Source organism: Ochotona princeps, chromosome 10 (genome assembly GCF_030435755.1).
Source record: "Ochotona princeps isolate mOchPri1 chromosome 10, mOchPri1.hap1, whole genome shotgun sequence".
Classification (NCBI taxonomy): Eukaryota; Metazoa; Chordata; class Mammalia; order Lagomorpha; family Ochotonidae; genus Ochotona; species Ochotona princeps.
Window position 1 is genome coordinate 53,270,937 of NC_080841.1, and position 1,129,147 is coordinate 54,400,083.

At 43.5% G+C, this 1,129,147-nt stretch overlaps 4 protein-coding genes across 22 annotated transcripts; 3 read left to right on the forward strand and 1 right to left on the reverse strand.

Annotated features, from left to right (window-relative positions):
* Positions 1 to 27,628: 27,628 nt before the first annotated feature.
* On the forward strand, positions 27,629 to 108,343 carry FAM107B (family with sequence similarity 107 member B). Of its 4 annotated transcripts, none has more exons than XM_058669454.1 (5): positions 27,672 to 27,813; positions 36,071 to 36,168; positions 98,986 to 99,166; positions 106,748 to 106,898; positions 107,576 to 108,343. In XM_058669454.1, the coding sequence occupies exons 3-5, from the start codon at positions 99,039 to 99,041 to the stop codon at positions 107,690 to 107,692; spliced, it is 396 nt and encodes a 131-aa protein (XP_058525437.1). In that variant the 5' UTR covers positions 27,672 to 27,813; positions 36,071 to 36,168; positions 98,986 to 99,038; the 3' UTR covers positions 107,693 to 108,343. The 4 variants fall into 4 exon arrangements, with proteins under 4 accessions (XP_058525438.1, XP_058525437.1, XP_058525436.1 ...); XM_058669453.1 differs by lacking the exons at positions 27,672 to 27,813; positions 36,071 to 36,168 and adding an exon at positions 96,866 to 96,908 and having other exon boundaries at positions 107,576 to 107,703; positions 107,871 to 108,343; XM_058669455.1 differs by lacking the exon at positions 36,071 to 36,168 and having other exon boundaries at positions 27,629 to 27,813.
* A 167,047-nt stretch (positions 108,344 to 275,390) lies between these two features.
* On the forward strand, positions 275,391 to 847,169 carry FRMD4A (FERM domain containing 4A). 8 transcript variants are annotated; one of them, XR_009246201.1, is made up of 25 exons: positions 275,391 to 275,596; positions 275,989 to 276,120; positions 662,771 to 662,836; positions 710,651 to 710,745; positions 730,306 to 730,398; positions 740,785 to 740,869; positions 749,445 to 749,501; positions 750,435 to 750,457; positions 762,143 to 762,226; positions 766,897 to 766,962; positions 767,185 to 767,242; positions 770,284 to 770,370; positions 795,424 to 795,500; positions 799,553 to 799,691; positions 804,948 to 805,089; positions 818,800 to 818,933; positions 822,540 to 822,662; positions 825,273 to 825,501; positions 827,873 to 827,929; positions 831,003 to 831,240; positions 832,048 to 832,215; positions 833,222 to 834,102; positions 837,268 to 837,364; positions 839,365 to 839,485; positions 844,011 to 847,169. XR_009246201.1 is itself a non-coding variant. In XM_058669457.1 (24 exons), exons 1-23 carry the CDS (start codon positions 528,811 to 528,813, stop codon positions 839,432 to 839,434), a joined length of 3,135 nt encoding a protein of 1,044 aa, XP_058525440.1. In that variant the 5' UTR covers positions 528,731 to 528,810; the 3' UTR covers positions 839,435 to 839,436; positions 844,011 to 847,169. The 8 variants fall into 8 exon arrangements, 5 of the variants coding, with proteins under 5 accessions (XP_012786513.2, XP_058525441.1, XP_058525440.1 ...); XR_009246200.1 differs by lacking the exons at positions 275,391 to 275,596; positions 275,989 to 276,120 and adding an exon at positions 528,731 to 528,876; XM_058669457.1 differs by lacking the exons at positions 275,391 to 275,596; positions 275,989 to 276,120 and adding an exon at positions 528,731 to 528,876 and having other exon boundaries at positions 839,365 to 839,436.
* A 13,581-nt stretch (positions 847,170 to 860,750) lies between these two features.
* On the reverse strand, positions 860,751 to 916,578 carry PRPF18 (pre-mRNA processing factor 18). Of its 2 annotated transcripts, XM_036495244.2 has the most exons (11): positions 916,429 to 916,578; positions 898,205 to 898,282; positions 898,064 to 898,090; positions 894,917 to 895,021; positions 893,070 to 893,183; positions 887,769 to 887,915; positions 886,449 to 886,517; positions 884,888 to 885,028; positions 884,703 to 884,774; positions 882,829 to 882,984; positions 860,751 to 861,273 (listed from the first exon to the last, which is right to left on the reverse strand). In XM_036495244.2, the coding sequence occupies exons 1-11, from the start codon at positions 916,492 to 916,494 to the stop codon at positions 861,193 to 861,195; spliced, it is 1,056 nt and encodes a 351-aa protein (XP_036351137.1). In that variant the 5' UTR covers positions 916,495 to 916,578; the 3' UTR covers positions 860,751 to 861,192. The 2 variants fall into 2 exon arrangements, with proteins under 2 accessions (XP_036351137.1, XP_004578531.1); XM_004578474.4 differs by lacking the exon at positions 898,064 to 898,090 and having other exon boundaries at positions 916,429 to 916,576.
* A 49,690-nt stretch (positions 916,579 to 966,268) lies between these two features.
* On the forward strand, positions 966,269 to 1,055,164 carry BEND7 (BEN domain containing 7). 8 transcript variants are annotated; one of them, XM_058669460.1, is made up of 10 exons: positions 966,269 to 966,814; positions 968,897 to 968,980; positions 997,190 to 997,492; positions 999,545 to 999,667; positions 1,004,860 to 1,005,128; positions 1,018,225 to 1,018,450; positions 1,041,527 to 1,041,646; positions 1,049,817 to 1,049,870; positions 1,054,529 to 1,054,579; positions 1,055,032 to 1,055,164. In XM_058669460.1, the coding sequence occupies exons 1-10, from the start codon at positions 966,754 to 966,756 to the stop codon at positions 1,055,091 to 1,055,093; spliced, it is 1,353 nt and encodes a 450-aa protein (XP_058525443.1). In that variant the 5' UTR covers positions 966,269 to 966,753; the 3' UTR covers positions 1,055,094 to 1,055,164. The 8 variants fall into 8 exon arrangements, with proteins under 8 accessions (XP_058525443.1, XP_058525444.1, XP_058525447.1 ...); XM_058669461.1 differs by having other exon boundaries at positions 1,049,820 to 1,049,870; XM_058669464.1 differs by having other exon boundaries at positions 966,362 to 966,804.
* The last annotated feature ends 73,983 nt before the right edge of the window (positions 1,055,165 to 1,129,147 follow it).

Here is a 1,129,147-nt window from a genome sequence, read left to right on the forward strand (position 1 = left end):
ATTCTTTTCTGTCTTAAGGGAAAAGATTCTTTGCTTCTTTTTGACATATTTTTTATTACTGATGCTTGATTTTAAAAGGTAAAAGTTAGCTCTATTATTAAGTTTATAAATCATATGTATACTATACTCTTTATGATGCTATCAGTGACTTTTTAGAAATTGCTTTTATCTTTTGATTTATAATTAGCTCCACTTAAATGTAAACTCACTTAAACATTATTACTTGCATTCATATTTATGAATTTTGTATATTTAGCTCTTCAAGGCCTTCAGTGTTTTAACAGAATATTCCTACAGCATGTAATATAAATGTAACAAATATATGATAAGAATGAAGTGTTTGAGAAACAAAGGAAATTTAAAAAGAATGCTTTTCTGTGAACTTTTTGAAGTAAATACGCACAGAGAGGTATATGGATATGTTGATAACTAATATGTGATAAGTTTTGTATATATTAATTATATACATTTATATATTTGTATAATCTTAAAGTGTACTACATTTTCCAGTGCTACTTACAAATTTGGCTGTGTCATGTCAACTTAAAAATGGAATTCTAAATCTATTAATCATGCTGAATTATTTTATACAAATATTTATTTATAATAAAGAAAGCATATAGATAATTCTTTCTGCTAACACTAACACTAAAACATTAATGCTATAAATATGATATATTTAATCATCTTTATACTTAGTTCTAATCTTACCTGGATTTAAAGTACACGTATCTATCAAGAAACCTATTACAGTATCCCACACTCTTTATCTTTGAAAGAAATTTGGAAATTTTCTCCTAAAGATATTGGTGTTCCAATGTTAAGTATGTTACTTTTTCAGAGACCATCTTGCACACAAACTAAAGAGTGATCTGGGATGAATTGAAAAACTATAGACTTAGTGGCACTATTTATAAAAATAGATTGTGTCAGTGAGCCTTCTTGTAATAATAGCTTATGCAAAGAGTGGACGGCAACGCCCCTCAAAAACATTGTCTTATCCTGCAGGGTCTCTGAATTCAGGCTCATTCTTTATAATTACTCTCAATTCATCCTTTGATTAAGGCAAATGATATTATATAATGCTTTCTTGAAACCCCCAATCTGCTCCCTGTCTTTGCTCCACTCTGTAATTGAACCCAACCAATCAGTTCAATCCTTGTTTCTCCTCTGAATTCCTTTTTTAATATGTACAGTCTTTACATAATTGATTAGGGCACAAAGGGTCAAGAGTTACAGGAACGTGGGTAAGACCATTGTTTTCATACTCTCTTCTTTCCTTCCTGTATCTGGGGGAAACAAGGAAGATAAAGCCACACCCAACCTCCCAACCATCCCAGGATCCCCAATACGGGGCATGCTCTGAAGGCACTGCTCGAGTGGTTTTAATATTTCAACAGTTCTGAATTACTGCTCTTCCAAGCATGATGAAATCTCTCCAGAATCCACTGGCTGACATAGTCCACCTTAGAGTTTTCGTTTGCCCAGATTTTCATGGCCAACACGTGGCTGGGGTAGTTGATCAATTTGTTCTGTCCACTGTCCTTATTATGGCACCTGGTATCCTTTACAGGTTCTAATGTACTGTCATATTCTCCATGTGCAACTGGCTGTGTTGTCCACTGTTTCATCTACACCACTAAGGAGGTCCAGCTCTGAAACAAGCACTCTACGGTTGGAACATGGAGCCTGCAATTTTCTCCATGGGTAGAGTTCTGAGTTTAGCAGTTCAGCTGGGGGGATCACCGAAGAAATCTCATCTGAGGTGATCCCAGATGTGATTCTTGTGTGTGCCTGCCAGTACAGGGTACAGCACAGTCCGTCGCCCCAATCAGCGTATGTACATGCTGGTGTTTGCAATTGCTGGGTCAGTTCTGTCTCCAGCCTTGTCCTCTATGCAAACCAATGGGTGTTGCAGCTTAGCCTAGTCCTGCCACCACACCACACACTTGGCCATGTAAACCAATGGGAGCTGCAACCTAGTTGGGGTGACCTGCAATAACCACTACCAGTCCTGCCCCCTGCCCTGATTCCCATGCTTGCCAATATGCACAGCAGACTGGTCCAGTCCAACCAACTGGCCTTGCTATCCAGCCCTCACTCATGCTTTTGGGTGCCACTCTCTAGCCATGCCTGCTCCTAGTCCTGGTTTCCATGCTCACCAGTGGGAGTTGGCAACCCAAAAGGGAGGTGCCCACTGTTCCCTACTGGGTCCACTCCCACTCCCGGATCTTGCACTCTCCAAGTGGTTCTGCTGTTTAGCTTAAGAGTTAACCCCTAACCCCCGTGCCAGCATTTGACAGCTGATGCTGCAGCAGAGCCTAGTCAACCCACACCCACTCTGGCTTGTGTTTGCACCAGTAGGAATAGTCAACCCAACCTGGCTTTCCCCTGATCCAGCTCACATGCAGGCCTGCAGGTGTTGCAGCCCTGGCCAGCCTGGTCTGCGCCCAATCCCAGCAGTCATGCTCACCAGTGGGAGTAGTGCTCCAGCAGGGGCGCTGTATGCAGTCCCCCTCCTATGTTTGCTCCCCACCCCATGGGTCTCACGTGTACTGGTTGAGCGCCACAGCCCATTCTGGCCCACCTTACCTCAGCATTTGCCTGTGAGTGCTATAACCTGGCCCAATCCAGCGCTCTCCCCAGTTCCAGCTCACACTGGTGGGGGCTACAGCCTAGCCCAGTCTAGCCCAGGCATCCCCCAGTTCTGGCCCTATTGTTAATTGGCTGGTATTGTGGCCTGACCCAGTGTGACCCACACACCATTCTGGTACTTGGATTTGCCAGCACGTGATATGAACTGGCCTAGCCTGGCTCACCCCAGACCTGAGCCAAATGTATGCTAGTAGATACCATAACTTGGCCTGGTCTTTGCCTCTTCCTTTCTTGGTTCTTGGGCTCACCTGCAGGGACTGTGTCCAGACAGAGGAGTTTCCCAAGCTCCTCCATTAGAACCTCTCCCAATGCCAGCTCTCACGCACACAGTGGGTCAAGTGGGCCAACTCTATGTAGTCCACCTTCCTAGCAGGAACAATGGCCTTTCCTTACCAGTCCTCACCCTTACTGGTTCTTACTGTTGAGTGCTACAGTCCAGCCAAGCCTGGTCCACACCCAGACACAGCTCACGCATGACTCAGCAGGGAAAGAGACCTAGCCCAGTCCATCCTACACCCATCCTGGCTCTCACGAGCAACAACGGGTGCTGGAGTCTAGCCCAGTCTTGCATACCCCAGACCCAGTCCACACCCATGCTGAGGGATACTGCAGCCAAGTCTAGTCAAAGTCGCAGCCCCGACTCTGGGCCTTACGCTCACCAGTGGGAACCACAACCCAGTCAGGGCATCCTCTTAGCTCTCCAACCAGGCTTGTTCCCAGCCATAGATCTTGCACGTGCCAGTGGTTGCTGTGATCCAGCTTGGTCAGTTCAATCAGTTCAATCCTTGTTTCTCCTCTGAATTCTTTTAACATTTTTTCTAGCTCACATATGCCATACAAATAGTAATAGATATTTGCATGATATCCTTTAGATTCCACATATCCCCACCTATTGTGTAACTATATGGCCATTTTCTAAAGTCATTCTAATGGTATTTTTCTATGTATGATATTAAACAGATTGGAATCTAAATATTAGGACTTTGAAGAAGCATGCTTTGGTAATATGCAATTTTAATACTTTAAATTTTAATAGCACTCACTTTGGAATGTTTCCTTTTTAATCACTTGATCACAGTTTAGACTCTACTGTTTAAGTAATGGCAATTTGTCTGAATTATCAGGATAGACATTGGTGCCAGGAAGGAACTAGATACACCAGTGTCTGCCTTGTAAAGCTCACATTCCGTCGATGGCCATGCCCATTTAGGAGCATTGTGTGAGAGGAGATTTGTTGAGATTAATGAACATAGTCAATTGGTGCAGAGGAAAGATTAAATAATGAAGCGTAATCTGTAACTGGATGGCCCAGAGATGAGGTTCAGCTACGAACAGGTCTCATCGGTACAGATCAGAAATTACATCAGAAGCCACTGATCATGTGCTCTGTGGTACTTCTTGTGTATGCCCCAGAAGGTTTGGCTGCAATGCACAGAGGTTCACAGGAACCAAGCAAGATACCTATAGTTATAAAATGATCCATCTGGAATGGCCATTTAGTCTAGTGGTTAGGACACTGATTAGTATACTTGCATTCCAAATTAGAGTGAGCTTCATTGCTAGTTCCTGCTCCTGACCCCAGCTTCTTGCTAATGTTAGTTCTGTTAGTCAGTGGTGATGGTTTAAGTAATTGAGTTCCTGAAACCTGTTGTGAGTGACCTGGATTATATTTCTGGCTCCTAACAGTCCCAACCCAGCTCTGTAGCTTGGCCTGGCCCTGACCTTGGCAGGTACTTGGAGAGTGAATCCCAGATAGGTGCTCACTATCTCTTTCTGTCTCTCTTTCTCCCTCATGTCTGTTTGTCTGCTTCTGAAATAAACAAAATTTTAACATTTTCAAATTCATGTCAAATGCCACCATCAGTTTTCATGAGAGTCAGATCCCGTGGCAACTCAGATTGCAAACAAGCACCCAAATAGTAGAAGTGTTGTGGGTGAATATGTTCTTTAGCACCATGTTTTCCAGCTTTAAGACAATCACAACCTGCAACAATTGCAAAGTATAATAGAAACCTCCACATTTCCAATCCAATGTAAAACTGCATTGTTTTTATTGTTTGCCTAGTGAATTGTTTATTGAAGACAAGAGAGGGGCAGTTTATTCAAGCTACATGAAAAGAGTCTGTGTCAATCTGAGGCCACCATGGGCTGGCAGTGGACAACAGTGACCAGCAGTGAGCAACCCTCAGCAAAGTAAATAACATCATCTCCGTAACAGGAGATGGCTTTTCTCTTCTCTTCTGTTTTCCCAGTTTCTTAACAGCCACTGCCTTCATGGGGTCCCAGGTGTGCCTCGAGGGGACCCAGTGGCTGGAGCCTCCTCTCAACTAATGAGGGAGGAGGATGTGCTTTTCTTTGATGTACAGCTGTATGTTTTCTAATAATATAGGCAAGAGATCAGAGTCCATTAGGACTTCTCCTTTTAAGCCTTGATTATTCAGCAGCCCTGTTGAAATGAGCTGTTCATTTACCCACAAGCAGCTGCATGCAGGGTTGGATCATTTTGCTTGTGCTGTCAAACTGAGTGGCTCTGGCTAAAGCACTCTTGCATATTAATTTGATTTGATTATTCTTCTATGTCATTTTCCTCCCGTTTCTAAGAAATAGGACTCGATTCCCAAACCACTAGAATTTCACCACAGAAATGACTGTGAAATTTAATCTGGATTGTAAAATACAGCTGATTTCTAACAGGAGAGAAGTCCTTTCTGTCCTTTCCGCCTGTTTCTCTTGCATGCGACATTAATGCCTATTTTGGCACATTGTGTCACAGCTGCCAAGCAGGTCCCTCCTGGTTCCTAGTATTATCAGCTCCCTGCAGGGCTGCCACAACAGTTATGTTCATGATTGTCAGCCCTGGCTACAGCAGTTACTCCACCTTCACAGGATGTGTGGATCTGAGATGAAGCTTTGTCAGAGGGTCAAAGAAAAAATGAATGGCACTGGAAAAGGGGCAAAGATTTGGTGTCAGCATAGAAAATTTCCATGAGTAGAAGGGATTCCTTCTCTCTAACACACATACATGCCAGACACATGCACATGCACTCATACCCCTGCAGCACATGTCTCCCTCACATGTACACATATGTGCACACACTCACATACATGCATGTCTGCCCCTCCTACTATGCATGCACACACAAACCTGCATGTACACACATGTGTGATATTCTGATCAACAGAACTATTGTCATGCATTCAGGTGTCTAGGTCAGTGGGCCAGTAAGACTACTCTTGAATATATACTGGTCACTAAGAGTAAACCATGATGTGCTTTTGTTGATCAGATCTCTGTATTATTGATTGAATGATTCCACCTACTCCTTTTCTTTGATCCCTGCTTGAATTATTTTACCACATCTGTTAGAAGTATGCTTTTCCTACCCAGATATGGAAAGGCACTCAGCAACATCCAAATGGCTTAAGAGTCAAGCCCCGAGTTCTTTTAATTTCAATATAAAATGAGATAGACCAAACCTTGGTCCAGTGAAAACTGGCTCTGTCGTTTCTTCTCCAGACTTTTCAGCTCACCTTAGAACTTCTCCTGATATGTTTTATGGCTTTATTTATTTATGGCACCTACATTGTTTGGATTGTTAATAGGCTTGACTGAAAGCCTCTAATAGTTTTTGAATGCTCCTTCTTGTGTTTTCTGAATTGGATATCAGTTCCTCTCACCATTCTACACATTGTTTTATATTTTCTAGGAGATGTTTAGCAGATGACATAAGCATTTGATGTTTTATGATGGTCAATTATCAGAAGAATTCTTTGTAATGCATGTTTGACAAGTTCATTTAGAAAATGGTGTTTTTGGGTCTACCGTAATGGCCTAGTGGCTAAAGTCCTCCCTTAGCATGCGCAGCCATCCCATATGGGTGCTGGTTCATATCCTGGTGGCCCCACTTCCCTTCCATTTCCCTGCTTGTGGCCTGGGAAAGCTGTAGAGGATGGCCCAAAGCCTTGGGACCCTGCACAGGTATGGGAGACCCAGAAGAAGCTCCTGGCTCCTGGCTTCAAATTGGCTCACCTCTGGCCCTTGCAACCACTTGGGGAGTGAATCAATGGACAGAAGATCTTCTTCTCTGTCTCTCCTCCTCTCTGTATATCTGACTTTGCAATAAAAATAAGTAAATCTTTGAAAAAAAATTTTTTTAAAAATGTTGTTTTCAACAAGTTTAATGCTAATGTTGAGAAAGGTGATTTTTATGTGTGTGTTAATCAGTAGGAAATAATGCAAAATGGGTGGTTTTATTCATGTTCAAAGCACAAAGTCCAGTACAATCATTTGAGCTTAACATCTGAGATTCTCCCCTTCCTCCTCCATGTTTCTATCTGTGTTCACATCCTCAGCTCTTTGTTGGTCACTTCTGTTGAATGTCTTCCTTCCTTTCTTTCTTTCTTTCTTTCTTTCTTTCTTTCTTTCTTTCTTTCTTTCTTTCTTTCCTTCCTTCCTTCTTTCTTTCTTTCTTTCTTTCTTTCTTTCTTTCTTTCTTTCTTTCTTTCTTTCTTTCTTTCTTTCTTTCTTTCTTTTTAAGATCTATTTATTTTTAATCGCAAAGAGGAGAGACAGAGAGGAAAATCTTCCATCCACTGATTCACTCCCCAAGTGGCCACAAGGGTCGGAGTTGAGCCTATTTGAAGCCAGAAGCCAGTAGCCTCTTCTGGGTCACACACACCAGAGCAGGGTCCTAGGCTTTCCCAGGCACAAGCAGGTAGCTGGATGGGTAGCAGGGCCACCAAGACATAAATAGGTATGTGCAAAGCAAGGACTTTAGGCACTAGGCTGCTGCGCTGGGCCCAGTAGATATGTTTTTTAACAGTTCTCTACTTTGTCTCCCCTAGGATGAATTGTTTCTCTAAATTCCCTTTGTAGCACACAGCAGATGAGTTCCATAGCCTACTGGACTCTTGCAGACTGTGGATATTCTCTCCTCAATTCTACCTGTACTGGCTGTGTAGTTGGGTTTCTTGTGGTGTGTTCATTTCAAACTTGTTTATGCAAGTTGAATTTGTTAATGTAAAGTTGTCATGTAATTAAACATTAAGCCAACAAAATATGACTTCCTAAAGGAAGAGGGCTACAATTATGAAAATCAAGTCAAATGCTTGGAAAGAATGAATAGCTGCTTAAGACAAATTGCTCTCAAAATAGATGTGAGCCAAAGAATTATCTCCAATTGGTTAATTGATACATCAAGAATTATTTATTTAGATTGCCATATAAATTTCCTCCACATTCTTCTTCCCCTTCGAAGAACTAAACTGAAAGTTGAGTCATTAAAGCTTTGGTTGTGATTTCTTCAGGAGAGAAAATAGGGAACTCCAACTGGGAGGATCATGCTTGAAAGAAATCCCTGAGCCTATAATCAAATCAACTGTGTCGTAAATCAAATGCCTAATATATGTTTAAGTTAAATTAAATGTTTAAGGCACACATTATGTTTCTGTCATTTCCTGATCTGATTAACTGACTTAACTGAAATAGCTGATCAGAGGTTTCTAGTATTCGGAACATACCACTTCAATGCAATCTCCTTCAGTTAACTTTCTCTGCTTTTCCTTTCCAGTCTGGTTTAAAAATTTCTCATACTGGGTCCAGTGCAATGGCTCAATAGCTAAATCCTCACCTTTCATGTGTCAGAATCCCGTGTCCTGGATGCTCCACTTCCCATCTAGCTTCCTGCTTGTGGCCTGGGAAAGCAATGGAGGATAGCACAAAGCCTTGAACCCTGCACCTGCCTGGGAGACTCAGAAAAAGCTCCTGGATTTTGACTTTGGATTGGTTCAGCTCCAGCTGTTGTGGTCACTTGGGGAGTGAGCCAGTGAATAGAAGATCTTTCTCTCTGTGTCTTCTTCTCTCTGTAGTTCTACTTGTCTAATAAAAATTAAGTAAATCTTTTTTTAAAAATCTCTTCTACTGCCTGGGAGTGTTTGTTTATCACAAAAGTGTGTGTGTGTGTATGTTTTCACATCACAGCCATTGGCTCCATTGTCTAATCTCCTTTGGACTGTAACTTACTGAAGGCATTGCTTTAGTTTTTTTTTTTTTCTTAAAGATTTATTCAGTTTATTACAAAGTCAGATATACAGAGAGGAGGAGAGACAGAGAGGAAGATCTTCCCTCCGATGATTCAATCCCCAAGTGAGCCGCAACGGGCCGGTGCGCGCCGATCCGAAGCCGGGAACCAGGAACCTCTTCCGGGTCTCCCACGCGGGTGCAGGGTCCCAAAGCTTTGGGCCGACCTCAACTGGTTTCCCAGGCCACAAGCAGGGAGCTGGATGGGAAGTGGAGCTGCCAGGATTAGAACCGGCGCCCATATGGGATCCCAGGGCGTTCAAGGCGAGGACTTTAGCCGCTAGGCCACGCTGCCAGGCCCTGCTTTAGTTTTCAATCTCCTACTCTTAGGTCCTAAAACCCTGCCTGTCCCTTGTGAAAATGCACAAATGTTTATTGAATGGATGTTGAAAGAGTTAAAATATAGACTTTATTAAAGGAATTAATGGAAAACCCTGATAAAAATAATAAACAGTTTTCTTACTTAGTGGCAAGCCTGGAAAAGCTTTGTTGGTAGCCAAGGGTCATTTTTCTTGTTTAAGGCCCTCTGAAATTAGTTTGGAGATAAAAGAGCTGAGGATAACAGAGCCACTTGAACATATTCATCTTAGTAGTCATTGTCTGGGCACATCTCTTAACTGCAGGACACTTTTGTCTCTTTCACCCTGAAGAATTTTCCCTCTTTTTTCCAGCTGTTCTGTGTTGTTTTCTGCTTCTGCTATCCAAGTAGCAAACAATGAGACAGATCTAGTCCACTCCACGTTTTCTATGAAAGCCTCAAAGAGCAGGAATCTTTCCATTTCACGTCTTGTTTCTCCTCCTTCCTCTCTTCCTCAGCTTCAAATCAACAGATGCCTATAGTCTGGGAATCTAGGGGAGTTCAGAAGGCCACTTATCCTGTTTCCCTTCATAAAATTGCAGCCTAACTAAGGTAAGCATTCGTTTCTTTTTTTGTCCTTTATATTCTTCAATTCTTTAGTCTTAACTCTTCAATCAAATGTTTTGCTTTAATTATTCCTTGCCTGTGGCAGTTGGCTTATGTCTGGCCACAAAATAGTCTCATTTTGTATGTTTTAAAAACTGAACCACAGGAGGAAATTCTTCATCCAAAGGGACCATAAAAGCTTGATTGCTTAAGAGCTTAGAATAATAATGGCTGCAGTGAAAGTCAGTCGCAAAACTCAACACAGTGTAACAGGATAGTGTTAAAATGCATCTGTGTAAGATAAGAGGTAGTTGAATGTATGCCTTCAGAGAATCTAAACATGAAACTTAATAGACATTCCCCTGCCTCTGGGTTCCCTGACAGGGCTGCCAAATTTAAAAGATGGAGAAGTCTGTGAAATGAAGCTCTCTTTATTATAAATTACATAATTGTTTATATTAATCATCAAAAAGATTTTTTAAAAGAATCTATTTGTACTAATACACGAGTATGTCAAAAGTTTTTGGAAGGGTCCGGTGCAATGACTCCATGGCTAAATTCTTGACTTGCAAGTACCAGGATTCCATATAAATGCTGGTTCTTGTCCCAGTTGTACCACTTGCCCTCTAGCTCCCAGGAGCTTCTGACCTGTGAAAGCAGCAGAGGATGGCCCAAAGCTTTGGGACACTGTACCCACATGGGAGACCCAAAAGACCCACATGGATCCTGGCTTTTGGCTCCTGGCTTCAGATCGGCCCAGCTCTGACCATTGTGGCTACTTGGGGAGTGAACCAGTGGATAAAAGATCTTTTTCTTTGTCTCTCCTTCTGTCTGTAAATTGGCCTTTCCAGTGAAAATAAATAAATCCTTTAAAAAAGATTTGGAAAACTGAGATTAAAAGCTAAGTTTATTTTGGTGGGAAAAAGTTGAAATCCATAGGTTTTTTTCATAATATGCATTTCCATAAGCTTTTTGAAGACTCTTGTGAGTTTGTCAAAATTGTGCAATATATAGGGATCAATTGTATTTTTATGTAGCTAAAAACACTTGATTAGAAAAACAATTTAAATTAGAAGTTTAAATTTAGAAAGATGTGTTTTTACAGTAGTATTAAAACCAAGAAGTAAACTATTCTAATCTGAGGAATTAAAGTTTTTGGCAAAGATTTTAGGTACATTAGAATTTATTAGGGCCTGGCAGCGTGGCCTAGCGGCTAAAGTCCTCGCATTGAAAGCCCCGGGATCCCATATGGGCGCCGGTTCTAATCCCGGCAGCTCCACTTCCCATCCAGCTCCCTGCTTGTGGCCTGGGAAACCAGTTGAGGTCGGCCCAATGCATTGGGACCCTGCACCCGCGTGGGAGACCCGGAAGAGGTTCCTGGTTCCCGGCTTCGGATCGGCGCGCACCGGCCCGTTGCGGCTCACTTGGGGATTGAATCATCGGAGGGAAGATCTTCCTCTCTGTCTCTCCTCCTCTCTGTATATCTGGCTGTAATAAAAAATGAATAAATCTTTAAAAGAAAGAATTTATTAGTAAAAAGTAGGGAAAATTGTAGAAAAAAAAAGTGAAGACAATCCTCTGAAGGAGGCAGCGTTTTTACTTCTGGAACATGGTCCTCTGATTGTTATAAGGAGCAGCTCTTAATCTGAGATTTAGAAAAACTCCGTCTAGCATCTACCCCACTGTTTCTCTTCTCTTGACGACCTTTTCCTAATGGTTGTGTTCTGCCTTGCCTGTTTCAACAGCTTCCATTTGGTTTACTTATGTTAGGGCTCTGTGTTCACAGTTCTACTTTTGTCAGAGCTCAGATAAAGTTACTACTATGTTCCCTCAATTCTCAGAACCCGACTGTTGTGAAATTTTGCTTCAAATGGCAGAATGTTTAATTTTGTGTTAAATCATACTCAATTTACATTTAAATGTATTTAAATGTATTTAATGTCTGTTTAAATGTCTATTTAAAATGTCTGTATGTTTATCTGTTTGGATAGTGTGAGGATCAGACAGAGATGAAGAGATCTTCCATCTACTGGTTCATTCTCCAAACATCTGTAACAGCTGGGACTGGACCGTGAATAAAGCAGTGATACTGAACTCAAACCAGGTCTCCCACATGAGTAGCAGAAAGTGAATTACTGAGCCATCATCAGTGCTTTCCTGGGTCTGCATTTAGCAGGAAGCCAGGATCAGGAGATGGAGCCCAGAATCAAACCAATACGTTGTTATAAGCTGTTAAGTCAAATAACCCCTCATATACTTTTTTTTAAATACAGTATTCCCTGGATAACTTGGCTCCATATGAGCAAGCATGGGGCTGTCCCTCATTTCCTGTTTCAAGTTTGAAAGACAGCTATGTTCCCATGAGAACTAATTCATTCAGTACCTAGTCTTCAGGTTTTAAGCCTGTTCTCTCTACAAATACTCTTATCTTAATGTGCAGTAATCACTCATAAGATAAAATCCATTAATATCTTTATGAAATCCATACATAGTTTTTATTACATACCTTTTCCATGGATTTTTTGAGGGCCACTCCCTTGCCTAAGTTGCAAAAAAAAAATCTTTGCCCCAAATAAGTTGAATTCCACATTTCTGTGAACTTTTAGAAGTACTCACATAAAAGGAATTGCACATATGCCTCAACAGGAAGATTTGTTTCCTGAGTCTTTAATTCACCAACAAAAGCAGAGCATGACCTTAAAAAAAAATCTTAGAATATCCTAAGTCTCTCTGCTAATTTCCTTTTCCTTTCCGGCCTCTTTCTTTCCTTTCCTTCCTTCCTACTCATCCTCTTCTCTGTTTAGTTCTTCCTGTTCATCTATCCCTTTTCTGTCTTTTCTCCCTCTTCTTTTTATTAATCTTTATATTACTTTCTGCATTCTATACCATTAATCAGGAGTCAAATGTGTCTCTTATTATTGTTCTTACTCAATGAAGTTTTAGATTTTCCAAAAAAGTTTAAGAAGAAAAGCTGCAACAAACTTGCCAACAAGTTCTACTTTTTTAAAAAAAGATTTATTTATTTGTATTGGAAAATCAGATATACAAAGAGGAGGAGAGACAGAGAGGAAGATCTTCTATCAATGATTCACTCCCCAAGTGGCCGCAACAGCTGGAGCTGTGCCAATACAAAGCCAGGAACCTGGAACCTCTTCCAGGTCTCCCACGCGGGTGCAGGGTCCCAAGGTTTTGAGCCATCCTCTACTGCTTTCCCAGGCCACAAGCAGGGAGCTGGATGGAAAGCAGGGCTGCCGGGATTAGAACTGGCCCCCAATATGAGATCTCTGACTTTAGCTGCTAGGCTACCGCGCCAGCCCCCAAATTTTCTTACTCGTCTTCCTGTATCTGGGGGAAGGGAGGAGATGGAGAGAAAGCCACACACAGCCTCCCAATCACCTCAGTACCTGGGGATGTGGAATGGCCACCAGATCTCATCCTAGGGTCCCTGATGAGGAGCATGTTCTGAGGTGTTCTGTTCAAATGTTTTTTGTTAAAACTTATTTTATTTTTATTAGAAAGTCAGATATACAGAAAGGAGGAGAGACAGAGAGGAAGATCTTCCGTCCATTGATTCACCCCCACCAAATTTCTGCGATGGCCGGAGCTGTGCCAGAAGCCAGTTGCCTCCTCTGGGTCTCCCACATGGATGCAGGATCCCAGGGCTTTGGTCTGTCCTTGACTGCTTTCCCAGGCCACAAGCAGGGAGCTGGATGAGCAGCTGGGCCACCAGGGTTACAATTGGTGCCCATATGGGACAGCTGCGGCGTGTTCAAGGTGAGGACTTTGACTGCTAGGCTACTGTGCCGGTCACCTAGTAGTTTTGATAGTTCTGAAATGCTGTCGATCTCTCAGATACAAGGATGAGGATATTCTTCCAAGGTCCATTTGCTGACATACTCTACCCTAGAGGTTCCATTTGCCCAGATATTAGCTGTCAACACTTGGCTGGGGTAGTTGACCAATTTGTTCTGCCCTTCTTCCTGTTATGGTACCAGATGTTCTCTGCAGGCTCCAACAGTCTGACATACTCTCTATGTGCAGCTGGGTAGACTGTCCACTGCTCTGTCAAAGCCACTGAGGGAGGAGTCATAGTCCTGAGTTCAGCAGTTCAGTTGGGGGGATACCCCAAAAGGCCTCCTCTGAATTGATCCCAGACATGATTTTTGTGTGTCTGCCAGTGCCAGGTCCATCTCAGTCTGTCACCACATCAGCCTGTGCACCTGCTGGTAGTTGCAATTGCTGGGTCAGTTCCGTCTCCAGCCCCGTCTCTTACACGAACCAGTGAGTGTTGTGGCCCAGCCCAACCCTGCCCTCCACACAGTGAGCCCCCACATACACCGGTGGGAGCTACAGCCTAGTCAGGGCGACCCTCAATAACCCCCACGAGGCCCACCTCCAGCCCTGGTTTCTGTGCTTGCCAGTATGTGCAGCAGACTGGTCTGATCTGTCCCACATCCCATTCAATTCTCATACATGTCAATGGGCATTAAAGCATAGCTCAGTCCAAACGACCCCACTATCTAGCCCACACTCATGCCAACACGTATTACAACCTGTCTAACCAGACCTATCCCCAGCCTTGATTCTCGCACTCACTAGTGGAAGTTGCAGCCCATTAGAGAGGTGGCCATAGTTTCCCTACTGGGTCCACTCCCAGTCCTGAATCTTGCACTCTCCAGGTGGTTCTGTGATCTAGCTCAACAGGACTTGCCCCCAGTCCCAGCTCCTGCCAACTGATGCTGTGTTAAAGCCCAACCAGGCTACTCTTACTCCAGCTTATGCATGCATGAACCTGTGGGTATGGTTGTTTAGCCCAGCCTAGCTCTCCCCCTAACCCAATTCACACATAGACCAACAGGTGTTGTAGCCCTGCCCAGCCTGGTCTGCCCCCAATCCCAGTTCTCATGCTTGCCACTGGGAAGAGGACCTAGCAGCAGAGAACCCTGCAGCCCTCCTCCTGGATTTGCCTCACACCTCCAACCCTCTTACCCTCAAAGCCCAGGAGTTACGTGTGCTGCTGGGTGCTGCGACTTAGTCTGATATGGCCTGCCACAAGTCAGCATTTGCCAACATGTACTGTAGCTTGGTCTGGCCCATTCTGTCACCAGTTCCAGCTCAAGCTGGTGGGTGCTACAATCTAACCCAGCCCAACCAGCCCCCTTCCTGGCCCCAGTGTGAATTGGGTGGTGTTATGGCCCAACTTGGCCTGTTCTGCACCCCATCCCAGTTCTCAGCCATGCCAGTGAGTGTTACGAACTTGTCCAGCCTGGCCTGCCCCCAGACCTGACCCACATGTATGCCAGCAGGTACTGTAACCTGGCTTTGTCTGGACTGCTCCCAACCTTGGTTCTTGCACTAACCTGTGAGGACTGTATCCTGGCAAGGGAGTTTCCCATGCTCCTCTATCAGGTCAACTCCCATTAGCAGATCTTGCGCACTCACTGGTAGGTCCTTGGCCCTGAATGACTTAGTCTACCTCCTGTCCTTGAGGAACAGTGGCTTTGTCCAACAGGCCCACATCGATTTCAATTCTTGCTGTTGGGTGTTACAGCCCAGCCACACCTGGTCCACACCCAGATACAGCTCTTGGATGGTTCAGCGGGTACCGAGACCTATCCCAGCTTGTCCTATACCCTTCCTGGCTCTCACAAACATTAGCGGATGCTGAAGTCTGGTTCAATCCAGCACACCCTAGACCCAGTCCACAACCTTGCTGAGAGACACTGCAATCATGTCCAGCCCAGATGAAACCCCTCCATTCTGGCTGTCATGCTCATGTGCACAAGGGAGGCAGTATGTAATGGCTCCAGCATTTGCATCCCTGCCACCCTCATAGCATACCTGGATGTTTAGCCCAGTCCCCACTGTTGCAGGCCTTTATGGAATAAACCAGTAGACAAAGAAAGATGTCTCTGCCTTTCTTTAAAAAAAAAAAAAAAAAAGATTTAATTGTTTATTTATTTATTTTAAAGGCAGAGTTACATATGTAGAGAAAATCTTCCATCTGCTGGTTTACTCCCCAGAAGACTGCTAGCTGACATAGGATAAGGCAGGCCAAAGCCAGGAGCTTCATGTCTCCCATGTAGGTTTCAGAGTCCCAAACCCTTGGGCCATCCTCCACTACTTTTCCCAGTCCATTAGCAGGCAGTTGGATCATAAATGGAGCAATCGGACACCAACAGGCACTCGTGGTATGCTGATGTCACAGGCGGTAGCTTTATCTTTTATGCTACTCTGCTTTCTGTCTCTCACTGATGCTATTTCATATAAAAATAAATAAATAAGCTTTAAAAATAGAATACCACCTCCATGTACATTTATATAGCACCTTAAGTAAATATTTAATAGCCTTTAGAAATTAGAAAAATAATAGTTATAAAAATGTTGGCAAGAATAAATAATTAAGCTATGTTTTCACTGTTATGTAATTGGGAAACAAAACTATGATGCCTCGAGTAACTTGTCATACTGATTTTTTATATAATTCAATAGTATCTACTAGCTTTTATTATTCTTGTATGTGCTAAATGTTGGGACTTAAACAGACTTTTACCTGCCTTTACAAGGTAATTAGGATAAATATGTGTACAGAAGGTTAATATGGGGCTATTATCTTCTTGAATATAGAATCTGTGCTTCTTAATTAACAATTTCTCCTCTCAAAGGTGGCTCAGTGTTTTCCAGTCAGATATTCTTATTAAAAACCATCTGTACCTTCCATTTTTAAAAAGAAGCCAACTAAACCTTTCCTGGCTCTTTATTTCCCTTTGTTTACTGCTCTTGAAAAAGGTAGCTGTACTATTTGCTTCTCATCCCTCTCCTGACATTCTTTTATTATTGTTATTTGAAAGGTACAGTTACAGAGAGAAAAAGAGAGAGGTCCTTTATCTGCTGGTTCATTCTCCCAATGGCCTCAAAATGGCCAGGGCTGTGCCAGGCCGATACCAAGAGCCAGAAGCCTCTTTTGGGTCTCCCATGTATGTGTAGGGTTGCAGGGCTTTGGGATATCCTCTACTGCTTTGCAAAAGCAGGAAGCTGGAAGGGAAGTGGAGCATGTGGGACATGAACCAGCACCCATATGGAATCCTGGCACGTGCAAGCAAGGATTTAGCCACTGAACCATTGTGCCAGACCCTCTTGAGCTCAATTAAAAAGAAAATACAAAAGTCAACATCAAAATGACTGACACACATTATTGTGCTGAATGGAAAAGTACACAAGAGCTGCCTGGCCAGGAACCCAGGACTCTAAGACCTTTGGGGGAGTAAACACAGTCAGGTCACTTTCTGCTGAGGCCTGGCCAGCTCTGTTCCTTGAGGGCACAGCCTGGTGGGCTCCTCAACAACCCCAAGAGGAAGATGGGGCAGACTCTAGTGCTTTACACCAGTTAGTTACCATCAGAAACGTTTAAAAGCATTCACAATCTCTCTCATTGCTTAATGTTGAGGTGGCCAAGAATCCAGCTCTCAATTACTCCCTTGGTGACACACTCAGTTTCTTAGCCTTCAGTGTCATAAACATATCCATGACCTTTGAGTGCATAGCTCCTGCCTGGACCTCCTCACTTAGCTCTAAGTCCATATCCAGTTACTTACTTGACATCTTCATTGGAATGATTAGTAAACTCTCAGACTTAAATACAACACATAATTCCTGATGTTCTGTCCAAAGTAGTTCTCCTAGCCTTCCATTGTTTGAGAACAGCAAGATTCCATTCTTTTAAATCCTTGGGCCCAAAACATTGGCGATGCTAATTCCATTCTAACCCTTTAGCAAATCATCCTGGCGGCTGCTCATTTGTCATGATGCTGGTTCCACCTATCATATTCTCTCTCCTGGATAAAAGCAACAGTCTTTTCACTGATCTTTCTGCATCTACTTTTCTTCCCCTGGAGTCTGAGTCCAACACAGCAGCCAGCTGATCCTTTTTAAATGCCCACCAGACCAGGTTTCTCCTCTGCTCAAAGCCTTCCTATGGCTTCTGATCTTGCTCAGAGTAAAAGCCCACGTCCCCAGAGGCTCACTGGGCATTATATGATCTGTCCTCCAGACCTGATTCCTCAACTCTAACTTTGTCATCTGTCACCTCCCCACTTGTATTCTACCTTTAGCTACCCTAGTCTCTGCTGTTCCTTAAACTTCTCATGTGTACCCACTTCAAGACCAGTGCACTTGGTATTCTGGCTCCCTAGAAGTCTTCTCCAAAGGGTCAGCACAATTAACTTTGGTGCTTCCTTCAGCTCTTTGCTCAAATGTTTCTCTTCAAAGAAATGGTCCCCAGTGTCCCTTTCTGTCTCCGCTCCAAGTTTTATTCTCACCACCTACTCCAACTGAATGAAAGCTATCTGACATACCATCTGTTTTTCTAGTTTTCTTTTTTTCCTCTTCCTGCCTTTGTATGTTAGCTGCATGACTCTTATCAAATATACATCCATAACGGTAGATACTTTTTCCATATTGTTCACAGTTGTATTCTCATTGGTCAGTGCTTGACACAACACTCTTCTCAATAAATACTATCTACAAAATAAAAAATCCCAATTTTACTGATGAGAAAAATACAAACTCCTAAAGAAGCTATGTAAGTTTACTCAGACTACTCATCAGGGAGGAATATAGATTACAAGCTCACATCCATTGGTTTATGACCTAATTAAAGGTCATATTATCCAGCCCTTTTTAAAGGCAAAACATGTTGTTTCCTTCATTCTACATAAGACGTATTGCTGTTTTTTAAATGATTTTATTTTTATTTGAAAGGGCAGACAGTGTTAGACAGAGATCTCCCATTCACTAGTTCATTCTCCAGATGCCTGCAACAGGGTTGAGTCAGCCTGAAGCCAGGAGCCCAGAACTCAGTGTACATCTCCCACAGGGATGGCAGAGACCCCAGTACTTGAACTATCACCTGTCACCAAGAGTGCATATCAGCAGGAAGGTAGAACTGAAAGCAGTACCAGCATTTGAACCCAGGTGCTTTAAAATGCTCACAAGGATATTTTTATTTAGTAAAAATTAAATAAAATTTAAGTTGGTGGCTTCTCAATGACATGGAAATTTATTATTTTTTCCATTACCCAGAGTCATAACAAGGATAATGAACAACATACTAATTCTGACTCCATATGTTACTTTAAAAATTACAAAAATTGGGGGAGGGATTTATTTCTATTTTCATAAGACAGGTAGATCAGGATGAAATTGAATTTTTATGCTAAGTAAAACAGCAGATCAAAAAAATTATTAAAAAGGACATATCTAGAGTCCTTCATGACTTGACTTACTTATTTGTAGAGATTAATGTGTTTTTTTATTGGAAAGATAGATTTACAGAGAGAAGGAGAGAGAGAGAGAAAAATCTTCCATCCTCTGGCTCACTCCCCTAATAGTCACAGCAGCTGGAGCTGAACCAATCTGAAGCCAGGAGACAGGGAGATTCTTCTGGGTCTGCTATGTGGATGCAGCGTCCCAAGGCCTTCAGCTGTCTTCAATTGCTCTCCCTGGTCACACACAGGGAGCTGGATGGGAAGTGGGACAGCTGATACATGTATGGAATCCATATGGGATCTCAGTGTAATCAACGAGAGGATTTAGCCACTGAGCTATCGGTCCAGGCCCTATTTTCATCCTAAAGAATCTGAGAAAAAGCTATTTTGGAAACAATTTAGACACACTTGGATAACTGCATGAATAATATGTAGGGCCCAGTCTAAGTCTTAACAAGCCGCTGTTCTGAGGATGAATAAAGAACCTCTTTCAAAACAATTACAATTTATAAGAGAAAGTTAAGAAAGAAAGGAAAAGAAAGGAAGTTAAGGAGTTATTTTTGGGAGTGAACATTCTCTGCTTGTGTATGATTTTTCAGCTCAGCTGAACTCATGGACATTGATTAGTTAAGATAACTGTTTAGGGGGAAAATCCATTCCTTAAAGTAAGTCATAGCTTTGAATTTTATTTTTTATCAAATAAAAATCTGACTTTGAGGTGGTAGCATGGTATAATTGGTTATAATGTGTAAGTTGAATTGATGTGGCCACCTTATTAGGTGGCTTTACTAGGCAGAGGGAACACAGAGGAAACAGTGTTAGTGGATATGCACTCAGCAAGGATTATGGATCTGTAGGCCTGGCAGAATTTGATAAAAATACAGAGGAAAAATGTGAGTTACAGAAAAATGTTGGAGGAAGCAATATATTGTTGTTGTTGTTTTAAAACATTTTATATTCCATACACAAGAGAAACCGTGATATTTCTTTCTTGGTCTGGCTTAGTTCACTTAGCATAATGATCTCTAGTTTCGTCCACGTTGTTGCAAATGTCAGGGTTTCATCTTGGTTTTTATGGTTGAGAAACATACAGGATGAAATATATACAGTGGAATAGCTTGGGTTTTGTCATCTAAGTAGATCTGGGGTTTGAGAGAGGAAGTTGGGGAATGCAGACCCAGCCAGTGGCACTCTTGATAAGGGAGCACAGGAGAAAGGAGGGAAGTTCAGAAGGAAAACAGAAGTTGTTTTTACTTAGTCACACTGATAAACTTAAAACACTAGCAAGATCTCCAAGCAAGCTAAGGGTTGTCATGAGCAAATCATCTTTAAAATCAATGCTCATAGCATTAAGTTCTTCCACTCTATAAGAGTGTTTTAATTGCCAATCCAATGCACTGAAAGTTTATGGGAATCTCCAGATTTCTTTTTTTTATTCCTGCATCAATTGTAGCAAAGAACATTTTTCTAGGAATTTGAGTATCTATAATCATTTCTAATATAGTTTGCTTGTTCTCCATGGCCTCTACCTCTCTATTGGATCATTTTGGACAGAGATTTGTCAGTTTCCTTGGTCTTTCAAAGAAAAAAAAATAGTGTCAAATATATGTTTGCATTGCTTTCTTTTATTCTTGTAAGTAGTTGTATATGAAATGTTATAGATAATAGCTAATGGCTCATACAGTTGTTGGGAAAAGAAATGAGCCTGAAAAAACAGGTGTGTGTCAAAGTACAGTTTCCTGCCATGTATTTCAGCTGTGGAGTTGGGAAAGGGGGTCAGCAGGGCAGAGGGGGTGGGGTTGTTTTGAGACTGACTGCTGTTGTCTGAGTGGTGAACTGGAAGCACAAAACCAGAAGCTACCTTCAGAGGCTCATCCTGACATGTCCCATCATCATTCGTTCTTTCTTTTTTCTTGTAAAGTTCTGGCTTTCATCTTAAATCTATTCATGGAACGCCACACTAGTTAACATCTTAGTTGATGTTAAATTGGGGTGGAATACAAGAACGTGACGAAGCAGATTGAAAAGTCTAGTAATCATTTGCAGTGCAGGTGACATCTGTCTCTAAGCAGGGTTAATAAGCAAACCCTCTCTGGCAAGCTCCAGTATTAGCTGCACTTCAGACTTGACCTGAGAGCTCAGAGTGGATCAAACAAGCCTCGTTTCCAGCCATATCCAGGTAGCAATACTAATACTGATCAAATTTACATTCACATGAGGAATATATACATACAGGCTGCTATGGAATTGTTTATTGTTAAGTCCAGGGGAAAGGAGTTTCATATAGCACTCTATTTCTGGCCATGTTTTCCTCCCATTACTACATGATTTGATTTTATCAGATAGGATAAAGTGAATATATATATATATATATATATATATATATATAGGTGAATATATATAAATGCCATTCTACTAGCTATTACCAATCCAAACACTGGAAGAGATACTTCCTGTTAATGGAAATATGTGGATGTAGAGAGGGTATCAGAATAAAGGAAAGGAGGTGGAAAAAACTGTACAATATTCCTTGTGAATTGAACATTTGTATTACATGCTAGTCATTTGAGTTAGAGAATATATAGGAATTCTTTATTATGCTTAAAGGCACAGTTGATTTATTTATTCCTTAATGTCTATTCTTAAGATACCTTAGCATTTTTAGACAGGATGAATATTTAAGGATGCGTCCCCTCTCTTTGCTTTTTGAGATTCTAGTTGTAATACACAGGAAAACTCTCAGGAAATCCTTTTATTCTTGTTTTGAATTCATGTAAAGAAAAAGTAGTAAAATGCAGCTCTTCATTCAGTTGTTGTTTGTGTAAACAATAGCTGCTTTAGTTGCTTCTTGGTAATATTTAATCACAAACTGCCATCTTATAGTGTTCCTTTGATTTTAACCTTTTAAAACAATAAAAACTAATGTTTTGTAAAAAAGCAGACTAAACATTTTGGCAATGTGTATATACTTTAATTAATTCTCTAGAAGTGGCAAAGTATTTAGTATGCAATGAAATGCAATTCTTGTTGTGGAGCTGGCAAAACTTTTGTAGATTGTTGCTATTTATAGGGAAGAGCATTCATTTTTGCTATTGGTGCTGTTAGCATATTTAATGAAATCATTCCATTACTTTGCTTACAAATATCATGTCAAGAAGCTATTTAATGCAATACCTTACCATCTGATATATATCACATGAGCATATAAATTAAATCTAGTTAGTATTGGTTTTTAAAAGGTACATATCTGTTGTATTTGCTTGACAAACCATCTTTTTCACAAAAATTTTCCACAAATGAAAAGCATTACCTTCATGGGTTTTAGAATATTGCCTTAATGTTATGTAACAACTATGCCAACTGCTTAAGCAAAAAAGGGAAACGCTATAATAGTCATATTTTTAGGTCATCTAAGTGATAAAATGAGGGTACTATATTCTGAACTTTGTTTCACTTTCTCTCTGTTTTCAGTGTTCATGTCATTAGGGTTCAGTGAAGACTCACTACCCATTGAACCATATAGAGGCCAGGTTATTGTCCAGTAAGAAATCCTCAGGCCTGGTTCTTTCTCATTTGCCTAAATAGCTCTTGACACTCTCTATGTGATACTGTCCAAGGTGTCCACATACCCTCTTCACATGCCGTAAATGTTTTTTGTTTTGTTTTGTTCTTAAAGATTTATTTATTTTTCTTGGAAAAGCGGAACATTCTCTTTTGTTCACAAAGAGGAGATAGAAGGAGCTTCCATTCACTAGTTCACTCCCCAAGTGGCCACAAGGATCCAAAGCCAGGAGTTCCTTCTGTGTCTTCCATGTGGAACAGGGTCCCAAGGCTTTAGGTCATCCTCCACAGATTTCCCAGGCCACATCCAGGGACCTGGATGGGAAGTGGAGCTGCTGGGACACAAATTGGCACCCATATAGCATCCCGGCACATGCAAGACAGACTTTAGTCACTAGGACTAACATGCCATAAGTTCTATCCTAAGAGTATACCTGCCTAGTTAGCCATCTATCTCTATATATTCCTGCCCAAGTTGACAGAATCCTTGGAAAGCCTCCTAGATTTTTCTGATGGTGCTCACATATCCTGTATTTCTTTGATTGTATGTGAGCATACTTTATTAAATCCTCTGTTTGGGGCTGAATGCTTCAATTAGCTAGGAAATCTTAGTGACGTTTTGCTCAGGGTAAAAATCAAGTATTCGGTTTGGCTTAAGACTCCTGGAGCCAATGCAAGTAGAGCTTGAAAGGAAGTTCATATGAGGGGACCTTGCAGCCATAGCAAAGTTCTTGAATCAGTTGTCCTTAAGATAGGTAGGTGCTCTAGAAGGGTGTCACCTCATCGTGTGGGAATATAAACATGTATCTAGAGGCAGATACAGAGGACATCAGAAATGGAAGCACAGAAAGAGCTGTTGACCTGAAGATGATGAGCGTCCATGGTAAGACCTTACTTTGACACAGTCATTCAGGGCATGAGGCCAATACTCATTCACTGAATTTGTTGTTCAAATGCCAAAGCACTTTGGCTTGTTTATAATAAAGATTTCCTCTGGGGTTTTGATTAGCACCTGCCCCTTTACTATCTACCATTAGACCTTCAGTTTTGACTCAGCAAGCCTATTTGCATAGGCGGCCACAGTACTCACACCATTTTGTGACATGACTACAGTGGCTACCATCAAAGAGTGGAGTCTAGTTTCCTTAAACTTTGGCTTTAGGCTTGCTTTGAACTTTTGGAAACAACAATATTGGAGTGTTTTTAAGAGTTTGTGGAGATTGGAGTTAGAAGATAAATTTAATTCAAAATCTTTTGAAATGCATGCACAGGTTTTTTTTTTTAATAACATGCATTCTCAATGAATGTATGAGTTGACGTCTTGGGTAATAATCTTGAATGTCAATCTCCAGAGGCCTTGCTGAATACTTTTTTGTCCTTCTGGACCAGCTGAAGAATAAGAAAGTTGCAGCCAGCCTGTTGAAAGGCTGTGGTGAAGGGGCTCTGAGGAGCCCGTACTGATAGACTCCAATGAATAACGGACTTTGAGAACACTCAGGACAAGTCAGGCCCTAACTGACTTTCCAGTGGACTTGGATGCATATAGATCAGTACTAATGTTGAGCCTTTTCCAAATCACCAACCCACAACACTGTGAGCAGATCATTCATTCTTATATTATGCTGTTACATTTTGAGGTAATTTGTTAGGTAGTAGGTAACTGATATAGATAGTAAAGAATATGAGAGGCTGGTTTTATGGCACAGTAGAAAGTGAAGAATATGGATTCATAATTATGCCTTTGAAATATAAACTTTATTTCTTCTTCATTATTATTATTAGAATGTCCATTTACATAGTACAAAACAAAATTTAGGAAACACACATGAAAATGATTTTAACTCATTTAGGTCATTGTGATATTTGTCTCCTCTTTTTGGGGGCCTCAGACTAATGGTTAGAACATAACAACTTCAAGGTTATGCCTAGAGAAAATGATCAAAATAGATTTTTTAAAAAATCTTATTCCAAGTTGATTTGTTTTGCTCCACTTGATGTTCCCAAATATTCATTTCTGTTTTCTTTAATTTTCCTTAAAAATGAATTTTGAATGTTTCTAGGTGTCAAAATGAAAGAGTAAGGTTAATCAGAGTGTATGGGTAAGTTTGTGGCTAAGTGTTACAAGATGGAATGTTATTACATATATGTTTTCCAGTAACGTGAGATTAGAGACTCTATAACCAGTGATGAGTGAAGTTACTCAGAAACCATTTAGAGGAGTGGTTTTCTCTGTAATTTATTTGGAGTCAGTGAAGGTCTTCCATACCTTCTGATATACTACTTCCATAGCCTCCTAGTCTACCTGACTTTTCCCATGGTCCTGTCCACATTCAACACATGGGATCCATAAGACACCAGGCTTGAGTCTGATGGTCCCTGATGTTACCCTGGAAGTGCAGCTGTGCCTTGAAATGTCAGGCTCATTCATTCAAGAAACATTTGTCATGCCCCTGTGTTCCAGGCACTGAGGTGGACAGTATGGGTAGAGAAAGATATCACCTTAATCCATAGCCTGAAAGTTCTTCTTTTCAAGCTCTACGCACATTGGTTCCAGCGGTCTCAAAACAAATTGGATACTTGATTTTATCTTGAGCAAAATATCTCTGAGATTTTCTAGCTGAAACATTCAACTCCAAACAGAAGCCTTAATAAATTATTGTTGCCCTCTGTATTTGAAGATTTGAACTAGGTAAAAAAATAGAAAACATTTGCTCTCCATTTGTTTGTTTGTTTTTGTTTTAAAAGAAATCCCAGTCCCTTGTAGAAGAGGGTGAATTATAGCTTGAAGACTATGGTCATTTATAGTTTAGACTATGGAGCAAACATCATGTTTCCATTTCTTTCGGATGATAGGGCAAAGACTGCATAGTCCCTTATCATACCCAGGCCCTCTGCCCAAAGGCTTGGTATTATAAACTTTTGTCTGGGTTGCTTTGGGGAGGCAAATCAATCTCACTTGGGGGTTAGTACTTTATCAAGGGTACAATATGGGCTCTAATGCATGTTTGCTATATGACTTCAACCAGGCTCTTTAAAAGAATATTACAGACTGGGTAGCTTAAAACAAGAAATTTTACTTTCTCATTGTAATCAAAGCTGGGATTCCAAAATCAAGATGCTAGCAGGGTTGATTTCTGGTTGGCCTCTTCTGGCTTGTACAGAGCCACATTCTCACTGCACCCCATGGACTACTCTGTGCATGTATACAGACAGGTGGGGGGGGGGACCCTGGTACCTCTTCCTCTTCTAATAATGTCACATGACCAATGGCATTAGGGGCCCCATCCTTATGTTCTTATTTAACTCAAATTACTTCTCTACATACAGTCAAATACAGTCACACTGGAGGGTTGGAGGTTTACTGTATGTGTTTCTAGGAGATATCCAATTCAGCCCATAACATTTTTTTATATGCCAGAGATTGTTTGGCATGAGTATGTAAAGATATGCATATATATTAAGCAAAACTCTGTAAATATTATACATATTTATAATACAGTACAATAATTACAACGCTGTGTTGGTCCTGGATGGATGCACATATTAGAAGCAGGTTGGAGAAGGTATTTCAGAATTGGGGGGAACGTTCTTGGTGTCTGGGAGAGAGGTGAAGTCTTGTCGGACTGAAGCAGGACTGTGGGAGAGCATGACTGAGGTGCGGAGCCGTGGCTCCCCCTGTCTCCACCGCCACAGAGGGGTGGTCAGCACCTACAGCCCTCTGAGCAAACCCTGCCTGTCGGGGGATGGAGGAGGACCACACAGACCTGGGCACGGTGATGGCGGAGAAAAGGGGGTGCCCAAAGCAGGTACACGAAGCAGGAACTGGATCCCCATAACAAGGTTTGAGGGAGAACAAGCTGAGTGGTGCACAAGGATTGAATTAACTGTGGGAGCAGGTGACAGGGATACAGTGTGTGAGATTGGGGGCGAGGGGCCAGCTGGGAGACACTCATCTCCGTGTAGTCAGGGAGCCCAACGGGAACGTTGGCAATGCCGGGGTGGGGGGGGGAGGGCAGAGCTCAGGCCCCTGTAGCAACGACAGGACTTGGAGTTGGTGCCGGTGGGGGTGGGAGGAGAAATCTAGGTTGGATCTCTGGTTCTGCTTTGGTGAGCAGAGGAGCCACTCATCAAAAACGGAAGCACAATACTAGGAGCAAAGTGAAGGAAGAATTGTAGGGACACTGCACAATGAGCCCGGGACAGGACTCCCTCCCTGTCATTCTGTGGTAGGTGATTCCACAGAATCACAGATTAGCAGGTTTCTGTCAGGCCCCTAAGGGGTACAGATGACTTGTTTCCCCAGATCTAAACCGGATACACTAGTTGCCTGTATAATCATGACTCAAGATACTTTAGTCACACAAAGTTCCCCATTAAATAAACACTTATTCATCCATTGCCACGAACATTCAAAAGCTTGTCACCTCAAATCCATCAACCTTCTATCCTTATGGTTACTCCGAAACAGATCCTGTTTTTGTACCTGCTGTGTAACTCACGTGTTCATCTCAGAACCATAGACTTGGCCTGAGAAGCAACTTGCCTGTCAGACACCCAGAGAAAATGACAATTTATTTTTAGAAGAGAAAAAAAAACACCCTTTATTCCGTGCACACACATTTAAATCTCCAGTTACCTTTTGAGAAGGGGAAAGGAATTAGGAGTCAGCCTCCCCACAGGCTCAGTCACTTGGTTTCAAGGTCTGGCGTGAATTTGTAGCTCCCACAAATGTGCTTCCTTTTCCGGATTTGTGTTTTCTTGCTAGGTGTGCTGGCAGGAATTCAACCCGGACAGTTTTCTTTGAGCATGACGGGTGTGCAGTGGCCATGAAAGCCAGACACCAAGAACAGCAGACTGGAGAGAAAAGGGAAGGGAGACTGTCTTTAACCACAGGCCCATTTTTCTCTTTCATCTTTGTCTTTTAGTTTTTTTTTTTTCCTCCTGAAACCTTCCCTTCTTCCAGAATCCCAGCAGACTAAAAGGGGCAGGCGCACACACTGGGTGCACCTAGACCGCGCTCCTCCAGGCGCGCGCGGTCCACGCGGCCTCTCCAAGTCCACGGGCGGCCGGGGCGGGGCGGCCGGAGCTGGGGGCGTGGCCGGGCCGTGACTCACGGCCGCGCCCCGCCCCCCGGCACGCCCCGCCGCTTAATTAAGAGGCGCGGGGCCGCGGGGTGTGCGAGCCGCCCGGAGCTGGACGGGCTTGCTGTCCCGGGCCTGACAGCCGCCGTCGTAGCCGCCCTCGCACCGCCCCAGAGCCGCCGCCGCCGCGCAGTCGGGTCCCTGGGAGCCGCCACGGAAGCCCGGAGCGAGCCCGGGAGGCAGCCGCGCGCCTTTGTGCGCGCCGAGGTAGGTTCGCCCCCAGCACTTACTTTGCACACAAAGAAGAGGGGCGCGAGAGGCGGCCTGCCTGAATCCCCCCCGCCGCGGCTCGGGGGACCCTCCCGGCGGGCGGCCGGCCGATCCCCCGCGCCGCCGCGATGGGGCGGGGATCCCTTGTGTGCAAGGACGGCGGGGGGCGTGCGGGGTGCCTAGTCCACCCGCGCCGCGTCCAGGGAGATCCAGGAGCGCTGGACCGACACGCGGCGGTACCCGGGCGGTGGCTGCGGCCGAGGGGCGGCGGGGAGCTGCGAGGCAACGCAGCCGGGCGGACGTTCGGCTCATTGTTGCCTCCTTGGCCCTGGGAAGCGAGAGACGCTGCCCGGAGTGGCCTTCGCTGCCCAGCCGGGTGCGTCGCGCGGGGCCAGATGCTGGGTCCTCGGCTGCCGCTCGCCCCTCGATGCCCGCGGGTCCCACGGGGTCAGCGGCGCGACGCCAGCCCCTGCCCGTCAGACAAAGGCAAGGCGGGCTGGGGGTGTGGAGAGGAGGAAGGTTGGCCCCACTGGAAAAGATGACCGCGACTGTCTTTCCAGTCTTCAAGTAACTTTCCCATTTTTTTTAGACTCTCCTCTCTCCACTGCTCCTGTGAACCTAGTCAATGGGGAAGTGTCTACACCCCAGAAGTACTAAAATAAACATCCTGTAACCCCCACTCTCACCTCCCTCATACCCCATGTTCAGGTCACTGGAAGAGGCACTGAGGGATATGGTCAGATTTTTGGCTTGCTGCCTAGGGAATGGTCATCAGGCCCTGTGAAATGTGAAGACAAGCTAAATTGTAAATCTTAGTTTCTGGGACCGGGACCTTTCCCACCGAGGAAAGATTTTCGTGGGTGATAGTACGACAAAGTTATCTGATTAGGATGGGTGTGAGGTTGGAAGGGATAAAGAAAAGAGGGAGTGAGGTTGGTTAGCATGTAGATTTTTCACGTGGAGATTTCTTGCAACAGGTTCATCACTTTGCTTCTCTGGCCATCTTTCACCTTCATGGCAGGAAATTTTAACTGTCTCAATGACCTTAACTTGAAATAGTGCCTGGAGTATCCACCTGCTGATTTCTTAGTGCTAGTAGTTTAAAAAAAATTTTTTTAATTGCATTTTAAGATGTATATACTTATTAAATTTTATTGTATATATTACATATAAGAAAGTGATCATTCCTATGGTCACCTTTCAAACACATCCTGGGCATAAAGGCATCTTTGCTTGATGTATGGTTGACAGTCAGGATATGTTTGTGTGATTGTGTGTTGTGTATGTGGCACAGAGGGAGCGAGAAGTAAGGACATTACAGATTCTTAGTTCCTACCAATCACAGCATTCTAAAATATGGTGCTTACCAGGGGTAGTTAAGCAGTACAAGCATACTTTAAAAAGTTCTTGGAAAATGGAATTGAAAGGTAAATCTATTTTTGGTGTTGAACAGTTTGAAGTCTGTACGATGGTTGTTTTGTAATCTGCATGAACTTTTTTTTGAAAACTGTTTGTCTTGCTTTGCTGTTCTGCACAGGATGAGACTGGCAGACTGCTTGGGATCTATCTTCCTATAGCCTTTCTTTTTTTTTTTTTTTAAGATTTATTTATTTTATTACAGTCAGATATACACAGAGGAGGAGAGACAGAGAGGAAGATCTTCCATCCGATGATTCACTCCCCAAGTGAGCTGCAACGGGCCGGTGCGCCGATCCGAAGCCAGGAACCTGGAACCTCTTCCGGGTCTCCCATGCAGGTGCAGTGTCCCAATGCATTGGGCCGTCCTCAACTGCTTTCCCAGGCCACAAGCAGGGAGCTGGATGGGAAGTGGAGCTGTCGGGATGAGAACCGGCGCCCATATGGGATCCCGGGGCTTTCAAGGCGAGGACTTTAGCCGCTAGGCCACGCCGCTGGTCCCCTATAGCCTTTCAAATCATTCACTAATCAGAAGGAAGAGGGAGAATAGGGGGGAAAACAACCTATTTTCCACTGCCTGTGGAAGAATGAATTGACACAAAACTTTTACAGACTTTTATTATTATTATTATCTTAATTTCAGGAATAACTGGACGTGATTTTTAAGGAAAACGTCTTTCCACTTTTAAAATACATAAAAAGTAAAACTGTGTTCCAAGATTCATGAGAAATATGCAGTGGACAGTAACTTTTTTGTAGAGCAGAAATAGCATTGATTTTACAGCTGGTTACATTTGTTCTTCTGGAAGAGTTTGCACCGAGAAAGTAAAATAAGAATTTGCCCGTGAGTGGTGAACCTGTCCTGGGGCAGGAGGGGGGCGGATCATCATTCGGCCATATATTTGGCCACTGTATGCTTTTGTCATTAGATTTTGATTTTCCCTTTGGGAAGTTTTTAGACATTTGAGTTCTCTGACATGTAAAGTAGAAAGACGTCTTTGAGACAACAGCTTAGAAGTAGTTTTATTCGTTGGGATGATGCAATACTTCTGAAATTGGAAGAACTTACCAGAAGGAAGTTGTGGTTTTGTACTGTCAGGTGCATACTTGGGGCTCCTTAATAATGTCTGGAGTTCCTTGATCTGTGTGCGTGCTTAGGGTGGGGTTGGAGGGCTCTGGTGACTTGCCAGTGAATGAGTGAACTACACAGCCAAGTGGAGTGATAAGTATGTCTTCAGGAATCATGGTGTCTTTCTATATATTGAAGTCAAAAGAAACTCCAGTGGGAAGTACCAGAGTCTCCGGATCCTGTGTTGTTGTAAGGGGTGCAGCCATACTGAATCTGAGGTCAGAGTTGAGGGGTTTGCTTTTTACTCTTCACTCCTGTTACCTAAAGAAGGGCAGGAGAGAGAAGCATAGGAGTGGTCCAGCATCGTGTACTTGCTGTGCTGCCTGTGATGGGCGGCTTCCTGTCCTGGGGGCTCAAGATTCTGTTTCTGGGTGGTTGAAAGTAGGCAGTGGTTTGTACTTGAGAGACAAGTGTGAGATGTCTTGTTCCTGAACTGGAGGAGGCTGCATGTCGTATTCCTTCATCCATTCCTTTGATTTTAGTAGTTTTGAGTGCCACACTAAAGGTGGGCACATTTTCTTTGAGAATGATGGATGGTTCAAAGACTCTTTCGACTGAAAAAGAGGAAAATGGAAAATTAGCCATGAGGCTCAGTGCTACTTTTCGTGTTGCAGCTTCCTTTCTCCTTTCTCTAGAATGTGGTGGATCATGCTTGGGGAAGTGGGTCAGGGCATTTGGCTGAGGGAAGTCTGGACTTGGGGTGTTTGTGGAGGTCCTGGAGGACCTGGGAAGCCTCACCCTCCTCTCTGTCTGGAGAATGGCTCTTGGACAGTATTTTCTGGGAACACATGAGGATGACCCCATTGGGCCTCACTGCATTTCCTTTTGGGCCCTCATCTAATCTTGGCCTATCTTTGCTTTTCCTTCCTGAAGTAAGCATTTTTCTCCCCTCTTCCTGTCTAGTAGAAGAAGTTCTGGGTCTCACAACTGAAATTTGTCTTATCTCAAGTACTCAGCTAAAAAGAAGTTGATACTTTCGGCCATGTGCGCTGTTGATTCCAGCACTGTCCATAAAAGAAGTCAAATTATTCGCAAACTGGATAGATTTCTGTGAAGTCATGGCAAATTAGCGGTGTGTCCTTTCTGAGGCTGATGGAGGAAGCTGGGTTTCCCAGCCCTTCTTCATTTAGCAGACATTGCCTCTTGTGTGCCAGGCCCTTGTTCACTGCAGGTTGTAAGAGTGGATTTCTGTTCCCTGAGAGGGCAGGGGAGGACGATACGTAAAGAACTGTGCAGTGTTATACAGAAGTGTTCCAGAACTTCTGTTATATTCTGTTATATTCAGAACTATGATGGGGATGTAGCATATGTCATGACTTTACTGCAGAAAGAATGTAAAATCACAGCCAGCCAGGGACAAGACGTTGGCTTTCTGACTGGTTGGGTAGAGTAGAAGCATGAAGATAAACCTGCTGGCAGGGACTTGGGCAAATAGATTATGTGAATTTTGGTTTTGTCTAGATTTTGATGAAGGGGTTGGGAAACTTTCTAGTGTGGAATTGAGGGGACCTGGGGAGCTTTTCTGGACCATTCCAGTGTCCTTGCTAAAGATGAACCTCCAAGTTGTTCGCCCTGTGACGGAGGGGATACCATGTCCTGAGCTGGCCTGGATTCCCAGGAGTGAGTGCAGCATTAGGCCAGAGGCAGCCTTCTGTACTTTGTCCCCAGAGGTTCTGTTAGAGATGAAGGGATGAGGATTTGTGGAGAAGAGTGAGGAGATGTGTTTAAGAAGGTGTTTCTGACTCATGTGGGCTAAGGGAAATAAAATAAAGAGGGATGAAACAATAAGAAAGGTGTTGTAAGCTGAGCACGGTAGTTTAGTGGCTAAATCCTCACCTCGCACACGCTAGGATTCTATCTGGTTTGTGTCCCAGATGCTCTGCTTCCCTTCCAGCTCCCTGCTTGTGGCCTGGGAAAGCAGTTGAGGATGGCCCAATGCCATGGGACCCTGCACCTGTGTGAGAGACCCAGAAGAAACTCCTGGCTCCTGGCTTCAGATTGGCTTAGCTCTGGTCATTGCAGCCATTTGGGGAGTGAACAGTGGATGGAAGAGCTTTCTATCTCTCCTTCCTCTTTAAACATGCCTTTCCAATAAAAATAAATAAATTTTTTTTAAAAAGGGATGTTGTTTCCATTTTGGGCGGACTTCTCGTTAATGCAGTCATACAAGAATATTAATGCAGTTGGAGTAACTGGTGGAGGGCAGTAGGGGCAGTAGTACAACAAGAGCTGTGGTCTGTACTCCATGTTGGAGTGTGTGTACATGCAGTTGACAAGGGATGCATGTCACTCCACACAGCAAAGTCTTGGGATTCTGGGCTAGTGCAGAGAGGGTCCAGCTGTGAGAAAAAACCCCTCTGGGGGCAGACATTTGACCTCCTGCATGCTTGTATCCCACATCAGAGTGCTTGAGTTTAGTATGCAACACAGGCTCCACAGTCCGGCTTCCTACTGATGCAAACCCTTGGAGGCAGTGATGACCTAGTTTGGGGGCCCCTGCTGTCTGTTCGAGAAGGCTGTTGAGTTCCTGGCTCCTGACTTCAGCTCAACCAGGTCTGCCGTTGTGTGTGCATTTGAGGAGCAAGCCAACAGATGGAGACTTGTTTGTGTTCGCTTTCAAATAAGGAAGAAAAAATAAATAAAAAAGAGAGAGAAGGAAGGTATTTAGGAAGATCAGTTCCCCTCGAGATGGCAGGGGACTCTAGGCTGCTTAGTGGCCCTGTTCCTGGCTTGTCCTGCTGCTGTGTAAGTCCCAAGGAGTCAGGAGACTTGAAAGTCTCTGAATTGGGTTATGCTGAGCCTCAGTAACCTTTTGTCTTAAGTATCAATATGTGTCAACAAGTGCATTGAGGATAAAATTGAAAACTATTTTGGTACATAAATTTTGAGACTCCACACGTAGTTTTTTCATAACATGTGTTTTCTAAATGTTTCAGAAATAATCTTGTTTATGTAGATTTCAAAACTTTTTGTGTGCAAAAGCAAATTTGTCTTTCGTCTCTGTTTTCCACCAAGTTTTTGAAGTATTCAGTGTTAAGTTTCCTCCAAAAATCTAGGTAGCAAAAAATACAGGTTGAGGACCTGCTGTTCCTTTTGTGGTACTTGTTGGCACCTGCCTTAGGGATTTTCTCTCCTCACACTCTCCAATTCGTTTTGTTGTCACTGTTGGCTAGGTTGTGCAGGCATAGCCCTGGACTTAAGGAGAAAGGATGTGGAACAGGCATGGTTCTTATTGTGGTGTAGGAGAGAGATTTGGCGTTTTGGGTCAGACTTGTCTGATCTATGTGACCTCCTCCAAAACTGTAGCCTCTCTGAACTTTAACTTTCTCGTTTGTGAGAGGTACTTGGCACAGTGAGGGTAACGTTAAGGGTATAAAGTCCCTCACTTGTGATCCCCGATATATGAGTCGGTTTCTCATTACCATAATGAAATATCTAACACAGGCGTCTTATTTACAAAGAGGTTTTTGTAGCTCACTGTTTTGTAAGTCAGAGACATAGCACCTGCTAGGCCCACCCATGGGAGCAAGTGATCATGTCTTGAAGCAGGAAACCATGAGGTCAGGTGTGGGGTCAGGGACGCTCCTTCTCAGGGGGCCTCTCAGAAGAACTCAGCGTCACCCCAGAGCTACCTTATATCTCCAGTGATCTAAGGACCTCCCATTGGCCTCATCTGTTACTCACAATATGTCATTCCTAGTATTGTAAGACTCCAATTATGACATACAAACCATGACACTGACACATTACAGATGCCCAAGCCTTCTGGAAATTTTTCTTTGTTAAGTTTTGTTATGGGGAAAACACTTAATATGAGATTCCCTTCTTAATAAAATGTTAAGTGTGTAATGTAATTGTGGCAGTCATCACCACAAAGCCTAATGGCAGATATCTGTAGTTGGTTCTTCTTGCTCAACTGAAAGTTTTTACCGTTTGGTTAGGGATGTCCCACTTTCAGTTCAGGACATGACAACCCCCTTTCATTTTTTGAGTCTGTCAGTTTAACTATTGACATACCTCATAGGAGTATATATATATAAAATCAAATAGTATTTGTTCATCTGTGATTGTCTTATTTGGCATTCTATCCTTGAAGTTTATCCATGATGTTACATATTGCAAGATTTCCTTCTTTTAGTCTGCATTGTATATATACACTGTATTTTCTTTACCCATTCATCTATGACTTGGCGGTTAATCCTTTGTAATTCCTAGAAAAAATGGGAAAGCCTTCATAACACTGGTCTTAGCTATAATTTCATGAATATGATGCCAGAAGAACAGGCACCAAAGCTGAGTGGGACTGTATCAAATTAAAATGCTATGTGATAGTAGAAAATATTTACAAAACATGTGTCTGATAAGGGATATTACCCAAGTATGTTAGAAATTCATGTAACTCTATAGTAAATCAGCCAGTGACCTGATTGAAAGTGGGTCAAGGGCTTGAATAGAAGTTTTTTGGTAGCATTTCAACCCATAATTTCAGTAATGGCCACTGGCTCTGTCCGTTGCTCTGCTGCTTTTCCAGGCCACAAGCAGGGAGCTGGATGGGAAATGGAGCAGCCAGGATATAAACCAGCATGGGATCCCCGTGGATGCAAGGCGAGTGCTTTAGCCACTAGGCTATCAGGCCAGGTCCTGCTTGGTGTCATGTAAACACAGAGTAGTTCAAAAAGTTCATGGAAAATACAATTAAAAGATAAGTTTATCCTGGTACCAATTTTTCCTTTTATCAAATCCATCTGTGTGAGTAGAAAAGACTGTTCAGAACTTTTTAAATTTTTTTTTCTTTATTTTTAAAATGGAAGCACAGATAGTGTAATGTGTTAGAAAGAGGCCTAGGCTTAGATTTCAGAATGCTAAGCCTAGGCTCAACATGAATTAGTATATGATTTTTTTTTTTAGGAATTATTTATTTTTATTGTAAAGTCAGATATAGAGAGAGGAGAGACAGAAAGAAAGATGTTCCATCCACTGGTTCACTCCCCAAGTGACCGCAATGGCAAGAACTGAGCTGATCCGAAGCCAGGAGCTTCTTCCAGGTCTCCCATACGGGTGCAGGGTCCCAAGGCTTTGGGCCATTCTTAACTACTTTCTCAGGCCACAGCAGGGAGCTGGATGGCAAGTGGGGCTGCTGGGATTAGAACTGGTGCCCATAGGGGATCCTGGAGCATTCAAGGCGAGGACTTCAGCTGCCTAGCCACTACCCTGAGCCCAGTATATGATTTTTGAGCAGATCATTTACTTTTGTCTTCCAACTTCCTCCTCTATGAAAACAGAGGTAATTAGGGCCAGCACTGTGGTATAGGAAGTTCCTCCTGCACATAGGGCACCTCATCCTGTATGGGTGCCAGTTTGAGTCCCAGCTGCTCCACTTTTGACCCAGCTCCTTGCTAATGTGTCTAGAAAAGCAGCAAAGGATGGCTCAGGTGCTTGGTCTCCTGCACACATGTGGGAGATCTGGAAGAAGCTCCTGGACCCTAACTTCACACCAGCTCAGCTCTGGGTATTGTGGTCATTTAGGGGATGGAAGACCTCTCTCTTTTCTCTCTCTCTCTCTCTCTGTCTCTCATTTCCCTCTGTGCCTTGTGACTCCGACTTTCAAATTAAAAAAAAAAAATCTTAAAAAAAACCCCCATGATAATCATATTTCCCTACTGGGGTTGTCTTGAGGGTAAGATGAAAGCCCATGTTCTTTGTGCACAGGGTGAGATGCCATGTGGTTATAAGTTGTCTGGTGAGGCAGTGTCCTGGGTTGCTTTTAGCAGGTGAACTGCCCCTCTAGCACAGATGACTCTTCAGAGGTGAGAGGTAGCAGGGCCTGGAGTGGGGAGGATTATCATCTGTATGTTCTGAAGGCTCATGCTGCCATGAGTCTGTTCTATTAGTCTATTCTTGAGCCATTATCAAAGTAACAAATGATCAAGCTTAGTTAACCCAAATGGGTTCCCATATTCTTACCTGTGAGATACAATTATAAATACAGTAACGGTAGCAGTGTTGCTGACCACCACCAGTTTTTGAGCACCTGCCATGTGCTCAGGCATTCATTCTGTAACTATTTAATGAAATCCTACTGTATGCCATGTACTCTTCCAGATTTTGGAGGAGGTGGCACATGGGTTTATTTACTAGTGGGAAGACAGATTGTAAATAAATATATAGATAAGCTGATTCCCAAGAGTGGTGCCATAAAGATGACTAAGTCAAGTCAGGGGGTGTTAATGTAATACCAGAGGAAGTGGTATTTCTATTGAGAAATTCTAAAGAGAATTTGAGATTTGAATGAAGCAAGGGAGGGAGCCTCGTTTTGGTGTGCACATGTGGAAGCAAGGACAGCCTAGAGACGGACAGAACTTGATGGAACTTGATGTTGCAAGAATGGCAAGAAGATCTGTGTGGGTGGAGCCAGGTGGGCAGGGCAGAAAGAGAGGTATGAGAAGAAGTTCCAGCACAGGCCTTGTAGGCTTTGCTCAGAACTTGGGAAACTGGGCAAGCTCTGACAATGAGGTAAAAGAGTTTGGCTGTGCATTTTTGAAAATGCCTTTCTGGCTATGAAGGAGAGGACAGACTATAGAGGAACCACAGGGGACTGGGAGATTGTGGGACCCCTGCAGGATCCTTCAGGGATATTCTAGTGACTGATGTGGAACTGGTGGTAAGAGGTTGGATACTCGTTTGTAAAAAATGGAACCCTCAGGACTTGCTCACGGGTTTGGGAGTGATCTGTGAAAAAGGAATCATGAGTGACACCTATCTTATTGGCTTCAACTGCTCAATGACAGTGACACCACTTATTGATAGGAGAAGGCTGGATAAGGATTAATTGTATAATGTTTGTGACAGCTTCTGAAATTATTTTATTCCTACTTATTTATTTGAAAACATGAGTTACAGAGAAAGGGAATGACAGAAAGATCTTCCATTGGCTGGATTTACTTGAGAGTGCCCCAAGTAGCTACAATGGCCAGGGCTGGACCAGGCCAAAGCCAAGAGCCAGAAGCTTCTTCCAGGTCTTCCATGTGGGTGGCAGGGGTTCAAGTTGTTGGGATATCTTCCATTGCTTTTCTCAGGTCATTAGCAGGCACCTGGCTCATAAGTGGAGCAGCCGGGACATATGGAATGCTGGCATTGTAGGTGATGGCTTCACCCATTACACCAGGGTGTATGCCATTTATTCCCATTTTGTAAATCTGAAACTAAGGGTTAGAGAGTTTGTTCAGGGTCAGGAAGTTGATTCGTATCCAGGCCTTGCTATTTTAACTATGTTTGCTATAGTCTCTAGGTATGTAAATTTATAAAGATGCCAGATTGATGTGGAAGTACCTGTACCAACACATTGAAATATATCTGCTTGGTGTTTTGCTTGTTTTGTTTTAAAGATTAGTGCTTGATTATGGCAGTCAGACTTCCAGAGAGAGAGGAAAAGATAGCTCTTCTGTCTGTGGGTTCACTCTCCAGATGGCTGTAGCTGCAGCACTGAGCCAGGCTCAAACTGGGGGTTTTCATTTGTGTCTCCCACATGAATGTCAGGGATTCAGGCACTTGGGCCATCTTCTGCAGCAGCTGGATGGGAATTGGAAATGAACTGGTGCCCGCATGGGGTGATAGCATTGCAAGCAGCAGCGTTACCTGCTTTGTCACAGTGCCAGGTCTTGTGACTGTTTTTAGCAATAGCTCTGTTGAGGCATAACTTATACATTTAACATGTTATAACTGTACATAATTTTTGGTAGATTTATGAGATTGGGCAGCTATCACTAAGTCCAGTTTTAGATTTCTCAGTCAGTTCCCATTTCCATCCCAAGTCTTAATCAACCACTGAGCTTTTTTCTGTCTCTTAAGCTTTTCTAGAAATTTCATACACATGAAATTGTACTCTGATCTTCTGTGTTCATTTTTGTTTATTCAAAACAAATTTTGTTTATTAAGAAGTGTATTCGTTTTATTGAAAGGTGGAGCAGTTGGGGGTGGGGAGAGAGAAAGGCAAAAAAAAAAAATCTTCCATTCACTAGTTCACTTCTCAAATGTCAGAGCTGGGTCCCCCTGAAGTCAAGTATCCAGAGCTCATTCTGGGTCTCTGATGGTGGGGCCCAAGTGCTTGGGCCATCATCTGCTGCCTTCCAGAATGCGTTAGCAGACAGCTGGATCAGAAGCAGAGTAGGAGACACTCAGGCTTCCCAAGCTGGGGCTTAATTCACCATGCCACAGCACCAACCTCTGTTCAGCATAATGTTTTTGAGGTATACCTGATGCTGCATAATGCATCCACTTTTAAGGAATATTCTTGGCCTTTGTCTAGAAGAACTCTGTGTGATAGGGAAAAGATCCACTGAGATGTGCTGTATGATGATAATAAAAATATCAACAGCTAGCATTTATCAAGCCTTTCTTGTATGGCAGCCATGATGATGTTCCGGAGTTTTGGTGAACTTTGAGATTCTGTGAAGGAGGTGGTGTTGAGTGTTCTGCATAGGAGGAAGCTAAAGCGTGGTGAGATTGAAAGCTGGCTCTAGGGCAGCCACGTAGCCACGCCGTTATAATGAGTTGGGTTTCTGGCCCAGCGGCGTGGCCTAGCGGCTAAAGTCCTCACCTTGAACGCACTGGGATCCCATATAGGCGCCGGTTCTAATCCCGGCAGCTCTGCTTCCCATCCAGCTCCCTGCTTGTGGCCTGGGAAAAAAGTCGAGGATGGCCCAGAAGAGGTTCCAGGTTCCCGGCTTTGGATCGGCATAGCACCTGCCTTCGCACTCACTTGGGGAGTGATTCATTGGATGGAAGATCTTCCTCTCTGTCTCTCCTCCTCTATGTATATCTGACTTTGTAATAAAAATAAATAAACCTTAAAAAAAAAAAATGAGTTGGGTTTCCCCTGTCCCAGAGTGCCTGGGTTTGATGTTTGACTGGCTGGCTCCTGTTGCCATCTGCCTGCTATAGTGAGCAGCAGGTGGTGGCTCCACCATTTGGGCCCTGCCTACTATGGGCAAAAGCTGGAATGAGTTCCTTTTTTCTGCAGAAAGGGCTTCAGAGTACTCCTCTGTGTTCCGTTGTTTAAAGCTTAGCACATTTTATTTCATTCAGGGTTTTAAATCCTGTGGGAGAATAGTTGTACCGAATTTTTATTTTGTTATTACCTTATGGAAATGAGTTGCTAAAGTGATGCATTTATGAAATAGTTTTTTTAGGTACAGTGCATTTAAGATGGCATTAAGTTAAAAATGTATAATTATGTCTTTAAGCAAATATTGCATGTTTAAGTTGTGTTTTTAATATTGTGTTTGCCAGAAATACATTTTTTTAGCGAAGCAATCCAACCTATTATCTTATTATTAGTGGGTAGAGTTCAATTGGGCATCATGAATTTTTTCAAGAAGTTTATATAATTGTATCATATTTCTTCCTTTTTAGCAATTCTTTAAGTAGTATTTTTCCTACTAACATATAATCCATATTGGAAGATTTCATATTCCGTGTAGCAGAAGCATGTATATCACATGAGTTCTAAAATTTTTGAGAAGATTTTGAACACTTGACATGGTGACCAATAATTTTTTTGGAATAAAATCTGGATTTTTTTAACATCTAGATTCAGCCTTGTTTTCTGTTAGTATGTGTTTTATCAGGGTCACATTTTTCTAACTTTATAAAATGGAATCATGACATTGTTGGATTTACTCTTCAGGAGTGGTTACATGCTTTTATTTTTAGGGATTTTGAATTTACTATATTTTGCTAGTTAAAGCCACTTTTTATTGTAAATGGCTGGTTTTAAGAATTAAAAAACAGTATTACATTGAATTTAAAAATTTGCTTCCAAATTTTCTTAATCTCTTTATGTGGTTAGAACCACAGATTCTATAATTTTTTAAGAAGATTAACTGGTGGACCCAGCGGCGTGGCCTAGCGGCTAAAGTCCTCGCCTTGAAAGCCCCGGGATCCCATACGGGCGCCGGTTCTAATCCCGACAGCTCCACTTCCCATCCAGCTCCCTGCTTGTGGCCTGGGAAAGCAGTTGAGGATGGCCCAATGCATTGGGACACTGCACCCGCGTGGGAGACCCGGAAGAGGTTCCTGGTTCCCGGCTTCGGATCGGTGCGCATCGGCCCGTTGCGGCTCACTTGGGGAGTGAATCATCGGAGGGAAGATCTTCCTCTCTGTCTCTCCTCCTCTGTGTATATCTGGCTGTAATAAAATGAATAAATCTTTAAAAAAAAAAAGAAGATTAACTGGTAAAAGGCTGGGACGTAGATATTGGTGAAAAAGCACAACCATTGTTTCCATACTTGTTAGGCAATTCTGGGCCGTAGCGAGTTAAGAATCCTTCAGCCATGAACCAGAAAAGCTGGAAAGAATCGTGGAAGGCTGAAGCAGTGTCACTCGTTGTGGTTCTCTGGTCAGCTCTATCAGGTGTAGCTGCTCAGGCAGCCAGCTTGCTCTGCAGGTCCGTTGGAAGCAGGTCCCCATCTGTTTCTTTTTCCATTCCGTTCTGTCTGGTTCAGGCCTTGGGGAGGAGGGATATTGTGTTGGAAAACTGAACCAAATAAAATTGCACAAAGTAGAAATTGAGCTGTATGTGTAAGGTGTATACTCAACACAAGTTGTAACTCAGTTATTTAAAAATAAGAGATAAAAAAAGAGAAACCGAAAGCTTCTCGGAGGTGTGACTATGCCAGGGTAGCACACTGCTTATGAATGCAGAACCTTGAGTAATCTGGGGTGGTGTTCATCTTTTTCTCCAGTCCTACACATAGGTACATTGTTTGCTTCAGATGCTAAACTTCCCTGTTCAGAGTAGTGACAAAGATTTTTTTTAATTTAAACAGTGTTCAGATGAAGCTCAGGACTGCTAGAAAATATTTTAAAAAGTGTCTGTGAGAGGAACCTGTAAATTTCTCTCTAGGTAGCCCCAAGAACGGCCTAGTGTTTTGCCAACCCAGTGTTTCCCTTTCCTGAGCTGGTGAGGCCCAGCTGTCTGAGCTGTAGCCTAGTTGTTGCTGCTGGTCTTACCCTCCAGTTGATGAGTAGTTTAAAGAGCAGTTTGAGAAATTACATGGCAAGCCTGGGGGAAGACTAAGGGGTCTGTTAACTCCTCACCTCCCCCAAATGGATTTTAGTTGGCTTCTTGGAAGCAGGATGTGAACAAAGTCCTCTCCTACCCCGTTCTATCTTTGCTATTGATTTGAGAACAATTGAGAAGTGACTGCTAAGTTTCCTTCAAAAACTAGTGTTCCACTAGTTCCTGTTTTTCTGCAAACTGGAAGCCATCACTAAAGCTTGATTAGATCCATGTTAAGTTCTTTCGGCAGAATGAATTTGTTGGTGGTGGTGGTGCCATTTACTTTGCATTGCATCATGTCAGGAAAGTGTCTGCTCATTGGTGGCGATACTGACAAGGATCGAGTCCCTGTGGTGGCAGCTTGCTTCTTATTGTGATCTTCCCCATGGAATTTTCTTTTCATTTCCTTAGCAATCATTGATGAATTTTACTTGAATAATGATTTCCTTAGAGATTGTTGACTCTTAATGTTAGTGAGTGTAAGATGACTTTTAAATTGGCCAGGGTATCTGAGAAATCTCTCAACATTGATGCAGATTAGGGACATTAGAGAATTAATAGAGGAAAGCAAAGATTGGCTTTGTTTTTCCAGGCATTGTAGGTACTTCCTATCATTACAACAACTCACTGTTTGTTCAGAACAATCTTTTATGAATGTTGATTTGTGAGTGTCAGGTTACTTTCACCAAGTCTTGTTTAACAGCAGTAATCTGTGCCTCCGTGCTAACTCCATTGTTCACACAACTTGGGTGGCAGTTCAGCCCCTAAATTAGGAGAGTATGACATAGGCTTTTGAGGTACAATTTCACCCACCAACCATTATGGAATATCCTTTTCTATAATAATTTTAAATTTCCTGGCATATACTAACAGTTATTTTCAGCAACTGATGAGTTTAAAATATAGTTTTGTCTCTGTTCTGCCAGTTTCAAGGCAGTTTTGAAAAACATGCTTGGAAACAACAGGTTAATGGAGTGTTTCCAGTAGGAAATAACTGAGCTCCTTTTAAAGGAGCATGATCACAGTAAATGAATTTAATCTGTGTGTGCTCCACCACCATATCTGTATCTTGATGTACTATAGCAACAGTCTGATTGGAGACAACCTCAGCTATTGCAGGCCGCTGGAGTGGAAGTATGCTGATTTTTGCAGTCAGGGGCAGGCCTTCCCTTTCACCACAGGATGCTTCTAAACCACATTGTATAAAGCATCATCATGAAGTGAGTTCTAGGAGTTAGACATAATTCTTGTGGATATAGTTTTCTAATTAGGAATTGTTCTTTTGAGCAAACGCTTGGCATTTGATAAATCATGCCTGTGACCAAGAAGTCATAAAAGAAAGATGTAAACATGAGAAGCTAAAGTGATGTGGTGTTAAAGAGGATTTGAGCTTGGGGAAGCCATAAAATCAAAACATCATCCAGTCTAGACATCCTGATTTTTGGAGACTAAACCAATGCTTTGATGTGTTAAGTAGTTTGCCCAGGACCACTGATGAGAGAGTTGGAAGCAAACTCATCCCAGAATAACGATCATTAATATTTGAATGTTCCTTGTATACCTGCTAAATGCTCTAATTGCGTCATTTTTTGTTTCCTTTTGATCCTCACCACAACTCCATGGCGTAGGGCTGCAATGAGCTGTCTTTTATTGAGGACGCTAAGGCACAGAGACACTGAGTGACTTGCCTAAGAGCGCACAAACTCAGACTATAGTCACTCAGAGAATGAACTCTTCACAAATTTGTGGAACCACATTCCAGTTCCTTTGCTCATTAATTCATTCCTTTGCCCCTTCATCATCACCATTATTATCACTTTAAAGATTTATTTATTTTTTATTACAAAGTCAGATATACAGAGAGGAGGAGATACAGAGAGGAAGATCTTTCGTCTGATGATTCACTCCCCAAGTGAGCCACAACGGCCGGTGCGCACCGATCCGAAGCCGGGAACCTGGAACCTGCTCCAGGTCTCCCACGCGGGTGCAGGGTCCCAAAGCTTTGGGTCGTCCTCGACTGCTCTCCCAGGCCGCAAGCAGGGAGCTGGATGGGAAGTGGAGCTGCCGGGATTAGAACCTGCGCCCATATGGGATCCCGGGGCGTTCAAGGTGAGGACTTTAGCCGCTACGCCACGCCGCCAGGCCCTATTATTAATTTTTTTTTTAAGATTTACTTTTTTTTTTTTTTTTTTAAAGGCAGATCAGATTTGCAGGGAGGAGAGGCAGAGAGAAAGGTCTTTCATCTGCTGGTACATTCTCCAAATGGCTGCAATAGCCAGAGCTGAGCTGATCCCAAACCAGGAACCAGGAACTTCTTCCAGTTGTCTCCCACACAGATGCAGGGTCCCAAGGCTTTGGACCATCCTCCACTGCTCTCCCATGCCGCAAGCAGGGAGCTAGATGGGAAGTGGAGCATCTGGGACAAGAACCAGCACCCATATGGAATCCTGGCACATGCAAGGGGAAGATTTAAACATTGAGCTATCACACTGGGCCTTATTACTATTATTATAATGGACTTGAGAGATATACAGAACAACAATGAGAAGGAAAGAGAGAGAAAGAGAGAAGGAGAGAGAAACTGACAAAAAAGAAGAAAGATTATAGCTACTGATTTGTTCCCCAAAGACCTACAACAAGTGGGGTTGGGCTGGACTGGACTGGGAACTCATGCCAAGCCTGTTAACAGCTGGCAGAAACCTGATTCTGTGAGCCATCCAAGCTGCTTCCCAGGGTCTACATTGTCAAGAAACTAGAATCAGAGTTATTCAGTCTGGAAACCTCATTCTCTTTTCCTCCTCTTCCTCCCTCTCCTCCTCTCCCCTTACCGCCTCCCTTTCCTGTTTGTCTTTCTTTCTCTCCCCCTCCCTCCCTTCTCCTCTACTCCTCTCCTTTCTCTAAAGTCCTGAAGCTGAAATCTGGAGATCAAATTTACTACTTTCTGAAGTGGTACGTGGGTGGGGTGGAATAGAGATAAAAAATCACTCCTCTGGCATTGGGAGATGATATCTAATGTTGATTTTCTGAGTGTTAGCCTTGTGTTTCTTAAGATGGTTTGCAGATTTTTCCCTTTCTCTGTTCAAGCTGCCCATAGTGTGAGTACCACAGAGGTGTGTATCAGAATTAAGTGAGCACACAGGAGGGGGAGAGAATAAAGAGACCCTGTCTGTGTGGCATGGAAATGTCCATGGTATGTCATTGGTGACTTTATAAACAATTTCTGATAAAAACATAATTGGCTTTGCAGCTTTCAATATGTATGTCTAGATAAGGTTTGCTTGTTTTATTTTAAATAAGTGTAAATTACAGTTCTTCATGAACTTCTTGTCTCATACTTAGAGCTGAAGTGTGGGATGACTTAGTTCACCAAGAATGTTTTTTCTTCATCTCCATGAATGCTAGAAAGAAGACAACCCGCTCATACCATCTAAACATGTTGCATGCTTATGCTGCCTGGTGTGCTATTGCGTGGGGCCGACTAATCGTGTTTATAGTCTCTTCATACTAATTATCTTACTTTTTGCACTCTCTTTACTCATGTCTTGCCACTTACATGGCAAGTGGAGATACATTATTTTTCATGCATGGGTGAGTCGTTTGGTAGTTTTCTTCAAATGTACACCCCACCACTTCTCTAAAGTGTGTTGCTTTAGTAATCAACAAATGCTCCCGCTTTCAACATCAACCTAGGAATAAGGGCAAGACATTGCCTCAGAGAACACATTACCCCTCTTGTCTTACGAAGCCCAGACTGCTGAGAAACACAGGACGCAAGGCGTGTGTGTGTGTGTGTGTGTGTGTGTGTGTGTGTGAGAGAGAGAGAGAGAGAGAGAGAGAGAGAGACACTGGAACACTTCTTTAACTTCTAGTTTAGTCTTGGTAGTTTCCTTTGCTGTCCCGTACCCTACCTTATCCTACCTATTCTATGTGTCGCCACTTGTCACCACAAAATAACAAATACAGGAACAGGAAACCAAACTTCCTAGTTACTAGGATAATGATGACAGTTTTATTGTGGAAAAAAAAATACTTAAAATTCTATAATCCCACAGATCTCCCTTTTTTGATGTGCATGTAAAGTAAGCTCTTGTGTGTACTACCAGAAAGCCTAAACACACTAAGTGTTAAAAAAATAGTTTCTCATCTCTCAAACAAATGATTAGGCATTTACTTAAACAGATGAGAACTATCTTGGCCAACTGCTGTTTGTAGTCAACTTTTGACTTGTAGGATTGAACAACTTCCTGTGATTGGATAAATGTATATGAATTACTTCTAAATCAACACATGAGAATGCATTTCTATAAATAAGTAAATGTTGTTGTTGTGCTTGTGGAAGGATGCTCTTCACACTGCCGTTACCCACTGGGCTTTCCCAGGGAATATTAGCTGTTTGTTTTATACAACAACTTAGTGATGACATAGTAAAAAGAATATGGCTTGGGCAGCCTGGATAAGTCCTTTCACCTCTGTGGTCTCAACTTTTCTCATCTTCAGTATGAATATGAGATAAGGCTTACAAAGTGAGCACATGCACTGGTTGATGAAAGAGTCGAGTGCATGCTGGGCAGAACCAGGCTGGACTGCAACACCCTTGGTTCCAGTGCAAGTCGGGACTGAGAACGGAGCCAGCCCAGCGATTGCAACCACCAACTGATTGTGGCAATGGACTGTGTCGGAACCAGTGCTAGCTGGAACATGTGGGAATCTGATCTGGGAATACCTCTAAGTCTCTTTGGTGATCTCCCCAATCGAACTGCTGGACTCAGAGCCCTGGCTAGGAGAGGACGGAGGACGGAACAGGTCAATCAACCACCTCAGCTAAACGTTGGGCAGCGAAATACTGGGCAAACGAAGACTCCATGATGGACTGTGACAATCAGTGGCTTCTTCAATGACCTAATCGAGCTGGGAGGGATGTGACTGGCAGCGATCCATAACTGGAAGACTATTAAGACCACTTGAGCAAGTATCTCAGCATGCCCCACATCTGGGACCTTGGGCGGGTGGGAGATTGGGTGGGGATTCTCCCTCAATATCCCCCTTCACCTCAGATACATAAATAATATAATAAAAAATATATATGTAAATTAAAAAATAAAACAAATAAAAATAAAAAATAAAAAAATAAAATAAATTAAAAATAAATAAATAAATAAATAAAATACTTAAAACAAACAAACAAACAAAAAAAACAAAGTGAGCACATGGCCCATGACCTAAGTGCAGGTGTTAACAAATGCAAGCGTTCTCCTTTTGTGTGTTCTCCACCACCCTGCCCAGCTTAGTGTCTCAGTCTGGTGTTATAAGACGTAGCTTACCTGAATACCTTCTGGAATAAGGGGGGAGAGGTTTATTTCAGCTCACAGCGCTAGAGTCCATTGGTTTGACCTCTGGTGGTGATGCTCTTGCTGGCAGAGTCCTATAGTGCCACAGAGTTATCAGGCTGTGAGAGATTGAGAATACATGTGCCTTTGGTTCTGATAAGGCCACTATGATCCCATCAGAGCTTAAATATATGAATTTGATGGAGGGGTGCCTCGAGTACTCAATCTATGAATAAAAAGAGGTTTGGGATCTATAGACAGGCAAGCTTCTTAGAAACAGTAGCCCAGGGTGGAAGTGGGAGAAAAGAGATAGGAACAGTGGGAGTGAGAGCAGCTATTATACTCAGGATTCCAACTGGCACATGGGAAAATCGCTAGTCACTAGTAATGAGGAGTGGACAGGGATGCTCTGTAAATGATCTTGCCTGTTTGATTTGATACACCATGAGCTCTTGTTAATGCAGCAACTGGTTGCTAAGCAAGGAGAGCCAAGGGGATCCTGGGTCAGAAATTAATGATAAGAAAGCCACCTAAATGGTACAATATACAGAGGAGAACATGCCTCTTATTTTTTTTCAGGGATGGGCATAAGCCATGTTGAATTAGTAATAGAGCCCTCATCCACAGACTGACCTGCTGTGGCTAATAGTAGATGCATAGTTACCTTGCTTACATACACACGGTTGCAGAGAAGTATGTGTTGTGTCTGTGAATGAAGGTTCTTCCTGACCAAGGTTTTAACCACCATAAGGTTCTCTGGTGAGTCCAAGGTTTACCTTACTGCAGGAGTTTGGCTGCCATCTCTCTGGTTACTCTTTAATTGAATTCTAGGTAATATTATGCAATATGTTTTTCAGAGCTCATTCTGTTTGTACGTATGCTATTCTGGCAATGATCAGGTAATACTGTAAGCACTGATACACTTGTACAGTACAGCATCCATCATTGCAACTGTTTTCCTGGAGTCCCTCAAGATACCCTACTTTTTTGTCTTAAGGCCTCTGAGCAGTTCCACTAAAGCCTTGGTGGGGGCGACTGGTAAGAGAAGGGAGGGGAAAGGAAGGGTGGAGAGAATGTTCAGCCTTTTTTGCTGAGAAGTTGGAAAGTCTTATTTTTATTTGACTTCCTGGAAAATGGGTGTAAGGAAGTGGAGGGTGTAGGCAAGATAAAGTCTAGAATCCAGTGTGCCATTGTAGTAAGGGGTTGTGGGGGAGTACTCCATCCATCTTCCCTAGCCCCTTTAGGTGTGGTTTGCTTTTCACTTTAGGAAGACTGGATATTCCTCCTTGAGTTCCACTCAGGCTGCTTGAGTTTGACAGCTGTTGTCATGTCCTGAGGCTCCATTGAGTGTGGTGCAGTGGACTACATGGCTGCCAGGGCTTGTATGCCATGGAATAAGAAAGTCTCAACTCTCCTCTGCAGCCCACCCTGGAACGTGCTTTTCTATCCTTGGGTTTTTCCAGTGCTCACTGACTGTGTTTTCTAAGTTTTCTAAGTTTCCCTATCTGTCTAGAAGCCCTGAGAACAGGGACCTTGTCATGTTTATCCTCTGTCAGGGTCCTATGGAAAATAAATGCTTCTGCTTAAGGAATTGCTGTGTCTGGGCCAGACATGGACGAACTAACCAGATCCAGACCCTGAGTGTTGCTACTTACGTTCAAGGGGCTGGCCTGAGTTGAGTGCAGTGCTGTCTTGCTTGGCCTCCTCAGCCAGTCTTTGTTTCAGATTCAGTGTGTGTCAGCATCTGGAAGCACTAAAATTAGCTAGGAGTTGCTTTTAAAAGGCAACATTTACTTCTGTTTTGTTATCATTTTAGTCCCCATGTTTCCTGAACTCAAAACCTCCTTTCCTAAGAACTTGCCTTAAAGGGAAAGCATTATCCTGTACTCTGTAAAGTATCCCAGCCCTTGATGCCAGCAGGTGAGCTTGTGAGAACTTGGAGAGGGTAGCAGCAAAGCTGAGACACAGAGGGGCCTCCCAGTGAGGAATGAACTATACATTTGTGTGCTAGTTGCAGGCTGACTGGGCCTCATCTTTTTTCCTTCCATCTCCGCCTACTCTGTCTGTATGATTTGGGTGGGGTGATGTGTCCAGCCACAACTTCCTTGACATGGTTTAAAAAAAATAGTAGAGAGCTAAGCAAGATTCTCATGATCTCTCATAGATAAAAAATAGTCAAATGTGAAAGAAGAGCGAGTGATGAGTGGGTAGTCAGCTGTTGCCCAGAAGGTGCTCTTGTATCCTGTTTTCAGAGTTTTGTGTTCAGTGCTCTGGCACTGCGTTTCTTGTCACTTGTCACCTATGAACGTTCGTTACTTTCTCTGTAGGGCATAAATTCTTCAGTTACGTATGACTCTGGATCTTGCATAGGACACTGACTCTCAGCCAAATGAAAAGAGTATGTACCCTCCTCTGGGTTGACTTCTATTAGGAGAATGATTTTTCTTTTTCCAATTTCTTTGAATTAAGAAGTAACTATGATTTGAAAGGCTCTGGAATCAGCTTGGGTTCACCTCTGGTCTGGAGCTCACCAACTTTACTTTAGGTAAGTGATAACCTGATTGAATGTGTTTACTTGTCAGTAAAATAGGTGTGATGATAATGCCTCCTTTATAGAGTTTTACACTAACACAGTTTATCAGTAGTGTGTCTTTATAGAGTAAGCACTCAGTGAAATGTGTTTTTTTAAAAGAATTTGTTTATGGAGGTTAATGTGGCAACATTTCAGGCTAATCCTCCACCTACAGCATTCCATATGGGCACCAGTTCTAGTCCTAGCTGCTCCACTTTTGAAAAAAGATTTATTTATTTTTATTGCCAAGTCAGATATACAAAGAGGAGGAGAGACAGCGAAAAAGATCTTCTGTCCATTGATTCACTCCCCAAGTGGCCTCGATGGCTGGAGCTGAGCTGATCTGAAGCCAGGAGCCAGGAGCCTCTTCCTGGTCTCCCACATGGGTGAAGGATCCCAAGGCTTTGGGCTGTCCTCATCTGCTTTCCCAGGCCACAAAACAGGGAGCTGGATGGAAAACGGGGCTGCCAGGACACAAATAAGCGCCCATATGCAATCCCCGTGCACACAAGGCAAGGGCTTGAGCCACTGGGCTACCGTGCCTGGCCCATGGCTGCTCCACTTTCAGTGTAACTCCCTGTTAATAACCTGGGAAACCAGAATAGGATGGGCCAAGGCCTTGGGCCTCTGAACCCACATGGAAGACATGGAAGAAGCTCCTGGCTTCTATATCGGACAAGCTCAGTTCTGACCATTGTGGTCATTTGGGGAGTGAACTAGTATATGGAAAATCTCATTCTCTGTCTCTCCCTGTCCTTCTATAACTTTGTCACATAAAAATGAATAATCCTTTAAAAAATATTTGTTTATTTGTTTGTTTACAAGATTGAGTGTCAGAGGGGCAGCAGGAAACAAAGAGAGATTGTTTCCATCTACTCATTCACTCTGCAAATGCCCAGACAGCCAGAGATAGGGTAGTCCAGTGCCAGGAGCCAGCAACCAGCAGCCAGGAACTCCATCAAGGTATCCAACATGGTGGCATGAGCCAAAGCCCCTGGTCCATCTGCTGCCTTCCCAACGCATTAATAGAAAGCTGGATTCAAACCAGCACTGTGATCTGGAATGTAGGTATCCCACATGGTGGCTTAACCAAGTGTGCCACAATGCTCTCCCCTCACTGAGAGTTTGAAAATGTTGGTGTATTATGGGCTATCTAGACCTCAAAGTTCTGGAACTGCTTTTTAGGACTTTCCATCTCCTACTGGTGTATTCAAATAGCCTTTCAGCTGCCTCCCAGGGTCTGCATTAATAGGAATTTTGTCAGGAGTCAGAGCTAGTAATCAAACCCAAGCAGTACAAATGTGGGACTCGGGCATTCTTTACTGCATCTTAGCTGTTAGGCCCAAACTACCCCTACCCTACACAATTTTTAACAATTACACTAAAATAAACAAACAAAAACCCTCTAAGGATACCCACAGCTGATACCATTTAGAGGTGTATGTCTCCTGAGAACACCCTGGAAGGTTTGTGGATACTGGGCACAATGGCTGGAGACATCTTTCTTGAGTTTTCTGCAATTTTGGACTTTGTGTAGCTTGGACCTCTGAGATACAAAATCCACTCTTCCAGAAGTGTAGGAGTGAATGTGTAGCTGGTCTTGCCCTGCCCTCCTCCCTTCCTGACCTGGTTTCCAACCACATTCCTCTTTTGACTCCACTGCTGCCTCCTGGGCCTCTTACTGTTTCCCTGAGCTATCAGGCACATGTTTGCCCAGGGCCTTTGCCCAGATGTGCCTCTGGAAAGCTCATTTCCAGCTGTGCAGCTGTGTAGCTGTGGGCTACCCTTGTAATACAGCCCCCCTTGACCTGCTGCACACTCTTAATTGCTTTGTTTTCCCTCCCAGCGCTTCACCACCTGCCTTGCAGGTGAGTAGAGACGCACATTGGTTTGCTGTCTCCCTCCTCCCTCAGCCTGCCATTGGGATGTACATTCCGTGGAGTGAGAATTTGATACCTCCGGATCCAGCCGCTGAAGTTTGGTTTTATTTTCATGGTAGTTGCTGTAGCCTCAAGTGTTCTTCAACCATGTAAGATTGCTGACCACACTTCCCAGAGCAACACTGAGTGAAAGTTCTATGGATTTATAATCATAGAAGTTAACTGAGCTGTCTGTCTTCTCAATAAGCTGTCAGGAGAAAATGATACTTAGGAAGGAAATTCTGCAGAATATATTACAGTCCATCTTGGTATGAGGTTAGGATGCTGGGAAACCCAAGTTTGAGGATCCAGTTAGCATTTTCTTTCCATGAGTTAGAATTAATTGAAGACCAATAAATTAAAGGTTATGTGTAACATTATGTATAGCTTCTGACAATGTTTTTTACATGGAAATTAGCCATGTAGTCAGTGTAATTTCATTTGTTCATGAAGTGATTTATCCTTATTGTTGCTCCTGATTCCTTAATTAATGTAAGTTCTGCGTGGGAAACTTCTATCAAGGCATACTGTGTTTTCTTTCCCTCCAGAAAATGGAATGCTAATTGCTAATTCTTTTAATAATGTAAAATATGCAGCTTTCTTTTCTTGACCCATAGGAAACTCAAAACTACCTTTAATATTCATATTAAGAAATTACATTAATCCCAATGTGCAATACTTTGGCTGTTTCTTCTGTCTTGACTTCATAATTCTGTTTTTTTTTAACCCAGTTGCATATATGCCTTTTATTTTAAGGTGCCCCAAATGTTTTTGGAAAGAATCAGAGAACGAGAATGACAGAGTAATTTTATCCCCTCTCGTTTCCTGATATAAACTACTGAGTAGCCAACTTGGACTTGGTTGCATAGTTTTTACTTGGGCAACACTACTGGAAAATCTCTGTATTAATTTAAGGAGATTTTTCATTTCTTTGGAATAGTAAGCCTCAGATAGTAGCCTCAGGAGAGTTGTCAGCCAGGTAGGGAGGTAGGAACTGGTAAATAATCAGCATTGTTTCAAGGTGATTCGCTGGCCTGTTTCATTCCCAATGTGATAGTTTGGTTACCTGGCAGTAGGAAACTCAAAACATGCTTCTGCATATTAGAATGCAGTTTCCTCAGCACTGTGTTTTGAAAGGACTTGAGCTTTTCATTGGGTAACTTAGTGCCTTCCTGTGTTGAAAGAAATCTCCTGATTGCTATATGTGTTATGGTGTTATAGGTGTAATGCTTAAATAGCTTAACCTACTTCTGAGAAGCCAACGTTTTCATCAGTTAATTCTTTAACTTGAAGTGCCAAATTGGTAAAACATCTTCTTTACCATTATGAGCTTAATGCCCAAGGGTGGGTCTTTCCCAGGTGTCTGCTATGGCATGGTATAGGTGAGGGAGGCTCAGTGTGCCTGAAAGATGAATTTAGGTCACCTGAAAGGTGAGTAAAATAGCCACATTTTTAGATTAAATTTATATTCTGCAATTATTTATTTTTAGTAATCATTTGTCAGATACAATGTTCATATTTCTCTTCTGCTCTGTTTTCCCTCCATTTTAAGAGATAAAAATATCTTCTAAAGTTATCATGTGTTTCTTTCCCTGAATTTTTAAGTAAATAATGTTTTCTTGTGACAAAGGGTGTGGTTTTTGAAATTTTCTTGCCTTCTGAATGGCTTCCTGACTGTAAGAAATTTGTGCTAAATGAAGATTACGATTATTTACTTTAAATAAACAGGACCAGAAAGTGGACGGTTTGGCAAGATTCCATTCTCCGCAAGTCTATGATGGTTTTTCCCCTTTTGCATGGACTCCTGGCATTTCCAAGCCAGTGAGAGAATTTCAGTCTGCAAAGGAAATGTAAATCCAAGTTGGGTGAAGAACTTGGGTATTCTGGAGTTGTCTTCCTGTGTTTCTAATACTGAAATAATGGCTCAAAGGAATTTGACAGTATGAAGAAAGACGAACAAAATTGGATCGAGTTTATGGAATGTAGTCATTCGTTTGGTATTTATTAAATTCTTGATGAGAGATCCAGTGTCCGGAGCACAAGTCAGTACACAGAGCGTTTGCCCTGTGGGAACTTACATACCGTATCCTTTCCTAGGGAGGAGAGATGCACACTTAGTCTACAGACAGTACTCAGTCACCCTGCTGGGAAGTCAAGGCATTACCTTTTCACTTAATGAACTTTGCCTAGTTCAAAGAAAGCTTTTACCTCCCTGTCTCTACATAGCATTAGGGAGTTTGGGAGCCTCTAGTTAAACACTAAATACAAGTCAGCTTGAAGACTGTTTATTTGGGAAGAACCAGGGGGAAAAGAACCATTCTTAGGTGGCATTATGCATAGTATCTTCAACAAAATTTAGTGTAACTCAATGTTTTCGTAGCTTACCGCAATCACAGAAATCATTACCCAGAAATGTTTCTTTTGTAGAATAATGCAGGATTGGTATGTGAGTAGAACACTTGGATTACTAGTAAGTGCTTGTATTCATGTTTGTGGTTACAACTGTTGTGCTGTGGCTGGCATCATGGTGCAGTGCTTGAGCAGCTGCTTGAGATGCCTGCATCTCCTGCTGGAGACATGGCTGGCATCCTAGCTACTTGCATCCCAACTCTCCACTAACATAAGTTTAAAGAGGAAAATGGACCTAACATTAGAGTGAGAGAACTGGCCTGTCCTAGGGCTCTGAACCTAAAAAGGAGTAAATATTATGGTAATAATCAACATACTTTAGAAAATAATGCATTTTTAAAAAAGGAACAATTTTTTTATTAAAATACATGATTATAGTCTTTCTGAGCCATGGTTTGAGAGTAGTGCTTAGTTTCTTTCTTTTTTCAAGACTAATTTTCTTATTTGAAATGAGGGGTTACAGAGACAAAGGGAAATACACTGGTTCGTTTCCCACAAATGCTGGGATTGGTCCTGGCTTGAGCTATGAGCCTCATCTGGATCTCCCATGAGGGTGCAGGGGTTCAGGGACTTGGGCCATCTTCTGCTGCTTTCCTAGGAATGTTAGCAGGGAATTGGATTGGAGGAGGAACAGCTGGGAATCACATAGGTGTCCATATGGGAAGCTCTCATGAACATTCAGTGCCTTAACCTGATATGCCACAATGCTGACTTCTTTGCTAATTTTTAAACAATATTTATTCAGGCCTGGTGCGGTAGCCTAGTGGCTAAAGTCCTTTCCTTGAACGCGCCAGGATCCCATATGGGCACCGGTTCTAATCCCGGCAGCTCTGCTTCCCATCCAGCTCCCTGCTTGTGGCCTGGGAAAGCAGTCAAGGATGGCCCAAAGCCTTGGGACCCTGGATTCACGTGAGAAACCCAGAAGAAACTCCTGGCTCCCGGCTTCAGATTGGTGCAGTACCAGCCGTTGCGCTCACTTGGGGAGTGAATTATTGGACGCAAGATCTTCCTCTCTGTCTCTCCTCCTCTCTGTATATCCGCCTTTCCAATAAAAATAAATTTAAAAATATATTTATTCATTTTTATTGGAAAGGCAGATCAGATTTACTGAGAGGAAAGACAGAAAACTCGTCCATCTGCTGATTCACTCATCATATGGCCACAAGGTCAGAGCCGAGCTGATCTGAAGCTAGCAGCCATGAGCTCCTTCCAGATCTCCCATGCGGGTGCAGGGCCCCAAGGCTTTCAGCCATCCTCTGCTGCTTTTCCAGGCCACACACAGGGAACTGGATGGGAACTGAAGCAGCTGGGACACTAACTGGTGCCCTTATGGGATTCTAGCATTTTCAAGGTTAAAGATTTAGCTATTGAGCCTTTGTTCCAGAAGCCTAAATTTTTGTTAGCAGTAACAAATTGTGGTCCCCAAAATATTTTGAGATAGATAGGCACAATAATTACCCTTATTCATTCAGTGATCTGATGATTTCTGAATTAAGTTTTCATTGCTCTCTCAACTTTTCTGTCAAAAACTTTGGACTTTGTTTTATTTTCTAGCAAAGATATTATTCCTGGTTGTTTTTTGTTTGTTTGTTTTGTTTTAAGACATTTGTTTTATTGGAAAGGCAGATTTACAGAGAGTAGAAGAGGCAGAGCAAAAGATCTTCCATCAGCTGGTCCACTCCCCAAATCGCCACAAAAGGGCTGGAGCAGAGCTGATCTGATGCCAGGAGCCAGGAGTTTTTTCTGGGTTTCTCATGTGGATCCAGGGTCCCTAGTCTTTGGATCATCCTCAACTGCTTTCCCAGGTCTTAAGCAGAGAGCTGGATGGGAAATGGAGCAGCTGGGACATGAACCTGTGCTCATATGGAATGTTGTACTTGCAAGGTGAGAGTTTAGCCATTGAGCCATCATGTCAAGACCCGCTATTCATGTTTGATAAATGGAAAGACAAAGATGTGCAGACTTGAGTACCACAGGAAGAATTTTATTGCTACAGCACATTTCAATGTTCCTTGCTAATTATGCTATTTTATTAATATCACATAGTATTGAAACCATTCATTTTTTGACAGAATTTTCCAATTGTTAACTGCTTTCTGACTGTGGTTTGTGTTTTGGTTTTTATTCTATTTTTCACAGATGCCTAGTGAAATTCACAATTTTAGCCACTCAGGTACACAGATGAATGGCATCACGACATCCACATTGTTGTGCAGCCATCCTATCTTCTTTTTCTTCTTCCCAAATGGCGCCTTGGTTTTCATTAAACGCAGCTTTCCATGCTCCCCTCCGCACAGCCCTCATTCTATCCTGTCTCCATGACTTTGACTACTCTAGTATCAAAGTATAATCATGCAGTGTCTGTCCTTTTATATCTAACTTACTTCTCTTGGCATGATATCCTCAAAATTTATCCTTATGATAGCATATATTGAATGTCCATCCTTTTAAAGAGCCATTAATATTCCAGTATACATATATATAGTCATGTCCTATGTAACTAGGTTTTGAACCGAATCAAACTGTGATTGGGAAAGTCATCCCCTAAGATAATAATGGAGTTGAAAAATTCCTATTGCCCAGGAATAGTGTTGCTGGTATAATACCGTAGTGCAGCTTCTTACTCATCTGATGTTAATGTAAACAGACCTACTGCTTTGCCAGTCCTATAAAAGTATACCCATACAACTACATACATATATAAATTACATTCATAATACTTGAAAATGATAGCAAACAACTGTGTTAGTGGTTTCTTACTGACTATACCGTACTTTTTAGTTTTATTTTAGAGTGTATGCTTTCTGCAGTTAACTGTAAGATAACATCAGGTGGTTCCTTCAGGAGGAATCCAGAAAAGGCCTGGCAATCTCAGGAGATGACAACTCCATGTTGGTTAAGTGCACCTGTGCAAGCTTTCTGAGGGATAAGAAATGGAGATGGAACACAGTGGTATCGATGACTCTGTCCCTGTATAGACCCAGGATAAAATGTGTGTTTCTCTCCTCATTTTTAACAACTAAGTTAACAGTGTGAAAAAAATTAAAATTTTTAGGACTAGTAAAAAGCTTATAAAATAAAGATATAATGATACAATATTCTTGCACAGCTGCATGATGTGTTTGTGTTTTTACAAGAGTCAAAAGGTTACAAAAAGTTAAAAGTATATAAACTGAAAAAGTTGGATCAGTTAAGGTTAATCATTAAATAAAAGTGTTCTGTATATTGTAGTGTATCCTGTAGGTACAGTGTTTCTAAGACTCCAGTAGTGGACAGTTATGTTCTCAGCCTTCATATTCACACCCACTCCCTGACTCACCAGGTAGCTAACCATCCTGCCGACCTCATCCATGATAAATGACCTATGCAGGGATGCCATTTTTTATCTTTCATCAGTATTGGTACTGCATCTTTTCTGTCCTTTAGCTATGCTCAGATACACAAATACCATTATCTTGTAAGAGCCTACAGTATTCAGTGCAGTCATCTGCTGTACAGGTTTTCAACCTGAAAATAACAGGTTATACTATTAGAGCCTAGCTATGTACCAGGCAGTACCTTCCAGGTTTCTGTGAACCTCATCTGTGAGGTTGCCACAATGATGAAATCTGATGATATAGTTTTGAAAAATTGCCCACATCTTCAGCAGTGCGTGATTCTTCCACATTGTATTTATCCATTCATCCACTGTTGGATCTAAGTCAGTTTTTATACTACGGGTCATAATCTGCATTTAAAAACAAGAGCTATAATAGGAAATATGTGCTCCTTGTAGGGAAGAGTATTGATTTGTGAATGCTCTGGGAGTGTGTCTGCTGTCAGTGGCTGCTAGAATAGTGTGGAAGCCACATCCTAACTATCCTTTAAATATTGGAGTTCCACAGGCTGACTGAGCCTGAGTCACTTTGTGTACTCACCTGGTGTCCAGGTGTCGCCTAATGCCTTGCCTTTGCCAACTTTGTTTTCCATCTTGCATTGGTATGATAAGGCCAGCTCAACCCTGTTTGTGTGTGTAATTCATTGTATGAGTTACTTAACCTAAAGGCTGCAGAGTATCTGTTTTTATTAAAGGTCTTCAAGAAAGACGATGTTCACGAAGAATAGATGTCCAGTTTGTTTTTTGGAGGTTCCCAGATGGGGTACAGTGTAGTGTAGATTGAGTATTGTGATCTTTGGAATAAAATAGAAACTGGATCTAAATATCCTATTACTTACCAGTTGTGTCCAATTATGTGCCAAGTAGCAAAGACTGCTCTTTCTCTGAAATGTATAGGCCATGTTTGACTTGTTGAGTGGTGAAGATGCATTAGGAAATGGTGTGATGCAGTTATTAAGTTCAGATTTTGATTCTCTGCATTTCCTGCTGTCACGAACATAGCTTCCTAACTGCCTTACTGTGCATTTACTAAAATGTCCCGGTAATCTGTGAGAAGCTTTTGTACTCAGCTTTTTCTTAGTCTCTTATGCTGGCCAGTTTTGGCCCACTGGATACGAACAATAGGATCAGGCCTGCTGGTCTGATTTTTGTTGCAAAGAGTGTGCCATTGTGAACCCCCAGCTCTTGGGTCTGAGATCTAGATGACTGTGGTGAGCTTGATCAGTGGGAGCTCAAAATAGGAACTCTGGCAGCTGTAGGTAGGCACAGTTTCCCAAGATGCTCAGATGGTACCATGAAAGACCCTTCTTAAACATCACAAAATTGAAACAATAGCAGCAAAAGCTGTCACTTTTGAGATGCACTGGAAGCACATCATTTTGGTGTTTTGTAGTATAGAATACCGAATGCAGTTCAGTCTTACAAACTCCATTGGGGATAACTGTGTTAAGATGTCTGTGAAAATACTACCTGTCATAAAACACTGATCAAAGAGCTTCTGGAGAGAAAGGATTGTATATTCAGGTATGTATGTGTGTGCTATATTAAATCCTATGAAAACCCTTAGTGAATTAGGTTTTGTGTTTGTTTCATACCTTTTTTTCATAAGCAGAGTGAGGTCCAAGAAGTATCTTCCAGGTTTTTTGGTATTTCTCATATTGACACCTATGAAAAGTTTCCTGTTATGTGAGAAGGGGAGGGTACAAAAGGAAAGACAGGAAGAGCAGATAAAGTCATGAGATCTAGGGTTTTTTGTTTTGTTTTGTTTTGTTTTTTTAAATAGCGTGTGTCCACAATGGTCATTTGAAAGGAATCTAAGTGTAGCTGGTGTTGTAGTATAGCAGGTTAGGCAGCCCAGTGTTCCCTTGCAGGTGCTATTTTGAGTCTAGGTTGCTTCACTTCTGATCCAACTCCCTGATGATGTGCCTGAGCAAGCAGAGGAAGATGGCTTAAGTGCATAGGCCTTTGCACAACTTGGTACACCCGGATAAATATGACCAAGCGCTGGCAGTTGCAGTCTTTTTGGGAATGAGCAAGCCAGGTGGAGAATCTCCCTTTTTTCTGCTTTTTTTTCACTCTAATTCTTCCTTCAAATATAGCCAATTTCTTTAAAAATAAGAAAGGAATATGAGTGAATCAAATGTGAGCTAAACAGCATGGTTCGTAAGTAGTTTTTAGGATTTTCCTGGGGCCTTTGTCTCCCCCACTGTGAACTGAATGAAGGGGCTACATCCATGGGAAGTACTGTGAGTTGGATGTGGTGTGGGAATTAAAGTGTATTTGTGGACCAGAGCTGAAGTTAGTTCACAAAATAGATGTCTGTGCATGCCTCTGTTGTATGCTTGTGTAAATCACACGCTTCTTTGGTCTAGATTGAATGTTTCCCAAGAGTAGTAGTAATCTAAACCTGGGAGGGTGCCTCTGGTTTTAGAGAAAGGACCTTTCAGCCCAGAGGTTACACAGATCGTTGGATTGAATTTAGAAAAAAACTCTAGTTCCTTTTTGCCTGGTTGTGATTTTTTTTTTTGCTCTATATTAAATAATCCTCCCAAATTCTTAGCACATTTCAAAAATGGACTGTAATGCCATCAGTTATGACTCGAAGGGTAGCCATGATGGTTTTTCCTAAAAACACTGTGTTTAGGTCATGTGATATTGTGTATAAGGGGTAATCACGGCCAGCTTCCTCTAGCTCCAGCAGAATGTTTATAAGTAGCTGAAAAGTGACTCAAGCATGTGTCACTTCTGGACTGAGGACGGTGCCCATCCAAGGCTGGAGAGTGAACTTGACTCTGTATATCTTGTGTGCTTAGTCATTAAGGGGGCTGATTCATAAGGGGTTAAGTTGGCTTGTATAAATAGATGTGATGAACTTGTACAGAGTGTTTGCTTTCAAGCCGAGGAGTGACTTTTCAGGCTAGGCAGTGTTCTGCTGGTGTACAAGGTCGGTAGCTGGTACTAGGGCTGGTACGGATTGTTTCTCATTGTTTGTTATTTTTTTCTGTCCCAGATGAAGTCATCCAGTTACATACAGTTCCTGAATTCTCAGGTTGCTACAGCTTCTGCTTTTGAACTTGAACTGTGACTTTTTTTAAAAATTATTTTTCAGAAAGTCTCTGGCGAGGTGATCAGTTTTTGCTCTAGGTGCTCCCCTTCATGGCTGTGAGAGACTACCTTATTCTTTCTGTCATCTTTTTATTCTTGCCTTGGATAGGGAGCCTGAAAATATCTAAAGAATTCCTCTCTGTGATCTTTGGTTACTTTCACTTGGGTAGGTGACAGGTATGGAGTGAGCTAGGCAAATATTTCTCTTCCTGGAAATGTTTTTATTCATGATCTTGAATGTGCATGATTAAGGTATAAACAAAAAAATAATATCTGAGATAGAAACAAATGCTGAGCTCTTCTTTTGTGTTGAGGAAAAATCTGGTCCTTCACTGGAAAATAAATATGTGTTTACTGAATAAAACATCATTGTTTTGATGATGAATGATTCCGGATAGCGTGGCTTTGCCAGGAGGAGGGTTTCCTTTTTTTTTTTTTCTTTCTTTGTTTTGTTTTAATTGAAAAGTCAGATATACAGAGAGTAGTGAAGAGAGGAAGAACTTCTATCTGTTGATTCATTCCCCAAGCGGCTGTAATGGCCGGAGACGAGCTGATCCGAAGCCAGGAGCCCGTAACCTTTTCCGGGTCTTCCATGCGGGTGCAGGGTCCCAAGGCTTTGGGCCATCCTCAACTGCTTTCCTAGACTACAAGCAGGAAACTGGATGGGCGCTGGGCTGCCGGGACTAGAACAGGCACCCATATGAGATCCCGGCGCATGTAAGATGAGGACTTTAACCACTAGGCTACCACACCAGGCCTGGAGGAGGTTTTCTTAATAAGACTATATTTTGGCTTCTTCGGATGTCAAACTGTGTCTGTCAGACACTGGGTTAGTGGCTCTTCCTTAGTCTTTGCAAGGTCTAAGCAAAATGATACTCACTAGCTTATTTCCATTATGTTATCCAGGCTCCACTAAATGTGTCGAATCTTGATGTAGGTTGTGCATTTCAGTGAAGATTTCCATTTCTGGTCAATTGGAATTTTTTGGGTATGATTATGGGACTGATGCCAATTTTGAAGTACTTTCATTCTCTGAAGGTTATATCCTCTTCAGATTCGTATGTTGAAATCCTAGCCCCTGAGGTGGTGGTATCAGGATATGGGGCCTTTGGGGTCTGTTAGGTTGGGAGACCAGAACTTTTCTGTGTGGCATGAGTGTTTCGTAAGATGTGGCAGGAGAGGTCCCCCTACGCCCCCTCCCCAATCATTGTACCATGTGGGGATCCAGTGGGAAAAGACTACGACTGGCTTGTGATTCAGGAAAAGAGTCCTCACCAGGCCCTGAGTCCACCAGTATCTTGTCTTAGACTTCCCTGCAGTAAGAACCAAGAAAAATGTGTGTTTAAGTCACCTGATCTGGGGTATTTGTCACAAGATGACTAAGACATACTCCATTTTGATAAAATAGGATTTGATTTGAAATAGTGTTGCTCATTCCTTCACCATCTCTGTATAGTTTCAGACGTTAAGCAAAAATGAACAAGCAACCACAGCACAGTGCTGTCATGTGCCCTCCTGAGTTTCGCTTGCTTCTTATTCCTTGTTCGGGATAAGTAGAGATGGCTTCTTGAATGTCTGTTATGGAAATGGCAAGTCAGTCTCCATTAATACTAGTCTAATGAGGAAAGGGATTTAAATGCTCTCCATCTTGGCAACAATCTTCCCATGGCTTTGTTTGTCTTGCTACATATGTTGTTTCTCCTCCATGTCCTGTTTGTCTTAGTGTGGGCAAATATTTGAAAATGTAATATTGACTAGACAAATGAGTTGAATTATACACACCCAGGCATGTGACACATACATTCTTTTTTTTTTTTTTAGTAGATACACTTACAATGTCACTTCATTTGAGAAAAAATAGGGACTTCCCTCATGGAAAGTACACTCCCTACCTCAAAATAGGCCCAAGAGTTCCAGTTCTTACTGGGGAGGCAGGAGCTTGCCCTGAGCCAGAGAAGGGGAGAGAAAAATAGGGACTGATGAGGGAGATCAGCTTCCTTTAGTTCCATTTGAGGTGCTAAGTGTAACCTATGAGCTCTGGGTAACCTCTGAGCTCCTTGTGCCTTGCTGGTTGGCTAGAGCCCTGTACCTCTGGCCTACCTTAACTGTCTTCTCCAAAATTTGAGAGAAAGATTAGATTGAGATTAAGTTGTTCTTGAATTTATGAAATTTTCTGCCTTCTTTTTTCTGAGTAATGCTGAAAAAAAATTTTGCTAAGATATTTTTGCTAAAACAATGTTTATTGTTGAGTTTTTCTAGTTTCCATAGGATTTAAATCACCAGATGGTATAAATAAATATAACACATATGTTTGTATGTGCATGTGTATGGACACACACAGAGACACAGACACACACAATGAAGACTTTAGTTCACTGTGACATATACCTTCTCCTTCTTTCCAAGGGATTGTGATACCTTGAGTCTTTTTGGGGTCTTACTGTCAAGAAGTATTGTCTACACTTTGCTTTTCCATAGTGATTGTTGGCATGAGGACTTTCTGGATTCAGTTAACCAGCAAGTTGGCAGTGAAATATGAGGGCTTCAGAGAGACACAGGGTTGGGCAGAGACTTGCATAAGTTGGAGAAGAAGAGTTTGTGACACAGACTTCTGAGAATGCAAGTTCTGGGAGGAAAAGACTGCTGGGCAAGGACCCAAGGACCATTCCACAGCCTAGAAAAGTTCTAACTTTTTGTCTTTCTTCAGCATGAATACATTTCTTTATGCCACATAGCAATCTAAAGACACTTAAATATATCTGTGCTGTATACAGTGGGACACCACACCCACTGTAGTTGGCATTTACTATGTTCCCAGTCAGTGACTCCACAGATCACAAGGGTCGTAGCTCCCACCGTCACCCCATGCCTTTCTACCAGCATTTGCCTGTGTGTTCTGGATCCCTCCTGGTTCCGGGTACTTTGTTCCTAGGACCGTGTCATACTGCCCCCTCTTCCCTTACCCTGTTCCCTTCCTTGGCAGACTTGTCAGTGTGTGCTCTGCTCCTGCCCTGTCAGAAACCAGCTCCATGCCTCCTCCACCGGTGGTTCACCTCCCACTCCTCACTGAGTGCCTCTCTCCAGGTGCACTACTGACTTGTCAGCCTGTGTGTTGTAGAGTACAGGAGAGTGACTCCCACACCATGTGGACTTTGGGGCCAGGTGGCAGGAGACAGAGCTCCTGCCCTTGTGGCCTCTTTTATTGCTCTTCTTTTCTGTGCTCCCTTGAGGTTCATTTCCCTCATAATCTGTTGTCAGTTCCTCTGTGCTGTCCTGAGTGGCCGCGTATAGCCCCTCATTCATTAAAACTTTTTACTGAACTTACAGTCTTCTGCTCCCTGTGTTGATACTGTAAAAATCTCACTTGGGATCCTGGTGGTAGACGGAGCTGGGCACCAGACATTCTACTAGGCTGGGATGGGAACTTCAGTCTTGGCGATTGACCAGTTTTCCAGGGTATGGGACCTTCAGAGCTTAACCAGGAGAAGTGGGTCACCCCAAAGAGCATTGTTCTGCATCTTAATGCCACCTCCAGAAAGTGGCATTAAGAAAGCCAGAGTCCCGCTCACTGGCCAGACCCTTCTGTTGTGCAGTTCATTTGACAGATGACCCCCCAGGAAGGGATCCTTCCCTTTCCCTGTGCGTTATCCAGCTGTGACTGCTGCATCTATCCACTGTGTGCCAGTCCTGTCTATTCTTTTCCAATGCCATAGCCAGCACTTCAGCCACACACTTAACACACTGCATTCCCAGTGTTGGAAGGTTGGATAGTCCACCCAGGCTTCTCCTCCAGCTACTGAATTCTGCCAGAGACTTATGAAGTCACCTGTGTAAAATCCTGCTCTGACTTTACCAGAGCCTCGTTGCTGCCTGGAAAATTTGCACTTTCCTGTCAACCCTTTCACTCTCAATCCATAATAATGGCTTTTAACCTTATTGACAGTCCTTTAATCTTCCAATTTTGAATTCAGCCCAATCCCTCCTGTCTTAACATAGAATCTTCCTACCACTTCTAAGACAATGTTACGACCATTCAGTATCCCTATTTTACACCATTCCCCCAAATGGCCAGTAGAATGACATGTGCTTCAGTGAATCTGTTACATCACTGCTTTGGTGAAAAATAGGTGAGTTTGCATGTCTACCTCTGTATTGTCTATTGTATTGGGTTGTTTTGGCCACAGTACGTGCACAAACTCCAGACTCATAGGGGTATGTGATTAGGGAAGGAAAGAGTATTACAGTACTGGTACTATCAACTATGTGGTATTATTTACAATGTGAATTCTGAAACTTAAAAAAGTGATCATTTCCTTTTCTGCTGGCTGACATTCAGTAGTCTGTCTTGCATTTTGAGTAGAACAAGAAAGGAATAGTCAACTATGCTGTATCTATATGATAGATATTTAATCTAATAATAATAATATTTAGTTGAAAGTCTTATCACAGATGAAATGTTTAAAACTAATAATTGGCTTAGTATGCCTTAATTTTGCTAAACACTTAAAAGAGGTATATATTTACATTGTTTGAAAGAAATATATTGAAAGTATATATTATGTTTAGTGATATATTCACGGGTGATATTTTATTTCCTTTATCTTTCTGTGTTTTTCAAATTTTGAGTAATTAGTACATTATTTCTACAATAAGAGGAAATGTTGGATCTTTTTAAGTAAGATGTAACAGCATCTGTTAAAGTGTTTTCCTCAACCATGGATTTATACACATAAAACCCCCATTATATTCAGTTGGAATGGTAACAAAAGATCTGTTTCCTCCATCAAGTTGGTATTAATTTAGCAGACTGAAGTAACCTAATCATAGATTTTTGCTTCTTTATCTTAATCCATTGATTTAGTAGTGAAACAATGAAGACTTGCTCAAGAAAAGTTCCTGAGCTAAACTTTCACATAACTAGCAGAGACATAATGTTTTCTCTCATTTCTGTGATTGTGTGGGTGAGCACTATTTCTTAGTAAAGTAAAATAGCAAAAGTGTCCTACACTGATAATGGAGCTACTCCCAGAGTGAAATGTAAGGTAGAAATTAGCATGTGGTGTCCGGTCCTGCCATTGAGCCCATTGTGTGGGTGTGGGTGTTGTCGGCTAGAAGTTGAAGTGGCTTCAGAGGCACAGAAGGAAGCTCACATCTGGGGATTGTTTCCCTGGTTCTCCTGGATTTAGGAAGGATGTTTGCTAGCTAGTATGTAGCTGACATGGTATTGTCCTATAGGATTGCCACTTCCAGGCTTTTGTCCACTGGCTGTTCACAGGAATCCAATTCCAACAATGTCAACTTTCCTGAAAACGGGAAGTTTTCATCACCTTTGTGTTTCTTTGTTTCACATTTCTTAACATACACTTGATTATTAAAATGTCTACAAAGACTGTAGAACATCCACAAAGTAGAAAATTAGCGGCTCTGCATGCGCAGTTTATATCATATTAGGCCTGAGAACATAACTGAGGCAATTTCAGCCTACGTGTAGTCCCTGGCTTTAGCTAACCTGTCTGGGTTTGGAACCTCTCCCAGGATTGCCATAAACACAGATTGCTTTAAAATTGTTATGGAAAACAACTTAATTGCATATTTTAATGTTTTACATTGAAGAACTATTCTTTCCTCTACTTAAGACAATATTATACTTGGGAGGGGGGAATCCCTAAAGGCTAAAGTGAACATTTCATTTGAAAGTATTTTAATTTAATTTACATCAGAGCTTAAGAGTTGGACATTTTGGAGGGTAGAAAATACATTCCGCAAATACCTGGCAACTTCTTTCTTTTTGGGCTGAAGCCACTGTTCACACTGTTATATGTGTCTCTGTCTTCTCTGTATTCTACTGAGCTTGGTGAGGTCGGTAGACTGCAGGTGAGGCTGTTGTATTCCCACAACCATCAACTGCAGAGGCCTTTTACCCTTGTCAACCTGTGAAATTGAGAATCAAATTTTAAATGCTTCCATGATCTGTTTCTTCCCCTCTTGTCTCATCTCCCCTCCCTGCTGCCCTCTTGGCACTGCCCCAGCTCTGCTTCCTGCCTGGGCCAGCTCACAGGCCTCAATGTTGGCAAGGCACTGAGCCTGAAGCTCTTTCCTTCTGCCACTTTCTGTGTGTCTCCCCCACTTCATTCAGGGACTTTCACAGGCACCCCTCAGGTATATGCTCTCCTCTGAGGTCGCTCCTGAATGTCTGGGACAATCTCTTTCCTTGCCTCTATCTTTCTTGCTATTGCTTAATATATCTTCATGTGGTTATTATCTGCCTACCGTCTTGTTCTTTTAATTTTTAATTTTATTTTTAGTAGTGTCTACTTAGTTGAGAGAGATGCACACCCATGTGGAGGAAGGTTGGTGAAACAAATGTTTGAATTCTTTTTATTCTCCTGGCCTGCTGGTGGGGAAGGGGAGGGGACTGTTTGTTTCTGTCAAACCACATCAGCACCCAGGGATGGGGCACAGTCATTTGATGATGCCTCAGAAACCCGGATGTGGGTAAGAATGCTCCAAGGGTATTACCTTAGCTCTGAGACATTGTTGACTTTGTTGCATCAGGGTTGAGAAAATGTTTCAAAGTCTACTGGCTGACCAGGTCCACTTCAATGTGTATCCATAGACCCAGACACTTGCTGCAAAACTTGGCCAGGAGAGTAGTCCAACCAACTTGTTTTGCTTTCTGTCCTCTGACGATGCACTTGTTGTCCTCTGGTGGTCTTGAATGCAGGCGTCCTCAGGGCAGGGATTGTTTCTTTAGCTGCTAAACCTCTGTTGTTCAGAACGGTTTCTGACACTTTGAAAGACACCAACTACATACTTGATGTTCCATGGAAGGATGGATTCACCAGGTAGCTCTCACAGGAGTGACTATAAACAAGATATTATATTTCTAGGTGCTCTGTCTGCTTTGCTTGATCGAGACTGGATGGCTTGGGTTTTGACAGCTTGACTCAACAGCGCTGCACTGTGACATACAGTTGATAGCCAAAGTTTAGAAAGCGAAGTTACAACTGGATGATGAAATAGTTGACTGTTTATGCTCCTGCCACTGGCTGCCAGAGAATAAAGTGCTCTGTAGGTGAAAAAAGTGGCATGAAAAGCCCAGGGTGGTTGGTGGGAAGCAGTTCTGAAATAGCAGTGTGTAAATGTCAGACGTTGATGCACTTTGATATGATTTTGATGGTGAGTGAAGTGGTAAAAAACAGTCTGGATAAGGTTCTTGATTGAAAGTAATTATTGGACCAGACACTTGTCATAGGTTGCATTAGTGGTTTAGTGGCCACTGTTTCAGTCTTGACCTGCAAAGTTTCCACTCTGCCTTGCTCCTTCTTGGGGACCTACCATCGGGTTTCTTACTGACCATGTCACAGTTGAGCCGTGTCTGATTTCACAGCTCTGTAGTAATCATGCTCATCCTACCTGTTCAACCTTATTTCCTGCCACAGACCTGGTGCATCTTCCTTGATTTCTTTCCTTGGTGGGTGCTTGGGACCCTTCAGAGAAACCTGCGGGGTCATGTTGGCTCTGCCTTATAAAGATTATGCATTTTAGCATCTTCAGGAAAGTCAGGAAGTATTTTTCCTCCCTATTTTATAGTTCTGGGCAAAAAAGTTAGACGGGCTGGTTTATCTTCTGATTTCTGTAAGCTAGAGATCAAATTGAAATTTTGAAGAGTACATCTGTATGTGCAAGCACAGGTAGGGGAGGCAAGTGATCATGGACTATACCGCGAATTCCAAAAAATTTATGGAAGATTTCAGGAAAGTAAGAGGACCTTGCAGATCAAGGAAGGCAAACTTGAGGAGTTAGGAGGCAGTTATCTGGACTCAGACACAGTAGGTAAAAAGAAGATTTGGTCTTGGACCTGGTGTGGCAGCCTAGTGGCTAAAGTCCTTGCCTTGCATGCGCTGGGATCCCATATGGGTGCCGGTTTGTGTCCTGGCGGCCCCACTTCCCATCCAGCCTTCTGGTTGTGGCCTGGGAAAGTAGTCAATGACGGCCCAAAGCCTTGGGACCCTGCACCAGCATGGGAGACCTGAAAGAGGCTGTGGGCTCCTGGCTTCGGATCAGCTGAGCTGCAGCTGCTTGGGGAGCAAATGATCGGATGGAAGATCTTCCTCTCTGTCTCTCCTCCTCTCTGTATATCTGACTTTCCAATAAAAATAAATAAATCATAAGAAAAAAAAAGATTCAGTCTTTTCAAAAATTGTTAAAATGGCATGGCTCCAAAACAGGAAGAAATTAATATTTCTCTTCCCTTGTTTAGTACGGGATAAAATGTGGTATAGTACATCACATCAGCACAGGATAACACTGGCATGGTAGTAACTGTATCTCACTGGCATCACACTGTGCCAAATCCTGGCTGGGCTCTTCCAGCTACAGGACATGGGAGGTGTTGCCCTGAGTCTCTCTGAGCCTCAGCTGCTACTCGGTCAATAGGATAATGCCTCCTTCACGGGGAATGCCTACCTGCAACAGTATGGGACCTGTGCAATCATTTGGTGTGGCCCTGACAAAGGCAACCATAGACAGGACTCTCAATTCAGCACATTTATAGCAGATTAATTTATAAGTTAGGGGCCCAGCGGCGTGGCCTAGCGGCTGGAGTCTTCGTCTTGAAAGCCCCGGGATCCCATATGGGTGCTGGTTCTAATCCCGGCAGCTCCACTTCCCATCCAGCTCCCTGCTTGTGGCCTGGGAAGGCAGTTGAGGATGGCCCAATGCATTGGGACACTGCACCCGCGTGGGAGACCTGGAAGAGGTTCCAGGTTCATGGCTTCGGATCGGTGCGCATCGGCCCGTTGCGGCTCACTTGGGGAGTGAATCATCGGACGGAGGATCTTCCTCTCTGTCTCTCCTCCTCTGTGTATATCTGGCTGTAATAAAATGAATAAATCTTTTTAAAAAAATTTATAAGTTAGTTTTGTGTGGTCTGTGAATTATGTTATAAATATCCAGATGGGGCCCGGCGGCGTGACCTAGCAGCTAAAGTCCTCGCCTTGAACGCACCGGGATCCCATGTGGGTGCTGGTTCTGGTCCCGGCGGCTCCACTTCCCATCCTGCTCCCTGCTTGTGGCCTGGGAGGGCAGTCGGGGACGGCCCAAAGCCTTGGGACCCTGCACCCATGTTGGAGACCCAGAAGGGGTTCCTGGTTCCCGGCTTTGGATTGGCACAGCACTGGCCGTTGCACTCACTTGGGGAATAGATCATCGGACGGAGGATCTTCCTCTCTGTCTCTCCTCCTCTCTGTATATCTGCCTTTGTAATAAAAATATATAAATATTTAAAAATAAATAAATAAATAAATATCCAGGTGGCCCTTGGCCGATTGGAAGTTCCTTACCCTTGCAGATGAAGGTGTCCCAATTTGACAGCTTAACTGCTAGACCCCAATGCCCCACCAGCCAATCATATTTTAATCTAGAGATTATAACCAAGTACAGGTATTTAGTAGGAAGAAACAGACTATAAATTGATTTTACCCTAAACCACTGAACAACCATTTTTGTATCATCACCAATTTAGTACAAATGAAATTGCGTATAGATTACGTCTTTTCTTTGAAAACTTTACTGAATCACTTAACTACTTTAACAAACATAGAATATGTAACTAATATATTCTAGGATCTGAAGTTAGAACAATGTACGACATGGCCCTGGTCCTCATGTGGCTGAATATCTTGTAGTATCATGAACTAACTTTGGATCCTAGAATAAATGAACAGTTACATTCTGTGAGCACAGCAGACAGGTTTAGGGCAGACTGATGGAGAAGGAACTTCCTTTGACCTGGGCTGGCATCTAGCATTGATTTGATAGAAGGTGAGTATGTGGCAGCTGAAAGGGTGAGGATGAAGTGGTGGGAAGAGGGCTGGGAGGTGTGTGTTCCAGGCAGAGAGGCCTGTGTGACTGCCGTGTGAGGAGCAAGGTGGGGGGACTGGCATGAGGTGAGAAGTGCTTGCTGTTGGCACTTTTGTCACATAGGCCTTCTGTCATTTTCAGAATGCACCAAACTTCACCTTGACTGAACGTTTGCACATCCAAGGCTCTCTGCTTGAGGTAGAGCTGTGGCCAGGGCTTTGGAAAAGCTGTTGGGGAGCGCCCTGGTGATCTGTGGGAAGAAAGCCGATTCTTGGTGCACATTTCTTCCTTTGACATTTTTCTAGTCCATAAAGAAAACAAAAGTGCTGCTTTATTTAGTCAAAGAACTGGTAGTATCTGAGCATCTGAGAAGTGGCAATACAGAGAGGTCTTCTAAATCCTTAGCACAGTTCCATTTCAGGTTGAACCTTGGAGCCAGGCTGTGGCCTAATGACATCGTGTTGATCCCAGGTGAGGGGACGACAGTGTGGCACACATGGTAGGCTCCTGACCTGGTGTGGAAGCTACATCCTAGTCTGGATGGCATTGGATGGCATTGTTCTGTATAGAGAGAGTTCTTACTAGCCATTCATGAGTATTAGGACCCAGGCTAGTGTCTGGCATGCTGAGTGCTGGTTGGTTTATTTCCTTTTTTGATTACAGAATCCTAGCTGAGCCAGGGACAATTCAGAAACCCTGTAATCAGCACTTCTGCTTCTTCTGTGCAATGGGGTGGAGCCAACATGGATGACTTTGTCACTATTAATTTCTGATGTCAAATAACCGGCCTTCAGATCAGTCCAAGCTGAAAGCAGGAAGCACTCTGCTAGAGGTCATCTTAAATGAATCGTTGTCAGTCAAATGATGCCCTTTTATAGTGAATATTAAGAAAGGAATGTAGTGCTCTGGGAAGCAGCTTGCCCTGTCTCTGGGCTTGCTCACTGCCAAGTCCAAGAGCCACAGACAGGACAGTGCGGGCCCTACTGCAAGCACATGGTCTGGATTCCTGTGAGTCAGAGGTCTCTCAGGGGTCACCAAGCCATGAGTTCATATTTATAGCTGCAGACAGGCAAAACAATCAGATTTCTCTCACTTCTTTCTGGAAAAGGGAAATATGTGGCTTTGAAAAGCCTGCAGCATAATGCCTGGTTGCACTGCCGTACTAGCGGAGTGAGCATGTAAGAGACTGTGTACACATGTGAATGTATGTGCTGTGGTGTGTGTGGCACATGCAAGAAGTCTGCAGGTGTAGCTAAATCCCCTTGTTCTGACTAGTGAGTCCCAGTCCCAGGCTCAGGTGAGAATGTGGGACCCCTAGGGGTGAGTCTCTTCCTGGAGGTACTTTCCTTAGCCGCTAGGCCACGCCGCCGGGTGGAGGCACTTTCTGTGCTGTGACAGGGCAGGCACCACGCTTGGCATTTCTGACACCTCAACCTCGGCACTTTGACGAAGCCATTATATTTAGTTAATTGTAGGAAAAATAGCTCAGTTAAGGCTTGTAATGAGGAATTACATAATGCCAATTATTCCAAGTCACTGAATTAAATCTTTGGACTGCTACAGTGAGTATTTTAAGAGAAAACAAGGTTTGATACTTGCTAATGGGGTGAAAATGATTCATTTTGTAAAAAGAAGAATGAGGCAAGATAAGAAAACTAACAGCAAATAAAATGTCTATCTAGGATAATTCGTTTTATAATCAGGCATTAAAATGTGAAGTCGGGGAGATATGATTCCAGGTTCATAATATTATCAATACTTAATTACAATAACAAGATGTATGAATGAATCTGCATTTGTTTAGTATGATAGTTTCATGATCTGTTTTTTCTGTTAAGATGAAAAAAATATTGCATATCTTCAGATTATTGATTGTAGATTTGAAAAGCAGTACCTGGACTGGTACAATGGGCTAAATTTCCACTTAGCATGCTCACATTCCATAGCTGAGTGCTGTTTCAAATCTGGCTACTATACATCCAATCCAGCATCCTCTTAAAATACCTAGGAAGGCAATGGATGATGGCCCAAGTCTTTGGGTCCCTGGCCTGCACTTGGAAGACCCTGCTGGAGTTCTGGGCTTCAGCCTGGGCCAGCTCTGGTTTCTCCGTTTCTGCCTCACCCATCTGCCTTTCAAATAAGTAAATCTGAAAAAAAAAAAAAAAAAAAAAAACCAACCCACTCTGGATTCAGTAGCTGGGGATGAAGTTAGGAGGTAGTATATTATTGGTATGTCTTCCCTTCATGAAGTTGGCTGCTGTACTTTGGCTTATTTTCATTTAGCAACCAGTTTGTGCCTCTCTTTTTTGGTATTAGAGGGGATATCTATAGGTAGATGAGAAAGAAAGGGAGAATGTATCCTATCTTGAAAAATCCTGTAGAAACACGGTAACTGCTTGGTACTGTTACTTCCTGTTTTTAAAACCAATGTTAATACACTGCATTATGAGACTGTTTATTGCCTTAAGCAGAATTCCTGGCATATTTGAGGCCCTGCTTCTCTAATTTCTACCAGATCACCAAGCTGCAACTGGCCCAGTTCGCCTCACACCAGCAGCTATTGGAGCATTCATCCTTTTGCTACCTTCATTCTCTATGTGGAAAAAACCTTGTTCAGTAAATAATTTAACCTGCTGCCTGGTCAGCCACAGCTTTTATAGCCGCTGCCTGTCATTATCTTGGCTTTGAGTCAACCCTGACAACTTTGCCCTGACAAATGTTTGATGCCCTTCCCTTCCTTTAGCAAATACACTGAGGGTGGATGTTCTCTCACTCATGTCCACAGTACTGATGAAACAGGACATGTTTCCCAAGGTCAGCATTCATGGAGGAAGTATGTTTGAAGGTTGGTGCAGTGAGACCAAAAACATAATAATTCTTGTCTCTGAACAGGTGAAGTTGGCTTACCTGAGATAGTTCATGACAAGCATGCATATAGAAGGAACTTTTAAAAAATTCATAGAAATTGGAATTAAAAGCTACTTGCTTTGGTGCAAAATTTTTGAAATCCATGTGTAGTTTTTTTTTTCCAAACTATGTAATTTGTGTGAACTGTTTCCTGACCTCTTAAAGGCTTGAATTTCAGGGAATATTTGCACCAAAATAAACTTACCTTTTAATTTCATCTGCTTTAAACTCATATTTTAAGTCTGTTTCCTGTGAACATTTCAAAGTCCTTTCATGTGTGTGGGGAGGAAGGGTGGCAAGGACAGTAAAGGCCTCAAATGCTGTTCCGTGTAGCAAGCCTCTGAGGTGAATGTAGGATAAACCCACTGCAGGAGGTAGTAGGAAGCACCCCCAGCATTTTGGACTTAATAGTCTGTATTTGAATTCTGGCTTTCCATTATTCTTTTTATAGATTTGGGTAAGTTTCTTGGTCTCTCACCACATTACTATTGTGGCGAAACTTCAGTGAGATCATGGTTTTGGGTGTGTAGGACCATGCCCGGCCCAGAGCCAACATTTATTGAATATTTGTTTTTATTGTTGAACAAAGGTCAGCTACTATATGACAGAGCTGGGCTTTCTTAGGCCCCCAAACTTAGACTTTTTCCACCACTTCATGGTAGGAATGTTGCCTTGTTTTTATGAGGTAGGAAAATAGATCAACTCTGGGGCTTTTTTTCCTTTACCAGTTTTTGCCCAGTGTCCTGTGCAATAGGGACAATTGGCCTTTGACTGTGTTCTAGGTGGCTGGTTCCAGAGAATTTCCTTGTACACCCTTGTTAATGCTAGCCAAGTGTGTGGAATCTTGTTCAGCTTCTTACACATTACTACAAATAGGATGATGTTGGTATTAAATTTACTGAGTCACTTTGTATTTTGTAAGGGAAAATTTAAATACTTGATTTACTACAACATTTTATGAATGAAAAACTACTGAAGCTTATTTTTAAAAGTTTTAATAAATAGGACAGAAAATACTTATTTACTATTTCCATTATTTTTGGGTGTTAGGGTGGAGTGATATCTAACTATGAATAAATGTAATTTTGAAGTAATCTAATTTGTATTCCTCCTTAATTTGCACACATATAAAAGGATTTGAAGTTATAATATTTGGAGTAAGGATATTTGAAGATTATACGGGGAAGAAGCAGATGGCTACATTAATAGTAATAGTAGTCCAAACAGAACTTGCTGAGTGTGTCCCATTTTGGAAGGAAAAATGACAGTTGGCAACAACAACTCATTCTCTTGGATGTTGTCACCTGCCTTTGCTAGTTCTCAGCTGCCAAATTACTGTGGCGAGTTTAAGTAAGTGAAGTAGGGCAGGATTTTCCAAGTTGTAGGTTGGCCCATTTAGTGGATCATAAAATCAGTTCAGTGGGTCACAATAGCAATACAGAAAAGTGAAATCATAAACACATAGGTGTACAAACCAGCATAGAGTAAAGGTTAGATTTTGTTCCTGGAAGCTTCATCTTTGTGTGTGCGTATGTATGCATGTATCTTAGGGCACTGTATATAAACAGGTTACAGACAGAAATATTCGAAGTCACTGATCTTAGGTATTTTTGTAAAACTTCTTTAGAGTGAGTTTAAATATTAATAGAAGGAAACTGCTTATAACCAAGTTTCTCCTACCTGTATTTGTGTGACCTTTTTTAGAGCTGGGGACTTTGATAGGAGTTGCTTTGCAATATATTGCTTATTCCTGTGGTCCTCTGACATCTCACCAGTGGAGTGTTGAGCTGGGAGAGCCACACACATTCAATCTGCTGCCACATGCATAATTACACCAAGTGGATATGACTACACAGATGGGAATCTCCAAATCAAGGATGTACCCTCGTGTTTCTTGAAGTTGGCCTTTTTCTTTTCTCTATACTGAATGTAGTATCTCCAGATCCTTTATAGTAGAACTGTAATTCACCAGATAACCTTGAAGGCTCTGTGCAGGACTGACATGGACAGAGTGGGCAGGCCAGCCAGATATATGCCGGATGGAAATGTGAGCAGCTACTTCTCAGCCTCCCAGAATACTCTGAAGCCCAGCAAGGCCTGGGAGTACTTCCTGAAGTTCAATAGAGGAAGCACTGTGACTGCTACTGGGACAGGCAAATCAGAGAAGTCAACTGTAGGAGGGAAGGGACTGTTAACACTGGTGGTAAGACCATTAGTGTAATAGTTCTCGGTAATGGTTCATACAGAGTTTATTTTCCCCAGAGGAAATATATATTTGTATATGGAAAATAAGGTTTAGTGCTTCAGTTCTGAAGATTCATAGTAGAAATTAGGAAAAACGCCTTTCCTGATTAATTTATCACATGTACCACTGTGTTTATGTATTTTCTCCTATAAACTGAATTTTTAAATCTTAAAATACATCGTTCTCAAAATATTTTAAATCTTACTTGCTTTGACATTTGTAAAATTATAAACCAAAAAGAGTTTATATTTTGTAGCTCTGAATTGACTTGAAAATTTTCTGAAAGAATTTTCTCATTTTTTATGACTCTTTTGCTCATTTTATGTTGATTATAGTAAAACAATCTTATAACTAAGCTGATTTTCAGATTAATTTTTCTTTTTTAAAACAGGATTTATTTACTTATTAGAAGGGCAGACATAGAGAGGAAGAGAGATAGAGAGGAAAATCTTCTGTCCGCTGATTCACTCTCAAGTGGCTTCAAAGGCTGGAGGTTGAACCGATCTGAATCCAGGAGCCAGGAGCTTCTTCCAGGTCTCCCATGTGGCTGCAGGGTCCCAAGGCTTTTGGTCATCCTTGACTGTTTTCCAAGGCCACAAGCAGGGAGTTGGAAGGAAAGTAAAGCAGCTGGGATATGAACCTTCGCCCATATGTTAAGCAAGGACTTTAACCACCAGGCTACTATGCTGAGCTCTAAGTGGAAGTAGATAGCTATCATGATAATCTATAGTTTATTAGAGACTTATTTTATAACTATTCTCCTGGAAGCAATTATTGATTTCCTTTATAACCAGCTAAGTTTTCATTATGAATGTGTTGTTGACATGTTGCTTGTCCTTGTCCTTTTCATTTAGTTAAAGTAAACAATATGTTCTAATGTGTGAATTTACAAAGAGGTACTGTGAAATCCTGACTTTTGTGAGTAGAACTATAATAAAAGTCAAGGTTCATAGGACATTTCCAGGTGCTGAATTTCTTGGGTGATGAATCCTTTTGCAGCAAAAGATATGAAAATGTAATGTGTATGCTTGGGTAACATCAAGGAGAGGAGCTGTTTTCTCTATTGCATGAGGACCTGATATCAGGTAGAACACTTCCTAAGAAGTTACCACTGTGGTCTCTTGTTTAATTACGATTACTACTGCAGGATTTGTCTGTTGATGATGTGTCAGGGCTCAGGGAAAATTGTGTTTATCCTATCCTTAGTAACTTACTGGATTGAAATGCCATGAATTGCCAGATTGAGTAGATGATGAGGAGATTTCATCCTACAAGGGGTAGAAGTCCTGATTTTGGTGGCCGAGAACTTGGGTGCCTGTAGACACAGTGGTGGTTGGTTTGTGTTCTCACATCATTGAATAGAGGAGGGAATGGATGGCTGTTAAGTCTGCATTTTAAGACAGAAAATTCACTTGAGGATGGAAGCTCAAAGGATATATGAAATTATTATATTAGTCTTTAATGATTCTTAAGTTTTGTTTGAAGATGAGTCAGATCACTCCACTTACATAGGATCTCCATTACGACCTATGTCTCTATCATCACTACAACTTAGTGATTGTTTGCCAAGGCCTTTTTTTTTTTGTCTTAATTTCAAAGGTAGAATTAGAGAAAGAGAGATTTTTCACCCACTCATTCACTCCCTTAAAACGCCCACCATGACAAGGGATGGACCATGCTTGAAGTCAGGAGCCAGAGTCCTCTTCAGCATCCCCACATGGGCCCACTCAGGAAACTGAATCGTCTGCTGCTTTCCCAGGTGCATTGGCAGAGAGCTGGATCAGAAGTGGAGCAGGCAAGACTTGAACCAGTTGCTCTTTGAGATGCCAGCTCTGCAGACTGCAGCTTAAACTGACTGTGCCACATTGCTGGCACCTCTTTAAGGCCTTTTTTTTTTTCTTTTTAATTTATTTATTTTTATTGGAAAGGCAGATATACAGAGAGGAGGAGGAGAGAGAAAGATCTTCCATCTGCTGATTAACTCTCCAAGTGGCCACCATAGCCCGAGCTGAGCCAATCCAAAGCCAAGACCAGGAGCCTCTTCTGGGTCTCCCAGGTGGGTGCAGAGTCTCAAAGCTTTTGGCCATCCTTGACTGCTTTCCCATGCCACAAGCAGGGAGCTGGAAGGGAAGTGGAACAGATGGGACATGAACTGGTGCCCATTTGGGATACTGGCACATGCAAGGTGAGGATTTAGTCACTAGGCTATCATGCCAGGCCCAAGGGCCTCTTTTTTTCTTAAGATTTATTTTTTACTTGAAAGACATAGTTACAGCAAGAAAGAAAGAAAGAGAGAGAGAGGGAGAGAGAGAGAAAGATCTTCCATCTGCCAGTTCACTCCCCAAATGGTTGCAACAGCCAGAGCTGGACCAATCTGAAGCCAGGAGCTTCTTCTGGGCTTCCCATGTGGGTATAAGGTCCCAAGGACTTGGCCATCCTCCACTACTTTCTCAGGCCATAAACAGGGAACTGGATCAGAAACAAAGCAGTCAGGACTTGAACTGTTGCTTATATGGGATGCTGGTGCTGTTGGCAGAGGCTTAGCATATTACATCATGGAGCTGGCTCCTCAAAGCTGCTTTTAAGTCCAGAGTTACATGAAATTTTTTTTTCTGGTCTTGACTGTTTCCTGAAACAGTGACCTTTCTTCTCATTCCCATAAGAAAAAAGGATGTTGCACTTTTCAGACATTGTGGCCCCTGATCTTTGGTTGCCCAGATGTGGCCTCCTTGTTTTCTGTTCCTCATTGGATGAGTATGTTTTGGGTGGTTTTTTCCTCCCTATTCTAATCTATGAGTTCCAGCTTCTGCATCTGGGTGTGCTGAAATGGAATGACGGAGAAAACTGTCCGTGGAGAGTGCACAGCCTCGTGGGGCCGAGTGACCTTGTGTCAGTTTTCCTGTGACTGCAAGGCAGCCTGTGGGAAAGTATAAGGACTGACGTCTTGGAGCCACAAGGCTCCTGAGGGAGTTGAATTAATGTGCCGAGTTCAAGAGAAACAGTTGGAGAAGTTTTCTTCCTGGTTCTGGTGCCCACCCCCACTCCAAATGTGCTTACATGTGAACTTTTGCCAAGCATCCTTAGCTTTAAAAAGGGAGGTTTCAGATACAGACATTAGAGTTTCTCATTTTTGTTGGTTAGTGAAGTTTTGGTTATAGATATAGATACCATGAGTACTGAACACTTCTCTTTTTTTGACTTATTTATTTATTTGTTTGTTTTGGAAAGGCAGATTAACAGAGAGAAGCAGAGATGGAGAGAAGTAGCTGTCCGTCAGTTTGGTTCCTCGTGACCCAAACTTTTCTATCTTCCTGGCTTGCAGACTCCTGCCTTCTTGATGTGCCTTCATATCACAGGGAAAGGAGTGGCTAGGCGGGTGTGGAGAGAAGGAGAGGGAAGGACAGGGTTGAGCTCAAGCACTCTGATTCTTAGAAGGCCACTAATGCCATCCTGAGGGCTAATACCATCCTGGGGGCGCCATCCTCTTGACGTCATGGAGACATAGTTAACTTTAAATATCCCACCTGCAGACACCGTCACTTTGGGAATTGGGGCTTTAACATAGGAAGGGGCAGGGCAGGGACAGGATAAAAACATTCAGTACCTCACAATGTGTGTGGGGGGGTAGGAGTTCAACATCTGTCATGGCTGTCCCCTCCTCGCTGCTCATGGGTCAGGTGTACATTTGCCCGGCTTCCTTTGTCGTGGGAACTTCTGGATGTGTCTTCTTTCCTCGATGAAGAGAGAAAACTCTGTGGGGGACTTCCTTCCCGTTCCACCCCACCTTCCCAGTACCCTGGGGGTTCTCAGGACTGGGCAACCAGGACACCACCCAGTCCTGCAGCTTGTGTAGGCTTATAAGGAGTCCTGCGGCTTCAGCTCATTTGGGCAGCCTACAGAGGAAAACTGTCTTTGAGATAACAGGAAATGTAGATGCCTCCCTGTACTTCCCCACCCCCAGGGCTTACACACTACCCAAACACACTGTTGTTTCCTGCACTGTGTCCATTGGGGTGTAGGCTCCCAGATACCAGGGACTCTGCTCTTTAGGGCCCACTCCCAGCTCACGCCTAAGAGGACATGGTGCTGGTTTAGTAAACGAGTGAGCACTCTAGGTTCAGGTCATGCTTGCAGCTGTTGGTTTACTGTGTCTCTCGCTTTAGGCGGCCTCCGTGAGACTAGCTATTTGATCATAGAAAGCCCATGAGGTAGCCTGAAGAGAGATAAGTGAGAAAACAGACTTTAATTAAAAGTACCTGGGCCATGTAAATAACCATTCTCTAGGGTTTAGCTGGAGACAGATGATCCTCCAAAGACCCAGATGGAGACACGCCCTAATCATACGATTTCTGATGATGGAAGCAGGAGGCAAATAGAGTCTCTAGAGTCCTCTGGTTGTGAGATATTTCAGGCACAAGGAAAAACCTGTAATTGTAACCTTGTTTCCAGCATGTTTCTTTTTTACAAGTCAACAATGAAGTTTTTCCAGACAGTTAGCCACACCGTATTTCAAAAGCAAAAATCTACACTCAGTGCTTGGAAGCAGGAACCCATTCTGACCCACAGTATGGCTGAAATACAGGCATATGAGATGAGAAGTTACAAAATGATGAATTCCTGGTTGCCACCTTGCCAGTAGGAAAGCAGACCCAGAGAAGGGATCCACTGGGATTAAGGTTCTGGACCTTTTAGTTAAGGTTCTTCCTGCTCGACCACATGTTAATGTCACTAAGACAGCAGTATGTGGAACCTCCTCAGCCAGCAACAGCCAGATGGGAAGGATTTGAAAACTTAGGGAAATGGAGCCAGATCATGGCTGGGTATGGTTCAACTCAGTGATTGGGAGGCAGGAGATTCTGGAGCTTTTTTTTTTTTTTTTTTTTTTAAGCACGGGCGTTAGAGGCAAGGGGACCATCTAGTTTTTCTGCTGGACTTTTTGTGCCCTACACACATTCCAGTAGGGATGGCATTGGCTTTGGGTCTTTGAAGCTGAGATATGCTTCTAGGGTCATCTTAGGGGGCTGATTTCATTTTCCCAACATTGGTGATGGAATTTTACCCTGAATAGCGATGCTTCCGGAAGAGGTGGAAGGTGAAGACCCAGAGGATTTTTGTTGTGTATGTAAAGATTGACTTTATTTATTTGAAACGGGAAGAAGAAAGAGAGTATGAATCGATCTTCTATCCCTTGGTTCGCTCCCTAAGTGGCCACAACGACCAAGGCTGGGCCAAGCCAAAGGCAGGAGCCAGGGACTTCTTCTAGATTTTCCATGTGGGTGGAAGGGGCCAAGACTTCTTGGGCCATCTTCTGCTGCTTTCCCAGGCCCCTAATTAGGGGAGCTGGATCACAAGGAAAGCAGCTGTGACTCAAAGGAATGGCAGCATCACAAGCAGGCCACTGTGCACAGCACCAATCCCCAAGGGATTTCCAAAATGACTGTTGCTGGACAGATTCTGTGTTTTAACCCTGTAGGTCCTTAATCGTAATTTTTTTTTAAGGAAAATGAATAATTTTCTCCCATCTTGAGAGGATCTATTGTAAAAGATCATTATAGTGACACTATTATACTGAAATCTGAAAAGAGGTAGGAGTAGATAAAACTCTGGTATGCTTATTAAATATACTTACAGTATATAGTCTCTCACAATACTATCTAGTTACTGATGAGCATAATGGCAGTAATAGTCTTGGTGACAGAAATAGCTACCAGCGTGGTAGGGAATCGATTGAGAAACTTGAGGAGAGCTTTGGGAAGTGGCAGAGGCAGTGCAGTTCAGCAGAGCCTGAGCTGAGTCAAGTCACTGGAGCCAGCTCCTGGTCCTAGTCGTCCTTCTCTGGGAACTTACTCATTCTTCTTGTCTCTAACAGTAAGGAGGTTGGGCACGTGACTTCTAAAGGTTCCGTCATTAAGTTATGATGAAGATACAATCACTCCTCATGAAAATATTGGTTTGGTTAGCTGGGCTTTTGAAGACTGAGTATTTGCAGGTTTTGAAAGCTAGTCATTAGGAAGATATGTGTGTGTGTGTGTGTGTGTGTGTTTCTGGATGTGATTTCTCTCCTCTCACGAGTGTCTGGGCCCATGTCAACCATCTTTTCCATTCATTCATTTTATAGTTTAGGGAATGAATTAGGCATTTCCACCTCTAAAAACAGTATAAAAAAATGTGCCAGGGAGACCTCTTTGTTCAGGAATTTGTAGCTTAAAGATCAAGTGTGATGATTTTCTCAACCACTTTGAACTTTTGAATACCAAATTATAAATTATTTGAGTTTATTTGCAAAGTTTGAAAAAATGTGGAAACTAAAACCAAAGATGAGAGATTGATCAAAAGTTGCACAATTTGAAAGGTACTAGGCAAAACAATTTGTAAATTGTGTTTACAGGCTTGCCACATGGCTGCTTCCCTCAGACTGGCAGTCGGAGTGCTTATCTGTGTAGTTACTATCAGGGCCCCCTTCTGTTGCTGATGAGCTTTAATGTCACTGCTAATGTGGGCTGGCATTTAGTGCACACTTGGAGCCATACATCTGATCATAGCCTTCGAATACATCATCCATATTAATGGTGATGCTAATGAGAGTGCTGAAAAGGCATGTCCCAGATCAGTAACTTTGGAATAGAAGCACTAAATCAACATGAAGAGGGCCAAGCAGCATGCAGGATGCGCGTACTCTTGGAAGGAGCTCTGAGTACACGTCCAATGAGAGCCCAATATAGAAGCGCTCCAGCAAGGCCACCCAGAACAGGGACTCGCAAATGGACTGACATCTGATGACACTCCCTTGTGCAGGCCCAGGTGATTTCTCTAGCTCCCCTGGGCCTCGGTTTCTCCATCTGTGCAAAGGGTGGAATGTCATGTCCATCCCAAAGACTGTGTGGAAAGTACATGTTGCTGGGCCCACTCCAGGAGTTAAGATTTGGTAGATCTCAGGAAGGGCACTTCCATCCAACCAATTCTCTAGCGGTGCCTGCTTCCCTGGCCCTGCTCAGCACTTTGAAAGTCACTGTACTGTGTGTGCTTCCATGCAAAGAATGTTCATGCAGTTCCCCCACCCCGACCCTGTTCATTTTACTGAAAGGGCATACTGTTAGGAACTTCATGTTGTTTTCCTCACTTAACAAATTGTGAATAATTTACATTTTCTTATTCTAATAATACATGATTTTTAAGCTGCAGTATGTTCCATTAGATATAAAAGTGCTTTCATTTTATTCACTGTGAGAGCATACAGGAAGCAATGCTATTGTGCACATGGTTTTGCCAACATCATTGTTTGTCTTGTTTGATTAAATTCCTAGAAGGGTTCAAAATGCAAGGATGTGTAGTTGTTAAGGCTTTTTGCCATGTGCTTGCCTTTTTTTTTTTAAAGATTCATTTATTTTTATTACAAAGTCAGATATATAGAGAGGAGGAGAGATAGAGAGGAAGATCTTCCATCCAATGATTTACTCCCTGAGTGAGCGCAGCGGCCAGTGCTGTGCTGATCTGGAGCTGGGAACCAGGAACCTCCTCCAGGTCTCCCACATGGGTGCAGGATCCCAAAGCATTGGGCCATCCTCAACTGCTTCCCCAGGCCACAAGCAGGGAGCTGGATGGGAAGTGGAGCTGCTGGAGTTAGAACCAGCGCCGATATGGGATCCCAGTGCGCTCAAGGCGAGGACTTTAGCTGCTAGGCCATGCCGCTGGGCCCTGCCATGTGCTTTCAACAACTTGTTCAGAAAAGATATAGTTAAAAATTTATCTTCTTTTGAGTGGATGAGAGTAGACACTGATCTAGATATGAGAGAAGTAGAAGAAAACAGGCATTTACTTTTTTTCCTGTGTATTTTGGCCTTGGTGGGAAGTAGGCAAGAAGAATATTCATGGATTTATAAAACAAGCAAAGATATGTCAGGAAGAACTATGGGAGGAGTAATTGAGCTGAACTGTAGTTTGATTTCATGCTAGTTTTTAGAATTAAATGCCTGTAACGCACTATCAAATATACCTAATGGAGATGATTTAATGCAAAGAATGAACAAGTGCTTATATAGACTTGTATGGTTATGACTGCTGTTTCAAGAGTCTTGATTTATTTATTTTTAATTGTTTCTTGACTATGATACTGTGGAGTCCCCTGGATTGAGAATCTAGGTTTGATAAAATCTGGCCTATATGCCTTTGTGGGTGTCTCTTGCCTAGGCCAGGCATGTAAGGCTTATGGAGGGAGACTTGGAGTGAGGGTGAATGTATCTGGGACATTGAATATCACGTTCAGAACACCTGCTCCCAGAGGATTTCCTGTGAGCATTGGTGTTTCCTGGGCATAGGGGTGAGTAGGAGTGGAAGTGGAAGGCAAAGTTGGGGACACTTGGAGTCTAAGAGCACTGTTTGCAGGTCTCTGCAGGTGGTGGCTGTAAGCCAGGGTGCTGCAGTTTGGCAGGTACATGGCACTCTTTTCGTCACCGGTACCTGTTAACTAGCATGTGATGTTGAGGGCCACGGGGCCCAGCCTTCTCTTTGACAGATAGGAAGGTTCAGTAATTTGTTATTTTCAACTAAGTCTCCCTACATATGCAATGATTACGTGTCTGTTCAACTTGGTTTTGGCTTTGTTGGAAAGTTTTTGGAATTGGATGGACAAACCTAGAAGACGATGGCTACTTTTTGTCTCTTTGTTCTGAAATAGCTGAGTTTTTGGCGAGCTGAGATGAACAGATGGTGAAGTAGGGAGCAGGGGTGACCTTGGTCTTCATGCCTAGCCTGGGCTAGGTAATGTCAGGAGTTGATTTAAAGTTGGCCTGTGCTGCTCCTAGTCACAGTCCTTCACCACTGCCTCCCACACTCCCAATGGAGACTGCGTTCAGAACTACTCGCTCTTCTCTGTTGTATGACTCCCCAAGGCTTCAGGGTAACTAGGACAGGGAATAGCTCTATTCTGCTCCAGTCTGTGGGTTTTTGGAGTTAGATTGTACACACTGTAGGATGGGAAGGCTGGTGTTTCTGTATATTGGAGAAACGGCTGCCTGTGTGATGCCAGCATCCTATATGGTAGATTTGTGTCCTTGCTGCTCAACTTCTGAGCCAGGTCCCAGCTATTGCCTCAACAAGCTGCGGAAGACATGGGAGACCTGGTTACAATTCCTGGTTCCTGTCATCAGCTTGGTCCAGCCCAGGCCAATGTGGCCCTTTTTGGAGGGAACCAGCAGATGGAAGATCTCTCTTTCTGTTTCTCCCTCTATGTGTAACTTTGACTTTCAAATAAATAAATAATTTTTTTCTTCAAGAATAAAGAAAGAACCTAATCACTGGTTTTGTTACTGTAATTTTTCTGAGCACAAACTATGCTTTTTACCACTGGGTGACACTGTCTCCTGACTGACGGAATTGGGGGTACTTGAACTTCATATTTTATATTTATATGGGAGAGAAACTCTTAATCACTTAATAGTCACCCATCAGATGATATTTGATGAGTATAACTTACCAGTGTAAGAAAATTTTAATGCCAGTAAGTTTAAAGTAATCAGTTATTAAAGAAATCCATTAATTTAACAGCATTTTGGTTGCTTAGAGGCTTGTGCAGATTAATGCACTGAATATTCATTGACAAGTAATCATTTCCTGGGAATATTCATGCAAAGCAGTGTGCTAATATTTGTTTCCCTCAAAATAAAATTGAAATTATCATTTTGTGGCAAAGGATTTATTACTCACACACAACAGTTAGTGTGTGGGCTTCTGGTGAGGATTTTATTGAGCTATCTTAGATAAGCGGGCATGTAAAAACGGGAATTTCATTGCCTACACTGATCTCAATCAAGAAGAACTTTATCTTAGTTCCTTCGGAGAATACAGAATTTGTTCAAAGCGTGGGTTCATGTCCCTTCTTCTGTTTTTGACTCCTGTAAATCTGATATCTCCCCTTCTATTCTTAGTCTTAGCTTTAACTGTTAAAATTCAGTTGCATAACATGTGACTGAGATGTTTCTGATGATAAGAAATGAATAATAAGCTCTCCTTTTTTTAGTTTAACTATGAAGGATTTGGTTGAGGGTGTCACTGAGTTAAAGGGAAAGGTGGACAGAGGAAATAGACCAGTGAGGAGCCACCGGCACGATTCTCAGAGTGAGGGATGAACATGAGGGGGCATTTTTGAAATCATGAATGAAAAAGGATAGATCTTTGATTCTGTGTGCAGGCTGAGGGGTGGGGCATTGCCAAGTGATAACAAGTTTGAAAGCTGGGTGATGGTAACTTTAAGGGAAATTAAGACATTCAGGGAGGAGAGTGAGGGCCATTTTCTGACAGTTGGGGAAGGGTGTGTGTGTGTGTGGTGTCTCCTATTGCTCTTGGAAGGGCAGAGCTTCAGCTTCATTTCTATGGGATGACGTCAACAGTGGTGACCTGGTTGGCGGTGGGGTTTGGGCTGTTCTCCACCCGGAGGGTGTCTGATGCTTAGGAGGCTTTCAGGAAGTGGGCAAGTGAGGTAGAGATTAACTGTGTGTGTTGATTGTGGGGCAGTTGGGATTTTAAAGCCAGGTCTTCATGTTCAAATGCACTCTAGAAGTGACTCCCGTGGTGGAGGGGCACTCCAGTGCCCAACCAGAGTGAGAGGAGTAGAAGGCTGCAAACTTGCTCAAGACAAGTGTTGGTGCTGAGGGACGGGGAGAGAAAAGGAGGCTTGGGCACAGAGCTAGGGGAATGGCCCAGGAGAAGGTGGTTCAAGGGACTGGCTTTAGAACATAAAAGGAGATGGCCAGCAGTTTCCCATCTCCAGGGAGAGACTGTGGGGAATGTTAGCCAAGAAGTCTGAGTCCTGAGGAAAACTCTTTGGACTGGGAATGTTTTCAAATGGGAACAAGCTGTGCTGCAGTGAAGTGTTCACAGAACGGCACTTGTTTTCTGTTAGTGATGGCAGTGGTGGCCCTGTGTCCTTGGCTGCCTCGCAGGTCCCAGCCCTGTGGACAGATCTTGAGGACTCTCAAGAAGCAACAGGCCCTTTTATCTCCAAGAACATCTGACCGGGCAAGTGGCACAGCCAGTCTCAAGAGAGCAGCTGGTTAGTAGGAGGTTTGCCAGGGCTCTTCTCAGGGTGAGGTTTCAATCTAGAAGAGTTCTTGTTAAGTCCAGCCCTTTTCTTGGGAATAAGCTCTCATGCGTTGGTGGTTGATTTTACCATTCTCTGTGTACTTCAGTTGGGACTAACCAGGCCAGGGCTTGCAGAACCACACATGGAACAGGCTCTCACCTGCCAGCTTCATCCAGTGTACTGCATAGATGCTTGTTTCTTGCCTAGGCACGTTGCTGTTGACTGTGGCTGAGGGCCCCTCTCTCTCCATCATCACTGCCCACAGAATCAGGGTGAGTGTGCAGAGTTCCTGCCTTAATTGTTGAAAACAATCATCAAGTAACAATTTGTAATCAGGACAAGGGATGTTATCCTTGGCTGGGGGATCTTTATTTTATTTTATTTTTATTGAAAAGTCAGATATACAGAGAGGAGGAGAGATAGAGAGGAAGATCTTCTGTCTGCTGGTTCACTTTCCAAGTGGCCACAACGGCTGGAGCTGAGCCAATCTGAAGCCAGGAGCCTGGAGCTTCTTCCAGGTCTCCCATGCAAGTGCAGGGTCCAAAGGCTTTGGGCCGTCCTCGATTGCTTTTCTAGGCCACAAGCAGGGAGCTGAATGGGAAACGGGCTGCCCGGATTAGGACCGGTACCCATATGGGATCCCGGCATGTGCAAGGCAAGGAATTTAGCCTCAAGGCTATCACTCCATGGCTGGGGGCTCTTAAAGGATTTTACTTGCTTCTTAAACATTTTTGCTTCTTCCCCTGATCCAACAACTTAATGAATTCATGAACCATTATTTATTTTGTGTGAGTTTTGTTCCACCTCTCGGCTTCCTGTTTCTTGACCCTGCAGTATTTTTGCTTTGTTTTCATTTTCTAGTTTGTCTTGGAATTACCTCTGTTAGACTCTCCAACTTTCTAGCAAAACTGTATTCTTTGAGGGTGCTTTTTGGTGGAGTTGATCATTCTCTTAGTAGGCAGCATAGAAAACACCTGTTTCAGGACCGGCGGCATGGCCTAGTGACCAAAGTTCTTGCCTTGCACACACCGGGATCCCGTATGGGTACCGGTTCTAATCCTGGCAGCCCACTTCCCATCCAGCTCCCTGCTTGTGGCCTGGGAAAGCAGTTGAAGACGGCCCAAAGCCTTGGGACCCTGCACCCGCGCGAGAGACCTGGAAGAAGCTCCTGGCTCGTGGGTTTGGATCGGTGCAGTACCAGCCGTTGCGCTCACTCGGGGAGTGAATCATTGGACGGAAGATCTTCCTCTCTATTTCTCCTCCTCTCTGTATATCTGACTTTTCAATAAAAATACATGAATCTTTGAAAAAAGAAAACACCTGTTTCTAGTGATGTACCAGGGACTTGGGGTGCTAGAAGGCAGAAGTCATTTAGTTGCAGGATTGATTTGCGAGTTCTGTAGGCAACAACCCAAACTTTGACATGTTGGCTGCTGGCCTTCCTATCTACTGAGGCTGGGCACCTAAGAGCCTGCAATGCCCTCTGAGATCCTACTTCAAGAATAATGGCATAACCATTAAAATATATATCAGTAAGCTTCAGTTAGATGTGAATGTAAAGGTATTATAGTACAGAAACTTGATTTTAAACTGGCAGGAGTGATAAAATTCATGTCTGACATACCTGAAGTGTAAGGTAGAATTTTTGTTAGCCAATTATGTACATATCTGCTTAGCCCTTTGCACAGGTCTGGTTGGACATTGTGGAAAGCACACCTCTATGGGTAGTTCACCTGTTTTCTATTTGGGCCTTTCGTGGGGTTTCATGAGACTCATGGGAGATTAATTAAATCATGACTTAATCAGATTTGCTTGATATTTGAAGAGTGAATTTATGGTTTTGTAGATGCCTTGTGTCTATTTAATTCTCAGGGTAGTCATAACAGATTACTAAGAAAACTAAGACATGATTGTTCAGTTTTACTGGTAAGAAGACTCAAGCACAAAGACTGGGGTTTCTCAGGACTCCTGGATTTTGACAGACTCAGGTTGCCTGTTCCACTGTGCTTTGACTTTTGCCTATTAGGGAATATTTTTTTCTTACCTCCACTTTTTCCTTCCTTTTCCCTGTCCCTTTCTAGCATCCTTCTATGAGGATATTGGAAAAACTAACACAAGCCAAGATTGGATTCACTGAACTTCTTTGTTTAAACTAGTATACCAATAGCTCATCAACTGATGGAAAGTTGGATTACCAAATGAGCTAGCTAGGGCTCTAACTGCTCATGTTGAACGTCTACCACATGGGCAGGTATTGTGTGTGGTAGATGTTTTTCCCTACATTTCCTTTAATGTTTAAAGTAGCTCTTAAAAATATAGGTATGGTAGCTCTGGTTTCTGGTTGAGGAATCAACACTGAGACTCAGTAGTTTGTACAAAGTCACCTAATTGGTAAGTGACCTCATCAGGATTCTAAGCCAGGATGGGTGCTCCCCAAACCTGGTGCCCTTTTCCGTCATACCACGTAACTGCTCATGGACAGAACACGGTTTCAAATGAATGAAATAAAAGTGCAATGATGTAGTGGCAGCCAAGCAACTTAGAGAAAGTAATTTAATAGCTATTTAACATACAGTGCATTTATTGAGGTATAGCATAGTGCAGAGAAGGGCATGAATTAAAAAAGTATGGTTGATGAATATTTGAGTAAACATACCTGTGTAAACAAAAACTTGGTCAGGAAACAGAACATCACCCACACCCTGAAGCCTCCTTTTACTGCCTTCCCTACCCTAACCACTCCCAGGATAACCACTATCCTGACAGCTGACACCAAAGGCGGTTTTGTCTGTTTTAGACCTCTCTATTTTGAAGTGTGAAACTATGGCGTTAGAAAGCATTAAGATCTTTTTTTTGGAGGCAAAAGAAATCATCCTGTGAGGGTCAAACAAAGATTTTTGATCTGTTATCCCACTTCTTAGCATCTTTTTGGAATGGGACAGTCTCAGATTCAAATCCTGGTCCTGTCCTTTGACATGGTATACTGTTGGGTAACAATAACAGTGTTCTTATTACTATCTGAGCTGTTGCTCATCACCAATGACAGTACTAATAGCAGGTGTCATTTATTAAAGATTCACCATGTCCTGGGCACTGAATTTTGTGTGTTTTTCTCATTTACTCTTCCTTTTTTTTTTCCTTTAAGGATTTATTAATCTATGAGGGAGGGAGAGGGAGGGAGAGAGAGGGAGAGGGGGAGAGAGAGAGAGAGAGAGAGAGAGAGAGAGAGAGAGAGAGAGAGAGAGAGAGAGAGAGAGAGAGAGAGAGAGAGAGAGAGAGAAACATCTTCCATCTGCTGATTCACTCCCCTATTGGCTGCAATGGGCCAGGCTGAAGCCAGGAACTTCTTCTAAGTCTCCCACATGAGTAGCAGGGATCCAAGTACTTGAACCAGCTTCAGCTGCTTCCCCAGGGAGCGGATCAGAAGTGGAACAGCCAGGGAAAGAACCAGAGCCCATATTGGATGCCGGCTTTTCAGGTGGTAACTTTACCCCTTGCCACAACACTGGCCCTACTCGTTTATTCTTTATAAAAACCATAATCTGTCAATCCTATTTTACTATTAACTTTTTTTGTTAACATAAAAGGAACAGGTTTTTACATATTCCAGAGGTACAAGTCCAAGAAGACAACCACACTTCCCTTACCACCCTTTCCTCTGTCTTCATTGATTTCTGCAGATGTGATCTTAATATACTCTATATTTACAGGCTTAATTCCACACTAATCTTAATAGTCTACAAGTAAAAAATAGGAAGACCATAGTTCCATGGGAGTGTAAACAATGGATAAAAATGGGTAACGTCCCCAAATGATGATTTTATTTCTTTTTTTTTTTTTTTTTTTGTATTCTGTATTAACTGTCACATGTCAGAGAAAATGTATAGTATCTGTCTCTTTGAAACTGGCTTATCTTACTAAGCACAGTGGTTTCCTGGTGCATCTATTTTGTTGCAGAAGACAGGATTTTATTTTGTATGGCTGACAAGTATTTTACAGTGTGTATATATACCACTTTTTTTTTAATCCAGTCATCAGTTAATGGACATCTGGGTTGATTCCACAGCTTAGCTATTGTTAATTGAGCTGCAGTAAACACGAGGGGGTACAGATAACTCTCTTGTATGCTGATTTCATTTTGTTTGGGTAAATTCCCAGGAGTGGGATGCTTGGGTCATATCGTAAATAAATGGTTGTACTAGTTAATATCCTACCAACAGTGTTTTCGGGTACCTTTTTCCCACATCCTTGCAAGCATTTATTTTTTGTTTTGTTTACTGGTGAGGACACTTGCTCAGGGAACACAGTAAGTAAGAGAGCAAAAATGTAGACCTAATTGGCCTGAGTTCTTGAAACTATTAGCTTCATTTGGCGACTTGAAATAAGCTCCTACATCTTACATGATAGTTAAATGTTGGGCAGAGTGGGCCCGGCAGCGTGGCCTAGCGGCTAAAGTCCTCGCCTTGAAAGCCCCGGGATCCCATATGGGTGCTGGTTCTAATCCCGGCAGCTCCACTTCCCATCCAGCTCCCTGCTTGTGGCCTGGGAAAGCAGTTGAGGATGGCCCAATGTATTGGGACACTGCACCCGCATGGGAGACCCGGAAGAGGTTCCAGGTTCCCAGCTTCGGATCGGCGCGCATTGGCCCGTTGCGGCTCACTTGGGGAGTGAATCATCGGAGGGAAGATCTTCCTCTCTGTCTCTCCTCCTCTGTGTATATCTGGCTGTAATAAAATGAATAAATCTTTAAAAAAAAATGTTGGGCAGAGGTCTATATTCATTACAGATAGTGACTCCAAAATACCATTCTGTCATTGCAGGCCTCTAAAATGAAAATTCTCTCTGTGTGCACTTTTGCTCACAGTGCTGGCAGTCAGGCAGGGTGGTGCTGCTTTCCTCCAGGCTGTGTGAAAGTGGGCATGGCATTGTAACTTGGCACCTGGTTCATTGTGGCACCATTGCCACCTATTGATTGACACTGGCCCATCTTGTTTTAAATATCAGTGAGTGTTTTGTGTTCCCTGTCTTGTCATTGTTAGCCATCTCTTCCTCTACCTTCCCCCATTCTAATAAAAAAAAATATGCCTTATTTGTAAAACCACATTTTGGGAGAACCACAATAAAAAAAATTGATGAGAAAATGAGTTTGATGTTTTCCCAAGAACGTTGGTGCTTGGCATTCTTACAACCACAAATTGGTAACAGATTTGCTGAGAATTCAAGTTTGACCTTTTGGGAGCTATACAGGGGAGCCTCCGGGTGTCTCCTATGTCTCCTACCGTAGTGGTAGAGCTTAGCAGAGTAGGACGAAATCACTTTTTTTGTACTTACATAGAGAACTCTGGTTGGAACGTCTTCTCTAGGCCCTGGTGCACCAGGCTTGTGCCCACAAAGGGCCCCTGAACAGTTGTCTCATGCCTTTTGCTAACAGATGGTGTCACTACCACTTAGTCCAAGACAGAATATTTAGTTTTGCTTTTGGGCCAGGCAAGTCAGGAGTTCATCAGATGAAGCCAGTTGCTGTTTGGGAGAAATTCTAGTCTTGATTCATTCTCTTGGAGCTCTCTAAGTGCTGAGAGAGATTTCTTTGGATGCAGGAAGTGCCTTTTGCAGGCTAATGCAGGCCTAAAGTTTGCCAACTACGATCTTAAGTGACTAGGAATGCTCAGGGTGTTGCCAGAGGGTTGCCAGAATATCTTAAGAAAAACCTGTGAAATAGATTATCTGAAAGAATGCCTTGGAATTGCTTCTCACTTTCCCAATGTCATCATGGTAGTTCAGAAGTTCAGTTTAATTTTTATTGGTTATAATACACCTGTAAATTGTGAGCATTGCTATGTTTCAGGTGATTGTTAAAAAACAGACTCAAGAATTAGTGTGCATGCAGACCAGGCTGAATCAGTTCATGTCATCCACTGGCAAATCCGAACACCAGAACAGAGTGTGAGTCGAACCAGGTTCGGTCGCGACAAAACAAGTACACATTATGGAATGCCAGGGCGTGGTTGCCTGTACTGGATATGAATGCAGCACCCAACCAGCACATGTGAGATCCAGGAAGGGAGAGGCAGAACTGGCAGGGGGATTAAGGGGCTGGTCCCCTCGCCGGACAGCTACTCCCACTGGAGAGCGTGGGCGGGGATAGAGACAGACCAGACTAAGCAAGGCTACAACACCTGTGTGCTACATGTGGACTAGATCAGGGAAAAGCCAGGCTGGGCTGATTATTCCTGCGGGTACAAGCATAAATTAGAGTAGGTGAGGGCTGTTTGGGCATAGCCACAGTATCAGCTGGCAGAAGCTGGCACTGGGGACTAATTCTGTTAAGTCAAACCACAGAACCACCTAAGGAGTGCATAAACCGGGACAGAGAGACCTGGGAGGGAAAAAGTGGGTTCCCCCTTCTTGGGTCACTATTTCCGTGGCATGAAAACTAGGACGGGGGCTGGGGTGGCTAGACAGAGAGGCACTCAACAACATCCGTGAGGGCTGGATGGTTGAATTGGTTAGATGGAACTAAGCTTTAAATACCCAGTGACAAGTACAAGAGCCAAATGGGATGGGGGACAGACTGGTCTACTGCTACACATACTGGCAACCCAGGTTAGGGGGTGGGCCTGATGGGGGTTATTGTGGGTCGCCCCAACTAGGCTGCAGCTCCCACTGGTTGATGTAAGGGTCGAACCAGACTGGACTGCAACACCCATTGGTTCCAGTGTAACTCGGGACCGAAAACAGAACCAACCCAGCAATTGCAACCACCAGCTGATCGGGGTGATGGACTGTGCCGGGCCCTGTGCTTGCTAGAACATACAAGAAACTAGTCTGGGAATACCTCAAGGTTTCTTTGGAGATCTCCCCAATCGAACTGCTGGACTCAGAACTCTAACCAAGAAAAGACAGAAGACAGAACAGGTCAATCATTCATATCAGCTATATGTTGGCAGCGAAATATGGGGCAAACGGAGACTTTATGATGGACCATATCAATCAGTGGACGACCTCATCGAGCGAAACTGGCAGCGATTCATAACCGGAGAACTATTAACACCACTTGAGTAAATATCTCAGAGCATGCCCCACATCCGGGACTTGGGGTGGGCAGGAAAATGGGTGGGGCTTCTCCCTCAATATCCCCCTTTACCTCAGATACATGATGGAAACAATATGGACATAATAGTATTACATACTTCCCTATACCCCCTGGACCCCCCTTTTTTTCTTTTTCTTTAACCGTAATTAACTATGTAAAGATTGTCAACAACAATACAATAAAATAGATTAAAAAAAAAGAATTAATGTGCATGGAGAATTCTATTTTAAATATTTGAGGAAACAGAAAATGTACCATAGTGTCTAAATTCTGATACTTATATCTAATAGGATTAAGTTTTGAGTTTGACCTGTGTGATGTAGCAGTAGGTAAATCAGGAGCTAAAATAGTGTAGTTGGGAAACTCAGTTGCAATAAAGGTTGGTTTTATTAGTCCAGTTGTATAAGTCTTCTGTGTGAATACTGATTTACCTCTGGAAAGCAGTTAACATGAACTACTTGGGATAGGCAAAGAACTGGGCCCAGAAGGAATATTAGAAGGGAACGAATGAAAATCAAAACTCAAAACCCATCTGGTTTTGGATGAAGTTTCCTTATCCTGGGTTGGTTAAATGATGTCCTTTTTGTTGTAGATTAGCCAGACTTCTGATCAGGTGGCATTTCCAGTATATAGTGTTAGTAGCTGTCTAAAATACAATTCTCTTTTATTATTCAACTGCTTAAGTCCTTCTGTGTGTTCCTTCCACCTTGGAACAGTGTGCAGACCCTGTCTGGGTTTCTTGGTACACTCCCACACTCTAATTGGACTCATGTCTGTGTGATACTTGATAGTGTAATAACTTGATCTTCTTATACCTTACAGAAGTTCTTGTGTTTACAGCAGGAAGAGTTAGAAACACTGAATGTTACAATGAGAAAGTCTGGGAGTCATCTTATGATTTTGAAGATATCTAAAACTAGAAAAAATTGTTGTGAATACAAAGTTACCTGGACCTCTGAATAAAATGTTACATGGTGTTGCTTACACTTGGCTAGTAAATGGCATCTGTGCATTGAATACTCATATTTGAGCCAGGAGTTACACAGTACACATCTATAACACATTTCAATCAGTTGTTATAATTTCACTTTAGTAGCTAGCTAGCACTGAGAGAGAAGGTAAGCTTCATTCAAGATCTGAAAACTGTCTTTACATTGACTAACAATAGATTGGTTTTTTTTCATTAACTTGATTCTTAAGAAAAAAAAAGTATCAGTTAATAAGTTACTCTACAAGTATGTGACTATGACAGGAGTGTCTTTGTTTCTAGAAGAGAAATTCCATAAAGTAATAGTACCCCCTTACAAAGCACTTCCACTTCCAGACATTTCTAGTCCATCTTTACTGTGAGACTTCTGGGTTACTTGATGCTTACTGAAGAAATGTCCTGGCCTCCCAACCCTGCTTTGAGCTCTGTTTCCAGTTGTCCTTAATCCAAACAGCTCAGGAGCTCCCTCTACTGTTGTTAACATGACTGTTGTTAAAGTAATTATTGAATAAGTCCACGTTTTTTCTGAAGAAAATGCTCATAAACCAGAAATGTGGTCTTTACAGTGAATGGGATAATGTTTACATACATATTGTTGTAAGACAATGTGGTTGTGGGTGAATAGTAGGAAAAAGGAATGAAGAAAATTCCATAGTTGATTAGAGAGGCCAGAGTTCAGCCACACCTGCAGGGTTTGGCAAGATTTGATGTTTATCTGGATTTTCAAGGTGAGTGAGATTTGGCTTTGTGGAGGTACAGAGAGCTGTTGTGGGAAGAGGACCAGCATGCTACTACAGGGCACAGCGGTGGCAAAGGCATACTGAATTGTAGGGGACGGCAGGAGGGAGTGAAAGGCCGGGGAGTGGCAGTGTACATTTCAGTTTCATTTGAGCAGAATCTGTGAGATGAAAGAGTTACCTGTGCTTAAAACTGTATCATCCAAATCTGACAGGAAAGCTGGCGTGGATTGGCTCATGCCTCGCTGGGTGGGACACAAAGATTAGTTACTCCTCACCATGGTGTTAAGGATTTTCCTGCACACCCCGCCCCCCCCAAAAAAATGTTCTGCACCTTAAATGTCGACAAATATCTTGTTAGAGTTACAAGCCAGTCTGGATTATCCTAAAATCTGCCAAGATTGGCAAAATTATACTTCAACACAACAAATGGCTAAATACTAAAATGAAATAGACACGAGACAGCTGAATGGTACCCTATAGCCATTTTAAGGTATATAGCAGCCGGTCCTGTATGTAAACTAAAATTGAAGTGTCAATGAGCTAATCATAGGTTGTGGTTAGGACTTGCTTTTTTTTTTTTTTTTTTTTAACATACTGGTTACTCAAAACCATGTCAATTCCATAATATTGCAAATTGCTGTTGATGTTATATTGGGACTCTTAATTGACTGTGATGATATTCTACCAGCTCTAACTTCAGACCAGAAATGGTCTCCCCAAGAAACTGTTCAACCCATCTGGACAATAAGTAGCTGGACTCTATGCTTGGTATATGTTTGCAAGGAAAGAATCTTGATTGAATTTGAACTGTAATACTGCATCAAGGTGGAGAAATCCACTGGGGGGGGGGAGGGGGAAGGGTGGGGGAATTCCCAGAGCCTATGAAACTGTCACATAATGCAAAATAATTAATAAAATATATATATATAATAAAAAAAAACCTGTATCATCCAGCATGGGTAGCAGCGAGGAGGATGGCTGACAGAGGGAAGAGAGTTGGACAAGATCAGTGCCATGTGCTAGTCCTGACTCGGGTGGGAAGTCATGGAGAAGTGGCCAGATCTGATCTCAGGTCTGTTACTAGTCACCATCACTGCTATGAGTCCGTGGAGAAGTTGCTGTTAGCCAGTTCACCATCTTGTTGCTAAAGAGCCTTCTCCCAGATCCCAGTGCATGCACACTGCAGGGAAGCCTGCCTGCCACCTGTTCCAGGCACCAAACTTGGACAGAGGGCCAGCATGTGCTCCAGCTCCCACTTGTGTGGGGCAAATCAGTGGAAAGAAAGAAGGAAGATGTTTGCCTTGCAAATGTTTACAACAGACCCTCAGCTCCCAGTCTTTCCCGTCCCCCACTTCCTAACACACACACCTGCTCCAGTGTCTTGTGACTTTCTAACAGGACCCAGACTGAGGCCTGCCCTTACCCCACTGGTCACATGGGAGAAGAAAAACTTTCAAGAATGTAGAACTTAAGAGATGTCAGGAAAAAAAAAAATTTGTTCTGTCCACCTGCCTGCTCTGCAGCTGTCCTGACCTCAGCCATCTGTCCCCGAGAGCACTGCAGTAGCGGCTGCTGTCTTAGCCTTTCCTTTGCCTGCCTCCAGTCTGTTCGAAACCCTCCCTTTCTGTGCGATACTGACCTTTGGAGGCAGGTCTCTGCATTCTACGTCATGGAGATTGCCCTTTGTGGACAGTGGAGAAACAGGTCCTTTTATGGAAGTGCGTAGAAACTCCTGATGTACTGATTAACCAGAAAGTGCTGTTGACTTAAGACTGTTGTGGCTACACAGAGGTGTGATAGTGCATTGGATGTTTCTACCAAGGAGCAGGATGGCTGCGATGGGCTCACTGACTCACCTTGTGCGAGGTTTGTAACTCTTACTTTGGTTAAGGTCACAGGCTTTCTTGTTAAAAAGGTCGATACAAGAAATATCTTAAGAGTATTTGGTGCCATTTGTTAGACATGCTGCTATCTTATCATTTGGTAGTTTTGAGCTTTAACCATGCAGTGCTACCTCAAATATTTAAACAAATGGTGCAGCTACTGTGTTTCTGCTTTAGTTAACCAACTCTTCACATTTTTTATTCTCTTACTTTAGACAAGAATGCTGTAAAAATCTGAAGCGTCACAGTCTGGTGGGTAACATTCATTTTAGCTTTAGCTTTATGCAGCTGTCAACACCAGCATAGGCAGGGTGTTTGCATTTCTCTTCCTGTCGTCTGTGAAGTATGGCTTCTAGCTGTTTCATGCATGGGGTTGGAGTTGGGGTCAGATGCAATTATGAACTTTCACGGCTGCATCCAGAGCACCGAATCCTTGCTGGCTGCCACTCGGTGCAGGTTTCTCAGAGGACCTGCTGGAGTAGCAATGCCCCCCGGCAATGTGGGGGCCCACGGAAATGTCACGGAGGACATCGTGAAAGCCAAGCTCCAGCTTCGGTTATATCTGACTGCTAGGGCATCCTCTTTAATGTTATGAAAACACTTCGGTACTTTTCTAGTCCCAGAGCCCGTGGAAGCAAGCCCTGCGACACCTCTACCCTGGTTTATGAATAGTTGCACTTTGATTTGGCACCATGCTCCCTAGATTGCTTTCATGGGCAGAAACAAAGACAGAGCTGTCTTCAGACTAGGGACTTGTCCACCAGTGGGTGGGGGTGGGCGGGCAGCTCTCTTGGTCTTCACAGATTTAGTTCAGCATTTACTTAGTGCCTGCCAGGTACTTGCCTTGGCCTGGGGATTGAAAGGTGGGGCGAGGGGAGTGGGGCTCAGCCCCCTCCTGGGTGGGCAGGAAGCTCTCTGGTTCCCTGTGTCTGGAGGCTGTGTGTGAGGACATTGTGCCTGCACCACAGCTAGTGTGTGAATTCGGGAGGTGACACACAGGTGGGAACCTGTCAGAGGGCCTGAATCTCCCTTGTTCTGGGCCTTCCTCACTGTGGCACCCGGTTGGAGAATTAGTGACTGTGTACCATGGGCTTCCAGGGAGAGTCCTGCATTGGCCATTTTGCCATAGTCAGGCCTGTAACTGGTTGTTGGTGTGGAAATTGAAGTTACCATGCATGCATAGGGAAGCATGAAGCAGAGTGTTAATGATCATGAAATCCAGGCCATGCTTGTTTTGTAGGCAGGAAAGTCATGGTGGTCTTAGCACTGCGAGCTGGGCCTCGGAGTCCACAGCGATTCATTCTGGCTTGACAGTCCCAGTCTAGCCTGCAGCTCAGCCAGGCCTGCTCCTCCCAGTGCTGGCCCCCCTGGGGGTTTTCTTTTTCTCATTGCACATGTCATGTGTCCATGCCCCCCCACTCTCATGTACCATTCTTGACGGCCACAGGGACCTGAGGCAGGAGGAGATGGCATCCTCACACTGGAGAGAGAGCAGCAGAGGGAAAAAGAAGTCACCCTCACCCTCTAAAGCTTGGTCTCACCACTGCCAAGGGAGCTAAGCAGCGTGCATGAGGCAGGGCACCACAGGCCATGCAGCTGGCATTAGCAAGGTGGGCAGGAGGCCAGGACCTTCTGAGGAAATGCCTGGGTGTAGCCCCCAGCACTGCAGTAAGGGAAGGAGGCCCTCGCCAGAGAGGCTGCACTGGATGCCTCTGCTCTTGCTACGGGTTCAGGCTTGCTCATTCACGGGGCAGGTGAAGTTGCTGTGGCCTGGGAGTGGCAACCAGGCCTCGTTGGAAGGCCTGACATGGTGACAGAAAGCACGCAGGCAACCGGAACTGAAGGTGTGAAGGACAGTAGCCCAGGAATGCTTTGGCTTAGTCACAGCCAGGACAGCTCAGAGCCACCCTGTCCTTGCTCCTCGTACTTCCTGTCACTCCTGAGTAGGCAGGCAGAGCCCTCATCTCTGTCACAGAGCGGATCCAGGACACACGTCTTAGTGTGCCAGGCCTGCGGAGAAAACCCCACTCATGAGTGTCCCTACTCTCCTTGTGCTTCAGACGGCCCACTGGAAGCTGACCCGTCGGACCCCTACCTCATCCCGAGAAGCATCATGGCGGAGCCTGACTACATGGATGACGACAACCCTGAGCTCATCAGACCTCAGAAGCTCATCAACCCCGTCAAGACGTCCCGGAACCACCAGGACCTGCACCGAGAGCTGCTGATGAATCAGAAAAGGTGAGCCCCTCTCTCAGTCACGGGCCCCCTGGGAGTCCACAGAGACTCCTGATTAGTGTTAAGTATGCCAACAAAGCATGAAGCATGCATACTACTTTGCCTTTCTTGACTGTAGGTGAGCCTTCCAGACTTCCTCACACTCTTCTGCTGTGTGGTGAAGGCCCCTGCAGGCCCAGGTGCTGTCCCCTTGTGGTTTTTAGGGTGCAAGAGCCTGTGCCCCAGCCCTCTCTAACGTGAATGCGTATTTAACAAGGGAATGCGTATTTAACAGAAAGCCAATTAAAAATGACATCTTGTCCTAGGCAGAAGAGAAATCTTACTATATTTTACATGTAGAACCTCTGAACTTCCTTCATACACCTGGAGAGGCTTCAACCAGACACGAATCATGCCTGCTGAAGTGTCTGTGACAGGGAAGGTCTTGAGACCCACATTAGGCTTCATGGAGGAGAATGCGCCTTTCTATGCCTTTGGCTTTAAGTAACAACTTCAGATTATTATTCTCATTGTAATTATTTGGAGGAGAAGATATTTACTTTTGGGGGGTTGTTTTTACAAACCATTTGTTAGGCCCATCTGGGCCATAAATCATTTCGGAATTTGGGCTGGCATTTTCTTCTTTTTCAGTGATGTTGAGTGGGGCCAGTAGCCAGAGAGAGCTAAGGCTGCTGGGTGACCTTATCTGAGGCCAGTACTATACCCACAGCTGGTGGGACTGTGCACCCCCTGCCCATGCCCTTTGTTAAGCCCTGCTGAAAAGATCCATTGACCAGAAAGATATGCACACCAGATTAAACATTAGGAGAATTTTTTGTGGAGGAAGTTGAATTTTAAAAGATGTTTTCATGTGGTTTTAAGAGGTGAGGGGAGTTCAGACAGCTCTCCCTCCTCAGTGTACCACAGTGTACCACTGCCAGGACTCATGGGCTCCGTCCTAGGGATTTTCAGTAACTCTATTGCTGTCTGTAGATTGTGGCAAGGTGGCTCCCTCTCTTTATCTCTTTCATATACTAGAGTGCTGTTGGAATAGTGTTTATTTGGTAAAATGCCACTTTAAAAATGTAAATATGTGTCTTCTGTCTTCACAGAATGGAGAAATGAAAATATGGATTTGTTATTATTATTTTTTAACACTTATTTATTTTTATTTGAAAGGCAAATTTACAGAGAGAGTGCCAGAGACAAAAAGAAAGATCTTCCATCCACTGGTTCACTCTCCAAGTGACTGCAATGGCCAGAGCTGGGCTGGTCCAGAGCCATGAGCTTTTTCCGGGTTTCCTGTGTGGATTCAGAGGCCCAAGGATTTGAGCCATCTTCTGGCCCAAGCACATTTGGATCATCCTTGGCTGCTTTCCTAAGTGCATAAGTAGGAAGCTGGATTGGAAGTAGAGCAGCCATTACCTGAAGCAGCACACATATCAGATGCTGGTACCACCACAGGCAGAGGCTTAACCTAGTACACCATGGAGCTGACCCTGGATTTGTTGTTATTATCCAAAGCAAAACAGAACTATCCAAATTCCTAAGTACACTTGCTAAAAGCACCACAGGAATTGGGCTCAGTCCTGCCTAGATGTTGTCTGGCCTTCGGGGGAAAGCTCAGCTTGTCAGTTTAGTAGATTCCAGCACAGATCACAGTTGGCACTGGTCTTCTGGTTGTCCTCACCTAGTGGGCCTCATTTCAGTGGGATGCTTAGTTCAGCTCCAAGAATCACTGTAGTATGCTCTTGTGTTTTTCTCTACACTCTGGAGAGACTCCGAGTCAGAATATTCTAAGAGGTGAAAGTATAACCAAAGTTGTTAGAATGTGTGTCCTCTGAGTTACCAGCTACAAACTCATGTAGTAGCCTGGATCACAACTCTGTAAAACATATGGATGTGTGCAGATGAATCTGCTTCCAAATTTTCTAGAAAATGCACCTCCTTTCTGTCTTTGGGCCATGATTTCTTTTTCTTGTTTATATAGGTGGCTCTTTAGGCAACCCCAGTCAGCTAGACTCATGTGGGAGAATGCCAGTTTCTGTTAGGTACCATGATGGGGAGACGACAGACAGGGCTTACAGAGAGAGAAAAATGATGCAGAACCTGGATCATGGTTAACTTCACCTGGTACTGGGTGTAGTACTTTGTTTGCTCATCTGTAAATTGAGGAGTAATACAACTGATACAAATTAAATAATAGTGTATATTAGAAAGGCCCAGCATATAATAACTGATCAGCCAGTTACACCCATTTTTCGCTGTCCAAAAGCTTGTTTAGAAATGTATGTTTTGGGGCCCGGCGGTGTGGCCTAGCAGCAAAAGTCCTCACCTTGAACGCACCAGGATCTTCCTCTCTGTCTCTCCTCCTCTCCGTATATCTGACTTTGTAATAAAAATAAATAAATCCTTAAAAAAAGAAAGAAATGTATGTTTTGAAAAAACTGTGCATTGATTTCAAAAAATTTTTACAATAAAATAGCATTTGATTCCGTCTTTCTTTTCCCCAGAGTTTTAATGTAGCTGGGTATGTTTGGTTAAGGGATCACCAGGCTTGGATACTGGTTTGTAATGTAGAGTAGGTTTGTTGACTTCTGTACTATCTGCAAAAGTATATCTCTCCTCTTGCTGAAAGTTTTCCTGGGGAGGCAGTTTCTTTCATATGGGTTCAAGTGCATGTGGAGCTCAGGGGCAGCACAGTGAGTGCAGGTTGTTTTTTTTTTTTTTTTACAGTTAGATTGTGAATGTTTTTCATGGTTTATTTAAAAATGTGAGACATGCCCTTCAAAGTTGTCTGTGTAGTGAGAATTTAAAGGATCACGACCCTTTTGGAGGGCAGATTGGTGGTACACAGATTGCAGGTGCTTCGTCAGCAGTTTACTTTGGAGGGTCCAGCCAACAGAGGCACTTGTCAAGAGTACAGTCGTAAACAAGTGCAGGGGTTCATTGCCTCATCCTGTTGAACAGTGAGCAATTGCATATAACATCGACATCAGTCGATAGAGCAGCGGCAAAATTTTGGCACTTTTGTGGTGTGATATCTATGTCATGAAGAATTAAGTAAAGCTGTGTTTGTGGGGGACAAAAGAATGAAGGAACGAACATGTTTTCACAGTTTTCTGTACACTCAAGAATCAGTAGAACCTGATAAGGGTGGGACCTCGAGCTTGTACCATTGGCGGGGATCCCTACTACAGAGAACATGGAGACTCCATGAGTTAGGGGAGGGTTAGGATCTGCTTTCTTTTTCGTAGATAGATAGATTACTCGACTTGTGCAGGGGGTAAAGAGCACTTTCTTTTTTGTCAAAGATTTATTTGTTTTTATTAGGTAGATTTACAGAGAGGAAGATCCTCTGTCTGCTGGTTCACTTCCCAAGTGAGCCCATCCAGAGCCGGGAGCCAGGAGCCTCTTCCAGGTCTCCCATGTGGGTGCAGGGTCCCAAGGCCTTGCGCTGTCCTTGACTGCCTTCCCTGGTCACAAGCAGGGAGCTGGATGGGAAGCAGGGCCACTGGAACTAGAACCGTCGCCCACATGGGATCCCATGCCTGCAAGGCAAGGACTTTAGCCACTAGCCACTGTGCTAGGCCCAAGCACTTCTTAATTTTATAAAGAATTTACCTTTATTTGAGAGGCAGATTTTTACAGAGAGAGAAGGAGAGAAAGAGAGAAAGGATCTTCCATCCGCTGGTTCACTCCCCAATTAGCCCCAACAGTTAGAGCTAAATTGATCCAAAGCTGAGAGTCAGGAGCTTCGTCGGGGTCTCCCAAGTGGCTGTAGGGTCCCAAGGACTTGAGCCATCCTCTGCTGCTTTCCCAGGTCACAAGCAGGAAGCTGGATGGGAAATGGAGCAGTGGGACACGAACTGGGCTCCATATAGGATGCTGGTGCCACGGGACGGATGATTAGTTTGCTGTACCACTGGTCTGGCCCCCTAATTTTATAATTTTAAAAATTGGCTTTACCCAATTGGCACCTTCATGACCAGAAATCAGCTTTGGCCACCAGGATTTAATTATACAGTGATGTGAAAGGATTGAAAGTACTTGTTTGTGGTATGACTCAGAATTGATTAAAGAAGCTGCTGTTCTCATGCGAGGGATGGTAGTGTAGGTGTTTAGACACTGGAGAAGCTGCTGCTCTGCAGTCGGATCCACTGTGGAATCACAAGTGCTTGACTCTTGCCATTTGGCAAGTAAGATTAAGTGACTTGCTGTGGCAAAATAGTAAATGTTATGTTTTCTTGACTTGTACCTGCAGACTACCACATACGCACCGTTTCTTGAATTTTTGCTCTTAAATATTTTTTCTTAACGTCACCATCGGGTGATATATTTGATTAGAAAATGAATAGAGTGTCATAGTTAAGCATGTGTTAGGATGAATTTTCAGCTTCACGTGTCATGTTGCAGACTTTGTTCAGCAACTTTTGCACAACCCTGACAGTTTAATAACAGATGAAATTAATTTTGCCAGTAAAAAATAGAGTAAGAAAACTCAGAGATTCAAATTATTTAAATAGCTAATAATTCTTAAAATTGAAATCTCTTTTCTTTGTCTCTGAATGGTCATACACCACAGTTTTATAATAGTCATGAAATTTATTCAGATTATTTAAAATGATATTTCCCTGTGGCTAATGACACTTCTATTCGGAATAGATTACTCATAACTGACTTTTATTGCACTAATAAAAGATTTAATTTTCACACATTCTGTCCACCTTTATTACCCTTAATGATCTTGGTAATGTTAGTGGACACAAGGAGTTTGCCCGGGGGTGTTGCTAGGCCGGCAGTCTCAAGTAGGAGTTGCTGAGAGGGAGGCTTTATGTAACTTGTGACAAGTTAACCTGCAGGTCTGGAGAAGTAAACTGCCTGCTTGGAAGAGTTTACTAGAGCTCTTCCAGCCGATGTTAGAGGGGAGGATTCAGTCAGTGGGGAGGGAAAAGTTTCCTTTTGTACAAAACCCTCTCTGACTCCACCTGCTTTCTTTCAGCCTTAATTTCCTGGTTCCTCTCAGTACAGTGTTGTAAGATCAGCCTCCTGCAGTGTCCCTGGGACAACAGGAAGGTCTAGAGTCCCTGCCTGAGGTCTGGCCTCCCTTTTCTAAGCTACAGTAGCTTAGAAATCATGACTAAATCACACAAGTAGCTTCCCTTTCTGTTTCACAGAAATTTTGACCGAATTTAATGTTTTTAATGAAAAATTCTGCTACTACAACTTGGGAAAGTGGAGACCTGCAAGGAATGGTAGTTTAGAAAGTGTGTAGGGAAATGTAATTAAACGATAAGTTTAACTTGGTGCTAAAAAAAAAAAGTGAAATCATATATATGAGTGATTTTCAAAAAGTTCATAGAAATGCATATTACACAAAAATGGCATGGATTTCAAAAGATTTTGTCAAATTACTTTTAATTTTGTTTTTTTCAAAGCTTTCTGAAGAATCTTCAGGTGCATTATTTTAACCATATGCCCTTTATCATCAGAGATACTGGTTATTACTCATTGAACAACTTTTTAAATTAAAGATTTATTTATTTTGATTTGAAAGGCGGATTTTACAGAGAGAAGGAGACACAAAAGGAGATTTTCCAGCTACTGATTCAGTCCCCAAATGGCCACATTGGCAGGCGCTGAGCCAGTCTGAAGCCAGGAGCCAGGAGCCTCTTCCATGTCTCCCATTTGAGTGCAGGAGTCCAAGGACTTGAGTTATGTTCCACTGGCTTTCCCAGGCCACAGGCAAGGAACTGGATCAGAAATGGAGCATCTGGAATTAGCCTGGTTACCACCATGCTGGCCCCAAACAACTTTTATTTTGTCTATCTTTATAAAAGCTTCTTAAAAATTTGAGAGGCAGAACGACAGAGGGAAGACACACACCAGGAGGAAGAGAGAAAGACATTGTGTATCTGCTGGTTAGTTCCCCAGCAGCTACAATAGCCGAGACTGGGCCAGGCTGAAGTCAGAAGCCTAGAACTCCTCGCAGGTCTCCTATGTGGGTGGCAGGTGGCTGGGGCCCAAGTTCCTGAGCCGTCTTCTGCTTGCTTCCCAGCTGCATCAGCAGAGAGCTGGATCTGAATTGGAGCAGCTGGGACTGAAACCTGTGTCTCATATGGGATGCCGGTGTTGCAGGCAGCAGCCTGGCACACTCTGCACCACCACACTGCCCCTGACTTGTGAAGATTTTGCTTGTTGATTTTAAACTCTAGATAGAATTTTTTTAAAGCCCTAGATTATCAAGGAGGGATGAAATTGAGAAAGTATGATATTTAGTGATGTGATCATATGCATTTAAAAGGAATCGAGCTGAATATGCTATTGAATTTCCTGTAATCAAAGCACCTGTTTTGGAAATTGTTTCCTCATTTAAAGTGACTTGGATGACTCCTGCTCCGTCAGTCATGCTAGTTGATTGGAGTAATTTAGAGAACAGCTACTGGGACACATCCTGCAGCCTTTAGGTGAGTCACAACAGTCAACTGGCGTAGTGGGGAAAGGCCACTAGCCCACCTCAGCATCCAAGGTTGACTCCATGGTGCTTGTGTCCTGCAATCTACAGGAACACAAGTGGCTTCAGCCCAGCATGTGCATGGGTCATGAGCGTGTGTGTGCTAAGCACTGGGCTGCCAGGAAATGGGAGTGCTTCCCTGTTCCTGCAGTTTATCACTGTAATTGTCACTAGTAGGTGCAAAAACAAAGTTGAGATGACGTAGGAGCTGAAGTGAATAAGCAGGGGAGACAATAAGGAAATAGCATGCTGGAAACCTTGGACTGAAGAACTTCCGAGGAGATATATCAGCAGGAAGAAAGAAAGGTCCGGTGAACTTTAACCAACAGTTCCCTGGAGAAATTGCACCTGCCAGAGTGCTTAATGGGTGTCTTTCCCTTGACTTTGCTTCAACCCTGCAGATGCAGAATTGCTGGCAAACGGCCTGTTGGGGTTTAGGTTCTCCCATTGAATTGCTGGCAATCTAAATTAGTCTCAGAAATGTAGAACTTCCCTGCAGCCTGGCTGCTGTGCATCATGTAGGGTAGCCACGCCTCTGAAATGACTCAGGTGGGAGGAGCCTGAGACCAGCAGTGACATCAATGCACATGCTGCCAGATGTGCAGCAGCTCTCCTTTAGAGCTGAAAACAAATAGGAAGAGGTTGGCAGGACTACTGGGCTGTCTCAGTTTGCGTGTTTAGCTTATATTTAGTGCTGGCCTCAGGGACTGGACCTTCGGAAGCCTCCCCATGGTGACAGGTAAAGCCGTGTCTTATCACGGACAACTGCACCTCCGTCTGCAGCATGGTGCTCATCACACCCATTGTGGGGGCGTGCCCATTGTCACTACCCTCCCTGCCTGAACTCATGTCTAGCACTGTTATCAGCTGATTGGGTCTGCACACCATTTGGAAGGCTTTCTTACCTTTCCTTGACGCTGGTAATTCTTGAGCTCACCAGTGTTACCTGTTGCCTTGGTAGGAGTTACCGGAGTGGGAATGTTGACCACTTCTGTGGTGGCTGACACTCTTGTGTTGAATTTCTATGCATAACAAAGTATTAGGTGATCATTTCTAATTTTGGGTAGTTTTATTATTTATTGTTCTTGCAGAGGTCTTGCCCCTCAGAATAAACCTGAATTGCAGAAAGTGATGGAAAAGAGGAAACGAGACCAAGTAATAAAGCAGAAGGAAGAGGAAGCACAAAAGAAGAAGTCTGACTTAGAAATAGAACTATTAAAACGACAGCAGAAGTTGGAACAGGTAGGAGATAATAGGAGAAAACTCATTTTTGCCGGAGAGATATGGGGATTGGGTCAAGCACAACCTACTGGACACATCCAATGTCAGGACTTGTAAGAACTGAGTATCCTTGCCGCCAAAATGCAAAGTCCACAGCTTGCTGAGTGCTAACATGATGCTCAGAAAGACTGTGGAGCATTCTGGGTTTTTGGATTAGGGATGCTCAAGCCATAAAGTCTATACAAAGATTGCAAAATCTGAAATACTTCTGGCCCCAGGCATGTGAGAAAAGGACTGTTCAACCTGTACCATGAAGGGGAAACATGACACAGAATGTCTGCAGCTCCCACCCTAACCTTAACCCTAACCTTGAGGTTGCATTCGTGGCCACCTCCAGGAGTCTGTTGAGGACCGACCTCAGAGTGACCTAGTACTTTCAGAGCAACTGTCTGTTGGGTTCATGGTTTTCTTTCTGATCTAGGCCTCTTGGTTCTTATCATCTCTGTGTGCTGTTTGCAGTCACAGCCCACAGTTGCTGCTTGTGTGCAGGATTCCCACAAACCTGTGTGCATGCATTATTTTCAGTGCAGAACTAGGAAAGACTCTTCCACTGTGAAGTAGTTGGGGAAATTGGAACTTGAGAATTTTGAAAAGTCTCTCAGTTTGTAAACAACTGTCTTGTTTTTGGATGTATTTAGCTTGAACTTGAGAAGCAGAAATTGCAAGAAGAGCAAGAAAATGCCCCGGAGTTTGTGAAGGTGAAAGGCAATCTCAGGAGAACAGGCCAAGAAGTGGCCCAAGCCCAGGAGTCCTAGGCTGAAGCTGGGTAAGACCTGGGATGTTCTTGCCCATTACTGCACAGAGCTGTGTCTGCAGGGGCCTCCTCAGCGCTTCATCTCAGGGCAGAGCCCCTGGAGAGAATTCCAGCCAGCAGAGAATTGTGGATTTAGGTTTGATTTCCTACAACCTGAGTGAGTAACTTGTCTGTGACAGTTGCATTTCCAGTTCGCCAAATGAAAGACTCTCACCAGCACATGAGTTGAAATACTGGACCTCTGTTCGGAGACTGTACAATGACGAAACAAGGAAAACCGAAGGGGACACTGGAACAAATTCTTGAGTTGCACAACTTGTTTTTTCTTCCAAGTTTAGTGAGGCATCATGGAGCTGCCTTTCCTTTTTTTTTTCTCTCTCTCTCTCTCCCTTTAAGAGTTATAGTAAATATGTTTAATTCCACTTTTAGGTTTCTAGTAAATAATTCAGGTTACTTTGAAATGCATTTACTACATTATTTCTAGTATTTACAAATCTAAAAATTTTATTGTGGAAGCCTCAGATTTCCTTGTTACTTTTGCCTGTGTCAGAGTTAATACCAGAGAATGTTACAGCAATTACATTTATTGGCACTAAAATTCACAAGTTGGATGAGACGGTTTAAAGACCTATAAACATTCATTTTAATCTAATTTGAATTCTTTTTGACTCTGTGTGATGTGTGCTACATTCTAGTTCTGAGAAGACACATTATGTCAATTCATGTGTGGCTTATGTAACAGTAGAAGGAGGATTTCATTTTGTTTTTAAATTCCTTGCTGAGCTATTGCTTTCAAATGCAGTCAGCTCTCAGTCCTTGCTGGAATGGAACTGGTCCCTCTACCCTAGGCTTCCTGTCACCATAGAGGATCCTAGATCTTTTCATTTCTTCTGAGCAGTGTGGGAGAGTAGGAGCTGGGTGATGAGGACTTGTTCAATGTGAAACAAGTGTAGATTGAACTGATAGAGCTGTCTTTGAAGACGCACAGCTTTTGTACATTTTGAGTAAGTTTAGAATCGAGACTGAAACTTTCTGGTTAAGGACCCTGTGTTTCTTGGTCTTATTTTCTCTCGGGAGGGAAGGCTGTTTTCCCACCATCTCAACACAGATGACACACTGATGACTACTGTATGGCGTCTCTCAGGAAAAGCCGAGGTGAAGGGAGAGGCTGCTGTGTTTCCCCATCCAGCCAGCAGGCTAGTCAAGAAGAAGCCCCAGTTACAGTGAAGGCAGAATTCTCATGCCAGGTTAACTCTGTGCTGCTGGTGCAGGGGGACGCGGTCGACATGGTCAGGTTCTCCACAAAGACTGTTCTGCCAGGGAGTTCCACATCACACAGTCTTCTTGTACTTCTTCTGAAGACTCACGGGAAGTTGGATGCAGAGTTGGTTGACTAATTATAGTAGAAACTAGCTTTCCGTGGGAATGGCTTAATTTTAGTAGCTGCCTATTAGGCCCCTCTTCAATCCTGAAGAACAAGATCAAAGTGAAATGGGTGATACAACACGGCTAGTTAGAGAAACTCGATAGTTGATTACACCTGAAGTAGATTATCGTCTCATCAGGAGGTATTATTTGAGTGTAATTCGAGATGCTTAAGATAACATGTTGCTTCCATAGTACTTTGCTTTTGGAGAATGGAATATTAACTATGCTTCCCATCATTGTTTTCCTTTTGAGAGAAGCAAGTGAAACAGCATATCATCCTGAAAGCGCATTTCTGGTTGCACATTAACCAGAGTTCTTTGTGTGTATGGACTGATGACATGGTTTGTAAAAAAGAAAAAAGATTAGGGACTGCTTCAAATCATTTTGCATAGTTAAATGTTAGATCTTTACATGTGAATCCTCCGAAACTATTCTGCCACTTGATAAAATTCTCAAGGCACCTGACAGGCTCCTTTGGAAGTACCGGTTCTGTTACTAGAACTGAGGCGGGACACTTTCTCCACTGGGACAAAATAAATGTCAAAAGTGTTTCTCTCCTACTCGCACCGAAATCTGCAGAATGGTCTGTCTGGCCAAAAGACTTGGCCATGCCACTGGGCAGCAACTTAGTAGCTAAACAGCAGAGGGCACAGGTAGAGACGTGCTTGTAAGTTCCCTGGTCTGCCGGGCTCAGAGCCTGAGTGGTACAGGCAGTGAGCCTCCCCTCCCGCCTGTCACTGTGCAGCCCAAGCACCGAGACCCCGGGCCAGCTGAGCGACTTTACGCTCTGAGCCACCTTTGGACAAAAATGGCTCCATCTTTTCCACATGAAATAGTTCCGTGTTTTTATAGTCTCGTAGTAGTCGTGTTGCTTTCTAAACTATAACAGTTGACTTTATTCTTCTACTCTGAAAAATCCTGACTTGTTTGAGTGTATATAATATATATAAAGGAAGCCTTAATGAATTTGTTTTCATAATTTAATATTTTTTGTATTTGCTCTTGTATAATTGTTTCTAATGGAAAGTATTACAGAATTGAAGGTGGAGTTCTTAGAACCAAAGTATTCTTAATAAAAATCACCATATGCTTGGACCATACGACTGTGCTTCACTGCTCTGTTGAAGATGGGTGTCTGGTTGTGTTCAAGTCAAAGATTAGGTGATTCCAGGGTCTTCCATGAGTAAGGGTGACAGTTCATCATGTGGAATAAATTTGTACTAAGATGTCAGTGGCTGTGTATTCCACACTTGGCACAGCAGACAACGCTGTAGCCCCAGCCAATAGCCTTTCTGGTCCGTATTCCAGAGTTTAGGTGCCTGGGTAGGATGGCGGGAATGTACTGGGGGAAGGACTGTTTTTTAGAACTTGTGAGCTAACTCATGTGGTATGTGTAAAATGTGATTAAGAAAACTGTTGGCTTGCTCAGCTAACCTAGTGTCATCCTCAAAGAAGTTATTTTGGGAAGCCAGGTACCTGATTGCCTCATACTGTTGCGTCACACTCGCCTGGAGGTTCAAGTAGGTAGGCCTTTCTTCCCCTACTGCAAAGTAGAGAAGATACTTTTTAAAGGTTTATTTACTTATTTGAAGGGCATAGTTTGGGAGGCAAAGGTGAGATCTTCCATCCACTGGTTTACTCCTCAGATGACCACAATGACTGGGCTGGTCCAGGCTGAATCCAAGATCTTGGAGTTACATCTGGGTCTCCTTTTTGAGTGACAGGGATCCAAGCACTTCAGCCATCTCTCACTGCTCCTCTGGGTTCATTAGCAGGGAGCAGGATCAGAAGTGGGAGAGTTGGTACTTGCATTGGCACTCACATGGATTGCTGGTGTCACAGGCGGAAATGATTTAACCCATTGTGCCACAACATCGGCACCAGAGTAAAGATTTGATAACTCTGAGTTTATACCATGAGTTGTAGAGCCAGGGGAGAGGTTCAATTTCAGAAATGATTTGAACAGAAGGTTCTTATAATAAGAACCTACTTTAATAGAAGTAGGCAACTTGCCAAGGTGACAACTTTGAGAGTATCAGTCCATTTAACTGGATGTGTGTGTGTGTGTGTGTGTGTGTGTGTGTGTGTTACAGTAATGATAATGGATTTGAAAGACGGTAAGAGTGTTTGATGAGATTTAAAATGCTGTGGTACAGCTAAAAGAAATATTAACAGTTGTACTGCCACACTTACTAGTATAAGAAATGAAATATGTTTCCCAGGTCTTAAGCTAATGAACATTTTTATGTACTAGTCTCACCATCTCCGATTCAATATTTTTTTTCCTGTTGAGAAAACATAGTCTGATTATCAGTTGGAAATGTTTTGATTAGGTTCTTGTTTTCTGTTAGGTTCCCTACTAAGGAAGGGAACTTGGTGATTTAGTGGAAGTGTGTGCATTGCTTCTGAGATGTTTCTGCTCCAGGGTTTTCTCAAAGTACATAATACACACCTGTGTGTGTGTTAATGTTTGTGTGTGCAAGTGTATGTGTTTATTAAGTCCTGTCCTGACAGCTGTCACAGCATCCTAGCTCTCTTAGGATAGGGCATTTTAGACTAGCCTAGGTTTTTTGCTGACACAGGACAGTACTGTGGGCCTCTCCAGGAGGCCTTGGTTCATTTTGATGGAGATTGTGACCAGGCCCTGGCATGCACAGCAGGTTTGTCGGGCACCCACAGCAGCCAGCCCTGCTGTTGTAGTGGAAATGGAGCTAAACAGGACAGGAAATCACCAATTGAACCCCTGGGTGTTTCTCCCTGTTTTTCTTGCAACATGAACACATGTCATTGGACCACAGAGTTACACTTTTGTTATGCTTTTAAAAGTCAGTTGAGGGCCCAGCCGCGTGGCCTAGCAGCTAAAGTCCTCACCTTGAGCCCCAGGATCCCATATGGGCACCAGTTCTAATCCCAGCAGCTCCACTTCCCATCCAGCTCCCTGCTTGTGGCCTGGGAAAGCAGTCGAGGACGGCCCAAAGCTTTGGGACCCTGCACCCGCGTGGGAGACTAGGAAGAGGTTTCTGGTTCCCGGCTTTGGATCGGCGCAGCACGAGCCGTTGCGGTCACTTGGGAGTGAATCATGGGACAGAAGATGTTCCTCTCTGTCTCTCCTCCTCTCTTATATCTGACTTTGTAATAAAAATAAATAAATAAATCTTAAAAAAAAAAGTCAGCTGAGATGTTTCTCTTTTTTTTTGTCTTTGAATTTCAATTTTCTTATTATCAGTAACTATTGTATACTGGACTGAAACTTCAGGTTACAGAAGGTAGAATTCATGGACTAGAAATGACAAAAAAAAGTAGGAAAAGCTTACGAGTCACCTGTATAGCGCATGTGTGGTGAGAGATTAGAACAGAACCGTTTTCACCCCGGATACGCAGAATCATAGCTGACAAAATGAAAGGCATTAAAGGGCCCAGGGAAAGGATGAAGAGGAGCTCGGGCTCCATGATGGCAGTGAGGAGTTTTGGCCCTTTGTTGACCCCGTAGTGTTGGAGCCGAACCCGTGAGCCCGCGCTCCTCTTGGGATCAGGTCTGAAAGCTGGAGGTTTCCCCAAGAAGACAGCACGGCTCTTCCCATCTTCCCTGCTGCTGGAATTGAAGGTAATGTGCTTGCAGTACTCCGGACTGTTTCTGCTATGGTGTTCGTTGGCTGTAGTCGGGTGATTGGGAACACCAGGAAGTGGCGGCTCGCCGACGGGGTAGTGGAGGCCGACCACGCAGGAGCTGCAGATGGGCCCACCAAGGCCTTGCTGGCAGCCAGGCTCGCTTGAATAACACTGAACGTTCCGTTTACTTCCTTGGTGAACATTAGTACTAGGAGCACATTTATTTTTCTTCTATTCTGGCTGCATGCTTCGGATTTACACTTGGAAACGGAACTTGGCGAGAACTGGAGAACAGCTGACTCGAAGCCCCTTTTCAGGCCTTAAAGAGCTTGTTCCTGGGGCTGGCTTAGAACAGAATCCCCGCAACCTCGCCAGCAAGTGTTGTTGGTGTTTTTTTGTATGTGGGCCAATCTTATTGGCGTTAGATGGTAAATCATTGATGTCTTAATTTGGATTTCCCTTATTGCCAGGGAACTTGAGCACTTTTTCATATGTTTATTTGCCATTTGGGTTTGTTTCTTTGTGAAATGTCTGCCCATTTCCCCTGCCCATTTCTTGAGTGGTTTGTTCGTTTTGGTATTTTGGTTGTTTTGGAGTTCTTTGTATATTCTGGAGATTAGCCCTCTATCACCTATGTAGTGTGCAAAGATCTTCTCCCATTCTGTAGGTTGCTTTTTTACTTTGTTAATTGTTTCCCTTGCTGTACAGAAGCTTCTTAGTTTATTGAAGTCCCATTTGTTTATTTTGGTCTTGATTGCTAGTGCTTTTGGAGTCCGTTTTAGGAAGTCAGGGCCTACACCTAAATCTTGCAGGGTGTTTCCAACATTTTCTTCCAAAAGTTTGTAGGTTTCTGGATGTAGGTTTAGGTCTTTTATCCATTTAGATTTGATCTTAGTGTATGGTGATAGAAACCAACATGCAGCCCTATGTTCTTAGCAGCACAATCAGTAATTGCAAAAACATGGAAGCAACCAAAATGCCCATCAGCAGAAGACTGGATAAGAAAGCTATGGTTCATTTACTCCATGGAATACCACTCAGCTAATAAAAAAAAAACAAAATGCAGTTCTTTGTGGCTAAATGGGCTCAACTGGAAACCATTATGCTAAGGGAAATGAGCCAATCCCAAAAGGTTAGATACCACATGTTTGCCTTAATTTAAGATGATATGATGTCAATAAGAAAAGCAGTATATGTAAAATGTAATACTATAATGAAAATAGACATGAGACAGCTGAGTGGTAGCCTATAACCATTTTAAGGTGTATAGAACCTGGTCATGTATAAACCAAACTTGAAGTGTTGGCGAAGGAGTCACAGTATGTGGTAAAGAACTTGCATTTTTTTTTTTTTTTTGGTTGCTCAATACTATGTCAGTTAATTCCATGACGTTGTGAATTGTTGCTGATGTTATGTCGGGGCTTTTAATTGATAGGGATGGTGCTCTGCCGGCTCTACCTTCAGACCAGAGATGGTCTCCCCAACAAGTCTTGAAGTTGTCTGGGCAATGAGATGCTGGACTCTATGCTTGGTATATGCTTGCAATGAAAGAATCTCAACTGATTTTGAACTGTGGTAATGCACCAAGGTGGAGGAATCCACCATGGGGGGGAGGGTTTGGTAAAGGGTGGGGGGAATCCCAGTACCTATAAAACTGTGTCACATAATGCAATGTAATTAATTAAAAAAAAAAAGAATAGAATTCCCAACAGAGAACACAGGCTCGCAGCTCTGCGTTCTGACTAGACAACGGAGCTGGAGGTGCACACCCTGCCCGCAGGCGCCTCCTTGGCCATTCCTATGGTATTCATTCCAGAGGCTTCTAGAAGCAATTGCACCTGGATCACTTTGATGCAAAAAAAGAAAAACAACAAACTGGGAAATCAGCTTAATTAAAAGCCTTGGCTGCTCCACAGGAGGGCAGTCCTTTACACAATGCACCATCCTTGAGCTGGGATGGAGGTTCCTTGGTAGCCTTAAAACTGGCGGTCACCCTCTGAGCTCAGCAAAGAAATGATTCACCCTGTAAACTCTATCTCCCGACCAGCACACGTGGCCTTGAATGTGATAAGTTGGGCTCTGTTCCTGAGACAGCTGTCCCTATCTCTGCTTCGTTCTCCCTCTTCCCTCCTCCCTCCATGCAAGCAGCCAGATCACTGCCAGTATCTGAGTTTCTACAAGGGTGTGTCTGCAGGACACCTTGCCGGGTCTAGCCCTGGAAGTGTTCATCCATTTGCTTGGAGATAAGCTGGTGTGCAAGATGTAGTAAATTATAACCAACAGTCATTGAATAAAATGCCACCCACGCCCCGAGAGATCATAGGAGCACATGATGAAAATGCAGTGTCCTGGGCCCGGCGGCGTGGCCTGGCGGCTAAAGTCCTCGCCTTGAAAGCCCCGGGATCCCATATGGGCGCCGGTTCTAATCCCGGAAGCTCCACTTCCCATCCAGCTCCCTGCTTGTGGCCTGGGAGGGCAGTCGGGGACGGCCCAATGCCTTGGGACACTGCACCCGCGTGGGAGACCCGGAGGAGGTTCCGGGTTCCCGGCTTCGGATCGGCGCGCATCGGCCCGTTGCGGCTCACTTGGGGAGTGAGTCATCGGACGGAAGATCTTCCTCTCTGTCTCTCCTCGTCTCTGTATATCTGGCTGTAATGAAATGAATAAATCTTTAAAAAAAAAAAAAAAAAAAAAAAAAAAAAGAAAATGCAGTGTCCTTAATCTAATGGTCTTATGGCTAGAGAGATGCGCACGCAAACTTTCCCCAAGGGAGATGCTGGATATGCGTGGTTTAAACTAGCTCTAAATCAAGCATGATTTTCCTTTCTGCCTCTCAAACTGTCATTATAAAACAAGACTGGGCAGTTTGAAAATCCAGGCTTTGAGGGGTAGTGGTCCCAGGAGAGCAGAAGTGGAAGTGTGGGCCCAACAAAGAAGCTTTCAACTTCCTGATAAACACCTGCCGTTCACCTTGAAGAAGACGACGTTCTTCACAGAACTTCTTGAGGTGTTTTTGGTTAGGCTCTGGGTGAGTTGTGATCGGCTTCCTGGCAACCATCTACAATACTGTATGGCTTGCACTGGTGCGGTCAACAGCAGCCCATCCACAGGCCGTACATGCTGTGCACCTGTCACGGGTCCATGGTCACAGGAATGAACACAGTGCTGGGGGTGCAGGGGGCTCATGTCTGTGTCGTTTGTCCATTTTCCTCAGTGTTCTGAGTTGGGGTGTCCAATGTGAACACGACCGTGTCCATCCCCTGCCTTATAGGAGCTTTATTCGAGTGACAAACAGCATTCGCAGCGTCACCCAGAGGGATGCAGGAGCACGAATGCAGTGAGTGTGACAACAGCCAAGGGCGGTGCACTGGCAGAGCCGGTGCCTTTGCCCCCTCCCGCCACCAGGCTGATGGTCAGGGCAGAGGCTCCCGGTGATGCCTGTGCGGTGAACACTCTGTCCTCACTATAGTGAGGAGAGGGTCCTGCAGCACTTGAACCACTCACCCCAAGCAGATCATGTGACATTCCCTGTCCAGGCTCCACAGATGACGCAGGCCCCACCCTGTCTGTAAATCAGAACTCTGGATGTATCCGGGGCCCTTGCCTTGTCCTGCATACCTGCTGTGTCACCTGCTCTGTCCACGCTACCTCCTAAAGGCCTATGGAGCTTCCCCTACATCCTCATGGGCCACTCACCATCTCCAACCAGCAGCTGGGTAGGCCTTCTTCCCCCACTGGCCTCTGGCTGATCTTGAACAGAGGGGAAGCAGACCCTGGCTCTCCCAATTAATTTTAAGATAAAGTCCCTTCACATGCCCACCCCGGCCCTCCATGTCAGTTACTGTTTCCAATTCCTCTTGTGTGTCCGCCTGTTGTTCCTGACCCCGCAGTCCTTTCAGCCCCGGAGCCTTTGCACCTGCCAATGGCCTTTCTGTTAAGCTCTTATTCTTCATCCATACTTCGTTGGTTTATTTGTGCCTTCAAGTTCCAGCTTCCTTAGGAATCACCTTTTTAGTTTTTATTTTTATTTTTTAAGATTTATTAGTTATTTATTTGAAAGGCAAAATTTTACATGGCTGCAATGGCCAGAGCTGAGCAAATCCAAAGCCAAGCGCCTCCTCCGGGTCTCCCAAAGCCTTGTGCTATCCTCTGCTGCTTTTCCCGGCCTTAGCAGGGAGCTGGATCAAAAGAGGAGCACCTGGCCCTGCAGGTTAGTGCAAGAAGCATGATAGGAAACAGCTCAGAACAGGCCATGGAAAGTTTCCCACTGGCATACATTTGCATGGGTCAGGGGCAGACCAGGCTGAACCAGTTCACATCACCCGCTGGCGAATCCGAGCACCAGAACAGAGTGTGAGTCGAGCCAGGTTCAGTCGTGACAAAATGCCAAGGTGAGGTTACCTGTACCGGATGTGACCGCAGCGTCCAACAGCACGTGTGAGAACCAGGAGGAAGGGGCGGAGCCGGCAGGGGGAATATGGGGGGTGTTCCCTGCTGGATGGCTACTCCACTGGAGAGCGTGACTGGGATGGGGGCAGACCAGACTAAGCAGGGCTACAACACCTGTGGGCCTCATGTGCGCTAGATCAGGGAAAAGCCAGGTTGGCTGACTCTCCCTACTGGTGCAAGCATAAAATGGAGTGGGTAAGGGTTGGTTGGGCTTTGCCACAGCATCAGCTGGCAGAAGCTGGCACTGGGGGCTAATTCCGTCAAGTTAAACTGCAGAACCACCTAGAGAGTGCATGATCCAGGAGGAGGGGTGGCCAAGAAGGGAAATAGTGTGCTCCTCCCTCTTGGGTTGCCATTCCCACAGGAGAGTATGAAAACCAGGGTAGGGGGCTGGGGTGGCTAGACAGAGAGGCACCCAACAACATCTGTGTGGGTTGCATAGTGGAGCTGGTTAGATGGAACTAAGCTTCAATGACCATCGACATGTATGAGAGCCAAATGGGATGTGGGACAGACTGGACTAGTCTGCTACACATACTGGCAAACCAGGGTAGGGGGCGGGCCTGGTGGGGGTTATTGTGGGTTACTCCGATTAGGCTGCAGCTCCCACTGGTTTATGTGAGGGCCGAGTGTGTGCTGGGCAGAATCAGGCTGGACTGCAACACCCATTGATTCCAGTTGAAGTCAGGGCTGAAAACAGAACCAACCCAGCAATTGCAACCACCAGTTGATTGGGGCGATGGACTGTGCCAGGCCCTGTATCTGCTGGTACATACTAGAATCTGGTCTGGGAACACCTCCGACAGTTTATTTGGGAATCTCCCCAATTGAACTGCCAGATTCGGAACCCTAACCATGAAAAGACAGAGGACAGAACAAGTCAATCAACTACCTCAGCCATATGTTGGCAGTGAAAAACTGGGCAAACGGAGACTCTAAGATGGACTATGTCAATCAGTGGATTCTTTAACGACCTCATCGTGCTTGGAGTGGCAAGACTGGCAGCGATCCATAACAGTTGAACTATCAAAACCACTTGAGCAAGACCCTCGGAGCATGCCCCACATCTGGGACCTGGGGAGGGTGGGAGACTGGGTGGGGCTTCTCCCTCAATATCCCCCTTCACCTCAGATACATGAAGGAAACAATGTGGAAATAATAGTCTTACCCACTTTCCTATAGCCCTTGAACCTTTTTACCCTATTTAACTATGTAAAGATTGTCAAAAATATAATAAAAAATGAAAAAAACAAAAAAAGATTACCTGAAAAAAAAAAAAAGAGGAGCAGCCGGGACACAGGAACTGTGCCCACACGGGATGCTGGCAACACAGAGAGCAGCTTTACTCACCACACCACAGCACTGGCGTCGGGAAGCAGTATTGGTGATCATGCCTGTGAGGTGACTGTTGGGTGACAGAACATGTTGAAGTGAATTCTGCTGCTCCTTCACTCATACTGTGCATGAGCCCCAAGGATCTGGGAACCAGAAGTTGGGTGCTGAGGTGTGAGAACAAAGCAAGTAGGGCTGGAGGTTGGTACATGCAGGAATAATGCCGGGCCCATTGGCAATAATTCCATTAAAAGCCAGGTCCTGGGCCGCAGTGGTGTGGCAGGCTAATGTTCTGCCTATAGCATGGGTTCGTGCTTCTGCAGCTCCACTTCTGATCTAGTTCCCTGCTGATGGCCTAGGAAAGCAGTCGAGGATGGCCCAAAGCCTTCAGACCCTGCACCCATCTGGGAGACCTGGACAAACCTCCAGATTCCTGGCTTCGGATCTGCTCAGCTCCGGCAGTTGCAGCCGTTTGGGGAGTGAATCAATAATTGGAAGATCCCTCTGTCTATCCCCTTCTCTTTGTAAATCTGCCTGTCAAATGAAAAGAACTGAATGTTTAAAAAAAAAAAATTCCATGTTGAAGAGAGGGGAGCATTGGCCCTGGTGGGGGATGTGTCACTGCTGAGCCCAGAGTACTGCCTCAGCAGACTCCGGGGCTCAGGAAGGACGGGTGGGTGTTGCAGCCCACTCGAGGGCTCTGAGGAGCCTGTGTCCCTGCTGACTAGTCCAGAGCCTTCTGAAAATGAGGCTTGACCTGAGGGCTCCTGCAGTGACTGGCAGTGGGGTGCCAAGGACAACGCTCTCCACGTGTGCTGGCAACAGGAAAGTCGCTGGCTTTAGACTTCTGGAGCAGGTTGTGGCTTTGTCTCCCGTGCTAGGATGTTTAAATCTACAGTATTATGTAGGTTGCAGCAGTAAGAAAACGATAAACCCGGTCCCAGGCTGAGGGTGTTGGGGGGACCTGGTGCTGCTGTCACTGCCTCTGCCCTTAAAATGGTGCACAATGCTGCCACCTGGTGGGCATCAGCAGAAGCTTTCATTTTTAATTACAATAACAGTTCACTTTGCCATTTCTGTCCTTTTTATGCTATTTGTCTGAGACCTTTTCTTCAGAACCTTAGTCTTTTACTGGTGTGATGTGAGTTCATCTCAGTCACCTGTGGGAAGTATGATGATGGAACTGGCCGCTTAGGTACCACAGACTCCTGCAGCAAGACTTGAATAATCCTCTCCCAGGGCTGCCCCTTACTGCAGCAGCTGTGGGCAAGTCACTGAGCCTTTTTGGTTCAGTCCTCCTCATCTGATGATGCGCTAACTGTCCTTTCCTGCCCTTAGCTTAGTGGTGTTGTCAGGACCACAGTTTTAGCCAACAGGTGGGTACGAGACACTAGCACCCCAAGTAAGATTCTCTCTCTCTCTCCATCTCTTTCTCTCATACACACACACCACATAGCCACTTCTCCCATTGGCTGATCAATAAATCAAAGACTCACGTCCTCTACTCCCTGCTTTGTTCTGAGCTTACGCCTGCCTTGCTCAGAAAACATCTCCCTTGTCCACGTCAAAGTCGCTTGTCGTGGCAGCTGTGGTCCCCGCCAAGCAGGCCGGCTTCGCCAGGCTCCTTGGGGGGCTTCTGAAATCAGTTCTGGTATCCTTCGCCATGTGCTAGATGTTATGCAAAGTGCTTCATCTGTTCGCGTTCACCGTCGTTAATGAGCTGTATCTTGTTATTGCCTCCGCCTCCGTTTACCAGTGGGGAGGTGGAGGAGAGCGGTAAGGGAGTGTGCCAAAGGTCACACAGCTAGGAAACAGCAAGCTAGGAGCTCACACTTAGGCTACCCCACCGGACCCTCCCCTCGGCCCCGCCCCTCCCAGCCTTCTCCCACGTGCTTTCAGCTTCTGCACGCTGCACACCTTTTAGCACGCTGGCCTCTCCACTGCCTCCGGTGAGCCTCAGCAGTCGCACACAACCCTCCTCCAATGTCCTGCTCACCTGCTCACCTACTTGCGCCATGGTCCTGCGTGATCGTTTCCCTTACCCACGCGGGGCGCTCATATACTGCAGAAAGGCTTGCTGCCTCCTAGCAAATGCAACAGCACGGAGAAAGCACTTGGAGACCCCACAGAAACCCGAGTTCTTTTATGAAATGTAAATGGGTTGAGACTCTGAAGTATCCATTTGTGCCCAAGTCGTTTTTTCTTACTGCTTTTAGTCAGCTTCCATACCACCTGAGATGGCTTATGCTATTCTAACCAGGGGCCACGCTTGGGGAAGATGTTCCCATTACTTCCTAAGGGAGAGCTGGGACACTGTTCCTAAGCAAGCTTTGCACAAAAGCATGTCTGTCGCACCTGAGAGAGCGTGAAACAATGTCAGTCAAGTGACTCCAGTTCCAGGGAAATTCTCTCCAGGTGTTGGCACCTGGCTTGGGGATCAGGCGCCTGGGCTGGGCATGGGCTCTGCCCCTCACTGGCTGTATTTCACTGAATTTCCCAGTGAAATGAGCCTGGTTCCTGAGGTCCCTTCCAGTCCTAGCTTAGACTGAGATCTTGGCTTTACAGCATATGGCTTGGAATCATTTAATTGATTTTGAAAATCAATTTCCTTGCCTGTAAATTGGAGCTGCCCTAACATAACCGAAAATTGTGGGCATTACAGATAAATATTAGCGTAAATTGCCCATGCAATGTAAAATCTAATAAAGACAGAGAAGAACAAGGGAGATTTGTGGCGCCTGCAGGTAAGCTGAAAAGGCAGGCTCCTTAAGCCTTGTGGCAGCCAGTTCTTTTTAGGGCCCAGATAAGGAACATGAGGCCTGGAATGTTCCATCTGCTTTGGGGCAGTATGCTGAGACATACACAGTTTCTAACAGTCGCGACCACGTTCCTTGTTCCCAAATCAAGGTTGTCTTTCTTCTCCCTGGCATCCCCTGCTCCTCTCTGCCCCACTGCCCCGCTGAAATTCCGAACAACACAGGCAGATTTGAAAGTAGCAGGCTGAAGTGGCCCTCCTGGGATGCTCCCTTGGTTTCTGATGAGAAGTATGCCAGGCAGTGGCTGGCAGGGAGTGCAGGCAACACTGCCAAGGCGAAACGGTCTTAGCTAACCTTGTCTGCTTCAAACAGATTGAACCGTGGTCAAAACAATCTTAAACTTCAATGACAAGCTCTACTGGACAGTAAAGAACGATTCAGGTTTTCGCACAAATGAGTCTTGACCTCAGAAACAGAGGAAACCATTCTCCAATCCAACTGACAGCACTTCCAAAATCTTCACACTGAAACCCACCAAGGAGAGGAGGCATCGGGGAAATTACTGACCGGAAGCACCTAGGATCCATTGATCCATCAATCAATCATGCAGTAATTCACCAGATACAATGGCAAAAAAGTATATCAAAGGCACAGCACTTTATAACCAGAACCTTTGTTTCAGATGCAAGTTTGAACAGTCAGTAAAGCAATTAATGTTAACTTTCAGCATCAGATTGTCTGTAAGCAAACTAAAAATTCCTGCTCTTTCTGAGAGGGAGAGACATTGCAATGTAAAGCCTTTCATGATCTTTGTTCGTCATAATACTGAAAGCTTCTGCAGGTACAGGAAGGCAAGAGAAATAGATTTTTAAAGAAAGAAACAAAATAATATTATGGACCCAGCATGGTAGCCTAGTGGCTAAAGTCCTCACCTTGAATACACCGGATCCCAAATGGGCTCCGTTTCTAATCCCTGCAGCCCCGCTTCCCATCCAGCTCCCTGCTTGTGGCCTGGGAAAGTAGCAGAGGACGGCCCAAAGCCTTGGGACCCTGCACCCGCATGGGAGACCTAGAAGAAGCTCCTGGCTCCTGGCTTCGGATTGGCTGAGCTCTGGTCCTTGTGGTCACGTGGGGAGTGACTCGACAGATGGAAGATCTTCTTTTCTGTCTCTCTTCCTCTGTATATCTGACTTTGCAATAAAAATAAATGAATCTTTTTAAAAATGCTATTTGTAGATGTCACAATCAGACATGGAAGTTCAAGGAATCCACAAAGCGTCTGTCATATTGAACAAAATCTTATCACACTTACATATAAAATCAATGCATAAAATTTTTTCCTTTTAGGTTTTGGCTGCAAAGTGAATTGAAGCAAAAGAGAAGCATTTTTTTGTTTGTTTTGACTGAGGACCTGAGGGTCTTTCTGAAAATGGAGTTTTAAACATTGCTTCTAAAATTCCAATGTGTAGAAGCAGTTAAAGGGTGGATACAGGGGTGTGGAGAGAACGGTGGGAAATGGAGGAGAAATTGGCCAAAGAATACAAGTGTGCAGCTAGGCAGAGTGAATATACCCAGAAGTCCAACGTATAGAACAAGGACTGTAATTACCACTGTCTCGTGTGCTGAGAATTTGCTGCCCCCCAGGGTCCGTATTAATAGGGGCTGGAATTGTCAGCCTGGGCTGGGATTGAACTCGGGTACTCCCATCTAGAATGGGGGGGTGTCTTAGCCACTCAGCCAAATGCCTGGCCCAAACTGTCACTCATTTCCAACATCTCAGTTCTGTGCCTCAGAAGTCCAGCTGGGCTTGAGTGCGTCATTGGCTCCCACAAGGCCATGGTCAAGGGCTCTTATCTGGAGTCTTGAGGAAGGAGCTCTTCCAGGCTGGTTGAGCTTAGTTAAGGCAGGATGGAGTTCCTTGTGGCTATAGGTCTGAGGTCTCTGTCTCCTTGTTAGGTCCGTGTGTGTGTGTGTGTGTGTGTGTGTGTGTGTAGGGGATGGGGAGTGTGGGCGTGTACAGGGGTGAATCACTCTCGAGTCCCAAAGGCTTCTCTTGCCCAGTGAGACTCATCAACTCTGACCCAGGCTTTGAATTTCTGACTTCTCCTACAGAGACTAGCTGGGGGAAAACTGCTTTCAATGGTCTCATGGGATGAATTCCTCGTCAGCTGATTTGTAACCTTAATGACATACACAGAACGTGTTTTTTGCCACAGGATTTAGTATCATTGTGAGTATGCGAGCTCAACGTTGTCATAGCTGCAGAGGCTGGTGTGGGGAAGCCTGTGTGGCTGTACAAGGTGTTGCCTGCCCTGTATGAGCCTTCTAAGAAGCTGGTGTCGGTGTGCAACAGGCGCCAAGCGTAATAACCCTCAAATGAGATCTTCTCTGTCTCTCCTTCCCTCTGTAAATCTGACTTCCCAACAAAAATAGATCTTTAATAATAATAATAATGTATTTCTGTGAAGCTTTTGAAGGCCGCTTACACTTCTTTACTGTCCCAAGTGTGAGACTAAGGTGAGACAGTGGGCATTCATATTGTAGTCATGGGATTTGGATCAGCTTGAGTTCACCTGTTACCTGTTTATTACAACCAGCGGCCCTGGCAGCCATCAGAACCAGTGTGTTGAACCAAGGCTGGCCTTACCGTAACTCTAGATCAGTCCGGACCCCAGTCCCTTCACCTTCTTTTACTGGTTGGTTTCCTAGCACAAGGCTGAGACAGCAAACATCTGTCAGAAATTTCATTTGGAATTCACTTAAAAAATCAACTCCCATAAACACTCAACAGAAGGGAAGAAAGGGAGGCGAGTTCACGTGTAGCGGGCCACGCCCAGCCTCGCCCTGTCCTTGGGTCTTCTGGGGCCTGAGTTCTCTTTCCGTGTGTGAGTGAGATGATCAAAAGGCTCATCTGCCTCTGAAGCCCTGGGCGCTGGGACCTGTGGCAGCTGGAAAGGACAGTCCCCACTGTTCTCTGAAGACCTTTCAGATACCCCGAAACTGGGAAGAAAGATTCTAATTGGTCTGTTTCGTGAGGAAAAATTCTTGTGCCCGTATCTTGTTTCTGTTAACGCATTGCATTTGAGTTTTTCAATCATTTTTTTTTTGATGGAAAATATGTGTTGCTTTAAATATGTAAGGAAGAGAATATTCAGTAAATAAAATTTAAGTTCATTCTAAAAATAGATTGATTTGCTCATTTAGTCTTCCCTAGACTCTGTGGTCATGCCTTGTGAAGTTTTTTTGTTGTTGTTGTTAAGATTTATTTTGAAAATCATAGATACAAAAAAGAAAAAGAGAGTGAGAGATCTTCCATCTGTTGGCTCACTGCTCACATGACAACAGCCCACACTGGGCCAGGCCAAAGCCAGGAGTTCCATCCAGGTCTCCCATACAGTGTCAAGGGCTGTAAGACTTGGACCGTTTTCACCTGCTTTGCCAGGAATATTGTCAGGGAGCTGGGTTGAAAGCAGAGCAGCCAGCAGTAATGAGATGCCAATGCTGCAGGTAGCGGTGCTACCCACAGTACTATCCGCTCTGCTGCAGGCATCTTTTCTTTCTTATGTTATGTTATGTTATGTTATGTTATGTTATGTTATGTTATGTTATGTTATTTTATGTTATTTTACTTTTATCGCAAAGTCAGATATACAGAGAGGAGGAGAGACAGAGGAAAATCTTCCGTCCGATGATTCACTCCCCAAGTGATTGCAGCGGCCGGTGCTGCGCCGATCCCAAGCCAGGAGCCAGGAACCTGCTCCAGGTCTCCCTTGCGGGTGCAGGGTCCCAAGGATTTGGGCCATCCTCGACTGTTTTCCCGGGCCACAAGGGAGCTGGATGGGAGGTGGGGCTGCCGGGATTAGAACTGGCGCCCATATGGGGTCCTGGCATATTCAAGGTGAGGACTTTTAGCCACGAGACTACCACGCTGGGCCCTGCAGGCATCTTTTCCAAAGATTTTATTTATTTATATTGGAAAGTCAGCTTTATAGAGAAGGAGGAAATGGAAAGATCCTCCATCTGCTGGTTCACTCCCCAAGTGGCCACAACAGCCAGAGCTGAGCCAATCTGAAACCAGGAGCCAGGAGCTTCTGCCAGGTCTCCCACACAGCTGCAAGGTCCCAAGAACTTGAACCATCTTCCATTATTTTCCCAGGCCACGGGCTGGATTAGATGTGGAGCAACCACAATATGAACTGGCACCCGTATCAGACAGTGGCAGTTGAAGGTGGAGGATTAGCCAATTGAGCCAGTGTCCTGGCCCTGATCACTCATCTTTTGTATGATAGGTGCCTCTCAGCTATTCCTCTTTTCCATGGAAGAGGCTCCCAACCAGTTTAAGGTGTCGGAGCAAAACAGAGGGAATGTGGCTTTGCATTTGCACTCCCAACTTAAGTGAACTGCAGTGTAGTGTAGAGATGGGGGAGGTGTGTTTTTTTCAACCAAACAGATGCTTCTTCATTTGTGCATTTACTTAAATATTGGGGCCAGAATACATAATATTATTCAGTGCTAAAAAGAGCTATTAAACTAACACAAGACATGGAGAAAACTTGGGTACATATTACTAAAAACAGAAGGCCATCTCAATGGGCTGTGTACCATGTGATTCTAACCATCTGATAGTCTGGAAATGTAAAACTGTGGAGACAGTAAAACAGTAGTGATTGCCACAGGTTGGGGCTAACTGAAGAGACAGGGATGAAAAGACAGACAACAAAGGATTTTTAGGGCAGGGAAGTGATTCTCTAAGATCCTGTAATTGTGGAAACATGTCATCTTGTTTGCCTAAATCCGTAGAACACACAGCAGCGGGAGAGCTTGGGGTGATGAGACCACGCTAACCTTGGTGTGGCATGTTGGCAGTGGGGCAGGCATTATGTATGGAGCTCCCTGCACTTTCTACTCGGTTTTGTTGTCTTCCTAGAATTTCTCTGTTAAAATCCATTAGAAATAAAAGGAAAATCTAAACGGGCCCGGCGGCGTGGCCTAGCAGCTAAAGTCCTCACCTTGAATGCGCCTGGGATGGTGCCAGTTCTAATCCTGGCGGCTCTACTTCCCATCCAGCTCCCTGCTTGTGGCCTGGGAGAGCAGTTGAGGACGGCCCAAAGCTTTGGGACCCTGCACCCGCGTGGGAGACCTGGAGAGGTCCCTGGTTCCCGGCTTCGGATTGGCACAGCACTGGCCGTTGCGGCTCACTTGGGGAGTGAATCATTGGACGGAAGATCTTCTTCTCTGTCTCTCCTCCTCTATGTATATCCGGTTTTGTAATAAAATAAATAAATCTTTAAAAAAAAAAGGAAAATCTAAACAATCCTGGAACTGAAATGTAATACGATTCAGCAAGACTTAACAAGATGAGACTGTTAAGAGGAAGAGGTACAAAAGACAGGACATCTTGTTTGATTTGGGCAAAAAGGAGATGATAAGCCATCTTGGCTAATGGATGTTGCAAATGTATGTGGGTTAATGAAGTTGGAGACAAATTTAAGCTGTCTGATGGCCAACGGGAAATAGGATGTAGAACTTCAAAGGGAGCATAGAAAAAAGGAAGAAAATGCAAGGTGCCCAGAGTATTTAGGAAAGGAAGAGGAAAACAGGATAAAAATGGAAAGTGGGGGGTGCAGCTGACAACATTAAAATCACCGAAGCCAAGATGGACCTCTGTACGGACAAACAGGTGGGGCTTGGTGCAGTGAGAGGCGGGAGACAGCAGAAGGTTCGTTCCCTTAGGAGTGTGAGGGCTGGGGCTGGACAGGCTGCTGGGTCCTTGAGTAAGGGGTTGCTGGGAAGCAGCCCTTCACCCAAGGGGTTCCAGAGGGAGCGACCACATCTGTTTGTGTACACTTGGCTTTTGGCTGCGTATGTGAGCCCCTGTATGTGGCAAGGCTGAAGGTGGGGAACGAGCTAACACAGAAGCCAGGCCAGCAATGTGGTGCAATGGTCTATACTGCTTCTTGCCATGCTGGCCGTCCTTGCTGCGGTTCCTGTTGAAAAAGAAGTTAAGTGCTTTCCCCTCTTGTACTGTGGTACCCACATGCTACCCTGGAGTACTGCATTCTCCTGGTCATTTGGCCCTATGGGGGACCTGGGTCGGGGGACAGTGAGGCCAGTCCTCCTCTAGTCAGTGGAACATTGAGGGGGAGGGCTGCCTGCCTGTGCAATTAGCAAACGTCTCTGCTTTATCCCTTGCTAAATGACCCCAGGCAGCTCTGAGCGGGGAAGTGTTCCAGAACTCAACAGAAGAGTTCTTCCACTTCCCCTTGCAGCTCCCTTGCTGGTCAGCCCTGGTCACCTGTTCCAGGAATCCCATCCCGTCTCTTCACACCATCCAGAAGTTCCTCACTGTGTCAGGCCTGCGCTGCTTTCTTTGTGACTACCATCTTTGCTTAGCACCACGTGAACTGGAGGGGAAAGGGAAGGTCAACAGCCACCTGCAGGTGATTTTAAGAGGGACTCCCAAATGGCAGCCTTGTTTTAATAGATGTACTCTGATTAATGGTAACGCATTTGTGTGCACACCCAGAGTCTGCTACAGCCTGTGTGTTAAGAAAGGAAGCCCATCTCTTTAGCTTATTTGGCATGTCTCCCCAGGGCCTTTGTACGGCTCCACACTCACCCCGCTCATTCACTCTGGACACGCAGGTCTCTGCATGTGTCTGCTCTCAGAGGGACCTTTCTGGAGCCCTGTCTCTCCCCTTCGGGCACCTTCGTTCTCCTCCTGCCTTTAGCACTGTCCACTCCTCGACATTGCATCGTGTTCTTGTGCATGCTTCGGCCTGTTTGTACTTTCAGTCTTTTCCCTCCACAGCAATACACTCCAGGTGGGAAGGAGCTTGTCTTGTCTCAGCTGTCTCCTCAGTCCCCAGCCAGCGTCTGGCACGCACCAGTACCCAGTTCATAGTTGCTGAGTAAAGGCAGGTGCTGTCCCTGTGTCTTACCATCAAGCAAGCAGAAGAGGGTGACCAGTTAAGCTGGGTTGCCTTCATCACATCGGGTATGGCTTCCGTAATGCCAATTCACAAAACACCGTCCTCCCCATTTTAGTAGTTCTTTGTAACTGAATAACAAAGTTCTTGAATTCTATCGCATAGTCAACCATGGGCAGGGTGGTCAGCAAGTCGACCCCTAGGATGTTAAGTTACCAAATCTGGAGACACAACCATGTCAGAAGCCTAAACCTGGTTGTCAGTCTTCTTCCTGTCTGGGGGTGCCCACTACCAAGTACAACTGTTGATTTGCGAGTACAAAGCACTGGCCCAGCAGCTGGACAATCACTCAGAGATAATAAGGCGATGCAACAGTTCCCAGTGGCCGTGTTTGGTTGGTGCTGGCCTCGGCTGACATATTTTATTAATAACAGCTATCACTCTTTGCCATTCTATTATTTTCCAGGGTGATTAATGGCGAGTGTGTGGATGAGCGGAGCTTTGCAATAGCAAATGATCGCTTAAAGTCATGCTGTGACTACCTCCAGCTGCCTGTTCAACTAGGAACTCATGATTTAAGGCGCAAGGGAATTGCTATGTAGAAAATTCAAGTGCCAAGGAGTTTCAGCACGGCAAAGGGGGCTTGGGGGTGGGCTATCTCCATAGTCCTTTTAATAATCGGTCTGTGGGGGTAGGGGATAGGCCTGGTGGGGTTATTGTGGGTCATTCCGACTAGGCTGCAGCTCCCACTGGTTTATGTGAGGGCCAAGTGTGTGCTGGGTAGAACCAGGCTGGACTGCAACATCCATTGGTTCGTGTGGAACACAGGGCTGGAAATGTGAGAGGAGTTAGACTGGGTAGTAGACTCTGGGTCCCGAGTCATCATTTTTTTCCTCAAATATAAAAGGGTATTTTCCCCATCATGTCTTGGATACACCAGATTCTCTCAATAGACTAGTGCATGTATTAACATCCAGAACACGCTTCCCCCAGAGACAAGGGCGACATTAACATACGAATTCCCCACCTAAAGCGGCATCCCAATTCCATTTCTGGCCATTGCCAAGGGGGTAGTTTCAGACTGGCCTCTTTATCATTAAAAAGGAACTGAGGAAATTTGCCAGGACACCTTTCTGTGCCTTTTGTTCCAGGGCCAGGTGCCATGGAAACCAGGAATTCTGCTTTGTTTATGGAGAAACATCTTTGAGATGAATCCTTAGAAGATGCTTTCCCCACCGTTAATTCAGGTTGTTCTTTTTTCTTTCCTCCTCCTGCCACTATGGCAGGGGATAAGGGTCTTTTCTATCTCTGAGCCCCCTCCTGTCACTAGGACGGGAGCCTCCTCCTCTCAGCTTTTCTAATAAATCTTGCTTTAAAACTAAACTGTGTCGTCATGAAAATTCTTTCCATGAGACAAGAATTGAGGTTGCTGCCATACTCGGGGTCAAAAACCCTACAACAGAAACAGAACTGACCCAGCAATTGCAACCACCAGCTGATTGGGGGCGACGGTCTGTGCTGGACCCTGTACTGGCAACTACACACAAGAATCTGGTCTGAGATCATCTCAGACAGAGTTTCTTTGGGAATCTCCCCAACTGAACTGCTGGACTCAGAACCCCAATTATGAAGAGAAGTGCAGGTTCCATGGTCTGACCATGGAGTGCAAGTGTCAAAGCTGAGCCGCCTCAGTGGCTCAGACAGAGCAGTGGCCAGCATACCCAGGTGTACCTGGAGGAGATGGCAGTCCATTGGAACCTGCAGAGGACACCTGGTACCACAACAGAGGATGGAGGACAGAACAAATCAATCAACTACCCTAGCCATGTGTTGGCAGTGAAAATCTGGGCAAACGGAGACTCTGAGGTAGGCTGTGTCAGCCAGTGGATTCTGCAGTGATTTCATCGTGAGACTGGCAGCAATTCAGAACTGTTTAACTATCAAAACTGCTTGAGCAGGACCCTCGGAACATGCCCCGCCCCACATCAGGGACCTGGGATAGGTGGGAGACTGGGTGGGGCTTCTCCCTTTATCTCCTCCTTTACCCCAGATACAGAAAAAAAAAGCAATAATGTGGAAACAATAGTCTTACCCACTTTCCTGTAGCCCTTGACCCTTTGTATCCCAATCAACTATGTAAAGATTGTCAAAAATAAAGAAAAAAAAAGTAATCGCTCTGTGGGTACTACAGGGGCAAAATTTCATCTAGGAAAGACATGCAAACCACAAAAAACAGAAATCATGGGAAAGGAAGGCGGAACAGAAGTGACAGCGGAAGGGTGGGAAGTCAGAACTTGGCTTTGTTGGGAAGGAATAGAATATCACTGCAATGAGCTCACTGACCTCAGTACAGGGCCCTCTACCTGGAGCACGTAGTAAGCACAGTGAAGGCCTGTTCTCCCTTTGCCATCTGCTTCTGGGGAATAATACAGACGGGCATGGAAGACAGCCACAGAGGGCTCTGAGGAGGCTCCCGTCACCTGAAGAGGAGCGTTTCAGCCATGGGAGCTTCCAGTTGTGCAGTGCAGGTGGCGCAGTGCGCTGGGGTGAGCCACACGCGCTGGACCCTGCCCCAGAATTCCTGCTCTTTGCATCAGTGAGCCACCATTCTGACATTAACAAGAAGCCAGTCGGTCCTGGTTTTTGGAATGGCTTTCAGGATGTTTTACAGCTCTCCTGACACCAGCTGCCGTATTAGAGGCTAGTACAGCTATGGATTAAGATTGGTTCAATAGCAACATTTTGATGAAGGCTCTGTTAAAGAAAAATGTCTTGGCTCAGATGTAGCTGTCACTCCTTCCATCATGCTCCATTCCTAGGCATCGTTCTGTGGTTGCAGTTGTTTTGGGATAATATGGACGGGGCTTTTTACCTGTCTTCTTCCTCTGTTAAATGCTGAGTTCCCAGGTGTTCAGACTGCGTGTGCTTATTATGGTAGTCTTCATATAGGTCCCAGAATCCAGTAACAGCCACTTCTTGGCACATTAACTGAGCAACTCAACAGATGATCATCAACACTGTGGGAGATCACCCCTGAATCTCTCCCTGCTTAGTCTGTGTGGAAGTTCCAAGGCACACGGCGCACTGAGTCCCCGGGGGAATCCCCTGACAATGGTTTTGGCTGAGACCTCAACCTGGCCTGTTCTCTGGGCATGCAGTGAGAGCACTGGGCTGCACCCCAGTCTCCCTTATTTGTCCTTGGATGAGCTGTGCTGGGACTTCCTTGATGAGCTACTCTAAGAAGTCAAATGCGACCCACAGCCTGTCTGCCAGCCACATGTGGTGACTATGACCTGAGGCATAGCTTCCAGCTGACATGCTGTACTCACAGCCTCTCAGGGGCTACCTGCCTGTGACCCGAAGGCACAGCTTCCAGCAGTGTGTGCAAAAACGTGATCAGTGATTTGATTGGAGGGTCCAGAGAGATAGACATGCCTTCTAACCAGTTACAGTGTCACTGTTGAGTGGGAGGACTGTCTGGGATGGCCCTGTACATTCGCCTTTCCTAGTCCATGTAAGTTGTGTTCAATTTACAATAAATGGACATGCTCCATCAGACTGTCCTTGATGGTTCTTGTGGCTAAAGAACATCATTGCCTCACCCCCTCAGTGGTCTTGGGGGACTGCTGGCAGTACCCTCCCCCAAAGAAACAAGAAATACTACCTTAGAAAAACTGGCTACACCTCTGTGTGCCAGTCTTTCCTGTAAATATTCTATTAAAAACCATAATGGAGCTGATGCTTTGGTGCAGTGGGTTAAGCTGCCATCTGCAGTGCCAACATCCCAGTTCAAGTCCCAGCTGCTCCACTTCTGACCCAGCTCTCTGCTAATGTGCCTGGGAAAGCAGTGGAGAATGTTTTCCCTTGCATCCATGTGGCCAACCTGGAAGAAGATCCTGGCTCCTGGCTCCTGGCTTCAGTATGGCCCAGCCCTGGTCGTAGCAGCCATTTGGGCAGTGAAGCAGAGAGTGGAAGAAGATCTCTCTCTCTCCATGTTGAATATCATTGAGTCCTGGTTGTGTCTCTGCTTCTCCTGTTTACCCTCTGGACCTCGCTGGTAAGTCAACAAATATATTTCATAAATTTTGTTGGAAAATGGAATTAAAGATAATGCACATTTTCCACAAACCTTTGAAATGCCCCTTGCATATATCTGCTTTTCATCTCTAATTTTGGTTTAGTCAAATGTCTGGCACATAGCATTTGTTCCTCAGTGTTTATTGGGTCTGAACTGACATAAGTCAGACATGACATAAGCCTCATCGCTCCCTGGAAACTTATTCAATGTTAGTATCTGTTAGTTTTCTTTTCAATCATAGACATCTTGAAGCTATTTTTTAATATCTGTCTCAGGGTTAAAGCTCTAATAGGCCTTAATTGACGCTTTTTGGATACCTGACACTTGGCTGAATGTTGGGTGTTGCAGTCTATAGTTTGCCATTCTCACATTTCTTAAAGTGATCTCAGAAATGAAGGAAAAGTGCTTACTTTAAGCATTTAAGTCCAATGTTGCAATTTTCATACACAAATAGACCAATATGTGAGTGCCTGTTTGGCCAAGGAGGAGCTCAACACTAGAGGTCCCTGTCTCCATATGATCTGGTGGCCTTGCCAGGGGTCCCTGCCAACAGAGTGGCTTCTGACTGGGAACAAAAAATGAGGGCCAAGGGAAATTTGAACCAGTGGATTTGATGAGGCCCTGCTAGTTAGATTGTGTACATCAGTCCTGCTTCATTGAGGCTGCGACTCAGCCACACCAAAAAGTCTTCTTTTTTTCCCCCAACTTCTAACCCCAGTTTCATGTGGTTCTCTTTTTTATCTGGTTCCCGAATCGGCCATGCGACTTTACTCATTTTTTTTTTTCATCTCTGGACTTATGATTATGAAGGACTATACTATTGTAAAAGGTGTAGGGGAAATCAGTGGGGAGGGAGAATCACCACCATGGATATGAGGAGGAGGGAAGGGAAATCCCAGAGCCTATGCAACTGTATCATAAAGTAATAAAATAAATTTTAAAAATTCTTTCATCTCATCCCCACCTTGGAGGCAGTCTGGGTTGGCCTTCTAGTCTTACACTGAAATATATTTGTGGAATATGGGGCAGACGGTACATACCCCCCCACTACCTCTGCTTTTCTGAGGGTTCATGAAGGATGCAGGAGCCAAGTGCAGAATTCCACAGGTCATGTAACTCAGCTGTGCCCTAATCAGAGCTGGCTTCAGTCCTCAAGGGCCAGGGCTCCTGGCAGCCATGAATCTCCTTTCACTAGTAAGAACCTATATAGGATATGTAGACTCCCCCCCCCCCCCCACCCATAGAGGGTCAATAACTCTAAGGAATTGGTAAAAGAATACATGAAAAAAGTAAATTTTGTGTTCAAATAAAAATTCCATTTGTTAGGCAATAATGAATAGACTAAGAACCTGGAGATTCAGGTCTTGGTCGTGATTGGAGAGTGAAGAAGAGGAGGTGGAAGATGGCAGGTTCTTCTGTGAGCCTCTTCACTGCTACAGGCTTACCAGTACTCCTAGAAACACCATTGCAGGACCCAGAGCCTGCTTCTCTGCACCACAGGTACCTCTAGGCCCTTTCCTTAAGACTCCCACCTTTGGAATCCTGTGTGTCCCAGGTGCATATTGGGACTATTTGCAGCGCACAGAGTGGGAGGAGGCTGGTGGTAGCCTTGGAGGCAGGGTCCAGGCAATCTGAGAATTCCAAGCCGTGGTAGAGGCATGAGTCTGGGATTTGGCTGGGTCAGGGAGAAAGACACCTATAGGGTCCTGGAAACTTCTTTCTGCATGATAAGGAGCTCAGCCAGGGGAGGCCCAGCTTAGGACCAAGGGCAGGGTCCTGGTATGCCTGGTTTTAAGCGTGGGACTGGGTGTTCCAAGGTCTCTGTTTGCAGTTCCTTTATCTTCCAATTCCATGTCAGGTGCCTGTTGGGTCAGCCCCTTCTCATCTCAAGACAAAAAACATCCTCTGGGCAACCTAACCAAAGCTGCTTAACTCTTGGCTTTATCCTAGAGGATTTTTGCTAAAGTCAATGGCTTTGAACTTGGCTACAAACTGTGTAATAGTGACAAGTGAGTTGTTAGAAGCTGCACCATCAATGAGAACTGTCTTCTGATGGAGAGGTAGGATCTAATTTGGAAGTGGCAGAAAACTGTACAAGTTATCAGTGACATTCATCACAGGTGTCCTGAGTTGTTCCAAAGTGTGTCAGTCCAGGAGCTGTGATTCTACGCATTTGGGGTTTCCACATTTCCAGACGAGAGCCTCAGTTTGACAACCACGAACTTAAACAATGATGATCACCTTCTGTGTTCCGGGTAGTGTGGAGAGTCCAAAGACCAGAAGGAAAGAGAGAAGCTGCTCCAGATACAGCCTCACACTGGGAATTCTCTGACAAAAGTTTCTGGCACTTCAGTTTCATCGGTTTATGGGTCTGTGAGTTGGCCATCCTGGAATTCTTCTTGAGGTTTTGGCAGACTTTCTGAGCTGGCTGTGACATGCCCACAAATTTAGAGGATGTTAATGTGTTGCACATGTTGCTGGCAATAGTAGGCCCACCCACAGTGATGAAACAACTCAAGAAATTCTTCACCTGACCCTTAGTGCTTTTACTTTCTGTACCAAAAAATCCAACTGAGGTGCCTCTGTGGTTTTCAAATCAATGAGCTGCAATACCTATTAATTGTTAGGGGATTGAATCTTTGTTAAAAAAAAAAAAAGTTCAACATTTGGCAATGACGTTTTCATTCATTTACAGATAGACCACGTGCAACTTGGGAGCCCAGGAGAAGTGCATTTTCAGAGCCCCATGATTCCATTTCCTTACGAACACCACACAAGCCCCTGTGACGTGCGCAGATCTGGAGACAGAGCCCAGGGAGGCCTCAGCGGTGTTTCAGCTGGGCAGCTGGAAAGTACATTCATTTCACCTGCTTCTGCCGTTGTCAGGATGCTGAGAGGCTAGCACATGGAGGAACCCAGTAGTCATTGCTTTTTGATAGCTTGGCCATGAACGTTCCCATAGTCACATCAGCCTGAAAGACCCGCAGGTGTGTTTTGACCCCTACTTTCCCTCTTCCTGAATTGGGGTGTGTGTATATTTGGCAGGTAACTGGGAGCCTCCCCGCTCATATTTTCTCCCCAGGGGAAACTGTAGCCAAACAACAAACATCAGGAAGAAGAGTGCAAGTTTCACAGCATTACAGTCACTTTTCTATGTGAAATACATTGCTATGGGGATAGAACCTCTATTGTGCTAACAATTGCAAATATACATATAGGGGATTTCAGAGCCTTCTGACTGTAAATTTCTTTGTAGCAATGTTCTACTAAGCACTATAGAAGAACTTCAGGGGCTTACACCAGTACTCGTCGGTTGTCATCATGTCCATTGTTAGGACTGCTGTAGCTCAGTACCACAGCCCAGGTGCTTCAGCAACAGGTCTAGAGACAGAAGTCTGGTGCCAAGGTGTTGGTGGGGTTGGTTTCCTGTGAAGGCTCCCCTCCTCGCTTGGGGGTGGATGGGTTCTCCCTCCATGTTTTCACATGCTCTTCCTCTGCATCTGTGTTCTCATCTCCCCTTCTTTTTAAGGTTTTTTATTTATTTTTATTGGAAAGTCAGATTCACAGAGAAAAGGAGAGAGAGATCTTCCATCCTCAGGTTCGCTCCCCAAGTGGTCACAATGGCCAAAGCTAAGCCAGGAGCCAGGAGCTTCTTCCGGGTCTCCCACGCGGGTGCAGGGTCCCAAGGCTTTGGGCCGTCCTCGACTGCTTTCCCAGGCCATAAGCAGGGAGCTGGATGGGAAGTGGAGCTGCCGGGATTAGAACCGGTGCCCACATGGGATCCTGGCAGGTGCAAGGTGAGGATTTAGTCACTTGAGCAATCACGCTGGATCCCATCCCCTCTTCTCATTTGGAACCCAGACATTCTGAATTAGGGCTTGCCCTGAAGACAGCATTTCAACTTAATCACAGCTTTGCAGACCCTATCTTCAAAGCGATACAAGGGCGTAAGACAACGTGAATTGGGGGCCGGGGAGAGGGCATAATTCATCCCATCACAGTCATGCATCTACAATTAGGAACATGCATGGATTCCCTTAAAGTGACATCTCTACCAAGTTGACCAGGACAGGGCGGTAGAAATTCCAGTTCAAGGGTCACATTCTAGGACACACGCCACGGATAGCTGGTTAATTTTTCCTTTCAGGGTTAGGGGGTTCCGGGAGCCCAGGAGCTAGCCCTGTAGACCTGATGCGTGACGGGCGGCGGAGGCAGGTAGAAGCTGTGAGGAGAATCACGCAGCTGTCTGGCATTGACCAGCCCGCCCACAATCCGCAATATCCGGGGCAGCGCGGCGCGTTGCCGGAAGTTCCGGTGCGAGCGCGAGGGAAACTTCGTGGTCCTGGAACGAGGGGAGGAGGTCGGGCTGCACATGGTGTGTGCCGCAGAGGACGGCAGGGGAGCAGCGAAGAGAGGGGTGCAGAACCCAAAGGATTTCCAGAGGAAAGGAGAACGGTGAGTTTTCCTCCCTGGCTCTGGGGTTGAGTGGAGGACCGGGAACCCTATCCCAGAGAGAGTGCCAAGAGACGTTTCCCAGGGTCCTGGGGATGGTGGGGTGTGGGTGGGAGGGAGGGTGGTGTTTGGGATGCAGTGAAAGGGAGTTCCAGGGTTCGAGTCTCATTCTGCCTCGGGGCTCCGTTACTGCTCACCTTGGGAGGCAGCAATAGCTAGGTTCGTGCTGCCCACAGGAACAACCCTGAGGGGGCCGCGGACTCCTGGGTGTTCCTAGAAGCTGAGGGCTGTGGTGGTGTAACAGTCCCCAGGAAAGAAGGGGAAAGACCTGAGGAATGGTACTGAGTGGCAGTGGCTGGGCTTGGCTACTGGTTTGGGGGTTAGGAGTGGTGGGGTAGTTGTAGGGTGCTGCTGTTTGCCGTCTAGATGTTTCTCTACCCTTCCCACTGCCTGTTCCTGGTGTAGTCTCTCTGGCCCAGGACTGAAGTTCTGCCCTTTAACGAGACCTTACGCTATGCAGAACACCTGTAATGGGAAGTGCTCTGGGTGGCTGACCCAGGTCAGACCATTTTGTGCCTCTTCCGCCATCTTAGGAGTAACTGACCTGGGTCAGACCATTAAAAGCAAAGCTATATATATATATAGTATGGCATGATAGCCTAGCGGTTAAAGTCCTCACCTTGAATGCGCCGGGATCCCATATGGGTGCCAATTCTAATCCTGGCAGCCCTGCTTCCCATCCAGCTCCCTGCTTGTGGCCTGGGAAAGCGGTCAAGGACGGCCCAAAGCCTTGGGACCCTGCACCCACATGGGAGACCTGGAGCAGGTTCCTGGCTCCTGCTTCGGATCGGCACAGCACCAGCCGTTGCGGTCACTTGGGGAGTGAATCATTGGACGGAAGATCTTCCTCTCTGTCTCTCCTCCTCTGTATATCTGACTTTGCAATAAAAATAATTTTTTAACAAGATACTAAATAAATACAGTATTATATGTATAATTTAATATATATAGTTATGTTTTATATAATATATGATATTCTATATTATTGGAAAGACAGTTGTACAGAGAGAAGGAGATGCAAAGGGAAAAAACCAATCTGAAGCCAGGAGCCAGGAGCTTCCACCAGGTCTCCTATGAGGGTTCAGCATTCCAGGGCTTTGGGCCATCCTCTACTGCTTTTCCAGGCCACAAGCAGGGAGCTGGATGAGAAGTGAAGCAGCTGGGATTCCGGCTCATGCAAGGTGAAGGTTTAGACATGAGGCTGTCACACCAGGCCCTAGACCATTTTGTACCACCATGGTAAGACCCAAGTTTCGTTTTCCCTGCCCATTGCAGTACAGTTTAGATTTCTGTCCATCATCACCACATGAGAACTTGAGGTCTGCATCCAGCGAGGCAGGGTCTTTTCAAAGAAGGGCAACTTGTGTGCCTGCACCAGTCCTATTGAGTCCTGTCGTCATGCCCGCTGCCTTGTTCCTGCTGAGGAGGAACTCCCACCTTTTGTGAGTCTCTGCCCTCTTTTCTTGGCGAAGTAGCCTTTCCAGGCCGTTCATGCCACTGACAATAAATCTTTTGCATGTTTTCCTGGTGTGTGGTGGTGTTCTGTGGTTCAAATTGCTGACAACCTGTGCTAAGGCAGCAAGCATAAGGGTCAGGTGGAATTGTTTAACATGAAGTCTCCTTCGGGAAGTTACCGTTAATTTAGCCATTTGGTGATACTTCATTTATTATTTGCATGAAAGGAGTTTTTTCAAGAGGAAAGTTCTTCTTAAGTAGTATGTGTTTTTTTGGGGGATGTTATGTTGGGGGTGGTGTGTGTTGGGAAGCAGTGTTTGTATTTACCAAGCTTTTGTAGTGATTGTTGATGCTCAGGAGGACTGCAAAGCTGGCGCGGAGCTCTCACCTGTTCTCAGTTTCTTCGGTTTTCGGACGTCTTTGTGGTGTTTTTCCAAACCAAGGCATGAGTGTCAGCACATTACCAGTAACTAAACTCCAGGTTCTGCTTGGGTTTTACTCTGTTACCCTTCCTTGTCCGTTTTTGGATCCAGGGTCCAGCGTGAGCCACTCTGTTATGTTCTGTTGCCTGCCATCCTTCCCGTTGCTGCTTTGCTGTGGCTGTTTCTTAGTCTTTTCTGGGTTCTTGTGATGTTTACAGTTTTGAGGAGGTATGAGTTAGCTGTTTTGCAGATGTCCCTCAATTTGGGGTTGTCTGGTATTTTGTCCATTAGACTCAGATTGGGGGCTTGTACTTTAAGAATTTCTGCCTTAAGCTTGAGACATTGTTATGTAAGCAGTCATATGGGTAAAGTCTTGGGTGGTTAGAAAATTGAGGGCAGTTGGGGGCCTGGTACAGTAGCCTAGTGGCTAAAAGTTCTCGCATTGCACGTGCCAGGATCCCATATGGGTACCCGTTCTAATCCTGGCAGCCCCGCTTCCCATCCAGCTCCCTGCTTGTGGCCTGGGAAAGCAGCCGAGGACGGCCCAAAGCCTTGGGACCCTGCACCCACATGGGAGACCCAGAAGAGGCTCTGTGCTTCTGGCTTCAGATTGGCTCAGCTTTGGCTGTTGCAGCCCCTTGGGGAATGAATCATTGGACGGAAGATCTTCCTCTCTCCTTCTCTGTAAATCTGACTCTCCAATAAAAACAAATCTTTAGAAAAAAATTGAGGGCAGTTACAGCATTTGTTGAACTCCAGTTGTTCATACCAATGTGGGGAGTCATGCATTGCTCTTACCTCTATGGATGTGATGCCCAGAGTGAGCCTTCCAATCAGATCTGGCTTCCCTGCGTTATCTAAATCACTTACCCTCTTTGGTTTTGTTTTCTTTTCTGTAAAATAGAATCTATATAATCCTTGAGCATGTGAATTAGAGTCTCACAGATCTTAATTGGGCAAAACATTTTTCATTTCCCATCACTTCAGCAGGATAAGCAGCTCTGAGATGGAACAGTTTTCCGTAGTACTTATTTCTTGTGGCTTCCTGGATACTTGTATTTTCTTACCTTTAAAACAGGCACACTCCTTAAGTCATTATAACCTATGCTGTGTGCCTTCTAGGTGTCTGCGTTTTCATGTAATTTGCAAAGGAATATAGGAAGAACCGAATGTCTCTGAATGTAGCAAGATGCTAGCCTTCTGAAAGGAAATAAAATGTCTTCCAGGAGCCACAGTTCAGAATTAAGGGTGAAGGGGCTGGCTGAACTCTCAAGTGTCCCAACTCTGTGATTATGTTCCCCCACGCCTCTTTTACGCAGGCTGTGGGCTCTGCGGTGCTGAGGTAGGGCTGGGACTATGAAAGCAGTGTGAGATGAGAGGGGTTTGCTCTTTTGTGGTCATGTGTTGGTCAGAATATCTGTGTGGATGTAGATGCCCGTGGTATAGTTATACAAAGTTCAGTTGATATCACTTCAGCAGAATCTTCTTGGAAAACCTGCAACCAGATCAGTTTCCATCCTTTTTTTTTTTTTTTAAAGGATTTATTTATTTTTTGGAAAGGCAGATTTGCAGAGAGGAGGAGAGAGTTTCAGGAGCTTCTGTCTGCTGGTTTGCTCCCCAAGTGGCCTCAATAGCTGGAGCTGAGCCAGTCTGACGCTAGTAGCCAGAAACTTCTTCGAGGTTTCCCATGAGGGCGCAGGGTCCCAAGGCTTTGGGCCATCCTCGACTGCTTTCCCAGGCCACAAACAGGGAGCTGGATGGGAAGTGGAGCAGCCAGGATATGAACCGGCGCCCATATGGGATCATAGTGCATGCAAAGAGAGGATTTAGCCACTTGAGCCATCACACTGGGCCTCAGTTTCCATCTTTGAATCACCTCAGCACCCCAGAGGCCTGGGTATGGCAGAAAGAGTCTTGCATCCTAACATGGACCACTTGGGTTGTGAGAAGGTGAAATGAGGCCTGTTAGATTTGGATCAAGAGTCTTGGCAGGTGATAAACCAAAGTTCTTCTCTACCCCTTCATGTTTTTTACTGTAGTCTTCATACCATGTCTTGGGCAAGACGGAGGATTTTAAAGGCAGTGATTTCACTGCTTTAGCAATTTGAGGAAGTTGATTTAGGCGTAGGCATAGGTTAGAACTCCGTAATAGCTGAACCACAGTTGGGTAGGGGTTAAGCCAACACAACCACTTGAAGACTGACTTAGGAAAATCCTTGCTACAATGACAGCAATGCTAATGTTTTACGGCAATGTTTTAGTTGCATGGAAATAGGTCATAAGTCAGTGACATAGTTCCCAGAGAAACAATGAAATACCGAAAGTAGGCCATTAAAAGGGGACTGTGTGTGTGACAGCCAGACAATACACAAAGAAGTCAGTTCCGAGTCTAAAGCATAGCTTTTGGAAAGTAAAGATTTATGATCTAGGTGTAAATTGTGATGAGTCACTTGGCTGTCCATGTTTTCTGGCAAAACCTGTCAAAAGTAACGAGCTATCATCTGTTCCAGAGTTCAGCTTGTTGTAAGCACTCTCCATAAAACAGGGAATAGAGTGGGACACAATTTGAGTCTTTTCACAACTCTCCTCCAATTACTGTGCTGTCTCTGTCACCATGGAAAATAAATGGACTGATAATTACAGCCCAGACGCATCCTTGAAGCCTGCACTTCCCTGAGCTTTGCTAGCTTGGGTGTCTAATGGGGTCGCATTATGACTCATAACTCAAATTTGCTTGTCTTTGACTAAAGCCCTCCTGCCACCTGTTCTCCCTGTTCCCCCTGACGTCCATTTCAGTGTGGAGTTCTTCCCACACATCTCAGGATATCCCTTGGGGATGCTTCACTCGCCCTTGAGTGAGTTGGCTTTTGGAGCTCAGTCCCTGCTATGTACTTGCAATGTCCTTTCCCACCCTCCCCCCACAGCCCCCTTGGCACAGCTGATGACCTGTAGTCTTTCTTTGGGTTTTATTATCGTCTGGTGATACTGTCACGTCTTTGAGCATTGCAGTTCATTGGGGACTTCTCTAACACATGTCCCTTTGTGTTTTGTGTGCTGTCATATGTGTATGTGTGCAAACCTATGGTATGCACATCATTAAGTTGTACATGTTTTCATGCAACAGCATTTATAGTTTCCTTGCAGCAGCCTTCTTTCTGTCTTGGGGCACGAGAGTCTGTGGGCCTCAACTCCAATCCTTGCTTCCCTGGGCAGGGTTCCTCTCTTCACCAGATTGTCTTCTGAAATGCCTCAGTTGACAGTACAAATAGCAACTCTGTCCTGCCCGTTTACCACAGTGGGTAAAGATGCAGCCCAGCTGAGGCTCAGTCTGGGCGGTGCATTGCATTTTTCCATCAGTCCTTGTGTAGGGGTGTCTGTGTGCCTGTGAGTGCCTTCTTGGAAGGAGGAGAAACAAGCTGCATCGGAACAGGGCCAGGCAGTTCCCCTGGGCTCACTCCCAGGACGTGCTTAGCTGTTCCTGCAAGTCCTTTTCCCTGACCACCCTGCTGCATCTGTCCTCCAGGCGGCTGACTCTAGCCGCTCTCTTCTGTCTCTGACAGACTCTCGAAGGAGTGGTGTCATTTATCAGAAACCGTTATCAGCTGTCACCCGTGTAATATTCTTCAGGGAGATCTAAGGAAATGTGAGGACAGAATACTTACATGGCATATTCTGATTTATCTTTTAGAATCAACTACAGTTATGCATCTAATTTCAGAGACTGGTCTCTTTAAACAATTATGAGTAAAGAAATTTAACCATCTTAGCTGAAGTCCGGAAAGTTTAAAAACTCTGAAACATAGGATGCTACTATCTTCAGCAGTCTTTGCTGAAAATAAACTAAAACAGGTCGCAAAGTTTCGGCACTGTTCCGGGGTTTCTGCACACAGCTTCCTCCAGCATGACTGCATGTCATAGCCCCAGTTTTCCTGAGCCATGAAAGACATGAGTTCCGGACACAGACTGCTAGGCACAGTGACTGGTGCTTCCAGGCTCCAAGCTCTCAGTATGCAAGGATGATTGATGGTCTGCGAAGGAAGACTGCTCCTGGAACCAGCTAGCCCGAGTCAAGATTTAGAAGTAAACAGTATGTGAACCATCTCATGATAGGTGTAACTGAGATACTTAAAACTCGCCCAGAATCTCTGCATCCTGATAATTTTTTCTGTATTCACTTGCAGTTTTAAGAAGTTAAAAAAATGAACAGGAAAGGTTTGACAGTGAATGCACTGTTACCTAAATATACATATAATATACATATGATTTTTAAAAATGTCTTTCTGTGCATGTATATTTTGAAAAATACATTAAGTTGCAGTGTAATGTTTATCTCTGAGCTCTTTTCACTTTAATATCATTTTCTCGATGCTGTTAAGTGTTATTTACAATCATTTATGTTATTTTAAAAGGCTGTGTATTCACACCGATGGAGATTATCCAGTTGCTGAACATTGATTGCAGTTTTTTAAATTGTAAATATCACTAGATTGAACCGTTGGTACATTCATTTTTCTTGAGCTTCAGATAAATTCCTTAGGGAAGATTCTTGCACATGGTAATATCCTTCTACTAATTTGAAAGTTGACACTTTGGCATTTTTATTAGGGTCTCAATGCTTTCTTAAGTTTTACAGCCATTGTCCCTGATTTCTTAAAGCTGAATTTATAATGGGTAGTGTTATGATTTGAATAAAGCTGAATTTATAATGGGTGCTGTTATGATTTGAATGTGCCCCCTTAAGAGCTCATGTGTTGGAAACATTGTCTCTTAATTCGTATGCAAATGGAAGTGGGAGGTTGGAATCTTTGAGTAGTAGTTAGGACTTAGACCAGGAGATGGGTCCACGACACTGACTTTCTAAGAGGAAGAGAGACCCAGTTTGCAGGCTCACTGTGTCCTGCCATGTGATGCTCTGTGCTGTATGGTGGTGCAGCAGGAAGATCCCCACAGACGTAGGTTGAATGCTTGTGGATTGTGAACTCACCAGGCTTATATTTTTTATTTTTTTGTAAATTACTTGGTCTCCAGTACCTTGCTGTGTGAACAGAAAACAAACTAAGAACAAGTGCTCTCTAGGCTAATTTTTCTTCTGCCTACAGAATTCTATATGGTGTTTCTTATAGTGCAAGTCAGCTGGTGACACATTCTCTTTTTTTTGTGGGAAATGTTTGCCTTGCCTTAATTCTTTTTTTTTTTTTTTTAAGGTATAATGAAAAATTTTTTTTTTTTTACATTGCATTATGTGACACAGTTTTATAGGTCCTGGGATTCCCCCACCCCTCCCCAAACCCTCCCCTCATGGTGGATTCCTCCACCTTGCTGCATTGCCACAGTTCAAGTTCAGTTGAGATTCTTTCATTACAAGCATCTACCAAGCATAGAGTCCAGCATCTTATTGTCCAGATAAGTTCAACGGCTTGTTGGGGAGACCTTCTCAGGTCTGAAGGTAGAGCTGGTAGAGTGTCATCCCTATCAATTAAAAGCCCCAACATAACATCAGCAACAATTTATAATGTTATGGAATTAGTGGACAGAGTATTGAGTAACCAATATGTTAAAAAAAATTACAAGTTCTTAACCACATGAGGTTGAGATAATATTACATTTTACAGGTACTATTTTACATATTGACATAATTTCATCTTAAATTAAGGCCTTGCCTTAATTCTTGATGGATACTTCTGTTGGATTGCCAATTGTTTCATTTTCTTCTTAAGCTCTCTATGATCTAGATTCTTGATCTCTATAGAATTTCAGAAATTGTAGTTAATATAGACTTAGAGTTGTCTGTTATCCCTGCCCATTTTTTATTCATATTGCCTTACACTTACATATTCATGTGTTGAGTTGATTTTTTACTGTAAATTTGCAAAATTATTTTTGTTTTTAAGATTTATTTATTTTTATTGGAAAGGCGGATATACAGAGAGGAGGAGAGACAGAGAGGAAGATCTTCCGTCCCATGATTCACTTCCCAAGTGAGTGCAACGGCTGGTGCTGTGCCAGTTTGGAGCCAGGAGCCAGGAACCTCTTCCAGGTCTCCCACATGGGTGCAGGATCCCAAGGCGTTGGGCTGTCCTCGACTGCTTTCCCAGGCCACAAGCAGGGAGCTGGATGGGAAGTGGAGCAGCCAGGATTAGAACCGGCGCCCATATGGGATCCCAGCGCTTTCAAGGTGAGGACTTTTAGCTGCTAGGCCACGCTGCCGCACCGGGCCTGCAAAATTATTTCTAAGAGTAATATGAGGTTCAAAATTCTTCTGTAGTTTTCTCTGCCATTAGCTTGACCGTATTACTGATATTTATTTGACAATTTTTAGTTGGTGTCATTCAACTGAACTGCAGTTCCTAGATGGGCCTCTGTACCTTCAGTTACCTTACCTGTAGGAGATAATATCTTAAAGATTGAAAGATGGAGAGACTCAGCAGGACCCTCCCCGAACTGGACTATGAACTCCAAATTTTGTACTTGGCCAAATGTGGTACTCAGTTACTCAGCTATGGCTTTAAAAATTGACAAACAGTTTCTTGAGAAACCAGTTCAGTGTAGAAGTTGATTTCCATGGACTGCTATGCTGTATTGTATTAGCTCTATGATGTTTCCAAGAAAATGTTTTGTTTTTTTTGTCCAATTTTCTAGATGCCCTTGTTGGTCTGAATTGCTTTATTAGTAGTCTGCCTTAATATGAGTAACTTTTCAAGACTTCTCTTTTAACATAGCTGTAGAACTTAGAGATACTTCTGCTAGTGGACTACTGGCTAGCTTTACTGAATAGTTCCTATGAATGAGATATTATATAATCACAACATATCAGTTGTTGGAAATGAGTCTTATGGCAAGCCTGAAATAATAAGCCTGATGATAGTTATTATCAGTCCAATTTTAAGGTGATAAAATATACTGATAGAATTGGTGACTGTCTGCTAAGGGCTGTGTAACTACTAATTTCATAGCAGAAATTGATATTCACGTCTTCTTCTCTCGTAACTCTGACCCTACAGATCTGAAGTATAATGCTGTTTCAGTATTTGCTACTATGCTTTGTTCTTCCCGTCTGCTTAGAACCACATTGAGTGTTTCTTGGCTTCAAAACTTCTCAAAAAATATTTACTTAAAAAAATTACAGAGAGAGGGAGGGACAGAAAGATCTTCCATGTATTGGTTCATTTCCCAGATGGCCACAAGTGGCTGGAGTTGGGCAACAGGCCTAAAACCAGGAACTTGCGACTCCATCCAGGTCTCCCACATGGATGGTAGATGTCCACGGGGCTGGAATTGACACATTTGGGATTCAAACCAGCTCTCCATTGTGGCTTGGTGGCATTGTCACAGGCTGACGCTTAATCCCTTGGGCCACAGTGTCAGCTCCTTTTTTTTTTTTTTTTTTTTTTTTTTTTAAGAAATTAGAGTGCTGGCTCAGACCAAATCTGACATGTATGTCATCCCCTGGTGCTATGGGCCTCGCATGCTCCTCTGAGCAGGGCCTGTGGATTGACCAGGGAAAGGGCATGTGTGGAAGGGAGGACCTCTGAGGGAGTATGTTGCAGGTGAGGAATGACTTCTGAGGGACTTCCATCGACAGGGCCACTGTACTGGCAAGTAAATGAGGCGGTTGAACTGAGTGGCTTGTGGGGTCGAAGCTAGAGGACCATTATGGGTCAGATAGATGCACCAGCCCACAAGGGAGAGATAAGTTGGACTAATTAGCATGGATTACAGCCGACTACCACTCACTGGTGCACACCAAAGCTAGGACTGGAGTCCTACCTCGCAGGGCTGGACCCCAAGCATGGTCAGAGCAGCCAGTGACACATGCAAGATCTGTTGAGGGGAACAGGTCTCATTGGGGAGCTAGGGGGCACCCCAGCTGGGTTGTGGTTCCATCAGTGGGTGTGAGCAGAAATGGGGGAGAGCCAGTGTGGGTGTGGGGACAAGCTGGGCCTGGTCTCAGCACCCGCTGAACCACCAAGAGCTGTGTCTGGGTGTGGACCAGGTGTGGCTGGGCTGTGGCAGCCAACAATGAGAACCAGAATGAGTGTGGGCTGGCTGGGCAAGGCTGTTTAGTCCTTAGGTCAGGGGTTAGAGTGTCTGGGCCAAGGACCCACTGGTGTGTGTGTGTGTGTGTGTGTGAGATCTGTCACTGATAGGAGACCTGATAAAGGAGCTTGGGAAACTCCTTTGTCATGACAGGTTACGGTACCTACTGGCACATGTGGATGTCATGTCTGGGGACAGGCTGGGCTGGGCCAGCTCATGGTATCTGCTGGCATATCTGAAACCAGGACAGGATGCAGGACAGGCTGGGTTTAACTGCACACCAGCCAGTTCACATCAGGACCAGGATTGGGGGCTGGGCTTGACTGTAGCACCCACCCGCATGAGCTGAAACTGGGGCAGGCTGGGCCGGGTCAGGCTACAGCACCTGCTGGCAAAGGCAGAGGTAAGGAGGGCCATATCAGACTGGGCCACAGCACCCAGCTGCAGCCAGGTGAGGAGGGTGTGAGTCCAATAGAACTGCGGCAAGTCCTTTGCTGAACCACTGCCTCCGCTGGTGAATGTCACTTCAGACTAGGGTTCTTTCAGGATGCTTTCCTCACCCCCTTCAACTGAAGCACCGGACTCAGCTCCAACCATAGGGGTAATTGCAGGAGCTGTGATCTGATTATGGAATGCATGTGCCAGAACTGGGCCTCTGCACAGCCTGGCACAGATGGAGCAGTGGACCACACACCTAGATGCACATGGAAGTTATGGCAGTCAATTGGTACCTGCAAGGGACATCTGGTGCCATAGCAGAGGATGTGGGTGGGGCAGAACAAATTGGTCAGCTCTCTGAGGCAAATATTGACAACAAATATCTGGGCGAACGGAGACTCTGTGATGGACTTGTCAGCCAATGGACCTTCGAAGGATTTCCTCATCCTTGGAATGGCAGGATCAACAGCATTTCAAAATGATTGAAACTGCTTGAGCAGAACCCTCGGGGCATGCTCCACACTGGGGACCCTGGGACGACACTGGGTGGCCATTTCCCATTTGTGGGTACTGAGTTGGTTGGGAGGCTGGGTGCGGCTTTTCCCCTTATCTTCTCTCTCCCAGATATAGGAAGAAGAAAGACAATTTGGAAAGAAATGTTTCATCCATTTTGCCCTAATCCTTGACCCTTCCCACGCTAATCAAACTCTAATCAACTATATAAACATCAAAAATATTAAACTAGAATAGTTTGTTTAAATTCTACCTCTGGTTTGCATTCCTTTCATGGATGAACGTTTGAAACAAACTTTATTTGTCGCTGGGTTTTGACTTTAATGCGTGTTGGTATAGCATGTTCCCATTTATCTTGGTGTTCATATGGTTTTCTGTGGCTATAATAAAAGTCTGAGACATTGGTAATTTGCAACGAGTCCCAGAGTGTGGGAGTCCAAGATGAGTGATCACATCTGCTTGGCTCTGGGTGAGGGTCCCATGGAAGAAAACAGAAGGGTGGGCACCTTTGGAAGGAAGGAGGGAAAACAGCTGGATGCTTTAGGAGAATCTGCTTGTGAGATAACTAGTGCACTTTCTTGGAAACTGCATTAATCCTGTCATGAAGATGGAGCCCATCAGACTCAAACACCTTTTAAAGGCTTCTTCATCCCTGCTTTTGTTACCTTAGCAACTGATTTTCAGTATGTGCGTGATAACAAATCGCAGAGGTTAGTGTTATCTGAGATGTTTAAATTTGCTGGGGTATGGCTTTCATCCTTTTTGGAAGTTTCTAAGCTTATCTCCTCAAGCATTTACTGTTTCCTGTTATCTCTGTTCTTAGACTCTGGTCACACATTTCTTTGACCTCCGGATGATATTTTACGTGTCTCACATCCTATCTATTTTTGGATCATCCTGTGGGTTTTTAATTGAGATCATTTCTGTTGACCTGTGTTGAAGTGTACTGATCTTTCTTCTGTATCCCTTATCTATCATGTACATTGAGAAACTGAGCAGGATTAGGGTGAGTAGTAACTTTAGTGGAATGTAATTAGTCTCTTTGTAAGCTCCTTGAAGGGAGTTTTTCTTGGGTGTGTGTTTTTTTTTAAAGATTTATTTATTTTTATTACAAAGTCAGATATACAGAGAGGAGGAGAGACAGAAAGATCTTCCATCCAATGATTCACTACCCAAGTGACCGCAATGGCCAGTGCTGCACCAATCCGAAGCCGGGAACCAGGAACCTCTTCCGGGTCTCCCACACGGGTGCAGGGTCCCAAGGCATTGGGCCGTCCTCAACTGCTTTCCCAGGCCACAAGCAGGGAGCTGGATGGGAAGTGGAGCTGCCGGGATTAGAACCGGCGCCCATATGGGATCCTGGCGCTTTCAAGGCGAGGACTTTAGCTGCTAGGCCACGCCGCCGGGCCCTTGGGTGTGTTTTTGATGCCTCTCTCCAGCAACACGAGTCCAGGCTTGTTTTCTAGTCTTGTTCCCAGCCTGATGCACAATTGCTGCCACACAGTTGCCATCTAAGGACAAGGACAATAGTGATAATAATAATAGTACTAGTAGTAGTAATCCCGGGGGCGGGGGCAAGGGATGATGTCTCTGCTTAGAGAAGTAGCTTTATTTTTACTTTTGATGATCTTCCAGCTCCCCATCTATAATGCCAGTACCTCTGCCTGGACAGTGCCACTGGTTTCTCTCTATGCGAGTAAGCTCTCTGGCCAGCCTTGCCAAGTCCTGTTTCTAGGCTTAGTCAGATGTCCTGGGGAAAGTGGCTTCTAGTCTCCTATGAAGATCTCATCCTTCCAGGATCAGGTCCTTTAGACATTGATTGCATATATAGAAATACAATGTCTTTTGAAACATATTTTAATGTATCTGTTTGCCCAGTCATGTTAGCATGAATGCTGATCTTCTTCCTTCTAGACAGAGGCAGGAAGCTTGTATTTATTCTCCTCACTTCCCAAATGCCTCTTTCCTCCTATCCTATTGGATTTTGGCACCTATTTCTAGCACCTTTTCAGAACTGTATTCTGTAAGATTATTATGAGTTTCATTGTCCAGAAGGTTTTTTTCCAGCAATGTATCTAAATCATTTCCTGCTCCCTTCTTTTTGTTTAAAGATTGATATTATTTTTATTGCAAAGTTAGATATACAGAACGGAGAGAGAGAGGAAGATCTTCCTTCCGATGATTCTTTCCCCAAGTGGCTGCAATGGCTGGAGCTGAGCCAATCCAAAGACAGGAGCTCAGAATCTCTTCTGGGTCTCCCATGTGGGTGCAGGGTCCCAAGGCCTCGACTGCTTTCCCAGACCACTAGCAGGGAGCTGGATGCTAAGTGGGGCCACCTGGATTAGAACCGGTGCCCATATGGGATCCCAGCATATTCAAGGCGAGGACTTTAACTGCTAGGCTACCGTGCTGGGCCCTCCCTTCTTTATTCTTGTCCCTTTTCTTTACTATTACGAACCACTCTGTTGATTGGTTTTTTTCTTTCTTCATCACTCCTGCACTTTGACATTTTGTCTGTTTTTGGTGACGTTTTATCAAGACCTCGTTCTTGGCTTTCTTAAATTTTTCGTTATCATCAATATTTAAGAAACATCTTTGGGGTGTAGCAGTTGGAGAATAGTCACATAACCTAATGAAAGGTATGGATTCTATTCCAGGGAAACACATAGAATTTTGCACATTGCTTCAAAAGGCTTGGAGTATCTTGGAGAATTGTCCATGTTAGAGTAGCTGTTGAGGGCAGTGCATCCACTTTCTCGTGATGGCCGAGCGGGGATAGCAGTGCCCAGCTCGCCCAGCTGCAGCACTGGACAGGACCACTGCCGCGTCCTGAGTCATGTAGTGGTACACCCGGGAAAACAGTACAGATGAACCAGTGAGAAACAGCAGTCACCCAGCACCAACCTTGTGTTGTCTCACCCCAGGTAGGCTATCAGGATCATGAATTTCAGATGTTATTACCTTTTTCTGCATTAAAATCAAACCTAGTGAAATGCCATTTTTGATGACAATGTCTGACTGTTTTATGTTCTTGTGAGATCTGCTTTATGCATGGAGGGAAATTTTGAATAGTACTGGGACCTTTCCAGGCTCATAGGTGTTTTTTTTCTTTTTTCTTTTTGGAAGAAATACCAAGTAAAACCCAGGATAACTGAAAGCAGAGAATGTGAAGCTGAAAGTACAGCTTCTCTTTATCAGAGCCAGTCACAACTGTGGCTGATCTCGATCTTAATACATTCCAGATCCTCCAAATACCACTGCTTTTCCCCCCTCCCCTCCATGCCTACCAGTCATGTCTGACCTTCAGAATGACAGAAAAGAAACATATTTGCAAGACAGGAATGACATAAGCTTAAGGTTCTGTGTTGGTTTTCAGCCTTGTGGGGCAGCATGGGATGTTTCCTGGAAAACCATGCTGGTAATATCCTGGCCCTGTTTTCTCCCAAATGTCCCAAATGTGAGGGCTCTTGAGGACAGAACTTCCCTTGAAGGCATGGGCTGATTTTTTGCTCTCACTTATGCTTGATGAAATATCAGCTGACAAAAATGTCACTGGAAATGAAAGGGAGAACGTAGAAATTATGCAGTTTTCTTCAATTTCTTTTTTCTGAACAATGTGTGTCCAGCTAGAGGTGAGCAGGGCTGAGCTGAGTGCTTGGAGGAGTTCCCTGCCTGGAGCGGCCTGGTGTGATGATGGGTGAGGAGTGATACTGTGCATTCATTCTGGGTTTGTGGTGAGTGTTCACATGCCTGTGCAGCTGACAGATAGTGGCTTTGTGTGGAGCACACTGTTGAGTTTTTGCAGTGTTCTCAGTGCCCGTCACTCCACCTACAGGCCTGGAGCTTGGTATCTTCTCGCTGTTTCGATTTCCCTCTTGGCTTTCCATTAGTCTTTAATGGATTGTTATTTGAGTAAATGTGATCTCTATCAGGGACTGGTATCCTACAGATGACATGATTTGTTGTTTGCTCCTACTACCGGGCCAGATACTGTCTTCCCTCCATTTGTTGAACAAATGTCTAGTTCTATCTGATGTATTATACACGAAGCAACATGTAGGAGATGAAGCGAGCAAGATGTTCTCTGCTTAATGGAGTTGACATTGTAGTGAAAGAAACTGATTTTTAAAAAAAGCATCTACAGGATGGCAATAAGGGCTGCTAAGAAACTCAGAGGACTCCTAGAGAGAGAAAGGAGGATTGGCGTTTTCCATAGGGTGGTCAGAGCAGAGTTCTCTGTGTGGATGGGGCCTTGAGCGGAGTGACTAGGGCAGCGGTGGGTATAACAGAAGGGAGAATGTTTTTGGTGAAGGCAGACAGGTTGGGAGAAGCCAAGGCTCTGCATGGCAACCAGTGGGGCTGGAGCAAGATGAGGGGTGGCTTTGCAGACCTTTGTAGGCATTTGAATGGTACCACTCGAGGTGGAGCACCAATGGAACTGTCCGATGATCTAGTTTGGAGAGAGAAAACATCAAAATAGCAAAGGTGTGTCCACATGGCTAAAACCAATGAGGGCCTTATTTCCGTGTTAGTTTGTGAAGAAAGGGTAGAATATCTCTGTTACAAATAGGCAGAGAGGTGGAGAAAAGGAAGAGGGAAGAGTGAGAGAGAGCTTGATTTATTTTAAGGAGATGGGTCACAAGTCCACAGGATAAACCTACAGACTATTTTGGGCTCTGTGAATTGACCATATGTATCCAAAAGGCAGGATCTGGTGCCACAGTATTGAGACAGAGTTCATTTATTTTGGGAAACTTTGTGTTTAAGGCTGTCAATGGATTAGATGAGGTCATTCCTACCTCCTACCCCCCCACCCCCGCTCCATTATGGAGAATGATCCTTAGGCTTCACTCAGGCAACTGTTTATGAACGTTAGTGCACCTAAAAAGCACTTTAAAAACCTGGGTATCATAGCCTAGCCACGTTGACGCATAAAGTCACCCATCCAAGACGCAGTCTTCTGAAAGACCTGTGGTATGGGAAGCCTCTGTGTGGAGAGAATGTTTATGTGATGATTAAAGGGTGGAGAAGTTAGGCACTAGAAGGAAGAGGGAGTCTTCTGTGGGTTTAGGGGGAAGATGAAGTTGTCAGAGCGTAGGAATGTGACTGGTTTAAGACAGAGGAATTGGGGCTCCCTCAAAACCTTATTCTGGAGCCTCGGAAGTCTCACAGAAGTGCAAAGTGAAATCTCACAGAAGTGCAAAGTGAAGCCCCTTGAAAGTGCGAATGGGAGTGGGTGGTCTGCCTTCATTCTGAAAGAAGCCATGTTTTTGTGCTTTGGTGGATGGAATAGAGAGGGCCAAGGTCAAGGTGAGGTAACCTAAGGGATTTGCCTGAGGTGGCAAGTTTAAGGGGACATAAACATCTGTCATTAAGATAAACTGTATTTCAGTGAAGTACTTTAGAAGGTTAATATTAATGAAGAAAATCCCTGATGAGCCAACTCTGAGAATTTTAAATAAAGACAGATGACCAGTGCTATACTGTATGTAGGTCTGAGACATAAGGGAAAATATGTCCTGTTAGGCATGTTTTTATGTGTTTGTAATGGTTAATTTCAGAAAATTGTCAAGTATTTTGAGAAAGTTATATTAATCTATGTGGTAACTGTAAATGCTAAGAAAATGAATGTGTAAAATTCAGCTCTCGGGAAACACTCTCAAAGTTACCTTCACTTAATTTGTTAAAACTAATTTCATAAGAAAATAAGTAAAAATGGATTTTGAAAATACTCTGCTTGGGCCCGGCGGCGTGGCCTAGCAGCTAAAGTCCTCACCTTGAACGCCCCGGGATCCCATATGGGCGCCGGTTCTAATCCCGGCAGCTCCACTTCCCATCCAGCTCCCTGCTTGTGGCCTGGGAAAGCAGTTGAGGACGGCCCAATGCCTTGGGACCCTGCACCCGTGTGGGAGACCCGGAAGAGGTTCCAGGTTCCCGGCTTCGGATTGGCGCAGCACTGGCCGTTGCAGCTCACTTGGGGAGTGAATCATCGGATGGAAGATCTTCCTCTCTGTCTCTCCACCTCTCTGTATATCTGACTTTGTAATAAAAATAAATCTTTAAAAAAAAAAAAAGAAAATACTCTGCTTGTATTTTGTCTACAAAAGTAAAATTATAAATTATTATAGGTATAAAATGTTGAAAATAGCATTGTGCAGTATAATATATAAAATTTTCAGTACTTAAAATTTCCATTTAACATAAAAACATGTACGCAGCACATTTTTTTTATATTCATGCATCAATATATGCACAGCCCTGTAATGTCTTTATTTGGATTGTTCTGATCATGTTTTGTCACGAATGTTTGTGTAACTTAGGTTTTTTTTTTAATGGTGAAATATAATTTGATTACCCTTTCTGCGCAGTTTTATGCTTTGTGTCTGAGGGACCAGTTCACTCGCTCTGGCCTGCAGGAGAAGTAGGCAGTCTGTTGTAGCAGTCCAGGTGGCAGAAGTGGTGGCCTGTGCCAGGTCGTGGAAGTGGAGCTGAAGGCATTAGAAATGACTTCTTGGCATTTCTATATAACTACTTACTTAACGGGCAGAGAATGAGTAAGCTAGAGTCAATTGGCTTACTCTCCAAATACCAAAAGTACCAGTACTAGTGGCGTCAAACTGGGAGCCTGAAACTCGGATGGGTCTCCTTTGTGAAGGACCCAAATACTTGAGCTATTTTCTGCCATGCAGGATACGCATCAACAGGGAGCTGGACTCAGGATTAGACCTGGGGCTTGAACCCAGGCAGTTCAACGTGAGATGTGGGCATCCCTGCCCGTGGTTTAAGTACCAGCCAGTCAGGGGCAAACGTCTGCCCCTGACTGACTGGCTATTACTGTGTGTCTTCTTTTGGCAATGTAGTAGAATGATGCAATTTTGCTTTTATATTATAGTTTTTGTGAAAGCTGAATTTTTGATAAATTCATTTTCTGCTTAGGACCAACTCTTTACATCTACAGAATCAGCAATTTTCTTTGAACATTTTGGATATTGGTGTAGGATGGAAACATATTCTCCAGGCAAATTTCTCTTTCTTCGTCAGGCTATGCTGACTGAATAAATGTGGAACTGAAGGCAGTTGATCATAATCATGTCAAGAAAATAATCCATTCCATTAAAAAAGCCGTGTGCCATAAATAAACCAATGTGTTTCTGTCCCCTTACCGGATTGTTTCTCACCCGAGACTCACAAATGTGAATGTAAACTCAGTCTGTGATGATTGCTGTGAGCATCTGATGGGAGGTTTTTATTAAGTCTTCTAAAATTTAAAGAGTGACAGGCAAAGGGAAGGCAATAATGATATTCAGAGCATGGTTCCCAAGGCTATAATAATTTTGACATGGATCAGTATATTTTCTGGATGATATTTTGTTTCTGAATGTCTCATTAATTTTTTCTTTTCCTTTTTTTTAAAGCTGCTAGTTAAAATGACATATTCCCATAGAAAGAGCATGTGCAAATTACCTTTTGTTAGAAATGAAAGGGCATGTCATGAGTGCTTTTCCACTATAAGGTTTTGAAGATTGCATTCCCCCAATTGCACAGAGAAATAACTGGTTCTTAATTAACATGTACTGAAGATTAAATTGTAATTTTTTCCAGCAAGGATCTGTCTATTGATGTCTTCCTTGTCATGTGCAAAGGGCCAGGTGGGCCAGGGCTGCCAGGGTTCTCCCTGTCTCCAGGTGTTCCATATTGGTATGGGACATTCACAGAAGCCTAAGAGGGTGTCAATTTGGGCCTGGAATCAGCAGGAACTTTGTCATTTGATGTTTCCATGCTCCTTTGGGATCCAGTTTTGGAGTTAAGAATCATAAATTCCCCAAGGTTATCATGCCTCATATCCTGTCCTTTGTTCATTCCATTTATTCCACAAACATTTGTCAAATGCCCACAAAAGTGCCAAGGCTACAGATACAATACTGAATTTAAAGGAGTGTGTGGTCAGACACCTGTGGATCTCAAACCTAAGTGCTTTATTGAGTGGATCCGCTAGACTGGGTTTTATAGACAGAATTTTGGGATTCCAGATGGAAGAATCATTCTTTCAGGAAGGGAACCAGATTTGATCATTGCCTGACCTCAAAGGAACCTGGAGCCCACAGAAAAATGCTCCATGAGAAGATTCCTTCCTTCTTTTGGCACTGTGGCAAATGCCTGACAATTTCATTCATCAGGACATAGGTCAAGTACCTTTTTTTTTTTTTTTTTTTTCTGGGACGTTCATCAGTGGCAATAGCCTTCTGTCCTCCGTGTAATTGCGGTGTGTTGGTTCGCTCTGACCCTGAGGGGCCATGTGTGAACCTCTCATTAATTTCCCTTTACTGAAACTTAGCCCCAGCTTATAGCTTCTTGGCTTATATGTCTTTGCTGCTTTCTTCTTCTGCAATGCAAAATTTGTTTCATCTGCTAGAAAGAAGCCCTAGAAACAATGAGGCTACTGTTTTTTTGGCTTGCTGAATGTCTTCTTTTAAAACATATCTCTGTAGGTCCTTTACTTGTCCTTACTGTTTTGTCTTTGGGTATTGAGTTGTATGACTACCTTGTGTATTTTAGGTTGCAAACCCTTATTGGAGAAGTGGTTTGTAGACATATTTTCTAAGCCTGTAATGTGCCTGCTCATTGAGTTAATAATCTTTGCTGTGTGGAGGCCTTAGTTTAATGTAGTCCCACCTGTGGATTTATGCTTTTGTTGCCTTTGCTTTTGGTGTCAGATTGAAAAAATAATTTCTGGGCTCAGGGCGGTGGCCTAGAGGCTAAAGTCCTCACCTTGAACGCCCCGGGATCCCATATGGGCGCCGGTTCTAATCCCGGCAGCTCCACTTCCCATCCAGCTCCCTGCTTGTGGCCTGGGAAAGCAGTAGAGGATGGCCCAAAGCTTTGGGACCCTGCACCCACATGGGAGACCTGGAAGAAGTTCCTGGCTCCTGGCTTCGGATTGGCACAACACTGGAATCATAAGATCTTGCTCTCTGTCTCTCCTCTCTGTATATCTGACTTTCCAATAACAATAAAAGAAATCTTTTTTAAAAAAATAATTTCCAAGACCAAAGTCGAGAAGGTTTTCCCTATGTTGTCTTCTAATAATGTTATACTTTTAGGTCTTAATTATGCCATTAATTAATTTTGAATTAGCAAGAATAATTAGTTATTGAGGAAACCATTTCTTTTCCTGTTGTGTGTTCCAGGAAGTTCTTTTGAGGTTCAGGTGAACATCAATATATGCTTATTTTAGTCTCTGTGCTGTTCTACTGGTCTGTTTTTATGTTTTGAAACTGGGAAACTTGATACCTCTAACTTTGTGCTTATGCTCAAGATTTCTTTGGCTATCTGGGATCTTTTGTTTCTATTTGCCTTTTTCAACAAAGACTTATTTATTTGAAAGGAAGTGTTAGGGAGTGTGAGAGAAAAGATACCATCTTACTCCTGTGATTGCCAATAAGAGAATTCACTATTGTGAAAGTGTGGAGAAAAGGAATCCTTGTATAGTTCTGGTAGGATTGTAGCTTGGTTTACCTATGTAGAGGTGGCTGGCATTGTGGCATATCAGGTGAAGCTGCCCCCTGCGTTGACAACATTCCATAAGGGCGCTTGTTTGTGTCCTAGATTCTCAACTTCTGATCAGCTTTCTGCTAGTGGCCTGGGAAAAACAGTGGAAGATAGCCTAAATGTTTGGGCCCTGTCACCTGTGTGGGAGACTCAGATGAAGCTCTTGGCGTTAGCCTACCCCAGTACTGGCTGTTGCAACCATCTGGGGAGTAAACTTGTAGATGGGAGGTTTCTGTCTCTGCTTCTCCCTGTAACTTTTTTTTAAAAAGATTTATTTTTCTATTTGGAAAGTCTGATGCATAGAGAGGAAGATCTTCTGTCCAATGGTTCACTCCCCAAGTGGCTGCAACGGCTGGAGCTGAGCCGATTTGAAGCCAGGAGCCAGGAGCTACTTCTGGGTCTCCCATGCTGGTCCAGGGTCCCAAGATTTTTGGCCGTCCTCGACTGTTTTCCCAGGCCACAAGCAGGGAGCTGGGTGGAAAGCAGGTCGGCCAGGACTAGAACCAGTGACCATATGGGATCCTGGTGCGTTCAAGGTGAGGACTTTGACTGCTAGGCTATCGTGCTGGGCCCTCTCTGTAACTCTTTCAAATGAATAGATATTTAAGAAAAAATTTGAAGATTCCTCAAACAATGAAAAGTTGAAATACCATACGAGCCAGAAATCCTATGGGACATATGCCCAGCGAGACAAAATCACCAAAATGTGCCTGTACCCCTATCTTCTCACCAGTCTCTATCTTTAGTCATAACGGTAAAGATAGGAAACAACCTAAATGATGGATGAATGCAAAGAAAATGTGAGTTATATATTTACTATATATGTATATATTGGAATATTAATCAGCTTTAAGAAAAGGGAATTCTGGTGCTCCAGAATGGAAGAAACTGGAGGGCGTCAAGTGAAATAAACCATTGAAAAATAGTGTGTGACCCCACGTACATGTGGCATTCAGATTAGTCAGAGCCCAGAAAGTAGACAGTAGAGTGTTGATTACTTAGGCCTGGGTAAGGGAAATGGGGGAAATGTTGGTTGAGTGCGTTCTGCACACTGAGAATGTGTCCTAGAGAGCTGGTGTGCTAGTTCACAATACTGTATGGCATGCTTGCAGGCTGTTAGGGTGAGAGGTCTTCATGTCCTCACCACATACCTAATGTACAGTCAATGTGTCATGGAAGTGTTAGCCTGATTATGTCTCTGATTCACAGTGTATGTGAGAATAAAAGCATCCCATACACTTTAGGCAGCTTGTATTTGTTGGTTAGGCCTCAAAAAAAGAAAAAAGAAGTCTAGGTGGAGGCAGAGGAAGCAGTGAGGCTCCCAGCCTGTGCTATCTGCAGGACTCCTTACGAGCGGGTAGTTCACCCTCTGTGCTGTAGGTGCCATGGCACCCTCCTGTTACGTGGCTCCTTGGAGTAGGCTCTGGATCTTTCTGTTACACCAGTGCCGACTCTGTGATTTTGTGACACGTGCCCTTAGCCAACCCGTGAAGCTCTTGTCCCTCTGCTGCTGTCCTGCCCCCTCTCCTAGGAGGCTTCCAGAGAGCGCTTCAGCTGATGGGGTTCAGAAAGCCCTGCACGTGTGATTGCATCCTGATCAGCACTTCCCTGGAGCTGCTTGGCCAACACAGACACAGCACGATGGTGTCCACACCCCCTGCACGGCAGACCTGCCATTATTGCACTTGTCTTCCCCAGACAGCTCCAGTCTGGAGATTTGACCTTTAATAGAAGCGAAGTTTAGTGGGAAGCAAGTTCTTTGCCCAGGGTCACACAGTGAGGGTTGTGGCAGAGCTGGATCAGGGGGTCTCGGTGCCTTGGCTTGAGCCTGGTTTTCCTTTCACTGCATGATGCAGAAAGAAACAGAGTAGCAGGAGATGTACTGGGCAGGATCTGCAGAGCATTATGCTGGTCCCTGCTTGGCCAGCAGCTTGCTGTCGGGGGTGGGGGCGGGGTTCGGCTCCTTTTAGAACTGCTGGGAGGCACATGAATGTCAGTGTCATACCCCTGCCTCCCAGGACTCTGGTTCTTGGCCTTCTGAGCTCTGACTGGCTGTAGAATCCTCCAGAGAGCCACTACCAACTTGGAGAGCCAAGCTTCTACAGCCCAGTCTTCTCTGCTCTTCTCTGCTTTGGTAAATACATCACTGGCATTCCAACAGTGTTCACAATGGGAATCCCTCAGATGCAGTCTGTCTGCATAATTCCTGGAACTCTCTATTTGCAAATTTGCCTACATGCTAAAATGTGCTTGAAGCCCCTAAATCATTACTTTGTGGGAAATGTTTGAGTTGCTGAATAGGTATGTTCCTAGGTCCAACAGACCCTGGCTCCACTGCTTGTGCTATGCCCAGAGATGGCCAGAGGAGGGAGGCGGATGGCTATTTACAAGGAGGTGCAGGGAGCTTCACTTGGGAACAGTTGGAGAGGTTTGAAGGGTAGCGCTGGTACCTGGTGGGGGAGCAGCGTTGTACAAGTAACTCTTGATGAATTTCATTTTCTCTTTTGCAAAATAGTAAAAATAGAACCTGCAGAATTGGTGTTGTGGGGAATGAGGATCATAATCGCTGAAGATTTAAGGTTATGATCACTGTGTGAGAGCTCCTTTGGAAGTAATGAGTTCCTTGTCAGCAGGTCAGGGTTTGCAGTGACTTGGGAGAATGTCACTGCTGTGAGTCCCAGGGTGGGGTGTATGCCAACTTGCTTGTCTAGTCTGGGAAACCTGCCAAAACTGACCTTTCTCTGTTGGGAAGGACATTTAGGGAACCATCTGGAGAGCCTTGGCTCGGTGGCCCTGAGAGCCCCCCGCAAGACGCCCTGGGCCTCTGTAACCCTGCACACCAGTCTGAAGGTGAGAGTGCTGCTGACGCAACCAGGGAAGAGGACAAAATTATTGGAGGGTCAATAAAATCTGGTAAGGGCAGCAGTTGATGGCCCAAGTCTTTGGCCCCTACCATCTACGTGGGAGACACAGATGGAGTTCTAGACTCCTGGCTTTGGTTTGGCCCAGTCCAGGCTGTTGCAGCTATTTGGAGAGCGAACCGGAGGATGAGAGATCTTTGTCTCTCTTTCAATTAGATGAAAGTAAGCAGTTTTTAAAAATCAGCCTAAAAGCAAGTTGGCTGTCTTTCTGATCGGTTTTCCATACAGCTCTTCCAGGGACCCATTGCTGTTTATGCAATTGGGATATCAGATTCTGAGGTGCCTCTGTCTTTGGTTTTCTTTTCTTTTATTAGGAAAACTATCATGGAATTCGTGTGTGTGTGTGTGTGCATGTGTTTAGTGTGTGCATATGTCTTTGTGTGTGCTTGATTATATGTGTCAGTGCTGGGAGTGGATGTTGTGGGCTGGCAAAGCACCCAGCAAATGTGGGGCATTTGAAGGGCAGAAGAGAATCATGGACTTCCTTAGTGAGGCAGCTTCTGCAGCTGGGACTGGCTTCAAGCTGGTGTCAGAATGCTTGGCACTGCTGCCCAGATGGTGGTGTCTCAGGCTTGATCACAAGGAGAAAGCTGCCTCCTCTTTACCTCCTGTTTATCGTCCCTCCTCTGTCTTGCTGCCCACTCCCTTCACATCTGTGCTGCTCTCTTCCACCGTCCCTTCTGTCTCTCACCCAGGCTGGGACTGAATTTCTGTGCTAACAACTGCCCAAGACTTTAAAGCTGGCTTTGTAACATGTCTGACCGTGCCCAGCTCAGAGTCATATCTCTTTTGCAGATTAGGGGGAGCTTGGTGGTATTGTGCTATAGGAGGAGCACCAGGATTCGCTGATTGCCTTCATGTCTTTGGTTTCTGAATCTGTCACTAAAAGCCAAACACACACAGAAAATGGGTGGAAAGGGAGACACAAGGAAGTGAGCGGATCCTTGTTACAAAGGGCAGTGAAGGTGGGAGAGTTGCAATTCGTCAAGAGCTTGCAGCAGGACACTACTGACCAGAACTTGGCGATCCAGTGGGCACGTGTGGGGATCACTGTAGTCCGCCGCAGCCAGGTTCTTGCGGCTGCAGACATGCCCAGCAGCTCCACTTTCAGCCAACTGCTTCAGCACCACATGGAGATGTGTGGGCCGTCATGTTCTGACCTTCGTTCACCTGTTTGGGGCAGATCGGCCCCAAAAGGGTCTGGGTTCAAAGAGCCTATTACATAGTGGATTCCAGAAGTGCTGCTGTTCCACCGTGAATTCAGCCATTCTTCGGTATATTGGTGATAGTCTTGGAGAACCTGCAAGGTGTCAAGCTCCATGCTGGGTGCTGGGACCCTGGACTGTCTCCCGCCTCAGGCACCTCAGCATCAGCAACTGACATAGAAGAAAGTGATTTCATCATTGAGGTAGTGAAGAGTTGCACCAATTTGGAGACTGGTTGCCTAAAAGCCCGCTGACTCATGGATCTCTTTCAGCACCCTTCTCAGGACGGGTGTGGGAACTGCTAGTGCACTGATGAGGCCATCTGTCACCAACCCCTATTCTGTTTGCCTGGGACCATGCCGAGCTGACTGTTCCAAATCCTCTGTTTGGACCAGTGTTACTAAACCTCTGTTTATTGGTAAGCAGTTTGTAAGACTGAATTGTGCAAAAGAGTTGTATAGTTAAAAACAAGATTAAAAATGCACTGTTACTGAAACAGCCTCAGCTTTGCAATAAGACTTTCCTATGATTTCCCGAATCAAATTCTAATCTTTGGCAAGTCATTCTGCTTGTTATTTCCTCATGCATTTTATCTGGGTGATTGGATGGTAATGACCGGTAATACTTTACGAAGAGATTATCTGATATTCAGTATGATTTTGTGTACAGTAAGTTAAGTATGCATTTCCTCTTATGATAGTAACAGTGGACCAAACGTGGTTCAGTTTTTGGAATAAAGAAGCAAGACTGAAGCAATTCTAAATGGACGGTTTCAGTGTAATGATGGAGCAAGCTACAAGAAAATTCTTCTATAGCACAGTGGCATTATTTTAAAAATCTCATATACTTGGGTCTCTAGGATATCAATAATTAAGTAAGACCATCAAATGAATATTGTAATAGTCCCCCTTTTGTCTTTTGCTTTCCATATGTTATCTTGACATTTTGTGCTGCATAACAAATTCTTTTGCCATCGAGAAATAAACTGCCTTTCTTACCCGAAAGAGTAGCCAGACAGGGTCAGCCCTTGTAAAAAGACATGAAATATATGCTTTGATGAAAAGAAAATGTCAACAAGGGGAAATACTGTTTTCCTCTTGACTGCAGCCAGTAGCCATAAAGCAAAGATTGAGACCACGAGAAACTAAATAGTGTGCAGAAAATCCCCCAAACCCCATACCACTTAATAATACAATGTTCCCTGGGTCTATTTTACACACAGTAAAGCTTCTGTGATGTGTGCTTTAGTCTGTTTCTTTTTCTTTTTATATATGTTTAACTTTTTTTCCCTTTTTTCTTATTATTTTATAATACAGTTCTATCAGCCCTGGGATTTCCCTGACCCCTCCCCAAGTCTCCTCTCCCCGCCACTGTTTCCCTGTATTATTATTTTACATTTTATTATCATTTTATGATACAGTTCCATAGGCTCCTGGCATTTCCCTTATCCTCTCCACAATTCCCTCCCCCCACCTAGTTCCTTTATATCATTACTAAAATATAGTTCTTCATACACAGTCATATGTCCATCATTGCGGGCATGGACAATGGCAGAGTCCAGCATCCTATTGTCAAGATATAGGGAACAATTTCATTGTAAGTTCATCTTTGCCTGGAAGTAGAAATGCATACTACATTGTATCCTCACATCTGGATGTTTGTCTCCATTTTACAGCTACTGTACATTCCCTTAAATGAAAAGTCATAATACAAAATCAATAGAAAGAAAAATAGAAATTTACAATGCCATGAAGTTAAATGACATGTTACTAGATATGACAGTCTCCATTACACAGCTACTATACATCCTCTTAAATGAAAAGCCACAAAACAAAATCAACATCAGGGAGAAAAGAAATTAACAACACCATGAAGTTAAATAACATGCTACTAAATCACTAATGTGTAGCTGAAGAAATGAAAATCAAGAACATTCTTGAAGAAAATGATGCCACTGCATGATCTACGAGTCATTGAATGATTTAATCAGAAGAAAGTGTTTTCAAGAGATAAAACTAACAGAAAACATCAAAACCCATGTGATTTGGTTTCCGCTGATTTTTTGTTGGTGAGGTGTGTCTTTTCAAGACAACAAATAGATGGGTTTTGTTTTTTTAATCCAGTCTACTAATCTATGACGTTTGATTGAGCTTAAGCCATTTACATTCAGAGTTTAATATGTACGGTCCTGTCATTTTAGGAATGGGTTGTTCATTGGTTTAGTCTTCTGTTATTTTACTGGGATGTTCTTCCCATTTGCCTTTGGTTTTGTTGGGTGCTATTCCTCTTTTCTGTCAAGAGAACATCTTGAAGTATCATTTGCAGGGCAGGTTTGGAGGAGGCAAATTCTTTTAACTTTTCTTTACTGTGGAATAATTTTATTTCATTTTCAAAGGCAAAAGAAAGCTTTGCTGGATATGTTATCCTAGGTTGACAATGTTTTTCTTTTAGAATCTGGAATATGTCACTCCATTCTCTTTTTGCCTGTAGAGTTTCCTGTGAGAGATCTCCTGTGAGTTTAATTGGCATTCCTTTATATGCCAATTGATTTTTTTCACGTGCACATTTAAGAATCTTTTCCTTATGTTCAATTGAAGAGAGCTTGATCATCATGTGTCTTGGTGAAGATTGCTTTTGATCAAGCCTGTTGGTAGTTCTGTGCCCCTCCTGGAACTTGTTTCCCAATTCTTTCTCCAGATTAGGGAAATTTTCCTTTATTATTTCATTAAATATAGTTGTACAACCAGTTTCTCTTCACCTCCTGGGACTCCCATAACTCTTATATTAGGTCTCTTAATAGTGTCTTTCAATTCTTCACTACTTTTTTGGGCCTGATCCAGCTCTGCTTCCAGCTTTTTGTTTGCCTTCCCCCTGATGACAGGAAATATCTTCCAATTCTGAGATTCTTCGTTCTGCTTGCTTCATTCTATTTTGGAGACTCTCCATTGTACTTTTAATTTGCTCTACTGTGTTCTTAATTTCTGATATCAGCCTTGATTTGCTTTATTGCTTCCTTAAATTCTATGAACTCTGGAGAATCAAGATGGCGGAATAGGGTAAGGACACGTTTAAAGGGACGGTAAATTCTATGAACTCTTGTATGTGCTTCTCATTGTTGATCAGAAGCTTTAAAATGAGTCTTATGGATTCTGTGTGCCCCATTTTCTTAATGCCTTCCTCAGTGAACTCTGAGGTTGGCATAGGGTTTTGCTCCTTTGCAGGGGCGTTTTCAGTGATATTCATTGTGCCTTTGTCTCTTCTTTTGCTCTTGATCATTGTGCTTCTGGTTAGCAGAGTCTTCTCCTTGGGGCAGGTTTCTAAGCTGTGTCACTCACAGGTCTACAATGCAATTTTACTAATTGCAGTTGGTACACAACTTTTTGCTTTCAGCCACTTGTGCCACAACCTCCAGCGAGATCCAGGTCTGGGTTCTTATGTCAGATTTCCACCGTGGTCTCCACAGGCCAAGCTCTTGGCTCACCACTCTCCACCTCCTGTGATACCGTGCTGAGGCTGCACTGTTGTCTCTGCAACCTTTCTCCCACTTCTGGTTAGAGCAGGTCCCAGGATTAGAGAGACACCAGGTGTCCTGTATAGTTAGGTTGTTGGTGGCACTGATCTTGCCAGAACCTGTTGGATGTTAGGTCTGGGTGCCACACAGACCTATTTTGACCTGTACAATGCCATAGTCAGTATTATTTTCCTGTGGGACTAGTGCAATCCATGGACCTCAGCGAGTTCTCGGGAGCTCAGCACATGCGCAGTTCACTGTTGTCCCCTGCAGTCCCAAAGCTATTGCCACAGTGTACAAAATGGCACCTGATAGCACTACTAGAGTTCTTGATCTGCTTGCTGGCCATCAGATCTGAGGGCTACCCAGATCTGTCTTGGGTAGAACCTGTAGAATGCCACGTTGCTGCAGTTCACAGAGTCAGAAATGAGCTCACTCCCAGCTCAGCGTATGCTCAGTCTTTTCCCTTGCCTTTGCCTCCTTTTGCAAAATGGCACCCAATTCAGCTCTAGGGGGCTGACTGGGCTGTGAAATCCACCCTGTTCTCACACTGTCCGTCTGGGATCTGCTGCTCTGTCTGTGCTCCTGGTCAAATCAAACGGACCAGCAGGACGAACAGTTCTTTGGGTTTACCTCCCAAGCTCCCAGTGAAAGTCCCTTCCCACCTGGTTGCTGGTGGAGTTCAGATTGCTGTTGGCTAAATGCTGCTGGAGTTCTAGTCACTCCAACACCACATCGTTGTGTCTGCTGCTTTCCTGTGACTGTCAGTCTTCAGGCACCCCTTCGCTGCTGTTCTGTCCTTTCCTATTTCCTGGAATGTGTCCTCTCTGCTTCATCCTGATTAAACGTTTTTCTGTCTGTTTAAACGTGTCCTTACTCTATTCTGCCATCTTGATTCCTCGAGTTTCCCTATATTATTATGATAGTGTAGTTTTTCATAAACAATCATAAGTCTGTCATTGCAGGCATTTTTATATACGTTTAACTTTTATTTAAAACATGGGTAAAATGGGAGACAGAGATATCTTCCAACTGTTGGTTTGTTTCCCAAATACCTGCAACAGCTAGGCCTGGGCCAGGCAAAAGCCAGGAGTCTGGAACTCAATATGGGTCACTCACGTGGGTGTCAGGGACCCAACTACTTGAGACACCCGGCCCCCCATGGTGTTCATTAGCATGAAGTGGAATTGAAAGTGGGATTAGGTTTTGAACCTGTGCTCTCTGATAAGAACTGTAGGCATAAGCATTCCAACCAGTTTCTTAACTTCTGCATGGGATGCCTGCACATGTAATTTTACTTATGAAAGGTGGTTTCTTACATAAAATATTACAGAATTGTACTTAAGGGATGAAGAACAGTATTCTTCATTTTAAGGATATTGATAGTTTAAGATCATATTCCCTGTTCTTATTCTTGGGTTAGACATCATTCCAAATTGATGTGCCCATCTCTCTCTTAATTTTCAGTTTCATTACATAGGTTTAATATCTGAGATACTTCACCTTTTGTGTCCTTTTACCCTTTGTGACTAGTATCTTCTATGGTGTGAATGTGTTTGACCCTCACGGGGTCATGTACCTGGATGCTTGGTCCACAGTGTGGAAATGGCAGGACCTAGTAGGAGATTGTTAGGTCGTTGGGGACTGCGCTCAGAAAGGATTAAGGTCGTTCTTGGGGGAGGAGGGATTCCAGGCAGTTCTTTTGAGAGAGACTTGTTAGAAGAGTGAACCTGAGCCTTCCCCGCTCTCTGGCTTGTGGTGTGTGTGATCCCTTGCCTCCTGGTCACTGTGTTATGTTTGAACTTTCAGCCTTTAAAACTGGGAGCTAAAGAAGCGTTGGTTCACTATAAGTTGCCACACCTCATTTTCCTAAAGCAACAGGGAAAGGACTATACACAATATCATATTACTTTTATTCTTCTGATTGTCTTTGAAATCTGCATTTGACAAATCATAAACTGTTAACGTGTAATTTTAGTTGTAACTATTCTATTATATCCTGTATATAATGTCCACAATTTATCCATTTTCTAATTAAAGAGTATTGATTATGTTGTGGTACATATATGTGTGTGTTACAAATAGTGCTGTTAAGAACATTCTTGAGCATGCTCTCTGGTGCTCCAGTGAGAGTTTCCTAAGATTGTGCCTGTTAGGAGTAGAATTGTAAGAATAGACAGCGTGCCTATCTTTAACTTGGCTGGATAATGTGCACTTGCTTTTCAAAGTGGCTGTAATTTTCACTCAGCAGTGTATTAAGGCTCCCATTGGTCCACAACCTAATCAACACTTGTTACTTTGGGGACTGGAACTGTGCTGTAGCCGATTAAGCCATTGCTTGTCCTTTTTTAGTATCCCTTTTTAGAGTGCTAGCCTGAGTCATGGCTGCTCTGCTTCTGATCCAGCTCCTTGCTGATGTGTCTGGGAAGTCAGACGAAGATGGCTTTAGTATTTGGACCCTTCCACTCATGTGAGAATCCCAGATGGCGTTTTGTGTCCTGGCTTTAGTCCTGGCTCAGCCCTGCCTGTTGCAGTCATTGGTGGGTGAACCAGATGATGAAAGATCTGTGTGTTTGTCTCTCTCCTTGTCTAATGTTCTTTGGAATAAATAACTATAACTTAACAACATGTAGTTTTCTTTTTTAACTTTTTCACTTTTTCCTCTCTGAGGGGTACAAAGTAGCATTTGTGTGTGGTTTAAATTGCCTTCCTATCTTAATATTGAGGTTTAATCTTTTCCCCCTCAGCTATTGAACATTTATGTTTCCTTAGAATGTGTCTGTTCACATTTTTGCCTTTTTTTATTGTGTCTTTGTTACGCTGATAGCCAATCTTTGGCTAATTATATTTGTTGCATATCTTCTAAACTATGACTTGGTTTTGAATATCTTCATGTTATTTGAAGATAACAAGGATAGGGCCCAGCGGTGTGGCCTAGCAGCTAAAGTCCTCACCTTAAACACGCCAGGATCCCATATGGGCGCCGGTTCTAATCCCGGCAGCCCCGCTTCCCATCCAGCTCCCTGCTTGTGGCCTGGGAAGGCAGTTGAGGATGGCCCAAAATCTTGGGCCCCTGCACCCATGTGGGAGACCTGGAGGAAGTTCCTGGCTCCTGGTTCGGATTGGCGCAGCACTGGCCATTGCAGTCACTTGGGGAGTGAATCATCAGATGGAAGATCTTGCTTTCTCTCTCCTCCTCTCTGTATATCTGACTTCGCAATAAAAATAAGTAAATCTTTAAAAAAAAAAGATAACAAGAATAACAAGGTCTTCTTTAATGTCAGAATTATCAGTGTTTATTTCATGGTTTGCTGTTCATGCATATTGTGCCAAAATGCCTCCTGTATCGTAAGTTATGAAGATGTTTTCACGTAAACATGAAAGTTTTGCTTTTCCCTCACTGAATTCCCTATTCTGCCTGGTATTATGCATGTTTTGTGATGTGCTGATCTCATATTTCTGCCCACATGGATAATAGTTGTTCCATTGCCACTTCTTGTATATTCCATTCTTGTCCCGTGATGTTGAGGATTATGGGCTGGGCTTTATTTTCTGTTCCATTGACTTTGACTTCTCCCCTTCATATCCTCGTGTAGAGGCTGAAGTTAATCATGCCTACAGCTCAGGTGATGGTAATGACTATTACTGGTTTCATGCACGCTTCCCTGTTTGTTTCTCCTCCCTCCTTCTGCTTCTCTATCCTTTTGTTTTTGATTTTTGATTCCCACTCCCATAAGACCTTCCATTCCCATAGGAGATCTTTGTGAAGCATGTGAAATGTATCTTTTCATTTCGTTTGGCATTTTTTTTGTGTTTATATGTGTGTGTAGAGTCAGATTCATTGAGCTACAGATTATATGTAATATAATCTAGTAATTTCTATACAGTCCTATAACTATCGCCACACTTACAATACAAAACATTTCCATCACCTCCCCTGCTCACAAAATTCCCCCGTGAGCCTTTGTGTCCAATCTGTTTCCTCTTCCACTAGCCTCTGGCAGTGACTGATTAGATTTCTGTCTTCTTTTGCTTCCTATGGAAATTCATGTAAGAGCAAAATTAGTCTTGCATCTCTTTTTTCCATTTAGCATGGTGCTCTTGAAATGCACCTGTTGTTGTGATACCAGTGCTAAGCTGCTTCTCATTGCTACATAAGGTTTCATTGCCTAGAAAGAGCACTGTTTATTATCTGAGAAGTGTGTGGGTTCTTTGTAGCTCAGAGGGTTATTGTGAGTAGAGGTGCTGTGAACATACCACAGTATATGTTGTAATGTGAACATGTATCATCAGGATTTTAGGTAAATGCTAGCATGGGGATTTCTGTGTTGTATTATTCAACATCGTCAGTGTATTTGGCAAAGCAGTTTTTTTTTTATAAAGATTTTATTATTATTAGAAAGCCGGATATACAGAGAGGAGGAGAGACAGAGAGGAAGATCTTCCATCCAATGTTTCACTCCCCAAGTGAGCCGCAACAGGCTGGTGCGCACTGATCCGAAGCCGGGAACCAGGAACCCCTTCTGGATCTCCCATGCGGGTGCAGGGTCCCAAAGCTTTGGGCCGTCCTCGACCGCTTTCCCAGGCCACAAGCAGGGAGCTGGATGGGAGGTGGAGCTGCCGAGACTAGAACCGGTGCCCATATGGGATCCCGGGGCATTCAAGGTGAGGACTTTAGCCGCTAGGCCACGCCGCCGGGCCCGGCAAAGCAGTTTTATAATGTGCAGATAAGAACAAGGATAAGAACAGGGAACCAATAAAAATGTTATCAGTCTGTAAGGTTTGGCCGTTCTAGTGGTGTCTTGTGGTAGCTTACTGTGGCTTTGAGTTTCCTTGATGATTATTGATAATTTTTTCTGAGTGGTTGACTACCTTAAGGTATGTATTTAAATGTTTTACCATGTTGTCTTTTATTAGGTGCTTATTATTGAATCATGAATGTTTACATGTGGTCTGCTATAAGTCCTTTTATATATGTTTCTTGATATTTTTCTTTCAGTATATTACTTACCTTTTATTAAAAATTAAAAATATCTTTCAGTAAGCTCAATGAGCATATTGTCATTTACCAAATAACATGAAGTTTCTTTTTAGTGGGTTGTTTTCTGTGTCTGAGATGTTTCTTTTAAAACCTAGATTCACAAGTATGTCCTCCTGTGTTTTCATCTAGGAGTTTGAGTTTCAGAGTTTCAGCATTTATATTTGAATCTGACCCATCTTAAGTTATGTATTTAGATTATGTGAAGTTGCTTGAGATCCATTGTTTTCTCATGGATGTCTAATTATTTCAACTTCTTTTCTTTAAAAGCTCATCATTCCGCCCCCACTTCAGTTTCTTTGTTGAAAACTAATTGACCATATCTGCATATATCTATTTCTGGACTCACTATTTAGTTTTATTGATCTGTATGTCCATTCTGTTTGAATGGACAGGCTGATTACTGTAATTTTATAATAAGTCTAGAAAATAGGGTTTTCTTTTAAGAAACTTTTAGTTATTCTGGATCCTCTGCCTATCCAATTGCCTTTTAGGACCAGCTTGAAAAGTGCTACACAAAAAGTCGCCTTTTATTTTAATTATATTGAGTCTTCCCATCTGTGTGACGTATATGTCTAAGTTTTCTTCATTAGTGAAGACTTTTATTTTTGAGTATAATTTGCTTCCCAACTGTGTATTAACAGGAAAACTGCAACTCATGTCTGTAGATTGAGCTTGTGGCCTTGCTGTGAACTCCCTTGTAAGTTCTGGTAGCATTTTTACAGATTTCTCCAAATTAGATTGTGCCATTTGTGTAGGGGAAAAGTGTCCTTTTCTAATTTTTTCTTTGTTACATTGATCAGGCACAATACTGAATAGAAATCATCAGGATGGACTTTTTCATGTCATTCCTAAAATGAATATAATCTCACTTTCATAGCTATGTATGGTATTACTGGGGATTCTTAAGCAAAATTTTATCAAAATGAAATTTCCTTGTAGTTTTGCTTAGAGAATTTTTGTCCTGACAGGTTGTTCAATCTTGTCAGATGCTTACTTTGTATCGTTTTTATATTTCACTTAATGATTTCCTTACAACTTGTTAATAGTGTTAATGAGAATGTTTAAAAATGTTAAACCACTCTTGAACTCCTGGGATGAACCTCACCTACTCATGCTAAATTACCCTTTCTATAAAAATTGGTAGATTCTGTTTTCAATTTTTTTTTTGGAGATTCCTACATTTATGTTTTTTGTTGTTGTTGTTGCTTCTGTAATAAACCTTAGATTCAGTGAATCGAAACAGAACAAATAGATTCTCTATCAGTTCTGGAGTTACAAGTCTAAAAGCCATTTCATGGTAATAAAATGGTGCTATTTTCCACACTAGGTTCTTGTGAATGCTAGGAGAGGAGAATCCATTTCCTTAACTTCTTTAGTTTCTTGTGATCTTACCCTCCATATTCAGCTTGGTACATCATTCCAATCTGTGCTTTTGTCATCACACTGCCTTCTCATCTAATTCAGACTCCTGCGGAATCTTCTTTTGAAGTACTGTTGTGATTGGATTTGTCACAGCTGGATAAACTGTGATAGCCTCCCCCTTTCAAAACCCACCATTCAGTCATATCCGGAGTCCCTTTTGCCATAAGGTAATAGTCCACAGATCAGCTTGAGAACACATGTACCGCATGTTTGATGAAGATCTGTTATTTTCTTTCCAGATTTTGCATAGTTTTGGCATCATAGGAATACTGATCTCTTAAAACTACTTGAAGCGTTATTTTTTCCTAAGAGGCATGTTTTCTCCTATCTTGTGAAAGTATGTGTATTGAGCTTGTATCGTTGAAGCTCTTGGTAGAGTTCATCAAATGAAGCCATCTACTCCTTAGAAAAATCTTCCCTGATCCTCTGTGTGAGTGCATTTTGAGCAGATTTCACCTCTGTGGAACTGCAATCTCCACTCATTTGTGTAAAGCTGGGGGTGGTGACAGGCAGAATTAGGCATGACCATGGAACCCTTTAATGAAATGCCTGAGATTGGTTAACTCTGTAAAGAAGGAAGCTGGCATGGTAGGGGCAACTGCTTTCTATGCCCATGTGGGTGGCAGTGGGCTCCTGGGAGTCTGAGGGTGCAGGCTTGCAGGGGGCTGAGGGGATGGAGCCAGTGGGGGTCGTGCAGGGATCTGGGGGCTCACATCCAGGTAGGTTGAGCAAGCCTGGGGATTTCCCTGGGGTAGAGGGTGGAGGTAGGGAGAGGGGAGGGACGAGCCCTGGGTTAGCATGCTAGCATGGTCTGTTGGTGGACGTGGCTTAGGAGACTTTGAAATGGGCATGGGTCTTAGGTGTGGAGGGGTAAGATGCCAAGCCAGTCCATGTGCTAGGAGCTTGAGACCCTAGTGGGCTGGCAGAGCTCTAGGCCAGCTCACCGCCCCACTGGAAGACTGGGCTCCAGAAAGCTGGGCTGGAGAACCCATGTGCTCCCGGGCGCAGGGTCTGTGTGTTGATCAGGGGAAAGGGGATGGGGTCGGTTGTGTTGAGCTAGGCTTCAACACCCACGGACATATATGAGAGCTGCATGGGATGTGGAGAGACTGACCTATCTGCTGCACATACTGGCAAGCACAGGAGCCAGGGCTGGGGGTGGGCCTAGTGGGAGTTATTGGGGTTTGCTCTGATGAGGCTGCAGGTCTCACTGGTGTGCATGAGTGCCAAGTGTGTGATAGGCAGGGTTCGGCTGAGCTGCAGCATCCACTGGTTTAATTAAGAGGCGGGGCTGGAAGCAGAACCAACCCAACAACTTTAACTACTAGTATGTTCATAGTCTGAAGGAGTTGATGGACAGAGCCTGATACCATACTGGAAAGCAAATACACGAGTCAGGTCTGGGATTACTTCAGACTAGGGTTCTTTCAGGATCCTCTCAACACCCCACTCAACTGAAGCACCGGACTCAGCTCCAACCATGGGGATAATTGCAGGAGCTGTGATCTGATTATGGAATGCATGTGCCAGAACTGGGCCTCTGAGCAGTGGACCACACATCTAGATGCACATGGAAGTTATGGCAGTCCATTGGTACCTGCAAGGGACATCTGGTGCCATAGCAGAGGATGTGGGTGGTACAGAACAAATTGGTCAGCTATCCCAGCTGAACATTGACAATAAGTGTCTGGGAGAATGGAGACTGTGTGATGGACTGTTAGCCAATGGACCTTCGAAGGATTTCCTCATCCTTGGAGTGGCAGGATCAACAGCATTTCAAAATGATTGAAACCACATGAGCAGAACCCTCGGGGCATGCTCCACACTGGGGACCCTGGGACGACACTGGGTGGCCATTTCCCATCTGTGGGTACTGAGTTGGTTGGGAGGCTGGGTGCGGCTTTTCCCCTTATCTTCTCTCTCCCAGATATAGGAAGAAGAAAAAGACAATTTGGAAAGAAATGTCTCACCCACTTTGCCCTAATCATTGACTCTTCCTATCCTAGTCAACTATGTAAACATCATCAAAAAAATTAAGTAGCAGCAGCTTGATTTTTGGCTCATAGTTCTTGAGGTGCAAAGTCCAGAGGTTGTATCTGGTGATGGCCTTCTTGTAGGTAGTGTTCTGAGACAGTGATCATGCATGTCTGAATGTGTCCCTCTTCTAATCAAACCACCAGCTTTCTATCTTGGGAACTCCATCGTGAGGAAATTACTAACTAAACCTAATCATTTTCTGATATAAGTTTCCCACCTTCCCAACAACATTAATATGTGACTTTGGGGATCAAACTCCTGCAGGAGTGGAATCGACTGGAGTGGGAGGGGCAGATCATAGTTAGGTCATAGCAACTTCTGGTCTCCATTGAGATCAGCTTGTTGCTCACTTTGTTAGACACCTTATGCCCTTCCTTCAGAGCAGTCAAAACAACCTGTAATGCATGTGTACATGAATCAGCTTTTCATTACTTTGACTAGAAACCAGAAAGGACCTTCTTATGGAAGGTTTATTTAGACTTGCCTAGCGGAGGTTTACAGCCCACCACCAGGTGGCCCTTTAATTTGGTCTCTGATGAGGATGACTGAATGATGTGGAGGAAGGTTCCCATGGAGAGCTGGGAAGCAGGGAGACACAGAGGACACTCCTCCATCCTCCCTGTGGTTTCCCTGTTACAAAGCCGTCATCATTTATCGTGGGACTCCAGCCTCACAACCTAGTCTAGTGGCTTTCCACATGCCATGCCTTCAGACATTGTAGTTAGATCAAGATTCTACTTTTATCTATCCAGTAACATAAGATACTGGGATTTACATATCTGAGTTTTATTGTTCAGTCGTAGCATACTTGTGTGGTTATTTCTTTAAAGCGGTCTCCCTTGGGTGTAAGCAGACAGGATTGATGATTTCTTTCAGTGATGAATCTTAGCAGTGAGGTACTCTCACTGTATCTATCATGTATTGAGTTAGGGAATGGATGGTACGTTCCTGTTCCAGGAGATGTCACCATATAATAAATTCTCTCCCCCAGCTTTAATTATACACTAAATGAAGTTGATTTCTCTTCCTGGCATCTGAAAGTGTCTTAGTGGTAGTCAGAAAAAAATAGGGCAAGTTTTTGGCATAGTGGTTTAAGATGCCGGGTGGGACATCCATGCGCCATATCAGAATGCCTTAGGCTCAAGTCATAGCTCTGCTTCTGCTTTGGACTTCCTATGTATCCTGTGAGGTAGCAGATGATGATTCAAGTACTTGGGTCCCTGCCACTTAAATGGTAGACCTGGACTGAATTCCTGACTCCTGGGTGTAGCCCGATTCATCACTGGTTTGCTGGAAGGTCTGTTTTGCTCTATGTGCCTTCAAGTAAAATGAAAACTCATAAAAAGAAAGGAAAAAATAATTTAAGAAAAGTCTATAGCTTGTAGAAGGATGGAACCTGTATGTTTACAGTTAATTTTAGACAGGAAATGCTAGTATCCTGAGAGGGAAGAACACAGTCGAAGGAAGAAACCAAGTCTTTGGCTTTCTGCTCTCTTTATTCTGGCAAGTGTATGCCTAGGGCTGCTACTGGCGTTTGAAATGAGACTTCATTTACCTAAATGAAAAAGGCCAAAGAAGAGGATGTATCAGACACCTTGAGCCCAAAAGACTAGGAAGCCGTTTGCAGCCCAGCTTCCGTGTGAACAGGCTCATCTTTTCAGCTTTGCTTCTGTAGGTCCATGTGTAACATGCTTGTGCTCTCACCCTGAGACAGTTAGACACACCCACATATCTCTGATTTCTTATACATACTTTCAGATGCAATGGATATGGTGATGAGAAGCTCCCTGCCATTTGTGTTGGCTAAATGTAATTAAAAAAAAAAAGATCAGTTCAGATAATAGCTTTTATTTCCCACTTTTTGCTTGTAGAAATTCCTACATACCTTCAGCTGCCCTGACTTGGCTGGCTTCAGATGGTTTCCATCTGGGTAGACTCTCTTGGTGGTCTCTGCAGTGTGACTGCCCTAACTCATTGCTATAGCTCTGAGATCAATCACCAACAACCAAATCCTGAAAATTTGCAAGGAATTGACAATTCTCCGGAGAAGAAAGGCAAGGAAAATGAATGTGTCCTCGGATGATCTTAGCTCATATTCAGTCTGACAATTGTAGATTGTGTTGTTGGAAATGCTCTCAGGTCTGATGGGAAGTGTCTGAGGGGGATAAAGCCAATATTGCCATGCAGTGCTCCATTGTTTATAAAGCGACATACATCTGGAATGAGAGACATAGGTCATTTAGGCCTCTTTGCCAGGATAGAAGTCTTTCATTTTTATGCATAACCAGCCATTAATGTTTGGGCATGTTATTGCCTATAAGAACTTACATTAAACAATTGGGGCCAGGATCGAGTCCAATTTATATTTAGATTTAAAGTACCTAGGTTGGTAAAGGTATTCATTAGATACTTAATAAAAATTTGTTGAATTAAATTGATAGTTTTCCAAAAGCTAAGAATGTGACATATTGAATACTTTCTAGTTTATTTATTGAATTACTGTTTATTATCTGTACTATATTATCTGGGTGTTTTGATAAATTTTAGTGTACACATACAAACAGTTCATTTATCCATAAGATAATAAAACACAGTGAAATTGAATGCTTTATAGCAAATTTCATGCTAATTAGAAATAGAATCAGGATTTTTTTGTAATTTTAAACTATCTTTCTTTTCAAAATAACTGTATTTTTTATTATTTGTCATGATACAGTTCCATAGGTACTGCGATTTCCCACTTCCCCACTCCACTCCCACCCCACTATTTTCCCCCATATTAAAACCATATAATCCTTCAACAACAGTCACGTGTCCAACATTGTGCTCTTCAGTGTATCATGGCATTGTAGGTGTTGACAATGGTAGATCGTTTAGTATCATATTGTCAAGGTATATTTAACTGTTTCCATGATACAGCTTTACAAGCACAGGGGATCAACAAATGCTGGAATAGGCATTTGTGGCTCTAAAGACACTGGTTATGATGCCCACAGCCTGTACCAGAGTGCCTGGGTATAATCTTCAGTTCTGACTCCTGACTGTGGTTAATGAGACTGGTGGTTATTTAGCCTGCATCCCGTAACAGAATGCCTGGGTTAGAATCCTGGCTCAAGCTCTGACTCCAGCTTTCTGCTGGTTCAGATTCAGCTGAAGTAATTGTTCTCTTGCCATCCAAGTAAGAGATCTGGCTTTGAACCCTTGCCCAGTCCTGGCTATCAGGCATCTGGTTAATGAACCCAGGAGTTTGGATGTGTGTGTGGGATTTCTCTCGCTGTCTCCTTCTTCCTCTATTTTTCCCTCTTCCTCTTTCTCTTTTTAATCTAAAAATTAGTAAGAGAACCATGTAAGAATCAATAGCAGATTCTGTCTTGTCTGTCTTTTTCTTCATTTACCTCACAAGTAAACAAACAGAAAAGACCAATGAAAAACTGAAAAATAATCCACTTAGAAAGTGCTCTTTATATTATTGGACAAATCTCATAGAAACACTGAGACATAACAGATTCCTTACAAGGGAATACTGAAATAATCAAGGGAGTTTAATTTGAACTATGTGTACTTCCATGTCATCATTCAAATTTTATCAGCAGAAAAAAATACTTCTGTACATGGCCTCCTGTTATGTATGTTTTAATAACATTTACAGGTGGATGCTACCGTTCAAAACTCTTGAAAAAGGATTGTTGTGAGATGCCTCCAGTGTAAGAATGATTGCTTTGCATGCTTGTTCATATTTGGCAAATGTAAGGGAAGAAATAGAGATCTTTGTTAGGCAACACTGAATGATGTATGTGGCAAAGTAAAAATTGCAAAAGTAGAGACTTGCCTACACACAAAACATCCCAAAGTTTTTGACATGCCTTTAAAAGCAACATTTCTTGGTTCTGTGATAATATGGCACCATCAGGTTTGCTTTATATGAATGGTTTCCCTTAGCAGACACCATCAGGGCCCTGAAAACTGTGGTCTCGTCATTCTTCCTCTACCACTTAACTCTTGGTTAATTAGAGCACAGATGATTTAGTCAGCTACTTCAGCTCTTTCCAGACTTTGGAAATCTCTGGTATCTGAGCCAAACCTTGGTTTTAGTTAACAGCACTTAGGAAATCCAATTTCTCAAAACATAATCCCTTGTCATACTTTATATCTATCACAGTTATTGTGCCATCATCATGTTTGTTTTAAAGATTTATTTTTATTACAAAGATATACAGAGAGGAGGAGAGAGAGAGGAAGATCTTCTGTCCCATGACTCACTCCCAAGTGACTGCAACGGCTGGAGCTGGGTAGATCCGAAGCCAGGAACCAGGAACCTCTTCTGTGTCTCCCACATGGGTGCAGGGTCCCAAGGCTTTGGGCCGTCCTCGACTGCTTTCCCCGGCCAAAAGCAGGGAGCTGGATGGGAAGTGGAGCTGCTGGGATTAGAACCGGCACCCATATGGGATCCTGGGGCGTTCAAGGCGAGGACTTTAGCCTCTAGGCCACACCGCACCAGGCCCCGTCACCATGTTTTATTTGCTATGAGAGAAGTTTCTAGAGAAAGTGCCTTTGTGTGTCACTGGGGAGGGCTGGGTCCCTGAGCCACATTGCTTTTGAAATCCCAGCACTTTTGGAACAAAGGGCTCCCACACTTTAGTTCTGTACTGTGTTCCTCTACAGTGGAGCTGTTCTTGTCAACACTTACGTTCGACCATTTCTCAGATGATCAGAAAACTAGAATTGGATATGGTTAAAAGCATAGCATGCCTTTTTATTACATTTGCCGAATGGGACATCCCTGAGGAATCTGGTTTCCTTCTGGGTAATGAATGTGGGGGTCTCTCAAGCTGCTGGTTGCTGCTCCTTACACCAAACCAGAACATAGTTGATGTTTTAGGTATGTTCAAGAGAGGGGAAAGGTGTGTGTGAAAGGGGGAATTGTGCAGGAAACAACTCAGTTTTCATGTTGCCATACTTTTTCCTAACACTTGGCTGCCTTAAAGGACAAAATATAGCCAAGTGTTTTTGTCCCTCTTTGTGTTAAACTCTGATATAGAACTAAATTCAAGCCCTGTGTTTCTGAATCCTTTATACCTAATGGGTGAAATTATTCTTTTTTTATTTTATTTTATTTTTTTAAAGATTTATTCATTTTATTACAGCCAGATATACAGAGAGGAGGAGAGACAGAGAGGAAGATCTTCCGTCCGATGATTCACTCCCCAAGTGAGCTGCAACGGGCCGATGCGCGCCGATCCGAAGCCGGGAACCTGGAACCTCTTCCGGGTCTCCCACGCGGGTGCAGGGTCCCAAGGCATTGGGCCGTCCTCGACTGCCTTCCTAGGCCACAAGCAGGGAGCTGGATGGGAAGTGGAGCTGCCGGGATTAGAACCGGCGCCCATATGGGATCCCGGGGCTTTCAATGCGAGGACTTTAGCCGCTAGGCCACGCCGCCGGGCCCATGAAAGTATTATTCTTAAAGATCCTTTGAGATCTCAAAACAAATCACAGAAATGTGCCTGATTTCTTGACTTTTCTTGTTAAAATGAGAAGCAGAAAAGTGATGATTACACTAAGAAGTAGTATGATGTGGTTTGGAACTCAAAGTGTGGTCAAGTAGACATTGGACTTCACACTCTCCCACTCTCACCTCCATCATAACTATGGCAGCTCCTTTGAACATGGTTGACATGTGCCATATCAAAACAAATCAGTTGACCCCTTAAGATTACATTCTGTCATAAAACACCAATGCTAGGCCTAAGAAGATCATAGAGTGATCATATGATATGCAGTGTACATGATATTGCTGTCTGGCATTTTGGTGCTCATGTTGTTCTAATCTTGTCTGTAGATATAAGAGTAGTTGGGACTAGACAGTTTTAGAAGAGAGACTCGTTGGCTCATTGGTCCATGGTTCTGGGAGCTAGCAAGGCAAAGAGCACAGTATCAGAATCTGTTAAGCTTCTGGTGAAAGCCTTGTGCTGCTTCAGTTTATGGCAGGAAACTGAAAGGCAAGTGGGAGCCTGGGGAAGAGAGAGACCATGAGGGGAAACCTGTTTTCTGACAACCTGATCTCATGGCAACAGAGGCAGTCCTGTGAGTGAGAACCCACCTACTCCTGCATGATAGCATCGATCCACTCCTAAGTAAGGGCTCTGCCCCCTGGCTCACACCTTTCCCTAGACCCTGCCTCCCAGGACAGGACATGGATTGCATTGGGGCCCAACCATATTTAACTGTAGCAGACAGGTCTTGATCCTTTAAGGATATTGAGCCTCAGGATCGGTCAAATCTCCTTTCATGCCACTGTGACTTTAATAAAGGGATTTTGTTTTGAACAAATTCAGTCATGGCTCGGTACACTATTTAGTGGAGGTGCTGTCTTGTGAAAACTCATGTTTTCTAAACAGCTTTGAATTTTTTTTTTGAGAGGGAGATTTTTTTATCCACTGCTAAACTCTCAGAATGTCTACACCAGCCAGGACTGGGCCAGGCCAGATAACAACAACCAGAACCCAAGTACTTGAACCAACATTGTTAGGTTTTTTGAGCTACAAAACTACACCACACACCAGGAAAAGCACTGGAGATTTACCATTGGTATCCAGGGCCTACCAGCAAGACTGTGTCTCAGAGCGAAAGAGAGCAGTAGCCCGCTGGTAGAGGATGGAAGTGGTATGAAGGCAATGAGAGAGAGAGAGAAATCAGGGGAGAGAGTCTGATGGACTACTCCTTGGTGGGAAACAGCCCAGTACCACTTCCACGTGGCAGGGTCATGTGAGGGAAATGGCTGTCTAGGGAATACAGCACTGGGCTTTTATACATTTTAATTGTGGGGGATGGGGGACGGTAGCAGCTCCTCAAGTTTTTGTGTACTTGTGATGTGTCATCATGGTGGGTGTTGATCTTTTGCACAGACTCACATTCCACACATTGCTGGATGGGAAAGTCTGCTTGCCTTGAGCAGGGCGCTGCTGTGGCTTCCACTCAGCCCAGTAATCATCACCTGCTGTCTTCCCATAGTGAATATCAGCAGGGGGCTGGCTCAGAGGCAGAGCTGGAACTCAAAGCAAGCACTCTAACATGGGACAAAGGTGTTTTAACTGCTGTGCAAACACATCACCCTAGAAAGTTTGCTAATTCTCATCACTGTCACAAAATTTTCTGCTGATTAGAGATAGGTCAAATCATCCAAGGGAAGCTGAAACCACATTTTAGAATTTCCTCCAGAAAGGAAGCACCATAGTGGGACACCTGTCTGTCTGAATTGATGGTGTATTCTGAGCATCAGTAATAGTGCTGATAAACATGGGTACTTGATGGCTGCCATTAGGAATAAATAGTGGGCATCTCTGGAAGCCTGGGCTCCTTACTGAGGATGGAGGCCATGATTTGTTACTACCTGAATCTTCTATTCTTACCTCATTAAAAAAGTAATCCTCAAATTTCTCTCAGCAGGGGCCACAAAAAATGTTAAATACGCTCTTCAAACCTGGAGTATAATGCCTTTGGAAAATGTTCCAATTAATAATGAAATGTTACTATGTAATTCACAATTACTCATTATGACTCCTTTGCATTTCCCAGACTAGCTTGCAGTTAGGTTGAGCCTTGTGACTGCCTCTGGCCAGTGGAGTATACCTCTGCTCGTGTAAGAGCAGAGCATCATCTGTTTCTCTCCCTGTTGCTGTGACCTTACCAACTTTGTTGATATGACAACATCATGAGATGGATCATTGTCACTTTCCCAGTCACCAGGTAGGAAAGAATTATCATCATCCTGCATTGTCTCTTTATTGTAGTAAGTCTTTCATGGCCTAGGCATCATCTTCTGATGCAGTTAATATTACTGTAATGTATAAGTAGAGCACCACAAATATGTGAATGGGAAGAACTGATCCTGAGTTGAATGTCTGATCCACCTGCCAGTGGAATTTCAACATATGCTTTGAAAATAAATCCATACTGTCTACCTTAAAAACAGGACCTGATCACTTATTTCAGAAATAAGCGAGGACTTATAAGAGATACTTGCAGAGCTATGTTCATAGCAAGATTATTTTTATTAGCTAAAAGGTCAAAACAACCAAGTGTCTAACAAAATATGACTTAGTTCTAGCAAAGGAATGCAGTTCTGATGATTGCCAACACATAAATGAACCTTGGAGCCATTGCGCTAAGTTCAATAAAAACTGATACGAAAAAACAGGTACTAGGGTAGGCATTTAGCGTGGTATTTAAAGTCACCATCCCACAATCCTGCATTCCTGCTAATGCACACCTGGATGACAGGTAGTGGCTCAAATACTTGGGTCTCTGTCACCCTTCTGGGAGACCCAAATGGTTGGTGTTCTAGGCTCTTGCCCCATACCTCGCTATTGGGGTGGTTTTTTGTTTTTGTTTTTGAGTGGGGGTTGATGGTATACCTGTGAATGGGAAAGTTGCGTTTGTTCTCTCTCTCCTCTCTCTCCCTCTGTCTCTGATTCCTTCCCTTTTTTTTTCCCATTTAAAAAAAATATTTTTGACAATCTTTACAGTTAATTAGGGCACAAAGGTTCAAGGGCTATAGGAAAGTGGGTAAGACTATCATTTCCAGACTTTTTTTCTATATCTGGGTTAAATGGGGAGGTAAAGGGAGAAGCCCCATCCAGTCTCTCACCCATTCCAGGTCCCTGATGTGGGGCATGCTCTGAGGGTCTTGCTCAAGTGGTTTTGATAGTTCAGCAGTTCTGAATTGCTGCCAATCTCGCCATTCCAAGGACAAAAAAATCACTGCAGAATCCACTGGTTGACATAGTCCATTTTAGAGTTTCTGTTCACCCTGTCCTTTCACTTCCAACATATAGCTGGGATAGTTGATTGATTTGCTCTGTCTTCTTTTCATGGTTAGGGATCTGAGTCCTACAGTTTGATTGAGGGGATCCCTAAAGAAACTTTGTCTGAGGTGTTCCCAGACCAGCTTCTTGTGTGTACTTGCAAGTATGGGGCCTGGTACAGTCCAATGCCCCAATCAGCTGGTGGTTGCAATTGCTAGGTCGGTTCTGTTTTCAGCCCTGTCTTCCACTGAAATCAATGGGCGTTGCAGTCCAGCCTGATTCTGCCTAGCACACACTTGGCCCTCACATAAACCAGTGGGAGCTACAGCCTAGTCGGAGTGACCCACAATAACCCCCACCAGGCCCGCTCCGTATCCTGGTTTGCTAGTATGTGCAGCAGACTAGTCCAGTCTGCCGCACATCCCATTTGGCTCTCATACATGTCAATGGTCATTGAAACCTAGTTCAACCCAACGATCCTGACTATCCAGCCTGCACACATGCTGTTGGGTGCCTTTCTGTCTAGCCACCCTTGCCCCTGTCCTGGTTTTCTTGCCCTCCAGTGGGAGTGGTAACCCAAGAGGGAGGAGCCCACTATTTCCTTACTAGATCTCTCTCACTGCTGGTTTATGTACTCTCCAGGTGGTTCTGTGGTTTGACTTGACAGAATTAGCCCCCAGTGCCAGTTTCTGCCAGCTGATGCTGTGGCAAAACCCAACCAACCCTCACCCACTCTGATTTATGCTTGCACCAGTAGGAACAATCAACCCAGCCTGGCTTTTCCCTGATATAGCTCACATGAGGTCCACAGGTGTTGTAGTCCTGCCTAGTCTGGTCTGCCTCCATCCCAGTTCATGCTCTCCAGTGGGAGTAGCTGTCCAGCAGGGGAGCTCCCCTGTATTCCCCCTGCCGGCTCCGTCCCCTCCCTCCTGGTTCTCACGTGTGCTGTTGAGTGATGCGGCCACTTCCAGTACAGGTAACTGTAGGGAGTCAGGTGCTGAAGTTGCTCCCCAGAATAGGAAAGCTGGAATAGGAGGGGCCGTCGCAAGATGGCGGCTGGCCCAGGGCCAGGTGGCGGAGTTGGTCTCGCCAGCAGGTAAACAGGAAGTCACAGGGATAGGCTAATGCCCTCGCTGTGCTTACTGGCCTATCACGTAGCACCAAGTGGACCCACGGGGAGAAGTGATTGGTGGAGAACGATATAAAAGTAGCTGGTACAGCTGGGCGGGGACAATGGGCAGGAGGAAGGGTGCCGGAGAGAGGGCTGGACAAGAGGGATACAGACAGAAGCAGTAAAAGCAGTACGGAGAAGAGGGATACAGACAGAAGCAGTAAAAGCAATACGGAGAGATGGGGACAGGAACGGAGAAATGCAGCAGAAAGTACGGGAAAAAGGGCTGGAAAAGCGGCAGAGAGGAGAACAAGGAACGGGAAGAAAAAGCAGCCGAGAGCAGGATTTAAAAGCGGCCGCTTTTGGCAGTAAGGGGTCCGGTTGTGGTTCATGTCTTCCCAGACCCTCAAGAGTGTTCCTTGTCGTTTTAGTGTCGCTGCTGGTCAGCGGCAGGAAACCTCACCTTGGCATTCTGTAATGTGCACTGGTTTTTGTTGTGACCCAACCTGGCTCGACCCACACTCTGTTCTGATGCTTGGCTTCACCAGCGGCTGATGTGACCTGGTTCAGCCTGGTCTGCCCCCCACCCATGCCAAATGTATGCCAGTGTCCTTCCTTTTCTTGCTCTCCTCATTTCCTCCCTCTCTTTGCTTTTCAAATAAAAGCAAAAATTTTTAAAAGGATTAAGCCCTTGAGCCTCCTAGAGAGTAGGATTCACTGGGAGAGAAATTAGCACAGTGGTTTTCAAGAACTGCTGAGGGAAGAAGTAGGGAGTTGTTTAATGGGGACCGAGTTTCAGTTTGGGAAGATGAAAAAATTTGGGGATGGATGAAAGTGATGATTGAACAACAATTTGAATTACTGACTGTACACTTAGAAATTGTAAGATGGCATACTGTATGTCACATACATTTTAAATAATAAAAGGAACAGAAACCATTCTCTAACTTTGGAGGGCAAGCTCCCTGTCTGATTTCTCTGGTTGGGATGGTCCTTAGTTTTCCTTTCCCAGGTTCTCCACTCTTGCCTCCTTAGGAGGTAGCCCTAGAGGGGAGGTTTCTGATTCCTATGACTGCACTGGCAACACTGCGAGGGTATGGTCTCTGCCTGTCTTGTCCATTGATGCGTCTCTAGCGTAAGTGCGAAGGTCTGCCTAGAGCTAGGGAGTTACCCAGGAGGTAACTCAGGGAGTGCAGATGCTCTTCTCAGGTTTGTGCGCTCAGGAACCACCAGGAGGGGGCAGCACTGCCCAGTGAACCCCTCCTTAACTCGGTTGCAGTGAAACTGAAGTGCTGTCGTTGTAGTCAAAACCAAGACAGGAGGTGTGATTATGGAAGGATTTGGTGGAATTACGTCTGTTTTCCACATTGTCAACTTTCAAGAATTAAAGAGCTACTCTGCATCATTAGCTCTTGACTGTATTCATTAGCTGTTTATCAGAATTTTTTTTTTTAAGTAGAATTTTACTTGTCGTTCGTTTGTTCATTCAATGTTCATTGCTTGCTATTATCAAGTACTCTTTTAGGCGTTTGGCCATTGAAGAAACACAAATAGTTTCTGCCTGCCTCCCATCTGAACCAATGAGTGAACACTCGGTATGTTCTGTGGGAAAAAGAAATGAAATGAGGAGGGCAGACAGAAATGAGCTTGGAGTGGAGGCTGCCCTTTCGCATTAACTGGTTCAGGCTTCCCTGAAAAGCTGCTGTGTTCACACAGCCATGGAGAAGATGAGTGAACAACTTGTCATTATCTGGAAGAAGAACATTGCAAGTAGTTGAGGCAGGAGCAGATATGTTTTTGTCTAAAACGTCAGTTTTTAAGAACTTGGTAGTAGGAGGCTAAGCCTGGCCTTTATTTGTATAGAAGTTGTGCCATTTTCCAAATAGTTTCTAGAGTCCTGAAGTTTCACAATGTTGGTTTCCACTCCTGCTTGCCCTTGGTAGTGTAAATCTATGTATTCAACCTATTTTGGCTTTCTGAGATCAACTTTTATAAAATCTTCTGTCCTAGGATTCATCTTCAAATTGCAGACCAATTTCATCTTAACTGTCATCATTATTCCTTCATGGAGACCTGACTGTTCCGCCAGTTGATTCTAGTTGTCATTATTCACATCCAGTTTCAAGATTCTGGCCAATGCTAGAACCATAATATCCTGTTCCTCAGTTTCAACTGCCTTGCATCAGGAGGCAAAAGCATTATGGCTGCTTTCTGGTATGCCACATATCATTGATCTGAGTGCTTTAGGGAAGAATGAAAATGATTCAAATAGTTTCATTTATGAGCCATTACTTTCATCAGGAATTGTTTTATTGCAATTAATGGAAAATTTATTATTGTCTAGGTCAGCAGTTTTCCACCATATGTAGTGTTCTCCCCACCATGAGGACATTTGGAAATGTGTGAAAGAGATTTTTACTTGTCACAATGACTGAGAAGTGAGGTGTCATTTAGAGTCTGGGGGTCCATGGAATGGAAGTCCATGGAATGGTTCTGCACAATGGAATATTGTTCCATTAGACCTGCTATTAGAAGGTCAGACATTGACATGGTGGTTAGGATCCCACATGGGATGGCCGTATCGTACGTCAGAGTGCTTGGGTTTGGGTCTTGGCGTTGCTTCCTGTTGGCATGCACCCTGAGAGGCAGTAGGTGATGGCTTAAATGGTTGTATTCCTTCCATTCACTTGGGAAGCCTGGGTTGAATTCACAGATCCTGGCTTTGGCTGAGCCCAGACCCAGTTACTGCAGGCATTGGGGGAGTGAACCAGCAGGTTGGAGTGGGCACTCTCTGTCTCACTGAAAATAAGCAAGCAAATAAAATTTAAAATGCAATCAGAAACCTATTGAGAAACAAAGATTTATGAAGGAATGTGGGGTTTAGCATAACCCAAGTAAAACTGGGCTTCCCTCTTTCAGTCTCATTATAGGATCTCCTTATAAAAGAAATGTCAGCCTATTTGCTAAAAAAAAAAAAAAAAAAGCCTTGGGAAATCTTAATTAAAACAACTTGGAGAATTTCAGAAAATTCACTTGAACAAATAGCATAATTAAAAAATCTTCGAGTATTCCATTCAGTATGCCATCTGCCTCCAATCTTATTTATTCTCTTGAAATTTCCAAAACTTCTCCCTCAGACAATCTGTCTTGGGCATTTCTCCATTGCTGTTCCCTCTTGAGCAGCTTTCTTTCTGAATATAAATGGAATCTAGTTTTTCCGACTTTTAAAAATTATATACCAGTTATTTGAGTGAGAGAGAGAGAGATGAAGAGGCTGTAAACACTTCTATTACTTTTACAGTGGTCAAACTAAGCTGAGTTTGGTTAAAACCACAGGAAATCGTGTAAAACCCCAGTACCACAATATATGTCACGGAACTGGAAGCTGCCAGGTTTCTGTTATCTTTGCCTTGCCCCTCCTGGCCATTCTTTCCTTTACGGTCACACCATGTAATGGAATACATCCCCCACTTAGTTAACCTACTCTCTCAGCCAGCTCCTGATTTCTAGTCTTTTAGAACTTTGCCCAGTTTGGGCTTTTCCATGCCAACTAGGTCCAACTAAATAATCCCCTTTAGGTCCATTATAATCTGACAAGAATCAACCTGTTAAGGTTTCTGAATTCCAAATTCCTGTGTGGGATCAACTTGCGGCCGGGTGTAGGTTGGATGCTGCCTTCCCCAGTTCCAGGGGCTGTGCAGGTGGAGATGCTCCTTTGGAACTATGAGGCAGATTGTTTAGGAAGGGACTGTGGATGAAGAAAGACTGAACACATTCATCATTTTATTCACACAAGTCCATACTGAGAATTAGGAAGTTCTAGATTTAAGTTAACATTTTGAATGCTTTAGTTTGAGCTCATTACTCCTGAAAAGCAACCCCCGAAATCCTCTGAGCTGAGGAATAAAGAAGTGCAGAAAAGCTTAACCTGAAATACTTGATTGATTTCTAGCCCTTTATGATAACAGAGCCAAGTCCAATGCTGAATTTTACCCTTTACTTTGAATTAGTTGACTTAATTGTAAAATGCTTTTAGTACACTAATACTAATGTGTTGTTAAGACAGAGTTGACTGTCACCTTAGATCTTGTTCCAGTCTCACATTTTTTAGGAGGAGGTTGAGGAGTGGGTCAAGAGGCTACCTAACCAGTTAAAAGTGCCATGGTGAAGGATGTGTCTTTCCTGAACAGGACATGCATGGTAACCAGAAGCTGAAGTTGTCAGATGCTCTACAGGTAGTATAAAAGTTGCATGGTGAGAGGGCTCATTAATGTTGCAAACTGAAGAGATCATTAACACATTAGTGCTTCTTTTGATGCAGTGTTTTAACATTCTAAGATTATTGAATAATGAGCAGCTTTATATTTTGCTTTTGTTTTTTTGGAGTGGCAGAGACAGGATGAGAACATTCTTATTTGCTGGGCCACAAATGGCCACATGAACCAGGGCTGGGCTATGCAGAAGGCAGGAGTCAGGAACACAATCCAGGACTTTGAATAGGTAGCAGGGATGCAACTACTTCACCTGTTACCTGCTGCTTTGCTGGGTCTGTATTAGCAGGAAACTGAGATTGACAGCGTTGAGCTGGGACATGATCAGAAGCAGCAGGCTGTGGTTATCCATATATTTGTTAATGGAGGATATCAAAGAAAGAGGAAAGCATAAAAAATACAGAGAGATCTTGGATATGCTGATTCACTCCCCAAGGTGGCTGCAATGGCCAAGGTTGGGCCAGACTGAAGTCAGGAGCCAGGAGCTCTGTTCAGGTCTGCAGTGTGTGCGGCAGGGCCATCTGCTCTTTCCAGCCCATTAGCGGGGAGCTGGATTGGAAAGAAAATTGCTAGGACAAGAATTTGTGCCCATGTGCGATGCTAGTGTCACAGGTATCAGAGTGGCCCACTGTGCCACGATGTGGGCCCCATGAAATGTACTGATCTTAAACATTCGCTTGAGTGGATTTGTATTTCCATGTAACCACTACCCAGATTAATGCCTCTGGTATATTATGAGTGGTTCCCTTGCAAGTTTGTATCACATTGGAGAATTTTACTTCTGATTTCAGAGTAATTGAAGTTGTAAATTGGGAAAGTTCCCACAATTTGTTTATTATTTAACTCAACAAATACTTAACATTTTATAATAATGTTTGCATAGATATTAGAGACTTAGTAGTCAATCTGGTGGCAACCATTTTTCATTATTATAAATAATGCTGTAACTATTCATATTAGCATCTTGGGAATCTATTTCCTTCCATTTTGTTTTAATTTTATATGCTTGTGAAATACATTACAAATTTCATTATGTTGTATGGGTTTACTGTTGAGTTTAAACTTTTGAAACATTCATTGACGTATCACAGGCTTGACTTTCAACAGCGAGAGAATTCATGAGAACAACAGGCTGCAGCTGTGTCAGAGAATCTGTTGGGAACTGTCAACAGGAAGAGTCCCTCTCTTTGGCACCATGATTAACCAGGGACAGCACATCATAGGTGAAGGCTGAGTGCCTAGTAGGAAAACTCTGAATCTTTTCGTGAATGATGCTGCAAGCCACTGTAGCACAGAAAGAGTGGCCAAGCAGTTGTAGTAGGATGAAGATATGGAATGTCACAGAGCACTGCTTTTATTTCACTTCTAAAATAAATCAGTTTTAAGGGCAAAGTGGACATGTAATTCTTGACTTTTGTATCAAGAGTCTCCCTGTGGTTCCTGTATCTAACTGATAAATTGAATGTTTATTGAACCTGTTTGCCCAGAAAGGAAGAAACTCCAAAGAATACTGAATAGACTGATATTTTTTTTTTCTGCAAGTATTAGCTTGTTCACTGCGTCTGGTGCATATTTGGCACTTAGTCACATTTATTGAATTAAAAATTGTGTGCTTATGATATGCAATGCACTGTTCTTGGGCCACTGTTCTTGGATTTTCCATCCCTATCAAGGCAGTTAAGTTAGGACCTAAAGTTGGAATTGAAGTCATCAATAGTTGCTCTTAGCGTGCAAATGCTTTTTATTTTCCTTTAAATTATAAGGTCATATACTGTCATTCTTTTTAGTGAGCAGTGGGTACAATGGAAAGAAAAATGTCCTGTTTCTATAGGAAATGGCTTCTGAAAAGTGGATTTTGGTCTGCATGCTTTCATGGAGGCACTGAAAGCAGTCAGCAGCCTGACCATTTATCCTTTATTTATCCAAAAGGCTGAAGAAGGAATTAGTGAAGGAGTCAACCAACCAGCGCCCAAAATAGTTGAGAAGAATCTGCTGTCTTTGTTCATTAGAGGGAATAGCAAGCTTCTCAGATGAACTTATTTCAGACAATTAAATACAGACTCATGATTGACATGTTTTCATGTCATTGTTCCCTGATTTGACACAAAATCAGCTTAATTTCCAGATGAAAGGTTTATTTTCCTTTTGGTTTGTAGACATAATTGTGTCTGTTTCCATTAACTCTAATGGGATAGTCTCAAGCTCTGGTCTGAAGAATGAATGGGGTGTAGCAGAGTGTTAGCTCCATGCTGTTAGATCTGTAGGGAAGAAATGCAGTGTGTATTATGACTCCTAAGTTACACACTGTGAAGGAAATATCAACTGCTTGAAAGCATTCACAATTTTCTCTGTTGATGCCTTGCCAAAAGAAAAATAAATAAAACAAAAGCCCCGTGTACATAAGGACAGTTTTATGTGGCCATTGACAAGATTAAGGATCACCTAAAAAATTGCAACATTTTGTGTTGAGTGATGGAGATGTGGGCAACAATAAACAGGAATCCGAACTTGTGCATCCTGTAGCCGCTGTAAGTCTGTCCCCAAAAGGTCAGGCTAGCCAGTAAAAAAAAAAAAGCTTCCATAAAATTTAGAAAGTGGCAACCTAATCTGAGAAATGAATGTACGATATTATCAGGGAAGTATTTCACACTGAGGGTCTGTGTTTTATCCTTCTGAGAATGTATTTCACAGGTGGTACAGGTGTTTGAGCAAGATAATGAAATTCCCATTCTGTTATAGAACTAAGTTAATTAACGAATTAACCATCATATGGTTTTATGTATAATGAAAATGACAAAAGGGCACTGGGTAAATGAAGCTCTACCTAGGAACTATTTTTTTTTTTTCTGCAAGTATTTGCTGGTCCATATTTGGCACTTAGTCACATTTATTGAATTAAAAATTGTGTGCTTATGATATGCAATGCACTGTTCTGAAGAGAATCAACTATGGCCCTGGTCTCAAGAGACCACAGTGTAATAATATAGCAACAGAGTCATTCTTACGGCCTTAATATTTTAAATACAATTAGAGACATAATATCCTAAGTGCAGTATTGACAAAAAGTATAAGCCAGGTATAAAGGGAGAACGTGGAACGGAGTAAGCAGTCAACCTAGATGTCTCCGATAGAGATAAAAGAGAGAATAGAGAAGGGACCATATATGTGGAGATACACACCATTTATCGTTCTAAGGGAGTAGCAAATAGTCTAGTGTGGCTAATGTTAATTGGTATATATGTGCAGGCAGTAGCAGAGAATGGGATAAGTGAAAAGTTCTGATTGAGGACTTTTTGATACTTTATTTTAAGGCTGAAATAAGATTTATTTTTTGAAGAGCTGCCCTGATTCAATCTGAATTTAAGAATGGGCTCTGTTTTGACAGGAAGAATGATGATTAGAGACAAGGATGTTAATGTGCAGGCCATTGTAATGCCTAAAGTGATAATGACAGTGATACGAACAAGAGAATACAGAAGAAAAGGAATGGGATAGTGAAGTCGTTCATCAAGCCAGTTCTCTATCCACTCACCCTCCTAAACATCCATGCATCCATGTACTTAACAGATATTTATGAGATGATGTAACCAATATCAGTGTTTTCTCAGCATCCATTTTGTCTCACTAAAAAAGCAAAACAAACCACTTGACAGGAGTGGGGAGGGAGAGAAAAATGGTCAAAAATAGTTCCTGTCTGCTTGTTAACTCCCTAAATGCAAGAATAGCTGAGATGAGCCAGGAGCCTAGAACTTAACAGAGTCCTCCCACATAGGTGGCAGGAACCCGAGCACTTGAACCATCACTGCTACCTCCAGGGTGCACAGTAGATGAATGCTGGTTTGGGAGTGGAGCCAAAAATTGAACGTGGGCACTCTGATAGGGGTATTTTTGTTCTGAGTGGTGTCTTTAAGCGCTATGCCGAAAGCCTACCCTGAAAATTCTTCCCATCAAACTTTGATTTCTCACTGATAATCAGTCAGTTGTGTATTTTGGGAGAGAATGGAAACTCTTCCTAAGTCCCAGGTCACTGATCTCAAGTAGCCCAAGTTATTTTTTTAATTCAATATTTATTCAGCAAGTTATAGAATACAGGCACTGCTTTCAGAAAATTGAGCATATGGTATGAATAAACATGATTCTGCTTTTTAAGGTGAGCTCATGCTAGGGCCAGCATTGTGGTGCAGTGAGTTAGGGCAGTTCTTGGGGCATGCATTATCTTGTATCAGGAGTGCTGGTTTGAGTTCTAGATGCCACACTTCCTATCCAGCTTTCTGCTAGTACTGCCTGAAAGGCAGTAGATGATAGCCCGTATTCTTGGGTCCTTGCCATTCATGTGGAAGACCTAGATTTAGTTTTGGGCTCCTGACTTCGCCATACTGTTGTAGGCATTTTTGGAGTGAATCAGTGGATGAAAGATACCTCTTCTGTATATGACCTTTGGCCCTTCAGACAGATTAAATATACACTTAAAAGTGTTTATTGCTGCTGGAAGGAGATACTTACTTTGATGTACTTCAAAATTGCAGCCAGAGTTTGAATGGCCATGTTTCTCAAGCTTTTCTCCTGGGCAGAGTCTGCCCCTTGTAAGTAGGAACAAAGTGACTATTTCTGGCACGTGGGCTGTGGCTGAACATGGCAGCATGACTTCTGTTTCACTGTTTTCTTCCACTGAGTAGGTAGGCACTGGGGCACAGGTGATGTGGTGACAAAGACCACTGTCAGCCTGAGGTTTTGAAACAAGATTTGTTTAGTCCTGCCTTTCAAGTGAATAGTGATCAGTTTTCCATTGGATGGCTCACTCCCCCGATGACTGCAATGGTTTGGTTCAGGCAAGGCCAAAACCAAGAGCCTAAAACTCCATCCAGATCTGCCACAGGGTTCAGGGGCCAAGCACTTGGGCCATCCTTTGCAGCTTTTCTAGCAGGGAGTGGAATTGTATGTGGAGCAGCTGGTACTTTAACCAGTGGTTGTGTAGGCTGCCAGTACGTAGGTGGTGGCTTAATCTGCTATATCATACTGCTGGCCCCACAGCTTGGATTTTGGAGTTGCGTGGAGGACAGGTGTCCTGGAGAATTATTATTAGCTTACCATACTTTAAGTAGAAATAAGTTCTGGTTTACATAACAACTAAGATTGCAAAATCTGTTACTGTAGCACAACTTAACCTAACCTGAGCTAACCTAACCTAACCTGACTAATGCTAATATTCAGGTCTGAGTAACACACTGTAGGATTCTGGAGAGATCACTCGTTGTTGGAGGGACTCAACATTTGGCTTTTGTAGATGAGAACAGAGATATGTTGTGAAAAATGATGAGTTAGCTGGGGTGAATGGGCAAGTGAAAGGCTCAGTGTATTGGGAACACCCAGGGAAAACCTGAAAGATTTGCAATGGCCGAATACATCAGGAGAAGCAAGCATGGCTTTCCTTGGCTGTAATGTAAAATGTGTGGTGGAAGCATGGCTTTTGTCAGGTCAGGAGCTCAGCTTGTTACTGCAGGGTGACTTCCCTGCACGCTGATTGTGGATGGTGCAAGACAGCAAGAGTCCCAAGTAAAAGGAGCAAATCAAATGCCAGAGCTTTTACTTAATTATGGTAATTAGGGACAGAATTAAGGGTTTCCTTTCCACTTTCAGCTTTCAGCCTTTGCTGTCACTAAATGCCTTTACACAAGTGATGGAGCCCATTAGGATCTTTTCTGTGTTTCCTCCTGGGTCCACAGAGGGCTCTTTAGAGATTACATTTTGGAACCAGGGGTGAAAATAGGAATTATGCAGGCAGAACTAACAACAGTGGGTGGATGCCATTGCCATTTGAGTTGTGTGTATTTATAGTCTACAAAAGGAAACCTAAAAATACTGTTATAGCAGTGACATGGTTTTTTGGCAGATTTAGTTCTGCCAAGAGAGACAATTACAACATTTACTAGTTGTAATTATTTTTAAAATATCTTCACTGTGGTTCACAAACTTTATAATAAAGAAGTACATGCTATCATGAAACATGCTAGATGTGGTAAGGAAACTAATAGACCAGGAAATACTGTTCAGTAACCTTGTACAACTAAACAAAAATGTGCTTTTCCTCTTTATTTCTTGATTTTTTTTTAAATGTTTGAGAGGCAGAGTGACACAGATTTGAAGAGACAGATTTTCCATTTGTTGGTTCATTCTCCACATGGCTGTAATGTCTGAGCTGGGCTAAGTCAAAATTAGAAGTCCAGAAATCCATCTGAGTCTGTTGCGTGTGTGGCAGGGACCCAGATACTTTGGTCACCTACTGATGCTTTCCCAAGCACATTTAGCAGAAAGCTAGATCAGAAGAGAATCAATCAGAATTCAATACCTAGTCTTCCACATGGGCTGCTAGCATTGCAAGTAGCAACTTAGGCCACTGTGCCACAACACTGGTTCTTTATATATATATATATATATTTTAAAGATTTTATTATTATTATTGGAAAGCCAGATATACAGAGAGGAGGAGAGACAGAGGAAGATCTTCCATCCGATGTTTCACTCCCCAAGTGAGCCGCAACGGGCCGGTATGTGCCAATCCGAAGCCGGGAACCAGGAACCTCTTCCAGGTCTCCCACACGGGTGCAGGGTCCCAAAGCTTTGGGCCGTCCTCGACTGCTTTCCCAGGCCACAAGCAGGGAGCTGAATGGGAAGTGGAGCTGCCGAGATTAGAACTGGCGCCCATATGGGATCCCGGGGGCTTTCAAGGCGAGGACTTTAGCCACTAGGCCACGCCGCCGGGCCCGGTTCTTAATATTTCTTTCTTTCTTTTTTTTTTTTTTTTTTAAGAAAGAAAAACACTGTAACTGACTTTGCTCAAGAGTATAATAAATTTTTTGGCTTGAAGGTAGAATTGTGCTAGTTATTTTTTCTCTCCCAAAGGCTATTGCAAGCCAATAAAATAAATAAATACATTTATTCAAATAGCAAATATTTAGTATGTGCATACTCTAAACCCCACAGTGTTCGAAGTCAATAATCATTGACCAGCTTGACAGATTTCTGGATTTAACTGGAGGTAGGGGAGGTGATAAGCAAATAAGTGAATAATCATATAGTAATTATGTAATAATTTACTATTATGTATATTATGGTTTGGCATTAAGTCCTATGGAAAATACTAATGAGGGGAGGACTAGGGAGAATCAGGATTTTGCAGACCATGTGGATGGAGTAAAGTCATTGAAGGATACAATAATGGGATGTAATTCATAGTAGTCCTGTAGTCAAATCTTGCAGAGATGATAGGTAATCCTTGGAACTTTAGCTTTTATGCCAAGTGTTGAGGGGAGTCACTATTTTCAAGGGAAGTTTGTGGCTTGAGTGTTGAGGACTGACCTATGTTGTCCTAAATTTCATATGTTGAAATCCTATACCACAGTATTTGGCAATGCCTTTGTCCTTGGACTTTTCAAGAGATAATCTAACTAAAGTCACATGGATGAGTTCTAATTAAACAAAACTAGTGTCTGTGTAACATGAGGTGGGTAGGACACTAGACACACACAGCAAAGACCCTATGAAGGAGGCTAGTGCTGTGGCATTCAGGTTGGGCCACTGCTTCTTACACTGTATCATCCCATACTGGAATACCAGTTGAGTCCTGCCTGTCCCATTTCCAGTTCAGCTTCCTGCTAATGTGCCTGAGATGCCATCAGAAGATGGTGCACGTACTTGGGCCCTTGCCACCAGTTTGTGGGAGTTCCTGGCTGCTGCTTTCATTGTGGCTCAGACCTTCTTTTGGAGAGTGAACCTATGGATGGCAGACAGATCAATTTATCTTCCTCTTTCTGTCCTTTAAAAATACTGTGTGAAAAAAAAAATACTGTGTGAAGGCAGAAGGTAGCCATATGCAAACCAAAGAAAAGAAACTTTTGAGTGAAATTAGCGTTGCCAATCCCTTGTTCTTGGACTTTTTCCAAAACTATGAGAAAATTAAATCTTGCTAGTTAGGCTATACAAGATGTTATACTTTCTGGCAGTCCTTGCAAACTAATACAATAATACAGTCAGTCACTTTGCTTTCTTTTTGTAAGTTTATTTTTACTGGAAAGGCAGATTTACAGGGAGAAGGAGAGACGAAAGGTCTTCCATTTGCTGGTTCACTCCCCAAGTGGCTGCAATGGCTGGAGCTGAGCTGATCCAAAGCCAGGATCCAGGAGACTCTTCCAGGTCTCTCATATGGGTGCAGGGTCCCAGGGTTTGGGACCGTCCTCTACTGCTTTCCTGCGCCATAAGCAGATAGCTGGATTTGAAGTGGAGCCATTGGGACATGAACTAGTGCTGATATAGGATGCTGGCATTTGGAAGTAGAGGAGTAACCAGTTGAGTCATTGCTTGGTACCCTCACCCTTTTTTCCCCTTTTTCTTGAATGTATATATGCATTTGTGTGGATACATGCATTTGTATGTATTTGTTTGAATGTCAGGAGTTACACAGAGAGGGACAGAGAGATTGATCTTCAATCTATGACTCATTTCTCAGATGGCTGCAGTGGCAAGGGTTGAGCCTGGACAAAGGCAGGAACTTCATCCACATGTGGTGGCAGGAGCCCAAGTACTTGGGTCATTCTCTGCTGCTTTTTCCAGGCCATTAGCAAGGACCTGGGTCTAGAGTGGAGCAGCTGGGAAATGAATGGATATCCATCTGGGATATGGCAATGCAGGTGGTGGCTTTACATGCTAGGCCACAGTGCCTGTCACCATTGGCCCTTGTTTTCAAAGCAGTCGTTCTTAGAGGAGAGCATGGGGACAAGTAGAAAAAATGGAAGGCCAGGTAGAGGCTACTTTAATAATCCAGCTGAGATCTAATGGTGCTTGGTTCTGAGAGGTGGTGAGAAATGGTCAGATTTGGAATGACCTTTGAAGAGTAGAACAGGCAGAATTTGCTCTAAGACTAAATGCTAGATATGAGACAAGAGTTGAGACTGTCTCCAAGGTTTTGAAATTGTTATTTACTGAGATGAGGAAGGCAAAATGAGGAGCAGCAGGATTGGGAGGGGAGGATGTGGATCCGTCAGGAGTGTGTTCTGGGTGTGGGGGTCTGATGTGCCTGCCTATCAGGGAGTCAATAAATGAATATCCAGGGCTAGTGGACGGAACATCAAAGGAGCTCAAGAGCCACTGTCTGCTGAAAGCCCAGCAGCTGTTGTATGATTCCCATCGAGTGAGTGAATAACTTGGAGGATAAGGACCTCAGTTTTGCTCTTTTTTACTTTTGGAAAAGTGGTCTTTATCCGTCTGTGCTGGAAAAAAAATAAATGCCTGCAAAAATACAAATGCTACTATAGTGATATTTTACTCAAGGCTGATATTTAACAAGTTACGTTGTGATAGCATTTCAAGAGTTCACATTGTGAAAAATATGTGCTGCCCTGTTATTTTAAGAGGACTTTCAAAGGTATTGAAATATATGCTTGGTGTTCTGTGATCGTCTGGAACAGTTTGTGGATTGTCTCTCCCAATCAGTTATTTATTGTGCTCCTTGTCTCTGTTGAACCTCCAAGGGAAGCATCCTGCAAGGCCTTTCCCTACATTGATGTGGGTGGGAGTGGCCACTGAAGTCTTTCTGTTTGTATATGATGAATATCTGTTCCAGTTAGAGGAACAGGGTCTTCTGCAGAAGACAGAGTGGGGTCAGAGGAATTTTTTTTTTTTTTTTTAAGTGGAGAGACAAAGTTCTTTGATCCAGTGGTTCATTCCCCAAGTGCTCACATTAGTGAGGTCTAGGCCAGGTTGAAGCCAGTGAGCTTCCGTCCAGGTCTGCCAGAGGGGTAATCAAGTAACTAAGACATCTGCCTCCTAGGGTGCTCACCATCATGACTATAAACAGACGTGGGCCTCAGGCCAGGCATTTTGATAAAGGAGACAGGCATCCCAACTACTTCATCACACATCTCATGTGAAATGATTTTGGTAACATTTAACATTACTGAAAAAATTCTAGATTTGTACAAAGAACTCCTGTGCACTCAGAATCACCATCTGTTTATATTTTAGCCTTATTTTTGTGTACACACACATAAAAACATATGTATGTGCATTTAATTTTCTGAATGGTTTAGAGATAATCATGACCTGTATCCCTAGATACTCAAATACCAATACTCTATAACATAATCTTGTCATTATCAAAAATTATGAAGCTTAGTGTTCTACATACTGTATTTAATCTGGGTCATGGTATCTAACTCATTTCTTTCCCAGTATATGATTCAACCCAAGATCACACACTGCTAGCATTCTTTTAATCTAGGATATTTTCTATAGCTGATCTTAATTTTGAGATCTTTGGAAAGTTCAGATTCTGACTCAATTTTTGGTAGAAATAGCAAAAGTTGTTGTGGTGTTCTCTCCAATATTGGCAATGGAAGCTGTGATTAAGATAATGCCTATTAGCTCTGTCCCTTTTAGGATTGTTTTTGCTACCTGCCTGCATAAGTAGCATATTTGAGAGCTATCGTGACATGTAAATGTTGTTCCTAATCAAGTTGTCATCTACTTTTTTTTAAAGTTAAAATTTATTATTTGAAAGGCAAATAAAAACCAAGAGTGATCTTTCAAGTAGTGATTTATTTCCCTAAATTGCCTATGACAGCCAGGGCTGAGACAGGTCAAAATCAGGGGTGTGAACTCAGTCCAGGTCCCCCCTGTGAGTGTCAGAGACTCAACTACTTGAGCCACACCTGTTACCTTCCAGGATCCACATTAGCAGAAAGATGGATTCATGAAGCAGAGTTGGGACACAAATTAGGCATTCTGACTTGGGGTACAGGTGTCCCAAGTGGTGTTTAACTGCTGTGATAATGCTCACCCCTCAGCTACTTTCTTTAATGCTCCTTGATGAGTTTCTGCCTTCTGATTGAAAGACAATTACCAGCTATAAACTAAAGTACCCCCTTTCTCGGTTTTTGATTAAAAGCAAGTGACATTTTTGAAATTTAACATGTAGGGTTATTCATTTCTAGGTCCGTCTGTGTAACTTAGTAGTCAAAAGAAAGGCATAGATGAACTCACGGACTTCATGCTATCTGTATCTTTGGTAATGAATGCTGTAACAGTGTGTCATGTAAGTGGACTTCCGGGGGAGCTGAAAGGGTCTGTTTCAGCAATTATTTAAAGGCTGTCTCACATAGCTGATCATTCTGTATATATAGAGTGTGTACCATTTCCATACGGGATGTTACAGTAGTTGTTACAGAGGCAGTCTTCGATTTTTCATTTGCTTGATTATTATCAAGTTGAAGCTGGCAACCTTTAAGTAGACCAGTCACTTCAGGTTTCAATTTTTGGTCTAATAAATTGGGAGTATTGGTTAGTTAAATGTAAAAATACCACTTTCAAGAAGTTTTGGGGATCTTTCCTTGTTTTTTTTTTTAAAGTAAGTTTTAATTAAAATGTAGGGAAGAGTAGACAAAGGGGTACTCTATTCTGGTTTTCCACATGGATGTCAGGGGCTTTAGTATTTGACCCATCTTTCACTGCCTTCCCAGGAGGCTGGAACTGGACTAGAGTTAGAGTAGCTGGAATACATACTGGTACTCTGATGTAGGATACTGGTGCAGTAAGTGACAACATAATCTTCTCCACCAACAGCAGCCCCTTTACTTTTGATGGCACCGATATGGATGTCCTAATCTAGAGGCTCTTGTTTTCTCCCCGTTAGAAAAGCTTTAAAAATTTATTTATATGAAAGGCAGAGAGAGAGAGATTTTTCATTTCCTGTTTCACTCCTCAGATGTTTACAACAGCTGCAGCTGAAAGCACTGAACCAAGAGCCTGAAACTCAATCCAGGTATTCCACACGAGTGTCAGGGACCCAGGTACTTGAGCCATCACCTGGTGCCTTCCCAGGGTGTGCATTGGAAACAGAACCAAGACTTGAACCCAGACACTCCAATAGGGGATATAGGCGGGATATCCAAAATGGAATCTTTACTGTTGCATCAAATGCTCACGCCTATATTTTTTTTATGATGTTGAAGATGTGCTACCTGTATTTCTCATCTTTTCTATAAAGAGTAACGATGCAATATTGCACTATCCAAAATACAGTACAAAGTATACATTTAAATGATAATTTGTGCTAAAGCATGAATATTGTTGCCCTTGAAATGTTGGATTAATTTGTAAAGAATGTCTAGTAATTATCCAAGTATTTTTTAAATATTTAGGAAAAATTTTAAAAAGAAAAATGGCTGGTGCAGTAGTGTATAGGCTAATCCTCCACTTGTGGTGCCGGAATCCCATATGTGTGCTGGTTAGTGTCCTGGCTGCTCCACTTCTGATCCAGCTCCCTGTTTATGGCAGGGGAGAGTGGTGGAGGATGACTTAAGTCCTTGGAATCTTGTACCCATGTCTGGTTTTGGATCTCATCTCTGACCAATGTAGCCATTTGGGGAGTGAACCAGTGAATGGAAGATATCTCTCATTCTTGCTCTACTTTTCTGCTAATCAACCTTTCAAATAAAAATAAAAATAAAATTTTAAAAACAAAAAGTTTCAATTCTTTCTTATGTTCCCATAACTTTCAAGTACTGGTTTTCATGAGTAATGATGCTGTTTAAGGGATCTTTCTGTTCAGGCTAAGGACCAGGCTAACCATAGGAAAATCCAGGTCAACTCTAGGATCTTTCAACCAGAAACCGCATCCCTCCAAGCTTCTCCCTAACTCTCCTTAGTCCCTATGGAGATGTAGGGCTCCTGTGAGAGAGCTGAATACTTCACATAGTAGAAGTACTTCCCAACACAGCTCGGGAATAGTGGACGACAGAGTGCTCTCAGCTTGTCATTTGATAAGGTTTTTCTTAAGACCACAAACTGACTGAGGGACAGCCAGCTGTTTGCATGTTGCTGTCATGCTTGCAGGCAAGTCTCAACTATCATTTTCAGTCAGGGCTGTCAGAATATTGGGATTTTAAAAATGGTCTTGCGGGCCCAGCATGATAGCCTAGTGGCTCAAGTCCTCATCTTGCATGCACTGGGATCTCATAGGGGCGCCAGTTGTAATCCTGGCAGCCCTGCTTCCCATCCAGCTCCCTGCTTGTGGCCCGGGAAGGCAGTTGAGGATGGCCTGAAGCTTGGGACCCTGCACCCATGTGGGAGACCCGGAAGAGGCTCCTGGCTCGTGGCTTCAGATGGACTCAGCTCCAGGCATTGCAGCCACTTGGGGAGCGAATCAGTGGGTGGAAGATCATCCTCTGTCTCTCCTCCTCTCTGTATATCTGAATCCCCAATAAAAATAATTTTTTTAAAAAAATAAAAGTGTTCTTGTATTGCAAAGCTAAATTCATGATCTGTTCAGAGACAGCAAGAGACTTAAAGTCTGACTGGGGTGTATGTATTCCAAGTTAGAGCTCCTAAGTTAGAGTATAATGGACAGGATATGAGTGCAGAAAATCACCAAGGTAAATGAATGCTTCTGAGGATGGTCCCAGGGTGTGACGTATCATCAGATGGGAGATCCAGGGAATTCCTAGGGACTAGCCACATGGAGCTTGTGCTTATGCTTGGCTCAGTATCCTAAGAAGCTAGTTTCTTCACTATGGATTGAATATTACTGAATCACAAAAAGCTTTCCTTCCAGTGTGCTGTATATTTTTCCAGGAACAGCAAATCTCATGTCACATGAAAGCATTCTCTAATATTATGTAGCAAATGGCTGGCATATGTAGTCTGAGATGAAGATGCTCCTACATATCCATGTAAAAACATGGTAAGGTAAATTTTCAGGAATGCTCTTGAAGGTTTCATGTATTCACTGCTACATGGAAAAACAAAATAATAGTCCAATCACATAGTAATTTCCTCATGCAAACCAAGGTATGTATAGATCCAAGGTGAAATTTTTACCCTCTTTTGGAGGTTGCTGGTGAAGCCAGGGAAATCTGAGTGTGCTTCATTGGCTGTCCCCATGGAGACTGCTCCTCTTCAGTGCTTGTTTATTGAATTTGTGGGCTAATAGGCCACTGTTTTATTAGGTGGAAGGGTTTATGGGTGTGTGGATGGTCAATAACATTGATCATTCAGAAGTCAGATAATTAAGTCAGATGGAGCCTACTCAAGGTAGTCTGACCAACTCCTACAAAGTAACTTCACAGTGGCGCTTAGGTATAATTTACCTTGTGAGGCTTCCTATTATTCTGGGTTTAGTTTTAGTGGTAACAGGGTTCTTGGAATATATGATAACATGTGCCAGTCTTTAGGTATTTGTCTTGATATGTTCACTAGAGTGAAATGAGGTTGTTGTGGTTAGGGAGCTACTGATAACCCAAGGGCTTGCCACAAAGTAATTCTAATTTTTCTAGGATGCAGACAAGAAATGTGCAATCAGCATACACACTTCATGTTCCCGCAGTGTTAGCTATTTCCAAGGGAAGTTTGCATTGGCTGTGTGCTGAAGTGAAGAGCAGGAAGGTGTTCAGAGCCCCCCTCTCATCTCTTCTTGGCAAGATCAAGGCCAGAGATCAGGGAAACAGTGCTATTTCTAGATTTAGAAATCATTGTGCTAATGCTGTCAATTGCAGTGTGCTTGTGATGTGCCAAGTACTGTACTGTAATCAGTATACATTTTGCCTTAGACACTGAAAACAACTGTACCGACAGGTATTGTCCTCATTTTACGGAAGAATTGAGTTTGGGATATAAAGTGCCAAATCTAAGATTCAGTCCTTGTATCACATTCTTCTCCACCTGTAGTACAGATTTTCATGGCCTTTCAAGAAATTAGAGAGGGAGACAGTGCTCTCAAGAATGAATTTACTGCCTAAGTGCTCACAACAGCCAGTTCTGGGTCATGATGAAACCAGGAACTAGAAAGATAATCGGGGTCTCTCTTGTGGCAGGAAACAAATGACCTAACCTATAACTACAGCCTCTCGGGGCCTGCATCAGTTGGAAGGGGCCAGGAACCCTGATGTGGGATGCAGATATCTTAGCTCATTTCCTTTAACTGTTAGGGTAAATGCTTGTTCCCCCGCACTGTTTTTGAAGATTTGCTGTATATACAGATTTTGACATTTTTGGCACCAAAATTAAATAATCATTTCATTCCATTTTTCCACAAACTTTTTGAAGTATCTTATTTACTCATCTTTTGTATCTATTGGAGAACATTTGAAGATGTATTCTGAACAAATTTCAAGCATGCAGTACAGTGTTACTAGCCATAGCACTGTGGTAGAGCTAGCTATCTAGAACTTACTCATCTTACACCTGAAACTTTGTACCCTTTGATCAACATCTGCCTATTGTTTTTCAAAGTCCTCCCACAATCATCCCTGTTTACCATCACTATATGCTGCATTATCTGTAACTTGGACTTTGTAGATTCCACTCTGAAGTGAGATCAATTTTTGTCTTCTCTATATTGCTCCTTTGATTTAACGTAATGGTTTCCAGTTTAGTACAGGTTGTTGCAGATGGCAAGATTACTCTTTATGGCTAAATATTTTGCCCATCAGTGGATGCTTGGGGTTTGTTCCATGTCTTGTCTGCTGTGCATAAAGCTGTGTCTAAATCTTAATGTCACTGCTGAAACATGAAAGTCTGACAAGAACAAAAGCAATGAGCTTTATAATGTTAAGTCACTGTAAAATTCCATTTCTTAGAGTTTTGAGTCAGCAAGTGTGCATTTCTATAGAATCATTTTAACTCTGATTTAAAAAAAATAAGTGTTTTAAAAATTATAAGCAGCATCTTCTCACTGAAAGGGCGTAGAATCACAGAAAAGCCTCATTATTTATGCCAGGTTGTTTCAGAAGAATCCGAAGAAAGCCATTACATGCCAGCTGCTTGCCTATATTTGTGCCTCTACCTGAATCGCTGAAATAATTGCTGCAAATAAAACTTATGTTGAGCATATGCCTTTAAGGTCATAGCAAGGGAAACAAAGTTTAAAAACTCTTGGTGTAAGCTGATGATACTTTGAGTACATGATGAGGCACCTGTGGGATTTCTGAGGAATTCAAAACCTGTAGTAGTTTATTAACAAGTTACTGATTTATATTAAGGAATACATAGCAAAAAATAAAATTGTGAAGAATTACCCAGTAAATGAAGGTATTATAAAATGTTTCACATACTTATTTGCAATTTTCTTACTATTCAGGTGGTATGTGTCTCATTAGGATAAGTTAGAATCCAAATAAACAAGAAGAATATTTAATTGTCTGTAATCCATGACTCAGATCTTTGGTGCTGGTTGTTTTTTATGCTTCTCTTTCCAAGGACATCTGTGTTATTCTGACACAGAATGGTGACTGTGTGATTCTGCGTTGGCTAATGATTCCTGCCTGTCAGGAGCTGTCCTGATTTCTAGTCATCTCCAGCAGCCTTCCTGTTGAAGGTGGCACAGCACAAGGTGGGATGGTTGTGCCATTTCGGCCAAATGGTAGGGAAGAAAAAGAGAATTGCAGAAGTTACTGATACTTAAAGATGATCTGATTCAGACTGTTGCACACTGCTGCCTATTAGTCCGTTCAGGAACAAAGATGGGACTTATCATCCAAGACTTAATGTTTTCAATTGCTTGCTCTTCCTACTCTTAGTTGATGCCAGGAATTTTGGCAAAATACACTCTCCATCTTGGTGTGATCTTCATCTTTACCTCAGTTTGGAAGCAGCAACTGCAGCTTTCTTCCTTGATCACAGGTCCTCAGACAAACGGATGTTTTGCTTAGGAGCATCTGCAAAATGTTTTACTAGAAGCAAAAATTATAGCTGAAAATGTAACTGTGTTTGTGCCTTACTTTTTAGTATCCATATTAGTGTAATTCTCATAGTAAAGTGATAGACTATTGGAGAGGACATTAATTAAAGAGGTAAACAAACAGGCACCTGCAGGAGGGCAGATGTACTGAGGGTTGTGGAGGAGTGAATGACAGGGAGTGAACAGTTTCCCAGGGGTGACTTGAAGATAAAATCATGGCAGTTACCTGTAGGCTGAAACAAAAGGAATCAAGAAGCCAAGTAAGAGTTTGGATTCTAATTCTAGCTGATCTAAATTAAGACATTTCTTTCCTTTAACTCTGTAACTTAAAAAGAGTAATGAAATATCAACTCTTTCTGAGGCGTTAAGTTCTTGAATTTCCTCCTTACTAGAATGCAGTTTCTTCCAGCAGTTCTATTTAGTTCACTTTCTTCTGTTCTGTCCCACAACAATGAATAGTTGTGTTAATAAACCTAAGCATCCTATGATTCTTACACTTCTCACGTGCATTCCTTACAGTATAACTATATTCAATAAAACAGATCCTTATTTTATAAATCCACAGAAATAGCCTGACATTTGAAAATTCGACACGGCTATGTCAAGAGTAGAAAATATGTTTTCAGTTAAATTTAAAAGAACATGAAGTCCTTGGTCAAATGACTGTTAAAATATAAATAAGGATTGGAATGGAAAAGAATCCATAGAGGGCTATAAAATGTGCTGGGTTGGCAGTTGATGCTAGTTATGATTTTGTTGGCCAAGTAAGAATTAGTGTTTCCCATGCTGTCCCTGGACTAATATCACGATTTATGGACCATATAAAGTGTTTAAATAAAACTCTTGGGAAATTTCAAAACTGTGTATATCCAGATAAGACTTGGGGAAATAAAGAACCTGGTGTTTTAATTCCACAAGATGATATAAAAATTATTAATGTTAGAGTTCACAGTTCCCCTGGCCTCTTTGCTTTGGCTCCTTCTTCAGCCTTGTGTTTTTAAGAGGGGCAGAGGATGTAAACTATGAGAACATATTCTTACAAAATAAATTTGTGCATGTATGCCTTATAGGTGGAGAGAATAGAGGCATTGTGTTGGATCGTACATTGCACATGGTGTGGGAAAGTGAGAGAGCTGGGGACAGAGACGGGATCAGGATGGTCTGGGTGAGGGTATTTGATTACTAGAGTCAAGGAGTGAGGAAGTCCTGTGAGATCTGAGAGCCAGAGAAGTAGAACTTGAATAGGAGTCCGGTGGACTCAGTTTCTGATTTGCCTTGCATGTCTGAGAAGTGACAATTGCAATTCCATTATTTCTTTTCATAGTGACTTGCAACTGCACAGAAAAATCAGGGCTGTTGAGGATTATTGCAGCACTGGAAGGAGCTCCTTTCTCAGCTGAATCCATGATTGTGGGAAGAAGCCAGTTGGTCCCAAGTGTTGTGTGCAGTGTCTTTAGTCTGGCATCAGCATTATCCACTTGTTACATCCTGTTGACGGATCTGGAGACCTGAGACTCAAGGTGCACGAGGTGACCTTGAGCTGCCCGCTGATAGCCCTCTGCAGCCTCCAAAGCAAGGGTGATTTAGGCTCTGACTCCCTTCATCCATTTGTTTTTCTTTTCTTTATTTTTTAAAGGTTTGCTTATTTTTATTGGGAAGGCAGATTTACATGGAAAAGAAAAAGACAGATATTCCTTCTGCTGGTTTAGTCCCCAAATAGCCACATGGCCCGAGCTGAGCTCATCCAAAGCCAGGAGTCATGAGCCTCTTCCGGGTCTCCTATGCAGGTTCAGTGTCGCAAGGCTTTGGGCCATCCTCGACTGCTTTCCCAGGCCACAAGCAGGGATCTGGATGGGAAGTGGAGCTGCCGGGACATGAACCAGTACTCATATGGGATCCTGGCGCATACAAGGTGAGGATTTAGCCACAAGGCTGTCACACTGGATCCTCTTGATCCATTTCTTTTTTTTTTTTTGAAAGATTTATTTATTTTATTACAAAGTCAGATATACAAAGAGGAGGAGAGATAGAGAGGAAGATCCTCCGTCCGATGATTCACTCCCCAAGCGAGCTGCAGTGGCCGGCACGCGCCGATGCGAAGCCGGGAACCAGGAACCTGCTGCAGGTCTCCCATGCGGGTGCAGGGTCCCAAAGTCTTGGGCCGTCCTCGACTGCTTTCCCAGGCCACAGGCAGGGAGCTGGATGGGAAGTGGAGCTGCCGGGATTAGAACTTGCGCCCATATGGGATCTCGGGGCGTTCAAGGCGAGGACTGCCTCTAGGCCACGCCGGCAGGCCCTCTTGATCCATTTCTAAAAAGACTTTTCTTCCTAGTGTGTGTTCAGTGAGCAGAAGTGTTATGCCTGATGCCATGCTTTGTGAACTAGAATCCTGTACCCTGTATGTTAAATCCTATTCAAATACAGATGAAAGAGTTGTGAAGCCCCACAGAGTCACCTGTCATGGCATGCACACATGAATTCCTTGTTAGCTTTCTCTGCCTGGGGTAAGTGGCAATGGCAGTGCTATGAATTTAAATTCTAGGCTTCTAATAAAATGTATTCACAGTGAACTTTGTTACCTGTATTGACATCATAATAAACACGCACCCAGCAGAGGGCTGTTTCTTCTTCTTTGAGTTTCCCTATAATTTCAGGACTGCTTGGATGCCAGGAATCACTCATAACATTGTCTTAATAGTATGACAACTAAAATATTTGACAGTGGCCTCCAGGTCTGGTTGTGTTCTTGTGGTCAGGCAGTCGTGTGTAGTGGATGGCCTAACTTCCCTGCAGCCTTCTGAGATTGAGAAGCTCAGGATGTGAAGACATGCCATCAAGAGAATAATATGTTTGAAATATGCTCATCTGTGGCTGATGAGATCCAAAAGAGGGTTTGATTGATGCCATGTTCAATGAGGGTGGCCTACCAAGTGTGCTGGCAAGATCCTGATATTCCAACAACAACAATAACAAAAAAGTAGAACATAGGAGAAGAGAAAGAAGACAAGGGAGGGGTGGGTGAAAGAAGGGAAAGGACATCCCAGGTGGTTAGTAGGGAGTGCTTTTTGTATTGTTCTTTTGTTTTTTAAAGATTTATTTATTTTTATTACAAAGTCAGATATACAGAGAGGAGGAGAGATAGAGAGGAAGATCTTCCATCCGATGATTCACTCCCCAGGTGAGCACAACGGCCGGTGCTGCGCCAATCCGAAGCCGGGAACCTGGAACCTCTTCTGGGTCTCCCATGCAGCTGCAGGGTTCCAAAGCCTTAGGCCGTCCTCAACTGCTTTCCCAGGCCACAAGCAGGGAGCTGGATGGGAAGTGGAGCAGCCGGGATTAGAACCAGCGCCCATATGGGATCCTGGCGCACGTTCAAGGCGAGGACTTTAGCCGCTAGGCCACGCTGCCGGCAGGCCCTTGTATTGTTCTGATATGAGTAAATGTTAATTTCATCCATTGGGTTCATCCTTTAAAGTATGCAAACTCTTTTAAGTGATACTTTTCTCTTCAAGGCAAATTGTCCTTAATCCTATAATCTGATATTGTACATGACCCTAAGAAGAAGTAAAGAGTGGCATGAGTAAGTTTAGTATCTCCTAAAATTCCCCCTCTAATTAGGCACTTAAATATGATTGTTTTGTCATATTGGTTATTTTATTTGAAAGCTAGAATTCTTACCCATCTATTTGGGGCACTCATGAGACAAGAATTAAAAACAGGAATGGTGCCAGGTTTATTAAAGGGATGCAAGAATCCTATGTGTTGTAAACATTTTGTGTTGCTTGGACAGTGTAATTTATAAACATTTGCAGTGCTCATGGGTTTTACTGTAATGAGATACATACTTATAAACAGCATTAAATTTTGGTAACCTTTTTGTCTTTAATGTATGTTGAAAGCATGCTGATTACCATGATCTGTTTTTTTTTTTTTTTTTTTTTGAAAAAGAAAGAGGTATTCTAATACTAGAAAACGGTGGACGTCAGTGGAACTAAAGAATAAGACTCAGAATAGCTCTCAGCCCTGCAAACCTTCTCCACTGTGTCATTTGGATCCTGAAGGAGAAGCTGTTCTTCCAGGAACCTGTAAATGGAGAATGGGTCAGTGAAATCCAGTGGCATGGGTTTGAATTCCAGCCCTGGGCTTCTCTTCCTCACCATGTAACCCTGCCCAAGTTTCATGGATTTGGCTTCTTATCTGCAATGGGGGAGGGGGCAATAATAGGGTTATTTAAAGCTTGGGCAGCTTTATTCAGTGTACAATAGCTAGTGTGTGTGTGTTTTAATAGTAACAGCTGCAGCTTTTCTTTAGGAGATCAAGGCTGTGCAGTTTCAGCTTGACTAGGCAAAAACCCCTGCAGTGTGGCCAAGGGCTCTTGGGGAATCTGCTTTGCATGACTTATGGAATGGGGAATTCTGTATGGGAAAAGCTTGTCTTCACTAAATGTTCTGCAGGAAATGAGACTGAAAGAGATGTTTAATTTTATTCGTATTGAACAAACCTGGCTCACACTGTCCTTTGTTTTTTAAAATAAAAGGAAGCTAAGAAAATAGAGGTCTTCAGATAGACCTGCTTGACTGTGGCGTGACTGAGAGTGGCTGCCGAGCATCCAAGCCCCAGGCTCCCTTGGGCTGCCGCCTGCCTGTATCCCTTGACCTTGACAGCAGGTTCCGGCCAACAACCTGGCAACTCTCACAGTCCATTAGGACAACAGATGCAGACCCATTTGGATGCCAACTGCTGAAATTAGGCTAATTTCAGTTGGATCTTGCTGCTGGCCTCTCACAGCCTGTGCCAACTCTACCTAGAACTCTGCAAGGTTAGGTCATGGTAAAACTCCCACTAATGGACATTTCTCAGTCGGACACATGCTAAATCAACGCAAAACTGTGCGCCTGTGTAGTTTGTTTAGAGAGACATCAGCAGCCTATCATTAGGAGATGGAAGTGGGGTAGAGCATAGAAGGGAGGAGACAAATGTGCAGAGGAGACCTCGGGTAAATGGGAAAGCTTAGACTCAACCTGTGTTCATTTCCTGGAAGGGGCAGTTGTTTTGAGAACAATAAACGTAATTAGGTTGGTGAGTGGACTTTTCCTGAAACAGTAAGGTTGGTTTGTGTATCGGTAGTGGCTTAGTGCCTGACTGTGCGGAGAAGCAGGGTACAGCCTTCCGTGCCTTCACCTGCCAGGCACCTGCACCAGAGATTGAAATCATTTGTATTTATCTTCTCTGTTTGCCTTTAGTTTTTTTTTAGGACTTATTTATTTATTTTTTATTTTTACTACAAAGTCAGATATACAGAGGGGAGGAGAGACAGAGAGGAAGATCTTCCGTCCAATGATTCACTCCCCAAGTGAGCGCAATGGCCGGTGCAGAGCCAATCCGAAGCCGGGAACCAGGAACCTCTTCCGGGTCTCCCACACAGCTGCAGGGTTCCAAAGCCGTCCTTGACTGCTTTCCCAGGCCACAAGCAGGGAGCTGGATCGGAAGTGGAGCAGCCGGGATTAGAGCTGGCGCCCATATGGGATCCCGGGGCGTTTAAGGCAAGGACTTTAGCCACTAGGCCACGCTGCCGGGCCCGCCTTTAGTTTTGTTTCGTGTGCCCAAGTTCGTGATTACATTTGAGATAATTGGCGGTGAGATAATTGAAAAGTGCCTTTCTATTGGCATGAGGAGGAGAATGCTGTGACACTTGTCTGCTACTCACGTAGTTTGACAGGTGTATTCTTTCAGTGGTCAGCTCTTCCAATCCTTGCTAGGGCCCCCACCTCTCTCCCTTCTCTCAGTGCCCGAGTAGTTCAGTGTAGCCCAGATGGCCATGTGTGCCTGGTGTAGTCTGACTCTGAGGCTAAGCATTGGATATATGACATGAGTCTCATCCTTGCCCCCAAAAGAGTTATTGGTGACTGGTGTATGCCTACCTCAGAATGAAAGGTAATAGCATAGTGAGTTACAGAATTCCAAGATACCAAGCATACCAATGCTCCTGTGGGTGTGTGGATAGGAACACAATGTGAGTGGGAGCTAAATTAAGAGATTTTTAGGAGTGATGGTTTAAGTAGCCGTACTACCCATGCTTAAGAAGCCTTGCTTAGGGATTAGACAGGCCTGGCATGGGATCCTGACTCTGACTGCTATTACTGTGTGACCTCGAAAAACGTCCTTACCCTTTCTGAGTATGAATTTCTAAATATGTTGAAACAGAATAGCTTTAATTGTACCATAGAGCTATTGCTTGAGAGATCAGAGGAAGTGCTTAGTAGGGAGACTAGCACATAGTAGGTGCTTACTAAGTAGCAGCTGCTAGTATTTTCTAGTTTTTATGGTTCCAAATGAGTGTTACTGCCAGTGGAGGGGAGCTGTGAGCGTGGGGACTGAGTCTGAGAGGTCAGGTAGATGACACAGGCTGTGGGTGGGTGCTCAGGAATCAAGATGGGTGTGAGGGCAGGGTCGTTGACAATGTCTTTGCTCTGGCAGCAGCTGGGGATTTCTCTTTCGGGAAGGAAATGACAAGTTTATCCAGCCAGATAACCAGGCTGCTACCGTCAGAGAGCTTTTAAGCAGAGCTTTGCAAATGTGTTCTGTGCAGGCTGCAGTAATGAGATTCATGCTTCTTCAGTGGTGATCCTCTGCTAGACAGCATTTTCAATCTTTTTCCTATTTGGTGCACAGAACTGAGGTCCAGGATATACATATTTCCAAGTGTCATTTTTAATTTAATGCATGATTGAACATATTACCACTGGCACAGCTAAATAGTTAAACTAGAATCCATCAATTTGTCCTGAACTGTTGACATGCAGGGTAACGCTATGGTTAAATTAAATTTAAATGTAAGAGCGACACACAGCTTGGTTTTCTGGCAGACATGGGCCTGCCTTGTCTGAGAGTCCTGGCTGCAGAAGGAAGGGGACAGTTTAAAATATGAGGTGCGTTTTCTCACCGCCCCTCAGTATGGCTTGGGGAATGTGCTGATGCTGTTGTGTTTCTGGTTATTTTTCCTGGCTGAGTGGCATAACAGACCAGGTGTCTAGAGTCTGGCAGGGGTACACTATGCAAATGAAAAAGAAAATCACTGTTAATAGGAAAAACGTGGTTTGCAAGTCACCATTTCAGGCCTAGAAGAGACTTTGGAGTCCCTAGAGTGTCAGAGTTGGGGAGATGGGCCAGAACATTGCCAGCCTTCTCCAAGCTGGACCACCCTGCCCAAGGACATCTGGGATTAGCACTGGGCCCTCGGGCTCTGAGTGAATGAGTGAATATTCTCTCTTCTGTATTTTATGATTAATGCAACAATGTGGCTGAGTGGTGCCTTGCTGCCTGTTTCTGTGAGAGCTTTTCAAGTGAGTAAATCACTGAGTAGTGATCTTGTAGGGTGGTCAGAAAATATAAATGTGTTAGAATATGAAATGATTAGAATTGTGCCTAGCACTTGGCGAAGGCTCAGCAAATATAATCTTGTTACAGAATAGCTTGTATTTAGTATTTACCCGACATTTGTTCATAATGGCTTTCCCAAGAATGGGACCATCCATGGGTCCCTGGGTCCTCTCATCCCTTGTGGACAGCATCATGCAGTTCTAAGGTGGCAGGTATGTTAGTGTCTAAGGTTTGACAATAATTCACCACAGACATGGTGAGGTCTTTGTAGCAATTTATCCTCTCATAGTTAGAGAGATCAGAAGTCCAAACTCATTGTGTCAGTGCTGTTGCTATGTACTCTAGAAAGGATCCATTTTTTCTGCCAGTTTGTTGTAGCTCTCAGCATTTCTTGGCTTCTCCCTACATCCACCCAGTAGGTCAAGAGATGTTGCTAAAGGGAAATTTAGTGGAATAAGGAGAGTATGGGGACTTTAAGAATTACTGGTGTTTCCTAAAACCTTTCTTGGAGCTGACTTGACTTGCCAAGGATAGATACTTTGTATGAAAGTCGAGACTAGGAAAGAGGGTAGCATTGATCTGATCCTCTTGTCTCACATATATAATTCAGATTAATAACCAAACCTTGGTGCTTGCTCCTCCTCAGTTTACCCTGCACTCATCACTTTGCTAGTTTTCATAAGGAAATGTCCAGGCGTCTTGTACATTTCCATCTTTACTTTCATTTCATAGTCCACACAATTGTGGACTTTCTAGAGAAGATGAGGCTTTCAGTGATTTGGAATGATTTTATAGATCTTACCCTTATTAAAAACATGGTGGCTTTGTGTTTGCTGTAAAGAGAAATCCACACTCAGCTTTGACTGTCTGACTCATGGTATCTTACTTCATGTTAACTTTTTTGTATTATTTTCATGCAAGTTTTGCTTTGTAGCTAGACTGGTTTGAATCCCTCCGTAAAACCACCCATTTTTCTTGTATATGGCGATTACCTGCCTCTTTTCTCCAACTAATTAAGTCCAGCTTTTATCCTGTGTCCTCTGTGAATTCTTCTCTGCTAGATTTCCTTGTTTATTGGTTGGATTGTTGCTTTCATTTCTTTTAAAGCTTAAACTTGATGGGTCAAGGAAAAAGCAAGGTGAGGCCTATCATAGCCGGGCCATTAACCACAGCTGGCTAGCCAGCCCTGCTGACCTGCCCTGCCGGCCCTTGCTCTGCCTGTCCCTGCAGTGTTCAGAGCAAGGAAGGCAGTGAAGCCCCTTGCGTGACACTTTCAGCCGTGCAGCTGTGAGCCCTGGCATGTCGCTGCTTGAGCTTCGTGGTAGTCTTCCAAGCACTGATGAGCTTTTGATTAGGATGAGATGCCCAGCAGATGGGACAGATTTAGGCTGTACCATGCTGCGTGTGGCAGCAGTGGCCATTTTTCATCATCGTCTTGTTGATTGATATTTCAACACTGTACATCATTTCTTAATCCTTTTGGCTTCTGGCTTTTAAGATGACAATCATATTTTGTGTACTTGACATTTCTCTTTTTATAGTCACAATTTCCCCAAGCCTGTGCCCTCCTGAGAGGGATAAAATGAAGCTGTTTCTCTATGACTCATTTTGCTAAATTCAGAATCTGAAACTTTTGAAGGTAACTTTTATACCCTGTTGTTAGGATTATCACAGAACCTGGAGTCTTAAGAATCTAAGTGGGAATTTCAAAGCAACAACAACTAGTAGCACTGGGCTGAGATAGTAAGGGGCATGGATACCAGGTGTATGGATGGGGTCTCCTGAGGTGTGATGTCAAGGTCACCAGAGCCACTAAGAAAATGGGTCATAAAATCTTAGCAACAGAAAGCTGTGCTTTTGATTTAAGCCTGTTGTGTAATTGATATCAAATGCTCCTGGGACGGGCAGCCAGTTTGTTCCTAGACATGTATGCTTCAATGTACATGAGTTAGTCAGATCACTTCTTGAGATTAGAACTTTCTGAAAGAGGCAGAAAGAGCACTGGAAACCTTGCAGGTGTGAGGAATCAGGAGGGAAGACAGTAGTGAGAGAGGTTGAGGTGAAGAAGGCTGCCTTCACGCATTGACCCTAGGCAATCCCATAGAAAGTGAGTGGTTAAATTCTGTTATAGAGCCAGGGAATAGCACAACATATAGCTTAAGGTACTGACATGAATTAAGCACTCGGGACCTTTATTTATATATTTATTTTTCTGAGTGTAAGACACAATTGTCCAATATGTTTTCATATGTTCTCTTTCCCTCTGGCTTTACCCTATAGCAAAATATGCCATGGACTATTGCCAAAAGCTCATTCTCTTTCTCAGATTTCTTGGCTCTGTGAACACACCACAAAGACACTCCTCAAAGTCACACTAGCAGCAAGGTTAATTAATGGTAAATACAACCCTGTACCTAGACTGAAAAGTAAAAACTACCAATTGTTCTTTCAGCCTGCACTGTCAGTATTACTATGTCTCCTTTATTTTCCTAACTTAAAAATGGTTTGGCCCCTGTGAAAATAACAATTCCTAAACTTAATTGTATTATAGCCATGGTTAAAACTAGAAAAATGATAGCTCTAATGGCTTTGATGGAGTCAAGCCTGGAAATGGAATAAACTTTGTAGATTAAGCTAGTTAAAGAATTATAGTTGGCAAAATGTTGCAAAATCCTCCCTTTCATTGGATACTGTTGGTCAGTTTTGACGCATTCAGTTCTTTAGTAAATAAAATCTGCACCGTTCTCGGACATTAGTCTGGAGTTAGTCACTGTAAATGTTTTAAGCTCTGTGAACAAAATGGTGGGAAAAAGAAGAAATGTTTTTCACTGTCCCAGAACTCAGGCCAGCAGGGAAGTCCTGAATATATGCAGGTAAAATGCTATGAAGAAGAAAGTGCCATGGGAGTATTTAACAGGGAAATGTGTCTGAGGTTTCATTGAAGAAGTTGAGGCTGGAATAGGACACATTACCATTGCCAGTATATGATAGGGATTGTTGATGAATTTGTGGATGTGTCTGGAACCCTCTCTGATACTGGGCTGTTGTGGCCAAAGTTGATGTCATAAAGCTGATTCATTTGACTGTCTCTGAAGGCCAGTTTCTTCTTGGAACATATGGGAAACTATGAGGCTGGTGCCTTGTTCAGGGTCAAGAGGGTTAACTAGACTTTCTTCTACTTTGAGTCATGGATGTTTACTTTGTGTTATGTCTAATAGTATTAAAATGGTTTGAGAATAGACAGTGAATTTACTAAGATTTTAGTTTCTAATGTGGTACCAACAATTAGAGTAATCTGAATTTCTCCATCAGACTGTGAGGAAAATTAAATATATGAGTCTCACCAACAGGGGTTTCTGGTCAACAGCGTTTTCTTGGTGTCCAGCCACAAATACTTCCCATCTATCCCACCTGGGAATTCTAGAATCTGTCCACATTATTCTGAGTGACTGAGTGTCCTTTTCTAACTGTCCCTTTGCCCCTGCTTTACTCACTGTTTGGTTTCTCACCTATGTTGATGCCTCTGCTGCAGTGCCAGGGGGTAGCTATTAAAATTCTGAGATTAACTTGGGTTGGGTTGAGATTCTCATGTGCTTTGGATTTCTGAAAGTACTCATTCTTGGGGTCTATTGTCATTGAATCAAGGGTCTAGGACATCACTGCCAACCCCCTTCCCTTCCAGAGATTGTCACAGTTCCTCTGGAAAAGAAGTGGAGAACTAAGAACAATGCAATGGATACAGCCAGTGCTGCTCACTTGTGGGTTCCTATCTCACACTTCTTTTTTGGGTGATGTGCGCACTTAAGTGGTTTCACCCAAATGTAGGAACATCATTTCTCTGAAAACAGTGCAGGAGAAGTTGAGGGAAAGGGTGGGGAAATTACCACCAATTTAAAATTTCCAGAGCTTTGTGTGGGAGCTGCTGTTAGAAATTCTGTTATCTGTTAATGGGATTTCAGCCTGAAACGCCCACGTACTGCTTTGTAAATTTCCTCCATCTGTTCATTACTGCAAAACTTGTTTATTTATTTAGGTCAAGAGAAGTGGTCTGCTAATGTCTTCAGCCTAACAATTAGGATTGTAGATCCTTGGAGAAAGTAGGTAAACTGCTGGAGGTTTCCTGTGTGTCTTAAGCTCACGCCTCTGATGCCTTTTGAGTGAGATAGTAGAAATGCAGTAGGAGGCACAATTGGCAATGGTGGAAGCTGAAAATTGATTAGCAAGAGTTGTTGTCCACTTGATTGTAGAAAACAGGATCATGTGGAAAATTTAGCAGATTCATTTGTAACCAGGGTATTTCATCAGCCTGTCATCATCACCATAAACATTGGCTTTTAAAAAAAAATTATGTGGAAGGCAGAGTTATTATCTAGAGGGCAGGGGGAGAGATTGAGAGATCTTTCATCTGTTGGTTCACTGCCCAGATGGCTGTAACTACTACAGCTGTGCAGCCAGGCAGAGACCAGGAGCTTCATCGAGGTCTCCCACGTGAGTACAGGAGCCCTGGTACTTGGGCTTTCTTCTGTTGCTTTTCCAGTTGCATTATCAGGGAGCTAGATAGGAAGAGGAGTAGTTGGGACTTGAACTGGAACCCTTATGGCATTCTGGCCGTACAACTGTTTTAAACTTCTGTGTGCAGTGTTGGTACAAAACACTGGCCTTTAATAAAAACAATTAAACTTCTGTGGTTTTTCTGTCAACTCCTCTTCTGGTTATAAGCTGACTTTTCTTTCCTTGGTTTTCAGGGGAAATTTTGGTCTTAATTCTGATTCCTGCACTTAGTAGCCTGGGTAGAGAACTGATATAGATAAAGTGAGGCCATGTCTTTCAGATCCCTGACTCCTTCTATTGCCTATCTGTTGGTCTTAACCACAGTGCTTCTACATACCCAGTTGTTTTTGCAGCTACGTCTTGCAGTTATAGAATCCTTTCTGAATATTTATTCCTCCAGTAAGTATTTCCTGAGTGCCAGGTATGAAGCAGCACACTGGCATGCTCAAGAGATAGGAAAGTGGAAAGACAAGGCATCATTTTGTCTCTAGTGAACTCGTGGTCTAGTGGAAGAATCAATATTAAGCATAGAAATGTGCATACACAGGTAATTTCTGATTTTGGTCAGTGTTACAAAGTACAAAGTGAAAGATTAAAACTGGGAAACCATATTGAGATTGGTTTTGCAGAGGGGATAGTATTTATCATAAAAAACGTTGTTTCTCAATTATAGTTTGATTCCACTGGCATGAAGTGCATGAGTAAGATTCCCAAAGTAACAACACTGCTGATTACTTTTAAAAACAAACCTGCCTGGTGCATTTTTCATCTGCTTCCCCTTTGCTTAGGTATCAAAATCAAGAAACTAAAAAATGTCTAAAGAATTATTTCTGAATGTTATGTGTCCTCATCTGGAAAGTGCTAGATTCATTGGTCTACAGATGAACATTTTCTATAAACATGATGAGGTCCCTGGGAAGGTGATAAGGGCTAAGTTAGTTGAAGATGGGAGTGATGGGCTCTTTAATCCCTATTTCCATTATTTCAGATGATAGCACCTTAACTACAAAGGTGGAAAGTTGATTTAGAGGAGGGGACCTTACCAAGAAAAGCTTTGAGATCTACTTGGTAGGGATGCTGTACTTGGATGGACATTTTGCCAACATTTGTGAAAAGGAAAATTTCTAGTTTGAAGTGTCAACATATTTACTCCCTGGGATGACCCAAGAAACTATTTGTTTTAAGTTAATGAATCATTTGTGCTATTGTTTCTTCAAGACTTCTGCGAGATTTTTCCTTGATTTTTCCTTGTTTTCTTCAAAACAAAGAGGGATGCTTACTTTTAACTATTCTTAATCATCACCGTCTCCTTTCTGTAATTCTGCCTGGCTTCAGGTTCCATTTCAGCTTGTCATTTGTGAAGTAAGTGAAGTGGAGAAAATGTATTCTGTCTACTCTTCAGTGATACAGTAGGTAACAGTTGTATGGCTGAATCAATGAACAAGTGAATGAGCCTGTTTGTCAGGGGAAGGAGTTGAGGCTGATTTGATCTCAAGCAGGAGGTGGAGTGCATAATGTAGCACTGGCAAAGATAAGTCTGTTTCTCATCAGACACGTGTCATGAGTCATCACACCCCAGGGATGCTGTCTGGTCTGGAAGGAACCCAGATCAGGAAGCAAATATTACATCTGGAGCTTAGGGAAGCAAGTGGGCTACGCAATAATTAGAGAAGCTATCCTTTAGTCTTGTATCTTTCATGGTCTCAAGATGATTTCAACCTTTTGGCTTTTTTAATTGGTGGACTTTTTTCTATCTCACAAATTGACCTAAAGCACACTGAGTATGAAACAAAATTATGTAAGGTATACATGAGTGCCCATTTATAGAGAAGCTTCATCATAATTAGATTCGTTTTAGTGAAACAGTTGGATTTGACAGTAAGTATGGATAACTCAAAAAGGAAATTAGAATCAATGATTTTTGCGTTCGAGTTTGGATAATATTGCTGTTTTATACTAATAATAGCACAAAAGGGTGTTATATACTGCTAAAGTCACTGATTAAAAAATAAGCCATATTTTTCAGGTCCAACATGATGGCTTAGTGACTAAATCCTCACTTTGCAAGTGCTGGGATCCCATATGAGCACTTGTTTGTGTTCTAGCTGCTTCACTTCCCATTCAGGTCCCTGATTGTGGCTTGGGAAAGCAGTAGAGGATGGCCCAAGGGCTTGGGACCCTACACCAGTGTGGGAGACCCAGAAGAAGCTCCTGGCTCCTGGCTTTGGATTAGCTCGGCTCTGGCTATTGCAGCCATTTGGGGAGTGAATCAGCAGTGAAAGATCCTTTTTTTGGCTCTCCTGTCCATAAATCTGATCTGCCTATTCAATAAAAATATCTTTTTAAAAAAGCCCTATTTTTCAGAAGGTGAAAATGAGTAAAATAATATGTATCTCATTTAATACATCCAAAAGATACTTTAAAAAAGATTTATTTATTTATTTTATTGCAAAGTCAGATATACAGAGAGGAGGAGAGACAAGAAGATCTTCTGTCCAGTGATTCACTCCCCAAGTGGCTGGAGCTGAGCCTATCCAAAGACAGGAGCTTGGAGCCTCTTTCTATATCTCCCACATGGGTGCAGGGTCCCAAGGCTTTGGGCTGCCCTTGACTGCTTTCCATGGCCACAAGCAGGGAGCTGGATGGGAAGTGGAGCTGCCGGGATTAGAACAGGTGCCCATATGGGATCCCAGAGCATTCAAGGCAAGGACTTTAGCTGCTAGGCCATGGCGCCAGGCCAGGAAGCTACTTTTTTTTATATTAAGTCTTTGAAGTCCTGTGTGTGTAAAGATTTATTAAAGGCAGAGTTACAGAACTGGGGAGAGACAGATCTTCCATCAGTTGACTTGCTGTGATAGCTGTGACTGCCAGGGCTGGGCCAGGCTGTATCTAGTGGCTTCTAGCTCTCCTACATGAGTACAAGGGCCCAGGCACTTGGGTCATCTGCTGCCTTCCCAGGCATGTTAGCAGAGAGCTGGATCAGAGCCAGTGTGCACAAAGAATGGTGGTGCTACAAATAGGTGCTTAACTTGCTCTTCCACAGAACCTGCATTCTATGTATGTTTAATATTTATGGCACATCCAGATTTAATTGAGCAACCTTTCAAGTTCTGCATAGTTGCATGTGACAGGCTAATAGTATTGGACTCAGACAACATAGATATTGAACGATGTTCTCTATTTGTTTCTTATTTTGAGCTTTAAAAAAATGACATTAAAGCCAACATTGTGTTTTAGTTTTGTTTACTCCAAATCCCATATTCTAGCCATTGGAGAGTCATGGCTGAGAAGTTCACTTGGCAGGGTACACGGTGTTCTGGGGACTTAATGAGCTGTTGAGTCCATCTCTGCTTCCTGACCAGAACTCTTTCCAAGCTGGATGACATCCTTGGAGTGTGGTGACTCATGATACTTGTTGAGATGAGAAACAGAGCAGTCTTTGCCAGTGCCACACTGTGCACTCTGATTTGAGATAGTATCAGTCTCAGATTCTTTCCTTGACACACACTCTCACTTGTTCATTGATTGACCCATCCAGCCATCCATTATTTGGGCAATCTACTACCTGGTCTAGGCTAGGTTGCAAATATTCCCTGGAGAAATTCAGTCTATGAGGACACTAACATTAATTATATCATTCACCACAGCATTATAAAACAATGTGTTAAACAGGCCAGCAATAATAACTTACAGGTTTCAGATAGTTCTAAGACTGTCAGGGAAAGACTCTAACAGAATGGGCAGGCACCTCTGATAACTGGGGTAAAATTCAGACTTTTTAAAATGGAAATGGTTGTTGAATTTATATTAAGCTCATGGTGGGGATGGAATACAGTGAAACCACAACACATAATTTGCATATCAAAGAAGGTTGCCTTATACAGGGAGAAATACATGAGTGTATCAACATGGATGAATAAATTACAAGTTATGAAGAAAGTTGGGAAATGACAAGAACAACAGTTTGATATAGGTGGAAAGAAATACTCTGTGAAGCTTGGATTAGTTGGAAGAAGACAAATTATTTTGATCACAGTGGGAACACCCTGACATATATAATGGCTTGAAGGCAAGTTGTCGTCTTCTCATGTAAAGTCCAGAATGAATATTGCCTGTCAGTTGATGCTTTTCCATGTGGTACTTCCCGGAACCTCAGCCCCTTCAAACTTGCTGTTCTTCAGTTTTTAGCAAGTCCATCCCTGTGGTCAGTGTCATTATTTATGTCTCCCCAAAGTTTATGCATTGGGAACATAATTTTCAAGTTTTTAAGTTAAAGGAAAAGTATTTGGTGGTATGCCCTTCTGGAGGTAATCATGTTGGATGAAATCATGATGATGAGTCCCAGTGGCATCTAGTGGCTTTGTAAGAGAGATCTGAGCTAGTGTACCTGCTTTGCTCAGTCTCACATGCAGTGCCCTCTGCCCTGTCAGGATGCAGCATCGTAACCCTCCGCAGTTGTCAGGTAGACACTGGTGCAGTGGCTCTTGGATTCCCCAGCCTCCAAAATGTGAGCCAGCTTTAGCAGCAAAAGATGCAAAAAGACAGTCATCATCATTTTTTGCACTATGGTTTTCTCTTCAGAAGGGACACCAAATTTTTAAGTAATCCTTGGGATTTTTTTCCCATCACCACTTCACACACCTAACTGCAAGGGAATATGAGAAATAAGATACAACCCAGATAGGTTAGGTGTGTCTGGAGATGTCGATATGCCCAGGTAGAGGCATATGGTGAACATCTAGCTAGTAACTATCATAGGATCACCACTGATTTGAAGGCTTGAAAGGATGTGTATCTGTGAGGCAAATAGGAAGATATTCTTGACAGGAAATATGTGGAGAGGTCCTAAGGCAAGAATGAGGTTGGCGTGTTTAAGGAACTTAAATAGGAACAGGGTGGCCCAAACATAGGGAACGAGGGATGAAGCAGTGCAAGAGACTAGAAAGTAAATGAGTAGGCTCAGATAATCTCAGGGTTCAGGATTTCTAAGTTTGTTTTTAATTATGGGAAAGTGTATGCAACACCAAATTACTCCTTTCCTTTTCTTTTTATTTTTCCATTTTAAAAATTATATTTTTGACAATCTTTACATAGTTAATTAGGGTAAAAAGGTTCAAGGGCTATAGGAAAGTGGGTAAGACTATCATTTCCACATTGTTTCCTTCATGTATCTGAGGTAACGGGGGATTTTAAGGGAGAAGCCAGTCTCCCACCCACCCCAGGTCCCTGATATGGGGCATGCTCCGAGGGTCTTGCTCAAGTGGTTTTGATAGTTCAACAGTTCTGAATTGCTGCCAATCTCGCCATTCTAAGCACGATGAGGTCATTGAAGAATCCACTGATTGACATAGTCCATCTTAGAGTCTCCGTTTGCCCAGTTTTTCACTGCTAACATATGGCTGACGTGGTTCACTGACATGTTCTGTCCTCTGTCTTTTCATGGTTAGGGTTCTGAGTCCCGCAGTTCGATTGGGGAGATCTCCAAAGAGACTTTGTCTGAGATGTTCCCAGACCAGATTCTAGTATGTGCTAGCAAGTACAGTGCCTGGCACAGTCCATTGCCCCAATCAGCTGGTGGTTGCAATTGCTGGGTCGGTTCTGTTTTCAGCCCTGTCTTCCACTGAAATCAATGGGTGTTGCAGTCCAGCCTGATTCTGCCTAGCACATATTCGGCCCTCACATAAACCAGTGGGAGCTGCAGCCTAGTTGGAGTGACCCACAATAACCCCCACCAAGCCCCTATCCTGGTCTGCCAGTATTTGTAGACTAGTTCAGTCTGTCCCATGTCCCATTCAGCTCTCATACATGTCAATGGTCATTGAAGCCTAGTTCAACCCAACGAGCCTGACTATCCAGCCTGCACACATGCTGTTGGGTGCCTTTCTGTCTAGCCACCCTTGCCCCTGTCCTGGTTTTCTTGCCCTCCAGTGGGAGTGGTAACCCAAGAGGGAGGAGCCCACTATTTCCTTACCAGGTCTCTCTCACTCCTGGTTTATGTACTCTTTAGGTGGTTCTGTGGTTTGACTTGACAGAATTAGCCCCCAATGCCAGTTTCTGCCAGCTGATGCTTTGGCAAAATCCAGCCAACTCTCACCCACTCTATTTTATGCTTGCACCAGTAGGAACAATCAACCCAGCCTGGCTTTTCCCTGATCTAGCTCACATGAGGCCCACAGGTGTTGTAGTCCTGCCTAGTCTGGTCGGCTTCCATCCCAGTTCATGCTCTCCAGTGGTAGGTAGCTGTCCCTGTCCAGCAGGGGAGCTCCCCCATATTCCCCCTGCCGGCTCCGTCCCCTCCCTCCTGGTTCTCACGCGTGCTGTTGAGTGATGCGACCACTTCCGGTACAGGTCATCTCACCTTGGCATTCCGTAATGTGCACTGGTTTTTGTCGTGACCCAACCTGGCTCGACCCACTCTCTGTTCTGATGCTTGGATTCACCAGCGGCCGATGTGACCTGGTTCAGCCTCGTCTGCCCCTGACCCATGCCAAATGTATGCCAGTGGGAAACTTTCCATGGCCTGTTCTGGGCTATTTCCTTCCATGCTTCTTGCGCTTACCTGGAGGGTCTGTGTCTTGCCAGAGGAGTTGCCCAGGCTCCTCTATCAGAACCTCTCCCAATGTCAGATTTTGCGCATACCAGGGGGTCCTTGAGCCAACCCTACTCAGTTTACCTGCTGTCCTAGCAGGAACAGTGGCTTTTCTGACTGGTTGTCAACCCAATCTGGTTCTTACTGTTGGATGTTTCAGGCCAGCCATGGCTCATCCATACCCACATACGGCTCACACATGGCTCAGTAGGGGCTGAGACCTAGCCTAGTCCATGCCACATCTACCCTGGTCCTCCAGAGCACCAGATGGTGTTGGAGTCTAGCCCGGCTTGCTGTATCCAGTCCCAGTCCACACTAGTGTTAAGTGAGACTATAACCATATCCTGATCAGAACGCAGCCCCCATTCCAGCCCCTGCTCCTTGATGGGAACCTCCACCCAGCTAGGGTGTTCCCTCAGCTCCCCAACCGGGCCTGTTCTCAGCCATAGATCACGCGCATGCCAGTGGTTGCTCTGACTCAGCTTGGCACTGCCCCTCACCTGTCGTGGTCCTTGCCTTACACTGGTTTGCTCACACAGATCAGTAGATGCAAGAGCCTAGTTCGGCATGACCTGTGCGCCATCCTGACTTCTAATTTTGCTTGTGGGCTAAGGTTTGTTCATTCCTGCCAAGTCCACCCCATTCCATTACCAATCCACACATTAGCCAGCTGTTGGAGCTACTTTGCCCAGCTTGTCCGACCCCCAGGTCTGGACCATGTGTTCACCAGCGAGAGCTATGACTCGCCAGGGGAGTTTCCCAAGTTCCTCCACTTGACCCACTCCCAGACCCAGTTCTCATACATGCCGTTGAGTTTTAGGCCAGTGTCCGGCATAGTCTAGCCTTCCCATTGGCTTTGTATGAGCTGGTGAATATTGGAGCCTGGCCCACCCCACACCCTACTCAGGATGCACATTTGGGTGCTGCTGCCTTGACAAGCCCAGACTGTTGTGGGTTCCTTTACCTGTGAGTGATGGCAGGCTCCTTGGTCACACCTAGTTTAGTCCATCACCCCTTCAACTCTTAAGCTAACCAGCGGGGCTAGTATTTCCACAGGGTTTGGTCCACACATTCCCCACAGAATCTACCCCTGGACATGGTTCTCTCATGTGCTACTTAATTTCATGGCCCTTCCTAATATGACCCGTTGCCTGATCCATCAACATGTCAGGTGATAGGGCATAATCCTGCTAGACAAGCCCTGAGCCTTAGCTTTTGCATGGACTGGTGTTCGGTGATTACAAATACTACACAGTATTTAAAGGAGTTTGCTATATCAGTCTTATCCATAAAGGTCATCTGGTTCCTCTCCTCCAACCTACTGGGACTCATTACCCTCGCTAACCTTCAAAGGAAAAGTTACTCTATCGTTGGGATTCTTTAGATTTGATTCACATCCCAGAAGTACAGTGGGCTTGACATGGAGATACCTAAGCAGCAATTCAGAGCCCACAATCCCAGAGCAGGCCGACAGGCAACCAGCAGGCAGAGTCTGGTGCCGAATGGTGCACTGGCTGTCCAGGGATAGGTCACTGCGTGAACATGGTGACTGGAACCAGGGCTCCGAGCATGGAGAAGATCCTGGCCTGGCACTCACTAAATTATTCCTTTTCGTTATTTGAAATATATATTTCACTGGCACTAAGTATACTCACATTATTCTACAGCCATTACTACTAGCTGTCTTCAGAACTTTTCATCAATCAAAGCTGAAACTCTTCCCATCAAACATTAACTTCTTACTCCCACTTCTCCAGTCCGTATGTCTCTCTGGATTTCACTTCTCTAGACACTCGTAAGAATCACACATTTTTTTCCTGTTTGAGTCTGGTTTATTTATTTTGTATGTCCTTAAGTTTTATCCATGTAATCTGTGTAGTAACAGGCATCAGAATTTTCCTTTGAAACCCCAGGTAATGCGGTAGCTACATGCTAGTAGCATACTCATTCATTAATAGACGGTTGTTTTGAGTTGTATATGCCTTTTGGCTCTTGCAAATTATGTTCTTGTGAACACTGATGTACAAAATCTGAGTTCCTGCTCTCAGTTCTTTGAAATACATACCTTGAAATGGAACTGTTGGACTATGTCTATGATAATTCAATGTAACTTTTTGTAACTTCTGTTTTCTGTAGTGGCTGTCCATTTCATGTTCCTATTTCATAGAGATTCCAGTTTCTTCACATCTTTGCCAATGCTTTTAATTTTCAGTGGGTTATGTTTAAATAACATCTATCTTTTTTTAAATTTATTTTATTTTGTTGTATAGTTGTTGACAATCTTTACGTAGTTAATTATGGTTAACAAAAAAAGGTTCAGGGGGTATAGGGAAGTATGTAATACTGTTATGTCCATATTGTTTCCATCATGTATCTGAGGTAAAGGGGGATATTGAGGGAGAAGCCCCACTCGGTTTCCCGCTCACCCCAAGTCCCGGATGTGGGGCATGCTCTGAGATATTTGCTCAAGTGGTTTTAATAGTTCTCCAGTTATGAATTGCTGCCAGTTTCGCTCGATGAGGTCGTCCACTGAATAATATGGTCCATCATAAAGTCTCCATTTGCCCCATATTTGGCTGCCAACATATAGCTGATATGAATGATTGACCTGTTCTGTCTTCTGTCTTTTCTTGGTTAGAGTTCTGAGTCCAGCAGTTCGATTGGGGAGATCTCCAAAGAAACCTTGAGTTATTCCCAGACTAAATTCTTGTATGTTCTAGCAAGCACAGGGCCCGGCATAGTCCATCACCCCGATCAGCTGGTGGTTGCAATTGCTGGGTTATTTCTGTTTTCAGTCCCGAGTTGCACTGGAACCAATGGGTGTTGCAGTCCAGTCTGGTTCTGCCCAGCACATACTCGGCTCTTACATCAACCAGTGGGAGCTGCAGCCTAGTTCGGGGTGACCCACAATAACCCCCATCAGGCCTGCCCCCTAACCTGGGTTGCCAGTATGTGTAGCAGTAGACCAGTCTGTCCCCCATCCCGTTTGGCTCTTGTACTTGTCACTGGGTATTAAAGCTTAGTTCCATCTAACCAACTCAACCATCCAGCCCTCACGGATGTTGTTGAGTGCCTCTCTGTCTAGCCATCCCAGCCCCCATCCTAGTTTTCATGCCCTCCCGCGGGACTAGTGACCCAGGAAGGGGCAACCCACTTTTTCCCTCCCAGGTCTTTCTCAGTCCCGCTTTATGCACTCTTTAGGTGGTTCTGTGATTTGACTTGACAGAATTAGTCCCCAGTGCCAGCTTCTGCCAGCTGATGCTGCGGCCAAGCCCAAACATCCCTCACCCGCTCTAATTTATGCTTGAACCTACAGTAGGAACAATCAGCCCAGCCTGGCTTTTCCCTGATCTAGTCCACATGCAGCGCACAGGTGTTGTAGTCCTGCTTAGTCTGGTCTGTCCTCTTCCCAGCCCATGCTCTCCAGTGGGAGTAGCTGTCTGGTGAGGGGACCAGCCCCGTAATCCCCCTGCCAGCTCTGCCCCTCCCTTCCTGGATCTCACATGTGCTGGTTGGGTGCTGCAGTCAAATCCAGTACAGGCAACCACGCCCTGGCATTCCATAATGTGTACTTGTTTTGTTGCAACCAAACCGGGCTCAACCCACACTCTGTTCTGGTGTTCGGATTTGCCAGTGGATGACATGAACTGATTCAGCCTGGTCTGCTCCTGACCCATGCCAAATGTGTGCCAGTGGGAAACTTTCCATGGCCTGTTCTGGCCTGTTTCCTATCATGCTTCTTGCGCTTAGCTGCAGGGACTGTGTCTTGCCAGAGGAGTTGCCCAGGCTCCTCCATCAGAACCTCTCCCAATGCCAGATTTTGCGCATACCAGGGGGTTCTTGAGCCAACCCTACTCAGTTCACCTGCTGTCCTAGCAGGAACAGTGGCTTTTCCTGGCTGGCTTTCACCCCATTCTGGTTCTTACTGTTGGATGTTTCAGCCCAGCCATGGCTCGTCCATACCCACATACAGCTCACACATGGCTCAGTAGGGGGTTGAGACCCAGCCTAGTCAGTCCCACGTCTACCCTGGTTCTCCATGACACCAGATGGTGTTGGGGTCTGAACTGGCCTGGTGCATCCAATCCCAGCCCACACTAGTGCCTCGGGTGACTGCAACTGTTTCCTAGATAGAATGCAGCTCCCATTCCAGCACACGCGCCCCTTGGTGGGAACCTCCACCCAGTTAGGGTGTCCCGTTACCTTCCCGATTGGGCCTGTTCCTAGCCGTAAATCACGCACCTGCCCGTGGTTGCTCTGAGGACCAGTGGGTGCAACAGCCTAGCTCGGTATGACCTGTGCTCCATGCTGGTTTCTAGTTTTGCTTGTAAGCTAAGGTTTGCTCAGTCCTGCCCAGTACATTTCCATTCCATTACCAATTTACACGTCTTGGAGCTACTATGCCCTGCTTTTCTGACCCCCAGGTCTGGACCATGTGTTCACCAGCGAGAGCTATGCCTCGCCTGGGGTGTTTCCCAAGTTCCTCCACTTGACCCACTCCCAGACCCAGTTCTCATACATGCCAATGGATTTTAGGCCAGTGCCCGGTGTACTCTGGCCTCCCATTTGGCCTTGTATGAGCTGGTGAATGTTGCAGCCCTGCCCACCCCACACCCTATTCAGGATGCACATTTGGGTGCTGCTGCCTTGCCCAGTCCAGTCTGTCGCGGGTCCCTTTACCTGTGAGTGATGGCAGGCTCCTTGGTCACACCTAGCTTAGTCCATAAGCACCCAAACGTTTAGGTTTACCATTGGGGCTAAACTTTCTACAGGGTGTGGCCCACACATCCTGCACAGAATCTACCCCAGGATAAGGTTCTAGAGTGCTAGTTGATATTATGGGCCTGCCTAATGTGACCAGTGTCCTGAACCATTATCATGTCAGGCAAAACAATATCCTGCTAGACAAGCCTGAGCTTATCTTTTGCATGATAGGTGTTCACAGCTCAGTATCGTTAAGTGATTAGAAATTCTTGAAAGGAAGAGTTATTGGCATTGGGAATCTTTAGGATTGACTCAGATCCCAGAAACAGTGGGGTCAGCCTGGAGCTACCAAAGCAGCAATTCGGACAACCAATACCCCTGAGCTCCCCGGCGAGGCAGCCAGCACGCACAGCTTGGCGCCAAATGGCGCACTGGCTGCCCGGGCCCAGCTCATCATGAGCACATGGTGGCTGGGATCGGGATCCGAGCAAGACGCTCCCTCCTGCAGCCCCCAGCAGCCTCCCAGCTGCTGAAGTTTAAACCCACAGGCCCCAGGATGCGCCCCACCCCAATCCCGTCCACCGCCCAATGAGCGCGATGGGTGGGCCCCCGACCCACCCAGTCCCAGAGACTCCCCCCCCCCCCCCCCCGTCGGTGTACTCACCCAAAAGGAAGTAGTCCCTGAATCCAGGTGGACCCGGGCCCAGCTCATCATGAGCACATGGTGGCTGGGATCGGGATCCAAGCAAGATGCTCCCTCCTGCAGCCCCAATAACATCTATCTTAATGAGTGTGCAGTGATGTCTCATTGTGTGTACTTGTATTTTGAATTTCTCTAGTGAATAGAAATGTTGAATATCTTATGTGTTTATTGGCTGTTTGTATGTCTTTTTTTGGAAAACTGTCTTTCAAGACGTGTGCTGGTTAAAATTTTTTGTGGTCTTTCTGTTGCTGAGGGATTTAGAATTTTATGGTGAGAACAGGGGAATGACATGAACCAATTTACATTTTAGAGAAGTTATTCCTCTTTTTGAGTGTGTAATTTTTCTTCATTCACACTGGCTCCCGTGTTTAGTAGCAGAATGTGCAGCTGTTAAATGCAGCATTAACCGGGCCCGGTGCAGTGTGGCCTAGGGCTAAAGTCCTCGCCTTGAAAGCCCCAGGATCCCATATGGACGCTGGTTCTAATCCCGGCAGCTCCACTTCCCATCCAGCTCCCTGCTTGTGGCCTGGGAAAGCAGTCGAGGATGGCCCAAAGCTTTGGGACCCTGCACCCGCGTGGGAGACCTGGAAGAGGTTCCTGGTCCTGGCTTCAGATTGGCGCAGCACTGGCCCATTGCGGCTCACTTGGGGAGTGAAACATCGGATGGAAGATCTTCCTCTCTGTCTCTCCTCCTCTCTGTATATCCGGCTTTCCAATAACAATAAAAAAAAATGCAGCATTAACCATAAGTACCTTTGTTTGTGAAGTGTTGTGTCAGAAGCCCTTAGTTCTGTTTTTCCTCTTGCGAATGACCTGTAGTTCTATGCTGTTCCTGTTGTGTTCACTATCTCCCATTTACTCGGCTCAAATCGGGTGAAGATGAAGGGTTGGACTAAAGACAGATCTGAGCACGTAAAGGGTAGTTCGGTTTCCAGAGCCTGTTTAATCTGTGTGATTTGTAAAGGGTCTGACAAAGGCACACCAATTAATGCAAGTGGTAATATTGGTTGCTGTGAGCATGATGGAGACACTGTTCCCTTCGGAAGCTTACGATGCTGATAATTCATTTCACACCAGCCCCAGAGGAACAGCTGGATTGGAGTAAAAGATCAGTGAAAGGGAAGCTGTAGGATTACTGCTTAAGAGAATGAGCTGCTTCCTTCCATCCTGATGTTATTTCAGTTGTACATGGGCTGATGTATTAAAACCATGGCTCAATATTAGAATTCACAGAGCATTGTATAGTTTTGCTGGTTTTCTACACTCTTTATATTCCTCTCACATATGATTGTTTTCCCAAAAGGTGTCGGTTCTCTGTCTTTAGTGCTTCAGAGTCACATGGAATACAGGGCGGCACTGAACACCCCGGAGTTTCTAATTCAGTTTGGAGAGAGGTCAAGAATCAGAATTTCCGTGTTCCACCTGCTGTTGCTGGTGATGATCTGGATTCTTGTGGGAAGAACCACATAGACCATAGTGCTGTTCTTTAAGGTCAGGGAGCAGGTTCTTTAAGGTTCTTAAAATAGCAGCATATAGGGTCCATGACTGATGCTGCCTTAAGGATTGTTTGATTTTGCAGGGATTTAGAAGTGATACTCTAGAAATTGTACTTAAAGTTTGACCTTGACCTTTTCCTGGTCTAGTGACACTTTATAGTCCTCTTTTGAGGTGCTGAGCAGAAGCAGCAAACAGTCTTCAGTCAGCCAGCTCCACTTAACAACTCATGCTGTACTATGTGCTATATTGCTTAGCTATGATGTGTATTAGGTTAGATGGATGATGAGCATTTCCGGTTTTAGGACCTTTTGAATTCACAGTGGACTTGTCAGGACACAACTCTGTTGTTGAGCCAAAAAGTATGTGTCATTGCAGTGCTGTTCACCATAATCTAGAGAGCATTTGTTTATATCCTTTGGTAAAGTCTTTTCCTATACGGTAGTGTGCAAGACTGTGTGTGTGCATGCATGCGTGTGTGCACACTCACCTGCACACGTGTGAGAGAGAGGGAGGGAGGAAGGGAGAGATAGAAACACACAGAGAAACAAAAGGAAAGCAGCATTATAAATCACCTAAATTCTATGACCTCAATAGAGCTGGTGATAGTCATTTTATATTTTTATCATTGTTTCTAGTCCATAGTCATTGCCATTCATTTTACAATCAGCAGTGTTAAGTAGTACTTGAGAGTAATCCCAATTTCCAAGGAAAAATGCAATCAAGAGAATATGTACCTTCTGAAATCCCTTTATAGATGACAGGCATGTGACTTGCATTGAATATGTGTTATTTCATTGAACTCTGTCATCGGTCCAGGATAAAGATGGTGACTGCTTCAGTAGGTTATGTGTTAGCACCCTGCTGGTGAGGGAACTAGGACTATCACCCAAATTTTCAACTCTCCAAATCCCAGTTGCATCTTACTGTATTTACTACATCTCTTTGCCATCTTTTCATGTTTTCTACTTTACTACAGTGATAAATATTTTTAAAACCCTCTTGACAATGCAGAGATCCCATTTCTTACAACTCTTCAGTCATCCCTGATGATGAAGTCATCGGAATATCCTGATGCACGTTCAGGGCTTGGTTTCCCTGCAGCACTTGCAATGAAGAGTCTGGGTTCTGTGTAGCCCACTGAGTTGGGTTTGTTCCCTGGTGAGCAGAAGAGATAGATGCTCCCGTGGCAGCACAGAGTGCCTCATCGAACAAAAGAAGCCATGAGGTTATTCTAGGACTTAGGGAAATGATGGGATTTAGCAAAAATTCAAATGAAGCATTGTATGAATAAGCTCAAAGCAAAGCATGGCTTTCCATGGAGGAATTAACATCAGACTGTGCTGGGAAACTCATTCAGGATCTTGTTTCCGTGGCAACGGCCAGGTTAAGGGAAATGTAGAGTGTTGTGCCCTCAAACCTCTTATGAGAGCCTCTACCTATGGACTGGAGTCCAGGCTGCTTCTCTGTGCCAAAGAGACCTTGCTCTCCCAGATGAGAATGGAATCTTCTATTCCTACTGATAAGGCATTGAACAGAAAACCTTGAGGATTGTCTGGGCAGTGTCTTTGTTCAGTTCATTCACAAAGGCAGCATAGTAAAGGTTCAGAGAATGAACCTGGCTTCACGACTTTTCACTACATTTCTTTCCTGTGATTGCTATTTTCCTTCCCAATCAAAGTTACCCACCAGTAACGTTGTCTCCATCCATCTCATCAGTACCGTGCCCCCCTCCCGCCGCGCTGTTGCCTTGAGGAACTTTGGCTGGAGTGTTTGGGATCCTGTTGTGGGTTGAGTATATAATGCAGATGCACAGTGTGAGATTGGTGCAGGATTTGGATATGGTTTGAATGTGTCCCACAGAGGTTCCTGTGCTGGAAGCTAGGTCCCCAGGGTGGAAATGTTGAGAAGTGATGAGACCTTAGAGAACTAGAACCTGGTGGGAGGTAATTAGGTCTCTGGGGATATCACCCTAGGGAAAGAATAATGTAAACTCTCTTGGGAGTATGTTTAGTTCCCCTGGGGTGGGTGGTTATAAAAGGACTAGCCTGGTACCTGATTTCCTCTGGCTTCCTGTCTCACCATGTGTTTTTTCTGCACAGTTCCCACCATGGTGATGCCATCTGCCAATAGGCCCTCACCCCAGGCTAGACAGATGGACCTGCTGATTTTAGACTTTCATCTTCTAAAATGGTTAGCTAAATTAGCTTGTTTTCTTTAAAAAGTACCCAGTATTATTGTATTGAAAGGAAGTAGACTGAGGCGATTGGAATAGTAAGAAACATGGCGTGCCTCAAAGAAATTGCTCATTTGCTGTGTCTTGGTTGCTGCCGTTTTCTCCAGCCTTTCTCCTCTTGATCGTGTCCTCTCCTGCCTCATGGAGCTTTTTAAGGTTTTTATTTCCACAAGATTCTCAGATGTGTCCCCATGGCTTATCCAGAACCGTGTTGCTCTTTCTTGCCCTTCTTCCACATCATGATCTGGTTGGCTAACTGTCCCTCACGTTCTGCAGGGAAACGAACTTATAAGGGCAAAGTGGTGGGCCTGGAGGCTGGCTGCACTGGGATCGAGGACACTCTGGAGGAGAGGAAAGGGAGGCAAGGGAGATGAGCAGAGTGGCTGTCCATGGTACGTTTACGGCAAAGTCCATCTCTGTTGTCAGGTATGTTTGTCCCTGCAGATGTAACATGCTTGTTTTTAGAATATAGGTGCACTGCACCAGGCAGATTGACCTGAATTAGAATTGGTGATCCCAGAATACCTCATGTCTTTTACCTTGAAGATGGAGTTGGGGGGAATGTACTGAGAAGCAATGGTTTGAGCAGTGATGTCATCTCTACTCAGACACAGAGCCAGAATCTCGCAAAGTTCAGAGGATCCCATACGGAGCTGGGGAACCTACATCAAGGAAGGAAACACAGACTTTATTTCATAGACTTACTGCTAATTTACTGAACAGAATTTTTTGTTGTCAAACTGTTGCTTTGTACTAGGAAGGTTCTGAATAGGAAGATTAATAAAATATTTTCCTCAAAGCACATAACCTAATCGGAGAGGCAGACAGGAAGTTGAACAATTTAAATAAAAATGTGAAACCAAAAGCAAAGTGCAAAGAACTTTTACTAGCTTTGTGGTCAGGAACAACACACTGAATCACAGTGAACAACACAACGAGCTCTGAAAAGGAGTATCACTTACTCTTGATCTAAAAATTCAGGGAAACCAGATGAAGCTTGGGCCAAGTCTTCAGAATGGTGCATGGGGGAGGAAGTCATTGCAATTTGCAGGTGATATGTATGCTTACAGTGGAAGCTGCAGAAGGGAAAATGGCTGGAAATCAAGCAGGAAAAAGAAGCAGGTGCAGCCTGTGGAAGAATGTGCTTGTCAGATTGAAGGGCCTATGATTATGTGGGAGCCATTAAAGTACCCTTCAAAGATGGCACTGTCTCTGTCCCTCTGTCCCCTTCCTTATAAGACATTGCTTGGAAAATGCTACACTGGGCTGAGGTCAGTTACATGATGTTATTCGTTCTTCAGGAAAGTCATTCTGAATGCATGTGGCCAAGTTACTCACCAGAGGCAGAAAAACCAGGTGGGAGGCAATTGTGACAACCCTAGTGCAGGCTTGTGGAAGTCCAAACCAGGGTAGCACATCCAAACAGCTAAGAGTGGCTGTAGGAAACAGTGGGCTAACCATGTCCTTACCTAGAGTAGGATCAAAGAGAGAGGTAGAGGCAGTCTCCCAACTCTAAAGCTGGAAGCAGATGCCGATGATGAAGGTCACATCCCTAGGGAGCCTCTAGGAGCCACTTGTCAGATTCTGAGGTCAGAATGAAGATCTCAGGGTTATTTTCTCTTGGTCTGCCTCATACACTTGAGTTCTGATGCAGTATTCCACCCTCATTTCCTATTTCCACTTCGTCTGTTAAGTGGTCATGCCCACCATCGTATGACTGATGTTCTCCATTAGGTTGCCTGGGGCCGTGAAGGGTGTTTGGTGGTGTGTGATTAATAACTGCTAACACCTGTATAATAATGTACACTCAGAAATAAACTGGCCTGGCTCTCCTCACAGCGCAAATATGAAACAAAATTTTATGAGATACTTGAAGAACTTAATGAGAAAATACCCACAATAGAGATTAAAGGTGAAGAACAGAATACATGGCTTTTTCAGGTTCCTGACACTACTTACTCAGCAACTCTCTCCTGAGCAGTTGCTATGTGGCACACATCATGCTGGGCACTAGAGATATGGCAGTGATTTCTGATCTGATAACACTGACATCTCATGGAGGCAGCAGATAATGAACACATAAAACACACAGGAGAATTAATGTAAGTGCAAGGACAGAGAATGAATTAACAGTGCAACATGAGGGAGTGTGTCAGGTAGGATGTTCAGAGCAGGACTTAGTGATAAAGTGACAAGGGGATGACCCCAGAAGGGTGAGCTAATGTTACCTTAGTAAGGAACCAGTGGAAGAGGTACCAGACAAGGGCAAGAAGACCTGAGGGAAGGACTGGCTTGAGCCAGAATAGATCAGTAAGAAGAAACTGAACACATTGACTCTGGATCTCAGGGCGAGCTCATGAATGTTAACTTTACTTCCACTGCAGTTGAGTTCCTTTGGAGGTTTTCAGGATAAACCTGGAGAGCAGAAGAGTGAAAATCAAAGCACGGATGCCAGTCAAGTGGCTGAGGCAGTCATCCGCACCAGATACTTTGGGTAGGATGGTAGCAATAAATGGAGAGGAATTGACAATGGAGGGCACTTTTCTTGAGGTAGACTTGACAAGACTTACTGTTAAATTTAACATGTGACATCAGGGACTACCGCTGATGACCAAGCATTGGTGCAAGGTGTACCATTCACACTAATGGATTATCCAAGTAGGGCACTAAAGTTGGTAAGCCCATTGGACAATATAGGCCTTGGATGAGTACTGAGTATTCTTGCAGGATATCAAAATAAGCGAAGTTGAACATGGTAGACCATTGTCCAGGTCTAAAATAAAAAATTACTCATACTTCTTACAACTTGACAGCTCTGGTTTCTGTCTGCCCCTCTCTCTCTCTCTCTCTCTCTCTCTCTCTCTCTCTCTCTCTCTCTCTCTCTCTCTCACACACACACACACACACACACACACACACACACATCAAAGAAGGGTATCTTTTTGTTCATAGAAGGAGCCTCATGACCTGGTCCAAGGCAACTTTCTCCACCCTAGCACCTTTGCTGAGGTATGGAGAGTTATCCCCTGGCCATTCCTTGCCTCCTGTGGACAGGAAACCACAGAATGGCCTAGTGGTTTGAGATAATGCTTTCAAATCTGGAGTGGGATGTGAAGCCAAATTGCATGTTTCTAGGAAAATGCCTCCAATGTGAGAAATTTGTCATTTTGTCTGTAACTCCATTAAATGCTTTGTAATGGTACAGACCCCAGGCAGAAATGGCCTTTTTGTAAATGCCAAGAAAAAAAATCACTGGGTTGAGATGCACAGTGTTTGTAAAAACGGCTAAACCAGAATGATTTCTCCCACCTGGTGCCCAATCCTAATCCACTGTGGATGTGACAAAATGCCCCAATGGCAGTGAAATAATGTGCCTTGTCTCCATGGTCTATTTGTTTAGAAAAGATCATTTTTTAAAGGGCTTTGAGATAACCTTTTAAAGTTTAGGAATGTTGTGCCACAACGTCTACTAAAATGACAAATGCATTTACCTTTTCACAGAAATCTCACTTTGGAATTTATTTGTAGATTCACATCCCTATCTATGAAATGACCTCTATAGCATTGTTGTAATGACAAAGAGAACAACTTAGAAAAACAGTGCCATATCCATATCCACATATTGGGATTCTGTGCTACTATGAAAGAACAAGGTGCTCTTTGTACTGACAGGGTGAGGTTGCTATGATATGTTGCTCAATGAAAGAAGCTGAGCAGTACTAACTTTTGCATAAGAAATGGAGGAAAATAAGCCCATATTCATGTCTGTGTCCATATGCATAAACACTGGAACATAAGAAACTAATAAAAATGCTTTTCTTGGGGTGAAGACTGGAATAATGGAGACATGGATGTAATATCCCTCGGTGCATCCCTTCATTAGTTTGATATCCAGGTCATGTAAATGTGCTTACCCCCATAAAAAAAGGAAAAACACATCCCACAGTGTTTAGACCCCCCAGTCACTCACAGCTCAGCCCCCAACAGTGATGCAGAGTTTGGATAATCACATAATTTTTGGCAAGTGCCTCTGTTAGACAGGGCCAAGAGGGGTTATAAAGGGAGACATGTAGAAGATTCCAGACCTTCCCTGAGGCCATTGTCAGCCCAGCAGAAGAAACTGGTAAGAGACTGCTAGGGGCAATACATTGAACCAGTAAATACTGGTGAGAGAACACAAGGTTCTGTGAAGCTTAAAGATGAGACAACCAGCGAGGGTGAGGAGGTGAAAGCCAGTGAATCAGCCATCAGCTGAATGAGGCTCAGAAAAGAGAGGGATAGACAAAGTTGGAAGCGAAGGAAGGCACAGAAGCTCAGTTAGAGAAAAAGGAGGACTAGAGTGTAAGGAGAGTTCTGTGTGCTAGGATAAAATGTGTGTGCTTATGTGTGGCTGGAATGTTGAGCATTGATGTGTGTGATGGATAGACTGTCAAAGATAGAACTGGCTAGACCATGGAGGCGCCTTTATGTTCTATGAAAGTTGCTGCTCCTAACATCACCAATATCTGTGTTTCGTTCATCCACTTTTCCTCTTGCAGTAAAGACTATGTATCTCACTATCCCTTACAAATGAATGTGACCATGTGACTAAACCCTGGCCAATGGAGTATATATAACTGGAAGTGATTTGTGGAACTTCCAGGAAATGTCCATCAAAGGAAGGACATACCTTCTTTTTTCCTGTTATCCTTCTTGCTGGTTGGAATGCAATTAGAATGACTAGAGCTCGAGCAACCATCTTGAACTAGCTGAAAGACACAGAGGTGGATACAGCAGTGAGACTTAAGTAGGATTTTTATATAAGAAAGATAGACACTCATAACCTAGATTGTCAACACAAGGATTTCTTTGGTGTTCCACGTATCTCATGCTAACTAATCTGGTTTTAAACATTTCAATTGTGTATTATTCTGGGTAGTTTAGTTTCTAGTACTGTTTAATATTGTAAAACCGTGTTTCAATCAATGACTAACTGTATATACAAAGGTAGCCCTGTAAGATTATAATGGAGGTGATATATTCCTGCTGGCTATTGATATGGTGGTTACCATAACATAATTCAATATATTACTCACAAGCTTGTGGCAGTTCTTTTGCCAGTCAGATGAAACCACTACATATACAGTTAGGTACAGTAATACTTGGTAGGGCCTGGCGGCGTGGCCTAGTGGCTAAAGTCCTCACTTTGAATGAGCCGGGATCCCATATGGGCACCGGTTCTAATCCTGGCAGCTCCACTTCCCATTCAGCTCCCTGCTTGTGGCCTGGGAAAGCAGTCGAGGACAACCCAAAGCCTTGGGACTCTGCACCCACGTGGGAGACCTGAAAGAAGTTCCTGGATCCCGACTTCAGATCAGCTCAGCACCGACTGTTGCAGTCACTTGGGGAGTGAATCATCGGATGGAACATCTTTCTCTCTGTCTCTCCTCCTCTCTGTATATCTGACTTTCCAATAAAAATAAAATAAATCTCTCAAAAAATAATACTTGGTAATGATCATAAAAATATGTTACTGCCTTATGTGGTTGCTGTAGTTCTTATCTTTTAGTGTGTATTCCTTCTGCTTACTGAAAAATGTTTAAGACAGCTTCAAGCAGGTGCTTCAGAAGCTATCTAGAAGAAGGCAACTGTAGGGAGATGATAGCTTCATGTTGTTGTTTCCCTTGAAGATTTTTCTCCACAACATGTGCAGGTGGAAGACCCTTAGGAAGGTGATCCTAACTTTGCATAGGGCTAGGTTAATGTATGCACTTCTTAATTTTTGTGAAAAAAAAGTTTAAGGAAAAATGTTAGAACAGATAAGCTTACAAATGAGGATAAAAAAGAAAACATCTTTGTGCAACTGTATTGTTTTGAACTAAATGCTAAGAGAAAAGTAAGGTTTTTTTTTTAAATAAAGTTTATAATGTAAGAAAGTTACAGTAAGCTAAGGTTAATTTATTATTGAAAATACATTTAAAAAATTTTTCTGTATGAAAATTGTGTGGGGTTCATGAAGTCCACCATAATAGACCATCATGTCTTTGGACTTCATGTTCTTCCATCACTTGGTTAGTGGCTCATTCAGAGAAGCTTCCAGTCCTGCAAGCACCATTCATGGTAGGAGTAGTGCCATTCTGTGATTTTTATACAGTAATTTCACTATACCTCTACCCAACCTCTGAAATTCATTTTTTGTTTGAAAGGAATAGCAGTAGAGAAGGAGAAAGAGACAGACCCTCCCCAAATGGCTGCAACATCTACACTGAAGCCAGGAGGTGGGAGCTCCATCCTGGACTCACACATGCGTGCCAGAGTCCGAAGCAGTTGGGTTCATGTTGTGCTGCTTTCGCAGGCACGTCAACAGGAACCTGTATAGGAAGTAGAGCAGCTGGAACTAGGAACCACTGTTCTGAGATGAAATGCTGGCCTCACCGATGGCATCTTAGTGGCTGTAACACAGTGCTAGCCCCTTGAGTAACTTTGCTGTATATAGAAATATTCACAAATACTTAACATTGTTTGACAGTCACCTTCTGTGCTCAGTAAAGTAACATGTTGTATAGGCATGTAGTACAGGATTAGTTGGATATGCCATAGAGCTGAGGTCTATATCAGGCTATGCAGTTGGGGTTTGTGTAAGTCAACTCGTGATGTTTGTATGATTACAGAATCATCAATGTTGTTTCCAGAAGTTACTGTTAAATGACATGTAGCCATGTATGTCTAAATTCTTATTAACAGCTATGTCTCAAGCTAGAAACCTTGTATTTAACCCATGAGTATTTTTGTTTTGCATATTATCTTTGAACATTTCTTCATTGTTCCAGGTTTATCACATGTTTTTTTGGGGGGGCTCCAGAAAGAAATCTTCAAATTTTGATACCTTTGTTAGGATTGCAACAGAATTGTAAAGTGGCTGAAAGTGTGGCCTGTAATGCCGAATTGGCAGAATTTAAATTCTGCCTCTGTTGCTTACCAGCTGTGTTATCTCAAATAAGTTATTTATTCCCCAAAGTCCTCAGTTCCCTCTTTCACAGCAGGGTTGAGAGGATCAGTTCACATAAAGAGCTATTAGCAGAGTGCTTGATGATTAATAACTGCCGCATAATAAATACTGGCTACTAGTCAGGTTGTGGTTTACTTAGGATGCCCGTTTTTGAACATCACTAAGCACATTTCAAACATCGTCTCATCAGGATATACAAATCTCCTGTCAGAAGTCAAGTCAGTATATCGTATTGTCTGTTTACAAGTACAGAGAAGTAAACTTGTATTTCCCTCAAAGCACAAGTTTAAGTAGAACCCAGACCTACTTAGGTTCCAGGATTTAAAGACTACACATGTGAAAGGATCCTGCTGGCTCTGAGATTTGTTAAAGGAAAGACTTTGGTGTTACTTACGTGTCCTAACGGGAAAATCTCATGGCACTTGTCCTTCTCTCTTGCACTTTTTTCCCCCTTTTTTGTTGTTCATCCCTCTCCTTTATGACTACACTTGATCACAGAAACATTGCTGGAATGAACGGAAACTTCTCCCTGCCCATTTAATATTTATTTATTTGGAAAAGAGGAAGAGATGGATTTTCCATTTGCTGTTTCACTACCCAAATGGCTGCAGATATCAGAGCCAATGCAGTTGAAATCCAGGAGCCATGAACTCCATCTGTATCTTCCATGTAGGTAGCAGGGGATAAGCACTTGAGCCATCTACTTCCTTTCCAGGCATGTATGTAGAGAACTGGACCAGAAATGTGGCAGCCGAGGCTTAAATTAGCCACTCATATAGAAAGCCATCATTGTAAGTGATGCCCCAACTTGCTGCTCCATAACATGGCCCCAGGGAAGGCCCTTCTCCCACTGACTGTTAGATGCTTGAGTTCCCCTCCCCTACCCCAGTCCCATCCCTTCCCTCCATGACTGACATAATAAATATGGTACTGGTCTCTCTCTGTGGACACTTGCTCTCTGTATCATAAAGAATGAGGTGGAACTCATGCCATGGCTCAACAAGCTAATCCTCCACCTGCAAGTTTCAGTATCCCCATGTGGATACTGGTTTTAGTTATGGCTGCTTCATTTCCCATCCAGCTCACTGCTTGTGGCCTGGGAAAGAAGAAGAGAATGGCCCGTGTTCTTGGGTCCCTGTACCCTCATGGGAGACCCAGAGGAAGTTCCTGGTTCCTGGCTTTGTATCAACTCAGCTCTGGCCATTGCAGCTATTTTGGAAGTGAACCAGCAGATGAAAGATTTTTCTGTCTCTTCTCTCTGTAAGTCTGCCTTTTAAATAAAAATTAACAAAAATCCTTAAAAAAAAAAAAAGGATGAGGTGAGTGAAAAGTACTCGGCAGGCAGTTTTATGCTGCTGCTGTATGGACGTATCTCATAGCAGACTTACAGGGTCCAACAATGGAAATGCATGCTAGATTCTGCCATCTGTTACCTATGGTTATAGAGAGTCTGCATAATACAGATTTTGAGTTGCAGAGTTACATAGCTTGGGTTCAGATTTATGGCAGGTCTTTTGTTGTTTTTGCTAATTTGGGCAAATTATTCAGCCTCATCAGATGGCAATATTGGCTTTACATAGGAGATGGGGCCTCAGGAGAAGTTGTGTGCTTGGCATCATATCTAGCCCTTACTAAAAGCAAGATAAATGCTTGCTGGATGGACTAGGTTGTATGTTTCAGTCACAGTTTAGGTTTTCCTTCCCTGAGGATTTCCTTGATTACTTGACTCTCCACTAGGTAATTATTTTGCAGGCTGGCAATTTGGGGTTACTTGACGGGGCAGTTCCAATATAGGCCAAACCACCAAGACCTCAGCTAGGCTGACTTGTGCGTATCTATGAGGCTGTGTCTGTGTTCTGTTCTAGGCTGGTTTGCCACAGCTTCCCTGGACAGATGGGCCTCTTTCCATATGATCTTTTGTCCTACAGCAGGATTTCCTGGGTCCAGATTGCAAAACACCAAGACCAGGTGAGTGCTGAAGTACAAGTTGTGTTCAGATTCCTGCTTCTGCCATGTTTTTCTATTGTTTTAGTTCCCTGAGCAAGTCATATTGCTAAGCCTAGAGCCAATGTGGGAAGGGGTTTCTGAGGGTAAGGATTAAAGTGGTAGAAGAAAATGAGAGGCCATTACTACAGTGGTCTGTATATACCTTGTGATAATCTGTTTTTTGTTTTGATAAAATACCTGAAGCTCAATACTTTACATACAATAGAGATTTGATTTTGCTGGTAGTTCTGGAGATGCGAGTACATTAACTGGTGCCGTGTATCATAATGTGACTGTATCACAACATGGCAGAAATGCAGAAAGGGAGTGACAGTACAAAATGGACAGAGTCCATGGGATGTTACTTTGTCACAGTCTGCTGTACTGAGAACTAATTCACTCTGTGAGACCAGTGTTAATTAATTCCCCCTGAGTGGTGTCCCTCCCACATGACCACTTTCCACGAGGACCACCTCCTTCCTTTTTTAGGACATTTATTTGTTTGAAATGCAGAGTTAGAATGGATAGACAAAGATTTTTCCATCTACTTGTTCATTCTCCAAATAGTCAAAGCTGGACCAGTCTTGGAGCTGGGAGCCAGCATCCTCTTTCAGTTCTCAGACATGAAAGCAGGGGCCTAAGGCAGTAGGCTACCAGGCTAATAATAGGAAACTTCATTCAAAATGGAGCTGTCAGGACTTGAACTGCTGCCCACATGAGATGCTGGTACTGCAGGTGGACTTAGCCTCATTTTTAAAAGATACTTTATTTTTATTTGAAAGAGAAAGTGACAAGGAGAAACAGAGATGGAGAAATCTTTCATATGCTGGATCATTCTCTGAGTGGCCGCAAAGGCCAGAGCTCGGCCTATCTGAAGCCAGGTACCCAAAATGTCCTCTAGGTCTCTCATGTGGGTGCAGAGGCCCAAGAACCTGAGCTGCCCTACATTGCTTTCCCAGGCCATAGCAGGGAGCTGGATCAGCAGTGGAGAAGCTGGGACATGAATCACTGCCACTGTGGGATGGCAGTACTGCAGGTGGAGACAGCCTACTATGCCATGGTGCCAGTCCCAATTCAGCCTCATTTCTCAGTACCATCTTGTGGGGAGCTGAGCTTCTAGCACATTAATGGTTTTTTTAATTTTTTTAATTTTATTTTTTTAATTTTATTGTTGACAATCTTTACGTAGTTAATTGCGGTTAACAAAAAAAGGTTCAGGGGGTATAGGGAAGTGTGTAATACTATTATGTCCATATTGTTTCCATCATGTATCTGAGGTAAAGGGGGATATTGAGGGAGAAGCCCCACCCGGTTTCCCGCCCACCCCAAGTCCCGGATGTGGGGCATGCTCTGAGATATTTGCTCAAGTGGTTTTAATAGTTCTCCAGTTATGAATTGCTGCCAGTTTCGCTCGATGAGGTCGTCCACTGATTGATATGGTCCATCATAAAGTCTCCGTTTGCCCCATATTTCGCTGCCAACATATAGCTGATATGAATGATTGACCTGTTCTGTCTTCTGTCTTTTCTTGGTTAGAGTTCTGAGTCCAGCAGTTCGATTGGGGAGATCTCCAAAGAAACCTTGAGGTATTCCCAGACTAAATTCTTGTATGTTCTAGCAAGCACAGGGCCCGGCATAGTCCATCACCCCGATCAGCTGGTGGTTGCAATTGCTGGGTTATTTCTGTTTTCAGTCCCGAGTTGCACTGGAACCAATGGGTGTTGCAGTCCAGTCTGGTTCTACCCAGCACATACTCGGCCCTTACATCAGCCAGCGGGAGCTGCAGCCTAGTTCGGGGTGATCCACAATAACCCCCATCAGGCCTGCCCCCTAACCTGGGTTGCCAGTATGTGTAGCAGTAGACCAGTCTGTCCCCCATCCCGTTTGGCTCTTGTACTTGTCACTGGGTATTAAAGCTTAGTTCCATCTAACCAACTCAACCATCCAGCCCTCACGGATGTTGTTGAGTGCCTCTCTATCTAGCCATCCCAGCCCCCGTCCTAGTTTTCATGCCCTCCCGCGGGACTAGTGACCCAGGAAGGGGCAACCCACTTTTTCCCTCCCAGGTCTTTCTCAGTCCCGCTTTATGCACTCTTTAGGTGGTTCTGTGATTTGACTTGACAGAATTAGTCCCCAGTGCCAGCTTCTGCCAGCTGATGCTGTGGCAAAAGCCCAAACATCCCTCACCCGCTCTAATTTATGCTTGAACCCACAGTAGGAACAATCAGCCCAGCCTGGCTTTTCCCTGATCTAGTCCACATGCAGCGCACAGGTGTTGTAGTCCTGCTTAGTCTGGTCTGTCCTCTTCCCAGCCCATGCTCTCCAGTGGGAGTAGCTGTCTGGTGAGGGGACCAGCCCCGTAATCCCCCTGCCAGCTCTGCCCCTCCCTTCCTGGATCTCACATGTGCTGGTTGGGTGCTGCAGTCAAATCCAGTACAGGCAACCACGCCCTGGCATTCCATAATGTGTACTTGTTTTGTTGCAACCAAACCGGGCTCAACCCACACTCTGTTCTGGTGTTCGGATTTGCCAGTGGATGACATGAACTGATTCAGCCTGGTCTGCTCCTGACCCATGCCAAATGTGTGCCAGTGGGAAACTTTCCATGGCCTGTTCTGGCCTGTTTCCTATCATGCTTCTTGCGCTTAGCTGCAGGGACTGTGTCTTGCCAGAGGAGTTGCCCAGGCTCCTCCATCAGAACCTCTCCCAATGCCAGATTTTGCGCATACCAGGGGGTCCTTGAGCCAACCCTACTCAGTTCACCTGCTGTCCTAGCAGGAACAGTGGCTTTTCTGACTGGTTGTCAACCCAATCTGGTTCTTACTGTTGGATGTTTCAGGCCAGCCATGGCTCGTCCATACCCACATACAGCTCACACATGGCTCAGTAGGGGGTTGAGACCCAGCCTAGTCAGTCCCACGTCTACCCTGGTTCTCCATGACACCAGATGGTGTTGGGGTCTGAACTGGCCTGGTGCATCCAATCCCAGCCCACACTAGTGCCTCGGGTGACTGCAACTGTTTCCTAGATAGAATGCAGCTCCCATTCCAGCACACGCGCCCCTTGGTGGGAACCTCAACCCTGTTAGGGTGTCCAACTAGGGGAACTTGTATTTCCACAGGGTTGGGCCCACACAACCCCATAGAGTCTACCCCCAGACCAAGTTCTCTCGTGTGCTGGATACAGTCTTGACCCTGCCAAATGTGACTACTCCACCACTCCATCAAACATTTGGGTAATGGTGCCCATCACTGCCAAAGAGGTCCCCATCCATAGTATTGGTGTGGGCTGGTTTGTGACGATCAGTGATGTTCTAGGCAAGCAGGCCATTTCTGTATTCCGAATTGGGTTGGTGTATCTGACTAACCATAATTGTCTCCTGGGTACTTCCCTCCAAACCACCAGGTCTCAGTTCCCACGCATGCCTAAAACTTCCATGACCCTGTCACTGGGAATCACCCAAGATTTACTACCATCTACACTAAAATTGGACTTAGTCATGGGTGTCCCCAGGCAGCAAACATATCTTAAAAAACCCCAGAGCAGGCCGCCGGGCGGCCAGCAGGCAAAGCCTGGGACCACATGGTGCACTGGCCGCCCTGGGTGAGGCCTTGGACTCGTTCACTGCCTTGCGGCAGTAGCACATTAACATTTAGGGGACACACTCAAAGTGTATTCAAACCATAACACAAGTTGTCATAGTTTTGGCCCTTTGTTAAGCTGGCGGGGGGTTGTTGAAACCTCTGAATCTCCGCTTCATCCTTGAAGCCAGAGTCATGATCATTTGTCCTCAGTAGCACTGATCCCACGTCGGCAATTGGGTGTGAAGCATCTGTGCCTCTTGTTTGCTCCCCTGCGAGATGATAGAAGATGTGTCATTCTCCTTGTAGATACATCCAGGAATCCATGGTCTGAAATTCCGGGGGTGCCATCACTTAAATGTTGGTATAAATGCATCCATTAACTGTGCAGTGCTTGTCCTGTGCAACCATAATTGCCGTGTTGAGGGTTTAAGTAGAGTGTTTCTGGTGGATGTGAAAAGTTTTCAACCTTAGTGGGGAGATAATTGACTGTTTAAGCGTAGAACTGGAAGTGTTGACAAGGTCACAAATTCTTACATTTTAGGAGAGAGCTGCTCTCTAGGACTCATCTTCATCACCTATAAACTTGGCAACTTGCTCCAGAGAATCTCAAGTGCATTTCCTTCCAGTTCTCTCCTCAACTGTTCACAAAATATAAGATGTTGATGAATATCACTGTTTTAGAGAGAAGAAATGGGAAGGGGACTTAAATTGAGCTGAGGCTGTGTATGTCACAGGCACATTCTACAGTTTTTCTCCTTTAATGTTCACATTAAAAGCTCTGGGATGGGTATGAGTAGCCCAAGTTGTGCATTTGCCCTCTGCTGTGCTTATGCAGAGACCAGGTGAATAGCAAGCAACTTGTCCGTCACACTGTCTACATATGTCGTACTGACCACCATGGCTTTCCACAGGAGCAGCAGTTGATACCATCATGTTTCTCTAGGAGGGAATGTGGGTCTTGGTGAGTGACAAGGCCCTCTAGTGCTGATCAGCAAGGCCGTGGGACATGCCATTGTGTTTTGATAAGAGAATGTTAATTCTCTTTTAGGGGGAAAAACCAGCTGTTTACTGGAGATAGTAAAACAGGAAATATTTCAACATTAAGGCTTAGAAATTTTGGCAAGGAAAATTTTGATGGTTTAATGATGAGCACTGTAGGCTAATTTGGCAATAACAGACATCTCTATTGGTACCTAAAATAGTATGCTGAGCTATTAACATGGAGTGTATAGAAAGCCTGGAGAAAATATTATTTAAATTGTATAGGGTACTGTGCCAGGTTATTGCTTTTATTTCTATTTAGTATTAATGAGGTGGTTCTAGGCTTGTTCATATCCGTGGTGTTGCTGTGTGAGTGGTACCTCTTGAAGGCCCTGCTGAATTGGTTTTTTGTCTTCAAGGGTCAGTGAGAAGCTGGCATAAACAGCAGCTCCCTATAGCTGAGTGCCCCATTTCCAAATCTGCCTTTGAAATCCACTGCTGTCAGTTACCTGAAATGAGGAGGAGAGCTCAGCCAATCTGTTGTTAATTCAGTATTTCAAGCAGCATCTTGGAGATACCTGGTTGGGCATGGTGCACGGAGTGGTGATTAGGGTGGGGTGAGTTGAGATGTGTTGAGATGAATTGAACACCCTTTTTACCTTGGCTTTTTCTACAGTATGATGTATCAGATACAGATACATTCAGTGTGGCAAGTTAAATGATTGGTTAGAGACATATGTAAGGAGCTATGGATAGGATGGTGGCGCAAACATACGTTAGCCTGTCAGGTGTGCTTCATTGGTAAACAGCTGGAGGTGACAACAGCTATTGACACATCCTTGGGGGCTTCCAGGGGCACTGGGCATTTGCCTGCTAGAGTCCCAGAATTATCTGAAGGGTAGTTATGTTCCTTGACACTGTACAGCCCATTTGGACTGAGAAGGTCAGAAAGAGAAAGGGAACCTGGGTGGTGAAGTGGGAAATGTGGTAGACCTGGGTGGCAGTGCTTTCGTGACCAGAATGTGTAGGCATGCTGTGCTTTGGATCACTGCACCTCACTGCAGCTGTATCTTGCATACATTACCAGGCAGGAGCCTCTGGCTGATGTGGGGCACAGAGCAGATACCTGGGATAGAGCACACAGTGAAAATGGTGTCATGAGTATTTCAAGACAAGTTGTTCAGCACCAGGAAGCTGGGTGGGGACTAATACTCCTTTAGGATGTTGAATGAAGTGTACAGCTGGGGTAGTCTTGAATGCCATTCTATGACACTGGAGAAAGGGGGATAGTTTGTTTTTTGTTTTATCAATGGCATGCTGTGGAAGGCTTTTAAGTACCCCAGCTATTTTTGTTTTTGAAATGTGGTATTAGAAGTGAGAGGGGGCAGAGAAAAAAATGACCCATCCTCTTTTTCTCTCTTCAAATGTCTGCAGCAGCCAGGACTGTCCAGACTGAAGCCAGAAGCCAGAAGCCAGGAGTTTCCTCTGAGTCTCCCATGTGGATGGGAGGGGCTGAAGCCCTTAGACCATATTCTGCTGCCTCCAAGGTCATTAGTGGGAGCTGAATTGGAAGCAGAGCAGCTGGGATTAGGATGCTGGTGTTGCAAGTGGTGGCTTAACTTAATGTACCCTGGCCTTAAAAATTTTAGTAGTAGCTGCTACTGGGGATGTGTAGTTCAAATAATTTAAAGATATGTTTAATTCTGCAAGTGACCTTAGAGTTAGGAGTCATTTCCATTTCAAAAGGGAAGAAGCCAAAGTACCAGAATTGTACTAGCTGTGCAACTAGTGAGTGGGAAGAGCAGAGTGCTTATACCCATGTGCTTTGCCTCAGTTTCCTGTGCTCCTTTAATGCAGAAGAGGGCTTAAGTGGAAACCTCAGCTTGCGGTGTGAGTAGGAAACTTAAAGGGGGCTGCATTGACAGCTTTTGTCTGCTGATCCTTATGCTTGACATGCGGTAGGTATCCATGAGGAGGTCCTTCGAGAAAGATGTGATGGGAAGAGGAGTAGTTCCGTGGCTGCTGTGCTCATGGAAGTGAGTAAGTCCTGGATATGAGAATAATTGAAGGCCTGTGGATTTAAGAGATGTTAAACTTATCTCACTTTCTGTGCCATAATGACTAAGTAGTTTTGGAGGGATTTGTTTACAGCTGTGGTTTTACTGGGGCTGCCCAGGGGCAACCATGTGGCAGCTATTGGCTATACCAGTCAGAACCTCGCATGGAGTGAGGCAACACATAGAGACTTGGAAGTGTAAGTGGTAAAACCGAAACTTTGATATCCCTGTAGAAAATCTAAAGAGAAAGACCAGAAAAGTCAAGGATGAGAGCTACTAGGATGGAAGATGAGAGAAACCTGAAGATAAGGATACTTCAGGAGGGCACAAGGGCCAACTGTGGGTGCTGCAGAGAGAAGGCTTCCAATCACCTATGATCACAGTATGCCAAAATGTGTGGAGGGTGCTAGAACTGGCTATGACCCCTGATGGGTTCCTGGTAGCCCTCTAGCTAACACATCAGCATTGTAGGAGAAGCAAGTATTTAGCAAGTATGCATAACTGACTTTTTTTTTAGGTCACTCATTTGAAGCCTACCGTATGTGGGTGGATGGGACAAGCATATAAGCAGGGAGTTTCTGGGAATGTCCACTGATCTGTTCATTTGGTTGAGTTGTGACCACATCTGAGGTCTTGAGCAGCCTGAGGATTCCAAGGTTTACAAGGAACACTGGGGAGGAGGCATATTTGAACATCTGTCATGTTCTCTTAGTTACAGTTGAACAGGTGCTGCAATTTACTCTTTGGAGGTGGCAGGAGGGGCTTCTTCTAAAGAACATTCCGCATTAGCTTGTCCTTGTGTTTGTACTTGATGACAGAAAAAGAGCAGAGACTGAAAACCTGCAGTATACTTTATGGAGAAGACCTGAGTTCATCTCTTGGTTGGCACTTTCTAGCACTGTCACTCGCAAAGTATTTAACTCCTCTCTCTGTTTCTTTATCATACGCAAGAATAACACCTAGCATTTCTATATAGAAAACACTTTGCATTAAATATGAGTCTTCAAAATGATCTGAGGGTGCTATTAATCCATCCTCTAAAATGTCAGCCGTATCAGAACATGATCTATCAGAATTGTGTAGTGTTTGCCCATTTGGATTAATATAGCAAAATGCAAGTACTGACTTGAAAGCATTAGATTTATTCTCAAAGTTAGGGAGGCTAGAGCAGGGGGCCTGAGTGATTGGGTTGTGGTTAAAGCCTTCTTTTGGGTTGAAGATGACTGTTTTGTAGTATCATGCAAATGAGGGGTTGTGAATAGCTCTCTCCTCCATAGATACATTGCCCTGAGTATGAGCCTTCTATGTAACCTCACGTGGCAGAAAACGGATCTCTCGAGTCCATTTATAAAGAGCTTGTCTCACTCATGAGTCATCCATCTTCATGATGTAATTCTGAAACCTTACCTCTTGATCTGGTTGTGTTGGGGGATCAGACTCCAATGTATGAATTTTGAGATGACATAAGTGCATACTCATAACTACACCTGTTCCACAATGAGCTCTTGATACACATTTCACTACTGAAATAATAAATAAAATGTCTCTCTCTCACATCATACATCCGAGAGGGGAGGATGTGTTATGCTGCTAATAAGTAGTGAATAGCATTTTTAACTAATGCAGTATGATATTTTAGCAAAAATATTCAGATGCACTCAGTGCAGTTGTCTGTGCAGTTGTAACTACACCTGTTCTGTCTGGTTTCAGGGGACGCTGAAAGGTCAAAACTATCCTGTTCAGTAATACTAAAATGTCAGTGCCTTTCTCTTTCTTGTTCCCCAATAAGTGTCCGGTGGAATTTTCTAGAGTCTATTTGATGTCTGATCTCTTAACCAGTTCAGTGTAGAGACAAATGAAAGAATCCAGGTATTTTTTATTTGACATGTAATAATTTTTACTTTTCCCACTGAGATATTTTTGTATTGAAGGATATAACCATTTGGGCTATATAATGGTTTTGTGGTTCTGTTAGCTCAGTAATTCCTTAAAACTTCTCAATTTTAATATCTGTAAGGGAAAATTCCGAGATGAAAAAAAAATTGGAAATGTGGCCACATACCATGAATTTTACATGAGGTGTTTTTGTGATGTCATCTGTGTTTTCCTGGGCATGACAGATCTGTGAATGGTGGATGATGGCTCTTCCATTATGATGGTGAAAATAGCAGCAGCAGTAGCAATGTGACAGTTGTTATCTTGCAGCCAGGCTTGTGGCAAGTTCCATCCTGGATAGGACTCAACTGAAGACAAGTGAACGAGGAACAAGCCATTGCTGAAAGTGAGGAAATCGGCAGGCATTAATGGGAGGCAGTGTAGGTCTTTAACTATTCACTTGCTACTTCACATGATGGAAACATAAGAATGACAGAAGTAAAAATTCCATGACTATATGAAACTGGATCAGGTTTCAGTAGATGTTAGATTAAGAGGGGCAATGTGTGTTTGTTGTTCACGTAGTGAGTATGTTTATATACCCTTAACAACTAGTGTTCCTTTATATGGTAGAGCTCACATGTTGGTGGAAGATAGGGAAATAGAAATGTGAAATACTTTGACAGTTGCAAAGAATTACTGTTCATTATATTAGTTGAGAGTGCTACAGAAAGTAAGCTGAAGTGAATGTCAGGAAAATGCAGCAGATGATGTTGACATCGCTTAGAATTCAGATTCCACCAGCTGTGATGAGACCCTCTGATACACAGATGACCTTGAAGCCAGTCTACTAATGATAGAGCCATCTACCCTTTCAGAGTAAACGTGCTACCTGAAAAGTACATTACAACCTAAATCCAAGCAGGAAACTCAGTGCCAATAGCATGATTGTGGTGAACCCAATTTTAAAACGCTCCTTTTGGGCATGTTTCAAATTCCAAGTCCTGTTATGTTGTTCATTGCCCTAGTGTACAACAACGGCACTGCAGAGGAAAAGTTCCATTGATTCAGTGCAAGTAATTTCAGAAAGTTGATTTTGAAACAACTGCTGTAAGCTGGAAGTAGAAGTTAGCAAGTTGGAACATGCTGATTTATCTGGCATCCAATAACCTCTTAGTAATGATTGTAATAAAGACAACTCGAGCTAATCTGGCCCAATAGGATGGCTCATCTCTTGGATGCAGACATGATGAATGGGAATTTGAAACACTTATTTTTCTTGGAGTTGGGATTGGGAAGGTGAGGAACACTCTGCCAGTAAACTAGACCTGTGATCCTAATGGGGTTAGCTTTCCTGTGGACCTACATCTCAGCTTCTGACATCCTGGGGACCTCTGACATTCTCCCCCACCCCCTTAACTCTGATATGAGTTGTAGGCATCCCAAACAGTTAATTTTAAACTTATTTTTAGTATAAAGGAAACATATTCCATGTATTCTACAGGTATAGTTCTAAGCTCACTTTTAGCCCTCATGCATAGGTAGCTCAGAAAGAAAGCAGGCGGGAAAGGCTATATTGGGTTGCGGATCTCAAGTCAAGGTCTCAGGCCAGGCTTTTTTCTTTAGAGTTATTGGCTTAGTGTACGCAGAGTTTTAGCATATAGGATATTTGATTACATACAAATACTAAGGTGCTATAAGGCATCCGTTCACATAGAGCTAACTAATTTTTGACAAATGATCTAAAATCTCCAAGAAGAAACAACTGTTTGTTTTAACAAATGGTGTTGGGAAAATTGGATCTTTGTATACAGAAGTCTGAAACAAGACCCCTACCTTACACCTTAGAGAAAAAGGAACATGGATCAACAATCCCAATCCAGATCTGAAAGCATCAGATTAGAGAGGAATACATAGGGAAACACCACAAGACATTGGCCCAGGCAGAGACTTTACCTGTCTCTGCTTCCGGAGTCTTAAAGTAAAATGAACAAATGGAAGTACATCAAGCTAAAAAGCTTCTTCACAGCAAAGGAAACACTCAACAAGTGAAGAAGCATCCAACAGAATGGGACATAATATTAGCCAACTATGCAACTGATAATTAATATCCAGAAGATATAGGGAGCTTAAGAAGGTCAACATACAAAACAGTTCTGTTAAGAAAAGGATGATATACAAATGGAAATAGATACATAAAATATACTCAGTATCATTAGCCATCAGGAAAATGCAAACAAAAATCACTGAAGTTTCACCTCATCACAGTTACAATGGCTATCATCCAAAAATAAAAATGAAGTAATAATAAAATCTGGCAAGGATGTGAGGAAATAAGACACCCTGAAACACTGTAGGCAAGAATGTAAACTAGTACAAACATTGTGGAAGATGATATGAGATTTTATCAGAAATCTGTGAAGTAGAAGTTAGCTTGTTGGAACATCTACCATTTTATTCAAACATCCCACACCTGGGGATTTACCTAAAGCAAATAAAATCACTATATGGAATAACTACAGAAGTTATCTGTACCTTTATGTCCACAGCAGCTCAGTTTACAAGATCTGGAATCAAACTAGATACTCACCAAGTGATGAATAGCTAAAGAAAACAAGGTATGTATATATGATGGAAAACTACTCAGCCATAAAGAATAAAATCCAGTAGTTTACAAAAAAATGAACCAGATTTAAAACCATTATGCCAAGTGAAATAAGCTGGTCTCTGAAAGACAAATGTTTTCACTGATTTCTCATTGCTAATATATTAGAGTATAAAAAACTAGAGTAGATCTTGAATCTTTAGTGATAGTGGGGGAAATTATCATCAGTTGGCTTTGCCAGCCACAGGAAAATCATTGTAGTTTGTCTCACTAACACTTGCACTGCAAGCTGTTTTTATTGTACGTGTCAGGTGGTCACCACCTGGAAGAACATAGTGGCCTTAATGTGTTGGGATAGTACATTTCACTTGGTGTCATACTTAACTCCTTGACTGTTACTGTGTACATCAAGGGTTGTTTACTGGGGAAAAATGTCTCTGCTTGAAGACATTTTTCTGGCATGGGAGCTTTATTCTGGCTTTGAAGTGCTGGAGATTTAATGGCCGTGGAGTGCTTCTGAATTCATCACAGAATGAGAGTATACACAGGAAAACACCAGCTTTTTGTGCACTGCATCTTCAGTGGCAACTGTCCTGATTGTGACTCATTTCTTGCCTCTTTGCTGTTACCAGTGAAGTTCAGTGGGTTCTTTCCTCAGCTTAGTATAGAAATAGAAAGCCAGAAAGCATGTGCAAGCATAACAATCTTTTTTGAAGCAAAGGGACAGGAAAGAACTGCTCTAAGAAGATGTAGGAAAGTGGAGTGTGCAACTGGATACTGGCTTTAGGGTAAACTGCCTGGGTTTTTAAAGGTTTTCCCCACATTTTTCTCATTATCATGAACTTAAGGAGGGTTGGCGGGGTGGGCCATTTGTTTGGGCTGATAGGGAGGTGTCTTGAATGAGAGTATACAGGTGATTATCCTGTCCTATTCTGGGAGAATGACCTGAAGCCTCCCATTGCCTAGGTCTAGGGAGAGAAATGCCCTTCACCATGGTTGTCTTGGCAACTTAAAGATCTTGCTTTGCACAACCAGCCCATCTAGTGGGTGCAGACAGTGAAGTGTGAGATGGAGTTCAGAAAGCGGGTACCCTCCTCCTCCAAGGCACTGGACCTAGCCTCATTTCCCTTCTTTGTCTCACTTCCCTTCTTTGTCTCACTTCCCTATGGTTGCATTTATTGTTTCTTTAGTTCTCTTCTTAAATATCCGTAAGGGTCTGTTTCTGAAGACAGAAAAATTGTGATGCTTGGAGTTAATTCTAGGCTCCCAAATCCTTGTGACAAAGTAGGTCCTCGAGTTTATTTTCCTTTATTTAGCAATATCCCAGAGAGCTTTCTGGAAGTATTATTTTTAATGAAGAGTATAAACAGAAAATTATATAACTTAAGCGTTCTCATGGGATGAACCTATAGATCAAGGTACTAACATCCCAGCAATGTTTGTATATGTTCAGAGTTAGCAGATATTGGTGGACTGATTTTCTATAAGCTTGAACCAGTTGAATTCCTTTTCAGTGGCAGGTAAGGTTTTTGCCTGTTCCAAATTTGTGCCAATACTTGGTTCTAATGGGTGCGCAGTGCTAATCATGTTGAATCTTTCATTTACATTTCCCTCATGATCAGTGCTGAATATTTTTGTTTACTGATGATGTTTTGAGATCTTTTGTGAGATGTTCACTCCATTCTTGTGCAGTTTTGTTACTTTTCTAGTTATTTTCTTATTGATTAGTAGAAGTTTAATATATTCTTGTCAGATGTTTGTGCTGCAAAAACCTTTTCACATTCAGTGAGTTACCTTTTTCATTGACATAACTCTGTGTAGGACAGAAGATTTCTTAAATTTGTCAACTTTTCCTTTAAATTCAATGCTTTGGTGTCCTATTTGAGCAAAAGTCATATAGTTGTTTTCATGTGAGTGTGTAAGTAAGGCTTGAGCTTGTTCTCTTCCACTGGTCAGTCCATTCTTGTCTCTTCTATCCTGATGATTTGTTGCTACTATGGTATCTATTACCTTACCCTTGCAATACAGTTTGCAATCTGCAGTTCTCCAGCTCTTTTTCAGGATTACCTTTCCTCCTTCTTGAGCTTTGATTGCCATAAAAAATTTTAGGATCAAATGGTCAGTGTCTATGTTAACAAAAAGTCAAAACACATGCTTCTATGTTTCTCAATGGGAGTACATTAAATTTCTAAATTTATTAGGGGACAGTTTTATAGATTTTATAATCTTATAACTTTCACTCTGTAAACATTAATTTACATCTTGATTCCTTTAGTTTATTTTTCTCAAGGATGAATTTTTAGTTTTTACTGCAGTTTAATGTACTCTTAGCTCTAGTATGTTTCAACGGTGTCAGAAGTTTCAGTTGAGACATTAGATACATGCAGTTGAATTGAAGTTTAAGTGCTCATTCAGTTAGTTGTACCAAGTCACACACCTGTAACTGTAGTCAGATGTTGGCGTGAGCTTGTGAGAAATGATGGGGATAACTTAAATTAGGTGCCTTAGATAAGCTGACATCCAGATCTTGCTACCTAGGAATGTGTCCTTTGTAGAGTACAGGTCAATGAAAAACTGGAATATAGTGGGACATATAATCCACTGTGGGTTTGATTTTTATAAAAGAGGAGACAGGGCCAATGCCATGGCATACCGGGCTAAGCCTTGGTCTGCAGCGCCAGCATTCCATGTGGGCACTGCTTCTAGTTCCAGCTGCTCCCCTTCTGATCCAGCTCCCTGCTCATGACCTGAAAAAGCAGGTCATGGATGGTTGGAAGATGGTCCAGGTACTGTTGCGGGGTGCGAGCGAGATCACACCAGACATGTCTAAGGTTTATTAAGGAGTCTTTATTAACCAAGCTTGGTGATAATAGAGCTCAATAGCAAATCACAAGTCCATACAGCAATCCAACCAATCATAATCCAACCAAACAGAAGCCCAAAAGGAACAAATGGTCATCATCCTTAAGTCCATCCATTAAGCTGAAGACCTATGTCCCAGCTTCCCCAACAATATAAGTTATCCTAAGAGATGCAATGATTAACCTGGACACACTAACAAAGCTGCAGACATTCACCTTTCCCTGGCTTCTCTGCCCACATTCCAGTACTGCTAGGCCTCACCCCTCCTGAAACTCCTGACAGCACACAAACCAGAAACACCATTATTATAACCATTGCCCCATCTAAGCAGTACACAGGGACCATGCTCAGGGGATTACCTGTCCTGGGTCAGCCAAGAGTTGATGTGCCAGAGTAATGGAAACACCTGGCCAGAAAGAGAGTGAGAGTCCCTGCTTCATGGGCCTTTTAAAGGGGCTTGTGAGGGGAGTGGTTATGCAACAATGCAATACCGTCCCCTCTCAGTTGATAGCTGAGTCACAGATGGGCAGGAGCGAATACCTAAGTGTTGTGGGCTAAGCAGTTGATTAGTGTTCCTTGGGATGGACAGGAACAGGAACTGGGCTTGTAGCTAAAAATGCCTAGACTAGTTGAACTTGTCTGCATCCAATATCCTGGCTAAATTAGGACGTGGGGGAAGTGAATGAGGATGGAATTATCATTCCATTGCTGTAGGACCCACCTTCAGGACAGACAATAGGGGACGCAGCCAAATTTCATTTGCCCACTGTCAATGGGTGCTGGCTATCACTGGCTGCACCCCATAACAGTACATAGGATTCTGCACCCACATGGGAGATTCAGAAGAATCTCCGGGCTTCAGACTGACCTAGCTGCAGGAGTTGTGGCCATTTTTGGGGAGTGAATCCATGGATGGAAGATTCTCTCTCTTTCTCTGTAACTCTGCCTTTCAAATAAAAATTTAAAAAATCCTTAAAGAGGAGCCACAGAAATATAAACATGACATTCACACTGGAGGCAGTGATTGGAGTTGGAATGCCATCATCCAAGAAGCGTTGGCAGGGCAGCCCTTAGGAGGGTAGGAGGGAGCCATGGATGGTTTCTCTTTCAGAGCTTCCAGAAGCAGCCAAATTGCTGAGGGCTTGATTTGAGGCTACCAGCTTCCTGAACTGTGAGAATGTATTTCTGTTGCTTTAAGCTGCCTGATCTGTACTATTTTGTTGCAGAAACTAGTACAGACACCATCTGCACGCCCTGGAGCACTTGAGCCTTTTCTCATCTCCCATTTCTTTTTTGGTCCTATGCTAATTTCCATGTGGTTCTGACAGAAGGCTTGGTTTCAAGACACAGGAAAATGTCCTGAGGACAAGTGTCTTTTCTTTTTCTTTCTTTCTTTCTTTCTTTCTTTCTTTCTTTCTTTCTTTCTTTCTTTCTTTCTTTCTTTCTTTCTTTCTTTCTTTCTTTCTTTCTTTCTTTCTTTCTTTCTGTTCAGGGAGATTTTAAGTGCATAGATTCGTTTCTGAAGTTTTGCACTTCCTAAATACAGAGACAATTTAATTGATAACTTCAGTGAGCATAAGAACTTTTCTGGAGCACTCTTTATCTGGCTGTTTCTTCACCTTTTACTGTGAACCCAGTTTCACTTTATGAGGGTACGTAAAAGAATTTTCCTCTTGCTTTATGTAGCATTGTCAAACATCCTGAGAGACTCATAGGACCCCCCCTATCCTCCCTCTCTCTCTTTCTGCCTCTCTGTCTCATTCTGACCATTTTTCTCAGCAAAAGGGTTTATATGAACTTACAAAAGTTCATAGAAAATGCATATTATGGAAAAACCATGTTCGTTTCAATTTCTTTATGCTCCAAAATAAGATTATCTTCTTATTTTGTTTGTTCTTGAACTTTTGAAGTTTCCCTGTTTTTACTAATGAGGGTGTGATTTGATGAACAGTGTTACAGGACTCTGTTACAGGACACAACCATTCCACTTAAGAAGAAATAAATTTGATATTAGCTGGTTTACCAAATACATTTGGGAGGAGGAGACCCTGGCGAGCCCCCAGAGTCACACAGCCTCTGCAGAGCATGGGGAGCTCTACTGTGGCCACAGGAGGCATGTGCAGCAGAGCGCTCAAAACCAAAGAGCTGTCCTGCCTTCCAGTGGTCTGCACTAGCAAGATGGATACACTGCAACTTTCTGTCTCTGCTTGAAGCTGGTTCTGCAGTTGTGACTAGCATGAATGCACTGACTGAATCAGTATTGTACCAGGCACTGCAGATGCCGGAGATTCTGAGAATTGCTGTCATTTCTGCATTAGAGTTTTACCGATGCAGGAAGGCACATGAAGCAGATAGAATGCATGTTCAGTGAGCTAGCTTGTGACATTTGCCAAAAGTGGGAGGATGTTGTGTCATTACTTTGGCTTTTGACAAGAATTGAGTCTTCCAGGTGAGTGAATCCAGAGAGGTCCTTCCCTCTCCAGCCTCCCCATGATTTCTTTTGCTGTAGTTAAGTTATGCCCACCTTTCACCCCCTTCCCCTGGCAATGTCTTGGATTTTGAGATTTAGCTCTTTGAAGCATGCGCTTCTCTTTGAGAACACTATAGTTAGCATTCTGGCAATCCATAGTAGCTATTTCCTAAACCCTAAATGAAACTACTGAATCACTGATCAGTTGTTTATTCTACATGTTAGAAGCAACAGGAAATTCCTAAACCTCTAAGCACCACATCGCTCCACTATCACTTTTGTTCTCACAGTTTTACTCCTGGGACAGGCTGCAGCTCTGTCTCGCAGTAGTATTGCCACATGGTATTCTGCCTCTGATCTACCTCTGATCAGCTCTATGTTCTCTCCCCTGAGTGCAGCTGACTGTTGGGTACTTAGGAAATAGGATCAACAACATATGCTGCTAATTGGCATCAGCAAGCACTCACACATATGTAATGTGTGGTCTACATCCTGTCTCTGGCAAGTGGGCTCAAACCTTCCCACACAACCCTAGCACAAGCGAGGTGAGGATAGGTTCTGGCAGTGGCCCATGTATCTACTTGGGAATAACAAGAGAATGAAATGGTGCTCCATGCCATCTCCCATCTCTTCCTTTCTCTCCAAATGTGAAGATGATAGGTGAATTGAACTGACTGTATTTGCATGGCGTTGCCAGGAGGTTAGGAGCTCAAAGGTTTTCATAAGCCTCTGTGCCTTTTGGCTCTGGCTTCTGCCAAAAAGCAAATTGTGATGAAAATGGCGCCCTGGCCTTCTTAAGCTCTTTGCAAAACTCACATTTGCTGTTGCAGTGGCTCAAATTCACATTTTACCTCAGAAAAGGCGAGGATAAATGCATGTTAGACAACAGGGTGTGCTTGGTTCAGTCATGCTGGCTATTGTTTTGCTGATTCCTCAATCTGAGTTTATTTTTACTTTGTGTATCAGAGTCCTTGCAGCAGATAGATGTGATATTTCAAGGGGTAGTAATTTCAAAGTGGTGAGGAAGCTTTTATGCATGTCAAGAAGTTCTAGTTACAATGGGGTTCTTGTAACAGAGAAGAAAAATAGGACCCAGCTCCAAATAAAATGAGGACTAGTGGAGACTCACAGGAAAGATCAGGATGGGAACTGGTGGGTGGAACAGTGCTGAAATGAAATCTCAGCCCCAGGAGGATTCTTGCCAGACCTAATCAATGGTGTTCTTTCTGAAGGCCAGCCAGAGTGACCAGGCGGCAGAGAGAAGGCTGGAGCTTCATGACATATCAAGTGGGAATTTTTGTCAAATTGACCCAACAGGATTCTTGCTAGAACTGGATTAAACTGGCAAAGGACGAAGCCCCAGTTTAGGGACCTAGAGGGCTTAGAGGAACCTGATTACAGTGAGCTAAGGAGAGAGTTTGTCATCTTTACATGTCCAGGAAAATATGTCCTTTGTTTTCAGCATGTGAGTCTCTTTTCTCATTTCTTAAAGACGAGTGAAGCCATATACTGAGATTTGGTGTTTAAGAATGTTTGCTAGATTGTGTGAGCAGCCAGGCACTTGGAGCAATGTAGAGGGGGTGGGAGATCTTGTTCTGCTATGAACAGTAACCAGAAAGCTGACTGGGCACTTAAAATGAGTTCTGTGCTAGTCAGCGGGGAATAAACAGAAAGGCTTCAAGGGTGCCACTGGTTTCTCAGAGATAAAAAGGAAGGATCCAATGACGAATCTGATCTTATCCAAGCTATGGATGTCGTAACTGTCAATGAAAAAAAGTTACGAAATTGATGGTGATAGAGAGGCCCTCAGTAAGAGGAGGCCATTACAGCGAGGTTTTGTAATAGAGAAGTGAGATCAGACTAAGCATCCAAAGGGAGGAGGATTGAGAGGTACTCAGAGAATGCACTGGAGTACCCTGCAATGAACTGAAGTTGTTACCTTTAAAAAAGCCCACCCACTCGGAAAGCAGAGAGCACAGAGCCCATGTCCACCCTACATAGGTCAGTCTCCTGGGGCTTCAGTGAAAGCTGAAGAACAGGTATGGAGGAACAAATTCAGCAACAGCTTTAGTAGGAATAAATTCACACTGCTATACCTGAGTCCAAAAAAGTGTTGTATTTTTATAAACAAAGATCAAAATAGTTGAAGGTACCATTTTTACAGAAGATCTCAGCATGTATGTCTGTCATTAAGAGGTGTCCCTGTTTGACACTGAGCCATGTAAAAATCCTGAATCCTATGTGAGCATGGGAGGCACTTAAAAGGGACTTTTGGTATGCAGTGGTCACTGTGTGCAGAGAACACTTGTGATTTACCCAGTGTGTTCTCTTAGTAAATGGCTTCTATTATGTTCATATGAACATGACTTTCTCTTGTTGGGATTGTCACTTAAATGCTCTGCCCTCCCTGTGCAGCTGGTAGGCAATTGATCTGGCCAAAACGGTCACATTCAGTTTCCTGGGAATTTGAATTCTGCTGAGTACTCAGCACCTAAGCTGGAAGTAGGTTGAACCTGATAGTGGAGTCTTCAAGAGAGTCATCTCGTTATCCAAACTGTTGTGATTTCTTTCCATTTTGAGGACTGATTTTTCCATTTTCTCCTCAATTTTCTAAAATATGCTTTATCCTTTTTTTTTTTTTTTTTGTGGCCAACATTGCGTTTGTGGCTTACAGCAACCCAAGCGTCCAGATAGGTTACCCCTTGGTGCTATGTGTCTGTGTTTGGTACAAAAAAGCCTGTTATCGAGCTCTCTTGACAGTTACACTGATTTCAGGGAGTGCCCCAAGAGATCTTCCTCCCACCACACACCCAGCTCGAGGGAATCCTTGCTGCAGCTTATAGGCTGTGGCCTTGAATTTCCATCCTTCCTGCCATCCCATCTCCATGGGGAAGCATGGAGACAGGGGGCATCTCCCTATTATGTGTGGCATGCACTATCCTCCTGCATTCTTCCTGTCTTCGTAAATCTCTGATATTTCTCGAGGTGAGCAATTCCTTTTTTCCAAGCATCAGAACACTCCTATTTCTGCATTAGGCATCTCTCTTACCTTGATAATAGACCATTTTGAAAGCAGAATCTGAGTGGCACAAATGACTACAAACTAAGAACTGGGTACCAATGCAATCAGTAAAATTGACTTGTGTCTGTGAATAACACAACTTAGAAACCTGCCCTAAGGAGAAGAATCTGCTAACAGAAGTGCAATGACCAAGAGCGAGAAGAGAGACACAAGCACAATGAATATTGCTGATGCTTCCCTTGCGAAGGAGCAAAAGCCTTTGCCAATCTCAGAGTTAACTGAGAAATACATCGAGAAAATGGAGGGTAAAAACTTTTGTCAGTTCATGAGTTTCATGGTTCCAGCCTTTTGTCCCAAGCATAACTAGTTAAAATCTGTTTAAAATCTTTCTCATAATCCAATGTATTCTCTGTATTTGTAAGACATCTAAAATCACAACAAACTCGTGTTACTAAAAAAAAAAAGTAATTAATGATTTGCAGCTTCTAAAGCATCTAAAAATTTTAAAGCATTACTAAACTGATTTATCATTCTGTCCTAAACTAAGATTGCTTTATCAACTCAAAAATCTCTTTGGCTTATATAACTTAAATATTAGACTGTTTTAAAAAATAAGCTTTATTTTGAAGAAGCCTATTTTGAAGATTGGAAATATGTGCATCTATCTGGGACACAGCTTTTACTGGATTATGATCATAATATTAATTCTCAGCAGTGAAAAATCTCATTCACATGGACTAAACCCATCTAAAATTAACAACATGTTTTTTTTTTTTTTTACTGTGTTAAAATGTTCTTTGATCTGGGCCCAGCGTGGTGGCCTAGCGGCTAAAGTCCTCACCTTGAACGCTCTGGGATCCTAAATGGGCGCCGGTTCTAATCCCGGCAGCTCCACTTCCCATCCAGCTCCCTGCTTGTAGCCTGGGAAAGCAGTCAAAGACAGCCCAAAGCCTTGGGACCCTGCACCTGTGTGGGAGACTTGAAGGAAGTTCTTGGCTCCTGGCTTTGGATTGGCGTAGCACTGGCCATTGTGGTCACTTGGGGATTGACTCATTGGACGGAAGATCTTTCTCTCTGTCTCTCCTCCTCTCTGTATATCTGACTTAGCAATAAAAATATATATACCTTTAAAAAATGTTGTTTGATCCTTTATGTCAAATATACAAATGCCACAAAAATGTTCCTGATTATTTGGAATCCTATACTGTGGTAAACCTCTGATTTTGCCACTGAAAGACGAAGACTAATGAAATTTATTAAAATATTTGAACTTTTCCATCTTGTAATCATATATACATATATTAAAGTTAAGACCGAACTTGGTGAGTTTGCCTTAAAGACTTCTTTTTACCTGTGTGCCCATTATTTATGGGAAAGAAGGAGGAATAGGCAGAATATCAGATACCAGTGAAACACCCAGATAATTCAGGATATTAACGGAAATTGCAACTCACAGATTATGCAATAGTTCATGCATTTTCTCTTTGTTTTTCCACAACGATTAAATCATTAGAGCTTCCTCTCCTTTGCTCTCTGGATTTTCAACCTTTGGCTTATGCCCAGAAGAAGGCAGTAAGCCTGGTTAAGCAGTATATTCAATACTTTCAGGGCTGTTCCTGGAAATGTTCTTCATTTAATCATTGAAGTGAATTTTTTAGTGTAAAGTATCAACCCTCTGTAGGATGACACAGTACATATAATTACATCTGCATGATGAAGTGTTTAATTTGACCACAAAAACTAAGAATAATAAAACCTGTTCTTTAATATGATAAAAAGTACATTTGCTATAGATAAAAATCATATTGATTTAGGTATTTCAGAGTGACTCATCACTGACCTGATACAGAATATAGGTTTATTTCCATTCAGTGCACTTATCCAGCATCTATTTTCTTTGTTTTTTCTTTCAAGTTTTTTTTTGAAAGATTTATTTATTTTTATTGTAAAGTCAGATATAGAGAGAGGAGGAGAGACAGAGAGGAAGATCTTCTGAAAGATAAGTTACTCCCTAAGTGACCACAATGGTTGAAATTGAGCCGATCTGAAGCCAGACGATTCTTCTGGGTCTCCCACATGGGTACAGGGTCCCAAGGCTTTGGGCTGTCTTTGACTGCTTTCCCAGGCCACAATCAGGGAGCTGGATGGGAAGTCGGGTCGCTGGGATTAGAACCAGTGCCCATGTGGGATCCTGATGCATACAAGGTGAGGACCTTAACTGCTAGGTTACCGCGCCAGATCCTTAAGATTTTATTTTTATTTGAAAGGCAGATTTATAGAGAGGAGAGAAAGAAACAGATCTTGCATCTGTTGGTTGGAGGAAGTAAAGGAGTGAGCTGTGCAGATATGCAGGGAAAGATTTTCCAGGGAGAGGAAGCAGCAAGTGCTAATGTCCTGTGACAGACAGGAACTTGTCTGGTATGTTCAGGGGGGAAAAAGGAGTCTCTTGTGCCATTAAGTGAAGGAGGACAAAGTAATGGGAGACGGTTCGGCAAGTGGAGGTGGCAGAATCTATGGGACCTTGCGTTGGACTAAAAGGACATGGGAGGGTTTTGAGTAGAAGCATGCTGATAGCGGAGTTAAGTTCTTCTGGCTGCTCTCACACTGTGCTGAGGAGACTGTCATAATCCATGCGAGAATGGATGAGGGCTGAGAGGGTGCTGGTGCAGTGAGGAGGGTGAGAAGGGGTGGGACTGGAGAAGTTTGAAGGAAGAGGCAGAAGGTTTTACTCACAGATCAGATAGTTGACGCGAGTTTCTTTTTGGCAAAGGCAACAAGTATTTTATAGACTGATATTTGTAACAAATAACTGAAAAGTCAGATTAAAAGGGACACTGTTAGAAGACTGTATGATTATACAACCAGGGAGCCAAAGTAACCAGCCAAAAAGCTTAGAGATAACAAAACAGTGAAGAAATACTGCTTGTTGGGAGACATATTAACACAAATTGGTCCAATGCTCAAATGCCTTTATTAAACAGCTAAAATATAACAAAAGGCACCCAATTTATGATAGCTACAAAACTGAATTATGTCTTAATTAAACGTGTGTGGAGGCATAAGATATGTATCAAAAAATTCCACAAAATTGTAATAGCAAAAAACCAGGTTTGAATATATAAATATATCTTTCTCCTACCTGTGGAGATTAAATGGAAGTGGTAATTGTTTATGGTTTAATTTGTAGTTTTAATATAACTCCAGTTAAAATACAAATGATAGCATGGAATTTCATAGGATTCTGAATAGTTGATCCTAGAGTATATGTGGTGAAATAAACATCAGAGAGCTAGTAAAGAAGTATTTCTCTTACAATAAACACTGTTTTCAGAAAAACATGTACTGAGCAAGGCTAACAGGTTAGAGGAGGAATGTATACCAGTGAAATACAAGACAGCACACATGAAATAGGCCCTAGGAAATATATGAGAATAGGCACTCATTAAATTGTAAAGGATGCGATTATTTTACCAGCAGGAATAACTTCATTTCACCAGGACAAAAAGAAATGTACCTCAAAGTGTTACAGTAAATAGGTTGAGTCACGGATGGACTGTTAGTCTACTGGCTAATATGTTAAGACACTTATATTCCATGTTAAAGTATATTGGTTTGGTTCTCTCTTTGGTTGTTCATTCCAGCTTCCTGCTGATGAACACCCTGAAAAACAGTGGTAATGGCTCAGGTCTGTGGGTTCCTGCCACCCATCTATAAGGCCTGGATTAAGTCTCGGTTCTTGGTGAGGATGTCACAGACACTGTAGTAGTGAGCCAGCAGATGGAGATGCTTAGTTTCTTGCTCTTTCCCTTCCTCTCATATAAATTTTAATTAATTTAAAATTTAAAAAATCACATACAAAGAGATAGATTATTTGTTCAATAATCTAAATCAGTTTTCCTATTAAACAAGTCATGAAAGGCAAAGGTGTTTAGACAAAATTAAAATATCTGTAAAATTATAGACCATAATAGCAAAATAAATGGAATAGTTGTACTTTCAGGAAATCCATGTATCCCATGGACAATGGAACTAAATTTTCTATAGTTTCTTATATTTTTCAAATCTAAGATAACCTATTTAATAAGTAAAAAATATAGGGCTTATAAAATCTGTAAGTTAGTGACAAGTCTCTAATAGGTGTGCACGTGTGAACGTACACACACACAATACCATCCTCAAAAAAGAAATTAGTTCTGGAATAAATTGTTTTCTGAGAGCTGGAGGAAATGCTGATGAATCTTAAAGGAAAGGGGCCTCATGTAGTAGCAGTGACATTCATGACCTACTAATCCTTCAATATTGATCAGTTTGTCATTATTTTAGGTAGTGTTAAATGTATATAGCTTTAGTTTTGCAAATCCATTGTGGGAAAATTCTTAAAAATACTGTTTTTAACATACTATTTTAAAAAAATTTCTTTATTTCTCATGGTACATAGTTCCTTAGACTCAGGGATTTCGCCTTCCATAATTTTTAAAAGATAAGTGTTACTTGTCTGAATGTGTATTATAATTACATTGCCTATAAGAGTAATAGCGATTACTGGGAACTAAATAAATGTTCAGCAGAGACTGATGAAGCAGCCTGTAGTTCAATAATCTGATACATGAATTTGATCCATTTTTCTTTTCATTTGAGCTGGGAAATTAGAAAAAAAATTATCACATAAGGAGTATAAGGGAAAATAATGGAGTACTAGTAATTAGATGGAAATACAAGACGTTTTTCAATGAATAAAGGCGTATAATGTCATTGAGAAAGATAGTTGAGTATAGGTGGAATATTTTAGAAAATGTATAAGATTTTGAAAATCAACATTAAATGGAATAATAAACATCTAGTGGATGGGCATTTCGTTTCTCAGTTAAGATGCTTGCATAACAACAGAGCTCCTGGGTTCAATTTCTGGCTGTGGCTCTGGGCTTCAGGTTTCCACTAATGCAGACCCAACAAGGCAGCAGTGGTGGCTCAAATAGTTGGGCTTCTGCCATCCATGTGGAAGACTTATATTGCCTTCTTGGCTCCCAGCATTGGCCTTGGTCCTGCCCTGGCCCATGTGGGCATTTGGAAGAGTATGTGATCCAAGGGATGGAATGCTGTACCCTCTTCCTGTTTGTGTCTCTACCTCTCAAATAAGTAGTTAAAGCATGAGAAAATGTACATATGGTCATGTATTAGCTAGAAATGTTCGAGCGTTATGAGACTTACATTGATTTTCACATTTTTTACACTTTAACTTCTCCAATCAGTGTTAATTTGGTTTGGGAACTGGGATGTGCATAAGAATGAAGTATTTCTGACACTTTAGTTCTGAGGGTGCTGGAGTGTTATGACAACGGGTCTGGGGAAGTTGACCCAAGTTGTGTGCTGGTAGAAGGCATCTGAGCTTCATGACTCTAGGTCTTGAGGGAGCTGTCAGGCTGAGCTTGAGCCCATCAGGTGATGCTATCTGAAGGCAAGTTGTTGATATTAGAATGGTGATTAGTACATGAGGGTGTGGGGTTGGGTGGCAGGTAAAGAGAACTCAAATGGGTGAGGAAGCATCCTGCCAGAAGTACTATAGAGGTTCTGGACCATAGCCACATGATCTAGAGTATGTGGGCAAGGTCTGAAGTCTGATGGAACAGATTCTTGACAGACCATAAAGGCAGAACCCAGCTGTGTGGATCCACCTGCACCAGCAAGGATGTGGCAGATTAAGGATGTATGTGCCAGGTGCCTTGGGATGATGCAAGATAGCAGAGGATGCCTCAGTCTGGTTGTATACTGACTCTGAGCTGGGAAGGGCTCAGTCTGCTGGTAATGGACATCTGCAGCCCTTATGTGAATTGCAGCAGAGGCCAAGCTGAAGCTACCATGGACAGTTCTCCCTCAGCAGAAGCAAATGTTTGGTGTTTTGTCCATGCCTGGACTATAGACAGATTGGGTCCGGCACTGTAGTGCAGAACGGAAATAACAATAGGGAATGCCAGGACATCTTGGCACAATGTGGGCCTAGAATGGGTGTGTGTGTGGGGATGCTGATTATCCCCTAGTTGGCTTCCTCTCGGCCCCAAGGGATCTGGGTGTGTAGGTTGGCTTCTGACTTTGAGCTCTGTGCTCCAGTAAGGCAGTGGCTCTGAATGAGGGGCAGGACACGTAACAGGAGTCTACAAAGCAGGTGCCCTAGCCATAGCAAGGGTAGAAGAGAGGGGCAGCAGAGGTATGTGGAGCCTGTTCTGAAGTAGAAACCTGTGTATATGAAGATTCCTTAGAGTTTCTGTCTACTTCCTTTGTTTAGCATAATATTCTTGATCATCCATTTTATAACATGTTTTCCAGTCCTTCATCCCTTTTAATTGCTAAATAGGATTTCATTAAATGGAAATAGAATCTTTTTATATATTTGCCTGTGGGGAAGCATTTACTATTATTTGCAAGTTTAGGTAGTTGCAAATAAAACTTATATATGGATCTAGGATTTAATTTCTTTTGAGGTGTCTGGATAGTATAATGTGTCTTTCACTTTTTAAGAAATTGCTGAAAGTTAAGTAAGGTTTTTTCCACTCAGTGAAATTAGTGTGAGATTCATCAGTGTTTCGAGAATGTCATATAATTCCTGCTAGCTCTTCACATGCTGCTTAATGTTTGGTATAGTCATATTTTTAAAAATGGCTACCTAAAAGGTCTATTGTTTTATTCCATTATAATCTTAATCTTACCATGATAGAGATGTTGAACACTATTTTGTGTTAATTTGCCCTTTATGTCATTCTAAATTCTTGTAGTATTCATAACTTTTGTACATTTTAATTTTTATTGTGCTCTTTGAGTTTTATGTTCCTGATGTAATACCTGTCATAAATATATAATTTCAAATGTTTGCTACTAATTAATCTGTGTGTTTTTAAATTAATTTCCGCAGATTAATTTTTTTAAAAGTATTTCGCCAGCCTCCACAATTATCATTGCAAAGGAATTCTTTTTTAAAAAAGATTTATTTATTTTTATTGCAAACTCAGATAAACAGAGAGGAAGATCTTCCGTCTGATAATTCTCTCCCCAAGTGGCCAAAGTGGCCAGAGTTGAGCCGAGCCAAAGCCAGGAACCAAAGAAGCCTCCTCTGGGTCTCTCACATGGGTTCAGGGTTCCAAGGCTTTGGGACATCCTCGACTGCTTTCCCAGGTCACAAGCAAGGAGCTGGATGGGAAGTGGGGCTGCTGGGATTAGAACCCGTGCCCATATCGGATCCCAGTGCTTGCAAGGTGTAGACTTCAGCCGCTAGGCTACCATGCCAGGCCCCAAGATTAGTTTTTTTTCATTATACATTTTTAAGTTATTGTTTTTCATGATAAGGTTTTGTAGAGGTATAGGGATTTCCCCCTTTTTGGCCTTCCTGCCTCCCTATCCTTCCCTCCCACTATTTCCCTCCCTGTTATTACAGTAATATTGTCCCTTTGCAACAATCACAAGTCCAACATTCTGCTGTTTAAGTGTGTCATAACATTACAGGGAGAAGTTAGAGGGAGAGAAAGAAGCTCAACCCTCATTCTCTGGTGTACTCCCGTGATGACTACAGTGGCTGACTGGGCCAGGCTGCAGTCAGGAGTCAGATACTTGATCCAAAGCTCCCACAGGAGTGAATAGGTCTCATACACTGGAGCACTCCCTGCTTTTTTTCTCCAGCAGCTGGCACTGGAACCAATGTTCATATTGGATGTTAATGTCACAGGCTATGGCTACAAGTGCTGTGTTACAAAGTTGGCCCAAACACGAGGGCTTTCTGGGTAGTCCAATAATGCATCATGATTTGTGCGGTTTTGTTTGTTCAGCATTCTGTCTAGTTCTTTGGCCTGGTTCTTTGTCCAGCCTTAACGGGCTTCCTCATGTTCATGGGGTGATCAGTGCCCCAGGTGAATGCTCAAGGAGACATTTTGATGATGTCTGCAATGTTCCTTTTGTACCTTTCTCTGTCGTGCTCTGCGCTGTGAGCTATGGATATGGCTAGTGTCCTGTCCCTGAGACCCAAGAGACCCACAAGATGATATTTCTGGCACTGCTGAGGCAACCACAGGCAGGAATCTAACTTCAACAACTCTATAGCAAGCTTGTTTTAAAGTGGATAATTTTTGTATTGCCCACAAGTGATGTTGTAAGTAATTTAATGGCCCAAGGCAGAAGGAAGTTTTTCATTCCTGCCAGCTCTGTCTCCTAGTCTTAGAGGGTCTGCTTGAACCTGTCCTGAAAACAAGGTGGGATTTCTGTTTCCTTTGTTTTTTGTCTTTCACAGTTTCTTTATTACTTTGATACCTATTGTTTTGGAAAGTTTGCCTCATATTTTATACATTTAAAAAATTTCTTTTGAGAGGGTGAATTTGATCCTTGTTATTTCTTCTGGTTTGTAAGCAGAAGTTCTTTTTATATTCTTAAAATAGAAATATTTACATGGCAACAATTAGAGAATACGTGATGTTTTATAGTGAAATGAACATTATATTTCAGCCATTTGCCGTATTTCTAACTAGTTTTGTAATTGTCATTTTATTAGCTGTGAAATATTTTACTGTATGCCAAATTTGAAAGCAGTTGATACATTTAAAAATAACATATGTTCCATTACTTTGCAAAAAAATTTCAGATGGCTTTCTGACAAAAAGGCCTACTAAATAAGAGTGTTACAACATGGATTAAAAGGAAAAACAAAATTGAGAAAAAGCAAAGGAAGTAGTAATGCCAACTATGATAATATCTGCTCTAATTGAAAGTGAAATTAGGCCTTGGATGTTCTGGCAGTCAGATGTGCCAACTGTGGTTACAGTGTCTTTATTATCAGAATGCGAAGGAGACAAATAGGGAAGTAACGGTTACTGAGTGCCTACTGTGTACAGCTTCACAAAAGGTATAACAGATAATGTTTTCTTGGAGTTTGACCTAATCCTCATGATACTTGCTGTGCATCCTTGAGCACATGACAGTGCAGGTGTTGAGCTTTCCTTCTGAGAGTAACTGAGTGTTCAAGCACGCAGGACCCCCGAGACTAGAGCCATCAATTCACAGGCTACTGCAGGAGGAGGAGGCTCTCTTAACTAAACCTCACAAGACAGCTCCTAGTGGGGCACATTGTAAAGGTAGCAATTAACAATACCATACCCAATGGTATTCATGATGGCTTCATGCTGGCAATCAGAAGAGTTTAGGGATTAATTTTTTCTAAAATTATCGTATAAAAATTCAAGGTTTTTTTAAGACTTATTCATTTGTTTATATTTATTGGAAAGGCAGATACACAGAGAGGAGAGACAGAAAGATCTTCTGTCTGCTGGCTCACTCCCCAAGGGATCACAATGGCCAAAACTGAACCCATCTGAAGCCAGTAACCAGAAGCTTCTTCTAGGTCTCTCAACGTGGCTGCAGGGTCCCAAGGCTTTGGGCTGTCCTCTACTGCTTTCTCAGGCCACAAGCATGGAGCTGAATGGGAAGCAGAGCATGAACTGGTGCCCAAATGGGATCCCAGCAGTTGCAAGGCAAGGACTTAGCCACTGAGCCATCATGCCGGACCCCAAAATTCAAGAGTTTTTTAAGGGCTGCCTTTTGTAAGGGCTTTTGAGGGGTGTAAAATTGACCCACGCTTACCTATGAGAAGCTTTAGAAAGGTGCTACAATTGAAGTGGATGATTTGTGTAAGTTTCTAAGGATATATCATTGGTTGAAGATGGAATATGGTTACTTAGAGAAAAGCACTGTTGAACTCCATGCCCTCTGCCACCTGTGATCTTAACTGCTCTTGGACCTTTCTTCAAAAATATATAGATGTGGAGCATGGCATAATAGGCTAAGTTTCTGCCTGTGGTGCCAGCATCCTAAATGAGTGCTGGATTGAGTTCTGGCTGCTCCACTTCCAACACAGCTCCCTTCCCATTAGGAGACCCATTGTGACCATTTGGGGAGTGAAATAACAGGTGGAAAATCTCTCTCTGCTTCCTCTTCTCTGCCTTTCATGTAAAAATAAGTAAATTTAAGAAACAAAAACATCATAGGTAGCTCAGAGGAGGGTTTAATATGCTTACTATGTTTAATTTGAATGAATTCTCTGCCATCAAAGACTGTTGTGTAGGCCTGGCTGTTGTACTTGTGTGTCTGTAAGTTTGCTGAAACAACTCCCTGGGCATCTTGGTGGCATGGCCATTGGTGCCTGGAATTCTGGGGCTGTTCGCCCCCTCCCCTCACTGTTGCTCTGCCAGCCTGTTACCTTCCTCACAAACTCACCATCTTTCTCCACCCCTCTGAGTGTTATCATTGCTGCTTCCTCTTTGTACTTCGTGTTGGGACTCCCAGGCAGTTCCCAATTTAATGTCGCTGAGCAGTTCAGCCTTGTCACTGGGCCCAGCACTAGTAACAGAATGAAGCCTAGTTTTGACATCAGATAGCTTTATTCTGATAGGAGAATTATAGAGAAAAATTTAGTGAAATGATTTTTTAAGATTTTTGCTTATGAGACAGAGTTACAAAGAGGAGAAAGGGAAGTCTTCCATCCACTAGTTCACTCCCCAAATGGGCAAAGCTGAGTTAATACGAACCCAGGAACCATGAGCTTCCTCTGGGTTTTCCACATGGGTGGAGGGGCCCAAGGTTTTGAGTTATCCTCTGCTGCTTCCCCAGGCTATAAGCAGGGAGCTAGATTGGAAGTGGAGCAGCTGGGTCTCAAACCAGGGCCCATGTGGGATACCAGCGTGGTAGAAGGAGACTTAGCCTACTGTGCCATGGCATCAGCCCCACCTTCTCATTTTTAAAAAATACTGTCAAAAAAGGGGCCAGCATGGTAGCCTAGTGGCTAAAGTCCCCACCTGGCATACACTGGGATCCCATATGGGTGCCAGTTCTAATTGTGAGGGCCCCGCTTTCCATCCAGCTCCCTGCTTGTGGCCTGAGAAAGCAGTCAAGGGCAGCCCAAAGATTGGGACTCTATACCCATGTGGGAGATGTGGAAGAAGCTTCTGGCTCCTGGCTTTGGATCAGCTCAGCTTTGGCCCTTGTGGCCACCTGAGAAGTGACTCAGCAGGTGGGAGATCTTCCTCTCTGTCTCTCCTCCTTTCTGTATATCTTCTTTTCCAATAAAAATAAATAAATCTTTTTTAAAAATACCATGAAAATTATACCCTCAAAACAAATATGAATGCCCAAGTCCAAAGTTTGGGCAACAGTTCCTGACATTTTACTTTTGACCTTGAAACTTGTGAGAGCACCAGACTTAGTTTTCCTTGGTTTCTCTTGTAGTTGTTCATGTGGAAGTCTAGGTACTGCCATGGTTGTTTCAGTTTCTAGTAGTATTTCACCTGCCTCCTCCAGGTTGTTATCCTCTCTGCCATATGCACTCAGGGAGAGCCTCAAGCGTGCAGTCCGACCTGGCTGACTCAGACTGTGGCTTCTCACTCCACAGCAGTGCTTGCCCTCACTAGCCGAGGAGCCCGTAATGCATCCCTGAACTGCTAAGGAGTTAATATTTTATGAAGTCAGAGTGACCAGTAAGAATGAGCTGGTCTGTTAGCGCCCTTTCCCTTCCACTCTTTGATGGCCTATTCCAAAGAGTGGCGATTCCTTGCCCATTTGGAAGCCTTTTCTCACCATTGAGCAGGGGTACTAAGACCAGCTTGGGGAGCACCACCTGGTAGCCACTGTCACCTTCCTACCCCTTTACTCCTGCTATCCTGAGATGGCTCTTCCTGACAAAGTTTTCAAACCTGTCATTGGAGTAGACCTGTGACAAGCCTTTCCAAGCAAAAGGAATGGTGAGCAAAGTATCAAGAGAGAAAGATACAATGTGGGTCAGTATGGGCTTGACACTAAATCTCCATGGGATACCTCTTTAACCTCAGTGTGTCCTGGTTCCCCTGCCTCACCCACCTCCCACACTTGAAGCTGTTCCTGCCTTCCTCACTGCGAAGTATGCCCTCTTTCCACCCACACTGACCTATCAAACCAGTTCCAGTATTGTTTCCCTTATGCTTGATATTTTCCAACACATAGTTCACGTAGAATCAGAAAACAAAAGTCTTCACTAAAGTGTCTAGCCATTCCTTAGATTTATGAAGGCAAAAGAAAACTCCCTTTTCTCTGCCTTTTTTGTGATATCCAAAGTGCTTATTTGTAAGCATTTGTCACATACTGTCCTGTGCCCTAAATGATTCGTGAATTGTCATGCCTTGGTAACCTTGGGATTGGTTCCAGCCCCTACCATGCATACCCAAATCTGTGGATGCCCATTTCCCTCATGTAAAATGGTGTAATATTTTTATATCACATGTACATATCCACATGTGTAGGCATCTCTAAATTAGTTGTAACACCTAATGTGATTTAAATGTTAAGTAAATAATTGCTATACCATATTACTTGAGGAATGATGGCAAGAAAAAGATCTTTTTTTAAAGGTTTATTTTTATTGGAAAGGCAGATGAAATTTATGAAGAGAAGGAGATATAGAAAGATGTTCCATCCACTGGGTTCAACCTCCCTGCTCCCCTCCTCCCTGCCACCAAATGGCTGCAACAGCTGGAGCCAGGCCAATCCAAAGCCAGGAACCAGGAGCTTCTTCTGGATCTGCATGTCAGTACAGGGTCCCAAGGCTTTGGGCCATGCTCTGCTGCCTTCCTGGACTACAAACAGGGAGCTGAATGGAAAGTGGAGCAGCAAAAACACAAACCAGTGCCCATATGGGATCCTGACACTTGCAAGGTGAAGATTTAGCCATTGAGCCATTATGCTAGGCCCAAGAAAAGGATCTCAACATGTTCAGTACAAATGCAGGTACTAGAATAAATATTTTATTTATTGGAAAGTCAGAGATATCTTCCATCTGCTGGTTCATCCCCCAAATGCCCATAATAACTGTCTGTGCTGGGTCAGTACTGAGATCTAGAAAGTTCCATGCGGTGCTAGGAATCATACGTTTGATAGGTGCCCAACTACCTGAGTCTTAATAGCTATCTCAGAGTGTACATCAGTAGGAAGCTGGAATTGGGAGAAGAGCCAGGACTCAAAACCAGGTACTTGGATATGGAATGCAAGAACACGTACTTCAGTATGGGATGCAGATGTCCCAAGCAGCATCCCAACTACTGTACCAAATGCTTACTCTTACACATGTTTAGTATCTACCCTAGGCTGAATCCCCAAGTACAGAGCCCATAAATAGTGAGGGTCAACTAAGTATGTCTCATCATATCTACTATATTAACAGATCCTTGAGGGATCAGCATGGTGGCACAGAAGGTTAAGCATCCAGTTGTGACACTGGTATCCCGTAACATCATTGGTTCAGGTCCCCGCTGCTCTATTTACAGCCCAGCTCCCTGATAATGCAACTAGGGAATCAGCAGATGGCTCAAGAATTTGCTCCTTTGGCACTTATATGGGAGATGGTTAAAGTTTCAGGGTCCTGCTTTTGGCATCATGCAGCCCCACCTTTTGACAGCTACTGGGCAGTGAGCATGAAGGTGAGAGAGCTGGCTCCGTCTCTGCCTATATCTCTATCACTCTGCCCTTCAAATCAATAAAACAAGTCTTTTCGGAAAAAAAAATGTTCCTTAAGGCTAGAGACACAAATGGTTGAAAATGTTGAAAATTCCACCAGCAAAGATAAATTAGGATTAGTTTCATTAAATCATTATTAAAGTTTCTTTATTATTTTTGAATATTGATATTAACACAATTTTTGTTTATCATTGGGATAGCAATCAGCATATCCAGAATCTTCCGATACTGGGTGCAAGGCCATACTGTTGTGATTCAGAACATGTATTGAAATTCCAGGCACCTGATAGCAGGGGCAGTTCCCTCAGATGTTCCAGAGGTCACTGGCATTGGGATCCAATCTCGTAACATGGATGCAATGTTTAAGCTCACTTCAGTCACCGTAGGAAAGAGGAATCTTTCCATTTTTTTCAGTGAACATTTTTTTTCAGCATTTACTTCATGTCAGGTACAATGATAATCAAATCCTGTTAATAAGTATATATGAACTATTTATAGAAACCGCTGTATTTTTTTGCATAGGAATATTTAAAGGCCTTTCATTTTTTCTTCCCCTCACTTTGTCATTTAGGAGGATGATTTCAATGCCTGATCTCTTGCACAGTCCAATTAATTCCAAGGAACTTTTGGAGTTATTAGGGGAAGTAAGTGAGGAAGAAATCTGAGAAGGGCATGAAAAGCTATAACCACAGCAATCGCCATTTGGTTTTGGCTGTGGACTCTATAAGAAGACATGTAAGCTTGATGGTGCTACGTGAAAGATGTCTTAATTGGACCTGGCACCGTAGCTTAGGGCTAAAGTCCTCGCCTTGCACGTGCCAGGATCCTATATGGGCACTGGCACTGGCACCTGTTCATATCCTGGGTGCTCCACTTCTCCAGCTCCCTGCTTGTGGCCTGGGAAAGCAGTCGAGGATGGCCCAAAGCCTTGGGACTCTGCATCCGCATGGGAGACAGGGAAGAATCTCCTGGCTGTGGCAGCCACTTGGGGTGTGAATTAGCAGAGAGAAGATCTTTCTGTCTCTCCTCCTCTCTGTCAATCTGACTTTCCAATAAAAAAAACCAAATCTTAAAAAAAAAAATGATGTCTTAATTTTCTTAAATCTCTGACTCTGGAAAGCCTTTGAGCCATTTGTTATGGAACAATACTGAGCAGGCTTCCTTTAACTTTTTTTTAATCTGTTCCCCCTCCCCCAATCCCCCTTCCCTTGATTTCTCAAGAAAAATACTGCATGATATGGTTTTCAAGGTTAATTTGGCTCTTTGTCTTGAGCAGTGTCTCTGGCTCCAAATTAGCCTCCTGTGTCTCTGAGCCAGGGGGTACTTCTTCAAAATTCCTAACTGGCAGCTCTGTGGAGAGATGGGGGAGGAGGGGAGGGAGGGAGGGAGAGAAGGAAGGAGGGAGGAAAAGAGGGAGGGAGGGAGAAGTAGAGGGTGTCTATGCTGCGTACATGTGGCATAGGCAGGGAGCTCAGAACGCTAACAGAACAGGCAGAACAGTTCATGTTCCTTGTAAGTATGTTAGCCCTTCGGGGAGCTGAGCCTGTGGGTTGAAGAGCAAAAGTAGATTTGAGGAAGGTGGAAAGGGTCATTCTAAAAGTGACTTCTTCCCCGGCTAGGATAAGAGCGTTTGCTGATCTCCAGTTGCTGCCTGGTGCCTCGTGGTCAGACTCAGCTCTTTCACTTCCAGGGATGTGATTTTGCAAAAGAGACACACCTAGCTGCAGGAAGGAAGACACTGACCAGATTGCACACGGTAGGTTGTGACATTCCGCATGTTTATGCAGCAGAATTGCTGAGAGCTGCAGAGAGGAGGGTGGCTGGGGCAGTGTGATTTGTCTGCAATCGGGAATGTTTTATTTTAATTGTCAGTTGAACGAAGAATTGCTGATTAGGCTAAGGTGGCAGTTAACAATCCTGTGTTCTATGCTTTTTCATATCTGTGTGATGTGGTTTATGTGTGTGTGCTGCTTAGCAAAGCGAGGGAGGGCTCACCTTTAAATAACCTGCAGCTTCCTATTAGCCTTCCCAAGCACGGGTCCCACCCTGCCTCCCCTGCACTCCCCTCCTACCCCTCGGAACATGTGGCCTGTCCTCACCTTGAGCCTCTTGCACGCTAAGTCTGGATTGTTGGCTGCTTTGCTGTAGGTGACTGTAGATGGTGTACAGCCACCCGGGGCCCAGGCAGACTGACTCAGCAGGAGTATTTGTGCATGGGAATCAGAATTGGAGACGATGGCAGTGCAGCTGGTGCCAGACTCTGCTCTCAGCCTGCTCATGGTGAGTGTGCCGGGGGCGGGGGGAGGAGGTGGTGCCCAGGCTGCTGCAGCCTCTGGGCACTGGGGCTGCCCCCACCTCTGCTGCTGCTGCCGCAGTGGCTGCAGACATGTTAAACGTTGCTTGACTTGATCCTGCAGGCTCTTTTGAAATGATTACTTGGGTCAGAGTATCAGCATGACTAAGCACTCGCAGGGGAAGGAAACAGCAAATTTGCCATTTTAGAAACTTGTTGCCGAATTCTATTTGGATAGATGTGCTTGCAAACAGGTGCTAAGAGCCTCTGGAAATAGATCAGTAGTGAGCTTTCTCCCCAACCCAGTGCTCAGCCACCACTCCTGGATCTCTTGAATCTCAGTAGAGAAAATCATGTTTGTGTTTTTGCCTTCTCACGGCAACTGTGGAATTTTTTTTTCCACTCAGTTTGATTGAGCATGGTCTTTTTCTTGGTGCCCCGTTGTGTCTGCTCAGATGTTCCCACAGAGGCAGCTAAGGAGGTTCCCTATAGTCCGTGTGACACTTGGCATGCTGAATTAGAGGAGGCTGCTTTTCCTTCTACAAGTCACAGGGAAACAGCAGCAGGTCACATCCAGGCACTGATGTGTGCAGGAACTGCTGACCTACTGTAAGTTTCTCTGTGACTTTCATTATGTTAAGAAAGCTCTAACCTTCAGCATATTGAAGCCTGCCCAGGACAGTGGCACCTGCTTATTTTAAACTGATTGACCTTTGACCTGACATTGGGTTCAGGGTTTGCCTTTACTGTTGGTTTGCTCCCTTCCCTTTTCCAACTGGCAGTCCATAGCCCTGGGAAGTACTGATGCCGGAAGTAGCCTGTGTCAGTCTTGACTTGGGAGTGCTTCTAACATTTACACAGGAGATTTTATGAACAAAGCCTAAGTGCTTCTGCCGTGTTTATCGATCTGTGTTCTCTGACAGGGGAAGAAAAGTGCCTTGGCCAGGCCTGATGAGTTCATTAAGGCAACTTGGAAGAGTAGCCAGTGGGTGGGGAGGGGATGGGCTGCCTACTGGGTGGGAGCCCGGCCAAGTTAGGAGGGGCAAATATCTTGGTTCTTTGTTACCCAAAATGCTATTTGGTTCATAGTTCATTTAAATTGCTTAAAACTGTCTGGGCCTCTACTGATTTCCCCAGTTCAATAGGGGAGAGATATCAGAAAGAATGAAAGTCATTTTCTAAGCAAATTCCACTTTTCCTCAGCTTTCACTCAAATGCTTTTATGTGGTGGTGCTTTATCTTCAATTGTGTGTCTTTTAGTAACTAAGTGGATGGTAAAAGCTTGGAGTGTTTATGATGGTGGTTGGCAATAAAATGTGTTTGAGAAGCAGAAGGCTTCTGGGAAGCTAGAGTCTGGTTACATGCACAAAAACTCAGGCATGAATGCACACACCTGTTACGTGGCCTTATGTGAATAAGCCCATGTTACATGAATGAGAAGGAATGTGTTTTCTTAAAAAAAAATGGTTTCGGGGACAATTAGGTCTGCTTGCCTCAACCTCTATTCTGAACTCTCCCTGATGCTTAAGAGATGTGTCTTTTACTCCAAGGCCAGAATAAATCCTTAGTAGCCAGGCAGAATGCAACTCAACATTTGGTGCAGCTGTTACACACACACACATACACACACACACACACACACACTCTCCTACCCCCATTCCTTGGGCCCTCAAGTTTTATAGCAGCTGTATTGGTAGCCCATAGAGCTTATACTTTACCCTGTTTGTCAACAGCCTCTGTGCTGGGATCTTTCCCTAGTACCCTGCTCTTGCCCAGGTTATAGAGTCTTATTCTGCTCTCCCGCATAAGTTGTGGGAAATAGCTCTTGACACTGTGATAGGTCATTAGAGGACAACCCTGAAGAACTATGTATAGAGTCAGGGCACATTTTCTAGTTCAAATTTGATTCAGAAAAAATTTGCCCCTATAGACTTGGGTTTTCTTTCTCACCCTTAGTAATCACATCTCTGACAGGCTTAGTGATGAGTCTGACAATTTACGGTTCATTCTAGGAGAAAAGAGGACGAGAGGCCATTTGGCAGCATTGCTTTGGCCATGAGTTCAGGAAGGAAGCTGCAAAGACTATTATTTATTAGCTCATCAGACAACCAATCAGTTCTCGGTATTTATCGAGTGCCTGCACAGTGAGAAAAATAGAATGGTGTATTAGCAACAGCCAAAGTTCCTCAGCACACACTCTAGGGAGGAGCAGACAGTAGGTTGACCAAGGGCAGTTTTGGCTTTGTGCTGTTGAGAATCACTGGGCTGTGGGACAATCGCAGAGGTCATTTGGTCATGCTCCTTGTTTCTGGGGAAGAAGGCAGCCAGACATTATATTCAACTTAGATGCTAAATAATTCAGAAATGAAGATGTTTATTTGGTTATGGAAGCATCCAGAATTCAGATGGTTGGAGAGACCTGTGCCTTGTTGCCAGTTTTGCCACTTCTTGTGTGATCTTGAATATGTCACTTTCTGTGTGCCTTACTTATGCCATTTCTAGCTAAGAAGGTTATACTAATCCCTAGTGGCCCATTTAGCTCTGATACACACAAGATCTCTGAGAATGGTGTCTGGAACAGAGCTCGTGGTTTCAGGATTATCCAAATACTAGATTCAGCATTTTGTCCTTATTTCCAGTATAGCATGTGGACAGGGTTGCGTTTAGAATGGGGGATATATTCCCAAATTTTATGCCATGGCAAGTGTGTTTCATATTAGTTGATTTGGATGGTCGTTAGTGTTTGTTCACACTGTTTCATCAGGAGACTTACCCCAAAAGAGCCTAACTTACCTGTTGGACAGTAACAGATGACCTTTCAAAAGTGTCTAAAACATCTTTACCACCGGTGCTGGAATTTGGTCATCTAGGAGGGGCTCAGGTTGTAAGGATGCCCTAAGCATCTTGTGGTAGTAAGACCTCATGAGTTGTTTCAATGCAGAGTTAATAGTGGGGAATGATCATCATCTATGCAAGATGGAGCCAAAGTGACCAAAGAACAGTTGTGTTCATTAGACATGCGCCGATAGTCTCACAAGCTCATATAAAGCACACCTCCTCTTGCTTGCAGGATTCTCAGGAAGCAAAAGCAGATACTGTTGAGTTCATCATGCTATTGGGAATCTTCAACTTGAAAAGACTATTTGTAGAACAGGAAGCTCTTGACGAAGTGTAATTTGTTAGATCCTTATGAATTCAAGAAAGCCCTGAGCACTGGCACATGCTAGAGCCAAGGACTTAATGATCCTTTTTTTTTTAAGGCTACTTTAGGGGTGTTTAACCAAGGGCTGCAAAAATGGTAGGCTGTAGACGCCATTTTGTTTCCTAGATTCTGGAATCCCTGATCTTTGGGGCAGTAAAAAATAGTTTGTAGTATAAGTTAGCTGGCTAGATAATAAATAATGCAAATTATGCATTCCTGTTAAAGTTTTCTACAGACGTTATCTGATTCAATCAATCCCTCTCACAATCCTGTTTTTAAAGACAAAAGATATGCCAGTAGGAGTTGGTGAACCTATCAGTTTTTATACAACTGAAATTGAGTATATAAAACTCTTAAAATCTAAGTCTTCAAGTCCCAAGCTAGTGCTTTGTCTCACTCTGTGAATCTGTATAAGAGCTTAAGAATTTGGCTACTAAGATCTTCTAATGCTTTGAAAAAGCCCCCATGGGGAGTTTGGAGGTGGCTTCACCTCTGAGACATGTTGTGGTTTCTGTGTTTCTGAATATATAATCCTGTCTTCCTATTTACTTTTTTCTGTTTGTTTCTAGCAAGAAGAAGTAATTTTCTAACCCTAAAAGATGTCTCAGTCTCCAAGGTTGCCTTAAGAAATTGCCAAGATTCATGTTTTACAAGGAGAAAAATTTAATGTGCATACTTTCTAATTTAAAAGAGAAATAAGTGAACATTCACAATGAATGAAAGATGCGAATTAGATGATCTTGAAGGTTCTTTCCATCCCCCAAATTTAATGTTGTATTTGAGTTCCTTTGAAATGATATTCCTTGGTCTATTTTGAGTAGATTCTAATTGATACACTGCTGTTCTTTAACTTTGTCTCATTTCAATACATTTTAAATTCTCTTTGCAACTATTTATCCTCAATTGGGCATCCTCTTTTTTAAATGAACAAATACGTATTTGCTGAGTATCAGCCTGCACAAGAAATACGGAGACCAGCCATTGTCTTTCACAAGCTTGCAGTTAGATGAGAGACAGAGTTGCTCTATGAGTGAGTGGTTTGCAGGACAGTGTCAGAGAATCGTATCAGAACTGCAGCAAGACAGTATGTAACTCATCACCCAGTGGCCCTGGGTAGATCTGGGTTCATAAGCTCTGTGGTACAGGAGTGGCCAGAATGGAGAAACTGGTTCTTGAATTTAGGTGAGATAGTGAGAAGAGAATTAAAAGAGGCGTTGAAGGTAACAAGTGTAATAGAGACTAGATTAGAGGTTGTGGGCAATAGAGGTTAACCATCAGAAAGGCAGGTTGGCATGTGAACTAAGTCCTACTGTTCTGTGACAAGTCTCCTTTCAGAGTACCTAATGAATTTACCCAGAACTCAATAGGAAAAGGGATAGAGTAAGACTGAGGTTAATCTTGAATAATCTTATTATTGGGTTAGAAATAACAGTCCTTATGTTTTTCAACATGTTTCTGTGTCTGTTATCTCACTGGATGTCCACAACAGTCTAGACAGGTCAGGTACTCTATCTGATTATAGGAACAAGCTGAGCTCAAGAGAAGTTAAATGGCTAAATCAAGACGACTTACGATATTTGTAATGCAATCAAGATGTCACCCAGATTTTCATGATGGATAACTTGTGTGTTTGAAACTGTGGAAATTTAGATAATAATAGTGACATGGAAATAGAGTATAGTCATTTAAAGAGCTGTATATAAGTGGGGTCATTTGAACACAAGGTCCGGATTGGAAGCCCTAAGTGTTTAAGCCTAAGAGTGAAAAATTAGTTTCATAGATTTGTTTTGAAAGTTTCTGGGAAATACTTGTGTAACTATTATGTCTAGCTTAGTAGTTGAAATCCTTCCTAAATTTAGCAAGATAGTTGTTCACCTCCTAAGGCAGTTTATCAATATGTATATCAGAAATATTGATGCTAATACTTTTTAGCTAGTGTTTAAAGTACGTATTTGTCTGTTTCAGTGGGTGAGATTTGAAACTAATGTCATCAGAAGTCAACTTGGATTATTGTTTACTAAATATTTTTTGCTTCATTTTCTGCTAGATTGTACTCTATGAGTCTTAAGAGCAGAGACTAACTCAAGTTACTAACACTAGCAAAAATAGAAGCATGATATAGCTTAGAAGCTGCAGAAATGAAACAGCTCCAAGAGGCTGTATCAAGGACTCTAAGTGCCGACATCAGGACCCTATTTCTCTGACTTGACTGTTTTGCGTTTCTCTTTGGTGACTTTAGTCTCTGGTAGACTCCTCCCTTAGCAGCACCCCGAAGTTAGTTGTCCTTAGAGTTAGTGAATGAAGTTCAGGGAACACAACTCTGCTCCCAATTCTGACTGTTCCTCTTGAGTGATGGGCTTGTCACAGGCCATTGCTGACTTCAGTAATGGGCATTTCCAAATGATTTCTAACTCCACCTGAATCACATGGTGAGAGAAGGAAAATAGCTATTTTGTCAGAAGGCAATGATAGCAAGGAAAAAAAACAGTGGATGTCAGTTACAGTGGTCTTTGCATCTTGTCCACCGTTATAGGACTCCTACAAAATTAGTCATGGAAGTTGAGTATCAGTCTTAAATCATGGCTGCATTTTTCCCTTAAATTAAATAGAAATGAAGAAACCCAATGATAGGTTAAACAACTCTGTATTAAATGTGATAACAATGCCTGCTACTAAAGATTTGGGATAATTCAATAAGATATATGTATGAAGTGCTTAGCAAATACAAAGAACATAGTAGTAGTATTTGCTTGAACCATCCATCTGAACCCCTGTCACTTGGAATCTTTCATGAACAGAATTCAATCTAAAAAGATAGTACCAAATACAACTTTCTGTGCATCCAAATCTGTACATGGGATGATTTTAGAAAAACAGATGTTTCCAGGGTCATGTGAACCAGTCCAGTAATCAGCCAATTTAAATTTGCCTTCCTGTCCTTAATAACACCATTTTTAAAATTCACTTTAGGGAGATGGCTGAAATATGGGCAACAATGTGTTCTTTCTGGCAGATGCTCAAGCTTGCCTTTCAATCCTGCTACAAGTGATCAGGCCATTATTAGTGGATCTCTGCTAAAAATTAACTGTATGGCTGCTTTGCATGCTTAATGGTGGTCTGGAGAGCATATGTTCCTGGTGCAGGTAGCCATTTCTCATTGAGTTCTATGCCAGGATACAAAGTCTAATGAAGCATATGGTATTAGGCTGGTTGTAATCTAAGGTCCTGGAAGCCTGCTTGACTAAGTTCATATGCAACATGTCAAGGAAGGAGGCTGAATTCTAATGTCAAGGACACTTGCCTTCAAGTCATGTTGTGTTAATATGAATGCTGTTTATAGCCTTGGATATTGAAATTTTATTCTTGTAGGCTAGACCTGGCAATACAGTTTAAGTGGTAGATTCAATTCATCTCTCTAAGCCATGTCGTGTACACTCATGGTTTCAGTTGAACACTGATGACTCTCAAGTGTTTGGCTCAGGCCTTGACCCAGGCTCCTGATGACTGAAAATAGAAACACTGGGTTTATCACCTGCTTTCCCTGCAGGTATCTCAAATGCAGCTCACCTCAAAGAGAATTACTTTCTTCAGTTTTTATATGCCTGTAGTTGGTTGGTGCCTGCCACCGTGGCATTTACTTCTGACTTCTTGTTCTTCCTTGTCCACCTCATCCAGCTAATTGCAGACCATACTGTTTCTGCTTACTCGGTTTCTAGCTTCTGCATTTTACTCTCCTCCACATTAGAACAGCTTCTCCCACCTATGTTATCTGTAGAGACTTTCTTACCTGTACTTCCCACTTTCAGTCTCTTCACTAATATCTGTCCTCTGTTCATTTTCTAAAGTGATATTTATAAAACCCAATATTCTCCAGTTCTTTCTCATTATATATGGGATAAAACTGAAGATCTGGCCTCTGTCAATCCATCCAGCTTCTTGTTTCACTGTTCCCTCTTCCACTTTTTAAATTCATACCCTAGCAGTATTGAACTACTTCGGTTCCTCACAAATGCCACATTTGCCAATATCTTCAGTTAGGATCAATCTGGAATCTGGATTGCTTTTCTCTTTCTCCTCTTCTCTCATCTCTCTAAAAAAGTTCATGAAAAGTGGAATTAAATAAAGTTCATTTGGTGCAAAATACTGGGGAATCTTCAAAAAGTTCATGGAAATGCATATTGTAGAAAACTAAGCTTGGGTTCCATTTTTTTGCACCAAAATAAAAATTTAATTACTTTTTCCCAAAGCTTTTTGATATACTTGTGTGTGTGTGTATGATTGATTATGTATTTTAATTTTACTTATTACCTTCTAACATATAACATTTGGATATATTTTACCTATACAAATACTTCATATGTGTAGAGTATTTGTCATCCATTAATTCAACATATTTATTAAATAACTACTATCTTCTGAACACTGTTCTAATGTCGTAGGTAAAATGGTAAACAAAGAAACAGAAAACCAAACCTTCTGCCATTGTTAAGGCTACATTTTTCTGGGTAAGACAAAACTATAAACACTAAGATAAATTGAACTATGAGGTCATAATAAGTGACCTATAGTCAATTAAAAAGAATGAGTTGCAGGCAGAGCTTGGATAACAATTTTGGAGTGAGTGATAAAAAAGCTCTCTCTGAGGAGGTGACCTTTAAGTTGAACAATAAATCATAAGAAGAAGCCAGTACAGAAAGTCATAGGCAGGACATTCAAACTGAACTCATTACTGGAAGAAGTTTGGCAGGCTCCAGAATCCTATATTCTACATAATAAATTCATAAATTTAAAGCCTTGATTGATCACTTTTTGACAATTTAGCACTAGTCCAAACTCTGAGAATCTCAGATTATTGTAACACATGGTCTTTGACCCAGAGCTTACATCTCATGAGAGAAATAAATACAGAAGGCATCATTACATGATAAGAAATTGTCTACCGTGAAGGCTGCAGAACTATTGATGGGTAGTAAGGAGTCCAGATGAGTAGGGAGTAGAGGTCAGGGACAAAGGAATAAGATCAAGACCTTTATTCAAGACAGAATTTGTAGGAGAAAATGACAGCCATTTTTGAGGAGTGCACATAGTTTGAGTTGTAGTGGAAAGACTGTCTTCTCAGCAAGGGAGCAAGGTTATCTGGAAAACTCAGGAGGAAGTGATGATATGTTACCTGTAGTTGAGGTGGAGTGAGGGCACAGAAGTAGGAGTGTGGAAGCAGAGAGCATAGAAAGGAGATTAGGCTAACTGAGGGATGGATCTGTCACAGAGGAGGAGAAATTCTGATTAATTTGGGACTGGATGAGGGACGTTGTTACATATGGTTTTGCAAGGACTTGGATGGGAAATGGTATGTTCTTGAATGGGAAAGTTAATGGATATGGGACTTGGGAAGTTCAATCTGCTGGTGAATTCAAACTGGAGAAAGAGGACCAGTTAAAGATCAGTTGCATAAATTTGGGCCAAAAGTGAAGAGGCAGTGGGGGAAGGCCATGAGTTAAGAGGAGAGGGATGGATTGGGAAACATTGTCGAGGAGAGCTCATAGGGCTATAGTAAGGATCCACAATGGAGGACTATACATAGAAAGGAGCACCTGCAAGAAGTGTGACTCATATGATCAACTTTAGGTTAGGAAGTACATTTTGAAGAAAAATAGATTATGGTTCACTTAGGACCACCAGATTGAGGTGTTGAAGGTTTTTCAGTAGAGCTGGTTAATGCTGCTACGGGATCAGTCAGGTAAGTGATGAGGTCTGTGGTGGGAGACAGATCTGGTAATGACACTAGATTGACAGGAATCCTGATGAGAGATTGTAGATGGGAAAAAATGGAAACACAAGTCTGAGAGAGGGGCATTCTTTTTTTTTTTTTAATTCATTGATTACAATGTATTATGTGATACAGTTTCATAGGTACTGGGATTCTCCCCACCCCTCCCTGCACCCTTCCCCCATGGTGGATTTTTCCACCTTGCTGCATAACCGCAGTTCAAGTACAGTTGAAATTTGAGAGGGGCATTCTAACAGGCATAGTTAGTAACAATTCCTATCACCTTGTAATACAATGCAGAATTTGTACCAGATCAATGCTATCTTTATTTGGAATTAATTTTATATACATTGAATGGATCTTCTGGCCTCATTGAAGCAATCTTAGAACCTTTTTTGCTGGATGCAGGTGAAATACAGTTCTGTTACATGATTGTGCTTTCTCACAGATGTCTGTAGGGTATGTCTGAGCTAGGAACATTTATAGGCAGATATTTCTGTACACAGAGTGGCTGTTTGTTTATGTGTGAATATGTGATCCAGTTGCTACTGTTGCAAAACAACCATTTTAAAAAAATCTTCAGCCATATTTTTTGCTCATTGATACTGTGAACCAGGAGTTCTAGCAAGGTGTGTGTGGAGGTGATCTGTCCTGCCTCACACTGGACAGTCAACTGAGGAAGTTTTGGTGCTTGGGAGGATGGTAGTTGGAGTGTGGAATCATTTGGAGGAATCTTCTCTCACATATTTGGCAGTGGATGCTGCAGAACTATTGATCACAGCATTTACTAGGGCCTCTCCACATAACCTGACCTATATTGATTTATTTCATGGCTGCTTACATGGTGGTTACATTTACATGGTGGCCTAAGGACAAACCTGCTTCTGACGCATGTTCCTGATTACAAACAAGACACTGCATTTCAAGGAGACAGTATTGTAGATCACTTTGGGTTGTCAATACAAGGGTGCCTCAAAAAGTTTGGAAAATGGAATGTACTTTCCATGTACTTTTTGAAGGCCCCTTGTATAGTTTAAGAAATGTCTAAACCACCTCAATTTGTGTTCATTCTGTGTAATTTGATTTCATGTTCCTTGAGGGTCTTTTACTTTTGAAATTACAAACATTCTGGTTATGGATTTTATTTATGTATGTATTCTGTTGCTTGCATTATCGCTGACTGAGTGATAGGTTGGTATCACAGGAAGTCTTTTTTCTCACTAGCAAATGACTGCCTTTTAAATTTTCAGATTTTCATCCAGATTGTACTCATCTGAGGGGCAAAATGTGTTTAGTGCTATGTTGTGGATTCAGAGAATACCCATAGTTTGTATAAATCATGAGAAATAGCCTGATTTGCATGCTTTGTGACCTCTAGGGTGTCTGGGTCAGTCCTTATTAATGCTTAGGAGCTGATGAAGCAAGAGCACTACTTCCTTTACATGCGGGGCATTTGGACTAATAATTTCTTTTGTATTTTTATTGCCCATGTGTCAAAGTAAAAGAAGGACCGTAGCTTGGTATTGAGATTGAGGTGCTTTATTTTTGTGTGTGTGAGGAGTGTGAGCATAATTGAGCTTTAATGAACATGGCTGAGATCATTTCCTGGGGATTAATGAGCAGGAGAATGTGTTCATAGCCTGAGGCTGAGTCTTTGGTCATTAACCTAGTTGGGCATTAATATTGTCCAGGAGTGCTTTCTATGAGACCATTACGACTAGCGTCATGTACTGCTACAATTGGGAAACATGAACATTACCTGTGTCAACAACCATTCGTTTTGTAGCCATTCTCCATGATTACTGAATACAGAAGCCTTTTTAATATGTATCCCAAAGGCATGAAGCATCAGGGAATGGGCAGGTTTGAACCTGAGGGCCTTAGTGGTATACATTATCTGTTACATAAAAAAAAGTTGGCAAATAATGCTCTAAGATCCAGATTCTTTAGACAGGAAAAATAGTTTAAAGTAGAATCGTGATTACTTTGTGAACTGCTCTTGCCACCTTCTATTTCTCCCAAGGAAATATGAACTGGTTTTCTTCTTTTTTCCAATCCTGCTCTCTTATTTTCCCTTTTCCTTGCCTCTCCCTTCCCTTCCCTTTGTAAGAATATTTTTGGAGGGTCTCACTCATAGTATTGAGAATATACATGTATGTGTGTACGTAAATACTACATAGTTCCTGCCTTCAAGAGTTTAATCGGAATGGCCCACGACAAATGAGCATAATTCCAACACAGTGAGACAAATTTTAGGCGTAGTGCACAAAAGTGTGTTTCAGGGACTTCTAAAATAATGATTAGGTTTCTGATGTGCTATGAAGGAGTTGTGGTGAGTCCAGGTCTGGATGAGGTGGGTTATGGTAGGCAGTTACAGGTATGAGAATTTTATGTGCAAATGTAAGTTAGTTACATGTCTCAGCTACTATGTGAAACTTTGGTTTGAGAAAAGCAAAAGCAAATGCAACAGAGGCCAAATGTCTTACAAATAAGTGGCAAGGAATTGGGGCTTTATCCTGAATTCTGTAAATAATCATTTTAATCAGAAAATGGTGTGTTGAGAGTTGAGTTGAGCTGTAGAAGAATCCTTCTGAAAGTAATAAGGAGAATCGATGAATAGAGCCCAAGGGAAGGGTCTTGGGTACAAAGTTAATGAAATCATACAGTTGAGCAATAAAGTGGGCTTCAGCTGACTTTGGGCTGGCGAGAGTGGGATAAAGAGTATGAATTCACCATCTCTGTGTAGGAGACATGAGTACTAGAAAAAGATAGGTGGTTCCTGCTGGCTCCCATAGATACATGAAATAAGTATCAATGCTGACTTTAAAGTTGGGGAATTCTTTTGTGCCTTTATTAACTGCAAAGATGGAGCTGTGTCCAGGCTCTAGCTATGGTTCCTCATCAGAATTCTTGGCTCTGCTCTTGACCATGATTTTTGTCTTCAGTGGACATCCCTCGCATGATCACAAGATCGATTCTCTCAGCTACTGTTTGCTATACTTCCTTGTTCAGTCTTAGGGGAGATGAGAAACTTCTCAAAATGGATACAGTAAATTATTTCTTTCCCTTTGGGAGGGTTAACCCAAATCATTTGCTCTCTCTAGGGGAAAAATGTCCAGCACTGATTGGCTTCAGCGTAGTGTCTTAGTTCATTTGCCCAGCTATAGCAAAGTACTGGGAATTTTATAAAGAGTAGAAATTTACTTTCTCATAGTTCTAGAAGCTGAGAGTCCAAAATTAAGGAGCCTGCCTCTGGCAAGAACCTTGTTGCCATGTGGTCTCATAATAAGATGCAGAAGAACAAAAGGCGACTGGACACAGCTTTGTGGTAACAATAGCAACTACACTCATGCTGGTACAACCTCATGATTTAATCACTTGAACTTCTGTCGATGCTGTTATAATGCCAGTGAAATTTCAACAGGAATGTTATTTGGGATGGACATCAAAGCCACAGCTCCTGGGGTACTAACATGGTCGTTAGGATGTGTGAATTATCATGGTTGGCTTAGATGCACTGATAACTACTGCTGAGGCCTAGGATAGGCTGCTTTCCATTGAATCACATAAAGGAGAAGGAAGGTGGTTTAGTTACTGCACAGGCAATCAGCAGTGTGTACAACTGGAAAACAGGGAAGGACACTGTGTCCAGCCTGGAGGATTAAACAACTGGGGAGCTCAGTGTGCGGGTTGTGAATTAAGAGAATAGGGGCCTGTATCACCATGATTCACCACTGACTCTTCAATGTTGACCAGTGTTTGACACACAGTAAGTGCTCAGGAAGCACTTATTGAGTAAGTCAAGGCATCTGGGAAGAAGGGGCTTTTGAACATGAAGGTACAGACTATGAGAGTGAGGTGAAGGGGAAATATCAGGTAACATTAAAGGTAAACAAAATAATTTAATCACATGATTCATTTTAGAACAGTTAAGCAATTTAGAGTTATAGCAAAAATCCAAAGTAGAAACTCAAAGGATGAAAATAGAAGAGAGAAGATGATACTCTGTTAGGTAGCTTGACTAAAAACAAAAGAATGCTTGGTCTATTTTTTATAAAAGATGGGAAATAATTTGAAATTGTTTTGAGCAAAATAATTAAATAGTTGTGTTTGCAGTTTGGTTAAGCCACTGCCAGTGGTGCATAGAAGACTGCTTTGGGAACACGTAAGATAGGGTAGGTGGAATGAGCAGTTGATTAGCTCTTGATTGCCTATGGGAGACAGAGGGAGGAATCAAGGGTGCCTTCTGTTCCTTATTTTGGGTGAGGAAGTGGGTGAAGATGCTGGAGGAACAGCTTTCAAAGGGCCAACGCTACCTTCATTTTGAAAATGTTCCTTTTAATTGTCTGTGAGATATTCTAAGGGAGGTCTTTAGCTGTGGTGAGATGTATACATGTGAAGCTGGGGAAAATTTCAAAGCTGAACATACATTCAGGGTTATCAGTATTCAAGCAATGGCTACAAAAACAAGGATGACGGATACCTGGAGAGTGTATGCTGGGAGGAGCCCTGAGCCCCAAGCGTGGCGTTGGAGGGGAGGGTGCTGAGGGAGAGCCCATACAGGGCTCATGCAGGGCGCAGTGCACAAGAGGAAGAAAATCTGACACAGGTGTACTGACTTGGATTAAGAAATAGTAGAAAATTTCACAACAGGCAGAAATGTGATTTTCAGGACAGAAGTGGAGCAAAAAGATTAAGGAAAATGAAAACAGTTCCAGGATGACTGCAGCAGCTTCAAGCCCCATGCACTTTCCAGTTGGATGTAAAGCAGGAAGAAGGGGCCAGCATTGTGGAACAGCACATAAAGCTGGTGTCTGCAAAATCAGAATCCCCATATGGGTATCAGTTCAAGTCTTGGCTGCTTTGCTTCTGATCCAGCTCCTTCTTGATGATCTGGGTAAAGCTGCAGAAGATGGTCCAAGTGTTTGAGCTGCTGGAAGCACATAGGAAACCTAGAAGAAGCTCCTGGATCCTAATTTTGACCTGGCCCAACTCTGGCTATTTTGTGTATGGGGAGCAGGGGAGGAGGAGGTGAACCACTTGGTGGAAGAGATTTTTTTTGGAAGGTATTTTTTCTCTCCCCCCCTCTCTTTCAAATAAATAACTGAAATTTTTTTTTAAATAGAGCTCTCACAAATTTTCGTTGTTATCCAGGAGGAAACTTTCTCCAGAGCTTCCTAGAAGACATTCCCTCCCCTGTTTTTTGGTGGTGCTGAACAAGGCCATTTGTATGAGATGTTAGAGGTTGCTAACTCAGACTCCTGACCCAACTCTTCTCCAGAGTGTTTTCCTAAGTTATAGAGGCTAAAAATCTAAAAGTAGGGGGGAAAATGATTTCTGTCTCCCTTTGCTTTAAGAGTTGGGCATGTGATCTGACTTCTGTCATGAAAGTTTGCTAGTGTCACACTTGTGGAGGTGAAAGGAGGTGAGCAAACTGAAGGAGAGCTGTCTGGGGTTTCCGGCAAGCGAGACTGCAAAGATATTAAGTTCCTGGGGACCAACTTTGGTGGAAATGCAAGTGATTGGTCTCTAGTGTTAGGGTCAGTGACTCTGACAAAAGTGACTTCTCTGCTATAATAACCCTGGAATGTGATTGGACATTGCTTTGGGCTCCATGGTAGATGAGCTTGGCATCATGTATGTTCTAATACCTGTTAACAAATTCATTCCTGCTTAAACTAATCAAGGTAGATTTTGTTGTCTGGAACTAATAACCCTAACAATGCACAAGGTAACTGCAGGTTTAATGAGGGTGATGGCTTTTGTTGCCGGTAACCATGGGGACTCAGTATATAAATGTGGGCATAAATGGTTGTATAAGTAGAATAAGTTACATGATTGCTTTTATTTGGTGCATGAGTGTTGTAGGGAAACATCAAAATATTAAAATTAAAGGACCATTCTATGGAAGGGGTCCACAAAAGGAATTGTTAGTGATTCATCTCTTGTTACCTCTGACACCTGCTTCAGAAACAGCAGCCAGCCTTCCTTCCCAAATATGAGAGATGAGACAAAATGATGAGAATTTGATAAACATGAAGAGAAATAAAAACAGTCTTCTTGATAAGTATTATAATTTCCTCATGAACATGTAGACATATAGGTAATATGGGAACATTTTTTGAAAATCAATGGATATATTGCTATTTCAACCTTGAATCCACATTTTAATAAATAATACTGTGTTTAGAAAATTACTTTTTAGTGTATTAAAAATAAAACTTTGTGCATGTCATAAAAACATGACAAGTATAGAAGATATGTAGTAAAAGTGGTGCTGCTTCCCACCCAGGCTCTCAATTCTTTAGTACTTCTGTTGTGTATCCTTCCAAAAATTCCCTGGGCATATGCAACATTTCCTCCTGTCAACTCCTGTGTGCCACCTCATCCTTTTTAAAGGCCACACAGAATTATATGCATGGTGCATAATTTATTTAATCAATCCCTTATTAACAGTTAGGTGATTGTTAGTCTTATAATTGCAGACGGTCCAAAGAACTTTAATCTTGGTGCAGATGGCTGCAATATAATACAGAAGGGCAAGTATCTAGATGGAAAATGTTGAGTCAAGTGTATACCATTTCAATTTTTATGGCTATTGTTGAATTATTACCTTTAAGAAAGCACTATGCAAATTTATTTTTTTTTAATTCTACTTTCAAAGCTCCGGGGAAAAAGAACCAATTTTCATCTGTTGGTAGGGAGTATAGGGACTATAGGCAAAGTAAGCTATTCTCTAAAGGGTATTTAGAATCTTACTGTATAAACAGTTACAGCATTAAATGTCTGCAAATTTCAAGTGGCAAATGAGCAATGAATTACAAGTACACATCTGCTGCTTCTCAAAGGCAGATGGCCTTTTAATTTTATATCCCAAGAATTGTACCCAAATTTCATTCCCTCCTTCAGGTTGCTCCCTCTGCTTTTTACATTTTGTGATAAAATAGACTATTACATTTTTCAAGTATCAAATTAATTTTAACCGAAAGCACGAGAAACTGGCTTGTACATCTTAGCAAGGAAATATCTTATTGAGATTTAATCTACCAACACATATTCAATCCTGATAATTGTTTAATACCAGACAATTTCATATGAGAGAGGAATCATGGTCTTATACTGTAGCTTGAGAAATTGATGTAGCAGACTGAAAGGATAAAAAAAAAAAACAGGTGAAAAGAAATATAAAAGTTCAGGCCCAGCACCGTAGCCTAGTGGCTAAAGTCCTTGCTTTGCACATGCCGGGATCCCAAATGGTCACTAGTTCTAATCCCGGCAGACCAGCTTCCCATCCAGCTCCCTGCTTGTGGCCTGGGAAAGCAGTTTAGGATGGCCTAAAGTCTTGGGACCCTGAACATGCATGGGAGGCCTGGAAGAGGCTCCTGGCTTTGGGTTGGTGCACCTCTGGTCGTAATAGCCGCTTGTGGAGTAAATCAGTGGATTAAAGATCTTCCTCCCTGTCTCTCCTCCTCTCTGCATATCTGACATCACAATAAAAATAAATCTTAAAAAAAAATCTAAACTATATAATTGAATCATGCTGGAAAATATAAAGAAGGAAAAAATTGTCATGTGAGCTCTCTGACTCTGGGAGACGAATAGCTATTGTCTTGGGCTTGAGGCCCAGAGAGAGGATAGAACAGCACTGAGGATGGCAAGGTGTGGCTGCCTTGAGTGTTTAGAACTGAGTGAGGCATGTATTTGAGGTCAGGCATGTTTTTTTTTTTTTAAAGATTTATTCCATTTTTTATTACAAAGTCATATACTGAGAGGAGGAGAGACAGAGAGGAAGTGGAGCTGCCGGGATTAGAACCGGCAGCCATATGGGATCAAGGCGAGGACCCTAGCCACTAGGCCACGCTGCCAAGCCCCAGGCATGTTTTGAGGGTGAATAAATGTGTGTGTGTGTGTGTGTGTGTGTGTGTGAGAGAGAGAGAGAGAGAGAGACTGACTGACTGACTGACTGACTGACTGACAAATAGAGATGACACTTGAATGAGTATAGTGAGGAAATGTAACAAAAGGCCAGGCTTAGTACGGATAGTCTAGGAAATGACATAGAATGGGTGCAACACAGTGGGAAAGAGTGTTTGGGGAAAGGGAGATGTGTAGTATATGTAGCGTCTTGGACAATCAAAATGGTTCCTCTTATACACACTCAAACTCAGCAAGTTGAATTAGAATTAGAATTTTCTTCACATTCCATGTGTGAAATGTGATCTTATGTCCCAAAAGATAAACACTGGATCCTTGGGTGCCTTGACTGCCTTGAATAACTCTTTTTTTGAAAAATGAAAATAATTCTTACTTTTTTTTGAAGTATGTAATACTTCAAAAGGTATGAATTTATTGAAAAAAAATTTCACAGTCCTTTCCAATAGTATGTGTGGCCTCCAGATAATGTCTTTTAGGATGACTAATCAAAGGGCTGCTTGACAGGTGACATTTTTAATTTATGTGAAAACAGCAGAATTAGTTTCTTCATTCACAACCTGGTTTTGTGTGAAGCCTGTGACTGACTCTGCCGTGATAGTATTGGGCCTGCTTCTACAAGGAAGACACCAGAATGCCTGATGACCGTGAGCACACTTCTCCATCAATGCTTGCACCTTTATGAAGAATGTACTTATCATTAAGCCAGAAAACATACTTAAAAGAGGTCTGGTAACTACTTCAAGATGAAAGACGTGTACAGGAGAAGAAAATTCTTTGGATTTAAAAAGGAGTTAGCTTTTTCACATGAAAGCAGGGCTGCATTTCCCTCTCAATCTGCTCCTGCATAATTTTAGTCTGTTTTTCTAATTATGGTAACAGAATGAGAAGAATCCAGTCTGCTGTTCAGATTCTCACTACTTTCTTCAAGGGAAAAAAATCGATAGTCAGTATCTATGCCAGGGAAAATGAAACAAAGACTGCTATAAATGCTCTTTGTGCAAGTTATCTTTGGCACATTTCTCTCCCTTTTACCAAAATCATTTGGAAGAGTGTCATTCAAGACCAATTAAAGAGGTTGGAATGAGGCGCTTGAAAGTTTTCAGTTAGTATCAATCAGTGTTGTAATTTGGCCATCAATAGACTTTGGAATTGTTGTTGAAAAATGACTGCACTGAACTGTAGCTAAATTAGAAATCAAACATCATTGAACAAGTCTTCCTTTGTTTGAAAGACTGAGCTTTATAGCTCAGAAAATTGTTTTTTTTTCCATTTAGTATTTATGTCAAAATTTGAAGAGAAACCATGTCTGCATCTTACCTACTTTGCTACTAAGAATTTACCAGAGACATGGTTAAAGCCTATGCATGGCTAGTACATGTGAATGGATTTGAAAAAAGTATTTTACCACCATGGTTGTATTTCAAATATTTTGCATTTTCCTGACTCCTCTGTTAGATCCAGGAGTAGCAACTTATTTGAAGCTCTGAAGTGTTTCTAGATTTCTGTATTAGTCTTGCTCTTTTCCCTGCCTGTTCTTGCTTCCTCCACAAACTAAAATTGCTTATGTTCAGAGTTTCACACGCATAGAGCAAAATGATAACTTTATGAATCATGGATAAACTAGTTTACTTTTAAAGAGCTAGATAAATTTGAAATTAAATCTTAACCACTACTTACACAAAGGAGAATTCTCTGAATGTTCACTGGGTCATTATCTCTGGATCTCTGTATTTCTTTTTTTTTTCATAACTAGTGTATTTTCCTTAAAGGGACATATAATGAAGTTATAGACTTGTCGTATCAGGATAAATTCCCTTAACACTTTACCATGGAGAAAATGAGCAGGTAGCTGTTGGAGAGGGCATCATTTCCCAGAATTTGTAATTCAGAATTGTTTGGGTCCTGCCACTGCCTTAAAAATGCCACATTGGATGAAAATTTGCTGAGAAATTATAAATATTTGTTGTTTACCATTTCTGGCTTCTGTTTCTAGCAGTCCATTGGTTTCTCTTAGGTAAATTTATGTGTTCTCGCAAGGATTGCATCTGTGACCTTTCCATGTTGGGAAAAGATATATTTCCATTCTTATTTCCATCTTGAACTTGGCTTCGTGCTATAAAACATACTTGTAGTTGTGTTTGGGAAATATTCCTGTGATTCTCATCTAATACTTACTTTCCATACTCACATTCTCTCTGTAAAAGTCCAAAATTAGGTGTTTATGAGAGCACAGCTGACCAGCAAGCGAAGCCCAGCAGATAATACATTTAGCATTTTAGGTGTGTTGTGACTAGAAAATATGTTACTAGAATTGAACTACATAAGCACACTTAAAAATACTTGTGGAAAATGGAACTAAAATATGTAGATGCAAAAAACTTTGGAGCATGTATGTTTGGCACAGTGGTTAAGATTCTACTTGAAATTCCCTATCCTGTATTGGATCGCTTGAGTTCAATCCCTGCCTCCACTTCTGATTTCATTTACTGCTGATGTACACCCTGGGAGGCTTGGCTGATGGTTGACTTAAGTCCTTTTGCCCCTGCCACCTATGGGGAAACCTGAACTGAGTTCCCAGCTCCTGGCTTTCATTTGACTCAGTTTCAGTTGCTGTAGACATTTGAGGAGTGAACCAGCAGATTTTTCGCTGTCCCACTGTCATTTCAACAAAATACAAATTTTAAAAATTTGAAATTTTAGAAATCTACACGTATTCAGCATCTTCAAAGGTTCATGGAAAATATTTTACTGAAAAACTACAAATGGATTTCATTTTTTGGCTCCCAAATAAGCTAACCTTTCAATTCTTTTCCCTAGGAACTTTCTAGATTATCCTTATTTGAAGATAATTTCTTGGCAGGAGAGAGGTGTGGATTCTAATATATGTCCCCAGTATATAATATAGTAACAGGAAAGGATGCAAAAACATTTACTTACATGCTTACTTATAATACATAAGCTGCTTTCCTATTTTTCAGTGGTTTTCAGTGGCATACTCTCTTGAAGTATTTTGTAACTAGAGGTGGGTATGTGGGGCAGAGGGATATTTGAGATTCATGCATATTTGGAGGAAGTGTTAATGTTGGAATGTGGCAGATAGGTCAGAGGAAAGCAGAAACTCTCAGTATTTTCATTAGCTTAAAATCTTGATGAGTAGGCATATACTACTAGCAAATATCTACTGAAAAATCAACTCCCAGACAAAGATTTCAGTTAAGGTTGTTTGTTAAGGAGGGGATACCAGGAAGCACTTTTAGGGAAATGGGGAGGTGGGACAGGAAAAGAAAGTAGGCCAAAAAAAGAGGTGTTTTCTAGCAAGTTTGTTCTTGAGCACCTGCTACTCAGTCAAGACGCTTTGGAGACAGTGAAGAACGTACCACAAGGTTGTCCAAGCTGGAGGGAGAGGCAGCTGGGGTAATTTATCCAGCACCTCCTCATCACCTGGGGGAAATCTGCTCTAGGACAAATTGTTTCCCAGTACCTTCAATCTGGCACTTATGATGTGCTCTGCAGGAAGAGGGAACTCACACACTGCTGGACAGCAGATCTCTCAGACAATGGCCTTTAAGTTAATAGCATGATGGAGGAACAGGAAACAGGCAGTCCTCACCAAGAGATTTGTAAACAGGGCAGTCACTAAGGTTGACCAAACTGATGGAGTGACAGAGAAATGACATAACTCCTTGAGTCAAGCGTTCTTCAACATCACTGCAAACTCAAACTAACGTTCATGATGGACCTCGGCAAGTAGCATGAGAGTACACGTTGAAATGGTGTTAAGATGCTGCCTGCACATGCCGAAAGTGAGATTATTCCAATTTTTTTTTTACCAACATGAATGCTTCCAACATCAATAATTACGTAGGAAATGCAAATCAAAGTTAAAATAGCCTCTCATATCAATTGGAATGACTGTGATTAAAAAATTATTGTCCTAGCAGATAACAAGTATTGCTGAGGATGTGGAGAAATTGTGCCCTGCTGGTGGGAGTGTATAACAGTGTAGCTATTATGGAAAATAGTATCGTGGTTTCTTAAAGTAGAATAGAACTGCTATATGATCCAGCAGTTTTATGGATTGAAAACAGGGGCTCAAAGCGATACTTTACACTCACATTCATAGCAGCATAATTCATAGTAACCAGAATGTAGAAGTATCATAAGTGTCCATTGACAGATGAGTGAATAAGCAAAATATGGCCTATATTAATAAATAAACATGAAGGGTGTGGAGTGAAAATATTCTTATTTATTAGCTAATCATTTATGTGACCTTGGTTGAATAATGGATGATAATTATTATATATATAAATATATACATAATATATGTATATACACACAAACATATAATATATATATGTCATGTTTTGTGCCAGATCTTGCTAAGCCATGTTAACCCAACACAGCTTCAATACCTCCAAGCTTGTTCTCCCTAGGTAACTAAGATTTACTCTATGGAATCAGTCGGTTGAATTCCAGTGGTGAAGGTTACAGGGAAGACTGCAGGGTTGCAGAGATATGGCCAGGATCTTGAGTTTTAATACTTGACAGAGGAAATGCTCTGCACTTAGAAAGAGAAAATACAGAACTATTGGACTTTAATACTTTCACTTATCCTCCAAGTTCTTCTCTGGATTCTGTATAAAATTTTTTCCTTGGGAGATTAATTTGAGCCTTCCAGTTCTCATGACTACTCAACATTATTTCTTGCAAATAGAAAACCTACCATTTCAGAGAGAAATTAGTTCTTTTGCATGTCCCCGCCCCCAGCTGCTTCCTCTTTAGCCAGGTTACACACACTGAATTCTAATCTTCCTCAATAGATCAGTCCTTCCAGGTCTTTCATTATTCATGTGGATCTTCTTAGAATTTCCTTCTGGCTGTGAGCTCCTTTCTGGAAGTGGATATGTCTTAGGAAACTCGTTTAGTTCTCAGGACTGGAGGAGTAAGGGTGAATGTTGGTGTTGATGGCCAAGGCTAGAGGGCAGATGAGCTGAAGTTCCTCAACTTCTTTAATGATGTTATTTGCAAAATGGGATAAAAACAGTACTTTTATTGTATGGGTCATTACAAATGTTGAGAAAATTGTTAAACCATTGCGGTGATTCTCTTTTGGCTGTCTTTATTACTATTAAGCTCTTTCTGGATTTTCTTTAAATTTTTTTTTTCCTAGAAAGGCCAAGAAAATGTTTTTTTAAAGAAAATATGCATTATGAAGAATGCCATGTTAGGAAGTCATACCTAAGGCATGTGATTGTTGAGTCGCTGTAGACTAACGAGGGGACAAAGCACCTTATGGCTTGCCTTGCCAAATCTCAAAGCTTGTGTCTTTTCCCTTTACTCCTACAGCTCCAAAAGGCAGGGTAAACAATAGGAGAAAGGCTCACCCATTTGTGAAAGCAATTTATTGCAACTGGAGTGAAAAACAGGGGTGGAACCCTGTGTGAAAGTATGGATGGCTCATGGTTCTAGGAGATTTCATTGGCAATGTGGACAACTGTCTTCAGTATCTCTTATCTCCTCTGATTTCACTGGAACTAACGTAGATGTCCTCTGTCTCCCTGACTTGATTCCACCCCTATTCCAAGTTTCTGCATGTTCTTAATAAGCAGCTACTGTATGTGGAATGCCTTTGAGGAAGCACTATGGAAAAATAGAAAGTGTTTGCAAGACAGAGGACTTGCAATGTGGCAATATAATGAAGATAGACAAGATTGTACATGAATGCCTGGGTGAATGGATCAGGGATGAGACCTGGAGACTGGATTGGAGGCATCTGTGGTGACAGTAAAGTATTTCCACTGGACTTTGGAGTATTAAAAGCTGAGATCTCAGTGCTAGTTCTACCACAGACAAGCAACTGATACCTCTCTGGGTCTTACGTCTTAAATGAGGTAGGTAAATTAGATCAGAGGTTGTATAACCAAATTCATCACCAACACCTGTTTTTGCAAATAAGATTTGTCTTGAAATGCACTGTGTCCAGGATCCCTTTTGTTTTGTCAATAAGGGTAAAATACTTGCAACAATGACTTCATGTCTCACAAAGCCTAATGTATTTGTCTGACCTTTGACAAGAAGTTTCCAATGTTTCTGCTATATCCTAACTCCCAAATTCAAATGCTGGCATGAGCCTGACAAGTGACATACATCAGTGATATAGGAGAGTTAGAAGAAAAATCAGTGGATTTTCTGGGCCTTATTTGGTCTTTTCAGTCTTTGGTTGGACTGTGGATAGAAAGAACTGTTTTTATTCTTCACTAAAAGAAAAGCACCATGAAAATGAAGCTGGCCCTCAATCTTGTGAGCATGTGTCTCTAAGTAAATTTGATTTGGTATTCACCACTTTGATATTCACATTTTTCTCATATGGTTTACATGTTAGAATTTTTATATTAATATGGAAATATAGGTACTTGTGCTTCTATTTGTTTGGGGCCACTCAGTGTTACAAGCATTATAGGGATGTGGACTTAATGGCAGTTTGGAAAAAAACCTAGCAAAGGTTGTCTTAGTCTGTTTTGTTTAGCTATAATACAGTACTACTTGCAGTTTTGGAATCTTCAGATTTCAAGGTTGGAGGGCTGCATTGAGTGAAGACTTGTCACAGAGTCAGAATGTAGCAGGGGACATCAAATGAAGATAGAGAGCGTTTCTCATCCTCTTATAAATCCACTGATGTTATCATAGGACCCCTTCCTCATGAGCTAATCTAATCCCCAAATACCATCCACAGTAGGAATTTGGGGGTTGAATTTTCAAGACATTAACTTTGATGAGACACATTCAAGCCAGAGCGAAGTACAGAGATCAGCAATGGGTTCTCTGGATGGGTAGAGCTGAGGGCCTGACAGAAACAAGTACAGGAAGGATGAAAACAGACGAGAGGTCCTTCCGTTGACCACAAGAGTCTGCACTCTGCATCTGTGAGCAAGAGGCCAAGTATTGGCTCTTCCTGTTGAGTGCTGGGCCTGTGTGTTCCATCTGCATGTTCCTGCCTAGCAGTAGTGCTGTTGGGTCAAGCCAGAATTGTATCACTTTGACCAAATGCCTTGACAGAAAATAGACTCATCTAATAAACTGTGTGATGGACTCCCTTCCCCATGCTAAGTGATTCATGACTGCACGTTTCTCACAGCCATGAAGACTCCTCTTGTTAAGTAATTTAAAAGGTGGAAATAGTAGCATGTAGCATTCCTAATGGAATGCTGAGGCAGAGAGGGATGTGACAGCCACTACCTTCCCCAGAAAATTCTTCCACTTGCATATTTTTACCCAATATAAATGATTATATCTCATTTTCAGAAATTGCTTTCCAAGTATGGTTATTTAGAAAGTTAACTATTATTTTGAGTTTATTACAAGTTAGTACTCAGAAGTAATTTTTTCATTTAGATGGAATTTTTAACCATCTATGTAAATGCCTGCCTCAGTGCCTTTTACTGTAGCCTCAGTGGACAGGTTATGGCATAGAACTCTGTCTTGTCACAGAATACAAGCAGAGTGCAGTAGATTCTATTGGTCTAGAATCGAGAGCATGGGAGCTGAAATGAAAATTTCAAGAAACACATGGTACCAGAGTAATGCAAATTAGTCTCCTCTTTATATCTAAAAAGAACCTGAGAAATCTGCCTGTTTTTTTTTCTTAAATTTATCATTTTGTTTTTATGACATCTGTGAGAGTATGGCTGTGTTCTATGACTACTTTTTCATTAAGAACATTCTCTTACTGGGCCAGCACGATGGCTCGGCTGGCTGATCCTCTTTCTGTGCTTGCTTGATATTCATACCTGGTTGCTCACTTCTGATCCAATTCCCTGCCTGTGGCTTGGGAAAGCAGCAGAGGATGACCCAAACAAAGCCATGGTATCCTGCACCCATATGGGAGATCTGGAAGAGGCTCCTGCTTCCTGGCTTTGGATTGGCTTGGCTCTGGCAACTGCAGGAGTGAACTAGAATGAAAGATCTGACTGTCTCACTTTATCTCTGTAAATCTCCTTTCCAAGGAAAATGAATTAATCTTTATATTTAAGAAAGCCAAGCAGAAAAATTCACCTGTATATTTTTCTAGATTTATTCATTTTATTTAAAGGGAGGGTCACAGATCAGAAATAGAGCAGCTGAATCGTGAAGTGGGGCCCATGGGTAATGCTGGCATCACAGGTTTCGTCCTCTGTGCCATAATGTGAGCCCCTTGATTTACAATTTGGTAATCACTCCACTTTTTTTTTTTTTTTAATCAAATCCGAGGGTACTGGATCTTCAGTAGAAGGTAAACATTCCAGCAGCTTCAGGACACCACACAGAGGGCCTGAGGCCATAGGACAGTTTTTCTTTTTTTTTTTTTATTAATTATTTAGCATTATGTGACAGTTTCATAGGCTCTGGGATCCCCCCCCACTCCCCTCATTCCCCTCCCCCTCGGTGGACCCCCCCCCCCCAGTCTCGCCACTCCTAGCTTGATGAGGTCGTTGCAGAGTTCACTGGTTGACACTGTCCATCATAGAGTCTTCATTCGCCCATTTTTCTCTGCCAACATATATCTGAGATGGTTGGTTGACCCGCTCTGTCCTCTGTCTTTTCTTGGCTAGGGTTCTGAGTCCAGCTGTTCATCACCCATTCAGCTTGTAGTTGCAGTTCCTGGGCTGGGTCTGTTTTCGGATTTGAGTTGTACTGGAACCAGTGGGTGTTGCAGACCAGGTTGGTTCTGCCCAGCACGCACTCGGCACTTGCATCAGCCAGTGGGGGCTGCAGCCTAGTTGGGGCGACCTACAATGATCCCCACTAGGCCCGTCCCCTATCCTGGTTTACCTGTGTGCATAGCAGACTAGTCCAGTCTGTCCCACATCCCGTTTAGCTCTTGTATTTGTCCCTGGGTTTTAAAGCTTAGTTCTAACCCACCAACTCAGCCTTCCAACCCCCACAGATGTTGTTGAGTTCTTCTCTGTCTAACCACCCCAGGCCCCTTCCATGTTATCATGTCCTCCCGCGGGAGTAGTGATCATAGGACAGTTTTTCTTACACTCCCATGCCACTCCATGGGGCTTATTTCTGTGGGTACCCTGGGAGGTTTTGTTGATGTGGGGTACCCTCATTGGATCCATTTCCATGTTAATGTATGCCAAGGCCTAACTTAACAGAGACTGGTCCTCCTTGGAATCTCCACTTTAAAGAGAATGGAAATGAATCTAGTACAGAAAATACTTTGTGTCTGACTTAAGTTATTCATTTACCAAAAAAAAAAAAAAAAAAAAAAACCCACAGTAAAATTGGTGCTTCCTGGCATGCTCCCTCCCTCAGTTGCCAGGGTACACTGTAGACTGATATGAGACCGCAGAGGAGACATGCTGATTGATTCAAAGGGCAGATGCTATGCAAATGGAAGACACAATAAGAGCCCTGCTTCGTGCACCTGAGCCCACCCTAACCTCTGGATGCCCTTCTTGGAAATTAGATGAGAACTGATATTTAATAAAGCGTGTGTGTTTGAGAAGATCACAGTGGCATATCACACCAAGTGAATTTAGGCCTCAGTGACCTTTCTATGCCATTACAAATCGTGTCAGCAGGTTAACGCGATGCAGAATGTGCTTACTGGCATGCAGGAAAAAAACCTTTACATCTTTATTAGTTCCTTTGTTGTTAAGGATACCAAAGGCATTCATTTCACTAGTTTGCACATTGAATCTGCCTGAGTTGGGGACCAGTTGTTGCTGTGTACTGGTTACCATGCACCAGTATTGAGGGCCACTGAACTCTGGATTGCAATAAATTACAGAGAAATTGCACCTACTGCAAAGCTGCAGGCACGACCTTATTATTTTATCTGCCTCCGGCCATGTGGACGCACAGAACTTTAATATGTTTGTTTACTTGCTTCTGTTTTATGACTCCACAACAGGCCATCTGGACCTCTGGCCTGTGAGGCCCTAACTTTTAGCATCACTGGTGGCTTCAGGCAAAGCCTGCCAGTTTCTTTTATTAAATAGGAGGTATTACATCATATACACAACATAAGATATTAAACCTACTTGAAGCTTAAGAAGAAATGTGTGTACCTAGTAAATTGGTTAGAAAGCAGCATTAACAGGCTGTAGAATCCTCCTGTGCCCCTGCCTGACTGCCCCTGCTGCCCCTCCTGGAGGGGCAGCCAGCCTCTATTTTATATTAATCATTCTACTGCTCTTCTTGGGAATTGTACTGTGTTGCTGTCACCAAGAAATATTAACAGCTTTTAATTTTGCCTGTTTCTGAACTCTGTATACATGGAATCATCCTCTGTGTAAATTCGTCAACTTATCCTTAACATTTCTTCACATTGATATGACTGAATTGCAAATATACAGCCATGTGTTCATTCATTCTGCTATGTAGCGCATCAGGGTATACACAGGTTTTTGTTTGCAAAACAGTGTGGTATAGACTGTTTCCAATCCATACTTTCAGTGGAAACTTTGTCCAGGACTTTTATCAAGGAGGGGAACTGCTGGATCTTAGGAAAGCCCAATTTGAGTTAAGCCAAAAAGGTTCAAAAGATGTTATTAATTTAATCTCTAACCAGAAGTGGACAAGGATTACTTGGTAATTTTCCTTTCTCTTCATCAAACCTTAGAAGTGTGAAGTAATTACATGTGAAATGACCTGTTTTATTTGCTTCCTCCTTTCATTTTTTTAAAAGATTATTTGTTTGGATGAGATACAGAGGGTGTGATGGAGGGTAGGAAGAGGGAGAGGTCCTTCACCCGCTGGTTCCCTCCCTAGATGGCACCCATGGCCAGGTAAAAGCCAGAAAAAACTTGTAAATCCATACAGATCTCCCATGCACTTGAGCCTTTTTTTTTTCTTTCTTGGAAACTAGTATGGAGCTGACTTGGAAGTGAAGCAGCTGAAACTTGAACCAGAGCCCATGTGGGATGCCATTGTTATTGGCAGGGATTTACCCCATGGCCCCACACTTGTGGTCATAGAATATTTGCATTTCCCCTTTGTACATTCTTCTGTCAGTTGTTTGTATTTTTCTGACTAGTTGTTATGTCTCACACATGTATGTAGTTACCGCATGTTTGGCATTTAGAAATGCTATGCTGTCTCCACTTAGGGGCTTAAAATTGTCACTCTTCTTGATATAGTATTTTTTGGTGAACACAAATTCTTCATTTTAGTATGGTAAAAGTAACACTTCCTTTCTCTAGGGACTATGTTTTGCTTAAGAAATTGTACCTGGAGATTATAAAGATGAACTCCTTATTCTGAATGTTTTTTCATTTTCCATATTTTGAGTTTAATCAGATCCACCAGGAACTTATTTTTGTGCAGCATATGAAGAAAAGATAAAAGTTACTTTTTTTCCCTGTCGGATGAGATCTTTCTGTCATTGTCTACCTATTCCCCACTAATCCTCAGTGCTTTTTTAGGATAAATCAGATCTCCTTTTCTGGCCTATTTCTTAATCCTCTGCTCTAATGACTGTTCTGTTCCTCCCACCTGTGGTGCTGTGTTCGTTTCTCAACTACTATAGCTTCATAGAAAGTGTAGCATCCACAAAATAAGTTCTCCTTTCAACTTGTTCTTCAGGAGTAACCTGCATTTTCCTCCTCTTTATGTATCCATTCATAGAGATTATACTATTCTTCTAGTCCCATAGTCTTTTGGGATTATCATTGGTAATGCATAGAATTCCAGGATCACTTCAGCGAAGGTTAACATTTTTTGTTAGTCAAGTCTTCATGACCTTGAATTACTGAGGTTCCATTTATTTAGGTGTCTTAAGCCATATTAATTTTTTTCATTAAAAAGTAACTGTATGTACTGAGGTTTATTCCAAAAAGTTACAGTGGTGTTAGTTTTAACATTTTTAAATATTCAAATTCTGTAAATTGTCTAATCCTTTTTAGGCTTGTCTGTTAATAACACATCCCTTGATTCTTTGGAGTTTTGTTTCATTAATAAATGCTAAAATGTGTTTTATAATACACATTTGTGTATGGTCTCTTCCTGTATGATTCTAGCAATAGGGTGCTCCGTGTTATCAAAGTAGGCGTTTCATCCTGAGACCCATGTTGTGGTACAATGTGGTTTAGCTGTTGCTTATGATGCCATTCTATGTCAGAGCAGTACTTCAAGTCCTGCCTACCCTGCTTTTGATCCAGCTCCTTGGAAGTACTCGTTGGAATATAGCAGTAGATGGCTCAAGTGCTTAGTCCCTCCTACCCATGTGGCAACACTGGATAGGGCTCAGGGCTCCTGGTTTCAGCGTGGCTCAGTTCCAGCTCTTGTAACCAATTTGGAGTTGATATAGTGGATAGAAAAATCCATTTGTCTTTCCTTCTGTCATTCTGCTTTTCAAATGAATAAATACATCTTAAAGAATAACCCATCATAGCACCAAATTATTAGGCATAAAAATGAATGCATAAAATGAATATATCTTTTATTTTTATCATGAAATTTTTGGAATACCCTCACATATATTTTTTTTATCTGACTGTGCTCACTAGGACCTTAAACTGAAGTAGTGAAGTTCTTAGCATGTTCCTGCTCATAAATGAAGTACTTTAAACATTTCACCACTAAAAATACTGTTTTCTAGGTTTTTTTTTTTTAATATGAGTAGCTATACATTGTTAAACTATTACGGATATGAAGTGTCTTTCTAATTTGCTAAGATAATTTTGTATCATGAATAAATACCTCTTTTGGATTATTATTTTGCATCTGTAGAGGATGGGGATCATATTTTGCCTTTAAGCTGTTAGTGACGTAAATTGTATTATAGCATTAATTTTGCATTCATGCCAGAAAACACACAAACCAAAAAAACCCAAAATCCATACTACATAGCCGTTTTTAAAAGTCCATGTAGCAAAAAGATCTGGATTCTGAGTCAGAATATTGATATTTCAGTCTGCTTCCGGTTACTTTCTTTGTAATCCAACCCATGTGTTGTCAGGTCACCAGATTCTATTTGAATAAACTCTAGTTTTCTTCTTATTCATCTTATTTTTTCTTTCCACATATGTAAAAGATTTTTAAAAGTCATTACAATTTTTAGAACATGGTTGAATATAAACCAAAATTGAAATGTCTATGAAGAAGTCACAGGTTGTGATTGAGAACCTGCATTTTCCTATTAACATATTGGTTAATCAATACCATGTCAATTAATGCCACAATGTTGTAAATGGTTGGAAATACTATGTTGGGGCTTTTAATTGATTGGGATGATACTCTGCCAGCTCTACCTTCAGACCAGAGATGGTCTCACCAAGAAACCATTGAACTTACCAGGACAATAAGATGCTGGACTTTATGCTTGGTAAATACCTCCAATGAAGGAATGTCAACTGAATTTGAACTATGGAAATGCAACAAGGTGGAGCAATCCGCCGTGGGGGGAGGGGCGGGGGGAATCCCAGTGCATAAAAAATATATCACATAATGCAATGTAATTAATTTTTGAAAAAATGAAATGTAATAAAAATATGTTTAAAAGAAAGTCATTACAATTTTTAGGTGATACTACACATGCATGATTTCATAGCATTTTTGTTATTTCTGTTCTGGGTGTAGATACGGGAAAAGGCTTGTATTCTTCATTCCTCTTATGTTGATGCAAGGTAAAAATGTCAAGAAAATCACCAGTTTAACTTGAGTCTTCCCTGTGTCCATGGTCTCAATCTCTCTGTTAGTCTCAAGAAAGTAGTAATTGTGTGAAAATACAATAGCAGTTTTGATTTTCTCATATTCTCTCTTTAAAATAATCTTTAAAAGTTTATTTGAAAGACAGTATTTCATAAACGGGGAGAGATGGGGCTTGAGAGATATTCCATCTACTGATTCACTCCTCAAATGGTCGCAGTAGCCAAACTGGGTCAAGTCTAAGCCAGGACCAACACCAAATCACATGAACCTCTGGGGGAAAAAGCAACACCCAAATAATAGCAGTGTTCTTACAATTAACATTTTGAAAAATTTTTACACTTTTAAAATTTTTATATAAATAAAACAGATTTTGTGTATTCCTTGTGCATAGTTCAAGAATAGAGTCACCTCCTGCCATACCCCTCCTTTTTCCTCTCTCAATGTTTTCAGTCACAATTTTTCATCTTGTCCATATCAACAAGCTTAATTTGCCACTAATCATAATATTCAGCAAGTAAAAGGTAAAAAAGGGCAAAAAGCACATTTCCACTGGAGCATAAACATGGGCTGAAATTGACAATCCCTCTCAAAATAACCATTGCATTCCTACACATTTTAACTGCAGCATTTTAGGAGGAAAAAAAAGTTAATTCGTCTTCTTGATACTAGCTAATTTTCCTAAGCCTAATGGTTTCCAGTTGCATCCATTTTGTTGCAAAAGATAGGATTTTATTCTTTTTATGGCTAAGTAGCATTCCATAGTATGTATATTTACCACACAATTTCTTTTAAAAGAATTTAAATAGCATGGTTTTATAAAATGCTGTGTCCTTGTCTACTGGAGTTAGTCTCAATACATGGAGATGGCTTGCCTAGACTGTGGGAAGTCTACATTCTTCTGTCAAATTAAACATATTCCCTCTTGTATGCTAAGTATCAACTTAAGCAAATATGCTTCATCTTCCAACTTCAGGGCCATCATATTAGTGCATTCCAAGATTAGAGGCTCATTAGAAAGTAAAATGAGAGCCATCCTACTCCTTCCCCATTGAGAAGCTGGACTGTGAGCTTTAATCTGTGTTCCTTTGTTCTTGCTTTGAGATTAAGCACTTTGGGTCATACATTTCCTGAAGTGTGAAGAGAAGGCTGAGAAAGGAGAATGGATTGTTAATAAGTCTTCTCAGGGTCTGTAGATTTTCAGCTCCACTTGTGTGCTCTACTGTAGAAAATCATCTCAACTAGAGAATATCTTGAGAAAATGGAAGATAAATACCCTACTTCATGAATGTCTGGGATGAAGTCACATGATTAGTTCATAAGGTGCTTCAAGCTTCTTGGGGAAAAAAAGACATGTTTTTTTCCATTCTAATGTTCCATCTTTCTAGTAACCAAATCTCTATAAAAATGGCCTCACATACTGGCATAGGGGAGCCTTCAGGTCAAATGTATTGCTTTAGCACTAATGGGTCGTAAGTGATTTAAAAAAAATGGATGTAGGACAGGCATACACAGAAACCATATTTCATCACCTCTAAGAGGCCAGGTATCTTTACAGAATTGCTGATGGCTGCAGGATGCTTGGGTCTGAGGAAGGTAGTAGGTGAGATCTCTTGACCCCCCAGTGACTGACATCTCACTCTTCAATAACTAAAAGTTTTCGGTCTTTTGTTATTTTCCTTTTAAATTTTGTATATCTGGGGGCAATATGTCAAAGATGTTATCAAGTAATATATTGATCAGTTTATTTGCTTGAGTTAAAGAATATATTCAGTAATTAGTGCAAAATGAATACTAAGCCAAAAGATACAAAGGTAAAGAGAGCTGAGCCTTCTCCTTTAAGAACCTTGTGGGCTTGTACATGCATTAGGGAAGTTTTAATTCCAATAATGGGACAGGTATCTATAACCCCCCTCCACACAAACACACCCATTTTCCATGTCTATACCTCAGCTGGTCCGCACTGATGACCACTTCTTAAAGAACAAGATGGCAGTAAGACAAAATATTGGAGCAATGTTAGATGAGTTAGATGATCAACTTTGCCTGAAATTTTGCTACATGATTGACTCTTAACAGTCCAGAGTCCAGAGAGCCACATGAAAGAAACTCTTTTGAGAAAACAAAAGCGCTATTCCTGTAGTTTAACCAGGAGCCTTAGGGCTACTATCATGTCAAGTCTTTTGGTGGTCCTCACCAATATAAGCCACTGGACTTCTGTACCTTTTCTTTTTAAAGATTCATTTACTTATTTGAAAGAGTTACAGGGAGAGAAAGAGACAAACATTTTTCATCTTCCAGTTCATTCCCAATGGCCTGGACTGAGCCAGACCAAAGCCGCAAGCCAGAAGTTTGATCCAGGTTTCCCACATGAGTAACAGAGGCGCAAACAATTGGTCCATCTTCCACTGCTTTTCCCAGGCGTAGGGAGCTGGATAGGAAGTGGAGCAACTGAGACTTCCAGTGTCGACATAGCCCCGTTCCACTACCTTCTGTGCCACAAATTGGATTGTTATTTTGAGGGGTGACTGATACAGGCTTAACTCTACATTGGGCAGATTAAGTATTTTCCTTACCATGCTAGGAACAGATTTGGCTTTCAGTGGATCCTTTACCTCAATGCAGGTGAGGTTAGGCATGGAAAACACAGCTGTTTGATTTCAGGATGCTATTAGATACACAGGTTCACTGAGGAGTGAGGGGGTGTATCTTGCTTTTTTCTTCATTTAGCTCCTTCTTGATCATAAAAATTTTCATTTTATGGGCACGCGTTTTTCAAGCTATTACGTAAGAGAGAGCAGCATGAATATGAATAATGCAATTTGAGCAAAAACTTGTGAAGGCAAGAAGCCAAGATCCCCAAACTCACCCAGTCTGGAGGTTTTGGCAGTGTTTCTGCAGAACATGCAAGGGTTTTATCCTTCTTAAACTTTGATTTAAGAGACAGTCTAGAAAATAGTTGAGTGTCAGTAGAATCAAAATCTGTAATATCCTTTCTCTTTTTGACTGAATTTATCAAGGTTGAAAATATATTCTCAGGGTTGAAAATACATGGTGAATGAGAAATACTTACTGAGCATTTGCATTCTTTTCCAGCCAAATACAACTCCTTTTACTGAGTTCAAGAAGAACTGGAGTTAAAATGAGAATGCCAGGGCTTTGGCAATCAAAAATATGTAAAGATAGTTTCTGATCTTAAGTTAGCACTGAGGAAAATTTTAAGGTTCACATCCTATGGTGTTGCACAGCTATACTTTGGAGTTGAAATTCTTTTACAGAAAATACCATTTTGTGTTTTTTTTTTTTCAGATATGTAGGAAACTAGTATTTCCCAACCCTGCTTGTTGACAGCAAAATATTGTGATCACTGTTTGGTTTGTTTATTTGGCTTCAAGGCGAATTTAAAATCTGAAATTTTGATTGCCAATCAGCTGGCACTGATCCATGGTCTTTAACCATGAGATGAGTGGGATTCTTATTACCAAGTTGGTGTTAGGGAGAAGGAAAGAACAAAGGAATTAACATTTGTTAAGATTGACATTGATGTTTAACAATTTACATATTATACATTTATGCTACGTAATATTATTTTCATGCTAATTAACTTCAGTTCACCCTGAGCATATTTAATGTTAGGTCTTAGGTAGGTACTTTATATAACCGTAAACCACCTTTAGTTGTGTTGTTGCATTCATGTTATGGTTGATAGGATGATGTTGACTCACTTACCAGTGGTCTCACAGATAGCAAATGGTAGAACCAGAGGACAGGCAAGTATCATTCCGAAGCTGCCCTGGTTCACTACTTCACCTAAGGCAGAGAAAGCAGCAGCAAGGCCTTCCAGGGTTCTGCTCCCACATGGTGGGAGCTGTCCCACTGCTGAAGCCTTGTAACTCCACTCAAGTTAAAGGGAGAGAGAGCCCTGCTTGAAGCCTCAGTGGTACCTCAGCTGAATGTTGCCATTCAGGCTCATGGGTTCTATTTGCCAGTTGTAAGTACAAGTGCCTTATAATCTCCCATGCAGTTCTGAGCTGGAGAGAAGGCTTTTTTAACCTTGGTGATTAGACTCAGAGGGAGGAAGATGAATCTAGAAACAATAAGGGGGGTCCAATGTAGTAGCCTAGCAGCCAAAGTCCTTGCCTTGCATGCACCAGGATCCCATGTGAGCGCCACCTCTAATCCTGCCGATCCCACTTCTCATCCAACTCCCTGTTTGTGGCCTGAGAGAGCAGTTGAGGATGGCCCAAATTTGGGGACCCTGTATCTGCATGGGAGACTTGGAAGAGGCTCCGGGCTCCTGGTTTAGGATTGAATCATCTCCAGCCGTTGTGGCTGTTTGGGGAGTGAATCATCAGATGAAATTTCTTCCTCTCTGTCTCTCCTGCTTTCTCTATATCTGACTTAAGAATGAAAATTGATAAGTCTTAAGAAAAAGAAACATCAAGGTAAGGAGTGGGAGCCCAACTGATTGGAATCACTTTGTGTATCTAATCTCCTTAGGTCTGCCCTTCACTCTGGTTATGCTGTGAAGTGGCATCACTTGCTCTTATACAGAAAGGTTAATGAATGTAAAATGACTTTGCAGTCCTTCCATATTAAATCCTGCTTTACATTGTCACAGATATCTAGGTATTAGCAGTCAAAATCAATACATTGAAAATGTTCCATCATTGAATGAACACACGTTACTTACATTTTTAATATCAGATCCTGTGTGGTATCTGAGTGTCAGATGTTTCTGCTGGGTTACCATCAGGTGTGATTCTGTGGTAGTATAGAGGGCATGGCAGCTCCAAAGATTTTCCAGAGGTTAAAACACTTGGCTTTCATGGATGAATGGTAATTTTCCAGGCAAGTGAGGCAGGAATAAGGACTACAGCTACTTTACTACCATACAAGCATAAGTACTACCACAAAGCTTATAGCAACATTTACTTTTTTCAGTGAACTAAAGTTCTTATTATGGAGAGATCTTGAAGTGTTTTAGTTCTGTAAGATTATTTTATAATTATTTTTTGCTGGTGTAAATTCAGTGACTACTATGGCAATCAGAAAGTGTTATTTGGCATAACTTTGTTAAGTTTATGTAAAGAAACTTACCACAGCAGTAACATGCGTTGTGATGATTTTAGCCACCTTAGGAAAGTGCCTAGTATTAGCAACCTGATATTTCTAACCTGATATGCTAAACTCTGTGGTATTGTTTTAAAAATGTATTCTTGCTTAAATTTTATAGCAATTCTGTGGAGTAATTTTGCTCATACTTTGTAGTTGAGATACATGAGAGATAAGGTAGCATAGCTAAACTTTCAGATATCAACTCCTTACCACTAATCTGATCATATCAAATTATTTAACCCCTGCATGTGTCAGTTTCCTCATTAGAGAGTCGGGAGTTGATCATTGGAGTTTATTTTGGTCTGGAGACTTAGTTCCATTACATGTCTCAAAGAAAAAAAATAGACATTTTTGTTTTACTTTTTATTGTCATTGGGTTTAAGACATTTGCCTAGGATTGATTATCACTCTGACTCCAAACCATACTTAACTGCTTAAAAACCAGAGCTCAGTTTCTCTACAGGCAGATCTGCAGAAGAGAGTTGTTGAAACAACCCATATTATATGTACTGTAAATAGGTGAAGGTCAGCATTGCACAGAATTAAAGCCATGCTTGTAATTAGGTTATGGTGAGTGAATGGGTCTGAACACAAATACTCAAGAGTTTTAAACACCAGTATATGAAAGCAACTCCAAAATTCTCCATTTTTGATTTTGTGTCTAATCTGTTTCATTTGTGATACAAGTTTGTAACTAGATCAGTTACACAATTTCTTCTATATTTAGCCTTATGTTTTTCCATAGTCAACTTATCAATCTTTACCAATTTGAATTGTGCTGCTTTTGTAGTTGCAAATTCTGGTGGACATCATTCCAGTTTAAAACCATTTTAATATTAAAATCTTGGTATATTGAATGTTGCTCTTAGTAGCAATAAAAATCTGTGATCAGGAGATCTAGCTGATATTATGATTGAAGGAGAAATTCATGAATAACGTCTAGCTTATGCTGCTCTCTGTTGATTTTGCCCATTTGATCATGTGTGAAATTTTCGGGTTTGAGGTTCAGGCTCATGGCTGAGTCTCAAGAGAGACTGCTCTCCTTTGAAGACAGTTTTTAAGGTTGAGTGGCAGTATGTTTTAGGCTTCAGTTTTCACAGTCCATTCTGGAGGGCTTCACTTCGATGGTATATCAGTTCTTGAGAATGTAATGGTTGTTGTTGCTGTTGTAATAGTAGTAGCTTAGGCTTAAGCAGTGTCTCCAGGCTTAATAACATAGGGAAGAATGGGATGAGAAAATTTGCCTATCTGCATAATAAGATGTTTCAAAGAGCAGTAAGACAGAAGAAAGGAGTATGTTTATATTAATTTTTATTTTTAAAACCCTGACTTCCAAGTCTACTGCGATTAAAAGTTGACAGAATAGCAGATTGTATTCCTAGCTAGGAGCAGATGTTTAGCCTAGTAGCTGAGATGCCCACATCCCGCGTCGGTATGGCTGGGTTTAGCCAGAGCTCCAACTTCAGACTCTGGTTTCCCACCTACTCAGACTCTGAGAGACAGCAGTAATGGGTCAAGTAATTGGGTCCCTACAATTCAAATGGGAGATGCAGATTGAATTTCTGGGTCCTAGCTTTGGCTTCAGCCTTGGCCCAGCCATCGTAGGCATTTCGAGTGAACTAGCCAATGAAAGTGTGCTCTCTCTCCCTCCCTCCGTCTCGCAAATACATCAATAAAAATGTACAGAATGTATACAGATCCCTTTTTTAGATATTTTTCCCTCAAACTTGAATCATTCCAATTACAAAACTCATCAGTGACCTGCAGTCTAAACTTGGCTGATTTCTTGGTTTCTTTATACCGTTTATTATGTTTTCTCTCCTGTAAGGTTCCCATACTTTTCCCTTTTGTGATTAGCTCTACTTGGCTGTAGGGTTAAGTAAGATAATCTTGGAAGCTTTTGATAGAACTGTGTGAGAATGTATTGTTTTCCCATCTCTCCTGCCTTTATTTAATCTGCAGAGCTGTTGCTGCTTGCTCATGGCCAAAGCAGAGGTGATTATTCATTTTATTAAGGCTACTGTCCTGGAGGCTGTGGAACCTTTTGAAGGATGGCCGACTCACAAGTATTAGTCATGTTGTATGTAAGCAGGAGAGTTGAGGTAGTAGACTCTGAGCTTCTGGTTCTGGCCTAGAGTTAGATCAAGCCACCATATCTTCAGAAAGTGCTGCACGTTCTAGGTCCCAATTCCTATCTGTACACTTAATGTCTTCAACTTGTTGATGAGCTCATTCGTTAATGATCCTGTATGGGTTTACCTTTTCTGAGTTTGAATTAATGTGAGGTGATGTTGTGTTGGCTCAGACTAACAGTTGCACTGCATATGGCTAAAGTAGTTTAGAATGGGTGATAACATTTCATGAGTATGAGGCTCAGTTTGGGAAGATGAAAAAGTTTTGGAGATGGATAGTGGCAATGGCTGCACAACAGTGGGAACATGTTTAATGCTGCTAAACCTATGCACCAAAAATAATTACAATAATTGAAATAGGGACCAGAATTATGGTGCATCTGCTTATGCTGCTGCTTGGAACATTGGCATCTCATGTCATAGTCCTGGCTACTCCACTTGACATCCAGCTTCCTGCCAATGCACCTGGGAAAAAAGCAGAAGATGGTGTAATTACATAGGCACCTACCACCCACGTGAGAGACTGCAATGAAATTCCAAGCTCTTGGCTTTGACCTGGCCCACCCTGGGCATTGTGGCCACCTGGGGAATGAACCAGCGTCTAGCATCTCTTTCTGGGGGTATGCTTGCTCTCTGTCTCTCTTCCTCTGTCTCTCTCTCTCTGTCCATCACTCTGCCTTTCAAATAATTATAGTTTTTTCAAAAATTGGGTACAATGGCACATTTTATGTTACATGTATTTTTCAGGACTTTCATAATAAAACATCTAGTATTGAATAGTGAGGACAATAAACACTTATTTTCTCACATTTCTGGAGGCTAAAAATACAAGATCTAACTCTCATCAAAGTTTTCTTCCAGATTGTTTCCCCTTGGGTTGTGAATGGCATTCTTCCCACTGTATTTGTCTGCGTCCAAATTTCCTCTTATTAAGCCAATACCAGGCAGATTGGATTTGAGCCCATCTGTGTGAGCCATTTTAGCTTCTTCAGCTACGTCTTTAAAAAAGCTCTTTAGGGAGGTAAATGGACTAGTACTTCAACACACATTTTTAAAAAATATATTTATTTGAAAGAGTTATAGATAAAGACAGAGACAGAGCTATCACCTGCTACTTCACTCCCCAGATGGCAACAGTGGCCAGGGCTGAACCAGGACAGAGGCAGGAGTTGGAGCTTCATCTGGGTCTCCTACTTGGGTAACAGAAGTCCAAACGTTTGGACCATCTTCTGGTTTTCCCAGGCCATTGATAGGGATGTGGATTGAAAGTGGAGAAGCTGGGAAATGAATCAGTACCCATTTGTGATTCCAGCATTGCAGGCCGGAGCTTTACCAGCTGCACCAGTAGTACTGCCCTCCCCTCCCCCACAACACACAAATTCTGAAGGAACACAGTTCAGTCATAACAGTAACAACAAGTGTGGATTGGACTTGGTTATCACAAGGAGTCAAACTTCAAGCTCTTAACTCAAAGGTTCTTAAATGAAGCATGAAATGGTGTGTCAGCTTTTTCCAAGTACCATTAGCCTGGGATTTTAGGACCTTGCTACACAGGCCTGGCTGCTCCCTTGGAGCAGAGCTAGCAGGACAGGAGGATTGTATGGACCTGGTCACCTTTAGAGCTGCAATTTTCACAGCAAACTCATTTTGGAAATAATTGTTCTTAATTTTTAAAAATTGATTTGCATAAATGTAGGTATACTGTTTACACATGTAGATTGCTTCCATGGGGGCTTGCTGTTGACAAGTCCTTGAGAGCTAAATAGTTTTAAAGATTTGTTTATTTTTATTGGAAAGGTACAGTTACAGAAGGAAAGACAAAGAAAGATTTGTCCACTGGTTTACTCCCCAAGTGGTTGTAATGGCTGGAACTGAGCTGATAGGAAACCAGGAGCCAGGAGCTTCTTCCAAGTCTCCCATATGGGTGCAGAGTACCAAGGCCTTGGTCCATTCTTTACTGCTTTCCCAGGCCACAAGCAGAGAGCTGGATGGGAAGTGGAGCTGCCAGGACAAAAAGCAGTGCCCATATGGGATCCTGGTGCATGCAAGGTGAGGACTCAGCTATTAGGCTATGGTGCTGGGCCTGAGCATCGTAAAGGGTTTTATAATGTGAATGGCCAAGATCAGGGTGAAACAGTCTGCTTACCAGAGAAGCATCTAGATGCTGTTCCAGCAGGTTGCACCTTCAGGGAGATGCTCCCCTCATGTTCCATCTGCTTTACTCCATTTCCACTCCTTGCACTGTCCTACCTCAGCCAGTAGCATCCTGGAGTCAGAGAGGACTGGTTCTGTCCTGGATGAGTCAACTTCTACTCCAGATGCGGGAGTTGTGATTTATCCTAGCTTTCCATCACTTATCACGTCCTGTAGTATGGCATAGTGAAACGAGGAAGGAAGTAGGGTGGAGGGGCTGCCCTGGGTTGGTCTCCCTTTTATTAATTGTGATTAACATAATGATATTGCACAACCTGGTCTCAATAGGCCTCATCCTCTTCATTTGTGTGATGTGGAGCATGCACTAGATGGCAACAGAGTGTAATGGTTCCCAACGGGACTGAGGCCGACATATGTGGAGGACCATGCAACTGTTAAGAAGTTACTTTAATTTTGATCATCAGATGTTTTGAAATATGGGAAATAGACCCTGTAATGGAGTTGTTGTAAGGCCCAAATGATCATTGATGAAAACTCGAGCATACAGATAGGACTCATTATTATCATTATCCCTCCAAGTTCCAAATCCCATTCAAAGTTCACAACATCCTGATTCTAATTCTAAATCACAGTAAAGAGAATTTCATCTGATTTGGTGAATAACTATTTATCCTGGATGAAATGTGGTGGAAGAATATTGTGAATAATGAATAAATTTGTGCCTGGTTTTTTATAAAAAATGAAAAATCCCTTGTCCTCAGAGAAATAGCTTGCTTTGGTAGTGGGTGCTGTGCTTTGGTTTATGGTTCTCTAAATGAGTGTGTTTGAAATTTCATCTTCAAAACAGCTGTGTTGGGAGGGGGAGCTTAATGTGGTGGGATTGGGTCAAGAAGGCAGAGATCTCACTAATGAATTAGTCTCCCCTAGGAAATGGGTGGTTATTGCAAGAATGACTTATAAAAGCAGCCTCTCCACATCCCTTCCCTCTCTTGCTGGCTCACTCTTGCCCTTAAACCTTTGGCCAAGTTAGGACCAACCCAGTAGACACAAGTGTCATGTCCCTGTGCTTCCTAGCTTCTAGACTGTGGTCTAGATGAACTTTTCTTCTTTATAGATTACCCAGCCTGTGATATTCTATTATAGCAACAGAAAACAGACTAAGGCACTGGGTAAGGGTTGAATCTACTTCATACCTTCTAAATACCCACACATGGATGCCAGCAGGTGTCTTCCAACAGAGTCTAGGAAAAGTGGTCTGTACATTTTGAAATGGGTCCAACCCTTTTAATTGTGCTGCCTCCAGTGATCTTAGAGAAATGCAGTAAAAAAGGAAAGGGGGAGAATTTCAGTAAGAACGGCTGTGATTGGGGCCATGGTGATGTCATGGGCTAATTCTCCACCTATGGCTCTGACATCACATATGCATGCTCATTTGAGTCCTGACTCCTCCAATTCTGATCCAGCTCCCTGCTAGTGGCCTAAGAAAGCAGCTAGTGGCCTAAGAAAGCAGCAAAGGATGGCCCAAGGCTGCTCCACCCACATCGGAGACCCAAAAGAAGCTCCTGGCTCCCATCTTTGGAACAGCACAGCCTTTGTCATTGTGGCCATTTGGGGACCAGCAGATGGAACCTGTCTGTAACCCTGACATTCAAATAAAATCATGTTTTTTTCATTTTTACCAGTACAGCTATAGTGAACAAGGGGAAAGAAACCTATATATTGCTTCCTGAGACCACAGGACTAAAAGCAATGAAGCATAAAACTAGAAGATTGCCTTCCCACTCCTATTGCTGGTCTCCTTGTAACATTTGTCAGACAGGGAAAAAAATCAATTACTTCATTTGTCCAGGCACAAAGGGAGACAGAAGGTGCGTGGTACACTTCATGATATCAAGGATAGAAAACCCATGTCCCCATTCAAGGTCTGGGCCGGCAGGAGTCTTCTCCCCCATGGTAGAGATCCACTTCAGGCTTTAGTTACTATTTCTAAGAAAATCTAGTTGTATTTGTATATTATGATAAAAGATTAGAAGAACAACTGTCCTTAAAGCTATTAAGTGGCTAAAATTAGACTTCTGGAAATATGAGGAGATGAGCTTTTTTTTTCCTTTTTTGTGGTAAATACTAACAAAAAAATACTGATTGCATTTGAAACCATATTTTAAGACTCAGCCTCAACATCCCAGCTGGTACCTGGAGACTCATTTGGATATTTGGGTAGTAGTATAGTAAGGAAATTATTCTTGATTTTGGAAATTATCTGTAAGCTTGAAGAGCATAGGTAGAATAGAAAAAGACATCTAGAAGAATGTTATTCAGCGCTTAGCTGCCGAGTTCCTCTAAATGCAGTCTTAAGGAGTATCTGCTCTCTGGACTCAGTTACTGAGTCAGCTGAGAACCAAGACCCAGTAGAGAGGGGTTCAGCCCAAGGGGATTCTTGACTTCAAACATAGGTTATTTCCCAACTTATTTTGAATCAGAGCCTCAGTGAACTTGTCAAAGAGACAGCAACCAAGGGAAACGCTGATGGAGGAACATGGATTTAGGTAACTAGATGTCATTGAAAACATGGAAAGCCATTGGCTGCTCTGTGTTTCCATCAGTATATTTCCAAACAGCAAATCTCAGTCCACTGGGAGGATATGACCTGGAGAAGTCAGAATGCCTGAGCTTCGCAATGATGTGACTGCGTTGGGGTGAGGCTGATTGTCCCCCTTCACAGTTTGGCGGGAGGCCTAGAGAGGCTAGAAGGGAGGAGAGGGGGTAGAGAGAAACCTTGAAGGAAGCTCCTGCCTCCTTGTTTGCTGAGATGCAACCTTGCACACTACAAAAGTATCTTAGTTATCCTAGTTTGTTTAGATTGCTGTAAGAATATACCACAGGATATTGCTTAAACAGCAAGCATTTCTTTCTCATTATCCTGGAGGCTGGAGACCATGTGATTAAGGTCAGAGTTCAGCACAGAGGAGCAAAGGCTTCAGTGGCTCTTGAGAGGGTAGCATTCTCTGTCAACTTCTGTCTGTGGGGACTCATGACATGGGGGTGGGCTTTTCTCACAAGATCCTATTCAACTTCACATTTCCCTGAGCAGGACTGGAAGCAAGAGGCAGAGGGCCAAGGTGGAGACTGGTGGTTTCTTGAAATGGGGACACAGGGTTGCTGAAGTGTCGGGCTTTCTCACTGAAAGGTTCAGAAACAAACTCTCCCTGAGAATAGGTTTTCAAGAGGCATGAACCAAGCAATAATATGGGTAGCAGAGTTGGTGCCAAGTGGCTTTTTGTGGCGGTCTTGGGAGGCTCTTAGAGGAAGTCCCCATGATGAGTTTAAGGCACAGCAGGTTGTGAAGCTTGTCACGGCAAGCTACTTCTTGGCTGTGCTTGGGCAATTCCCGTAAGCACCAGTGCCCTCAGATGGTCAGTGTTGTAAGCATCCTTTGACAGTCCCAACTGAGGCTTGAATAGAGAGCTGGAAAGAGGCTTACAGGTTTTCTAGCAGGGGAAAAAATGTCTCCCATGGTTCATGTAATTTGGCCAGACTACAGCAAGGAGTCCTTCAAACCCCTCTGCCAATCTCTTTTGAGCAGGTTTTGACACTTCACTACCATTCACAGACACAACACTTACCCATCTTTGGTTGTAACTAAAAAAGAAAAAAAAATCAGAAAAGCTGAAGACAGCTAAAGAAACAACTTTGAAATGCAAATGGATGTTATTGGATATTATCCTGTGCTATGGGACTGTTTCTTTGTGATTTTTCTACTCTTTCTTTGAGACATATTTGCATAGACTCCAAATGTTCATATGGCCCCCAACCATGTGATTGCTTGTGGGATTCTGAGTTTCCTTCAAAAAAAAAAATGAAAACGTTGAAATAAAAAGCATTCTTTTGAAACCCATTTTTTTGAATGAGAATTTCCATTAGCTTTTTACAAAAAGATTTATTCATTTTTATTCTTAAGTCAGATACACAGAGAGGAGAGACAGGGAGAAAGATGTTTCATCCGCTGATTCACTCCCCAAGTGGCTGCAACGACCAGAGCTGACCCCGCCGAAGCGAAGCGCCAGAAGCCTCTTCCGGGTCTTCCACGTGGGTGCAGGTTCCCAAAGTTTGGACCATCCTAGACTGCTTTCCCAGACCACAAGCAGGGAGCTGGATGGGAACTGGGGCCACTGAGATTAGAACTGACACCCAGATGGGATCCTGGTGTGTTCAAGGTGAGGACTTTAGCTGCAAGGCTACCATACCAGTGTAGAACCCAAATTTAGCTCCAGCAGAAAAAGGGTCAATAGGATGCCTGCAGGCAGAAGACCTTGTGAGATAAGGAGCGGCAGAAGATCTTGCAAGATAGAAAGCTAGGAGCCATTGGGTGCTTTCCAAAAGCTTGGAACAGTAAGTTTCAGTTTCCCAAGTTTCTATTTTACAAAAGAGAGATAAGTTTCCATTTCTCAGACACTGAGCCATTTTTGAAGACCGCTTTAAGCAGGGGCAGCTCCTGTACCAATCATAGCCTTATGTGACTTAAAGGTGCCAATGGGATCCCTGTAACTATGCATCTGCTTCTGTAACCCCGCTTCCTGCTTCCCATATCCTATAAAAAGACTCAGCTTGTGTGGCTCGGGGGGACTCCTTACTCGATGGAGCGGGAGCGCCCACGAGCCCTTGTGAAATAAACCTTGCCTCCTGCGTGATTGCATCTCTTAGTCTCCTGTCTTGTGTCTGCCGGAGGGCTCCGTTCGTCGAGGGGCGAGGGCCCCTGGCCCCTGCCCACTTGGGTCTAACACCAGGCCTCTCCATTAGCTTTTTTAATGACCTCTGGTGTTAATTGTACCTGAACATTTTAAAGAATGTTGTACACACTCTGTTGTGCTTTGTCCATCTGCACCATGCAGCTCTATATATTTAAAACATTTAAAGTTTGAGTTGGGTTTTATGATGTTTAGTCCTGCTTCAGAGAGGCTGAGATGAAAGTTGGTTTGGCTGTGTCATGATGGTAAGTTTAGGGAGGTTTGGGTCCACTAGAGGTTTCCTTACAGTCTCCCCATGAGTCTGGGATGGAGCAGAGAGCCTTGCACCCCAGGGGGTCATAGGTTCAATAAGGAGCAGGGTGGGACAGATTGGTACCTGCCAGACTTGGGACTTCGAAGGGTTGAGCAGGGCTGGAAGCATCATAACAGGAACTCATGATCATAGCTGACCTGCTAGAATGTTCTGAAACCAGACCTGGAGAATGAATTTTCAAGACCAAGACCAGAGGCCAAAGTCTGACTTGGGGAGAGAAGGAAAAGAAACTGGAAAAAGAAGGGTCAGATGACTCCTGGGAAAAGTCCGGGCCACCCCAGTCTGTCTAGTCAGCTGGCCCAAGGGGTTCTCTAGTGCTGAATGGTATGAAGTTGGACTGAGCAGGAAGCACTCTAAAATGCATCCTGACATAGGTATATGAATTACATTCCCAAAATGTGGAAGAAGATCTCTTCCTTGGTCACTCCCTTTCTTAACACCCTCCCTTCATCTTTCCTGGTTGAGGTCAGCCTGTGTTAATCCCACCACAGAGAAAAACATCAAGAATGCTGGTTCTAGTGGAAACAACCAACTCTACTTTCCAAGGGACTAGCCAGATACTCCTTTCTCCTTTAAGCTTTGGAGCTTCGGTCCTCTCTTTTGTGTCCCGTCCTCTCCCCAGCATGAAGCACACCTCTCTAAAGGCGAAATGGTAGAGTAGGTGAGAGTGTGGGGTGAGGCATCAGCCATATCAGTATGAACCATGGTCTGATACTGTGTGACTTGAGGCAAGGGACCCTATCTTTATATGCTTTCAGGTTATTATTTGTGAAGTGGATTTGCGTATATAAAGCATGTAGAACTGGCAGCATATGAAAAGAAGAGACAGAAGGGAGGTCCCCAGATTCTCCACCCCCTCCAAGAACTGCTCATGCACGTAGCTTCCCTGGATTTGCACTGATGCCTGCTTCAGTCTTCTACAATGCACATCTAGGCCTGCAATAGCCTGTGTGATGCTTCCCTTTTCTTTGTCTTTAGAGTAGGACACCAGCCCTTGTTTGGTCCAGACCACTGTTTAAGAGGCATCCCTGTTTATACTCACTTTTCTCCTTTTGGTATCCTCTTCATTGTTCTCTGTTTATTTTCTCTATGACATTCAGAATTATTGGCAAGATTTTTAAAGTTTATTTCTTTTCCTCACTGTCATCTCTAATATCATCTTCTCACTAGATTATCTAATAATCACAGGTCAGGGATTGTCTTTCTTCATGATTGTTGTGCATCAGATTCCAGAACAATGGTTGAAACTTAGGGCTCAAAATAGTTGCAGACTTAATAGATGTATCATAGCTTCTCTATGAGATAATCAGCGTCTTGATGCACATCAGTGCTGACAAAGGAACTGGACCCCAGTGGCATGCAGAACCCTGTAAGGTAGCCTGACATTCAGAACCCCGAGATGCAGGTTTAGAGATGAGTGGCCCTTGCATGTCTGTGTCAAATGCTGCTTTTGCCAGCCATAAGCAGAGAGCTGGATGGGAAGTGGAGCAGTCAGGACATAAACTGGTGCCCGCCCATATTGCTTTCTACATAAATGATTAATAATGACAATAGATTCTTAGGGTTCATGTGCAGCAGCCAGAATTCCTTCTGCAGTTTATACCTGAATCATCAGATGGTACACTTCAATGAGTGCATAAAGAATCTTCAGCTCTTGGTTCTTGAGGTAGACAGGATAAAGGGCTCCCCAGAATGATTTGTCCTAAACTAGTATCTGATATTGTCACCTCACTTGGCAAAAGGAACTGTTTTAGCTGGGGCTTTCTAGAGAAATACCCCTGTGGGAATTTACTAGGGGTACTGGCTCTTGAGAATAAAGAGGCCAAGTGCCATGGTATGCCCTCTGTGAGCTGGGAATGCAAGAGAGCCATAACACATTTCAGTCCTAGTGCAAAGGCCTCAGAACATGGGAAGCCAGAGGAATAACTCTCAGTCTGAGCCCAGATGCTTGAGACCGGAAATGGAGTGTGCACTGGTACAAGTCCTGGAGCCTGAAAGCCATAGATGGAACTCTGGAGGCTGAGGGCAGGGGAAGAGCAGCCTGGTTCCAGAAGGGCATGCCAGTGCATCCTTCCTCTGGTTACCCAGTTCAGTGCCCCCCCCCCCACACTGAGAGCAGATCCTTGCAATTCCAGCTGGACTAACACACCAGTCCCCTCTGGAAATACCACAACAAACCCTGGGATTGGCCAGTCATTCCAGCCAAATGCTGAGCCACCTGGGCTTCCTCTTTAGCTAAGGAGAGGCCAGTTCAGTGCTTACTAAAGCATTGAGATTGACACAATAATTGGGAGGCAATAATTTCTCTAAACATTACTGTTATCTCTTGATTGAGTCAAATTATTATGCAGAATCGATCCTCAATCCATGTCCAACCAATGACATACCACAGCAATGGCAATTAATAATTCCACATGTAGTCACCTAGTACAAAGAGAAATAAAAATACAAAGGCACTTCAGAGAGGTCACAGAAAATGTGTCTTATGGAAGAAATGGAATGAATTTCAATTTTTTTTCAAATGTATTGTTTAATTCTGTTTTTCCTCAGACTCTTCACTGTGCCCTATTATATATAAGGTTCTTCTTTCCTGCCCCCTAAGTAGTTTAACAAGCCTCCAAGTTTCATGATTGGTTTCTTGTCATTGACTTTTATGTGTAAGGGACATGCATGGTAGACAACTACTGCCCAATAATTGCTTCAAATATGGGGCTATTTTAAGTATTTTTAAAATTTTATTTGAAAGGTAGAAAGAGTACTTCCTGCTATCTTTCCAAGTTCACTCTTAAATTCCCACAATAACCAGGCCGGACTAGGCTGAAGAAAAGAACAATAAACTCACTGCAGATATGGCATACGGGTTGGCATGAACCCAGCTTCTTGGGCCACCACTATAGTGTGTTTCCCATGATAGAGAGCTGGAATCAGGAGTGGAGTTGGCTCTTAATCCTAGGCACTCTAATACAGGATGTCAGCATTCCAGGCAGTGTGTGCTGCTGTGCCAGACACTCATCCGTGAGGCTATTTTTTTTTAGGTGATAAAATTGCCATTTGATTTGGAGTGTTTATAAAAAGCACAAGGTAGGTGGAAACTCTGGAGAATTAGCTTCTTCTGCCTGAATGGCTTGGTACCAGGAAGTGCTGACTCGACTCCATTGGCTGTTGACTCACCTCAGGCAGAACATTGCCTCTGAATGGCTCATGTAGGCACATGAATTGCAAATGAAGAGGTAGTCAACTTTGTATTTCCATAGGGATATCATGCAGATACCCTAGCACCTCAAATAACTCAGGCTTGAAGCAGCTTTTTCCAAATATTAGTCAATGTTCAGTAGTTTCTTGGATCTCCTGACAGGCAGTACATGAAAAATTACAACTTCATATAGATATGAAAATGAAGGAAAATTAGTTAATTGAGGGAGTCTTACAATATATTACATACCCAGTTCATGCCTTCTTATAGAAAATAAATAGAATTAGGGCTAAGTGCAGTCCAAGTATTCACTGATTATACTGAAGACATCTGCATGATGATCAATGCTTATCAAGGATATTGGGAAGCAGTAATGGCCTACGACATCAAAGGAAAATGCAATAGCTCGGCATCTCAAAAATTTTGTGGAAAGTACAACTAAAAGACAGATTGGCTCAGTTCCAGCCGTTCTAGCCATTAGGGAAGTGAATCAGCAGATGCAAGATTTTCCTCTCTGTCTTTCCTTCTCTCTGTATATCTGATCTGCCTTTCCATTTAAAATAATAAAAAAAATTTTTTTAAGATTTTTTTTATTGGAAGGGCAGATATGCAGAGAGGAGGATAAATAGAGAGGAAGATCTTCTGTCCGATGATTCATTCCGCAAGTGGCCACAATGGCTGGAGCTGAGCCAGTCCGAAGCCAGGAGCCTGGAGCTTCTTCCGGATCTCCCATGTGGGTGCAGGGTCCCAAGGCTTTGGACTGTCCTAGACTGCTTTCCCAGGCCACAAGCAGGGAGCTGGATGGGAAGTGGAGCTGCCAGGATTAGATCTGGTGCCCATATGGGATCCAGGCGCATTCAAGGCAAGGACTTTAGCTGTTATTGCACTGGGCCCATAATTTTTTTTTTTTTAAAGAGAAATGGGCGGGAAAGGAGGAAGAGACAGAGAGGTAGAATATCATTATATTATCAGAACTATGCATGAACACCACTGAGTCTTAAAAACTTAGTTTATTTTGGGACAAGAAGTTTTTTTTTTTAATTCATGCATAGTTTTTTTATAATTGCACTTTTTTATAATCACTTTTTAAAAAGATTTATTTATTTGAAAGAGTCAGAGAGGGGAGGAGGGAGAGGCACAGAGAAAAATTTTCCATTTTCTGGTTTAGTTCCTAAATGGCTGCAGTGGTTGGAGCTGGGCCCATCTAAAGCCAGGAGCTTCTTCGTTGTCTCCCTTTTGAGTTCAGGACCCTGGTACCTGGACAGTCCTTTGCTGCTTTCCCGGGTATGTTAGCGGGGAGCTAGATTGGAAGTAGAGCGGCTAGGACTTCACCCAGGCCATTATGAAATGCCAGCATCACAAGTGGCAACTTTACCTGCTGTATCACAGAACCAAGCCTTCTGTGAACTTTTTGAAGACCCTTCGTAAACAGTGAACATAATAATTAAATTTTCCTTTTGTTAGCTGAAAATCAGATATACACATACACACACAGGATTAAATCATGATAACACCTTTCTGGTCATTTTCCAAAGCATTCTAACATACTGTTCCTTTTGATGCACACAACAAAATCATGACATGTGGAATAATTATTATTTTACAAATTGCAAAACCCAGATTGAAGATAACCTATTTTCTATGTAAATTTAGATTGTTTTCTAACGTTTCTAAATTAGGTTTATAGAATCCAGAATGCATTGTCTCCTGCATAATAGATCTGACTTTGCTTGGATACCTAACTGCTATACGGAAAAGTCTCTGTCATATAATGATATTTGAATCTCTCTCCCCCTTCAAGCTAAGTTATATTCTTCAATACACACAACCAGTAAACAGAGCAGCCAGTTTTCAACAGTAAAATTCCTAAGTGTGTTCCTCTTCTGGTACTTACTTAGACTGATGTCTTTGTGATTTATAACTGAGCTATATTTAGTTTTAACAATGCTTGTTAGTCTGAATGAGCTTCTAATTGGCTGAATTGAAGATGTCGAAACAAAAATGTTGCCTATTTGTGTGTGTGTGTGTATATGTGTATGAGTATGTGTTGGGGGGTGTGTATTCTGGCCGGAGAGGTTACCATCGTGTGACACGGGGCCGAGAAAGCCTTGAGAGTGACAGGTGTGCACTTAAACTGTGGCATCTTTACCTTCTCATTAAGCATGGGACAGGTTGTTCACTGGGCCTCTAGTTTCTTCACCTTTAAAACTGGGCAGTAATTCCCACTCCCCAGGGATGCTAACAGGATTAAGTGATATTTGAAGATACATTTTTGAATCGCATAATTTTTTCTCCATCTTGTTCTTTTAAATCTCAAAACATGTATTCATCGCCTCAGAACATACACAGCTTCATTTGTCCAAAACAGACATGTGATTATAAAATAGAGTGAGGGAGGAAAAAAGATGCTTGCTCTCATCATTGTAGCAGGACCTACAAGAGTTGATTTCAGAAAAATAATGGTCATTAGAAATTGCAAATGAGGACTGATGTTGGGTACAGGTTATCCTCTGCCTGCATTCGATATCGGAGTGTCAATTTGAGTCCCAGGTTTTCTACCTCCCATTCAGTTTCCTGTTAATGTGCCTGGACAATCAGTGAAAAAATGGCCCAAGTGCTTGGTCCCTGCTGCCTATGTGGGAGACCCAGATGGAGTTCCAGTCTCTTGGTTTTAGCCTGGTTCAGAACCAACTGTTGCAGGTGGGGAGTAAACTAGCTGATTGAAGACCTGGCCTCTCTGTGGTTTTTTCCCCCACCCTTCCCCTAGCCCTCTTCCTTTTGCTTTCTCCCTCCTCTGAACCTCTCCTTCTGCCTTTCTTTCTGTCACTCTGCCTTTCAAATTAACAACAACAACAAAAAAATGGGGGGGCGGAGTCTAATAAAATAGAACCAAGAGAAATTAGATCTAGTGTTTTTTAGTTCAATGGAGTAACTGTGCAAGTGTATTTCAAAAGGTTCATGAATAAGTAAAATTGCAAATATGGATTTGTTTTGGTAGAAACACAAATTAGAAGTATGCATATGTTTTTTATAATACACATTTTCCACATACTATACAAAAACTTTTTGCACCTGAAAACTTTTTCTGCACCAAAATACACTTGTACCTTTACTTTCATTTTTTTTCATGAATTGTTTTGAAATGCCCTCAGAGTCAACAGCAATTGATTATATTTCAGAATAAGGAGAAAAATCCTAAGGTTGCCAACACATAGAAATGATAAACTTTTGAGGAGATGGACATACTGATTACATTGACTTGATCATTAGACACCGCATGCATGGACCATCACACTGAACCCCAGATCTACAGTTACTGTATGCCAGTTAAAAAATTACAAGTATTAATACATTGCTTCCTCAAAATAGCTTTACAAATAACCCAAGGTCTTGACCTCATGCTTTAACTTCATTTTCTCTCCTCAGCTATAGACTGAATTATTGACTTGGAACCTATTTTTGTCATCTTTGAAAGCTTTTGTTCTGATTCTCTTCAGTTTCCTACCTGCCTATCCTAGGAGTCAAGTATCTCCATTAAAAAAAAGGGAGGGGGGAGGAAATGCATAGTGATGGCGTAATAGAGATTATAATCAAATGTGAAGATACGATGGAATGTGCACTTCCAAATCAAAGGTGTACTCCCATGAAACTGTTGGACATATCTAGACAGTGGGATGCTGGACTGTCTGACATTGTACCAGCAATGTTGGGGCACACTTAAATAGAACACTGATGGATTTATGACTGCTTATGAAGGACTATACTTTTGTAATAATATGGGGAGAATCATTTGAGGGGTGGGAATTTGAGAAGGGGGAAAATCTCAGACCCTATGAAATTGTGCTCTAATTTTTAAAAAATGTGTCAGTACACAGAGCTAGTAATGCTAAAATGCTGTGTAATAATTCCCAAAAAAATAATTTTGTTCCTCATTATTTCCATGACACAGTGTGAGACTTCATTTTAGCTGAGCTGGTTCAATGACATGAATTGTTTACTGACTACCTCATGTATTTTTATATGCATCTACTCATGCTAAAATTCCTAGAGTTCCCCAGGGAGTGGTAAAAGGATATAATTCATAATAGTATGATTAACTTTTGACTATATTTGCAGTTATGTTTCTTGGAGTCTCTGCATGATAAGGAGGAAAATATAAGCAGTTAAACGAATATGTTCTAAAATATGAAAATATACTTTTCTCCATTTTCATCTTTTATGAATGTAATATATTTAAATTATTCACCTTGGGGTTGGCTTTTCAAACATATTTTTGTTTTATGCTTTTGGAATGTTTGTGTCAAATATTTTGCCAAACTTCCCCTTCCCACTCACATATAGAACCCACACACATACACAGAACACATCATGTACCAGATGTTCTAAGTATCAAATAGAAATGAAATAATTTAATTCAGTAATTCAGTATGAGGGTACTTCACATCATTTGTGGAAAAATTGAATTAAAAGGTAATTTTGCTACAAATTTTTTTTCAAATCTTGTGTACTCTTTTTTTTTTTTTTTAAAGGCTTATTATCTTGGAAAGGCAAATTTACAGAGAGAAGGAGAGACAGAGAGAAAGATCTTTGTGCTCTGGTTCACTCCTTAAGTGGCCATAATGGCCAGACCTGAGCAAATCTGAAGTTAGGAGCCAGGAGCTTCTTCTGGGTCTCCCATGGGGGTGTGGGGTCTCAAGGTCTGGGCAGTTCTTGACTGCTTTCCCAGGCCACAGTCAGAGCTGGATGGGAAGTTGAGCAGCCAGGACATGAACTGGCATCCATATGGGATCCTGGCACATACAAGGTGAGGATTTAACCACTAGGCTATTGCATCAGGCCCATTCATATATATATATATATATATTTTAAAGTACAGACTTTTGATAAGCTTTTGTAAAGATTGCTTCTTAAGTAATCTTTGAGCACCTTCCCAAACTTTGACTTTGAGAAAAATCTGTGTTTCTCAGCTGGGTACTATTTTGTACAGCACACCCCAGGATGTTCATCAGTGTTTGGAGAGATTTTTGGAGTTGTCATGATGGGGAAGTGCTGTTGGCATTGGGTTGATTGAGCCCAGGGATGCTACAGCACATACAGCAGTGCTTAAGACAGCATCCCTGAGCAAAGAATTAATCAGCCCTGTCTGTGGTGAGGTTAAGAAACCTCACTTGTTCCAGTGTCCCTGAAGTCATTACACTGGACCTCTTAAGTTTATTTTCCTTCTTCCAATGTTGAAACTTGTGGAATTGGGAATGTTGAGCTAGTATGCATATTTTGTATTTGCAAGGTATCCTGCAATCTCCTTTCTATGTGTCCCTTCCCCAGACTTCTTCTGTTGCCCTGGTGGACACTTTGATCATTCATTTTCAGTGGTGATAGGTCATAAGACTGACTACTCATCAGAAGAAGAATAAATATTTCTAACAAAATAATAGGGAGAGCTGCTGAGAACACACTTTACCAGCTGTAGTTAGCAGGGCTCTGGGGCGGGTCAAAGTGCTGGCTGTGTTCATGAGGATGCAGCTGCAGCGACTTGCTAGGCATAGTTCTCTCTCTCCTCCTGGCTGAGTTGGCAGTTAACTTTCAACTTATCTAGAGGGAACTTATTGGAAAGTTTAATAGACAGGTCGGGAATGTCTCTATAGGTGTGTCTTCTCATTTGGACGTATTTCTTGGGTCCAGCACAGTAGCCTAGTGACTGAAGTCCTCACCTGGCATGCACCAGGATCCCATATGGGCACCAGTTAATGTCCCAGCTGCTCCATTTCCCATTTAGCTCCCTGCTTATGGCCTGGGAAAGCAGGACGCCCCATAGCCTTGGGATCCTGCACCTGCCTGGGAGACTGGGAAGGAATTCCTGGCTTCAGATCTGCTCAGATGCAGCTGTTGTTGCCACTTGGATAGTGAACCAGTGGATGCAAGATCCAGTGGATAGAAAGATCTTTCTTTCTAATAATGAGTCACTTCATGTAAATCCCAGTGAACTGATCAGAAATATAGAAATGATCAGTTTTGCTCTTCTGCCCTCCAAATGCACTTTTAAAAACTGTATTCTCAAAAAAAAAACCAAACTGTATTCTCATTGTTGATGTCTTCTACTAACTTGGGTTTATGAGTCCTCACTCTAAAATTTATGAATTTTAAGTTTTTTGATAAAAGAAGCATTGGGCTTCTGAGTATAGTTTAAATCCAGAAGCATCTGCCAGATCTATATGAGGACTTTTGAATTAAAAATAATTTAACGAAAAATGTCATGCTACACTTACAGCTATGTACTTATTGTTATCAAGCATACCCTTAATCCATGAGTGTTGAATGAAATGAAAGAAGGATAATATTGAAAATTAGCACTTTTTTTGAATGTGTAGCATTTAAAAATTTTAAATCATAGGAGTTTACATTTATTTGTATTATAAATCGGACAAAGAATTTTATGTGGATTATTCATTTAATCCTCACCAACGTATTATGGACATAATAATTATAAATAAAATGAGGTGCTGCATGTCAGGGGTCTCTCCAAGAAATAGATGGTAGAGCCAAGTATCTGTCTTTCCCACATGCTTGCATGGGTGCCATCGCCCTAGGCCAGGATCACAGAGCATCAGGAATGGCCATTTTGTTCCACAAACCATATCTAGATTGACAACTTTCATCACATCTGCTTTCTTCTGGACATGGGCTTCCTACTTCGGCTCCCCAGAAACTTGACACTCCTGCTTGACATCAGAAGGCAGTGATATCTGTGCTTGTTGCTGGCTTTCTCAGGTTGTCTAAATCCAACCCCAAGTCTTCTAATAGAATAGTCTTTCTAGTCCTGGCTCTAGTCATCCCCAAATATGACAGCTGAGACCCACATCACCTGTCAAACTGTGTCCTTTAAGTTTTTCATGGTTTTCAGCCAACAAAAGGGCCTTGAGTTAACCTTTTTACTTGAGGTCTGTGCTGGGCTGACTCTGTATTATGGCCCTCTTTGTTTTATTAAAAATATTTGAGCTTGATAGCAAATTTTCAGTAAAGATTCCTCTATTTATTTCAGAGACATAGGGAGGTTGGGAGGGAGGGAATGGGGTGGGGTTGGATGGAGAGAGAAAAACAGATCATTCATCTTCTGGTTCATTCTCCAAGTGGCAGTACTAGCCAGGATAGGGTCAGGCTGAAGCTGGGAGCCAGCTACTCCATCAAGATATCCCATGTGAATGGCATAGACCCAAGCAATTGGAATATCATGTACCTCCTTCCCTGGCTTGTCAGGAGGAAGCTAGGTCAGAAGCAGAGCAGCCAAAACTCACACCAGCACTTGATACGACTTGGTGGCAGCACAAGCATCAGCTTAAGCTACTGTGCAACAGCAAATGCCCCTTACTATGCAACAACTTCTCCCTCCCTTTAACAAGAGTCAGCACTCCAGGAAGTTACAGGATGGCTTTCCTGCCACCTTGGAACAAGGACTAATCCCTAAAACATTCCTGGTCTATTTTGGATACCAAGGGTAGCAACACCTCCTTGTTCTAGTAACAGAAGTGATTAACAGAAGTTCAGAGCCATCATAGACAAAAGACTGCTTTCTTAATATCTGGGATGTGTTAGTTAAATGATCGGTTCATGCTTATGGCAGTAAAATCTAGATGATGCAAAAAAAAAAGGATGTGGGAGAATATGAACCAACAGATATTTTAATTAAATATCCATAAAAATTTCCTATAATTAGGCTAAATAACATTATAAACAGTTAAAGGGACATCCCTGTTACTTTTCTACCCTGAGTTAGTGGTATATATAATGCATGGTATAGTGTTTGAACTATGGAAACTATTTTGTAAATATGTGCTAATCAGTGCATTGTTTTTAGATATGGATGGGTCATCAGCTAGTGGTTAAATGGTAACTTTTTTTTAGTATTACTTGTAAGATGAATTAATCAGTAATTGTGTGGGGTGATAGTCAAGCCCATGTCATCTCTGCTGTTTTCGATGGGAAAACTGGGGTGAAAGGAAAGAGAAATGTGGCAGCTCTGAGTTGTATCCTTCATTAGAGTGAGAAGGGCTATAACTGCCCCCAAATTCCCAGAAGTGGCTTCATCTCTGTTCAGTTGCTCCATCTCTGAACTGGGCATCATAATAATTACCAGCTCTACAGGATGGCAGAGTAGATTAATGAGCTAAACTTATAAAGTGCTTGGCAGGTGAAAATTTCTTGCGTGATGCTGTGTTTGTGCTCGTTAGTTTCCATGGATGTTCTGGGAGTGAATCTTAGCAAGGAGACGGGTAATTAATGCAGTAGGTCTCTGCTTAGCACAGTGCTTGCTCCCGGGACAAGATCCTGCTACTGCTTAGACCATGTGCTTCCTTTTCATCCCCAGTGACGGCAGATTCCCCAGCTCCAGTCTACCCCAAGTACCCTCTCTGTGTTGCCTCCATTGACAAATGCTCTGACTGCTACAATGTCTTAATTACATTGGCTTATTTAGGCAAAGCAGTTTGTAAAGCTAATGAATGCCATATAGCTCTCCTGAAGGCTGTAGCATCCATGAATTCTGTCCCCACTCTGCCAATGTCCTAACTCCACAGTACCATGGAGCTTAGAGGATCCAATTTTTGGGATCCTGTAAACTCCCATCCCTGACCAAGGACTCCTCCATTCCAATCCCAGCAGCATCCTGGGCATGGCAAAAAGTGATGGGTGGGAGAACAAATTCAGGGCACTGCTTCTTGTAGACATGGGTGACTTTCTGGTAATGAGTAAAGTTGATTTATAATGAGCAGTCTGGATATTTTGAGGTTTCAAAACATGTGGAATAGATGTGCCTGTTGTTTTTAAGATGGTGAAATGGAGGAGGGCTATGGAAATTGAGGACAGTTCTTCACAAAAATCTTGGCTAGCAGTCTTGAAAATGATTTATGTCGTCTGCCCCTTCCCTTACCTGCACTGGTCATCAAGGCCGTATGCCCTGTTTCTGTTTGTCCAAGAACCTTGGCTCCATGAAACAGGAGCTTCACTCAGGACTGGCAGGCAGGGAACAAGCTGGGACATCAGGTAGTCATGTCAGCTCATAAAAGCAGATGCGAATTCCCAGCATTCTATGATCAGCTCAGTCCAAAACTTATGGTGTGATTTTCTTTAATGCTGCTCTCAAAAAATAGCACAAAGGTCACCTCCACAGTCCACTTGTCCCAAAAGAACATTTCTGAGCAATGATGGGAAAGGCTCCGGGCCAAGGGAGCAGTGTGCTGGTTTATTTACCCGTCTCTCCTGCTCTGACAGAATGAGAACAGCACAGACTGGATTTGCAGTTTGCTGCTTTGGTGGCTTGCCCTCCAGTGTTCCTGTTGAATTAGAGTGCTATTCAGTGGGCTGACTTCTTTAATCCACTTGTAAAGGAAAATATGACCTTAAGAGAGACACGTTGCTTACCACAGTGCCCAGGACACCTGAGGGCCCCAGAAGACCACACTTGAGTTTGTGTTGGTCTGTTTTTCCTCATCCCAGGAGCTTTATTGTTTGTCTCACAAGCACTCCAAGAAAGAAAAAAACTCATTCCAAATTCCTTCTGTTCCTCACCACCCAGGAGCCTTTTGTGTATTTTTAAATCATGAGCTCTGACGAGGGTCTGAGTCAGGAGAAGGAGGTGAGAACACTGAGCCCCAGCCCTTTTGCCTATTTGTGCTGGAAGGACCACATTTACTCACATCCTGCAGCCTTCTGGACAGATTGCGTTCAACAAGAGATTATTAATATGGTTAGCAATATATGCAAATAAGAATTTACGTAGTACCAAAAACTAAAATTTGAAGCCACAAATTGAAACAGGGTATCTGTGTACATTTTGTGGTGTTGCTGCATCTTGAAGATTGGGGTTACCTCCTAAACTCTTATACTTAAGAATCAAACATTATTCTTCAAATTTTGGAATTGTGTAGAGGTAAAGGAAATATACTGAGAAAAGAGAAAAAATTGAGAGACATAGAAGTAAAGGCAGGAACTGGAGAAAATGAGAGAGAGTGTGTGTATGTGTGTGTGTGTGTGAAAGAGAGAAAGAGATGGAGGGATGGAGGGAAGGAAAAATAGGAGAGGGATAGAGAGAAAATGTGTTGAGGAAATGATATAGCTAAGCATACACTTCCCAGCAGCTCCGTTGGCTAACAGTCCACCTTGAGACCAGTGGTTGGGTGGGGTAGAGCATCCCAGTTACCATGCAAAAGGGCATCAGAGAAACCAGAATGAATAAAAGGTTGTTATGGGTCACTTATTAGTGTTGAAAAACAAGTTCCTCCTCAACCTGCTCCTCAGGTTGTAGATAAACAGACTAAAGTCCAAAGAAGCTGAGTGACTTTCTCAGGACCACACCCCTGTCATCAGGGCTAGAATGATCCGTGTCCTTCACAGAGCTGTAAGGAGAATCTGGCTAATGCTCGTTGCACATGGTACTTGCTGCTTCCCTCTCTGGGCCTGACCTGGAATGGGACAGGGTAGTATTGGAAGGGCATGTATTTGAGAAAGGCAGCTGTTGGAAAAGTGCTCCTCTGAGAGCTGTCAGTGGTGGAAGTGGCAGTTGTGCTGTGAGCCTTTGGATGATGCCATTCGGGCTAGTGGTATGGGGATGAATTTGCAGTGCTGGACCACCCTAATGGGGAGGTAAGAAGGGCACAGTGTAACCGTCAGTTGTGTAGCCACATCGACTCTGGGCAGACACCATAGCATTTTCTAATGACTTGACAGGCCAGTGAGAGGTGATGGTATTCAGTGAAGAGGACTTGCTCCAGTGTGTCTGGAAACTCTGTATGACAGACACACACTGGGTGGTGCCTTGCATGTTAGATTTCAAATGTGGGTGGAGCTTTCAGAAAACTGCGATGTGGTCTCAGAATACAACCTGTGTGTTGGAGCTTGCTACCATGTGAGGTATATATCCATGCTGCAGAAAGTAAATTCAGTCTGAGTTTGAATGGACAACCTCAAAAGCAAGGACTTATTCGACCTGTGATTGGTTAATGCGCAGACCAGTTGCCCCTGTGTTTGATACTCAGTAAGTGCACATTGTTATTGTAGTAGAACTATTATCTCTGGATGCTTCCCCAAAAAGTGATGATTTGTTTGTTAACTTGTCTGATTCAAAGGCTGTCCAGATTTTCCATCGACCTTACTCTGGGTGTGTCTATTAGGGTGTTTTTGGATAAGTAACTCTTTTACTTACTTGTAATTAAGTTTTCTGTAGTCATGAAGTGAATACTTCTTAGTCAGAAACCATGTATCTCCTGCATGCTTCTGTGCCTATGATTTCATAATCTCCATTGTTGATTTCATTTGTGGCCTGTGTTCTTCTCCTGCTCAGACTCTCATTAAGTCCTGAAAACCTTTTTCTGATTCTGTCGGCCCAAACTCAGTCCATAGGCCCAGACCATGATAGCAGCTCTCCTTTACTAAGTTCTTGTAAATGCCAGGCAATGGTGAGTTCCTTTAGTCCTCACAGTGACATGTGGGATTGGAATTATCATCTTCCATTTTACGAAGTCCTGAGAGAACACTTTTCCCAGGTTATCTAGTGAATAAATGGGGTGAAAATTCAGATCACACAACCTACTTTCCCATCTCAGTTCTTTTTTTTTTTTTTTAAGATTTATTTTTATTACAAAGTCAGATATACAGAAAGAGGAAAAGAGACAGAGAGGAAGATCTTCCATCCGATGATTCACTCCCCAAGTGAGCCGCAACGGCCGGTGCTGCGCCTATCCGATGCCGGGAACCTGGAACCTCTTCTGGGTCTCCCACGCGGGTGCAGGGTCCCAATGCATTGGGCCATCCTCAACTGCTTTCCCAGGCCACAAGCAGGGAGCTGGATGGGAAGTGGAGCTGCTGGGATTAGAACCGGCGCCCATATGGGATCCCGGGGCTTTCAAGGCGGGGACTTTAGCCGCTAGGCCACGCCGCCGGGCCCCCGTCTCAGTTCTTAAACAGCATAGCACAATGATGGAGAACAGACATTATTCTATCTGTATCATACTCTGCCCCTTGTTTCTTTCCTCCCTTGCCCAACATTATCAAAATTCCTTCTGTACTTTGAAGTTCCAATGTGAATTTAGCATTGTAATCTCAAGTTGCTGCATATTATTGACTGGGTGGGTTGGAGCAGAGAAATTGGTTGCCTGGTTAGCCAGCCAAATTTTTGAGAGGGACTGGTATCAAGAAAGAAACATGGATCATTGAATCAAGTGGCTGGGCTCTTACTCCCAGGACCCAGGTCCTTAGAGACTGCCCAGTGCCCATAGGTTTCACCATGTGCATTCAGTTATACTATTGTAGTACTTCCTGGATGGACTACATGTCTGCTGACAATTCTGATTGAAGACACCATCTCTGCTGTTTGCTGTCTGTCCTTTTATTGAGTGATTTCTGCTGATAACCAAATGGACAAAAGTAGGCTGGTTAGCTACATTAAAATGTGTCCTACAGGGGTTGGTGTTCTTGGTACAGCATGTTAATCTGCCTATTGAGTCATCCATATCCCATTTGGGAGTACTAGATTGAGTCCTAGCTGCTCTACTTGAAGCAAGCTCCATGCTACTATTCCTGGAGAGGCAGGAAAAGATAATCCAAGTACTTGATACTTGCCTTCCATATGGGAGAGAGATAAATGTGGAGACCCTGGCTCCTAGTGTTTACTTGGGGATACACCTAACTATTGCAGATTTTTTTTGAAGATTTACTTACACTTATTTTGCTTAAAAGAGTTACAGAGAGGGAAAACACTTCCACTTGCTGGTTCACTCCCTGAATAGCCACAGTGACCAGAATTGGACCAATCCAAAGCTAGGAGCCAGGAGCTTTTTCCAGGTCTCCCACATGAATGCAGAATCCAAGGCTTTGGGCCATTTTGGTCTACTTTCCCAGATCATTATAAGGGAGCTGAATTGGGATTGTAGCAGCCAGGACTGCCAGCACCACAGGTGAAGACTTAGCTGGCTACGCCAAGGCACCAGCCCCTCTCCCTATTCTTTGCAGACATTTGAGGAGTGAACCAGCAAATGGAGGATCAAGCTCTTTGTCACTTTGTGTTTCAAATAAATACATAAAAATAAATCTTATAAAAATACGACCTGTAGAATTCATCACACTTATTTATTCAGTCACCAAATAGGTAACTAATCCATTGTGTGTAGGGAATTACACATTTAAACAAATACAATGATGATAATATTTGCATTCATCCTGCTGCTTAGTGAAGTGGTAGCCACGGGTCACCAATGTGAAGTGGTTAAAATTGGAGTATGCCTGGGTCCCATCTTAAAAATGATTCAGTACTGTCTTTGAGCCTGTTACAGGTCTTCAACGAAAGCACTCTTGACTGGTGATTTAATGAGTACTCAGCACAGCTGACATGCACCTGATTGGATCAGTACATGAACTCAGAGCCCAGGAGAACACATCATGCCTTCCCTGTGTTGTGGCAACTATTCCGCCATTTAACCCATCGATGCATTTGGTGTCAATATTTGCAGACTGGACAGGAGTGCTTTGCTAGTGGGGATTAAATCTTTATTAATCTCTCAAGGACACTCAGGCTGCATGCAAAACTCCAACAACCCTCAAAGTAGATGACAGAACACAAAGTATAGAAGGGAAAGGGAGAGAGAGAAGGCAATGGTTAGAAGTTGGATTGTGATGTCCTAGAATCTTTCACTCTTCCTCCATCTCACCATGTTCCCCTGATACAGAATATCAAGTGATAAGCTTCCCTGCTAGTCTGGAATTGCTACCAGTGAATGAGGAAGGACTGACACCTTTTCTTCTGTCCACCTATGGATCTGATCTATGACACAGGTGTCCTTAGACTCTGTTTACTTTGGAAGTTTACTTGTTTACTCTGTTTACTTGTGGCAAAAGAGCCATCCGCATCCATCCCCCAGGGAGGACAAGGAGCTGTGGTTGGGGAGGGAGACAGGGAGGTCACAGTCTACCTGCTATGGAGTTAGAATAATTCAAATACTTTCCTGTTAGCATTTTTTTCTGTTTAAAATCTTATAATTGGTATTGAAAATGTACACAGAGGATGTTCTAAAGGAGAAAATTAAAGTAACTCCAGATCACAAAACTTAAAATTCTAATCCTCAGGATCTTGGTTGCCAATCACAGTGCATTGATAACATTAGCTATTAAAGTGAAAAAATAGCGTTTGTGTGACAACTGGCAAATAAATCAGTTTTAAATATTTTTATTGATATAATTAAAGTATATATTTTTAAATTTTAAACTTTAGATTTTTGAGGGTTTTTTTGAGATATATGACTCTTATAAAGACATTTTATATGTTTGGTGCAGTAACCATTTATATGTCATTATTAACAGAGTAATTCCCCTTATCATTTGCATTTTACTTTCTTTATGATTCTATTCTTTTTCAAACTTTGAGAGACAGAAAAAATGAGTCAGCAACATCCTCTGGATCACTCCCCAGATGTTCACAATGGCTGGGCTGGCTGGGACCAGTGCTAGGAGCCAGGAACACCTGTGGAAGCAACCCAAGTTAGTTGTCCTGTCACTGCTTGCTGGGTCCCAAGTCAGGTGCCAGGGCTGAGAACTGAGGTGCTCTGGTGAGGGAGGTCGACTTCGTAGTCACCAGCTAGATGTTCAGCCCTCTATTGTATTTTTCTTTTAAACAGATATACTGAGGAATAATTCAGATATAAGGTGGGCATATTTAAAATGTAGAATTTTTGTAAACTTTTACACATTTATAAAGCTTTCAAGTCATCATCATAATCTAAATTAACATAACTATTGTTGCTAAAATTTTCCTTTTTCTCTCTTCTAATATCTGCAACCCCAGTTGCCTCTGATCTGTGTCCTTAACATTATACTGCAGTTTCTGGGAATGTTTAACAGATGCATGCATACATTGTGTGCCATTTTGTCTTTGATATGTCACAAAAGTATTTCATGTGCCAATATTTAATCCAATATTTAATTTTCTTTTATTGCTGAGTTTATATTACAGATTATGCCATAATCTGTATGTTCCCCCATTGATAGATTTGTGTTGCTTTATGGTTCTCAATATTACAAATAAAGCAACTATAAACATTTTCTTTTAAGTCTTTATCAAAACATACACTTTAAAAATTTTTAATTTTATGGTCCAATTCCATAGGGTCTGGGATTTTTCTACCCCTCCCCAAATTCCCACCCCCAACTGATTTTCCCCATAGTATCACAATAATGTAGTCCTTCATAAGCAGTCATAAGTCCATCAGCCTGTTATTTAAGTGTGCCCTGTCATTGTGGCTACAATGTCAGACAGTGCAAAATATGTCTAACAGTTTCATTTGGAGTCCATCTTTGATTTGGAAAAACATGCACGTTTACTACCATTCAGTGAATGCCTACATATGACATGATTAGTTCCTTAGTGGTTAACTTTTTAAGAAAATATTAAGCTGTTTTCTAAAATGATTGTGCCATTTTATGTTCCCAGCAGTAGTGTATAAGAAAAATTTTCCACATCATCACCATCACCTGGTGTGGGTAGGGTGAGTTTTTCATATCTTAGCAATTACAATACGTGTGTATTCTTATGTCACAGTGGCTTTAATTTGCCATTTTTTCAAACCAGCTGATGTTGTTGAACCTCTTTTCATGTGATTACTTGCCATTTTTGTATCTTTGATGAAATTTCTGCCAAAAAACTTTCCCTTTTTTGTCCGATTGTTTGTATTATTGAGAATTCTGTGCATTTTAGATAAACTCCCTTTGTCATATACATATTGTATAAAAGTTTTTGAAGTCTGTGGCTTACGTTTTATTATGTCATAGGATTTTAGAAGAGAACACATCTAATGTCTTGCTGAAGTTAGTTAATTGATTTTATTATATACCCTATGGTCTCTGTCTTCTGTTGTAGAAACATCTTCCAAACCCAGAAGAGTCTGTATGATGTGTACACATTTATGACTTCGTTTGCTCATCCTAAAAATATCACTAAGATTTTCTTCTGTTTTATTGTAAAGGTGTCCAGAATAGGATCCATATTTGTTTATCTAGTGTCTGGTAAGGATACATTTTTATTTTTCCATATGGTTAACTAAAATTTATATTTGTTAAAAAAATTTCATTTCCCTACCTAATTATGTATCAGCTTCCTAGGGAAGCTGTACCAAATGACTGTAAACCAGCTGACCTCCCACAGGAGAAATGGATTTTCCTATAGGTCTAGAAGCTGGGGGTCTGAGGTCCAGTTCTGGCAGGGCCAGGTCTTCTCTGAAGATTCCAGGGTTGATGATTCCTTCCTTCTTTCTTCTTGGCTTCTCACAGTTCTCAGCAAACTTTGCATTGTTTGGCTTGCATCTGCCTCACTTCTGTTTCTGTTTTTGATTTATGCTGGGCAGTGTTGGAGTTGCGATATATACTAAGAATCCAGATCCAGAGAGTGTACAAGGACTGAGTGAATCAAGACTTGTTATTTTAAAGTCTTTAGTACTACTTAATACCTTCTTACATATTATTTTATTTGAAATCTGCAACAGTTAACTGTTTCTGAATACCTTTGTATCCCTACACATAGTGTCTGATCTAGACATGGATGTCTCTCTCAGATTTATATGGAACGCAGGTGCAGCTTTGCCAGATGTCCCTGGTTTGGGAGCTCTGATAAGGTTGCACTACAGCGGCCAGCTGGAGCTATGGTGTCATGTAAAAGCTCTACAGAGGGACGTTCACTCCCTTGCTCACTCACGTGGTTTTCGGTAGCTCTAGAATTCTCACACGTCGGCCTATTGGCCTCGTGATGTAGCTACTGGCGTCTCATGCTAGCCAAACAAGACATGGAATAGCTCTATGGCAGAATCCATCATCCTTATAATGGCAGCCCAGAAATGACAATCTATCATTTCTGCTGCATTCTCCTTATTGGAAACAAGTCAAGAAGGCCATCATACTCTGAATGAGGAGATTACACACAGAGGTTAACTGCCAGGAAGTAAGGATTCTAGACATCGTTTGGAGCCTGGAGCCTGTCTGCTGCTGTTTAAGTACTAGTTGTGTGTATATGTTTTTATTTCTAATTGTTGAGCACTATGATCTCTTGAAAGAGAACAGCTTTCAAGTGTAGCAAAGTACCAAGTGACTGGCTATAAGATGCTAGCTTTCAAAGAGGCAACTTTTTCATTTATTGGCTATGAATATGCATTCACCTGCCTATTTTATTCCACTCAAACTATTAGCTCTCTAGGTGCTGGACATTACTCCCAGAGACCAGCAAGTAACCGGCTGTGACTGCTGGTCCCCTCCAGTGAGTGCTCATTCTCTTTCTGCTCATTGTTTCCATGTCTTTATCACCATACCTCTGCGGACACATGGACTCCCTAAGGGTAGATAATGTGTGGTTTGCTAAATCTTTCACTTCCTGCCTTGCACCATCCTGAAGCTGGCCAGGAACTGGGTTGAAGAGAACTAACTATGTCTGTAGGAGAGCTTGCTACATTTTTGGCCCTGGCAGAGGGTCTGACATATGGCTGAGTGGCTTATACACCTTGTTGCTTCTATCAGACAGGTGATTATAGCTGGGCAGTTGTAGTAGAGAACAAACGGATTGTGAGTTTGGTAACTTTCCCAGGATTACAACCTTAATCTTTTCCCTTAATTGGAAAATCCTTGTGCAAGCAATGCCTTTGTAAAAAGTAGAATAAGGCACAGCTTACAAATAAGGCGCTGTTTCTAACAGACGTTTCTACTGCCATTCTATACCTCACCTATCTTTGCTCCTGAATTCTCACTGGTTGGAATTATTTGTTTGGAATGGCCCCAGGTTCTTTGAGGAAGTGGAGATACAGAAAATAAAAAAAGAATGAATTAATTTCCTCACCTAGAAGTCAGTTAAATTAGTATTACTATGCTTCCCTCTAGTCTTTTTTGATACATACAACTTTTGCTGAAAATGAGATGGAATTGGAATCATATTGCACAAAATCTCATTTTGGGAGCACTTACTGTTTCATGAATGTTAAGCATATGAGCTTGCTTAGCTTCCCATTGTGTGTATGTGGCTTGGTTTGCTGTATCTCCCACAATGGATGCTTAGTTTGTTTCTAAGTTTTTGTCGTAAAAGAGTGCTGTCATAAACATTATTATGCTTTGTAAGTTATTCTTGTTTAGGAAAGAAAAAGTGTATGGATCGTGGGAAGAAACGGGGCATTGTCGTGGAGGCCGAGATCAGAAGGAGCACTCTGGGACTGGCAGCTGCAGTTTGCCTGAGGTGAAGCCGCACAGACACCGGGCAGTTCAGCCTGGTGTCTGAGCCCTGGACTTGAGAATAGGCGAGTCCCAGCTGTGAATCACAGATGCATTTCTCTCAAACACCAGCTCTTTGATCTTGCAATGCGATCCTGCTTGTGTACATCAGTTTCCTCATCTGTAGAATTGGGTTTCTGATCACATATTAAGTAAGAACAGAGATCTAAGATCTACCAAAACCATTCCTTAGAAAAAAATGCATTTAGAAACCTTGCCAAGGTGTCTCAGATTTGGGGCGATCTCTCATTTGCTTAACTTTGGAAAATATGACATTCCTTTAGAGGCAATGCAATGGTGTAAAAATGACTTAAATTAATGCTTGTTTGAGGTGCATACTAGGGTTTCCGGTTTGGTTATCAACCAGAAAGGAGACAAATTGAACACAGACTTAGCAGTTGTTCCTCAGAATACACCTTCATGGATACAAGGAATGATAAACACACATATTGAAGATTCCTTTAAAAGGCAATCACCTGGGCCCGGCGGCGTGGCCTAGCGGCTAAAGTCCTCGCCTTGAAAGCCCCGGGATCCCATATGGGCGCCGGTTCTGATCCCATATGGGCGCCGGTTCTAATCCCGGCAGCTCCACTTCCCATCCAGCTCCCTGCTTGTGCCCTGGGAAAGCATTCGAGGACGGCCCAAAGCTTTGGGACCCTGCACCCGCGTGGGAGACCCGGAAGAGGTTCCAGGTTCCCGGCATCGGATCGGCGTGCACCGGCCCGTTGCGGCTCACTTGGGGAGTGAAACACCAGACGGAAGATCTTCCTCTCTGTCTCTCCTCCTCTCTGTATATCTGGCTTTCCAATAATAATAAAATCTTTGAAAAAAAAAAAAAAAGGCAATCACCTGCACCCACATGCAAGCTCCTGGTGGAATTTCAGACTTCTAATTTTAGCCTGGCCTACACACCTCCCCCCTGCTAGGTTTTGTAACCATTTGGAGAGTGAACCAGTGAATGAACACTCTTTCTCTGTATTTCTCTTTATATTTATCACTCCACATTCCAAATAAGTAAAATTACTGCCCCATTGTTTTATCAATGCCTGTTTTATCAGTGACTTGGAATTGAATTTCCAGTGACAGTGTACTATATTTCAAACAGTTGAGATGGGTATGAAGATGATTTGTCCTGAAAAAAAAAAAGAATGGCTCAGAAAATGTAGGGATAATGGACATATTGACAGATAAAATTAGGTAATGATGTGGGATACTGGAAAATGGCATTATTTTGTATTGCACTATTTAAATAGTATGTGATTTTTTAAATATGAGCTTTCTCAGTAATTTTATTTGCATCAGTAAGAGGATAGATAGTCAAATGGGTAAAAAGTGTTTTGAGGAGACTCTTCCCACTTGAGTAAGATAGCTTACAACTGGGCCAATTATTAGTTATCTAACTCCCATTATTTGTGGGAATATAGGTATCATTATGTGTCTCGCACATGACTAGTGCTCAGTCAGTATCGGCTGATGTTACATGGGAGATCGAACAGCAATGAATGACACCATTGAGGGCCAGGTTTGGGGTGAGCAGGAAGGTTGGAGGGTAGAGAAGACTCTTGGCTTAGGACTGGCTCTTTATAGGGTTTGACCATACACTAACTTATTCATGACAATATTGTTTGATGGGAAGGTTCAACAGAGCCTCTGGCTTTGACACAATGCTTGGAAGCATTTGTAAAACTACAACTAAGATTCCCCCCCCCCCCAGACACTCTGAGTGAGGAGTGGAGGCTGGGCTGCGGAGACTTGCAACCTTCAGAGTGGGTCCCATGCCTCATGAGACTCTTTAGACTCCAGCCTGTGTTGATTTGAACTTTTGTAAATGGGGCCGATTTCTCATTTTGAAAGGAAGAGAATATGTTTCTCAAGGCAGCTTCCTCTGCCAGATGGTGACACAGAGACCACACTCAAGAAAGCGGGCTGTGACAGTGGTGATGTGGGCAGGTGGAGGGTGGAGGTCACATATCTACATGTTAACCTCACTATTTTAGCAGAAGAAGAGGGCAGGAATCCCAGTGGGACAGCTTCTAGAAGCTGTGTTCTGAATATGCTGTTGGTCTGGGTGCTGTGTAGATAGTGATATCCTGGGCCTGTGGCCTTGATCCAGTCCTGGAGCTCTCAAATTTAGCAGCAGTCATCCCTTGGGATACACCAGTTATTTCTCAGAAGCTCCCTGCAGCCATTGAGGCAGTAGAGTGACTGCCCCCAGAATAGAAACATGACCATCCCAGCACTTTCCTGGGCTTTGGGGGTACCAGACTCCTCTGTGGCCACCACTTTATTTATGTGGGAGTCAGTGGGGACTAGCAAGGTTGAACTGGACAGCGTGTTTATTGGTGCCCCTGCTAGTATTGGTGCACATATCAAAGGAGATTATATGTCTTGCCGACATGGAAGTGATGTGGAGAACTGTCTATATTTTGGAAGAACCTTCTTCAGAGAGAATCTTCTAGGAATTACAGCTGTCCTGCTAGCTCCTTGAGTTATTACCAGCTGACTCTAGTTCCTCCCCTTCTCTGTCTCGGTGCTTGTACAACTCTCCCTCTGTGCCGTTCACTCCTTCCCCTACCACTTGAAGCATGATCTCTCTAAGTTTTCAGTCTCTCTTTCTCTGTATGTTTTCTCTTCTGTTTCTTGGCAGGAGAGTCCATACCTCGCTTTCTTGCCTTTTTGGCCCCATAACTTGCTTTAGAAATGATGTTTACCACTTCCCCCCAATGGACTTGGTATGTTGCCAAAGTAACTTCATTAATTACAGCTCAGTATGTCAGTGGTATGAAGCCTATATGTGTCACAGACAAGGATGTGTATGGGTGTGTGCATGTGTGTCTGAGAATGTGTGGCTTTTTTCTTCTTTTTTAAAATTTATTTCTAAGCCAGAACTTGTTAGACTTGTTCTGAGCCTACATTTGAAAATCATTTTTCTGGGCTGGTGCAATGGCTCAGTGGCTAAATTTTCGCCTTGCACGTGCTGGGAGCCTATATGGGTGCCACGTTATGTCCCAGCTGCTCCACTTCCCATCCAGCTCCCTGCCTTGGCTTGGGAAGGCAGTAGAGGATGTCCCAAAGCCTTGGGACCCTGCACTGTATGGCAGACCTGGAAGAAGATGCTGGCTTCTGGCTTCAGATTAGCTCAACTCTGGCCCTTGAGGCTGCTTGGGGAGTGAACCGATCAATGGCAGATCTTCCAGTCTCTCCTTCTGTCTGTAGATCTCCCTTTCCAATAAAAATACATAAATCTTAAAAAATTCCTGATGCCAGTAGCATTAGCTTTTGTGTTATTTGTGATATAAAGCTTATTCTGGATTCATTGATTTTTGCCTCTATCTCTCTGTCATCCTCCTAAACTGAAGACCTAACCCTAAAATTGAGAAATTTTAGATAATGCAATAAGAAAGAAAGTACTGGCAAAGAGTTTGTCCAGCATACCACTACTAGACCTGGGCCCACCTGAGTCTGGGGGTGTGGGTAACCCCTGACAGTAGCAAGCCCGCCTGTCTATGAGGCCTCCTTTGCCTCACAGGAAACCTGTGGCAAAGACAGATGGCAATGGGGATTCTCCATGGCCAGTGAGATGTTGTGTCCTGCCTTGTGGCAAAGCTGTCCAGTAGTCAAGGAAGTTTTTCAGAGTTACTCCAGCCAGGAGCAGCTAGCACGAGTTTGTGTTAGTCTGCCCAGGCTGTTACCCCAAGGACTACAGACTGGGAAGCCTGGGCAACAGAGATGCATCTTCTCATAGTTCTAGAGACTGGAAGTCCAAAATTGACATATATGCGGGAATTGTTGCTTCTGAGGCCTCTTTCCATGGTATGTGGATATCTGTGTCCTCCTGCGTCTGTCCCATATTCTTCCCTCTCTGTATGTCTCTGTCCAGATTCCCTCTTTCCAGTCATGCTGGATCAAGGACTTCCAATAGCTTCATTTACCTTCATCATCCGTTTTAAAACTCTGTCTCCAGATGCAGTCACATCTGAGAACTTGGGCTCTGGCCTGCAACAGGACTTGAGAGGTAGGGAAGAACCATTCAGAGAGCATAGCTGGGCCAAGGAAGGTCTGGAAGCACTTCCCTCTCTTCCGGTGCCATCGGTTTTCCAACAGTTCTTCTATGACTTATTCCCTGGGTATTTTATATGATGTCCTAAACATGGGAATAGCTAATGGAGCAGTATTGTCATCCCCACTTAACCTGAAAAGAAAGTGGAAGACAGATAACTGCCCAGGCCTCAGGACTGGCACTTGCTTGATGAGCCCAGGGAACTGACTCCACCATCCACATACTTCCGTAGTGTTGCTGTGCCTGAGTGTGCAGCATACAGCTCCTCTTCCACCTCTCACCCTGACACTAGCAGCAAAGGTTATGCTCTCGTTACTGCTCAGGACCCAAGCGTGAATACTTGGTGTCATGTCCTTGGGCAGGCTTGTGAGGTGAATGAGCATCAGTGTTAATTCCCATGTTACTGCTTGGGAACTAGGAGACTGTGTCTGTTGTGCTAGATTCTGCATGAAGGATGCTGGATTTCAGAATGTCTCTGTTCATCAAAGAGCATTGTTCTCCCTTAAAGATTTACATAGCCAGAGGCTCTTATAGTGAGGCACAGAAGCAACCTTTTATTTTTTCTGTATTTTAATTTTGTTTCTCATGATACAGTTCCATAGGCTCAGGGACTTACCCCTCTACCCTCCTCAACTCCCCCTCCACTCCAGTGTTTTCCCCAATAGCACTACAATAGTATAGTTCTTCAGCAACATTCAAATGTCCATTGTTTTTCCATTTAAGTGTATCATGAAATTGTAGATATAGACAATGGTAAAGAACCCAAGAACCCAAGAACCCTTTCTTTCTTTTTTTTTTAAAAAAGATTTATTTATTTTCATTGAAAGATATATAGAGAGGAGGAGGGACAGAGGAAGATCCTCTGTCTGATGGTTCACTCCCCAAGAGATCGCAACAGCCAGAGCTGAACTAACCCAAAGCCAGGAGCCTCTTTCTGGTCTCCCACGTAGGTGCAGGGTCCCAAGGCTTTGGACTGTCCTCAACTGCTTTCCCAGACAGCAAGCAGGGAGCTGATGGGAAGTGGGGCTGCCGGGATCAGAACCGGCACCCATGTGGGATCCCGTTGTATGCAAGATGAGGACTAGCTGCTAGGCCAGCGTGCCAGGCCCAACCTTTGCTTTTGTTAAGAAGAAAGAGCTCATAGCTGTTTAGAGGTAAGAGAAAATGACATATAGGGGTAGGTTAAGATCTTGTTGAGATGCCCACAATCCCATAGTGGAGTACCTGGGTTTAATACCATCTGTACTAACTCTGTATTAACCTCCAAGTGCTGAGAGGCAGCAGATGGTGAATCAGGTAACTCAGCTCCTAGATACTTCTCAGGAGACCTAGAGTGAAGTCCTAGTTTAGCTTCAGCCCCAGCTCAGTCACTGTGAGCATTAAGGGAATGAACCGGTTGGGAGCTTGCTTGTTCATGGTTCGTGTTCTCTCCTTTCCTCTCTCCCATTCTCTTCTTCTTTTCCATCCCTCCCCTCCTTGTCAAATAAATAAATTTTTAAGAGAAGAAAGAAAACTCATGATAGAACTTAATCATTAAGGTGAGCGTGAATGTTGAGGTGAAAACATTTCAGCAGAAAGAGCACAGGTGTTGGAGTTAGCTGTAATTGTGTTTGATTATCTAAAAAAATTTTTTTTACATAATTCATCAGGGTGGGAAGGATTGAAGATTAGGGGAAAGTGGGTGATATCATTGCTTCCAAATTTTCTTTTTCTTCCTCCTCTGTCTGAGGGAAATGGGGAAACATGGAGAAGCCACACCAAACCTCCCAGCGACAACAGCACCCGGGGATGGAAATGGCCATCCAGTATCAACCCAGGGCCTCAATGTGGAGCATGTTCCGAGGGATCTACTTAAGTGGTTTGGATAGTTCTGAAAGGCCTATTGGATCAGTCCTACTGATCCAAGGATGAGGAAATCTTTCCAAGGTCCGTTGATTGACATAGTCTACCTTAAAGTCTCCATTCACCCAGATATTTGCTGTTATCATTTGGCTGGGGTAGCTGTCCAATTTGCTCTGCCCTCCTTCCTCTGCTGTGGTACCAGATGTCCTCTGCATGCCCCAATGGGTTGCCATATTCTCCATGTGCATTTGGGCATGCCATTCACTGCTCCATCTTTTCCGCTGGGGAGGCCGGGTTCTGACATATGTAATCTACAGTCAGTCCACCAATCCTGGATTTGAGCCTTCAGATCCTTGCATGCCCCCATCTGTGCCATCCCCCAGACTCTCTGCAAGCACATACCCCCAGTCTCCTACAAGCATGCCACCGGGTGGTCTTTGTGCTTCACTAAAGGCCATTGGTGCCCCAGGGTGCCTGACCTTGTCCCAGCTGGACACCACCCCTGGGGCGCCGGGCCTGACTCCCACTGCCCAGGCAGGGCAATGGACCTTGGCCATGTGACCTGGGCCCTATGAAATTCCCCATCCCCGGGGCTTGTAATTGTGTTTGATTATAGGCACTACCTTATTTGGCATGGTTTTTTTTTTTTTTTTTTTGCCTAAGGTACTTCATTTGAAAAATATATAATTGGAATATAACATCTTTGTAAATTTTTTAGGATTGTAAATTTTATAGATAAGGTGCCAGCTCAGTGTTTAGGTTGGTTGTTGGTTTTGATTTTGGTTTTGTTTTTTATAACACAACTATGCCTGAATAAACTTCAATAAAAATTGCACACCATTTTAGTGATATTTTTAAAAGTTTTATTTATTTATCTGAAAGGCAGAGTTACTGGGAAGTGGGATGAATAGGGGGATATCTTTTATTGGCTGGTTCACTTCTCAAATGACCACAGTACCAGAGCTGGACCATGACAAAGCAAAGAACTAGGCACTCCATCCAGGTTTCCCACATGGCAGCAAGAATCCAAGCACTTGAGCCGTCTTTGCTACTTTTCCAGGTGCATTAGCATGGAACTAAATCAGAAGTGAAACAGCCAGAACTGAACCCAGTTCTCAGACAGATACTGAAGGTAGGTGTGGCTTACTCCCTGTGCCACAATGCCAGCCTTGATCTTAGTGTTTTGTAACTGGTAATATGTATGTCTCACAAAGAATGTACCCCCAGCTCCTCACTGTGTTAGAAGAGCCTTGTTAAGCATTGTGAATTGCCAAAGGATCTTGCCCCAGCAATGAAATGCTTCAGCTTGAAAATGATACCTGTCATTTCTCCTTACTGCTTATTTCTCAGATGTGGTCCCCAGGCTCCTCCTAACAAGAAGGAAGCACAAAATGCAGCTATTCCAACACCTGGAGGGTGGAAGTAGATGTTATCGGTGAATAGCAGTAATGACCTGACACAGGACAGTGTACGTGTTCAGGAAATTGTTACGGAATTATTGGGGTTCTTCATACCTTGTCTTAAGAAGCAGCTGTCATCTGTTCTATTGTTTTCTTCCAGCGAGACTAAATCATTGCTAATTAAGGGGACTAATTTAATCACACACCCTCTTAGCCCCTTGGGGAACATAATCTCCAAATAGCCCCAAATCAGTTGTTATTTTCAGAGCTCTGCACTGGAGCCATGTAGATTCAGCAGTACGGTGAAGGTGATTGACCACAGATTGAAAAGAAGATTTTTTGCATGGGTGACATGTCTCAGGCAGAGAATGAAATTCAGAGATGATCTGTTTTATGTTAGATAGCTAAGGGCCACACTGCTCCTTCAGCACTGACCCTGATCTAGTTAGAGAATAGTGTCAATGCTGGCCTGTACTTTTAATATTTTTTAAGGTTTATTTTTTATTTTTATTTGAAAGTCAGATATAGAGAGAGGAGGAGAGACAGAGGAAGATCCTCCGTCTGATGGTTCACTCCAAAGTACACCGATCTGAAGCCAGGAGCCTGGAGCTTCCTCCAGGTCTTCCATGCAGGTGCAGGGTCCCAAGGCTTTGGGCCGTCTTTGACTGCTCTCCCAGGCCGCAGGCAGGAAGTTGGATGGGAAGTGGGCTGCCAGGACACAAATCAGTGCCCATATGGGATCCTAGTGCATGTAAGGTGAGGACTTCAGCCACTAGGTTACTGTTTCGGCCCCTGTATTTTTAATTTTTATTGTGACACTACATGAACAACGTAAGTTACCCTTAGTTTGTCACTAATAAGTACATCTGTATTGGACAATTATCCATTTTTAGAACTTCATCTTCCCAAACTGAAAGTCTGTTCCCATTAAAATCATACTTTTCCTATTTCTATCCCCGAGTTTCTACAACTGGATTCTACCACCTGTCTTTAAATTTGATGACTCTAGAGACATCAGATATATATATGGGATCTTACAGTGTTTGTCTTTTTATGCCTGGCTCATTTAATAAGCATTCAAAGTTCATTCATGTGCAGCATTGGTCAGACTATCCTTCTTTTGTAAGACTGGAGGGTACTTTGCATGTAAACACCACATTTTATTTATTCATCCATTAGTGGATACATGGGTTGCTTCCATGTTTTAGTTACTGTGCACAGCACTGCTAAAGCATGCGAGTCAGAATATCTGTTCAAAGGCCTGGCACCGTAGCCCAGTGCCCAAGTCCTTGCCTTGCACATGCCAGGATCCCATATGGGCACCAGTTCATGTCCTGGAAGCCCCACTTCCCATCCAGCTCCCTGCTTGTGGCCTGGGAAAGCAATCTAGGACGGCCCAAAGCCTTGGGACCCTGCACCCATGTGGGAGACCCGGAAGAAGCTCCTGGCTCCTGGCTTCAGACGGGCTCAGCTCTGGTTGTTGAGACACTTGGGGAGTGAATCAGCCGACCAAAGATCTTGCTCTCTGTCTCTCCTCCTCTCTGTGTATCTGACTTTCCACTTAAAAAATACTAAATCTTTTTTTTTTTTAAAAGAGTATCTGTTCAAGATTTTCCTTTCAGCTCTTTCAGATATATAACCAGAAGTGGGGTGGCTAGATTTGATGAGTATTCTATTTCTGGCTTTTCTAAGGAGCTCTCTCACTTGGCCACAGTGACATCCATTGTCATCAACAGCATCCCTTTGACTCCCAGCTCCCTTCCACATCTCCCCAGGAAAAGCCTGGGAGGGTTCATTGCTTTGTTTCTCATTACTTGTAAAAAGGACAGGGTCCGTCTTACATCCCATCTGTCATGGCTTAATTTGGCATTTATTGCCTCCTTCTCCTTGCTTTACTTTGTACTTTTGTTCAGAGGTCATGTGCTAGAGGCACAGGTTATACTTTAAATCCTTACAAAGAATGTGTGAATGCAGACGTTATCCTTTGTGTGCCGTTATTGGGCTTTTGTCATTTTTTATTACCGTTACTATACTACCTATACCTATGGGCTATCCATCACTGGATTTCTGCAGTCTCCTTAACAGTGACTTGTAAAAAATGCCTGCAAAATCTAATATAGAAATGTAGACCCTCCGAGATTTGTGGGAATAAAATTAGCTTGAGGAATTCTCTTGATTTGGGTTAGCATCTGACTTGTAGGTGTACTGGATGTACCTGATGACACAGCACTGTGCTGGGAAGGAACACCTGGGAAAGATTGGAGTCTAGCACTCTGAAGCTTTCCTTTCCCTTCCCACCTTCCTTATTACTCCTAATGGTAATAAATATTCTATCAGTAGAAGCTAACTTTATTTCTCCGGGATCATCTCTCTGCTTTCACATTGGAAATATGCCATTTACCATATTTCCAAGGTCTCAAGACTGAGGGAGTTTTAATTTCTTCAGATTGTGTGCTTAGCCTATCACAGCAGGATGTGGCGATAACAGCAACAAGTTATCCTATAGTCTGCTAACCACAGTGCTCAGGCTGGTCTCCCTAGAGCAGACAGTGGTTCCCATCTCCCTAAGTGCTTAGCATTCCAGGCAAGTCAGTTTGTGGTGGCACAGGTTAGGAAAACAGATGTCCTAAGAATAGCCTTGCTCTTCCTAAACCACCCTGCAAATCTCAGCCTGTATAGCCTGAAGGGTCTCACAAGGCCACTCTGCTTGCTTCCGGGCAGCCAGGAACAAGCACCTTGAAGTTGTGTAGTTCTTTTGCTTTTGTTATTCCTGCTCCTGACAATACTCTCCTCCCTCCCTCCCTGCCTCCCTCCCTGCCTCCTTTCCTTCCTTCAGAGAATGATATATAGAAGGGGGAAAAAAGAGCAAGAGAGAATGAGCCCTCATTCTGTCGTTCAGTCTCCAAAGGGTTGCATAAGCCAAGACTGGACTGGCCAGAGCTAAGACCTGGGAAGGCAAGTCAGGTCTCCCACATGGATAGTGAGGACCTAACAACTTGAGCCCTCACCGCGCTCTCTTAGGGTCAACAGTAGCAGGATGCTGGAGTCAGGAGCCCAAGGTGTATCAGCTGGGGCACTTTGATTTGGGTTGTGGGCAGCTGGACTTCCTCTATTGGCTTTTTAGGAGGAAGAAGCAAATGCTCTCCAATACTCTGTAGTAGCAGTGTAGAGCTTTGTGAAACTATGTGTTACTTAATTCAGTAAGTTTGATATAGGTTACATATATTATATAAACTACATAATACAAACCATAAGAAGAGATATCTGAATTCATGGGTGTCCTTTATGTCATATGCTTCCAGTTTTTCAAAATAGAACTTTTTTTAAAGTGAAGGATTAGCTGTAAATTCATCATTGAACTATTTCTTCTGCTAAACAACAAAAAAATCTTAATTATTGGTGGAAAATCAGGCACACATGATTACAAGGTTGTCTTAAAAGTGCTGACAGTGAAGCAGAGGTTCTAGTTGCTGTTCCAAATAACAGGCTCAGGTAATTCCTACTGAGTTACTGATGAGTTGTTCCTGTGAAGAGAGCTCAGGTCAAAACCGGTCTTACTTGGCATACATTCTGTTTTATCTGAGTAAGAACTGAGTGACTAGTTTATAAAATATGGTGAGATGAAATTAAATTTTACATTTGCTGTGCTGTTTTATTATAAGCTTCTTTTTATAGGCTATTTATTATACACCTTGAAAGCACCTTGTTTTCATTGAAGATATTCTATTCTCATTAAACCAGCCAAACCCTGTGTAGGCTGAATTAATAGCCAACAGCAAGAAGGTAACTGCTTCCTCATTTGCAAAATGCTGAGCCATTAAGAGGATCAATCAGTAGGGGGTGGTGTAATCCAGGAACACAGACATTCTCAGGGCTGTTCTGTCGACGCATCTGAATGCTAAATTGTCCAGGATTTTTTTTTCAAGTGCATTAAAGAGAAAAGTATCCCAACAGGGGGCTTAATAAAGGACCTTTTCCTCATGTTCTTACTTTTCATTTTTGTACCAGACTTCATAGTTTGGAAATCATTTTGAAGTCAGTGTTGTGAATATTAAATAGGGAAGGGAATGAGGCCAAGCTGTTACCTCAAAATAAGAATCAGATACTAACCCTTTCCGCTGCCTGTGTGGCATGTGTGATAGCTTCAGGCTGGCAATTTTGATCTTGTAACATGAGTGAATTTTGCAATAATGATGAAACTGAATGCAGGTGCAAGGGAGGTTGTGACTGGTGTGGGTTTGTGAGAGGGCCCTGGTCTCTAGGGCATAACTTGACCCTCCATCAGGAGACTGAAGATGTCCTGTTGCCACTGAATTAAACTAAACATGCTAGTATGCTAGTTGCCCATAACAACAGTTGCTAGGCGACGTTTGCCGGCGTGTGGAGGGGTACAAATCACTGTAGATCATGGCAGTATTTATCATCACACACCAATAGTCCTGTCCAGGGAGAGGCCTGACGCATGCGTGGAGCATGCCACACGATAGAAATGTCATGCACACCCAGGGAAAGAAAAGCATTTGGGAAAGGTCCGAGAAGTCATACATAGTTGTCATGCAGTTGCTGATGTGATTTCTGACTGAAGCTGCCAAGACAGTGAATCAGTTGTAATGGCAGCCTTAGATTTAACGTGTGCCTTTTTCAGAGAAATAATGACAGTGCCATTGCTGTGTCAGTATCGGGACTGTGACTCCCACAGCCGTCTTCTTCATATCAGATACTATCAACACTCAGCCCACGTGAGCGCAAATCTGGGGCATCCTCTAAATCAGTACATGATTTGATTTACAGATCACCATCTATTACTCTGATGTAATTCACATGGGAAATTATTACTGCTGTCTCTTACATACCATTGCTATGATGTAGCTCATTTTCTCCGAAGCAGAGGATTCTGTGGCATGAATGTGTATTGGAACCATCACCACTGTTCATTGAACAGATTGGTTGATTATAATCAGAGGCCATGTGGGTGTTCCCCTCCCACCGCTACACCACTCTGAAATAAGGACACAATCCAAACAGTGTCTTATCTTTCTTTTGTTTCCCCTTTTTCCTTCCTCCTGTTCTCAGTGTCACTTAACCAATTGGTGCAGTCTCAGCAGGTGGCTGGTGGGCTAGGATCCATGGTTTTAAGAACCATGAATAGTATTCATGAATAGTAATCTACCAGACACATCCCACTAATGCCATTTTTGGGGGGGGATGTTTTAAGAATTTATTATAGGAAATCCAGATTTACAGAGAGAAAGATCTTCCGTCTGCTAGTTCACTCCCCACCTGGATGCAATGGCTGGAGCTGAACCTATCCAAAGCCATGATCCAGGAACTTTGAACCTCCTCCAGGTCTCCCATGTGGGTGAAGGGTTTCAAGGCTTTGGGCCATCCTTGACTGCTTTCCCAGGTCCACAAGCAAGGAACTGGATGGAAGGTGGAGCAGCTGGGACACAAACTGGCACTCATATGGGATCCAGGTGCATGCAAGGTGAGGATTTAGCCACTAGACCATCACTCTGGGCCCAAGGGATTAATAAATTTACAAGCCTTTTTAGTTTACTCTAATTAAAACTAGCTTTTCAAGTGGTTAAGAAAATAAAGTATTGTGGAGAATTGTCCTCTTTAACCTGGCATTGTGGCCTGACTGCATGTCTCTTATAAAAAATAAAGAAATCTTTAAACAATTCATTAATCCCTTGGAGTATTATACACGTTGCAAAGCATTCTTGTTATAAGGAGTTCAGTTCTGAAATTATCCAGCAATATCACCACAAAAAAAAAAAAAAGACAGCACCTTCAGGATATTTTTTTCCATGAATGTGCCAGATAATTAAAATGACAGGAGCTTCTGGGTGAAATGCCATGCCTGCTTTTGTGTTCTCAGTATTAGAACTTTATTTCTGTTGGGACTGGCATTGCCTGCAACTCTGACACTGACATCCCATGTAAGTGCTGGTTCTAGGCCTGGCCACTCTACTTTCAATCCAGCTTCCAGCTAACACACTAGGAAATGTGGTGGATAATGGTCCAAGTACTTGGAACCCAGGCACCCACTTGGGAGAGCTGGAAGAAGTTCCTGGCTCCTGGATGAAGCCTGATCCAGCTCTAGCTGTAGCAACCATTCGGGATGTGAACCTGCAGGTGAAAGAACTCTCCATTCCTCCTTCCTTCCTTCTCTCTTTTTATGTGAATGTATGTCTCCCTAGGACCCTCCTAAGCAAATAAATATTTTAATAAAAGGATTGTGTTTCTGAATTACTTATAGATCAAAAAGGAGTAAAGAACAGGAATATGTCATTTACAAAAATAGCGTATCTTCCTCAAATCAGAAGGGACCATCAGTAGATACTTTAAAGGTTCTTTGTAGAAATGATGGAATGGAGTGTGGGATTATTTTTCCTAGGGAAGAAATGAGGTGGATCTGATCGGATTTCTTGGCAGAATATCACTCATTGCTTAAGACTCGAGGTGCTAGGATAGGCCAGAACTCAGTTGTTGTCTCCCCCAAGTTGTTGCTGAACATCTTTAGGCAAGTTATTTCAAGAAGCTCCGTTTCTTCCATAAATGAAAGAACATGATTATATTTGCATTGCAGAAGAATTGTGAGAATCACTTGGTGTAATGCCTGGCACATGGTAAACTGGCAACAGATGTTAGTGAAGTGTCCCTAATGGCTTCTTGTTGCTGCCCGGTTGCTAGGGAAGCAGTTCTCAGGCAGGGCTTCAGTCAGTTTAATTCGAGTGTAGGATGAGTTTGCTCTCCATGACTCTGATGAGAGGCTGTGCTTGCCAAGAGGTAAATTGAAAAGGTCCTGTCAATGGTACAGACTTATGGTGAGACCTTGGAATGGTGAGTGGAGTCAGGGGCAAATGCTACCAGAAGTGGCTAAGAAACCAAGGTTACCAAGGCCCTGCTGCTAAGAGCCTGCAACCTTTGCAGCCCTTAGCTCATACAGTTGTATTAGGCTCAGAGTAAATAACATGTTCTCAGAGGGACCTTAAGTGGTCCCCATAATGAACAGCAAATAACATTTGCCTGACACTTGATAGTTTCTCATATTACTCTGGTCCTAGCAATAGCCATATAGCATCAGTAGGGCTAAGGGTCTTCCTCTCTTCCCTCTCTTCCCCCCCACCCCTTTCTCCCATCTTCCATCTCTCTCCCTCTCTTACCCTCTTTTTAAAATTGTTATCTGTTTGAATGGTAGATAGAGACAGACACAGAAAAATAGCTTTCAGCTGCCAGTTCACTTTCCAATTGCTGCAGCAGCCAGAGCCAGGGAAGGCTGAAATCAAGAGGCCAAAATTAAATCTGAGTCTCCTATTTGGGCGATAGAGTCCCAAGTACCTCTGAGGCAGCTTGTGAGAAAGAAGCTGGCATCAGGAATGGAGGTGGTACTGAAACTGAGGCACTCAGATGTGAGGGACGTATGTCCCAGGTGACCACTTAATCGCTTCACCCCCTCTTTCTCTTTTTAACAATGACAGTTTGATGCTCACATTATGTGATTAGAACTGATGAAAATGAGAAGAAGTGAGGTGAATCCTTGATTTAAATGGTGTGGGATTATGGCCAATGTGATCATTAAAGCTCATGAGTGCTTCGGGTCCTAAGAGGGCACAGCCAACGCAAGCACAGTCACTTTAAAAAACAGCAAGCAAAAGAGTAAAACACATTATAGCAGGCTCAAAATTAGCATAGTGTTTTGTTAAATTTTGTTTTAAGTTTGGGATTTGTAATTTGGGATGCGATCTTTCTCTAGTTTTCTGAATAAGACCAAGAGCAGGTTTGGGAGAATGGAGAATGTCAATGAAGAGCTCTGTGTTTAAGATGCCCATTAGACATCAGGGGGTGATCACGCAGACTGCTGGCTGTCTGGTGTCTAGCACTCAGGAGAGAAGTCTAGAATGCAAGGGAAACCCTGGCAACATCCACTTGCTTCCGTTTGTCTAAGTCGTGGGCTACACGGTGATCATGGAAGATTGTTAGGTGGAGAAGGAGCAGTCTCAGTGAAGCACTGCAACATTCAGTGGGAATGCTCCTGGTGCAGTGCTCCCTGCCAGATGTGCTAGGTAGGCGAGGCCTCCTTGGGAACACAGGGCTCCTCTTCAGGGTGGCAGGAAGCGGCTGCAGCCTTGGCCTGACCCAGGGACAGCCTGTGCAAGGTGTTAAGTCAGGCTGATTCGAGAGCATCCATCGGAACTGTGGGAGGAATCCCCTGGGCGCGGCAGAGATGGTGTTCCCCGAGTCTTTCACTGTATCTACTCCAGGAAATGAGGCTCTCAGAAGCACTCCAGAAAATATTCTAAGAAGTTCAGTCAATCCCAGATAAGCTGGGACTCTTGGTCACCTTAACTGGAAGGAAACCTGGCAGATGACTTGTGCCATCCCCTACGCAGTCCTTGGGTAGTTACATCTGTGGATTCTAAAGCCTCATCTTCACTCCTCGAGACTCTGGAACTCCTGCTTGGCCTTCTTTCCAATACCATATGGGCTCAGTGTTGGAAAGTCAGCTGGGGAAGTCTGTCCCCCTTTCCTTTGCCCATAGACATTTTGTTGCTCCCCTTGCTTCCCCTCCTGTCTTATTTCTTCCCTCCTCATTTGACTCAGTGACATCTCTCTGCTAGATACTTAGCTATGCTAGAAAACTTGCTAAGGACTCCTAATCCTTTCTACCTACTTTTCTCCCTACTGCCACTTTTCTGTGTCTTTAGATTGTATGATTTGTGCTGCTAAGTCCTACAGAGAAAGAAATCAAACCAACAGGTATTGCCCCGTTTCTTACCATCACTTTCTTTTTATCTTTTTAAAAAAACTTATTTATTTGAAAGAATTACATAGAGAGGGAGAGACATGAGATGGTGAGAGGTTTATCATATGCTGGTTCACACTCCAAGTGGCCGCAATGACCAGAGTGGGACCAAGCCACAGCCAGAAGCTTCGTCTGGGTATCCAACATGGGTGCAGGGACCCAAGCACTTGGGCCATCCTCTCCTGCTTTCCCAGATACACTAACAGGGAGCTGGATCAGAAACAAAATAGCTCGAACTTGAACCTGTGCCCATATGGGATACTAGCATCACAAGAGATGTCTTTATTGCCTATGCGGTGATGTTGGCTCTATCACTACTTTCTTTGGTGAAGTCATTTTTCTTGTTGAAATTAGATAATAACTGTTACTGACCTGTCTACTGTATTCCTTCTGTGGGCACTTACAGATGTATCTCTAAATCTCACTGCAACTCCTCAAATAGTGATTTCATAGTTGGGGCTTTATAGATGTGTAAATCAAGATCCCAAACCCAAAATCATATGACCAAAGTTGAAGGTGAATTTTTTTAGTTGTCCTTCTGTTTAGATATCATCTGTTCTGGGTGTTTGCCTCTGGGTTAGTCATTAATTTATTTGTTGGTAAACCATCTCTGTATCCTTTGATGATTTAAGGAACTGTCCCACTGGGTATGTAAGGCAGAGTCCCACTGCCCAGCAAAGAATACAATTAAGACCAGATGTCCACTTTCTTTCCCTGGGTAGCTGAACATTGGTTTGTGACTTTGACCCATCAGATTGAATGGCCTTGCCTTGTGCTTGAGTCTGTTAAGCAGGAAGTGTACCACTATGGGGTGGTACACTTAAAGATTACTAGGCAGAGTCAGAATTCTGACTGTGATTGTGCTGGCTGCACCTGTCCCCTGGCAACCCACATCCCTAGCTTTTGTTCACCCTCAGGTACTGGCTCTGTAGTCTTTTGCTTGGTTCAGTGAGTTCCCAAAATACTTCTAATAACACCTCTTTATCTTGAATCAACCAGAGCTGCCTTCTTGGTTTGAAACCAGAAACTCTTCATCTGTGCTACTAAGAATTCCAGGCAGCAGTCTGCAAGGGAAGAGTTGTCTCCCTGAATGTCTACAGAGAGGTTGAGGATGTCATGGGACTGAGCAAGGGGTTGAACTTTGTTCTTTACAATCAAATTGATGGTGAATGCAGCAGAAAGAACATCCCTTTTAGAAAGTTCCCCAGAATAGGAAGAAAGACACAAGAAGACTTCGTGGAATATACCCAGATTTGGGACTCAAAGGGATCCTTCTGCTTCACCTTCTTCCTGGCCCTGCACAATTCTTTCTGTGGAGATTAATGTGATTTGATTGCTATCTCTTCTAGGCTATTGCATCTTTCTATGTTGGAAGTTGGATTTGCTGCCTGATTCTTTAAAAAATCATGGATGAAAATTTCCCACCATGTGGATAGATGTTCTGTACTGATTCTATACAATGCCTAGAAAATCATGACAGCTAAGTCCTGATTATTCCCTTTGCCTACTAGATGGCAAAACTAACAAAATTTCCCAATGACAGAGAGATATGCTGCTCTAATCTAGGATTCCTAATTAATTGCTGGAAATTTTGGAGCAGCACAACTGCCTTAGACAAACTGAAGAATTACAGAGTTTGTGGCAGTGGTTGTTCTTGTAACACGTTTGCTAACAGGCAAAAGCCAGTGTCTAGCGATAGCAACAAATACCCCCATGGAAATAAAAGATGAACAGTGGTTAACATTGGTCTAGAAAATGTGTGCTTTATAGCAGTGCAGAGATGGGTGTGTGTGGACAGATGAGGTGCTGTCAAAAGACACCTTAGGTTACATGTAAAGAATCCAGATGGATATACACAAACCCAGAAATTGTTATTCAAGTAAAGACAACTATACGTAGAAAAACCACTGAAATTAAAACCAACTACTTCTACTTATGCATGTGCTATGCAATAGTGAAAAAAAAGAGTTAAACAGGAGTTGATGAAGATAAATGCTTTAAACTCAGAGCCTGGAGCAATGTTAGTACAATGATGCTAAAAAAGTTGCTTGTAATCCGTGGATCCTGAATGCAATACAGAAATAGCAGATATAGCATAGAGCCATAAGGGCTGTTATGGTATGGGACCATGAAGGGATGATATCTGAATACCCAACGTAGAGACGTTTCTGTAGCTACTCTTGGCAATAAGTATCAGCTATTTTATAAGGAAGAATGTATCTTAAACATTAAACTCACACTGGAGTGCCAAGTTCTGTTTCTTTATTAAGGCCAGAGCTCTTCTTATCATGGCTCATGTTACAACGCCACCTCCCTTAAGTATCCCTGTAACACCTGCTTTGGCATTGCAAATGCATTGAGAATATCCAGTCCTATTCACCTGTGGCTCCCTGTAGGGACAGGAAGTCTGAGTCTACTAGTAGGAGGTTGGTTTGTTGGTTGTTGCCTGTGAGGAATTTCCTCATGTATAATTTCACATCAACCCTGAGTTTCCTCTGAGGGGTTGGTTCACTGGACCAGTTGGGAGGGAGGAGGAGGGGAAATTGCTGGTAAAACTTAACATAAACAACAGAGCAAGCCTTTTGTATTTTGATTAGTGTAATGGAGCTACTGAGAATTTGCAGATATTTCACTGGGGACTATCACAGACATTCTAGAAACAGGGTTGCAGTGATTGACTGGCCCGCTGCTGGACTTGTTCTGAGTTCCTTGAAGTCCTAGTGAATAGGGAATCAATATACTGGCTGCTTATCTTCAGAGATGCGATGTCAGGATTCAGACAAGCAAGATGCATTTCATTTATCTGCTTGTCTGCTGCTGAGCACAGTGAGAGTGGGCAGTATTCTTTGTTGTCTTTGAGGGAGGAGTGTTGAGAATGTGTTTTCTATGCCATTAGCTTGGGAGTTCCTTCTTAGCCTTTTATCTCAGCACAGCAACAAAGAAGTTTGAGTTTTCAGCAGTGGCAGCATGTTGCCCACTCACTCTTTTCCCCGTATCCCATTGACTTATTATTGTGGAATCATTTTTTAAAAAATGTCTACCATTCCAGCCTTTTAAATACCTAATTAAAACCTGTAGCACATTCAGATTCTGACTTCAGCTCTCCAAATTTGCAACAAAAGTCAATCAACTGCATGGTTGTGCAGCCTAATTGCAGCTGTTGTTTCTCCCTGTTTCCCAGCTGTGCTGACTGTATCCTTTTCTAGGGAAGTAAAGTCAATTGGCTGTTCTGTTTACCCTTTTCAACCCACCTGCTTTTGTTGTTTCTTAGCCTATTCTTTTTTTTTAAAGATTCATTTTATATTTATTGGAAAGTCAGAGATACAGAGAGAAAGAGAGACAGAGAGGAAGGTCTTCCATCCATTGATTCACTGCCCAAGCAGCCGCAGTGGCTGAAGCTGAGTCAGTCCAAAGCCAGGAGCTTCTTCTGGGTCTCCCACGTGGGTGCAGGGTCCCAAGGCTTTGGGCTGTCCTCGACTGCTTTCCCAGGCCACAAGCAGGGAGTGGAAGGGAAGAGAGGCCGGCGGGATTAGAACCAGTGCCCATATGGGATCCTGGCTCATGTAAGGAGAGGACTTTAGCTGCTAGGCTACTGTGCCAAGCCCATTCTAGCCTATTCTTATTTTTGAGTTTTCAAAGCTTGTCCATCATATACTGACTAAAACCACAAAAGTGTGCTAGATGATTGAGTTGTGTAAGTGGATTCTGTGGAATCAGATGGCTGTGGGGATATGTATTTTTGCTCCTCCAAAAAAGTAGAATCAACAGCATCCATTTGATGGCTACATACTCTCCCAGGCACCTTTGTATGTATTGCCTTTAGTTCACAGTAATCCTGTAGATCTTTTTTCCCATTTTACAGAGGAAGAAATTGAGTATTAGAGAAGTTAAGCAATGTTGTAAAATCTCTCTATATATATGTATGTATTTTTCCTGTGATACAATCCTATCTGTAAAACTAAAAGCACTGTCTGGTCTTAGGAGAACAGTAATAGCTCTTCTGGGAGGCAGTAGTAACAGCCACAGCAAATCCAAATGACAGTAAAAACAAATCATATTTATGAGCGCCTATCAGTTGCCAGGACTTTTGTGCATGTCATCCCCTTAATCCGCACAACACTTTGTGATTTAGAGACTATCTTCATTCCTGTTTCACTAATGAGGAGACTGAGACCTGGAAAAGCTAAAGAAATCTCAGGACACATCACTGGTAGTAGATGAACTTTAGACCCAGGCTTACTATATCCCGATTCAAGGTCCTAACCGTTTCTCAGTGGTAACATCAGTTGGTAAAAAGTGCCCCCATTAAATAATTTTGTAACATTCCTGGGGGAAGACAGTCCCATGCTTCTAATTTGGGAAACGAGCAACTGCAGGAGCTGTAGCACACCTCTGCTGCTGTTTTATTCACACGTGTGTAAGTGATGCTGCTGTTAAGAGCAGCGATCAGGCATTATGTTTGTGAGAAGCTCCCCAAGTGACTGAGGTCTGAAACCTCACCTACAATTAGATCAGCTGCCTCTGTAGACAGCAGTGGAATGAATCAAATTAGATTTTCCACCAATTCTCAAAGGTCATGAACTCAGTTTCTGTAGTTCATAAAACAATTCAAGTTTTGATTTGGTGCAGAATGACCCCATGTGTAGAGGACAGGCTAGCTGGGTTGCATGAATTCTTAGTTCTGCTTCAGTGTGCTGGAGTAGGGAGTTAGTTTTGGTTTTATCTTTGAAAGAAAAAAATATGTGAGAGATCTGCTAGAGAAGTTGTGTATAATTAGCTTTAAAACAACAGAATATTTCATTTATTTAAGATTGATTTATTATTAAGTTAGAGGAAGAGGCAGAGTGACCTCGGCTCACTGGCTCATTACCCCAAGTAGTTGCAAGAGCTTGAGGCTGAGCCAGGCCAAAGCCAAGAGCCCATGACTCTGTCCTGGCCTTCTAAATGGGTGACAGTGACCAAGAAAGCTGGGTAATCTTTTGCTGTTTTCCCAGACACATTAGCAGGAAGGTGAATTGGAAGCAGAGTAACCTAGACTCAAATTAATTTTCCAGTCTGGAATGTAGGTACTCGCTAAACCCACCATACCAAAATTGTCGCCTCTGAAATTCTTTTTGAAAATATTCTCAGTCTCTTGTTATAGAAAAATGCGTGAGGCTGGATGATTTGTTTTAAAAATAAGTGGTTTGGCATAGTCCCCTGGGCTGAGAAGTCTAAGAGTATGATGCCATTATCTGGTGGGTGCATTCTTGCTACATCAGAACCATGACAGAGGGCATCATGTAGTGAGACAGAACAAGTCTGCTGGCTCTTAGTTGTCTTCCTTAAAGAAAAAGTGTTAACGCCATTGGGGGTGGGGGAGGACAGCACCCTATGTGCATGAACTTTTAGAGAACACATTTAAACCATAGCATGTTGGGGCTGGCATTGTGGTACAATAAATTAAGCCGTTACCTGCGATGATGGCATCCCTTATGGGTACCAGTTCATGTCCCAACTGCTCCACTTCCAAATCAGTTCTGTTATGTGCTTGGAAAGGCAGTAGAAGATGGCCATCATGCTTGAGCCCCCTCTATACGTATGGGAGATCTAAATGAAGTTCTAGCCTTCTGTCTTCTGTCTTCCATTTGGCCCAATTAATGGAAGATTCGTTTCTTTTCTCTTCTGTCCCTCTCCTTGTCTCATACTGCCCATCAAGTGAATAAATACATGTTTAAGAAAATCTTTCACTGGCTGCCATATTTCATTGTCTAATTTTAATTGTAAGAGCATGGTTATTTACAGAGTGGGATATTTTGAGAAGCAAAAGTACGAATAATAGTACAGACATGATTGTGTCTGTATAACTCACATGCCCACTCCTGCAACCAGCTTGGCTTTAAGTAGTGGATTTAAAGCCTGCGTTGTTCATGTAGTGAGTTTTCACTTTATTAGAAGGTGTTTTCTTGAGTGTACTTTTAAACTTTGAATTTCTGTAGCCATCAGATAAGAAAGTAATCATATCCTAGAAATGAATCCTGGTGTTCCTCTCCTCCTGTCATTCAAAAGTCCATTTTTAGCTTGCAGAGAGGATGGAGGCAAGAGAAATTCACGTGAACGGGTAATTCTGGCAGTGCTTATATTAGACTGCAGGGTGTACTTTCATGCTTATATTATACCAGCTGATGTTCTGGGAATAGTCAGCACTTGCAAGTAAAATAGCAAAGCAACTTTGAGCTTGACCACAATTTTTCTTAATGTAAGGAGTTAATTAGATGTATGTTTTAGTTAATAAAAAAGAATCAATAGAAATTGATGGTTTATATTAACCCAAAATTGAATCTGCTTTACTTCAGTTATTCCAGAAACATGAATTCCCTATTGAGTTGATCACATGTTGTCAATTCATTATTTCTTATTTGCTTTATATCAAAAGCCACATCCTATAAACCTTAGCTACTATCGCCCTCTTGTTTCTGAACCTCATTTTCTCAAACTTTGTTCTGAATTTTGGATCTCAGCTCACCTCTGCAGTTCTAACAAGTTATGATTATCACCTATAAAATTCAGTGTGAAGTGGCTTATGAGTAAGTGACCACATATAACCAGAGCACCTTTGGCAGAGTATTATTAATTGTTGTACTTGGACAGTAAGCTTAAGCTGGATGGGTCTAATCAAATGGGGTAAACAGTCACTGTGCTTCAATGAAAATATTGTCATTGTCTCAATATGTAAGGGTTTGAATTTCTGTGCTATTAGTTTTGAAACAAACAGTGGTAGAAGTCTTCGAACATTATCAATAACTTTGAATATAAATAGTTTTGACTACTTGATCAAAATTTCTATTAAAAAATCTTTGCTGTGCAAGTGATAACGTCAGGTAAAGCTGCTCCTCGTGACTCTGGCATCCTATATCTAAGTACTGGTTTGAGTCCCAGTTACTCTGCTCCAATACAGCTTCCCACTAATGTGGCTGGAAAGGCAGTGAATAATGGCCCAACTGCTTGTGTCCATGCTATCTGTATGGGAGTCCCAGGTGGATATTCTGATGTCAGCCTGGCATACCCTGGTTTCTGTGGCCATTTGGGGAGCTGAACAGTGAATGGAGGATCTCTGTCACTTTGCCTTTTAAATAAATGAAAGTCTTTTTTTTTAAGAAATTATGAAGTTAGTGTTTTCAACAACTCTCTCATGATATTTACTGTAAGCCAGGAATCTGCGCTTGGCTCTAGTCTAGTTTTATAACTAATTGCCGCTGTGTAATTCATCACAAAACCTCTAATCTAGGGCCTGGTATGGTAGCCAATCAGCTAAAGTCCTAACCTTGCATGTGCCAGGATTCCATATGGGCACTTGTTCTAATCTCGGTAGCCCTGCTTCCCATCCAGGCAGGGCAATGGTGGATGGCCCAAAGCCTGGGATGCTGTACTTACATGGGAGACCTGGAAGAGACTCCTGGCTTCTGGCTTTAGATCGGCTCAGCTCTGGCTGTTGTGGCCACTTGGGGAGTAAATTAATAGACAGAAGTTCTTCCTCTCTGTCTCATCTCTCTGTATATGACTTTCCAATAAATTTTTTTTAAAAAAATTCTAATCTAGAGGAGAGTACACTTAAGTAAATGCATCATTTATTGTTCTGTGATGAGGTATAGATGTCATGGGAAAACAGAAGCAGCACTTCTTAAGGCCTTGGTGAAGTGACACCTAACATCAGAACTGAAGGATGGCATGGAGTTGGAGTGAACAGACACCACAGAGGGTTTCAAGCTGAGGGAAGACCAGGTTGAAGGGCTGGATGCAGAAGAAAACTTGGGATCTTCAGAGGACTAGAAGTAGGTCAGGCTTGCTGGAATGTGCAGCTGTGGGTGGAAAGTATTTTAAGCAGTGAGGCTGAGTAACTGGGCATCAGAGTCCTTATTAACTGATAAGGAAATCTGATTTTATACTGAGGGAAATGGGGGCACCACTGAAGCATTTTAAAAGCAGTGTTAAGTACTTCAGTAGATGAGATGTCTTCACACATGGGTGTGAAGAGTAGATTAAGGTTTGGGAATGAAAAGAGCAGGAAGGGAATGAAACAAACCAGTAGACAAGCCAGAAGGACCCAGTGGGTGGAAGCCTTGAGAAGGCAATGACAGTGACCAAAATATTTGGCAGCTGGAGTCATTAGGCTTGATACATTTGTCCAAGAATCCAAGGAGGGCAGGTCATTCATGATGGTACTTTGGTTTGACTTGTGTTCCTCAAAATTCATATGCAGAAATGCATGTGTTTAAGGGAAATGCCATGAGCCTATGGAACTGTATTATAAAATGATAATAATAATTAAATGTAAAAAAAACAAAAAAAGATGTATTTTTATTGGGAAGACAGATCTACAAAGAGAAGGACATATGGAGAGAACCATATTCCATTTGCTGGTTCACTTCCCAAGTGACTGCAACAGCTGGAACTGAGCTGATCCAAAGCCGGGAGCTAGGAGATAGGAGCTTCCTCTGGGTCTCCCACATTGGTTGCAGGGTCCCAAGGCTTTGGGTCATCCTCTACTGCTTTCCCAGGCCACAGGCAGGGAACTGGATAGGAAGTGGAGCAGCTGAGACATGAACCAGTGCCCATATGGGATCCTGGCACATGCAAGTTGAGGACTTAGCCATTGAGCCATCGTATAGGATCCCACATGTGAAAGTTCTAACCCTCAGGATCCTTGTAACAATGTGAACACAGACATGAATGGCGGAAAGATGTGAAGGCACAGGGTAAAGATGGTCACTGATGACACACAGACCTGACAGATTCTTCTGTTGTGTCTCTCCAAAGGCACAAACCCTGCAGACACATTGATCTTAGCCTTCCGATCTGTCTCTGGCTCAATCCCCAAATGGCCTCAAGGGCCAAAGCTAAAAGCAAGGAGCATTTTCTAGGTCTCCCACGTGAGTTCAGGGTCTCAAGGCATTGGGCCGTCCTCCACTGCATTTTCCAGGTCACAAGCAGGGAACTGGATAGAAAGTGGAACACTGGGACATGAACCAGCACCCATATGGGATCCTGATATATGCAAGTAGAGGATTTAGCCACCAGGTTATCGCACCAGGTCCTAGTATGCTGACTTTGAGGCACTTGGTATCTCCAAGTATCAGGTCCAGCAGACCATTGAATAATCAAGATTGGTAGAGAGAGAGCTGGGATTAGATCAGAAGTCCTCTGCAAGGAAACAATGGCACCATGGGAGTGGACCTTAGGGAGAACCTTACTGTAGCTTTTGAATGGCTTTAAAAGGCATTGCTACATTCTGTTTTACGATGTGTGCTTACAGCAATTAGCAAGCAATAAATACATAACAAAGCTAGGATATGTTAACAACTGATCACCCTGAGGCCAGCTTTTTGGGATGGCCCCACAACATTCTCAGAGATTCTGACTCACAAAAGCTTACAAGGTTTAACAATATCTAGAACCCAAACACCAAATTATTCTTTTATAATAAGAAATAGAACTGCCAGGTGGAACAGGTACATGTGTCTGTTTACCAGCTTCTCTGTCACTCACGGAGAAACTTTAGAGGGAAACAATTATCAGAAGCTTGTTGGGTGCACATGGAATCAGAACTAAGAGAGCTCATTTAATGACTTGAATTTGTAATGAGATCAAGCTCCAATAGCCTGCTGTAGTGCACCCCAGGATTGGGAGGTGATTGCCAAGCCAGCTGTGTGTGTATCAGTCCCTGTCAGCTGTCAGCTGACAGCCCTCTGCCCTGGGTGGTGCGTTGCGGGGGCACTGCCAACCTTCATTTTCTTTGACTTCCCTTTCATTCTGCCTCCTCAGATGACCTGTTCCCTTTAGATGAAGACATTGCTTGTCTGTGGAATATTAATATAGTCGATCAGATTAAAGACTTGCATTGCTGCCCCAGGACCCACTCACTCTTTTGAAATAATTCTTTATCTCTGCCTTAATGTATTATGTGTTGGTTTTAAAGTGTCTTTCCCCTCAATTCCACATTCTTGGCCGTGATGTTGGAGCAGGGGATTGAAGATGAGAACACCCTGTAGTTCTTATTTAAATTCTTAAAATAGATAATAAATTTAGTATTTTCAAAGTCTTGGTTTTAGTGGTTGTTTCAGGCTAAATGTTTTTTGTTTTGTTTTGTTTTACAGTGGTTTTCCAAAGACTAATTTGTAAAATATTGTTAACTTAATCCTATTTGGTTTATATTCATACTTCTTACTAATTCCAATAATAATGCTTAGTTTCTTTATTACTTGGTGACTCTCTTCCTATCGGGATACACTTGATTTTAACACATTTTAAAATTTGTATGTTTAAGAATCTTGGTGGGAAAGGTAATGTAGTTTTATTTAAGATTTAAATTTAATCATTTTGAAACTTCTTGAATATTTTCTCTTTACATTAAATAAGTGAATGGTGGATTGCTTTGGGGTCAGTTCCTCATCATTTGTAAGAAGAAATAACCAGAAAGTTGGCAGAACTTGAGTTTTCTGGCCTCAGAGCTTCAGGAAGGTGTGCTTAGGTTAATGTCTCTTCTCAATGGTCTGTCATCAACATTCATATCAACAGAAATCTCTCTTAAGCTTCCAAGCTTTTTTCCATGTAGCTTCAGGTTTAGGTTGTAGGTGGGTCACTAAATGTATGGATCATACAGTGGGAATTTTATCCACATAGGCTGGCTTGCAAGATACAGATACTTTGGAATTCTTTGCAGGGGGCGGGGGGGGGAATGTATTTCAAATTTAATCAGGATACAGTTTTCATATCAGAAAGACTTATCTGATAACTATATTAATTGGTCTTCTAGTCAGTTAGAATTAAAGTTTTTCTTCCTGGTCAGAGTGAGAGTGGAATTGCGGAGGAAAATACACAATGAGCTAGACTGCAGCTGTGTTCTCAGAGGGCCCTCTGATGCGGAGATGGCCACATCTGCAGGGGACAGATGTTCTGGGAGAGCTTCAGTGCTGCACAAGGAAAGGGCTCAAGGAGAACCTACTTGGAGGGTGAAACTGGAGCTGCGTGCCAGCAACACCTGTGCAAGCAAGGGTCCTTGTGACGTAGGCATTGCACAGCTGTGAGGCTGCTGCTTTGGGCTTGGATTTTTACACATTTCTTCAGGGAGGAGTTTGGAATTGAGAGAGAAGAGTTTGCTCTGCCTGGGCAGAACAGGCCTAACCTGCTTGTGAGATGGACAGGACCTTTTGTCTGAACAGACAAAATGGGTGTCCCCCAGTACCAAGCAAACTTGTCCAAGGGAGTGGTTTTCTGAGAAAACGCAAGACAGCTCTCTGCTGCAGATTTATTGATTTTGTAGAGGGATCCTAAGCAATCTCTTCAACTAGATCCTTAACAGGAATGAATTGGTGATGTGGAGGGTGGAGGGTTCTTGCTATATTGGTGAAGGAAATCCAACCACAGGGAAGTAGGTCACCAAGATGTCTGCTTCTCATCTCAACTTCCTCTCCTCATTGGTCTTTTCCAAGCCAAGAATCCCACAGATGCATGGACATTGGTAGGCCTTGTCTGTCCTTCTGGGGAACAAGTTCCAAGAGATAAGGATGTATTAGGTCTCCAGCTCTAGCATGGAGGGAGAAAGGAGAAAGTCTGTGTTCCGCAGTAGGGGAGCAGGCTGGAGGAAAGGCTGTGCTGAGGCTGGGGAGGGAGTGATGTGCTGCACTGTGCTGATCTTACTGAGTAGTTGTGCCTGCTCCATCCAGAGATGTGGTCCACAGAGGTGTTTACCTTTGGGCATGTGAACATCACTAGACAAGCACCTCCTGTTGATTAATTCAGAGTATGTTATAACTATGAATAGCCAAAAGTGCCATGCAAGATCAGCAAGAGAGGAAGTAATATTTTTGTTTTCAAGATGCTTTCACTCTAGTTATCTCCAGAACTTCCATGCTTCAGTTTCACCAGTTGGGTTTGAAGAGGATAGATAGCACAAGCTGAAGAGGAAGGGTCATATATAACCAGATTCACGCTTTGAATAACGTTATAAGAAACAAATCCTAAGTATCTGTTCCTATACTCAATCTAGTTTATCTGCTGTTTCAGATGAATTAGTTTCTCTTCTCTCTTCTTCCATTTTCCTATCTGCCCTCTGAAGATGAGTGTGATAATTCTCCCATAGAATAGACATCATCTGCCATTTTTTAGGTGCTCCCCATGGTGGGTGCAAGCTTAGCTCCATAGACGGTATGTCAGGAAGTACCTCAGCATCCAAGTTCAAGGCTATACTCACATTGATTAACGGACTTTTTGCTATGTGAGGCTTAGTGAGGTTTGTTGATAATTATTCTGCACTGCCAATGAAGAACACAAACACAGGAATTTCACATGATTTTGCAGCTGATTTATATGCACAAAAAATAATTAGTATCATGTAATTTTTCTTGCCAGATTGAGTCTTATTTGAATATTCAAAGGTATGACATTTTAAAATAATTTCATACTTCACTGATAAACTAAAATTGAGACATTGAACATATGTGGCATGTATGTGTTAGTGGGCAATCAGTTATTCTCTTCCAAGAAGGCAGAGACAGCAAAGCCTACACAAAGTCATTACCTAATTTTGAGACAAGTTCCCGATTACTGTTAAGCCTGTTGTTAACATGGGACTCCAGATGCAGTCAACATCCAACTGCTGCCCCTCCAGTAACGTAAGTTCAAAACAAAATTATTGACATGAAAACTGCAGGAATAAAATACAAAATGCAGATATAGTCAGTGTTTTCCATAACCTCCAAAATTATGATGTAAGGGTTTTAGCAAGGCAGTGCAGTTTTGAAGAAAGGACAGCGTTGAGATTCTTGTCTCCAAATCACAGATCAACCCTGCAAGGCTGGCCAAAGGCCCTGGGATTAGCGAGCCAGCCCTTGATGGGTGACCCTCTGCTTCCCTCTCCTGAGATCACATTAGGCCTCCACTTCCAAAACCTCTCTCTTCTGGACACCCTCCCCAAAACTTCTCTTCTACCCTTGAAGATGGAACAGCTCCTTTGGATGATCCAGAGCAAGCCCTGAGCACAGCTGTGACAACAGTGCTGTTCCATGTGGAAGGAGTTAAGGGGCCTCAGGTCAGTAGGCAGGACCCACAGCACTAGGTGGGTCTTTCTTCTGCTCTGGCCCACCAAGGAACCTGGGTGCACATTCAGCTTTCTCTGCACCTGGGTCCTGCCATCCTTTCTGCCTGATGTAATTGTTCATTTAGAGGTTTTTCCTCAGTCTCCCTGCTCTTCATTCCAGTCAGTATGCTCTATGGGCCCCTTGTTGTGGGACAGTGGGTTAAACTGTCACCTGCAGTGTCATTTCAGAGTGCTAGTTTGAGTCCCAGCTGTTCTACTTGCAAACCTGATGTCTGCTAACATCCCCGGGAAAGCAGCAGAAGATGGACCAAGTGTTTGGGTTCCCTCCATCTATGTGAGATATGAGGTTGGAGTTCTTGTCTTCTGGTTTCACCTTGGCCCAGCCTTGGCTACAGCTAATCTCTTTCCTCTGTCTTTATCTCCTTGCCTCCTCTCCTTCACCTTACCCTCTCTCTTCCATCATTCTATTCCCTTCCTCTCTTTCCCTCTCTCATTTTCAAAAAGTATTTTTTAAAAAAAGATGCTTTCCTGCTCCTCAGAGCATCATGCATGCCAGCCTCCACTGGTGTGCTACGGGCTCTGTGTGCCTCAGCCAACCCTTCCGCCTGCCTCTTGCATACCAAGGGCTGCCAAACCTCCCAGGCAGGCCTTCTGGTGGTCCCAATGTAATGACCTCTGGTTGTGACACTCCTACCCTACTGATGCCAGCAAGTTTAAAAGTCACTTCATGCTTTCAGGATAAGTGAGCCATTTTTTAAAATTGGTGGTATTTCAGAGAATTTAGGTAGAAGAATAGACATATGTAAAAAATTTATGAGCCAACAAGTTGGGGTAGAAATGGGGCCATTTGGCACCTCTTTTGGTACAGGGCAGGGACTAATCAGGTGAGTTAAAGCTTAATGGTAAGCTTACCAATGTTCCCATCAACAACCAATTTTATTTTCAAATGGGCACAGAAAATTAGATCATCAACAACTGAAGCTCCAGTTGTTTTTGGGGATGGTCAGTATAAAGAAGGTGCTTTGAGGCTTGACTTGGAAGAACTATTTGGGAGCCTTAGTCCTTTTTCCATTGCTGTAGCAAAATGCCTAAGGCCAGGCACTTTATAAACGAAAAAGGTTTATTTAGCTCTCAGTTTGGATGCTGACAGTCTAAGAACAGGCATCCCCCATCCATCTGGCCACTTGTTGAGTGCCCCCTGGGCTCCCTCAAAACAAGAGGCATTGAAAGGAAAATACCTGAGTGCGGGAAGATGTTGAGATGTGGGATGACCTCAATAGCACCCTCTTTCCACAGAACTCACTCACTCTGTGAGCTAACATTAATCCTTTCTGAGGTTGGTGCCCCCAGTGACATAATTACCTAGCATTAACTCCCATCTCTGGGAACATCTTCATTGGAAACCAAGCTTGAGGTAAGTACCTTTGGGGACACAGTCAAACCATATCCAAGCAATAGCAATGCCCCTTTGAGATGAGCATAATAAAGTTTACTTTGTCAGTGCCAGATAGTTTTGTCACTTACATATTAAAGAGCAAACTGACTCGAATCACTAGAATGTAGATTCTTATGTAACAGAAGACCCACGATTCTCAGGGCCATGTGTACATCCTGAACAGTTCTGTCACTTCACTCAGTCTCTCTTTTGTAAATCATGAAAGATAATGTGAACATTTATTCTAGACATCTCCAGATTTTCTCTTTGTCCTAAAATAATGAGAAGTATTTTAATCATCCTCAATATAGGCACATCAGGACAGACAAAACTTCAGAGTTCATGTTAGAACATCTCAAGAAGTCAAATCTTTTCCAAAAAACATTGTCCTGATGATATTCAGGTTTACTTCCTAAATGAACTCACATCAGCTATTTGCAGGCACCCCTATGCTTTCCCTGGCCCTTGTAGATCTCTCTGGGCCCCTCAGTGAAGGTGTTCTATTGGACTCGGGCATCCTTGCGCACACTGCAGTCTTGAGAAAGCAAAGCATGGCTCTTGGGAAGTCAGGACCACATGGAGCAAGACAGCCCAGGGAAAGAGCAAAGGTGTGAGTATCAGCCTTAATGGTCTCAGGTCAGCCTCATCTTAAAACTATGACCTCACATAGATGCCTTGCCATCTCTGAGCATCTTTGTGATTTGTGGAAATGCTTGAGAAAGAGTAATGTGCACTTTGCAAACTGTGAAAGGATCAGAATGTGCTGGCACAGAAGGACTATGTGTGAAATGCTGTGAATTACCAAATTCCAAAGGGGAGTCTTCATTGAAAGCCAGGCTGCCCCAGTCCTCAGACATGTCCTCAGAGAAAGAGGACTACCATGTGAGAAACTCTCAGACCCATGGTGCGTGGTTCTGAAGAAAACCCCTGTGCAAAGCCAAAAGGAAACACTGGTTTGTGAGATGTCCTCATTACTTTTTCCATCTCTTTTTGCCACATAATATGAGCCATGGTCATCTGGCTTTATCCTGCCTAACCGTGCCCTTCCTCTCACTTCCTATTTTCTTGACTCCATTCCTTATTCCCCCAATCTGTATAGAATTGACAACTCCACAGCTAAACTGTGTCTTATGCAGCCCTATGACCTACCACAGGTGGTTCCCATGAGACGGTATGGGACTTCTGTGTACAGAAGAACTATATAAATGAAAAAATCTTAGATACTTTTAAGGGATTGTAATATTAGTGGTTAGAATGATGCTTTTAGTTGTGACTGAAAGCCAGCAGGTTAATAAAAAAATCATAGTTCAGCAGTTTTGAGATCTAATCTGGGGCAGTTAATGAGCAGTTAAACAGCTGTGCCTACTGCATGTCAAGAAATTAGTCCAACTAGTCAATTATAATCTCTGCTGGTGTGAATCAGGGCATGTGGAGAAAAAGATCAGTGTGTGTGATTTCCATGAAAATTTCCCACAGTATGAATATTTCACACCAGTTTCAGCAAATGAATCATTACAGAATTGGAAAATGTTTGAACATAAATTGCAAAAGAAAAGAAAAAGACAGAGATAGATGATGCTCATTAACTTGGAGGAGATCCTGCTAGCCTACTCAGTAACTTTCAAAAGGCAAGCCTTGCTCTGTTTGGGAAGGGCCCTGTTCCAGTAGAGAGCACCCGGAGTGCAGACCAGACTATGGCTGGGTTTCCCACCTCGATGTTGCTTTACTGAGATTCCTTGTGAAAGTACCACCTGCCCAACTGCTGGGTGGTCCTTTGGAGATCCTGTGTGGGGTCCTACATGGGCCATTGTCTGGATTCTTTCATTTGACATCTGTCTCTTCCTCTTGCCATGAAAGATTTATTTATTTGAAAGGCAGAGTTACAGAAATGGAAATACACAGGCACACAAACACATACACAGGAAGAGCGGGAGAAGGAGAGGGAGAGTGGAGATGGAGATCTTCCAACTGCTTTTTCACTTTCCCACATGGGCCGAAATAGCCAGGGGTGGGCCAAGTAGAAGTAAGGAGTCTGTAACTCCATCTGAGTCTCCCATGTGGGTGATATGAGCCCCAGTACTTGGGCCATCTTGTGTTGCTTTCCCAGGACCATTATTAGAACTGGACCAGAAGTGCAACAATCAGGAGTTGAACCACTGTTCATATGGGATACTGGCATTGCAGGTGACAGCTTAACTTGCTGTTACAATGCTGGTCCTTGCTATCTTCTTTAGTTGTCTACAGAAGAGTGTGTGTATTCATTGGAACTGATTCTGTATAGTAAAATGTTTGGACCAAAAAAATAAGTGCATCAGGGCCCAGTGCAGTGGCCTAGTGGCTAAAGTCCTTGCCTTGAATGCACTGGGATCCAAGATGGGCTCCGGTTATAATCCTGGGTGCTCCACTTCCCATCCAGCTCCCTACTTATGACCTGGGAAAGCAGTCAAGGAAGGTCCAAAGCCTTGGGACCCTGCACCTACATGGGAGACCCGGAAGAGCTCCAGGCTCCTGGCTTCAGATCTGCTCAACTCCAGCCGTTGCTGTAACTTGGGGAGTGAATCATTGGATGAAAGATCTTCCTCTGTCTCTCCTCCTCTCTTTCTCTCTCTCTCTCTATATCTGAATTTGCAGCAAAAATAAATAAATCTTTTAAAAATTAGCGCATCATAGCTAATAACAAGAGCGCAGCAGTGAATGAATTATATGGCATGAGTGTCCATGCTGCTGACTTTCTGGCTACATCCCAGAATGTTCCTGTTCCTGGGCAGCAATAGTACAAATGCCTAGGGAATGTGGTGGGGGGAAGCTTAGAGGGAGGATGGGAAATCAGAAACAAGGGAGAAACAAAGCTGTTCTGTGTCTATAGACAGAGTTGAATGATTTGGTCACTGTCTTAGAGTTGTGGAGCATCACTCAGGAGAATTTGTTAGTAAGCTGGTGGGTAGTTTGAGGAAAACTTTCACATCCTCTTTTGAAGACAGACATATCCTCTTCCAGAACCCAAAGATATTTAAGACAAAAATCAACAATCTCTTCTACTTAAAAAAATATTTTTATTGGAAAGTCAAATTTACAGAGAGGAGAGACAGAGTAAGATCTTCCATCCACTGGTTCCTTCCCCAGCTGGCCACAAACTGGAAGCCAGGAGCCAGGAGCTTCTTCCAATTCTCCCACGGGGTTGCAGGGTCCCAAGGCTTTGGGCCATCCTCTACTGCTCTCCTAGGCCACAAGCAGGTAGTTGATGGGAAATGGAGCAGGCAGGAGACAAACAGGCACCCATATGGGATCCCGTTGCATGTAAGGCTAGGACTTTAGCCACTATCTCTTCTACTTTTGAGCAAACCAACCTACTTTACCTACTTGTAATTTCAAATGTGGTTCCTGAGAATTTGTTCCCCAATGGTAAAGAAACCAAGAAGGAGCCCTAAAATGGGAAGAATAAAACTTAGTCGGCCAATTTCAGAGCACTGAAGGGAACTTAGGAAGAAGCGAGAACCACAGTTGGTGTGAGAATTTTTAAACACCAAAATCTGGAGATCTTCAGCAGCAGCAGGATGGGGCTTCAGGTGACACCACAAGGATGTGTCATTGCACTGCTGTTCCCGAGGTGGACTGCAATCTCAGCTCACAGGATCTAAGAGGAAAAAACACAACAATACCGCCTTTTCTCCCCTGGAGAAAATGGAATGACATGCATGGGCTGGGAGCATCATGCTCTCTGTGGGATGCAGGCAACCAGGAAGTGGAGATTGCAGCAGCTCAGACTTCAGTCAGCATGCTGTAAAAAGGTGTGAAATGATCCATTTCACAGTGGATTTTCCTGGTTCTGTGGTCAAACTTGGCAAATGTACTGAGTGATTAGCGAATATCGACCTTCACTCTCATGTGTGTGCTATTTTTTCAAGCTTCCCAGACAGAAGCTTCAGGAAAAGCTTTCCAGTTGAGTGGGAGAAAGAGCTGTACATTTTAGCGTAGTATTCTTCAGGGAATTGAGTGATTACACTCAATTTTAATAAATTTACTTCCTCCCTTCATTTAATGATCCTTCTCTCAAAGAGGGAAAGTGTGAAAAGTATGATAAAATCACTTTTGCTACTTTTAGCTTATTGAGTTAAAATTTCATTTGAAAAAAGAAAAAGCTGTTCTTTAATGCTGTGGCAAAGAATAGGCATTCTGTAGTCCTCATAATTGCATTTTGGTATTAAATTAACTTTTTAACAATCTCCTTTAGTTCCAGGGGCAGACGGTAAAGAAACCAAATTACACACCTTATTTCATTTTTTTTAATGAGTAAGAAATATTGGGTCCTTTCATATCCAAGTGGTACATATTGATGGCTTTAATTATTTGAGACTCTGGCTTGGTTTTCACTGGGGCATACATGTGGAATTTAAAACAACGTTTGAGGCTCTGGAATGCATTTGTTTTCTGTGATGTTTCCATTAATATCAACATGATGGCTTCCATAGTTGCAGGCATGTACCTTTTTCTACTTAACTGAGTGCTATCATGCTATTTTAACTGTCCAGTCATTAACATTTTACAATTTCTGATTTTATCTTAAATGCAATCTGATTAAGTGACCCAGTTCACTGTGTTTGCTCTAATTCAATCTTAGTAATAAGTTGCAAAAAAAAAAAGGGGGTAAAGTGGGGGAGTATTTTCCTTTATTGGTGCGTGCCTGTTAACCCTGTGGGTTTAATTTATTTTTATAAAGAATGTTCAAGTATAAATTAGAAATGAAGTTGTTACTAATGTAGCTCTTTGTTTACATTTAGGCACAATATGAAGTATGTTTAAAAATTACAGTTGGCTTCCTTTTCTAGTTTTCTCAGAATGCTACCATTTTTGTTCTGTTTATGTGGTACCATGATGGTAGCTATCTACGCATATAGGAAATATGTCAATTATAAGGTTATCTGTAGACAGACTGTATCAAATATTCAATAAGTATCAAGGATATAGAGCCTCTACCTGAAGGGGAAAAAACCCACAATTTTCTTAAAAAATGTTAGAATTGGAGTTATATGTAAAAATAATACTATGAAAGATGATATATAAAATATTAAGTTTTAACTTTCATAGTTCCAAATGAGGCAAGTTATAGATTTTAGAGCCCACACCATTATCTTCTAGAGAAAAAATGCAGTATCAGAGAAGTTGAGTGATTAGTCTAATGGTTGTCCAACCTCTCTGTAGCAGAGTCAAAACTTGACCCTGTAGGTATCTAAGACCTGTGATTTGTATAAGGCTCTGAAGATCATCATTCAGAGCCGTCGTGTGGAGTTGTGCACATTCCTTCCCAGGCAGCAAGATGCCAACCCAAGGCGGGCTTCATACACAGAGAACATGAAATGCTGGTGGGTTGGGGAGCTCTACCTCCAGCTTACCTATCTGTTTCCACGGTGGTGATATTGCTCAGGGTGATCCTAAGAGGTAATCTACTCATGATCAGGATTAGATTGCTCAAAGTTTGAGGAGGCCTTGAATACTACCTACTCCACTACTTCCTGTCTGTGTTGTGTTAGGCATTCCTCTTCCCCTCGCTGAGATAACTGGACCTATCTCATGCATTCTTGTAAAAATTATATGAGATCATAATTATAGATACCTAGTTTTAGTGCATATGTGAAATAAATGTTCATTAATTTAACCATCGAATTTTGATCTACCCTAAATGTATTATCTCAACCACGGTTTGCTCTGATGAATTGTCAGAGGCTGTTGTGGCTATTGAGGATTCTTTGCTGGGCATCTCAGGACTCAATCTCATGACAGTGAAGTTAAAGGCAGAGAAACACACAGTAGACATGCACCTGGACCATCGTAAAAAGTGCAGTTACAGGAAAATATATACATATACACATGCAAGTATATGTATCATACATATCTGCATGTTTTATATTGAGATATTAAATTTTTTATACTAATGTTTTTAAACCAGAGATGGCGATCAGCAGAATGACCCTTGACACTTTTGTGAGGGACATCTGTTAACTCACAGCTTTCCCTTAGTGACCATAAGGCACCTGGCAGTTCATTCCAGTGGCATTAGGCAGCCATGGTTTTGAGACAGTGATAAACTTTCTCTACAGCCAGCTCACCAGGTAGCATACAACATGAATCAGTCACAGAATTACCAAGAGTCCTCGCTTTGTCTCCTCTTTTAGTTTCAAGGTCTCTTTCTAGCATTTGAGAATCTGTATGTGTGTGTACATGTATATATGTATACACCTGCCTTTTCCTTGGTATCCAGTGTCCAGAAAAAGAGAGCTGAGCCTGTGGCTGGCATCACAGGGACTAAATGGTTTTCAGTATCGTGGGTGTAGATCTGTTTCTCCATTAAGGGGAAATAAGATCACTGGATGCTAAGAGCTCAGCAAACATCTGATACTGCCTGTCCCCTTCTTCTCTGATAAGGGGAGGGGAGGATGGAGGTCATTTAAATGAAGCTGGAAGGACATCTTACCTCTCACTAGAAGCCAGCGAAAGGGCTCCAGACAGAAAGGGGCATGAGGTGCAGGCTCTTACAATTAGTGTGCTCACAAGGCTTCCTTCTCTATGCAGCTAGCACACAAGGCCTGTGTCTCCACATCAGCGGGTGGATGCTGCTGAGCTGCCCCTTGTTAGTGGTGACCTCACTGGGAGCTGAGAGGGTGGGCCCGAAGAGCATGGCTCCACCCTCTTTCTCTTCCCCAGCGTGGAGAGCCAATTTGGAGCAATCCTGGGGCACTTTTGTTTCAGTCAAACAGCAGTTATTTTGAAGCATGGAGAGGAAGGCTGTCTGTTCACACCGCAGGCATCATTTTGGAACTTGATGTGTCTTCGTTATGTCACACAGGTATCCACTAAAGAGATGAGAAAACCCCTACAGCCTATTTCCCTGTGCTAAGCCATCATTGAGTTAACAGTGGGCTTTTAAGCCCTTTACATTTAAATCCATCTCATGGCAGCTCTGTACAATTTCATTAGGAAATTGGTTTATAATGTGTTATAATGTGTGACAGTTTTCTAAGTTGCATAATTGGAATCATTCTTGGGAGTCTTTCTTAATTGTTAGAACTCAGCCAAATACTGTAGTCTTGAGGACTTCAGCATTCATAATGATCCAGCCTGACCATGAGTAGACAGTTGTCAAATATCTGTCTAGGAGAGGGACTAAAACTCCAAGGAGACCCAAAATAAATAAAATAGAATCCTTTCCCGCTAAACAGCTTCTAACAATAGGAGAGAGGAAAGATTGAAGACAAAATAGTGACTTTCTCTTTATGAACCAGACATGTAATTGGGTTGAATTTCAGTATGAACCTTGGTGTCCTTGTCCACGCAATAGAGATGGATCCCGAGCCTGGAACGATCGCTCAGTGGCAGAATCCTCACCTTGCAAGCACTGGGGTTTCATGTGGGCAGTCTGTTCATGTCCCAGCTGCTCCACTTCTCATCTAGCTCCCTGCTTGTGGCCTGGGAAAGCAGAAGAGGCTAGCCAAAAGCCTTGGGATCCTGCACCCATGTGGGAGACCTGGAAGAAGCTCCTGGCTCCTGGCTTCAGATCAGTTCAACTCTGGCTGTTGTGGCCAGCTGGGGAGTGAACCAGTGGATGAAAGATCTATCTCACCTTCTCTCAGTAAATCTGATCTGCCTTTTCTTTTTTTTTAATCTTTTGTTTATTATTATCATTGTCATCGTTTTATGATACAGTTCCATAGGCCCCTGGGATTTCCCTTACCCACTCCCCAATTCCCCACCACCACCACCACCAAGTTCCCCTATATCATTACTAAAGTATAGTTCTTCATACACAGTCATATGTCCATTATTGTGAGCATGGACAATGGCAGAGTCCAGCATCCCATTCTCATATAGTAAATAGTTTCATTGGGAGCCCATCTTTGGTCTGGGAGTAGAGAAGCAAACTGCATTGTATCTTCACATCTGGATATGTTAGTCTCCATTTCACAGTTACTGTACATCCCCTTAAATGAAAACCCACAGTACAAAATCAACAATAGGGAGAAAAATAGAAATTTACAATGCCATGAAGTTAAATAACATGGTACTAGATATGAGAGTCTCCATTACACAGCTACTATACATCCCCTTAAATGAAAAGTCACAAACAAGACAACAAAGAAAAAAAATTAACAACACCAGGAAGTTAAATAACATGTTACTGAATGACTAATGTGTCACTGAAGAAATGAAAATCAAGAACCTTCTTGAAGAAAATGATGCTTCTGTACGATCTATGAGTCACTGAATAATTTAATTATAAGAAACTATTTTGAAGAGATGAAACTAACAACAAAAAATCAAAAAATTCATAAGATATAGTTTCCGCTGATTTTTGCTGGTGAAATGTGTGTCTTGTAGGCAACAAATAGATGGGTTTTATTTTTAATCCAGTCTAGTAATCTATGATGTTTGAGCTTAAGCCTTTTACATCAAGGAGCTGTGGCTACAGAGACCATGGTGGAAATCTAACATAACAGACCTGGAACTTGCTGGAGGGAGTGGCACAATTGGCTGCAAACAAACAGCCGTGGACCAATTGCAATAAGTAAAATTGAACTGTAGACCTGTGGGTGACACAGCTTAGAAACCTGTCCTTTTCAATAAAAACAAATAAATCTTTTTTATCTTTATTTTTTGAAAGATTTATTTATTTTTATTGATAAGGCAGATATAGAGACAGAGAGGAGGAAGATCTTCCGTGCAATGAGTCACTCCCCAAGCGGCCGCAATGCCTGGAACTGAGCCAATCTGAAGCCAGGAGCCTCTTCTGGGTCTCCCACATGGTTCCAGGGTCCCAAGGCTTTGGGCAGTCCTAGACTGCTTTCCCAGACCGCAGGCAGGTGGCAGGATGGGAAGCAAGGCTACCGGGATGAGAACTGGCACCCATATGGGATTCTGGAGAATTCAAGGCAAGGATTTTAGCTACTAGGCCACCGGGCTGGGTCCTAAATCTTTTTTTTTTTTTAAAGGTACAGGTCTTCTTGAGTGCAGATCTCAGCTCTGATTCTCACTGGCTCTAGAACCCTGAGCATACTGCCTTGTTTCCATAGTGTTCTCATCCATCCATGTGGTTCCATAGCAGCACTGATGAAATACAGGTAAAGTACCATGTAAGCTTTCAATAAAATCAGCTATAAATCATCACCCTCTAAAAAAAAGCTTGTTCAAGATTGTCAGAGGGTTGCAGTCCAGGGCTGAGTCCATGGAGGCTGGGACAAGGGAAAGTTCTTAAATACAAAAGAGAAATGCACATGTAAATTGTTTTGAAACAAAGGGAACTTCCTTTACAGGAACTTCAGCACTGACATCAGCTCCTTGGTGAGCACAGAATGTCAAGCAGGTGTCCTGTTCCAGAAGCCAGCTGTCCTTGTGGGACTCCTGTAACAAGCTGCAGTTGGAGGAAATTTTCCCATTATGGACTCAGTGGGTGAATTTCTGTCTTTCCTGGCCTTCTGTAGGGCTAGGCACAAGTACTTTGGTTTGGAACTGATAGCCTTCCCATTTTGTTATTCATATTCTCAACACATTACTAATCAGTTTATTTGACTGTACTGGTACACTAGGAGAATGTGGCAGGGGTAAGAACTTGGGTTTTCTAAACTAAAGATTCCTTTTTCTATTCTGTACTAAGACACTTCCCTAAAATACAAATAACTGTGGTCAAGACCCTACATAAATGATGTAGAGGTATTGGTTTCTTAGGAGTGGAGAGCCTTGCTCAGCTTTCCGTGGTTCCCAGCACCTCCCACTGAGCCTGGTTTGTGGTGGGTGCTCAGTAAATGGAAGCTGAGAACAAGCAAATAAAAGGCGGCTGGGTACCCCAGGGCGTATGTAGGAACCTGATTCCAGGAAGCCTCTAATTTAGGGACTGTGTCACCTTGAAAGGTGGTGCTCCTCAGTGAGGATATGTTAGGTGCATTTGGTGCCTCTTCCTCTTGGGCATTCTCAACTTAGGATACTTGTATTGGGACATGGCCACGTCGTAAGTTGAAGAGAACTCAAGCTCATTTTCTCCTGTGTTCGTTCATTTAAGTCATTGCGAAGAACTGAGTGAAGTCTTCCTTTAAAAAAATGTTAGTGCAGAAATGATAAAGGGGGCATGGCATTGGGACAACTGCACAGAGCACCTGACTGGCTTTGTATTTCATGGCTTTGCCAGGCAATGCCAGAGGGCTCCCAGACCATCCAGCCATGGGAGGGAAAGTGAGAACCAATGGTTTGACATTTTTTGAGTGTTTTTTCTTTCTGACAAAGATGTGTTACCACATCTGTGAGTTGTTACTTCATATTCTTTTTTTAATTAAAAAAATTTTTTTTAAATTTTAGATGGTGTTTACATAGTTAATCAGGTTGGGAAGGATTGAGGGCTAGGAAAAAGTGGGTGTGATTATTGTTTCCAAATTTTCTGTTTCTTTTTCCTGTTTCTGACAGGGAGGGAGGGAGATAAGGGGAGAAGCCGTACCCAGTCTCCCACCCACCCTAGTACCTGGGAATGGGGAACAGCCACCCGGTATCAACCCAGGGTCCTCCTTTATGACAATTTTAAGTTTTTAACATTTAAGGGACTAAGAGATACTTGTTCCTTTCTAGAGGCAGAAACTGAAGCACACAAATAATGACTTGCCTAGTCAGCAACACCTTTTAGATAGCCCTGACTCATGCTGCACTCCTAGGTGGGCTGCAGCCACCTGCATGGGCCCGCCTCATCAGAACGCTTCTGATGCTGTGGTGCCCACTGTGGGGTCTCTGGGAAGGACAAGAGCAGGGGATGAGGATGCCTAGGGCAACAGCTCTTTTCTAGCGACCCAGGAGGCAGTTCAGTATTTTACCATCTGTTCTTCCGAGTCTTCTGGTGCTGACTGAATGGCCCCTTCCTCTATTCCAGGTCTCATTTTACCTCCTTGTAAATCCTCTGGATTTGCTGATGGCCAGAAGTAGGCCCAGCTATGGGAAGATAGGTAGTGACTAGTCCACTGTCGACAGCCGAGTAATGACTTCTGTTCAGCCAGTTAAAAAATGAGAGTGCCAGCACTGTGGTATAGTATGCTAAGCCTTCATCTGTGCTGCTGGCACCCATATTGGTGCTGGCTTATGTTCCAGCTGCTCCATATAAACTCCCTGCTTATGGTCTGGGAAAGTCGTGAAGGAAGGCCCACGTCCTTGGGCCTTCCTTCATGACTTGCACCTATATGGCAGACACAGTATTAGATAGCTCCTGGCTTTGAACCAGCCCAGTTCTGACCATTGTAACCGTTTGGGGAGTGAGCCAGTAGACAGAAGACTTCTCTGTCTATCCCTATCTCTCTTTAACCCTGACTCTCAAATAAAAAATAATCTTATTTTTTAATAATGAGCAGAAGCCCCTTATGCCTCTCCGAAGAAGGGAGTAAGCTTAATGATGGTTGGGCTCTTAGGACTCAGTAGGAAAACACTCATTCTTCTTGCGATGTCCTTGAGGCAGACAATATGGGCATGTGTGAATGTGAATGTGGAATTCTCTCCTATGACAACAGCATCTTTCACTGATGACAGTGGGCAGCCTGAAGGCAGTTATGACCTAACCCTTAGCCTATGGCTTCTCCAAGACATCACATGTGGGTTTTAAGCAGTGATTTCATGTTACTCTTAATAAGGTATTGCATTAGCTTCTTCTGAGTACAAAAGTAGTATGTGCTCATTGTATCAGACTGAAAATTCTGATAGTACAAGCAGGGAAGTTTAAAAGGAAAAAATTAGCATCATTGATAATCTTAATATCTTAAGTGTGACTCATCCTTACTATCTTTCCATGTGTGTTTGTGTGTGTGTACTGTGCCATTTGATATGACTGACCTTTAATTGTTCTTCTCCTTCATCTGTTAAGCATTATGATATTCCATTTATAGGTTTTATATCATTGGATCCTTGCAGAAAACCTTGGTGGGGGGAAGGGTCATGTAATTAATAGCATTTTATAGAAGGAAAGACTGGAGCCTGCACTGAGCCAACTTTTATAAACAAGTCATATTGTGCTTTTGACACTTAACAAAATAACATGAATTGCTTTCATAGTATTCATGATTCAGAATATGAACTTTAATGATTATGTAAAATGCTAGAATAGAATCTAAATATGACATTGACCTAGCCTTGTAAATAATACTGTAATGAACATCTTGCAGTGTATCTTCCTATACCAGCTGTCTGGAAGTAGAGGTTTTAGGTCAAAGGTTATGAAGGTTGCGAAGTCATTAATTAATGGGGTGTTATTGTTTTATAGAGATACATAGCACTTTGCTTTCCTATCGGCAGAGCCTGAGTATTTCATGTAATTAAAAAAAAAAAACTTTTCCTTTTAAAGACTGGATTTTCAAGTTGCTGTTTAATATGGAATGCTTATGTCTAGAAATAAATGACACTGAAAAGGAAAGAGGGCAAAAGAGCAGAAAGTCAATGAATATGCATTCAGATTCAAAACACAGTCCCCTCTGGTGTGGAGGAGACAGCTGCAACATTTTTTTCTTAATCTGTAGGTGGTAGAGTCTTCTTTTAATTTATTTTGCCTCACAGTTTAAAATGCGGCTGGTTGTCAGTTTGTTGCTGGGATGGAGAGAAGAAATGTGAACCTTCCTGTTGAGAAGGTTGTGAGAGCCTCATGTGTCTTTGTGATTACATGGGTGTCTGTTAGTGAGCTTTCTAATGCCCTAACAACCAGTCAAATTCTAGGCTTATGTGAGCAGTAGCTAGCCATGTAGTGCATTAAATAGAGAGGCAGGTTGGTCATGGACAGAGGCCCAGACGCTGGGATAACAAGCAGAGTCAGCTTTTCTGTCTGAATCCACTCCCTCCAAAATATGCTGTACATTGCAGAAGAAACGAGGAGTTCCAGGGCTATTCACTGTTGTTTAGTGAGCATGCAGCAGACTCAGACAGTCCAGTCAAGAGCATGCCAGTTTCCCCGTCCCTCTGGTCTCCAAGCAGGAGGTTTGGCTGTCCAACAGAGTCTTAGCCTGTTTATTCTCATGCCTTTCTGTGGGCATTGTCTTTTCTGTGTTTAAAGACTGGGAAAGTGAAACCTCCACCTTTGAGGCATGAGCCAGTGCTTTATCCAGAAAGCTCAGATGTATGGGGGTGGCCCTTCCGCACTGTCTAGTGCAGCGTCCACACATTCTTCCATGTACTATGATGAGAAGGGGATCTTGGGAAGCTGCTTGAAGGATTAGTAAGATAATACTTTGTATGCATTCTAAATGCAGCAGTGGCTCAGTGTCTACATGACTAGATACAATTTTCGAGTTTTTAAAGATTTATTTATTTTTATTGGAAAGGCAGAGTGAATTTATAGAGGGAAGGACAGAGAAAGATCTTCCATCCATTGGTTCACTCCCCAAATGGCTGCTGTTAAGCTGAGCTGAAGCCAGGAGCTTGGAGCCTCTTCCAGATCTCCCATGTGGGTACAAGGTCCCAAGGCTTTGGGCTTCCTCTACTGCTTTCCCAGGCCACAAGCAGGGAGTTGGATGGGAAGAGGAACAACTGGGACATGAACCGGCTGCCCATATAGGATTCTGGTGCTTGCAAGGTGAGCGTTTAGCAATTGAGCCATCACACCAGGCCTAGGAATACAATTTCTAAATAATCAGTCACGTCTGACTAGAAAATCCTTAATCTCTTCACACATCTGTAGTAACTTTAGACCAATCACTTTGGAATTAGCCTAGGTATCAAAGTGTCACAAAGCACCTAGAAATACAGCAAGATTTCAAAAAGTTCATGGAAATTGTGTGTTATAAAACAGTATCCATGGATTTCAAAAATTTTATGCCAAAAATACATATCCTTTAATTCCATAAACTTATTTCAAGAAAGATTTATTTATTGACTTATTTCGTTTAAAAACAGAGAGTAAGTGAGGGAGCCCATAAGCAAGCTTCCATTGATTCATTCTCCAAATGGCTGCAAGGGCTAACGGGTGATCCAGGCCAAAGCCAGGAGCCAGGAGCTCCACCTGGTCCCCCCCCCCCCCCCCAGGGGTGGCAGGAGCCCAAGCACTTGGGCCAAGCACTTTCACTGCCTTTCTCAGGCTCTTAGCAGGTAGCTGGATTAGAGGTGGAACAGATGTAAAACTGTGCTCATAAAGGATGTTGTTTCGCAAGTAGTGGCTTAATACACTGTACCACAATGTCAGCCACTCTGTAAACGTCTTAAAGTCTGCTTACAACAATAGATTGACACAGCAGAAGCTGAATAATCCTCTCATGGGCTCCAGAGCTTTCTGTGACAATGGGAAGCATTCCACATCAGTACTGGCCAGTTTCTTAGCCATTGGCCCCAAATACTGATTGAAATGTGGCTAGTGCAACTGAGCAATGTAATTTTTAGTTTTTCTTTATTCAGATTAATTTTAATTATTTAATCAGTCATTTGTACCTGTTGGGTACCACAATGAGATAACTGGAAAAAAAAAAAAAAAAAAGCTTTTTTCAGTGACTAACATTACAGTTTGCCCAAATGTAAACTTTTGAAGTAAGACATAGCTGCTTATTCAGAGAGGAAGCATGAACAAGCAGAATTTTGGGAAAGGAGCAGCTGAGGCAAACACATAACTCAGAATGGGAGTGACAGCAAAACATGTGTTTGAAATGCAGCCCGGGTATGTGCTGTTCTCTGTGCTCCATGGGGCTCTGATTCCACTCTCGCCCGGTTAGCACGGCTATTTTTGGTGGCTCAATGCCTCCGTGTTCAATAGGCTTGATTTCTCATACAGCTGGGGTAGCTTGGGTATAGAAATGCTCCCCTTCATCTTCTCAATTTCTCTCTGTTCCATGCAGCTGCACGAATGTGAGTGTGACACCATCATATCTCTCCAAGTGCTGGTCAAGTGTGACAGTTCCTATCATGTGCCCACATAGGAAAATAAACATATTGTAACTTTATGAGGGAAAAAGAGGGATCCACCAAAGGCCCCAAGTGCTGTTTGTCTTTCTTACTCCATGGTGATGTGGGTGCTCGTCTATTTGCTTTACCTGTGACAAAAGGAGTTAATCCTGACTCTGGTAATTCAACATGATGAAGGGTGGTTTGTTTTTTTTTTTTTTTTTTTTTTTTTTTGAGATTTATTTATTTAAGAGGAAGAGTTACAGAGTTGAGGAGAAAGAAATAAGAGAGAGCCTTTTTCCATGTGCTTATTCACCTCCCAGCAGGGCCACAGTTGGTCAGGTTGGGCCAGGAGCTTAGGACTCCATCGGGTGTCCCAAGTGAGTGTCAGGAGAGCACAGGTATTTGTTCCATTTTTCATTGATTTCCTCTGTGCCCTAACAGGAAGTTGTAATAGAAGTGGAGCATCTAGGACTCGAAACCAGCTCATATAGGATGCCAGCTTCTCAGGCGATGGCTTAACTCACTGATATAAGATATTTTAATCTGCTTCATATTTCTACTTCTATGTGAAATTGATTGTCCAATTAATTTTTAAAAAGATTATTTTACTTAAAGGGCAGAGTGATAGAGGAGAGAAAGAGGGAAGAAAGAAATCTTCGATCTGCTGGTTCATCCCCAAGTGGCTGGAATGGCTGGATCTGGGCCACACCAGGAGCTCAGAACTCCATCCAGGTCTCCAGGTGGGCATCAGGGACCTAAGCACATAGGCCTTCTTCAGCTGCTTTCTCTGGTGCATTAGCAGGGAGCTGGAGGGGAAGCAGAGTGGCAGGGATTCGACCCACCACTGTGTTATTGGATGCCAGTATTGCAAGCAGCAGCATAATCAACTGTGCCACAATGTCTGGTGCCCTGGTTAATAATAATTTCTTGATGAATGCAATGGTATGTTTAAGTGATCCTCTCTTCAAAGCAACATAAACCTAAATAAGAAAAGTGATTAGTGTTTCTAATACCTGCTAAAGTATTAAGAACTAGAGAACTTTAGAAAATAGAAAATGTCCATTTTGTTCAATGGAAGAACGCCATTATGTTCAGTGAAAGAAGCCAATCTCAAAAGGGCAAATAACATATATATTCTCTGATATAAGGCAAATTTCATTCAAAATGCAAGATCAATAAATATTTAGATAAACATAATGGATTCTAGCCTACTGAGAAATGAAGATATATTGCAATATGCATCTCTACTCCCGAATAAAAGATGGACTCCCAGTGAAGCTGTTAAATCTTTTTTGACAGTAGGATGCTGGGCTTTCTATGAATGTCTATACCTACAATGTCACAATACACTTAAATAGAAGAATGTTGGACTTGTGACTGTTGCTGGAGAACTACACTATTGTAGTAGTATAGAGGAAAGCAGTATAGGAGGAGGAGGAATGGGGAAATCCCTGAGCCTATGGGACTGTATCATGAAAAATAAAAATTTTAAAAATTGGAAGAAGTCTTTAATCCATTCCTGGATTTCAGTGTAGCTCTTCCAGTGTCACTGAGCTCCTTGTTGCTGAGAAGTGTGGTGGGAGCTGCACATCAAAATATGATGCACAAATATTCAAGAGAAAGAAAGGCCTGGCGAGATAATAACTTCCTTGGGCAGCTGTAAAGACTTTAGACACAGCTTCAGACTGTCTAAAGACTTCAGTTTGAATCCTTTCCAAGGAGGGGCATTTTAGGTTTTCATTTATTTTATCTGAGGGACATAGAGACACAGAAGAATTGGAGTGGGGGAGGTAAAGAGAGAGGGAGGAAGGGACCAGATACCTGCCATGGCCTGTGACTGGGTCAGGTTATACCCAGGACACAGGAAGGTCTTTCCCAGGGTGGCAGGGACCCAGTTAGGTGAGCCAGCAGCACTACTTCCCTGGATCTCTGTCAACAGGTAGCTACAGTTAGCAGCCTTAGTAGGTGGGTGTCAGACTCGAGGCTCTTTTTGTTGTAGAACCCCAGTGTCCTAATTGACATCTTAAGCCCTAGATTGAATGCCTGTCAAAAATGGGCATTTTAAACAAAGGAAAATGTAACCCAATATCAAGTCAGAAAGGGGTATTCCCATCAACTTAATTCTACTCACAGTAAGTGTAGAAATGGTAGAAAAGGGAAACTGCAGTGATTTCTAATGATGATGGAACAGAGCCAAATGACAAGATGACAAAGTAACTACCATGGAAAACATTTACTGTTTCAAAAGCCTAGTGTTGGGGAGTCTTAGAAGACAAAAATACATTTAGCTGAATTAATATCTATTCTTTATTGGGAGGACTCAAAAGCCACTTGGCGTTATTATAGATTCCTTCTAGTATCTAGTGTTATCTGGAGTCAGGGGGTTATGGGATGCCTCCTGTCATGTTTGTGATACTACAGAAGCAAGAAGGTTGCCTTTGGAATTGTTAGGCTCCCATTAGGAAAGCCTGTCATTACCAAAGTGCATTGACCCCACAAAGTTTAAAACCATGATAAGGCTCACATAGGAAGTGGCTGGTGTGAGATATCAGGAAGCAATCTGTTGTCATCAACCGGAGTGCCACCTCTCTCAAAGATCTACGGCTCTGGGTAACAGTAATCCGCCAGTCTCCCGGGCTTCCCAGAGCGGAGTATTGAAAAGGGTTTTCAGTAGCTGCAGAAGCAGGGAGCAGAAGCTTCTTCAGTTTCATGAAGGGTTTTTCTTCCATCAAGCGATATCTTTTACTGGACATTATGAAATAAATTTTAAGTAAAAAGTAAAAGGAATGGAAGGAAGAAGACCTGTTATTCTACAAGTGGTCCATATTATTTTACCCCCAAGCTAACCCTGGGGCTATATTCAGAAGTTCCCTGCATTTCTCCAGAAGAAAATGCACCGTCCAGGCATTTGTACGTGTATTGGTCTGAATATATACCTGGAAGGAGATGGAACTGATTTCCAACAGGGAACATTTGGTGATAAAGAATTCCTGGTGCCACGATTCAAAAGGTGAAGGGAAGACTCTAGGAACTCTAGGAAGCTGACCTTGCAGAAAGTAGCTGCCACTCCAGGACTTGGGAGGACCAAGGGAAGAGATGAAGGACTATGAGGCTGAGATACGTGGAGGAAGAGCCCTAGGAAGCTGATGCTCAGATCTCTACAGCTGGCAGGTCTGATGCAGTGTCTATGCTGAGACATATGGGGGATTAGGGGGTTGTCCTAAACTCTGAGGAGGTGATTCTGCAAGCTAGTGCTGCTGTCTGACGGTTAACAGTGAAGCTGTTCTGCCTGTGGGGGACTGACTACAAACTGAGGTCAGCTTTGTCCCCTTCTTTGGAGGACTTTACGGAGGTGGGTCACGGACGCAGACCACCCACCCAGGTAACATGGTGTGGTGATGGTGTTCTAAGTAGAGAAGTGCCAGAGACAGTTATGATAAACTTGTCCATTTGTTAGCAACCAAGCACAAGCATATATAAGGTAGGGCCAAAGGTAAGCTCCAGGGTAGTAACAATATTTCTATTGGATATAAGTATCTATTTCATATTATAAGCCTAGCCAATCAATATAACTGTCACATACTTTGCCAGGTGGCACTTTGTAGCTCACCACAGCTTATGTAACTCACCTGCATCCTGGAGTTGTTCTTTACAAGATTACCACAAGATGCCTGTGGGCAGGGGTAGGCAGGCGGGGGAGGCAACCAAGTTACTGGAAAGTACGCACATTACCAGAACAAGTTGAGGAGGAGGGAAATACCCAGAGGAGCTTGGGCTTCTTGCCAATTGCGTGTGACCGCAGGGTCCCAAGGCATATGCCAAAATTGGGAGGGGAGGGGAAAGGGGGATATCAAGTCTATAGACATGCATCAAAATCATGTTCCCACTGCCCCTCACATAGGCTAAGTAAGCTGAGATCCATCCTGGCACTTGCTTGCCCACAGAACTGAATGCCCCTGGCAGGGCTGAGTCAAGGAGACGGGCTAGATAAGGAGTCAGCCCTGCAGCCTTGCAATGTCTCTATTGCCCCCTATTGGTAGAGTCTAAAAGATGGTGGGGTCAAGGCTTGATGAAGTAGGGGTTTACAAGGGCAAATTTAAAACTGGGAGACAGAAGCTTGCTTATGGTGACTCATAAAGGTTTTGGTGGTGGCTCTGTAGAGGAGACTGTTTATCTTCCAGAAAGCTTGGCATCTTATGACAACCCTCCCCTGAAACTCCCTCTGTTAAGTCGCTCATCCTTAGTGTTTTTGTTCTTCATCCTGTAGCTTCCTTCCCTTTTAAAAATGAAACCAATTGCATCTCCCTTTCTGTAGCTTGCTTCCCTTTTAAAAACTAAACAAATTACATGTTACTTTGTGTAACTTCCTTACATTTTTAGAATAAAACCTATTACATGCTCCCTTCACCCTGTCAGTAAAAATGATTGTTGTCTTCTTAAATGGTAGAGGAAAACTATAAAATGTGTTTTTATGGCAAAACTAATTCTTTTCACACCAGTATGAAAATAAACATGACAGGTTAAGATTAAAATTAAACGTTCTAATGAGATAAGAGGAAATTCACAAGGGTAAGAAGAGAGAAATGTTTGAAGTGTGTAACTAAAAAAATAATACATAGAGGGTCAGGGCAGAAATTGAAGGTAACAACTACACAACTCAAGGATCTGGGGCAACTGATAAAGTTCCTGATGATATAGACTACCTTGCTAGAGTCTGTGTTTCCCTGTCATGCCTCTGCTGGAGACCATTTCCTCTGTGCTTTGCCTCAACCTGAAATGGCCAAGGGCTCTTCAGGAGACCTTGCTTCTCTACCTTACCTGGCCAGGAGGTACACCTACTGCGTAATAGTAATTGCACAGCAGTTTCCTTCATAGCTTGTTCATGCAAGGCTCTTTAACCTGTGCTCACACAGGAAATTCAGTCCTTATAGATACTCGTTTCTTGATTACACCCAAAAAGCTCAAAGATGTGATCATATGTGTGTCCAAGCAGCGATGGGATCTACTCCCTTGATAGCCAGTGCTTTCAGTTAAACCACCATCTTGACCCTTAGCCTTTTGGGGAGGTGTGGGTATCTGGGTATCCAGCAAGCACATTCCCAAGAAGTGTGCTTTGTTGGAGGGATGGTAAGCATTGGAAAGCACCAGATTGGATCAGCTGCCAAGTCACCAAAGACCGAGAACTATCAAAACTATTAGGAAACAGGGCTGAGCTACTATGAGGGTGTGTGTGTGTTTGTGTGTGTGTGTGTGTGTGTGTGTGTGTGTGTGTGAGAGAGAGAGAGAGAGAGAGAGAGTAAGTAAGTAAGTTGGGGCAGGGGGAGTTGGTATGGGTAAAGAAGACTTTTCTGACCTTTTGGAATGGTTTGGTGATGTTTGCTGCTCAAAGGTAGCATAGTTGATGCGCCCATTTTCTAGGGTCAAATAAACTGCATAGATTCTTGGGCATTCACAGGAAGTTGCCATTTTGAGCACCAAAGTTTGCATGTATTTGTTTATATAAGACAACCTTTAGTCCATAAAATGGTATTGTAGTCATGTAAGAGATGGATAAGCAGAAAGGAGTGCTCATTTTTTCACTCTTCTCTCTCTCTCTCTCTCTCTCTCTCTCAACCTTTCAAGGATGCAATATAAATAAAAAACTTTTTAAAAATATCAGTACAATAAACTTGTCATGACTAGGATGATGGTGTATCTGTTTTCCCTGAAAAATTTGGGTTTGTTTTTATGTGAGAACATAACGTTACTTGTACCTTTAAGAGTCCTCATGTGACTACCACATAATACACTGAGTTTCCAATTTTCAGTTGTCTTAAAAAATGGAGTTCCCTTGTGTCCCCATGCAGAGAGCTTCCATTCCGGACTTGCTGTTTTACCACCTGGCAGCAGCTTTCTGGGTAGGCTTCAGTAATGATAGGGGCAGTCCTGGGTTTCTACCTGGCAGGGACTTTGAGGACAGTAGTGATAATTCTAGGATTCTCCCAGTCCTTTGGTTTCCAATCCATGACAATCAAGTTGGAAGGCCACTGAGATCTCAGAGGTGTCCTGCATTCTCCTGCCTGGCTTTGGTCTTCCTTTGAATCATTCCACCCCAAGTCAGATAAGATTTTAACCCAGCCCAATAAATGTAGTAGGGCTAGATGCAAGTGGGTGTGAATTTCCTGATGCTCTACATCAGAACTCAACCTAGTATTCAGTAACCCACCAGTTTACTGTAACCACAATTACAGTTAACATGGACTGAGAGGTTTCTATAGGCCAGCAATTTACATTAAGAGAGGTATTTCTGATCATAGCTCAAAAACAGCACCATGATACTCTTTGTACAATCATATGGAGGTTAACGTCCATTCATATCTAAGGATTATATAGAAATAATATGCCTGTACTTATCTTTCACAATAAGATGGTATAGTTCTCTGTGAATACAAATGCTCCTCAACTTGGGTCTCAATAAACCCACTGTGAATTGAAAATATCTTAGGTTGAATGTAAATCAAATAGACCCCTCTACCACTGAATAGTGTAATTTGACCTAGCCTGTCTTAAATGTTCTCAGAGCACTTACATCAGCCCACAGGTGGGCAAGATCACCCAACACAAACCTGTTTTATCAAAAAGTAGTGAATAGCTAATGTAATTTATTGAATACCGTGCTGAAGTAGAGAACAGAACCACACTCATAACCAATATTGTAAAGACAAAAATATCTCAAATGGAACAACTATACATCAGGGACCATGTGGTATACCCAGTGGAAAATTTCAGAGTGTGGCAAACTGTGGTTTGTATTTTTAATTTGCTCAATGAAACACAGGGCAGTACTCCGTGTAGGCTTTCTTGACCCTTTGCATGCAGGAGGCTGATCCAGCGATTGTTATTACTATCTGTTTTATAATGGGAGGGATGCTCATAACAGGAGCAGCTTCCACTCTGGTCTTTTCCATCATGAATATTATCACTTTGGTGCTAACAGTCATGTAGGGGATTGATTGGCCCCAGCTTGACTTCTTCTGCAACATGGAACATCTGGACTCTCACTGCATGAAGAGTCTGTCTCAGTGTTCAAAACAGAGCAGATTTGTTAGTTATCCAAGAAGAAAGCAGAATAAAGGCATCAAGTGTGGGGAACCTGTTGACAGGTGGTTTTTAATCTTGAACTGCCACCCTGGTGCTCTTTCTGGTTCTGAATGCTGCTGATTTTTATGCAAGGGAACACAAGGGAGACCTTTTACTTCTGTTAGTAAGATTCACCAATTTGTGTAGATATTCTCTTACAAGGCTGGCTTTTCTTTAAAAAATCGACTGAAATCTTGAGCCAGATTCTGGATATTTTTTGTCTTATTCTTGCTCCATTTCTAATACTGGATTAGAATGGATAATATTCTTAACCTCTCTGGACTGATTTCTATTCAAGCAAAAATAAGAATTAGGACATCCAAAGGATGCCCTAAAAACGAACATCAAGGGAATATGGTAGACTATTTTTGATGTTATGAAAGGAAGAAATAGCATATGCTACTACTATTAGTTCACATTATTCTGTTTAAATCTGTCCTAAAAATAACTGTTTAAGGAATAGAGGAAAATGCAAATGTGCAGAAAGGGGATTATTTATACTTTGACTAGCCAAGTGAACTTGGGGCATTTCTTCTAAAAACCTGTATGTGGTTCATAGTTTTCAGTTGGCAATATCTGAAAAATCAGATATTTCTCAAAGAACATTTGAAATATCTAGAATATATTTTTTAAATTGCAGGGAATTAAGGAGATAAAGAGAAAATTTTAAATATTGGATTTCAGAGTCTTTAGCGTCTGGATATCTCAGAAAGTGAAAAGTTTCCATAGATGGGACCCCTCTCCATTTTCCTGTTTTCTCCTCACAGTGCCTTATAGAGTACCTCAAAAAGAACAAGGCCCCACAAGGTTGATGAATGAGTGGAGGAATTTAGAGGTGGTTGAGTCAGTCAGTAAGTGATTTTGGGAAAGATGGACTCCCAGTGACACTGTTGGATATATCTTGATAATAAGATGCTAGATTGTCTGCCATTGTCTGTACCAGCAATGGCAGGGCACAGTTAAGCAGAATGATAGACTTAATGACTGCTTATGAAGTAATGACTGCTTATGAAGTATTATACTATTGTAATAATATGGGGGGAAATAAGTTGGGGAGAGGGAATATTGGAAAGGGGTAGGGGCACAGACCCTATGGAATTGTACCACAAAATTAAAAATAGAACAGAAAAAGGTGATTTTGGACATTACCTGATTGGTTTGTTGCCTGTGTTTTTTTAACTTGTTGCTACAGAAATTATTTGTAGGAAGTGTGTAAAATGAAGATAAGTTGAAAATTAAAATTGAAGTCACAGAAATGCATGCTCAAACACACATAAGTATTTGTATATAATGCTAGCCACATTTTTATAGCTCGACATATAGTTGTGATTTTTCTCTAATAGTTTTCTGTGACTGTTTTCTCAGGTAAAATATCATCAAAGTTTTGTTATACTGACCCGGATATAATTAGATTTCCTTACAGAATTGTGAACATTTAAATTTTCCCTGTTAATACTAACTCTGTAAAGCTTCAGGCTGTCCTAGGTGATTCCCATGGAGTATTTTACCAAATAAAGGAGGGAAGGCTATTCTCTAAGCTCTTTTGTGCTTTTAGAAGAAAATCATGAAAGATTTGCTGGGTTCTCAATGCTTTCCAGCTTAAATCCAGATGTTTGTATTACAGTTTGATCACCCTTCAACAAGTTCAACATAGTTTCCCATATGATCCAGCAGTTCTATGTTTAAAATTAAGAACAGGTACTGAAATACACAAACACATGTTCATAGCAGCAGTATTCCCAACAGTCAAGTGGTGAAAACAACTTTGTCTCTTAGAAGATAAATGGTAAAATAGTGATGGAGTATACACAGAGCAGATATTACCCAGACATTAAAAGTAATGAAGTACTGATGCGTGAAAGCACTTGAAAACACACTGAGTGAAAGAAACAAACAATAAAAGGTCACATACCACCGGGTTCCATCCATGTGAAATGCCAAAGCAGGTGGCTCCATTGAGACAAGATGCAGATGGTGGGTGTCAGAGACTAGGAGGAGGAAGGAATAGGAGATCACTGCTTGCTGGTTTGGGGTTTCCTTTGGGATGATGAAAATCACTAGGTTAAGTTAGGTTAGATTAGATTAGAGTTGGTAGTTGCACAGCATCTTGAGTGGGCCAAGTACCACGGAACTGTTCACTTTAAATAGTTAATTTTGTATTATATAAATTCAGAAAAATTTTAAATGGGAAAAAGGCAAATCCAGACATATGTGAAATTGACATTCACTAAAAAGAGTTATGATGGGATAGGTATTGCGTGTTAGGTTCAGCTGACCCTTGGGGTGTCTGCATTTCATATTGGAGTGCCTGGATTCTGGTCTTAGCTGCTCCCCTCCCAGTTCAGCATCCTGCTAATATGCCTGGGAAGCAGAATGTGATGGACTGAGGATTTGAGTTCCTGCCTCCCATGTCCGAAACTAGGATGGAGTTCCTGGTTTCTAGCTTTAAACTGGTCTAGATTTGGAAGCTGTTGTAGCTGTTTGAGGAGTGAACCAGTCGATTAAAAATCAATTTCAGTCTCTTCTCCCCTCCTCTCCCCTCCTCTCCCCCCTCCCCTCCCCTCCCCTCCCCTCTCTTCTCCTCCCCTCTCTTCCCCTCCCCTCTCCCCAGTTTCAGTCTGTATCTCTTTGTCTCACCCACTCTGTAACAGTGCTTCAAATAAATAAGTACGGGCTGATGCTGTGGTGCATAAGGTTAAGCTTCTACCTTGGATGTCAGCATTCCATATGAGCACCACTTCAAGTCCCAGCTTCTCCACTTCAGATCTAGCTCCATTCTAATGTGCCTGGGAGGGGGTGGGTGGATAGGGAAAGCAACAGCAAATGGCACGAATGTTTGGGCCCCTGTATTCACAAGGGAGACTGAGATGAAGTTCTAGGCTCCTAGTTTCATTCTGGACAAGTCCTGGTTATTGCAGGAACTTGGAGAGTGAGCCAGCAGATGAAGATTCTCTTTTGGTCTCTCAGTCTTACTCTCCATTCTTGCTCTCCTTTTCAAAGAAATAAAAGTTAACAAGCTTTTCAATAAAGACCCAGGGTACAGCATGTGGCACGCACCTAACTCAGCACACTCAACACAACAGAGAAGTGAGAGGTACAGCTGGGAGGGGTGAAGGTGATGCGCAGTGGTAAAGAACAGAACAGATGAATGCGAACAGTTCCTCTGCAAATAGTGAAGGGCTTTTTTTGAAGGTCTGCATCCTGAATTAGTTTTCTCCCCATGAAAGTATGGAATGGATCTTCAGTGAGTGCTCTCCTCACCTCCAAACACACACTCTATGCAAACAAGAGAGGGCAGCCGCCAGCCCAGGTATCAGCTGGCAGCCCTGGCAGCAGATGATTTGTTATGGGGTACAAGGGCATGACAGGAAGTTCCCTTGGGTCTTCATTTACAGGTCTATGCTCTCATCAATATATACAGCTAATTATATACTCTGACTCATAAAATTTGATTTCCTGGGTCAGACATTTGGCATAGCTGACAAGATGCCACTTGGGATGCCCACATATCACATACAGCAGCTCTGCTCCCTGTTCCTGTTCCCTGACAGTGTGCATACTACGAGTGAACAGGTTATGGCTTAAACAGTGCAGTCACTGATACCTATATAGGAGACCTGATGTGATTCCAGCATCCTGGTTTTGATCCGACTGTCACAGGCATTTGCAGCAATGAATTAGTAGATGGATGGTAGCAAGTGTTCTTTCTCTGTATTATACATAATCTTCAAGGAATTACAGAAAGAATGGGAATATTTCTAGTTTGCATTAACCTTGATGCGGGAAAGATTTTATGGAAGCACAGGAATAGTAAGAGATCAATATAAATCATAGAACCACATAAAAAAGGGGGGACCAAGAAGTCTTGAAAAGGAATGACATGTCCTGCATTCTCATCCACCTGAGAGGTCTACCGTTGTCTTAGAGGCATCTGGAATTGATGTTAGGATTTCATAGCTATATTTCTAAGCATATATCTGTTCTAAAGATATAGACTAGCCATCTGTAACTGATAGTATATATATACACACACACACAAATGCATGTACAAGAGGAGTTTAAAAATTTCACAGAAAATCTTTATTGTAACAAATAAAACTACACATGGATTTCAAAATTTGCACCCAAATAAGTTTCTTTCAATTTGATTTTTAAAAGAACTTTCAAAGTATCCTCGTGTGTGTGTTTAGTTTATTACTAATGTGCTTACGTTTAATATAACTGACCATCTATATTCTGTGATACTGCTTTTTCCTGTGATTCTTTTCCTTTGTGAAGGCTCAGGTTTGTAAAAATTCCTGTAATTGTTGTTGAGGAGGCAGAATTGAGGCATGGAGAGATCTGAACGGCAGTTCTGCAGAAGTAATTCTCCTGTGCAGAGATGCCTGGGGACCATTGTAATTGTGACCGCACCTGCTGTTTCTCTTTCCTATCTTTAAACATAATCTGTTCTGTTTTTCACTCTTCTGTCTCTGCCACCAGAATCTCCAGATTCTGCTTTTTTTTGTGGGGTGGGGGCAGAATCCAGACCACCACATCCAGGACTTGCTGAAGTCTTCCCCGGTGATGCCCACTGTAGCTGCGTCCCCATTGTCTGCATCCTTCCAGCCCTACCGGTCTTGCTACATCCACTTGCAGCTCTTCCTAGGCCATGCTTTCATATTCCCAAATACTTCCTGGTCTTTGTTCTACCCAACTAAGTTGTAAATTCCTTGAAGATTGGTCTCAGTGTTGTTCTGCTTTGATTCCTGTGGCTTTTCATTCACTCCACAAGTTTCCACTTCATACTCGGTGTGTGATAAGACACCATAAGGATTAAAAAGCGAAGCAGTATGACATTTCTGTCTACTGGGAGATTAGGCTCTGGTTGTTAAGACAAGGTCTCCAGATCAGAAACCTTTAAGTAAAAATGTCAGCAAAGGCTCTCCCGCGCCTCCACACACAACTCACAACGTGAGGCTTATTGGTTGGTGTATTGGTTTTCATTGATAAGTTGCCTCTTAATTGATCAGTCAGAAGAAAAGAAAGGTAAAGTACTGTTCATTGGCTTACCAACAGTCCAAATGTCTTATTAGTCATCTGTGGGATATGCTGTGGAGGAATATAGGCGGAGGAATATGCTCTTGCCCTGATCCTGGTGGCCAGAAATCTTATTCAAACAGAAACCAAAATTAGCCATGCTTAGCCCAGAGTGGAATTTCTGAGAACAAGATTTAACTTGACCTAGATATTGACAGGGATAACAATGTAGTCCTTGAGGTTAGAATCAGCAAATATGGGTTGTTATTCTTTCTTTCTTTTTGTGGCATTGCTGTCTGTGCAAATATATTTAGTTCACATTGCTATGTACACAGCGCTGACAACTGTAGCCTTTTGCAGTGATTATAAATGTAATGGTGAAAGCATAAATTATCCTTTGATGACCCTGAAAGAAAAATGCAATTCAAAAATGCTTACAACATTTTTCAAGGCCTTTACTATATCTTGTTTTTAGATGCAATAGCCAGGAGAGTTGTTAGTTCCTACAAGCTCATGGAAGAGAAGTCATACCTTGGTAAGAACATGCTCACTGATGTACTTGAGCTTATTGTTTTATACTGTGATGTGGACAAAAAGACTCTTCTTTGAAGAGATTTAAACAGGGAGAGAAATCAAATAAACCTAAGAGATGTTGAAACTCTTAAAAACAGAGGATGGTGCTTAAATTCACTGGGAGATCTGAAGAGGTTGATGAAAGCAAGTACAGGGTGTGGGTGTTGGCCCAGCTGTTAAATCACCATTTGAGAAGACCACGTCCTACCTTGAGTGCTGGCTTTTTCACTTCTGATCCAGCTTTCTACTAATTCACATCCTGGGTTCCTGCCATCTATGTGTGAGACTCTCGTGGAGTTCCAGGCTTTGTGGCCCTGAGTTCTACATGGCCCACCCCAGCTGCGCTGGGCATTTGGAGAGTGAGCCAAAAGTGGAAGACTCTCTCACTCTCTTTACCTTTCTCTCTTTCTACCTTTCAAATAAAATGAAAACAAATTAAAAAAAAAACATTTAAAGAGAAAGTGAAACAAACTTATCACACAATAACATACAAACTTTGGTTTCTGTTAGCAAAGCTTTGTTACATGGATTTTACTTCCTGACTGTGTTTTTACAGTTTCTCTCTCTTTTTTCTTTTCTTTTCTTTCTTTTTATGGTCTATGTTATGTAGGTTGTAAGGGCTGTTATTTCCAATGAGCTGGTCAAGTTCTTTCAGCCTCTGTCAAATAACACGAACACTGTATTTGTGACACACGGAAGTTTGAAATGGTAGTATATGTGAAGCTAAATACAATCTTATTAGAATTTTTATAACGACTTGGCAATGGCATGCCTATTTTTCTAGATCCAGAAAAATTATGTTCTACAAAGCTTGGAGCATAAAAAATCAGAATCACATCAGATAATAAGATAATGGTAACTTCAGAGATAAAGAACTCCCAGGGAAGCAACCTGTACCTTTGGTGGCAACTTGGAACTGGTGATTATTAGCAGCCAAGGCTTAAAATGAACAGTCAAGAGCAGTAGAGGTTAAGACCTGGATGAACTCTTGAGATGTGAAAGGGCAATATAATGGAAGTGGTAGCTAGTGAGAACATAATTGTAAAGAGAAAACAGAAAATAGAAATTGAGCACCTAGGAAATGAGTATAGAAAGGATTTGAATCACTCATAAGGAGATGGAGCATTTACAAGGAGGAAAAAAGATCCTGCCAGTTGAGCTGAGAAATTCCATCTAAATATGAAAGCAGGGAATGTGTTCTGTAGCTGGAAATATTCATCAATGTGTTAAATGTCACACATTCTAAAAATATGGGATAAATTTCAACAACCCGATAGTTAAGGACTGATGATTGGGATTTTGCTTTATGATGCTACAGCAATTCGGATGGTTCTTAAGTCTCCATAGCAACAGCCAGACACTACTTTTTGTTCTTCTGTGTAGTCACAGGGTGCTGATGCATTGCATGGGAAGCACAGAGAAGCATTTGATTGTGTTTGCTAATTCGTGACACAAGAGCCCAGGGGTCACCATGGAGCACTCTTATTAGGACTGGACCTGGGCCTTATAAACTAGGGTTATCCCTTGATGACTTTTCTTCTGGCAGTTGATACATATATTGAATGCTATCCTTTGCCTCGATTAGCCACTGCTCCGTATCATAGTGTTCTATGAATTACGTGTCCATTTTGATAAAATCTCAAGCAGACATCCCCTCTACTAATAAGGTTCAGTTGCTTTAAAAGTTGCCACCACTGAAGTCAGCACTGTGTCAAAGTAGATTAGATTGATACCTGTGCTACTGGCATCCTATTTGGGAACAAGTTGATTCCCAGCTGCTCTACTTCCAGTCCAGATCCCTATTAATGTTCCTGGGAAAGCAGCAGAAGATAGTCCAAGTACTTGGGCCACTGCCACATGCTTGGGAGACCTGCATGGAGTTCTGGTCCAGCCCTGGCCATTGCAGCCATCTGGGGAGTCAGCTGGCAGATGGAAGATCTCTCTCTCTCTCTCTCTCATTGTACCTTTCAAATAAGTAAATCAATCTTAATAAAAAGAAGTTGCCCCCAATAAAAGAATGTTGCTCACTAACAATGAAGTCACCATTTTTGCTTGAGGATGGGCAGCACACTAATATGCTACCATAGGGCATGCTGTCGTATCATGAACATAAAACAAATCACTGTTCATAGCTGTTCCTCAGGTTTCCCATCTGTAAGATGTGAATGATTACTAAAGTCTTTTCTTATTCAAAGTGTAATATCTGGAAGACATTCAGAAATATTTTATGAAACAAATTTTGGAAGCTACAGAGAAAACTCATTTGCCTTTGGTTTATATATGAGAGATTCTGAGATCTTGACCTTGAGTCAAAACACCATGAAGCTTGCACGTGGGTAAGACGGAAAGGATTCTCCTGAGCTCTCATTAAATTTACAAGGGTTTCTATGCTGGGCAGAGTGAAGCTTCCAGCACTTTTAACATCATTTTCATTAATGAGTGTCAGACTGAGTTAAGGTCTCTGTAAATACGTCTTGATGTTGGCTGATTTTCAGTGGGAGTCAGGCAGTTATGGGGCCTGGTCCTAAATGGTGACACTAGCATTTGTTACCTTGCCTAAATCAATTCATCTTTTTTTTTTAATGAGAAGACATTTATTTCAAAGGAGAGTGTTACCTTATATGTATAAGGCTGTCAATAAATATTTTATCTCTTCATCTTTTTATCTCTTCAAGTAAAACTTTTATATTTCTAGCATTTTGATCTGTGGATTTAAAAGGTAAGCTAATGATGCAGGCATGTGTAGCACTGTATGGATAAGATTTTAGCAGTGTTCCAGTGTCACTGAAGTATTAAGCTCTTCTTATCTTCAGGAAACTATGTCTCTGTATCTCTTTATCTATCTATATTTCTTTCTTTCTTTCTTTCTTTCTTTCTTTCTTTCTTTTTTTCTTTCTATCTATCTATCTATCTATCTATCTATCTATCTATCTACCTATCTACCTACCTACCTATCTAGTGATAGAAATACTAAGAGCTATGACACCCTGTGCTTGAGGCCTAAACTATTATTGAAGTTAAAAGATACCTACCAAAGAAGTTAACCTCAGCTAAATGTCAAATAGGTAGCATAGATAAGCAAAAGTGAGCTGGGTTGCTCAGGAAAACTTTCTGGAAGAAAGAGGACTTTGAAGAGAGCTAATATCTGTTGAATGTTTAGCAAGTAATGGACATTGGGCCCTTTGCCGGCTTTATCTCATTGATGAAGTATAGCTTCTTGATAAAGGGGTTAGAAATGTAAAAGTGTGAAAGTGGATATTATGGGATAAGCAGGTTGGTGGGGGATAAAGGATATTAAGAGGAGAGAAGATAAAAGGTAACTTTAAAAGCCAAAAGGCATTTATGTAATGAGAAGTCTGAAATCTTTAATAGGGAATGCTGTGTACCCAATTGTATAATGTGAGAGTAAAACACTCAAAACTGGGAGAAGCAGGCAGACTGCTGAAATAACCCAGAATGTAGATAAATGCATTCTCAAGGGCTAAATAACCTTTCTTCTCTCTTGAGGATACATAAATATAGGCAAAGGGGAAGAGGAAGAAGAAGCTAGTTCTGTGGGTTACACTCAGGTGAGCTTGACCTTAAGAGCATCAGAGTCCTCCTGCCACGAACCCACAGTGGCCTACACCGATGCCTAGTGCAATGCCCTGTTGACAGTGGACCTTGGACAACTGACTCTTAGAGCTTGGTTTTTTATAACTCTTGACATGGGGGTTCTGCTCCAACTGTGCTCTTTCCTGCTGTACTCTTTGGAGCTCTCACTAAAGTCTACTTCTGCCCCACTGCCATTAGCCTTTTGTCCCACTCTGAATGGAACCTAGCAGGGCTCCCTCTGCTGGGTCCTACCCAGCTCAAACCTACTCTTTCGAGATTAATCTGGATTCTGTTTCCCTGTTGTTTGGTACAGTTGCCACCATCACTTCGCTCCAGAGTCCCTGAACAATGACTCCCTGATGCTGCTGCTGGCATTATGTTGCTGCTGGAGTTGCTACTAACCATGGCTCCTGGCAGTTGGTGCCACCACCACTCATTCTTCTCCAGGCTTCAGCTGTGCTCAGAACCGAGCCATCCCCTCACCTCTTCTGGGCAGAGCCTCATGGATAGACACTCTAAAATCAAAGCCGTGGCTCCTGCAGTCAGCTCCATCTGCACAGTTAAGAGCTCTCCCTGAAGTCCCTTACCCACAAGGTACCTTCTTTCTGCAGATATTACTCTTGTTTTTGTTTTTCCTACCAGGAGATGTCTCTGTTTTTAGGATCTAATTCCATACTTTAGACAAACATTCAGAGATGAACTTGAATCAGGGGAAAAAACCTCGTAGTGTGGCAGACTTTGCCAGGGCTCTAGGCCTACCTCTACTCCAAACTTCTGATCTTTAGGACCCTTTTTCACCTAGAGGGGTACCTACTTTCCCAAGAACCCTTGATAGATGCTGGGATTAGTCATGCACGTATCTCTCCCGGGGTGCCTAGGAGTAAATGAAAAATCCAGGAGAATGCATTTCTGAATTCTTCTAGGATCTCAGGGAAGCAACAGCCTTATGTAGTTGAGTCTTCCAGACCTCTTGAAGGAGGCGTGCAAGTTAGACCCCACAGTAGCTATGGGCTACACCTTGTTATACACATAACAGGAAATAGCAGTATGAAAGATGGTTTCTGAATGAGGAAAAACCTGTCCAGACACAGACTCCAGTGAAAGAAGATCCACCTGCAGAATGGCCTTGAGTAGGCCAAATAAATTAGCAAAATCAAGGCTCAGGCACCCAGATTCAAAGCATTTCTTTCCCCTAGGCATTGTTTTCTTTCCTTCCAAGTGCTTATGTAACTGTCCAAACAGATTCAGACATGAAAGGGAAGCTCCTTCAGTTGTTTTAGTGGTCGTGTTGGTTTACATTTGTGCTTTACCTGCACAGTTCCATCCTTGTTTAACATTTCCTTCAAAAAGTAAGAAAGCAGCGGAACCTTTATTACCCAAACTTCTCGCCTTTCATTCCTCATCCAGAACCCATGTGCCACACGTCTGGATTCTTGAAAGGAGGATTCAGCATTTTTGTTTTGCTCAGAGGTTAAACAGAAGCTCCACTTTGCCCAGCCTGAGCATTACTTTTTCATGAGCACAGTGCCCTGTAAAAATACTTCAGTATCAAGTTTCCTCACCTTGGCAAAAGCACGTTTTTCAGCAAGTGAAATGTCATGATTCTTTCTGCTTTTAAAACTAGAGCAAAGTAGGCTATCAGTGGCAGGAAGAAGCTAGTTTGGTAACCAGTATCATTCAACATGCTGGATACAGGAAATGGGTCCAGAGATAAGAGCATGGTGTGTGTGTGTGTGTGTGTGTTCAAGTTTTATGTTATTTCTATTGGAAAGGCAGATTACAGAGAGGAGGAGAGAGAGAGTGAATGAATGAATGAGAATGAAGGAATGAATGAGAAAGAGAGAGAGAATCTTCCATCTGCTGGTTCATTCCCTGAGTAGCCATAACAGTTGGAGCTGAGCTGATCCAATCCAATCCAAAGCCAGGAGCCAGGAGCTTCTAACGGGTCTCTCGTGTGGGTGCAGGGTCTCAAGGTTTGGGCATCTGCTGCTTTCCCAGGCCACAAGCAGTGAGCTGGATGGGAAGTGGAGCAGCCAGGTCACAAACCAGCGCCCATATGGGATCCTGACGATTGCAAAGCAATGATTTAGCCATTGGGCTATTTGCACAGGGCCCAGTTTTGTGGCTTTAATAGGCTAACCCCTTATCTCAAAGAATAACTGGATTAAACATGCTTAAAAACCAAAGCAAAGTCTTGGTAAATAAAACTGTGTTTCTGTAGCTGTGTTTCATATCTCATAATTTCTCTCAGTTCCTGTGATTAATTGTCATCATATTTAAAGTCAGTATTATTTGCAATTTATGGGTTTTTTGCTTCAGGCTGAAGTTTCAGAGTTGGAAAAACGATCTTACCATAGCTGAGGCAGATATATTTCTCATGCCTCATCAGAATATGCCAACGGACTTGGTCACCTCAAATGTGGGTGGCTCTTTTCCTGTTTATGAAGCAAAAAAAAGTGATAGTTTTCACTTTTAAGGAACATATGTAACTATAAAGAGTAAGATAATAGTTTGCTAAATAGATAGAATTCAGTTCCAAGTTTGGAGATAAAACATGCCCATCAATATCTGTCATTAATTCATTATTTTGACACAGTAAGCAATTGAATGGAGCAATTATTTCTTTGTGTGCCTCAGGTGAAAACTGGACAAAGAAATTCAAGACACAGGATTGATTTTTAAAACTCCTCAGAGCTATGGTAGCAATTGAAGCATATTTATTATATGAAAGGCCACATTCTAAATATAATTAGGTGATCCCACTGCTATTCATCAAAGGAACCATCAAGCATTGTACAGCTAGGACCCATTCCTCTTTATACAATTAAATAATTTAGAAGAATGTGCTTTCGTGATATAATTTCTTGCAAATTTTAAGTAAATGAATATACAACTTCCAGAGAGCCCACTGAAGATGCCAAGTGAACTATGCTGCCATGTTATTCCATTTATGCGTAATGTATAAGTGTTTTTAAACAGATATAAAGTAGATATAAAGTTTTAAATTGAGAAAAAATGTGCTCTGAGACCATGTAAGCTGGAGATCACCTACCAACACACTATAAACCCCAAGATTCATTGTTTTATTCTCCAATATCAGAATATTTTCTCCCCCGTACTTGCTTTACACATACTGGTCTCCTTGCTCTAAATTTTTTGTCGGCTCCCATATTCCTCCATCCCTGTCCTACAATCCTGAGAGCTCGGTACCTCAACAGTCAGCCAGTCCCTTTAGGGAACCATGCACCCAGCTTCAAGAGCAGTTCCTTCTATGGAGCTTTCATCAGCAATCCCATGGGAAACCAGCTCTTCCTCCAGTCTCTGGTTCCACTTTACTTCTCCTTGTTGGTTCTTCCCTTGGTACAATTCTGATGGAGCAACTCTGTCACCTCCAGCTCTAGGAATTGTTGAAGAGACACAACCAGAGTTCTTCTCCTTGATAACCTCAGACAGAGGCTCTGACTGGATCTGATGTATAATAGGTTCATGTGACAGAAGTGTGGCTTGCTCAATTCCATAGTGTCCAGTACAGAGGCTAATGAAATGCTTTTAGGATAGGCCCTACAGTCCAGGATGGGCGTTCTGGAGGAAAAATTTTTTTTTATTATACAGTTTGAAGGTGCAAGACAAGTATACTAAATTGATGCCATGTAAATTTCCATCTCTATCTGTCACTATTATTTTGGTCTCCTCTCCATGTAAGTTTTGTTAAGTAATCAAGGGGTAGTTTGGAACTGGTTTTAAGTTTGCTTTTTTGCTAAGAAAAAAGTCCAAAGAATTAAGAGAATGTTTGAAATCTAAGGCTTGATCAGTGATGAATGTTTTTGGGGGAAACATTTAAAAATTTTTTATATTACTCATTTCATAATGTGTGTAAATCAGAACATTTTCATTCCTTAAATATATAACCAGCATTTTTGGAAAAATATAAGTTTAATTTGATGCAAAAAATCATTCAGACTGTATATGAGGGGTATTCAAAAAGTCCATGGAAAGTGTATTAGGAAAAATTAGACATTGACATAAAAATTAAAGTTTGCACTAAAATAATCTTTGGGGCCAGTGCAGTGGCTCAGTGACTAAATTCTTGCCTTGCATGTGCTAGAATCCCATATGGACATTGGTTCATGTCTCAGCTGCTCCACTTTCCATCCAGCTCCCTGCTTGTGGCCTGGGAAAGCAGTGGAGGACGGCCTAAGACTTTGGGACCCTGTGTCATGTGAGAGACCCGGAGGAAGTTTCTGGCTTCTGACTTCAGTTGGCTCAGCCCTGGCTGTTGCGGTCACTTGGGGAGTGAGCCAACAGACAGAGGATCTCTCTTTCTCTCCTTCTCTCTATGAATCTGTCTTCCAAATAAAAAGAAATGAATCTTTAAAAATTATTTGGATTTCATTTTTTCATGGCCTTTTCAAAGTATTCTTTAATCTTTATTTTTCCAATAATAAAATGCTCTCCTACTTAATTTCCTTTAGCACAGTTCTGGTTTGAGAACTTGAAAGTAAATAGCCCAACAGAATCAGGAGGCCTTAAAGATGCTGTCTACCTGCCAAGACTGCTTTGCAGGGAGGTGAGTGGAGAGTCTTCCAGGAGCATCTGGCTGCTTCCCGCTCTCTGGGGCACTGCTTCTACCCAGGCCATCTTTCACATTTTCTGCCTGTGCTCTCCGAGGTCTGAGCAAGCACTAGAGCAGTGATCTGGGGCTGGAGCAGCTGTTGATTTTCTCCCTCTTGACAAAAGCGCTTAAGCCAAACACACTTTAAAGAAACACTTCTCTTCAGACACTGCCAAAAATACTGTCACTCTGTTCTTTATTTTCATAAAGCACAGGGGTAGGTAGAGACCCATTTCCACCTAAAGCCTTCATGGTAATGAAAAAAGGATAGTTTTATTGTTCCCACGATGTGGCAGGTTGATTTTTTTTTTCCCCTGAAAGAACTGCTCAAGGCAAACGTCTCCCAGAGCTAGATTCTAATTAACTGCCTTACCGATTGCTGATAACTTTAGGCAATCGCATTCTTTAGAAAATGGGCCAGAGGATTGAAAAGATCATAAAGACAAGGTGACTGATCAACCAAGACATGGGACCCAATCTTGGCTTCTCTACAATCTGCTAGAATTATAGCACATCGTGAATAAAATACTCTAGGCTTCACTCCTGATGTTCGGAACTGTAGAGACAGTGGTGTGTATGTCTGGGAGCTAAGACTTTGCTCTGGAAGTCTGGAAAAGCAGGTCTCACACAGCAAATCCCCTGCTCAGTGAGTATTACTGCAGTGATTGAATAGGAAAAACTTGAAATGGGGAATTAGAGGACCTGTATTTTTTAAGCTTACAGTTCTTACTTCACTCTTAAGAAAAAAGATTTATTTATTTTTATTGGAAAGTTAGATATACAGAGAGGAGGAGAGGCAGAGAGGGAGATCTTCCGTCCGATGATTCACTCCTCAAGTGACCACAATGGCCAGCGCTGTGCTGATCCAAAGCCAGGAGTCAGGAACTTCTCCAGTTCTCCCATTCTCCCATGCAGGTGCAGAGTCCAAAGGCTTTGGGTTGTCCTCAACTGCTTTCCCAGGCCACAAGCAGGGAGCTGGATGGGAAGTAGGGTTGCCGGGATTAAAAGTAGTGCCCATATAGGATTCTAACACGTTCAAGGCGAGTATTTTAGCTGCTAGGCTACTGTGCTTGGCCCTCTGGCTCCACTCTTGAGGAAATTTGTGTTCATATAGCAATTACAATGCGTAGGACCATACACATGTTTGCATGCAGTCTTTAGATCCAGGCTGGGGCAGCTGATCTTTGTTGGTTTTGCTGCTCTGCTATCCCTTTACTTCCCCACCATCCCTGTTGAGTATACTCAAACTTCAGACTAACCTGGGTGTGTCTTTCCCATGAACATTTGTGAGCTTCTGTTTGCATCATGCATATTTATATTTCATTGACTGAAATAAATCATCAGGCCGTACCCAGAGACAAAGTATAGCAGAACTATGTAGGAAATGGCACAGACAGCAAAAGGATTTAGTGATTGGGACCAAATGATGCCACTTACCAATGAACTTGTTTCTCTCACCTCAAGTCACCTTTTAAATGGGAAAAATAGTGTACCATTAAAAATTAAATAAGATGACACTTAAAAGTGCCTCACCCAAACCCGCAAAAAAAATTGATGCTTAGTAAATGTTAACTTCCTTCTATTCGCTTCTCTAACCCTATAAAATGAAAATAATACCTGCCACACCTAATGAGATTATTGTATGATTTTTTTGTTTTTGCAAAGTGGCACATGTGAACTTCTTGAAGGAATGTCAGTTGATGTATAGTTTTATTACAATAACTTACACTTACCTATACATAGGCACAGATAAGTTCATGTGGACATTAAAGCAAAATCTTCATTTTGAGCACTGCAGGTTAGCATGCGGTAAGTGCAAATGTTCATGTTGATTGGTTCTGATATTTATATTGTAAGACAAAGCAAGTATGTATTGCTGGGCATGCAGGTCAGGGCCAGAGAGGATAAGAGGGTTAGATGGAGGTGTGTAGTGGAGAGTTAAGGAACTCTCTCATTGTTGCCCGATACTTGTAACTGATTTAGGGAGAAGGTCTTTTTTAAGCCAGTGTTATAGTGAGGCTGTTTCTAAATAAGAAGTGGATGGGGCAGCACAGAGGATATCATCTAAATGGTGGTTAAGTCACAGTCCTCTTAGTGTAATAAATCGAAAACTGTTTATGAACCAGGGCAATATAATCTCCAGATAATGAACTTTAACTGTGCAGCTAGCCGTGATGCCCTGAGACCCCAATGAGCCTAAAGAAATTAACCCTGAAAATGGCCAGAGAAAGATAGGAAACCCGAGCCTCTTCAGACCTGATGGCTTTTGTGACACAAGTACTCCTGGTCTAGAGAAGTTGATTACAAAAGTAATCACGTCTTTGCCTCTCTGCTCTTTGCATCAAAATTGGGAAGAAGAATGGCTCAAAGGACAGGGCATTTGTGAAGAGAGATCCTGGGTGCAGGAAGGGACCCTCTGGGGGTCAGGAGTCCCCAACAAACTGTGCAAACTCCTATAACAAGATTTCAGCTCTGACTCCTTTTCCCTCCCTGGCAAACTTAATTGACGTTTTACCAGTTTCTCCACATTTAGTATTCATTGACTTTTTCCTCTAAGGCTTAGATTTTTAAGTCCTGCCCATACAGAAGCTGAAGGAATTCTTCCAGAACATGAGGTCTCCAGCAGAGCTTGCCCCTAGTTCCGTGACATCTGAGATGGAAAATGCAGCTTGTTCTCACTTGTGAATATTTTGGCCACATTCTTCATTGCCAGGAGCATAAACATAGGATGGTTGTTCTTCACTGATATCACATACCTCTTTCCAAGGTCTGAGCATTTTTTAAATCCCTCCACAACCACTACCTCTCCTTTAGCCCCTCACCTTCTTAAAACACACATACACACATACACACATACACATACACACGTTATACATACATGTGAACCATGATTGTGGGTCTCGGAAATGACAGGTAATAATTTGATTAGAATCTTCTATTATATAAATGGCTATTTATTTTTGATAAGTACAAAACTTTTTGCTTGATAAATGCCTAACGTAAGGTGGATGGCCACAATGGCAAGAGCTAGATCAGTTCGCAGCTGGGAGCCAGGAGCCAGGAGCTGCTTCTGGGTCTGCTGTGTGGATGTAGGGCCCAAGGCTTTGGGGCCATCCTCTGCTGCTTTTCCAGGCAATAGCAGGGAGCTGAGTCAGAATTGAAACCACCAAACTGGAGACACAGGTGGAGGATTAGCCTGCTACATTGCTGAGCAAGCCCTCTTGATCTTTATCTTCAACATCAGCATCAATAAATTCGTAAGACCTGAGAATGCTGTTTGGTTCCAGGGATTTAATTTAATCAGGGGTCGCTAAGATGGGTGTGAAAACAAAGTGAACACCCCCAAAGTTCAGGGGCAGGAGGGCTGGCATGCAAAGAACTAGAAAAGTAACCTTTTTGTTCAGTGATGCATTCATGCAGGATATTAAACTTATTTCCTAAAATCCTTTTTTCCTGGTTCAGGAGGCTGTTCTGATACCAAACAGTGTATTTGGACTTTGTCAAAAACCCATAAGCTTTAACTATATAATCAATATTTTGTCCTTCCTTTGTGTACTTTGTTTGCTTTGTTTCATTTGAAGGTCAGAGTTACACAGTGAGAAGGAGAGACTGAGGAATGATCTTCCACCTACTGATTCGTCCCCAAAGGGCTATATTGGGGCTAGACGAGGCTGAAGCCAGGAGTTGGATGCATCTTCCAGGTCTGCTTTGTAGGTGGCAGGGGTTGAAGGACTTGAGCCGTATTCTGCTGCTTTTCCCTGTTCAGTAAAGGAACTGGATCAGAAGTGGAGCAGGCAGGACACCAGCTGGCATCCAGCTGGGATGCTTGCACTACAGGCCGCAGCTTTACTCACTATACCATAATGCCGGCCCCCAATCTGATTTTCTTTTAAATTCCACACAGTCCCCACATCTCTTCCACCCACATTAAAGGGAGCTTTTGGAAGATTTAGGGTCAGAGAGGGGATTGGGATGTGGGGGTCGAGAGGTTGTTGTGCCAAAGACAAACACAAGTTAAGAGAAAGCTTTTGAGAAGTAAGTATGACGGGAAATCATGATGAGAAGGTTGTTTGAGGGAATTTGAAGGGAATGAATTCTTCAGATCAGGTTGAAAGTCAGAAAGCAAAACATGGGTGTAGCTTATTCCAGTTATTCCATTTAATTCTCATCCTGTTGGAATGAGAGATGCCTTAGCAATGAGCTGTGGCAAGCCAGGTTTAATATTCCAGGGCCAGAACGAGGGGCAGGTGAGTGATAGCATCTCTGCCACGATTCAGTAAGAGTAATTTCCTTCCCTCACTGCCCATCCCGCTCTCCCGATGAAATCTTTGAGGGGAAAAGAGGGAAGGGAGTGGGATTCAAGATGAAGGTGAAAGAAGGAAACTCTTGCAGAAACAAATCAGTTTTTTCTTTCTCCAAGGAAAGTGATTATAGGAGTCACCAGGACAGTAGAGCTAGGAGTGTGGAAGCAGGAATCTGACTAGAAGGTTTATAACGCTACAGAGGAATCCGGTAACTTTGGTAGAGGCTTGTATGAATAATGCTGTGATAGATGGATGATATGATGAGTTGGTTGAGTTTCTGACAACCCCTCTACAGGGTTCTAGAGACAGGGCCTGTTATGCCCTGTCCTTCACTGTATCGTCAGAATCTAGAAAAGATGCGTTGTAATTATTTGTTGAGTGAATGAATAAACCAAAGGTTGCAGAATCCTAAACACTGAGATGCTGAATAAAAAAAGCAATGTTTTTTAAGATAAAAGAAATAAGGTCCATGGGCTGCAGAAATGAAAATAATGTTTCCTATTAGGACAGGGTGAGTGACATATGGAGGCTTCTGAAGATTCATCAAGATATTAACATTCTGATCAAAGGCTGTAACTGGGCAAATAAGAACGAAGTTACGCACTTGAACCTAAGGTGAAGTAGAGAAGGGCTAAGAAAAGAACATAGGAGATTAGCCAAGGATGTGAATGTAGGGGAGAGACTGAGTACCATAATTGGTGTAGTTTCTGACGTGATTTAGAATGTAGTTATGCAAACTGCAGGAGAAAGAGGTGAATTAATTGTAGGTTAACACCATCAATTAATGGTTGCATTTGGAAGACAGTGTGTATCGCCCCACCTTAGAAGTGTTTTAAGACATCAGGTACAAGAATAGCAGATAGCAGGAGGGGTAAGTCACATCTCAAGGGCATCAGCCTTGACGATTATTGAGGGTTCACATATGGGGCATATATAGGGATGAATCGCATGTATGATATGAATGTATCCTTGTGCCCTCATGCTGACAGGAATGTTCTAGCCCTGATGTAGGAGTCACTGTTTGAAATGAGGTGGTAAAAAAAAATTAAATAAATAAGCTTCCCCATAGAGAATTCTTCAAGCATAAGGAAATTTGAGAAAAATTCATCTTTCAACTTCATTAGTCTCTGACCCAGGTCGTTGCCATTTTTCTTTACTTGTCAACTTTTTCCACATGACCAATAATGCTGAATGAAGCAGTCAATCTTGATTTATTTTGAGTCTGGGACAGCACACATACTTATTATTTAATGCTCAGCTGTTCAGGAATGGAGTTCATAAATCAATGTTCAATACTTTCACTAAGAAGAATCTGTACTTATATGCTTGTAAGCATCTGGTCAAACTACCAAAATTTCAGTCAACTAGCTGTTGTTGCCGCACTGGGATGAACACATGGATATTTAGAAACACTAACATGGTAGAGATTTTTTTTTTCAGCTTTCTACACACAAGCCGACAAGGCAGCTGAGTTGCTGGTATCAACTTGGAGACATTCCCGCCAGTGAGGGTCCCATTTCTTCAAAGAGGAATGAATGAATGAATGCATGCATGCAGAGTAGTCTGCTCCAGAGGGAATCAGCTGCAGAGCTGAAGTTCAAGGTGGCAGAATGCTCAGCAAAGCTCGGCTCCCCTGGTCTCCTGTCCGGGGTGATCTGCCCTGTGAGTTGGTTCAGATCACTTTTCTTGGCTCAGATGTGTAACCCAAGATGGGGATCATTTGTCAAATGAGTGTGACAAGCAGAGAGCTATAGGGAGATTATGGAAAGACGGAGGAGAGAGAGGGAGGAGAGAGTGCGGGAGAAGAGAAGAAGAGGGGGGAAGAGGGCGAGGAGCAGGCACAGCGCTTTTCAGGCACTCGGGATTCAAGTTAGAACCGGTGGTGGTGCAGTGGCGCCACCCCGGAAAGGGGGAGCCGCTGGCAGCTCCCGACATGGCTCTTTTCATGTGGGATGCTTAAGGACAGCTGGCAGACAGAGTAACTTGCAGAAGAGAGAAACTGGCATGAGGATTCCGCCAAAATGGAAGGGCTCCTGTCTCCGATGAGAACGAAGGTAAGGGAAGTGTGGCTCGGTTTCCTTTGCCTTCGCTTGGAGGTACTGAAAAGATTCCCTGAAGGGGAGGCTGCTTGAGCTTTTGTCTTATTTCAGAACTAGGCTAGCAAATGCAACCGGATCTCAAAGAATAGGCTTGCCTGCGAGGCAGTGCAGTCTGTGCAAAGGGGAGAGCCATCTGTCAGTGTGGACAATGGGCACCTTAGTCAATGAGTTCGCTCTCGGGTTTTTTGACAGCCATATTTTAGTGGGATTTCCAGTCACTCTTGCTTTGGGGCTGTGCAACCCTCGGAGCTGTTCATTTGCAGGAAGTACCGATTTCTCAGGCTACATTGCTGTTCTGTGGGACGGGTAACATGTTTAAGGCAAAGAGCTCACCCAGCTCCCACTTGAAATGCGCTCTCTTCTCCTCTTCCTTTTCAGAGCAGGGGAATCGGGGAATCCTCTCCGAGGAAAGTAGGTTAATGCATTCTGGAAACTGCTGTGTTCTCTGGGAACTAGCAGAGCTGCAGAAAAGATTTCAGAGCACTGCTCCAATCTTGAACTTGGTCCTATAACATTCAGAACTGGGAAGTCTCCTTAGGAGTCTGAACACTTGTTCTCCTTGGCTGGAGTTTGCTTTTATTTGAGAAAGGGATGCTGTAAGATGGGGTTTTCCATTAAAAGCCCAGCTAGTGAAGGGGACTGTTTGATATCTGCTATATCCACCTTCAGCTCCAAGTGGGTGGATCAAATGTTTTAGATAATGCTGGAAATAATTTATTTAATCATACATATCAAAAATCTTTTTTAGAGTGACCATAGTTCTCTAAACCCAGAGCAGAGTTAAAACCAATAGAATAAGCCTTTGATTGACCTCACCTCTTTGATGCTCTGTTGATTCACACACAAATAGACTCTTTTGTTATTGACCTTTTTTTTTTTTTTTGCTAGTTAATGGGCATGAACAGAATATTTTCACAGTGTTGCTACTAGGATCCTAGGTACAAAGAAGCCCCGATCCTTTTCAAAGAAGTCCCACTGTCTCTGTCGTGGTCATCAGTTGTCTGATGGTGATTTGTGAGAAGGACAGGCTCCAGTCCAAGTTTGTTACAAATGCTGGCTGATGGCTCTCCTTTGAGATGCTCTTGGTGACCTGTCTGTTCTCACCCAGAGTGTAGGTGAACTATGCTTGCAGGCAACGTACTTCAATCCAGGGTGATGTGGAGGCAGCAGGCGCTGTTTCAGTCTGTCCCTGTGACAGCCAAGAAAATGGCAAATGCTCCTGACTCCCTAGTTCTCTTGATTGTCTGGGATGATGTTTGACTGCTTTAGGGAATGGCCCTGGAAACTGTTCCTTTGGCCAACTTTTCAAGTTAGGGCCTCAAACAAACCATCCCAGTATTGTATACCCTCTGACACTCAACATATAGATCTGTGGGTCTCAGGTCATAACCTTAAACAAGTACAACTCTCATAGACTTCGAAGTGAGTTCTCTATGCAGATGCATCAGGGCCCAGGAGCTGTTTAAATCATTGTGTGAGCCGATTAAAATGGTATGCTATAGGAGAGGAGGGAAAATTGATGTCACTGGGTCAGACCGTTCCTGCCAGTTGAATTCACATGATGGCCTGGTTCTTGACTATCATGTTGTCTAATGAATGGTGAAATCAAGCACTTTGGGTCTTACCAAAGTTCAAATATAAAATCTCTATGGAGCGAATTCACTCTTAAATTAATTTTTCAGTTTTAGCTCTCAAGTGTTATGTGTGTGTGGTGTGTGTGTGTGTGTGTGTTAAGTGGCTTCTCTGAATCTTCCTCTAATCTAGTTCTGATGCTAAAATTGACATTTTCATATTGAAAATTCAAATTGCATTTGAATTTAGTAACCTACAGTATCATCATGACTCAGGGAACAAGGCTTGTCTGTGTAAGACTAGAGGAGGAGAATTCCACAGAGATGTGACTTTAGTTCCTAAATTGCTCTCTCCTGTGTTGTTGCAATGACCCAGTGTTTTAAAAAGAAAATTACCCAAAAACTTACATCAGTGACAGTGTGTTGCCGTTCTTAAACTTTGATCACATTGTGCCTCATTAAGTTCATCCTGGCTTATCTCTCCCTCTTAGTGAGGATTTAGCTTGAAGTTTCTTTTCTACCCGGTATCATGATGGGTCAGACAAAGGAAGCCTCCTTGAGCTAAATTTTGGTGTGTTATGGTTATTTAATAACTTACTGACAGTTTAAAGAAAGTGTTGAGGTAAATTGGACATCATGCAGTAATTTCATTATGCCATGTAATAGACTTAAACCAGTCTAAATCATGGGTGCTTAATGCATTTTTATCTTGGGATTTGCATAATTGACACATAAATATGCATAAGATTAACTGGAAGTGGCAAAATGGGCTGGACCAAGTGTTCCTGAGCATGGAAATTAAAGCAGTTGCAAAGAGAGCACCTGAACACATGCTGACTCCTGGGCTGGTGGCCACCATTGACATCCCTAGAAGTAAAGAGGACAGCAGTTGGCCTCGCTCACTGCTGTCAGTGAATTGTCAGTGATACATGGCCTCAGTGAGCTTTGCTTGTGGCTACATTCAAGTGAGCTTGATATTTATTCTTTTACTTGTAATGCAATCGCAAAAAGTCCCCTGGCTGATAGATATACTTCTGCCTGGCCTCTTGACAGGCCATGACACTGGCCTGGGGATTCTAACCGTAACAAATGATGTTTGCAGAGGTGTGGGAGGAGGGGGTGGGTAAAGAAGGTGATTGAGTCATTCCTGCTCTAAGGATAAAGGAAATTGTATAATTCATCATCCTTGTGTACTCTTTAAATATGTCCCTTCTGTAATTTCTTTTAATCCTCCAAGCTTAATGGATCTCCTTAATCCTGTGCACACTATATTTAGTGAATGAGACTGCCAAAAAAGTCCCTTCATGTTCAGCTTCTTGTGACTTCTGTTAGCCAACACCTGCTGCAGAATTTTCAGTGAGCACCTGAGTCAGGCCATGTGAAATTGGGCCAGGTCTTTAATTTTTGTGGATGTAAAGGGTGTATTCTGAAGCAACCACAGCTTTGACAGAAGATGGAGCAGGGGAAGGCGTGGAGAGTGAACAGGAAAGGGAAGATGGATTGGTTGGAGGTCTGTATGGTATGTTTCCATTAGATTTTGCAATGTGGTTTTACCAAATGTTTGGGCAGCAAATAGGATGGATTGAAAAGAATTTTTCTAGAAGGGTAAAGTATCAACTTTTAATAAGTTTAATGGCTATTTTGTATGCTAATTAGGGTTTTTAGACTCCTCCAATACTGTAGCCTTTTATGTCTGCATTCAGTTAACAATGACCTAACTCCCTAGGGGTTGGGTATTTTTATCTGTCTGAACCTGTCTTTTACAGTTCAGTTGCATCATTTACAGCACTTTAAGTACTTTTTCAAAGGAATGGTTTCTGATTTGTGACATCAAGTAACTTCCAAAAGGATCAGATCATTTTATAAATGGGATACTTAAATGGAAGCTGAGCTTGTAAAGAATGAGCATTTGAAATGAGCACAAAAATTGTGTCCTGCCAGCTGCTGCTGTGTACTGCTCACATAGCTAGATCACTGCACACACAGCTGGAGTTTGTTCAAGAATTGTCTTTTTAGAGCCATTCCGCAGTTTTGGAAGTATGACAGCTTATAGATACGAGGTGTCAAATTTTTGAAATTCTAGACAATATGAATGTGAAGAGAATGAATAAAAGATATGAAAGTTATGGCTTTTTAGGCCAATAATGCACATGAAGTCCAGCGTAGTGCTAAGTCTGCTTGAAACTTTGCCGGGATTTCGTGAACAGTAGTGGCTGAAATGATCCATTGTGTTCCACCTACTTGATACTTGGATTAAATAAAATATTGGAAACTCTCATTTAAAGACTTATGTGAACTAGGGCTAAGGAGTGGTTTCTCCACAGAGTAGGGAAAACTGAGGGGATTTTGACAATGACTTGGAAATAAATTAAATATCCCTGAATACAAGATTGTGTGCAAGCTAATGACAGCCTTTGTTTTATCATCATGGAGACTTGCTGGAGCAGAAAAATGACAATTGTAGATTAAGCTTAAGGAAATGTTTCCTGGTAGCAGCATGTTTTCTCAGGAGCAAGTGAGGCAGTGTGTGATCTTGAGGCCTCAGAGACAGGGGAGGTATAATCAATCCTGTTGTAGATGATGTAAGCCTACCGGAGAAGCCGTGACGAGCTGATACACACATCCTATGTTTTTATGGTGCTGTAAAAGACCTTTAACATGAAGCCAATAAAGCCAGAAATAGATGTGTGAATGAAGCATTTGTCAAGTTCCTTACAAAGAGCTTCAACCTTATTTATTGGCCTGTTCAACTCAGCTGGGTGCAAGCAACTTTACTCTTACAGAAGAATTCCTTTCAAGGTCTATGTGAACTATGGGACAGAAGTTGTGTGAAAGGTAGTTGCCCATATACCTTTCGTGTACCTGCATGGAAGGGAATAGCACAGTGTATTTGGTTTATATCATGTTGGTGTGTGAGGCAACACAGTTTATCCCAGAACCCCTGGGTTCAAATTCTGGTTCTGTTGCTTACTAGGGTGTCACTTTTCCAAGCCTCAATATTTCACATGTAAAATGTCATGGCTTATTGTAAGACATAAATACATTGCTCTATAATGTTGGAGATGTAGGGAGAATAGGCAGGGGGTTAGTTGTGGATGGCCAGCATGTTTGTTAGCTCTGCCTTTTAATGTTAAGCCTTCTTATCTGTTAGCTTCAGGTGCCTTCTCACAGGACGCATCTGCATCTCACCAGGGAGTAGGAAGGAGATGCCAGGATGGTGTTCATTCAGTTAAGACACCACCCTTTAACTCCTACAAGAGACTGACAGTAAGGGTAGGGCACTCTTTTGCCTCTGACCATGCTTGGGCATTCCTCTCTGGGGCCCTCAAAATGGGCCCCTCTCTTCGTATGGGATAACCTATACTCATGCCTGAAAATGTGTTTATCTCCTTTAAGTAAATCTTGCCTTCACCTTATATGTGGATGCCTGCACTTTGAATTCTTATCTCTATAGGGGCAAGAACTTGGAGTAAGCATTACGATATCTAGGCCCATATTATTGGCACTTGATAATAAATGTTGTCAGTTTCTAGCACGGATATAGGAATCAATACTTGTGGAAATGCGTATTTCATAGTAAGTGTTGGGAACAAATTGCCATCACTGTGAATGCAAGTAGGAAAAGTAAATGATGCACCTTGTGGATGATGCTGTAGCTGAAACCCAGGAGGAAAATTCCTACTGCCTGCAAAATCAGATCTTTACCTGTCACCTAGCTTGGAAAACCTGTAATAAAACAGGTGCCTTTGTAGAGTAAGTCAGATCTCATTATGATAAGGACTTTCAAAGAAAGTTGCAGTTGGTGAATTATTTAAAAAGAATTGATTCAGCATAGGCCAAACGATACCCCCCCAAAAGAACTTTCATTCTTTCGTGCTTCACATTTTGTGAAATTGAATATGTGTTTTCTCATGAGATCTTCACCTCCGTAGTTATAACCCAGGAATGAGCAAACTGTGATCGACACACCACTGTCTGTGACTCTCCAGAGGAAGCTCAGGCCCCTTGCCTGGTCCTGTGCACTCTTCACATCCTGGACCTCACCCCTTTCCTCTGCCTCATCACTCTCCATTTTCTCCCCTGACAATTGCCCCTAACCGTTTAGGCTACAGTCCAGCCTGTGGATCACCTGAGATTGTTTAAAAGTGCAGAGGTCTGGAGTGGGGGTGGGGGCACAGGAACCTGCATTCCCACCCCAAGGCTGGGAGACTCTGATGGGGGTGTTCCCTTCACTCCATTTTGAGGAATCACAGGGCTACCTTTGTTCTACCCACTGGGAGACTTGCTGCTGCCTTGGCAATGCTGTGCTTTGTTAACCTCCAGGTTCTAGGGTGTGCTGTGGTCTATCGCCAAGGTATTCTTCCCTACCTGGCCCTTTATGCCCACCCTAAGAAATCTGTGAAGTCCCACAACTGAGTGGGCGCCCTTGGCATGTTCTGTTACCTGGTTCTAAGCCTTTCATATACCCTGAGTGATCACTTATTTACTTGCTGACCTCTCCAGTGGGCTGTGAGTCTCTTGATAGCTGACTTCACTGTATCTGCATCTCTCTCACCAGTGTAGACCAAGGACATGGCGTGGGGACAGGAAAATTGCAAGCTCTCACTGCCCGTTTACTGACCAGATGCATAAACATGGCATCTGTAAGGGCTCGTGGCAGAGTTCAGAAAAAGCCAGACACTAAGCCAGTATTGTGATACTTAAAGTCAGTGTAGAACTGTCTCAGTATGGGCAGCTTCCACAGTGCAAGACCAGTAAGGTAGGATTTTGACAAATGAGTCATTCTCGGCTGTTGTTTTCTTTTTCCCATTTTGTCCTTTGGGTTTGCTAATAGTAACGGTTTTAATAGGTACCAGGGTTATAAGAATCTATGGTGAGGAAACCATAAAGGCGAGCATTGAATTTAGTTTGGATTTGTTCTAATCTCTGAATTGTACAAGTGCACATCAGAAAATCTGTGAAAAGATGCAATTAAAAGTTTATACTGGTGCAAAAAGTTTCACATTCTTCATAATATACATTCTCTATAAATTTTTGAAGTACCCTTTCTTTGGAGATTTAGACTCCAAAATGTCTTAAGGATTTTACTTTTGTCCAGCAAATGACTGTTTGCCACTTTAAAGCAAGGAAGTGCTTACTCTAAGCAAGTGGGAAAAAATGCCAACTTTCCTTTACTTTTACTTTTACTTTTATTTTTACCAATATAGCTCAATATGGAAAACAAACTAGCTAAAAACAATAAGAGAAGCTATTTTCTTGAAGCATTCTAAGAAACTGAGTATTAAGAAGAGCACTATATTGGCACAGTAAAAACAGGTCTAATATACTAAAATTTAACATATCTTGGTATATGTTAATATATTTATATGATATTTTTATTTATACAACATTAGTATTGGTTTTATATAGCATAGTAACAATATGTTGCTATACAAGTGATAAAATGCTTGCTATTAATGAAATTCATTTATTAATAGAATACTGTTTATGTATATTTTGACAATAATTACAATTTCATTTATTGAGCATTTACTAAAAGGACAATTTTATTTTTAAGTCTCTCATTCTTGCAAGAATTTTATAAAGCATGTGTTTTCAACTTTATTTTGTGGATAGAACAAGGCTCTGAAAGGTCCTGAAATTTATGGAAATGTCAAACAGAGTTAGCAGGGATTTAAAGCCACAATTCTCCAGCTCCATCTTTCCAGTACCATTTACTTCCTGTGTACAATTTAGAAATGAAAAACAAAGACTAAAATAGGCTCAGTTCTCTGTCACCTTGCTATAAACTAGGACTAGTAAGAGGGTAAGGTATATATTGTTAGTTGATCTATTTGTGTTTTTTAACCATATGCGTCCTGAAATGGCTTGATTCCTAAGAAAATTTGAAGTAGGTTCTGTGGAAGTGGACTTCATTCAAGGTCAGCTGCAGTGTAGATTCCTGGACTCAGGACCTGTTGCTTACAAAGAGGATGCAAATGCTGGATCCAGGTCCAGCGACCCCCACCTGTATCTCAGACATCCCAGTTGGCATGTATGTTTCCCAGGAGTGCAGCATTCACTGCTAGCTGACCAGGCCTGGGTCAATCCAGGCTGCAGGGCTTGCTGTATGCTCCAAAGGGTAGATCAAAGATCCAGGAACAGCCCACAAATGCTACTGCCATAGTTGTTAGGCTTCCGTGGTGGCTTGAAAGCCTTTTCTATCACATGCCAATTGACCCAGGAGACTTTGTGAAGTTTCTGGGGAAGCCTCCTGGATGACCCATGGGACAGAAAATACACGGGCCTTTGGCCTCATCATTGCAGATCCCGAGGCCAAGGTAGCTACAGCTAGGGGCTGGTGGAAGAAGCTGCACTTGAAACAACTCAGACAGAGGAGAGGCCCCAAACCACTGACCCCACTCACAGATTAAACTCGAGTAAGAGTGTGGGAGGTGACATGGAATGGATTTCAGTAAGGGCGGGTTAAGGACTTCTGAGGACATCTAATGTATCAGATTTGGGAAGTCGATTCAACTGTCACAATTCTATTCAGACCTATTTGCTAGAAGCAGGGGAGCAGTAGCAAAACCACTGAGAAGGAAAAAGTCATCTGGTGGTTCTTCTATCTCATTTAGTTATTCATCTAAGAAGGATTTATTTAGTGCGCAGAGCAAGTGTCAGGAAGTACATTTACTTCCTTCTGTCAGAACTATACAAACAAAAGGAACATGTTGCTCTCTGCTATTCTTTTTCTCCATAGTTTCAACTGAAGATTCCTTAGTAGTCTCTGCATTTACTCAATTCACTTTTTTAAAATGAAAAATGAAAAATGAAAATATTTGTTCAAATTAGAGAAATATAAACATTTTCAGACAGATCATGTACTAGAGGAAAAACAATGATATTCTTAGTTAATTATATGCAATTGCGTAGATATAATAGATTCTCTGCTTTAACATATGTCCTAACTTCTCTACCTCTCAACATGTAAATACCTTATATGTGTGTATAGGAATGTTGGAGAGGAAGAATACAACATTAATCATATAAGAATAAAGGATCAAAATCGAATACTCTTTAAAAAAATAAGCCCAGTTAGGAGTTCTCCCATGCACCTCCCCTTCCTCTCTTTCTTTTCACCCCCCACCCCACTGTTTTCCCCCATATTCTAAAAGTATAGTACTTCAGCAAATGTCACAAGTCCAACATTCTGTTATTTACATGTATCATGGCATTGTAGGTATAAATAACGGTAGAAAGTCTAATATGCTATTGTCAAAGTATATTTAACTTATTTGTGAATAGAGATGCATACTGAAACATATCTTCACTTCCCAGTATGCTAGTCTAAATTATACAGTTCATCTGTGAGAATATAAGTATATACATGTTTACCTGTATATTCATTTACTTTCAAAGTTAATGCTTATGAAGGTGATGCTAATAGCTGTGCCAGGGGAAAAGGTAAGAATGGAGCAGTGTTGCTGTCTTATCACACAGGCTCTTAAGCAACTGTAAATTTAGTTTACAAAATTGAGTGCATCACAGATAGCTCCTGGGTAAGCTTCTTGAGCAGTCTGTCATGGATGGAGTTGAACAATAATCGCATTTACTCAAAACTAAACATATTTCTACATAGTACATTGGATCGTGGATCCTGTAGCAGCTAGCCAAAGGAAATCCTAACAGATATGCCATTAGGTGAAAAGAGAGGATCTTTGAATGGCAAAAAGAAAAAAATCACTAAAGGCTAATGTTAGATTGGGTCCTGTTTAATTCTGGACCCCACATATCCCTTTCAGTCTGACCCTTTGTCCTTCATGAACACAGGGAAGTATTGAGCTGATTCGTTCTTTGTGTATAAACATTAGCTTTCACTGTAGAAGTCAAAGCACTCTGGGCATTCATCCCACCAAATATGCCTGTACCAGAGGACCCAGGCTGGGCCAAAACCTCAATTACAGCATAACACAGGGGAACAACTATGCTGTCAAAATAAGCTGTTTAGAGCAGCACTTGTAATTTACCTGTATTAGAAAAATACCAGGTTTATGGCTTCTGCAGTCAGACCAATAAATTAGTTAGAGCTGCCCTGTCTGGTTTGGTGGCCACCACCCCCGTGTGACTATCGAGTACTTGAAATATGCCCAGTCTGAATTGATATGTGCTGTGAGTATAAAATGCACACCAGATTTTGAAGCTTAGCATAAGAACTATATAAAAGACTTCATTCACAATTACATTGTTTACATAGTTAAATGTGAACGAATTGGATATTATTTGGCTAAGCAAAATATTTTGTTAGAATTATATCTTCCTGTTTCTTATTCTACTACTTTTATGTTATTATGAAGTTTAAATTTAACCATTACAAACAGTCCTGCTATGTGTATGTATGTGTGTGTGTGTATATATATATATATATTACCTTGAGCTCATGCACAAACATTGGCCAGCGTTGGCTAAAGGCATTGCCCTGTATTATTTAATATTTTATGGAAGTCTGAGCAGGAAAAAGATACAGGAGAATTGACCCTTCAAGCAGCACTTTAGGAGGAAGAAATATGATCATGCTTAAAGTAGCATCTTGATTTCAACTGAAAAATATCAGCAGTGAATTAAATCAATGCTGATAATTTGAATTGTATTGATTCCATAGTTTTACTGCAATTTAAACTTTTGTTTGGATTTATAGTTATGTCAGAACTCTGGGCATAAGGATTTTTATGTTAATACATTTTAGAAGATTTATTTTATTTTTATTGGGAAGTCAGATACACAGAGAGGAGGAGAAAGAAAAAGGAAGATCTTCCATCCAATGATTCACCCCCCAAGCGGCCGCAATGCCTGGAGCTGAGCCAACCCAAAGTCAGGAGTCAGGAGCTTCTTCCGCATCTCTCATGCAGGTGCAGGGTCCAAAGGCTTGGGCCGTCCTCGACTGCTTTCCCAAGCCACAAGCAGGGAGCTGGATGGGAAGTGGAGCTGCCGGGATTAGAACTGGCACCCACATGGGATCCTGGGGCGTGCAAGATGAGAACTTCAGCTATTAGGCTACCCTTTGTTAATACGGACCCTATGTTTATACATTTTTAAGGAAATAAAATGAAGATAAAAGTTGAGTCAGTACTAGGGGACTAGGAATAGGTTGTCCTTGAAAGGAATCCATATGAGAGTACTTCATAAAGTTCATGAACAGAGAGAATTAAAAGATAAGTTTTATTCTGATACAAAGAAAAATTTTGGAATCTATATATAATAGACATTTTTCCATGAACTTGTAAAGACCTCTCATATGCATGCATCTCATATTTTTTTGCCAAAATAAATATGTCTTTTACTTTCATTTTCCATGAACTTTTTCAATTGCCTTGTGCATTCCTAAAGTAAAACTCAACCTTACAGCAGAACTGAGACCAGCCAGAACCTCAAAATAGATTCTCCACAGTGCTTTCAGAATGGGAAACAGATTGGCAGGATAATGTGATTGCATGAGGTGAGTCACTTAGAGGCTCTGTGTCATCATGCCCCAGCAGCTGATTCAAAATTGATAGGGGCTTTTACGATTTGTCAGGAAAAAGACCTAACTTCCCTTGTCTGACTTCTCTGGACTACCTCTGTAAACTCTTTGCGGTCAATTATTTCTTTTCCTTCCTTTTTAAAAATTTATTCATTTTTACTGGAAAGGCAAATTTACAGAGAGGAAAGAGAGAGGGGGGGGTCATCCATGTGCTGATTCATTCCCCAGATGACTGAAACAGCCAAAGCTGAGTTGATCCAAAGCTGGGAGCCAGGTCATTCCTCTTGATCTCCCCTGTGGGTGCAGAGGCCCAAGGACACGAGCCTTCCTCTGCTGCTTCTTAGTCCATAATCAGGGAGCTGCGTCAGAATTGCAGGAGCCAGGACTAGAACCAGCACCTGTATAGGATGCCAATACTACAGGATGGAGGATTAGCCTGCTGAGCCACTATTCCGGCGTCACAGTCAACTATGTCAAACTCAGGCCATTCAAGACATTGAATCAGTTACCTAAATGTAGGAAGAGCTAAGAGGCCAGGCAGCAGCTATTAAAGTGACAACCTCTCTTAGAGTTGCAGGGTCACAACCAGGATATTGAGGCCACCAGAATACAGAAGCTTAGGCCATTGGGTGGGAGTTAGAATTACAACAGGGAGTGTTTGGCAGTAGCTAAGCCTTGGAGGAGAAGAGAGCCAGAAGGAGGTGCAGTACAGTTGGAAGCAAAGAGAAAAAGCTGTCCCTTCCCCTGCCCTTCAGCATTCTGTCGGTATTTCTATTAGAAAAGAAAGCCAATTGGCAAAGAAAGCCTGGGAAATCCACTTCCCTGTGATAAACAATAGAGAAGGGCTAAGAACAGGAACAGGAAGACAAAGCCCTCTCCTCCCCCCAAGTCTGTTTTCCTAGTCTGAGGGCTTCTGTCAGAATGCCCACTCTGGGAATGGCCATTTGTGGATACTCCTCATCTTACACACTGGTATGGCCTCACCCTGTGACTGGGAAAGCAAACCAGATTCCCTCTTTCACGCCCATTCTGATTGGTTGCTTTGGATACCTGGAGCCCTCCAAATTCCTATGACTCCATCTGGGCATGTGGAGTTGGGAAAGAATGGCAGATGGGTTAGTAATGTCTGTTATGAGCACAGAATGGGAGTATCTACATTCATCTGAGGGCATCTCAAAACATTCATGGACAAATGGAACTGTGAGATGATGTGAGGTTTCCATGAATGTTTTGAAGGTCCTTCATATTTAGTATAGCATGCCTGTTTTCTAGCTACATTCAGGAAGCAACATACAAAAATTACCATGTGTATGCAATAGGTACATATCTTGATCTATCCACAGTTTCAGGTATACAGGAAGGTTCATGGTACTGTCTATCATGGTAATGAATTGATTTGAATCTGAGTCTTCATGCATCTTCTGGATAGGGGTTTCAGTTTTGTCACTTTTTAAACGTGTGGGAACCTCAGAAAGTTTGTGGGAAATGGCATTAAAAGATAGCTTTGAGAGGCTGATGTTGTGGCACAGTAGGTTAAACCACTGCTTTCGATGTTGGACTCCTTATTGAAGGACTGTTTGGAGTTCTAGCTACTCTGGTTCCAATCCAGTTCCATGCTAAGTTACCTGGAAAGATGGTGTAAGTAGTCAATCCCTAACACCTTATGAGAACCTGAAGGGGGTTTCTGGCTCCCAGCTTTGATAGAATTCAGACCTTGCTGTTGCAGCCATATGAGGAATAAACCAGGGGATGGAAGATTGCTGTGTCTATATTTGTTTCTTCCTCATTATTGGTAACTCTGCCTTTCAAATAAATAAGTAAATAAATAAATAATCTTTAAAGTATACACTTGTTTTGATGCCAAAAAACTGAAATGCAGGCATAATTTGTTTTCATAATATGCATGTCCTATGAATTTTTGAAAGCCTGTTGTATGCATGGATTTCAATTTTTTGGCACCAAAAATAAACTTTGCTTTTAGTTCCTTTTTCCACAAACCTTATGTAGTATTCTCGAATAGTGCATGGAAAATGGGAAGAGCACTCTGCACTGCTGTTTATCCCCACCGTTCCCGATTGCTCGTTTCCAAGACCTCATGATGCTAACCAGCTGTCTTCTCCCCTACTTGGTGTAGGACAGGGGTCTGATAATCTTTGCAAGCCCCAGGACCCTAGTACTTTAGAGCCCAGCATTCTCAGGAGCCCTCTGCGGCCATCTTCCTGGGCATCCACCAGAGAAGAGAGTCTAAACTCCTGCTGCAGGTGGACACCGCCTTGCCTGCCTTCCCCAGCTGGGGAGTCTCTTCTCTCCATGCTGAGATGCAGAGACTCCACAAAGGCATTTCAGGAGGACGCTAGTGCCATGGTGTCCTTTTGTTCAATGCACTGTTTATTTACATTTTTAATTTTTTTTGTTTTTGAAAGGCAAGACTCTTGCCTTTCAAAAAATTGAAGTCACAGAAATGGGTGTTTGGGAAGCAAGGAGATGTTAGCCATTCTAGTAGTTTAACCTCAATTTTATATTGACTGAGAAGCTGCTTTCTTTAAACGTTTCTGATAGAAGTGTGAGGATGTGTACTACATTGGCTGCATATGTATTTACCTTATAACAATTTCTAGTGTATTGAGAGACAAAGTATTACATCACCACAGTCCCCACTAAAAGCAATACCACACCTTATTCTCCCCCAGGAAATCAGGCAACATCTGTGCCTGGGTCTTGGGACCTAAAAGCTGGGGTAGCAAGTGAGTAATCGATATTTTGGGCTACAATAGAAATTTGCCTTAGTTGAGGGGTACAGAATTTTTTTTCTAAATCAGGGGAAAGGAAAAAGAAGAAGAAAAATTAATTAAGCATCTCCAAAAAATGAGCTTTCAGAATTGTCGATGAAGTTTCCCTGGGGGTAGCGGGAGGTGGGATTCTGATCTTTCAGTCAGGCACTTGCTTCTCGGCAGGGAACAGTTTCTGTTCCCGACTCAGAAGGTGCCAGCCAACAGGAGCTGCCCCAGCCTCCTCCCAAAGCTTAGGGTGGGGGGGCGGTGAGGGGGTAGGGATGGGGGAAGGGAGGGGAGCGCGGCAAGGAATTCAGTCGGATCTGTTTTACCTCCAGGCACTGTGCATAGTTCCCAGGTGTGTGATGAATCTGGTGCTTAGGATGGTAGATAGGACTCTAAACTGGGATTTCTCACAGTCTGCAGATCACATGCTCCTTCCATGAATGAGCTTGAAATTGGTAACCTGCCTTTGTGGAGTACACATTGAAAGTGCTGATGTATCTTCGCCTTGTTTCATTAGCAAATGCTCATTGGGAAGGGAGGGGAGGGACACAGAGATGTGTGGTTTGGGGGTCCCTGGCTGAGCATGTTTCCTAGGAAACCACCTGTGATGGAGTACGATAGGCTTTCCCTGGTGTGGAGGAGAGAGAAATGTGAAAGCGAATAATATGCACAGGCAGAGGGGAAAAAATACATCACTGCCTGAGTTCCTAGATCTCTAATTAATAAAGAGACTATCCCAGGTGAAATCTAGTGAAACTATGGTTGAGGTAGGGGAGAGGTGGGAGAAATGCAAATGGGAACAGTGAACTGGACAGGAGCGCAGCGTGAGATAGTCCCGTTAAAACACCAAAGATCAAAAATTGTACAAATGAAATAAAGACATTGAGTTCCACTTCAGCTTTGTTGTGGTAGGAATGAGAGTAACAATCTCATTATCTTAGGAAGAGGAGGCTGATGCTCACACTTGCTGCCAGCTTGGGTTCATTTTGCCAACAATGGGAATGTGTTACATGTATATGATTCTGTCCAAACTCCTTGAACTCTGTGCTGTAATGATCCATAGCATGGACTTAGCGTCTAAGAGAGCCAGCTGTGGTGGGGGACCACTGTGAGACAAGGGGTGTACTCACATAGTTGTTCCTGTACATTTGTGTTCATCATAACTCATCTCCCCATTTTCTGAGGGTGAGAATATGCTATTGATGAACTAAAAGATCCAAAACCTAAGTTGGTGTGGTCAGGTATGGTCAGACTCCATGTGACATTTCCATCAAAGGTGGACTACACATATGACAGTAGTCCCATAAGGCTGGAGCTGTCATAGCCATCTTCATTTGTAGAAGTTCACTCTGTGATGTTCACACAATGACAAAAATCTTCTGGTGGTGGCATTTCTCTGACTGTATCCCAGTCTTTAAGCTATGTAGGCATTTTCAGCAAACCTGCTCAGTAGTTGTACATCTTAAATACAGCTAATGGTAAAATACAGATTTTTCTTAAAATGGACTTTCATCCTCATAAGCTCATCACAAGTTAAAAACTGATTGAATCCACCTAAATTATCAACTATCATAGTTAAGCCAGGTGGTGTACAATGGAGTATCAGTTCTTTAACCTTGTGATATTTCCAGCCCAGGTAAAGATCAAAATTCAAAATTTAGGGTATGGTTTCTAGTACATGTGTCTCACATAAGTGGTGTTTGAAAGTCAAAATTTTTTTAGCAAATCAGCATAAGTTGAGAACCATCTGTTTCAGGCACATTATGAATTGGTGAAACTTACAATAGAAGCATATATACCTGGCCTAATTAAAACAAAATAGAAAATTGTAAATTATAAAAAGGAAATGAAGCAAACATGATTATACTGACTGTAATTAAGCACGATGTTTGATCATAGTACTCCATCATGATCAGCCTTAACTGATCATGTACAGAACCACAGTATTCACTGATTCATGTGCCAAGCAAGAGCTGTATGCATTGGGTGAGCAAAGGTGTAAGCTGTGGTTGTCCAGTAGCCCCCTCTCACACCAGGGACTGACATCTCATCTTCGGGAGTCTGACACTTGGGAACCCATAGCTGAATGCTCAGTGCATGTTAGATTATTAGCATGGTCAGTAAGGGCTCTGAGAGGTGAAACAATCAGGTCGATCTGGGAGAGCTAATCGCTGGACTGTCAGGATTCTGGTAGGTATCAATTATCCCATCTGTTGATAATGGCCAGGTCAGAGGCCAACCACTATGAGATGAATGGAGAGCTGATCATCATACTACACAATGTTTCGCCGTATATTACATTGTGTTGGGTTCAGTTATGTTGTATCATTGCCATATTATTTTCTGGATTCACAAGTGTTAGGAGGAAATGACCTTCCTGTTTTCCACACTAAGTATGTAACATTTCTGCCATGTGATTTGGCTGCTGCTACATTCAGGGCACGAGGAATGGTGACAAATTCTACAACTGAGGTTCATTGAATACTTATTTTGAGCCATCTTTTATACCATTCCTGTGTATTTAACTCTCTTAATCCTTCTAATGGCTCTGTGCAGTAGATCCTATTACTGTGCCCCTTAAAGAGATGCGGAATTCAAGGCAAAGATGTTAAGTCTTTTACTCAGGGTCACACGACCAGCAGATTGCAAAGCTTTTTGAGTTGGTTCTTTCATTGCTAGATTGTACTGTTAGGAAAGTGTTCTAGCTTTCTTCTGAAATCTGCCTTTAAGGGCCTGAGATCCAGTGATTGTATTTTATTCTCATCTGAGTACTCATTTTTCAGATGAAAATACTCTCATTCTTGTCAGAGACCTTAAGTCCTTGCTTAAAAAGAAGTTGAAGAACCCCAGTTTTGGGGGCTCAGTTTTTATCAGATAGGGTAAAAAAAGATGAAGAGCCCAGCTTCTGGGTTGAGGTGGTGCAGGTTCAAATCCCAGTATTACCTTATGATACTGAGCATGATACTCAGTTTCCTCCTCAAGTAATAGTAAATGTAATTTTGTCAGATATCATTACCATACTCTAATATTTTCAACAACAGTATTGTTATAATGGTGGTTATTAGTATATGTAAAATAAAAACTGGAATAATTCAAATAGATGTGTTATTGCTGAACGTTCCCCTAGCCTAGAGCCCTCCTCTAGAAGTATATGACCATTAGTGCTTGTCCCTGACCCTCTAAAAGTACAGACCTCAGAAATGGATCTGAAACTCTGTGGACTGTATAAAGAGTTTAATTTTGAAATTTTTATTAGTCAATTGTGTACATTATATTGACCTACAGAAAGTGAGGTGTTTGACCTGGAAGAGAGAGAATGTTCTAAAGTTACTTAATGGTTCAATAGTAGAGTTGGAATTAGAATTCTTTATCATAGTTTCTTGCTTACCAGTTTTGACTCCTTCCAGGTGATACTGCTGCTTTTCCCACTTGTTCTAATGTATTCTTTTTTTTTTTTTTTTTTTTTTTTTTTTTTTAAAGATTTATTCATTTTATTACAGCCAGATATATACAGAGGAGAGACAGAGAGGAAGATCTTCCGTCCGATGTTTCACTCCCCAAGTGAGCCGCAACGGGCCGGTGCGCGCCGATCCGAAGCCGGGAACCAGGAACCTCTTCCGGGTCTCCCACGCGGGTGCAGTGTCCCAATGCATTGGGCCGTCCTCAACTGCTTTCCCAGGCCACAGGCAGGGAGCTGGATGGGAAGTGGAGCTGCCGGGATTAGAACCGGCGCCCATATGGGATCCCGGGGCTTTCAAGGCGAGGACTTTAGCCGCTAGACCACGCCGCCGGGCCCGTTCTAATGTATTCTTAAAAGTTTGTGAAGATTGAACTAAAGATAAACTTATCCTGGTGCACTAAAAATTATGAAACTTGCATTTTACATCTTCAAAAAGTTCATTAAAATTCATATCATGAAAGGATTTCAAAAAAATTTGTGCCAGAATGAATTTATGTCTTAATTTCAGTTTCCATGAACATTGTACTTGTATTTCTTCTGTTTCTATATTAACTTATGTCTGTTCATGGTAACATTCTTCTTGTCATCCAGATTTCCTCTCTTGTGCACCCCCAGAGCAATCCACCACCGATAATTTGTCCAAGCCCTGGTCAATATAAAGGATGTCAACAGATGATTCTGAGAGTATGTTTTCATGTCTTTATCCAAATCCAGTCATTTCTGTCTCCACAGTTCTTAACTAGTGCTTTTCTGTAATCTCACCATCACCTATGTGTGCCAGAACCAAGCTTAATACAACACAATTGAAGTTTTTCTAGCTGGTCATCCACAATGCTTGGAAGCTTGCCTTAGAGATTGACCATTCCACCTTCCAAAACAGATTCCCCAGCCCCTTCCAATGATGCAAGGTATGCAGAGACTGTGTTCCAACATAAATGCTGCAGACAGTAGAATGAAAGGCTGTATTGCCAATGAACATGGTGATGGGATGTTTGAGCAGAAACCCATCAAGGTTTTGTAATTTTTAATCTGTGGAACAAATACTATGTTTGATGCAGAGCAAAGATAATTATTTGTGCTGTCAGATTCACTTGACCACACTATAGATTCAAAAACAACAACAAATAGGAGCAAGAAGAGTAAGAAAGAATTCTCTGGATTATGGATCCCTGCTTTCTCATCCCCTTTGGATGAATTCTCAGAAGAATTCCTAAGCACAAATGTCTATTGTGACTGTACTATAGGTCCTGAGAGGAGTGCTAAATTTGCCTTTTCGCACTACCTCATGTCCAAAAAAAAAAAAGAAGGGAGGAATTTTGAGGTGGGAGTAATTTGTGTATGGGGAGGGGCATTGAATTCTCACTAAGAATGTTAGGCAACACCCTCCCTGCCCTGTTTCACAAGCTAGTACTTTACTCCAGTACTTCTGGGCTCCCCAGTCCCTTTGTGCTCACTTAATGAGTGAGATGTAGGCATTCCATGTTTTGGCTTCATTTTTTGACTTTGAAACCATTTTAAATACAGTATAAATGGAAGGAGTCTTTTAAAAGTTGATGGAAAATTCACATTATGAAAAAACTACATGGATTTTAGAAATTGTTTTACACCAATATAAATCCGTTTTAATTTAATCTTTCCAGGAAATTTAAAAGTATATTTAATATAATATATATAATCTAATTTTAATGTATAATTCATTGTCATTAAATACATCCATATTGTTTTCTGACCATCACCTTCATCCAACTGTTTAACAAAAGTGATGTTCAGTTCCTTTTTCATTAAACTGTAATTATGGTCCCCAAATCTCCTTCGCCTTAACTCGCTGGCAACCACCAATCTACTTTCTGTCTATGCATTTGATTACTCTAGGATTATTTGTCTTTCTGAGACTTATTTCATTTAGCATAACATCCTAAAGGTCCATCCATGTGGCAGTAGTTTCCAGAATTCCCTTTCTTGTTAAGGCTGAGTAGTATTTCATATATGTGTGTACCATGCTTTATTTTGTTCATCCACTCATCTGTCCATGGATATTTGGGTTTCTTTCAACTTTGGGCTGTTGCAAATAACAGTACTATATACAGGAAGTGATGAATACTGGTGATCCTTTACTTATTTTTTTAATAATTCTTTTTAAAGTGACTTATTTATTTTTATTGGAAAGGAAGATTTATAGAGAGAAGGTGAGACAAAGATCTTCATACACTAATTTGCTTCTCACATGGCCACAACTGAGCCAGAGCTGAGCTGATCTAAAGCCAAGAGCCAGGAGTTTCTTCTGGGACTGCCACATGGGTACAAGGTCCAAATGCTTTGGGGCATCCTCTGTTGCTTTCTCAGACCACAAGTGGGGAGCTGGATGGGAAGTTGGATGGGAAATGGAGCATACAGAGTATGAGCTGGTGCCCAATGGGATGCCTGTGCTTATAGGCAGAGGTTAGCCTATTGAGCCCTCATACTGGCCCCAGTCCTCTTCTTTGAATCCTGTGGAGTGTATTTTCTAAAGTGGATTTGCTAAGTCATTTGAAAATTGTATGTGTAAGTTTTTGAGGAACCTCCGCTTTTTTTTCCCGGAATTGTCACACTTACATTCCCACTAAGAGGGCACAAGGGTTCCAATTTCTCTATATTTTGTCAACTCTTGTTATTTATTTATTTATATATTAAATTACAACCATCCTAGCAGTTGTGAAGTAAAACCTAATTGCGATTTTGGTTTTTGCTTCCCTGATGATTACCAATGCTGAGCATCTTTTTAATACAGTCATTGGTAATTTGCATATCTTCATTGGAGAAGTATCTGTTCAAGTCCATTGCCCCATTTCTAATTGGCTTCCATTTGTGTAGTAGCAACGTTGCCTGGGTAGCCAGGTTTTGTGAAAAGATCCATGTTCTGATACCACAGGTTGTGTGGGTTTTAATTTTACCCATTGAATTACCATCTAGCCTCAGGTACTTTTGGGGCATCTGGGTTCACTTTCCCACACCTGTAAATGATGGCATTGGCTTTTCTAATCTCCCAGAGTCTCTTCCAGATGGCAGCAGCCTGGATGATAGCAATGGCTCAAATGTTGGCTTTCACATGCTTATATGCAAACTCCTCAAATCAGTGGCCTCCAGCTGCATTTCCAATTAAGGTTGCATAGCTCAGTGCTTCTGTTTCTGTTAATTCTCTTAGGATGTTTGATGGATTTTTGACAGTATTTATATTCTGAGAAGCAGTCACCATGAGATTACAGCTTCTGAACGGTCAGCTTTTTCCTAGTTAACTTTTTATGTCTAAATTGCTTGACACTTTCTTTATTAGCAGAACTACTGTACATTTTGCTTAGAAAACCTGTGCTCAACAATTTAGACCAGCCATGTATAAAAATGAGGCTTTCTTCTTGAATAACCATGATTGCATGACAGTGAGATAGTGTACTTCATGGGTTAAAGATGAGAAAGCTGAAACTTTCTAGTATAAAAATCCTTCCTATTTGTAGCATCTTTGTTTAAAATGTGTTTTCCATTTTCTTGCGTTCTCTCCAGTGTAACAGAGCTTTTGTTACTTATGATTAATCTTTATTTTAAAAAAAACTCTGTGAAGCTTGCCTGTTTAACAAAACTCTGTGACAATACAGGCTGCTAGAACACATATACATTTTGTGATGTCTAACAAGAAATGGTATTTTTCAACCAGTCAGTCCAGATATCAGAGGATCCAGTCTCCCAGGAAGACCATAATCTAAATCAGACTTCTGATCCCCTGCTTTGTCTGGGATGGGCAGTGACAAACTTCCCAGAGAAATATAAACATTATCTTTTTATTGCAAAGTCAGATTTACAGAGATAAGGAGGGACAGAGAGATCTTCCATGGGCTCTTTTACTCCCCAAGTGGCCATAACAGCCAGAGCTGAGCTAATCTGAAGCCAAGAGCTTCTTCCAGGTCTCCCATGCAGGTGCAGGGTCCCAAGGCTTTGGGCTGTCCTCTGCTGCTTTCCCAGGCTACAAAAAGGGTGCTGGATGGGAAGTGGAGCTTCAACCAGGATACAAACTGGTCTCCATATGGGATCCTAGCGTATGCATGGCAAAGACTAGCCACTAGGCTAATGGTGCCAGGCCCCTATGCCTTAGTTTTAAAAGCTCAAATTGTTACGGCAATATGAAGTGGTGGTAATTCCTTCCCATCCCCTTAAGTGTTTGAGTTATGAACATGTAGCGGGAAAGTGAACCCATAGAGTCCAAGGAGAAAAATTTCTGGAACAGTCCATGTTTCACAAGAATTAGCAGTAGTAGTATGTTATAGAAGGAAAGAGATTTAAGAAGAATGTCTTGGTACATTAACCATAAAGGAGATGTCATATGTAATAGCTGGTCAGATTCTTCCCAAGTAATAAAGGGCAATATAACAGCCATCTCAGCAGGATGTAGTGTAAAACAGTATGTATAAAATGCTTGCTACATTTCCTGGCATAGGACAGACATTTAAAATCCTTGTTTAAAATAGGTTTTTATTCTTGCATCCTGGAGCCTTGAATTTATATATACTTTAAAACGTATGGATGCACTATTTAATATAAATAATAAGGAAAATAATGCATTTTGAAATCTTTCAGTCATAGGATTCCTTTTTTGTTTTAAGATTTATTTGTTTTAAGATTATTTGTTTTATTTATTTTTATTGAAAAGGCAGACATGCAGAGAGGAGGAGAGACAGACAGGAAGATATTCCATCCGTTGATTCACTCCCCAAGTGGCCGCAATGGCTTTTGCTGCACCAGTCTGAAGCCAGGAGTCAGGAACTTCTTCCAGGTCTCCCACATGGGTGCAGAATCCCAAGGCTTGGCTGTCTTTGACTGCTTTCCCAGGCCACAAGCAGGGACCTGAATGGGAAGTGGGGCCACCAGTATTACAACGGCACCCATATGGGATCCCGGGCGCGTTCAAGGTGAGGACTTTAGCCGGTAGGCCACCGCACTGGGCCCCAGTCATAGGATTAATAGTACGTGAACATTGACTGGTGGCGAAGAAAAAATTATGCGTAGAAAATTCACAGAAATTAATATTTAAGAGAAATCCAAAAGGAGAAGTTACCAGTCACACCAGGAAGACAAGAGTAACTTCACGTCTTGTAAGAAACATGTGCAGGATCATTTGAAGGTTTAGAGGTCCCCAGGAAGGGGAAAGAGTAGCTTATCCAAGCTGTTGTGTCAAGGATGTTCATGAGGCTCTAGGACTATGTCTGTCCACAAATCAGTAGGGAAGTGTTTCACTGTTAGCAACCTGTCCACAGCAGTTCTTCCAGCTGAATATCCCAGATGTTTGTGGATAGGTTAAAAGTACCTGGCCTCATGTTTTCTACTGTTCATTGTCTGAGCAGCGTCAGAGAGTTAATGAAGCAAGAAGAATTTATTTAGTTGACTGTCATTGCTGTCAAGCCTTCACTACATACCTAGAAATAGACCGTTGTTTCAGATAGATGAGGAACCACTCATAAGACTACAGAATTTTTGTACTGGACACAGTTGAATTCAGTTGCTTCCTCCTGTCTGATCTATTGTGAAATCCTTAAGAACAAAGGCATATCTTTGGCTTTGCACATAGAAAGTGATTAATAAATGTGAGTGTGTGAACAAGCTTTTTTCTGTTTTCTCAGAGTCCAGAACTAGTTGAAAACACAGTGACCCCTATTCCATTGCCTTCGGGTCAGTATGTTTTAAGCCTGGTGGTTCTCTGGCTTACCTGCGAGATCCTGAGGCTGATCTTTGTATCTGAGGATTGGCTGCTTCCTATGAGGAGCACGCACATGATTGCTTCCTGACAGCTGGAGTGCAGAGCAGCTCTATTCAAAGGATTTTGGTATGTTCATCCCCAAAATGCTTCCAGAGGAAAAGGACTCAGGGCTTGATAATCCCGGCTCATGAAAATAAAGAGAGAAAGGACAGAGGCTGAAAATGGAAATGTATTCAGGTAGAATTAAAAATCAGAAATTGGAGAAAGAGAAGAGATGCCCTTGTATATTCAGAGGTGGGGAAAATAGATGTGCAGTTGAGGGCTGCTGAAAAGAAAGATGATTGGGGAGGAATGAGAAAGACCAACAGAGGAGGCTGGAAATGGATAGGGAGGACCCACACCTTGGACTCATCTCTGCTTAGCTTCAGTTACCTCATTCACATTAGGCAAACAATTTCTTGACATTGAAAGCAATATGTGCTGATAGCTCTTGAGTTGTAAGGTATAATTCAAAGGGTGGGAGTCTCAGTGGGAAAAGAAAGAGAAGACAACACCAAACTAACTCAACATTGCCATTCAGTCAAATGCAACACCTTTTTGTCAGTCTTCATTACTTCAAAACACACACACATTCCCTGGTAGGATTCAAAGCCTGGCTCCAGCAGCTCTATCAGCTTGCAGGTAGATTGTAAATCTTGTTTTAAAGTCAAAATGCATCCTTGCTTGGGGGCTTGGGGATTTATTTCCATAGAACGTGATGTTTTTTTTGAATGAATACAGGTCCAAATTATATCCATTGCATCATGATCAACGAAAAACCAAAAATAAGAGCTCCTTGGAGGAGTGACCTTCTGAGCATGTGTCCATGTGTGCTGGCTTATCAGAGACCCTGATAGCAAGACACATGGCTGCACCTACGGGCGTGAATTTCATTGAGTTGGGATAGCTAGTTAAGTGTCGATAATTGAAGGGTAACAGTGGAATGATATTAATTACCTGGCAGTGAAGAGAACAAAATGTGTGCATCCACACAGTGTTAACTGCAGCGTGATGTTGCCTCACTGACAGTACCTGAATATTGCTTGCTGTCTTAATTCTTAATGCTGATTATGAACACAGTATATACTGGTGTCTAGCAGAATGATAGAAACACCTGAAACAACATGGCTGGGTTGGTCAGGGCCAACCTTGACGAGGGGCAGTTGTTCTTTGAGATAAACCAGTATATGTTCAGTAAAAGTTGAGCTGTGCGATTAATATCTTGAGCCCACACCTCTGAGAATCTGAGAAGATGAATCAGAAAGCCAAATTATTGGGACTGGTGTTATGGCACAATGAGTTAAGCCACAGCTTGTGACACCAGCATCCCATATTGGAGTACCAGTTCAAGTCATGGCTGTTCTGCTTCTGATACAGCTTCATGACTTTTGCACCTGTGAAGACTACAAAAGTTGGCCAGGTACTTGGGTCCCTGTCACCCATGTGGTAGTCTCATTCCAGATACCAGGCTCTGACTTGGCCTAAACCCAGCCATTGCTGATCTTTTGCAAGATGGATCAACAGCTGGAAGATCTCTTCTCTTCTCTGTCTCCTGTCACTCTGCCGTGCAAATAAAGAAAGTAAATCTTAAAGGAAAGCTGGATTTTCAGTTCACTATCAGTTGCAGATTTTTTTAAAGTCTTTTCCTGTGAAACTATTACAGAAAGAGAATGGCAGATTATCTGTTTAGCCTGTGGTCCTAAATGTAGAATTCTTCAAAATCTCTTTGATTTTCCTTCTACATAATTGAAAAAAGCATTGTATTATGAGTCCTTGTGTGATAGTTTGTGATTCTGCATTTTTAACACAAGTTAAATCTCTCTTTAGAAAATTTTTGTTCTTTTGTCTGCCGTGTTTAACAGCCAGGCAGTGATGATTTTCATACCTTTCCCCACTCTCTTAAGTCTTCATATCTACTCTCCTTCATTGTGGCTTCTTTGTGATGGTTCATGCATTCATCCTTCCTAACTCTCATTCCAAAAAGATTACAAGACATCTTACAGAAAACTAGAAATAAATAGAAAGGAAAAATGGTTAAAGCCCAGGATAAAGTTAGTTCATCGTAGTTACCAGAACTCCTGTAAGATGTGACACAGGTAGAATCCTGGGTTTTCCAGCAATCTAATAGGTGAAATAAACTTGTTACAAATCCATAAGCTTTGCAAGCCAGATTCAGGTCTGGTGCAAAAGGGCAAGTTCTTCAAACCTCACCTCATTTCCTCCTTTATCTTCCATCACCATATGCTCTCAACACACTGCTTTCCTGTCTTAATTCATTGTATATGGAACTAACTTTTGATTCTCCAAGTTGGCCAGAAGTATGCCTTGCTCCTCTAAGTGATGTGCTTTCACTTAAAACAGGCCCAACTAAGAAATCTTGCTTTAATGCTGCCTCTCATTCTCCAAGACTTAGCAAAGTAGAAAGAAGAACATCCAAAAAAGAGAGGTGGAAGGGGAGGAAAGGTTTATGGTGCCCCCATCCCTTGTAGGATGTGACACACAGGAAAAAGTAGAAAATAGGGAGAGGTACCCTAGAGAGCAAGTTTGATCCTTCTCTGGCATGCTGGCACACCTGCAGCCACTAATGGATGTGTGGAGGTCATGCCGACTCTGCCTTCCCAGCCGTGGTCCTTGGGCCTTCCTCTGTGTCCACAACAGCAAGTGTTCCATTGTCAGGTTCAGTTGCCCCCAAACCTGGACATTGTGCTTCCTCAGAATGAGGGACCCACAAATTCTTTAAATGTGGCCCAGCACCATTATTATTATTATAATCTCAGACATAAGATTTGTGCCAAAAAATTAGACTGTGTTGTTTTTGACTCTTTGTAGAAGCTCTCTTGCTATTTAAAACTGACAGCGTTTAAGGGAAAGTGATATTTGCTTAGAGGTCCCAGGACCAAGATAGCCATACCAGCATCTCAAGGACTCCTTACAAAACATTACCTTTTCCTGCTGATTTGACCTCAGCCACCTCTATTGCCTGTCAAATTGAAAATGCTTTTGTCAACAGTGTACTTCCTTCCAATGTAATTATTCTGAAATGTGGTGCAAATTGCTCAAATTTTTCTTACCTCCTTCTCCTTACCTGATCTTAGTAAGATGCCATGAGTATAAAAGCCAAAAAACAAACAAATAACAACAACAACAAAACGCTAGTTCTTTGTAAAACAAAGAGTAGGAATGCTTTTTTGTCTTTATAATTCATATTCAATAAAATACGAATGACTTTATTTAAAACCATGATGAGAGAGTGGCATTGTAGTATAACAAATGAAGCTGCCACTTGTGATCCTGACATTTCAATATTAAAGTGCTGGTGTGTGTCCTGGCTGCTCCACTTCTGATCCAGCTCCCTGCTAATGCACCTGAAAAAGCATCAGATTATGGCCCAAGTATGTGGACTCCTACCACTAATATTTGAAGACCTGGATGAAATTTGGCCTTGCCAAGCCCTCCAGCTTGTTGTAGCCATTTAGGGAGGCCGACAAAGGATCAAAGATCTCTCCCTATCTCTTTGTCTTTCTCTCTGTTTGTCTGTCTCCTCCAGCCCCACCACTGTTTCTCTGCCTTTCAAACAAATAATGATTTCTGGAAAGGATCAGACTGAACTTCTATTGGAAGGTTACAGTGACTATCCCTGAGGCAGGATAGTCTGCCTTCATCCATTGTATGACTCACAGAGGGCTGGGCTGGGGTGGTTGGCAATGTGTTATGCTTCTGGCTTCCCACCAATAGGCCTGTGTCTGAACCCCCCACCACACCCCCTTCGACTGAATGATGGAGTTTAGGGGAAAATAGTGGGAGAGAGTGAGTAATTTTAAAGGAAACAGATTTATTTGGACTGTGTGTTCAGGGAAGTCCAGGAATATGGCACTAGCATCTTCTTGGCTTCTGGTGAAGGCCTTGTGCTACTGCTTCAACTCCTGGAGGATACAGAGAGATTAGAGGACTGGTGTACAAGAGACATAAAGGGCTGAATTGCTGCAGTAGCTAAACAGTCGTTGCAGAAAACTATTAACCCACATCCATTAGGACAGACACCTCCCACTATGTCCTACCTCTCAGTACTGTCCACTGGGACCAATCCTCAGCATGAGTTTTGATGGGGGAAAGCCTTGTTAAAACCATCACAGGGGAAGAATTTAAAACTCATGATCTCTCACTTCTCACCAGTTTCTCAACTGCCCACAGGAAGCTCATAGCAAATAAGATGCATCAGGGTTGACAGCAACCTCTACAGGGTGGTGGTAAGAGAGGAGCACAGTGTGCCGTCTGCTCCCCTGGAGCCCTTGGCCAACTCCGCAGTATTATCACTGAGTACCTTCTTTCCCCCCAGTATTTCCCAGTTTAGTTGGTGACCACGTTAGAAAGGAAAGTTCAATTCTTATGGCGCTCTCAATGGATTCTGTGTTTGAGTTTTATGCTCCGTTGGTCAGGGATGCAAAATTGGAAATTGCCTGTGTGACAATAGACCAAAGTGTAACTGCCAACAGAGCAGGGGTCTTCCTTCGAGGTTGAAGAGGTGGAATGTTCGCGTCAGGAGTTAAGAGGTTATTGTAGTCCTTAAAATGAAAGGCCACAGGCGCATGATGCAGCAGCCCAGCTCACAGCCAGATCAGCTCCTTGCAGACCCTGCAGGAAAAGAAGGCAGTGCTATCTAGACTCTGTGAAAAGCAGAAAATGGCACCAAACACCTGGTGCTGCAGGATCCCATTTACTACTAGATCCTGAGACAGAATTTTATAAAGATTTGTGTATTTATTTGAAAGGTAATTAGAGAAAGGGTTTATTCCCCAAAAGGTCACAGTGACCATGGCTGGGCAAGGCTGAAGCCAGAAGCCAGAAGCCTGGAACTTTATCCAGCTCTCCTACATGGATTCAGGGGCCCAAACAGTTGAACAATCTTCTGTTTTCCCAAGCACATTAGCAGGGGGCTCAATCAGAACTGGAACAGCTGGGATTCAAACTGGCACTCACATGGATGCTAGCATTACAGGCAGTGACTTAATGTGCTGCTCCACGAAACTAGCCCCTAGCCAGACTTTTTAAATATCGATGCCCAGATATCCGGTAATGGGCTCACAGGTGATTCAGAAGCCTCAGAGGGGAGCCCAGACACATGCAGCCATCATGGTGTCTGAGCCACAGCACTTGCCTAAGTGATGCTGTTGGGGATCTGTGTCTTTCCCAGCAGTCTACAAACCAGACCTGTTTGGAACACATCATCAAGGCCAAATGTTCAACCAACATGACCCAGGGAGGCATCAAAGTGAAGAAGCAGCAAAATGGATGGGTCGAGCAGCAAAAGCAGCCATAGGTTGCTATCCTGCCATTATCCACCTCCTGCTAGTTCTGCAGATCCACCCCCACTCCTCCAGACCTCTGCACAGCCCTGGCCCTGCTCCCTTCTGAGGCTGTGGATGTGTCATAATTAGAAGAAAGACTCATGAACACTGCAATTAGCTGTTTCTTTTATTAGAGCAAGAGTGTAATTTTGGGGGATTTGCGTGGCTAAATTCCGTATTACAGGTGTTGCAGTTAGGACCTTATGTAGTAACAGAGCCAATTATTGGAGAAGTTCAACATACATGAGAAGCTAATTTTCTTGCATGCTACACAATTTCTGAAATAATGGTCTGTGTTGTCCCCTTTCAGTTCCAGGCATAGAATCAGAATATGTGAAGACCCCATCACAGTGTGTTATACTTACACTGGAGCTTGAGCTGTGACTTGGATACAGTCTGAATCTCAGATAGGAGAACTTTAAAACTGGGGAGGTGGTGGTGGGGGTTTGAGCTGCCATTGTGGTATAGTAGCGTTTTGAGATTTGATTTATTTTATCATAATTATTTTTTTTAAGATTTACTTATTTTATTACAAAGTCAGATATACAGAGAGGAGGAGAGACAGAGAGAAAGATCTTCCATCCGATGATTCACTCCCCAAGTGAGCCACAACAGGCCGATGCGCACCGATCCAAAGCTGGGAACCTGGAACCCCTTCCGGGTCTCCCACACGGGTGCAGTGTCCCAAGGCTTTGGGCCGTCCTCGACTGCTTTCGCAGGCCACAAGCAGGGAGCTGGATGGGAAGTGGAGCTGCCGGGACTAGAACCGGTGCCCATATGGAATCCCAGGGCGTTCAAGGCGAGGACTTTAGGTGCTAGCCCACACCGCCGGGCCCTATTTTGTCATAATTCTTTCAGCTACAAGAATAGGTGATCCAACTTAAAGGAAACTTAATTGTAGTGTAGCGGGTTAAGTTACCACCTGTGATGCTGGCACCATTTCATGTCTCATCTGTTCTACTTCCAATCCAACTCCTTGGTAATGGACTTAGAAAAGCAGCAGAAGCTGACCCAAGGGCCTAGACACCTATTATGTACATGGGATATCTGAATGAAGCTCCTGGCTTAGGCCTGGCACAGCACTGGCCATTCCAACCATCCAGAAAGTTAGACAGCAGATAGAAGATCATTATCTTTGCCTCTCCTCTCTGTGTAACTCTTTCAAAATAAAACTTAAAACCAATTTGTGAGGCTTGATCCCAGGCTGAACAGCTTTTAGAACCTAATGGGAGCCAAAAGTTAAGGAGTTTTGAGATAAAGATATAAATCTCTATTTTCTATTACAGGTAATTATATCTGTATTTACAATGTATGCATACAGACAGGTCGCTGTAATTCCAGCCACATATTAGTTTGCACTGAATGATAGCCCTTAAGACTTTGGTTTATAGATTGAACACAACAATAAAAACTTACAGAGGGACTTGAAACTCCATGGTCCATCAGTGTCCCAGTGGAAGGAAGAAGTCTGGCTTGGTGGAGAGCAGGTCTATGAGCACAGGTAAGACAAGAAAGGAAGGCATCTGAATGGCATGGCACAGGCAACTTAGAGGGAGCCTGAGGGACCACCTCTATGCAGCATCAGCCATGGAGAGCCAGCCGCAGATGCTCACAAGATGGAAAGTTTGGCAGCATTGTGAGGCAGGAGGCTGCCAGCTTCTAATATCAGCTGCTGATTTCTTTTTGTTGATTGTTAGATTAATGCCATCTAGAGCTTGGAGTTTCTATATGCTATTTAAGACATCTCACATGAGAGATAGGGGAATAGGGCTAGGTTGGATAGAACTGATCGCCCAAGACAATCCTTGCCAAATTGCACTGGCAGAGGTGTCGGCATGTAGTTGGCAGATGCCTGTGTTTTCAGGAGTGACCTCATGCCCAGCAGCGTGGCTCAGGCATTTCTTCCATTGGGGAAACTAATGCCAAGCGCCTGTCCTAGGTCCTTATCCTACCCTTGTTTTAACTTTCTCTGGGACCCTAAGGTAGTTTTGAAATGAACACTTCCATAATCTATTTATAGTTCATATAAATCTGGGAACAATGATGATATTTTTATACATGGTTAATGATTTTTTAATCAGTGAGCAACCCCTCAGGCTCTCAAAGGCACTGCTTGGTTTTTCTGATTGAAATCAAATGTATAAAGAAAGCATATCTCTGTGCTTTGATTCCTTAAATTGTTAACTAGATGTGCTACAATAAGACGTTGACTAGTGTTGACAGTGGTGGAGAAAGGAAAGATGGGGGATTACTGAGAGTGGACCTGCTGAGGATGAAAATGCCAGTTGTTACCAGGAGGTCTTGGTTTCTGAGCTGACATGGGGAAGGAAGGAAGAAATAAGATATATAGAGGGCAGCACCTTTAACTGTTGCTGTGTGAAGTTAAAAAGGAAGTTGATCGTCCCAGCTAGAAAACAAACTACAGCATCCATCATTGAGTCTGTCTCTGGGACCAGGGTGCCTTCCATGCTTGCTCCCTGAACTTTTTCACATCCTGTTTCTTATCTTTCACAACCCAATGATGAGGGATGTAGAGCAAATTAAGTGGAGTTAAAGTTGAGCTGAGGACACCCTGGAGTTGGTGTGAGGTCTGACAACAGTGATGCCGATGGTAATGTTGGTGATGGTACATAGTGCCTGTGTTTATTTTAAAATTGATGAAGTATTAGCACACCCATTCTCACCTACTAGAAAATTGGCACTAATGTGGACCACCAACTTGATTTCAGCTTCTTTAAGCTGTGATAAACAGACCCATGAATAAGCATACATACTTATTTGTCAAAGGTACAAATTTGCTTCGGGTCTGAGTGTCCAGGACTCTTCAGATACAATGATTATGCAAACTGAGCTTGTCCTCAAAAACTTCCCTTTGAGTAGATGGGGAAAAATCCTATGTACCTCTTCATATGTGTAACAGGAAAGCAAAATATAAGGATGATAGAAAAAGTGGTCCAAGGTGTGAAGATGGCTAGGTGGTGATTGAGGAAAACTTTGATGTTGATGGGATTCAAACTGGTTTTTGGAGAGTGGGTTAGAGTTCAATAGATGATGGACCAAAAATATGCTAGGAAAAAAATGTCTCAAGGAAAGGTTACAATAGGAAGCATCATTTTGGAACAATAAAGAGTGGCCCAACTGGGATGTGGCAGCAGATGCTTGAAAGGTCTGAGTGACAATACTGATAAGATAGTCCAGCAGTGATGGATCTTGGAGGAAGAGGTTGATATTATCATTGCCCCATTCATTGTTATGTGAGGAAATTGAGGCACAGACAGGCCTGGAGTCACACAGGTAGCCATTGGATCTGGGCAATCTGGTCTCTTGCCTTGCAACTCTGATACCCTTCCTCACCTGCTTGCCCAAGCGCTGCAGGACCTTCTGTCTGCCCCCACAGGATGCCGGCCTCAGAAGCAGTTATTGTTATGATTTGGGGTACATCCCAAGTTTAAACCAAAACAGGAAACATACAACTTCAGTCAGCAGGAAGAGCAGAGGTTGGGTGAGAGCCAGCACTGTAAATTCAGCTGTGCAAAGCTAACTTTGAGGGCCACAGTGGGTTTCCATCTCTCCTGTCTACCTCCTTCTCAGGATAGCTTCCACCTCTGCCTGTGCACTTGGTGTTTGCCCAATTACTTCCTGTAGCACAGCTGCAGGTTCCCTTAGAATGTGATTTGTGATGAATCAGCCCTCACCTTGGACTCCCAACCTGTGAAGGAAGGAACTCCATGCACCTTTCACTCACTGTCACATGCTAGTGTTTGCCTCTCAAGTATTTGTCAAATGAGTGAGTGAGTGAAAACTAGCTCTTTGTGGAGGTTATGAGCATAAGAACTACATCAAATATGAATTATGGGAAATTACTCATTGTGACTTACTCTCCTGGCATGCCTTTATTCTGAAGCAGGTTATCACAGTCGCTTGTTTCGCCTTGTTTAGCTCGAGTTTTTTTCCCCCCTGTTAGCCATGCAAGTTCCTGTTCCAGAAGGAGATTCTGGCATTTTTCTAGCAGCTGCTGTTCACTCAGAAGCCAACTAAGTTGAATATTTACTCTCTCCAGATGGGCAGGGGGTGGGGGAGGGAGTGATGTTGCTGGGAGGTCAGTGGTTCTGTAGCTGGAATGGTTGCTGGAGGTCAGCCTGTGGTCAAGGCTCCGTCACACAGAGAGGAAAGGCAAAAGGAATGGAGAAAGGCTAGGTTAACAGGCCTCTGTGATGTTTGGGTATCTAAGGGATGGGGGAGAACGTCTTAGGGGAATCCCCTAATTGTCTCATCCAGACATCTGTGTGAAGGGCTGGAGGTTCCAATCACTGCTATAGAAAATACTGGGAAAAAATGAGATTCCTCCAGGCAAGTCTTCCATGCAATAAGAATGTTGCAGGTTCATAAAGAGAGTCAGAACTCATCTTGGCTTGTTTGCTCCCATCCTACTCTGCTGGACCCTTTGTTTATCCTACTTATCACAGTTCTCCTTGTAACAGGCACAGTTACTGATGTTTGCTCTACCTCCTTACCAGCCCGCAAGCTCGGAGATAGCAGGAATCGGGTGTGTGCCTTTGTGTTGTATGTGCATGTGTATGTGTGTGCCTGTGCATGGGTAAGATTGCATTCATGCTGGCAGAGGACTTTGCCCATGATAACAGTTGGATAAATATTTGCTGGGTTTTAGTTGGGCTGTAGGATCATGAAGGTCAGAAGGCCACACTTCAGTGGAAAAGTTGTGTACTAACGCTGGAACAAAATGTACACCTCATCAGCTCCTCCAACCCTGATTGTAACTTTTTAAATGCTTTTATAGTTCCAGAGTTCATCCAGAAAGCTTCTGTAAAATAATATTGGACCTCTGCAAGTCTCAGGCTGTTTGGCTGGAGGGACATATTTTGTGAAGTCTCACACTCAGCTTATCTTCTTTTTGTCTTAGGATGAACATGCTATTCAGGAAGACAAAGGGATATGCTTCCCCTTTCCTTGCTAATAGGTTTGCAATTATTTTGGCAGATCTAAATATGTCAAAGACGGTGGAGAAGCAGCTGGGGGACATTCCTTGTAATTGTTTAATATTGTTATCACATTTGCTTACAAGAAAAGAGCGGCATCCCGCCATCCATCAAAGAAGGGAATATTCCTAGACAGCCATTGTGGTGCCGGCTTTGTAGTGTCATGGCAACCATCTCCCAGTCCCAGACTTGATTACTTCTGCTGCATTCCTGGTCATAGCTGAGTTGCCTCATTAACTTTACTTTCTTGAACCTCATTTGTGAAGAGGAAACTGGAAAGCAGCCCTTAATAGGGCTTTATGTTTCTTGCTCTAAAAAATGGATGTTATCAAAGAAAGCACCATCTCCTGTGTCTCTGTCCTTGTCCAAATGCAGTCAGAGGCTTGCAGGTCCTCCTGTAGCCCATCAAGGTCTTGATGGAGAATTCCACACATTCTGTATCTGTCATTTTATGAACAAGAAAAAATGAGACCAAGAAAGGCAAGGGCCTTGTGTTGAATGGAATTGTATTTGGTGGCGAGGCTCCCCAGGGTCCAAACTCTGGCTCTGTTGCTTATTACTGATGAAGCCACTTAACTCCTTCTGTGTCTCAGTTTTGCTTCTCTGGGAAACAGGGATAATAGCAGCCACCTTGTAAGCTATCTTGAGAATTATGGCTTAGGTAATGGTGCTAGTACCTGGTCCAGAGTAGGTGTTCACTCCCTGGGAACGGTCATTATTAGTTAGCAAAAGTCACAGAAGGAGTTTGGATGGCAGCTGACACCTAAACTTGTATCCTGTGACTCTGGTCTGATTAGACCATACTGCTGTGCTTGAGTTGTAAGAGGCCTTGGAGCGTCTCAGATGAGGATATTGGCAATGCCAACAGTTACATTTATTTTATGCTGGAAGTCTAATGGACACAGTACAGGTTACAAAGGGACAGGTGCATGAGCTGGTGGGCTGTTTGTCAAACGAGCCCTAAACCCAGGTCTCCATAGCATTAACACAACCCACTTCATCCTTCGGAGGGGTAATGGAGGAGCAAATGGGTTGAGTGATAATTTGCTTACAGAATGACCTGTCTTCACATGAAAAGCTCAGGTTAATGCATGAATGAGGAACAAGACTGTGCCACATAGTCACGATCAAACATAACACAATGTGCAAGATAACAGGTTACTTTAAAGTAACAGTGGTGGGTATTTGAGCTTGAACTTCAGTTTCCAAATAGCTCAGTGGTCCCAAGGAGCTAGAGCCAATCCACATCAGAATTCTGGAAGGCTTTGAAAGGTAAATAGAATTTCTAGTAAAGAGGAAAACTTCCATTGAAGCAGGGCCCAACAGAGTGGCCCTATTGACTCACTGAGGAGCCTTAACCTTCTGGAAAAATCTAGTTTTCCTATATGAGGAGAGGACAGAGAGTTCTCTGGCTCCAAGGGTATGGGCTTTGCTTTCACAAACCTCCACCTCTCACCTGGTGAGTGAAATGGTAGCAAGTGTGGCTGCCAGAAGGTTCAGCCAGAAACCTGGAGATACACCGGAAAACAGTGGGAGTGTGTGCTTGTGGGGAAACTGGGGCAGAGCTAGAATAATGGGGGGAATCTGTGCTTTCAGGGACTGGGCATTAGGGCTATCCTGACCCCCAACTCGTCACAGATTTAAGTGCTGAGCAGGGTAGCTCCAGCTGACTGTTGCCTCAGTATCTTTTTTTGAAGGTTTATTTATTTTGATTTAAAAAGGCAGATTTATGGAGAGAAGAAGAGACTAAAAGATCTTCCATCCACTGGTCCACTCCCCAGGTGGCTACAACAGCCAGAGCTGAGCTGAGCTGATCTGAAGCCAGGAGCCAGGAGACTCTTCCAGGTCTCTTAACCAGGTGCAGGGTTCCAAGGCTTTGGACCATCCTCCACTGCCTTCCCATGCCACAAGCAGGGAACTGGATGGAAAATGGAGCAGTTGGGACATGAAATGACTTGCATATGGGATCCCGGCACGTGCATAGGGAGGATTTACTAATTGAGTCATCACGCTGCACCCTGCCTCAGTATCTTTTGAGGGTTTTGCAGCTTCAAGGACTTCCTGTGACAAGGCCAGAACATGTAGAAATCTGCCAGAAGTGAAGCCCACTGTTACTAATTAAAGCAGCAGTTACCTTTTGAGTCACATGATGCTTCTGTCCATTTCTATCCATTTTCACCCTTAGTTCCTGCAACATCTTATGAAGTAATGACTTTGATTGCCACTCAACAGAGGCCATGAAGCTGAGAGAGATTAAGTCATTTGTCCTGGGACAGATATGTTATGGTAGAGCTGGGTCAGAGCTCATGTCTTTTTACCTCTGCTGTCCACTTGCACACACTCCAACAGTACGCCATAACAGCAGCTTATCCCAAGAGTGCCACACCATTACTAGGCACCTACTTCTCACACATTAACACAAGCCTTCCAGCAATCTTATTAAGGTGCATGCCATCACCAATATCAGCTACAAGTAATAGATGAGGAGCCTAAGCAACAGGAGGTCAGGTTTTTCAAGTTCATGTAGTTCATGTGCATGGTAATGTCCAATTTCAAAGCCAGTATGATTTTTAGCCAATGCATGCTTTTAGCCCAGAAGCCAGTAGTTCCTAGCATGTGGTTCCTGCCAGTATAGCGTCCAGTTCATTAGAAATGCAGGTTTCCAGGCTCTGTCCCAGACCAGTAACTCAGAAATACAGGGGAGGAATGAGCAGCAATGCCATGTGCCTCTGACACCTTCTGCAGTGATCTTGCCTTTGTCCTCTCACACCTGCAGGTGCGAGTCTTCCCAGTTAATGGGAAAAGGAACTGATAACCTGTCTCTTAGCTCCTGCTGCTCCTGGTGCTATCTGTGAAGAAGTCACACTGATATCTCCTAGCAGCTTGTGAGCAATATCAAGTGTCTGTCAGAGCAAGATCCCTGGGTGGGGGTCCTGGGCTGCATGGACATTAAAAGCTGAGACACTCTGGCCCAGGCTGCAATAAAGGGAGGTCGCCCCGAGGACAGACACCCGTAGAATCAGTCCACCATCCACAGAGGAGGGAAGCTGCCTCCCACCATGCCCCAGGAACCTCAGCTGGAGGGTGCACTTTTGGCTGCAAAAATGTGTACTGGCTCTTGAGGTCATCAGGAGCTACTTCCCAAGGAGACCTGATCTGTCTCCATGACTGCATGCAATTAATGCTGGTTCTCACTCTTGTAAAATCAGTGGGGAGGGCCCTGCTCCCCATCAAACTAGAGTTGACTTCCAATACATCCCTTCTTCATGCTTGGTAGCCACTTCTGGTCCCATGGGAGGGGGAAGACATGTCCTTGGAAGGGTTAGGGAGCAGCTGGCATCCTCTGCATTGCTCACTGGAAAGGATCAATGATCAACTACTCATGTAGTCATTCAATCAGTTAATCAGTTCTTGAATAGTGATTATGACCTCCTTGCCCATGCATTCAGTTATTCACTCAGCAGTTCATTGAGAAGAATTCATATACAGATGAAAGTGAATGTTTTTAATAATTGTTTTATTCAAGAGCCACAGAGAGGCCCTGTCTGCTGGTTCCCTCCCCAAATGCTCACAAAAGCCAGGTCTGGGCCCAGGGCCAGAGCAAGGAGTTCTATGTCCCACGCTTCCCATCTGAACAGCAGGGACTGAACTGCCGGAGCCATGCTCACCTCTTGTTTCCCAGGGAGCTGCGTGAGCAGGAAGCTGGAAGCAGGAGGCAGAAATCAAACCAGAGCACTCTGATGTCAGAAGGGGCATATTAGCCCTGAGAGCAAAGGCCCATCCCCAGAGGAGCTTGAAACACAGAGCACAACATCTAGAGGGATGTGTAGAGTGGTTATCAATGTGCAGGAATGCTGAGCACATAGGTGAGAATATAAGCATCAGGGAGGAAGTGGCACTTAATTGGATTTAAGTAGAGGAGAGAAACAGTGTAGACAGAGGATGAAATATGAAGATGCACAGCTTCAGGGGGAAAAAAAAACAGCCTGTGTGAAGTAATGCAGGAAGTCAACTTGGGAAGCTGACTGCAGGCAGGTGGAGTAATGATGTCAGGAAAGGATGTGGAATACAAAGGAACAGCATTGCAATGTGACTGATTTTCCTGTTTCCTAGGAGATAAGGAGAGAAGACCTGTGGCCTCTCCCCTCAAGAGAAGATGCAAATAATTTTATATACAGACTTACATGTCACTCGAGTTGGCCAGGAAAAGAAAAAAAAATCTTTACAATTGGTTTTCCTGATTTCAGTACCCTGAGCAAGTTTGTGAGGAAAAAAGTGCAAGTTCCCTTGCCTTCGCCCTTGGTTTGTCACCTTGTACCTGATGTCCCCAGTGTGCCCTAAGGACCTCATTGCTTAACAGACAGATGCACAAATTCCAGATGCTCCGTGGTCTTGGCTAGCCCCTGACTCTCTGAAAGGCTGGGAGAAGGCCACATCCCTACCAGTCCTTCAGCCCTTGGGTCTGTCCTTTGGAAGGTCTGTGACACTGGATGCAAGCATCTGCCCTTCATAATTAGGAAGTGATTAATTATCCCAACAGAGCAACTGGCAACCAGGTGGTGACACCTTCTCTCATTTGTTGCGTTGTGGACACTCTCCCTCGCAGCTGGCATCCAGGACGGGGAATGCCCTGTTTGTACATCTGGGAATCTCCCTATATCCCATATCCTCTGCCTGGGGCCCCAGAAGGGAGACCGAGCAAGTGTGCAGGCCAAATGAGGAGTGGGGCCTGTGCTCTCCCACTTGGCTTGGATGTTGCCTGCTGCCTGTGACAACCAGTTCTCATACTGCAGGTGTCCTTCTGACGCTTGTTTGACAAAAATAATTCCCTCTCTCTGTCCTAATATGCTTCTGATAATGCTTCCCAGCAGCTCAGTTCTCAGATGCCTGTAGTTCAGGTGTCAGCAGGTGTTAAGATGAGCCATTCTCTGCTTTGTCTGTCACCGCCCTGAACTAGGGCTCATCTGGCCTAGGCTGGCCGCTAGCAGGTGATTCATGCCTCCCTTTGCTGTGCTCAGGACCGCCTGAGTTACTCCAATAGAATGCAACCCGGTTCAGCTAGAGTTCTCCTTTCACTCCAGAGTCACAGCTGATTGGTAGTGTGAGAACACAAACTCACTCAAGAAATCACTCAGAAATGCCAGCTAGTGTGACCATGTAGATGAAATCACTCAGAAATGCCAGCTAGTGTGACCATGTAGATGAAATTCAAATCCCAAAATCTGGATGCTTGTGAAAATTCAGATTCCTGGGCCTTTGATCCAGAAATTATGGTTTATTTAAGTGATAAAACTTAATAGAGGTTTGAAGTTTCAGTTATTTGACAGTTTCTCAATCTCCCCACCTGTCACTGAGTGGCAGGTCCTGCTCTGTCACCTGCTTGGATATTTAGGGCCTCTGTACCTCACTCTGAGCTCTAGACAGGTCCCACATTCAGAGGCCAGGAAAGGTGTCCTGGTTATCCTGGACATTCAGCTTATTGTCATTGTGTTCCCATCCATCACAAGATTGCTTCCTGGAGTAAGTCAAGACCCCTCCATATCAGCAGGCACCCACATTGTTCTTGCTGAGAGGGGATCTAATTCTTCAAGCTGTTCTACCCTTTCTCTCCACCTTACCCACTAGGTAATCCATTCGTCGTTGTCTAATTACCATGTACCTATTACTGGCAATGTTGGCATGCAGAAATGTGTCTTTCTCTGATCCCATTAAGTAGGAAGATAGTGCTTCTTCTCTGATGCCTTTAGAGCTGTTAGCTGTTAAACTCTCAGAGTCTTGGTGACCTAGAGTCGCTGCAGCTCGCATGACTTAGGAGAACTTCAGGCTCTTCCTTGATCAGGGTATGGAAGAATGGGTGTTGATGACAAGGAGACCAACAGACTGCTAAACTTGTACAATTTTGTACAAAAGTTTATCTCACCAGCTGTTTCAGCATCTCAGATTCATTCATGCGTTGAGCACATATTGTTTGAGTGTCTCTTACATGCTAGACCACATTCAGATCTTGCCTTATGACGAACCACACTCTTTCCTGGATCCCTGGAATGGGGTCTCTGTGAGTCTCCTCTAAGAAGGAGACACTGAGAAAAGTTTCACATTACACGGATTTGGTGAGGGGAAAGACCTGTGTGGGAGGAGTAGAACAGAGCTGGGAGGTAGTGATGGAGCTCTTAGACGGCAGTGCAGATCTGACACTGAAGGTAGGAGAAGAGAGAAGGTTGAGTGGAACCATCCCAAGCTGCTGTGTCTAAAAGGGGGCTGACACATGAGGCCAGCATAGAATAGCTTCACAGGGATCTGCATTGCTCTGGGCCACTGGTAGGGAGCCACCCAAGGAGGGAGGCTCTCAAAGCAAGCACAGTGTTGGACCTCAGTGCTTAGCATGGGGGTGCTGTCCTGAATGGGGTCTGTACTGCAAAAGGCTTGCCAGGGGCATCCTGCTGGCCACAGACCCATGCTTAAATAAAAGCAGATCAAGAAGGAGAATGCAAATAAATGTTAGCACAGAGCCAGATGGAACAGAGCAGGATGTTAACTCCATCCTGTCAGGATGGCATAGGCTTGCTTGGCCAGTGGTCATCCCCTCTCTTTTAGAGGCATGAGATAGTTTAGGGCAGATGATGATACATTTGGCTAAGTGCCACTGTGAGCTCACTGTCATATTTACATGGAGGCCATGGACTGTGCAAGTACTTTAATGAGAGGTCTGTTTTTTTTTTTTTTTAACTTCTTACTTTCAATACTGGTGCCAATAGGGGCTGTCTGTGGTGAAGCTGTTGAACTTGACACTCTACATGGACTCATTTCGGCCCCACAATCCTTGGATGCAAAGCCTTCCTTCACACCTTCTGCCACCTCTGGTGCCTGGGCTTCTTTCCTTGCAGTGACAGAGCCTGGTGGATGCCAGAACAAGCAAGCACTGTAGTAATTCTCAGTATTTGTTTCAGCTGATGTAGAAAGCAGAAGAGACATAAACCGTTGAATCTCTTCAACGTGCCCTTTCCAATAGATCCAATTTGATCTTATCAGAGGGATGAGCATGTTAAAAGCCACCCAGCAGTGTGCATTCTTCACCTGGATCTGAGGTAAAAAACGAGCGCTCCTGGTGGTTTCCAGATTTGCCTAACAGATGCTACACACGTTTGCAGAGTGAGACAGGTCGCTACTGTCAGCTGCATTTGCTAATAGGACAAGGTGATGAAACAGGGAATGAAGTTTTCATGACATTGACATGCATGAAAACTGAGCTAGTCCAAGGAAGCAAACAACTAAGGTACACTAGAACGAAAATATTGCTGAGTATCAGTGCTGTTTTCCTGATGCTTAGAAACTGATGTGTGTGGATAACATTTACAAGTGATTTCTTCAGCCATTCATTTGAAGGTACTTATTCAGTGTCTTCTATAGGCAAGCTTTTTTTTTTTCAGAGAAAAACACAACTGTAAAAAATGGTATGCATAAGGGCTCGGATACAAAGGAGATAAGTGGAGTTTTATGTTTGATGTCTGAGTAGAGGGAGGAGAGAACAGTCTTAAACGGTTACTTCAAAAAACATGGAAAATGGAATCTAAAGACAAATTTGCAAAAAAAATTTAAGATCTAAAACCCAAAGTTCATGGGAAATGCGTACTAAAAAAAACATGCAAGCAGTAACTTAGTCTTCAACAAGAAGGCTGTAAGCCTTCATAATGGTTACACTAGGAGCAAGAGTAATTCTGTGTTGTTTTGCCTGTGTAAATCTGTGAGATAAACTACAAATGGCCTAACTGCAGGTGAATGGGGACCTTTAGAGTTGTCAGCTGCTCCTAGACCTGTGTTGTGTTATGCGTTAACCCCAGGACATGTGATTCATGGGAACTAAATGGTGTGCTGCTAAGGTAAGAGACATTCTAGTTTTCAAAGATGAGACTTTTGCAGACAATGCACTTCGAGGTGCAGGTTCTCATGTCATGCTTAGAACACAGCACACCTTCTGAAATATACTGAGCGAGTGAGTGCATGAGTTTAGCATACATCATAACTATTAGCAGCAAGCAGGCAATCACTTCTCATTCTGCACTTCTGAAACTGTACTGTCCATCCTCCTACAACACTTCAGTACCTTATTCCCAGTCCTCTTAGAACTTGCTCTATGGCATTCATAATGTGGACAGCCAGCTTGAATCCTGTGCTGAACACATCGGCATGTGCTAATCCGAAAGGCTTAGCTGGGGATTTTGCAGGCTGAGACACCTACCAACAGATCCTAAAACTCTCTGAAAGAGGCTTAACTCTACACACTCAGATTTCCTCCCTGCTTTCACCTCTCAGATTGCTCCAAGAAAAAAAAAAACTCAGTTGCCCCATCGGAGGCATTTGGCCACCATTCTTGCTTTTACATAAGGATTTAGAGTAGTTCTGAGACCACCATTTCCACATTCAATCTCCCTTCCCATGGCTCTCTCAATGTCAGGTGGTCCGGCGGACATTTCTTTATGTTATTTGTGTGTCTGCCTCCCCTGAACTGCAAGTCATGGATGAATGAGAAAAATGAGAACTTATCAGAACTACATCTGAAAATCAGAACAAGTCTATTCCAAGGGTGCTAGAGCTGCCATCCTAAAATGATGGACTTGGATCATGTGGCTTTGGATCATGAGTGTTAGCCATTCCTGGAACTTTCACTGATTGCTGATCCCTGGTTGTAATTTGAGACTAGTGGTGATGAGTTCTGAAGAATGAGGTTGAATTTTCTGGGATAATACCGTGTTTGGGAAGTTAGTGGCTATTGGGGTAAAGTTAAGATGGTATTTGCCCAGGGCACTCACTGGATAAAAACAAGCAGACATCCAACTGAGTTTTTCTAAGAAAGTACATGCTCAGAGAACTAACAACAGTACAGGAATATTTCCTTTCTAGCTTGGAAGTGGCCACATTATCCATTGTAGAGCTCCAGTTAACTGGGAGAGATGCCCTCAAAGAACCCTCTCAGCCTAGGCTGTTTGGAAATAGTAGGGCGTCAACGGAAGTTTGAATGATTGCTTTTCAAGTCACTCACTCCCTACCACTACATATCAGCTGTGGGTTTCAACTGGTCCACAGCTTCTCCACTGGGAAGGCAGACTGAAGAAAATAACAAAATGGAATTGGGAACTTAGATCTAAGTCTAGGGTGTGCTTGCCTAAGTCATTGTCCCAGAGTCTGTCTTGGGGGACACAGTGAACAACGAGCAGGAATGTCCTTTTCCAGAAGTCTTGAGGAGAAGACAGTTTCAAAAAGAGGGCATCCTTATATGTGTGCTCACTTTAAAGCAATGTCCACTAGGGCAGTACACTGTCCACAGTGCAGTACACTGGAGCTTGGTATCCCGTGGTGGCTCTCAACATCCTTGTAATAGGGTGGACTGGTTGTGATGTGAGATGCAGAACAGCAGAACTGGGGCTGCCCATCCTAGAGGCTGAGAGGTGTGAGTTCCAGACTATTCTGTTAGAAATAAGGGAGGTTTCTTCCTAAAAGGAACCTGCTGAAGGAGGAGGAGAAGGTGGTAGAAGAGAGTAGCAGTAAAAAGCATACCTGCATGGAAACACAGAGATTTCCAGGTAGGGTTTCCCTAAATAGTCTTTGGCTTAGATAACAGAGAAACAGGCAACAAATAATTTCTGAAAAGGGTTTATTGTGCATGTGCTTTTAAAAAGGAATGTGTTGTACGGTGAAAATGAGAAATGAAATGGAAGTCTATCCTGGTCACAGTTTTTGTTGGTGTCCCACGCTCCCTCCCTGAGAATGTAGAATAGAAGTCTGCCAGCATTAAAAGGGACTTGAGGGAGAACAGTATCATGGTGCAGAAAGTTAAACGGATGCTTAGAACAATGACATCTCATATCGGAGTGCTGATCTGAGTCCTGGCTCTTCTACTTCTAGGCCAGCTTCCTTCTAATGTGCCTGGGAAGGCAGCAGTGCTTGGGCCCCTGCCACCCACATGAGAGACTTGGCTCTTAGCCCCAGTCATTGCTCCATTTAGAAAGTGAATCAGAAGATGGAAAGTTTTGTGTGTGTGTACACGCCTGCACGTGCACATGTCTATGTATATCTCTACATTTCAAATAAATCTTCAAAAATGAGAATTTGAAGAATTTGTGGTACATACAGAAGCTCCTGACACCCAGCTCCCCATTTCAGGGCGTTCAAAGCTGTGCTCTCAGGGAATATCTCACAATTAACAGCTACTTAGACCCACTACTTGATAGCATCTTTGGCACCATAATTGTAATATTCAAACTGATTGAATGCAGAGGAAGATGGAAGTACAAAATAGGGTGTCCTTTTGTATTTAATAAGGAATAAAATGTAATCACTTCCTTACAGTCAGCCAAGCTTAGTGTGAAGATGGCCAAGGTCCTGGTGGAGCTATTGTTACCTCAACAAGACTGTTTTGTTTTTTAAAAAACCAATTGAGAGCAAATGCAAATGTGGTCACATCTTAGACCATGGCAAACTGCTCTTTCATCTTTCACCCTCATCTTGGCAGTAATCCATAGCACACACCTGCCAGATTAATTCTCCTAAAGTGCCACATTCATCATGTTACTCATGCTCATTGGTCTTCATAGCGGCTAATTACTTAAAGGATTAGAGATAAGCATGGATTCCACTGCTTCATGCCATCCCTGCTGGACTGTGTTCCCATGGCTGACCCTCATATTGATGACTTGCCATGCCCGTGTTCTTCCTTCTCACCACCCAGTTTGCCATCATTTCTCAAATAAGTGGTAAATTTTCCCTTCACCAAGAACTTGCTCACACTGTTCTTGCACCATAAATCTCTTTCGTAGTTCTCTTTGCCTTTTCAGATCCTGTATTTCTTCTTTCTTTCCTTTTTTCCTCCCCTTCCTCCATTGCTCCCCTCCCTCCCACCACTAATTATGGAATACCCCCAATTGAATTAGGAATCAAAGGTGATTACTCTTCACCCCCTCCCACCTTCCCTAAAGGAAGGCTTCCTTCCCCAGAGCACACACCACTGAACATTTTATCATTAATTTCTCAGCTATAGATTCCTGCAGTAACCTCTAATGTGATTAATCTTTATAAAAATACTTCTTAATAAGATTTAAAATTTCTCAAAATCATTTCTTTTAGTTTTTCGTACCTGAGACAATGCCTTGCCTATGATAGGCATGGCCCCCACCCTCCCAAGAATAAAATTCTTTGTGTGGATGAACAATCTTTGTATGGGTAACTGATGAATGGATTATTTTATTAAGACTCGGTGATGCGTACACTCTTATCTTTGACCCAGTAGGTCCAGCCATACTATTTCAAGCTTAGGTAGTCCTTAAGGGTAAGAGGGCTGAGTAACATAGCCTGTGAGCTTTACAGCTGGGGGTTGTAGAACTATCCAGTGGAAATAGAAAAATATTGAACTAAATGGCTTAGAACCATGCTCAGGGAATCCATGGCATAGAGGCCTATGGTTTTTATAACAGAATGGATAAAAATTAAAATATTGCCTATGTGCTGTACAACATTGTACTGAGTAAAAGAGGGAAAGTCCTTGAACATCATTACCATATTTGATAATAGACAAGATTCTTTCTTCTTTAGAAGTGACTTTCTCCATTTTTATGAACCAAAACTATTCAGAAGTTCTTGATAATCTTTTTATAAAATTTTGCATATTTGTAATCAGTGCCCATATGTGCCTAGAATTTTTCCTGCTTTACTACATTATTTTCAGTAGTATTTTCCCTCCTCAGAGGTAAAACCCTTAGGAACAGAGGAGAGACCATTGGTCAGAAATGAAAATAGTGAAAAATGTCAGACCCTTCTATCGAATAGCTTATACCAATTGTTAATGACTTTTTGCTCTGTTATGGTATCTGACACCTTGGATTATGTGTTTTGCTTTCTAGCAGTCGAATGGGTTCAGATTACTTGAAGATGGTAATTGGGTTACCATTTTTGTGGTAGCTTTCATTACTGAATTTTGTGTAAAAGAAATAAGCATGCCTTTCCTGCTTGCTTTCCTTTCAGCAGAAGTATCCCACCTTTCTGTTACCTGCTTCTGTGTGTTTTGCAGCATTTTCACTTTCCAGCAAAACCAGAGCTTGTGCTATACTGGGGCATTGACTATGGAGGAAATGCATGATTGATTCCTTCTCAGTCTTTTCAGGACACACTGTCCCTCCAATGGCTTCTTCAGAGAAACCTCTTCTGTTTTTATTCAGTCTGCAGCTCCTCAGTCTTTATTTGTTACTCAGTCCAGGAAGTACGAGAATGATACTGTTCTCGAAGCAGAAACACTTGAAATTTCTCTGTATTCAGACCATGGAGACCCTTTTAGCTAGATGAAGCTAACAAATTCCTACAGGTAAAACAAAGAGCATTGCGTGGCTGGATATGACTGATCAGGTGCTAAACTGGATATAATCAAGAAAGGGCCAAAATGGCAAACCTTAACAATAAGTCAGAAATGTATGAAAAATTATGTGAACTACGAAGATGTAAGGAGTCATTACAGCCAGGGATGTAGGGACTTGGGAACCTCAGGAGTCTGCAGAAATTTTGCTCTCAGCTTTTCCTGCTTTCCCAGTGGAGTTTATTTTTGATTCTTTGGCGTAGTTTTCTTATATCAGTTCTTTTTCAATTTATTCTTCTTCTTCAGATATTCATCATGTTTTATTTGTTGAGCAAATTTGAGAGGCATATTTTTTTAAAAAAGTTCTTCAATTCTCCATCTTGTTTTCTATGTAGAGACAATTTGTGTGCATAGTGTTTCATAAAACTATTTTACACAAAGCATTTTTCTAAATCTTTTTTGCTAAGCAGTGTTGTCTCGTGTGATTAAGTTGTTGATGAAGATGTACATAGTTTCTGTTGTGACAGGTTCTTGTGAAAATAAACAGTGGAGCTCTACATGGGTGTCAGTGAAGGTGACATTCTGAGACATAGTTTCCATTGTATGACCCAGATATGCCAAAAGGCTTGAGTTTCAGATGAGATAGCACGCCCTTTAAGTGTATGAGTTTTAGGAAAGGCCTTCCAGATCCCTCAGACAAAATCCATGTTCAGAACTCCCAAAGGCCTTCTGAATAGCTAGCCCAGATGCTCCTCCACACCACAAAATTCACCCCCTTAATTGGGACTTGATAATGATACGAAACTCAAGACATGTTTTCCAGTGCATCTATCTGAAAATCCAGCTGAAACCTTTAGGAGAGCTGTTGAACTCACAGTAACAGTAATGAAAGCTACACTGAAGCACCATGTTTTAACTAGTACAGCGATGAAAACCCAAAAGTTGGGCTGTGAACACTGTGAGTAAGCCTGTGAAAAAGCAAATACTTCCAGAAACTACTGATGGGAATGCAGCATGATATAACCCCTTTGGAGAGAGATTTAACAACATTTATAGCAAAATAACAAACATATGTATTTTTTGACCCACTTCTAGGGATTTCTCCCTAAAATAGGCTGGCCAAAATGCAAAAACACATATATCCCTAAGGCTATTCATTACAGCCATTGGGGAAAAAAATCAACTTGAAGTAACCCAAATGTTTATTGATATCTGTCTATATAAATAAACTGTGGTCTAACCCCATGAAGGAAGTTTTGTAGCTCTGTTAAGGAATGAGTGATTTCCTTATATACAACTAGAGAGTGGTTTCCAGATTGCAGTAGAATATGAAAAATGGAATGAGAAACTGTTCTCAAGGAAACAAAAGGCATGAATTTAAACACATGTGTTTACATTTCAGAAATAAAGCATCGGTCATTAATCACACAGAGAATGGCTACTTATAAGAAAAATAAGGAATAAGGTAAATGGGATAATGATAAAATCTGTGACCCTTAACTATACCTTGTTATGAGTTTAGAATTATGAACACATTATTCTTTAAAAATTAACTTTTAATACTACATACTCCTAAATACTCAAGAAGATAAAATCAACCTAAACATATATATATGTAGTGTGTTGCATAAATATAGAAAGTATCTTTTAATTCATAGAAATCTCATTATATATCCCTAAATTCAAAAATGTAAAAAAAGTCCTGAATTATTGCAATCACTCTGAAATTGATATATGAATAGTTCATATTTTGTCAATACTAAGAACATTGATTAGATAAAATGAAGTTATATAGTCCTCAAATTGAAGTAGAAATTCAAGTTCTATATTTAAAAGAAGATACAAATATCCAAATTATACCCTTTGCAAAATGTTAGAAACAACCAATGCAGCCATTATCAGTGTTCCTCACTCCCAGGTTGCAATTTCTAAACACCGAATCCCACCATAAGGCCTTAAGCATCGATCGTGACAGGAAGCAAGGAAACAATAAGGATTATGAAAGACAGTTAAGAGCCAGTGAGATAGTTCCTGCTTCCAGGATCAGTAGAATAACTGTTAAAGGGGAAGTGAAGCACATTAGACTGGCCGAAATCTATGAATGAATAATGCTTTAAATAAATTCATTGGTCGCCTTTGGATGATACTAAGGAACAGTTCCAAAAGTATGTGAACCAAGGGGAAATTTCCAGTTACAGATGCATTCCAACTAATAAATATCAAAGAAATGAAACTAGAGGAATGACAACCTTTACAACCCTAAGGAATTAACTAAGTCAGGCAAAGATCATCAATAGGTGATCACAAGAATAAAAAATCAGACATTATGTAATTCCGAGTGGAAGGAGACATTACTACTGATGAAGTAAACTTGTCAAATTTATAAGAGATGTGGGGGAAAGAGAGGACCCTGTAAAGCATCACCACAAGGAGCCAGCCATTAAATCCAAACTGCAGGAAGCTGTTAAGGCAAGTGAGAAAAGTATGTTCAATACGATCTGCGACTTGCAAGGAAAGAAAGGGTATTGAGGAGTATTTAAAGGTTGAAAAAGAAACACACCATCTATGGACCTGATTCAAATCCTATTTCAATCAGACATAGTTTAAAACATGCATTATACACACACTTGAGGAAATACAAGTACTACTTGATAATAATTGTGAAATTATAGTTTAAGTACCGGAATGGCATTATGACTTTCTTGAAATCTCTTTTACAGATACGAACTGTACTATTTTACATAATATATTAGTTCATGTAATACTCTATTAAAACTATCTAGTGCAGTTCTGTTATAACAATTTTATATAGAGGTATGAAAATGCATAACTAATTGACTTTATTGCTTAAACATACTGTTTGAAGCTTATGAAACTACAATTAATTGCTTGAGTGCCAGGAGGCTCAAAGACGAATGACAATGAAATGCCTTTACTTAGTTGCATGGAGCAGGTGCAGCACCAGTGCAGCAGTGGTGGTTAAATGGAAGTTAGAGCTGGGACTGTGAAGACATCTGCTGTGTGAAGATGTGGAGTAATGGGAGAAGAACGCACTCTCAGAAGTCCTGTTGGAGTGGTGAAGAGTTTGATGTAACTGATGTCACAAATCCCTTACACATTGCCCAAAAGCCTTGAAGCTGTCTAGACAGGCAGTTCTTAGCCCCACTCTCACACATGCTCAACTTAAAATGATTTAAAGACTGCTGATGGGGACCAGCTTTTGTGAGGTGAATTTGTGTTGCCTGCCCAGTTGAGGTGCCCATGGTGACAGTACCAGGTCTGAGCTGAACCAGTCAGCAGCTTCATGGCACCACAGCGTTCCTAGCATGGGCACTGGCTCATCGACATCAGTGTGGTTGGAAAAGCATCATGGTGTTTTACCACCCTCATCTTTCTGCTGGCTGGAGTGAGGGTTACAACAGAAGGGAAGTCACAGAGATGGAGAAGGATAGGAGGATAGGTGGGTTGTCAGCACCTTGCTTTTGTGGGGGAGAGGATTAGAGAAGAAGGAAACCCCTCATGGAGAAGTGGATGAGGTCTCTTGACTTAAGCAGATGTATGGTTGGCAGTACAAGCTCTGGAACAGGAATCATGTGCAATGCAGACCATGCCCAGGATTGGTGAACCACATGCTCCCAGCAAGGAGCAGCTGGGACAAGTTCTCTTGAGCTTCATAGGAGTTGCTGGCTATAAATATTACAGTGTAGAATGTGTCCAGTCAACTTTATTTTCATCATTTTCAATGTGATTGTTGTGAAACTCAACATTTTAAAAGACATACGGGTGTTATAGGGAAAGAGAGGTGTGGTAGGGAGAAAAATTATCTGCAGGATGTCACAGGTAAAGAGACCAGTCAAGTCTCTGGCTTACAGAGTGGGCAGCAAAGGCAAGATACTCCCTTGAGAGTGTTGCCTTTGTTTAGCGATTCTGTCCTATAATGTCTTGTTTGAAAGACACTAATTTTATCAATTAGGCTTGTACAAGGACTTAGGCTTCTAAGAGTTACTAATGGTAGTTTAAACGGCATGGATGTCTTGTGAAAAATCAGTCCCTACATGGGCAATCTAGACCCTCTGTTATCAGAAATGCAGGCCTATGGTGGTTTACTTCTCCACTTTCCTCCTTATGGCTCCATATGGCCCCGAGTGGCTACCTGAGAGCCAGGCATCACATCTGTGTTCTGGGCTGCAGTGAGCATGAAGATAACATCTCTCCTGTTCCATGGGTCTCCTGTTAACATCCCATTAGGTAAGAGTCACAGAACAAATCTACGTGAGGATCCATTTGTTTTAGATGAGAAAGGCCCATTGTTGATTCAGTTCAAGTGCTTGCGGAAGAGGATGAAGAATATGGGGCTGACCTTGTTGTCATGGCACCTGCTGTGGCCAAGAGACTTGTGTATAGGTAAAACAAGGCATGAGTAACATCTAATAGAGTAACAAGGAAATATTTGTATTCTGCTTTTTTTCTTTTTTTTTAAAGTACTGCTGATTTTTCCCAGGCTGGGTTTTAAATTATAGAAAACAAAGCTTCAGGAAGTGGCTGTGACAAGTTGTCCTACATGAAACCCCTTGTGCACATAATCACCGTACCGGATATAATTGGGAGCTAATTTCATATTTCCTGCATATCAGATTGGAAAATTGAGCTGTCAGATTTATTTAAGGGCTACATGCCAAAATAAGACAACCAAGCCCAACTCTTTTCAGTGTGTTCCAGGATTTTCTTTCCACACTATCTCTAAGACTTACTGTTCTAGTAGAAGCCAAATCTTTGTAATTTTTAAGCCTTTGAAGTTCGCATATTATGGGTGTCTAAAATTTAGAAATTTACAGGGAACAATAAAGCTTAGGAAAGTTCCCCAGGGATATCCTTTTCCATAAAAATTGTCATAACTTTCCAAAAATTTTACTCTGTGAATTATAATAGAGGCCAATGTCTTACGCATTATTGGAATGTCAATTGGGTCTTGATCAACCATGGTTGGGGCACCCTGACATACCTGTATAATCAAAAGTGTGATTAATAAGAAATGAGCAGGACATTATTCAGTCTGCCTCTTGAGAGAGAGTAAGCTATATGCTCTGAATGTCTATTCCTGAAGGCTTACTGCTGATGTGGGAACATTAGAGCCTGTCTTTTAGAAAGAAATGTCCAATCCGTGAACTACTCTGTGTTCTTTCCCTATGGCTATTTTAGCATCCTTTGCATCTTGCATTTGCTCAAGAGACACTTAACTAGGAAGAAAGCTGTATCTTATATGCTGTAAAAGCATGGCAATTTATGAGTTTGGTTTAAATCCAATAAAAGCACCTTGGTATTCTCATTTAGGGTCCTGAAAGATCTAATGGGACATGACTTGATATTAGGTGGGATGACATTGACAGAAAGTACCCAATGACAGGAAAGAGAGGAGGAAGAGGTTGCACCTCTATGATTTTCTCAGTAAAGAGTTTATGGGGGAGGTTTGTGTTGAATTCTGTTGTGTTGCGTGAGGGCAGTGTCACTTGAAGATGGAATTTCCACTCACATTCAAATAACACCAAATAGGAGTAGGATGCTCAAGGGTTTACTCTATGTCTTCTTTCTACACCATTTTGACCTTTACCTTTTTTTAATTGGTCCTCAGTGTCACCCCTCCCCCCCACACACCTATCTCAAAGAATCTTTTGAAGCTAACTTACATCTACTTTGTAACAAATAAATAAATGGCTGTCAGTGAAATTCCAGCCATTGTGAGCATCTGAGGAGGGAACTTTGGAGAAGCAGGTTACAAAAGTATATTTTACCCATTCACATGACTAACACTGCAGCAAAGAACTCTTTTAGAAAAGTCTGGAGATGTCATAGCAGAGTTAACTATTGCAGATCAGTTTCACTGTTCAAAAAAAGGATAGCAGTAAAATGTTCTGTGAGTTCCTGCTGGCTTCATGAGACATTGTACGTCTATGTGTCACTTACCAATGGAGATATGTTCTGAAAAACACAAGGTGAATGTTTGCTTACACCTAAATGATGTCAACCAGTCACTTTGTGTGACTTCTGGATGTAATCAGAGTCATGGTAAACATGAGCTGTCTTACAGTCAACTTATGCTTTTGTAAATGGGCGTACATTTAAAAACATTGATTAAGGGCCAGACACAATAGCCTGACGGCTTTATCCTCACCTTGCATCTGCCAGGATCCCATGTGGACACTGATTCGTGTCCCAGCTGCTCCACTACCCATTCAGCTCCATGTTTGTGGCCTGGGAAAGTAGCAGAGGATGAGCCAAAGCCTTGGGACCTTGAGCCTGCATGGGAGACCTGGAAGAGGCTCCTGGCCCCTGGCTTTGGTTGACTCAGCTCTGGCCGTTGCAGCCACGTGGGATGTGAACCAGTGCACAGGGGATTTTTGTCTCTCCTCCTCTCTGTATGTCTGGCTTTCCAATAAAAACAAATATCTTTAAGAGTATGTATTGATTAAAAATAAAAAGTACATATTGATTGAAACTCTAGTATTGTAAATATATGTCAGTATAATCGTTTATTACTGCTATCTAGTATTGCATTTGATATACAATACTAGCATATATGTCTAGCAGCTTAGTATTTTTGTTTACACACTGGTATCACCACAAACAAATGGATAATGCATTACCCTGTGACATTAACATGGCTGTGATGATGTCACTAGGTAGAAGGAACTTACCACCTTTTTCATATTTTATGAAATTGCAGTTTATTGTTGATGGAAACTTCCTAATGTGATAGCTATTTTAATCAAAGCATTATATATCACAGGTGACAAGCTATCTAACTGCTACCTAAACCAGAGGTTCTCAAATGTTTTTGTTGTGGGCAAAAATTTTAAATAAAATAACATGGGAGTTTTTTTTTCAAAGACTTACGTATTTGAAAATAGAGTAACAAAGAGTGAGACAGAAATCTTGCATCTACATCTTTCCTAAGTGACCACAGTGGCCATGACTGAGCTGCATCAAAACCAGGAGCCAGGAATTCCATCCCAGTTTCCAATCTGGATGACCTTGAGCCATTTGACCACCTCTGCAGCTTTCCCAGGTGTACTAACAGGGAACTGGATGGGAAGTGGATCATTACTCCAGTATGGCCTGCTGGCATTGCTGTGCTACCATGCCAGCTCCCACATAGGGGATTATTAAAATTTAAAACATGCAACAAATAAAACAGAGATGTTTGAATAAAAATTTAGGATGGGTATATGGTGGGGAGGATTTTGAAATATTAAAGGATTTTTCAGGAATTCTTCAGGTTAGAGACCTAGTATTTAAACAGAGTTACACCCAAGCTTGTAAACTGTGGCTCTGTGTTGGTAACAGGCTTGCCCAAAGGGACCCAGGCAGCAGGGGCAATTGGATCTAACACTTCAAACTCCTCATTTGGCGTTTGTCTACTAAAACAAACAAATGATTAATTTTTCCTTAGACATTTATTTTCTTTAATTAGAACAGGAAGTGATAGAGATGTGGGATGGCAGCAAAATTATCCAAAATCCTTCAAGCAGAAAAAAAAAAAAACATGTCCCATATCTAGCATGAAATAATCTTGAACACACTCAGAATGACTCAAGCATATGTTTGTTCTTGAGGCCCAGAAATATATAAAATCATAAATCTTGGATTCTATTCTATAACTACATACAGAAAGGCTGTCCTCTTATTTATTTGTGTTTTGGTGGGTAGGAATACAGTGTGATAAAACCTCTTGAAAATAGCTCTTCCAGAATTTCTTTGATTGTATTTTTTTTAGAACTCAAACTCTCCCTGTCCTTACAGACAGTTGGAAAGAGTTTGAAAACATTAGTGACAGGCAGTTTTCCTGTTTTCTTTTTCCATATAGCCAAATGTTTCTAATGATTTTTTTTTAAGATTTATTCATTTTGTTACAGCCAGATATACACAGAGGAGGAGAGACAGAGAGGAAGATCTTCCGACCGATGATTCACTCCCCAAGTGAGCCACAACGGGCCGATGCACACCGATCCAAAGCCGGGAACCCGGAACCTTTTTCTGGGTCTCCCATGCGGGTGCAGTGTCCCAATGCATTGGGCCATCCTCAACCGCTTTCCCAGGCCACAAGCAGGGAGCTGGATGGGAAGTGGAGCTGCCGGGATTAGAACCGGCGCCCATATGGGATCCCGGGGCTTTCAAGGTGAGGACTTTTGCCACTAGGCCATGCCACCGGGCCTTTCTAATGATTTTTAAAATTTCCAGCATGAATACTTTTTCAAATTAGAAAGTGAGAGAAAATGAAAAAGCACTTCTTTCACCATGTGACTTATCTGATTTCAAATTGGATGTTTAATTGAATCTCATTGAGAGTGGAAAAATGGTTAACATAAACACCAGGGCAACTCAAGCACAGCAACTGGCTTTGCTGAGATGGTTATAAAACAAGAAGTGGATGAACTCCAAATCTGTTCATTTGCAGTGAAAACTGGAGGTGTGTGCCATGTCCAGGAGTTTGTATAGACTGCAGGGCCGGAGAGTTGAGGGGGAAGGCAAAAGATTGAAGTAGAAAGGGAAGGTGGGTTCCTTAGAGCCCAGGCTCTAAAGCTAGAGTGCTGTGGTCCTGATCAAGCTTTGTGACTTATAAGTTAGTACATGTTTATTTAAGAAACAAGGAGAAAGAGAGATCTTTGCCCGCTGCCTCCCAGGGTGTGAATTATCAGGAAGCTAAAATCAGGAGCTGAACCGGGACTGAAACCTAGGCATTTCAGTATAGGAAGAGAGCATTCCAAGAAGCATCTTAAGCCAAATGCTTGCCCCACTTACAAGGTTTTCTGTCTCTGTAAGCACTAACATCTCCACCTGCAAAGGGGAAGAAAGTGAAAATAATTCATTAAGTAACTACGGACAAATCATTTAAAGGCAGATTTAACATGTAGTGTTTGATTACTAGTATTTTGATCATAATACAATCTTTGTACTTTCTAATTTTCCATTCTCCTACCTTTCATCATTTTCCTTGCTGTGCCCTGTATATTTAGAGTATAATGGCTGTTTTACTGGATGCATCTGGAAGAGGCAGTTTGGTTACATAAGCACTAGGAGTAGGAGGAAAGTTGAATCCTAAGTATGGGTTTAGGCAAGAACTTAACATTAGCAGAATCTGAAGCTCAGTTGTGATGTATTTATTATGTCTGCATTGCCTAAATGTCAGTGAAACACAGATTTAACAAAAGGGAAGAATCACCTCAAGGTGAATAAAAAGTTTGTCTCCTGAATAGCATGTGCCGGGAGCTGGTGTTTCAAGTAGTCAGGTGAAGAAAACTAGTTATGTAGCTAGTCCAAGATCTTACCACTACTAGATGATGAACTGGGGTTCCAGTCCAGGTCCACTTGCCACCGAAGATCACATTTGTACCCCCTCTGCCATATGGCCTGAGCAAGATAAGACAAGGGAGGGTTGTGGTGTGAACCAGGGTATCATGGACAGGCATGTTCAGTTATGTGGCAGGAAGGCCATAGGATGTCAACATCCTTGAGAACCTTTCAGAGAAGTTTTTACTTTAGCAGTAAAGTGAAAGGAGCTATTAGAAGTTTGAAAGTATTTGAAAGAGAAGACTGTTAAGGCTATTATTCTAGTGCCATTTGCAGAGATGGGTTTGTTGGAACACAGAAGTAAGGGTGACCATTTTTTTTTAAAGATTTATTCATTTTATTACAGTCAGATATACACAGAGGAGGAGAGACAGAGAGGAAGATCTTCCGACCGATGATTCACTCCCCAAGTGAGCCACAACGGGCCGATGCACACCGATCCAAAGCCGGGAACCCGGAACCTTTTTCTGGGTCTCCCACGCGGGTGCAGTGTCCCAATGCATTGAGCTGTCCTCAACCGCTTTCCCAGGCCACAAGCAGGGAGCTGGATGGGAAGTGGAGCTGCCGGGATTAGAACCGGCACCCATATGGGATCCCGGGGCTTTCAAGGCGAGGACTTTTGCCACTAGGCCACGCTGCCGGGCCCAAGGGTGACCATTTGAAGGCTATCACAATACTTAATGGTAGGAACATGAAAAATGGAAAAGAATTTTATACATAATAGATAACCTAACATTATTGCATCTATAAGTATAACAAAAGCCTTTAAGGCAGACTCGAAAAATCCAAAATTTCAATCTCAGTTCTGACATAGTTTTTTTTAACCTCTAGCATTCAGCTCCCCCCTTTCTGAAATAATGCTATTGTCTTAAAAAGTACTGTCAAAAATAAAATTAAAAAGATAGTTAACAGGATGCATGTTTAGCCTTTTGGTAAAGATGTCCACATCCTATGTTGTAATTCCCGGGTTTCATTCCTCACTCCAGCTGCTGATTTCAGGTTCTTGGCTAATTTGCACTCTGGAAGGCTGCAGGTGATGGCTCAAGGAATTGGGTCCCCATTGCATATGTTGGAGATCTTTATTGACTTCCTGGATCCCCCCTTCATTCTGCCACCAATGGTTAATTGCAGGGATTTGAGAAGTGAACCAGCAAACGGAAGCCCTCGCTGTCTGCCTCTCAAGTGAATTAGCCAATTAAAAGAAAAGCGGGATTCACTTAACAGCATGTAGTATGGTTTCCTCACACAGTTAGTTCTCAATAAATACTATTTTATTGCTGTCATAATAATTATTTTATTTTGAATAGTAGAGAAAGATAGAAAGGCAACAATGTTCTATTCATCCACTCATTCACAAATGCCTGCAACAACCTAACCTGGGCTAGGTTAGAATGGAGTCAGAAGCCACAAACTCAGTGGCAGGGACCTATCTACTTGATCCATCACTTGCTGCCTACCAGGGTGCATATTAACAGGAAGTTGGATCAGCAGTGGAGCCATGACTTGAACCTTACAGCTCTGACTTGGGATGTAGGTATCCCAAGCAGCATCTTTACCATGTCCCCAAATACCTCTCCTATCATAAGTGTTATTTTTTCTAGTTTTATTCCTGACAGCTAGAGGACAGAAGTATTCCATGAGACAGAAGAGATGCATTTTTAAATTTCATTGTAACGGATTTATACAATTAACATTTAAAAATTCTTTAAAAACATTTTCTATAGATCCAGAAAGCAAGGAAACTGATGCAGAGCATACTGTCTTCCACAAGTGAGACTTTTAAAATTCTTTAATGAATGAAAAGAATGCAAAGCCACTAAACCAGCTGTGGTGCTAATGACCTCCACTGCAAGAATGGTAGAAATCATGCACTGTTCTTATGCTCCAGTTTTGTTGCTTTTTGTGACTCATGCCTAAGTTTCTCTCCTGGTTCATTCACTCCTGGGTAGCAAAGTCCTAGTCCTACTGGAATGTTTCCAAGGCCAACAATGTGTAAGCCCCATGCAAAATTAGATGGGAAATGTCTAATATTGAAAAACATGTGTAAAGTTCAACAAAGAAGTAATTTGCCCCCAAGTTGCCAAGACTAGAATTTTCTCTTTTAATTCTGATGGAGGTGTGAGAGTCTACTCATTTGATGCAAGGGAGGGGAACTCAGTCTGTTCAGGTTGCTGTAACAAAACACCTTAGAATGCAAGACCTGAAAACAAAAGAAATGTATTGTTCCCAATCATGTGGGCTGGGAAGTGCAAGATCAAGTCACCAGCCAATTTGGTGTCTGATCAGGACCCATTTCTCATAGCTGGCACTTCCTCTGGCCCTCACATGCTGGCAGACCAACAAGCTCCCTCAGGCTCTTTTACAAGACTGCTAATCCCATTCTTGAGAGCTGCATCCTCATGACTCAGTCACCTCCCACAGCTCCCACCTCTTCATGTATTCAGGGCAAGATTCAACATACAAACTTTGCAAGGACACACACACTCAGACTACATCATAGAAATCTTGGCATCTTTTCCCTCTGGGATAGAATGGTGAGGGGATGAGTGTAGTGGTATAGCAGATAAAGCCACCACTTTGAGACTCCTCCATCCTACATCAGAGTTTCTAGGTTCAAATCCTAGCTCTACTTCTAATCCAGCTTCCTGCTAATGTTCATCCTAGGAGGCAGTAGATGATGGTTCAAGTACTTGAGTTGCTGCTACCCGTGCTTAAGACCTGGATGGAGTTCCTGACCTGACTGTCTTCCTGCCTCCCTCCCTGCTGTCTTCCCATCTCTCTCTCTCTCTCTCTCTCTCTCTCTCTCTCTGCTGTCTTCCCATCTCTCTCTCTCTCTCTCTTTTTCTTTCTTTCCCTCTCTCTCTTCCCCCCACCCCATGCTTGTATATGTGTGTAAGAGACTCTTTCAAATAAAGATAAAATAAAATAATAGGTTTTTGTTTCTGTTTTTACAGCTTATCTCAATCAAATATTCATGATCCAAATCCAGAGCGTTACTTTAGGGCTTCAGTTATCACGTTTTACTCCTTTTGTCTTTTTGTTGGCCTTCCTGTCTCATTGTTTGATGGAAAGTGAGTTCTGTGGTCATTTCTCATTGGTAAACTTGGACTTTCCATGGCCCACCAACCTCTCAAAGAGGCTCTGGAGAAGTTGGTGGTTGTTTGAAAAGCATGTTAGCTAACCTGAAATAAATGTTGCATCGCATATGAACCCACACCTACACATGTGGACTTTGTTACGTGGCTTTACCATAGGGATTGGATTCAACAAGGGCAGGAACAGTGGGTAACAATGGCCCACAGGCTACGAAGGGCTAAGGTTGAGAGTACATGGGAAGTGCATGTGGAAAATCAGTCAGTGAGAGTTCTCTCCTGCAGTATACCAAGGCTCTTTATGAATGTCTCTATTAATAGTTTATGCCTCCATGGATGGCTTGGGCACCAGTCAACAAGTATAAATTACAACACAAATGATACAAATAAATGAGTGGCCCGGTGCCAAATGATATCATGGTTTGTGCAATGGGAAAAATTTGCTCCAAATGTGATGGCTAACAGGAGGCACTCAGTTTGTTCTGTGAAGAATCTTTTAAAATCTAGTTCCTGGGGCAGGAGCAGACATTTAGGTCATAGTCTCTTGAGTGGAAAGATGGATCTTAGAGTTTCACTTGGGTCTCATTTAATTATTGTCACAGTGTTCTTTACTAGTGTTGATTTCTGAGGCAGACAACATTATTGTACCCTTAGCCATCATAGTCATTGAAACTGACCCTTCTGAGACTTGTACCTCTGTGAGGCTCAGTGTCATCAGGGCCTTGGTGTTCACGCATATGCATGTATACTTGTAAGTACATGCTTGTGAACAGGCAAGCACAAACAGATGTACACATGTGCAAGCATGTATTCTCTCTCTCACGCTCCTTCTCTCCTAGGGAGTTTCAATATTTCCCCCCATGAGCTGCATAGACATTACTTCTGCAAACTGAGCAGTCCACTTTGCCAGCATATATACAGATCCTGTCGGAGCTGTCACCAAGGGTCACTCTGGCAAACTCATACCCTGCAGAGAAAGGCAAGGTGGGATTTTCCTGGTAGAACTGGATGAGGCACGGGGGCTCTCTGAATCCACATCTGTGTCCACCTCTTGTGACATTGTGCATGTGAGTGATGGAGAAACATCATACCAGACCTGAGTCACCATGAGTGTAGACATTATCTGCTCTCCACTTGGGAGAAAGTTATTGTCATCTTGGTCACTAGGGGCCAGACTGGCCCAAGACAGAATGAAGGAGGAGATGACTATGTATCACAACACCTCTGTTCCAATTCCCACTACTTCCTCCATCTGTGGAATGCTCCCTCCCGTTCCTGCCCCCAAGGAAGCCTCATTCACATGGTTTAAGTGCCTCACGTGTACACTAAAACTTCTTCACTTTGCTTTCATCATTCACCATATGCATCCTCTCTACGTGGAATGGGCAGTGTGCCACATTGCCCTGAGTGTGGGGTCAGCTGGGGTCGGGGGATAGAAAGGAACAGGCTTAACTTTGTTGAACCAGAAACTTCTGTGCTGTCCCCAAATCCTCGGTGTAACTGCTCCTTCCAGAAGTCTGTACTGAGCAGCGGCTTTGTTTATGTATTCTGCTCTAAAGGGTTGAATTCCATTATCTTTACCACAGTCCTTTCATCAAAAATCTCCACTCTCCTGCTTCATTTTAATTTGACAATGTAAGCCACTGGCTAAAGCTGTTGTCTTTTAAAAGGCATTTCTTTTCCAACTGTAGATCTTTCCCAGAGAAATTCACTAGGTGGCAGTGACTGGTGAGGAAAAGAAGGTTGCTTTTACAAGGAAATTCAAAGGCAAGTGGAATTAAGCATTCTAAGATAGCAAATCGTGAATTTTAAAAATCCTTTTAGGAACCTTCTCTGACATGCACTGCTCGTAGAAGACACACTGAAGCTTTAAAGGGAACATCTAGTCTTTATTAAATAATGAAATGCCAGGATTTCTTGTCAAACTTCTTCTGAGTGTGCTGCTGATAATTTTCATTCTGCCTGTAGTCATGATAGGGTTGAAATCAACAACAGTTATTTATTACCCATAAACTGATTTCTATCACAGAAAGTAATGAATCCAAGTAGGTCCCACTCATGCAGCCAGCATTTCTGTTGTGTATGGGGTGAGTGAGCATGAGCAGTGTGAGTGGGTGTTTTCTTTAAGAGGCAGAAGAGTCTCCTGATGATGTCAAAGATTTGAAGTCCTTGTTGCCTGATTAGTTCTTCCTCATAACCATCATTTCCCTGTCTTAACCAAGAGGGAGAAACAGTCCTTTCATTCTGTGAAATGCAATATTAACTCTAAAACTTCAGATTTACTGAAGAACATTCAATTCTCGGTATATATACTTTTAGTTAATTTATGTATGTGCTGCTGGTTTTTAAGCTAAACATCCTTTGTTTGGAAGGCAAGAAAACAATTGTAAATCAACTGAAAACTCAGTTTCCAGAAACTATTGAGCCTTGCCAGTAGCCTTAGAGGGTGACCTGACTGGGGCAGGGAATGTAGACACTGCCTTTTTTTTTAAGACTTATTATTTTTTTTTATTTGAAAGTCAGAGGAAAAGATAGGGAGGCAGAAAGAGAAGGAGAGAGAGAAAGAGGGAAGGAAGGAGGAAGGGAGAGGGAGGGAGAGAAATGTTTCATCTGCTGGTTTACTTCCCAAATGTTTGCAATGGCCAGAGCTGAACCAATCCAAAGTCAGGAGCCAGGAGTTTCTTCCCATTCTGCCACGTGGGTGCAGGGGTCCAAGGATTTGAGCCATCCTTCACTATCTTCCCAAACCATTTGCAGTGAACTAGATCAAAAGTATAGCTGTTTGGACTCAAACCAGCACCCAAATGGGTTGCAAGCATCACACATGGAAGGTTAGGTTGCTATGCCATTGGAATATGAATCACTCCAGTTCTACCCAATTGTTAAGTTTGTCGAGAGTGTAAGGTGGTGCATTGTCTTTGCCTCGGTGACTTAGGTGACTGAGAAATTTTAAAGTGGGTTTGAGGGGAAAATAATTTGTTCTTTGCAAAGAAGCTAAAAACACTCAAAGCCAAGCATAAGTGCACAGTTGTTTTTTCCAGAAAAATCATGCTAGGGATACTGTGCTATTTATCTTGGAAGTGTGCACATGGGTTGTTATAGGAATATTAGCAATTCCAGTTGGGGATTTGAAGAAACACATAATAAGCTTACCGACATATTAGCAGGAGAGCAAATAAGTGAATGTCAAACTTCACCCCCCCTCCTTGCACTGAGGCAGGCATGGGGAAATATCCCAAGAAGAAAATTAAGTTTTGAAAAGCCACTTGAGGAAGAGATGCCCTGTAGAAAAGAGTAGAGCAACATACATGGTGTACTTTCCTTGTAATGTTTTTGCTTTGATAGTATTTTGGGGTAGCTTTTTTAAGGCTTATTGTTTTTTTAATATATATTTGAAAGGCAGAGAGCAACACACAAAGGGAGAAACACTGTATCTTTTATTCATTGGTTCACTCCCTAGTTTGCCACAATGACCGAGATGGGCCAGGGCAAAGCCAGGAATGTAGAACTCCATCTGGGTCTCCCATCAGCATGGCAAGGGCCCCGTGTAATCAGGTCATGATCCACTGGCTTCCCAGACACATTGGCAGAGAGCTGGATGAGAAGTAGAGCAGTTTCTCTGACTTGGGATATCAGCATCACAGGTACTAGCTTAACCTGATGTGCCATTACACTGGTCCCTTTGAAGGCAATTGTTGTGTATGAGTTATTTCTACTGTCCATATCTAATCATATGCACACATTCCATTTTTAAATGTAGTTATAAAAGATAAAATATCTCAAGAAATTAAGGACATTCTGCCAAGACTAGGGGATCTGAATATTCTTTGTTCTATTTTCTAGAAATCTGTTCATTCTTTGCAGTTAACATAGGCTTGGTGTCTCTTGGCGTTTTGTAGGTCTGTGGTGTCATAGCTCCGAGATACTGAATTGTGAGTCAGGGAACCTAATATGGTAAAACCTGAAGCTTAAGAGTTTGTACCAGTAATGAAAATATTTCTTAGAAAGTACTGAACCCATGCTACGATCTGGGTAGTTGAAGCAGTTCATAAAGTTACAGAAACATAGAAAATCATTGGTAGGACCTAGGCCTAATTGCAGCCCAGTTCTAGCATGAGCAAAGAATTTGACCTCTGGAGATTAGTGAAGACACAGAACATTTGGGGTCAGTGATGAATGCTGCCTCTGACCCCAGTCCTGCTCACCTTGACCCAGTTCTACATTCCTGTCTGTGCCTAGTCCAGGTCCCCAAAGTGACACCTTTGTGATGCCTCACCTACAGTGGAGTTCTCAGGCTCTCAGTCTGCCATGCTGCTGTGCAGCATTGTACAAGCTCTGCCTGAGACCTGGAAATGAAACAGCCACTAACTGTACTCACACTCACCTTACTTCTCCCTGTTTTCGATTCCTGCTTTTGAGATGTGAGTAGCAAGGTGCTGTGGGAGCTAACTTCCCTCCTGGGTAGGGAAGGCGAGACCCTCAGGGAGTTCAGGCAGGAGCCAGAATGCCCCCTGGACTGGGCAATATCTGAAGGTTCATCCCCCCATGACTGCTCAGAAGGGTTTTCCTTCTTAACTGTTTCCAAACCTTCCTATAAATACTCTCCCAGCAGCCATCTGGCCCCGTGGTGGAGCTTTCTGTTTCATACCTACTGTTCGTATCACACAGGCGCAGCATAGCCATCCTTTCCAGGGCCATTTTAATCATTTTTTTCTCATTCCCAGAGAGTGGCACACCTGCTCTGCCAGGGGTGAAAAAAAATATGTATGTACAGTGTCCACGAAGCAATTAGGAACTCGTAGGCCCCTGAGGATTAATTGGTGGGCTTACGAGACGACTGGAGGAAACAAAGCAAGATCTGCAAACTACCTGAACATCTGGTCTGTGAGCCCTGCTCTGTGGAGCTGAGCCAGCCCCACCCCATAAATCTGCAGCCTTGCTGATGGCATCTCCCAGGGGGCCAGATAGGCATTTTCCCACAAGTAAACATTTTCCAGTAAAACCCTAGCCTTGCCTTTTGAACACCTGAAATGGCAAACCTTTTTTCAATGCACAATATATAAGGTGTTTTGAGGCCAGGACCCTAATGAGATAATCATGGCAAATGCTGCCACCGAAACCAGTGTGTTTGAAAACTTATCGAAGACATGGAGCAAAGCTGGCCCTGTTCCCAGCCTGCAGGGAAAGAGGCTGGCAGGGAGAGAGGCTTTGTTTCCCTAGAGCAGGTGACAGCACAGAGTTGGATCAGCCCATGCTCCCTGGGAACCTGGCTGATAAGTGACTTTGTACTTAGTTCAGGGCAGGCTGCTTGGCTGGCTGGTGCTGATGGGGAAACAACGAATAATGGGTGGGAAATCGGCCAACTGCTATCCCACTCAACATGCTTCCCAGTGCCAAGAGCCTATGGGGAAAAAAGGTGTTGTCGGAAGCAAGCTAGAATCAACCAGGGATGTAAATAGATTTCTAGCACCGCAGACATGACAGGAAAGGCATCGAGGCATGAGTAGTGAGAGTTTGAGCTGCACCTCGGGTATCCTATCCTGCAGGCATTGTCTCCCACCACCTTGAGGCCACCTAGTCCTTGCCTTTGCCTCCACCAAGCAGACCAGCCTCAGGCTTGTTATTAGAGCAGCTTGTGGTGGCAACAAGAGGCCAGGCAACAAGCACCCTTCTCCGTCCTGCTCCTGTATGCACTGGCCTGTGCACTTCATTAGTTAGTGACTTACTTCGGCTCCTCGTGTAGGAGATCAAATGTCCCAGGTCTTCCAGCAGACCCTGGTCCAAGGATCTGAGGGTGAGTGAGTTTTGAAGGAATTGCTCCCAGGAAAACCACAAGGGAGTAGGGTAAGCAAGACAGGTAGGACAGGAAGCCAAGGGAAGATGAGCATGAATGCTCAGTCCAAGCTTTTACTTGATACTGTGGGAGCTCTGTGGTGTGAATTGCAGCCCGGAGTTTGCTCCTTCTTCAGAAAAGGGATTTGTACCTTCTTAGTAGTGAAATTATGCAGAAGTGATGGGGTGGACTTAAACATCCATGCATCTCTGGCTGTCTCTCTTTGAACAAAAACACCTAAGCCTACAATCCCAGGGACAGTGCTCCAAAAAAGGCAGCAGCAGGTGTGGAGCTGTTAGCAGTAAAACTTACAGATGGGCTTACTGACCGTTGACAGCCACTAAGTCACTGTGGGTCCTGGGAGTTGCAGGGAGGAAGACAATTGCATTGCAGGGAGGGTACGTGGATAGAGGCAATCAAGGTGGGGTGCCCTGGTAGTGTCTGCACAGTACCTGTTTCATGGCATTGATGTCAGGGGTGAGTAAGTGGATGGATACCTACGAAGTACCTGTTTAAAATGAGCCACATACTACGTTTGCAGTAGCTATTGCCAGTTTTGCCATCTCTTACTCAGCTTGTTGAGGAAAGTACCATTTCCCATTCTCTGTTTTCAGTAAGTCATCAGGCAGTCTGCTTTGCATGGCAGCATCCATAGTGACCACCTCCTCACTCAGGCTCACTCCTCCATTGGGTAATGCTGTTAGGGAGACAACACAAGGCTGGCATGAAAGGAAAGTCCGTGACAGCAGGAGCTTCACTAAGAACCACAACACGCTGGCACAATGGAATAAGCCACAGGGAAGAGAACCAAGCCTGCATGTACAATCAATTGTGTGAGAAGGCACAATGGCTTTTGTTAACAACAAACACAATATGAGTCACCTCATAGTGGAAGCCTTCAAAATGTTAATGCCAACTTTGGCCCCCTTCTTGGACCTAGTATATTTTGAGGACTGCAAGTGGAAGTCCTGTCCTTCTGTTAGCATTCCCAGCTCCCTCTACAGTCTAAAGGGCAGTTCTGACCACTGCCATAAGCAACATGGGCAATCAGGAATATTCTGTTTGCAGGAGAAAACTGACAGTGATCAGGAAGGGCTGAGAGGACTTTGTGGGAGGAATAGCCTCACCAGAAAAGTCTTAGTAGTCAGAACTGTCTTAAAATATTTTTGTGTGAAAAAGGTGAGACGCTAATAAGGGAAAGCCCTGGAGGGGAAAACTGTGAAAGTTCTTGAACTTTTCCGACCATTGAAAACAGTCCAAGTGGTTATTTGAATTCCTGGATCCAGGCAAGACAGAATCTTCCCATTAGCCAAGGTTCAGTGTACAAGCTGATGAGCAGCAGAGGGGACTCAGACACTTGAGACACCTCTCTCCTTACAGCTTCCAAGAAGTGTAGTGATTGCCAAAGGTCAGCAAGGAAAAGAGTAATGGATGATTGGGTAGCAGACAGAGGTAGATGGATAAATGGGAGAGAGAGAGAGAGAGAGAGAGAGAGAGAGAGAGAGAGAGAGAGAGAGAGAGAGAGAATGAGAATGAGAATGAATTTGTCATTGAGTCCAGTAGAAATAGCTACATAAAAACATTTCATAACTAGCCTTGCTCTAAGGATATAAGTGAGGGACCTCAGCTCAGCTTGGATGGAGTGTAGGATGCTTTTCAGGTGCAGAACAGGCAGATTTGAGGCTTGTGCTCACGGAAATACATATGAGCCCTTGGGAAGCAGCTTCTGGAAAGTTCAGGCTGTGTTTGGTTTGCAGTTTTTTTTTTTTTTATTTCTTTCCATTTGTCTCTATCAAATCCCACAGCAGCTCTGTGTTCCTTCCCCTGCCTTCCAGATAAGGATGTTAATACAAGAAATGGCCAAATGAACTAGCATCCTGTACTGCTAAGCAGCCTCTGGCAGTTTCTGCTCCACTTCCGATTTCAAGGTGACTTTATAACCATACATGAATCCATTTCCCCTCTTGTCTGTGACAAAGAGTCCCCAACTATCATTTGCTTTTTTCAGTATCCAGCAGAAGTGATTGCAAAAGAACCTTTCACCCTAATTCTCTTCATCTCCTTTCTGTTTCTCCCTGTGTTTTAATAAGGTGATGAATGCAGTACTGTGGCTTAGATAAATTATTGATGGTGAGTTACTTTGAAATCCATGCCATGAATAGGCTGCTTAAATCATAGCCATCATTTGGGACTTGCCTTATAGCAGCATCTGAAATTATTTTCTCGCGGGGGGCGGGGGCGGGTACCTGTTTCTCACAAAGGTAAACTGAGATCATTGTGTCAGAGTTGAGGCTTGTTCGTTCCAGCCCTTTCACTCAGGAGGCTTGGTTTGCACTCTAGATTTAACTGGGAACCCTGACACTAATTAAGTCACATCACCTTTGAGAGTCTAAGCACTTCAAGCTCCACTCACAGAATTGCTATGAATATGAGATGAATGTTTGAGCAAAACAGCAGCGATCATAATAACTAACATGGACTTAGTGCTTGTGGGTAGGAAATACTTTACCCACATAATCTTGTTTTCACCCTCACCCCAGGATTTGGAGTTAACAGTCATAACACATCATGTAATTGAGAGCCACACACCCACTGCCCGTTAGACTAGCTTACCTAGATCCCAGATTGCCTGGGGTTTTGCCAGAATTAGCACTCAAATTTCCTAATCTTGGAAACCCTCCATTAATTCCAAGAAAATCACAATGATTGGCCATTGTGGAAATGTGATATATGTAGCACATTTTCTTTATCCAGTCATAAGCTGATGGACATCGAAGTTGGTTTCATATCTTAGCTATTATGAATTGAGCTGCTGTAGTCATGGGGGTACAGAGAACGTTCATAAGCTGATTTCATTTACTTTGGATAAATTCATAGGAGTGGGTCTTATATCAATGTATTTTCAGGTTTGTGTGGATTCCCCATACCGTCTTCCATTATGGCTATACTAGTTTACATTCCCACCAATAGTATATTAAGGTACCTTATTCTCAACATCCTTGCTAGCAGTTATTATTATTTTGTTTATTTTTGGATGGTAATGATTCTATCTGGGATGAGGTAGAACCTCACTGTGGCTTTTATTTGCATTTCCCTGACTACTAGCGATCCTGAACATTCTTTCCATGAGCCTGTTGGCCATTTATATTTCATCCTTTGAAAAATGTTCATGTTCTTTGTCAGTTTCTTAACTGGGTTGTTTATGATGCTGTTATTGAGTTTCTTGAGCTCTTTAAATGTTCTAGATATTAACCCTTTATCAGATGTATAGTTTGCAAATATTTTCTCCTACTCTGAAATGCTGAAGCTTCTTGGTTTGGTGCAATCCAATTTTCTGTTTCTTGCTTTTATGGCCTGTGCTTCTGGGGTCTTAGCCAAGGATTCCTTGTGCATGCCATTGTTTGCAGAGTATCTCCCAATGTTTTCCTCTGGAAATTTGGTGGTATCAGGTCATAGATTTGTATCCTTGATCTATTCTGAATTTTATATGAGGTGTAAGGTTATTTCATACTTACACTTGCAGAAATTCCACTTTCCCGGTACCATTTGTTGAAGATACTGTCCTTCCTTGGGGAAGCAATTTTGGTTCACTTGTCAAAGATTAGTTGGTTATAGATGCATGGATTAATTTCTGTATCTTTTTGTCTGCATTAATAAGTTAAAGAGGACCGCAAAATGGTCCTTAAAGACTGACAAATTCATTAAGTAAGCGCTGAAATAGCCATTTCCTTTTGAGCTGAAGATAAGGAGAGTTGGGGATTGTGTGGTGGAGTTTCAGGCTAATCCTCTGTCAGTAGTGCTGGCATTCTATTTGGGCACAAATTCAAGTTTTAGCTGTTCCACTTCAAACTCAAGTCCCTGCTATTGGCCTAGGAAAGCAGTGAAGGATGTCCCAAAATCTTGGGCCCCTGTGCTCGTATGGGAGACCCAGCTCCTGGCTCCCAGGTTTGGACTGGCCCAGCTCTGACCGTGTAGCCATTTGGGCAGAGAACCAGTGGATAGAAGAACTTTGTCTTGTGTCGCTCCTTCTCTCTATAACTTTGACTTTCAAGTAACAATAAATAAATCTTAAAAAAAATGTAGAGTTTATGATATAAAACTTCTTAACCAGACTTGCTTATCCCAAATCCTTTTAATGGTAAATACCTACATTAGGTATAGGTAAATACCTACATTAGTTACAGGAAGCGAGACACAGTTTTTAAAATAAACTATGACATTTTTTTTTATTCCGAATTAGAAAAAACTTTAATGACACTGTCATGATTTGTGTTTCAGACTGAGAAAAGTTAATGATCTCAGATCCAGTTCTTCAAGTATAATATTTAGATCGACATTTTAAAAATAAGAATGTTTCCTAACGTTTAATAAGAATACATGAAAATCCAATCACATCTATTTTACCGATGCACGCCAGGTTCCCATCAGCAGATTTGAGTCACTGTCAGGAGCTGGTTTACCAACATTGATCACAGACGAAGTCTGTGAAGGAAGAGGTGTGGACTGGTGCATTGAAAAGATTTTCTTTAAAAAAAAAAAATAGTGTAGAAGCCACAATGGGCTTTCCCTTATCCTTTTTTTTTTTTTTAAGATTTATTTTATTTTTATTACAAAGTCAGATATACTGAGAGGAGGAGAGATAGAGAGGAAGTGGAGCTGCCGGGATTAGAACCAGCGGCCATATGGGATCAAGGCGAGGGCCTTAGCCACTAGGCCACGCTGCCGAGCCCCTCTTATCCTTTTTGCAAATAGTTAAATTTAGCAGAATTTTTGTTATCCATTTTATCTGATTTTTTTTAAGATAGAAAAATACACTACTCATCTTTTTTTTATACACTTATGCTCAATGTGTATGTTTCTTAGAAAACTCCATGCCCAGGGTGAAAGTGTATGCCTTTAAATGTGATGGAGGGTTTTGGAAAGAAGTAGGTACAAAATATTAGCTGCCAATCATGTTAAAATTGAAGGCAGAGGATTTTGTAAGAAAGCAAAAAAATTGGATGCATTGCTAATCAAAATGCCAGAGCCTATGCATGCCTGCTGGCAGTCCAAAAGAAAAAAAAAAAAGTACAGATTCCCAGGACTGTGAAACGAATTGATAATTCTTCCTGCTACAGCGCACATTTAATGCAAATCCCCCAAAGTTCATGCATCGCATTCCGGACCAGGCAGATGTATATCCCCCAAATGGGGACTCTACCAATTTCACAGAGAGGAGGTTTTCACAGGACACTGAGCACAAATGAAGAGATGGGAAGAAAATTCCAGTTGTCTGTTCCTGGAACTGGCTTACACGGTGCCCAGTGTGTGAGGCCATCTCTTTTCCAAGCAGACCCATGGACCCTGAGTAGAAAGGCAAGCTCTCTGAATGTGAGCATCGGAGACCTGGTCCATCTCTCTGCCTTTTTCAGAATGTGCTCCCCACATAGTGCCAGACCAGCATCGTGGGGTTGTTTGTTGATTAGAGAAAAAAACAACTGCTGCATGCTGCTATTGGTGCAACACTGCCTAAAGGGCAAATAACGAGCTGGAGTCTTGGGACACAGCCTCCACCGGAAACCTCACCTCCGTAGCAGGTAGAAGTGGGGCTTGGCATCAACATTTTTGGAAGAAAGAACAGAGACCTAGAGGGAATAATTTGCACAAAGTCACACAGCCAGAATGGAATAAGGAATCAACCACTTTTTTCTGTCTCCAACATCCCTGCCCTTTGCTTCTTTTATAATGGCAGGAGGTCACCTACCTTGTAAGCAAGTTTTCAGAGCATGTGAAAACTCAATTTCTAAACAAATTGAAAAGCAAGTCTCTCTGGACAAATAGAATTTATTCTGGCATTGAGCAGGGCAGTATTTCAAAATGTTCCCCGGATTTTGGTTTCACACAGGTTTGGAGAGGCCAGCGGATCAAGAGACATTGCCGCTGATGAGACAGTGTGGGGATGGTGTGTGAGCAGGTGGTTAAGCTCACAGTGGTTAACCTGAGATGCCCATGTTCCATGTCAGATGTCTGAGTGCGAGTTTTGGCCCTACTTCAGATTCCAGATTCCAGCTTCCTCTTAATGCAGGTTGTGGGAATCACTCAGTGATGGCTCACGAACTTGGATATCTGCCACCATGTGGGAGACCTGGGAGTTCCAGATTCCTGACTGGCCTGGGCTAAGCCTAGTTTTTGTAGTAATTTGGCAAAGTGAAACAGCAGATGGAAGATCTCTTTGTGTCTGTCTCTGTTTCTCAAATCAAATGAAAACAAATCAGCTTCAGAAAAAAAATGGAAGGGTAGTTTGTTAGTTAGTGATAAGGAGGAGACATGCCATGGCTTGTGGGGTCCTTCTCCACCAATTGTGTAGTACCCTGTCCCAGAAAGCCCTAGAGTAGATCTGGAGTGTGAAAGAAGAATGGGCAGAAGTTCTTAGTGTAATTTATGTGGTAAGTGAGGAGACATAATAAGCAGCTGTGCAGATTTGGGACTGGAATAGTTTGAATTGATTGGTCTCCAGGCTAAAGGAGCAGTTCCAATTATGGGGTACATAGCAGCCCTGGTGTGACCAAAGACAGGAGCCTGATAAAGGAGGCAGGTAGAGGTATAGCCTCAGGTTTCACTGCAGGTTCATGCTAAAGATGGCAGAGTGTTCACTTTGTCCCGGCATTAGTAAACCCTGGAATGGGTATCCCAGTCTTCAAGGTCGCCAGGATATATCAAAGCATCATAAAACATGTAAATTAGAAGCAAGGACTAGTTCAGGAGGGCATGTCAACATTCTCTGTTCATGTTTCCAGTTCATTTTTCCCCCAGGACCAGATAAGCAATGATCATAGCTCTGGACATTTTCTGGGACTATTGTTTGCCATGTGAAGGACACACTGAATATGGGTTCACTACAGGTGTCAGCAGGCTAACACATGAGCTGTTGACTCCTTGCCTCCAACTGATGTGTCAACAGTCTTCATGTGCCCCAGGCTTGAATCCTGGCATTCTTCCTTTAGAAATATGATCGTGCATTTCTTTAACAACTGAAGTTTTCACTACCTGCAGTTACCATACAGAAGCATGAGGAAGTGCCTAACGAAGTCAGTGATGTCATGATGGTATTTTTTGTAGTGTAATGCTCATTCCTAGATTTTTTGTTCCATTTTTACCTTTCTGCTATGTTCTTGCCTGTTATTTTATCACAAATGAAATTGCAGATTGAGTAAAATCCTCCAAGTGTCTCTCCTCATCCATTCTTATGTAGCAGTGACTTGGCCAGTTAGATACATTGTACAAGTCCTCTGTATCTGTGCTTTGAATAATAGCAGAAAAGCTTTTGAGCTGTATGGTTTAAATTTAGATACATAAAGCCTAATAAAATTTCTTGTTGGGTGGCCTAGAGCAATGTGAAACTGCAGGCTTTGAAACCAGGAGTACAGCATTAGAAGTGTGAAGTCGCCATAGAAAGTGATCGGTGTCTCAGAGCCTGGGGCTGGAGACTTGCGTTCTAAGAATGGCAACCAATCATGAGTACCTACTGCTTGATACCTTTTACAGTGAAACACATTCACTACAGTGTCTGCCTGAATCTGAAGCTCCTTTGGGTCAGGGGAGCCCTCACACCCTTGAGGGTCCTCTTTCCCTCACTGCTTTCTTATGTGCTCTGTCTGTTCACAGAGATTCCATTCTATAACCTGTACTCATGACTCAACACTTGTACATACCAAGCACCTTAGGCCATTATTGATGTTGTGGTCTTACCCACATAACATTTCAAAGGAACTTTTAGTGATCAAACTTACATAAGGCACTTTCCAATCTCATAAAACCTAATAGGGATTTGGGCTTGAATGTTGTATGATCACAACAGGACCCTCCTAGTGGTGAAAAAGCCATAAAAATCACATAGCTTTCCCCTGATCTGCTACTCACTCCCATCTCCTCCTACACCAGTCCTTGGGCACAACAAGACTCCATTGATCACGTCAACCATCATGGCTGAGATCTTTCCTATCATGCCTAGCAGCCATGTAATAACTGATCTCAGTGCTAGTTTTCTTTGGTTTTAGAAGCCATATTTAAGGGTCCTTGTGTGTGGTTTCAGCTTTACAACCACACAGTCAACAAAGGTTTATGAGAAAACTAAATTAATTGAATGGGAACTTGAGGACTTGCTTTTCTTACAAACGATCCAATGGATCTAGTTTTCAGGTCCTGTAACACCGAAGGTGATTCTAAGCTTTATCACATCACTCTCCTTAAAACCCTCCCCTCAGCTCCATCGAGAAGCCATCATCCAGCTCACCCTCAATCCCATCCCCATTCCTAGCTCAACAAAGAGACTGCAAAGGATATATTCACCCATCTTAGCCACAGAGAAGGCATATGAATAAAAGACACTGCTTGGCACCAGCATCTAAGCTGTGCACTGGGGACACTGCGAGTGACCTGGGCAGCTAGTAGGGGTTCAGTTGATAGAATTATCCCGTAAAACAAGTCTTGTTCTTGTCTCTCTGATGCTACAATAGTTTTTCTTTGCCTCTTTGGTACTTTCTTTTCCTTTATATAAATTATAGGCATGTGTATGTATTTTTGTAAGAATCAGTATCCCTAGCTACAGTTTACAAGGCTTTCATTGAAGACTCATACTTTGTAACTGGGAGGTGTAGGAAGGGGGAAGGATGGAAAAGCTATTTTCTAAAAACATATTTCATGACTTTTGTGTCTCAGACATCTCCATCTCACCTCATTTTCCTTTAAGGCTAAATAAATAGCAAACTGAGACAAACTGATCTGGCATCTCAGTGGGGAATGAATGCAGACAAAAAGCTTATTAGTATGGTTTCCTCTCGTGCAAAAAAAAAAAAATCCTCCACTCAACTTTCCCAAAATAACTGATAAATGGTGCTTTGTGGTGATGTTGTGGTGCTGCTTCAACTGCTGTCAAATGCTTGCTTTACATATTGCTGACAATTAGGGAGTGCATTGCAGATCTGGACAGCCAATCTGGATGCTTGCATGTTGAGGTAACACTGAGAAGCTTCAGAAAGCTTTAGGCTCTAGAAGACAAGGTGACTTCAACTTGATTCTAACCATGATATTTTATATTTTAATTTTCTAAAGAATAATTACATATCAGAAAACTGAGAGGGAACAGAGTACATGAATTCTACTTTGTGAACCAAATTGTGTCCTTAGTTGTGTTTGGTTTATTCTTCTGACATACCCTCTGCTTGGCACTTGGGACATGATTCCAGTAAAGTAAAAGCTGATTTCCCAAGACCCTGCTTGAGCCTGAACTCAGCCCAGTGTGTCCATGACCCTAAATTATCTTTTTATCCACTTGACCATCAAGCTCTCATTGTTCAGATGACCTTAGCTAGATAGCCTGGAGAAAGCTGGAATGTGTGGTTGACTGATTTGAAGCTTCCCAAGAAAATTTGTATTTTGAAGAAGTTACTAATGTAAATCCTTGACTAATGGATGGAATTTCAGGTATTAACATCAATGTCAAATAAATGTAAATTTTATTTACGTATTTGAAATTCAGAGTTACATAGAGGGAGAGAGCATTGAATGAGTGAATCTTCCATCTATTGGTTCACTCTCCATATGGTTCCAGTGGCTGACACTGAGCTAAACTAAAGTCCATAGCCAGGAGCTTCTGTCACTTGGGTGACAGCAGCCCTACCACTTGTGCTATTTCCGGCTGCCGTTCCTGGGACACTTGCAAGATGCTGGATCTAAAGTGGAGCAGCCAGGACATGAACTGGTGTCTATGTGAAAATGTGGGCAGCAGCTTAAAATGCTAGACCACAGCACCAGCTTCTACATGAACCTTTACTGAAAGTATATTAAATGTTGATTCAACCCTTTATACTTTATGAAAAAGTCACAAAAGTAAGAGACGCAGCCTTGAAATATTGGAAAAGAAATCCTACCAAATACTTCCTTCATTGTTCTTACCCCTAGGAACCATCTTCCACCTTGTCTAAGGGCCCACTCTCACCCAGTGTTCTCATCAAGTCTTACTCTCTTGCATTTGATGCCTGAAGAAGATGCCTGTTAAGTGAATGTCTTTCTACACATGTCTCTTCCTCTGTGCTTAATCATCACCATGTCCTAATCCACTGACGACACTGAAGTCCCAGCCCACCCTCTCCTAAGAACCAAGTTTAGGAACAGCCAGAATTGGGTGCTAGCTTCTTTATTCCTTTCTTTTTCCACCTCTTCCTTTCCTCTAAGTGTTTTTTTTTTTAAAGATTTATTTTTATTACAAAGTCAGATATACAGAGAGGAGGAGAGACAGAGAGGAAGATCTTCCGTCCGATGATTCACTCCCCAAGTGAGCCGCCACAGGCCGGTGCTGCGCCGATCCGATGCCGGGAAGCAGGAACCTCTTCCGGGTCTCCCACGCGGGTGCAGGGTCCCAAAGCTTTGGGCCGTCCTCGACTGCTTTCCCAGGCCACAAGCAGGGAGCTGAATGGGAAATGGAGCTGCCGGGATTAGAACCGGCGCCCATATGGGATCCCGGGGCTTTCAAGGCGAGGACTTTAGGTGCTAGGCCACGCCGCCGGGCCCCTCCAGTGTAGATCTTTCCTTTCTCCCCAAATTGGTTCTATATGAAAGTATTTTTAGGTGATGGAAAATTAGTCAGTCAATCACAAAGCTATTTGCATTTCAGTTTTTAAATGAGAATTATTTTTATTTGTCCTGATAACATAGACAGGCAGTATGAAAGGTAAATTTACCTTTCATCTGAAAAAGCAGAATCATGTAGTTGTCAAAGTTAATGAGTAGTCTTGCATTCAGCAGACTTCCTCCCTGGCTGACCCAACATGCTGCCTTGATTTATTTTTGATCACTTGGAGAATTGGCTTTTTTCTGAGTGTGGCATGTAGTTTCAGAGGGGCCTGTGTTGGCAATGGAATTGTTCCTGCTTTTGACTGGCTTCCTAGAAACTGAGATGGCAAAACCCTGGTGTACACAGTGTCCACAGGGGCTAACTGAAAGTCTCATTGAGGCAATGAGGAGGTTACATGTGTCTGTGGACTTGGAATTTCTTCCTGGTGAGCAATGTTTGCCTTTATTTATCAGTGGCCTCAATGTAAGCCTTTTCCCAGAGAGTAATTACTGAAGATTCACAGGCATGGGTCTCTTCTTGCAACTCTTACATTCTGTTTGATTGAAACGATCACTCTTGAAGAAGCAATGGTTCAAACCAGTGGATCTGGAGCAGTAGTTATTCTGCATATCTGACAATGCAGGATCTGTATGAACTGGCCCATGCTTGCAGAAACTAAGTCTGGTTTGTTCAGCGTGGCACCCCTAATACCCAGCACAGAGATTCTACTCAGTGTTCAAGAATAGTGGGCACCATCCAGAGGAGCTCCAGACCCTAAGGTGGTTGCCTCTGAAACCAAAAACAGTCTGTGATTCAGTCCCTGCTCCATAATCAGGTCCCTTATTTCTCAGACCGAGGGTCAAATCTTCTTTCTCTACTTCTCTTCAACATTAGCCATTTTACTTTTTTAAAGATTTATTTATTTTTATTGGAAAGGCAGATATACACAGAAGAGGAGAGACAGAGAGGAAGATCTTCTGTCTGATGGTTCACTCCCCAGGTGACCACGGCTGAAGCTGAGCCAATCCGAAGTCAGGATCCAGGAGCTCTTCCGGGTCTTCTACATGGGTGCAGGGTCCCAAGGCTTTGGGCCATCCTAGACTGCTTTCCCAGGCCACAAGCAGGGAGCTGGATGGGAAGCAGGTCCGCCAGGATTAGAACCGGTGCCCATATGGGATCCTGGGGCTTTCAAGGCGAGGACTTTAACCGCTAGGCTATCGTGCCGGGCCCAGCCATTTTACTTTTATCCAACTCTTCTGCAAAGGGCTCTCCTCTGTCTCAGTAACAAAATATATCTGGTAGAAGAAAGATAAAATGAAAATGGAAAACTGCATACAGTACTTATTTTTGTGTGTCACTTACTGGTCCTGTAACTTCCAATTCAAGATGGGGGATTTTGTCTTCGGGACTTCTAGGATTGTTGAGAGCAGGTGCTTGATTTCACCTTGTGGAGTGTGGGCAAGGTGGAATTGTGAGAGACAACAGGATGGGCGTGGTGTAGTGCTCAGGAGGAGACGGACAGGTGAGCAGTTATGGGGGACACGCAGCGAAGGAGAAGAACTACACAGCTGTGGCTAATGTGAGAGTTGAAGGAAAGTCTAGGGGCACTGTGAGGTGCTGTGTAAGCCACCTGTTGAGGACACCTAGGACAGAGATCGAGAGGTAGATGGCTGGTGCTTCGTGTTGAGTAGCTTGGACTCACAGGCAAGTGGTACCTCATTAATATTCTTGAAATAACCAATGATATAGAAGTTAGAAGGGGAAATAAAACCTGAATAATCCTTATACAAACTGTAGTTCACCAGGACTAGCATGTGATATAGTAAGTCTCTGGCTGCAATGATGGCATCCCAAACTGGGCCTCTGTTCAAGTCCCAGCGTTCCCATTTCCCATAGAGCTCACTGCCAATGCAGTGATGGCCTGAATGCTTGATCCCCTGCCACCCACAGGGGGATGCAGACTAAGTTCCACGCTCCTGGCTTTGGCTCAAAACCAGCCCTAGCTGTTACAGCCATTGGGGACTGAACCAGCAGATGGAAGATCCCCCCACCTCTCTCTGTAATTCTGTCTTTCAAATAAATAAGAAAGTATTGTTTTTTTAGTTTCAGCTTTTGATTAATTAATTTGTTCTTTTTTCATGGTTGCTTATGGTAAACATTTTAGAAAATATTAATTTTTTAAAGGAACATTACCATAAATCCCATCACTCAAAGAAAACCATTGTTTACAGTTTCATGTATATGATTTAAGTTTTCTTTCTTTTTCCAAATTAAATGCTAATTCAGAATGTCTAAGTGCTAAATGAGGAAAGTTACACATCGAATAATCGGGAAGAATTTATGGCAAAAGCACTTTGGCTCCATCTCAACCTCCTCATACTGTTCCACTTCCCAAAGAGAGAATGTTGGAGTGGATTCTGCTCCCATGGTGGTTGCCTCCACAGATCATGACTTACGCTACCCAATTTGCTGGCCTCTAACCAGCATGCAGCTCTTTAATTAAGATTAAATAAAAAATTCAGTTTCTTGGTATCGCTACCTACATCTGAGCACTTAATGAATTTTTTTGGTTTGTTTGCTTTGGTTTGTTTTTAAAACTTGTGTATTTGAAAGTCAGAGAGTCTAGAGAGAGTCTCGAGAGAGATCTTCCATCTGCTGGTTCAGTCCCCAGATGACTTCAATGGCCAGACTGAGTAAGGCCAAAGCCAGGAGACAAGAGCTTCTTCCAGGTCTCCCAAGTGAGTATAGGGGCCCAAGCACTTGGGCAGTCTTTCTCTGCTCTTCCCAGGGCTGTTAGCAGGTTGCTAAGAAAGTATTTTTCAAAGAGAAGAAACTGTAATTAGCAAATATTTTGTTTTTTGGACCATGAAAATGTAGTTTTTGAACCTAAGTTTTAAATTTTGCCAAGGGAAGCCAGTGAGGCAATGGAGTTGAAGCAAACATTAACACTGTCATAATTTTAGTGAATTTAATTCTCTCCCCTGTATTGGAAACTATGTGTTTTTATTCTAAAGCACAGGCTCCCAAAGTGCAGGCATGTGGTTTTATAGAAAATCCCTCAGAATTGTTCCTACTTTTCACGCGCCCTGATGGACCCATGAAAATGTGTTCATGGGTCCCCAGACCAGATTTCAGGAATGGCGGGTCCTGAGGCTCCAGGGCTCTGTGAACTCCCGTGAAATTTATGAACTTGCTCCTGGGAAGTCATGCAAGTGTTCTTTGATAAAGAGTCTCAGAAAGTTCATCTCTAAGACGAGCATCTGTGACGTTGATAGAGACTGCCCATTTGAACCAATGTATTTGGCCATCTAGTAGTTTTTTTAAATTTCTGTGTATTAGGGCATGGCATTTCAATTGCATATAATCTTTTACTGCATGAATTAGTGGCAGACCAAGGAGTAAAATTCACATGACCTAAATTCAACATTGACTTAGCCAAGCTGCTTAATGCCCTGAGAATATAAAAATCAGGGCAAATGACATTTCTCTAACAATAAAAAACATCCATTTTCTCCCCCACCCTGAAGGCAGGAGTGAGGATTGGGGGTGGGATGTGATACTGGAAACAGAGTGCCATTAGGGAGATAGAACAAAGGCAGTGCACTTTGACATGAGAGAATGTAACACTCCCACAAATCAGAGCATTTTTAAGAGAGAGAGAGAGAGAGAGAGAGAGAGAGAGCTGGCTAAAGAAGACAGCTTCCTTTCTTCATCTCACTTACCCTAGAGGGAGAAAAAGAAAACAGGAAACTACTGCCATTAACCCTAATATGTGAATGTCTTAAGTTTAACTGCCACACAGAAGTCTAAAGCAATAAATGTGTGAGGACTTTGAATGCACATATATATGGATGATATCAAATATGAGAGATTGTTGTTTCTGTACAATTTAATTAATTTCAGTAAGAAACGGAGAAAGAATTTCCTCCCCGTCCCCATAAACTTTGTCAGATGCGAAGGCTGAGAACTCTGGAGTACCGTTACTTAAGTACAGCACAGTCCAAAGTGAGGTTTGAATCCAAATGTGGTGAATGAAATACAAGAATAGTAACATGTAAATTTACTAAGCTGTAAGTATTCAGAACTTTACTGAAACAGAATTTTCCACCACACTTGAATGATAATACAAATCAGGGACTGGCGTTATAGTCCAGCTGCCTAAGTCTCTGTTTACAATGCTTATGTCCCGTAAATGAGCACTGGTTCTAATCCTGGCTGCTCTGCTTTTGATCCAGCTCCCTGCTAGTGTACCTGGAAAAGTAGCTGGTCTAAGTGCTTGTACCCATGGGAAACCTGGATTGAGTTCTAGGCTCCTTCTGGCTTACGCCTGGACCAGCCCCAGCCATGGTGACCGTGTGGAAAGTGAAGCAGTAGATAGAAATTCATTCTCGCGCTTGCACACTCTCCTCTCTTCCTCTCCCTCTTCCTCTGCCTCTTCCCACCTACCTACTCACACACACACACACCCCACACATAAACCGTTACTCTGTCTTTTAAATGAATAAATGTTTTAAAGTATGCAAATTAATGGGAGACAAATAAATATGGGATCTAATAGATATTAATTCTTGATTAAAACCCGTTTGTTTTCCTAAACGTTACCCTTAGATATGTGGAGAAATCACATCTCAGGGAAGCCATCATTGAAATGGCACACAGGTCTTCCTTTTGACACCATCAGAAAACCCTTACTGATTTCATGTGGTTTGGGCCTGGAAAAAAGTTGACCTATATATGACTTGTAATTCTTTTTTTTTAGATTTATTTATTTAATTTAGAAGCTGAGTTATAGAGAGGATTGGAGGGGGGAGGGCGGTCTTCCATCCACTGGTTCAGTCCCTAGATGGCCACAATGACCAAGATTGGGCCAAGCTGAAGTTAGAACCCAGGAACTTTATCCAGTCTCCCATGTGGGTGGCAGGTGCCGAAGTACCTAGGCCATCTTCTGCTTTTCCCAGGCCATTAGCAGGATTTTGAATCTGAAGTGGAGGAGCCAGGACAGGAACTGGTACCCATATGGGAAACTGCAGGTAGAACTCTACTTGCTGTGCCATAAAACCAGTCCCACAGCTTATAGTTCTCACTAAGGTCCTAATGACAGTCCTTCAAGGTATAATGGTATTCCAAAGGACAGTCCTAGAAGACAGATTGTTTAATATTGAAATGTTCTAATGCTAGAACCATAGGATAATATTCCAAATGAAGTAGATATTTGGAGCAGAAGGAAACTTTCCCAGTGTAAGTTAAAGTCTTTCTGTGGTAGTAATTGATTTTGATGTATAGGATTAACTCATTGCTACCACTATGGCGATGGCTGTGTATAAATGTTTGGGTTTGTGTTCATGTCAATGTTCTGCATATAGCAACAGGAAAGGAAATTGACATGTTTCACATTCTGTCATAAATAAAGCTGGTTGTACTAATTTTAGGAAAAAGTTTTGCTGTACATACATTTTTCCCTTCTGTGTACTAATTATTATTGCTCAAACGTTTGTTGCTAATATCCCCGAAAAATTTAGTAAGATTTTTCTACTCCATTTACTATATTACAAGTTTTTAAATTTTATTTTTAATACTGTTTACATAGTTGAGAGGAATGCATGCCCATGTGGGTCTCCATTTAATGTGGGGAATGAAGGTGAGTGGCACCAATGTTTTAATTATTTTTCTCCTATTTTCACAGTGGAGGAAAGGAAGGGTTAGTCCATCACTTGCACCAGCCAAACACATACTGATGATTGCAGCTGCCTGGTCAGTTCTGCCCCCAGCCCCATCATGTGAACTGATGGATGCTGTGACCTAGCCTAACCCAACCTGTCACAGACCCAGTCTTTACACACATCAGCAGGTGGTGCAGCATAGTTGGATAAACTCCCAATAACTCTTACCAGGCCTGCTCCAACCCTTAAGTTTGGGCATGCCAGCATGCGGCCTATCCCTAGCTGTCCAGCATCCCATCTGGCTCTCATGCATACCCAGGCCCACTCCCAGCCCAGGTCTTAGGCCCACCGGGGAGTATTGCAGTCCACCCTGACGTGACTTGTACCCAGCAAATACAGCTTCCTAGCCCGGTCTGGCCCATTCCCAGACTGGCCCACTTCCGATCTCAGCTTTCATACTCACCAGTGGAAACAGCAGCCTAGCAAGGGGGAGTTCCTGATGTTCCTCTACCAAGTCTGCTCCCAGCACCCACTCTTGTACATGGCAGTGGGTGTTGTAGCCCAGTCTGAGATGTCCCACTCCCAGTCTCAGCATTTACCAATAGATGCTACAAACTAGTTTACTCCAGCCTGTCCCTAGTCCCAGCTCTTACCAGCAGGTGCAGTGGCCCAGCATAACCTTGGCCACGCTCAGCCCTCATGTGTACTGGCAGGTGTTGCAGTCCACCTTGGCCTGGCCTACTGCCAGCCCCATACCTCATGCTCACCAACAAGATCTGCAGTCTAGCAGGGGAGTTCACCAAGTTCCCTTGCCAGGCCTGCTCTCAGCCCAAGATATCATGCATGCCAGCAGATGGCTGTGATCCTACTTGGCATGCTGTATTTTCAGCCTTGGGCTTTGCATGTCCTGAGGGTGCTGCAGCCTGGCTCAACCCAACTCCCTCTCATCCCTAGTTCTTTTGAGTGTCAGGTGAGTTCTCTAATCCAGCCTGCCTCAGCCCATCACCACTCCCAGTTCTCAGCACAAACTGGACGGTGCTGCATCCCAAATAGGTGAACCCACAAGTACCCTACAGAATCTTCCCCCAGATCCAGTTGTCTCATGTTCCAGTGGGTGCTGTGACACAGCTTAATGTGGACCACACTCTGTTCCAATACTCACAGTCAGGTACTGCAGCCTAGCCCAACCAGGCATGACCCCAACGCCAGCTTTTGCATGCACCATCAGTGGCAGGTGCTATTTAGCACAGCCCACACATCACCCACTTGGACAGGTGCCTTGCTGTCTTGCTCCTCCCTCTAAACCATTCCATCTCAGCTCCCTTGCTTACCTGCGAGTGCAGTAGCCTGGTCTGTGGAAGGCCCTGAAAGTTATCCTTCCCTTGTCTGATATGCACTTACTCACCACTATTCTAAAATATCCCCAGACTCACTTCTTTTGGCAATCTGAATCTCCCCCTGCCTGGTGGCCAAGGTAGCATGTCCCAGCCAGGTGTCCCATGCCATCCCCATATACCCTTAAAAATGTGAACAGACAACTATGCTGACACACTGGTATAGCTAACACAGATTTGGAATTAGCCAGGCGCAATAACGGACAGGCACTACAACCTAGCCCAACTAGCTATTGGCTGCTTTTCTCCCAGCAGTGTAACACTTGACTAAGTACAAGGCAACCTAGGCCATTGCCTATAGCTGAGGTACATGGCAAGTTTTGTATGATGAACTCTGGAAAAAGAAACTGAGTCCCTGAAAGATAGAAAGTTAAATATATACCTACAACTACACCCCATGATAGTTAACATGTTCCCCCATTATTAATGCTTCTTCTGTTCTCCATCAAAAGCCGAAAGATATGCACTTAAGTCCTAGAACTATAGTGATTTTGTTTCTCTGAAAATCTTTTTTTTTTTGGATTTATTTATTTATTATTGCAAAATCAGATATACAGAGAGGAGAGACAGAGAGAAAGATCTTCTGTCCAATCATTCACTCCGCAAGTGGCCACAACAGCTGGAGCTGAGCCAATCCAAAGCCAGGAGCCCAGAGTCTCTTCTGGGTCTCCCAAGTGGGTGCAGGGTCCCAAGGCTTTGGGCTGTCCTAGACTGCTTTCCCAGGCCACAAGCAGGAAGCTGGATGGGAAGCAGGACTGCTGGGATTAGAACCAGTGTCCACATGGGATCCTGGCGTGTTCAAGGTGAGGACTTCAGCGACTAGGCTACCGCATGGGGCCCTCTCTGAATATCTTTTGGCAGGTTGTTACATAGTTTTCTGACTTTAATTGCCATGGCTGATTCTGTATCCTTTTCCAGTGTGCTTTGACCTTCCCTTTGTTCTTCATGTGCTTTTTCCATTAATTCAGTTTATAGCACATAGCTAGAGATTGCAGGTCAGAAGTTGCATAGTCCCTGTTGCTTGTTCTTCTTCATGCTTTTCCTGTAGTCCTTTCTCTGCTTGCCATACATACACATACTTTTCATACCTGTGTGGGCACAAAGCATTAGCTTGTTTACTCAACAAATACCAAAGGCTTACCTAAGACACAATAAGCGTGGTACCTGATCTTAAGGCATTGGCCAAGGAAACATGTCTTTACCCTGTACACACAGCCAAGTGTCCTGAGACACCATTGTCAGAGGATATGTGCCTTTGGCTCAGCTGATCCAGATAGCTTTCTACCAATTCCTAGCACAGTAATGCCAAAGCAGGGTGAATATTCTTGATTGCTCAGGTTTCTACAACTTCAAATCAGTGAAATGTTTTTGGACTCTGGCTCCCATTATATGCAGTTGCCAGCCTCTGTATATTGCATGTTACATGCAAAAGGCATATTTGTTCCTCCCTTGAGGCACTGTCTTTGTTTCCATCTCAATCCCTTACCAACATATGAATGTGGCACGCAGGCGTGCAAACACACTCACATTCATTTTACACTTCCTCTTTTGTTTTCTGGAAGTTGTAGGATATTTATGGCAGTATGATGTTGGCAGGGCTACCTGGGGGCTAGGATTATGGTCATCTGCAAGCCATATAAATAAAAAAGAATAGTGGGATCCCCTTTCCTGGTTTATTCAGATGCTGAGTCTGAGCATTGAGGCACACATAGGAGGATCAAGTGTGTTCTTGGCCTCATTCATAGGTGTGGAGCTTCTTTGTTGCATAAAATCAAGCATGGTAAGATAATTGCTTATTTAACATTAGGTCTATCATTCTTTCTGATACTGGAAATTTGTTTCAGATGCTTTTTTTTTTTGGTATTATAGCTTTGGGAGCTTTGGTAAGATTTTGCCAATTTCTGTGTGATAGTTATTTCAGTGGAGAATAAGAAGAGACTGAATTAAGGCCAGGACATCAATGATGCGCATGAACAAAGACCCCAGGAGTCCCCAGCATGAATTCAGCATTTCCTGCCACTTAAGTTAGATAACTAAGTATTAACGCTTAAAAATTCTGTGGCAGTCCATAAACATGTGAGGACATTTTTATAACACACTGTTATACTACCACAGTTTTGCATTGTAGCCTTGCCTCTCCTGCTGTCTCAATGAAGGATCCATTTATTCATTGTCTAAAATAACCCCAGTAATGTTTGCTGAAGGTCACTGAGAGAACCATAACAGCAGGAACCCACACAGTAGCTTGAAACGTTCGTGTAGAGGTAGGCATTTGGCATTGTGGTTCAGGTGTCAAGACATCTGCATCATACACTGGAGTACTTAGGTTCAAGTCTCAGCTCCACTCCTGAGGCCAGTTACATGCTCACACACACCCCTGGGAGGCCGAAGAGGAGCGCTCCTGTGGTTGGTTCCCTGCCAGCTACATGGCAGCCCTGGATGGCATTCCCAGCTTCTGGATCCAGCCTGCTCCTACCTTGGCTCCTATCTGCATCTGGGAAAGTGAAACAACAGCTGGGAGCTCTCTTTGTCTTTCTTTGTCTCACAAATAGGTAAAATTAAAATGCATGTGTAAGAAATCGTAAATCCTCGAGAATAAACATTTGTTATTTTCCAAAAGCCTTCCCACAGGTACTATGGCAATATAAATTACAAAAATTTGATGGAAATCTTCACATGACCCTGTTTTATAAGGAGAGATAGTTTTAGAGTCCTTGAAGTAGCCATAACGACATGTAATTTAAAAGCAGTATAGAAATGTAAGTGGAACTGTGAACACATGCATTCTTTCAGAGAGAGACTGCAGTTAGGGAAAACACCCATATAAAAAATAATCTATTTTTAGGGCCTCAGCATCTCAGCTTTGTGAATGATTCTGAGTCATATTTTACAAGCACCACACACTTGGGCTACTGTGAGGCTGCAGCTCCCATCCAGCTGTGAGGAGGAAGAGGAGGGGGGAGAGTAAGTGGAATTCTCTTCATGAGCTCTTTGCAGCAAAATTGCTCATGAGCTTCTAATTGCAAAATCTTTACCCTTGGTATTGACTTAAGTAGCAGGAAGAACATGGCTTGGTTTTCCAAATCCCTGGTTCGTAGCACTGTTCTTAAGCTTTTGAACCATTCAGCTGGATTCAGAAGTCTCAGAGAAGCTGTAAAATGTCTGTTTTCAGATTCTTAATTTTTAGTGTGGTCCAAACTCCAGGGGCGAGTTTTTAATGGCATGTACATGACAAGTGACCTAATCCTTATGCTTTGACTGCAGTGCCTTTTGTTCACTGAGGCAAATAGGAAATAGTAAGGGCTTTAGAATGCTGTGGCAGGAGAATGCACACCAGATGGGAATAGCTAAATCCACGTATACAATTGTGAGTTTTAAAGTGATGGTCCCCAGTTTATCTGTATTTGATTGACTAATAGCCAGATGGTTACTTAAGAGAAAACTATGTGTCAAGCATTCAATTAAACCCTGAAATGTTCAAATGAATGTATCTTTAAAGTTGTGAAAGTAAAGCATACTATGAAACATATATGTGGGTTGTTAATGAGGAAAGTTAGCAAGTGGAAGTAGTTTATGCTATTATACTTTTTGGCTACTCGTTTTTAAAAATGTATTTATGTATTGGAATGAAAGAGTTGCAAAGAGAGAGGAAGAATTACATTTGCTGATCCATTCTCCAAATGGCCAGAACAGCTAGGGCTGGGCCAAGCAAAAGCCAGGAGCTTCTTTAGAGTCTCCCATTTGGGCCATTTTCTTCAGCTTTCCCAGGCAACTTAGCCGGCAGCTGAATTTGAAGTGGAACAGCTAGGACTTGAACCAGCCAGCACCCAAATGGGATGCTGGCATTTCTGGAGGTTGCTTAACCCATTATGCCACAATTCTGGGCCCCTTGACTATTTAATTTGAAACATAGTTCTTGAATTCTTTGAGCCTCAAGTTCTGTATCTGTGAAATATGCAGAGATAATGAAATTAACATAATAAATGTAAATGACATAGCAAATGCCCGACTCATTTTGATGAGGCAAATCAGAGCTGAAGCCAGAGCAAGAATCTGAATCTTGCCTGTTTTGAAGTCCTAGATTGACTCTTACCAATGTCTGGAACTCAGTCAGCCTAGAACAGACTCATATATACATCACTGCACCCAAGATTCTGAACTGGCATTCAATATGCTCTTTATTGTAAAATGAAAAATACATATTTATTTCTTATAAGAGAAACATTTCATGTCTTCAAATTTTATCTCTCCTGTATTTTAATCATGTCTATCACCTGTTAAATGCTTGAGAAATCATAACTAATATATAAGTTGTTTCCATGAGAATCTCTGTCAAAGTAGAGATATGCAGTACCTGCATGATCAGCACATTGTGTCTCTATAGACAAGACTACTGGGAATTATAAAAAGAGCACTATTGTGCAGGAGCAGACACTGCAACTCACCCATCTATAACTGATGTATCTGTTTCCTTCTGAACATTAGTCTGATTTTGTTCAGGTTACCTCCACTTGGGTAATAGTCACCAACCTCCAGGTCTGGAGATGAATTCAGTCAGGCTAGCACAAACTCATTCTTCTTGGAAACAGTCAGTTCATGCCTAGTAATGGGAATGTGGCCAGTGAGATGGGAATCAAATCTACTGGGATTATTCAGCATGGAAAGGCCTCTCTCTGTTCAGTGTTTAGGTGGGAGTTGACAGTTTAAACCTCTGAAGACTCTTTGTTATCAACGTGATAATGAAACCACTGTTGACGACAAGTGAGTGCCAATATGGAGAGGCCTGGGTCTTTGATGAATTAGTGGCACCCCAATCAATCATATCTGAAGTCCACTCCAAGTCAAACCTTCAGTTAGGAGATAATTTCTTCACTCCTTAATATTGAACTTTTGTAATTTTCAACTGAAAGCATTCAAACAAAAGCAAATAACCCTGCTTAGTTTGATACAAGAGGAAGCTGAGACTGGAAATAGTTGAAGCTCTTTGGCTATAATAACTTTTACTTGCATCTTCATAACATCCTTGCCATTGGTATAAAAGTATTGCACTCCAGTGGCTAAGACTCCTTTCCAATTAGAATTGGCCAGAACAGGCTATTTGTCTAAGTCTCCTTTTCATTGCATCTATAGGTAATGTGCTTGAGTGACGTGCTTAGGGTCATATGAAGTCACAGCTCTTGTGTGGACTCCTTAGGAACAAAGAAATCAACCCCAATCCCACTCTTTATTTGGTGAATATATTTATCTCTTTGGTCAAAGTCACATAATTTTACATAAATGAAATCTTTCCTGCATCTACTTTTTTGCAGCCTGCATTTTCCCCATTAGTAATGTTTCTTCAGTGTCGTTTTGGGGAGGTCTGGAAATACTGTTCTGCAATATTTTATATGTTCTATCGAAGTGAACTGTTTACACATTTAATCAAATTCTTTTTGAAAGACAGTCATTTGCAAAATTTTCAAGTATAAATAGTGTGCTACATGTACCATTGTCTACTGTTCTGATTATCTCCTTGAGATAAAGCTGTAGAAATCACATTTTGGGCTCAAAGTTTATGTACATTTTGAGTTTTGATTCATTTGGTCAGAACTTTTCCACCTACAAAAAGCAGGCAATTGATTTAAATGAAACTTAACAATGACAACAAGGAATTGGTTATGTCCTATAACAAAAAATTGAAAGTTGTAACATTCTAGGGTTAAACCAGAAATCCAATAATGTCACCAATAAGAGCTTTTTCCATCTTGCTCATCTGGTATCCTCAGTGTATTGGCTTGGTCCTCTGACCACACAATGGCACCACAGTTCCAAGCATCATGTGACAGCAGCAGTGTGGAAACTGGGGACATTTCCTCCTGTGTATCTCTTTTTCTCACAAGGACAACACTTGTACTTCCCAGAAGCTCTCAGCAAATTCCCCTTTGGGTCGCTTAGCCAGGATGGGCTGGACACTGAGAGGAAGCCAGTGACCTATTACTTCAGAGAAGTCTCCAAGTAGGGAGGACATCAACAAGCTGGTCTCAGAAAGACTCTACTGATTAGTATTTTCAACATTAGCTCCTGTTGTTTACACTTTGTCAATAATATATAGAAAGGATATATATTAGCTTCTTTATTAAATGCCCTTTCTAATATTTGTTGGTTGTTTGGCTTTTATATAATAAACACGTCCGTTTGTATCTGTACTTTGTTTAATTGCTTTTCCCTTATTGCTTTGTAAGTGCTATAATGTACTTGGAAAAATACATCCTGTGTATTATTCTTACACTAGTTGGTCAGCCTATTAACATCATTTATTGATGGGCTTTTTGTAGTCAAAGTTATTAATTTATTCCCGTATGATTTTTTGACATTACTTTCAGGGTTTAAAGGTCATGAGAATCCAAATATCAAGAAAATATTCACCTATGTTTTCTTTTAAGTAGATAACCATTTGTCCCAGAAAACATGAATCAAATAACCCATCTTTTCTCTCATTAGTTGGAGAATGCCATCTTCAATGTATACTGAGTTTTCCTATTGGAAATGATTTGTGTAACCCATCTTAAAAAATAAGGCAGACATCCAACAAATAGTGTTGATAAGTATCTTGCTTGAAGTTGAGGTAGAAAAAAAGATGAATTGGGCTCAGTGCTTGTCTTCAATCGTTTGTGTGGCTCTCAGTAAAAGAAATCAGGCTCTGGAATAAGGGTGACTTAATTCATTCCTAGGGAGCCCACTAATAAAAGCTATGACCTTGTATGACCTTGAGCACGTTACTTAACCTCTTTGTGCTGCAGTTTTCTCTTATGCAATATGAGATCATGATAGATAATAGCATCTATTTCACAGAGTTAATATAGTAATTAAATAAGTTAATTCATATAAAACACTTCAAATCTGGCCCAGAGGAAGGGCCTAGTCAGTATTAGCTCATTCCTAAACTAGGAGGAAGGGCATGATGGTGGTTAAAAGCACTGCACCATGACCAGACTTCATGGGGTCCTAATCCCAATACTTAGTAGTTGAATAATCATGAGTTAACTTCTTGATCTCACCATTTCTCAGTTTTCTCATTTATAAAATTCAGATAGAAATAATATATCTGCTGCAGAAAGTCATGAGTATTAAGTAAAGTTGGTGTGTGGAACAATTTGTATGAATTATATTAAGTAAAATGCATAAACAGCTATTTTTATGATCTGAGAGATCTCATCACCCTGTTTCCAGACAGTTACCAGATCCTAACTATAGACTAGAGGGAGACAGGGAATGGTGTTCATGTAAGGTATTCATGGGAACTTTCCATTAGTGAATCACCCAAATGGGTAGAGAGAAGAATGATGCCTGATCACAGACTGAGTAGCTGAAGCAACAGAAATTCATGGCTGAAGGTTTTGGGGGCTAGAGTCAGGTTCCCTGCTGACATGGTTTGTGGAAAGGGTTCGTGGTCTCCTGGTTTGTGAATGGTGTGCTTCTCCTTGGTGCATTCAAGGGGAAGGAGCAATGTAATCTCTCAGCACAACACTAGTCCTGTCAGGGCTCTGCCCTTATGTTCTCATGTAACCTTACTGCTCTCTTAAAGATCCCATCCACAAATATATCATTCTTGGTTTATGGGCCAGCAACACCGGGACTGCAAAGTTAGGCAGAGCTACTATAGTCATGTGAATTCATCTCCATGTAGATACTACTCTACAGCGACAATTGCAAAACAGAATTCAGTTTGGACCAGGTTGGCTCTCTCCTTCAATCCCATGATTTGGAATAACTTGTCTGCTTTTTAAGTTGTTTTCAAATAAGTTATTGGGTAGACCAGATCTGTTTTACATTTATGTTTTGCTTTCTTCTCAGTTATGTTCGTATTAATCATTATTGCCATCATTGACCAAACTAGAAACATTTCTGCCTCCTGATCCTGTCCACCTTCTAAACCAAGAGTAGACATTGTGCATGGCTGTGGCAACCTAAAGATCTGTGTGCAGACTTTAAGTGCTGGGAGCTGTGTTTAGATCTGTAGCTTAGTTGGTGGGTGGGTGTGATCATGTGTTCCCTGTCTGTTCTCTGGAGTCCCTACAATCACAGTGACCATTGGCACACATTCCTTCACCAGTGGGCTTGTTGCTGCTCTCAAAGACTGCCATGTTGGCATTCCCTTTGGCCATATAAGGAATGGGGAAAGAACCGTGAGAATCCAATATGTGCTTCCCTAGACTAAGTTTTGGTCGACACTGAATTTCTCTATTTATCCTTTTTTAAATGAAATTCCTATTTTTCCCCTGGTGGTAACCATATCATGAAAAATTGGAGTCCTGGATATGAACAATAGCATAATTTTTTTTAAAAATCTCTTAAAAAGCAAGCTTACTAAGATATCATTCAGGCATCAGACAATTCACCCACTTTACATGTGCAATCCAGTGGTCCCCAGTATCAAAACAGAATTGTGTGAGCCACCAGCACTATCAAGTTCAGAACTTTTCACCACATTTTAGTTAAAAAAGAAATTCCATAGCTATTCATAATCGTTCTCTGTTTTTCCCATTCTAGGCTCCAGGCAATCACTTACTTACTTTTTGTCTCTTTGTCAGTATTAGCCTATTCTGAACACACACTGAATTGGCAAATACAGAAATCAGAAGAAACCTCCAATATTTACTTTTTCTCATACTCTCCCATTCTCTCGCTGCCATTGTTGAGCCAAGCTGGGTGATGTAGGTATAAGATAAATGGGAAAAGATTTTGTGAAAAATAAAGACTTGGAAACATTTTTTTAGAAATGCCTCTTAAACAACATATGATGATAACAGTTCTTCCTTTAATAATAATAAAAAAACAGGTGAGCTAAAATTCAAGCTGATTCTACATTAGTGAATTTTATGTGAGTATGAATGCAGTGTGAAAATAGCACAATTCCCTCTGCTCTCTCATTCCTATGGGTTTGGGAAAATAAGAAGTAGTGAAAATCGGCACTTGGGGATTTATAATGTTTGAAAAGAGGTGATTTCCCCACCAGCCAGCCTGGACTTTTCCATCACTTCTCTCCATTTTACCTCACTGGGAGACCCAGAAGACACATTTATCTGTGCAGGATCAATACCAGGCCTAGAAGGTAAATTAATTGTCTCATTTGTGCCTGAGTAGATGTTATTTCCTTTAAAAATGTATTTTTTAAGATTCCTCAGTAAATTTATTATTATTACTATCATCTTAAACCTGTCCAATAGTGCAGACAAGCAAAGTGAGTTTGGTTCCAAGAGAAACTGGCAAACCAAATAAGAATTAAGAGTATAAATGCAAAGATCAGCTTTGTGGCACAGTAGTTTAATCCACACTTGCACACTGGCATCTCAGAGTGTTAGTTTGAGTGCTAGATATTCTGCTTTCACTCCCCCTCCCGGGTAATGCACCTGGAAAAGTAATAGAAAATGACCCAGGTTCTTGGGTCTTTGCTGTCCATGTCGGAGACCCAGCCTGGCCAAGCCCTGCCTGGTGTGGACAATTGAGGACAATTGTGGATCAAGGTAGCTCATGGAAGATCTCTGTCACATGTTCTTGCTCTCACTCTGCCTTTCATATGCATACATAACTCTTTTGTGAAAATAATAAAATTCAAGATGTAGGAAGAGACCCTGTGCTTTGAGAATTTGATATAGAGTGCATTTGACTTTTATCTGACTTGATTGACGTCCCCTTTCCCTTGAAATGTGTTGAGTTGAAGCAATAATGCAAAATAACTATGGAGCCTGGTGTTTATTATGTTCTTGTATTTGTCAGCATGACACATTCTCATAAACCCAGCTCTGGGGTAAAGACAGTATGTGTGAAGATGTTATGTTGAGATTATGCTGAGAAAGGGAGAAATGCCTCTCTTTTTTATTGCTTTCACTTCATTAAGAATGTTGCAGTATTCATTGGAATTTGAAAAGTCAAGTGGCTTTGTGTTCTCTTCTCGTAGTGTCACAACCAAGAGGCAGATATTTGAGAGTCTAGAAACTACACTGACAGTAATAACTTCCACTGACTCAAAAGCAAAATGCACTAATTGCATGCCTCTTGAGCACTCATCCCCTAAGTCTGAGTGAAGTAGACTCTTGTATTATTTTTTATTATCTGCTGTGGCTTAATTATGACAAAACCAAAGAATATATAGAAGATGTCAATCTCCTGACTAAGTCAAGGTTTTGTGTAAAACAGCCTGCCAGACCTAGTAAGGCTAAATAGAAGCAGAGAAACCGCACTTGCTACTTGGGGAATTATCTGGAACAAAGATTTTTCTTCCCCGAATGTCCCATAAACAATACCCTTGGTTGTATTTTTTTTTTCAGTTTATCAGGGGCACAGATCAACAACTCTAACAGTCTTCTCTCTCAAAGAAACACAGCAGTGGCAGGGAGCTTAGTAGAGCATTTGAAATACCTGATGACTTGCGCATGAATAAATCTTACCAGATGGAAGGGAGGTCTCCCAGGACTATGGGTTTGGATAGGGCAGAAGTGAGTGTTAGTTTTGAAAGCCAATAGCAAGTAAGTGAAACCATACAGCCAACAAGACTCCAAGGAAGTAATGACTGGTACTGGACAAAAACTGGGGAAAATCCTTTCTTGTTTTTAATCTTTCATGCTTTTTTGGTGTTTTACTTTCTTCTTTAAATCTATAGTCATTATTTTCCATGATACAGTTTTATAGATATAAGGATTCCTCTCTTCCCACTCCCTCTGTTTCCCATCCCCCATATCATCCTTTAGTAACATTTACAAGTTAACTAAATGCTGTGCAAGTTTTTCATGGCACTGTGGATATAGACCAAGGTAGAACACTAGCATCATACTTCCTTGATATACTTAACTTTACTTGTTTTTCATCTCTCAATGTAAAGAGGAAATGAAGTTGGCACCTTGAAACAACAACAAAAAATCCTTGAAATGAGGGTAGGCATTACTAGTTTTTGAATCCTTCATTTGTGGTTTCTGAAGCTTCAGGAGAGAACAGACAAAATTGGTGCTTGTGCAGCACCTACTGGGTGTGGGAGTTTAGCATTTTAAGCCTTGAGCGTGGGCATGTGTGTGCATACATGTCTTTCTCTGAAACAGCATAGGCAGAAAGGAAGCCAATGGAAGCTCCCTAGTCCCTGTTGCTGAGGCTCTGACTGCAGTGGCAGGAATGTGGTCCTACAGACAGAAAAATATGAAGGTAGCATCTGGAAAGGGCATATTCATGAAGGGGAGCCACCTATAGCATCTTCTGTGCCTCAAGTCCTTGGGGGAAGATGGGACATTGATCTATTAATCTATTAACGGGAGAGACCCTAGTTGAGTTGCTGGGAACCAAAGACAAGGTAGAGCTTGAGTGGTTGGAGATGGCCATTTCTCTGGAGTGAATCAGAACTCTTACCTCCTGACATGCTGGAAAGAAGTAAAGCCTGGAGAACTAACAAAGTGGCCTGGAAATGGCGACTGTGGGTGACCCCTGCCCTGACATTTACGAGGCAGTTTTCTCCTGGGACTGAGGGATGGAGCGACTTACATTTGCAGTGGTGCTGGACTGTCTGCCCTTCCTTTTTGGAGTCTGTCCAGGCACCAAAGTGGGATGCTGGGTACATGAAAGATGCTAGGAAGGACCTACACTCATAGAGTAGTTTTCATTTTTCTGTGTGTCATTGTTCAATCTTTAATAAAGCCTAATGACATGTCTCAACAGGGGTGGGCTTTTGGCGAAGCAGTAAACATGCTTATATCTGATGTCATACTGCCTGGGTTTAAGTCCTGTCTCAACTCCAAGTAGCAGAGTCCCGCTAATGTGCACCCTAAGAGACACAGATGATGGCTGAAGCCACCCAAATGGGATACCTGGATGGAGTTCCTAACTCTGGCTTCAGCCTGGTCCAGCCCTGACTATTGTGGGCATCTAAGGAATGAGCCAACCAATAAGAGCTCTCTCTGTCTCTCATTCTCTTGCTCTCTGCCTCTCCTATTGAAATAAATAAATAAAACCTTTTGAAGACGAAATAGAGTACAGAAAAACTTTCAGGCTCTTCTTGACTGGGCTTGAAAAAAATAGAGCAAGGTTGTGTCCAGCCTTGGGCAAGTTATACAGTAGAAATAAAGCAGAATTCTCTGTGCTCAGTTTGGAGCTAAAGTAGCAGTGGCTGTACTAAAGTGACCATCTCCCCAGGGTCACCATGGATAGATGGCCAGGCTGCATTAGTGAAATAAGAAGGTCAGAGGCCAAGAACCTGAACAGTTTATTCCTGAACATGCTGAAAACGGAAAGTGCTGAAGCATCACAGAGGTCTTTTAGATGGAGGTGAGTGGATGCCATAACCATGCAGGTATAAAAAGCAGATATGACCTTGCTAAGGAGTCCAGGGTAGGTTTTTTATAGGCTGTAGAGGCAACACATGAATAACTACAAATGGACAAGAGGTAATGGGAAAGATAAATTTGAGGTCAAGCCCTAGAGAAATAAAAGACATGGCAGAGGGGACCTATGGTTGGGGAAAATGGACATGGCCAGGCTCTGCTGACAACAGAGCCTTAAGATGTCCACATGTTTCAGGTTGCCAAGGTGCTTCCTGCCATTGTCCTCTTCCCTTGGCCCTCCAGTTATTTGGAAGAATACCTTGTGACCTGACACAGTTAGTCAGCCACGTTTCACTCAATTGTCATGGGTCAGTGGCTGAATATTACATTGCCTGATCTGCTTTTCAGTTATTATTAGCCTTAGAGAGGACAAAACAATTCCAAAACAGTGTTTAGGTGGTGGGTGCTGACCCTGTCTACCTGTAGTTAGGGGTGATAAAAAGAGTTGACCAAATCATAAAAGCAAACATTTCTCCATTCTTAATCAATTCTTTTACATTGTTAAAAAAAAAAAAGGAAGAAAAAGGAAAAAAAAAAATCCTAATTTCCCCATAAGGAAATTTGAGAGGAAAACAGCTTGGCTTTAAGTTAGATGACCCCTGAAACAGGCAAACACCTTTTGGCTGACTTTTGTCTAGTGCACCAGCAACCGTACGAGTAGAAACCCTAGCTATAGATGGTAGCCCACCTTCCACTTGAGTGCTGGCCAGAACATTGCTCCTGTTCTTGAGCTGGTCTGAAGACCCCGTCTAGTGAGAAACTCTACACCTCACCATTAATTGCTTACTTGGGCTGACAACAATCCCCTCACTCCCTAAATTCCCACTGCACACTTGTAATTTTAATTGGTTTAATTGCTCTGTTTACTGTCTTTAAACTTTTTTAGAAAAGGTGTAAGACTCACCTCCCTCCTTCCTAATCTTGAATCTAATTGATGCACAAAACAGAAATAAGGTCTGTTTTATTGAGTGAGTGTGTGCTGGGCTGTGTGCCAAAAAGTGTATGCTTTGTAATTCTATGGTGCACACAGATCTGTGGTGTGGGTGGGGTTGTCCCTGTGTTGTGATGCAGGAGGCTGAGCCCTGCTGCACTGGTCTTCTCCAGGTGCTATGATGGGGCAGCAGCCATGCCACTGTTCTAATCCTGCTGTGTTTAATTCCAAAGCCTGCTTCTAGTGTATGTCATTGCCTTGCGTTGATATTAAAACTTGAAAGTCACATTCTCCCACACTTGCTTGTGTGAGAAGCCCCTCAAAAAGAAATATGTCTCAGACAGGCATTTAAGATACCCACATACCAGACTGGAGTGACTGGTTTTGATTCCCATCTCCTGCTTTTGAATCTAGCTTCAGGTTACAATGCAGACCCTGGAAGACAGCAGGTGGTGACTCAGTAGCTGGGTTCCTGCCAGCCCATGGGGGAGACCTAGATTGAGTTCCTGGCTTTGACCCCTGGCTTGGCCTAGGGCTGTTGTACACATTTGGAGAATGAACCCATGAATAGGAGATCTCTGTCTCTTTTATTTAAAAAAAAAAAAAAAAAAAGGAAACATTTCCAAGAGGAAAGGTTCCTTTTCTCCCTAAAGTTTCACTTTTTCATGTCTCCATCAGTTTTGCTTTCTGGATTATTAAGGATAAATAATTCACTGGGGTCTTTCTTTGGGGTTTCAAATCCTATCAGAGAGACATTTACAGGAACATTTAAATTGTCTTTCCCATCAATTGATAATTTAGATGGAGGATATGTATTCAAATTGATATGACTGTGCAGTTTCCATCAATCCCCCATTACCTGCTGGTCTCAAAGTGCCTGAAAATGAGTGAAAAGTGTGCTCCAGTATGAATGACTGTAATGAGCATAGTAGTTTCTAGTCTTCCTTGCTACCTTCCCTTCTGCTTTCTTTTCTGCTGTGGCTGCTGTTAATGACGTTGGCTGTTGGAGATCATGGCCCCTGTTGGTAGGCTGATAGGTTTTTGGCTTCTCTAACTAGAACTCTGTGCAGATATTCACTTACCTTTGGTTAATGATCTTTGGGGATTCTCAGTCCCGCGAAGCTGAAGACTCCTAGCAGTGACTCAAGCTGAAGACTCTGTAAGCAGTGTCAGCAGTGAATCAGTTTTGAAAGGAGATGTTCAAACAATCAGATGATCAAGCTGAGACCAGACAGACAAAGGATATGGTGTAAAGCTTCTTCTTGCTATACCAGTTATTTGCCAAAGCAGCACCAAGGTGGACACTTTGGACTCCAGGAGGTCCATGTCAATAACTCAAAGACAACTGTCTCTCTCATCATCCTGTCTCATCATCCTGGGTGGGTGAGATGTCAGGCAGAGGTCCACTTCCAGTATGGCTTGTGATATTCAGGGCTGGAACCTCCTACCTCCTTCTACTTCTCAACTTCATCCATTGCTTAATTCCCCTGCAGCCCCTTGAAAGTAACTGTCCCCCCATTAGCAGACAAGAGGCAGCAACAGAGAACATGTATATAGCACATATTCATAGGCAGACATGGGAAACTTTCTTGCTATGCCCTTGAGCCCAGTCCACAGTAACTGTGTTGTTGTTTGGGGAACTCACTGGTAGATGCTGACCTTCTGTAGTCATTGTAATCACAGGATGGTCTTCACATCAGGGCCACTAAGGAGCTGTCCTGTGTATCTCTCAACAAAGACTTCAGCTGACTCAAAATTTTGAGTGATAGAGAAGTTAAAGTAAAATAATTTACTTTGATGTAGTTCCATGACAAATAGCTTCTTCTTTATTCAGTGAGTGTATTTCGAATGGCTGCCATTTTGACACAGAAGCCATCAACACTAGATTCAGGTCAGGATGCCGTGAGTCGTTCCCCAATGTCCTGAGAGCAGTGTTGGGGATGGAAACCCACCGTGTTTTCATTTCTGCTTTCCAAACTTCAACAGATGAAAAGAAAAATAAGGGCAAGGATGTAACTCTACAACTTACAAAGACCCTATGCTTTCTTTCATCCAGATTATCTCCAGCCACCAGCCTTGATAAACATAGCCTGTATAGCAGAAATTACAGCTTGGTAGGAATTTTATGTCCCCAAATATGAATCAGGTAGGATTCATATATCCAGCAGCATTCCTTTAACTGGTGTATAGGCTGCCGGAGGCAAAGCCAAGCGGAAGGATACACCCTTGTGCATCAAAGCAGAGCCATAAGCACCAACATGAAGATCAAGAGTTTGGTCATCACCTTAACAAAGCAGAACCTAATTTCCTGTGTTAAGTCAGGGACCAGAAAGACTGGAGCCAGGGTAAGATCACTAGAGAAGAGGGTTTGAAATGACTTGCACCTTTCTTTAATAAATATTAAAATAGTTCGGCTTCTCAGGTACTTAAAAATGTCAACAAATTAGGCCCTTTGGGCTTAGTTGGCCTAGAAATGACTTTAAAAAAACTTATAGAACAGCTTTGCATGTTACTATCTATCTTCATATAATATTATATAACCTTTTTTGTAGAATAATATAAAAGAGGAAATAAGGATCCCTCTTATTTTAGTAACAGGTTTTATTGAATCGTTTAATAAAGAGAAGAGCATCAAAATTCTAACTGTGATAGTAATATAATCCTTCCATACACATTAAGTCATCATCAGATTACTTAGTGAATAATACTATAATGTAAATGGCTGTGCAAATAGTTGTTAAAATCTATTTAAGGAAGAGATACAAGGAAAAAAGTCTGTGTTCAGTATAGTCTCAATCATTATAGGCCTAACTGCATTTTCAGTCCATCTTTAGTTCAATCCTTATAGTTGAAACATGGACTCAATGCAATAGCCTAGAGGCTAAAATCCTCATCTTGCATGTGCTGGGATCCCATACAGGTGCAGGCTCATGTCCTGGCTGCCTCAAGAACAGGGAAGGCCAACTGTGTAGTGATTGTAAGAAAGACTGTGTAGGTTGCCTTTCTTATTCTTTACCAGGGAAGATTGAATCTTTTGGTTCCAAATTTCTTGTTGATGTAAGTTGCAAAAGTTGATGAAATCCTTGCTTTTGAAGGGTGTTCAAATAGTCATGGAAAATTTGTATTATTAAAAAACTGGATGGGTTTTGAAATGTATGTGCAACAGAAGAAATATCTGTTTATATCATTTCCATGAACTTTTTAAAGCCCCCTTGTATTTTATCATAGTGTGTGTTATCCTGTCTGAATCTACCACACATTTATCCATTCTACCTGTGTTGAGGACCTACAGTGTTTATGTTCTGGTGCTTTTTTGATAAACACTGCTGTGAAGATCAGTGGTCACATTCTTTGAAACTCAGATGGATTCATTTCTTGTGAGAGTATGCCTAGACATAGAACTTATTTGTAAAGATTCCCTAATTTTAACTTCAGTCTAGTAGGTAGGAAGATCATACTATGTTTTCTTTTTGGTATAGAAAACTAATTTGTAAGCAAATTATAGTGGTCAAACCGTTCATAATAGAAAGTTAATCTACTATAAAATAAAATGTCTAATATTGTAAACACAACAACAAAGCAAGGGTTTTTGAAGACTGTCCTAACAAAGGCTTTTGAAAACAGTAGTAAGGACCCAAGTGTGGCATCCTAAAAGCAGCTCGGAAGAATCTGGAGGACAGAAGAGCTCTGTTTTATCTGGAGAAAGCAGAAGTGTTCCCCATCTGTTCTGATTGCCCAATTTCAGCAGGCAAACTGAAAAACAACAAAAAAAAAAGGGGGGGGGAGAAGAAGAAAGAAGAAGAAATGAGTGCAACTGGCGTCTATTCCATGATTTTTTTAAAGGAATGCAAGTTGCTGTTTTAAAAACTTCATGATAAAAAACTAAGTCATTTCACTTTCTCATTAGGGAGTCATATAATTCCTCTACTTAAGCGGAAGTGTTATAGTTACTTCACTCTAAAAGCTTGGCGCATGCTAACTTTGCAGCCCCAGGAAATGTATTTCTCCATGTCTGTGGGTAATAGTGGTCTTGCCTGTCTTCCCCTCATTCGTTCTCCATCTCCTGCAAGCAGCTTCCCCTCAACACCTCATTAAACGGAACACATGTGTGCAGGAATGGTGAAACCACAGGATTCTCCATGGAACTAAGCTGTCCGTCCACCCGGATTCCATCTGAAGAATGCATTTGCAGAGTGGGCAAAAAGTGGACCTGTGTTGGCTGGAGGTCTGTGGACCACCCCGCCCCCACCAGTTCTAATCCTGGGGAGGAAAATAAGAATGAGCTCTCCACCTGGAGTTTGAAAGTTGGATCTTGGGTGCTGCTTCTATGTGTGACCTTTAACAAAGAAGTCAAATGAGGCCATGATCCCCGAGGCCTGTTCCCTGTCTCCAAAATGTGGTTAGTCTCAGATGAATGCTACACTCCTCCCGAATTTGAGAATTGCATCATTCTGTGTTTCTTGCTTCAACATTAACTTCAACTAAATTCCTTTAGTGCCATGATTGAATCTCTCCATTACACAATGGAGTTGCTATTGCGATTATCTTGTAAGTGAATGCCAAACATTATTCAGCAACCACCCCCACCTCACTGTCACACACACTTTTTCACCAGCTTTGCTTCCCCACAAGAACTCTCTTATTCAACAGAAGAATGATTTTCCTTCAGTAACAGGGAATAAGTGATTGCTCTTGAAAACTGGAATATTGTAGACAGACAAATCTAGTGTCATGGTTGTATCACTGACCGTAGAGTCTGAGTGCTTGGGTGCCTATTTTTTTTCTATTTTCTTTAAAAATTAAAAAAATTGTTTCATGATAGTTTCTTAAGATTGGGGAATCCCCCTTTCACCCTCCTCCTTCTCTCCACCCCCACTGTTTTCCTCTGTGTGATCACAATATTGTAGTCCTTCAACAACAGTCTCAGATCCATCATACTGCTGTTTACGTGTATCATGATGTTGTAGGTATGGACAGTGGTAGAAAGTCCAGCATTTTATTTGTCAAGATATATTTAAGTTGTGTTGGGAGTCCATCTTTTATTTTCCATGATACAGTTGTGTAGGTATAGGGATTCCCCTATTCCGCTTCTGCCGACCTGCTCCCCATTCTCCTCCTGCACTGTTTTCACCTATGTCATTACAATAGTATCGTCCTTTGCAGCAGTCACAAGTCCAACATTCTGCTATTTAAGTGTATCACAGCATTACAGGTATAGACAATGGTAGAAAATCTAGTATCATATTGTCAAGGTATATTTAGCTGTTTCACTGGGAGTCCTTTTATTCAGGAGTAGAGATGCCTACTGTGACATATTTTCACTCACCCGTATGCTAGTCTGCATTCTACAGTTCAGTATGAGAATGTATGTATATACATGTTTACCTATATATTTATCTTGTGTTTTGCATGAATGTCGTCTTGTAACAGAGAACATATAGTAGTTGATGTTTACAGGTTGACTTATCTCATTGAGCATCACGGTCTCTAGTTGGACCGTTTGGTTGCAAATGGTAGAATTTCATTCTCTTTTAGTCACTGAGCAGTGTTCCATGGAGTAGATGTATCACAGTTTCTTTATCCATTCCTCTTTGATGGGCATCGGGATTATTTCTGTGCCTTCACTATCATGGATTATGCTGATATAAATGTGGGGCTGCAGGTCACTTTCTCATATACAGATTTCACTTCCTTTGGTGCCTGCTGAGACTCTGCCATTTGTCTTATTGTGTAACTATGATCAAGTGACTTAACTTCTCTGTTTCTGATTTTTTTCATCTGTGACAAGAGGATAGTAGAAATGATGCCTACCTATGGGACTGTTATGAGAATTAATCTCATATTTCTTTTTAATGTTTTATTTGTATATTTTTTTACTTTTATTTGAAGACAGAGAACATAGAATGAGACTGAGAGATCTCTCATCTGCTGGTTCACTTTCCAAAGGCCCACAATGTCCAAGCCAAAGCTGAGAGTCAGGAGCTCAATCCAGGTCTCCCACTTGAGTAGCAGGGACCCAAGTACTTAAGCTACCACCTGCTGCTGTGTAGGCTGCACATGTTAGCAGGAAGCTGGAATCAGGAGCAGACTCAGGACTCACACACAGGCACTGTGATAAGGGGCGGGCTTATCCCAAAGCCCTGCCCGGGCAAGTTCCTACTGTTAAGGCACTTAGAACCTGACACAAGGTAAAGATTAGTTGAGATGGATAGGTCATGTGAGCAAGCAACAAGACCTTACTTAGAAATTAGAAAATCAGAATCTTAAATGTGAAAGCTCTGCCACCAGCATAACATATGTAAACCCCTTATTGTGAACAAAACTATTATTAAACACCACCACAAGTTGTTTAATGGTGGCAATGCTAAGTACAAATAAGATTGTATTAACTTCCTTTCTAATGATTCATGACTATGCAAGTCAAGTCCAGCTGCAGGATTAGTATGGATAAGATTGTGCTTACAGGACGTGACAAAAATCACTACCAACCAATGCAAACCCATTAGAAATCCAGAAGCTTAGTAATGTGTTTAATTATGGCAAACAGAGTAAGTAGTTTGTTGCCATTTTGTAATGATTTTTTTTCATTTGTTGGAAAAACTGATGGTAACTACAGGATATCTTTTGCAAGTACTCAAAGAATTGGTGTCATATAAGTTGATATTGTGGTTTTCCCAAATACTAAATATAAACCTGAACAGATCTGCAGCAAGATAAAATAGATGTCAGTCAAATCTTGAGTGGGACAGTGTGGTCAGCCTGGCTGATAAAACTCATTGGTAAGAAGTCCTGACTCCACCAAGTCACAGGGAACTCCGTGTGTTCACAGATTTCTTGACCTTCTCATTTTTTAGCACAAAGTGGAGATTCAAGGGATCTTTATTGCCTATATTGCTGATTAGTTTCCTGGCAAGGAGGTCTGAGCTTGGGCAGCTGGCAACTATTATTTATTTTATGCACTCCGCATCTGATGAAGTGTCATGGTCTGAGTCTTTCAAGATTCAACCCTTTCATGATTTGGCTATCTTCTCTCAAGACCAAGGGAAAAGTTTACTAAAAGAGATATTTGGATGAATGACCCTTTGTTCTTGCTTAGTGTGGTTTTAATTTTAATTTCAGGTGTGCTTTGGTTGCATACTGCATAAATGCATAAGGAACCCATTAATAAAAATTCTCTTAAATTGCCTTTGAATGTGGACTTCAGTGAGTAGATGGATCTAACATCCTTCTATTAATCATTAGTTCATGTCCGTTACTGGGATTTGTATGGAGCACGGCTGGGGCTTGTGAATCAATGAAACCTAGGTTTTAAAAAAGAGACAATTCAGGAGTAGGTGTTTAGCCCAGTGGTCAAAGCCCACATTCCACCTCAGAAAACCTGAGCTTAATATCTGATTCATGACTCCAGCATCCTGCCAATGCAGAATTGAAATGCAGTAGTGATGGCTCAAGTGATTGGATTTCTGGACTGATATGGAAAAATCATGTTGAAGTCCTCATTTCAGATCTCACACTCAACCATTTTAGGATGAGACAATGGATCAGAGTGCTAGCTCTCTGTGTCTCAGACTTTAAAAAAAGTTTCTGGTGCATAGGAGGCACTCAGTAATGTATTTTGAAAGTGAAAAAGAGAATTCATGTTAGAAAAATAATGTGAATCAGTGTTTGGCTTATAAAACAAGAATAAAACAAAAATGAGATACCATTTTTCAGCTACCACAATTATCCAGGGTTAAGTAGCTTTGCTGCTGCACTATGTAGTTTGGCCTTATGATGTAAGGAGGGAATCAGGCACTATGTACCATGGGCATGTATGTTAGTACAACTTCCATGAAGAGCAGAATTGACAGAATCTAGTTGCTTTTTTTCCCTATTCGTGACTTTTAATGCTTCTAGAAGTTTACCTTAGAGATACTTTAATATATATACAAAAGACTTTTTCTCTTCTATTATTGTAACATTCATCAACTGAGGACCAGTTCAATGAAACATTACAGACGATGAAGAATTCACAGCTATGAAGATAGTGATTTTTAGATTGTCTCAGCCATGGCAGAATAATTGCTCTATTGAGAACTGGCTACTTTGGCTACAGGTCAGCAGTGTAAGAGTAACTTGTTGGTCTGCTACTCTTGTTAACTTTCAATTTTGTGTAATCTGTGAATGTTTCCTTTTCAAGAAACACTGACAAAGTTTCTGGAAAAAAAAAAAAAAAAACAGAATCTCCATCTTGTGGATCAGAAATGTTTTGCTCCCTTTCAGGCAAGTGTGTATAAAACTAGTGACTCTATCATAGAAAGAAATAAAGATCAGCACCCAGAAAGTACCAGTGGGATCTAGAACAAGCAGTTTAAGTTGATGGAGAAGTGAGAAGAGCATGTCTCCTCCCTGTCTCCATTATGCCTTGCTCTGTCTTCTGTCTGCAAGCTCTGAAAAGGAGGTGGTGGTGTGGCCTTGAACTATGTTGTTCTGCTTTACTGACCTTCTCTTCTGCAGGCCAACACTGAGGTGGGAAGTGAGGTGAAGCACACACAAGAGAGAGTGGAGAATTCTGCTCCTGGGGACTTACTTTCTAGTTTGCTTCTACCCAAATGTTGTTTGTTTATTTTGGGGACAGGGAACTGGGTGGAGGGAGGGAGAGAGGGGAAGAGAGAGAGAGAGAGATGGAGAGACTATATCTGAAAAATCCATAATGGACCAGGTTGAAACCAGGAGCCAGAAAACTCAGTGCAGGGCCCCTATATGGGTGGAAGGGCCCAAGGACTCAGGACATTACCTGCTGCCTCCCAAGGTGTGTGTTAGAAGGAAGCTGGAACCAAGAATACATCTGGGACTTAAAATCCAGTATAGAATTTGGATACCTCAAGCGGGGTGTTAGCAGCTCTAACAAACCCTCCCCACTATTTCTCCCATCTTAGGTCTGTTTTTAGGATCAGTATAAGGTTGTATGGAAAATTGGAGATAACGTCACAGATGTCCCAGTGGGATTGGAGCTGAGAGCCATCTCATTCCCTGGGCCTGGATCCTGTCTCCGATGCTCACTGCAGAAAATCCCTCTTTACTCTACAACCCAGCAGAAAAATGGAGACAATAGAGAGAAATTTCTATCAAGCTGAATTTCATTCATTCAAGCTCAGAGATGACATCTTTTCTATTTTGGATGTATGCTGAAATGTCTTTTGTTTTTTAAATCCAATCATGGTGATGGCAGATGGTAGTTGGCTTCTTATTTACTTGTTTTGAATGCCTAAGTATAGCACATAAGATATTAGCAACCCTCATAGGTTGGTCCTCCCAGTATGTAATTTCATTTTCCAATTATGCTGTTCCATGATGCCCAGTATCTGGGAGCCCTCCTCTAAGTGAAGCCCTATGAGGCTCAGACCCTCAAGTCACCAACCACATGAGGCCAGTGTTCCTCAGGCACCAGAGTCAGAGACATGACCCCCTGTCATGAAACCATCCTCAGGATTGTCATTGGTGCAAGAATGTCAGAGCCTGTGCAGAAGTGCAACCTGATCTCTTAGGATGACCTGGGTGAAGATGCACGTGCCTGGAGTCAAACACAGTGCTGCTGTTGTGGAATAAATTCAGGTCATACCAGGTCCTCTAACTTTGGATTAGCACTCCAGCTAAGCTTGGCCAGGGATTTGTATATTGAGTGAGGATCTAGGGTTAAGTGATTACGGTTCTGAGGTATGCGTAAGGACCCATCCACCAGGAGCCCAGGGTCTGGTCATCCTTCCCTTGTCTTGTGGGTGCTTGTTTTTTTTCTCGTCAATGAGATCATGTTCATCTTGATGGGAGCTAAAGGTTAAGAGACATCCTCCAATGGGAGGCGTTCTTCAGCCAGCTATATCCAGACTCCTCTTCCAAGTTCTGTCAGTAGGGTGAGGGAGAGCTAGCTTGAAGACTGTGCAGCTCCCAAGAGCTTCTCCATCTGCATTCTGGTGGTCCCTGCTCTCTGAGAGCTCTGTTCACATGCTGTCTCCCTGCCACAGCTGTCCAACGCCCCCAGCCAGCTTCCCTGCAGCATCTGGGGTTTAGGCTGGGATACAGCCAGTTCTACAAATGCATAGTGATGCGCACTGGGAAATGTCAGTGTGCGCAGTGCCTGGGCCTTAGTGGGAGACCCAGGGATCAAGTCAGAAAATGTGTAAGTTATAATAGATGGGTCTTGCTGTCCGGAAATGTAACATCTCAGGAATTTCATTTGTAATCAGTGAAACTGACCCTCTTATGAAGAGGCAGGAATAAATAAAAAGACAACATTTAGCCAGAGATTAGTGATGGTGTGTTCCCTCCCTGGCAGAGCTGGTGATAATTGCAACCTCCTGTAAGGATCAAGTGCTTATCTGGAAATGCCAGGCAGAGTGGAAAGAACTTGTGTAAGTCCCAGTCTCAGCTTCTACAGAGCATGTCGCCTCCCCTCATCACAAGTTCAGCTCAGGGATGCGGCTCTAGTGTGAATGTATGAGGTGAGAGTGGGTGGTAGCTGGAGCAAGGGACACAGCTGATATCTGCAGAATGATAACGGATAGAGCAGCGGGAGCCTACACTGACTTCATGGGAGAGGTTATTGTTCCAGCAGCTACTCCTCTCTGGCACCCCCTGTCATAGTGGGTCACAGTAGTGAGGATGTAGGATGGTGGCACCTGCCACTGCGCATCAGTTACTGACTTTCGCGGGGATTCAACTGTTATAGAAGCCAAGAGATGGTACCATTTCCTTTCATCTAGAACTTCATTGGAAATTATTCATAATTCAGGAAAATAATTTCACCAATGGCAATACCACTGTGGGATCTCAGTCTCTGATAGAAAAGGCTATGGACATGTCTCCTTTTTTGTATCGGACTTCAGCAGAATTAACCCCATGCTACTTCCCCATAATTTCCAGTGCAGTTGCATTGCCTGTGTTTGCATATCCTGGGAAACATGATTTTGTGGCAGATGACTTTCCTTTTGTTTCTTGTTTGCGCGTCAGAGGATTGTATTGATTTTCTTCAAGTAGTATGTGTAGGCAGGTTTTATTTATGTGGGAGTTTTATATGAGGACAGTAAGGGACATTGTTAAACAAAGAGTCATTGAATGAAAGGATTAGGAGTCATTGATAAATCTAAACACTATGGAAAAGGCTCTGGGGAGAGAAAACCCAGTAAGTCAGAATTACTTTACGTAGCTGGTTCTCCCTGGGGGGTGCTTTGGATAGAACAGACTGACTCATTTTGGCAATGACCTTCCCTCCCTCAGAGGTGGCCATGGTGGAGAACATGGAGCAGTAGTCACTTCACACACCTCCTAGGCTTGCAGTTCTCATCTCAGGTTCATGTTATGTGCATTACCTAGAGCTGTTGTGTTCATTCTCCAAACTAGCTGGCATCTAAATCCTCCATATCTTTTACAGATGAGAATGAGTCATCAGAAAATCTGTAAACATTCAGCAGGGTGTGGTAAGGGCCTGAATTCCCTCAATATTGGTTTGAACTCTGAGAAGCAAAATGCCTCAGAGAGGGTTGTGCCATGGGACCAAGCACATGGTTCTTGGAACACCCTCAGTATGTCCATCTTGTGGTGACCCTGGAATCCTTCCCTGCCTCTATCTCTCCAAGTAGCAGAGCACGTGACAAGTGATGATCAGACAAGTCCCTGTGTGTTTCTCTCCTCCTGAGCCGGGTCCCACTGCATGTGCCTGACACTCCACTGCCTGTTAGTTCTGGAAGTCTTGAAATCTGTCCTTGTGAGAGAACAGGGGCTATGGGTGCAGGATCGGGGCTCCAGCGGGTCAGGGCACAGATGTAGATGGACAGAGCTTCTGTGCTTTTCAGAGAGACTGTCATCGTGGAGAAGGCCCTTGAGCAGGGAGGACAGGGCCGGCTGTGTAAGCCAGCTGACAGACACAGGAGAAAGGAGAGCAGACACAGAGATGACCACCGCCTGACCCAGCCCAGTGCCAGCCGGCTAGGGCCCTATAGAAACAAAGCTTTAAATTCACATGTCCGTTCTCCATGAGGCAGCCAGAGCAGACAGGCTAGCCTTTATAACTACTCCCCACCCCAGACAGGCAGCTGAACCCCAGGGCCATCAGAGGAGTCTGTTTTACTTAAACAAGCATAGTATCTCCAAACTCTTCTTTCTTTCTGGTTTTAAGATAAGGTAGAAGTTTGACACTAGCTCATCAACAGGACATTTGAAATCAGTTGCTTTTACATATGTTGTGAAGGACTGTTTTATCCACCTTTTGTGAGATTTAATTGAGAAAAAATAAAATAAAAATAGATTAAATACACAGTAAATAAAATAATTATAAATGAATAAAATGAAAAGATGTGGGTATAGTGAAATAGTCACCATAATCATGAAAATTAATATTTTATCACTTTCTGTAGTTACCATTTTCTCTCTCACAGTTTTGAATCTTTTGATGAGAGTACTTAAGCCACTCACATGCCTAAAGAATGGAGAGAAGAAAATGATAGCACATCATGCTGCATGTTCTTTTATCCCATTGAACTTTGAGGAAGGATCTTTGCAAATTTCAAATATATCATGGTGCATCAAAAACTTCATGGAAAGTGGACTTAAAGCATTAGTTTATTTTGGAAATCCACAGAAAATTTTTTCAGAATGTGCATTTTCCATGAGCCTTTTAAAGCCCTGCATGCAATGCAGCATTGTTAATTATGTGCCTGTGGCTGTACATTAGGTCTCCAGCAGTGATTCATCTTACATAGCGGAAACCATGTGCTTTGACCCTCACCTCCACCATCCCCCAGCTCCCTACTCAGCTCCTAGCAACCACCAGTCTACTCTCAGCTTCCCTGTTTCAGACTCCACATGTAAGATCCAGAGGTATTTGTCTCTCAGTATCTGGATTGTTTCACTTAGTATAATACCCTCCAAGTTTGGAGAAGTACTATCAGGAGAGCTGAATTTCCACATTGCAGAAGAAGGAAATTGGGCTCTTAATACTGTATGTAAAAATCAAGGCAAAATGGATTGAAGATGATCATTCAGAGGGTTGCCTTTTCACTATATACTGTAACATAATCAAGTAGCCAACATAAATCTAATTTTAATTTTGCTTTTTAGGTATCTCTAATAATTGCTTCATAATTGTATCAAATTGATATTTAGGTTTGCTGATCTAGGCACTAATGCGGTAGCTAGGTCATCTTATTAATGAGTTCTCTAGTGGTCTGACCCACTGCTTCATACCATACCTTCAAATAGATGGTCCTACTGAGTAGAAACTCACTCTTTAGCATGAACAGAAAGCTATTTCTAGAAAAACATTGTATGTTCAGTTGCGTATTGTCTTTGGCATGCACACAGGTGCAGTTCATAGAGGTTGGTTACCATGAATTGTGCTCTTGTTGATTCAGATGACCTCGCCTTCGTAGAGTACTCTTGCATTTGAAGTGGGTGATTTTTTTCAGGGATGCAGAATGTTATTGTACTTCCTGAAAGAATGATCTACTCACCATCTCCCTAGGGAGGAGGACTGAAAGGAGGCCAGCTTCATGCCTATAGAGTGAATTCAGCCCATTCACAACTTCCAGAAAGTACTGCTTTGCTTCAGTTCTGCCAAAATGTTAAGCCTGTTGGAGACTCTTCACAGACATGGGGAACGTGATTGGCCTTTGAGATCAACACAGAAAAGAACTGAACTTTTTTCTAAACCTAAAAACACATCCTTAAATATTTAAGGGTGCATAACAAATTCCAGTGTGTGCCTACCATATCAAATGTGTTCCTGATGAATTCTTGTCATCAGGCAAGCCCCAACACAGCAATTTGTGCAAGGTGACCACTAAACTTTAGTTAATGGCGGAAGTGTACTTTTGCGACCAAGTTTTGTACCATCAAAGTTAAGTGTGAGTGGTATTGGGATCCAGAGCTGGTGATATTAAGAATATGGTTTCTATCCACTCAAAGGATTTAAGGCTCAAAATCTACTGTCCATCATTGCACCAGCCTAGTTTCCTTGCCATCTAGTGCTGCAAATCCCATTTGAGGTGGTTGAAGGGAGAAGGGGCTCTTATATCTCACTAATGCCCTCTGTTCTGATATAGATCAATGAGCTCTCCTTCATCCCTTAAGTCCCAGAGTGAGTGGCACCCAGCTACTCACATACCTAAAGAATAGAGAGGAGAAAATGATAGCACATCATGCTTCATGTTTTCCTATCCCATTGAACTTCGAGGAAGGAACCATGACTTTTCTTAGCAAGCACCAGAACCCATCCCAGCATCTGGCTGCATTTCTAAATGAATACATTTTAAAAAAAAAAAAAGAATACTTGTTTAAAGAATACATCAATCAATGAACACAGAAGGTTTAAATTTGTTACAAGTATTGATACAATCTCTCTATAATAGAGAGAAATTTGGCAGAACATAGTTTCTGTAAAAACTTCTTCGGTTAATCTACTGAAGCCATTCTTTACCATATTCTCACATGTTGATAAACACTGGTATCACACAGTTTCCCTGCTTTAATATGTATGTGATCCTATTGCTTCCTTGAAACGCAAGTACTTCAGTGTAGTTCATAATCATTCCCTAACCCTGAAATTCACATTTCTTCTGCATGGCATCCACAACACACTACCAATTCCCCCCTCTCTTTGTAGGCTCACTTGCAGATTTCTCTCCTTTGAAGACTGTTTAAGTGATTTTGTTCATAAATGCAGCATGTTCTACATACTTTCTCTTTAGACCCTATAAATGATAGTCTCTGAAGTTGGCTGCTTATATATATTTATTGCTATTTTCTTTGGAAGGCACAGAGAGATCTCCCATTCACTGATTGATTCCCTAAATGCTGATACTGGGCAACCTGGGCCAAACTGAAGCAGGGAGCCGGGAACTCAATCTGGGTCTCCCACATGGCAAAACCCAATCATTTGAGCCTTCATCTGCTGCAGAAAACTGGAGTTGGAAGCAGAGCTGGAACCCAAAGTCGGACATACCATTCAGGGTTGCAGATGTCCCAGATGGCCTCTCAAGGATTGCACCAAACGACTCTCCTCTGTTTGTATTTGATTTTGAAGATTTTTTAAAAGGCTTATTTGTTTTTATTAGACAAATCTACAACGAGAAGGAGGAACGGAGATGCTGGTTCACTCTCCAAGTGGCCGCGATGTCCAGCTGAGCAGATACAAAACGAGGAGCCAGGAAAGTCTTCTGCGTCTCCCACATGGGTGCAGTATCCCAAGGCTTTGGGCCATCCTCCACTGCTTTCCCAAGCAACAAGCAGCGAGCTCAATGAAAAGTGGAGGAGTGGGGACATGAACTGGTGCCCATGTGGGATCCTGCTGGGTGCAAGGCTATTGTGTCAAGTCCCCACCATCTGATTATATTCTTAAAGAAGCCACTACCTTATATTGTCATTAAAGTATCAAAAATTACTTTAAGAAGCAACCATTGTTGAGACTAGGAGGCTAAATGGTTTATTTGAGAAAGATTAACTCTGCTGCAGCCACTAACCCTTTGTCCATTCCAGGAAGAGGGGAGGGAGATAAATAAGTATATCTTTTGTGAAATTACAAATATGAAGAGTAATTTGTGTAAATTCAGTTTTTAAAGGGAGGAGTAGAGAAATAATTGATTTTGTACACTGTGTGCTTTCTGGAAGACCAGAATCATAATGCATTGATGTACATACATACCTATCCAAGAGTCTCTTGGTGACATGGCTCATGGTGTTGATGAGAGAAGACACCTGGCTCTCTGAGGGTCTGCAGGAAGCAGCAGTTTTGACAAAAGATGGCACCCGTCTTGCAGGAAGCCCTGTTGTGTTGAATCTTTGTTGTCGATGTTGTTGCTGTAGTTACTGAATGCATTTCAGACCTGGCAAACAGATTAGCAGATAGGAAGTTCTGCGGACGCATTTCCCCATCAGGGAAATAAATTTTCTGTACCTTCTCCGTGATTGAAGTCATTCATCACAGCACTCCCCAACCCCTCCCTGGTGTCCTTGACTAACAGGAGACACCTGTGCAGAGCATGCTCACATTCCTTCCTTGGAGGCCTAAGAGCAGAATGCAAACAGTAATGAACAATGTGTACAATTTATGACAGGCCATCAAGCTGAACTATTTTGGCAGACCCCAGACCTGCATTTTAAAAACATGATGCTTTTTATTGTTTTTTTCTTTCCAGTTGTGTATTTTATGGTAACTTTGTGTGGATGTCAGAATGCTGGCTGATGTCCATCTCTACCTCCTTAGAGCACATGAAAATTCATGGTAGATAGTGAGTTCTGGAGCACTCTGACACCAAGGGAGAGGGAGTTGAATTGTAAAGCAGATATGCTTTCTGTTTCGTTCTCAAGCTCACATGCGCTACTTCCTTCTACGGCATCAGAGCTCACTGTGAAGTGCTCACACACACCATTGGGGACCAAGACCATAGTCTTCATGAGCACAGCAATTTGAAAGTTATGGAAGGCACTCAGGGGCTAAAACTCAGGACTCAACTGTTGAACCATGGCTGGTTTTGTTCATATAATCATAGTAAGAATGGCCATCATCACCTTGCAGCTGAGTGTTCTTGGTAGATTCTATCTGACCAAAAGACCTTCCTAAGCACTTGTCTTAAGACTATAGTCTTAAAAGGAAGGAGATTCTGGGGCTGGTATGATGATTCAATTGGCTGATCCTCAGCCTACAAGTGCCAGCATCCATGTAGGTGCTGGTGCATGTCCCAGCTGCCCTACTTCCCATCCAGCTCCCTGCTTGTGGTCTAGGAAAGCAGTCGAGGATGGCCCAAAAGCCTTGGGACCATTTACCCATGTGGAAGACCCGGAAGAATTCCTGGCTCCTGGCTTCAGATCAACTCAGCTCCAGCTGTTGTGCCCATTTGTGGAGTGAACCAGAAATGGAAGATCTTTCTCTCTCTATCGATCTTTCTGCAAATCCACCTTTCCAATAAAAATATGTAAATATTTAAGGAAAAAAGAAGGAAGAAGATTCTGACACATGTGACAACATGGATGAAATATAGGCTATTATGCTAAGTGAAGTAAGATAGTACCCAAGGCCAACACTGTATAGTGCTGCTCATACTTGGTCTTAAGAATCATCAGATTCACAGAGATAGAAGTAGAATGATTTGGGCTGGCATTGTAGCACAGAGAGTTAAGCCACTTGCAATACTGGCATCACGTAATCACGTATGAGCACTAGTTGGAGTCCTTGCTGCTCCATTTCCAAGCCTGCTCCTTGCTCGTGCACCTGCGAAAGCAGTAGAAGATAAGTCAAGTAGCTGCCATTCATGTGGGAGACCTGGGTGGAGTCATCCAAGCGTCACACTGGTCCAGCCATGGCAGTCATTTGGAAGCAAAGCAGCAGATGAAAAAATCTCTGTGTCTCTCACTCTGTTACTCTGCCTTGCCAGTAAATAAGTCTTCCACTTTGAAAAGTACAATGATGATTGCCAGGGGTTGAAGGAGAAGAAAGGAGGTCACTGTGTAATAGGCGCCTTCAGTTTTGAGAAAGGCAAAGAACTGTGGAGATGGATGGTGATGACGGTTATACAACAGCCTGAGTGCGATTCACACGGCCGAATGTAACCTTCAAACAGCTGAGATGGCAGGTTTTGTTATGTGAATTTTACCACAATGTTAGACTTTTGAGGTTAAAACAACAAAAAGGCAAACTGCAAGCAGAGGAGAAAGGGCATTTGCAAGATTTCTTAGACTTTTAAGTGGCAGAAGCATGAGGAGTTGACACAGGAGATGGGATTTTTTCCTGGATCACATGAGGACTCTAATCATAGTCGGAGGAAAGCTCTAGTACCCGCACGACTTTGCTCCTCTTGTTTATCACAAGACTGTGTGCTTTTCTGTCATCGGGTTCCCAACAAGGTCTGATAGGATTTTTTTTACAAAGAACTATTGATGGCACGTCTGTGTGAATTGCCCTAGCATTGGTCACAGCCAGCTTCTGCAGGACCCACTGCCCCCATCCGACAATACGCTCCAGTGTGCTTAGCTGTTTGTAAAAGGTCAGAAATGAACTGAGAAGCGGGCTCAAGTCAAAAACATGTGGCCCTATAAATACCAGAGTCTGTGCTTTCTTCCACTTTCGCCACTCCTGTTTGCAGCCTCTGATGCCGTCTTCTCTCTCCTGTGCTGTGGAGGCAGCCTACACTTGGCCAGCTCCTCTAATTTTGAGATTGCCCGTAGAAGGCAGCAGCTGGACTCTCCTCCTGCCATCTTTGTACCCAGTATAGTCCCCTAGTACTAGTGACAAAGCTTTTTGTTGCTGTTTTTGTTTGTTTTAATTCCTTTGAGTTTTTGGCTTCAAAGATTAAGCAGTATACTCTGTGATGTTCTGTTTTATTTTAAGGGTTTCCACTTCCCATTAGTGGCAACTCTGTGTTGTGACTAAATTTGGCGCTGACAGTGTTCGCTGAGCTAAGGAGTTTGAACCAGCTGGGGCTGGAACATTCAGCATGACTTTAGCTGCCAAATTCGATGACTTCGAGGTGACGCTGGAACACCTGCTCATGGACGTGTTTGTAAGTAAAGATGAGACTCTCCTCCCGCCATGCCTGAAAGCCCTTAGAACACTGCCCCAGGATTAAATCAGAGCTGTGATCTGCAGCTATCTCATTCCCACAAGGTGTCACAATTTCTTACTCAGGTACCTTGTTGAATGAGAGAGAGCCATAGGATACAGGAACACCAAAAGACCTGGAATGATCTGTACAGGCTGAGCAGCAGAAATGCAGCCCTTTCATTCGAGGAGTTTGCACAAGTCTGAATGAGTGGGAGTGAAGAAGTAGAAAAGATGTGCCAGGACAGATCAAAGCAGCTTGAGTGAGCAGTCCCTGGGAGAACCCAGTTTGTTTGTGTGTGATTGTTCCAGGAAAACAGGGTTGGGGCTGGTGGGTGGGCGGGGGAAGTGGTGTTTGCACTGAGTTGTTTGCGTAGAGAATGCTGAGTGCCAGCTGGAGTGGTGAACCTCACTGTTAGAATCCCAGTGTCTGCCTCCTTTTCATGCTTGCAGGTGTTCTGTTACCAAGAGTTGTCAGGAATTGATTTTATGATTATCCGGGAGGAGAGTGTCTGAGTGCCATTGCCTCTAAAGGGGAGAGAGCTGACAAGGACCCATCAGGGCCTGTGTGAATCTGAGCAACAGAGTGTCTGAAAACCCCTGGAATTCACAGCACTGTAAATGTCAGGTCCCACCCCCAAACCATCTGCCATTGTTCTCACTCGCAGGATCTTTATCAGTGGCAGGTCTGTGGGTCTGGTGATGCTGAGCAGGGCTTAGGGAGCCAGAGACTATGAGACAGGCAGGTGGTGTCAGCTGCAAGCATTCCCATTCCAAAAACAACTCTGGTGCTGGCCCCCACGCACCTCCCCCTTCCCTGGGGTGGAGGCTGTGTGAGGTTTGGAGGACCTGCCAACCTGTATCTCAGAGCTGCACAGGGCTTTGCAGGGCTGGCAGGTTCTGCACTATCCATCACTGAGTCGCCTTTCAGGGGCCTTCCACAGAGCAGTATGTTTTTGGCAGATGTGAGAATCTGGGGCCGACTGTTTCCCTCTCTTAATTTATAATTTGCCTTCACGTGACGGCAACGTCGTGCTAGCAAAAGTCCTGGAGGGAGTCGTCCTTCTGGATTTCAGGGATGGGAGATTTACAGTCAAGGCCATCGCTTTCTCAGAAGTATGAATGCAGACAGGACAGGGAAGTTTGCCTAATGGCTGGTAGCAGCTGTCCAGGCATCACTGCCTAGACTAGTGGGAGGCGTGAGAGTTGGCAGGAGGACCGACTATAGCATGATGGAAGGATTGGGTGACTTTGATTATCTCAGAGTAAAAGAAACTCATTGCAAACTTGGTGAAAGCCACAAAGTCCTTGTTGCCCTTCCCTCCTGACCCTAAGTCTTCCCATGCCCTGGGCTTCTTTCCCCTCCTGATTGGAAAGGGTTGCTGTCCCACACTTCATTCTTTTCAGAATCACAGTTTGCATCCTTTTTACTTCCCCTGAAACTAACCTTCTAATGCCTCTCCTGCATCCAGGGTTTCTCCCACAATCCATCCACCGACTATCATCACCTCAACACAATATCATCACACCATTTTTTTTAACCTTATTGAGGTAGCACTTGCCTGCTCTCTGTAGCAACATTCCATGCCCATTCCTCTTTAGTATTTCTGTGACTTCAACCAGACCAATTCAAGCAACTAGACACAGGCTTGGGCCTGATCAGAGAAGGATTGGAAGACCAAGTTCTTTTGTCACCTCCCCTCCTACTGTTTCCCATTGGGAGTTACCCACTGCAGCCATACTGGCCACCATCAGCCCAGACAGCATGTCCTTTCTCTTTCTGTATCTTATGCCTATAATCCTGATTCTGGGACTGCTTGACATTCATACGTGTTCAGGGAGCAGAGGGATTTTCCCTCCTCTGTACAGTTTCTGCTGCTAGTTCTCACTAACCGCTTGGGCCCATGGATTCCTGTAGCTCTGCCACTCTGTTCCACTCATTTTTTTTGTTCACTATCCCATATCCCAATCTTGCCTTCCCAAAAGATTTTGAGTCCCAGAAAGGCAAGGGCACCTTTGTAGCCTCTGAGGAACCCCAAATATTGTACACATCAGCCCCAGTAGATATAAATCATCAGTCACTTGCTTTATACTGAATATTTTCTGTTTTCACTGGAACATTTAATTTTTGTTGGAGAAAATAAGATGTAGACGAAAGAATTCACAGGTTGTAATCCTGCCCCTCACAGTCATATCAGAGGCCACTGTGGTGCCAGATATTGAAGAAGTCACTAGATTTGATTTTAAAAAATAGAGTGTTTTGCTGGTGTTAATTTGTTATTGTTAATTTGTTATGTGTAAGGAATACATGAAATGAAGAACTTGTAAAGCATACATCCATATTCATGTACCAAAAAAAAAAAGAAACAACCTCATGACCAATACGTAAATTAAATGTGGGATGTTATTGAGTACTGCAGGAGTTTTTGTGTGTACCCTCCAAATTAAAATTTTCTGTCTTCAAAGGAAGAGAGTCTTTGCCAAAAACATTTCCTTGATCTTCTGTGTGGTTTTCCCACCTGTGTACATCTCTCAAAGGGAAAGTGAGAGTATACTTCCAAGTCACATTGACCTAACTCTCAGCCCCAGCTTGGTACAAATAAGTCATTTTTCTGAGCTTCACTGTTGCCATCAGTAACATGCAGCTAACACTACCCAGCTTGCACAGTTGTAGTAAAAACAGAAGTAATATCTCACAGGTTCCTGGAGCTGTGCCTGATACAGCCATGACTGTCATTAAATCAGTTTTCTTCTTCTCTCACCTTCGCACTAGAAAAGACAGCTATTTTTAGAAAGTTCTTTACCACTAACAGCCATTTCCCTTTCCTCTTCCCTGAAAGTCCCCTCTATTACCATCTTACGCCCCTGCCTGAACCATTGGGAGCGGCGCCTCTTCCCAACTACAGCCTGAACTATTGAGAATGTTGAGTCTTCCCACCTACATCCACCTGCAGCCATTTCACCTATCTGCTACCCAAATGGCAGGAGACACCATGTTCTGAGCTCTGCAGCTGACAGGGGATGGAACCCTGAGCACTCCAGCTGGCTTCCTGGATTGAGCTCCTGAGCCGGCTGACTTTGAACTGTCTTTCCAGAACCATTTCCCACAAAGAGCCGTGGAGAGTTTCCTGTTGTCCTACAGGGTTTGGGGAAATGGAAACCTAAATAACAACAAGAGAGGGACTTAAAATCTGTAAGCTAATGTGTCTTCTCAGCCATAGGCTTTCTCCTATGAGCAGTTGCCTAGAAAGAGTGTTTGCATCAGAGGCCCATTAGCCACAGCTTTCCTCTGCAGCTTATAGCATGCTCATTAGGATGTAGTCCCACTATCTCAAGAACAGCTGTTTCCATATTGACACTTCCTTTCCAGGATTACAAAGGGCCACTGGGGGGCTTTGTGGAAATGCAAGGGCTCTGTAAGATGAGATAAAAAGGGCGTATGAGACCTGGTGTTTCATAATGAGTTGTCACCACTCAGGGGCTCCTCTTGCTGCTTTGCTGCAGGGCTCCTAAGAGGATATCATGCCCCTCTAGATATGCACACATGTTCACGTGCAAATGCACACAGGATCCTGAGCCTCAAATCAGGAGCACCAAAGAGGAGCATGACCCAAGTGATTTGAATGTCTCTTTAGGACCAGCTCCAGAATTGTCAACAATGCCCTTACTGGTGTCTTTATCCTACTTCACTTTTTCTGGCTGCCCTCTTCTTGTGTAAATGGTGCCCTACCATGTGAAGTTAGTGATTTTGCCTTCAGTGGTATTTCCATAACATCCATAGGAGGAGAGTCCTGCAATATCACTGAAGGGAAACAGCTCAGAGGAAACCAGGCAGGTTTGCTGAAACGTTCCTTGTTAGAGTAAATGATCTGATAACTAGATTTAAATTCATTCAATGAGAAAGCAGGGACTCCACCTCTCCACTGCCTGGCTGGGCTTCTGCTAATGGCATTCTTTGGCTCTCATTCTTTATCTGGCTTAAACCTTTCTCCTTCCATTTATAGCAATGTTTATTTCTATCCAAATACTGTATGTTCACACCTAACAATTCAAAGTTGGGGCTTTCTATAAGGCTATTAAAGAATACCTCCAGGCTCTAGACTTTTTCTCCCAACCTTTGAAACCCTCTCTCCAGCACTGATCATGTGTATCTTTTAGTTTTTGTGTCTGGTGGTTCATTCCTGGTTCCTCAGTATTATACTTGTGCTTTATTAATTATGCAATTTTTGACATGTAATTCTGCCAGGTTGCAAGATGAGGTTTAAACTATCACTCAACAGGACCACAAACATGCACATCTCTTACATGCTATCTTCTAAATATATTGACAGAGTTTGCAAATTGATAATTTTTTCCTGGAGTTAATAATTGTTTCAATTTTCTTTGAGTACTTTTGTGCTTATCAATTGTTTTTCTCTAACATCTCTAAAACAGTTATAGAACTCTCAATTTGGTAAACTCATCAGCCACCCAGTGCCCATCCCACCCCCCACCTCTACTTTTTGGCTTTTTACCTGTTTGAGACACTTTGTGGAGCCTTCCATCCTCCTGCATTCCTACATTGACCCAGCTCACCCTTTGTTCTTCTGCATAACTGCTTTCTTGAGGATCCTCTTTTCCACTATGCTTGGAACTCTGGTAGCTTTCTTGTGATCTTCCTTTTTTTGGAAGCCATGTTCCTAAGGTTTGATAGTCTTTCGCTGGAAACTATCTCCTAGTAAACCCCCTGAGAAAAGACACATGAAAAGTAAATTCGTATTATTGAATGCCTGCCTTCATGCCAAATAACTTACCCAATGGTTGCTTGTGTGCTGTTGAAATCCAGAGTGTATTTACAGGCTTGTTCTCCACTTCACTTCTTAGTCGGAATGTTCAACACATTGGAAAAATATAGACCATGTGGGTTATCCCAAAGACTCCTAGCAAAGTGGGCAATTAGCCTGGAGAGCATATATTCCTCAGTGTAGAACGTAAAGTAATCCAATGATTTCAAAGAAAACTGTCATTCATTATATCTGCAGTGAGATCACATAATCCAGATGACTTATTCTCCTGTTGAAGACAATAGTGTGTTAAGTTTCTCTTCCTGGCAAAAGGAAGTATGGAAGTTAGAAGCAGAGAGGCATATAAATTATTTGCCACCCAATGTTTATCTGAGATACATGAAATTAGAGTTAAGCCTAATGAAAATAAAAGATCAGCATCCGTTGACTTTGCTTGGCAGCACTCTATATATTTTCAGCTAATTCTTGGTAGTCAATACCATAGATAAGGACATTATTTATTTTGCCATTCCAGGTGCAATTACACAGTTTACCCTGTGCAAAGTACACTGCATAAACATGGCAAATCAATGCTAGTTATCAAAATCCATCCACAACTGACAGCACGTGAAAAAGAGCTTTGCTAAATGATCTTGAAAGCCAATCTACACTGCCAGCTCCACACAGGTCAGCTTATTCCCTGCTGCATCACACGGGCATCCCAACATTCTTATTGATTCCTTGGGCCCTGGGCATGCCATCATTCCTAATAGCATACACAGTAAGGTATTACCACCATGCAGAATAGTCATTAGTTCAGACCATAGCCATTGATTCCCTGAGTTGGCCTTATGCTGGAATGGCAAGAGGAGTGCTGTGATGGGGGCAAATGCTATCCAGGACAGATGGGGAAGGACCTTCATGTGCAAGAATCAAATCCGCCTTGCAAGCAAGGTCTTTCTGTGGATCTGAGGAAATGAACCAGCATACTAATGAGCCTTGTGTTTGATGCCCATGCAGCAAGGTATATGGAAGCACAATATCGACTAATCCTCCACACAGGTCATTAATATTTTCTATGTGACATGTTCTTTGACTTGATCATTGCCAAAAGATTTAATGAGACTGTAGACTGCCCAGTGAGTACACAAGGTTTCTGTGCCATGTGTGCTGCATTCTCTCCCTAGCCCTGGGACCACGTAAGGTCTGAGTCTGATTGCCTTTGTCTTGGATGCCTATTTTTGAGTTGATGAGAAGAGGGCAATTTAATTCATCAGCTACTCAAATGAAACATCCTAAACAGTGGTTGCTAAAAGAATCAAAGAAGAAGTCACCTTATATTAAAATATATGACTAAGCCAGGTGACTTTTAAGGAATTCAAATGGACTTAATATTGACCTTATGGCCAAGAAGAATTGGAGAAGCAGAAAGCTAAATAGTGGTAACCAAGGCGACAAAGAGACTGCAGAATTGATGTGGATGCAAATGGCCATGTATGTGTGTGCACACGTACCTGTGTGTGTGTGCAATGAACAATAAGCTTTCACAAACCTCACTGTTACTTCATCCTGTTGGTTAAGTGTTCAGTGACTTTGCAGTACAGACTCAGGGCTAAGGCCAGTGCTCATTCACTTTACCAGACACCTCAGCAGGGAGTTGGAGGATTAAAAGAAACTTCTAATAAGCAAATGTTGCCTTATGATTCCCTTTCTTGTCCCAACATCTGAGTGGAGTAATGATATAGGAAAGGGCAGTGGTTAAGCCCACTCCTCATGTTACTCTGGACAAATCCTGTACTTCTGTATGCTTCTGTCACTTGATCATCATTGGGGAAATGTAACAGTGGCCATTTGATGAAGTATTGTGAGAATTAATTAAATCTGTAAATTTAAAAACCACTGAAACAATGCTTGTGATAGAATGTGCTACTGAAGAGGTGCATTATTCTGTTGGACATTCAGTAGAACAGTTATTGAATGAACATTGTAGTGATACAGTGAAATAACAGGGTGCGTTCGGAGAAGGCCAGGGCCGATGTCGTAGAGGTTGGTACGGCTTATAGCAAGAGCAGAGGTAAGATCGCTTCAGAAGCAGTAGTTAACTCACTCATCTCAGACCTTCATGTTTCCCTTTGAGGATGATAGAGGAGTCAGCTGAATAATTACACTTAAACTTCTCTCATCTTCTTTTCCCGGCTTCTCATGAATAAATAATAATAAATGAAGTCTGCAAGAAGGAAAGAATGGAGGGAGGGAGGAAGGGAGGGAATGAGAAAGGAGGAAGAGAAGGGAAAGGAGAATTTATCTGTCCTCCATAACTAGCTACACAGTGTCTTCCAAAAGCCATGGGAGGAGGAAACATCTGCCCCCAAGAACAGGGAAAGTCCTAACTCTCCCACACTGTAAGCTGGATGTCATCTGGCAGATCCCGGGACTGTGGTAGCTGGTGACAGGAGTGTCGCTTGATGTCTTGGTCCTGTTAGGGATATTGAGTTTCATACTTGGTCTAGGTTGACCCATTTTTCAAGCAAAAAATAATAATATTATTACAGATGTAGGCAGCATTTAAAAAATAACTTTAGTCACAGCTTCCTCTAATGGGACATGATGTAAATTACCTGGGTTGGCTGAGCTAGGAAATGATGGCTTTGCTTCCAATGCTAGAAATGTTCCAAATGTATTTTATTTTATTTTATTTTTGTGCAAGTGTGTGTTTTTCTTTTTTTATTATTTATTATTTTTAATTCATTAATTACATTGTATTATGTGACACAGTTTCATAGGTACTTGGGTTCTCCCCACCCCTCCCCAAACCCTCCCACCATGGTGGATTCCTCCACCTTGTTGCATAACCACAGCTCAAGTTCAGTTGAGATTCCCCCATTGCAAGCGTATACCAAACATAGAGTCCAGCATCTTATTGTCCAGTCAAGTTCGACGGCTTCTTAGGTATACCCTTTCTGGTCTGAAGACAGAGCCAGCAGAGTATCATCCCAGTCAATTGAAAGCTCCAACATATCATCAGCAAAAATTTACATCATTATGGAATTAATTGACATAGTAATGAGTAACCAATATGTTAAAAGTAAATGAGAGTTCCTAGCCACCATCTGTGACCACCTCACTTACATTTCAATTTTAGTTTATATACAACATATAACATTCATAACATAACATGTTATATATAACATCATATCATCTTAAATTAAGGCAAACATGTGGTATTTAACCTTTTGGGATTGGCTCATTTCCCTTAGCATTATGGTTTCCAGTTGGGCCCATTTGGCCACAAAGAACTGCATTTTGTTTTTTTTAATAGCTGAGTAGTATTCCATGGAGTAGATGAACCATAGCTTTCTTATCCAATCCTCTGTTGATGGGCATTTTGGTTGCTTCCACGTTTTTGCAATTACTGATTGTGCTGCTATGAACATAGGAGTGCATGTTGGTTTCTCATAAAACAATTGTTCTGGATATATTCCTAGGAGTGCTATTGCTGGATCATACGGTATGTTGATTTTGAGTTGTTTGAATATTCTCCATACTGATTTCCATAGAGGCTGTACCAGCCTGCAGCCCCACCAGCAGTGGAGTAGGGATCCCTTTTCCCCGCAACCTCGCCAACAAGTGTTGTTGGTGCTTTTATTCATGTGGGCCAGTCTTATTGGCGTTAGGTGGTACCTCATTGATGTTTTAATTTGGATTTCCCTTATTGCCAGGGAACTTGAGCATTTTTTCATATGTTTATTTGCCATTTGGGTTTGTTCCTTTGTGAAATGTTTGCCCATTTCCCATGCCCATTTCTTGAGTGGCTTGTTTGTTTTGACATTTTGGTTGTTTTGTAGCTCTTTGTATATTCTGGAGATTAGCCCTCTATCACCTATGTCGTGTGCGAAGATCTTCTCCCATTCTGTGGGTTGCCTTTTTACTTTGTTGATTGTTTCTCTAGCTGTACAGAAGCTTCTTAGTTTGATGAGGTCCAAATGTATTTTAAAAATGTTTTCTTCATGTGGAAGTTTACTTCCATTTTGCCTTGCTTATCTTCCTGTCTGCTTCACGGGACAGTAATTAATAAGTCCAGACTTCATTTACAGTCACTGCCTTTCCCTGCCCTGGCTCAGGGTTGGTTTGAGGCTGTAGTTGCAGTGAGAAAGGTCAATGTGCAAACCCCTTCTCCAGGTACCTCCCCAACAGGTCTCCCTCTGCCCCTGCTCACTGAGGCACCTCCAGCTCAGCCAGTATTGAATTGGGTGGGAGGAGAGGTCAGAGCAGGAGGCCTGCTCTGCTTGGAGCTGTCATGGCTGACAGTGACCCTTCCTGAGGACAAAAATTCCAATTCTTGGCCTAGGAGGGCTGTGTGGGCTGCTTAAAGAACCTATTCTCCTCCCCAGGTATCATGTGATTCCCAGCATCACTGTCTCACTTCCAAAGTCCCTCTCTGTTTTGGGCCCCACATGCCTAGTCTTTTCTACCTGCTGCTTCCTTGCCCCTCACACAGCATGCTGAGCACCAAGACCAACTCTGTCAAGCAACCCATGTCTGACCCAAGTCAACATCTAGGTCCTTCTCTGTGGGCACCCTAGTTCGAGTTCCAGCAGCTGCACTTCCAGCCCAGCTCTCTACTAAGATTCCTGAGAAATCAGCAGACCATGGTTCAAGAACTTGGGCCCCTGCCACCCACATGGGAGACCTGGCTAGAGTTCCAGGTTCTTGGTTTCTGGCTTCAGCATGTTGCAACTATTGTGGCTATCTGGGGAGTAAACCAACGGAAGAAAGATCTGTCTCTCCCTCTCTGTATCTAACGCTACCTCTTCAATAAATGCATCTTTAAAAATAAACAAAAATTTCACTGGATACCCCACACTGGGGTCCTCAGTATCCCTGTCACTAGACATGAAGCAGGCCAGCAGCCATCTCCCTCCTTTTCTCTTTCTTCACAGCCTGCCAGATGTTACAAGAAATAGTGGCTTAAGCTGGGAGCAAAGGCATTTTTATATGCGCTGCTTTGTATGGCTTTTGTTTCTTTAATGTAAGTGGTATTTCACTTTTCACAATAGAAAGGACAAAAAGCAGCATGAAGACAATGCCATTTTTATGGGATTACGGCCTTCTTTCCAGAGGACACATCAGTTCACTTTCCTAACTCCCTCAGCCCTGCGTTTCCCCTCTGGCTCCTATGGCCTCAGCCTGCCCTCTGCCCCCTGTGCCTCAGTGTGACTCCCCACCTTTTGGGTGTCCTGGGTCACCTCCCCCACATTGAAACCTCTCTGTCTTAGGACAGATCCTTTCAGGACTATTGTGCCAAATGAACAAAACCAGACAGTGTGAATGAGTTACTTAGGCTGGCAAGTCACAGCTCCAAGATAATATATGCTTCTGGGTGGATTTGCAGGGAGCCAACAGGATTAGCTTTCCCAGTAGGAATTTCAGGCCTTGAGCAACCAGTTGGATAAACACTTCTTGAAGCTGGTGCTTTAGGCTCACCCTGGGCAGGGGTTACAATGAGTAGTGCTCATTTCTGTGCCTGGGACCAGAACCCCATGAACAGATCAACCCTCCTTCACACAGGTTGCAGTATGCACCAGTGCCATCCTTGGCCCCCGTGCATGTACACACTTTCTGTCCTGCCACTTTCCACTAACACTGGTATTATACAATGCTTTCTCTCCCCATTATCCCAAACGCCACCTCATGTCCTTCTACACACAACCAAGAATGCCAGACTAATTAGATGTGTGTTGCTTTGGCACTGACAAGACCATCAATTTTCCTGAACCATGGCTTAGTTGATTCCTATGTGTCTTCATCCCAGAGTTGTAATGTAAACATTTTCATTGAGGCTGGAAGGAAATGTTCTAAAATAAACAAACAAGAAGCTCCACCGGCCTGATGTGCTGTGCTCCAGGAGGCAGCAGCTCGTGGGACTGCAGAGCCGAGGAGGGCCTTATCTTACTGTCTCTGCAGAGCCACTTGGCACTCTCACCATGGCATCGACCCCTTCTGTCCAGCGGCCACAAGGCTGTTCCCTCATACATAGGGCATCCATTGTCCACATCTTTGAAAACCCCTGCTCTCTCTAGGCAGCACTTGTGCTCCCCATTGCTCTCTGTTCTCTTTGCATTTACCCCAGAATTCACCATTTTTTTGAGTCCTTTTGTCCCATATCTCTGTCCCTGAGTGCTGGCACTGGGTCTGTTTGTAGTCAGAGCTCTTCCTCCACCTATCTGTGCCCTATTTGTGTGACTGTTCTCCAGGCCCAAGTCAGCTGGCTCCAAAAGGCTAGGGGAGATTTGGAGACAGTAGAAAGGAGATGCGTAATGTTCTTCCACCTCCTCCTGTTCCTCAACCCCATCCATGATCCTGGAGAATGTTCCAGTAGTGGCTCCCACTTCAGCAGGGGTTGGGGAGGTCTCCTGTAGTATCCACCTCCAGCAGGTGACCTTAGCCCTTGACTCTGATATCACAGTTCTTCCCTGGGAGCCTCGAACCAGGCTTATGCTTCCTTCGCCAGAGCTTTTGGGCTTCCCAGCACTTCGGACACTTGTGCTCAGTTCCAAGTGACAGCAGGGCAGCAGAGCCACTAGACCTCTAGAGGCATTAGACCTCCCTTGATCTAACATGATGTCCTGTGTTGAAATTCCTTCAGCTTCAGAGACAGAACATTGTCCATTTACCTACTGAGTCCTGTTCATCTGTCTCCTTTCTGGATTTCCAAACCTGAGCGGGTCCTGGGACAGGTGAGAGTAGAGTGGACAAAATTAAGTCCTGAAATCAAATGCATTCACTTTGGTTTTCATCTTAGCTCTGACACTTCTAGCCACGTGTCCTGGTCAAGTAGTGGGTTCCTAGTTTCTTGGCATGTAAATGGGCATGGTGAAACTCACGGCCTCCCTTGAGATGCCTGCTGGTGACACCCCCAGAACATGGCCTACAAATGGGTATCCTCCAACTTTCCCTCCCTTGGCCCCTCCTAAAGTAGCCATATTTGCTAAGGTGGGAATGTTTGTCCCCTCCTGAGAAGATGTTTGTATTCTAACATTGGACATAAACACTGGAAATGCATACTTTAGGCTCAATAATTAATTTTAAACATATAAATCTTAACTGCCCTCTCCTATCCTCCCCCATTCCCCAGCAAGATAATCAGAAAGATATTGTTGGTCAGGTTGACCTTTAGGAGCCTTGAAATAACTCTGAGGAGGTGGTCATCTTGTCTAAGGGGACTGGCAAGGCTCCATTAGCTAGGACGAGGCTCTTGTGCTGATGTGAAAAGCGATCCTGCTCCCCCACCCCCACCCCAGGAGACCGGACTGGAATGTGTGGGGCTCAAATGTGTGGGAGTCTGGCCTAGGGTTATTTTTGTTTCCATTAACATTCTCTTCTGTATGTATTTTAGCCTTAATCAAATGCATGTGTTTGTGTTTTAGTTGCACTTAGTTCATCAAAGTGTCCCCTATGATCTGAACTGTGCCATGAAACCTTGAGCTCTTCAGTAAAACACTCATTAATACCTCTGGGAAACAGGAAGTTGCATTCAGTCAAATATAAATAAATCCTGCTCTCAAGGGCTCTGACCTAGCCAGAGTCAGGGAAAAGACAGGGATGTCTCAGCTCAGCTGAACCACTGCCTCCTCCCAGACCCAGGGAAGGATGTAATCCCATCAGTCTAGGCTGAAAGTTGTGAAAATGTGCCTATCCTTTGTTCAGAAACCCTCCCATAGTCAAGTGCATTTAAAAAAAAAAAGAGTCTACTGATTGGGCTAAATAACTGGGGATCATTCCTGATGTATTCAATCCTCCCCCCCCCCCCCAAGATGTGAAACCATGCAATACAAAGAAGCAAGAGAAAGGAGAGAGAAACCTGAACCGCCTCACCCGGGATGCACTGTGGGCGAATCAGAGATTCCATCTTTGCCTGCTCCCATTCCCTCTCACCCTCTCGCTGACTCTCCAGCTGCACATATGGAACCAATTACGAACAAAGCCCGATTGTTGTATATTTGGAATTTCCCACATCAACTTGATGCTTTCTTTAACTGCCTCTTAATGTGTGTCTGCGAGGGATGACTGTGCTGGCACTGCCCCCCCGCCCCCCGTTTCCACTACACCCCTCCCCCTAAGTGTCTTTTTCCCGGGTTCATTTTCTAAGCAGTATGAAACTGCGCTTCTAACCCTAGCACCCCACCCCCATTTCCTATTAGATTTGTTTGAATAAACAGAACTTTCTTTTCCACCGTTTTTAATAAACGAAGTTCTGGTCTGTGGAGAGTAAATAAAAGCTAGTTTCCCAAAACATGCGAGTAATATCATATTACTACAAAGGAAATGGCCACCGCTCTCATAAAACCCAGAATAAGGAGAAGGAATATATGCAGAAGTATTATAAAGAGAAAGGAGTGAGAACACCTCACATCCACCAAGTTCCTTTGTAGTTTTTCTCATATATGAGAGGAAGCTGACAACGGGCTGCAAGGCTGGTGGAGTAGGGCTGGGAGAAGTAGATGAACCATGTATCTTTCCAAAATATTGCAGAAAAGTTAAATTTTAGATCACCAGTGCTGTCTGTCTGTGAAGGCTCTGTGATCTGGGATGACACAGTGATTAGAAATGAATTGGCATAGGTGATGGATGATCTGAGCTGCCGCTGTCCTTTCAGAGCCTTGTAAAAATCCAGCATAACTTCTTCATGTTTACTGGAACACATAAAAGTAAGTGTCTTAGAACACAGACATTGAAACAAAGAGGTGGCAAGTGCCAATCTGTTATGTTTGATTGGAGTAGTCTTAACTATGTGATTCAGATTTTCCTTCTAGCTCGCACACTTTCTCTTCGTGGACTGCATTCACATAATTGATTTCACACAGGCATTTGTTTTCTATGAGTTAGTAAGAAAGGGACAAACGGACTTCTGCATAGCAATAATTTACAACTGAGAGGAGGGATTCCCTAATTCCCCCGTGTGTGTGTGTGTGTGTGTGTGTGTGTGTGTGTGTGTGTTGCTCGCCTCCAAATATTTTCACTGTGCTGGGGGAGAGAATGAAGTCAGAATGTGGGATTTCACATTAATCTCTGCTCCAGATGGTGGTAGTCCAAACAGTCTTTTAAGGTGAGCATGTGACCTACTGTACAGCCCGGGGGCCTGGGAGTCACGTGATGGAATGAATAATACGTCTGATAGGAGCTCTGTTAGACAACTGACCTGGTTACCATCTGCAGCCACGAGAAGCCAAGTTGACATTTCTGGATCACCCTCCCCAGGCGCACCACTGGTCCACTCCAGGGACATTGCTGTGTGGCGGAGCCAGAGCACAGGGGACGACCACAAGGGAGCTAAGGCTACTGCTTCGTGTGCACTGAAGTTGCGAGGCTTGGGCTCTTGTTTTCTCTCCATCCCCCCACCTCCTGACAGTCCACATCTTGACTCTTATGGTCAAAAAAAAAAAAAAAAAACCCTAACCAAAAAGCCTCTTTCAGTTATTTGATATTTGAGAAACCTCCACAAGACCCTAAGTTAGTTTTGAGGAAGCCTCCATTTCTCCCTTCGCTGGGGACTTGCACAGACGCACGTGTGCTTTCTCTCTCACACACTCCCCACTGTGCACCATGGTGGTTCAGGCTGCAGTGGCTCCGAATAGACCTCAGAGACTTTTACTGAAAATACCTTATGGATCCCTGCGAAGGCGCAGCGTGGAGAGGGTAAGCTACGTGGCGGGCTGTTTGTCTTTGAGCAGTTGCTCCTGAGCAGCGAGAGGTTTGTTTGCATTGTCCTGGGCAATATTTCTGTTGCATGTGTTTTCCTCAACAACTCCAGTTGCTGGGACTGTTGGATACTATGTCAGCTATCTTTTTTTTTTTTAACAGATACTGATGGGAATTTGAAATAGACTTAATTTTGTTTGCTGTTGATGTTGAGCAGGGATGCGAGGGAGGACATTCTTAGATGAAATCCGAGGGGAGCCGGGTGGATTTTAGAGTAGGTATGGCCCTCTGGAGTGGGAAGAAAAACAGGAGTGCCTGTTGAGAAACACATTTGGGCTGTAAAACCTGATATCTTCTCTGGAAATTGAAACATCCCCCTGTCCTGCAGCAGGACAGCCGGTTTCTTCTGCAGAGTGGCAGTGTCTAAGAGGCGATGATAGGGACTCTTAAGGAGCTTCAGAGTGTTGATAGAGTAAATCATGTGGTCTGTAGATTAAATAACCCTCTGGTTTTTGTGCCTAATTTTTTTCCCTTTCAAATATGTCCCTGTCATTTGGAATGGAATTGTTTTGTATTTAATACTATCGGGTTTAGCTCAACATTGCTCTGTGAGCTTCCTGAAAATGTGTTCCCTTGATGCCAGCTGCTGGCAGGGCATAGCATATAGGACAGTAATAAGGATTTGTTCTTCCCTGGAGTGGCAGATGCAGCTGTGGGGGGTGAGACTTACTAACGCAGAGCTGCTTGCATCAGTATGTTAGGCTCAACATGTGGGGTAGGCGCCTGCACCACACGGGATGGAGTGCTGCTGAAGGGCCTGGAAACACCCAGAGCTTCTCTCTGAGTCATGGCAAGCTCCTCTGTGGACCACCAGTCCATTTTAGTTAAGGTGTAGCCAAGACCAAATGAGGCAAAGAGCATCACAAAAAGCTCTCCTGATGAATAAGTAACTTGCCTCATCTTGTAAAGGAGAACAGTTTTAAATCAACTGATTTTTTTTTTCTGGTTTATATACTTTCTAGTTAGTGACTTTTCTGTTCAAAGAAAACCTAACTAAAAACTTAAAAACTGTGAAGGGTCACCTAGATATCCTACCAATGTTGATTTCTTGACTCTTGATCAGTTGTATTTTTTTTCCTATCGTTTGAATGAATGAAAAAAAAAAACTTCTATTCATGTTCTGGTTGTGTATGGGTCTTATTTGGGCATGTATTTCTTGCACTGTCAGTATCACTGACTACCATGTATCGAATGCCTGCTGGGCGCTTTTATACCAGAAGCTTTGTGGGAAAGGACCATGAGAGGTAAATTTTCAGATTTATCAAATGAATATTGAATGTGGTTGCCTGGTCTCATGAGAATTCACAGGCCTATATGGCAACTAAGTTTATGTAGCATGTGCTATTCTAAAGATTTTCATTCACAAACACATGGAAATGTGAATTGTGAGCCCCAAGGTCATTAAACAGGGCAAAATTGAGCAGTTGCTTAACATGTATCAAGGTACAGAAAAAAAATCTGTGGTCCCCTGGTCACTCTGTTAATACCATCAGAATCTCCAGGTGGGTGTTCAATAAATCATGCATGTTTACTAAGTCCAGATGTATACAGTTACCACTTCCCATTTTTACCACTTTAAAAAAACTGACATTCTGGGGAGGTAGTGTTGCATGTAGTACCATGTCTGCCATTGTGTATGTTTGCATATCCAAGGGGCTGTCAAAAACATTATGAAAAATGGCCCTAAAAGAAGGCAATGCACATTTTCCATAATTTTGAAGCCTCATTGTACAGTGGGGTATTCAAAAATCACAGCCCCATTTTCTAACCTTCTGCACACCCCATTGTTACATGGGATTTCAGGCCTAGGAATCTGATCTGAAACTGGGGGCTCTTTAGAGCTCTAGGATTCCTTGAAAACTTCCACTGCCATTTGAGAGATGAAAAGAATTGGAATATATGAGGGCCTGTCCATACCAATTAAGCATCTTATACTGTGGGTGATTCTGTGACAACTTTCAGAATCCAAGTCATACATTTATATAAAAGAGGAGCAGAAACAGTGAGACACAGCACCTGCCCTAAGAGCAGTCCTGGGAAGCAACCCTCCTTCTTTGGGAATCCCTGAATTGAAAGTAATAACAGATTTGTCAGCTATGTGTGCAACGTTGAGGGGAACAGATGTTTGAGTTGGTTTTAAAGATGGGAAAGTCTCACATTGTGGAACACCTTTACATCAGTGCATTTCGTACCCAAGACCTCAATCTGTTATGAGTTTTTAATGAGACAGAGAACAGGAGCCATTATCTTTGCTCTTGGGAGAGAAGGCATGGCATGGCAATCTGATCCCAAAGAAAAGGTTATAACCAAGATGTCACCAGTACTGGCAAGAAAGAAAATACAAAAGACGTCTAATGTTTCCATATTTTAGCATATAAATGCGAATGTTATGGAGAATAATCTGATTTATTTTAATATCTATTTTTATTGGAAAGGCAGATTTACAGAGAGTAGGAGAGACAAAGATCTCTCTGCTGGTTCACTCTCCAAGTGGCCGCAATAGCCGCAGCTGAGCTGATCAGAAGCCAGGAGCCAGGAGCCTCCTCCGGGTCTGCCATACAGGTGCAGAGTCCCAAGGCTTTGGGCCACCCTGCAGTGCTTTCCCAGGCCACAAGCAGGACACCGAATGGGAAGTAGAACAGCTGGGACATGAATCGGTGCACATATGGGATCTTGGCACATGTAAATTGTAGATTTAGCCACCAAGCCATCATGCCTGGCCCAATAACCTAATTTCTAAGGCACTGATGGTTAAATGTCCTTAAGTGTCCAGAGTTTATCAGCTGATTCTGTTTTCCCACTGCCTCAGAGTTGAAAGAGCAAAACTATGACTTTAAGACATCTGTCAAATTCTAATTATAGAACCACTCTCTCAGCCTGGGAGACTAGGCTTAGTTCTTCATGTCTTTTTTTAAGCATTATTTATTTATTTGTCTCTCTCTCTCTCTCTCTCTCTCTCTCTCTCTCTATCTATCTATCTATCTGGAAAAAGAGCTTCCAGCCCCTCCTTTACTCTCCAATGCCTGCAACAGTTCGGACTAACAAGGTCAAAGTAGGAGTCCAGAATTCAGTCTAGGTCTCCCACATGGGTAAAAACAACCCAGCCATTTGAGCCATCACTTGCTACCTCCCAGGTTACACGTTAACAGGAAACCAGAAGCAGGAGCAGACAGGCAACCTGAACCCAGGTGTCAGGTTGTGTTTTAACCATTAGAACAGATCTACCCACTTGTTCATATTTTTGCACAGGTTATAAAATAAAAGCGAATGTCAAGGAATGGCCCAGAGGCCTCATGGGACAGCATGTTGCATTGTGAGAAATACACTACATCAATTTCCCCCAAGCTGTAGAATCTTCTTTTGAGTGGTTGCAGTTTCCTGTATTAAGAATGTTCATCTCCCCATCGACTCATCCCCTCAAACATCTGGGCCCACAGACCCTAAAGGTGAAGCTGACACTTGACTGTTCCACATCTGGAATCCAGTGTGTCCAGTATGGAATTTGTCATCCTCTCTTACAACCCACTTCCTCCCTGCAATGTCACCAAGGATATCAACTCTCAAAAAAGAGCCCTGGCATCTTCCAGCCCCTTATTTTCCATTGTCTCTTCCATGCAGGTGTCACCCTGCATCATCGATTCCAGCTCCGCACAATCTGCTGCTCCTCTTTCTGGGCTTCAGACCCCATCTCCTTTCACCTGTACATTGCTTGTCAATTGGGTCGCTGCAGTTCATCCTCCATGCCATATTCACTGTAGGCTTTCTAACGTGTAGGAATGATCTTATGGCTTGTTGGCTTATTACCCTTTAGTGGTTTCCTGTCTGAGGATAAGTACAGATGCCCAAACTTGATTCCAGAGCCCTTCCTAATCAGGACTGTACGAACCTCTGCTCATCACACACCTCATCCTTGATAATGTCCTATGCTAGCTACACAGGAGTGTGTGTTTGCAGATTCTCCAAGCCATAGTGCTTTCTCTTTCCTCAGTACATGTACTGTGATCAGTCAAAAAGTGCTTAGTGTTCCCTCCTACTCCCCCTAGTTTCTGATTCACATTCTTAAGCCTACAGATAGGGGTCCATGGAAAGCCCTGCCAGCTAAGCCCTCGCCTTCCCCAAATCCAAACAAGTGATCTTCTCATGGGCCCGCCTAGACCTCTGTAGACCCCTATCATTAGCACAAATCACCCTGCATCCAACCACCATGCTTCTCCTCATGTTTTCATCATGTGAGACCTTCACAGAACCAGTTCTTTGGGAACAAGGAATATGTCTGGGACCTTGGTTCATAATAGGAGTGCAATGAATATTTGCTGGATGAGAGGGTGAATACAGTCTAGAAGTTATCCTACTATAAACCTCCCCCAGAGAGAGAATTGGGAAGAGATTCAGCATTAATACATAAGCAGGACCAGGCTCAGTTCCCAGGCTAACTTCCCACAAGCCCCATCATTGCTGGTGGAAAATATGTTCACTCTTAGCATGTTAATGCAGATAGAAAATGAATGCTCTCCTCTTACTCTGAATTCTAAGAGCATACCACATTAAGTTTGAATAACCAACCAGATTCAAATTATATGTCTCTTCACAAAGTAGTATAAATTTGACAGTTTTATTGGAGGGGGAAAAATGAAACAAGAAAGCATTCTCTTTCACCACAATTATTCAAATATTTTAGGTGAAAGGATTTTTTGTCTCTGAAAGATTGAAATGGTGTGATATTTCTGGAGTGGTATTTTTAACAGAGCATAAATTAAGCCTCATTGCACCCCTATCATTCATTATTGGATGTGTTATTCCAGGTTGACGAATTGCCCGTCTATTATTTTGCAAGCCATTACATTATCACAGCTGCTAAGCTGCATAACTTAGGAATTCAGAATACAAGGGAGTCTCTGTAGTCAAGTGTGTGGTGCTTACATTCTGAATGTACTCATGCAGGGAAGTGTGAGACGTTACCAAAAACACACACAGCTAACGGCTCTTAGTGGATATTTATTACCATTGAAAGCAGACAGCCAGGAACTGTTCAGACATATCAGTGTATTTCCGCATATTATTATCCAGCCCCCTCATCCTGTGTGAGACTTTGCTCCTTCTATAAATATCCATCTTTCTGGAGGAGGAGAACACGGAGTCTTGGGAGCTCCAATTCTCGTGGATCATAAAACATCTTGAAAGCCATTTTCCCCATGTTGGTCAGTCCCATGCAATGCTAGGCAACCCAAACAAAATGAATCAAAAATTGTTATTCCTTACAGCATATTGTGCCACTTTAAACTAGTAGCTTTCTATCTTGAACAGAATGAGATTGTATATTGGCTCAGTGTTGGAAATGACTGCCTGTTTTTACTGTTACCCTTCCAGAATTTTCATTCTTCACACTGGGTGTAAGCCGGCTTGAATATCTCTGCCCAAATGGTTAGGGACTCATAGAAACTTGAATGTCTTGTGCAAAATGACAACTCATAGGTTAAGTATGAAACTGGGTCAAGGTTCCCCACTTCGGCTTATTCATTCTCAAGTCCCAGTCCTTCTTGGCACTCCCTGTTATGCCATGAGTCAAATGCCATAACTTGGGGCAGGCCAGTTAAGATAACCTGCTTCTCAAATTGTGGTACCCATGTTTGACTCCCAGTTCCAGCTCCCAACTTCATATCCCCACTAATGCAAACACTGAGACATATCAGGCAGTGGCTTAAATAACTGGAATTTTACTATCCATGTGGGAAACCTAGATTGAGTTCCTGACTCCTGGCCCAGCCATAGCCATTCTATGTGCTTTTGAGAGAAAACCAGTGCTTGCTCTTACATGCTCACTCTCTCACATTAAAACATTTTAAAATTCATACAAATGCCAGGATTTGTTAGGGAGTGGTACGGTTTAACCTAGGCTTCACACTGCAAATACCTAAGATGATACCAGGGACTAGGGTATAATCAGAATCTTGGGAGATTTGGCTCCAGGCATCAGCATTTAAATCTCTAGGGGATTTCAACATGCAGCCAGCATTGAGAATTGCTCTAAAGAAATATTTGTGTGATTCATCAGGTCAGATCATCTGAGCAGAATTCTAGCTAAAGAAAAATAGCTGGTTCTTGTGTTTTCCAGTGTCTTCATGTGGAAGAAAAAAAGGGAATGGCTTGTTTGAATTTTTTTGATCAAGAAACTCATTCTCCTTTTAAGAGTTTTTTAAACTTGTTTATTCATTTGACTGACAGAGTGACAGAGAAAGACAGAGAGAGAATTTTCCATCTGCTCAAATGGCCTCAGCTAGGCCAGATTGAAGCTGAGAGCCTGGAACTCCTTCCTGGTCTCCCACATGGATGACAGGGGCCTGAGTACTTGGGCCACCCTCTGCTGCTCTTTCCAGACACATTATCAGGAAACTGAATTGGAAGTGGAGAAACCAGAATAAACTGATGCTCTGTTATAGGATACTTGGATCAGTAGTAGCTTAACCCACTATGCCACAAATGTCAGCTTCAAAGAGGGTTGTTTTTAGTAGGAGGTAAAAAATAGCCGTTTAAGCTCTTTAAAAGTTGTATCCTGGGACACACTATGCAGTACCCAGTACATTGGGGTCATTTCAGGATAGTTAAGAGTCATATAGTCTAGTATCCTGCTGGACTACCTTCCAGACAACGTAAGCCAAAACTACCCACTCCGGCCACTTCTACATACTTCTTTTCTTCCCTGGAGCATGGCCAGAGTCTGTTAGGTGTGTATTTCAATCATCATGTTGTCCACAAAATCAACTCTGTTCTGGGAATGCTTTCTCCAAAGTTTCGAAAACAGATCTCTCAAATTACTCTGTCATACTAAATAATATCCACCTGTGTAAGAGTTCCTTTGAACACACAGTTGAAAACCATTCATTTTCATGTGTATCCATCAATGAACCTTGAAGAACAATATTGTCTTATGTATATAAAACCATACAGAAGAAGATATGCCATTGATCCCTTATTCTGTCATCTGGGAGTGGATGAAACCACATCTGTAGATTTTGTTACTCTCTTTGTGTCATCTTTTAGTGGTCACTCAATAAGTAACTGCTTCAAAGGATATGGTCAGTGCTTCTATTAAGCCCCAGGGTCTAAAAGCATCTGGAATTTAGATGGGATAAATAAATGTTTAAATTAATGTTAACTGGGTGAATAAGGAGAATGCCTTCATGGTCATAAACTCAAATGTTTACTGACAGACTTGTCCTCCACGAATAAGGCTGCTTTGTGACTTCTAATGCAGTCCTGACAAAGTGGTTTACTTTACTAGGTCTTCTTAGTGGAAAACTTGATATGGCAACACTTCCTAAGATCCCGCTGTGTGAGTAACACCTTTGAGAGTGCGATCACAACCTGTGTGTGGATATTTTGAGATGGTCTGTGATATGCTCTGAGCTTTTTTTCTTGACTTTTCTAAGAAATGCAAAAGGTCATTTCCCCCCCATGAATATTCCTTCCCTGAAACCTTTCTATTTGAAAGTTAATGAGGAAAGCCAATAAAACTTGAAGCATATTGATCATTGCTGGAAAATATTTCATTATCCAGCCAAAAAAAATCAATGTCGTAACACAAATATCCCCAAGAATGTAATGACTACAACCTAACTCTTTATTTATTAACTCCACAGATGCTCAATTTAATACTTACTACATGCCAAGAGTGTTTAAAGCACACAACAGGCAGCAAAGTGTCTGCTTTCATGAATAGATCATGCGTTAATTGGTGATAAGTTCTCTAAAGAAAAGCAAACCAGAGCATGGAGAGATGGGATGTGCCACATTTATATATGAGGTGATACTTGAGGAGAAAGGCAAAGGAAGCAATCCAGGCAGCCATATAAGGAAGGAACATGGCAGGGAGAGGAAGCAAGTACAAAGATAAAATGTTATGCAAAATGTACTTGGATGTATTTATTTGAAGCATAGGAAACGTTGGTGCAGATGTTGGTGCAGATATTGGTGCAGTGCCAAGAGAGTGGGAGCAGAAAGCGAGGAGGTCAGAGAAGTTTTCACAGGACCTTTAGGTTCTGCTCTGATAGACAGGAAAAGATTGGCTGGTTTGAAGCTGTAAACTGACATTTACATAGCTACTATGTTAAAAAGGAAATAAGGGGACCTGACATGGTCGCCTCATGTCTAAATCCTCGCCTTGCATGTGCTGGATGATGCCAGTTCATGTCTCAGTTGCTCCACTTCCCCTCCAGCTCCCTGCTTGTGGCCTGGAAAGGCAATAGAGGACAGCCTGAGGCCTTGGGACCCTGAACCCATGTGGGGAGACATAGAGGAGGCTCCTGGTTCCTGTCTTTGGATTGGCTCAGCTCCAGCCATTGCAACCACTTAGGGAGTAAGCCATCAGTTGGAGGACCTTTCTTTCTGTCTTGTTCTCTGTAAATCTGCCTTCCCAATAAAAATAAATATAACTTAAAAAAAAGTAATAGGGGAACTTTCCCCCATTTCTCAGCCCTCCCTGTACTAATCAGGGGTCCACATGGGCATATATCCTTATTGACTATATATACATCATTGAAAATAAATTTTTTATTAAAAAATAAGGGAGAAAGCTTGGTGACTCATTAGCTCATGACTGAAATTATCTGACTAGAAATGAAGGTGATTTAAGTCAGCTGACACCTTTGAGGAGTGAGACTGGAGGAAGTGAATGAATTCTGGGTTTATTTACCAGGGACAGCCAACAGAATTTGTGGATGGATTGCATAGGGGGTAAGATAGAGTAACATATGAGTAAGAGTGGCTCCTGAGTGGTGTTAACACTGATAGCATGGTAGCCACTGCAAAAAGATTACATTGCTGACAACATGGGTCATTAAGAGTTCTATTTCAGATGCACTCAAAGAGTAAAAAATTGAAAGGGGATAATTAGTACAATATAAAAATCCTTAACTGTCTTTAGGTGCGAGGTCTGAACTGGAAAAGATGGGTGTTTGCAGGAGTGTGTGGAGCTGGCTTGTATAGGATTCTGTGCTTTTTTGCCCAACTGCAGTCAGTGCTAACACATGGGCAGTTTCAAATGGGCCATGATGGGAAAATTTGCTACAAGATTTGGCAGAGATACAAGTCAGGGCTTTCTCCCCACACAGAGTTGACAGCTAAACCCTTGCCAGAACATCCCCAGGGGTTGATTCAGGGCCACATATCTACATGATTGTGCCTAGAGAATATGTGTGGATGAACATAGGCAAGTGTCAAAGGACTGAACCCTGGAACACTCCGAAGCTGGAGAGTTCAGTCCCACAAGGAACCAGCAAAATTGATTAATATGGAGCAACCAGTGAAGTAGAAAGAAAATGGAAAAGGATGCCCCAGAAGCGGCCTGCCACTTGAGTAAGATAAGGACTAAGGCTGTGTACACCACAGGCATCAGTGTCACCTCTTCTAAATACACAGGTGCAGGGACTGTGCCCCAGGCAGACTGAATTGGATGCTCAGGGGCATATAACCTAAATTGCAGTATGCTAGTAGCAAGTCTTCCAGAATAACAGGTACACGTGGTATCCAGGAAAAATATGTTCTGAAGAAAGAAGAGAAACTCTCAGGACAGTATGTCCTTGCCTTAAGATCAATCATGGAGCAATTGGATATCATGATGGCTAAGGCTATGACAGCCAAGGCCAGAAAGAACCTTCCTCCTTGGGATACCGTAGAAACAGGGTTCCTGTTATAACCCCACTGCAACCATGTTATCAGAAAATGGGGTTCCGTGGGTCCAAAGAGCTGGTCAGATTGTCTCACATCTGATAAAACTGAGCAAGCTTACTTGAAAACATTTCAATATTCAATATCTTACATTAATCACCTGTGTCAAAAACGATCATTCTACCCCTAAATGTTAGCTTTCTGAGCTCTATCTTAAGGCAAACCTCTTTGGTTTTGTCTTGCTTCTGAAATTAAAAAAAAAAAATGATTTGATATAATCATGCATCAGGGCTTCATAATCCACCTAAGTCCCAGGGTACATTTAAAATGTGTAATTAAGGGTTGAGCCAGCCAGCAAATGCCCCAAATGAGCACATCTTAATTTACAATCTGAATTTGGGGGATTTAGACTTATCCTGTAAAGGCAAGTGGATTTGAATTGAATTGAAGAAATCATGTCTTTGATATTGGCTCTGTTTCTTTGGATCTTCGTGGAGATCTTGTTGTAGAAAATCCTACCCTTGTCTGCCAACTGTGCTAAAGGCAAGCCACAGCCAGCAGAGTCTGCAGAGATCCCACATGTAACACTTACACCCGGTGGACATTTCCCAACACTTTCCATTTTCTTTTTAAGTAATAAAGCACCTCTAGTAAATCAGATTCAAGTAAGTGAAGAAGTTTTGAAAGCAGGCAAATGTTGTGTGTCCCTATTTTGTTATATAAGGGGAATCTGTGTGCCTAAGTGTAAGTGAATGTAGTCATCTCTGCTCCAGAGAAGTTCTTTCTCTGCAGATGCAGTAACATCCTGGGTTTTGCATGGCCACACCCACCTAGTAATGCAGTTACTAGGTTCTGGAATCCTTTTTATTAATGCAGTGGACTAGGGGATAAAGGCTTGTTTTTTCCTACCATGTTCAAATGTTGACATCCTAATCCCCAAAGTGATGGTATTCAGAAGTAGAGGATCTTTGGAGGTGATTAGGTCATGAGGGTAGAGGCCTTAACTGATCAGTCCCTTATGTATGAGGTCACAGAGCACTGCCAAGCCCCTGTCACCTGGTGAGGACACAGCAAGAAGGTGGTATCTGTGGGCCAGAAAGAGGAGTCTTACCAGACACTGAATTTACCTTGATTTTAAACTTCCTAACCTTCAGAATTGTTTTGTTGTTTATCAGGCACCAAGCATGTACCATTTTGTTATAACAGCTGGAACAAACTATGAGAAGGAAGAACAGGAAAGCGATCTCTATCACTCTACTAGCCCCCATGTTTTGAGTTTCTAAGTAGCAGAGCATTTGTAAAGAGGGGCTGCTTTTAGAGGCTCCTCTGGAATCACACTACTTGATGATTTGACATCAGCCAGGAGTGATAGGCTCACAGTGGTCGGCTGGATATCTTAGTGTCCTGTGGACATGCCTGAAGAACAGGAGCCAGGCTCCCCAGGCCATGTGCCATCCATTCCAAGTTGTTCCTTAGCCAATAGTGGAGCAATAACTGGATCCTATGGCACTTGATGCAGCCACAAGCTACATTTGCCAGTGATGCTAAATGAACTTTCTAGCAGATTTCCTGGGCATATGTTCTCTGTTCCCTTCTGGACAGTATTAGAGCAGTATACCCAGTAACAAACTTCTTCAAGACTCTGTGATCCACTTTTCCCTTTGGTCTGACAATCTTAAGGTGGCTTGAGGCATATGTATAGTATGCCATACACCAGGATCTGTACAAAGCAAGGTAAAGCTCTAAAGGTAAAGCTGACTGCTGTGAGCCACCAGTCAGAAAATGGACTATTTTCAAGGGTTTGTTTCTATTTTGTATGATTCTCTTGGGATCTAATCCTTCATGTCAACTCCTAGGACTGTGGCTTTATTTGCTGTCGTTGCCCTACCATAATGCCCTACAGACGTTATAAACTCAAATGGCTCCTGCAGCCAATCAGATAAAGGGGAGAAATATGGAAAAGTAAGCAAAGGGACACTTCGCAAACTAGAGAATTTGAGCCTTAGCAAAGTCAGCTTCAATCCAGCTTTGCCATCTGCAGCTTATGTTCTTAGACGTTCTAATTTCTTGGAAGAATGTATTCTTAGAGAAAAAACGTATGTGTGTGATAGAGTACCATAGAATGGTAAGAAATACCTCACATTATATGGAAACGAATCCAACTTTGAGGAAAAATATTGCATGCTGAACACATACAAGCTCAGGCCTTCATTTTTTTCTTTCTTTTTAAAAAGGAGTTATTCATCTGCTTGAGTTGGAGAGGGACAGAAAGGAGAGGGAGGTCTTCCATCCACTGATTCTCTCCCCAAATGTCCTCAGTGGCCTGAACGGAGCCAGACCAAACTGAGGAGCCACAAGCTTCTTCTGGTGTCAGGGACCCAAGCACTTAAGCCATCTTCTGAGGTGGTTCTCAGGCCATTAGCTTGGAGCTGTATGGGAAATGGAACAGCCAAGCCTTGAGTTGAAACCTGCATTGGATGTTGGCATCACGGGTAGCTGCTTAACCCACTTATACCGTAATGCCAGCCCTGACAGTGTTTCTGTTTCAGCCTCTATGTGAAAATGACCACCAACCCTCACTAAATAGGTTTTTATTCTCTCCTGCCACTTTGCAGTTTTAAATGTCATGAGCAGAAGTCATTGCTGTCTGGAAAAAAATAAAAAGAATAAGAAAGGAAGATCCTGGACAGGTCTTCAGGCCCTGCTGCTGGTGTCCGAGTGGTAACACTCTGGTAACCAGAGTGTTACTTTTACAAAATGGTTTTGACAGGTGAAATACAGATTTTAAAATGTATTTGAGGGCCCGGCGCCGTGGCCTAGTGGCTAAAAGTCCTCGCCTTGAACACCCCAGGATCCCCATATGGGCGCCGGTTCTAATCCCAGCAGCTCCACTTCCCATCCAGCTCCCTGCTTGTGGCCTGGGAAAGCAGTCAAGGACGGCCCAAAGCTTTGGGACCCTGCACCCACGTGGGAGACCTGGAAGAGGTCCCAGGTTCCCGGCATCGGATCGGCGCAGCACCGGCCGTTGCGGTTCACTTGGGGAGTGAAACAACGGATGGAAGATCTTCCTCTCTGTCTCTCCTCCTCTCTGTATATTCGGCTTTCCAATAATAATAAATCTTAAAAAAAAAAAAAAAGAAATAACAAAACCTGTGGTCTCACTGTTGCCTGAAAGCAGGACTCATTCTCACCTCAGCTACATGTTTTTAGTTTTGGCAGATGATTCCTGGTTTCACAGCGGACCATATCCTACAAGATCCTCCAGTAAAACACTCTTTCCCCTGAAGGTATATGGTGATACTAACTCCAGTTTCTAGACCAATAATGTATGGGTCTACTCAAAAACACGAGAACCAAACTGAGGTTCTTCTGTAATCAGGGTGGTTGGCTCCTGACCACTGAACTAAAACCTTTTAGCTATGTCCTCTCTTTCATCCTAGAAGGAATAGAAATCTGGCTCTCTGCCAAGTCCTCAAGTGAGAACTTGAATGAATTTGTGGCTCTTTTTCTGATGAAAACATTGACTGTGTCTATAGGAACTCTTCATCTTTTCAAGATGTCAGAGTGTAGTGATATTGCAACCCGATGGGAACACGAGTCCGACTACTTAGATGTCCTTCTTGCATGTCAGCACCCACTCTTCATTTCCATGGCAGAGGGCTTTTCCCTTTCATTTCAATCCAGGATAGCCTCTCTTCTGCTTCTTTTCAGATAAGAAACACAGTGAGTTGATTGCCCTCTAGAACTTAGCTAGAAACTTCCTTGGGACACCTGATGACCAAGAGGAAAAAAAAAACACTAAACATATTAGTTGTCCATTACTTAGATGCCCTTTACATTATCTGCTTATTACAGGAAACAATCAAATACCTATGTGCATGAATTGTATGTTCTGCTCTAACCTGCTGGAATTATGTTTTGGAGATCTAATGTTTAGCATCTGTTTTGTTTGTTTTGTTTTGTTTTGTTTTGTTTTGTTTTGTTTTTGGAGATATGCCACACCCATTCTGGGCCATAACTGTGGGCCAAACATGTGAGCTGGGACTCAGGCAGGGCACTGAGGAGAGTGGACAGCACTTAGCCAAAGTAAGGCCAAGGCAGGGCATGATAGTGTGCTGGTGGCAGTGGTCCCTAAAGCAAGCTCGACAGACAGGCTAATGATTTATTACTCTGAAAGTGCTGGATTCAGTTGGAGAAACTGAGAATGAAGCAAGCATTTGGTGAAATCAGCAGACTCTGAAGCAGAGGTAGGAGGATGACTTTGGAGGACCCACATGAAACACTGGCATAGTGGTAGGCCTATCTGTACACCATGACTATAGAGAAGGAGGGGGTGGGCAAGGTATTGTCTTACTTGGAAAGCCAGCAGAGTAAGTACTTATAAAAATGTCTGAGGCCTTTTCCAAATAACTGTTGAGATATGGTTTCTTGTTATTCAATGTCTTTTATGTAAGTTTTACTCTGATGATCTTTTTGACAGACAAGAAGTATGTCATTCAGTATTCTTATGGTTTGTTTTGTTTTTATTTATTTTTTGCCTTTATTGCCAGAAAACTCAAATTATAAAGTCAGGATCCAACCTTAGTAACTTGCTCATTGCAGATGCCTTTTCACATCTGTCTCACACTTTCAACTCATTGTTCTCTTCCTGTCTTACATCATCCTTAACATCCTGGCTTACATTTCTCTTCCATGTGTTTATATTCATGTGCATGCATTTTGTATGTCTCCCAAGTGGCACAGAATCCTGTAGCTTTCTCTTCTCCTTGCATTGGTTTCTGTAAGGTAAAACAACACAATGGACACATGGGCCACTGAGAATAAGAAAACAGAACCAAATTTGCTACTTCCTGTCTGTTGGCAGAACTCACTGTCCCAACAGGTGTAACAAACATGCCTTCAGGTAAACTGAGACATGAGAACATGGTGCTCTGAACAAGGCAGCTCTTTTTCCCAAAAGAGAATGAGTTCATTTGGAATGTTGGGCCCTGACGGCACAAAGCCACCCCATTGTGTGCCGGATGTGCTCAGGGACCTTGACAAAGCCCTGGATTCAGTAGTTGAGGGGTTTCTCTGAGGAAGCCCAGGGAATACACTGCAGAGGGAGTGTGCGGTGGAGGGCAGCAGGTGCACATTTTTGTTCTGCACCTCTGTGTCTGCAGCGGACCTTTAATGCAAGCTGCAGCTGTGCCAAGGACAGCTCTTCTGCAGAGTCCAAAGGCAATGAGGATGAAGGCTGGTAGAGATGTCTGTTTTTCAGTTCCCACCAGGTTGTGGGAAAACCTCCTTTTTGTCCTCTTCACTCTGCACCCACTCTCCTTTTCCTTCTCCATTGTTGCTGTCAGTGGCCTCCACTGTATACTATCAGATGCACAAAGAACAATAGCTTCCTGAGAAAGATTTACTGCCACGAGCTGTGGGCCCATGCCAAGAGGAGGAGGAGAGCCAAGCACACTGATTTGGGGAAATTGCAGCATTCACAGAGCAGTTTCGGGATCATTGTTTGGTTTCATTAGGGATCCTGGCGTAGGAGCCTACCCAGAACTTAGCTGCATTATCTCTTCTGGCAGAACCTGGCATTCCACCCCATGCCAGATATCTTGGCTTTTTTCATTGTTGAGTTTTTAAGAACCCTCTGTGACTGGAACCTAGTGTCTGATTTGGTAGTTGGTGGAAAGAGACAAGAACAAAAGGTGAGCACTCAGGAGGGAACTGATGGTAGGGAGTGCTGGTTGCAGGGGTATCAGGTTACAAACAGCAACAGCAACAAAAATCCCTGTACTTTATAGTGCTGATTCTGACTTAACAGTTGCTGGGGATGTCTGCCTAGGTGAGAGCCAACAGCCATCCTAGGGCTTGTCTGCCTTGCCTGACCACCGTAGCTCAGCCAAGTGCCCAGTGTGGGTTTGCTCAGGACTCAACTGTCAGGCTAGGTTGCTCTGGCAGGGGAAAGTCCCCTGAGTAGACTCATCCAGGAGTGAATTAACTAGGGCAGCCAGGGTCAGGGAGCAAACATCGGGTTACTTGTCTTCTTCCTTCCTTTCCCAGCATGCCCTCAGGGAAGGCAGGGCCGGGAAGCATCCTCCCCAGACAGACCCGCCAGGCCAGGACCTCTGGAGAGGTGAGGAAAGCCCCTCCCTCCATGGCTCTAAAGGCACCACTTCCTCTCTCCTCTTCTTTGCAGCCGCCCCCCACCCCACGCCAACTGGGTCTGTCTGGTGTTTCCCTTCAGAGGGGTCTCACTCTGCATTGAAAACCAGGAGCAAATTCAGGCAGAAAGGAAGTTAGACACAGACTATTACCTCAGTAGATAACAATGAGCTCTGGCTCTTTTCCTGTCCTCACCTTACAGAACAGGAAAGCAGAAAACAGAGGGGATCAGGCCATTTGTCCACAGTGAGACAGCCAACAGTGCCAGCTCTGGGCCTTCAGTTCAGGCCATCACACTCAAAAGAGAATTCTCCAGAAAGAATCTGGCTGAGGTCTTAAGTTAGAGAAGATCCTTGGAACCCAAGCTACTAAGAGGGATATCCTTCAAAGAGGGAAATAACATTTGTCTTATCTTCCTGTCAGGTTCAATGCACTGTTCTGGTTTCTTCAGTTTCTCTTCCTCTGTCTGCTACCCACCCCAGCTTCTTTGAGTCCCTTGTAGTTGACATTGGCACAAGGCCAAAGTGCAACCCAGAGAAGGTGAACAGGGGCTTAGGCTCGAACCCAGAAAGATAACAAGGAAGAGAGTTTGCAGTGGGAGCTGTAAAGGGGTTTTTCAGCTTGGAGGGGTATGGTGACTTCTTGGTTCCTCGCTAGTCCCCCTCAGCACATGGCACTTCATTTGGCACTGGCTTGGTGTCTAGCACAGATGCTTTTGCTCCTTCTAACACATGACATGCTCGAAATAGTGGGGTTACTCATTGCCACCTATCCAGGGTGGTCATATATTGGTCGCCTTGGATTGCTCTGGGCAGTCATACAGGTTGGGGAAGTCTGCATACTCCTTGCTCCTGATTGGTTTAGAGCTGGTCATGAGGTAGGTGCATGGTAGTATAGGGAGGGGCTTGATGTGGTGATTCCTGTCCCTATCCTGTCTCATGTCCATCTCTGGAACTTCTGAGTCCTGCTTTGCTATGGTCTTGCTTTCAGATCAGCTGTTATTGTGCATCTCATATGGGCTGAGCACCCATCATGTGTCAGGGCTTGTTCCAAAGACTCAGAGTGGTAGCCTGTGTTCTTCAGACCAGCAGGTACGTGCTAGGGTATCTTTGCATAGGCACTTGCCTTCCTTGCTTCTCTGTCCACCCCCAACCCTGCTCCTTTGAAGCAGAACTTGTGCAAACAAGAGCTAGGGGTAGCAGGGGGCTGGAAGATTTAGTTGTTTTCCCCCTGCCTCAGCTCAAGGAGTCCTATTTCTCAGATTTTTCTTAGATTTCCACCAATGATTTCCTTCATTAAAAGACTGTACTACCTGAATGGGGAGTGTGGGGGTGGACTTGTTGGAAATTACTCTTCTAGGATGCTGTGTTCTAAAACAGTGGTTCTCAAAATTCAGTGGATTAAAAAAAAATCACCTGGGCATCTTGTGAGATGCAGACTCAGACTGCGTGTCTAATAAATGTCTGACAGTTGTTGATGCTGGCCTCTGCAGAGGCCACTTTTAAGCATCCTCTCTGATGTAGGTGAACATAGATTACTTTTCTTTCTCCTCTTAGATTCATAGGTGGAGAGACAAATGGATAAGTATCTCTGGTAGATCTATATCTGTCATTTCATGCAAACATTCTGGCAAGATCAGTAGTGACAATGTGACCCATGCCATGAGGAGTGTGTTTCCCATAGTGCATGAGGGGCCATTGGAAATAAAGGAATGAACCAGCGCATTGAAATGCTGTCTGAAAATCCTCTCTTCTCTGGATGCTTGTAATACAATCCATAAGATGGGAGCTTAGTGCAGAGGTTTAACTCACAGCTTTAGACAGCGGCATCCCACTCCGGAGTGCGTGGTTCAGGTCCCAGCCACTCTGCTTTGCATCCAGCTTCTTAGCTAATTGGTATCTTTGGCAGCAGCAGATGATGGGTTAGGTACTGAAGTTCCTCACATCCCTAATGGGAGACTCCACTGAATTCTGTCTCCTGGCATTGACCTGGCCCAGCCCTGAGGGAATGTGTTCCTTCATTCTCTCCCTCTCCCTCCCTCCCTCCCTCTCTCCCACCTACTCCACTTCCCATCCAGCTCCCTAGTTCTGACCTGGGAAAGCAGCGGAGGATGGTCCAAAGCCTTGGGACTCTGCATCCATGTGGGAGACCCCGAAAAATTCCTGGATTGTTGCTTCAGATTGGCCCAGCCCCGGACATTACAGTCACTTAGGGAGTGAACCAGCAGATGGAAAAAATCTTTCTCTCTGTCTCTCCTCCTCAATATAAATCTGTCTTTCCAATAAATAATAAATAACTTTTTAAAAAAAGAAAAAGAAAATACATTGCCTGGCATTGTGGCATATTGGGTTAAGCTGCTGCCTGCAATGCTGGCATCACATATGGGTACCAGTTCATGTCCTGGTTGTTCTGCAATCCAGATGTGTCTGGGAAAGCAGTAAAAGATAGCTCAAATGCTTGGACCACTGCACCCACGTGAGAGACCTAATGAAGCTCCTGGCTTTGGCCTGGTCTAGCCCTGTAACCCTGATTGTTGTGACCATTTGGGGAGTGACCCAGCAGGTTCTTTCTCTCTCTCTCTTGCTCCCTCTCATTGGTTATTTATCTCTGCCTCCCTCTCTGTGTATAACTCTTTCAAACAGATGAATAAATCTTGTTCAAAATTAAAAAAAGAATACACTTAGAAATGCACCCTTACCTTGTTCTACTAAGATCAAAGAATCTATTATGAGTATTTTATATTTGGCAAACTTGCAGATCTTACAGATATGAGTCCTGGGCCCTGAGAACGCTGTAGCCCATGCATGACCAATTGGTAGGCTTTAGGGGTTGTGCATAATCCTAAGGAAGTCCTCTGTATGGGTTTAAAACACATTGTGACCTTTTGAGAGGAAGAAGGTGGTTTTCATTTCCCTGTCTGTTTTGTATTAATATTGAAATAAGGAGACCTTCTCCTGCTCGCTGATCAAATTTGTTTTAGAATTTCTATCTCAAGTGGCCTTGTTTCTGTTAGACTGAGAGCTCCCTCTTTAAAAAGGAAAAGAACTCAAATGTTTATTTTTTTGGCCACGGATGATGTTGATGCGCCTGCCTTGGAGTGATTTTCTCTATTTTTCCTTCTTGCTTTACAGCTGTGGCCTAGTTAATTGTAGGTGGGAAGGAAGCTCTGAAATCATCAGACCTTTTCTTTGGCTTGGAAATCTTCTCGTGTTACATGATGGGATGTCTTCCTTATTCACAGGGAGTAAGGTCCCACAGTCAGCCACATGAGTGTTCTTTGTGCATAGACATCAAAAAGAGGGAGTGTTTCACCTGTGGTTTCCTCATCATCAGGAAAGACAGGAGAGGGGGGAAGGGAAAGAGAGAGAGACATGCAAATGACCCATGGATGAGTCACTAGTTTCTAAAAGCAGAGTCTGAATGCTCTTTGTGGGCTGTGGATTGTCACCCCTGCGTGTTCCAGCCTCCTGTTCACAGAGACAAAGGAGTGAGTGATTCCAGTTTAGTTCTGGCTGCTTCATTCCCGACACTGGGAACTAGAGGACTGAAACCTCCCATCCTCCAGTCACAAATTTGATGTAGAAACAAATACATGCTACTAATATCCAGGCTTCCCAAGTCAAAAGTGTTGAAGAGACATTTTCTGCTCCTTTTAACAAACTATTTCTCTTTGCTGTTTGATTATTTTTCAAGGAAAGAGGTATAAATAAGTTGGGCCGTAGGTTCTGAAGTGCTAGTTTTCCATTCTGCATTTAGAGAAAGCATCATCTATCATCCCCCTCCTGGGCTAGCTGGCCTGTTCCAGGCTCCACCCTGTGTATTGGCAGATCTCTGAAACCAGGTCAAATGAGGCTGTGGATGATTAATACGTTGACTGGTACAGTCCACTTCTATTTTTCTCAGTCACCCTTAATCCAGGAATTAAGGTGTATCATAGGCCTAGTTTTATGACTCTCAAAGTGTGATTCCAGGGCTAGCACATTGGCCTCATCTGGGAATTTGTTAGAAATGCACATTTTTGAACCCTAACCTAGATCTGCCAAGGCCACAGAGGTATGGGGATTTTTTAAAATTATTATTTATTTACTTATTTGATAGAATGACAGAGAGGGAAAGAGAGATATCTTCCATCTGCTGTTTCATTCCCTAGATAGCCAGAGCAGCCAAGATTAGACCTAGCTGAAGCCAAGGAGCTAGAAATTCTGTCTGGCTCTGTGTGTGGGAGACAGGGGCCCTTGGGCCATTACCTGCTGCTCTTCTGGGCACATAAGTAGGGCACTGGATCGGGAGCAGCTGAACTTCTGATGCTCCGATGTGAGATGCCAGCAGAAGGGAGTTTGATGCACCCTCCATGTGATTCAGATGCAGATTTAAAGTGCCAGAACCACTGGCCTGGCCTCTAAGCAGAAGCGCATGTTAAAGCGGCTCTCCTGGGAGACCTAGGACCTCTTCATCAGGGCTCTGTGGCAGTGATGCTTTTCTGTAGCTGTGTATTTCACATTCAGGATGCTTCTTAAAAATAACGCTGATTAAAGCCTTCCCCTGGGACAGTGGATCAGTTCCCCTGTGGATGGGGACTAGATGAAAACTTTTCCTAAAAGCTTCCCAGGTGATTCTATTGGGCAGCCAGGGTTGGCAGTCTGGGGCCATGGGAAAGGAGGCCCCAGAGGTAAGAGAGCTTGCTAAAACTTGCCAGCTCTTAGGTGTCATAGCGTGCTCCGTAAACCTAGTCATGGTCCGAATCCAGGTCAGTCACATGGGCTTGTACTCTAGGCTGGGAACAGATCTCTACTCTCGCCTGGAATGCTAGGGCTGCTAGGGCTGCACAGTGATGGCCTGCCTCCCTTCTTGTTAATCCTGCTCGCAGCCATGAACCCTTCTTCACAGTTTCACAAAGGGTCCTATTCCCCCTCAGTAGTCCAACTGCAACATATGCCTTACTTTCCAGGTCCTGATGTAAGACAAGAGCTCATGCCTGTACCCTGAAGCCACATAGGTTGAGAGTCATTTAAACAGGTGACAGTATGAATCAGCTTGGAACCACTTACCTCCAGAATCACCCTAGACCCGTTGGCCCTAAATACAAGAACCAACTTACCTTACTATAGAGGCCACATAAGCAGGCAGCCAACCCTGTGTCCAGGAGGAAGAGGAACACCTGAGGGAAGACAGGGAACCCTGATGCTAAACACATGAGCTGGACCTCAGAGCTGGGCTCCAGGTTCAGCCTAGGAGTGAAAATGCAAATCATGCACAAGTTCTAGAAGTCAGTGGTTCAGGGCGAATGGGTAGAATGCCCATTCTGTCTCCAAAGTAGACCAGGAATGGCAAAGGGCAGAAAGAGCAGGTGTAGAGCTTATTCTCCAATAGTAAGGAAGCTCCTCAAAAAGTTAAGCCTGGAATCACTGTGTAATTCAACAACTCTACTTCTTGGCATATCCCCGAAAGAACTGGAAGCAGGGACTTTAAGAGGTGTTTGTACACTCATGTTCCTAAAAGCATATTTGCACTAGACAAAAAATAGCAACACACCAGGTTTGTCCATGGATAAATAAGTGAAAAAAGTGATCTGCCTATACAATGGTGCAGCTGCCCCATGAATTGGCCAAGAGGATGTACATTATGCTGTAAGAAATATGCTAGTCATGAACGAGTGTATGAACCCCATCTTATATAGGTACATAGAGTAGTCAAACTCACAGACAATACAAGAAAGGCACCAGGGAGTGGGTTGAAGGGGTAAGCATAGGAAGTTACTTATAGTGGGACAGAGATTGTTTTTCGGGATGAAAAAGTTCTGAAAATGGATGGTGATGCTTGCACAACAAGATGAATGTGGTTAATGCTGCTGAAATACATTCTTAAAAACTGTTAGGATAATAATCTGTATGCTTTGTTTTGCCATGATGAAAGAGAAATATCAGTATCTGAAACTGAGAGGATTCAAGGGGGTGAAACTCAACACATGAAGTTCCCACACATCACACCTGAAAAATTGTAAAGGAGCTACAATCTGAGACATGGGAAGAAGTTCATGGCTGAGTCCGGCCCATGAGTACATATTCAATTTTCCAGAGCCCCTACCAGCTGGGCCGCTCTGCTAGTTGCTGTTTTTAAATTTCTAATCACTTCTTTTCATTTTATTTGAAAGACTCAGAGACTAAGAGAGAGATACAGACAGAGAGAAATATTCCATCCACTGGTTCACTCCCCAAATACTGACAACAAAGCCAGGAACCCAGAACTCTCTCTATGCCCCTTATGTGGGTGGCAGGGACCCATATACTTGAATCTGCTGCACATTCCAGAGTGCACATTAGCGGGCAACTGGGTCTGAAGCAGAGCAGGACTCAGACCACGCACTTTGGTAGGAGATGCAGGTGTCCCAGGGGTCTTCTTCACCACTATGCCACACACCTTCTCTTGATTTGGTTTTAGCACTTTACAATCCATGCTGAGCTTTGGTGAAGAAGCAGATGTGTTCTCAACCCACGGACCCTAGACCACTTCCCTATGGTTAAACTCAATAAACGAGATCTCAGACCTGCGTATCACTGTTGGCTAGTGGAAGAGGAAGCCTGGTCCCAGCTGAGGGATAATGAGGCTGCTTTTTCTTTTTGTTTGTTTTTTAAACAGACACTGATAGAAGGCACTCAGCTCCTAACCATCTCTACTTTTTCCAATCTTAAATTGCCATCTTTGTTTCTACATCAAGGGGGAAATAAATGATACCCTGATCTACTTTCCTTCGTACCTAGTGCAAGTCTACCTGAATTTGTGACCCACAGAGACTTGTAAAAAAAAAAAAAGTGCAGAGGAGTTATATTCTGTTATATTTCTTATGATGAATCAAGCAATAAAGTTTAAGTTGGTTTTCCTTATAGATTTTCAGATAGCTCATAGCCTGGGAGGCTGTAATTACATTGTTTTCTCTTGTGGTTCAAGGTCATTCCATTTCTTTCCATCAGTAATCTACCTGGTCCTCTTGGTGCTTCAGTGTCAAAGCTGCCTCTCTCAGGGGAGAGGATTTCACCTATGCAGGCCACTTGACTTTTGTCAGAAATGGGAAGAACAGAGAAGAGGGGCCAGTAGAGAAAAATAACCATGATTGACAATCCATAGTTGATGTAAGTACCTTGGCAAGTAAGCTAGCCAAGTTCCCTCCTCACCTGCACACTCAGCTGCTTCCACCTGAAGAGCGTCGGCGCCCACCATGGGAGTATGACTGCTGCCCTCACAGGAAGCATCTCCAACCCCAGTTGCAGGCAGGTGGAGTACCAGCTAACCTGCTTTGCTCTCCCTCCAGTCTAGTAATCTCCCTATCTGGACCTTTATTTGCCTATTAACTCTTGGGCCTCCTGGTCAACCTCAACTCTACACTCTAATTATTCATAGATGTTTTAGCTACTTTAACTTATGGATTCACCTTGGCCTTTGAATTCTGGATGATTCTGGACACCTATTTCCACTAGCTACCTAACACTGCATCCCCTATTTTTTTTTTAAGCTTTCACTTTCAGAATAGTTCCAAATTTGAAAAACATGTTCCTGGCTTTCCAAGCCTTGTGCCAGATCCTAACTCAAACCTGTCATCTTCAGTCAGCCAAAATTCAAAACAGACTATACTACCTATCATGAAGCTAATCTAAATGGTTCCAAAAGCAGCATTCCAGATCCATCTTTTAATCTACAAGTGGTCTTAATGAGAAAGTACAGCTTGAATTCTTCACTGGTCATCTAGGCAACCCACTAGATTAACAAGCTTATGCTAAAACAGGTCTAATTTTGTAGATGTAAAAACATTCACTTATAGGCTCACTTTGAATTTGTAATATGAAAAAAATCTGATTAATTGACTAATCCTGTTCCTTCCGGCTAATTTATCATAGATCATTTGTGGTTGCTTTTTGCGTTGTTTGTTTGTTTCTGTTATGGGTATCGTTTCATGTGAGGATTTTTGTCAATAAAAAATATGTATCTTATGTTTAATTTCCCATGTATAAATTATTCCACAGAAAACCCGAATTGCCCATATAGCAAAGAGGATAGACTAAAAGAAGAGTTACTTTTTGTTTGTTTTGCCACAGTGTATTGTAATTTAGTTTCCTAGACATCAGACACAGTCACGAGCCTGTTGGGGTCCTCATATCTGGACTCAAGGATGCTGTGGTACTGGGAAAAGTAGGAGGGACAATATAGTTGTTGGCAGATAGCCTCACACAGCCAGTCATACATCTGCTTTCCCTTCCCCCAGAGAAGAACTTTCGAGAATATTACCTAGAAAATATCCTCAAATCAGCAGCTCTCCAAACTTGCCCTCAACCCCCATCACTCAGGCCTCCAACCTTGTTTTTGCCATCCTTCTGTGTCCCTTCCTGAATAAGAAAGTAGGACTGAGCCTCAGTTGCCTGCTCCTTGAGATTCCAGGAGCAAAATAACAGTAGTTCTGCTTCTCAGAGAGCATAGGCTACATGGGGAGCTCTGATGTTGATGTGGACACCTAAGAACAGCAAGAAAAGCTTTGGTAGGAAATTCATGTTTTTTTTTCACTCAATAGTCATTACAGTTCTGTCAAGTTCAAGACATCAGGGGCAAAAAAGAAAAAAGTAAAAATAGTTAAATCAGAGGAGTTTTAGAGAAGAAAGAGATGTTACTGTGAATGAATAACATCTTTACAAAAATGAAACCTCAGACAAGCATTTGGCGTAGTATTAAGACACCTGTATTTCGTCTCAGAGTGGTCAAGTTCAAGTCCCCTCTACTGCTGACTCCAGCTTTCTGCTGAGGTGCACCCAGGGCAGCCACAGTGACAGCACACATCATCCGCCCCCTGCCTACTATGTCGGGAATCTGGATAAAGTTCCCAACTCCCAGCTGCCACCTGGTCCAGTCCCAGCTGTTGTAGGCATTTCGGAGTTCCCATCAGCAAGCAGATGGGAACTCTGTTTCTATTGTTCTCCCTCTCTCTTGTGTATCTGTCCCTAACTCTGAACCAAATACATAAACACTTTTTAAAAAGTCATAGCACCCTGGGCCTGGCACGGTAGCCTAGCAGCTAAAGTCCTCACCTTGCATGTGCCAGGATCCCATATGGGTGTCAGTTCTAATCCTGTTGGCCCTGCTTCCCATCCAGCTCCCTGTTTGTGGCCTGGGAAAGCAGTTGAGAACAGCCCAAATCCTTGGGACCCTGCACCCACGTGGGAGACCTGGAAAAAGCTTCTGGCTCCTGGCTTCGAATCAGCTCAGATTCAGCAGTTGTGGCCATTTGGGGAGTGAATCATAGGACAGAAGATCTTCCTCTCTGTTTTTCCTCCTTTCTGTATATCTGACTTTACAATAAAAGTAAATACATCTTTTTTTAAAAAAAAGTCATAACATCCTTTAATATGAACAATAGAATATTCCTAGCTAGGCCAAGGATTCAAAAGAGTAAGCATTAGATTAAAAAGCATGTGTTCCTATCCTTGTTACCTTTTGTACAGGATAATTCAAAAGAGTTCATGGTATAGATAGAATGAAAGGTTAATACCCACTTGCCATGAATGTTTTGAATTCTACTTGTCTGCCTGAAGAGGCTGTAGTTATTCCTTCATTTCAAGAAACCTTAATTCTCTACACAGCTCCCAGACACACATTCCCTAACCCTAGTTTCTATTTGGGAGGAAATTGTTCATTATGTCTTTTCAAATAATTTGTATTAATATTGGTAGGAAAGTTGCGTGTATTTCATAGAGTTCTAAGACAAGAACTATACACCCGAAGTAGATACCACATGGAATCACACAGAAGGGAGCACCTGTTGTGGGCTGGAAGAGGCATGAGGCAAGGGTTCCAACATCCAGTTTTGAGGGCAGGGGCAGGTGTTTGGTGAATACTTAAGATACTGCCTGGAACTCCACAGTGCATATCAATGGGCTTGGATTCTAGTCCCAGCTCTGCTTCCTGTCCCAGCTTGCTGTTAATGCTCACCCTGGGAGCCAAGTACTTGGGTCTCTGCCATGCATGTGGAAAACCCAGGTGGAGTTCTGTCTCCTGGCTTCAGCCTGAATCAATAGATGGAAGATCTCTGTGTCTGTCTCTTTCAACTAAATGTCAATAAATAAATACCAAATACTTAAAGGGGAAGAAGGGGTACGAGGTGTAGGGAGTTGTAGTAGACCTGCCTGGAGCATCAAACAACTCTGCTGCAAGCCTCTCTGCAGCTTGCTTGCTCTCTGTGGAAGGAAGGGGTGAGCACTAGAGCTTCCCGCTGCTCACTGTGCAAGCAGGCGTCTCCCCCATTTGCTGCAAATGGAATTCTGCTTTAGCAGCTTCCCTCTGGACAGGCCCCAGGCCACGGCTCTGCTCAGCGTTTGTAGCCCCTCAACAAAACAAAGTCGGTGTTCCGTTTCACATCAGGCTGTGATCCCATAAATATGGACTTACAGAATACAGACTCAAACATCATCCTTGGCCACTGAGTGCCACGGAAACCAAATAACGGGATGAAGGAAAAACAGGCTGGAGGCATTTGATTTCTGGTTCAGGGCCTGGAATGATTTAATTCAGGCAGCCCGATTTTGTTTCTACCGGGGCTGGCATGTATATGAGAGCTTACTTTCCTCACTGGGGGTAATTGAAGGATGACATCACTTTTGTGGCCATAGACTCACTTGTGTAATGGTTTGTAGAGCTTGAGGGGAATATTTCTAAATATAGTTCTTGGCTTGCTGCTCCAGAATGCTTGAGTTGGAGGGCAGCTCTCGCTGCTCTTGTACTTTCCCAGGGACCCAAAATACTTTTTATATATAAAGCCAGGAATTTTTTTTAAGAAAAAAAAATGTTCTTCTACCCCTAAAATGACCATAGTGCATTCCCTAGCATTTATATAAATGGGTCTTTGGGGTTCTTGGGTTGAGAATGATGATGTAATGATGACTCTATCAGAGCTGGGACATTTTCCAGACCCAAATATGGGATTAAATGTGTTAGTGAGCAGTCCTGAAATGCCTCTGGATTTCAGAAGGTTGTTTGGGTTCAGGTTTTGCACATCGCCCACTCACTTGGCCATACAAGTGCTATTTCTAAATATCCTTTTTCCAAAGCGCTGGAACTGGGATTATAAAATGACAAATGGCAACTTCCAAAAATGTTTGGACTTTGGCCTCATTTGGCAGGCGTGACGGTGTCTGAAACAGGAGGGGTTTGTGTAGCGGGGAGCTGGTGAATTAGGAGGAGGAGATACTGAGCCGTCCCTGTTTCCCCATGGTCCATGGCAAAGGGCAAGGAAGGAGGAGCAGCCTTTTCTTCTTGCTGCCCTCATCCTACCCTCCTCCAAGGCCTTGCCATCGAATTCAGTTTAGAAAGCAAGAATGCTATCACTTAACATCCAGGCAGATAAATGTGGGGACATTAGAATCCTCCTGCGCTGCTAATAGGGATATAAAATGGGAATTTGCTTTGGAAAAGCCTGGCAGCTCCTCAGAAAGTTAAACACGTTGACCGCTGGGTAATTCAGTATGTGATGACCATGACAGCTAGATGTGAGGTCTCTTCTGGTGACAATGAAAATGTTCTAACATCGGGTGTGATGATTGCAGTGTCTAATGACCATATTAAGGAAACAAGTGGATAGTACACTTTAAATGGTACAAGAGTGTATTATATGCGTTATATCTCATCTGTTTTAAAACAAAATTAATAAAAGAGCCACAGGCCACCTTGACTTCTGAAAGAAAGATTCCACCTCTGTTCCCACCTAGCATTCCAATTTTGCATGGTGATTTCATAACAAAAGCACTCAGTGGATGGGCAGAAGGAAACAAGCAAAAGGTTTTATGCCTCATCTGGCCTTGTGTTTGGAAGGAAGGCAGAAGGGGAAACCAGGATTGAGATGCAGGTTGTAGCTAGGAACTGAAAAATTCTGTATGGCACAAAGAAGTAGGACAGTCTGTGAATGACATACTAAACCTGAAAGAATGCTACTTTCCAGAAGACCAGAGAATGAGGTGGGTGGCCATTAGCCAACATGCCTTTGCCTCCCCACCTCACTGTGCTGAACTCATTTATTTACCTCTCATCTCAACCCCACTTTGGAATAACCTACTCAGTGATCCTGTGTAGTTCTTCTGAAAAAATGAATCTGACTTACCCTAAGGCCTTCGTTCCTGAATGAAGTCGCTTGACATGGGACAGCTTAGATGTGAGAGAAACTACCTTTGACCTTCAGATACTGTCAGTAAAAGATAAGAAAAAAATGCATGTAAAAGAATCTTTTAGAAAAAAATGCCACTTATGCCTCCCAGGGGCTGACTCTGACCAACATAAAGAGTAGGGTCTTAGACTGGCATCTCCTCAAATGGATGGCAGTGAATCATCTGAATGGTTAAGACAAGTTGTGCTAGATTGCATTTCTGATCACATTTCTTTGGTTGCTATAAATATCTGTCTTGTGTATGCTGTTTCCTGTGTACTTATGTATTTGCAAATTTTGTTCTCAATTATGCTTCACATTACTTTTAAGTTAGAGTTTTTCCAAGTTCTTTTCAAGGCAGTAATTACGTCTTTAAACATCCCCCAGAGTCTGGCAAAGGCATTTATTGTTTTAAAAAAAATTCAGCTGTCTTTACACAGGCAGTAAATGGGGCTGTGGGAGTAGGGACAAAACACAAAGGTGCCAAGATAGGGCAGATGATAAATTAGCAGGACCCACACAGACGCTGTTGGAGGGCTGGGTGTAGTCACTGCCAGTTGAGGTCCCACTGTCTCTTCTGTCTGCTGCAGCATGCAATTTCCTGGCACCAGCAATGCTTCCAGAACATCCAGCAGACAGATGCTCTAGCCTTGACCCAATTCAGCCAGTGCACTCATAATTTTGACTCTTCATAACCCCAGAATTACCTAGAATTCTCATGGAGGGAGATGGTAGAGTGGTCCTCCCAATTGTCTTCCTAACATCTAAAATGGCATTCTTTACCTGCCCCAGAGGTTGCTTGGCCTGATCCAGGACTCTCTTTATGTTTGCAAGTGGCAAACCATCTAACAAGTGATTGAAAGTGGGGGTTAGACAAATCTAGGCTCATTTGTTTGCCTGCTGAGCGCCCACTCTCATGCTCTGGCCCCCCTCTTCACATGGCCAGCAGAGACATCTGCCCTTACTCCCATGTTAAGGGAAGGTCAGTGTACACCCACACAACAGAGCACATAGACAAGCACTCATGTACATATGGACACACACTCATAAAAATACCCTCCCACACAGATACGTGCAAATATGCCCACACCCAGGTAACACACCCATCTGGATGGAGTGTCCCTGCGAGTTCTGCATCCCATTGCAAAGCACAGGACATCCTGATCCCTAGTAGCCATGTCATGTGTGTTCAAGCAAAACCTCTACAATGCAGTCTGGGAAACTGGCCTTGAAATATGGTGACGTGAAGGCCAGGACCTTGGACTACGGACATTGGGCCAGTGAAACCAGGCAGCTTCCTCACCAGCACTGAAGCACATCTAGTGTCCTGCAACCCGCACTTCCACGGGCCCTGCTGTTACTAGCTGGGACTGCAACTTCCAGCACAAGCCTCTACAGAGCACCATTTCCATGTGTGTCAGACTTGTCATTTTCAGGAATTCAGATGTTATGTCTTTGTCTTTTTTTTTTTTTTACAAAGCTTAGTGAGGCACCTTTATACTTAAAAAACTCTCAGGCCATAAGCTAAATATATATTTAACAACTAAAGTCACATTAGTTCATAAGGCATTTCCTCTAGAACTGTCCCTGTCTAGTCCCTGATTACATGCTTTGGATAAGAGCCTGGTGTACAGCCACATTCTCCAAGGGGTGGAGAGCATCAGCCTAGGGCATGCACACACAGACTGTGATATAGCTCACATTTGTTTTTTGTGTTTTAGTTTTAAATACCAAGGCAGTTAGCTAATAGTAAGGGCAAAATTATCCTCTGCATACTACTGGTTTTGTAACCTAATTTACTTTTCTTTTCCCCTCCCTCGCTTCTTACTTCGTTGCTTCTCTTCGTTCCTTTACCTTTTAAATAAAACTGTCTCTGTTTGAAGGGTGTTGAAATACAGGATTCTTTAGTATCCCTTGGCATGCATGGAAATGAACAATTTACAGGAATAAAATCAGACATAGTGTTTTACTCAAAAACCACTGTTTGTGGAAAGCTGATCAAACTTGCCAAAAACAAAAAGAGTTTAAATGAAAGCGATCTGCATGCATTAATTGAACTCATCAATGCATAGAGGCATAGCAAAAGGAGAAAGGGGATTCAGAGATGATTTAGACCAACAGGAATTCGGAATGGACTTTAAATGTCATATTATCTGTGGTGGTTTGTTCTTTAATTCTTTATTTGTTGACACAGTTGAATAGGCATTGGGCTTTCTCCTCCCCCTCCCCACTACCCCCTCTGTTCTTCCCTTCAGTCTTTTCATAGGTGTCCATCACACTGCCACTGAGGTGTCTCCCCTACCAGTGTAGGAGATCATCTGTCATTTCACTGTGAATCTATCCTTGCCATGTTGAATTTGAATTACCGACTCATGGCAAGTGTTTAAAAATGGCATGCATTATCCCTAAATCCATTGCCTCTTCACTCTTACCACAACCCAATGAGGTAGAAATGCTTTTCATTTGACAAATAAGTCAGAGGAGTTAATTAGGTTGCCCAAATTCATGCAGAGAGTGATAGAGCCAAGTTCAAGATCAGGTATGTCTGACTCCAGGACACTCCAGTAGGTTAATAGAATATACTCTACCACTTTCCTGCTAATATTAAAAAGTAGCATTGAAAAGAAAGGAAAAGAATGATGGGAGGGAAGAAAAGATGAAAGAAAGGAATGTACCAAAGGCAAATATGCCAGAGTGAGTACCATGGCTTTTCAGAACCGTGCAGTCAAAATGATACTAAGGTAGAATATGCACCTGCTCTTAATTGTACAAGTGCTGCTGTGACTTTGTTCTGCCCTGTCCTTTACCTCATCTTCCAGCTTTAGAATCTCACCTTTGGGCAGCAAAACTCTTGAACTTGGATGCAAATAGCCTGCCATAACATGACTTGAAAAGAATCAGCAACAAATAGGACTGGGTTGAAATCTCAAACAGCTGTAGCATATTTGACCACAAATCCTTCCTTGGGTTAAGTTCGACATGTAGCTTATCAAATACAAACTAAAAAAGCAAATAGTTCTGTAGAAAATCTAGCACCATGAAAAAAAACTGTCCATTTGGTTGTCTTCACTTCCTCTGCCCACTTGCCTGCAACTACTTGAATGTGGATATTAAATCCATCAGATGTTTCTTTACTGCTGTTTCTATCCTATGCTGAACTTAGAGTATTTCCAAAGAAAATGCCTGTGTTTTTGCACATTGCCCACAGGAATAGCCATATCCCCAGTGTTGCTATGAAGTTGAGCTTTTTGCTTGACCAGGCAGAAACCCTTGAGTTCTCTGAGACTTAAAGAGTTAAGAGAATCGATGGAATGTCCTGGAATGCTAGAAGGGGAGGTTACAGCCCTTTTCCTTTTGGTTTCTCATCCTTGATAGACGGAATCCAACACCATGAGAACTCAGTGGTGTCTCCGGGTGGAGGGTCTTACTTATACCCTGGTCTTACCTGGCAGCTTCGGTGTGTGTCTCAACCCACCGAGAGGCAAGGATGTGTGAAATTCCTAATGCTGAGGTTGACTTTGACCTTTCCCCTGGTAAGTCCTTTGATTCAGAGAGGAAAGACTTTTATTTAAGAGCCTGATGCTAATCCTTGAGGGCAAACACTGGAGATCTGGCACGGTAGCCATGAGGGTTGGTGACAGGAGAGGAGTTCAAATATGAGGCACAGTTATTTTGACTGTTTGTTTTTGTTTTTCTTACCCGATTAGATCTTATTGACACTGGGACTTTGTGCTACTAAAAGAGCATAAGTCTTCTATGCTGTGTCCTCAATGGGACCTGGGACAAAGGGAGCAAAGGGAGGGATCTGCTGTTAGCATGGCTGCCTGGCTGCTTGACTCCAAGGATCTGCTCATGTAGCTGGAACCCAGCTGGCCGGGTACTTGGGCACTGGCTGAAGATGCTGAGACCATGGTGCATCTCCAGGGCTGTCTACCAGGTGGGACTTAAAGCTCTTCTGTTTCCTTTCCATGTGAGAACGTCAGGGCTGAGCAGTGGGGCGGGTGGGGAGGGGAAGGTCTGGAACGTTTGTTGTCTGCACTTAGGATGCAGAGAGAGCAAGATAGAGTTTACCGAATCACCTCCTTGGGGTCAGGTGCTGTGGGAGGTGCTCTGGAAGTGTGATCTAAGTCAGATCTTGACACAGCTCTTACAAGCAACCTTTGGGAAGATGGAGTAGGATGGAAGTTGTTCTGTGTCACTTAGTGAGAGGGTGACAAGGCTATATGGTTTGAACCTGGTTTTCTGGCTCCAAAGACAAAACAATGTTCTTTTTACTGCTCATATTCCTCTCACAAGGGGTGATGCTGTGTGATGCTTTCCCAGAGCATGTGTGTGGGCATGTGTATATATGCATGTGCGTATAATTACATGTGAAGGCTGGTGCTAAGCTGGTTAGAGACATGTTGCATGTGGGGCATCAGGCAAGACAGAAGAGCACAGCAACAATGTCTGATCTTGCTCCCTTTCCAGCCCCTCTTGTCCAGTGGCTTTTATGGCCGCATCCTTGCCCAGCCTCAGATGAGCCAGGCTGTTTAGGGTTGGGACTTGGGAGGAGGTAGAGTACCAAGTAAGAGAAAGTCTCCTGGCCTGGCTCTTCAAGGAGGTGTGTCATTGGTTTCCCCAAAGCAGCCAGGTTTTCAAAACATGGATTTAATTCATTGAGGCAACTTGAATGGTCTGACCCCCCTCTCTGTTTGATCCCTGAGTTCACCACATGGTTTTCAGCCCAGCAGGTACAGCTGGCTTCTGAATTTTGTGCTGTCACTTACCAGTGATATAAACCCTTAAGGAACCATGATGACTAAACTCCCAAGAACAGAGTGGCTACTCCTGTCCCCCAACTCCTCCCCATGGAATGCCTGGACTGAAAGGACACTTCCTTGGAAGATATGTCCAAGATGCTGGTCATTTCCAAGGGCAGGCACAAAGCCCCCCACTCCATGACCATCGCAATCTCTGCCACCCTTCCTCACATGCCTATGGGCAGACATGGTGTCTGGAAAGGACATTTCCCCAGAATTGTTGCACTTGATGGGCATGTACCTGCAGCTTTACTGTAAATAGCAACATGAACTCTAACAGATCTTGCATAAGGGGAACTAGAAGGAAATCTTCCCAAATTTGAGAGCCACTTGAAAAATGTACCTGTTTCCAATGACAGGTTTTGAATCTGAAGGAATCTTCAGGCGGGTAGAAGTTGAGGAGGATGTCCCCGCTGAAAGATTCCAGCAGTAATGTGGGTGATTTGTTCATTTTGAAATTTTCTGGTTGGTTGTTTTGTTTTTGAGTCAAATATCTGTCAGCTTGGTATTCAGGGGTTGTAATTATTCAATCAACAGAATTTTGTCAGGTTGGGCTTTTGGCCTAGAAGTTAAGATGCTGGTTAGGACCCCCACATCCCAAACTGGAAGGCGTGCATTTGGTTCCAGACTGTGGCTTCTGAGCTTCCTCATGCAGACTCTAGGAAGCAGTTGTGATGGCTCTCAGTGGGTTCTTGCCACATGTGGGAGCACTACATTGAGTTCCTGGTCTCAGCTTTGCCCTCTCACATCTGAGAAGTGAACTGGTGTTTATGGGAGTACACTCTCTCATTCTCTCTCTCTCCCTCCCTCCCTTCATCCTTCCATCCCTTCGTCCTTTCATTCTTTTCTCCCTCCCTTTCCCCCTCTTTCTATGTCCCTCCCTGTTAAATAATAATAATAAATTCTGTCTTTTCTGTGATTATGAGGGAGTTGGGGGCCTGGTTCCTTGCTTCCACTTCCTAGTTTGTTTTCACATCTGTATTGGTCTTCTCTCATGTCTCAAATCAAGTTATAAACCCCAGGCCTCTAAGTCAGGTTAGCAGAGTGGACTGGCCCCACCCCGGAGACCTTTGGCAGGACTTCCATTACTGACAAAGTATACTGAAGGAAACCCTGAGTTAATTCACCAGCAGGCCTGGAAGAAAATGTATTTCTGCTGAACTACGATTCAATTCAGTTAGATTCAAAAGATACTGAGTAACAGTTTTCTGCCTGATCTTGCTGGAGACAAGCTGGAACAGAAGCTCATCACTTCTCATGCTTGCCCATAATCAGTCTGTGACCAAGGTGGACAGATCAGCTGTGGTACATACAGAGCCTGTGTCTGCAATTGGGAGGCAATTCCACAGGTAGGAATGCAGTTACTGAGGGGAGAAGCCAGACAGCAAGTTTATGCTGAAATAGTTCACCCACCTGGGAGGTAAGTTTAGTGACAGAGTCCAGTTAGCCAACTGCAGAGCCCAGTGGAGGGGGCTGGGAGAAGGAAGGGAAACCAAAAGCTAAAACAACAAAAAGCAACAACAAAAGCTGCCAAGGACCAGAAGGTTCCTAGCAAGACTTTCCAGCTCCTGGTAGCTTCTGCTCCCAGACCTCACATCTCCTGACAAGCAGAGAATACAAAGGGGTGTTTGCAAAAGATGACAATACCTCCAAAACATTCATGGGAAATACAATTAAGCAGCAAGATTAGTGAGGTGCAATTGAAAGCTGAAATCCATGCATATGGTGGGTCTTGAAAAAGGTCATGGAGATTGAGTGTTATGAATAAACTATACATGAGCTTCAATGTTTTAGTGCCAAAACAGACTTCTTTTTCAATTCCATTTTCAGGAACTTTTTGGTATATCCATGTATACTGGAGCAACTTCATTTGCTCATAGCTCCACACAAACGTTTCCAAAACACAAATAATTGCAATGCAACAGATAACAGCTCTCAGAAAAGTATATATACTTAGGCAAAAATCTGCCCTCCCCCTAAATATTTCAATCTGTTTTAGCTTTTGCTTTCTTCCTCCCTTATGGAATGAGAATAGTTCTGTAGCCTTGTGAGGATTAAAATAGGGATATCTGAGGTTGTAGAATGTGCTACAAATACTAAAAGACATACAAACTTGAAATGTTGCTTTTTGACATACTGTGCTCTTATTGTTTAAGGGAGAAAAACTCATTGGAAGTGCATTTATGCATTTTCAATAGAGTGATTAATGGCCATTATTGTATATTTTGTATAAGTTAGACTTTCAGGATGTTGTTCTCTATGGCTAAAGTACTAATTGCCCATCCCCGGAGGAATTTTAGATTCACCTGAGAATCTCTTATTGGTTTATTTTTGAGATTTATTTACTTAAAATAAATGAGTGACAGAGAGAAGGATGTATTCATTTTTCTGGAGGGGGAAAGAGGGATCTCCTTTGTGCTAGTTCATCTACCAAATGTCCATGAAAGCCAAGAACTCCATCCAGATCTCCCATGTGGGTGGCAGAAACCCAAATGCTGGGCCATCACCCACCTACTGGCTCCCAGGACACACATTAGCAGGTAGGTGGACAGCTGAGATCAGGTCCTGGCCCTCCCACATGAGAGCAAGCATCCCAAGTGATGGCTTATTCCAGTATGCCACAATGCCTGACCTGTGAAGGACCTTTAAAAATCCCTGTTCCCAGGCATGACTCCCAGAGATTGTGATTGAATTGACTCTGGAACTGGGTGTTGTAGTTTTTTCAAGTTTTCAGGATGTATAGTCCAGCTGGAAAGCTATTGATTTGAGTGGGCCTTCTTTAACCTCCTAGTGGGTACTTAAAAAAAGTGAACACGTGATGTCTGAACCACTGCAGTGTGTGTATGTGGGGGGTGGGAGTGGGATATCAGAATGGAAGCAGGGGTTTTCATTTAGCAGGTATACATGTTTGCCATGTCAAGAGTCCTACACTGACCTTGAATCGATGTCTGGCACTGGTGCTGTGGTCCAGTGGGTTTAACCACTACTTATGATCCCATCATCTCATATGACTGCACCAGTTCCAGTCTGGCTCCCTGTTAATGTACCTTGAAAAGCAGTGGAGGGCTCGGCAGTGTGGCCTAGTGGCTAAGGTCCTCGCCTTGATCCCATATGGCCGCTGGTTCTAATCCCGGCAGCTCCACTTCCTCTCTATCTCTCCTCCTCTCAGTATATCTGACTTTGTAATAAAAATAAAATAAATCTAAAAACAAAAAAAAGAAAAGCAAAGCAGTGGAAGACAGCCCGTGTACTTGGACCCCTGCACCCACATGGTAGACTTAGATGCAGTTCCAGGATCCTGGTTTCAAGTCTGGCCCAGAGCTGGCGGCTACTAAATCTCTTTCCCTCTGTCCCTTCTTCCCTCTCAGTCACTGTACTTTTCAAATAAATCTTTAGAAGAAGAGTGTCTGAGGGCAGGAGCTGGCAATCTGTATTCCTAACATATGATAATAAGAACAACTAAGAGAGACTGCCCACAACTTAGTTAGCCTTAATTTCAACTTGAAAGTAGTTCAGAAGTGATGTGCATCCAATGGGTCGTGTACCTCAGATAGTGAATTTGGATCTTGCCCTGGGCTGTCTGTGTGTAGTCCCATACTGACCATGTTAGGCAGCAACAGCAAGCACAGCTCCCAGTCAACTCTCTCATCACAAGAGGAACACCAAAGGCACTGCAAGGTGCTGCTCAGCTAGGATGTACGACGTGTTACAGGGCATTTTCCACTTAATAATGGTTTTGGCAGGAAGTAATCCCCTCCTGAATCCACAAGCATCTGTAGTGGGGGAGGGGGTGTTGGATGAGGGTCATAAGCAGTGACCTCAACAAGGTGATCAGGAGGATTAACTCCAGTCCTCCCAATGAAGGTCAGGCCTTGGCACTCAGGATAAACTCAGGAAATGTTTTCAGCATCACAAGTATGCATGTAAACACCTGGGAAGATGCAGGAGGGCCTGCTGTGTCCCTCAGCGTAGCGGAGCCCCTCTCTAAACAGAACTCAGCTGGAGATGCGGAAGGAACTGTCTTGGTCCCCAAACAATGGCTATGGCTCTGGCTACCAGAACAATGCCCACTGCCTCCTCGTAGCAGAAACTTTGGTTTCTCTGAATTAGTTCTTCTTTATCACATTCCCCTCCCAAACTGGGAGTTCACTGTGGAGTCTGCTGCTGCTGTAATCAGAGGTAGCAGAGCTTTCAAAGGAAAAGGGTTTAAAATTACAGAAACTTCAGTGAGAGGAAAATCACAGGTTTTTGGAAAGAAAGTTGTATAGCAGAGGTCTTCAAAGTCTTTTTGCATCAGAATTAACTTAGCGTTTATTTCCATTCTTCATGAATATGTTGAAGTACCTTCATGTGAAACGTATCACAAAATCCCAGGAGAATGACAGGTTTTAATGAACTGTCTAACATATCCCTACTGCCCCCTTCTCTGTACGTGTTTTGGCTGCATACTGTTTGAACTCCTCTCCACAGGTGGTGATTTTGTGATATTTTCTAGAAAGAAAAGAGAGAGAGAAATCCATATTCCCTTCTAGCGCAACTAGCCAAGATTGTCCTTTTGGAGGCCTGACTTACCCTGGCAGGTAAAAAATGTGTAACACCAGCCTCCTCTATTGAAGTAGCAGGGCTCAGTTGTCCAGCTCCTGCCCTGATAATGGAGGCCCTGGAAGCAGCTGGAATGGCTCAGGTGAGTTCCTGTCTCCCATCTTAGCCCAAATATTATGGGCATTTGGAGAGCAAACCCGCTGAAGGAACTTTCTATCTCTTTTCTCCCTTCCTCCCTCTCTCTTTTCTTCTCTTTGCCTCTCTTCCCTCTGCCCACAGCTTGCTCTCACAAAAAAAAAAAAAGTCTGAGCAGTTTACAAAGGTTTCTTTCAGTTCCACAACTGATCATTAGAGATATTGTGCAGAATTTTAGAATTATTGTAAAATGTGGGAAGATGTCTCAGAAGTTCCTTTTTTATGTGAGCTATGGTAGAAAACACTGTTGAGAACAAAATGACGGATGGGTGTCTTCTAAAAGCAGGGATTGTGGGAAAACCCAATTATATTCCATTGAAGTATGAGGTGCTTTTGTAATTATATGAATGTTTTATAATTATATATATTAATACAGTCCTGATAGGGAGAAATTTCCATCTGTTCCTAAGGATTATGAACACTAGGTTGTCTGCTTGGAATTTTCCCCAAAGAGCAGATTTCTGTCCTAACTCCTGACTCAGCATTTTCAACTTTATTTCACTTCTGTTGGCCTCTTTCATCACAACCTGTTCCTGTAAGATGCAGCTGGAATACTTTGGTGAGAGAAGACCCCTTGCTCCTCCCAGGCAGCGCTTGGGTGTAAGGGTAGTACTGGGAAGTATCTCCACACCAGCACAGTTCATAGGACCTGAAAGGAGCATCTGTGAACCTCGCAAATGTATATGCTTAATCCCAAATTCAGTGTTCTCTTTTTTGAAAAAAGTATCTTGTTTTTATAGGAAAGACAGATTTACAGAGAGGAGAGACAGAAAGATCTTCTGTCCACTGGTTCACTCCCCAGTTCCACAATGGCTGCAGCTGAACCAATCCTAAGCCGGGAGCCAGGAGCTTCTTCCTGGTCTCCCATGTGAGTGTAGAGTTCCAAGGTTTGGGGCCCATCCTCAACTGCTTTCTAAGGTCACAAATAGGGAGCTAGATGGGAAGTGGAGTAGCCAAGACACGAACCAGCTCCTATATGGTATCCCAGCACGTGGAAGTTGAGAATTTAGGCACTGAGCCATTGTGCCAGGTCCCCAAACTCAGTGTTTTGTAACTCAGCTTTCTCTTTACCGAATTCCCAAAAAAATGCCCATGACCAAGAAGAAAAATTTGACAGGAAGCCAGAGTGAAAAGCAGCATGAGTCATAGCTGACAATAAAATATCTCGCTATGGGAAAAATTGACCATGTGAATATGTTACTGGGAATCCTATTGGAGATGTTTTCTTCCTATTAGACTTAAAAGCACATTCAAGAAATGAGGAGCCCTGAATTTTCCATTTCCTTAGCTTCCTGGTGAATGGTTCTGTGTGCCCACTCCCCCATGTCACTCCTGCTTGTGCAACACAAACTGAAAGGAAAATGAAAGAAAGAAATTACTTACGATCTTGAAGATAGAGAACACATATGTATGACATATGTAAGGCTGTTTCAGATTATTACTTTTGAAAATTGGTTACCATTAGTTTGGGGTGTTTTTTGTTGTTGTTTTTTTGTTTTTTTTTTTTTTTTTTGCTTGTTGCTGTTCTGTTTGGAGTGTGTGCATGTATTTATAGAAACATCACTCTTCCTAGGGCTTGTGAAGTTTGTTTCTAATTTTCCAGTGCCTGCTGGAAACGTATCAAGGAGGCCATATTACCTAGGCCTCTTCTCTTACCGTTTTCAGGATGTAGACTGAATCGGAGGTTACAGAGCACACCCCTATCTTCTTCCAATAAGTACTGTTGGACACACTTGGATGTTTCCTGGTTTTAAGGTCAACCATGGTTCATCCATTTCTGCTGCTTCTAGAAGGACATATAGACCATTGGCTGTACTAGACATTGGGGGGAGCTTGTTGTTGTTAATCTGTATAGCCGTGCTAACCCAAGGCTGTAACTCTGGCCCTCTGTGGACCACAGAGCCAGGACTGCAATGACCTAGAGAAGCCACATTCCCCACACACTGTAGGAACTCTCATTCATAGGATTGCTTCTCAGTCTCAGATGGGGTTTACACTCACAGAGAATGTTTGGTTGGTTTTCTGCATGATAGAAAGTATACTTCTAAAATGAGGTTATGGAAATAGGAATTATTTTGAAAATACAATTTTATCAACTGCCTGCATGTTCACTTCTTATGATGTCAGTAGCCATTTCTCGTAATGGCAAACAGTTCTTCTAAAGCCAGATTGGGTTTTCAATGATTCATTTGTGTCTTCTGAAATAATACAGCCATTCTGGGACGGATGGATCTTGCCACAACTCAAGCAAATGTTTCCACATGTGCCAAGTTGGGCTTTGATTCTCAATTTGCTATTTTTGCTGTTCCCCTTTCATCATTTTATTATAGCAATGTATGTTTTCAAAGGGCGATGTCTTTTGTATTATTTAATGCCTGCACATGGTGTAGGCTTAGCGTTTTCTCGCATGATCTACAACATGTGTTATGAAAGCAGAGGGTGTGGGGGAGACTTGCACCAAGGAAGAACAGTTAATGATTTTATTAGATTTCTTTGTCAAGTCTGCACATTTGTTTATTTTAATGCTTTCTGCCTCTCATTAAGGCTGCTGATGCCTGTCAGCAAAGAATGAGATGTTTGTATTTCCACCAGTGTACTTGAATTTGATACACCGTATCTTAGGCAGTGGTATTTTCTTAGATTGACACAGAGTCACATCTATGGAGTGGGACCAAAACCAAAACTCTCATTCTTGGATTTTTAAATTGTTCCTGCTTGATGTGGATAGTAATTTGTTCAAACAAATTAAAAAATGGAATAGTTTGGTTTTTACTCTGTTCATAGAATATTTTTGAATCTGACTTGGATTTATTTTCATCTACCTTATTCTGTTTGTTTCTGTAAGAAATCAATACTTTGACAATTTAAAAATTAGCCTCCAGTGACCAAATCAGTCACCATTCACTTTGGGAATGTTCCTCCCCACACATGCAAATGTGCCAAAGAAAGCACTGTAGGGATCAACTCAGAATCAGTTTTAAATCCACATCCAACCACTTTCCAAGAGGGAGTACTGAGAAAGTTCTGTCTACAGGGAACCCAGGGATGATAATCCCATTGGGAAAGAAGAATTCAGATATTTTTTGTTCCAAGATTTATTTGAGAAGCAGACTTATTGAAAAAGGGAGAGACAGAGCTCTTCCATCCACTGGTTCACTGGACAGTTAACTACAACTGCCAGACCTGGGCTGATTCAAAGCCTGAAACTTTATCCAGGTCTCCCACATAAGTGATAAGGGTCTGAGTATTTGGACTGTTTTATGCTGCTTTCCCACTTAGGGAACTAAGTTAGAAGAAAAGCAGCCGGATCTCAAACCAGTGTTCATGTGGGATGCAGGCATCCAGGCCACAGCTTCATCTGCTATGTTGTCCTGCTAGGCCAGGGCCTTTAAAAGTTTTATTTAGTTAGTTAGTTATTCATTTTAATAGGAGTCAGAAAGTGTGAGTGAGAGAGAAAGAGAGAGAGATTCCCATCCACTTTTTAACTTCTCAAATGAGTACAATGGCCAGGACTGGACCAGGCCAGTTACTCAATCCAGGCTCCTGTTGTCTTTCAGGTTATGCATTAGGAAAAGAGTGTGGAGCCAGAACTCGAACCCAGGCCCTCTGACATGGCTTGTAGGATGTTTAACTAGTGTCTTAACTACTAAGCCTAATGTCCACCTCCAAAGTACCAACTTTTCCTTAAATTATGTGCTTGTTTCAGGAAATCTTGTGTGGAAGAGTGGAACTAACAAGAAAACTAATTGTTCTGCCATCTTCTTGGGAAAAAAAAAGTATTTAACCAAGTAGAAAATCTATTTACTTAGTATCCTTGAATTGTTCTATTTTGTTACACATGAGTGTGTTTTCAAAATTTCGTCATTTGAGAGACATGGTTTCACATGTTCTTGCCTGAAGGAAATTATGAAGAAAGAGTATACATATCTCATAGTGATTTACAGAATATTTTAAAGGTATTCCCTTGTTTCTGATTCCCAATAGTCCTGAAATGTGTGTGCTACCATCTTCACTTTATAAATAGGGGCTCTCTGTTCAGTCTCAGAGCAGACTGTTGCTGATCTCGGAGGCCGTCCCCACGAGCATATACCAGATAGACATTTGTCCTAAAGGGATGTTCAGCTACGGATGTGAGAGTGTTTTTGCAGTGTCTTTCAACAAAGTCCTTTGGAAGAGAAAGCTAGCATTAGATAACAGAGTCAAGCATCCTGAATCGTGTGTCTAACTTTTACACTGAAACTATTTATGGCATATTTGACTTCCTCTGCATCAGTCTTTATTAACTAAATGAAGGGTTTTTTTCCTTCTTTCTTTCCATCCTTCCTTCTTTCCATCCATCCAGTGTGTGTGTTCATTCATCCAACAAATAATCAGTGAACACCTGCTACATGTCATAATCATAGGCTCTGGAACTTAAACGGTGAACAAAGTAAAATGTGATTCCGTATTTTTATGGAGTTTGCATTCTAATATTGGAGCTCTGAAAATGCTCATTCACTCAGCAGCATTAATATAATGATTTCACAAATTCATGCAAAGACAAAATTGGAGATCAGTATTTTTGAAGAAAAAGTGCTCAGTGACTTAGAGGGGAATAACAAGGAAGCCTGCTTTTTCTAAGATGTCAGGAAAGCCTTCCCCTGGGGGCAGTATTTGAGCAGAAATCTTAAAGATACATGAGAATTAACTGGGCAGAGGGTTTGAAAGGCAGATGGGCAGGAATAACATTATATGCCAACCCAAAGTTGCTATGGCAGACAGAAAGACAAGGGCTTTGAATTTATTAAGCCTAACAGTCTTGTGTCCTTATTTAATAAGTATAATGTGTTTTAAATAATTTGTGATAATGTTGTCCATAGTACTTAACTACTGGACACTCTGCTAACTATTGTCCTAACCTAGCAGTGAACATTTGAAAAGCCAGCTGTCCTATTTTGGAAGCCCTACCACCCAGTGTCAGATGGAAATTTTCCTCATTCTCAAGAGTATGAGCTCATCGCCACACCAGATGGGTTTCCAATGGATGATTATTGTGCAATCTGATTATTTTCATGTCATGCTAATTCCCTTTGAAAGATGGAAACAGGAGATGCAGTCTCTATCATCTTTGTAAGTTAGAGACTAAATTTCTGTAATAGCTACATATCCCTTAGACTGAGAGAAGGACTGTGCAGCAATTATTGCTGTAGGACCCTCTAGCGATTACTTTTCAACTGTGCCGTATCTGCCCATTTTTATCACAAAATGCATCAGTCAGAGTACTTTTAGCTTCTGCAGAAGATAACTTGGAATTCTCAGTGACTTAGCATCATGGACAATATTTTCTTACTCCTGGAAATTTCCAATACGCTTGGATTGGTGGAAGCCTTCCACAAGACCGTACAGCCTCATCTTGTGAGTCTTCCCTCGTCCCGTGTCTGTGTCTTCCCCAATTAGATAGCAAGAGATGCAGACAATGGCTAAATCCCAATGGGATGTTTGGGGACAGGGGAGGTTGCACCTCCACTTCAATGGAAATGCAGGTCATCCTTGCTACTCTCATGCCCCTGGCCAGAACTCAGTCCTGTGACTACAGCCAACATCCAAGTAGACTAGGAAGATGAGTAGGCAGTGGGTTCAACTATCTTATTAGCATGTGAATTGTGAATATAGTAGTAGTCCCCCTTTATCCATGGGGGATACATCTCCAGGATCCCCAAGGGAAGCCAGAAAGCAGGAATAGTGCTGAATCCTGAATATAGTATGATTTTTCCCATGTAAGGAAACAGACAAAATTTAGCTTACAAATTAGGTCCTATAAGAGATCAGTAATAAAATAAAACAGTTATGGTAGTAGATGCAACAAAAGCTACATGAATGTTCTATCCTATCTCATTATCCTATTGTGGGGCAGGTGTTTAGTCTGCAATTAAGAAGCCAGTTAAGTTATCCATGTCCCATGTGGGAATGCCCGGGTTTAATACCCAGCTCCAGCTCTTGACATTAACCCCCTGCTACTGTAAGCCTAGGAGACAGCAGTGATGGCTCAAGTAGTTAGGTCATTCCCACTCCTGTGAGACACCCGGATTAAGTCCCTGGTTCCCAGCTTCTGCTCAGCTCAATCTCAGCCATTGTGGACATTTTGGGAGCAAACCAGTAAGATAGGAGCACTATCTCTTTCCATCTGAAATAGGGGATAAATAAAAATTCAGAAAATATTCTATCCAGCTTTGGACTTGAAGGGAGGGTCTTCATGGCTTCTCTTCAGCATGGCTGAATGGCTGTCATCACTGCTCTTGTGCTTTGGGACTGTCATTAAGCCACACAAGGGTTTCTTGGACACAAGCATTGTGATGCAGCGACAGTGGCTAACAGATACAAACTATGTATGTCAGAGGCATGTTTCATGTCCCAGGTGGAATACAGCATAACAATAAGAGGCTTCCTGCTGCTGCTCAGAACAGTATGCAAGTTAGACATGTGGGCAGAGTGTCCAGTAGCTAAGTACTATGGACAACATTATCATAAATCATTGAAAACATTATACTTATTAAATAAGGACACAAGACTGTTAGGCTAAATAAATCCAATGCCCTTGTCTTTCCGTCTGCCATTTATATCTGAAATTTTCAGTTTTTCAGGCCACAGTTGTGTGGTCAGGTAACAGAAAATTCTGAAATGTGAAAATGTAGATAGGGAGGGACTAACATAAGCCCCAACTCCTAGACCAGTGAGAACAAGGACAAATCATTATCCTGTGGCACACAAATTGTCTCATCTATAAAAGGGAAAATCCTGACACTATTAAGCATGGAGCATTAGTCTGAGGATCAGACGAGGTGTTCTATGCAAAACGCTTAGACAACAACTCTCTATGGCCAGGTAGTATTAGCTGTCCACTCATTTGCTACACAGTAAAGCAAATTCTAAGAACCTGGAATCCTTTATATGGGCTCATCTGAGAAATAATGTGTGAAGACCTAAAATAATAATACTTAGCTCTCATAAAACAAATAAGCCTGTTTCCAAAATAGATTTAGGATTGTCACTATAACCAGTGTGAACCTCTTTTTCCAAGGGAAATCCAAATGGATTTCTTGACAAATAATTTTGCTGGACAATAATTAGCATCCAACAATGCTAGAGAAGCAGCTTGGGTGTCTTGGGTGGTGGAGGCCTGCAGGGATCTCACAGAATGAAGGGTCTCCAAGTTACTATTTTCTGGCAACCCCAAGAGCTCTGTACATCCTCCTCCCTGCATCTAAGCCCAGAGGCTGCCTGCTTGTGCTCACTGGGGCTGGCATGTGCTTCATGATTTACCCATCAGAGGCAGCCACTGTGCCTTTTCCACGGAATCTGCAGAGCTAGACCGTATAACCTGCAGTTAGTACTCTTTGACACTTGCCAAGTTCTCTGGGGATAGGGAGGTGCTTGCTGATGCTCAACCGTGGGGGCACAGGCTTCCAGTGCTACCACACTAAATGGTTCTGCTCCAGGCAGGGCAGCTAAAGAGCATGTACTTCCAGCTGCTACTGAGTGCTTGGGCCACAAAGGAGGGAGGAATGGCTTCATTGGAAGGATGTTTTTATATAGTTTGCCTCCTATGCCTAGTGTATACACTTAAAAATATTAGCTGCTATGATGCAATTTGACTGTTGTCAAAAATACCCTCCTCTAAAAGGTCTCAACAGGACATTGAACATAACATGCAATGATATCAGGTCTTTAGGGAAAAAAATCACAGCTTATGACTGTGGACAGACTCTGCTTTCCACTGTTGCGGGGACTCTTACTCAGAAAGGAGCCTCTCACCAGCAAGTGCTAATTACTGAGAGTCCCAGCCAAGACTTCTCAGTAAATTCTGCTGAAACCACTTCATAAAATGAAATACTTGGAGTGCTGGCAAATGGTGTTAACTTAGCCTGGGCTAACTTCTCTTCCTTTAGCAAGGCTGTGTCTCAGCTATCCAGTGGAACTACTGATCCAGGTTGGTGATCACTAAAAATAAGTTTAAAAAAACAACTAATGATGTTTGGTTATTTCTTTCCCAGTGCTGTGTGTGTGTGTGTGTGTGTGTGTATTCTAGTGAGCCTTTGAGATATTAGCTGCAACTATAGTTATCCCATTTTGCAGGTAAGAAAATAATTTTTGTCCACGTGTCCTAAGGGCTTGCAGTTAGGAAGAGAAAACCAGAAGCCGGATTTGAGCCACTCTTAATTTCTGTATCTATACATCATAGAGACACTGACTGCATGGCTGGGCTGCTACTAGTTAGAAGGACATCCTTTCCCTCGACCCCCTGCCGCTGGGTCCGCACAGATAGTTGAGCAAAGACAGTCTTGGCCTCAGTCCTGTTCAGCAGGACAATGCTGTTTTTGGTCATCCTCTGTCTTGTAAAATTGCCTCTCTCTGATTCCTTTGTTGTGTTTGGGATTGAAGGGCAAAGCAGAGCTTTCGCCCATCTGCAGAAATTTTGTGAAATAGCCAGCTTCTGCCCTGCAGGCTTGAATTCTGCTTTGGTAGAAGTAAGAGGTTCTTGATAACCATAGCTGGCATTTTTCTCATGCTCAGTATCTGTGTACTTCAGCTCCCCATTTAATCCTCTAGGCAACCAAATGAAGAAAGCACTTTATTGTCCAACTTAGTAGGCAGCGAACCAAGTCATAAAGATCTTTAATCAATGGCTCAAGGTCACACAGCTAGATGATGGTAGATCAAGATACAAAACCATTCAGTTTGGCTACAGAGTTCAGAGTGTGCAGCATTAGGAAATATGGCCCATACTGGGGGTTCAGTAGTGGAAGCGTGCTGACTACAGCATGGCTTGTGCAGAATCTTCCCATTGTCTCTTTCCATTCTCAGCTTTGGTTGCCTCACTGCCATCCCCACAGTTGTGTTCAAAATAACTTCTAATGTGCCTGCCTCCTTCTCTTGGTTGAATCAATCATCCAGCAATTTCTTGATTGATTATGAGATGGCTATGGAATCCTATCACTCTAGGATGAATCTCAGTTCAGGACCCTCTTAGCTGTGTGATCATCATCTTGTTTTAGTTTGCTCCACTGTAAAGTGGAGGATAACAGGATCTCAGATACTGTTTTCTGGTGAATGAGTTAATGCATAAAGAGTTCTTAGCATCTTTCTGATAAGCAGTGTTCTATGCCAGGTTGCTACTGTTAAACATTCCTTCTTTACATTCACATGGCCATCGTATTTAGATACTTTCTGTGTGCTCATAAGGAGATGGAAGTACAAAAGAACAGGATGAGATGTTCTGCAACTTTCAAAGTAACTAAGTAAATGAGGTCAGTAAGAGAGAAAGTAGTACTGCATGGCAGTTACTGATGGAGGCCCAGTGAGAAGACAGCCAACTCTGTTGGGTTTCCGAGGAGTAGGAACTGATGCTCAGAACAGGATTTAGATAGGCTGTGGGAGAGGGAGTGTTTCTACCTAGAAAACACAGTAGGTGAAGGAAAAGGTATGGAAACAAAGAAGGATGTGTTCATGGATACAATATATGTCAGCTTTCTTCTTGGCTTCTGATAGAGAGGAGGGTGGGGGGATAGAGATTCAGGGACCAAAGATACACAAGGACATAAATGGGATGAATGGAATGGGAGATCCTAAGGCAGAATAAAACTACTTGATCTGCTTGATCCTACGAAGAAATATTCCAGGCAAAAATGACACTGAGGAGTGCCAGTTCCTGGCTGGTCTAAACCCTGAGACGACATGCTTTTCCCAAAGGAAGACTTTCACTGCTTCCTTTTTCTTTGCACAGTGCTTATGGCAAAGTGTAAACAGAGAGGATGGTGAAATTCATAAACATAAGCAGTGGGACAGCCTGGCCTCTCAAAGGTATCTGTCTGTTTGTTTAAAATTTTAGCTTTCAGACAGACCTTGCCTTCCTACACACATCTGGATGGAGTCAGAGCCACCCACTGCAGGGAAGGCTGATCCTGTTATTAATAAACTGTTTGAGTTTCCTGCTGGTGCAGCGCCCGCTGACTTCCTTCACGACTTGCTAAGCCAATGTTTTAACGAGAATGTTCAGGACAAGCACACACTCAGTTCTCAGGCCTTGAGGAAGTGCCCAGGGTGAAGGCGGGAGGAGAATCAGCAGTGAATGTGCTGTGAGTCTTGGTTTTCAAAAATGCTGAAAATCTCTACTTGCCGCCTGCCAGGGCATTTGCTAAGGGACAACTTTCAGGAATAGCCGCATGTTATCTTATGTTTTGGTATTCAAATCCAATCTTCCTGTTGTCCTGTAAAACCTTTTTCTTTAATAATAACAATAATAATAGAATTCACATATTTATGTAACTGGTAGAGTTACAGAGAGGGAGATAACTTCTGTGTGCCAGTTAGCTCTCCAAATGACCACAGCATCTGGGACTGAGCCAAGCCATAGCTAAAGGCCAGGAGCACTGTTTGGGCCTCCCAGGCGGGTGGCAGATGCTCAAACATTTGGGTCATCCCCTGAAGACTTCCTAGGTGCATTAGCAGGGAGTTGGATTCAAAACTGAGCAGCTGGTACTCAAAGAAGACTGCCAGTGGCTTAAGCCTCTGCCCCAGAATGCTGACCCCTGTCCTACCAAACCTGAAAATTCAAGTCAACTTGCTGCAGTCTTAAAACTCCACTGAACAGTGTTCTGTGCCACTGGAAAAAAACACAGTCAGACACCCACCATTCCTTCCTTTGTCATCAGCTCTTAGTTTCACATTAGGGCCCCGGCAGGCCTAAGGAGAGCTCTGGTGAGCAGTGTCAACCCCTAGGAGCACAGGGCTTTCACACCATTTGCCTGCCGTGTGGATATGGCAAGCTACTTAGCTGTCTCCTGCAGAGTCCAGGTAGAGTTCATAGAGGGTTGCTTTGAGGCTGAAGTATCCTGGTAAAAGCATTCAGCACATCACAGAGCACGTTCAAGGTGCTCAGCCCTTGGCAGCAGTTTCATTATCACTGTTTGATTCCAACACTCCCGGGAATGGGTCTTTCCTAGGGCAGCCCTGTGTGGCAGCTTTGAGAGGAATTTGAAAAGGCTTAAACTAAATACCACCTGGATATTTTTCATATGCATTGCCAGTTGTAGACTAAGCAAGGGAGGACCTGGAAAATCTTGACCTACTTTGTGTACATGCTGCTTTGTGTAGAATCCTAATGTTCCTCTCATCCCAGCAGTATATGACTCATCCGCGCCTTCCTTCCTTGCGCTAGGCTTGTCTGGGAAGCTGGGTGTCCTCACATACGGGACTCAGTTTCCCTGAAGGGCCTTTAATACGCTAAAAGTTTTTAAAAACAGTGTAAACCTCTGCAGGGCACTGGCTTTGTGTTGGCAAACAAACCTGCCATCCGATGCCACCTCTGGCATTAATAGTGTGTTTTAATTAAGGAGGAAATGGCAGCCCCAGACTTGAAGGGTTAGTTCCTAGGCCTTTGCAGAAGGGCTGCAGGCTGTCACTCCAGCTCACCTGCAGACTGAAGGTGACTTGCACTCTTCCACCCCTGCAGTAATGTCAGCCTCATCTACCACCAGATCACTCTTTGTGCACATGCACTTCAGCAGCTTCAGTTAGGAGAACAATGGATCACCCATCAAACTGCATTTAAGAGCGGAATTATTAAAATCAGGTCGGATGACTACCTTACCTTATGCAATTAAATATGATGTATGTTTTGTTAAGATCTTGTGACATTTGAGAAATGGGACCTGTCCAGGAAAGAAAATTGTGTCCACAGTTAAACAAATTGAAGTTGGTGTCCTTTATTAGAAGAAAATTGCAAGTCCCTTTAAAGATGTGCTGTTTGTGTGTCGCCTACTTACAGTCCACAGCCATGTGAAACGTGTACCAAGAGAGTCAGGCTGCTCTGCGGACCCTGCACTGACTGTGGACACTCTGATAGGGTTTGGAATAGGACTACCACTCCAAGTGCCCCCCGGGATGCTAGAATCTGTGGGTCCTAGTGGTGCTGGGACCAAGCTCATCTTGATTCTTTTGTCCATTACGTGGGCAGGCAGTCACTGAACATAATAGGAAACATTGGTTAAAATGAAGAAGTGTCCTCTTACTCTGTACACACACAGCCCAGCCTAAAGAGAAGCAGCAGAGAGAGACCTAGTGGAGCACAGAAAGCTGTGTGCACCGGGATCTGTTGCTGGTCTCATGTTCCAGGCCTGTGCTGGATCTTTCCATGTTGCGCTCCTTGGTTTTCATAGAGAAGGTAGCAGGACCCACTAGTGCCTCCTGCTGACTCTTTGGGAAGTGAACTCTGGCATGGCTATGACTAAACTGAGTTCTTTAAAGTGCATGCTCCTATTGGATCCTATCCAGTCAATGCCAGTTTGTAGCTCCAGCACTTTCTTACGCAAATCATGTGTTTAAAACAAAAAGGGAAATGCAATAAATACCCTGATCACAAATGAATGGTATATAGAGAACAAAAACAAGATACAAGCTGTTTCGCATTAGAGGGGAAGAAACTGTACCTGTGGACTTTTTAAAAAATTATGGAAAAGTAGAATCAAAAGAGAAGTCTACTTGGGTGGACAGTTTTGAGATTCATGCATAGCTTTTTTTGTAATATTCATTTGCCACATATATATACTTTCAAAAAAATTTACAGCAAAATTTCTGGGGAATGAAACTACAGGTACATTTTCACTTCCTTCTGCTTTTCTGTGTTCTACTACTTTTGTCAACAGTAAGTGTCTGATTTGAAAAACCAAAAACCAGAAGCATCAGAAGGGAAGAGAGTACATGTTGTGAAAAATGTCACAGTGGCTTCATCTTGGGGGTGATGTTCAATTCAGTGACATGTAACTTACTTGGAACAAGCTACTTAGGATCTAAGATAAATTTCTCAAAAACATTCCAGGAAAAGATCTCCAAAATTTAGAAAAGCCAGGAGACCAGTTGTTCACACTGACCTCCCCTCTGTACACTTTTAGATCACTAAACCTGATCATCCTTAACACATTGTCATGGATTGTGATGACCTCTTCCCCGACTTGGCTAGATGGATCCCCTTTTGGTACTTTTACCTCTTCCAGGGCTTTCGCTATCAGCTCTCTCTGATTTTTTTCTTCTTCAATATCTCCCCTTCATGGTGTTCTCAGTCTGTGTTCAAACTTGGATCTAACTCTAACCGTAAGAAAGAATGTTCCCTCAAACATGCCACAGTCTCAAAATTTCACACTATGAAATGGCAGGTGGAATGTGCTGTTCCTGGAATACCACATCTACACCTCCAACTCCTAAAGCTTTTGCAAGCCTGGCTTCCTCCCTTCTGCACCTGCTTCCCTCAAAGTTTAAGAGTGGGCCTGGTACAATAGCCTAATGGCTAAATCCTTGCCTTGTATGGGCACTGGTTCGTATCCCAGCTGCTTCATTTCCCCTGTTTTTGGCCTGGGAAGGCAATCAAGGATGGCAAAAGGCCTTGAGTCCCTGTACCCACATGGGAGACCCAGTAGAGGCTCCTGGCTTTGGATTAACTCAGTTGCAGTCATTGTAGCCACTTGGGGAGTGAACCAGCAGACAGAAGATCTTTCTCTGTTTCTCCTTTTCTCTGTATATCTGCCTTTCTAATAAAAAAAAAATCAGTGAACATTCAGTTGTCACCCCCAGTGCCTTTTTTCCAATCTGCTTCAATTCTTCTGATCCCTTTTATGTTGGAAGTGTTACTACCCCTGGCTTATAGTGCCTCTGTCACTTTCTTCTTTTTCTCTTCTTCTTCCTCCCCTCCTTCTCCACTGAGACTTCTCAGCTTCATTGCTGATTTCACTTATTCCTCGTTTCACCTAAATGAATAAACCCAAAGATCTATCCTCTGTCTTGACCCCTTTCCTCTATGCACTTCCATCAAAGCCTAGTATTTTAGTGTATTTTTATTTATTCGACAGAGTTTCCATCCCCAGATGAGTCACTCCCTATATGGCCACAATGACTGGGCATGAGCCAGGCCAAATCCAGGAGCTCAGAACTCAATCCAAGTCTTCCACCTGGGTGGCAGAGATCCAGTTACTTGAGCCATCACTGCTATCTCTTGGGCTGTGCATCAGCAGGGAGTTACAGTCAAGAACCAAAGTGGGACATTAGTCTCTGTCATTTCCAACATGGGACACTGTTATCTGAACCTGCGTCTTAACAGGTTAAATGCCCCCCCCATATGTTTTTGAATATTGTTGTGTTGGTGGTGGTGTAGTTTATCCACAACTCTGAAATACAAGGGAAGCTCCAGTTCTATTGGGTGAAAAAGATGATTAATAGACAAATAAGCACAATGAGGTCATCAGAAAGGACTTCCTGATACAGTGACATCTGAACTGAAACTCAAAGAATGAAAAGGAGTCAAGCAAAAATCTGCATAAAGAACAGAGACCAGAGAGAAGAGCAGATGACAAGACCCTGAGGCCGACGCTGAGCTGGAAGACAGCATGGCTAAAGCATAATGAGCTAGGGCAGTGTAGGCGAAAGGCTAGGTGGAAAGGCAGGCTCCTCCAGGAAGTGTACAATCCTCCTATTGCTGGGTGCCTGCATTTCTACACGTGACCCCCGACACCTTGTGAGGGTATTATCTACATTCTGACTTCTGTCTCCTGCCCTGTCACGGGCACAAGGGGGAAAAAAATGGGCTTTCCTTGTTTTTTTTTTTTTTTTTAAATCCCTTGGAACACTAAATCAGCACAGCATCAAATTAGTTTAATTTCCCTAAAGTAGATAAGACAAGAAATGAAATCTATGGAGATTCACATTTTCCCAAGTTAAAACCAATCTTTGAGTCATTAATCAGGATGATGCCAGAAATAACATTACGCTGAAACATTGGCAGAATGTAATCACAGCAACTAAGGCAAGTGTCCCTTCCTTTCTTGCCTCCGCCTGCCTGGGAATTTAGCATCCTCCACAGCCATTCACCCAGGATAAGATTGTAGGGCGTGTGCATGTTTTCCATCTCCACAGGACCAGCTGTGGGTGGAGAATTCCTCACAGGGGCTAAGGTCAGATGGGCTTAACCCTGAAGACTCTATCCTGGGAGAAATAACCCTGTGCTGTGCAAAGCTGGTTACGCCACTAATTAAAGAAACATTTTTGGGAAAGCTGTGATCTGTCATGAGAAGTGTTGACTTTCGATGACATGGAAAATGACTAGCATCTTATTTCATGCATTCCAAATAGAAAAATACACAGATGTGAATGTCTGTTATTCATACCCATCGCTTCTGAGACAAGATGCTGAGAAATCTCAGTATTCAGGGTGCAGCTTAGAGTCTGAAAACCCAGACTCCTATATCTGCTTCATAGCATTTATTAACATGGGTGTGACAAGGAAAGGGTTTCTCATACTCAATCCAGACCTCAATATCCTTATCTGTGGCACAGAAATGTGTATATTATCTGTCCAGTAAGGTTGATGTGAAGATTACAAATTTGTGCAACTTTGTGAGTCACAAAGGTTCTGACACAACTTAAGTACGTCTGAGGCTTTTGAAAACCCTTGGCAATCGCATTTCTGGTCTTGATTATGTGGAGCTGCAAGAACAAAATATTTCCCAAGTTCCTTTTGATTTATTCTGGCCCTAGACATAAGCGCCTAGGACCCAGGCTGTCCTTCCTAAGTTGGGAGGGATGAGTACACAAAGAAAGCATGCACAGATTCCCATGTGAGCTAAATCGCAGCATAAGTAAGCAGAGCTGTAGTCACAAAGTTAAGAAAATGCTAGCAGAAAATCTTTCAGTTACCCTACTGCTTTATTTTTTTTCAGCCTTCAACCATGGCTATTGCTGTTCCCACAAATTCCCTCATGCTGGAGTCAACAAGTTTTTTACACTGGGCATCAACACAGCAGGCCTGCTTTTTCTGAGTTCATTGATTTTGAAAGCAAAAGGCCTTCAAAAGTGGTTACATGGTAATTAAAGACCACTCAATGGCACGTTTTTAATTGTATTCATGCAATAAAAGATTTAATTAGTACTGAAACTGAGCAAGTTCCAGTTCCTGGGCAAACAGGCATCCTTTAGGGAAGCTCAAGTTTGTAGTGTGAATATTGTAATGATGTTTGAATGATCACATAAACTATTTGCATTTTAACTCTGAAAAAAGCCCCCTCCCACCCTTGAGTTCATCAGTTCCAACAGTACCTTCTCTGCTTCCCTTTTTTCTGGCCTTGGTTCAGGGCCCCTTCTGTTCATCCTGTACCTTTGAGCTGCTGGCCCACTACTCTTGCTCCTCCCAACCCTTATCCCAGTGGAAAGTCTGTTTTACAAACAGGAAACAATCATTTGCCAAGATAGCCACACCCGTACTGGCTTTTGCTAGCCTCTTTCAGGTTCAAACATTTTAGCAACAAAACCTTTTTTATGGGGAATCATATGCTAACCTCCCAATATGTAAGACAGATTTGAAAATACAATTTTAAACATTTTTTTTGCATTTGGGAAGCAGAGACAGAGCTCCCATTTGATGGTTCATTCCCCTATGTGTCAGTGCTTGTTCAGGGTCAAAGCTGGGAACTGGAAACACAATCCAGGTGTCGCCACATGCGTGGAGAGAATTCAACTTGAGCTATCACTGCTGCATCCCAGGGGTCTGCATGAGCAGGAAGCTGGGTTTGGGAGCCAGAGTTGCTTATTGAGTCCCACACCCCCAGAGTAGGACATAAGGATACACATCTTGGCTGCTAGGCCAAATATCCACTCCAAAGTGACATTTTAACAGTGTGAGTGTGCAAAAGGTATTTATTCCAAATCTATTCAGTGGTGACTGTATTTGATCAGACTTTAGTGAGAAAACCTTAGGAGCTCTGATAAGTTGTTGTCTTTCTGTGTGAATGGATGTGTACAGGCCTAACTACCTAAGACCAATCCATAATTACGTTTGTTAACTCTTTATGACATGGAGAATAACTAAGTAATGAGGGCGGTGGAATTTTCAAATGGATCCAAATTGATGGCGGAAGGAATTCAGGTCCAACTTGTACACAAAAACATGTAAAAAGCAGCTCTGATTAATCACCTGTGGCTTCCATGGGTGTTTTATATATTTGAGCAAAAATGAAAAATAGTATGTGTAATGTAGTGTGTCTATATATGGATGTATCTATTTTGTGGTAAGGCGAGGGTATTGAAAACTGACCCCACTTTTAAGATCCCTACTCCCGGGAATACCATGTGTAATCACAGATCCTGGTTTGAATACTCTAGGCTCTCCCAACCCACTTTTACCTTCCCTGTTTAAAATTCAGCTCCATAATTTATGGAATGCGAAACTATAGGCAAATGTGAGATAACTAGGTCACGGTTTCATTGTCTGGTTATAATGACAATATGATGAAAGCCAAGCACATAGAAAATGAATAAAGAAAGCACTATTATTTCTTTTTTTTTTAATTTTTGTGATACAATTCCATAGTCTCTTGGATTTGCCTTATCCCCTCCCCAAATTCCCTCCCCTCTCCACTGATTTCCCCTATGTTATTACAGTAGTATAGTCCTTCATAAGTCCATCAATCTGTTATTTAAGTGGATCCTGATATTGTGGGTACAGACAATGAGAGAGTCTAGCATCCTATTGTCAAGATATATGTAACAGTTTCATTAGGAGTCCATCTTTGATTTGAAAATAGAGATGCATACCTATTTTCTTTCTATGAACATATAGGTAATCTACACGTTAGCCAAATTCTTCACTTCTTGTTCCCTGAACCCCTGGAAAATAGTAACTTCTACTCTTCTTCCTGAAGTTTCATAACTAGAAATTCCAGGGACTAATGCAATCCCTCCATTCAGATGGCTGGATTCCTACCCAGACTGTAATAAGCACATTCACTGAGGATCTCTTTAGACAACCCATAAGAAGACACCCAGTCACATGCATTTCTGACGCCTTTAAGTTTCCCCATACAAACATCCCTTTTGTTGGTCTAATGTATGAATTTCTATTGCCTTGAATTCTTTGAGGATGGGTCATGTGTCTGCTGTGTACTGCTTTATCTCCAGCTCAGAATATGGAGCCAAATTCAGGACAAATATATAAAGAGAGATGGAGATATGAAGACAGGTGTATAGACTGAATCTGCCATGTGCTAGAGACATACTCTACTTTTTCAATGCCATTCATATCCATGCTGTGTGGTTTTTTGTTTGTGTCGGGAGGCAGACATAAAGAGAGCTCTTGTACCCTGGTTCACTTCTCAATGCCTTTAACAGCCCGGACAGGCTGGACTGAAGCCAACAGTGAAGAATGTCATTCAGGTTTCCCATGTGGGTAGCCAGGACCCAATTGATGGAGACGTACCAGTTACCTCCATCATTGATTACCGCCTCCTGCATTATTAGCAGGAGTCAGGAGCCAGGGCCAGAAAGCAAACTGAGGCACTCTGATATAGAACATGGGCATCTTAGCTGCTAAACTGAATGTTTTCCCTTTGTGCTGATTTTTAACTGGTTGATCTTTATAGTGCCGGGCAAAGAGAAACAAATAGGTAAACAAACAAGTAGCAATCATATAGGAGAACCTGATATCTCTTATGGACAACACAACGCCCCACCCCCCAAAGCCTCCAGCATTTGCTGCCTTGGTGGCAAGAAGACAGAGGCAGGGATTTGTGGTAACCCCACCGCATACCTGCTTCCTGCTGTCTTCCACCTCAACACATTATAAAGGTTCCATGAATTTAGGGCAGGCCTGCCTCACACCTGCAGCTGAGTTTCAATAAACATTTTGTGCGCTCAGACTTCATTGCCCAAGTGTCAGGGCAGGGTTATAGTTACAGAGCCCCAAATCACTCCATCCTAAGGTAATAATTTTCTTCCTTTGTTTCTTAGTATTTTTGTATTTTTTACTGTTACTCTTTCCCATGATACAGTTTTGTAGGCATAGGTATTCTCCCCACAACCTCGTTTCTCCCTTCCTTCCCCATTTTTCCCTGCACTATTTTACTCCATATTATTACAATAGTCTAGTCCTTCGGCAACAGTCACAAGTCTAACGTTCTGCTATTTCATTGTTTTGTGACAATTTAGGCATTGGCAATGGTGGAAATTTTTGTTTCATATTGTTAAAGTGTATTAACAGTTTCATTGTGAGTCTTCCTTTTATTCAGGAATAGAGATGCATACTGCATTGTATCTTCACTTCCCACTGTACTAGTCTCCATTATACCGTTCATCCAAGAGCAATACATGTGAATTAATCATTTTTATTTTATTTTATTTTTATTGGAAAGGCGTATTTACAGAGAGAAGGAGAGAAAGAAAGATCTTCCATCTGCTGGTTCACTCCCCCAAGTGCCCACAATGGCTGGAGCTGAACCAATTAGGAGCCAGGAGCTTCTTCCAGGTCTCCCACATGGGTACAGGGTCCCAAGACTTTAGGCTGTCCTCTACTGCTTTCCCAGGCCACAAATCGGGAACTGGATGGGAAGTGGAGCAGCAGGATTAGAATCAGCACCCATATTGGATCCCAGCAGATGCAAGGTGGGGATTTAGCCACTAAGCTATTGCGCCTGGCCCAGTAATTCTTTTTTAACCTCCCTAGCCACCTGATAAATATTGCTCTAGGAGGAGAAGGCAAGTCCTATGGGACGTGTACATAATGCTTGGGCTCTGATTTATGGCTTTGTTTTCAGCCAGATGAAGGTGAAACTGGGGCCTCTGACCTTGGTCTGGTCTGGCTTCTTCCTCAAAGCCCAGAGTAATGAGCAAGGAAATGAAGGGTCCATGACTGGGGCTTATTGGACAAAGAGAAGGCAACAAAAGACTAGTACATTGCTCCCTCTCACTGTTCATGTGGGGAGGTGGCAAGATTTCCTGGAATGAACCTGGCTTTATCTTAGAGCAAGCTTTAGGAAATGACTTTGCTGCATGCAGATGTAAAGTCCCCCAGCCCGATCTATACAACTCATTGTTGGAGGGCAGGAAACCAGTTCAAATTTGAACCTCTGCAGAGGCCTGCCCGGCAGATTTGCAGAGTGGTGCCCATGAGACATCTCAAGCTTTATGATGACATATTTAAGCATTTATGAGACTTGAACTGTGTTCCATTAAACTGAGAGAGAAAAAAAGACAAGGGGAAAAATTCCTGAGGCTTTCAGTGAGAGTAATTAACCCCAAATGTTTCATAAAAGATTTGATAGCATTCTGGTTCTTAGCTCTTTCCTGAAGTCTGTTATAGGCTAGAAAGAGAAGAAAGAAATCTATTAAAAAATTCACCATAGCTTTAAACAAAAACAATTGCATGACCAAAGCAAGCAACTGGACCTTGTTCTTTAACAGGTTGACATTTTACTGTAGAGAAAATGTTTATGACATGAACTGGGCTGCTTTCATCCTACTCACTAAAGGCATTCCTTTCTTTTATGCCCTTATCTACTTCCCCACTGTGTGTAGCTTCAGCATTTGCATAATTGGCTGGGGTCGTCCCAAACTCCCTCCAAGTATGGGCTCTTTCTCTGTGACTCCCACCATGCTGTTGCTGCTAGAGAACCATAGAGGACCATGGGGTGTCCATTGGAGTAGCTGTGATGCCCAGGTCACATCAGAGCTCATCTCTGCCCAGGGGTTAATGTGACTCAACTTGAGTCCCCACAGTAAGGACCACCCCACAGGCTTCTCATAAGGCTAGTCTGGCAAAGAATCAGGTGTGCCATGTTCTTCATGGGAAGCAGGAATAAGGGATCACCAGAGAAGCACATCATCAGAATGAATTTCTTAAGCCTTCTTGTTTTACCTAAAGAGATTACAAAACAATTGCCAGCATCTGAGGCCGGCGTAACTATGGATAGATACACAGGAATTTTTCATCTGATGCCATGGTAAACACCTATATCTTGGGCTAAAGCAGGGTATATGGTGATAAAAATTCCCCAGAAAGAAGCAGACAGTCCTGATGTGGCTAGGAAGATGGTCTCTTGTTCTTTGTCAGGCTTCTTGCTTCTGTTGTATTGCAGTAGCGGGAGCATGCTGAGGGCTCTTACCAATGATCCCCAGTGTTTATGGTTTTCACTCACACAGTCACGCTGTGGGTGCCTTTCTTCTGGCCCAGGCAGGGCCACTCAGCTCCAGTCTACTTGGAGGCAGGATTCCAGCAGCCACAGAGCCCAACCCACTAGCCTACTTCCATGTTAGATATTTCTAAAGGTATCATTGATAGATGGCTTCTGTATTGTCTGAAAGGCACGGAAATCTTTCTTTTTTAATCAGGAATCCTCACATCTGTTCCAGTAGTCTGTGACCCTCTTTAGAGTGCCTTCCTCTCTGAGTATTTCTCATCAAGTCATCTTTTTTTAGTCATGCACTATATCTTGTTTTTGTATCCTAGTCCTGGACGTCTTATCCTGTCTTTCATAAAAGTAGTAGAAATGATACAGTATGGAACCTAGAAACCCTAGATTTAGAGTGACTTTAAACATTTTATGTTTCATGACATCCCCTACCTCTGTGTCTGGGTGTTTATGATGTAAACTACAACAGCTCCAGCTGTAAGCCTTTGTTAGCCACCTGGGAAGGTGACTTTCTCAGTTTGCCCAAAATTTGAGATTTTTGTAAATTTGGTGTCATCCAAGTCACCCACACCTTTTCTGGATATCCCAAAAAAAGTGCACACATTGAATATCTATCTGCTGTCTCTTCTCATCCTGGATGACTGTCAGAAGTTCTGACACCTGCCCTGGCCCAGCCCTGATTCGCTGTGACCTTCTATATGGGCTTGGCATTGAGATCAGATGCCTCTTTTGTCCACAGACATTCGTCAGTGTCAGGGATGGGCCCTTTCTGCCCCACAGTGAACACCGCAGGGGCCTGGCATTGTGAGAACAGCACTGGAGAAGTCAAGACAGCATGGATGAAAGAGAATGCTCGTTAGTGTCTTTAATGAGCCTTTTCCAGTTTCATTTGAGGCTGAATCAGAAACTTTCTGAATCATTTACCTTGTTTCAGAGTAGTTTTCAGGGCCAGGAACCAACACCAGAGAGGACAGAGTTCCTCTATCCCAGGAAGCCCACTATGAAGACTTAGTACCACCCAGAGCAGCAGTCGGACTGGGGCTGGGCCCCCCAACACCTGCTTCCAGTTCCACAGGTTCCAGGTTCAGTGCTTTCACAACTCACTCAGACAAGGAGCCCAGCATGCATGAGAAGTGGGACACACTTGCCTCTCCCTCTCCCATGATCCCTCTTTTCTGATGTCTTCAGTGCAGGGGCCACTGGTGAATGTGTAACAGGATGAGGTGACTACAGGGTATGCACCTCCAAGGCTGGGAACTGAGTTAGAGCTCTCCTGACAACAGGGCAGTTCCATGCCAGGATGAAACTTGTCCCACTGATACTGTAGGGAAGAGAGGTATCATGCCATCCCAAGGGCAGTTATGAGATTACAGCCAGTGTCCCTCTAAGGACAAGCACAAATCCTAATTCTGTCTGGCAGCTGGAGCCTTCTGGTTGCAGAATAGCACCCCTAGTCAACTTCTGTGGTGTCCACTGCCTGAGATTGCTCCCTTGCCATTTAGTTCTGTTGTTATTTTGCTTTTGGAACTTTCCAATGTCTCTAAAATGCTTTTTTTGTTTGTTTTACAAAATAAGGCTAGGTGTTAATTTCCCACACAGGCTTTGAATTGAGCTAACTGTGATCTTTTGAGTCCCATGGTTCTTGGGTATTGGAATTTCAAGTCCTTGATCTCCTTCTCCATCTTCCTAGCAAGTCATTACGATCCTCTCATCCCAGTCCCTTTATTGGCAATGGCACTGCCGAGTAGAGAGCTAATCCCAGCAATGCCATCTTTTACATCCTTAGCCACCCTGACCTGCGATTTACTTGAGGGTTGCATTTCCAAACCATAAAGACATTTCTGAATTGAAACCCTCCCCCAGTCTATGGATAAGGCAACAGCTCAGGCTGTTGGAAGGGCCCAGCCAGACCCTTCCGTTCTCGGTATTCTCATCCTATCACTACCAGTGTCACCCTCCACTCCTCAATGTTTCCAGGACCTACCAGATAAGAATGTAAGACACAGAGGTGGCCCTTTCTGTTCATGTTCCAATCTCACATGGTGAAGATGAAGAAAGAGAAATATTCCCAAGCTGCTAGGTAGACATGCCGCAGAAATACCTTTTCCTCCCTCCACCTTTCCCAGCCTCTGGCAACATTATTCTGCTCTCTGAATTATGAGATGAACTTTGTAGGCTTGCACATGAGTGAGAACATGTGGTATTTGTTTTTCTGTGCCTGATACACATAATATATCCCAGTTCCATCCATGATGCCGCAAATGACAGAATTTCCATTTCATTTTGTGAATGAGTAAGTCTCCATTGTGTGTAAATACCACATTTTCTTTCTCCAGTCATCTGTAGATGACACCTCAGGTGCTTCCATATCTTGGATATTGTGAGTCCTGCTGCAATAAACATGGAAGTTCAGATACCCATATCATTTTGCCACTCTGAATTCCTTTCCATTGCCTGTGTACTCAGCTGTTCCATTTTCAATGTCCTGGAAACTCTCCATACTTTTTTGCCAAATGATTGTACAAATTTACGTGGATATCAACAACATGTAACGGTTACCCTTTCCCTACATCCTTGCTAGCATTTGTTGTCATTGCTTTGATGATGGCCGTTGTAATGGAGTAAAATGATATCTCATTGTGGTTTTGATTTTCTGGTGACTGTTGATATTGAGCTTTTTCTTTGTGTTTCAAAAAACACCTGACTTAACTTACATTTAAATTATATTATTTATTACCTTGCTTTTGCCTTGTTTGACTTTCATATATCTTCTGGATATTAAGCCCTTGTCAGATTGATAGTTTGAAAATGCTTTTTCCAGTTCTTCAGATTATTCTTTCAGGCCTCCTTCCTTTGCTTTTTAGTTTGGTCTACGTAGTTCCACTGGAAGGGCCCATATTGTTATCCTTTCTCACTATAGCATTTCACACTTTCCTTGCCTGTAAGCTTTGATAAAGGACTTGAAGAAGGCATCAACCCAGAATTTTGGGCTTTGGTGTTGCTTCTCTGGGTGAAGAGATGTCACAACCTCAAAGAATCAAGAGCATGACTTACATGGGTCATAGCCATGTTTCTCACTTTGCAACTCTTAGTGCCAGTTGGCTCCTGATGGACAGAATTTCACGTATCAAGTTGCTTTCTCATGTTCCTTTCAACCAAAGAGTTGCACCGTGTGCTTGACAAAATAATTGGAAGCTAATACCTTAATAAGCCTTACTGGTGTCTGTTCCTTTATTATTCACAAATACCTTCAACTATCTATCAGGACTTTGAGCTTAGTTTTCCAGCTCAGGTGATGAGAAGGGGAAAATCTTTTTGCTGCCAGCATAGGGAATCTAGTTTAACACAGACTATAGACTTACGTCCCTTGTGGCCATTCTGTTGAAAAGAAATGTGGCCCTGTTAAAGTTGTCAGCTAGGAGAGGCACTGTGCAACACCATTGATTATTCTTGTTGTTCTTGGCTCCAGAAAGTAATTCCAGCATTCTGTTCCATTCTATATTTAGTCATGCTTGCTGTTAAATTAGGACTACTTTTATATCACTGACCTTTGCCATTTTGGACATTTTTATGGAAGGAAAAAAAATACATTCAGGCTTTCACATTAATGTTGGGAAAGTACAACCCTCAAAAATGTAGCCGTTTCTAAAGTTGGAGCCAGGAGCTAACCAGCCAGAAGTTTGTATTACAAATAAATCCCACTGATTATGCCAGGGAAGCATGTTAAGGGTTGACAGTTGAATTGGACAAGCAAAAATGTTTCCTGAAAAATTAGAACTCCCAAATAATGTGTTACAGCTTTTACCTTGTGAAAAGTAGAGGCAAATGAAGTTATTGATCTCATGATAGAATAAGAAATAGATCCAAAATAAAACTAAAATCATATGGTTAACAATTTTCCAAATCTCAAATGATCTGTAGATTGGTTTCTCTTCCTAATCTCACCTACCGTTGATTAATCCCACAAGACACTGAAAAATTTGAGCTGCTTGATTGGTACTGGAATTGGGTTCCCTATAGCTGTTTCAGTGGTCTTGCTTCCCCAGCTGGCTGCCACTTCCGCCTGATGTGGGATTTCTCAATCTTGAAGCTGTTGGCATTTGAAATCAGATCAATCTCTGCCATGGAGGCTGTCTTATGCACTGTAGGATTTGAGACAGCATCCCTGGACTCTGTCCACCAGATGCCTCTAGCACCTACCAGGTGTAGCAACCAGATCTTGTCTCCAGATGTTGTCAGCTGTGCCCTCGTGGCAAAAGGAGGGGGATGCAAATACTACCCACCCCTCACACACATTAAAAATCACTCATTCCTTCATACCCGGTATAAGTCTTTGTTGAGACTTAACTTAAAATGTGTTATAGGTGATATTATATGTAATATTATAACCATTTGAGGCTATATAAGAGCAAATGTAGTTAATTCAGGATACAACAAATAGTAGTTTCTAAACACAAGCTGATAATGTGAAGTGTATACAGTGCCATTCTTTCATGTCATTAAAGGCTAGTAAGTTGGGGCAGTCATTTAGCCTGTCTATTAGGAAATGGGTTAAGGTGCCCACTAAAACACCTGTGTCCCATATTGGACTACCTGGATTCTATACTCACCTATGGCTCCTAATTCTAGCTTCTTTCAAAACAGAAATTTGGAGGCAGTTGAGATGGCTCAAGTAATAGAGTTTCTGACACTCTCATGGGAGACCTGAATTGAATTCTTGGCTCCTGGTTGTATTCCTGTCTAGTCTCTACCATGTGGCATTTGGAGAGTTGAACAAGCACATGGGAATTATCTCTCTGTCCCTCTTTTGTTTTCTCATTCTCTTCCTCCCATGTAAAAAAGAAAAATTTAAATTTAATTTATTGGAGAGGGACACATCCTCTGGTTCATTCCCCAAATGACCAAAGTAGCCATAACTGGATGAGGCTGCAGTCAGGAGCCAGGAACTCCAACCAGGTTTCCCAAATGCGTGGTAAGGACCTAAGAGATGGCACTATCATCTGCTGCCTTCTGAGATGAATTAGCAGGAAGCTGGCTAGAAAACAGAGCAACCGGGACTTGAACTGCACTTTAAAATTGTGAGATCATCTGTACTGAAAGATATAGAGGAAGATAAATCAAATAGTATTCTTCTGAAAATCCTTTTTTTCACTTTTTGTCTGGTTTGCTTCATGTTTAACATAAAAGATAGAAAAGCATGTAGATATTTAAGAAAACAAAGGAAAAGTAAATTATTTCCTGAGGGTTTTTTTTCTTCTGTAGCTAAGAACTAGGCATAAAGGGAAACCAGAAAATGTTGAAATGAGAAATAGCAAGGAATAGAACTGAGAGATTAGTGAATCATTGATAACATAATATAATAGATACAATTAAGAGGTTTGCCTACTGATAAATGTTTCAGAACACATCTGGTATGTCCTCAGACTTCCATCCCTCTCGCTGGAAATGGACTTACAGATTGAAGAGCCTTTTTAAATTTTAATTTTAAGTCTCTATTTCAATTGTGTTAGTCTTCATCATAAATTTTAATTTAGGAACATCGATGCTGAAAGGGCCTTGGGGTATGCATTCATGCAATGTCATGAATATCCCAACTGCACTTCCCCAAAAAACTGCTTGGCTAGGAAAAGAGACGGAAGATGTGCTACTCCATGTAAGGGAGGCCTAGACCTAAAAAGCATGCCCTCTTGTCCATGGTCGTGGTCAAAGGAAGAACAGTGTACATAGAAGTGAAGCATTCACAAAGGGTTGGCCCTGGGTGGAAAGGTGTATGGTTTTGATTTTCACAGCAAAAGGGGTTCTTAGCTACCTGTGCATCATCCTGTAGTTGTTTTTTCAGTTTGTCTGTCTGCTGTCTCCTCTCTTCCTTTCCTGGCTCACTGAGCACATTCTCCAAGAGAAGAGTTATTTTAAATCTTTTGAGGAACCCCTCTATCCTGTAAGGATGAGCTCGCTGCTCCCAGTCTACCAGAGGCCTGCACCACACTGAAGGACATGCTCAGCCGCTCTCCTAAGATGTGTTGTCAAGCCTGGTGAATACACAATGCTTTCTAAGGACACAGGAAACCCACCAGAAAGTTTGTAGGAATGTCACTGCCACCCACGCTTGGAGAATTTTATTTCCATCTCTCTTTGGCATCAGGAGCCTTTCAGTCCTGGGAAAGCAGTGAGACTCTCATCCCCAGCACCTGAGAAGCACCACTGGCTAACCTGGGGAAAGAACCTTCATAGCAGGTGTTACACGGATCTGGTGCAGCACAAATATTCATTCAAAGGAGAGCCTTTAGTTAACACAAGCATGTTCCTCAAGTGACAGAAGCATAACAAATTGACAAATGAACCTTGGTTTTTTGGATCTCATCAATGTGAAATGTGAAATCACGGATCTTTGGGACATGAAATAGCCCCGACATCCTTTGCCTGTCCCATTCTTCACAGTCAAGAGGGTCTTAGTCTGCTTGGGCTGCTCACAGAATAGCAGACAGAGTGGCTTAGAAACAACAGAAATACGTCTCTCCTACTTTTGGAGGTTTCCAAGTTCATGGTGAAGAGAGCAGCAGATTCAGTAGTGTGGTGAGGGCCCACTTACTGGTTCCCAGAGCCTGTCTTTTCACTGTGCCCTCACATGTTGGAAAAGGCAGGAGAGCTCTGTGGGGTCACTTTGATGATGACGTGTATCCATCTTCAGGACCTAATTCTCTGCCACAGGCTCCACCTCCCAAGGATATTACCTTAGGGGCTAGGACTCCAACAGAAGAATTTTGGAGACCCCCCCAAGTTTGGTCTGTAACACACAGCCATCCTTCTCAGTCCACCCCAGTAAGAAACTGAACCAAGGAATTCAGTTTGGGTCCTCAGACTATAGCTCCAGGTTATTCTTGCCACTCCACCACCCATTGTTGACTTAGACTTCTGAATACTCTCCTATGTGGAGTCCTGGTAAGGTCCTCTGCCTGCCCTAAGAGCATGCATCAGTTCCTTCAGGAAGGATACTTGCTTTACAGTGATTCAGGTACCATCAGGTTCAGGGTAAAAGTGTTACCCACTTTCTTACATCTTGTTCACAGTGTATCTTGTTCAGTAAAACTGGGCCAGTGCCTGACTCAGTGCCTTGGACAAAGGAGATTCTAAAGAAATACTTCTTGTGCAAACACACGTCCCATTTTTTTTTTACACAAACCCACCACGGGAACTTTAGAGGAGCATAGGAGAAGGTAACATCCTTGCACTTGCTGCAGCAGAAAGCAGATGGACTCGAGGGAGGCAGATGCAGACTAAAATCTTGGTCATTCCACTTACAGGGTGCATGGCCTTAGGGAATCTGTGTGACTTCCTGAGCCTCCGTTTCTTCTCTGTTTGGAGGAGCATAGCAGTCTCTAGAACCTTCCAGAACTGATATGAGAATGCAGGGACACAGCAAGTAGGAAGAGCAGGTCACAACCCTGGCAGATAAGGCACTCACCAAAGGAGTTTCCCGTGGCTGTTCTTTGCTTTTGGATTCTTAGTACACACTCCATCACTGGAAAGCAAAGGTATCATGACCCATTTTATATCACAGTGTTCTTACTCAGGATGGTACTAATATACCATCCTGGGATTTTCTTGCAAACCATTCACCATTTGATACCACTTCTCAATTAGGGTCACAGCTTTGATCTTGATATTACACAGTGCTATGATCTGAGTATTTCTGTCTTCTCCCAAACTCCCAAGTTGAAATCTCATCCCCAAGAGAATGGTGTTAAAAACCATGGACCTTTGGAAGTGGATTAGGTCATGAAGAAGGAGCCCATGTGAGTGAGATGGGTGCCGTAGCCAAGGGGGCCCAGAGAGCTAGTTGGTCCCCCTGCTATGTGAGGACACAAAAAGGATGTGTCACTTAGGATGAAGACAGAGCCCTCACTGAACACAGAATCTGATTGCACTGGACCTTGTGTTCTCTAGCCTTCAGTACTGCAGGCAGTCCGCTTCTGTAGCATACTTATTGCCCAGTCTGAATGGGCTAAAAGCCAAGGTCAGATGCATGACTTAGGGTCACATATTCCATTTCTGGCTAATCTGGAGCAAACCCCACATTACAACTTGGCCCTCTTGCCTGATGTTACACATGTATAAAGGTTCTGTAACAAATTGACTGCAGCAAGCATGGAGGGTGAAAGTGTGTTAAAGGAGATTTCTCTGCAATGTACATTTCCCTCCATCCTTTGATCAGTAAATGTGAAGACACCCAGCACCTTCCATATATCTTTAAAGTGAATGGCAGGGATAGTGTCAGACTGTTTTTCCTCCCTGAAATATCAGCCCCACTCTGCAGAATTCAGTGACTCAAGTGGATTCTTTTTTTTAAGATGTATTTATTTTATTGGAAAGGCAGATATACAGAGAGGAGGAGAGTCAGAGAGAAAGATCTTCTGTCCAATGATTCATTCCCCCAGTGACCGCAATGATCAGTGCTGCACCAGTCTGAAGCCAGGAGCCAGGAACTTCTTTCCAGGTTTCCCACATAGGTGCAGGGTCCCAAGGCTTTGGGCCATCCTCAACTGCTTTCCCAGGCCACAAGCAGGGAACTGGATGGGAAGCGGAGCTGCCGGGATTAGAACTGATGCCCATATGGGATCCTGGCGTTTTCAAGGCGAGGACCTTAACCATTACGCTATTGCACCGGGCCAGGATTCTTTTTTCTTAAGGGAACGATTTCAAACTTTCCTCCAATTCTGGTATTCACATACTAAAAAGAGTATTTCTGCTGTACTGGCTGGCTCAATTAGAAGCTGGATTATCTACACATTACTGGCAACTTGTTCCAGTAGTCCCTTGTTCTAGCAGTCATGTGACTTAGATATGCTAAATTAGGTCCCTAAACTGAGCTCTTCTGCCCTCTCACAGGCCACCTTCCACACATTCTCACTACCCTGAATGCTGTCAGAGACATCTGTATTTTCAGCCTAGTATTTCTCTTTTTTTTCCCATAGTGTGAACATTTAATTAATCCCACACACAGGTACTTGCCAAATCTCGTAGTGCATTTTTGGATCATGTCTTTTAGGTCTTCATTCGAAACGATTTTAATATTTCTTTGCCACCTTAGTTGATTCTGGCTGTTGCTATTTTTTACCTGTTAGCTACGGAGCTGTCAGCGCTGCTAGATTTCCCCACACAGCTCTGCTGCTGCTGATGTTTCTATATTTTGCCCAGAATCCAGCTTCCGTAATGATTCATAGAAAAGCGTCTTTTCTCCCAGTCTATGCCATCCCCATCTTCCCCTCGCTGGCCAGCTTGTCTGTTACCCAAGTCCTTGTGGATGCCCAGCGCTTTCTCTCTGTGCCTCAGGGGCCACCAGGGGAACAGGTAGAGTAGAGAGGGAATATGCATTAGTCACGATTAACCAAAACACTAAATAAATAAATAAATAAATAAATAAATAAATAAATAAATAAACCTCTGTTGAAAACTCAAATGTTTTTCTGCAGACAAACCTTAATTTAAAAATCTAGCTCTCCTGTTAATATAGTCTATATTAATGACTGCTAGTAAGAGTGACTTCTGTCATGCACCTAATTGTTAAGCCCTTCACTCTTCAAAATGCAGGCAGAAATATTGTAAATTAAGCAATGTGCATTTGGTGCAGTGGTTAAGATGCTGCTTGCCGTGCCGTTGTCAACTGTTGGAATGCTTGGCTTGAGCTCTGGCTCCACTTCTGATCTAGCCTCCTGCCAGTGTGTATCCTGAGAAGACAGTAGCATATGGGTCCTTACTACCAACTTAAGAAACTCAAGTTGAACTCTGGGTTCCCAGCTTTGTCCTGGCTGAGCCATGATTAGGATGAGCATTTTGAGAGAGTAGCAACAAATGAAATATTCTTTTCTCTCTCTCTCTCTCTCTCTCTCTCTCTCTCTCTCCCTCGCTCCCTCCCTCCCTCTTTCCTTTTGTCTCTCAAATTTTAAAAAGAAACATTTTACGTCTATCTTTAATTGAATACAAAATCAATCTTTTGAGCACTCACACAGTTGTGTATTATGATGTATCTTTCACATCATTTCATGGGTGCTATTTTTAATTTCCCAGAGGTACAGTGCATTCTCAGAGGGCAGTCCATTCTAAACACCCATGGAGGTCTTAAGCTGTGATAAGTTCACAAGGAACTAAAAGTGTTGGCCAGCAGTTCAGAAAGCAGGAGGAGACCAGTTCATGGCTCCAGACTTTTTCAGGTGGTGTCATAGTTTCAGGGTTACCTAGAACCTTAAGCACCTGTGGTTGGCCTAGCAAAGGGTTTGTAAGTGATGAACATTCTGTATACCATGTCAATGAAGGACAGAAAAGCATGGAACTGATTTATTTGAAGAAAATACACAGAGAGGACATGATCAACTCCTAATCAGTTAAAATTCGAATGTTGGTTCAACCTCTTGGAGACTCTTCTATGTGCTGCTTGTTTGCCAGAGAAAGCCAAGGCAAGTGAGAGTACCAGGTGACTGTTTTGGTTAAGCTGAGAGTCAGGATGTGACCCAAAAGAATTTCCTGGGGAGTGATAGGATTAGAATCAGGAACAGTTTCTCTACAGTTCTGTGGACATCTAAAGAGACCACTTTCTGCCTTGCTTCTGAATTCTGCCTCTTTATGTTCCTGTTCAGCTGTTTTTAACTCCCTCAAGAAAAGTCACATGCACCCCAGTATGAGTTATGCAGGAATCTGAGACAGGAAGGGGCTTTAGAAATCTGGGCAAGAAGCATCCAGCCCACACTTGAGGGTTGGGAAATACCTTCTTGGGTCACCTAGGTGATGCACTTTCAACTCCCAAACATAAAGGCTCTAGAGGAACTTGTCCATAATCATGGTCACCCAGCAGTGACCAGGCCACAGCTGCAAGGGGAGGGAGGAAGAACTTGGTCAATCCTGGGACTAAAGCCCTCACTGGCTGGAGCCATCCAGTCCACAAGGGGTAGATGGGAGCTGGATAAGAAGGCCTGGTACTAAGGGCTTGTTGATATGGATTCAGATCCTACCTTGGTCTCAACTTTGTTCTGGGACTTTTTTTCTTCCAACAACATTGTCCCCCAGAGCTGAAATCCCTTTAGCTGCCTCTTCCACCAGGCCCTGTGGAAAAGTCTAGCAGTGGTGCTTTGTGCACGTATTGGATTCTATAGTAGATTAGAGAGAATTGTCTTATACAGTATAGGGATGCACCACACCTCACTGAGAAGCCATCCTGTGGCCAGTTATCAAGCCTCTGTGGGCATCAGTAGAGCTGGGGACCTGACAGCCTCCTTCTTCCCTCCGTGGAAGGTTCACACAGATTAAGCAACCTCTGTGGCTTATGCAGTATAGACCAGCATTATCCTGGGGAAGCAGATAGTGGCAGAAGCCTACTCTTATCACTCATCACCTCTTTACTATGGTTCTGAGCCAGAGCCACAGAAGCCACCAAATTCACTGACCTGTGTTTGATTAAAGATGGGTTTCGTGAATAGCAGAAGTTGAGTCTCTCTCGGCTCTGACATAGGCTGTTGAAATTCCAAGCTGCTGGTGTTCTAGGCACACGGTTCTGTGCACCAATGAAACCAACACTGTCTTCTTACTAAGTCTGATACATCATATTATCAGTACGTATCTCTTCTTCCTGAACATCCAAAGTATTTTTTCCTTTGGCATAAGGGCCAGTTTTCACTAGATAGCCTAGTACTCAGTAATAGTCAGCTAGTTATTGCTAGTAACTGCTGGATGTTTGTTGTCTATTCGATTCTATTCTGTGTGATTTTCATGAAATATCTAATTTCATCTTCACAACAGCTCAATGAGAAAGCTAATAGTCTACCATCTCCTGGAGGAGTGGCAAACTGAGACCAAGAAAGCTTAACGTAATCAGCTTCATCATAGAACTAGCCAAGATCCAGACACACAGGGTCAGACCCCAGAGCCTGTCTTTTGACCAGTGCCTTACTGCCAGGTTGCCTGATGAGAATTTAAATACTGAGAATTATACAGATTTGGCCTACATTCACACTTGGAAACGCCTCAGAGCCAACATAAGCAACTGTGCCTCCAGCTTTCGACAGTGCTGTTCCCTTTCCAAGCCTTTCTTATTCAGATGTCAAGCTAGGGATAAATCCTATACATTGAACCAGTAGTTCTTGGCTTTTTCAGGCAAGCGTCAACACTCATATTTTTAAATCAGTTTTCACTGTAGAAGAGACAACACTGCTCTTCATCCAAACTTTACCATTGAAAACCTTAAAGGTGCTTCCCTCCTTTGAATAGGAAGCCCAGGAAAACAGGTGGGTCCCCAGAGAACTGCTTCTGCATGGAACGGTGGTTTGCTGCTGGCGCCTTTACCCACCGTCTAGCAGAGTCTTCAATAAGAGCCCAGCCTGGGAAACATATAGGAAGCCATCCAGACTGTTTGCTAATCATAGCCGACTGGATGAATTGTGAAACATGGGGCTGTCACCTGACTCTCTGATTATGGAACATTTACATTTTGTATGTCAAGCAGTAACTGAATTTAAAAATTTTTAAAAATTGCTTCAGGCTGCCATGCCACAAATTATTTGTAGCCTGTTGTGCAGCCAAACACTCCTACTAATAATAAGGAAATAAACCATGAGGATAACAAGATGGTTTGACATGGGGAAAAAAAAGGATCCAAATCATGTCCAGCTACTTTCAGACCAATTTTAATATGCCACTGAATACTCACTCATGTTTGGAGGAAACTGGAAGCCCTACTGAATGAAAAATTCCATGTGGCATTACTCCAGGAAGGCCTCCTGCTTCTCATTGGTAAGTTGCACATCCCTGAATAGGCAGGCAGAGAGGGTAAAGGGAAGCTGGAACAGATACCCCTGACCGGCTGTCTGTGCTGGCTGAGCTGTCCCATAGCCCTCCTACCTGGTGCTGATGGCAGCCAGTGGCACACAGCTGCCAAGAGCTTCCTGTCTCATTCACCCACACCTCCGTGCTCTGCACAGCCATGTCTAGACAACCTCCACCTGTGTGAAACAGCAGAGCAGGCCAGTAAGGAGAATATGTCATTTCCATTGATCACAGAATATAAAAAGAAATCAAATGGAGTCCCTAGACTAAGAAGCCAATTGCTATTCTGTGATAAAGGACCTTTATTTTTACATTCTACTAGTTTGTTATTGTTTTGGTTTTTTGGTCTTTTTGTTGGTTGGTTGGTATGTATTTAGATCATTTGCCAGGATATAAATACTAATAAAATATGTGCACAAGTAATTTTTCATTAGGTGGAAGTTGTAGGATTTAAGAATTTAAATAGAAGAGAAAAAAGTTAACTCATGAAATCCATGGAAGGTAATGACAGCCATCAGCTCCCCGCTCCCCCCCCCCCCCCCCGGAATACTTCTAGCTTTTAAAATAAATCATTGAGCTATCCTTTTAAATCCTGAACATAGTTCAGCCGAGTTTCTAAAAATGATACTAGGGAAAAAGCTCAGTGACATTTCTTGTGATCTCTGGCTTAGCTTACATGCTCCAAAAGAAGTTACATTTCTTGAGTTTCCAACGCTTGGCAATTACTTTCAAATCTAAAGGTCAAATTGTATTCACTTTCCATATGTTACTAAGAAATGACAGCCTTCTCTTCCTAGGTCTCTACTCATGTAGGGAATTCATTTCATCCTTACATTCACAGTCATGTTTGCTTCGTTTTTAGAAAAGGACAGCTCTGTGGAAATAACTAGATCCTTTTTCTGATCCTTTCCTCATTTGGAGGCTCTTCCATGGCTGTTTTAAAATTACCACACACTCTTTGGAGAATTCATACCCAGCAGAAAGGGAAAAGCTGACTGAACTCGATTGAAATTCAAATTTCTTACTTATTGAGTGGTATAACAAATAATCAGAAACAAATATATGATCAGTATGCTATAAAAAAATGAGTGCTCAAGCAGAAATTAATGGGCAGATGTGAATTGAGTGTACAACTAGGGTCTCAACATTTCTCTTATCGTAGAATCTGTCTGAATAGATGGCCTTGCATGTATGAAAGAAGAGAGTTATATTGTGCTGCATTCTAAATAGAAAAGTGGATTTGGGAGAACTTGGGTGTGCTATCTTCTTTGGAAAAGCACAGGACTGGATATGTAGAAAGAAGAGGTGGCAATTTCAAAAGTGAGTATTTCTCTACAAGTATTTGAGATTTCGTGGTGCCTATGGGTGTCTTTGCTTCCTTCATCCTGTGTGTCCTTGTATCTTCTGACCTAAAGGGCTTTCTTATAGCCTGTGTAGTGAAACTGTCTTAAATAGAAAAAGGTGTATAAAAACTGGTATGCTTAGCGAGTTCTGAGTGAGACAATGTCCTGTCTTACTGCTGCTGATCAAAACTCTGAGCACACAGGAACTACCAGTGCTTTATGGATATTCTGTTAGGAAGCCTGCAAATAAATATGCAGACTTTGATCTTTACTTTGGACTTCTAAATTGTGGACTGCTCCTTGTGTCGCTTTTTATAATTGCTTTGGATGTTGCCTTGGCCTTGAATAATAATCATGATGGAATAGGACAGCCTATGAGATCAGAGTCATCTTCCTGTCCCTCCAAATCTCAGGGGTTTAGACATGTTTATTCCCAATGACAGAATCTCAAGTTATCTGGATCAGTGTGGCTGCAAATGCCCTCAACTATGAGGTTTGCTGCTGACCCCTGAGGAACCAGTGTCCTCTGTCTGCCAGGACAGATGGATGAACATTTCCTAGGACACACCTAACAATCTCCTCTGTTTCCCTCTGTTCTATTTCTTCACATCACTTGTATCATATTAATTATCAATATGCAAAAATAGAACCAGGTCAGAACTGAGTTAAGTCTACTCCCTTTCTAATCTCTGTGGTCAAGACCACACACCATGAACAAATACATCATTGGAGAAACCAACTGTTGGCTTCCTAGAGCAGTAGACGCTTACCACACACCATATTTAATCAATCACAAGTACATTTACCAGTTGATCAAATGCAATGACATGCAGCAAAGAGAACTTTTATACAAAAACAAAAATAAAATATTTGCCCTACAAAGGACCCCTTTCTTGGAAGTTACGGTGTTGCACTGAAAATGGGAGAGAAAGTAAAAGAGCATTGACATTGTACCTCGTGTTCGAATTAATTTTCTTTGAGAAGCAGTCTGAATTATGCAGAGTGGAAAGTGGAAGTGATCATGTTAGGTTGAATTTATCATCTTGAATATTTGCTCATAAGCAAAAAACACACTTTTGGTTGATGGTGAAACTTGTGACTGGAAGAAATTCTCCATATAATGTCTGTTCTTCTATTTTTTGGCTCAGAGTTTAAGTTCAAGTCTCATCCCTGGTACAGTGATTGAGTGACTTAACCCAGTATGCCACCACATTTGGCCTTTTTGAAAAAAAAAAAAAAGAACAATTAATATAGGTTTGGGCCATTTTCTGATCAGAACAAGAACATCCTACATTGGACGTGGTGCTATGCCCACAGACCTGGTTTGCTTATGTGTGTGAGTGTGTGTGATGATTGTGAGTGCAAGCAAATACATGTGAGCAGAAACATGATTTTCTGACTCATCATTACAAGGGATGCTGGCAAAGCCCAATACTGAAGCGGTGATACTGGGATTGGGGGGAGTAGCAAATGTCACAGGCAGGAGCTCGTGTGTAGGGGCTGGGCGCTTGCTGCCGCTTAGCAGTGCAACTTGGTTTCATACAACTTGGTTTCGTTAACATCTGAAGAAGAAAGCTGTTCATTTGCATGTGCACAGTAGGTGCTTATGGAATATAGGGAAGGCCTTAGTTAAATATCATCTCTCAGGACACATGTGCAAATGCTTCTAAAATTCAGGGAAGAGAGGTGTTGGATATAATTACCCATGGAGAGTGTTACTTGACATACACCTTCCACTCTGGTATCTCCCACCATGCTGTTTATTTACTGTGTGTCCAGGTGTGCATTCCTGGTTGTTTCCTCCATTGTTGCCCTAGGTTATCATTATGAATTGAGTGTTGCTTTCCATTTTATTTTCTCACTTCTTACAAGCATAATTTAAGCAAAGAATGAACTACTCACAGTTGGTTATAATTCTGAATGGCAAATCAATCCTGCTGCTTGAATGCAGTCTATTTATTACTGACAATTACAGTAGTCTGAAGAAGTCATAAATAGACACACATGGCAGAAATAGTCAACATTTCTGTCACATTGCTCATTGTAATGATTCAATTCTGTGTCCTAGAGAGAGAGAATAGCACTGAACTCGTTGGCTTCTAATAATTTTTAACTGGTATCTTATGATCATTTTATCTAGCATTTGAGTTTTTCAAATTAGAAGTGATGTGATCTTGCCATTAGAAAACAAAACAGGAATGGTACTGCCTAGTTTGAATCAAGATTTGAGGAGGATGAGAGGTTTATTTTTAAAGCAAAGTTTGCTTATCTTGGAGATGAGTCCCACACCATCTTTTTACTGCTTGTACTCATTTATCTGTGACCTTGAACTAGTCATTTAACATCTCAGAACTTCACTCTATGCTATAAAACTTTTGGGCCTTATGTGTTTTCTTCTGACTCTTCTCAAATTCTCTCTTGTTGTAAGTGCATGTTTTGACATTGACTTCAATAGCCATTGCCCGTCTGTTTATTTTTTAGTACCTTATTTTTGCATTCTTCACTGTGTATCACCAATATCAGGGATAGACAGGTAAACTGGCACTGTATTTGTCAACTTGGGCTGCTGTAGGGCACACCAGACATGGGTAACTTGCACTTGGGCATTTGTGTCTCACCGTCCTGGAGCCCAGATGTCTGAGAACACAGTGCCAGCAAATCCAGTTCTAATGATAACTCTCCTTTTGCCCTGCAGACAGGACTGGGACTTGTGTGAAATGTTACAGGGATCAAGATAGATAATGTGTTTGCTGCAGTGCCTGACACACAATGAGAATTTATTAAATGTTAGTTGCTATTTAGCTACAGGAGTACTTATACATAATCCATTGTGTTGTAAAAGCTGTAGGCAGGTTAAAACAGAAAAGTCAGACCTTGCATTGTAGCATAGTAGGTTGAGCCACCACTTTTGATGCCAGTATCCCATATAAGCTAGTTCAAGTCCTGGCTGTTCCACATCTGATCAAGCTACCTGTTAATGTGCCTGAGAAGGCTGAAAATAATAGCCAAGTACTTGGACTCCTACCACGCAAGTGGGAGACCTGAATGAAGCTCTTGGCTTCTGTCTTCAGTCTGGCCCACCTCTGTCCATTGCAGCCACTTGGGGAGTGAACCAGCAGATGAAACATACAATCGATCAGTCTCTCTCTCTCTCTCTCTCTCTCTCTCTCTCTCTCTCTCTCTCTCTCTCTGTTCTTTCCTCCCTCCCTCCCTTTCTCCCCTTGCTCTGATAACTCAGGTCTTCAAATAAATAAATGAATCTTTTAAAAACAAAGCATAAAAGTCAAAAAAAAGCATGAATATAAAAATTGCCTTCCAGACCCACATGAATATAATATGAATAGAAAATTTAAAATAATGATGACTGATCCTATTGGTCATGTATGTGAAAACAATGCTCCTGTGGGAGAGCCCAGTGTTGAGTGTCTGACATGCAGTAATAGCAGGGAAGTGCTCTGCACAGATAGGGCCACATACCTCAAGTACCAAAATTCAAATTCTGTGAATTTTGAAAGCAAATAATTGGATGCAACAAAATTATATATTGTATAAAAGGTGCTGATCTCCTAGAAAGAATGTTTATCACCACTGTAAAAGTCTGCCTTCTGGATGAAAGAGTTTATTGGATGTACCCTAATATCAGGTAGAACTGGATGAGGCAGGCAAGGGGTAAAGGGAATATCAAAGGTGTTTCGTCAAAGAACCTCAGCTTCTAGGGACAGCACAGTCCTATTGAGGCCAGATCTCTGATGAGGAGGATAGCATGGAGTCAGTAGCTCCAAAATGTTCCTGTTAGAAAAATGTTAAAATACCTCACTTCCCATCCCTCTACCTCTTCCCAAATCTAACTAGGTTCTTTCATGAAGAATTGGATTTGGCTTCATGGATGCTTCACATTTGAGGGAATTTGAAAATTACTAAAAGCTGTATACAAGATGAAAAAAACTAAAAATTAAAAAACAACTCCCTGGGTTTTAAGCCTAACATCTAAGATGCCAATTAAGACATCCACTTTCCATATTGGAGTAGCCAGGTTCGGTTTCCTACTTTGCCTCCTGCCAGTGCAGCCCCTGGGAGGCAGAGTGATAATGCTGGTAACTGACTTTGTGCCACACTTACGGAGAGAGCTGGATCATTAGGACTCCTGGCTTCATCTTTGACCTCAGTCCAGCCCAGGCAAGGCCCTTGCAGCCCTTTGGGGAATGGATCAGCAAATGAAAAAGCACTTGCTCTCTCTCTCTTTCTCTCTCTCTCTCTCTCTCTCTCACACACACACGCACACACAAACACGTTTTTAAAATTCTGTTCCCACCAGGAGAGAGGGAAGAAATTTGAAACCACAGAAGGATAATTTCTGGAGTTCTCATTGACTTCCTTTATAGCTCCTGTATACATACATACATACACACACACACACACACACACACACACACACACACAGGTCAGGTATATATGCTGAGACAAAATTTCTATTTAGGTTTTTTTTTAACTACTTGAGCTTTGGAAAGAAATACAGTTCTACTTAATCATTTTTATTTCATTATTGGAAATATACGTTTGCTTATATAAGGATATGTTTAAAAAGTTTATGGAAATGGTTTTAGGAAATTAAACACTCTGGGATTTCTTTTTCTTTCTTTCTTTTAAATTATAATGCTTTCCTTTTAATCTATTTCCCATGAGATTTTAGGATCCTCTAATCCATCATTGCAAGGCTTTCTCTTTCTTGTTAAGTCTAGTGAGCACTTTTTTAAAGATATGCCTACCACAAACATATTTCTGAAGGTTCTATAATTTTTCTAAAGTCTTTTTTTCTCTCTCCTGGGCCTTTTCTTTCAAGTTGTTCACTCTGCAAGTACCCAAAAATAAAGTAGGGCATGTAATTGGACAATTGCAGGCGGCTGGTTACTTATTAAGTTATTAGCACAGTGATGGATGAGTAGCTTTCTGTGTAACAGGATACTGCACTGCAGCATAAGGAAGTCACAGACGACCACCTCCTCTAAAACTCATTGCTCTGGGACACTAGAACCCAGATTTTCCTTATAAATTTTTATACCAAGATCTTCTGTGTTCTGTGGAGCAACCATACTCATGATTTCATCTTTGAAGCCTGCGGAAGTCAAGGAATTGCAACTCCACTGGAAAGAAGTATGAAAGAAACTCAACAATACAGTTCCCCTCCCCATATCATCTAATCATTTTGGAAATTAAGAGAAAGCTCTGAAATCTGCATTAAAACACCAAAGCAAGAAGTTCTTTAAATATGCACTGTAAAGATACCATCAGGAATGGTTGTGGGTTGAATAGGTATTTATAGGAATATTGCCATTTACATATGAACTTGAAATCTTTTTCTTTTTCTTTTTTTTTTTTTTTTTTTTTGCGAAGCCTGTGTTGCTTTATTTACAATAATCTTGACTGAGATTTAACAAAGCCTAGAACTTGGCACATGGTAGGTACTCAAAAAGACCCTGTAAACAAGTGAATAGAAGAATACGCTGCCCTCAAATCTTGCTTCCAAAACTTGATTATGTGATTATCTATTCATTATTAGAACAGAGGCCAGGATTGGGGTAATTTAGTCTAGAAACTCCATTTGTGAATCATGCAACAGAGAACAAAGCAAACAAACGCCATGTCTTCCTGGAAATGACAATCTAACACAGAGGGATAGTCAATGAATGATTGAATAAAAGGCATAGTATGTAAGGAATGATAAAAAGAAGCAGAAGAGAGGAAGCCAAGGATATAAAAGGAAAAAAATGCTGGGTGCAATTCTAGATGGGGTAAATTGTCTTCCCTAAAGGTTTACTTATTTATTCAAAAGTCAAAGTTACAGAGAGAGAGAGACATAGAGACATCTTCCATCCGCTGGTTCACTCTCCAGATTGCCACCAATCACTGGGGCTGGTCAAGGCCAAGGCCAGAAGCTTCATCTGTCGGGAGCAGAAGCTGAAACACTTGAGTCATCCATCTTTCACTCTTTCTCCTGGGCCATTAGCAGGGAGTAGGATCAGAAATGGAGTGGCTGCAACTCAAACCCACACCCCTGCAGGATACTGGCATAGTAGATGTTAACCTTCCGCTTTCCCACTTTGTTTTTTAAGAAGAAGAAAACAAAACCAGGCAAATTGAAGTCTTCAGGAAATCTTTTTGCAGAGTACTTTGTGGTTTGCACTGCACTGCTCGTGTCACCTCCTTTGCCCTTCATTCCAGTTCCTTGAGGTCGACAGTGACAGATGGAAGTGTCCAACAATAATGGTGATGATCTACATGCAAAGCCTCAATGCAGACTTGCCAAACTCAGCACAGTTCCTTCAAAAGCACTCAACCACTTTTGGCATAAAAGGCTTGCAAGATGATCATCTGATTTTTCAGAAATGAGTGGAACATTTGTCTTGATCGCCTAAAGACAAACAAGCAAACTAAAAATCCCCAATCACCAAATATCTATTGAATCGTTTTAGTGAGGTGCTGATCCAAAAGTAGCATGAGTAACATGATTCACCAGATTAAAATGAAGGTATTAGAAGCAGATAGAGGTTTGAATTCTAGCTGACTACTACTCACTGAGCAAGCTTGGCAGGTTGCTGAGCTGCAGAGCCTTGGCTTTCCCTTTTGTGAAATGTGTATAAACACCTGCTAGGAAATGCCTTTGTGAGGCTTGCATTCAGTGTAGAGTGTCAGCACCTATTAGAAGGCCAATAATGGCGCTATCACAGGGTCAGTGAGTGTCCACTACACAGCTATTGTTCCTTCCCTCCAGCACAATAAAGAAAGGCCTTGACCTAGTCCAGGATCCCCCAAATCTTGAGAGAGAATGGACAGGGCTGGGTCCCAAGAGCACATGTGGAACCAAAACACAACTAAGGCTCAGAAACCTTGGGAGGGAGAAAGTTCCACAAAAAAAACCTAAAGAAGCCGGGCCCGGCGGTGTGGCCTAGCAGCTAAAGTCCTCGCCTTGAACACCCCGGGATCCCATATAGGCGCCGGTTCTAATCCCAGCGGCTCCACTTCCCATCCAGCTCCCTGCTTGTGGCCTGGGAAAGCAGTCGAGGACGTCCCAAAGCCTTGGGACCCTGCACCCACGTGGGAGACCTGGAGGACGTTCCTGGTTCCCGGCATCGGATCGGCACGCACCGGCCATTGCGGCTCACTTGGGGAGTGAATCATTGGACAGAGGATCTTCCTCTCTGTCTCTCCTCCTCTCTGTATATCCGACTTTGTAATAGAATGAATAAATCTTTAAAAAAAAAAAAAACTAAAGAAGCAGCCAGGAAGCAAAGCCAGAAGCAGCAGTCCCTGCTGGGGACCAGGCCGACTGGGGTGGCTGGTTCCCTGAGATGTGGCCACTGGTGGTGTGAGATGATTGGACAGAACCTCCTTAAGGACTCCACAGCCTATACTCCAGATGGGGCCAGACTCAATCAGGCTGCCATAGAGAGGACACGGCTGGCTGTACAGGCTTGCCTCTCTAGGTGAGATTTTGCATTTGAAATTGACCTGCAGTCAGCCCCACTCCAGAGACAGCGGTTCCTCCTCCAGGCCTGTGCCTCCAGCAGCAGTTAAATTCTGACAATGTTGTGTTTGTTCTCTGAATACAAATTGCCAGTCTTGGGAAACCACAGCACTGGAGCCAGCCATCCAACTGGAGCTCTTTGTTTTCGGTGCTTGTCCCTGCACCCCCTCACCCTCACTGCCGGCTCCAAGAGCCAGAAGGGACTTCATAGGTCAGGAGGCCACTACCCACCCAGAGCAGGGATCCCACCACAGCAGGGTATCCGGGGCCTCTCAGGAACACTTCCATGGTCAAGAAGCCCACTCACTGCATCATAGGAAGATACCCCCTCAGTGGCAGCTCCCAGTTGCACTCCTTGCAGTTGTTATGCAGTCCACTCCACTCTCCCACCCTGCCTTGTAATGGTCCTGCTTTCATGTAGCAGCACTTAATCTCAGAGATGAGCTCTGTAGATCACTGGCTCCTGCATATACACCCTACTGCACCACCTCCACTCCCAGCTAGGGCTATTCTTTTTTAGGACTAAGAATGATTATTGTCACTGATACAAGTTGGCCCTGAATGCTTCCCCGGCCTAACTGCTTTAGCCTTGACATAGTCAGGTGTCTAAACATCCACCTGAAAGTAGAGCCCATGAAACTTGGCTCAGTACTCCTTATATGTTCTGAAAATGTTGGCCTGTTAATGTGCTGTGAGAACACAGTGACATTTTATTTTGTAACATTGCACTTGCCTTGGACTTGCACCACTTCACACTTTGGACTGCAGTTCAGCTTGCTGTTAGTAAAATCCAGCGTGTGTAGGTATGCTTTGAAAATAATCACCGCTTTTCACACCCTTCATGAGCACAGTCAGTTTGGTTAAGTTTCCATTTCACATTATTAAAATCAGCGTTCTAAGTAAGTGCCTGTCCGTGTGGGATACAGCCAGAGACCAGTACCTGGTATACTCTGCCTGGTAGCCCTACCAAAGAGGAAATGAGGCCAGTGCAAGCCCTCCATTTCAGACAGGAATGTTGGCCAACGTGCTCAGGATGGTGCTAAGGTGTTGTCCCACAGGAGATCAGGCCGCACCTCTGGCCAGGGTCTTCTCCCCACATTTCACCTGCTCAGGAGAAGTATTCCTCAGAGGCTTCTACGTGTCCCCCCTCCCTGCTCGCTCACACCCAACACACTGTGTGCTTCTGTTCTGCACACAACACACTATGGGTGCAGACTCACTCCTGCTCGAAAATGTCAGCTGCAGGAGGGAGTGGACACAGTGAACATGGACTTTTGGGAGGATTCATTTGTTCACTAACTTTATCTTTAGCACCAATGCTAGTTCCTGGCATGTTGAAGGATCTCAGTGAGTGTATGTGAAATGAATGAACAGGGATCATGTACTTGAGATTTGATTAAACCCCTATTTAAATTTCTCCAGAATTTTGTTGTAATTACAGGGTTCCTCCAGCACCAAAGACCCTAATGACAGAGAAGAACCAAGACAGGCACCGGAAGGTGGAGACAGTACTTAGGGAAAGCAGAACACCTAGACTTAAATTTATTATTGAGGTACGAGTCACTTTCCTCACTGTGCACTCATTCAAGTAGGTGAAGCCTTTCCCCTGAGAAATACTACCTGCACCCAATGAATTTTCAAACATTTTCATCAATTCCCCAAATCCCCTGTACCCATTAGCTATCATGGCCCCTGCTTTGTCCTAACCTCTCAGCCCTAAGCAAACACTCACTCATTTTCTCTCTGTTTAGATGTATTTGTTCTACATATTTAGTATCAGTGAAATCATGCACAATGGCATGGATCAGTACTTCATTATTTTTCCTGGCTGAATAATATTCTATCATGTGGATGGGTGACATTTTGTTTGTCCATTTGTTGGTTGATAGATGTTTAGGTTGCTTCCACTTTGACCTATTATGAACAATCTAATTGTGCTTGTTCTTGTACAGATTTCCAAAGAGATGTATGTTTTCATTCCTTTTGATTTTGAACCTGGGAGTGGATTGTGGGGTCATTTTGTGAAACATTTTGAGGAGCTGCCAAACTGTTTTGCAGGGCAGCTGTTGCATCTTACACTCCCATGAGCACTTCATGAGGATTTTGACTTCCCCCTGTTCTCAGAAACACTGCTATTGGAGGATACTTGTTTTTTTATTTCATTTTTATGTTGTAAATATCATAAACTTCGCATTTTTACCATAATAGGAAGGGATCATTTATTGAATTTAACTTACTTACCATTGGAAAGAATAAAGAAAAAAAACCAAACAGGAGTTGTTAGTATTCTGCCTATTTACTTCAGATAGCAGGCAGCATTAAAGAAAGTAGAAGGACCCCAAGCCTGTCAGAGTCAGCATCTAGAGCTTCTCTTCCATGTTTGATGCCTCAGCATTTTAAGGATGTAGACTCCCATAAACACACAGGGGCTAAATAGATGCTTTGCTTTATATGCCAAGTCAGCATAATTGCCAAAGAGATTCCTTGCAATGCTACCACAAAATAGTGTATTTTAAGACTTTGGCAGGTAGAAAAATTAAAATAAATAAATAAAGCACCATCTTGCTTGGGGTGAGTAGAATTCAGAACCACTAATCAATCTATTTTAAACTTAGGGAATCTCAGACTATTTAAGTGAAGTCAGATGATTCAGGGTGCTTTTCTTAATTTTCAATTCCAAACACTGTGATTTTCATAAAAAATAAACTTTAGAACTGCAAAAAGCTAGTTGTTCCCCCTAAGCATTTTACAGTCATTTGTAAAACTTCATTTTGATGGACATGGTTTTATCACGTGTGTGAAGAGGCATTTGTGGCTTTGCGTTATACTAGTTACCTGTGAAAGGTCAGCCGTAAATAAAGCTTTGTAAAGTACTCTTAGTAACTAATGTTACTTATTTGGGCTTTCTAAGGTGATTATTAGGAATTTTGTTTGTTTGAATATGCTTTCCATAAAGAAAAGTAACAGGTCATCTCTGGATTTGAAAATATAGCACTTTCTGGTGATTGAGGGAATGGAATATGTTCAGGATGCTATTTTTCCTTCTATTTTATTTTCAATTTTATGATACAATTCCACAGACTCTGGGATTTCCCTTACCCCCTCCCGAATTTCCTCCCCTTACCACTGATTTCCCCCATATTGTTGTTATTACTATGGTCCTTCATAAGCAGTGGTAAGTCCATCATTCTACTACTTAAGTGGATCTTAACGTTGCAGGTACAGACAATGTCAGACAGTCCAGCATCCTACTGTCAAGGTATATCCAACTGTCAAGGTATATCCAAGGAGTCCAACTTTGTTTTGGAAGTAGAGATGCATACTGCATTGTATCTTCATGTCTGGATATGATAATAGTGCTATTTTTAAAAAGTTAAATTTAACAGGCAGTTTAAATTTTCTTATGTCGTTACTTTAAAAAATATTTTCAAACCTCTAGATTTTTAACATGAAACTCAAGAGTTTTAAAAGTGTGATGTACTCAGTGAATGATGAAAGGGTTGCTGGTATGTGTACAAGGTGAAGTGCTTTGATGCAGCTGTGTATCTGTCATAGATGGGTACCAGGCTATGTACTTGGTTATTGACTACTGCTAGTTGATATGTTACTTTATAAAATATTCATATATTCTGTTGAAAAATTACCATTTGTTTTCCCATTGAAAATTAAGATACTTAATTAGCATAAACATAATATAATAAAAAGGTGAAGACAGAGCTGTGCTTTCTGTAGAGTGAAGTTAACTGGTGCCCCCATTAATTTTTATAACACATCATTGCAAGATACAGAGGATTAAAGTAATAGGTATTTCTTTAGCTCATGGTTGCATATGGTGGCAGTTTAAGCTGGGCTCAGCCAGAAAGCTCTCCCAACCTCCCTTGTGCATCTGCAGGCAGCTGAATGTCAAGTAGGTGACTGTGCTGGTCATGGCCAGGCTCTTTCACCTCTCTGAGGCCTCAATTAGGACAATCAGACAGATGCAACTTCAGTCCATCTGGTCTCCCATCATCCAGCAGGCTGGTCCAGGCTTTTCAAGTGGTTGCCGAACAGTGTTCCAAAGAGATCAAATAGAAGCGTAAAGATTTAAGCTAGAATATTTTGCAGGCCTAATATTTGAGGTAGAATATTTTCTGTTCTGCGTTTTATTGGTGAATGCAAATTAGAGACTAATCTAGAAACTACCACACATTCATCACAGTCACAAAAGGCATAGGTACATGGAAAAGTAAGGTATGACAGCCAAATTTGCGATAAACAGCAGCCTTTTTCATGATCACTGAGGAATCTAATAAGAATTCACTAATAGGTGATGTTGTATTGTATTTTTTGGTCACAGAACTTTTAAAATATGCGTTTGTTCCTTTAAGTTCAGCTTTTGTACTTAGAGTGACTATGTCTATAACAAGACTTATGTTAAATTTTCTCCTTTAGCATGAATTTCATATTACTGACAATTCTGAAGCTGATCTTAAAGAATGTCACACAATTCTTTGTGTTTCCATTTTAACAGTCTCAATCAAGATTTCTTCTTTTCAAAAGTAAATAAATAGGGCAGAATTTTACCCTTGAAATTTGTAAATAGACCATTGATAATGTCACTGCAATAGGATGAATTTGTATTGTATTTGTTTCTTATGCAACAGACACATGACTTAGAATTGTTTGTATAACTATGAACAATTCTTTCAAAAGAGGTCTCAGTAACATCTGACATCTTTTGTGTGAACAATTACTGTTTATTATAAATATATTAGTTGAACTTCACTGATTATGTTTTCGACTGTTGCTTTTCAAAAGCTAAGATTACTGTGTTTTCAAAGGTGAAGTAAGATATTGTGAATGTAGGTAAATGGAGAATTTAATCAATTGTTGATGGGAATGTAAATTGGTTAAATCACTTTGAATAAGCAAGACAAATATGCTGCAAAAATCAGTTTTCATTTCTAACTGTTTAGAGAAGTTCTCACACAGGCCAAAGGAATCAGTAAAAAGCAGTCATGCTGTCAATAATTTATTCATTCACTGCGTCATTTGCTGAGCACACTCTGTATTTCACATTCTGCTCTAGGTATTACAAGTATGGCATGGGATCAAGCAAGAAACTTAAGGAAAATACATTTCAGGCAAATTGGTGATGAGTGCTATGAATAAAAGTAGACAAGGGGGTATTGGATACCAACAAAAGCTGCCAGATTTTATGTCCTTAGTAAATTCCGATCATGCAAATAAGTGTATTATTGGCATGTATTCTATGCAACATGTACTGTGTGCCAAAAACTGCCTCTGTATACCTTACACAGTGTAATCCTACTAGCAACCCCATGAGTGGGAAACTAAAAGAAGATTAGAACTTCTTAGCCTAAGGCTACGTAACTGCAAAATAGAGTTGTGGTTCAAAACCATTCCTTTAGCACTATGGCCTGCACTCCTACCCACTGTGTTACTGCTTTCTGTATCTTGGGGCCAGAAAGTAGATTGCAGCACCTGTATTTGTCTTCATTCTTCAGCTAGGAGAGACTCAGCCAGAAGAATCGCAAAGACTTGCTGAGAGCCCACAGGGAGGAGGAGCAAAATCAAGAGATGTGCCTGGGCTACTCCTTGGGCTTAAGTTGAAAACCAAGAGAACACACAGGCAGCTAGCTGTTCTTCCGTTAAAAGCATGCAGCAAGAGTTACAGCAGTGTCTCATATGATGCTGTGTTGTTGTACTTGCCTGGGAAGGCACGTTATTCTGCAGGCATCTGAATGCTTCTGCTTAGGCATGGATGATTCTGATTCGGATTTTGATTCTTGTGGCCATTAGGGTGGTTATTAACACAAATGTTATGTAGCTGAACTTGCTATCCCATGCTTTCTGCTTCCTACTTCTTTAAGGCTCACCTTTCATTCTTCTAGCTGACAACCCTGAAAATGTTGTCACTCTGAACCCTTTATAATTGGTGTCTCCACTGGCTCAACATTAAGCTTTGGAAGAAAGAATACACTTTGGAAATCTTTGGAGAAGGGATTCAAATACACCTGTTCTAGGTGCAGACTTTCAGCAGTTACTTGATGTTTCTGAACCTTGATTTCTGGATCTATGCAATGGGAATGAATGTTAACCACTGTGCATTGCTGCTGCAAAGATTATGGATAATGCACATAATGTGCCTGGCATCACTGATTAAAAATAAATATTAATATAGTCATTGCAATTACAGTTTAGGTTATAGCCATTTCCAAGGGAGTTTTCTTTGTAAATAGCACAGGAGGACTTCTTGGAAGATTCCAGAGGTGCTTTCCATTCCCTCTAGGTTGCAAGTGTATTTCCTCTTCTTAATTTCTGTTTTGAAAAAGAGAGAGAGAGAGTGGCTGGTAAATTCTTTCCCAAAATTACCCCCCCCAAGAAGTCAAATAAATGAAGGTGAAATCTTAGCCTTCTGAAAGTGAATGTGAAAATAATGTAGGGCCTGCTAAGGGGACTCAAAAGGGACATCCATTTCAAGATAGATTATGCACATCTCTTGGATTACTCTTTTATTAGTTCTTATTTACTGTCAAGAATCTTCAGAATGCATTGCAAGTGTTCCTGATAGCAACAGGCTTTTGTTTTGGTACTGCAGACTAGGCTGGTCCAGTTCACTTGTGAAAAAGTCCACTTAAACTTTCAGGCTATAGTTTAAACTGTCTTTACAGAAACCCTGGTGAAGTATTGTTTTCTACCATCATAAACTCCTCTTGCTTGTCTTGATTAGCTGGATAGATTTCATCATAAAAATACTTTGAGTCAGGAGCACAATACTTGGTCAAACAAAAGTGATAAATCAAAAAATGTATGAATTGACACATTCTGAGAACCTGGAATACAATCAAAGTCTTAAAAGCAAAGCACTGCTGTGATTCCTGTCATGTTGAACTTGCAACAGAGAGCAGAATACACACGATGCAAAGACAGTTACGCAAAGTGATAAAGGTGGAGCTGGGAGATCTGCCTGGGCCACCTCCAGGACAGAAGAGGGAACCAATCAATGACATCAGTGTTATTTGAACTTGCTATGAATGTTAATTGTTCTGTCCTGACCCAGACCTAGAAATTGAAAATTCAAACTGGGGAATCAAGGAAAGGAATGGGGTCAGACCTAGTATTCTGTTTCCATCAAGTTTTTTTTTAAAGATTTTATTATTATTATTATTATTATTGGAAAGCCGGATATATAGAGAGGAGGAGAGACAGAGAGGAAGATCTTCCATCGGATGATTCACTCCCCAAGTGAGCCGCAACGGCCGGTGCTGCGCTGATCCGATGCCAGGAACCAGGAACCTCTTCCGGGTCTCCCATGCGGGTGCAGGGTCCCGAAGACTTTGGGCCATCCTCGACTGCTTTCCCAGGCCACAAGCAGGGAGCTGGATGGGAAGTGGAGCTGCCGGGATTAGAACCGGCATCCATATGGGATCCCGGGGTGTTCAAGGCGAGGACTTTAGCCACTAGGCCACGCCGCTGGGCCCTTCCATCAAGTTTTAAGGTGGCTTTCCTATTGCCTTAGGTCTGAGAACCACTGTCTTAGAGATAGGGCTTTATCTCTCATTGTCTCTCTTGCTCTTGACCTTGGAGTAAGAAGAACACCCTCTCTACCACCTCTACTGTTTGGTTGAAATGATCTCACCAGTTTCTCTAGATTTAAATGTCATTTGATCTTTTGTTGTTGTTGTTGTTTTGTGCACAGTTAACTCTTCTTGAGTTATAATCTTATGTATCCAATGTCCATCTCAACAGATAGCCTCTCCAGTCTTCCCGTCTTGAAGTCAGAAACCCAGAGACTTGATCACTTGAACTCAAGGGATTCTTAATAAACAAATTATCTGCCATTGTAATTCAGGGTAGTTCCAAATTTTATTGGGCAGCAGGATAAATCATTGCTTCCCAAGTCATCATTGGTGACAGCTTCTAACTCTTTTCTCTATAAGGCATGGACTCAACTCTTTTTCCTGGAGACAAGGAGCATATGTTCTCTCAAACCCTGGGCTCTTAAATTCTCCCTTGAACTCATTCTTTTAGAATCTTCTTATTGTTTGATTGTGAGATTAATTGATACCACCTTCACATAAACCTTCACAGTGTTGGAAGTTACAACCGGGAAAATATTATTTGCTAAAAATATTTTCTATTTCATTTTACAAATATCTTTTCCTTCATTGTCTTTTGCAATGAAATGTTGGTCCAGCTCCCTGCTAACACAGACCCTGGGAATTGACTCAAGCAATTAAGACATAGATTGTCTTTCCAGCTCCCAGATTCAGATTGGCCCAGCCCCGGCCATGGCAGACACTGGGGAGTGAGCCAGGGTATGAGATCTCTCTATCTCTGTCTCTACCTAGCTTACCTACTCTCCAATTTGCTCTTTCAAATTGAACAATTTTTAGAATCACTCTTATCTTTATCTGTAGGGCTTTTGACAAGATTTAATGAGTTAGTGTATGTGAAACACATAATGAGTACCTGGCATTTGGTAAATGCCAGCTGTACATTAATTATGTTTATTAATATGTTATTAACTATACTCGCAATGTTATCCAGTTTTTTTGTAATACTCACTGTTACACAGCTGTTTTCAAGGTCTCCAAGTTACATTAATTTGCTGGTGCTGTTCTTACTGATTTTCATCTGCTTCATTAAGATTTACCTTGGGTTTTGGGGGGGAGGGTTGTTTGTTTTGTTTTGTTTTGTTTTTTTGACAGGAGTTGAGGCAGTCTAAATCATGATGCCCAACCTGGAAAAAATAATAAGCAAGTATCAAATGTAATATGAACATAACGGGATAATACAACACAGCTATTTCTTTAAATGGCATTACAATTTTAAAAAATAGCAAAGTGTAACACAGCTATGACATGATTTGTTCCCATATCCCAGGGACCATTGTTTTGAGTATTTGATCTAATGCCTTAAGAGGAGATAGAATTCCTTCCTTTCGATTGAGGTGGTTCAGAATTGGCTTCTCATTGACTTGGGAGTAAGAAGAAAAAAAGAATTGGGTGTAAAAACACAAGAAGGTTCACTTGAAACCAGACAAAGCACTTTAAGCAGCCCCCAGAGAGTTATTCTGGATCCTTGAAACTGGCTAAAATACGAAAGAAAAAAAGTGCCATTGTTATTTTCTCAAAACAAAGAAAATAAAATGGTGCAGGTTAGGAACTGATGTAACTCAGCTCACTGTTAACCCCCAGAGGCCACCCAACCACAGCTGTGATCCAGTCCCTATGCGTAGTGTTTGAAGGGCAAATGGGTAGCCATGCTCACATACATCATATGGTGGTTGGGCATGGCAAGAGTCCTGACTATTAAAAAAGAGTGGCGCGAAGTCTAGGTGTGATAAGCAATGTCATCTCTGGTGAGTTGCTTAATATTCTAAAAGCCAGGTCCCTTTCTGTGGAAGAATCCAAAAAGTTTCCACTCCATTGGAATCTAATGATGACTAAATTCTTATTTGGGAAGTTCCAAACACTATGCCTGGTACAGAGTACATACTGTACTCTGGTACATACTGTTAGCTATCCATTATGGTTTAGGAAACAATATGTGTTGAATCCGTAATTCTGATAAGGCTGTAGATACATAAGATACTCAGGCCCATTTTAAAGATGAGTGAATCACCTCAGTAAGTTAGGCAACTCCTGGAAATTCAGGGCTGAGCAATCTTATGGCCGTAGGACTAGATGATGCTGCAGATCTGCCCCTGCTTCGTCATCAGTCCTCAGCTAGGCAAGTACACAGAGACTTGGATCTGAGTCACTTTTTTCCCCCACCAAGAATGGGACTCCAGATAAGATGTGGACAAAGTCATCATCTCTTCATTGTACCCTGGATTGGCCCCAAGTTGTTAGAAAGACTGTCCCTCTGGAGCCCAGATATTAAGAAAAAGCCTAGCTGGTGCTTTTTGTACATGTTACAGGTGTGATTTTTTTTATTTCTCCACAATTTTGTGCATTTAAAAAAAGGTACATTAACTTGTTTCTCTAAGCCCCATTAAATCTGACTACAGCTTCATTCATCAAAATGGCAGCCTTACTATAAGAAGAGGTTCTCTTGGTCATTGGTCCAACGAATTGTCACTAAGATGCTGAGTGCTCATGTACTTTGGGTTTATATTGGGACTAAAAGCTTCATTTCGCATGGGTGAACCCCAGAATCCTGCTGTACATAACATACTTCTTAGAATTTTGCACCCCTATCCATTGTCCCGAGGCTGTCCCATCAGATGACCTGGGTCCCTTGCTGAGGTACCTGTGCAGCACAGGCTATGCGTGTGTTCTGCTCATTATTTCCAGATGCCAGCCCTCTCCTCCTCCTAGGGGTGCCAGTGCCATCCTCTATCTCTTCCCCCCTCCCCCACTTCCAATGCCCAGAGAACCTTTTCTCTCTAGGAGAGTTCAGCTCTTGTCAAAACAAAGCCTTTTAACTTGGGCTAAGAGTTCGCAGTATTTATATCTCAAAATCCTGCTTGCTCTCTGGAGGGTTAAAGGCAAAGTATCTCTCCTTGTTACTGACTCTTCTCCAGTAATGAAAGCAAAACACAAAGGTATGTGTACGTGAGCCGTTTAGCCTTGTTTCTTTTTCCAGCAGGACTCTTCTGATAGTACGGAACTTGGGCTGAAAAAGGAAAGAATCTGGTCTTCAAGGAAGACAATATGTTAGAGCTGGTCCTTGGGCCAGCACTTTGTAAAAGATCCTTGTCCTCTTTCGCCTTTGCAGGCAACAGTCTGAATTCTTGCCGGTAGGATCAGCTGGTTGTAGGAGAACAGACCATTATAGAATGTTGACTGACAAAGCTTTTCATCTATTAGCTCCAAAGATAACCACAGTGAAGCAGAAAATACACATCTTTCATGCTTTTGTTAGTGTTCCATATACCTTGTTTGAATTTAATTTCATTCATTTTATCATAGCCTGTTTCTCATACTACTTCAAAAAAATTTTTTTTTAGTTTTATTTTTATCTGACGGGCAGAAAGGCAGAGACAGAGCCCTCCTATCCCTTGATTCACTCCCCAGATGCCTTTCATAGCCACAGCTGTGCCAGACCAAATCTAGGAACCAGGAACTCAATCTCCTAGTGTAGTGCAGATGATAGGAACCCAGTTACTTGAACTGTTGCTGTTCCCAGAGTCTACATTAGAAGGAAATTGGAATTAAGAGACAGATTTGGGAATTGAACCTAGGTACTCAGACAAAACACCTGCCCATTTTATTTCATATTCTTTTAAAAAAATATTTGCTTATTTATTTTCCTTTAATTGAAAGGCAGAGTAATATGGAGAGAAAGAGTAAGAGAGAGAGAGAGAGAGAGAGAGAAAGGTATCTTCCATCTGCTGGTTTAACTCCCTAAATGTTTCTAACAGCTGGGACTGAGCCAAGCCAAATCCAGGAACCCGGAATACCAGTTAGGCGCTTCACATGCACATCAAGTACTTGGACAATCACCTGTTACCTTGTTCGTTGTGTGTTGGCAGGAAGCCAGATCAGAAGTGAAGGAGTTGGGACTGCAACCAGGCACTCTGATGTGGGCTTCAAGCATCCCAAGTGGTATTGTAACCCACTGCACAGCATCCATCCCTCAAATTCTTTAGTACAGATTTATTTCCCATTTTAATACAGTTTTATTTCTTACCCATTCCCAGTTCACTGGCCAACCACAAAAGGCTTAGCTAGAAAGATATCTCATGTCAGGCACTAGTCCACACTACCCCACGATACTTCATCTCTCAGACTGAGACTGCACTTGCCTCTTCTGTACCAGCGTTTCCCTTTTATTTACCACGAGGTCTCTTGAAACAAATTTCACCGGTGACCTTTAAGAAACAATCCATTTTCTGTGACTTGGAGGAGTTAATTTTCAGGTAATTGGAAGATAGGATGTAGAGATTTCTTCTTTTATTTACAAAATTTCTAAGTCTGCTTGCCTTTGGACAGCCTGGAAATGATGGTACATGAGGGTGTGGGATCTACCAAAGTCTCTTTCTGTTGCCGTGGAGTGAAAAGGCCACTCTCTCCTCAGGAGAGTGAGTGGAGGCACATCCAAACTCACGTCTTGAAGGTACTCTGTTGGTTTGAACCCTGGAACCAGTGGGCTTTTGTAGGAGCGTGCACTGTGCCCGTGCCTCCCACTATTTTAACAATCATGTTTTGACAATGCATGAGAAAAAAAAAGTGAGTCTCGAGCAAATTGAACTCCTCAAGCAATAAACATTTAGACATAAAACGTGAACTGTGCCATTGTTCCTGGTGGGGAGCTCCCGAGTTTGTTTCTTCTGGAAAGAGAACATGTCAATGCCTCCTCCTCCCCCGGGTCTTTGGAAATGGAAGTCTCCAGCTCCTAGTAATTGTTGCAAAGCCTTGACAATAGCCCAGGACTCCCTTGTCTTGCAGCAACTTCCATTTCTAAAGAGTTGAGGGGAGATTAAAATTCTGGACAATTGTAAGAGATCAAGGAGAAGGCGGTACGCTTCCAGGCGCTCACAGGGGCTCACAGGGTAGGAGGGGATCTGGTTGGGTTGGTGGTGGAGGGGGCGCGGAATGGGTGGTGGGGGCTTGATTCCGGATCAGCACCCTCCGCATCTTCGCACACGCGTGCAAGCTCTCCGGTCAGCAGCTCCAGCGGGAGCTAGCTTTGCCTCCTCCCGAGGGTGTAAGGGAAAGGGATTAGCACGCTGAGCCAGCGTAGGGTGACTTGGGGCGTCCCGAGTCTGCAAGGGGCAGAGATAGAGCCGGGCGCGGTGGTGCTCATTGTTGTCACAGGATCAAGATCGGCTGGCGCTCGGAGGCCAGACGCGGGTGGCAGTAGGGGAGGCGATGGTGGCGCGCACCATCCCAACCTCCAGCACGCCCTAGCGGCCCACCCGGGCCTGAGCGCCTAGCGCACGGCGGGCAGCATGCGGTGGGCCGGTCGCCGCGGGCCGCAGGTCCCGGCACAGGCGAGGGGTGGGCTGGTAGAGGTGCACCCTGGCGCGTGGCCAGGCTCGGCGTGAGCGGGTGATGGGCTGACGCGCAGGACCCGTGTCGGGGTGGCGGCGGCAGCAGCAGCGGGGGCGGGGGCGCGCCAGCACCGGCGGGGCGGCTGTGGGCGCCGGGAAGGAGGAGGAGGAGGAGGAGAGGAGGCGGCGCTGCTCCGAGGCCGCCTGGTAGGCCACGGGCCTGCGCCTGGGACGAATGGGACAGCCGTTTCGGGGGACCAGCCGCTTGCAACCTGAAGTTCCTCGGCTCCTTTGCAAGCTCAGAAAATAAAAGGTAATGTGTCTTTGTTTCCCGGTGGCGATGGCAGGGAGGCAATTGCTTATGCAGCACTTCTGTTTCCATTTTTTTTTTTTTTCATGCCTGGCTGGGGAAAAGGGACATGCCACTTCTTTCTGCCGGGGGACCGTGACAGTCTTTTATTTCGTGTTTGTTACATTTTTAAGAAGCAGACCAGATCCCACGTGGGACACTCCCTCTTACTACCCTTCCCGCTACACTCAGGCACACACACATACACATTGAGCTTCCTATCCATCTGAATTTACCCAGGGAGAATAGAAAAGATATTGCTGTGGACAGAACTGGGTGGAATTAAAAACGAAAATCAGTTAAGTATATTTCTGGTAGTGACAGGGGAGTCTTGTCCTGGAAGGAGAGGGAAGGAGCACTTCAGACTGGGTGGTAGAAGGCTGGCCACAGGCTGCCTGTAGCACTGCAGTGGGCCGGGGTCTTGGATTCCCAATGGCTGCAGCAAGTTAAATGCAGAGAAGCCAGGGAGTTGGGAAGGGAAGGAGAACTGGAAGAAACCCCCTTCAGTACATGCTCATTTAAAAATAGCAAAGCCCAGTGCTTCCATGTTGTAGGCAGCTGCCCAAATGCTGGTGCGTGTGGAATTCTGGAAAGATGACCCAGTCCTGGACTTGCCAAGCTGTGGGAGCTGCTGGTGAGGCCCAGGAACTTGGTGCCTTTCTCCCAACATCTTGTGAGCCAGAGTAGCTGCTCGGGAGATTCAAACATATTCTGCAAAATTTTCAAGGGGGTGTCTGTGCTAATAATAGCTCAGGCGGTGGCTTCTTAATCCCTACACATCCTCCTCCTGAATGATGCAGCCCTGCCAGTGCTTCCCACCCTACCCCACCCCACTGGAAGCTGCTAGCTGAGAAATGAGATCCCGTGCCTGGAGAGGACTCCCTGACCCTACTATGAATGGATGCGGCTCTGGCTCCCCTCTCAATGGAACATCCCAGCAGAGGCGCTGCTGCTGTCTCTTGCTTTCCCTCCTTGAGTGCTTGCAGATTCTGAGGGGAGGGATGCTCAGAAGAGCTACAGGCATGTTTCTAAATACTATCTGGTCCAGAGGTTAGCCTGTTGGGTTTTGTCTTGAGGTCTTCCTGTACCTGATTGAGTGTTCTGCTGCAGTATCTCCCTTGCACCTCAGCATCTGAAAGTCTTGTTGCTTTTCCTAAAGCGTGACTGATGTGTGGGAAAGCTCCCCTCCCCATCAGAGAGCCCCCGACAACTGGGGACTTCATCTGGGACAGCGAGCACTGCCTCTGGGAAAGTACCCCAGGGGTTGGATGTGCGGTCATCTGCTCCTCTTGGACCAGATGGAAGTCAGCTGTGCGTGCATTCTGTGTGCAACAAGGTGCTTTTTGGGAATGGGGAAGAATCCACTTCATTGTCTTGCTTCTGGTCATTAAACTGTATCAGGCTCTTTCTTGGCGTGTAGCCCCATTCATATGGGAAAGTAACCTGGAGTGGCCCAGAAGACCAGCATCTTGAACCAACAGAAATCTGGTCTTGTTTCTCAGAACGTTGCTTGTCACTTGCAACCTGAAGTATCAGATGATCCAACTTGTGGGCAGCCTTCTTTTTGGCTGAGGCGTCTGCTCTGCTGCCAGGGAAGCCTGCATTTGTTCAAAACCCAGCGGGAATAAGGGATCCTGCCACAATTAGATTAGAATCCATGTGGTCCTGAGAGGTTAAAGAGCTACAATTACTTTAATTGGAGGCAATATTTGGACATGCTTTGAAATCAAGCCTGTATTGCCGTCCAGCCAATGAGCAGAATGTTGCCTGCAGATAACTTGGAAAGAAGTAATTCCAAATGCACAAAGTTTGTATGGATAGAAACAACCTTATAGGAGAGAACGAAATTCCTTGTTGTCTTAAAGGATGACAGTTTAGGGTAGCAGTGAGGTTGGTAGGATCTGGGCTACTGTTATTGCAGTATTCTTTTTAGCCTTTGTCTTGAACTAATTTTTATTAATAATACTTGTTATTTGTGGCTCAGGACTTCTTTGTAATTTGTAGACATTGTGGCCAAGTCCCCAGATAGCCTGGCAGGTGGCTGGTTGATATCATTAGCGTTATCTTGTCATTTGGGGAAACTGAGGCCCCTTGAGGTTCACTGTGTTGCTGATCTCATAATCCATAAGGAGTGTAGTGCAGATGTGTCCTGTGCTCGATTTTATTGTCACGGTAAAGTTACAGCCTGAGGTCAGAGAAAAAGACAAGACATGAGGCTTTGCTGGGGCCTGGAAGGTAGAGAAAGGCTCGGTGGGATAGTGAGTGCCTTAGGCTTATCTTCAGACAGCCTTGATGAATAGATGAATAGCATCATTAATTTGTGATGGGAAAGTCAGTGATGAGATGGAAAGTTCGGGAAAGCTCATGTGGAGGGGGTGTGTGTAAGTGAGAGTGAGATCTTAAAGCATTATTAACTTTACTGCACATGTGCTTGTTGTGTATGCAAGTGTGCATATGTGTGTAGAAGAGGATTAGAGCTCTGTTCACATGAGTCCTTATCCCTTGTAAATACAGAATTACCCCTTATTACACTGAGCTTGACACACCACACTGAATGAGTGAAAATGTGATGGGGGTGATTTAATGATAAAGCTTGGGTCTTGGATCTTTGCACATAACTAAATTATTATTTAAGAAGCATTAGAGCAATGTAAAGTTCTGCATTTCTGGTTAAGAATTTCAACATGAGAGATAAGCATGCTAGCAGTGAAGTGGTTTACAGAGGTACTTGAAACTACATTCTACATGGTATCTGAGTTTGGCACAGAAATTCTCTCTTACGGTATCTTTGTCATGAAAACTCCAGGCATCTCACTTAGAACTGATGTCTCTGACCTCAAGAAGGACAATGGAGTGATCATGTTACAGTGATGATTCAATCTAAATTCTAAAAACTGTATTTTACATTAGCTAAACAGGTGGCAGAGAGGAGTTTCTTGACCTTAGTAAGAGCAGCAGATAACACAGGTCCACAGGGTTTGTCTGTGTGCTCTACCTGTTCCATTTCTGATTTTTGCTGTCTGCTGCTTTCTGAGAATGTCACACAAAGTAAAAAAGATACTGGTTGTCTGAAAAGTTAGACATCATGCTGAGGGAAAAAAGGGGAGCGGAATCATTGTTAGCACCATAAGATGTGCAAGTGTGTGAACTTTTTCTTTTTTTTTTAATTATTTATTATTTTTACTTCATTAATTACATTGTATTATGTGACACAGTTACATAGGTACTTGGGTTCTCCCCACCCCTCCCCAAACCCTCCCACCATGGCGGATTCCTCCACCTTGTTGCATAACCACAGCTCAAGTTCAGTTGAGATTCCCCCATTGCAAGCGTATACCAAACATAGAGTCCAGCATCTTATTGTCCAGTCAAGTTCAACGGCTTCTTAGGTATACCCTCTCTGGTCTGAAGACAGAGCCAGCAGAGTATCATCCCAGTCAATTGAAAGCTCCAACATACCATCAGCAAAAATTTACATCATTATGGAATTAATTGACATAGTAATGAGTAACCAATATGTTAAAAGTAAATGCGAGTTCCCAGCCACCTTCTGTGACCACCTCACCTACACTTCAATTTTAGTTTATACACAACATATAACATTCATAACATAACATGTTATATATAACATCATATCATCTTAAATTAAGGCAAACATGTGGTATTTAACCTTTTGGGATTGGCTCATTTCCCTTAGCATTATGGTTTCCAGTTGGGCCCATTTGGCCACAAAGAACTGCATTTTGTTTTTTTTAATAGCTGAGTAGTATTCCATGGAGTAGATGAACCATAGCTTTCTTATCCAATCCTCTGTTGATGGGCATTTTGGTTGCTTCCATGTTTTTGCAATTACTGATTGTGCTGCTATGAGCATAGGAGACTCCAAAAGCAGTAGAAATCAAGACCAAAATAAACAATTGGGACCTCATCAAACTAAGAAGCTTCTATACAGCTAGAGAAACAATCAACAAAGTAAAAAGGCAACCCACAGAATGGGAGAAGATCTTTGCACACGACATAGGTGATAGAGGGCTGATCTCCAGAATATACAAAGAGCTACAAAACAACCAAAATGTCAAAACAAACAAGCCACTCAAGAAATGGGCACGGGAAATGGGCAAACACTTCACAAAGGAACAAACCCAAATGGCAAATAAACATATGAAAAAATGCTCAAGTTCCCTGGCAATAAGGGAAATCCAAATTAAAACATCAATGAGGTACCACCTAACGCCAGTAAGACTGGCCCACATGAATAAAAGCACCAACAACACTTGTTGGCGAAGTTGCGGGGAAAAGGGATCCCTACTCCACTGCTGGTGGGGCTGCAGGCTGGTACAGCCTCTATGGAAATCAGTATGGAGAACATTCAAACAACTCAAATTCAACATACCGTATGATCCAGCAGTAGCACTCCTAGGAATATATCCAGAACAATTGTTTTATGAGAAACCAACATGCACTCCTATGCTCATAGCAGCACAATCAGTAAGTGTGTGACCTTTTTCAACAACAAGGAAAATCAAAAAGTTGTAGAAAATCTGGAGAAGGTGGCTACTAAAAATCTGACCTAGTGGGGAAGAGGTAATGACGGGACTATTTAATCTCATAGTGTTTGTCCTAACCATAATGCAACTACTAGACATTGGTGATGCTTTCAATTTTGTTTGTTTTTCTTAGAACATTTCACCTCAAGAGCTGTAACAGTTGGCTCTTGGAACTCTGGGCTACAGGGTCACTGTTGCACACAAAGACTAGATGCTTCTACCGTTCTCTTCTACAACTTTTTCAAATCAGCGTAAACCATTGCATATTGAATACGCACTCCACAGCAGTTTCCTTTCACATCCCCAAATCCACCAGCTGCCATACCTTCCTATGTCCTATTGGGTCAGCCTGGCTCACTCTCACAAGGAATGGTCCACACATTCTGATGCTGGAAGCATCCAGCTCTATTATTTATTACTGGCGAGATTGTCCTAAAAATGTAATCAGTACCTCTCTTCTTTTACAGAAGATGCTGAGAGCTGTCGCCACCATTTAATCACTTGCTTCTTTTGGGTGCTAATGAGTGTGTGTGTTTTCAGTTCTTTCTGTGGAAGATGGATATTTTCTCTCCAAAGAGAAACAGTCTTCTGTTTGAAGATGGAAATTACTGCTGAGAGGAAAGGCCATGATTATCGGAAAGTAATGGAGGAATATGAGGGATCTGGTTCAGTTCAGTGGCCTTCACTACCACTAAATGATCATGGAGAAATGAGCTGGTGGTCTCAGTTTGATCTGAAAGACTGAGTAACCGCTACAGCACTACACACATAGATTACAGAGATGCTGTGCAGGGCTTTTAGGTTCTAGCTGGTTTAGAAGCATGTTCTTTGTCACTTGTAGTGTTTTCCAGGTTTATTGTTTCAACAGTGGTGCAGCAGCCATTCCATGATGCAAAGTCAACTTGCTGTCCGTTGTCAAGAGTATTGGCACATACATACCCTTCGCCCCGAACTCTGGCTACATTCACGTGCTCATTCCTACTTCTGTCTCGTTAGCCATTATGTGCCAATCCTGGCCACTGTGTGCTTCTTGTTCTCTCAATCTTCTCTGCATTTAACCCACTGCTTATAATGAGTGGATCCTTGCTGAATAAGCCAATCACTTAGCGGATTTATTGTACCCCACATTCAGTGTTGATGTCGAAATTTAGGTTTCTTTGGAAACCTAAAAAGCCCACTGGATTCTAGTGGAGTGTAGCTTGTTGAGTCTTGCTGTATCTAACCTTCTACTAGTGTTCATTCTTCCGTGTCCCTCCCTCTCAGCTAGCAGCACATTACCAACTATTGGGCCAGGAGTGTTGGTACTAAACCTTTGAACAATAATTTTGCTTAATGTTAGTCAGAGTCTGTCCTTTCAAACTTGAGGCTGTTGCTCCACAGTTTCCACCAGAATTTGCTTGTTCTTTGGCGATGCAGTTGCCTGTGCACAACTATTGCCTTTCTTTGTCCTTGATGCATGAGGAATGCATGAAAAAAATGGCATGTAATGGGGAATTAGATTGATATTGCATGACAGTGAATGAAATAATAATCAGAGAGTTGCCAGGCTGTGCCATTCATAACCATAAAATGCACAATTATGCTCTCATCCCATGCCTGCACAGAAGTATAGAAATGTGACAAACCCAGAGTAGGAACCCAGGTAATGTGGGGACATCTGGTGCCAGGCAACCCACCTACATATAGCCAGAGAAAGATGGTGCTGGCTTTGCCCGTTTCCCTGCTTCTGCTGCCTTCCCCCAGTAAACATCCCGTATTTATGTCTGGGTTGCTCAGGGAGAGAGCAGAAATTACAGAGAAGGGTGGTGAGGACATGAAGCAGACAGAGAGTCCAGCACAATGGAGAGCAGTGTTCTGTCTCCTCAATTCTCTTTCATTGGGCTGGTGGAGTGTTTTGTTACCGAGGAACTGCAGAGTGACCAGCAGCACAGATGTGGCCTGCAGCTCTTGGCAGGCCGGGTGAGACTTGTGCACAATTATACAGTAGTGAGGGCTACCACTAGCCAGGGAACACAGTGCTGGCAGGGGGCGCTACGCAGCATGATCTGTGTTCAGAACAGTCTATGAATCATGTGCATATGTGATATGGGGATTGTCAGTCTATCCAGACATTTTAGACAGTTGCTATGTCAAGAACACAAACGAGTGTATAGATTACCATTACAGATGTGGAAGAACTTTTAAGCATTGAGGAACCTTGCTAGGGTCTTAAGTGTTACACTCAGGTTAGAGTCCCTGCCTCCTGAAGCAGATTGATGTGATGCTACACAGTATTGCAAGTGAACGGAGAGGAACCTGTAGCGTCCTCTTGCCCTGGGTTTGATCAGCCAGCCAGCACCACCGCTTTCTTGCTCTGAGGCTTTGAGCAAACGCTGAATCTTTCTGAGTGCTAGGGTTTTATTTATGAATGAAAAGTTACATTCGTGTAGCACTTAAGACCCTAGCAGGGACTGTCCTAAAATTCTTCAATTTTCAAAAATGATCAGAAAGCCCTTAAGGCATTGATCTTTCAAAAAACAAGAAGGACCAAGATGATGTTCACAAATACCCTCTTCCTAACAGCAAAGGCAAAAATACAATCACTGCAAAATAGTCTGAGTTTCTCTCCATTCATTACCATGAATTAGGATAAGGTTTTCCATTCCTACTTATTTACTGAATTATACCCAAATGATCAATGCCAGGGTATAAATAGCAGAAAACAACTCAGAACCTGAAAAGTTTTCCCCACTGTACCAAAAAGCTGGGATTGTTTCCTTGTGATTTGAGATATCAACATACCAGTTTGCATCATTATTCATCAAAAATTACTTAAATACTTAATGTAAGGACTTAATAACCTTGTAGATGTTCAGTAAATCAGAATGAGAGATAATGAATCCTCTGTAGATGATTAAATGGGTACACAGGCAGCTGTATAAAAGCATTGAACAAATGCACAAATAGGGAGGTATTTATAGAACGTTCTATCTGTATCCAAGACTAGGATATATTTTAGGTGAACCCCAAGGGATGGCTACGGCCAGCTTCTGCCTAGACAGGGTGGAGTGTGTCTGTCATTTCATGGAGAAATTACAAACTGGCATTTGTTTGTGGTTTCTTCCCTTTTTTATTGTGGAAAATATGGCTTTTGTAGTTCACAACAGTTTGGCTGGTCGGCTTTCCTGTTCCTAAGGTAGCGATTTGAGGCTGTTTCAATACAGAGATCTACAGCTTCCAGCTTGGTAAGAAATCCAGAGACTCAGAAATAAGATCCCAAATCCCAAACCACGGCCCTTTGTTGCTGCATCGGCAGCAAGAGTCTTCTTTGCTTCTTGCTCATGGGAGTGACCACACTTCTAGAGAACTGACAAGGCTCAACTGGAAAATTCTGTCAGCTGTTAAGTTTTTAGCTATGGCTGGAGTTGAATGTTGGACATAGGAGAAAAGTCCCTACTCCTGGTTGATAGGCGGGCAGGATGGAGAAGTTTAAAGACCTGCAGTTTGGAGATTTGGCTCCAAAGCCAGAGGGACACCCTGTGCCAGAGGGACACCCTGTCCCTTCTCACCAACTGCTCGGAGCCAGGTTGTCTGTCTAATTAACTTGTTCTTGATTTGGCTGCTCCTTTCCCCCAAGGAACGTCTCTGGAAGGGGCTAGAGTTGACAGCTGCTTTGCCCTGGCCCCTGGTTCAGGACTGGGCCCACCTGTGGTTTTCTGATTACTCTTTTTCCTCTTCCCTTTGCGACTCGCAATCATCATTGTCCTGTGATGAGTGACTCACCCTGGCCCCGCCTCAGGCTTCCTCTTGGCCACAGTGTGTGGAGTCCACTCTGTGGCCAACGTTTTCGGTGCATTTTCTCCAGTCTGTGGTGACACATGTTCTTTGCAAATTCTTTCAGGGTGAGATGCCCATGGTGCTTGTCACAGTTCAGGGTCTCCTCTCTTTTTCCTGAATTTTAAAATTCTCCCAGTTCATCTCTTTATCATCTTCCTATTCCCACATCCTAAACACACACACACACACACACACACACACACACACACACACTTCTTCCCTCCCTACTTCCCTCCCTCCCTCTACCACTCCAGCTCTACCTTCTCACTGCTCACTGTCATCCCTGATAGCCATAGTTCTTAGCATGGAATAAAAGACCCATCATTATCTAAGCTGCTCCTTTCTTAAACTCTTATATATTATGTTGACCTTCACACACACACACACACACACACACGGCTCAGCCTCGCCGCCTCTTTAGCACATTTGGCCTTCTCTGGACTCCACTTTTGCAGTTTCTGCTCCTTCACTTTGAGATGCACCCCATATCCCTCTTTATCCGGGATACTCTTATTTTCTACTTGGAACCCCAAGTGTCCTCCAGGCAAAGGGAGTCTTTGCCCTATACTGTCCCCTTCAAAAATCTTCCCCACACATGATCCAACAAGACTTCACCAACTGCAATGAGCCGATTCTGTGCAGCTCTGACCAGGGCTTCTGAAGGGAAGTTCCATGTGTTAGATCCTGGATTCCAAAACATACAACATCATGGCCAGCTTTGGCAAGTACGTGACTGTATCACTGAGCCATTAACTGTCACCTGAGGGGGGTTTCCATTCTCTTACTTCCTGGCTGTAGTTCATGTTTGGTCAGCTTGAACCCAGTGTCCTTACCCATCTATCAGCATTTCATCCTCGTCCATCTGTTTCTGTCACAGGGTTAGAGAATCACGATGATGTGACCCAACTCCTTTCACTAAATGAAAGGTTTAGGGGCTGACATTGTGGCATAATGAGTTAAGTCACTGGCTGCAGTGCTCACATTCCATATGGGTGCTGTTAGGAGTCCCTGACTGCTTTACTTCCAATACAGCCTCCTGCTAATCCATCTGGGAAACCAGCAGGATATGGCTCAAATGCTTGGGTTCCTACACCCATGTAAAAGATTGTGATAGCATTCCAGGCTCTTGGTTTTACCCTTGATTTTTTTTAACCATTTGGAGAATGAAGATAGAAGATTCATATTCTCTCTCTCTCTCTCTCTTTCTCTTTCTCTTACTTTCAGTCTATCTCTCCCTCCCCCTTCTCCTCACTCATCTCGCCTTCTCTCTGTGTCTCAACCTTTCAATTTTTTTTTTTAAAGAGGAAGGCTTAGCCTTGCAAGATCCAACTGGAAAAACAACACAAAGAATCTAAGTATTACCGCTTCCATGCCTCTTACTTTGCAGGAATGTGTCTATGATAAAAATGGAGAAAAACCCTTGACCTCAGGTAGAATGCCTTCTGAAGGAAGGGGCACAGTAGGATAACCAGGAAGTGTATTGCATAAGACATCTGGGAAAGCTAAGTGCCAGGTTCCCAATACAAAGAATATCATGTTTTTTAGAGGAACAAAAATGAAGTAATTGCTCAAAAGAATGCTTGTACAAACTGTGCCCTCCAAATGGGCTTCTGGGCCGTCTCTCTGGGATGTGTCACAGAAAGACCTCTAACTCCTATTGCAAAATTGTATTTATCTAAAAAGTGGCAGAGACAGATATAATCTGTCTGCTGCCCAACTGATATTTTAATCAGATTTAGTGATGTTTCATTGACATACAGTATACTGTATGTATCCATAATGTGCTGTGGACTGAATTGTGACATACGAGGGTCCTTCTGACGGGTTGTGGACAATAAAATGAAAAGTTGAGTTGATTTGGGTAACCACAAAATGATGGAAATCCTGTGGAGTTTTCCATACTACATCTTGTCCATGAACTTTATTAAGTCCCTTCCTAGGTCTATGCTCATAAACCCATTCTCACACTCAGGATGCATCGCCCAGTACTCCTCCTGTACTGTCTTGTTGAATGAGACATTTGTGTTTCTCACGCAGTGCTGGAAAAGAGACACTGTGCCGTGTGGGAAAGTGTCATTTCTGGCACTGCCTTGGGTATTTGCCCGGATTTCAAACTCCAGTTTTCCCTATTATAGACTCATCTCTCCATCTTCTCTGAAGGCCATGCTGAAAACCCTGGTGAAGTTTGGTTACGAGTGGTTTACATCCATGTGGTGAGCGGTTTGCCGCTGGCCCTACTGGTTTTGATCAGAAATGCTGCCATGGCTCAATCAGCTCTGATTCAGGCAGAAACATATCCCTGGTCTCTTCAGGGAAACAGCTCCCGCAGTAGGCTCGGTTTCAGCCTTTTCTTCTCTGTGTGGTCAACATAGTAATTACCTCCTGCAGAAAGCTTTAAGAAATTGCTCAGTGTCCAATTAGAATTTTTGATTTGACTGACAGATACAACACACCATCTGGATTTCTGTAACTGCTCACTAATACTGTGCACCTGGATATTTTTAGAACTCCCATTTGCCATGGCTGTTGCATTTTAAGGTGCTGCCTTATTTTCTGTGACAGTCTTCCCACCAAGAGGTTTGTAAACACTGGAGTGGAAAAGGTTTGGGAGTCCTCTCCTACCTACAACTGCTTTCTGTTTCCCTTCTCTTCCTAGCTTTCTTCCTTCCGCCCCCGACCCACCCGTTGATAGATGGTGTTATATAGAAAGCGGAACAGCTACAAGTCCCATATACTGTGCCCCACACTGAGGTACCCCTGGAACAAGTCTGGGATGGTTCATGGGGCCACCCACCAGTACTGAAATCTCCCACAAGATGAATGGAGGGAGGGTGCTGCTCACGTGGCCCATACAAGAGCACAGAGGCCCTGCCAACAGCTTGCTAGCAGAATCTTTTCCCAAAAAGTTCAGTTATATAAACATAAAGGCAGCAGCCTCCAGCCCAGATGTACCGCCCTATGCAGATATCAGAGTCATCGTCAAATCCGTCCTCAGAGTAAGCACTGCAGTGTCACAGCAAGCTCTCCCTGTGCCTTTGTTTGTTTGTTTAGTTAGGGAGGCAAGGGAACCACCAGCTGGGACCCCAAGACCACCTGCAGCTCTAGTGGTTCCCTCCTTCCTTGGATGCTTTGCTGTGGACATACGCTGTTGGCTCACATGCTGTGCCAGCACATGTAAGGCACCTGAGCACTCACTCCCCTCTCCTCCCCCACCTTCACCCCTACCTAGAACCCAGGCACTGTGAACAGGAGTGGCTGCATCATGTCCAGTGGAACTTTACCCAAGAAAGTGACCTGAAGGTCCTACTGTCCCTTCAGTGCCCATTCTCCCATCAGAGTCCCAAAGCTGACATTTGAAAAGCTTGCTCATGTCTTTGAATACTATTTTCCTCCCCACACACATGTTCCCAAGAATAATAGGAGCACCGATCTTAGTAACAAACAAAGAGAATTGTTGTGGGGTAGAACTCATTGCAAACTCTAACCTGCATGGCAAGATGCCGCTGCTCACCACGAACTGATGCTCATTGCTGACAGTGCTTGAGCCACAAAAAAAGGCTGAGGTGTTTGAGATTGGGATTTGGGGTGTGTTTCAACAGAGGAGCCAAATTGAAATGTATCTCACTGAATGGGAATTAAAGTGTATAGTACTTGCTTTAATGATTGCCCTTGAAATGATAGATAAAGGTATATGTAATTTAAACATGCATTCATTAATTCATGTAAGAGTGTTTATTGAGTGCCTGTTGTGGCAGTGACATTGTTTTGTATTGCTCACATGCATATTTACATGTTCATGTCAGTGAAATAGTTACAATTCTGATAATTTATGGCATGAGACCCCATTGTTGTAAATAGCACAGTGTCTCCCATTGATCACAACAGAAGCAAAGATGTTTTCAAAATTAACATTGAAGTGACAGATTGAATTAAATGTTGGAGCAAAGTAGACAAATGCAGGTTACCAAGAAAATGTCATTGAGGTTCTTGTTTCTGGAATACATGAATAGCAAACCAGCAGCATGAAGATTTATAAGTGTCCTACTCAGTGTTGCATTGTAAGTAGAGGACTTTCAGTTGCACATTTATGCAAGGGAGGTTGGTAAGGTAGATAAGTGGGGGGGGAAAAAACGAGTTTGTAGCTCTTCTGAAGTGAAGGTTGTGAATATTCATTTCGCCCGATTGCACACAATATTGCATAATAGGAAACATCACAGGTCAATATGTCAGTTATTAGAAGGGGTATATTTTCTCAGAATCTGTTTAGAACTGTATACATCCATCATGGCTTGTCATGTTGAGACATCTTCGGGTACATCTGTCTTGCCTTCCCCCTGAGCTCGGCATTTCTCTTTACCTCCCCATCACCCCCCAATGATCTCCTGGTCCAGCCACTTCCTCATCACTTGCTTTGATACTGAGACAGCCTGTTCCACACTGATCCCTGATGCTGGCTTAAAGATCCTTCCTTCTCTTTACTGAAACATTTACTTGCTGGTTCTGTTTTCTGTCCACCACAGCAGAGTTCTTCTTCCCCATGGTCTATACTCACATCAGGTGTGGACAGGACATCCAGTTTACACCTGCTTTCTCCAAGTGCTCATCAGCAGCCTCTCTTGGGATGTGTTGGAATGGATAGTGGGTTACATTTCCACTCTTTGACCAGAGCTTTCAACATGTGAGCTTCATCAGCAGATTCCCGGACTAAGTGTGGGAAGTTCTGGTTTCTATCCTTGGCCTCCTCCAGTTTTTCTTACGTGAAATATGGTGTCCTGAGTGGAATACAGAATTCCAGAAATGGTCTGATCAGAGTGCAGTCCTTAAAGATGCCTCTTCCTGCTGTTGTCTGGATGCTGTGCTTTTCATGGGTTAACTGTGTGAAGGACACAAAACTGCCAGGAGCGTGACCCCACTTTTTAATTCTGAAGTAGCTGACCTAGCGTCTTTTTTACCACTAGATTCTGATGTGTGTATATTTTGGGTCTGTTTAGTTACTGCTGAGCAGAATTATGTAATGAGAAGGACAGCTTAGGTTTCAACACCCCTTTCCAGTTTTCCAAACACTGGGGTGTCTTGCAGACCACCAAGCCCCCACACCTGTAAGAGGGAACCTCTTTGCAGAGTCCCCTGGTTTCCACCTCACTTACACTGAGACTGACTTGCAAATGGTGCTCAGGGGCTGTGTATGGTTGCCTAAGTGACTTAGCTGTCTTCTCACAGTGGGTCTTCCTTCTCAACTCTTCTAAATGTTGTTCTCTAGCTGTCATTCTCACCACTAACCTCCCCTCTGTACTTTCTCCTCCAGCTCAGTATGTGGTATTTTTGGAACCTATCATGTTCTAGCCCATTCCATGTCTTCTTACATTGTGTTGCCTCTACCAGATGTTCTGTTTGGAAGGTGTCACTTCTTCATCACGGTTATTGACCCATGCATCAGGAATGAGTTAGGGTTCCCCCTCTTACCTCATATCATCTTACGTCCCCTTGTCACATTACTCTCTGATTGCCTGCTCGCTAGTGTTTCCCCTGGGATGCAGATGTTTCTGAAGTAAGGGGGCAAAGCTGAGTTCACCATTACATATTTAAGGTTCCCTAGCACCAAATAAATATACCAAGAGCATTTGACCATACATTCATCATAATGAACACCGTTGTATGATTTATTTTGTTTCTTTGGAAGGGAGTGCTTGGGTCCCAGACCCACTTCTGCTGCTGCTTCCAGCTTCCTGCTAATATGCACTCTGAGAGGCAACTGGTGGAGACTACAGCGGTTGGGTCCCTGTCACTCATGTAGGAGACCCAGACTGAGTTCCTGGTTACCAGTTATGGGTTGGTCCAGCCCAGACTGCTGTGACCATTTGAGGAGTGACCAATGGTTGGGAGATATGTGGCTCTCCACCTTCAAAACAAAATGCTGTTTGCCCATCCTTGGACTTCACTTCTTGGCTGAGGAGATTGAAACAGAACAAGAACTGAATCGTTTAGCGGTTCATCATGTTAATAAGGCCCACTGCTCTAAACAATGCATCCAGGCCTTTCTCTGTACTCTTGGCTTCGACCATATCTTTAAAGGCTCTTTAATTGTCCACAGACCTTCCTTCATTTACATGGAAACCATGTAAACTTCAGACATGCCAGCTTCTGTCTTCTAGCTCTGTCTCTCTTAAGTTTGTGGAGAGCTTGCTGAGAATATTTTGCAAGAATTAGAAGCCATTGGATAGACTCTGCATACGCCTTTCTCTCTGCTTGAAGGAAATTCTCCATGCAGGTAATTCATGTTCTTTTCCTGTCTCCATCTTCACTTTCTAATTTTTAAATTGTCCTTTAATGATATTACCATGCTTTAAAGTCCCATGCAAAATATTCTTTTAGATCTGGAGAGTCAATTAATATTTCTCTCTCTCTTTCTCATTAACCTTTAAACTTAAAGGCTTCTAAAACCTTTCTTTGCCCTACATCATGGCACAGTGGGCTAAGCCTCTGCCTATCACGCTGACATCACAGATAAATACCATTTCGACTCCCAGCTGCTTCACTTTGCACCCAGCTCTCTACTAATGTGCCTGGGAAGGCAGCAGGAGGTGGCTGGAGTACTTAGACCCTTGCCTCTAGTGTGGGAGATCCAGATGGAGCTTCTGGCTCCTGGCTTAGGCCTGTCCCCAGCCCTGGCCATTACAGCCATTTAGGAAATTAACCAGTGGATGGAAGATCTGTGTGTGTGTGTCCTCTCTGTAACTCTGACTTTTCATCAATTGATGAATCTTTAAGAAGTTTTAAAGAGCTCTCTTCTTTGAGGTTGGACGACCCGTAAGTCTTCCTTTTAAAAATCATGTTTCCCTTTGGAGGGAGTCTTTTCCTCTACTGAGTGCAATAAACACAACCAGAAGTTCTATTCCTAAAGAAGCTGAAGTGAAAACACTACATAAACCCAAGGGAATATTCTGTTCTTTCACCCATTTTCATTTCATGGAGAGCAGTGAGGTTTAGATGAGTGTGCACACTCAATGCCGCTTCCTTGTGTACTCCATTTCCTGGAGGTCTGTGCCTTGTCCAGCCACCCTTGCAGGATGTCTGTATGACTGTGTGTGCTGTGAATAGGAATGGGATGTGTGCATATAGACAAAAACAGTACTTGAGCGCTGCCTCGCACACCACAGAGTGATATTCTTAAAGCTCTTTTGTTAGGTTTGCGCCACTAGTCCTTACCTCAGCTCTCTACTGAGTGGAAGACGGGGGATCTGGGCCTTCAAGTCCCCAAGTCTGAGTGAAGAACCTGCACTACAAACAAGTAGAACTCAGGAAGTCTACTCTGTGAGGGTCTCTCACCTGCTGTATTGTCACTGGGGATAGTCACTCAAATGCCACCTGTCCTGGGCCATCAGTGTAGGAGATGTGGCATAGGGATGTGTAGAGGGATTGAGACTTGACTCCACCCTGCACAGGTGGCTGGGCGGGCTGCACAATGTTCAGGGTTCTGCACTTGACAAGTTCCTCACAATAGCCACACCGGGCAGGTCCTGTGATCATTGAGGCCTCAGCTGATGAAGTAACTTGTAGAGGGCAACCACAAACAAAAGGTGGAACCAAAATAAGACTGTCTCAGGGTGGATATTTGCCACAGCAATTAAGGCACCACTTGGGACCCTACATCTCATGTCAGAGTGCTTAGTTTGGTTCCTGACTCCTATACTTCTTGGTTTGTTTTTAAAGATTCGTACATTCATTTGAAAGGCAAAGGTGACAGAGAGAAAGATGGAAAACAGAGTGAAAGAAGTATCTTCCATCTTCTGGTTGACTACTTCACATAGTTGCAAGAGGCAATACTGTGCAAGCCTGAAGCCAGGAGCCCAGAACTCCATCTGAGTCATCCATGTGGGTGGCAGGGGCTTAAATAGTTGAGTCGCCATCCACTGACTTCCAAGTCACCTTGGCAAAAAGCTGGATCAGAAGTAGAGTTGCTGGGTCCTCAATTGGCACTTCAATATGGAATGTTGTTATCACAAGAACTGACTTAATGCACTACACAGTAACACCAGTCTCCTAGTTTCTCTGCTTTTGGTCCAGCTTCCTATTAATGCACATCATGAGAGGCAGTATATATGGACTCAAATCCTTAGGTTTCTGCCATCCATGTGGAAGATTAGGAATGAGTTACAGACTCCAGGATTGACCTAGCTCCACCCTGACTTTTGCAGGCATTTGAGAAGTGAATCAATGAATAGATTTCTGTTTGTTTATCACGCTGTCTCTGTGTGCATGTTTCTCTCTTTGCCTTTCAAAGAAAGTGAAAATAAAGTGTATTTTAAAAAGAGCCCATCTCTTACTATCATTAAGCCCAGCAGCATGCCCTGGGAATGACAACAAAGAAGGCAAGGCTGATGGCTTGGGGATGGGAATAGGCCATGTGCATGCAGCCTCACAACACTCCTGGCACCTGCATGCGTGATTGGAGTGATCTTACTATTGTGGAACTTTCTGCCTTCAACCCATGGCCCTCGTACCCTTCAGCCCAAGCTTGGCCTGAGCATTCATTGCTGTGAAGTGGAAGGCAGAGGAAATGTAGCAGACTCAGTGGCTCTTCCGGTATTTTGTGAAAAGCTGCTTCCATGGAATGGGCTATGTTAGATATTCCAGCAGGAATGGCAGGGGGAGAGGAGAGGACAGGCTCTTACCTGGGGTAATTCCTTTGGTAATGACATAAGGTATGGACCTGGAAGGATTCACAGACGTTAATGTGCATCTTACCCTCCACCTAGTAACTGCTTCTGACCTGTCTCCCAGAAGGTGTGTGCTGAGTGTGTGGCATGCAGTAGACCTGTGAGTAGGGTCCTTGACTGCAGGAGAGATGACCAAGTGTTTGCAGACAGAAGAAATGCTTGAGCCATTTATTTATTAAATATTTATTTAAAAGGCAGAGTATTTATTTTATTTAAAAAGCAGAGAAAGGGAGAGAGATCTTTGAACTGCTGGCTTATTTCCTAAATGCCCACATAAGCTGGGATTGGGCCAGACCAAACCAAGAACCAGATGCTCTATCCAGATATCTCACATGGGTGGAAGAGCCCCAAACATTTTCCTATCATCTGTTGTCTTACCAGATATTTAATAGGAAATTGGGTTGGAAGTAGAACAGCCAGGATGTGAATCAATACCGTGATACAGGATGCTAGAATTGCAAGTGGTGGCTTTTCCCTCAGCACAACACTGGCCACTAAAACAGAGTTAAAGTCCAGGATGGCTGGGTCTTGGGACTGAGAAGGTGCTGTGGAAGGAGAGCATTTGAGAAACAGTCTAAGGTGATGCTGTGTATTCATTTGAAAGACAGAGTCACAGGAAGGGAAAAATAGACAGATACAAACACACACAGCTCATATAGCTGCTGGTTCACTCCCCAAATGCCCCCAGTAGTTGCTGCCAGGAGCCAGGAATTCCATCTGGGTCTATCACAAGGGTGACAGGGACCAAAGTACTTGAACTGTCATCAACTACTTCCCAGGTGCATCAGCAGGAAGCAGCAGCACAGGTTGGAGGTGAAAGTTGATTCCAGTCACCACAAAATGAGATTTGGCAGTCCAGACAACAGCTTAATGTGCTGTACTACAACACCCATCCTTGAAAAAGGAGGTGTTACAGCCACGTGTGACATCTCTTCCTAGGGCTTGATGTCCAGATCTCCTCAGAATCTGCTCTATACACCCCACTTCTGTTTTTCACCAGCCTCTGTTCAGGCTGCACAGTCCTCCCTCTGACCCAAATTCCCAACTAGCCTTTCCTTAAAAGGATTAGGAGCTATTCCCTGCTCTGTCCTTCTCTAAAGAATAACAACATAAGAGCCACCCTTTTGATTAGGATTAAATCTCTGTTCAGAGACTTCTTCTGCTGCAGTTACAAAACCGAAGTTGTGTGGGTTCTCCTAAGCCTGGGGAGAAAGCAGACACCTGCTATGGTGATGTAAATTATTAAGTCATAGTAAGTTGGTGGATCTTGGTGAAATAATGGGTTACAATCCTGGTATCGGCTAGTAGGTATTGATCCTAACAGTTAACACATCAGTTAAGATGTCTGCATTCCACATCAAGAGACCCCGTTCTGGCTCTTCATTCCAACTTCTTGCTAATGGTCACCCTAGGAGGCAACAGGCTGCAGGTCTTGGCTCAAGTACTTGGGCCCCTGCCACCCATGTGGGAGCAGTGAGTGTAGTTCTTGGCTCCTGGTTTCAGTCTGGCCCAGTCCCAGCTGTTACAGGCATTTGGAGAGTGAACTAGTGAATGAAAGAGCTCTCTCTCTCTCCCTCCTTCCCTCCCTCCTTCCTTCTTCTCTCCCTCTGTGCCCTCCACATCCTGATAATGTGCTCTAAATAGAGGTAGATAATCCTGTTTTTAAAAGCCACTCTAACAGTAGACCTTAAGTTTGCATTCATGAGGTGTCTAACTAGTTAGACTGTCCTGCAGACAAGGTTGTTGCTTGCCTGCCCTGCACCTGTCCACTATGCACTCCTGGAGCCCATACATTTGCATCTCCTGATGTCCATTTCCTCGTGGATAGCCGGGAGGCCACTTAGATACATGAAGAGTGTTATCCACTACATTAATCTGTGGGTCAGTGTGTAACAGCTAAACCTTATCGGAGACACACCCATCCACCATTCCATACCCTGAGATGATCCTCACACTGCAAGGTTTTGGTGGAAGGTGAAATGCAGTCCCTCTTCCAGGGACCCTGCTGCTGAACTTTGGGTGGGATTCCTCAGTGAGGTCACAGGTGACTAACAGCGCATCTTGCATTATCCTCACTTCTTACCTGCCTGGTCCAGTTCCCATCCTCTCCACTTGGGCCCTGAGACTGGTAATTAGTCTTTCTGACAGCATGCCCTGCAGATCCATAAAGAGAGCAAAGCTAATGGTCAGGGAGAATTTGTAGCGTGAGTGCACGGAGACCCCTGGGTCTTTACAGCCACTGTGTAAGGTGACTAAAGCGGTCCCCCTCAAGGCAGTCCACCCTGCCCCCATGTCGTGAGCAACCACAGAACCATCACTACATTCCCTTTTTGTATTGTCAGAGAAAATCCAGCTTCCTGTTGTTGCAGGGAAAAAGAGACCCAAGCAATAGCAGCAGTGTCTCTGGAATGTGCTTTTCCAAGATAACCAAATGCAATGCCAGCCCCTGTCAGAACCCCGTGTAGTGCAAACCTGCAGAAGGGCATGCCTTGGACAGTGCATAGCTTTCTCAGCTTGCGTGCTGCATTGCATTATCATGATGTTTTATTTCTAATAGAATCACTCTCTTAAGAATGTTCATGTGGGTTTTATACACTATAGCTATGTGCAGCAGCCAAGTGTCTCAAGGACACACCTTTGTATGTTCCCCTCCTGGGTGCAGGAGTCATGAGACAAGTGCAGTAATTTGGCAAAGGAGGTCATGGAGCCTAGGTATATAGCACTTGTGGCTCCTTTCCTTCCATTATCATGCTACTTGGAAACAAAAGAGCAAGCATGAGATGAATCACAAGCGGAAGGGCGGCACAGTGAAAGGGATTAAGCCAGTCTCTGTAATGCCAGCATCTCATGTGACTACAGGCCTGGCTGCCCCTCTGCTGAGCTAGCTCTCTGCTAATGCATCTCGGAAAGCGACAGAGGACAGCCCTAGCATGTGGGCCTCTGCCACCCATTTGGGAGACCCGGATGGAGTTCCATGTTCCTGCCCTTGGCTTGTCACAATTGTCATTTCAACGATTTGGGCAGGGGAAAAAATCATCATAAAAATTGGCAGTGAGCCTTTGTCTTTAAAGGCTGTGAGCAGACCACTCTCACGGGCACCGTTGTTACACTCTTATTTCCATGGTACAGGGTTAAGTGTGGGCAGTAGGTAAAGGCTTTTACCTGAAGCCCATTCTGTGTGAGTGGTCACCATCCGCTTGAGTGTCCTGATGGTTATCGAAGTGTTTTATTTATTCCTCTCATTCTGGATAGGAGGTACTTTGTGATTACTGAGATCTTAAAACCTTGCCATTTTTTGAGCCCTCTGTTGGTCCTTGTGCCTTCTTTTTCCTACAGAGGCAACAGAAATGGAAAGAGAAGTGACACTTTGAAGGTAACCCAGAGAACAGAAGCTCCCACAGTGACTTGAGTCAGGAAGTTGTAGTCACAGCCTTGGAATTTCCTTCCAGGCCACAGAATGGCCTGGGGTCAAAGGGCAGAGTGTGAGGTGCTGTTGTAATGTGTCTGGCATACTTGGCATGATGTTTTAAGGGAGCAGGCACAGGCAGGACATGCCGTGAGATGGGAGCTTCTGTCCTCCTGCCCTGCCTTGAATGCTTTTGAGTTCTAAATTTTCTATCTGATATTTTACTTTTCAAGGATATACAGGGCTACGGGTTGGTTAGTGAGTAGAGTAATTTTCCTCAATAAAGTACATCTTGGAACTGTTAAATCTTGACTTTGTGGAATTCTAGTGTTTCATTAATATTTTTTCTATTTTACCATCTCATGAGTATGTTGTCTTAAAAATGAACATGAGTCACAGCTTGGTAGCTTAACTTTGCACGGAGGCGTAAACAAGCAGGCATATGGTGGCTAAGTTAGAGAAATAAAATCTGCAGCCCTGTGAACTTTATCCTAAACAGCTCTCCCCTCTCCTTGGTGGTCTTCTCTCTCCCACCCCTGGGTGTTCCCTGGTAATTTCAGTGGAAATTGGGCTTAGGAAACAAGGAATGCAATGCAACTTGCCTTGATTAACTACTCCTTGGTTTTTCTGAGTTCAGGCTCTCTCACCTTGCTCTCATTGACACAACCTCATTACATTTTTAGTGAAATGTTATGTGCAGTAGAATTATGATTATTTTGTTCAAGTTCTTTTTGAGCAAGTCTAGACCATGGTATATAAGTCATTTGGTAAGGAGCAAGGGAAGGGAGAAGGAAGATGTCCAAAAAGTAGCTAAAATGAACAGACAGAAAGAAATGCAGAGGCGAAGCTGATAAGCATAAAAATCCAGGGTGGATTTGGCTTTCTATTTGAAGAAGAAATGCTCTGAACAAGCACGTTCTGGGTTTTCTGTACTCGTGTGTCTTCTGTCTTCAAGAAAAGACTTGCCAGACCTTAAATCCATTGCCTGCTGTCTGTTCAGGCTGAGCTGCAGAGGGTTCACGATGCCATCCTGAGACTGTTTCCAGACAAAGCCTCCGTCAGAAAAGACACACCCACACCCTGACCTTGGTACCTTGCATCCCCCCATAGGAAGCAACTCCAAACCCCTGTTCGCCATGTGAAGGATTGTCATTGCTGGCGAATTCTTTTTCAGGGATGCTGTGCCAAAAGAAGGCACTCCCTTGCCATGTTGGGTATTGGTCCCACCCCAGCCCCCATGATGAAGACATGAAGCTGCTGTAGACAGATGATTTCGGGCATGATCCAAATCGCCACTCCCTACCCCAGAGTCTGTGCTCCCTCAGTCACTTCTGATCACAGGCATCCTCCCAGGAATCCTGACTGCAAGGGAGAGCATGTAGCAGCCACTCCACCTCAGTGCTCTCGGCCTATGTGACAACTCTAATTCCCCAAGATAAATGATTAAATTTTATTTTTTTTACCTTAAAATATAGGCAATCAAAGATCATGGGCTTCCATTTCCTGTGGCTGACCTCATACACTGACATTTATCTTTCCAGACAAATTTTTTTTTTAGCTAAAAATGTTCTTTTAGCTAGCTAAAAGGGAGGAGAAGCAACATGTTAGATATTATTTGGATAGGGTGGGGGAGGAACTGCCCATAAACCTGATACCTTAGCTCATCAGCTGGTTTGATTTTTGTCTCATATTCTCATGTGCAGAACAGTCTTATTGGCTGCCTTATGGTGCATATTTTATTTCATATTCTACTTTGCTCGTGCAGCTAGTGCAATCAATTCTTTGTCATGTTTATGCACAGTGTTTGTGATCCAGGGAGCATCTTAAATAGCAAAGATGAGTAGATTAAGATGGACAGATCACTTTTTGATGGATTTTTTAAAAGATTGACAGGTGAAGTTGCAGAGAAAGAGAGAGAACCAGAGAGAGAGAGAGAAAAAAAGAGAGAGAATTTTTCTACCTGCTGGTTCATTTCCCAATGGTTGGTAGTGCTTAGAACTGAGCCAGGCTGAAGACAGGATCCTATAACTTTATCTGGGTCTCCTGACTCACCCAAAAACGTGCCCAAGCCATCTTCTGCTTTCCTAGGCACATTAGCAGCGAGCTGAAGTGGAAATGGGACAGCCAGAACTTGAACTGGTGCCCATGTGGCTTGCCTGCATCCCAGGTGGTGTCCCAACCCACTGTACCACAGCACCAGCCCCAACTGTCTTTTAAAATGACTGCAGGCTTGTCCATATATCCTTTAGGACCCATGGCAGACCTGTGTACTTGCTGTGTTGCAGCAAGATGGTTTAAGGTTGGAGTAGTGGCCAGCTGTCATCTCTGAGAAGCCTTGTCCTCCAAGGGATTTCCTTTGAGCGTAATGCCAGAGCTCCACTTGTGACTAGGCAGCTGAAAATGAAAAAAAAAGGAAAAAAATATGATTTTACAATGCTTAGTATTCAAAAGAATATTTCAGAGTGCCTGGAAAGCCCCACGAAGCCACAGATGGCTGTTTCTTCTTTGTGCACACCCAGGATAGTTAACCCTCTCTGAACTCTGATGGGCACAGGATACTCAGATCATGAGTAGAGCAAACAGGTGGCCCTTCAGAGATGCAAACCACAGCGGTGCTGTGGCTGTAGATGCCCAGTGGCACGGAGGTGAGTTTATGTTTAGACATAGTTCTCTGTGCCTGCTGTTTGCAAGTGGGTTACTCAGAAATGGAGCATGCTTACAGTTTCCCTGGGATTAGTGTTGAGGCTTTTCTGAAGAGAGGCGTGAACTTGGAAGACCTCAGCCTGATACCAACATCTCCAAATGCAGCTACTTCCTCCACTGGCTGAGCAAAAAAGGTGGACCATTCCATGCAGTGAGAATATGTTTAACATGTATGTGAGAACCTCAGGATGGTTTGAAGTACACTATGGACTTCATATGCTTTTAGATGTTTTAAGAAAATGGCATACTATCTCTTTGCTATTTCTGAGATTAGAACTTTATGTGCTATGCTAATGTTTATCAACATCCCATGTTCTGAAATTTATTAGGATGTGATTAAATAACTTAGCAGTGTGTTTATACCCTTAACCTTGTAGGTATGTGAAGCTGGAAACTTCGTGTTTGCAGGATTCACAGGAAAAGCATGCTTTTTTTTTTTTTTTTTGAAATTTATTCTGTCCCCAACATCTTGAGTATTTTCTCAAACTCATGATAAATGTTTTTAAAAGGAACTCAAGATAGTTTGCTTGATGGTGTACCACTTTTTTTTCCTAGAACTTCAGTTCCATTAATCTTCCATCTGTTCCCATGAGAACTAGAATGCTTTCACTCTAAAATTCCCTGCCAACCTTTAGGGAGTCTGGAAGTGGGGTTTGGGCTTTGCTAGCTGTGTGAGATACAGTTCAAGAACCACCCTTTTGGGCCAGTGCCTGATGATGCATCTGTTTCCAAGTTCACCACTGGGAGCAAGGACAAAAGACTTGCCCGTTTTCATTGTCAGTGAAATTTGATGGAAAAACAGATAGTTACAGCTCTGCAGTTAATTATTGCATTGATTAAAGAAGGGTTTTTCTCATCTTCTAGGTGTTTGCAATTTATATTATATAACATGCCGTGTGTTAATGTAGTGCCTCATAAACTGGAAAAGAAATGGAAGTGCTGTTTTACAACAACCAAAGTATCTGTGCAGTTGCTGTTAACTATTCTCGTACAACTAGCATTTTGTTATACTATTTTTTTTTTTTTGGATGAAACAATCCTTTGTACATGGGATGCTGTATGTACCTTCCAGAGATTCCAGTGTAATTTAACTCATAGTGGCTTTCCATGAACTTCTAGTAATGGTTAAAATGAAACATGGATTTTTACAGATCTGTGAATGATAGGTTGGGAGTGTGCAGGGGAGAGGTGCCTGCTGTGTGCAGGGTGGATTCTGCTAAGACTGGAGGCTTGGATTTTTGGCTAGGAAATTGACACCTGAAGCCCAGCATGAAGTGAGAAAGGACTTCACAGAGACCTTCTCATGTCCGTAGCACTCTCCTTTGGCTCCTCTGTACAGAACAGAAGCCCTTGTGCTGAAGTTCTCCCTCCACCTGCCATCTGCTTGAATCTCTTTGTTAGAGTGCTTGTGAATATGTGAGGTGTTTCTTGATGATTTTTCGACTGCTGAGTCATTTTTAATGAGGAATTGAAGGATGTTTGCGATTAGATCCATCCTGACAGATCATCTAAACTGTTTTGAAAGTTCTAGAAGTGGGGGAATCTGGATGGGAGGATGTGGTGGCCATGCCACAAGACGAGGCAGGATCTGCTTCTGCACCTCCTTCGTTTGATCTTCTTAAAGTGGCTGGGGAGAACAAGGGATCACAGTGGAAAAATAACAAGTGTTTTTAAATACTTGGAATCCATCACTTCCACCTCATTTTACTGTGCTGTTATTTTCTGTTCTTGAGGCTATCTTTGTATATTCTGGCTGGGTGTCATCATGACAGTAGCTTGAAATCAAACAGGGTGAAAGTATTTGGAGGTTGGTAAGGCATTTTAGATTGGGGTGGTAGCCAGCTGACACTTGCAAGAGCCTTGTTCTCCTTTGAGGGTGATAGCTGGGCTGTAGCAGAAGCTACGAAAATCAAGATTTTTTTCATTCCAAAAAAGATAGTTGTTAAACATCAACTAGCACCCCACTGAGTTGTGGGAGGACAGAGATGAACAGAGACTTGCCCAAGACTTTGAATGGGCTTCCTGGAGCCTGTGTCAGATATGCATCTTGGGTTACACAGCTCAGAGGTATCCGCCCTAGAAGGCGCAGGGCACAGAGGTCACGGTAACTGGGGTAGCTTAGCTCCAGGGACTCTCCTCCCTGCAAATGCAGACAGTGCTGGCAAGAATCCAAGAGGATGATTAGTTGATACAGAAATTAAATTCGTTTCCAGAGGGGTGGTCCTCTGTTTTCTGGAGACCATCAGAGGTGATGCATGAAGGAATAGAGATTCATCTCTGAGCTCTGTCCCTCCTGTACAGCACTACAGTGGAAGGCTGAATAAGGAGTGAATCATACACACCACCTCCCGGTAGCATGCTGTGTATATGTGGATTGATCGTATGTCTCTCCCCATGAGAATGTTAGTGCCGTGATGACAGGGCACTTGTCTTGTATATGCTGCTTTACTGCCCCCAGCCCCTGCCTCTCAGAATAGTACTTGGCATACAGAAAGTGCTTAATCAATGTTTTCAAATGAAGGCACCATTGCTGCTACCTCCTGGCATTCTGTGGCACCAACTCCCAGGGAAAGTTCCCCCAGAATAGGCCCGCTGTGGTCCAGCACAGGGCACCCTAGAGCCTCGTGTCCAGCTGCTAGACTTTCAGTGACCACCATTTTTCTTCCCTCATAGATGACGGAGGGCCGTCGATGTCAAGTCCATCTTCTTGATGACAGGAAACTGGAACTCCTGGTGCAGGTAAGTCCCTTTTGGTTGCCTTTGTAAGTCTTTGCTAGTCCTGCTGCGAGTCGGGCTTTTTGATTGGTTGGAATGGGAGGGGGAGAAGATACACTGTTTTTAGCTTTCTATTAAAATCTGAGAGAGAATGACTGGGACACACCAGGGTGTATGGTGTGTTTGCTATTTTTATTCATTCTGTTTCTGTGTACACTATACCTAAGGCATCCAAGGCCAGATGTATATCTAACCTATTGTTAAAAATCTCCAGAAAAGGAAATTCCACAGCTTCCATTGCTATTCTTTCTGCTTGGAAGGAGTTAACTGTAACATAGCCTAAATAACTCTGCTATAAGTAGCTAACACAGAAGTGGTCAACCTTGATCCAAGGGGACAGAAACTGTTCATTCTTTTAAGGTAGGCTTTCACAGTTGTGAAGAAAGAGAATCAGCCTCTACTCTCTTTTCCACTCTCAGACAAAGGGCATCCCTCTTACCCATCATATGAGTGGACATTGCCATCATAATTAAGAAACACAGGTGATTAACTCGTTTATCCTTAAACTAAGACCATGCCAGGTCAAAAAAGTCAGAGAAGTAACTAGAATCAAAGATCATATTCTGGTTCAGGTTGCCCTTGAAAATATGGTTTTACCTGATGCCCTAAAGAATGGTAACATATCCAAATCCTATATTAAAAGCTTATCATTTCACATCTGTTGTTAACTCTAACTTGTGTAATTACACCTGACATCCTTAAGATTCCTGAGGTATTGTGTCTCACCCCTCATCCTGTTTTGCCAGGAAGACAAGCAAAATCTTATCCATGGGTTGAGATAATAGCTATATGCCCATTCAGGGTGAAAGTAACATAATTTAATGTGGAGATTTCCCAAACTGATGCTCATGTTGGCATGGGTATGCTACTTAGATTTGAAAATGTTAAAATTGCTAACTTAAAAGTAACCTTTTTGAAGATTTATGTATTTACTTGAAAGTCAGAGTTAGAAATACAGAGATCTGGGCCTGGCAGCATGGACTAGAAGCTAAAATCCTCGTCTTGAACACGCCCGGTGTCGCTGTCCCGCAGCGATGGACTTGGTGCACGGAGCCGATAATAACACGCGTGGACCCCTGACTGATGGTCAAAAGCCGAGGTTTATTAGTAGCATCAGACTTTATACTCTGAGGGTCATATAGGATAAGGGAGGAAGTGCTGAGCTTATCAACAAAACCATTAATGCTTGTTTGGAACTCCTTTTGTCTTGTATATTCCACCAGGTGTTCTCATATACATATGCAGATGATATCCAATAAGGTATACAAAAAGTAGCCATTTGGTTATTCTCCTCCAAATATTATCCAACCAACTGTAGTCCTGTGCTCACTGACCTTTTCGGGTCACAATGTCCTCCTACAAATCCCCCTTCTGTGTTTTGTAAAATTAGGCCTGAATGATGTATGTAGGGGAAACATGCTCTTGGGAGAGCAGAAAAATGGGAGAAACAATATTATTTAACCGAAAGCAGAGTGGCACAGGAACAGTGTAAAGACCAACATTGACATACATAGCAGCTGAGTTCAAACATAACATCAAAGTTCTTTACAGTTACATCTTGTTTAGCATTAACAGTTTTAAATTAATAAAAGCTTTTCAGGGAGATTCTTAACCCAATTTAAATTTTGCAGTTTATAGAGGTTAAGCACAGTTTTGCATTTAACAATTGAAGAATAGAAAAGTTTTAGGTAGGTGAGCAGGGAAATCCCCAACAACTTAGTGAGTGAGGAAGAATTTAACTCTACATGGGACTCACAAGCAACCCTGATGGTTGGTGTAAGAGAGGGCTGAGAGCCAAGGCTGGAACTAGTTAAGAACTAGAGGAAGCTCCTCCTACAATCCTTTTCTCTCTGAGTGCCTCCCGGGGCTCCTGGCTTAAGTTCCCAGGTCACCAGACCCTATGAGCAGGGTACTGGGCTGCTTCAATCCCTTGTGAGAAATCCAATAGGAAAGGACTGACCTCAGAGTTCTCGGCCTCCAAGGGCACTCATCTTCCTTGTGATCTCCTTGGCAGTCGGGATACGGTTCTCGATGTCCTTGATGAGGCAGATATCCACTGCTTCTGCAGCGAAAGCACATGGGAGGCCTCCGGGGGTCTCCGGGACTAGAATAGAGGGCTCCTCTTATCCTCCTGCTCCACCCTGAGATCCCCCTTGCTCTATACACACAACCTCCTTTAAGAGGGTGTCAGAGTAGTCCTTGGATGCCACCACAAATTTCTATGGCTTTTCTAATGTCTAAGGTCATTAAAATCTATAAATAACAAGTTACACTTAAAGTCTTCCTCAAACATTCTAAGAAGGTGGATAATTTCTCTGCACTCCTGACCTGTAGTAGAACCAGAGGAATATTAAACAAATTTAGCTTTTCAGTTCTTAGAGGCAGCTCCACTGGGGGTTCCATCTTCTCCAGGGGCAGCGTTGAGTTCAAGGGAGTTGCAGCACTTTCGAGGTCAGATGAGCCAGTTTTGAGGATCCATCAGGAAATTCTAGGGACAAGAGCATAACCTTTCCCACGGATTATTAGTGTTTATCAAATGCATCATAATGTCAAGGACAGTTGCGCTTGATGCACCAATCTCTTAGGATCCCTCACGTCACCCGGTGTTGGAAGGGGTCTGGTCTCCTCCTCCTCCTCCAATGTCTCCTTGATGGAGATGGATCTTTCAGAATGAAGTCGCGAATTTGTCTTACTGCAGGCGCTTCCTCCGGTGAATGGAGTCCAGGGCTTTACATTACCAGCTGGCACCCACACAGGCTGCAGCTCAGTTTCTGGAAAAACACAAACAAACCCTCTTCCCACAGTTAGCAAGGGGTCAGGACCTCTCCACTTGTGAGTGGCTGGGTTCCTCCATCAAACCAAAGGCATCTGTGTTGGGCCTGCAAGCAGCCTCTAGTGACGCAGAGCTGGTGCTCACCAGGAGACAAAATCTGAACAAAATTTAAGGTGAGTAAGACCAAATTAATGCATTTACAGGGGTAGCATATTCCCCCCTCTGCTTTTAAAGCATAACTTTAACAACTTTGTGATTTTACAATCCTATCAGAAAGCTCTGGGCGTGGCTGCAGGTTGCCACAGCCCCAAGGCAACCTGCTCTTGATAAACAAACAGCAACACATGATAACAATTTGAAACAACTTTTTACAAAGGACAAAATGTTAAGACACACATGTATGCGCGCACACACACAGACACACACACACACTTTTGGAGACTTGAAAATATTATTCTCAACCAAGCTTAGTAGTAGTGTTCACCAAAAACCAGTAAGTGAAACCATTAAGTCAATAGTTTTGAACTGAGAAACTCAGACAAAAACATTGATCATGCTATGAAATCCCTCCATCAATCTAAAATTGCAAATTTCAGTCTTCCCAGCAATACAGCCATGCTAAGAATACATAATTAGCAACGCAAACTAAAATTAAACCTTCACAACTCCATGGATGTATACAACGTTTTGACACAATAAAATTTTACTCCATTTGTTATTTGGCAAAAATCTTAGTATAATCCAATAGCCTGGTCAACTGTCTCCACAAAACGGGAGATAGATCCGTTGGCATTCTTGAGGCCTCGTAAGAATACCAAGGGAATCCCTAGGATTTGAAACCTTTGAATTCTTAAATGCTTTTTTAAGGATAGCTAAAAATATCTGAAACAAGATTTGTTGTTGACATTAGCATAACATATGATAGATTACAATTGGTTATTGATGCGAGATCATCACTCAAATATCTTTAAAACAAATACAAAACCTTGACACATTAAAGGCAGTGAGAGATTTGATAACCAGCCAAAAACACAAGAATTACATTAATACATGCAATTAATACATGCAAACACTTTGTAGACAATGAATAGCACATTAACTTATACCTTGAAATAATCAAATAGTGTTCGAGTTCAATTTTATACCAAATTATTTATGATAAAATTTCACATTTTTATTAAATGTCCCCCCAAAAAACCCTCAGGATTTACAAAAGCCTAGTATCTTCTTTGAATTCCAAGCTCCCAAAAGTTGCAATGGATATACAGATGAAGTCAGTTTGCTAAACATCTACCACAACAAAAGACCTTGAAATTGGTGATTATTGTGAAAGCTAGCCACTAAACTGAAGGCCAGCTTCCTCAGCATTATAAAATATTCCAAAAGACATGCGGTTACAACTCGGGTACATTAAGAAACAAAACAGCAAACATTCACTTTATAATGATATAATGACATCACCCAAACACTCCTTAAAGCAAGAACATCGCTTTTGTTAATTTTAAACAATGAGAACGTAATGAGGCAGTGAACATAAAAATTAACTTAATATAAAGACTTGTACTTAAAAATTAGTATACATGATTAAGCAATGCTGTATAGGAAAAAGCACTATATGAATAACATGCATACACCACAACTGATTGGAATTTCAGCCTCCAGGATTTATACTTGCAGGGTGAGGAGCACAGGTGGGGCAATGAGACAGTGGCAGTTTTAAGTTTGTAGCTTCTCTGCAGATTCCCATTTTGTAAACCTGTGAATGTTTGGGACCTGGGGCTGGCCCCTCCCGGAGTCTTCTGGCCACAGGCATCTGCCATCATGGTCAAATTTGGATTTACATTCTTTTTTCCAGTGTTGGCCTCTTCGGCACTTAGGACATATTCCAGGGGAGTGACTGTTAAAAGCATCCGCAGGGTATTTTTGAGTTGAAGGAAGCATTCCGCAATCTTTTCTAAGGTGTCCTGGCTTGCCACAATTAAAACATTTAGCCTTCATTTGTTTTTGAATAGCAAAAGTTTCAAGTGCTGCTAGGCGGGCACGGTGCTTAAATGTCCCTATGTTGCGACAGGCTTTCAGGTAACCCAGAAGATCCTCTCTTTCTTTTATAGGACGAATAACAGCCTGGCAGTCCTCATTCGCATTATCAAAGGCCAGTTGCTTTAACAACAATTTCCTAGTGCCTTCTCCCCTAACTTGTTTTTCTATAGAGTCTGTCAAACGTCTTACAAAATCAGCATAAGATTCTCTGGCTCCTTGAATGACTTTTGTATAACTGCCTGCAAATTCAGACCCAGTCTCAATTTTCTCCCATGCCCACAATGCTACGTCTCGTATATGCATGAGCACAGCTTGAGGTAGCTGTATCTGTTGCTCTGTAGTAACCCACTGTCCATCTCCAACCAACATATCATAAGTCAGTTGTCCTCCACCAGGGAGTTGCCGACCTGATGCTCCTAAGGTTCGCAGTTTTTCTTTAGCCATATCGCTTCTCCACATTTTCCATTGTAAATATTGAGAAGGAGAAAACCCTACTTTTGCTATTACTTCAAAATCATAAGGAATCCAGTTTGCTCCCTGGCTCCAGCCATTTAAATATTCCCACACATAAGAAGAAGTAGGTCCATAGGACACACAAGCCTTTTTAAAAGCTATGATGGCATTAACATCTAGGCTCTCATAGGTAGGTTGGTTATTTTCTTGACTAAGTATGATTGGAAAAAGCAATCGGAATTCATGAGGTCTCCGGGGAACATCAGTCATTTGGAAACGTTTTTGATCAGATTTAAGAGCAAGACGGCATGGGCTGATATTTAACTGTTGCTTTATCCCAGCCTCATTTACCTCACTAGAGAAATCCTGTGGTTTAACACTGAAAATTTTCTTTTTCTTAGTTCTAATTTCATTTTCAATCACATTATAACATCTTCCAAGCTTTCTTTTCCTAATTTCCACATCTGTAGTGTAAGGCCTTTCTCTTTTAGCTGCATTACAGTGGCATCTCCTCGTGGGAGGGTCTCTCACACGTTCTTTCTCATCTTCATCTGTAGTAGAAGCCATTTCTTTCCTAGCCACATTACGGTGGCGTCTCCCGTTAGGGAAATCTCTCACGGGCTCCTCTTTGCCATCCTCCTCATCTGTACTATGAGGCGTTTCTTTTTTAGCCATATTACAGCGTCCTTTCCTGTTAGGTGGGCCTCTTAAGGATTCCCTTTCTCTTTCTTCCTTGTTCGTACTATGAAACACTTCTTTTTTAGCTACATTTTGGGGGTGTCTCCCCTTAGAGGAATTTCTTGCAAATTCCCCTTCTAAAATTATAATAATAGCTCTAATTAAAGCCGATATAATCCAAAAACTAACTTGAATATCTTCTATCCTTCCGGCCTTTTCACCATTTTTCTGAGTAAAATTCTTAAGTCCAGTTTCTAGTGTCCATTCATCTGGAGACCAAGGATTATATTCACTAACAAGCTCTAAATAAGAATGCAATTGCTGCCTAGTTATCTTCGTTCCACTTTTCACTAAAAAATTCTGCATAAGAGAGATAAAAGACTGTGCCCTACACTGGTTCTGGCCCATTGTCCCACTCACCACTTTCTGTGGGGGTCTCCGCTGCACTTTCTCTTCTTCTTTCAAGTCCCCGTTCAGGCGCCAGTTGTCGCTGTCCCGCAGCGATGGACTTGGTGCACGGAGCCGATAATAACACGCGTGGACCCCTGACTGATGGTCAAAAGCCGAGGTTTATTAGTAGCATCAGACTTTATACTCTGAGGGTCATATAGGATAAGGGAGGAAGTGCTGAGCTTATCAACAAAACCATTAATGCTTGTTTGGAACTCCTTTTGTCTTGTATATTCCACCAGGTGTTCTCATATACATATGCAGATGATATCCAATAAGGTATACAAAAAGTAGCCATTTGGTTATTCTCCTCCAAATATTATCCAACCAACTGTAGTCCTGTGCTCACTGACCTTTTCGGGTCACAATGTCCTCCTACAGCCCGGGATCCCATATGGGCACCGGTTCTAATCCCAGCAGCTCCATTTCCCATCCAGCCCCCTGCTTGTGGCCTGGGAAAGCAGTTGAGGACGGCCAAAAAGCCTTGGGACTCTGCATCCGTGTAGGAGACCCGGAGGAGGTTCCTGGCTCCTGGCTTTGGATCGGTGCAGCACCAGCTGTTGCACTCACTTGGGGAGTGAATCATCGGACGGAACATCTTTGTCTCTCCTCCTCTCTGGATATCTGACTTTCCAATAAAAATTAGATAAATCTTTTTTAAAAAAGAAAAAAAGAAGAAATACAGAGATCTTCCATCTGCTGGTGACCATCCAGATGGCTGCAAAAGCCAGGCCTGAGCCGGGAACCTGGAGCTTCGTTTGGTTCTCCCACATGGGCCATCTTGCACTGGTTTTCCCAAATCATTAGCAGGGAGCTGGATCAAAAGTAGGGTAGCCAGGACTCTAATCAGTACCCACTATGGGATACCAGCATCGCAGGTAGCAATTTATCTGCTATCCCACAATGTCTTAAGAATTAATACTCTTTATAGTGTTCAGAATTTTAAAACATTATAAATGTAGTATAAGAAATAGAGAAAATGGGGAGGGCTTTTGCACAGTTGCCGCTCAGAACGCCTACATCCCACTTTGAAATGCATGGTTCATATTCTGGCTGTTCTGCAGATCCAGCTTCTTGCTAATGTGCATCCTCAAAGGCAACAGACAATGGCTCATGTGGCTTGGATCCTTGCCACTTGCATAGGAGCGCTGGATGGTGTTGCAGGCTCCTGGCTTCAGGCTGGTCCAGCCCTGGCTCTGTGGCTGGCATTTGGGAAGTGAACCAGCAGATGAAAGACCTCTATCTCTGCCTTTCTGCCTTTCAAATATAATAAAAATAGATACAAATTTTTACTATGTGTTTTATGTATGGATTTGCTAAAAAAAAAAAAAAAGAGAGAGAGAGAGAGAAAATAAGACAGGGCCCATAATCATAGTACACTAATTCAAGTGCTATTCTTGTTTTGGTGGATTTCTTTCCAGCATTTTCCATATTTAAATTTTTTTGAATGGTTGTGATCATGGCACATGTATGATTCTGCGCATTTTATTTCTCCGCTTACTGTTGCCTTTTACAAGCATTTTCCAAGGTAGTCATCATTGTTAATAGTCACATAAATTCCAGGAATGGATATGTTATTATCATTTAATCATTCACCCATATGAGCACATTTAATGTTTTTATAGTTTTTCCACTATATAAGGAAATTTTGTGATTAATGTGTCCCTGTGTATAGAGTTCTGCCACCTTTGATTATGTCCTTGTTAGCTCAATTCCTTGCCTTACTGGCTTATGAAATTGAGTTTTGTGGTTTGGACTTGGAGGCATGGGGTGATGAAGGGAATGGCAAAGTGGAACAAGGTCTCCTCATAGCAGAATCATTCAGCAACATTGAAAGTTGCACTCGTTAAGGGTCAGTGTGTGGAGTTGATAAGTGAGTGGTCTGGGGTGTTTTTATGTTCTGTTTAAATCCAAACTTAGAAAGGAGCCACCTTTTGACACAGGAAGTAGAATCTCACATAGCAGTTACTGTCAGCTGGCCAGCCTACAGTGGGGAAGTTATGAATGGGAGCAGTTGAAATGGGCTTGAGTCACAGAGAATGTGTTTAATCACTGTCGTGCATGGTTGCTGATGAGAACAGTCATCCTCAACTTTATGAAAGTCAAGAAAACGTGGAGTTAAAGTAAAGGAGCAAAGTTGTTCTTCTTTCCAACCCCTTGTAAAACATGCTTCATGCATTGTCTGACTTCCTGGAATATTCTCTTTGCCAGGCCCTAGCTCCTAAACCTGGCTAGTGTTTGCTAAGTGGGGGCACATACTCCTGAACCCTCATGAAAGCTTCCTGCTTTCTGCTCATCTGGGTCCTGTCTGCCCCTGTTAAAACAAAGTATGGTAATACCTCATTGTCATTAATTGTTTACATACTTTTCCCAAGGACTGTAACAGTTTGAGGGCTCATTCTTGACCATTGTGTGTCTCCAATGCCTGGTACATAATGTTATTCATAAATACTTGCTAAAAGAAAAAGTGGGTGAACCCTCAGGTGTTTTGTGATTATTTTCCCCCCAAGGATTTCTTGCCATTGAACCCATTGCTTGTCAAGGAATTTAATTTAGCAAAAAACAAAAAAAAAACAAAAAACAAAAGAACCATGCAGATAGCTCTTACATATCTGTGGACTCTGCACCCATGGCTTCTTCAAGTGAACTGTGGACCAAAATTATTCAGGAAAAATTAGATTTGTATAAAGCAAATACAGACTTTTTTTCTTATCCTTGGTCCCTAAACAATGCAAACTTTTAAGGTTTATTTATCTAACTTGAAAGTCACAGAAAGAAGAGAGCGAGGGAAGAGACAGAGATCTTCCATCTGCTGGTTCACTCCCCAAATGGGCTACAACGGTCTGAGCTGAGCTGATCCAAAGACAGGAAATTCCTCCAGGTCAACATGGATGAAGGGACCCAGGGACTTGGGCTATCCTCTGCTGCTTTCCCAGACCATAAACAGAGAGCTATATCAGGAAGTGGAGCAGCCAGGATTAGAACTGGTGCCCATACAGATGCCAGCATTGCGGGCTCAGGGATAACATGCTGCATCACCATACCAATCCCAAAACACTGCAACTTTACAACCATCTGTATTATACTAGGTATTATGAGCAATCTAGAGATGATGTAAGGTGTATAAGAAAACATTTGTAGATTACATGCAGAAGCTTCAACATTTTATGCAAGGGACTTGCTCCTCCCTGTGAGGTGGGAGTGACTGTAGAACTAGTCCCCTGAGGATATCAAGGGCTCTCTTTGTATAGTCATGGTTTGCTTAATGGCTGGGATATGAAGCCCTTCGCAAGGCAATTTTGTCATTGTGCTAAGTAACCTTGTACTTCCACAAACTAAGACAGCTATGATATCACTAGGTGATACAACCTTACAAGATTGTCTCTGTATGTGTAGTCTGACATTGACCAAAACAGTATAAATCGCATGATCATATATGAAAGAGAATCTTTAAACTCCATTGCATATTGGGCTTTAGCAAAACTGTGAGAAACAAGAGGGGGGTGTCAATTAAATATATGACTATCCTGGATTAAATCCTTTTAGCCAAATCCTTTCTTTAAAAAAGTATGATATACTTATTTATTTTGAAAGGCAGAATTACAGAGAGAGAGAAAGAGAGAGAGAGATCTTCTATCCATTGGTTTACTTCCAAAATGGCTCAACAGCCTGGGCTGGACCAGGCTGAAGATAAATTCCAGGAGCTGTCTCTCACATGGGTATCAGGAGCGCAAACACTTGGACCATCTTCTGCTGCTTTTCCTGGTCTTCAGCAGGGAGCTGGGTCACTAGTAGCACAGCTATGGGATGCCGGCATCACAGGCTGTGGCTTTACCATCTATGCCACAATGCCAGCCCCGAAATTCTTTCAAAGGGGAAGTTCCATCTCTTACTCACTTGGGCCCATATTGAGGTTCTTAATAGCACAAAAACACTTTGAACTTGAATTATTCTTGTTGGTATTTTGTATTCACAGAGCAAAAACATGTGAATTCACTTGTACTCCCTCACCCATGTATATTAAATGCGTATAGTGTTGTTAAGGATGAGATCAGAGTATCTGTAGACTAGGAAGAGCCTGTCTCTAATCTTTCAACCTGGAGTTGGGGCAGGGAGGGACAGCAAAAGCATCTGCATTGACCCATAAAGGTTTGTAAGATAATGACAGGCAGGTTTGGAGGAAGTGTTAGTCTCCCACAGAGACGCAGACAGTATGACCAGCTGAAAGACACTAATAAGCAGTCACAGGGATGGGAGTTAGTTTTTAACCACTGACTTAGGGAAGATTCCTCAGAGGCTACGGCTCAGCTCTTGAGAAACAGGGCAATGCCCAAGTCACGTTACCTCCCAACAGAAGGATACTGGAAATTACACCGAAAGCACACATGATCCTATGTGGTGGGGGAAACCTGGTAACTCAATCATAACATTCATCTTTTCTGACTCGTAGAGAAAAATGGCCAGAGTGTTAAGGTCTGATATGTTGAGATGACTGAGTGGAACCTGTGCTTCCGTATACCCAAACGCACTAAGTAAATTGCATGTTACCCAGGAAGGGAGGTGAGCAAAAGGTCAAGAGTGACATACTAAGAATTAAAACTCAGTCTACAGGCAGTTTCCCAACTCACATCTTTGCCGTGTGGCACCTCGAGTCCATCAGTTCCACCTAACCTCAGCGGAAGGATGCCATGAGTGCTGGGCAGCAGCTCATGCCATCAGCCTCGACTGTGGGGGTGCCCCAGGTTATACCCCCAGATCACTCTCCTGACAGCCCACAGATGATGCCTTTTACTCTGTTTCCTCTGGTTAGAGATTTGTTGACAAATCATCTGTTAAGACAAGAGAGGCCACCATAGCCCACTTCCCTAACCCAACCTCTCTCTGATGTTTTCGTATCCAAGGAAGCAGGTGCCAGGCATGTTTTGTGTTCAGCTGAACTTTACATCTTTTTTTTATTCCACAGTGTCTTTAGAAGTATTTTTTCTTTCCTTCTTTTTACGATGATCCTCGTGCATATTGAGACAGATTTTAAAAGCAGAGAGGAGGAAATGTTGCTTTTGCTGTAATGAGAATAACTCAAGTAAGATTTTGAGAAGAATCTGATAGGGTATGGGCAGCTGTTAATAAGGAAAGTTCTGGCTTCTCTGTGCTGAATTTCTTAAAAATAGAGTAGCGTTTTCATTGGAATGGAATGGATGAGGTGTGGTCCTTCCTTAGTGATTTCTCTGGAGGCTTTTGGTACGATGCTGTATCCTGTCTCACAGGAAGACAGGCCAGCATGAGAAAAACAGACGTCAACCCCCTGCTCCTGAGTGTGTCACTGCATTGCTTTTTCACATCACTTAGATGTGTGACTGCGTTCTCCACTGGTGGTACTCCCACACTTCAGTGCTAACACCCAGGTGACCTGCTCTCCACCTCCCAGGTCTGCACAAGGACTATGTGTGCGGTAGTCTGCCTACCTATGCAAGGCTGTGTTCTGAATTCCCAGTTGTCTCAGGATTATGGCGTCTTTCCCCTCTGACCCAATGGCTCAGTGGACACAGGGCAGTTACAACTGCCTCTTTCTGGTGAAATAGAGGAACTAAGAGTCCCATCATTCTGGGAAATGGAGTAGAATTAACTATGCAGTGGTTTCCAAGAAAATGAAAGGTAACTAGATTGTTGCTGAAGATTACATGGTGTTCCCAATTCTGAGAAACCTCTGGGCTGGAAGCATCAGGAGAGATCTGAGGCTACACAGTGTGGGCCAGTAGCCATGTGGGATTATTGAGCACTTGGGACATGTCCAGTGCAAATTGAGATGTGCTGTGAGCATGAGATACACAGCAGATGCTAAGGACTGTGTGGGAAAAAAGTAAAGTTCTTATCATGATTTTCATATTAATTTTGTGATGAAATGATAATGTTTGGGTTATGTTAGAGGAAAGATGATATATAGTGAAAGTTAACCTTGCATGTTTCTTTTTCATTTTAAGTATGACTAGTAAAAATTCATGTTTTATATGAGCACACGCATGTTTACACATTTTGTTTGAAAGGCAGACAAACATAGAAAGAGCAGGAAAGTGAACAAATATTCCTAAGTGCTGGTTCACTTCCCACATGTCCACAATGGCCAGGACTGGGCCAGGGCAAGAGCCAGGAATTCATCCAGATTTCCCATATGAATGGCAGGGACTCAATTTCTTGTGCCATCACCTGCTGCCTCTCAGGGTTGGCATTAGCAGGAAGATGGAATCTGGAGCCAAAGCAGGGGCTCAAATAAATGTACTCTGGGCATTTTAATTACTAGACTAAACACCCGCTTCTCATATTATGTTTTTGTTGAACAACTACCTGGGAAGGAAAGAGAAAATCAAATGAAAATAAATGATGATGAATGTGATAGAATTGCTTAGAGATATTCAGATATATGAATAATACTGCATGGTAGCCTGCCCTCTTTTCACTCCACCATGATGAGGCTGGGCGTTCACCTGCTAGTTTGTCCTTTCCCCATCAGCAGCACCAGTGAGGGAAAGTTAAAACTTTGAGCCTCATCTCAGGTCTGCCACTGAAAATGGGTTTGCCCAGATCAATTTGCTGCTTTGAGCTCTTAATCTGTCTAGAAAAGATTTAAGCAGGTAACCTGAAAAGATGAGGGATTTTCCCCTCACGTAGAAGCCTCAGCTTAACAGGTGTGGAGGATTCCCAAATGGCAGTAGATGAAGGTCAGTGCCGCCTTCCCAGCCTGTGTGTCTGATGGTGGTGCTTGGAACATTCTACCTTAAAGGTTAGCTGAGCTCATGTGGGGTCTACTGGAAGCGACATTGAGGACAAGGTAAACCTTCAGGAGGATAATGTAATAGGAAAAAAAAAACTCTTAATAGCTTCTTTTAAAAAAGATTTATTTTTATTGGAAAGGCAGAATTAGAGAGAAAAGGAGAGACAGAGATCTGCCAGTTTACTTCCCAAATGGCCACAATGGCTGGAGCTGAGCTAATCCAAAGCCAGGATTCCTCTGGGTTTCTCACAAGGATGCAGGGACTCAAGGTGCTGAGCCATCCTCCTTTGCTTTCCTAGGCCATAAGCAGGGAGCTGGATTGCAAAATGGATAAGTCAGGACTAAAAATGATGCCCTATGAAATGCTAGCACCACATGCAGAGGCTTATCCTCCTATGCTGGCCCCTAACTGGCCTCTTAAAGATGGTAGATCTCTAGGGCACAGCCCTCTGAAACACTCGGCCTCATTGACTCCCCCTTCCCCCAGCCACTACTGTGGTCTATAGCCTTTGTTTAAAAAAAAAAAATACCATGAACTAGTTTTCTACCAAGTTAAACCAGGAATTCCCCCCTAAGGCGTGTGTTCTCCCAAAAAGAAGGGGAAAAAAAAGCTGACTGTGCATCTTCTCAGCTGGGTGCAGGGGCAGGAGATCATCTTCTGATTTGCTTGCTGGGGTCTCTCCTGAAGCATGATGCATGGCTGCCATCTGTCCTGTCTGGGCTGAGTCCACCAGGAGTCTGTGCCGAGCCATGAGAAGCTCTGGAAGCTGGGGGAGCAGACACCAGGTTTTAGTGTCTCAGACCGTCTGTCCCAGACCTCCCCAGTCACCAGGCCATCTCTCCTAAAACAATAGCCAAAGGGGAGCCGAGCAACATCACACCAGGCTGACCTCAAACCTGAACATGATGCCATCAGCATTTATGAGGCTCCTTGACAGAGCTGGGCACACCACCAAATGGGCAAAGCAGATGTCTTTACAGACCCCACGGTGGGGGTGGGGGTGGGGTTGACAACATTTTGCAGGCACCTGGTGAAACCAATCAATGTGCAGATACAGAGGACAGATAGAAAATTGTCACTATCCTCATCCTACAAAGTCTACTAATGAAGAGTGCCTAAACTATGCCCTTGGGGGACACCAGCCGTTCAGCGGTACCCGTGTGGGGAGCAGGGGTAGCCCTATCCCTCTCTCCTCTGCAACTGGGCTGTTCAGTGAAAGCTTGCTGAGCTCTTTCTGTGATGGCTGAGAACAAAGGCAAAGCCTAGCCTCCCTGAGGGGGATGAGAGAGGAGCTGGAGTATCTGGATGCAGAAGGTTGAAGTTGTAGTAGTCTGGGATCCCCATGCCCTAACCCACAGCTCCAGGGCCAGACAGCTTAGCCAGGCACAGGTGAGGGAGAGGAGGAGGTCATCTCTACATCCCCAGCTCCAGAGCAGACCTGCCCAGGCTGCTGGTTGCTTAGCAACACCCTGCTTTGCTCCTCTCTCCCCTCACACACCCCATTTCTGCGCCCCATTTCCTCCTTCATGTTAGTTTTTTAGCCATATAAAAAGGAGTATTGGAGTTATTTGGAATTGTGACTAGTTGGCCAACTTGGTCCTGCTAGAAGGATAATAATTCCCTGTCCTTGCAATGAGGGAGCGATAGGAGGGAGAAGAGGGGAGAGGGGTGACAGCCCAGTTCCTGCTCTCCCAGGCCTGGGTCAGCCCCTGGGCCAGTGTTTTCTGTGTTTGAGTTTTGGCTTTTGTTTTACTCCTGAGGTTTTTTCCCCTTGATCCCTTTATGAAATCATTTCCCTCTATTTTCTAGAGTCCCTGTAAGAGTGTGTGCAGGGAGGGACCTCAGGAGATGGCTGTTAGACCATGTACTTCCAGCTGCTTCTTCCTGCCGACCCAGGGAGAAGGGGATGGGGAACATAAAATGAACTCGGCACACAGCGCAGCTCAGCAATGCATGAAGAATTTGTTTACAGCAGGCTGTTCCACAGGAAAGCACACATGTTGAAGCAGCATCGCATGGAGGCCAACATTATGACATAATGGCTTAGGTTACCTCCTGCGACACTGACATCCCATATGGGCATCAGTTTGAGTCCTAGCCACTTCCCATCCAGCTCCCTGCTAATGCACCTGGAAGGCAGTGGAAGGTGGCCCGAATGCTTGGACCCCTGCTACTCGCATGGGAGATCAGATGGGAGTTCCTGGCTTCAGCCTGGACCAGCTCTGACCATTGCAGCTATTTGGGGTGTGAACCATTGGATGGGAGACTTTCTCACTTAGCCTTTTGAATAAATCTTTTAAAATATGTAAAAAAACAAAGTGTGCAATCACCCTAAAGGAAAATATTAGAGAAGAAAAGAAACTGGCCCTCATGGAAAGGATGAGGTGATGTGAACATGGGCATTAACACATCTGGCATTGACTTTGCGTTTGTATTTGTAACTCACAGATCAGTTTCTGGTTCATTGCTCTGTTCAAAGACATGCTTATTTGGTCACTGCCTGAAATCCATTATCCAAATATGCTGACATATCTCTTCCTCCATTTGGACTGCGAGTTCATATCTAGAGATGAGAAGTAGTTATGTAGGTTTATGGTGTCTTCAGGTGTGTGTGTGGAGGGGGGCTGTCCGGTGGCTGGGACGGCCCCTCCTCCCCTTGGGTTCTCTGCTAGAGGAAGGACCCCAGGAGCCTGAGGAAGTCTCCACTGCTCTGCTGTCTTCTACCTCACAGGACCTTCCCCTGGGCCTTTTCATTCCTGGTCTCCTCCATGTCACATGATCAGCACAGAGCTAAGCAATTTAGCTACCCAAGCAGTGTGAAAGGATTCCAAATCTTGCCAACGCCCTGCTCCCACACCTCCAGCTGCCTGTGGGGTCTTTGTAGCCCACCCCCTGGCAGCACCTGCAACTTCACACACCTGACCCAAGCATGTCCCTCTTCCCCGGCAAATCCAAGCGATGTTCTCTTGTACCTGCTTTGCAAGTGAGCATGCAGTTCTCCAAATTAGCCAGGCTTTAGAGCTCCCACTTGTCTTCTTTGAAATAAGATTAATTTATTACTTTTTTTTAAAGATTTATTTGTTATTTTTATTGGAAAATCAGAAATACATGGAGGAGGAGAGACAGGAAGATCTTCTGTCTGATGATTCACTCCCCAAATGAGCGCAATGGCTGGTGCTGCGCCAATCTGAAGCCAGGAACCAGGAACCTCTTCTGGGTCTCCCACGGGGTGCAGGGTCCCAAGGCTTTGGGCTGTCCTCGACTGCTTTCCCAGGCCACAAGCAGGGAGCTGGATGGGAAGTGGAGCTGCTGGGATTAGAACCAGCGCCCATATGGGATCCTGGCGTGTTCAGGGCAAGGACTTTAGCTACTAGGCCACGCTGCCAGGCCCAAATAAGATAAATTTATTACTTATTTGAAAGAGTGTTAGAGCTGTGGGGAGTGGAGAGAGCAAAGTAGGGTTTAGGGGAAAGGGGTGAGAAAGAGAGAGAGGTCTTCCATCTGATAGTTCACTTTCCCAAAAACCCACAATATATGGGCTAGATCAGGCTGAAAGTTGAAACTAAGACCACCATCTGGGCCTCCCATGTGGGTACAGGAATCAAATTATTTGAGATATCATCTGCTACCTTCCTGATGCATTAGCAGGAAGCTGTGTCCAAAGCATGGAATAGCAAGGACTTGAGCCAGATACTTTGTTTGAGATATGGATGTCCCAAACAGTGGCATAGCCTCTGGTGCCACAGTACTTGCCACTTACTCTCCTTTTTAACTTACTCCTCAACATCATTTCCACTCTTGCATCCTACCAGTATTATTTCCTTTTTAAGCAAACAACCTCCTTTTCCACTTGCCTGGATACCCTCGTGTAGACGCTAACTACTCTGGATTCAGTTTTCTCCCTACCCTCCTTGTCTCCTACATGAATGCTGGAAACCTAAGTACTTGGGCCATTGTCTCCTGCCTTTCCACACATGCAAGCAGGAACCTGGATCACTAACAGAACAGCCAGGATTTAAGCTGGCATTCTGAAATGCAGTGTCAGCATTAGAAGTGGCATCCCAGCCTGCTGTACATATCTGAATACTTACTTTTGTTCAAGACACTGTTGTAAGTGCTTAATGTATGCTCAGTTGTGTAGTCAACACCATTAACTCAGGTGGAACCCTGCTTCTGCTTCCATGTTCCTGAATGAGAAATTGGGGCACTTAGAAGTTAAGTAGCTTACTCAAAGTATCATGAAATAGTAGAGAATCAGCTCAAAATCAGGCCACCTAGCTCCAAAGTTAGAGTTGGTGCCCATGTGACAGGTGTACAGGCTCTGGGTCCAGATGGCTTGGCTTCAAATCCATGTGCAAATACTTAGTATCTCCATGACCTTGGTCAGTTGCACAACCTCTTTAAGTGTTGACTCTTCACCTGTGTATGGGGACAGGAAGCTGACTCAAGTCGTTTTGCTGTCATCTCACCCATAAATTGGTTTTAATGTGCCTCACAGACTTGCAGTTAGGACTAAATGAATGACAACTTGGAAAGTGCCCATAAGACTCCCTTGCACGTAGTAGGTGTCTCTAAAGGGAGTGTCAGAGACTAGACCACTTAGTAGCCATGGTAACCTGAGCAAGTCTTGCTACTCATCTGTGAGGGAGGAGTGTTAACTGCCTTGGTTGGGGGAATACATTTAGGAGACTGAAATGCTATATAATGTATAGTGCCATTATTCATAATAATTTGGTCTTCCATATGACTCCATGCAAAGCATAATGGAGTATTTATAGAGTTCAGAGTAAGTTCATTTGACAAGTGATGGGTTGACAGTCCATCCAAAATGCCTTAACTGCCTAAGCTTCCACGCTCCCCAACACATCATGCCTTTGATCTTTTCGGCACACTAGTTGTTGCTACTCAGCCATCCAGTGTCATATAACTAACGTGATAAGGTCACAGGAGGACAGTCAGGTTACATATGTATGTATATAAACTCATACAGAATCGAAATAGCTATTGGGAAAAGTGGATTTGGTTTTGTGTTCTAATTATATCAAGGCAAAATAATCACTCATCATTCTTGGGCATAGATTACAAAAAAAAAAAAAAAAAAAGAATGATGGCTGCATCCCAGTATCTTGTAAATGGCCTATCCTTGTATCAAAAGGATACCAAAGCACAGTTGTATACAAACAGATCATGTTAGCTGTGAGCCATGAAAAGGTAAAAGCTGAAGGCATACTCTTTCCCTTGTAAGTGAGGTAGGGATTGGATTCCATAGCCCATTACTCACAGACTCAAGTTACAATTCATGCAGCCATTGGCATTTCTCAGTAGGGCATGTATCCTTCACAGAGGTTGTAATACACTAATCCAGTTTTTATAAGATTTTTGCTTTTGCTTTTTTAACCCACTTTTTTGTTTATTTGAGAGACAAACAGAAAAAGAATAAGAGAGAGATTCCCGCATCCCCTTGTTCATGCCCCAAAATGCCTGCAACAGCAGGGCTAGGCCAAGCCAAAGGCAAGAGCTCGGTCTGGGTCTGTTAGGTGAGTGGCAAGGACCCAAGTACTTGTGTCATCACCTGCTGCCTCCCAGAATGCACATTACCAGGAAGTTGCCATGGGGAGCAGAGCTGAGAGTGCACTCACACACTCTGATAGGAGTTGCTGGTGTCCCAAGCAACATTTTAGTCCGCAGTGCCAAACACTCAGCCCTCCAGCCCAGTGTTGTGATGTGAAGCTGCACATGTTAGTCTATTCAACTGTAATTCTGTCTGTGCCAGTCTGAGAAAGGCATGTGGCTGACAAGGTCTGTTGGCATCCCAGCTGCCCTTGACAGTTCCCAGGAGAACTGCCTTTCCCAGAAAAGGCCTAACTGCCATTTCAAATGGACCAAGGAATTTTTTTTTCTTCTGGGGAATGAGGTTTTAAAATTTCATGTGGAGTCCTTTGAGAGTGGTAATAGATGAGTACAATGATTTGTAAATTTTATATTGTTGATGGATCTCAAGATATATTACTACAATAAAGTGAGCCATATGTTGGTAGGACAGTATAAAAATCTTAAATACATTCCTTTGCTTTGGCCTTTCTGACTCTTATGAGTATAATAGCATTGGTGATTTATAAAACAACAAAAAGACTATCAGTAGACTCATAACTGTTTCCTGCAAAGATATTTTGGGATTGTAATAACCTTCAGTACTCCATTTCATTTTGCCACAAAAGAGCCACAGAGCCAGGAAAGTGTGAGTAAATTTTTGTTTGTAAAATCTATGTGTAAATTAGTGCATGCTATAATATGGAAATACTTTTAACATGAAGTGTATCAAACATCTGCACATACTATATACACACACTCACACACAAAAGACCCGTACATACACACACTTACTTGTATGATATCGACATGCTCATGTAACACATACATGCATGCTTGCACACATGGAGTCACATACAGTGCATACATCTAGAGAGCAGAGCTACCTCATAATCCTGAATGCAACAACATGGCTCTTCCCAAAGTGTACTCATGAGCAAGGAGCAAATGTTCCCCTTTGCATACAGTCACATTCTAGGTGAGTTCTGTAGCCTCCGTGACGTGTGTTCTTCACAGAGTGAATGCTTGACTGGTCACCACATCCAAACAACAGTGTAACAGGAAAGGGAGATTTTCTACTCATAACCCTTTTCATTGTAGAAGGAAAATTTCCCATATGTCTCTCCTCACATGAATAAATCTTAAAAAAAAAAAAAAAACCCTACTCCACCCCAGCCTGGAGTAGGTCCACATTCCTCTATCTGAACCAGTCCCTGCCAAGGGAAATAGGACAGATGCAACTGTTGAAACCAATGATTCTGGAATGTTCTCTAAGTGCCTGCCAGCATAGCAGCACTTGAGAACATGTTAGAAATGTACTTTATCAGGCCGGGCATTCTGACACATCGGGTTAGATTGGCACCTGCAATGCTGACATCTCATGTAGGTGCCAGTTGGGATCCTGGCTGCTGCACTTCCAGTCTAGCTCTCTGCTAATGCACCCGAGAAGGCAATGAACGATACCTGCATTGCAGCCATTGGCAGAGAGGGACAAAACAGTGGATGGAAGCTCTCTGTTTCCCCACTGTGTCTCTCGGCATTTTAAATAAATAAATCTTAAGAAAGGAAGGAAGGAAGGAAGGGTGGGAGTGGGGGGAAGGAGAAAGGGAAGGTCAGAGGGGGGGGGGAGGGAAGCAGGCAAGGAGGCATGCTGGCTGGCAGGCACTTCCTTAGCCACCATCTGCAGCAGCCCCAACAGAAAGAACTAAGCTGGGAGCAGGGTCCAGTGACAGAGCCAGGCTGACCCAGGGCAGGTGCCTGTGGTACTTGCATGCCACCCACCTCATGGTTCCTTAAGACTGCAAGAGCTGAGCGTACATTTTGCCTTTCCCAAGAAGCTTACAATAAAAGTTGATGCAGCAGTTCAGGCTTTTGGACCCAAGAGCCTAGAAAATGTAGAGATAAAATGAAAGTAGAGCTTGAATTGCTTGATTGCTTTTCTTTTTTTGTCAAATTCAGGGTATAAATGAATATTATTGTCTATGTTAGGCTTCATTTATATGCTGAAAAAGAAAAACATCAAAAAAGAGCATACAATCAGAGTAAAAGGTAGTCTTTAAAATAGGATACATTTATTGTTATTTAAAGTTTACATTATTTCCTTGGTTCACCACTGACTCAGAATTGAGGAGCCACAGATGTAAGAAAAGCTTACCCTCTGGATAGAGTCATGTGCAGGTTTGAATTCTGGCACCCTTTCCCCATGCACATAGTGGGTAGCCTTGGGAAGTATTTACCTTTATGAACTGCAGGTTCCTTGTTGCCTAATGGGAATTATAAGAACTAGTTTGTAAAGACAATTAGCAAGAAGAAAACTAAGCACCTCGTTCCTCCCTGGAATATGTGTGTCCCCTAACTAGTGACCGCTGCTGTCAAAAACCTGACTGTTGTTGAAGGGATAGAATGAACAGTGAACAACGTTCTTGATATTTCCATTTATGCCCTTTGTCCCCATTTGTGATCAAAGGAACAATTGAACCCTTGCAATCAGTGACTCTAACTCCTGGACTAGATGATGCTCAGCCTGCAGGACAGGAATGCATTTTAGGCTTACCAAGTTATTCTTGGGGTAACCATTTTGAATTCTAAAAATTCAATCAATAGAAAGGTTCTCTGGCTGTCAGTTACCTCTCCCTTCCAGTGTTTAGCCACATCAGAGCCTCTGACTGTCCAGGTCTCTGGCTGTGAAAGACTTGAGGTAATGCAACGTGACAGGCAAGGTGGCTGCACAGGACTGAGTGAATGCAGACTCAAGTCCCCAGCAAGAAAATGTGTATTCACTATGTGTGCCAGCTGAAAGTGGGCAGGCGGGAGAGGTGGTCCTTAGACCACCTGCACTGCTGAACAACTGGACACACATTTAGGGGTTCCCAGGACCTCCTCTGAGTCAGTCATTATTCACAAGAGTGACTCACAGGACCCAGGTGGGAGGGGAAGACAGCAGGGCTGCAGACATGGAACCAAGGCTGTGTGGGGACACCATAAGGAGTCACCTGTGAGCCAAGGGGGAACCCTCTCAGTACCTTACTTGCAGCCTTCTGGCCTCCAGAGCTGTGAGACATCATTTCTGTATTTAAGCTATCTACAGGTCTGCAAGTTTTTGTTGGGACAGCCTGCACTAATACAGTGAAGGTTACAAAGTGGTCAAATGCCAGCATCGCTCTTGGGTAGCAGTTGAGGCCTCATGTACTAGCGCTGGTCTTATTTCAACACTTGAGACTTGAGCTGCCTGTACACTTTTGTCACACTTCCTAGGAGGGAGATGCTGAATCGGTGGAAGAGCCCAATAGGAGTGGTGCTGTCACTTATAGGCCCCTTGAATGAGCCAAGGTTCACACTATCAGGTGAGATAGGGACTAGGCACCATCATTTTTAGAGAGCCTGGGTGGAGCTCCCACGCAGAGCTCACAGGAGTTGTGTGCCCTGTGCTGGCTTCACAGGTCACAGCAGCAGCCTTCTCTGGTTTTATACCTGAGTCGTCATCATCGCTCTGACGTGAGGTGTCAGCTACTCCCCAGCCATGGGAAGACACATGCCAGGTGTCCTTTACTCTGGAGGCAGCAGGCTGTGGTGTGCAGTGATCTGTAACGCAGACCTGCAGCACAGGCCTTGAGCCAGTGTCTTAGACATGACCAAGGTGTAAGTCAGGGCAAAACACATGTGTCTTAGTGTTGTATAAGCCCAAAGAGAAAGCTCCTAGTGGCCCCCAAATCCGATCACCTACTGCCTCCCTGAAGCCCTTAGTTCCCTTTACTGCTAAGTCCCCGGAGTTCCTGGGAAGCATTTTGGTGGGCATTTTCTGGCAGGAGTCCTGACAGCTGAGATGAACACTGAGAATAGCCATTCAAAAAGTATTTCCTTGTAAGTAGAATTTCCTTAGCCTTCTGTCCATCTGGATGACTAAATAAGTGGTAACTTCCCCCAAATGCCTTTAGCAGTGGTAATTCTTCCAGCCAATCCCTGAAATTACATTCATCATTGTGTTGATGTTAATCATCATCAGACGACTGTTATTCAGCATCATGGTTATGGTCTGTATTTTAAGCTGACTAACAAAGCACAATGGGCAGTGTTCCTGTCTCACAGTGTAAGAAACAGAATACTCTAACCTGTGGAAGACAACCCAAAAGTCAGACAGTGCAGCAAACCTCACATAGCACAGAGATGAGTTAACAAAAGTAGACCGTAAATGGTACCTTGTAAGGCAGGTAACATGATGCTTTCAAGAGGGGAATTAGAGAAGAAATATTGTGCCTCGTTTTTTTTTTTTTTTTTTTTTACGATTTATGTATTTGAGAGAAAAAGGAAGATCTTCCATCCACTGGTTCACTTCACAAATGGTCACAATAGCAGCCTAAGCCAGGGCCAAAGTGAGGAGCTAGGAACTCTATCCGGGTTTCCCATATTTAGCTTACGCACTTGGGCCATCTTCTGCTCCCTTCCCAGGTGCATTAGCAGGGAACTGGATGGCAAGCAAAGTAGCCACAGCTCAGACTAGTATTCCAGGATAGGGTGTTAATGTCACAAGAGGCAGCTCAACCCAACTGTACCCCAGTGCCAACTCCCCTGCACAATTATTGATGGAAAGGATGGAATAAAGTCTGCTTTCCTCCTCCTTCCTCAGATGTTTTCTAGGTATGTTCCCGTGGAATCCACTGGACTCCTATTTGGATGCTGGCAAACGTCTGAATCAGGAAAAAGAAAATGAGAAGTAAATAAAAGATATGCAAAAGGGCTTCAGAACGAAAACAAAAGAACCATAATATACATTCTCTGTGAATATACTCTATAATTTAAAAAATTTGCATCCAAATAAGATTATTTTTAAAAATTAAAAGGAGATGAACTCAGTGCAGTAGCCTAATGGCTAATATCTCACATGCACTGGAATCCCATGTGAATACCAGTTTGTGTCCTGGCTACTCCACTTGCCTTCCAGCTCCCCGCTTGTGGCCTGGAAAAGTGGTAGATGGCAGCCCAAAGCCTTGGAACCCTGCACCCCTGTGGGAGACCTGGAGGAGGCTCCTGGCTCCTAGCTTCAGGAAGTGAATCAGCCAATGGAAGATCTTTCTCTCTGTCTCTCCTTCTCTCTGTAATCTGCTTTCCCAATAAAAATTAAATAAATGTTAAGAAAAAAAATAAAAGGAGAGAGAGAAAGAGAGAGCTCATCTATCTATTGAGGCTGGGCCCAGCTGAAATCAGAAGGCAGAAACTCAATCCATGTCTCTTAGGTGGATAGCAAGAACCCAACTACTTGAGCCATCAGCACTGCCTCCCTGAGTGAGCATTAGCAGGAAGATGGGGTCAAGAACTAGAACTGGAAATCAAAAGTCAAATTTAGGCACTCCAGGGTAAGACCCAAGATGTTAGCCAAACGCCCTTCCTGCAGCATAGACTTTATTCTGCTTTCTCACATTGTGAAGTACTCCCATAGTGAATCCATAACAGTTCGGAGCAACTGGAGATATGAGAGTCAGGGAAACCTTGGCAGAGGAGAGGAGAACTTGGGATTGGATGTGGAGTGAGCTGGGTGGCGTAACAGGGATAAGCTCATGCACTTCCTATGGAGGGCAGGGTTCTACTGTCAGAGCTAGAGCAACAGAGGACCCTCCGGGTGCCCACAGAAAGATGAGTCAGGAGGTTGCAGCAACAGTTCACATGTTGACAAATAGCAGACTGCTGCACATTCTGACTGACTGCTCAGAAAAGGACATTGGCTGGAAACAAGACTTTCTAATCCTTTGCAACCACCTCCCTTTCCCCAACAATGACTTTCTGATCCATGGAACGCCCTCCATGATTTCATTGAACAAGATCAGAAGGAGTCTTAGCTGCAATCCGTGACTTCTTGGTGCTTGTCTCAGGAGAAGCTGGGACTTAGTCCCAGAGTCAGAGCCCTTGATTAAACCTTGCTGGTCTCAGCCAAATAGGATTTGCAAGCAACTTCTTTCTATTACAGTGACTGCATTAAGGATGAGAGGGAAGCAGCAGGTACATGGTTTGTGTTGTCCTTTGTCAAAGAATCCCCCCACCCCAGGATGCCACTCCTCAAAACACCAGTGTTTCAAAAAAAATGAGCTGGAGAGGATTCTGTGTTGTGCAAGTTGGGGCACTGCCTCACAATGTGTTTTCATCTCAGAAACCTGGTGAATTTGCATGTGAAAAACCATTAAGGAGTTCTGTGATGGACTCTCGGTCTTCTAGTCTTGCTCGCACCAGCTTGCATAAACATGAACAGCCCTGCCCACTTCTATGGACCAGTCCCAGAACCAGGGCCCTATGTAATTGCATCCATCTCACTACATCTGACTCTCAAGACACCTGTAGCAGCTCCTCCAGGGGCTGACGGGATGGCTCTGTGCATCTGTGGCTGCTTTCCCAACTACAACAACTAATGAGGAGTTCTAAGCCATCCCTGCCCCCCTTTTTTTCCTTCCCAGGGAAAAGCCAGCAAGATCAAGGAAATAGCATCAAAATGCATTGAGCAATGATTCTCCCAAAATGTCTGGTGAGCATCATAGGAGTTCCTTCTAAGACAAACTGATTCCTTAAAGAAAAATTAAAATCCTGACTTCTTTGCTGGCTGTGTAGTGCCAGGCCCATGGTAGGCACACTGCTAGCATGTTATAAATCAGTAAACAGAATAGCATTTTGTGTCGTGATAAGGTATACTAACTATAAGGTATGCAGCTTTATATTGAGTTGCAAATATTTGCATGCCAGGCATATTACTAAATTTTTTTTTACTGCTTTTATTACTAAAATGTTTTTACTGCTTCTTTATGATGACTCTGAGACTGTACTTGTGGAGGAAATCAAGGCACAGAGAGTTAATTAGGGCTGTCTACACAGCTCTGTGGGTGAAGAAACTGAGCCCAATCCGAATCTGTCCAGAATTGAAACCCTGCTTTTACATGTTAGGTTGGCCACCTTGTGGAGTGCTGCTAGTGATCTCTGCTCAGGACCCCATGGCAACCTGACCCCATGGTCTGAGACATGGTAACACAGGGACATCTGCCATGTACGTGTTGTCATCACAGGAAATTATCTGATTGTCTGGGAATCCATTTGCCAGAGTAGGACTACAGAAAAGGCACACGGAACAGAGATTTCCAGGGGTGAGAGGGAGGTCTTGTGTTGTCAAGAATGGGAAATGTTAACCCCGTCAGCTTAGAAAGCCATTTGGGCTTTCTCCCCAGCTCATTTAAATCACCTGCTTTTAAGAGCCTCCCTGGACATATGTCATGTGCTGTTGCAGGCCTGCCTTAATTCATCCTGGAGACCCCTACTCCTCCCCTTGGTGTGCCTTGTAATCCTGAAGAACTGTTCTTCAGACCAGAGATTTCAGCCACATCCATTCAGGCTTCCCCTTGCCCCAGGGGAATGAAGTCAGTCCCTTCAAAAGCTTTCTCTCTGATGTCAGGCTTTCAAGTCCTGCCACCCTCTGACTGTTCAGAAAGTAACATTTGGAGGGCTGAACAGAGCCTCGGGACAAAGGATTTGATTACCCGCTATTTTCGTCATCATGGAAAGGACGGCAATGGGCTGAGCCTGTATGTGTAGGCAAGGATGTTTTTAGGGAGGCCTGAGCTACTAGGTTCTTGAGAGAATTATCTGCCTGGACACTTGACCTGGTCCAAGCCAGCTTATTCATACCCAGGCAACAGACCTCTTGTCTTGCATCCACTGGGGGGTGGTCCGCTAAGTGTGTGACGAAGCATCTGAAAGAGCCTGAGGCTGCCTGTACGTTTGGCTTGCTGTTCAATGTCATGGTGGTGATTTATTCAGAAAGCAGATGGGTAAAGGGGAATTTAGTGGCAGATCATTTGCGCAGTCCTGTCTCAAAATGGTAACAGAGAGAGAGAGAGAGAGAGAGAGAGAGAGAGAGAGAGAGAGGTCTCTGATATTCATGGAAGGTAGGGTACAGTGCTCCATATGGCATACATGACTTTTACTTCCAGTTTAGCCCGGGAGGAAATGAGCCATGCTTCAGATCACCAAGACTTCCTTTCTTCCTTAAAGAAAGATTTTCTTTTAATCTTTAGTTCTAAGAATCAGCCTTAAAAACATCCAGTATTGAAACCTTTATTCCCAAGATAGTGGTGATCTACAAATAAGATACCACTGGGTAAGACTCTTGGTGAATTAGTGTGTTTTCTGTGTAACTGGCTTTTATATTTTCTGATTATCTTTATTTCTTACATTCCTAATGTGTGGTGTTCACAAAACATTGGAGTGAAGCGTTAGGCAGAAGCAGAGGCATCAGGGAGAACACAGTGGTGCAGTAGGTTGAGTCACTTGCTTGGGACACCCTGTCAAAATGCCTGATAAATATGTCTTGAAAAGAAAGAGCTCAGTGTGCAGTCCGCTTGGGTTTCAATTCCTTGCTAGCCCTGTGAGCTTAGGTAGTCTGTTTTTCCTTTAGTGGCTCCGTTTTTCCAGATGTAAAACGGAGAATATTTGTCTCTTCAGTTGCTCATAACTTTAGTGGCCCCATCTGATCGTACCCTGCAGGCTAGTGGGATGCCAATACCAACCCTATGACAAGGCTTAGGGGTCTGCTCCTTTCTGCTGCAAAATATATTTCCTGTGTTTTACCCTTTAGCTAGCCAGCTCTATTGAATCACACCATGCCCTGCTGCAGTCACAGGCCTCATACACTGCAGTGTGGTAGGCTTTTGTTAGGTTTAGTTCTTGCTGCTAGGTACACTCAGAGCAAGGAATTTAGGGCCTTTTGGCTACATGCTAGGAATATAGGTCTAAAGTCCAGCTTCTGTGTGTCCTAGCTGGGTGACAGTGAGTAGGAGTAACAATATAGCTAGGACTCACCTCCTAAGGCTGTTGACATTAGGTGCACTAATGTATGTTTTCTGGGGATACTTGTTAAGACTTAGAAAGTGGCTGACATTGTTCTCTGTCCCAAAACTCCCATAGGTACTGTTCTCCTGTTGACGGTTTGGTTTATATTGCTTGAGGCTAGGCAGCTGCTAAATAGCTCCAGATTGGAGCCCCTAGCCTATACAGAGCAAGTGCCCTCTCAGGGAGGGTAGTTGCGTGGCTGCTTTATCAGAGTTCTATCATGGTGGGAGCTGTGTCTTCCTGTGATGCAACCACAACCCTCAGCATATAGTGGGTGTTCCCTAAATAGCGTACTGAATTCCATACAAAGGCATTACTCCACAAACACATAGAGATACTTGCTGGAGAACAGTCTTCCAACAATCCCTGCTGCGTGTCAGTATGAGTAGATTCCCAGACTCTTCCAATGCCAAATGGTGTGGGCTCAGGCGTCTCTGCTTGTAAACATCCCAGTTGATCTGAATGTGCTGCCCAGGCTGAACACTGCTAGGGTGACACGGTATCCTGGTAGCATCTCCTGCTTCCCATTCTAGCTCTAAACAAAACCCAGGGGTCTGTTTGGGAGAAAGGGGCCTTTACAGTGCAATGGGAGATCCTTGACCTTCCTGCTGTTGGTTCACCAGGAGGGCCACATGTTCAAGCAGCTGGAATGGACAGTATTGGATGTGTTTTTATCCAGGATGCTGAAAGAGTTGTCAGAGTGTGCAGGAAAAGCAAAATCTGAGTTCACTTCCCACTGATCTGGGCAAGGGAATGATTTTTCCTGGCCTGATGTGTCATCAGCACTCGCCAGTCGGTACATTAGAATGTGAGTCCCTGGTGTTGTGCCCAGATTTTTGTGATCCCCAGAAAATCCACAGGAGTCTGAAGTCAATGCAAATGCATAAGGGCGGTTTATTCAGAGTTACCTAGGCTCCCAGCCGAAGCTGTAGCAGAAGGGGCAGAAGGGAAAAAGGCCAAGATTGAACAGCATAGGGTTTTATACATTTCAGGCCAATTCCACATAGTTGTGCAGTCATGATTGGTCAGTTTAACTGTTAACTTCTAAAAAGAGAAAGTTCACAGGCTTCTATTGGTGGGTTTGAAGCAAACAGCTTTTAAAAAGTATAAACTGGTGGGCTATAGGTTAGTGAGCAACTTATCTAACAAGCACACCAGGGGTCTCCTTCCTAAGGAGTGCTCTGCCTACGTGACCTGTCAGGTGTCACGTAGACTGTCAGGCCTGGGGTTCACACAGCCCCCAGCCAAGCAAGCAAGGCAGAAATCAAAAAAGCAGAAAACACATAGGTTGTTCACCTGGAAGGACTTTGTGTTTGCTTTTCTCCTGTGTGACTTTTCCCCCCACTCTTTAAGGAAGTAACAGTCTGGAAGATGATGTGCCAAGGGATTTTTTTTCTCTGATTCTGCTGAGCAGTACTGAACGTGAATCTTAAGGGTCCACCCAACTGATTAGCCATCCCAGCATGGCTCAGCCTCTCTCCCAAGGGAAGGCTCGGGTGTCCTCAGACACTGGCAGCTGAGGGATCTGCCATGCATCGAAGGAAGCACAGCATGAGAATGTTGGGTGTGGAGTGTAAAGTATAGAAGGAAAGAACAGGCATTAAATAATCACCATGTGCCAAGATCTGAGTGCCGCTTTCTACACACTGTCATACCAAATGTCCACATAGCATTCAAGAGGGATGGTTGTATTATGTCCAGACAAGAAGCTAATTAAGCTCCTTGGCCAGGATCCCATAGCAGTTCATAAAACAGCGATTAAAGTCCAGGTCTCTGACTAGCACACCTTCCTATTTCCTAAAGGTGGTCTTGGAGTCTTTTTTTTGGGGGGGGAAGATTTGTTATATTTTATTTGGAACACAGAATTACAGAGAGAAAAGGAAAGGCACAGCAGGCATAGAGAGACCTTTCATCTGCTGGTTCACTCCCCAAATGACCACAGTACCCAAAGCTGGGCCATTCCAAAGCCCGGCACTTCTGGATCTCTCACATGGGTGCTGGAGTCCGAGGACTTGGCCCATCCTCCACTTCCCAAACCATAAGCAGAGTACTGGATTGGAAGTGGAGCAGTCACATGTGGAACGGTGGTGTCACAGGCAGAAGTGTAACTTACAGTGTGTCACAGCACCAGCCCTTGATCATGGAGTCTAAGCCTGTGATTTGATGCTCAGGTTCCCAGGTTGTAGCCAGTAAAAACAGTATCACCCATAAAAGCTCAGCAAAGTTGCTTTTAGTTTAAGAACTCAGCCAGGGCTGTGGAAGTAAGCATCTCACCTTTCTGTTTGTCCAACTATATGAAGTGGCAGGTAGAGTGACTTAAAAAAAAAAACTACGACAGTGAACACACATGTGCATGTGTGTGCATAGATGCTATTTGGCCTTAAACATGAATGGACAGAGTCATATTTGGTTTTTTAGCATCCAGCCATGCTTTCCCTGATCAGCAGAATAAGGCCCTTCATCAGGTGCTAAAGGGCAGAAGGGAGATTACATTCATTTAAAGCCTCAGAGAATAGGCCTGTGTTCAGTGGAGCCATTGGGGGTGGTCTCTTGACCCCAACATCACCCTTGCAGCTTGTGGAACTCTGGCCAGTGGACTCAGGAGAAGAACTTTGATCTCTGACCTTACAGTGGGGGAGCTGGCAGGAGAGGCAGGAGGCTCTTTCAAAGTCCCCACCCTGGCCTCTGTGTAGCTCTGGGAGGAAGATGTGTTCTCCTTATCTTTTCACCTTCTCATTGCTATCTTGAATCCTTGACATCTTCAGGAGGGGTCCATTAGCGAGGCTGTGAAAGACAGCAGCCCAGATAACAAAACCTCTTTTGTGCCTGAAACTCAGATGATGGGAGGAGGCACAGGGAGGCAGTGCCCAGCAGACAGCCCACCTGACACTTGATGTCACAAGGTCATGGTCAGAGGCGACCCCTCCCTCTTCACACAGACAAGCTTTTGGCATAGAGAGTAGAGCATATTAAGTCACTTCCGGAAATGAAAGTGCAAGGCCCCAGGAGAGACAGTGAGCAAGAGCCGCTTGGAGCAAGCACACAGTCACGTCCTCAAATGAAGTCATTGCAAAGCTCCCAGTGGAAGCCACCAGAAGAGACCAAAAAGTCCATGTACTGCCTATGGAATCACGGCACCAAAGCCAGGGAAGCCCTGGCTTGTTCTAATGAAACAGTGTTGACAGGAAGACACAGGCAGGTGACCAAAGCAAAGACAGAGATGCACATCTTTCCCCTGGCTCTGCCACGGACCTCCCACTGATTTCCTCAGCTCTGCCTTCATAGCATGAAAGAGAAGATGCTGGGCCCAAATAGAGATTCCCAGTGGATGACCATGCTCCTCTGACACATGCTGAGAAAAAACTTGTCATTCCCTTTGGGAAGCACTTAAATGTGGTGGGAGTTGGGACCAGCAACACAGATGAGCCCACCCCAGGCTCACATCAAGAACAACAAGGGTTTTGATGTGGCAACTGTAGTTTGGGCCAGTATGAAGGCTTTTGCTGCTGTAACCCAGGGTCCACCTCACCATTCCTTGATTCATCTATACAGTTGCTTAACACTGGCCATTTGAATCATGTTCTGTTGAAACAAAGACACCTGTCCAACCCATCGCAAGAGGTTGTCATCCTTGCAAAGAAATGGACTCTTGCAAGGTCTTGAGCTGAGTGCTTCAGGCCGGGCCTCCTGGAGCTCTGCAGGTGCTCCCTGGGGCTGCAGCACCAGCCAGGGTCAGCACTTAGGGTGAGAAAATGCCTTCAAGGCCACTTTCTCTGCAGAGGGCCTCCCCACAGGGGTCTTGGAGGAAAAATGGTTTGGGGAACAGAGAAAGCGGGGAGGGTCATCAAGACCAAGGAAACAGTCGTGTGGCCATAGACCCAGCATGAAACAGTGGGGTGTTCAGAAGGTGGGGGGCAGCGGAGGGAACCCTTCCACTTCTCACCATCCCTTCTTCCCTCCTCCTTCCCTTTGTGTGTGGGCCTCACTGCTTGTCTCCTAGGGTGTGCCTGGAGACCTGCCACAGGGGAAATGCGGGTCAAGGCCATCCTTGGCTTCTTGGCAGAAGGCATGAGCACCTCCATTTCCTGTCTCAGATCCAGGGGCACTTGACCTAGCTCGTCTGCTTTTGCTTTTTGGAAACATGATTGTTTGGACACCGCTTCCTTTTGTCTCCTCAGTCTGCAGGAGGCTGTTGGACTGCATGAGTTGGGCCTGACTTCATATTTCTGATGTGGTTTGGCTTCAGAATCAAGGCAGAACATCAGTGCCAAGCTGCCTAGTAACGGCCAATGTGAGCATGTGTTCCAAACTTAGCAAATATTGCCTCCAAAGCCTGCAGCCAAAGTCACTCATGTACTTGCCTGTCACACCTCACCCACCATATCCCATTGTGTTTCAAAGAAGAGTGTTTTAAAATCTGTTCCAAGCTATAGAAGGGATGCAAAGGACTCCCATGTGCCAGCGTTTATTGGGGGCACATTGTAAGTCAACTCAGTTTCTACTTTTCCCAAGGACTGTGTCATGTGGAAGACTTTAGCTACTTCATGTCCCTGGTGTGCATGGTTAGGTAGACATCTTTCCAAGGAAAGGGTTTCTCCTCCATATATCTCGCTGGATGCTTATGTCTGCTCATGAGCCCTGTGTACACTGCAGGACTTCCATCTGGAAGGTCACTCGGCCCTGCAAGTACGAAGTAGTCCCCTCTTAGCTGAAGTTTTGCTCTCTGCAGTTACAGTTACCCACAGTCAGCCAGAATCTGAAAATTTAAATGAACAACTCCGAGAGAAAGAGTTAGCATTCATATATCCTTTAAATATATTTATTTTATTTTCTGTAGAAAGCATTTGGGCTGTTATTTGCTGCTTTCCCAGGCATTATCAGCTAGGAACTGGGTTGTGCCCACCTGGGATACCAGCATCACAGGCAGCAGCTTTACTCACTATACCACAACACCAAAACACCAACCTACCAATCATGGAATTTTTATTACAGTGTATCATTATTCTGTTTTATGATTACATTTATTGCTGGTACTATCTTACTGTACCTGTAGAGGAATAAATACACCATATATAAGCTTTGGTACCGTTGCTAACGTCTACCAGGAGACTTGGAATGGGCCCGCTGGAGATGAGAGGGTCCTGGCTTCCTATTCTGACTCTGTCCTGTGGACTATCCTATTCTTGTCCTTCCTTCTGTTCAAAGCTATTTACAACTCTGTAAGCCTCCTTGAAACCTTTCGGAAGTAGGCAGGGTATGGGTAAATAGTAAGATACTATTTCTGACCCAAGAACGAGGTTTTTGCAAATATGGGTTTTCTTTGGACTCGGCACTGCATATTCTGTTTTCATCCCTTCATTAGCATATCAGAACAAAGGAAGTGGCTCTTCAGGAATAAAGATTTTTCAGCCGGAAGTTGATCTTAACCTCCCAGGAAGCCAGCATGTGGGCACCTTGTCCATGCTCTCCTGCCCCAGTGATGCTGCCTTTTTCACTGTATTGAGAATGACAGCAGCCGCAGAGCTGTGTCCCCAGGTGGTGGGTTCCTGCAAGCCATCTACAAAAGCGATCCACAGGAAGTGTCCACGGAAAGGGTACCAAAGAGAGCATCCAGATGAAAGTGCTGACCAATGCTGAAAAGCTGGGGCTTCTGTTTCTCCCACGCAGTAAGTGTGATTTTAACCCTGAAGAGGCAATAGACAGGGATGGGTGGGGGAAGATCAATCCACCCAGGGAAAGGAGCAGGGTCTTCCTGTGCAGATGCTGGCAGCCAAGAAGGTAGGTTATTTAGGGCACAGTTGCTCAAGTCAGCAAAGGCCAAGGGAAGCAGCCAGCTTTCAGGGAAGCAGTCGGCTTTCTGTTCTCTTTCCTGCCTGGGCTTCGTTTGTTCATATTCTTGAATGGAAGGATGACAATTTGCTGAGAAGATTTAGAGTCTGATCTGAAGCAAGTCCTTGTCAAACACATGAAGAAGTAAGTGATCATTCCATGGCAATTCAATCACCTATCAAAGAGGAAAATGGAAGTTGCTTTGATTTACCCCCTACCATGTGGCAAGCACTTTGTTGATGATAATTGAGTCTTCGCAATAACCTTGTGAGGTGGATACTATAGTCTCAGTTCTCTAAAGTGAAGACAAAAGGTGATTTGTTTGTACATCAAATAGCATCGGAATTTTGTGTCCTGGGGTCTGACTGTAAACCCCCTGCCCGCATTTCGTAAACAGGGTGCTGACATTTTAGGAGAAATCATGGTACCATTTTAGCCTCTCGGGACCCACCACTCTCAACACTGATATCAGAAGGCCAGTGTGGCGACAAGGAAACCACAATTATTAGAAGCCAGTCCTTTCCAGGTCAGAAGACAACAGGTGTCTTGGGGGTCACCTGTTGAGACCATTGTACTAGGGAGGTAGGTAGCAAGCAGCATGACAATGACCCTGCCTTTACTCCTCCAGCTTGTTCTGCTGCTAGGCAGTCGCTTTGCTGATACAGTCCTGTGAGCTCCTACCTAGTGCCGGCTACAGAATTGACAAGTCAGATGACCCAACCTCGCCTAAGGCATCTTGGCCTCCACGTGCAGCACAGAGAACCTAATCTAGAACTCGTGTTGCAGTGGCTGTTCCCTGTACACTAGAGTGAGATCTTTGTTCACTTTTGCAGGCATCCGGTTTGAACTGGTCCTGGTGCCACTGGGACCACCTCCATGATCATCAGTCTGTAGTGTGCTATCTTGGTGGTCTCTTTTTTAAAAAAAAAATTATTTTATTTTTATCACAAAGTCAGATATACAGAGAGGAGGAGAGACAGAGAGGAAGAACGTCCGTCCAATGATTTACTCCCCAAGTAACCGTAACGGCTGGTGCTGCATCAATCCAAAGCCAGGAGCCAGGAACTTCTTCCAGGTTTCCCACTCAGGTACAGGGGTCCCAAGACTTTGGGCCATCCTCTGCTGCTTTTCCAGGCCATAAGCAGGGAGCTGGATGGGAAGCAGGGCTGCCAGGATTAGAACTAGCACCCATATGGGATCCTGGTGCTTTCAAGGCAAGTACTTTAGCTGCTAGGCTACCACGCCAGGCCCTCTTGGTGATCTTGGTGAACAAACTTCACCTCTCATGAACATATGAGGGGTTTACATCTCAATTAGTAATTTATTATCCCCTGAAAGACAAGATAGAGTCAAAACAAAGTATTCAGAGCAGATTTCTTTTTGAAGAATAAAGTAAACCAACAGAAGAGCTGGCATTGTGTTGCAGTTTGTTAAACCGTTACCTGCAATGCCAGCATCCAATACGAGGGCCTGTTGAAAATCCAACTTTTCCACTTCTGATCCAGCTCCCTGCTAATATACCTGGGAAGGCAACAGAGGATGGCCCATATATTTGAGTCCCTGTCACCCATGTGGAAGAACCAGCGGGAGCTCCTAGCTTCAGCCTGGTCCAACCGCCAATGTTGTTGTCATTTTAGGAGCGAGCCGGCACACGTGGAAGATGCATCTCCTTTTTCTCCCCCGTAGCTCTGCTTCTCAAGGAAATAAGTATTAAAAAAGAAGTAGTTTACAGGTTGGCTGTGGAAGGGGAAGCTTAGAAAGGCAAGAGGATGGAGCTTAATTTAGCATCCCTGCATTTGCTAAAAATGTCTCAGAATTAGGACTGCAGATCTGACAGCCCCATAGAGCAGAGGCAAGTTGAGGACTGCCTCTCTTTCTGCATTTCCCCTCACCCAAAACAGTTATTGCTTCATTAATGCAAAAAGGCTACGTTCACAGTCCCAGTGACATTGCCCTGAGCAGGCTGGAATCTGGGGGTTACTATGCTAATCAGGAGACCTCCCTAATGAACACCTGCCCACCTCCCAGAGTCCCCTGGGGTGATCCTGAATAAATCAGGCTTCCCAGCCAGCTAGCAGCTAGCAGAGCAGTTTGCATTTCCAGAGGATCCATAATTATGTACGCCTATTAGAGCCTTCCCGGTGGGCATCAGGCAGCCACGCGGAAAAGGGAGCCTTCCTGCTACACTGATAGGAACTCTGACTTTGAGAATACTGAGAATCTTAGAAGGATACGGAGGAGAAACATGGGATGTAAGAAGAAGAGACCAAAGGCATAACAGGAGAAAGGGAAAAGGGGGAGGAGGGACAGCTGGAAGTCCCCACCCTCTGGTTAGATGTTAGCATCTTAGGAAGCAAAGAGAAGAGTGGGGAAGGAAAGGAGCTGGTGATGAGAGGGCTTCTGAGATGGTTGGGGAAGCAGGGACTTCAGTGGCTTAGGGTTGGGATTGGGGGTGTCTTCAACACACAATAGCCTCATCCATGTGCATCCCAGGTCCCTCACGGGGCCTTGCAGGTTACGATCAGCTTGGAAACCCAGCAGCTCTGGCATCAGATGAGCATGAGACCTCTGCTCCCACCTCACATTTCTCTACCAAGCTTGCCCTCCCGCTCCACCTGCTTCCCTGCTGGTACTACAGGGACAAAATATTCCATCCTCAGCCGATTTTCGCAGCAATGGGAATTGTTGCATAGCTCTTTCTTAAAGAGCTAGGTGTTTGGCCTAGTAGTTATGATGCTGGCTAAGAACCTGTAAGCCATATTAGAGTGCTGGGTTTGAGTCCCTGCTCCACTCTCCGTTTCCAGTTTCCTGCCAGTGCACCCTGGGAAGCAACAGAGTCAGGAAGCAGGAAGGCTTCCCAGAGACCTGATCTGGAATCTCGGCTTCATGAGGTGTTATGGGATCATGGCCAAGGACCTCGTTTTCTCAGAGCTTCGGCTTCAAGATTTTCAATTTCTGTCACCTGTGTAGAAGACCCAGATGGAGCTCTCAGCTCCTGGCTTCAACCTGACCCATCCCTGGCCATTGCAAACAGGGACTCTCATCTCCCTCTCTTTCTGAAATGAGTGGAGAGGAAAGAAACCTTGATTCAGCACTACTGTGTGTCAGGCGCTATGAGGGAGGTAGAGCTATGAATATTAACAAAACATCCATCTCCACTGGCAACTTACTCTCTGACAAAATCTTTCTTAAAATATTTTGAACTTTTATTAGAAAGGCAGAGTTACAGAGAGAGCTCTCGCATCCACTGGTTCGCTCCCCATTTGGCCACAATGGCTGAAGCTGATATGGAGCCAATCTGAAGCTAGGAGCCTGGAGCTTCTTCCAGGTCTCTCTCATGAATACAGAGGCCTAAAGGCTTAGGCCAGCCTCTGCTGCTTTCCCAGGCTATAGACTGGGAACTGGATGGGAAATGGAGCAGCCAGGATACAACCTTTCATCTATATGGGATGTCAGTGCCACAGGTAGAGGCTTAGCATGCTATACCTTTGTGATGGGCCTTGACAAAATCTTTTAGAAGAAAACCACCATCAGTGCTCTCTGAAGGTTCTGACTTTTGAGAAGCATGTTCTGCTGGCTCTTTGCCCTAGAGTTTACTGCAAAGCTTTGTCTAAAAGCTCTGCTGGACACGGTTGTGATTCTATTTCATAATCATTGCTTCCCCACTTAAAATTGCTGAAAGGGTAGATTGGAAATATTCCCAAAACAAAAACTGTGCTAAATATACAAAGTGGTAGATATATTAACTAGCCATGACATGTGCAGGTATCAAAGCATAATGACATCATGTATACATTTTTGCCAATTCAAAACTTTGTAAGTACATCAAGTGAATAAAAAGCCAGGCTTTGGAGTTGGCTGGAACTTAAGCCTTCTCAAGTGCTGTGCCCTCTGGGAGCAGCATGCAGGAGGCGCCAGTGCTGGGGCTGGCACAGGTGCAGGGGGAGGGACCACCAGCCGCAGCTTGCCTCAGAGCCTGCCCTCTGTCCTGCCTGGGATCCCTTTTCCTTTGTGTCCTTTTGTCATCTTTGTTTGCAGCTTTCAGGGCCTTTGTGACCTACCCAGCCCCCTCTGGACATGGAATATTGAAAGAGCAAAGGGCTTCTGGCAAGCACCTCAGTCCTGGCTCAGCTGAAGCCATTGGTCTAGGTGGCCTCCTTATTCTGGGACGGGCTGCCAGGCCTTTGATTTGGCCCCTGTCCATCTGAATCTTTCTATCCCAGTGTTTACAGGTGACCCGGCCTGCCTGGCATGGCTGAGGTCAGCCTCTTAGTAGCTGTGTGACTCTGGCAGATCACGTCTCTCCTGTGTGAAGTGAAAGTGCTCCTGGATGTCTGTCTTGGCGGACTGAGTGGATTCACACAACCCAGTGTGGACAGAGGCAGCACTCACTGTGCGCCCTGAGTCCCGTGTCCACAGCCACCATGGGATAGACTCGTGAGCTGTGTTCACGCCCAAGCTGAAGGCAGAGTAGGTTTGCCCTTGGTGGGGAGGGGAAAGGGGGAGGCCTGGGATGGAGAAATGCTCCCTTCACCAAGCTCACTTGCTGCCAAGCCTACCATAGGACAGAGAGACTCCAGCCGCGGGTCCCATTGTTCTTCAGATCAATCTACATAAAGGAAACCGCCTCCTTTGTTGCCAGCCACTGACCAAGGTTGTGCTGGGAGAGAACAAGAAGGAAATCACCCTGCTCATCAACACAGTGCCAGGGCCAGGAGACCCCCCGCCCCCCGCCCCGCTGGCTGTCTACTCACAGCGATGACCTCATGCCTCCACCACCGCCCCCTCCCAGGAGGAGGCAGCCAATGAGCACTCCCAGAGCCCGCAGGGATGGGGCGAGAAGCACTACAGCAGGGAGGGCTGCAAAGGGGCAGCATGCTGCTGCTCCCTGGTCCTCTATTCAAAGCTGCCCACTGCCCTCCCTTTCCCTGTCACCTTCTCTACCTTCAGGTTTCCTGCCCAGCCCCTCCTACTCAGAAAAAGGGGGACACTATCCGTATTTTCTGCCCCTTCCTCGGGACCTGGCCCTTCCTACCATCTCACACGGCTGCACCTGCTCCCAAAACACAGGAGATCATCCATCTCTCGGGTACCAGGGCCCCTGGCAGAGATTTATGAGCTGGCAGTGCCAGGCACTGAGCAAGTAGGGGCTGTCTCTATACTGTTGCCCATCCTCCCACCCCACCCCTCACCCCCTGCCCCCGCCGTGCAGTGGTCACTGTGAGAATTCTGTGAACAGCCCTGGGCCAGAGGGAGAGCTGAGCCCTCCATCTACAGAGGTAGCCTGCTTCCTCCCAGAGCATGAGACCAAAGCTGTTTGATGGTTATTGTTTGATGTTTGCTTTTATTTTTTTAATGCAATTAACTTAAAAGAGGCAATGCCTTTGATTTAGAATCAGCAAGATGCCCTGGGCGGAACATCGATGACAAGAAGGGGACAGGCCACAGCTTTGCCCTTGAGTGCCCCAGAGTCAGCTCCTAGGCAAAGCCTCTTGTACCTTCCCCGGGGTATTGAGAAGAGCAGCACAAATCCCAGTAATGTGCTTTGAACGACAACCATTCCCCCCTCTACTGCCAGCAAATGTCAAGACTCCTTCACTCAGGCACTGGCAGGTCCAGGAGGGTATTTCTGGGGCTTCCGTCTGAGGGTGTGGAGGAGTTTGCTTTGCTGCTGTGACAGACTCGGTGGCTGGAAGTGGCAGAAGCATGGAGTCCTCAGGCTGGCTCTGGGGACAGTGAGCCGCCTCATCTGGCGGTAGCCCCTGTGCCTGGGGGTGCGCTGCTGTAGCTGCCAATCTGCCTTCACGTCTCCTTCCCTGTCTCCAGCTGAGAACTCCCCCTCCCTGTATTAAAATGTTTACTTGTTTCCTGAGAGAACATTTTAAATCAACATTATAGTCAAAGGTTTATTGACTCTACTAAATAAAAAGAATGAGAAGATGTTCAACTTCAGTCATATAATGTGCATTTTTTTAAGTCACAAAATCATTAAAACTGTAGTAGTGTGTAATTCCTGCCCAATTGTTGGACAATGATTTAAAACCATGCTTCACAGAACACTGCATTTGCAGCAGAATTGATACACTTAGGGTATTTTTTTCTTTATTTTTTTTTTTATTTTAGCCCTCCTATAAGAGAAAACATGGGGTATTTGTCTTTCCAGGTTTGGTTCATTTCAGTCAACAGGATTTTCTTCAGTTGCAACTATCATGCTGCAAATGGTAAAATTTCATTAATTTTTATAGCTGAATAACACTTCATTGTGTTTCTCTAATACATTTTTGAAAGATCTACTTTTAGAGAGTTATGGAGAAGGAAAGAAGGAGGGAGGGAGGGAGAGACAGAGAAGGGAGATCTTCGACCTGCCAGTTCACTCTCCCGATGGCTGTAGTGTAGTGGCCAGGGCTAAGCCCAGCCAAAGCCAGAAGCCTGGACTCCATCCAAGTTTCCCACATGTGTGGCAGGGCCCTAAGTACCTGGGCCATCTTCCACTGCTCTCCCAGTCATATTTGCAGGGAGTTCGATCAGAAGCAGAACAGCTTGGGCTTGCACCAGTGCTCAGATGAGATGCCAGCATCTCAGGCAGTCCCTCTTCTGTGTCTCAACATTTTCTTTATCCGTTTATCTGCCGGACAGCTTGGTTGATGGCATGTTTTGGTTATTGCGAACAGTGCTGCTTTTTTAGGGAGATGTATGATGCATTTAAGGTCCACTTGGATAATGTAGGGTACATTCTTTCTCTCAGCAACCTTTATTACATCCCTGGTAATCTAAAATCCACACATTCTAAGGAGTAGCAAGTAGGTAACACCTTTATGGGGTCCGCCATTCAGCCAATTTCCAGGTGCAGGTCACCAAAGGCACACAAAGTTCACTGTGCAAGAACAAACATCAAGGGAGAATAAGGGACCTGCAGTAAATGCTGTAAGAACTCAGAGAGACAAGAAAACATTTGTAGAGGGGGATGGTCATGGAGGACTTCATGGAGGAAGAGAGCTTTGAAGGGAATAGCCTTTAAATAGGAAGGGGAATGGAGAAAGAATGGATACATCAAGATTTGGGAATAAAAAATGAGACAGGCATCTTCCTAGGGAACTCAGCAAAGGGGCAAAAGTGAGATTGGATGGGGAAGTGACTGGCTTCAAGGAATGAAATACCAGGGGTGTCTTCAGAACTTGATACCATCTAGAAGAGATTTTTTTTTGGTTAAAAGTTTGTAAGTGAAATAATGAAGAACTGAGATAATGATAAGCATATATACCACTCACCACCTGCCAGGCACTGCTGTAAATATGTCATGTAGATCATCGCTAATTCATTTGTCATGAAAGCACTGTGAAATGGGCATAGTCAATATCCTCATTTTGCAGCTGAAAAAATTCAAGACCCCAAGGCTGCATCACTTATCGTGGATTGTGTTGAAGAGCTGGGGCCTGGCGACTGATTTGATTTAAGCAGCCAGTGAGTCCAGATGGTTGTAGAGGTGGTTTTTTAATTGAGTAAATATATCCTTTGGGGAGGCTGGGGAGTCTAAGAAAAGGAAGAAATTAAATATATTAGCATGAAGAAAATTAGTTTAGGATTTTCTTTCCAATCGACTGGTTCACTTCTGACAGGTGAGAAAGCTGAGGCCCTGTGGGGTGATACAATGTGCTCAACACTCACCCCTGTTGGATGAGCACATGTCACCTTGAAAGTCGTGGTCTGGGGGTAGGTATGTTCCACATCAAAGTACCTTGGTGCAGTTCTTTTCTCTGCCTCCTGCCTCCAGCTTCCTGTGCATGCAGTCCCAGGAGGCAGTGATGATAGTTCAAGTAATTGAGTCTTTCCCACCTACCCAGGAGACCTGGATTGAATTCCCAGCTCCTAGCTTTGGCCCCTGCCAAGTCCCAGTCATTGTGAGCAGTTGGGGAGTGAATAAGCAGATGGGAGCTGTGTCTGTGCATTCGTGTGTGTGTGTGTGTGTGTGTGTGTGTGTGTGTGTGTGTGATTCTCAGATTAAAAATAAATATTTACAATATATAAATAACATCAAATGTAGCCTGTGAGAAATTGGAGAGTTGCCAGTATTGGCCTTGTGGCAAAGTTAAGCTGCTGTCTGCGATATGTCAACATCCCAACTAAGCACTGGTTCCAGTCCCAGCTGTTCCACTTTTAATACAGCTCCTTGCTAATGAAGACATCAGAAGATGACCCAAGTACTTGGGCCCCTGCCACCCGTGGGAAGACTCAAATGGAGTTTTTGGCTCCTGGTTTCAACCTGGTCCAGCCCCAACCCTAGTCATTGCAATCATTTGGCAACTGAATCAAGAGATGAAAGATTTCTCTCTCTCTCTCTCTGTCTCTCCCTCCCTCCCTCCCTCTCTGCTCTCCTGCTTTCTCTCCCTTTCAAATATATAAATCTTTATGTTTAAAAAATTGGAGAGATGACACTGTATCATCTGATTCCTGGAAGGATGATTGTCAGCCCCACCCCTGAGCTGTGTGCTCTTCTACTCATTATAGTTGGTAGGAGACAGGCCAGACGGGTCAAGGTCTCTATGGAACAAGTTCCCACTGGAATAGTGCAGAGCCCTCAGGAACCCGGATCTGAGTGGTGGAGTCAGAGCACCTGAGATAGAGCTTCTCTGCTTTCCTCCCCAATCCTCAGTACATACCTGAAGCTGCTTTCTCACTGGGAAGACCATCCTGTTAGCAATGCAGATGGCCCCACCAAGCAGTGCATCCTCAAGATGCCACTTGCCAGACAGAAGAGAACTGCAAATCTGGGAGGACATGGAATCTGAGACAGAAAAAAGAAGTGAGAAAATACTGCCTGAACGAAGTTAATGATGTGTTGAGGGGACACCTAAATCCAGTGGCCTCTTAGGGCCCAGATGGCCATTGACCCAAAAGGGAGTATTTCTAACCCAAAATGCACAGGGCTTGCCTTGCTCACATCTCCAAGTAAGTGCCTCTCTGGCTCACATTCTTCTGCACTTGCTGAGGCTACAGAGTGTCTTTCTGGTCCCAGTTCCCGCAAAGCCCCTGCAAAGGTTTATGGCACAAGTAATAGGCACATGGTAATCAGCAGGATCCATCTATACACATTCCTTGGAAGTACCTTATAGCGGAATGCTTTCTGCTTGCCCAGCATCTCTGTCTAAAGGAACGAGCAGCCTTTGGGACCTGTGTAGCTCATTAATCACTATTGTGTCAAGGTGGGTTGTTGTCTCAGTTTGCGAGATCAGGAAATCACCATGGTGATGCTTTAATCCCAGCCAGTCCATAACCCACAGCTCCAGTGCTTGAAGCAATCAGCATGGGCAGCATATGCTTGGGTGGCTCCCATAGAATCTCAGTGAATTGGACACAGTTTGTTTCTCACTCAGGCTACATAACCAGTGGGTGCTCCCACTAAAGGGACAGTCACCTGTCATGGGCTTTTGGAACAGTGTGTGTGGCTGTGGATCGAGTTGGGATCCAGGATTCTTCTGGGATCTCGTACCTCTCTCTCGGTACCAGATCAATATTGTGTGCAAGATGGATGTAGGCTCCTTGACAGTGGCATATGTGATCAGTAATAGTAGCTGTTATATGCTGTTGAATTGTTAATTAAAGGTACGGTACACACCCAGACAGGTGCAGTCCTTGAAAAAGAGTTCTTCTGAGAGGAGAATGTTTTGATGCAACTGTTACTGCTTACTGACTGTTGGTTGTCCTTAGTTAGAAAGTCTGATATAAACAGCCTGCTGACAGGCTGATATTGCACAATGGAGGAACCCAAAGTCAGTATCTACAGGGTTCTTGGGGTGGCATCTGTTACTCTGGAAAATTCTTTGACTAGTACACTCAAGCTCAGAATCCTTGATTTTCTGTGCACAGGGCAAGACACATGTTAATTAAATTCAAAGTACTGATGTCTAAGTCTGTAAAATCAATATACTGTTTTCAGTGGGTGATAAAGTCCTTACCCAGTCATTGCCTTCAGGTCACATGACATTTTTAAAAATATTTGTTTAGTTGAAAAGCAGAGAGAGAGATGAAAGTTTCATCTACTGGTCCATTCCCCAGATGGCTACAATAGATCGGGCTGGGCCGATCCAAAGCCAGGAGCCAGGAGCTTCATCCTTATCTCCCATGCAAGTGGCAGGGGCCCAAGGACTTCTGCTGCCTTCCCAGACTCATCAACAGGGATCTGGATCAGAAAGAGCAGCTGGGACAGGAACTGGTGCTCCAGTGTGGGATTCTGATGTCAGAGCTGAGATGTAAGCCACTGCTGCACCACGTTGGCTCCTGTGATCACATGATCCTTGACCTCTCACCCAGGAAATAGAATGAGTTGAGGCAGGATGGCAGAGAGAGTTTAGCACCTGTGAGTTTTGAAGTAATCCAGACCTATTTTTTTCCATCATCTTGCTTTTAAATTGTAATAAATTCACCATTTTTGTATATGTGATTTCCTGGCATTAAGTGCATTCATAATAATGTAACAATTACTACCAATTCCAAAACTTTTTCATCATCCCAAACAGAAATTCTGTCATATTATTTTCCCCTCCTCTCCTTCTCCTAACCCTTACCCCTATGTGCCTGTCTCTGTGAATTTTGCCTAGTCTAGTCACACTGCTCAAGTAGGATCTTACAGTTTTACTATTTATGTCTGGCTTCTCTCACTCAGCGTGATGCCTTATGTGTTCATCCATATTGTACATGTGTTAGAATTTCATTCCTTTTGAAGGTTAAAGGATATTCTCTGTGTGTATTCAGAATGTGTTTTGAGTCCCACCTTTGCTATGAGTCTGAGGGCAGCTTGCATTGATTCCATCAGGAACTTCTTTGGCAAGGCAATGAGAATCTCTGTTTTTGATGGTAGTGAGATAACTTAGAAAGGCCTCAATGAGTTCTTAGAAGGTATGGAATTAGGAGAAGGAGAGTTCTATATACTGCGATTGGCTTCCCATGCTTCTAGACTTCTGCCATGAGAGACCTTACAACTAAAGAAAGTGTTCCAAATGCCTGGTGCTCATGGAGTGACATCACATCGTTTTCCCTGGCTGACAACCACAAACTCCCCTCTAGCTCCCCCTCTTGTACCACCTTCCATTCATTCTGACCTACTCTATAGAATTATGAGTCATGTCATAGATGACCTGTACCAACCCTGGGAGCAATTCTTTCTCTTCATGGGTTGACTTACATATTTCTGATCAATTTGATCAAGACATTGGCTTGAAAGTTTAATTCTCAAAGAGAAAGAGCCTTTGTTTTGTCTTTCCTATATGTGTTTTTGCTATACTCTCGAAGAACCCATGATATTTACCATCACAGCTCTTTCTGTGAAACCAGACTGACCCAGCATAATGACCCTCTTCCCTCCCCCTCTTCTCATTCACCAGACTCCACTTCAAGTGACTTTTCATATTTGGAAAAAAAATCCATTCTGAGCACCAGACTTGTCACTAGTGAGGATTACGAATGTGACACGAGCTTCAGGGGCAGTGTGAGTGACTATCAAAAAATGTTTTCACATACAGAAATCCTGTGACTCCCCTTGGAAGGGGTGGCAGTCATTTGAACAGATAAATTATAGTGCGTTGCCCTTTTCAGGGCAGCCACAGAATCTCGTAGTCAAGTGATGGGTGAAGGGCTTTGTCACTGGGCAGTAAGATCCATTTTGGGATTGGGGGTGGTGCTGGCAGCAGTTCATTATAAAAACAGCAGTGACTTCAAGAGCCCCCACTTTGGCTGCTGCTTCATAATTGTCAGTGAGTCATACAAGATGTGCCACATGTGGGGTCAGCCTACCACATTAACCCTGGAGTAGAGCATCTCCTGTGAAGGAGGAAAAGTCTGACATAAAAATTTTGAGTTCCCTGTTGGCTATAGACTACAGAGACTCCTAAACAAAACCTATTTGATCATATAATGTGAATGCAATTACAGGTCATAAGATGGTGTGGAGATAGCAAGATGTATCCTACTGTTGGGTATCTCAGGAAAATGGTCCAGTCATAGCTTCAGATGACTCCGTTAGCTCAAATGGTTTTCCTTGGTTGACTGATGGTCACTGAGGCCTTGAGGTTGCACCCAGGGGCCCAGGAGTGGGAACATCAGGTACCTTGGCTTTTGAAACAGGACACAAGCTATTGCCTTATGGTCCCAGAAACATGAATAAGGGCGTGATTGGCAGGTGCTGTGTTTTACTGCAGCTTTTGCCTGGTTAACTGCATACAGTAGTATAAATAATATAAATTATATATAAATACATATATATGTTTATTACATTAATAAACAAATAAATAATGTTGAATTAAGGATCTACTTGGACTGCCATGACAATATACTGAGAGGTTGAGACAACACCCATTGATTTCTCATGGTTCCGAGACTGGTAGTCCGAGGGCAGGTTACCATTAGGAGCAGGTTAGGGATCTCTTCCTGGCTGGCAAACAGTTACCTCTTCCATGTGTCCTCACCTGGCAGAGAAAGAAGAAATGCCCTTGGATGGCTCTTCTTAAAAGGGCATTGATAGCATCCTGGGGACCCCACCCTGAGACTCCCTCGCCCCCTAAATATTTCCCAAAAGCCCTGTTTCCAAAATTGTAAAAATTCTGGGGAGACGCATCTTAGTCCCCAGCAGCACCAAAAATGTGAAATCAGAAGCCCAATGGCCATGTAACTCTTGATTATGTTTTTTTTTAGATTTATGTTTTTTTTTAAGATTTATTTGTTATTTTTATTGCAAAGTTAGAGGAGGAGAGACAAAGAGGAAGCTCTTCTGTCCGATGATTCACTCCTCAAGCAACCGCAACGGCTGGTGCTGCACCGATCCGAAGCCAGGAGCCCAGATTCTCCTCCAGGTCTCCCACACGGGTGCAGAGTCCCAAGGCTTTGGGCTGTCCTGGACTGCTTTCCCAGGCTGCAAGCAGGGAACTGCATGGGAAGTGGAGCTGCCAAGATTAGTACAGGCTCCCACATGGGATCCTGGCGCGTTCAAGGCAAGGACTTTAGCCGCTAGGCCACGGCTCCAGGCCCCTGAGTTATGTCTTTTGCCATTCTCCTAACAGAGAAATGTCAAACCACCAGGATCAGAAGTAGCCGTAGGAAGGTGTAAGAAACAATATATGTAGGGCCCGGCGGCGTGGCCTAGCAGCTAAAGTCCTCGCCTTGAAAGCCCCAGGATCCCCGGTTCTAATCCCGGCAGCTCCACTTCCCATCCAGCTCCCTGCTTGTGGCCTGGGAAAGCAGTCAAGGACAGCCCAAAGCTTTGGGACCCTGCACCCGCGTGGGAGACCCGGAAGAGGTTCCTGGTCCCGGCATCGGATTGGCGCGTACCGGCCTGTTGCAGCTCACTTGGGGAGTGAAACATCGGATGGAAGATCTTCCTCTCTGTCTCTCCTCCTCTCTCTGTATATCCGGCTTTCCAATAATAATAAAATCTTTAAAAAAAAAAAAACTTAATGCTATTTCTGGCACAGATTAAATATTCAATCAATATTTTAAAAAAGAAACAATATATGTAAATGTATGTGCACATTGTAGGATCATGTGGTGTTGTTGGGGACAGATGGCTAGGATTCAATCCTAGTTTCAGTATCTATTTAATCTCTGGGGACTTCTTTCCTCCTTGTAGGATCAGCTGAATAGTGGGATACATCATTGGGTTGTGATGAGGATTAAAGACACTGATGTTTGCAGGGAACTTATAAACAGTGCCTACCACTCTACAGATGCTTCTTGACTTCCAGTGGGGTTCAATCCTGATAAACTTAAAAAGTGCCATCAATGGCAAAGGCAGTTAATATGTTGAACACCGTGTCTGTGCATAGTCTCACCTTCACTATGCAGGTGATCAGAAGCATCTAACACAAAGCCTGTTTTTGAAGGCAGAGTTGAATAATTCATGTTATTTATTGGCAACTGAGCATGAAGAGGCAGAATGGGTATTGTGATATGCTTTTGCACCCTTGTCAGGTTGAAACATCCTAAGTTTGGGATCATCTGTTTTGGAGAGTTTGTTGAGTGTATCAAAAGGACGTCTTCCTGTCAATTCAAGATGAAATATAGAGAAAGGGAAGCCCAGGATTCGACAGTCCTGCCCAAAGAGCAAATGCTGTTTATTGATAGAACAAAATTACCAGGAAGCAAGACGGCCAGAAGGTCTCAGCCTCCCAGAGACCTGTCCCTGTGTGTCTGCTCCTTGATGTCCTCAGTTTCTACTCCTCATAAAAATCACCCGCGCTGTTGCCCTTGAGCTTCACAGCATTTTGCTGAGTGACCTGTACACACCTGAGATGGCCTGTTCGGGGAAGGTCCTGTGTCCTCACCTTCCTCTCTTCCTTTATGTTCTCCCTGCAGCCCAAGCTTTTGGCCAAGGAGCTTCTTGACCTTGTGGCCTCTCACTTCAATCTGAAAGAAAAGGAATACTTCGGAATAGCATTCACTGACGAGACGTAAGTGCTGCCTGGGGCCCCAAAACCTGCCTGGCGGGAGGTGGGGGAGAGGATGGAAAAATACAGACCCTGGAGTTGCGCACTGTCCACCGCCAGCAGTGAAATCAGCTGCAGCCCATTTGGGTCCCGTGGCCTGGGGTCAGGCCAAGTTCATCTTCTGAAGTTCAAAGACCTTGTGAGCATGCCTGGAACAGCCAAAGGATAGAATTAGGATGATGCTACTACTATGAAATTATTAGGTAAACTAGTTCCTGCAATCAAGCAGGTTTGTGTTTAGACTAAGATGCTTGTTTTGCTTTTTTTTTTAAACGAGTGCATTTGCACAGGTTTGTTTTCTATTAATCTTAAGTGAAAACTTCTAGAAAGTTCAACATCTCTTCATCAGTGGTGAAATAACAGTAACAGGAAGAAATTTTTGGTGATAAATTTTTGATGATAAATTCAAAATAAGAAGGTCTGGGCAGTTTCATTGCCTGAGCAGAAACAGCATATGAAAGTCAAAAATTGAGACATTCTTCTGATGAAAAGCGTATTTGCTTTTAATCACTTTTCAATTTGCCTCTTTCAGGAATATCTTTACAAACATTTCAATTTTCTCTAGTGGACGGTTAGCAAAAGAGTATAATAAATACCCACACAGATTTTTAAGTAAGAATAAGTTTCCAAACAACTGTCTCATTCCTCTCTTTCCCTGGGTGTGGAAATATACAGTCGACCTCAGTACCTGCCAGGCGTTGGCTCCTGAACTCTTGGGGATAACAAACTCCAGGAATCTCTCAGAGGAAAGCTGTACAGTATTAGCTCTCATTCTCTCAGATACTTGAAACTGTCTCTTGGCTACTTAAAATATCTAATATGATGAAAATGCTGTGTAAATGATAGCAGTGCATTGTTTAGTAAATAATGATCATAAAATCTGTACAGGTCCCATAGTGACGCAATGTGTTCTGAATGATGTTGGCTGAGGTTGAATCCTTGAATGCAAACCATGCGGCTGAAAAGGGCAGACTGTACATACAAGCATCGTGCCTCTCCCCTTGCCACCTCTGAAACAGGAGTGTTTTGGACCTGGAGATGATTCCCTAAAATTGTGATCGTTCAGGGTTAGGTGTGTGTCTGGATGAGATAGATGGTCCAGGGGAACCCATGCCCCAGGAATCAGAAGGTGCCATTGACACAAGACAGCCCTGAGGCTGCAGTAGGCAGTATCTGTGCTGCTCAGGAAGAGAGGGGACCAGATGTGTCAGTTCATAGATGCATTTAGCCTTGGGAGGCCCAAATGGGCATGGTGGCTGCTTGATTTACTATCCACAGTAAGACACTGTGAATAAAAGGGAAATGTAAATTAGGGCTGCCTTGGGCTGACTGGAACATATGGTCACCCTATAAATTAGTGACATCTCAGACAGTGATGGTGTGTCTAGGAGCAAGCAGCAGGAACAAAGCTAAATCTTTCTGAAGAAAAGCTGAGAAACAAGGTGGGGGTTCCATGGTGAGCATTGTGTCTCATATTGGGTTAAGCCACTTCCTGCAACCTTGGCATCCCATATGCATACTAGTTCATGTCCTGGCTGCTCCAGTAACCATCCAGCTTGCTGCTAGTGCACCTGAGAAAACAGTGGAATATGGCCTAAATTTTGGGGCCTGTGCCACCCAGGGAGGCCTGGAAGAAAGCTCTTGGCTCCTAGCTTCAGCCTAGCTCAGTCCTAACCATTGCAGCCACTTGAAGAGAGAGCCAGCAAATCTCTCCCTCTCTGTAACAATTGGGATCTTAAAAAAAAAAAGGAAAGGAAAAAGAAAAGAAAAGGAAAAAAGAAAATGCCAGGAGGATCAAAGTCAGGCCTGGTCCTAGCCCCAGAACCAGAAGGAGGTGGGGAAGGCAGGCAGGATTTGGTGGCCCCTAGTCCAGAGGGATTGCTATGCCTGCAAGAGGGACCAAATAAGCACAGTGGTCAGAGACTGGGGACTGGGCTGGGCTGGGGTAAGGGAAATGAGCCAGCACTGTAATTAAAAAAAAAAAAAACTTTTAGACAAATGCACATCTAGAGCAATCACTTTCACCAATGTAAATGTTTCCTACTCTTTTAAAAGTCCCCTGTAAACCTCTTAAATTGTTCTCCATTGCTCTTTCACTAATTAAAAGGAAACTAAGTTTCAGTTAATCATATACCCCCATTGTTCACATTTCCCAAGAAAATATGCTCATCTGAAAGATCCCACGAACTCCAGATGAGTCCCAATTAGACTTCCCTTTTGCATCAGCAAGAGTCAAAGAATGAACACATTATCTCGAGCCAAAGAGGACGCAGTTTGGCTGCTGACTGTTGCATACCCTGGCTTTTATAGCCGAGGCCAGGAGGAATAGAGTGCAGGCTACAAGGTCACACTTCTCCCAGAGGAATCAAGGGCACAAAAGTCACACATGTCACAGGAGGCACACCACCACATCCACTGTGCCTGCAGCTAAGCCTCAGTGGCTGCGTCTACAGCACTCTCCTGGTTCCCTCTGCTACCCGGAAAAGTGTCTGAGATGCAGTTGCCTCCCATCACCTTCCCTGGAGTCTGAGGTGGGTGAGCTTCTCAAGCAATGGCAAAAGTGACAGGCAGTCAGCAGAGGAGCGAGAGAGAAAAGCAGGCCAGCCAGGGGCTCCTGGGAAGGAACTGGCAGATGTGCCTCATGTACCACAGCAAGAGAGCAAGTGTCAGGACCCAGAAGAAATCCAGAACCTGCATCTCCTTAGGACTTGAAAGAAGAGACCAAGGTCACAGGGGGCAGCCCATGACCTTGACACAGAGCCAGTGGTCTTGTTGGGATGGCCTGAGAAGGCCTGGGCCAACACCCCTTGCTGCTGCGTCATTAATCTGAACTCTTCTCCTTTTTTATGGTAGCTCAGAATGAGCAAAAGCTGTTTTAACCGAATAGTGAGTGCTTCTGGTCTGGGCTGGGACATCCTGCATCAGGAAGCCCCAGCGTTAGGCTGTGAACCCCAGCTCTCATCCTCTGAGTGCTGCTCCAGGATGCCGATGGCACAGAACATCAGTACTGTGTTTTCAGTTGGGTGTGTACCTAGGTGTCATGTGTGTCATTTATACATAAGCTATGCCCTCTCTTCTCTAAGAAAATGCAATAGAAGCTTCTCCCCTTGTGATAACATGCCACGTGTATTTGCCTGTGTTCTAGTGCAAATAAAACAAGATAGCACTCAGGAAGTGCTTATATACCATGGAATAACGTGTATATGCAAAAAATTTTCTTAGCAGCAGAATTCTCAATAGAAGAATTGCTAAGAGTGAGCTTCATGACTCTTAGGTTGTATTAGTGTCATTGGTTCTTTCAGTATGAGCCAGTGTTGATGACATGTTCTGGGGTTTAGACAGGACCTGAGAAAAGAATGATGAAGCAGTGTGGACGGGATATTAGAAGTCTCTTCTCCCCTTAACTTACTCTCTCCACAATAACTCTTGTATTCATTAATAGAGTGTCTGTCTTCAATGTGCAGATGTTAATGACCAAGAATGTTTAGCAATATTGAAGCATTAGTATTCATTCTGCTTATCTCTCTTTTTTGCTTTTTAACTTTTTATTTTAGAGGAGAATTGTAAAGATAGTAGACTTCCTGTGTATCCTCCATCCTGCTTCCTTAAGTGTTATTACCTCATAAAATGGATCACCATTGATCAAAACTATGAAATTGACATTGGGACTATATTAGTAATTAAACTTTATTTAAATTTTTCCGATTTTTCCGTAAGTGTCTTCCCACACCAAAGTTCAATTAATTTAGCCTCTTTTTTATTCCTGTTCTGGTAAAAAGAGATCCAATGGATCGTTGGTAATTGATCAGAATTGTGGTAAAACATGCAGCTAAAGACACTTTGATAGCTGTCAACCAGTTTGAAGCAAAACAAGTGTTGTGAATTTGAAGTTAGCGTAACTATTTGTTTTGCTGGAGTTGTGAGTCTTAACTTTGGTTATGTCTAGGACACTCTATAAAATTCTGGTACCTGTGTATGCTCCCCAGAAATTCTGATTTCATCGAGGTGGGTGAGCACCAAGATTTTTCCGAGTTCAGTTTGTTGTAACGCACAGTCAAGTTTCAAAGCCCTTTCGTAGAGAGAAGCCATGTTGGAGGTGCTGTCCTCGGCTCCCTCCCTCTAGAGCCAGGTAGAGAAGCAGATTCTATTTCAGCGTTGGATGCTGTGGGCCAGGATACATGTGAATGCCCTACTGTAGCAGAGAATCAGAATTCAGCTTTAATGGCCCTGGGTGTGAAAGAGCTGAACTGTGAGATTTTCTTTTTTTTTTTTTTTTCCAATTTTTTTATTTCATTAAAAGGCAAAGTGACACATATGGAGGGGGAGACAAGAAAGAAAGAATGAGACACATTGGGGGGAAGAGGGAGAGATTTAACATCAGCTGGTTCACTCACCAAATGGCTCCAATGGCTGGATCTGGGTCACCCAAAGCCAGGAACCAAAAGCTCCATCTGGTTTTCCCACATGGGTGGAAGGGCCCCAGCACATAGACCTCTTCTACTGCTTTCCAAGAGCATTAGTGAGGAGCTGAATTGAAAGCAGAGCAGCTGGACTCAAACCACTGCATACTTGGAGTGCTGGCATTATAAGCTGAGATCTGCCCTGTTGAACCACAATACTAGGCATTATAACTATTGGCATCCATTATTTAGAGGAAATCGTTTTTTTGTCTTGCTTTGAAATGGTCCCATGGTTGTTTTAACCTATGTGTTTTAATTATTCTTTAAAATTGTTGATTGGGAGGAGCATAACCGAGTATCAACAGAAATTGTCAAACACAACCTAAGGTGAAGTAAGGAATGCCATAGCATCATTAAGACCTAATTTGAGTATCTTGTAATATATTTTAAGAGTTCTTTGTCAAATGCTATAAATGAGCATCTGTGTTTTGAAACAGAAAATCTTTAAGAGGCATTTAGAAATTTGAGGGAGAAAGGAAAGAAACATGGTTACTCATTATTGCATAGTTTAGATACTAGGTACAGTTAGAGTTTTTTTTTTCATATAGCAGTTAAGAAAATGAATACTTCTTAACCTCTTTTAAAATCTAGATCCCTTTAAAATTCATTCAGAGGTTATATTCCTTCTCCACCACAGAAGTTTACTTACCAAATTCTTGCATAAATTTTAGAAGGTTCCTAGTTACCCTGAAGCCAGGATTCTAGTTTGAAGAACCTATTAAGGTTGCAAATTAAGAATTTAGGGGAGTGGGAGGGTTAGCATACTGTCTCAATTAAATGAATTGCCTGATTGATACTATTTGGGGAGTTTGGTTTGCCAAATAATTCAGGCTGGAGTAGCCCGACTGTCATGGGGAATGCAGCTGTCGATTCGGTGCCAGCAACACTGGCACAGGGGAGCATGCACCTTGCATCCTCATGTCTACTTGCGCAGAAGTGTGCCTGTCATCCAACTGAGGAGTCCGCTTATGAGCATGCCCAGCCCCAAGCACATCTGTGGCTTAAATGTAAGCAAAGAAGGAAGACAGTTTTCCCAGTGAGGAAGAAAGAACAAGAAGCAGTGTGGCCAAAGCCTTTGCTTTAGAAATACTTTTGGGGCTTCCATTCATTAACTCCTATGCGGTGGGATAGGAGGAAAGACAGTGGCCACAGTCTGTGTGCCTGGGCTGTGAGAAGCTAGCTGCTCTGGGAACTTGGCATTCAGCAATCATCTCCTCGTATTTAGTGACCAGAGAAGGACTCGAGCACAATTCTTTGCGTGTGTAGCCAAGATAAAGAAAAAAGAAAAAAAGAATGGCTCAATAGCAGGAGGTAAGGGCCCATGCTCTGTCCTCACTTTTTCCATCCCGATGCAGATGATCAGGGAGAGCTGTGATCCTGCACCAAGTCAGCAGAAAGGACACTTACTGAAATGGAGCCTGTTTAGGGCAAGCGCTGTGTCTCTATATGATGAATGGGATCTGTAGGACACATGGAGACGTGGGTGAACTACTGGAAATACAGAAATAACTGGCCCCTGACCTTTGTCGAGTTTATGTTTATAGTTTAGCAGATGCAATAAAGGAGGTGCCAGGAGAGAAAAGAACAACCTTAAGAGAACATAGTGAAACAAGCAATTCCTCCATAAATACAAAACGAAAGCCAGAAATTCCATGGACCAAACAGCCCACCCTATAGGAATGTGGTCTCCCCGGTAAACATCCCACCTTTATCTTTCTTTTTCATTTGAGGGTCTCTAGGTAAATCAAGATCCCTGAACTACTACAAGTATACTACTTGTATACAAGGTATTTATACAAGTATACATACTTTGGAGTCAAAGGGCCAATTAGCTATATAGTCTGCATCCCTCCTTCAATGGATGACATCTGTAAGAATTTTGTCCCATAGCTTTCACTTTCTGCAGAAATTCATTCCCTGTGAAATAATTTGATGATAGTAAAAGCATGAAAAGGCACCGGTTTCACTTTCTCAGGGGTGGGAGAAGTGAAGGAGCTGGCTGTCTTATCACACACCTCCACCCTCCAGTAACTCTATAAAACAAAGCTCTCCCCAAGGCCTCTATTGAAAGCACCAGCACTTGGACCAAAAATCTATTTGTATTGTATGTAGTAGCTGAAAGCAATCTGTTAAATAAATGCATCCAATTTCTGTTTCCCCGCAAGCCATTGCATATTTATTATTGACCCAGTAGTTTGACCTGCTGCAGCCATAAACCAACTGAGCGTTATCTTGCTCAGCTTTAAAGATAGTTATCAGTCAGGCAATAACAAAAATACTCTGAGCATCTACCCGATTGCCATTTATTCCAGCTTTGTTATTGGCAGAGACACTAATGTACATTTTCTAATGTAAAAATCAATATGATTCATGAAAACCAGGATCTCGGGCCTCTGCATTAAACTGTGTGGGAGAAACACTACTTTGCCCCTCGTCCCATCCTAACTCCAATTCAAAACAGGCTTGAGGGAGGCCTTTACAGTCAAGTCTGGAAAGTGTTGACTGGGAAAGCTGGGGCCTCCTGCAGTAAGGAGTCCTTGAAGTGGTTGGGTGTCAGGATTGGGAGCAGACTTAGCACAATGAACACAAACCAATATGCAGCCACCCCCGGTAGTCCCAGGGGGACTACTTCACATTTTAGTCCATCTTTTAGCTCTACTATGGGCAGTTACCATGAGGCGCCTTGCCCAAGTCCCTTCTTGTTTGAGTTTTTTTCCTTGCTAAAGCAACTTTCCATGGAGGGACCTGACTCCTTTCCCCCTGAGTTCCCATGAGTTCCATGTGTAACATAGCCTGCCTCTCCTGTCAGGTGTGTGCTGTGCCGTCCCTCACAGAACCAAGCTGCAGAATTGAGGCAGGGACAGACCTTGTGGCCCAACCAGTTAAGCCCCTGTTTGGTAGCTGCCTGCTTGGAAGATCCCATATTGAGTCCTGGTTTGAGTCCTGGTGGTTCCACTTTTTTGATCTAGCTCCCTACTAATGCCTCTGGGAAAACAATGAAAGATGGCCATGAGAAGGAGATTAAGATGAAGTTCCTGGCTCCTGACTTTGACCTGGCTCAGACCTAGCTGTGTGAACCTGTAAACAAATGATTTCTCTATCCCTCCCAGTCTCTGCCCCTCTTCCTTTCAAATCAGTAAAACTTTAAGGAAAGCAAAGTTCAGGCAATGGAAGAGAAGAAAGGAAAGTCCTTTATTTTCAGAAGCCAACTATGCCAGTTAGGTGATGGAAATCCCCACCTTGTTCTCTTTGCTTCCTGGGTATTTGCTGACTTTCCTTTCTGGTTACTTGATTGTTTGACAAATGCTGAACCAATAAATGGCCAGGAACAAAGGCATTTCCAACTACCTAAGTCCATTACTCAGAAGTCATTCTTTCAAAAAGTTTGATGTGGGATATGAAACTAGAGTGGGAATCCATCCATCTGTTTGTGTTCTGTGAATGTGCATAAAGGCGAATGGGCAGCAAGCAAACAACATGAACACCTGTGGTTGTATGTTACTGCAATGGTCCTCTGTTCGCCCCTGGGAATTTTTCACCATATGAATGGCAGCCCCCAAGACCCACCCCTAACCCAAGCAGTCTGTGTAGTCAGTGACATTGTGCCATTGAAGGTGGGTAAGATTTCTCAAGCCCAGACTGACGTACTGGCCAGCTGTGGAACATTCCATCTTGCGTGTCCTTTTCCTTGACCAGAGAAAAGCCCTGTGCTTTTGAACCCTTCTAGTATGTGGGTGATTGAACCCTTTCTTTTGTGAGAAATATGAAAAGATTCTTTTTTTAACATATATTTTTATTGCATTTCCTTTTTTTAAAAACTAATTACATTGCATTATGTGATACATATTTTTATGCACTGGGATTCCCCCCCCCCCAAAACCCTCTCCCCACAGTGGATTGCTCCACCTTGTTGCATTTCCATAGTTCAAATTCAGTTGACATTCTTTCATTGGAGGTATTTACCAAGCATAAAGTCCAGCATCTTATTGTCCTGGTAAGTTCAATGGTTTCTTGGTGAGACCATCTCTGGTCTGAGGGTAGAGCCGGCAGAGTATCATTCTAATCAATTAAAAGTCCCAACATAATATTTCCAACCTTTACAACATTGTGGCATTAATTGACATGGTATTGATTAACCAATATGTTAATAGGAAAATGCAGGTTCTCAACCACAACCTGTGACTTCTTCATAGACATTTCAATTTTGGTTTACATTCAACCGTATTCTATACACCTTAAAATGGCTTAGATTGCTATTCAGCTGTCTCATGCCTATTTTAATTTTAGTATTTAGCGGTTTATAGCATTGAAGCATGATTTCGCTGAACCTGGCTGTTTTTCGGGTAGTCTAACTCTATAATTCTAACAGGATATATGTCAACAGTTTAGGTGAGCATGTTTAGGAGGGGTGTGCAGAGAAATCTTCCATACCCCAGTTAGGAGTAACTAATCTTTGTGTCCCACCCAGTGAGTTATAAGTGCATCCCCGCTGACCATTTCCTGTCTGTTTCTAAGCTTTCCTTGTTGTTCTCTGTCTATCTATTCTCGTTTTGTTTGTTTGTTTGTTTGTTTTGAGGGGTTTCTGGAGCTCTCCTGATGGTTGTTACCAGAGAGGGTGGGGACCCAAAGTTGGAAGCAGGCAAGGACCAGAGAAAGCTCCTCTCCCTAGTCCTGAAGGAATTTTACTGTTCTTCTGTTTCTGCAGACCGCTCAGGGATCCTGGTTGTTGTTCCGATGACTTTGGAACCTGCAAGGCAGGATTTGGGCTTCTTCCATCCCATGGGGTAGATCCAAATGGGGGTGGTCGACCTCAGAGTTCTTGGTCTCCGAAGGCACTCCATTTCCCCGTGGTCTCCTTGGCAGTAGGGATGTAGTCCTCGGTGTTCCTTGGTGAGGATCTGGGAGTCTTCAGGATTGGGATAAAAGCCTCCTCCTGTCCGCCTGCTCCACTCTGGGGTCCCCTCTGCTCTATGCGTATGACCTCCTGTTAAGAGGTTGTTAGGATTACTCCTGATTCCCCCATATGCCTTTGTAGTTTTGCTATTGTCTAATGCTAATTCGAGTCTGTTGTCTGTGAGTTACCAGTTATGATCTTGATAGGTTATATTTCCCGTCTTCCTCACACCTTCTAGGGTGATGTAAGATTTCTCTGCTCTCCCTCCCCATTTCCAAGTATCATGGGGCCTTACAAGTACATTAGGTTGGGGCTCGGCAGTGTGGCCTAGTGGCTAAGGTCCTCGCCTTGATCCCATATGGCCGCTGGTTCTAATCCCGGCAGCTCCACTTCCTCTCCATCTCTTCTCCTCTCAGTATATCTGACTTTGTAATAAAAATAAAATAAATCTTTAAAAAAAAAAACAAGTACATTAGGTTTTACAATTCTTTGATGTAGATCATAAGCAATCTGCCTCATATCATTGGTTACTTCACAATATCTTATTGCATGAGATACAGGCTGTTTGGGGTTGAAATATTATTACTGTTTTTCGGATTGACATCATTTCATAACAGCCACATCGCGCACAACAACAGCATCAACAACACATTGCAGCACCCTGATAAAATAATGTGCCACTGAGTAAGCAACACATGCTTAACTAAAAGGAAACACAGAAGTCTCTTGGGAAAGATGATGCCATCATATACTTCATGAGCACTTGATGAATTCTACTAGAGAATAGAGATTATTTGGAAGCAAGCAAACTGACATAAAAACATCAAAACATATGAGATACAGCCAAAAGAGCAAACAGACAATCAAAAATAAATAAATAAATAAAACTTAAAAAAAAAGAAAAAAAAGTATAGATTGGACTGTTGGAGTTACACTTTCCATGTTGGCTTCCTTATATGAGAGAGAATGTATGGTATTTGTTCTTTTGTGATTGACTTGTTTCACTGAGCATAAAATGGCTTCTAGTTGGGACCACCTGGTTTTAAATAGAATAATATCGTTCTTCCTAATAGCTGAATAATATTCCATAGAGTAGATGTACCACAGTTTAACCACTCTTCCTTGGACACACATCTGGTTTGTTTCCATGACTTTGCTATTGTGGATTGTGCTGCTGTAAATATAGGATTACAGATCCCCTTCTCATATGCAGATTTCACTCCTTTTGGGTATATTCCTAAGAGCGGGATTGCTGGGTCATATGGCAGGTTTATTTGCAATTTTGCAAGCACTCTCCATACTGATTTCCACAGTGGTTGGACTAGCCTACACTCCCACCAGCAGTGAAGGAGGGTGCCTTTATCCCCACATCCACACCAGCAGGTGTTGTTTTTCGAGTTCTGAATGTAGGCCAGTCTCACTGGAGTTAGGTGGTACCTCAAGGTGGTTTTCATTTGTATCTCTCTGATGGTTAGAGAGCCTGAGCATCTTGAAAAGATTCTTCCCACCATACTCTTTATCGAGAAATACTGCAGGACAAAAGTTGGAAACTGAAATCCACATGATCATTGAGTGGATTGTGCTTGCAGATAATCAGTGGGAAAACCGGATTTGTGAGCACCTATCATTGACTAGTTTCTGGGGCTAGTTTCAATATTTCTTTTTACAGATGTTGAAAAGTTAGGAGAAACAAGATGGCAGAAGAGGGTAAGGACATATTTAAACAGATGGAGACTCATTAGCCAGGATAGGGGAGGACAGGCTGACGGCAGAGGGACCCCTGCAGACCCATGGATGCGGGAAAGCAGCAGAGAGAGCAGAATGGTGTTGCAATGACCAGATTCCCCAATGGTGGTCAGCGATCAGCAATTAGAACTCCATCAGCAGCCAGGTGGGAAGGGGAGTTCACCAGGAGCTCAGGAGGTGAACCCTGGCATAGAAATGCCCATCCTATTGATTTGCTTGATTTAGCCATGAACAGAAGCAGAGTGGCAGAGCCCAAAAAGCTGGTGCAGAAACAGGGTGTATTTCATGACTCAGAACCCCACCAATTGCACATCAGGTGCCATTTTGTTTGCTAAGGGAAAGGCTGGAGGGCTGGAAGGACAACAGCAAACTACATGCATTAAGCCAGGAGCAAGCTCATTTCTGGCTCTGTGCTTTACACTGGTCCCACAGGGAAACTAGTACTGACTTGGCAAGCTATAGGTTCCACCCAGAATATGTCCAGGGGGCCCCCAGACTTAATGACCATCAGCCCTAGATCCCTACCAGTGCCACATTGGGCTCCATGTTGTGTACTTAGGAAGAAATTGGGGGCGGGGCAGGAGAGGTGAGGAATGTGGCTGGAGGAACAACAGTGAGCTCTACATGCGCTAAGCTGCGAGAGAATCCATGTCCAGCTCAGCACATCGCACTGATCCCACAGAGAAAGCAGTACTGACTTGACATCCTACAGACTCCACTGAAAATAGGCCTAGATAGCCTCCTACCTAGCATACAGCAGGCCCAGACCCCAACCAGTGCCACATTAGGCACCATTTTTTGTACTGAAGAAAAGGCTGTGGGACTGAAGGAACAATAGTGAGCTGCACAGGGGTTGAGCCAACAGAGAACTCACTTCTGTCTCAGCACATTACACTGGTCTCACAGGGAAAATAGTACCAAGTTGGCATTCTACACATTCCACCCTTAATAGGTACAGGTGGCTTTCATACCTAATGGTCCAGCAAGCCAGCAATACTGGCAACCCAGTGACTTGGGATAGTTGGCATTACCCTAATCCCAGGCACTGTTCAAACCAGGAGTGGGAGAAAGGCTGTATAGGCGCGGTGTGACCACAGCACAGGATCACAGGGGGTGGAAAGTGGTGAACCAGGAGCTAGTGCTGTGTTCAAGGAATTCAAGAAGTTCAAGGAATTTAAGGAATATATCATACAGGAAATAACAACACTGAAACAAAATCAAGCCAAATTATTAGAAATGAAGGACACAGCAGAGCAAATTAAACATTCAGTGGAAAGTCTCAATAATAAAATGAGCAAGGCAGAAGAAAGAATCTCAGAATTGGAAGACATTTCCTTCAACAATGGAGGAAAAATCAAAAGCTGGAAGAAGAACTGAATCAAGCTAAAAAAAAAAAAAAGGTGTTCAAGAAATAAGGGACACTGTTGAAAGGCTGAATATAAGAATTATGGGAGTTCCAGAAAGCACAGAAAGAGAAACTGGGTTTAAAAATGTACTCAATGAAATAATAAAGGAAAACTTCCCTAATTTGGAGAAAGAATAAGCAAACAAAATACAGGAGGGGCACAGAACTCTCAATAGGGTTGAGCAAAAGTGATATTTGCCACTACACATGATAATCAAGCTCTCTTCAGTTGAACACAGGGAAAAGATCCTTAAATATGCACATGGAAAAAATAAATGAACGTATAGAGGACCCCAATCAGACTCACAGCTGACCTCTCAGAGGAAACTCTTCAAGCCAGAAGAGGAATGAAGCAACATATTCCAGATTGTAAAAGGAAAAAATTGTCAGCTCAGAAAAACTTACCCAGCAAAGCTTGCCTTTGTCTATGAAAATGAATAAAACTACTTCCACAGTAAAGAAAAGCATAAAAAAAAAAATGTGTGTCACATAATGCAATGAAATTAATAAAAAAAAAACTCAAAATTTTTGCCCCTTCCAGACCTGCCCTACAAATGATACTTAAAGATGTTCTATTGACAGAGAAAAGAAATAGCACATGCCGAAACCAAAGGCAAACATGGAGAATGTCCCAATAAAACACCAAAAGAAGACTAAATCAAACAATGAATAACCCATTGCTAAAATAACAGGACCAAATTACTACCTGTCCATATTAACCCTGAATGTAAATGGCTTAAACTCATCAATCAAGCATCATAGATTAGCAGACTGGATCAAAGAAACAAAACCCATCTATCTGTTGCTTCCAGGAGACACATCTTACCAATGAAGATATGCAGAAACTAAAAGTGAAAGGATGGAAAAATATATTCCAGGCTAATGGAAAAGAAAAATGAGCTGGTGTAGCCATTCTTAGATAATATAGACTTTGATGTGAAAAATATTGAAAGAGATGAAGAAAGACACTACATAGTGATCAAAGGGTCCATACAGCAAGAAGAGATCATGTTACTAGTTTCTTATGATGTTTTGTTTTCATCTCTAATTTTACTTGGTTTTTCTCTTTTGCATTTCTTTGCTAGTCTGGCTAAAAGTTTTATTTTGCTCATCTTAAAAAATGTCTCTTTCTTATTGTAGTTTATAGTTTCTTAGTTTCTAATCCATCCGGTTTTGCTGTGACTTTTATCATTTCTTCATTTTTTCTTAAAAAAAAAGAAAAAATGAAATGCATTATTGGATCACTTATTTGAGATACTTCAATTTTTTTAAGCACCTGATATTATAAATGTCCCTTTCAGTACTGTTTTTGCTACATTTCATGGGTTTTGATATTTTTGTTTTTATTATCACTTCTTTAAAGCAATGTTTTTTTGTTATTTCTTCAGTGACACACAGGTCATATGATAGCACTGTTTTCTTTAAGAAGGTTTTTGATTTTCTTTGTCATTTCTTCAGCAACACATTGGTCATCCAGGAGCATATTGTTAAACTTCATGTTGCAAATTTTCTATTTTTCTTTTGTTAATTTTGTTATATGGCTTTTCATTTAAGGACATGTATAGTAACTGTGTAATAGAGACTACTATATCCAGATGTGAAGATTAATGCAGTCTGCATCTCTTCTTCCAAAGACGGGCTTCCAATGAAACTGAAAATGTATCTTGACAATAGGTTGCTAGACTCTGCCATTGTCCATACCTTCAAGGTCAGGACACACTTAAAGAGCAGAATGCTGGACTTAGGACTTTGCCTTTGTAATAATATAGGGGAAATTAGTGGGGGGGGGGAGGGGAAATCCCAGAGTCTGTGGAATTATATCATAAAATAATAAAATGAATAAATTAAAAAAGAAAGAAACATGAAAAATACCCCCCCAAAAGAAGTGAAAACAATATGATGAAGCTTCTATGCATATGAAAATCCTGTTACTGTACTCAGCAAACTTGAATGTGATGGGGGCAAGGGGAAGGAGATTAATTACTGAGTTTAATTGTAAATACTACTATATTTTGTTCTACTCAATGAATCTGCACTTCTAATGATCACTCCAGTTGTTTCTAACTTTGTGAAGGGTAGAAAATCAAATCTTGAGTCAAAAATACAGCTTATATATAGCATCATGTTATTATTGAAATAAAAGTAGTACATATGCCACTTATGGCCAATAATAGAACTTTCTTCATCTACTACTAAAAGTGGCTGTTGGTATTGCATCAGAACCATTTGTATGTTTAAATAATACTTAATGATGACATGTGCTTGCTGAAACTTATTTCTAAACTAAATCTTTTTCACAAAAATGAAACAGATATGTAGCAGCAGTGTGCTATCTGAAAGAAAAATGTTGTGAAGTTAGTACTTAGTTGTAGAGTTGGGTCATACTGTTTAAAATGACTAATTACAGAAGGTTATGCCAAATGTCTTATAGAAATCATGAATCAGAAATTCTGGAAAAAACTAGAAGAAACTCCAGACTTAGGAAATCAAGGAAGCCATTGCTCCACAAAGGACTTGAACTCAACCTTGAACAGTGGCTTAGCATTCAGTTAAAGAGAGTGGAGAGACAGTGAATTATTGTTGGGTGGAACAGAGTGAGCAGAATCAGGGAATGCATATGGATCCCTGCTGGAAGCTGATCACAAAGAGAGTCTTGGGGGGTTTGGGAGCCTTTTTGAGAGGCAAGAAGAAAGTGGCTGTAGTTTCTACCTCATGAACTAGATCTGATGTTTGTCAAATACCTACCTGTGGGTCAGACACATGTACGCTTTTACATTATGAGGCCTTGTGAGGGTTTTCATGTGTAAAAAGTCTCCTGTGGAAAATACTGCATAGACAGAAACAAGTTCTGTGCAACCACTGAGATTTGTCCTGGATAGGAGCTGAGACAGAGCAGGAGCCCTAGCCCTGCCTGGTGCATGCATCCAGAAGGTTTTCTGGAGTGGACATGTGAGAGTTGAGTCTTTTTGGGAGGGCAAGGAAGAGGAGCGGGAAGAAAGGCAGATTGACAAAAGTAAGAGGAGAGACAGAGAGTTCTTCCATCTGCTGGTTCACTCCTTAAGTGGCTGCAATGGTCAGAGATGAGCTGATCCAAAACCAGGAGCTTCTTCTGGGTCTCCCTGCGGGTCCAGGGCCCCAAAGCTTTGGGCCATCTCTTACTGGTTTCCCAGTCCCAAGCAGGGAGCTGGATGGGATTTGGAACAGCCAGAACACAAACCAGCACCCATATGGGATCCCTGTATGCACAAGGCGAGGATTTTAGCCACTGAACTATTGCACAGGGTACAAGAGTTGAATCTTACTGGTTGGACTAGGAGTGAGAGTTTAGATTAGTGGTTAGGAAATGCACATCCCATGATGAAGGGCCTTGGCTCACATTATGGCACTGATTCTGATTCCATTCTCCACCAAAAGGCAGATCCTGGGATAGCTGAAGTCCTTGGGCCCTTGTCACTCATGTGGGAGACCCGGATTGAAGTCCCAGATTCTAATTGTAGCCCTGTGCTCAGCCCTAGCTGTTGCAGGCATCTGGGGACCAATGGATGAGAGCTCTTTCTTTCCACCACTCAAAGTTAAAAAAAAAAAAGTTGGGGGCATTCCAGAGAGGAAGGACATTCTTGACAGAGGGAATAACATGTGGTAAGGAACAGAAATTTGCAACAACTTTTTGGGGATGACCAGGGACGACATGGGGACCTAGAGGCAGTTCCCTCATCCTGTGTGCTATCAGATATTAGCCTGCCTTGCCAAAAGCAGTTGGTCCAGACCAGTCATTTTCCTTAGAAGAATATGATCTTCCCTTTACTTTTCACCCTCTGTGTTCAGAGTTAGATAGTAAAAAGTAGTTCCTGGAGGTAAACTTTTTGTCCTGCTAGGATTCTTAGGGCGGGAAAAAGGGGCTCGAGTTCCTCAGTTGGCCACCGTTCTGAGACCAATTCAGATGTCGTATCTAGAGCTACAGGCATGGGCTTAGCTGGAAAAGTAGAGCTTTATTTTGAAGTTTTGTTTTGCTTGCTTTGTTTTGTTTCTTCTTGTGCAACAGATAAGAGTTTAAATAAAGTTTCCAAAAGGGAGTGGAAGCCTAAAGCGTGTTTTCTCTTTTCTTTTCTTGGAGGTGAACTTGTGTGTGGAGGTGCAAAGGTTTTTGATACAGTGATGCAGACAGAGTCTCACTCTACATAGCTCTTGCACCAGGCTTTTGCATGGGCTTGCGTGTTACTGACATTGGAGTCGGGCAACTTCAGTCACGTGAGGAGATGCAATGGAGTTGGCTGGGGTCTGTTCTAAGTGAATTTGCAAGATAAATTGATAGTCGGGCTGTGCCCCCCAGGCCAGTGAACTGAGACTAGGTCATGGCAGGAGGGAAAGGGAAAGGGGGTGTGAGAGGGTGCCTCTTATTACCCTGGCTCTGTGGTGTTCCTGACACTTCAAGGCTTGGTCTTTGCAGCATGGTCCCCAAGGGGCTCTCAGCCTTGGCCCTTTCCACTCAACACATCTTTAAGGTTCCAGGGACCTTCCTACCTCAGGGTATTTGCACAGTCTGCCCTGGGAGATATCTCCCTCGCCTCAATGCTGAGGCAGCACCTGCTCTGACTTCACGTCTCAGACGTGCTGACTTCACCTTCACATTGGGAGGTGCCTCTCGGAACTGCAGATTAGCCCAGCTCCATCGCATAGCCAATAGTCGTGTGGTCCTCATAACTCATGGTCGCGATGTGATTAATGTTAATTAGTACTAACCGCATAATTAACTGTGGAGATCTTTGTGTAGTATCTGTCTTCTTATAAGAACAGAAGCTCTAGGGGACAAGGAGCTGTTTGGTTCACTGCTGCACTTCTGATGCCTTCACAGATACAGTGCCCAGTGATCCTGTTCAGAAGGAAAGTAAAGTGGGGGAAAGAGGCCAGGAGGGAAAAAATATGGACATGACTTCACTTACACATCAGCATGCATCCCTGTGGTTCACCATTTAAGGTCACTCTAATTAGACATACCTGATGTATCCTGTAAGTTTAGGTATATGCCTGAACATGTGTCACCATCAACACAATCAAGGTGGTAAAGATGATTCTTCCTGTACCTTCTCTCCTGCCCCCCAGTCTTCTTTCCATCACCATAGTTGTGTTTGTGGAGTTACACAAATAGAGTCATTCAGTATGTGCTATCTGGGATCTTCTATGCACCATGATTTTTGAAGAGGATTTACTTTTATTTGAGAGGCCAAGAGAGAAAGAGAGAAAGACATTTTCCATCTGCTGATTTACTCCCCAAAAAAGCCATAACAGCTGGAGCTGAGCAGATCCAGAGCCAGGAGCCTGGAGCCAGGAGCTTCTTCCGGCTCTCCCACATGGGTGCAGGGGCCCAAGCATTTGAGCCGTTTTCTACTGCTTTCCCAGGCCACAGCAGGGTGTTGGATCAGAAGTGGGGCAGCCGGGACTCAATCCTGTACCCAAATGGCGCCAAAAGTGAAGTTCAACCTACTATGCATGGCACTGGCCTGCATCATGATTTTTTTTTTTATTTTTCTTGCTACAGTTCCATAGGCTAAGGAATTTCCCTTTCCACCCTCCTTAGTCCCCTCCCCAGCCCCATTTTCCACCATATTATAATAGTGTAATCCTTCAGCAACATTCACAAGTCCAACATCTGGCTGCTTCAGTGTATCATGACATTGTAGGTATAGACGATGGTAGGAAGTCCAGAATCCTATTGTCAAGATATATTTGACAGTTTCATTGAGAGTCCTTCTTTTAATCAGAAGTAGAGAAGCATACTGCAAGGTATCTTCACTTCTTGGGATATTAATCCTAGTTCCTGTGGGTGAATATATGTATATACACGTTTACCTATATATCTAATGAACTTGTGTGTTGCATGAAGGTTGCCTTGTATCAGAGAGAATACATATTTGTCCTTTTGGGATTGGCTTATTTCACTGAGCAGAATGGTCTCTTGTTGGGACCACTTTGCACCATGCTTAATTTGACATCCATGCTTGTTGCTACATGTATCCCTGGAACAGTCTACTTATTGTTGCGTAATATCCCGTTGTGTAGATATATCCTGACTTGTTCTGTCCTTTCTCCTGCAGTTGCTAACACTTGGGTGATTTCAAGTTTGGGCTGTTACAGTGTATACAAAGGATCTTGTTCACAGGCCATGTCTATGAAGTGACTGCTAAGTCTCTGTGGCTGTTAGTGTGAAAGTCTTCATGTGGATGTATGCTTTTGTTTTTTTCTTGAATGGAAACTTGGGCTGTGTGGCAGGCATGAATGTAACATTTTTAAAAAAAAAAAAAACTACACTTCGGTTTGCACCCCTACTTCCAGCAACAAACTGTGAGGCTTGCTAACGTGTTTTAGAAGTGTGTTTGGAAGCCTCTGAAGAAAAAGGCTGTCGCAGTGTGGTGGGAAAGGAATTCAGAACACAGTTCACTTCAGTGCAGTCTAGGAGCAGTAGTTCCAGCCCTGATTCTCCTGCCCTCATTGGCATTGCATGGCACCTCCTGCAGGCATGGTCTTCCCCAAGTGATGTCTGGACTTCCATAGGAGGCGGAGCTCCATTTAAAAACAAACAAACAAACAAACAACAAAACCAAGGTTTTGAAAGAGAGGCAGAGCAAAGCATCCAGCTGAACAGCAGATAGAAGGCACCCATCCACTGGTCTCTCCTCACACACCTGCAGTGGCTGGGTCAGAGCCAGAGCTAGAGGCCTTGAATGCAATCTAGATCAGCTACGTGGGTGGACGGGATCCGTTTTCATCTGCTTCCTCACCCAGTCTGCATTATCAAGAAGCTGGAGTCAGGAAGTTGGTGCGAGGAAGGGGACAACCCAGATGCTTCGGTGAGGGAGGGGCCTGCATATCCTGACTGCCCCGCTGGACGCCCCAGCGACAGCACACGTTTATCTGCTGTCCAGTGTGTTCTTCCCTACCTGCACCCTCACCACTGCCACCCTCAACAAGCTCCTTGCTATAAACCCCCAAAACCCTAACCAGTTTGTCTCTGTCTTTCTCAGGGGACACTTGAATTGGCTCCAGCTAGATCGGAGAGTGTTGGAACATGACTTCCCTAAAAAGTCAGGACCCGTGGTCTTGTACTTCTGCGTCAGGTAGGTACACCTGGGATGCAAGCATGGATGTCTTGATGGGCTTTTTTCCCCTCTTTGAGAAGCCTGCAGGGGTAGAATGCTTCCAAAACAGGGGGGTCAGTCCATGGCTGTCAGTCCATGGCTGATTCTGAGGCTCCGAGGATGGCTACCCTGCCAGTGACTGGAAACACAGGTAGTGGTGTGTACGATGTGTCAGTGCCAGTGGATGTGCATGGACACACAGGTTTGTAACTCTTGTTTGGAAGAAAGACAAAAACTTTTGCTGCAGGATTGACAGAGCTCCAGCTAACCTGCGTCTCTCTCCTACAGTCTGTGCCCTGAATTCTTTTTTGGTGATAATCTGCAGCCTGACTGCAAAGCTCTCCAACTCTTTCCTTCTCTCTTGAGACTTCTGTATTTTATCCCATCTAAAAGCAATTGAAACCCAACTGCAAACAATAGGTCAGCACATTTTCTGACAAGGAAAGATACAACATCATCAAATATCAGGAGCCATGAGCATTTTTGGTTGGTCCCTCTCCTCCAAGGACTTTGGTGATGGCAAAAAGAACGATACATGCCATGTAAGGCTTTTAGAGTTATCGGTAGCCATGGTCTTAGGAAGATGACAGGACTCAGCAGAAACTTACAGGAAGCTGACTCACATGAGTCAGGGGGTGAGGAGCAAAGTGCGCATGGATAGGAGGGTCGGGATTTCAACTCCCACGTGCTGTTCTCACTGGAGTGGCTCCTGGCAATCGCATAGGTGCACAGGGTGCCATGGCCAAGTCTTCAGAGCTTGCCTGACTTCTGCTCACTACCTAGACTGTGTTCATGTGAAATAGGCCAGCAGAAGTTCCAGAGCAGGCTGGCAATAGTTTGCAATTCAGTTCTTCTTCCTACAGTGCAGGTCAGGAAGGCAAGTTGAGACACAGCCATCCCGCTACCAAAGAAGACCTTGGAAGAGCCTAACGTGAGAGTTGAAGGGTCCATTAAACAGGCCAGAGCAGACAGCTTTACCTCAGCTGGCAGAGTAAATTTAGACCTGCATTTAATGCGTTTTGTATTTGTTTAACAGCTGTGAACAAATCGGAGCTAATCTTAGCAATTTCCATTACTGATGGCAATGATTTCAACGCCATATTCTCCTTAATGGTGTCTGCAGTTTCTCAGATTAATGGAGAAGCAATCATATAAAGCACAGAAGAGCAGTTCCGCTGGGAGGGGCAGGTAGCATCAGGCAGGACTGGAGCTGGATCATTAACCCGCGATCGTGAGAGGATGAGTACACCTACCATACATCAACAGCCTCCCCCCGAGCCCCGCCACCAGCCCCGCCACAGGCCCCGCTTCACGTGCTTTCTGCAGCTTCATAAAGCTGCATGTCTGTTTGAGAACCAGGTAATTTGTGGGTTTGTGGAACCTAGTCCTTGTAGGAGAACACAGGGCACCTAGAGATCAACAGCTGAAGTGTTGGTCTCTGGGGATGAATCATTTCATAGCACTCCGTGCTAACTTCTCTACGTAACACCAGATAAACACCCAGGAAAGTGCATGGGTTTAATAGTGGCATCAATAGAGAACTGGCGGATGGGGGCTGAGATCTCAAGTATTTAGTTTATGTATTGGAGAAGCATTGAAGCAGATCCATAGGTAGTCAGAGAGCTCCCATCCACTGGTTCATCCCCCCAACATTCATAACAGCCAAGACTGACCCGAACTACAGTTGGGAGCCGAGGACACCATGCAGAGTTCACCTGTGGGTGGCAACAGTTCAGTCATGTGTGTCGTCACCTTTTCCTTCAAGGGTCTGCCGTAACAGGAAGCTGGCATCAGGAATGGAGAGCCAGGACTCAAACCCAGGTACCCTGATGAAGGGCATGGCATCCAACTAGTGTTTTAACTACTCATGTCCTGCCTCCGGAGAATTATGTTTATAGCTTGGTACCTTTTGTGTTTTTTTGTTTTGTTTTGTTTTGTTTTTAATTTTTTTAACATATCTTTTTATTGCATTTCCTTTTTTTTTAAATTAATTACATTGCATTATGTGATACATTTTTTTATGCATGGGGATTCCTCCCACCCCTCCCAAAGCCCTCCCCCCACGGTGGATTGCTCCACCTTGTTGCATTTCCATAGTTCAAATTCAGTTGACGTTCTTTCATTGGAGGTATTTAAGCTTGGTACCTTTTGAAGGATGCCCATTGGCTGTTTTGTCCAAAGGAGTAGCTGAAGAAATTAACTTTATCATAGCCCTGGACTGGGTAGTATGCTGGAGTCCTTGCAAGCTCTTCTGTCCAGTGGAGCCCTCTCCCAACATGTGCTTGCCAGCCCTCCTGAGCCCCAGCATGGCAAGACCCTGAACAACCCCAGGGAGCTGCACCACACCTGCCTCTTGATGCGTCCAACTCCCAAGCCCCTAGTTGCACCTTTATCCTGCAGTTCAACTATCTGTCAGGTCTTTGTAACACATGCATTGTTAGCCTGAATCAAACCACCTGAAGGATGAATGCTTTACACCAAGTTTTAGGGTTCCATAGAGGGTACACGTTAATGGCATGTCCCCTGTGTATGGGCTGCCATCTCATGACAGGCACTTGTTAAGTAGCCAATACATTCATGTTCTGGAATGCATACTGAAACCATCAGTGAGAGTGTGGGCCAGTGAGTTTCCTCCATTCCACAGATTAGGAAAAACAAGACCCACATATGTTAGACAATGTGAATTTTATTCGTTTATTTTTAACGGTTTATTTTTTGAAAGGCAGAATGACAAGAGACAGAGAAAAAGAGTCCTTCCATCCGTTGACTCACTCCAAAAATAGCTGCAACAGCTAGAGCTAGGCCAGGCCAAATGCAGGAGGAGCCAAGAGCTCCTTCCGGGTCTCCATTTGGGTGGCAGAGGCCCAAGAACTACGGTCATCAGCAGCTGCCTCCTAGGCACAGTAGCAACAGACTAAAACCAGAAGAGGGGTGCCAGCCTTGCAGTTGTCAGCTTAACTCGCTATACCACAGTGCTGGTCCTAGGTGGTATGCACTTTCAGCTCACAAAGTTCTGTTCCATCCTCTTGTCCAGAATGAGTCTGTATGCAGTAGAGGAGCTAGAGCTGGCCTCACACTGCCAGGTGTTTTCAGATGGTGGGATTGGTGGCAGTCCATCTTCTCTGCCCTAACCACCTGTCACAGCAGAGGGGATCCTGACATTGCAGATAGTACACAACTCTCCACGCAAATACTCCATCTTTCCTTTAATGTAGGTACCCATTTCTAATTAGGCACAGAAAGAGATTAATAATAATGATAATGAAGTTGGACAATTGTGGTCTACTGTATAGATGTTGTAGGACTGTGTCTTTTGAGAGAATCAAGGCAAGTATTATTTGGGGAGCACTCTCAGATAACCTAGAGCACAGGTAGGAGAGTGGCTTCTGCCTTAAAGGTCCACGTGGTTAGGTCTGACTCCATGCCCCATGCCCTTCTCTCTCTCCCACACTGCATCCATCTCCATAAGGGACAAGTGACACCCTTGCCGTTGCTCATCATGGGCCACTCCTGCTCACTGTGCAAGCACAGCCCAAGCCCATGTCGCAGACCCACTTCACATTCCATGCATGCTTGGCCATATCTGCAGAACCAGCAGCACCCATCTGGAAAACCAGGTGACAAGCACAGGTGCACACCAGCCCTGGGCAACAAATGGACTGACCAGGGTCCTTGGGCACAGCACCCACTACAGTCACTGACACTCGCTACTGGACACTGATGGCCAGACCTAATGCTTACCTGTTGTACTCCAAGATCATACAGCTAATGATTTAGTATAAAAACGAAAGCCAGTGTGAATAAACTCCATCAGCTTCCACCTCCCTGATCCACAAACTTAATCTTGTCTACTTCCAGTTTTGGTGTCCTCGCAGTCCCTGTCTTCAGAGTCCTCACTGCTCGCAAATGCATCTCAGGAAGGGTGACTCTCATCCCATCCTCCACCACCCACCAGTCCAGCGCCTCCCCCGCCCCCAGTCGGCTCACTTGCCTTGACCTTCTTGCCTTTTCTCTGTTGTAAGCTGCTTCTCTGTGAACGCCTCCCCTTTGTGACCATGTCTCTCTCATGCTAGCTGCCTGCAGGGAACACTCCCTTGAACCTGCTTACACTCAGGGAGACAGGTCCTTGCTTGCCATCTCCCTTTCCCCAAATCTCCCCTTGCTCCCCAGCAGTGCCTGGTCCCCTCGTACCCCGTCACCACAGGAGGTCTCTGTCCCAGGTCCCACAAGGAGTGCCTGCTCACTCTTGGACTCTCCTCTGCAGGGGTGTATGTGACTCTGGCCTCCCTGCGACACACTCTCCACTTCCTAGTTCTCCTTGCTGTCCTGCCGCACCTCCTCCCTGGCCCTTTCAGCCCTGGCTCACGCCAGGTGCCCGGCTCTGTTCACCCCTGAGCACTGGTCCCTGGGAGGTCTCACCCTGCTGATCCTCGCTCTCTCCACCCTCCCTCTGTGTGACTTCACCCCCAAACCATGAGCGCCAGTTCCGACTCTTGTCAGGGACCCTGACTCTGATGCCCCCCAGTGCTGGCTTCCCTGCCCATCTGCTGGCGCTCTCTGCCACCAGGCACAAACATGTACACAGATGACGCAGGAGTCAAAGGGTGGCGTCATCTCCCTGCCCCCAACACAACCCTTGTCTCTGTGATTGCCCGCACTACCCATGCAAGCCTCCTGGCCAGAAGCCTGGGCGCCCACTCTGCCTGCCCCTGCTGTCTCCCACCTGCTCCCGTCCCTTCCCCCACCCACTGCTTCCCATTGTCTCTGCATCTGAAATAGCTTTGTGCCCCTTGTTGGCCTCTGTTTGCTGGAAGTAGGCCCTTCTGGTCCCCCCTATTTGTTGGTCCTAAGCATCTTTCTAGAATTCTGCTCTGCCCTTGCTCATCATCATTTCTGACTTTCTGGTGGAAAGAAGACATACCCCTAGAGTGTCCCATATGAACTGGTTTCTGCCTCTCTGGCTAGCCTCACCACCCCCATACCCCCAATGTCACATGCCTGATATGTGGCCCTCTACTACAGCCCATTGTTCAGTGCCATAAGGCGTTTGAGGACAATGACCCTCCAATTGTCCGCCAGGCAGACCTAAGAAAGGAAGAAAATTGTAGGGAAAATACTCCTACCCCCCACTCCCAGGAAGCCTGCACAACTTGTTATCAGCACACGTTTGTGTTCAGAGATCCCTGCCCCTCTGCACTCTTCCTTCTCAGCTGTACTGTCAGACCACGTGTTCCCAGAGCCCTGGCCATTTCCACTGTTTGCAGGAAAATAAACAGAGATTAGATTTGTCTCTTCAAGCTGTAAGTTTAGTAAACAATAAGCTGAACTAGACAATAGACCAGCCAAGACAGAGGAGGTGGTGGCAGGAAGCTCCATCGGGAACAGAGGACCCACTCGTGTCTCCCTGGCTGGCTCAGTCAGCAGTTGTCACTTCCTGTCACTCCCCCTGTGCTGCTGGGCGTCCCCAGCTGGGTTGGACGGCCTCGGAGACCCTTGGCCGGGGAGACTCACAGCTTCCCCACTCTCGGCTTTTTGCTCTCCTTGCTACCCAAAGTCAGCATCCCAAATGTGACATTTGTGTTCATTACAGAATGAAATCACTGGCCCATTTAATTAACACTTGCTGTAAATATTCAGTGATTCCCCACTGCCAAGGGGGTGGGTGTGAGAGGGAAGAGGAACAGCAGGGGGCTGGTGGAGCAAACCCTGACAAACCCACGTCTTCTGGCTGGGCAGGGTTCAAGCTGTCGCCCTGTCAGAGGCATCCACATTCAGCAGAAGGAGACAAGAAAGCCCCAGGATGCCAGGCCCCAGGGTGGGGGGCAGGGGGCGGGTCTACTCAAGTGCCAGAGCACAGACACACCAGACTGTCGGGCCGAATCGTCTCTGGTGAGGCTCACTTGCGCCTGCCTTTACTTACGGGGCTCAGACAGCCCTCTGTGCTGGGTTTGCTGTCAGTCTCGTGGGCGTGGGGACCGTCTGGCAGTGGGCAATGAGGCTCGTAAAGTCATGTGATCCAGCCCCGCCAAAGCAACCGCAGGCAGGATCTGAAATCCAATAAAACTGTAGCAGGCATTCATTTTTTATTAATTATTTTGCATGTCCTGCGAATAATGCTACAAATCCTCCAAACAGCCGCTGCAAGAAACAAGGTTACCCACCCCCATTCAGCTGTTCCTTTCCACTCTAAAAGAAATCCTAAGATTCGGTCCTGTTCAGTGTTTTGAAAACCTTGTTTGGTCTCATTTGTTTGTAAGATTTATTTTGTTTGGAAAGTCATAAGTAGAGGATGAGGTAGAGGAGAAACAGGTTCACTCCCCAAGTGGCTACAACAGCCAGAGCAGAGCCAGTCGACAGCTGGGAGCCAGGAGCCTCTTCCAGGTCTCCCACATGGTGCAGACTCCCAATGGCTTGGGCTATCCTCTGCTTTTTTCCCAGACCATAAGCAGGGAACTGGATTGGAAGTGGAGAAGCTGGGACTCAGACCAGTGGAGAAGCTGGGACTCAGGCCAGCGCTCCCATATGGGTTTCCAGCGCCACAGGTGGAGGCTTTACGCACTACGCCACAGCTTGTCCCTGAAGACCCTGTTTTAAAATGTAACTTTGATTGATTGTTAATGAGGTGTGGCACAGCCAACAGATCAGAAGACTGCTGTTAAGAAGATAGCTTGCTACTTGGTTCCTGGTTCCCAGCAGTAGGAGACAGCCACACCATGTTGTTCAGGGGGCCATGGGCAGAGGGGAAGTATAGCCAGAGATTGCATTGTAGCTTTGCAGCCTGGGATGGATAAGCAGGCTTGATGTTAGCTGGCTTGAATGGTTTCAGCGGCCTAAGTGGAATCGGGGCTGCCCCTGCTTTTCTCATACATGTACCACGGCCCTGGGTGCGGGAGCCAAGAGAGGTGTGTTGTGGCCATGTTTTGGTCACAGTAGTTCACTCTCTGAAAACCTGGCCAGTCCTGGGAAGGGCACACCATCCAGAGTCACCAAGGCGCTAGACATCAATACACCGTGAAGACTTAGCTAAGACAGAACAGACTGATAATTACCCAAGCACACACCCTGTGAATCTAAATAGGAGTTCACCCCGAGACCCAGAATTGTCTTTGTGAATGGAGCCTTTTCCGTGTTGGTGATCAAGGAAATGCAACATCGCCACCTACTGGCGAGCAGGAGGAGGACCAGGTGTCCAGGTGCTCGTAAATAGAGCGAGAATGGACTTTTTTTTTAAAAAAAAAATGAAACTCTCAAATCCAAGTCATCCACAGTCATTTCCCCCGCCTTCCCCCTGGGGTTTCTTCGGGTGCTTAGCACGGGAGTGTGAATGTGGAAACGTCACAGGATTGCTTCTCTGCAGGCATGTGTGCCTTGGCAGTTCCCTGGCACGGATGGCAAGTTCAACATGAGTTCACACCCACGTCCCAGCGCACGCAGGCTGGGAGGGCACGGGTTTCCCGGCTGTTGTCTCGGTGACAAAGGCTAACGGGAAGCTGCCTGCCAGCTTGTGTCACCAGCTCGCGTGTGTTTTTCTTGTCTTGGAATGTGTTTGTTGCTTCTTCCACCACTTCCACTTCCTCAGGGTCACACACACACACACACACACACCCCTCTCCTGGGCGGGCTGTTGGCTTTCTATTATTAGCGAGATGTTTTTTGAGAAGGAGAGAAAGTGCTGCATTTTCTGAAGAGACACTGTCTAGAAGACCGGGGCTGAGATGGGGACCCTCCATGCCTTTATTCCTCTGTTCTAAGACAGGTGGTGATGCTTTGCAAATCCAGCTGCAAGGGCCCATGCAGATTGAGACTGGGGCTGCTGGCAGACTCAGGGGCCCTGGTAATTGTCCATGGTCGGATACAAGGGAAACAAGACTGTGTTATCCTAACTCTCCATGTCAACTCTCAGAGGATGGGGCAGGTTAAGAATGGCGAGTTAGAAGGAGTATAAAACCCATGTGACCCATAGAAGACATCTGAGACTCCACTTTCATTCATCTGCCTCTTGCATCACCCTGCCATCACGGCATAGTGAGTTAGCCCTCACCTACAACACCAGCTTCCTGTGTGAGCACAGCTTGAGGTCTGGCTGCTGTGCTTTGGACCCAGCTCCTTGCTGACGCAACAGACGATGACCTCCCATGGGGGAGACCTTCATGGACTCTCTGGCTTCTGGCTTCAACCTGGCCCAGCCCAGACCATTGCTGTCATTTAATGCATTTGGTCATTGTATAGCAGATCTGTGTCTGTCTTTCTCCTCTCTGTCACTCCACTTTCAAGTAAATGAATCTGAAAAAAAATATATAGGGGGTGGTGACTATGATCAAGGGGCAGTTGGAAGAAAGAAAGTGGAAAGTCAAAATTCTTCACAGATACTTGCCAAGCTCATGTCTGTGCCAACCACAGCATTCATGCTTGTGATAGAAAAGCAAGCAAGGCCTCTGCTCTCAAGGAGCTGGCAGCCTGGGAGGGGGAGCCTAGCTACACAGGAAGTTCCTGTGGCACCCATCACCCAGCGGCCATGGCCTCCTCTCACTGTTAGCACGGACAGTTGTGGGACCAGAGCCTCTCCTGGACCTAGTCCCAGAAGCAGAGCAGGAGGCCCTGAGACTGACAGCCACCCCAGCACCTTCAGAACACCTTGGAGTACAAATCTGCAGATTTGCGAATAACACCATCTTGAAGCAATACCGTCGGTCTTTACCCTGTGTAGCTCCCTCCCACTCCCCTCCCTGTTCTCTTGCTGCTTCTCTGCCCACACCGTTTCTTCCTCTCCCATTTTTGTGTTGTTATTCTGGCTACCTCTTGTTAAAGGGTCACTGTACAAGATATATAGATGGAGATGTTTTAAAATGGAATCAGCGTTAAATGACTTTGCTTTGAGAGGTATAATTGGCTTCTACTTTTCAATGTCTGCTATCAGAAAGCCAAATTTTTATACTATTAGGGTTTCTCTGAGATATTGCAGATTTTTTATGGAGGTCTCTATGACCCAAAACACCTGCTCCAAAATCAGGGGACGGGTGCTACGGTGGTGCCGTGGGCATGGATTATGGCCAGCCAGCCCCATCACGCCCAGGCTCAGCAAAGAGGAGAGAGAGAAATTTTTTGATCTCTGGAAATTTTGCAGGCCCTGACATGATGGTAATTGTAGCACTATTATCTGTTGATTGAGATAATTAATCACTGAGTATCTCCAAATTCATGAACAAATTGAAATGAATCTGTGTTCCATTAATAGCATCCAAAAAAAAAGATAAATAATAAGAGATTGCAGTGTGGGAGACTGCAAGCTTAACTTAGCCTGCAGATACATTTTGACTCAGGCAATGGTGGCTGCTTGTTTTCACCAGTAAGTTAAAGTTGTTTGAATTTGTTCCCCAATACGTAAATACCAGTGTGTGTAATTTTTTTAAAGATTAAAAAAAAACAACCATTGCCCAAGTCATACTGTCTGCTCCTAGAGTCAGGAAGACCTCAGAGCTTTTCCCAGAGCTTTTCTTGCCCCCCTGCACTGCCCTGCCCCCCAGGGGATCCTAACCACATCAGGTGGGGACACTGTTCCAGAAGACTGTACTTGTTTCTTTCCATCTCACTTTCTTGACCTTCAGCACCCCCTCTGGGTCCCCATAGTTTACAGGAGCCAAGTGTCCCATGTCCCCCTGATCCAGCTAAGGGTGTTTGCATCCACCTGCTGAGAAGGAAGCTTCCCCTGCAGGATGTTGTGTTTCCATCATCCCCATGACCCCCCCCCCCCCACCGGCTGTACCAACTCTCCCTCTCTTTGTATAGTCCGTCCCAAGACAGTACAGCTACATTATCTGATTCGGGAATTTAATTATCCCCAAAGTCAATGTGTAAAGGCACATATAATATAAATGTAAATAATATCAGTGTGTTTGATCTTGAAAAAAAAATTCGCAAGCTGCAAGTGGATAGAAATCCAATTGTTACTTGGCTCATTACTATGGCATCATAACACTGTTCTTTGCAAAGCTCTCCATGCGGAAATCAACCTCACTGCTTTCAGGAAGACACGTGGTAGTCGTTTCAAAGAGAAATGTGCCCCTCCTCCCCTGATTTGATCAAGCAGAAGAAATGATCTGGAAAAAAAAAACGCCAACTGAACGAAGAGTGCAGATGGTCCCATTGGAGTTGACTCCTACAGATGGAGAGCGGGCTAGGGTCTTTGCCTGTGGAGAAGACTGTTAATCCCAACAGGGATCATAGGAAGATCATGGATGAGGTCTTTCTCTTCCCTCGCTTTAGGATTAGGAGTCCCATGCTCCACCCCAAGTCATACAGCTGGAGAGGACCTTTGCTTTCCAGGCCCGCTGGCCTTGTGGCTCATGGTCACTTTCTGTTTTTCAGGTTCTACATAGAGAGCATCTCCTACCTGAAGGACAATGCCACCATTGAGCTCTTCTTTCTGAATGCCAAGTCCTGTATCTACAAGGTAAGACTTTTATCTTCCTGTCCTGGCTCATGTTGAAATCTGGTACTATCACCTGAAGCTGGAAGTGCCAAATTGGGCCACCAGGTGACTTGAAGAATGACAAGCCATGTGGAAGTTGATGAAAGTGGGTATATGGAAACTTTATGAAGCAGAAGGGGTCAGCTCAGTAACGTGGCTCCTCCCAATCCCATCTATTGCTGGTTCCATGGAGGTGCTTTTTAGCCTAGTTTTAAGAGGCAAAGTGAAAACCATGATGAGTAAACAGGTGTATCAGTCAGCCTAGGTGTTGCAAGTGTGAGCAAACATCTTAAAACCAATACAGATAGTAACCATTTTTGTGACTTACCAAGTGGAAATTCTGCTAATAGTTTAAGTGTGACAGTTCTCTTCTTTTCAAAAAAAGATTGTGGCAGAGTAGCCAGAAATTTACCACTGGCATCATCTTCGGATTGCAGTTCATTGGCATTCAGCACAGTCACTTTGTCATGCCGCCATCACCACCGTCCGTCTCCAGAACTCTCTTAACCTTACACATCTGAAACCTTGCGTCTGTGTAAGACTAATTCCCCATTCCCCTGTCCTTCACTCCTGAGCAGCCACCATGTACTCTCACACATTTGTGCATGCACACACGTGCACATACTCACATACATGCATATACACACACATACGATCACACTTGGACACACACACATGCATACAAAAGAGCTGGCATGTTCTGTGAACCACTACCTTCCCTTCTGGACACACACGAGCACATCCATTACATGGTAGACTTTCTCCAGTGCCGAACTTCAGAATGATGTGGGGTGGGGGCCTGGCAGTGATCACATTCCCCAGGATATCATTTGATGGCAGTTGCCTGAGCCAGGAAGCAAACTGGGCCTGGACCCAGAGCACCCTCCCAGGAGTATTTTTTTTATTTTTACTGAATGAAGGGAAAAGTCACTAAGTGAAATTCCAGATACTGGAAAATTACTTCCTTCCCCAAAGCCCTCATTTTCTCTTTATTAAGTGGAAATAATGGAACCAGTCTTGCATACCCCACAGATTGAAAGGGGATCTGCAGGTGGTGGTTTTTCATGGCTGTGGAAGTGCTTTGGACAAGTTCAGACAAAGTGAGCCCTGTCCACTAGGTGGCAGACTTGGGCAGCAAAATGAACAGCTGGATGGTGACATCATCAAATCGTGCAAGAGCTGCCAGGGCCTTGGGTTTTACACAGGCATGGGAGTTAAGGGAGGGGAAACATTTTCTGCTGAGATGGTTAGTGTTGAAATAGAGATGGACCTCATGGGCATCTAGAACCCTGGGATTTGTAGAAAATAAGGAAGAGAGTAAATCCACAGAACAAAATGTTACAGATTCCCCAGGTGGAGGTGAGCTGGAGCTGACAGCATGAGCTGCCTGCTGAACTGGGGATGGAAAAAGTCCTTCCAGAATTCCAGCTTTCTCCCTCTCAAAATCTGTACTCAAGGGACCGCAAATGAACCAAAGATATCCTCTGAAGCTTCAGGTGGCAATGTGGGAATGAAAGGGAGTGTTTTCATTTGCACAGCTTGACCTTTAAGGTTCACCTAAGGTTCTGTCACCTGCTTGAGCCTCTCAACCTCCCAGTGAAGCAGAACAGGTGTCATTAGCTTTCCAGAGGAGGAAGCTGATGTTCAGAGAGGGTAGATGGCCAAGACAGACAGAGGCGCTGGCAGTGGTTGAGCAGGCAGGTGTGTGGCCTTTTACGGGAGTGGGAGGTCGTGTGGGGAGATGGTGCCACAGGGTGATCTGGAGTTTGGCTTGTGCTATTGGACAGACCCTGGTGCCTCTGAGCACACGCAGTACCTGTGGGCTCCTTCTGCAGTGTCTGCAAGCTCCACTTTCTGCTGAGTGGACAGGGGTACTGCAGGGCAAGCCTCCTGGGCAGGCTCAGCAAGACACGGGCTATGCATTCTTAGCAGCTTGGATTCAGACCCAGCTCTTCGACTTGACCCCAACTTTTTTCTTTCTGCCCATGCTGCCAAGGGTGCCCATGGCACCCAAGGGTGGGGCTGGTCCTGGTGCAGGTTGTGGCCTGGAAGGAGGCTTTGTGAACCCGGCATGGAGATTAACATTAGCCCTCCCCTCTTTATTAGAAGTATGGTCCCTCACAGGGCCTGGGATCCAGTGTTCACAGGAGTGCAGGTTGCCTGTGGCTGATGCTTCCAAGTCCCCTTTTATTCACATTAAGAAGTATTACTATTCATCCTTACCAATGTAATGTATCATGCATAAAGGTCAGCTAATTCCAGAAGGCTCAGCCCACCACCTGTTGCCCAGGCTCTGCCACTTTCAACAGTTAGAGCTGTTTCCTCTAAATCTGCCCCCTGTTTTTCTAAATAATTGACACAAGATGATACACTTTTAAGATTTTTTCTTTTTTAGATTTATTGAGTTCCTGCAGCCGTAGGCAATGATTACGAAGTGCCATAAAACCACACACACTTTCCCTTTCCCCATTCTTTCTGTATGATAGCATGGTCGTCCACAGGACGTTATTATGACGAACGCTACTGGTACGCTACACCTGTGATTCCTTTCTCAGGCAGCCAGCTGTTTTGCCTAAAGGGAATAATCGCCTTGCTTTTATTTGTTTAGCTTCTATGTCTAAAAACTCCCAAGTGCATAGCAATGTACGTTTTCAGGCATACTGGATAATCCATCAGTTCCTCTCCGGTTTTTTCCTGGCTGCTACTGCTGCTGCTGCTCTTCCCTCTAGAAGCCTTCCCCCATCCCTGCTGCCATCCAAGAGCACTGCCCCCCCACACCTTCCCCATCTGGGTCTTCCCTGTCCCAGCTTTCTATGAATCCCTATATCTTCTGGACCCAGAGTCCACCTGGTTTGTTTACTTTACACCATTGTTCTAGAGAACATCCTCCAGGAAACCCAGAGAAAGCAGCTGGGGGAAGCAGCATGGTTGGGTGGTTGCGTAGCTGGGAGAGTCTTCATCCTACACTTTCCTTTCTGCTCAGAATGAAGATTGCTTTGAGAACGTCCAGGGTGACGTGCTGGACAAGCCCACGGACCTGTTCCCTGCAGGTGGCTGCCTGTCCATCTGCAGCAGAGCGCTCCTCCAGCCTTCACACTCTGCCTGTCCATCTAGACCTACAGGACAGGGAGTCTGAGGGCGGGGACACGTCGAGTATGATGCTGTGTGTTCCATGGCTCTTTTCTCTCCAGAACCCTGTATCCTCCTTTGCTCTATCTCTGATATCGTCTCTCCTCTTCTCCCTACCCTGACTTTGTGGAACCCCTGTGAATCTGGGCACAGCCTCCTACTGCTTCCTTTTTTTTTTTTTTTAAGATTTTATTTACTTACTTGAAAGGCAAAATTAATGAGAGAATTAGAGTCTGCTCTCTGCTGATTCTAGCCCACAAGAGCCCACAAGGGCCAGAGCTGGGCCAAGCTGACACCAAGGGTCAGCAGCTTCTTCCAGGTCTCCCATGTGGGTACAGTGGCCACTTTCCAAGGTGCCACTTTCCAAGGCACATTAGCAGGGAACTGGATTGTATATGGAGTAGCTGGACTCGAACGAGCACCCATATGGGGTGCTGACCTTGCAGAGGGCAGCTTAACTCACTGCACCACAGGGCTGGCCCTCTTGTTGCTTTTGTATCTTGTGTCTTTACAGTTTTCCATCTCTGCCTGTTTATTCTGCTTTCTGGGAGATTTTGTCAGCATTATCTTTAATTTCTTCAATGGGGTTTTTAATCTTTGCTGACATGTTTGTACATTTCTTTTCTTGTATTATTTTATCATTGTCTTAGGAACATAATAGCTTCCCTTACCACATTGATAGTACAATCATCACAATATTCTCTGTTTCTTTCCTGTACTTCTTCCTGTGTGTGTTGATCCCTATCTTCTGTGGAAGAGAACTTCCCCAGTTGTGTGTTGGTCCTGATTTGTCCACTCAGTGTGCTTTAAGAGGCACACTGTTACAGTGCTGCTTGGGAAGCCCACGTCTCAGAGTGCCTGGTTCCTCCTAGCTCCGCTTTCAATGCAGCTTCCTGCTAAAGTGCACCCTGTGAAGGCAGCAGAGGATGCCTCAAATGCTTACATTGCTGCCACCTACATGGGCCGGCCAAGGCTCAGCTGTTGTGGACATTTGGGGTAAGCCAACAGTAGTGGATTCTCTTTTTTTCTCTCTCTCCCTGTGTATGCATATGTGTTTCTCTGACTCTCTTTACCTTTGCAATAAAATAAAAATAAAAAATAAAAGGTTGAGGCACTTGAAGCTCCCTGGGCACTGCAACGTTCAGATCTGGGTGTCCAATTGTTGATGTTCCCAGGGATTGATGGGAAATTCCATGTGTCTGTGTCTGATGCAGTGCTCTGTTCCCTCCAGCAAGGACCCTTGCAGTTCCAGCCATGGGTGGCAGGATGGGGGGGGGTCCCCATTGTGGGTTCAGACCTGCTTTTAATTCACACTTCCTGTTCGTCTGCTGATCTCCCTTGATTTCTACAGAAAGGCTATCTATGCAAGGTGCAGAAAATTAAAATATGCTGGTGAGTGAGTAGAGCTATAATTGCTCAAATGAAGCAGGAAGGAGTGCAGAAAGGTGTCATGGACTGCCACATGATCCAACACATTTCTGTCACCACGGTGACGATGGGCAATGCAGAGGAGGTTTGTGACCAAGGTGCGGAGGAAACATATTTAGGAATGGGTGTCCTCCTCTGGGAAGGCTATTCAGAGAACTGGACACTGTGTTCTGTCAAGGTGGAACCTTCCAATTAAAAAAAAAAGGAAGCAACCACATTACGAACAAGAAATGCATGGGACTTGGCCACACACTCGCAGGATGTGAGTGCTTTTGTCTTGAGGAATAGGAGCGTGTCTTCATTGTTAACCTGGTGTGTGTCTCCAAGGCTCCTCCTTGATGTCGCCAAGTTGATGACTCAGAGGCCAGCCTGCGAGCAGACTCTTGAACTCACTGAATAACAAGCAGGAATGCTGAGGCATGGTGATGCAGCTCGCTTGCAGCAGAGTTGACAGTGTGTGCAGTGGCAGGGACACTTCATTCATTCATTCTTTTTCCTCTCACTCTTTTTACTACCTTGCCAGGGCGATGGTCAGGCTCAGTGAAGGTAGAAATTCACCCCAATTAAAGGTGCTAGTACCCACTTACCCCAAGGACAGCTGTGCTCAGAGTTGCCATATAACAGGTTAGACATTTAATGGTGCATTGGTGGTTGTTTTGCTGCGGCTAGTAGTGTGTTGGAGTTAAATATTCACCAACAATCCCTCCAGGATTGTTTCACATGGGCTATGTGAAATAAAGACGTTGTCCTTTGGCCTCACCCCTGTTCCCTCCCCACCACTCCCCATCCCAGATATAGACATTTTCTTCCAACAGTTGAATAAATTGGTCAACCAAGAGTTTTGTTCACACTGAATGGTTGTTTCTGATGGTTGGGTTTTAGTTGCACACCTTGCAGGGTGTTAACTATTAGCTTCCACTGACCATGTACTGCCTCATAGGAGTCGATGTTTGACAGAGGAGTGAACCCATTCCAGTACTCCACCAGGGACCTAGGAAAGCATCCAGGAAGCCCATTGGTGGGAATGGAAATCAGTATGGTGAGAATAGAAAAGAGCCATTGTGGAAATCCTGGACAGGGTTTCTGTGAAATCATTCGTCCACTGTTTAGTGATTTATGTTCCAGTGGGACCTGCTAATCCCACAACTGCAATTCCAAACATTCTTCCCCATCCCAGCATCGGCAACCAGTATCAATTTCAGCTACGCCAGAGCTCTGCGAGCTGGTCACACTTAAAGAAGGGCGGTCCCTGTTCTCCCATATACTGTTGGGACCTCGGCTGGCTCCCGCTTCTCAGGTGCCTGCATGAGGAAGTATAATTGCCCACCTTTGGGATACCCAGGCCAGAAAAAGTCTGAAAGATGTCCTCCCTCAGCGATGTAGACATGCCAGCTTGTACTGCTGAAAATCACAGGGTCCCGCAATCACAGGCTCTGTGGATTCAAGCACAGCTTATCAGTCTGGTGGAAAGCTTTTTCTCTTTAAGTTAACTTGGCTTGTGTACTGAGATTGTTTTAGCTGAGACCTAGACATGTAGAAGTTGGGGATTTGTTTCCAGTCCCATGACTGCCAAGGAAGCTCTTGACATTGGACAAGTCTCTTTGTGTGTCTGGATGTCTCCTCTCAGTACAATCAGGGTTGGAATCGCTGGGCTCTAAATCTCCCCTGGCTCATTCTGTTATGCATTCACTCACTATAGGATGCAGTGAAAATTAGGGAAAGAAAAATATGGGGGTATTCCAGAGAATTCACAAAAAAATGAAAATAAAGGTACGTTTCGTTGGTGAAAAATGTTTGTAATCTTTTTTTTTTTTAAGATTTATTTTTATTACAAAGTCAGATATACAGAGAGAGGAGGAGAGACAGAGAGGAAGATCTTGCGTCCGATGATTCACTCCCCAAGTGAGCTGCAACGGGCCGATGCACACCGATCCAAAGCCAGGAACCTGGAACCTCTTCCGGGTCTCCCACACGGGTGCAGGGTCCCAGTGCATTGGGCCATCCTCGACTGCTTTCCCAGGCCACAAGCAGGGAGCTGGATGGGAAGTGGAGCTGCCGGGATTAGAACCGGTGCCCATATGGGATCCCGGGGCTTTCAAGGCGAGGACTTTAGCCGCTAGGCCACGCCGCTGGGCCCATGTTTGTAATCTTAAGGCAGCATTGTGGCTTCAAGGGTTAAGCTGCCACCAGCTGTGACACTGATGACCCTTGAGTGCTGATTCCAACCCTGGCTGTTCCACTGCTGATCCTGCTTTCTGCTCATGCATTTGGGAAGGCAATAGGTTTGGCCCACGAACTTGAACTCTTCCCACACAGGTGAGAGACCCAGATGAAGTTCCTGGCTCCTGGCCATAGCCTCACCCAGACCTGGCTGTTGCAGTCATTTGTGGGAGTGAACCAACAGATGGAAGATGTGTCTTTTGTGCTCTCGCTTGCGCTCTCTCTCTCTTCCTCTCTCTCACTTTGCCTTTCAAATAAACGAAAAAGTCTTTAAAAGTATTCCAAAATCCATGCATTTTTTAATAACATGCATTATTTGCATGGACTTTCAAAGACCCCCCTGCTGTGCATGGACTTCAAAAATGTTTGCAGCAATATAAACTTAGCATTTTTAGGATTTATTTATTTTTATTTGAAAGGCAAGACTTATAGAGGGCAGAGAGAGAGAGAAAGAGATCTTCCATCCACTGGTTCACTCCCCAGATGGCCACAATGGCCAGAGCTGAGCCATTCTAGGTCTCTCATGTGGGTACAAGGTCCCAAGGACTTGGGCCATCCTCTTATCTCCCAGAACATTAACAGGGAGCTGGATTAAAAGTAGAGCCCCTGAAACGTGAATCGGTACCATTGTGGCATCCCGGAGTTGCCAAGTGAAGGGTTAGCCTAATAAGCCAATGTGTCAGTCCCTAAACTTTTAATTCCATTTTTCCATGAAATTTTTTAAGTACCCTTCTAGAGACAAGCAGTTATGCTTAGGGCTGACAACAAAAATGTAGCATAACATAAATGAATTTATTGCTCTTGCCTGCTGAGGGATCCTGGCTTCCCCTGTCCCTGCAGTCTGAGCAGGTTAGAGTGTAGGGCTGCACACATGTGAACCTGTGAATAGGACGGATGGTGTGAAGCATATCTCTCTCTCACACACACACACACACACACACGACACAAATTTCTGGAGGTAGCAGATATACTTATTATGATGACAGTGTTAGGGATGTGTGCACCTGCAAGCGCATCAACCTGTATGCATTAGACATGCAGAGTTTGGGGCATTTTGATTAGAACTCAACAAATCTGTTTAAAGAAAAGTCATGAACTATACATATTTGGGGGAAATATGCACATATATTGGATTTCTTTTTTTCAGAAACCATGTTCTTTGGTGGCCATTTTCCCCAGATTACAATTAAATATGGGGAAAAGCACTAACAAGGCAGCAGCATTTTAAAACCTGGGCTTTGTACCAGTGCTGATCAAGAGAATTGTCTGCCATGGTAGAAATACTCTGCACGGACCAGGTTGCAGCCATGAACTACATTGAACTCCTGAGGATATGAAAGAAACGTGGCCAGTAAAACTAGGAACTGTATTTTTAATTTTGATTTTAATTCTTGAAGGAGTCCCAATCCTATTATGTCATTTCTTTCAATAAAACCCCCCTGCTAGTTCTGAAGTAAAGTGCAGTCGGTTATCCAGTAACCACACTCTAATGGTCAATATGATTGACAAATGTATCAAGTATGTTGACATCTGGGAACTAGCCCACTCCTTCTTATCAAAAGATGATGGAGATGATGATGGAGGCCCACAACCAGTCTGGCCAAGAGCCATAGCAAGTGTGTCAAGTCAGCCCTGGAGGCCAGGGAATCCACAACAATGACTTCAGGGACCATAGATGTCCTAAGAAGATCTGAGAGTCTGGGGGCTGCCTGGACCAGGGAGACCAGAGGCATTGTTATGCAGGTACAAACTTACCTTCCTTGCTGGTTTTCCCTTCCAGGAGCTTATTGATGTCGACAGTGAAGTGGTGTTTGAATTAGCTTCCTATATTTTGCAGGTAAGTTGCTGCCTCCTCATCTCTGTATCTCAGACACAGACAGATGGAAGAGGAAGTGTGACTTTTCCATGCCTGGCCCATAGCCATCTCCATCATTTGTCATCCTAACATTTTCTAGCCATGGGTTGAGAAGTGCTCCCAGGAACACCGATACCATGGCAGTCAATAGGGCATTCTCATACTACGGAATTTTGAGACCACAGTCTGTGGTAAAGACAGGTTGTGTGTGACCTGCCCCTGGGAGAAATGGCCCTGTTTCCCTCCAGTGTGGTGCCTTCCCAGCATTATGAAGAGAGTCAAGAGAATGGCTAGAGTTAATTATCCAAGCGGCACCTTCATGACCCCTAGAAACAAAGAGAAAAGGGTGTTCATTTATACAAAAAAACAAGAGAGGGTAGGGGTAATGTTACACAGTATTAGGTGTACTGATGGCAAGTTGTGTTGAATTCATATCACTAGTCAGTTCCTCCAACAAATGGTTATGGAGCAAAACTACTATGTTGGAGACCTCTTGCTGGATTCCCTGGAGTCATTGGTGTGGTTGGGAAATACTCCATAATCCACAACAAAACAAAAAACAACACAAGCAATAGAGAGCTCTTGTCCAAGTGCTTGTACAGATTCAGAATTCTCAACCAGGAGCAAGTTAGACCACAGCCTGGAGGTAGAATCTTGCGTTTTGCCATTAAGGATCACTTTCTTCTTTTATAACTAACTTTCAAAAGTTTAATTTCATTTCTGATATTTGTGTGTCAAATACACACAATCCTCCTGAATTATATTCCTGCAGCCAATAGGAAGACAGTAGGATAACAATAGGAAGTTGAACTTGCCTTGTTTGGGGGAGGAGTTGCCTTGGTTCTAGAATTATGGTAAAGTGCCTAACTCTGGATTGATGTGTTTTACTCATGTTGAAATTTTTTTTTCTTACAGGAGGCAAAGGGAGATTTTTCCAGGTGAGTTTGCACCCCCCCAAAATTTTTTTTAACCTAAAAATATATTCTGTTGTTATTCTTTCAAAACAAACTATTCACTTGTCCTTCAAAGGAAGATTGTTTGTTATTGTTAGTTATCAGGGACTCTCAAAAACAAGACAGATCTGAAACACAACGTATAGCAAGGAGGTTCTACACGGAGTGAAGGCTGTGTGGTCTCTGCAAAGCTGAGGTTACAGGCCAGCATTGCCCATGGCCACTGTCCTGAGGCTCGATGAGTTGTTCACCTGCCTCAGTGGAGCCTCAGTTACTACTGTGCAATCATAGTGGTTGCAGACCACCTGACACCCCTATCAAGCACATGCATTCATATTTTTACATGTCTCCATTTTGTCCCCAACCCCCAGAGGACAGAAATGCCATCCCATAAGGAAGTTTCTCTCGTGAAAGCTTGGCCAATAAGCATCCCACTTGTCCTTCCTTCTCAGGATGTAGAGGAGACAAGCTGACTTCTCTAGTGGGAACCCGTGACTGGCTTAAATAGCCCTGCAGAACAAGACTCCATACTTGCCACTCATTCCAGTAAGCACTGCCTGTTGGCTGGCACAACTAAGAGAGCCCAGCTGCTGTCTGTCCTGGTTGTTGCCCAAGCCTTCCCAAAGCAAAGGGCTGGAACCTTCGCCTGCAGTACTGGCTGTTCCCAGACAGACAGACATTGTTCTGGAGATTGCACTTTATCAGACTTCACTGAGAAAATCTAGAGTAGTCCATTGTTTAAGGATCAAGATTTAGGCACAGCAAGTATGTTCTAGATGCACAGGGAAGCCAAAGGTCAAGGCCTGTGGTTGTGAGTCATCAACCGGAAATTGGTTTATGGCTATTAAAATGAAACCCAAATCATTCTCCACTCCACCAAGGGACGCACATGTGTTTCTCGATGCTCTGAGAGACTGGACATGGAAGGGCAGCTCAGCTGCTCTAGTTGGTGACCTCCCTGTCGTTGCCTGTGTTCGTCAAGCATGCACACTGCTTTCTCAGGTCCTAACCGCCGCCCTGTCTCTCCTTATGCCTTGTAAGATTGTCTAGACAAGCCCAAAGTATATGCTACTGGTCAGGCATCTCAGCAAAAACAAAAAAGTCTTTGATAATCTGAAACCAAAGGTGGCTAGCTCTTTTTGTAATGACCCAGTAGTCAGTGTCTTGGGTTTTGCAGGCCACAGGTGTGGGTTGAGGTTACTCAGTTCTTCCTACATCCTAAACGGCCACACATGATAATTAAATGAATGTGCATGATCATGTGCCAGGGACACTTGATGGTTGTGGAGTTTTTGATAAATGCTGATGTATCACAAAGCATTCTTCTTTGGATTCTCTCCTACTCCCCAGACACTATTTCAAAAGGTAAAAGGCATTCTTCATGGAGCACACATAGACAAACAAAGGACCAAATATGTCCAGTGAGTTGGTCTTTTGCTGTCCCTGATCTAAAACTCAGTTTGGTGTGCATATTTGCATAACGAAACCTCCGGGTTACCCTTTGTTTGGGCTGCCCAAGCTTTGAACAAAGCAGAAGTAGTCAAATTTTTAAATAGACGACGACCAGATGGAGTCTTTGCTGGATACCTCGAACATTTAGATGGCCAACATCTACTGAATTGGTGGAACAAGAAATTAACAGGCCCTAGAAACTATACTTTGCTATCTTTTCCTTGGTTACTTTTTCGGGACCTTAATTTGGTATTGGGATTAGGGGTTTTAATAAACTCAAGTTTGTAACTGCTTACAGAGCTTTCTAGTATTCTGTAAAAAATGGTTTTAAGCCCACAAATCCAGTGGATTCTAGTGTCTAGTCTACTGAACTCGGAAGATACTTTTTTCTTCCCTTTTCTCTCACCAGCTCCAGCCCCTGCTGTAAATATTATTGATTTGTTTTTGCCAGTGTCCCGACAGAATGGAATGTGCCCTGGGAGTGGTGTGATCTGGCCCCACAGATCTTGGGAACACAGGGCCACAGGGACTGCAAGGGGGGAGGCAGCACAGGCCTGGCCTTGCAGCCCTTCACGGCCCCCTAATGAGCGTGAGGAATGCCAGCTTGTTGGCTGGACTCTGAGAAACAAAGGGTCTCAGTTGGGCTTCATTTGTCAGAGCCTTGCCCAGCAGGTTGTTTGCAGGGGCAGCCATTCTGGGAGAGAAATAGCTCTCAGGGGAGGGGACGGTCAGACATCCTGGAGGTCAGCTTGTGTCCTGGAGGTGGAGGGTACCCATGCTGCCCATGAAAGGTGGGGGTGGGGTCTGCTGTGTCCCCACCCCCCGGGGTCAGTGTAGCATGCCCCTGTAGTGCATAATATTCTGTTCAGAAACACAAAGAAAAGTCGCATGGAGTTCTAGAGTTGTGGTGTCTCTTCTCACCCACTTCTGGAAAGACCCCTAAGCATCCAAAGTTGATCACCTGAGCTTTGTAAGTTGGATATCATGTATGTTAGCAGTCTCCTTCTCTTAATTTCAGATTATAGGAACCTGTCCTTGCAGCATGAATGATTGATCCGTGACTTTACAACCTTTGGTGCGTTTAACTAAATGGCTTGGACTGATCAGCACACCCTGCAAAGATACCACATTTTTCCTGAACAGCATCAGTAAAACAAGATATCAACTTAGAAACAGAAAACCCTGGGGAAGACTTCTTGTGGAGAGACTGCAGAAACTTATATAAGTCTGCCTAGACTTGGCACTAAACAAAATCCCAAATTCCCATAACCAAATCAAGGTCAGGAGAAAGGAACAATTAAAAAAAAAACAGTAGCAAAGGGTAGTTTCTGTCTCCTGAAAATGCTTCTTCGAAACAACAGTCATATATACCAAATCTGTCTAAAGCCTGATTCTAAGATATTCTAAGATCTAGAGGATCAAATCATCTTTTTTCCAAAAAAAAGTATTTATTTTGAAAAGCAGAGAGAGGGGAGGAGAGAGTGAGTGAGCTTCCATACACTGATTCACTTCCCAATTGGCTGCAATAGTCAGTGCTGGGCTACGATGAAGCCAAGAGCCCAGGACTCCAGCCAGGTCTTTCTTTCCTGTGGGTAACTGGGGGTCCAAGTATTTTTGACAGCCCTCTGTTGCCTTTCCAGGTGCATTAGCAGGGAGCTGGGGCTTGACTACGGCTGTCCAATATGGGATGCCAGGGTTGCACAAGGTGGCAATCAACAGTGCCACAGTGCCATCCCCCAAATAACCTTTTAAATTAATGAGCACACATAGAAAGCAAAGTAACTTTTTCATAGCCTGAGGAGTCCTAAATGCATTACTTTCTGTAAAAGTTATCTTGCCCAGGATATTATTACCTTCTGTGGTTACATTTCAGTTACTGTAAGGAAACTACATTTCTGTGAAGCAAGTATTAAAAATCTACAGACGGGGCCCGGTTCAGTGGCTAAACCCTCACCTCGTACACACTGGGATCCCATATGGGTGCCCGCTGCTCCACTTTCCTTCCAGCTCCCTGCTTGTGACTTGGAAAAGTAGTCAAGGATGGTCCAAAGCCTTGGTACCCTGCACCCACATGGGAGACCCTGGAAGAAGCTCCTGACTCCTGGCTTCAGATCGGCTCAGCTCCAGCTGTTGCAGCCACATGGGGAGTGAACCGGAAGATGGAAGCTCTTTCTGTATGTCTCTCCTTCTCTCTGTAAATCTATCTTTCCAATAAAAATAAATAAATCTTTTTAAAAAGAATCTATAAATGATGGGAGCAGGTTTCTTGAAGCACCAAAAAAAGGGGGGGTTGTTTTTTTAAAAAGAGAGCAGTCACAGTGCTGATGGGGAAACCCAGAGGCGCGACTTCCCTTGTGAAACTTGACAGCTGCTCACTTTCTTTGCCGGCGTTCTGTTTCTGCTCAGCAGACCCCTGAAGGAGTGAGCTTACACAACTCCCTTTCCTGTTCAGTGGACATGCCCACTTCCTTGTTTTTTGAGCCCAACAGCACAGTGTTGAGTTCGGCATCCCTGCAAGCAAATGACCAAGCGTAGATGTAGTGGGTCACCTGATCAGGAGGGCATCGTGTCCACAGTCTGCTGTACAGTGGACTGCTTTATCTGGTGATGCTAAAGGCAGAGGACGCAGTCTTATCTAAAAATAACCTTTTCTCCCCTTGATATTATTTTCTTCTATGCAGCTTTATTATGTTGTTTTACTTCCAAGTGTTGAACAGCTCACGTCTGTCCACCTTTGTCTTGGTGGGGCGGTAGGCTAGCTGAAGTTGTTCACAGGGTGGCCACAGGGGCAGACACCAGGCAGGGGAGAGCCAACACCGCTCAAACCCACAAAGTCCAGTGACGGTCCCTGTTGCAGCCTGAGCCACGCACCATTCGCACCTAACTTTATCCAACCCAAACACTGGAGAGGTCAGAGTGCCAAGCACTCATTTTCTGTTGTTTTTAAAACTTCAAAAACTGTGGAGTTTTGTAGAACATTTGAACTGTCTTCTTTAAAAAGATCGATGCGTAGAACACTCTGTTTCAGGCAGCTGACAGGACACCCACCATTTTCTAGTTCTATGCTAGTCTAATTTGATAGAAGATTTATCCCTGCACTGTACTAAGCCGGGTGTTCCATACAAGAACTTGGTTTTTTTTTTTGGGGGGGGGGTGTTATTTTCCTCTCTGGAAAGATCTTCCTAGAAAGCCCTCACCTATCTGCTTATCTATTCGCAGTTCTGTCAGCCCTTCTGATCTTTCTCAAAATGGACCACAGTTTTATCTTTTTTTTCGTTTCCACTCATTTTAGACATTTAGCAAAACTGGTCATTTAAGAATGCTTTCTGATAAACGGTATAAATCAAAATGCCAAAGTTACACTTTCTTTGATGTGAATTATCCCTGCCTTAACAGGGACTAACAAAAATACCTGCTGCATAGAAACGCTGCTGCTGCTGCTGCCAGGATTGATCTAGGCCATATCAGTGAGGCTCTGGTGGTCTGAGGCATCTGCTGGACTGGATGTCTGGGGACTAATCAGCGAACCAGGGTCCTCTCAGGGTGAAGTTACTGGCTGGTGGGACCAGCAAGCAGCCCACCAGCCCACCTGAAACAGGCAGGCCTGGGGACATTCCATGTCACAATCACTGTGCTGGTGTGCTCTCACCTGGTAGAATCCCTGTCCAGCAGGTCCCAGCGTGGGGGTCAGAGGTGATGGAGGGTCCACTGTGTGTGCAGGCAGTCTTGTCATTCCAGATAAACACAGGACCGTTCGAGAAGTGAGGCTCTGATTGAATGTGTTGGGGTCAGCGTGTGTGACATCTGTACAAAACCGAGTGTTAGACCTAGGGAGAGGGTATCAGCTGCTCAGGGCTCAGGGCTTAGCAAGGAGTCTTGTTTCCCCGGGCAAGGCTGCAAGTTTCTAATTCCATTTCCTCTTCTTTTTTTAATCTGCTTTTAGAAATACAGCAATGACTGGCTCAATCAATAGGGAAAAAAAAAGTTAGCAGTCTTTCATTAACCAGAGAAATCAATTTGCACTTCTGTTTTGGAAGAGGAGTTTTAATATTTGTTTTGTGCTGAAAAGTTCCCATTAGTTTCCACAGTCCAGTTGTTCTGAGATCTCCAAGAGAGCACGGAGGGAAAAAAAGAGATAAAAGCTTCTATTAACGTTTCATCTTCTGTAAACCTTGGGACCGTGTGACCTCTGGTCTGGAGAGAAATTTTTGTGTCTAAGAAAAACAAACAAACAAATGCCTTCTTGGTTTTGGGGGCTTCCCCCCCCCCCCCGTGTTGGAAATTTATCCTGTATTTTACAAAGAGCGTTTGTGAGTTAACTTGGCTTACTGGTACCAGACTTACTCACTTGTAAGTTAGTAGCTTTGTTGTGGTTTTGGTCAGGCCGCTGGACATCTTGTAGGCAGTCACAGGTTCAAGGATTTTAGAAAATCGACAAGAAAGCAAAGAGCTGCTTTTCTTCCAGAAGGATTTTTAAGTCAATTAAACACTTGTATCAAATAGTGTCTTTTATAAAGATAACAAAGGTTTATTTTCTTGCCCAGTTAGCAGACAGCATTAGGAATTGATGAGTATAAAGCAACAGTGAATATAATACAACTCTTGGTTTGCAGGTGGCTTTTCGTTGCATTTTCATGAACAGTCTACTGCTACAGTTCTAAGTAAACTTAATATTAAGTCCTCATTGCTCATTTGGTCATTCAGGATACTATTTTCCTGCAGTTTTTAATTGCTCACTTGAAAGAGAACAGCTGTCACCGATTCTGTGGTAAGACAAATAGATTTGCTGAGGTTTTAAAAATTAGTGGGAAAATACTCAGACAATTAATACTTAGACTATAGCTTCATTCAACACTATCTTTCAGCCTAAACTTGGAAATTTTTCTTGCTGGGAAATGTCCTACAGTGAAAAAAAATATGTTTGGTACATTTTAAACACATCCACTGGCCCGAAAGAGTTGTTGCAGGAAAATTTTAAACTCACATAATTTTTATATATTGATTTACTAAAAAAGAAAAAAGAATGGAAGGAAGTATGTGAGTTTTCCCATGATTTGAAAATAACTTTGAGGACCGTGAGTAATTCAGAGGCAGCTGTAATACTGCCAGGGGGAGTTTTTAAAAGGAGGAGAACCAAAAACTCAAAATGCTCCAGTGGAAGAGAGACTGTCGCAGACAGCTTTGTTTGTGCACCAAAGTCCATTTAACTGAGCCTGCCAGTGTGTAATTCACATTTTTAAAGCATAAAACAGAATTTGGATAGGAATTTTTGCAAGATGATGTTCTTCAGCTCCTGTAGGTATTAAGAAGGAAATTGTGTATTTGGCAGCCTGCTTCTCTGGTCATGCGTATTTAATGCCAGTGCTTAGTATTTGGAGTTCACTGTGAGCAGCCAGGAGGATGTGGGTCATTTTTCAGAGTTGGGATTTTCCGATGTAAAGTGTGGTGATGTAGAAGAATAGTCAGTTGTTTCTGATGCTGTTCAAGGAAAATGATGTGCCTCAACTTACACACTTGAGAACAATTTTTTTTTACAAACTTTTTAGTTTTACCTATTTACAACTCAGAAATTCACAAAATTTCCCTCCCACATGAGGAAATTAGATTGATTCATCAAGAAAGATATCTTTAGTTACGTCACTGAATAATTACCATCAGAAGTGCAGGCAGGCAAGTGTTAAATGTGTTTGCAATTTTGCCCCTCGGTTCACCTGAAGAGTTGAACCCATTTAGGATGTATTTGTCCATGACACATGTCTAGAATCCAGAATCCCAAATCCCGTGCTGGAAAACTTCTCCAGGGGTCTGCAGGTGCTTCCCGTTTCTCTAAGTGGCTGAACGTAGCAGCAGCAGGTCAGACAGTGGGGATGTGGTCCTGTGACACAAAACCCTTTCTTGCATGGAGTGTCACTGAGTGGTCCCTAGAGACCTGGAGAAGAAGCATGTGTATAGGCAAGTGTTCCCATGTTCTTCATTGTAACCTTAGCTTCATGAAATGGTAAGGGAGGGGAGAAAGCAAGGGCAAGGATACTGTTTTCCTATTATTTTTAACAATCAACAAGAAAGAAAGAAATCTATACCTTCTCTTATTCAGCTGCCTCTGATTTCCCTGGGATCCTTATATGACAGAATAAAGGATGGCTGACCCACAGTGCAAAATTTGGGATTCCAGTGTTTCTAAGTTCGGAGATAGGTGATTCAGTGCTGGTCCCCTGTGTTCCCTAACACCCTGGGAAGGATCTGGAACAACATCTAAAATCAAACACTTCAATGTTACTGCACCAAAACATGGGTGTTCACACACATGAGACAGAAATGGGTCAAACATTGCCTCTGATAAAAAGCTTAGGTTTGCCACCACAGGCTATGATAGGTTTGTTTCTTACACTATTTTTTTTACGATTTAATTATTTTTTATTGGCAGTTTTATAGAGAGACAGAAAGATTTCCATCTGCTGGTTCACTCCCCAAATGTCTACAGCAGCCAGAGCTAAGCCAATCCGAAGCCAGAAGCCAGGAGGAACTTGGAGCCTCTTCTGGGTCTCCCTCACGTGTGCAGGGTCCCAAGGCTTTGGGCCATCCTCCACTTCTTTCTCAGGCCACAGCAGGGAGCTGGATCAGAAGTGAAGCAGCCAGGACACAAACAGGTGCCCATGTGGGATCCTGCTGCTTGCTTACAGCAGGAGGGATTAGCCAATGGAGCCATTATACGATCCCTGTTTCTCAGATACTTTTACACTTTAAGTTGCAGATAATGGATCTTGGTGGGGAGCTGCCCCTCTCTTGGAACTGGGCCTTCGTGATATGCTCATTAAACATGGAAAAGTCAGTCAGACACAAGCATGTTATTACTGCTTCCAAGTGTTCAGTTCTTCCTTCATGTTCCGCTAGTGGAAGTGTGGACTTACAGCTCTGTTGTTCTGGTGTAGGAGCATGGATCACACTCTTTCATTCCCTGCTCTCATGATGAATTCTCCCACAGTCAGCACCTGAGGAGACTCCAAAATTTCACAAGAAATGTGCAGTTTTAGCTCCAGATCCCACACACCCTCTCATATGCCATTGAGGATTCCCTAACAAATGTCAGACAGTTCATTCAGCCCACAAGGAATTCCCTAGAAAAGTTATTTCCTAGTTTTGTAGAGGAAGACACATTGTAGATTTTCACCATGTGGATCTAAGGTTAAATATTTGCTTTCTTTGTGATATTTTGGCTAAGATTGTTAATGTTGTTGTGAGAAAATTTCCTGTTTGATGTATTGCTAGAATCCTTCACTTTTCCCCAGTCATCCTTTCCATGTTACATGAACAGTATAGGCAGTAGAAGATAGGGATATCAACTCAAAAACCTTCCCTAAATAAATAAATATAAATAAAACCAGCATAGCATTAGCATAACAACTTTTCAGAGTGGGAGGTCATGACCGGCAACATTCATAGCTGGAAGATTTTAATAAAATCGGATGAATGTTAAAAATAAGACCTGGATTTTGTTCTCAGCTTAATAACTGAATCTCCAAGAGACCTGTCAAACTATTTTTTCCAAACATGGGCTTCATGACAGTTAAGTAAACTATTTAAAAGAGCTGTTTAAAATGGTATCTGTCAGATGCGGTGAACTCTGGGAAAAGCATCAGGTTGAAAGATGCTGAGGAGGGAACTGAGGCACATTTGTTAGGCTACAGCCTGTGCAACTCTGGGGGTGCAATGACTGTCTCCCCTTAAAGCAGCTCTGTGATGTCCAGCTCCACAGTCTGCCCAGATTGGCAGGACTGGACACCCGTAAGTTACTGCAGGTGTTTCTAGACATCAGAGAAGCAAGTGGAACATTTCTATGTACTTGTCCTATGGGAAGGAGTGAGAGGTGTGGATCCCTTCCAGAAAGTAGTGGATTTGGATGGGCTTCATGCCTTGCTGAATTCTGCTTGTATTTTTCTATTATAAACTTGCCTTGGAGGAGAACTAAACAACCCAAGCTTCAACAAGAAATCAAACCTGGGACTGTCATTGGGGTGGGATGGGGAACTTGTTTGCCAACAAACCAGTGTTTGTTGGGTAAAATGATCCCTTCCTGCAGTATCACCTTCCCGCCACAAATAGACTTCAGGTGTGTTGAGTGGGAGTCGCTCAAGTTTCGTCTCCATAAAGTAGCTGCTAATTACCTTTCTGGGAGTTTCAGCCAATGAAAGTCTACCTGATATAAGTGCCTTGCGGTGCTGAAAGCATCCATCCCTGCCCTGATGGAGCTGGGAATCAGATCCCTGTTGTCAGGGAACTTAACAGGGAGGAGAGGCCCAGAAATTCAGCCCTATGGGCTCTGGAGTATTCAGTGAGCTGAACGTTTGTCTGAGAGCGGAGTAAAGTTTCAACTCATACTTGGAAATAGGCTCTTCCTAAACATGAAAACCTTCCGTTTCTCTGCTGTTGCCTACTGGATCTACTGGACCTCTCTTAGCCTGGCATTGGAGGGGCTCAGAAGTCAATGCCTGCCTCAATCATCCCTTTTTGTTACTCCTTGCATGCCATGCAGTCTAGTTGGCCTCTTGAGTTCATGTTAAGTAGGCTCCATGGCTTGGCTCTCTTCCACCAAGGAGGGAAGTAACATCTCTGTCCTTTTCTTTATTCAAGCCTGCTCTTGTGCCAGCATCCACAGATCCCTTTCTTTGTAGTGTGAACTGATGTGATCAAACACTACTTTTAAGGTTCTGTATGTTTGTATGCGTATTTCCTCACTTCCAAGGCAAACTGTGAACACTTTTTGAGTAAGAAGTAGGTCTCTCATCATTGTTCCATATCCCTGTAATATTTTTCATTATAGCAGGTGTTCCTTACCTTGATCGCATTATTAACTGACAAATCTTCCCCTTACTGCTTTGATTGTATCAATTCAAGTACTCAGATGCAGCCTTTCAAACAAACCTGAGTTGAGTCTCCATCTGGTTGGTTGTTAGAAGCCAGGATTCCCAAACAGCATCGTCATTATCCATCAGTGCACTTAAAAGAAGCCCTTTCTGGCAGCAGCTGTAATGCCACCAAATATCTGTGCACATGTCACATACATGACAATCGGGTATTGGGAGGGGTTTCCTCACTGGCACCAAGCATCCCGTGTGGGGCTCCTGATTCTATTGGCAGCCATATAGCCATACATCTTTAGTTGGCAGCATGGGTGTTGGGGTGTTCTCATCCAAGTGCTTCCAAAGTTCCCACCTGTGTCTACGATCTCTCTTCCTATCCTCATATTATTTATTTATTTAATTCATCTCTTGTTGCTGGTACCACTCTGTGTCCTGGTTGCCAGTGTTTGCTTTGCTTTGTATGTGTAACACAAGAGCTGCCAAAATGACCCAAGTAGAACTGTTGGGTCAAAGACACATCTCCCTGAAATGAGCTTTTGCAGCCCCAGGAGAGGTATCTGAAGCTCTTGGAAGAGCAGATAGGGATGGCAGAACCATCCAGGAGTGGCTACTGCTGGTGCAGAAGGTAGTGAATGGGCACAGAACCCACAAATAACAAGCCCAGGTGAGAAGCAGATAGGCTGTCCAGAGAGCAGTTGAGCATCTGAAAGGGTTACAGGTCTATACTAGGGGACTTCAAATCTGAGTACATAGGGCTTTAGGATTAAAAAAAAAAAAGAAAGAAAGACTTTCTGGTCCTAGGACAAGATGGCGTGAAACCTCCCCATTTGCACCAACAAAGCCACTTCACACTATGGAAACACTTTCCTGACCTCATCAAAAGCAGAAGTTATCTATGTAATTGCATTGTAGCCAACAGATTGCAGCATGCAAGCTTTGCATATGAAGAAAACTGGCACTATCAGGGTGGTGCAAGCAGTGACTCAACCCTCCTTGGAGCCCTGTGGACCTGGAAGCAGGGTCTTGGGTACCCTTCTCCTCCACTGTCCATGTAGAAGGCTGCTTTGGGGCCTTTGGTCTGCACCCCTTGGTGAAGGCAGGGCTTGAAGGCTTCCCTGCCACCTGTGTGCCCATGCCCAGGTTCTGGACCAGGAGAGGCAGCTGCCCAAACCACATGTTCTTTTTTTATCTGTAGTAAATAAATAAATGAAAAGCAAGCCTACTCCATCCTCCCACGGCCTTCCACTAAAAGGGAACAGATGTGTGGTCTCCTAGACAAGGCAACTGGGTCAGGTTGTATCCGATGGCACAGCTTATTCTCTTGGAAGCTGAGTGTGTTTCTTGGCTCTTTCTCACGCAGCAATGAAGTCGTGAGGAGTGACTTGAAGAAGCTGCCAGCCCTTCCCACCCAAGCCCTGAAAGAGCACCCTTCCCTGGCCTACTGGTAAGCTCCACTCCATCCCCAAGGCGAGCATGGGGCTCAGACAGCTGGGTCTGCCCTCTGCCAGCTTCCGTGTGTCTGTTGGGATGGATTCAGTAACTGCAGACCATTTGTTGCATGCATTTAACTGGCATGTTGTATATGAGAGCTCTCTTCTTTTTGTTCCCCTTTTAACTTTCTCAGATTTCACGCGGGACATTTTGCTTCCTTCAAGAGCTTTCCATATGCTGGTCGAGTTTCCTTCTGAAACCTTTTTTTTTTCCTTTTGGACCAAATGTATGGGGTTCCACAACATGGGAGACCTGCAGGGTTTTCCTTTGTAGGGGAGGCAGATTCCTTCCTTGCCTCTCAGTGGTTTCTGTCTCCTCACTTAGCTGTCATGTAGCATTTTGCCACAGTTCGTGTGCTGGGCCCTACGTGACTGATTCTGAATGCTTTGGGCATTTGAAAGGGCCCCCAGATCACACATTTGGGCCACAACTGAGCAGAGCTGCATTCCTGGGGAGTGTGGTGACATCTCACTCAGCTCATAAACCCTGCCACTGCCCTCTGCCAGGGACTGTGTGGCCTCTTTGGTGGGCCTCCGGGCTCTCTAATCAATAGCAGTGTAGCTGCTTCTATGAAAAGCAATGCAAAACAAAAAAAGCAGAGTGACCCACTCCCAAGGCACACAACAGCAAACACTGCTGTACATCCTGCATTTCATCTGAGCTGGACATTCTACTGGATAGTCACCTACTTGCTGAGTCATTCAGCAGGTGTTACAACTGGGATAGCACGTATCTTACTGCAGAAGCCTTCAGCAAGAATAAGCTCCAATTCATAAACCATTCTTCTCTGAGAGACCACAGCCCCGCGGAAGTTGGACCTGAGTTTCAGACTATGAATTGCATTCTCAGTTTGCCTCTCTGAGCTGTTGCGTCGTCACTGTTCCTCCAGTAACACAGATATAGACAGGTGGTGTCTTGCTGCCATTGCGCCTGGCCCAGCAGAGCACAGGGATTTTGCATGGATCAACTTCTAACCCTTGGGTCTTACAGTCTGCCCTTTCCTTATGCAAAGCTAATGGTCCCCAAGTCCTTGAGCCCTCTGGGCCTTGCTTTCTGTATTCCCTAAATATTCATGCTGAGGAAAGAAGTCATGATGGAGTTAAGGAGGAGGAAAGGACTAGGGGAGACAAACAGTTCCTTTTTAAAGGACTACAGTTGCTTCTCTGGGTTGCAGTCCCAGTGGGTTGCAGAAGTCAGAGTTGCCTTTGACCTCATCCATCCTTCATCCATCTCATCATTCATTGGGGTACCCTGAACACATTTTAGGTAGGAATTTCTCTCTTGCTCACTTTCTAGCTCTCATTCTGGATTTCTCTTTGTTCCCACCATCTATCTTGTGCTTTCATATTGTTACACAAACACCTTCCCCCAAGCACATGCCTCCTGTCTTTTATCACTGTGAATGCCTTCGCCTCCATGTACACATACAGCTACCTCAATGCCAGCACATCCCACATTTATTTATATTACTCATTTGAAAGGCAGAATTCCCTTCTACCGCTTCACTCCCTAGGTGTCTGTAACAACCAGAGCTCAGCCAAACCACATCCAGGAGCCAAGAATCCAAGCCTGCATCACTCATGTGGGTGGCAGGGACTTAGGTACTTGAGCCATCACCTGCTGTCTCCCAGAGTGTGCATTAGCAGGGCACTGGAAGTGAGGAGGGATCAGGACTCCAAGACAAGTCCTCTGATATGGGATATGGATTAACCACTGCAATGAACAACTTGTGCTTCCCACTCCATCTTTATGATCAGGCCAGCTCTTTCCTTGGGCCTCACTCAAACCCAAGAGGACCCAGACCGTTGTCTAAATGCACTGAGAGAGACAAGACAGGTGAAGTCAGGTGCCCTCAGTATCACAGCCCCACTAATGTATAAGCAATTGGGTACCATGAACCCTCCTGACGATACATTTCTTAAAAAAAAAAAAAAGAAAAAGAAATTGCAAGGCTTTCCAACTCATTCCATTGTGGCTGGCTAGTTGTGGTTGGCTACAATATGCCAACCTAATTGTATGGATTCGTTTTTTAAAGCAAAGACTCGTTGGGAGGAATAAATGTTACTCATGCTCCATGTGGACGGAGACAAGTGGTGGAGTGGGAGCTAGTAGACTGCACTCATTCCTGTTCTCCTCTGGGTCTTAGCACCACCGTGTATCACCCTGACTTTGCACTGCTAGAAGAAATCATTTTGGTTCCTTCATCCCAATCCAAATCACGTTACTCACAGTTTCAGGTTGCCCTGATCATTCCTGAACTAATGATACATCTTCACTGTGTGTTGGGGCTCTCCTGCTTCCCCCAGCGTTCACAGATGTAATGAACAATCCCCAGGCTAAAGCCATAGAGGATGTGGGAGAAGCCATCCACACTGCCAGGACAGGCTTTACAGCCTAGTAGAACAGAATTGTAGTTCCATGTTTCTGAACTGTGGGCTCCTTAGTTTCTCAGTCTGTAAACTAGGAGTAACCATACGAAGCAACGTCAGACTGTAATTAAGAGCAGAAATAAAACATCACAGAATGGAATTAGAGAGCAGTGACTTTTCAGACTATTGCAGAGCAATGGTGCACTCTTGCTTTCTGCTAATTTTCCCCAAGCACTTAGCAAGCATGGACTTGGCTCATCATGCAACAGCTCCATGGAGGAGGTCTTTTTGCAGGAAGTTAAAATTATGTGCCCAGGGTCACGGAGCAAGGTGCCGGCCAAGCTCGAACCCAGATTCTTCCTTGTGGGCCCAGCTTGTAGAATGCTAGCCTACCTCCCAGACCCTGCAGGCCAACAGGTTTCTACAAGAAGTGAAGGGTACCCAGACACATCCTCCTTCCATCACCATGCTTTTCCCACAGCTCCTTTCTGCCCAAAGGTGATTTAACTTTGTGTCGTGGCCCAGCCTGTGACCAGGGTGCATTCAGACTTACTTCCTGCATGTGATGCTGGGTCTGCCAGACAGTGCTTTAGAGTCACGGTGAATCCCACGGAGTCCCTGCATCACAGACCAGGAGTACTGGAAAGCTGTCCATGAGACTGGGGGTTGCAGAGGATGAGGATGGCAAGGGCAGAGTGGGCGCTCACTGGCATGAAAGAGAAAAGTGTTGAAGGGTGCTAAAGAGAGCAGGAAAAGCAAAGCAAGGAGGTCACTAACTTCCCTGGTTTGCTCAGCAGGACTGGGTGTAGGTGTCAAAGCCTTTTGCAGCGCACAGGCTGTTTAATTGGAAAACAATTGAATAGCTGCCTGTCTGCACCCTGGAGTTTGTTTTCCTTTTGTTTTTTTCTGGAGCCTCTTTTGTGTTCACAGCCACAGCATACATTGATTGTCATCTCTCCCTCCCCAAGATATAAAGGAAATAGACTGCTGTCTATACTGAGTTGCTTGACCATGAGTCTGGAAGTCAACCTCACACAATTCTCAAGCATACCCATGGGCCCGTTGTGTGCAGACTGAATAGGGTCCCTCCCTGTTAAGAGCCCCATCTAGCTTTTGTCCACCAAACTTCAGAATGCTAAGATCAAACAATATTCATCAAAGATGAAGATGGTAATCAAAAGAGAATCAAGGCACTGCCAAGGTCCAGACAGTGGGTATACAGGGCACATTTGCCTGGCTGAAAAAAAAAAAAGAGCAGAAGGCTTTAACTGTGTCCTGAGATAATAAGTTAATGATTGATCCTCTAGATGTGTCACTACTTCCACTCGCAGAGCTTTCACAGAGGACAGGAAGCTCCCTTGAGGAAGTGAGAGGCAGATGGTGAGAATTTGGGGTCCAAGGCCTTGTGGCCCCATTGCAGAGGCAGAGGTTTTGGGACCAGGGGACTGCCTGCAGCCCTGTCCCCTTTAATTTGCAAGGTGAGCCATGCTGATCTGAAGGCAGCCTCAGATGGGAGCAGCCGGAGTCCCCTCTCACAGAAGTTTGTGCTGCCTGCCCAGGCTGCCCTCTGCCTTGCCCCAGCAAAGTTTGGCTGGCCACATCTACCATGCAGCCAGCTAATCTCTTGTTGTGTTAGAACTCAAGATTTCAAAAGATAAAGGCTTCCATGTATTTCCAGTAGCTGGTTTGTGGTTCTTTCTGGGACTTTTATGGCTCTAGTTTCTGTTACTAGGCTCAGATTCCAGAACTTTCCATCCGCAGCTACTGACTATTCATCAAGAATAGGTAGACTCTGAGCTGTCAGGGAGATCAGTGCCTTCCCATTCCTGTTTGCTGAGGTCCTGAGTGGACAGTGTTTGTGGGATGAGGAGTGAGAAGAGAGATCTGAGGGGACTGGATCACAGTGTCAGCTCATAATCTCTACTGAGGGGGCCTTCCGCTCTCCTGTGGGATTGCTTCCCATGAGCACCTGGCCTCTTAACTGAGCCCCTCACCCTCTTGCACACAAGAGAAGCCCCAGATAACCAGAAGGCAGGCCCTCCTGGGTCGGGGGAATGGGCTTTTTTTTCTATCCAGCAAATCTCCAAAGAGGTTTCATTCCATCTTGGCTAGGAAATGTCACCCAGGACAAAATGTTTGTCCCACTGTCCGGGTCTCCCCAGAGCTTGTCACAAGGTCTCTGAGACTCAGAAGTGCCTCCCTCAGCGGCTGACCTGGGGACGCTTCTAACTGACTTTTTCTCTTCCAATTCCAGTGAAGACAGAGTCATTGAGCACTACAAGAAGTTGAACGGCCAGACGAGAGGGCAGGCGATTGTGAAGTAAGTGGCTCTCCCTGGCTCTCACTTGGACCACCTCTGGGTGTGGAAACATGTCGCACAGCAGCGGCTTGTTTCCACTCAGAAAGCCACTGCCAGGCGGGGTGTTATTTCATGTTCAACTTGCAAGCTAACTGGTCACCCCAAGACCTTTACCACACATGCTAGAAAATATGATGCCAAGTTCCGTGGAATAACCAGTCTGTGTTTGTGTTGTCTTCTTAGTTACATGAGCATCGTGGAGTCTCTCCCAACCTACGGGGTCCATTATTATGCAGTGAAGGTAAGTTCACCCTTCGGTGAAGGTCACAAACCCCACCCTAAACAGATAAATGAAGATGTCTCTGACTTTCTTCCTTCAGGCTTGCAGATTTTACTTGGTGGGTGAAGGGTGGCAATGGGACTTGGTCAACAGGATGATGTGCTAGAAGGGATTGGGTGGTGGAATTTTACCACTGAGGCCCCAGGATATGATACTTGTACTCTCTAACACTTGCTTTCCTTTTTGGTCCTTCAACAAGTTCATAGGAGAATTGAATTAAAAGATAAGTTTATTTTAGTGAAAAAAAGTTGAAACCCATGCATGGTTTGTTTCTAATACATAATTTTCCATGAGTTTTTTTCAAAAACCCTTGTATGTGTGCATGGATTTCAAAAACTGGGTTGTGACAGCAAGTCCAGTGTGACATTGACCCAGTTCTGACATATCTTTAATTTTATCTATAGTGTCCCAAGCTATGGTCTTGTCTTCGTTTTTTGATTAATTTAAAAACTTGGATTAAATGTGATGCATGTACATTTTTGTGGAGTATAGTGCAATACATTAACACACATATGCAAAGTACAACAACCATAACCAGCAAGCAGCCTTTCCATTTTCTTATCTTTTCTTTATATTTGATGCCTGCTAGTTCTTCTATTCCATATCTTTATATAGGAATAAAGCCTTGTGATTTTTAGTCATCACCACTGTACTGTGGAACACTAGAACTGCTAACGTCACCTGACAGTGCTTTGGTGCCCATCACGGGATCTCAACTTTGAAATAAAACAAAAGGGTATCCCCCAACGATCCCTTTCTACTCCTTCAGGTTTGCCACCAACATCCAGTCAAAAAGAGCAGAAAATCTTTCTGAACTTAAGACAGTTCAGCCAATGTCAGATTTTCTTGTTCTTTCACTTAAATATTTCCCCATGTTTCCACCCAACTGTATTTTTCATTCCATTAGACTAAAATGAAGCAGGCATAATGGTGCAATTGATTAAGTCTCTGTTTAGTACACCCACATTCCATATGGGAAGTGTTGGCCCAAGCCCTGACTACTGTGCTGCTAATCCAACTGCCTCTTACTGCACCTAGAAGGCAACAGATAATTTTGGGTGGACCCTGTCACCCACATGCGAGACCTGTATTGAGTTTCAGGCATCTGGGTTTGGCCTGGTGCAATGCCAAGCTATTGCAGGCATTTGGAGAATGAACTAACAAATGGAAGCTCCCTCTCTGTCTCCCCTCTTACCTTTAAAGAGAATGAGCATAAACATTTTTTAAAAACCCATAAATCACGCACTTTGTGTCATCTGGCAGTGTGTGCAATACTTTTTGTGTCATCAATGTGCATTTAGTGGCCTATGTGTTTTTGCTGTGCTACGAGCATTGGATAAGATAGACTACATGCTGGATTCTGTTATATGTTCCCAGAACCCAGCATAGACCTGGCACATTGCCGATGCTCAGTAAATGCTTACTAAGTTGCTTCATAACTAAAATGAGCGGTTGTTTATATGCGTTTCGATAATGGAAACAAATGTCCGAACACCACCTGGGGTGAATGAGGACAGGGCTTTGAAGAATCTCTAACAACGTCACTTTCCTCCAGAAGCTTGGCTCAGGAACTCTTAAACCCTAAAATGGTTCAAGTCTTCTGCAGTGCTATTGAAATTCTCCCCTCGGAAGCTTTTAGCCATCTTCACCCTCACAGAACTCAAGTAGCCATCACAACCAGCCCTGCCCTAGGCTCTAGTGTGTCCTGAACAGTGTGGCCAGGCCTCCTTGAGTCTCCTCTCTCCCACGTGGGGAGTAAGATGAAAGTAGTGGCAGGTTGGCTCTCTAAAAGGAAATTGCAGTTGTGATGAAAAGAGGCTCACAGTTCAGCTGTGCTGGCTGCCAGTGTTAACCACACTGCTAGGAGAGAGTTGAGAAGCCCATTTCTATTTTGCCACCTTGTTTCCATAGAGGCAACATAAGGATCTAACAATAACTCCCAATATTATGATACTAGTGCAGTGGGTTAAGCCACCACCTACAATGCTGGCATCTCATGTGAGCACCAAGTCCCAGCTGCTTCTCTTGTAATCCGGCTCTCTGCTACATCACCTGGGAAAGCAGCAGAAGATGGCCCAAAGGCTTGGACCCCTGCCACACACATAGGGAAGCATGATGAAGCTCCTGGCTTCCACTGTGCTGTCTTATCTCAGGGACATGAGGAGCACAACTTCCTGCCTCAGCTGCCCTTGGTGCCTTGGGTTGGGAGGGGCCTGCGACAAGTAGAAGTGTCCTCTTTGACTTTTTTACCTTTAAATAGAGAGGAAGCACCTTGCAAAGTCTCCAGGATCCCCTCTAGGTGACAGCCAGTGGTCATTTGACTGCTCAGAAGGTGGTTCATTTTATTACAATATTCACCTTCTCCCTTTCCTGAGTATAAGTAGGAGGCTAGCTTGGAAAACCCAAAGTCTGACAAGGGAACAAAAAAAAATGCTCTTTCTTTATAAAAGGGGAGGAGAGCATGACATGAGTTGCTGTTTAAAAGCAGAGCCCTGCGCCGAGCCCAGGGCACAGTCTTGGTGTCTGTGTTCATGCCCGCTATCATCCCTGGATGATGGGCACATCTGCGAGGGAGACAGATGAGATTCATTAGGTTAAGCTGCCACCCTCTACCACCCCACAACACTGGCATCCAAATCACAGTGCCAGCTCCCGGCTGCTCCATTTACAGTCCAGCTCACTGCTAATGCGTCTGCAAAGGCAGCAACAATGGAAGATGGCCCAAGTGCTTGTGCCCCTGCCCCCCACATGGGAGACCAGATGGAGTTCCAGGCGCCTGTTTTCCCCGAATCCATTGCAGCCATTTGAGGAATGATCCAGTAGATGGAAGATCTTTGTCTCTCCTACTCTGTCACTCTTTCAAATAAATTTAAAGTTAAAAAAAAAAAGGTGGGCTGCGTGCCCTCCCAAGAGTTCCTGTATCTTCATTGACCCAGAAATCTCTGCATCCATGTTGCCCTTCTACTGCCCTCTATTTACCCACTGTCTTTTTACTCTCCTAGGACAAGCAAGGGATACCGTGGTGGCTGGGCCTGAGCTATAAAGGAATCTTCCAGTATGACTACCACGATAAAGTGAAGCCAAGAAAGGTAAGGGTGGTCCTTTTGGTAGTCTTAAGAGCTCCCAGTTCCGGAGGGAGAAGCAGGCATAGAAATGAGTCAGAGTGCCAGCCAGCCCTGCGTAGCCCTGGGGCACACCAGTGTGTGCAAATTACTCCACAGTAATCCCATCCAGGTTCCCTCAGTAAATATTTTTTTTTCCTTCTTGTCTCTAAGGAAACCTAAGCTATTAGAATTAGTTAAGGTAAGATGCCTAGCTCAGTGTTTCTGGAGTAAATAGATGGGCAGGGGGCTTCAGGGGACTGACTGTTTGGGGGGTGCTGTGTGCCTTTGGGATGGTGGTGAGGTGTCTCTCAGTTACACCCTGAAGCCAACCTGAGTTCTACCAGAGGTTTTTGGAAGAGGGTGGTGGGAGGTGAGCAAAAGAGGTGAAAGATACAGAGTGAGAGGAGGTCGCAGAAAAATAGCTAGTATCTCACAAGCATGGTGGAAGTGATCAGAAAATAGTGGAAGCAGAGAGGGGTCCACAGAGGCACTGCAAACAGCAAACTAGTGTTAGGAGGGGACGCGGGGTTTGGGTGTTCTGCTCCCTCTTGCCTGAAGCAAACTGAAAACTCACAGTGGGAAAGAAAGTGGGGGGAGGGGAGCGCCATTGTCACTCAGGTCCTTTGCAGAGCTGAACAGAGAGGTGGCACGCATTGCAGCCCTTGACACGCATATTAGAAATCCATCAAAACCACTTTGGCTTCAGGGAGCAGCAAAGCAGAAGTACTCCATATGTCCTTCCCTTTTGCCCTCCGAGCTGCTTGATGCACAGGTAGTGTTGAAACCCACATGACCTATCAGAGATCCCAGTCCGTGCCATCCACATCTGTCCTTCACCAGCTTCTTCAATGAAAGGATACAGAGTAAATAGCCCTGCTTGTGGGTGGCTTTTCGGTCCATTGACCAGAAAATCAGCGAGGTTCTAAGAAGAAGGGATCCGAGGAGTTGTTGGCGGTAGGATGCAGCAGCCAGTGGAAGCTCTGGCTCCTACCGGGGAGGATGAGCTGTGTCCCCTGGCATCTCCAGGTCTTCTCAGCGTCCGTCCATCCGTCCGTGTATTCTAAGAAATGGGCCAGAGCCTCTGTTGTTAACCCTTGCCACTTCCTGGTCTGGGCCACTGCCTCGCTGTGCCTTCTGGTTTCTCCCGTGCTCTTTCACCACATGGCCTTCTCAGATTTCTGTGCCATCTCTTCCAGGCTCGCTCTTCACTGCGCTCCTCCTTTCATCTTGATTCTCCTCTCTTTTTCACCCTGTCTGACTTGTTTTTTGTTTTTGGTTTCCTTCTTGCCCAAGCCAAGAACACTCTGTAGAGCCTCTCAGAAAATCTTGGGTTTTGCCAAATACTCACCTCCAGCTCTCTTGCCAACATGGGTGGCAAATCAAGGCCAGGGCAGATCATGGAGATCTCAGCAGAGCTCGTTAAGATCCAGCGATTGAAATCTCTGAGCTTTTTGAAAAAAAAAAAAAGTATACTAAACTAGTAGTTACTTGTTCCGTTCCATGTCTGACTGTGTGAAGCTGTCTTTGTTTCTCTAATCAAGGTTCTGAGGAAGGTTAAAAAGCCTATCAGATGCCACTTACTGCATGTAAAACACAGGGCATGACGCGTAGCAAAAGCTGCTTTAATCATAACTACTATTGCAAAGACTTGAGAACAGGCTTTAAGGTAAAGAAAAGCAGGACGCCCTAGATGGGAATAATCAGCCACCGAATGAAAGAATTTAGAATTAAGTGGTGGCGATTTTTAGGTCTGTGACTTAAAAATGTTAGATCAAAATATTTTTCTCTAGTACATTAGCCCTATCTCAAACAGAGCTTTCATTTAGAATAACATGTTTCATGGGCCTAGGAGGAAGAGTGGGATCTTTTTTCGAAGATTTATTTGTTATTATTGGAAATGCAGATTTATAGAGAGAAAGATCTTCCAGCTGCTGATTCATTGCCTGAATGGCCACAATAGCCATCCAGAGCTGAGCCAATCAGAAAGCAGGAGCTAGGAGCTTCTTCCGGGTCTCCAGTGCAGGTGCAAGGTCCCAAGGCTTTGGGCCATCCTCTGTTGCTTTCCAAGACTACAAACAGGCAGCTGGGTGGGAAGTGGAGCAGCCGGCACACAAACCAGTGTTCATATAGGATGCCGGCACTAGTAAGATGAGGACTAGCTAGTTGAGCCATTGCGCTTGCCCCAATAGAGTGGAATTTCCAAACCTGTTAGTAATTAACTGTCAGAGTCTTCATTCATTATCTGAAAAGTGATTAGCCTACGCCTGCTGTGTGCCAAATGGACCCTGGGCACTATAAAGAGTAAGACATGGCTCATGTCCTCCAGACCTGCCTGGTAGGTCAAGGAGCGAGTTGGGGGCTGGAACACAAAGCTTAGAGGAGAGCAGATGGGAGCTGGTTGGGGGAAGGCTGTGAAGCCAACAGCACCCCTCACCTTGGGAGACCTGGAAACTGTGCCAACATACTTGTCACCTTCTATAGGCAGTGGGAGTATCAGGTTTATATTCTTTTTTTAAGATTTAGTTTATTTTTATTGCAAAGTTAGATATACAGAGAGGAGGAGAGACAGAGACGAAGATCTTCCATCCAGTGATTCACTCCCCAAGCAACCTCAACAGCTGGAGCTGAGCCAATCCAAAGCCAGGAGCACAGAGCCTCCTTTGGGTCTCCCCCGTGGGTGCAGAGTCCCAAGACTTTGGGCCACCCTCAACTGCTTTCCCAGACCACAAGCAGGGAGCTAGATGGGAAAAGGGCTACTGGGATTAGAACTGGTGCCCTTATGGGATGTTGGCACATGCAAGGTGAGGACTTTAGCCACTAGGCTACTGCACCAGGCCCCAGATTTATATTCTTAAAAGAGCACTTCTGTGACACCTGTGTGGAAGATCAATCTGAGGAATCCAGGGTGAGGCTTGGAAACCAGAGCATTATTTCAGCGGTGTTGGCACATCTGGCAGACCGGTGGCTTGACTCTTGGTAATAGGGATGGAGAGGGCAAAGATTGACCGTGTGGGGCTGGGTGGTAGTGGTGGGGAGACAGGAAGGAAAGAGGGGCCATGCGGAATGACACCCAGACTTCTCCTTCAGCCGGCGCTTGGAAAAAATCAAGACCTGCCAGCCAGGTGTACGTTAGAGCATGCAGAGTTGGAGGCTTGACAAGACATATAGGGAACTGTGACACGTGGGCAGCTGGGTGTCTAGTTGGAGCTCAAGAGCATCATAAATTTGCAAAGAGTTAATGAATAGGGAGGGGGAAAGGAGAGCCAGGAAGCATCCCAGCAAAGTCACCAGGAGCCATGAGTACAAATTCCCTTCCCTGTCATAGCCATCACTGGAAGATGCAAAGGCAGATCTGGGTGGCTTTGGCTCTGAGGCTTACACAGTTGAGAGGTGAGAGGCTCTGTTTAAGAAATGGATGTGCGGGCTCGGCAGCGTGGCCTAGTGGCTAAGGTCCTTGCCTTGATCCCATATGGCCCCTGGTTCTAATCCCGGCAGCTCCACTTCCTCTCTGTCTCTCCTCCTCTCAGTATATCTGACTTTGTAATAAAAATTAAAAACATATATATATAATAAAAAAATTTAAAAAAATAAAAAAAAGAAATGGATGTGCAGTGTGAATATAGAATGAAGATCTGGCCTTTGGATAGCCATAGAGGCAGGACAGCCTTGGTTGTTTAGCTCAAAAGGGACACTTTATTCTGCTGAGATGCAAGATGGGATGTGAGGGTGACACTAATGGCTCAGCTGAAACTGAGTTCTGAAATGTCCAGCTGCACCAAAGCACACCTGCTTCTTTGCACCCCCAACATGGTCACCCTGGTGGGAAGGCTGAGTCACTTGAGAATCTCCAAGCAGATAAGCAGCCTGGCTGCGCGGTTCCCACTAACAAGGATCATGCTCTTGAGGATGCATATCAGTGCAAGTTCACAAACAACACTCAGAGTTCGTCTTGGGTGCCTCTGTGGGCTGGCAGTTCTTTACCTCCATCTTGTTACAGAAACTTACAGGGGGGCCATGTAAATGTCTGCATGCCCCAGCCTCCTCTACCTTGCTCATCCCATCTCTGATGTAGCCACTGAGCAGGCACAGTCATTGCACTGTGCACCAGCTGAAGATGGGGCCCATCTGTGGCTGTCTGTGGTTCTTTTGCAAACTCAGTCGGCCAGGCTGACAGGCAGGTGTGGCTAGCAGTAGCACACAGAGAGCTAGGGAATCCCTAAGCACAGGGCTGGGGTTGTGTAACCTGTGCATGGGGGTGCTCTCCAGGTGGCGCCACTCCCTCCTGGCGCTGGGACCAGGCACAGCTACCCACCTGGCAGCCTGCCTTGAGCAGCAGCATCCAAAAGTGTGCGCCTAGAGGCATGTGCAGCGGCAGCCTCACAGCAGGCCAAGGCACTCCCTGACTCTGACCCAGTTTTAGTGGCCCTGTTATATGGCGCCACGGTGACCAGAGCCAACGTTCAAGTAGAGGCAGTGGCAGGACTGAGCCTCCTCCTTTTCCGTGGAGGCCCCCAGAGACCTCCTTTCCTCAGCACAGCCCTCATAGCAGCAGCAACCCAGTATTAGCACAACCCCAGGAACTCAGTGGCACTTGCAAGTCCACACAAGGGTTTCCATGTGACCCACCCCAAGGAGGGGTAACTGATGGCTGGCCAGACACGCATGGAACTGTGTTCTAGTCTCCATTTGAGATGTAGTTTCCCATTCTAGTTTCAGAATCCCCCCTAAGTCACTCTTCCTTTCCCCTAAAGCTTAGTAGTTCTGGGGGACGTGGAGTACAGCACAAGGTAGCTCACAGAAGGAGTACAAGAGAGTCCTGCTGCCTGGACTTTCTAAGCAACAGGCTCTGGACCTTCCTTCCTGAAGTACAGCCTTGGAGTAGTCTGCTGATGCTTTGTGTTGCTAAAGCAGCAGGGCTTTTTGCCCTTGGGATGCATGTGTTGGAAATAGCTAGACATGTGGGGACATCCCACAGCCTGGGTTTGGGCTTGTGCATTCCAGAGAGTTTAGAAACGCTAAACTTGGGAGGTCAGTTCTGATGGTATTTTAGCACAGCATGTACAGAACAGTCCCCAAAATGTCCCCAAAAAACTAGCAAGTAGGACTTTTTAAAAATTGTAAACACTGATCCTTGTTTGCATGTGTGAGTTCTTTGAAAAAAATAAAATCAGCAGAATGGGAGTTGAACTCACTGGTCAAGACACCATTATCACCTATCAAGGTACTTGGTTGGGTTCAGTGCCCAGCCCTGACTCGTGGCTCTAGCTGTTTTTGCCCATGCAGACATGTGGAGGCATTAATGGCGGCTCAGGTGATTGGGTTTCTGCCACTCAGATGGGAAACCTAGACTGAGTTCCTAGCTCTTAGCTTTGGCCCTGACCAGTGTGGGTGATTAAGGAGTGAACCAGAAGTGGATGGAAACTCTCTCCCTATCTCTCTTCCTCTCAAGGAAATAAATAAAATATAAAATAAATAAGATGGTAAGACAAACCCAAACAGAATCTGAGAGTCGGCTGCAGAGTTTTCCGTAAGCTCTTGTCTGCCCACACCTCTCAATAGAGCCTCCTACCCCCGTTCTCCCAGCAGTGACTTTCATCTCTTTCTTTGCCTCTGTCCCCATGACTGAGCTTCCAGTCCTACTCCAAAGCTGTGTAACACCGAGGACTTCCTTTTGGTCACTGTGTTCTCCCCTCTGCTTTCCTGTGGTTACATTTTGGCAGTATTTGGGGGCAGCTGGAAATATAGCAACTTATCCTGAGAGCTGATAGCACCTATGTGTCTGCCTGTCTTGCGGCTACATGGATTATTCTGGCTTCTCTGCCAAAGGCCATTTAGCACGTGTGTGTGTTTACACGCAGAAATACATGCTGCTTCAATGAGAGCCTGCGGATCTCATCTGAGATCCCCTTGGCTTTGGGGAACATTGCAGCAGTGTGACTGGCAGTTGGGCCCTTGCAGCAAATCAGCTTCATCTTAGTTTGCATTTATGATCTAGGAAAGAAATACAGGCTATCAACCAAAAAAAGAAAAGTAGCCATCAGCAGAGGTGCGCCTCTGTTTGGCTGTCCTATGGATTTCAGGCTGCATCGCTAATATTATGCTTCCCTCCTCTTGGTTCACTGAAAACATCTGAATGACAGTTAGATGAGACCTGCTGGAAAGGCATTGTTTGCTGTCTCCCCAAGTATAGGGTCCCTTGGAGCAGAGCTGTGTGAAGCTGAACAAAACCTGGCTCAACCTGGCTCCCTTTCCATCGTTCTTTCATCAAAGCCCAGACGAGCAGGAGCTCCCCTTCTCTGAGACGGGCTCCCCTTCCTTGCAGTACCAGTGCCCAGGGAGGGAGGGGGAACAGGTTTCCCAAATTAAAGACTCAGCTCATCACAGGACTGAGCTGAGCCTGAAAATCTCTGGCGACAGACCCCATCCAGTTGCGACAAGGCCTCCTGAACTAAAACACAAAATGTTCTCCAAATAGTTCATTAAGGGAGTTAGGGTGAGATCCCTCTTGCAGGCTGTATCTAAGCTTGTGAGCATCAGAGCAAATGGGACAAAGCATGTGACACAGAAGCCCCCCTGACCCCCCTCCCCAGAAGAGCTGTTCAGCCCGTGTAAATCATTACTTTACAGAGACAGCCTGCTCATCAGCCCATATTTAATGAAATTGCCCTATCGGGAAAGAATGGCAATGCCAGTCCTTGTTACACATTCAGCAGACAGCACTTACTTATTTATTTGATGTGCAATTAGGGGGGCTTTTATGTACACTTAAAGGCACTATTAGGAGCTCTGTGGGGTCCCCTCTGAGACATCAGGAGGAGGAACCCACATGATGGGCCTGTCTCAGAACAGCCAATGTGGCTTCCTGGGATTCCTCAGGGTATTTTGGAGGCAGGGACATTGGCTCCAGGAGTTGATGCATTACTGTCACTTCCTCAGATTAGTAAAGCTTTTTGAACTGTGTGAGATGATGCCACAGGAAGGGAACATAATATTTACAGGAAATATTCCATTAACCATGAGCCGACTCCCAGCCGCATTACCCTGCTGAATTATTCAGCCTGATAAGAACTCTGTTAAGTGAACTGCTGAGTGACTTATCAGCTTCTGTTTGGATGCACTTGACTCATTTTTGGGTTGTTGAGCCCAAAGACTCGGTCGGCCCTGGTGGGTGCCGCCATCATTCTGGCATCTTTATTCCCTTTGAAAAATGTACCCTGTGCACTTGTGGGAGAAAAACTCCATTTAGTACAGTCAACATTCTTAGCATGCTGCAGCTGCCCCTCCTTCATGGAGTAGGATCAAAGGGCCATCCCCATTTGCCTCTTATCTGTTTTCCAGATCTTAGCTGTGAGCCTAGGAGACCTGGAAGGGCTCAGTGCCTGCAGGTAACAGGTCCTGGCCTGCTGCAGGAATATTGGAGGTGTAGGGCACAGGCGGGTCTCAGAGTCTGCTATTTAACAATAGCTCTCCTAGAAAGAAAGGATTGAAAAGCACCTGTATTCCAAGGAAATTGAGGTCCCATTCTGAAAATATCATCCTAGGGGCCTCGCCCTTCCTGCACCACCAGTATCAGATGTGGCTAACTTGGCTCCATTTGGAAGAGGAATCCCACTCTCTCCTCCCATGCAAGAATAGGAATTACCTGAAATCATGGAGCTTTTGAGCATTCAAACTTTAGGACATGCAATCCTCTCCCATTAAGTGGCCCCCACCATGAGTATGAAGGGGAAAAGTCATAGTTACCATGTAAACCTCCATATGGAGTGACCTGAGGTAGCTTCTGGTGGTGGTTCTAAGTCCAGAAGCCAGAACACCTACTCTTCCGTGTGGTCCATTGTCACCACCTCTGCCTGCCTAGCAAATCACTCAACTTCACCAAGGCTGGTTTCAGCCATCCTGCCCAAAATAAAAAGGTTGTAGCAACAGTGGGTGAAGGAACTGCTTTTTTTTTTTTTTAAAGATTTTTTATTATTATTGGAAAGCCGGATATACAGAGAGGAGGAGAGACAGAGAGGAAGATCCTCCGTCCGATGATTCACTCCCCAAGTGAGCCGCTACGGGCCAGTGCAGAGCTGATCCAAACCCGGGAACCAGGAACTTCTTCCGGATCTCCCACACGGGTGCAGGTTCCCAAAGCTTTGGGCCGTCCTCAACTGCTTTCCCAGGCCACAAGCAGGGAGCTGGATGGGAAGTGGAGCTGCCGGGATTAGAACCGGCACCCATATGGGATCCCGGGGCGCTCAAGGCGAGGACTTTAGCCAATAGGCCACGCCGCCGGGCCCAAAGGAACTGCTTTTTAAAGCACTCAGCAAACTTATACCAATTGTGGCAATGCTTCAAAGCACCTTTACTGCGAGCCTGCAAATTCACTGCCTTGTACAATAAATGTACAATCAATGTTGCTGCAGTGACCAGTTCCAGTGACCAGGCCCTGCTTTTCATTTTACTATAATGAGTAGGAAAGAGACCATGCGGTCTAGTGGGGAAGGCAGTCAGAATAGTAACACTGAGTCAGTCTGTAATATGCAGTGTCAAAGTGCCAGCCCTGCCAGTGCTATAGAGACAGATCACCATGAGGGAGAAGGAGAGGGGCAGTGGACAGTTAGGAGTGGTCTCCCTGAGCCAGGGGGATGAACTGTCTATCCCTGAGAAGGCTGTACATCCCTTCCCCCTGGGAAGCAGGGTCTGACATGGACTCAACCATGCCAAGTTGGCTGGGACCTCTCTGGGATTCACACCAAAGGCAGAAGATGAGGAAGTATGGCCTGGCAGAGAAGCAAAGCAAAACGAAGATCAAAGCAGTCCCCATGGGTTGTCACCCACCTGGCACCCAGCTCTGAAGATGCATTGAGCCTAAAACCAGAGCCCCAAGGGCTGAGGCTGAGCCTTATCCTCAAGCATCAACCATCATCAGGTCTAGAGGGATCATTCCCCTCACGTGGGTTCACGACCTTGGGCAGGGTGGCTGTGTGCAGCTGAGAGGGCCTCCTCTGGGAGAGCCTGGCATCATGTCCTTTGCCATTCCAAGTTCTCCACATTCTGTCCTTGGACAAGTGGTGTCTAGGAAGGTATTAGAAGCACACACGCAGCATTTCTCCTGGCTCTCTCAGGCTCAGAATTCTGCAAATGAGCTCACTGTTCCATTTGTCTGCAAGCCCTCAGTCAGTTTGTTACAGAGTCTGAGAACCACTGGAGGAGTTATCAGGAACTTTGTAGAGGTCCTACTTGGTTTTTCTTCTTGTTGTGAATATATTTAAGCAAGAGTTAAAATTAAATTCCTTTCTAGTGAAATTACACCTTTTTTGAAGAGAAGAAGGGTTTTTGTAGACCAGTAACCTCCATATCCCGCAGAAGCTCGAAATGAATCTTGGCCAGAGAAGATTTTTGGTACCATTAACTCACTTTAGTACAGTATGTTCAGAAACGGTCATGATCACCTTTAACCTCTCTTTTTACATCCATGAGATGGAAAGATAGGACAGCTGTAGTCTGACCTTCTCCATCTTGAATGAATTTGCCTCTTGAAGGATTTTGCAATCCCCGAGATAAAAGCCCCACATGCCCTTGACATAGCCAGTGCTGTGACAGCCTCCTCTCTGTTCAACGTGAGAGGTGAGATAGCCTGGAAGAACAAACAAGGCGTCTTTGTTCAACAGGTTCAAGTTTCATCTTGGTCACTGTATCTGGGAACCCAGAGTCCCTCGGTTCCCACAAGTTCCTGGGGAGGCACCCTGCCCCTGCGAGCCCCATCCTGGCCCAAGCAAGCTTCCAGGGACGCCAGCCCATGTTCCTGCTGTTTCCTCACTGAAACCTCTTCTGTGTCAGACTTGCAGCTTTAAGACTATAAAGGATCTCCCCACCCTAGGGGAGACGTATAGATGGGAAGAAATAGAATGAACCCATAAGGAGAGATGGGGGTGCCATATGGCTGTCTCAGCACCCACCCTGGTTCTGATTGACAATGGCAGGGATCCTAGCCCAGGAGTCAAGGCCACCTGCCTCCAGTTCTTTGGGGTGTCACTCGTCCTGGAGCCTCAGTTTCCTTCTCAACTAGGGCGGGGTGAGGGTGGAGGGCATGGAGGGGATGTGTTATGGACACCCAGGCTTCTTGAAGCAGGGGGAATACCAGAAACCAGAAGAGGAATCAGTAAGGACAAGTTCATTTTTAAAGCAGAGGGAAGTCATGCCTAAAAGGAAGCATAGAAAGCAACAGCCCCACCTCCCCAACCCCCGCTCAATGAAATGGCAAGGAGCAATACCAGTTTGTTTCAACCCCACATCTGTCTTTGTGACCCAGTTGAGCCAGAGCCCAAGAAAAGTCTGATTAAATGCCTCAAAATAGCATTTCTTCCCCCAACCAGTGTGTCTTCTGTGATTTATGGTCTGCCAGGATTCGTCTGCTTTCCACAGCCGCAGACCTCCTGCTTTTCCTGGCCCCAGATGGGCACAGGCAAATACCAGCACTAGGACAGGCCGTCTGCCGCCACAGCCACAGTGACGGGGTGGGTGGGAGTGGTCCAGTGCAGCACTGGGTGTGTAACATGCAAACACAGAAGCCTCCTGGAGAGTGGCGAGCTCCTGAATCACTCTGCAGAAACAGATTCCCACTACTCAAGGAGCCCCGTCAACCTTAGATGCAACTGCAAGAAGCAAATTGAAACCAGATGCTATTGCTGGATCCCAAATCGCTGCAGAAGAGCATCCAATAGCCTCAGTCACTCCAAAAGCCACCATGAACCAGTAGTGACTTACTAGGAGATTTGGGTTTTCTGGCTCAAAAACTAAAAGACGTTGCTCATGTAACAAGAACATTGACCACATGGGACACTCAGGGCAGAAAGCTCTCATCTCACACTGTGCTTTCCTTTGTCCTCAGTCACAGTACAGGCAGACTCGAGACTTCTCTCATCACTCCTAGGTAATACAAGATGCCCAATCACTTCTGTTTTTTCTATTTTTCTTCTATGTGTGTATGCCCAGTCACTTTAAATTGTAACATAACCTGTTAGTAAGAAGTGAGAATGTTTAATGCTTAGTAACACCCAGAGCTCCAAGCCTGATGTCAAGTGAAGACTTCCGCCCTCCCTAGTTGGCTGTGTCTGACTGCTTGGGGACACCTGCCGGCTCCCTAGATGATTTGATAACCTCTTCTTACTAGGTTTGAGAGAACACTGGGCATTCTTCCACTTTCACTCTCTGGGCAGGAGCATGCTCACAGAGATGCTCTCCTGAGGACACTTGCCTAACAAACTCTCCAGGTCCACCCTTCTAAACATTCTATCTTCTAATTACATGTGCGGACTTTCAAAGTCATATAATCTTAAGATTTGTTGTTGTTGTTGTTACGTCATGGAATGGGCAATTAGCCTGATTGTTAAAATGCCCATATCCTGCATCAGAGAGCCTGGGTTCAATTCTATACTGCAGGACCTGACTCCAACTTCTTACTAATGCAGACCCCGGGAGGCATCAGTGATAACTCCAGTAGCAAGGTTTCTTTTTTTTAATATTATTTGTTTGAAAACCAGAGTTAAAGAGCAGGAGACAGAGAAAAAGAGGGAGAGACAAAGATATTCTGCATTTACTGATTCAGTCTCCAAATGGCTGCAATGGCCAGGGCTGCCCAAGTGGAAGCCAAGAGCCAAGAACTTTTTCCAGGTTTTCCAGATAGATACAGAGGTCCTGGGACTTGGGTTGTCTTCTGCTGCTTTCCTGGGCACATTAGCAGTGTGCTGGATCAAAAGTAGAGCAGCTAGGACTCAAACCCACCCATATAGAATACCAACACTGCAGGCAGAAGTTTAGCTTGCTACAGCATAGCACCAGCCCTCCAGTAGTTGGGTTTATACCACCCATGTGGGAAACCTGGCTTGAGTTCCTGGCTCCTAGCTCAAACCCTGGCACTCTTGAGAGTGAAAAAGGCCCTGGTTGCTTAAACCATGTTGTTAGACAAACTCGGACTCACAGGTAGGATTGGCCTATCTGACCAACTCTGGCCCCCTGGCTTTGCATCTCTCCTCCTGGCTGACCTGCTACAATGCTCTTTAGTAATACCTCTCAACTTGAAAGTCCCAGCTATGAATTCCATTGCATAGCATCATTGGTGACAAACCTATATGTGGTCATCAACTAGGAAGACTGCAAGAAGCCCTGGCCAGTGGGAAAGCAGACCATCCAGTATTTCCAGAATTCTCTCCCTCCAGCATTTCCAGAAGGTATTGTGGGGCAGGCAGGCAATGGTTAAGAGTCCCACATCCTACATCAGAGTTGCTGAGTTCAAGTCCCAGCTCCAGCTCCTGACTGTAGCTTCCTGCCTATACAGACCCTGCATTCTGGCTCTCCAGCATTTCCAATAGGTGTTTCCCATGGCTTACTGGTGTTTTGCAAGTCTTCCCTCCAGTCACATAACCATCCTGGAAGGCATGTCATCTATTGTAGCCTGTAGGGTTCTTATACCTTTGGTCATGGTGTGACAGCATTCCCATTCCACAGCCTTTTAATGAGCAGGACTCTTGGACAACAGTCACAGAGCCCTGGGCCCCTACATCCCCAGGGATTCACATGGGCCTAGAAACAAAGCCCCAGCCCTATCTTTGGTGACATCAGAAGTGACAGCTGAGTGAATTTCTTGGTGTGCATACGTGTATTTTGAAATATGTAATTGCTTTATGGTTGCTCCCTGGCCAGGCTTCTCAGCAGCTGAGCCTGTGAAAGATTGCTTGACCATAGACTAGAAGAGGCAGACAGCACTGTGAGGTGCTGCCCTGATGCTGATAGACTGGGAGAAATGAGCTGCCAACAGGAGAAGCCTGCACAGCCGATGTGAGACAAAGACTTTGGGAGGAGACCCGCCTGACCAAGGTGGGGTGCTTCATAAGGATAAGGGACACCTTTAGTGTTGAGGAACTTTTTTTTTTATTTTATCCTGTACTGTCAGTTCCCTTTAAGTGTTCCATTGAGTGTAAACCAAAGACCATCTTGTAATCATGATTAACTTGGAATAAGATATACCAGTCAGAATAGCAGATAGAATAATTCAAACTCTGCTTGGAGTGTTGGCATTCCATCTTGCAGTATCCAGGTTCAAGTCCTGCCTCTGCTCCTGACCCCAGCTTCCTGCTAATGTACAGCCTGGGAAGCAGCAGGTGATGGCTCAGGTACTTGGGTACCTGCTACCCACACTGGGGAGAAGCCAGGACGGAGTTCTGGATTCCTGACTTTGCCATGTCGGGAGTGAGCCAGGAGGTGGCAGATCTCTCTGAGTCTCTCTCCACCTCTATGCCTTTCCAATCAAAGAAAAGAAGTTTGAAAACAACAGCAGACGTCTACAAGGGAGTTTGTGATCACTCCTTGTTTCTCCCCAACTCTCCGGCCCCTTGGCACCCACTCATGTTCTCTGTTTGAGTGAATTTGTCTGTTCTGGACATTTGCTATAAATGGCCATTGTTTCTGGTTTCTTTCAGTAAGAATAACAGTTTCAAGGTCACCCATATTTTACCATCTATCAGCACTCCGTTTCTTCCATGATTGAATAATATTCTGTCACCCTTCTGTTGCCAGGACACACACATACACACACACACACACAGTGCCTCAGACTTTTATACCTGCTTAGTGCCTCATTCAGTTGCACAATTCTCTCCATGGTTTCTTTTTTCTCAAGATATATTTATTTGAAACTCAAAGCTACAGAGACAAAACGAGAGACAGATCTTTCATCACTTGTTCATTGCCCAAATGGCTGCAACATTCGGGGCTGGGCCAGGCTAAATCTGAGAACTTGATCTGCGTCTCCCATATGGGCAACCAGAGCCCAAACACCTGGGTCATCTTGCACCCAATTAACAGGAAGCTGATCGGAGGTAGAGCAGCTGGGACTTGAACTGGTACCCATAAGGAATGCTGGTCCTGCAGGCAGAGGCTTTAGCTGGTGTGCCACAACACCAGCCCTTTCCCTCTGCCCGTGTTTTCTGACGTGGACTCAGATACCATTTCAGTGAATCATTCCATGACTGCCTTCTGGACAGTGATAACCCCTGCTCTGTGCTCCTAGCATTCTGTGCCTATCCTTAGAGCCTACCAGCCTCTGACTATACCCTGTAGTTTTCTCATCTGTTTTGTATCTAGTTGCCCTCCCCTCCTGGCAAGGAAAGTGCATGGAGCATGTTTGCTCACCATGGTGTCCTTGGGGCCTGACCCAGGGCCAGTCCTCAGTGAGTAGAGGGATGAATGAATAAAGTGATCAGAACAAAATGTCTGACAGCTCCTTGGGACTCAGTGTGAAGATATCTCCACATGGATCGGATCGTGGCCTTCTAGACCTGAGTGTTGCCAGGAGAACTCATGTAAGGAAAGCTTTGCGAGAGGGCATGAAGGGAGCCCTCTCAGTTGTAAGGGGGAGGAGGCACAGCTCGGCTTCAATGATGAAAATATGGAAAGCATGAAAAATTGCTCACAGCTGGTCTCCCCCTTGATTTTATCTCTTAGCCTTTTGGACTGAAAGGAAGCAGAGAGCTAATCTAATAGTAATGAGATATCAAAATCAAGTTGCCTGAGCCAGGCAGAGCATTGAACAATTCTGGTTAATCTGGGTGCCTTCTTCTCAGAAACAGGAAGTGTTCGATTGGGAAATCCTACTTGCTGAATCCTAGTAACCCTCTCTTTGTCTGAGAGATTTTAGCAGCTGGTTTCCGCTGAACCATGCAATACCCAGGGAGCTCAGTGAGATTTTTTTGGTTGATGTTAATAAGCATGATTCAAAGGCTCAACTGACCTTCCTGAAATCGTAAACCTGCTTGACACCAAACCCCAGCAGAGCCACAGTGTGTTGTACTCAGCTCTACTCATCACCCTGGGGGTCAGAATTGGCACGTGCAGGTAGGGCTAACAAAACCCATGTGCAGTCACCTGCCAAGTCATCTGTCCAGGCAGCCGACAGATGCAGGTTCTAGGCAAAAATGGATTGTGGAGATTCACACCAGGTTGGGAATGGGACTCCAGTTTAACACCATGAGTTCCTGGGATTGGGGACTTCCCAGGTTCACAATGGAGTAGATTTCAGTTCAGATGGAGCTGACAGGTGAAGGGCTAGGGCTCTTGTGCCTCTCTGCTGTCCCTCTGGGCCTGGTCCTTCTGGCCACTTCCCTGCTGGGTAGATGTGCATTGTTATCAAGGTGTCCGAATTCGACCACTAGGGACTCCGCATGTAGAGGACGTATGAACTTGTGTCATGTATCATCTATAATCTTGACCTAATCTGTCTGACGTTAAGTCGCCATAATGCATCCCTATAACACTCTTCATGAGTGCCAAGTGTCCTTCAGGCATTGTGCTAGGGCCCAGGAAAATACATTTGAGGTTTAGAAGACATTTGGCTAGGAAATAAAAAATTACCTCACAGCGCTTGGCAGAGGGTGCCCATGGCCACTGGGGAGAACTGCCCTCACTAGGGGCTGGGATCTTATGGGGAACAAGCCCTGGTGAGAACAAAGTGGCGGAGGTCAGGCTGCTAAGCACAGGCTCAATTTCCACCCCTGTTCTCACCCTTCCTCCTTTCTCCGGTTCTCAGTCTTCAGGATTCTGCTTACTTCACCATTCCTCAAAAGAACAAAAGGGGAGAAATTAGAGCTCAGAAAAGCCTTCCTGGAAGGATAGAAATTTTAGACTTGATGTCTGCACCTCTAGAAAACCCCTCCTTGTCTTCTCTCCAGGAAGGAATTGCTCCAGCCAGAGGGTCCCTAGAAGGAACTGTCACAGTCACCCAGGGCCCCGGCTGCAGAGAGGGTGGCCCAGCTCTGACCCCTGCACGCCTCAGGTCAAGTTGAGAGTCAAAGCCTCCAGTAGGAAGTCAGGGATGCAGTGAGGCCAGCCTCCGCCTCCCCACTGCTGGCTGCAGTCATGATGGTGGAGCAGCCAGCAAGACCACAAGGATTGTCCCAGCTGCAAGAGCCAGCTGCAAAACCCTGGCTCACTGCCCGCTCACCCGCCCCACTCCCTGGCTTGTTCTGCAACCCAGAGAGCCTGCAGCTTATCCCCGAAGTCTCACAGCAGGCAGTGTGCTTCCTTTCCGGTGCCCACTGAAACCATTCTCTGCCAGGTGTTTCCCACCCCCAGCATGATGAGCCACTGAAGCCCTTGGTGGGGGTTCATGTGCAAGCAAGTGAATGTTAAACAGTGATTCCCAAAGAGCCCTGGCTCGTTTTATGATACTAAGCCAGGGTATTGTCAGTTTCTCTTCTTTAAAGAAGTTTGAGGAAGCAGAGTTTTAATTGTGGGTGTCTGCCTGTACTCCACTATATAACTAACTGGTGGTAAACCCATTGTCTCCCATCCTACTGTGGCCTTCCATGGAATCAGATGACCATCACAAAAACGACCTTTGATACCACATCTCTACACAGAGCTGACAGATGTGAGGATACCCAAAAGTCAACCCTCCAAAGTAATCCAAAACGACTAAAAACCAAAGCAAAATGTCAAGTTTATGGTACTCTGACAAGAGGCAAATCTTTGCAAAGCAGGTGAAGTGCTCACCCTGCTATTTAGTTCTCCCCAGATATGCCACACATGAGAGTGTTTCTCAGAATTTATGGAAAATGAAAACAAGGAGTCAGTGTCATGGCACAGCATGTTAAGCCACTGCCCATGACACCAGCATCCTATGTACGGATCTCTTCTGCTCTGATTCCGTTTCAGCTCCCTGCTAGTGTGCCTGGGAAAGTAGCAGCAGATGGGCCCCTGCCATCCTTGTGGGAGACCCAGATGGAGTTCCTGGCTCCTGGTTTCAACCTGGGCCAGCCCTGGCCATTGTGGCCATTTGGGGAGTGATTGAGTAGATGGAAGATTGTTGTCTCTCCCTTTCCCTGTCACCCTGCCTTTCAAAGAAATGAAATGTTTTTTTAATTAAAAAAAAAGCAAAAGATGTTTATTTTGGTGTCAAATTTTCTGAAAGCTCTATCATAGTTTTTTGTAGGATAGATTTGCCATGAACTTTTTGGAAGACCCCTCATAAGTCTCAGACTAATTAATTCTTCCCCTTTGAAACATCCCAGTGAGGCAATTCATGGTGTATAGACTTAGCTTCAAATGGAAAAGACTAGAGGACAGGAATAAAGCCAGATCCGCCTGGGTTACACTGCTCTTTACCAGAAGAAACCAAAGCTGAACCCAGAACTGAATCCCTGGGCAGCTCCAGCCATTTATGTTCTGCCTGCCCCCCCAACCCATCACTCCCAGGTGCGTCCCCTTTGGAGGAGAGGAATCCCATCAGCAGACACCAACTGAGAAAGGCAGAGCACCCCCAGCCTCTCTGAAGTGTTTACATTTGCCAAAGGTTTCTAGTGAGGTCCTTCTGGAAGAAAAGCTAAAAAGTATGTACAATAAAATAATAGAGAAACCCTCCAGGAAGAACAAAATAAAATAATCTGAAGTATAATAATGAGGAAGGGGCGGTAATGAAGGACCTGTTAACTTCTTTCCCTTTTCCCCTTGCAATGACTCTAGGGTTGGGAGGAGAATGGTTTCTGAGGGGTTAAAAAGAGGCCTTCCATTAAAGGGTCAAAGCCTGGTGTTCTGGGCATCTGTCACTGGATTAACCAAATCAATTTGGAGCTCCTGTTGTCTGACAGGGAGGAGGAGGAGGCAACTGGCCAGAGGAACATCTTGATTCCATTAGGTCTGGCTGCAGAGAAAAATTAGCCATTGTTAGCTTTGCTGAGTCTGTGGCCATCTCTGCAGAAGCCGAGAGACTGCACTCTCCCCAGACAGGTAGTGGAAGGCAGCCCCATGGGACAGGCTAATGCTGGGAGGATGGATTGAGTAGTTTGCAGGGCCTGATGTGGAAGTCCGTGGTAGGCCATTCTGTGTAAGATTCAGTCAATATATAATGAGTTACTTTGTGGATGAGATTAGAAGTTCTAATAGGAAGGTCGTCAAAAGTGAATCCTAGGCTGGAGCATTGTGTGAGACTGGGAACGCTCTGTGTTCTCCAAAGACACTGCCATGAGCACCAGCACACTTGCATCGAACAAGACACCGCCCCTCGGAGTGAGGCTTATACTTGCATTATAATAAGTCCAGTTTAGCAAAAACAACTTTTAATGTCTGTGCCATCATATTGGTCATTTTTCAGAGAAATTACACAGACCTGTACTTTGAGATGATGTGTCTTTATTCAGAACTTTGTTACACTGAGAGTAATCTTGACAGGCAATGTTGAAAGCAAACAGATACAATAGTATTTTAGCTATAAAATAGCTGGTATTTTTTGAGTACTATACCAGGCATCCTTATAAGCACTTCATTAACTCTGTGCCCTGTGAGAAAATTCTTCACCAATATTATTTCAAGGACAAAGTATCTAAGAAACAAATGAAATGACTAAAGATATGTAGCCAATAAGTGGCTGGCGAGCAGGACTTTGAAAAACCATGTTTTTAATCTGTACAATTCCACATGATCTTCCGTAGGAGGGTATGTGCGTAATCGGCTGCTTTATTTGAAAATTCCAATGAGTCGTTGCATGACACTGTCTGGTTTATGGTGCAGACCTTTGACCCTTTGAAGGCAGGAATTCCCAGGCATCTCCCTGATTTAGAGATGAAGAATGTTGAGGGGCTTACAAAATCAATGCGGGACCAGGGCCCTCCTGACTGCCAGGCCAGGATTCTTCCTCCTAAAAAATGATAAATCGAAATCATTAAGAATATACCATGATTGTGAATGTTGATTATTTGGACCAAAAATATGAGACCTATCTTAGTAAGACAGCACAGGTCTTTATAGGATACTTAAAGCCTAGTGGGAAGCTGGAGAGGATTTTACACTTCCTCTTAGAGCTGGTGACTGTAAACTCCTTGCAGGTTATGTTGTGTAAATCTTGTCTGCCCAACCGGATCACAAGCTCTTTCCCCGTGTTGTCCTCCCTTGGTGTCCACATGGAAATATTGAATACTAGATGCTGCAGATGACAGAGTGAGTGGCCCACATGTTCAAGTCACTTACAGAAAGTGATGCACTATTTGCACCTGATTTGTTTTGGAGACTTTAAGTCAACTCAGATCACTCACAGTGCCTGATGCAGTGTAGTGCTGGGTGAATGGTTCTTCTGTGGAATGTTTTACAGGATGCTGTTGAGAAAATGGGGATGTACATTTAGTGCTTATGCACTTTTAAGTTTCATGCTTCCGATCTGCCATTGGTTGAACCCAGAGCCAGCGAGGGCTGACTGCTTAACATTAAGTCTTTCCTCTTGCCGGTTAGCACAGGCAGGTATAGAGTAAACACCAACTGCATACACGGGTGAGAGTGGATGGAAATTAGTTACTGCCCCAAATCCAAAACCTTTGCTTCTGTCTTCTTAACAAATAAATATATTGACTTCCGATGAAACAGATTTTTTAAAAAAGCTTTCTGACATATAGGTTCAAGCCACCAAAAACATGTACCTATTTCCGTTGAACTAGTAATGGCACAAAGCAGATGGGACCTTGGCAGGATGCAGCTGATTGGTCATCTGAGAGCACAGGCTTGGGGTTTTCTTCTTTCGTACCTTTGCATCTGGGAGCTTCAGCCAGTTTGGGTTCAGTAACTCCTTTCATTCATCCTGCAGAGAGGCAGAAGCTCATTTTGATTTCCTGAAGGCTTATTTTACTTTATGTTTTATTTGTAATGCAGAGTTACAGGGAGAAGGGAGGGGATATGGGGCAGGGGAAGGGGCATTGCTTCCATGTGCTGGTTCACTCCCCAAATGGCTGCAAGGCCAAAACCACAAGCCAGGAGCTTCATCCAGGTGTCTCATGTAGATGACAGGAGCCCAAACACTTGGGCCATCTTCCACTGCTTTCCCACACACATTAGCAGGGAGCTGGATTGAAAGTGGGACAGCCAGGACATGAACCGGTGCCCATATGGATCTGGCATTGTAGGTGGTAGCTTAACCTGCAGAGGTGAACTAGGGAAGGGGATGAGTTTAGCTTGCTTGTTTTGTTCTGTGTGGGTGATCATTCCTGTCTGTGAATCTAATCCTCACTAGAGAACCCTTTGCTGGCCTTTAGATAGTGGACAGCATCATTTAGGCTGCTAAGAGCCTGATCAGTGGCCAAAATGACCACTTATTTACCCAGAAGCTTGAAACAACCCCCAAAAGCTTGAAGCAGCTTTGCTCTCCTTCATTGTCAGAGCTGCATGGTGTATGAGACAAAGACCAGGACACAAGTCATAAAGCCTGGGTCCTGACATCAATTACTTCTTTAACTTCTGCCAGTCCTTTAACCTTCCCCCACTGAGGTTGCTTTATCTGTGAAGGGAGGAGGTAGACCAGATGGCTGCAGTGATTCTATATAATGGCCCCTCTGGAGGGAGCAGGAAGTTACTCATTAAGAGGCTGAGTAACTCAGCCTCAACAACAGGAGGAAGACAAGGCTCCCTGAAGCCCTAGTCAAGAATCAGAACCACTGGCCTGAGTTTCCACATCATCCTGAGATCTCTCACACCTCTCCCCATGCTCCAGTAAGTGCACACTAAATGCTGATGCTGGCGGGGGAGGAAGTCCTGTGGAGCCAGGGACCCTTCCTCTGCCTGGGCCTTCAGCTGTACACAGGATGTGGGAATCCAGCAGACACGCTAATAGGAACCAGCCTGACCCAGGCCCCTGCTCATTAAGGATTTATAGTGTACCCTGTTACACTCGGGGCATGAAGGCAGCAGTTATTAGCCACTCTGGTTTACTCTCCCTGCATTAATGATTCCCATCTCTTGTTTGAGGCATGAGGTCATGGAGGCCAGCAAAGGGAAGAGAAGGACCTGTGATCCCACTGGCCATCACAGCTAGTCGCGGTCTGGAAACTAAGAAGCCACGCCTAGGGCAGGAGAGTCCCCATCCATGGTGGTGATGGACACTGCCCCCAGGAAACCACTCCCTGGTGGTCTCTTCAAGTTTCTGTTTTCAGTGCATGCTCAGATGGTTCAGACTGTCTTCCATCATAATTAGTGTTGGTTTTTAGTCCTGGGCTGAAAGCTGCCAAATTCTGAGGCATTGATGTGCAGATGAAGTGTAGCAACCAGGTATCTAAATAAGACAACAATGCTTTTGTATTGTTGACAGGGTGAAAAAAAAAAACAAGCATCATCACAGTGAAGGACCAAAAAGAATCAGTTTTCTACTTCCTACTTGCAGTTAACATGGTTGCTCATCTATTAGAAGTCTTTCCTCTTAAAGAGTTAACCACCCATTAGTGACTAAGAGCTGTTCCCATTAATTGGTGGGGAAAGCAGCATAGTTAGAGGTGGGAGTAATGGCCCAGGTGTCCTTGACTTCTATTTCTGGTTCTTTCACCAACTTGCTGTGTGGCCTAAGGCAGTTTTCCTTCATTTCCCTGGGATTCTCTTCTCCTCTCCCCTCCCCAAGAAGAGAATTCCCCTCTCTCTTCTTGGAAATGTTGCCTGATCAAGGAAATCGTGTTTGAGGTACTTTTTTAGAGACTCTGAAAAAGAAGTGTACTAGAAAGACCTTTATTTAATAAGAAGCAATTAATAGACTCTTTGATTATTGTTTGAATGCATATTCTAGGTTTTAACTTGCTCTTTGGGTAGAACTGGCTGTAAGAGCCATAGACCAGCCTAGGGGAACCTAGCCAGTCATGATGAGAGTCGTCTTCGCATCTGCTGTGTCTTTCCACAGTAACAGTGTTAGGAGCTCATGACAGCTGCCCTTGTGCACCACCACAAGTCAGGGAGGCTCCCCTGAAGTGGCACAGTCAGAGGTCCCCCAGAATCTGCACAGAGCCCACTGTACCCCATGTATGAGCAGATGGCAAGCTCAAACATCTCTGCTTTGTTTGGTACTTGTTGCTTCTGCTGTGCCAGTCCCGTGTTGAGCAAGCAGGGCCACTAAGCCGTAGAGCACAGGGTGATTTGAGCAGGAATGCCTCAGACCCCTGTGAGGAACACAACTCGGTCGACCAAACAGCTCCTGGAGTTGGTGGCCAGCCTCAGCTGCCACCACCCTCTCTGTGCCTGCTGCCTTTTGACTCCTGCCCCAGGGTGTCTAGCTCCTCAGCAACCTCTCTCTGCCTGCTTTCGCTGAGGCTGTGCCCTCACATGTGGGCCTGCTTCTTGGGTTCCTGCTACCCAATGCCATTTGGCCCACAAAACCCCTGCCCATGCCTCCTCCTTACCCTCACGCTCCCTCCCCAGTATTTCACTTGCAAAACAAATCAGAACCAGTCATGCTTAGCACAGGCATGAAGGAGAATCCTCCATTCTGTCCCCTGTGACCAAAACAACTACAGACAGAACAGCACCGGAAAAGTGTGCCTAGAACCAGGAGCCCAGGGTTCACCACCGTGGGCAGGCCCAGCTGTGGTGGACAGAGGAGCAGCAGCAGATGGTTCTGTTGGGGTCTCTGGCAGATGCCAGGCTCTGCACACCAAACAGCATCAGGGATCACTCAAAGCAAAGGCTCAGAGCCCAGGGTTTGGGGTGGGGATGGGGAGGGGGATTACCAGGGAACCAAGCCTTCTGAGCATTCTGCTCGGAGGTTCTTCATCGGGCAGGAGGAGAGCTTCCAATGAAACATACAACTGGGCTTTTGTCTGAGCAAACACACACCAGCTTGGGTTTCCTGTCCTCGTGGGGAGCTGGAGCGTCCACTGCCCTGCCCAGCCCAGGCCAGAGCCCGCCAAGACGAGAGGCTCTAAGCAGTTCCTTGATCTAGTAGAAATGTCAGCACGGTGATAGCAGTGTTCAGTTAGACCAGGGCCCTCTGTTCCAAGAGCTCTTAGATCACTTATGGAGCCGGGGCTTGTCCAAGGAGCTGCTATGCCTGGATGCAGGGTGGAGACCCAGACCCCTGTCAGGGTCCAGCCGCCTCCTATGCACATCCTGTTCCTCCAGCAGTTGTGGAGTAACTGTGTCTGCGTGTGTGCGGGAAGACGGAAGGGAATACAGCACAGCCCTGTGTTAGCAACTGGGCAATCTGCAGCATAGGGTAGTGATGGGGAGGGAGAGAGAGCAAGAGAGGGAGAGAGATCTGGGAGAGTAATGCTTTATCCTTAAAGATTTCAAGCACACAAATAATCTAATTTATTTTTTAAGCCCCAAAGTAAAGGCTTGAGTTAGGAAATTTAATAAAAGTTATTCCAGCTGTTTTGGAGCTTATTCACTCTGATTTGTTAAGATTTGGAAGAATGCTTGGGAATCACAGTGAGATCCAAGTCCGGGGGCTTTGCTTTGTGCCAGCGCTATGCCAAGGACCTGCCACTACACAGGTCTCTTTTAGAGGAGCTGCTGTTGGCAGGTTCCTACAGGTGGGAAAAGTGAGATGCCATAGCTTGCCTAAGGTCTAGCAGCTTAGAAACAGAGGCAGTGGGGGTAGTGGGGAGTTCATGGCACCTGTTAGTTGGGTTGCTTGTATGCCTGTGGCAAGGTTCAAGTGAGAAATCTATAAATGCCTGACCCTTGGTGGGGTAGGGGTTGCAGAGAGGAAGTTGGGGAATCCATGGAAGGATTTCCAGCAACAGGATGTGGGACGGGGGCCTGAGACTCCCATCTGCATGCATTCAGTCTGTGGCACAATGCAAAGTCATCTGAACCAGCAGCATTGGGTGGATGACTTTTCTTGAAATAGCCTCCACCTGCCTAGGTTTGACCCTTAAACAGAAAATAATGGGTTGTTTGCATTTATAACTCACACTGGAAAAATAATTGAAAAGTCCCAAAGTTAGATTCTGATGAGAACAGAATGTAACCATTCTGTTTTGTTATTGTTGTTTGTTTGTTTTTAAATTCTAGCCTAGTGTGACATCTGAGGTGCCCAAGCAGTGCCTTGCTGCAGCCAGCATCCTGGGTTTAGGGCTCAGGGATTGTTGATGGGATGCCAGGAAATGGCTCTGGCTAGTATCTTTAAGGTAGAAAGTGATGTGCCAGAGTTTCAAGTCAGAGGGCTCAGATTCTAGAATGAGACCTTAAAAGTGGGACCAGAGCAAGGTGTGTGCTCTGCCTACCTTCAGCAGGGTAAACTCATGCTCTGAGTGTTTGGAGGAAGCCCAGTGTCCCATATGACAGAAGTGTGTGGGCAGAAGCCTTCAGGGCTACACACACACACACACCCACACACACACCCCACTAAGCAATTTTCATTTTCCTTTAGTGAAAAGTTCCCTGTTTCTCCGGGGATTCCTCCTGCAGCAGCCCTCCTTGCTTCCAATGCTGCAGTCAGCTTCATGATTCAGAAGGGGGCTCCTGGCTCCCCAGGATCTCTGGATGTGTGTGTGTGTGTGTGTGTGTGTGTGTGTGTGTGTGTGCTTGTGCGAGCATCACAGAAGGAAGAATGGGCTGGCCAAGGCTAATGCTGAGATCCCCAGCCGCCTGCCCCTGACTGCCCTCCCCGCAGCCTCCGCCCTTGGCGCTTGCATTAGTGGGCAGGAAGTGGAGTCCTGATGGGAGGTTGGGATTTGAACGCCTTCCCATTTCAGCACTAGAGGGAGGAAGCTCAGTTCAGCACTCCACGCAAATGGCTACTGCTCGCTTCTGAGAGCGCTGCCCTCCTGCCTCCCTCCTCCTCCTCCACCTCCCTCCCTCCCTCCCTCCTCCTCCTCCACCTCCCTCCCTCCTCCCAGTCTCATCATCGCCCCTCCCCACCCCCTCTTCTGGGAGGGAGAAGTCAGCAGAGCTGGGCACTCTCTTGAAGGATTCAACAAAGGCAAAGCAAAGGGGAAGGACTTGAAAAGAGTTTGTTTTGTTTCGGCTTAAAAGAAACCTGCAGGAAAACCCACACCCGGCTTTGCCTGGTTGTGGACTGGAGAGCGGCTGCTCCTGCTGCTGCTGCTGCTGCTGCTGCTGCTGTGTGTGTGTGTGTGTGTTTCTGGGATCCTGTGTATCTCCAGCAAGAGGCAGAGGAGGAGAAGGCACCAACAACTGACTGCTCTCTGCCTTGATAAGGAAACTGCCAACTGTCCAGAAAGTTCAGCAGCCAGAGCAGGGAACGCATCCCCGAGAACCAGCCACTCCTGAACTTAAACTACACTGTGTTCTGTCCAGATCTTCCAATGGAGGCAGTTGGAAAACCTGTATTTCCGAGAGAAGAAGTTCTCAGTGGAAGTTCATGACCCACGCAGGTAAGCTTTGCTCCTGGGGAGGGCTGACCAGAGGAGTCCCGTTTGATTGTTTTGAGCTGTCACGGTTCAGTTTGGTGTGGGGTGAGGTGGTGAATGCTGGAGAACTGAGTCCAACTCTCACAGAAGAGTTTTGCGTTGTACTTCTGCTGACAAACACACTGGGTGCGTGCGTGTATGCGTGCATGGGTATTTTACATTTTAGGGCACTGTGGGGAAAGTTTTGTGGTACTTCTTCACCAGCACTAAAGGAACCTGGGACTTGGCCTCACAATGCTGTAGGAAAAAGACTGAAGAACTCCCCGTCAGGGTTTCTGAGAGTGCTCCAGGCAGGACAGTCAGCCTGCCGAGGAGCTTGTCACCGAAGCAGTTGGACCAGACTGTTAATTCCCAGAGCTGTAATTTTAGAACCCAGTGTATTGTGGGTGGATGCGAAAGAGGCATGGTCATTCTCCCCCACCCCAGGCTTAATGGAGCCCTGAGACCCAAAGTCAGGATGCCAGACAATAGAGCCCTGCTTTGGACCGCAGGGAGCAGGCAAGGCCGTGTGGGAGAGCTCTGGACAGCCTGTACCCTTCACTCTCCCTCTCTTTGTCTGCTGGCCCACGAGCAGTGGAAGAACTCCACAAACCCTGGGCCAACACCTAAGAATAAATCCCTTTTCATAGCTCTGAATTCTGAAGGCAGCTCTGGAAGGAAAGTGAAGAGATCCCATTCCCATGGAAGAGCTGGGAGGATTTGGGAGGAGTGTGGACACCCAGCCCTGGGCCTGGGGACAGGAGCTGGCATCCACTGCCCCTTGCACATGGCTTCTGAGTGCACACAGCCAGCTGCTGAGCCTCCCTGAGGGCACTGGGCATGAGGGTGAGATGTGACCTGCTACCTGAACCACAGTCCCTGCAACCTATGATAACCCAGTGGAACCCAAGCCTGCTGCCTTGCTGTGTAATCTACAGGGAGCAGCCACTGGGGGATGGCTTATCCCAGCTGCACAGCTACCCCAGGACCTGCCCTGCGGAGTGGGTTGCATAAAGCTTGACAGCTTGTCCAGCCTGTCCCAGGGCTCCCGTGCATGCTGTTGCCCAGAGGTTTTTAAAAGGCATCCGGCAACCAAGCAGGAACCCTCTCTGAGTTTCCCAGGCTGGCTATGTCAGACTGGACTCAGGCCCAGGAAAGGAGGGGAAACTTGAGAGCCAAGAGAGTGAGATGCGTTTGGTCACAGTGACTGAGATAAAGACATTGAAGTAGGAACTGGCCAGGCCAGTGATTTGACATGGACACAGGCAGGATCTCCATGGTTGTGCTGTCTTGGGGAATTCTGCTAACTCAGTAGAACCAGGGACAAATTCTTTTAGTGTGTGTGTGTGTGTGTGTGTACATGTGTGGGTTCTGCATGTATCAAGCTGTCCACAGTGGAATGCCCCTTTGCCCTTCCATGAAGGCTGGAGGTATAGGGAAGGGTGCAGGCATCCCTCACTGCTGTGGGGCTTAGTGTCACATCTGGGGAGGAGTGGCAGTGTGCAGGCACTGTAAGGGACTGAAGGATGTCAGAGGCAGGGTCCTGGGCAGGGAGGAGAAGGAACTGCTGGCTACGTGCTTGCCTGTTGTCACCCTGCTGCTAACTGTAACCATAGAAGATAGGTGGCCGTTTAGGCTTGTGGGAAGCTGAGGCACAAGGAAGGCAGTAACCTGCTATAGGTTACAGAGTGCTGGTGCCTGACAGAGGTAGAATTCCAACCTGAGAAGTCTACCTCCAAAGCCCATGTGTTCTACTGCTGCACTCACTTCAATGTGTGCCAACTGCCAGTTGGGTCCAGCCCTGAATGGTGGCCCCTCTGGGTCAGGACCCACTGCTTAGGAGGGAGCTGTCTGAACTGAACCCCAAAGAGTGGCTAAGACCAAAGCCTTGACTTGGGCTAAGGTAGTCTGGTTGAGTTTCCTCAACCCAGATGTACAGGTCACGTAGTGTGTAGTGTAGAGGAAGAGGGAGAGTGGGAGAACACCCCCAAGAGAGCTGTATGTCATCCTAGGGGCAGGCAGGGAGGGGTGCCGGAGGCTAGGGGAGAGGCCCAGGGAAGAACTTTGGTGGACCTTCGCTCCTGATGCACAAGGATGGGGTGTTGTTTTAGGTGATGCAGTGGCAAATTTCCCAGTGCAGATCACTGTGCGAACTGGCTCCCACAATCCCATGGTACTTTGCCATCCCCTTGCTGCAGCTTTGCCTGCTGGGAGCAGGGAAACCTCATCTCATTCCCTTTACAGTGGGGGATGTTCACAACCCAGCCCCTTCGCCAAGCCAGGAGGGGAGTCAGGCATAATCCCCGAGTGATGATGTCATCAGTGGCAGGCACCAGGGCCGAGGGTGCTTCCTGGGCTGATGGACACAGCAGTGCCCCTGGCCTTCCCTGCAAGAACACAGGACATACATTGGCATGGGTCCTCCTGCACGGCCTCACTCCACTCCTGCCTTTGTTGCTGTCCCTCTCTGGGCTTGGCACACAAGGTCCATGTCCAAACTCTGGGTCCAGAGTCCGTGGGGTGGGAAGGACTAGGAAGAAAGGATGAGGGGAGAGAAGAAGTTTCTGAGGGTGCAAGGCTGTGATTTAGGCTGCCCTGACCTCAGGCACCCCAGCTCTGCCTCGCTCATCTCACCTGGATACCAGGAGGCAGCAGCTCACACCGCCCTTACTGAAACCCACTCCGCATCCCCTGTCCTCAGAATCAGCTTAGCTGGGGCAAGACAGAAGTTCTGTTCCCTCCCTGGCACAGCAGTTGCTTTGGGAACCCAGTGGGAGCTCAGAACACAGCTGCCTTTGGCATAGACCGAGGCTCCCTGCTCCTCAGTGCTCTGTCCACGTGCAACATCTTGCCCTGAACTTCTGCTTGATCCAGGGATGTGGGACACTCCCGCTGCCCCCACCTCCACTCCTGGGCCATGCTCAGTATCATAAGCCAGCCACTGGATTTGACTGCCTCCTTCAAAGTAGAGACGACCTGTTAGGTCTTTAACCCTCACCATCTAATGTAAGAGATTAAAATGATCCTGGAGAGAAAACTTGCCAGGAAAAGGAAAATGCTACCAGTCATTAAGTCCTGGTTCCCCCAGATGGCTTTGAATTAGATCCATAAGTCTTAGAAACACATGATTCTTCTAATCTACTTGTTCAGTTCCCCAACTACCCTTTGCTTCCTCTCTGTGTCGTTCCTCTTTCTCTCTGTCTCCCTCCCTCCCTCTCTCTTTCACACATGCACACATACACACACTCACAGAAACAGCTCAAGGGTGTACAAGCCAACACACGTTCTCAGATATCATTTATTCTCAGATTTAATCTGCATAGCCTACAAAATATGCTTCACTGGGAAGATGGGTGTATAGCTCCCCCCTACATACACAAAACTCCCTTAATCAGATGAATTAGGTTGAGACCAGTGTGGCCCACCTTCAAAGTCTGAACACTCATCTCTATTCCATCCTCACGTACTCCGAAGTTTATAAAGGTGTGGATGGAGCTTGGGTTGATCAGCAGGTCTCTTTGCCTTCCCTCTGCCGAATCTGTCTCTGCTCCCTGCCTCTGGGGATGCTGAAATTGATGACCAGATTTTTCCAGGAATGTCAAGTGCGAGGGATTTGGTTGGGGGCGGTCCTGCTCCCCTTAGATGCAGAGGCTTGTGGTGAAGAGGAAAGTATGCCTCCTCATCTTTGCTGTGGGTACCGTTGCCTGGTTGATAAAGAGCATGGTCAAAGACTTTTCCTGCCTCAGGAGTTTGTCTTGTCCTAGGGCCAGGAGTTGAAACTCAAAAAGGACCGTCTAGGCCCTTCTCATCCCCAGCCAGGCAGGGGCTGCTCCAATTCTACCCTCCCTTTAGGCAGAAAAGCACAGGTAGCCATGGCTGACAGTGTGTGAGCATGCATCCACCCATACTGGTGTGGAGCTCACCTGTCACCTTCACAGGCTTTTAGGATCCAGGGGACTCTTGGTGAAAGACTACTAAGTGTTTTCTGCCATCACAAACCTGGTTGGACCTCCTGACGGTGTTTCTCCCTTTCGCAGGGCTTCGGTGACAAGGAGGACATTCGGGCACAGCGGCATTGCCGTGCACACGTGGTATGCCTGTCCAGCGCTGATCAAGTCCATCTGGGCTATGGCCATTAGCCAACACCAGTTCTACCTGGACAGGAAGCAGAGTAAGGTGAGTGAGCCAACCTCGCAGCAAGCCACGGGCAGACCTAAGGATGAGTGCCGGACGGATGGGGAGGCGGCCTGGGTCCTTGGCCTGAGATGTGAATGGGTCCAGGCTTGCCTTTCAGGGCTTTGATAGGGGAGGAAGTGAAGGTGGGTATTCTGAGAGGGAACATCTTTCTAGAGGGCATATGTTCCAAGCAGCCTGGTCCCAGCGCTCCAGGCCAGCCCTGGTGAGGGCTGCACAGCCCACTTACCTCAATCGGAATTCCACACGTGCTTTGGAAGCTCCAGGAGACTCTCCTGGGAGCCAGCAGCCAAGCCCTTTTTGGTGTTGAAACACTGGCATATTGTTTTCTTTTTTGAAAAAAAGTAAAAAAGTAAAAAAAAAGCAACCATCCTCATGGAATAGACATCACCTAACTATTGAAGGTAATTGCTGTTTAAAAAAAAAAAAAAAAACGCTCCAGGCTTTTCCAACTGCCAACTCCATTTTAAAATATGCAAAACTGGAAAAGTGAAAGAAAGAAAAAAACCCAGCAAGCCAGTTTCCCTTAGGCAGACCTAGAGCCTGGGGCCTGAATAAACATAGCTCTCCTCCCTGGGAGACATCCAGGCCCCCAGCCCAGACACACACGGCTGCTCTTGCAGGTGGGTGGGAGAGTGACGTCTGCCTGGTTCACACAGGGCTTCTGTCGACACTCTGCCCTCTCTTCCTGCAGCCTCTGCTCCCCACCCACCCCTTCCACTGCCACCCCCCAAGCCACACCTCCTCATTACCCCATAGGAGAGAGTCATGCCAAGATGGGCCTTGTGCTTCCCTTCAGATCCTGCTAGAATCCAGAGCAAGACCAGGTCCTGGCTCCTCGCTGCCCCAACGCATGGGGGGTTTCTTAAGAGGAAGTGGTAGGACTCTGCACTTCCTGGGCCTGAGGCTCACTGGATTGGTCCCCTCTTTCCAGTTACCTGGGTCTGTCACAGGAGGGAGTTAGGAGGTAGAGAGGAGGAGGATGGAGAAAGATAAGGAGAGAAGAGGGGGGAACAGAAGCCATCCCTCCACCTGTAGAGCAGGGCTTGCCACCTGGGGGCAGTCACTTTGGCCTTGGTGATGTGTTCCCTCCTCCACTGAGACTTTCTGACTCCCTATGGGGTGGCTTTCTGGGGTGAGTGAATGCAGGGTAGGCCTCCTGTGATGCTGTGCCTCCTTCAGCAGGCTTACAGCTCAGCCCATCCAGGCTGAGTCAAGCACACAGAGATTGCACACAAGCAGGACGCATTACCTGGGGTAAAACCAGGTGCCCACAAGATGGGGACAGGTGTAGCTGTCCCTCAGTTTCCCTGGAAGACAGATGAAAACTCCCATGCTCCACAGGGAGAGGACTATTCCCAGGAAGCTTTGCACTCTCCCAGAAGCACAAAGGCCCTTGAACCACCGAAAGGAATTGCCTTCTACATTCAGCCTAAATTATGAATTGGCCAAAGCTGCATCTATGTTTTTGTGCTGTTATTAATGTCATGATGCATCTAACATACTGTTCCCCTGCCCACCATTTACATCATGTTTGAATTCTCTCAGAGGCCCCCAGATTAAATCAATGGTGATGAAATTCCAGGACAAATTCCATGACAATACTTTCTGCAAAGTTGGTGTCCCTACACAGGTGACGGAGCCCTCCCCTCCAGGCAGCTTTGGATCTGAGTGAGCGTTGGCTGACAGGCCTGGGACGGGAAACTCCAGGGTACTTCTTGGCAGTCCGTGTGGGCTAGTGTCCTGGATTGGTTTCACACTCTGGAGAACCAGCCCGTGCCAACCATTCCTTTCTCCCGAATACAACAGCCAAGTCCCAGCCTCCCAAGCGATGGTTATCAACTCTGCAGAGACAAGTGTGGTCTAGTGGCTTGAGTCAGCAAGGGCAGTAGCCAAGATGTCTCTGGCTCGCCTCTGACACTCTGTGATTTTCTTCTTTCAGGGTCAGTGTGTCAGTCAGCTAAGAAAATGTCCCTGTCCCATGCACGCATGTGTGCGCACACACAGTGTGTCTGTCTCCATCATCTAGGGACCACTCTGCTGCCAAGGGCAGAGCAGAGGGAGGCAGCCAAGGTTGGTTTCTTGTGGTTCATTCAGGAAGAGGCGCTTCACCCGCAATAATTGGCATCAGTTGCTTACATAGACTTACCCAAGAGATCAGAAAGGTTTTCAGCTGGGAACCCGCCTCCTCCCAAGCCCGGAGCCAAGGCTTGTCATGGCCTTCTGGGGAAAATCTTTGAAAGCTCAAATTATTTAGAGTAAACACTAGCTGCTTTTCCTCTGAACTCACAGTGGGGACTTCTCAAATTGGCCCCAATCCAAACACCTTTTCTTCTTGTGAATCTTTATTTTTTTTACCCCTCCTTAATCTGGTCTGTTGTTCATTCTAGACTGAGCAGAGGCCAGGGAAAGCGTGGGAGGGGACAGTGTAAGCATCCTCACAGCGTGTTGGTGAGAAAGCTGAGTAACATTTATAGGGTGGCGAGAGCAGACAGCTCCCAAGGGCTCCTAGAGACATGGCTTGATTAGGACACAGCCTCACCCCACACGCTTCTTTGTCCTGATGTGTGTTTCCATGCTCCATCCATGGGACTGATGTTTGGCATGAGTTGGGGCCTACCTTCCGGGTGATAATGAGATCTCTCTAGGATCAGGTTAGCGCCATCTGTCTAATCCCATTTAATAAATTACAGCCAGGCCCAAACTCCCATCCTTTTCCTGTGGCAATGACCCTTATATATATATTATCTAATTTAGGCCTCATCACAACTCCATGGTGTGTGGATGCTGTCCATTTGGCAGACAAAGATCAGAGGGGGAGGCAGGGAGGGAGGTTGAGAATGAAGATGCAACAATGATTCCTGGGCAAGAGCCAGAATTCTAAGGCAGTATACTCCACCTTCAGAGCCTGGGTGGGTATCCGCCTTTGCTGGGGGGTGGGGGGACTGTAGGTCTGCCTGAGTTGGTACCCTGTGGCCATGCAAGTACGGACTGTCCCCTGGGTGAGCACATGGCTGGGCAATACAAGAACAAGAAGAATGGCTCAAGCTGGCTGGTGCTATTGAGACGCTGGGTGGAAATGCAAGCAAAGGCCCTTCCTGTTTTCTACTGCAAGCCAAAATCCTTCCAGGGCCTGGCAGCCAGCATTGTTTCCCAGTCTGAGAAGCCAACCTGGCTTCTGAGTGTAAGGCAAAAAGCCGAGGTTAGAAAGGAGGCATGAAAGGAAGAAAGACCAAAGGGAGACAGATGAGGAGGAAGAAGCCAGTTCATGCCAGGTGAACACAACAGCATCCCCTCTGGCCCACAGGCCTTCGTCTTGTCACCAGCGGCCGGAAGTCCTGGTTACTCATCACCATGGTCAACAACAACAACACAGAGGCCAGAGAAAGGACAGAGTCTCAGAGTTCAGACAACTTCAGCCAGACAACTTCAGGTGCTTAGGCTGGCACCTGAGCATCGAAGGGACCCCGAGTCAGAGCAGGGCAGCAGTATATACCCCCTTGTGTTCCCATGCCCAGTGTCTCCCTTGTGTGGCCCAGACATGAACAGCACATGAAACACCTGGAAATGTTGCCTGTGTGCCCTCCCAGTTCTATTAGTGTGTGTGCTGCAAGTTGGGGCACCCAGAACACAGATGAGCAGTGGTGGGGGTATCAGGAGGGTCCTTCAAAAATACTTCACACCAAATAAACAATGAAAATGGAATGAAAAGAAGTTTATTTTGCTGTGAAAACATTTCTTAACGCACAGTTTTAGTTTTTTTCATAACATGCACTTTTCATGAGCTTTTTGAAGATCCTCATACATGCAGATTCAAGAATTTGGGCCCCCAAGCAAACATATCTTTTAGTTCTATTTCCCATGAGCTTGTTGAAGTCCGCTTTGTGCTAACCTTCTGAGTTGTGCTTGGGAAGCACATAGGATGATAATAAAAAAGCTTATTTCCTGACAAGGAAAAAGAAGAGCAAAATACGAAACAATAGAAGCAGGAAACACAAGCACGTTTTCACTTACCAAAGGCGGTAAGTGACACAGATGGCTTCGCTGAGAAACAGCGACTTTTCAGCACTGTAACATAGCATCCTTCCCTAATGATTCTCACCTGCTGTGACCAGTTGCCAAAACATGCCAGTCCGTCTCTGGATGAGATGCCATGCAGTCTGACCCGCAGCCTAAAGATATCACATCTGCATCGAGGTGTCGGAATGGAAGCCAAGCACTGGGTGGGTCTTGAGGACCCACAGCGGCAGCGTGGCAGAGACCCCTGCCCAAATTTACCATGATCTGCAAAGTGTTGTCCCCCTGTGCCCCAGGCTTTCTACAGCCTCGTGGCTCACAATTTCAGGGGTTTTGAGTCACTCTTGAATTGGTGTCACCATATCTCTCAAGCTTGAAAATTAGGGGCCCAGCATTGTGGTGCTGCAGGTTAAGCCACCACCTGTGAGCATCCCATATTGGCACCATTTCAAGTCCTAGCTGCTCTACTGCCAGTCCAGCTCCCTGCTTAACACACCTGGGAAAGCTGAAGATGGCCAAAGTGCTTGGGCCACTGCACCCACATGGAAGACCAGTATGAAGCTCCTGACTCCTGGCTCTAGCCCGACCTAGCCCTGGCCCTTGCAGCCATGTTGGGGTGAACCTGCAAATGGAAAATCTCTCTCTCTCTTTTCTCTCTCATCTTTCTGTCTCCCCCTTCTCCCTGTAACTTTTTCAAATAGTTTTTTAAAACCCTGAAAAATTATGTCTTTCCTTGTTTAAACATAAATTAGTTATAATCACAGCTGTTCAGTGAGAGCTGCGTGCCAGGCAGAAGACAAGAGAAGGAAAGGCTAGAACAGGGAGGGTGGGCATCCTTCCTGTGTTGTGCTTCCTCGGACCCCTCTCGACACCCTCAATGGCAGGTGGCACCTTCCCTGCTTTATCCTTGGGAATAACGCAACTCAGAGACAGCAGCTTTCCCAATGTCAGCCCTGCAAAACCTGTGCTCTTCAGGCCTGCATAGTGCTGCCCATGGAGTCAGTGCTTAGCAGTTCCTCCACGCTGCCAGCCCCAAGCCACTTCTGCCCCTGCCAGGAGTGTGGGTGATGGGTAATTGGGCCAAGGAACCCAAACACAAAAACTCCACAGGTTCGAGTCATCAGCCAAGTTACTGAACTCAGGACCACTTGCAGGGACTGGTTACTGTTCCATCTCCAAGGTGGGCACTGCCCGTATAACCTGCCTGTCTTCCCCTTCCAGTCCAAAATCCATGCAGCACGAAGCCTGAGTGAGATCGCCATCGACCTGACTGAGACCGGCACACTGAAGACCTCGAAGCTGGCCAACATGGGGAGCAAAGGGAAGATCATCAGCGGCAGCAGTGGGAGCCTGCTGTCCTCAGGTAGCTGCGCCCTGGTGGGCCAGGGAGGGTGTGGCACAGGGACTGCAAGCCATGGCGCATGTGCACCTGAAACCAGCTCTGGCTTCCAGACCAAGCCTTGGAACCAAATGAGGATCTGAAAAGCCCTGGAATGTCAGAGAACCCGTGGGCCCACCCAGTGTAGGAGGGATTGCTGGTTACACTAAGCCTCTGCAAATGCTCCCGAGCCTTTCAGAGTGCCAGTGGCCCGCCATCTTCAGGAATGCCCACTCGTGGGTTCTCCTGCCTGCCCGTAAGGGAGGAACTGACACTCAGGAGAACTGAATTTTAGCCTGTTTCCAGTTGGACTTTTCCATTTCTTTTCCAAAAAAATTCATTTATTTGAATGGCAGAGTGACAGATCTTCCAGCCTCTAGTTCTCTCCCCAAAAGGCCACAACTGCCAGTGCTGGGCCCTACTGAAGCCAGGAGCTCCATCCGGGTTTCCCACATGGGTGCGGGAGGCATCAAACCCTTGGGCCATCCTCTGCTGCTTTCACAGGCACATTATCAGGGAGCTGGATCAGGCGTGGAACAGCCAGGACTTGAACTGGCGCTCCCATGCTGTATCAGCCCTCAGGAGGATTTCTCAGATAACTGTAACTCACACAGGAAAAGAGACTTGCTATCATAGGTTCTGTTTGGGACAGATGGAAGAAGAATTAGGCGCCGTTGATAGAGAGAGAAAAGAGAGATCTGGTTCTGCCAGCAGTTGCTGTGTACATTGGATTAGGCAGGTGGTCCTGTCTTCTTTACATGTTGGAAGGAACATAAATGAGATGGCAGATCTGGCTGAGTTCAAGCATGGGGATGAAACGACAGGAAGAGGAGCAGTTTGGAGGAGGGCACGGAGAGAGATGAGGGAAGTGTTAGGACCAGAGCCTGCTGGAAAGAACCTGCCTAACTAGGCACTGGGGGAATACTTCACCTCGCATCCTGAGCCTGAAAAATCAAGCCAGGTGCCCTTACCCCCACCCCTAACGTGGTTCATGTAACCTGGAAATGCAGCCTGCAGGCAACAGCAACAACAAATGAAAAAAGAAAAGAAACAGTCAAGGAAGAGTTACTAAGAATTGTCTAGTTAGCTTCTGGGCGGCTGTAGGCCAGTCACAGCCAGGACGAGGCTCCAGACGACAGCCCAGGGAGAGGAAGTGTGTCCTTCCTGCACTCGGCATGGGGCAGGTGGAGGGGAAGCTTGGAGCGCCTCAGTGGACGGCCAGGGACCTGGCTCACGGCTCAGTGTTTATGAACACAATACAGCATATGTCCTGTTGTTCTTAAATACAGCCATCAAAGTTACATAAGCTTCGGACCCCCTAAAACTTGGGGCCTGCTTCTGCCAGGTCACCCCAAGTTCTCTTTAAACCCCTCCCAGCCTTGGAGTCTTTAAAAACAGTTCATCCAAACAAAGGGTCCAAGGATCACTCTTTCTGGAGCTTAGAAGTTGGCAATGGAGGCTGCTGAAAATGTTGCCTTCTGGGATCAAAGACAAGGCCATTCACTGTAGGAGACCCCCACCTCCCCCCGGAATCCCAGCCACGCCCTGGCTGTAGCTGAATGGCCAAGGGCAGGGCCAAAGCCCACACCTTGTCTGTCTTTGGCACAAGACTCAACAGGATTCTCTAACCCCACTTAAAACCCTGAGTCTGGGATTAGAGCCGGGACTTGTCTGCCTGCCTTCCTCCTGTGTGGAGGCCTGGGGAATCAGGCCTAGGTTCAGCTGGCTTGTTTCTGGCTCAGCGGGTCTCAGACTTGGGCAGGTATGAGAAGCATAGGGAACACTTGCTTCTCCAGCCTCCCCTACCAACAGCCCCATCAGCAATTCTGTAGGAGTAGGTAAAGCCTGAGAATTTGCATCTTGTTCAAATCCCCTGAGCTGAAGGAGATTTATTTATTTTGAAAATTTATACACACAGATCTTCCATCCACTGGTTCACTCTTTAGATTGCTGCATCAGCCAGTGCAGAGCCAACCTGAAGCCAGGAGCTTCATCCCATGTAGGTGGCAGGGGCCCAAGCACTTGAGCCAGCCTCCACTGCTGTGCCAGGCACATTAGCAGGAAGCTGGATCAGAAGTGGAGCAGCCAGAGCATGAATAGGCGCCCATATAAGACGCCAGTGCTCCAGGCAGCAGCTTTATGCACTATGCCACAAGGCTGGCTCCAAGAGCCACTGTTACCTAAGAAGAGAGGAAAGCTTGCACTGAGTATAGGATCACAGAGTCGGGGTCCCTGGCTTTCAGCCTGCATCCTGGTCTGTCTGTGTGGCACCCTCACTCCTGGCAGTACCCAGACACCGGGGTGGTAACCCCACAGCAGTTATGGATAAGTTGTGCTTGGGAGCCCAAAAACTGCTGAGATGCAGCAAACATTTTCCCACCAGAAGTAAAACCCAGACATGCTTTGGGCTGGAATGCAGCAATTGTCTGCTGTGGCTGTTGGTACTCCGCACCGTGGGCTAGGAACAGTCACAAGGTTGTCTTGCTGCTGAATCCACCCCTGTGCTTAACGTATCAGCTTCTTTCTCTCAGGATAATAAAATACAGGCTGGTGCTGTGGGATAGCACGTTAAGCATCCATAGCATCCCATGGGTAGAATTTGAGTCCCAGCTGCTCCATTTTAGATTCAGCTCCCTGCTAATGCACCTGGGAAAGCAGCAAAGGATAGTTCAAATGTTTGGGCTCCTGTATCCATGTGTCAGATCCAGAAGCTCCTGGCTTCAAACCAGCCCATCTCTGGCCATTGAAGCCATTTGGGGAGTGAACCACTATAGATGAAAGATCTTTCTTTGTAACTCTGCTGTTCAAATGAAAATACAGAAGTAAATAAAAATAAATACATAAAAATATTGAAGTGATTGTTAAGTGCCTAATAATTCAGCACTAGGGCTCCCAGCATACTTGGTTTTTGGGAGATGGGAGCTGCGGCTGCTGACACAGTGGCTCTGCCTGTGTGGGCGCTTGGCCATGCCTGTGACTGTGCCGTTATGGGGGAGAGGGCCCTCGGCATAAACCGGTGAGCATGTCAGCCTCTTCCCAACCCTGTGCAGCATCCTTTAATGCCACGCTTTGGCGCTTTGGAGCTGCCCTGATCCTATGTCCCGTGCCTCAGGACAGAAAGAAAGGGCAGTGGAGGGAGAGTTGGTAACCTGGAAGCATTCCATCAGTGAACACAGGGAGTTTCCAGAATCCGTAGGTCTTGCCCTCCTGTCCACGGGGCTGCTGACTGCTTCTTACACTGGGAGAGGAAGCCTTCGCCTGAGGAAACCCACTAACAGACCGATTTTGCACCCCACACTGTGGGAAGTGTTCCTAGGCTGGCTGTCTGCCCCTCTCTTGTCCCCTCTGTGGTCTCTCACAGACAGGGCAGGGCCACATGCCTGCTCCTCCAGGTCAACCCTGACCTTTCACACTTGCCAGACCTGGAAAGGGTGCTTCAGAACAGTTCATGGCAAATCTATATTGTGAAAACACTAGACATGCTGTCTGTTTTTTTAATATCAAAATAAACTTCTCTTTATATATATATATATATATATATATATATATATATATATATATATATATAAACTTTTAATTTCATGATTCCATGAGCTCTTTGAGGTACCCTCATAATATTCTAACTTTCAATTTTAATTGGGTCCAACCCCGGGACCCAGTTTAGTAAATGTTCTCGTTAGTAGAACATTGGTTCCTTAAAAAGCATCTTGAGACCATTGTTGTGGCACAACAGATTAGATTGCTGCCTGTGACACCAGCATCCCATATCGGAGTGCAGTTTGAAGCTGGGAGCTCTGCCTGCGGTCCAGCTCCCTGTTGATGAACCTGGGAAAGCAGTACAAGATGGCCCAAGTTCTTGGAGCTGGGACTTGAACCTGTGCCCATATGGAATGCCAGTGCAGCACGTGTCACTTTACCTGCGACGCTACAATGCCAGTCTCGGTTTTACTATTTAAGAACATGTCATTACCTTTAAAATCTTTGAGGTCCTTTGGTGTTTGGAATCATAGATGCTAAAGAAATGAAGACATAGCATTGAACCCTGTGAAAGAAGTCACAGGTGCACACCTGTTAATGCCCTGTGACACAAGCTGTCATGACCCAAAGAAAAGGAAAACAGACGAAACGACCACTAAGACTGGCAGACAGGCCACAGTGAGTCCTGAATTGGTGATCCCCGAGACTCTCCCCCACCCCTGTGGGCTTGCACCTCATGTCCTCATGGAGACTTGGAAGACGTGCTGAAGGTGTTCACAGCTGTGGGCTAAAGGGTGACAAGCTCCAGCCTCCTGCTGTGGCACTCTGGAGTGTACAGACCCCAGGAAGGCTGTGGGATCCGTATCGTAAATCAGCTGTGTGGGGCTCTGTGATCTGCTAGTGTCCCCTGGAAGCAGAGGGCACACACGGGACATCTTACTCACTTCACACTGTGAGTGTAGACATTTCCTGGAAGGGAGAGAGGTGCCGCTCTCCATAACCTTGATTCCCTTGTGCTTTGGCTAACGAAGCCTCAGAAAGCTCTGACCGAGTTTGGGAGGATTACAGTGACTTCTGAACACTTCATTAAAGTGTCTTCAGATTTTAAAAAAGAAGAATCCTATTTGTGGGAACTGAAAAAAAAGAAAAGGGGTTGATTCCTCCTTTCCTTGTCTTCCATTTCTTGAAACTGATATAAAGGAAATGGAGCAGAATAGAAACCATCCACTGTTGGTGGGTGAAGCTGAAGACACACAGCCTTCTCATGGTATCTGAATGTGAGTGTGGGTCCCTCTGAACATGGTGTGGGGGACTTGCCATGGCAGACAAATTCCGACTACAGCCAGGTGTGGCAGAGGAGGGAGCTAGGCTTTTGCACCTGGGCTTTCAGAAGACAATGGCACATACAGATCGGCCTAGGAGAGACCCTGTGTGCCTCAGGGCCCGGTGGCTCCAGGCATGGACCACCCAAACAAGGAAAATCACTGTGCACCTTCCTGAAATGCATGAAGGAGACCCCTGCTGGCCTCCTCCTTGGAAATCCAGGGGCCTCCATCACCCCAAACAAAACTGCAGCTGTGGCTGGGAACGGGACTTGGGCTGTATGTGGGACACAGTGGCAGATGAGTCATTTCGGGGTGATCAACAGGATTGCCAAGAATAGGGTGGTGGCACTTGTGGTGTAAAACAATAAGAACCAAACCAAGCCTATAGTATGCCATCTCAGCCCAGCTCCGGCACTGGCACCTTCCGGTCTGGGAGACACATGCTGTCCAACCGTGCCAACATTAGTCTTCGCTCATCACTCAACTGTTCACACATTCTTGTTCTCTGAATGCAAGCACTTCCTCCCATTGTTGGAGCGTTTATTAATAACTAACGTAACAGTGAGGACGCCAGCCGATGACATGCCTCCTGTACAGAGACCCGATCTTCTGGGGGGCTGCCAGCTTTGTGGTCGGGGCTGTGTATTCACTGCCTTATACTGGGGTAAATAACAATATTCCCCCACCACATACACACACACACACTCTCTTTCTGTCTTGATCCTGTCTTTCTGGCCCCTATTCTTTGGTCTCCTAAAGATTTCTGTTATCAGCTGCCTGCCACCCTCCTCTCTGACGTCTCCCCATGAGCTTTCTCTGGGGACCTGACCTCTGTCACACCAATGACCTGGCCCACGGGATGCTGCCCGAGGAGTTGATGTTGATCAGGGTTTGCTTACGCTGGACTGCGTAACTGGTGAGGGCTGCAGAACCTCCTTCAGCCAATTGGGTGATACTGAGCTTGTTTGAGCAAGACCTGCCTGAGTCAGACTTGGTAAAGGAGACAGATGGTGATCCTTTCCACCTTGTTTCTGTTTTTTGTTTGTGGGGAAGGGCTGGATGAAAAGCAAACAACCTGATAAAGTCATCAAGTCATTTCTGCTTCGGTATGTGTGGCCTCGGGAGACGCTAATCAAGAAATACTTGGTCACTATAGAGAGCCAGCATGGAGTGACAACATGAAGGGACAGCTTTCCAAAGATGGTGATTTGAAACACTGAGACAGAAAGCTCATGCTCACCTCTAAGAGGCATTTCTATGTTCCCACGCAGGCGAACTCTGCTGCATTCTCGTTTGCTAGGAGCATGGAACAAGGGTCCTTGAAGTTTGCAATGAATCTCTCCAGAACCTGGGAGAGTCCCAGACCAGGAACGAGTTTACATCACCCAGGATAGTTTCCAGGGGACGTTTTAGCAGAGGATGCTGATTCCTTACAGGGGTGGCTCAGTTCCCTCCATCTCTCCCCTCCCTTTCTACTCGATTCCCTTTGTGCCCTTCGCCCTGTGGGGATTGGCCAGCAAGGTGGGCTGTCCCAGAGGCTGGCGCCCGCCATCACAAGATGCTTGCTTTTCAGAGACCTTCCAGGGTTGTGTTATTACTAGAGTGTTTGAGCCTGGTGAAATGTTTTCCAAGCGTGCATTTTTCACGTTCGAAGTCACATTGAATTCCCTCAGACGATCCCCAGAAATAAGCTGTGGCTCCTGCAGTCTGCAGCATGACCTGGCTTCCCAGGGACTCCCAGGATGCCTTTGATGTAAGGAATTCATCCTTGAGGATCTGCCCAGGAAATAAGTATCACTTTATCGGAAAGAAGAGCTCAGACCTTTTCCTCCTATGTGTTCCTGGGGTTTCTGCCAAAACTGCTTGCTGCTTTTACAGATCTGCCAGGAAGAGCCCTGCCACTCCCCCCACCCCCCCCCCCCACAACTACCAGAGCAGACTCATTGTTACTCCCTTCCTGGTCGGTGAGTTTTCCCCTCCTTTGCAGAGGGAGGAAGGTGCCTCCTCTGTCTTCTAGCATCAGTGTTTCCCTGGTGTCAAAACATACAAGTCCAGGTTCCTGACCAGATCCTGCTTGGCAGGATGCACACTCACATCCATCACTGATGGCCCAGGATCTCCATGGGATAGGAGCGGGTTCTCCTTGGCCGCCGAGTGAGGACATCCGGCTGCTGCTGTTCACAGCTGGGTGTTCCCTGCTGAGTTTGGGAGTTTCCCAGTGAAGAATGGGAATTGAGAGGGGTGGAGGCTGGGTCTCCTATAGCACCCGCTGTGTCCGGTTGTTTGCTCTAAGATTCCAAACAGCCCCTAAAGATACCTGATTTGGAGCAGATCACTCAGGGTCACCCTGGCTGTGTTTGGACAGTTGTCTTTTTTTTTTTTTAAGATGTATTTATTTATTTGAGAGCATTAGAGAAAGAAAGATCTTTCATCTATTGGTTCACTCCCAAAATGACAACACTCAGAGAAACCAAAGCCAGGAGCCAGGAGCTTCTTCCAGGTTTCACATATGAGTGCAGGTGAGTCATCTTCCCCTGCTCTCCCAGACACTTTAGCAGGGAGCTGGATAGGAAGGATAGCAGCTGGACCTAAACCAGAACCCACTTGGGGTGCTGACATCACAGGCAGAGGCTTTACCTGCTCTGTCACAATGCTCGTCCTTAGGAAATGCCTCTGGGATCAGTTTTTTTTTTTCTCATCTCCATTGGCCAGGTAATTTCTGACCTATTTCAATTAAAAACAAAAAACAAACAAACAAAAACTGCACCACAACAAAAAACAAGTCTTTTGGGTCCACATTAAAGTGTGACCATGAACTAGCCAAAAAACCAAAAAATGACATTTTTAATGTAGTCTCTTTTAGCAATAATCGTACCCTGGATAAACCTCATTGGCAATGACAGTGCCACTGCACAAAGCTGCGATCTAGTCTTTTCAGTCAGTAGGGCAGTACGCAGGAGCAGAGCTTTTCTAGAGAGCTGACTAGCAGCCACCAGCTCCCCTCCAGTGGGTTGCTATTTGAGGAAGTACAGTAGCAATCCCCACTCCCCATATTGCTTAGCACCTTACCCAAGGGGCTCCAGGGATGCCCTTGTTTCATTGGCCTGCCTTCTACAGTCAGATACTTTCAGGACTGCAGGAGAGAGCCCAGGCATGGATGGCAGATGGCATCACATGTTGCATGTGGTTACCATGGCAACCCAGCAGCATCCAAGATACATGATCCATTCAGGGATTGAAACAAACCAAAATGCTCCAGTTGGAATCTCAGATGTGCCTCCTGGTGCCCCTATGACCTCCTTCAGGAGAAGGGGAGATACTATTTCCTGAAGATTGAGTGAGCTTTGGAGTGCTGTATCAATCCATTTCCTCTCCCTTTCCCCTCCCGAGGCCCTTTGAATTGATGGGGACACAGGGGGTACACCTGCTTCTCTGCCTGGCCTGAGCCATGCTTTCCTCTCATGAGTGTCTCTGGAATGATGGCGGGGGAGGGGGAGGGAGCAATTCATAACGAAGGCTGGCAACGTCTTCTAAACAATCGCAGAGCATATTCATGGGGCCCTTAAAATGTTCTCAATGCTCTGAGGCATCTTCCAGTTTTATCTGCTTGAGTCCCGTCTCAACTTCTGAAGGTGCCCTGTATGCACCCCAGTTCATTGGTTATGTAACCTTGCCAAGGCAGAGCTGGGTAACCACTAGGCCTTCTAGTAGACTTCTGCCATGGGAAGCTGCAGTGCCAGTCTGTGTTTTCTTTCATTTTTTCTTCAATATTTTAAATTGTTTTATTTATATACAGTGAGCAGATTTCACATATTTCACAATACAGATTTAGGAGCAACGTGATATTTTTCATTCTATCCTCCCTCCTGCCCTCCTTCACACCCTTCCTCCACTTTTTAATTTTTTTAAGTTTTTACAGTGGCATACTTTGAGTTCATAGTTGCAGGTTAATACTCCATTATGTAGAATTCAACAAACAGTAAGTAGAAAGATAAAAACCTCACTGTGCAATTTTCTGACTATAAAAGCTTTCCTAAGGCCTAGGTGTTGCTTGAAATTGCATTAAAACCAAAAAGTTCTTGTGTGTCACGCGTGACTTTCAAATGCCTCTTAATCGCCGCTCCCTCCTGCCTTGAGTCCTGATGCTTGCACAGCCCTTGGAAAAGTAGCAGTTGTCACTGATTTTTCCATTCTGTAGGTTTCGATAACTCCCTCTTCCAGGCACAGAAATTGGCTCCATCCCTCATCCTCCTGTGTTCATATCCTAGACAGCAGGCAAGTTTGCACAGCCTTACCCTGGGATGTTGAGAAGAGGAAAGGTGAATGTACAGGCACCGGGTGGTGATTCAAGGTGCCCTTCTGGCCCAGGGGGGCTGCAGTGGTTGCTGCAGGAAGGACGGAACTGGCAGAATGCTTGTCCTTCCTAGAGGCCAGGCTGGTGCAGGAGGGGAAGATTGTGTAGCGTGGACGTCCCTTCCCAGTGTGACTGCTGGCAGCGAAAAGGGACTCCCTGAGTCCTCTTCTGGTGGAGAAACCTTGGAGATCAGGTAGTCACGGTACAGGCGGGGCGTGGTGACTCCATGAGGTCTCTGACACGGGGCCTACCCCACTTCATAGCAGATGTGTGGGTAAAAACCCATGTCTTGCCTATCAGTGATTGCCTCTCTCATGTACTGCATCTGCGTCCTTCAATTTATTAGTATTTTTTAACAGAAGCATTTTAATTTCTACAAAAGATTTATTTGTTTGAAAGGCAGAATGACACAGAAAGAAGCAGCACAGAGAGACCTTTCATTGGCTTGTTCACTTCCCAATGGCTGTGATGGCTGGGGCCAGTCCAGGCCAAAGCCAGGAATCCAGAATTCCATCCAGGTCTCCCACATGGGTGGCAGGGCTCAAACACTTGGGTCTTCCTTCACTGCCTTCCCAGGTGCATTTGCAGAGAGATAGATTGGAAGTGGAGCACCTAAGGCTCGGAAGCAGAATGCCCAGCGTGCTGTGCCACAATGCCTGCCTTTGCTCTTTGTTTTTTATTTTTTCCCCATGGGGCTAAACATATAATCTTGGAGAGGTCTTATGGGTGCAAAGACATATGCACTTTCAAATAACTGGAAATGGATAAATTACAGAAGCCAGGAGCCTTCATTCCAGTGCCCAAGTCCCGGTGCTGAGCTGCAATTATTCTCTGTCTAGAACCATTTTCCATATGCTCTTGACCTGTATGTGCGGCTCCCACTGACCTGAGCCCCAAGGCTTTCCACTGACTCATGTGCTTCCTGGAGTCATTATGTCCCTTGAGGGCTGAAGGGAACACCTGTGGGGCAGGTGGAACAAGCAGGCAAGGCTCCCCCTCCCATGACTTTGTGTTTCTGAGGGTGCTTTCTGGACACTTATCCTCTCCTCATCGTAGCTGTGTTTGCTAGTTGCAGGTGACAGTCCATGACCTCAGAGCACACAATCTCTGCCATAGGGAAGGCACTGCAACTCAAAAGTGACCCCCCCCTCCCCCGAAGAGGACTTCCTCTAACAGTGGGTTCTTCTTTTCAAATGTAACCTTGCAGCCTGCATACCTAAAACAGGTTCCAGTGGAACTGCTCTAGCTTGAGGAGAATGGAGGAGGAACTTCAGGCCACAAAATCTCCAGGATGCCTTTCCCTCCTTCCTCTGAGACAGCCCTTGAGGTTTCTTTGCCAACCCTGGAGATCAAGAAACACAACGCCTAAGCCTCTGCTGCTCCTTTGTGAATGGGGGTTTCAGAGCCCAAATTTACACTGAACTGCAGAGTCAAGTTCTTTCTTTAACCAGTACTTCCTTGAGTATCAGTGAAGAGGCAGTTCCAACGATGTCTCTCAATCTTGTGTGTGTGTGTATATGTGGCTATTCATCTACCCTAAGTTAAGGGTTTACCTGTTCTAGGCAAGGTCTAAATCCTATCTCGTGTGATCTTTACAGTGAATTCAGAGGAACAAGTCACTTGCTTGAGGTCACTGGTCTCGTGAGTAGTTTAGACTTTATCAGAACCAGATCTCCTCAGCATCCTGTTACCAGTAGAATGGAATTGTGCGTGTCCAGGCCAGACAGGCTCAGAGACTTTGCAGCATTCTTAACTTAGTACTCAGGAACCATACGTCTCCTGCAGCCATTTCCAGGCTAAAGGTGGGAAGCCAGACAGTGTTACTGGTGCCAAACTAGGAGATCCGCGCCATCTAGTGTGCCAAGATTCTCTTACCCGTCTTATGTGGGTTTGGTATTTAGACTAATTATTATAAATAATAATAATTTAGGCAGCATTAATGAGCCGTGTAACTCAAGGCCAAATCGTAACTAATCCCATAACTGGAAACCCAATCATCCAAAAATTGCATGCCTTACCTCCCAAGGTTTAATGTGGTTGTTAGCTTGGCCATTCTTGCATGTGGTTAATTCTTAGATTTTACTTAATAAATCATCATTTCCTATTGTGAGGTTAGGCAGAGGTGAAAGGGAGAAAACAATGGATTTTTCACTTGAGCAAGAAATCCTTTAATCTTCTTGGACCCAAGTTTCCCCAGGACTGTTTTTTAAACTGAAAGTCTTGACTTCCTCCTAGTATTATTTTACCTTCTTATTAATTCTTTCAACAATGCATCAGAGCGCGCCTCTGAATTTTCCTGTGTCTGAATGTGAGTGGTGACTACTACCAAGAATATAGATTAAGATTCAAGATGATTTAGCCACATGGCCTGTGATACATACAGACTAGAGGTAGGTTAGTGCTGATAAATGTGGGATAGTTGGCTTATGGAAGTAGGAAACCCAAATCATTTCAGAAAAGGGGTGCCTGCACTAACGCCCAGTGATGTGTTACCTGAGTAGGTCAGCATGTGGATTTGGTACATGGGAAACATGAGGTAAAGGAGTCTCGGTGAGAGTCAAGTTGCTTTTGAGTTTTGCTGTGGCTCTCCGGTGGAATGTTTTGGGGTCCTAGGCTTTTTATTACCAAGAGGACAGTCAGCTTTATTCGAGCATCCAAGTAGAGAACACTTAACATTTGGTCACCAGGCTACTATTTATTAGCTGCTGTGAAGGCATAAATACAATTATGTCCTTGCAATGATGGATATTCTCTATTTCAAGTTCAGACAGCATGGGGAAGGAAAAGAACAAAGCCCAGTCAGAGGGCCCGGCACAATAGCCTAGTGGTTAAAGTCCTCACCTTGCACGTGCCAGCATCCCATATGGACGCCGGTTCTAATCCCGGCAGCCCTGCTTCCCATCCAGCTCCCTGCTTGTGGCCTGGGAAAGCAGTTAAGGACGGCCCAAAGCATTGGGACCCTGCACCCACGTGGGAGACCCGGAACAGCTCCTGGCTCCGGATCAGCGAGTACTGGCTGTTGTGGTCACTTGGGGAGTGAACCATCAGACGGAAGATCTTTCTCTCTGTTTCTCCTCCTCTCTGTATACCTGCCTTTCCAATAAATCTTAAAAAAAAAAAAAAAAAAAAAAGCCGAGTCAGAGCCACAATGTACTTACACATTGGGCATTTGTGGTGATCAGAGTTACAAGAACCTAGATGAATTGTGACTGCAGGAATGTGTTTCCTGCTCAGAGACTTCAAAGCAAAGAGCAGAAGGGTGCAAGTGGATTTATGAGGGTAATTTGAGGATGCAGACCTGTCTGGTGCAAAGCAGTTCCTTCTAGCCTTGTGATTCTGAGATGCCTGTCATCACTGGAGGAAAAAGAATTGCTGATTCTGAGTTCCGATTGGATCAGTCCCCAAAGCTGCTGGGAGTTTTATTGGGATTGCATCGATTCAACTAGCTGATAGAGAATCAACATCCGACTTCCAAGTCATAACCACAGTGTATGTCTGTTATCAGGCCTTTGATTTTTTTCTCAGCAGAGAATCTTCACTGGAGAGCTCCTACACATCTCCAGGTAGACTAAACTGTCTAGTATGTGCAGTTGTTGGATGCCGTTGTCAGTTGTATGGTCTGAGCCTCCTGAATGAACACCCGATTACACCTGTTCATTCCTAACACACTCACCGTGTGTGTGAAAAGAAAAACAATAATAACCTGTTCTTTTTCAGGAAGCTAGTATACTTTTGTGACCTCTCAAGGTAGAAAAGGTACAGTAGTTTTCAGAACAGATTTCAGAATCCGAACATTAAGGCCCCAAAATTCTTTTTGTCTAACCTAAATCCATACACTTGGCATTTCAGCTGATTGTATGTTTGCTTCACAGTTTGCCTTCTTTATGGGTTTCATATGTAGCCGTCTTTTGAGTCATGCAGATATTTTATTCAGGAAAGTATGTGAACATATTACTTTTGCTGGCAGAGAATTTGCCTATGATTCAATATCAATTTAAAAATGTAATACAAGTCTAATTTTCTTTTTAAAATGAATACATGCTGGTAGGAGGTAAGCAAAGTAAGATAAGAACACTTAACAGTAGTTCTCTTTGGATAAATAGTTCATGGAATATTTTTATTCCTGCTTGCAGTGTCAATACTTTTATAACAGACATGGGATTGAGAGAAAAGATATTAATGGACAAAGTAAAATTTTAAATGTCCAAACTTCTGGGCTGAACTTTCCTTTCCCCCTTTGCCATGTAAAATCTACTGAAATTTGTTAGTGAAGTCCAAATGGGTATGTGACATATCTTAAGATCATCAAGAAAGATAAACTCCCTTTCAGAAGTGTCAGTCTTTCCAACTAGTTGTAAATTCCACACAGCACTGGAATGCGCTCCTCATGCTTGGAGCACTGAGCACCTGTTTTATTTCACACTGCCTCAACTCTAGCGGTAAATCCCATAGCCACAGAGCGGGCTCCAGTGAAATTCATTAGTGGTCCAGATGTGTGTTGCCCTCCCCAGCGGCCTAGTAACCCGTGTTTATTAACAGGTTCTCAGGAGTCAGACAGCTCACAGTCGGCCAAGAAAGACATGCTAGCTGCCTTGAAATCCAGGCAGGAAGCTCTGGAGGAGACCCTGCGCCAGCGGCTGGAGGAGCTTAAGAAGCTGTGTCTACGCGAAGCCGTAAGCATCCCCAAACGTGTTGTGCATGACAGTGTCCATCTTCCAAAGCGGGGGAGGCAAGGGTGCGGATGGAGAGAGCCTCCTGGGAAGGAGAAAGCACTCGTGAAAGTTGGAAATACGCAACCCTCCTCTAGTGTGCTTTCTCAGAAACAGAGTGTGAGTGACAGCTGATGTTGATAAAATGCCAAATAGTAAAGACCCCACTGGAGGCCAAATGGCCAGTCCCTTGCACACCACAGCTGATGAAGCATGTCCTTGTGTGCTAATACCTCATGGACTATAAAGGCTTGCCAACGTCTTGGGCCTTTGTGCCTGAATTCAGTGCCATCTTGGGGTGCTTTCAGAGTATTCCAAATGTGTCTCTGGATATCGTGTTGGGAAACATTATTGGCAGTTAACAAGTACTGCGGGATTCACTTGAGATAGTCCCTTTAAGCCAATGATCTCGTATTTCTTACTTCTTTTATTATTTTTAATTTTTTTTTTCAATTGAAAGAGTTACTGAGGAGAGAGAATCTTCCAAATGGCCACAACAGGCAGGGCTGAGCCAACACAGGAGGCAGGAGCTTCATCCAGATCTCCCACATAGGTGCAGGAACCCAGACCCTTGGGACCATCTTCACTGCATTTTCACAGTGCATTTTCAGGGAGCTGAACAGTCAGGATGTGAACAGCCCATAGGAGATGCCAGCTTTACAGGCAGTGGCTTAACTTAATCTGCCACAGTGCCACCGCTCCCTACCCCCACCATATTTTTATTTAATGGAACCCCAGCCTGATGCCTTAAGGTCTTATGAAAGCACTGCTTCCTGGAGCCTGAGTACATGATAGTCTCCGTTTTCACCAGGAGGAGGCTGCTACTCACTCTATGCAAATGCCTTTCCACTTATCCCACCATTCTTTGGAGACTTGGTCTTTAAATGTGACATGCATTGCTACGCCTGATGTGTATACACACCCGTGTGCCTATGTCTGTACATGGGTACAAAAGCAGAAGGGACATACCACACAGCACCACAAAGAGCTCTATCAGGGAGCAGCTCCGACTGGAAGCATAAAGAGGGTTTCAAATGAGGTCACATAGACCCAGTCCCCTCCCCCAGAGTGAGATCCTGTTACATTTCTTCGGTTTGGCTTAATTACGGTCTGGATTGATTTAAACCGGAGCCTGCTCAAAGCAGAACACATTAGCACAAATCCATTGCAAATCTTAGGAAAGCAGTTACCCTAGCATGTGGTGCAGTTAACATTAGCAGAATGTTTGTAAAGAATAGACCTGAAGGATTGAAAACACTGTGGATTTGCGTGCCTGCTTTTAATAATTTGTAAGGCCTAGTTTTCTTTTTCATAAAGAAAATGTCCCTAAACCCAGCAGGGCGCCAACAATGGAAAATGGGAGAAACATGTCAGGGCAAAGTTAGTGCGAGTTTTTTTAAAAAAAATCTCACCATCTCTCTGAAAAACAAAGCAAAAAAGACAAAACAAAGCTCCCACGTTCTCTAATGTTGATGCAGAATCATGGCTGGCTGGCGCGGAAGAAAGAAGCCATCAGGAAGTGGGCTGCTGGGCTGCAGCCTGTGCTTGCTTATTCTCCTGGGTCTCTCCTGCCTGGTCCCCATTCACCTGGCATGGGGGCGCAGGGCCTGGGGGCAGCTGTGTGGTCCCTGCAGAGCAGGGCAGCCAGTGACGGCACAGGGAGCCTGGGGCAGAAGAGAAAGAAAGGCGCTATAGCTCCAAGCTTAACGGCTGCTCTACCAAGTGGCTCCAGTTAGAGAAGTCAGGTTAAAAACCTGCACCATCAAGACCTTGACTCAGATACCTCCAAGCTGACTGGGAAACATCAGTCGCCTCATTCTATTGACCTGTCTTAAAACCACAAACAGTTGAGAGTCACAAGTCCATGACAACGGTAACTTTTCTTGATTTTCTAAGTTTTGAGATTGAAAAAAAAACCCCTAACAATGTAAAACTCTATTATTTATAGACAGACTTTTGGGGAAGATGGTAAAAAAGGAAGTTGAAGAGTAAACACATTAGTACTTGGGAGCCACTTAAGCCACGGTATAAGCAGAATGGGAGAAAACAGGAAAGATGGTTATAAGATGGTTCATGTGCAGTAGGGGGCCACTGTGTCATGAAATGCTAGCACTGAGGGACAGACACTCCAAGGGGTCATTTCCCATGGCTATCTGAAAGAGTGGGCATTTGCATATGCACACACCCTACACACATGTGCACGCACACATACAGACACTGGCACATTCAGCTCCCAGCAGTCTGAAGGGGGCCAGAAGGAAGGACCCTGCCAATTAGCACTGGAGGATTGGGCTGCTCCAAACAAAAGCTTTTTATGTTCCTGCTGGATGTTCCCAGGAGAGACTTCTGAGCTCTTATTGGAGCAGCCCTGTGGGTCTTTGTGCAGCCTCTGGGCCTTGATTTGGAGGTAGCAAGCCAGAGCTGGGCTTCGCCTGGCTGTACCCCCATGGACTTTGGAGAGACAAACTTTTTCCCATTTAGAAGGGACTTGCGGTTAATGCCTGTCTTCTACTTCCTGGGGTCATTTGCTGACTCAGATTTGATCTTTACGCCTAATTCTAATCCTGTCAAGCCTCAGATCTTCCTTCTGCCTTTGCCCAGGGTCACTGTTGGCTGAATTCTGTCCTCCACACAACAGGCACATCTCTATACCCTCAAATACACACAGTAGTAATCTGTCAACCCTGTGCATTATGTTTGGTTTCTACTGAAACACTTATCTTTATACAGTTTAGTGCCCAGCCTGTTCCTTGATTGTCTCACTAGAGTGGCATAATTATTACTCATATTCAGAGAGGAGACAGAGAAGTAGAGAGAACTACTGTGTGCCGGATCACTGCCCAAATGCCCACAGTGACTCAGACTGGCTACAGCCAGGTGTTGCCAGGAGCTGGGAACCCAGTGCAGCTGGGAAACATGTGGCTATAGGGAATCCAACTCTTTGACCCATCACCACTGCCTCCCATTGGGCTGCATTAGCAGGAAGCTGGGATCTGGAGTGGAGCTGGGACTCCAGTGCAGACACTCCAATTCCTGGGCATCCTGAGGGAGAGAATTCTCACTAGGTCCCATGCCCACACTCCCACAGTCAGTTTTAAAGTTAGGCAACCATGCACTTTTCTGGGATTTGCCATCTAGAGAACACTCCACTTACGGAAACTCACTTGAAAGAAAAGTCGAGCTTCAACATTGGAGAGGGCATTAACGCAGTGGGAAGAACACACGGCTTAGAACAGAACTCCTGAAAGAGGCTGGTTTTACTCGCCCCCCCCCCCCCCGCACACAGAGTGAGCACACAGAAACACTGACTAGCTTAGCCAGGAAATGAACTTCAAATGTGAAGATGGCAACTTTATAGACTTGACAGTGACTTTGGAAAACTCTTTTTTGGAGAACATCAGCTGGAAAAGGATCGTTCTCATTCTTTCTGGAAAAATGAATTTTTCATTTCATGAGCATAGCCTGTTGCTCCCTGCTGATGTTTCTCATCTGCAGTGAAGTGCACACACATGTCCTAGAAGGCTCTGCTGTGCCTTATGACTTACAGTGAATGCTGTTTCACTTGTGCAGGAGCTCACGGGGAAGCTGCCAGTTGAATACCCCCTGGACCCTGGGGAGGAGCCCCCCGTCGTCCGGCGACGAATAGGAACTGCCTTCAAGTTGGATGAGCAGAAGATCCTGCCCAAGGGAGAGGTATGGCCTTCCTGCTAATGCTGATTTTTTTGTTCCCATTCATTGGGCACTGTTGTTCTGCAATGATTTCTTCATTTCGACTTAATGCCTGTATCACTCCTTGATCTTTGCTTGCCTGTGCTGGTTGGCGGATCAGTCTGTGGTTCCTCCTGGTAGGACTGGGTAGCCTGCATTAGTTTTCAGATTTTTGCTGAAGTTATTTAACAGTGGGCCTAGCACAAATGGCTACGTCAGAGAACAGTCCAGTAGCATGCCTGTTTGTGTTTTTGAAGGCCCTCAACACTTTGCTATTCAGGGTCACACCTAATGGCTGATGTTTGGTTGAAAACAGCTAAAGAGGGAGCAAAACTCAGGCTCTGTCAACAGGTAGGGAAGGTGCCACTATCTGGGGAAAGCTGAGCAATTTTGTCCCTTTGGATCCAACAGTGGTGAGGGTTGCAATTGGAGAGATGGGAGAGAAAAACTAGAAAACCTACACCAAACCTGAGTTCATGGCTGGATAATCAGAAACCAGCCTCAGAGCAATAGAAATGAAAGATCAGGTATCCCTGCAGTCTTCAATCACATCCAAGAAGCATCTTCCCAGATTTATTCTAAATCAAGTTACTAATCAACATGTTGTGGAACACAAAGATCAGGACCCAAAGCTGATGTGTGTTTTAGAACAAAGTCTTACAACAGACTGGGCGACACTAACATTCTCATATGTATGCTGGCTTTAGAGGCTGGGGTGAGGGGGATTCAGCAGGGTCCCAAGTGCCCCAAGGAAGTCCTGAGGACTCCCCAGGACACTCATGGACATACCAGAGTGCCTCATCCAGAACGGAAGCCCCACTTGGAGTTTTGCTGTCTTAGACAATGAAGTTCATGGTCAGGGTTAAATGAGCTAGTGTGGGATAAGCACTGAATTTGGTACTTGGCACCTGCCTAGTGCTCACCAAGTATTAGATCCTTGGAGGATGATGAGGGGTTGCAGCAGCTGCAGGTGGGAACTAGAGAGGATGGGAATGAGGACATAGTCAGATTTCCCAAACCCAGCTGGTCATCAGAACTGCTCAGTGAACTTCAAGCTGTTGCTCTGTTGCTGGGCAGATGCCTGGCATTCCACTTGAAAAAGTATCCCCACTGTTATCAAATATCCATCCTCCATTTATACTGGTCTCACCACAGCCCCACTACATTTTTGCACACCCCTCAACACAGGATGTCTTCAGCACCCAAAGAGGGGTGAGTATTCATGACCCCGCTCTCTACTTGCACATCATATTTTCCCAGCAAAAACAATGGTCCAGGAGGGGGTGGAATCCCACAGAGCTACTCTGGGAGGGAGGCAATCAGCTTTGCTTCTGTTGCAGCTCTTCTCCCTGGGCATGCCCTGTGCTTCCCTGTGTGTGCCACAGGCGGCCATCTGCACAGGCAGGGTGTTCAGCATCGTGCTTATTGTAGGTTGAGCAGCCAGGGTTTATCCAGGCTCCCCCACAGGACTCAAGGTCATTGTCTTAAGCCTGGGCTACCCAAACATCCCAATTCACAGAGCAGTCTTTGTCCCTAAGTGATGCCTGCTTCAAGACCTTGGATAGGAGGCTACCGGCAATATTCTCCTTACAGAGAGAGAAAACGCAGCCCACATTTGAAGGATTTGGAAGGAGCTTATCTCCTAAACAGCTGCATTTAACCTTCACCTTGTCCTTTCACTCCAGCTCCTTGACTCCCTTCAGATTAAAGTGCTCAAAAATAAATGAAATTGGGCCAAGAAATAGTGTCCTTCATGAAAGCATCCAGCCTGGTGCATTGTGCCGAGAGGCAGAAGGAGGTCTTGGTCTATGAAACAGAGAGATCTGCTGACTGCAGCAGACAGAGGATCGGCTCCCACTTGGTTGGGTCAGTTAGGTGACTGGGAAGTGCCCAGCGAAGCTGCATGGTCTCTACCGGCCGTGTTTGTCCAGGAGCTCCTCAGGTCCGACCTCCCCTCCAGGCTCCCCGGTGAGACCAGCAAGATGCTAGGTCACCCACCATTCAAAAGCTTCGCCTTGTGCTAACTACAGCTGGCTTTGACCAGAGGGGTCTCAATAGGGAAGAGAAAGGAGAGAAATGGACTGGGGCAGGGGGATACTCTGCATTCACCCCCAAACCTCCTGGACGCAGGCTTGAGCTACCTCTCCCTGACCCCTCAGCAGCCAGCGTGCCCACACGTGCTGCCGAGGACATAGAGAGGTTGGTAGCAAACACGTTGGCCAGCCACAGTCTAACTTCTCCCTGGCCCAGAACTCTGAGGGGAACCAAAGGAAGGTATAGAGGCAGGAGGGATTTGCCCAGGAAATAGGCCAAGGAAAGCGGCTGGGGGGAGCCAGCTGCCCCCCAGCACCCACCCCTGGTTCGGGGGCAGGAACAGGCAAGTGTGAGGCCAACCACAGCTCACACATACGCATCTGGGTGTGGCAGCCGGCAGAGGCTTAAGCACTGGAGCCTCCCTGCAGTCATGCAAGGCAGTCACTGACAGCTTCCTGATTGAAGTTGTGCTCCCATTAGGGCAAGGCTGTGGGGTGAGGACAGGGGCTCCCGCTCAGCATCCCCGGCAAGTGTCCAGCCATGCCTCTCTCCTGCCCACAGGAAGCAGAGCTGGAACGCCTGGAACGTGAGTTTGCCATTCAGTCCCAGATTACTGAGGCTGCCCGCCGCCTCGCTAGTGATCCCAACGTCAGCAAGAAGTTGAAGAAACAGAGGAAAACCTCGTACTTGAACGCACTGAAGAAGCTGCAGGAGATTGAAAATGCCATCAATGAGAACCGCATCAAGTCGGGCAAGAAACCCACGCAGAGGGCTTCACTCATCATAGACGGTCAGTGCTCACGGGCTGCCTTGCCCACACCCGCACCCAGACATCAGGGAAGCGGATGTCCCTCTCCCCGCAACCTGTCCCAATCCTGCACAGCCTAAGCAGCTGCAGAACCACCCTGGCCTTAATTTGTCCATGAGATGACTCCAGTCAGGTCTGATAAATAAAAGCAGTGGTCCTGTGCAACGAGATCCATCAGTGGAAGCAGTGGTAGAGAAAAGGATGTTGCTGCACACCTGGGAGAATCTGCTGCCATGGGCTCATAGTCTTCTCAGCCTATCCCAGGAGCTGTGCTGACCACACAGGCCACATCCAGCCCAGAGCTAGCCCAGCCCCTGCCATCCCAAGGCACCTGGCCATCTGTCCCCAAATCTGGAGAGCAAGCTGGTGGGTGATGGGAGCAGGGCCTCCTACAGGTCACCACCCTGTGACAACCCTGTGTCCTTCTGCAGCTTCCTGTGTCTCCTGGGCCCTCCCATCCCCAGACCTGCAGCTCAGGCAGACTGGTCTGTCTGGCTCTGATCAGTTAGGGCCTCAAGCTTTGGTCAGGGGTTAGGAGTTTGGGTGACTGGATTTGTAAACTGTAGAAGGAAATACCAGAAAGTCTACCAACAAGCATCAAGTCTCTGAGGCTGTTGGAATCCTTTTAATCTAGGCCAGCCAGGGCTTGAAAAATCAATGCCAAGGCTCTTTTCACAGGGTCCCACTCATGTATAAAATACTTTTGGCTTGAGGAAGGCAGCAAGCAGAGTAGAAGTGATTCGGATCTCGGAGCACAGAGTTCCTGTGTGGGCAGTGGCACTGATGGGTGCTGGGGATGGCTGCACGGCAGTGTGAATGCCCTCGGTTCTACTAGACTGCATGCTGGAGCATGGCTAAGATGGAAGATCTGATATACCACAGTCAGAAAGAACTCCAGGGAGGCAGCGGCATATTGGAGATTCCAGAAGATGCCAGTCAAGGTCCTCAGTCCTATTGTTCGCAGCCCATCAAGCAATAGGAACAAAGTGAAGTCCTAGTTTCAAAGGGAGAGAAAAAGACCATTAAAAAAAAATCCGTTTTCTTGAGGAAACTGGAAATACCAGTGTTTTCCTATCACACCCTGTGGTCCTTGGTCAAGAGCTCGTAACTTCCCCACCACTTCCTATCTGCGCTATAGCCAGCCAGTCCCTCTGTCTTACACTCTAATTGAGACCTCCTTCTGCCCCTCTGGAGGCACTGGGGGTTGGGGGTCACAGCTCAGCAGGGTAGACAGACCAGGGAAGGGCATCACACATGTGACATGTCTCTGGTTGGCTACGAGGAGGTTCCTGGCTCCAGTGAGAACTGTTGGGACTACTGACAGAATCCATTTTAAATTGTTATCTGCACCAAATTATTCTGGCCAAGCCTACAGCTGGCAAATACATGGTTAGCTCTCCAGAGCCATAGGATGTGTGTATATGGATTCAACCAACTTCGGATGAAAAATGTTCAGGAAAAAACTATCTGCTCTCAACATGTACAAAACATCTGTGGACACAGCAGTTATGTAGTATTGGGCATTACAAATAATCTCGGGATGATTTAAAAGGGACTTGATCATACCTGGAGTTGAGTTATACCTGGGGAAGCAAACCGCCAGGGACATGAGGCACTTTTTCTCTTTGGCACCTTATTGAAATGATGTGTGCATTGCAAGAGCTCACCTGAATTTGTTTTTTTTAATTTCAAGAGCTAAAACACCAAAACAGGAAGATGTGGGACCTTTGGTACTTGAGCAGACAGGCGGAGCCAGTGGAGAAACGTGCTTTAGCCTCCCCACTGGTTAAAGGGAGGGTTACTTTACTGTTTCACTCTGGGTGTGTCCTCCTGGTGAATTGAATAGCCCCTATAAAAATAGGCTTCAGAGAGACGGAGTCTGTATTTAGCATCCTTGTTTGCTCTACTAATGACTTAAGAAGTTTATTGAGAAGCCATTTAATATTGCCATAACAGCAAAGCGAAGTTCCCTACCCTAGTTATGCAGTTATGGAATAACCAGCAGCCCATGTCCTGTGGCTTAGTTGGTACATGCCCCAAGTCTCCGGGTGTGACAGTGGCATGACTTAAGCAACCTCAGTACTGAACTGCAGCTGCTTGGCATTCCAGTCTCTTGTGAATGGGCCCAAATACACACCATCAGGGGTCTTTGCCATGCCAGGGTGGGGCAGGGAACTAATGAGCCTCCACAAGGATTGTGAAAAGAAATGCCCGACAGCATTCTTACTGTGTGCAGGGAGCTCTTTCTGATGAGAAAGAGGAAGGCCTGGGGATGGTGACTTCAGTGTTGTTGCAGACAAAGCGTTGTTGAAGGAGCATGTTGAACTCACAGACCTGCTCTTTGCCTTCCCAGATGGAAACATTGCCAGCGAAGACAGCTCGCTCTCCGATGCCCTTGTTCTGGAGGACGGTAGGTTAGCCCCTTGCTGGCTGGAAGTCTGGGGGCAGCTGTGCCAGGCCAAGGTGGCAGCTGCAGATGCCCTTGCTTCCCAACACCCACCCATTTGGTTGGGAGTGGAGGGTAGCCACAGAAACACAATGACTGGAATTTCAGCATCTACCTTGGCCCAGGAGTAAGATTTAAAGTGGCAACTCAGTGAGTAGTGCTTTGCTTTTTTAGAAGCCAAATGTACATTTTTAATGAGACAGGGAACCTTAACACTATATGTAGTTTCCTTTTGAAAGCACTCATAAGACCTGGATGAAGCAGTAATGAAAATGAAAGGCACCTGCTCAGGGGCTGGCATCATGGCACCAGAAGTTGAGCTGCTGTGCAGGCATCGCCCCTTACATGTGCGTGTTTGGGTCCTGGCAGCTCCATTTCCAATCCCAGTCCCCTGCTAATGCACATGGAAAAGCAGCAGAGAATGACCCAAGTACTTGGGCTCCTGCTACCCACTTGAAAAGACCCCAATGGAGTTTCAGGCTGCTTGTTTTGGCTTGGCCCAGTCCCAGCCATTGTGATCATCTGGAGAGTGAACCAGCAGGTGGAAAATAGCCCTCTCGCTCTTGTACTGTCCCCCCCACCTTTTTAATTCTGCCTTTCAAAGGAAAGAATCAATCTTTAAAAAACACACACCTTGAGCTTAGGCCTTGACAGTTCTTTATATGCCACTGAACTCTTTTAAAACAAAAATTATTAGAGAGGGAAGGACTTCTCATCCACTGGTTTGCTCCCCAGATGGCCACTGTAGCCAGGACTGGTCCAGGCCCAAACCCAGAGTTCCAAAGTTCATCCAGGTCTCTCATGTGGGTGAGGATCTTGCACTGTTTTCCCAGACACATAAGCAGGGAGGTGGTTCAGAAACAGAGTTAGATGGAAGGCAGAAAGCTGCCATGGGATGCCGGCACTGCAGGCGGCAGCTTGGTCACTGTGCTGTAATACCAGCCCTTCCGATTGAATTCTGGCCGTTCCCAGGCTGTTTTCTCAGGTAATTCTTAGCACCCCAGCTTCCCAAATCACCACCCTCCCAACCGTCTACCAAGGAGAGGCAGGAAACCCCAAACCCAGAACCATCTCTGGGAGACTTCCTGTGGATGTTAACCCAGATTGCTGGGAGACGAGAGCATTAGTTATGTGGAAATATGTTAAGTGGCAGGTTTTTTTTTTTTTTTTTTTTTTTTGCCCTTTAGAAACCTCAGGCTGGCAGTGCTAAGGGCCGAGGCTGACGGAAAACATAAAACGACTACCCGAGTCATTATAATAATGATAATTGCAATAATAATACTAATGATTGTTCTTGATGTGGGGAAAGTCTGGCAAGGTATTTACCCGGTTGCCCTGGCGCTTCCATTAGAAACCAGATTGTGATACTCTGATTGTCTGCTTTGCTGCTTGGGTGGGGAGTTTTGGTTATCAGACATACTGGCCCAGTCTTTCCAGGAGCTGGAATGAGAATAATTTAGCCAAGAGGCTAAATTGTAGAGGAGATGCCAGAGCACCAGCCAGTTTGGAGAGCTCCCATGTGATTAGTCTTTTGCCCACATTCTAGCACCTTGGACCTAAGGGGTGTATGGCTTCCCCTCTGGAGCCCTCAATCCCACTGCAGCCTCCCTTGTCCTAAGGTTGCTACCTTGGTGCATCTGCAGAGAAGGAACTTCCAGAAGCAGAGCAGCTAACTGGCTCAAGGTTGGGGCTGTGATGAAAAGCTAGGGCTGTAGGGCCAAGCAGAAGTGTGTCAGGGAGTCTGAGGTTTATTTTTGTGTCTCTCCCAACCCGTTCCCCCAGCGAGTCATTTTTTTTTTCCCTCTCAGTACCACCTGTCCTGGCCCCTCCTCCCTCCCATGCACCCTCCAGGGACGCTCTGTGCCTGGAACCTTGCCGGTGGCAGGTTCTAACACCTCCGTGCTTCAGAAGCTGCACAGTGTTCCTTCCCCACCAGCCCAGCCCCCTTCGCTGGGTCCCTCATGGTGCGAGCAGAGGCTGGGAGTAGATGGATGATCAGCTGATGTGCCATCCCTCTCTCCCAGCTGCTGCACCTGCTGCTCACCCAACCCCTGCATCCATGTGAGGCTGTCCTTTCTTTTCTCTCCCACTGAGTGCCACTGGACCAGATTTTGCTGCTTCCCAGAGTCTGCATTAGCAGGAAGCTAGAGTTGGAAATGAAGCCAGGACTCAAACCCAAGCAATCCAGTACAGCACGCAGTGTCCCAAGTGGTATCTTTTTTTTTAATAAAGATTTATTTATTTTTATTACAAAGTCAGATATACAGAGAGGAGAGACAGAGAAGATCTTCCATTCCCCCCGAGTGAGTCAGCTCCCCAAGTGAGCCGCAATGGCTGGGCCGGGTGTCGCCGGGTCGCCACGTGGGGAGGCAGGGTCGAACCTCCTCGCGGGGGCTGCCCACGTGGTGCTGGGGTCCCCAAAGCTTGGGGCTGGTCCTTGACTGCTTTCCCAGGCCACAAGCAGGGAGCTGGATGGGAAGTGGAGCTGCCGGGATTAGAACCCTGCGCGTCCAAGGCGAGGACTTCAGCCACTAGGCCACGGCACCGGGCCCCCCCAAGTGGTATCTTAACCACTTTACCAAAGGCATGCTGCTGTACCATTCTATATCAGGGGCTCGAGCATCCACAGTTGGGTATCTTCAGTGTCAGGGGAGGGGAGGGAATGGACTATGTCCTGGAGTCAGTCCTCCATGTGTACCGAAAGATGCCTGTATATAATACTGTGGTTCATCGCTTTCCCAAAGATTTCTTAACACAATTATGTGTTAAGAACTTATAAAAAGAGAATACAAATGACACTGACAAAAAGCAGAGAGTAGAACACCAGATGCAGTAGTGAGTAATCACACCTGGTGGCTACACACTCATTTTTCCTCCAACAGGTGTTCACTAAGCACCTGCCAGATAACTGCTCCTTGCAGCACAGGAGTCGGCCCCCGTGTGTCTGTCGGGGTGGGCTGGGGTCTGTCCCATCTGAGGTCCTGCAGAAAGGACCCAGCTTGTGCTCAGCTGCTGTCTTTGTCTTTTTTTGGGGCAGAAGATTCTCAGGTTACCAGCGCAATATCCCCTCTGCAGTCCCCTCACAAGGGACTGCCTCCTCGGCCACCATCGCACAACAGGCCTCCACCTCCCCAGTCTCTGGAGGGACTCAGGCAGATGCACTACCACCGCAATGACTATGACAAGTCACCCATAAAGCCCAAGATGTGGAGCGAGTCCTCTCTGGATGAGCCTTATGAGAAAGTGAAGAAACGCTCTTCTCACAGCCATTCCAGGTGAGGTGGGAGCTGAAGTGCAGATGCGAGAGTCAGAGGGCTGTCCTTAGGGTGTCCTTAGGGTGTCCTTTTCCTCCCTTCCCCAGGCTGCCTTTCCGCAGTGCTACGCTCATGGCGCCCTCTGGTGCCAACACTGTTGAGGTGCAGCTCTGTCATTCAAAGGGCAGCCGTGTTTTTGGCTCCAAGTCAAGGTGTTGGCAGATGGTTTTAAGGTTGTTAAATTCCACAGGAATTAATTAGGAAATGTTTGGGAACACCACTCCAAAATGGCAAGTGAGAATCCAGTCATAGGAATCCCGCAGTGGCTCAGAACCCCAAGCCACCAACTGGCAAAATTCTGAAGCCCAACAGCTATAGTCTGAGCTATCCATTAGCAGCTCATTACCTGGCTAATGCAGGGAGGGGTTGGGGAAGGCGTCTTGGTCCACTTCTGCACTCCTCAGCTTTTCTTATTTCCTTTCATGACACCCTATAGAGCCCTAAGAGAGCACTGACAGGTGAAGGTCTGTCTCTTGCAAATCAGAAGCTGTGTGGGCAGGGGCTTCACACATCAGCCACACTGCATGCTGCAGAGAAGGCTGACAAGGTCTCCACTTGACACTGCTGGGCTGGGAGGAGTCAGGGGCAAGGAATCCAGCAGCTGCTGCGGGGAAGGGGTTCAGAACCACAGTACTGATTGGAGAGGACAAAGGAGGGAGGGAGGGAGGCCAGCCTGGGCAAGCTCTGCCGAGCCGTGAGCCTGTCCACTCTGGGACAAAGGGGCTGTTGGGTCTGGCCACGAGCAGCATGGCTTCCTTGTTTCTGCAGTAGCCACAAGCGCTTCCCCAGCACAGGGAGCTGTGCTGAAGCGGGGGGCGGGAGCAGCTCCTTGCAGAACAGCCCTATCCGTGGCCTGCCTCACTGGAACTCCCAATCCAGCATGCCATCCACGCCAGACCTGCGGGTCCGGAGCCCCCACTACGTCCATTCCGCCAGGTGAGTTGGCCATGGGGCCACCCCAGATGGCGGGTGGGCTGGGGTCAGAGCCAAACCAGGGAGGCAGGTTATCTTTATGAGCACGGCTGATAAACCCCTGAGATGCCAGCAGCAGTCGTGGTGGTGTGGGGACGGGGATGGGGATGGTACATGCCAGGCTTTGCGGGCAGCTGCCGTGGAAGGCACTCTCCTGCTGGAAGTGGCGGCAGGCAAGGTGAGGCGAGTTAAGAACCAGGAGCACCTTACACTGCTGGAATGATCTTTAGTTAGACAGTCCTTATCGGACTTACTGCTGCCGAGGCCTAAATCTCCACTGGGTTTCCTTTATCATCCCCCAAGGTGCAAATTCTGAAGGGAACCCTGAAAACCATGTCTGGACAAGGTCCTAGAGGGCCGTGTGCTAGGGGCTTCTGGTTCCACCCCCGAGGGACAGACACGGGGAAGCCACATGTGGGGGCCCAGCATGGGGAGCTGCTGATGGCTACCCCGTGGGGTGGGCTTCTGGACCGTGATAGTAATGCGAAGTGTCCGCCTCACTCACACTCCTTAGCCGTGCACTTTAGAGTCTTCATAGAGAACAGAACTGTTGGTGTGGGTATCATGCTTGTATGTGGTTATGCCATGTGAAGAGCCACTGTTGGACTGTCTTATGACCTACAAAACATGCCATTTCATAGCGTTTAGCCCTGTACTAAATGACACTTCTCTGGGTCTCTCAATCTGTAGAATGATTTCCCACTTTTTTAAAAAAAAAAACAGACCTTCAGACACTAGCATGCAATTGTCAGTACCAACCCTTGTGTGAGTCCTAGCTTTAGGTCCACTAGTGTTAGGAGACAAAGCCCAGGGCCTAGTTCAGCCAGGGCCCCGCAGGTCCCGGGAGGACTCATACCTGAGCCTGCCTATTTCACACTTCCTGAAATCCTGCCAAGGGAGGGCTCCAGGGGCGTTTCCTCCACCCCCTGAGTAAGCCCCAGACCTACCCCGGGGCCGCGTCTCCCCGCAGGTCGGTGGACATCAGCCCCACGCGACTGCACAGCCTCGCCCTGCACTTTAGGCACCGGAGCTCCAGCTTGGAGTCCCAGGGCAAGCTCCTGGGCTCGGAGAATGACACGGGAAGCCCCGACTTCTACACCCCGCGGACTCGTAGCAGCAACGGCTCGGATCCCATGGACGACTGCTCGTCCTGCACCAGCCACTCGAGCTCGGAGCACTACTACCCAGCACAGATGAACGCCAACTATTCCACGCTGGCTGAGGACTCGCCGTCCAAGGCGCGCCAGCGGCAAAGGCAGCGGCGACGGGCGGCGGGCTCGCTGGGCGCCGCGGGCTCCGGCAGTCTCCCCAACCTGGCGGCGCGGGGTGGTGCGGGCGGCGCCGGCGGTGCGGGCGGCACGGGCGGGGTCTACCTGCACAGCCAGAGCCAACCCAGCTCGCAGTACCGCATCAAGGAGTACCCACTGTACATCGAGGGCAGTGCCACGCCCGTGGTGGTGCGCAGCCTGGAGAGCGACCAGGAGGGCCACTACAGCGTCAAGGCACAGTTCAAGACGTCCAACTCCTATACAGCTGGGGGCCTCTTTAAGGAGAGCTGGCGCGGTGGCGACGAGGGCGACGCGGGCCGCCTGACGCCATCGCGCTCGCAGATCCTGCGGACTCCGTCGCTGGGCCGCGAGGGTGCCCACGACAAGGGCCGCTCTGCTGTGTCGGACGAGCTGCGCCAATGGTACCAGCGCTGCAGCGCCTCGCACAAGGAGCACAGCCGCCTGTCGCACACCAGCTCCACCTCCTCAGACAGTGGCTCGCAGTACAGCACCTCATCCCAGAGCACCTTCGTGGCGCACAGCAGGGTCACCAGGATGCCTCAGATGTGCAAGGCCACTTCAGGTGAGAGGCGCGGAGGGGGCGGGGCCGGCCAACTGCTCCGTGGTTTCAAGGGCTGCCCGTCAGAGGTGCTGGGTGGGGAACTTTGCTGGCAGGTGGCACAGACTCAGCAGCTTCCTACCCTGCCTTCTAGAGCCTGTCTTGCACAGAAACCCCACACCTAACTCTAGGTGGCCTGGTGGCCAACTTGCTCCTGGCTGTGCTTCTTAGCACATCTACTTGGCACTTGCGCCTGATGGATGGCCTTAGCAATGTTTTTGCCCAGCCAGAAGTTTACTTCACCCCAGGGCAGGGGAGCATGGAGACCCCCCCCCCCCCACAGCTGAGCACAGCTGCAAGTTGAGGCTGGGCGCGGGTTTTGAAGCCACTGGCCTCAGTGAGGTGCTGGTGGTATGCATTTAACAGGGTGCCTGTATAGAGAAACTCTTAGGAGCCACAAAGTAATTGGTTTCTTTCAATACCCTGATGTTACACCTGAAATTTTCCATAGTTTAAGGTCTCCCTTGTATAGCTGAGACTTATTAACTTGTCTGGAAGACAGAGAATAAGATGCAGACAAAGATTCTAACCACTGATTCACTCCCCAAATGGCTGCAACAGCCAGAGTTGGGCTAGGCCAAACCAGCAGCTAGGAGCTTCATCCACATCTCCCACATGGATGGCTGCAGCATCCTAAGCACTTGGGCCATCCTCCACAGCTCTCCAGGTACATTAGCAAGAAGCCAGATTCAAAGTGCAGCAGCCTGGGCCCGGCATGGTAGCCTAGCAGCTAAAATCCTTGCCTTGTAAGTGCCGGAATCCCACATGGACGCCAGTTCTGATATTGGCGATCCAGCCTCCCATCCAGCTCCCTGCTTGTGGCCTGGATAGAGCAATGAAGGATGGTCCAAAGCCTTGGGAGCCTGCACCAGCATGGGAGACCTGGAAGAAGCTCCTGGCTCCTGGCTTCAGATCGGCACAGCTCCAGCCATTGTGGCCACTTGGTGGAGTAAACCAGCAGATGGAAGATCTTCCTTTCTGTAAATCTTAAAAAAAAAAAAAGCGGAGCAGCCAGGACTCAAACCAGTGACCATATGTAATGCCAGTGGCACAGATTATGAATTAATTCACTGTACCACAATACTGGTGCCTCCTTTATATTCTTAGACTGGAACACTCAGCAGTACTGGAGCAAGTCAGAAGTGGAAAAAACTGGATGCTTGCCCTTTACATTCTCTGCCCCCTCCCTGAGAAAAAGGCACAGTGTCTGGGACACTCACATGAGCATGGGCTGAGCAGTTATGCTGGGCGGTCTGGGCTCAGCACTAGCAGCCTTACATAGTCATTTGCAGACTTACCACTCACAGACAGCGAGGTGAGAAGGGTTTCTGCTGCCTGCTGACAACCAGAAAAGGAAATGAGGGCGGAATGGGTGTTGAAGGATAATAAAAACAATAGCATTCTAGTAAAAGGAGAGGGGCTGATGTGGCGCAGTGGGTTAAGCCACAGCCTGCAATGCTGGCATTCCGTATGGGTACCAGTTTGAATCCCAGCTGCTCCAGGTCCAAGCCAGCTTCCTACTGATGCCTTACGAAAAGCAGGAAGATGGCCCAGGTCCTTGGGACTTTATACCCATGTGGGACACCCAGATGAAACACCTGGCTCATGGCTTTGGCCTGGCCCAGCTCTAGCTGTTACAGCCATTTGGGAAATGAATTAGTAGATGGAAGAGTTCTTTCTCCCACTCTCTTGGCAACTCTGCCTTTCAAATAAGTAAATCTTACATTTTAAAAAATACATATTTTTCTAACAAATAAGGAAAGTTTTAACACCATTTTTTTTTTTTTTAAAGATTTATTTACTTTTTATTTGAAAGGCAGATATACACAGAGGAGGAGAAACAGAGAGAAAGATCTTCCGTCCAATGGATCACTCCCCAAGTGACCACAACAGCTGGTATTCGCTGATCCAAAGCCAGGAGCTCTTCTGGGTCTCCCACGCGGGTGTAGGGTCCCAAGGCTTTGGGCCATCCTTGACTGCTTTCCCAAGCCACAGCAGGGAGCTGGATGGGAAGCAGGGCTGCCGGGATTAGAACCGGCACCCATATGGGATCCCGGCGCGTGCAAGGCGAGGACTTTAACCACTACACTATTGCGCCGGGCCCAGTAAATCTTTTTTTTTTCCAAAGTCCAAAGCAACTAGAAGCAGCTCCAAATCAGGAATTTTACCTGTTTTTAGTAAGAGAGCTATTTAAGAAAAAGCAAAGACCAGGGGAAAGGGAGTGATAAGAAAGCTAGAGAAGGGGAATTATTTGGGAAACTGAGGGAGATTGTTAGCACAAAGAGGAAGACATGACCACCAGAGAGCATCAGGTTCTTGCATTCAGCACCCTCATCTCCACTCACTGACTTAACAGGACATGTTGGCCAAATGGTAGGCTTGAGAGACTAGAGTAAAAATGAGGCCACAACCTTGGGATTCTAGACCCTTCTCCATTTGTACAGTAAGCCCAGGAAAATTGGTCATGACTTTCAGGAGGAGTCAGGATGAACACTTCGTGTGTTCCATGTCAAGGGTACGATGGTCTGTGACCCTAGCGGAAGGGCCAGCAGCTTGTATATAGAAAGGTGTGTATGTTCTTTTGGGAACTTGTAGCATTTATCTAGATTTGCTTTAAAGAAATCAAGATTTTTTTGAAACATATTTTGGAACAAAAAATGTTAAGAGGCCATATCTGATGTTTAGTGATGGGAAGGGTTCCACTCCCAAAAGAAAGGAAGGATTGAAGTAGCAATGAATTCCTACCAAAACTTTCCCAACTTGACTTCCATGCTACCCATATCAGTAAACTCAGAATCAAAACTGGATGAGCTGTCAAAGCCCTGGCCAACTTCAAGGTGTTGCTAAAATGGCAGATGACAAACCCCTGGAGCCTTCACTGCATGAGCCCTGCCCAGGACACCTCCTTCAAGGGGTTCTTTGCTGCGATCGAGGCCATCCCTGAGGATACTTCCTGTGGCTCAGTGGGCACCTGGAATCAGACTGACACTGAGATGCTGCCGTTGGGTCGTACCAATCATTCCTGGAAATGGTGACTGCTGGCAGCTGAGTGCATAAAGGCTAAGGAGTTGAAAGCGCCTTCACTTGTGTCTGACTTCTCTTTGCCTGTCCCATGCCACCTGCCTCCAGCTGCCTTACCTCAAAGCCAGAGAAGCTCAACACCGTCGAGTGAAATTGGAGCCACCCCACCAAGCAGTCCCCACCACATCCTAACTTGGCAGACTGGGTGAGTTTTTCTTTTACAGCCTTTAACTCAATTCTTCCTCCAGACCTGAGACTGTCTTAGCCAGGAAGAGTGTCCTAAATATTCAGTTCCCACTGGTAGAAGCATGTTAACACAGGAGTGATGAGGGCACATGACTGGCAACTTCTTCCATTCAAAAGAGGCTCTCACCTTCTACCCCACTCCTTTCCCTCACTGTCCTTTGTAGAGGTGAATTTTATATGGTCCCTGGAAGGTAGAAATGGTAAGGAGAATTTTGGGTTTTTGGTCACAGTTCCAGACAGCATTTAATTTGGGTTCATGCTGACTCAAAATACCAGGCAAAAATGTCATAGGGGAGAAAGAGGGCTAACTACTCAGAATGGATTTAATGCAAAAGGTGTTTGTCCTAGCCATATACTTGTTCTTTAGTAACAGAGAAAGGGGATCAGACACTTGGAAACCTTTATGCAGAAGCTGTCTGAAACAAAATAAATGAAACCCAAAGCCAGCTCACTTTATACTTTAAATGCAACTGTGAAGCTTGGTCATCTCACAGCTGCTCAGGGTGCCCTGAGCTACTCGGAGTCTGGCAGACTTGCCTCGCTCTGTAACACCTGCTTCTTTTTTTTAAAAGATTTATTTATTTTATTACAAAGTCAGATATACAGAGAGGAGGAGAGACAGAGAGGAAGATCCTTCATCCAATGATTCACTCCCCAAGTGAGCCAATGGGCTGATCCAATGCCGGGAAACAGGAACCTCTTCCGGGTCTCCCACGCGGGTGCAGTGTCCCAATGCATTGGGCCGTCCTCAACTGCTTTCCCAGGCCACAAGCAGGGAGCTGGATGGGAAGTGGAGCTGCCAGGACTAGAACCGGCGTCCATATGGGATCCCGGGGCTTTCAAGGCAAGGACTTTAGCCACTAGGCCATGCCACCGGGCCCAACACCTGCCTCTGTCTCGCCTGTCAGCACCTCCTGGCTAAAGGAGTTAAGTGCCCCCCACCCCTTCCAGCTCCAGAGTGTCTGGCTTGCTAGAAATGTCTGGAACAGTGTCACAGTTGTCTGTGGGATGAAAGCCACAGTTCCAGAACTGGTTCCCCTGCCTGCAGTCAGGCCCCCCCCACGTCTCGTTGATATTATGCTCCTACAAGTTTACCTGTGGTGATTTGCACCTAGGATTTCCACCACCTTAGTAATTTTATGGAAACTAGGAGGCACTCGCCATGTACACAAAGACTAGGAGCTGCTTCCAACATAAGCACGCTCAGATATTCCTCATTGCAAGGAGCTGGGGATTTCAGTCCTGCTCTTGGGGACCTTAAACCCTGTTGCTGGTTTGAAAGCGTGGTCTCCAGACCTGTAGTCTGAATGTCACCTGCGACCTTGCCAGAAATGCATCCTTGGGCTCATCTGGGACCTATTTAAGGCAGACCCAGCAAGCTGTGCTTGTTTTTAGCACGTCCTCCAGGTGGGTAATTCTGATGCACACTCAGGTTTGACAGTTCCCGAATCTTCCACGCACTGCTTGTTATTCCTACAACTTTAGTGTCCTGTGTCCACTCCTGCCTCTCCGTTCTTTTAACAAACCATTAACAACACTCCCTAGCATACCATCCACATTCAAGTCCATGTGGGCAAGCAGCCTGTGCAAGACCTAGTGTCCAAATGCTGGACTCAGATTAACTCATAAAAAACATGACATCCTCCTGTGTATACACACTTCTGATGATTAAATTATCTCCTCCCAATGAGAAACTTAACAATGACTATTCTCTATAAGAAAATGAGACAGTGGACAACAAGGGCCAGAGCCTGCCCTCCCATGAAACCTAACATCTTCTGGCTCAGTTATGGGGACTGGAAGTTCTGCAAGACTAGAATTCTTTGTCACTAATGCTTGGGTGTGTAATTAATCAGTGCGTCTCTCCAGTGCATTACTAAGTTACTGAGCATGTCTGTGTCAGTTCCTCTCTGTAACCTGACTTCTCTTCTCTTCCTCCTTCTGCTTTCCTTTGTTCAGAGAAGCAACAGCAAACTCACCCATCATGGATGGGTCTGGGTCTCCAACTCACCAAAGTACTGATGAATAGAGGTATCGTAAAGGAATGTCGTGTCCTTCTGCCATGAGTGCGTGATCCCAGGTGTGCGGCCTTTGTCCATGCCATAGCTCCTACAAGGAAACACCTGAGTGTTAGGGAGGCCATTATACTTTCATCCCGTTTCTGCATACATGGGGAACTCTCTAAGCTTGTTTTTACAACAGATGTACAGTTATTCCTAATGCTGCTTCCCAAAAGACTCCTAAAGCAAGTATTACACTGCCCCCAGGGTCTACACATATAAAAAATATTACAGAGGTATCATACTCATTGAGTAATCCTGTCCGTAAAAAAAGCAGTATTACTGCACCTTAAGTTTTAAAGCACTCAGGTCAGAGTTAACCTAGAATACAAGAACAGTAGTCATTTCATCTCAGCATTCTCTGAGTGACAGCAGTGTACTGGACCAGATTTGTATGCCCTGGTTAACCCACAAATGAAAATCCTCCCCATCCTCATCTTCATGACCTGAACACTCGTTAGAACACTGAATTCCCAAGCATAATCCTGGCCTGTGGCACCTGAGTCAGCATCACAGGTCCCTGGGAGAATCAAACACATGTTGTTATTTGGGAAGCAATGCCATGGTGCTCGCAGACAGTGCTGTTACTATAGCTACTCTGGTTCTTAGTCCCAGAGACATTACAATTTGATACACAAGACACTGAAATTAAGTAGCATTTAGAGGATAATTAAAATATTAAGGATATGATGCAGAAATGGACAGCTTTAAGTTAACTAGATCAGAAAGTAGACCTATTACTAGATATAGCAGTTCTAGAAGGTCAAATCAACAGTTTGAAAATCAGGAGAAGTACAATGGAGATGAGATACTACCAAGTTTATGCAGTAAGTGCCGTAACACCTAAGATGCTAAGAGGCTTCCCACTGAGCTACCGGAGAGTGGCTTCAGAAACTGGACACTGACCAAAGGGCCTAGCCAGGTGCAGGCCATTCCAAGAACAGAAGCATACAAGCAGAAACAAGGATGGGAGGACATACTAGGAGTAGAGCAGAACTCATTTTGCTGTAGAGAAAGAGCTGAACTTTATCTTGGAGAGGAGGTCAGGACAAGATCATGAACAAATTAAAAGAGAAATATGAAGCAATTTTTCCCACAGATCACCTCATCCTCTGGCTGCCAGAGAAAAGCAGATTTGGCAACGGAACAGTAGCCAGCGAGCAACATTGCTGATGCTGAAAGAACTGCCCGTGCCCCCTCACCCCCTTTATGGGGGACACTGTCATCTGCTGAGCATGATGGAAGTGGGGTGTGAATTTGAGAATTCTGAAATAGATCGGAATGAGCTGCTGTGGGAATATGGTCAAGTTAGTTTCTAATGAATTAAGAATGAGTGTGGCACAGCACATGTCTGGGCTGGGTACAACAGGCTGACTCCGAGGGCCTCATCCCCCGGCCTCACACAGCCAATAATGCTGCTCAGCAACCCACACTGGTTTGTAAGTTAAAGCATATTTCTCAATTGTTAGTGGTAAGACAGGAAGGTATAAAGCCTTGCTCAAGACTTAGCAAGATAAGCCCTTTCTAAAATGTGCATCAATTTATGGAATTTATAAAAGTAATTCCAGTAAAAGTCCACCCCCTAAGATCTTATGCTACACATACCTCTCCTCCCACCTCCCTAGGTCAAGCAGCTCGAAGCCCCCAAGTTCCACAAGCATGTGGGTGATGCAGGCTCATGAATTCACCACCTGCCTTGGCTTAACCAAGACTCCCTCAGGACACGTGCCTGTGCCCGTCTGAGTTAATCCTAGGAAGGCGCTTTCTTACCAAGTAAAGTCGCACAGGCAGCTGCCAGCAACAACCTCAGCAGTCACCGCCCCTGGCACAGTGGCCAAGAGTGCCCAGGTGCAGGCTACTTTTCCTAGGTCACAGTTTAGGGAACCTACCCTCTGGGTCTCCCACATGGGTGGCAGGGAACCAAGTCCTTAGACCTTTTACTGCCTCCCTGACCCATTAGCAGGAAGCTGGAATGGAAAACAGCATGGTTGGGCTCCAGCAAGGTAGACTGATATGGGATATGGGCATCCCAAGCAGAGGCTTAAATCACTACATAGAGTGTTCAACTTGCTTGACTTTTTTGAGGCAGAGTGACAGAGAAGGAGAGACAAAGCTTTTCTATTGGTTCACTACCCACATGCTCACAACATCCAGGGCTGGACAAGGCTGAAGCCAAGAACCAGGAACTCCATTCTGATCTTAGCAGGGTCCCAAGTTCTTGGGCCATCTATCACTCCTTTTCCAAGCACATTAGCAAGGAGGTGGATGTGAAGAAGAGCAATGGGGACTCGGACCAGTGATCCCCAGGGGATGGTGGCACTGCATGTCACAGCTTTACTACTGTGTTAGGATGTCAGCCTTCCCACAAACCTTGTGAAGAACCTTTTTCATATCATTCTCTGAGGTTTGTTTTGTGGATATTTGAGAAGTTCTGGCAGGGATTAAACTAAGGCAAGCCTTCCATTTATGTCTATGTCCATGCAGCCAATTATCTGTTCCAGGGTAGCTGACAGAACCACTTAGAAAAACACTGGTAGAGGTACTTCCTTGTAGTCTATGAAGCCCTTAAGGAAATCTTATTTCAGAGAGTTCCAGCTCACTTTTTTGCATAAGAAACAAAATTTCCATCAGAAGTCTAAGAAACTCTAAGTGTGTCAGTTTGAGTTATTTGAATATGAAAAAGAAATAAATTTAATAAGCAAAAAAGCAAACAGGAGTGTGAATCTGCTGATGTTACTGGGAAGCCGAAAGCAAAGCCAAGGCCATAGCTTACTGCTTCTCTCCATCACCAGCACTGCTTCCCACTCTGCTTGCTTGCTTGTTTTTTACTTGGAAATCAAGATTATAGAGAGGGGGGAAAAACAGAGAGAGAAGAGAGGTCTTCGCTTTGCTCGTTCACTGCCCAAATGGCCAGGGCTGAGCCAGGCCAAAACAGGAGCAAATTCCAGGTATCACACATGGGCATAGGAGCCAAAAGATAGGCCATCTTCTACTGCTTTCCCAAGTACATTAACAGGGAGTTAGATCTCAAGTACAGCAGCCAGGACTTGAACCAGCATTCATAAGAAATGCTGGTGCTATAGGCAGTGGCTTAGCCCATTTATTCCACAATGCCAGACCTCCAACTCCAGTTAACTACATTCTGAGTAGGAAATTGGCATTTTGTAGCTTCTGAGTTGCTTATCCTTAGGGCAAGCATTGTGGTGCACTGAGTTAAACCAAACATCTGCTTGTAATGCCAGTATCCAGTTTCAGAGTACTGGTACAAGTCCTGGCTGCTCTGCTCCTGTAGCAACAGAAGATGGCTCAACTGTGTGGGGCCCTGCCATGCATGCTCAGATGGAATCCCAAGCTCCTCACTTTGCCCTGGTCCACCCCTGACTTTTGCAGCCGTTCCAGTGAGTGAACAGCTGCTGGAAGATCTTTCTCCTCTTCTGTCCATTACTCTTTCAAATGGTATTTTTAGAAATCTTAGTAAAACATTCTAAAGCTGCCTGTCCTTGTTGTGGCACATGGCCATTGTTGAGCTAGTGGCTGTGGTCGGAGAACACCAATTGGCACAGTTGGATCCTGCATCTGTTCCTGCTGGGAGTGGCAGTGGCATATCGCCAAGACCACACAGAGTTAGGGAGGAAGTGACTGTCTGACAGGTACAGCATATGTCCCCTGGAAGGCCCAGCCATCTTAGCCATCCCAGGCCAGCTTTGTGGGATAGGATGCCATGCCAGCATCCTGTAGGACCACTGGTTCAAGTCCCTACTTCTTCATTTCAATCCAGGTCCTTGCTAAAGACCTAGGGAAGCAACAGAGGATGGACCAGGAACTTGGGCCCTTTGTCACCTATGTGGGAGACCAGGATGGAATTCTAGGCCCAGCTCTGGACACTGTGGCCATTTGAGGCATGAGCTAGCAGATACAAGATTTCTTTCTTTTTCTTTCCCTGTCAATTTGATTTCAAATAAATTTAATTATTTCTACCCAATCTAAACAGTAGAGAAGCCTTTGTCTCTCTCCTATATACTTTACTGTATAATTTTAAAAGCACATTTTTAAATAAATACGAAACAATACAAGTTATTTTGAATAAACAATGACTTAGAAGTCCATAAGCATTCAAAAGATCACCACCCTTTCACTGTGAGGAAACATGATTTGAAATCTTCTCCCAAGACATATAAAATCTACCAGTGACCTACAGGGCATTCTCACACTTGGCCGCCCCCAACATTGCTGGAGGAAGCGCTGAAAGTCCAGTGCCCAAGCAGCCCCAACACTGTTACACCAGCCGGGAGCCATAACACCAGGATGCGGCCATGTCTGAGAACCCACATGTGAAGCATCAGTTTGCATCTTCCTCTTTTACAGATGGAGGAAGTTCCAGAAAGATGGCTCGTGTAGTTTTCCTCTAGTCCGCAAGAGTCCATGGAGAGGCAGGCTGTCGCCGCTGCCTGGGGCCCTGTGTGCATGAATACATCCTTCTGCACCCGGTCCCATAAATGCAGCTCTCTGCTGACCATCTCCTCTCCCTTCTTGGACTCCCTACAGGAGCTACGACAGCTGTTTCCTGGATTCCTCCCTGTATCCAGAATTAGCTGACGTCCAGTGGTACGGGCAGGAAAAAGCCAAGCCCGGGACCCTCGTGTGAGCCAACCCGGCCTGCTCTGACCACCTCGACACCATTTGGAGTCACCTCACTGCCTCTCATTTGCCTTACCCAGACGCACTGTCACCTGCACCAGCTTCGGCCCTCAGCACTTTTTTTCTCCCATCTCCGCATTCCCTTCACCCTCCAAAACCTGACTGAGGAGACATTCTGGAAGGTTCCGGTCCCACTGTGTGTCTCCTGGCTCTCTTGGCCACAGAGAGCCAGACAGCAATCTTCAATGGCACCTCAGTGGCTTCCCTCTGCCATGGCAGTTCCCAGGCCAAGGACTGTCAGGGAAGCCAGCTTTCATCAAATTCCTGCAGACAAGTGGCACTGACAGAGAACAGGGCAGGGGCCTCAAGTACTGGGTGATCCAAAAGGACAATGAAGCTGTGTCCAGGCTGCTCCACCAAGGCCAGCCAAGTATGTCATGAAGAGGACGCCTGGGAGGGATGTTCGGTCTACACCTGAAATAACCCTTTCTTCACAAGGCAGCACTTAAGGGAGTGGCTGTGACGGGCTGGGAGGGGACTTAGAAAGAAAAGACGTTCAGACACACAGAGGAGGACCACAATCAGTTCTGTGCTGCCAAAGATGAAACAAACTACAAAAATACACAAAAAACAGGAGAGGGGCCAAGAAGACATTCTTTCTGCAGCAAAACTTCATTTAAATTCTAAACTGTGACTACACCCTACAAGTCAAGGTCACAAGGTTGTAAATGGCGTCCTCTGCTCATGCCTCTCTCCTGTCTTGGGGCCACATCCCCCTTCGCAGACAGCCTAGAAGGTACCCCAAAGTGCAAGGCAAGGATGAGGAAGCACTGGCTGGCACTGCTGCCCCCAGAGCCTGCAGCAGCCTGGACAGGAAGGAAGCCGGGAGCAGAGTGTGCTGGAAACCCTAGTCCGTGCAGGGGGTTGAGCCCCAGACCGCCCACAAAGCTGCTTTCCTCTTGGGATTTGTAGTAAACATAAGGTGATAATTGCCAAAAGTGGTTCTCTCTCATTAAACCAACCAGTAAATGTGTATCCTGTGTTTTTGCACAAGGCATTTCATTTTTTTTTAAATGGGAAACCAAGGGAAAAAGCACATTACCATCCATCCAAGTGTTTTAACCGTTGTGGCTCGTTTTAATGTTTGTTACCACTTGTGTGACAAAGAGCTCAGATGCGACTTCTCCTATGTGTCACTTATTCAAAGGACCCAACTATGCCCTTAGGTGGCAAGATTTTACTCATGTGTCTACTAGCCAGCAGGCAGAGCAGGGTTGAAAAACATATCAGCTCCCGAAGGGCCCGTCTACCTACAACATGATCGCTCACCTTGCTGCACCATGTTGGTCCTCAGACACCCAAAGAGGAAAAAAGGAGGAACAAAAGCACCATGTGGGAGCTGTTTGTTTACATGTGTTTTGAGCTATGCTTGATACACACCTGGAAAGCCATCAATCTTCAAAGGCCTCAAGAAACACTTTTCTAATAACTAACAAGTGCACAATCTTAGTTGGGTTACTCAAGATGGCACAAGAAGGTCTCCGCAGAGGTGGTGTGCTGTGCTTGTTGGCGCAAGTCGGGGGGTGGGAGGGGACTTTGTTCTCCCTTGTGATGATTTCCTATTGGAAAGGCATTTCACAGCCAGGGACAGGAGCCAGGGTGGGGGTCGTTTTGTGGGAAGGCAAAACTGAAGTTAGCTTTAGCATAAAAAGAAAAAAAAATCTTTGTTTTTCATGTCTGTGTAATCCAAGAATAACAATAGACTCTACCAGACCAGGAGGGTAAGATTGGACACTTAAATAACATCCTTAACCCCAGTGCTCCCTCTGGTGTGGCCTGGCAGGCTATGCAAGGAGCTGAGCTGGAGATGCTGTGTGGAGAGGAGGCTGGCCACAGCTGCCACCACTGGGGCTCAAGGGGATAAGCTGAGGTCTGCTTTCACAGATCCTGTGCCAAGACTGGATTGGGATTCCGGACTGCTGAAGGCATTAATAGTCCTAGAACAGTGAACCTGCAGATTATTTTACTAAAGAAACAATTCTAGGGCATGATTGGGGAGCGGTGGTTATTTTTGTTGAGCTACAAATAACACAGTTTTTAAATTTTCCTTTCCTGGTTTGGAACCATGGTTCATTGGACCATTTTCCATTCTTCTAAATGATCAATGCTCAGACTGATCATTGGAAAAGTCAAAAGGGAACTAGAGACAGTGGCGAGGCTGCATGAATACAGGTTAACACAACATGTATTACCATATGTAGTCAACTTGATCGAGCTTTAAATTTAGCTGAGTTACAAGGAATGGGAGGCTGACATTCTTTCTAAGAACTTGGGTTAGATTTGGGGAGGCAGACAGGTATGGAAGTGGAAGCAGGAATTACAGTTCCAGCAAACATCATGATAGTCTGGTAGTAAAGACAGAGATTAAGTAAAACAGGTTTTACTGTTTAGCTGTGTTCAATTAATACAAAAATGTACATAAAGTGTTAGTCCTTACAGACTGACACAATCGATGATCAATGTGGTGAGAAATGTAGTAATTGTATACAAGCACTTGAAAACTCTTTATATAGCCCTATTTGTTTAAAAAACAAAATACAATGAAGTATAAAGCTCCTGGTCTGATATAAAGTCCCTATTGGATTCTTTGGATGCGTGTAAGAAATGACCTGTGTACACCAGGAGACTGGTGAAAACCCATACAGACTATGTTGTGAGCCAGGTTGACTTTATTATTATATTCAGGTGAGTGTTGAAACTGTTAAAATTTCAGTTTGTTTTCACTCGATATTAGTTTAGTTCTAACTATAGCAAACCCCATCCAGGTGCTATCAGATGACCAATTACTGCTTAGTTAACTAGGTGTAAAGTTTTACATATGTTAATGTCAATAGTTTATTACAAGTTGTGTAAAATGGACTCTAGTTTAATAATGGGGGAAAAAGGTTTAGGTTGCTCCTGAAACTGACTGTAGAGCATGTAAAATGACTTTACTGGATTCTGTTCAACTGTAATCAAAAGATGGATGTTGTAGACAAAGTTGCAGAATTAAAAAAAAAAAAGAAATCTGCTTTTAATTTATTCTTTTTGTATTAAGAATTTGTATAGTAACTTTACATTTTGCAAAACAGTGTTGTCAACACTTATTAAAGCATTTTCAAAATGAAAAGATCCTGTTTTTTTTAAGAGACTGTGTTTGTTCCCAAGAGATAAATACCTAAATTTTCTTCAGAAGCCATAATTCAACCGCCTATGTTCTTCGGCTTAAACATCAGGCTGTGGGTACATCCTGCTTGCCTGCTACCTGAGGTAGACAAGCTCATTTTACAGAGAGGCTAACTCCCCTCATACTCAAGTTTCTTTGTGTTACTTATGCAAGATAATAGTCTAATCAGGAGCAGGGACGTCAAGCTCATGGGCTGTAATAAGCCCTGCAAAATAACTTGGTCTAGCCCTATCAACGTATCTGTAAGCAAGACTAAAAATTCATTAACTGTGTAGCAGGCTAATTTTTATGTTGATAATTTGGTATGTCCCACAAGTGTTATTACACATACACAAATGGTTCTTGGTAGAAAAAAAAAGGGGGTTCTCTACCCTTGGTCTAATGATGGTCTCCTACTACAAAAAAAGGAGGTGTGTGCCCCCACCGCCCCGTATCACCCCTGGTTCATGGGAGACAGGGAAGGCTCTCGGGGAGATGTGCCAGTGCTCAGACCCTTCCAGCCAGTGCTGCTCACCACCAGTGCAGCTCAGATGCTGCCTTCTACCTGTGATTCACATCTCATCATGTGCCGACTGGCTGACTCTGCTAGACTTTTCTGTAGTCAAATCTCTGGCCCCTAATGAAACAAGCATCTCCACAGCAGCAAGAAATAGGAAGTCTGGCCTTCTAGAATAGCCCGGCATGGAAAGCCCTCCCAGGATGGACATTTTGGCCACTGACCCTGTCCAAAAGGAAAACAATCTGCCAACTTCCTGAATCGTGTCTAGAAGGAAGCCTGTTAAGACAGCATTTTCTACTTCCTATGCTATATAAACTTCTAGGGGAAGGCCTGAGAACCCGTTTCTATAGGAAAGCAACCAGGATGTCTCCAAATAACACTTAAAAAACCAGAAAAGAACCTCATACACACTTTCTATATGTAACTGTGTCAGCTCAAAAAACACATCTGTGCTCTCATTAAGCTCAGGCTATGAGGAAAGCAGCTGGCAGACAGGAAAGTGGGAGGACTGCCATTTATTTCCTACTCCATCCTACCTTTCACCTCTCTCTTTTATGTAGTGCCAACAAGGTAATTCCAAACAGCTCTTATTTTAATTGTTAGAAAACATAAGTACTCCAACTGTAATAGGAAATATGAGAAATCAGCAATTTTTAAATTTTTCCCAGAATATCAGGGCAAAATACTGAAATTCTCTGAGAGATGTGAAGGAACCAGAGATGAAGGCTAGCATCCAACTGGTGAGTTTAGGCCCAAGGCATCTCGCTGCACATTCGGGAGGGCGCAGAGATTCTCCAAGACTTACGTGCTCATGGATGAGACATGAGGGCACACAAACAGAGTAAGGGGAAGGGAGATCACAGCATTCAGCTGACAAGAGAGGTTGACATGATCCCCAGGATCAAAGGCCAACAAGTAGGCGAACAGAGTACCACTCACTGACACCTCAAGGAGTTGGGGGGCAGGCAGGGGCAAAGGAGCCTGCAGAATACACTATCTTTGGCTACCACAAAACCATGTTTCAGCATAGTTAATATTCACTTGGGCAATATCTTAAAGGCTTGCAATGCAATTCAGGAAAATAAATGATATGGAGGGTTATTCAGGTTTATAATTGTATTAAGATGTTTCTCAGGTTTTTTTTTTAATCAGAATCCCGTTTTATCCCCAGAAGTTAGCAAGGTCCTTCTGTTTTTACTTCTTTCATCTATTTTCTCTCAAACTCTTTCCAATCTGCTTCCATCCCTCCTACTCAACCAAACCCAATTCCTGTCAAGGTCAAAAACAACTCTCTACAAAGCCAAATCCAATAGTCAATTCTCTATTTTCACATTATGTGACTTACCAGCAACACTGGACACCACGGCTCCTCCTTGCTTCATTGAACACTTTCTTCACATTCTGCTGCTTTCCCTCCCATCACAGTTCCAGATTCTCTGCTAGTTTTGTTTCATCTTCCTGATTTCTTCACCTGGGTGGACTCCCTTCACTCAATGAGGACTCTCTGTAGCTCCCATCATGTCTCATGGTTCTATATGCCAATGGCATCTATTTTCATTCCTCTAGCCTGACTTCTCCTTAAAATCCATTCATCCTGCTGCCTATACAACCTCAGCACCGGGATGCATAATGCTAACATGTCCAGAACTGCACTCTTGGCCTTACCCTCCACACTGGCTCCATTCATGCCTTCCTCTGCTCAGCGCTGGCAACTCCAACCTCCCAATGTGTGGGCAAAGTCTTGGAGCCATCATGATTGCTTCCCTTCTCTCACACTTCGTGCCTGCAGCAAACAAGACAGATATGAATTCCCTACCCTCTGTGATTCATGTTACACTAGGTGAAAATAAAAACAAATTGTTCAATATATCAGAAGATAGTAATAAAGCAGGGATAGTTGAAAATTTTATCTATGGTAGGAAGAAACACACTTTTTTTCTCAGCCAGGTAAGCAAAGATCCTGGAGGTAGAAATAAACCTTACAACTGCCTCCATCTTCCATCTGGTGATGCCACCCTCTCAGTGAGATGGGAAAGAGGCAACATCATAGGGTCAGGACAGAGGAGAGTAACAAAGCTCAACACAAGGGTCCCTATGAGATTGGACTCTTAACTGTGGGTTCCCCTCAATGGCACTTATTAGCCAGGACATGGCAAGAAGTAAATGTCAGAATGTCCTAGCCTGGGTTCTGCTCATGGGCAGAAGGACAATGGTGTAGGTTAGCAGAAGGTACCAGTGACTAATTGAGACAGTGATGAGATCTAGACTGACCAGAGAAAAGGGAAGTAGAGGTGCTGATAAAATAGGAGAACATGCGAATGACTGGACAAAATGTCACGAGGAAGATGAGGAAAACAGCAGAGCAGGATTAAAGGAGGGAAGGAGAGGATGGTAGGGCTTCCTGACCAGAAAATGGGCAATACAATCATTTCCTGCAACCTTACATTTATCCCAACTGATGGCAAATCACACAATCTAGGGAGAGAACTGTTGTGTTAATCAGAACTTGTGGCAAACCCGTCTGAGTTTGGGATTTCTGGAGAGGACAAACATTCATGCCCTCCTTCCCAGAAGCTGAGAATCTGGTTTCCTGTTTGACCAGACCAACTAGTTCACCAGAAATAATCTGATAATATGAATATTAATCAGACAGTGAAGAAGTAAAAGGCAAAATGGGGCACTTGGTCCCACCAAGACTTTGGGAAGCAGACACCACACTTACGGCTGGGCAGCAAAGGCAAGGGCCAGGATGGTTAAAATTCAGAAACTTGAATGATGCATCTTCTGGAGCTAGCGTCAGACCTCCAAGAAGTGAATGCAGGCAGCTAGTCCTGGTACCTTGGGAAGTAGGAGCGATCTTGCAGAGCTGGGACTCAAATCTTTGAAGACAGAACACCAGTTGATGTTGCTGTGATTTCAGAGTGGCAAGATGATTGGGAATGCTTCAGACAAATCAACCAGTCCTTTAGGAACAGTGACTGGCTGGAGACATGCTGCTTTGCCAGGGTTATCAGGGAAAGGAAGCAATCAAAGGGAATATACCTCTCCCTTCCACCTTCCTTCCCTTTCAGGTTCCAGTCCTCCATGTCTACTGTTGCTGGTAAATACCAAACAAAACTGCAGCAGAAAAGGAGGGAGGTGCTTTGCAGAGCTCATGGCAGCAGAGTTCAGGAGATATGTCTGGAGCTTCACAACCAGCATACCCACTCTTCCCGCTCCACTGTGACTCAACAACACACTAGAAGAAAAGGTGATCTGAAAGACTTGAAAATCTCAGAGACAGCTCGAAAATACGCTGCCATAACATACAGGACGAACTAATTTTGAATTTTTAAATTAAAATGCTTTATAAAGTACAAAACACACATGCGTTTTTTGGGCCCATATTGGTACAATATCAGTTACTGTTTTAGAAGGAGTTGTAGCAATAAGTCAAAATATATCATGCTACTTTTCCCAAAATGATCAAATTGCCACCAAGTATTTTCTCAAATATCTATCATATCCGTAACAAGATATTTAGAAGACAGTTTATTCCCCACAGTTATTTTTTACTTTCATGGAGATTTGGAAAGAATATAAGAGAGGAACAAGAGCTGGATGCTTTTGTCCAATACACTGGGTGCTGAGGATCTTGACAGCAGGCCAGAACCCCATTTGGCATCTGTTCCATTACCTGCTGGTCCTTGAACTGCCTGTAACATCAGTGTGACTTGAGGCTTCTCTGTAACTGCAATCATGTTATGTCACAGTATCCACAGAACCAACTCAAGTGAGTGTTGCCTCACCTATACTTAGTCAGATTTTATTACAGCTGAGAAAGTCATGACCTCAGAGCACCAGGGTACACTTGCCAAGAGTCTTGTTAAGTTTGAAGGCTGAAAAACTAGAGTAATGTATATTGTGCAGGGACTGAATTAAATGGAAACTCAACTGCAGGAGTCTACCCAGTGTTACTCTCATGCAATGTCAAGAAAAGCCATGTGATGGTTACTTTTGTGTGCCAATGTGACAAGGGCAGTAAGTGGCCAGATATTGGGTGTGTCTCTGGGAGTATTTCGGATGAAGTTAACATTTGAACCAGTAGGATGAGTAAAGCAGCTGCCCCTTCCTGATATGGACAGGCTTCAGTCAATGAAGATCCAAACAGAAAAGGTGGGGATTTGCACACTCTGCCTGAGTGCTTCAGCTAGCCTATCAGTCTTGTGCTTTTAAACTGAACTCGCACTATCAGCTCTACTGATTTATAAACATTTGGACTTTATCAAGACTTCCACAAGATAGCACTTGGGCTATCTTGGTCCTCAGAACTTTCATTTCAGGCCAGAATTAGTTTTCACATTACAAATAGCAGATCATGGGACCTCTCAGCCTCCATAATGTCATGAGCCAATTTGTTAAAATATTTCTCTCTCTCTCCAAAAATACATATGCATACATATACATACATATATGCATACAATGGCTCTTCAAAAACTTCACAGAAAACGCATACTACAAAAACACTAAGGCCACAGCATGGCCTTGAAAAAATCTATACCAAATTAGACTTAATTCCATTTTCCACAAGATTTTTAAAACATCCTCATATATGCACATATGTATGTAACTGCAGGGTGGCCACCAAGTAGCTAAGCATCATGATCTGGCCATAGGAAAATGACAAAATACATATGTCAGCTACGTCTGTCTGTTTTTTTAGAGAATGGTTCCTGAGCATTTCACACTATCAACTTCAACCCTTATGTCATTGGTAGAGTCATTTTACATGTCCAATTCTGACTACAAAGGGTCCTACAAGAGCAAGCACCTTTACCTGTGAACACTGCAGCTGTGATATCAGAATTTTTACTGAAGATGATGTACAGGGAATAAGCAACAAACGTTATCTGTCCCACACATGTCATATAAATTTTCATACCAAAAGAAAAAAATAAAAATAGCCGAATTTTAAAATGAAACAATATTACAAAATTAAAGTTTACCAAAAAGTGCCACTATGATACAACACTAAATACAGAACTGTCTTTCATACTGATTCTATCATGCAAAGATAGCTGAAAACACTACGTCAGTATCTGAACTAGTCAGATTATTTCCCTATTCCATGAAAGTAATTTATCACAGAGGCAAGCCTCAGAATAGGAGACATATTATAATACATATATCTAGCAGAACATGAAAATGGGGTTATAATTGCCTGGGATGCTTGGGGTTAAGTCCTGTCTCTGCTCCCTGCTATACAGAGAGGGATGGTGCAAGTGGGAAACCCTACACTGGGTTTCTAGTTCTCAGCTTCAGCCTGACACAGTCCTGGCTGTAGTGGGCATGTGGGGAGTGAACCAGCACAAGGGAGATCTCTCTCTCTCTCTGTGCCTTCCGAATAAATAAGTACATACTTCTTCAAATAATAAAGAACTATCAAAAGATCAACAAAATCTAGAGTGGGTGAACAGGGAAAAGATGTGCTGATTTTGATCAAAGAAGACAACAGAAGAAAAGAGGAGGAACTGCACTCCCAAGTGATGGTTGGAGGGAAGTCTGCAGTGAAAATTCTAGAGAAAGTGAGATGCCACGAAGCAGGGATGGCATAATTATGCAGCAACAAGCAGAAAGGCATCCCCATCAGAGGCTCCTGCATCTGCTGGCTGCGGGAGACGCCAACTGCTTAGGACGAGGTGTGAGAAGCCTCTTCATAAGCAATTGAAAAAAAAAAAAAAAAAAAAAAGGACCAGGCCTGGCAGCGTGGCCTAGCGGCTAAAGTCCTTGCCTTGAACGCGCCCGGATCTCATATGAGCGCCATTCTAATCCTAGCGGCCCCACCTCCCATCCAGCTCCCTGCTTGAGGCCTGGGAAAGCAGTCGAGGATGGCCCAAACCCTTGGTACCCTGCACCTGTGTGAGAGACCTGGAAGAGGTTCCTGGATCCCGGCTTCGGATCGGCATAGCCCTGGCCATTGTGGTCACTTGGGGAGTGAATCATCAGACGGAAGATCTTTCTGTCTCTCCTCCTCTCTGTATATCTGCCTTTCCAATAAAAATAAATAAATATTAAAAAAAAACAAAAGACCAACAGTTTAATAGGAAAAAATGGAAAAAAGTAAGTCTTAAATAGGAACTTCACAAAAGCTAATATCCAATAAGCCACCCTAAATGTAAAAAAAGGTGCTCTATTTGATTGATCATCAAAGAAATGCAGATTAAAGACACAATGTGCTACCAACAGTACTTCTACCTAGTAGACTTCTACCCAGTGGAAAGGCTAAAATGAAAATCAGAGTACCAGAGACAGATCAAGTGAAATTAGGATCTTGTTTTTGAAAGCACAAATCAGAACAAGCCTTTGGGAAACTTCTACAAGATTACCTTGGTATATGTCCTGCAAGAACTGCTTTCACAAAGAAAAGCATACAACATTCACCCAAAAGGGCAAAACTACTCCCACGTCCATCAACAACAGACAAGCTATGGACTACATCAGTGAGAATGAATGAACCACAAGTAACACATATAACGGGGACGAATATCAGCAGCCCTAAATATAAGAGAATAGAAAAAAATCAAGAATACTTGATTCCATTTACAAACAGGCAGATTTTAACAATAGCCCAAACTAACCTACAAGAATGATTGTGAACAGGAAAGAAGTTTCTTTTTTTGGAGAAAATGCTCTAAGAAGATACTGATAGTTGTTGTACGATTGAAAACCATTGTGTGTTTCAAATGTGTGGAAGTGATGCTATGTGAATGAAACATCAATAATTGTTTTTTTATAATTAAGATGTGAGACATCAGAACCATGGTTCTAATGGGAAGGGTGTTAGGAGAGATTTCTAGAATGTTAACATTGTTATCTTTTCTCCCTTGAGGGCTACTCGCTGTAGGAGCTGTTCACATTTTGTGAAAAATTTATGAGGTGGGACTATTAAAATTTTCTGCATATATATTTCAATAAAATTTACATTTAAAAATGTAAGCTGGGATGGGCATGTGGCACAGCAGTTAAACTCCTCTCAGGGTGCTTTTAGTTCCAGCTTCTCATTAATACACATTAGGAGCGGTAGCAGATAATGGGTTCAAGCACTTGGGCCCCTGACATCCATGTAAGAAGAAGACCTGGATTGAGTTACAGGCTCTGGGCTTCAGCCTGGACTAGCTCTGACTCTTACAGGCATTTGGAGAATAAAATAGCAGATTGGAGGGCTGTCTCTTTCTGCCTTTCAAATAACTAAAAATAAAATTTAAAAGGAAAGGTTATGTAGGACTTCTTGGAGAAACTTTCAAAGGACTGGACAAATCACCTTCCTCTCAACAGACACCAGACATGGATACTGATCTCCTTGCATCTATCATTGCCTCTGCAACTGGCTTCCCATTTTATATAATCTTGTGTAACCCTGTTATGCCCAACAATTTACTGTCAGCTTAAGGCTGTCATGAAATTAAAGGGTCACAACCAGCAATTTTATTTTAAGGAAGGCTATATTTAATTTATAACTGTTTAAGAGTCAGGAGAAAGATCTCTCAACTACTAGCTTACTTCCCAGATATCCACCCAATGGCCAGGATCAATGTCAGGAGCCAGGACCTCAATCCAGCACTCCCTCTTGGGTGGCAAGAACATGAATACCTGAACCATCACTACTGCCTCCCAGGGTATGCACACACTAGCAGGAAGCCAGAGTCAAAAGCTGGAGCCCAGAATTCAATCTAGGGACTCATCAATATGAGACATGGTGTCTTAATTGCTAAGTCAAATCCCTGCCCTCAACTAATTTCTTCATAATAAAATGCAACAGAAAATACAGGAGTGCTTCACAGATTGTATGGAACGTGTTTTTATTTAAATTATATGTGTGTCATGTTATTCTAGATCTTTGTGTATTCATTGTTGTTTGTTGTGAGCTTCAGAAGTTACAGTATTAACTCCTGTACTTCATACAACAATGGAAACTGTAAGTCAGTTGCAGACTTCAACAGTCCTTCAACAGCCCTAGGTCATGATTCCTAAGTCTTAAAGGATGGGTGTTTAATACAGCAGTTCAGATGCCTGGGCACTTCCATCCAAAATCCTAGTGTCTATTTTGAGTTTCAGCTTTTCCTACTCCAATCAAATTTCTTGTTTCTGTGCACCCTAGGAGGCAGCAGGTGATAGCCCCCTTACCTCCCTGTCACCCACGAGGGAAACAGACTGAGTTCCAGGCTCCCAGCTTTGGGATCCCAGTTCCAGCTGCTGTCAGCATTGGGGAAAACAATTAGAAAGTGGCAGCTTATGGAGGAAAAAAAAAAAGCAGCTTGAGGGTCAAGGGTTGGCCAGTTATAAACAGAGTTCAGAAGGGCAAGGAGGGCAGGCTGTGCAAATGATTAGAATGGATTGGAAATCAACAATTATAGTCAAAGAGCAGCTTGCAACTTCTTAGCAGGTGTGTTTTAAGCTTGAACACTGAAAAAGTTGAGGAGACTGACAGTTATGTCAAAGCTGATGCTTAACTACAGGGAAGTTACTAAACAAAAAGAAGTGGCTTAGTTTAAATAGAGTAAGCCATAACCAGCAACACAAAGATTAGCTTAAGCATGTCTAAAATACCCCAGAATTTACAAAGGGCGAAGTAAATAATCACAGCTTTTGGAATAAACTGCTTTGGTAAATGCAAAAAGCACAGTTCCAGAATCTTGAATGGGACTGACTCATACCACGGCTGCTGCTAGCCACATAGCACTCTCCCGGTTATGCAACACCACCAAAACTTACTTTTAAATTTCCAAAGATTTCAAGGTTAACACTAACCATTCGAGTACTAGCGTATGGTTGCAATTCAGCCAACAGAGCTGCAGTCTGTGATGAAAACCAGTTGCTACAACAGCATTCACATAGTGATCCCCTGGGGATAGCTGCTGGCTATTGCATTTCATCCAGCTGGAAACTCTTACATCAATATGCTGTGAGAAAGTGCTTCCAGCTCGACACTCCCTATGTGATCGCATATATTTCTAGAGGATCACGCTGTTCCTTCAGGGGTGGCCTGGAAATATACTTGGGAAGGAGAGACTCTACAGGATACTCAAAGGAAACAGCCACACCTCAACCTACTGCTCTCATTCACGGGATCTGTCCCACTTACTGTTACTACCCTTCCTTATTAAGCAGAAATGAGAGGTGAACAGCCTATGACATGAATCCCCAAAATCGAACCTACCAGAGATTCTGAGAACACTTTTTTCTTGGTCTCTTCGAAGATGTTTTCTACCAGAATAAACTACAGAGAAAGACAGTTGCATTTCTAAATTATTTACTGAGATCAAATCCTATTGGGCTGGAAAGTGCCAGAATCAAAGTCTCCGGCGGGAAGTTACACACTCAGAAGACACAAGCTAGCAGTCCTATTTCCTTGGACATTCAGAGCTCCAGCAAATCACCAAGCTCCCTCCAGTGACAGCTACCTCCACTCCCTTCTTCCTACAAGATCTAGACCCTCCTCCTCTGTCACTGTGTATCAACCACCTTAGGCTTCAGCTTTATTTGCCTTCATTTCCCCCATAGATGGCAATCACACTCTGACCTCCACATTGCTCCAGGCTCTGTGTTGTAATGTTGAAAACCTGTGCTTTGCAGCTTTGATGATACTCCTAGAAAAAAACAGTACAATGTACATTGACTTTTTTTGGTCCAGTGCAAAAGCAAAAATTATCAGTTTGACCTCTGAATTTGAACCTTTTCCTGTATTAGGGATAGACTGACTCTCTTGTGATGCTTGGCAGTGGCAGTGAATAGAGCTGAGCCACTCCACAACTACAAAGAGGAAAGAGTTAATACTGGATGCTATAGTATTCAGCTAGTCAATATCTTATTTTAAAATTGGCTTTTTTAAAAAAAATGATTCTGACCAACTGCATGCTAATGCAAGTGTTCAAACGAAGATTGAAGTATGCTAGGGCAAGCTATTTTGATACGCTAGGTATATTTAATCAATTTCTGACAAGGCATTTTCAGTCTACCATATACAGTTATTGGGACATAACTCCATTACATCAAGGAGCACCTGTATTAACTTGAGGGAAAACCAGTGTTTATTAAATTTGAATAAAATACCACAACTCTTACGGATAGGAATATAGGGAAGAATAAAACGAGGAATATTTTTACTTCAGGACTGACTGATTTTAAAAAGTATGTTTTTATTGTATGATATACAGACAGAAATAAACACACGCTAACTGCTATACAATTTTCATCATTTGGAAAATGCAGGCTATTATTTTTATTTAAGGTTCTTTGTTTTATTTAAGAGATCAACACATCTCCTATCTGCTGATCACTACCCAGATGCCTGCAACAGCTCTGCATGGGTCAGGCTGAAGCCAGCGTCAGGAACTCAGTCCAGATCTCCTGCGTGAGTGACAGGGATCCAACTACTTGGGCCATCACCCACTGCTCAGCCACAAGTGGGAACTGCGAGGGCCATGTCTGGAGAACAGCCTAGTAGGAGTTTAAGCGGTCTCCCTGAGTGGACTGAGAGCTGGGTTTTGGGGTGAGTCAGCTCAGCCACTGCACCTGCCAGCATACACAAGAGCTGGGTCTGAGGAACTGCCTACAAGTGGTTTAAGGGGTCTCCCTGACTAGGCCATGGCACCCCTCACTGTACATGAGAGCCGGGTCTGAGGGTACATCAGACCAAGCCACAGGACCTGATTACACATGAATGCTGGGGGTGAGTAGGGCCAGGCTGCTGTACCTGCTGGCACTCATGACAGCCAGGTCTGCAGAAAGGCCTAAAAGAGACTCAAGGGGGTCTCTCTGACTGGGGCACTCTACACATCAGTGCATGTCAGAGCCAAGCCTGGAAGTGGGCTGGGCCAGGCTGCTGCAACTGCTGATCAAATGAGAGCAAGGGCAGGGGCAGACCGGGTCAGCCCACTGCAGCCACCTGCACTCATGGGAACTAGGACTGGGGGCCTGCCTGGTAGGGGTTCTGAAAGGGCACCTCCCCACCCCCAACAAAGCTAATGTACCATAGATACGTATGGAAGATGGGGCTGGCATGATTTCCATAAGGCCACATCACCCACTGGGTGGAAAGCAGAGCAAGTGTCACAACATTTCAGGCCAACTTAAACAGACAGCACCTAAGCCTGAGGTGGCATCAAAGGACCATCTCCAATCCATGGTACTAATTAATGTGCTCTGAAAATAAGGAGTAGCACACCTCTCTCCACCCCCATAACAGGGGGCGAAGGCAGAAACATTTCCTTCACCCACCTTCCTCCCTGAACCTTTCCCATCCCAATCAGTGACCCACGTGGGTCTTCAATCCCCTCCCCATGGCAATGAACATTAAACAACTAAAAAAAAGAGTAACATGGTAAATTAAAAAAAGGAAAAGACCACACGTTGAAAGTTGTCGATTGCTGCATCTTATGAAAATCCAATTTGCAGCTACTTAGAACATGAGAAAAGGTTTCCCCCATCTGGAGGGTGAGGAATCCTGATTCAGGACAGCAGGCTCAGTTACGCCCAGGCAAGCAACTGACAGAAACTATCCTGTATAACGCAGTCACAGACTCCAAGTAGCCAAACTGGCTTTCAATGTTTCTCAGAATACATCCCTTCCCAGAAGCCTCTAGATCTCAACACAGCCTCTGCCCTTCTAAACCCAGACCTGACCACAAGCAGCCAGCAATCCCAATACAATAAACACCTATTATTACTGTTGCAGATTCTAAATCATCAACACCACCACTGCCATCCTGCCGCCGCCACTGCCACCACTTGGAATGCACACTGTCCCAACCACAGGTTCTTGAGAGGCATGTTGGCTCCACTAATGATAACACTGATACAACAACTAATACTTACAGAACTTTCATCATATGCCAAGCAGTGTATTAATACCATTATTTATTTAGACTAACAATGACACTATGAGGTATGCAATATTCTTCAAGACAAACATTTCTATTTATTTGAAGAGTAAAACGACAGACACAAGAGACCAGAGAGAAGGAAGGAAAAGAGAAAGATCTGTCTGATGGCTCACTCCCTAAATGCCTGTATCAATCAAGGCTAGGCCAGGCCACAAACCCAGAATTTCATTCATGTCTCTCACAGAAACGGCAAGGATTCAAATACTTAAGCCATCATCTATGGCCTTGCTAGATGCGCTTTAGCTAAAAGCAGGACTGGAATGGGAGTAGCCAGGACTAGAGTCAGGAACTGTGACATGGGATAGGAATGTCCCAAGGGATGGCTTAACGTGCTAGGCCACAAGGCTTACCCCACTATTATGACTGAAAGAATGGGGCCAAGGCTAACAAAGATTGAATCATTTACCCAAAACCATATAATTTAATCAATGTGAAGCTGAATCTGAAGTAGCAAATTTCTGCACTTGGTTAAGAATATCCCATCTACTCAAATTACTGTATCAAAGCAGTCCTCTCAACTTCTAAGGTACACTGAACCATCACAATAAGTTCACATGACACTGCACAGGAGCAAGACTACACCCTCACCTAGACTGTGATTTTGTGGACGACCAGTGCCAGCACATGCTGCTTCAGGTAGTGGGGTCAGCATCAGTACCCTCTTACTGTTTGGTGAGTGTAATTCGGAGCAAACTGCTACAGGTCTACCAGCATCACCCTCGTCCCCTCACTGCTATCTAGCTACCCTTTCTAGCTACATCTCTGACCCTGGATCTTTAGCCCTAGGATTACTGTGTTTTAAACTAATGTGGGTGCAAGACACCAGCTCTATTTTTCAAAATTCTATTTCCTGTTAATCATGTCTTGAAAGATGACAAATAATAAAATTTATACTTGACTATAAAAGCAAATTTTGAAACGCAAGAAAAATAATACTTGAATGAACAGTAATAACATTCAAATTCAGCAAGACTGCAAAAGTTCAGAAAACTAAAGCTTCATTCAGTGGTTCCAAATTTTTGGTGAAATATATAAAAATATTTTCTATAAATATAAGACAAAAGACAATGTGCAAATTACCATATTTTACAGAAGCAAGTCCATTCTTAAACATTCCCTTTTAATTATCTAATTGCAACTTTTTTTACTGGAAAAGATCATTTAAACAGGATACTGTTTACACACTTAAACTTTTGGAAAAAGCCTCTAAAATTTAATTTTTGAATGACTGGAAATAAAGGCAAGACACGAAAATCAATTTGCAGCTCTTACGACAGGAAAAGCCAACACAGTTCTTAAAGTCAATTAGCAGTTGTTTCAGATACAACCCAGAGATGAAACCTGCGTCGTCTTCTTCCTTCAGTACTCCTGGCAGTAATTCCAGGAGGCTGTGTCCTGCAGCTCTTCATTCTCTCACTGTTACTTCCACATGGCACACAGATCTCACAGTGCATTGTATTCTACACATTTTGATGGATCTGTAGGGAAGTGTTTCTGGCAAATGGTCATTAACCTCTTCAATCCCTAAGAAAACAAAGAAAATACATGTTTGGTTGTAACATGACAGACCTATTCCTAATTGTCATTCTATGCTCACTCCTGTATGTGTCTTTATTACAAATGCAACAGTTTCCAGCAATTCCACTCATATGTATACCTAGAGAAACTGATTTGTGTGCACATGGGAATATATTCAATAACACTCCTCACAATATTGTTCATAATATCTAAACCAAAATACAAACAAACAAAAACTGGAAATAGAAGAATGTTTCAGTAACTTTTAGCATGTTCCCAAATGGAGTAATTTACAGCAAAAAAAAAAAAAAAAAAAAAGAAAAAAAAGAAATAACCCTCGTGACATGTAACAATTTAGCCCTTTTTTTAGCCCTTTTGAACCAGGTCTCAATAGAAAACTAAGCTCTAACTGCCCACTCTAAAGCAGCAATACATGTGCCTGGGTAAATTCTCTCCTTTGAATCAAAAAGCTATGGTATTATTCACGTATATTCCTTGGAAGAACTCAGAAAACAGCCACCAAAACCATTCTGTGTTCTGTGGTACATATGAGGAATTGTGGCTGAGAAGGGCTGACATACATGAATTTCAATGTTGGAGCCAGCACTGTGACATGGCCACAGGTTATGCTGCCACTTTTAACACCAGCACCCCAAAATAGGCAACAACTCAAGTTTCACTGCTCCACTTCCAACGCAACTCTCTGCCAAGGCATCTGGGGAAAGAGCAGATGATTCAAGACCTCAGACCCCTGCACCAATATGGGAGACCCAGCTGAAGTTTCAGGCTCCTGAGTTTGGCCTGGCCCAGCCTCCATCATTGTGGCCATTTAGGAAAAGAGTGAGCAGATAGAAGGTATGTCTTCTCTGGCTCCACCTCTCTCTGCAACTCTGCCTTTAAAATTGAAAAACTTTTTTTTTAAACGTTAGATGTAAAACTTAAGTGGTAAACAGCTATACATATCAGAATTTCCTTTCAATAAAATCAAGAAAAGCACATTTCTTAAAAATGCACACATAATGTAGTAGAATTATTTGTGAAAAGGGAAAGGATAATAATTTCAAGATAATGGAAGATACAGATGGAGTGGTCTTAACAGAGTTCTAGCTATTAACTGTAAATAAGGCTTCTAGGTATTTATCATTTTACTTTACAGCTTATATTTTATGTGTTCTTTTATATGGACTAAGTATTATACAGCCCACACATTCTCATGTAATGGTAATAAAAGTATAACATTCCAAACCAGCAACCAACCCAATCCTGCAGAAGTCAGTGGAAACAGTTATCGCCCAGCCTTTTATCTTGCGCATCTGTTTTCATGGCCTTCAGATCCTTTCCAATAACTGTGATGTGTACAGATAATCCTTATCGTATCCTGCAAGTACTTTCTATCTCATCTACAAATTGGCCAGTTCTCCACTGTATAACTTCATAGTGATTTCTAAAAAATTAATAACAAGAACTATCACCATTTAAAAAAAGGATATTTTTAGTTGAAAGCAGATTTCAGAAAGCAAGAAAGAGATCTTTCATCTACTGATTCACTCCCCATATGACTGCAACAGCCAGGATGGGCCAGTTAGAAGCCAAGAGCCATCCAGGTCTCCCACTTGAGTGGCAAGGGCCCACTGCTTTCCCAAGCACAATACCAAAGAGCCAGATCAGAGAGGATTAGCCAGGATTTAACAGGCTTCCATAAGAGATGCTGGCACTGTAGGTGGTAGCTTTACTTGCTGTGCCACAGCTCTGGCCCCAAGAACTATCACTGTTAATTACCAATCAATCTAACTGGCATTTAGTTTTCAATTATGATCTTGCTCTTTCTCATCTGCTACGCAGTAGTAAACATCCCTCCTGAGCCATTATCCAAATTCTCAGCACATTTTACAAACAGGCTAGGCCCAAGGACAGAAGCCTATAACATGTCACTCTAGATCTCTGCAGAACAATTTTGGGAAGTTTGCAACTAGCAATGAATGCTATTAACTGTTTGGTCTATCAACCTGCAAAGTACCTTGTTTTATAAGGAGAGATTGTCAAATATCTGCCTGAGTTCTACACATCTATTACATACTGACTGGTTTATTAACACAACAGAACATTAGCACTTAATTTTAATGATCCTTAAGTTATTTTGGTTACAAAATGTTTTTGGTTTATCACTGAGGGCTCGCAAAAATTAAAAGCCAGGCAGTTCCTACCACAGTAACAGGACAATAAAATCCTATCCTCACAGATCAATGTTGGGCTATTTTTAGTTCAGGAAAATATTAGGGATTGAACCTAGAAACACACACACACACACACACACACACATCATTCACTGCCTGGTACTTCACTAATATTCAACAAAAATCCACCTTTTTCCCTTGCTTCATAACAATACCATCTTCTCCTCAAACATGAAATACTTCACAACCCAGTGGGAAGAGTGGAGTACAGCTATCATCTACAATCCAATAACACAAGAATACATAGGAAATACGAGGAGGAAGCATAAAAAAAATCTGCCTCAAAGTCTAAGCTGATTTAACAGGCACAGAAGAATGATCTAGTAGTAAGAACTCTTACTTGGTTATTACCTATGTTTTCAAGCAACTCTTGAACTCAATGTAACCACCAAAATATATATATATATATACATACATACATACATACACACACACATATATATATCTGCAATATCCATTTGTTCTTACACACAGCTAAGTTGCTCCTAAGAACTGAGCTCTGGTCTAACAGTCAACATCAGTGAAGCATGTTCTTGCGATCTTTCCCTTTGAGTCCTTTGTGGGTTCAAGGATCCTCCATGCTATGCTATTTAAGTGTGCAGTGAAATGACCTTTCAGTTGATTTCTAAGACTAACAGTTCATGCAGGCAGTGCAGGGAAAGCACAGAATTTGCTTTACTCCTCATTTATTGTGTTCAATGGGTTAATCAGGTCTTTGCTCCAGGACAAAGACAATTCATTCATACAGTTCAACTTCTGCCGTGAATTCTAATCACACCTGCATGGTTGTGATCTGTTGCCCTGGAAATACATTTACATATATTCAAATGTCATAATTTAGCATGCTAACTTTCCTGGTGGAATATGTGAACAAAAGCATTAAAGTTAGGAAAGAGAATACCCTCATGAAAAATAGACAACTAGTTTTTGATTGGCAGCACAACATAGTCAGAATTCTGATGAGCAAATATAAGGTGGGGGGAGGGGGTCCAAGAAGGTCATGGGAAACTCACATTCTAATTCCACTCTTCCATAAGCATTCTGAAGCAGCTTACAGACGTTAATTTGATGGTGAGACTATTGGATATAATCTTCCTTACACTGTTAACCGCTAGAATTTTAGGTGTCTGATCTTAATAGTATTAGAGTGTGGGTAAAATATTATTGTTGGGCAGTGTGAGATTCCTCTGTACTGAAAAATTGCTACTTTGCTAGGCCAGGAGGCGCCTGGACTTTGGGAGGATCCCGCTTTAGCGATAAATCTGTTCTTTGCTGCCTTGCAACTTTGTGAAGGCAAGGGTGTAATTCTTCTCCGGTCCCAGGAACCAGGAGGAAAATAAGGCTTTGGCCCGGACTCTAACAATAGAAGACATCTGTGATGTTCACTTATGCTCATGGAGTAAATTCTATGATTTAAAAATATAAACTATATATATGTCAAAGGATTGTGAAACCAATAGCTATCAATCAATGTTTGCAATACAGATCAACAATCTATAGCGCAGATGTTCAAGGGTGCATACTCTGAAGACAAGGCAAAGTTATGTTCCAAATGGAAGCAAACCTTTTCAAATAAAGCCCTTCAGATTCCAACTGCTTGTAGACAGTTATGCCAATAAAACAATGGCATGCCTAACTCGGCTTATTACAAACAGCTTAAAAACCACTTAACAAATCTTTATTCTGTGCCTACAGTGGAAAAAGTACTGTTCCAGGTTCTTTGAATACATTCAGGAACAAACAAGGGAAATAAAAAACAAGCCTATCCTAATAACAGAAGACAGGAAACAAAAATGATTTGTAAAAACCAAATATATGTCAAATGACAGGAAGGACTACAGAGAAAATAAAGGGAGGTGTGTGTATGTGTGACCTGACCAGAAGGACTTACGCTCTGACTGTTGTTAACCACTGGAAGACTCTAAACAATCCTGCAACATGATGTGATTCTATCTGAATTAGATTAGTCTGGGTGCTATGCTGATAAAAGACTGACAAAGAGCAAAAACGTAAGCTCAGGAACCAGACTGAAGATACTGAAAGAATCGAGATGAGAGCACTGGCGGCTGACCCAGAGGACAGTAGTAGAGGTAGTTAAGAAGGGATGAGGGTCCAAATCTGCTTTGAACACAGAACCACAAGGTTTGCCGACAGACGGGAGATTGGCTATGGGCTGTGACAATCAAGGCAAAGCAATTCTGGATTTTGTGTGTATGCTAAAAGGATCACACAGTTCTTAAACAGTAGAAAGCCTCACAGTATTTTCTTTTAAAGTGCTCATTCTCAGCAGCCCTCTGCAGTGGTGGTGACCCTCTTGCAGAGTATACCCGGGTCAGGTAGGACCTAATGTCCGGGAATCGGCCCATGGGCACTGTTGCCACACGGTGACCGAGTTCTGGCTGCTGGGTGGCCAGAGAGAGATTTCTCACCCTATTGTGAGGACACCATGAGGAAATCCTAGGACAGGATTAAGGCCTCTAGCCCCGCCCTACAACCACCACCCTTGGCAGCAGGAAACTAGGGGGTGGGAGTTTGACCTTGGCAGCTCCAGTAATAGCACCCCTCCCCAGCGGTAGCAACCTGCTTGTGGAGAGTACTCGGGCCAGGTCGGACCCAATGACCAGGACTCAGCCCATGGGCACCGCTGCCACAAGGTGACCAAGTCCTAGGCTTTGGGTGGTCAGTGTGCCTTTCTGTCACCAGGCTCTGCCTGCTGGCTGCCTGGCGGCAAGCTGCAGGGTTTTTAGGGTATATAACTACTGCCTAGGGACCTCCAGGGATAAGGCTAGTGTGAGTATAGGTGAGGGATTAATTTTGTGAGTCCTAGCAATGGGGTCACGGAACTTGCTTGCAAACATGGGGATTGAGATCTGAAGGTTTGGAGGGGAGAGTCCATAGGTTTTATTTGGGGCAGACTGATTCACCAACCCACATGGGAATCCTGAGATGGGATGTCAGCGTAGAGCATCACTGACTGCCACACAACAGTCCACACGAAAGCTATGGATGGGGGCCTGTCTGGCAGGGATAGGTAGAAGTGCCTGACTGGGTGGCAGAATGGGGGATGGTTCACACTTGGCAGGGTCAAGACACTAGCCAGCACATGAGAGAACCAGATCCAGAAGTAGATTGTCTGGGGGAACTGTGGGCCCAACCCTGTGGAAATACAAGTCCCACTGGTTAGTTCACGAGCTGGGGTGGTAATGGGCTGAGCTAGGTGTGACCATGGAACCTGCCATCACTTATGGGTAAAGGAACCCATAACAGTCTGTGCAGGTCAAGGCAGCAGCATCGAATGTGCATCCTAAAATAGGATGTGGGGTGGACTGGGCAAAGCCAAGCAAACCTTAACTCACAAGGAAGAAGAGAAATCAGGATGGAACACAGGTCATGCTGAGCTAGGCTCTTACACTGGTCTGCATAAGCCAGGGGTACTAGGACACAATACCGAAGGTAAAGTCCAAGACAGGTGAGAGGCTATGCCAAGCTGGGTCAGAGCAACGACTGCCATGAGCACAATCTATGATTGGGAACAGGCCTGATTAGGGAGCTAAGAAGAAACCCCAACTGGGTTGGGTTCCCACTGGTGAGTGTGGGGGTCAGAGTGGAGGCTGCGTTCTGGTCTGGACATGGCTGCAGTCTCCCTTGGCACTAGCGTGGACTGGGACTGGACGCACCAGGCCAGGCTAGACTCCAGCAACATCTGGTGCTCTGGAGGACCAGGGTAGATATAGGATGAACTAGGCTAGCTCTCAGCCCCTACTGAGCTATGAGTGAGCCATGTCTGGGTATGGATGAGCCTTGGCTGGGCTGAAACCATCCAACAGCAAGAACCAGAATGGGTTGAAGGCCAGTCAGGAAAGGCCACTGTTCCTGCTAGGACAGGAGGTGGACTAAGTAGGGCTGGCTCATGGACCCACCAGTATGCACGAGATCTGGCATTTGAAGGGTTCTGATGGAGGAGCCTGGGAAACTCCTCTGGCAGGACACAGTCCCTGCAGGTGAGTGCAAGAACTACGATAGGGAGCAGCCCAGACCAGGCCAGGGAAAGATACCCACTGGCATAGATTTGGCATAGGTTGGGAGCAGACCAGGCTGAACCAGTTCACATCACCCACTGGCACATCCAAACACCAGAACAGAGTGTGGGTTGGGCCAGGTTCGGTTGCAACACATACCAATGCACATTATGGCTGGGATTGGCTACCTGCTGGACTGGGCTAGGCTAAAACCCTCACCAGCATCAGCTGGAATTGGGGGTGGGCCGGGCCAGGCCGACTTGGGTAAGTATAAATTAGAGTGGGTGGGGATTGGTTGGCGAATCCGAGCACCAGAATAGAGTGTGGGTCAGGCCAGGATCGGTCACAACACAAACCAGTGCACATTACAGAATGCCAAGGTGAGGTGAGACATACCAGATGTGGCTGCAGTACCCAAACAGCACATGTGAGAACTAGAGAGGGAGGGGGCAAAGCCAGCAGGGGGAATGTGGGCTCCCCTGCTGGTCAACCACTCCCTCTGGAGAGCGTGGATTGGGATGGGGCAGACCAGACCAGGCAGGGCTACAAAACCTGTGGGCCTCATGTGAGCTAGATCACGGAAAAGCCAGGTTGGGCTGACTGTTCCGACTGGTGCAAGCAAAAATTAGAATGGATGAGGGTTGGTTGGGTTTTGCAACAGCATCAGCTGGCAAATGCTGGTACTGGGGGGGGGGGGTCTAAATCTGATAAATTAAACTCCAGAACCACCTGGAGAGTGCATAATCCGGGAATGGGAGTGGCCTAGGAGGGAAATAGTGGGCACCTCCCTCTTGGGTTACCACTCCCACTGGAGAAGCATGAAAACCAGGACAGGGACAGGGGTGGCTAGACAGAAAGGCACCCTCCAGTATGTGTGTGGGCTGGATAGTAGGGCTGATTGGGTTGAACTAGGCTTCAATGCCCATTAATATGTACGGGAGCTAAATGGGATGTGGGACAGACTGAACATGCCTGTGGTGCATACTGGCATGCATGGGAACCAGGGTAGGAGGCAGGCCTGGTGAGGATTACGGGGAGTTGCCCAACTAGGCTGTAGCTCCCACTGGTTTGCATGAGGGCCGAGTATGAAGTGGGCAAGATCAGGCTGGACTGCAACACCCATCAGTTCACATGGAAGACAGGGCTGGAAACAGAACTGACCCAGCTGTTGCAACCACCAGCATGTGCATAAGGTGACTGCGGCAACGGACTTTGCCGGACCCTGTACTGGCAAGCACACACAAGAGTCAAGTCTGGGTTCACCTCAGACAAAGTTTCTCCCTCCAACTGAACTGCTGATCTCAGAACCCCAACCATGAAGAGACTATGTCAGCCAGTGGATTCTGAAGAGATTTCATCGTGCTTGGAGAGGCAAGACTGGCAGCAATTCAAAACTGCTGAACTATCAAAACTGCATGAGCAGGACCCTCAAAGCATGCCCCATGTCAGGGACCTGGGATGGGTGGGAGGTGGGTGGGGCTTTTCCCTTTATCTCTTCCCTTACTGTGGATACAGAAAAAAATACATATTATTAATGTGGAAACAATGGTCTTACCCACTTTCCTTCAGCCCTTGACCCTTTGTGCCTTAATCAACTATGTAAAGATGACCAAAATAAAAGAATGTAAAAAAAAAAAAATAAAGTGCTTATTCTGATGCTGATCATTTCTGGTAGATCATTAGTGTTCTTATTTCATGGCTACAACCTCACCTAAGCATATGATAATTTCTAATTGAAGCTTCTTTTTCTGTGTTCCTTGTACTATAATTATTTCCTAGCTTTTTCCACCAAAGATTTATTTATTTGAAAAGCAAAGTTACCAAGAGAGGGACAGAGAGAAAAATTGTCGATCTGTTGGTTCACTCCCCAGATGGCTGCAATGGTCACAGGTAGGACAGACTAACCTAGGAACCATGTACTCCATCCTGGTCTCCAAAGTGCATGGCTGGGGCCCAAATACTTGCGCCATCTTCCTCTACTGGCCAGTTGGATTAGAAGTGAAGCTGCCAGGAATCTAACTGGCATCTATATGGGATTAACCTGTTAATGCCGTACCATAACTTAAACTTTCTTTAAAAGTGTATTTGCTTTTCTATTTGAAAGGCAGAGTGTCAGGAGGAGCCAGGGAGCGAGCGGGAGCTGTTCCATCTGCTGGTTCACTCCTGGTTCAGATGACCTGGGCAGCATGAAGCCAGAAGCCAGGAGCTCCATTACAGTCACCCACATGGATGGCAGAGGCTCAAGGTCCTGGACTATCTTCAGCTGCCTTTCCAAGCACATTAACAGAACGGATAAGGAACAGGCAGAACCTGAATCGATACTCCATCAGAGGCAGCAGCTCATCACACTGCACCACAACATCAGCCCAATCTGAATTCCTTTTCTGATTGTGTGTTGGTCTCTATTCACGTTGGAGAGTTTTCCCCAAATGACTGATTTTTAGATGAATACTCATATTGGTGCCTAAGGTACTACAGAGTTAGAACAGGAAATTGGCAGAGCTTGCCAACAGGACTTAAGTTTAGGAAGAAATGGCAGCAAGCTGGTTTTTTTCACAAGAACATCATCACAAATTTGGCAACTTAAATCTCTTCTATCGGGTCAAATTCACAAAGAATTCCGCGACGTCCTCACTTGGGGTGGGAGTGGCAGAAATAAAATCCTGGCTGCTAGCATCAGAAAAATCCAGGAGAGAAGAGGAACAGAGGTCTCATTTGTCAACATACAGAGTTCCTATTTTCACTCTGGCATTATATCCTTCCCTAAGAAACCACATCTGTTCTGTTCCAGGGAAAGAGGGCAGGGACCCTACTCTGCGGGCATAAGCAGCAGCCTCTGGACCATTTATCATTACTCTAAACTGTCCTCTACCTTCCAAGGGTGAGCGCTGCAGAAGTGCCCAGTAAACACCGCACCCTGAGCCCTTGCAGATTCCACAGGTGAATGGCTCTTCAACGATGGCCTCCACACAATGGACAGCTAATCAATAATTCTAGAAAATGTTCCACTTTTAAGTCTAATTGATAGGGCTTCTCCCTTCAGGGTGAGTACACCGAGGGGGAAGGTCTCCGTGACCGCGTAGGTTCAGGGACCACCCACCCACCACCCGAATTGGGCAGTGAACAGGATTGGGGAGGGGCGCAACCTTGGGACTAGGGGTTTAAACTTCCAGCAGCTTCCCGGCTGCTGGTGGGCCTCAGGATGGGGTGTCTTACTCGGATCCCGACTCCAGCCACCATGTGCACGTGGTGAGCTGTCCCCAGGCGGCCAGGGCGCCATATGGCACCAGGCTCTGACTGCTGGCCGCCCGGCCGGGGAGCTCTGGGGTTTTGGTTCATTGAATCACTGCTTAGGTAGCTCCAGGTTAATCCCACTGTGCTTCTGGGATGTGAGTCAATCCTAAGGATTCCCAATGACAGTAACTCTTCCTTTAAAGAACTTGTAATCACTTAACAATGCTGAGCACCCAACACCAGTTCATGCAAAAGTTAAGGCTCAGGGCTTGTCCAGCAGGATATCCTTTTACCTGACATGATGATGGATCAGCAAACGGGTCACATTAGGCAGGGCCATGACATTAACTAGCACTCGAAAACCATATCCAGGGGTAGATTCTGTGGGGGATGTGTTGGTCACACCCTGTGGAAATTCTAGCCCCACTGGCTAGCTCAAGAGTTTGGGTGGTGATGGACTAAGCTGGGTGTGACCATGGAGCCTGACATCAATCACAGGTAAAGGAACCCACAACAGTCTGGACTGGTCAAGGCAGCAGCACCCAAATGTGCATCCTGAATAGGGTGTGGGGTTGGCAGGGCTGCCACATTCACCAGCTCATACAAGGCCAAATGGAATGCCAGACTGCACCAGCCACTGGCCTAAAACCCAATGGCATGTATGAGAACTGGGTCTGGGAGTGGATCAAGTGGAGGAACTTGGGAAACTCCCCTGGTGAGTCATAGCTCCCACTGGTGAACATGTGGTCCAGACCTGGGGGTCGGACAAGCTGGGCAAAGTAGCTCCAACAGTTGGCTACTGTGTGAATTGGTAATGGAATGGGAAGTATTGGGCAGGACTGAGCAAACCTTAGCCTATAAGCGAAACTAGAAACCAGGATGGAGCACAGGTCATGCCAAGCTAGGCTCTTGCACGTACTGGTTTGCGTGAGTCAAGGATGCTAAGCCACAGTGTCTAAGGCAGAGGCCAGGACAGGTGAGGGGCTGAGCCAAGCTGAGTCAGAGCAACCACTGCCATGCGCGTGATCTATAGCTGGGAACAGGCCTGGTTGGGGACCTAAGGTGACACCCTAACTGGGTTGAGGTTCCCACCAAGGGCAGTGTGGGCTGGAACAGGGGCTACATTCTGATCAGGAAACAGTTGTAGTCTCCCTTGGCACTAGTGTGGACTGGGACTGGATGCACCAGGCTGGGCCAGACCCCAACACCTTCTGATGTTCTGGAGGACCAGGGTAGCTGCGGGATGGACTAGGATAGGTCTCAACCCCTACTGAGCCATGTGTGAGCTGTATGTGAGTATGGATGAGCCATGGCTGGGCTGAGACATCCAACAGCAAGGACCAGTTTGGGTTGAAGGCCAGTCAGGAAAGGCCACTGTTCCGACTAGGACAGGAGGTGAACTGAGTAGGACTGGCTCATGGGCCCACCAGTATGCACGAGATCTGGCATTTGAAGGGTTCTGATGGAAGAGCCTGGGAAACTCCTCTGGCAAGACACAGACCCTGCAGTTAAGCACAAGAAATATGATAGGGAACAGACCAGAATAGGCCATGGAAAGTTTCCCACTGGCATACATTCATCATGGGTCGGGGGCAGACCAGGATGAATCAGTTCATGTCATCCACTGGCAAATCCAAACACCAGAACAGAGTGTAGGTCAGGCCAGGTATGGCATGACAGAAACCAGTGCACAATACGGAATGCCAAGGTGAGATTGCCTGTGCCGGATGTGACCGCAGCACCCAACCAGCACATGTGAGAACCAGGAAGAGAGGGGGCAGAGCCAGCAGGGGATAAAAGGGGTGGTTTCCTTGCTGGTCAGCTACTCCCACTGGAGAGCGTGAGCTGGGATGATGGCAGACCAGACTGGGCAGGGCTACAACACCTGTGCGCCTCATGTGGACTAGATCAGGGAAAAGCCAGGCTGGGCGGATTATTCCTACTGGTGCAAACAGAAGCTGGAGTGGGTGAGGGTTGTTTGGGCTTAGCTGCAGCATCAGCTGACAGAAGCTGGCACTGGGGGCTAATTCTGTCAAGTCAAACCACAGAACCACCTGGAGAGTGCATAATCTGGGAGTGAGAGAGACCTGGGAGGGAAATAGTGCGCTCTTCCCTCTTGGGTTACTACTCCCACAGGAGGGCACGAAAACTAGGACAGGGGCTAGGGTGGTTAGACAGAGAGGCACTCAACAACATTTGTGAGGGCTGGATAGTTGAGCTGGTTAGATGGAACTAAGCTTCAATACACATCAACATGTATGAGATCCAAACGGGATGTGGGACAGACTGGTCTTCTGCTACACATACTGGCAAACCAGGGTAGGGGGTGGGCCTGATGGGGGTTATTGTGGGTCGCTCTGACTAGGCTGCAGCTCCCACTGGTTTATGTGAGGGCCGAGCATGTGCTGGGCAGAACCAGGCTGGACTGCAACACCCATTGGTTCCAGTGGAAGTCGGGACTGTAAACAGAACCAACTCAGCAATTGCAACCACCAGTTGATCGTGGTGATGGACTGTGCCCAGCCCTGTGTTTGCTAGAACATACAAGAATCTGGTCTGGGAACACCTCAAAATTTCTTTAGTGATCTCCCCAATCGAAATGCTGGACTCAGAACCCTAATCACCAAGACAGAAGACAGAACAGGACAACCACCTCAGCTATATTTTGGCAGGGAAAAACTGGGCAAATGGAGACTCCATGATGGATTACATCTGTGGATTCTTCAACGACCTCATTGTGCTTGGAGTGGCGAGATTGGCAGCGATTCATAACTGGTGAACTATCAAAACCATTGAGCAAGTATCTCAGAGCATGGCCCACATCTGAGACCTGGGGTGGGTGGGAAACTGGGTGGGGCTTCTTCCTCAATAGCCGCCTTTACCTCAGATACATGAAGGAAACAATATGGAAATAATAGTCTTACCCACTTCCCTATAGCCCTTGAAACTTTTTACCGTAATTAACTATGTAAAGATTGTCAAAAATATAATGAAAAAATTTAAAAAAAAAGAAAAAAGTCTAACTGATAGCATCTACAATTAAAAGTGGTTAAGAGCTACATTTTGGGTATGGCGCAGCAGCATAGTGGCGAAAGTCTTTGTCTTCAACACACCGGGATCCCATATGGACACCAGTTCTAATCCCGGCAGCCCCAATTCCCATCCAGCTCCCTCTTTGTGGCCTGGGAAAGCAGTCGAGGATGGCCCAAAGCCCTGGGACCCTGCACCCGTGTGGAAGCGGAAGTTCCTGGCTCCTGGATTTGGACTGGCTCAGCTCTGTCCGTTGTGTCCACTTGGGGAGTGAAGGTCTTCCTCTCTGTCTCTCCTCCTCTCTTATATGTGACTTTACAATAAAAATAAGTAAATCTTTAAAAGATAGATACATTTTTATATTGCATGTGTGTCACTAGGTCTGACTGAGGGCAGGTGATACAGAATATTCTATATACGGTGCAGCAATACTGACTACAGACACCCTGTTGCACCAGCATGTGGTACCGGATTTATATTCTGGATTATGAGAGCTGCTTATGTCCAGATGAATCACTGAACCATCAGAATAACTACCCTGCATCTAGTAAAAGAGTATTAGCATTTTAATTACTGCAGAAAACTAAAAACCTTGCTAAAACCAAATCAAGCCATAACCACAATTCTTTGTGGGTAGTTTTTTGTTTATATGTAAGCTTTCTGTAGCATTGTAAAGAAGATATTAAGTTAATTACTTCTGAAGCTGTCACTAGTATACACTGTAAGACAAAAGGACAGATTCATTTAGTGGTGCATCCTAAGAGTGTGAACAGTAACGAAGAAGCTGAATAACATTTTCTATCTAACTAACTTCAAGTTCTGTCATGAACTGCTAGAGTCCAAATAAAGGACTTCTTAGTATTTGATACATAAAGATGAATTCCAGGGAAGACTTTATGGCACAGTGGAGTAAGCCTACCCTGAGACACTCACATCACTCAACTAAGAATCAGCTCAAGTCCCAACTAGTCCACTTACTTTGCAGTTTTCTGCTAACATGCACCCTGGAAGGCAGCAACAAGGGCGTAAGTACTTGGGGCCTTGCCAACTTTGTGGGAGACTCAGTTGGCGACCCAGGCTCCAGGTTCAGGCTCTGGCCTGGCCCAGCCCTGACTGCAGTGGGCACTGGGAAGCAAACACTATTAGAAAGTTCTCTTTATCTTCTCCTCCACTCTGTAAGTAGATGAAAATAAATATTATAAAATTTAATCCAAAGTTTACACTAAACAAATGTTCAGTTGGCCTGAAATGATTCCAAGAACATATAACTTAATGTTTAAGAGTGAATTTCCATAACAATACACATGGTAATGTGCAAAAGTCCAATATTTCAAACCTTAACTGGAGAAATTCTTTTCAAACAAGCATATCATTAAAACTGAATTTACCTAAATAAACTAGCCTAGCCACATGGGATAATGACACACACATCCAAGCCAGAGTGCTTTTTAACAAAAGCCGCAGTATAGGTACTAAATGTATAAAAGTTTTCAATATCTGGAAAACTCACCAGAAAATTAACACACACACACTCACACAAACTACTAGCTTGGGACTATACAAATTGTTTGCATGGTTCTGCTGAGAAACAGCTGCTCTCTCATTTTTTACTTAGTCTGGGTGTTCATTTTCTATAGGAGAATAAATTTTTAGTTCAAAGGTTCATCACTGTGCAAAGTAACAAATTATATTTACAAAAATGTATTCAACTTTGAAAACAGCATTCACTCACAGGACTAAATAAGGTAAAAACTTAGGCCAAAAAATTACACCAAAAAAAACTGAGAAAAAGTTTCATTATTTGACCACCAGGCTTTTACACTGAAGTATTATCTGTACGTTTCACCCAACAATGTGGTTGAAAAACATAATACGTAATGCCCTAAAATAAAAAGTTTATTTTTTTTAATCAACTATGCTGCCAGCTTCAAGGAAGCATGGATTATTTAGATCAGCACTCCCCAAACTGTTTCAACAATACACTGTTCTGTAATATTAAAGGAATTATTTTATATAAGATAAATGCCAGTATTTGTCTCTAAAACTGAGCAGTGAAAACATGCTGCAAAGTGTTACTGCTGGTGTAGCGGTTTATCATCCTAATCCTCCATCTGCTAGCACCAGCATCCCACTGGATGTTTCACTTACAATCTAGCTCTCTGTTTATGGCCTAGGAAAGCAGCAGGAGCTATGGCCCAGCTTCTTGGGCCTCTGCACCTATGTGGGAGATCAGGAAGTAGCTCTTGGCACCCAGCTTCAGATTGGCTCAGCTCTGGCTGTTGCAGCCATTTGAAGAAAGAACCAGTGGATGGAAGACATCTCTCTCTCTCTCTCCCTCTCTCTCTCTCCAAAATCTGCCTTTCAAACGAAAACAAATCTTTTTTTAAAACATGCTACTGGGCCCGGCGGCGTGGCCTAGAGGCTAAAGTCCTCGCCTTGAAAGCCCCGGGATCCCATATGGGCGCCGGTTCTAATCCCGGCAGCTCCACTTCCCATCCAGCTCCCTGCTTGTGGCCTGGGAAAGCAGTTGAGGACGGCCCAATGCTTTGGGACCCTGCACCCGTGTGGGAGACCCGGAAGAGGTTCCAGGTTCCCAGCATCGGATCGGCGCGCACCGGCCCGTTGCGGCTCACTTGGGGAGTGAAACATCGGATGGAAGATCTTCCTCTCTGTCTCTCCTCCTCTGTGTATATCTGGCTGTAATAAAAATGAATAAATCTTTAAAAAAAAAAAAAAAACATGCTACAAAGCACTACAAGGATAGTGACTTATCATACAATAACTGGGAGACAGGGAAGAAGCTCCTAGCTTTGGCCTGGGCCATTGCTGGCCACTGAAGTCATCAGCAAAGTGAACCAGCAGATGGGAGATCTCTCCCTCTAATTTTGACTTGCAAAATTAAAAACAAAAATGAGCATTAATGCAAGGTACATATTTATCAAAAGCCAAGATACTGTGTATGTAGTATATGGATCATGTTGTCAACACTTATTACAGTTACCAATATTGTCACATACAGATACATACTGTCATATGTATTTGGCAATACATATGAAAGTACTTCAGAAAGTCCCTGAGAAAATGGAATTCTATTTATTGTGGTGCAAAACAGTTTTGAAATCCATGGTTCTTGCATAAAATTCAATCCCCACTAACCTTGCCTTATATGCTCAAGTTTCCTAATTTTTCAAACCAAAATAAATTTAACTTTTAATTCAATTTTCAAAAAACTTTTTGAGTAGCCTCAGGTTATACATTTACAAATGTTCCAAGAACAAATACACTGGCAAACGCTAGTATAGACATAATAAAGCAAATGTGAAACATGAAGTAATGGACATAAAATGTTAGTATCCTATCTTTTCTAAGGAACTGAAAAACTGAAGGTTACTGAAAATAACTGTCAAAAATACCATAGGATGCTTGGCTTTTGTAAAAGAGGAACCTTAAGAAAAACTATATGAAATGAATATTCTCCTTGACCTTCTAATCCCCCCCAAGAGTAACACAATACATGATACCAGCAGGAAACAAAAGGCACACTCAACTGGATAATCTGCTGGTGGCAAAGTTCCAAGGACTTTACAAGGGAAGAATTGGCAGGACTTGGAACAACGCCCCCAAGCCAGCAACCCTGAGAAGCTTCCAGCAGCCCACATTCTCAGTGGCAGAGGAGGGTGGTGCAGTCCACACAGGACTGCTCAAGGTGGGCCCAAAGAAATAAATAACTAAACTTGTTCTCATCCCAGTCACAAAACACGTTCCAGTACCTCTCACTGCCTAACAACCTCCAGTCTTTCATTCAAGTCTGGCTCCAGGTGTGGAAGTGGTGAGCAAGGATCTTGGTGGCACCGCAAGGGCTGAGAGCCATTTCATGTGATGCCACCTGGCCATTCTTTTCTCATTTACCTTTCTTCTCTACTGGCAAGGAAAGAATGTCCAAGATAAGACTCTTGCGAAAGATGCCTGGAAATGACTGGATTAGAAAGTCCCTAAACAACCTCAAGAGCATTCTATGGTCCATGTGCTTAAGAACAAAAATAAAACAAAACAAACAAGCAAAAAGAAAAATGTTTACCAAAATCTGGGCCAAAGATTACACCTGTATTTGTCAGAATAAACAAGATACTTGAAATTACTACCACCAATTTGATTAAGGCTTGAAGACAGCTAACAAACTACAAACTCTGCTTTGATCTGTAGGATGAGACTCCCTCCCTGTGGCATATTACTTTCTATGAAAAAGAATACTTCAAACAACTTGTGCAATTTAAATCCTATAGAGGTTTGCATGAAACCCAAGATGCAATCATGTTCTGAGGAAATAGTCCAACGAATTTTTTTCTAGAAATATGTTTTCTAGGGCCCGCCATGGTAGCCTAGTGGTTAAAGTCATGACCATGTACATGCTAGGATCTCATACAGGTGCCGGTTCTAATCCCAGCAGCCCGGCTTCCCATCCAACTCCCTGTTTGTGACCTGGGAAAACAGTCAAGGACGGCCCAAAGCCGTCCTTGTGAAAGACCTGGATGAGGCTCCTGGCTCTGGGTGAGCGCAGCTCCAAGCGGTGTGGCCGCTTGAGGAGTGAATCAATGGACAGAAGATCTTCCTCTGTCTCTCCTCCTCTCTATATATCTGCTTTTCCAATAACACAAATGAAATTTAAAAAAAAAAATGTTTTCTAGAGATATGTTTTCAGACAAACAAAAATTCTACATAGTCTTAAGTTTTTGTGTGATACATGAAATCCAAGACCAGGCAAAATAAGCAACCGCGCATGTCAGACAATGATTATTTCAGAAGGAGAAGGATTGAGGCCGGGAACTGACGTGAAGGAACTTGCTGGGTACGACTGGAAATGTTCCAGATCTAGATCTTAGTGTACATCTTGGTAAACAGTATACACATAAGAGGATCATGGGGCTGTACCATCTAGGTTAGTACCAGGCAAGCACAACACTGTTGAAGTATATTATGTCTCAATGTAAAAAGAAACAACTACTCTATTAAGTAGCTTTCACAACGATTTCTTCAGCAAACAGCTTAACATAGAAAAGGCCTGAGTTCAAGCAATCACCAAAGGTCAGCAAACTGCTGTCCACAGGCCATTTCCTTCTGGGTTATAAATAGGGTTATGCTGGAACACAACCAAGCTGCTTGCACACTGCAGCTGCAGGGCTGAGTGGTTGCCACAGGGACGATACCAAGCCCAAAGCCTAAGAAACTCTGCCAACCTTCGACTTAATCTCCACTGTATCTGGTGTTTCTTTTGTGTGAAATTCAAAACAACTTGACCTAAGTAGCAGAGTAACAAGGGGAAGATGCCGAAGACAATTCAGTGAATTGTTAACCACAATCAAGAATTTCACAATGCTCTTAGTATAGGAATGTCAGCATTCTTTTGCCTGAGTTGCACTGTGGGTTTATTTTAAGACACAAGCACAAACTGGCTGAGAGGACAATGACATACTTCTTCCATTTGTGTCTATGTAAAAAAAAAAAAAAAAAAAAAAACAGGAAAACAAGACAGACATGGGCTGGGGTTTCTCACACACGACTCACTGCTATTTCTTTCTTATTATTGTGGATGCTGAATTGCAATAATACAATGTAATTAATGAATTAAAAATAATAAATAAATTAAAAATAAAAGTTCTGGCCTCTAGGAAAAAAATGGTGAAGAATCAGAGAAATGTAGGAGTCAGAAGAGCTGAAATAGGCAATAGCTGATTTGCCGCTTGCACACATCAAGGCATTTTCCAAGCTAGCCTGTTTCAAATCTTGGGGAAATTGAGTACGCTACAAAGCTTCTTCATATCACTATAACAACTTACTGGGAGACACTATTTTTAAACTAAAAGCTTAAAAAACAAGAACAAAACAAAAAGAACAAAGCTTTTCCTTGCATTAAGTCTGTCTGCCCATACATGAATGTTTAATCCTCTTGTATCGTAAGGCTCCACCATTACCTATAGACCTCTTGCCTAAATCCTCAGTGTCTCCTTTCCCAATGAGAACAAGAATAAGATCATCATCTCTCCTGTCAGAATATTCACACCATCAGCAAATACTTACGAGTGCTCCTCTTGAACTAGATACTGTTTGGGTACAATAGTGAAGTAGGTTCTTATCTTATGGAACCCACACTAAATTAACCCTAGCAATATACCATAAACTATCATTATCCTCACAATGGGCAGACCACACTATCAATTCAGCCATGTTAGATTTAGTCCATTAATTTCCCCAGTTATTTCTCATATTCACTGATTAATCAATGCAAATTTTATGAGTCATCTTTGCTAAATAATGTACTTTTTAATAAAAGATTTATTTATTTTTTATTGGAAAGGCAGATACACACAGAGAAGGACAGACAGAAAGATCTTCCATCCTCAGGTTCACTAACCAAATGGCCACAACAGCTAGAGTTGAGCTGTTTTGAAATCAGGAGCCAGGAGCTTCTTCTGGGTCTCCCACACAAGTACAGGATCCTAAGCCTTTGGGCCGACTGCTTTCCCAGGCCACAAGCTGGGAGCTGGGTAGGAAGCGGGGCAGCTGAGATACAAACTGGTGCCCATATGGGATCCTGATGTGTGCAAGGCGAGGATTTAGCTACTAGACTATTGTGCTGGGTCCTAAACACTTTTCTTTTATAATCTGCCCACCTCTCCTGTCAGTCAAGAATTTCTGAAATGTCAGTTTCTTTTCCACAATAACACGCACCCTCCCTATCCTTTCTCATTTCTTAGCATCCGAGTGCTATAAACTCATCTCTGTAGAGTCACCCAAGCAGCACGGACATATTGAACAAGGCGTTACTGAGGCCACCAGGAACCCCAAGACTTCTGTGACCAGGATCCACCCACGCAGACATGGCTTCCCCACTGAAGAGCTCTGACTGTATCCTGTGCACAGCGATATAATTATTTCTATGTCAAGTATCTTCTTTAATTTGATACATTTTCACTATTTTTCCCTAATTTTTATCAGCTTTGGGAAAGCAAACATTTTTAAAACAAGAAGCTTGGTGTTTAAAGCAAGAACAGTCAAGGGAGGTCAGACCATTACACATCTTCCAAAATAAACCAGAAATCCTCTTAAATAAATGCTAGATACACTTTAAGAAAGAAAATCAGTCCATGGGAGATGTGGAAATCATACCACTGTGTACAATTAAAAATACTGTTTTGAAGACATTTATGTGGTTATATGAACTTTTACACACTTCAGTTTTGGCCATTGTACAAACACATTTAATACATGTAATCCTTGAAAACTGTTCTCTATTATTAACCAAACAATTTGCTTTTCAATGCAAAGCTCTTGCCTCTGACAGTCACTCATGATTATTTAGAAATGAAAATGTGCCTGAACTTCTGTAAGTAGATCTGAAGTCTACAAGGCATAAAGTTCACACTGGGGAGTCAGTAGGAAATATTTTAGAATGCTAATACATGTGAATAAGGCATAAAGCATGACATATGAATTAACATTCCACCCTTGAAATTGAAATACAAACAAACAAAAGACAATCATGAATATGATAATCACTGTTCTCTGGCACATGATCTGAAAGTACTTTCTGCATTTTAAGTGAGCTTTTTAATTTTAAGCAAACTTCCAGAGCATAATCTTCAAGTTTTAGAATTCTTATCCAGCGGAAGTCATTATGCAGACACATTCTGCATTTATAACAACTTGGCAAAACCTAGATTTCAGCCTAACAACAATGCAAACCAGTTTATGTGAGACATGTATCATTTTTTGAGAAAAACTCTATAAACACTCTAGACCTATTTACTAAACTAGAAAAGCGTTGTTACATGCTACTTAAAAATGATTTTCTGTGTAAAACCAAGTATTGAATCTCCATGTCTTTTTACTTTAGTACATATTAGAAGTGAGTATAAAGTAAAAGTGAGATTTAATGTAAAATATTCTAAATCCATTGCTCCTCACTAAATTCTCAAATTACTTAGAAAAAAATGTTAAAAATAAAAAAAGTCAGCTGCAATAGTTTTATTTCGGTGCTACGATAATGAAAGCATACCCTTCCCTCAGTCACACATGGAAGTCAAGAGGCTCTTCCTCTGTTCAGTGAAGTTGTCTTAGATACAAGTACTCCTCGAGAGTGGACTTCTGCCCTCCCGTGCTATGTTGTCCTTACTAAGCAGCAGTTCCCTCTCACCCATTTTTGCCTTCGGGAATTTCACCTACAAGTCAACCACTCTGGCCTACAGTCAGAAGGGTAGTAGCTTAGCACTTTATCACAATGCTGATGTCATTCACTTTATTTCAACTCATCACAGAGATTTTCTATGATTTCACATTATCACAAGGAAAGGGGTTTGAGTATAGCACAAGAAAATATCTTAGATAGAGCCCACATTCATATAACTATGATTAGAGAATACTGTAAACCTGTTCTGTTACTGTTGTTAATTTCTTATTGGGAGAGCTTACTAATTAAACATTATCACAGAAATGAAAGCAAAGAAAAAATTGTCACATTTACAGGGTTCAGCTCTCCCATAGTTTCAGATATTCATTAGGAGCAACAGAACTAGAATTTTTTTCCTTATTCTTAAGACTTACAGCTTTAGGCGGGGGTTGGGAGTGGGTGGGTGAGGACAATGGTTCAATTGGCTAATCCTCCCCTTGCAAGCACTGGGATCCCATATGGGTGCCAGTTCATGTCCTGGCTGCTCTACTTTCCTTCCAGCTCCCTGCCTGTGGTCTGAGAAAGCAATGGAGGATGATCCAAAGCTTTGGAATCCTGCACCGGCACCCATGTGGGAGACCCAGAAGCTCCTGGCTCCTGGCTCCTGATCGGCTCAGCTCCAGCCATTTGTGGCCACTTGGGGAGTGAACCAGAGGACAAAAGATCTTTCTTTCTGTCTCTCCTTCTCTGTGTAAATCTGACTTTCCAACAAAAATAAATAAATCATTAAAAACATTAAAAAAAAAAACCAACCTTGCAGCGTTTGGGAAGTGAGGAAAGATAAACTCTAGAACAATTCCTGTCTTTCCAGATAACTTACCTGTATATATTTCCGCTGAGTTTCATCATTTAAAACATGTGCAACATGCTTGGAAAAAATTTTTTCCCTGCCAGTTCTAGCATGGATCCCAACCATAGTGACACCAATAGGCCACGGCGCATTCCCAATGGCCATCTGGAGATAAGCATCATTTGCCTGAAAGGAAAGAGTAAAAGATCAGAAAGGTGAAAATATTCTTCTGGTTCAAGTTTTACTTTAAGTATTTCACAGCCCTTAGGACATAGTTTTCATTCACCTCTTGGGCACATAGAGAACATCACCAATCCCATTATTCAATAAAAGATTAAAATATGGAGTGACTGCCCTGCCCAGGATCAAAAGATGTCCATGGAAACACTCAATCCAGAACTAAAGCTGTAGGTAGAAAGAAAAAAACATTCCTTCAGAGCCTTTGTGCCCTGGGAATTAACATGCTACAAATCTGGAATTAGCAGGTAGGTAACTTGACGCACTGACAGACACTCAAGCTGGAGTCTCCTTTAGATTCAGCCTTCTCCACGGTGGTCAGAGAGAAGACAGAGGCTAACTCATTTTTCACCTTTCAAGCTGAAATGATACCCACTCTGTGCACAGCACTACAGATCTCAAAGCAGTGGGGCGCACATGCTGGGACGACCACATAGGGTCCATAACAGATGTGTAAGCAGAGACGAATTGCTGGCTCTCAAGTCAAATAGCTCAACGATGAGATCAGCTCCCTGTGGTCCTCCCAAAGCCTCCCACCTGCCAAGAACTTTAATATAAAAGCTACAGAAAAGTGAAGAAATAAATCAATGAAGACAAATGGCTCTTTTTCTAAAACAAATCTAACCAGCTATGAGGAGGAAACAAATAAAAAAACAAGTTAAGTATATAAAAAATTCTAAAGGTTTCAGAAATGCTTATGAGTTAAGTCTCGAAAAGATTTTAATTTTAGAAATCAACACATATATGACAGAGATGATTTAAAAGAATCCAGAGGAGGGCTTTAGGTGTAGCTAAGTCACTACTTGTGACACCAGCATCCCATGTTGGAGTACTTGAATTTGAGACTCAAGTCAGCTCTGCTTTTGACTAGAGATTCCTGCTATGAGTTGCATTAGCCTAGAGCTCTCGTCACCCAGGAATGCCAATGGTCCTGGATATGAGCACAGCCACTCACAGCACCCTGAGCAGCACTGTCACTGTGCTCAGATACTCCACTGCCAGCCTCCTGTGAGGCCAAGCCAAATTCCAGCAAACCCACTGCTGCTGCACTGGGGCCCTGGGCCCTTCTGGATTACCCTCTACCAACTCACAGCCTCCCACTCTTGCCTTGTAAGTCCTCCCCAGGAGCCCTAACGCCACAGGGCTTTTCTTCTGTCACCTCTTCCCAGGGCCCGTTCAGGAGTAAAGACGCAAGGCAGAGCAGTCTTCCCTTGCAAGGAGTCTGCTGCTGCTGCAGTACAGAAATGAGAGTGACGCATCTGTGTCCTTACTGCAACAATTTCCCCACAGAAACAATTACACGGAGAGGCTAAATGCCACTGTATCATTAGCACAACAGTTCCATATCATTACTAATTAAATAAGCTCTTAGAGCTGGCCTGGGAAACTAACCTTCATAATACTGTTTCTATAGGAAAATTTGTCTCAAGCCATAATTAGCCATTTATAACCTTAGAAATTCAGACCAATTCATGAAATGAATCCAGCAATATGCAGCTCATGCATTTAAGAACTTTTATATTCACTTTAAAAATAACTAAGACAATAATTGTGGTCTCAAGGTTATAATAAACAGAAAATAAAACCTGGTGGTGGTGGCTGCTTTTCTGCTAAAATGTATTGTGTAAAACTGTCCTCACACAAAAATGCACAGCAAGCTGACATACCTTCACATATTCTCTCTGTAGCATGAATTTAATAATATCCGTTATTGATTCTTTAATATCAGCAGGAAGATTCTGGAAAAGAAAAAATGCATAACTAATTTTATAATCTACTAAATTCAGACTTCATTTATTGTAAATCTATCCATTTATGCGTCAGTTTAAAAAAAGCATTTGAGACGCCTCACCCGCTTACGTAGCTTCCTGAAAAGTGGTCTGAGATATGACTCTGTCTGTTTCTGAGTAGCACTGTTCAGTTTACCCTGGACACTGCGTTTCACATAATCTTCTCTGGAATTTAATTCTTTAGCCCAAACTCCAAGAAGAAACTGTTGAAAGAATAAGCAAATTTAGATTACAATGCCACCTAGTGGTTCATATATGCAATAGCTCTCTAACAAAAAAGCAGTATACTTACTATCCTTAAAATGTCAACTAAAATATCATCAATAAATTTAACTAATAAACTATTTCAACTTATTTTGTCATGCACGTTTTAAAATGGTGCCTTTGGTACATCACAAACTTATTTCTAGCTCAAAATAATACATATCTTCCAAGCAAGAATGATCAAATCTCATTGTCATCTATTTAAAAGTTTTTACCTATACCTTTACTCATAATTTGTACATATGCATAAAATTCAGTCTACATTTATCATTCCCAACACCACACACTGTGAAATGTAATCACTATTCCAAGTATGCTGCAGCTTTTGGGGGTCTTTCTACTTTTGCAGTGGAGACCACAATACAATTAAAAAATGCCACCAAAGCACCTGACTAAAAGAGAAGGGCAAAAAGGAAAACCAACAAAAACTATGAAGGGCTGGCATAGTGGCTCAACAGGCTAATCCTCCAACTCCAACCACTAGGATCTCATATAGGCACTGGTTCTAGTCCTCGCTACTCCACTTCTAACCCAGCGTCCGACTTATGGCCTGGACGAGCAGCAGAGGATGGCTCAGATCCCTGGGTCCCTTCCCCTACATGAGAGACCAAAAAGAAGCTCTTGGATTCAGAATGGCTCGCCTCCAGCCATTGTGCCCATTCGGGCAGCAAACCACCAGATGGAAGATTTCTCTCTCTCCCCTTGTCTCTGTAAATCAGCCTTTCAAATAAAAACAAATGAATTAAAAAAAAATTATGATCCCTTACTCTTACCCCCACTTCACCCCAGCAAACTACCCTAGTATTCATGAGTTCAACTGCACATGAACTGCTCTTTCTGGAGGCAGGCAACAGTGACAGCTGAAGAGGATTTACTAAGAGAAGGCCAGCCTTCCAACACAAAAGTTGGTATTCAATTGAATATTATGTCCAGTTCCATGACATAGCATCTAGAATCATAACTAAATGTTGTATTAAAATTGTCAATACAAGAAAATCTATTTCCTGCACTTCCATCTCAAGTTCTTAACAGAAATAAATGTGTGACTAAATGTTACAATGAATCTCGGATCTGCCCACACTCTATTTAGACCATTACAGGAATGCTGAGAAGGGAGAGGGAATCAGCAAACCACACTGGAGCTACAGCATAAACAGGCAACTGTTTGTAGAATTAACTAAGAGAAAGTGTCAGGACAAGAGGGAATACACATTTTCTTTTGGTAGCCACTATATATTCAAGTACACAGCATTGTCATAAACATAGTCAAGGTGCAAGAAATGTTTATTTTGCTAATGCCAAAATGCAGGACATCCTGGGCATCCAAACCGTCCTCCCCTTCTCCCCCCTGATACACACCTTCAGGAATTTAGTGATGATGTCCATATCTTTATGATCATCGCCTTTCCCTAGAGATTCCCCCAGTGCCTGAAACAAAAGAAACAGAACATCGGAGTGACCATCAACCAAATGTGGCTTTGTCACATACTGCAACTCAACAGAATTTCCAGGTAAATCTAAAAACAAAACACTCCACTGATTTGATATTTAAATTTATGAAACAAAGGTAAGAGTAGGTAAGAAGAGTGACATTCCCAATGGGTATGAACTGTCTCTGGGGGAGAACAAAATGTCTAAAACAAGATGGCTGATGGCTACATCGTTTTGTTGACAACTCCACAGAACCATATACTTTAGGTCAGCAAATCATATAGTACATTAAACATCTCAATAAAGCTATTTAAAAAAAGACACAGATAGCTAGCTGCCTACACCAATTTTTCAGTAAAAATTTAAAGAATATAAATAGACACCCGGGGAGGAGGGAGATTAAAATGACTTCAACCTTAACTATGATCTTCCTCTTGAAGATGGCTACATATGCAAAAGCCAGGAATTAAACAGAAAATTACAGTGCTGAACATCAGAAACTGTAAGTGAAGCTAGTTTTCTTCCCATGTGCTAGATGTATATATCATACAACCACTGTGATTTAGTTAAAATCATATAAATCATCCAGATAAGGGTGAGCAAGATATTGCCATGTGTTGGCAGAGATGCAGGGATAACAGATGTTCTCACATTGCCGGCCTGAATGTAGACCAGGAGTCACTTCAGGGAGCAACTTAAAGGTACTTAGACAAGTAAAATATCCCAATGAAATCCTGCAGTTCTGCTTGCTATAAGCTCAGGCTGGACCAGAACAGTTTGAACAGAGTTAGGAACAATCTTGTTGTCCATCATTATGAGACAACAGAAAGTAAAAAGAAGTCGTTGCCATGTTTGTGATATATTTACACAGTAATTTAAAGGGATTAAATGTACATAAAGCATCCAAAATGAATCTTAAAAACAGTGCCAAGTGAAAAAAAGAATAATTTCACAGAACATTATTTATATAAAACAAAAATATATGCACACAAAAAAACTGTAGGCTTTGTAAGACTGCCAACAAATAAAGGACAAACATCAAATATACTAGAATGAAGGAAAACAGAAAGTACAAAAACATTCTGGAGAATGAGAGAAAGGGCAATAAATGAATAAAAGCATGAAATACAAAAAGGGCATTTGCACTGACCAAAGACAGAGTGTACTCTGCAACGTATACTTCTCAACTCAACCATCTGCTCCACAGGAAAGAGGAGGGAGGAACGGCTGGGCTGGGTCAGAGGTTACCTCTAACTCTTCAATGGTGGTGTTTTCTTCATGAACTTTCAAATCATTCTGTGTGTCTTCCTCTCCAGGTTCCTGGCCACCCACGATTTCATTGAGATACTGCTGATCAATCTTATCTAAAGCTGCTTTCAGATCATTCCTCAAGCCCTAAGAAAGACGAAAAACGAAGCACATACGCCATGACATTCCACTAAGGTTTCAACTTTGATTTTTCACTGAGTACAATTCATCTTTTTCTCCACAGGGAATTAAGAGCTGAACAAAATTAGGGATTCAAATAAAATACTGAGTTACCATACTATCTCTAATAATACTGTCACCATCATTGTCCACAGTTATTTTTATGAATGTACTTAATATTGAATGTACTTACAGACAGTCTGGCAGAAAAACAAGACAGCTGATTCCCCCCCACAAATATTAGGAACAACCCCAGGCAAGCCAGATCAAGTTAGGGGCCAAAAACAGTACCTGGGAACTCAATCCAGATCTCACCACGCAGGTGCCAGGAACCTAATCACTTGAGCACCATCACTGCCTCACAAGGTCTACATTAAGGGCCTGGCATGATGGCTCAGTGGCTAAATCCCCATATTTCACATGCCAAGATCCAATATGGGTACTGGTTTGGGTCCTGGCTGCTCCACTTCTCATCCAGCTCCCTACTTGTGAACTGGGAAAGTAGTAGAGAATGGCCCAAAGCCTTGGGATCCTGTACCCATGTGTGAGACCCAGAAGTTGTTCCTGGGCTCCTAGCTTCACAATGGCTCAGCTCCAGCTTTTGGGGCCACTTCAGAAGTGAATCAGTGGACAGAAGATCTTTCTCTCTATCTCTCCTCTCTGTAGATCTGCCTTTCCAATAAAAATAAAATTTTAAAAAGTCTACACTAAAAGCCAGTTAGAGTCTGCACCATGAGCCAGATTTCAAATCTAGGCACTAGGATGTAGGATACAGGTGTCTTTTAATTGCCAAGATAACACCCAACCAATGCTAAGTTGAAGTAACTAGACATCCATTAGAGTTCCCATCTCACTTTCCCAACTCCCTTAAAATGGTTAACTTCATTTCAATTACTCTAACTTCCCTAAACGTTTCAAAACTAAGGCTGGTGTCTCATTTATATCCCAGGGGTTCCAACTGTGTCCTGACAAATAAACAAATTTCACTGTTACATTTGCCCAGTCTGATCATTAGAAGAAAAAAAAATGCAGGCCCACGCATTGGCTCAAGTGGTTAAACCTCCAAGTGCCAGGATCCCATTTGGGTGCTGTTCATTTCCCAGCGGCTCCATTTCTGTTCCAGCTCCCTGCTTGTGGCCTGGCAAAGCAGCTGAGAATAGTCCGAAGCCGTGGGACCCTGCACCTATGTAGGAGATCTAGAGGAAGCTCCTGGCTCCTGGCTTTGGATTGGCTCAGCTCTGAAAGTTGTGGCCACTTGGGGAGTGAAACCAATGGATGGAAGACCTTTCTGTCTTTCTCTCCATAAATCTGACCCATGTTCCCAATAAAAATAAATATTTTTTTTTAAAAAGTAGAAGTCTCAGTTTCCAAATCGTTTATGAGGCTTAAGAGTTACAGAACTACAGCTGTGAAATGGTTGCAGTGCAGTGACTAAGACGAAAGGTTAATAAGCTCAGATCCTCGCTACTATCTCTTAGATTACTTATTCAACTCCCGTAAGCCTCAATTGCCTTACCTGTAAAATGACAATATCACTGTCACGAAAACTACCTTTTTGTTTTTTTCATGTTACATAATGGCTACTATTGCTAAGGTTTTTCTGAAAGCCTTGTAAACACTAAGTCATTTAAATGAATTAGTAAATGTATCATGCATTTGAATAGTGCTTCAGAATAGTAAGCATTCATTTCAGAAACTCTTATTAAAAACAAATAGAACTTCTAATAAACTTTTGTTAGAAACAAATGGACTTCTAATAAGCACTCTTAACAAACACACAAGAGAAATGGTCAAGAAATGGTCAACTCAAAACAATATTAACTTACCAAATATTTACTGAATGCCGGCTACCTATAGTATCGGGTGCTTCCCAAGATTATCTCACTTATTTCTCACAGCATCCCAGTGAGCCTGGTATCACTGCCTCTATCACACAAATGAGGATTCCAAGGCTCACGCAGATTAAACAGTAGCCAATGGTCACATAATGATATATGGTATAAATTAACAGTTATAACTCATGAATAGAACTCAGTTCTTTAGCTCTCATGCTTCGACCTTAAAATTTCTATGTGCAGGACATTCAAATACAAAACAGCCCCTACCTATCAGGAAGAGATAAATATGCCCTTAACTCTAATATCTGAGAAATACAGTAAGTGCACAAACAAGTTTATTATATGAACATGGAGAAGGAGGCCATAAATCTGATTGGGACCTAGGGTAGAAAGAGACAGTTTTGAATTATGCCAAGAAGGATAAGGACACAATTTCATTGAAGGCTTGTGTGACAAAAAGAGCAAGCATGGGAAAAATGATCATCACAGACACAGAGCCTGAAAACATTCAGCCACTGTCAGTCCTGGGGGCTGGAAGGGAATGCAGAGAAGTGAAGCAGAAAAGTGGCTTAGCATCAACTACTGACAGCAGCCCGATGTCCAAACTAGCCAACAGAGCACATGGAAAGAGACCGGTCCCTGACCAGCCATTCTAACAGAGATGCCATCCACAGAAGGCACCATCCTATAAGACCAGTTCAGAGCGGCCCTCACAGCCTTCTACTGACTGCAATAACATCAACGACTCCAAGCAAGGAACTGCCCAGGAGCCAAATCAAATCACACAACTGTATAAGGGAGCATAACAAATCCTCTGCAGTTATCAGATTTCAGAGTTACAGATAAGCAAAAAACAATTCCTAATGATCATTTTTCATTACTACATTTTGGAATGATCTACTTGATGCCACAAATATCACACCTGTTTCCCAATCATTGATCAAGCAAGTAGATAAAAACAAGTAGAGAAGATTTGAATATTGCTGTAAATTAACACTTACAGACCTGTAAAACCAAAACAAAAACTCTTCTCCAGAGCCCTTGGACTAGGCATCTGCTGACTAGTTCAACAGGATCAGAACTTTAAGCATAACAATGAAAACAAAGCTTTCAGAAAATCTCTCTTTAGGACAAAGATTTCTTAAGCAAAACATACACATACAAAAAGAACGCAACTGTGAAAGGAAAAACTGATCAAGCAGACTGCAGTAAAATGTTCCATTAGAACAAATGAAGCCACAGAATAGGAGTACCTGCTCCAAGATAAACACTCCATCAGATCCTTTGGATGGAAAGGTAACTCAAAATACGTAAATGAATTACTGCAGTACTGTGAGATAAGTACAATTAAGAAGCTAGCTATAAAGTATAGGGGTAAACAGAGAAGTGATTATGTCTTGAAAAAAGTTGGGAAGTCTTGTCTTCTAGAGATCATTTCTAAGCTGATTGTTGGAAGAATTAGGGACTTGCCAGATGGAAAAGTCCAGGCAGAATGTAACACAAAGTGAAAAGGCCAAAATCTAGGAGTGACAGAGTGTGTTCCTAGTTTGCTTGTTTGACTGTACTGCCTTTGTTTCAGGAAGAATTTAAGGTGATTTATGTTCCAGTCTTTTCATACTGGAGTGGTTAGAGATGAGACTCAAAGATGGCAGGAAAGATATTATCAAGAGTTTTGTAATTGATGCTTGAATATGAATTTTATATAATGGAAAACGAATCCAAGAGGACTGATAAGTAGATTTGTTGTGAATTTTGTATATTGAATGAATGAAGATAGAAATTGAAGATTAATATCTACATTTACATGATTTCATTTTTGTAAAAGGCAAAAGTGCATTTATGTGTGTTTATATATACTTGTATATACAAAGGAAAATGTTTCAAAGGATATACTTTAACTTGTTCACAGTGATAACCTCTGGGGAATGGGATTAGAGGGAAGGGGATTTATGTGGCTGGCTGTATACTGGGTGGGATATTGTGCTTTTATTTCTGTATTTGAATTTTTAATAAATATGTATTATTTATAATAAAATAAAAAAAATAGGAGAAAAAGCCAATAAAACATACGTGTATATCCCACTAAGAACTTAGATCCAGTCTACATGAAGAACTCCTAAATTCAGTAATAAAAAGATAAACAATCCAATCAGAAATAAGATCAACTTTAACAGACACTGTACAAGTCTATGAAAAGGCACATATGAAACATTCTTCTCTTTAATCGTAAGCAAAATGCGCATGAACTCACAATGAGATAGCACAAGCCACGCAAGACAACAGGTTACGTTAAAAACAACTAATACAAAATGCTGACACTTGGACCAGCATTATGTATAGTGGGTAAAGCCACCACCTGCAACATCAGCATTCCATATGGGCACCAATTTGGATGCTGGCTGTTCCAGTGATGCAGTTAGTTCCCTGCTAATGACCTGGAAAAGTAGCAAAATATAGCCCAAATGCTTGGATCCCTGCCACACACACGGGAGACCGAGATGAGGATCCTGGCACCTGTATTTGGTTTGACCTAAACCTGGCCATTGCAACTGAACCATCATATGGAAGATTTTTTTCTCTCTTGGGAGTGAACCAGCATATGGTTTTTTTCTCTTTGTCTCAATCTGTAATTCTGCCTTTCATATACATAAACACATCTTTTTTTTTTTTATGTTAACACTTACAAATATTTGGCAATACTTTTAAAGTTAAGCATTTATCTACTTTTATTATCCAACAGTTCCACTGGTTGAAAAAAATTTCCAGAACAAAGTTCATAGCACTTTTATCCAAAGCAGGCCAAAGCTAAAAACAAACAGTAATATATTCATACAGCTGAGTATCACAAGGCAATAACAAACTAGTGCTATCTACAATACAGATGTTTCTAAAAAGCCACAGAAACCAGACATGCATTCTGTAAGTCTATGCATGTGAAATACTGCAACAAACAAAACTACCTGCAGTGACAGTTCAAAAGGCTAGGAAGGAGGAGGTGGGGGATATAGGAACTGGCTAAAAAATAGAAATGAAAATGCGCCTTGCATGATGAAAATGTTCTGTGTCTTCAATAAGCACAGTGTTATTTGTTTGTATTTATTTGTCAAGATGTACTGCATTATATGTTTAAAAGAGAACTTCTAAAACCAAAGAAAATGTATCTTCCTAATCAGCAGTAATCTGCCAACTCTGTTTCATTTTTATTTACAATAATCAAGCAAGCTCCAATACTATTCTAGTTTGTATGGCATGGAGGACTTTTCAAGCTTGACCTGAGTTTTACCTTGTTAACTTCCGGTGTGAGGATCTCTATTTTCCGTAAACGTTGAAAAGCATCATAATCAGTTTCTCCAAAAAGTCTAATTGGTTCTCCTCTTTCTCGCAGTCTTCTAATAACCTGTAAAGAGAAAGAAATGCAGAATAAACTAACTTTTGGAAGCGGAAAAAACCTAAACAATCAGTATATTTCACCTTCAAGTGAGACCTGGATTTAATCAAGCTAATTTAATTATCCAAATACATGTTTCTTGGTGAAATACAAAATCTCAAATATTTTAACCACTTATATTAAACAAAGACATATATGAAGGAAAAATATAAAATCCTTTAGCTAAAAATCTATACTCCTATTTTGACTCAAATATCACAGCTATAAATTTTACTAATAAGTAGGTCCCAGGAAATGGTCTAAACTATAAACCTACAATTCAAATCAAGCAAGCCCTATACACAACATTCTTTTCTGTTTAAGACACACATATACTTTTTTTAGTAAGAATATAAGAAAATGAATATACTTTAGGTTCCCATTTTATAGAATTATAACTGCTCTTTATAAAAAAATAAAAATAAATCCAGTAGTAATCCTCTCCACTGACACATTTTATGTGACTACACACTTGTTTTGCAAAATCCAAGTTGTGTTGCTTTTTCTTTAATCATACAGGAACAGATGAGTATTCTGTTACCATCACACCTTCTATCACAATGATGGCAATGGATCTTTTGAGTTTCAAGAAGGGTTAGCTCATGTAGTAGGATATACAAGAAAAACACGAGGATGGGAGGAAATGACAGCATTTACATAGTGAAAGAAAGTGAAGTTTGGATTAGGTTTTTTGTTGTCATTAAATCAAATCACAGGTAATCCTGTCAAGGGTATAAACAAATACTACAGGGTCCGGTGCTGTAGACTAGTGGGTTAAAGTTCTTGCCTTGCATGCCCCAGGATCCCATATGGGCACTGGTTCATTTACCAGCTGCCCCACTTCCCATCCAGCTCTGTGCCTGTGGCCTGGGAAAGCAATAGAGAACAGTCCAAAGCCTTGGGACCCTGCACTCACATGGGAGACCAGGAAAATCCTGGCTCCTGGCTTCGGATCAGCTCAGCTCCAAAACTTGTGGCCACTTGGGGAGTGAAGCAGCAGATGGAATATCTTTCTCTCTGTAAATCTGATTTTCCAATAAAAAATAAATAAATCTTTAAAAACATAATAAAGGAAAAATAATAAACACTACAAATGAGAATACAAATTAGTATAACTTTTCTAATATCAACAGAACCATCTGGTAATATATATCAAAACTCTTTCCAAATACTTACTCTATCCCTTAGAAATCATGTTAGTAGAAATTTTTCCAAAGGAAATAGTCATATATTATCATGCATGCAATGATGTCTACAGAACCACTAATTAAAGAATATTTATAAAGATTTTAAAAACATGATAGTATGAGCAAATTCCAAATTTTACGGCTCTAAGATATAACGTAGATCTCTCCAACATTTTATCTGAAAAGATGTACTAATAATGGAGAGAAAAAATTATTTAAAATCATTTAAGCATGTAACAATGTATGTAATTTTTCAAAGCTAAATACTTATTTTAGAATACACACATTTGTTTTTTAAAGCTTAAGAAGATACCCTCTAGGAAAGCAAGACAATCCCATGAAGAAAAGTAGAGATTCAGGGCATGGTGAAAACCATCTAGTGGCACACTCTGTGAGGGCAATAAGCCATCTTAAACTGGACATAATGGCATAGAACTTACCAGAAGTAAATAAAAGACAAACACAAAAATTGTGAAGGCTTTTATTTTTCCCTATGAATCACTCATTTACACTTACCTCTTGCCTAGATAGAGTCATCGGTAATTTTTCCTCTGCTAGCTCAAGTTCTAATACTGGATTCGATGAAGTTAATGGTTTCTGGTCCTCCTCCTTTGGTTGTATCTATATTAATAGCCAAAAGAAACAAAATTTAGCTTTTAAAATAGAGTTAATACTTCTCATTCTATGATCTTAGCTATAGATGAAAATTAAGCATATTTTAAATATTGTATTTTTCTAATTTTTCTTTTGAGGAAAGAGGGCATGGTAAGTGTATATGCTTATCAAACATCCATTTCAGGGACACCACATGTAGAAAGCATGCACATAAAAAAACTCTTGCTATAAAACTACTACGATGGTGTACACTTAGCACTATAACTACATTCACTTTTCCCCCAGATTCTGAAAATTTGTACTTTTTTCTTAAAACAATCAATCTGGGGCAGGCATCGTGGTGCAGCAAGACATGAGTGTGCCTGTTCCAATCCTGAGCTCTGACCAGCTCCCTGCTAATACACCTGAGAGGGCACAGATGATGGCTGAAGTGCTTCAGCTCCTGCCACCCACAGGGGTAGCCCAGGTGGAGTTCCAGGCTCATGTTTTGGCCTTACACAGCAGAGTCTGTTGCAGCCATCTGGAAAGTGAACTGGAAGAATGAAGACCCTCTCTCTGTCCTTTTGCCTTTCAAATAAATAAACAAGCAAATCTTTAAAAACAAAAAATCCATTTATTTCTCCCCTTTGAAAATGTCATCTCACAAGGTTATCTGATTCTTGAATGGCTTCAAAATGAAAACTTCTAAACAACTGCTTTCTTCTAACAGAAATCTGTGAAGCTTCAAGCTTAGCTTCTTATTCTGCTTTTTGAACAGCAGTATTCAAACACACAGAAGTCACCATTGGATACACAGAAGAATTCTAAATGCTATACACAACTGGCCCACAAACTGAGCCAAGTCTTGAAAACTAATGAGAACACCACCTCTCCACACATACCACGCAAGAGAAAGAACGGATGTTCATATTTTCATGAACCTGTAGGGAAAAACTTTCCGTATTTTCTCAAATCTGCTATCTATGTCGCAGATCAGCCAACCTGACTTTAGTAATTTATAAGTCCCATTGTGTGGTCTACAAAGAAATGGAAACACAATTTTCCCATCTCAGCACAAGACATATCTAAATCTGAAAATGGGAGTAAAAGCAGAAGAACATTAAAAAACAAACCAGCATTAAGAAATTCACATTTAGTTAAATGAAAACTATATTGCAAAACTTATGTTATTGGAGATCTTACAGCTACGGCTAAAGATTATTTTATCCTAACTAAATGATACAGAGGTTAACCAAAAAAAAAAAAAAAAAACTAAACTAAACCTTTACATTATCACAAGGCAAACCAATGTCTTAAAAATGTTATCTAATTTCTTTAAAGGGGCAATGTACACTGCAGTGTCATTACTACCAAGAAGGAAATATTAAAAACATAAATTTAAGATAAAACTTGGGGCCAACCTTATGGTGCAGAGGGTTAAAGCAGACACCATACCATACAGGTGGATCCGTTCCATACCATACCATACCATACCATACCATACCATACCATACCATACCATACCATACCATACCATACGAGTGGCCATTCCATTTCCAATACAGCTCCCTGCTAATGCCTGGGAAAGCAGCAGAAGATGGTCCTAGAACCCCTGCCACCTGCCTGGAGACCTGGATAGAGTTCATGCTTTCTGGTTTCAGCCTGACCCAGAGCCAACTACTGTGGCTATTTGGGGAGTAAACAAGTGGAGAGAAGAGTCTCTTTCTTTGTTTCTCCCTCTTTCTCCCTTCTTCCCTCTTTCCCTTCCCCCTTTCAACAGGAAGGAAAACAGGCAAGAACAAAGCAAGGCAGTTATTTATATAAAATCTTGGTTCTAACAGTAGTTAGAGTACCTCTCTGTCAGGTGGACTCAGTCACAACCAGTATCTTCACTAATTTTGCTTTAGGCTTCCCTCTATATAAGCAAAAATGCCATAAAACACTACACAAAGCAAAAACTGCCACTAGCCTGAACTATTACATTTCGTGTAAAAGGGTAAAATCTAGAGATCTAGGAATATAACAAGTTAGCAAACTAAACCTATGGTGATTCTTCTTCCAGATCCAGCTTGAGTAGGACTGTGTTGACAATCAAAACAGATAACTCTTCTTTCTGAATATGGTTATTTACATAAAGCTGATTTTTTAATTTCCTAAAATATAAGTATATGAAATCAATATCTTTCTGAAAAATTATCAAAATACAAATAGAATTTTTTTACTGTAAAAATCTATTGGGAATTTGACTACATTTTTAATACTTGTCTTCCCCAACACTAAAAAATAAAACCAAATGCATACTACATACCAACTGCATTCCTCATGCTTCCCTTAGAAATGCTATGCCAGATAATTTCCAGAACTCTCCCTATAACATGCACAAATATATTCTATTTTCATGTTTGACAAGTGAAAGGTTGATCTAAAACCATTACAAAATTATTTCAACAGAACCTTTCAACTTTGAGTTAAAATTAGGCAGTCTAAATGCAATTTTACCTCATAAAGTTTAACCCCTCCCAATAAAAAACCTAGTATGCTATCAACTATGTAATTTCAAAGATAATTTTGGTCATGCTTCTAAACACACAAACAACTCATTTGTTTCTAAAAAGGCATTTCAAAATGATATGCTCTATTTACCAGAGTAAAAGTAATTAAAGCACAATACCTTATAATAACAGAAGTGCTTAAATTGTATATAGCTCTGCTTTTCAGGTACCAGTACTTAGGCCCCAAAAAGAATTACTAACAATGCAAACACAAAACTAAGAGCTTTAACATTTAGGAAAAAGCAGGGATAAACCACTGCCAACATCACTTTTGCTAAATGAATAACATGCTTTGAATTCTTCCAAAATAGAGTGGGAGAGGTGGGAGTGGTAGTGGTAATAAAAATAAGACAGTATTTCAGGTCTGGGGCTTAATTAAAAAAGAAAAGAATTCAAGCTTTGATCTCAAGCCATTTCATGCTTTCCACAAAAAGCCAAACCATTCCAAGCCAAGAGTCATGCATGTATTTTTCCTGAATTCGGGGTTAAAAAATAAAAACAAAAACAAAACTCATACCTCTCCAGAAGGCTTCTCATTTATAGGCTAATGTGTAACATTAATAAATTGAACAGAGATCAATAATTTTGTTACATCACAATAGCTGTATATATTTAAACTCAGAAATGCACAACATAACACAAAAGCAAATCTTCATACCTTGTAGCCACATCTTTCAAAATATGCTTCTTCTTCCTTTTTGGCCAGTTCACTACGTTTGAAATATTTTTTATTTTCCTAAAGAAAAAAAATTGAGTTAACAATAAATCCTTTCCCAAAATGTCACGTTATTAAGTGGCTTCAGCAACCTTTTGAAAATATTCCTTAGATTTTTGAAAATTTGACAATCTGTGTTGCTGTTCCAGAGAGGATTCTAGCAGTTCTCCAAACACAGCACTCCCTTCTGTGTGCTTGGTTCAAAGCATTCTTCCTACGCTATCGTTTGAACAGATCTGCCCAAAGGCAAAGAAAAGAAACCAACAGTGTTTTCCAAATATTGGCATTCTTTAATTTCCTGATACTTGAATTCAAAGAGACATCCAAGACTGTATCAAATCATTTTTGTAATCTGGAATCTTAATACATCAACCAATTCTTAAAATATTGTAGACACACAATGGTCTAAGACTTTCTATTTAAAAGATAGCTTAAAGGTATTTGTTGATTTGATGTTAAGAGACAAGCTCTAAACCAACTGTGATTTAAAATAGTTCTTTCTACACAATATACAGAATAATCCTCACTGTGATCTGCAGTCTAATTTAGAAGGCATCTCTGTGTCTTGCATATAACTCATGGATGACTTCGCTCAAATACCACCCCATTTTATTAGCAATATTTATAACAGAACCTTAATAGTATCTCCACACACATATTGGCATGAATGTTTCAAAGCTCATTCACTCAGGCAATGATCATCAACGGATTCTAAAACCATCAGGCGAAGGGTTTGAAGGTGGAAGTGGAAAGATAAGGCTGTCACCACTTGCACATGGTGATGAATGCTCTATGGCCCATTCAGAGATTCTGCAAGGTCATATTTATTTCAGTAATAAGAACAAGACGTCCCACATCTCTTTTTCATTGTTCTCGGACTAATAGTATTAAAGCAATGGTGAGGAAAACTAAATTCTTAACATAAAGGCAATGGCATCAAAGTGTACCAATAATCACCACATTATTCACCTCTACGCACTTGAAGGAAAAGTAAAATGGCTCTCATAATCTCCGCGACAAAATAAAATTTTCTAAATCTCAATCTTTTGAGTACTTTTTAGTATTCAGTATGATGAAACAAAAACAAAAATGTATAAAGCACCTCTACATACTAGAGTAGATGGTTTTATCAAAGAGAAGCACTGTGCAGCTGCCTTATTATTTAGGCTTGAGTAGCTGGTAGACATTTTGTCAAAACTGAATAAAGTGATCCTATTGCTCACAGGCATATATCAGTATCTGTCACTTACAACAAAATCCCAGCTTTCAAGTAAAAATCAAATAGAAAATCTGCTTCTAATGCTGAGTTTAACAGCCTCCCAATATTTCATGACTACTCTGATTAAATCAGTGATGATACCAATACACGTGAATTTAACACTAATGAAAAATACTAACATTTAGATCTGTATGAGTCAGCAAACCATAATGTTACAAAGTCAACATGTTACAAAACCATACTGAAAAAAAAAAAAACACTGAAAAAAAGATCTACTCAAAGGGTCAAATAGGTGAATTATCCAAAAAGGTTAATAAAAACATTCCCTTTTTCAACCACTTATCTGTGAGAGGACACATTTTCTTCACATAGTTAAAGAACACATATCAACAGACTGGATGAACAGAAGAATCCAATTATCTTCTAATAAGCAGAGACAAAGATTTACAAAATAGAAAACAGTGTATTTTACTAAATTTCTTTTATTCTGAAAAATAAACATTTTCACAAACATTTACGTTAACAGAGGGGGTTTATTAGTTATATCTTCACACAAAATAAACTACTTAAATTTCCCAATTTTAATTTCTAATATGGTAACTATTGACAGATCTCAACATATAATTATATATATAAAATATATAATATAATACATAATATATGTACGTGTGTAAAACAAAAACAAGCTCTTTGGGGTCATCAACACTGAAGAATGTTGGTTGGTGATGCAGCCCATGAAGGCACCGCTGAGCAGGACACATCCCACAGGGGTGTGCTGCTTGATGCCTCAGTTCTAGCCCCCTGCAGATGATGAACCTAGAACTTGGGTGCCTGCCACCAACCACATGAGAGACCAAGAGTTTCAGGCTCCTGGCTTCGACCTGACACACCCTGACCTTTGCAGATATGTGGCGAGTGAACTGACAGACGAAGATTTAGTTTCACCTCTTTCTCCAAGTTCCAAATTAAAAAATAAATAAAAATAAAAGGATCCTGAATAATAAGACTGAAAATCACTGTTGCTGTAGAATTCACCCACTGGCTTTCTCCACACCTACAGCATGTTATTCAAAAACCAGCTGGGAAAAGCAGCTGGGCCTCAGTCAAGGGGACCCACTAATCCTGATGTAATTTTTCATTTCATTCTCTCTACAATTGTTTACAGTAACCATTACACATTCTCCACTTTCTTTATTCAAAGATTCACTTACTGGGCCCGCCGGCATGGCCTAGCAGCTAAAGTCCTCACCTTGAACGCACCAGGATCCCATATGGGCACTGGTTCTAGTCCCGGCAGCTCCACTTCCCATCCAGCTCCCTGCTTGTGGCCTGGGAAAGCAGTCGAGGATGACCCAAAGTTTTGGGACCCTGCACCCGCGTGGGAGACCGGGAGAAGGTTCCTGGTTCCCGGCTTTGGATTGGCGCAGCACCGGCCGTTGCGCTCACTTGGGGAGTGAATCATCGGACGGAAGATCTTCCTCTCTGTCTCTCCTCTCTGGTATATCTGACTTTGTAATAAACATAAATCTTTAAAAAAAAAAAGATTCACTTACTTATTTGAAAGGCAGAGTAACAGACAGCGAGAGATACAGACATTTTTCCATCTGTTGGCTCACTCACCAATTAGCCACAACAGCTGGGGCTGGGCCAAGGTGAAGCCAGGAGTCTCGAACTTCAGCTAGGTTTCCTAAGTGGGTGACAGGGGCCCAAGTACCTGGGCCATCTTCTGCTGCTTTTCCAGGCCCATGAGCAAGAAGTTGTATTAGAAATGAAGCAAGCAGCACTAAACAGGAGCTCACATGGGATGCCAGTTTCATAGGTTGTGGTTTAATTCACTGCACCACAATACCAGACCCTCATATTCTCCATTTTCTCAAAGCTGTCACCCCTTCATAGCTCTGCTCATGTTCAACAAATGACTATAACCCATTCTACTTTACGGAGAGAAAGAAATTAGATACGAACTCTTCCAAATTCTTCCAACATGGATAGTGACCAGGATCTGCAGCAATCCTCTCTCACAACGGAACAGAAACGTTCACACCTGTGTGACCGCAGTGCCTTCCAGCCATACTCCAGATCTCACTTTCACCTGCCTTTGAATCTCCTCATCAACTCTGTTTTCTCTTTTGCATCTTCACCTGTTCATTTTCTTCTGGGTCTTTACAGTCATTGCTTAAATGTGCTCAAGACTCAACAACCTTAAAGAAAATCTGTCTTCTGCTCTGAGTGTCTTTTACAAAATTACCCTGACATGACTTCTCTATCCCAACTTCACTTACTGAAGTCAACAACTGTGCTCCATTCTCACTGTTAACATGCGATAATTCTCTTAAGAATCGTAAACAATGCCCAAGATGCAAACCTAAAGGAACTTCTCAGCCTTGTCTCTCTCAGGCTTCAATCTAATAGCTAATTTGTTCATTCCTTCTTCAAACACTTTCTTATTACCAAACAAGTTTTCTTTCTCACTTTCAGAGAATTTATAGGAGGTCACTGGACTGGACTAACCTCTGTGCCCCAGGCCCAACAGACCAAATCAAAGCAAAGTCACTCAAGCTTAAGATCCAGTTCAACAAGGTGAGACTAAGTTGTTTATCTGACCTTCCAAGAAGCCAGGTGAGAGAGATGAGGGCCAAATGCCTGAACAGATCATTTCCAGCTGGCATGGCAGGCCTTACCTTTACAGAAAAGTAATATTAAGTTAACAAACAGCTTTTCATGAATTATTGTTTCCTTGTTCCCAACTTCTAAAACACTGTCTTCTGCTATTTCTGCCCAGTAGGAAATCTCATACTTGTTTCTTCAGATTTTCTGTCTCTTGTACTTTTGAATATTTTGCTTAGATTTTTCAAACAAAAATAAAATAATCATTGTTCTACCTAAGCATTTTTCAGTGTCTTGAACCTTGGTTACTATAATTCCTTTTAGTATTTCCATTTCAAAATTTTATCAATTTACAATAAAGGATAATTTTAACAATTAAATCTGGGATGCTACTATTCCTATTTTTAAAACAGGAAAAACAATCATACTTCCTCTGCCTGAGTTAACTAAGAACTACCCAAAAATTTACAATGCTAGCTGTTTGGGAGGCCAAGAACCAAGCAGCCAAAGAGCATGACCACTGTACACCTTTCAGTGTATTGTGAATTATGAGTCATTCAAATGAATTATCTATTAGAGACATATCTATTTTATTTGAAAGGCAAAGTTAGAGAGTTAACTTTCACCTGCTGGTTCACTCCCCAAATGGTCAGCCAAAGCGAGAATCATCCAGGTGTCCCACATGTGTGTATGGGCTCCAGGCACTTGGGTGAACTTCTGGTGCTTTCCCAGGTGCTGGGTTGGAAGTAGCCAGAACTCAAACTAGAGCCCATACGGGATTCTGGCATCGAGTGGCAGCCTAACTGGTTACACCACAATGCCAGCCCCAAATGTTTTAAACTAACTTTTCATTTTAAAGTTAAAGAGAAAAAAACACTTTTCTTGCTTTGCTTTAAGAATATATGACCTCTTTGCCTTGCAACAAAAGGCTGTTAAAAATAAAAAGTTCTGGCCACTTATGGAGTGAGCCAGCAGATGGAAGACCTTTATCATTCTACCTTTCAATTTGCAAGGAAAGCAACTATAGGTGCTGTCACCTTGGCAGAGTAAGCTAAGCCTGCCTGGGGCGCCAGTGTTCAATTTAGGTGCTGGGTTTACATCCCAGCTTCTCCACTTTCAATCCAGCTCCCTGCCTATGGCCTGGGAAAGCAGCAGGGGAACATTCAAGAGCTTGAGCCTTTGCAACTATGCAGGAGACCCACAAGAAGCTCCAGACTCCCAGCTTCAAACCAGCCCAGTTCTGGCCACTGCAGCCATTTGGGGAACGAACCAGTAGATGCAAGATTCTTTCTCTCTCTGTAATTCTCCCTTTCTAATAAAACTAAGTCTTAAAAAAAAAGCAGTCATTTGAAATTTTAAGATGTTATTTTATAAAGTACACTGAATATACACTTTGAAACATAACACTATTGATACATGTATAGCAGACTTAAAAACTGCAGAAGTTTCAAAGTTAGCTTTCTTTGTTTTTCTTTTTTGTATTATTATTTTGTGACACAGTTCCATAGGCTCTGGGATTTCCTGTCCCCTCCCCAAGTCCCTTCCCCCCACCAATGATCTCCCCTCTAGTTTTACAATGGGTAGTCCATCATTCCAACACTGTAGGCTTAGACAATGTCAGAGCGTCCAGCTTCCTACTGTCAGGATATATTCAACACTTTCACTGGGAGTCCGTTTTTGGTCTGGTGCAGAGAGGCATACTCCACTATGTCTCCACATCTGGACCTGCCAGTCTCCGCCACACTTCTATCATACATCCCCTTAAATACAGAGCCAGGAAACACAGTCCCCAACATAGGCAAAAACAGAAATTTTACAACAACATGAAGTTAAACAATATGTTACAGAAAGACCAATGCATTGCTAAAGTGATGAGAAACAAAACCAAAAATTGTCTTGTAGAAATTGATGCTACTGCATGACCCATGTGGCACTGAAGAAATGACAAAACCAAGAATGCCCATGAGATGCCCATGAGATGCAGTAAAAACTGTTGAAAGGGACACTTACAGCATCAGGTGCTTACAATCAAGATGTCTCTTATGTACGACCTATTAATGAATCATAAGGACTTATAGAAAAAAATCAAATTTAACTTTCACAATGTACGCTACACACCCTTTACAGATAACACAAAAAAACCTGTCCCCAGTTAAAGAATTATCTAGCAAATGTAGCTGCAATTAGAGGTGAGGGCTCACACATTTTAAAAATTAAGTTTCTGGGATTAGAACCAGCGACCATATGAGATCCTGGCACATTCAAGGCAAGGACCTTAGCCACTAGGCTCGCATTTACTTTTAACATATTGGTTACTCATTACTGTGTCAATTAATTCCATAATGATGTAAATTTTTACTGATGGTATGTTGGAGCTTTTAATTGATCGGGATGATACTCTGCTGGCTCTGTCTTCAAACCAGAGAGGGTATACCTAAGAAGCCGTTGAACTTGACTGGACAATAAGATGCTGGACTCTATGCTTGGTATATGCTTGCAATGGGGGAATCTCAACTGAATTTGAACTGTGGTTATGCAACAAGGTGGAGGAATCCACCATGGTGGGAGGGTTTGGGGAGGGGTGGGGAGAACCCTAGTACCTATGAAACTGTGTCACATAATACAATGTAATTAATGAATTAAAAATAAAAAAAGAAAAAAAATTAAGCTTCCCTATTAATTACACTCAAACTTTCCAACTTCGTTGCATTAAGTACACAATGCACAACATAGTTCTGCATAAAACAAAAATCTAGAAGCAGCAGGTACAACATCCTAAGGTAGCCTAGGAACTAATGGCTAAATTACTTTGGAGTCTCTCCTATAGCACCCACCACTGACACGGGGCCTTTCGTGTGCATAGTATAGAACATAAACTGGAAAAAATGTATCCATAAAAGGCATTTCTTTTTTTCTTTCTTCCTTTTCCTGTGTGTGTAAATGTATACTTAATTCCTACTTGCTGCAAGAATAACAAATATTATTCCTGTTATTCTCATCAAGTTATAGTTTCTGGGTTATAAAACTAAGATTCATAAATATAAAGTGCACCTATCGCATCCCCTGAAATGTCTGCCTACACTAGATAAGGAAAATCAAACGTCAGAAACACACAACCAGACTGTCAACATTACTCCTTTTTTAAAGACTTATTTGAAAGACAGAGTGACAGAGAAAGCAGGGTTGGGGTTGGGAAGACAGGGATCGTCTGCCAGTTCAGACTCCAAATGGCCGCAACAGCCACAGCTGGTGCAATCCAAAGCCAAGAGCCCAGAGCTTCATCTGGGTCTCGCACAGGGTGGCAGGTACAAAGCACTTGGACCATCCTTCAATACCTTCCCAGGCACATTAGCAGGGACTGGAAATGGAACTGCCAGAACGCAAGCCAGTGCAGACAGGGGATATCGGCATTCTAAGCAGCAGCTCAGCTCACCAGGTCACAAAGCAGCCACTAACATTTAATTCAGAATCATCATTTTTTTAAATGTTAAAGTTTTTAGTATTGCAGAGAATATTCTGAATCAGTATATTTATATAGAACCCTAGAAACTGAAATCTAATCTGAGGTAACCAAAATCAAAGTAGAGGCTATGGACAGGACGGAATGGGACACAGGCCACAGTGAAAAGGAGGGATTACAAAGAGTCATAAAGGAGTGGCTGGTGCAGTGCGCTCACCTGTAACACCAACATCTGATACTCAGACCACTGGCTTGTGTCCCAGCTGCTCCATTTCAGATTCAGCTCCCTGCTAATGTACCAAGGAAAGCAGTGCAATATGGCTCGGGTGTTCTTGGGGGGCATCTACCACACACATAGGAGACCCAGACAGAATTCCAGGCTGCTGGCTCTAGCCTAGCACAGCACTGGATATTGCCTCCATTTGGAAAGTGAACCAGCAGATAAAAGATCTGTCTCTCCTTTTCTCTCTAACTCTGCCTTTCAAATACTAAAAAAAAAAAAAAAAAAAGACAGGGGGAGGAGCAGGATAAAACACGTCTGTTCAACTTGCCCCATCACACTGTTACACAAGTGTGTATATACACAGACACAAAGATAACTAAACTCTACACTTTAAATGTGCACAGCTTAATTTATGTAAGCATTTTTAAAATAAATGAAGTCTCTTAAGGAAAACTAGAAAAAGGGTGGAGAATGATAAAGAGAAGGAAGAGAAAGAACAGAAGAAATAACAACACTGAAATGGAGCCCCACTCCTAAAGCCTTCATCTCTCCATCAGTTTCATTATGGTGATTACAAGTATACTCCAGACTGAAGATTAACTTACTAAAGGGAGTGATACAAGAGCCAGGCCGACCCTGCAACACTCAGGACTGCAGAGCGAGAACTCAATTATCACCTCAGTGGTGCACATCCTTCCACTACACTATTTTAAGATGCTTTGCAGGATCTTCAAGCCCTGATGTAATAACCAACCTACACAAGTTGCCATCACAACAGTCTCAGAACACAACAGCCTTCTCACTGGTTAACCTGAAGCAGGCCAGGAGCACCGTGGACACATTAGAGATCCACACACCCACTGATTGCACAACTGCTCAACCCTCACCTGAACCTCTTAAGAGGCATCATCCTCTTCTTGGAGTCCCTGAAGGAGTCCAGGAAACAAGTAACTGTTGCCTAGCCCAATGCAAATATAACCTCCTTCCTTTCTTCCATCACCCTGGTGTCAGACACTGCCTTCATGTGCATCAGGTGAACAGGCTCAGTTTTGGGAGTTCTACAGAAATCCTTCCAGTCAGGACTGGTGCTGTGGCATAGCATGCTAAAGGCTACACCTACAGTGCCAGTAGCCCATATGAGCGCTACCTTCTGTCCCAGTTACTCCACTTCCCACTCAGCTCCCTGCTTATGACTGGAGACTCGGATGGAATTCTAGATTCTGGTCTTTGGTTGTGCCAAGACCTGATTGTTTTAGACACTTTAGGGGAAGAAAATCACCAGATGGAAGGTCTCTGTCTCTCCACCTTTTAAATAAAAATGTCTTACAAATGTTTTAAAGAAAATAACCATTTAAAAACTCACACTGAGATTTATCAAAATTAAAAGCTTTTTAACCAAGAAACATTATTCAGAAAATGAACAGACAACCAATAGTTTGGGAGAAAATAATCACAAAGCATATATCTGGCAAAAGATTGATAACATATAAAGAGTTCTCAATTTAATAGAAAAAAAAAGAACTCAAAAACATGCAATCGTTTTTTTTAATTTTTAATATTGTTTACATAGTTGAGAAGGATGCACACCCAAGTGGGTCTCGGATTAGGGCAACAACGGTCAAGGTGTGGAGGAAGGTGGGTGGGATAAGTGAAGTGTTTCAATCTCCTGTGTCTGCAGTGGAGGAAGGGGATGAGGCCACTTCTTGCTGTCAAACTACACCAGCACCTGGGGTTGGGAGACAGTCATTTGATGACATCCTAGAGACCTCAATATGAGGAAGAGTGTTCTGAGGATGTAACGAGGGTGGTTTTGATAGTTTTGAGACATCGTGGCACAATTATCAGGAAGATGCATATTAAAACCACAATGAGATTACCACTACCCATCCACCAGAACAGCTGAAACGCAGACCACCACCACAAATTATAGGCAAGGACACAGGGCGCGCACTTCTCTTACATTGCTGGAGGATGTATAACAGCATAAAGTCCCTTCAGAAACAAGTTTGGTATCACTTTACAAAACTGTACACATACATAATCTATGACCTAGCAATGCTACTCACATACTTATTCTTGAGAGAAACATAAAGAATTATCATCAAAGGTTCACAGAAACTTTTAACAGTCAAATCCTGGAAAAGGCCCAGGTACTCATCACTAAGAGAACAAACCAGCAAGCTGGGCAAACTCACACAACTCAGCAATGAAAGGACAACTGACATGGGTAAAATAAATAAAACCTAAACATTACTGTTACCAAACATGCTCGACATACAGAGTACACACATGATCCTATTTACAGGAAGTTCTAGAGCAGGCAGAATGAGGGTGGAAAGAAATCAGAACAGTTGTTGCCACTGGCAGTATAGGGGCAGGGAATGACTTGAAGGTCAGGGGAGTGTACTCTTGATACTAACTTGGTTACATACATAGAAGCACTAAGCAAAATTCACTGCACAGTAGGTTTAAGATGTGTACATTCTGCAGCCTGTGTTGTGGTTGTTGCTTGAGCCACTGGCATCTCCAAGAGCACAGGTTAGAATCCTGCTGCTCTAATTCCAATCCAGCCCCCTGTTAACGCATCTGGGCAGATAGCAGGAGGTAAACCAGTGGCAGGACCCCAGCTGCCCAGGTGAGAGACCAAGGTGGAGTTCCTCACTCATGGCTTCTGCCAGGCATAACCCCAGTCAGGCAGTCATTTGGAAAGTAAAGTAGTGGATGCAAGATCTCTACCTCTCCCTCTCATCCCACTACTATGCCCAATAAATAAATAAATAAATAAATAAATGTATCTGTAAAAGGATTACTGTATGTAAATTTTGCACATGCACAAAAAGTAGTCTAGTCGACTCTGGTTAATGATCAGCATGCCAAACTGTTTAGGGGTAAATTGTATAAGAATCTGCAACTTGATCTGAAATACACAAAGATCAGAAAGCTGTCTTCATAAACTTTTGTGCATCTGGAAAAAACACGAGTTTAGGTGATTCTGTTGTCTCAGAGGAAGACCTCATCTTTGGTCATTCCAGTGGTGTACCAACTTTCTGTTTATAATCTGTAATACTTGAAAATTTTAAGTTAAAAATATTGAAGTTAACACTTACCTTTTTTTTTTTTTCAGCTCCCTACATCCTTTTTATTGGAAAGGCAGATTTACAGAGAGAAGGAGAGACAGAAAGATTTTCTTCCATCTACTGGCTCACTCCCCAAATGGATGCAATGACCAGAGCTGAGCCTTACCTTTTAAACACCTCTTGCTGAAAAGCAATGATAAACTATCCTAAAATATTCTGCCTTAGGTAACCATCTGGGGTAAACGTAGCATCTGCATTGCTAGATGGACTGATGAACAAAGAGCATGATGATTATGTGATGAAACAAACACAGTAAGATGATAACTGCAAAATCTAGGTGGCATTTGGGTGTTCTGTACAAAATAAACAAACAAAAAAGTTCTACAGAGCTGGAACAAAAAGATCATAGCACAGAGATCTGGCAGTCACCCACATAAAACTGTTGACTTTTCTGAGTCCAAGATCACTCCAACGTAACAAGGGAATGAAGCGGGCCACATGCACACTTACATGTCAGATTTTACATACAATTTCAAGGACCTGATGGATGCTCCAAAACCTCCCCAAAGGCCTCATTTAAGACAAATGATAATGGAACTGATAGAAGTGAAAATAAGATTTCTTTAAAAAAGCACAATCAGTACAAAGAGAAATTGTCTAAACCTAGACTTTAAGAAAAGAAAACTTCCTTAAAAATTTATTTTTTTACTGGAAAGGCAGTTATACATAGAAGAGACACAGGGAGAAAGATCTTCCGTCCACTTATTCACTCTCCAAGTGGCCTCAGTGCCTTGAACTGAGCTGATCCAAAGCCAGGAGCAAGGAGCTTCTCCAGCTTTTCCATGCAGGTGCAGGGTCCCAAGGCTTTGGGCCATCCTCTATTGCTTTCTCAGGCTACAAGCAGCGAGCTGGAAGGGAAGTGGAGCAGCCAGGATATGAACCAGTGCCCACACGGGATCCTGGCGCATGCAAGGTAAGGCATTAGTCTTCAAGTTATCACACCGGGTCCAAAAAGCCAACATCATAAAGAGAAAACAAAAACAAAAAGAGCAACAGTCTATGGAGGCGATAAAGAATGATGAGCCTGAAAAAAAGAAGGAACAGCAGCAAACTGTGGTATCAGATACCACAGGCAGAGTCAGAGACCCACCCAGTGCCAAATGCCTGCGATGAGTAATCCAAGATGTAAGTCCGTGTCAGAGCAGTCAACGAAACGACACAGGCAGAAGAAAGAATGCAGCAGGGTAAGGAGTGGAGATGAGCACTTAAAAAGCTGACTTTAAAGAAAAACAGTGGTGAAACACACACGTTATATATACCGATACATATAACATGAAGGAAAACTCTCAAGGTTTTGATGCCAGTTAGGATAAGCCAGCAAAGTAGACAGACTAAAAACCCAGGAAGGAAAGAAAAAAACAAACAAGCAAACAAAAACAAATATGATTCAAACAAACAAGATAAATTTGGGATTCCAAGTGTAGGTAGAAGGTTTGACCCCCCCAAAAAAACCACTATTGTGACCATTTTACCAGGAAAAGTTGAAGAAATTCTTGTCTACTGCTTTATATTTGTTCTCAAAAACTGAATGCATGTTCTTTCAGAAAAGATTAGGTACTGTATTATAAATGTCTGTGACACAGTATAGCGTCATGCATATGAAAATATTCGAGTCAATACTGGATGAAGGGGGAGTTCAAATTTCATACAAACATGCAAAGCTCATCTTCAAAACCGCAACTAGGAAAACTATGACTGGTCCCCGAAAGTGTTGGAGCAGCCTGGCTGACCACACACACACGGCTTCACATTAAACAGTCACCAACTCTGGGTCTCCAGACCACCAGTATGCTAGCCAGACTAGCAGAGGTAACAGGTTCAGTGTTGACACCCTAAGCTACACAGTCACTATTTCCATTACCAGAGATTAGCTTCAAAACACTAGGACATCATAGGCCTGGCACGATGGTTTAGTGACTAAAATCCTTGCCTTGCGCACACGGGGAGAACGTATGGGACCCTGCACCCATGTGGGCGACCTGGAAGACACTCCCAGCTCCCAGCTTTGGACCAGCTCAGCTCAGGCTGTTGAGGCCATTTGGGGAGTGAACCAGCAAGCAGAAGATCTTTCTCTCTGTATCTCCTCTCTGTAAGTATGACTTTCCAATAATATTTTTTTAAGCATAAAAGCTGATTAAGAAAAAAAATCTAAAAAAAAAAAAAAACAAAACCCCTAGGCCATCAGCTGGAATGACCAAAGATGAGGAGATTCTGTGCAAGTCATAGCACCAGACAACTGCATCCCAGCTACATTTTTGCAATTAAGACAATTCACTGAGTTCTGGAAGGCGGCCCAGGGACTTGGGTCCCAGCCACACTTGTGAGAGACCCAGATGGAGTTTCAGGCTCCTGGCTTCAGTCTGGCCCAGTCCAGGCCACTGGGGTCACTTGGGGAGTGAACCAGCAGATGGCAGCTCCTTCTTTCTCTGTCCCTACTACTTTGCCTTTCAAGTAAGGACATTGAGGATATTGTTTTTTTGTTTGTTTGTTTTTTCCCTTTTACTCTGGTCTCCATCACTTCCTAGCTCTGTAATCTTATAAAACACACAAAAAAAATCTCTTCAATTTCCTCATCTTTAATGGGAATAAAAGTAGCATGATGGGCTTGTTGGACAAATTAAGAGGTATCACAAAAATATCTCTTCTACTGCTTTTCCAGGCCACAGGCAGGGAGCTGGATGAGAAACAGAGCAGCCCAGACACAAACCAGCACCAATATGGGATCCTGGTGCACACAAGGCAAGGATTTAGACAATAAGCTATTACGCCAAGCCCCTATCATGAAGTTTTAAAAAGGTAAAACTTAGGAGAATCAAGATAGCAGAATAGGTTAAGGACACATTTAAATAGATGGAGAATCATTAGCTAGGGTGAAACAGAGAGGGCACAGTCCAGGAAATTGGGAGGACAGACTGATGGCAGAGGGGCACCTGGATAGTGATGGACACAGCAAAGCAGCAGAGACAGTGGTATGGTGTTGCAGTGATCAGATACCCCACCGGCATTCAGCAAGCAGCAATCAGAACTCCACCAGCAACCAGGTGGGAAGGGGAGTTCACCAGGAACTCAGGAGGTGAACTCAAAAAAGAACTGCCCGTCCTGCTGGTTTGTTTGATTTGACTGACAGCAGAGACAGAGCAGCAGGTTCCAGACAGGCTGTGTAGGAACAGGGTGGACTTCACAGCCGAGACCCCCCAACCCAGAAGAGCTTAATCAGGTGCCATCTTGTGTAGGGAGGCAAAGGCAAAGTGGGACAGTACTGTGCATGCACTAAGCTGGGAGTGAAGTCATTTCTGGCTCAGTAAATTGCAACAACGCGGCATCCTACAGGTTCCACCCAAAACAGGATCGGGTGGGGCCCAACCCTAATGGGCAGCAGATCCAGAACTCCACAAGTAGCATATCAGATGCCATTTTGCACACTGTGGCAAAGGCTTTGAGACTACAGGAACAACAGTGAGCTGCAGAGGCACTGGGCTGGGAGCAAACTCACTGAGCTCAGTACATTGCACTGGTCCCACAGAGAAAATAATACTAACTTTGACAACTTATGACTCAAAATAGGTCCCTGTGGCCCTCAGACCTAACGGCCAGCAGGTTCCAGCAAAGCACTGCCAACAACCTATTTAGGATACCTAGTGTTTCCCCAATGCTGGGAATTGCTCAAACTGTAAGTGGGAGAAAGATTATACAGACTATGGTGCTGCCCCAGTGCAGTATCACAGGAGGTGGAGAGGTGAGCCAGGAGCTGGAGCTCCAGAGCCCATGGTGGAAGTCCAACATAAGAACCCAGATCTGATTTCGCTGGAGGGAGTGGCACAAGTGACTGCAAAGAACCAGGTACTAACTTAAATCAGTAAAATCAAATTGTAGATGTGGGGTGACACAGCTTAGAAACCTGCCCCAAGGAGAAGAATCTGATAACCACAAGTACAATGACCAAGAGCAGAACAGACAGACGCTCAATGAGTATTACTGAAGACTCCCCTGCAAAGGAGCAAAAGTCTTTGCCAACCTTAGAGTTAACGAAGAAGACATTGAGAAAACAGGGGATACAGAATTCAAAATACTTGCTATAAAGCCTCTTAACGAGAAGGAATTTAAGCAATATATCATACAGGAAATAGCAACACTGAGACAAAATCAAGCCGAATTATTGGAAATGAAAGATGCAATAAAGCAAATTAAAAATTCAGTGGAAAGTCTCAATAATACAATGATGGAAGCAGAAGAAAGAATCTCAAAATTGGAAGATATTTCTTGTCACCAGGGAGCAACAAACAAAAAGCTGGAAGCAGAGCTGGATCAAGCTTAAAAAAAGTATTCAGGAATTAAGAGACACTACCTTTTAGGCCAAATATAAGAGTTTTAGGAGTCCCACAAGGAGCAGAAAGAGTAGCTGGATTTACAAATGTATTTAATGAAATAATAACGGAAAAATTCCCTAATCTAGAGAAAGAATTAGGAAACAACATCCAGGAGGGGCACAGAACTCCCTACAGGGCTGACCAAAAGCGATCTTCACCATGACACATGATAAGCAAGCTTTCTTCAATTGAACATAAGGAAAAGATCCTTAAATATGCATGTGAAAAGAATCAATTGACATATAGAGGAATGCCAGTTAAACTCACAGGAGACCTCTCACAGGAAACTCTACAGGCCAGAAGACAATGGTGTGACATATTCCAGATTATAAAAGTAAAAAACTGTTGTCCCAGAATAACATTCTCAGGAAAGATTTCCTTTGTCTTTGAAAATTAAATAAAATCCTTCCACAGAAAAGAAAAACTAAGACTATGCCTCTTCCAAATCTATCATACAAAGGATACTTAAAGATGTTCTCCTGATCGAGAAAAGGAATAACGCCCACCGAAACCAAAAGCAAATGTGAAAACATCCCAGTAAAACAACAGAAGACCAAATCAATGAACAACCCATTGCTAAATGACAGCACCAAATTACCACCTATTTATGTTAACCCTGGATGTAAATGGCTTAAACTCATCAATCAAACATCACAGATTAGTAGACTGAACTTAAAAAAATCTATTTGTTGCCTGCAGGGATACATCTCACCAATAAAGATCAACAGAGACTACATCTCGCAGATTTTGATGTTTTTGTTTTTACTTCCATTTCTTCAAAACACTTGTTTTCTCATTAAATTCTTCACTGACTCATAGATCATACCGTAGCATCACTCTCTTCAAGAAGGTTCTTGATATTCTTTTCCATTTCTTCAGTGACACATTAGTCATTCAGTAGCATGTTACTTAACTTGATGGCATTGCAAAATTTTTTTCCTTCCTGTTATTTTGATTTTGTGGCTTTTCATTTAAGAGGATGTATAGTAACAGTGCAATCAAGACTATCAAATGAGTGGCATGTTGTTTAACTTCATGTCATCCTAAATTTGTTTTTCTTCCTGTTGATTTTGTTTTGTGGCTTTTCACTTGGGGGTTTATATAGTGACTGCGTAGTGGAGACTGACATGTCCAGATGTGAGGATATAGTGCAGTGTGCATCTCTACTTTCAAATCGAGGATGGACTCCCAATGAAACTGCTTACTATATGACAATGTGATGCTGGACTCTCTGCCGTTGTCCATGCCCGCAATGATGGATTTATGACTATTTATGAGGAATTGCACTGTTGTAATGATATGGGAGAACTCACTGAGGATTTGGGGAAGGGGTAAGGGAAATCGCGGCACTTACGGACTATATCATAAAATGATAATAATAAAAAAGTGAAAAAAAAAGATATCACATACAAAGCACATTACATAATGCCTTGATGACTACTAACAGAAACTCAGCACCATTTTAATTTCCAGTTCATGCATACTGTTTGTTGGTCTGAATTGCTCTATGAGGTCAATTTTATCTTCTGGCCAAGATTACCTGGATAATTAAGCCTACAAATTCTAAAAACAAAAGGTATCCCAGGAGGCATTTTATAGGACAATAAACTGAAAATACACACCTGATGGTTAAGCTGCTACGGGGCACCTGGGAGGCAGTGCGCAAGGGCTGTGCCACCAAGTGAGACCCAGACCCAGCTCCCGGCTTCTTCTTCAACAGTGCCCACTTCTGACTATGTGGACATTGGGGGGCAGACCAATGCAATAAAAATCTCCTATCTTTCTGTCTGCCATTCAAGTAACTAAGTAAAAATAATTACAAAATATCAGTTTTTTTTAATTGGTCATTTTCAAAGACTGGTCCATTTCTATGACAGAAAATCTAATTATACAAACACAAACTTGTAAACTCCAAAGTATTTTGTGACACAACTTCCCCCTTTTAAAGCACTTAGATTTCAACACCCTGGCCCTACCTAACACCAAATAAACATTCCAACACCTAAATTTGTTTTTAAAATAGTCCCAAACCACTCATGGAAACGAAAGGCTCCTGTAGGGTCCAGCATGTTAGCCTAGCAGCTAAAGTCCGCACCTTGCATGTGACGGGATCCCATATGGATGCTGGTTTTGATCCCGGGAGCTCCACTTCCCATCCAGCTCCCTGCTTGTGGCCTGGAAAAACCGGCAAGAATGGCTCAATGCCTTGGGACCCTGCACCTGCGTGGACGACCTGGAAGAGCTTCTGGCTCCTGGCTTCGGATTGGCTCAGCTCCAGCTGTGAAAGGGCTGGCACCATGGTTTAGTAAGTTAATCCTCTCTCGGTGGCACTGGCATCCAGTATGGGCATATCGGTTGGAGTCCCGGCTGCTTCGTTTCCAATTTGGCTCCCTATTTATGGCCTGGGAAAGAAATGTGGAGCATGGCAGAAGTCCTCAGACCCCTACACCCATGTGGGAGACCCGGAAGAAACTCCTGGCTTGGGTCAACTCAGCACAGCCAGAGCGGCCACTTGGGGGAGAGAACCAGGGGATGGAAAATCTTTCTCTCCATAACTTGGTGAGACATTTCCAAAATCTGAATAAAGATATACATGCTCTTAAAAGCTCCTTAGCTTTAGTTTTCAATATGGTAAATCTGAATGCAGACAACAAAAATCCCTTTGAGATCCTTAATACTTTCCTGAGACTGTCCAGAGAGTTTGAAACCAAACGCTGCGAGTACCACCAGTCTCATATAAAGGAGACCAACTTTTTAAACGTTTCTAAAGGGCATAGTTCTTTCGCAGTACCTCTTGCCAAGTGTCTTACCCTTCCCGTTCGTGAAAAGATGACCTACGGAAGTTGTGTGTGCTGGGGAAGCGGAGAGGAAGAACGGAACAGAATGAAATGACAGAACTTTAACAGCAAGAAAACTTGAAAAATGCCAGCGAACCAGTCCTGAGTCAGACGACACGGTGAGCTACGGAAAGGGCTGCGACACGTCCTAAGGACGCGTGAGAGTTTAGGGGGAAAACTCCAAAAACCCCGGGCTTTCAGCCGAGGCCACCAAGAAGTGCAATGACGGGGGTGCTCCCCGGCCGAGTGACGGCACCCCGAATCCTTCCACCCCCTACTGTCTCACAAACACAACCCCCGACCCCACGGAGTCTCACCACCAATAGGTTCCTCTCCTCCACCAGCTGCCGCTTCCGCAGAATCTCGGATTTGAGGATGTCCATCTCGACGCTTGGCGTCAGCCCCGGGTCCCCCTGTCCCTTCCCGGACCTAGACACCGCCGTCCACCCCCACCGCCGGACGACAACAACAGACTTAGGTCCCTTCCGGCGGAAGCTGAGCTCAACGAGAGGGAGACGGAGAAAAGAGCGTACTAGCAGAGCGGACGCACGCCTGTCGTTAGCGACGCCGAAGTCGACGAGCGCCCCCTGGCCGCGCCCTCCAGAAGCGCGCCCGGAGCATCCCCTGAAGCAACGTGAACCGAGGGCCACCTGTTCCGAATGAAGAGCCCGCTATGTGTGTGCGCTGCATGGTTCATCACCATTGCACTTGAGCATTTAACTCCAGAAGCCTCCTCGAGGAATGTCTTATACTTAGTAAAGCCAGATCGTACGTAAACTGTACCAGATGTCCGCGTCAGGGTTCCTGCAGTTATTGATAACTGAAAAACCCGAGTAGTTGCTGGCTCCTCAGTTTAGAGAAAAAGGGCCCTGTTGATATGCAGCCGGCTGAACTGGCCTAGATTGAAGCAGCTGAATCCACTAAAATATTTCAGGAGTAAGCTTGTCTTTACTCCCTCACAAATTGTGCTTGTACTAGATTGATGATAATTAAGCATTAATCTCTGTATAACTGAGATCATCTATGGTCATGTCTTCAGCATTTCTTAATAATATTACTGGAGACTTAATCAAATGTATTTATTTATTATTTATTTATTTATGTGTTATTGTCTAATCCAAGAAGAAAAATCGACTGGAGAGAAAAATTTTGTCTGAATTTAAAAAAAAAAATCCTACAAATTGCTTACACTACATTTGCCTTTGCTTCCAGATAATGGAAGAAGTGTGTGTTTTTTTTAATTTTTCATTAAGTCAATATTTATATGTGAAACGTTGGGATTTTTTTTCACTCTGTAATGAAACATATTTTATTCTGTTCAACTGGATGATAATGAGTAAACTGGCCTGTTACAATTTTTTTTAAGTTGGAAAAATTGCTCATTTCCTTTCAAGAAGTTTTGTAGTGTGTGTGCATTGGTCATAATTCATCTAAAAGATAGCTGACTTGGTCAGAATTAAACCAACATGGTGACTTAACTCACCCTCTGCCCTGATATGCTCTACTGACTTCCAAAGCTTTTGAAAGTATAAGATACTTCGCAAAAACAGCAGGTGGGAGGCAAGGGGTTTCCTTGAACTACTCATGGTAATGGACTTGTATGGATATCTGTTTTCTAGGTCATTTATAATTCAATCACCAGTGAGGGTTGGGACAGGTAATGTTAGGCTGAGACATGACAATAACCAACACGTGACAGAATCAGGTCTGGGGGCAGAATATGTTGGGAGCGGGGCATATGGGCTCACTGCTGTGAAACTGTAATCTCCACTGGCACACGCAAGACCTGTGGCTGGCAACCGACCTGGTTGGGGAGCTAAGGGAATGCCCCAGCTGGTTTGGGGTTCCCATTGCTGAGTGTGAGAGACAGAATGGGGGCAGCAGGCTGGGCTGAACAAGGCTGCAATCTCCCTCAGCATGGATGTGGACTGGGTCTGGGGAGTGCCAGACTGAGCTAGACTCCAGCACCCACTGGTACTCATGAGAGCCAGGATGGGTGTAGAACAGGGCTGGGCTGGGTCTTGGCTCCCATTGAACCGTATGAGAGCTGTCTGGGCATGAACCAGGTATGACTGGGCTGTAGCACTCAACAGTTAGAACTGGAAGGGTGTCAGCCAGTTGGGCAAGGACACTGTTCCTGCCAGGGCAAGAGGTGGACAAAGTCAACCTGGACCAGAGACCAACCACTGTGCACAAGATCTGCCACTGGGAGGAGACCTGATAGAGGAGCTGGGTGAACTCCTTTGTCAGGACATAGTCCCTGCAGGTGAGTGCAAGAACCAAAGCAAAGAGCAGCCCAGAACATGCCAAATTACAGTACCTGCCAGCATACATGTGGGTCAGGTCTGGGGGTGGGTCAGGCTGAACCAGTTCATAACATCCGTGGCAGATCTGAGAACCAGCACAGGGTGTAGGAGGGGCTGGGTCTGGCCTCAACACCAGCCAGTCCACATTAGGGCCAGGACTGGGGGCTGGCTGGACTGGGGTAGGCAGTAGCACCTGCCAGCATGAGCTGGAACTGGGGCAGGCTATTACAAAGCCAGGTTGAGCACCCACTGGTGGATGCCTAAGTGAGGCAAGCTATGCCAATCTAGGAGCAGTGGGTGCAGGGTCTGTGAGCTTCAGGGGCGGGGTTCTGGTGGGGCCTGGTGAAGCAGGTTAACCCACCCCATCTGTGATGCCAGCACTCCATTTGGCTGCCAGTTCAAGTCACAGCAATTCCACTTCAATCCATGCTCCCTGTTAATGCACCCAGGAAAGCAGCGGAGGAAGTTGGCCAGGTGACCAGGCCCCTGTCATCCATGTGGAAGACCTGAGTGAAGCTCCTGGTTCCTGGCTTCTGCACGGATCAGCCCGGGCTGTTGTGGCAACATGGGAAATGAACAAGTGGATGAAATCTGTCTCTTCCCCCCCCCCCGTTCAGACTTTGAAAGTAAATAAATCTAATTTTTTTGAAAAAGAAATGTATATTAGAAAGTTACAATTCATTATATATCTGTGATTTGGCAGCAAATATGGAACTATAATAAAATATTCATTGAAATTAAAGTAATGAAAGAAGACAAAAATCAGTATGTAATTCATGGATACATAAGATTTTCTATAGGAATATAACATCCTAAGACATCTTTCTGTTACGCATGTTAATTGACAAAATATTTATGTGGCAAAATGTTATAATTATAATTCAATAGTATGCAATGTGTGGTGATCAAATCAGGATCATTAACTTTTCTGCCTCAAATACTATCATTTCTTTGTGTGGGAGAACTTTCAAACTCCTTTCCTCCAGTTATTTTGAAAAAATGTTTAATTACTATAGATTATAGTTGTACTATTATGTTATATTACATTAAAACTACTTCCTGGGGGCTGGCATTGGGGCATAACTGGTTAAGACACTGCCTGCAATGCCATTATCCTGTACGGGTGCTAGTTCAAGTCCTGGTTCCAGTTCCAGTCCAGTTCCAGTCCAGTTCCCTGCTAATATGCCTGGGAAAGCAGTGAAAGATGGCCCAAGTGTTTGGGCCCTTTCACTCATGTGGGAGACTTGTGAGAAGTTCCTGGTTCCTGGCTTCCATTAGGCTCAGGCCCAGCCATTGCAGGAAGGAACCCATGAATGGATGAACTCTCTCTCTCCTCTCTTTCTCTCTGTAACTTTGCATTTCAAATAAAGAAATAAATTTTAAGAAAACATCTACTTCCTCTTTTCTAATTGTGTTTTGGTACCCACTGCCTACTCTGTCCACACCCCCTGGCTTTCCTTCCATTTCTAACCTTCAGTGAACTCTATCCTACTCCCATTTATGTGATCAATGTTTTAGCTTCCACAGCCGAGAAAATGGGATATTTGTTTGTCCCTAGCTTACATGAATTTCCAAAAATTTCATAGGAAAATATGGGCTATATTTTAATTCCTTTCTCCCACAAAATCCTTGAAATACACTTACATTTATGTTCAATGTCCTCTATTCTATTCATGTTGCTGCAAATGACAGGATTTCACTGAATAATATTCCACTGTGATTCTATGCCACGTATTTTTATCCATGCATCTGCATTGATTCCATTTCTTGGCAATTGTGAATATTTCTGTAGTAAACATGAGTGTACAGATCTTTCTTTGATAAAATAAGTTATACAGCTTTGAGTTCATACCAGGTTGTGAGAATGCTATATACAGTGATTGTAATATTTTTGAGGAAACCTCATATCATTTTCTGTAATGACCATGTTATGAGAAGACTTGGTCCAGGTTCTTGTCCCCAACATAAGAAAGCATTCAAGTCTAGGCTGTGGGTGGGCCATAGGACAGGACGTCTCATGCCCGGATCCCAGATGCCAGCCACCACGTGCATGTGGTGAGCTGTCCCCGGGCCTGCCTGGGCTCCAGGGGCTGCTCCCTTCGGAAACTTGTAAGCACGCTGAGCACCCAACACCAGTTCATGCAAAAGTTAAGGCTCAGGGCTTATCCAGCAGGATATCCTTTTACCTGACATGATGATGGATCAGCAAACGGGTCACATTAGGCAGGGCCATGACATTAACTAGCACTCGAAAACCATATCCAGGGGTAGATTCTGTGGGGAATATGTAGGCCAAACCCTGTGGAAATTCTAGCCCCACTGCTTAGCTCAAGAGTCGGGGTGGTGATGGACTGAGCTGGGTGTGACCATGGAGCTTGCCATCAATCACAGGTAAAGGAACCCACAACAGTCTGGACTGGTCAAGGCAGCAGCACCCAAATGTGCATCCTGAATAGGGTGTGGGGTTGGCAGGGCTGCCACATTCACCAGCTCATACAAGGCCAAATGGAATGCCAGACTGCACCAGCCACTGGCCTAAAACCCAATGGCATATATGAGAACTGGGTCTGGGAGTGGATCAAGTGGAGGAACTTGGGAAACTCCCCTGGTGAGTCATAGCTCCCACTGGTGAACATGTGGTCCAGACCTGGGGGTCGGACAAGCTGGGCAAAGTAGCTCCAACAGCTGGCTACTGTGTGAATTGGTAATGGAACGGGATGTATTGGGCAGGACTGAGCAAACCTTAGCCTACAAGCGAAACTAGAAACCAGGATGGAGCACAGGTCATGCCAAGCTAGGCTCTTGCACGTACTGGTCTGCGTGAGTCAAGGACGCTAAGCCACAGTGTCTAAGGCAGAGGCCAGGACAGGTGAGGGGCTGAGCCAAGCTGAGTCAGAGCAACCACTGCCATGCGCGTGATCTATAGCTGGGAACAGACCTGGTTGGGGACCTAAGGTGACACCCTAACTGGGTTGAGGTTCCCACCAAGGGCAGTGTGGGCTGGAACAGGGGCTGCATTCTGATCAGGAAACAGTTGTAGTCTCCCTTGGCACAAGTGTGGACTGGGACTGGATGCACCAGGCTGGGCCAGATCCCAACACCTTCTGATGTTCTGGAGGACCAGGGTAGCTGCGGGATGGACTAGGATAGGTCTCAACCCCTACTGAGCCATGTGTGAGCTGTATGTGGGTATGGATGTGCCATGGCTGGGCTGAAACATCCAACAGCAAGGACTAGTTTGGGTTGAAGATCAGTCAGGAAAAGCCACTGTTCCGACTAGGATAGGAGGTGAACTGAGTAGGACTGGCTCATGGACCACCAGTATGCACAAGATCTGGCATTGGGAGGGGTTCTGATGGAGGAGCCTGGGCAACTCCTCTGGCAGGACACAGACCCTGCAGTTAAGCACAAGAAATATGATAGGGAACAGACCAGAATAGGCCATGGAAAGTTTCCCACTGGCATACATTCATCATGGGTCGGGGGCAGACCAGGCTGAATCAGTTCATGTCATCCACTGGCAAATCAGAGCACCAGAACAGAGTATAGGTCAGGCCAGGTATGGCATGACAGAAACCAGTGCACAATACGGAATGCCAAGGTGAGATTGCCTGTGCCGGATGTGACCGCAGCACCCAACCAGCACATGTGAGAACCAGGAAGAGAGGGGGCAGAGCCAGCAGGGGATAAAAGGGGTGGTTTCCTTGCTGGTCAGCTACTCCCACTGGAGAGCGTGAGCTGGGATGGTGGCAGACCAGACTGGGCAGGGCTACAACACCTGTGCGCCTCATGTGGACTAGATCAGGGAAAAGCCAGGCTTGGCGGATTATTCCTACTGGTGCAAACAGAAGCTGGAGTGGGTGAGGGTTGTTTGGGCTTAGCTGCAGCATCAGCTGACAGAAGCTGGCACTGGGGGCTAATTCTGTCAAGTCAAACCACAGAACCACCTGGAGAGTGCATAATCTGGGAGTGAGAGAGACCTGGGAGGGAAATAGTGCGCTCTTCCCTCTTGGGTTACTACTCCCACGGGAGGGTACGAAAACTAGGACAGGGGCTGGGGTGGTTAGACAGAGAGGCACTCAACAACATCTGTGAGGGCTGGATAGTTGAGCTGGTTAGATGGAACTAAGCTTCAATACGCATCAACATGTATGAGAGCCAAACGGGATGTGGGACAGACTGGACTAGTCTGCTACACATACTGGCAAACCAGGGTAGGGGGTGGGCCTGGTGGGGGTTATTGTGGGTCGCTCTGACTGGGCTGCAGCTCCCACTGGTTTATGTGAGGGCCGAGCATGTGCTGGGCAGAACCAGGCTGGACTGCAACACCCATTGGTTCCAGTGGAAGTCGGGACTGTAAACAGAACCAACTCAGCAATTGCAACCACCAGTTGATCGTGGTGATGGACTGTGCCCAGCCCTGTGTTTGCTAGTATATACAAGAATCTGGTCTGGGAACACCTCAGACAAAGTTTCTTTAGGGATCTCCCCAATCGAAATGCCGGACTCTGAACCCTAACCACGAAAAGACAGAGGTCAGAGCAAGTCAATTAACCACCTCAGCTATATGTTGGAAGTGAAAAACTGGGCAAATGGAGACTCTATGATGGACTATGTCAATCAGTGGATTCTTCAATGACCTCATCGTGCTTGGAGTGGCGAGATTGGCAGCGATTCATAACTGGTGAACTATCAAAACCACTTGAGCAAGTATCTCAGAGCATGCCCCACATCTGGGACCTGGGGTGGTTGTGAAACTGGGTGGGGCTTCTTCCTCAATATCCGCCTTTACCTCAGATACATGAAGGAAATAATATGGAAATAATAGTCTTACCCACTTCCCTATAGCCCTTGAACCTTTTTTCCGTAATTAACTATGTAAAGATTGTCAAAAATATAATAAAAAATGAAAAAAAAGAAAGCATTCAAGAATGAGATATAAAGGATAACAAATGAGATGTATTGCTAGCTACGTGATAGTACGCACTCTCGAGGGGGTGTGGGCAAGCTCCCGAGTGAGCTGACCCAGTGAGCAGCAAGTCGTCCCTTTGTACCACGTGCAGGCACAGGGATGGTGTCCAGGGCAGAGATTAATTAAATATTCATACTAAGTGGTATTTGAGTGCCTTCCTTTGCCTTGACATTTTTTTTTTGAAATATCAGAAATGTTATGTCCTCAGGTGCATCACAGAAATGGGGGAGTATTAGTCATTTTAATTTTATTTTAATGAGATTACACTTAACTACAGGTTGTCATGGAGATGCAGTCAGCAGCCATGTTCGATAACTTCAGCTGGCACTGGTTTTGGGCAAGAGTTTCCCAGAAACTTCCATTTTTATTTATATGCTAATTTATCTATCTATCTTTCTATTTTATTAGAAAGACAAAGTTACAGAGGAGGGGGTAGGGAGAGAGAGAGAGAGAATTCTTCCGTCCAAAATGGCTGCAATGACCAGTACTGGGCCAGACCAAAACAAAAAGCTAGGAGCTTCTTCAGGGTCTCCTACATGGGTGCAGGGGACCCAGCCCTTGGGCCATCTTCTATTGCTTTTCCAGCACGTTAGGAGGGAACTGGACTGGAAACGGAGTAGCTGGCAGCAACAGGGTAGGCCGCCATCGCAGGCAGTTGCTTTTAACCCCTTACGTCACAATGTTGGATCTATATGGCTTTCCATTATATGAAAAGGGAGAAGTTGAGTGGAGTAGACAAGATGGCAGAGAGGGGCTGGTGACACCAGCTGTTCCTGGCTACTTTCCTCTTTGTCTGCATCAACTTTGCTAATGGACATTCCCATCGAATAGCATACAAGTGTTCATTTTCTTACACATCCTCACCAGCACTGGTTATTTTGTGTGTGCTCTTGGTGACATCCATTTTAACTTGGATAGGATGATATCTTCTTATGGCTTTGATTTGTATTTTTCTGATGGTTACCGATAGCATTTTTTCATATATTTCTGACCATTTCTATATCTTCTTTGAAGAAACACCTATTCAGATCATTTGTTCATTTTAAAATCACATGATTTGCTTTTCTGGTATTGAATTGCTTGAGTTTCTCACATATTCCGCACATTGGCCCATTATGAAGTGAGTATAAGCATGCATCGTGGGAAGCTGCAGGTGACGGCTTAAGTTGCGACCTTGTCCTCACATGGAAGGCTGCTACTGAGTCCCCAGCTCCCAATCTGTCCCAAGCCAGATGTTGCAGGAATTTGAGATTGAATCAGGATGAGTAAAAAAAAGCTCAGAGTCTCTCTCTTTCAAATGAAATAAAATAAACACATAAATAAGTACAAAGAAATCCATTGACCTCCTTGAACATTGAATGAATCTATTCTTTTACATGATTTTCTATCATCAGGCACTGATCATTTGGAAAAGCCTTACGCAGATTTTCCAAATAGACATATATTATGACATAGTATTAGAAAAATCACATTTGTTATTATCACCTCCTCCATTTTAGACAACCTTTTTTGGGGCCTCCACCTATGGCACCAACATCCCACATGAGCACTGGTTCAAGTCCTATCTGCTTCACTTTTTTTCTTTAAGATTTGCTTATTTTTATTGGAAAGTCAGATATACAGAGAAGAGGAGAGACAGAGAGCAAGATCTTCCATCCACTGGTTTATGCTCCAAGCGGCTGTGATGGCCAGAGCTGAGCCTATTCAAAGCCAGGAACCAGGACATTCTTCTGGGTCTCCCACGTGGGTTCAGGGTCCCAAGGCTTTGGGCCCACCTCAACTGCTTTCCCAGGTCACAATCAGGGAGCTGGATGGGAAGTGGGGCCGCCAGGATAAGAACCTGTGCCCATATGGGATCCTGGTGTGTTCAAGGTAAGGACTTGAGCAGCTAAGCAACCATGCCAGGCCCAGCTGCTTCTCTTCTGATCCAGCTCCTGCAAATGGCCTGGAAAAGCAGTGGAGCATAGCCCAAGTGCTTGGGGTCCTTGCACCCATGTGGGAGACTTAGAAGAAGCTCCTGGCTTCTAGTTCCTGGCTTCAGGTCAGCTCAACTTTGGCCGCTTTGGCCATTGAGGAAGTGAAGCAGTGACTGGAAGTCTCGCTTTCTTGTTCTCTTCCCTATTCTATCTGTAAATCTGGCTTTCAAATAAAATCAAATAAATATTTTAAAATAAATAAATAAAGAAAGAAAAGCCTTTTCATGATGGAGACAACATCATATTCATGGTAAAAGATACAGTTTTCCAATGTGTTCCTTTTTCAAAAAGATTTATTTATTTTTATTACAAAGGCAGATATACAGAGAGGAAGACCCTCCGTCCAGTGATTCACTCCCCAAGTGACTGCAGTGGCTGGTGTTGTGCTGATCCGAAGCCAAGAGCCAGGAACCTCCTCCAGGTCTCCCACGTGGGTGCAGGGCCGCAAGGCATTGGGCCGTCCTTCACTGCTTTCCCAGGCCACAAGCAGGGAGCTGGATAGGAAGTGGGGCTGCCGGGACTAGAACCAGTACCCATATGGGATCCTGGTGTGCCCAAGGCAAGGACTTCAGCAGCTAGGCCACTGCACCGGGCCCTAATTTATTTTATTGTTATTGGAAAGGTAGATTTACAGAGAGAAGGAGAGACAGAGAGAACGATATTCCATCTGCTGGCTTACTCCCCAAGTGGCTACAATGGCTGCAGCTAAGTCAATCTGAAGCCTGGAGCCAGGAACTTCTTCCTGGTCTCCCATGTGGATGCAGGGTCTCAAGGCTTTGGACTGTCCTTGACTGCTTTCCCAGGTCCAAAGTAGGGAGCTGTTTGGGAAATGAAGCAACTGGGGAATAAACTGATGCTCATGTGGGATCTCCGTGTGTGTAAGGTGAAAATTTAGCTACTGAGCCATTGCACCCAACCCAAATATGTTCACTCTTACTGGAAGCTCATATTTCATCTAGCCACCATTCTCACCTAAAGTGACAAGCTTTCTTTGTTCATCATATTCAAGTCTGAATAACTTCAGGTTGTCTGTTAGCCATTCTTTCAAGTAAGAGCACCAGTCCATGAAAAAAGTGCTGGCTCAGCTTGCAATGCATTCACAATGCTTTTTCTGCACTTAGGCTTGCCGTAGGAGTGCTTCTTTGTACTTCTTGTTTCAGCATACAGAGTGTTCAAAAGATCCTACTCAAGCGTCAAGGTTTAATTCAATTCAGGGCAGGTGTGGTCTAACATATTATGCTGCTGCATTGGACACTGACAACATGTCTGGGAACTAGTTCATGTTCCAGCTGCTTCACTTTCTATCTAGTTCACTGCTGAAGGCCTGGGAAAGGCAGCAGAGGATGGCCCCTGAACCCTTGTGGAAGACCTGGATGAAATTCCCTGCTCCTGGCTTTAGACTGGCTGGGTCCTGGCTATCGCAACCATTTGGGGAATGATCAGCAGTTAGAAGACCTTATCTGGACCTAGCGGCACCGTGGCCTAGCGGCTAAAGTCCTCACCTTGAATGTGCCAGGATCCCATATGGGTGCCGGTTCGCATCCTGGCAGCTCCACTTCCTATCCAGCTCCCTGCTTGTGGCCTGGGAAGGCAGTCCAGGACAGCCCAAAGCCTTGGGATTCTGCACCCGCGTGGGAGACCCGGAAGAGGTTCCTGGTTCCCAGCTTCAGATCGGCACAGCACTGGCCGTTGCGGTCACTTGGGGAGTGAATCACTCGGACGGAAGATCTTCCTTTCTATCTCTCCTCCTCTCTGTCTATCTGCCTTTGTAATAAAAATAAATAAATCTTAAAAAATGAAAATCTTATCTGTCTCTCCTCTTTCTCCATACCTTTACTTTCAAGTGAAAAAATAGTTTTAAAAATAGATTTAACACAGTTAATAACATTTTAAGATTTATTTTTTTATTTGAAAGGCAGAGGTTTTTCTTTTCTTAAGTTTTATTTATATTTGTATTTGAAAGACAGATCTTGCAGAGAAAGAAAAGACCAAGGGAGAAGGCTTTCCATCTCGCTGGTTAACTCTCCAAATGGCCACATGCGCTACAGCTGAGCCAGTCTGGAGCCAGGAACCAGAAGCTTCTTCTGGGTGTCTCACATGGGTGCAGGGTCCCAAGAACTTAGACCATCCTTTGTTGCTTTCGCAGGCCATAAGTAAGGAGCTGGATCAGAAATGGAACAGCCAGGACATGTACTGGTGCCCGTATAGGATGCGGAAACTGTAGGCAGAGGGATAGCCTACTACAGGAGGGTGGCGACCCCTGCAATGAATACATCTTCAATTTTAAAATTTATTTTACTCCCAAGTCAGAGTTACAGAAAAAGGGATGGAGAGGTAGAGAGAGATCCTTCATCTGCCGGATCATTCCCCAAAGGGCTGCAGTAGCTGGATCTGGGTCAGTCCAAATTTGTGAGCCAGGAGATTTTTCCAGGTCTCCAACACAGATACAGGAGCCCAAGGCCTTGGGCCAAATTCTGTTGCTTTCCCCAGACCATAAGCAGGGAGCTAGATTGAAAGTGGAACACCTGGGACTCAAACTGGCACCAATGATAGCATGCTGGAACCACAGCAGAGGATTAGCCTGTAAGCCACTGCACAGCTCTACAAATACTCATTTTTACCAATTAAAATACTTTTGAGATGAAACAGTCTCACTTTTCCCAGTAAGCATATGGCAGTGAAGAATGTGAGTGGTGCCAATGGTTCAGTTCATGTGAATACATCATCAAACTTACCACTGCTTTTGTGCCATCCATGCAAATGTCAACACCGTGAACAGGGCAAATAATGGCCCAGAGATATTGTAAAAATAACTTTGGCTTCACCAGTCTCTACGTGGATCACACTTATACAGCCACCAATTTAAAAAACTATTCCAGACTATAAAAAATTGTGAGAAGCTCTCTGATTCATTTTGTCAACCATTATACACTTAACACCAAAACCTGAAATAGGGCCAAGGAAAAAATTATATATCCTGATGGAATTTATGAATATAGATTTAAAATATAAATTTAAAGTTTTACCTAGAAACACAGCAAACAGAATTTAGCAATGTGTAAAAAACAAAACATTAAGACTGAGCAGGGTCTATTCCAAGGAAATCTATCCAAATAATTAATTGTATCAAGAAACTGAAAAGAAAAAAGTGGGGGCTGCTGTTGTAGTGCGTCATGGATAAGTCCTAAATAAACACCCGTCCCGTCCCAGCTGCTGTGCTTCTGTTCCAGCAAATTCTGCTAATGCCCCTGGAAAAGCAGTGGAAGAAGGCCGGAGTGCTGGAACTCCTGTCACCCACAGGGGAGACTGTGGTGGAACTCCTGGCTCCTGTCCTAGCAGTGCCTGCCATTCGGCTATTTGGGGAGGGAGTTAGTGGATGGAAGATCTCTTTCTCTCTGTCTCTTTCTCTCTCTGTCATTCTAGTTTTCAAATAGACACAATGTTGAAAACAAATAAGAGAAAAAAAAGCAGCCAGTTATGCATTTTTTAAATTCTAGAGACTGATGCAATTTGGTGATCATTAATGAAAATCATGAGCAAAATAGAGGGGAAATTACTTAAGTATGATAAATAAGTATTAACAATATTCAAGTGTAGATCTCATTTGAGACAATGAAATAATAAAACAACTGGGTGTGGATTGTAACTGTGTCCATAATAATTCAGCTTTATTTTGGGTGGCCTATGAAAGGAACAAGCAATTATAACAAGCATAAATACTGAAAAAGAAAAAAAGATGTAATTACTACTTTCTGCTTATGACTAGATCATTTTGCTAAAAAAATTCTATACATTGACTTTTTAAGTCCAGAATTAACAAGTAAATGTAACATAGGTTTGAGAATACTTCAGAAAGTTTGTGGAAAATAAAATGAAAAGGGAAGTTTCTTTTTTTTTTATTGATTACATTGCATTATGTGACACAGTTTTATAGGCACAGGGATTCCTCCCACCCCTCCCCAAACCACCCCCACGGTGGATTCCTCCACCTTGTTGCATAACCACAGTTCAAATTCAGTTGAGATTCTTTCATTGCAAGCATCTACCAAGCATAAAGTCCAGCATCTTATCGTCCAGATGAGTTCAACGGTTTCTTGGGGAGACCGTCTCTGGTCTGAAGGTAGAGCTGGCAGAGTATCATCCTGAGCAATTAAAAGCCCTGACATTACATCAGTAACAATTTATAACGTTATGGAATTAGTTGACATGGTATTGAGTAACCAATATGTTAAAAGAGAAAAAAAAAAAAAGAATGCAAGTTCTGAACCACATCCTGTGACTTCTACATTGACATTTCAATTATTAGTTTATATACAACCGGGTTCTATACACCTTAAAATGGCTATAGATTACTATTCAGCTGCCTCATGTCTATTTTAATTTCAGTATTTAGCAGTTTATAGCGTTGAAGCATGATTTTTCTGAACCTGGCTGCTTTTCGGGTAGTCTAACTCTATAACTCTAACAAGACATATGTCAACAGTTTAGGTGAACAGTTTTAGGAGGGGTGTGCAGAGAAATCTTCAATACCCCAGTGAGGAGTAACTAATCTTTGTGTCCCACCCAGTGAGTTATAAGTGCATTCCCGCTGACCATTTCCTGTCTGTTTCTAGGCTTTCTTTGTTGTTCTCTGTCTATTCTAGTTTTTTTGTTTGCTTGTTTGTTTGTTTGTTTTGAGGGGTTTCTGGAGCGCTCCTGATGGTCATTACGAGAGAGGGTGGGGACCCAAAGTCGGAACCAGGCAAGGACCAGAGAAAGCTCCTCTCCCTAGTCCCTAAGGAAGTTAACTGTTCTTCTGTTTCTGCGGACCGCTCAGGGATCCTGGTTGTCATTCCGATGACCTTGGATCCTGCAAGGCAGGATTTGGGCTTCTTCCATCCCATGTGGTAGATCCAAATGGGGGTGGATGATCTCGGAGTTCTTGGCCTCCGAAGGCACTCCATTTCCCTGTGGTCTCCTTGGCAGTTGGGATGTAGTCCTTGGTGCTCGTACTGATAGTCCTTGGTGAGGATCGGGGAATCTTTAGGGTTGGGATACAAGCCTCCTCCTGTCTGCCTGCTCCACTCTGGGGTCCCCTGAAAAGGGAAGTTTCTTACAGTGCAAAAAGAGTTGAAATCCTTCATACAAGAAGTATTCCAAAAATGCATAAGAAAAAAATGCTTCATATGAAAAACTATGAGGATTTCAAAATTTCCTTCACCAAAATAAACTTTTGATTGCATTTTCCATGAAATTTTTGAGGTATCTGCATATACAATAATAAAGTCGAGTTGGGAATAAGAGACTATTTCATTTAAAACTACATAATCTGAGATCAGTATTTGGCACAGGAGTTAAGACACCATTTGAACACCTACATCATGCATCAGAGTGCTTGAATTTAAGTCCCAGACCTGCTTCTGATTTCAGCTTCCTTCTAATACATACTCTGGAAAAAACAGGTGATGGCTCTGAGCTTGGGGCCCTAACACCCACATGTGAGACATGGTTCCAGGCTCCTGGATTTGGCCTGGCGCAGACATGGTTGTTGCTGCCATTTGGAGAATGAACCAGCAGATTAAAGATCTCTCTGTGACTCTGCCTTTCAAATAAATAAGTGAGTCTTTTAAAACGAATTTAGTTCTTCCGATAGAAAAAGAATCAAACAAACCAAAAAAGAATGAAAAAGTATAAAAACATCACAGTAAAATAACAACAGAAGGGCCCAGCATGGGGCCTAGCGGCTAAAGTCCTCACCTTGAACGCGCCAGGATCCCATATGGGTGCTGGTTCTAATCCTGGCAGCTCCACTTCCCACCCAGCTCCCTGCTTGTGGCCTGGGAAAGCAGTCAAGGATGGCCTGTATATGTGTATATCTGCCTTTCCAATAAAAATAAATAAAGACAAACAAAAAAAGAAGTAAGGAAGCCAGAACATGAACAAGGGCTCATAGGAAATGTTGGCACCTGAAGGCAGCTCCTCCTTTTAAGTCAGCTTCTTAGCACCCTCTTTCAGTTCACCTTCTCATGTTTACCACCAGACCCAAAATGCAACATGTCTCCAGGGGAGCAGTATGTTGTTTGTGATCATACCTGTCACAATTTATGGCACCCAAAGGAGCATTGCAAGCTGGCAGTAGTAATGGTCATGGGAAAGAATGAGCCCCAAAATTACCAGCATCTATCAACCTTCTTTTATGCCATTTTCACCTCTTTTGTATTCCACTTTAACACCTCTATCAGTTGATGGCATTATATGACTGTGATGAGTATGCTTCCTTTTATTTTTAGTGGTGAACTTTAAAATTAATTTAATTTTTAAAACTAATTGTTGGGGCCAGCACAACAGTTCAACTGGCTTATCCTCCACCTGCAAGTGCCAGGATTTCATATAGACACCAGTTCATGTCCTGGCTGCTCCACTTCCCATCCAGCTCCCTGATTGTGGCCTGGAAAAGCAGTGGAGGATGACCCAAAGTCACCCAGTACCCACATGGGAGACCCCAAGGGGGTTCCTGCCTCCTGGCTTCAAATGGGCTCAGCTCTAATCATTGTGGCCATTTGGGGAGTGAAACAATGGATGGAAGATCTTTCTGTTTCTCCTTCTCTCTATAAATCTGCATTTCCATTAAAAATAAACACATCTTTAAAAAAAATCAGCCATGCAATTTAAACATCACAGATGCACTAGAACACACTTTTAATGTCAGCTTCTCTCCTGAAGTGGTTTGATGAAGTAGTCCATAAGGCTAGCTTTAAGTGTTGAACGTCATGGTACCCTTTTAGTGCATCCCCATTCCCTGTATCTGTACGTTTATGTCTTGTGATTAAGTCTTCCTTATCTTGTAGTTATTTTTGTACTTATTCCAGCCATCCTCTAGAATATTCCTTTCTTGAAGACAAGAACTGTCACAGAACCATCTACTGACAGTAGTTTCCTAAGTGTCTTAGTCACCCATCTTACAATTGCATCTCAGACTAGCAATGTATTGTTTTCCCATCTTCATACTTGCAGCACACATGCTGTCTGAATTTATATATATATATATATATATATATATAGTTATCTTTTATTTGAAAGGCACAATTGCAGAAAGAGAGGGAAAGACAGAGAGATCTTCTATTGATTCACTCCCCAGTGACTACCTCAGCTAGGACTGGGTCAAGTTGAATCCAGGAGTCAGCAAGTTTATCTGGGTCTCCCACAGGGGTGCAGGGACCAAAGCACTCGGCTGCTGTCTGCTGCTTTTCTAGGTGCATTAGAAAGGAGCTAGACTGGAAGTGCGGCAGTTGGAACTCAAAACAGCACTCATATGTGACACCAGCACTGCAGGCTGTATTTTAACCTGAAAGGCTGGCCCCACACCCCTGAACATTGCACTTGTTTTCTTCTAGTTTTAGCTCTTACCTCCACATACTTGATTTTGTCCTCCATAGAACTCCATTTGCCACTCCTTTTAATCCTTTCAGATATCTTATCTCCTCTGAAATTCCCTGAATGACTTTATGATTCTTCCTCTCCCTCCATGGTTCTTCCCTGACTTTCTATACTTTCCACTTTCTCTTACCTCTTTTCTCTCACCATTTCACTTAATAAATCTTTCATCTAAAATCACTCTAGTAGGTATTAACCATATCCAAAGGTCTCTGTTGCCTAGGTTGTGGGGGCTGGAGTGCTGAGAAGCATAATTTCTGGAAAATGTTGGTGAATTAGTCAAGTGAGAACTGGGCCAGCAAGGGGAGGGAGACCTGATTCTCTCAGAAAGACATATGGGAGAGAGAAGATGATATATGAGTCAAAAGACCAAGTGGAAGAGGAAAGATGAGAATAGTGCCCAGCAAATTCCTGGGTAAAACCAATTTATAGGTCAGAGTCACTGACAGATTGGGAGAAAACATAGGCAGCAAATTACAGAGATCAAGTCTGTGAACAAGACAGCCAGATGACTGCTTTTTACAACATCCTAGTGTTATCAGTACTCCACACCTCTTTTTATCTACAGATACTCTCTCTGTAGCCTTTATACTTAAATGCTTCCTCATTCTGCTCTCTCTAGTGTCACCAGTTTGGGACTTTCTAGAGCAAAAAGATGAAAACTGCTTTGATGCCATAGGCCTTGTAGATTAGGGGCTGAAATGTTAGTTTCTTCTATGTGGCTTCTATTATCAAGGTCAGAGTGAAGATATTTGCTGTGAGAAAGTAAAACCAGGTGTTGTAGGGTTTGACTGGACTAGGCAGAAGTGTGGACTGAAAGAGGGGCATGCTGTTGTAAAGAGAAATCAGAAGTCCATGGCCAAGAGACCTCAATGCATCAAGCCTGAGATTGGAAGTAAAACTACCACAGTCTTGGGATGTGAAGCAAGGGATTGAGAGTCTGTAGGACAAGAAATGTTTTTTGAAGCAGAATGCAGTCATGAAATACACACTTGGCTCTCTAGGTTGTGTGCAAAGGGGATAGAATCCATGTACATCTAGCCTTGGGCTCATGCTAGGGGAGCCTGGCTAGTTTTAAAAACAGTCAATCTCTTCCTACACAGCACCTCTTTGCAGGCATGACAGGTCCAGTTGCCCGTGTGGGTTCTCTTGACAGGAGATGGAATTGCTCTTCAAAGTGTTTATAAGCCTTGGTAAACATTCTCCAGTCTGCATACTTCCCAATGGATCAAAGTTGGAAAATGGCCTTGGAAGTTACGGTCAGTGTTGACCTTGTTCCTCATTGTTTGGAGCTACAGATGAGATTTCTGGGTGAGTTTTTACACTTTGATAGAGGCCAGATGCTGAAATTTGGGATGAAATAACATAAACAAGAGACATTAAGAGTTGCAAACTTGGAGTAATCAAGAGTCTTAAGACTCCTTGACAAGAACAGGTGCACCAATCTGGTGGAAGAAGAATCGAGAGACCTCCCACCTGGATCATTTCCCTTGCTGATGGACACTTACTGACAATGTCCTTGTATATATTGCCCCTTGCCCCCTACACTGCTCCAGAGAGTCTAGGTGTTTCTGAGTATCCCGAGTTCCTACATGGATTTGAACAGCAGGGGGGCTCGTGTAGCTGCTGGACGCCACCACAGAGAGACAGTGATAAAAAGTAATAAAACCATAAGCATCACAAAAGGGAGTATTCAGGAGAGATGAGTTCTGAGAGCTGTTGTATATAAATTTGGTGGTTAAGGGTCTGGTGCAAAGGCTCAGTGGCTAAATCATATATTCAGTGGTTATTTCTGGGTCACCCACTTATCTCTTCATTTTTTGCTATCATTAAGGCCTACAACAGATGTTACTCTTCTAACCTCACTTGAAAATTGTGTGCCTTTGGCTCAGAAAATTCTGTAGCTGTGTGATAGGTGTGCTCTGTCCCAGAAGGGTCGTTTATGCAGACAGTATTTCAGAGCGGGTTGGGTGGCAGGCCACAGGCTCTTGTCCCAGGTGCAGTGTATAGTGGAACCACTTCAGAGGGGTGCCCTTCTCCCTCAGCAGCAACTTGGTGAGAGCAAGGGACAGCAAAAGAATACTAGTAATTGTTTTTCTTTGGTCCTGCTGTAACCACCCTAGAACCTAAAAGGTAAACCTCCCTTTGGTGATCAGGTGTCAGTTTTTCTCAAAATGGCTCATTCCAGAACCTAGAAGGTATCAGAGCACCAATTCACTTATCAAAATAGATCACCTACATCAGGGCTGAGATACATGTACATGGGACTTTAGAACGATAAGATCTTTAAAGCTAATATAAACTTACAGAAATTTGAAAAATAGAGAAAATAAAGTCACACAGAATTTCAACTGTATCATACAATCATGGTTATCATTCAATACAGTTTATGAACATATTTTATGTGCATGTTTATGGAAGAGAAATTGTGCATTTATCATTTTGTATCTTGTTTCTTTAAAAATATGTATTTATTTCTTTGAAAGGAAGATTTATAGAGAGAACGGAGACAGAGAGATCTTCCATTTGCTTGTTCACTACCCAAATGGCTACAATGGCTGGAATTGGATCAGTCCAAAGCCAGGAGCTAGGAGCTTTCTCTGGGCCTCCCATGTTGATGCAGAGGCCCAAAGACTTAGGCCCTACTTCACCAGATCAGAAGTGGAGGCACTGGGGGCAGGGACTGGCATGAACCATGATGGATGCTAGCATTGCAGGCAAAAGCTTAGCCTGCCAAACCATGGTGCTGGTCTAGATTCATTATTTCTTATGTTCATTAGCATCCTTGTCTAGGGTTGAAACACCTAATACCTCAACTAAAGGGTAAACATGCTAGCTAATCTTTCCTACTTTTGATCTGTCCCAACATTAGGAGTTTATGTATCCTAAAATACCATTTTATCATGGCATTTTCTTAAAAATATGTATTTATTTTGTTTATTCGAAAGGCAGAGTTACAGAGGGAGAGAAAGAGTAAAAGAGAGATCATCTGTCCACTGGTTTATTCTTGATAGCTCTAAATGGCCACAAGCTGGACCAGGCAGAAGCCAAAGCTAGGAATTCCATTTGGGACTCCCATGTGGGTGGCAGGGCCCTAAGGATTTGAGATATCTTTCTTTGATTTCTCAGGTGTATTAACAGAGATTTGGATCAAAAGTAAAGCAACCAGGACCTGAACTGGCAGCTTTAAGATACAGGTAGTGGTGTAACCCATTGGTCCCCCATCATGTCACTCTCTTATGTGTCCATGTTTGATGGGGTATAATTGGACCACTCTATCATAACTTTTGCAGACCAGAATGTGAAGTGCATTTTGCCCAAGAGACTAAGCATGCAGAAACAGAATAAACTGCAGCCAATGGAACTAGACTGAAGCTACGCCAATCCAGACCACAATTTTGAGTCCCAATGTGCATGTCACAGTAACCACTGGAACAAGAAAAAAATTTGGGTCCAGTTCAAGATAGATCCATCCAGAAAGTGAGGGCATAGTTTCAATGGTCGCTGAGTAGCAGTAACGCACGCAGCCAAGCAGCACCAGAATCAGAGTCCAAGAGACGTTTATCCTGGTTGAAAGGGACTTGGAAGGTGAACTAGCAGTATCAGGCACTCTGCGGCATAGAGGCCAACACAAACCAGACAAGAAATCACAGCCCAGATCAACAGCCCTTCTTTGGCATAGTACTAGAGATCAAGGTGAAGCCAGGCTGCATTGATGAGGCTTTTATGGCAAGCAGTAGGGAAGGTAGCAACCTAGATGCAGTAGGCAGGTTTATTGGAAGTCAGGATTTGAGGGTACTGCCACTTTAAATGTTCGGTTTAGAGCAGTAGATTGGGTCTGGTACTGGAGAACTTCGGTGCTTACTTCTAAGGACTTAGAAAATCTACACCAGGGAAACTGGAGAGATAGGCTGTTGGTATATAGACTATTGGTGCAGGCATCCATTACCTGTCAGGGACTGAGATCCAGAAAGATCCTCCGACTGCAAACAAAATAAATAAAGACATATATCTACATATGTACAGCCAAATGTATATATAGGTCTAGTCCACCAACATAGAGAAAAATCCCATTTTTAGCAATCTTCTCTTTTTGCCTGAAGGTACTGTCACTGTAAAAAGATATATAAAGGAGTCATTATGGCACAGTGGGTTAAGTCACGGCTCACAGTGCCAGCATCCCACATCAGAACGCTGATTTGATTCCTGGCCTCTTCACTTTGGGACCCAGCTTCCTGTTAATATGCCTGGGAAGACAGCAGAAGTGGCCTCAGTACTTGGGCTGCTGTCACCCATTGTAGGAAACCCAGAGAGTGCTTGGTTCCTAGCTTCTCTCTGGCCCAGACCTGGCTGTTGCAGCATTTAGGACTTGTACAAGTGAATGGGGCTTATCTTCTTTTTTCTTGTCTTTCTCTCCCTTGCCCTCCCTCCCCTGTTGCTCTTCCTTTCAAATGAACAACAAATAAGTAAATTAATATTTCTAAAGATAAATAAAAATTATATGTCAAAATCACATAAGCAATAGCATAATGTAAAATTTCAACTTCTCCATAAGTTGAGAATTACTAACACTGATTTGACAGGAAGGTGGCAATACAGACCCAGAGGTGATAGCAGAAAGTGAGTCATTACATTAGGGGCAAGGTTTTCCAGGTATACTAAAGTATTTGTATGTGGCATTTGTGGATAGGCGGGGAACTTCAAAAAGCTCTTGAAAAGTGGAATTAAAAGATTACTTTACTTTGGTGTCAAAAAATGGAAATCCAAGCATAGTTATTACAGGGTATGCATTTTCCATGAACCTTCTGAATACTGCTCATGCATGTGTGTGTCAGTGTGTGTATGTGTGTGTGTGCGGGATGGGGGGATGTTAAGGATTGGTTCATGTAGTTTGTGGGGACTGACAAGTCCAAACTCTACAGTCAGGCCCATAGGTTGGTGATGCCTGGAAGAGTTGACTCTGCAGTCTTGAGTCTAAGGACTAGAAGACTCGTTTTCTTTCTCCTGGTGGAGTAGTGGGGGTTGGGGAAATTTCAATTTTTTCTCTTGAAATCTTTATCTAATTAATGGCTTGAAGCCTACTCACATTAGGGTAGGCATTGTGTGTTTTTTTTAAAGATTTATTTATTTTTATTACAAAGTCAGATATACAGAGAGGAGGAGAGACAGAGAGGAAGATCTTCCATCCAAGTGAGCGCAATGGCCAGTGCTGTGCCAATCCAAAGCAGGGAACCAGGAACCTCTTCCAGGTTTCCCACGCGGGTGCAGGGTCCAAAAGCTTTGGGCCATCCTGGACTGCTTTCCCAGGCCACAAGCAGGGAGCTGGATAGGAAGTGGAGCTGCTGGGATTAGAACCAGTACCCATATGGGATCCTGGTGTGTTCAAGGTGAGGACTTTAACCGCTAGACTACGGCACTGGGCCGGCATTGTGTTTTATTTAAAGCCTACCTGTTTGAATGTCAATGACATCTTAAAAATACCTTCACAACTACCCCTAAGCTGATGTTTGGTCGAACAGCTCGGTGCCACGGTATAGCCAAATGGACCCATAATGTTAACTGTCACAGCCATAAAAAGAGTAATGGTCCCTGAACACCTGAGTGTGGAAAAGCAACCAAGACAAGTGCATCTTCTTCCAGCTTTCCCCAGATTATATGACCAAACTGAGCTCTTCCTGTCTTTGACTTCGAGATTTCTTTCTGGGTGGTTCCTAATATACATATCTTTGCCATGGAGCTGGTCTGTTCTTCCTCTTTCACTCAGTGGCACTTATCAGCCAACTGCAGCTGCTACGACTGCCATAAATGTCCAGCCTATGCCCATGCAGACCCCCCACTTCATTGAGAACCAAATCAGCACAGCGCTTCTCTACCCAGGATTACTTTGATGTGCTGCCTCAGATCTCAGGCGACATTTCACTTCTGACTAAATTTGAAAGAGAAGTTTGGATTTGTCTCAGGGGGAAAAAGGAAGCCATAAGTAGAGAAATGAGGCCTAAAGCTAGAATTTTTCCCACTGGTTGTTAGTTGACTGAATGAGGACTGGCTCTGCAAGGGCAGAGACAGCAATTGATTTGCCCCTTCTTTATGATGCTTGAGCACATGAGTACCTTTTCAATCTCCAGATCCAAAATACTTGTGAAGGACTGAGACCTACTCCCTTTTAGCTTGTCAGTGTATGTCACGTATTTAATTGTCTATAGCCAAACCAAGCAAAAAAAATTATTATAAAAAGAATTAGTTTTTAGTATTAAGATGAAACGTGCATATGGTAAAAGTATAAATTTACATATGGTAAAATGTATTAAATGTACAAATAAATTAGTTTTGATGAATGTATACATCAACCAACATAGTTAAGATCTATTTCTATCACTACAAAAAATGCCTCATGGAATTGCTTTTTAAATTTCTTTTTTTTTAAAAAAGATTTATTTGTTTTTACTGGAAAGGTGTATGTACAGAGAGAAAGTAATAGAGAGAGAAAGATCTTCCATCTGCTGGCTCACTCCCAAAGTGGCCACAATGGCTTTGGGTCATCCTCTATTGCTTCCTCCGGCTACAGGCAGGGAGCTGGAAGAGAAGTGGAGCAGCCGGGACTAGAACTGGCACCCATATGGGATCCTGGCAAATACAAGGCGAGGACTTCAGCAAATAGGCTACCACGCCAGGTCTGATTTTTAAAATTTTCTTCTTTTTAAAAATTTAACAGATGATGTTTTCTGGAGTAGCTGTAGGTTTACAGGTGAGTGAACAGCAAATGCAAGAAGTTACTTTATCTTTTCCCCTACATCTCCCTTAAAAAATAAATATTTATTTGTTGTTTGAAAGGCAGAGTAACAGAAAGAGAGGGGGAAGCTCATGCTTCAGATGGTTGCAATGGCCAGAAGTAGGCCAGGCCAAAGCCAGGAGACCAGAGCACTTAACAGCCAAGTACTTGGGCCATCTTCTGTGGCTTTGCCAAGCAGATTATCTGGGAGCTGAATAAAAATTGGCATAGCCAGGACTTGAATCAGAGCTCATAGCAAATGCTGGCATTACAAGCACTGACTTCACACGCTATGCCACAATGCCAACCCTCCCCACCCCTGTTTCCCCAATTATTAACATCTGGTATTAGCTCAAACCTTTGTTGTAATCAATGATTCATTTTAGGTAGGTTATTATTAACTGAAGTCCATAGTTTTCATTAAGGTTAACTCTCAGTGTTACACATTTTGAAGGTTTTAACAGATATATTCTTATGAGATCACCCACCTACCTTTACAATATTATACAGAACAATCTCACTCATCTGTAGATAGATCTCTCTGTGATCCTTGAAATGATTGATCTTTTTGTTATCTCAAATAGCTTCACCTTTTCTAGAATGTCAGCTAGTTGTAAAGATAAATCGTACATAGCTTTCCAGACTGACTTCTCTCTTTCATGTCTCCTCGTAGCTTGACAGGTCATTTATTTTCATCACTGTGTAATATTCCATTATATGGATACAACACAGTCCGTCTATCCATTAACCCATTGAAAGATGTCTTGGTTGCTTCCAAGTTTTGACAATTACTAATAACGCTGTCAGGATTTTGTGTACCCATGTCTTCAGTTCATTTGAGTAAATACCCAGGAAGACAACTGTTGGGTAACATGGTAAGAGCACATTTAATCGGGTAAAAAACCACCAAAGTGCCTTCCAAAATGACTGCACTATTTTGTATTCCAGTCAGAAATGAATGAGAATTCCTGTTGCTTCCCATTCATCAGAACATTTATTGTTGTCAGAGGTTTGAGTTTTGCCCATTCCAAAAGGTATGTGGTGGGATTTCATTGCAGTTTAAATCTGCCTTTACCTGTTGACAGGCAATGCCAAGCATCTTCTCACATGCCTACTTGCCACCTGCATTTTCTTTCATGATGGATCTGCCTTCATTTTTAAATTGCACTGTTTGTTCTCCTATTAAAGAGTACATTTTGAATACCAGACCCTTACTACATATGCATTTTGCAAAAATTTTCTCCCATTATGTGCCTTATTATTTCATTCTATGAGCAAGATCTTCCACAGGGCAGAAGTTTTAAAATTTTAATGAAGTCCAATTTACAGGATTTTTTCTTTCATTGATTTTGCTGTTGGTATTGTGCCTAAAAAGCCATTAATAAAAACCAAAGTCACCCCTGGGAGGGAAATAGTGGGCTCCTCCCTCTTGGGTTACCACTCCCACGGGAGGGTACGAAAACTAGGACAGGGGCTGGGGTGGTTAGACAGAGAGGCACTCAACAACATCCGTGAGGGCTGGATAGTTGAGCTGGTTAGATGGAACTAAGCTTCAATACGCATCAACATGTATGAGAGCCAAATGGGATGTGGGACAGACTGGACTAGTCTGCTACACATACTGGTAAACCAGGATGGGTGTGGGCCTGGTGGGGGTTATTGTGGGTCGCTCTGACTGGGCTGCAGCTCCCACTGGTTTATGTGAGGGCCGAGTATGTGCTGGGCAGAACCAGGCTGGACTGCAACACCCATTGGTTCCAGTGGAAGTTGGGCTGAAAACAGAACCAACTCAGCAATTCCAACCACCAGCTGATCGTGATGATGGACTGTGCCCAGCCCTGTGTTTGCTAGTATATACAAGAATCTGGTCTGGGAATACCTCAGACAAAGTTTCTTTAGGGATCTCCCCAATCGAAATGCCGGACTCAGACCCTAACCAAGAAAAGACAGCTATATGTTGGCAGTGAAAAACTGGGCAAATGGAGACTCTATGCTGGACTATGTCAATCAGTGGATTCTTCAACGACCTCATCATGCTTAGAGTGGCGAGACTGGCAGCGATTCATAACTGGTGAACTATCGAAACCACTTGAGCAAGTATCTCAGAGCATGCCCCACATCTGGGACCTGGGATGGGTGGGAAACTGGGTGGGGCTTCTTCCTCAATATCCGCCTTTACCTCAGATACATGAAGGAAATAATATGGAAATAATAGTCTTACCCACTTTCCTATAGCCCTTGAACCTTTTTACCCTAATTAACTATGTAAAGATTGTCAAAAATATAATAAAAAATGAAAAAAAACAAAGTCACCAAGATTTCTCCTATGTTATCTTTTGAAGTTTTTAAGATTTTACCATTTAAGTCTATAGTTCATTTTTAAGTAATAAATTCCTTTTATTTTTGATGATGTTTACATAGTTGAGAGGGATGCATTCCTATGTGAACCATCAGTTAGGGTGGGGATGGCTGAGGAATGGGAGAAAGTGGATGCAACAAATGCACCCATCTCCTTTTTCTTCTGGTATCTGGGGAAAGTGGAGAGAAGGGGAGGGGCCCTCTGCCAGCAACTCTATTGTATCAGTACCCAGGAACGAGGGACAGCCACCCGATGTCATCCAAGAGTCCCCGATGTGGAGTAAGTTTCAAGGACACTGCTTCGGTGGTTTTGATAGTTTAGAGATGCTATTGATTTTGTTGCTCCAAGGTTGATGAAACCCTTCCAAGGTCCACTGGCTGACATAGTCTACCTTAGAGTCTCCATTTGCCCAGATACTTATCTGGGAGAGAAGTCCAATCTGTCTGCCCTCCATGGTAACTAGATGTCCTCTGCAGGCCTCAATGAACTGGTTGTCATGGTCCCCATGCGCATCTGGGCATACCATAACTGCACAGGCCTCAGAAACTGTGGAGGCCCAGTTCAGATACATACAGTCCATGGCCAGACCACATATCCTGTATTTTCACTGTGTTGGAGTTTTGAGTCCAGTGATCCAGTTGGGGTGGTCCCCAAAGAAACCTTGCCAGAGGTAACACCAACCTGACTCCTGTGTGTGCCAGTAAGTGCAGTCTGGTCCAGTCCATCATCCACATCAGCTACACACTCACTGGTGGTTGTAGTCACCTAGTCAGTAACTGTTCTCATCCCCATCTCATAAGCAAACCAGTGGGTGTTGTGTCCCAGCCAACTCTGCCCACCACACTCTTGGCCCTCACACACACACCATTAGGGACTGTAGCCTAGTTACAGTGACCTCCAATAAGCCCACTAAGTCCACCCCCAATCCTGGCTCCTGTGCATGGCAGTATGTGCAGCAGACTGGTTCAGTCCGTCCCACATCCCATTCAGGTCTCATACACATTAGTGGGCATTGAAGCCTAACTCAACCCAACTGATCCCACTATTCAGCCCACACTCATGTTGGTGGGTGCCACCTCCTGTCTAACCAGGCACCCATTAGAGGGGTGCCCACAGTTTCCCTACTGGGCCCACTCCCAGCCCTGGATCTTGCACTTTTAAGGTGATTTTACTATCTAGTCTGACAGGATTTTCACCATTACCAGCACTTGTTAGCTGATGCTATGGCAAAGGCCAAACAGTCTGCACTTACTCTGGGTCATGTATGCACTATGGGATACAGTAGCTTAGCCTAGCCTGGCTCTCCCCTTAACAAAACTCACATGCAAGTCAATGGATTTTGTAGCCCTGCCTAGTCTGATCTGCCCTCAGTCCCAGGTCTTATACTTATCAGCAGAATCAATGGCCCAGAACAATTCCAGATCTCACTGTTGGATACTACAGCCTAGCCATGCCTGATCCACCCCCAGACCCAGCTCTCATGTGGCTCAGTGAGGGCAGCGACCTAGCCCAGCTTGTCCTACACTCACTCACCCTGACTCTTTTGAGTATCAGCAGGTGCTGGAGTCTCACTTAGTCTGGCACATTCCAGACCCAGTCCACACCCATGCCAAGGTATACTGCAGCCATGTCCAGCCCAGTTCACCGCCCCCATTCCAGCTCTTGTTCTCACCAGTGGGAACCACAACCCAGTAAGAATGTCCTCTTAGCTCCCCAACCAGGCCCACTCCCAGCCACTGATTGTGCACATGCTGGTGGTTGCTCTGACCCAACCCAGCATAGCCCATCCCCCATCTTTACCTTTGCAGTTAGATGCTGCAGTCTGGCCTGGTCCAGCCTGCTCCAATCCCAACTCTCCCTGGTGGGTGCTGCAGCCTAGCTGTGTCCAGTCTGCCCCCATTCCAGGCTTTCATACAAACTGGTAGGTATGATAGCCTAGCCCAGCATGCCCCACATCCCATACTGGCTCCTGTGCATGCCAGGATGCTATGATTTGCCCTGGCCCTGCCCAGTCTACCACCTCCAGAACCAACCCACATACTTGCTGACAAATGGAGCATCCTTTCCCAGCCTAAACAACACCTGGGACGAATCATGTGCTTACCAGTGGGAGCTACAGCCCAGTAGGGGAGTTCACAAGTTCCCCTACAGGGCCCACCCTAAGACCCAAATCTCACATATGTTAGTGGGTGCTAAGTCCTTACCTGAAATAGTCTCCCCCCTCTGTCTTGGCCTTTTGTGTGTGCTGGTAGATATTGCAACCCAACCTGCCCCATTCTCTGTTCTTGAGTGTGCCTATCAGTGCTGCAGCCTGGGTCACTAGGAAGCAAGTGAACGCATGGGACCCCAGGCCCAGTCCACCGGCACACCACACTATCATGGGGCTTTTCCCTCCTCCTCCCTGTCTGCTGTTGGGACGGAAACATGTGCGTTATCTCATGCCTGCTACAACATCCCCAGTGTGAATCCCCAAACCCCAGAGCTCAGAGAAGAGAACGAAGCCACTAGCAGCTCCAACTCCGCATGGCAAAAGGCTATAGTTCATTTTTAGTTAATATATGTGAAAACTGTCTGGACTCATGTTTTTGCATGAAGTTTTCCAGTTGTTTGGCACCATTTGTTGAAAAACATTCTCCATTGGATTGTCTTTGCTCATTTCTCTTTTTTTAAAAGATTTATTTTTTTAATTGGAAGGTGAGATTCACAGAAAAAAGGAGAGACAGAGAGAAAGATCTTCCATCTGCTGGTTCACTCTCCAAGTGCCTGCAATGGCCAGACCTAAACTGATCTAAAGCCAAGAGCCAGGAGCTTCTTCTAGGTCTCCCACATGACTGCAGGGTACGAAGGCTTTGGGCTCCCCTCAACTGCTTTTCCAGGCGACAGGCAGGGAGCTGGATGGGAAGTGGAACAGCCAGGAAATGAACTGATGTCCATATGGGATGCTGGCGCATGCAAGGTGAGGACCTTATCCAATGGGCTACCATGCTCAGCTTTTTGAATACTTTGAATACTTTGCTCAGTTTTCAAAGATCAGCTTGGCTTTGGTTGTGTGGATCTATTTCTGTGCTCTCTGTTCTTCAGTTGGCAATACACTGAGGGGTATGATATCTAGAGTCTACCCAAGCTGGACTTCCTGATATGTGAGAATATATTCCTTAACTTCTTCCCAGTTATTTATGACATATGGGACATTATTTAGATCAAGAAAGTAAATCTTAGAAGAAAAGCACTTTAAAGGCATGGAAGTATATAGCCTTTAGGGAGTAGGACCTAGGAAAATGAGATGTAGTAGAAGCTATATTGTTTTATACTCTATATCTTGTGCTGCTTTACATTGTTAACAAAATACTGGTACCATTTGGATAAAAAGTTGAGTTAAAAAAAAAGACAAGTGAACAACTTATTACTACATAATGCTTTTAGTTCACTCTGATCTATAGCTAAATGCATCAGCTCTTCATTGCTCCTCTGCAGCTACTTCAAAATGGAGTTAAGACCTTTTCTTCTGTAGTGTAAAAAATTGGAGCCAACATAGTGGTGCAGTTGATTAAGCAGCTGCTTGCAACATCAACACCCCAGTTGGTTGCTGGATTGAGTCTTAGCTGCTCCATTTCCAATCCAGCTCCCTGCTAATGTGTCTGGGAAAGGAACAGAAGAGCCCAAGAACTTGGATTTCTGCCACTCAAGTGGGGGAACTGGATAAAGCTCTTGGCTCTGTCCTGACTATTGAGGTCATACACAGTTAATTAAAATGCATACTATAAAAAACTACATGTGGATTTCAAAATGTATCTTTTAAAATGCATTTCCATGAATCTTTTGAAGAAACCCCATATTTCCTGATGTTATTAATTCGATACTGCTTATTAAAGAGCTTTCTGAGTGAACTCCATATGCATGTCCCTATATCTGCCATCATTATTACTGTAATACTTTTGAAGGGCAAATATGATTACATCCTCATCCTATATAAAATCCTAAGGGACTCATATTGTCTTTGCAGGATAAAATCCAAACTCCCTCAGATGACACCTAAAAATCTTTTCTGATCTACTCTCTGAAGACTCTCTCATGTATTTGTTCTGGCCACTCTGATAATTCTACTTTTCTCTAGACAGCCCACACTTTCTCAGACACCCACTTGTTTGCAATGGTTTGGTTCGGAACAATTTTCATGGCTAATAACTTTTCAGCTATCTCTTCTCCCAGAAATGTGGATACTCGTTACCTCCTTTTGCACAAATCATACAACAAATTGAAAGATTACTGGAAATTTTGAAATTCGGAGAAGTCTTTGAAAGCTTAAATATTTGGGGTAATTCACTTGCTGCAAAAATCTGAATTGAACTCTAGTTTTTTCTCTCTCCGTGTGTGTGTGAGTGTGTGTGTATCTCAATTGGTCCCACTTGGTGTGAATATTCATTGATTTTTTAAAAATGATTTATTTATTTTTATTGGAAATGCAAATTTACAGAGAGAAGGAGAGACAGAAAGATCTTCCATGCATTAGTTCACTCCCCAGGTGGATGCAATGGCTGGAACTGCCAATCCAAACCCAGGAGCCAGGAAGCTCCTCCAACTCTCTCATGTGGGTGAAGGGTGCCAAGGCTTTGGTTCATTCTCTATTACTTTCCCAGGCCACAAGCAGGGGGCTGGACAGGAAGTGAAGCAGCAGAGATATGAACTGGCACCCATATGGTATCCCAGCGCTTGAGAAGGGGGAGGATTAACTAATTAAGTCATTGTGTTGGACTGATTTCGCAGAAATATTAGTAGGTTCCATTACAGACCATACTGATGATATTACATAAATACCTGTGGCCCCTTTCCAAAAAAGGATATCATAATAGTTCTCATCCTACATATTCTTCTAGAAGTTTCACTTCTCATGAAAAGGCTAGGTCTCTTCCCTCTTCCCTTTGAAACGGGAATGATTTTATGATTACCCTGATGAATTTAAAGTGGACATGACTGTTTGACTTCTGAGACTGTTGTAAGAAGATGTGTGGGGCCCGGCGCTATGGCCTAGTGGCTAAAGTCCTCACCTTGAATGCGCCAGGATCCCATATGGGCGCCGGTTCTAATCCTGGCAGCTCCACTTCCCATCCAGCTCCCTGCTTTTGGCCTGGGAAAACAGTTAAGTATGGCCCAAAGCTTTTGGACCCTGCACCCACGTGGGAGACCGGAAGAAGATCCTGGTTCCCGGCTTTGGATCGGCGCAGCACAGGCCATTGCGGTCACTTGGGGAGTGAATTATCAGACGGAAGATCTTCTTCTCTGTCTCTCCTCCTCTCTGTATATCTGACTTGGTAATTAAAAAAAAAAAATCTTAAAAAAAAAAAAAAGATGTGTGGCACCTGCCTGTTTTACCTTTCTCCCTCAAACTACTTGTCCTTGGAATAAAGCCAGCATGATGCTAGAAAGTTCAGTGCTCAGAGCGAGGCTGCATGGAGTCCCATTACTCCAGTCAAGGTCTCAATCAAATGCCAGGCAAGTGAGAGAGTGAGCCTACAGGCAACCCCTGCCCTCAGTATGTGAGCATCATACCAGATAGCTGAGAGGAACAGGCACATGCTGGTACCAAGCCCGGCCTCAAACGTGGATTTCTAGGGAGTGGGGAGGAAATCAATGTTTTGTTGTTTTAAGCCACTTCCTTTTGGGGGTAATTGTTGTGCAGCCAAAGTGAACACTGAGGGGACCAGCACTGTGGTATACTGGGCAAAGGCATTGCCTACAGCACCAGCTTCCCATATAGGCGCTGGTTTGAGTCCTGCCTGTTCTACTTCCAGTCCAGCTCCCTGGTAATGAGCCTGAGAAAGCAGCGGAGGCTAGTTCAAGCACTTGGGCCCCTACACCTACTTGGGAGACCTGGAAGAAGCTCCAGCATGGCTCAGCCCTGGCCTTTGCAATCATTTGTGGAATGAACCAGCAGATGGAGGACCTCTCTCTCTGTGACTGTGCCTTTTAAATAAATAAAAATAAATCTTAAAAAGTGATTAGAATTCCGGGTATCCAGCTTTCTCTTGGGAGGTGCTTTCCCCTTTCCTCTTCTTTCCCTGCTCACCTGGTCCCTTCATAAATAAATTTTTCTGGCTAAGAAGAAAAAAAAGACTAGAATTCCATGTTTCTAAGATATAAAAGCTGAATTCCACTTTCATCAGAAATTGGGGAAGGCCTGTATGCTTGTTTATAAATCTATTTTTCAATGGAACTACAAGTTCTATGAGGATAAGAACTAGATCTTCTCATCTTCATACTCTCAGAATTGTTTTCTAAGATTCAGTAGGTCTTCCCCCCCGCCAGAAAAAAAATGTTCTGCACCTTAATTGTTGACAAATGTCTTGTTAGAGTTACAAGCCAGTCTAGATTATCCTAAAATCTGCCAAGATCAGCAAAATTATACTTCAACACAACAAATGGCTAAATACTAAAATGAAATAGACACAAGACAGCTGAATGGTACCTTATAGCCATTTTAAGGTATATAGCAGCCGGTCCTGTATACAAACTAAAATTGAAATGTCAATGAGTAAATCATAGGTTGTGGTTAAGAACTTGTTTTTTGTTTTTTTTTTTTAACATACTGGTTACGCAAAACCATGTCAATTCCATAATGTTACAAATTGCTGTTAATGTTATATTGGGACTCTTAATTGACTGGGATGATATTCTACCAGCTCTAACTTTGGACCAGAAATGGTCTCCCCAAGAAACTGTTTAACCCATCTGGACAATAAGTAGCTGGACTCTATGTTTGGTATATGTTTGCAAGGAAAGAATCTTGATTGAATTTGAACTGTAATACTGCACCAAGGTGGAGGAATCCACCAGGGGGGAGGGGCGTGGGGAGGGGTGGGGGGATTCCCAGAGCCTATGAAACTGTCACATAATGCATAATAATTAATAAAAAAAACCAAATGGGGAAAAATTGTTTAGAATTAAATTTTGCATTGGAATATTAAAAAAAAAAGATTCAGTAGGTCTTCAAGATACGTTTGTTGAATTAATGTGGAGTCAATGGAAGGATAAAGAAATGATAAACATAGTTCCAAACAAGAAGCAATTTTTAACTAGCTGTTTATGGGGAGCTTTTTTTTTTAAAGAAAAAAATATTTATTTGACAGGTAGTGAGACATCAAGAGAGTGAGAGGCTGAGAGGCAGAAAGATCTTCCAATTGCTGTTTCTGTCTTCCAATTACTGGTGACAGCCAGGACTGGGCCAGGCCAAAGTCAGGAGGAGCCAGGAACTGCATCTAGGTTTTCCAGATCAGTATCAGGGAATCAAGTGCTTGAACCATCACCTGCTGCTTCATGACCACATAGCGGAAAGCTGGTGTCAGACAAGGAGTGGCCCAGACTTGAACTGAGCACCCTAACATGGGATGCTGTTCCACAGTGCAAGAGCCAGGAAGCCTACTTCTATTCTTCTCAATCTGTTGCCCCCAAATATTTAGAATCCTTCATTGCTATACTTATTTTATGCATTATAAAGTTTTTATTACCTAATTTATCAAAAAATAATGTATTATAATTATATATTTTATCCATCAAACTACATTCCATATTATTCTTCCTGTGTCCAAAAATCAAATGTACATTTAAGGATAAAGATTTTCCATTCCTGAGGAAAATTTTAGCAATCTGACAACTCTACAAGTAATTCCAAAATAGGAGCTCTGATTGTTTTTGAACATTACGATCCAATTATGCATAGATGTAAATATTTCAGTGTTCATGATGACATCTTTGTAAGAAAAAAAAACATTAATTTGGAGTGTAAATTCTACTTCACATGAGTTTATTTATCTCACACTCACACACCATGCCATACATTTGTTTAATATGTGGAAGGAAAAGTAGAAAAATAGGTAAAGGAAAAATCTATAATGTTATAAAGGCATGCATAGATAATGTCAATTTATCTTTGAATGTTCTTGTTGGGAATAACATGTTAGCTCTTCCCTGGAAATATTATAGTGATGGAATAAATGAGATGCTAGTGTTATAGTTTCACTGCCCCACATTTGTTTGATCAGCATTTAATGGATTCTTACTGCCCTGCTTGTCTTCTTGCCTCCCTCTATGTCAATGGCATAAAGCTGGGTTGCAGGTAGGAGTTATCAGCATAATTCATATTCAGCAGACACATCAGTGTGGCAGCCAATCAGTCATCAAAATAAATATAAGTACTAGCCACAGTCTCTCAACAAATGCCCAAAAGGGAGTGAATCTTTCAACACTAAGCAAAACTTACTTTAAATCTTTGCTTTCCTTCTTTCTTGCATGTGCTGGAGCCCAGCAGAAATACTACCTCCAGATCCCCTTCTTTCATCTTGTTCCTCCATAGTCTTTATCTCTTTAATGTCCCTTACACTCACACACGCATACACACACCATGATGTCCTTCTTTCTGCCATACTATTCACATCTTCTAAGACAGATCTTTGCTTATAGAAAACTCTTTTCTGCCTCGATCAACTATACTGGCCTTGTTTTCATTTAATCCCCCCTCCCATTAGCCTGGTTTGGTACAATCCTGGGCCTGGAACACAGTGCTGGTGGCAGTAGAAGTTTCCTTTTTAAGGCAAGGAGGGGGAGAAACCATGAATCAGTATCTCTCTCTCTCTCCCCCAACATCTTACAGATAGAATTGCATTTCACTGAATAATGGTAACTTGACGGATAATCTCACTTATCTATCTATGTGTTGAGGATATTATACAGTACACTATGAGCTGCCTAAGGACTCCAAATGAACAGCTCATGGACCACACATTCACTGATAGAATACTATTGCAGCCTGCCAAGGTTTGAACAAATTAGTATTGACTTAAATTAATGGGTAACTAGTCTGATCAGGAGTTATTTTAGCCCTGTGGCCACCCGATTCCTAATGTTCCCCCTCTTTACACATGCTATCTCAGCATTACATTTTTAGGCCTGCAAAGAGGTCTATAATGTCAGGAATTACCAAGGACCTGGCCATGGAAGTCAAGTATCCTCAGCCCCATGCCACCTCTGGACTCTGAGCCCTCGGGAAAGTTCAGGGAATTAAAGGGTAGAATGCACACAGCAGATATTCCTATTTATGATAGAGCTGCCAAATTAGAGGATATTCAGTAATGTTTGAGTTTCACATAAAAATGAGCACTTTCTTACTATAATTATACTTTGAATTTTGAATAGGATGCATTTACACTAAAAGAAATCATTCCTGGGCCCAGCGCCGTGGCCTAGCGGCTAAAGTCCTAGCCTTGAATGCATTGGGATCCCATATGGGCACCGGTTATAATCCCGGCAGCCCTGCTTCCCATCCAACTTGCTGCTTTTGTGGCCTGGGAAAGCAGTCAAGAATGGCCCAAAGCCTTGGGACCCTGCACCTACGTGGGAGACCTGGAAGAATATCCTGGCTCCGCCACTGCGGTCACTTGGGGAGTGAGTCATCGGACGGAAGATCTTCCTCACTTTCTCTCTTCCTCTTGGTATATCTGCCTTTCTAATAAAAATAAATAAATCTTTTTTTAAAAAAGATTCTTAGCCATTAAAAAAAGAAATCATTCTTTATGTGACATTCAAATTAAACTAGGTGTTCCTGTTTGATTCTCCCAGTCCTTAAATCTGGTAGTCCTCACTTCGGACAATCAGTGAAAGGAAAATCAACCAGGAATCAATATTTCATCATAAAGAGTGGGAATTCTTAGATATGTACTATCCCTTGGAATTCTTAGATATGTTGTCTATCGATAAAAACATGTATTTAATATATCTCACTATAAAAAATTGTCTAGAAACAGCCAGGTTGTGCAGAACCAGCAGGGAGCATGAAGATGCTTAAGTAGCTGAGTGTGTTATTGGTGTGCAATAGAGAGACCATGTCAGCTTGTCCTTAGGAGTACATGAGGTTGTAGCCATGTGAAAATTTACTTGTCAGCATGACTTGTGCAGATGAGCTCAAAGTCTCCTCTTCTTTCCTGGAACGGGACTTGGGTATTTCAAAGCAAAGCACTTGCAAGAAATGTTTATAATTGGAAATCTGGACTGCCAAACTGAGAAAACATTGGTCACTGATAATATAACTAAGTGCAACTATACTGACTGGGGCAATTTAAAGAGGGGTGGGAGTAGGTCTCACAGTAATAATGTTCACAGGGTATAAATCTTTTCTGGAAAAATATTCATACAGATTGAGCAGAAAAGTGAACATGGAAAGTCAGAAATATAGTCTAATCTGGCTATATTTCAAAAGCTAATACTCAGGATTCATTTTATTTGTTATATAATAATAAATGACAGAAATGAAACAAGTAAAAATTATTGGAAATATATATCCATATACATAGCTACTAATATGAAACCAGAAAAATTTCCTACATTTCCTGACATAGATCCAATTTATTTGTTTTCTTTTGTTGTTTTTTAAAACACTAAGTTAATCCATAAGATATCAATCTCCTAAAAATTCTGGTTTTTTTTTAAGATTTATTTATTTGAAAGGTAGAGTGATAAAGAGATAGAGAGAAAGGGAGAGAGAGATGGGGGAAAGGTGGGGGGGAGGGAGGGGGGAAATGAAAGAGAGGGAGGGAGAGCAAAGGAAAGGAGGGAGAGTTATCTTCCATCCACTGGCTTATTCCTCAAAAGGTCAGGACCGGGCCAGGCAGAAGCTAGGTCTCCCAAGTGGACGGCAAAAACCCAAGTCCATGACCCATATTTCATTGCTTTCCTAGGTGCATTAGCAGGTTGCTGCATCGGAAGTGAAGCACCTGGGACTCAAACCTGTACTCATATGGGGTGCCAGTGTTGGTGGCCTTAACTTGCTGTGCTACAACATCAGTCTCACAATTGCATCAAAGATTTGAGTACAGCGCTAACTCTAAACAAGTTAGCAGATGAAATGAGACCCAGGTAAGGATGGACCCAAGCCTATGCTGGTGAGGTAGCTCGGTATGGACAGCAGTATTCATGATGGGTGCTGAGTGGCTAACGGTTTCCTGTATCCACACTACTCTCCATTATCTGAGTAGTTTAGGGGCCCTTGGTGGAGCTTGGGGGAGTGGGAGATAGGGGGCTTCCCTGGCGGCAGAGCAAGGGAGCTGGGAGAGGTGTTTTGAAGGTATAAGAGAAGGTGAAAGGGGGCCCTGCTTAAAACTCCCACAAGTGGTTTTGCACCTTCAGCTCTACTGGAAAGGAATCTACTCAGCCAAAGATGACATCAGAGTAAAACATCCATTCAATACATTGCAGAAAGAAACCAACCCACTAGACACTGCAACCTCCCTTCAGCCATCCTCTTTTCTACCCCATTCACTGATGCATCTAAAAGCCACTCCCACTGGCTTTCAGTGTTTCAGAAGTAACGACCCATGTAAAACTCAGCACCCCTTTTACATTTTCATAGCACACTCATTGAAGGCAGAACCAGTCTTGCAGGTATCTATATTTCCCGTGAGATTTAAACCATGAACAAAATATTTTTCATATAGGTAGAAAGTTAACTGAATTAATGAATGCACTGTCCAAATTGCAAGCATTTCATAAACACTAATTAGGAGTAGACATTGTAATGCAGTGAGTTAAGCTGGCACTTGGACACTCACATCCCATATCAGAGTCCCGGTTTGACTCTGCTTTTGAACTAGCTCCCTGCTATGGACCTGGTATGCAGTATGTGGGGGCCTAAGTTCTTGGGCCCCTGTCACTCATGTGGAGTGGAGTTCTTGGCTCCTAGCTTTAATCTGGTTTAGGCTTGGCTGTTGTAGGTATTCGGGGAGTGAATCAGTGCATAGAAGATCTCTCTGTATGTTATGTCACCTTTCAAATAAAAATACAGATACATCTTTAAAAAATTAAAAGCACTTATTAGTATTGTATTACTAATTTCAAAAATAAAATGAAACGGAATCACATAGAGACTAGCTTGCTTTAACAGTTTCCATATAGATTTCTCTAAAACAAGACTGAAAAACAGAGTCAGGGACATGTATAATTGACTTCAGTCTCCTGAGTTATCAGTTTGGCACCCATCACCTACATTAAATCAGCCATAAGAAAATGAATGAAAGTTCTGTCAGTTTGTTACACACTTCGGGGAAAAGAACAAAATGAAATCATATTGACAAAATGTGTCTCTCTTTTCCACAGGACTGTTCATTTGATCTTTATCCCAAACCTTCTGACATGATTAACCAAAGGTTGAAAATTGAAGATATGAGACACATACAAGGCTATTAGATTATCTAGTCCAATTTGAGGGCCACCATACAATTATGCATTTCCCCACAGAAACGTCTTCTAGAACTTTGTCTAATCTGCTTCCAACAGTCTTCCACTAAATGTTTTAAAGACTTTTTCTGAGGAGCTTCTTCCAGTTAGACACATTTTAAACACCTGACAGTTTTTCTGAAACTTTAATTTCATTTTGTCTCATTTCAATTTTGCTCCATTACTCCTACTTAGACCCTTCTTCCATCACCATTTTTTTAGATGGTTTCTTATTCCTTTTCAGGCATAATTTAACCATGATTCACACATTAACTTGAGTAGACAGTATATGGTATAAATTACAGAAAACAGCAATGTGTGAAGACATTCTGTGGTGAATAAATTAAAGCATTAATTTCAGACATATCAAACTAACACTTTTTAAAATTTGTGATTCCTAAGATTTTCAGACCTGTTTCTGAAGTCTTCAGAATGGGGGAATGAAATGGAGAAGATTCGTTGCAAACTTTCACCTTTATTTCACAGGTTGGAGAGCAGCCATTCCCATGAATATTTAAAACTGAAGAATCTGAAAAAGAGGATATAACATGGAATCCCATCTCAGATTCCAGGAGACGTTGAAAGGTGGAAAGGATTGTATTTAGTAACTCAGATATAATGGCTACTAAGAGGGAATACACTACTGCCAACTGAGTATGTATGCTAATTAAAAGAATGAATCTAAATCAACTGAAGCATCAAACACATTTATGATATGAAGGGACAATTTTTAAAAATGTATTTATTTACTTGAAAGGCGGGTGATAGAGCGAGGGACAGAGAAATGTTTCAACTGTTGGTCCACTCACTAAACAGCCACAACAGCCAGGGCTGTCTAAGGCTGAAGCGAGGAGCCTGGAATTCCATCTGAATCTCCATGTTTGCCAGGAGTTCAAGCACTTGGGCCATTTTCCACTGCTTTCCCAGACACATCAGCAGGGTGCTGGATCAGAAGTGACGCAGCCAGGGCTCAAACAGATATTCCTATGAATTGACCGGTATTGTGAGCAAATGTGCCACAATGCTGGAAGATTTTTTTTAAATGAGAACTTTCCTCAAAGTTAGTCAGGATCTCTATGTACAAAGGGAAATCTTCCCCAGGATAAGCTTTCCTGAGACAACAAGATTATGATTTCTACAACCAATACAGATTCACATCACAGATTGTACATGCAACACACACACACATGTAGACACACACCTTTTAAAGTAGGGAATGCAGAAAGAAGGCTAACTGTCCTAATTTCATTTTCTCCACAGTATTTATCATGAATCCTGTATTCTTACTTATTCATTGCTCCTCTCCCCAGGCCCCTCCACCCAGAATTTAAGTTCCAAAAGGACAGCAATTTTTTTAAAACTGTTTTGTTCACTTAAATTTTTTTTTAATTTATTTTTTATCTGTCTGAAAGGCATAAAGAAACAGAGAGATCCTTCACCTGTTGGTTTATTTCCCAAATGCCCACACAACAGTCAGGGCTGGGTCAGGTCAAAGTCAGGAGCTCGGAATTCCATAGGGATTGCCCGCGCTGGATGTGACTACTTAAGCATCCCTCTGGCCCTTGGAACCCAGGCACCTGGGATGGGAGGATTCCACGCTGCGCTTCAACTGCTGTGCCAAATACCCCCTGTGTCATATTAACTTCCCTGTCCCCAGGGTCTGCAACACTGCCCAACTCACACTAGGGAGTCCATAAATAAAGGAACAAATTCACTTATATGGCACTGATTTCTCAGTTTAAGAAATCAAACAGGAATGTAGTTCTCTGCTAAAGAGCTATGAAAAAAGAAGTTACATTTTACTTTAAATTTGTACTAGTAGACTTTGAGACTTTTAAATCCTTAAAAAATAAAGTAGGAAATGTCTCAAATCTGACAACCTTCTTTAAAAAAAAAAAAAAAGCTTTGTTTCAAAGGCAGAGTTAAGACAGGGTGAGTTTCCGTCTGCTGATTCACTCCTCCAGTGGCCACAATGGCTGGAGTGGGGTTAGGTTGAAGCCAGGAGCCTGGAACTTCATCTGAGTGCCCCACATGGGCAACAGATGCCCAGGCACTTGGGCCATCTCTTAGTTGCTTTCTCAGGTGTATTAGCGGAGAAGCAGCCAGGGCTTGAACTGGTGCCTATGTGGGATTCTGACATTGCAGGCAGGGTTTAAACCCACTATCCTGAAATGTTGGCCCCCTGACAATTTTCTTAAGGGTATAAAATGAGGCCCCATGAGGATTCATATACAGCATCTTCCTTGATTTTCTATATTAGTTCAACGTGTGGGTCTGGCATGAGGAAGAGCTGCCAGACTATGCTAGTCACTTGGCTAAGTACATCTGTGTATTCATTCATTTATTCTTCATGGTACTCTCTGTGGGAGATACATCTATTATTCCATTTTCAGATGAAAGAAGTGATGTGTAACAACAGCTGCCTCACGCATTGACCACTACATTGTCTCTCAGCTCCAAACCTACCCTTCTTTGCCCTGCTCTGTGATACCAGAACCTTTCGCTGGCTGTGTGTTATACTTTGTCAACAGAGGGCACCAGAGGGACGCAGTGGAACATCTTCTCAGGAAGACCATCACCATACAAGTTCTGGTCCTGGATTGTGACTTATTTAGGCATGGGATCCCAGTGGCCAGGTTGGAAGAGTTCCAGCTGCATGCTCACACCATCCTATCTGCCAGGGAACACCTCTAAAACTGGTCTGGCTAACCTGAAATGCAGAAGGCCAATCATTGAAGGACATGGGGGCAGTGGAAGAAAAGAGGTGTTTATTGCAAAGTGCAGGGCAAGAAGCTGGGCAGCTATTGCCTGATTTCTAGGCTTCCTGAGGAGTTAGGATTGAAGATTCTTATAGACTGAAGCTGAGATACACAGGTGCCATGTTCAGCATGGGTCCATGATGTTGCTCTTGCCCTTCCTTTGATTGGTCAGCTGTATCATGTTTATAGGGGATTCTGATGATGGCAAGTAGGCTTCCATAGATCTGAGGAAGCCTATGTACCACTATCTATATGTAGGTGGTGGTTACATTTTTGTTCTGAGTTTAGAGGGCCTGGAAAAGAAATTCCTTGAGACACAACTAAACACTGAGATGTTATCTGTTGGAGATCAATGACCACAATGGTTCAGGGATTAGAACTTAAAAGGCAGGTGGTTACGGATCTCATAGGGCCAGCAACACCACTTCCTCAGTTCAGTGAGGGAGTTAATCTTGCAACCATAAAAGCACTTCAAGGACACTTTGAGCTGGATGTCAGAGGCTGGGAGGCCATGCAAGATGAAGATCTGATGTTATCTAGCATAAGCATCAAAAGCACTATGTAGGGGCTCCACTTCAGGTTCCTACAGAGAGCTGTTTCTGCAGCTCAGCTCAGGCCTTCGCCTTTTGGAAAGTGTTTTGCCACTAGCAGGCTGCTTCTTCCTGGGGTAGTCACACCTTCCTTGTCTGAGAGCTGAATCGCAGTCTTGGAGTGGGAGGTGACGGATGGGGTCCTGCTCTTACTTCTCAGTTCCTTTATTGTCCACCCTCTCTCTTCCAAGAGGCAGCGGCTGCTCCCGGGCACCCAAGACTTCTTGATCCCTTAATCGCCTATCCCCCCTTTACTAGCTATCCACTCTCTATGAGTTAATAATTCTTTATATTAAGTTTTCCTTGGGCATAGTACTGGTAGGATACTATATTTGATCACACCCTGATTGCCCAATATTATATATAAAGCAATAAAGCTTGTCTTCAAACCCAGGAAGTCTGGAAACCAGAGTATATACTCCAAACTACTGTGGTACTCTGTCTTTAACATTTAGGATAAAATTTCAGGTTAATGTTCTTTACCCTCTAAATATTTAGGATGTCAGGTAATATTTACTTATCTACTAAGTAATTTCTAGTAAGCAATTTTCATTTCACAAAAATGAAAATTATGATACACAATTTTATTTTCTTAAATATAGTATACTGTTATCCACCCTAAATTTTCAGCTTTTAAGGAAAGTTCACTTGTAAGATTTTAGTTGCAAACAACTTTGTAGAGTTGATAAAGTATATTTTATTATCTCTAAGGCTAAAGAATTAAGGCTCATAGATACTAAATTTGCATAGTTGTACTCAAGTACCTAAACCTGAGCCAGAACTTTGCCCAAAACCTCAACTGTCCTGCCTTCCTGCCTTGAGATTAGTTGTTTTAGAGCCCCTTTGGTCAGGAAATGAAAATATATCTCTAAAAATCTCCACAGTCTAAGCCTTGGAGCCTTATCTGATTTGGAAAAGGGGATCTTAGCAGTTGTGACTTTAAAAAAAATTACTTGAGAGGGAGCGAGCGAGAGAGAAAGAGAGAGAGAGAGAGAGAGAGAGGCAGGCAGGCTGACAGTACTCCCATCCACTGCATTCTCCAAATGCCTTACTGGTCTAGATCCAATGTGGGCAGTCAGAACTCAACCCATGTCTCCCATATTGGTGGCAGGGACCCAGTTCCACAGCCACCACTCCTGCTTCCCAGAGGGCACATTAAGAAAAAGCTAGAGTAGTGAGTGAATCTGAGCACTGGACCCAGGGACTCTAACAAGGGACACAGGGCTCTTGACCACTAGGCAGTTGTTGCTAAGTGAAGGTTCTCTTTGATGGGGAGATGGTACAGATAGGTCCTAAATGCCACCCCAAGTAATCTTTTTTTTTTTTTAAAAGAGGGGCAGAGGGATGCTTACACACAAGTAGGAGAGGGTGGGGTGGAGACAGAAGCAGAGATCCCAGTGAATCAGCCACCATCTAAGGAATGCCAGGAGACTCTAGAAACCAGAAGAGGAAGGAATGAATTTTGCTTTGGGACCTATAGATGGAGCTTAGCCTTAGGGACACCCTGATTAGGGCCTAGTGACGATGATTTCCAACTTCTAACCCTTAGGACTCTGAAAGTTAAGCCACCAGTGTTGTACAATGTTGTTACAGCAGTTTCAGAAGCTCAATACCATGACTAATTGAAGTTTAAAAGCAAACTTTATGTGGGTAGGAAATAACTTCTTAATATGACATAAGATTTATAAACTGCTTCGCAATTCATAACTGACGAACTATCAAAACCACTTGAGCAAGTATCTCAAAGCATGCCCCACATCTGGGACTTGGGGTGGGTGGGAAAATGGGTGGGCCTTCTCCCTTAATATCCCCCTTTACCTCAAATACATGAAAGAAACAATATGGAAATAATAGTCTTACTCACTTCCCTATAGCCCTTGAACCTTTTTACCATAATTAACTATGTAAAGACTGTCAAAAACATAATAAAAGAAAAATCTTAAAAAAAAAATTTATAAGCTGCTTCATTAAGACTATTAAGAATGAAAACACCAGCAATAGATTGGGAGAAGCTATTTGCAGCACAAATTTAGTATAAAGAACTGATATACAGAACATAGAAAAAAATTTCTTCAAATGAACTAAAAAAAAAGACCAATATCAGAATTTTTTAAAGGGCATGACTAAATAGGCCCATTACAAAAGAGCACTTCCACATATTCATTTAAAAAAATGTGCTTATTGGGTCCAGCACAGTAGCCTAGTGGCTAAAGTTCACATCTTGCACGCACCAGGATGGCATATTGGCTCTGGTTCTAATTCTGGCAGCTCCACTTCCCATCTAGCTCCCCACTTGTGGCCTGGGAAAGCAGCCCAAGACAGTCCAAAGCCTTGGCAGTCCACACTGGTGTAGGAGACCCAGAAGAAGCTCCTGGCTCCTGGATTCGGATCAGATCAACTCTGGCCTTTGTGACCAATTAAGGAGTAAGTCAGTGGATGGAAGATCTTCTTCTTTATCTCTCCTCCTCTCTATATATCTTATTTTCGAATAAAAATAAATTTTTTTTTAAAAGTGCTTATTGTTGGGCTGGTGTGGTGACTCCTCCACCTGTAAGTGTAGGCATCCCATACAGGTGCAGGTTCACGTTCTGGCTGCTCACCTGCAATCCAGCTCGATACCTGTGACCTGGGAAAGCAATGGAGGATGGCCCAAGTCGTTGAGACCCTGCACTTGCATGGGAGACCAAAAGAGGATTCTGGTTCCTGATTAGGTCAGCTGCAGCCATTAAGGCCATTTGGGGAGTGAATGAGTGGATGGAAGATCTTTCTATCTCTCCTTTTCTCTGTAAATCTGCATTCCCAATTAAAAAAAAAATTAAAAAAAGGAAGGTGGGAGGGGGGACCTGGCGTGGTAGCTAAAGTCCTCACCTTGCATGCACCAGGATCCCATATGGGTTCCAGATTGTGTCCTGGCTGCTCCACTTCCCTTCCAGCTCCCTGCTTGTGGCCTGGGAAAGAGTAGAGGACGGCCCAAAGCCTAGGGACTCTGTACCCACGTAGGAGCCTCGGAAGAAGATTCTGGCTCCTGGCTTCAAATCAGTTCTGGCCACTTGGGGAGTGAACTAGCAGATGAAAAATCTTTCCCTCTCTGTAAATCTGACTTTCCAATTAAAAAAAAAAATCCTAAGAAAGAAATAGGTAAACTTGGGACTAATGCTTTGGCACAGCATGTTAAGCTGTAGCCTGCAGTGCCAGGATCCAATGAGTAACTGGTTTGAACCCCAGCTAGTCTACTTGCCATCCAGCTCCCTGCTAAGGCTCCTGGGAAAACAGTGGAAAATGTCCCAGATTCTTGGACCCTTGAACCCACATATGAGACCTGGAAGATGCTCCTGGCTGCTGAACAGATCAGCTCCAGCTGTTGAGGCCATTTGGGGAGTGAACCAGCAGATGAAACAGTCCTTATCGTTCCCTCTCTGTCTGCCACTTCACCTTTCAAATAAATAAATAAATGTTAAAATTAAGAATAGAGTAGGTAAACCCAAGCTATGGTGATACAAGTTAGTCAGCTTGATTTGCTGGGTGTTATCCACTGGGACAGAACGCAGGAGAACCTGCTGGTGCTCTGAGAAAGTTTTATGCTTACACTTGGGCATTACACAGATATATACAGGTATTTACATACCAATTTATAGAGAAATTTATATGGAACAAATTGAGGTTTCTGCCTAAGTCTAACAAATATTGACTCAAAAATAGAGGTTTGATCTTTATTATAGAGATATGAACAAAAATGAATAGAGTTTATTTTATAGTAATGAGAGAAAGCAAAGTGAACACATCACTTTTAAGAGTCACTGTACTATTTTAATTTCACCAAAAAGTAATCTGAGAAAAATGGCTATTTTTCAGTTGCACTATATGTTCTAACGCATAGGACCTCACAGAACAGTTCAAAAAATTAGATCAAAGGGGCCCAGTGTTGTGGCCTAGCAGCTGAAGTCCTCGCCTTGAACGTGCCAGGATCCCATATGGGGGCTGGTTTTAACCCCGGCAATCCCACTTCCCATCCAGCTCCCTGCTTGTGGCCTGGGAAAGCAGTCGAGGACAGTCCAATGCCCTGGGATCCTGCACCTGCGTGAGAGACCTGGAGGAAGTCCTGGTTTCTGGCTTCGGATCGGCACGCACCGGCCGTTGCGGCTCACTTGGGGAGTGAAACATCGGACGGAAGATCTTCCTCTCTGTCTCTCCTCTTCTCTGTATATCTGACTTTGCAATAAAAATAAATAAATCTTAACAAAAAATTAGATCATGTATAAGGAATTGGTAAGGTCCCATAGGAGAAGCACCATACGGATATTTGACTATATTATTTGTGGAACATTGTAAAATTTCATTTTGACGTATGCATTTTCTTCTAAGTACTATCTCTTTTAAGACATTATCACTCAAACCAAGCAAGCAAATGAGTGTGGAAACTTGCATTAGAACAGCAACAAATTGAAAAATAGGGGCCAAAGTAGGACTGCCTATTCTTCCCATAATCCTTCTGATAATTGTAATGAAATCACAAAGTTAATACTTATGCTTATTAAATATTCTAAAATCATTTCTAGAATCTATTTAGTATCAGGATTTTCAATTCCAGAGAATCCAATAAAAGATGCATAAAAAGCCTCAAGATGACAGTACCTCTCAGCTTACATCCCTTTTTTTTAGGGTTATTAATAAAACAGCTCAACAATAATCAAGATGTAGTCATCTCTATACACATAAATATGTGGCTTCCCCAAATCTGAGCTATTCAACATAGTAACCACTAATTACATATGGCTACTGAACACTTGAAATTTGACTGGTTTAAATTGTTTTGTCCTCTAAATGCAAAAAACACTGCAGCTTTGAACTTTCACACAAAAGCAAAGTATATAAAAATTTCAATAATCTCATTTATTATATGTTGTAATATTTTAACATGTTAGGTATTGCCTATTTACTGTTAACTAAAATGTATTTAGAGTGTTTATTTTTACTTTCTAAAAAATGGCTAATAATTTTAAAAAAAAGATTTATTTATTTTTGTTGGAAAGTCAGTTTTACACAGAGAAGGAGAGACGGAGAGAAAGATCTTCCATCCACTGGGTCACTCCCCAAGTGGCCTTAACAGCCAGAGCTGAGCCGATCTGAAGCCAGGAGCCAGGAGCTTCTTCTCGGTCTTGCACATGGGTAATGGGTCCCAAGGCTTTGGGCTACCCTCAGCTGCTTTCCCAGGCCACAAGCAGGGAGCTGGAAGGGAAGTGGAGCAGCCAGGACACAATCTGGAATCCATATGAGATCCTGGTGCATGCAAAGTGAGGACTTTAGCCACTAGGCTATTGTGCCGGGCCCAAAGTGACTAATAGTTTTAAATTGCATATATGATTGGGGCTAGTGTTGTGATACTGTGGGTTAAGCCACCACCTGCAATGTCTGGATCCCATATCGACTCTGGTTTGATCGCAGCTGCAACATTCTGACCCACCTTCCTGCTAATGCACCTGGGAAAGCAGCAGAGGATGTCCTGAGTGCTTGGACCCCTGCCACTCATGAGAGACTTGATTGTCTGTCATGTAAGAGGTTATCTGGTCTGTATGAGCACAAGCAATACTTGACCAGGGCCTGGCGCGATAGCGTAGTGGTTTAAGTCCTTGTCTTGCATGTGCTGGGATCCCATATGGGCGCCAGTTCTAATCCCAGCAGCTCCACTTCCCATCCAGCTCCCTGCTTGTGGCCTGGGAAAGCAGTCAAGGACAGCCCAAAGTTTTGGGACACTGCACCTGTGTGGGAGATGTGGAAGAGCTTCTGGCTTCTGGCTTCTGGCTTCGGATCAGCTCAGCTCCGGCCATTGCGGCCACTTGGGGAGTGAATCAATGGACGGAACATCTTCCACTCTGTTCTCTCCTCTTGTCTGTATATCTGACTTTGCAATAAAAATAAATAAATCTCAACAACAACAAAAAAATACTTGACCAACTCTCCCTGAGTTCTGTTAACAGGTAAACCTGTGGTTCTGAAGCTCTGGGGGGTTGGGTGAGGCAGGGCTGTGAAGTACTGACAGAGTAATGTCCTTAGTAGATCTTCCATAGGACTTTCCTAGACACTCCAACCGCAAACTCCAAATGAGCATTTCAGTAAAATACTGATATAGACCAAATTATTTCCCCTCAAAATTTAGATGTTGAAGGTCTTATCCCCCAAATGACTGTATGTGGAGACTGGCCCTTTAGTAGGAGGTAACTAACGTTAAAAGAGTTCTGTAAGGTGGGAGAGAGAGGGAGAAATCTCTGCCCATATTACAAGGACACAGAGGGAAAGCAGCACTTACAAGTCAGGAGAAGAGCCCTCAACACAAATGAACTCCGCTGGACCCTAACTGGAACCTTCCGGGCTTGAGAACCATGAGAAACAAGCTTCTGTTGCTTAAACCACCCCGTCCACCGCATCTGGGTAAGGCAGCCTGAGCCGACTAACATTACTACTTAAAGCAATCTCATTTGAAATTCAATATTGTAATTAATATTACTTAATGCTAATTATATACACACCTTTTGTTACATAAATGCATCATGAACATGCACAAAGTGAAGCAAAGTAAATATTTTTTTGGTTTTTCTAACAGCTAATAGGAGAGGCATGGTTTGTGTTTCACTCACAGAAAAAAAATCTTTGGAGAGCCAGGTAAAAAAAAGTCCAGGAAAAAATGATTCATATGTTTAAAATGTCATTACCTTGAATATCTTATTTTAAACAACAAAAAGATCCTCTTCAGCAAATGGAATTCATATTCCTATAAGAACTAAAAATGTTCATATTTTCCCAAGGGATTTGCATCTTGGGAGACAACCCCAATGATTTCATCATAGTTTCAGCATAATATAATCTCATTTTATACTCCAAGGCACGAGTGATTCTCCGTTCCTCAGTCAGTATAGTACTCAGCCTCCTGACTGTCAGAAGGACACCTTGAAAGGAGTGACAAAAAGGAAAAACTGGCTTTCAGCTTGGGGAGCAAAATAGTGCACTCTCTTTTAAGACATCCAAAACGTCTTCAGGATTCTATACCTGATTTATTTATCTTCAAAAGATTTCATTTTTATTGGAATGTCAGATATACAGAAAGGAGGAGAGACAGAGGAAGATCTTCCATCCATTCACTCCCCAAGCGGCCACAGGGCCAGAGTTGCACCCATCCAAAGCCAGGAGCCATTTCCCATTCGGGTGCAGGGTCCCAAGGCTTCGGGCCATTCTCGACTGCAGGCCACAAGCAGGGAGCTGGATGGGAAGCAGGGCTGCCAGGAGCAGGCCCAGTGCCCTGATGGGATCCCAGCAGATGCAAGTAGAGGACTTTACCACTACACTAACTGTGTCACTCCCTCTATTCCTGATTTTAAAGAGGAAGGGGAGAAACCAAGACACAGAACCAGACTGGATCATTTCTTTAATCCCTGCTGTCTCTTTGTTTCCTTCTCCCATCTTGGAGGGTTCCAGAGGGTCTAAGAACTCCAAGAAATCTATACCAAATTTGGTCTCACACATTTTTCCTGGGAAAAGGGACCAGATCTTTGAGCATGAGCCCAAAGGAGGCAATGACCATCCAAGTTAAGATGTCCATTCTTGATTCAAAGGTCCTTGATCTCACCTCAAGGCCAGCTCTAATCACCTCCCAACTCCTCAATATGTGTGCCCATCTCTGATAATCAAATTGGTTATCTCCTCACTCAGTGGGGTGTGCTGGGGAACTCACCACATTTGTCAACCAACCTTTCCTTTCCCATCCTTCTCTCTTCATTTTCCGAGCCATCTGGGTTTTCGCTAACAGTGCTGGATGGGCAGCCCATCTCTTTAGCCTCCTTGTCTTTGGGTCTAGAAAGCTTCCTTGTAATGGTGAATACATTTCAGCACGATAGAACACGTTCCTAATTTGCCCCTTCCGGGGTGGTGCCAAATTCTTTTCCGCTCCGGCTCAAAAGGATACTGTGAGAAAGAAATGGGGCAGTAGCTTGGTTCTTAGCTCTCCATAGAGGAATTAAGAGCTTTATGGTTTTGCCAGTTAAATTTCGGCATATTTTAAGGGGCAGAGTTCTCTGGCTTCCCTGAATCCTCAGAATTACCCAGCACTCCTGAGGGTTGTATCCTCTCCAAGCTCCACAATTCCAAGAGCTCTTCTGGAGTATAACTGGTCTCTTCCTTCAGTCGCTCAGATCGGGAAAAGGACTGAAGCTCACTCTATACTCTTTTCACTAATACATTCTAAATCCTCTTTTTAAGTTTTTCTCGAAGAGCACTGATAGTTTAGTCCGCGACCCCCAGTCTCCACTCCCTCCGGTCCCCACCCCCCCAAAGAAAACTTGCCTAAAATCAGTGAATCTGGCCCTTTGCACATCTTGCGTTGGCAGAGGGTTGTCCAGTCAGAGTCCACGAACCCTAAGTTTATTTATAACAAGCTCAGCCCCAGTGAGCAGTCAAGGGAAACGGGCAGTGCGGGAAGGTGGGAATTGTGGGGTGGTCTGAGAGCGGAGGCCCCGGCGGCAGCCCTGGCGTCCCCCCAGGGGCAGGCCGGCAGGGCCCCGGCCAGGGCGCTGCGCCGCGGCCTCCGTGCCTCCTCGGGGCGCCGCGCGGCCAGGCCGGTGACGGCGGGCGGCGGCCCCCGGGGATGGCGGCCAACGGGCTCCGCCAGCAGGTGGCCCCGGGGTCCCGGCGGCACCGCCCCCTCCGCCGGCGCCCCTCCTCCCGCGGGGGCGGTCAGCGCCCGGGCCGGCTCCGCACCCGCCGCCGCCGCCGCCGCCCTCCCCTCGGCCCGCCCGCCGCGTCCCCAAGGGCCGCCGCCACCGCGTCCTGAAGGCTGAGCCCAGGCCGGCCGCGACGAGCGCCTAGGGCGCCGGCCGCCCCCGCCGCGCCCCCGCCCGGCCCGCTCCCAACGGAAAGTTGCGGTGCGGCGGGCGGCGGTTTGGAAACAGCGAACCGGCATGAGAGAGGGTCGGCGGGGCGTCTAGGACACCGGGTGGTGGGGCCGCACGGGGGCAACTTCTCCCCGGAGCCCACGCCGCCGGCCCCGCGCCCGCAGCCCCCGGGCGGGCTCGCGGTGGTTCCTCCCGTTCCTCGGCCTCCCCCCCGCCGATTCGAGACGCGGACCTTGGTCCCGGCGGCTCCGTGGCGGTGACACGAGCCCGCGCGACCGCCGCCGCCGCCTTCTCCTCAGCCTCTGCCGGCCGCAGTCGCCACTGCCCCTGCCGCCGCCGCCGCCGCCGCCTTCCCCGCACCATGGAGTTCTCTGAGAGGAAAAGAAGCAGGAAATCTCAGAGCTTCAAACTGGTGAGCCGAGGTAAGCGGCCGGCCGGGGTGGCGGGAGGAAGGACCGTGCGCCGCGCACTCGGCCCCGCGCCCCCGGCCGCCCGCGGGGGGTCCACGCCGGGGACGCGCCCTCCCCGATCCCCTCCCGAGCCTGGCGCCCGGGGCCCGGGGCTGCACACGCACGCCGGGGCGACGGGGAAAGTTGTGCGAAGGCGATGGGGGAGACAGGATGTTATTTAACGTAAACAAGTCGGAGGGCACCTCAGGAAATTTAGCAAACAATGCCACTGGGAGGGGGAGGTGGCGAGCCCTCTTTGGGGGTACCACCGGGGCTGGCTGCCTGGCCCATCAGGCCGAATGTGCGTGAATGATCCGACTGGTGAATTTGTTTTTGTTTTGCTTTTTCTTCCAAAGAGAAAAAGGGGTGTGGGGGGGAGCTAGAGGGGAGAGAGCAAGATGACCGTTGTTCTTGTAAGGACAGCTCGTTAGATGTCCAAGTCCAAAGCAGAATTGTTGCCAGCCAACATCTTCGCTAGTTAGCTAGGTTAGCTTAGGTGTTGGAGACGAGATCACGTAGTAGTCAGGCAACTATCGTTTAAAACAACAACGAAACCAAACCAGCTAGTTCCCGACCATTGAACAGGTGTACAGCGAGCGCTCTCGGAGCTTTTATTTCATTATGGGAGGGGAAAGTTGGTTACAGCCTCATTTGTGTTCAGTTACTTGTTAGAGTCTAGATGTTCCAGACTTTTCTCAAATTGATCGGAACTGAAGATAAGGGCAGTCTTGACAATGTGACTGTCAAGAGGTATTGTGTTCACCTTAAATTAGAGGCAGGTGACTTTTTCATTGTAATGCCACTGGTCCTACTATTTATTGAGTTTAGACCCACCCTGTTTAAATATCTTTGAATCAACTTGAGGTCAAAGCCAAACCACAGAACCAGTCCAGTTTCCCTCTGAGGTTGTCCCTAGTGTTGGCATCAGATCCTGGAGCCCAAGGATTGTTCCAGCCACCTGCACAAAGTCACATGTAAACTGCTGAAAATCAGAGTACAGTTGCAAGTGATTGAATTTTTCAGACTAAGCTGCTAGCATGTAGATGCAATAAAACCCACTTTTGATCAGTTTGAAAAACAGTTTAATTGTAGCCATTTTGACATTTTGAGGATCTACCCATAGCTGTTTATCCTCATTTAGTCTGGATCCTGTTTAATGAGAGATGCTTGAAACAGTTTAGGTATTTGAAAATATTCGTCTCTCCTCTAATTTTTTTTTTCTGCAGCAGTGTTGACTCCTCAGTTATTTGTACTTTAAAACTCTCCGCATGCACTGTGGACCAGTTGTGTTGGTGCAATGTGATTCATTCAGGAATGCAGGCTGCTTTTATGTATGACCTCAGGGAACTTACTACTTTATCTTACAAGCGAGAGTGGTTTTTTCAACACTGTCCTGGGAGATCTAAGGCCAGAGAAACAGAAGAGCTGTTAACCGGGAACCTCTGTTTTCAGACCCAGGCGTCCTCCTCCAGAAGGTTGCTAAAGCCTCTACAGAGTTTTTAAAACACTGTATTGTAAACTTTGATGAACACGGCACATTCCCCCCCTTTTTTTTAAGTTATGAGTTTGATTCTTATCTCTGCAGGTGCGTTTTTAGAAAATAAAGCATTGTGTATTAAAGTGCAGTGATGAATAGAAAGTACTGTGTGAAGATGAAAATTTTTGCTATATTTAAGATAGCAAATCAGCATTTCTTTCATATGTACTTGCCTCTGTGCTGCTTAAGGACTAAGACATTCTTTTTCCCTGTAAACCTCCTTGCTGCCTGCAAGAAAAGAAACCCAATAATCGGCATGTGGGGGCAAAATTCACCATGAAAACCATGTGATGAGGCAAAGCTGTTTTCTAAAGTGAAGCTAATATTTCAAGTGTGTGTACATCAGAGTAAGCCAAGTTTTACAGGTTGTTATTATTAAGTACAAATCCTGTGAATCACTGAGTTCTCAAAGTGTAGGATTGCTTATACATTCTGTATAGAGGGAAATCTTAGTCTTTATTGCTTGTTCTTGTCTTGAGGTCATTAGATTGTGATGTTTCCTCATTTTCTCATGCCAGATTATCACCATGAGGTCTATAAGATCTCAGAATTCAGCAGCGATGTTAACGGGGAGACCAAAGAGACACAACCCATTTTTTTAGGTAGGTTCCTATGTCAATTAATTTCTCAGCAAAATGGTGTGGCCATTTGCAACTAGGGGGAAAAAAAAAGATGGTGCAAGAACGGGAAATGTCTGCCATTACTTAATGTATGACATTCTTTCCAAGACCTTTTATTTTACAGATTGCCAATATATCCCTTATTAACATGGCTAAAAGTTGTAATTTCAGACATAAATGTTTATTAGTGTCTACACACAGTGCTAATTATCACTCTCTCACCGAGCCAGATGCTGACTGTGCAGTTTTGTCGCTCCGTGCTCACCCCATTTACATTGCATATTCGCTGGCATGCTTCACTGGCAATAGTTTGTGTAATTGGGGTATTACATCTTTGACATCTGGATAACAGAAATTCAATTTCCAGGAAGCTGCTATTTGTTTGGTTTTGCTTCTGCCTTGGGTGGGATAGAGGATTAATGTGCTGTCTTATTGTAATGTCCCTTCACCTCTGTGGCCTGGTTGCTAATCCTGCCATGACAAAATTAAATTAAATCTACAGTCAAAAAGCGTAAGGAAAATAAAAGTGTAATTGCCTAACCACCTCTTGATAGTGCTAGTTAGCACTGTACAGGCTCCTGTCTTCTTGGCATGGTATTCCTCTTTCACCAGCATTTTTGGTCAAGGGGATAGCCCCACTTTTCTCTGGCCATCTTCATTCCTGGCAGCTCACGCTGGGGACAAGGAGAGCAAATGGGGTATTGCTGAGGCCCTCTGAGAAATGGAATTGCACCAACAGGGGTGTAAGTAGGCAAAAACAGCGCCACTTTCTCCATGTGGGCCTTTGTTAATGAACTCTGAACAGAAGACTTCAGATGAGCAGTTCGTTGTTTGTAGACGGAGATCTCCCCACCACTCCAAATGAAACCATTTGGTGTTTTGCCTGTGAGAATAAGATGCCTGTAAAATCAGAGTGGTGAGTTAATTATGGTGCCATTGGACTCCAACCTTACCCATCTGGAACACTTCCAACACCAGGTAGTAGGATGATAGCCAGGTGCTGCTCAACAGGCTAGCAGAACATGACAGAAAGTCAAGGCACGAGTGATGAAAAGCATGGGCCAGGATTGCCCTGTCACTGAGGATTCAGTTCAGACCCTGTGTGGTGTTCCTTCAGAGGAAAACACCCTGAGAGTTAAAATGGAAGGGAAGGTTTAGCAGCGTTCTCATCAACAATCAGTGAAAATGTGTGGATCTTTCTGCTGGCGTGGGGGCAGAGGGGTGGTGGGGATACTGCTGAAGCCAGGGCTGCTTTCTAGCACCTGTTTACTGTAAGAGAACCCAAATCCAGAAGGTTAATAATCAAATGGAAAGCTGTGACCCAGAAAGAAAATAGCCTTGGATCTTACTCTTTTTAGTTCCCTGAGCTTGGTCAGTTGGAATCCTGTATTTAAGTACCATTTGATCTAAACCATTTGAAATCTGAAAAAAAAAATTGCCTTCTTTACATTTATCACACAAATGGAACACCTTGCCTTTCTTCCATAGCCATGTACTTGGAAAGTGGTAAGGATGCTGTAGAATAAGTGAGTTTGAGGATGAAAGACAAGAGGCTTAAGTGCAGGAGGGTGGGAGTACTCAGCAGTCAGTAAGATGTAAACTCTTGAAGTTGGCAAACATAGATGCTTTCCTTTTCCCTCCTCTGAGTATCAACAAAAGACCAAGTGTGGGCTAGGCTTTCAAAGTACTTGGTCAAGAAGGCTTTGACTTCAAGAGACAGAAAATTGAACAGCCTGTGGGTGTGCTGTGGGTTATTTCTCAGTCTGTTGCTCCTTCTGGGGAAAGTCTGATACAGTCCCCAAAGCATATATGTATTTTTTCCTCTGTGATCTCTGGGTCAGTTTAACAAAAACACTAAAGGCGTGATTTCTAAAGTAATTGGGAACCATTTTGTATAGCATCTAAAATTTAGAATTTTGTTGTTGACAATGTCATAATTTGTAGTTACTCTTCTCAAAACATGGTTTTAAGTCATGTTTGCTTTGTAAATTGCTAAATTGTATCCATAGTGTTGTTTATTGTGGTGTAGAGTTCTCTGAGAAGCTCCTAACATCCAAAGGGCTTTGATACCATAACACCAGAATTATTTCATCTCTGATGAAGTGGTGCTAATGCATGTCCCCAAGTATCTTTTGTCTTCAGATCTGCTGTCTTTGATACCATTCACATCTGTAAGATTAAAGTTGATGTGGAGTGAGGGGGAGGAAAGTGCTGCAGAATTTGGCAGAAGTTCTCACAGCAGATCTGTTTGGTGGAAATGTTTATAGACTGTTAACTGATGTACTGCATGGTCAGTAGTAAAATGGTGTGAATGGCTTAGCTAAGTGTTTTGATTATCGGATCAGAAAAAGTTACTTTTCTCCGTTGACACTGACTTGCTCAACTGACTGCAATAGAATTGTGGTAAAGGTTTACATGTTATTTGGGGAAAAGCAATTCATTTTCATCAATTGAATAAGTGTTTTGGGGAAACAGTCTTTGAACTCAGCACTTCTCTGGAATGGGGATGGGGTCTGGGTAGCCAGAGAAATAGGAAAGTCGGCGGTGGGGGGAGGGGGCTTGCTGTCAGGATTACAGCACGGTTGGGAGGGATAGGACAGCTTCTTGAAGTGGAGAGCAGTGTTTTGTAACCATAACAGCTACAACAGATTGAGCATTTGCTTTGTGTAAGGCATCAAGTACATGAGTAATCTCATTTACTGTGCGAAGTAAACTTGTAAGAGGCATTAGTATTCCCATTTTGTAGATGAGGCTTAGTGATGTTAAGGTTCCCTGTCAAAGGACTCTGTTGCTAAGAAGTGTGTTAGCAGGTTGTCTGGACAGGTTGTGCTTAGCTTTAAGCACCTTACTACACCATCTCTGCATGAACAGAAGTTAACAAATGTGAACTTTCAGAGTAGGAGCAAAAGGAAAACAAGATAGGCAGGATGGAGAATACTGCCAAGACCAAATTTTGAACTGTGGGAGAGATTTGAACAGGCAGAGAGAGGAGTTGGAGAAGATTCTGGGTGGGAAGGGTAATGTGAGCCAAAGCAATGTGATAAGCATCCTTGCGATTAGACTTTGAGTAAATGTTGTAGTTCAGTAAACGCTCTCCCATCTGTTATCTCCTGTGATTTTTACAGTATGCCTATGGGAAGCTAGGGCAGATATTATTGTTTCCATAATAATGGGAACTAAAACTCAGAGTGAAGCAAGTTGCTCATAAATAGCAGAACTTGGAGTAAACCTAGGTTTTCTGTGTGAAGATCTTTCCTCTTTACCATGGGAAGCTGAGAAGTTTCAAGGAGACCTCACCTGGTAGTGCAACACTTAAGAAATATTTTCTCAGTCTTTTTTCCCCCTCTCTCTGTCTCTCAAATACACATTTTTAGAAAGGGGTGGTCATTTAGTTCAGCAGTTAAATTACCACTTGGGATGTCTGTACCCCATTTTGGTGTATTGGGACTTGAGGTAGGCTTGGTTCTCCATTCCAGCTTTCTGGCAGAGTGGGCTGGGAGGCAGCAGGTGATGTCTCAAGAAGTTGGGTTCCTTCCGTTTCCGTTGGGAGGCCCAGACACAGTTCTGGGCTCCTGGCTTTAGCCCACCCTGGTCCTGGTTGTTGTGGGCATTTGGAGAGTGAAGCAGCGAATCAAAGATCTCTGTCTTGCTGTCTCTGCAGCAAATAAAACAAGTAAATACCAATTTAAAAGATATTTTAATGAGTCTTTTTTCATACCAGTAATACAAACACTGAATGAAGACTCTTTTTACACATTGGATTTTAGTTAAGATTTCATTGTAGTATACAAATTTGAAGTCTGTTTATTTTTCAGGTGTCCAAGTCCCATTCATTTATTAATCCCACGGATATTTGTTGAGCTCCTGTTATGTCCATGCCAAGCCCTGTTCTGGATGTTTTCTTTAATATGTAGCTCACTTACACAATTTTCAGTTGATGAAGTACATGGTGCAGTAGACACGCCAGCTGAACAAAGTGAAGAAAGATCTCTGAATTTTTTGTGGCTTTCTTAATGGCATCTGCCTCAACAAGGTTTCCAAGGACTCCCTCAAAAAACATGCAGCCAGACAACTACATGTTTAATAAAAGTTAGAGAGTTAGCCCCTAATCATAGTCTAATTCTTCTGCCTGCAGAAGGGGCCTCTCATCCAGGGTCAAGGACCTGGTTGGCCTTGAAGGGCTAAGGAACTGGAACCTTCCTCTTATGAGGAAGAAGGCCCTGTTGTTTCACCACACCCAGGGCAGCCGTTCCAAGAGTCAGAACCAACTTCAGATAAAATGAAGAGGCCAGAGGGCCATGAGACTGGAAAAGGAGGAACCTTTGCAGTTTCATCCTTTGGAAACAAGAGTTTCACCTTCATTATTCCCCCTAAAAGCTCTACCGTTAGCTTTGTGACCTCTGTATTCCTCTGTTCTTCATGTTGAATTCCCCCCACTTTTTAAAAGATTTATTTGTTTTTATTGGAGAGTCAGACTTACAGAGAGAAGGAATGACAGAGAAAGATGTTCCATCTGCTGGTTCACTCTCCAAATGGGCACAAAGCCCAGAGTTGATCTGATCTGAAGTCAGGAGCCAGGAGCTTTCTCTGGGTCTCTCATGAGGGTGCAGGGACCTTGGGACCCTCTTCCACCTCGCTCTCAGGCCACAAGTGGAGAGCTGGAAGGGAAGTGGAGCAGCCAGTACTTGAACTGGTGCCCATATGGGACGCTGGTGCTTGCAGGTGGGAAGTTAGTTAGTGGAGCCCTACCATCAGCCCCCAGATCTCCAATTTTTTTTCTTTTTTTCTTTTTCTTTTCTTTTCTTTTTTTTTTTTGGAGGTTGAGTGTAGGGGGCATAGGAAACTAGGAGTGGCACTTGGGGTTAGGAATGTGGCCAGTAATAGGTGTCATTTAGCAGTAGGTTGCTGTGTCCTGGGAGGCACAATAATAACTCTGTCAATGTTATCCCTTTAATGGCTCCAAGAAAGGTATTGTTATTTCCACTTTAGATAAAGAATCTGAGGCATTTACAGAGTTATTCTGTGCCAGAGCCACCATGCAAACCAGAGCCTGTTTCCAAAACCATGCCCTCAGCCTCATGACATACCTTGTCCAAATGCACTCCCGCGTAGGGCTCCCAGTATGTCCAAGGGGAGTAGAGCTATGTGAAGAAAGGTTAAGAGGACCTCTGCACATTCTAGATTTTTCTGTGGACCTCTGTAGAACTCTGACGTGCCCATAGTCACTGCTTGAAACTTCTCACCTAGATGTGTTCTCAAGTTTCATACAGCATCAGAACTGATTACACTGTGAGTCCAACAGATGGCTTCAGGAAAAGTGTCAGGAGAGGCAAAGTCCAAACTCCTCTCAAGGAAACTTCAACATGGATGGCCTTCTTTAAATATAGCTATATCAATGAATGTGTTTCGGTGGCTGTGAAGGCAAGCTTACTTGTTTTAGTTAACACTTGTTGCCTGAAGTTTGGGAGATACTTGTATTTGGGCCTGAGTAATTTCATCTGTCTAATTGTTACCAATACAGCTGTATCTTTACCTTTCCAGATAGGAAGCTGACACAGCAGTGGGTAGCCTCTTGACTTCTAGTCCTGAACTCTTTTGTTGTTGTTGTTAAGATTTATTTATTTTTCGGGCCCGGCGGCGTGGCCTGGCGGCTAAAGTCCTTGCCTTGAACGCCCCGGAATCCCATATGGGCGCCGGTTCTAATCCCGGCAGCTCCACTTCCCATCCAGCTCTCTGCTTGTGGCCTGGGAAAGCAGTCAAGGATGGCCCAAAACTTTGGGACCCTGCAGCCCACGTGGGAGACCTGGAAGAGGTTCCTGGTTCCCGGCTTTGGATAGGCGTGCACCGGCCCGTTGCGGTTCACTTGGGGAGTGAAACAACGGATGGAAGATCTTCCTCTCTGTCTCTCCTCCTCTCTGAATATCTGGCTTTCCAATAATAATAAATCTTTAAAAAAAAAAGATTTATTTATTTTTCTTTGAAAATCAGATTTACAGAGAGAAGGACAGACAGAAAAAGATCTTCCATCAGCTGGTTCACTGCCTAAGTGACTGCAATGACCAGAGAAGAGCCCATTTGAAACCAGGAGCCTTTTCTGGGTCTCCCATGTGGGTGCAGAGTCCCAAGGCTTTGTGCTGTCCTCTGTTGCTTTCCCAGGCCACACTCAGGGAGTTGGATGGGAAGAGGAATAGCTAGGATATGAACCAGCGCCCTTATGGGATTGTGAGCATGCAAGGGCAGGACTTTAGCCACTAGGCTACCATGCTAGGCCCAGTCCTGAACTCTTGACTGGAGGCTTGCCTCACCTCTCCCATTTTTCTCGTGTAGATAATCTTTGTAGGTAACTCCTCATCCTCTGCCCTGTTCTTCTTGTGGATTCTGGATTCAAGTTTGAATCCTTTAGCTGAGCATTGGTTTCCACAGCCTGACTCTGTATCTCCCTGTCCCTGGAACTTCCCCTGTTTGGCCAGCTGCCTCCCCACTGAAGTAGTACTTCCAGGTAGGAAAGCAGATGAATCAGACGGTGTGGTAATGCTGAGCTGAATCTTTGACCTGGACAAGCTGTGGGTTTTTTTTCTGCATACCAGTCTCCAGCCTCCTGCCACTTTCAGACTCCTTCCAGTAAAAGCTTCTCTGTGGTATACGTTTTTAAAGCTCAATTCAGATATCACTAGGTCTAAGTTTAGAGGAGTCAGAAACCTTTAATTTGAATTGCAGATGAATAGGCAGTAGCACCTTGGACAAAACTCTGGAGGGGTTTTTCTTTATCCTCTCTAATAGAGTAATAATATTGACCATCAGTTCTCTTAAATCTTGTTTGATAAAATACTTTTCTGAACTTGGAAACACTGTATTAGTTTTATTGCCCCCATCCTCTTGTTCTTCCAAATTAAGAGCTATATTTTCTTCTGAACACACTTTACTACTTAATTATAGCATCATATTTTTCTGGCACTTACCATGTCCTGCCTAATGTTTACTTTTCTTGTGCATAACTCCATTGTGCTCCAAGTTACCTATGAATCCCCTCTCCCACTGTTGAAAATGGCCATGTTGATTTCTGACTATTGATTTACAGCATCTCTCCTAATGGAAATGGTCAGATCCTAGAGGGCAGGTGTTTCCTGGGTTCTTTTTTGGATCCTTGGGAGGATCTATTGACAGTGTCGTGTTAATAATGGCACTTACTGATAAATACTATTATTTGTTATTTAAAGCTGTGACTATATTGGATATAGTTGTACAGGACTCTGAAAATAGACCTTTTTAATTTGTTGATTTGTTTTATCTGTTTGAAAGGCAGAGTCGCAGAGAGAGGAACACACTCACAAATACACAAACACACACACACACACACACACACACACACAGAAATCTTCCGTCCACTTGTTCACTTCCCAAATGGCCACAATGGCCAGAGCTAGGCAAAGCTGAAGTTAGCAGCAAGGAGTCTCTTCCAGGTCTCCCGTGAAAGTACAGGGTCCCAAGCACCTGAGCTTTCTCCTGTTGCCTTTCCAGGTGCACCTGCAGGGAGCCTGATGGGAAATGGAGCAACCAAAACTGGTTCCCATTTAGGATTCTGGTATCCAGGCAGCGACCTTACCTGTTTATACCAGCCCCTGATCTTCATCATCATCTCCTCTTCCTCTTTCTCTTCGTTTCTTCCTCCTCTCTTTTTAGATTTATTTTATTTATTTGTAAGGTGGTGTGACAGAGGAGTGTCAGGAAGAGATCTTCCATCCACAAGTTCACTCACCAAATGGCTGCTGGGGCTGGTTCAGGCAGAAGGCAGGGCCAGGAACTCTTATCCTGGGTCACCCATATATGTTGTAGGAACCCAAGTGCTTGGGCCATGTTGCACTGCTTTTTCAGGCACTTTAACCAGAAAGCAGAGTGACCAGAACTGACATTCATATAGGGATGCTGGTGTTGTAAGAGGTCGTTTCACATGCTGTAGCATAATGCTGATCCCTAAAGATTGATCTTGAAATATACCATGTTGCGATTAGACTCATTTATTGAGTCACACTAAAATGTACCTCATTGAATTTAAAGAAGCTTTTATAGTGTACTAAATTAGAACTTTGAGATTTCTGGTGTTGATTTAAGAGCTTCAACTTGAAGCTTTTTAAAAATCTAGGAAAAGATTAAAAAAAAAAAAGAAGAAGAAGATGAGCTGCCTATGAAAGTTAGTGACGTGTTGTAAACCACAACTGCAAAATCAGGTGTGTCCCTCTTGTCTGTATCCTGGGTACACTGGCACAGCCTTGCAGTGGTGCTCTGTGTGGAACTGACCTGTCTGTATACAGCGGTGGACATTGTCCGTTTCTTAGACTGCAGAGTAAAACTAGAATTAATATCGACAGCAAACCTTAGTGACTGGACCCGCTGCTGCCCAAGGGTGCCCAGCCCCGGGGGAGTGGGGCTGAGATCCAGCCTGCAACCTGCTCTCCAAACCCCAGACATGGACAGCATGTGGCTTTGGTATATAGTTCAGCAACTGCACTATAAATAACAAGTGGCATGTAAGGGATAGCCAAGGAAAATGGGTATTGTGAAGAAACTGGGTGGACTTCAAAAAATCTTTTCTCTAAAATAAACTTAGTTCCAGTTTTCGGTGAACTTTTTGAAGTATCCTGGTATTGAGATGTTTTAGTTTTCCTATATTGAGCATGACTTAACCATTAAAAAAACAATAATGGCTTGAGTCGCTGCTTAGGACTCGTGCATCTCACATCTGAACACCTGGCTCTGGTCCTGGCTCTGTCACGTTCTGTTCCAGCTTCCTGCTAATGCACAGCTCGGGTGGCAGCAATGACGGCTTAAGCACTTGGTTCCCTTCTGCCCCTGAGAGAGACTGTGACAGAGTTCTGGGCTCCTGGCTTTGACCTGGCCTACTCCTGGTGTCTCCAGACTCTGGAGAAGTAGCCAGCAAATAGAAGTTCTTCTTGGTCTCTTTGCTTTTCAAATAAAATGAAAATAAATAAATAAATAAATAAATAAATAAATAAAAGTTTTTAAATCCCCATGAAGGTTAGAATCTAGGAAAACATATTCCCAATTAAACCTTTTTGGAGCCTATAGGAATATGCTTTTCCTTACGGAAGAAAATAGCATAGCTGTCTAACATAAAGATTTTTGAACCGTGTGTTTTGTATCTTGAGATTAAAAATAGACCTAGGGCATTGACACGAAAAATCTGTTATTATTATTATTATTTTTTTTTGTAAAGTCAAATATACAGAAAGGAGGAACAGAGAAAGATCTTCATTCAGTTGATTCACTTCCCAAGCGGCCAGAAGGGCTGGGAGCTGAGCCGATCCGAAGCCAGGAACCCAGATTCTCTTCCTGCTCTCCCAGGCAGGTGCAAGGTCCCAAGGCTTTGGGCCATCCTCAGCTGCTTTCCCAGGCCACCAGCAGGGAGGTGGATGGGAAGTGGAGCAGCTGGGATTAGAACCGGCAACCATATGGGATCCCAGTACGTGCAAGGCGATGATTTTAGCCACTAGTCTGCTGTATCAGGCCTGAAATCTGTTATCTCTCAAAGAGCAGATCATTGGAAGGAAAAGAATGCATCGGCAAGTGCAGAGGAGCTACTTGCAATGATTTCTCCAGGGGGTGCCTTTAGATTTGTTAAAGGATAGGGCAAACTTGGATTCCTCCTCTGCCTGTAGTTCCCTGTCTCATGTTTTGAGATTGGGACCCCATTCCATCAGGTTTTCTCACCATGACATCTGAGGAGATCTGCTAGCTTATTTAGGCTCATTGTTCACAGTCGATGATTGGGTGGCCCAATTGGTTTAGGCATCTGGTGAGGCTGGAGGATAGTGAAGGAATGATCACATGGAGAGAGGGAGAGAGAGAAGAGAGGAGAGAGAGAGAGAAGAGAGGAGAGGAGCCAAGCACAGCATAAGCTTGTATACCCTCCCTCTCACTGAGCTTGTGTCCCCAGGGATCTAAAAACCTGCTGAGCCTATTTGCTAGACCCCCATAGTTGTATCAAGTCTCCACCTTTAATTCATTGACTGTTGGCATTAACACATTAACCATTAATATAAACTTTTTGACACCAAACCCCCAAACCCACAACACATGGGCCTTTAGAGGGTATCTGGTTATCTAAACTATTACCAGTCTTAAGCATGAACTGCCTCTTGTCCCTCCTTCCAGTTTATTCTTGCCATTTCCCTTTTGACCTCCTGTGCTCAGCCACAGGAAGCTGTTTTTCATTCCTAGGATGGCCTTGCTTGCTCACATTTTAAACTAGTGACTTTGAGTTCAGTGACTCTGTCCTTATCACTCTTGTGCTTGGAGTTGCACACTGGCCCCCACACCCACCTCCATGTCTATGTCTACCCTTCCTCTTTACCTGGTTCTCATCCCTTAAGATTTCAAGTTGATGAGCTGTTTTCAGGTAGTCATCATGAATTCCTCACCACCTTCCGAACCACAGCGGGCTGTATCTCTGTTAAAGCAAAGCTGTCACCAGTGTACTTATTTCTCTCCCACCAGATTGTAAGCTCCCTAAACATCATGTCTGTGTCTGTACTGCTCAGCCCTATGTCAGGCAAACATCAGTAAGTACCTGGTGAATGTCTGAAAGAGGAGTTTGATTTTAAACTTCATATTAAGTGCTGAAATCAGCTAGTTTGAAACTTCATTATTCAGCCCTTTTAGCTCTAACCTCTCACCCAGGCTTAGCTGGTGAAAATATATCCTAGTTGCTAAGTGGACCTGATCAGGAATAGAACATGGCAACACTACCAGTGCTTTCTATTTTATTAGTTTAATAGGATCCTCCCCTCTTTTAAAGTCTAGCTCTGAAATAGGATGCACTGCTTGTGTCCCTTTGCACATCCCAGCCTCCTTCTGTCCCTGCCCCTGGGTCTTACAGAGTCAAACTGCACAGTGTGAAGGCACCCCTGGAATCCCACAACACTGTGACCCTGGAATCTGCTCTGCTCTTCTCTCTACCTAAAATGACCCCTGCTGCCTTTGCCTGCTTGGTCCTCCTTTATTTAGCCTTCTGGTCTCAGCTTGAATTTCTTTAGGGCAAGACTCTGGATTTTCAGTGTTTACTGTATTTTTTAGCGTATGATGCTTGGTTCACAGTAAATTCTTACTAACAGTTTTTGAATAAATAAGTGGGTACCAAGTAAATGTAATTTGCCACCAGTTATCAGCTAATGTGAGCAGACTGTTCCATGAAATTGAAACAGGCTTCATGTGCAGACCTGTCCCATGCAATTCACGAGATTTTTATCACACCTTGAAATATTGGCAGTATAGATATCCATAAATGTCAGAAGCACGCCATAGAGACATTGTGACCCTCAAAAGCACCTCCTATGTATGTACATACCGGTGTTTGTACAGAATCACTCATGGGCAATTTAGCTTCAAACTGAAAAACTACAGTTGTGTCATTTAATGATGAGAATGGACTCTGAGAAATGTTTACTTAAACTGTTTTATCGCCATGTGATCATCTTAGAGCTCTTAGGCAAGCTAAGATGGCTACCATGTGCTGGACAGTGGACAGTGGAGCCACCATTGTATATGGCCCTCATTGACCGAAAAGCCCTTTCACAGTATGTGAGACTATGCTGTTGCCATCAACTAAATGCCTTTCTGTAGCCCATTGTGTGAAAGGTACCAGTAGGAGAGGAGAACAAATGAGAGACTGGTAAACCACTTCACCACATGATGGGGGAGAGGCCAAAGAGCACATGCCATAAATGGCCAAATTCCTGTACCGTCTTTCCATTCCAAAGTTGGCTTATTACATGAGTGTTTGGTAATATATTTATAAATGATTACAAAGTTTACACACATTTCCTTTCAGTGTTCTAGTATCCTTGTAAACAAGAATGCATAAAATTGTTTTCTTAGTATTACATCTTCTTTCCAAATATGTACAAATATAATGTGTTATTTGAATTCCAAGGTTTTACAGTGTTTTATAGTTGGAAATCAGATCTTACATCTGAAAGGTTAATGGAGAAAGCTAATTATTCTATCTGGTAACCAAATGTGTGATGAGACATTTGTCTCTGTAATTAACAGCAAGGAACTTTATAGTTTCATAAAATTGAATGCTACATAGAATATTCTGTGAGCATTTGTTTGGATGAGGTGTCCAAAACAGAGATGTTTATGGATGATATAAAGTTGAACTGAAATGTAATGCAGGTGTCTGTGCATCTCACAGCATTTCTCATTGTTGAAATGGAAGCCAGAAGATTAATAACTTTGTCATGATAAAATAAGTAATGTGTTCTTGGAACAGTGGTACGGTACATAAGTTACTCAGTAATTCCAAGAATTTATTCTGTTCCAGGAATAATATCCTTAACAATTTATTTTTACAGAAAAATTTGATGCAACATAACAGACTATGAAGTTGCCTGTATGGTTAATGGAATTATATCTCAAATATGACTTTACACAGACATACGAAATGTAAAGAACTCCACAAAAAATGCAAGGTTAAGGTACAGCTTAAAAGTAGGAAGTCAGGAGATGCAAAAGTTAAGGTCCTTCAGTGTACGTTAACTCATTCTCATTGCACATACATAATTTTTTTCAATTACTAGCAAGACTTTAATGGGTACCTTAATATGCATGGCATGAAATATGGCTGGGGAGTTGCTACAGGAACATTAGCTTTAGCATTTCTCCACGGGTTCGATGTTGTGAATGCTGCTCTGGGAGAGACCCTGGTACTGGAGCTCCTAGGAGTGGGGGCTATGTGGTCCAGATCTGAAGTAGCTTCCCCCTTGGATCTCCCCATTTGCTCTGGGCAAGCAGTCTTGTCGTTGGTCAAGCAGGGAAAATTACACTCCCAGTTGTTGCCTTTGATGAACTGGGAAGGAGGAGGAGATGCATTCCTTGGAGAAAGCTTTGGTAAGAAGACATGATGGAGTATAGGCACCAAACGGCCTTTACTTACCAATCTTCGCCCCCTCCCCCATTCCATAGAAAGGAGAATTTTTTTTTTAACATGTGAAGGTTTGAGTGCTTTTTATGCGCATCAGTATTATTGGCTCTTTATTTTTCTAGTTTAGCTATTATCTTCTCATCATGTCTGTTACTAGAATTTATTTATTTTTCTATTTACTTTGTGGGTATTTCTTGAGGAGTCACTAGTACCAGACTGGGAGATTTGAAAATCCACTAGGTTGTGATTAGGTAAATCAAAAGTTCTGTGAGAACACAAAACAGCAAGACCTCACTCAACAGACCTTCAGGATTAAAGAGTATGACTCTTGAGAAAAATGACATTTTGGTAGAAATCTTAAGGATGCAGAAGGGGCAGCCTACATGGAGACCAGGGCCTGAGAGCACTTCTGCACAAGTATCAGGCCTTCAATTCTGTGTAGAGCCGAGGGCCCTCTGGCTGCACAAGACGGCCTAATTAGATTCCAATTGAATTGTTCTGAAGGCAGACCTAGCACTGGTGTTTTTTTGCAAACTTTCCAGGTGATACTAAAGTGCAGCCAAATCTCAGAGCCCCACTCCCTTTAGAATAAGGGGGGGAATGTGGCAAGAACTGAGACTGGAGAACTAGGCAAGGAGGCCAGATGTGGGGGAAGGCCTAGGGAGACAGGGACTAAACTCAGGTCATTGGCATTCCATAGAGGTACACGATATAATTAGATTTGCATTTTTGAAAGATCACTCTAGCTTCAGGGTAGAATATAGATTGGAGGGGAGTGATACTGAAGGCTTTTGGCAGTAGCCCCATCAAGTGATAATGGAAATGGGGTGGTGGCAGAAGAGAACTGAAAGGATTCTAAAGTAATTTAGAAGTTATAAAAAGCAGGACTCAGTGATTAATGTGCTGTGAGAGGGAGGGGAATAGGGTTACTCTCAGATGTCTGGCTTGGACAGCCAAGTTGGTGGTACTTTTTACAAAGGCTTGTGGATGGCTGTGATAAAATGAAGAGATGTTCAAGTTGCAGTTCTTGTAGGTTCTGGAACCAGGGATAGAGGGTCAAAAGATCCAGAAAGAGTGTGCCTAGGCAGTGTCCTGAAAGAACATCAAAGGCAGGGTTTTGTATACAAGTAGTATGACCTGTAAGTGGGTCATGGTATTAATTTCATGGAGTATCAGTAATGTTAACTGCCACAACAGTAATAATCAAGAACAGAAGTTGTTTCTATATGTGTGTTCTGGGCCATCATGAAGCACTCAAACTGTGAACCATGGTCAGAACAGTTTGGAAGGCCGCTATATAAGCCTCCATTCCCTTACCCCAGAGGCTTCCCTCTAGTCTCACTCAGGCAAGGCTTTCCCTATCCAGATGTTCTTGGACCCAAAGTTATCCAAAGTTCCTTGAGACTGTTGGAAGGAAAAGGCATTGAAAATGCTCATTTTTCATCATCATCACTAGTATTTACATTGAATACGAGACTGAAGTATATATATATTTATGTGTATATATTTATGTATATATATTTATGTGTATATATTTATGTATATATATTTATGTAATTTGCAACAGTTAAAAAATTTAAATGACCAAAAAAACATAACACAGCCAGTACTTAATCATGTTTGCATTTATCTGATCCATGATAAATAGCATATAAGGGAGTTTTCAGATGACATTGAAAAGGGTATCACTTTCCAAGCAGTAGATTATGAGCATTTTATCTCTGATTGAATGAAGGTAGGGTTTTGATTACATAATATTGCCACTGGAATTTGCAAGCAGCTCTTCATTGACAATCTTGTTACATTTTTCCTATGTGACTTGTCAGCCCCTGAAGACTATAGCTTTATGTTTTATAAAATCACCAACTCAAATTCATATTCTGCTTTCCGCTGTTTCAATCTTTGGGTTTTGTGGAAATAGCAGGATTCGTGTGAATTGAGTTTCTCATTTAAAAGGAGCTATCTGATTGTCATCGTTCTTAGTCAGGAGCAGTGCAGCCCGTAAGCTAGAATCCCTGAAGAGATAGCTGAGTCCTGTGATTGTGTTGCTTCCACCACGTCTGCCCGCAGAGCTGTATGGTTGAGGTGCTGACTAGTTCAGACAGCACCCATGTCATGTCAACACAGCACTCTGGATACACCCCAGCTTGGCTGTTGTGAATGAGTCCCCTGAGCTACTTAGTTGAGGGTTTAGTAGTGTGGTGACATGCACAGCCTAGGAGCCTGATGCTTCTCATTCGAGTCCTTTCCCTCAGAGTCCTCTTTTTATTCTGGTAAGATATACACATAGGGCCCAGTGCAATGGCTCAGTGGCTAAATCCTTACCTAGCATGCGCTGAGATCCCTTATGGGCACCAGTTCGTATCCCAGCTGTGCCATTTCTCATCCAGCTCCCTGCTTGCAAGCTTGGAAAGCAGTACAGGATGGCCCAAAGGCCTTGGGATTCTACACTTGCCTGGGAGACCCAGAGGAAGCTCTTGGCTCCTTGCTTTAGATTGGCTCATTTCTAGCCATTGTGACCACTTGGTGAGTGAACCAGAGGATGGAAGATCTGACTTTCCAATAAAAATAAATAAAACCTTTAGAAAAAGAAAGATGTACACATAAATATTCAAGCCTCTCTACTTGTTCTCAGGGTTAAATGTAGTTAGAGTGCTTGTCAGGAGGCATGGTTCATATTAAGTGCTCCATAAGTAATGGCTTTACCACTCTCTGGCCTAAATATACCCCAGTTCCTTCTACAGCTACTTGCCTTGCAACAAATCTTAACCCTGTCTTAGGTATGTATTCCAGGGTTGTGTTTACCCTAGAGAAATATCCCCAAGGGAAGAGTGTTGTGGTACATTGGGGGTGAATTGCTGCTTGGTGTGCCCACATCCCACATCAAGGTGCATCGAAGGGCCTCATCTGAGTTCTGGCTGCTCCAGTTCCAATCTAGACTCCTGCTAATATGCAGCCTGGGAAGCAGTGGCTGTACCCACTATGCCACAGTGCTCCCTGAGTATATTTATTGATGATTTATTTGCCTTATAAAATATTTGTTCATATATTTGCCATTCTCCCATTATTAGGATTTGTCTCTTTATTGATTTATAAGATCTCCTCATTTGTTTAAGATTTTAGCTCTGTGTTTGATCATTTTTGAGCATTACCTGAAGTGGTGGTCTTGGACCTAGTTGGACCTGGATGGATGATATTACTCATCAGAGGGAAGTTGGCAACAATGCTATATTATAAAACAGGATTTGGTTTCTGCATAGTATAAGAACATTTAAGGGAGGCCAAAGAGATAAACTTTTAATTAGTTAGACAGTTCTAGTGTATTGTGTCATTCTCTTACAGAAAATCTCCATTGATTTCCTGTCACAGTCAGGGAGATCAAAGCGTTAAGGTCCTTACGACTTTTTGGATTTTACTTTCCCCATTGCCTTGACTCCAGCTGAAGTAGCTTGTTGACTGTTGTTCACGCTCTCTCTGCCCACAAGCTTTGTTCAGTGCTGTTCCTTCTTTGCTCCTCCCTTAAGTATCCATGGAGTCCCTAGAATGTTTGTTTGGCCACTTCAGTACTTGCCATTTTTACAAAGCCGGCCACAATCTTTCCAGTTTAGAGTGTCATTTCCTCTTAATCCCCAAAAGCCCTTGTCAGACAGTTTCTGAGGCATTTATCACAAACTACCCTGGTTGTGTGTGTCTAGTCATGGACACTAGAAATGTAAGTCAGGTAAGAGTTGACTGACAAGCATCAGGCCTTGCCTCTGAATGGTCCCGCCCATTCCTCCATGAACCATTACTTTGAGCTAATGTCTGACTGAATCACCAGTGTTGTTCTGGGGCGATGGAAACTGCATGGCATGGTGGTAGGTAATTGCTTTAAAATTAAACACAAAAAGAGCATAGTATAATATTTGCATCTGTTTAAAAGATAAACATAAAAACATTAAAGGAAAATGTTTATTTCTTTTCTGCTCCTAGAGCCTTGCACCCAAACTTTTCATAGATATTTATCCTCTTTTGTCTTCCAGTGTTCCTTGAGGGACTAGTTTGAGAAGGGTCTGACAGCCCATTTTGAATCAGTCTTCTTTCTTCATTACCTGGTGTTCTTTTCCTGCTTTTGGCCCTAAAAATCCATCTCATTTTTTTTTTCTGCCTTGAAGGCCTATTTTCCAGGTAGGAAAATGACATTCTCCTTAGTACCTGCCCTGGCTTCACATCCTTCAAGCCGTGATTAAAAAGAACTGCAGCCTCCTGCCCTGACAGCAATTGACCCATGCTGGTTATGCCTGACCATTCATTAGAAGTGAGGTGTGGCATTCTTAGGGTTATTTGTACATTCATTCTGTCCTCCATACTGCATGCTGTACTCCAGAAAGGAAGGCACTTTCTTAGAAATATGTTCTATTTATTTTTTGTTCATGCAATATTCATGTTTAGTAGTAATACAATATATATTTATCAAGTAGATGACTGAATCCAAACTGTCTAAATATATTTGAAAAGAACTTTCTGAGTTATCCCCTGAATGTGAATGCCTTGTGTCTTTTGGGCTGCTCAGTTATTTTTTCACCTGTAATTTTTGGCTCAACAGAGTCTTGCTCAAACATGTGACAGCACATCCACAGTCTAGATATGCTCCTTATCAGTGAGGTGATTGTATAGCCATCTTTTTTTTTTTTTCTGTTTTCCTCTTCAGTGGCATTCAAACTATGTTGTATGGAACCCTCAGAAGTCTTGAAGGTACTCCAGGGAGTGTTGTAGGAATCTGGGTTCTGACACACCCTCTCCAACAGAACTTTGCTCTTTACTTATTGGGGATCCACTTAAGATTGCATTGAAAATAGGACTCGCTTGGGAAACCATTGCTGTGTGTTCCAGAAACACTTGCTTTTCAGACTTTTCCACACTTTTTTTTCTTTTCTTTTCTGAGTTAGAATCCTCATCTTGTGTGTCTCTTATTAACAAGGCAGTTGTCCAGAGGGCTGCCCCTTGGGGCCCTGCTAGTATGGGTGTGGGGTGAGGGTGCCAACCTCAGGTCCTCTCAAATCTACTTTAGATTCCTTTTGTTTTAGCTCATGCCTTAAGATGTATGCTGAAAGAGAGACCAGAGGCACGAGGGGTTCGTCTCATTTCTCCTGCCTTTTCTTTACTTGCTGTCATTTAACAAGACAATACAGTCTTTCCTGTGACATGGCTTCCTGCCAACTTCTGTGAGTTTTGAGAGGAAATATTTTGGGCCATGTACTGTAATCCTGGTCATCTTATTTTTTCTTACTGCTGTACTCAATTTTTTTCTTGTTCTTTTTAGCATAACATTGCCTGAAAATTTCCAGGTGTTTTTACACTTTTTAAAAAAAGGACATTCAGTGTTGTACAACCATCACCACTATCCAGTTCCAGACAGTTCAAACAGACATGCATTCTTACTGTACCTCTTATGCAGGTATATCTGCACTCTCTTTCTAGTATTTACCAACTAAAAGGAAAGGAAGCTCCTTAAAGCCATCTGTTGCCTGCCCTCTGGCCTAGAAGATATGTTTTCAATCTGTTTTTTCTTTGTTGTTGAAGAACAGTTTCCTACTTATAATGGTCTATAGTATATCTGAAATGAATCAAGTCACTCAGTAGCCATTTTTTTCTTTGTGAAGCAACCTAAGCTCCTTCAACTTTTTTTCTTCCTTTAATCTTTTTTTAATATGATTGTACTTTTTAAAAGATTTATTTATTTTTTATTGGAAAGTCAGATTTACAGAGAGAAGGAAAGAAAAAAAGATCTTTCATCTGCTGGTTCACTCCCCAAATGGCCACAATGCTGGAGCTGAACTGATCCAGAGCCAAGAGCTTCTTGCTGGTCAGCCACGTGGATGCAGGGTCCCAAGGCTTTGGGCTGTCCTCACCTGCTTTCCCAGGCCACAAGCAGGGAGCTGGATGGGAAGTGGAGCAGGGACATGAACCGGCACCCATATGGGATTCCGGTGCATGCAAGGTGAGGACTTTAGTCACTAGGCTATTGTGCCAGGCCCTTTTAATCTGTCTTTAACTGACGCATAACTGTTGTACATGCTTATGGGATATCCTTTGGTGTTTCCATATACATATACATATACATATACATCATGTAATGTCCCAATCAAGGTAAACATATCTCTTCTCTAACATGTGTCATGTCTTCATGTGAAAACATTCAAAATCCCTTCTTCTTTTATTGACTTTTTCAGTATCTTCTCAAGTTCCTCAATGGCTTCTTTGAAAGTAGGTAAAAGTGGACATGTTAATGTAGTAAAAAACTGACCAATACTGAGTGTAGTGAAAAGATTCTTAAAGATTCCATCAACCCATTGTGCTAAGGCAGGTCCCCCATCATGGCACCCTGCAGATGGATTTGATATTGGATCAGGAGAAAAAAGAATTGATTCTGACTAAGCTGATCGGTATTTCCCTCAGGGAGCAGGAGTTCAAGAGGAATGGGTTTGATTGACTATCAGTTTGGAAACAAATGAAGTCATATCTTCTTTATTATTTATATGAATGCTTTGAACTCTCTATGTGCTATCTTATTAGGAAATCTAGTATCTCCCTATTAAGGTGTCCTCCATCCCTGAACTTTTAGTGACCTTCAGAGGCTTCCTCAGTTGAGAGAGACCAGCCTGCTAAGGAAGTAGGACTGGAATGCTGCATCATGATCAACTTCACACATCCCACAGCTGTGTTTCCAAGTGTCTGCTTATTGTCTACATTTGCTTCAAAACAAGGACCATTATGTTTCCACTACTCTGAAACCTTTTCCTTTATTTTTTCCCCATGTTTGTTGATTTTATTACTTGAAAGAGTGACTGAGAGGGAGAGAAGGAGGAAAGAACAGAAAGACAGACAGATCTTTCATCTGCTGGTTCATTCTCCAGATGCTAACAACAGCTGGGGCTTGGACAAACAAAGCCAGGAGCCTAGACTTTATTGAGTTCCCCCGCAAGGTTGGCAGAGGCCCAAACCCTTGAGCGATTATCTGCTGCCTTGCAGGTTGCATTAGCAGGGAACCGCATCCGAAGCAGAGGTACCCAAGCTTGGACTGGCCCGAGAAGGAATGTAGACGTCATTGGTAGCGAGTTGCAATTCTGTGCCACAATGCCTTTGCCTGTGACATCCTAGTTCTAATTTGCGTGGCTGGTGTTGGGATCCACTCCATCACCTCTGCTAGAGACTTTGAAGTTAACCTTGCATTGATTTTTCTTGTCACCATCCTCACCCCATCCGCATATCCAGTTGATCACCAAGACCATTTGATTAAACTCCTCAATGCCTCTTTTCTCTGTCTTCTCTTCATTTGTAACCTCAAATTCCGGGAAAGACTGTCATCACCATGTAGCCTTTAGCAAAAATGTTCTAGTTCAGTTTCTCCCCACACTAGTTTTCTTGTAATTTTGAAATAATTATTTTTCTGAAGGACAGATCTGATTTTTTGCTATCCTTATATTAAAAGTGATAGTGGATTTAAAATGATCTAATGTCTCCATTGGCTTCTTGTTCCTTAACTTGGCATGTTAAGAGCCTTGACACAGAGGAGATGGCTTCACTACATCTAGCCTTTTCACCTGTCTATCTTCTGCGAACCTCAGGCTCCTGGCACGCAGCAGTGCTGCTCAGGACAGGGAATAGAAGGCAATACAGGCTTAGGAGGCTGCTTTGGAGGCACAGAGAATGATGTTTTGAGGAGCCAGAAGGAAGCCAGGTTAATGTCTCCAGCCTGGAGAAGTGAGAAACTGAGTTCACTTGCATGTAGGGGGTAAAGGAGAAATAGGGTCTTCATGAAAGAGTTGGGTTTGAGTCCAGCAGGGAAGCTAGAAGTGCCATCTGCAGATAAGAGGCCAATTTGCTAACTTAACGTGCTAGTCTCTGATTGTCAGAATGAAACACCAGAAGCACAGTACTTCACTAAGATTTATTTTGACCTGCCATCTTGGAGGTGCAAGGGGTCTAGCAGTCTCATATGAGTTGGCCTTCTTTCTGACAGTCCTTAGGTAGGGAGGAGCATCACACAGCAAGTGACTGGGAATGTGCTTATTGCCCAGTGTCCAGTCTCTCTCCCTTTTCATTTTATTTATTTTTGTTTGAAAGGTAGATGTACAGAGTGAAAGAGAGACAGAAAGAAAGATATTTCATCCACTGGTTCACTCTCCAAATGGCCTCAGCAGCCAGAACTAAGCTGATCAGGAGCCAGGAGCCAGGAGCTTCTTACAGATCTCCCACATAGATAGAGGGTCCCAAGGCTTTGGACCATTCTTCACTTCTTTCCCAGGTCATAAGTAGGGAGTTGGATGGGGAGTGGAGCAGATGGGGCATGAACTGGCACCCTTATGATATGTTGGCCTCGGAGGTGGAGGATTAGCCAGTTGAGACTTAGTACCAGCCTCTCTTTATTTAAATCAAAGAGGGCAGAGTAATGGGATGGAAGGTGTTGAGAAAAGGAAGAAGAGAGAGGGAGGTATGGGCACACTCGCAGGAGCAAGCACTCCTATCCACAGGCTTACTCTTCAAATGACCACAACAATCAGGGCTAGGCCAAGCCACAACTGGGAGCCAAGCACTCTATCTGGATCTCTAATGTGGGTGACAGGGACTGAGCACTTAGTCCATCTTCCAGCACTTTCCCAGGCACATTAGCAGGGAACTGAATTGGAAGCAGAGTAGCAGAGATTCTAGCTGGTATTCTGATGTGAGATACTACGACTGCCAGCAATGGCTTAATGTGCAACACCACAACAGACACCATTCTCCCTCGTTTTACAAAGCCACCAGGGTTTGATCAGTCAATTCTAGGGGGTCTGTCTGAATGGCCTTATCCAGTCCTATTCACTTCATAGAGATCTTGTCTCTAAACACCATAGTTGGACTAAGTTTCTACCCTTCCCATTCCTCGTGATGGACATTATGTTTCAATGCACGTAATAAAACTCTGTGGAACACTCAAGCTATATCCAAACCATAGCAGTGGGGTTCTGAGGCACCCAGTTATAAGAGAGACGGGTCAGAAGGATGGGACAAATCAGCAACATTTTTCAGAGCAGTAAATTATCATAATGGGATTTGGGTAAAGGATGTTAAGAGATGGGAGCCAGGGGAGAGTTCCTTTTTACTCGTACTTGATAATCTTTATATTTCTGGGGCCTTAGGAGGGACTTAATAAATGTTTGAGTAAATTTTTTGTGGTATTTTTAAAAGAATTTATTTGTTTTTGTTTGAGAGGCAGATTTTACAGAGAAGGAGTGACAGAGAGAAAAGACCTTCCATCCACTGGTTCCCTCCCCAGATGGCTGCAATGGCCAGAGCTGAGTTGATCCACAACTGAGAGCCAGGAGCCTCTTCCAGGTCTCCCACATGGGTGCAGGGACCCACCCTAGGACTTAAGCCATCCTCTGCTGCTCTGCTGCTTTCCCAGTTCATAAGTAGGGAGCTGGATGGGAAGTAGAGCAACCAAGAATAGAAGCAGCACCCTTATGGGATGCCAGCACCACAGGGTCGAGGATTAGTCTGCTGTGCCATCATGCCAGCCCCTGTTGTGGTACTTTGTCACTCATATTTTTGTTAATTTAGTGATGCATTTTCTCTGGACTTCATTTGGTTTTTCTTAAGCCTTTTTTTTTTTCAGTTAATTAAGAAAGGCTTATTGTAGGGTCAGTGTTGTGGTGCAGTGGGTTAAGCCACTGCTTTTGACACTGGTGTTTACACATGAGGACTGGTACAAATCCCAGATACTCCAGTTCCATTTCAGCTCCCTACTTACAACCTGGGAAGGCAGTGGAGAATGGCTTAAATCCTTGACTGCCTGCACCCATATAGGAGACCTGGCAGAAACTCCTAGCTCCTGACTTCAGACCAGCCGAGCTTCAGCCATTGCTGCCATTTCGGGAATGAATCAGTGGATGTAAGACATCTCTTTCTGTCTCTCTGTCTCTCTCTCTCTGTTTCTGCTTCTCTCTTTCTCTAAAATATTCCTTCCAAATAAATTAATAAATGTCAGGGAATCTCCGAACCCGCGGAAGAAAACCTGACGCTGAGTGAATGTGTAGGAACTCTTGATTCCACCAGGCAGCATGCAAACAGGAAAGCCGTCTGCTGCTTCTTTCTCCTACTCCCTCCAGGAGCCAACCTGCTTATGTATAACACCTAGCCAATCAGCTAAAAGGTCACCCCTGCACGTGGGAAGCAACCAATCAGCTAAAAGGTCACTCCTGCAGGCAGGACATGCAGCCGCCCCCAAGGGGAAGACACTTCCTGAACTTGTTTACCGCTGCCCTAGTCAGGGCCTTGGTCCATGGTGCTGTCCTAGACAGCCCCATAGATCGTTAGGCGGTCTCAGCAATAAACATTTTTTAAAAGCTTATAGAATGCCTACTCTACATCAATATAAGTTCATTTGTAGGACAAAGATGTAACTGCTCATATGTCTTTGAGATGGCACACACAGCAGAACATAGGATGTGTATGTGCAGCCACTCGGAAGGCTTGTCTGTTATCTGTTTCATCATTCTGGGCTGTGAATAATCAATCTATGTGAAATGTTCTTCTTCCCTGGTTGAGGTAAGGGAGATCCTGTATGGTGATTGCTGTGTTGACCTCATAATTATCACATCATGCAAGACTGTGTATCACATAAATTTTTCATGTTAAGAAAAATGATTAAGAAAAGTAATTCTTAAATTTAAGTCAGGGGCAACATTTTGGCCTGATATTTTTCTATACATTGTCCAAGGAGTGTAGTTACCAATGGTATACCAATAAGGTAGATGAGCGGCATTGTTCATCCCCTCCCCCCTTTTTGTTGTTTCTTGGAGTTGAGTGTAAGTGAAGACAGAGATTCATATGGAAAGAAATCAGGAAAAGTATATAGGTTTGCTTATAGAATCATGTTTCTCTCAATAGCTGTTTGCTCCCAAGGAGGTTCCTTTTCCTGATAAGCTATGCGTGGGGAGACACCAACTAATCAGAACCAGAAAAGCTGATGGTAGTCAACCTGTGCTTCCAATCTCAACCTCACATGTTTTCTAACAGTTTTTAGAAATCTAAAACTTGGGCTCCAGGGTGATATGATACTAAGTCCCTTTATCTTGATTGCAGAGAGAAACCTGTACCCTCCTTGACCACTTCTGTGCGTTCCTCAGTTTTATGTGCATAGTGCACATCTGGTTCGGATCTTTGCTTTATACTTTAAGAAACTGAACTCTCAGAGTGTTAAGTGGCTTGTCCAATAGCCAGTAGCAACTTAGTATAGTCAAGAAGCCAGTGCAGGCCTCAGTAACACAGGCAACCTTTCCCCTATATCACACTTGCATCTGGTGTTTGAGTTTCGAGCTTTCAGCACTCTCTGTCCCTAGGCAGTGTGTAGGCCGAGTCAGACACTCGTCCCTCCTTTTAGTTTTCAGGTCCGTTTCCAACCCTCTACCCCATCTGCCTCAGATGGGCGATGAAACCACTCCCATCTTCTGTGCCAGCACCTGTCACTTCCAGTATGTGCGATGGTGCTGACTTCTCCACCAAGGTCACCCCTTTAGGGCTGCTGACCTCAGCTGCTCCCTGCTTCTGTGGATAAAGGAAGTAACAATTCATGCAATTCAGTTAACCCTAGAGACCCGTTCCTGAATGTTCCATCATCCCCTGGGGAAAACCAGTCTGTTCTCTGTGAGACAGGCTTTACCCTTCTTAACCTTCCCCTCAGTTTCTCAATTTTGCTCTCAGAAGCAACTTGTGCAGTTATTGCAATTTTCCATTTTTCTGTCCTATAAAATGTGTCACAGTTAGATAGACAGTGAGCTTCCTTCTGCCTGAAATTAGTTAAGTTTTCCTCAGACCTTTTGGCATCTCCCTTAATAGGACTGCCTTGTTCTTTTTGGTTCCCACCTCTACACCCCCAGGCTGCTACTCCTCTCCTCTGTCTTTGTTTTGTGTCTGAAATTCTAAGATCAGCCCACTACCAAAATCTCCCTTTATGCTTGTCACCTTTCTGTCTTACTTCCTGCTGCAGTTTAGGACTGTGGTTGTCACTATACAAATATTGTTACATAAAACTCAAATTGTATTTTATCTTGTAGTTTTCAGGAGCATAAGTTCTGGAACACTGAAACTGAGTTTATGACTAAGCAGATTTGTCCTTAAAAGGTTCCGAAATGCTTGTGACTTTTTTATATTTCTAATGACAACACTTGATCATGGAATTCTATCTCTGGTGCAGAGATAACACTTACATGAGAGGTGACTTCCCTTTTCTGAGGATGTGTCAGGATTAGTGTAGAAAAGGGGGTTGGCACTGACTCAAGACCCAGAGTGAGTGTGCCTATCCTTGCATGGCATGGCTGGTGGCAGCTCTTTCCGAAGTCCCAGTGGAGGAGGAAGACAAGCACCAGCATGTGGCAGCAAAGGCAGTCTGGGCACAGCCTGTGATGCCAGCTGACTGAGGGGGTTAGGGTGGGAACCACGGAGGCAGGATGCTTTCTCTTGGCAGGAGGGCATTGCCGTTGGGCCAGGAAAATACCCAAGTAGATGCTGAGATGCATACCACGTGAGTCTGTAGGTTTAGTTTTCAGAATTCCCCTGTGAATTCTTCCAGATACACCTTGTTCCATAGCCATGTGGAGGAAGTTTTAAAATTTCCTGACTCTGCATTGTTTAAATCATGGGTGATCATTCATTCTCACAAAGTCTGGAATATGATTTATTGCTTTCATATTATAATTTTCACTAGCGTTTGGGGTATAAGTAGTTTTATTATAAATCATTAGTGTATTTCAGTACATAGCAATAGTATAAATTTGGAAATCTGTGTTTACCTATGTTCAATATTAAGACAGAGTTAATATTTTTATTTTTTTCAAACAAGATAATTCTTTCAAAATAGTATGTAAAATTTCCTTGTATTCACTATATTACACATGTTAGTAAGTTAATATCTAACTAGACAACCGACAACAAAATGCCTTGGTTATGGTGCAATTACCAATTCTATGGAAAAAATTGGCTCATATGATGCTAAGTGCATTAAAACATCATTAAACTAAAAGTTCTATTTTTGTAGAAGCTGTGTTTTGCCAAATAGATTTATTTTTCTCTTGGCATTTTCTTTTTCTTACAGTGTAAATTTCGAACATTTAATAGAATCATTGCATGAGTGTATATACATTCAGTGGCATAAAACTTTTGTTTAAAAATTTGTGTTAGCAAAAACAGCAACAAAACCCACTTGTCTTTGTGACAATACTGACTGGTGTAGAGTTTAAGAATATGGTATGCTTCAGATAGCTCCTAATAGATACTGGAAACCTCTGCTGTTTGTGGAAAATATTTTTGTATCCATACAGCTTTGTAGTAATTTAAAAAGACTTATTTGTTTTTATTTGAAAGGCAAATTTACAGAGAAAAGGGGAAAGAGAAAAAGACACAGTTCTTCCACCTGCTGGTTCACTCCCCAATTAGCCACAGTTGTTGTAACTGACCCGATCCAATACCAGGAGCCAGGAGGTTCCTCAGGGTCTCCTGTGTGGGTGCAGCACCCAAGGACTTGTGCCAGCCTCCTCTGCCTTCCCAGGTCATAAGCAGAGCATTGGATCAGAAGAGGAGGAGCTGGGACAGGAACTCGATGCCCATATGGGATCCTGATGCCATATAGACAGAGGATTAACCTACTGTGGTGGCCCCTGCAGTCATCTTTAATAACATTTGTTTATTAAGTATGCTATTCTCACTGCCAAGTCTAGTATAGAGATGACTTAATTTGTAAAAAAAAAAAAAAAAGAAAGAAAAAAAAAAAAAGAAAAGAAAAAGAAAAAAGAAAAATCCCCTGAAGAATAAAAGATTCCCAAGAAAGAAATCAATGGGGCGGCACTATGGCTCAACAGGCTAATCCTTCACCTGCAGTACCAGCATCCCTAATGGGCACTGGTTCTAGTCCCAGCTGTTCCACTTCTGATCCAACTCCCTACTTATGACCTAGGGAAGCAATGGAGGATGACTGAAGTCCTTGGGCTCCTGAACCCATGTGGGAGACCCAAAAGAAACTCCTGACTCTTGGCTTTGGATCAGCTGATCCAACCATTTGGAGAATATACCAACAAATGGAAGAGTTTTCCCTATAAATCTGCCTTTCAAAAAAACAAATATATATATATAAAGAGCGCCCAACGCAATAGCCAGGATCCCATATGGGCACAGGTTGTGTTCTGGGTGCTCTACTTCCCATCCAGCTCCCTGCATGTGTGTGTGTGTATGTATGTATATATAAAATAAAAAATATATGTATATATAATAAACAGGCAACCTGAATACTTAAATACGAAAGGAAAAAGAAAGATGAAAGTCAGTGTAAGAGTTCTGCAGATTGGTTATATAACTTTATTGAACTGTGCACTTAAAAATAGTTGCAATGATAAATTTTATGCTAAATTTTTTACCATACTTTAAAAAGAGGTCAGTGTAGGTGAGGTGGGGTACAGAGGTACAAATTGGTGCTACATTAGAAGCAGTGATGAGTTGAGTCTGGAGAAGGGCGGAGCAAAGAGACTGTACCTGGGCAGGGACCACGTGGACACCACCAGGCTGATGTGAGGGAGAGCACTGGAGAGACAAGGCCCTGTTGCTTGTCGCACTGACACTCGATGCATCCCTCTGTCTCTTGTTATCTTCCCCACAGTGGTGTCTCTGCCGACAGCCTGTCATCCAACAGGAAATCCTGTTAGTAGTGCTCCTTAGGTGTCACACAGCCCATTCCCAAATTCCCTTGGCTCCTAACAAATGTTATATATTCTTCCTTGTGTTTGTACCTGCTGGCTGAGGCTAACAATAGAGGAGAGGGGAACAGTGTTAGCTTCCTGGCTGGCCGTGGATGGCTGTGGCAGATCCAAGCAGGTTTTAGCCTCCCGTCCTCCAGCCCATCGGTGCTCCTCTGCCTCAGCCTCTTCTCTTGGGACATCCTCACTCTGAGAAGGCTTCCAAGTTTGTTTCTGGTGATGCCCACTCAGGAAATTTATCATCAGAAAACTTAGCCAAAAAGAAATGAGAACAAGATGCACTAGGAATCTGATCAGTTTCTTCAGACCATAGAACATTTTCTTGCCTTTAATTTTATAAGTAACTCAAGTTTATCTTTCCCATTTCCAGGGAAGGCTTTTTGTTTGTCTTTTTATGGTTTTGTTTACTTATTTTTGGTGATAGGCTGGCTTTGTTTTTTTTCTTTCATTGATTTACATTACTAACTTTGGCTCTGTTTCCATTAGGAGATGAAAGCATGGAAATTAAAAAACAAATTACAGGAATGAGAAGGTTACTGAATGACAGCACTGGGAGGATATATCAGCGTGTTGGCAAAGAAGGAGAAAAATTAAAGGAAGAACCTCAGGATTTGGACTTAGTCTGGCCTCAGCATTTGAACTCCTCTATGGAGGTCCCACAGAGCCTCCACCACTCTTCACGTGGTGCTTGGAATGAGCTGCCGCCACAAAGCGGGCAGTTCTCAGGGCAGTGTGGCACCCGTTCTCGAACCTTCCAGAGCCAGTCCCACACTGCTGTGAGCTCCAATGGTACGGTTGTCATCACACATTCAGAATACACTCATGGGGGTCTGTCTTGACTTTTTAATATGTCTTAATTTTCAGCTTATTCTTTGACATCAAGTCATTAAACACTCCCTTAATCTGTGTCTCTCACTTTGTCTCCCTGGAGTTCTGCCTTTCTAATAAGTAAACAAATCTTTTTTTATAAAATAAGATTCTCTTCATTTAATTTTCGTAAGTTTTTTAACTTATTTATTTTTTTTAAAACAACAATAAATTCAAAGTACAAGAAGAAAAAATAATACATTTTTTGGGCATGCTAATTTTCCAGCCTCTGATATTGAAAAATCTGACATTGTTACTTGCTCAGTACATTATGTATAGATATGTATATCTCATTTTCATGAAGAGAATTTTTTCAAAAACACTTTCAATTTAATTGAAAAAAATGAAGGATTTTCCTTTCAAGAAACAGAGAATTACTTTTACTTTTCGGAGTTTTTTTTTTTTTTTTTTTAGACACAGTCTTGCAGTAAGCAGTTCAGAGACTTGAAGAGCCATCCTGAAACACCGAGGAGATAGGAAGGACCCCTTAGAAGTAGGGCTGGCTTCCTTTCCTCTCCCTGTTGTAGATGCCAGTGTTCAGGTTAGAGGGAGATGACTCTTTAAATGCTGCTCCATAAAAAAATAAAAAGTCACTCCTCTTTAAAATTAGAAAATGATTTATAGCAAGCTGAGAAGAGTTGATTTTGTCCTCTAAAAACGATAAATATAGTACGTTGAGCATGATTAGGAGTCTTCTATAAGACCCTCCTCACTCTTTAACCATCAGAGAGACAATAACCGAAATTAAAATCCCTTCAGTATGTATATAATTGGTCATCCCCATATGGGTCAGTTTTTAGAGAAAACAGTACTCTGCTTCCCAGTACCCAGCAAGGATGGTGAGTTTACTTTGGGAAATGTTATCAATTTTAATAAAAATCAGACATAAATTTCCTGTATCGATTTGAAAATAGATCATTTTGTGTTTATTGATCGCATGCATTCAGTAGGAATGCGCTGTATATAATGATGACAACTTTGGCATTCCACTGGAATTATTTGCAATTTTAAAGTTGTATTATCTCAGTTTGCCAAAATTTTGAGTGTGAATAATTGTGCTACTCCAAAACATTAAGTTCTGTTTAAGTAATTCATGGTTCTGCTATGGTAAACTTTTCTATAGTACCTTCAAATAAGGCTTATTATAGGATTTCAGTTATGTTCAATGCATAATAAGATATAAAATTGGATCAAAATCTCAAAACTTCCCCTGCTGGACTATGAGAAAGCACAGATGGTAGCAGTTTCTCAACTCTTTATTTTGTGCTAGAGGAAACCCCACTGTAGCAGCCATCTTCCACATACACTGTTCTCCAAGGATGATAGGAAGAGAGACAGCATAGAAAGTTGTATTGAGAAAAATATGTCCAGTGTACCCAGTGAGAAAGAGATTGTGGTGCAAGAAATGTGTGAAATGGGCCTGGGTAAAGGATGTGAGAGGAGCTGCTTATTGAAGTTAGAGACAAGAAAGCCAACCCACCAGGCCCCTCTGACCTTTTAGCCTGTTGTCCCTCCTCTGCTTCATTTTTGAAATAACATGCTTAATAGTAAAATAATTTTTTGATCATTAGACTCATTTAATATGAACTCCGATAACATACGCAGCTATGTTTTCGTCAGGCTTCTCTCAGCACTAGTTTCCCCCGCCCCCCAACTAGCATGAATGTGTTCCTGGTGAATTTTTTGGGATATTGTTATTCAAGATGAATAGCTCTAACAATAGGAAGGCCTACCAAAGCCATGCATTGTGTGTGTGTGTTCTCACTGGCTTACCAACAATGACACAGCACACACCTTGCCATGTGGAAGGCTGGATAATTAGAATCTGACTCAAAAATTTAGATTATGAAAATTAGTAGGTATGTTGTTTCTTTTAGGCATAATACTGTCAAGATAACGTCTTTGCTTTCTCTTTATAATTACTTTTTTTTGTTTGTTGTTTGGTGGTGTGTCATTCTTTTATTTCTTGCTTAGGAGAACTTCCAGTGGTGAACTCATCCGTTGGAACAAACTGCTGTACTTGTAACTGCCAGTCAACATTACAGGCCATTCTCCAGGAACTCAGGACCATGAGGAAACTAATGCAGCTCCAAGCAGGTACAAAGATGAGGCCTCACAATGAGTCCTTTCATTTGTTAGTGTGTATCTGTTATCTTCAGTTGGGATGCTCATCATGCTGTCATTAGAGTTCTAGCCACCTTGCTGCTGTCTCCCCCCCCCCCGCCCTTTATTTTTCTTGCTATCTTGCTGTGTCTTTTGAGTATCTCTTTTCTTAGCTTTTTGTGCATTCTTTTATCTTTAGCAAATCGCACAATTTTTGTTGTTGCTACTGCTATTCGTAGAGTTTAATATACGTACTCCATATATTTTACCTGACGATATACTGCTACCTCACAGATGTCAGTTAAGTTTTGGAGCAGTTGTGTGTAGCGGTATGGGCTGCAGGTGATCTGGGACAGAGGCATATGCAAATGTCCAGCCTCCAGGTCTGCTTGTGGCTATTTTTTTTTTCTCACATGTTCAGACTCTGTGTGATTCCTGTCTTGGTTCTCCTCATTGCTGTTAGACAAGTTGAAGAACAGAAGAGCAGTGAATTTGTAGTTTGGGATTGTATAACCACACAGAGAGGTTTGCTGCCACATGTCTGCAAATAAGTAAATAAAAATAAAATAAAATCAACATGTCTTGTCTGCTTGGCCAAGTAGTGTGTACCTTAGAGGTAAGTCCTCAGTCTGTCTCCCCAGTCATGTTTCTGCCTTGTAGAGCCACGTATGGGTCAGTGGGAGGATGAGTCAAGTTGGTGGCTGCCATTTGGTTGTCTGCTCCTCTCACTGCACTCGCCCCGCCCCCCCCCCCCGCCCCCCGCAGCATCCTAAAGCTGTCCAGCTCTTCTGTTTGGGCTCCTTCTCCAAGTTTTGTCTCTGGGAGGTATGTAACCTTGCTGCTTGGTGGCATGTGTAGGTCACAGTCCTTTTTGCACATGGGCAGCTCATTTGGTCAGTCTGTGTCTGGTTGAACTGATTTAGGCCAGCTTGGAGGGGAGGCCCATAAATACAACTTAAAAGTGGTGGTTTGGTAATCTGAGTTTTAGGGCTGTAGGTCCTGTGGAAGAATAGGGCAGGGAGATTTTCCCAGAAGGAAAGGGAAACACAGTAGGGGCTTCTGATTTTTTGTTTTGTTTGTTTTATTTTTTGGAAGTGTCAAAATGACACTCAGTTTTACACAGCTGCCCAGTTCCTCCTCTTTAAACTGTGACTTGTGAGCTTCCAGTTTCTCATGTATAAATGGAGTAGTGAGCTAAATCACAGGGTTGTTTTAAAAATGGAGTGAAATGGAAAATGTAAATAATGATAAAGAACTTTGCAAACATGATACAAGCACAAGCTGTTTTTATTGATGTAATTTCAAAACTGATGGAACATTTCTTAAAGTCTGAAAGTTTTAAAATATTCAGTGAAACAGCTAATTTCATTATCTCCACTTTTGGAGAATGAAGGTGTTGTATGGATTGGGACCCCTAGCTAGACGGTCCAGCCTCTTGTCTTCCCTTGTGAACGAATACAACCAGGGGATGCTGATAGAGGAGAGCAGGGAAGCAGAATTTATTAAAAGACAAAGAATATTACACACTGTGATGTAAGTGTGGTCAACCTCATGAAGGGGAATTGGCTGCTTATACGCCCACAGGCTTGGGTCATTCTTTTGTAAGATAAGGAGTGGCACACAGGGCATGGTCTGTTTGAATATCCAAAGGGAGCATGGTTTGGAGTGAGGCAGCAGGGAGGTGGTCATCTTTAGCAAGGCACCCTGGTGTTGGTGCCTGAGGGAGAGTGAGGAATGATGGGCAGTGAGTGGCTGAACCTTCAGCCGCGTGGAGTCACATGGAAGGTGATGAGGTTTGGGTGGTGTGCAGGCCTGCATGCTGGTGCTCCTCAAGTGCTTAAAAGTCCACTAGCTTCCTGCTTACCTAAATGGCAGTATCAGAATTTTGGGGGTCACAGGTATAAGAAATAGTAGATGATTCTATTAAGCTTTCCTTCTTAGCAGAGGAAACTGCTGCTTGATCTTGGGGAAGAGCAGAAAACACAGTATGGCCATATCACAACTGACAAGCCTACCCTTTCATCATAATGGCATTCAGGAAGGTCACCCTCCAGAAACTGTTCTTGATGCCATTTAGTAAATTCTAGTAAAATCTTCACATTTAGTGATGTGGTTTTAACATAAAAAGTTTGATGTTTAGACGTATCAGTCACCTTCACCCAAGATCTCATTAAAATAAGGTAAGCTAAAGGCTTTCTGAAGACCAACGTCTTTTGAAGTACTGAATTTGGTTTTATCCTGAGGCAGAAATAAGTATGTTGCTCAATTCAGTCAGCATTTGAGTCACCTAATTCCGCCACTGTAATCTGTGTTCTTATTAACCTGGCAAAGGTTAACATCGCCTAAAGAAGAAGCTCAGAAAGAAAGGTTACTTTATTACACACAGATTCTTTTCTCAGAGGAAGAATTTGTTAGCACTTGAGAAAATATGCATATGAAATTATAATGATTTATTTTGTTACTTAAGCTCCTTACTACTGAAATGGCAGACTACAAATTGCAACCATTTAAATCCTTGACTGAAGCCTTTTTAGAATCTATTAAGTAAATGCCATTTTGTCACCATGTTTTCTTTTCTAAACCTTTACAGATTAGGGAGGTAAATGATTCTAAAGCTATGGATAGCATAAAGGATGAACAGAATTTCATTTAATTTTCCTTTAATTTTCTTCAACTTAAAATGTGTGTTGTATGGATAGATTTACTTAAGATTTATTGTCTGTGAGACTTAAATTATATTTAAAAAATTTTCACCTTTATTTTAGGGAGAAGACCAGAGGAAAGATCAAGTGGTTAGATCTGAATGCTGGAGATGGGCTGTGTCTAGGTTTGCAGAACGAACAGCAAAACCCAAATATTTGCTGTGTTCTTTAAGCCAAGCATATTTTACTTTTAATTTGGAATTGCGAGGCTTAGAGAGACCTGCATGCCAGGGTGTCTGCATCACTGCTCCTCGTGCCTACTTTATGTTGGGGACTTAGCCTGGGCTGCAAATGCAGATAGTACAGAGAGAAGCTCCCCATTTGCCATAGAACACGCCCAAAACTGGTTGGAGGAGTTGTCGTGGAACCCCCTAAACTGCAGAAGGGCAGTCATTGACGTGGGGTGGTGGAAGAAAGGAGAAGTTGATTGCAGTGCACAGAGCAAGAAGTCAGGCAGCCATTGCTTGCTTCCTGGACTCCTTGAAGGGTTGGGTGGGGTACTTACAGACTGAAGTTGGGGCTGAGACGTGGTTGTTCCAGCTCCTGTTCCAGGTTGTTCTGTAGGCCTTGAGACGCTGCTTCAAGTGCTTGGTGCTGTTGAGTTCTTAGGGAATTTTTATGATGACATAGTGGGTTTCAGTCAGTTTGGGGGCTACATGCAGTGGGGTGGTTAACTTCTACTCTGGGCCTGGAGCTCCTGGAAAAGAAACCCCTGAGAGATGTTATCAGTTGGAGAAACAAATGACCTTACAAGTCCACTGATTAGAAACTAGTAGGGCAAGCTGTACCACTCTCCCAATTCAGTGAACTAGTATTAGCATTTGCAATCATAAGGGTCAGAGGAAGAACTTTCCTCTAAGGGAGGAAGCCGGGGAAACTACTGGATGATGTCTAGTATGTGTTGGTATACAAGGCATTGTATAGGAGTTCATTTCAAACTGGCTGCACATTATACTCACTGAGGGGCTTTCAGAAAGTATTGATTCATAGGCCCCAACCCTTGGAAATTTTCATTCACATAGTCCAGGGTGGAGCTGAGGTACCAGAGAATTTTTGTTTTTTGTTTTTTTAACTCCAGAAGATTCTGATAATGCCAGATAAGGGCAAAAGTCAGTGAACCTGACTCATGTATCAATAGTTTAAAATCTTTTTTGTGCTCTCAAATAGTTTGATCTGATTCTTGCAATTTGCCCTTTAGAGTTAAAAATATTAAGATCAAAACATAAATATGCTTTCAGGCTGATAAGAAATAAGCAGGGGCACACATTTGGCATAGTGGGTTAGACGGTGCCTCTCCTATCAGAGTGCCTGAGTTAGAGCCCATGCTGTGCTCCAACTCCAGCTGCCTGCTTATGCTCAGCCTAGGAGGCAGACAGTGATGTCTCAATGTGTTGGGGCCCTGTTGCCTTGTGAGAGACCCAGATTGAGGTCCAGCCCTGACTATTGGAGGTGTCTGGAAAGGGAACGAACAAATGAAAAGTTTCTCTCTGTGTCCTTTTCTTTCTCTCTCTGATAAATAAAAACCTTTAGTTGCCATTTAAGTTATATGTCATAGGTTGGCTTTTCATTAAAAACCAATATATATTGTATTCATTTTTGGTAAACTATATGAATATGTGAAGACTTAAGTAAGAATACTACCTATTTTTCTATTCCACTTCCTATTTAAGTGTTACATGTTCAACAAGCGTGCAAGTGTATATTCCCCATGAGTACTTAGTCCTCGGACTGTGCCTTTCCTCTTTGGAACTCTGACTGTTTCTGGCTAATTTCCTTTACTTGTATTGAATGACTTTATTCCTATTTCAGCTGCATAAAACTGAGATCTGGAGAAGCAGCCTGATCTGAACTCATGGATCATGGTGCTGTTGAAATAGCTGGTGTGTAGAGAGTGGTGGAGAAGGAGTTACTGGGCCTTACGAAGTGACCTACGTTTTTGTACATGTGTACTGATTTCTATTATAGAATCATTTCAAACCATCTGTTTTGATCAGTCTTGCCCAGATGGTCATCCTTGTTTCATGTTTGTCAATTTTAGCGCCTGTAGATTGTTAGCAACGGATCAGTCAAATCATAAATGACAGGTTTGGAATATGCCTGAAATGCACTTACCAGAAAGTATGGATTTCTTTACCTGAGTTTAAGTTCTGGAACTCTCTTTTATTTTAAAATGTCATGATTTATAAGTCATACTCATGACTTGTAACTCTTTGCTTCCATTGAGCCAGGTAGTAACAGTACAGGGTAGTGATTCACTGTTTAGAGCGGTTTCCTCCTGGCTGTTCTGCCTCTAGGACTTTAAGATGCTCCAGAGCCTGCATGTGGTAACATTTAGCAGGAACGTGAGATTTATTTTGCTGTGCTTCATATCTTTGCAGGAGCCTCACTTCAGTTTTGTTTTTCAGATCGCATAGATAGACCAGGGATAAATCTTCCCAAGTTAGACACAAGTGCCTGTACCATATTTTTGTTTATTGTTCACAGTTGGAACTCAAAACAGACAACAACCCCCAATTTCCCTTATGTGCTCCCAGCGAACCGGTGTCTCACGCAAGAGAACTAAAAAGAAAAAAGTGCCACCCAAGACTGTTGAACCTCTTACTGTGAAACAGAAGCCCAGCATGTTGGAAATTGAGAAGTCGATGACAGCAGTGGCCCCTGAGCAGTCTAGGCCCCAAGCCACTGAGTACACCTCCACCGGGAAGAACCAGGTCGTGGGCTTCGGCATTGTTCTTGAATCACCTGCCTCAGATGTAAGTTGATACCTTCTGGCTGCTGACTCAAACGTGATGTTACTGTCAGGTATTTTAGTATTAATACATTCTCCCCTGGGCTAGTTTTCACAAGACAACTAGAGAAACTTGCAGAATACATGTGGAAGAGAGGAAATGAAAACTAGTGATTTCCTTGTCTATAATTTTTCTTTTCTAAATATTTTGTGCTGTATTTATTTAAGCATGTCTCCATTCTTTATCTTTGGAAGAAGAAAGTTGAGGGCATAAATAACCTTCTCACTAATTTCTTTAACATTTTTAATTTCTAAGTGGCAGTTTCCAATTTCCTCAATGTAGAGCGCTAAAGGAACATAATTAAATCCTTAGAAGATGGGCATAAATGAACAGAATCATACAGATAAGGTCATACCTTTCTGGAAACACAAACTAATAATAAAAAAGGAGCAGTAGTACTAATTCTATTTTATAGATGCAAGCTACACTGCTAATTAGGTGGCAGTGCCATGCCATTTACTCTGTGTAATGATAGGTTAACGCTCTGCAAAGGTTTTGCTATTTTAATATCATTGCCAGGGTGTTTTGCAGTCCAGGATGTTGAGTTGCGTTTGAGAAAACCATCTGACCTACCATTGCATCTCCATAGGACCACAAATGAATTTCTTTCATTATGCAGTATATTTGCAACTGCATACTCCATTTGCATTATGTTTATGTTTCAACTCCACCTTGTTGGGAGAGTTCTTAAAAGAAAGAAGAATGAGTGATCTATTATTATCAGATTGCATAGGATGAGAATCCTGCTGAGAACTCCCACAGCCTATAGAAGTTTGGAGTTGGGATTTAACTTTTAAATTTAAATTAAGAAACAAATTGCTAATTTTTTAAAAAATCCTTGTTCAAATTGTAGGAAGACAATTTGCTAACATATAGTCATATTAGATCTTTAATAAAGAGTACTGACAAAAATAATCAGCTTCTGACATTTTCAGATGGGAAAATCATTTGAATTTTTATACAAACATTGGTATTAAACAAATGTTTTTTTAAATATATGAGCACATATTACAACTGTTAGGAAGTTCTTCTAGACTAAAATTTTAATTTTAAAATATCATTACTGTTCTACCTCCTACCAGTCAGCTCATGTGATTATGTCATATTTTGATTCAGCTAAGGCCCTGGGTCAAACTTTGGATAGATTATGTATTCGAAAACAGATAAATTATTCTACAGCACAAAATAACATTAATTCAATTCTGAACAATTTTCATGGTGCTTTTCTTTATTTCCCTTAAATTTTCTAAGCATTCTTTTCTGAGAGGCATTGATTGATCTATTAGGACAGCAATTTGAGTTACATAGATTATTTCTGATCAAGTAACTGAGCTTTCTCCATTGTTTTAAGCTCAAAGTGTACTTCGGAGACAAATTTTAAAATGCCCAAAAAAACCTTACATATATATATATATATATGTGTGTGTGTGTATATATATATATATACATGTATATATATATAAGTATATATATATGTATATATATACATATATATACATATATATAAGTATATATATACATATATATATGTATATATATATATATATAAGTATATATATAAGTATATATATATACTTATATATATACTTATAAGTATATATACTTATATATATATAAGTATATATATACATATATATATATATGTGTGTATATATATATATATACATATAAGTATATATATATAAGTGGTTGTGAATTGTGTGTTTGATGGTGAGCAATGGTAAGTTCCCAGGATTGTGAGAATCAGGTCCAAAGTAGCAGGGCTGGGCAAGTGGTCCAGTGTGACCAGAACAGCTAAAACAGGGTGGCTCTGGTAAAAGTCAGATAGTTGGGCCAGAGTAACAACCCTCAGTGTTATATATGGAAGCCTCAGCCTTCCTATTGTGAGCACTAGGAAGCCATGGAAAGTTTCAAATAGAGGAATGATTATTCTTCTACTTTAGGATAGTAACTGGAGCAGTATTGTGGGTGACAATTGGAGGGACAAAGAGAACAGAAGGAAGGTGGGGCAGCACAGTAGCAGTGAGCTTGGAAAGAAGGAAAATGAGAGTTGATCAGGAGGAACTTGGTGACTGAATAGAAGATAATTTCAGTCTTCCTCCTTTCTTCTTTCCCTCTTTTTTTTTTTTTAAATGAGAGGCACATAGAGATTGACATAGATTCCCATCCTATGTTTCACTCCCCAAATATATGTAATGGCCGCTGCTGGGCTGGGGCAGTTGCTAGGAGCCATAAACACAATCCAGGTTTCCTACCAGGGTCCTTGCTGCTTTCCTGGGTTCTACAATGGCAGGAAGCTGGAGCCAGAGCCATGCTATGTGGAACATGGGTGTCTTGATGGGTGGACTAAATGCTCACTCCCACAAACCCAGCTTTCTAGACAGCTTTCACTGTGGCAGAGAGCAAGAGCAGCAGCAGGCACTCATTCTGCATGGGAAGCGAAGGGAAGCAGCGTCCTCAAAATGCTCCTTAGACGCATAGTACACAGGAGAAACAAGCAGTGCTGGGAGAAATGAAACACTGATCCACAGAGTCCATGTTTATTCCTTTTTTGAATACAAAATATTCACAACATGGGGCAAGCATTTGGCCCAGCAATTAATACTCCTGTTGGGATGCCTGAATCCCATGTTGGAATATTTGGATTCAATTCAAGGCTCTGCGTCCAGTTCCAGGACCCTGGGAGTCGACTGGTGACAGACTCAGGTTGAGTTCTGGGCTCCTGGCTTTACTCTAGCTCAGTTCTGGCTGTTGAAGACATCTGGGTACGAAAGCGTGAGGAGAAGGTCTTTCTGTCGGTCTCTCTGCCTTTTAAATAAAAAAATCAAAAAATTCAAAAAATTATAAAACTGACAGTTTAAATTAGCTTACAATTTATTTAATTATAATAAATTAACTATAAAAATCAACACTTTAATTCTGTGATTTGTAAGATCACACAAATGGAGTTGTGTGTATTCATGACACAAATGTAAGAACCTATATGGGACTGTAGACCATTGTAGGTAGACCACTGAATTCTGATTAATAACGATTATCTGTACTCAAATGTGGAAAAATTATCAAGCTCTAATCAAAACCACTGAAATGTCAACACCTCAGAGTTTTTGTGAGCATCAGATAACATGGTATATGGAAAAATCCTGGCACATAGGAGGTACTCACTAAGTGTTAGGTATTGAATCTGCAAATGATGAAACATCTATGTTTGCATTTAGCACAATATACAAAATAAACTTGTGAGACACTGGGTCTAGGACTTGGCTTTAATTAGAACCCTTCCTTAGTTTAATTGTCATTTACTTGTTCTACTCCCTTGTTACTCCTTTCTACTCACCCCCTTCAGGGTTCTAGTATGGTTTGAATGGTTAACCTTTATAGAACTTTCTATACTGTTTTATAATTATTAGCCTGATTTCCTAGTCTTCTTCCCCAGCTTCTCAAAAACAGAGACTTATTAATAATAATAATAATAATAATAATAATAATCATCCTGTGCTATCCTTGGCCAGATAATTAATACCATTTAATCCTTACTCATTGTGACACTCTCATTATCCTTATTTTTCAGGGAGCTCGCACAGGTTCACACAGCCAGAAAATGGGGGAGCTGGTTCTCCAACCCACAACTGTCCTCTTATCCTTTATCTGCTGTGTGAAAGACTTCCAGAGAACCATCCTAGCACAATTCTTATTCGTGATGAATACTCAATAATTATGGGATGACTTAATATGAGAGAAAATCAGTAGGCTAGGCTATAGTTATTCTGTTTACTTGGATGTTTCTTGTTGCCAAGCTAATGGTTAAGGCAGCAGGCTCTGAGGGTCAGGTACTGGGTTTGAGTCTTGGCTGCATGAACCTGTACAAGTGAACCTGCCCTGTCTTTCCTGAGTTTCTTTTCTGTCAAATAGGGATAATAATAACTCCCCTCAAGCAATTGGCCTTTCAGAAGAATTAAATGAAGTAATCTATGTAAAGCGCTTGGAACATTGCCTGGCACATTTTAAGCGCTCAAACACTTTCTAACCTTAGCTATTCCACCTAAGTCCCTTTATGGAACAAATGTAAATATTTTTAAGTAAGCTCATCTGTTTATATGAATGAATAGATACATCTAGATAATAAATGTTTTTTTAAAAAGGGAGTGACCAGAAACAATTCTCTTTTGGGCTAGTATTATTTGATCCTTTTAAAATTAGCACCTTTAAAAAAAAAATCAGGTCAGAATTACACAGAGGCAAAAGTAGAAACCCAAAACGAAACTTCAGGTTTAAAGACAGTATTTAGTTCTTTCTTCAGGATGTCATAACCCAGTACTCTACTAACTCTGAGACATAACAGTTGTTAATTTAAATCACTGTCTTTTGAAGACTAGATGTATTTACCAAGTGTGGCTTGTTTTTCAGCTCTGATAAAAAACACTTAGATCGATTTTTTAAAATATTTTTATAACAACTTCTAATAATAGAAAATGTTCTTCCATTTGTTACTGTTACTTTGAATATTCTGCAGTAATCCTAGATTAAATATTGTCACCCAGAAGGTAAGTCTATGGATATTTATAAGCAAAATTATTTTATTGTATTTATTTATTTATTTATTTATTTAAAAGGCAGAGCAAAGGGGCCCGATGCGGTGGAATCCCATATGGGTGCCGGTTCTAATCCCGGCAGCTCCACTTCCCATCCCAGCTCCCTGCTTGTGGCCTGGGAAAGCAGTCTAGGATGGCCCAAAGTCTTGGGACCCTGCACCTGCATGGGAAACCTGGTAGAAGTTCCTGGATCCTAGCTCCTAATTGGCCCAGCTCTGGCCGTTGCATTCACTTGGGAAGTGAATCATCAGATGGAAGATCTTCCTCTCTGTCTCTTCTCCTCTCTGTATATCTGACTTTGTAATAAAAATAAATAAATCTTTTTTTTTTAAGCAGAGCAACAAAGAGAGAAGGATTTTCCATCTGCTGGTTCATCCTCCACATGTCTGTAGTATCTGGGGCTGGAACAGGCCATAGTCAGGAGCCAGGATCACCATTTATGTTTTCTGCATGGGTGGCAGGAACCCACGTACTCGAGTGATCATATGCTGCCTCCCAGGTTGAACATTACAGGAAACTGGCAGGACTTTCTCCCAGACCCTCAGATCGGGGCTGTGACAGCAAGTGACAGTGTCTGTCCCAGATGATTTTGTTCATGTTTGTGCTATTATATCATTCTCCCTAAAATAAATAATTTAAAACTCAACATTGCTTTCAGCAAGAATAGCTTCTGAATTCAGAATTTTATCTTGCCCCATATTAGCCCATTATAGGCAAGATGTTCTGTGAGGAAGTAGTGAGTCAGGCAAGCAGTTTTTCATTTATTCATAGCAAAATAGAAGCAGTATGTGATCAAGAGTTTACATTCTAATACAAGTTGCTTGAGTTCAAATCTTTACCCATTACAAGTTAGTTGGGTAATCTTAAACAAGTTACTTAACCTCTCTTAGCTTTAGTTTTTTTTTTCTAATTGAGTATGATAATGGTAGCTACTTGCTACAGTGAGAATTAAATTTTAAACATCCTTGTAATGTGTGTTAGCCCAGAGGGTAGAATATAGTGAAATAGAAAGTGAACGTCTTGTATGTCATTGCTTTCCAGGATGTACTGAAATGAATGAAATAGTCCTTATCCTTCAAGGAACACATGGAGGAAAGTTCACAAACAGTAACTAGAGTATTATAGGACATAAGGTCTAGTACAGGCAGTCAGAGATCTCCTGGGAGCCAGACGAGCAGAGCCTTCATTCCTGGAAGGTAAAGGAGGACAGGCTGTTAGCAACGTGATCATCTTAGAGGGGCAGTTTCAGTGTAGTTAGGAGGTAAGAAGCTGGTTGTAATTGGCTAAAATATTAGGTATGGTGATTTGGCTCAAATATCTTTAGCATAAATCAAACTCTAGACTTCAAAGTGATTAACAGTGGAGACAGGGAGAAACTAAAAACATCTCAATGTTTTTGCAGTATCTCTTATGCAAGTGTATGAAGAAACGTTCTAGGGACCAAACTGTATTGTCTTTTCTAAAATTAAATTCTGAGCTCTACTAACATTATATAAAATTTGAAAATCTACAAGGAATTGGCTCTTTAATGACTTCTTATAGTTCTTATCATTCTCAGTGTACATGGGTACTTCAAAAGGCTCATGACAATGAAATTAGAAGATAAGTTTATTTTGATGCAGAAAAGTTTGAAGCCCATGTATATGCAGAATCTTGAGGAAGTTCATTGAAAATGTGTATTATGAAAAACTTATTCATAGTTGGACAGTTAAGCTAGCTAGACTAACTAGAGCAGGCTGCCTGTCAACTGCATGTGTTTTTGGTGGCCACCCCTCTCACTGGCCATGTTTTGAGCATAGCATTTAAAAAATGGTAACGGTAATTCATGATAAATCTTCCAAGAGCAAACTTGTGTTACAGGAAACAATTTTAATTTTTCTCAAACAGGAGATCACATTTATAAATAAAATAAAGTGAGGGGTTGGGGTTTTGACTCTTTTGAATTTTTCTTTTCAGAATCTAAAGTTCATTTTCCTAGAAATGAATACACGGATAAGTAAATACTAGATGAGAATAAAGGAGGATCATTGTATACAGTAATGTTACTACCAGAAAGACTACATTCACTTCTTTAAACATTCTTAGAACTACTATTATATTTTTCAGTTCAAGTCAGTTAGTCTTCTTCAGCAGGATCTAGCTGCTGCTTCTGCCCTTTTCGTTCTGATTTCAGTCTGGTCCCATTCTGAGACTTGACTAGTCAGGCAGTCTGGCCCTTCCCCACTGCAGTCAGCTTTGGGCATGTACCCCTAAATGTAAGCATTGTAAACATAGGATTTGCTAAGTATTATTTAGAATTTGTTAAGTTACAATGGAAAACCTGGGACTAATGCCCAACATGAATAGTTATGTCCTTCTTTTTATTCTTATAGCCAATAACCTCATGTGGCTTTTTTTTTTTTTTAGCCTCGCATGATTTGTTATTCCTAACTGTACCTACTAAAAATATACCATATCTCCCTTGTGGTTAATTTATATGATCTACTTAAAATTACATTTGTTTCTTTACATTATACAGGGGGATCACAAGATGTCCTCACAGGCCTTGTGGAGAGCGGCAGTCATTTGTTTGTTTAGGGAGTCCCCACACCCAAACCAGATCCTAACCTCAACTGCTTCAGTGCAAAGGGAGACCATTGGAAATGCAAAGGGAGAAATGTAAAGAAGCAAAATAGTTAATGTCCATAAGTTTCAACCCAGAGTCATTATGATTTTATGCAATTTTTGCCTTCAAAATTTCACCAATGGGTAAGAAGAATTGAGCATGGATTCCTTGTTGTGCTGAGTGGATGAGGTACTAAAATGGCAAGACATAAGAAAATCAAAATTTCTGCTAGGATTAGGACTTCTAAGGCACAAAATAATGACTTTAAGTGCTATAGATTCTACCCCATACTTTGGATGTCATCATTTATAGATGGTGTTACTTCATTAATCAATAAAATCTATACATTAGTTTATTTGCCATCTATCTTGGTTTGTGAGTTCATCAAGGGAGTTCTGGCCTCTTACTATGATATTTATTTGGAATAGTATTGGTTTCCATATTTCCTAATATTAGTAAATAAATTCCATTTATGAACTAGAGCCAGTAAACAAAAAAAGATTCAGAGATGGGGATTAGAAGGGATAGTCTGGCTGGCTAATCAAGTCTCAAACAGGCTCAGGACCAAAACCTCAAAGAAGAGTTTAAAGAAGGAATTTTAGCCTGTATTACAAGTATGTGTGCAAAGTTGTAGTCATTAGATGGCAGTTATCCACTATGATTATACTGGTAAAATGGAGGAAATTAAAAGATTTCATATCGAAAATTGGAGGTTAATTGACATCATCTTTCCCAAGTTCTGCCCTCTTGTTTTCTAAGGAATTGCTGCTTTCTGGCACTTGGTAGATGTGCTGTAGCACTCTTCCCTGACAGCCAAGAAATGTGAACAGGAGACAGGCCAGGAGGAGCAGGCAACAGGCAGCACTCAGCCACCTCTGCCCTTGCCTGCTGCTGGGCACTGCCTCAGCTCATCACACCACTTTTGTTTTTGTGATGGGAGTCCTTGAGCTAGAAAGAGCAGCTCAAAACATTTATCTGTAGAAAGTAGAACAGAAAACAGTGCCAGCTTCTGCATTGGAGGGTCCTTAGAAATCAGAGTGCTCTGATGGTGCCAGAGGAAGTCTCAGCCCCACACTAACACCTCCATACACTTAGTTTAGGAGTTTCAGCAGATGCTAGAAACAGCAGTTGTACCATTGTCTCCTAATGCTTAACTTCAAGGCCCCGGTAAAAATGCTATCCTAGGGCGAGTGTTTAGCCTAGCACAAAAGATGCCAATGTGGCAGATTTGAAAACCTCGGTTTGATGCCTGGGTCTGGCCCCTGATTCAAGTGTCCTGCTAATGCAGACCCTGGGAGGCAGCAAGTGATGACCCGAGGAATATTGGATTCCTGTCATCTGTGTGAGAGAGTTCCGGTTCTTGGCTGTAGCCTGGCCTCGTCCTAGCCATTGTGGGCATTTGAAGAGTGGTCCAGTGGACTGGAAGTCTCTCTTTATGTCTTGCCTCTCAATTTTGATAATTTTAAGTGTCCTCTATACCCTCTTCTGAGCCCCTTTCCTTTAAAAAATTGTTTGAAAGGTAGAGTTACACAAGAAAGAGGGAAAGAGAAAGATCTTCCATGTGCTAATTTACCCCCCGAACGACTGCAACAGCCAGAGCTGGGGAACCTGGAATCTCCCATTGGAGTGTAGACCTCAAGCACCTGGACCATCTTATGCTGCTTTCCCAGGAGCACTAACAAGGAGCTGGGTTGGATGTGGAACAGCCATGACTCCAACTGGCATCCATTTGGGATGCTGGTATCACAGGCGGTGGCTTTATCTGCTACTCCACAATGCCTGTCCCCTTTCCCCTGTCCTCTAGTAGCCAAATTCCAATACCATCACAGACTGTACACGCTCTGTACCTCTGTTAGAGTGTCCATCGTTTTCTCTTTTGCATAACACGTTTGTGTGTTATATTATCTGTAGGGCCCGCCTTTAAACTCCTCCCTACAAAAGGGGTCAGTGTTCTCAGATAGTCTGCTCCTGTTGTTATGGGAGACGTTGCCGTGTACTGAGCTGTGGCTTAATGGACATGCAAAACCACTTCCATTATATAGGGATAAAAGATCACTGACTCAGCACTAGGCATTTTGAGTGAATTCTTATGTAGTATTTGGTTTATTCTGACAAGTGTCCATTGAACACCAACTGTCTGGATACTTGCCACTCCAAGTATCAGAGTGCTCTTTCTAAGGAGAAACACTCTCAACTACGTAGATGCAGTGTGAAAGGTGCCATAAGTGTCAAGTTCATAGACAACACAGTGAGTAGGTGAAGAGAATAGCTAGTTCTGCCAGGTGGCTCATCTGGGTCAGTGTTTCTCAAGTGAGGGGGCCATGATTCATAAATGAGTCACAGAGGAAGTTCTGGGAGTCTCAGAGACCAGGTGGCTGAATTTTGAGAAGCAGTTTATTGATATCAGAATTGAGCCAAAGCTTAGGAGAGTGGAACTCATCTGGGGTGCTTCCCTTTTCTGTTTTGTGAGTTACAAGCCTCTCCATCACATTCTGCAGAATGCACTGGGCCTTTCTGAAAAACGGCTTTCAAGTGATATAGGAGCACTTAGCCAACATCTGAGATCAGTTTATTTAGAATGAAAGCTCTAAATGTAGCCCTAAGATGTAGAAAAGAAAATCTGTTTATTGGTAAAACTTTACCCTAGATCATGTCAGTAATATGCCCTCCTAATATTTCTATGTTATGTCATTGAACAAATATTTATTCAATGCCTGGTATGTGCCAGCCTTGTTCTAGGAATGAGGTATTCAGCCTTCGGCTCCATCAGCCTCTTCTGCAAACTTAACCAGCAAGAAGCAAGAGGGCGAGGGAAATCTAACAGCAGTTTTTATAGTGATATTTACCAAGCATTCAGAAACCAAACACTGAATGACAATATAAAGAGAAATAAGATGATTTTTTTGATAATCCAGACAAACCATTGATTTTTTTTTTTATTATTTAACTTCATTAATTACATTGTATTATGTGACACAGTTACATAGATACTTGGGTTTTCCCACCCCTCCCCAAACCCTCCCACCATGGTGGATTCCTCCACCTTGTTGCATAACCACAGCTCAAGTTCAGTTGAGATTTCCCCATTGCAAGCATACACCAGACATAGAGTCCAGCATCTTATTGTCCAGTCAAGTTCAACGTCTTCTTAGGTATACCCTCTCTGGTCTGAAGACAGAGCTAGCAGAGTATTATCCCAGTCAATTGAAAGCTCCATCATACCATCAGCAAAAATTTACATCATTATGGAATTAATTGCCATAGTAATGAGTAACCAACATGTTGAAAGTAAATGCGAGTTCCCAGCCACCTTCTGTGACCACCTCACCTATACTTCAATTTAGTTTATACACAACATATAACATTCAAAACATAACATGTTATACATAACATCATATCATCTTAAATTAAGGCAAACATGTGGTATTTAACCTTTTGGGATTGGCTCATTTCCCTTAGCATTATGGTTTCCAGTTTGGCCCATTTGGCCACAAAGAACTGCATTTTGTTTTTTTTAATAGCTGAGTAGTATTCCATGGAGTAGATGAACCATAGCTTTCTTATCCAATCCTCTGTTGATGGGCATTTTGGTTGCTTCCATGTTTTTGCAATTACTGATTGTGCTGCTATGAGCATAGGAGTGCATGTTGGTTTCTCATAAAACAAGTGTTCTGGATATATTCCTAGGAGTGCTATTGCTGGATCATACGGTATGTTGAATTTGAGTTGTTTGAATATTCTCCATACTGATTTCCATAGAGGCTGTACCAGCCTGCAGCCCCACCAGCAGTGGAGTAGGGATCCCTTTTCCCCGCAACCTCGCCAACAAGTGTTGTTGGTGCTTTTATTCATGTGGGCCAGTCTTACTGGCGTTAGGTGGTACCTCATTGATGTTTTAATTTGGATTTTGATTTTTTTAAAAAAATTTTTTTAAGGTTTATTCATTTTTATTGGAAAGTCAGATACACAGAGAGGAGGAGAGACAGAGAGGAAGATCTTCCGCCCGATGATTCACTCCCCAAGTGAGCCGCAACGGCCAATGCTATGCCGATCCGAAGCCAGGAGCCAGGAACCTCTTCCAGGTCTCCCATGTAGGTGCAGGGTCCCAAGGCTTTGGGCTGTCCTCAACTGCTTTCCCAGGCCACAAGCAGGGAGCTGGATGGGAAGTGGAGCTGCCGGGATTAGAACCAGCACCCATATGGGATCCTGGTGCGTTTAAGGTGAGGACTTTAGCCACTAGACCATGGCGCCGGGCCCTAAACCATTGATTTTTGAAGGTGGGCATTTGGTGGAGCAGTTGGGATGCCCTTGTCCATATCAGGGTTCAAGTCCTGGTTCTGCTCCAGACCCAAGCTTCCTGCTGATACCCACCCTAGCAGCAACAGTGATGGCTTCAGAGGCAGGGGCCCTGCTACCCATGTGAGAGACCTTGGTTGGGTTACCTGCCAACTGCCGGCTTTGACTTGACCCCGTCATTCAAACAATGGAGGTACTGAGCCCAGTCCTAACCATCATCCTAATAAAACCATGCTCTGAGCACTCTTACTTTGACAATAGTGTGTTGGACATTTTGAAAGGCAGTAAGATAAGCAAAATAGCAAAAATTTCTCCCAGTAAAGAAACTAATCCTAAATCTTCATTAGAAAATCAAAAGTGGAGTCAAGTTTGCAAAGTAACAAAAGATCTAACAAAGATCTTTCATAATTTATATAGTGTATGTGAGATGTTCTTCTTTTTTCTGATCAAGTTTACCAGATGCATTTCTTCATATTATAGTCATTATAAAGCTGTCATAACAAGCTATAAATGACTTAACACTTTATGATTAACAAACTGAATCTATTCAATAAGAATTTATTGAGTACCTATTATGTGCCAGACCCTATGCAGTATGATAGATACCATCATACCTATATGTCAGATGAGCAGTGGTAACAGGGAAGCGCTACCTTCATGGGCAGAATGGAATTAGGAAAGGCATTAGAGATAAAACAGTAGGAGCTAGGATGCAATATGAAAAAGTCAACTGTAAACTCACCTTTGGGTGCTTATGGAGGATGTGTAGTTAGTAGCTGTACCTGAATCATTGTGTAAGGGCCCCAAGTTGAGCACCAGGTAGTTGTCTTACTCCTACATCCATATCAGGAAGTCCCTGAGTGGGAAGTGCAATAGATAGTGCATGAGTTTCCTGAAGGTGCTCAGGGACATAGGTTCAAATTGTCCTCCCAGAAGTCAGGGTAGATTTCAACTGCCTGAGGAACATGCCCATCATTTTAAGTATTAGTTTGCGTAAGTTTTCGTGGGGGAGGGGAATGGTTCCACAGCTGAAAACTGGCCGAATAGAAAGAGTGGGGTATCTGTGGGGAGTAGGCACATCCTGTGTCCTTGGGCAAAATAAATGAAATGATTTACCCTATGAGAATGTGATCTGTAAGTGCTGTGCACTCAACCAACACATGTGAATTAATTCTCAGTCACGCTTTTGGTGTCTTTACGCTTTGGTTGCTTTGTTTACAAAATGAAAGTGTTTCAGCCAGAAGTTTCAAGACCTTTTTTAGCTCCAAGTTTATATGATTTTGTGATTATTCAGCCCTCTCTTTGCTATTTCTAAGAACAGGAATGCATTTTCTGTGTACTCCTCTCTATTTAAATATTAGAATTAGAGTATCTTGTTTTATGAGTTATGACTGCTCATTGCCTTTTATTCATTGTGAATACTGACACACAAAGTTAAGACTGTAGCATTTACAGGATATAGACAATTCAGCAGCTAATGATGTGTGTTTTGTTGTTGTTGCATATATGCCCAGAGTCAAATGCTTCAAATCTTGCTTTTAATAAAATATTTATGTTCTTTTGGTAGCCAGAAGTGCAACTTGCTGAAGGCTTTGATGTGTTTATGCCTAAATCTCAGCTGGACTCTATATTGTCAAACTACACTCGCTCAGGAAGCCTTCTGTTTAGAAAACTGGTGTGTGCATTTTTTGATGACAAGACTTTGGCTAACTCCTTACCCAATGGGAAGAGGAAAAGAGGACTCAATGACAACCGGAAAGGACTAGACCAAAATATTGTGGGTGCAATAAAAGGTTGGTCTGCATCATTTCATTTTATGGATTCTTTGTTGAGCTTTGTGATGAGCTGACTAGAGGCTAACTCCCTTTGCCACTGGCAGCTTCCCACTGGCATGGCTTTTGGGTCTGAGCTTTATGACTTCCCACCCTAAATCTCACTTGATTTTGTGATTTTAACATGATATTAACTTGTCAAAATAATGACTTAGAAGCCAGTTTGGTCCTCTGCAGAACCAGAATTTGTGCTTATCTAACCTTTAAGCTGATGGTGTTTTACTTCTCATTTATTTCTAAGAACTTCATCAAAATAGAATTTAAACTTAAGATTTTAGTTGTAGCTAAGAATAAGCTATGATACTTTGAAAAAGAAAGAAAAGGAAGGAAGGAAGGAAGGAAGGAAGGAAGGAAAGAAGGAAGGAAGGAAGAGTAAGATCTCTTCAAAGTACAGCAGTCATATTACCAGGCCATTGCTTTCAGAGATAATTTAAATCTACCTGAGCCCACTGGAGTCAAATCTTGTGCCACCCCACATATCCCTGATCTACTCTGTTACTTTTTGTTTGTACTCAGTTACTTTTGCAATTTGGAGTCACAGCAGCTTTACAGAGAGACAGACCACTGTGTGTCCCTGATCCTTAACTTTTTGGAACATATGTCTGTATCCAACTGCATTAGGATTACCAAACAGGCATGCGTATTAAATTATCATCATTATGTCCAGTTCCACATTTTAGACATAGCTTTAAAAATGTCCTCATTCAGTTCCTAACTTTATAAATGTCCTCATTCAGGCAAATGATAGATCTAACTTTAGGAAATGGAAGTATTTAAATATTATTATCAGAAAGAATATAAATGAAGTCTCAAATCTAAATACAACTACCATGAAAATGAAATTTTGCATCAGACCTCAATTAAAACTCGAATGACAGATAAGGATGTTCTTCACTGGTTCAGTTCTGCATTGTTTGGCTTGTGGAGTGGGACTGACTCAGAGCTCTCCTTGCCATTATCTTGCAGAATTAGTAAATGGATTTAATAGTACTTAAAGGATACTTGGAAATCTACCATTAACTTTACAAAATAATACATTTTAAAAAATGGAGTTAGCAAGCACCAGACACCCTTTGTTCATGACCAGAAATACACAAGCCCTTTATTAACAGGAAGTTTCACATGCTCCATCAGATTTTTTTTTTTTGCAGTTAAAGTGACTGTCGAGTTGTATTAAATGTAAAAAGCTGCAGAGAGATCACAATCTAAGCCATTTCTGGAAAGAATGATTCAGCCTGCAGTGATACTACAAACAGTATTACAGGGGCAGCTGTTTGGGCAGCCATTAAGTGTTCTCTTGGGATATCTGCATTCCATATTGGACTGTCTGGTTTGAGTCCCACCTGCCCTGGGTCCGTTTGGGTTTCCTGCTAATGCACACCCTGTGGCAGAAGAGAATGATTCAGATACCTGGGCCCTACTACCTATGTGGGAAATCTGGTGAGAGTTGAGGCTCCTGACTTCTGCCTGGTGCAGGTTGGCTGCTTGGAGGCATTGGGAGAGTGAACCAGCAGGAAATTTCTCTGTCTCTTTATCTTGCAAATAAGATGGATATAAAATAAAAACAAGATGCATATTTTGAAATATGGTCATTGATATAACTAGAACCTGTTGAAGTGAAGAAGGGACCTGCTGTGATTTAGTCTGTCTGGGGGCTTTTTAAAGCATGAAGATCAAGACTGCTGGTGTTTTTCTGAAAAATGGCCAGGAATTATTTTTGTTTTTTTCAGGACAGTGTACTAATATTATGATAGATGATTAGGAGTGTTACCCTAATAATAGATGGTAATGAAATAGATTATTACAAGCAGATCAATAAAGATGTATTTTACCTTTTCCAATCTAGACTGGACATCATATAAAAGTTTTAAAAAGAATATTGCCAATAGAAATAGAATATTGCAAATGCAGCCCAACTCTTTAGCAAAAAAAAAAAAAAAAAAAGGCAACAAGACCTCTGCTTTTAATACAGACTACAGCACATGACTTAAATTTTTAAAAATTAAAATTTTCATTTGCTTTTAGAATTATTTAATCTGTTGTTAAAATTTCATTAGAACAACATAATAACTTTAAAACAGAAAATCTGTTCATAGGCAACCAGTACCCTAAGTCAACCTATACTTAATATTCATTTTCTCTGTTACAGTGTTTATTCATAGGCATAGGTTGTAAATTTGGCTTGTCCTCTTGACTGCAAAAATAGTAACATGCTTATAAAAATCTCCAGTCATTAGAAAGTACAAAAACTAGCAGGCCTCTAAACTCCCGTGCTCCAGACATAGCCATTTACCTTCTTACAAAGTCTGAATACTATATTGGGTTTGTGTTTTTCTAAGAACATTCTGTCCATACTGGCCAGACAACATGTTTACCTGATTTATTCTGATAATTTCTTACAAGCTCCTTGCAAATTTTCTCTTCAGTATTTCATATTACCTGTTGAACCGGAAATAATTCAGGAAGTGCTACCCCCAGATGTGCCACATCTGTATGGTGACTGCTTCAAGCAGGGCAGGTGGGCAACAATCAATGCAGGGAAGGGTTTTCTTTAAACTGCCCCTGTCTGTCTGAAAACAGAATCCCTCCCTGTGAATTGCATGCTTAGCCAGGGAAGATGAACCCAGTATCTAATCACAGGATGGGAGCCTGGGGCTCAACACCCAGATTTTGTCATAAATTATCACCTTTTCTTCTGAGGACCCATTCATGTTTCTCCCCAGGCATTTCTCTCCCCTAAACTGCCTGCAATCCTTCTCCTCCTGTCTCCTACAAAGAGTGGATATAAACTTCTAGATCCCATTTTTCTTTCTATGGTGCTTCCACGCACATAGTGAGCTTGTATACCTTTCCTCCTATCAGTTCATTAACAGACTCAACCGACAAAGTAGAAAAGATAAAAGGAGCGTCTCCCCTCGCCTCACATACCTCACCAAGTGTCTCATACAGAATTGGGTTTCAAAATTCAATATGAGCTTAAATACAGCTCTTTTAACTCACTAATACATTTTTACTGTGCTGTATTTTTCCTACCTAATATTTATGAGAATTATCATGATTATCACATATAGGTATGTAATGATTTTTTTTGGAAGTAGCTATTATTTGCAGATCTTTTGGAATGACTATCCAGTTTTCATTGCTTTTTTTTTTTTTTTTGCTATTAGTGGGGATAAAAAGCGAAATTTATTCATCTAGTTGAGACGAAACAAAATGATTTCTTTCTACCTAATAGTGCCAAAGCTATCTATGTTCTGATTTGTGACTACCACATATGTGTGTCAGAAAATTCATGAGAAAATGGTACTAAAGGAAATACTTCTTTGGGCTCAGACTTTTTTTTAAATTCATGGATACATTTTTGTCATAACATAGATTTTCTGTGAACTTCTTGAAAACCTTTTGTACTTGGAAAAGATTTTTGTAAATATTAAATGTTCAGTTTTCCTACCCATCAATAAAAGTCAATTGGAAAAGTCTCATCACCTAGGAACATATGAAGACTGGTTAATTTTATAAAATCCCAGGAGTAAAAGTAACAATTGGAACTCAATTTTGTTTCAAACAAAGATGACTAGATTGGTTAAAACAGTAATGACAATAAAGATATATAAAAACTTGTAAAATGCTTATAAATTAAAACTTAAAATACATTTATTGTGGAGATTAACAAACTTTTTACAGTGATAATTAATATTCCTCAAGAATAGTATCCTGAAAATAAATGTGATGCTATTTATAAAGATATTTTTCATATAAGCTGTTTTATGGTGACTGACAATAGTATTTCATTAAAAATTTATTGGCAAGTATGACTCAAGGTGTTGCATCTGATGAAGGGATCTCTAATTAAAACACTCACCTGAGCACTTAAGAGTTTTACTATTGGAAGAAGCAACTGCAGTCTTTAAGAGGAGCCTAAGCTTTTGGTACTAGGGTGAAGCTTAGTATCTTGGATTTGATTTAGAATTGATTTTATAGCCAGAGAAGAGTGGAGGTTAGTGCTCATGTATGCTCCACATCTATCACGCTGTACCTGCTGAGGGAGAGGGTCTTCCACCCACTGACTCACTTCACAAATGGCCGCAATGGCCAGAGCCAAGCTGATCTGAAGCTGGGAGCCAGGAGCTTCTTCCAGGTCTCCTACGTGGGTGTAGGGTCCTAAGGACTTACACATTCCTTCACTGCTTTCCCAGGCCAAAAGCAGAGCGCTGGATGGGAAATGGAGCAGCCAGGACACGAACTGGCACCCATATGGGATGCTGGGGCACAGGACAAAGGATTAGCATGCTGTGCCACTGCACCAGCCCCAGAAAGTATCATTTCAATAAAGCAATTTTTAAAATTCCAGCTATGATTTTTTAAAATTTAGTTTCATAGTGGCTAGTTGAGAAAGTTTTATTACTGCCAAACTATTGTGTAGTGTTGAATCATTTTTTTGCATTCACATAAGAACTTTTCTGAAAGGGACCACTTATTGGTTGGTGGTACTCCTGAAAGTATGCTTCTTCCATGAATATCTAACCACAGTTGGCTGTCACCCTTTCATGAGCTCTGCAGAAACGAGCACCAATCCCCTTCCTGTTTGCTGACACATGACTTTGCACTAATATGATTGGAGGTGGTGTTCACATCTAATTTTTTATTCATTTCTTGATAGCTGTTTGTGTTCAGAGCCCCTTTATTAGAGCAATGCTGAAAAAAATCAGCTTATATTTAATGCCCCCAAAAGTTGATGATTTTATTTCCATTTAGAGGCAGTAGTTCCATAGCTGTGAGAAATTAAGTAACGAACTTAAAACAGCCAGTAAGTGAAGGATTCAAGAGTTAGCCTCAGGCCTCTCTGACTCCAGAGCATTCCTCTGTCAGACTGATCATTTTCCTTCTAAAATGAACAATTAGAAAGAGAGTGTCCCACCTTTAAAGTCTTTTTTGTATTTTGTTCTATTTTAAAGTTTAGTATTTTGCATCCTTTATAAATTGCAATAGAAAGGTGACTATCCTGATCATTTAAGAGACTGGTCAGTTGTTTACTCAAAACATAGTCACAGTGCATTTCGGTTGAAGAGTAGCTATTCCTCGGCTCATTTACTACCTTTCAGGGAAGGTCTTTTCTTGAAGCCAGTAAGAATCAGTCCTATCAGACACAGGAGGAAAATAGGAATGTGATGGCTTCCATAGGATCAGAAAGAGCTCTGAGACATGGAGCTGCAAGAAAAGAGCTTGAGAAGAAATATCATGTATGGTTTATCTTTCAAAGCTGTATGTAAATTAAATTCTCATTTAACTGTTTGGTAGTTGGGACTAATTGATAAACAGTTTACTTCAAGAATAGTTTTGGAAGATGAATAATCATGTTAATTTATCCATTCATCTTTTTATATACAAGATCTGCATAAAATAGGATATACTGCATAATAATAACTATATAATTACAGCAGGAACAGAATCTGTCTCTTGGCTATGTTCATAACCATCATCTCGTCTTCGTTTGTACTTTCCCACTTTTACAGCGGCTCAGTGACAAATAGAACATGCTGATGCTCAGCGGTTCTGTATGTGTTTCTCTATATTTTCAACCCCTTTTGTATTGGTTCTTATATTTTACTGTGCATCAGAATTTTTTAGGATGTTGGTTCCCAATTCAGATTTCTGGTCTTAGTCTTGGCTGTTGGTCTAGTGAGTACAGGCAAGTCCCAGAAATCTGAGTTTTGAACAAGCAACCACAGGTGATTCTGATGTCGGCTGTTTTCAGACCTCTGTGGAGAAACAGAGCGCCTGATTGTAACAGCCATGGTGTCTGTCAACAACAACAGCCTAGTCAGTAAACGAGTCTTCTTCAGCTGCTCCTGTGAAGAAGGCAGTTTTCTCAGTGCTGTTATGCATCTCTCCTGGAACAATTGGGAAGACAGTCCTGTGTCAGTAGTCCTCATTCTTTTGAGTCTCTGAGGTTTAAATGTATTTATTTGTGGAATATCACACAAGGACCATGCCTTTGGACATGCCTGCAATGCCTCACCACAATATGAGTAAATAAATCTTTGCTTACTTCACCAAGGTGGAAGAGAGTTGTTTCAACAACAGATACTGTCTAGTTTTCCATATGGCCTTGTTACAGCAGTCTTGAAGAAAACATTGTCCCCAATCTTGGCAAGCTCTTGACCAAAGTCTCCTTTGTTACATATTTGAAATCTTGTTCAACCAACCCTCTTTCACCCAGCTATGTGGTCCAGCTGACCTGATTTTCACTCCTGTCTGGATCCTGGATAAGTCACCAGAAGCCCAAAATCTTTGTATTCTTTTTACTAACCCCGTAAACATCAGCAGGCATGAAATTTCTGCTCACAACCAACAGATGCTTTTATTGCCCACCCACTGTAAGCCTGGAATGTGGGTCATGGCCCCTGATCCAAGGAATGTGCATTTTGAGGGAAGTACAGACATGGTCAACAACGACCTGTAATAGACCCAGACTCCAAGACAGAATAAATGTCAGATCTCATTCCCCAGCTGGGAGAAGGAAGCACAGATGTAGATGCCACTAACAGAAAGCCTGATAGAATAGGTGGCGTCTGAACTAGGCCTCGAACTGTGAGACATACATCAAATATAAAGAGGATGGAAAAAGCTAACTGTAAAATATGTTTACTGAAACTTAAATTTGAGAAAACATTGTGAAGGCTCTTCTACTCATTAAAACCTAGTAGATCTTGGATCCTCGGCAACTTGCTTATCAAAGAGTTTAAGCTTTGTGAATTTACTGCCAATAGTGCCACTGAAATGAACTCAAATATAGTTTACCCCTCAAAGGTTTTCAGCTAGAGTTGTGCCTTTTTAAAGCTGCTGCTTAAAATTCCCTAGGCCCCATCCCAGATCTGACAAATCAGAATCATTAAAAGAAGGACCATAATGAGCATAGTGTCCGTATCTGCTTATTCATTCGTCCTCCATAAAGTCAAAAATTTCTTCTTCCTCACAACTACAGATCCATCTGTTGCCTATAAATGGAGCAAACAGAAATTAGTAGGAAGACAGTTAAAATATTTGTTGATCATTCTTCTGCCTTTCACTTAAAATTTAGAAACCAGCTATGAATTACTTTGCAAAGATTTTACTTAACTCTCAGTTACAAAATTTGCCTTTTAATACACTGTTAGAGTTTACAAAAACAGCCTCCCATCGAGAGAGAGATTTCTGTAGCATCAATAGGATTCCCTACAGCATTCCTGTGCACTGGACAACATTTGGGCACCATTATATATTACGATGACAGTTCCCAGCAGACGAAAGTAAAGCAGCTTGAAGAAGAACACCTTGCTGATCTGAATGATGGTTCCATGTGGGCCAGCTGTGGCCCTGAACGTAGAAAGCATGTTTTCTGTGTAGCCAAGCTCCTTTTTATTTACCCCCTACCCTGAATTATTGGCCTGATCTGAGCTGCTTGCTAGCATCCTAACATAATGCCACATCCACACATTTTCTGTGTTCTTATAGTGAAGCAGAATTGTGTAATAAGGGTGGAATTGGTCAAGTTACATGCCTTATAGCCCTTCTCCTGAACCTGCAATTGGTACCAGTAATCCAGTAACTGTTTCAATTCAATTCTGTAAATGGATATTGACTATCTCAAACAGGTATGCATCAAAACTGAGAGACACAGGAGTTGGTGTTTGCTAGTATTTCTACATGCAGAGTGAACAAGCAAAAAAAATTATGAGGTACAAAAGAAATTCTTAGTAGATAAGATATAAACTTCATTTTAAAATCATTACATATTTTTTATAATACACACTTTCCATAAACTTTCTTTTTTTTTTTTTTTTTTTAAAGATTTATTTTATTTTTATTACAAAGTCAGATATACTGAGAGGAGGAGAGAGAGAGAGGAAGTGGAGCTGCCGGGATTAGAACCAGCGGCCATATGGGATCAAGGCAAGGACCTTAGCCACTAGGCCAAGCTGCCGAGCCCTCCATAAACTTTCTAAAGACTGATGCATTCCTGAATTTCCAATTTTTTTACAACAAAATGAACTTTTAGTTTGTTTGTACATGAACTTTTTGAAGTACCCATGTATTTGTCATCATTATGTATTGATGGCAAACCCATAAACTAAAGGTGTATGTAGGCTTATAATAAGGAAACTCTTTAAAAATCCATACTTCCATTGAATTGAATAGGATTTTGTTATTGATTGTGGCTGCCTGTAAGCTATCTTTGTATAAGAGTAAGCATGACTGCATTTGTCATCTTAAAAGCACTCTTAGCAAAGACTCTGCCTTTTGGAAGTAGCCAAGTCTTCCCACTTACTACTGCCCAGTCATGTGTTCTGTGAAATTGACTGTGTGTCCAGGTTGAGGGTTTTTTGTACCCTTCTCTGGGTTAGATTCTGACACACATCTCCATAGTCACTCAGCATCATTTCAACTCTGTCTTGACTATAGAGTAAAGCCAGTATTTGTGAAGCATCTCCCTCTCTATACTTGTTCATTATCCCGTGTACCATTCTGAATTATCTGAGCCAGAAGCAACCATGTAGGGGTAAATTCCAGCAAGAAATGAGAACAGAAGCCAGGAGCAAATGAGCTACCTAACAGTAGGGACTCAAGATGTTGCAGCTTGTCTCAGGACTCAGACCAGGCCTGTTTCTGGGGAGACAGATAGGATCCTTTATAGCCACGGGACAGTCACCTAGAAGGGGAGCCAGGCCTAAATATTAGCATCTTCTTGTTGCCATGTTGTTTTTAATGGAGGTAGCAACATTTTACTGTACCGCGTTGGAAAGTTCAAAATCATCTTTAATGCCTTTTTGTGTGTGTGTGACTGATCCCACCTGATTTTCCAGCCCTGTCCATTCTTCTTGTCCTTTCTTGTCCGTTGCTCTTCAGCTTCTCCAGCTATATACCACCTTGGGTTTGCAGTACTGTAACAACAGAAATGAAAAAGCTTGACATTTCCTCCTTGTCCCTCCTTTCCAATGCATACCAAAAAGAAGAGCCAAGAAACACTTGTAAAATCAAATTTCACATTTTAAGTTTTCTACTTCCTTTTTGCCTGTTAAATCAAGTTCACGATTTCCCAGATTCCCCATGATTTGATTTTTCTCTCCACACAGCCACACTGCCCAGTATTTGCTGCCAGGGGAGTAAGTACTGTGTCTTGGGTATCACACTTACTCATTTTGCAGTTTGTGTTCTCTTGTTCTCAAGGGCTACAGTACTCTTCCTCCACCACCACACTCCACTCCCCACTTCTCTTTCTCTAGAGAAATGTGATTCCTTCTTCCCGGCCAGTCCCAATCTCCTCCCATGACCATGAGAGTCTCCAGCTGCCCTAAACACACTGATCCCCCTTTTCTGTAAGTCCTGTAGCACCTCCTACCATTATCTGCTCTTGTGGTAAATCTTAACCCTTGGCTTGGTTACTGACAGTATCTGGAGACGATGATTAACTGCATGGCTTATTACCCAGACTGGCACACTTGTGAGAGTATAGCTGTTGCTGTCTAATCTCACGGGGAAAACAAGTGTTTTAAACATGAACCGTCCTAGGAAAATCAGGATTTGTAGTCATCCTGTTTATGCTTGTCTTCCCAACAAGACTGTGTACTCCTATGGAAAGAGATTGTGTTTGATGCTTGATTTGTGTGTTCTTTAGCATGTGCAACATTGCTGCTTAACATAGCTTGTTGGTCAGTTAATATAAGAAGGAAGGAAGGAGGGAGAGAATCTGACAGTCAAGTTTTATCACCCCTGAAAAAGGTGATTTCTTAAAAATCAAAACAAGACTCCACCATGTTGAATGATTCAGGAGCAGGATAACAACTCCACAGGATGGGAAGGGCAGCTGAAATGTGAGCACGAAAATGAGAGCAACAGCAACTGAGATGATGGAAATCATCAAGGCTGGTACACCACAAACATCAAGGTGATCCCAAGTATAAAGCTAAGTTTGTGCTCAACAAGAGCTTTGAGAGCAATAATTACTGTTACATTATCAAAAAGCAACCCCTACAATACGTACCATGGAAGACAGAGTATGTCATACTTAAGTTCAGGCTAAAAAACAATCATCTTCAAAAGGCAGCATATAATTCATCATGAGATTTGGATTTTAAATAAATCCGATAGTAGAATCCACAGTCATGTCCGAAATGCCATTCGTTACTTTTACTGTGCCAACACGTCTTGATAAATCAGTATAGCATTCATCATCAAAGCAACCTGGTGCCTCCAAGACAAAGTATCAAGTAAAACTGAAAACTTCATTGCTAACCTCAGTACATGAACCCCAAATTTTCCTGAAACAGATCTCAGAGAAGAGCTGCCATCATGTGAGAAAGAATAGGGAATGATACCCTACCTCGGAGGCATCTACCCTCTTTCCCAGTTTCCCAGTGTCTGTTGTGCAGCAGCCAATGGGAATGGTGGCCAGCATGTGGAAACGTGTGTCTGATCCTGGGGCTGAGAGCCCGCCACTACTACCACTGACTTCCCAGCTCACTACTGCCTGTTCTCCCAGCCTTGTGTACCTTTGAAACTGCTGGTGGGATGGTGTGTGAACCTCTGGGATGTGTGTCAAAGCTCATTTTGGCCCCAGAAGTATCACTTCCAGGGTTGCTGGCTCCATTATGAACTCACTACCTCACACGGAATGACTGGAAGTTTACATACCAAGTAGCCCTGGCTTTAAAAACAGAGAGGAAAATGCTTCACTTTCCCCCTCATTCGTTGACCTAAACAAGAGTCAGGACACTAATGTTCTGGGGAGCAGAGCGGTGGGCAGAGAGTACTGTCAGCAAGCACACGCCCTTCCATGCCTGTTGTCTAACTCAGAGCTGATGGCTCTAAGTCTTTTCAATTTTGTTTTGCTTGCGCTTCAGCTTCCTAATCTATACAATAAATGAATTTTTACCAAATAGTTCCAGGATGCCTTTCAAGTAGAATTTCTATAAGATTTTGAAACGTTTTTCTTTGTTTAGAAGAAAGTGGGGGGCCAGGGGCAAGGATGAGTGGAAACAGTTAAATCCAAGCTTGCTATTATACAGATCCTCATATTTGGCAGGCATAATCTACTCCCTTGAAATACAGAAAACACAAAGCTGTGTTGTGGCACAGCTCACCAAACAAAAGTGTTACTCATATTTCTCAGTAGTTACAAATGAGCTCTGCTACAGTCTTTCTTAAATCCATATGAGTTAAAATTGATGTTCCTTAATTTGATAAGCCATTTTTCCACTCTTTCATTTAGCCAGGGATGCCGCTGCAGAAAAGCTGAATGAAGGAAGACAGGGGATGTTAGTGTTTTCCTCTGGACTATTCTGGCTTCAGCTCTTTGAGAATCATGGTGATTAAGATTGTTGAACCTAAACTATCCCAGCAGCCTAAGGATAATGAAAAGAGCACTATGGGGTGTAGGTTTGCTCCCAACTGTCACTTACTCCCTAGAAACATGGTCTTCTCTAGGAAAAAGTGTGGTCTGGTTAGTTTTCCATGTCCGACAGAGATTCTTGATGGTGCAGAAATTTTAATCCAAATTCTCAAAAGTGAGCCTTAAAAAATTAAATGCATATGACAGAGAATTGATTATAAATGGGTATCCAGGACCCATTTTGTTAACAACCAACCGAAAATGACAGCCCCGCACAGTGTCAGCACTGAGTACAGGGTGGTCATTATGGTCGTGAGTGCCCCCGACTGCTGTGTCTGGCCTGACTGGCTGCCGGCATGCCCTTGCAACTCAGATCCACAAGCCAGTAGAGTATGCTCGTTTCATAAGTAAGTACATTGTTTGCAGTTACTATGTTTCTTAAATCTCCAACCTCAGACACACTTGTGAGAAATTCTTTTTGTTAGACTAAACTTGAAATGAACTGAGAGACTTAACATTTTGAGACGCATGATTGCCTACTGAAAAAAATTCATCCTTCAATTTGTTTAAATCACAGACCAGAGGAAAAAGATTTCTTGGATTTATTTCAAGAACCATTAGTTTATACTTGCCTATGTTCATTGTGCTAGCTGTGACCTAAAAATGTGAGCTTATAGTCTTGAGGAATATTAGCCATTGTTTTGTGTTTTTTATTTAGTTGAAAGGCAGAGAGCGCTCCCATCCACTAGTTCACTTCCTAACTGCTTCAGCTGGGATGGGCCAGGCTGCATCTAACCATGTTTCCCACACGGGTGGCAGAACCCCAAATATTTGAGCCATCATTTGCTGGCTCCTCAGGTGCATAGTAGCAGGAATTCGGACTCAAAAGCAAAACCAGGACTCCAGCATTTCAGTCCGGAACACGGGTGTACCAAGAGACATAGTAGCGGCTATACCAAATACCTGACCAAACACTGTTATTTTAAGTTACTGGGTAATTAAAAAGAATGAAATTATACCACTTGCAGCTAGATGGTCCCAAATAGAGACTATTATGCTCAGTGAAATAAGTCAATCCCAAAAAGACAAATATAGTGTGTTCTCTCTAGCATAAGGAAACCATCATACAAACTGGAATGTATAGTGGTGGAGTAATAGAGACTACCATATCCAGATGTGAAGACACAATGCAACATGCATCCCTACTTCCAAATCAAAGATGGATCCCAGTGAAACTATTGGACATATCTAGACAATGGGATGGTGGACTGTCTGACATTGTCTGTACCAACAATGTCGGGGCACACTTAAATAACGGACTGATGGAAATGTAACTCCTGTATATTTGTAACAATATGGGGAAAATAAGTTGGGGTGGGATTTTGGGGAGGGAAATCCCAGATTCTACAGAATTGTATCATAAAATTAAAAATAATTTTTTTTTTTTAAATCACTGGCTAACAAACTCAGGGAGGCCTCACTTCAGCTGAGATCACCTTTCAGGTGAGACATAAAAGATCAGATCAACTGATACCTTCTACCCATTAGTCCTTGCAAGTAAATTCCTGAGTTTTGTAGCATCACTCGCTCTGTTTTTAATGTTCATTTATTTTCACCTACTTGAAAGAGTGACACAGAGAAGTGGATCTGTCATTCACTGGTTCACTTCTCAAATGCTTGCTGTAGGCAGAGATGAGCGAGACAAATGCCAGGAGCTTGGAACTGTCTGGGTCTCCAACATGGGAGGCAGGGCCCAAGTACTTGAGCTATCATCGACTGCCTCCCAGGATGCATTAGCAAGAAACTGAATTTGGGAGAATAACTAGTACCTGAACCAGCCATCCAGTATTGAATATGGGCATCCCAAACAGTTGCTTAATGCACTGTGGTACAACACCCACCCTAACAACCCCTATACCTCTTTTTAAAAGGTTTTATTTATTTCAAAGAGTTGGGCAGGGGAAGAGACAGATATTAAGCATTCATTGATTCCAACTCCTCAAATAGCTATAAGAGATGGGGCTGGGCCAGGCTGAAGCAGGAGCTTATTCAGGTCTCTGACGTGGATACAGGGATCCAAGCACTTAGGCCATTTTCTGTTGCTCTCCCAGGTGCATTAGCAGGGAACTGGAATGGAAGTGGAACAGCTGGGACTTGAACTGGTGCCCATATGAGATGCCTACTTTGCAGGTCGTGGTTTAACACACCACACCACAATCATATCCATTCCCCTCTAACCCAGTCCTCTTTTAAAGGTGGCTGTCATTGCTAATCCCCAAAGTGTGTGTGTGTGTGTGTGTGTGTGTGTGTGTGTAAGGAGTATAATTGAGATCCAGTCATTGTTAACATTTCTGTGGCATCAGCCTATAAGAAATACTCTTGATTTGTTTGTACTGACTGAAGAATCACATTTGTTCCCATTAGTAGTAATCTCCCAGTTGAAAAGTAGAAGTAACAGCGTTCCTCTTCATCCTGAATGTGGTAAAGTCATTTCTTGAGATTCATTTCCTCTCCTCCTTACTCCTGAGCTTTAAAACAGATGTTACTTCATAGCCTGTTTCTATTTTTGATTAAGAATAAGAATGTTCTGCATTCCGTATTCCATTCCCTTTTCTTCACCCTGCCCCTCCCCCAGCCAGAGTAACCTAAAGGTAGTGCATGTCTTTCCCATTCATGGTTGGTTGGTTGTTTAGTTAGTTGACTGCTTGTGTATACAAATCACACCTGGTGTTGCTTAGTGTACTTACAAGTCTGCACACACACAGTATCATACTATTCTTTTACAGTTGGAGTTTGATTCACACATCCTTTTTTGAAGTTTATCTGTATCCATACATTGGTACTACTTTATTCATTTCAACTTCTAGCCACTGCTTGATAAGAGACAGGTGGTTTTCTTACCATTACCCAAGGCGGCAGTCATCCTCTTGCTACCTGCTGCTGCTCTCAGTTGCTCCATGGAATGAAGTGGGATGGCTAAGGGACAGCTCACTGCACCTGCGCCTGAGGTTCCACTCTGACTTGTCCCGTGGCACCCTGCAGTGACAGATACCTTCTTCCATCCACCCGCAGTGCATCAGAATGCCCATTTTCCCTCATTCTCGCCGACAATTAGTGTTATCAAGCTTGAATTGTCACCAGTGTGATTACTCTCAGCCAACACCTTATTGGTGCCTCAGTGATGCAATCCCTGGTGGTCAATGAGGTTGAGTGTTGTTCCACATTCACCTCTATTTAGTGGCTTCTCTGAATTTCCAGCCTCTTCCTATTTTTTCCTTTAGAAGAAATATTTTCTTACCAGAGTTCTTCGTCAGGTTACATGAGTTGCAGATAGCATTTCTTGTTTCCCAACTGGTATGAACTTTGCAGATGATGTTTTAACAAAGCAAAATGGATGCTTGCTAGGTTTCCTTTCTCTAATGTGTTTTACTATTGTGAACCCATTAAAAAGAAATTCTCCCTACCCTGATGACAAAATGTTGTTCCCTTACTTTTTTTCTCTACGTTATGTACGTTATATTTTATTTATTTTGTTTACTCCAACTGAAATTTACTTTTACCTGAAATATGAGAGACATGTTGTCATTGTTTCTCTTTTTAAAAGAGATTTATTTGCTTATTTGGGAAATGGAGTTGCAGAAAGAGAGAGATTGATTGATCTTCCATCTGCTGGTTCACTCCCCAAATGGTTATCATAACCAGGACTGGGTCAGGGAGAGGCTAAGCCAGGAGATTCATCCAGGTCTCCCATGTAGACACAGGGACCTAAGCACTAGCATTAGCAGGGAACTGGTTCAGAAGTGGAGCAGATGGGACTTGAGCCTATTCTGTAGGCAGAGGTTTAACATGTTGCCACGGAATTGGCCCCTCCTTATTCCTCTCGTTTTAATATCCCCCCTCTTCTTCTTCCTTTTTTTTTTTTTTCTTTAACTTGGAAGAGTGAAAGAGATACAGGGAAATCTTCCATCCACTGGTTCACTTCCCAAGTGGCCGCAATGGCTGGAGCTGATCTGAACCCAGGAGCCTTGAGCTTCTTCTGGATCTCCCACGCAGGTGCAGGGGCCCAAGGACCTCAGCCATCCTCCACAGCTTTCCTAAGCCATAAGCAAAAAGACAGATTGGGAAGTGGGGCAGCCATAACTTGAACCAGTGTCCATCTGGGGTGCTGATGCCACAGGCATAGGATTAGCTTGTCACCGCACCAACCCCAACACCATCCTTTATTGTACCAATTTGTGAACCCATCGTACACTGAGCTCCTTGCTTCCCATGTTTGCGGCCAGTCTTGTGTCCGCCTCTGAGTTAGTGCCACACAGCTGTCCTAATGCTGTTATTCTAATAGCTGAATATCTACTGGACCATGTCCTCCTTTCTATTCCTGCCTGTTCTCCTCTCCGTTGCATTTCTTCCTTCAGTGGTGTTGTTACTCAGTTGCACATTTAGTGCTTTTTTTAAATGAGGGAGGGTCTGAATATTCTTTTAATTTTATTCTGAAAATCTCTTTATTTCACAATCACCTGTTGAAAGATGTGGTTGGTTCAGTGATTTCTATTAGATGGAGGGTGGTTTTTGTTGTTGGAGTAGTGGAAAGAACTCCAGTGACTTCTGGATGAACTGTTGCCTTGGGGCTGCTGCCGACCTGTTGTCTTGTGTAGATGCTCAGTTTCTGCTTTTTTGCTTTCAGTAGCTCTTCGCCTTTGGCATTCTCCAGTTTCTTTTTACAGGTCTTGGGATATAAATTGTTTTAGCCTGCTGACGCATGGTGCCCCTTGGAACCAATTGTTCATGATTCATAAAATCTGTATTTTTTTTACCTACTATCTTTCAATTTGGCCTTTCCTTCATGCTCTCTCTTCCTCTGAAATATCTATGGGCATTTATGGGAATTTTTAACTAGTTTTTTGGATCGTTTTATGCATACTGATTTTTGCCATTTCGTATGTGGGGCATCTCACCCTGCTTTCCATGGATCTGCTGCCTCTTGTTTGTTTCCTGAAGCATTTTGTTGTCAACTCCGAGCTCAACTGCAGTGGGCCTGGTTTATTTTGTTTCCTCTTGTTTGCTTCCCCGTGAGAGTGTGCTGGGGCCCAAGTTGCAGGAGCACCCCTTCTGCTTCTCCTTTTGTCTGGAGCCTGGAGCTTACACTTACTCTCTCTTAGCCACTCATGCAGGTGAGCAAACCCCCAGACTTCAGGATGTCTACAGACTCCACTCCAAGCCTGGAATCCTCCCAGGCAGCTTTTTCTCCGTCCCCCAAAAAACTAGGCAGAACTTGCCTGTGGCCTCCCCACACCAGTGTGTCGATTAGTATTTATTAACAGTTCCTGGGGAGGCTGCAATTCCATCTCCCTCATCTACCACATTTCCTCATCTACAAACCTGTTACTCATCTACAAACCTGTTGTGGTTCTTGAGGCTGCAAGGCACAGCCCTGAGGACAGCTGCAGGGGTGCCATTGGCCTGCATCCACTCTTCCTACATTCTCCTCCAGCATTCTCCACTTTCTTCTCCCTGTCTTTATCTAACTCACTTCTTTCTTAGATTTTGGCCTAACCATACTTTACCCAAATTTTCCCAACTGTCTGCCCTGCTAGGAACAGAGGTCTCCCTTCCCTGTGAGTTTTGTATTTACTTTTGCAGTAGTAGTTGTATTCTGAATGGTTTTTGACCTTCTGTTTGCCTATAATGGCTTTCACTGCCATATTTTGAGGACACGGGGCCAGCTTTTCACTAGCAGCTAGCATAGTCCTGGCATGTTGTGGGTATATTCCTGAGTGAATGTGCGTTGTTTTTAAAATACGCACACAGTAGGGTTCAGGTTCAAATATGAAACACTGCTCAGCTTGTGTCCAGTATCTGATAAATGACCATCCTCTACAGTTGCACTGAGTAAGAATCAGCAAAAACAGATAGAAAAAACACAAAGCATCTCCAAAGATCCTTTGTGTGTCTCACAATGTGCCTCCAACGTCTGTGTGTCCCAGAGGCCAGCCTAAGGGAAACGAAGAGCAGCCTTGGCAGTGCTCACTCAGCATGCTGAGTTTGGGGCATAGAGAAAGAGCAGTGCTCTCTTCAAGAAGGCTCTGTGGTTTGGAGGATCGTTCAAGTTCCGTTAGGAACAAGATGCTTTACAAGGCTGCAAGTGGAGATGTTTGGAAATGGAGGCTGCCCTGGGACTATGTCCCTGTCCCATAGGCCACCCTCCCTGTCCCTCAGGAGCCCTGCTCCTCTGTGCATGTCTCCCTTTCTTACCAGCTATCCACCTCCACTTACGTCCTGTTTCCTCACAATTTGCCACAGTACATCTTAGCTGTTCACACCATGCCATCAGCTTTGCTCTCCTTGCCTACTATTCTCAGGAACAAGTCTGTGCCTCGGCTTCTGTAAGGTTGGGCTTGAATTCATCAAGGCTCCAGGCAGGCTGCAGTGTAGAGAACACTGGTACCCAAAACCCTGCCCACTGTGGCAGGAGGATGGGCTGTTTCCCATGGACATCGCAAAACTTGGCCAGCTCCCACACCACAGCTTTGGTTCTAACACAATGTCTGCCAGTCAACCCTCTGTTTATCTCTCCACTTCTAGCACCATGATCCCAAGAAGTGAAAGTATTCAGCTGTGACATCACATATTTCAGATGTAGAAAGAACCTCCCTCCAAATACACATTACTTCTCGTAGTTGATTCGCCAGTCTCTCTTGTAAGTGCAGGTGTTGTGTGTAGGGGAAGACTTGGACCTTACTGCCCATGTGGTCTGTTAACATTGGTCATCCTTAGGCCAGGAACAATTGCACCAAGAGATGGAGGAACGTAATCTATGCCTAACAACCAGCTATTGCCCTGGCTTTTTTCTCTTTTCTCAGAGGACCTCAATTGCTGCAATGACTATTATTTCAAGCAGTTATTAGAGCAAGTGTCAAGCCTACAATTTACACATTTCCATTTTTCCCACCGAACTGAGGAATGGCACACCAAATATTGTCATAGTACATTACCTACCATAGTAAAGCCATGGAAAATTTAGGCCAAAATCATCAAATCTCAAGTTCAAGATACTGGTCCAAGTGTTCTGTAGTAACAGAGGGTGACCATTGTTCACGACAATTTGTTGGAACTAGAAGAGAGGAGTTCAAGGGTTCCTGACACAAAGAAATATAAATGTCTAATGCAATGGACATGATAATTACCTTGATAATCTGATGTACATGTATCAGATTACCACACAGTACTCTAAACATATCTACAATTATGTGCCAGTTAAAAAAGATCAACATGAAAACACCTACACTGGCATCCTACCTGTGGTCCAGTTTCCATTTGCAGCTTTTCCCTCTGGCTCTTCCTGCCTTCCTGGTCTGAGGGCACAAGTGGGCGATGGGCCAGAGCCTTAGGCCTACCTCTGTTCTCTCTGCCCACTTCTTCTCTGTGCTTCTAGTGGCATGGCTGAAAGTAACCTTGCATGTTCAAGTATATAGCACGGAAGTAGTTCCTTCATGTTACTTTGCTTATATTTAGAATTCAGCCACCCTTCTTGTGTAATGCCTGTGTAGTCTTCTGTAAGAAACAGTAAATAATTTATGTGGAAAATAATCCCTAATAGCCTAGACCGTTCTTTAACCTGTCCATACTTTGATCTTTGTCATCTGTTCTTTAGGATAGCAATATCTACTCCATTAGTTATTACAAAAATTCCATTAGTTACCTATGAGCTGCATGACACACATCTCAAATAATAACTTTGAGAGAGCACAAGGAGCAAGAAGAGAATGTGTGACAAGTACTGATGATGTTCTCACCAAAGGGAGGGTGATGATGATATTTCACTCCCCAGGAATCCATGTCATTTTGCATGTCTCCACCTGCAAGCAGTCCCTGGTTAGGTGACTGATTGTCGCCTGCAACACTACTGTTGGGCTCTTGTCCCTCCCTATCCACTCACAGACTCTAGGAACTTGGCACATCTGACAAGGAGCCAACCTTTATTTCTGCTTGATGCTAATCTGGTTGGTTTGGCCACATGTAGATACAAGGGAGTGGCCTACCCCAGCAGTGGGCTGTTTGTTGCTGCTGGCCAGTTTGTGGAGGAGTTCATTCGTATCTGCACAGCATGGTGACTTGTTTGAAAAGTTTGTACCTTATTCTGCAAATGGAACCCCCCCTAGGATCCACCGCGTGAATTGGATGGCTGCATGGGGAATGTGGCCATTCTACTCTGCTCTCAGGTGGTGCATTCAGCATGTCGGCCATGCCACTGAGCACAGTGCTCATTGATGATGATATTCAAAGCCACATTCCTCAGGAAGGATCTGCCCGGCCACCACCGTCTTATTCATTATTTATGTACAATTAAAGGGCACGCACGGTTCAGACGAATGAAGCATCTGGGGAAAGTCATTCTTCATGTACGGATCAAATTGAGCATTTGTCATTTCTCCAGTGACTTAGCAAAATTCTCTGTCTTGGGATCTTAAATTATATTAAGCAGAGTAGATGTTTTAACTCTTACTTAGCTTAATTGTTGGCCTTACTCCACTTACTGGGATTATTTGGGCTCGTTTGAAATTAGCCTTCACTTCTCCTTAACATATTAAGATAGGAGGGTGGGGGAATCTTTTTAGAACATATTGCATTCTAAAAATGAATGCAAATTATTCAATGATTCTTAATGACCCACTATTAATGAAGTAGGAAGCCCTATGCATTAATGCAGTATCTCTTTTCACATCATTACTCCTAATGGAACTGTTACCAGGATAATAGCATGACCTTTAGCTGTGGAATCAGATAGCAAAAATACATTCTGCTTACCCATATCTTCTATTCACAGAGCTATTCACTGTTGTCACATCATTGCAATGACAGTCTTTTGGCCCCATTCTAAGAGAGAAGAGGGTTTTGTCTTCAGTAGATAAATTCTAGTTAAAAGTCTCTTTTATGTTTGGGGATAGAGTGGACTAGAATGCAGATAGCTTACCCAATGGAACTATTTACCTGTGAAGGCTTTTTCAGAAGTCTCAGAGGCTAACCTAGGAGTTGGAGTTTTCCTCACTGCTTCCCACTAAACTCAGTGTTTTAACTGAAGGTAGAAAACATCAAGTGTGAAGGTGGTTGTTTCTTTGTTGTTTGTTTATTTGTTTTGGTAAGTGATAGGGTTACCTGAGAAAGGTCTGATCTGAAACCCCTTGGGGTCGGAAGGGGTTCGGGAAGAAGCTCTCCATGGCCATCCCTTTTGGCCTCCCCAACATGGTGACTGACGCACATGGTGTCATTTTGATGTTGCCACAGTCCAAAGCCTAATTTGTTCATCGAGAACCACGACTTTCTAATGTGTGATCATGTCGACCCATTCATTTTGCAGTCTAAGGAAAGAGGCGTTGCTATGTAAATTAATTGTATAAATAATATTACAAGTGGGAAGAAGTTTACCTGCTAAGACAGTGCACTCAATCATATTTTTAGTACACATTTTGGTACAAGTAAATAAGATGCTAAGTACAGATTTTTTTTTCTATTTATTAAAGCAGAACTTACGGGGACCTTTTGGTAGATTTCTAATTGGCAAATGTTGTTAGGGGCACTTAAAGGTAATGAAACCTTGTTTCTGTAAATATATCAAGTTAAGACTTCCTACTGATTTAGGTAAAGCCATCCTCCCGCAGTTAGTCTAAATCCGTGAGCTGCTATGTTGGCTTCCAGTAGAAACAAAACTGGAAAATTTGTATATCCAGATGATGTTTCTTCAGCTTTGGTTCAGTGCAAGGCACTATTTGTTAGAGGTGCCTGAAGGGAAGCAGAAACAATGAAGACCATGAAGTTACTTATAACTGGTATAGGGGATTTCAAAGCATTCCTGCCCTTCAACAATCCTGTTTCCTCTGGGTCTTTCCCAGGTGGATGCAGCTTTCCCCCTATGTACCACCTGTCATGCCTTGTAGAGCCTGGTTGCTGTTTTTCATGATGCTTAATCCTGCTTCCTAACCATCACTCCTCACCTCAGCCAGGGCTGCCCTGGAATCTTTCCCCTTATGATGGCTTATGTCTCCCTGGCACCCCAGGTTCTGCTCCCATCTTGGATAACCTCATCATCCTCATCGTGTGGAAGGTTCCTCTGAACCCTAGCCACATACTGTCTGGACCTCATCCTGGTGACCTTGACCTCAGCCACGTTTGAGTCCTCCCACCTTAGCAGTCCCCTGCACAGCTGCTGTCTTACACTCTCTGACTCAGGGGGCAGTTCTTGACGTCTCCTGCCCATCTCCATGAACCCTGCTTACCAGCCCCACTGACAGTGACATTCCCTGACAGCTGTAGACAGCTCAACTCTGCAAGCCATCTTCTGGCTCCACTTCCCAGGTCGGTGGGGGTCAAAAGGGAAAGACTGCAGAAGCGACATAATTCACTCTAGGTGGCACCTTCGAGGGCTTTGTGTCCCTGTTCTCCTGCCAGATTCCAGCAAAATCCTGACCCTAGACCTGAGTCCCAAGAAAGAGCTGCAAGGGCCTAGGGGAAGAACCCCGCTGTGCAGATTGCTGTCACTCCAGCTGCTGCTCGGCTGCTTGCAGTTGGTTCCCCTGTGCTCAGAGCCCATTCTGAACATCCCCTCACTCTGTGTGAGTCCCTCACCAGGGAGTCTACTGAGAACCGGGAAGTGAGCACTTCAGGATAGAACCGCTTCGAACTCTACCCTCTGGTTTCAAAGGAGGCTGGCTGTTTCTCTTCTTTTAGTTCAAGGACAAAGTCCCTCCTTCTCTGTCTTTGCCAACAGTCACATTTCAGCATGCAGTGTACCCACAATTTTGTCAATGTGTAATAGTAGCTTTTTAAAAGATGCTTTTGCAGTTTAGTAGGTATAAAGTATATTTCTCAGTTCTTTGATTTATATAATAGGGAACGTATTACCTAGTGTTTTCTGCTAAATACACTTTGTTCACTTATTCATGGAGACTTTTGAAGTTGCCTCTTTAATTTGAAAAAAATCTTACACATCAAACATTTTCAGTTCTATTTAGCACATCTAGCTTTTCTCATTCTAATGAAATGTTTGTTTTTCATTCAGTAGAAAATGTCCCTTTGCTTGTAGTTGAGTCTGTCAATATTTTCCTTTGTCATTTCTTTTTTACAAGAAACCTTTAGAAACATTAAAATTTCCCAGTGTCTTAAAGGCAGTGCGATGTGACGAGATGTTGGCCCTTGCAGAGAGGAAACTGAGGAGGCAGGTTGTGAGGTGCTCAGGAACGGAGTGTGCAGCTTTTTTTTCTATGTGTAGCCGCATGGATGTAGCTCAAGGAGAAGGAGCAGTTTTTGTATGAACAGCTTAGGTTTTCTAGCCAGTTTCATTGCAAAGCACAGTATAAGGGATCTTTAAAAAACTCACAGAAACTGTCTTATGAAACACCTAGGTGTTTATTTCAATTTTTTCCCCACCAAAATTAGTTTTTCTTGTAAGTCCACTTTTCCACGAACACTGTGAAGTACCTTGCACACTATATGTAATCAGGACCCAGCCAATCTCCATTTTTGCAAAAAGAATATTAACACGGAGATTGACAAAGACATGCGCTGTGGAATTGACATCATTCAGCGAAAGACTTCTTTCCCCCTCATGTTCCTTGTTCAGATTTGCATATTTTAATTTGTTACAATACTTAACTCTATTTCGTATTTTCTTTCAGTCTTCACAGAAAAGTACTGTACTGCTAACCATGTGGATAAACTTCCTGGCCCCAGGGACTGGGTACAGATTCTCCAGGATCAAATTAAACTGGCCAGAAGAAGGTTAAAAAGAGGCTCAGGTAGGAACAAGCTGCAAGGAGGTCACTGTGGAAGCACTCCGCAGCTCTTAGATATTGTACAGTGTAACGCCTCCCCTGAGGTGGTGGTAGTGCCTTTTTTCTTAACGAAGAAGCTCCATGAGCATACTTGTGTTAAAAAAAAAAAAAAAGAAAAGAAAAAAACATTGAAATTTGTTTGTAGCTTTTCATAGTACACATTTTCTACATATGACAGGAAGTGCTTTCTGCACCTTTGTGTATAATGTGCTATTTTTTGCTCTCTTAAAGTCTTAGATAAAATTTGAAACTCACCTTAAGGTTGGTTAAAAATCATGTCAGTCCATTTGCTCTGAATAGTGTAAGCAAAAAAGGTTGCTAATCTCATTTGTGGTCTGATGTGTCATGGACAAAAATGAATCTCTCTTCTGTGGTTTACTTCAGTCTGCCTATTGATTTTTATTTGTTTGTACCTGCATGCTTTTATAGAAGTACTGGTAGCTTAAGGTTTAAAAAAAAGAACTATAATCATTCTACCAGGAACTCCACATCTAATATAAAGGAATTTTATATCAAGTAAGAGAGAGAATGTGTGTGTGCCCGTGCTTGTAACACCTGGGTAATCCTTGGGTGATTCTTCCAGGAAATACAAAATACCAGTTGAATTATAACTATTTGCAATGGATCACTTGAAGTCTCAGTCTCCCCAAGTGACAGTGGATCAATTTACTAGTGAAGAATCCTTTTATGATCAGTTCTCTCCCATCATATACGGTGATTGTCTCTAGAACACTACAGACCTTTAGATCCATTTTTGTTGTTGTTGTTTAGTTTCACAGCCATTACAGAAAACAGGATAGAGATTCCTCAAAAAATTAAAGACAGAACTAAACTATCATATGAAGTAGCAGTCCCTTTACTGAGTATATATAGGTAACAGAAACTAAACCAAAGTGTCAGAGACATCGATGTTCATGGCTTCCATGTTCATGGTAACATTATTCACAACAGCCAAGGCATGAAAACAATCCAAGGCAGTGGTATTCAGACACAGTAGCATGCTCTTCAGTCTTTACGAAGACAGGAATCTTGTCATGCACAACAACATGGATGAGTCTTAAGGACATTATGGTAAGTGAAATAAGCCAGGCACTGAAAGGCAGTTACTGCACAATATCTTTTGTATATGGGATCTAAAAACTAGAACTCATGGAACACAGAGGAGAACGTACCTACCAGGGACTCTGGGGAAACAGACCCTGGTAAAAAAAAAAAAAAAAAAAAAAAAAAATTCCGTTAGATAGGACAAATTCAGGCTATCTGTTGTAGGACAGGAGACTGTAGTATTTACAGTATCTACTCGGACATTTGGCATAGTCTTACTCACCACCTTAGGACACCGGCAGTCCATATCAGAGTTCTGGGATTGATGTCCTGTCTCTTTCTCCAGGCCAGTTTCCATATATGCGTCTGGGATACAGCAGTTGATGGGTTCTATCACCACATGAGACCCAGATCGGGTTCCAGGCCCTTGACTTTGGAATTGGCCAAAGTTCAGTTTACCCTAACCCCATGTGTTACAGGTAGTTGGGGAATGAACCAGAAGAAGGGAGATCTGTATCTCTCTGTCTCTCTCTCCCTGTAATTCTACCTTCCAAATAAATGAATCTTTAAAAGAGGAAGGGAGGCCTGGTCCAGAATCCTAGAATTCCATGTGGGTCTCCCACATGGGTGACAGGGGTCCAAGCACTTGGCCTATCCTTTGCTGGCTCCTCAGGCATATTAGCAAAGAACCAGATAGGAAGAAGAGCAACTAGGCTTAAACTGCTACCCACAAGGGATGCTATGATGCAAAGCTGGCTGCTAACAAATCCTTTTCCCTTCCCTGAAATAGGCTAATCTCTTGCAGGGTAATGGTTTGTCTCTGCCTGGGAAACTCAAAGGTTGTCTTTTCCAAGAGGCTTCACAAAGCTGACCTGTGCACTTTAACCTCTGCCACCCTAGAAGTGAACGTCTCTATTCCTGTGTGGACAGGGACTGCATTGGAATTGTGCCCATGTCCCAAGTGACTAGACGTTCAAGAAATACTTGCTGAGACTGGGTATTTAGCCTGTTAGCCTGGAATACCTGCATCTGGTATTGAAGTGCCTGGGTCAGTCCCACCTCCTAGCCTTAGCCTGGCCCAACCCTAAGCATTGAGGGCCTTTGGCATACACCAGTACATAGGAGCTCTCTTTGTATGTCTGTCTCTCAAACAAATTCCAAGAAACATTTGTTACATGAACCAGTGAATCAACCCATATTAACAGAAAGGAAGAGACAGTTGTCCATGACAACAATGCTTTGTTGTTAGCCTGGTCAAAGTCATGTGATAGCCTGAAGAATATTTCATCACTTTGCCCGTGTGAGCTCATGGTGCCAAAGGCCTTGGGGCCAAGGTCCTGGGACTCTTACAGACACCTTGTAATCACCCCAGAAGCCCCTCCTGCCTCCTCACCACCCGCCTCCTTAGTTGTAGTACCACTCTCTGCCCAACTTCTTCTCTCTGCCCTGACCCAGAGCTTCAGAGCCTGCTGTGCTGGCCACACCTCACTCTGAGCAGATGAACAGACAGACATCTGGAAAGATCAGCTTCCTGTCAGCATAACTCACACACTGCATAATTCAGTCATGAGTCACATCACAAAATCCCCCTTGTGTTACTTTAGTCCCCCAACGCTTCAGGTTCCTGGAAAGGGCTGAGTTGGGAGTGAAAAGGAAGAAAATGTTTTACGGTTGAATGCAGCTCTTTCCAGAAGCAGTTGCCCAATAAGTTTACCCAACAGAGAACAGAGACCTGTACCTGGGCACTGATGTCACACTAAGAATTGTGTCTCTTGAGTTTTATGCCCCAGATGTCATGCCAGAGTACATCCAGCAGAAACAAACATAGGGTTGATGGGAGATGGCTGAGAAAGGTGTTTGCGGCCAGCTGATGTTAAGATGATCTGTGCTGGCTGAGTGTGTAAGAACCATCACTTACCTATTGATCAACCCAGTGCAGACCACCACCACCATCCCATCCCCGCTCCATAGACCCACTGTATATTCATCAGATTAGAGGGAGATCTAACATTTGACAAAGGGCCACAGTACTGGAGAAGCAGCTGCCCAGTTCTTACTGAGCTGCCAGGCAGGCTGACAGACTCCTGCACGTGCAGCTGGTCCCTCCCAGCTTCACAGGTGGGAAGACTAGCAGAAAGTGAGAAACCCTCAGGGCTCCTTGGGAGCTTGAAGGGAAGCAGCTGTATGGATTCTGAGTGTTGGTTTGCTGGTTTAAATGCTCCAGAAAAAAGAGGCCGAGGGCTCTGTGTACAGGTGCCTCTCCCTGAGGAGGGTGGTTAGACGTCCCCAAAGGACTCAGTAGGCTGACGTTTGAGAGAACCCTCTGAAGAGGCTGGGAGTCCTAAGCCGTAGAGAGCCATTGCAGGAGGCTGTTTCAGACATAGCCACAGTCTGACCCGCAGTGCACCACAGGACTAAACTAAAAAGCTTGGTTTAAATTTTCTTCTTCTGGTACCTTCTCCATGCTTATGCCTTTTATGAATTAGTGCTTTTTCTTTCTCATGTCAGATGCTGAGACCATTTTGGAAGTTGTTTTTTCTCACTTTCTTTTCACCTTCCCACCAGCAAACCTGCTTGTACACAGTGGGATGCACTTCCCCGATGCACCCAAGCAGACTGGCCAGTGAACACATTTCTTAACCATCTTGTTATTTCTGTTAATAAACACACACACACACACACACACACACACACACACACACTATAGATGCTTTCTCCCCTCCCATTTGCCTCTTTGTCCAGAATCACACCCAAACTGTAACCTGTTTTCTGCCCTTCCCTTCAAAGGAGCCCTTCTTGGAGATTGTTCACTTCTGTACCACCAGCTTTAGGATATTTTACTCAGGACATTCTAGCTTTAGAGCATCAGCTTCAAATGACATGGCACATATTTGTGGTTGGCACCTTGGCACTTCTGTTCCATGTGTGTGGTAGCTTCTATTTGCACCTGAGAAGAGGAAAGTCAAATCTTGCTCTTCCTGAAGCAAGCCAACTGCCAGCACACCAGCAGAGAGACCTGCCAAGTAAAGAGTGCCTTCCGATTTTGTCTAATCACTTCCTTCTCTTTGATGGTGCAAAAGTAGGACCCAGCAAACCGAAACTAGAGCCAGTGGCAAGCCCCGCACTGTGATGGCGGAAATCAGAGCCCTGGGTCAACACTATTCCTTGCGCTCACGCTTTCTGTCTTGATTATTTCTGGTCTAAATGATAATGTGACCGGTGTTTCCTGGGTACTCCACAACTTCAGCCTTGTTTATCATATATACAATTCCTGGAATTAGGTCTGGACTCTGGCTGTGGCTGGGCAAACTAATTGGCTGCCTGGTTAAGGAAGTTCCACACAGCCTCAGAAGAAGTGCCTTGCCTAGCTCCGAGAGGTCCTTAGAGGAATCCAAACAGAAACTCATTTTGGAGTTTTCATCACATGGAACAGTTTTTTTTTTTTTCTTGTAACTAGAATGATTCTTATTCTGGTGTGGATTTTTATTGTTTTCATTTGATTATTTCCTAGAGCCAAAATCACAATTTATTATTTGTGTTGGATCTGAGACTAAAGCTGTCAGTGCTATTAAATTTTTATTGGATGGGCTCGATCTTTTCTGAATTTTACAACTTGATTATCACCACGGAAGAAAGATTGTGAGCTTGTCGTTGCAGACAAATGTTGTAATTAAATTTAAATAACACAATGATGCCTTTCATCTTGACACTTGACCTATATCATGCAGCTAGCATATGCTGATTTATATTTAATAATGTGAATGTACATATATGTCTTCAGTTGTATATGTTCTATTCTTGTTAACGCTTGTTTTTAAAAAGTAAAGATAGCTGAATTAGAAAAGATCAGCTTACACCTCAAACTGATTTTTGTTATAGCTGAATGAAAAACAATTACACATGAAGAGAACATTACTAAAGTATAAAATGAACTAAAACATCAAGATTTTAAACATTAGCTCATTATGAGCCCTGTGATGTTTGCACTTTTAATAGCAGTAAGATTAGGAGTACAGACTTTAAACCGACTCAGATCTATGGCACCATCACTTACTAGCTCTGACTGTAGGTAAGTTCCTTAACCTCTTCACATCTCAGCTTCCCCGTTTGGTAAAACATGCATAGCAAGAGACCTACTTCATGAGGTTTTCCAGTATTTAAGTGATATAGTACATGTCAAGTACTCAGAAAATGGCAAACATTTAACAAATGGTGGTAGCTATCATTGGTGTTGTCATAACAGTTATTATTATTATCATTACTATTAATGAAGAACTTTGAAATCCTAGCCTGTAGCGGGAATAGGGTAGATGGAAGGGCAATTCCCTGAGTCTGCAGAACTATATCATGAAAATTTGAAATTAAAAAAGAAAATCCCAGCCTTGTAGGGAACTTCCATGTAGATCATTGTGATATGCTTTTTTAAGGATTTCTTTTATTTACTTGAAAGGCAGAGGTCACCAAGACAGAGAGAGGGAAAGAGTGAGAGAGAGGTGGCCTGGGCTGGGTTAGGCTGAAGCCGGGAGCTCTCTCACTTAGGTGCAGGACTCCAAGGACTGCTCTGCTGCTTTCCCAGGTGCACTAGCAGGTTACTGAATCAGAAGTAGAGCAGCCAGGACTCATATCAGCACTCATATGTGATGTCAGTGCCACAGGCAAGTGGCTTAACCCACTGAGCCGTAGTACTGGTCCCAGTTCCAATAGTTTGAACGTGATTTGGTCCCCAAGATCATGTAGCACTTTAAATCTTATAAGATGCTGGGAAAAAAATAAAATGCTGCTAATGCAAGGGTGGAAACTTAATCCAGCTACAGTGTGTAGCAGGTAGGATCAGATGGCAGGTGCTTAGGTCACTGGAGTGTGCCCTTGGGTGGTGGTTCTCGTGGGAATGCTGATAGGAGAGCCTGGATTTGGGCCCAGCCTCTCTGGCCTCCTGAATTACCGTATGATCTTCCCTCTTCCGTTCGTACTCCACTGTTTTGTTCACTACCCTCTCAGAGGCCAGGCCAATAAGGCTGTCCAAACCTGGTATCTCCAAAACTATGAGCTTATTAAATACACCTCCTGTGGGTATACTGTGGCAATAAAAAGCTAATGTGGTTATCTACCTATTCAAATCCACTCAGTCCAATTAGAAGAAAACGATGTCTTCTGAAGTTAACATTCTTTTTAAAATATGTCCTATAATGTAAAAACTCCAAAGAATAATTTAAAATTCCTGAAGCTTTTCATCCAGAGTGAAACACCATTTAAAAACTCTAATCATGCCATTTATCATTATTTGACGTGCATATTTTTCTTCAAATAACCATCTACAGCATCATTTTTAGAAGTTTCTGCTCTTGTTCAAGCAAAATTGGTTTTGAATACCCCATGTCTTCTCTGTGGTGAACCTCCCAGGTCCACAGGCAGTAGGGTTCTCACTGGGCCAGTGTGCAGCAACCTGAGGACAAGGTGTTAGGTGATGAGCCAGCTGCAGAATAGTTTGAACATGCATGGCCACATTTCAGCCCTGCTTCAAACAGCAACAAGAGGGGCAGTATGAGTTTGCTTTCCAGCAGCTTGGTACCAGCACAGCCCACAAACAGCAGCCCTCATTTGACTGACCTCACGTTCCTGTATGCAGACAGCAAGAACCTTCCCAAAGGGTCCTCCAGCCCAGAGATGTCAGGAGTGCCACAGGAGTTATCTCAGTGGGTGTGATGCTGTGGGTCCCCCTGACCCCAGGATATTAGGGAAGACTCACAAGCACCCAAATTTATCAGGACCCTCATAACAAGCTCTTTGTTTAGTGTTTAGTGTGAGGTTATGAGTGATTTCCAGAGACGAAATATCAGAAGGGAACGCAAGCTTGTATTTTAAAGCAGAATTGAGGAATGGCGGAGGGGGCGGGTCAGGCCTTGTGACACCGACACCCACATCCCTCACTGGAGTGACAATGGCGCTTCTGATCCAGCTTCCTGCTAGTGTATCCTGGGAGATAGCAGCTGAGAGCCCCTGGCACCCACATGGAAGACCCAGGCGGAGATTTGGGCTCCTGGCTTCTGCTTGGCCCAGTTCTGATTGTTGCAACCATTTGAAGTGAAACATTGAATGGACGATTCTCTGGGAGAGAGAGAGAGAGAAGAAAGGAATGAAGGAATGAAGGAAGGAAGGAAGGAAGGAAGGAAGGAAGGGAGGGAGGGAGGGAGAGAGAGAGAGAGAAAGAAATGAATATTTTAAAGAAGCATGTATTCCTTCATGATTTTTCTTGTGACTGCGTTGTTGCCCAAGTTAGATTGGCAGCTGTATGGAGCTGGCACAATGGATCAACTGTCTAATCTTTTACCTGTAAAAGTGCATGCAACCCATGTAGGCACAACTTTCATATCCTGGCTGCTCCACTTCCCATCCAGCTCCCTGCTTGTGGCCTGGGAAAGCAGTCGAGGACGGCCCAACGCCTTGGGACCCTGCACCCATGTGTGAGACCCGGAAGATGCTCCTGGCTCTTGGCTTTAGATTGGCTCAGCTCTGGCCATAGCAGTCATTTGGGGAGTGAATGAGCAGATGGAAGATCACTCTCTGTCTTTTTCTCTGTAAAATCTACCTTTCCAATGAAAATAAATAAATCTTTCAAACAAAGTTAAAAAGGCTGGCAGCTGTAGGTTCTAAACTTTGAATCATCTTCTGGGGCAGGTTCATTCTCAGGGTTTCTATAGCTGCCCTGGCACAGTCGCGGGGATGCCAAGTGGGATTCACTGACCTGTATACCTCCAGTAACTAGGTGTAGCAAGCAGTCTATCTCGGATGCTGGGTGCATATTCAAACATATGTAAACAAGGAAAATAAACTGAGAACATCAGTGATTGATAGAATATGAAGTCTAAGATTAAAAATTATTTTAATGCAGGAAAATTTATTTTATGTTGCTGTCATTATCAAAAGCATATATGTGATGATACCAAAACCTAGAATGTTAACCCGCTGAAGCTGAATAGAGAAAGATGGAAACTGTTGTGTATACTGGAGTTTTTAAATTGTGTGACGATATTTGGTGAAACAACCGTGTTCCTTGAAACTAATGAGATTTGTGTTTTATGCTTGTAACCAGCAGAGGTAGCTGACGGTGATGAAAAACTGGACAGCATTTCTCTACCACCAACAGGTAAACCCCATTTTCATTTTCATCACCCTTAGGAAAATACAGCACACAGAAATACTTGCATTGAAATGCTTTTGACATTAATCATGTAGATGCTTGAACAAGCTGCTGCCATGGCCAACCCAGACCCCAGGAATCAGAACTTCCTGGGACCTGTGTTCTGAGCATCTTTTCTTTTTCTTTTTTTTTTTTTTAAGGTTGACTATGGAAAGCATGAAATACTACATTTTTCTTACACTGTTTCATATTCATGAAAATCTCAGATAAGAATTTTGTGCTGTAAAATTGATTTCTCAGATCTTTGGAAATAAAAAAAAAATAGTTTAACCCAGAGTGAAATTTCCCTTTAATACAAGAATCCTCTGTTTTGTGTTATCAAATTCATGCTTCTTCTGTCTTCTTCCCCCTCCTCCCAAAGGCTTTCCAGTTGCAATCAGCTATTTCTGTTCCCATGCCAGCTACCCAATAGTTCTTGTGTTTTAATTGAGTGATTAAATAAAGCAGCCCATCCCACGTGAGCGACACATTCCCAGTACTGTAACCAGAGCAGCCAAGAACAACGTTACAGTGGTGCCTGTGCTGCAGACATTGTAAAGCTGTAGACGTAATTCCGACTTCACAGGATTTGGCTCTCAAGTAGAGCCTCTGACCCTGACCTGCCCGTGTGTCCTTTCATTTCTGAGAGCTGAGGGACGGCCGTCTGATCAATGAGCCATGCATTGAACAATGAATTCCCTTACTTGGCCTCAGGATTCCTTATTGACTACCCTCAAAGGAATACCTGAAGATTGCCTACAAAATCCAGAACTTCTCCCCGCCTTCTTTTAGGAACGAATCCTTTCAACTAAAAAACAACAAACAAAAAACCCCAACAATCTGGTGGGGTTTTTTTCCTCTATACTTAGGGTGATATGTGTGGAGTTAAATTCAGCAATTATTAGTGGAGTAACTAGTCTGGATAGGTCAAGTACTTACCAGCAGCACATAGCCCAAGATAGCAATGAAAGCAGAGCTCAAGGGTGTTCAACATAGGTAGAGTTCATATGCTAGTGCATGTCAGAACAACAGGCAAACTCTTGCCATGTAAATAATGCATTATCACCAGGGGGGAGGGGCGTTAGGAGGGGTGGGGGGATTCCCAGAGCCTATGAAACTGTCACATAATGTAAATAATGCATTGCTTTCTCTGCCTCTGAGTAGCTAAGCAACAGATCAATGGACAAATAAATGAAACAAACCACTGTGTGCAGAAGAGACTTGCTGGTAGCTAGTTCTCGTATATAGCCATTATATAAAAGAGATTTCTCTTCTGGTTTGGCTGTGTCCACATTTATGAATTCAGGGAATTGAAATAAGAGATCTGCATTGTTCCTTCCCAGCCTGTCATCCTTTGAAAATCAGGACAACAGATAGCAGCCTTACTCTCCTCAGGCCCGGCCCATTCGCCCATTCGCAGTCCTGGAAAGCAGTAGCAGGGAGTAGTGGGCCTTTCCCCTTGTGCCTGCCAGGGTGGCCCAGCTGTGCTCAGTGGCCTCCTGAGCACCTCACTGCCTGTCCTTCCTCTAAAGCCCAAGCTTCTACGCCATTTGAAAGGATACATCTGTGTTTTCCTGTTTGAAGAGGAAAGCAGACTGGTTCAGGTGGGCGAGCTGAGGCCGGGGGAAGCTACAACAGCCTCCTTTTCAGAACTGAAAAGAATTTCAAGAACTGAGAATGAGAAGGAACTTGAGAGATCATGTGGTTCAATCCCTTCTTTTTATCTAGTCTTTTTTTATTTTTACGGGACAAAAGCCTGAGGCCCAGAAACATGAATGACTTTCCCAAGGTCTCACAGCTGGTTGACAGCCTGGCCAGAACCAAGGCCCCTGGACTCCCAGCCATTACACTGTAATTTGCTCCTACCTAAGTCAAAGCCAGTTTTTCTCTGCTTTTCTTCTTCTTCTCCTCCTTCTTCTTTCTAGATTAATTTATTTTTTATTGGAAACACAGATATACAGAGAGAAGGAGACACAGAGAGAAAGATATTCCCTTTGCTGGTTCACTCCCCAAGTGGCTGCAATGGCCAGAGCTGAACCAATCCAAAGCCAGAAGCTTCTTCTGGGTCTCCCACGTGACTGCAGGGTCCCAAGGCTTTGGACCATACTCTGCTGCTTTCCCAGACCATGGGCAGGGAGCTGGGTGGGAAGTGGAGCAACTAGGACATGAACTAGTGCCCATTTGGGATCCCAGCAGATACAAGACGAGGATTTAGCCACTAAGCTATCGTGCTGGGCCCTCTGCATGTTTCTTCAGGAGCTTAAGAGATAATGAATGTACAAACCCCTTTAGGATTCCATTTCAAGATTCCATTTTGTGATATTCGCACTTAGAGTATTCCCCAGCAGTCCACGAAAGTTTACAGCAGGTAGACTACCGGAGGCCAGCTCCAGCCAAGTTCGGAACTTGAGAAGGGTATGTGGAGTCAGCAAAACGAGATATGGACACTGTCACTTGGTGCCCTCTGCCAACAGCTCGAGAAGCTTGTTTTTTATTTACCCGGCCACATCACAAGCTTTAGCACATACATTTGATTGTTCTGTTTTTAACTTCATGACCAAGCCGGCATGCACAGATGTTCAGTTAATTAATTTTTTACTTCATGGTCAACCAGATGCTCTTAAAGATACTATAATCAGTTTCTTCAGAACAAGCCATTATCCATTCTTCAGTAGTAGCCGTTAGGTGATAGCCAGGTCTCCAAGGCCAAGGCACATGCGGTTACCTACTAATTAGTAATACATTCCCACTACATTGTCTGCTTCTACAACTTATCTATCACTTAATGGGAGAAATACATCAAAAGGGAAAAGCCATAAAGGTCCAGGACAAAAAGTTTCAAATGTTAAGTTCCCCTTACAATTGCAGGCTCTACAACCCCATCAACAGTCAAACAATAATTAGAAGCATATCTCTATGATGTTAATAAAGCACTCTATAATTCATCTAGCCAAAAAATTATGAGAGTGGCTAAACAGATACATTTTCTGTGCTCCAAAGAGTTGTAAGGACAGGCTAGCCTTTAGGGTCACAGTAACTATATTTATTGCCATAGCAGTTTCAGCTCATACTCCCATCACTTCCATTAGTTTGTAGGATTCTCATCAAGCCCTTTCCCAGAAGGCGTGCTGCATGTCTGGGCCAGATTCTGAGGCAATAGTTAGGCACACAATAAGGTGTCCAGAAATGGCATGGGCTTAATTGTACTCCTATGTATAAATTGTTAAAGGCCAAGTCGCCAAGACATTATCAGCAACCTTAACTCCCAAGCTCACATTGGTTGCAAAAACCATCTCACAGGGGCAAACAACAAAGCCTCAGTAGATTACAGAATTGTTAGCAGGGTGGTTGAGTGACCATGCAAAAGGGGGTGAGACTGTGTCGAGATGGTTGGAGAGACATCCACCAGGCCCTGCCAAACAGCTGGAAGCTTCTCGCCTCCTTGCCAACAGGGGAGCTGTTCTCTTCACATCTTCATGTCATCCACACCCACTGCACAAACCCCAGCAGTACACCTCATTTATTTGAGTTCCTTTCTCAAATTTTGCCAAAAATTGTGAGGTCATAATGGAAAAGAAGTGGTAATCAAACATGCAGGCCTTTTCACTAGACTATAGATAGATACTTGATACAGATTACTAAACAGCGTGATTTTGAAAAATTCTCACTTAGGACATGAAGAGAGAAGTCACAGATTGGTGGTCCAGTTTTGTAGTAATAAAGTTAAATGTTCTTGGTGGTGTGGCATCTGGATTGCCTCTCTGAAGTAACATGCCCACTCTGGTCAGCACCTTTGAAGACCCTGTCCTTCCACGGACCTAAGAAGACCAGGCAGGTGGTCACCCTTGTCACACATGCAGGGCTTCCTTGGCCTGCATCATCAGCTTGACCTGCAGCAACAGTCTCTCTTTGAAAGACTCAGTTGTGCCTTTACTGCCTGTAGAAGGCCTTATTTCTCCTTCCAAATTTTGCTTGGGGGAGGCGGGTGGACATGGCCCCAAGCGCTTCTGTGAACCCAAAGTGACCAGGACAGAGTCATAGCCAGGCAGTCAAGTGACTCCTGTTTGCATTCCATTGGAGCCGACTTCTGTGTGTCTGCTTCAGATGTCCGAGTGCCTGCCTTCAGCCCCGGGGAAAGGCGGTGTTGCAGGACAGGGCAGAGGGGGCCTGGGTCATGGAGACCACCACCCAGGATCTGGAACAGTTTGCCTCCAAAAGGAAGTATGGAGGAAGTAAAATTGAGAGGCTTTTGTTTGTTTGTTTTGTTTTTGTTTTTTGTTTTCTAAAATTTAAACTGTCACTTTTGCACTTGAAGTAGGGTGATGCGCATTTTGGCTTAACAATTTTTTTGATTATAAGATGACACTTTCACATACTTTTCTTTTTGAAAATTAATAAAGCATTAGAAAGAAAGATTAAGCTGGTTTTGCCACCCAAAGACAACTATTATTGAAGACTTTTTTTTCACCAGACTTTTCTCTATTTCTGTGGTTTCCTTGAGCAGTGAAGATCAAATACATACACTTTTTTTCCTAAGATTTTGTGTTTTTAATCCAACAAGCATTTTTGTATCTTGTTAAGAATCTTCATGCACATCACTAGTTGTGTGATACTCTGTCTTGCAGGTAAATCACGTGAAGGTACTTCAGAAAGTTCATGGAAAATGGAATTAGAAGGTAAGTTTATTTTAGTGCAAAAAATTATTGAAATCCATGTATAGTTCTTTTTATAATATTCAGTTTTCCTGGCCTTTTTGATGACCTCCTTCAAATGCATGAATTTCAAAAATTTTTGTACCAATATGCACTTATCTTTTAATTCTTTTTCCACAGACTTTTTTTTTAAGTTTCTTGTATTTTATATAGCCATTGGACAGTATGCAAATACATATCCATGGGTTTTCCTGTTTAAAAAAAAAGAACCATTATGAATTTCTAAATTTCCGATAACACTCCTTTACCACACCTAAATCACGGGCTAAAAACTTAATGACTCAAGACAGAAGCACAGGCAGCTCCCCCAAAAAGTTCTGCACCTGCCAGGAACGCCTGGCTGCCGCCATGGCCTGGGGAAGTGCGCCGCCGCCCTGAGGAGTGGCTCTCCCCTCACCTGCTTGTCTCTGTTGTAGGTAATGTGTTTGACGCCAGGAGAGAACACTCGGAGGACACAGATCCAGGTTTTATTGCCTAGACTTGCGTTTTGCACACGCAACGCTTCTGTTTGAATTTCCTCAGAGATCCTCGTAGCATTTCAGGTGCCTGCAAAACGTGGGTATTCCGTGAATGTCCGCATCGTTTCAGTCATGTCCAAGAAGTTTCATCTACTTCTCCCTGTAACCTGTGATAATCAAGCATCCAGTCTGGTATTAGATTTTTTTAAAAAATCATTTTTAGGGCTGACTTGTTACCCTTTCATGATCCAGCATTTGATCCAATTCGTTGTCCGTTATGAAGAAGCCCTCTTCTCTTCCCTGTTTTTATTCGATGTGAATATGTACTTCTGGAGCATATTTATTTAATGCAATTTACTTAGCTGCAGTCTAAAGCAGAATGGCTCTTTCCATAATTAATTATATCGTCAACTTACTGGAAAAAGCAGTTATTTGGGGAGACAGGAAAGCTGTGTGAGCCTCATTAGAATAAGTCATTTATGATGTGCCTGCACCCCGGAATAACCACTCATAATTGAGTCAGTGAGAATGATACTCAACCTAAAGGTCAAAAACTGGTAAGAAAGAAGCTAGGTACTGAAGATCCACCACACCCAGGGTTCAGGATTGCACTGGGGACCCTTAGCTCTGTCTCCCCAGTACTTCTGTGGTCACACTGCGGATGTCAGTGCTGATGGCCAGCACAGAGGGTACTTAGTCCCACCCCGTGTTCTGCTGTGCAGGAACCTGAGGAGGGTAACGGGATGCGGTTGCCCGTGCCCAGGAGCTGGATCTTCTTACGGTCCGTGTGCGGTCCGTGTGTACACCAAAAACCTAACCCTGAGGCCGGGGGTTGGGGAGTGCGCTGTGACACGGGTTTTCCACTGAAGAACCCCTCCCCTCCCCTCAGTAAACGGAAGCAGACGTGAGACATCCTTGTGTAGCTTCTGCAATCCATCCAGCAGTACTAGACAGTTACATCGCATCCGCGAGCATCCGTTCTTTGGCCTCAGTGCCACAAGGAAGGCTGGGGGAGTTCTCGCTGTCGTGTCCGTGGGCGTGTCTCGTCCCTTTGTTTCATCAGGTAGTCTGATGTCGTTTTGCAAAGCAGGCCTTTGGTTTTCCTGCAGCATATGTTTTAAAAATTGCCTTCTGCCTCCCAGAATGAAACATTGCTCAAGGGAATGGGAAAGATTAATTAGTAACCTTTCATTCTATTAGCTGTGGTGAACATGTGGCTAGCAAAGGTAGAACCTTTTCCCTACAGCTGTGGGTGGGCGAAATCCGCACCAAGTACCTTCAAAGGTGCATCCTTCCAAGTCTGGGAGAGAGCTTGGCACTCCAGTTCTTGAAGGAAGGATGAGAATCCATCACTTCACCAATACGTGCAATGGATTGCAAACACATCAAAACTACAACAGTAAAATCATATTTTGTAAATTAAAATTGTATTTGTGTTTACGTACTGTGACTACTGTTAAGACTTTATTCAGAAATCCTTTTTATAGGCTTTCTTAGCAAATATATATATATATATATTCCATGTCTATGGATAATGTCTCAATCTTCTGTATATATGTTTTATTAATATGTAAATATTTAGATTTTTTAAAATTACTATGTTCTTAAAAAAAAAAAGAATTCAGCGCAAGGCTAGCTGTGAAAATGGTGTATAACATTGTGTTGTGATATCAACTCCCGAGATGCTCTTTATGTCCGTTCTGGAAGAATACAATAAATTACTTTAATTGAATGTGCATGAGTCTCTCGTCTGTATGCCAGTCTCCCTGCGTTTATGGAGAGAAGGCCGTGCTATTCATTACCCAAAAGGTATTTATTAATGCTCTGTTCATCTCCCACAGAAGGTCTATCTCCTTATGCAGCTGATGTTCTTAAAAACAAAACAAAACAACAACAACAAAAAAAACCCACTAGCTCACTACCAGAATGAGTGGGTCCCAGAGTCAGCCTGACAGTTCAATCAGTTACCACGGCACCTTCCCCAGAAACACTTGAGCATTAAGTACTGAGGTGCTGGAAGCTTCATTTTAAATGAATTAGGTAGCTTTATAATCTTCACTTAAAAAGGTTAAGCCCTGCTTCTATGGAAACAACACATCAGAAGGACAAATCAATCTGCTCCAACACAGAGCCACCCTCAGACATAATTGCTTCAATGTTTGGACAGAGGGGGGCGCTGCTCCCCGCTCACTACCACCCCCTCCTGCCTTCCAAAGATGTGCCCAGCCACATGTGGGGAGCAGGCGATCACCTCCAGCAGGAGTTAGGCACCTCCGACCCCAGAGTCTTCACTTCCTGGTCTACAAGAGATCTTCAGAAAACTTCCAATCAAATATGTTTTATGAAAAAATGGCAGGAGTTAAATTTTTTTTTTTTTTTTTTTGCATCAGAGTGAACATGTCCTTTGGTTCCGTTTTCCATAACTTCCTGAAGTACCTTCCTGTTTCCGAGTCCTCCTCAGGGAGGCTCTGAGCTATTAGGTACTGTGAGGACTGGTGGGTGTGTGGTGGTGGAAGTAGCTGCTGTGTAAGAAAACACTTCTGTGAAGACGTCAAGAGGGCCAGTGGCTTGCAAACAACAAAATCTGAACTACAGCCAAACAGAAGAAACTGCATCCACACCTCTGAAGCCAAGAACCTCGCACCACCTTCCCCTCCCCCCACAATAACCTCCAGCTGTGTGAAGCCCCTGTGTGAATGAAATTGCTTGCAAGGGGCTCACAGAGCCTCCTTGGTCCAAGGACCCTAGGGTACCCATGCTTCCACATGGCAGCAGGAGTAGGTGGGTTTTGTTGTTGGTTTTTTTTAATTTATTTTTTATTTATTTATTTTTATTTATTTATATTTATTTATTTATTTATTTGTTTTTAATAGAAACACAGACTTACAGAGAGAAGAACTAGAAAGATCTTCCATCCACTGGTTCACTCCCCAGATGGCCACAGTAGCCAGAGCTTCTTCTGGGTCTCCCATGCAGGTGCAGGGTCCCAAGACTTTGGGCCACCTTCCATTGCTTTCTTAGGCCATAAGCAGAGAGCTGGATGGGAAGTGGAGCATTTGGGTCACAAACCGGTACCTACCTATATGGGGTGCCAGTGCTGCAAGATGCCAGAATTAGCCGACTGAGTCATTGTGCTGGCCCCAGGGACAGCACTGGTGTAGTGAACAGGGAGCTGAGGGTTGATGTTCAGGTGAGGAATGAGTGCTGAGGGATTTCCATCGACAAGGCCACTGTACTTGCAGGTAAATGAGGAGGCTAAGACCAAGCGGTTTGGAGGGGAGAATGGGACAACCTTCAAGGGTCAGACCGAAGTGCTAGCAAAAGTGGGAGACTTGAGCTGGGGTAGTTAGCAATGACCGTCATGGAATACCATTCACTAACGCAAACTAAAGCTAGGGCTGGGGACCTGCCTGTCGGGGCTAGATCATGGTACCCACCAGTGACACTCAGAACAGGGGACAGGTAGTGGTGGGCTGGGCCATGACACTAACCAGCATGTGAGATTCAGGTCTGGGGGCAGAATGTTGGAGGTGTATGTGGACTCAGCCCTGTGGAATAGTAATCTCTGTTGGCATGCACAAGAGCTATGGCTAGAACAGGCCCGGTTGGGGAGATGCTCTGGCTGGGTTAGGGTTCCCATTGGTAAGTGTGAGAGCTGGAATGGGGGCAACAGGCTGGGCTGAGCGTACTGCAGTTTTTCTTGACATGGGTATGGACTGGATCTGGGAAGCACCAGACTGAGCTAGACTCCAGCACCCAGTGGTACTCGTTGAGAGTCAGGGTGGGTGTAGAATGGTCTGCGCTAGGTCTCATCTGCTGAACTACATGAGGGCTGTGTCTGGATATGGATTAGGTGCGGCTGAGTTAACACCCAACAGTAAGAACTGGAAAGCGTGTCAGCCAGTTGGGCAAAGCACACTGTTCCTGCCAGGACAGGAGGTGGACAAAGTCAACCTGGACCAGAGACCAACCACTGTGCACAAGATCTGCCACTGGGAGGAGACCTGATAGAGGAGCTGGGTGAACTCCTTTGTCAGGACATAGTCCCTGCAGGTGAGTGCAAGAACCAAAGCAAAGAGCAGCCCAGAACATGCCAAATTACAGTACCTGCCAGCATACATGTGGGACAGGTCTGGGGGTGGGTCAGGCTGAACCAGTTCATAACATCCCTGGCAGATCTGAGAACCAGGACAGGGTGCAGGAGGGGCTGGGTCTGGCCTCAACACCAGCCAGTCCACATTAGGGCCAGGACTGAGGCTGGCTGAACTGGGCTAGGCAGCAGCACCTGCCAGCAGAAGCTGGAATTGGGGGCAGACAGGACCGAGCCAGGTTGAAGCACCTGCTGGTGGATGCTGGGTCTGGGGGCAGTGGGTCTGGGGTCTGTGAGTTCCAGGAACTGAGTCTGGGGTCTGTGAGTTCCTGACTCAGGTCCTTGGGCCTGCATACATAGTGATGCCAGGTACATGAGTCCCGGAGGCATGAGTTCCAGCCAGGTCCAGGTCACCTACCCACTTGCATGGTGGGTGCCGCATTCTTGAGCCCTCGGGGCAGGGGGTCTGGCAGGACCCAGGTTGCCAGGCTCGGGTCCTTATATCTGTCTGCAAGAACTGGTTCTCCTCACTGGAAAGGAGAGAGCCAGTGGATGGCAGGCCCGGATGCACATGGAGGATATGGCAGCCCATTGGGGCTTGCAGAGGGCATCTGATATCATAGTGGAGGAAGGAGGGCAGAACAAATTGGACAACTACACCAGCAAAATGATGACAGCAAAAATCTGGGTGAATGGAGACTCTTAATGTCTACTATGTCAGCCAATGGACATTGGAAGGCGCGTTTCATCCTTGGATTGGTGGCATTGACAGCATTTCAGAACTATCAAAACCACCTGGGCAGAGTCCTCAACATGCACACCACATCAGGACTGAGTTGATAACAGGAAGCCAATCCCCGTCCCTGCGTGCTGGGGCATTTGGGAGGCTGGATGGCTTCTCCCCTTGCCTTCCCTCCTTCCCCCACAACAGGAAGAAGAAATAGTAAACTAAGTAATCATCATCTAAAATTTTTTAAATTAAAGACTTATTTAATTTTATTGGAAAGGCAGACTTGCAGAGCAAAGAGATAGAAAGATCTTCCGTTTCACCAGTACACTCCCCAAGGGGCCGCAACAGCTGGAGCTAAGCTGATCTGAAGCCAGGAACAAGGAGCTGCTTCTGGGTCTCCCATGTGGATACAGGGTCCCAAGACTTTGGGCCATCGTCCACTGCTTTTTCAGGCCATAAGCAGGAAGCTGGATGGGAAATGGAGTATCTGGATCACAAACTGGCACCCAAATGGGATGCCTGCACTGCAAGATGTCAGAATTAGCCAGTTGAGTCATCGTGTTGGCCCCAGGGGTAGATATTCCGTAGGTACTCAACTACACTGGAGTTCAGCTCTACCATTTATTTACCAAGCACTGGTAGCATCAGACACTGGCTAGGCCTGGGGGTGAGGAGCAGGAATGAGTGATGTTGAGGTACAGGGAAAGGAGCCAGTGTGAGCCCCTCCTCCTTCCTAAGTGGTTAGGACAGCATAGGCCGCCACTGAAGCCTTTTGAGTGGGAAGAGCATTTGCCCTGGAAGCTTTTGTTCGCAACGGGGGGCAGTGGAGGTTCGGAAGTCCCTTCTTTCCTCGTAATTCAGCCCTCAGCTACACGGCCTCGTCAGAGAGGTGTGTGATTGCTCACACACAGCCACCATCAGCCGTCAGAACATGGTCTTTCGCTTGCTTTGCATCACTCGCCACCCTCCAGGGCAGTCTGGCTTCTTGATGTGTTTGTTCTTATCCCTCTTCCCGCTGGAGTCTGAGCCTTGCAGGGGTACCACAGATCTTCTCTTGGAAGCCATTAAGATTTTGGATGTAGGTGATAGCTTTCACAAGGACCTCCCTCCCACAATCCTTGCAATGACAGAATGGCTAGAGATGTGATGGGTAATCTGTGCTCACATGCAGCTCAGCAACCTACCACAGTGACCAGCAGCCCCCAGCACCACCATGTCACATAGAACTTCCCTTCTCCCGTCAGCCAAACACCAGGCCCTTATCCCAGAAGCCAGGGGAGCAGAGGCAGTGGCAGCTTTCAGCTGTTTCAGTACCAAGCCCAAGGGCCTGGCCAGGCCATCAGGCTCCGGGGGGACTTTTAGCCACACTCTCCTTCCATGTCCTAAAGTCCTATATCACATCAACTTCCTTTTCCCCTTTATCACCCACAGCGCATTGTAAACAACTGGGGAAACCATGACAGTAGGTGAGCCCTACAACTGCTGGGCATGCTCCGCGAGAATTTCTTAACTCATGTTTTGAACCATACTTTGAATTCACACAAAAGTTGTCTGGACTTTGCAAACCTTGAATGTAGGAAATTCATCATCCCCCCCAAATAATAAACATAGGAGTATATGTGTGTGTGTGTTCATGTTCATGTTTGTATATTTATTATTTATCTATTTTATTATCTAACGTTATTACCAGTGAAATTAAAATGCTGGAGGAGCCAATGTTGAAAAGCCATAGAATGTTCTAGAAATGGACCTCAAAAGCTGTGGCACCCAGAGTGCTTTAGAGAATGGTTCTCCACACAAATCGTACCTAAAGTCCTTTTTAATTGTTTTGATCACGGAGAAGCTGAAGGATATTTTAACCTAAACTCTTTTTTTAAAGATTCATTTTATTTTTTATTGGAAAGTCAGGGCTCGGCGGCGTGGCCTAGTGGCTAAGGTCCTCGCCTTGATCCCATATGGCCGCTGGTTCTAATCCCGGCAGCTCCACTTCCTCTCTATCTCTCCTCCTCTCAGTATATCTGACATTGTAATAAAAATAAAATAAATCTTTAAAAAAAAAAAGGAAAGTCAGATATACAGAGATGAGGAGAGACAGAGATGAAGATCTTCTATCTGCTGATTCACTCCTCAATTGGCTGCAACAGCTGAAGCTGAGCCCATTCAAAGCCAGGAACCAGGAACCTCTTCCAGGTCTCCCACGTGGGTGCAGGGTCCCAAGGCTTTGGGCCGTCCTCAACTGCTTTCCCAGGCCACAGGCAGGGAGCTGAATGGGAAGCAGGGCTGCCAGGATTAGAACCAGCGCCCATATGAGATCCCGGCGCATGCGAGGCAAGGACTTTAGCCACTAGGCTACTGCGCTGGGCGCCTTAATCTAAGCTTTTAAAATTGGGATTGTAAATACTTGATGTTTTGAAAAATATTTATTTACTTACCGATTTAAATTGCAGAGTAACTGAGAACAAGAGATCTAGAGAGCGAGATCATCCCATCTACTGGTTCATTCCCCCAAATGACTACAACCGCCAGGTCTGGGCCAGGCCAAAGGCAGGACAGGAACTTCCTCCTGGTCTTCCAAGTGGGCGGCAGGGGTCTACGCACTCTGGTCATCCTGCTCTGCCTCCCAGGCACATTAGCAGGAAGCTGGAGCATAAGCATGAGCAGGCATGTACGTGGGATGCAGTAGTTTAACCCGCAGCCCCGCCCCTCCTCCCTGACCTAAAACCTTGAACAACGTTACTTGTTCTGATTATTCCTTTAAAAACACCTTCCCAAAATGTAGCCCAGGCAGCATGGTAGCAGCCAGCTCTCCTGACTGAGCTGTGCATCCTCCTCTGTGGTGTCACACCGAGGATTCAGGAGGAAGACTCTTGCTGTGAATGTGGCATGAGAATCAGTTTGACCGGGGAAATGGGGCATTGAGTGTTCCAATCAGACAAGAGCCGCCTGCATCTTCTTTTAGAAAAACCACATGCTGCTGTGCGTTTACCCCACCAATGGAGGAAGAAAGTGAATGCATGACAACACAGGGCATTTGCCCCTCTGTGTAAATGACAGGTCTGTAACCCCTGGACCCAGGGAGTCACAGGTGACTTGACAACTGCCACACTGTCCCTGACCACCTCTGGTGACAAACACTGTTAGTGCCGTGCCACCGTGGGAAGCTCCGTCCGCCTCCTTCTCTCTGCCTCCCCCTTCCCTTGCACAGTGGGTGTTTCCTGTAGCATGCGCCAGTGACTGTAGGCCACCCTGACTGTGGTGAGAACCTGTGTTTGTTTGCAACATTGACATCATTTGTATCCACATTCCCCACAAATAATAGCCACAGCCAGGGCCAACCATCCCCATCTCTCCCCCGCCAACTCCATACCTTGCCCCGGTGGGATTAGCTCATTGGTCACTGTGATGGGAGCTCATTTGTAATGTCACACTAACTCCTGGACACAGGCTGCCGACCAGGAACCTGCACACACCATGATACATCATTATAACACACAGCTTTGGGAAGTGAACAAACTCAGTGACCAAATAAACTTTTCTTTAAAAGATTTTTTATTTTTACCTAAAATGCAGATTTACAGAGAGGAGAGACAGAGAAAGATCTTCCATGCACTGGTTTACTCTTCAAATGTCCACAATGCCCAGAGCTGAGCTGATCTGAAGCCAGGAGCTTCTTCCAGGTCTCACACTGGTGCAGGGTCCCAAGGATGTGAGCCATCCTCTACTGCTTTCTCAGGTCATAAGCAGGGAGCTGGATAGAAAGCAGAGAAACCAACACTCAAACCAGCACATACATGTGATGGCAGCCTGTCGTACCACCACACCATGTGTAATAAACAACTTTGGATTTAAAGGTGAACAATGACTTCAGGGGGTGGGAAGGAAGAAGTGGTGAGTGTTGATCAACTGGTGTGAATTTGTTTGAAAAATTGAATACAGGAAAAAAAAGTCAAAAGGAAAAAAATACCATAAAAAGTGTGAGTTTAGGAATTTAGTCCCTTTTCCCCATTCACAATTAAACATAAAACTCTAGAGGGGCCCTGGCACGATAGCCTAGTGGCTAAAGTCCTTGCCTTGCAAGCACTGGGATCGCATATGAGTGCCGGTTTGTGTCTTGGCGACCCCACTTCCCATCCAGCTCCCTGCTTCAGACCTGGGAAAGCAGTCAAGGACGGCCCAAAGTCTTGGGACCCTGCACGCATATGGGAGATTCGGAAGAAGCTCCTGGCTCCTGGCTTCAGATCAGTGCAGCTCTGGCTGTTGCAGCCACTTAAAGCATGCATCAACAGATGGAAGATCTTCCTTTGTCTCTTCTCCTCTCTGTATATCTGCCTTTCCAATAAAAATAAATAAATCTTTTAAAGTAAAACCTTTAGAGGTGGCCAATGAATACACACATTAACGAAATGGAATGGAAGATTACGAGGTGCTCCATTCGGCAGCACTTACAGCAAAATCCAAACAATGCAGAGATTAGCGATGCGCTGTGCAAGGATGACACATAAATTTGAAGAACTCTGGTTAATAACTTCTCAGACATTTGACCCTACCTGATTGTGGTATCATTTCACAATTCTGTATAACGTGTGTGTGTTTGTAGCAAAACATCAAGCTGTACATCCTAATTTTATACATTACTAATTTCCTTGAGAGAGCTAGAAAGAAAGAGAAAAATATTCCCCAATCACTGTTTCACATGCCGGATGGCTGCAAAGGCCAGTGCTGGGCCAGACTGAAACCAGGAACCAGGAGCTTCTTCTGGGTCTTCCATGTGAGATCAAGGAGCCCAAGAACCTGGCCCATCTTCTGCTGCTTTTCAAGGCACATCAACAGGAAGTTTAATTGGAAGAAAAGCAGCCAGGACTTGAACTAGAGTCCACATGGGTTGCCACAGCTGTAAGCAGTGGCTGCTTTACTTGCCACACCACAACACCAACCCCCTATATGATTCTTATTATTGAAGAAGCGAAAAAAACACCTAATCTATATAAACAAGTTAAGTTGCCTTAACAAAGAGGCTTACAAATAAAAATGATTCCAGTGAGATATATTTTTCTCGCTATCATTTGTAATGATGACCTAGAGGTGGGAGGCAGTTCTGCTCCACGGGGTCATGCAGAAGCCCAGTCCTGGCAATCGTACTGTTCCACTCCCCCAGGAGTCCAGCACACCCGCATGATCAAAGCTGGCTTACTGAATGGCTGTACTGAGGCCTATGGGAAGCAGAAAACATTGGTAGGCAAACCTTGTCTATTGGTTGCATACCTACCTCCCTCTTCCACTCATACCACATGGAGTAACGCTTGCTGTACCTGGAGTTCAAGGCAGTGAGGCAGTGCCCTGCTGATCTAAAGCAGATCCTGGAACCTGGCACAAAGGCTCAGCTGGCTAAATCTCACCTTGTAAATGTTGGGATCCCGTAAGGGTGACAATTTGTATCATTGCTGTCCAACTTCCCACCCAGCTCTCTGGTCCGGGAAAGAAGTTGAGGATGGTCCAAAGGCTTAGGCCCGTGCACCTACATGGGAGACCCAGAAGAAGTTCCTGGCTCCTGCCTTCAGATTGGCTCAGCTCCAGAGATTGTGGCCCATTGGGGAATGAACCAGAGAATGAAAGATCTTTCTTTGTCTCTCCTTCGCTCTATAACTATGCCCTTCTAATAAAAATAAATCAATTAAAATTAGAAATTAAGTAAAAAGGATTCTGTTCCTACAAAGCAGAGAGGGGAGAGTCTCCTGAGGACAACTGCTTTGTTGATACCACTGGTTTCTTTTTACATTATTAGTTAATAAATAATTCAGTTTATTGGGTTATTCTAGACAGAGTACTGAGAAAGAGTAGCTAGCTGTGTATGAAGATAAGGTTGAAGCAGGTGTGGGGCAGAGCAGTGGCAATGTCGTCTGGAATGTCTGTCTCAAGGGGGTGTGCCTGTATGTGAGTGCCAACCACTCCCAACTTCAAATCCCTCCCAGTGTGCACCCTGGGAGGCAGCAGCTGGTGACTCCACAGTCTGGGTCACTGCCACTCACATGTGAGACCCTAGCGGAGCTCCTGGCTCCTGGCTTAGGTCTGGCCCAGCGCAGCTACTGCAGGCATCCGGATGAGAAGGAACTATCTGCCCCTTTCTGTACATACATACATACATACATACATACATTACATACATACATACATACATTACATGCATACATACATACATACATTACATACATACATACATTACATGCATACATACATACATTACATACATACATACATACATTACATGCATACATACATACATTACATACATACATACATTACATACATACATAAATACATACATTACATACATAGATACATACATTACATACATACATGCATACATACATACATAAATACATACATACATACATTACACACATACATTACATACATTACATACATACATACATTACATACATACATACATTACATACATACATACATTACATACATACATACATACATACATAAATTGAACAAAATTAATGAAGGTTATTAGACACTTAATTTAAAATGGGCTACAGACTCCAATGGACCGTGAACTAAAGCTGTGACGCACTACAGAGACAACTTAAGTACATCTTCAGTTGCTGCTGCCTGGCTCCAGGTGCCTCCACAGGGGAGCCAGCAATCGATGGGTGCGGCCTCTGTCACCCTGCGTCTGTCTACTTCTCAAATCAAAAAGAAAGGGAAACACAGAGTTACTACACAACGCAGCAATTTCATTCTCAACCACATACTTGAGACTTGAAAACAAACCCATCCAAAGATTAATACAAACACCCATACATTAGTGTTCATAGCAAAACAGCCACGATAGCTGAAAAACAAAAGTGCCTATCTAATGGTGAATGGAAAAGCAAAATGTGGCCTGTCCTTGTAGTGGGCTATCTCTCAGCGAACTTACAGACACGGGACTACAGCTCGGATGCTAGTTTAACAGCACAAATCAAAATCATTGTCAAGCTTTCAGCAATTCTACCAGAAGGAACTTATCTTAATGAAATCATCAAAGATTACCCATCACAACATAGTCCTCTAGTAAATAAAATAAAAATTATTTACATGACCAGCAATAGTTTAAACTACACCATTAAAGCAGAACCCTCTGCCGCCATGTGAAGTGACGTCCATATCCATGTTGGGGACACACCAGCTCCCACATTTGCATGACTCCAGTTCTTGCACCAATTAATGAACTTTGATTAGTGATTAGTTATAAAAAGCAGATTGCAAAACTCTATGTGCTATTGGATTAAAAAAAAAGAAAAAAGATGTACTTATTTGAAAGAAGGTGAGAAACAGATAGGGATAGAGATCTTCCATCCTCTGGTTCACTTCCAAAAATGGTCAAACTGAAGCCAGGAGTCTGGAATTCCATCCAGGTTTCCTACATGACTACAAGGGACTCAAGCACTTGAGACATCTCCCGCCACTTTCCCAGGCACATTAGCAGAAAGCTGAATTAGAAGCAGAGTGGCTGTGACTCAAACCAGTATCCATAAACCAGTATCCATATGGGATGCTGGTATCCCAAGTAACAGCTTAATCTACTGCATCACAATGCCTACCCTGGATCCTAAAACACACACACACGCACGCACACGTGCACACATACACAGAGGAAATAGCCTAAGAAGCCATACACTGAATTGTTCATAATAGTTGTCTCTGGATGGTGGGATTATAGACACCCTCATACTTTCTTCCTGGTGTTTACCTCAGTTGTTTCCTGTTACGAGCATTGCTGGTTTTCCAATGGAAAAAAAATTGTTAAAATGTTAATAATGCAGAATATTTGATGAGATGGAGAAATGTTCATGCTATATGAACATTTACTGATAAATAGTATTTCAGTCTTGTATTTTTTAACTGCAGAAGCTTATTTTAATAAAGTTAATTGCCACTGCAAATGCAGACTAATTGCAGTATGTCTAAAAATTGCATAACAACAGCCCATCTCCAGCCTAACAAAATTACAGATAAGGTGTTAATTAAACATAAGCCTGATCACATTTTGCATAGAAAAAATTTAAATGCACATGCCAAAAATTTAAAAAAAAAAAGAGTGGAAAGAAATTTTTAACAGTGACCATTTCTGAGTGGTAGGATCCTATGTGATTTTTGTTAAGGGTATCTGAGTGCTTAAGGTTTTATAAAATGAATGCGCATCATTTTCTAAAGCAAAAAGGAAATAAGGGTAAAAGAGGAAAGGTTCGGTGCCCTAGGTCTCCACATGCTGCTTGGAATCTGTTGAGAAAAACTGAAATATTTTGCATCACGTATCAGAGGAGCTCCGTGAGAAACTCAGCTTTTATATCCTTGTTGCTCCAATAATATGTACATCAAGCCTGTTTCTAGGACCCTGGTGCCCTAATGCTTTACTTAGAACTGGGGCCAGGGGGGTTGTTCTGCAGCGTAACAGGAAAGGGATACCCTCTCTGTGACTTGAATGGAAACTGGAGATGGCGCTTTTAAAAGATGTATTAGTTGCAAGATGAGAAGACCCCACAGGAGGTGCAAACGCAGTTAACCACAACGGCTCAAAGAAAACATGTCATCAGGGACCCTGAAGTTTAGAGAGACTTCCCTGGAAAAAAGAAAATCATGGAGTGAGTCTAAGACCCTCACGGCTAAGACCTGGAAGGCTGTTCTCGTGTCTGCATCAGATTTGTCTGTTCAATCCCATGCTGCCCGAAACACAATTGTGATGTTTAAGCCTGCAGGCGGGAGCTGACTGATCCCATGTTTCCCCATGTGTCCCATGTGTATGGGATACATGGGGTCTGCCAGGCACTGTGCTCACATGTAACTCAGGGAACCCTCAGACCTGTCCTGTGGAGCAGATGCTGCCCCATGTAACAGATGGGGGAGAAATGTCAAAACATTTTTAATTCCATAATGATGTAAATTTTTGCTGATGGTATGTTGGAGCTTTCAATTGACTGGGATGATACTCTGCTGGCTCTGTCTTCAGACCAGAGAGGGTATACCTAAGAAGCCATTGAACTTGACTGGACAATAAGATGCTGGACTCTATGTTTGGTATACGCTTGCAATGGAGGAATCTCAACTGAACTTGAGCTGTGGTTATGCAACAAGGTGGAGGAATCCATCATGGTGGGAGGGTTTGGGGAGGGGTGGGGAGAACCCAAGTACCTATGAAACTGTGTCACATAATACAATGTAATTAATGAATTAAAAATAATAAATAATAAAAAAAAACATTTCCAGCTTACCTAACTATGGAGTCGTTGGTAGCCGAGATTTGAACTCAGCGAATGTGGCTTCAATTCCTTCTTTCTTACCATTTGTTTTACCTTTTAGGTCGTCTCATTGGTGGAAAAAAGCATCTGGAATAACCCAATGAGGGCCTGTATGATTTGCATTTCTGATATTCTTCATACACCGGTTGGCACACACCCATTAAGCCAGAAGGATAGCTCATATTAGTGGAGTGTCTCTTGGGAGCCATTCAATCACCTAAGTATTTCACTGACAGCAATTAAGCTCATCTCCATTGAGTCTAGAGGCATTATTATCCTAGTCCCCAGTTCACAGGTTAGAAGAGGAGTTATGGAGTGCTTACATGGCTAGCTCAACGGCACGCAGCAAAGCTGGGAACCAAGGCCCAGACACTCTGATCTAGAACCTGGGCCTCCAACTGCACTTGTAGGTACACCTGCTGCTGACCTGTCATACATCAGGCCTTGGAAGTGTATTAGCTGAGTCACCTCATGTGAACAATCCCCCTGACCTAGGTACACCACCAGGAAGAGTATAAGGAAGAATTAGTATCCTCCACCTAACACTTACTAGAGTCTCCCAAAGGAACACAGTGGAGTGATGGGAGTCTGTGATCAGAAAGCTTAAAGTTTAATATTCATTCAGCTCTAGCACCTTTTCTGTCCTTCCTTTCCTCCAGCTCTCCATTGTCCATCCAACCACCCAAGGAAAAGGGGAGGCTGGGACGGAAGTCCTCAGCATGGCGAAAGCCAAAGTAGTCCTCCGAGTGGGGTTCCCTGGACCAGCATCAGCATTGCCTAGAAACCCTAGGTAGGGCCCTATGTGTGCCAACAAGCCCCGAGGAGGATTCTGGTATAGGATCAAGCTTGGAAACCGAAGCTCTAGCTCAGCTGGGAGAGAACAGCAGAAGCTTAACCTCAGAACCGTGAGCAGATGACCAGTCACTTGGGAACAGCCGCAACAGTGTGGAAACCCCTTCCCCATCTTAGGGAATTTGAGTGAATTCCTTCTTCCCTGTGATGGTCTCATTATCCCTTCCATTCTCATGGAGCAGATCTGAATGATATTACAGCAGCAAGTGCCAAGGCCATGGTTCCCTGCAAACCTGGAGGGGTGAGTCAAGCACAGGTGCACTGACAGTGGCTGTGGATGTTGAGATGGGTTGGATTCTCAGCTCCCCCTTTTACACATTCCCAAAATTGAGATCTATGGGAGAGGGTAGAGGGAGGGAAGAGCTAGAGGCCCAGTTCCATGGCTGTTGGGCAGAGGCCCAAGTTAGTCCAAGATTCGCCTCCCCACATCACAGGATGTTCCAGCAAGCCTTGTGACCCAGGAGACACCCACCACTCCTCCAGAAAGTGAGCTGTGGTCTTAGGGCCACTGCAGAAAAAAAATTGATGAAAGATCCCATTGTCTGAATGATGAACTACACTCATATTGTTTGCCTGGCCCTGCCTAGAGATAGCATCATGGAGTGGGAATGTTTTGTATTCTCAACTGATAACCACACCTGTGACTGTGACCAGGTAGCCTTTGATTTCTAACATGATTAGCAACCACACACAGATCTATCTTGTTTTACACCACAGGGCTAAGTGCACATATCCACCCCATAAAGAAAACCAATCACCACACAGAAGCTTGCAAAACAACAGATGTCAGTCGCTTCTTGGGTTTAGAACCTCACTTTGACCTGATGACTAGATCCTAACCCTGATTCTCCATCAAGTCTGTAATCACTTCCTTGACAGCCCTCCAGAACTCCATCATTCTTCCCACCACATGCTCAGCCTTTCGCCAGCCTCTTCAGGTCTCTCCTGGGCATGGTTGGATTGCACTTGACTCTGAGCCCCTCCTTCCCTCTGTCTGCCAACATGCTTGGGCATGTAACCCACTGAGCTGGCCTTGCTCTTGGCTATACCCTCTGGAATGACACCCCTGCCCAGAGAGCCACAGGAGTCCACACAACACCTGACAGAGAACATACAAGAAACACAAATCCCCAAAAGACACCAACTAAACTGACAATTTATTGCACTCCTATAGGTTGTAGAGCCACACACCTGGAAAAGCGAACCTGAAAGCACCTCACAGGGGCACCAGGTCCAAGAATAAGTGGGAAGACAAGACACAAGCCCACAGATGCCACAGAGGGAGTCTGTAGACCAGGGGACCACAAGGAATCATGATGCCCCTGTGTTGGCTAGAGGATACATCAGAGAATCAACAAAATGCAGACATCCAAAGACTGGGTGGAGACACTGCTGGCAAACTCCATGGAGATAGGGAGGACTTGAGCCAAGTCTCGATGGGTGCAGGGCCAATGCACAGCCTGAGAAGAGGAGTGGCCATCCCAGCCAAGTGGTCAGAGAGACCAGGTGGTTGGGAATCTTAACAGGCAATACCAGAGAAGGTAAGCATTTGATCAAAGCCAGAGATCTAGGAATACACAGAGGTACAGGGAGAGGTGAAGCTTGGAGCCACATGGCCAAACAGCCTGGAAACTGCTGTTAGGAATTCTGGGATGCATTCAGCATGCTAGGGTTTCCCAAGATGCCTTTCTCAGAATATTCTCTTTGTGAGATTTTTAATAGATATTATAGAACCAAAGAGGTTGGCGATCCCTTATACAGAAATCCCGGCTTGTACAGTTTCACAGGGATCCGACATGTGGGGTCCTTTGAACTGTGAGTCTCTGGGGATGGGGGGGGAAGACACTGTATGTAGCATTTGCCAAATTTATATGACATCAAAACCCTTTTTCCAAGATCATTGTTCTGGATGATGTACTTGATTAGAAATGTCCAGTGATGGACATTTGGCAGAGTACTTAGCTGCTGCCTGCAAAGCTCACTCTCCCTGTCAGAGTGCTTGGACTCCACCCCTAGCTCTGTTCCCCATTCCTGCTCCCTGCTAATGTGCACCCTAGGAAGCAACAAGTGATGACTCAAGTACCTGGACCCTGCCACCCACGTGAGAGAACGGGATGGAATTGCTAGCATCTGGATTCAGTCCGACACAGTCTTGGTTGTTGTAGGCATTTGGGGAGTGAAAGATTTCTCTCTCTCTCTCTCTCTCTCTCTCTCTCTGTCTCTCTCTCTGTCTCTGCATTTCAAATAAATAAAAATTTCTAAGAAACTATGTATATGAAAAAAGAACTTTCTAACAGGTGGGTGTGCTCCTGTTATGGTCCCCACAAAAACACAGCTCTGAGGGTCTCACCACACACCCCCTAAAACAAAATTACTGAGTCCAATGTGTGACCAAGTGTGGAAACTATTGGTTTCCCTTCCAGGAATGACTTCTAAGTGCCAATGGTGACGGGAAGGGAAAGGGGGAGTAGGAAGGGGAATGAACCCCAGACAAGAAGGAAAGGATTTCATATGGTGGGAGAGTGGGCTGTGGAAACACTGAAGGAGATATCTGTGCAACAGGAGGACACAGGGGAAGAAGAGAGAACAAGGGATACATAGGAACTGAAGTGAGGCTGGAAGGAAACACTCACTGTGGGGTAGACATAATACACATGTGTGTAGTGGGCCATAGCTGAACTCCAGGATGCTAACTATGCCTTTCACACAGTCCCATGCAATGAGGAGGAAAATTATTGTCATCTCCATTTTTCAGAGATAAGGAAACTGAGATGGGGGCACAGGTGCTGCTTTCTTTCAGCTACTCCATATCCAGTTTATCCTAAGAGTTAATGGTGGGTCAACTGAACTTGAACTGTGGTTATGCAACAAGGTGGAGGAATCCACCATGGTGGGAGGGTTTGGGGAGGGGTGGGGAGAATCCCAGTACCTATGAAACTGTGTCACATAATACAATGTAATTAATGAATTTAAAATAAAATTTAAAAAAAAAAAAAAAAAAAAAGAAACTGTATTACATAATACAAAGTAATTAATGAATTAAAAATAATAATAATAAAAAAAGCTGTAGACATCAACACAATGTAATTAATGAATAAAGTTAATAAAAAAAAAGCTGTAGACCTAAAAAAAAAAAAAAAAAAAAAAAAAAAGAGTTAATGGTGGGATAGCATCCTACTGCCCAGCCCCCATCCTGACAGCCACGGAAACACCGCTTCTCCCAGCAGCCAGGACAGGCAGCCAGGATCAGCAGAGGCCCCCTTCAGACCTGCTCAGGGCAGGGCCTACTGTAGCTGCCACTGGGCAGCCCCACTCCCTGCCCCTTTCCATGCCCAGCTCCCAGCTGCTCTTCTGCCTATGCTATGCGCTACCCCCAAGTCCCTGGATTCAGTCAAGTTCGGTCTTCAGTTAGCCAGAGAAGGTTTATGTGACTCTCAAGAATTCTGACTTGAACGAGAAAGGTTCAGCCTGGAAATGAACTCACAAGATGGAGAATTCAACGCATCTTTCTCTATGCTGAGGCTGAAGCAAAGGAATGATGCACTTGATGTTAGTTATAGAGGGCAGTGAATGACCAACAGTCAAGTGGGAGTAGGCATTCTGAGATGTGGGAATAGCATATGGGGCAGAGTTTAAGGTAGAAACCTGGATGTGGGAATCCATTCCATTAAAATGGCAGGTGTCTGCAAAAAACTGTGTAATGCAGAGTTGTAAAGCAAGTCTTCTGGAAAGTCCTCCTCCCAAAGGAGGCTGCTGGAAAGGGAAGGGACAGAACTCAGCAGCAATGCTGGAGAAATCGACATGGGGAAGACCTCAAATATAGGCAGGCAATTTCTTAACTCAGAAAGGAAAAGAAATGCCAGTTAAAAAAATATAGAGCTAATAGAGCTTTAGCTGATCACAATGGCCTACATAATCTCATCCTATTTTTCAAAACTGTATGCATTTTCCTAAGAGTTGGGAAGGAACTATTTCAAAACATTTGCAGTGGTTGTTTCTGGAGACCACAATTACAATTTTAAAATGTTTATTTTTTCCCATTGACTTGAAAGGCAGAAAATTTTCCTTCTGGGGGTTCACTCCCTAAATGGCTACAACAGCCAGAGCTGAGCCAAGCTAAACCCAGGAGCCCATAGCTCCAGCTGAGTCTCCCACATGGCTGCAGAAACCCAACCCCTTGCATCAGTATGTGCTATCTCCCAAGCACATTGGAGGGAAGCTGAACGAGGAGCAGAGGCGACTCAATTGCAGGCACTCCGATATGGGATGCAGTCATCCCAAGGAGTGGGTGGACCCGCTCCATCACATGCCTGCACTGGCAATTGTTGTAAAGATGTAAAATCCATGTTTCATGTTCTCAGTTCTTTGGGACACACACTCGAGAGTGGAATGGCTGGAACATAGGGTAACTCTGTTTGACTTTTTGAGGGACCACCACGCTGTTTTCCAAGGAGTTGGGGCAGTTTTACATGGCCAGGATCAGTGTATACAGGCTCTCCCTTCACATTCTTGCTAAAATTTGTTATAGTTTATTTGTTGCATTACATCTGTCTTAGTGACTCTAAGGTGATATCTCACTGGATGCTTATTTGCATTCCCACAATGATACCTGGCATCCTTTCAAAACCATGTGTATTTATTTAATTATAATTGATAAATAATTGCATATAATTATAGGGTACAATGTAATGTTTTGATAATGTGTATATACTGTGGAATGACTAAATCAAACTAATTAACATACCTAGCACTTCATACATTTCTTTTCTGTGGTGAGAACACAGGAACTTTACCGCATATTATCCACCACAGAATTCAAAAACCTACTTGCTCTAACTGAAACCTTGTCTCATTCAGTCAACACCTCTCCCTTCCCTCTGCCCCACCCTCCCTGCCCCCAGACCCCAGGAACCACCCTCCCACTTCTCTGCTTCAGTTTTTCTAGATTCCGTATGTAAGTGAGATCATATAGGAGCTGTCCTTCTGTGTCCAGCATATTTAGCATAATGTTCCCCAGGGTCATTGTGTTGTTGTAAATAACAGGATTTCTTTCCCTTATAAAGCTGAACAGCATTATTTTGTATATATGCCACGTTATCATTTTCCAGTTCCCTGTTGGTGAACATGTGGGTTGATTTCATGTTCTTGCTAGTGTGAACAGTGTTGCAGTGAGCAAGGGAGTACAGACAAACTTACTTCTTTTAGAATGATAAACCCAGTGAGGAGACTGTTGTCTGTCTGTCTGTTTCTCTCTCTCTGTGTCCCACCATCCTGTTTTCCACAACAGCTATAATAATTTACATTGCCATCAACAGTGGGCAAGGGTTCCCTTTTATCCACATCCTCCCAACACTTGTATCTTTCATGTTCTTACAAGGAGCATCCTGTACTGGTGTAGTATGGTGAGTTAAGCTGCTTCCTACAATTTCAGCATCCCATATGAGTGCCAGCTTAAATCCCGGCTGCTTGGTGTCCAATCTAGCACCCTGCTAATGTGCCTGGGAAAGCAGGGTAAGATGGCCTAAGCGCTTAGGCCCCTGCCACCCATATGAGAGACCCAGATAAAGCCCCTGGCTCCTGGTTCCCACCTGACCCAGCCCTGACCATTGTAGTAATTCAGGGAGAGAACTAGGGGATGGAAGATCTCTCTCTCTCTCTCCCTGTGTGTATGTATATATATTTCCACTTACCTCTCCCTATATAATTCTGCCTTTCAAATAAACAAATGAGAGAGAGGAGTCATCCTCCCAGCTGGGAGTGAAACCTCACCGTGGTTTGGATTTGCAGTTTTCTCATCCAAACAATCACTCCTTGTGCTTAATGCCAGGCCGAATCCCCGTCTCTGTCACTGAGGAGGACTCTGAGCTTCCCAGAGAACTGTATGGGGAAAACAGCTTAGTGGTTAAAATTCAGGCTCTGGAGACCAGCATCCTGGATTTTTTTTTCACTTACCAGCTATCAGTTACCTCATCTGTGAAATGGGAGCAAATATAATTACCATAAAAAGTTTGTTTTGAGATTCAGAAAGAAGTTAATCTCCCCTCTAGCCCACCAAGTGGATCCTCAACCGCTGCCAGTCCACAACCAGCAACACTTTCAGACCAGTTGGAGAGAGCGGTGTGATGTGAACTCATCCTCATGCCTTGGCCATTAACTCTCCCTTGACTGTACACCCGTCTCACAGGCACTGCATGAAATATAGTCTCCATCTATGGAGGGAAAAAGAGGAGTGGGAAATCGACATTTCTCTTCACTCCAGCTCAGTTATTTACTTAGGGAACTCAGCTGGTGACCTGCTATAGCGATTCCGCAAAGCATAAGTCAGAAAGACAAAGGAGAGTTCTTATCTGGAATATCTTCGACATTGTCAGTCGTGACCACCATAACAGATGACCATGGATGAGGTGGTTATTTTTGCCCTGTTCTAGGTGCTAGGAAGCCTAGGGTGTCGGCATGATTGGGTTCTGATGGGGGTCTCTTTCTGGCTTGCACCTGGCCATTTTCACGCTGAATGCTCACCTCATGATGAGCAGAGAAAAGGGAGCAAGTTCATTCCTGCCTCTTTCTATCAGGGCCCCACATGAGGGCTCCAGCATGTTACCAAATCACCCAAGATCTTACTTCCTAATGCTATTCCACTCAGGGTAAGAATTTCAACATGTGAATTTTGGGAGGTTACAAACATACAATCCACTGTAGTTATAAACTCACCAGATTCCTTATTTTCAGTGACCATTGGCCTAACTTCAGTTCCCTCATCATAGTGTGACACAGTGATGTGGATAAATGAACAATCATTATAATTATTACTATTGGATTTGGAAATAATTGGGCTCTAGTAACTTGATTCAGATGGACTTGCTGATTTGGAATTCACAGGATAGCAAGGCAAAAAAGGGATTATGTGGGGAGAGAACAAAAGCTAAGCCCTTCATAGTCCCCTTAGCCTGCCCCACTGTGCAACTCCTCCCACCTGCTAATTCCACATCAGGGTGCAAGAAGGCTCTGGAGAGCACCCGCTAGAAGGGCCTGAAACTCATTCTCTGATTTTCAATAAACCTCATTCTTTTCCCCTGATGAAATATAGAGGCAAAGAGTCTCTGTAACAATGATGATATAAAAATTGACATTTATTAGATTATTAACCCTGGGAGGACTCATGCAGAATCCTCCACATGCCTTGCCCTGTTTAATATTTACAGAAAACAGAAAACTGAAGTTTGACTGTGGTAATGCAACAAGGTGGAGGAATCCACCATGGGGGGAGGGTTTGGGGAGGGGTGGGGGGAATCCCAGTGCCTATAAAACTGTGTCACATAATGCAATGTAATACAAAAAGATATATTTACAGAAAACGCAAAGCTCAGAACTGACGCCAGAGAGGAAGAGAATGAAAGTCAGAGGCCAGTAACGCGACGGACATTTATTTGTAACTCTGACCCGGGCCAAGAGTCTCAGCCATCCACTGTGGCATCAACAAACCAGAGCCCCTCCTTCTGCCAAACACCCGCAGAGCGATTTTCAACAAGGCCCCTCCATGCGTCATCTACATTTTTTCCCACTGGGTCGGGGGGAGTCTTCCTTCACATGATTTTTCACAAATAATTCAGCTACGATTTATCACACTCTGAATGCCAACAGATTCTAAAGGTGCAAAACTTACAGAGCACACACATAAATAATTTGACTCAGCAGTGTAAATATTGATTCAATTTTTACCCAAAAAATAAATAACCTTGTCTCTCTTGAGTTGTTGCAATACTTCTTCTCTCCTTCTAGATGTTTTATTGGGTCACTGATGCCAACAAGAACCGATTCTGAAACTGATTAGCCCCAAGAATGACACTGTAATCAAATGAATCTAGTCAGGTGTGCTTTCAATTTTGTTTCGAAGGAATATTTCTTTCCCAAATAGACCTTGTTCCCCAAAGCAAGAATGCAGCTCCTATGTTCTAAAACACGTCCACTTCTGTAATGTCAAAGGACAGTAGAACCAATTCTGTTTTTCACTGGCCAATCTGTTCCTGCAAAAGACTGGTAGCGGAAGTAGTACATGAATAAGGTCTGAGGAAAGTGTATTATTAGATCTCAAATAGAATCAATAGATTCTAATGTAGAGTCCCTCACATCACATCAATAAAGCCGTGTTGTTATGAAGGCCTGGCCGCTGTGTCTTCTCTGGATGATTTGAGAGCCTGTTGTTTGTTGTTGATGTGCCTCTGGCGTGTCTACGCTAAGGACTAATTGGTTTGGTTTCTCAATGCATCATCATTCCAACTATAACTCAAGGCTCCGAACACCGAGCAAGATGAAGAGATATCACTTTTATGATCTGTGCTCTATAGATAAATTTTAGCCTGCAAAGGTTACATGACATGCCTGAAGTCCCATATTCAGCACTACCACTTGGAAGGCATAGTGTTGCTGCTTTAGGCTGGACTTGAACCTGCCGAAGTTTGGGGTAGGAGGGACTCGGGGTATCACAGGCTCACCCCTTATTTTACTGCTGATGAATCTGAGGTCAGGGGAGCTAGGGATTATTACGGGACAAACTGCATTCTCAAGATCCTCCTGAATTCATAAGTTTTTTTTTTTAAGACTTATATTTACCAGAGAACTAGATGGAAAGTGGAACAGCCAGAACTCAAACCAGGAGTCTGATATGGGATGCCAGTATCACAAACCAGGCTGAACCCACTTTGCTACAGTTCCAGACCCCAGAACCTATAGGTTTAAACCCTAATATGTCCAACTGTGACTGTATTTGCAGACAGGTCTTTGCAGAGATAATCCAGTGAAGATGAGGTAGATCCTAATCCAAAGCCTGAAGACTGGTATCCTTACTAGGAGAGAAAGATATTTCAAATAGCCACCCTCGTGAGAAAGGGGGACTGTGGAGACCCAGGGAGAAGGTGACCCTGTGACCAGGAGGGACCTGTTGTCCAGAAGATGACCTTCCGGCCACAGGGAAGCACCCCACCCCACCCCAGCAGCATTCAGCCAGCAGACCATCAGAGCTGCCCTTCTCTCAAAGTGACTTTGCCAGGCAAGTCATACTCGAGGGCTCCTTCCCCTGCCTGCCCTCATCTCCTCTCAGCTGCAAGCTTCACTTTAACAAACTCCAGGCATCTGAATGCCTATGCCATGCAAGGTACTTGCTGCCAGCCCCAGGGTCACTCTTGGTCACTTCCTCCTCATTTTTTGCATGCACCCAAAGGGAGCCTCACATACACCATGCTGGTTTCCTGACTTCGCTGTCTGTTCCAGGCTGTTGGTATATCTGCCCTCAGATGTCAAAAGGCAATGCCCTGTTGATGTTTCCAGAGGTGGAGCCCTTGTGAGGGTCACAAAAGTGGGACATTTGTGCTGGCCCAGTGTCCTGATGAGAGAAGATGGATGACCCCTGGCTCTCTGCACACATGGGAAGGGCCTTGGGATGGCATGACCAGGAAGACAGCTCCATGCATAACCCCCAGTGCTAGCCACCCCACCCCCACCCCGACCTCAGACTCCCAGCCTTCAGAATGAGAGGACTAAAGGCCTGCTCTTCAAACCACTCAGCCTGAGGTACTGAGTCACAGCCGGGCAACACCATTGCAGCTAGAAGCCATCTCTTCCCTTGGCCCCTTATCAGAATTGACCTGGGTTACCAGGATGTTGAACAACAACAACAACAACAACAAAAATGTACCTGTAATGAGAACAAACATGGCCTGAACACATCCTTGTGTCAGGTATGCCCACATGGTGCTATTTAGTCCTTACAACAACAACCTTGAGAGAGAGGGATAAGACGATTGTGATTCTATTTTACAAGTGACAGGAGGTCAGGTGGCTTCCCCTGCATTGCAGAGCTTGTTGGTGGTGGTCCCAGCAGTCTTATCTACCCACATGTTGTCAGCATCCAGGATGAGACTTTACCATTCTACACCCCAGCTTTCATTCAGAAGAACCATCAGAGAGGTTCCCAATATGGTCGCAGTAAGCCCAATGATACTAACCACAGCAAATCTCTGAGTAACTACAAGTGACCAGGAGTCATCCTTCTTGTCTCATTCGACCAAGATTTACAGATGAGGAACCTGAGGAATTGTGAGCGATATCTCTGGTACTCTGAGGAGTCATTGACAACCTAGGTCCTGGAGCCTGTGAACTTGAACTTCATTTCCCATGTGCACAACAAAACGATGCTAGCACATATCTCATGTGATTACTATAAAGATTCTATGAGAGCGTAAGTCAGCTGCTTGGAACTGTCCCGATTACACCATGCAGCTCAGTCAAGGCAAGCTGTTGTGTTATTAACTCATGCTCTTTTTTTCCCTCCACTAGACTCCTGTGTCCCCAATCTTTACTGACATCCACAAACTGCATGGTAACAGAAGCAGAATTGTTTTCCTGCAATAATGCTAAACACTTAGGTAAAGAACAGACCAACCATAGGCCAAACTCATTGCTGATGTAATTCTCCCTGAGTGCTCTCAGGGCAATGGAGCCAATGACATCAGAATCTAGGAAAAGTAGAGTTCATGGTGAGGATGAACTCCAATGAAACCTCTCCTTCTTCCCTTTCTTTCTTCTCAGGCAGTCAAGGCCAAATCCATCTTGTCAACAAGGCAAGGACAGATTTCTTGTAAACACTCATACTCATTGTGTCTTTCTAGGCTCATCTTTTGTCTGGTAGCAGAAGAGAGGTCCTGAAGTACAAGGATTCTTCAAAAAGTTCATGGAAATGGAACTAAAAGCTTTTGTGGAAAAAAAAAATGTTGAACTCTGCATGCACAGGGATCTTCAAAGAGTTGAAGATTGAAAAAGCACATTATTATGAAACTACACAGAGATATCTTGCCAGCTGTGGAACGAACATCTTGGGACAGGGATCTTGATCCTACTTGTGAAAAGCTCTGGGGAATAGGATGAAGTGGAAGCATTCATTTTTTGATGCAGACACTTCTACCTTAGATGAAGGATAAATGCATCATAAGAGACATCCACCACTTTGAAAATACCCAAATCTACCTGCTCTGGGGTAGCAAGCAGAAGGCTTCAGAAGAGATCAACGAACCACACCTTGTCCTGTCAGAAGACAACAGATTCCTCTGGAAGAGCTTGTATTGATGGCCAAGATCAGCAGGGACCCACTTGGGATTTCTGTCAACACCAAGCATGTAGCCGACAAGGACAAGGAAGACAGAAGGAGTCAGGTGGTTAAGACTGCCTTGTGGGGGCAGCACTTTGGTGGAAAGTGGTTAATATGCTGCTCAAAACACCCACCTTCCGTATCAGAGTCCTGGATCCACTTCCAGTCCAGAGTTCTGCTAATGAGTATCATGGGAGGTAGCATGTGGAGGTTTGAGTCTTTGCATCCCTGACATTTCTTATGGGAGATACGGAGAATTTTGGCTTCCATTTGTCTCAATCCTGGTTATTGTGAGCATTTGGAGAGTTGAACCAGTGGATGGAAATGTCACTATGTCTGTCTGACTTTCAAATTAGTAATAACAAACACTTGTAAACATTTGTAAAAGACCACCTCATGGACCTTACTTAGTTCCAACTTTGGATCCCCACCCTCTCTTGCAATGACCATCACAGTCGCTCTGGAGCCCCCCCCCCCCAAAAAAAAAGCAAACAAAAAAATTAGAATAGATAAACAACAAGGAAAGCTTACAACTAGACAGGAAATGGCCAGCGTGGATTCCATATACCTTACTAGGTAGAACACAAAGATTAATTACTCCTCACTAGGATATTGAAGATTTCTCTGCACACCCCTCCTAAAACTGTTCTGCACCTCAACTGTTGACATATGCCTTGTCAGAGTTATAAGCCAGTTTAGACTATCCTAAAATCTGCCAAGTTCAGCAAAATTATGCTTCAACACAATAAACTGCTAAATACTAAAATGAAAATAGACATGAGACAGCTGAATAGTACTCTAGAGCCATTTTAAGGTATAGAGCAGCCGGTTCTATATAAACTAAAATTGAAACATCAATGAGGTAGTCACAGGATGTGGTTAAGAACTTGCATATTTTTAACATATTGGTTACTCAATACCATGTCAATTAATTCCATAATGTTGTAAATTGTTGTTGATGTTGTACTGGGGCTTTTAATTGATCGGGGTGATATTTTGTCAGCTCTACCTTCAGACCAGAGATGGTCTCCCCAAGAAACCATTGAATTTATCTGGACAATAAGAGGCTGGACTCTATGCTTGGTATATGCTTGCAAGGAAAGAATCTTGATTGAATTTGAACTGTAATATTGCACCAAGGTGGAGGAATTCACCATGGGGGGGAGGCACGGAGAGGGGTTGGGGGAATCCCAGAGCCTATGAAACTGTTCACATAATGCAACGTAATTAATAATAATAATAAAAAAGACCACCTCTTGCAGCAAAGGTCTGGAGAGACAGTGCCAGGAGGGCCAACTAAAGGAGACAAAGAGGAAATGACCATCCAGAAGGGTGGGAAACAGGTGGTGGAGGCTAAGGAAAGAGCTGCTCCTGAGATAGAACTTCACATTCCATGTCCACATAGTCCCTGTTACACAGAGCCCAGACAGTACACCGAACTACTTGCCAACTCTACTGTCAGGAAAGATCGTGAGGACATGGGCATTGTGACACAAGAGTGAGTTAAAGCACAACTTGGCATGCCTGCCTGCATATCAGAGTACCACTTCCTTGCTTATATACACTTCACTTCCACCTTCCAATGAATGTCTCTGGAAGGGCAGGAGGTAGTGGTTCAAGTGGTTGGATTTTTAAAAATTTATTTATTTTTATTGGAAAGTCAGATATAGAGAGAGGAGGAGAGACAGAGAGGAAGATCTTCCGTCTGTTAAGTCACTCCCCAAGTAGCTGCAATTGCTGGAGCTGATCCAAAGCCAGGAACCAGGAGCCTCTTCTGGGTATCGCACATGGGTGCAGGGTCCCAAGATTTTTGGGCCATCCTTGACTGCTTTCCCAGGCCACAAGCAGGGAGTTGAATGGGAAGTAGGGCTGTGGAGACACAAACTTGTGCCAATATGGGATCCCAGCGCATGAGGCTACCGTGCTAGGCCCCCAGGTAATTGGATTCTTACCAGTTGTGTGGGAGACCTGGTGGAGATCAGGCTATTGACCCTGGACTTCCTTAGCCCTAAATGTTTATTCCCTAAATAAACCAGGGAATAAACCAGAGGATGAATCTGTGTGTGTGTGTGTGTGTGTGTGTGTGTGTCTCCCCTTCTCCTCTCACTCTACCTATGAAATAAATAAAGATCTCTAAAAATAAATAGGGCCCTGGCATGGTAGCCTAGTGCCTAAGGTCCTCACCTTGTATACGCTGGAATCCCATATGGGTGTTGGTTCATGTCCTGGTGGCCCTGCTTCCCTCTTGACCCTGCCCACCTGGAACTCGAACACGTACAGGAGTTCCCAGGCCACTCTACTCTGCTGGCTCCTAACCCCAATCCTCAGGCTCCCTGAGGCTGCCTACTATATATACACCTGATTTTGTGTTAGGGTCTGTGCCCTTTTGTGCTGAGTTGTTCACTGTGACCTCTCTGTTTTTGTTTGGCTATAGTTATTTCTCCCCATCACTCTTCAACACTGCCAGGTATAACTTGATGCTTTCCCTTAGCTCTGCTCCTTTGCTTTAAAACAATGGTATGATATACTGAAAAACAGCCATGAAGCATGGAGCAGGTGTATCCTCCCTTCCTCTGAGGACACTGTTTTCTCTGAACCTCAATGAACATTCGGTTCCTTTGGATTGTTAGAAAAAAAGATCAGCCACAGCAAGACTCTACTGCTGTTGACAGGAACTATGCATAACTAACGAATAGGAAAATAGGTACATGGATAACCTAATACATCTCAACATGTTTCTAATAACTTCCTGATGTCCCAATGACGGTTTTCCTCATGCCTCTTCTTTCCTTTCTAAATGAAAATCCAAATCCTCAACACTCACCATGATCTTTAAGTATATATTTCCTCTTCCTTTCCTCCCTATGGTATGGTTTAGTAGGGAGTGAACCCAGGATCCTGGTTACATTACATACATTTTAAATCCTCCTTGGATTGGTTCCAGGGATGGACACTGAGATGCATATCCAGTAACCTGGGAGCGTTAATACTAGACCTTTGTAGTGTTGCTAATACCACATGGGACAAATAGCAGATCGTTATTTCTAATATGAGACAAATCATGCTGAGAAGAGTCTGCTACTTGTCTGACATCTCAGAGATAAGAGGACACAGAGCTAGGTCTGAACCCACATCCCCTGCTGGAAATTACAGTCAGCCAGAATAAGTACATAAATAAGTGAGTGCACTGGAATTTAAATTCCAGTGGAGAAAAAAAAACGATTGCTAGTGTGTCAGGCCAAGTGTTTCTTAGAAGTAAGCATCTTAAGCACGCATTCCTCAGTGACTCCAGATACACAAGTGTTGACAGGAAAACCTGCAAATTCAGGAGGACCTTCCAGACTTTATTTCTCCTGAATCACATGGACAGGTGGAAGACAGTGATGTGAACAAGGAGAGAGGCGTATCAGGGCCAAGGGAGTATAGGATTAGGAGAGATTGGGAGTAGGGGGATGATTATTATAACTTTTTTATACCCACGTTTCACTCATTTTGAAAGCATCCAGTAAAACCAAATGAAGAACTTACGGCAAAGACAATCCTACAAGTGTATGTTCACCAAGTACTATGTTATTTTCTTCTTCTGGCATTCCCACCCTTGCACATTTCCCAAGCTCACTTGACTTAACATTGGGCCGATGTTTTAGGTTCTCACCAAAAGAGTATGAGAAGAAGCAAGGTACCTTACTTCTAGGCATGACCACAGAATCTATCATGTTATCATCATACTGTCTCTTCCTTTGCTTGTCACATGAGCCCACAAGAGGAAGATGACACTGTCTCAAGATGGATGGGGCCTTGATACCTTACCCAGTTATTACAGGACAGCCATGTGACCTGCAGCCATTGATGACCCACTGCATGAAGTCATGAAGCCTCATAAAGGACTTCTTCATTGCTGTAACATGGCCATGCCAGTCCTAGCTGACATGCAGCTGATGGGGCCCAAGGATTCTCAATGTGCCATAGGAGTCCCGAGAGAGCCACTTCCCCTGTAGGAATAGCCCACAGGGCTATTTTCATGGTTTTCAGTGCTTTTGTCAACTTATTTATTCTTTTTTTTTAAGACTTTAAGTTTGTGTGAGCAGAGCTGAATATTTCTAAATATAACTCCTCTCTCCTTCCAGTCCTGAATTTCCTTCTCATTTTCATTTTACTGTGGTACATTTGTTGCAAAGGGAAATAAATCAAGGACTTTATCAGAGAAAGCACAGAGTGCACACGCCTTGCATTCTCATTGAAACAAGACTTCAAGAAGGAGGAAACTTTATTACAATTTTATTTCCCCTCAGGGATCAGTCTGAATTTTACTAGCCTAATATTTACTTATTATTACAGTAAAACCTTGGATAAACCATCAGGGAGCGAGTTGTTCTAGACAAGTGTTTCACAAAACTGCAATTTATGCATAGAGGTACTAAAATGGTGTTGACTTTTAATTGTTTTGAAAAAATATTAAATATCACATATGAAGCATAATAAATGATATATGGAGACATATTTTACCTTTTCTTGGTGATTCAGGCTTAACCTACATTTTCTGAATGTACCATATACAGCCTGCAGGGGCTCATGGTGTCACTGCTGCCAGGAGCTGTTTTTTGCTAGTTAAATCATTCTCCTCCTTTGGATGTCAACTCAAAGACCAGTTCCCTCAGGCACTGTATAAATTCACTAAAACCCATCCAACTGTTCACTTAAAACAGGTGGATCTCATGGCATGTCAATTATAACTCAATAAAGCTGTTGAAAACAAAACATACCGCCAAGGTAAGGAAGCATAACTCCCACTCCCTCTCTTAAACATGGGATACGCACCAGGACTTCCTTCCAAATACCAGGGAAAGTGGGAAGGGAAATACCTACACGGGTAGAAACACAGAGAAGGAACTCTACCTGAGCCAGGCAAGCAGGGTGAACCACCATGACGGGCAGCCATGTGGCCATTGCGGCTGTTGACATGCTGTGATAAAAAGATATCTTCACCCATGTGACCTCCCTCCAAAAAAGAAAAAGCCATGACCCCAGTGAATTAATGAGAAAAAAATCCAATGAAGGTGAATCCTTCAGTCAAAGAGGGAAAGCAAGAGACCATCCCTAAGTATAGGTTGTTCGTACTGATTTCCCTCTAAGGAGTACAGCATGGGGCCAGAGGGGAAATACATGACAAACGTAACCCACACCAAGAGTCAACATCAGCATCCACAGTGCTAAGTCATATTGAGAGTATGCACATTTGAGGTATTATGGTAAAAAACAACATTTTATTCCTGTGGTCTTCCTCTCTAAACCCACAGCCTCAATCTAATCTCTAGGAAAACATTAGGCAAATTCCAGAGGGAGGAATCCTACAAAATACCCAGTAGATACTTCTCAGAACTCCTGAGGTCATCAAAAACGAAAACAAGGGAAGTGTGAGAAACTGTCACAGCCGAGAGTAGGCTAGGGAGACTGGAGGATTATAGGTACCTACGGCATCCCAGATAGAACTGCAGAACAGAAAAATGACGTTAGAAACCAACTAAGGAAATCTGAGCAAATTACAGACTTTAGTTAGTAACCAGGTTGCTTGGTGACTTGGTTCATTAACTATAACACCTGTACCATAGTCATGTAAAATGGGTATAACAGATGATGGATTAGATGGGAACCCTGTATTATCTGCGTGATTATAAATCTATAACACTGCTAGAAAACAAAGCTCATTACATTCATGTCAACATTTTCTCAGCTCTTCAAGCCAGATCAAATCCCTGTGGTGTGTACTTACATGGAAATCTAGACGACAGACTAAATGGAGTAATTAATTTATCATGAGGACTTACATACTTGATTATATGTTTGTGCATTTTGCTGACTGTTGTGTCTCTAGTACAAGGGCAGGGTCTAGTTTGTGACAGGTGCTTATGTAATAAGCATGAAGTAAGTGCAATGTTGTGGGAAGTGATCTTCATGACAATAGTTTTGCCTACTCTGTTCTCAACCATATAGACATCATTTATAGGTGCCTAGCACCTAGGAGACACTCAGTAGGGACAAATTCATCCCCAAATTGAGCCAAAAAATCTTTTCCCCAGTGATTTAATTTGGGTAAGACATTTGGGTCAATCTATCCAACTGTTCAGTAAACATCTGGAGTTGTTAATGATGACAATTATTCCAATTGTCCAAGAGGCACAGGGGACTGATCTGGCACAAGGGAGGAGAAGGAAACCAACACTCAAGAGTAGGAAAGCTAAGAAACAGGAACCAGGGCCAGAGTCCTCTGAGTTCCCACCAATGCTGTCTCCTTCCATATCAGTTAATTCCTGGGGTGCTTTGTGTCTTGGGAGTCCCTGCCTTTCTGTGTAGCCCCAATAGCCCTAACATCAGAGCTACAGCTTAGGTTCCACTTCATCAAGACTCTCTTTGATGGACCTGGTGCGATAGCGTAGTGATTAAAGTCCTCGCCTTGAACGCGCTGGGATCCCATATGGGCACCAGTTCTAATCCCAGCGGCCCTGCTTCCCATCCAGCTCCCTGCTTGTGGCCTAGGAAAGCAGTCGAGGATGGCCCAAAGCCTTGGGACCCTGCACCCACATGGAAGACCAGGAAGAGGCTCCTGGTTCCTGGCTTCAAATCAGTGCAGCACCAGCCATTGCAGTCACTTGGGGAGTGAATCATTGGACAGAAGATCTTCCTCTCTGTCTCTCCTCCTCTCTGTATATCTGCCTTTCCAATAAAAATACAATAAATCTTTAAAAAAAAAAAGACTCTCTTTGTCTGGGGTTGTCCACTGTTGTGAAAGCTGCCAAACTGGAGCCAACATTGCCAGATCTGGGACAGAAGGTAACTTCCACTTACATGGAACCCCCAGACCTGGTGGACCTGGCTGTCATAAAAATCTCCTAAAGAGCGTGGCATCAACAACCAGTCCAAAGAAGGTCATGAGCACCACTGACCAACCAGGCACTTGGACTCAACATGAACTCCTCAGTCCCAATTTCAATCTGTATGGACTTTCACCCCTAACTCCTCAAGGAACCCAGGAATTAGGCAAGAGTTCCTGGCTGCTTCCTCTGTGCTTTGCAATAAACACCAACTTTTTGCCACTACCCTGCTGTCAGTGACTGGCGTTTTGGACACTGAGTGAGTAGACCGAAGTTTGGGGATTCTCCAACAATACCTCCAAGTAGGTTTGGAATGGAGAGGGGACAGTGCTACTGGTCATCTGAAGCTTGGAGGCCCAGGATGCCACTGGATGCTGCTACAAGCATCCTACAACACATAGAACCACCGACGATGTCAATAATGCCAAGGCTGAGAAATGCTTGGCATTTCCTGGGAGTAGAAAGCAGAGTACCGTTCCTGGAGCAGAGCGGAGGAGGGGGCAGGGCAAGGAAGTGGACAGGACTGCCTCTTATACCATACCAACCAGTGTGCACATATTGCAGAACCACGGATCCATAAACGTGGCTTTCTTCATTTTAGAAGTGGTTGCTGGAAGCAACCGAAATGCCCATCGGCAGAAGACTGGATAAGAAAGCTATGGTTCATCTACTCCATGGAATACTACTCGGTTATTTAAAAAAAAAAAAATGCAGTTCTTTGTGGCCAAATGGGCCCAACTGGAAACCATAATGCTAAGGGAAATGAGCCAATCCCAAAAGGTTAGATACCACATGTTTGCCTTAATTTAAGATGAAATGATGTCAATATGAAAAATAGTACCTGTAAAATGTAATATTATCTCAACCTCATGTGGTTAAGAACTTGCATTTTTTTTTAAAGATTTATTTATTTTATTACAAAGTCAGATATACAGAGAGGAGGAGAGACAGAGAGGAAGATCTTCCGTCCGATGACTCACTCCCCAAGTGGCCGCAACGGGCCAGTGCGCGCCAATCCGAAGCCAGGAACCAGGAACCTCTTCTGGGTCTCCCATGCGGGTGCAGGGTCCCAATGCATTGGGCCGTCCTCAACTGCTTTCCCAGGCCACAAGCAGGGAGCTGGATGGGAAGTGGAGCTGCCGGGATTAGAACCGGCGCCGATATGGGATCCCGGAGCGTTCAAGGCGAGGACTTTAGCCACTAGGCCATGCCGCTGGGCCCAAACTTGCATTTTTTTTAACATATTGGTTACTCGGGGCTTGGCAGCGTGGCCTAGTGGCTAAGGTCCTTGCCTTGATCCCATATGGCCGCTGGTTCTAATCCCGGCGGCTCCACTTCCTCTCTGTCTCTCCTCCTCTCAGTATATCTGACTTTGTAATAAAAAATAAAATAAATCTAAAAACAAAAAACAAAAACAAAAACAAAAAAAAAACATATTGGTTACTCAATACTATGTCAATTAATTCCATAACATTATAAATTGTTGCTGATGTTATGTTGGGGCTTTTAATAGATCGGGATGACACTCTACCGGCTCTACATTCAGACCAGAGATGGTCTCCCCAAGAAACCGTTGAACTTATCTGGACAATAAGATGCTGGACTCTATGCTTGGTAGATGCTTGCAATGAAAGAATCTCAGCTGAACTTGAACTGTGGCAATGCAGCAAGGTGGAGGAATCCACCACGGGGGGAGGGTTTGGGGAAGGGTGGGAGAATCCCAGTACCTATAAACTGTGTCACATAATGCAATGTAATAAAAATAAATAAATAAATAAAGGAAGTAAAAAAAAGATTGCTAAATAAAAGTAAGAAAAATATGTTTTGCAGAGTAAACAACATGACAATGTGGGGAAAAAAAGGAGTTGCACCGTCTCTGCATGTGGATGGGAGGAAGGGGGCAAACCTGAGTGAAATGGACCTGAGAATGGTCTCTCTATGGTTGAGAGAGACAGTGGTGGCTAGACATGGGTATAGACAGTAGACATGAAGTCAAGAGCTGAGATGGAGTTCAGCGCTCACAGGCCTTGCTGGTAAAGCAAGGGTGTTGAGCATAGTGATTCAGTCTGGGTGCAGAATTGAAGTTAGGATTTTTCAGCTAGTCAAAATGAGGACTTAAACCCAGAAGCTGTTGGGATCAGCTGCTTTGCAAGCTTCTGTTTGCTGATGGACTTTTATGTTTTTCCTTACAGGGTGGATGTAGCCTTGAGCCAGTGTAAACCAGTTAGATCTATGTGTGGTTCTCAACCCTGCGAGAAACCGAAGAAGGTTACCTGGCCACAGCTTGGTTATTGATTAAGGGAGTATTGTGATGCCATCTCTGTGCAGGGCAGACAAACAATGGTGCTGTTAATCATTCAGACAATGGGCCATTCGTGTGTTTCCTCAAATGGTCCTAGGAGCAGTGTTACTCCTGAAGGTGCGGCACGTGCATCTGGGGCCACAGAGTTTGATGATAAGTCCTGCAGCATCTGACTCCGTGAGGTCTGTCCAGTGTGAGCCATCTCACTGCTGGCTTAGGCCGCTGAGGCTGCCAGTCCACATATGAGTCCATGGGGGAGAGACCAGAGCAATGAAGTCAGGACAGCCTCACAGCTCAGCAACTGTGTCCCCACCTGGGCCGACTGTGACCTTGGCTCAGGGTTCTCAGGCTAGGTTCCGAGAGTGTCCTGGAACTGAGGTGATCATTTCTTCTTTTTTTTTTTAAAGATTTATTTTATTTTTGTTACAAAGTCAGATATACTGAGAGGAGGAGAGACAGAGAGGAAGTGGAGCTGCCAGGATTAGAACCAGCGGCCATATGGGATCAAGGCGAGGACCCTAGCCACTAGGCCATGCCACCGAGCCCCCTGAGGTGATCATTTCTTTGGGGTGGCCTGGCTACCTTGGGCTGAGGTCCCTGTTCCTGGCTGCAGCCACACGAACTGTGTACCTGGGCCTGTGTGAAGGTCTCTTCAGCTCAGTCACCTCAGGGATCAGTTAGCGCCATCTACCAAAACAGGGGAGGAATGGACTGTATGAGGATGGCAGCCTGGGATCTCTCTGGCTGACAAATGAAGTCATTGTGTTCATGTGTCTGTCAAAGAACTGTAAAATTAAGGGGCTTGGCGCAATAACGTAGCGGCTAAAGCCCTCGCTTTGAACATGCCGGGATCCCATATGGGCACCGGTTCTACCTTGGTAGACGGCCCTCGACTTTGGGACCCTGCACCTGCTTGGGAGACCCGGAAGAGGCTCCTGGCTCCTGGCTTCGGAATGACTCAGCTACAGCTGTTGCAGCCGCTTGGGGAGTGAACCATTGGACAGAAGATCTTCCTCTCTGTCTTTCCTCCTCTCTGTATATCTGCCTTTCCAATAAAAATAAATAAATCTTTAACAAAAGAATTGTAAAATTATGGCTATAAAGTTGCTCACAGTATTGTGGCACAGCACATTAAGCCACTGCCTGTGATTTGTCATTCCATAGGAGAGCCGGTTCAAGCCCTGGCTGCTCCACTTCTGATCCAGCTCCTTCTTGATATGCCTTGCGAAGCAGGAAAAAATAGCCTAAGACCTGGGGCCATGCACCCATTGGGAATATCAGGATGGACTCCGTGACTCCTGGCTCCATCCTAATACAGCCTGTTACAGCCATCCAGGGAGTGAACCATCAGATAGAAGATTCTCTCTCTCCCTCTTTCTCTCTTCCCCTCTCTTACTCTTTCTCTGTCTTTCAAATAAAAAAATTTTTTTAAAAAAATTTAAAGATTCTGATAACATTTAAACCTTTATAAAATGTTTTTCAAATAAAGCTGGAATCCCTGTACCAGGCCAAGTGGTTAGATGTGAGAACACCGGTACAGCTGTGATGGAAAACAGCATGCCAATTACCCAACCAAATAAATACGGAACCATTATGTGATCCTGCAGGCCCACATAAGCTGAAAGAATCAGAAGCAGAAATCTAAACACAGGCTTATAGCATTATTCACAAAAGCCACTTAAGGTGGAAATACCCCAAATATCCACCATCACACAAAGGAAACAGCAGAGCATAAATCTGTATCTATAGTGGAATGTTACCAAACCCTGAAAAAGGTTTGTCCCTTTATAATATGGAGGAACCTTGAGGACATTAGGCTATGTCACAATAAGCCAGACACAAAAGGACTAGCCCTGTGGGATGCTTCTTGGGGGGGAGAAGAAGTCATTACCAAGGTCTGTGAGGTAGGATTCAGGGGAGTGGCATGGGAATGTTTTATGGGTTCAGGAAGTCAGTGGGGGCTGGAGATGCGTCATGGTGATGATTGTGTAATGATCATGGGCATACAGAATGAGCACAGAACTATTTTCTAGTGGTTAAAAGGGTACCACTGGGCCCAGTACGGTAGCCTAGGAGCTAAAGTCCTCGCCTTGTATGCGCTGGGACCCCATATGGGCATTCTTCTGTGTCTCAGCAGCCCTGCTTCCCATCCAGCTCCCTGCTTGTGGCCTGAGAAAGCACAGAGGATGGCCCAAATCCTTGGAACCCTGAATCCACGTGGGAGACCCGGAAGAAGCTTTGGGCTCCTGGCTTTGAAAAGGTTCAGTTCCAGCCATTGCAGCTACTTGTGGAGTGAGTCATCGGATGGAGGAACCCAGACGCTCTGATGTAAGATGTGGGGTCCTAACCACTGGGCTAAATGCTAGCTCCAATTGAAAGAAGACACAATTGAGACAAAACTAGGATACACATGAGGAATCCCTGTCTAATAAAGCCTTAGCCTAAACGCAATCAAATTTAATCACTTAACTCACTAGAAATAGGTAGACACTGAGTGAGGGAGGCGGAAAAACTGGATTATCATCTTCATTTCTAACCTTTCTACTTTTACATAAAATTTCAGAAAGCAATTCCTATAGTGATTTAAATCATGTTAGGTATTAACTACGGTTTTCTCACAATTTAAAAAATAGTTTAGCTCTATAATTAAGCACACACACACACACACACACACCAAAAAAACAACCACAAACACATAGCCATCATCTGTTGCAAATGCAACTCACCAAGAAGTAGGATGTTAAAAAAAAGAAAGAAGTAGGATGCAGCCTCGATAATAGAACTTGGTGTGCTCTCCCGATTGTTCTTTCCCTATCCCTATCACTATTTTATCTTGTTGATATCATCATATAAACCCAGAATCTTGCTTTTCTCTGTTATATTTTATCATACTCATTTCCCAATATTTTCAAATGTTCCATTTACAGGTGAAATAGCTGCGCAATATTGCTGACATCTCAGGCTATCGTTTCCTTAACCACTTCCCAGTGGTTGGACATTTGAGATGTTTCCAAGTTTTTGACAACTACAAACAGTGCTGAAGAATATAACTGATGACTTGTTTAGGTTCCTATTACTATGTCCAATGCACACAGTCATTTTTAAGGCTTTTTAAACATCAGGTAGCATCTGTCCTTTCAGGTCTCATGACTTATTGGGTCAGGAAGCTACCTGCAAGGCTCTCCCTTTGTGCTTACTCAGCATTTGGTGCTGTGTTCCTACCCACATGGGGTGCTCTCTCTGCCTGCCCACCTTCCTACCCAATGCACAGTGATCAGCTTCCATAATTACAGAGTGCTGTGATGGTGCTGGGATTAAAAAGGTGATATAGCTGATATTAAGGAAGAACACGCCTCTGAGTATTCATGAGTTCTCTGAGAAACACAAAGGCTTCCAGAGACCTGGTCTCATCAATCTTCCTAAGTCTGACATTTTTCCTTCTGAATCAGGTCCAAATAGAAATCTGAGGCATTGGCTCGTATGAACACATACTCACTGCATTCCTGTTTTCTTGATATTCCATAAAACGGCTTTGGATTCAGGCAGATGACAAAGTCATTTGTTCATTGCTTATCTTCAAGACCCATAGAAAGAAAAGGGGAAAGACAATTAGCCCCACTGTAAGAAAGAGCAGGCTTTAAGATGTAGTTCACAGAGTCCCTGATAGAGTGAACAAATGAAGTCAGAACAGAACCTTAATGAAACACAAATGTGGCTCTCTGCTTCAAACTCGCCTGCTTTCCTCTTCTCATGTAAGTAGACTCACAACTCCTGACCTTGTAGACTGGTTTTTTTTTTTCTTCTTTTTTTTTTTTTTTTTTTTTTTTTTTTTGTAGTTGAAAGGTAAAGCAAGGGAGAGAGAGAGAGAGAAAGAGAGAGAGAGATCTTCTATCTACTGGCTCATTCCCCCAAATGATCACAGCAGCCAGGGCCGGGCTCGGCTGAACCCAGCAGATCAGAACTCAACACCTGTTGCCTCCTAATGGAGCACATTAACAGGAAGTTGAATCAGAAACAGAGGTTGGGACTGCAACCCAGGCATTTTGAAATGGGATGTTGGTTCCTAAGCTGGTACTTAACCCACTTTGCTACAATGCATTTTATGGGCATTTTTATGTGTACTGTGATAGAATAATGACTTTGTTGAATAATGGCATACTGCTCTTGCATCTTCAAAACTCATGACTGTCATTTCACATGGCATAAGAAGCAGACTAGGTGCGTGTGATTAAGCAAAAGCTTTTGGGATGGGCAGATTATCCTGGATTGATGGGATCATTGCAATGGTCCTTTTAATACAGAAGGAGGAGAACTTTGTGCGTCAGAAGACACTATCATGAGAGAGGGAAACACAACCCACAGAACGGGGAAAAATCATTTTATTGCATAAAGGTCTAAAATACAAGGGACACTTACAACCTTGAACAACAACAAAGCAATTAAAAATGGTCAAAGAGAGAATGAATGCTTGGCTTAATGACTAAGACACCTGACTACCACATTGGAGTGCCTGAGATTGACTCCCAGTTCTGGCTGCTGACTCCAACCTCCCACTAAAACTGATTCTGAGAGGCAGCAGTGATGGCTCCCATCACATGGGAGACCGGGGCTTCATGCCTGGCTCCTGGCTTCCAGCTTTGGGCCCAACACGTCCCAGGCAATTGCAGGCATCTGGGGAGTGAACAAGCAGATGAAAGGGTATTCACCTTTTCTGCCTTCAAATAAATGAATAAATAATTTTAGAAAATGGGCAAAGGACTGTAATCCCAAGAGGATATACAAATGACCAACAAGCACATGAAAGGATGCTCAGTACACCATCAGTCACTAGCAAAATGTAAACTCAATTCATGAGCTGCTACTTCACACCTACTAGGAGGACTGTAACTTTAACAAATGGAAAATAGAGGCCAGAATTGTGGCAAAGCAGATGAATCCATCACTTCTGCTGCTGGCAGCTCATGTCAGAGTGTTGATTTGAGTCCTAGCTGCTCTGTTTCCAATCTGGCTTCTTATTAATACACCTGGCAGCAGAGTAGGACCCAAGTACTTGTGCTCCTGACCAGAATGGTGTTCCTGGCTCTGGGAAGTGAGCCAGTAAATGAAAGATCTGTCTCTCTCTCCCTCTCTCTCTCTCACATTCCCTCTCTCTCCCTCTCTGTCACTCTATCACTGTGCCCTTTAGATAGATAGATTAGATTAGATTAGATTAGATAGATAGATAACTCTTTTTAAAAGAGGAAAATAATAAGTGTTGTTGAGGGTTTGGAGAAATTGGAACACCTGTACACTGTTGGTAGAACTGTAAACTAGTGCAGCTGTTATAGAAACCTATACAGCAGTTCCTTAAAAAGCTAAATGTAGAGTTACTGCATGACTCAGAAAATGTACTGCCAGATTGAGTGCAAACTAAGAGCTAAGATGCCTGTAGTACAGTGTTCATTGTAGCACTATTCACAAAAGCCAAGCAATGAAAACAGCTCAAAGATTCAGCAAAAACAAATGGATAAATAAAATGTGGTCTAGACACATAATGGAATATTATTTTGCCATGAAAAGGGACAGCATTCTGAATCATGCTACAACATGAGTGAACCTTGATAACATTAGGTTAAGTGCTGTAGATTGAGCAGGACTTGGTTCTCCAGCCACAAACATGTATGTTAACAGCTGATGGATGAAAGGTGGAGACTTGATCTAATTTACAGTGTGTGAGAGGCAGCCTGGTGGTAGGGCTTTGGATCCACAGGGGCTCTTGGGAAGGCAGGTTTCTTGTATAGGATAGGCATGTGCCTCTCTCCCTGATTCTTGGCTCACACCATATGTTGGCTGTTCCATTGCCAGCCTCCTCTAGATGCCAGATAAATGGGAGCATCCATTTTGAATTCTAAGCCAAAAATCTAAATTCTACATCCTAAAGCCAAAACAAGCCTAGAACTCCTTTCGGGTATTTTAAAGTAACAAAAAGTCAACCAATACACTATGAAATAAACAAACAGATGTATGTTTCCACTTTTATGAGCTACCTAGAATAGGCAATTTCATGGACACAGAAAATATAATAGAGGTTGGCAGGGACTAAATGGAGAAGGAAACAGGATTTATTGCTTCATGGGGGTACAGAGCTTCTGTCAGGGGTGATGAAAGGGTTTTGGAAACTGATAGAGGTGACTGCTACACAATGTCACAAATGTGCTTCATACTGCCAAATTGCACACTTTAAAATGCTTACATGGTGGGCCCAGCACCTAGTGGCTAAATCCTTGCCATGCATGTGCTGGGATCCCTTATGAGTGCCAATTTGTATCCTGGCTGCTCAACTTTTTATCCAGCTCCCTGCTTGCGACCTGGGAAAGCAGTCAAAGACAGCCCAAAGCCTTGGGACCATGTACCTGTGAGAGAGACCTGGAAGAAGTTCCTGCCTCTTGGCTTCGGATCAGTTAAGTTCCAGCTAATGTGGCCACTTGGGGAGTGAATCAGTAGACAGAAGATCTTCCTCTCTGTTTCTCCTTTCTGTATGCCTGACTTTCCAATAAAAATGAAATAATACTTTAAAAATGGTTCCATGGTAAATTGTATTGACATATTATAACAGTGGAGTTAAAAGAAGGTGGTAGGAAGACCAAAATCAGAAAAGGAGATAGAAAGATGGAAGCAAGGACTGGTGTGGACCTTGCAGATGGAAGAAAGGAAGCACAAGTCAAGGAGCACAAACCAGCCCCAGGAGCTGACAAGGTGAGAAAACAGATTCTCCCCCGGGGCCTGGGGCTCCGGAAGGAACTCAGCCCACTGACACCCTGATTCTTGTCCCATGAAGAGTTGTTTCAGAGCTATAAGGAAAAGATAATAATTTTGAGGGTAGGGGTACGTAGTTGCAGGCAATTTATTACAGCAGGAATGGAAAACTAATATGCATGTGTACATGCTTTAAAATGTTCAGGCACTAAAAGAAACTTATCTTTGAATTGTATTCTCCATGAACGTTTTGAGGGATGCTCTTATGCGGATATAAACCTAGTCCCTTTGCTGTAGGTCACTAACCGTGAGCCTCTCATTCACTTTCCAGTTGACCCAGATGACTTTAAAGGGGTCACATCAATCAGCTCTGCAGCTGGTGGGAAGGACCCTGCTGTGGTTGGAATGTTCATGGACCCTCAGTTCCCAATGCGATGTCCCTGAGGGATGGTTAAGTCATTCAGAGAGATTAATGACCTTCTCCTGAGATAGGGTTAATTCTCTCCAGGGTGCGCTGAGTTCTTGTTCCAATGTAACCAGATTAGTTCCCATGGAACTAAGAGGAAACAGCGTTCCCCTGTGCTTTGACTCTTTTGCAGGAGCCCACCTGTCCTGCCTTTTCACCATGTGACATAGCACAGAACTGTTTCTGGAGGCTGTAACCTGATCCTGGGCTTAAAGCCTGGAACCTTTAAGCTCAATCAGCCTCTCTCCTTTAGAAATTCCCTGGTTTGAGTGTATTCTGTCACAGCAACAGAAAATGGACCAAAAGGGGACCCATTGTCTACTGGACTTGTGTGCAACCACACTGGAATCCAGTGAATGGCTAGAACTATGACATTGCTATCCCTTTTACAAAAATGGAATGAATGTAATGAATGAGATCTCAAAGAAAAACACTTTCCCCTACCAAAAAAAAAACACAACCCTGGAAATGCATGCATGTTTGGTTTGCAAAATTTATGAAAATCATACCTGGACAGCACAAGTGGGACTGCACGTAGGGGCCTTACTCCTATGTTCACTGTCTTGCCCCTTCGCTAACCTCCCTCAGCACCCAGCCCATCTTACCACACTGCGCTGCTCCTTGCGGTGCTGCAACCAATTTCAACTTTGCATTTGGAGCACAGAATTCATATTTTTCACCTTTATACCTAAATCTGGAATGAAAGGCTTTCTGTTTGATCACAAGGTAGGGAGATAACTTCCTCCAGGATATCCTTAAAGACTGAAGAAAACGAGGGCGTTCCAAGGACATTGACCTCCTATGAAGTTGCACCTAGAGATGTGACAGCATCCACTCAAAGCACCTGCAGAACTTTAATATCTGGCCCCAGCATCTCACTCTTACTTCTCTGCTAGTATCAAGATCTTTATTCCTATATCTACCTTACAGCTGATTAAACACACCACCCTACAGCTAATTAAAAAGTCCTGAGTTGCCAGGCTGAATTCCAAAGAAATGTCTTATCCATGAAGCTGACACATGTTAATCAGGTCAAAATCAGGTGCGATGATTGTTGCCCAAGCTCTAAGCCAGGGGCTGTATGTCTCCTTCACGTGGGAGTGCTAGGGGGCATTAGGAACTCCATTAAGGTTCTGCTGCAAGGATGCTCACAGTCACAGTTACTGAGTCACCCATTATCTTCACAGAGCTTTGAGGCTGGGCTCCATGGTACAAGCAGTGGATTCTCTGTTTGCCCCAGAGGAGTTCCTTCTCACACATGAGCAGCTGCCTTGGGCACTGTTCACCTCGCTGCCAGTCACCTCTTCCCAAGAACAACTCAGTCTATTATAGGTTTCCTGCACTGTGCTGAAAGTAAATAAAGTGGAAAATCCACCTGATGTTACTTTCTTCCTGTTCTCCCCATGAAAACCACACCCGTTATGCAGTGGATCCATAAATACCAAACCAAAAAGGTCTTTGTCCAAAACATCCCCGAAAGTAAGCAGGAAGTGAAAGCAAGTGACAACTTCTTATTGCCATTTAATATAGTACTTCTCCAAATACACTTACAGTGGGAATGCAGGTTTACTTTAAATAATTTGAAAAACAGAGAAAAGCACAAAGCAAAAAATAAATAACCACTATCCATTTCCCAACATTCCTTACACCTTTATCCTACTGTTTTTGTTCACAGGGCTGTTATATAATTTTGTTGTTTATTTAGTTATTGGTGTACTACCCCAGTGGGATATTAACACTATGAAGGCAAAGAATCTGTCTGCCAGATATCTGGAATAATCTGTGGCTCTAAGTATTTGTTAGGAGCTTGGCATTGTGGCTCAGCAAGTGAAGCCATCCCTTACAACACCCGCATCCTCTGTCAGAGGGTTGGCTCCAGTTCCCACTGCTCACTTCCAAACTTACCCCTTGCTAACGTGCCTGGGAAAAGAGCAGCAGGTGTCCTGAGTGCTCCGGCCTCTGCCACTCATGTGGAAGATCCAGATGCAGTTCCCAGCCGCTGGCTTCATCTTGACTGAGAGCCAGCTGTTGCCATCACCAGCAATCATCTGAACCAGAAAACAGAAGATCTTTTTGCCTCTCTTTCTCTTTGCAACTCTAACCACCGTCTCTGATAGAAGATAGCCTTTAAGCAAATTTCAAAAGAAACTGATATAGGTAATCAAGTATATACATATATCCTCACAGATGAATGGTATAATGGAGACTCCTATAGTAGGATGTAAAGTTACATTGTAATGTAGGGCTCCACTCATAACTATAAGTTTTTACATTTAAAATTTTTTAATTTACATTTTTAAAACATGTAAATGTATGTGCACAGTATGATACTAGATTTTCTACCTTTACCTATGCCTACCGTGTCCTCATACATTTAAATAGCAAAAAGTTAACTTATAACTGCTACAAGGAATTGTATTAGTGTGATAATTCAGGGAATAACAGTAGGAGAGGAAAACATGAAAATAAGGAGGAAGGAATACTCTTCATAGCTATATAACTCTATCACGGTAAAGAACAAATTTATTTTAAAACAAATAAATAAAGATAAAAATGAAATAATCTGTAAATTAGGCATACAAAAAGATTAATGATAATCATTAACAAAATAGAACAACTGAACAACATGCTACAATAAAAGTTCTTTCAAACTAAGGAATTGTTTATTTTTGAGAATTTTCCATTGAATATTTTTTGCACTAAGGAAGACTGTGGGAAGCAGACCATAAAATGCCAAGCCAACAGCAAAGAGGGAACAGTTGGGTAATATGAGCTCAGGAATGTTCTATAAACTTACTGCAACATGTTGTCTCACTCGTCTTGTCCCTTCTACACTTGCCTTCACGTGGGCAATGGCAGCAGTGTGCAGTCACTCTTCTAATTAGTCATGTACTTAGATCCAAACCAAAACTCGGAGCAACACCTGCTCTGCAATATCCAAAACAGTCTCTAGCATCCAGGCCTGCCTCACCTGCTTTTTTTCTTTTAAAGATCTATTTATTTTTATTGGAAAGGCAGACATACAGAGGAGGAAAGACAGAAGAAAATCTTCCATCCGCTTAGTTACGCCCTACGTGGCCGCAACAGCTGGCGCTGCGCCGATCCGAAGCCAGGAGCCAGAAGCTTCTTCCAGGTCTCCCATGTTGGGTGCAGGGTCCCAAAGCTTTGGGCCGTCCTCGACTGCCTTCTCAGGCCACAACCAGGGAGCTGGATGGGAAGTGGGACTGCCAGGATTAGAGCCGACGCCCATATGAGTTCCCAGCGTGTGCAAGGCGAGGACTTCAACTGCTAAGGCTCTCATCTGCTTTTTAAAATAGATTTCTTAGAGGACTGACACCATGGCATGGCAGGTTGGGCCTCAACATCCTACATGGGTGCTGTTTGAGTCCCAGCTGCTGCTCTTCTGAACCAGCTCCTGCTAATGGACGGAAAGCAGTGGAGAAGGGCTCAAATGTTTGGGCTTCAGACAGGCCCAGCTCTCACCAATGCAGCCATTTGGGGAGTGAACCAATGGGTGGAAGATTCCTTTCTCTTCCTATGTAGCTCTGCCTTTCAAAATAAAATAGAGATTCCTTTGAAAAGCAGAGAGGATACCTTCCATCCTGTGGTTTGCTCTCTAGATGGTCGTAATAGCTGGGGCTGGTCCAGCCAGCATCCCAGTACTTGGCCCATCTTCCACTGCTTTCCCAGGTGCATTAGCAGGGAGCTGGATGGGAAACAGTGCAGCCAGGACTCCAACCTGGGCTCCAGTATGGGATGCCAATGTCACAATTGGTGGCTTAATCTGCGGCACAATGCCAGCCCCCTCTGCGTCTGCTTTTATGACATAACCCAGGTATCTCTCATCCAGGAGCTCTCCTTCTCCAAGGATACAGTCATGAGGTGCTAATCATCTCACTATCATATTTTTTTTCTCACTGCCATATCATTACCACAGTCCTGATTGCTGGTAAGCTGGCAAAGCATGCACAACCTCCAGCATCTATTCCATCCTCTCCTTCTGGTCCACTTTTGTTATAAGCTGTCTCACTCTCAGGCAATCCAAAATGCAATCACTTCACCCCTTTCCTAGTCAATATCTCTTTTCCACTGGGTCTTGTTGGCCTGTAACATACTTTTTGTTTGTTTGTTTGTTTGTTTGTTTATTCTTATTTGAGGAAAGAGACAAGAGAAGAAAGTGAGAGGATATGTGTGCATGCCTATCCACTGATTCACATCCCAACTGGTTGCAGTGGCTCAGCTGGGGTTGAAGTCAACAGTCAAGAACTCAATTAGGCCTCCTAAGTGGGCAACGGGGATTCAGTTCCTCCAGGCATCATCTCCTGCCTCCCAGGATGTGTGTTAGCAGGAAGAATCAAGAGTAGAGTGAGGATCTGCACCTAGGTGCACTAATACAGGATATAGGAATCCCACCCAGCAATTTAACCACTGGACCAAATGCCCACCCCTGTAACATGCATTAATTTCATTTCCCCAACCCACCCCCACCACTCCCAGAATAATATATTTCTCCTCAGTACTAGCCCACAAGATCATTATGGATTTTCTGTGAAGATAAAATTGGTCAGTCTGAGCAAAGGATGCCTGTCAGAATACAAATGAGCAAAAACAGACATCTAGGCCTGATTTTAAATTTAGGAAAAGTCTGACCTACATTCCTCATAGGGGGGATGCATCTGGGGACAGCAAGCTGTGTTAAACCCCCTGAATTACTTCAGGCTCAAAAAAAAATGAAATTATTAACAGTTTGGTTTTTTTAAGATTTATTTATTTTTATCACAAAGTCAGATATACAGAGAGGAGGAGAGACAGAGAGGAAGATCTTCCCTCCGATGATTCACTCCCCAAGTGAGCCACAACGGCCGGTGCTGCGCCGATCCGAAGCCGGGAACCTGGAACTTCTTCCGGGTCTCCCACACAGGTGCAGGGTCCCAAGGTTTTGGTCCGTCCTCGACTGCTTTTCCAGGCCACAAGCAGGGAACTGATGGGAAGTGGAGCTGCCGGGATTAGAACTGGCACCCATATGGGATCCCCGTGCGTTCAAGGCGAGGACTTTAGCCGCTAGGCCACGCCGCCGGGCCCCACAGTTTGTTTTTAAAAGCATCTTGGTTTGACTATCTGGATTAATTACCAGTTGAAAAATTTTGCCAAAGACATGAGCTGATGGAGCCATCCAATCTGAAACGAAGTCTTCACTGCATGACCCCTATTCTACCCTGTGCATGCCTCTCCAGTTTGTGAAAGAACAGGAGAATCTAAAGTTGGTATGTTGATTCTGAACTGCTATCGATTTTTAAGAAATACTGCTCTTGCTCTTTGGGGGGTCAATGTTGTGACACAAAGAGTGAAGCAGCCACCTGCAATGCCAGCATACTGTATTTACATAACCTCCTGCCATCCTCTTGGGAGACCCAGATGGAGCTCTGTGCCCCTGGCTTCTGCCTGGCCTGTTCCCCATTATAGCAGCCATTTGGAGAGTGAATCAGCAGATGGAAGACCTCCCTCTGTGTGTGTGTGTGTGTGTGTGTGTGTGTGTGTGTGTGTATGTGTAACAGAGAGACAGAGACTCTCCTTAACTCATCATAAATCATGGTGGCAATAAAGCATTGCAACAGGTTTACAGGAGAATTCAAAAAAGACAGTCATATAGGCCATTAGAAGGTTGAAATAAACTTATCAAGCAGTTTGAGCATGACAGTCTCTCACACAGGGTATAGAAGTCAATTGCATTTCCGCATTGAACATATTTTTATCTCTAGAGATAAGAAGCATGACATAACCCAAGGTTTTCTGTAATTTACAGCTATAACATAGTTCAGTGAAAAATACAGACCTTTGTAAAATCAGACAACACAAAAGAATCTGCTAGATAATACTCAGCCATCCACTGAAAGGAAACCCAAGGACTTTTTTGTCCACTTTAAGGCACTTTTCTTGGCAATAAGGGAGAATGTAATAAATTGTAGAGCAGTCCGAAGTTTTGAGCTGAGACCAAATAAATGAAAGCTTAAAGGAAACCTTCCTGAAGAGTAACCACATACATAGAACCAAGATGGCAGAATAGGATAAGGACACGTTTAAACAGATGGAGAAATATTAGTTAGTGTGAAGCAGAGAGGGCTCATTCCAGGAAACAGAAGCAGACAGAACAACAGCAGAGGGGTACCTGGAGACTGACAGACACAGGAAAGCAGGGACACAACAGTGTGGTGTTGTAGTGACTGATACCCCAGCGGTTTTCAGTGAGTGGCAATCCGAATTGCACCAGCAGCCAGAACTACACCAGCAACCAGGTGGGAAGGGACATCTATCAGAAGCTCAGACAGTGAACCGAGACAAAGACTTGCCCGTCCTGTTGGTCTGTTTGATTTGACCAGGAGCAGAGACAGAGCAGCAGATGCAACGGGTTCCACAACAAGATAGGTCCACGCAGCCCTCACACCTGACAGCCAGCAGGTCAAGAACTCTAGTAGTGGCACATCAGATGCCATTCTGTACAGTGTGGAAAATAATTTAAGACTGCAGAGACAAGAATGAGCTGCGCATGTGCTGAGCTCAACTACAACTCAATAAGCTCATTGCATTGCTCTAGTCCCACAGGAAAATAATACCGAGTTTGGCATCCTACAGGTCAAAATAGGTTCGTGTGGCCCTCAAACTTAACTGCCAACAGGTTCTGGCAAGATCAGCACCACCAACAACCTAGCTATATAGGACATCTGGTGTCTCTCTAATCCTGGGAACTGCTCCAACCAGAAGTGGGAGAAAGGTTGTACACACAACAGTGCAGCCTCAGCACGGGATCACAGGAGGTGAAGATTGGTGAGCCAGGAACTGAGGCTACAGAAATCACGGTGGAAATCTAACATAAGAACCCAGACCTGGAACTCACTTGAGGGAGTGGCACAAGTGACTGCAAACAAAGAGCCGTGTGCCAACTGCAATAAGAAAATCGAACTGTAGACCTGTGGGTGACAGAGCTTAGAAACCTCCCCAGGGAGAAGAATTTGATAACCAGAAGTACAATGACCAAGAGCAAAAGAAGAGAAAAAGGCACAATGAATATACTGAAGACTCCCCTGCAAAGGAACAAAACCCTTTGCCAACTTCAAAGTTTACTAAGGAAAACATCGAGAAAATGGAGATGCAGAGTTCAAAACACTTGTTATAAAACTTCTTACCAACGAGAAGCATGTAAAACAGGCGTTCAAAGAATTCAAGGAATATGTCACACTGGAAATGAATTAAATGAAAGCTGATATATCAGAAATGAAGAATACAATGAAGAATCTCCAAAATAGAATGAAGCAAGCAGAAGAAAGAATCTCAAAATTAGAAAATATTCCTGTCACCAGGGGGAAGCAAACAAAAAGCTGGAAGCAGAGCTGGATTAGGCCAAAAAGAGTATTCAAGAATTGAAAGACACTATTCAAAGGCCAAATATAAGAGTTATGGGAGTCCCAGAAGGTGCAGAAAGAGAAGCTGGGTTTACAAATGTATTTAATGAAATAATAAAGGAAAATGTCCCTAATCTGGAGAAAGAATTGGGAAACAAGATCCAGGAGGGGCACAGAACTCCCAACAGGTTTTTCAAAAGTGATCTTCACAAAGACACATGATTATCAAGCTCTCTTCAATTGAAATAAGGAAAAGATCCTTAAATGTGCATGTGAAAAAAGTCAATTGACATATAAAGGAATGCCAATTAAACAAAAGAGACTGAGTATTTTGTTTTCTGAAAACAGCTGGTCTGCCTTTATTCTTTCAGGACCTAGTCCAAGACAGATGATTTTGTCTATTTAATTGCATTTAGAGTCAAGATTAAATAGAGAGGGGTGGGCACTTAGCCTAGTGATGAAGACATCCACATCTCAGAGTGCCTGGGTTCAAGCCCTACTTGTGTTCCCACGTCCAGCTTCCTGATAATGTGCACACTGGGAAGTCATGATGCTACACTGTGAAGTAGTTGGCTTCCTGCCACCCACACAGGAGCCTTGAGCTAAGTTCCTGTCTCCTGGTCTCGGCTGCCTAAACTTCACTCTCAACTGACTCTCTATCACTCTGACTTGGGGTTCCCTAGCTTCCACCAGTGAAGCTCTATCTGCTCCCAGTAGACGGTGGCAGAGAGAGTTACCCTAATCCAGACTGTACTCAGAAACTTGTCACTGGTTGCTGTCACTTATATTTTTTTCCAGAAGCACTCAGTGGGACAGCAGAAATCTGTCCACCCTTGAGATGAGGACCCTGGAGCTATGCCCTCTTGCCATGTGGAAGATGCTGGCAGCTCTCACTTCACTGACAATACTCATGGGAGCTTTGTTCATATCGCAGACTGCAAAACAACCCCATCATGTTCTTGTTGCTGAATGAAAGGTAGGTTAGAGACCTGGAATCACTTCCCCAACCTCACAGAGCGAGAGAGGGGCAAAAAAGGACCCCACTCCCGTGTTTGTGATTCAACAGATACACCTGTCCCTAGACAGTCCTTACATGAATAATAAAGGGGAAAAATGAATCACTCCGTGAAAATTCATGTTTGAACATACTAACACACAAGGCTGACCGTGGGCAGACATCCCTTCCAAAGATACCTTTATCGGGTAAAAAAAAACAAAACAAATCAAAACCTGATAAAGCAAATGAAATTACAAAATAGTTACAAGAGAGTTTGATTGCTCCCATCACAAAGAAACAACGGTTTGAGATGCTGGATAATTCAAGAATCTTGAGTTGATCAATGCACAGTCTATATAATCTTGGATCAAAGCATCACAGTGTACCCCAGAAAGATGTACAATTATGGGCAGGCGTGGTGGAACACAGGGTTTGGCTGCTCCTTGCAATAATTGCATCTGATATTGGAGGGCTGGTTTGAGTCCCAGCTGCTCTGCTTCCAACCCAGTTTCCTGACAACATGCTTGAGAGGCATCAGATGACAATCCAAGTGCTTAGGTTCATGCCACCCATGTGAGGGATCCAGATGAAGTTCCTGGTTCCTGACTTTAGCCTGGCCAGGTTCTGTCCAGGGTGGGCATTTAAGGAGTAACCTAGCAGATGGTAGATTGATCTTTCTATCTTTCACATAGATAGATGTTTAAAGACTATTTTTAAAAAACGAGATGTATAGGACCCAGGACAGTAGCCTGGTTGCTAAAGTCCTTGCCTTGCATGCACAGGGATCCCACATGAGCACTGGTTTGTGTTCCAGTTACCTCACTTCCCATCTAGTTCCCTGCCTATGGCCTGGGAAAGTAGTCAAGGATGGCCCAGGGTGTTGGTACCCTGCACCCACATGGAGACTCAAAAGAAGCTCCTTGCTTCTGTCTTCAGATCGGCTCAGTTCCAGCCACTGCAGCCACTTGGGGAGAAAATAAGCAGACAGGAGATTTTTTTCTCTGTATTTCCTTCTTTGTGTAAATCTGCATTTCCAATCAAAACAAATAAATCTTTAAAAAAATGTATTAATGCCAGAGGGAAAAAAAAACACATGTTGCTTAAGGAGTGCATTTTCTGTATATCCCAGAGTCTTGTCTTTTTTGTCATTTTTGTTTGCACAATTTGCTGGAAAAACTGCCACAATCATCACTAATCTGCTCCCTTCCAGTGCCTCTCTTCCCAGCTTCACCAGACACAGTCTCCCACCTTGGGACCATGTAAGGCCGCTGGCCTGCAGTGTGGTCAGCCTGGAAAGCTCAGCTCCCTCCCTCAGCCACTGTCAGTCTCACAGCAACCCCAAATGTTTCTGAACTGAAGGTTGATGTGTTTACTCCCATTCCCTGCAGTTGTCTGAAGTCTAGAGCATAAACTCTTTTTGTAATTAACCCAGGCAATTAGAAGATAATTCAGTAGGTGCCAAGGGGTATGCCCTCTACCCCACCTTCTGGGTCACTAGCTACGATTGTCAGGGGTTTCTTGTAGCTCATGAACACTTGGTAGCACTTGTCTATTCAAGTAAGAAAGGTCTCAGTTAATAGTTTACTTCCCCCAGTGACTTTAAGCCATTTAACAAAAAAAAATTCACATATTCAGTTGTGCAAACATAAGTCACTCTTCCACATTCAGGCTCCACTTGAATGGCACTTCCTCCTGGAGGCCTTCCCTGCTCCTGCCAAGCCTAGGTTGGGCCACCTTCCCCAGTGCACCCAGATCACTTACCCCATTAGCATCATGGCTATCTAACAGGTTAATTACTTTTCTGTATCTTAACTCAAGGCCAAGAGCCAGTACAGTGCCTGGCACAGAGGCATTCAAAAAATATCTACTGAACTAATGTGCTTTCTGAACACTGAATTACAGTATAGTGGCGTACCATTTTGGCCAATGACAGACCACATCACAGTGGTGTCCCTATAAAATTACATGACTTAGTGTCATTGAAGCTGTCCTAATATGAGCAAGCGCAAAATTGCCTGATGATGCAGTACTCAGAATGTATCACCCCATTCAGCAGTGCATGACTGTATTGTGTGTGTGTGTGTGTGTGTGTGTGTGTGTGTGTATGTGTGTGTGTGTGTATATATATATATAAAGGCACTATGAACTGCAAAAGTAGATAAAACGAGCTCTTGGCTCAACCTTCCTGACATCTCCACACAGTTCGCCAAAGCCAAAAACAATGTGAGAAAGGATTCCTTCTATTCATTCCACTCTTCATCTAGGTTCACTGGGTAACCCCATCAGCAGTTCTTGCTTGTGGATCTTGTCCTTCTCCTCCCGTGACTGAGAGTTCATTGCCAAGAGATCCTCATTCATCTGCATCTGCCCAAGGGTCAAAGGCTGATGACTGTACTTGGCCTCATCATTTTTTTTTCTTTCTCCCAAGTGGTTATCAAATTGATCTTTAGTACCACAGCTGAGAAATACTGGCAAGAAACTGGCTGGTGAGGGTGCACCATCTGTTTTCTAAACTTCATTCAAAAAGTTACGCACAGTTTACAAATATGACGGCTCAAAATATCCTCAGAGGCAGCTGTGTTGGTGCTTGGGAGTGTCAGAGACATGACGGTGAGCTACAGAGACTCGGCAGGCAGCTGAATGTCAGCTGGTCCTTTTAGCAGCCTGGGCATTTGTAGCTGCTGCCAGAGCAAGCTGTCTGCCTCGTGGGGTTTGTAAGCAGTACTGAGCTAAGAAGCACAAACACCTACTAAGCAGTCTGACACATCATAAGGGCTTGGTGCTGCTGGCAGGCAGAATCCCTCAGCATTCTGTGCCTGTAAGAGAAGGCCTGAGGTAGCTCACTTCTAGAAAGGGATTCTTCCACTCATAGTTTGGGAAGCTCAAAGTTCAATAGATGCAGCACAGGCCTGGGCTCTGGCAAGATGCCCACAACATATGGCAGAGCTCATAAAGAGGAAAGATTACGTGACGAGACAGGAGAGGGGTCAGGGCCCCAACTCAGGCTTTTATGACAATCCTCTTGTGACAGTTACCTTCTGAGGGCATGCCCCCACCATCTTAGGATGACCCCTGACCTCAGTAGGCCCCATCTCAAGCAGGTTCTGTCATCTTCCAACAGCACCACCCTGAGGACCAATCCTCTTAACACAGGCGCCTTTGGGATATTCAACACTCCAATGAGCACCTAAGCTCACAGAAGCAGGCACTCCCAGTATTTTTCACACTGAACATTTTTCTTTTTCCGCTTTTTTATGTTTATTTTATCTGAAAGGTAGAGACAAGAAGAGGAAAGCTGAGAGACTGTCAGAAAGCTTGTGTCTGTTGATCTCCCCAAAGGCCTGCAGCAGCTGGGCCCTGGTAAAGCCAGCAGCCAGGAACTCCATCTGGTCTCCTCAATGGGTAGTGGAAACCTAAGTACCTAAGCCTTCATGTGTTGTTTCCCAGGGGTTTAATAGAGACCCAGACTGGAAGTGAAGAGGACTTCATTCTACACACTCAGTGTGGGATACAGGCAGCCTAACCAGAAGCTAAACCTGCTGTACCACAAAACCTCTGCCCCGGGCCCAGCATGGTAGCCTAGTGGCCTATCCTCATCTTGTGTCTGCTGGGATCCTGTCTGAGTGACGGTTTGTGTCCCAGCTGCACCACTTCCAATCCAGCTCCCTGCTGATAGCCTGGGAAAGCTATCTTTTCTTCCCAAATTTTATTCTCCATGTAGGTTCCTTTCCCTTTGGTTCTTTTATATCCCTCATTTATATAGATGTCCCTCTGCTGTTTCAGCTGTATTTTTCCTGTAGCTTTGTCTCCTGCCCTGTGCAGCAATTCAGGTCTCTAATTTGCCTCACCTGCACCAACTTGTCACCCCCTCCATGACTTTTCCTTGTCTTCCCTAGTCTCACACACCTTCTGTTGTCTTCCTATCTGTCTGTCCTTGGTGACGCCAGTCACCCAGCTTTGTGGCAAACCTTAATGGTTTCATGTAGACACACTGAACAACAATCAGCGAACTGCCAGGACACAAAGCATGTTCTCTCCCAGGGCATAAGCATGGAGCCCATTTGGGAACATAGCTCTCTAAAGTGTCCAGTGTGCCCTTGTTTGCAGAGCTTCTTCGGTTGACCAGATGCTTCAGGAGAAAGGTGGTAAGTCCGCCTCAGGGGACAGTGTGCTGGGCTCTGAGCACTCCCTCCAGCTGTACCTGCTGGTGGAGCTGAAGCCTGGCTGCCTGCCCCTCCCCCAGCTCCAGCCATTTCCAACCCCTTCTGTCACATCACCTTTTCTTGGCTTCACAAAACCCATGAAGGATAATCCTCTTTTATTTTCCTGAACTTCTGAACTGTTCCTGCTTCTCTTACCTCCCATCTTTGGCAATCAGCCCTGGATTCCTTTATCTGCCCTTGGCTTGACTAAAACTCACCAAAGGAGAGGCTGGATGACCAATTTTCACTGATTCCCGGTTGTTTTTCTTTTTTCTCACTTGAGATTTGCACTTACACACCAAGTTGTGTTTTTTCTCCTTCTCCTTTTATTTATTGTATTTCTTAAAAGATTTATTTGAGGGCCCGGCGGCGTGGCCTAGTGGCTAAAGTCCTCGCCTTGAAAGCCCCAGGATCCCATATGGGCGCCAGTTCTAATCCCAGCAGCTCCACTTCCCATCCAGCTCCCTGCTTGTGGCCTGGGAAAGCAGTCGAGGACGGCCCAATGCATTGGGACCCTGCACCCGCGTGGGAGACCCGGAAGAGGTTCCAGGTTCCTGGCTTTGGATCGGCGCGTACTGGCCCGTTGTGGTCACTTGGGGAGTGAATCATCGGAGGGAAGATCTTCCTCTCTGTCTCTCCTCCTCTGTGTATATCTGGCTGTAATAAAATGAATAAATCTTTAAAAAAAAAAAAAAGATTTATTTGAGGCTGCTATTGCGACACAGCTGGTTAAACTGCCACTTGCAATGTGAGCATCCCATATGGGCACCAGTTCAAATCCTTCCTGCTATATTTTGGATCCAATGTATTTACTTATTTTTAAATTTTGGCTTTATTTATTCATTTGGAAGGCAGAGAAAGTAAAATCTTGGGCCATTTTTCACTGCTTTTCCAGGCACATTGGATCAGAAGTGGAGCAGCTGAAATAGAACCAGCACCCATATGGGATGACATCATTGCAGGTAGAGGTTTTACCCACCATATTACAACCCTGGCCTCCTAAGGGATTTCAACCCTGCACTCCGAAATGGGATGCTGACATCTCGAACAGCAGTTTAGCCTGCCGCACCACAATTGGCCCCTATGCCTCCTTTTAGCTGGGCACTCTTCTTCTGTCCACAAGTACAACCCCACAGACTTTCTTGCTGCTCTTGTCTCCTCTGTGTGAGCATCCCTCAGTGGACTCCCACCCGGCTTTCCACGCTGACCAATCCTAGGCATACTGAAAAAGCCCTGCCTTGCATAGGTGCCTGAGTTGCCATTGCACCAGCTCTCAGAAGCAGCCTGGTCAGGTTCAGGAGGCCCCAGATCCAGTGCTCAAGGCCCTTGATCTTAATCATGGGTATTTTTTTTCCCCTCATTCATAAAGTAAAGGTGTTGGTCTCTTGGGCTGCTTGGTGCAAAGCGGTTTCAGAGTTAAATCAGAGACTCCTATTTTTCTCCCCAAATATATATATTTTAAGCTGTCACAAATTCTGCTCTCTCAAGGCTTCATGTGAGACAAAATATTGTGATGGCTCAATTAGCTAATCCTCGCCCTGCAAGCACTGGGTCATGTTCCAGTTGCTCAACTTCCCATCCAGCTCCCTGTTTGCAGCCTGGGAAAGCAGCAGATGATGGCCCAAAGCCTTGGGACCCTGCAGTCACGTGGGAGACCAGAAAGAAGCTCCTGACTTTAGATTAGCTCAGTTACAGCCATTGTGGCCATTAGGGGAACTGGAAGATGGAAGATCTTTCTCTCTTTCCTTCTTTGTGTAAATCTGCCTTTCCAGTATAAATAAATCTTTCTTTAAAGGTTTATTTTATTTTTATTGCAAAGTCAGATATACATAGAGGAGGAGAGACAGAGAGTAAGATCTTCCGTCCGATGATTCACTCCCCGAGTGACTGCAACGCTGATTCAAAACCAGGAGCCAAGAACTTCCTCCAGGTCTCTACACAGGTGCAGGGTACCAAGGCTTTGGGCCGTCCTCGACTGCCTTCCCAGGCTACAAGCAGGGAGCTGGATGGGAAGTGGAGCCTCCGGGATTAGAACCAGTGCCCATATGGGATCCCAGTGTGTTGAAGATGAGGACTTAAGCCGCTAGCACTAAAGGACTTTAGTCCTCTGCCCCCTGCACTGTGTTCTAGTTCCTTTTGTTGGGCAAGTGCACTCTGGGAAGTTCCTCCCGGCCCTTCTGGAGTATGACCTGGGCAGTGAGTTCTATCATCTCCTAGCTCACTCTCAACGTCACCACTGCAGTTCTGTTCTAACACCTGTTCTGCTCCTTACCCTCAGAACCGGCACCTCTGAGTGTCTTCTCCTGGACATCTCTCTATAAGGAAGAATGGAGTACATAGAAACTTTGGGACATCTATATACCGCTTTAGAGCATCTGGATTGTTCTTTATTCTAGCTTCCTGCTAATGTGCATCCCAGGAGGCCACAGGTAATTAGGTCCCTGCAACCCACTCAGTCTGGCTCCTGATTTTGGCCTTGCCCACCTCCAGCCACTGTGGGCATTAGAGGAAGGAACCTGCGGATGGCAGTGTTGTCTCTCTAAAGTAAATAAATAGAGGGAAGGAGAGGCCTAAAGAAATCATGATTCTGGCAGCCAGCAGCCAGAATTCTCTGCTTTCCAGACCTCATATGCTGAGGCTCGACTCCAAGCGTTTGGGGCCCTCATGCCGTATTTGTCTCAATGATAGAATCTAAGCCACAATCCCAACATCACTTTCCCAGGGAGAGCTCCAGCTGAGGCTCCTGCCAACCTTTGTCCACCGAACATCTTCCCCCAGGTGAGCACTATGGCAAAGCCACTACTGGTATTCCACATGGGTACCTGTTAATGTCGTAGCTACTCGACTTCCAATCCAGCTCCCTGCTATTGTACCTGGGAAAGCCTGGATGGAGTCCCAGGCTTCTGACTTGGGCCTGGTCCAGTCCTGGCCATTGCAGCCATTTGGGAAGTAAACCAGTAGATACAATATCTCTCACACATGCACACACTCTCTCTGTCTCTCTGTCTCTCTCTGCAATGACTCTGCCTTTTACATAAATAAATCTTTAAAGCATTTTCCTTAAACACTCCAATAGGGGTGAAACTTAAGTATTTTTGATCAGAAGAAAACAGAGGACATACAGAGTCACAGATGGAGTTAGAATAGCCCTAGGGCAGGGATACCTCTTCCCTCCTCCCAGCACACACACTGGGGCAGGCTGTGGGGTGGGAGACACTTTCTATTTATTTTGCATTTATTATTTATCTGAAAAGTATTTATAGAAAGAGGAAGAGAGACAGAGAGAATATTCCATCTACTGGTTCAGTCTCCAAATGCAATAGAGGTAGCTGGACCAGACCAAAGTCAGGAGCCAGGAGCTTCTTCTGGGTCTCCCACATGGGTGTCAGGGCCCCAAGCACTTGGGCCATCCTTCACTGCTTTCCCACCAAATCAGCAGAGTTGGACTGGAAGTAGAGCAGTTGGGATTCCAGCATCACAGGCAAGGGTCAACCCGCCACTCCATAGCACTGGCCCTGGGAATGCTTTCATTGAGGATGGCAGCAGGTTGACAACAGTGCTCAACAGTGGTATAGCATATGTCTCAAACACAAACTCAAGTCTCCCAAAGGCTTTACTTGTTTCTGTTTTCTTTGGCAATAATCCTTCATAGTTTGCAGATTTCAAAATGCTCTTTAAATTGGAACAGCTTACATTATATGATTAATTGGAGTCAGCTTGGACTATGCTAAGAGGTCAATCCTGTTAGTGTAACATTATGCCCCTGTCAGGAAGTGGTTACATAATGCACTGATGGTCTGCTACAGGCTGTTGGCCTTTTCATTTCTAACTTGGAGGAAACTGACTTAAATTGTGCTTTAAGGGGCTGGTATCTTAGCATGGTAGGCTAAGCCTCCACCTGATATGGGTTCCAGTTTGAGTCCTGGCTATTCTACTGCTGATCCTGCTCCCTGCTAAGAGAAAAGCAGCAGAGGACGGCCGGACTCCTGGGTCCCTGCACCCATGTGGGAGACCCAGTGTAAGCTCCTGGCTCCTTCCTGGCTTTGCCCTAGCTCAGGCTTGACTGCCACAGCCATCTAGCAAGCAAACCAGCAGATGGAAGATTCTCGGTCTCTCCTGCTAACTCTGACTTTCAAATACATAAATGAATCTTCAAATAAAAATATTAGGAGGAGGAGTCACTATTTGACCTGGAGTCGAGATGCTCCATCTCATATTGGAGCATCTGGATTCAATTCCCAACTCTGGCTCTTGATCGCAATTTCCTACCAAGGCAGATCTCCAGAGGCAGCAGTGATGGTCCATGTCACTGGGTCCCTGTATCCCATGTGGCAGACCCAGATCACTTTCGTGGCTTGTGGTCTCAGCCCCGACCATTGCAGCATTTGAGGAATGAGCCAGCAGATGGGTACTCTATGTCTATCTTTCTCAATCTGTCCCTCAAATGTATTAGCAGGGAGTTTGATCCAAAATGGAGCGGCTGAGAGTCAGACTAGTGCTCATATGGGATACCAGTGTTACAGCTTAACTTGCTTCGTCACAGCACTGTCCCCCTAATTTTGGTCTTTAATGTTCTTATTTGTTTTTTCCTGGGCCCAAATGGCTTGTGAGCTGAAGCTGTTGTCCAACGACTTAAAAGGGTTTTCGGTTTTTGTTTTTGATCTGACTTTAGCCAAAAAAAAAAAAAAGATCAAAAGGAATATTTGACAAATGCGCAAAGTTCCAACAATTCTCAATAGGTTAAATAAAGTGGCTCTGAGCGTAGAGAGGGTCAGCAACTGAAGTTCAGCTCACGGCCACACACACAAGTGCTAACCAAGGACACACAGCGTTCAAGAGCAGCAGTCCCATACAAGGGCAGGGAGGCCAAGGGGAACCCAGACATCTGATGTTCTGGGGAGGGCGTGGGCAAGGGAAGGGACACAGCAGAAGATCTGAGGATAAGCTGGCCTGCTCCCTAGACAGGAGGGGAGGAACCTGTTGGGGAAACAGTGATGGCAGTGTTCCAGCAGAGCAGGTACACATGCAGGGCTAGGAGACGTCGCTGGGGAGCACTCTCTTCAGGCAGGACTGGGCAGATTGGCATATGGGGTGACTTTCACTGTCTATGTCCATTCTGGCCTGCAGCCCTCTGTCTATGCACTCACCCCTGTGTCACACGCTCAGGCCCTGAAGCACCTCTCTGGGATGGACCCATGCCTGACGCTGGCTGACACAACATTCAGGTAGGACCCTGCCTCTTAAAACCACTGCCTGCTTGATCCTCACACTTCAATTATTTTAGTACTTTTAAAAATTGATTTAGTTCCACATTATTTTTGCAAGAGTCAAAAAGATTGTTATTTTTATTTTATGATTAAAGTTTAGGTTTAAAATCTAAGTATGCTTGGGGCAGACATGGTGGGGTAGTAACTTAAGCCACTGCTTATGACAGCCACACTCTGTGCTACAGGATCAGGTTGAATCAGGGCTACTCTCTGCTTCCAATCCAGCTTCCTTCTAATGCATCCTGGGAGGCAATGAATGATGCCTCAAGTGCTTGGCTTCTACCGCACAGCCAAGTGGTTGGCTTCTGAAACCAAAGGGTCATCCCATATGGGCACTAGCTTGAATCCCAGCTGTTCCACTATCCTGTTAGTAGCCTGTGAAAGCAGAAGATGACCCAGGCAGGCTATGTACACATGTGGGAGACTCAAAAGAAACTCCTGGCTTCTGGCTTTGGGCCAACACAGTTCTGGCTTTTGCAGCCATTGAGGAAATGAATTGGTGGATAGAGGGTCTCTCTTTTTGTCTCTGCTTCTTTCTCTGTAACTCTTTCAAATAAAAATAACTTTTTTTGTTTAATGCAGAGCTCAGCGAGCCACTCTTAAAAAAAAACTTGTGTACTTCAAGGGGACACTAAGCAGAAAGTTAACAGATGAAAAAAGATTTGCGAGTCATATATCTGATAGGGGTCTATTGTTCAGAATACATAAAGAAATTTGATAAATCAACAATAAAAAGATAGATAATCCAATTAGAAAAGAGGCATGGGACTTGAACAGACATTTATCCTAAGAAGATATACAAAGAGCCAATAAACACATGAAAAGAGCTCAGCATCATTACCAACTAGGGAAAAGCAAATCAAAGCCACAATGTGATACTACCTCATACCCAGTTGATGCTTAGACTCAAAAAGACACACAACAGTAAGTACTGCGAGGATATGGAGAAGTGAGGATCCTCTGCATTGTTGGTGGGAATATAAAGTGATACAGCCACTTTGGGAAACAATTTGACAGCTCTCAAAAATTAAGAGCATTACCATAACAGCCAGAAATTCCACTCCTAGCTACATATACCCAAGAGAAATAAAGCCCATGTCCACACAAAAACACAACCCAAAGGTAGGCACGGTTACCCACCAGCTGATGAACGCATTAGGAAAACAAGTATAGATTTCTAACCAGAGAGATAGATAGATATATAAATAGATGACAACTAGATATTGATAGATAGTAACTAGATGTGGATACACACATGAGAGACAGAGAGAAATGAGACCTGGAAGAATATCTTGGCTCCTGACTTCAGCCTGATTCAGCTCTGCCATTGTGGCCACTTAGGAAGTGAAACAGGAAATAGAAAATTTCTGTTTCCTCTTCTTATCTGTGACTCTGACTTTCAAATAAATAAAAAATCGTTAAAACAAAATAAGAGACATAGATAATGAGTAGGTATAAATATATTTTACATAGGTTGATAATAAGTAGATATATAGATTAATAATAGAGATACATTGGAAGATGATAGAGATAGGTGATAGATACAGTCAGATATATAGATGACACAGATAGATAGATGATAAAGATGGGTGATAGACAAGAGATCCACACATTGCAATATTACTTTGACTCACACTACAACACGGACAAACCCTGAGAAATTATGCTAAATGAAAGGAGCCAGTCACAAACCACTAATTGCAAAGCTTTTTCTAGTAACATGTCCGGCATTGGCAAATTTGGCTCCAGAGCCAGGGACCAGTGTGGAGGTTGCCAGGGGCCGAGGATGAGGGGAGTGTAGAGTAGGCAGAGACTGTTCCTCAACTGCACAGTTGTAAAGGGTGAGCTTTATGATGTGTCCATTGTCTTTAAACAAGAACCCCTGGGAATAAAAGACCTCGGGCATCATCCTTCCTATTCAAACATTTGCACACAGTAACGGGAGGAGAATCTGGCTGGCTCACCAGGAAGTCATAGGATGCCCAACTGGAGATGCCCACAGGTCCAGGAAGGAGCATCAGGAGGGACTCCCCTGCTCCCCCTCTCCCCTCTCTTTACCAGGCACTTTCTCTTCCCACTGTCAAAGAAAGGTAATCTCAGGCTCAGAAGGTAATGTAACCAAAACCAGCATTTTTGGCCTTAAAAATGTCAGAGGCCAAAAGTCAAACCAAAGACTTTTGAAAAGTTCATCTGACAAAATACATATGTATTTTTTGCTAAAGCTAAGAAAGGGGGAGAAGCAAAATGCTGGCTGCAGGCAGCGCTTAATTGCCGAAAAATTATCCCAACCATGGGGCTCCTGTTCAACTGGCCAGATCCTCACACCCATCTCAAGATGGTTGCCACAAGCTGTGTGTGTTTGCACCCCAAAGATCTTTCCAGATATCCAGGCAGGTGGCAGCTGCCTGCCAGGAGCAGCCATCGGATAGCTAGCTGTCTGCTTGTCCACTTGAGAAAGCGGCTTGGGAACTTGGTACTCGGGGAGCATTCTCAGGGAGCCGCCAGCTGGCATCAGGTGTCTTTCAACCTGGCTGAGATCATTACACACCTCTGCACAGCAGAGTTAGTCACTCTGTCACCTCAGAGAAGGGTGTGACTTTTATATTGCTAAGAGGGGACCCCGGCCGGCTTGGGCAGGTTGGAAGGTCTCCTGGAAGAACTCACAGTCTGATTAAAGTCAGGTCATCCTTCTTCCTGCCCACCCATGTGAACCCATAATCTGCATGGCTTGAAGCAAGGCTTTTCACCTATGCCCACAGCTTATGATGTGATCACGCAGTACTGATAAAGAATCATGCTGATGGACAGGTAGAATCAGAGCAGGTTGGGTGGGAACACATACTTCAAGGTCTTTTAATGAGAGCTACAATCCTGGCAGCTCTGCTTTGTCCAGGAGAGGAAAGTTGGCCCAAAGCCAAGTTACGATGAGTGCACAGCAGGTCAGTATGCAGACACAATGGGAAGTTCAGAAACCAGAAGGTGGGGATAAAACAGGAAGTGAAATAATCTCTTGATAAAGAACATCTAGCGGCTAAAGTCCTCGCCTTGCACGCACCGGGATCCTATATGGGTGCCGGTCCTAATCCAAGCTGTTCCACTTCCCATCCAGATCCCTGCTTGTGGCCTGGGAAAACAGTCAAGGGAGACCCAAGACCTTGAGACCCTGAACCCATGTGGGAGACCTGGATCCTAGCTCCTGGCTTTGGATCGGCTCATCCTTGGCCATTGTGGCCACTTGGGAAGTGAACCAGCAGATGGAAGATCTTCCTGTCTCCCCTCCTCTCTGTATATCAGACTTTCCAATAAAAATAATTTTTTAAAAAAGAGTTTAACAGGCAGTGACTGGTGAGATTCATCATTTACAGATATTTTTTTCTTAATGGTTTAACATTCTATAACATGATGTATAACATCTATAACCGGATATATAGACATCTGGAAGCACCCATTGTATGACAATTCAAACCAACAAACTCAAAACTAGGAGCTGAGATTGGCACAGCACTGCTTGCATGGGAGTGCTAACAGGATATCCAGATGGAGATCCTGCTTTAGTCTGGCCCAGCATTAGCTGTTTCAGACATCTGAAGAGCGAAGCAATGAATTAGAAGGTCTCTTTGTCTCTCTTTCTGTGTCACCTTGCCTTTCAACTAACACAGAAATAATAAACGGGCTGCCACTGTGCCACCACCTGTGGTGCTAACATCCCCTATGGGCACTGGTTGAAGTACAAGCTGTTCCCCTTCTAATCCAGCTCCTGATAATGTACTTGGAAAAGCAGCAAATAATGGCCTAACTGCACCTATGTGGGAGACCTGGAAGAAGCTCCTGGCTCCTGGTGTTGGATGACGCAGTCCTGGCTATTGTGCCCATTTGTGGAGTGAACCAATAGATAAAAGACCTCTCCCTGCCCTTTCTTTCCTCTGTGATACTGCCTTTCCAATAAAAATTAACATATATTTTTTAAAAGCACACAGTAAGTCCCTTAGAGGAGATTGTAGTTGGCAGCATTCCTGAACTCATATGACCATAGGACCACCTTTCAGAAAACACCTTGTCCTAGCTATCTGTTTAACCTCTTTTGCAGGGCTCCCAAACAACATACCTGTGTCCATTGAACTCCATGTAGAGTTCTGTTTAGTAAATGCCAGTGCTTTCAGAGCTGCCAGGAGTTTGCTTCCCCACGAACTTCATTTAATTGAAACAAAGCAGCTAAGGCCATGAGAGGGTGTAGCTCATTAATCTGAGGATTTTAATGTGGGAAAGATCCATGGGAGCAGTTTTCATGGCAATGTTCCATGTGTCAGTGGCTTTAGCAAAATCAAAAAATGAAAGTTCATTTGATCATTCCACCATATCACGTAGATTCACAGAACTGGAGACTCAGAAGGCATCTAATCCAATATCCCAAGGTTTCAGTCATATTTTTTAATCATTAATTGAGAGGCAGAAAGATGAGACAGAGACACAGAGAATGAGTGAGCTCCCATCTGCTGGTTCCCTTCCAGGCTTGACTGAGGAGGAATTCACCAGCTTTCCATAGGAAAACCAGGAACCCAGTGACCTGAGCCACAGCTGCTACCTCCCAGGGTCTGGTCAGCTCCACGGAGCTGGAGCCAGAAAGGTACTGAATCCAGGCACTGTGATGTGGGGTGTAGACATCTTAACCACTAGGTTAAGTGGCCAGCCCCTGTCCCTAAGCTGTACTTTTTATTTATTTATTTTTAAATTTTTATTGATTCCATTGCATTATGTGACAGAGTTTTATGGGCAGTGGGTTTCCCCCCAACCCTCCCCCCCCTTGGTGGATTCCTCCACCTTGGTGCATTACCACAGTTCAAATTCAGTTGAGATTCTTTCATTGCAAGCATCTACCAAGCATAGAGTCCAGCATCTTATTGTCCAGATAAGTTCAACGGTTTCTTGGGGAGACCATCTCTGGTCTGAAGGTAGAGCTGGCAGAGTATCATCCCGATCAATTAAAAGCCCCGACATCGCATTAGTAGCAATTTAAAACGTTATGGAATTATTTGACATGGTATTGAGTAACCAATATGTTAAAAGAGAAAAAAAAAGAATGCAAGTTCTGAACCACATCCTTGTCTTCTACATTGACATTTCAATTATTAGTTTATATACAACCGGGTTCTATACACCTTAAAATAGGTATAGATTACTATTCAGTTGTCTCATGTCTATTTTAATTTTAGTATTTAGCAGTTTATAGCATTGAAAAACGTGTATTTATTTATTTGAAAGGCAGAGTGACAGAGAGGAAGAGACACAGAGATCTTCCCAAGCACAGGGTTACTCCTCAAGTTGCTATGATGGCTGGAGGCTGAGCGAATCTGGAAGCCAGGAACCTGGAAATTCAGTAGGTCTCCCACCTGGGTAGCAAAAACACAAGCACTTGGGCTATTTTCTGCTGCTCACCCATATGCACTGGCAGGGAGCTTGGTTGGGAAGCAAACTGGCTAGGATATTCTAATGTGCCAGTATTGCAAAAGGCAGCTTAACCTGATGTGCCACAAGACCACCTCCATCCCCCCATAGCTCATGCTTTTAATTAAGCACTTTTCAGTCACCAAATTATGCCAAATATTTACTTAGTGTCCATTATGTGCCAGGCATTCATTTCATACTCACCACAGACTTATCAAAGGTAGTTCTATTATAGTATGTCCAATGTTGTAGGTACTAGACAGACCAGAAAGGTTGGAGTACCCCTCTGAGGCTGCACAGCAGGAGGGAGAAGTTGCTATACATTTCTCTCGATCTGGCTCTCTCTGGGAAGTGGAGAGACTTGCAAACACTCTGACATAATAGTCTAGCTCCTGCAGACAGCAATATTCCCTGCCTGCACCAGATAAATGATGGCTGATGTGTATTCAAGAGTAACATAATCATTTTCAGCAAGTTTACTAAGGTCAGAATACAGAAATAGAAACTACCAAGAAAAAATTGCTTTTGCATTTCTTCATGCCTTCAGGGGGAAGTCTACTATGATGTTATTTCAGCTAAGTTACATCTATGTGCTGGAGGTCTCCAGGCATATTCAACTTCACATTTCATCTCTATCAGGAATTTATATACCAGACTTTCTGTTTGCCAAGAAGAGAAGACACACCTGTGAGGGCTGGAGCGGGACAGGGCAGGGAGAATGGCGCTGGCATCTGCAGTGATACCTGGCACCCCACAACCCTGAACATCTGGAAGATGTCTGGCTATTCCCCAATATCTATCTTTTGCAGGATCCTATAGAGAAGGAGCCAGACTGCTGGGTGGCTCCTCCTAGCTTGGGCCAGCTCTCCAATTGCAGCAATGAAGGATTCTGATTCAGAGGGTTAGGTTATGCTGCCTCCTACTGTGAAGAATGAAACTCTGCACAAAATCCATGAGAGGACTACAATTCAGGGGTTTTTAAGCCTCACTAACAGAGGTTCTTTCCTAAGGCGAGCAGGGGAAGACTCTTTTCGAGGTATCTGTAGTCCCAAGAACGACAAACCGTTTCAGATCATGCAAACAACAAACAACAGATTACAACCAAGTTTGTTCCCTTTGTTCTCAGAGGTGTGTACCTTAGGTACTCCTTCCAGTCACAAGCAGCACCTCTCCACGTAGTCTTCTGTACTGTCCTGTGCTGGCCTTGGACTCATTTTTTCCCTCTTCTTGGCCCTATACACATTTCTGACTTTTCCCACCTAAAACACTAGAGGATGTCCATGTTCTGCCTCAGCATTCTGTCTGGGAACAGCTTCCACGGATGAAATCACAGCACTTCTAAAGCTTCTAGCGTCTCCCTTCTCTGAATACCCTTCCCCCGTTGATCCATTCTTCTTCCTCTTCCCCAAGACAAACCAGTAGCTCTCTGCTTTTGGCAGCCATGCTCCCCGCTCTGGACACATTGTCCACACTCAGTTAAGAAAACAAAGTATAAGGGATTGGAAATAGGGGATAGGGGGTGTTTAAGACTCTGCCTGTGCAAACAGCCCTGGCTATACTTCTGATCCAGCTCCCTGCTAATGAGCCTGGGAATGCACATATATGGCCCACATGCTCAGATCCTTTACCTACATGGGAGACTCAGATTGAATTCTGGGCTCCTAGTTTGGGCTTAACCCAACCCTGATCATTGTGGCTATTTGGGAGCGAACCAGTGGATGGAAGACATTCTCTCTCTCTCTCTCTCTCTCTAACTGCCTTTCAAGTAAATAAATCTTGAAAAAGGAATAGAAGAAAAAGGGAGAGGCAGAGAAAGGAAGGAGGAGAGGAGAGGAGAAGAGACGAGATGTGAGGAGAGGAAAGGAGAGGATACAGAAAGGCAGACTATCAAGGGCAAGGAGGGTTGATTGTGCTCAAAGAAACCCCAGCCAAGGAGGCCAAACCCAAATGCCCTCCAGAACCAGAAATTGTGCCTGTGTTCCACACGTAGGTGCCGTGAGACAGTTGAAATAAGACCCTTTGCCTCTGCCATTACTGATTTTCTATCCTTCTATCCTTCTCTTAGCACCTTTCTGTGCAATTTCCAGTCTAGAGGACAAGAACTATGGTCAGCATAAGGCCTAGCATGCTGTGGATGGAGAGGCAGGACCAAACAGGGAGAGTGACATTTAGGTAGAAGAAGTTCTTTTGCTCTGCTTTCCCAAGCACAGCGCCCTCTGACCACGGGAGACAATTAAGGAAGAGGACATAGTCTAGGGCAAAGGCTAAAGTCTGCCATGGGTTAAACACTGCCAACGGACAAGATGACAACCACCAGCGCTCCTCTGCTTGAAGAACGGAGAATTCTGGTTATGACTTAGTTCTGGGACAAATTTTTATTTGATGGTATCTTAGACCATGGAATCATCATCCTGACACATACACCTACAAATGTGAAGGTACTTCATGAAGTTCCTGGGATGAAAAGATAAGGTTAGGGGAAGGCTCTGGGGGGCAGCAGTATCACAGCGCATGCTTCAAGTCCCAGCTCCTCCACTTCCAATCTAACTTCAGGCTAATGCACATGAAGCATCAAAGTAGATGCTGTCTTACACACTTGAGTCCTGGCCACCCACAGAGGAGATCCACACAGAATTCTAGCCTCCTGGCTTGTGCCTGCCCTTGTCCCAGATGTTGCAGGCATCTGGACAGTGAATGAGTGGATAGAAGATCTCTTTCTGTCTTCTGAATAAGATGAAATTAATTAATTAACAAATGGTTTAAAAATAAGTTTATTTGGGCCCGGCGGCGTGGCCTAGCGGCTAAAGTCCTTGCCTTGAATGCACCGGGATCCCATATGGACCCTGGTTCTAATCCTGGCAGCTCCACTTCCCATCTAGCTCCCTGCTTATGGCCTGGGAAGACAGTCAAGGATGGCCCAAAGCCTTGGGACCCTGCCCCCGCGTGGGAGACCCGGAAGGAAGTTCCTGGCTCCTGGTTTCGGATCAGCAAGTACCGGCCATTGTGGTCACTTGGGGAGTGAATAATCGGATGGAAGATTTTACTCTCTGTCTCTCTTCCTCTCTGTACATCTGACTTTGTAATAAAAATAAATAAACAAATCTTTTAAAAATATGTTTATTTTAGTGCAAGGAAGTGTTGAAATCCATGCATATGAGGGATCTTCAAAATGAAAAATGTGTACTTAAAAAAAAACTGTATATGGACTTCAAAGTTCTTTGCATCAAACAGGTAGGAGGAATTCATTTCTTACTGTTTTTCCAAGTGTCCTCTGACTTGAGGCTAAGTGTAAAGTTTGCCACAAATTAAATGTTAGAAACAAAGAATGTGACTAATCAACTTAGACTTGCAAAGAGAGACAGCCAGCAGGCTCTTTCCTCTGCTGGTTCATTCTCCAAATGACTGCAACAACCATGGTTGGACCAGGCCAGCCAGGAGCTCCATCCTGGGTCTTCCATGTGGGTGGGATGGCACTTGGGCCATCCTCCACTGCTTTCCCAGGTATATTGGCAGGGAGCTGGACAGGAAGTGGAACAGCCAGAACTTGAGGCGGTGATCACAGGGGATGTCACTGTGGCTATCGGTAGCTTAATGTACTGTGCCACAACACTGGCCTCCAAAGAAGTAGATTTTTAATCCCGATTTTTCAGGAACTTTCAGAAATCTCCTTTCTTGTGTCTTCCCTGCATTTCTACTTGCCTCATTTCTCCCTCTATTCTCCCCCCACCAAATTCTAGGACAAAGATTAGTATCTAACAATCACCATTTACTCAATCAGACCTTGTGGGGATGGTCCTAAGTGCTGGAAGGAAGGAGACAACTGTGTTTAATACAGAAAATGTAAAGGAATACACATGAACCATGGTGGTGAAGGCTCCTCCCTCTAATACACTGCAGAAGGCCTGAAGGACAGGAAGTGGAAAAATGACAGGGCTTGATTGGGATGGGAAGTTTGATTGGAAGAAACAGCTTTGCTCCTAAGGAGAGGGATGGAAGTGCATGAAGGACTTGCGTGGTATTCAGGAATACAGGCATGCCAATGGCTTGGGATTTGGAAGGGTGGGGTCTTGGTAGTTCCTGAAATGCAAGACTTGTAATGATAAGAGACGGGACGAAAGGGTGTGGAAACTCAATGGAAGAAAATAACCCTGCAGTGAGTGCTGTCCTTCATATACCAAAAAAGAGAAAGGGCAACACAATCACTTGTAGCCTTTGCTATTCTAGCTACAAACAACATCTGTATTCTATAGAATCAAATGAATCATTTCATGAGTTTAAAAAAGCAGGGCCTAGCACAGTAGCCTAGTGGCTAAAGTCCTCGCCTTGCATGTGATGGGATCCCATATGGGTACCGGTCCTAATCCCAGCTGCTCCACTTCCCACCTGGCTCCCTGTTTGTGGCCTGTGAAGGCAATCAAGGACAACCCAAGGTTTTGGGATCCCGACCTGCACGGTAGACCCAGAAGAGGCTCCTGACTCCTTGCTCCTAGCTTTAGATCAGCTCATCTCAGGTCATTGTGGCCACTTGGGGAGTGAGCCAGTGGACAGAATATCTTCCTGTCTGTCTCTTCTCCTCTCTGTATATCTGACTATCCAATAAAAATAAAAATAAAATTAGTGGCTTTAAATTGATCGGGATGATATTCTGCCAGCTCTGCCTTCAGACCAGAGATGGTCTTTCCAAGAAACCATTGAATTTATCTGGACAATAAGATGCTGGACTCTATGCTTGGTATATGCTTGCAATGAAAGAAACTTGACTGAATTTTAAATGTAATACAGCAACAAGGTGGAGGAATCCACCATGGAGAGAGGGTATGGAGAGGACTCGGGGGATCCCCAGAGCCTATGAAACTGTGAAACATAATGCAATGTAATTAATAAAAATATATATATTTAAAAAAACAAAAACATAAATTAAATTAAAAGAAAAAAAAAGGTTTCAGATCCTGAAAGTGGAGTACTCTGGCCTAGGCAGATAGGCTCAGCGGCAGGCTCTACTGTACCCACTGCCCACCTGACACTGCAGGGCTAAAGTTCAGTCTTCTCCAGGCTAGTAACAGGAAGTGCAGGACATGGCACACCCCAGGGGCAACACTTAATCAGCAAGAGGGAAGAGTCAGCCCCTGCTCTGCCACTGGTATAGTCCTAAGGGAGTGGATCAGTTTGTTAATGTCACAAATGACTATACATTTCTTACTTGAGCCATCTGACAGTTTGGGGAGCCAGAAGACTTTATGGGGCTAAGGGAAAAAATCTGTCCCCTTGCCTCTTCCAAATCTCGAGTGTGCCTGTTTTCCTTGGCTCACAGCCGTCTCCATCTGAATTGGCAGTGTAGGGCTGAATCCCTCTCATGCTGCCACTTTTCTGGTTCTTTCACATTGGAGGAGGCTTATAATTATCTTGAGCGTAGCCAGATAATATACCATCTTATTCAACTTATTTGAGAGGTAGACAGGCACACACACACACACACACACACACGTGTGCGAAAGAGAAAGGGAGAGAGAGAGATTCTTCCATTTACTGGAACACTCCCAAAATGCCTGCAACATCCAGGGTTAGTCTGGGACGAAAGCCAGGAACCTGGAATTCAACCCAAGTCCCCCAGGTGGGCAGCAGGGACAGAACTAGTTGAGCCATCACCTAGTGTACATATTAGCAGGAAGCTGAAACCAGGAACAGAGCCAGGATTTGGACCCAGGCACTTCAACATGGGGTGCAGATGCCCCAAGCGGCTCCCACCACCTTATTTTAAACCCACGTGATAAGCAGATTTAATTCCACCTACAAACTAAATTTTTCCTTATAAGGCAACACATTCATAGGTGCCAGGGTTTGAGATTAGACAATATCCTGGGATGAGGAAGCTGGGGTCCACATAGAGGCCAGGGAGGGGACATAGGGAGGCTCTAAGACATTAATCCTGGTGGTCAGAATCAAGGAGTGGGACCTCTGAGGGAAAAATCACATTCCATCCTTAATCCAGTCACATAAAATTCTGGAAGTCAAGCCCTCAGCACAGGGACTTTGGAGTATACCCAAACTACAGCCCAAACCATAACAGGCCCTATTTCCAAAACAGGCCACATTCGTCAGTACAGGGTTCAAGATTTGCACACATTTTCATGGGGGGACATGTTATGCCTAGTAGGTGTAACCTTTCACATGTGGCTGGTCAAGTGGTGTTTTTAGCACGTCTCAGGTAGTAATGAAGCCAAGAGGAAGTGGATCACAAATGGAGCCAGCAGAACCAGGACAGCGGGCACCATAGGGTAGGGTTCTGACCAGAGAGTAAAGCAATCCTGAGCCAACTCCAGATGAATCAATGCATCCAGGGCTCGGTCAAGAGGCTCTCCACCCCGGTTAGCAACAACCTTCTGGAGCTACCCAAGAGGTGCAGCCAGGGCAAGGGAGAGCTGGTCTAAGGATGCCTGTCTGCTGCCCCTCTGCCCAGCTGCAGAGTTCTGTCCAAGGTCTCCTAGTTCCCTCCGCACTCTCCGGGTGATCTCACCCCTGTCAGAGGGGTCAACAGACTTGTAAGCTCAGCACCAGCCCCACTCCCACATTCTAGAGCTGGTTTCCAATTACCTTATGCCAAAGGCTATCTGGCAGGCCAGAGATTTAACATTTCTAAAGCCAAGCTCACCCCAGAACTTGTTTGCTTCTGCTTTCCTGTAGTTCTAGTATCAGCAGCAGCTCAGCCCCCACTTCCCCTGAACCAGAAATCTCTGTGGGACCGGAAGGAGTTCTCTTGTTGCTGCTTTCTCACGTTTGCAAATCACAGCAAATCCTTTCTTCTCCGTCACCCAGGATGACTCTTCTTCCTTATAAACGAGGTCTCAGTTTACCCCAATAGGGAGGCATCCCAACACTGTCACCAGCGTTCAGCTTGCTATAAAGAGAGAAAAAAACTTAAGGCCGGGTGCAATAGTAGCAGCTAACGTCCTCACCTTGACCGCACTGGAATCCCATATGGGCAACAGTTCTAATCCCGGCGGCCCTGCTTCCCATCCAGCTCCCTGCCTGTGGCCTGGGAAATCAGTCGAGGATGGCCCAAAGCCTTGGAACCCTGCACCAGTGTGGGAGACCTGGAGGAAGCTCTTGGCTCCTGATTGGCTTAGCTCCAACCGTTGCGGCCACTTGGGGAGTGAGCCAGCAGATGGAAGATCTTCCTCTCTGTCTCTCCTCCTCTCTGTATATCTGCCTTTCCAATAAAAATAAATAAACCTTTCCAATAAAAATAAATAAATCTTCAAAAACAACGGATAAAAAACCTCAATCTGGCAAACTGCTGATCACTCCTGGTGTGTTACACACACATTAAACCCCTCCTTCCTTCGCCGCCCACCCAGATTATCTTCTATTTTCCCCTCTTAAACTCTTCCTAGCTCTCCAACTCCCATCTTCCTGCCATCCTCCCCCCCCCCATCAAGCTTATAAAAAGGAAACCCAGGTTTCTCTCCTCTTTCCCTGCCTCAGGGCAACTGCGGTGCCTCTGGGTTTACCAACCCGGGGGAGTTAGGCTGGTCTTCAGCAAGACTTAACCTACCACAAACTGTAGGTGTGTGGACAGCACACAAAGGCTGACGGACCCGGCATCCAGGTGCCATCACTGCGTACCCATAACTTGTTCGAAATCCAGGGTGGGAACTAGCCAACAGAAAAAAAGAAATGAGGAACAGGGCCTCCACCTAGCATTCAAGTATTGATGTGCTCTCATAAAGTCTGGCTGGGTTATCCACAATATATCTACCAACTCCCAACCCTATCATGTCAAGGAATTTGGAAAATGCTGGCCCATTCTAGAAAAGTTTGGTCAGTGAGTGGGCATACAGCTCAGGTTTAAGAAAAGCCCTTAGAAAAAGTCTGTCACCCTGAGGCCTTTCCACTCTAATTCCATTGGCAACGCATTTGAAAACCCACGGCAGCTCTCTTCCCACAATCCGTAATCCATCCAAGCACGCCCTCGCCCACTGGGGGCTGCCATATTGACTTGGACTCATTGAGGGATAAATGATGCTAAGGGGAGGGGGAAAAAGGAAGCTTCGAGCCTATGTTCCAAGAACTTGGCGGGACATTCGCCTGGGTTCACGAGGCGCCGAGGCCGTCGGGGCGGGTGGGGAACAATAGGAGGCTGCGGGCACGGGAGGCGGCACGCGACCCCGGCGTCCCGCGGGGGCATCCCAGTCCTCCACGCTGTCGCTCGTCTCCCACGCACCATTCCACACATGGGTCTCCCACGGGCATTGTCTCCGAGCGCTCTCCGGCCAGGCATCGCGCGCGTCCCCAGGCCTC

What these genes read in the sequence shown, in the direction of transcription:
- FAM107B (XM_004578478.3), top strand. Translation starts at nt 96,872, where the DNA reads ATGGCTGCGATGGGCTCACTGACTCACCTTGTGCGAG. An exon ending in CTGCTGATGAATCAGAAAAG is followed by an intron (nt 99,167 to 106,747) that starts GTGAGCCCCTCT and finishes TTGTTCTTGCAG; the next exon opens with AGGTCTTGCCCCTCAGAATA. An exon ending in GACAGCAGAAGTTGGAACAG is followed by an intron (nt 106,899 to 107,575) that starts GTAGGAGATAAT and finishes GGATGTATTTAG; the next exon opens with CTTGAACTTGAGAAGCAGAA.
- FRMD4A (XM_058669456.1), top strand. Translation starts at nt 528,811, where the DNA reads ATGACTTTAGCTGCCAAATTCGATGACTTCGAGGTGACGCTGGAACAC. An exon ending in ACCTGCTCATGGACGTGTTT is followed by an intron (nt 528,877 to 662,770) that starts GTAAGTAAAGAT and finishes CTTCCCTCATAG; the next exon opens with ATGACGGAGGGCCGTCGATG. An exon ending in TAGCTTCCTATATTTTGCAG is followed by an intron (nt 749,502 to 750,434) that starts GTAAGTTGCTGC and finishes TTTTTCTTACAG; the next exon opens with GAGGCAAAGGGAGATTTTTC.
- BEND7 (XM_058669460.1), top strand. Translation starts at nt 966,754, where the DNA reads ATGGAGTTCTCTGAGAGGAAAAGAAGCAGGAAATCTCAGAGCTTCAAA. An exon ending in TATTGTGGGTGCAATAAAAG is followed by an intron (nt 1,018,451 to 1,041,526) that starts GTTGGTCTGCAT and finishes ATTTTCTTTCAG; the next exon opens with TCTTCACAGAAAAGTACTGT. An exon ending in ATGGAAAATGGAATTAGAAG is followed by an intron (nt 1,054,580 to 1,055,031) that starts GTAAGTTTATTT and finishes TCTCTGTTGTAG; the next exon opens with GTAATGTGTTTGACGCCAGG.
- PRPF18 (XM_036495244.2), bottom strand. Translation starts at nt 916,494, where the DNA reads ATGGACATCCTCAAATCCGAGATTCTGCGGAAGCGGCAGCTGGTGGAG. An exon ending in TCATCACTAAATTCCTGAAG is followed by an intron (nt 885,029 to 886,448) that starts GTGTGTATCAGG and finishes TTCTTTCAACAG; the next exon opens with TTTCTTCTTGGAGTTTGGGC. An exon ending in TACAGAGAGAATATGTGAAG is followed by an intron (nt 882,985 to 884,702) that starts GTATGTCAGCTT and finishes CTTTCCTTTCAG; the next exon opens with GCAAATGATGCTTATCTCCA.